Source organism: Accipiter gentilis, chromosome 29 (assembly GCF_929443795.1).
Source record: "Accipiter gentilis chromosome 29, bAccGen1.1, whole genome shotgun sequence".
Lineage (NCBI taxonomy): Eukaryota > Metazoa > Chordata > Aves > Accipitriformes > Accipitridae > Astur > Astur gentilis.
This window is the reverse complement of record NC_064908.1, coordinates 16,811,518-17,945,628: the sequence shown is the minus strand read 5'-3', so window position 1 is coordinate 17,945,628 and position 1,134,111 is coordinate 16,811,518. Positions and strand designations below refer to the sequence as shown.

At 50.6% G+C, this 1,134,111-nt stretch overlaps 18 protein-coding genes, 1 long non-coding RNA gene and 3 other non-coding genes across 53 annotated transcripts; 8 read left to right on the top strand and 14 right to left on the bottom strand.

The window, feature by feature from the left end:
- The first annotated feature begins 5,407 nt into the window (after positions 1-5,407).
- On the top strand, positions 5,408-28,039 carry EGFL7 (EGF like domain multiple 7). 3 transcript variants are annotated; one of them, XM_049831995.1, is made up of 10 exons: positions 5,408-5,546; positions 10,375-10,443; positions 17,559-17,744; positions 19,488-19,610; positions 19,854-19,966; positions 20,711-20,806; positions 22,265-22,429; positions 23,346-23,410; positions 23,766-23,928; positions 25,967-28,039. In XM_049831995.1, the coding sequence occupies exons 3-10, from the start codon at positions 17,665-17,667 to the stop codon at positions 25,987-25,989; spliced, it is 828 nt and encodes a 275-aa protein (XP_049687952.1). In that variant the 5' UTR covers positions 5,408-5,546; positions 10,375-10,443; positions 17,559-17,664; the 3' UTR covers positions 25,990-28,039. The 3 variants fall into 3 exon arrangements, with proteins under 3 accessions (XP_049687952.1, XP_049687953.1, XP_049687951.1); XM_049831996.1 differs by lacking the exons at positions 5,408-5,546; positions 10,375-10,443 and adding an exon at positions 13,412-13,502; XM_049831994.1 differs by lacking the exons at positions 5,408-5,546; positions 10,375-10,443; positions 17,559-17,744; positions 19,488-19,610 and having other exon boundaries at positions 19,890-20,806.
- Positions 28,040-29,504: 1,465 nt separating this feature from the next.
- On the bottom strand, positions 29,505-38,140 carry AGPAT2 (1-acylglycerol-3-phosphate O-acyltransferase 2). The gene is made up of 6 exons (XM_049831997.1): positions 37,870-38,140; positions 33,627-33,760; positions 32,899-33,074; positions 32,601-32,696; positions 30,806-30,878; positions 29,505-29,871 (listed from the first exon to the last, which is right to left on the bottom strand). The coding sequence occupies exons 1-6, from the start codon at positions 38,055-38,057 to the stop codon at positions 29,720-29,722; spliced, it is 819 nt and encodes a 272-aa protein (XP_049687954.1). The 5' UTR covers positions 38,058-38,140; the 3' UTR covers positions 29,505-29,719.
- Positions 38,141-51,204: 13,064 nt separating this feature from the next.
- On the top strand, positions 51,205-59,839 carry DIPK1B (divergent protein kinase domain 1B). 4 transcript variants are annotated; one of them, XM_049831989.1, is made up of 7 exons: positions 51,432-51,508; positions 52,029-52,147; positions 53,918-54,040; positions 54,492-54,626; positions 56,852-56,959; positions 57,159-57,335; positions 57,969-59,832. In XM_049831989.1, exons 3-7 carry the CDS (start codon positions 53,927-53,929, stop codon positions 58,779-58,781), a joined length of 1,347 nt encoding a protein of 448 aa, XP_049687946.1. In that variant the 5' UTR covers positions 51,432-51,508; positions 52,029-52,147; positions 53,918-53,926; the 3' UTR covers positions 58,782-59,832. The 4 variants fall into 4 exon arrangements, with proteins under 4 accessions (XP_049687945.1, XP_049687947.1, XP_049687946.1 ...); XM_049831988.1 differs by lacking the exon at positions 52,029-52,147 and having other exon boundaries at positions 51,205-51,508; positions 57,969-59,839; XM_049831992.1 differs by lacking the exon at positions 53,918-54,040 and having other exon boundaries at positions 57,969-59,831.
- A 975-nt stretch (positions 59,840-60,814) lies between these two features.
- On the bottom strand, positions 60,815-66,914 carry LOC126052000 (uncharacterized). Of its 2 annotated transcripts, XR_007509917.1 has the most exons (6): positions 66,850-66,914; positions 66,408-66,588; positions 65,785-65,841; positions 64,915-64,964; positions 63,709-63,759; positions 60,815-61,745 (listed from the first exon to the last, which is right to left on the bottom strand). It is a non-coding gene; the product is annotated as an uncharacterized LOC126052000 (long non-coding RNA). The 2 variants fall into 2 exon arrangements; XR_007509916.1 differs by lacking the exon at positions 66,850-66,914 and having other exon boundaries at positions 60,820-61,745; positions 66,408-66,843.
- Positions 64,741-64,874, bottom strand: LOC126052536 (small nucleolar RNA SNORA17). Its single transcript, XR_007510072.1, has one exon. It is a non-coding gene; the product is annotated as a small nucleolar RNA SNORA17 (small nucleolar RNA).
- Positions 65,453-65,585, bottom strand: LOC126052534 (small nucleolar RNA SNORA17). The gene has a single exon (XR_007510071.1). It is a non-coding gene; the product is annotated as a small nucleolar RNA SNORA17 (small nucleolar RNA).
- A 500-nt stretch (positions 66,915-67,414) lies between the features above and the next one.
- MRPS2 (mitochondrial ribosomal protein S2) lies at positions 67,415-69,317 on the bottom strand. Of its 2 annotated transcripts, XM_049831998.1 has the most exons (4): positions 69,218-69,317; positions 69,065-69,124; positions 68,701-68,830; positions 67,415-68,306 (listed from the first exon to the last, which is right to left on the bottom strand). In XM_049831998.1, the coding sequence occupies exons 1-4, from the start codon at positions 69,243-69,245 to the stop codon at positions 67,763-67,765; spliced, it is 762 nt and encodes a 253-aa protein (XP_049687955.1). In that variant the 5' UTR covers positions 69,246-69,317; the 3' UTR covers positions 67,415-67,762. The 2 variants fall into 2 exon arrangements, with proteins under 2 accessions (XP_049687955.1, XP_049687956.1); XM_049831999.1 differs by lacking the exon at positions 69,065-69,124 and having other exon boundaries at positions 69,218-69,289.
- Positions 69,318-69,345: 28 nt separating this feature from the next.
- On the top strand, positions 69,346-72,087 carry PIERCE1 (piercer of microtubule wall 1). Its single transcript, XM_049832002.1, has 3 exons — positions 69,346-69,571; positions 69,662-69,740; positions 69,971-72,087. The coding sequence occupies exons 1-3, from the start codon at positions 69,459-69,461 to the stop codon at positions 70,154-70,156; spliced, it is 378 nt and encodes a 125-aa protein (XP_049687959.1). The 5' UTR covers positions 69,346-69,458; the 3' UTR covers positions 70,157-72,087.
- Positions 72,088-74,446: 2,359 nt separating this feature from the next.
- PPP1R26 (protein phosphatase 1 regulatory subunit 26) lies at positions 74,447-84,033 on the bottom strand. Its single transcript, XM_049831965.1, has 3 exons — positions 83,814-84,033; positions 76,719-80,831; positions 74,447-76,236 (listed from the first exon to the last, which is right to left on the bottom strand). The coding sequence occupies exons 2-3, from the start codon at positions 80,768-80,770 to the stop codon at positions 76,095-76,097; spliced, it is 4,194 nt and encodes a 1,397-aa protein (XP_049687922.1). The 5' UTR covers positions 80,771-80,831; positions 83,814-84,033; the 3' UTR covers positions 74,447-76,094.
- Positions 84,034-210,574: 126,541 nt separating this feature from the next.
- Positions 210,575-245,096, bottom strand: OLFM1 (olfactomedin 1). Of its 2 annotated transcripts, none has more exons than XM_049832814.1 (6): positions 244,583-245,096; positions 231,120-231,269; positions 225,506-225,661; positions 222,807-223,026; positions 215,525-215,631; positions 210,575-212,333 (listed from the first exon to the last, which is right to left on the bottom strand). In XM_049832814.1, the coding sequence occupies exons 1-6, from the start codon at positions 244,646-244,648 to the stop codon at positions 211,659-211,661; spliced, it is 1,374 nt and encodes a 457-aa protein (XP_049688771.1). In that variant the 5' UTR covers positions 244,649-245,096; the 3' UTR covers positions 210,575-211,658. The 2 variants fall into 2 exon arrangements, with proteins under 2 accessions (XP_049688771.1, XP_049688770.1); XM_049832813.1 differs by lacking the exon at positions 244,583-245,096 and adding an exon at positions 233,174-233,531.
- A 54,093-nt stretch (positions 245,097-299,189) lies between these two features.
- On the bottom strand, positions 299,190-458,599 carry COL5A1 (collagen type V alpha 1 chain). Of its 2 annotated transcripts, none has more exons than XM_049832115.1 (66): positions 458,468-458,599; positions 421,051-421,218; positions 414,599-414,812; positions 413,795-413,957; positions 386,828-386,959; positions 384,946-385,092; positions 384,574-384,822; positions 380,105-380,257; positions 379,757-379,813; positions 375,513-375,554; positions 375,182-375,244; positions 367,553-367,627; positions 365,898-365,990; positions 362,902-362,958; positions 362,688-362,741; positions 361,982-362,035; positions 361,057-361,110; positions 358,572-358,625; positions 357,686-357,739; positions 355,757-355,801; positions 352,837-352,890; positions 351,577-351,621; positions 350,899-350,952; positions 350,232-350,276; positions 348,932-348,985; positions 346,511-346,555; positions 344,883-344,936; positions 342,854-342,898; positions 341,667-341,720; positions 339,917-340,024; positions 339,247-339,300; positions 337,927-337,980; positions 333,433-333,477; positions 333,041-333,094; positions 332,080-332,124; positions 330,930-330,983; positions 330,288-330,341; positions 326,727-326,780; positions 325,054-325,161; positions 324,780-324,869; positions 324,634-324,687; positions 323,885-323,992; positions 322,028-322,135; positions 321,350-321,403; positions 320,677-320,730; positions 320,360-320,467; positions 320,211-320,264; positions 320,017-320,124; positions 319,827-319,880; positions 319,331-319,438; positions 318,199-318,252; positions 317,779-317,832; positions 317,265-317,318; positions 316,783-316,836; positions 315,992-316,099; positions 315,482-315,535; positions 315,330-315,383; positions 314,510-314,617; positions 313,946-313,999; positions 313,221-313,256; positions 312,385-312,438; positions 311,746-312,004; positions 311,203-311,315; positions 308,986-309,054; positions 304,795-305,028; positions 299,190-301,982 (listed from the first exon to the last, which is right to left on the bottom strand). In XM_049832115.1, exons 1-66 carry the CDS (start codon positions 458,565-458,567, stop codon positions 301,836-301,838), a joined length of 5,514 nt encoding a protein of 1,837 aa, XP_049688072.1. In that variant the 5' UTR covers positions 458,568-458,599; the 3' UTR covers positions 299,190-301,835. The 2 variants fall into 2 exon arrangements, with proteins under 2 accessions (XP_049688072.1, XP_049688073.1); XM_049832116.1 differs by lacking the exon at positions 308,986-309,054 and adding an exon at positions 308,863-308,931.
- A 93,195-nt stretch (positions 458,600-551,794) lies between these two features.
- VAV2 (vav guanine nucleotide exchange factor 2) lies at positions 551,795-1,014,425 on the top strand. 4 transcript variants are annotated; one of them, XM_049833042.1, is made up of 29 exons: positions 551,795-551,813; positions 864,953-865,204; positions 898,831-898,947; positions 962,022-962,080; positions 976,102-976,170; positions 985,290-985,392; positions 987,093-987,107; positions 987,791-987,889; positions 989,350-989,418; positions 990,050-990,150; positions 993,643-993,742; positions 995,084-995,179; positions 995,631-995,699; positions 998,400-998,486; positions 1,000,155-1,000,240; positions 1,000,500-1,000,632; positions 1,001,799-1,001,908; positions 1,002,495-1,002,596; positions 1,002,701-1,002,789; positions 1,003,580-1,003,596; positions 1,003,963-1,003,984; positions 1,005,262-1,005,389; positions 1,005,615-1,005,689; positions 1,006,307-1,006,359; positions 1,007,076-1,007,192; positions 1,007,300-1,007,387; positions 1,007,483-1,007,606; positions 1,010,840-1,010,994; positions 1,011,498-1,014,425. In XM_049833042.1, the coding sequence occupies exons 2-29, from the start codon at positions 865,001-865,003 to the stop codon at positions 1,011,543-1,011,545; spliced, it is 2,535 nt and encodes an 844-aa protein (XP_049688999.1). In that variant the 5' UTR covers positions 551,795-551,813; positions 864,953-865,000; the 3' UTR covers positions 1,011,546-1,014,425. The 4 variants fall into 4 exon arrangements, with proteins under 4 accessions (XP_049688999.1, XP_049689002.1, XP_049689003.1 ...); XM_049833046.1 differs by lacking the exon at positions 551,795-551,813 and adding an exon at positions 1,008,618-1,008,704 and having other exon boundaries at positions 864,659-865,204; XM_049833045.1 differs by lacking the exons at positions 551,795-551,813; positions 1,010,840-1,010,994; positions 1,011,498-1,014,425 and adding an exon at positions 1,008,618-1,010,833 and having other exon boundaries at positions 864,657-865,204.
- On the bottom strand, positions 573,172-692,946 carry RXRA (retinoid X receptor alpha). 2 transcript variants are annotated; one of them, XM_049833049.1, is made up of 10 exons: positions 692,791-692,946; positions 614,791-615,056; positions 609,622-609,772; positions 608,515-608,694; positions 595,789-595,958; positions 590,050-590,179; positions 585,089-585,221; positions 583,877-583,968; positions 582,059-582,164; positions 573,172-578,341 (listed from the first exon to the last, which is right to left on the bottom strand). In XM_049833049.1, the coding sequence occupies exons 1-10, from the start codon at positions 692,816-692,818 to the stop codon at positions 578,194-578,196; spliced, it is 1,404 nt and encodes a 467-aa protein (XP_049689006.1). In that variant the 5' UTR covers positions 692,819-692,946; the 3' UTR covers positions 573,172-578,193. The 2 variants fall into 2 exon arrangements, with proteins under 2 accessions (XP_049689006.1, XP_049689007.1); XM_049833050.1 differs by lacking the exon at positions 692,791-692,946 and adding an exon at positions 645,662-645,751.
- LOC126052426 (ly6/PLAUR domain-containing protein 1-like) lies at positions 779,817-782,170 on the bottom strand. Its single transcript, XM_049833057.1, has 3 exons — positions 781,762-782,170; positions 780,387-780,527; positions 779,817-780,203 (listed from the first exon to the last, which is right to left on the bottom strand). Exons 1-3 carry the CDS (start codon positions 781,835-781,837, stop codon positions 780,007-780,009), a joined length of 414 nt encoding a protein of 137 aa, XP_049689014.1. The 5' UTR covers positions 781,838-782,170; the 3' UTR covers positions 779,817-780,006.
- On the top strand, positions 784,613-784,740 carry LOC126052538 (U6atac minor spliceosomal RNA). The gene has a single exon (XR_007510074.1). It is a non-coding gene; the product is annotated as a U6atac minor spliceosomal RNA (small nuclear RNA).
- WDR5 (WD repeat domain 5) lies at positions 786,223-801,087 on the bottom strand. Of its 3 annotated transcripts, none has more exons than XM_049833052.1 (14): positions 800,945-801,087; positions 799,088-799,277; positions 798,086-798,194; positions 796,649-796,722; positions 795,616-795,705; positions 794,842-794,931; positions 793,544-793,627; positions 792,371-792,426; positions 792,175-792,221; positions 791,286-791,361; positions 789,898-789,931; positions 789,021-789,095; positions 788,335-788,422; positions 786,223-787,314 (listed from the first exon to the last, which is right to left on the bottom strand). In XM_049833052.1, exons 2-14 carry the CDS (start codon positions 799,166-799,168, stop codon positions 787,214-787,216), a joined length of 1,005 nt encoding a protein of 334 aa, XP_049689009.1. In that variant the 5' UTR covers positions 799,169-799,277; positions 800,945-801,087; the 3' UTR covers positions 786,223-787,213. The 3 variants fall into 3 exon arrangements, with proteins under 3 accessions (XP_049689009.1, XP_049689011.1, XP_049689008.1); XM_049833054.1 differs by lacking the exon at positions 800,945-801,087 and adding an exon at positions 800,271-800,480; XM_049833051.1 differs by lacking the exon at positions 800,945-801,087 and having other exon boundaries at positions 799,088-800,246.
- On the top strand, positions 809,858-863,801 carry BRD3 (bromodomain containing 3). Of its 11 annotated transcripts, none has more exons than XR_007510036.1 (17): positions 809,858-809,955; positions 828,062-828,378; positions 830,501-830,638; positions 831,623-831,770; positions 833,324-833,538; positions 835,253-835,624; positions 842,072-842,200; positions 842,624-842,815; positions 843,650-843,885; positions 844,416-844,708; positions 846,562-846,690; positions 847,500-849,354; positions 849,730-851,365; positions 853,439-854,201; positions 860,023-861,181; positions 861,856-862,719; positions 862,972-863,801. XR_007510036.1 is itself a non-coding variant. In XM_049833047.1 (12 exons), exons 2-12 carry the CDS (start codon positions 828,178-828,180, stop codon positions 847,613-847,615), a joined length of 2,169 nt encoding a protein of 722 aa, XP_049689004.1. In that variant the 5' UTR covers positions 809,858-809,955; positions 828,062-828,177; the 3' UTR covers positions 847,616-852,893. The 11 variants fall into 11 exon arrangements, 2 of the variants coding, with proteins under 2 accessions (XP_049689004.1, XP_049689005.1); XR_007510038.1 differs by having other exon boundaries at positions 847,500-850,840; positions 851,275-851,365; XR_007510034.1 differs by having other exon boundaries at positions 847,500-851,365; positions 853,439-853,666; positions 853,981-854,201.
- Positions 854,195-858,296, bottom strand: BRD3OS (BRD3 opposite strand). The gene is made up of 2 exons (XM_049833058.1): positions 858,233-858,296; positions 854,195-857,943 (listed from the first exon to the last, which is right to left on the bottom strand). The coding sequence occupies exon 2, from the start codon at positions 857,283-857,285 to the stop codon at positions 857,016-857,018; it is 270 nt and encodes an 89-aa protein (XP_049689015.1). The 5' UTR covers positions 857,286-857,943; positions 858,233-858,296; the 3' UTR covers positions 854,195-857,015.
- Positions 1,014,426-1,017,677: 3,252 nt separating the features above from the next.
- SARDH (sarcosine dehydrogenase) lies at positions 1,017,678-1,044,202 on the top strand. Of its 2 annotated transcripts, none has more exons than XM_049833040.1 (22): positions 1,017,678-1,017,838; positions 1,017,923-1,018,038; positions 1,018,807-1,019,128; positions 1,019,757-1,019,935; positions 1,020,447-1,020,626; positions 1,021,219-1,021,342; positions 1,021,536-1,021,636; positions 1,022,969-1,023,073; positions 1,023,549-1,023,678; positions 1,025,859-1,025,945; positions 1,026,073-1,026,163; positions 1,028,223-1,028,364; positions 1,029,987-1,030,070; positions 1,031,644-1,031,757; positions 1,032,310-1,032,448; positions 1,033,077-1,033,190; positions 1,034,759-1,034,906; positions 1,035,247-1,035,340; positions 1,040,321-1,040,483; positions 1,040,810-1,040,978; positions 1,041,424-1,041,559; positions 1,043,670-1,044,202. In XM_049833040.1, the coding sequence occupies exons 3-22, from the start codon at positions 1,018,813-1,018,815 to the stop codon at positions 1,043,793-1,043,795; spliced, it is 2,742 nt and encodes a 913-aa protein (XP_049688997.1). In that variant the 5' UTR covers positions 1,017,678-1,017,838; positions 1,017,923-1,018,038; positions 1,018,807-1,018,812; the 3' UTR covers positions 1,043,796-1,044,202. The 2 variants fall into 2 exon arrangements, with proteins under 2 accessions (XP_049688997.1, XP_049688998.1); XM_049833041.1 differs by having other exon boundaries at positions 1,017,920-1,018,038.
- Positions 1,044,203-1,046,800: 2,598 nt separating this feature from the next.
- On the bottom strand, positions 1,046,801-1,061,463 carry DBH (dopamine beta-hydroxylase). Its single transcript, XM_049832932.1, is given in 13 exon segments — positions 1,046,801-1,046,935; positions 1,049,388-1,049,547; positions 1,050,169-1,050,296; positions 1,050,944-1,051,003; positions 1,052,002-1,052,040; positions 1,052,155-1,052,298; positions 1,053,037-1,053,203; positions 1,054,729-1,054,831; positions 1,055,273-1,055,449; positions 1,056,908-1,057,165; positions 1,058,552-1,058,698; positions 1,061,030-1,061,389; positions 1,061,392-1,061,463. Coding segments are annotated over 13 exon segments (1,950 nt in total).
- Positions 1,061,464-1,076,368: 14,905 nt separating this feature from the next.
- Positions 1,076,369-1,100,636, top strand: FAM163B (family with sequence similarity 163 member B). Of its 2 annotated transcripts, none has more exons than XM_049833055.1 (3): positions 1,076,369-1,076,497; positions 1,098,268-1,098,383; positions 1,098,566-1,100,636. In XM_049833055.1, exons 2-3 carry the CDS (start codon positions 1,098,291-1,098,293, stop codon positions 1,098,953-1,098,955), a joined length of 483 nt encoding a protein of 160 aa, XP_049689012.1. In that variant the 5' UTR covers positions 1,076,369-1,076,497; positions 1,098,268-1,098,290; the 3' UTR covers positions 1,098,956-1,100,636. The 2 variants fall into 2 exon arrangements, with proteins under 2 accessions (XP_049689012.1, XP_049689013.1); XM_049833056.1 differs by having other exon boundaries at positions 1,098,160-1,098,383.
- A 930-nt stretch (positions 1,100,637-1,101,566) lies between these two features.
- ADAMTSL2 (ADAMTS like 2) lies at positions 1,101,567-1,130,048 on the bottom strand. Of its 5 annotated transcripts, none has more exons than XM_049832525.1 (20): positions 1,129,883-1,130,048; positions 1,129,333-1,129,576; positions 1,128,197-1,128,308; positions 1,126,994-1,127,136; positions 1,126,311-1,126,386; positions 1,125,805-1,125,907; positions 1,123,958-1,124,103; positions 1,123,732-1,123,855; positions 1,122,672-1,122,752; positions 1,121,501-1,121,676; positions 1,120,193-1,120,535; positions 1,119,121-1,119,496; positions 1,113,581-1,113,684; positions 1,111,541-1,111,667; positions 1,109,118-1,109,331; positions 1,106,897-1,107,052; positions 1,105,341-1,105,511; positions 1,105,017-1,105,193; positions 1,103,748-1,103,892; positions 1,101,567-1,102,467 (listed from the first exon to the last, which is right to left on the bottom strand). In XM_049832525.1, exons 2-20 carry the CDS (start codon positions 1,129,500-1,129,502, stop codon positions 1,102,349-1,102,351), a joined length of 3,063 nt encoding a protein of 1,020 aa, XP_049688482.1. In that variant the 5' UTR covers positions 1,129,503-1,129,576; positions 1,129,883-1,130,048; the 3' UTR covers positions 1,101,567-1,102,348. The 5 variants fall into 5 exon arrangements, with proteins under 5 accessions (XP_049688482.1, XP_049688483.1, XP_049688484.1 ...); XM_049832526.1 differs by having other exon boundaries at positions 1,120,271-1,120,535; XM_049832527.1 differs by having other exon boundaries at positions 1,129,485-1,129,576.
- Between the last annotated feature and the right edge of the window lie 4,063 nt (positions 1,130,049-1,134,111).

The window sequence follows — 1,134,111 nt, the reverse complement described above, 5'->3', positions numbered from 1 at the left end:
GCCTGGGATAGAAACACCTCCCTGGCTGGGGGCTGTGTCCCGCACATAGCCTTTGCTTTGGCTTATTTCCACGTTAGAGACGCCCTGGAAGAACCTGCCAATCTTCTGTAGGAAACACTACTTAAAGTTGGCATTATCGAGGTCAGCCTCTAGCTTTCTGTCATCACAACCCCAACTCCTTGTGCAACATGGTGTTGAATATCTAATTAACAAATTGGTAGCAATTAGCCTTTGGTGTTAATGAGCAGCTGCTAGAACCAATGGGAGGGAGAGGAGACCTTATGGGTGTCAGGACACCTTGAAAAATGTCTTTATTGCAAAAGTGGAGACTTCCATGAGGAATGAGAGACATGCACAAAGAGGAGGTCTTTGTCCAAAGTGGGCCCAAGCTGACTCCTCCTGGGGAAGAGACCCAGCCATTCTCTGGTGGCATCTGCAGCCTCCAGTCCTGGCAGTGGTGGCAGCGGATCCAGCCATCCCTGGATGATGTTGCATGGTGCTTCCCAAGTGTTGAAAATCAGGAGTCTTTTTGACTCTTACTGTCGGAGATAAAATAAGCATTTACTGTGATATAAAAAATCTAGAGACACAAAAAGCCTTGGGCAAGTTGAAACAACAAAGACCTCAGAGGAGGCAGCTACCCCAAAGCATCTTTTCTTTACCTCTCTTTATGATCTTTTTTTTAAATGAAAAGGCTAATAATCAAAGAGCTGAGGGAACAAATATTCCCCAAACAGCTCTGCCAAAAGAGCCTTCCCCACTGCTGTTTCTCTGTGCCTGGCGGGGGGGTCCCAGTGACATCACACAGCATCATCATGTGCCACAGCTCATGGCCTCCCCAGATACTTCACTGGCAAGGTCTTGTTTTAACAATAATGCTTTTTTTAACCCTTAGGGAAATTTGAGTGGGAAAAATACAATTCCAACTAACCATTCAAATTTCAGGGCTCTAAAGTTCAAAACTCAATTTTTGAACTGGGGGACTTTGATAGTTTCAGAGGAACTTTTTTCCTGAATTCCGATTTCTCTGAAATCTGCAACATTCTCTGTAAAGCGTGGATAAAATTCCTTTTCATAGAAGATTTTCACCAGGAGAAGACAGATCTGTTTCCCAGCCAGGCTGCGGTTGCCTGCCAGACTCCCGAGGCTCTCCCTGCACAGTGAGAAGCGCTAATGGAGAATACAATCTCTGAACTTGATTAATTACGTCTGCACTGCGCGGGTATTCCCACGGCACCCTCAAAACTTCTTGGTCCTGCCCCAGAGTGCAGGAGGCACACCGTAATCTCCGGGCTGGACTCTGCCTAACTCTGTCCCTTGTTGTTTCCAGCAGCATCCTCTCCAAAAGAACAGGCTGGAAAATGGCCAAGTAGGTTTTAGAGGTGCCACTCCTCCCCAGAAGCTCATGAGATCTGGGCATGCAAGACCTAGTGCTTCACAATAAATATCAGCCAGGGGATGAGTTAGCTGGGGTGCAGCTCATCCAGGGTATGGTGGGCTGAACAGGGCATGTAAGAAATGCCCCCAGTGCTGAAACCTGACTGCTGGGGGTCTTGCATTGGTACTAGTAGCTCTGAGCATCCTGGCAATGGCATGGGCACGCTGCAGAGCAGCGCCAGCACCTGGCTCTAGGTCCCCGCAGGTGTCCTGTGCATCCCATGTGCAGCATCTCCCGCAGCTGGAGAAATCAAGAGGTTGTTAAAGCATGAGGATGGCAACCTGGGTTCAGCGGAGGACGAGCAGTGAAAGGTTTTGCTTTTCCTCCCCTGCTCCCCAAAGAGGTTCAGGTTTGAAATACTGTTTCCTCTTACACTTTCAGGCTCAAGCAAGCATCTGCTTCTTCTGCTGAGAAAAGAATTAAACCCAGTGAAAGCTCATGACACATACAATTAGCAGTTAAATTTATGTAGCAGGTTTCATGCAGGAATCTAAAACCAGTTCACGGATGTTACTCGAGCAAGCAGCACAACACCCCTGTGCTTTTATTATCCACTGATGAGAAAGCAGGCAAGGGATGGTAAAATAGTTTTTCCACGGAGAATACAGGAAGAGGGTGGAAACAACACCCAGGCGGCCTGGATCCCATGCCCCTGCCCGATGGCCAGGGACCATTCCCAGATGCAGTGTGCTCCCCAAGAAGAAGTCATCGCTCAAGGCTTTGGAGTGGCCCAAGCCTGGAAACAGTTGGCATGGTGTTTCTAAATCCGACAAAGGTCTGGGCCAGCTCTGTGGGAGTGCAGCAGCGCTTTACGCTGGCTGAGGCTCTGACCCTGTCCCTCTGCAAGCAGCCTGCGCACCCCTGCCAGGCAGGGCTGGGCTGCCCTCGGCTCAATGCGCTGGCAAAAGCTGTACAGACTGAAGGCAGAGTTTTTGCCATCTGATTTCGAGTGCTGCTTGGTAATTGACTTTATTATTTAAAGTATCAAATGTTGCTGTGGGACAGCGTTTTCCCTGATACTCATTGGTATGCTGATTAGACCCTGGCTGACTGCAACATCACAGCGAATGGCAGCAGGTTAGCAGAGAGCAGCACAAAAAGGCCAGTAAAACAAACTAGGCAGGACTTAGTTTCTCAGGAGTAGCTGAAGCTTGGAGGGAAAAGACACACTTAAGAGAAAAGTTCCTGCAGCAAAACCACGGAGAAAAACCGATCATAAAACAAACACGGCCTCAAACTTAAAGGGATCAGCATGGGCAGGGGGTATTCAACGGCAGCCACATCAGCTGACAGGAGAGCAGCATGCCACACTAATTGACTAGTGCTAATGAGGAACTAAAGCCCACTCCATCCCCCTACTCAATTCACGCCTGACAGGCCCTGAATGCCGCTGAGCCGGGGCAGAGCAACGGAGCGGGCTGCACGGCCTTTGGAAAAGCACGTGTCCCGGCTTGGGGCTGCCTGCCCATCTGCGTGTTCTGCCCGCTACCACCTGCCACCATGGGCTACCAAAAAGATGACCTTGTGATGGGCTGGGGAGGCTGCCGGGGAGCCTGCGCCTCAGCGTGTGCCAGAAGGGATGCCAGCAGGAGGTTTGGGGATGACGGGGACGTGCAGGCAGAGGCAGGGCTGTGGGCATGGTCACGTATGGGCAGGCGTGCGGCACCAACGCCCTGTGGCTCCCTCCCTCCCTCCCTCCGGCACACCGTAACTGAGCCTTGGCTGATGCCCAGGTTTTCCCCAACACCAACTTCCACAGGAGGCTAGCGGCGGCTCTGCAAGACGAAGCGTCACAATTTCAAATTTAAAAATACCCGTTCATATGGCCCCTGCTGACCACTTCCAGCTCCAGCAGCTACTACTAAAGACACTAAAGACTGGGTAAACAGGAAACGTTTTCCACACATCCCGTTCACTCCTGCAGCTCCGCTGCCAAGGCCAGAGCAGTCCCGCTCCGTGCCTGGCTCTGCGTGCGCATGGAGGTGTGGGTGGCCGATGTCCCAGCCATGCACCGTGACCTGCGTTCATCCTGGGGCACAGGACACGGGAGAGATGGCATAGGACCAAGTGGTGGTGGCTGCAACTGGTAAAATTTGTGTGTAGAGTTTTTCCCAAAGTTCATAGGCTTCAGTTTTGTGGGAGGATGCTAGGAGCCTTTGTGAAGGCTCTGTACATTGCAAGATTGAGCCTTTGTGTCTGCTGATGGTGGAGAAAGCTGTCGGCTCTGGACCTGAGTTTCCAGTGTCCACCCTCTGTGATCTGAAAGGAGCATCCAGTGCTGTCTCTTCTCGCAGGCAGCACGTGCTGTCCGTGCAAGCCCTGTAACTTTCCATAGCAAGCTGCTGCTTAAAACTCGGCTCTGCACTGAGCACAACACCGGATGGAGTTAGACCCTTGTTACAGGTTAATGTAGCATGCACACACAAACACACACGGTGTTTCATGCACAACTGAGCACAAACACACACTTGTGCCTAGAAGTGGCTCCCCTAGACGGATGCACTCCCATGGAGTCCATCAGCTGGCAATGCTTGCAGCAAGCAGCACACAATATAAAGTCACCTATTGCTGGAGAGAGAGATGGGCGGCAGAAAACAGCCTTTAAGAACACGTCTGCCAAGGAAAACAAGTGGGGTCTTTCTTTAGCCATGCATTTATATAAATAAACACAGGAATATTTTGCAACTCCCAAGGGACTTGCCCAGAGTAATATTTTGCTGAATAAGGGTGGGAGTAATCCTCTGCTCACCGTAAGCCTGCGCACAAGCACTCTGCGCTGCCCAGACCGGGAGGACCCAGGCGTGTGCGGCACGAGCCGGGGACACGGCTCGGCTCCAGGGGAGCCCCAGATGACACGCGTCCCCAGACCCACGCCGTGCGCTCTGCCGAACCAGGAGGAAAGCATACGTGCTGCTGTGGGCAGCAGCAGGCAGCAACGGCCTGGCAGCCATGGGGCCACTCGCTTGGCAGCCTGATCGTGTCCTCTGTGAGAATCAAGAAATAATTACCACCTACATAGCGCTCGTGTTCCAGAATGCCTCCTTTCCTGCCATAAAGTCTGGATCAAAGTTTCAAATTCCAATTAAAAAGTGTACTATTCCTCCTTTGGCTACCCAGAACCAAGGTCACACATACACATACATTAAATTTGAAATTGCGGTGAGCTTTGCACCAGAACAGCCTTGAAAATTACAAAGTTGGGGCAGTTGTTTCCACGCCTCTCTCTGCTGCCTGGTGCTGAAGACGCCATCTTTGCTGGATGATGTTCTGCCGGTTTAGTGGCCCAAACTGCATGTTCCTCATTCTTTCCCAACACAGGGACAGTGTGACGGGTGTGACAAGCCATCCAACAAACTGACTGACCGCTGTGTCGTAACCCAAATTTCAGGGGCTCACAAATACCCCAGAACCTGCTCCGCTGGTGCCTAATGTCAACATGGACCCCTCTTGAGAAGATGGCCGCCAGCCTCGCCACGCTTGCCACGGGCTGTGAGGGAGGCCCCAGCGCTGCAGGGTTCCCCACTGGCCCCCCGTCCATCCATTCCGAGGGGGAATGAGAGGCGGCTGTGGTGGGGGCTACCAAAATGTGCCCCGTGCCACTGAGGCAGGAGGGCGGGGGACCAGCAGCCATCTTAGGCCTGGCGTGAGGTGCAGGCGGGGAGCCCAGGCGGGCAGCCCTCTCCCTGCCCGTGTCCCCGGGGATGCGTGGCTGCCTCGTCTCCATTTCGGCACCCCGTGGCCGTGCCCCGGCGGGCACGGTGTAGGGGTGCCGCCCCGCGGCCCCTCTCCCCCTCTGGGCGCAGGGCGGCCGTGTTTGTTCTCCTCGCGGCGCCCGTTATCAGCGCACAACACACACAGGAAGTCCTGTCTGGGATTGTCCATCCCCGGCCTGATTTATACAGGAAGAAAAGCATAAAAAGCCGCCCTTCCACCTCGGCAGCCACCTCCTGCCTGTGCGCGGCCGGCGGCCGGCCATGCCGGGGGTGCGAGGCGGGCGCCCAGGCCCGCCAGACCCAGGGCGGTCAAGCGGAGATGGCCGCCGGGAGCCATCGGGGAGGACGGCGGCGGGGCTGCTCCGGGCACAGCGGGGGACGGTGGGGCGCCGCAGGTACCGTACAAGCCGCAGCCATCGCCGCAGCGGGGATGGGGTGGACGGGGATGGGGAGCTGGCGCTGGGAGGAGTGGGATTGTGTCCTCGCCGGGCCAGACCCTGCAAGCTCCGGGTGGGTTTTTGCCCCTGGTCAGGCAGAGATGATGGTGGGATCCTCAGGGGCTGGTTGAACACACAGCACTGGCAAAGGGCTGGAGGAGAGAACGGGTTTTTAAAGCATCCTTCGGCTGCTCCCGGCGAGGCTGGCTCTGCTGTCAGCCATGCACGTGCTGAGCTGAGGAGCGTCTCCAGCGCTGGGTTTGCTCAGAGCGGAGCTCAACCTGCAGCACTATTCTTTTTAATTCACCCCACTGGCACTCAGGCTGTCTTCTAGGAGCGGAGAACTCGGAGGGTAAATTTTACCTCCTGTGTATGTAGAGGAAGGCTGCAAACACTTGCACAAATACCTGTGATATGGCTGGAAATTCTCAGCAAATCTCCTTTCTTTCCGTAACTCATTCTCTTTTTCCATCTGCCTGCTCTCTGAACACCTCTGATACAACACCACATCGTTCATCCTTCTGCCCGTGTTCCCCCCATCTGCTCTCTCTCCTCTCTGCACAGCACATGGAGGTGCCGCTCGCTCTCGGTGCGGCAGCACCCCGATCCATGACACCACGCTGCTCATTTCAGATTGCACCGCAGCAGAGTTTGGCCCCTGGACGCAAGCAGAATGCGGGGCTGGACGTGGCTGCGGGCAGGGACCATCCCTGCTATCACACAGACCTGAGGCTCACCCTGGCTAACAGCCGAGCCTGGAGCGTGCCGGTGTGTGCGCACCAGGAGCTCAGCAAAGCCTCTCTAATTTATAAGCATGGAGCTGGGTGATTTGCATGGTATCTGTTTTCAGCTACCTGCAGACCCGTGGGTCCCGCCATCCTAATCTGTAGCATTACACAATGCAGGCAGGAGGCTTTCTGTGAGGCACCTGGGGTATTTTGGGATAAAAAGCTGGCTGTGGGTAGGAGCAGCTGGGATACCCAGGCACTGGCTGGCTGTGCGGGAATATGGAGCAGGACCACACTAGTGAATGGCTCTCGGTAGAAATAACCAAGCAAACTTTTTCCCAAGGTCTAACAGTCATGGAATCAATTCACTGGGCAGAGAATCAAACATAAGAAGAACTAACAAGGCTGTGTCAGTGATAAAATTAAAAGCGGATTAGGAAGCTCTGCCACCGCTTGGGAAGCTGTGAGAGACAGAAGCCCAGATGCGGTGGCTGGACCCTGAGCCTTCTCAAAAATCCGCCTCTCGTCTGGGTAGCAGCAGAAAATACTGAGTCTGCCCTGTCAGATTTTTAATGTTGTTCCCCGTGACCCAGCATTCATTCTTCCAATTGAGTTAGTCCCCCACTACGCTGTTAAACTACCAGCTCTGAACAAGTTTCCCTAGAGGTAAGGAAGAGAAATTGAATCTGGGCTGCAGGCTCATTTGAGCCATTTCCCAGACTCTACTGCTGCAGATGGGGCTGGCTCTGGGGAGACAGATTTACAAACTGCAACAAATTAGAGTAAACGAACCTGACTCACAGTCACACCAGCAGCAGAAGGGCATGGCGAAACACAAGGGAAGATTTAACTTGATGTTTCAGACCAGACAGAGAAAGAAAGGGGTCTCTGCAAGCAGAAGAGAATGATCAGAAATGTTATTTCATTGTCCGTCCTCTCTTCCAAAGTGAACGCTTGGATTCCCGTCCTGCCCCTAGCCTGGGGGGTGACTGCAGAGGGGAGCTCTGCTTAGTGCAGGTTTCTGCAGCTGGAGACTTTCTCCTGACAGAGAAGGGTAATCGGAGCAAAAAGCAGTCTTGTGAGAGATGCTCTCTCCTGAGCTGCTCACTGGGATGGCTGTGACGAAGGGACCGAGCTGTGCATGCAAATCACAGCGATTCCCACCGCGCTTCCCATGCGCTTCTCGGGGAGTGATTCACTGGGAAAACGCAGAGGGGAACGGCGGGGTGGGGGACCATTCCCTGCTGACTAATGCCACTTTTTGCCAGGGAAATTTCACAGAAAGCCGCGAAATTCAGTTTATTCCTGGGCGAGATGAATCATTTCCCAGCTTTTACACAGCAGCCATTACTGCCTTCTCTAAATGTAAATAAGAACTCATCTGCGTGCCCATAAGAGAAAATAAACCTGGCTACAGGATATTGCCCTGTTCACGCATTTGTTTTTGCACAACTACAGCTAGGCTGCTATATGTCTCTGTGGTCACATTAAGTTATAACATACCAATCCTGAGACACTTAGTGCTTGTGAAGTCCTTACTCAGGCAAAAAAAAATAACTTTGTGGGAATCAGATCTCAGTTGTAATGTGTATAGCACCGGGCAACTGGTGTCAACAGACTGAGAGCTATGGGCCAAGTACTTTTCTTGGTTTGACCTGCTTTGATCCCACTGACATCAATGGACTCCTCTCGATTTCCACTGAGATAACTGGTCTTCAGCTGACGCAACCGAGAACAATATGGGACATAATAGAATAGTGGGAGGTTGTTTTTCCTTACAGAGCTCTGCAGAACAGGGGCTGTTCCAAAGCCTAAACTTAAGTGTAAAGTTTACAAGCAGCATTATAAAAAGCCTGAGCAGAAGAGTTTGTCCTAAAGCAGGAAAAGCCATTCCCCCTTTTTTCAGAAGCACCAAAAATTGCTATTGCTTTAGCAAGTGCTTCCAGTTCTGTGCAAGACCCCTGCGGAGGCCAGCGAGAGTCCATTGTACACAGCAGGTATGGGGTCAGCCATGGCTTGTAGCAGCTGAAAAGTTTTGCATCTGTATGTGTGTCACTCTTCCGTCTGTCTCCCCATCCATCTATCTCCATCTGCCACTTCAGCACCTCTGGCCCCAGTTTGGGGAAGCGCTCGTGTGCTCGGGCATGTCCCATTTACTGTGATGGGCTGTAAGCACTCCTCTCTTAAGAGAGGGTTCCTGATGTGGAACCTTAGTGCTGATCTCCTATTAATTCTCCTCTGTTAATCATTCCTTTTTCACGCCTACAGAGCCAGAGCAAAGTTGAGTCCCCCCACCCCAGCCCCAGACAGCCTCACACCCTCTGGGCTCACCTACTACCCAGGGGACTGGCTGGAAGCCCAGCACACACCTCCAGCCCTCAATCCACCACGGATGCTCTCAGCGTCATCTCGGATCTGGCTCCGCTGCCCGGGCGGGTGCGATGTGCTTGGCAGATCTGCAGGATGGGCTTTAGGAAATGGGGAGGGGGGTGAAAAATCTCACCTTTGCAGCCAGCCCGGTGCTCAGCCTGAGACCTGCTCCTGGGCCAGCACTCAGCGTGCCTCGTAGCTCACATTGGTGGTAAAACCAGTGGGAGACAAGGAGATTTCGACACTGTTAAATCTGAGAGGGAGGCTGGGCAGAAACATTTCTTTCTTGGCCTGGAGACAAGCATTAATATTAGATGTCGTGGGAGTACTCTTCTAGTGTGCAAGGAAGAAAGCTTTGGAGGAAACATGTAAAACACCGGTCCAGGGAGGACTTCAAATTCAGACAAACTTGCAGTCAGGAGCCAAAATCCCATACTGCCTTTGTCAGAAGCTCATCACACCGATATTAACAGAGCCAACAGATCTGATCTTCCCCCACTCTGAACTGGCATAACTCCTCTGCTTTCAAGGGAACTTTGCCAGGCAGTGTCCTGGGGGATTTCCTCCCTTCATAATGAATATTAGCATATAAGACACTGAACCCTCCCTAAGAGCAGAGGATTAAATGCTCTTTTAATGGGCTATATGCAGTTCTTAAGCAGCTGATGTGGGCACTTGCTTGAGCAAAGATTTGACCCAGTAAATGGAACTGAAAAGCAAACATTTTGCAATTAAAATACTTGCAGAATTTTAAAATGCTGAGTGTACTTAGGGAATAATTGCCTACTGGCTGAGAAGGGTTTAATGGAGACCCTGAAAGGCGGCTTGCTTAGGGTGGTGTCCCACAAGGAGCTGAAAGATGAGTGCCATGAGGGACGCTGGGTGCCGATCAGTCCATCCCCTTTCTCACCATCAAATTTACACTCGGGATCCCAGGGACTTGTGCAAAGGTTGCCTGGGCAGTTAGGGGTCTTTGTCCTCAAATGAGTGTGTGTATATACTGAAGATGGTAAAATATAGTGTTGGGGTACAGCAGATGGGATCACAAATCAGTGTAAGGGAACTTGGATACACCCAGGAGAGTGTCAGTGGGACCGTGGCACCCCATTCTCTTGGGTTCTTGGAAAATCCCAGCTTTGGGCCCTGGGGAAACTGCTGGAGGATATAGCTTGGTGTTCGGCAAAGCCCTGGCACTTCTTTAGGTGGAACCAGAGCTTCTGATCTGCTCAGCCCTTGCTCGTATCCCTGCCTGCTCAACCTCAAAGGGTGCAAAGGCACCGTGGGTCTGCCTGGCCTTTCCCACCCCAGTCACAGCACAGTGACCTACACTGCAAGCTCGTGTGAGCGAGGGGAGGATCAGGACCCATAGGGTGCTCCTAAAACACCCGCTGTGCAGCTTACACTGCACCGCAGGGCAGGGATGGGCCTCCCTGTGCCCTACCACCCCGGTATCATGGTGTCCGTGTCTCTCCGGCGCACCAGCGAGCCTTTGCGGTGCGAGCTCAGTGCCATTGCCACACACGGGTACTCTGTAGCCACGATCCTGCTTTCGTCCTCCACCCTGCTCCGCAAGGACCTTTGGGAGCGTCCAGGGAATGCCACACCATGTCCATGGGCAAGGGCTGGGTCACTGATTTCTGCCTGCATGACAAGGGGAGTGTAACAGTGGGCTTTTTCTGTTCTGACAGTAAGAAACCAAGATGCTCCTTAAGGAAAGGATCCCTGCCCAGGACAAATGATGGAGCACCACGGATAAGGTGAGTGCCTTGGCTGCGAAATGAGATCCTGTGCTTTCAGTACAGTCAGATGGAGAAGCTTTCCATTGGCTTCAAAATGCATTTTGCAATTATTAAACAAGTTGAGTATCAGGCTCTTCATCTCCCCAATACACCAGAATAAACAGTAACACTCTCTGCATAATAAGATCATTACTGTCCCTTCAAGGCTCTTGGGAAAAGTTGCCTGTGCTTCGTGCTTATGAGATTAAGTGAGCTGAAATCATTCCCCAGAGGTAGGCTGGATCCAGACAGAGCGAGCAAACCTGTTTGTGCCATGTGACATGCCATGTAACGCGGCGTTGTGCTTCCACCAGCATCAGCAAGCCTTTCCCTTGCTGCTGGGAGGGATTCTGTCTCCCAGGAGCTCCGTCCTCCCTGGCAATGGAGCTCCGTCTTCACCAGCTTGTCCCAGAGCTGATTCCCCTCTGCTCTGCTCCCTTCCCGAGGGAGGATCTCACCAAAGCAGTTTATGCTCCTTTTATGTGGGTCCACCTGAGAGCCCCACACCAGCACATTTAGCACCCATGAGCTGCCCCGGAGGGTGCAGCATCACCTGAGACAGCTCCAGTTCAATCAGCAACCTCAGTGTATCCATGAGGAAATACAGGGGATGGGCCAGTGATCTCAGTTGCTCTTTTGGAGCCATTATTGTTTAACTGGTAAATATTTCTTTTAAATGCCTACATGGTTTCAAAAAAATTGCAAAGCTTAATGGGAACAAATATTCCCAGGGGGTTGTATCCTGCCATTCATTTGCACATCAGACCCCTGCTATCTTTAAGGCTGGTTCTGTGCACGGGCAGGCGCCTAAGTCATTTGAAAAACAATAAGCCTCTATGCTCTAATTTCCCAGAGAAAAATGTAGACAAAACAAGTGGCATTTTGGCACAAACCGAACTGCAGAATTTGCTTTGATAAATAACCAGGCATTTAACTGGAGAAGCCTGTAGGCAGCTGGGGGATCGGCCTGCCTGATCTGTCCCCGGGCAGGTGTTGGCAAGCCAGCGGAGCTGCACCCTGCGTGGGTCTGTGTGTTGAATTTGGGCGTCTCTCCGGGTCAATCCTCACACTGCTCCACAGCTACGGGGGCGTCTGAGGAATACTTTAAGCATCCTTTAGGGCTCGCTGGAAACCAGCCTCCCCGTCCTGGCAGTTCTTCTCCTGCTTCTGGAGGACTTTGCTGTTGTAATGAGCTCAGGGGGATTAACAGGGCACGGCGGGAGGCTATGGCCCAGTATGGTGTGTTAGGTCTCTAACCTAGGGAAAGTTGATGTCTCCTCTTATAATAATATGTGCTCTTGGGGAGCGTAGAACCAGCTACAGTATTTTTTAGCAAGGAGAAATAAATTTGCCCTGGCCACTGTACTGGTGATGGACCATTTCACCCGGGGGTCTGAACACCACTGGGCGAGGGGCTGGGGGCTACGCTGGGATCTCCTTCTCTTGCCATTAATCCCCTGCCCACCCAGGTGAGCTGGTCTGGGGGGGGGAGCCAGGGACCTTGTGTCCCTGCAGCGTAGGGTATGCAGGAACGGGCTGGTGGGGGCTGCAGGGCTCAGCCTGCCGCAGGGAGTCTGCAGGTAAGGCTCCAGATCAATGCCAGGGCAGGGATCCTCTGCAATCCCACCACCACCGGGGTCAGGGCGGCAGCGACAATATATGGGGCACAATGCCAGTATGCGCCCCCCACCCTGGGCTGGGCTTCTCTGGGAGGGGGGGTCCTGCCCTGTCCCTGCATGTCCCCCCAGGACCAGACTTCTTCAAGGGGTCCTGCCCTGTCCCTACACGTCCCCCCAGGACCAGACTTCTTCAAGGGGTCCTGCCCTGTCCCTACACGTCCCCCCAGGACCAGACTTCTTCAAGGGGTCCTGCCCTGTCCCTACACGTCCCCTCAGGACCAGACTTCCCCGGGGGGATCCTGCCCTGTCCCTGCACGTCCCCCCAGGACCAGACTTCTTCAGGGGGTCCTGCCCTGTCCCTACACGTCCCCCCAGGACCAGACTTCTCCGGGGGGTCCTGCCCTGTCCCTGCACGTCCCCCCAGGACCAGACTTCTTCAGGGGGTCCTGCCCTGTCCCTACACGTCCCCCCAGGACCAGACTTCTTCAAGGGGTCCTGCCCTGTCCCTACACATGCCCCCAGGACCAGACTTCTTCAGGGGGTCCTGCCCTGTCCCTACACGTCCCCTCAGGACCAGACTTCTCCGGGGGGTCCTGCCCTGTCCCTACACGTACCCTAGGACCAGACTTCTCCGGGGGGTCCTGCCCTGTCCCTACACGTACCCTAGGACCAGACTTCTTCAGGGGGTCCTGCCCGGTCCCTACACGTCCCCCCAGGACCAGACTTCTTCAGGGGGTCCTGCCCTGTCCCTACACGTCCCCTCAGGACCAGACTTCTCCGGGGGGTCCTGCCCTGTCCCTACACGTCCCCCCAGGACCAGACTTCTTCAGGGGGTCCTGCCCTGTCCCTACACGTCCCCTCAGGACCAGACTTCTCCGGGGGGTCCTGCCCTGTCCCTACACGTCCCCCCAGGACCAGACTTCTTCAGGGGGTCCTGCCCTGTCCCTACACGTCCCCTCAGGACCAGACTTCTCCGGGGGGTCCTGCCCTGTCCCTACACGTACCCTAGGACCAGACTTCTTCAGGGGGTCCTGCCCGGTCCCTACACATCCCTCCAGGACCAGACTTCTTCAAGGGGTCCTGCCCGGTCCCTACACGTCCCCCCAGGACCAGACTTCCCCGGGGGGGGGGGGTCCTGCCCCGTCCCTACACGTCCCCCCGGGGATCCGGGGCACCTCGGCGGGGGGCGCGGGGGGCAGGTGGCGGCTGGCGGGGGCCGGCGGGGCGGAGGCTCCCCGAGCCCCGGCGCTTCCCCCCCCCCCGCCCCCCCCCCCCCCCACTCCCGGCCGGGAGGCTCCGCTTTCCTCCCCGCCGGGAGCTCATTGGGCCGGGGCGGAGGGACCGGCTCGGGCCGGGGGAGGAAATGTGCGCGGGGGGCCGCGGCGCGGCTCCCACTCCGCGGCTCCGGCACCGCCACCGGTGAGTCCCGGCGGGCGCCGGGGAAGGGGCGGGCGAGGGGGGCGGGGGGGCAGCGGCCGCATCCTCCGGCGGGGAGGGACGGCGACGGGGACGGGGACGGGGACGGGGCTGCGGCTGCGGCGGCAGGGTGCGGGCAGTGCCCGGACCGGCGGGCGGGGCTCCGCCTGCCCTGGGAGGGGGGGGTAGGGGGGTGGGGGGGTGCAATGCCCGGGGGAGCGGGGGTCGGCCTGCCGGAGGACCGGGGTGGGCAGCCCCACGCTCTGCTCCGCGGTGGCCGTGTCGCTGACGATGGTAGCCGTGTCCCTGCTGATGGTAGCCGTGTTCCTGCTGATGGTAGCCGTGTCCCTGGTAGCCGTGTCCCTGCTGGTGGTAGCCCTGTCCCTGCTGATGGTAGCCATGTCCCTGGTAGCCCTGTCCCTGCTGATGGTAGCCGCGTCCCTGGTAGCTGTGTGTCTGCTGATGGTAGCCGTGTCCCTGCTGATGGTAGCCGTGTCCCTGGTAGCCGTGTCCCTGCTGATGGTAGCCCTGTCCCTGGTGATGGTAGCCATGTCCCTGGTAGCCATGTCCCTGCTGATGGTAGCCGTGTCCCTGTTAGCCCCGTCCCTGCTGATGGTAGCCCTGTCCCTGGTGATGGTAGCCATGTCCCTGGTAGCCATGTCCCTGCTGATGGTAGCCGCGTCCCTGGTAGCCCCGTCCCTGCTGATGGTAGCCCTGTCCCTGCTGATGGTAGCCGCGTCCCTGGTAGCCGTGTCCCTGCTGATGGTAGCCCTGTCCCTGGTGATGGTAGCCATGTCCCTGGTAGCCATGTCCCTGCTGATGGTAGCCGCGTCCCTGGTAGCCCCGTCCCTGCTGATGGTAGCCCTGTCCCTGCTGATGGTAGCTGCGTCCCTGGTAGCCGTGTCCCTGCTGATGGTAGCCCTGTCCCTGGTGATGGTAGCCATGTCCCTGGTAGCCATGTCCCTGCTGATGGTAGCCGCGTCCCTGGTAGCCCCGTCCCTGCTGATGGTAGCCCTGTCCCTGCTGATGGTAGCTGCGTCCCTGGTAGCTGTGTCCCTGCTGATGGTAGCCGTGTCCCTGCTGATGGTAGCTGCGTCCCTGGTAGCCCTGTCCCTGCTGATGGTAGCCGCGTCCCTGCGCCCTGTCCCACGGTGCCGTACCCCCGCAGCCCGCTCCGCGGTGTCCCCTTCTCTCGTCCCCAAGTTGCACCCGGGTCCCCTATGCCTGTGCTCCGCGGTGCCTACGTGCCAGCCTGCGCAGAGAACAGCTGGAGGTGGTTTGTAAGGGAAAAATCCATCTCCCTGCTGCTGATGCTGACCCTCTCCAGGAGGGTTGGGCTCTAAGGGCACAGACCTGGTCCAGTGTGCGGTTGGGAGCAGCGGTTTCACCTGCAGAACCAGGCCGGGCTGTTTGAAAAAGAGCAGCTGTCGTGTTTCCCCGAGGGTAGTTACATCCTTTTGAGGGACTGGATTCTCTCGCACCACTTTGCAGACAGACCCCGATTCCTACTGCTGCCATCAGCTGGAGTTTTAGCCTTGGTTACATGGGCAGAGCTGGACGAAGCGCTGCTCACCCACACGGTGGGTTGTATTTTCCCGTTGGTGGCTGTGGTGGGTTAGGCAAGAGCAGACTCGGGAGAGTAATGGGAACGTTTCTGGCTGGTGGGAGAGGGATCCCCAGACTCAGAGGAGCACATGGCCAGCTGAGGAGACCGCTGCCCCTTGAAACAGCAGAAGCTGAGATGCACCCACATAGTTTCACTTGCCAGACCATGGGGCTTTACCTCTTCATCTGAGACACTAGAAAGGCAGTGACAAAACCCTCTTTTTTTTCTTAAGCATGAAAAGATTTTCCTTAAGTTATGTGCTTTAAAAGAGGAGTATTAGAATAGGTAGTGGCAACAGGTTGGAGGATCTTCGGTGGCTTTAAAAAGGCTGATTTTCATAAGCTCATAAAAAAGACAAGTACAGACTATCATATTTTCCACTTTTGAAACTTTTTCTGGTATGAAGCAACCATAATTTTATGACCCAGAGGGATACTGTGACCACTTGAGGTAGGGCAATGCCGCTCCATTTCAAAGCGAAAAAACAAACTGTCTATATTTTAGGCTTGTGCCCTGCATTTCTTGCCTTCCCCACAGGGAAAGCTCCCACAGCAGTCACGGGAATCCTGTGGGAGAATGGAGATGGTTGGCAGAGTCTGACTTACAGACTTCTGGAGCAGCACCACTAGTCTAGGGATCTGTGATTGTAAGGAAAATATGTGTCCCAGCATAGCCCTGGGAAAAGCCGGCTGGCTGAGCAGTGGGGAGTTAGTACGCCTCTGTACACTAGTGTCCCTGGGATGTCTCCAGGAGGACTGGGGAGAAAGAAGGTTTCTTCACTATTTTTTTAAAACTTTCCTGCAGGTCAACCAAGATTTGATTTCCTGATGGTGGACCTACCATGTATTAATCGTTAGAAGATGAAATTTATTGCTACGTTTGGAGGAAAATGGAGGACTACAGGCTTTACGTCACCAAAATCCTCCTTACATCCTCAAAGCTGGGCTTGTACGGAGGTTAAGATGGGCCCGGGCATCTGCAGCTCCCTCCTGGGCTGCGGCTCCATGGGAATAGCTCGTACCGCTGTAGGAGCAGGGTGGGCACGTTGCTATCCCTCACTGTCCTGGAGCCAGACCCTCAGCTTCTGCAGTGCCGCTGAATTCAGGGACCAAGTGTTTTATAGCGATATAGTCGATTTGCTGTGACATGAAGCCTCCTTATTGCTCAGCCAGGCAGAGCCATGTGCCCTGCTAATGGACTGAGATGAGTCCCTGGCTGGGTGAGGAGGGGAAGGGGCTGCTCAGCCAGCCATCCGCCTCACTCAGCACTATCACTGCATGGAAACATGCACAAGACTTTTGATACTAAGGGGCAGGAAGGCACCAGGCTGGTTTGTCTCCAGGTGCGGGTCTGCATCTCTCCATGCCTCAGTTTCTTCACCTGCACAAAGGAAAAGATGATACTGAGTCCTGTGGAGAAGGGCTTTGAGACCTGCAGCATCTACAGATTTGGGATGGTTATCCCTAACAATTTGGCTCAGAGTTAGGAATTGTCCCAAAGGAGTTTGGGGATGAACCTGCAACTCTCCAATCCAATCCCACCCCACATCACCTGGGGATTTTAGAAAGTTCATTTGCAGCTCACCATATTTGCAGTTTCAGAAGGATGTTTCATTTTGTGTTGCCTCCCCATAAAGCTACTCCTTTCTCAAGGTTTAATTGGAAAGACTGATTCTTTGTTTAATTGGCATATATTTAAGGTGGGTTTCTTTATTTCTTCCTGCTTTGACTGCTGCCATCCGGAGGCCAACTGTTTTGTTTAAATTAGATATTGTTTAAATTAGATATCGTTATTGACTTCCTTCGGCCTTGTTTCATATTTGTCCTCTGCTAGAAAATCAAAGCCTCTTTATTCGGGACTTGGTTAGTACTGACTCTGCAGACAGTACATATGGCCCTTACAGCTCTTTTCTCTGGCAAGAACTTGTATTTTAAAGAGAAGAAGATCAGATTTCAGTGTGTTATGTGGTGGGAAAATGCAGCTTTACAATTCTGTATGGATTAAGAATTACAGGCCATTGTTTTGCCCTCGCTGCCTGGAATTGGCAGCGTATTTCAGAGCCACACAGGTCCCTTCCCTACCACTTGGTCCCCGGCGCCGTGAGAGCATCTCCTACGTGCCGGGCCAGGCATCCCCCTGGGGTAAATCACTGCCACGCCGGTGACTGGAGTGGAGCAAAGCTGATTTATGCCTGGAGGAGCACCCGCCTTGCCAGGGGTTTACCGGTCCCTCATGTCCCCTCTTCCCCTGTGCTTTGGCATGTCACGCTGCTCTGTTGCCACCAAGTATGCTCCTGCCCCAGCCCCTTGCGCTGCCCTCGGAGGGTCTCTGCACACCCAGCGCCGTCGCTCTTACCGTGGGAGCGGGGGCTGGCCCTGTCCCCACAGCTCCATCAGATATTACCGGATGGGGACAGATGCCACACGTTCACGCCGCTCTTCTCTTGGTTGCAGGGTTCCCCGCTGAAGGGCGAGACATGCGGTAGGAGCCAGCGCATCCCACCAAAGAGCGAGACTCGGTCGTGCCGCACAGCCTGGGGCGCAGCGGGAGGGACAGGACATGCGCCGCATCGGCTGCCTCCTCTCGGGATTCCTCTTCATCCTCAGTGTGACCAGCACGGACGGCTTTGCCCGGGCAGGGTAAGCCCCCTTTTTTTTGTCTGCATCTCCCGGGTTTGCCCACCTGCACGTCACGGCAAGGCGCATCCTCTCTGGGTGATGAAGAGCCCTGTTCAGCCAGCTGGCTGCACGTGCTTAGGCAGCTCGTCGGGCTGGCGAGGAGGCAGGGAAAGGCTCTGCTGAGTCCTCCTGACGCAGCCGGGACTCGGCAGCCCTTTGCTGGTGTTTGTTTGTTTTGTCACTGAAGCAAAAAAACCTCTCAGAGAAAATGCCCTGACTCCATTTAGCTCCATGCAGGGGACACAAAGACACTCTGGGCTTTTTGTCCGGGAGGGTCAAAAGCTGATCAGGCCCTGAGCTATTCATTAATTATTATTGTCTCTTTCAAGCGCATCCTTGCACAAAAATATGCGCGCAGTCTTGCTATCACACCAATCAAGCCTTGCAAACAAGCCATTAAAGGAGGATGCAGCCTCCCAGCTCTGAGCGGATGCACCGTCCAGGGGACACAGGTATGGAAAGCCCCGGCGGGTTGTTGCCTGCTGTGCCCTGTGCTCCCTGGGATGCTGCGGCGGCTGCGATCCATGGTCCCACAAGCCTGGGAGCGGCAGCTCCAGAGAATCCCCTTCCCTTTCCGGGAAATGGGTCTGACACGATGCCCTGGATCCCAGCACAGCCTGGGCAGGCACAGCTCAGCTCCCACTGGGTCAGAGGAAGCCCAGAGCTTGGTGTCCCAGTTTCTTCCCCAGCCAAAAGGACCTCAAGCTCAACACCCTCTCCCCAAATACAGCTCACATTTTCTACAAAGTTTGTTTTCACACTGAAGTACTCTCCTCTAGCGTTAAACCTATTGCATTCTGGTTGTGACTAAAACCACAGGCTGAATTCCTTGTTTGCACGCACAGGCTGCAGCTATAGCTTTATTCTAAATTTTGCAAAGCAAACAATTGCCATTTAAAACTTGCGTGTTCTATAGCATTAATCAGTGAAGCTGAGAGGAGTTTTCTGGAGTTAATGGAAGCCATCTGATGTCCATGCTAATTCCCAGGCTTTTTATTCTAGTTTGTAATTGGGCTGGGAGGCTGGGAGGCTGAGACAAGTAGACGAGTTCCTCAGTGGAACTGACCTGCTTGGGGTGGAAAATGTTGGAAAAAAGAATTTTTAACCAAGACCACTTTGGCTGTTAACCTTGGGAAGGTTTTTGACTGGATCACAGTTATCTTAGGAAGACTGGAGGGTGACTTTCATCTGGCCTCTACTTTTTTCCGGTGGGCCTGACCCTTCCTGTGAAATCATTAATTTCTTGATGACCACAGGGACATCCACTTCAGGACTGCAAAAGTCTCAGAAAGGAAAAATCCACCCAGAAAGTGAGTGATTTTAGTGGAAGGGAGGCGATAAATGGAGGGAGAACTGCTTTGAGTAAATCTTCCCCTAAATCTGGGCCCCGACTGCTCCCCCGGGACAGAGGGACTGTGCTGGGGTGAGTGTACGAGGAGACGTCAGCGCCTTCGTGCAGGGGCTGGGGAGGAAGAGCCTGTGCAGCCTGCAGTGCTCAAGCTTTGTGTCGCTGCCCCAAAACAGCTTGAAGTAGCCTCCTGGGTCACTCGGGCAATTAGCCGCTGCTGTTTAAATAGCCCTCTGTAGGGAGGGACTGTCAGGCCACGTCCTGGGCTGATGTAAATCAGTGGAGCCCCTTTGCCCCGAAGGGAGAAGCAGTGGGTTGTTTTTTAGCCGGTGTCTGACCCGCTCCCCTCTCCACAGCCGCAGAGTCTGTGCCGCTGCGCCGCAGAGCCGGACGGCCGCTTACACCGAGTCCCACGTCCAGCCCGTCTACCAGCCCTACCTCACCACCTGCCAGGGCCACCGCCTCTGCAGCACCTACAGGTGAGGGCAGCCGCCTGCACCACCGACCTGGTCCCTGAGAGGGAGCCGGATCCGTCCCAGCGAGGCAGTGACCCACGGGGGCTGCGAAAGCGGGGAGTCCCGCCTTGATCCCTAGGGAAGGGGCTTCCAGCCCCTGGGCAGGGGGCACCAGCACAGGGGATCTGACCCACTGGCGTGGGAATGGGATGGGGGGCTTGGGGCAGATGCTCAGTCACCCAGCTCAGCCCCATCCTTGCGTTGCAGGACCATCTACAGGGTTGCCTACCGGCAGGCGTACAAGCAGCTGCCCCAGCCCATGGCCTCGTGTTGTCCCGGCTGGAGCAGAGCTAACAGCCACACGCTCAGCTGCGACAGAGGTAAGAGGCTGCTGTGCCAACCTGGTGCCAGCGCTCGCCCTTTCTCCAGACCCCATGGCCCGGGTAGCTCAGGTCCCTGGATGAGGCCCCAGCAGCCAGCTCTCTCATTTAGCAGCACTCTGCCCGTCAGGCGGATTCTCCCTGTAGGAAAGCATTTCAATTTTCGGCATCACAACAAATGTGGTTCAATTTCTGATTAATTCCCAGGCTTTCTCTGCTGCCTCGCAGGCCTTTTTCCTTTGGGATTGCCCATTAACTTTATAGTTACCAGAGGATAAATAAAACGAGTAAGTCCTTTCCATATAAATCAGCAGTAATAGAAGAGAAATGCTTTCAGGAGGCAATCATGATGTACAGCACAAAACAAATGCAAACCACATCAGCAGCTAGTCCATCCCCAGATGGGCTCAGAGCGCAGCACCAAGGGCTTCCCAGTGCCTGCTGCTGCCCGTCAGCCCTCCTCCCTGCCGCCTGTGCTGGCTGCAGGCGCCTTGGCCTCTTTCCAGGCTGCAAAACCAAGGCCCTGTTCATCCCACCCATCCTGTGCCCTGTGCACCCGTCAGCTCAACCCCATCGCTCCGGGGCTGGGGCAAAGCATCCTGGCCCTGGGCTGGTGCTGGTGTGTGTTTTGCTGTGTGTGTGTGTGCACTGTGTGTGTGTCTACATGTACCCACGGTGGCAGGGGAGGAAGCTCAGGGCCCCCAGAGCTGCCCGCTGATGCTGTGCCCATGTTTTGTCTTGCAGCTCTCTGCTGGGCGCCGTGCCAGAACGGTGGGAGCTGCACCTTCCCCGGCAGATGCGCCTGCCCGCCTGGCTGGACGGGGCGAGCCTGCCAGACAGGTACGAGCTGTGCCGCTCCCCTCCAGGCTCCCTGAATCGGGCCTGCCCCACTGCTGCCAGGAGAAGTTCTCTGGGGAGCAGCAGAGCTGCCATGGGGCTCTGGAGGTCTTCTGCCCACAGACTGAATCCTTGGTGGGGGACGGGGACCGGCACCGTGGCTCCTCGCCAAGCCTTGGCACATGCCTGGTGCTACTCAGACCACAGAGAGAAACCAGTGTGTTCCGCCTCCGCACGCACACGCACGCACACCTACACGTATTGCTCCAGGGCAGCGCTGCCTGATGGTCTGGCCTGGAAAGGATGGGAAGCTTGGCTCCCAGGGGAGCTCTGACCTCCCTTTGGCTGTCTCGGTGCTCCCAGCCCTCATGTGCAGCCCTGGCATCCACGTTTTCTCTCTGCTGCTGCTCTGCGCTAGGTCAGTGTGAGCAGAGGCTGTACTCTGCCACGAATGTGCAGCAAGCGAAAGGCTTTCTGCAGAGCAGCCGTTTTACACTTGTGGGGTTGGCCTGAGATTGTGTGTTTGTAATGACCCATCTCCCAGGCTTTGCAAATTCTCGCTGTAAACTAAGACACCCGTTTACTGCAGAGACTAAATCTGTGAACTGAAAATATCTGGGGGTGGAGGGGAAGCCTGGAGATCTTCGGGCACAGAGCTTCTCTCCAGCATGAGCGCAGCCCGGTGCTCCTCACTGGAGCACAGGGAAATCAGGCAGCATGGTGGACACCAGGATGGTGCAAGCCACTGCCACGGCATTTCCCGGCTTTTCGCCCTCCTGTAAAGCAGAGGAGGAGCGTGTGGCATTGACCCATGCTGGGCCAGGCAGAGCTGAGCACATCGCTGACAGCTCCGGCTCCAGTGCAGGGGGGGAAAGGATTTTCCCACTGCCTAAAACAGATTCGCCCGGGCGTGGGAAGCGGTTCAGCTCATTTTGCTTTGTGGGAACAGCTTTAATAACTCCCCCGTGTGAGGAGAGGTTACTGGGTTTTGTACACACTTGAAAGGCTGATAGCTCCTCGCCACGGCTGGCTGGAACCAAAACCCCGGCCATAAATCCAGGATGAGAGCTGAGCACTGCCTGCGCCTGCCCAGCTAGAGCTGGGACATTTCTGACCACAGCTTTTGTTTCTGGCTCTTTTGTGGGGGGAGCGGGTGGAGGTGGGGAGGCCAGATCCCCCTCGGGGTTAGCCCAGGTTTACTCCAGCCGGGTGCAAGAGGAGATGCTGTCCCAGGCGCCGGCGGGTCTTGTACTCACACCCTGCAGTGCTGAGAGCACCCAGAGCTGTCCCCAGCACAAATGCCAGCTCGGTCCAGCGTCCCATTGCATCCCCACCCTGCGTGAGCCCACGCGGCTCTAGCAGGAGCAGCAGGACCCCCTGGCTGAGCCGTCCGCGCCTCTCGCCCCTGGTAAGCACCTCCTCACCGCCCCTGTCCTCGCTGAGCCGTACCTGTGGTTTCAGACGTGGACGAGTGTGCCGGCCAGAGCCACGGCTGCGGTCAGCTCTGCATCAACACAGCTGGGAGCTACCGCTGCGCCTGCCGGGATGGCTTCAGACTCACTGCCGACGACAAGGTGTGCCAGCCCCTGGTGCCAGTGCCCGAGCCAGAAACCTTCAGCCAAGCAGGTAACCTGTCCCTGCCCTGTTGCAGGAGAGCCCTGGCTGCTCAGGGCCTTTGATGAAAGCTGGGATTAACACTCAGCATCGCAGGGTGGCTGGAGTGGGATTGGCAAGAGACAGGAGAGGGGACGCCAGCCAAACCCCCTCAGCTTTATTCTCAGTGACCCAGGAGTCCCTCTACCTCCCAAACAACCTCCCCTGTGCACAAGTCCAGCCACTGCTCCATCTGCAAGGGTGACAGAGCCTGGCCGTGGCATGCGGTGTCTGGGATGTGGCTGTTCTCTCCATCATCGTCATCCTTCCCACAGGGCAAGTCCGGAGCCATGAGGAGCAGCGGGCGCCGCTGGTGACGGCCCATTATTACTTTTGGTACGCGCTGTGACACTTCAAACTCGTACCGTGAGTAATAATGCGCTGTGGCCAGCACAGGCATCACGCAGTAAACACCTGGGAGAGCAGGGCACCATCTGCACGTGCCCCGCAAGCCACCTGCCTTTATCCCCTGTCCAGGGCCCTCAGCAGGGACAAGCCTTTGTGCCCACCCTGGGACAGAGCGGACCCGGGTGCTAACTACTCTGACAACAAAGGCATGAAAGGCCAGGCTTCACCAGACGTCTTACCCTTTAAGCATCACCCCACTGCCTGAAAAATTCCCCACTTCGTTGCAGGTACTCCAGCAGGAAGGAATGGCTTGTGCGTGTTAGCAGCAGGACTAGATGCCAGTGCTTGCAGCAGGCGTTGGATCCCATTGATGCTCTGGGGGCTGGTCCCAGCAGGACAGACCCCGGGGGTTCACTAGGAGAGGAGTGGAAAGCAGCAGAGCTTGGCCTGAGCCCTGCAGCAATGTCTCTCCCCAGCACCTTCCACTTCACCTCAGGCAATGGGCTTTTACCCACTGACCTTCTCTTGGTCACTTTTTCAGGTCCCCCCAGTGAGATGAAGGAAGAAATGAAAGACCTGAGGAGCAGAGTGGAAGCACTGGAACAGGTGAGCTTTCAGCACACACCTCTGTCCTGCCCTCACTCCCCTGTCACAGCTCGAGGCTGCTCTCAGCCAGCTCCCACCCTGGGCTGTTTGCAGCCAGGGTTTCCCTCCGCCCCAGCTCTATTTTTAATGTCATGCTGGCCTCACGCCGCAGCGATCCCAGCTGTGCTCCACGCTGCCGGCAGCACCCATGCAGCAGCTCTTCCAGCCCAGCGGCCCTTTGAATGCAACCAAAGCCCCGCAAGCCGGCTGGCACGCGGCCCCGGTGGGGTGCACCCCGGCAGGCAGCATGCTCTGTCCCACCGGGTGATCCTCCTGGCTGGGGAGGACACGCTCACGGCTCTCCTTCTCCCTGCAGAAACTCCAGTTGGTGCTGGCCCCCTTCCACAACCTCATGCCATCTGCGCCGGAGGATGTCGGCGCAGACCCCATCAGCCGGCTCTCCCACTCCCTCCAGCAACTGGACAGAATCGACTCCCTGAGCGAGCAGATCTCCTTCCTTGAGGAGCGGCTAGAGACATGTAAGTGCCTGGAAAAAGCAGGGTTGAAGTATTTCACTCCACCCACACTGGCCACGGTGAGCAGATGCAGGCCAACGAGATCAGTAACACATAAACCTCTATTAATCTCTATCTCCCTCAAGCTCAGCAGCCTGTAATTAATAAAAGATGAACACAAACAGCCCATTAGCTTCATTTCAAAGCTGTTTCTATGGCTGCGCCATCTGACTGTCCTTGTAGCAGCCAAATCATAAGATCGGCACATGGAAATGTGGCTCTGGGGCAGAATCAGAGGGAGCCCACTATGAGCAGTGGGTCACGTCTCGCAAGCTGCACCCTCGCCGGCTGTGTTCCCTTCCTGTACCGTTATAACTTAGTCCGTAGAAAAGAAACCCTAACTCTTACGAAATTAACAGCCCAAAAAGTCAATCAGGAAAGTGCAGGGAGCGTGCAGAAGTTGGCAGATTTACGAGCCTGGGAAGTTTCAGGCATTTCTTTTTGAAGTCTACAGACCAGTCCTTTGCCAAGTGGACCAGAGAGGGTCTCTTAAGTAGCAAACTCTGAAAAAGAGACACTGGTGACAGCTCTCGTGTGAAATGGCTGAAGGTGGGGGAGGTCCTGCCTGGCATGCTCCCCCACAGCACAGCAGAGCAGGGCAGCATCTCCTCGGGTCCCTGAGGTATGTGCAGAGCTCTCCCTGGAGCACTGCAGCTTGACTCAAAGCAGAGCACAAACCATACGAACACTTTATTTGATAAGCAGCTCTTTGCAGCTCTTTTTCCCATTAAATAATTCCAAACACACCCAGAAACTAGGCACGGCTGGGCCGGCTCAGGAGGTGGTGTGCAGCGGCAGGCTGGTGCTCATGGCAGAGGGGTGAGGATGCTTGGAAAGACTTAAGGGGAAACTGTGTTTCAGGGCATATCCAGTCCCAGTTCACTGCTTGCAGTAATGGCTTAGATATAAAAGACTTCAAAAAACTTGTTTGAAAACTAAGTAGCTGCAAATAGACACTTAAAAAACATCTCAGAAAGGGGTAATCATCATGAGTGTTCCAGCAGAACGAGTTTCCTAGTACTAGCCTATACATATTATTAGTGACAGCACCGAGGAATGTGAGCAGTATCATAAGGTAACATGGATTTATTCCAAGGGATGACTCCAAAGTCCTGAAATTAACTTCTGCCAAGCCTGTTCCGGCAAGCAAAACTTGGTTTTGTCCCTCTCATGGTCCTGAAAGTCCCTGGAGGACTCAAGACTGTCCTTTCAGACTCCAGCAAGCACTGGGGCTTGAAGGGCATCCCATGGAGAGTAAAGCAGACATCCATTTTCTGTGTCTTGTGAAGCATTTTACAACTGAATGCTAAGATACAATTGCACCCTCCAATTATCTGCCCACTGGGGATGTGTGTAAGGACTAAAAATAATTTTCTTTTCTTTAAACCACCAGTGAAGGCATAAGACCGGATCTCTTTAAGCCATAACCATTTTAGCCCCTGTAAGTCTGAATTACCCCCAATTCAGCACAGACTGTCAAAGCTTGGCTGTGCCACAGCCAGTTAACAGCAAGACAGACTCACAACTGCCTGTGGCTGTGCCACAGCCACCCCGTGTGGTCCCTTCCCCACCCCAGGAGCTCCCTGGGCTCTGGGGACTTTGGTGACCAGCAGCACCTGCTTCTGATTATTGTCACACAGAGCCACCAGCTGCATCTGTGGCAGGGACAGGCTGGTCCCAGCCTCCTGTCCTGGGGCAGCCAGTAGTATCGTCACTGGCTTCACCCCCCCACCTCCAACCTTGGGATACTTTGCACAGAACTTCCCAGGCCCAGGCGAGGCTGGTGAGGACTGCAGCATGCCAGGGAGGCGAGAATGACGCTCCCAAATGCGGCAGGACAGAGCCAGCCTGGGGTTGTTTGGCAAAGGGAAAGCATCAAAGCATCAAGTGGGGGTGACACTCACAGAGGTTGAGGTCATCCTTCACAGGGAAGGAGACAAAGCAAACCCAAGCTAACAATATTACTGGATTGTTGGTTTTTGTTTTTCTTCTGTCTTCCCAGGTTCCTGCAAGAATGAACTCTAGCCGAGCACCCAAGGAATTGGAGCAAGATGCATGCATCCACAGCTCTTCTCTCACTCTCCAGCCTCAGGCTGGGGCCGAAGCCACATCATCTACAGGAAGGCACAGGGTAGCAGGAGAAGGCTGGTTTCCCATCAGCATCTCCATCATTTTCTCTTCCAACTCACCTTATCAAAGGTCACGCAGTTACTTCCAAACTGGACTCTGAGCCTTCAGCATCTCAGCCCCTTCCTGATGGAGAGGCAGAAAATAAATGCCTTACCTCGTGCCATTAGTGCCGGTCTGGCTGTGCCAGAGACAAGCTGTATGTGAAGCCGTGTGGTGCTTAGCTTTGCCTGGCTATTACTTAGCATTACCCTGGGACACCATCTCCCAGGGAGCAGGGGGCACAGGTCCGGTCGTGCTGCCTGCCCAGCCAAGCACAGACCTGGCCCGGGCAGGACGGCTGCCCCCACCATGCTCCCCCTACCTGCTCCCACACAAGGAAGGCAGGGAGAAGTCCTGCGTTTGGAGGACTACAGCCAAAAAGGACTTGTGGTGGAGGGGATAACCCCAAGCCAGGCATCATGGCAGGGATCAGGTGCGACTGGTCCCTGCAAAGGTACGGCGCTGGCTGGGTACAAGGGAGCGGGTGCTCATCCCTGCCACTTCTGTTCTGGTCTCTGGGTCCAGCCTCCCTCCGTGAGCGCTGGAGGTGGGCTGGTGCCTCACCACTTCTTAACGTGACAGCTGCAGCAGCTTGTTCTGAATTTACCTGCTCCTGCTCGCAGTCCTCTGCAGCATCCCTGGGCCCTACAGAGCAGTAACAAGGCTGATGGTTTTACATGGACCTGAAGGTGCAGAGAGTCTGTTTTTACTTGTTTTAATAGAAAAACCTTTCCCTGTGACACTCCCATCATGGGCACAGAGCAGACAGGGACAAACCTGTGCCACTCAGTAGCGCCAAGAGGGTGAGGCTAAGGAGGGAGGGAAAAATCCCTCTGCATGCCTGCATTGAGGGCAGAGGCCTGGCAAGCCCAGGTGTTTACAGTGGCACAAGCACCAGCTGTTGGGTTAGCTGGTCTCTCCCAGACCCAACAGCCACTGTGCTGTCAGCCCACAGAACATGTACCTACCTACCTCCCCCCCAGCACCGTTTGCTCAAGCCCAAGGACACTGCTACAGCAGAGCAGACATGACCAACCTGGTACACTTTCCTCCTTGCCTAGAGCAGCGATGCAGGAGGAGCCACATGGGCAACAAGGTGCTGCAGGGCTTGTACCAAAATAAAGCCTCCTGCGCACGCTGAGGCTGTGGGATCGTTACTGGCTGGGCCGGTGCTTGCTCCAAGGCCCTGCTTTGACATGGGCTCCCATTTATATGGGCACCACCCTCCTCTTCCCCTGGGCAGGTCCCTGCCTGCATTTGTCCTCCTAGTTCAGGCCAGGCTGTGGCTCAGTGTGAGGCTGGGGTGCAGAAGCACAGCCCTTCTGCCTGTGGGGCACAGGGTGGGGACAGGGAGCTGCCATTGCTCCTCAATCACCAAACCCACCCCACCCCACAAGAGCTGATGGGTCAGCACCCTTCTTCCTCCTGCAGTAGCCCTCCTCCCCCAGCTCCCACACAAGACCAGGAGTCTCCTTTATTTAAATAACCAAAGGTGTACTTTTTTTTTTTAAAAAAAGCACATAACATTATTGTCAACCCAATTAAAAGTGAACAGCAGACAACTGCACACAGAGGCACTGCTCCATCCTCCCAGGGAAGGATGCTGCAGGAATCACTCCATGGACATGGTTATCGCCCCCCAGGAGCCCTCCCAGGACCCTCCTGGGTTTAACCTCCATGACAGCCCTTTATCTGCTGCTTACACAGTGCTGGTTTGGTTCCCATCCTCCCACCCCGACCCATCCCACAGCGGGTCAGACCCCTGAGTCTGTACTGTAAGGCCCCTCTGATAAAGCCCCCTGGCCCCCACCCAGCACCAGCTCAGCCCAAGGGCTCCCTCCGTTGGGGACCGCTGGATCTACAGGAACTCCCTGCCTTTCCCAGTTGAGGCTTTAACACCAAAATGCCATATGACTGCAATTCCACCAACGCAGCCCCAGACAGGCTGCAAAAGCCAGTTGCATTGGTTACCCGAGTAGCCCAGGTGGCTTATCTCAAGGTTATATACACCCTCCACCACAAAAAAGGAGAGCTAAAGCCTCCCTGAAACCAAATTGGAGGTGAAGGTTACCCCCTGGAACCATGGACCTTACCCAGCCTTGCTCTTCACAGAGGGCATCAACGCTTCTGCAGCTCCCAGCAAGGGATCCAGGAGCCCTGCTGGTCCATCACCCCAAAGCACAGGGGAAACCCCTTTACGTGAACAGGGAAAGGAGTCCATTTCCCCCAAAGGGAGAGCTGAAGCCTTCCCAGCCCTGTTACAATTGCAGCTCACCCACCCTGCGGCTCAGCAGGAGTTTTACAAGCCTTGCAGAGCAGCAGCTCCACTGAGATCAGCAGAGACACACGAGATAGGCACCATCTTTCGGCCAGTGCTGACCATGACAAGTGGCAAAACAAGCATGACAGAGCCCTTTGCATCTGCAACGGGTACTGTAGGCACCAGCATGCCTGCTGCAACCAGGCTGAACCACCACCACAGCAGGGAGTTGGCAGCACAGTTTCCCGACACCAAGGAAGCTCTGAGCCAACCCAGGTACATGTCACACATGGCATCCAGCGGCATGCCACAAACAAATCACACATGAGGACAGGTTTGCCCAGGACTCTGACAGATCTGTGCAGTTTTTAAAATCAAGCTGGTGGCTCTGAATGGTAGAAACAAGTGTGGGGTTTCGTTTAGAAGATGACTAAACCAGCAAGGCTGGACAGCATTCAGCTAAACTCTGCCCAGACCATATATGCTGGCTTGGTCAGACTGCAGCTTCCCTCTCCACTGCTGCACCCCTCAATGAGCAAGGACACTTGTTCAGACAAGGCAATCAAGCCTGAAGAGACACTATAAGGCTGACTGGCCCCACACATTCCCATTTGCAGCCCAGCTGAGGTTATTGGCCCTGGGTGCTTCCTTCAGAAGTAAAAGACTTGGCTAGAGAGTACCTGGGCAATGCAGAGCCCCAGTACAAGATGCTGCTGTGAACCTAGGGTGTCTCTCAAGGAGAGAGGCCCTGCCCCAGAGACCACCCATGAGCTTCACCACACTGGATAGCAGTACTCCAGGGAGGATGCCACACCTCCAGTGCTGCCAAAGAACCAGAGTCTGGACTTTCATCTGATTCTCAGCCCTGTTTGAGCAGCACCAAGGCCATGCAGATACAAACCGCTCCCTGGTGGTTTCCAACTGGGAGAGCACGGGGCCAGGCCAACACTAGCTGAGCCTGCAGGAACACAGGTGCAGAGACACTCATATGAGGCAGAGCCCAGCCTTCAGCCAGGTTTTCATTGTCACCCCACACTAGCTGCCTGAGCTGTGGGAACTCACCTCTGTGGTCATTCAGCCCTTTGGTAGCACAAGTTTGATGCCTGAGAAATTCAGAAAAAGGAGATATTTCATTACGAGATAATGAACCCATAAGAGAAATCCACTCAGTGGGGAAACTCAGCCCTGGCTCGACAGCCTGCGTGTGCCAGTCCATGGCGTTCCCAGAGTTAGAAGTCACTGCAGAGGAAGAGAAGTTCCTTCGGTATTTGGCAACAGACAGGTCCCTTCAGCCACCACCACATGGTGATGCCACTGGAGAGGCATCTAGGATGAGTCTTTTGCCTCACTTGGACAGCCTGACAGCCTGAAGAGGGTCTCCCTCATGGTGCGGAAGCATCTGTCAGTGAGGTCAGAGACATCACCTGATGTCAGGCCTTTGGTCTCTATTGCAGGCAGAACCTCAACCTTGATTTTGCCTGGGAACAAGAGAAGAGCCTATGAGAAACCCACGTGCCACAGGAGCACCATTCTCTGCCCTCCCAGGACCCCTGCTCCCCCTGCCCTGGACAGGCCCCGCACAGCCCTCATCCCCCCACAGGGCTTCAGGCATCCATCCCTGGAGCACAGGCAGAGGCTGCACTGGTCTCAGGGGTAAGAGATTGCTCTGGGGATTAGACACGGCCCTTGAACAGCTGCACCAAACAGAGTATATCCATTGTGCCCCAAACTGACAGACCAGCCAGAACTTGCCCTTTTCCAAGGCCGGTGTCCCTGCTCTGCTCCCATCTGCTGGCCAAGAGAGTAGGGGGAGCCCAGGGTCACAGACCCACCCAGCTCCAGGGCCATGCCAGGCACAGCCTGCACCCAGTGCTCCCTCCATCTGCTTCTGTCTAACCCTCCTACCTTTGGCTGGCTCCAGCCATTCAGGCAGGGAACATGAAAAGCATGGCTTCCTTCCAGAAATGAGAGTTACTGCTCCAAGTTGACTGAAAGCCAACTTTCTGCCCAGCACTTGTACTGACAGACTTCAGAGCTTTGATATGACCAGCTTCCTTGGTTTGCTTGCAGAGAGGTCCTGGCTTTGAAAGGTCAGGAGGCAGAGCATGCTTGCTTCTTCCCCCAAGCCCTCACCAAATGACTTGGGCTGTGCCAGTTATGAGAAGGAGAGGTGGTATCCAATTTTTAATGAAAACATCCCTCACTGTACTTAATTACATTCTTTCCAGAGTTAACCCAGCTTAGGCTCTGGTGCCAAGTGCTTTGAACTGATTCCACACATCTCTCAGAAAGACTCCTCCTGTTCACCCTAGCTCCGCTTCCCTCCCACACCCTTGTGAACCAGATCTCCACATGGGCATGGCATCAACCCTGTCTCCGAGTGACTGTAAAGACCCTCAGGCTCTTTGGTACCTGATGTAAACAGATTCTTCTTTGGGTTATAGAAGGTTGTGAAGGAGGAATACACCACAGGGATCACTGGAACCTTGGGGAAGAAGAGGAAAAAAAGAGGAGTTACTTGCACTGCAGCAACTCAGGGCAGGCCAGAGATAAGCAGCAAATCCCACGCAGCCCAGCTGACCTGGCCTGGCTCTCAGACATAGAGGGCACGCACAGCCCCACAAGCAAGACCCAATTCCAAAGGCTGGGACAGTCAGGAATCAAATGGGATTGAAACCACTTCCCAGCAGCTCAAGACACAGGGACATTCAAGGCACTAGGACCACGTTACACTTCAGCCTCAGGTCAGCGCTGGCTCTCAGGGCTTTTCATCCCAAGCCAGGCTTCGAAACTCAGGTATTTTCTGACCTGCAGACATTGGAGGATGCCTGTTTTGACAGGCCTTGCCATGCTGTACAAGCATATGTTTGGGGCAGGCTAGCTGGTGTGCCTTTAGCTTCTAAGAAAAGGAGTCGCCAGCTGCAATCAGTTGCTCCCAGGAAAGCTTCAGACAGGCAGAGACACAGCCAGGAGGGCAGGCACAGAGTCATTATTTCAGTGCTGATAACACAGACACAATTTACAGTCAGTGACTCAGGGGGAGGGTTAGCAGAGGTGGGTACCATTTCCACTGTTGTCCCTTCCTTCTGGCAGCAGCCAGCCCCTGCTTTGGTTGCATCACCCTGGCAGGAATGAGGATAGTACAATGCAGGCTACACCCTGGGCTTGGCCAATTGAACCCAGGGAGAGATCTGGCACCTACTCCCTTCTCCAGGATCCCTGCTATAACACCTCTTTTAGGGAAAGCAGTTTCCCCTCAGGCCTCAAGTCATCCTAGTTCTGAGAAGCAAGGCAGAGCATGCACCGGAAGGCAAGGCACCCATCTCCTCCCAGCCACCTCTCCAGCACCTAGTCCCCAGCACCTGGGAGCCGAGCAGGGTGGCCCAGCTTCCAGCAACCACCTGGGCCCAGGTAGCACAGCCAGGTCTTCAGCATCCCTGGCACACCGCCCCAGAGCTCTGCCTAGGCAAGCACCACCGCTCCTTCAAGAGTGCGGAGAGATCTAGCTCTCTGAAGCCAAGAAGCTGTCTGTCTGCTCCTCCACTAACTGCTCACGGATCTTGTCATTTTGGAGAAGGCATTTAAGCAGCACCATATGGCTGTCTGGGAGGGAGCAGCTATTTCCACACAGACCAAGCCCAGATATTGTTCTAAAGCACTAGCATTAACAATTCTGAATCAACACTACACTATTGCAACCGGGGGGATTGAGAAATGCATCAACAGCTTTAGGATTCACCAGGCAAGCTCACAAAGTGCAGCGCCCACCGGGCTCCCTGCCAGAAGCAAGCTCTGTGCTGCAGCTGTGCTCCCAGGAGCAGGTCACAAACACTGTACCACCACACTGCCAGGCGGCTGCGTGCAAAGCCTAGAGCTAAGGGGTCAAGTGTGCCTGTCCCCCACACTCTGCCCTCCAGATGGGACCCCGGGAATGCAGTGCTGGGGCAGTCAGAAGAGAGGACGAGAGGCAGCTTCTCCACTGTCTGCAGCCATCCATCCACAGGAGTCAAGTCACTCCTGCAGGGCATGGAAAAGGCTCCTGCTGGGCAGCACTTATGACACCTAATGGTGGTTTGGCTGAGGAGCTCAGCTGTCACCTGGGAGCACAGCTCACTTGAGAGCAAATAAACCATACCACTGCATGACCAGTCTACAGTGCCACTGCAAAAGAATTCAGGGGCCCCATGCAGGAGCAAAGCACTGTTACCTGTGCCTGGACAGCCAGGTGAAATGCTCCTTTCTTGAATGGCAGCAGATCCCCAGTGCAGTTCCTTGTGCCCTCTGGGTACACCCACACCTTCACCTGCACATGGGGAGATAAGGCTCTGCTCCAGCAGTCCATTTGCAGTGCTCCCTTCCTGCTGGCTGAGCCACCAGCCAGCCTTGCCAAGAGCTGCAGGTGGCTGTAACTCCAGGTGAGCCAGCACCAGGAGTTCCACATCCCCCATGCCACCCCAGGACACCCAGACACATGCCACCCCACCAAGCCCCACAGTCACACTCACTTTGTCAGCTGCCATAGTCTTGGCCACCTCTGCCATCACCATCTTGGCACTGGTTGTGCTCTTCCTGTTGATGAAGATGACACCACCGAGGTAGATGATGAGCCCCACAGTTCCGGCATACATCAGCTCCTTCTTGCCCACCTGGACACAATCGTCGGGCAGGACCTCCATCAGCCCTAACGTGACAACAGAGGGTGAGACCCAGCAGTCACCCCCCCACCTGCACTCAGATGGGACAAGAAACACAGTCTGGGGTGTGGAGGAGAGTACCACGGTCAGGCCAGTGCCTTGTCTCTCTGCTGGCTTCTGCTGCCATCAACAGAGCAGAAGGAGACTTGGCACACAGCAGAATTACAGGGGCAGGGTGGCTGCAGGTCATAGCAAGACCCCTCAAGAGACAGCTTGCTCCTTGGCCCCAGGGTGCCCAGCAGGGCCACCAGGCACACTGACACACATGCTAGGCCAGCCAGGCTATCAGCAAGGCAGGGATGTAAAAGGGAGCTGAGAAGCGCCTGAAGCTGAGCAGTACGTGGGGTGCTGCACAGGGGTGTGATAGCTCAGAGTGAGGGGAGACCCTTCCTGCAACCAGCACTGACAGAGAAAGCTGGACCCGCTGGCTCAGTAGCACAGACTGGCCAGGGCAGGGAGCTGCTTGGCCAGGAGATATGAGCGGGATTTCTCTGATGGTGAGAAAGAGAACTGCTCCCTCCCTCCCACCAGCTCCTCACCCATCATGTCGAGGATGCTCTGGTGGTTGGACACAATGATAGCAGGGCCCTCTATCTCGAAGTTCTCCAGCCCCTTCACCTCAAACCTCACGCCAAAGAAATACTTGAAGGTCTTGACCACAGTTTTGATGATTCTGCAGAAGAGAAGAGCAGTCAACAGCAGGGCAGGGAAGCCACAGGGTCTGCTATACCCAGGGTGGGTGGAAGCAGACAAGAGCTCTGTGAGAGAGAACATCCAGTCTCATTTGCCCTGTGGTCCACCCAGGTGTCTGTCCTGCATGGTCTCATGTGCACAAGGTGCATCAGTTGCATGCTAAGCCCTGTCCACTCCCAGTGTGGGAATTTTACAGGAAGCCTGGGGGAAGCTGATTGCAACTTTGAGGTCAGTACAGCCAGACTCGACAGTCCATGCTTCCTTCAAGCTGACAGCATCAGCTCACAACCAGGCTCACACCAGGCTCTTCAGAAGAGGCAAGTCCAGCCTAGTGCAGCTGCGAGAGCCCTGCAAACAGAGGGCAAACTGGAAGCCCTCCAACATCCAGGAGGGATGGACACTGGTTTCAACACTGGATCAAGGACCACTCCTCCTGCTGCCCCTGTGTGCTGCCAGCTTCTGGCATTTAGTGCTGTTTGCTTCCCCCTATGCCATGGCTGTAGTCTGCTCTGATGTTACCAATGTTTTCTTCCTGAAATCAGCAGAGCCCAGCAAGTTTTTCAAACATTTCTCCTAGGAGGTGCCACTCCCCAGCACATGGGTATTAGCCTGTATACCTGTCACCCAAGGAAGACTCTGCCAATTCCGCTCCTTGCGCTGCCGGAAGATGCTGCTTAATGATACAAACAAACACGGGGTGCCGTTACCCCAGGGGATTCCAAGAACAGAGGAGAATGAAAGTGAAAAACACTTCCCTTTACAACGCAAGGATGCAAGCAGCAAACAGGATGCTCCCCACGTAGCTTGGCAGAGGCTAGGTGCCCCTGGCAAACCCACCTGCAAGCAAATAGCTTCTGCCTGTCAGTTCACTTCCCCAGTGGATCTACAGGTCTGTCCACAGAGCTCACAGCTTTCTTCCCCTGCGCCGAGGGCTGGGGGGCCCAGCTGGCAGAAGACACCAGCAGCTCCACTCAGCCCTGCCAATGCATCAAGCAGGTTGCTGTGCCCTTGCTGAGAACAGCCAGCCCAGGCTCACCAGCCCAGACCCTGCCAGCCCATGGGAGCAGGGCCCATCTGTGCCACCCCCAGACAGGTGGGAGCTGGGGACCCTCCAACTGGGCCAAAGGACACAGCCAGAAGCTGGCAGCATACAGGGGCTATTTTGGGCAGGGGAGCAGCCATTTGCCAGGATAGGAGGCAGAGGAGTGTGCACATGAACAAAGATCCCAGAAGCAGCTCTGCTCTGCTCTCCCCAAGAGCAGATTCAGGAGCTGACCTGCCCTCTGGCAAGGATCTGGATGCCTTGCCTCAGGGCCCACCTTCTCCCTGGCAGACAGGGGATGGAGCCTTCCTCCCTGCAGGAGGGACAGTGTCAGCTTCTCGCCCACCATAGCATCCAGCCAGAGAGCTGTGTAGCACCATCAGCCCGGAAAGCACCCGTCACCCAGGGTGGGAGATGAGCACCTGGCCAGCATCTCATCCTGGCTTGGCAGCAGCTCCCAGCATCTGCTCTCCAGAAGTATCCCCACACCTGCCATCAGCTCTTCAACGACACGCCTCTGTCAATACAACTTTCCCCAGTATGGTCCTACCCACAGCAGGGTTCATAGCTCCGTGGGGTGCCCCACCATGCAGATGGTGAAGGCGCTGGCTTTGAAGCTAGAGTTCAGGCCAGGCCAACGTCCGCAGGTGACACAGCTGAGTGATACCGCTGCTATCGGTCCCTCAGCATTCAAACTTGCTGCAAAGGTTAGAGCTGCACTCAGGGAAAGGACATGGGGAGGTGCACAGGCTGCAGAGCCCCCAAGCACCACAGGCCTGTGCTAAGGTTAGAGGAGTGCAGTCCAGGTGAAGAGATGAGGGGGCAGGTAAGGTGAGGCAGGGTGACATAAATCGGTGAGGTCATGGGGGATGCCATGCCACCAGACTGACCTAAATCCCACTTCTCCTCCCTTCTGACTGCCAACCAAAAAAGAGGTCACTGCTCTGGAAGTCACACTGCTCAGTAGCTGCCGGGAGAGGCTGGTTACACATTACTCAAGACCAGCCATCCAACTTCCTCCTGCCAGTAAGGAGCAGGCGTTTCCTTGCACAAGATGTGGCCTGAGCCACTGAAAGAGGCAAAGGGGCAGAGCTTAGAGCAAGTGAAGAACCACCGGGTGACTGGCAGCCCTGCTGAGCTGGCCACGTCATCCACAGGGTTAAGCAGATGGGTCCTACTCCCCTCCAACCCTGCAAGCAGCTTCTCTGATGGTATGAAGGATCCTGACTTGGTGCAGTCACAGCTGCAGAGAGCTGTAAATCTGATGCACTTATTGCCAGACACAAGGAGAGAGTAGAAAAAATGAGAGGGAATGTGCCTTTTCAGTGCATCTGTAACAGCCTGAGTCTGAAAGCCAACAGCACACAGCTTCATGTGCTCTGCTCCACAGCCTGTGACAAAGGCCTTTTTAGGATCCTCTGATTTTCAAGGATTAATGAAGTGTGCTTACCAGATTGGAAGCTCTTGCGAGAGGTTTCACCGCTAGATAAACAGCTCTATCAGACACAGAGGGCAACCTCTTCCAAGTCACACCAGCTTGGCACTGGAGCCAGGAGCACAGCAAGGACGGGGTGTTCTGCACCAGGCAGCGACGCTGTTATCACTGTCTGTCCACCAGCACGTGCTCTGCTCCAACCCCCTTTCCCAAGCTGGAATAAGCAGACTGGGATATTGTAGAAATAAGGAGCTCACTGGATCACCTCAGCCACAAACCTCCCAGGGGCTGGGATACATGACCAGGATCATCACCCAGTGCCAGTACATGGAAACGATGGGCTTAAGTTACAGGAAAAGGGTGGTTCTGGCCAAAATTCAGCTCTGAGTTTCAACATGAGGAGTTGTCCAGTGCAAGGAGTTCTTGTTCCCAAAGAATTCCTCTAAGTTTACAGGAGATTTACAAAGTTTTAGGGGTGGGAAAAAGAAAAAAAAGAATGCCTCTAACTGACATCATAAATTCTCCCAGCTGCGAAGCTGGCTGTGCATTGGAAAGCTGCTCCTGAGCAAGCCAAGGCAACCAAAGCTGAAGACAGACTGCTGTTTCCAGTGCCTGGGGCCACAGCATCAGAGTGGATCACAGACCATCAGCTTGGGCAGGCAGGGCTGAGCCCACCAGGCAGCACATCAGTACCCTGTGCCCGCTCACTCCACCCTGAGTCCTGCCTGCGAGAGTCACACTGCAAAACAAAGTCCAGCTCCACCAGCTGAGACGCTGCCCAACCTTTGATCCAAAAGGATGTATAAAGGCAACAGGGCTCCCCTTTCCACCACACCCATATAACCTGGCCTAGACACAGATGGTTAGAGTAGGTAAAAAGCTGCCTACGGGAGAGCAAAGAGCCCAAGTTCTCCTGTGCTGCCAGCAGAAGTGCCGGCTCTGCCCTTAAAATGAGCCTTCGCATGTAGAAGAGCTGCTTTTCTCCAGCAGTTCCTCAGCCACCGCCCCAGGCATCCATCCTGTCAGAGGACACAGGCAGCAAGGCCTGACAGCAACAAGCACGCCTGGGGCGGCTGCATGGCCGCTGTGCTCCCTGCACCAGGCCGAGGGCAGAATATTAAACACCGTCAGCCAGCGGGCAGCCCTGCTGGCACAGCCTCTGCTTCTGGAAGGGTAAAAAAACCCCAACCAAACCCAAACAAACACTGCTGTCGTGCAACTTCCCCCAAAACCCAGCCAGCCCCTGGAGCACGGCCGCTTGCCACCATCCTCACACCTTCCAGGCCCCTCTGAAGGGCACATATCCCCAAACAGGTCTCCCTGAAGGTGAGGGCCCCGCTATGGGCCAGAAGAGCCCCCCCAGCACCCTCCATGAGCCAAAAGGCAACCCTGCTGCCACCAGAGCAGCCACCTGAGGGTCTGTCACAGCCCTGAGGTAAAGGAGGCCACCATCAGCCCCCCCACCGCTCCAGAGGCTGGGCCTGAAACCGATCTCCCCAGTTTGTGTTTCACCTTGGGCCCTGCCATGACACCCGTGTGTGTGTTTCCCCCCCCCGCCCCGTGTCAGCGGGGCTGGCTCTCCCCCACGTCGCCTCAGCCACCCCCTCCTCACCTCATGTTCTTGACGGTTCGGCCGCCGTTGACGAGGAGGCAGACGGGCGCCGCCAGCGCCGAGCCGACGACGCACAGCAGGCAGTAGAAGCCGATGCGCAGCGCGAAGTTGACGGCGGGGCTGAGCTCCATCAGGACGTGAAGCAACAGCAGCACCCCCGCGCCCCACAACAACCACCCCAGCTCCATGCCGCCGACCGCCGAGACCGCACAACCCGCCCGAGAACGGAGGGAGACGACCGAGACGAAGAAGCCGCCGCCGCACTCGAACGGCGTGGAGCTACCCCCGCCTTTATGTGGGCGGCGCGGACGGCCCAGCCCGCCCCGCCCGCCGCCGCCCGGCCGCTCCCCTCAGGGCGGGCCGGTCTCCTCAGGGCGCGGCGGGATCTTGTGGAGACCTGGGGGGAGCTTGGGGAGTCCCCTCATGGTGCTATGTGGGTCTCGGGTGCCCGCATGGCACGGTGAGGAGGGCTTTTGGTCCCCTCATGGAGCCGGGGGGGGGGGGTGTCTCTGGGTCCCTCGTGGTGCCATGGGGGCGGTTTCACTCCCCTCATGGTGCCGTGGGGGAGTGTTTGGGTCCCTGATGGCGCTATGTGGGGGGTTTTGGGACCCTCACAGTGTGGTGTAGGGGCTTTGGGTCTGTTCATGATGCTGTGAGGGGGCTTTTAGTCCCTCGTGGCCTGCTGAGGAGGACTTTGGGTCCCCTCATGGTGCCATGTAAGGTCTTTGGGGTCTCCTCATGGTGCCGGGGGGGGGATGTTTGGGTCCCTGATGGTGCTATGTGGGGGGTTTTGGGACCCTCACGGTGTGGTGTAGGGGCTTTGGGTCTGTTCATGATGCTGTGAGGGGGCTTTTAGTCCCTCATGGCCTGCTGAGGAGGACTTTGGGTCCCCTCATGGTGCCATGTAGGGTCTTCGGGTCCCTCATAGTGCCGTATGGGGTCTTTGGGGGTCCCTCGTGGTGCCACGTGGGATCTTTGGGTCCCCTTGTGGCATGGTGTGGGGGTTTCGGGTGCCCTCTTGGCATTACGTGGTGGTTTCGGGTCCCCTTCATGGCATGGTATGGGGTCTTCGGGTCTGTCACGAAAATTCACAACTGACCGAGGTCAGCATGGGTCAGTTGTGAATTTTTGTGACAGATCCCCGCTCGCCACATCTCCCTGCCCCTCGTCTCGCCCACATTCTCCACTGGTGCTTGATGCTGGTTTTCCACCAGCACAAATGTGCTGAGCAGAATGGAGCTTTCCCCACTGGCGCTGGGGTTAGGCAGGATCAGGCCCAACAGCTTTGTGGGTGTGAAGCTGGCAGGGGAGATGAAAGCGTGTCTGCTGGAACTGACACAAACTGTTTCACTGGCCTCAGCAGGTTTTGCAACACTTTTTATAGCAAAACCCCAGTCCCGCGGGTGGCGGTGACTTCACCGGGCTAAGATGTGACCCTGGCGCTGCGGTCCCAAGCATCCTTTTGGCATCCACAGCTTTGCAGCTTCTGGAAAACTCAAGAAAAAGTGATTGTCCCTTTCCAAATAACCCTGGTTCCCTCGGCTCTCCCTAAACTCAACAACAGAGGTAGCGGCTGTTCCCAAATGAGCTGTCACCAAAACGGAGGGGAGCTCACTGGATTTTCACTGCCCCTCAGCAGCTTTAATGCTTGAAGCAGGAGACAAGCTCCTTCTCTCTGCTGGAGAGCTCAAGACCGGCACTCCCTACAGCTGCCAGGCAATGACATCTCAGAGCTGGTCTCATGATTCCTGCTAATGCCACAAAGAACCCTTATTGTATTAGCATCTCGACACAGCATTAGATTAATCCCTCTGGCCTGCGTCGTGCAGGCTGTTCAGAAAGCCTTGCTCCAGTGCCGTGCCAGCCAGCATATGCCTGGGAAGTCACCGAGACCTTTTCAGCTGAACATACGCTGGCCCGGAGCAATACTGCATTATCCTCGTGACTTTCGCTTTTGTTGACACGGGAAGAAAGTCACTGGTGATCTGTCACTGGGGCATCGTGCAAGCCGATCTGCTCAACTCGCAAACGCCGGCTGACATTAGGAAACTGAATTGCGAATTCCAGCACGGCCACAGTGCCGACGGCAAATGGCATTAGCAGAGATGGCGTGGTGGGGATGGCAGTTGCGTGTTCGCTTCATGTGTGGGCTTCTGAAGGAGGCTGGCTGTAAATCCCTTCTCCCCACGCTCTCCAACAGATTATCCAGAGTATTGCAGATGAAATGTTTAATATTAGTCTGTATCTCAAGGAAGAGGAGTGATTTCTGATGCCAGATTAGAAGCCAGACATGGGCCTGCCTGCTAGCAAGCAGAGCTGTCACGCTGAGTTATTTCATAAGGCAAGCAGTTATGCTGCCAGATGACGACACCCGATGCATTAACATTATCATAACAAACTGCTTGATGGAAGAGGAGCCTGTGAGCCTCAGTGTGCTGCGTAACGCAACAGGGATTGCGTCATCACCCCTGAAACATGGCTGGTTTTGGGCAGAGGCAAAGGCAACCCCTTCCCTGCTGTCCCAAACTCCAGCAGCCAGAACGAAGCAGTTCCGAATTCTTTTTAAAAAAACCCAGCTTACTGGATTGTGCTGCATGTTTTGCATATTTAAACTACTGACTGAATTATTTAGATGTGTTGCAAGTGTACCCTGCAGGTAGGGTAGCTGAGCGGGGTCCAGAAACACCAGCAGGGGCAAGCACCCAGCCAGCACCAAGCAGGCAGTAAATTCTCTGCAGCAGGTGCTACCTGTTGAGGGTGTGTGTGGCACCCAGTACCTTCCAGCACCCTCATGGGGACCTTGAAAAGCTGCCTTGAAAAACTACCTTGAAAAGGTAAAAGATTGCTAACAGCAAAGCACAGTGAGCAGAAAGGTCCACACAGCATCGCTGATGGTGGGATTTCTGTGGCTGGGTCTGTGAAAAGCCATAAAGCTGAGAGCGTTACCCTTGGCCTTAGTTTTATGATGTCTTAATAATAATCTGGCTGTGTTTTTTATCTTTTATTTGCCTTAACTTATTGCTTCCTTTGGAAACAACATGTGACCTCACTTTTGATGACTGTCTTCTGACTGGAAAAGAAATGGAGCCAGGGAGAATATCTCCCACGCATGCAGGGAGAAGGTGAGCGGAGAAGGGAAGAGAGCGAAAGCGCTCAGCGGGGTAGGAAGGGAGGAGAGAGATGTGGCCATCGCCTGGCATTGCCGAGCAGGGCTGAGCAGGTTGTAGAGCAGCAGGAGGCTCAAGGCCAGGCGGGTGGGTGCTCGGCGAGGACCCCCCAGGAGGCACAGGCTGTGCCGAAGGAGGGCTGAGTCTGTCTGCAGAGCAGCATCTCGCTCCCCGCTGCCTCACCGTGCGTCTGCCCTTGACTTCCCACGGCGTCTTTGGCAGCTCTACCCGGCGGCCTGCTTCTCTTTGCCTCCTGCCAAGGGACATGTGTTGAAAGCAGCAGCTGGGTTTGGTGACATTAAAAGCAGGGGGAGGAGGAAGCAACCAGCCAGGCTTCTTCGTTCTTGGCCATGTTAAGGCACGCATGTGCATGGCTTGTGAGCCCTCCCAGGAAGGGCTGATAGTGCAGGTGGCATGAAGACCCAGATTGCTCAAGCGCCTAGACAGCAACCCCTCCTGCTGGGTGCTGCAAAGCAGCCTCAATTGTCAGGGACTTGGGGACAGTAAGATGATCCACGCGTCTGATATAACTTCCTCCAGACCTCTGTCAGTCTATCCATCCGTCTACTGATCCATCCTCTTCCCTCTTTACCTGTCTCAACTAGCAGCTGACTTTTGAGAGATGTCTCAGAGCCTGGTGTCACTGAGTCTCACCTCTGCGTAGCTCGGGGTACACAAAAGAGCCCAGCATCAGATATGGATGTAGTTACGCTGCTATACCTTGCTCCCACATAGCCAGGGCTACAGACGGGTAACCAGGACCGTCTTTGCATCGGTAAGCAAGGCTGCCCTAAGGGCTGACACCAGTAGGATAGCATCACTGAAATCTTCTCCTGAAAGCGTTGCCCTGGCAAAGACAGCGAAGAGGTCTGACCTGGGCTGTGCTGTAACTACAGCAAGGCCTGCTGGAGGCTGCTTGGCAAGGCAAGGATGGCGGCTAAGAGCAGTTTGTGCAAAGGATGTGGGTGAACCCCATTTCCCTCTCACTTGTTTCAGCCTAGAAGGGCACCAGTGCATGGGAAGTGAAGCCCTCCTGCCACTCCTCATGTGGGTGGCATGGAAGCCCACGGCCGAACCTACACTTGCACAGGCAGAGCTTCAGACTGACCCCCAACTGCTGCGTTGGCTCCTGCTGCCCTGTGATCACATCCTTTAGTTGCTGTGCTTGTAAGTAATAACACGTCAGCGCTCTGGTGACAACAGAGTAAACACTTGGGGAGGAACCAGGCTGTTAACTCAGTGCGGTTTGTATGTGAGCGCTGCAGTTACCCTCAGCACTACGTAGCAACAGGGTTGCACGAAAACCAGAAGCATGAGATTGCTAAACTGCCCTGGTGCTGGGCTTCTGCGTGCACAGCCTCCACTGGTCACTGGAAAGAGAAAGAGCCTGAGGGAGTCTGACTCTGGGAAGACGCAATTAAGAGAGAAAACATATTGCAAAAGTCTATTAGATAATCAGAGCCTTCCTTACTGTAATCTTTACTCACCTACAAGTGACTCTTCTGAGAAAGTAACTGCGTTACCTGCTCAGATGTTCGCTCCAGCCGGCTGTGGTTTTATGGTCCTGTTCGACAGGGACTGGAGCAATTTTGCAGGTTTCAGGCCCCACACAGCCCCTGCCAGCCCCGTAGCAAACGTCCCTGTGCTCTGCAGGTGCCTTGGGACACCCAGCCCTGCGGCTCCTAACACACCTAAACCTATTCCTCAGCTGTGCTTTTTGAAGACTTGCTTTCTCTGAGCTTGTCTTACCTCTGCCTTGAAAAAATCAATCAATTATTTAAATCCACGTAAGATACAAGGGTGATTTAGCACAATGCTTATCCACATGAGGACCGCCACACAAGCAGCACCATTGAGTGCCAGGGCACTGCTCCTCTGGCTGTCAGTGAGGCTGGAGCTGGGTGTTTGCAGAGTCAATGCACCATCCATCAAGGATTACTGCTAGGGCTTACACCCCACTGTGCCCCCCAGCACTCTTTGGTTGTTTTTTTTTTCCTGGCAGACTTTGCCAAAAACAGGAGGCAGTGAAAACATGAGGCTGCAAGATCTTACTGTTGCATTTGCATTTGTACACCAAGACTGGAAATCCCCCTGTACCTAATGTTCTCTGCAAGACATTGCACCCTCCGTCCCACGCTAGGCTCTGAGTAAGATGAGAGCGTACAAAGCACAGGACACAGCCTGGGAAACAGCATCTCGTCTGGCTGCAGTACTTGAGCTCCTCCAGGCCCAAGGCTGTAAAATTGGAATTACTTTTTTTTTCCAGTTGCAATAGTATTAGGCTTTTTCCCAAACGTCATGTGTAAATAAAGGAAATCAAATTGTTTCTAATGGATTTTGTGTTCATGGAAAAGGCTGGGTGGTTGACCTGGAGGCTGATGGACTGAACAGGGAAGGCAAAGCTGTTAACCAAGGGCTTCTCTTGATGGGCAACCTGGGACTGAAGAGGGGTTTGCTGTATCTCCCACATCGGAGACTCTCATCTAGGGAGCCACCAGCCGACAGCACTATAACTTGCCCCATCTGGGCTAGATTCAGGTGATGGTGCTGAGCTCTGTGTGTGTGTGTCTTTTCAGGGCTGTGACTCTGTCAGGTGCTTACAGCCAGCGTGTGCCTGAGTGTGCCTGCTGCATGCACCGCCAGCGCAACCTGCTTCTGAGATGGCAATCTCCTCATCCCCTCCTCTCCTGCTGCCTTTGATCTCTTTGCTGTGGACGTGTAGCTGTAATTACAGCAAAGATGAAGATCCCGTTTCCCCAGGGAGCTGCAGTAATTACCACTACGCAGTGGCCCGTGAGAGCTGGAGTAGCGGGAGACTGGGGCTTTGGGAATCGAGGCGAGATGTGTACCAGAGAGGAAAGGGAAGCCGATCTCCGTTGGGATCTCCATCCCCACCTCCAAAATGGCATTTCCCTTACTCTGAAGCATCACTTGGTACCTGCTTGGTGCAGGTCCTGTTAGCAAGAGCCATGCTCTCACCCCGTGCTCCCTCCAGTACACAGGCAGCGAGCAGCATGCCCTGTGGTGTTCCCATGTTGCCAGACCTGCCGGTGCGGTGGCACAGGGTGTGCCAGCACCTCACTATGCACCAGTACTAAAAGGTTTTTGGGCTAAGACCTCAAGTGCAATGAAATATCAGCACAGCTTCTGTGTCATAGGCTATTCCCCAAGCTGGGTCAGCCCATGTGGGAGCCCACAGCACCTCCACAGCCTGAGCTTGCCCCAGGGCTGCTCTGCCTGCAACAGCACACACCGCTCGCGGTGAGCAGCCGGCACCACCACCTCTCGTTGCAGTCACCTTTGAAGGCGATCCCGTCCTGCTCCCAAGCACGTTTCCAGCTTCCTTCTCTGGCTCTCCAAGGGAAAATGGGCTCCAGCACCTGCACAGACACTTGCCGGGGCTGAGCACAGGAGCTCCACGGAGAAGAAAAATGGGTGTTGCCACCTCAGAGCAATGGAAATGTACTGACACCGTTGGGAAGGGCGGGAGGGAGCGATGCAGCCTGGGGCACTTCCAGCACAAAGACCGTTTCTCTTGCAAAGAACTCCGGCAGAGCCACCGGGCAGGGCCTGAGCTCAAATGTAGGGCTGGATCCCTGAGCAAGCTGCTGGGACCCATCACACCACTGCCAGGTGGCAACTGGATTTAGCACAAGTATGATGTAAAAACAGTACCCAGCACTTTGGACATGTGAAATTAGTACTCAGCTCTTCCTGGGGTACTTGTGAGGGAACAGAGGGTCTGGGCGATTTGGGGTGCCAGGTAGGGTGCTGGGGGACCTGGAATTGGATGCCATGAACTCCCCAGCTGGTCCCCTCTCATTGCACAGTCTGGCTGGAGCTGCCAGTGTGTTGCAACTGGCTCAGGATCTCCTCCAAGTGCCAGAGTCCAGCACAAGGTGAATTCTTTTCCTGGCAGGCCTCCCTGGACACTGGAAATAAAACATGTGCACCTCAGCAGGCTAAAATCCACACGGGGAATATGTCTCCATGAAACAAACAGTTTCTCTTTCTCTGTTTCCCCTGTTATTGATTAATGCCTCTTAATGACTCCAGCTAAAAAAATCTTGTAGTTGCCACCTGTCACGGAAGATCAATGGAGCAGCATTAGTGAGAGATATAGAGGCAAACTGTCCCGGGCGAGTTCGCTGCAAAAGCCATCTCTGGGAGCAGCACCGCTGTCTGCTCAATCAATAGTTCATCATGACCTCTCCCTCTTGCTTGCTTTTTTTCCCCTTGAGCTAGCTGGGCAGCAAAGTCTGCTCCAAGCTTTCACAAGGACTAGATTATAACTATCCCGATTGATCTGATATGTAAAGAATAAAGGGGCCTCTTAAGCCAGCTGTCTGCACTGGAAAAACTCAAGTGGCTGCACAGACAGGGTCAGACCCTCATTAATTCCTGGTTGCTCAGGACCTCGCTCACAGGATGCGTGAAACCTGTACCGCAGCACTGGAGGGAGTCAATTAGTCATGATGAATCCAATCCCACTTGCCCCGGAGCTTTCCTAGTCATCTGCCTGTGCTGCCAGAGCCTTTTCACGAGTCCATCACCACCGGAGCCATCATGCCCTGTCCCTCCTGGCCCCCCTTTCTGTGATACCTCCTTGTTTCTCCTATTTCCCTTTCTACAGAAATCGCGGTGCTCAGTGTGTGGGGAGGAGGGGGAAGCCCTTGGCTGCTTCCCGCATGCGTACCACCAGCCTGTGCTGTAACATGCCGTGGCGAGCAAGCGCCTGCCCTAGGTGAAGCGTGGCCATGCGTGGGGGTCCTGGGCAGAGGAGGTGAGGGGGGGGGTCTCCTTTGCTCAGGCAGCCGTTGCCTTCTTGAAAACCCTTGCTCTTTGGCACATCAAGCCTCCAAACTGGAGCCTCTCTCCTGCAGCCACCTGAGGTTAATAAACAGGGAACACCTGGAAGATGAAGGCTGACTTAAAAACCCAAGAGCTATGTATGTGTTCTCCCAGCACAGCACCACTTAGAGATGCTGCGATATTTCACAGCTCAGATGGCCATGCAGGCTGCAGCTCTGAATAAAATTAATTTCCCGCTCCATGTTGGTGCAGCTGTGTTGTACTGATGCTGTGGCTTACTCGATGCGGTTCAGATATCGGCTGGGAGAGCCCAACCTCTTGGTAACACAGCAGCACGCTGGGCACGACCCCAGGAGGTTGCAGGGGTGTCTGTGAGCATCTGAACGGCACTGGTGGGGCTTGGGACCTCCAGCCTTTGCCTGGTCTGTGCCACGCCGTACTGCCACCGGCTCTTGTTTGCCAGGGAGAGGAGCGCTGAATGGCCGGCTGCGAGCCAGCGCGTGTTTGGATGCTGTCCTTCTCGGAGCACACTGGACTCTGTGTGTCTGCACACCGCGGCCGGGGCTGCTCATCCTGCCTGCACACCTCTGTCTCCTCTGGGGCCAGACTTTGGGATCCAAATGCCCAGGGAGAAAGCCATGTCCTGGCTCTCGCAGCAACAGGAGTGCTCTGGCTTGGGGAGGTGGGGGGAGCTGTGCAGAGGGGCTGGGGGCTGGCAGAGGCTGTCTGTGGGCACCAAGGAGGGAGGAATCCCACGGTTGTGTCTCCTACCGCAAGCCGTGACGATGAATAACTCCTTAACCAGCTAAGCCTGTGCAGGGATCTGCTTGCTCAGCCTCCTTGTCCGTGCTCCTTTGCAAGCTCCTTTTTTTCCTCTGCTGGGAAGAACCCCTGGTTGACACATGACAGAAATCCTAATGAGAGCGGCTCCCCTTCCAGAGCCGCTGGGCTGGCAGAGCCGCAGGGCTCCTGGCCACAGCCACCACCCTTTGCCTTTAACCCTGGCGCTGCCTGCAGCGGAGCCCTCGGGCTGCCCCTTTTACACCCCATGGTTCAGTGCCGCGGCTCTTGGCGAGGGGCGGGGGTGTCCCTGGGGTGTCCCCCGTCCAGGGGGCTGATGGTGAATGGAGGGTGAGACCCCCAAACCATCCCCAGCAAGCCAGGAGCTCTGCAGGGGCTGCACGCCTGGCCCAAAGCACGCAAGGAGCCCCAGCAGCCCCAGCTTTTGACACCCCCCCTCCCCAAATTTCATAGTGCTTAATTACAAGTAGCAGGGATTTGGAAAGGAAGCGGAGGGGGCGAGCATAGGACAGATTGGAGGGAAGATTGTGCTGGGGGTGGCAGGGCTGTCAAGCCAGAAACACAAGAGCTGATTAGCATTTCTAATTATAACCGCTGCGCTCAGCCCCATCAGGGCCCGTCAGGCAGGCCGAGGCAGCTGACAGCGTTGCGCGGAGCCAGCTGTGGCTGCCATGGCAGGAAGCGCGGGCGATCAGCCTCAAATCCTTAAAAGATGCACAGAAAAGAGCATTAGAGCCCGGATCCGTCATCTCCTGAGCTGCGGCAGCGCCTGGGAACACCGGGTGTCATCACAGCCCCCGGGACAGAAATCCCTCTGGTTTGTGGACACGGGACTGATCCTGATGGCACTGCTTGGAGAGGGGAGAGCGTGAGCAGGGGGTGAGCACGTGCCCCGCTTTCGGTTCTGGGTCTTGCACCCCCCCGCCAAGCAGCGGCTCTGGGCACTGCGGGCGATGGCGTTGGGCCACGCTGTCCCCGGCTGTCACCCACCACTGATATCCCACCCAGAGGAATGTGGGTGGCAAGGGGTGCTCTGGAGGGGACGAAGGGACGGGTGGGTGGAGGTCCTCGCTCACAAGTCAGGGCTGCTCTGTACTTTGCTGTTAGCGCTAGCTGGCAAGATACTTTATTCAGTAGTGAATGACGTTATCATGTAATTGGGTAAATATTATGGGCCAGTAAATGACCATTACAGGGCTGTGGGTGCCCTGAGATCTCCCGTGTCCCAAGGGCACGGTGCTCTCCGGGATGTGCCTGCAGAGCCACCGCATGGCTGGGAAGTGATCAGAGGCGAGCGTGCCGCACACTGTGGGTTTAGCGGAGATTAGCAGGGCTTTCGGGGGCTGAGTGACCCAGGAGAAACTGAAGCGACTTAATCAAGGGAGTGAATGAAAGATTCCCAGGGAGGACATCAGCATCGACTGCTTTCAGCATCTACTGGATGCTGACAGCTCCTGGGGGACCACCTTCCTCACCTCTGTGCCACGCAGAGCAGCTCTGGATGCCTGCCGGCTGCCGGGAGCCTGGCCTGGCAGTGCCGGGAAATTTCTGGGAAGGGGAGAGACCCCTTGCACAGGGGCAGCCCAGGCTGTGGGAGCGGGTCGGTAATATGAGCATCTCTGGTGGCAGGTCCTCCATGTGCCTGGGATATAAACGGGAGACAGGCACCACGGGGAGAGATCTCGCTGCCCTTGCGCGTTGAATATAAGATATAATCACACCTGTAGAATTTTTATTACTCTTTTGATTGGATTAATTAATCATTCAGTGATAACTGCTCATTAGGCATTCCAACGATCAATACTAATCACTTAATTACTTGGCGTATTACGGGCTCGGGAGGGCCTGCTCATTCCTAATTAGATTCTCTGGACAATCCACCCCTGAACGTTGCCGAGCCCCGCAGCAGAGGTCCGTGGCATTTCAAGCTTCTCTCATCTTTGGCCCAGGTGTGTCATTTTCCATCCCTGACGAGGGTTTAATCCTGCTCACTCCCCCGAAATCAGGGCTCAAGGAGCAGGGAGCCGCAGCAGGAGGATGAACCAGGGAGCGCTCGTGGGCAGCGTGGGATTCCGCTGAGCCCAGGCAGTGGGAGAGAATTTGTGCCACGGGCACAGTGGGGACTTCACTGCAGGCAGCTGCCCTGGCAGGACAAATACCAAAAGGCATCTCTGTGCTTAATCGTGATGGGGCTGGGCAGCCAGGAGTCGGGACAGAGCTGAGGGGCCCGGGGCAGGCAGGGCAGGAAAGCTGCCTGCTGCTGCTCAGCCTCCCGAGGCGGCACCAAGGGTGGTGAGAGCCAAATCCTGCTGAGGAAGGCTCAGGCGAGCGTGAAAATAACCATCTTCAGGCTGGGAGGGAAATAAAGAATTTATTGGTGCTTGAGTAGAAGAGCTATTTCCCTGTAGCTGCGAAAGAAAGCAGCGTGTCACAGCAGCGGGACCCCTGGGGACCCTCCTCATCCTCACAGCTGGCTCAGCTATCGGGCACCCAGCAATGCATCTTCCCGTCCCCGCTGTTTTCCAAATTACCAACCCCATCATGAAAAAAAATAAATCACAGAGGCTCTCTTTTTTACTGCGCTAATTAAAACTATAAATAAGCTGTGTAAGCTCCAGAGAACCATCCTGGCTCCAGCAGGACGTAAAAACCTGCACGAACGAGAGCTGCAGGCAAACGAGGCGACGTTAACCTGGCCCCGTTACTGAAGCAACGCCGCGGGCAACGTCTGCTTGTTCCGAGGCGAGTTGTGGAGGTCAGGGTGCTGCGCTGGCTTTGCACAGCGTGACAGCAGCAGGCATCTCCTCGATGTTAAACGAAGGCAGCAAACAAGCCGCAGGATTTGGGGTGGTTTGGTTCGGTTTTGTTGTGATGCTCATTATTTCTCACCTCTGTTCAGATTAGGCCAGCAAAGGCTTTTGCTCGTTAGTCCTTGGGCACCTGGTGCTCGACACCGAGTAGGAACCGCTGGGTACGGAGCGACCGGCTTGTTTTCAAAGGTCATTTTAAGCCCAATTCAAATGGAAGGAAGCAATCTGAACCACAAAAAGGGGACAAATGGATCATCTGAAGACTTACTAACAGCGAGCGAGGAATTACCTTAAACGACAGCCTCGTGACTGACCCTCCCAGACCGTTTTCCATCGTATTTTTGTCTCTCTTTCCCCCTTGCTCTAGCTCGCCTACGTATACTGCAGCCCCCCTGGACGAGAGGCTGTCCCTCGGTGCCCGACACAAAGCAGCCCCTGTCTTGCCTCGAGGTTTCCCTGCCCAGAAGCAATGCTAACAGGGGGGACAGCCGCTGCTGCTGCTCGGCCTTGAGATTGAGAAGGGAGACGGCGAAGAGGCGAACGAGCAGGGGCCATGGCCGGTCTCAGCCCTGGGGTTTTGGGGGGAGATGCAGCCCCCCGGCCATGCTCGTAGGTCACCGGCTGCAGACCGGGGAGGGGGCTTTTCCAGGCTGCCACCCGAACAAGCTTTAAATAAAACCCGAGCTGCTGCGAGCGCTGAGGGCCAGGACAATGGGCTTTTGCACGAACCCTGCTCTGCCAGGGTCAGCAACCGGTCCCCAGCGCTGGGGGACCCTACGTGGGACCCCAGTACGGTGGGATGAACCTGGGGCCGGGATCCCCCCGGGTGGGGGAGAAACCGTGGGGCTGTGGGCTGGGATGCCGGCTTAGGATCCCTAAAATGGGGAACCCTGGAATTGGGTTCACCCGGTGTGGATGCTGATCCTCCCGGGACGGCTTGGGTGAGGACTGATACCGCGGGGCCGTGCTGAGCCAAGCCGAGCCGAGCCAAGCCCAGCCGAGCCCAGCCGAGCTGAGCCCAGCCAAGCCCAGCCGAGCCGAGCCGAGCCAAGCCCAGCTGAGCCCAGCCGAGCCGAGCTGAGCCCAGCCAAGCCGCGCCGAGCCGAGCTGAGCCAAGCCCAGCCGAGCCCAGCTGAGCCCAGCCGAGCCCAGCCGAGCTGAGCCCAGCCGAGCCCAGCTGAGCCCAGCTGAGCCCAGCCGAGCTGAGCCCAGCCGAGCCGAGCCGAGCCGAGCAAAGCTGAGCCCAGCCGAGCCCAGCCGAGCCCAGCCGAGCCGAGCCCAGCTGAGCTGAGCCCAGCCAAGCCCAGCTGAGCCGAGCCGAGCAGAGCCGAGCCAAGCCGAGCCGAGCCCAGCCGAGCCCAGCCAAGCCGCGCCGAGACGAGCCAAGCCAAGCCCAGCCGAGCTGAGCCCAGCCGAGCCGAGCCGAGCCGAGCCAAGCCCAGCCGAGCCCAGCTGAGCCGAGCCGAGCCGAGCCGAGCCGAGCCGAGCCGAGCCCAGCCGAGCCCAGCCAAGCCGCGCCGAGCCCAGCCCAGCCCAGCCGAGCCCAGCTGAGCCGACCCGAGCCGAGCCCAGCCGAGCCGAGCCGAGCCGAGCCGAGCCCAGCCGAGCCCAGCCGAGCCGAGCCCAGCCGAGCCGAGCCGATCCGAGCCGATCCGAGCCGACGCGATGCGATGCCGGCGGCAGCCCCCCTCCTCCCCGAGCTGCGGCGGAGCTGCGTGCGCCGCCCCGCGCCGAGCCGGGCGGAGCCGCGCTGAGCCCCGCCGGGCCGGGCCGGGCTCGCTGCGGCGGTACGAGCGGGCGGCACGGCTCGGGCCCCCGCCTCCCCCCTCCCCACCATAATCCCGCTCTGTGTCGTGGTCCGTGTCCCGTGTGTCCCCACCGCCCCCTCCACCCCAAAGCCCGGTACCCGGTGGCGAAGCGGGGGCCGCGGCAGCCCGGCCATGCCCCCCGGAGCTTGAGGCCCGCGGCCGCGGGGCAGCCCGCAGCATGCGGAGGATCCGGCGGCTGGTGCATCTGGTGCTGTTCTGTCCCCTCTCCAAGGGCCTGCAGGTACCGGGGGGAGAGGGGGGGGGGGGGGGGGCCGGTGGTCCGGTTTTTTTGGGGGGGGGTCGGTGATGCCCGTCTCCGCATCCTGGCACAGGGCCGTGCACAAAGGGATGCTCCGCCGCGGTCCCATGCGAAGGAGGCTGGGGGGGGGGGGGGGCGGTTCGGGGAGTGGTACCGGGGGTCGGGGGCAACCTGGACCGGCACCTGGGGGGAACCTGGACCGGCACCGGGAGCCGCAGGCGGTTGCATAACCCGCTCCGCGGTGCTGCGGGGCGGGGGGGGGGGAGTACCAGGGCAGCCCCATCCATCGGTCCGCATCGGTGAATGGAGAAGCCGATGCAGCAGTGCAGGGCAGGGATGACTCCTTCCCTCTTTTCCTTTCTTTTCTTCTTTTTTTCCCCCCTTTCTTTCCATCCCTGAGCTGGCAGGGGGAGGGAGGGGGGTTGCTGGGGATCTGTCTCAGCGCTCCGGGGACCCAGCGGTGACGGGGCCGGGGATGCTGTCCTGGGTGTTTTCTCTGCAGCCGTGGGATGAGAAACCTTGGCTCTGGTGAAGGTCCTGGAGCAGAGAGGTCATCCCGCTGGAGGGGAGAAGGGAGGACACGGGAGGGGATATCTGGTGGGCAGAGGGTGCTGGCAGGAGGTGGGTGCAGAGCTGGAGCAAAGCCTTGGTGGGATGCGGGAAGGGCTGCGTGGTCGAGGGGAGCATTTAGAGGGGTGGCTTTGTGGGTCCCCAGGACAGCCGAGAGCTGGATGGGTGCTGCAGCTTTGCTCCCAGGGGAGATGGGCAGTTGGCTGCTGAGCCGCCCCCGCAAGCTGTCTTCTTCCAAGACAAAAGGCCTGAGGAGCGGTTGCGTGGGGCCGTGGCGGTGGGCAGGGGCTGGAGACTGGGTCTGTCAGGGAGGGTGAAGCTGGGTGCAGGGCGAGGGTGGGTGGGAGCTGGGGGTAGCCCTTGCACCGGGATCGCCTGCACAGATACCCCACGGGAGGGGGGGTGACAGCCACGCCAAGCCGCTCCTGGGAGCGCACCAGCTCTGGCACGGTCCCCGCTGCTGGGACCCACCGTGAAACAGCCCCCGTGTTCTCAGAGTGCTGCAAGGGAGCAGCGGGGATGGAGCAGGATTTTGTGATGCTGCATCCATTTTGCCTTTGAAGTCAGCTCCAGCCCAAAGTCACTTCCCAGTCCCCCAGAGTCGCCCTAAAACTAAACACAGCAACTCACACAACCGAAGGATAAGACCCTTTGACGCAGGCTGCCAGCCAAGGTGGTGGGCAGGGAAGGCAGCGGGCAGGGAAGCCCCCCACCCCCTGAGACTGAGCCCCCGGAGGAAACCTCAGCACCAGCTATGAATCCAAAATACTACCAAAGCCCAGTGGAACATCTCTTTGCAATGCATCTCCCACCTCCACGTTTCTTTCTGCCATTTAGGGGACGATGAAGCCAGAGCTCCCTATGCTGTGCTGAGGTTGCAGTCCTGCCCCCCCCCCTTCTGCCCCAGGAACGTGATGGGTTTTAGGTCTGAACAAGCAAAAAGGGACATTTTGGCCATTCCAGGGCTTTGCTGCCCCAAGACGTGTCTCTAGTTGGAAGTCCATGGAAAGGGCCCCTTTGCTAAGGGCAGGGGACCTGGTGGGTCACGTCCCCACCACTGGGCAGTTTTTGCGGGGCTGCTGTGTTGGCGAGGATCTTACTGGTCGCAGTGGTGTATGTCTGACTGCAGGGACTTGAGCTGGTTTTCAGCTCACAGGAGCAGCCACCCATCCTTTGCCTTTGCCAAGTCCTTGCCATGGTCGGGTTCTCTTTAACAGGGGTTATTTAGCGGTGCCATTGCTCGACAGGCAGACCGGGCATCGTGGCCTGCTTCACACTTCGGCATTTCCAATTAACATGCAAAATGTCATGATCTCGAGGCAGACCTGCCTGCTTTCACCCTTGCCTGCCGATTCCTGTGAAGCCCGTTCATCGGGTCCGGGGCGAGCCGAGCCGCTGGCTGCAGCCGGTGCTTCAGGAGGGCAGGAGGCTCCACCGCCTCTGGTTACTGCCGTCCATGGGGCAAAACCCTTACGGCGCTTGGTGAGGGGCCAGGGTGGAGGCATTTTGGAGGTGGGACCAGTTTTGGGCTACAAGACTCAAGCGAGGATCCCTGGCAGGTTGTAACGGTGCCGCATCTGCTCAGATCCAGCCCTATCCCAGTAGTGGGTCATGGTCTCACCGGCTCATGCAGTGCAAGGACAGAGGAGGGTTTGGAGGTGGCCGCTGGCCAAGGGCTGTCTTGGCCTGCTGTGAAGCAGGAATTATCTATAGAAACTGGAGGGAATGGGGTGTTTGACGCAAGGATTAACTCCCTGCCCTTAGGAACTGCCAGGGATCTGTGCCATGTTATACGGGTCAGGTAAACAACTTATATTGCAGGGAGGCCAGATGACAGCAGTGCTGCTGTTGCAGGGTCAGAGGGGAAGAAACGAAGACAGGAAAACAAAATCACCCTGCGAGCCTCTGAGTTGTTTGCACGGAGTATTACCCATGCGCTTCCAGGTTTGTTACTCGCCCACTCCCACACGGGAGCTGGCAGTGGCAGCCTCCCATGTCCATGGGGCTGTGCAAGGGGGGGGTCTGCTGAGAAGGGTCTCTCTGGGCAGGAGCAGAACCTCTTGCAGCCCCGACGGTGAACCCGGGGGTTGCAGAGGGCAGCAGGCTCTCTCCTCGCGCTGGCAGGAGAGCGGGCACACGCGGCTGCAGCTCCCAGGCACGGGGATGCGCGGCATCCAGCTCCTCGCAGCCCAACGCTGTAATCTCCCTGCTTTTAGGGAATTTTAAGTGACCTACTTGCAGCAGGAGTTGCATAATAGACTGGTGAATATATATAAAAAAGGCTGAAGGTTTCACCAGCGCTCAGGTTGGTTTGTATAAAAGAAGTCGTCCTTGTCCAGCCACCGCCAACCCGTGCAGAGCCCTGGCCTTCACCAGCGTTTTCTTTTCCTTCCAGAGTCGCCTCCCGGGCATCAAGGTGAAATACCTGCTGGTGGTGTGGCTGGGCATCTTCGTGGGCAGCTGGGTGGCATACATGCATTACTCGTCCTACTCCGAGCTCTGTCGCGGCCACGTCTGCCGGATGATAATCGTGAGTGGTGGCCAGCAGTCTTCGCGGCCGTGCTGGTCCCAGTTTGGGGTACCGGGGTGAGCGGGGCTGCAGGAGCCCAATTTCCAGCCCCCCCCCCAAGCCTTGTGCCGTGCCTTGCAGCTGGGCAGGCAGCGCCGGGGCAGCATCCTGCACTAGAGCTGGGCTGAGGAGCCCTCCTGGCAGCTGATTCCCCGGCACCGTCCCCGGCATCATGCGGAGCTTGGAGCGGGAGAGGTGACCTTATCCTGCCAGGGCGATGGCGAAACAATTTAATGAGATGTCGGAGGGAAGCAGGCCAGGGCAGGCCAGACAGACGTGGGCAGATTAATGTCTGTGGAGATGAAGTTGCAATGTCAGAGCAGGATCTGTGGGCAGGGAGAGCATCGCGCCAGCACCCCCGACCTCCCCAGAGCCATTGAAAAAAGGGGAGCAGCCAGGCCACGGGTCCCTATCTGTAACTGCTGGCATGCCCTAAAGAAAGCACCAGCATGCACAAAGAGCAGGCCCCTCGCGAGAGCTCGGCCTGATGCGTTTTGCCCCTGCCTGGCGTTTGCGGTGGGGTGCAGCCTGCTCCCCACAGCATCCCCAGGGCTGGCAGCCAAGTGAGGCTGCTCTGGGACTGCGGTGTGAGCCCCACGGCAGGGGAGCAGGTCACCTGCCCAGCCTAGGCGAGGAGGGGGACGCCAGGCTCTGTCTGAAAATGCCTCATTCATCAATCCTTCAGCACAGAAGGGAGGCAGGAATTGCCATAACAACAGCGACGATCGTTTAATTTGATTTTCTGCATGACTCTGACCACGGGGTCCCAGGCTCTAATTCCTGCTCTGAGCTTGGGGTTTAAGATGCCGCATCTGGCCATTTCCCCTGTGAGCAGGTCCAAGGGTTAATTCCCATCCACGTCGGGGGAAAAAAAAAAAGAGGGAAAAGATGCAGTGAATTTTGCAGCTCCTGTTTTCAGCCCTGAGGCTGTTGTGCCCTTGCTGAGAAGCTGCAGCCTCTCCTGCCCAGGGATGCCTCCAGCTCCCAACCCAGCCATCCCGCTTGTGGATCAGAGCCACCGTCTGTCCCTGCCACCGCCTGGACCGGATCCAGCCCATTTTTACAGCAAGGGCTGCTGCTCTGCTGAGCCCGTGCATCCTCATCCTCACCCAGCCCCACGCTGCCCTCTCCTCCGGCCCTGGCAGTTCTCCTAACCCCCTGAACTTGCAGCGGGCGCACTCAGGAGCAAATTCCCCTGGGGTCCCTCCAGCAGCTCGGGGAGGGGGGTCCCTGCCAGCCCAACCCCACCTTGCCCAAGGCACCCAAAGGGCCCTGCCTGCAGCTGGCTTTGCCCACAGCTGCTGCCCGTTTGGCCGGGGCTTAGCCCCAGCTGCTCCTACACGCTCCTCTCTCCGCGTCTCCCCCATTAAAGTCCTTGCTCTGGGGCTAGTAGAAATCTTTGGGTCTTCGAGCAGAGAAGATTTTGGGCTGGGATTTCTTTGGAAGACAGAGTGGGGAGTTTGGGGGTGCTGGAAGGGGCTGGACTCTGAGGAACTGGCACTACAGCTCCCCAATGAAAGTCTGAGCGCGCCAGGCGTTCCCCTCTCCCCCAGACATCCTGAACTGGCCGAAATGGCTGCCAAGGTGCAGACATCGCCTGAAGGCAGCTGAATGCTGTGCTGGCATGGTCTGTGTGCCCTGCAGCTGGTGGCACCCTGTGGCCTGCCAAATCCAAGGCCAAAGTGATGTGGGGGTGGTGACCCTGAGCAGCCCCTCTGTGCTTGAGGACCTTGGAATCCCAGGGAGGAAAGAAATGGTCGGCAATTGGAGATACTGTTTTGCCTCCAAGCAGCCTAGGTGGGTTTGCAATCAGATATGCCTCTTTTAAGGGGTGTTTTTCTCTTGCATAAGAGACTCACATGAACTCAGAGGAAATGGGCTCACCGGGGACGCGGTGGCATTGATGATCTGTGCTGGGCAGAGCTTATTCACGGTAAATTGAAAAACCAAAGTGCTGGCCCCAGCCCTGCTGCAGGAATGGGGCTTGAGGAGTTTGGGCACGGCAGGTGATGGGAGCAGGGCTGGCCACAGCATGGGAGGCTGGGGGGGGCTTGCATGCCCCCAGTGCGTGCGCTTGGGGTGCCACAGAGCATAAGCTGTGGGAATGTGCCTCGATCTGTCGGACTTCTTTGGATGAACGGGGAGCTGCCCCTGCTGAGCTTCTCTCTCTGCCTTCCCCTCTCCAGTGTGACCAGTACAAGAAAGGAATCATTTCTGGCTCCACGTGCAAAGACCTGTGTGAGGAGCGCAGCCTCCTCTTCCAGCACTGCCTCTCCTCCTCTCCCACCCAGCAGGTAGGTCTCTGCCCCGCCGGGGAAACCACTGCACAGCAGGGAATGGGTGCAAGCATCAAACCTGGGAAATGTCCTCTTTCCTGCATGTCTATTCCTTACCCCATCCCTGGTACCTGTCCCGAACTGAACCAGAAACTAGTTCTCTGCACTTGCTCTTGTTTTCTCCTGTCTCAGCCATATCCCCTCTCCTTTGCTGTAGGTTTACAGTGGGCTCTGGAGGGAGAGGGAGGTGATCATCAAATGTGGCATTGAAGAAGCCTTGAAGGCAGACAGTCACCCAGACTCTGTGCCCAAGAGGGACGTGGTCCTCTTTGACAAACCGACACGAGGGACATCAATGGATGAGTTCAAAGAAATGCTCCTCAACTTCCTGAAGGTCAGTGCGGAGGGTCCCTCTGGGATCCTGTGGGCCTGGGATGCCACTCGTGATTCAGAAAGACTAAATGCATCTTTCCTTCCCCTTAAACAAGAGTTCCTCTGGCTCATGCTCCCCCATCAGCTGCTGGGTGCTGGGCAGGGCTCCTTATTGTGTTCTGTAGAGCAAGTGCTGGATTAGCCGAGAAAAACCTTCATTCCCACGCAGGAATTCTTATTTTGCAAGATTTTAGTAGCAGCAACCCTGGAGGCCACTCTACCGCGGCTGTGGGTGGCATCTGTGCTGGGCAGAGCTTATTCACAAGCCCACGGGCAGCCCTGGCAGTGCCGGCACCGCTGAAGCAGTTACCCCTGTGCAGGGCTTCTGCTGCAGCGGTGGGACAGCAGCGCTGCCCGGTCTTTGCTCTCAAAAGCTTGCTCCCATCTGGGTCTAGAGCAGCCCCAAAGCTGGTAAAATTCTGCTGGAGCTGAATCCATCCAACCATACACAACGGTATGGCACTGAATTTGCTCGAGCATGGTGGCCGTTTCATCCTCTCCCAAGCTCAGTTCTTTGCTTCTCCAGTTCAGTTTTGTGATACGAAGCCCAGAGAGAGCTGCAAGGGTCTGATGCCACTTCTTGTTCTGTTCACAGTCCAAGCTGGGAGATCAGCCTTCTCTTGCAGCCTTGGTGAGCCGGATCATCACCACAGCAGATGTGAACCGGGATGGGAAAGTGTCTTTAGCAGAGGCCAAATCCATCTGGGCGCTACTTCAGCTCAATGAGTTTCTTCTAATGCTGTCCTTGCATGAGAAAGAGCACACTTCCAAGCTGCTGGGGCACTGCGGGGACCTCTACGTCACCGAGAAGATCCCCCACACCTCCCTCTACGGAGTGGATGTCCCCCCTTTCCTCCAGTCACTGCTGCCTTCAGTCGTCCACCAAATCATCCACCAGTGGTTTGCACCAGCGTGGCCCCGGCGGGCAAAGATTGCCATTGGCCTTCTGGAGTTCGTGGAGGAGATATTTCACGGGACCTACGGGAACTTCTACATCTGCGAGACCGGCTTTAAGAACGTGGGCTACAACGACAAATACGACTTCAAAATGGTCAACCTGAGGAAGGTGGCAACGGAGATGACAATCAGGGGTTTCCTCAAGGGACGTCACTGTGAGCAGAACGTGGACTGCACCTATGGGAAGGACTGCATGGCGACATGTGACAAACTCATGAAGCAATGCAAAAGCGACGTGGTGCAGCCCAACCTGGCGAAGGTCTGCGGGTTGCTGCAGGACTACTTGCTGTACGGAGCGCCGCTGGAGCTGAAAGAAGAGCTGCAGAAACAGCTCCGAACTTGCATGACCCTCAGTGGCCTGGCCAGCCAGATGGAAGTGCACCACTCTCTCGTGCTGAACAACCTCAAGACCTTGCTCTGGAAGAAGATTTCAAACACCAAATATTCCTAACGGGGGAAGCGTGGCCCTGGAGTTTAGAATCTGCAATGTTGGAGTAAAGTCCAAGGCTTTAAGGCCTGTTTCTCCATCCTCTCCCCCACAGGAAAAAAACCCACCCTGCACAGGGAGCTCAGCATAGCTGCAGCCCCTTCTCCTTCATGGAAAGCCAAGCATCATGACTTCCACCGCCCAGCAGGATCATTGATACAGTCAGCAAGAGCGTGCTGTGGAGCTGGGACAGCAGGAGCCGGGCTGAATGGGCTTGGGGGAAGAAGATGACACGGAAAGCGATAAGGAAGCGGAGCCCAGCTGGACGCATCTAACTCTTTCTTGATTAACAGGAAAGCAGTGCAGAGAGATGAGAATGAATCATTCATGCTGTACTTGTCACATCTTCTTTTGATGAACATCTCTGATGTAAATAAATAGCTTTTACGTGAATCACACCACTACATCAATAGCGAAACAGCAGCCTTTTAAGTAACCAGCTTGCTTGTGATCTAAAACGGAGAAAAAGGTAGATTTCCGTATTCAAAAGTCTCTCCTTAAGTGTTTGAGTCATGTACTGTCAGATCCAGCTGTAATTTAGGAAGCAGATAAGCTGTCTTTTCCACAGTGGAGAATCCTGGCAATTCTTTCACTCCTTTTTTAAGTGCCTGACCCCAGACGGTGATGTGATGGCTTGTGTGAGGCTCCCACCCAGCTGCTCCTGTTCGCGGTCTGAAATTGGCAGCACAGGCCATTCCCTCTCACGTGTCGGCTTCCGAAGCATCTAGGGCCAAGGAAAAGGGCTAAACATGAACAATCCTGACCGGTTAACGTATGTGTTCCGTGTGTTACTTCCCACAATACTTAGAGCAGGGATAAGCCAACCTCTCAGTTTAATTCTCCTAAAACTAAGCTGGGCTTGCACTGCCGAGGTTAAAGATTAACACCAGAATAATCCGGTGCTTCTCTCATTATTAAAATGAATTTCCAGGCAAGCTTTCAGCTGGTTTCAAGACATTTGTTTGACTGTGTAAATACTACCAGGTCTCCAAATATAGTCCGTTCCCTTTAAATACTCAATTATAGCAACCTTTTAAAACTATGGGTAGAGTATGTAAACTACCCCGAGCTTGCTGTGTTCCCAGCACAATCGTATTCCTGCTGATGGACCGTATGCCAGTGCTCTTGCCAACAATTGCTTAGTGAAGTGGAGCGTGTATCTGAAGTACAATCACCAAGAAAAAAATACATCTGGCAGTATATATAGCCTGTGAAGGCAATCGGTGGTGTCATGCCTGCAAATTTATGAGGCCTTTGGAGGAGAGATACCAGTATTTCCTTCTATTAGTTCTATAGGATCATCATTACCTCTCAGTATTATTTATGGAGGAAATGTTTCAGTGTCAACAGTGCTCTAAATCTAGCAGGGAGCCAGCGTAGCTCACTTCCCACAGAGGAGTTGGCTTCGCAACATAACTCATCTGTGGGAAGGTTGAGCATTTTTAAGGTTTCTGTGTTTGAAGGGTGGCAAGTTCCTCAGCCCGTCGAAGTCACCCTTAATTCAGTACGAGCAGTCCGGAGGTGGTCAAGGCCCCACCTCCAGGCACAGCACTGGTGTGTGCAGGTGCAGGTTCACCTGCACAGGAGTGTTTGGTGGAGAGCAAAGGCAAGGACTGGAATTTGGTAATGAGGCTCCATGCAGCCACCCCAGCTCCTCGTCTATTGTCCTGCATTCCCATGGCAACCAGCTCCACTGACAAATTAATTTTCTTCTGCTATTAGAAAAAGGAACCTAACAACCATGCCAAATCCTCTCCTCAGATTTTCAGGAAAGCCATTTTTCACCCTCCTCTCTCCATTTGTAAATTTACTAGTAAATTTTGTCCAGGTAAGCAGCATTCCCACTATACTTAATCCCCACTGCTCCCATCCCCAAAAGCAGTATTGGATAAAACAGCAGGTAAGCACCTAGAAAAGAGGGAAACAACCACGTTCCTTGCTTATCCACAGAATGACGTTCAAGGAGAAAGACAGCCCCCGTACTTTAAAGAACTAGTCAAACAGCTTTATTCAAACAAAGACACTTCTGACAAGAACTGTCACATTACCACATTATTAATCTGCACACCCCAGCAACAGCAGTGGACACTCCAGGCATCACTTATGACACACACACCCCAAGAGCACCAAGTTTTGTTCATCACTAATAAAAAGCACGAGTGTTTTCAGACACGTGCTTATGGTTTACAAGCTACATGCAATATGGGAGAAAAATGACTAAAGGCAAAGCTATTTTTACACTCATGCTGTCTCCAGATTTCCCACATTAGCTGGAAAAAGAGGAAAAGCCAGAACACTGAAAGACTGACAACCTGATCTCACCAGATGCTGCTGCTGTAGCAGCAGAGATTTGTGCCACAAGGGGATGGAGGTAAGCAGCAAGACTTCTACCTTTCATTGTTTAAAGTAACAAAACCATCCCAGCTCTCATATCCACAAATAAAAGTCTTAAATCCTAAAATGGTTAAAAATTAATACTACTTGCAGTGCTACAAATACACAAACATAATTATTTCAGACTTATTGTAGGTGGCATCTTTATTTAGGTTTGGTGGTGGTTGTTTTTAAATCCTTCTTAACCATGTAGAGAAAACACATTGAAACAACAGTGCTTTTAGAATATGAGCCGAGATGACTGGGAGAAGGGCAAGATTGCAACTCCTACAGCTATGCAACAGGAGTACAGCAAAAGCAGAAGGGACACTTGGAGCAGAACAGCTGTGATTTTTTTTTAGACAGACAGTTGAGTACCCTGGTTACAGCAAACATTCAGAACCACAAGCTGCATCGCATGCACTTTGGCTGTAGTGTGCTTGAACCCATGTGTGAGAAAAGATGAAGTTTCAGGAATCTTCAAATGCAGACACTGCCAACCATTTATTTTGCTGTAGTCAGGTTTGCTAGAAATTGTAAAACTCAAGGCACAATCTGCAAATAAAAAAAGCCCAGTATGTTAGACAATTTCAAATACAGCCAGCAAAAATTAGCAATAAGTGTCAATACTAGAGCAGCTAATTAATCCATACCATCCAGAGTCCTGCTGTTCACTATGGTACAGTACCTGAGCTAAGGCACTACAGCTAGTTGGGACAGAGAATTGCTTTTCATTTCAGAGGCAACATTTTCAGCTAATTGAAGAATTACATCAGGTTTGTCTTGGGACTGTCCAAAGAATTTTCACAATCCAGAGGAAATAAAAAAGCTTCATAAAATAAAACCAAATTTTAGGAAAGTCATTAGCTGGGCTCGGTTATCATGATTCACAAGTAAACTTCAGAAAGCAATTTACTTCAGTCCAGAACCACAGGAACACCTTAACTCACACTAGCTGTATTCACTGCGGTCAGCAGAAGCCAAGTGCCCACAAACTTATGTGGATCAGGACCTAAAGCAGTGACAGAAAGCAGATGGCACTAATAAATGAGACTACTTTAGGAGAGGTTCTTTGCCACTACATCAGAAAGGTTTTGAAAAAAGTCTTCTGGCTAAGCACAGTGCACTCTGGCAAGTCTAGGAAAGCGATAATTTAACAGCATGATAGCTGGAGCCGGCTCGTGGTTACTCTTTCACTCTTAGGGTCCCTAAAAATCAAAGGTGAGTTTGCCAACTTCAATGCAAAGGCAGACTATTAATAGTGGAGAGAAAGAAAAGCTGGGCTTATTCCAGCGTTCAAAGCCATGACATAAACCAGTTCTAAATGATGAAGGGCTAAGTTAATGTGCAGTAAGATTTTTAATTTCTCTCAAAACCACTTTAATACAAAATATTCATCTTTTCCACAGCTGGCTGCCAGGTAGTTCTTTCAGTAAAGCAATATTCATAGCCTGGGATGGCTGCTCAGTCTTGGGAAGATGGTTAACAGCAAATGCTATTAGGAAAATTTTAATAGCTATCCTATGCCTCACACAGTAAAGTTCTAAAGAGAGAATCATTAGGCACTCACCACCCCTACAGGACCCTTGATGCGAGTAAAGTCTGATGAAAAAACTCAAATATGTATTTCAGGGTTAAAAGAAAGTCAGGAAATTTAAATAGAAGAATCACATCTTAAGGAATGCCTCTTTGCATAACCATATCCCCAACAACCTTATTAGCATTCTTTTCCAAAGCCACTGCTGGTAGGCAGTGACTTTTCCCCAATTAAATGGCTCATTTTGCAGCCAGCAGCTACCCGCTTGGTTAATGGCACCTTTGGCCCTCGTAATGCCCATTTAATGAGGACATTTTCCACCATTTAGCACTGCCAGATTTGTCAAGCTATTAGTCACTGCAAAGCCTCTAAGAGTTTCACAATACTATCTATGTGTAGCCAGAGCTTCTCTCATCACTTGTTTTAATAACACTGGCACAGCAGAGGCTCATGTGTGCCACATCACCCGAGAAAGGACAGTGACACACACAGCTATTAGGATATACTGATACCTGTTCTCCCTAGCAGATCACTGCCTTGGGGGTCAAGTTCCTTTGCCATCATGCTAGCACATAAACAGCGGAAACCAACTAAAAAGTCACATTGTGCTCAATTATATTTTTGCTTTTTGTCTGCTGTGTTACCAGCTAGAACATGATGCACAAGGAGGCTAGATCTTGTCTTGGAAAAAGCAGAGGAAAGCATTCCACTGCTGCACTTACTGAAAGTTAGTTTAGAAGGACTTTAAAAAAAGCACTCCACCTGAAGTAGAGGTTTGTCAGCAAAAAAAGATGAAGAAATACTGAATTCTTAGTTCTTTCTGCAAGTATGCACTAGTAGCATTCTTTGTTTTATTTGTCTGTGTCCCATAAGAAGTCAGAAGGACAAGATGTACCAACCCAAGGACTTCTACCCAGACACTGACTGCTTTGGTAACACATTGAGGTTAGGTACATTTCCAAGAAGTGATGTAATACATACCTTCAAGTATTTGAAGCAAGTTCCAGAAATCAGTCCTGTTCTCAAAAGTAACTGTAAGAAGGAAAAAGACCTTCAGTTTGGTTTTTTGGGGGGAAGGAGTGTTGGGTTTTATTTGTTTTGTTCCCCAGCCCACCCCAAAAGCAAGCATGATTACAAAGCTGCATTTCAGAAGATTGCCAATTGCATCTTCTGGTAAAACTTAGTCAGCACCCTTGGAAGTCAAGATGCTGTTGGCTGAGTGTTTTATTAGTGTTGGGAATAGGGTGCAATTTTCTCCACATGCTAAATCCACACCCAATTGTTTCTAGATCATGCCAATACGTTGGAAACAACAAACTTGAGTGCCTTTTTCCCCCGTCTCCTCCACTCCCTGGTGTGATTCTTGGTATCTACGTAATGCTAAACCCTGCAACACTCAAGAGGTGCCCTTTCACAGACAGAACAGGCAGCCAGCAAGGATGTCTTGCAGGCTATAAAGGATTGTTGAAGGCAAAAATAGAATTCAAGAATAGAGCTGTCGCTTTTATTTGTCCTTGCAAAAAAAAGGACGGACCTTCCCCTGATGCAGTTAAAATTGCTCCATCTTCCGCTGATTCTCTGGAGAAAGAGGTACACATGGAAACATTGTCAAGCTACTACCTCTGAGCAGTTAATGAGTTTCGGGCACAGGAAGCCTCTTCATCTCTGACCCCTAATGATATTAACGTGTCAGGAGAGCAAATCTCCAAGGACTCAGGACTACTAGAATAAATAATACTGGAGTTTGCCATTCCTCCATAACAATAAAAGATATGATATGCGAGAAATCTGAATTAGCTTTTAACACAGTGTGTTAGTAAGCCATAGAACAGGACGGCAGAAAAATCAGTCACATCTCTTATCTGTCACATAAACAAGGTATTCATTAAGAGAATGACTGTCTGCCACACTGAAGGACAGGGCTAGCTTCTGTACCCTGTCCCTCCACAGCTGTCCATCCTTCATGATTTAAGATTAACATTAAAGGAAAAAAACCAGGAAAAGAAAGAAATAATTGTCAGGTTGTTCATCATTCCCATGTGCTCACAGGTTTCAGAGCACTAGCAAAGACATTGCCTTTTCTTCTCTGCCACCTAATGACACAAACATGGCACTACAGCCACATCTGCAACACGACTTGGGGCATGGAGCTATTTAACAGGGGAACTTGCATCCGCTGCTGCTCACCTCAGGTCTTTGAGAAGACCTCCTCGGTCTGCCATGTCACATGGCTTTCTCTGAAAAAGAAGTGGAAGATACATACACCATTTATTTTATGTATTTAGACACACTTCAAAGCCTAGTTATATGGTTATTGTTTCACTGACAACAGAAATCTGAAAGGCCCAGTATGAGAGGGAAGGTAAAGAAATAAATGCATAGCACGGGCATATTTTTACTTTCGGGGAGGAACAGGGTCAGGGCTGCCAGCATGCAACTCCCAGGATGTGCTCCCAGTGATGTCAACTTGCCACGTGGCTTTAGACAGATCACTTCAACTCATTCTGTTGTAATACAAGTCTGTGTACCAACAGGATCCTACCGTTTTCAAGGCTAAATAATCAGAAAGCCACCCACAGCCTTTCTGCTGCACAGCCACTACAGATCAAACAGAACACCTTTCCGTTTTATTACGTACAGCCCCACATTTAAGACAATTTAAAAAAAAATAACAGGGAAGGCTTAGTTTCTCAGGAGTCTCCTATTAACCACCCTATTTATAAATAATGTCAGGCTATCAATCACTCTGAATGCTCACGGGTTTCAGAACAAACGAGCGTAGAATACAGCCTGTCTCTCTCTGCCACCTAATGACACAAAGATGCCACAGCAGCCACCTTTGCAACGCCTGTGGCAGATTGAAAAAAAGCCCACAAAGACTGAAAAAGGTGATAGTTAAAAGGTATTTATAAGAACAAGATTATATCAGCTACTCAGAGAGTAGTATTACAAAGGTATTTGGTGCACGTGTAGATAGTAAATGTAACACACCTCTTAAGAGAATTACCAAGGTGGCTGAAGCTTACTTGGACAGCCTCTGTGTTAAGCACCACTTACCCTTGATTTTTAAAGGCACAGAATCTTCTTTCACGTCACCCTTTGTCTTCTGCCAGGCTGAAGAGAGACAAATAAGAAGAAAGGAAGAATGCAGTTAATAACAAACAAGTGCTCAGCTGATTGTGTAACAAGCCTCTTTGTGAACTGCACCACTTCACACAAAACCGTAAGATGAAAATATAAGAAAAAAAATAATTTGCTTAATATTTTCACTTTAATTACTCAAATCGGTTTTTAAACATTTCCCTCAAAACCTGGAAAGGTGGCAGCCCTCTATTTTCTCCCCTCCTTCATTGGAAGCACATCCCTTTGCCTTATTCACCTTAATCCTAGTACCTTCCTATACATCAGTTTATAACATACACTTAACATCGCAGTGCCTGAAGGAAACTGACCACTGGATGGGGCCCAGGGGACCTATGGGTCTCTCCCTGACCGTCTCCAGCCATGTGGCCGTGCAGGGCACGTTTTGCCCCGTCTGAGGCCCAGAAACCTGGGGAGGGGGAGCAGGCAAGACTGGGGACACTAAAGCCCGATTTTCCTGGTGGAGGTCACCTAGATCAGTAAGACCAGCAGCTCACACGCAGGCAGCCCACCCAGCTGGACACAGGAACCACCCGTACCTCCACTCACACCTTCCTCCTCCTCCTGCACAGCGGAGAGAGGGGGGGATCCTGCCGGTCCGCAGCCATGTCCTCACACCACAGCTCTCCCTCGTTCAGCGACGGGGGAGAAGAAGCGAAGAGGAACCGGTCGCCGCCGCCTTTAAGAAGCTTCGCTGCAACATGGCGCGGGAAGGAGGACCTGGGGAAAGCAGCCGGCGGTCAGTGCGGCAGGAGCCCTGCCCAGAAGGGGCCTACCTCGGCCTGTACCGGCTTCCCGCGCCCGAGGCCTCCCCGTCGGTCCAAGCCTCCCCGCTTGAGGGGGCGAAAGCATCTCCCCAACCCGCGGAGCGGCTGCGGCCTCCCCCACCCGAGAGGAACCACAGATCCTCCCGTCACCCAGCCGGGACGGAGGGAGAGGCCGGCCCCGCTCCCCGCAGAGGGACCCACCGCCACTCCTCACCCCGCCGGGCGCCCAGCCGAAAGGGCGGCCTCTTCCCCGCCTTCCGCTTATATACGGCGTGCGGGCGGAAGCGGAAGCGTCGCGGCGACAATCCGCGCAGCGCCTCGGCTCCCGGCGAGCTCCCCCTGCTGGGCGGGAGGACGCAGAGCAGGGAGCGGCCGGTGCCGGGACCCGGACCCGGACCCGGACCCGGACCGGGACCGGGACCCCTGGCCCAGAGCTCTTCCCCACGCTGGGCCTGACCCCCAACGCTGTAGGACTGCCCTGAGCCCTCCCCCAGAGACACAAGGTATGTTAGGGGCTGGATTTCCCTTTTCTCAGCTGCACCCTGCAGTCCCCTACACCCCACGGTGACAGCAGAGGTTGGACGCTGGGACAAAACAGGGACCCTCCAACCCTGTGACCCACCGGCACCGGTGAGCCTCGCATGCCCCCACACCACCCTGGCCTGCAAGGCTCTGAGGGTCCCCAGCCTGGGGACACCCTTCATACACCCCATCCCATCACCGTAAACATTTGCCAGAGACTCCCCCATACCTTCCCATTTCACAAGGGAAGAAAGAAAAACGATCACAGGGGCCTTTATTTGTCAAGAAGAGGCGTGAGATACAAGCGGTTTCACGTGAGGTCACAGCTCGGGAATCGGAAGGCCACAGGACAGAGGCACCTCCTTGCAACAGGGACAAACACAAGGACAGGAGCCGGGTCTGGCCTGGCTCCGTCTCCCCTTGTATCGCTCCGGACAATTTGTATTTTGAGCTAGACACCCACCGCAGCTGTGACCGCCGCGGGATCTCTATGCTGCGGCAGAGCTGGCGGTCTTGGTGCAGGGTCAGTCCCGCAGCGCCCACGGGAGCAAAGCAGGACACCCATCACCAAGCTGCTGGGCATGGCTGAGCCTGTTCCTAGGGCTCTAACTGCCCTCCGCTTTGCTCCGCAGCTCACTGAAGACCTCGCTCTGTTTCCTCTTGTCCTTGGCGCGGATGATGGTCATCCTGAAGAGCTTGCAGTAGAGCTCCATGGCGGTGGGGCTGTCGTCGTTCCCAGGGATGGGGTAGGTGATCAAACAGGGGTTGCAGTTCGTGTCCACCACCCCCACCGTGGGGATGTTCATCTTGGCAGCATCCCGGATGGCCACGTGGGGCTCAAAGACGTTGTTGAGGCTGCTGAGGAAGATGAGGAGGTCGGGCAGGCGGACGCCGGGCCCGAACTGGATGTGAGCGTTGGTGAGCAGGCCGCCCTGCCAGTAACGGGTGTGGGCGTACTCCCCGCACTCCCGTGCCGTGCTCTCGACCAGGTGGCAGAACTGGCGTTTGCGGCTGATGAAGAGGATGATGCCCTTGCGGTAGGCGATGTGGGCGGTGAAGTTGAGGGCCAGCTGGAGGTGCTGCATCGTTTGATCCAAGTCGATGATGTCCTGATCCAGGCGGCAGCCGAAGATGTAGGGCTCCATGAACCTGTGTCGGCAGAGGGAGGGCGACACAAGGGGACACGGGGACAGGGTGCTACAGGCATCGAGCAGTGTTTCTGAACATGGCGTGGCCCCACCGAACCCTTCCCACGCTCCAACTCCCAGCCGATTCCAGAGGTGTGCTCTCTGCAGAGAACCCTTGTGCACAGCATCTGTCCCACCCAGCCTCAGGGGGCTGCAGGTCTCACACCCCGCTCAGTGCCCACCTGAGCGGGGTCCCAGTACTTTTGCAGGGCAGTAACTGTGCCCAGGCAGAAATGCAGGTCTGTGTGGGCAGTTCCAGACCCAGACCCATCTAGCGCAGCCCCCAAAGGCTGACACGACCTAGGGAAACACTCCTGACGTCAACAAGTGCTGGATCACGAAACAAGGTCACTCACCTGTGCCGACATCCCTTTTTGTGCCCCAGGTGCACCCGAGCATCAAAGAGATCTTTCAGTGAGAAGAGCTCCTTCACATTGAAGAAGTCGGGGTGGCTGAGAGGCTCGGACAGCAGCTTGTCATCCACAGCTAAAAGAAGGAAAGAAAAAAAATAAAATAAATCATTGTCTCCTCTTGTTGCATTTGCAGGGGATGAGCCGGGACTGGAGAACGAACCCTGATGCGCCCACGGCCACTTGACTGCAACAAGGGCCTGGCGATACCAGCAAGGACACCCCCAGGTGCCGGGGGTGCAGGGGCACGCCTCGGGAGACCCCCCCCTCTTTTTCCCCAGGGAAGGGTCCGGTGCGCGGCAGCACTTACCGCGGGGCTGGGCCGCCACCGCCGCCGGGGCCGGTACGCTGCTGTAGAGCCGTGGGGCTGCTGCGTGGAGAGAAACACGGGGGGGAGGGTCACACGGGGAAGGGGGGGAGGTCACACGGGCGGGCAGGGCTGGGAAGGGAAAGACCCGCTTACCTGCCCGCAGAAGCCGCGGCACCGCCATCCTCGGTGCCCGGCGGCCGCAGGGCGAGGAGGAGGAGGAGGAGGAGGAGGAAGGTCAAGCGGCGCCTTCCGTTTCCTGCGCGGCGGAGCGGGGGCCGGGCCCGGCCCGTGTGCCCTCCTCCCCAGGGCGGGGACGGGGTTCGGTGCGCGGAGCGATCGGTGCCCGCCCGCAGCATCACGTCGCCGGGCAACGAGCGGCCCCGTCCCGTTCCCCATGTCCCGCCCGGCGGCGGCGGGCAGCCCCGGTCCCCGCACCAGTGACTTCTACCGCACCAGCCCCGGCCTGCCCGGCCGCTTCCAGCAGCCCGCCTGCTTTCGTGGCTACGGGTGAGCGTGGACCCCGCGGAGGTGTTTTGCCAACACCCCCACCTCCCCCCCCTCGGCACCCCCGGTCCCATCTCTGCTCTCTTCCCGCAGGCAGCCGGAGCCTCACCCCCGGTACCGGACCGCCAACCGGGTCTACGGCAGCAAAGCCCCCACGGTGCACGAGGTACCGGTAGGTAGGGGTGTGGGGTGAGGGAGGGGACCCCCCCGCCCCTGCCCCAGGCTCAGCCGGGGGTTTTGGGGACAGCACCTCAAAGTTTTGGCCTCTGCACCATCCCCTGGCAACAACCGCCCCGGAGCAGATGAAGTGCCATCATGGTTGCATCCAAACTTCTGCGCGTGGCAGGTGCTACCGCTGTTGGCGTTTAACAACATCTTCCTCCCCTCTTCTCGCTCTCGCAGACCTCCTTCCACGTCACCTCGCACGCGTTTTCGAATACCCTGGCACGGTGTGGCATGTACAGAAATAACGGGCTCAACACCTCCCTGGAGAAGAGCCACGTCACCGGCCCAGACAACTTCATCACCGCCTACGACCACCTCAACTTCCATCCCAGCTACAACCCAAGCGGCCCGTCGCACTGTTAGATCTGCAGCAGCACCAACGACGGCACGAGGCTGCTGCGATATACCGCTGGCCGCCTAGATCAAAACCAAAACCAAACAAACAAAACCACGAGCGAGCAAACGACGCCACTGACCTTACCCTACATCTGTTGCTAAGCATCATCTGAAAGCATGAGAGCAGGCACTACACCATTGCACCGTAGCTGCTAAATGGCTATTTCATCAAGAATAAGGCAGGTTTCCATTACAGTCGTGCCCTGTGCCATCAGGCTGGGGCAGGGCACTCTTGTTAGAGCCCTTGGCTTCAGGTCACCTCTCCTGAATGCAGACTTGGGATGTCACGGTTGTTATCACTGAGGAGAGTAAAACCGTAGGAACCATCAGGAAAAGAATTCATGTGGCCCACTAATTGGCAGCAGATTAACACACGTGCTTCACACTATTAACCATGTAAGTCACGATTTAATGAGAAGTTTTCTCCTGAACACAGGGGAAAAAAAATCTTTGGTAATGCAAGACTTGCTATTACAATGTGATGAACAGCTACAAAATTAGCAGGTTAAAGGTAGCAGTACATTTCTAATACCCCCCCCCTGCCCAACCCAAACTGTTATATGTTTTGGGGTTTTTTGGTTTTTAAACAGGACTTCCACCAAGTTAAGGTCACAAATTTAGCTTTGGGGGAAAAGCAGTTTAAGACTGATTAAATGTCAGTTGAATAGCTCATATGAACCATTTTACTTGATTTATAGGCAGCATATAGTTATAAACACTAGAACAATACACATTACATATATATGTATGTTCCCTTAACCTCTGTCACTAATGATCCTTTCAACTCTTGGCTCATGTACCACATATTAGAATTTACAATTTCTAAACTGTTTCTGTACTATTTAATGAATAACCAAACTGCATGTTTTCCAGCCTTTGGATTTCTTGTTGAAAACATGTTCATCTCTCTTACCTCTCAAATATACATGTTTTAAGAAATTATTCAAATAAAGACAACTAATCAAAAAGAAAATGTATTCTTAAGTTTTATTGTAACAACTGTAGTTACACAGCCAGTGAAACTGCATCGTTTAGACAGTAAAGTAACTGCTTAAAAACTAGTCTTGAAGAGAAACTAGTCTGCCTGTTTATGGATGAGAAACGGTCCTACCTTACAGGTATAAATAGTGATAACATACATTAAAATGAGCATAATACTATCCTAGCTGTTTGCTAAGAAAATAAAAAATGAGTGTAAGAGTATGTCCAAGTACCCCTGCAAATGATATTCTTCATGTTAGAAATATTCCCTGTTTGTGTCATTTTTATATAGTCTTATAAACTGCACAGGAAGCATGACGACGATATATATTTAAACATACTTGCAAGGTAGAGGTGTTCTGTTTAGTTAATAATGTCACTAAGCAAAAATCTCAAGTCCAAAACTGAGCAGGCCTGTACTTGTGCTTTTTCTAAATAGCCAAACCCCAGCGTAGCTACATGTTCCTGGCCTCCCCCCCAAGATTTCAATCATGCCTACCAAACAATTCCAGTTTTCACTGCAATGCATTTGGTTATCTCAAACGGAAGAATAGCTGCCTAAATTCACCTTTGCTGAAAACACACCAATACATTGGGACAAGTAAATATACCAAGCAGAAATGGGCCTGAAAAGTTAACTTTTTTAATATTTAACATAAGAAAATAAATAAGCAACCCTCTATCATTCACTGTTATTCTTCTATTAGACTCTACACAATACCTTGAGCTTCTCATAACTTCCCTCTCTTCTCCTGAAATGAAAAATAACATCAAGAGCTGAATTAATATAAATAGTTGTGACAATTTTACATATATTCTTATCCACAGATTTTTCTGCAGGTGGAATAATTTAGGGATAAGACTGCCTCTTAAAAATAGAAATTTAGTGGCTTTTGTCACATATTTTCCTCCTGTTTTCATACTTCATCTAAAAACACCCACCTCTTTTCTTCCTTGCCTTAATTTCTTCCCTTTTTGTTTTATTCTTGAACTTATAACCAGTTCCCTTGAACAGTTTTGCATGCAGCGTACCTTACGTCACCTTCATATAGACTGTGTCCTGAGATACTGTACAAACTCAAAATACCATCCTAAAGATGGCATGTTTTACTGCAGAGACTCTACCTGAAACAGTCTCTTTCTACTCTGTATTTTGAAAACAAGATTTTCACATTTGCAGATAAAATTATGTGAGGCTGTACTATCAAACCAAGAGAAACTGCAGTTCTTAAAGGTTTGTAAAATTAAAAGGCATATACATTAATAAACGAAATGGGGGCAGAGATGGTGTGTTCCTTCCTTGTATAAAAAGCAGCTACACATTCAAACACATGTTCCTAAAATAGCAGCAAAGAACTGTATATAAAAAATTAAGGTAGTCCTTGTGGTCCCCTGACGATCCTTGAAGATTGCCCTTCCTGAAGCCCAGAAAAATAGTCACTGTGATAAAAATAAAACAATACACCTATTTTCAAAGTCCTGAGCGAGCACAAAGTTGTCTGAGAATTCTGGTATTGTAGTCAGGATGCTGTAACTAACAAGTAACCATAATAAAATATACTGAGTAGTTCAGTAACTTAACATCCAAATTAGCAAGTCCTGTGCTCTGACTGAAAAAGAAAAAAAAATAAATCACTGTGCATTTTTTAAAAATATAAACCAGCACTCATTAAAAAAAGCAACTTCTTTACACGCTTGAGCAGACCTGAGTTCATGGTTCCGTGCGTGTATCTACTGCAATAGATAAAGGATCAAGTTAATGCCTCAGGAGGGTTGAAATAATGGAAAAAGGAGCTTGTTCTGGGCACTTACCAGAGCTATCACTGGAGTGCTGAAAAGGGCCAGGAGGGGCCTATAGTCCGTGCCTGCTCTACGTTTGGCTGCCTGTAATGATCAGTATCAATAGGAAGAAAAAAAAAATGCTTTTGGTACTGCATGAACCAAGATTCAACCTCAAGAGATTTGTACTACAGTCCCAAACTTGGTACCACATGCCTGGGACTCTTGCTCTTTAATTTATTCTCACTCAATACAATCTTTCTACTCCTCAGCTGTTCAGCCGTTAATCCGTAATGTGTAAGAGCGATTTCTTATTCCTCCAAGATACCAGACTTCTCTTTTTTGAATGAGTGATGAGAACTGTACCCAGAATGACCATACTGCCAGCAGAGCTATGGCACTTTCCTCATGGCTGTGGCACCAATTCCAGAGATGTTTGTTGACACTAAACTATTTAAGTTACATCCCCTGTGGGTGCTTGCTCCTCCTTGGCAAGTCAGCAATTCTTACGGGACAAAGTATGGAAAAATTATTTGCTGACACCAAAGACAACTGGAAAGACTTGGAGGTAGAAGGGAATACCCACAGCATATTGGTACCGAAACACCAAGGGTGACAGGCAGGTTTGCATATCAAAACAACAGTTTTCCTTCCCTCCCTCCCACCCTGAAGACTAGCTCAGAGACTCCTTGCCTTCTAGGAGAACCTCAGTGCTGGGTGTCACAATGTCACCTGTGAGCAAGAAAGCACATTCATCCTCTCCTTGCACCATCAAGGGCTCCTAGACTCTCCACCACCAGACTTTGACAGTGGGGCAGAAAGGATCATAAGCTAATTAATCCCGGAGGCTGCAGAAGCTGCGCTACAGAGGATCCCATTTAGAAATGCACTGAGTGCTTTCCAACTGAATCACAGATCTCACCTGCCAACCTCTGCCTCAAAAACAAGGAACCCCTTTTGCTAACCCTTTTGCTGCTAATGGAGAGGGGCAAGCTCAAGGAAAGACTCCACTTCTTGACCACAAACACCAGGAAAGAAAACTGCTGTTAGGGTTTTGCTAAAATGACAAGCACCATTCTCACCTGCCAGAATACCAACTTTTTTTGCCTATGTGCTTTGTAGACTCTCCTTCTTAATTTTATGTTATTAAGAACAACATTCCTTTAAACAGACACATCTTTAAAGATCTGAATTCTGTTTTACAGTCACAAGGAAATCACATGCTATTGTCACATAGGAGATGACAGTCTCAGACAGCGAGTGGCTGAAGACAATAGGAGACAAAAAGCAAGAGCAGCAGGTGAACCGAGATCCTGTTCCTAGGTTCGGCCAACACAAACGCTGTGATCGTCTGCAAGGGCGACATCCTTCACTCACAAACGTTACTGGCACAAATGAATTACATTACATCTTCTGACTACAGTTAAGAGGGAAAAAAAGATAACACAAAAATACTACTCACTAAAGATGATGACACAAACCATAGGAGCACTCTGGTTTCACGGTCCATGGTCAGAACCCCATTTATTAAACATTATAAACTTATCAATGTACACCATTTCCTATATACAAATCAAGTTTATCAATTTAAAAAAAGTGCTGTTTGAAATCAGGTTTTATTTAAAGCACATGGTAATCGGAATTGCATCTAAACTGACAGCGAATCAGTTCACGAGTAGTATTGAGAACACAGATACATCGACAGGGGCACAAGACACCTTTGAAGTCTTAATGTTGATTTACTGAAAACTTTGAGGAGAAACATTCAGCTTATTTTATACAAACAGTACATAGTGCTTCCATCATCTCTATTAAAATTAAGTATACAGTTCAATCCTTTTAAAGCAAGGTACTCTGAAAACTTCTATTTTAAAATACCAGCCTATTTACCTATTCCAAACAAAAGGCCCAAATCCTGCAACTGAATCAAGGCAGACAAAAATATATGCCTGTGTAGACTGACTGCAGGCACGTGAGCTAAGTAAAAAACACTTTTCCAAAGTATCCTACCACAAAAATGAGATGATCTAGCATACTGATCTTTTAAACAAACCAACCAACCAACCCAAGAACTATAAAAAGGTGGCCGGACAGTAAGAAATGTCAAGTGACCACTATAAACATGTTTAAAATGTAACTGCACAACAGTATAAACACACAAAGGATGTTGTTTATTTCTCTACATGCCACAGTTACTTGTTCTACTCTATGCTACGCCGTAGTTTGCCAACATTCTGCAAACGCAATCACACCAGGGGATACTACGCGTACTGGATCCTTTCTTGACTGCTTTTGCTCCATTTTGCAACATTAAGGCCAGCCTCCAGTAAGACTGCTGAAGTGATTGAGAAACAAAGTGATACTGAGTGATAGTTTGGCTGAGAGAAGTTCTGTAGAAGGCTAGGTAAAGAGAATATTGGATCAATTCACAGGGACAAGATGTAAGAACAAACTACTCAAAGGACTTCACTATACACAAATGAAAACAACCAGCCAACAGCTTAAATTCACACTTTTTGGATCTTTCCGTGAAACCAGTGTGGGGGCACTTTTTTTGTGATAAGTACGTGCTACTTCAATCCCATTTAAAGTTAGTACAAATAAGAAGATAGTAGTGAAAAATTGCTTTATTCTGGCTGCTGGAAATGGAGGCAGAGAAAGTGTTACCAGTATGAAAGAACAGTGCCGAAAATATCCTTGGCGTTTTACGTTAGGGACTTCCTACAGCAAACCTAGCTTTGTTCTATTGCACAAAAATTGTAAATGAAAATAAAAGTTCACAGAAATGTAACATTTTAGAAACCACTTTTGAAAAAGGGATGTAAGGGCACTCGGTTCAAGAAAGTTCATTCAGGAAATCAAAAGCCATTTCTGGGTAACTGCAGGGCATCAAAACGAGACTTGAGAATAACGAGGAATTGTTTCAGCCTTGCAGGCCCAACAGTACGTAAATCTAGTGAAATCCACAGAAATCATGTTGTCTGAACAGACACGCTCCTTCACTTTTCTTGAACTGCAATTGTGCTTGAAATCATCTGCTAGCAGGAGGTTTCGGGTATTCAAAAGGTACTTTCAGCAGCTGCTGAGATCGCTTTACACAGGATGTGCAGACAGAATGATCCACTTTATTTACCTGAATTTGCATTTATATCTTCAAGGATGGATCTCCGCACCACAGCTCTGCTGACTTCACTGGAGTTCTGCTTACTGAACTCGACCACCAGCCCTTGGCGTGGGAGAACTGAGACTCCAGCATAAAACCACAACATAGGCTTGTCCTAAGGCAGCTTGAATGTGAACAGATGTCAGATAACCTGCTTCAAAAGCACAGCATTGCTATCAAATGCTGTGTTTTCCTAGGATCTCTTAACAGATTGCCAATATATTCTGTGTGCAAACAGGTTTCCTTTTGTTATATATGATTAGAGGCCTCATAATTTAAAGCGTGATTAGCCAGTATCTTCTTATCTACAGTAACTACAGCATCCTGTAGTAATGCAAGCCCTAAAAATCATTATAAAAAATATTTCCTTAGAGCACTTTAAATAATTTACAAAATTCTAGAAAAACTATGTATGTTTATCCATGATATCCTTGTTAAATAGAGGCATTTTTCACATTAGTGTGTATATGATATACAGATATCAGCATTCTCCCACTGTCTATCCTTTCATGTCTCAAGTTTTACCAAGGTAATTACAATGATAGTTATTTTCCAAAAAGACTGTTACTGTAAAAAAAAAAAAAAAAAAAAAAAAAGAGTACTTACATATCTGAAACCTTTCTTTTTAAGAGGGAATCTGGGCAGTCCCCTGCAGGTACGTCAGTAAATTTTGCACAGGTTTTGTCTAAAACTTCCTGCCCTTGGTCCACTTCACAAGCAATTTCCCTATTCTGCAGGACAGGTATTTTTCCTTCCAAACTAGAGCTGGATACCTGAATTTCTTCCTGCCTGTTACTGTCCTGGCATGTAACATTTTCCTTTTTAACACACATCTGCATACTGTTATCTGTACATGCTCCTCCACTAGTTTTATCCACCGTTACTGCTGTCACATTTCGTTCTTGCAGTGGGCAACCTAAACTTGGATCTGGCCTCTTGTCCTGCTGGTTATCCTCTCCCTTACTGCACGCATGTATACTCTGCTGAGATGTGTCTCTGCTGACTTTATCTGCTTTTACCACTGCCACACTGTGTTCAGGGCATGGGCGATCTAAATTTGAATCGGCCCTGCTCTCTTTGTGGATATCTCCTTCCTCGATCCACATCTGTGTGTTCTCAGCTTTGGATATTCCTCTGCAAACCTTATCTACTTTTACTGCTGCCACACTCTGTTCCTGCAAGGGGAGACTCGAGTGTGAATCCAACTGATCTCCTGAAGCATTAGCCTTTCTGCAACCCTCTGCTTCCTCTTTGATATACAAAGGAGCAGCCTCCTGCCTTTCACATGTTTCTGCTACACGGGGACTTGGCACTTCCACAGTGAGCTTCTGAGAAGAACTGGATTCTTTTATTGCTGTCATAGTCTCCCCACTAAATTCACCTTTTGGCAAGGGGGCTCCACTTCCCTGGTTAAGTACGTCTGTATCCTGGGAAGCTACCTCCATTCCTAACACACTGCTCTGGGCAAGCAAACGCTCTGCTTTCTGCTTTTTGTTCAAAAGCATGGACTTCTTCCTGTCCCGAGCATATTTTAGACCTGCAATAAATTTACTTGAGATTTTTAGGTGAAAGGTATTCTTTCTTTTAGATCTAGACTTTGCATTAATTACTTTTTGTACTTTACAACCTCCATTTTTGCTGGTTTTAGGTGGAAGCATTTTCTGCGCAGGGTCTGTATTAGGGACAGCCTTTTTACCTGTTGTGTTTCCAGATAACTCAACACCAGCAACACCTTTAACCCCTGCCAATCCTTGCTTAGCTTTTGACTGACCAGTAGTATGAAGAGTAACATTCTCTGCAGAGGAAGCAGATTTCCCACTGCCATGTAACATTGCACTTTTCCCTTCCGTTCTCTGAGAGTCCTTCAACTCATCAGCTTGCTGAGATACCTCAGTCTTTTTACTCTGACCCAGCATGAGGTCAATCTCATTTTCAACTGGCTGTTGCTTTGCTTTTCCTTTATTAGCAGTTTGTTTGGTCACTCTCAATAGGTCCAGAGTTGCATCATCTTTTTGTACCTCTGAATTGCTTGCAGAGTCTTTAGCCTTTTCTGCCAAAAACTTCCTAATTTCTTGTTCAATGCTGTCATCGCTGTCCACTGAACTGCTGTCATCAGCATCTGACGCAGCTGTGAAAGTACATTTTTTATTTTTTGCTACCCGCAGGTTATTCGAGTTTGAAATTGGTTTAGGTTTATATCCTTTTTTAAGCTGTAAGTTAAACTTTAAGTTCTTCATGGTTTCTGGTTTTTCATTGGTAAGTTTGACATTTATGTTGTCTGGAGGATTTCTGATTGCATTCTCTTTCACAGCTTTTCTAGGTTTTGAGAGGCAGCTTTTCAGTAGCATGGGATTTTTACATTTCCACTCGTTTTGTTGGAGGCTACTAAATTCATCTAGCAGCTGAGTTTCTGTCTCGCTAAATCTGACTCTCTTCTTGCACTGAGATTTCTGGTCCTTGGACTTCTTCTTTAATTTTCTTTTAGACCGTAAAAGGTCCTTGATAGCGCTATCAAGGTCTTCATCACTATCCAGAGAACTGCTCTCATCATCTGAACCATCCCTCTCTTGAGTTTGGATGGTATTTTTCATAAGCTTTCTTGCGCTACTCTGAACCTGCATAAAAGGGTTTACAGAGTCCAAGGCCACGCATCTGCCGTCAGATCCAGACAGTTTGGAAGACATCAGCTGCTGCTGCCTAGTCTCTTTAGTACTGAGCCTTTGAGCATCACAGAGTTTTGCAGGACTGCTCAGGGCACACTCCTCTTGGAGCACAGGAAATTTTGAATAGTTACCTGGCTGGAAAAGTCCTGTCTCCAGCTGCTCAGGTGTTTTTGATGCACCTTGTTTCACTATTCTGTCTTCCCTTTTAAGTCTCCTTTTACGACTCAGTGATAGCTTCAGTGTTTTGGGAAGTGAAGGCTCGAGGGTACCAGTGAGGCTGTTTTGATCAGAAGGCAAAGGCATCTGGATTGAGTGTGACAAGCTGGGAGGCTTTGTTCCAAGGTTTCCTGACTGTGCTTTCAGAGCCAAAAAAGCCCTGATTTCTTGCTCTATACTATCATCACTGTCCACAAGGCTGCTGTCACTTTCACAACGAGAGGATGAGAGAAGCTGGGGAGAAAAGAAGGAGTCTGCAGCGAGTGATTTGTTGTCACTTCCCATTTGGGATGGCATGATTGTCTTGGAAATATCAAGGATAGCTTCCGCACACATGAGTTCTGCAGATGTGTCTGCTCTGCAAGAAGCCTGCAATGTGAGCTCACAAGCAGCAATCTTGTTTTCTGGAGGTGCAAAATGTCTGGCTTTTTTCAGCGGTTTAAACAGGTTGTTAAATTCACTGCTGGTGCTTTCTAACTCTGTTGACTTTGAATTAATTTCTTTTCTCTTGTTGCTTGCAGGGCTTTTATGGATTTCTGGTGAGGCACTTTTTGTTGAGCTAATTGTCAGGCTTGCAGAAATGTCTGCCATTCCCTTTGTATCAAATTGTTCCCTCTGCAAAGGGACAGCGTCTTTTGTGTGACCTGCCTCCTTCCTGATTTTCTCCAGCTGATAAAGCTGAATGGCTTCTTCAATGCCATCATCGCTACTTGAATCAGATGTGTGCATGCTCTCGTTGATAAGCGCTCCCCTTGTCTCCCAGTAATTAGCTCCACTTTCTTCATTTTGCTCCACTAACCAGGGCTGGCTGGCAGTGGCCATTTCTAGATACGCTTGGTTCACTTGGCTGAAATCACTAGGCTCTTCTTGGATTTTAGACTGCAAACACTTGGACTGCGTGCTGGTTTTCTGCAGCTTGGGATGGTGTCTCAAGAGGAGCGCGTTACAACCTTGCTTTATAGCACCACAGTTTGTTTTGTTTGTTGTTTCTTTGTTGCATTTTAGGACAGGTCTCACATGGGAATCTTTTTTATCCTCCCCAATTACACATCTACTAATTTCTTGCTGCTTCTTCTCATTCAAGAACTGTACTATTTCAGCTTGTATGCTCTGTTCAAAAGAGTCATCGCTACTGATGCTCTGAGGGGAAGCAGGCTGTAGCCTTTTACCAATTCCCAGGTGGTCAGTCAGGTACTCTTCAGAGAGCATCTCAGCTTTAAATTTCACAGGGAGAAGGTTACTAGCCATTTTGTTCTGGGAGAATTCTCTCTTAAACCTTTTGTCTCTGCTTATATTCTCAGAACACTCTGCATTCCTTTGCAATGACTGGTCACTTTTGCTTTTTGCTTTCAAGTACTCTTGAATGGCTTCCTCTATACCTCGGTCAACAGAATCATCACTATCAGAATCGAGCAAGAGAGTCCCAAACCCCACATTCTCTTCCACTTCAGTGTCGTCCGAATCAGCAGGGCATCCACACTTGGTATACTGAGGATGCTTCCGTAGCAATGTGGTGCTAGATGAGACTCTGTTACTAGTGCCCTTTTCTCCCTTTTGTTTCTTCTGCATAATACAATCATACTCATTGTTCATACCCAGGGGAGTCTCTTGACTTTGCAGGTTGTTTATGATCATCTGAACTTTTGCACTTACAGAGGTTCTAGTGACGTCCCCTTCAGATTCAGAGAAGCAAACAGGGTATCTATAATTCCTTGCTGGTCCAAAGGACTCCCATTTTGTCTGAAGAGCTACCAAAGGAGAAGCATTCATAAGGAACATTCTAGCAGGCAGCAGCAAAGTCCACAATGGAACAGTTTTTCAGACTGGTCTCTCTTCCATCCTACAACAACAACAAAAAGAGAGGAAATTTTTTTTTATTACGCATCTACCTTCTAGAAGTTCCATGTAATAATACTGGCAACATAAATTGTAAATTATTAACACTCAGACTTCTCTGCCAGATAATTGCAAGAGTTACTCCTCACCATCACTTTAGTGGGTAAATCAGCCACTACTGCCATTAAGGACAAGACAGAGCACTCATCATTTGTGGTTTTCAGTATTTTCTGGCACAACCATAATCCAATTCAGGTAATTATCTTCACTTCCGAAACTCTTCCTGCCCTTTTCATTGAAGGTCATGCTGTCTTTTGCGCACGCTCCTAAATACCCATGGATTGTCAAGACCCACAAAGAATCACTCTGATGATAATTCAGTGCACAGGCGTGTGCGATGCCCTTCTGCACTGATGTTGCCTGAATATTTTTGCAATGAACTTTGTGGCAATAGAGAAAGAAGAATTTTAAGGGAGTCTTTCATAATAAAGTGGAATCGGTGGGAGCGGAGAACCCTGCAAAATATTCTGCTCCCTGTGTTTCCTTTGGCATAATTGCCCTTTTTAAAGAACTCCCGCCACGCATAGCTCAGCTTTTCAGTTTTACAACAAAAACAATGTTAGCTATGTCCACGTGGTATATAATGGGCGGATGTGAAGCAAGCTTGCCCATGATCTGAGATGGTGGAACACAAACCAACTCTTATTCAAAGAGCAGAGTAACTGTGTTAGCATGCCTGGACTCACACACTAACCCAAGACAGCTTTTACCAGTTCTGGCCTGGCATTAAGCACACAAAACTGAGGGACTTCAGGCAGCTCAAAGAGAATGAAAGGAAGCTTATTTCTTTCTGAAACATACTATACAGTAATAACCCTGAGACACCAATCATTCTGGCCTCACTGCAGGATAAAAGCTCTTGGTAAACACAAATCTTTAGGAGTTTGCAAAAGCAGGATAAAGACTATGAACTATTCTTTGTATTATAGTAGAAAACACAAACAGAATGAAGCCCTGTTTTGTGGAATAGTGAAAAAAGTCATCCAGAAAATGCCAGATAACACCCTGAAGAGTCCACAACTTCCATGCAGTCTCAAGAGGGCTGATGGTTTCACCTGCAGCATCACTTGGTAGGATCAAAACAGCACCTGGCTGACACAAGGCATACAGCAACCCCAACAAAAAACTACAGCAGTAGCGTGGTTCTTCAAGCCACAGAAACTCAGCGAGCCCCGACTGCAGCGTGGCATTGGACTCTACCGACCTACAGAGACACGCTTCTGCCTCTGAATCCTCTCTGACCTTGCCCTTGTCAATTATTCTCTAGTTCTGGTTTCAAATTAATCAGTGGCAATAAATATTTTAAAGAATTAGTGATTCTAAACTCTTTAACACTTGTAAGTATATTTTCTACTGAGAATAAGGTAACAGACAACCAGGGGAGAAAATTCTTTATCACTTTTAAAAAGAGCATGGTGCTCCAACAAAGAACATGACAAATGCTTTTGTCAAAATTATTCTGGGACCTGTGCTCAGGTAGCAGTTTTATTGCCATCTTGTTAGTAGACTAGAATATTCTTGAAGCCTTATTGACCAAGGCAGTGTCAGCCTGAACATGCTTTACATGACCTCTGCAGAGTGGTTAGCTCTGAACACACCACTGATAACACTTTTGCTGCTTTGTTTGCCAGTTCTCTGCCGCAGAACATCTTAGCAGAATACACTGTAACCCAAGCTCTGAACCTCCATTTCTGTTTTGCTTTTCCTCAGTGATAATTCATTTCAAAACATCATTCCAACAGAATTAAAATTTTAAGTGTGGCAATCAAGAACATCCCTCCTCACTGGCTGGTACCTGGAGCAACCCAACACACGCTGTTTTAACTTCCACCTTTTAATCAACTGAAGGGAGTTTAGACTGACTCCTGCTCTACGCGCACCAGTAAAGCACAGTGCTCCCGACCGTTCGTGTATTTGGCCATGAACCATAACTGCGGAAGCCCTTCACGAGCAGCCCGACATAACAGGGGTCAGAACCCAAACTTTCAGAAACACGTGAATGAATACACAATTTCTAAAGTAGCCTCCAACGCATTCACTAGGGCAAACATAAATCAAAAACATTTTTCCTTGTAATAAGCAGCTAAGGATCAAAAAGGCAGAAATTAGAATACCTAATTATCCTGAAGAAATGCAATTAACACACTTAAGCTCCCACCTTCATTAAAAAAAACCCCACCCAACTTATTTCCTATTAACCTATTTCCACCGTTTCCAGGAAAGGGCCAGGTGCCTTCGTTATCCTACACTGGGATTGCAGTCACCCTGCAAGAATTACACGGGACTGGGATGAACTTTCCCGCCCCAGCAGTGCTTCAGGCCAGGGCACCTACCCAGGGGGTGCGGGCTCTGAGGGGGCACCCACCCGAGGGCACCCATGGAGGGTGGGAGGGGACATGAGGGGACACCCACCCGCGGGGCGCCCGCAGAGGGGCCGTGAAGGGACGCCCACCCGCGGGGCGTCCGCAGAGGGGCTCTGAAGGGATATGAGGGGACACCCACCCGCGGGGCACCCGCAGAGGGGCTCTGAGGGGACGCCCACCCGCGGGGCGCCCGCAGAGGGGCCGTGAGGGGACGCCCACCCGCGGGGCGCCCGCAGAGGGGCCCTGAGGGGACAGCCACCCGCGGGGCGCCCGCAGAGGGGCCCTGAGGGGACAGGCGCCCGCAGAGGGGCTCTGAGGGGACACCCACCCGGGGGGGGGGACGCCCGGAGGCGGCGTACGCGGGGCCACCGCCGCGGGGCGCCCCGCCCGCTGCCCGCGGCCAGCCGGGCCCTGCCCGCGGCCGCCATGGCTCCCCCTTCCCGCCTTCCGCCGCCCTCGGCCGGCCGCGCCGGGCCCGGACCTGGGCCTCGGCGTTAGCTTCGGCGGAGCCCCGTCCGCCGCGCCGCTGCCCGCCCCGTCCGCCCCCCCTCCCCGGCGCTCACCTGCCGCCGACCGCCGCGGGGTGAGGGGAGGAAAGGCCGAGAAGGGGTTGTGGTAGCGGCGGCGCCCGGCCCGGTCTCGCCGCTCCTGCCGGGCTCCGCTCCGCCACGGCCGCTTGCCCGCCGCGCTGGTGCAGGGGCGGGCGGCGCTTCCTTCCCTGCCCCCGGGGAGCGGGAGGCATGCGCCGCAGGGCTCCGCCGGGGAGGCGGGGGCGACCGCCCGGCCCTCGGCGGCCGCCGGCTCTGCCCGCGGGAGCGGCGGGGAGGGGACGAGCCGGGCCGGGCCGGGCCGGGCCGGGCGGCCCCGCCGCCGGGGCACAAAGGCAGGCGCGGCAGCTCCGCCGGAGCCCGGGAGCCGGAGCGGTAGGGGCGGGAGGCTGGAGCCCGTTCAACGATTGACAGCAGAAGGTCCGTCTCAGGGAGGAAGGGGCACCCCGCCGGCCCTCTGGAGCTGGGGCCTTTTGCGGAGTCCAGGGCAAAGATTTGGGCCCCAAACCCTGATCATGCAAATGCTGACCGGCTTTGTCCCGGCAGGGACTTTGAAAACGCACTTACCGGGCGTTCGCACTGTTTACTTTTGAGACAAGAGCCGAGTACAACGCGCAGGAGGAGAATTAATTCCTCACGCTCCCCTCCGGGGTGCGATGGGGGCTGCCGAAGGTGGGGAAAACAAAAAACGTCGGCAAAACACGCTGCTGACTGTCCCGAACCCAAAGTTTGGGGATGTAAAACTAGAACTGAGGCTAAGAGAGCCGAGGCCTGATTTTCAGCAGCTGAAGCGGTTGGTGCTTTGGAGTTACCAGGACGTTGGAGATTTCGTGTAGAGAAACAGAGAAGTTTTAGCGCTCTGTTTCTTTGTTTTGCTGGCGAGCAGGCTTTCCTGGACAATGTGCTGCCAGCTGTGTCCTACCAGCCCTGTGCTCCCTGAGTGGAGCCAAGCTGCAGAATTCTTCCTTTCGGGACGCCCGTTTCAACCTGCTCATTCACTAAAAAGCGTGGAGTGAGTCATAGCTCTCGGTTTGTGAAACTTCACAAGCATTTCCATTCCTAGTTTCTGGCAAACAAAACTCTGGTCCCTTAACCCAAAGTGCTGCCTATTTTCACTTTGCCAGTGCATTTCCCACCCCCCACCATGGTGCTTGAACACCTGTGATGATACAGAGAAAAGCAGCACCTTTTGGCTGGGTATTGCCAAAATCACAGGGGCAATGCTCAGACTAGATGTCAAGCGAACAGCAGTGGAGAACAGCAGGTACAAAGGGTCCCACGGTGAAAATGGGGTGACAGCTTGTGGCAGTGCAGACGAGGCACCGTGCTCACGCCCCACTGGACTCCTCTGCCATAAGGGGCATTATTGCTAGTGCATGAGAATGTGGTGGGTGTCAGAATCAGGCCCGTTACCCTTAAAAGGTGTTATCACATACAATTGTTCGTTTTCTGTTTCACTTTTCATTCAAAGCTCCAGACACCTTGCTTGACTGATGTTGCCGTTTCTGCCGCAGCTTTGACAGCACGTCACAGCATAGCTCAGAAGTTTAACTCAAGAGTTAGAAAGCAGTTTTCTGATGTGGTGTTGAACACTGGTGAGAATTTAGCCAGGCTCCAAGGTGAATCTGTTCTGTCCTTGCAGAAAGAGAAGGTGCTGCTGGAGCTGGCAACGTGGCTAGACTGAACCTGCCCTTTCCCTGTCCCGGCTATCGGTGCAGGGTAGGTGCTGGACACTGCGGCTCTGAGCTGCAAGGCTCTTAAGACGTTTTTGTGCTCTCTCTGTGGCAACACATCACAGGATATGGAGCTGATGTATGCTGAGTGCTGTGGGACGGATTTCCACCTGCTTTTACCCCAGAGATGCTTGTTTTGGGGAGCACGTGGATTTTCATGCCCTGAGGAATTGTGCCCTTTCCTGGACTCCAACCTCACATTCTAAATTTTTGTTTCCCCAGGAGTCCTCTACCTACAAAACCAGGTCTGACCCTGGGGATGTGGGACAGGATGATGCTTCAAACCGTCAGACAGTTATAGACTCATATTAATTTATCTCCTGCTCTTACAATAGATAAAACAGAGCCGATAAGACATTCGCCTGTGTGTTCTTGTCCCTGGGATATGTAATATGCTTTTATATTCTGAAATGGCTCACTTGAACAAGACTGCTGAAAACAGCACAGCCAGCATCTGTGTGCAGAAGGAAACAATGAACTTGCTTTTCCTTAGCTGCAGAATTGCAGCCTGGAGGTGAGGAAACTTTGCTCCTTTCACCATGTTCCTCCTAATGCCACGCCAGAGCAAAGAAAGGGCTCTTGTATTCATGTATCCTCTCGGGCCAAGTCAATTTACATGTGAATGCTTTTTAAAAATAAAATTAAAGTCAAAGCTATGGCCAGAAGCCTGATAAATGTTTTTGTGCACATGCAGTTGCTTGGAAGGAGGGAGGCTGGCTGCTGCTGGAGAGCTCTGCTGTCACCAGTGGAGGTGGCATTTTATGGCTCTGTTGAGCAAGTTGCCTCCATGTGCAGCCTTTGACTTGAAAGAAGAGCAGAGCTTCTCCCCGAGGTCCCATTAGGGATGATTTGTCTTCCTGATTCACGATCTTTGCGGAAATGAGAGCAGTGGTCCCTGTCCCTGTGTCCCCGTTGGACGGATGACAAAGTCATGAGCACTAATTAGACCCCTTGTTAGGATGGCTGGAATGGCAGGGAAACATTCATGTTATCAAAATGAAACATCTTCCCTGACTTCAGGATCTGCTCATCCCATTTGCAGCTTATTGCAGGGGGTAGGAACAGGCGCTCATTATAGGTGGCTCTGGATACATTAGAGGTAAAAGCTGCTGTGGGTTATCAGAGGCTGAAACTGGAGCTCAGGTGATGACTTTTTTTTTTCCCCAGCAAGAAAAAGGGCAAGATTAAAACCAAAATAGTAAGAATAAAAGGACTCACCTTGCAGCTCCTTGTTGTCAGGTAACCTGCGGCTTCATGGCCAATTACAGTTCCTACATGGAGCCGTGTTAAAGCACCAGGCATTTCTGCCACGCTGCTGTTTCACTGGGAATATGAGTCATACTCGATGCTGGCCAAGGGCACAGCTGTGTCTAGGACAGGAGGGAAGTCGGTAGCCTCAGGTTCTGCAGACCCTTTCCTCTGCTGGTGGCAGTTTTGCATTCCCCAAGCATGTCTTTGGGTTTTGGGGCAAAACCAATCCACAAAAGTGAAATCCTGCTGTGGCCATTGAGTTTTTGGTGGAAGAAGCAGCGGGAAAGGAGGTGGATGGAGTCTAATCTAAACCCTGAGCTCAGTCAGTATTTGGGGTCCATATATCATGTGGCTCCTCTGAGCTTCAGGAGGCTCAAAACTGTTCTGGAAAAAGTAGTGCCAGCATTGACTTTAAAATAAATCAAGCGGGCTTCTTACCTCTGGTTCAAAACAGGGCTCAGGTGTGGCTTGAGCACTTGTTTCCCTCTTGCATGAATTTGCTCATGCTAGGAGCTGCAGTGAGCCCTGGGCACGTCCCGGGCAGCAGCAGGTCTCTTGGAGCAGCAGGTCGCGGTGGTGGCCCTGCTCCTACGTCCTCCCGCCCTGTTCAGCTCCTTCAGTCTGATTGCAGGTGGCATATTAGATGGAGTACAACTGGATCATGTAGTAACACGGTAAATTGAAGAGTTTAGTTGTTATTTAATAAATGCCAAAGAGACTCATGAGGCCTTGAAGTTATAATAGAAAGATCCAATTTAGAAAAAAAGGAACAGGGATGCCCAGCAAACAGCGCTGGATATTGAACATTTCTATTTACCCTCTGAATGGAGCAGAGCTGGTGTGAGCTTCCTCACAGCAGGGCTGGATGCTGCCCGGGGAAGCAGCATCTGGGGCAGGAGGAGGTCCGAGGGCAGGAGGAGGTCTGAGGGCAGTTCTCAGTGGAGCTCAGTCCCGGGAAGCTCTGCTGCGTCTTGCCTTAGAAGACACTGTTGCTATAAATTGCTTTCGGATGCCAGATTTTTTTAAGAAGAGACTCACTGGCTCCATGAAACACATCCAGTGGAAAGTACCGCACAGAGATACGGTTACAGAATACATTTAGTGTTTTTAAGTCAAATCCGGTGAACTTCCCGTTCATTACCGACCATTATACAAAACGTAGCTGAAGGTCTCTGTGGAGCACAACTGTCTGGTTTTGAAGATGTTCCTTCTCAGTGGCAACTCCCAGTGTATCTGGCATAAGAATACAATCTGAGAAATACAATTTAGTGCTAAGTGCTTTGATTGCAACCATGACCTTTCCTTGCTATCCTATAGCACAGAGCTGTAAAATGTCAAAGGAAATGCTAGCACCTTTCTCATATTCTGTACCTAGAACTTTTTAATAGTTTTCATACAACTCATTCTTATCTAGGTTAAATTACAAATTTTTCATGTTTACAATCATGGAAATGTGTTGTATGGGCTCTTAAAGAGTTTTCTTTACCCAAGTCTTCCCTTTCCATCCAGGTCTGTGGCCTTTGCTCTGAGGCAATGCTGTCTGTATTCCCACGAGGACATTTCCAGCTGGATCCTGTTCTTGTCACAATTCTGCTTGTGCCCATTAGGTGTCAGACTGTTATCGGCACAGTCCTCTCCAGTTTCTGGGGTTTCGAAGAGAGTATGAGAAGCCAGGAGCTGGTGTGGCTTGTCTAGGGTGCCGGCTGCCCGCTCACCTGTGGGTCCTACCCAGAAAGGGCAGACTGGGTGGTGTGGTGCTCACTGGGCCACCAAATGGGGACTTTCTGGCCTTGGGCCATACTTCACCAGCTGCAGTTCCTCCAGAGCCACAGCCAGCTCATCCTGGGGCTTCAGGCTGAGCATTCACCGGCAGCGACTCCTGCCCCAATACTGCAGGGTTTTGCAGTGCATTTATATTGCAGATCACACGTAATTGCATTCCTCAGGTCAGCTCTTCACGTTGCAATAGCTCCTTCCTTCTGCTCACGGATCTGCAGGGTCACTGAGGAGCTGTCAGAGCAGTGATGGGCCTCTTTCCACCTCATCCATCATCCTCTTAGGGATGAGCAGTTGAAGTTGTGTGTTGAAGGTTGGTGCCAAGCCATGCCAGCGGAGTGAGCACAAGGTGCTGGGACATCTCAGATATTTCCTGCATCTCAGGGCTTGGGAGCGCTGATGAACACACGGGGGATTCATTCAGAGACAGAAAGTCAGTCCTTTTTTTATTTTTAATGAGCCATGTGCAGAGTTTCCCACGGCAACACTTTGATTTCAGCCACAAGCCAGGATATAAACACAGGCATTAGGTGCCATGAGCCAAGGTGGACGGTGATGAAAAGGGGTCTGTGAGCTTTAAAATGGCCTATTTAAAGGGCAAGATCAAAGATGCACAGTGGGATAGATACCTTCCCAGCTACACGAAGAAAAGCCATAATGAAACTGAGACGCTTCACTCGGTATGTATTTCAAAAGCAAACTGTTCTGCTTTGACTTTGCGCTGCAATTGCTGAGAGGTTTAGGGGGCTGGGGGAGGAAAAGAAAACACATTGCGCTCCAGCTCCCCTCATTACTGCTCCTCCGACACTTCTGCTGAGAAGCCCCAGCACAGCCATGGACTTGTCCATCTGCAATTATCATGTCTTGTCTTTACAGAACGTCTTTTCTGACCAGCTGCTTGCTCAGGAGCATTCCTGCAGCCACCTGTGAGGCAGGAGACTGCCGGGTGACTTCTGTGGAGCAATTCCTGATTCCCAGCAGAGCCATCCCGAGCCCCGTCCCAGCCCTTGTTAGCTCTAAGCTAGTGTTTTTAGAAGGCATCTTCCCATGTAGGAAAGCTTTTCAGATCACCTTCAAGGAGTACTCTGTTTTTAGCATCCATGGACTCTCTTGGCTGCAAACAAGCGAAACCTCTCTGCAGTGAATTCACAACAGGGCAACTGGCAGGTGTTCAAAGTCTCCGATGGAAGAGCAGCACAAAGGAAGCGACTTGATCCCAAGGTGCCTGTGGAGTGGGTTGAGTCCACGCTACCATCATGGGACCCTGCCTGCCCGGTTACACTGGGGCAGGCAGCGGGGAAGGCAGGGACCAGGGCTGCGGAGCGCAGCAAGTCTCATTCACCAACGCTTTTGCAATTGCAAAATGCACTTTACGCAAGTAGGCTTTGATTAAGGATTTGCAAACAACTGCTGTTTGTTTCAGCGGTCAAAATGCTTCCTTAAATGAGTTTTGGATCAAACCAAAGATCACCACTGTTTTGAATTTTCTTCAAACTGAAACAACATGCTGGGCCAGAGAGTCCGTGCGATCCTTTGACTTGGGTTCTTCTCCAGCAAACCAGCACAGAGCAAATCACCCTCAGCAGAGCAGCCATACAGAGCAAAAGCCTCCGTGCTGCTCTGCAGGGTGAAGGGACCTCCCAGGAGCAGTTTCAGGCTGGTTGAAGCAGCGTTTGGCAAACATGCTAAGTTATTTTAAGTATTTATTTTTCCCCAGTCCTCATTCTGCTCTCCCTGTGGGCCAAAGTCACCTCCCAGTGCTGCAGCCAAGAGAGGCGGAGGGCAGGAGCCCTGACCACCCTTGCTTTGTGCTAGCTGCAGCTGCACACACTCCACATTCACTCTCACGTGCACTCCTGCTTTTACGTGGGGCTTTTAGGGCCATGGCATATGTCCAGTGACGGTGATTTTGGACTAAGTGCAGCATCAGATTCACCCTCCCATTCCGCAGAGCTGTCAGGGATGGAGGAGTATTGACTGGGCGCTGCAAATGCCTTCAGTGCAACAAATCCATAACAGCTTTGGAAACAGAGGAGGAGAACAAATCCTGTCCTTCTGGTAAGCCTTAAGAAAAACATGGTATTTAGAGAGGCACTTTCTCCTGGATGGGGCTTGTGCGGATGGCATTAACGGACAGCCCTTTTGAAGTGTTTCCTCATCCTGGTCTTGAATCCCCTGGCAGTGGTCTGAGCTCCTTGGAGAATGACTCAAACCGTCTCCCATCTGTCCAGCACCCCTAGGGCAGCTGGCTCCATGGCACCAGGAGGCTGGGAGCTGCCAAGCTGAGATGACAGCATGGGGCTACACACCTTCACCCAAAATGTGGCTCACAGAGAAGGTCTAATGATGCACTGATACCTGGCACTGCCCTGACTGGCCTGGGAGAATCAGAGGGGAAAAAAACCCCAACCCATTCCCATTTGCATTTTGCTTGCTCCTTGCCATACCTACGCTGTACAGGGCAAAGGCTGGTTCTGACCCTTGGCCAGGCTTCCCTGCCTGCCATCCAGCTTAGCAGAGGCTCAGAAAATCCATAAGCATGGAAGGCAAGGAGCAGAGGCAGCATCCCAGACTCCCAGCACCGCCTCGGGCGATCCGTGCATGCAGCCGTGCGTGGGACGGGAAAGCCGGAGCAGGTTGCAGACGTACGTGCCGCAGACCGGGAGGAAGGAACCGGCTGTGAGGAGCTCGTGGGAGGAGGAGGAGGAGGAAACTGGGTGTCAGCAAACGAGGCAGATTGAGAGCTGAGATGTGTTAGTGGTTGTATTTGGGATATGATCAACGTTTCCTTGTGACTTGCACAATCTGCAGGGGCCTGAGTGGTACCAAAAAAAAAAAAAAAAAAAAAAGATAAAAAAAAATATCAGCGGGAGTGGAGCTCCTACATCCCCTTATGCTGCAGGAGGGTGAAACCCTCACACCCTGTGCAAGGGCAACGCAAGCCGGAGCGTGGGCTCATCTGGCTGCCCCAGGGCAGGCGGTGGGCGAGCTGGTGGGTGGCAGAGGACAGCCCCTGGGTCCTGCAAGCTGGTGCCTGCATGGCTGCTGGGTGTTGCTGGCACAGCCAAGCCCATGGTGTGCAGCCTCCTTTTCCTCTGGATACCTGTGGGTATGGCCCTGATGGTTTGGTCCCCATACCTCTCTCTGGGGAGATCTCCAGTGCAAGGGAAGAGCTGCCGCTGGCAGAAACCTGCTGCTTGTTTGGAGTGCTGGGCAGCTGCTTGGCCTCAGCACCCTGCGGAAAGGGGAGCTGGGAACGCAGAAAGGAGCAGCACTGCTGCCAGGGTGGGAGGATGAGGGGGGGCCTTTTCATCACCCGCTCACTTCTCCACCGTGGTAATTCATATGAGTGTCACTGGCACATCTGTTCAGAGAGAAAGGAGTAATACAGGTCCAGCTGAGCGACAAAATTGCTTTCAGGGCTGTTGATTCCCAGCTCGGAGGTGTGCGGTCAACTTGACTGCAGACTGGGGATTTTTAATTTATTTTTTCCCCTCTCCCTTGCCCTGTTCCTTGCAGCCAGCAGAGATCAGTCACATGTAAAAAGCAGCTAGGGCCAACATCTTTGAATCCTATTCCCCCTGTTCCCTTTCTCTGGCAAAGATGGGCCATCTGGGCTCATTCATGAGACCCTGAAATCCCTCACACCGTGCCTCGCTGAAGGATTTGCTTCTTGCTAACGACCAGACTGCTCTGCGCATCTTTTTCCTATAGCCCCTCTGCCTGCCTGGATTTGGCCTCTGCTCTGGGACTGCTACCCGTTTCTCCTCTAGATGGTGCAACTGCCATTGAACACCAAAAAAGCACCGAACTGCAGCCAGACCCCAAACCCTGAAGCAGAATGTGGGGCGCAGCCAGACCCCAAACCCTGAAGCAGAATGTGGGGTGCAGCCAGCCCTGGGGTCTGCTCCCAGCTCCCCGTGACCCCTTCCAGGTCTCTCCCACCGGCAGGATGGGTGCTGCGGGGCACAGACCCGCACAGATTACTCACCCGAGGGTCTCTGCCAGGTACCTGTGGAGCATCATCGCTCTGCCAACCGTGGGCACAGGGCTACGTGGAACCGAGGGGATGAGAAATCCATCTCCTGCTATTCCTGGCATCTCTGTCCTTGGCAAAGCACATCCCGGCAGTGCCCGGGGGAGATGCTGGCAGAGCTCAGCGGAAGGCAGAGGAGATGGGGACAGATCCTGGGGGTGACCCCGTGCCTTGCCACAGTCAGGCTGTTTCCGTTCATGCCGGGTGCAGAGCAAGCCGGCCGGAGAAGCCGCAATGCCAGTCTTTTGTTAGAAACCCCGCTCGCCTGCCATCCCCTGACTCATCTCCAGGCGAAGAGGGATGCGGCTGCCAAAACCACAGGTCCGGGCAGGAGAATAGCCCCTGCAACGGGGCAGCTCATCCCACCTGGAAATTCAGCCTCTCCACCCATCCCGTGGCAGCAAGAAGGGGACACACACACACACACACACACGCAGATGCGCTTCTCCTTCAGGGCCACCACTATAGGAAGGAGAGCCATCTCCTTGCAGCAGCAGGACATTTATGGCTTATGGGGTTGTGTCAGGAGAGAGCAGGCTCAGCTGGGTTGGCCAGCCCCTGTGAGCAGGTGAGGACAGCCATCGGTGAGCTGAGCAAATTGGATTTGGGACCCTGCGGACTCAAGGGGAATCCTAGGCACAGTTCTCCCTGCAGTACGCCCCATTTGTTTAGGCTAAACCCAAATAAATACAAGGTTAATGATTTGAGTGAAACAATAGGAGAGATTCCAGCATAAAGAAAGATTTCCTCCTATTAAGCTTTGCTGGCAAGCTTTAGAGACTGTATTTTAAATAAACGTTATGGGTGCATTTAAAAACACACCATATGTTCTCCCATGGATCTTTCTGGTAGCTGCTATAGCATGGCTCTCGACTGGATCTCCTCCTCCCCATGCCGTCAGCTTGTCTGGGTGTGTTTTGCCGTGCTGCCCACGGTGCCGAAGCTGGAGCAGAGCCCCGCGCCCCGACTCCTCCTCGCACTGGTGAAGAAGCCACGTGCGGGACTCCCCGTGCCCCGTGGCATGAGTGCCAGTGTGTTTCATGAGGTCTCCGCTGTGAGCATGGGTTGCAAAATAAATCATTAAAGGTCAGGGTTTTTTTTTTGCCAGAGAGCTGATTAACTTGCTGGCAACCTGCTCCGCATCCCTGCCATGATTCCTGCAGCTCTGCCAGCTGCATCCTCACCCTGATTTTTGGGAAACACCCCAAAACCCATCCAGGCTTTTCTGTCTCCAGCGAGGTCAGGGAGCGTGCTCCCAGCAGGAAGGATGAGCAGAGGGAAGGAAGGGCCTGGAGCTGCAGGAGGATTTTGGATTTCTTAGTTCTCCCCGACCGCTGTAGATGGCACTCGGGCCCCACCGCCTGCCCAGCTGCCAGTGAGCTGTAATGCATGCTGGCAAGGAGTCAGGGGATGAGCTTTAAGTTTACAGCAGATTTTCCCTTCTGACAGATTACTGCTTCATTTGTAAGAGGAGAACTTCTCATTAAGTACATTTTTGACATTTTGTTGAGAGGGGGAAAAAAAAAAATAAAATCCTCGTGATGCCGAGTGCGCTGGAGCACGAGTGCGGCTGAGTTTTCGCAGGTTTGGGGGCTGGGGTTGAGTTGTATTTTTTTTTTTTTTCACTTTGGCACCAAAGTCCCTTTTCATAATTATTCAGCTCCGAGCACAATTGCTGCGGGTGGGAGGCACGTTTAAAACAGAACCCAGCTGAAAAGCCAGGAGGACTTTGTGGTGGAGAAGCGGCAGCTCTCCATTCCAGCAATGCTCGGATTTCAATGCTAATCCAATAAGGTTTGATTAAAGTGTATTTTCAAGGCAAAATCAAATCTAACTGCTATTATCATTGCTCTTGGCGCTGTGTGAGTGCCTGGGCATGCCAGGCTTTGGCTGTGCTCGGGGTTGACGATCACAAGGCATGAAGTTGGTTCTGGCTCTACCAGGGACCTGTGGCTGCGTGTCGGGGACCTGGGGACGTCCCCTGCGCGGACCCAGTTTGCCTTGGGCGAAGGTCTGCTCTCATCAGGCTCCCTTTGCAAGCTGTCCTAATCATTAGGACAGAATGAAGACTAATTTTAGTGTTTATTATGCAAATCAGCCTTGATGGGAAACTCTGGAGTAAGGTTGTTATCACTCTTTTTTCCAGGGTGGGGAATAGCCCTTTTGGAAAATCCTTCTTCTCCCACAATCATGAACCTTTCTTCCCCTTGGGTTTCTTTCAAGTGAAAAAAATGCTGAGCAAGGTTGCTGCCGTAAGATCCTAGGACATTTTCATTGATCCAAATCATACTTTTAGAGAGAACAGGTATCAAAAAGCACTGGGTGACATTAGAGATGTATTTTAATTATGAAAAATGTTGCAAGCAGCTTAGAGAAAGCAAGTGCTTTACAAGAAAAAAAAGCATTTCACTTCTTTTCTCTCAGAAAACACTTTTTCTCATTACCCAAACTGCTGAAAGCGGGTGCTCCTCGGGGGCAAGGACCATGCTGGCCTTTCCCAGCTCGTGCTGAGTGCAACAACATCAACAACAAAATTGTATTAAAGTGCCCTGAGATTTTTCTCTCCTGCACTAATTGCCTTTCCAGCCTGGACTCTTCCCACCTCCAGTGCAAACGCAGGTATAAATCACCTTGTTGTTGTTGCTTTGTACAGCCCAAGCAAAAGAAGACCGCCCCGGCGATGCCTAATGCTCCTGCAAGGAGCCGCTTTCTTGTTTAGGTTCTTTCTTCAAGGAACACTTTTTAATCAGCTTTTGAAAAGCATTTCAAAACCTGGTTTCCTTCTAACAAGAGCTGCGGATGCCGGGTGCTTCTCGCTGCTCCCTGCCCTGTCTGCCTTTCAAAGCTGGGATAAACCCTCAGCCGCCGGTGGTTCAAACCCTTCCCCTTCTCTCCGCTGGTCCCTGGGGGATGTCAGCCTCGGCGGTGACATGGGCTGGCAGAGGTGGCTGCAGGAGCAGCCCGAAACGGCGCTGGGCTCGGGGCTGAGCTCGTCTCCGGGCGAGCTGCCCTCTCCTTGGCACTGCCAGGTTTGTAGTTCCCCTTTTGCAGAGGTTGCTCGCTCTGTGCAGAGCATCCGTCTCAGCAAAGTTGATCAAATCTTTCTGCCCTAGTGAATGACATGCTCCTGCCCGAGAAAATCAGATTACAATGTCTGTTACCCATGACGGCTTGAAGTACTGCCGCTTACTTGTTTCAGGGAAGGAGTCTTGTAGACAGAGATGATCCTATTGGTGTTTTACCCTGGAGGATGATGTTAGGGCTGAGTGGTAAAGACACACGTGAGAAGGTTCTTTAAGCCAAGGACCTGGTCACCTTCTGACCCATGGGGCCGTTGCTGCAGACATGAGGGGCATCTGCAGGGGGGACAAAAAGGAGCCACTTGCCCTCCCTGGGAGAGATGCAAGGATTGCTTAAGTGCAGATCCGTTACACCCTGAGACATGCCGAGTGGGCCCAGGGAAAGGGTTTCAGGGTTTCTCTAGCGAGGGAGGGATGCGGCTCTGCACATGGCGGCATGGCTTCCAGCAGATGGTACACCCGTCTCATTGCACTTGATGGGATGGTGGGAGAAGTTATTATGAAAGACTGCTGTGACATTCACAGCACAGATCTGCCAAATGGTGTCTAGAGGAGATGGAAGGAGCACATTGCAGTGCTGCATAAATTGGTGCAGAGATATATCTGATGCTGTATTTCCTAGCAGGGTGGAAAGAAGCTTTCGGCTAACAGTGGAGATGGTGTGTCCAGCCAGTGCCCTGCTTGAGGGCGGCAGCGAGCCCTCAGAGGGACAGAGCACTTGTGTTCCCATTGATGCCTTTTGCCATTGGGATGCTCATAATTTCCAAAAACTGGTCTTTTTGTGACACTGCCCAGCCCCCTCAGACAAATGCAACTGGGGGTCCTCCCAGTGTCCCCCCTGGCTCTCAGCTGCACGGACCCTCACAGACGCCCTGTCCCAGATGTGGCTTAAGGTCTCACGGAGCCACATGGATCCTCCATCCCACGGGCCTGTGCTGGGGGAATGAGGGCTGCCCGTCCCAGGCTGGTGTCCCTCACCGCCTGCACTGCAAGCCTGGGTCAGAAGCGTGCTGTGCCATTGCTTTCTCTGTTGTGTGGAGACAGTTTCTCCTGGAGTTCTCATTTCTACTTTTTGAGCAGAAAACAAAACAAAATTTGGAAAATCCCAGCCCCAGCAAGAAGATGGTCCTGCTCAGATTTAGGCGGGATTTATTTCCCTGCTTTTTCCATTGCTTTACTTTCAGGGTCGATTCCCCTCCACAGCTTGCCCACCCTGGGCACCGGAGCAGAAGCACCACAACGATCCTCCTCTTTCATTTTTGCTACTTGTTAATTATTTCATTAGCTTCCTCTGAATCTTGACGAGGGCTTTTATTTTTCCATGGCAACTGCATCCATGAGACCTCCCCACCCACGGACCCACGCTGTGCAGGGGTGTCGGAGGGCCACTCTGCACCCAACTGGGCTCCGAGGAGGACCCACTCCCTGCCAAAGCACCTGCCCTACAAATGCAGGAGGTCAGGGCACCAGAAAGACTTGCCCTTGAAGGGACTTTTCCCACCGATGCGGCAGAAGCAGGAGGATCCATCCCTGAGATACCCTGCGCTGCTGCCTCGGTGGGCTCCAGGATGCAGGGGCGGCTTGGGGGGGTCTCCCCACAGCGAAGGCGAGATGTTCCCAGCTGGATGTGTGCCTTTGCCGCGGTGTCTCAGCAGCCGGGAAGCATCACCCTGAGAGCAGAAGCTTGCCCCATTCACATAAACAACCGACGAAAATCAACGCCCACGAGGACGACATACATACCTACCAATTATCTCTGCCGTGGAGCTGCAATTAAACATGCCTCTGCTGCAACAGCAGTGTAATGAGAAACCTGTGCAGCTCCCGCCCCACGGTGCCTCCTGTCCCCATCCTTGTCCCCGTGCCAGCTCTCCCGTACCCCGAGCTCCCTGGTCCTCCTCGTCCAGAGCAGGATGGGTGCTCCTGACCCCCCCGAGAAGTGCAAGGACTTGCACAGGGGGGCTATGCGTGCTTCAGGCTGCTGCGTGGGGGTGTTTTTAATTCTCCGTGGGGTTTCTCAGGGTGATTGGGAAGGAATCTATCTTGTAGGTTGCAATTCCCTAGATCTACAGCCACAGAAGTAAGATGTAAAAGGGCCTGATCTTGCCCTGACAGCCAGAGAGGCACCGGCTTGAGGAAGGAGACAGAGGAAAAACAACTCTGCACATGTGGCCAGGGCTGATTTCTAACCCATTTTGCCTATCCCAGCAGGAAAGCCCCAATTTCTGGCCGTTTGCTGTCTCCCAACAAATGCCTATTGGCACCTCCCAAGCGGTGACATCCTCTGTCCCTGGCCCAGGGTACCCAAAATGTCTCTCTGCCTCAAAACAACAAAGGAGGAGACAGGGACAGGGGGTTCTCAGCAGAACACGTGGCAGTGAGGGACTGCGGGATCTCAGGGGACAGCGGGATGCCCCAGGGCGAGATGTGAGCCTGGCTCCCTTGGGCTGCCCAGCACTGGTGAGGCAGAGCCCCACCAAACTCCCCATCGTCTTTTGAGGGATTCTTTTCACCCTCCTCAAAGAGCTGGTGGTGGTGGGGGACCCCCAGGATGCCCTAAATCAGCTCAGTGGGATGCCAGAGCAGAGGCGAGCGCTCCCAGGTGCATTGCGTAGAGGGGGAATTTTGATCCAAACTCTAACATTTGCTCATTGCAGCCTTTTAGGAAGAAATAATTAGCTCTGTTTTTCACCAGGAGCTTCTCCCCCTCCATGCCCTCTTGTGCCAGGATGATGTGTCATCACGAGAAGCTGCAGGATCATTTCCATAAGATAAAAAAATAAAATAGCTCCTATTCATCATCGGCCTTTGTGCTAATAGCCCGTGCTCTTTAAAGAGGGAGCGTGGCCGGGGCTGTTCCTGCTTCCATCTTGCGGGATAAAGGATCTCTTTGCACTCCCATAATAACCTCTTTCATCTGATGCCCTCAAAGTGCTTTTGGACATAAATTAATTAAGCCTCACAACACCCTGTTGAGTTGAAGCTCCCTCAAGGGTTTTCATCATGTGTTCAAACAATTCATCGCATTTTTGCGTCGCCAGTTTTCGGCAGCCCAAGGGTCACGTCCAGCTGGGGTGTGAGCGGGGCCTGTTCAATTATTGCTGCCACGTGTCGCCTGCTCCTGCAGGGCTCGAGCTGCCCTCCGGGGTTAATGCTCCGTCCTTAGAGCCTCATCAAAAAGCATCTCAAAGCCACATGGGCTGAACCCAGAGCACAGCAGCTCCCCGAGGCTGCGCAGCGTCGCCGGAGCCTCTCGGCAAGTACCGAAATAGCTCCACTCACGCGACTTTTCATATTTCAGCATTTTGGGACCCACACAGTGCCCCATTGGCATCATCAAGGCCAGCTCCAGCCGTCTCTTACGCTGTGCAGGCTGCGGTCGCATCCTGCCCGAGGAGATGAGCTGGGCACTGCTCTGCTGCAGCTGAGCGCAGTTTGGTAGCAAATACATCGAGGAATAACTTGCAAACCCCTGCTGCTGCTTATTGCGCTTGCCCCAGGCCAAAAACCCATCGCACGGGTGTTGGCATCTCATTGCAAAAAGCAAAATGCAGATGGGGGCAACGACCCGTCGGTGCTGGCTGCCTGCAGCCGTGCGGGGCAGAGCGGGGCAGGGAGACAGCCCGCCATGCCGATGCTTCAGGTTTGCTCCTCGTTTCCTATCGCCTCTGACGAGGCTCTTGCAGGATTTGGGCTGTGGAGGGATTTGCCGTATGCTCCAGCTCCGCGGAGCAAAGGGTCCTGCGAGAGGAGAGGGGGGAGCGGGAGCCGCCTGTGTGGAGGCTGCGGTGCTGGGGATGCAGAGTGGCTCATCAGTGGCTTCAGAGTCCTAATTATATCTCTTTAATGAGCACCCACACCATTATCAGGGGTTCCTCTGGGGCTAAGCGGCGATCCAGGCTCTTCTAATTACTTCTGACTCTTAATTTTCATGTCTCTGCTAATCCTTCGTAGTTCCCCTTCCTCACTTGATGCAAAGGACTCATTACCAGGTAATGCATCCTCCTCCTCTCTGCTCCTTGCACAAGCTCTTTTTTCCTTCTTTTCCCCCCCCTGGATCTGACAGAAAGAGATGGAGCAGGTAGAAGCTGCCCACCCACAGGGCCCAAAGGCAGGGATTTAGGTCGGGGGGGGGCATTTAGCTTTCTGGAGGAGGTATAAGAAGGCGGTTGGGATGGAAAGCCCATCTCCTGCTGCTGCAGAGCCTGGAGCCCCAGAGGCACCGCTCGCTGCTGAGCGGGTGGGCTGTGCTCGCCCCCCCCCAAATCTGAACATGCTGAGCACCAGTATCAGGGGCATCGGGGCAGACACTTCTCCATAGGCACCGGCTGTGCTCAGCCCCGCTCCCCAGCACAGGCAAGCGAGGGGCCGGGCACCGGCTGCTCCTTGTGCACAAGCAAACCTTGCCTAGGAGCTCCCTGTGCCGCTCCGAGCCGGGAACGCCAGCAGTTTGGGATCCCAAGCGGTCCCCAAGCGCTGGCTTTGCTGCTCAGCATCCTGTGATGCCCGAGCATCCAGGCACTGCCTGCTGGGGAGCGGCAAGGGCTACCCCAAATGTGCCATCGTGTTGCTTTTCCCCATCCTTCCCTCTGCTGTGCAGGGACGGGCAGCCTGCGGGCAGGTCTGGCAGCTGCCAGGGCTCGGCTCGAAAGCGCACAAGTGTCTCAGAGAGGTTTTAGTTCTAGTTTTGGATTTTTCTGGCCAGCAGGGAGGGGGCACTGATGGATACATGAAAGCACGGAGGTGCTTCAGAAGGACGGAGGAGAGGAGGATGCTTGCTGGGAGAGAAAGCCCAGGCTCTTCGTGCTACCCCAGCGGTCTTTGAAAGCAGACTGGGAAGGCGTTTGATCTCCAACCAAGTCCTCGATGTTTTTGTGATCGTGGTGAGACCTCTTCTTGCCTGGGGCTCTTGACAAGCCTCCTCCTCGGGAAACCTTTCTCCAGGAGAAAACCTTCCCTGGGACTCACAGGCGCTGCTGGCTTTAAACTCCCCTCTCGCAGGCTGGCCTTCACAGCAGGGTTCTGGGGAGCGCTTGGAGGGGGGGAAAAAGTCTTTGGGGGCATTTCTGCTGCTGGCACCGGGGCGGGAGGGCAGAGGCGGTGGGCTGCCACCTGCTCCAGCGCAGCCAGGAGGGCAGGAGGGGCTGGGGGAGGTCTCTGTGTGCCCCCCAACCAGGACCCCAGGTGCTTGTGCTGGTCGGCACTGGGCGGTGGGAGGGGATGCCCGTGTCCTCGCAGAGCGGTGACGATGCTGGTGGCTTCAGTCCTAGAGAAAAGGACCAACCAAGCAGCAGGGGCAGAGCCTGCTGTGGGTGGTCGGGGGAAACTGAGGCACGGAGATGCTCTGAGCCTTACAAAGCACTTAACTTAAGCACTTAAGCACTTGCTTAAGTTAATTTGGTGCCCGGGGGGGTCCGCACCTGAGCTGTCCTCCCCCTGCACTCTGATGCTTTCCACAGTATTTTCCCTTGACTGAAGCAAGAGGGTTTTCAAAAGTGGGACTTGGGCCTTGAAGTGACAAATAATTGAAGGTGGTAATTAAAGGCACAGCCTAGGACTGAGTGAAAAAAAGGAAAAATAAAGGAAAAGTGCCAGTTGCAATTTTGCGATTTAATTAGGTTCGCTTTCTCTCATAGCAGGGAGCATGGCAGGCAAACCCCGAAGGCACGGGACTTTCTGATGCTGCTGAAAACAGGGGGGAGGTGGCAGAGGGCTCTGCAGTCAGCTTTCCCAAGGATAACTGCACAACTCCGCCACACATTAAAAAGGCAGAGATTAGCAAAAGGCCCTTTTAATATTTTTTCCCCCCTGAGAACGGGAGAGCTTCTTGAAGCAGAAACTTTCAATAATTAAAAAAGGAAAAAGGAAAAATAATAACTGTTGGTATGGAAAGTATATGAAAATAGATCTCTGCTGACTCCCCTGCTCTAAGATATTGTCAGCTGGCAATATTTTAAATTTCTCTAATAAGAGAGCTCCAGTTGGTGTCTTTGCCAGCACTGGGAGGTGGAAACCACTGACTTGACGGCCGGGCTCACAGGGAACGTGTGTCCCTGGAGCCACCCGGGCAGTGGGTCGAAGCCAGGGGGTCGGTGCCAGCCTTGCAGTGGGACCCTGGGGTGGCAGCTTGGCTCTTGTGGGGCACAGCCCAGCCTGGGGGTGAGCGGGACCCTTGGCAGAGCGGCTCTGACAGCTGCGGTTTGGCATCGGAGTATTCTCACTTGTATAAATTATATAAATCATCCCCCCAGATGAGGGAGCGTGCACATAAATATGTAGATTCAGGCTCCAGCCCTCATGACTTATTCACCAGCAGCATCATATTGTTTCTAACTTCGGAGCAGTTCCTGGAAACTGTTCGTTCTTCAAATTAAAAAAAGATATATGGGCGCTGCTGGAGCGGCCCGCAAGTTCTCTGAAAGCGCTGGCTTTGCTGGGGATGGGCTGAGAAGAAGCAGTCGCCTCCCACGAGCTCGGGTCGGTCCGAGGGGTTGCACACCCACCCGGAGAAGGGAAAAGGGGAACGGGCCAGCTGCAGAGCCGGGGTTTGCAGGATCCTGCCCTGGCTGTGTTCCCCACTTTCACAAGGCAGCGACTCTCCTGCGGTGCCGTTTCTGCAGTCAGCCCCTGCCTTAAACCTCCAGCTTGCGAATAAATGGGTGGAAATCTTCACTTTTGCAGCAGTCTCAGTTCTCCTCCACCTGACGCACCCTTGGTGGTGGGTCCCCGGTGACCCAAGAGCTTCTTCCACATCCCCCTGCCTGCCCGATGCTCCTGGTGCCGCGAGGTCCCGGCGATGCTCCCCGCACCTCCCGCCTCGTTTCACTACATTTTCCTGAGATCAGGACACGAGGACGCGGTGGTAGCAGCATCCAGCCTGCAAAAGAGGCGGTTTCACCCCAGATAGATGGGTGAGTGTCCTCTCTGCTGGCTCCCCACGCACGGGGCCATTGCGCGGTAAATAAGCAGCCCTGAGAAGGCTTAACGACAGCGATTGTTGCGCATCCCAAAATATCCCGCTTAATAGACTCCATCAAGTAAGTATTGTCCTAAATGGTTCAGAGCGAGGAGCGGTGGAGGTAGTAACAATGCGGACATGCCATTTGTGGAGAAATTATGCCTTGCCGAGATTTATCGGAGAGCTCAAATTGCTGTTAATAAAACCCGCTTTTGCTGGTGCAAGGGAAATTGGTTTTCACGGAGGCTGGAGTGATCCAAGTAGAATATTCTGGGTATCATCTCCAGCCCAGCAGGAAAATGAACTCCCTGCTTTCCTCGCCTAATGTGGGGAGGGCCAGCGAGGCCAGATCCTTCACCCTGTTTTGCCTGGGCTGGAGTTGGGAGGAGACCCTGAGTACAGGGGCTTCCCCTCCTGGCCAGCTGCTGGCTCCCAATCATCGCTTAATTCCTTCACACTGTTTTGCCAGCCCTTAAAGCTTATATTATATGTTTTCAATGTATTTTAAATTTCTATCCATTCCTAAAGACTCCCCCAGAAAATCCCCTCTCAGCAGCCCCTTCCAAGCTGCCTGATTTCCTCCCGAATTTCTTTTCCTGTGGCTGGCAGCGCTGATCTGCGTAGCACCGTGCTGCTTTCACAAGCTTGGAGAGGCCGTCCCCTTGTTTTGAAGCACAAATAAAGAAGCCATCCTGTAATTTCTCTGCTGTGATTGTGTTATTTTCCTTGCCTAACCCGCGTGCCTTGTGCATTTAGGGGAGCGGGTGCTATAGAAAATGTCGCAATTTGATTTGGGAATCATTCTGCTCAGAGAAACCGCAGAGGAGAAGAGTGGAGATCTCTGGCATCAATAAATCATGACAAGATGGGAATTTCAGAGCTCTGCATAACACATTGTATGGTGTGGGATGAATGCGGGCATCCCTCACCCCAGCCCATCCGTGGTGGGACCCTCACACAGAGGCACTTGAAATGGGGGATTAATATTTATTTAGTTTGTCTGCTTAAGAGGCAAACGTTTGCTGATGTATTCTTGGCAAATCTAGGACATTAATTACTGGCTACCAGAGCACCGGAGTGCCTGTAATCCACTCCACACCTCAGCAAGTCCCTGCTCTCATATCTGCTAATCCAATATTTGGAGGACAGCCCGCATCGAGAGCATCACAGAGGAGGCTGAGATTGAGTTTCGGGACAAGCCTCTGGGGAAGCCCCATCTCAGGAGGTGCTGGGCTCTGCTGCCAGCTCCAACCCTTCAATGGGACCTTCTGCTGCCGTAAGGCCCTGCGGTGGCCTCGGGAAACCCAGGGCACTGGGCTATTGTGGGCTTTCCTGCTCCTCTGCAAAGAAGAGAGGCTTTCCCTGGGGAGGGACAGTGGTGGGCTCAGTCTTGGGAACAGGCACCGACCGTGGGCTGGGGACGCTCAGGACCTCCTGCCACGTCCCCTCCTGGGGGTGTTGGAGGAGCCGAGCAGCCTGTGCCGACAGCAGTGACCGGGAGATGGCTGGAAAATGTTAAAGCAGAGGAAAAGCCACGTTTCCTCTCCCCTCCTCGTGGAGATTAAAACAGAGATTGAGCCGCTCCAGAGAGCTGAGCCGCCCTCACTGCTGCCGCTGGAATAGCAATGCCTGCGAGAGATAATTAGTTGAGCTCCTCCGATCCTGATAATCAATTGAACCCCTCCAACCCTGATAATTGACTGAGGCCCTCCAACGCCAATAATCAGTCGAGCCCCTCCAACCCTGATAATTAACTGAGCCCCTCCATTGCCAATAATTAGCCGAGCCCCTCCAACCTTGATATTTAGCTGAACTCCTCCATCCCTGCTCAGGGCTGGGATGCCCAAGGAGCTCCTTGTTCGGGGGGGGATGCTGGGGGGCACAGAGGGTCCCAGGGAGTTCCCTGGCTCTGCCCAACCTCAGGGACCCCCCTGCACCAGTCGGGGCCGAACCCTTTCGCAGTGGCCCCCAAAACCATCACAGCCCAGGAGCAGCAGCCTTCTTCGCTGCACCGGCTCCTCTCGGCCAGAGGAGACTTAGCAAAGCGCTGAGAGGATCGCAGGGAGTTTTCCTGCGTGATTATTCATGTCTAACAAGAACTGGCAGCTTTTTTATTTTCTGCTCTCCCAGGCTTTTCCAGAGGCACCGTCCCCCCTCGCCCTGCAAAGGCTTTCAGCAGGTTTCTAAAGTTTTATTGCTTTGATCCCATAATGTGCCGTTACGCAACGAGACAAGCTCTTTCCCGTCACTTCCCTGGCTTCAGCCAGGCCTTTTGCTGTAATAGGCACAGCACTGGCTTGAAATATTAACGAGTTTTACCTTAATTACCTTTCGGGCTTCTCAGGGCTCTCTTCATTTCTCTTCTCACTCTTTTTTTAATATCAGCACTGAGCAGAGCCAGCTGCTTGGCGAAGCTGGGATTTATCCCGCTCCTCTCCACTCGGAGCATCAGATGTTGTCACGGCGAAGGACGGTCCTTGGAGGTGTGGGCAGCCGGTGTTCCCCGGGCACCGAGCTGGCAAGGCGATGGGGGTTATTTTTTATCTTACAGTAAAACATTTCCCCTTTGAAATTTGGTTGCTAAAAAGAAAAGAATGCCTTACATTTTTCCTGCATTTCAGATAAATTAACCTCTTACCAAACATGGAGCATGGGATGCCCCCACCCGCACTCCCCAGAAACAGCCTCTCCATCCTCCCCAGCGCAGGAGACTTTTCCCCTTTCCCCGCAGCCCTGCGCCCATCACCGTGGCCTCAGTGGCTGCCCTGGGCTGTGCCCCAGGAGGACAGAGCCAGAGCACTCTCCCCAGCAGGTCCAGGCTTCTTCACATTGAGAAATTTGAATGAATCAGGTGATTAGCTTCAGCATGGTGAATTGACTTCTATTACACACCCCAGCCCTGCAAACCCAGCTCCTTTTTAAGACATAAGCCAGGTGGGAGGACTGGATAATCGCTTATTTATTAACATGCTTTTTGGTCCTTTTGGTTTAGTTACACACATATGACATATTTCCTGCCATGAAATTCAGCACAGAGTATCTGAAGCTAGGGCAGGTTAGACGCTAACAGCTCTGAACAAGGAGGCTGATTCATGGGGTTTTGCTGCAAAACCCCTATTCGGTTCCACAAAGGTTAATTTTACGTTCGCTGTCATGTTTCATCAGACCTGTGGATGTGGGCTGGGTGCTGGGGATGACGAGATACGGGGCCTGGTGGGATGCAGGCGTCAGTGGGATGTGGGAGCCCAGCGGGATGCTCGGCCACGGTGCAGCCCTGCACAAGCCCTGCGCAGGAGCAGCCTCTCTCCCGGGCTCTCCCTACGGCTGATGTATTTTATCAGGGTTTTTCTACCCATCTGCTGGGAGCAGGGCTAGCAGAAGGGACGGTCTGGGAAAGGACAGCGTTTCCAGGTGCCAATGTGGGGGCAGTGCCAGGCAAGGCACCAGCCCACGAGCGTTGGCATCCATGGCACCGGGTGCCGGTGGCTGTGTGTCCCCCTGGTTGGTGATTTCGGTGACGATGACAGTGCAAGCCTTGGCTGAATGTCCCCAGGACTTCGGTGGTGTCTAGGCGTTGAAGAAGTCGCGAGCCAACAGTAGCTGTTTAATTTCCTCCCCCCCATTTTAAAAATTCATCCAGGACATCCCAGCCTCTTGCGACAGCCAAGAGGTGTCACCAGCCTGGCTCTCCGGCGCTTCCCAGGCAGCCAGCCGAGAAACATGCCGCATCGCTGCCTGCCAAGGCAGAGCCCGGCTCCGCACCGAGCTGTGCCTGGCAGCGCGGGAGCCGGGGACCGAGCGTGCCGGCTCATACCTGCTGCTGGGAGCCTCGTCTGAGCTGTACAGCTGAGGCTCCGGTTCCCAAGCCCTTGCACAGACTCGAGGGTGCCCTAGAGAGAAAGAAAGGTTTTATATCCTGAGCCCTGGCCCAAATCTTCCTCTCCATCAGTCAAAACTCAGCGTTATTCCCCAAAGCTGCTCCTTTCAGCTCCTGCCCCAGATGTGGCTGCGCCACGTTGGGCAAAGCAAACTTTTCCTATCCACCCAGCCAGCGCGCTGGGGCAGCGGGGAGGCGGGTGGCGATTATGTTATTAACGCCACAGACAGCTGTGAACCGAAACCAGCCACTCTTAAAATGGTTTATTTTTTTCCCATACAACTTGATCATCTCTTCTGCTCAAATCTGTGGCCGCTCTAATGAGCTGTCTCACACGGCTGAGCAGTCGGGAGAAAAATGGGGGAAGCAGAAAACCGGTGTGTTAACATTGCAGAGAGCACCGGCGCTGGCAGCTCCCAGCCCCATAACCCACCCCCAGAACAGCAGGAGCCCCTCCGAGCCCCCGGGCCTTTTCCTTTTCTTACTTTCATAGATATTTTTCTAAGTAGCAAAGTGATAGGTGAAATTCCTTGTATCCCTTCAGCACAGTGGACTGCCACATCAGTACAAAATAAATGATAGATCCTGCTACAGGGGAGTCAGCTTCTAACGAACTCTCTGCTTTTTCTGCTACTATATTTTATTTGACCCTTAATTTTTGGAGCGGTGGGGGGTTGTGAAGGTGGTCTCAGGTTCTCAGGTTCTCATTTAAGCTACTGGGCTAGGGGCTGCCCAGGATGTGATGTACCCAGCAGACCCTCTGTGATGCTTTATACATAAAAGCGGAGGAAGGGGACAGGGATGGGGATGGGGACACAGACCCCCACTGCTCTGGGGACCGCTGCTCCTTGGCCCAGAGTGGGATTCTGCATTTCAGCATCCCGGCCCTCCTCGTGGGTTGTTATTTCTGCCGGAGCCTCTCTCCCTCCCGTCTCATCCCCGGCAGTCCCCGGCACTGCAGACATCGAGAGCAGCTGCCACCATCTCAGCCTGCCTTGACTCAAAAAAATGTGCAGATCAATACGTTCAGCAATAGATTTTCCTTCGCTCTGTTCCTTACATGACTTCATCAGTGAGAGCTTCTGTTGGGGCAATGTAAACCAGCACCGAAACAAGCAGCACTGAGAGCAACAAACAGCGGCGCTCGAAGCGACTGAGGCTGGAGAAGGAGAGCACAGACATAAAAAAAACCAATTCTCCCCCAAATCTCAGCATGTATCACTGACTGTGATGCAAAGCAATACAAACAGACAACTGGGACACAGGAATGAATTAAACATTCCCCCGTAGCTACCCTGGGGAATAATTCCCTGAAGCCCAGATCCATGGGTTTTAAAACCAGGAGGGACTGTTGTCATCATTTAATCCCACCTCAGTCACTCATGTGGGGCTGGTGACAGCCAGGGATGCCTCTAGCACGAGGCGAGGGGAGAGCCAAGGGGACACGAGGTGTGAGGGGCTATTTGGGGGGGACCTAAAGCTCAGGGACAGCAGCCCTAGATGAGCCTCCCCTGCTCCTGCAGTGCTGAGAGCATCGCTTGGTGGGGCCATGCATGAGGCAGGCAGAATGAGTCCCGGTTTCGGAGCCTCCTCATGTCCCAAAGTTAATTTTTCCAAGCAGCTCCGCGGAGGAAAGGACACTGCGTGGCCAGGGGCTGATGCTACATCACCCGGCCGGCTGGCTCCCTTGGCACATCTGTCACCTCCCCGCCGTGGCTGCCAGGGAGGGGACATGTGCTGTCAGTGTCCCACCGACACAGGACGGTGGCTCAAACCTTCCCCTTGCACCCGGGGCAGTAGCAGGGGCTCGTGCCCCCGAGCCGGGGGATGTTCTGCAGGACCAACACCCTTCCCTTCTCCTTGGGATGCTCCACGTTCAGCACAGCCCACTGCCAACCATCCAGGCAGCCCTGCCAGGGTGTCCCTCCACTCTGTCCCCCCCATGGCCATCCCCTGCGGGGGCACGATGCTGCCGGGGCTGCTGCACTGAGGGACGATGGGATGGAGCGGGGAGAGAGACCCGCAGGCAAATTGGGGCCATCCTTTGGAGTAATAAGTGGTGGCGAGAGGGGTGAGATCCCCCTTTGCAGCTTGAGCATCATCTGCAAGGGTGCAGTAGTGGCACCTAGCTCCGCTTTTCCAAAGAAGGGGGTAGCAACGGTCCCTGTTGGATTTTTCCTGGATCTCTCCTGGTTTGGAGCATCTTTTCCACCAGCAAGTTTTGTTGAGAATGAATGGGCAGCATCTGAGAGCACACTGCCTGCGTGATTCTTTAATTACTCGAGTTATAGGGCTATTACAGCAAAGAAATTGCATTATTAAAAAGAAATCTTTGCATACCCTTCAAATGCGTCAACCTATTCAATAGCTGACACTGGGTCATAATTAAAAGTAAAAAGTATGGGCCAGAAGGGGACAAAAAATGGCAGATTTCCTGAATATGTCTAATGGAAACATTATTAACATTAGGAAATTGCATACAAGAAATCACTGGCTCCTGGCCCAGTTTAAATATGCATAAGGCTCCTGACGTGTGCCTATGGTGATTAACAGCATTAACAAAAAAAAATTAAATTAAATTCATCGAGCCACCTTTAATGGCTGAGTCTGCATGTGGCTCCTTTGTTCCCTTCATTACAGAAGACAGCCAGCAAGTAGGCAGGATTGCTCCTGTGCCCCTGGGATGCTTGTGTCCCCGGGATGCTCGTGCACGGCAGCGCGAGTACTCGGCAGGTTTCTTGCTCCTCAGCAGCTTTTGCAGCCAAACCAAGGAAAACCCAGAGCCCAGGGCTGGGTTCCTCCTACGGAGGAAAGCTGGGGCTGCCCAAGGTAGAGAGGATGAGGATGGGGGAAAAACCCTGATTTGCTCCCCACTGAGTTGCTCCCAGCTGGGCTCTCCTGCCCATTTGTGTCCCTGGGGATTTGAAGATCCTCCATGTGAACAAAAGCATCTGCCTAGGTCCCTTTCGTGCCCCAAAACAACCTTTGGGTGAGGCTTTCACTCCCTTTTTTCTTGGCTCAAAGCTCATGGTCTTTTCGGCGCTTTGCTTTGCTTTCAGGGTTTTTTTGCTTTTTTACATTTGTTCTTCACGAACGTCGCTGTGAATCAATCTGGCATCAGGCCTATTCGCCGCCTAATATTTCTCAATAATTTATTATCAGCGGTTTAATCCTCGTGGGAGCTCCCTCCACATTAAAGTCTGTTGTTCAGTCAGGTCATGTCCCAGACTGGAAGCACTTCCAGCCCTTTGATTTGTTTGTTTTATGTTTTTGTTGGGAGAGCAGTAAAAGATATGAATTTTTCTCCCTCTTGAAATTAATTTATCGTCTTGGTTGTTTCCTTTATTCTCTCCAATTGAACCATAACTTTCTGGTTGCTCACGTCTCCCTCGCTAGTGGCCCTGTTCCATATGGATGTTGTGGGATGCAGCGGGATGTAAATACGGAGCAGAAATCAGCTGCGTGCACCTGGTACTGGGGCATTCTCGCTCCCCTGCACACTCCACTCCCCCTTATCTCTGATATATTCCAGAGGAGAACAGCAGTTTGTTGAACCTCCTGGTCTGGTTTGCTTACGTTGAGCTGGTCGACATCCCTCACTCCTTTCAATCGAAGCCCAAATTGGGGTTCAAAAAGGTTAAAAAGTGCCAAGGAGCTGAAAAGCTGGCCTGAGCAGCCAAGGATTTGGGCTGGGCTTGTCATTGCCTTTGAAAAAAGACTTATTTTTGGAGTAATGCAGCCATTAAAATTAAAAAGTCCCCAACTTTCAGCCAGCCCTAAGAAGGGTCTGCCCCAAGGAGACATCGTTTCAGCCCCTCTGCTCCATCCCTGCAGCTCCCTCCAGACCAGCACAAGGCAGTGGGGCCGGACTCTGCACTGGTTTTCGGGGGAGAGACCAGCTCATCCCACCAGACTTCCTCGCCCGGTGAAGGTCACCATCCTGCTTCTCCTCCCAAAGTTTGAACGGAGTTAGGGCGAGTCAGCACCGGTAACAAGTTACACGGTGCCGCTGCCAAGTGTTTCTGCGAGGCTTGATTAAAACCATCTATGGAGAATAATATTACTCAATGTTATTACCCTCTCCCTACAAGAAATTAGGTTGTACGTGCTTCTCTCTCTTGTTCCTCGGAACAGTTTTTAATCCGACGTGCAAATCGGTGCGCAGGTGCTGCCTGTGTGTTTGGGCAGGGAAAGAGCCGCTGCCTGCAGTGCTGGAGCCCGGCACGGTGCCCAAAAATGCCGGCCAGGCCATGAGGAGCCAGGATGCGGCCCCTGCAAGCCTCAGAAAAGCAGCAATTTTAGCATCCCCCAATACAACATAAATCCCAGGCATGGTTTTCTGTGCACAAAGCAAATCCTTGCAGACATTTCCGTGCAGAAAAAGAGGAAACCTGCCCTCCATCTCCTGCACCCGCTCTGAAAAGGGCCATTTCTTCAGCTCCAAAAAAGAGCGTTTCTTTACCCACAAGCAGCGTCACTACCAGGTAAAACCTGGTTAACTCCAGGCACAAGCTTGGATGGCTGTAACCTGCTGTCGCGTCGTGGCTGTCACCCGGAGAAGCGGCTCGTGGATGAATTGCAGGCGCAGAACGGGGACGGTGGCACTGGCAGGGGACGTGGTGCCATCCTGGGTTCATCACACACTCTGTCACACTGCTGACGGGCTGCTGGAGAGACCGAGGGGAGGGAAAGATTCAAAAGCATCCAGAAAACTTGGAAAAAACTTTGGAGCAGCAGAGGAGCACCGCATCTATTACGTCTTTGCACCCTGGAGAGGAGTGTACAAAACAAACAGCTTTAAGCAGAAACAGGGGCAGAGAGCTGGAGATTTCCATATAAAATATTGAGATCCTGAGACCGTCAGAGTGGAAGGCAGAGCCAATGCGGCTCCTGAATAAATCATCGGAGCTAACACATGTGCTCGCTCGCGGTGACGTCTTTGAAGGAAGAGCGGGGGACTAGGGAAGAGGAAAAATAAAACACAATAAAACAAAATACAGGGCACTTCATCCCCCTAAGAGCTTTTGTTAGTGAAATAATTAGCTCATCTCAACCTCCTTTAACATGTCAGCCTAAATCTGTTCCCTCGTTTGTCTCTCATCAGCCCATCCACCATGCCTTCCTTCTTCACTGCCAAACAGGAGCGTGCCTTGGCAAACCGCAGCATTCAGTTAAAATTTCACGTTCTCTGCGTAACCAGTGGCCTGTTAGGAGAAACGCTGAATTCCTGGGACCACAGTGCTTCCCCAGAACTGGAAGACTGCTGGCAGGGGCTGCAGGCAGAAGTGACGCGCAGAGACCACCACGCGTTCAAACCTTTGTTCGAGGAATGCTCTAAAACCCAGCGAGCTGCCAGGTGAACCTGAAATGTGCTCCCATTAAGTGTTTGATTGCCTTCCAGTGCATCTGAGGGGCAGGTGGTTGTGGCAGAAGTGAATATTTAATTGCAAAATAAAATAGACTGCTTGTTTTGCTAACATGCCTCAGTGTTTTGCATGAGAGTGAAAACTGGTAACAAAACTGACTTGGGAGTGATCGGGTTTTTATTTTGCCTCTGCCTGGAGAGACAGGCATATTCCCCACAGGCTGCTTGCTGGAAGAAAAATAATTTTGGTGATTCTAAGAAAAAAATCCTTGTTTTCCATGCTGGGCAGTAAGGACCTAAGGAAGGCCATCCAGACTAAGCAGATCCTACAGTTTCCCCAGCAGCATCCTTTGCTCTTCTGAGGTCCTTCCCCAGCCCTGGGCAGGGCCCCCACCAGCACACACGGCAGCAGCCTTGCATTGGCCCTGCTGTAACCAGGCTCTCTTCAGCAAAGTTTCTCCCTGAGCCTCAAATGCTTTACGTAAATGAAAAAGGGAGGCTGAAAGCCCTAACGAACTTCTAAGCCCTCTTAACAGCCAAGCGTTAAGAGAGGCAGGGAGGGGGCAAAGCAGATATATGTGCCGCAGGATGTTACTGAGCTTGAGGAGTCCAGGTGATGCTAATCCTGGTGAAATGGAGATGTGCCCTTGTTAGGAATCAAATATTGCCCAGGGTGTTAATTCTTGTCTAATTAACAGCTTTGGAGATCCACAGAGGACTAGTTTCAGCTGGTTCTCAGCTCTCCCTGGAAATGATGTTTTCCAACATCTCTAGCATCATCCTCAGAAAATGTCTCTAGAGTTAAATTCTCAAGACAGACTAGGGCTTTTAAAAAATGCATTGCAAGTGCATCATCATCAGCACCATCACATGAGCAGGAAAGTAGGACAGGCACGATGCGTGCCATGCGCTCTCCTACCCCTGCCAGCGCTGGGTAGCTGGTGCTGCTTAGGAAGTCCTGGATCGTCTGAGGTGTTCCGTCCCATCGACGCCTCACCTCAAATCCAGCCTCAGGGGAGCCTCTGGCTGTTTTTTCTCCTGCAAAAGGCCCAGGAGGCATTGCAGTGAGTTGATTTATCTTCTAACTTGAAAAACAGAAGCAACAGAAAACCCTGCAACTGGCCCAGGCCACCGGCAAATGTACCTTCAAAACCATTTCTGAGGTGCTGGGCTGGAGGGTGCTGGGTCTGGTCTGGGGTGTGCACACAGCGAGGGTTTGAGCTGGGTCATGCAGTAGGTCTATATAATCACAGCAAATTAATGTGATTATTGGCAAGTTTTTATGTGCTTTTGAAGTTAAGCGATCGGGGTTTGCATGCTAAATGGGGAAAATAAAGTCTGCTGCAGAAGTGAGCCATGCCTGGATGCTGGCAGTGGGTGTCCCTGGGATCCCCATGATTGATAGGGATCAAGTAAAAAAAAAAAAGGGAGGGGGGGGGGGGAATCCCCTGTTTTCACCTGCCTCTTTTTTTTGCTGTGCTCCTCTCTAAAATTAATCCCCTGCTGCCATGTCCCCGTGGGCCCCTGTGCTGCCACAGGACATGGCCACAGCTCCTCAGGGCATCAGAGGACTTGTTTGCTAGCAGGCCCTGTACAGCGTTAGGTCTCATTGCTGTAATTAAGGTGGCGCTGGATGGTACGTGTTGTGATAGGAAGCAATTATATGCAAATAAGAGACTGCGCAAGTGTGAGTAAACATTAGGGCTTGTTTTCTCCCTGTTGAACCTCTGTGATTTAAAAGCCATTAAAGGGCCCAGCCAGCACACTGATGTCAGCAGCTTCCCAGTGCCGCTGGTGGCTCCGAAAACCATTTGCTCACTGCTGTATGGCTTCACTAGCACTCAGATCCCTCCCGCAGCTCTGCGGCACGGGCATCGGCTGCCTCTTACACCATCGGGCACTTCCAGAGGGCTGGGATGAGATGAGCCGGCCATGCCAGGGACAGCCTGCTGCCCCGCGTCCTTGGGCACGCTCGTCCCCCGCGTCCTTGGGCACGCTCGTCCCCTGCATCCTTGTGCTCGCTGCTGGTCGCTGGGCTCCTGCAAGAGGAGCAAGTATTTTTCCATCATACTCTGCCCCGCTGCCTTCCATTTCTGGGGAAAGCACTGAGCAGGGCTTGCTAGGTGCTTTCAAAAAATAAATTAAGTCTCTGCCCCTTGGTATCTCTGCTAATAAAGTGGCAATAAAAACAGCAGCTGCCGTTAATGGCAGGATGGACACGTGGGGGCTGCGGGACCGGTGGGTTATTGCCTGTGTTTGTCTGGTGTTTCCTGCTGACGCTCAAGAAACGGAGGCTGTGCTCCCACCTGCGAGGGCTGGACACGTCTGTGCAACATGGCCGGGGGTCCCTGGGGGTTTCGCTGCTCCGGTAACGTGCTGAGAGAACTGGGAAGGGCCGGCAAAGAGCCTGCTTGCTCCTGTCGCTGGGTGAGCGGTGGGATGGGGTCTGGGCAAACCGCCCTCCGTGGGAGAGGGAGCTCGGGGGAGCGGCAAAACGCTGGGTGAAATGCCTGTGGTTACAATCCTAAAAGTTGCTGCTGGGAAGGGATTTTCCAATGGGATTTTTTGGGGTGATGTCCAGCAGGTCCTGCTGGTGGTCTGGAGGAGAGGGAAAGCAGCAGCTGAGGAACAGCTCTGTTCAGGAATCGGGGAACGGGCCTCGGTCTCCTGGGGTGGATCCCCCCCTGCACCTTCCAGCACCGGGGAGGAGAGGGTCCCCGAGCCCCTGAGAGCCGCTCCTCAGCCATGGGGTCTTCTGCTGGGGCATGCACGGGCATTTCCCCTCGGCGTTATTAGGGATAATTACAGTTTCATCTGCCCTGCAGCCTCCCTCCAAGAGGTGATGCAAGACTGATCCTCGCATCCTGTCCTAAGCTGTTGGTCAAACATTCATCTCTCCGGTAACTGGGGACGTGTGTTAGTAAAACTGCAATTTAGACCAAGGAAATCACAGAGAAAACAAATATGGAGCCCCCGTCCAGCCATTTGTAACGCATCAGACTCCTGACAGTGCCACCAAATAGCCAGAAAAAGCTTCAGCCTTGAAATTTTTCTAACGCGAAGATAAATGAAGGAGATTCATGTCTCTGTTGGTGCTACGTTGTTTTGCTCAGCTGGTTGCAGAGCAAATAAGATATGGTGGCGCATTGATTTGTAGTCTGAGAGCTGTCCTCACAAATAGATGGGCTCGGAAAAAACTTCATTTGTGACTTAAAATGGAGAAAGCAGCAAGTGTGGGGAGGGGACATGCTGCCCGGACCCTCGGTGTCCCGCTGCTCCTCCTGCCCAGGGGCACATGGCACGAGGGGGTGCAAAAGCGGGGGGCTATTCCTCCAGCTCGCTCTCTTTTTCGGGATGCTTTTCCTTAAGGCTCTGAGGGATCTTCCCTGGCTCCGCGTGCCCTGCTCAGCGCTCGCTGCCCCACGCCTCAGACCCAGCGCCAATAAAAAAATGAACCAGCCGTTTCCAGTGGGTTTGGGAAGAGGGAAGGGGAACCAACCCTCTTTCTCGGCTGAGCACAGCCCCGCTTCTCCACCCCATGGCCCCCACCAGCCTCGGGCTCATGGGGGTTGACACCATGAGGGCCCAATCCTGCACCAACCTCAGCGGGGTGCTCATCTGCGGGGCAGCAAGTACATCGCCCTGGGTTGCGCCTGGGGACACTCCGAAGGTCCGTCACCCCACTTACACCTCTCCCTGCCCAGCGCGGCCGAGTGCGCCGCACTGCCGTCCCGTGGGGCAAACAACGCTCATTAGCATTAATAAATGCATAAAAATATCAACTCAGCATGCAGGAAAAAAAAAAGAACATTGCAAGGCTGGCACTTCCCCCAGATTTTCCTGTAGAGGATCCGGGGTGTCCAAGGTGGCATTAAATGAGGTTCCTCCAACGCTCACCTCCGTGCGACGACAAGCAGGGCAGCACCCGGGAAGAGGGCAGAGGGAGGATGAGGAGGAGCGAGGAGGCTCATCACTCGTGCGACTGCTCCTCTTCCCTCCCCATCAGCCCTGATGCAGCTGATGCAACCATTGCTCAAGAAAAATCCCCCACCGCTCTCGCAAGACAGGAGGCAATTTTAAAGACCCAGCGTTTCCAAAGGAAAGCGGTGCTGGCTGCACCCTAATGGAAAGACAGCCAGTTTTATAGCAGAATGCAAATGAAAAGGTATAAATAAACAATCGCTCACAAATAAGTGCTCGCCTTTAATGAATATTTCATATACAAAAGAAGTCATTGACATTTTGCTGGATTGCTTCAATTAGCTCTAGAGCCTCGTGTTCATGCAAATAATAAGCTTGCTTTTCATAATGCTTTGTTAATCTGTTTCATAGTGTGAATTTATACAGTAATGTATCACACAGACCTCCTGCTGCAGCCTTTATTGGATATAAATGACTTAGTAATTGCTATTGATCATTAAAGAACTGTGATGTTATTTTGGAATTACAATGTGAGGAATCTTTGAAAGACTGAAGGAACTGGGTGATTTGCTACGCACAAGCCTGGTTTATATTCAGAGGAGTGACTAATGGGTCCTTGGGAGGAAAAGCCAAAGTGTGCCAAGATTGAGTCTGGGGAAAAACACTGCTAGAGTCATTGCTGGCTTCACATCATGAAATGCTCCCAGCTATATATTCAGAATATATCTCAACATATTCCATTTCACACATTGATCCCTATTCTGATTCAGGCTTTGCTAAGATTAGCCAGGAAAATACTGAGGCTTGCTGGGAAAGTCAGCAGCAGGCTGGACCCGGGGCGAGTACAGCAGCGAAACACGGCGCGGCGGCTGTGGGAGCCCTGGACTGGTCCCCGCTCGTGGTGGCCGTGCCGGCTGGGCAGGGGCTGCCCGAAAAAGCCACCGTGACCCCGGTGAGGTTGTGGGTCCTTAACCTGGGCTCTCTGTTCAGCTGCAGTATGTGAGTAATTAAAGCAAATGTTTTACGATCACCCGGCTTGCAATATTGGGTGTATTGATCACAGCTCCGGATCCTGAAGTCAAGTGAGCGTGAAGGTCTCTGCTTTCCCAACAGGGATATTCAAGCCGAATCTCCTTTCCATCACTTGCTGGTTGTCTTCCAGCTTCCGGCATTAAAACCTCATGGCTTTGAAATGAAGCAAGCTGGGGTTGCACTTTAAATTTATATTTTTCATTTAGAACCCCCCCTTTTTTTTGGTTGCCATTTTTGCTTTTTCTCCAAACTATTTTCCCTTCTGATGCTATTTCCTTCCCCTGGAAAAGCTGTTGTTGGCTCGCACACCCAGGAGACCTGCATTCAGCGCTGACTCCTGGCTTGCTCGGAGCACAGCAGAGCTGCGAAATCACTGCTTCTCCAGCGCCCCAGGAGGGCACCCCGAAATGCTCCCCCTTCCATGAGGTGAGGTGTTTCAGCAGGCTTTGACGTACACATCCATCTGGAAAATAGTTAGGGGCATTAACTCTTCTCTGCCTCGAAGGGGTGTACTGGGACTCAGTTAATTAACATCTTGAAAGGACTGTGAGATTCCTCCATGACACTGTTTTTATTAAAAGCTTATATGCACATTTTTCCCCTTCCAATTTACTGCATTTCCCCCCTGGAATGTGCTTTGATTTTTAAGCAATTTATAAGTCCTCAGGCTTTGCCTGGAAGGTAATTTATACTAGTTTGTGTTTTTATGTGTCTGTACATGTGCTGCAGTGCATTGGGAAGAAACACAAAAAGCAATCGACTGTACTGAGGCTAGTATTGATGGAATAGTGGTGGAGGAGTTATTTCCAGAAGCTGAGAGCTCACTCCAACCTGCCCAGGCAGATCCCGTGATGCCAAACTGCAAATCAAACCAGCCCTGGAGGGAGCTGTGCATCAGCGGGACCCGGGGAACATTTCCTGGGCTCGGTCCTGGGAAGGGCTCTCTGTGCGGGGTCTGGACGCCCACCCGGGCTGACCGGGTGAGATGCTGCTTGGAGGGGGTCACCAAAGTCAACGAGGGTCCTTTTGCAGCCCCCAGAAGACCTATGCAGGCATCCAGCCACGCGCAGTGTGTCCTGCCTTTGCTCGCCGGTGGCTTTGGTGTAAGCCCCAAGGCAAAGCTCGTTTGCCCAGCTGGTACCCAGCAGGTGATGAAGCAGGCTGGCTCTCCGGAGAGGTTGTTCTCGGTCCCATCAGCAGAGCTCTGCTCCTGCCTCGTCACTGGGAAAACTGGAGCGTGATGCTGACTGCATTAAGCAATGCTGAAATGCTCCCGAAGTCACCCCGGTGCCCTGTGGGCCATTCTGATGTGAACTTTTGCACCACAAAAGTAATTTGTTTCAGGAAGTTTTATTTATGCAAATCTCCGGTAATATTTCATGCCATTCACATCTCCCGAGGCAGGTTTTTAATAAAGGCTGGGAGGCAAGAGGACAGCGAGGAGGCGAGCGGGTCAGAGCTCTGGGAAGCAAAAAGCTGCCTGGGATTTAATGGCACCACATCAATTTATGTCCACTGGGGATGTGACCCTCCAGCCCCCCCGCCCTGTGACTGAGGCCATCTGCATTTCTAAGACTGCTCTTCAGAGCAACCTTTCTCTTTTTATTTGTGTTTTGGATCAAACCGCTCAGGACCGCTGCCGGATCCCCACCTGCTGCAGTTCCAGCCCCCTGGGTATAACTCATTTCCTCACCATGCCGCCTGGTTTCTCTCTCTCCTAGTGCTGTGAAGCAAGTCTCCAGGCACATTCGCAACGGGAAAAGGTGAAGGGAGCTGGAGGAATTTTGTTTCTGGGCTCAAGAGCCCTGGCAGCACCTGAACCCCAGCACCCCGACAGAGCAAACCCTCTGATTCTGACCAGCAAAGGAGCAGGATCCCAATGACTGGAGCAGAAGTGCTGGAGAGAAGTGTTGGCTGGAAGGTGTTAAATACTGTATTTTCTGGGACAAGATTAGATTTTTAATTTTTTTTTTCTCCTAGGAAGAGACTGAGAGAGGCTAAGATGCCTGAGAAGTGGATAAAGAAGTGATGTCCGGCTGGCACAGTGGGGCTCAGTTCACTCAATTCCTACCAGAGTATTTTTCTCTCTGCAGGAATAATAGCAAGATGTTAGAGTTCACGGCATGTGGTGGAATATATCCACTTGGTTTTCCCCTTATCAGCATGAGATTCATGGGAGCGAAGGGGCCGATGGGATGGTGCAGGAGGGCGGAGGAGCTCAGAATTCACAATTTTTAGCCCAAACTGGCTAAAACCGTGGCTCATTCCCACAGTTGACACTCAAGAGCTGGGTTTTCCCACAGCCATGCTAGGAGACATTGGTCACTGCAAGGTCGCAAACAAGCTCACAAATACCCTGTGCATCCAGCCTCCCGCCTGCCCCGACCCTGGAGCACACAGCCACCCACGGGTGCCAGGAACATGCTTTTTGCTTTAATGTCCATTGCTGCAGCTGCCCACTCAGCTACACAATGCTGGATGTAATCCCAGCCTGACCCCGGCTGAGTGCTCCTCTCTTGTGCAATTACTGGGAAAGGGTAGCGTTCATGCTGCAGATGCGACACACACCCACCTCTTCTGGTTCCTGGGTAAATAGGAAAGATTTGCTGTTAACTCCTTGGGTTTTCAGGGGCATTTAAATGCTGGAAGGAGATTCAAATCCCAGCTCAAACGTGTTCATATCAGCATCCCGTGGAGCTCAGGGTGCTGTCGAGAGGCACCCAACAGTACCCCCAGGCGCAGCACCGCGAGGCTTGCGAACAGCTAATGGGTTGGGGTTTTCCTACTGCACTTTGAGAAATTCTTGTGTTTGACTCGGCCTTTCCAGGCAGGATCAGAAGAGAAGACCTGATCTTACCCAAAGCCCTTTTAGCTACGCAGACATGGAGGAGCAAGTCCCAACTCAAATACAACACCACCCAGTGGGTGCTGGGCCAGTGCTGGGGGTGGCTGCGAGCCCCGGGAGAACATCGCTGCCTCTCAGCCACCAATGGATTTTCCTCTTCGGGTTTCCCTTCTGTTGCTTTTATAATTTATTTACAACTTTTATAGATGTTTGCAGAGTTTCTTTTTTTAAAATGGTTTTTCAAATAGGAAAAAGGAGCAGTAGAGGATTTCTCAGCCTTGTGCTCACAGGGAAATGCTTTTGGTGCTTTGAAGAGTGAGACTTTATGCTCGCGGTGGATTTCCATCAGTGGAAAGCCTGACTCCGCTCACCACCCCGCACCACAGAGTCCAGCCCTGCTCTCCCTCCTTGTTAGCATGCTGAGGGCAGCAATTATTTCTTCTACCTGCTTTGGTGTTGATGCTTGGGTTCAGGTTAAACCTTTGCTCCGGCAGCAGCTGACTCAGACCTGCTTGGCTTCTCCCCGGCAGTATCGCTCTGGATCTCCTGCAGGATCATGCAAACTGATGCTTTGCACCCAAAGTGGCCCTTTTCCCCCTCGGGGAACCCACTGTCCCACTCCTACACCCAGTTTGCTCCAGATATTGGCATTTCTCATATAGCATCGAGCATACTGGCCAGCAGCTCAGGCAGGTGTGTGGACCCAGGCACAGGGCACGTTGTGATGCTCCGGTGCGGTGCGGCAGGCGTCCATCGCCCCAGCCTTATTTCTGTTACTTCTTTGCGTTGCCTGTGCACCAGGTCTTCCCCCACACCCTGCAGTGAGAAAAGCAAGGACAGAAAGAAGGAACCCTCCACCCTCTGATAACAGAACGAATAGGAAAAATACAATTGCCACCTCCCAACCACAGGGAGAGAGTGAATGAAGAGTGCCAGGGCTGATCTGCATTTAAAAGAAGGGGGATGAGCAGAAGGAAGAGGAGAGAGGTTGCAGAGACGAGAGGGGAGGGGGACATATAAGGGAGAGGGGCCTGAATTTGCATGTTGTTTTTCCGTATGGCACAAAATAATTTCAAAGCTGATGTACTGCCAAGAGGAACAAAAAGAGACCCCTTGGCATTGCCCCAGGCTCCTCATTTACTCTTTCACAGGAAGGAATACTTATAAAAACTGAATAAAACATCTAATAAGGCTGTTTAGGATTCCTTGAGAGATGTCTCCATCAAAGCACCCTGGGTCAGCCTTGCTCTCCCTGCCTCCGCTGCGACACCCTCGCTGATGCTCCTGAGCCTCCGGTACCAACACATCCCTTCCTTGGAGGATGAACGGTGTGCAGGGCAGCACACGGTCCCACCGGGACATTTTTGGGGAGAGTGAGCCCTTCCTGGCTGCCTCTTGCCTGCGGTGGGGGGTCATGAGGTTTGCAGAGGCCAGCCAGGAGAGAATTCTAGGGCAAGCAAGGCTCGAGGCCAGGACTTTGGTGACGGGCTTCAGCGGCGTTTGGGGGATGCACTGCGGGCGATGGTAGGTTTCTGCCAGCGTGCTGTGGGACCTTGCTCTTCATTTTTCATCCATGCAAAGGACACGATAACACTGCCCTTGGCAGTGTCCCGTGTCTGCTCCGAGCTCACTGCCTGCCTGTTTTATGTGTTTGACCTGCCCTAAGCCTCAGTTCAGTCCGGGTTTCTTGATTTTGGTGTAATACAAATATAAAATACTACAGCCAATCTGGGGATTTCAGGGCACTTTACAGCTGCGGAGCTATCGGGACCTCAGGATGGTGGGATGCTTATTGATATGCCCCATTGCCATCCCTTACTGGGGCCCCTTTCCCGCAAGTGGAGGGACATTGGAAGCAGAGGTTTTCCGTGGTGGGCTCTAACTGCTGGAGCTGTATTCTGGTTCTGCATTCACTGGCAGAGCGGATTTTGCTGGTCTCAGCTCCAGTGCTGGTCTGAAAATCAGAGCTGGGTACAGTCAGATATCGCCGTCTCTGCAGGGTACAGCCTTCCTCTGAAGATGGACAGTGGGTTAGTGCTTTTGGGGTGGGTAGTGTCACCATGGTCCTCGAGGATGGGCCAAAACAGTGACCAGAAATGCTGTGCAAGACCGTCCCGTGAAAGAAACCAAGCAGGAAGGGTGCGGGTGGTGCCCGTGGGGCAGAAGCAGGGCGAACAGGGCCACTTCGGTGTGGTGCTGTATTTCATGCTCCTCTAAGAAGTAATAAAACCCCTAAAAGGGGAGAACAGCTCTTTACTAGCACAGCCCTGTACTTTCATGTCAAGCTACCAGTAAGGTGGTTATGAGAATAAAAAGCCTCCTGGGTTTGCACACACGGGGGGGCTCTGCAGCTGGTGGTGTCAGGGTAGCTCCAACCTGCCGGTGCCTGGGACCAGCACAGAGGGCTGTCACGCTGCAGGTAGTGAATCAGAGCTCACAATAAAGTGCTGCTGTTTTTCACAAGAAAATTAGAAAAAAACCCAACAGGCAGAAGCAGTAGATAGCAAATCCTGATTTTTAAATATCCTAAAAAAACATGCTACCCATTAGAGGAGAAAGACTTTTGTGATATATTTGGAGAGGAAATGAAGTGGATGGGGAGAATCCCTCGGGTAGAAGGGATGCTTGTGGGAATGGGTGTTTACAAGAGCAAGAGCATAGGGAGGAGGCAGAGGCAGGGGAAAGAAAGGTAATTATATTGCAAAAACACGACCCATGAGCTTTGCAGTACTCATCACCCCATTAGGCGCTTGTAAAATTTGCAAACCATTAGATGGGGCTTTCAAACACCATTTTCATCCTGCAGCTGCAAAACACTTTTGCCCTGTGTCACCTTCTGGTTGCAAAGACAAGACTCATTTCACCTCCAGCTGCTGCAGCATGGGAATGGTGACCGGGGCAGCGTGTCCAGCCTCTGCCTGCCACGGTCACTGGCCAGGGGCACACTGCGCATCCGAGCCCAGGGATGCTGTCTGCATCCCTCTGTGTCTCTCACACACACTCCTACCTGGAGAAAAACCTCTCTCCCATACTTTGCTGTGCTACGTTAACCAAGGGGGTTCATTAGTGAGGTTAAATTAAGCAGGGATCAGCTGGATCCACTGCTTCACCAGCTGTGTCAGTGGAAGGCAACCAAAGCTGGGCACCCCAGCGTGCCACTGCTCTGTCCCATAGAGATCCGATGGGGCAGCCGTGCCCCTGGGTGCAGGATGAGACCCATGTGGCCTCTCCCTGCTCGGTGGGAGCTGCAGAGCAGTCCTCCGGGAGGGAAACATCCCTAAACCACAGGCACTCTCCCCTCGAGGCCGGTAAATCCTTGGGGGAACGGGAGCATGCAGCCTGCAAACTAGCCAGCTATTAGAGAGGCTTTAGAAAAATCCGGCTCATTTTGTGGAGGCGGGTCAGCCAGGCTGATCACAGGGGACAGGGATGGGGAGGTGGGTGCTGAGGGGGGCAGATGGGGCTGGCGATGGGGAGCTGTGCCCGTGGTCGCTCCTCTTCACCAGTGGCACCCAGTGACTCCCCGACGTGCTCAGCTCCACTGGCTGCAGCGCACGCTGAGCACGGACCCCCAGCACCCCAGGGAAAATCATGGTGCTGCCCGGCACTGGGGATATCCTGGGGTCTTTGCTATTTTTTCCCTTTAAAATACAAAGGTCCAAGCCCTCAGACTGCAGCACGTGCCTGGCCCTGGGAGGCACATCGTGCCGGTGCTGGGCCTGGAGCCATGCGTGTTTGCTCAGCCGAGAGCAAGAGCAGCGTCTTCCCTGGGCCTCAGGATGAACACACACCAGCTTTCTAATGCTATTTTTCTATTGCAGAATACATTTGTCTGCAGCAATCTTCATCTCCCATAAGAAAACGCAGTCGTTGATGAAATATTACAATTTTTACCAAACTGATTAAAACAAACAGTGAAAGCACGGAAAAACAGGGTTGTCCCAGTTTTCTCCAGTTTCACATGCATTGAGAAATTTGGGAAGAAATGGCTGAAGGACAGTGCTGTAACCCAGCGCCTGCACTGGGAAGTTCCCTGAATGGGACTCCTGAGCTGCCTCTCCCATGCTGTGTCCCCAGTGCAGCTACTTCTGGGCTGGTCACAGGGATCATCTGCCAGGGAAAGCTGCTTTTTCCATGACTCTCTTTTTTCCCGGCATTGAAGACTGTGCAGAGCTCCCCTGCAAAGCCCCAACACTTTCAGCACCGCATGAAGCCTCCCTTTGCTTTGTGCTTTGCATTGAAGTCAGAAGCTGCTGCAGTGGTTACTGTGATGGAAACATCCACCAGAAAAAATAACCTGGCCATAAACTCCCAGGCTGTTAATTACTTCAGTGTTTGTGAAGGATCCCGCACAAATATCACTGCCCTGCTCCATCTCCCTCGCTCTCGAATGGGGAGAGGGTTTGGGGAGGGAGAGAAATCACTGCACTTAATAGGTGTAAATATTTTACAATTTTTAATTAAATATGAGAACCCTGCTGGGGCTGAGAGCAGGACCATCCTGGAATATGAATTATCAAGAATCCTCCTTCCCAGATGTTCACTCTTTCCACCTCAGCCCCCAAGCATTTCAAACAAATATAATGGAAAATAAATCCCGGTTTAAAAAAAATCCCAAACCACAATGGCAACAGAACTACCCAGCCCCCAGCAGCTGAAGAGCCCTACCAGCCCACCGGCTGCTTTGATGGGGATGGCTTCCATCCTGCCTACTTTTAAATTAATAGATTCAATGCTATTTGCAGTGAAGGCTGTTTGGGATGGGGGCCAGGACAGCGGGGGTGTTGCTGGCCCCGGCATTGCAGGTGCCGGCACCTCGGGGGCTGCTGACAGGGACCACCAAAGCAGAAATCTAAACCACATTGTTTCGATGCCTTTCTCCTTCCCAAAACAAACCTGTCAAACCCCAGCAAGTCCAACAGTTCCCAATGGAAACTCATCAGCGGGAGACATCTGTGGCAGTCTGCAACCTCCAGGAATTTTTTCCTGCCGTGATATGAAAAATAAAAAAAATGATTTATGGGGGAAAAGGGCTGTGAGTGGGTGAGGAGTGCTCACCAGCAGTTACCTGTGACCCTCTGGAATAAGCTGATGGTTTTAGGGGCAGCTGGTTCAGTTTGATGCTGGACCAGCCTGGTTCGGCAGCGCTGGGTGCCTGGATGCCTGGCTCCCCATCCTGGATCCCAGCCGAAAGGAGCTGCTTCTCGGCTCTCTGCCAGGCGGGCTGTGGCACAGGCACTCAGAGACGCTGTTTAAGATGTTTCTATTCTGGTACTTTTGGGAAGAAGTTTTGAGTGGGTTCTGAAGATGGGTGGGTAGCGGAGGATGCCTGGCGAACGCAGCCCGCTCCCTGCAAACTCTGCAAATCAATTAAGTGGTGCCTCCCGAGAGAAGATTAAGTGGATACAATTGGCCAGGATTGACCTCAATGGATCTCTCTTGATTTATACCAGCTGGGGAGCTGATCCAGCGCGTGCTGAGGGCAGACGTTACACAATGCCTTGTCCTCAGAAGCCTGGGGCATCGTTTCAATGGCCAGCTTTCCCGGGTGGAGCGGAGCAGCAGACAGCCTCGCTGAGCCCATGCCAGGCACACGGTGCAAATGCAGATCATGATAAGGTAAAAATTCAGCCTAGAAATCATTTATACCACTTGCTTTCCACCCTGAGTACAGCGGGGGAGCATGTGCATTAGACTAATCTCAGCAACCGGCTCAGCTTCACCCTGGGGCTTCCTCGTGTGAAAAACACATCCAAAGCTCCTGATCTCTCCTGCCTTTCCAGGCTGGACGCAGCTCAGGGCTACTGGTCCAATGTCAGGCATGCGTGGGCACAGTAGGCTGCAAGGGACCAAGAGAAGGGCTTGCAGAGCAGAGCTCGCTGTGGGCAGCCTGGTGCTGTGGGAGTTAACCCCAACATGGGGGGGGGCTCACATTTCCCCATTGGGTTGAGGAATTTTGATGAAAACTGTATTTAATCCAACCAAGGCTGTTACAGTGTCAGAAAGCAAAGGCAGAGCTTTAAAAAATAGCAAAAAACCCCAAACCCGGCCACATGTCGTGAATCCAGGAGCGCTTGGTTGCACTGAGGTCAAACACAGAAGCAGCCAGGAGCCCTCATTCCTCACCGGTTTGGAAACCAACCTCCGGCTCATTAACCAAGTTATATATGACAGGCGATGTCCCAGGTAAACCATGACAACCTACACCACCCCTCAGAGAAAAAAGACATCTGAGGTGAGTGAGGTGTTCTGCACCGTTCTCTGTCCCTGAAAACACGGCTCAGCAGGTTTCTGTCTCCCTTTGCTCTGACCTGGGCAGTGCTGGTGGTCAACACCAGCTCCAGCCTGACCCCAGCCAAGTCCCCAGCCCCGGAGCAGACGGCTGCTGATGTGCCGGCAGAAGCGCCGTGCTGAAGCTGGGGGCTGATGATGGGGCAAAGACGGACACAGCTGGACCCATGGATACTGCAGGAACATCTGCATCTTCTCCAAGAAAATGTGCCGTCTCCAGCATGAAGCTGGAGGAAAGCAAGGCACCAGCAGGGAGTAGATGAGCCTGTGCCATCATGTGATGTTTATAATTAGACTCTTTGGCAGCCTAACATATATTATTAGCCTCTTTGCTAATAGACTTCTCTAATAAGAGTGCCCTTAAGTGACCTCGGTGAACATTCATCTACTTCTAACTAGATTTATAATTGTGATTGATCTGCAAGGTGCTGAAACTTTGCTTGTCTTGTTCCACATCTCTGCTTGGTCGCAGGTAACTCATTTTCTTCGACCCAGGCTTCAGGGCTAATATTTCCTTTGAATAACTCACAGCAACCGGTTACCAATTAGCGACATATCTCTTACATGCAAGTGAGACCCCCTGAACCTGAAGCGAATGGAAATTCTCCGGGTAGGTGTGAGTCACGGCACAGTGCTTTAGTTTGGCAAACAACCAGTTGCATCCTCCTGGAGCACAGCTCAGCCCTGCACGGGTGATGCTTGAAATGGCTTCAGGTGCTGCTTTGACCTGGTCTTTTTGGCACAGCTGTGAGATTTGTGGATACCCTCCCACAGCTCGCAGCAACGAGCCAAAGCTTGTCCCTACATCGCTTCTCTTCCACAGGTCGTGAGCTCCTACACCACCTCACAGTCTGGTTGCCCACCTATAAAATGATGAGAATAGCTCAGACCCCTTTGGATCCACCACTGAATAAGCTATAGAGAAGAATTAAGCATCATTACAGATGTTTCTTCCCCTCCTGCATGGCTAAGCACCTTTAGGGAGAAGCCAAGACACGCTCAGCACATCTCCCGGGCTGTGCAAGCACTGCTGCTCTCAGGATGCTCTGGAGCCCGGGATGAAGGCAGCGACTCCGCTGCCATTTCTCCTCTCACACCTCTGGTGCTGCAGCTGCAGCATCGTGGCTTGAGCTGGGATGGGAGGAGGAAAGTGAATTCCCTCAAGGTGGATTTTAAAAGAACTGCAAACAAATAAACAGACATTTCAAATGGTGAAAAAGAGGGTCACAGCTAAAAGAGCTGTGAAGCAGCCCATTCACTTTGTACAGATGTGGCTGAGTGTTGATATGCAGCATAATTTCACATGCCAAACATCAAATTCACCCTTGGTTTTGCCGTGAGCCTCCTTGTATGAATTTTCTGAAAGGCGATCAGTGGCGGAGGCTGCCGTTGAGCTCGGAGTGAGCTTGTTGTGAGCTTGTGGTGAGCTTGTGGTGAGCTCGCGGTGCAGGGAGTGACCTGCTGGCTTGTCCCCACACCGGTGCAGCCCCTTTGCAGGCAGCAGCTGACCAGAGCAGGCGACTGGTTATGATGGAAGCTCTCCTTGATCCCAAAGCAGCAATCCCATAGGAAAACTGTGGCTTTCCTTCAAAAAAAGAGCAGGCTGATTTTTTCCGAATGCGTCTGCTGTGCCAGGGGAGCGATGGTCGCGAGGGCTGAGCCAGCATCGGCCTCGGCATCGCTGGGGGGAGGCTGCAGCCCTCCTTAGCTGAGGATGCTGATTAAGTGCAGACCTTCAGAGACCTTTTATTCTTCCCAAGCTAATTGATTGCCATTTGCCACTGGTGATCCCTCTCTCTTACTCTCTCTCTCTCATTTCATGACAAAAGAGTAAATCTGAGGAGGCATCTTCAGCTAGCGGCTGACCCTGGTTGTCCCCATATCAGCACCTGTCTGATTCCCTGGCTCTGTAATTGCATGGTTAAAAGGGCTGGTATTTTTGCTAGGATTTTTAATTGGATGCTGAAACTAACCCCGGCGGAATATTTTTCTTTTTGGAGCATTGGCTATTTGGTCAATACCCTTCTCGCCTGAGAAAGTCACTGCAAGCGTGCAGCCTGACTTCTTAACAGTAGTGATTTTCCATTAGCCTTTGAAACCGAATTGGCTCCTGAGCTGGCTGGGAATTCTTTATGGACTGTGTTTCTTGATGAATATGCATCCTGCAGCAATAAGCTAAACTCTTCATGAAAGATCAGTTCTGTTAAATTGCCTTACTCAATAGTGCCCTTTCATGGGGGCGGGGGGGGGGGGGGGGGGGGAAGAGGAAGGAAGGGGAAGAATAATCTGGAGTTCTCAAAACTTTCCTGTGGGTCTGTTTTGTAAATCAAAAAGGTTGGTTTTTTTGTTGAATCGACTTAGTTTCAGAATTTTGGTAAATGCATCTGTCCTAAGACCTGTAGCAAAGCATTGACTTGGTGACCTCCAGATCCTTTAGTGGAAGATATTGGGTAATGTCTTGGTCTTGCATGAGAAAGAGAAAGATTCTTCTCGGATGCTCCAGACATCATGGAGCATTACCGCCAGCTCATCCCTAGTTTAAAAATGGGTTTCTTTCACATGAAAATCTGTGCTAGCTGCTGCAAAATAATACCAGATGAAGCATATGCACTGAGCACATTGTTATTAGCCCAAATGGTTTGGCTTTCTTTCTTGCTTTTTACTTTTTTATTCATGCTGTCGGCAAGCAAAACCAACCAGCTCCATTATGTATAATTTATTCTGGATTAGATCAAAGGAACAGTTTACAGAGTAGGTTTGGGCATTATTATTATTTATTTTTTTTTTTAGCTTTTTCCATTTTTTGTAAATATATATTTATTCTCCCCCACCCCGCTCCACACTCCCTATTGCCTTCTCATGAGCAAACTATAAATTATTCACCAGCCCATACCAGACAAGTGCTCTTCAGGACTGGAAATCAAATCAGCCCCAGCCCTGGCAGTGGCACAGGGTGGGAGCCTGGTGTTTTTGGGGAGCAGAGGCAGACGTGGGTGCATGTGGGGATGCAGGGAGGCAGCACCCAAGCAGGCACCGTGGAAAGGCTCCCCTGGGGTCTCAGGGCTGTCCCTGGGACTCTCTGCTTTGCAAGACAGCCAGAGCCTCCCTGTCCCTCACCCTGCAATGCCACGGGGACCAGCTGGGACCAAGATGTCCCTTTTATAACTGTCTTTGCATCAGAAAGTCAGGGGGGGCTTTTTGGGAGCAGGGTCTCTGGGCGGCAGCATGGGCAGGTTGCAAAGGTGCAGCTCCCGTCAAGCGTGGGGGCTGTCAGCCCCCCAGTAGTGCCACCTTCATGGGGACAAGGGACATGCTGGGAGCAGGGAGTATCAATCCTACATGGGCTTTTGGTAAAAGCGAAGACTTAAAACTTGCCCCTGCCTGAGGTGTCCTTTGCAACCCTGGACATGGTTTGCTGGGGGCTTTGAAAAGGCACAGAGCTCTGCACAGCTGGGGTCTGCCTCTTCCCTCTGCCTCCCGTTATTCCCTGCAAAATGGGGTGATACACTCCTCCTGGGCTTGCTGTCAGAGGAGGGAGAGAGGAATCCACCCCATGTCCAGGCTCTGCTGAGCAGCAGGTCGGCAGTGCCACTGGGAAGCATTTTGCTCTCCACAGCCAACCTACCTTGCTTAGCACAAAGCACAGCACCTCTGGGGTCTTGAAACCCAAAGCATTTGTTCTTATAGCTGATGAAGGCCATTTATTACACCGCAAAGTCATTTATAAAGCCCAGCAAAACAGTGTGCTCTGGGACTGGTGTGCTCTGGGGCTTCTGAGCAGCTGACAGCTTGCTGGTGCTGTAAAAAGCTAATGCTAATTTAGCAGGAAGCTGATCTAGGGAGGCATCTGCTTGCCTAAACTATCATAATCTCCCAGGTACTTTAGTGTGATGCCTAAGAATTATTCACCCAGACAAGACTTCCTGCAAGGGGCTGGGGGTGATGCAGGGACACCCACCCCCTGCGGGGCTGCAGGCGCTGGGGGATGCTCTGGAGTCGCTGCCTCGGTCCCAGATGGTGTGGCCAGAGCATCCATGGAGGGATTTATCACCTGGATCCCCTAAAGGACCTAGATTCCCTAAGGGACCCTTTTCCTGGGCTGCCTGCTGAGGTTTCACCTTGCAGGGATGGGCGAAGACCACCGCACGCTGTTCAGGATTTCTGCTTCGGGAGCCGCAGGCATTGGCAGGGGTGTGAGCTCTGCGGTGCTGGTGGCACGGGAAGGAGAGGGCGATGCACCCGCTGGGATGCCTGGATGGGGCTTGGGGTGCATCGTTGCTCCATCCATCCTCGTTTGGGGAGCAGCCCTGGTCACAGAATTGCCCCTCTCCCGTTATCGCTCCCCAGAGCAGCGACGTCCCAGCTGCTGTCCTCCCCCAGCCGAAGGACGAGCCGCTCAGCTGAGCGTTAGGTGGGTCTGAGCACAGTCTTGGGGGAGGATTTGTCAAATTCATGAGTCGTGCTCCTTCATTGAGCATCCAAAGGTGCCCAGCGGATCCTGCCTCGTCTGCTTTTCCCTCTAATGGTTTTGTTGTAAATCTCTTCTCTTACAGCTGGGGGAGATGTGCTGTGACACTCCTTAACTGGATGGAGATTTAAAGAGCATCCAGGCGGGACACGGCCAGGAAACATTTAAAAACTCTGCCCGCAAAGTTATGCTTCCCTAGAGGGAAGACGGTGCCTTTTTGGGCTGCGCTGGGGAGGGACCCCCGGTACCCCTTGGGGCTGAGCCACATGGGGAGGTCTCTGCAGCTCCTCCCTGCTCCTTCTGCCCACCCCAGCCCCCTGCCCCCCTCCCACGGACAGGATCAGGCCCTTTCCCTGCCCCTGAAATATGCGTGTACATACCCATCACACAGACATCCCCCAGACAGCACGGCTCCCCCATGACGGCTGTAATCAGAGATTTAAAGCCAGCCAGAGCCCTTATTTAAAGGTTGATCCACAGTGAAGCCAGGGAAGACTTTCTCAGTACAGATGTGAAATAGGCCCGGATTAGTTGTAATCAGTAAAGTGAACTGATGCATTTCTTTGACGTTAGGTCAAGCGACAGACCTGCCAGCTGAGAGCAGGCTGTGAGTGTTTCCCATTGCAGGAGGGCTGGGATGGGGGTTCCCACAGCCCCATCCCGGCTGCTGGAGGGAGCCAGCATTGCCCTCTGGCCACCTTCCCAACGAGCCCATCAGTTTGGGCCAGCCCCAGCAGTGCCAGTGCAATCCCACTGTCCCTAAGACTAGTAAATGGCTCCCGTCCCTTCCAGAGCTGCAAATATAAGCAGATACGGATGATTCCCAGATTGGCTCTGCAAGCTCTATACAGGCCAGGCAGCCCCAACACGCACTTGTTTTCAGGATCAAAAATGGGTCAGGATACAGCAGAAACATCTGCCATTGATCTATGCGTCATGACGGAGCCAGCAAATAATTGTCTCTTTGAAAATCCATTATCACCTCCACCTTCTTTTTAGCTAGAAGCTTTCAGAGCTGACAAGGGCTGTGCTTTGAGTGTGGATGGTAAATATAACACCATATGGCCGAGGTATTATTGTGCTCCTAATGAAATGCCATTTTTATGCATATGCATTAATAACTCCTGCATCTTTGGTGGGTATATGTGTGTATGTGCAGGGCTTGTTTATTTAACATCCTTCTCTTCCAGGACACCTTGCCTGCATCCAGCATGAGTGGTTTGTGCCAGACACTTTAGCTAAAAAGTTTTAAGGGAGCTTTGAAGGGACAAACAAGTGTCTGAGCCCAGGTAAGACCTGTAGGAACTGCTTGGATTTACAGAGAGCTCCAGCACACGCCATCAGCGGGATGCTCCTGGCAAACTGCTGCGGGGCTCGATGGCACTGGAGGCAGCGCCTTTGCTGAGCCAGCCCCAGGCACACAGAGGCAACTATTTACTTTCCATTAATCTCTGCTCCTCTGTGCTTTCCCATCTTCAAACACAGGTTGTTTTGCCAAGGTGTCTGCTGGCTGTTTGGACAGATCCTCTCTCGGGAGGAGGTGGGTTGGGAGCACACGCAGAAACCAGCCAGGAGTTGGGGACACAGGAGACCCCGAGCATCACCGGGGGGACAGGGGACCCCGCAGCCTGCGCAGTGACATCGTGAACCCTCTCCTCTGCTGCCGCTGCTTCCCCAGCTGCCCTCTGCTGCAACACCATTTTTTCTTGCAGAAATTGTTTTCTTCTCAGCGAAATACAAGAGCAGCCCTTCTTGGTGGCAGGGGGAGGAAAGCTTTTCTGGGGGAGACAGGACCCATCCATCACAGCCCAGGCTTATGCTGACTTTCCAGGAGCCCATCGTTCACCCGAGGCACCGCTGGCTCGCCCTGGGCTCATCACCAGCCTCCTCTGCCTCCGCAGCACCCTCCCTCCTCCTTTACCCCTGGAAAATCCCATTGACTGAAACATCCTGAAAACCTCATTGAAAGGTGAAAATTGTCTCATTGACAGGTGCTGTGCAAATTACCCTGAGATTCATTACCGCAGCAGGGGAAGGCTTTAGGGAGACGCCTGTACATTTCTGAAGTGTAGGGTTTAATGTGATTGGATTTACAATGACTTTTTGATCATTTGCTCTATAACTCTTTACAGACTTGGGGGCCGTCTCTCTTCCTCCCTTGCTGTAGATGGAAATTTCACCATTTTTATTGCACGGATGAAGTGTCGCAATGGGCTGAGGCTGCCCAGGGAGCAGAGCAGGCACACAGGGCTCAGTCTCCTGGGGGGTTTGTAGAGCAGCTCTCCTCTTTCTGCCTCTGTTTTGCTCTTTACTGGATAATCCACTCTGCAAATGTCCCTTTTTTTCCCCTAACCTTGCAGCCAGCTTGGAAGGAGCCGCTCAGCTCCCACCCTCCAGCCGCAGGGCAATGCTAAGAACCTGCTGCTGGCCGTAATGCAAGTGGCTCAAAAAGCACTCCAGAAAGATGATTGCCCTGCTCTAAGACAGGAAAATGCATCAGAGCCCTCTCAGACCAGTTTACACCCTGGAACAAGTGGTGTGCAGCAGCAGATGGCTTTGGGCCGGACACCTGGGCCTGGAGGGAGCACGTCTGGCCCCAAGCCCTCCTGCATCCAAAAAATCACTGCAAACCCGCAGCCAGCACTCGGGTTGGTTTTCCTGAAACACCTTAATTTTAACTGCACTTTGCTGTAATTCCCTGCCGAGCCCCCGGACCACTGGCCTGTCTCTGGAGGGAGCAGACAGGACCCGCTCGTGCTTTGCAACGCGCAGAGCTGCTGTATTTATTAGCATCATTTTGAGAACGCTCGCTTGGTGGCATTTGGTGCCTGAGCCGTGCGGCTGCCCAGCAGTAATTAATGGGGCCCCTTCTACCCCTGAGCTCTGCATTAGTGGACTATCAATTATTGAAGCCGAGTTGTACATTTCTGAGCTCGCGAATAACCAAAGGGACTGCTGAGAGTCCAGAAGTGGCTGTCATCTTCTCATTAGGTATTTATTAAATGTAATTTAGCGGCTGTGCCTGCGTGTTAATGGAGTCACAGCAACGCTGCCGGATCGGAGCGGTGCCTGCGTGCGAGCTGCCCCAGTGTGTGAGCAGGATCAGGCCCTCTGGGAGGCTGTAGAGCCAAGCACTGGCCTCCAGCCCGCATCCCTCACTGCGCTGGGGATAACCGGAGGCTGCCCAAACCTGATTGCGGTTCTCTCGGGGAGCTTCTTGTGAGGGCTGGGAATGGGCACGTAGCACAGCCTGGCCCGAGGCATCCAGAAACACTTCCAAAACTGCTCAGCTGTACACCACTGTCCTGCGTGGCACATCCCAAAGCTGCCCCCATCATCTGGGCTCCCTCAGTCCCCATCAGCAATTCAGCCTTTTGCTCCAGAAAGCAAACCCTTGGGCAAATTACTCACCTAGAGATAATTGTTATTATTCCTGCTACTCTCTCACTTCCCATCTCCCCATCTTCCCTTGCTGACACATTATTCCTTGTTACACTCTTCTGAATAATTCCTCTCTCTTTTGATCACTGCAGTTCCTTGGAGAGGGTTGTAACGAGACCAACCACGGAGAGCAAATTTACCATAAACTTTCTGAACTTCTGGGTGAATGTCAGATAAGCCTGGAAAAGAAGCTGAGCTGGGAGGGGGCTGCAGGGCGAGCAGAGCTGCCTTCAGCCTGGCAGGCTCAGGGAGAACTTGCAAGGATGCTGCCGGCACCAGGCTGCGAGCAGGGTCTCAGGATCCCACCAGCACCACGGTCTCCTATCAGTGCCCAAACCTGCGGGGATGAAACATGCTTCGGGAAACCTGAAATCCTGCAATCCTCCCCGCCGTGAAGCCCTTTTGCAGCTGTGAGCAAGACTTCTTCAGAAATCTGCCTGTACCCTGGGGCATCGAGGAGATTCCCAGGAGAGGTTTGCTGCACTTGCTCCCCTCTGCTCCATGTAAATGTGTGCAATGACACAGAGCAAAAGCCAGCAGCCCCGCGGGGCAGAGCCAGCATCCTGCTGGGGTGCTGGAGACCCGGGAGCTGAGGTTGCACTTTGAGCACAGAAACATTTTGGCTGCACCGTGCTCACCCCATGAGTCTTCCTTCCATTCAGCCTTTGCATCTGGTTACGCAGCTGACTAAATCACACCAGCAAAGTGCCTGTGTCTGCAGGAATATGTGCAGGCTTGAGCAGAGGAAGGATTGAAACCAGAAAGAAATGGATCTTTTCTCAGTAATTTTTTTGGTGGGAGATGTTGGGGTTTCTAATAAAAAAATAAAAAGAGTGTTTCTCTGTCTTTCTGCAAGGAGAAGCTGCTTTTCTGATTCTTCCCACTGCTGAAGCTGATTGCCAAAATGGGATGTTTGCAGCTGGGGCTTTGGGCAAAACCCAACAAATTCTTCTAAAACAAACAAACAAACAAACAAACAATGGGGTTTTTTTTGTGTGTGTGTGTAGAAACATGTCTCAGGGCTGGAGGAGGTTTGGGAGAGGCTTTACTCCTCCTGTTGCACATACCATCGTCTTTATCTTGCCGTGGCTGCCCAGAGGGGTTTGATCACAGCTGGAAGCCTGTAAGCCGCCTGTAATCTAGTAATATTCATAAATGACTATGCATGTTCCAGTGCCTTTGTCCAATCCCTTTTTATCCCGGGCCTTAGGCATTAGCAGTGGAGCTGTAAATCATCTCTGGCTCCGTCCCCAATGGGCTGGTCCCTGGCTTGGACACGGCCACCAGGCTGGGGGACACGAGGGGCAGCTCGCAGGCAGGCGGTGGGAACCTGATGGGGAGATGCCAGCAGGGCACGTTGGACCGTTATCCCACTCGTTGCATCCAGTGCCACGGGGCTTCTAATTCCCCCTCCGTACCGGGGCCAGGAACAAACAGATGGGACCTGTCCGCATGGCTTTTTTGAAGGCTTGGTTGCTTTTGCAAAGCAAAACCCTTTCCAAGCAGGAGGCTGGAGCAAGGCTGGGTGACACCCAGCTGCGTATTGTCCCTCTGTCCCCAGCCCCAGCCTGGCACCACCATCAGCAATGTGCTGGCTAAGCCCCTTCCACCCCAAGACAGAAGCAAATGTTACCCCTTGATGGAGCCGTGCCACATGTGGTGGTGAATTTCTTCCCTCTCTCTGGGCTGATTGATGAACCGGGGAAATCTAATGTGGCCTTAGCGTAAGTGTAATGAGCCGGGTGGTTAAGCATCCTTTGACCATACCAGGATCTCTTACATGGCTAAGACAGGGAATCATGCTGCTGTTGCCCAGTGGAGACGGAGGATGGAAGTAAAGAGAACTAGTTCTCTCCTAACAACCTTGAGACGTATCCCAGCCCTCTCCTGACAACCTTGCAGCATCCCATATCTGAATCTTAAGTCATTCTCCGACAGCCCTGGAGCCTTCCTTATCTGAATTGTAACTCATGTGAAATGGTACCAGCGCAGCTGGAATCCCAGTAATTTGCTGATGACTAAAGCCAATAATTTCCCAAACCTTATGCACTGGTACTAAGTGAGACCCTTTGAGCTCTTCTGGACTGCAGTGGGCTACGACCAGCATCTCCCTCTGAGCAGGATGCGTCTCGGGGCTCGCAAACTCTTTAGCTGGCCGAAAGCTGACAAGACTTGGGTCGATACTCTCTGCTCCTTGAAACTCAACCCTTCGCCCATTGAGAGAGATGCCAAAGCATTTGATGTGAATATTTTCACTGAACTCGAGGGGAATTTTTAACAGGTATACCTCTTTTACTCGCTTATATAGATTTCTTAGTGTCTTTATGCATGTGTGTGTACTAACCTGAATATTCTATAGCAAGTATATTACAAATATTGCTTTTCAAATCAATACTTAAATTACTGTCGTGAACTTTATTCGACTGTGAATGAATCTCAGGCTGCTATTATACTCATAATCTCTTTAGATATAAACCATTGACCAAGTCTGGGACTAAGAGTAGGTCCAGCTGCACCTAGACTCCCACAAGAGTTTAGAAAGCAAGGGGGTCTGCTCTGAACCTCGCGACTCAACAGGAGGGTCTCCCCTGCCTTTTTACATTCCCTATCTCTGTACAAATCATGAGAAATCAATTCTAACCTGATTTCTCTTCGTATATTTCTCTTTTTCCCTATTGCATTTTTGGTCTCTATATACCTAATTTTGGTCTGTTTCTAACTTAATTTTCCTGTGTATGTTTCATCCATGTATTAAGCAATAGAGTGAACCTTGCCATCGAATTCTGTGAAGTTGCACTTTTATATAAATTCCTATGATATCACTTTCCTTTTGCTAATACCATTGGAAGTGATTCTTTAAGCAGTCCAAACCACTCATTTCATGACACCACAGCATCCTTAACAGCCTCCATGACTCTGTCCTGGCAACTCTAAAGGCAACAACAGTTCTTAGGGTTGCAGAGCCCATATCCCGAAATCCCACCCAGGCCAGTGAACCCTGCCTTTGCACTGGGTTGGGAACCTGGATGGTGCTTCCCTGAGGCAGCACCGCTTCCCAGGGAGCTCTGCTCCCAGCAGAGATGCAGCAGTGCTGTAATTGCAAATCATTTTTGTAATGCTTTCACTGTAAATGCTACTTAAGATGTCATCAATGATTGATATATTTGCTAATTGAGACTTCCACTTGGGCTGATAGCCGAAGCACTTTATTTCTTTTATTATTTTATGTTATTTTATGACTGACATATTTGCAGCAGCACTTCTTTAATCTTCATTAAGCAAATGCCCCGGGGAGATGTGGTGGCACGCACCACAAGGGCTGCCGGGGCAGTGGCAAGACGGGACGAGCACCGGAGCCTCCGCTTTGCACAAAAGCAGTGGGGAACAGCTTGGCCGTGGGGGGGCTACGGGGGGCAGACGGCAAGGGGCTGCTCCGTGGTGCCTTTGCTGCAAGGGGACATTCACAAGAAGGGAAGGTCCTGTTTGTGCCTCAGTTTCCCTCCTGGTAAAGGAGAGCTCAACTATTTAATGCAAAGGGGGACTGAGAGGTAATGATGACCTGCAGCACTGCGGAAAAGCAAAACCCTGGCAAAGGCCAGCATTGGGAAGGAGAGAAATATTTCATCATTTTTACCTGGGGGGAGTTGCCTGGTCAAACATCTCATGAAATAAATAACGGCTTCAGTAACACCCAGGTGGAACAAAGGGGGAAGCTGCTGCCTCCTTCAGGTCTCAGCACGCACCAGCTAAATTAGCTCACTGCTGGAAACCACAAATTTGGCCTCTACGTTCCTAGGAGGGTGCTGTGCGATGCTGTATTCCAGCACCTAGACCCTCCCAGCACCCAGACCTGCCCAGCACCCTGCAAGGGTGCCACCTCGCATGACGATAGACAGCAAATCCAGCTCATTTTGGGACAGCGCTTTGCATTTTCCAAGCCCTTTGTTCAAAAACGTACGCTTGTGCCAGGAGGCAACAAGGCTCTGCGCTCACTTAAACCAACAATTAAATAATGATAATCCCCTGAATGGCATCCAGACTCGCACTCCACTTCCACTCGCTGCCTTCAACGTTGCCCGTCTTGGAGGGGCACCAAGAGGCGGCTGCAACATCTGCGTTCCCTGCCCAAGAGAGCTAATCAAACCTGCAGGAAAACCAGCCCCCTGCCATGCTCACCGGGGCTGCTGGAGGAGCAGGGGATGCCTTGCATCTCATTTGCCTAAATGAGTATTGGGATCCAGCTTTATTAACGCTCAGAATTCAGGGGCTCGGCATGGCAGCCGCTTTGGGCAGCTGTCTGCGGGCATGCCAGCGGGCCAGGGTGCAGCGTTAGTGCCCATCTGGTGACAGGAGCGGCTGCGCTCGCTTGCCTTCCTGCTTGGAGAGCGAGGAAATGGGTTTGCAAATAAGGGGGTATGAAATAAATAAATAAAGCGTGGCCGCCTGAGCCGTGAAGCAAAAGCAATTTTCCTTCGGCGCGGGCCCATCTGCTGCACTTTCAGAGCACCATCTTCTCCTGCGGTAAAGAGAGATGCGTCAACATGGTGGCAGTGCCGGAATGGGCGACCCTGGGTGAGGGTCTGTACAAGGTGGGTGCCTCCAGGGGGGAAAGCTCCTCTGTAGCATCCTTTGAGATCCATTAGGATGAGCAGTGTTTCCCAGCCCCACTCCCGCTCCCACCGTGGGATGCTCCGCAGCCATCCAGCACCCTGCCACCGTGCCAGGGGATGCAGCCACCTCCCTTACACCTCTGGCAGCTTTTCTCCGCACAGCGGGGTCGGTAATAAGCTATAAATGACACATAATGAAAGCTGGCATGCCCTTTTGAGCATCCACTGGAGCAGTCCATCCCCACAGCCGTTGCCTGCCTGCAGAGGCTGCCGCCATCCCCACGTACTGGAGCTCAAGGGCACCAGGACAAGCGGTGGGACAGCTCGCTCCCTCCTCGCCACTTGGCTCCCGACAGTTTTCACCAGCCTTGGAAGTCTCCGCTGTGTCGGACATGAAGGGCACAGAGGGTTTTGCTGTGGCATGCTTGGTCTGCAAGGTGCTGGCCCCACGGATGCTCATGTGCATCCCTGCACCCCCAGCTCCGGGACTGGGCATGCTGGGGGGGGGTTCATAAGCAATCCATGTTGTGCTTAGAGCTACGGAGGGTCTTTCCTTGAACAAGAGGTGGTTAATAGCGAGCAAGGGAAGGGTGAGCGAAGCAGCAAGCAAACCTGCAAGCGGCTGATTTGCACGAGCCCCTTTGCCAGGGAGGGCTGCGTCTCCGGCAAAGTGGGGTCGTGCCCATACAAAGCCCGTCTGGCACGCTTGGGTTTGGCAAGGCAATAGCTGTTCCGTGCCTTGGGGATGGTCCTGCTTCCCAAAACCACACAGCCACCCGCTGGAGAACAGCCCATGGAGGGACCTGCGGCTCCGGCTGGCCCGAGGGAGGATGCTTCAAACATGCAACTTGCTTTGAAGCACAACCTCTCGCCATGGGCATCCAACACTCGTAACACGTAGTGATGCTGACTGTCATCATTGCCTGATCGGATACAACTGATAAATGGGGAGTGGGAACTTTAAGGTTTTGCAGCGCCAGGGAAGAGCAGGTTGCCATGGTGATGCCAGGGTTGTTTTTTTTTTTTTTTTTCCCTTTCTCCTCCCTTTCCCCCTCTTTGGGGTTCAACAGGAGGAGTCTGGCAGGCTGCTGGGGGGATTTATTAGCTCCAAAATAGGCCACGGTTCAGGAAAGGGGGAGAAATACTGCCGCAGTGAGCAGCATGAGCTTGGCCCTAATATACGACGTCCTCTCTGGGAAGGGGTGTAAATCAGGACTGAGCAAACACCGGGGCAGCACGAAAGCAGCTCACTTGCCTTGCCTCGTCTTCAGAGGGAATTTGTGGAAAACTCCTAAGGGATTTAATGCCAATGCTAATGAAAAAGGAATAATAAAAAGAGGGAAAGAGGAGGACAGACATTTTAAAGCCAGCTGTACAGCCCTGGCCTGGTCGTGGCTCTCTGGGCATCGTCCTTGGTGCCAGCCCACCGCTCTTTCTGCGGGTCATTTCTGCATGAACCTGGCTGGGTTTTGGTTGAACCTTGCTGGTACCATCCTCCTCGGTTGCTTCATGACCAGGCAATACGTGGCAGCCCAGCGAGCAGCCAGACCCTGCTAACCCGAGCGAGCACTGGGAGCTGGACCAGGTGCCTGCTTGTCCCTACTCCTGCCTCAAGCTGGACCGCTGCCTCCCTGCCTGCATCCTGCCAGCCCTGCCCGTGCTGCTCAGCATTGGCTCCGTAGCAACTCAGTTTGGTTTTTTGGTTGTTTTTTTTTTGTTTTTTTTTTTTTTTAAGCTTGTAACAGTGTACTTGAAATAATTAGCCTGAGTAGTCTAATGAAAGGAAACAAGAAATCCCTTATGGACAACTTGCATGAAGGCAGTGGGAAGGTTGTGGTCCCCTCTGCCCCGCTCCCAATTCACCCCAGCTGGAGCTGCCTGAGCCATCCTTGCGAGCCCCAAGCCCTGTTGTGATGGCATGTGTGAGCTCTTCAACTCCGAGCAAAAATCTGGAGCAAGGGGAGGTCTCGGGATAACCTGAGCTCCCTGCAGACCCTTTCAGCCCTGTTTTCTTTGGCAATCCTGCCAGGCACTGCCTTTGTGCCCCTTCTGGGGTATGCAAACAGCCGCTGCCTTTTCCACAGGGACATCAGGGTGGCTTCAGCTCTGCTACTGGCCCTTGTCCCAGAAGGCCTGAGCAGGTAAAAGGGTGCTTTTCCTCCACGCAGGAGAAGGTAATGGGTAAATAAATGAGTCCAGTGGAGTGCCCTGAAATTCCTATTCTCTTGTTTCAAGTGCTGGGAAGAGAAATCGCTGAGCAGTCATGAAAGAACAAAATAAAGAAGAAAGAAAGGTTACTGGGGAGGATGCTTGAGGATTCACAGCCATGAGCCAGCATAGACACAGGTAGTGCCTTACATCTAATCTGAACCTCTTTCTAATCACCAGCCACGGGAATACATTTGTTTCGGGTTCCCAAATTGGCTACTCTTTTGCAGCTCGACCACAGCTCTACGGATTTGCAGTGACAGGGTCATTTTTAACTGTTAGAGTGAAGTCTCTCTGCTGCAGGCAAACAGTAAGTCCCCGCTTGGGCTGGAGCAGCAGGGAGGTAGGACTGGCCCTGGGGGGGCTGGGGGATGCTGGCTGCGACTATTCTGGGCAACATCTTCGGAGCACCAGCCTGGCTCTGTGCCCGCGGGAGGAGGCAGGTGGTGGGCAGGAGGGCCGGGGGCAGGCAGCCTGCCCAATCCAGGAGGTGCCTCGCCGTTTCTGAAGTGCTAATTGCTGCAACGCTTCCTCGGCACCAGCTTTCACACCGCGCTGACTCCCATATTCTCCCCGTCTGCATCTGCTGATGAGGATTTCAGCCCATCTGCTGCCGGAGAAGACTCACCCAACACCGGTCTGTCGCTACCTGCCCTCTCCTCTCCATGCTGGGGCATTTGAGGGGCAGCTTATCTGCAGGGCTAAATTCCTTCCCTACATCACCGCTCCTTTTCCTTTTCCCAGAGTTGCTGTCACCTTTCCATTTTAAACTCTGTAAGCATCCCAAAGCAAGTTAATCTTGCACAGCAAGCCATGGACCAGGACTACGGGGTCGATGGCATCTCGCAGGTTGCGGGACAGTCACGCTGTTTGTGTGCCAGCGTGGTGCAGAGCTGGCACTGGCCTGCGCAGCCGGACCATGTCTTGGTGTGAGCAACATTAGCATCCCAGTAATTAGTGGAGCTATGTTGATTTGCATCAAGCTCAGAGCATAAAGAGTACCAGGCCAGATGGTAAATTGTGTGTGTTCCTGAAAACAACAGTAATATACGCTGGGCTTGAATGGGGTTTTGGTGATGTTAATGGATCTCTGAAATGACCCTGCCTGCATGAGCTCGGAAAGAAGCCACGGTTGGGTTACGGCACAGCTTTCTGGCTCAGCCTTAAAACCACCCATGCCGGTGTGGAGGAGGAGTAACCCCCCAGGATCGCTCAGCAAAATGAAGCCAGCACGCATCAGGCTTGGATCAATCACCTGATCTAGATGTACTTTATGTCCTTGAGTAAGTTACTGCTCTTCTGCCTACTACCATTTCTCCAACTTATAACGGAGCTAGCAGCAGCAGGGCTGCGAGCACTTGGGGTCCAGCTCCCCAGTGCCGCTGGCATGAAGGTGCTGGACCGTGTGGGCACCTTGTGTCTGCCCAGCCGGCACCAGCTCCCCAGCAAAACTCTGCCTCTTCCCGGTGCTTTGCCATGATTAACCTGTTAGCTGGCAGTGCCCCATCACAAGAAGCTTCACACACGTAGGCTGCCTTTCTCCATCATGGACTTTCTCCAGACCTTGGTCCAAATGCGCTGGCTTGGAGCCATCACTAATATCTGCTGTTCTGCCCTGAAACACAAATCAAGCTGATAAAGAGATTGGCTCCAGAGAGCATTCATCAACATTTCTCCAGTGCCATCAGGCAGTTAAAAATGAAACCGCTCCCAAGGACACACTGGAGCTGATGGAGAAAAGGCAGAGAATGGCTGGTGCCTCAGGCAGCGTGGGCCCATCCCTCCTCCTTCCCTACAACGTTTCTGCTAAACCCATCTTCTCCCAGCATGGGAAAAGCAATGGCCTAGCCCTGTGTTGGGCTGGGCTGAAGCAAGAAATGCTCATTGAAGTGTGCTGAAAGCCCGCTGCTTTAGGCGTTCACACTGGTTTAGGAGCATCTCTGAAATCCCTGGAGTCCTCCTGATCCATATCAATCAATTTCCCCAGAAAAGCTTTATTACACCGATTACCCCCCCGGTCTCCGTTGGCCCCATCCTTGCAGAGAAGCCCCACAGCCCTTACTGGAGGTCGGTGATGGCAAGCAGGCTTCATTCCCTCAGGATGCAGAGGAGGGGAGGGACCCCACGGCTGGGATCCAGGGGACCCCACTGTGCCCAGCGGTGCCTGGGGGCCGTTTGGGTGCTGGAGGGGTTAGTGACTAACCACCAGCACTACCCGGAGAGTCGGTCTGACTGCTGACACCTCTACAAGATGCTGAAAGTCCTCAGCGGCCGGAGCCCTCCTGCCCTGCCTTTCTCCCCCTGGTGCACAGGCAGCCCGCAGGCATCCGTGGCACACACACAAACACGCGTGCTATCGCCTCGGATCCTCCTCTCTTTGCTAAACTAACACCCGTCTGCCCGTGTGCCAGCCCCTGGCTTTGGAGGAGATCCAGGAAGGCTGGGTGGTAAACACGCACACATAAACAAACAGCCAGGCTCTATTATTCATTATTACTCTTATTCTTTCTTTCATGAAGGCAGACAAAGTCACCTCTCTTTTGTGCGATGTGTGTGTTGTTTTTGCTTTATTTTTTATTTGTTTCTTTCCTTATAAAACTCATGTGAATAGGCCAGATGCGGTTTCCATAGCAACCCTCTCTCTTCAAGCAGCAGATGCTGGAAAAGGGTTTTTCAGTTTAATCCTCCTGGAAATCTCCCCAGCAGAGGTTGCTGGTATAAGATGATACTAAGAGATGCACAGCAGCAGCGGTTGGCATATTTTAAATCCCATGTGCTTCTTTTTGCATGAAGAACCTGCCCTTTCACCCTTCGGAAATGGCACCTCTCACAGTAAGAGCAGCAAATGTATCCTAATGCCTCATCTTAAATATAAACGGAGTCTTTCCCTGCACGGCTCCCAAAGCATTCCATGGTCATTAAGACGCGAGTGCAGCATCCTGCATCCCTGTGCTCGTTGAGTGGGGCAGAGACCAGGGCAGCTGCCTCTCTCACACCTACCTACCCCAGCTCAGCCCAAGCTGCCGCTGGCATTCCACGTATCAAGCCATCAAGGGGTGTATAAATGAGCCTCCTTCACTGAAAAAAAAAAGGAAAAAAAAGAATTCTTTGCGCTTGGTGGGAGCAGCTTCTCATTTTATATCCATGGATCAGTCACTTGTAATTGACGTGGTCATACTGGAGAAGACATACTAAATGCTGTTTGCAACCAAACCTGACCTGCTCTGGATCCACACCGACGCACACATCTCCCTTTCTGCTGTGAAAGTGGGGACCTCGATGCAGGCCCCTGCCCCTGCTCCCGTCACCCTCCGTCTTGCTCTCTGGGTTGTGTCAGTGCAGTTGCATCTATCAAGTTCCTTAAGGGGATGGATGGAGAAGGCAGGATTTCAGCCCAGCTTGTTTAACAAAGATATATCCATTTGAAATAAAAAGCTTAGAAGTGGAAGCTGGAATTTAACTAGTGCAGAACGAGCTGTTCAACCTCTCTCTTAAAAAAAAGAAAATCCTGTAGAACTTGACAGAAAGTAATAGCCATTGTATTTTGGTTTTTTCATTTAACAGATTTCGTGTAGGCATAGCAGGAAAATTTGCTCTGATGGATTTTTAACTCAGTTTAATTAAAGTAGTTGAAACTGAGTCAATTCCCCACTCTCTAGTGCAGAAATGCATGGAAAAGCAAAGTGCCTATTCAAGACAAACTACTTCAGTAATGCATCTTCTAAAGGAAGATTTTGCTTGTGTCATGCAGTCTCAGCCTCCTTAACCCCAGATCTAACCAACGGCGGCATGTTTCTCCAGGAAAAACGTGTTATGTTTCATGTTTTATTACATCAGGACTACAGAGTTGTCCTCAGAAGGTCAGCTGGTTTTGTGAGTTATCCCAGAGCCAAACCACTGGGTGACCCACAGGCTGTTGGGAGCTTGCTTAAAAATAACAGAAAAGGCATGCAATGAAGTCACCGCAACACAATGTGATGTCCCAAATTAATTCTGGATTATGCAGCTGGTTTTGTGGGTGCAGGGAAATCACGGAGTCATGGGCAGCAGATCTTCCTTCTGTCCCCAGGCAGGACCAGAACCTCTGGCAGCATTTATGGCAGATGCAGGTTAAGCTGCCTTTAAAATCTGTAGGGATGAAGATCCCCCAGTCCTAGCAAGCAACATGTACTGGTGAAGTGGAATATACCTCACACAGCGGTGGAGGAGATGGCTGAGACTGGGCTTCCAAAATGCCACTGGCCCCTCCATACTGACTGCGAGCGGACAAAACCCAGGCAGCGTGGGCTCGGAGGCTATTGCGGTGTCACATACTACATGGTTCCTTTGCAGGCTGAGAAGTGGAAATGAGTTAAGAGCAGAAACCAGGAGAAACTGGGATTAACAACTCAGATCTGAGCAATAGTCAGAACATTTGCAATCCACAGCAAAGCTCTTCTCCGGTTCTCATCTGTCTTCTTTCCATCAAGACCAAGCTTCGTCTTGTGATTAATCGAAGGAGGTAGGGATCCAGACTCCCAGGCTCTGCTCTTAACTCTGCCACTGATTTGCCATGTTTCTTCGGAGAGGTCAGGTACGATTAAACGCTCAGAGCTGGTACAGGCTCAAAATTCCCACTGACGTCAATAGGGACAACAGGTTTTCAGCACGACTGGAAAAATGCAGCCTGTAATGCTTCCTTTGCTTCAGCTTCCTGGGTGTAAACTCTCCTGCCCAGTGCTGTGGATGAATTTATTTAGATTTATGGAAAGGAGCCTGCAGGGTTCCTCTGGTTTGCTGGGATGGTGAATAAAAGGGAGCAGAGCAATTCAGAGCCAACCTGCTGAAAAAAAGAGAGACGCTCCCCCCACCCCACCGGTTCATTGCCGAGGTCTAAACCTCATCTGTGGCCACACGAACAGCCTCCCTGTGCTACGGTCTTGCTGTCACCGTGGCCTCTGGGCTCGCTGAACCTGCGGGAGTTTTGGGTACCTGCGATCTGGTGACCTTGGGGCGGTGGAAGTGTGCAGGGCAGGTGAGAGGATGGGGGTGCAGGCACAGCCATGTACCGATAACCCCACTTGCCCTGTCTAATACGCTGGCAGATGGCAGTTTACCCATGATATGCTTCTTTTTGGCCTGGCCATTATGTCCCCAATTACCACCACGATGAGCAGGTAATTCCTCGCCTCGGCAAGCGATGGAGAGGGGAGCAGACAGAGGGAAGGTACAATGCCGGCCAGGCGGTCCTCTGCCACGGCCGCATCGTGACCATTTGCCTTTTTCCTCGGTGAAGACATAGCCTGTTATTTCAGATGCTCCTTCCAGACCCTGCTTGTTTTGAAACCATAAGATAGAAGCAGTACCTGACCCTGCAGCTGTAGCCCATGGGCTTTCTCTAAGTGATATCCTTGGCAGATAAATTACACCCACTTTAAGCTCTGCCCTGTTCCTTCCTTTGTGCTTTTCTTGATGCAGCTGCCTGGCAGAGGTGTGGTGAGAGCGCATGGTGAATGGTCCCATCGCTCTTATTGTCAATCATCCCTTGTCAAAGTGCTGAAGGTATAATAAATCCTCATCCAGGAAAAGGCTGTATTTACATATCTGGTTTTCAGAAATGGCAATGGGCTGTTAAGAAAATATAGAATTTTAATCGCCTGGTTTGGGCTCGTGCACAGCTTCTGAGGCATCGTCAGAAGTTGGACATGGTGGGAGGGACCGTCTGTCCCTTTATTTGCAGGTGGTCATTAGGGGTGATTAATTATAATGATGCTATTTAACCCCTTTGCAGGTATGTTTCACAGTTTCCAAAGCACAAAAGTGGTTACGTGTCCTTATCTCTATTCAATAAACAAGTAAATTGAGGGATGGGGATGTGTACCAGCATCTGCCCCATGGAAGATGCCCAGTCCTAGGGCTTCTCCTACACTCCACATCTGAAAAATAGAGCACAGGCAAACTTCTCCTGTCGATATGTTTGTAATGGGTCCCATTTGCAACAGGGATGATGTTGCCATTTATAGACAAGCTCTATTAATGACTTTTTTAAAAAATAAAAGCACAGCAACAGAAATCTTCAGCCTTAAATGCTCTTCTAACCCTGCCAGCCCCCACCCTATGCCTTTTTATACTGCAAAGGAAGCAGAAAAGGAGAGCAGCCAAGAGACAGACATGTGGGGAAAAGAAATGTCAGGGATTAACAGCAAGCCCAGCTGCAGTGGTGATGGGAGCTTCCCTCAAGCTCCATCCCATCCCAGTATGGGGCAGCACCTTTGCTGTGCTCCAGCCTCAGCATCTGCTGAGCTTGCTGTCCTTAATTCTGATTTTAATTTGAGCAAAATTGACCTGGAGAGAAGCAGCCTAGCATGGAGTGGAGGTGCAGAGAGTCTTTCTATGTATTTCATTTAGGGAAAAATAATTAGGAGGGAAGGATATAAACCCTTTTGCTCCATAAAGCCGCGCAGCTCAGCTGTCCCCTGGTGCTGGCCCCAGTTATTAGGCTGAGCGCGAGTGTGCTTGGTGGGCTGGGGATGGCAGCACCCTCAGCATAAATTGGAGAGAGTCTGTGGCCAAAATGGGCTCCTGGGTTGAAGAGGAATGGAGGAGGTAACTGGAGGCACAGCAGCGATGAGGCAGGTCATGGCAACCCGGGACAGAGAGGTTTTAAAAAGTATTTGGCAAAGCCTCACGGGGTGCACAGGGCTGTGGGGCAGCGGGTGTGTGTTTGGGGGGGGTCCCACCTGCCCATGGGCTTCCTTGCACCCCAGGTGATTTCCCTCGCCCCCATTCCATCAGCAACGCAGCTTTATGACCTTAATTTTCAGGAGATGGACCCACTGCAGCAGCCGTGCCCATGGGGACCCAGTGCTTCAGGACCGATCCTGCCTGGTGCTGGGACCCCCCAGTCCTGTGGGCATCAGCAGGAGCTATTCCCTTGTCCTTTCTCTCAGCCCTTTTCTGCAGGAGGAGAAAGACCCTGCGTGGGGAACCACAAGGGTACGACCGTCACAGCTGACACCCACAGCACAGCACCCACTGGCAGCGGGGGAGACCAGGACCCAGGAGGTGCTGAGCACCCCAGGGTGCCCCACCAGCTCCCATCTGGGGCTGCATGGCCAGGGCTGAGTCCCCCCATGCAGCGTGGGATGGAGATTTAGAGAAGAGGCGGAGGGGAGCAAAGCTCGATGTTCTTCTGCCATCAAAATAATATGAAATTCATTTGTTTGAACAAATCCCAGGGAAGTCCCTGCTCTGCCTGACATTTGTGTTTGAATTCTCTGGGGTGCACTTCGACCCACAGCTCAGAGTAATGATTGAAGGATGCAACCGAAGAACAGCTCCCAGGAATCTTGCAAAAGGAGGCAAATCTTCCAGCCTAAAGAACAATTGCAAAAGCTACTTCTTTCAACAGCAAACTGTACTCCATAATCCATAGTACTCTCACCAAAAAAACCAAAAAAAAAAGAAAAAGGCAACGTAGGGGTAGGCTGTAGCTGAAGCATGCAGCGAGCTCCTACTTAGCATTATTTATCATCAATGATCTCCAGGCTGGGCGATGATGCATAATTCATTTTCTTTTCAGAAGCTGCATCTCAAACCGAGCCCAGTCTGGCACCTCCCCGCCGCAGCCTCGGTGTGTTCTGGCTCTTCAGAAAAAGCAACTTGGGCATCTCGGTGTGCGGAGTCCTTGGCCTCTTCATGTTCATGTGATTTTGACAGTCTGGCGAGGGCTGCTGCTAAGTTTATCCCTGTCTGTGTGCTGCCTCGGTGCCTGTCCTCCCTGCTCATCCCCCAGTGCTGGGAGCCGCGTCGCTGAAGCCTTTTCACAGCGTCGCAGATTCGGGGTTGCATGTCTCACTCGTTCCCGCTCCCCCCAGGAGCCGAGCCAATTTCCACCAGCTCAGGAAAGAGCCTAGAGCTTTTAAAAATGAAGGAGAGGAGCCGTGTCCTTGTTCAAGGCTCTGTCCCCCTGCCCCGATCCTGGCTGGGACCGGGTTTGGGGGGGGAGATGGAGCTGCAGCCCATCCCCGGTGCAGAGGAGAAGTGGGAGAAGGGAGACAGAAAGAGGAGCCAGCTGCCTTTTATTCTGGGCCCCACTTGCAAACATCTTCTAAAAGACCAATAAATAATTTATAGCGGTTATAAGCATATTGCAGACATGAGGATTTTTTTGCTGCAGATGGTCATAAGGACCTTGTCAGTGAGTTATCGACTGGAGGGCTGCACAATCCATCGTCATCGACTGGCCATTCATTAAGACATCTATTCATTAACTCTTTACGGGCGACGAGCAGAACTTTAATATAAACCGGAATAACTGCAACCGCCCAAAATAGTTGAGCTTTGCTTTTTGGAGGCAAGGTTGTGTCCTGAGTTGGAACAGAGGAAGGATGGAGGTGGAGTTGGCCAAACCGCTCCCAAACCCCGGCTCAGAGCCGGGACCTGGAGTCTCTGACTCCCTCCCCGTGCGTCAGGCCCCGTCAGAAGGCAGGTGAAGCTGGTGTATCTTTACCAAATCAATTCTCCTTCATTTAACTTTGTCTCTGTAGAGTAGACATCTCGTTCCATCAGTAGTGATAAATATATCCTGCCCTGGGTAGGACCCAAATGTCTTCAGAGGCATTTCCAAAGCTCAGAGGAAGGGTCTGCCCTACCACTGTGCATACTGGTTGTGACTGGTTTCTCTCACAGGTTCATTAATTACCACTGGGTAGGTTCACATGGTGCCTGGGGTTGCTCACTGCCGGCAAAGGGAGCTAAAGGAGAGCTCGGGACAGTTCCTTTGCGGAGAGCAAGAAGACATTGATGATTTATTTTGCTCTCTCTCTAAGGTAATTATGTACCTAGGCAGTCTTAAAATGTGTATTTCTTTTCTCCAGCAGACCAGAACAGCCTCTTTGGTTCCAGTCTAGCAAATAAATACGTATTTACACACTTTATTAAGATGGGTATTACTTTCCCAGAAGACTGGCATAACTCTTCTGCTCTGGTATTTTATGTAAAACTGTATTTGCACATTAGTTTGAAATACATATGACAGGCTAGATGGACCACAGCAGCCTTGGCAATTGCTGAGTGCAACTCGAGGAGCTACGAGTGAAGACACATGCGTGAATATGGGTATAGATGATGCACGCAGCTGTGTGGCACCCACAGCTACAGCTCTGCCGTAGGAGGAGGAGATGTCCTTACCGTGCTTTCATGTTTCCTCAAAATGTCAAAAAATCAGCATTAAAATGCCAGGCCAGCTCCAAAGCTGAGGATTGCCGGTGAAACTTCAGGCAGAGGCCACCAAATATGTTGCCAACATGTAAAATTTGGCATTTGAGTCTTCCGGATCGTCGGTACAAAGCCCCTCTCCTGCGAGGCAGCGGGACCGTCACCCCCCCAACATCATCTCCCTCCTGGCCAGGCTGCAGCTCCTGGCCAGGCTGCTCAGACCCTCTCCATCCCTGATGGAACAAAGGCTCCTGCTTTCCACTGAGGTTTTACTCCTGGCCAAACAGCGGGATGTGTCGCATTCATCTCCCACCCCACGACTGCTCTCCCCATGCATCGGGTGCTCACGGCTGGTGGCAGAGGCAAAAGTGGATTGCACTGACCAGGGTTTTTTACTTACTGTTGTTTCCTCGCAGACCATTTTTGCTGGCTCCGATGAGGACGTACGGAGAGACAGTCCCTGCCTCAAGCACTGCAACATCCAACCAGCTAAAGCAGGCAGGAGTGGAAGAGAGGAGGGAGCTTTGCCCATCCTCGAGAGCTCTGGGAGGTAGGAAAAGCACGTTTTCACGCCATTCTGCACGCACGGCACGACCTTCGTAATCAGGCATCTAGCAGTAAAAATGTGGCTGGATTAACCTGACGAAGCAGCAGTCTATAGTATATTAATTCTCATACAATTTTGTAAAGCTGCTTAACTGAGAACCTCCATGCATTTAACCCACATTAGTAGGTAACAGCAATTAATTTTAAACCTCCCCAGCAATTCAGGTGCAGGCAGGACGGGGGCTGTCGTCGTGTGCGGGTGTCCGTGCGAGCTGCTCGCCCAGCCCTGCTCCGGACCCAGGGGAGCAGAGCGATCCAGCCGGGCTGTGCCGCATCTCCGCTGCAGTGACACGGCAGGCTCGGCATATCTGAAATCTAATCAAGCATAAAAACAGCGGATTTGAGCTGTCCCCAGGGGAAGTCTAATAAGGAACAATCATCAGCTAAGTAGACTTCAAAAAAAAAAGCAAAGCTCAGGAAGGAGAGGTGGCTCCGATGAGTGTGCAACACACCCGGCACGGGTGTGAAATGGCTCAATGCTGAGTGGGGACAGGGGAAAACCAAGGTGAAATCTGGAGGGTTTGGGAGCTGGGAGCGGGCTCAGCTCCTGGATATTCACTCCATTGCTTTGCTGAATGAGCCGGAGGAGACCTCAGGTGGAGCTGTAGGTGCAACTCTTCAAGAAACAGGCTCTGCCTACGTTGGCTGCTTACCTTGAGATGCCTTGAAGTGGCTTTTGACAGTGTTTGGAGGTCACAAGTCCTACTGACATCCCTTTTCTTACCCCTAGCGACTGTCAGCCCTTGAATTTCAGCCCAGGTTTGTTAGAGTTGAATCTGCACAACCCCTTCCTCACGGAGCCGCGTCCCTCCATCCCCTCATCCCAACACCACCCTGGCTCTGTTCAGCAAAGCATTTCCCTGTGTGCCTGACAATAAGCAATGACTGTTGCTGCTGGCTTTAAGGGAACTATCTAATCTCCTTTAAATTAAGCATATGATTGGGTTTTGGCTAGATTGGGGCCTTGGGCCTTAATCTCTTTATGCCCCACTTTCTCAATCTGCAAAATAGTAATTATCTACTTCATGGGGCTAAATTAATTTCCCGTATTTCACTGATGCTCATTTTGGCAATACACAGGTTGCCATTCTTCCAGAGATTGCAATTTGCATGCTGCTCAGCAAATTATGTATTATATATCCATACACACACACGCACATACACAAATCTAAGCCTCAGGGAAAAAAACCTAAATGCCACGATGGCCGAGACAGGATGTAAGCAATAACAGTAAGGATAACAAAAATGCAATTCAGGGATTCAAAGGATTTAGTGAATGGAGAATAGGCTGAGTTGCATAAAAAGAAGGTAAGAAACTCAGCTGAGTTAAGAAGTAATGAAAAGAATAATGAATATCAAACAGGATGGAAGAGCTTAATTAAGAATTAACTTTTTTCAAGTACAGCTAGGGAGAGCTGACAGTGGTCAGTGCAGAGGATGAGGAACGAAACAGAGAAATTGGTTTTAACCCCTGCATGAATGTCAGGGGGAAAAGGAAGAGTAAATGAAGTTTGTGGAAAAAAATCTGGCATGGCTGTGTCTCTGCATTACAGGTTGTGGAGGGGTGTGGATTTGGGGAGAAGTTGACAAACATTACATGTGTTTTAGGGGAAATATGAAATGGAGAAGGAAAACCAAAACCCTTTCCTAAAATTACCCCGGGGACGCCCCTTTTCATCCTGATAGAAGAACTCTGCTGGTTTTGGTCCCTGAGACTTGGAGCACGTAGCATTGTAGGACCTGGAGGAGATTTTGCTTCTGCACCTGCCACTTGTACATTCCTTCTTTGCGTTGGGCTGCAAACAAGTAAAGATTACACTAGGGATGGTGCACTGGCGCAGAAATGTTGGGCAGATTAAATCTTGTTTCAGTGTGGACCTCTATCACGTCTCGGCACAGCTTTATCGAATGATAAGGTTTGAAAGGCTGCAAGCTGGAGCTCGCTGGATCAGTAATGTTCATTAAGATAAAATCAAAGACAGGCTTCTGCTCTCTGTTTTCCAGAAGGAATCATTCCATAAAAAGGTAAATAAAAAAAGGAACCCTTACTAGGTAATCCTCATGGGAAACCATGGGCTTTGACATCATAGTTTTCATTTTCTCCTGCCACGGTCTAAGAAACCAGAAAGGAAAAGAGAGAAGTCAAAAAGTTACTGAGCAGCATCAGCCTGGTTAAGTCTAATTCCAATGCATTGACTCTGCTCAGCTCCTTGGGGAATAAAGGAATGAAAGGAAAGGAGGAAAAAAAGCGAAATAATTGAAAGGAGTAATTCAATTTGGGAGGAATTATTCTCCTAATGATTTATGGCTTCATTAATGACTGATTGAACAAATGATTTTTTTTTTTTTTTTACTTACTAGGAATTAAGGCGGCTGGCTGAAAGGTTATTGGATGTCACAGCAAGAGAGACTCGTTTGTCTCCATTTAAATACTTAATGATCTCTATCTTTCTCCCCTTCGATCAATAGGATCTAGAAGCAGTCGTTTTGTTGCAAACTTTCTTGGATTCATAAAAATATGACCCAGTGCTCCAAGGAATGAGTGGACGTTCGATAACAAGACGTGGCTGAGAGGCCATGAACGCTGCAGAGAAACCCCTTGCAGTGCCCTGTCCCCGTCCCCATCCCTGGGTACCGCTGTCCTGGGGGCTGTCACAGTGCTCTGACCCCCCCAACCCCATCCCTCTGCTTCACATGGATCTTCAAGAGACCACGGTCCTCTAGTGCTGGGGAGGGGTCTGTTTTGATAAAGCCATTCATCTCTGAGTGATAGCACTGGCCCTGGCTCTGATGGGAGCATCTACAACAGCTAAGAGCTCATGCTCATATTTGCATCCCCAGAGATGAATATATTTTTCCTTTTAATGCACCCGAAACCCTCGGCGCTGCTGCATTCAGCAAGTCCGGTGGTGAGACCCACCCGTGCTGTGCTCACGGCGAGGGGCCGGTCTGTATGCAAAGAGCTAAGGCAGCACTCACCTCCGCATTTCTTTAGCTACATAGCCCTATAGATGTGTGTGCATGTATAAATGAGTACATACGAGACGTATGCATGCATGTATGTTTTCATAATTGGATGCACACCCATATAATGCTTTGGTGTATATGTTTTACACATTGATATGAGAAGTAAACACAATAAATACAGACTGAGACCAGTTCACAGGGCACACATCAACATGAAAATCTCCCAACTGCAAAAACCCTGTGGGCGAGAGGCTACTGGGTTAGCAAAGCAATTTAAAATTCATTATCATTCAGCACCCTGGTGCCTCCAGGCTTGGCAGAGCCCAAGTCAGGCGCATGTCCTTCAACTCTCTTCAATTAAACAGCCTCCTAAAGTTCAGCCCCTGTTAATTGGTCTCAGAACTGCTTAATGCCATAATTGGGATTTCTCTGCCCGGCGTTGCTGGCAGATGTGCTGGGCTGGGGCTGTACCGGGGTGACCTGGCTCAAGTGTGGACCAAAACCGCACTGGGTCATGAAAACTGAATCTGCGTCTTGGAAGGGGAGGGCAGGAGCAGAAGGAGGGGAGCAAACTGGTCCCTTCATCCAGAGATGCACTTTCAAAGTCTAAATTCAGCCTGGAGTCTCTTGTGGTCAGGTTTTGGTGGTGCAATGGGGCTGGTACAGGGGAGGGGATGCTGCAGCAGCATCCTTCCAGCCAGGGATTTTTTTATCGCCTACAATAATGAAGGTCAAACTGCCTGTCAGTCAAAGCGCGGTTTCCCTTAGTTTAGCAGTAAGATTGGAGAGCTGAGCCACAGCGTGACCCTGTTGCTATTGGATATGAGCTCCATACAGATGATATGCAAACATATTTAAGATTTTTTGTCTATTTGCAAGAGCAATATCAATTTGCAAGGATGAGCTCAATTAACATAACTCATTACTTTTCCATGTGTAACTTATGTCAGATGAACACCTCCTTTGAAGGGGTTATCAAGGGGAAAATTGCTTGGCCCGTGTATGTATGTATGACTGTTGTGATATAATAGCAAATATATTTTCTTTCCTCCTATAAAATGGGAAAATTCCCTTTTGCTAAGCAGAAAGTGAGCTTGTGTGTGGGCTGAATAAAAAAGTCTTTGGCAAAGATCTTTTTTTTTGCCATAGACACAGGCTTGGGAACATCACTGCAGCCTGCACATTCATGGCAAATACAACCTGTTTTTTTATGGGAAGAAATGCAGAAAATTTTTCCTCTGCTGAAGAAAAGTTGAAAACATTCTGGAGACTTCTAACTCAAACTTTCCTTTTTGCAGGTTAACCCCTTCTTTGTTTGAAAATAACAGACCATTAATTCATTTTATTGATAATACCAATAACTGAAGTTAATATATGCAAGAGGAGAGACTTGGATCTGGAGAAGAATCATCTCCTCTGAGCCTTCCCATACATCCCAGGTGCTGCCTGTTGGCCATAGAGGAGGAACCTGTTGCCCATCACCTCTCCACACATGGTATTTTATAGCCATTTTGCCCTTTGAGGCAGTGGTTCCTGCCCACAAACTTAAAAATAACACCCCAACCACAGAGACGAGGGCAGGGGCACCGGCTGGTCCTGGCGCGGGGCCGTAACTCCCGACATGGGCAACGTCAGATGCTTTCAGGGATATTGAGCAAAGTAGTCAGCGGTCTCTGAAGTGCGGTGTCAACTGTGCTTATTTTCTCCTTGCAGAGGCTGCTTGCTTTCTTACGTGATGCACATCAAGATGGCTATTTTTAAGTCATTGGGTTGGTTGGTTCTTTTTTTCTAAAAATCAGCTCCTACACCACGAAATTGCTGCCTGAACGCTGGGTTGCAGCAAAACCTAGTAATCTTGATCAGCCCTGATATAAAATGACAACTGGGGGTATCGGTGGGCACACTTCATTTGCCTTGTCAAACATCATAAACAATTTGAAGGATTTTTTTACCTTAACAAAGCGGCGGCAGCGTACATTGGGTCAGCCTGCATTGAAAACTGGAGGGGGCTCAGCCAGGGAGCTGGCTGGAAATCGAGGCATTTAAAGCAAAAAAGGAAAGGTGCCTTGGGGTCTCTGTACATCTCTGTGCCCCAGCTATTTTCCCCACAGATTTTTGGGGTGAGGGCTGCCACGGTCCCAGCACCGAGCACCAGTGGGCTCGCAGAGCTGAGCTGCTTGGTCCTGTAAGGATGGAGGGGAAAAATAGTGAATATCTCACTTTCCTTTGAGAGGTTACAACTCATTTTATTAGTTGCTCCAAAAATACTCGTACGAGTGATTTTTGGCTTTTTTTGGTCTCAAGAAAATGCGAGGAAACGAAAACCATCAGCAATGGGCACTTGCGCTGTGTCTGGGTGCAGCTGCTGAGCGGGGCTGCGTGTGCAGGTGGGGAGGGCACAACCCCCCCTCTCTGATTTTTCTTTGCTGCTTTTTGGCCATCAGGTGAACCTGCGATCCTGAAACATGCAAGGAGGTGTCCTTCCACGTCTTGCTTGGAGAAAAGGCATTTTTTTTTGACAAATTTTAACAGCAGCTGGAACAGGTCACCCTGCCAGAAGGATGCTGGGCTCCAGCATATTCAGCCTGAGCCCCCGAGGGGAACAGGGAGGGGAGGTAAATGGCTCTCTCTGATTTTTTTACCAGCCAAATTAAGCCAGGGTTTGATACGGGAGCACTGTAAAGGGCTTGGGCACCTGCTTGGGCATTGCTCCTGATGTGGCTCCGGGAGTGAGCTCTCATTAATTCAGGCAGCAGGGATGGAGAAGCAGCGCCGCTGAGTCCGTGGCTCCCCGCCAGCTCTTCAGCTGTGCCGGCCGGCTCCGAGAAAAGCCCTTCAGAAATGCCCTCACCTTCCTCACCTGAACCAGCAGCAACGGGTCACGGCGTTCGGTTCTGCGCCGCTGGTCGTGCTGGAGGGTCGGCACTCGCCCCTGCTGCAGCCAGCCGCAGCCACCGGCACGGCGGGCGCCGGTGACACCGACCTGGCCTTGCTGCAAAGCACAACAGGCTTGCTTAGATATGGGGATGTTTTTTCAATTAAAACAATCTCCCCCTCCCTTTGGCCCTGGTCTCAGCGGAGCCTTGGAAATGTTTCTGCACTTAACATGGCATGTAATTATGGGCTGGCTGTCTCAGAAAGCAGCCCTCGATGTACTTAGCAGCATCACCTTCTGATTTTCAAGGCAGCACTTACTGGGCAGGAGGAGAGGAGAAAAGACAGGAATTATTCAAGTCTTGTGGGAGCCATACATCATGCTCAATTTTTTTTTATACCCTCCATTAGGCTGGAGCGTGGATGTGTGGGATGATGCAGTGCCAGGCACCACAAAGTGTTCCCCGAGTCACGGTGGTTGGTGGCACAGCCACCATCCAGCCAGCCCTCGCTGGCCTTCTGGAGACCTGGCCTCCCGAAGGAGAGCCCTGCCCGCTGCAAACAGCCTTTGCTGGATTTTGCTGCTAGCACCAGTGAGAAGAAATGCCGGCGAATAGGGTCTTTGGGGATGAAGTTTCAGATTTTGATCCATGAGCCAAATGAAAAGATTCTTTTTCCCCTCAATAAACAAATCCCCTCTTCCCCTTCCTGCTAGCTGAGACATCTGCTCCTCTGAAAAGAGCTCGCACCACAGAGAAATACCTCCTACCGTGTGTCCTACTGTCCTTTCTGCCTGTTTTGATTTGCATCTTTTATATTTTCTTCGGATTATGCTAGTCGGACTCTTTGCTTAGAAGTGGTAGTAGTGCCAGGGGTTTTTCTATTACAAAATGCTGTTAACCTTTTGCTATTATTTGTCTTTTACGTCCCCATGTGCTACAGATACTTCTTTTGTTATCAGAGGGGGAATCCTATAGGAGTGCTATCAAACACCGTGGCTGAATGGAGCAGGGTGGAGGGAGCGCTGGGTGGCTCTGTAGTGGTAATGAGCAGCTGTGTACGTCTTCAGTCCTGGAGGTTAATGCCTGAAGCTTTTAAACCAGGAAAGATCAGACACCCGGGTTTAGTAGGCAACCGAGAGCCCAGCCCGAGACTGGAGATGCAGGCTTGAAAGGAGACAAACCGACCGATTTATATTTGCATTGCCATCCCCTGGCAAGCGGGATGTGCCGCGTCTGCACTAGTTTGTGCTGGTGCTGGCACAAGGGGTGCTCACCCACCCCGGCACCCACACACCCCGGCAGCAGCCCTGGGTGCCCCAGGGACTGGTCTGCACCCAGCAGCTTTTGGGAGGCTTCTTTAACCATGCATTTACCCTCCGGACATGCTCTGGAAGTGTAAAATTGACTTTATTCTGACATCCTGGATACCCACCCATCCGCTCCGGGGCTGGAGGACACAGCTTCTGTCAAAATGACTTTTTACCCCTGCAGACGGCCTCTCTGCTATAGCGGTGCCAGCAAACCCCCATTTTGGTGGCCACGTGTCAGTGTCCCCGTCCTCGCTGCGGGCTGGCACCCCCTGCCCTCTTCGGGGACAGAGCTGAGGTTTGGGGCCCCCGGGGCACTGATGGAGAGAAGAGCGTTTCCATCCCCAGCCCTTCCTCCAGGCTGGGCGTTCCTCCCCGGCAACACCAAGGAGCAGAACCTGGCCTTTGTTTTAAACTGCTGATTTTTGCCAAGAGAAAAGGTGACTGACCAATGGCAAACACAGTTTTATTTCAGTCCAGGTTTTCCAGCTCCTCCCTCAAGCCCTCAAAAAATTCCCTAATGACTTATTCTCCCCTCTGGGGATCTCTTTCCTCTTTCCAGGCAAGAAAACCAAGAGAAACCTGCGGACCTCGGACCAGACCTACCGCATGAAAGTCCAGCGCATTTTGGGGGAGCATCGAGTTGGTGCAGAGAGGGATTTCCTGACGAGAGGGCATGAGAGCCCCGTGCCCTCCCGCTGCCCCTCTCCATCCCTGCCTGGACAGATGGAAGGCAGCAGCTTTTTAATTATTAAAATTAGTGCAGCGTTGAAAACACGTAGCCTGCTTTTGGCTCTGCAAATCATTGCTTTTGTGAGAGAGGAGCAGTAATAAAATTAACCGACAGAGAGGAATAAACAAGTGGCACAGATGTAAATATTATATAATCTGCATTTCCTAAAATATCCCTGGCTGGGCATCAGGAGTTGGACTCAGAAGAGAACCAGAGCAAGGATGCTGATAGAAAACAAATGATAATAGCAGGCAAATAGTAATTAATCATTCTGTATATGGGTATTAATATTTGCATGCAAGCTCCTTGCCAAGCGCTCAAGGTGCTTTACGTCCCCTCGGGTTCCCCTTGCTGCTGGCTCGGGAGGATGGTGGGTGTCTCCAGGAGAAATGGGGAAACTGAGGCACGCAGGAAGCCTTGCCAGCAGTGCCGGAGGGCCAGCCTGACACGCGGGCTCCGATTTCTGCGAGGTGCTGAATGCCTGCCACCGGTGCTGGGATTTCAGCAGAGGTATTACTGAGTGTACTTCCAGGTTTGTATTTGGGGCTGGAGCAGGTTTTTAGCTGGTGCAAAGTGACGTAAATCCTTTTAAGCCGATAGAGGTGGATCCCAGCACATGCAGGGAGCCCGTCCAGCCCTCCGGGGTGGCAGGGGGAGCAGATGTACCCGGCTCTGTCTCCAGCTAACATTTCCTTCCAGGGAATCCCTTGCCACATTGGTGCTGGAAAATAGCCCATCCTGCTTTCCCTCTTCACATCGCATCGTAAGAATCTTAAGATTCCCTCGGGATGTTTTAACGGTCAGATTAGTGCCAGGTGAGATCCTATACCTAAAGTCAGGCAGTGACTTCAGAGCACCAGCCTGCTCTTCCCCGGGGCTGCTCCAGCTCTGGCACTGCCGTGCCCGTTTATCAGCATCTCGAGCTGTTGCTGCTCCCCGGGACTGCCCGCCTGGGGAAACCGCGGTCCTCGCGGCCGGTGTCACGAGCGTCAGGGCAAAACACTTCCACGAGCAACAGTCAGTGCACGACCGCCCGCCGCGGTGCGGCTCAGCATGGGGAAAGGGAGTTTCTCCGGCTCGGGGTTGGGTTTGTTGCCTATTTGTCTGTTTGGAAGAACACAGAGGACGGTTACACCGAGCCGCAGAGACCAGACACAAGTTGGTGCGGGGTCATCGGTGGGTGACACCAGTGGGTTTTAAGGGGAAGGGTGCTTGGGCACCCAGCTTTCCTCGGAGCACCAGCCTTTCTGCTCGCTGCTTGGAAATCCAGAGTGGTATTTGTTGTAATGTGACAATCCCTCTTTAATGTCCCATGTTTGAAGTCACATTGGAGAGACGTATCCCATCTGGTGAGTCACAGCCTCCTCCTGTCACTCGGTTACCTGCAGGGCCTCCGCAGGAGGAGTGATGACTAACCCACGCAGAGTGACACATCACAGGGAAATGTAAATATTGTCTTTTATTTTTTGCCTTCTGAAGCCTCCAGAAGAAAATTATTTTTGTTTCAGTTTGAAAACATGAGCCAGTCTGGCGTTTTCTGCCGTAGCTGGGAGAGCAGATGGGTCAGCCCTTCCCGAGCAGGCGGTGATGGGGAGATGCTGCTGCTTCCCATGGGTGCCCCCGGCCACCCTCCTGCCCCCCACCCGGCTGCAAAAGCTGTTTGCAAGAGCACCCGGCTCCGGCTTTATGCTCAGCAGCGCATCCTCCGCTCCCCTGCCTGCAGGCAACGCCAGCCTCGCTGCCTGGACGAGGATCAATATCCCAGATCGGCTCTGGCCTTTCTGCGTGATAGGGGTTCATGACACTTCTGATCAAAAGCCCTTCCTTAATCTGGGAGACAGCGATCGATGGGAAATTAACTCTGCTTTAGGCCTGATTGCTCCGGCAGGAAGGGGCTGTGGCGGGGCGATGAACTCATTCCCCGCTCTGCGGTGATATCAAAAGGGGTCTGGTCCCAGCTGGCTCCATCCTATTTTTGTTTTCTTTTTTCTTTTTTCTTCTCAATCAGACTGCAGTCCGTTCCTGTTCCAAGAGGATGGTGGGTGCACGGGTGGGCACAGCCACCCCTACGCTGCAGTTGATGCTCTCCTCTCCTCTCGGTGCTCCACCAGCACGGGGGACGTGGGGCAGGGAGGGGAGATGGCGAGAAGTTGGGACATGGAGCGGCGCTGGGGGGACGTGGCTCCGGTCCCCTCCCGGCGCTCCTTCCTCCGTAACCTCACCCACATCATCTACAGGGGAAATGCAGCGATGCCGTGCCCGAGGCCAGCCCTTGCCAGGACCCCTCGTGGCCCTGGTGATCCCCAGGGCCAGCTCGCACGGAGGTGGCATTCATCGGTGACGGTCCTCATGGCAGCAGGGACAGATTTCCCAGGGTCTGTCTCATATGCTCCGAGTATCACTCACATCCCACGGGCTCTGTTCAAAACGAGAACTAAAGCGAGGCACGCGTGTCAATGGTTTAAATATGATTTCAATCTTGTGTTAGACATATAATTGCTGCATATGAAATAGGTGAAAGACCACGTTCCCCCAAGGCATGGACTTTATCATACGCAGCCTACTAGCATTTAGCATCAGAGGGAAGGTGAAATCAAAAGAATGAAAATAAGTAAATGATTATAGAGAGCATAAAATCTTTTGCAAAATTGTTCCAATTGCCTTTGAAGTTTCAGCCAGAGATGCTATTTCCTTTTGTATTATTACTGTTTTGAAGAAAAAAAATCTGTATTCTCCACAAACCCAGTTGATGCTGTACTTTTTATAAATGCCTGCCATCTCATCAGTGCTACATTAAACCAACATTTCGAATTCAAACCAACTATGCGAGTGGATAAATGCAGTAGTAATGGCAGGAATTAGAAAGCAGGGCACAAGATTGAGGCAGCAATGATTTACGAGACCCAGGCAGGAACAATCAAAGGCATCAGATCACTTCTTTGCTGCCCTGCGTGCACCAATTTGCATTTTATTCCTGATGGTTGGATTTTAAAGCTAAATTCTCACCCGACTGGCAAATAGATGCTGCTCTTTTTTGTTCTTAGCTGAACAAAATCATTAAGAAATTAGTGAGAAGCCCTCCGTGGGCTGTCGTGTTATGCCTGTGCACGTCGCGGGGAAGTAGCAAGGTGTGCTGAGCTGATCTCCGGACCCCCCCCCAGCGAGGTGCTGATCCCACTGAGCACCCCGATAACACCGTGGAGTAAGGATCCCACCGTCAGCGATGCTCATTCACACTCCCTGTAACCATCACCCCTGTCCCATCCCAGTGAGCATTCCCCAGCCCCCTGGTCCTTTCCATGCCAAGCTCCTGCTACCAGCCAGCGCTGGCTGTCCTCCCCTTGTCCTCTCCTGCCTTCCCTGGGGGGGGTTCCCACGCCACCACGACCAAACCAGTGTCCACCCACAGTGCTTCCCTTTCCCAACCCCAGCACATTTGCTGATAGCAGCTGGAAATCCCACAGCAGCACCCATTCCCCAGAGACCAGCGGTACCAGTGATGGGCTCGGGACCACTCCTTTAAAGGGGGAAGGGGCTGCAGAAGCCCCCAGGCTCTTAGGGCGCTGCAGTGGGAAGGAGCTGCTGGAAAAGGGGTTCTTTTTGAATTTCCCACAGCCCTGGGGAGCCAGGGGTTCTCCCCGGGGACTTCTCGGAGTTATTCTGTGAGTACTGGGTTTTTTTCTGGGGCAGCACACAGAGCTGAGCCGTGGGAAGGCAGAAAGCCAGACTGCGATGGATCCCTTAATGCTTATAAAAGGCTGATGGCCGGTGGGTGTAAATCAGCAATGCACCGTTGGCTCCCTGGGGTTTTTATGGTGATGCCCTGCTGTGTATAAAACCTGATCGATAGACTTTGTGGGAAGATACTAAACGGACGCGTGCGACCCTGACGGCCTTGCGCCGGTGGCTGTGACTTTGGTGACAAGATGTGCTTTCCTGCCATCGACTGCTGAAATGCAGCCGGCTCTGGGGTGGGGGATACGGGAATTGCTTAAAGAGGGAAAGGATGCGAGTACTGGGGGGGTCCAGTTAAAGAGAAGCCCCTGGGGGCTCGAGCTTGCTCCCTGCCATAGGGGATGGTCCCTCTGCAGCTCCGCACCGTCAGCATTGGCCTTTCAGATCCCCTTCGTTAACAGGGGCAAAGTAAACCCCCGCATTGCCCTCTCGTTATCTGCCATAATAGAAAATAGAAAGCCTGTTTTGGGGATGAGTCGCAGGATGAGCTGTGGGGGTTGCTCAGCTTTTCTTTCAGATCTGAGCATTTTAGAGTTTCGTGCCCTGGTTTTGCTCAGCCCTCACCTGACTGGTACTTTCAGCTTCAGCCAACAACTGTTTTTTACACGTGCCTCGACTGAGCCCACCTTGTCACAAACCTCTCCGTTCCCTCAGTTCATCAATATGGGGGGAAATCGACAGCGAGCACTTAAACCTCCCTCCACCCCAACTGCTTAGTGGTTTTTATCAGAAAAATAAAGTAAAATAAAATAAAATAATAAAATAAAATAATAAAATAAAATAAAATAAAATATTAAAACCAGCAAAGCTTTCCTTTGCCAAACACCCCAGGATCTCTGCCCTGGCGTGGTACCACTGATGCTGGAGGGACCCTCTGTGGATAACGTTGGTTTTGCTGAGTGCTGGTGGGGCTGATTTGCTCTGTGCCCTTGGACCCTGCCTCCTTGGTCCGCTTGAGTCTCTTCATGTCCAAACCCCTACCTCTGTCCCTTGCTGGACTTAGCAAACGCTGCTGTGAGGACTCCCCATCCTGATATTCATTCTCATTCTGCGTGTTCGACACAACTTTCTCCTTATAGAGGAGGGGACAGTCTGGGCTTTTGAAATACAGGGCACGTCCACTGCTTGGTGCAAAATGCTTTTCACCTTGTGAGATGTTTAGATAGCTGAAGTGAACAGGAGGGATGGGGTTTGTTTTGCATCCTTCCCAGTGCTTCAAACTTCCTTTTCATGCAGGGGCAGAAGCCAATATTTGTTCTTCAGGCTCTCTCATGCTCCTGCATGCATTTCAGCCAGCTCTTCCCTTCGCCTGCAAACAAGAGGAAAGCGACTGCTGTCCCCGTCCTTTCCCTCTGTCCCCTCTCATCTTCCACCTGATTTTAACAGCTTAGAATTTAAACAAACAGGCAGTTTTTTGCACTTGACTCTCCCACCGCTCCAGGGGCTGAAATGATGCTACAGCGACCAGCTTTGCTTCATCATCTGATTTTGCTGCAGCCACAAGATGCAGAAGAGAAAGCAAGCTAACCAAATTAACCAGACGGGCATTTCTGTGCTTGCCAACGTCCCCTTCCCTGGTACTGAACAACAGGGACGAGAGCTGAGAGCCGAGAGGGGCTGTTTGCCTCTCACCGCTACCCCTGCCCCTCGTCTCTGCCCGGAGCTCTGCCGCCGTGTCCGTCTCTTCCCTGCGATCACCTAACACACCTCCCCAGCCTTTCCCTTTGCTTTCAACCTCCTAATGCCTGTCCCACCTCCACCACTCATATATACAGATCAGGTCTGCGGTCTCACAGCGTTAGAAGCTTCAGAAGGTCCCTGCATTTCAAAGGGCCAGTGGGGATAAATGCGAGATGCCCTGCCTGTAGTCAGTCTTTGAGCTCCACGGATCAGTGGTGAACCACCCAAGGATGTGAACTCAGCCTTCGGTCTGTCACCCGCTCCTTTTGAGAGGTAAGAGTGAGGGGAAGTATTTAACCGTGGATATAACTGTACATCAGAGAGCCCTTGATGTCACTTACAGACCAGGGTATTTCAGTTCAGAGAGACACTAATCTACCCACTTCTGCTGCCATCCCTGTGGGAAAAAAGCTGTTGCAGGGATTTCTCCTCTAAAATGCCTCTGAACAAATGTTCTCATTTAGACCAGCAGTGTCAATCCCCCATGAAAGTGGGAGGACTTCAACATTGAAAATGCGGAGACAATTAAAAATTTCTTCTTTCTTTCCCCCCCAAAATGGGGAAATATATTCTTTCACCTAACGTACTCATCAGTGGAATCCGTCCTCATTTGCAGGCACAAGGAAATCCATCAAGCGGTTCTAATTTACGGTGCTCAGCGTTTTTGCAGGAGATGGAGACAGCAGCAGACACAGGGAGGTTGCTTAATCGGTTGCTGGAGAAGACTCTCATTTCCCTCCTGGCTCTCACACACATGAGCAGGAGCTGTGAGAGACACGAGACCTTGAATACCAAAGCAGAACTTGAGATGGGCACTTATCCCGGTGTAATGAGGACGAAGGTGTCTTTGTGTCCCTCTGTGTCTAATAAAGGGAAATTTATTCAGAAGGCTCCCAGAAAGTCAGACCATGACAATATCAACCTCAACTAGTTGCTTCCTGATCCGAATCTCTAAGTGGCAGGAAAAAAAATTACAAGCCCTCATCCCGCTGTGGAAACAAATATAACTGGGGACAGCAAGGATAAAACACGCTCAGAAAAACCGTGGTGGGCACTGCCTGATGGAGCTGGCGTGTCCCGCACTGGTCTCACATCAGGATGAACAAGATTTGCAAGGATGGATGCAAGGAGCTCAAGGTCAGGACATTTCACAGCCTTCCACATCCCCAGCCCTGCAAGGTCTTTTTTTGTTGTTGTTGTTTTGGTTTGGTTTTTTGCTTCTGTCCCTCTTTCTGATGCAAAGCATTGACAGCATGGGGGTGCCTGCTTAATACGTGAAGGGAGCAGGAGCAGCGTGGAGAGGGGCTGCCATGGGGCTGCTCACAGCTGGGCTGCTCCAAACCTCCTGGAGAACAGAGCCGTCCTCCGGGGCAGCCAGCCAGATATTGCATCCCCCTGAAGCAGAAAATGCCCCCAAAGGAAGACCCGCTCTGCATCTCCCTTCCTAAACTCCCACCGGCTTCAATTCTTCATCCCTTAGCCTAGCGCAGCCGTGGCGGTGGTAGCGGTTACCCTTAACAGGTTGCTGGACAAAATGTTATGATTTGTGCTGAATCACAGATGCTCCAGCTAGGAGTGAGGGATTAGGTCGTGCCTCCAGAATTAGAGCGTGTCGGCAGTGTCCGAGGCGATGCTGACACCCTGCCTGCCTGCTCGGCTCTTGTAAGGAATCAATGTTTTCTTTCAGACGGGCAAGCAGCTTTTGCACTAGGTTTTTTGATCTGTGCTTAAAGCATGACCCAGCACACTCCCAAAGAACTGCAGATGAATATGTATCATGCCTTTTCTGTGGGTACTTTTAATGCAATTTTGCTGACGAGCTCTTAAATCTATTTTTATTGCTGCTAAAGTGCCTTACTGTCCTTTAAGGTAAATGCAAAGCTGGCTGGGTTTCATGTTCCGTCACTGTCCCTGCTCTTGGGTCGGAGAGAACGGCCGTGCCGGAAGCGCTTTGCAGCGCTCCCCCGGCATCAACTGACAGTGTGATGTTGGTTACACACTTAAATTTGGGTGAAATAAAACCTGTCAGGGGGAAGACATCTGGCTTGAAGAGACTTTTCACGGCAAACGGAAGGAAATAAAGGGCAGGCAGCTCTGTCAGAAGCATAAATGTTTAATCAATTCTTGCTTAACTTGGCAAACCTTTCTCAGATAGAAAGTTTGCAATTATTACCTGGATCAAGACAGCTTAATTAAGCAATTAGGATGTAAAGTTAACAGCCCTTGCAGAATGAGTTGCACTGCTTTAATTTCAGAATTGCTCGTGCATGTAGGAGAATAACAGTTTGGGAAAATACAACTTTTTTTCTTTTTCTCCCCCCAAAATGCCACCACCATCACATTAATAGGATACATTCCATCACCAGTCACTGACAGAAATTTTGCCTGAATCAGAATGCAGTAATCACTGAATAAAGCCCCATCCTCAGCCTTGCACCAGCCAGAGATGATGACCCCTTGGAGAGCCCGCTGAAGACAGGACGTCTTTCAGAATGACTTAAAGTCCCTCCTGTGGCTTCCCAGGAACCGCACAAGCAAACAAGCCAGTGAGATGGCTCCGGGGAGTAATGTGCTGGTCCACCTCCAAAATCTACTAAAATAGCACTGCAGCTTTCTAATGATTTTCAGCCAGCACCAAACTACGGTTGGAAGGGGCAGCCAGGGTCAGGATGCAGAGTCGAGAGGCACAGGACACACGCACTAGACATCTGCCTAATTTGCATGCTTTCTCCATCTGTTTAGGGAGACCGTGGACATTTTGGCAGCAGAAACACCCCTCCACCACAGTGTCATGAAATACTATTGGAAGAGAAATGGCACGTGCAAGTTCCCCACCTCCACCTTGATGGACGTGACTTGGTATCCTATGAGTAAGACATCTCGATGTTGTGGCCAGCGGTACTACACAGCACAGCTCCTCTTTCTGCTGGTTTGGGGAAAGCCAGCATTTCGCAGAAAAAGCCTACCAGGTTTGTAAGCTCCTTAACCTCCATCTCTGGTGACCTAAAAACACCTTTGGTGTCCCATGTGCTCACATCCTCCCCTGCCCACGGATGGATTTGACAGCTCCTGATGCTCGGAAGACAGGCTAAGCCTGAGGCTGAGCTGAAGGAGTGTAACATGACTGAGGAAAGTATAAAGCTGAGTGATTTTTGACTTGGGTCATAAAATCTTTATCGTAAGTAAGACGAACCCCTTGAGGCTTGAAATTGTAAAATTCTGGTTCCGGGCTGTTGGTCCTGGAAATTAAATTCCCATTCTGCAGTCTCAGATGTGCCTTACGCAATATTCAGTGGCACCATCCAAAAGCGAGAAGTGATGCTCACCAGCCTACATCCCACCACAACCCCCAGGAGGCAACAACGGGGGCTTGCTTGGTCCAGCATTTGCTGGTCCAAAGCAAACATGAAAGAAATGATGGGTTTGGAGCTCACAGTAAAAATTAACAGGAAAGTGCTACACTCTGAGAATAGGGATATTTCTCCACTACTTCCGCTCCTGCAGTTAATAGCATGAATCCTCCAACACATCCATCTAAATGTGTCTGACAGAGAGGGCTCCAGCTTGGACCCTGGCCAATGCTAGCGGTGCTTTTGTTGCTTGGATGGGTTTTGAGGTTGCCCTCTGCCTTTTGGGGTCTGATCTAATGGCAGCTGAAGTCAATGGGAACCTTACTAAGGACAATTACACACACAATAGATGAGCAGAAGAATGAGAAAGGAAGTGGGTTTCCATTTCAGAGTATTAATTTAAACCGCTCCCTTGGGGCTGTTCCTTTAAGGAAGTCTAAAATCATATTTAAAGACTGCAGGCACAAAACACAGCTTTTTCTTAATATCTTTGGGTAATTAAAATCTGGCAGTGGGGGAGGATTAGCACAGGTTATAGACAGTATTTCAATTTAAACTTCTTCTGATCCCTTGAAGTTTCTACTTATTATTTTTTTAACAAACTTTAATCTAGCTACCATAGATCTGCAAATTAGACCTAGTGAGGTCCAGCTCATGTGAGACACTGCTGACACGTTTGATTTGGAAAATGATGGTCTGACAGCATAGCCTGAGCTGTGTGGGCTGAGGATCTGTCCAGAAAAACACAGATGTGGGAAAACTGATCTTGACTGGAATTAATGTTTTGAAAGCAGTGAAGACAAGGCTGAATTAGCTGAGATTTCAAGCCAGAGATGCCCAGACATGGTCCTGCCTCCATCATGTGCCCAAGAGCCGTCTTCAAACCGTGCCCAGTGCCGGGTCCAGACTGGAAGCGGGGTTGTGCTTCTCTGTTGTGGGAAGGGACCAAAGTGGCTGACCCCAGAGCTGGATAATCAGAAAGCTGAGACATTGGGACAGGAGGAAGACAGAGGTTATAAGCAAAAAATTCAGGACTTCAGTGAATTGCAGTGGGTGACCAAGAGCTTGCAAAAATAGCTTGTGCACTGACCATCCTGTTATGTTATACACTAGAGCAAGAATGGGAGGCTGGTCCTCAGTCACACTGCGATGGATGCACACCCAAGGGATGCCCGGAGACTGGTGTGCTCCAGGACGGGGCGATGCATCAACCTCCCTGACCTCGGTACCTCCGTTCCCACTGGCCTTACTCACATGCAAAAGAACAGCCCTGAATTCAGCAGATAATTATGAAGCCTCTTTAGGTTCCCCTGATAGAAAGCCACTTTAATAATCTATAAGACATGGTTGATTGAATAGGGAAAAAACCAACAACAGCAGAGCAACGCAAATCAATGCCCGATAGCAGCCTATTGTTTGTTTCCTTCAACAGTCCTACAGGACAACTCCTTCCTCACAGCTCCATCTCACCTTGAAAATGCCACAGACCTTGCATGTAGGGAAATTTGAAAGAAAACACTCAGATGCCCATTGGCTACCTTGGGGGCACAGCACCACACACATTTATTTATCATTGGACTTTCCAGCTAGACATAAAATACCCATTGCAATTGTCATGCTGAAAATATGGCAACATTTTTTAGTCTCCATTCCCCCTCCTTCCGCCCATCAACAAAAGTGGGGGGAAGTCAAAATTGCTGACCAAAAATATAATGTATCTACATAAGGAGAGGAAGTAAACGTCCAGGATTACAATTTATTGCAGAGACCATAGGCGGCATATGTGATTGCACACAAGGAAATTGCCTGAGATGCAGATATTTTGCAGAGCTTCTTATTTACTTTCTTCTTTACTTTGCAAGTAAATAAGATATTCAATAAGAGTTGGCAATTTTCTCACATGCAGTCTCCAAAGAAGCTCTCTATTTTTGATGATGAGTAGTAATTCCAACATTTCGCTGTAAAAAGACACCACCACACACATACAAAACCACCCGATCTTCCACACTTTATATTTTCTTAATGGAAAAAGTTTATTCTTGTAAGAAATTACCCTTCATTTGTGAAAACCATTTGATTACTTAAAAAAATCACTATTGCACACGCTGAGCCATACCAATGTGTGGTATTGTATTGCTGAAATACCCCAGCTCTTTTTGAGAACTCTCTGGTATTGATATAAAAGTCAGATGACATCAATGGATCGGGGAGCTCAGGAGAGCTGTGAAATATCCACCCCATTGGCATCTGTCTTCCTTAGCTGCATTGACTGGAAACATCAGATGCAATTTCTTGGAGAGGTGGCCCAGAATGACAATTTGGAGCGAGGGAAGGTGGTGAGATGGGTGAGAAGTGAACCCAGCCGTGCAGATTGTTTCCAGGAGAGGTCAGGAAGCATGGGCGTCACTCTCAACCAGCTGCTTGGGGATCAAAGCCATTTGCAAAATAAGATTTCCAGATGGTATAGAAGCAGGACAATACCAGGCCAACCCACTGCAGTCTGTCAGCAATGAATATAGATGGTGCTGAGTATCACATTACTGAGAGGAACATTTATCCTCATAATCAGTGGCACATTTTGTCCTCTCTCCTTCTTGGAAGATACCTCTAGGGAAGGCACTGAAATGCTTCTGCATCTGCAGCCAGCTCTTGTAAGGCCCCAGCTTTGGGGATACGGGGCCAAATGCAAAAACATATATTTCATTCATACATTTATTTATTTTTAGGTATCTAACTGCCATTGGAAATCAATGGTCATTAGACCGTAACTGCCAGCTTCAAACCTACCCCTCAGCTGGGTGATCAAGGGAAAGGCTGTAGGAGCCAAGTGACTGATCCAGTGTCGCAGTTTGAAGAACGGCTAGATGTACGAAGGGGAAGAGGCGGGGGAAGAGAGACCTTCGAGAGCAGGTATGAGACAAATGAACAGCTTAACGCCTGTACCTTAATATTTTTAGCCTAACGAAAGAAGGCTTGCATGACAGTGGCATGTACATGTGAATGTGTACATTCACGTGCCTTTCCTTTTCCTCTCCCAACATTTCAGCCCACTGTCGATATCAGCTGATGCTGACAGAGACTGAACATCACTAAGATAATAAGTTTTTTAAAATTTTGGCAAAATGAGAGTCTCCACTGCTGTCCCCAGAGGCAAGTGACTCCAGCATAACCTCCCTCCGGGAGCAGCCACAGGAGAGAGGTGGGAGGGAAAGGCTAGGAGCTGTGACTCCTCATATTCCCAGAAAAGGCTTGCTTTAAATATCACCTGCCAAACTCAGTCTCACCTCCAGGCTTTCAACAGCATCACATCTGGATTTTGAGACAGCTACTGAGGATGCCTAAGCCCATCCATGGCCGTGGACCCATGGATAAAGTTTCCCGAAGTTTCCTGCACACTATCAAAACCCAGGTCATTTAGGGGAGCGCCCTGCTATCAGCCACGTCCTGGGTACCACTTCTCATCTGTCACCGAAAAGACCAGGCAGAAGAACGACTCGCACCGAAACCAGCGGTGTCAAACACGTGCAGATGAGCACATGGCTCAGCTAGCGAGAGCTGGAGGCTGAAGCCAGCCCGCATGATGCAGAGGTGGCTGCGTGCCGAGGCTGTGCCTCGTGGCACGGAAAGCTCCTGGGAAGATGCGTCTCAGACACTGAATTAGCTCCCTGCAGCTTAAAAAGGGCAGTGAATAATGTAGACAGGAAAACGAGCACAGGACAATCTGGCTGTCATCCAGTTTATCCAAATATTGCTATTTTTGGCTTTGTTCGAGTTTCTTTGCAGCTCAGAGGCACATCCCAAGATCCCAGTGCTTTTGATCTGGAACATGCTGAATAATTCCCTTTAAACAATAATGAAAGAGGAAATTTTGACACCACCACCATAGCAATGACTGATGTCATAGACGCAGGAGTATGACTTCATGGCAGGACCCAAGTTCAGAAGGAACTTTTGCTCAAGAGCAAAAATCACCTGCAGCAGAATGGGGAATGCAGAAAACTGAGTAAACAACAGACCATTGTTTTGCATAAATGTCCTTTTACCTCAAGCACTGCTGAGGATGAACACCCCTTTCTGAGGCATCAGATGGGTTGTTACAAGTAGGGCTCTCCACTTAGCATTTGGAGAAGTGCTTTTGCAGGTTCTAACCCATTCCCAACCCTCCCCTGGGGGCGCCTCCAGCATTGGACTGCACAAGCTCTGAGATTGTTAAATAAATCCAATGAGATAAAGGATTTCTCTAGCTTTTTCTTGGCACTTGCAGCACAGTAGAGCTGTGTTGAGCCTGGACCTGGGTGAAAACCAGGGGGTCGTTACCCAGCCCCTGCTTCCCAGCACAGCCACTGTGGCTGCGGAAAAAGCTGTTCTTTTATATAGGGAGCCTTTGCACTGGGTCATGCTGGATGAATACAAGCCAACTGGGTAAATGCAAGCCATTTTGGGTGAATGCAAGCCATCCCAGTCAATACAAGCCATCTGGGGGAATACAAGCAATTGCCCATGGCTGCTGCAGTGAAAGGCTCTGCTGGAGGAGCCCCTTGCACGTCTTGGAAACTGCTTGCAGGATGGCTCACTGTTGCTGAGCTGAATGGCTCTTAAAAGGCATCCTGGACAAAAATAAAATGTACCGAGGCATTTTGAATTCAGCCTGGAGGCAATCTCTGTCTGCAGCCCTTGGTTCACATCACCATCTGGCAGGAGGAGCTGAAATCCATTTCCATCAGATGGTTTGCCAGCAAGCAAAATAAAGTGAAGGTGGGAGCTGGTTTCTCAAAAAGCAAGAGTTCTTTCAGAGCTCCTGCTGCCTGGCAGCCTCCGAGACCAATGCCTGGGGAAGCAGGAGGCTTTTCCTTGAGACCATGTTGTCATTGCCTAAATCTGCAGTGAAAAGGAAAGCCAGAGAGGTCTTTGTCTCTCCCAGTCTGTGATACACAGTCTGGGACACTGGCCAAGGCTCAGAAAATTCAGCTACTCCTAGACTAGCTAGTTAAAGGGTCCTTTCTTCTGGTCTGTACTTCTAGAAAACAAACAACTTCTTGGGGCGTTCCCTCTCATGAATACCTTGAAATCTGGGGGTGAGGACCAAACCCCAGCATCCCACCGCAGTGCCCAGAGCTCGCTGCCTGCAGACCCAGCACCCAGGTAAGGGAGAAACCAGGGGCCGCGCCTGGACATTCAAGGTGTGTTTTAGACTGAGCCCAAAATAAGGCAGATCAGAAGGCGAGCCTCAGTTCTCTAAAGATGTTGCGTATCTATGCACATATTTCAAGTAATATTTTGTCAGCCAACATTGTATAACAGAGAGGACTGTGTCTAAAGGGAGTCTGATTTTCCTACCCGTGACGGCACCTGCCTGCTTGCCTGCCAATAACAAACAGATTCATTTATAAAATCTCTGTCATTGTCACCAGGAAAGTTTCTCCAGGGCTACCGAGACACGGGCCTCAGGCCAAGTTATATTGCTCGCTTCATCATCCCGCATGGTTGTGTTGCCTGCACCAAATCTTCAAAATCTATTATTCACATCAGCCTGGGATTTGAGGAAACAGGTTTCCAATAGTTTGCAAATAACATATTCAGAACAAAAGCCATTTCCTTTCTGAAAAAAAAAAAAAAAATAATAAATAAAGGAACGTGCATTACAGGCCTCAGCGGGTCCCTGCCACGAGACCGAGGAGCCATTTTACTGCTTTGTGGGTTTTCCGCCTGGCAGCAACAGGCAGAGGACACAGCGGAGACCCTGGGCACGAGTGCTGGATGCTCCGGAGGTGCCAGCCGGGATCCTTGCAGACACACCGCAGACGCAGGGGAACTAACCCTGCCTGCCTGTGCAGCAGCTCCGCTGTCTCTAAAAAAAATAATCCGACAACCCCCAGGCTGCCCTGCAGTTATAAATAGTAAAGAGCAAGTCTGAAGCGCCAAAGGGATGTGTGGTTTGCCTTGAAGTCACGATTCCCACCAGGCTGGGATAGGGATGGTTCACGATGGAGAAGCACAGCCATGCCCTGGGGAGAAGAGCGATGCCGAAGCACCCGCCTGCTTCTTCCTCCTCTGCCGCAACCACGTTTAGGGGAAAAAAGAGGTCGAGGGCAGAGTTCAGAGCATGGTTTGTTCAGGGGATTGGCTTGAACAGCCTTAAATCTTCCCAATTTCTCACCCCACGCTGCAAGCGAGCCCAAGAGCTGTGTCCTCTCCAGGGGAAGGGCTGGAGGGCATGGCACGGCTCCCCTCCCTCAGCCACAGATTTGCTGGTGGTTTCCCTTCTTAAAATATATTTCCATTTCATGATCCAGCATTCCTTGTCTCTCATTCCTCCTCCCTCCCTGGTAATAACAGCATTTCAGCCACCGAAGTGGGACAAATGGCTCGACGCTGATTTCATATTTGTTTGTTGTCCTTGAGATTAAGTATTCTTAAATAATAACACCAAAAAGGCTTAGAGCAACAGATGAAATTCTTCTGAGCTCCCATTAATTCAGCGCAGCGAAGAGACATGAGATTAAAGGGGTGGGGTCAGGGTATACCCACAGCAAGGTACAGGATTTATTTTTCCTGAAACAACAGGTTTTTTCTGAACTGGTGCAGACACCGTTTCATGTAAAAGCTTAAAATCAGGGGAACGTTAATCTGCTTTTACGGTCCATGCCTTTAATCAAAGCCTGTTTTAATTAACGTACACGCTAATAACTCTATAAATGCAGGACAGATTTATTAGGAATAGTTTGCACAAAAGGAATTTCAACCAGAAAATGCAGTTCAGGGTGGTTTTGGCTGTGGGCTCAATCTCCGCAGCGGGGCTGGTCTCCACTTGCCTTCACCGGGGTACGTGTGTCCTTGCAAACCCAGGAGCGTTTGCACCCTGGCAGTCCAGGGGAAACCTGGAGCAGGGGCTGGAAGGCTCCGGGGAAGGGGCCACACTCTCCTCGCACCACGATGTACCGGTTAAATTCTTCACATGCAAAATCCCAAAAGATCCGGTGAACGATGAACGCCAGAAAAAGGCAGCACGGGGAAGAGGGTGCGCGGGTGGGTGCTTTCCCCGACCCTGCAGCCCTGCACGGTGGGAGGGTGAAGCCATCGTTGGCCGCTGAGCTGGACCAGATGTAAAAGCCACATCTGGATGCAGGCTGGAAAGCAATGCACTGGCATCACACCGCTCAGAGTGCCAGCGCAGGGATGGAGAGAGACAGAGTCCTGCCCTGCCATTAAATATTAAGTACTTTCCTTAAGAAAAAAGCCTTTGGTTATTGGGCGGAGAGAAACAAGGAAACTTGTTGAAATAATCCAGAGATTTAATGTCCAGCTGTTGTGGAGTTTACAGACATAAAAGATTATTGTGCTCGGAGGTCCTATGCCACAGAGACTAACAATTTTTGCTGCAATGGGGCTATCAAGAATTGGGATTGTGTTTTATGGGGCTGATATATGACTCTATAAAGGAGAGACAAGATCTCTTTCTTTTCTCTTTGAGTAGCTAGTCTGTCGCACTACAAAGCTACAATAAACTCCATTTGAGCACTCAGGGATTCCAATGCAGCAATGCCAAAGTCTTCGTATTATTACTATTAATTATTACTATTATTACATTAATTTCTAAGGCATCAATCTCCATACTATCTGGGTCCTGTGACATAAATTTAGCACAAAATTAGCATACATTAGCTAAATTAATGTAACATACCATATGTGGCAAAACCTAACGTAACATAATGTGGAATAAATTACAATAATTTAACATTGACTCTCAGGACTTGATGAGACTGTAAATCTTCTTTAAGAACTAAGATTAAAGCAAGAAACATTAAAAAGTGGGTTCATTTTACAAAGGAACAGTCTTTGCAAATGCAGTGTTTTGAAACAGAGTTCATTTAGTAAAAGGTTTCATCCAATTTGCCACTTAATAGCATTGCTTTGCAATTACAACATTCCCTTTCACCCAAAGCACCTGCAGCACTTTACAAATAATAATTCATTTGCACTGTGTCTTGTGAAGCCAAAGAGTAACAACATCCCCAGGTTTTACGCAGAATGAAAATGAGTCATGGATAAATTAAACCATTTGGCCAAGCGAGGCAGAGGCAGGGACCGTGTCTCAGAAATCCCGACTTCCCATTCTTTGCCCTGATCATCCATCGACGCACCGCTGCTGCTCCTGCTCACGTCAGTGATGAAATCTCTTCCCAGCTCGCTCTGCTCAAACACCAAACTCTAATTTCTTCATGCAATGAAGTGCACGAGCGGAGCCCTCAGGGCAGAGGTGCTGGGCTCCGGCCACCGAGGTGACCACCCCGGGCAATGCCCACCCACCGCTGCCCTCTCCTCTCCTGCCATCCAAGAAGGAGCTTAAAACATTTTCTTCCCACGCCCATGCATTTTGTTGGAGGAGGCATCTGGCTTTAACGGAGGGGATGTTTTTACTGCAATGATCACGCAGAGCTCAATTTCACTCCTGCTGAAACCACCCCCCTGCCAGCTGCTGATTTAGAGCCAACAGCAACCCAGACCTTGCAGGTCCCCATCCACCTCCGTTGGGTACCAGACAATAACTGTACAACATGGGGAAACTTTTCACCCATTTCTTTGTCCCCACGTGGTCTGCTTTTTGCTCGGCTAATCAGAGGAACACAAGCAGCACGCGGAGCTTTACTGCAACTGCTGCACTCGGGTCTGCCGGGAGGAAAACCGACTGCAATTTCCCCTCCATGTAAAGCATTTTGCTGCCATTAGCTCCGGAGAGCTGTGCTCCTCCATGCCTCAAGGGGAGGAAGAGAGAGGAGGGAGAGTCAAGACATTGCCCTTGAAGAATGCAGGAGCAAGTATATAGTCATAGAAAATCCATTACTCAAGATGATGAATGCTCTTTCCTGCTACATTGCTGTTAGTTCCCAGAATTAAAACCCAGACACATGTTGCAGCTCTGTAAGGACACTGATTTACATGACAAGTACACAGATTACAAAACACAGTATTTCACTGGGTCGTGGAGTCAGTCTGGCTGTTGGAGAACTGCCCCTTTCTAGCCACCACCATTAGGAATTCCACCAAAGGACCCCAAATTTCCCATGGCATGTGATGCACCACAGGCGATGCTAGAGCACATCTTTATCCCCTTCCTCTCTGAAGAGTTGCTGTATTGTCCTGTCTGCACAGGCCAAGGGAAGGGGGTGCATCTGGGGGAGACCCAAGGGGGGGATCTGTGATCAGAGCAGAGAGAGGATTTGTTCATCAGATCTGGCCACGAGATCCAGAGTCAGAGAGGTGCCTGTGGGGAAGACGAGGGTTCTGGTGTCTCCCCCATGGACCGTCCTGAGCCATAACTTCTGAATGCCAAACACACCCCGCAGACATCAGCAGCCTAGTTCCTGCAGTGTGGGGGCAGATCCTCACACTGAAAGCTTTTGAGCGCAAACCAACAGGCAAAGCAATTAGGGAAGAGAGCTCTAAGTGTGGTAGAGTAGGAGAAAACAGATGAGGTAAGTGAAATTCCTGCTCTCCCAGGGATTTTACAGAGCTTTCGCACATGCTGGGGATCCAGCCTCGGGGGAGGCAAGGCTCTCCCTGCCTGCACCCTGCCAGCAACTAACATTCTGAGCTCCTCAAGGCCAAGGCTGACTCTTCAGCTGTGTTTCTGCATGCTTCTGCATGCTCAGGTGATGCACCCATGCGTGTGCCCAGGCATCCTCAACCAGCCCCATCTGCCCTGGCCATGGGCAGCGTGTGGCTGCCTGCCCTCCATCCCTCCATCCCTCCATCCCTCCATCCCTCCATCCCTCCGTCCCTCCGTCCCTCCGTCCCTCCATCCCTCCATCCCACATGGTGTAGCTCAGGAGGGCTGTGGGAGAAACCTGCTGATGTGTTCCCATTGCTGGAATAAGTCCACAGAAAGCAGCAGCCATGGCTGGCAATGCTGCACTGGAATGATATTCCTGTGGAAATTGCCATTTTCATAAATGTAAAAGAGAGAGAAAGGGAATTTAAGTCAGGCAGAAGGATGACGAACGCCTCGATGTCACGGGCACCACCCCTGGCAGGAACTTGCTGATGGAGGGAAATGTTATTTTTCAATATTAAACCAATCTCGAACTGATTCAGAATCCAGTGACAGCGGGGCAATTTAATCAACTGCTCCAAAACATTTCACCTTTGGAATGAGAAAATGTGCTAGTGGAAAAATAGCAAATTAAATGTTCCAAAACTTCTGAAATCCAGTTTTGTTTTTTACACACCATCCTTTGAGATGTTATGACACAATGCCAAAACGTGGAAACACAGGGATTTTCCAAGGAATAAAAATTTTGAATTTTGCTTGTTCCTGGTTAGCTGTGAGAGTTCAATATTATGAAGCAGGTTTTAAAGCTATAGAGAAGGTGATGAAAGCATATTAATGATATTCTTAGATGAGCAGTAAAATACACTGATGTTGCTAATAAATTGTAGCTGCTTTTTTCACCGTTGGGATATTAGATGGATACAAGCTGATCTGCGAGATAATTTTTGTTTTGCGTTGCTGGAACCACTGGAGGAGCAAGGTTAAAGTGGCGACACTGCTTGTGCTGGGAAGACATGATGAAACCTGGTGGTGATTCATCAACTTAGAACAATGCAGACCACGACTGAAAGAACTATTATAAACCCAGGAAGGGTAGCATAAAACTTCCGAATTATTCATCAGTCCCCAACCCAGGCCTCTGCTTGTGCTTTTTATCTTGCAAATAGGATGTCAGATCTCAGGAGGCTTAATTCAGTCTTCGCTTCCCCAATTTGGTGGACCATCTATAACGATTTGCCATTAAATATCCCACATTCACAAATTTCTACATTTATTGGCTTCATTTTAAAACATCATGGCTATCTTTTTATGTCAGCAGGAGATATGACAGAGCTCTTCTATGAAGAGAACTGACTATAAAAGGTGCTAATAAAGAAATCAATCTAACATTATAGTGCATATTTAGAATTAATTCTACCTATTCTCCCCCCACCCCGAGCAATAGACAGCACCTAATAACAGCAGGATCATCTGAAAAGGTATATCCCTTGATTTAAAAACTGATGTGTGTCAAGATAATGGGATTAAAAATGAATTGCCATTTCTAATAGCTTCCCACCAGCATCTATCTCACTGTCAGGGCTTCCCAAACAACGGCACACAAAGACACAGCCTGAAATTAGCCCATATCATTTTAAGACTCTTCCTAATCATCTTCTGAATGAATTCGTGCTATTCGGCAACATAATTTTAGAGTTAAATATCAGCTAATTTTTTTTTTTAAATATACTTATAACACATGATGGGTTCTTCACTTAGCAACAGTGCCTCGCAGAACAAAACAAAGTGAATTCTTGGGGGGAGAACTGGCGCTTTCATTGCTCTCTTAGCAAAGAAGAAGAGCCAGCAGCCCCTCGTCCTGCTCCCAGGTGCAGGGCAGAGCCCAGCCTCGTACAGGTTGTCAGGAGCTCGATGGAAAACGAAGCTCCAGTTTGGGAGATCATCCTCGTTCTGCCCTCACAGAGGGTAAGCGACTGGCCCGGGGCGGCAGGGCAGGCAGAGGCAGGCAGAGCTGCTGGCTCGGGCAGGCTGCTCGCTTCCCAAATCTGTATTCCTGCGTATTGCAGCTTGGCCTCCCAACTGACGATCGTGTCCTGGTTTTAACTGCAGCCTTGACACCACTCTGTTTCTTCGGTGTACAAATCTGTCAAGGGCACTGGCTGAGAAAGTACATAAAAGAATTTTTTTTTTTCCATTTGCTCGAGTCTTAGAGTTTTACATATCCGAAGAGGAATAAAAAGATGACGAGTCTTTGATATTCTGTGGCACATCTCGTGCAAACATCACTTAGTTTCTTCGTAGTGTTACCACCCAGCTCATGCTATTACGCCTACCATTCGAACAGGGGGAGAGAGGCGGCTTGGCTCCCTGGCACAGATGCCTAGAAAAAGGTGTGGAGGGAGATAGACTCAAAACAAATTCGGGGCTTTCCTTTTTTTTTTCTTGCAGGGCAGACTTACAGCACATGGGAGGCTCAGGCTAAGGCAGGGTACGTGCATTCACACCCCATGGATGCAGATACCCTCGCAGGTACCCGTGGCTAAATTTCCCCATGCAGAGGACGGCTGGTGAAGCAGATCTGACTTGGACCCAGCACTCTGGTCCGACTCCAGATTTCCCAGTTCTGGGTGCAGGCTGGGAGTGGGGATTATTGTAATTGCAAGGACCATCCCTCTGGGTACCAGAGAAGACATTAAAGGAGCTGATTTCAATTTCCAACTTCTAAGGGGTTTATTAATAAACAGGGCGTGTAAATATCCTCCTTCCAATTATGACAAATACCTTGAAGGTATAGTGTCCTTTTAAACAAACATTAGATGCCTTATTAAATCTAAATTAAATGCTCACTAAGGGCCATTCATTGACAAAAAATGTTTCCAAAAGTAATGAGCAGGTCACCTCACTGGTGTATTACTGCTCGACCTTGCCTTCCCTGAGAGACAGCCCTAGATAATGCACCAAACGCTTGGCTGATGAATGGCTCTGACGAAATGCTCTTGACCTTAGGAGGCACTCCAAAGTGATGAACAGTTAATGATGAAAGGCTCCAGAAAGAGACGGTTTTAATTTCTGGCCGTAACATGCAATTTTCAGGCCATTGCTTGGTGGAGGAGGGAGGGGAGGAGAGTACAAGGAACAGAGAGAGGAGGTTGTATTTCAATATTTAACAAAACATGGCTTAACAGCATTGCTGAAAGGCACTGTACTTCTGGTTCATTGATGCGGTAGGGAATGTACAGTGATTTCCTCAGCCCCCTCTAAACTCATGACAGATGTAGCCAGTGAGCCTTCCCTCAAAGTCCTCAGTGGGTGTCACTCCTAACACACTCCACTGTCCTCCCTGGCTTACAGCTGCCCTCTTGGTCTCCCACCAAAAGCCCCCCTCACCCTCCACGTCCAAGGGGACACCAGCTGACAACGCATCTCTCCCCATCCCTCCGTGTTCTGCAACCTCCGGTCCCTTCTTCCCAAGCTACGGCATCAGCCAAGATGCCGGAGAGAGTCCAACACCTATTCGTCAGCCTGCGAGTGCTTCAGCCCCTGAAGCGCTCGCTTTTCTCCCATTCTGAAGGCAATAAAAGTAATGAGAAGAATGATCGTGCCATCTGCTCCCAAAGCTTTTCACCTGCGCTGGGAAGGCAATTTGTTTCCTTGACTGTCAGACACCATCCCCTGGGCAGCAGCAGGCAAGCCCAGCAATCTGGGTGCCTTTTCCATCCCATGTGGGCTTTCCCTGGCATAGGGAGCTGTGCAAGAGGTTTGCAAGTTGAAGAAGAAACATCAGGGTACGTCCCTCCACTCGGAGGAACAGAGTAAGGGATGGAGAAGTTGCTTCTGAGCTGGAGATGAGACTAGCCCTGGCTCAAAACTGCTTCGTGGCTTGGAGCCAAGCCGAGACCAATTAGGGGTGCTGCGTACCCCCAGACCCATGCCAGTCATTTAGTGTGGTGCCATTAATATCACAGGAGTGTCCAGAGAAGGATGTGGACATTTTCCTGCCCAAAAGAAAGGATGAACAAGACAGAATGAACAAGAGGTAAGGGGAAAGGAGAGAATGGCTTGAGGATACTCACCAGGATTTTGTTCTCTCAGAGGGTTGGCTGGGAAATCAATAGAAGAGATAAAAAAAGGGAAGGAAGAAAGATCTGGCTGGAAAAATGAGGCTGAGATTCACTTGGAAAGAGTGGCTGCAAGCACGTCAAAGCCCCACGGAGCGAGGCTGGAGCAAGGCTTGCCAGCAGAGCTGCAGGTCCCCATGGAGCCGGGCTTGGTGACAAGGGCAATTTGTGCATATCTGGAGCGCTTTGTACTCGGGGCCAAAGCACTCTTTGGTAAACAATACCAAAATGTCACAACTTGCCCTGTGAATATTAACGCTGCACACTTGACACTTGGGCAACCTCGGATGCTGAGAGTTTGCGGACTTGCTTGAGGTCAGAGAGACAGGCAGCGGTTGATCATGGTGTGACCCTTCGTGTTAGCTACCAGAATTAGCTACCAGCTCACACTTCTTCATCCACCTCTCAGAGGAAATGAGAGATATTTTTTTTCCCCTCCCTTGTAGCTGAATGCAGAAAGATGTATTGGTTCAATCTAAAGGCACAGCAAATAGTCACAGGGCCTTGGCTCCAGAGGGATTTTTTGTTCTTTTTTATACCAACTAATTACATTTAAACAAATTCTCACTGTTGAGCTTGTTGGGAAGTGTCAACTCCTGTTTTTGTCATCTGGCCTCACAACGCTCCTTCTGGCTGAGTTTCCCTAGCACTTTCATTAACCTTTCAGGGCATTTTGCTTATGAAACAGTGAAACAAATGACCAACGCACCACTTTGCCTGAAGTTTCAGTTCAGCTGCACTTTAATTGGCCTGTGCCCCAAGTTTTGAAGTGGTCCAGTCTCCATCCTGCATGTTCATCTATGTCTACTTATCACAAAGCTAACCCTGGAGAAAGACAGAAATGCAACATATACAATATATGTGTGTCTCTCTCCCTATATATGTCTATAAAATCCAACTATCTCCTATGCTTTGAGTGAAAGGCAGGACTTCACCTTACGCCAAGGCATGTGGTCTTTCATGATGGGGAAAATGAAGTTGTAAAGTCTTTTGGGGACCTTTCATACTTCCTGACTGTAGGCATCTAACTAAAGAGCCTCAGTGAAGACCTTAGCCATCTAAAGACAGAGAACAGTAGGGTAAGAGAGAAGTAAATGGCTCCAGGGGTCTATTCTGAGTCACAGGAGACAGGGTGCAAGGACCTTGAAAAATTATTGAGTCCATTTCCCTGTCTTCAGGCAAGATCAGCTCAACCAAAACCACTCCTGACAGATGTTTGTCTGATCTCTCCTCCAGAATTTCTTCTGTTGCTATTTTAATCCCATTATTTCTTTCCAAGAGAGCAGTGAACTTGTAAAAAAAAAAAAAAAAAAAAAAAAAAAGAAGAAGAAGAAGAAGTAGTCTCTTCATCTCTGTGGAAAACTTGAACATACTTGGTGAACAATCTTTCCCTTCAGCCTTTTCTTCTACAGAGCAAACAAACCCTGTTCTTGTTGTTTTCTTCTGCCAAGGTGATCTCTGGACCCCTTGCCTTACTCGCTGCTTTCTTCCACCCATTCTTACTGCCTGCTGTCTGCCTTAGGTGCTCTTGACTTATTGTTTGGAGGTGCCCATTTTTCTTGCTCTTCCTTCCAATCATCCATGTTTAAGTGAGAGTCCTAGAAAAAGACATAGCAACGACACTCCCTCAAGAGTTATCTGAAATTGGTCAGTGTTTCATCCAGCCAGGAGGGAGGTCAGAACAGGAGTGCTGGTTTTGCTTCATGTGGTTCTTTGCAAGATGTGCAAGGGCTGCAGAAGAATTCATGTGGGATTTCAATCTGATCTTATCATCCAAGGGGAAACTGAGACACTCCAGGGCCAGCACCTTTAAAGGAAAACTTTTCAGAATGCCTGGCCTCAGATAAGGACTGCTAACTCCAGTCTCTCATGACAGACCCACGGATCACTTACCAAAGGAAAAGGTGCACCACAGGAAACAGAAACCTGAAGGTGACTGGTACCCTGCCATCCTCTCCTCTTGGAGCACGTTTCTCATTAAGCTCCTCTGCTGTCATCAAAGTCTCATTGTACTGTGAATTTGTTCATTGCTATAAGGAATGGCCAACCCTGCAGTCTCTGTTTTATGCCCCACGTCTCCAGGCGATAACCACCACTTCATCACTTCCTCCAAAGATGCAGGAAAAACTCCTTGAAATACATGGCTCTTCCTGACCCAACATGTGTCTTGGGATGTTCAAACTCAAAGTTTCTTTGTAACGATCATGACAGATGGACTTCTCAACATTTTTGGCTACAACATCTCTAGCTGGTAATGATAAAGTGGTGGGGCGGAATGATATCTGAGGATAATAAGGCCATGGTGTATCTCATGAGGCAGGCTATGCAGAGCCAGGACAGCCACGTTTGAATTGCAAAGCTTCCAGCTCTGTGGAAGGTTGCAATCCATCTTGCAACAAAACGAACAATAGGCAGTTGCTAAACTTCTGTGAAGCTGATTTAGGAGCCCTGGTGCTGTGTGTGTGTGTAGGGAAACCACCTTCTATCGTCAGGTGGGATGGATGGGCCTTTCTAAAAGCATCTCTAAACTCATTTCAGGGTCTTTCTCTTTTGGGATGAGGACTAAAGACAAATATTTCCCCTTCCATCAACTCTCCCTGCTCTGTGGCAAGGCCAGTCCTTGATCACAAATCCCTCATCCCACATCATGCCAGCTGATTGCCCAGCCAGTCTCTTAGTGAAGAAATCTTTGATCTGAATCAATTGGGCTTGATCTCATCTCAGACAACCCCTGCAGCCTGTTAGACTTTTAAAATACATTCACCCAGCCATTGAAAGTTTGGCCTCTCTTGCTCCTGACCGTAGAAAAGCCCCTGTGCAGTAGATGCTGCACGTGGATCTATGGGGAGAGGGAAGTCCGGAGCAGGACACAAGCAACAGCTCCATGGCATCACCGGCTGCAGGAATACAATCCATTAATTGACTGCATCCCAAAAGAAGGGCTATGGTCTTGGGGCAGAGCTGTAGAGAACGTCCATCTAAAGCTTCACTTCAGCTGCTAAAAATATGCAAGAGCTGAATTCCTCCTGCATGGTTTTCCCCTTACAAGGCAAAAATCCTCCTGTTAACAGTTTGTAATCTCTCTGCCATTCCTAGTGGCAAATAACTGGTGAGTCTCAAAGGGCGAAGGAGCTGACTTCTGCTACTTTTGTTCTTGCAGGTGGGAAACATTAGCACTGACAACTTGAGCTGCACAATATATTTTACTCCGGCAGGAAAGACGGTGGTGGTGCTGCAGGAACAATACGAATAAAACTGCAAAGCAGAGTAAACCACTGACTCAAAGGCTCAGCGCTGAGCAGGGAGAAAGCAATGTCCTCGTGGGTGCTCAGGCAGTTACCTGACCCCCCGTTGTGCCTTGCCATCCAAACCGTCCCTTTGCCTTCCCCCCCATATCACCTCTGGCTTCAGCAGGAAGGCTCCGCTGCCCAGCAAAGCCTTTTCCCGAGGGCTGCAGTCCTCCGGAGGTGGTGCTGGGCCAATTCTGCACGGAAGGATGAGCTAGAAGTAATCTACTCCAGCAAGATATGGAGGCAGACTTTTGGCCAGAATCCAGGTTTTTATTAATATCCCAGGCTGGGGGAAGGGAAAGCTGTTCTTCCTTTCATACAGAAAGTGCTGAGAGGAGGAAGGGAGACACATTTCTGTTTAAAACTTCTGCAGCCCCAAGGCTCTTGCTGCCCTGGAGGGTTTCTTGTGGGTATGTTTGCAGGTCGGCAGGGTGGTGCGGATTGACTGTGCTAGGACATATGTGTAGGATTCCTTTTTCATCATATACACTGGTAGGTGGAACTGAGAGGAAGGGGAAATTTGTTGTTTGCTTAATAATTTATTTTTAATCCTAGCTTCTGGAGACACCTGATTCCTGGGACAGCAAACGCTCCAGCCAAAGCAGAGGAAGTGCAGAATTCAGGCCAGTTTGGGGAGGTTTAGGATGAAAAGCACTGCTGTAATCGCTGCTCTGTTCACAGGGTCACAGCGTGTGGTTAAGAAAGGAGGTTTCATCCCAAAGGCTGCTCAGCCCGCATTTCCCCACAAGGATCACAGTGCCCAATTCAGGCATCTGAACTTCGACCACGGCAAACGTCACCCCTCTGCAATTATTTGGTTTAGGGCAGCCAAGGCACTTCAGAACCTCCATAATAAATTCTAAGTGCAAAACTTATAGTCAAAAAGGAAGGATTTGGGGATTATCAGAGACATTAACAGCAGTGGAGAGGTAGAGGATGGAAACATACAGTCCAACTTCTGAGGGCAAAATTTATTTTTAGGCCTTCTTTTTTAACCTTTTCTTTTTCACAGATGCTGGAGGTAGGGCTCTAGACTATCACAGATGACATCATTAATTTGGAGTTCAGGAAGCCTTCAAGGAAGATCTCTGGTGTCAGCTCTGCTTTTTTTTTTTTTTTTTTAGCCACTAGACAAGCCAAGGAGATTTAGGAAAGCCCTTAGGGCACAGCAGGAGGACAGACCCACTGCAAACTGAAGAGTTTGGCAGCCAGATTGGGACGGGCAAGCCCACGTGCATTTCATACAAAGAGCACTCAGACCTGGTTAGTCTCCAAGGAGCATAAATCAGTCTGACGCTAGGAAAAGGAGGCATCCTACCTTTGAGAAATGTCACCCTCATTCCAGGAGCATCATATCAGCTTTCCTCCATCACAGAGACTTACATTTCCCATGGTGGCAACACCAGTATTTTGGAAGCTTTCCTACTCTGGAAGCCACCAAAGACCACACACCAGGAGGAATCTGCCCCTTCCCTCCTGCTCCTCCCCACTGCCCTTCCCTTTGCACCTCCTGTGTGATGGAGACAGCAGAGCACGCTCCTCTTTATAGGACTTCTGTGGGCTGTGAGATTTAATTTGCTTTTCTGGGGGATCAAGTCTTTCTTTCCTTTCAGTAACTTCGTGTGATTAACCAGTCTGAGTTTTCATAATGCTATAACTCATTCCACTGATACATAATGGGGTTTTTGCTGCAATAAGGCTTTCCCATACAAAGAGCATTTAATCTAGGCTTAATAAATTCTTCCCAATGGCTAATGCCTCACCTTTATACTGTGATCTCCAGCAGTGGCAGCACATAGTGTTCCCCCGCCAATGTACACAAAAGCCACCAAACACCAGGAACTCAGGATCTTATTGAGCAGAAAACAGCTGGACCCCAGCCAGCCGAAGCCCTGAATTACCCAGACAGCAGAGAGAGAGATAACAGTTGTGCTTGTAAACAGCTGGTAAGGAACACAGAATGGCTCTTTTTCAGAAGTCTGCAGAAATAGGAGCACATTTCCTGCACCTGCATGCCCATACTGTCTGTCGCTGGAAAGGGACGCATCCTGGACCACGTGTCAGGTCCAGGAGACTGAAATTGTAATGAAAGCTGGTTTGAAAGCAATGGTCACTGGGTTGGGAAGGGCAGGTTGCCATCCCTCATGCTGACCCTCAAGATCACAGGCTCGGTTAAAAAAAAAAAAAAAAAAGAAGGAAAAAAGAAAATTAAGAAAAGGAACCTCTGTTATTCATTAACCACACTTTGGAGTTTGTTCTCACCAGGCAGCATCTGTGCTTAGAACAAATCCCTGCCCAAATACAAGTAAGATGTTTGGCTTATAGACTTGTTAAAGTGATAGAGAGCCAGACAGTTCAAATGATACAGCCTTGTGTGGTTGTACTACTTAAGGAGTCTTGTTCAGTCTCTATCACAGCCTTTAATAGCTATGATTCCTAACCCATGTCCTGACTTTTAGATGATGCCATATATACACGCACACATGTGTACACACACACACGCAGTTTATCTCTAAGGCAAAGCCCTGGAGTTCTTGAAAAGCAGCTCCTGGTGCTAGAGAGAACCCATGGTTTTTCTTAAGCATCACTGCCACGGGAACATCTTGTTATCAACTTGGTTCTGTGTCAAATTTTTGTTCAGCTCCAAGACCAAGAAATAGTCAGAGAGATGAGAATCCTTCCTAACCTGCAGTTCTGATGCAGGCCGGATTCCCAGAGCAGGCACAAGGCTATAGCTCTTCCTCTGATTGCAGGGAAATGCAAGCCTGCGCGGCAGAAGTCAATAACAAACCCAAAAATTCGCTCTGCCTGTGATGGCCCATCATGCTGGCAAAAAGTTCCTGTGCCCAGCAATGCATGAAGATTGCTGTTTCTCGCAGCAGAGGAGCTGCTTCATTTCCCAAGAACATTCCCCCTCCCATCCTACCCACTTTGTTCTCTCCAAAATGCTCCCACGTACCCACCACGTCGCTGCCGCAGCCCTGCCATCCCACACTCCCATAGCCCTACCAACACAGAGTAAATGAAATCCAGCGTGATCAGTGAAACGGCTCTTTGCTGTCCTCTTCCATCCGGCTCCCCAGGTTTGATGGGCACCGGCACTCACGATTGACTACCTGGAGTTTTCACCTAAGCCCTCCCTGTCTGCACACACCATTTGATCCTTCAGCACTGCAGTGCACCAGACACGTTTTCAGACAGGTTCTTCTACATTACACCAAGGTGATTCGGTCCTCTGGTCTTTATTTAGGAGCCAGTCATGGTAGTGACTGTATGATATATTTCCCCCTGCTTCCAGAGGACTATAGCTCTGCTGTCTTCTCTGAAAGGGCTATAACCTTTCCTTTCATGAAATAAAGGAGTCTGCTTTCCTGCCCTGAGAAAATGGCACTGATTACACAAGGAAAAGGTGTCACTAGATCAGAGCAATCCACAATACATACCACTACTGAAGATGTGCCTCTAGTTCAAGTTAGAGAAAGCAAACCCAGGAGTTAGATTAAAAAGGTGACCAAGTCAGCAAGCTACACTTGCAAATGTGCGTTCAGATCTACTAATTCAGCAATTACATTTTCAAATCGGGCAACAGCAGGAGGTAGTGGCTGCATGAGACAAGCATGTGTGATGTGTCTATGGGATCTCAGGAAAGTCTTGCAAAAACCCCCAAACAACCCCAAACCGAAGCACTGCAGTGCTCGACCCACAAACACAGCGAGCACAGGACAGCGATTGCTGCCGTTACGGCCAGCGCAGTGAAACTGCCCCGCGGTTGTTCGGAACATCGGCTTCTGCAGCTGGCAGGACTGTGCCAGAAGACCAGTATAGCCTAGTAACTTGCAGGAGAAATACTGGCCAGTTTTGCAAGATTGATGACTTCTGCTTTGGAATAACCCCTCAGCAGGAAGTGTGAGGGTCCTGACGTTGCTATTAAATGTCCTGGAAAGTAGCACAGCTAAGAGAGCAAAGTCTGCAAGCCAGGAGAGAGAGGCTGGGAGAAAAACGTGCAGGGAGCAGCCTATTAATACCTGCCTGTACTGCCATTGGCTTTAATCAGCACTAATAATCCCTCACTCTCAGGAACATTTCCATTCACCCTCTAATTTTAAATAATTATTATAATAAGGATTCTACCACAAAACACTAGAAACAACATCCTTGTCACTAAAATCGTACCTAGTAATTGAAAAACAAACTGGCAGACGATCTATCAACCATACACACAAAAGAAAAAGAACATTAACTACCCTGCTGCAAAGCCCTTTACTTGTCATAATATATTAGGTGTTTCATTACACATCCTGGTGGAGCTGCAAATGCGTCGTAATCCAGCTAGCGTGCGGGAAGGGAAGACCTAAAGGGTCAACATCTTCTAGGGAAATAAGGTTTCTGTCAATATTGTCCTGCTCAAATGAAATGGCTGTCAGAAGGACTGGCCTCACTTCCCACTTGGAAACTTGAGGGTCATTTTTTTGGGGTGTCTGGGAAACCACCCACCCGGCTGCACGCAGCTCACAAGGTGTGAAATCCTTGATGCACATCAGCACCATCCACATCCGAGTTAATTTTGTGCACTGATTTTTCTCTCATTACATTAATTCCATCTTACGGAAGAAACTCGAACGTCCTTTTCCTTTGAAGCCATCACCACTGTAACGCAGCTCTAAGATTCATGGTGCTGGAAACTGTGCCAGGACCAGAGTAGCAGTGCAAGTCTAATTAAGACATAGAGGAAGAAAGGCTGTAATCTCCCTGGTCAATTAATCAATTTCTTAATTAGATAGCACACTGATGGGCGGACAGAGAGCTGGGGAGTTGGACAGTCGGGGAGATGGAGTATGAGCTCAAGACCCGTTTGAGTCGATCGCCCGTCCACCAGGCGAGCCAGACCCCAGGCACCCAGCAGACCTGCTTTCCCCCGAGCTGCCTCACGCAGCCACCACTTCCCCAACGAGCATCTTCATGGGCGTTTTCCAGCTGCTCAGTCGTAATGCAAAGAAAACGAGCGTGCAAAGAAAAAAAAGAGCGCGCGAAGAAAACGTTTCCAGGTTGAAGTAGGAAGGAAGAAAGGGCTGGAAACCCTTCCCCGCGGCCACCTGAACCCCTGTACCAACTTCCCTCACCCCACCACTGCTTCACCTCCACTGTTTGATTCTCAGGGCAGATGGCCTGCACGGATGCTGGCTTATTTGGGGAAGGAAATATTTTACAATTCTAAAAAAAGGTAGAGCTGAAGGTGTAGTTTGTCTCTACTCCTTCCCTCCCCCTGAGAAGCCTGGATGGAAAATGAAACCATACCCCATAAAAACAATACCGCAACATAAATGTAATAATTTAAAAGCTGTAAAAATATCAGAGAAGAGAGGCCGTAAAACTTGCTCTCTACAGAAAAACAAAATTTTGTCATTAAAAATAACCACAGGGTCAAATTTTCTACCAGTCCTACCAAAAGCCTTTAAGTACTTCCCCATGTAGCACAGCAAGAACATTACAACATTGAGGAAGATCACCCTTCTCCTTTCATTACGAATGGCTGTGAAGCCCAGAGCAGATAACAATTCGCTTCAAAAGAGAAAGAATTGGGAGAAGAACCCAGAAGCCTCAGCTCAGTTTCTCTTTAGCCTTTCCACAGGCTCAGCTCTGTTTCTAAAGAGCTGCCTGTTTATGTGCCACCAGCTGCTTCTCCTCTGCGTTTTACTGTCCTTGAAAGTGGAGACTCCCTGCTTTGGTTTAAATTTATTATTGATAATAAAATAAATAAGCAATCATTGCAAAAAGCCCTAAAACACTTTCATGCTTAATTTAAATGCACCAGTATAACATTTGGAATAATCTCATGAATAGATGCAGGAACTAAGATCACGTAAAATAACATCAGCAAATTATCTAGTTGCCAACGCAACTTTCTGATAATAAAAGGCAGCTCAGGACAATTTACCATTGTTTAACCTAATTTATTTATCTGCACATAATCGCAGTATGGCCCTAGGGGAATTACAGAGGGGGAAATAATTGGAGTTGATTTATTTGTATTTATTTGCTCTGAATTGGAACAGAAAATAAAAAGGTGGAATATTTTACAGAAAATCATTCAAGAAAAATTAAATCTCTTTTGAGGGAGCCAGTTTTCAGCTGCAAGTCGCCCACCTGGCTGGTTCTTCTGCAGGCAGAAAGCAAAGCAGACAGCAGCCATCCCAGTAGGCACCAGGGAGCTGTCATTCCCATTTCCCCAATAGAAAAATCCATTCTTTTATTCAATAAATCCATTTTTGCTGCTGAAAATCACAATTTTTATGGAAAGGCTATTTTCCTGTTAAAATGCCAACCCAATCTGGAAATAACAGAGCAGGGCCCGCTAGTGAGGAGTTTGAAAAGGTTAAAGAAAGTCTAAAAGCTATTTGGGAAACATGTGGCCACTTCTATGGGAAAGAAAATGCATCATTTCAGAGGTGAAGCAAGAACACCTGGACTCCGCAGCCTGCCAGACTTGTTTTTAGAGGCAAGCAGAGACAATGCATCCCCTCACCTGTGGCAGGCTCAGCAGGAAAACAAAAGATTTGGGGAGAAGAATGGAAAAGCTCATAATGTGTCAAAGATTTGGTGCATTCTTGACACCTGCTTGCAAGGAAGGCAGAGAAAAAGACACAATTGACATGGGAGTATTCAGCAAAGCCAGTGCAAAACAGGGCTTTCCAGGGGAAGGAGAGGACTGTATGCGGGATTTGACCTTGGTTTATAGCTTTATAGTCCCTCACTGCCCCCAGATGTGTGCAGGATGGAAGGTCCCAGATGTGGCAGCTGCCAACACCAACTCAGCAAGTCACTAAGGGATGTTGTCTCACCTTTGAGCTCCCTGAATCCTAGGAGGTTGCCAGCACACATCATGGCATTTGAACTGATTTTCTCAGGGAGAGTGCAAGAAAGGGTGCACCAAACTGATCAGTTCGGGCTGGACTTGCTTCCAGACCCGGATTAACTTTAGACTGCGCAGGAGTCCCAGCAAAGCAGGAAGCAATGTTCTTAATTGCCAGCCTGGAAATATGGTGACAAAACCACAGAAAGAATAAAATATGACGTGCCATTTTGGATCATAACTTCTGCGCTCCTTCCTGCAGAAAACAGCCATATGAGAGTATTTTATTGCACTTGAGCTGGAAGAGATGCTGCCAAGACTGTCACCAGAATCAACAGGAGGACAGTGCAGGTGAGCAGCTCTCATCTCTCCTGGGACAGCTGGGCTCTCCCAAGCCCTCATGGCTCCTGGATTTGATTCCACTGCCATAGCAAAATCTGCATGCGTGTAACAGAAAATAGGACTTCAGGAGTAGGACTTCGCTACTTCTTTTCTACATAGAAAGAAGCCACCTTAAAAAAATTTTTTTTAAAAAAATCACACCTGAAAAACTGATTATTTTGCTAAAGCCTTGCCTTATTGCTCACGTGAAGAAGATTTCAACTCAGAAGCAAGTTTCCTTACCTAATTCCCATGTCACTGCTGATCTTCCCTCTGTCCCAAACTCAGCCCCATCCCAGCAAAGCTGGCTGAGGACAGAGGGATTCGCCCCTCACCCTTGGCAGGGTCCCCACTGACTGCCCTCTCCCACAGCGTGCAGCTTCACTGGAGCTTCCCTTCTGCTGCTCAGCCCTGCATTTAGGAACTCTGAGCTGTAAACGCTCTCAATAGCATGCTTGTTGTTTTCCTTCCTTTGTTATCCATTTAGCATCTTTATATATCAAAGCAGCCTATTTATAGTTGCCTTCTCCAGGAGGATCTGAACAGCTCCTTTGGCTGTAGCAGGATCTCTTAGCCATAGGCCACATCAAGCAAACACACAAACTGAAAGAGATCTGTCTTTGTGTTGCAAATAGAGCTGCTCTTTTAACTCTGTCTATAGCTAAAGCTGAGCAGGAACAAGGAGCCCAATTCTCCCAGGGATTCTCCACCTCATACGTGAAAACTGAGAGTGCCTCGCATTTTGCCAACACTAGACACGGCTTTTAGTTCTTCCTTTGGCAAGAATGGGAAGAAGCATCTCATCGCCAGTCTGCCAGGGCTGAGATTACACTTAATGACTTAATTTGTAGACACCTTCTCGGATTGCTTGGGCCTAATTATTCCACTAGATGGACCCAATACCATTCTCAGTGTCATGTGCCCTATGCTATGAACGGCTGATGGAGCCTCCCCTGGGAAAGGTCTAGCTGAGCGAGAAGACATCAGTTACAGAGCGCAGCCCGGGCATGCAGGATTACAGCATCCCAAAACATAAAGTCTCATTACAACTTCTTCTTTTGTCCCACACCAGCATCAAATCTACAGGGAAATAGTTTCCTTTGGTTCTTTGCTTTAATTGAATGTGTGTAACAACAATCTATTTAAATAAAGAGCAAGAGAACAGAGTCCTGCTCCATGGCAGGCTGTGCAAGTATGCAGCCACTGCAGGGTGTTCCCCCGGCTGCTACTCCCCTACAGGTTATTGGTGTGGCAGTCACAAATACCAGAAAAAAAGGAATGCAAATCCCTGGCAAACTCTCCCATTTGTCATCCTGGCCATCAAATGTGTACTTTTCCTGGGAACATCTCCTGTGCTGTAGGATGGGTGTCCACCTAAACAGGACAGCAGTCTCTCCTGCTCTTGGCATGTAGGTAAGCTGTCCAGTTGGTATTTTTGTTCCCTGATCAGTCCAGGAGTTACAGATGGCATGCCTCTTCAATATTTTATTAACCTCTGCCACCATCTAAAATCCCCTAGCAGTTTAATTTCTTCTTTCCTAAATCTACTGAAATGGAAAGTTTACCCAGAGTGATTTTCAGCCAAGATGACTCAAGACAGAGTCCTCAACTGAACTTGCTTCACTCTCCAACGGTAAAGCCATTCTGAGCTCTTTTTACTTGCAAGTAGAGAAGAAATAAAAGGACTGCACTCTCAGACGGTTCAGTTGAGCACAGTTGATCTCTACCAGCGGGGTGCCTGGCCCCAGCGATGGAGACTGCTGAAGCTTTGCCAAATATTACTATAGGAAAACATACAACTGAGTCTTGTGATATCCCACGGCCCAGCAGAAGAAACTAATGGTCCAGGGAGGATGTGCAACCTCACTTGCAAGTAAACTCCAAGCTGCTTTTGAGTTTCTTAGAGAATCACTGGAAAAATAGCAACCTTTTCTCCAAAGCACTTAGAAAAAGGAATCAACTCCAGCTAATGCCTAATACTAGGTCCTGAGCAAGAGTTAAAATATTTATATTTAGCCACATTAAAATTAAGAGCGGGTTTAATAGCCATGCTTAGCTTAATGCTGCCAAGGGAAGCTGGGTTGTGTTTAACACAGGCTGTCACTTGTGGGCTTGAATCCTGGCACCGCACAGACACCCAACCCTTCCTCGCTGCTCACGTCGCCGGCGCTGCTCAGTGCCTGGTGGGTTCCTCCTCTAACCCCAAAACGGAGAGAAACCAGCCCACTTCTCCCCTGAGGACGTGACATTTACCTCTCCCTTGTCACATCATCCCCAGTGACCAAAGCGGACGGAAGGATGGATGACAGAGGTGACTCCAAAGAGGTCCAGTTTCTTCCCCGCGAGAACCTCCACAAGCAAACCCTGAGCCCAGGCTCCGGAGAGCGAAGGCTGCCGAGGCTCTGCCCTTCAGACAAGGGCCCCTCGTGTTTCTGCAGTGGTGGTTGCTCAGCCCCCAGCGTGGCACACGCAGATGGTCAGAGCTGCTTCAAGGAAACTGAGAAAGGAAAGCGAAGCGATGGAGTCCGGGTCACGCAGACAGCGAGGATGCCCAGTAAATAACTTGGATCCGGGATTCCTTGGTCTCAATTTGGGCTCAGGCACAGCTCCAGCTCTCAGGTCAAAGGCAAGCTCCCACCCAGGGGAGGTGGGCTCCTCACCTGGGGGTACTTCATGGCTTTGGGCAGGTGGAAGCTAATTAGCCTTCTTTCTCACCAATTTCATTTTCACCTGTTTCACTTGCTAATCCCTTGGCCATTCAGCCCATTCAATTAGCACCCTCTCTGCAGGGGGTGAGGGCAGAGGAGCAAGCCATGCCAGCAGAGATTTAACCCTTCCCAAGCCAGAAAAGCTGGTGTAAGACCGCAGCCAGGGAAATGCCCTTCTCTCCCCACGTTCCTGCAGCACGGTGGTTTTGGCACTGGGTGTACCTCCTCGCTCGTGGCCATGGCTTCCTTGGCTGCAGAGCAGTTGGAGTAGCTGCACTTCCCAACTGGCATTCACTGCTCGAGGCAACACTTATTTTCCTACAGATTGCCCCCCTCTGTTTAGTTGACAGGAGCGATTACCTGCTTTGTCAGATTTGTGTTATAGCAAACAGAAGGTTTGATCCAGAAGGACCTGAGGAATTGCTTGGTTACCCAGACCTTCCTGAGATGACTGGACAAAGAAAGGAGTTGGGGTTTTTTGTTTATTTTGACCCTGTTTAAGATTCTGCATAGTGGCTGCTGATAAATGGTAATTCATTAAGCCCCCATAACTCAATCTCTTGCAACTATCTACCTGCATCCTGAGCACTGCCAACAGGCAGAAAGGTTGTCTATGCAACTACAGCAATTCATAGGGATGCTTTAGGGCACCCCAGTCATCTAATCTTTAGATGTAATTTATATACACATTTATACTGGTACCTATAGACAGCACCTTTGTCTCTTCAGCTGGATGTTAAACTGGCATAAACAGAACACCCAGAACCCAAAGCAACTGAATTCCCCGGTTCCTCTTGACAACTTTTGGATATTGGTGTTTATTGGTATACCTGCAGTGACTCCTGCAGTGAAGTTTCCACTGCTTCACAAACAGGTAGATCACAAGGCCACTAACTGGGATTCCCTGTGCGGCAGAGCAATCTGGCAGGGTGTGCTGAGCCCCTGCGCAAGCACAGCAGCCTGCATTAGTATTCCAGAGCAGCTCCGCTCATCAAATTTTCCCTGGAATAATGATCTAGAATCTAGAATGGATCAATGAGTGGGTGACATGGCCCAAGAAAAATACACAGCTGGAAATGTACCAGTATGTCTGATTTCTCCAACTTGCATTATAATCCTACATCATACTTTATAATGACTAACCCTCGGGCTGTGTTTTCACTCCCGAAATATATTAATGTCAGCTTCTTTGCCCGGTTCCAGGCATTAAAAGCACTGCTGGATTTTAACTGTAATCCTTGATGCAAAAGTGTAATCCAAGCAGGACTAGTGCATGTGTGTATAACTGGCCAAAATACCAGATTAAAGGAGCAGCATCTGCCTCAAAACAGCCTTTGGAACTCCTGTGCCATTCAGTGCTAGGAAATGAAATGACTCACTGGTTTAATTTTCATTTCAAACTAACCCAAATCTCCATTTCTCATCTTCTCCCTGAATTTGGGGGAGGATTACAGGCAACCTTTTGGACATGTTCTCCCTCCCCAGCACACAGGTACTCACATGCCTGGGCTTGCTCGGCAGCAGGGGGGGCAGGCAGGCAGGGTCCCACGCACCCCAGGGACAAGAACCCCCTTCCCCAACCCTGCTCTCGTGGAGGGTACAACGAAAGGCACCAAAAATCAGGGGCTGTTGGTTTGGCACTTCAACGTTCCTCCCAGGTTTTGGGTTGGCAGGAGGAGGGATGCGTGAGAGGCTCCTGGAGTTTGGGGAGGCTGCAGGACCGAGTGGAACAGCTTTCAATTATCACGAGCCTCAGACACGGTAATGAAAATAGCATCCTGCCGAGCTGCAGCCGCTACCAGCAAGGACAGCTTTCTAATGCATGCAGCAAACAGCCTGTGGTTTCTCTCCCGCCTATCCTGCCTACACTCAAGCCATGCTGGGCTGCAGAGAAACAGATACGAAAGAGGACAAACTCCTTGAAGCAGAAGGAAAAAGTGAAATTTGCAGCAGTTGAGGCTCTGGCTGCTGGGTCTCATGCTCTTGCTGGATCTGGACATTGGTGGCTGTTGCCTGGACCTTTAGGATCAGATGCTACCCGACGCCGGAGGGATTCGCACACAGCTTTGAAAGCTCACCTTGGAAAGCGGCAGGGATTGCTGTCTCTGCTCCAGGTTTTACTTCTCCCAGCTTGGAGGCTGTAAGCTGGAGCCCTGGAGCCAAGCTGCTCGGTTGTCTGAGCACACTGTCCCCAACACCATCCCCTGTCAGAGGGTAGTGGGAGAAGGACCCATGCGCCCATCCTCATTATAATCACTTCTTGTCTTCTTGCCTTGGCTCCTCCCAGCACCCTCATTTGCAATTTTCACATGTTTCTGCTCTGTCTCCCTGGACCATAAATCGTACACCCGAGAAAGGCAAGCTGGGCTGACAGAAGACATCAGCAATAAGCCAGACAAGACAAGAGATACCATGGCAGCAGAAAACAGGACAGCGCTTTAATAATAGCATCTGTTTTATTTATCATGCCATCTAAAAGTTCTTGCTGTCTGTCTTCGTACTCTGTACCAGGGGATGGGAGGGACAGCTGGAACGTAGTAAAAGCTGACCTGAGCCCTTGTGGAGAGCTTAAACAAAAGACAACTAGGAAAGAACCTGAATATTAAAAAATAGTCTCAATAATACAGTTCTTCAGCTATTGCCTTGTCTTCTTGAATCTTTCGTGGGTGACACACACTGATCCAACACCACTGCTGGATCTGTCTCCCCATTTGGTATTAACACCTGGGATGGGGTTATTGAGTTCTCCGTTATATCTGGTATTATTATTTGCACAGGAGTCAAATGGGTGTGAAATGCCAACATGGTGATCGAGAGTGCCTAGCACTGGCTTTGCTTGGGAGAAGATGACCACCCGAAGTGCCATGTGATGACAGCCAGACTCCTCAGCCTTACAAACCTTCCTGGAACGACATGTCATGTGTCAACCTAGACGCACTCGTCCAAAGAATTGTCCTTTCTCTAGCCGTGCTGCTGCCTGGCACACAGCAAAGTGGAACAGGACCTTCTAAATATAGAGGTTTTTTAATGGCCGCAAGAGGTGAAAATATCCTGGATCCGTTCGTCTTTGCAGGGGAGCACCGTGGGGATTTCATAGTTAAACTATGCACATCCAGTTGCTATGGAGCTTTTACCAGTCCCTGTACCCATCATCCAGAGGAAAATGGGTCAGCGTAGCTTTCTGCAGTCACCAGTTCCCAAATCTGGTTCCTCCCTTGCAGACCAGCATTTGAGCTCATTGTGTTGGTGGAGGTGGCCGTGGTTTGCACCAGCAGCCAGTCTCGGTGCTGAGCAGGGACCTCACAGGGGGACTCGGCAGCTTTTTGTAGCTCCTGGCCTCATATCTGTAACACAACCAAGGTCATGGAAGTCTCCACCATGTCACAGCAACGTGGTCTGAACTCAGGCCTTACAAGGACCCATTAGAAAATCTGGCTTAATTTTTCATATCTTCAGCAGTGTCGGTCCCAACTTTCCAAAAAAAAAAAAAGGTAGAATTAAAACCAGCCTTGCTGAAAACCGGAGAGCAGGCTGGTTGCTGTTTCTTTCCTTCATTTTCTGGCCATCAAATTCCAATTCCAGTTTTAGACAGGGATGTTCTTCCTGGTGGTAGCGTTTCTATACTTATCTTAATTTTCTGTGAAAAACAGTCAAGAGCCCTGCCACCCTGTGAGTGATGCTTTGGGAGAGTTGATATTACAAATACAATACATCCCAGACACTTCCTTCAAACTGCTTTGGGAAATATATGTTTGTTTCTTTATCACCTTTAACTAGGTTTGCGTAAAAGGTCAGAGCAGCTGTGTCCTCCCTGGAACCAAAAGAGGAAAAGCCAAAATAGACAGCTGAGCAGCTGTCCTCAAGGTGGTTTTGACCTTATCAGATGTAGGCAATGTAGGAAAGCACATTAAAAAAATATTGCTGGTGCAATTAGGCAGATGCCTCTGAGACTGGGACAGTGAAAACTCCTGCACAGCCAGCATGGGCCTGTGACGTGGGCTGGAGCAGCATCACCTCCGAAAAGTGTCAAGCATTGAAAACCAGTGAGGTATGTGCATAGATTATGGGTTTAATTATAGTGTCCGAGCCCCCTGTTTGGAGCAGAGGGATACATTATTATTACTCACGTCCAGTGCAAGAACTTTCATATCCTCTTTTTGAATCGGTTACCCCACTGGAGATGATCAGTGCTTTGCTGTCTCAAAAACATGTTTCTTGGCAGGCAAGGTCATCCCAGGACCCAGCTGCCTCCAGCAAGGGACAGTCTCCTCCTCCCGGGCACCGGGCACGGCTGCCCGTGCCACGAAGGCAGCAGGATGGGACCAACGCGGGAAGGCAAGGACTCTTCCCGATATTTTACAATTGGCTCGTGTTAGCCTCAGGATGGAGGTGGCACCGTAAAAACCCTAATGAGCACTGCATGCAGAGGGGAGATGCCAAGGGATTTCTTTTCTCGCAAACACCCAAAGCTCCTGGCCAAGGTGGTAATTTATAAACCTCATTATGCCATCAAAACAAATCGGCTGGATGCTTCAGAGTGCTACGGCTTAACACACAACAAAGGCCTCTTTTAGGATGTTAACAGCAAGAGGTTGAAGATGAAAAGGGCCATAAAAATAATGATCTATAGTTTTATGGTAAGGAGAGACTTCCTCAGGGAAGAGGTGATGCTCGTGCATGACTGGGCAGACACAAGCCAGCCTCAGCCGCCTGCTCAGGCTGGGAAAACAACATGGAGCAACCATCAACAATTTGCAAAGCCTGGGAAGATGCTGGGGGACAGGGCGGAGGGATGTGCAGGAGGAGCCCCTGCAGCCCCATCCCAAAGCTCTGGGGTTTCAGAAAAAAAGCCGAATAAATCCCAACCCCAAGTCTGGGCTCTTGTTAGCACACTCACTCTCACTGCAGGACTAAGCCAGGATCTGACCACTTTCTGAGCAAAATGCAAAGTCCAGTTAACGAGGCTTAATTAAAACATAGAGACTGGTGCATCCTGCAGCTGCGAGCACATCAGCTTTGCCATTAGTACCAGAGGGTGCTGGCAATTAAAGCAGCACTGGTAATTACTTGTTTACTGTTCTTGTTGGACTTGCTCTTGTTTTTCACTTTGGAAAAGGGATGCAGACCCTACGTACACTTTGATTGAACTGGAAACCAGAACCTGGTCTGAGTTAGATGTGGAGGGTTATCAAAGACTTGGTGTACCCGAGACACAGCTGAACTGCGGGCAAAGAGAAAATTACCTAATTTTAATGTAAAAACAAATACTGCAAGAGAAAAAAAAAAATATTCCCATTCTTTGATATTTTCTAAACAAAGGGGTAGTCCCAGAGGTGAGCTCTGGCCCTGCTGGAGAGGAGGAAAAGCATATTGTGCATTTCTGAGATTTTTCCAGTGCTGTTCTATGCTCCTGAGGTTATACCTTGTACATTTATTTATATGCTGGTGACTTAATTAGATGTTCTTTTGTCTCAAGTGGCAGTGAGATGAATCAGCACTCTCTGTACATGTGCAAGGTCTCTGCTCAGGACCAGCACCCGGCAGCCCCGTCCCTCCAAAAAGCCACGGCAGGGGAAGGGGGGGCTGCGCTCGCCCTGTGCCCAGGACCCCAGCCCAAAGCCTCCAGTGCTGCATTTTCCCAATGTGCCTTCGATAGCATTGCCACCAGCGGTTAAAAGCAAGGGCATCCCCACACTATTAGTTACATCTCAGACTGAGGAAACCTAAGCCCCACGTTCCCCGGGGGATGATGGACTCACTCGGGAGCAGAGGGTGGGAGAGGAGCTGATCCTGCCTCTACCTCCCCTCTCATCTGAGGGACTCACCATAGATCAACTGGAGCTTACGTTACTACAGTTTGTCAGGCAGAAAAGCTAGAGAAATCAGATGAAAGGGCTTCCTGTGATGAATCTTTTTGGGTTTGGGGTTTTTTTTCTGCCTTTGCTGGTTATTCCAGAAAAGAGTAGTTCCCCCTGTCCCGCACATCACCCCAGCTCCCAAGCCCTCCAGGTACCAGGGGATCACTCCCACCTTTCAGCACAAGCAGCGTGTCCTCTGAGACAGCTATGGAGAATCTGCTCTTTGCAGAGCTGAAGTCATTTATCCAATATCCCATTAACAAACCCAGAGAAGTGCCCGTAAATGCAGGGGTGTGGTGGTATCGACACTCTGCTCAACCTAAGCTAGCCCAGCTGGGCAGGTCACAGCCTGCAAAACCACCCTAAGGACCTGGGTGACATGGAGCCAGTTGGACATTTGGGTCCTGAGAGGGGTTGAGCTGCTTCAGGGCCGTGGGTGGATGCCCCATCTCCTCCAAGCCCATCGCCCAGCGGGAGCAGCCACGTAGCGGTGCGTGGGCAGAGCCCCCCAGCACGTGTCGGTGCGGCTGCTGCAAAGGAGCCCTGACTTCTATGCTGGTTTTTGCTGAACTGATTTTTTTTCCAGCAGAAGAACTGGTCTCTTGCTGGTTTAGAAGCTAAGCCCACGTGGTCATGTTCAAAGTGACGCAAGCCTGAATTACAAAGTTTTACACATTTCCCCCGGTATCTGGCTTCGTTTTTCATCAATGTTTTCATATAACATTGCCAATATCGTATTACAAAGAAAACGCATGACTCTGTCAGCCAGATGTCTGCACTCCAGCATGTTCATTTACAACCAGCAGTTCCTCCTAGCTCAGGAGAGGTGCTGCCCACCCAATTCCTGCGCCAACGGCACACTGGGTGCAGAGCATGAAGCAGGTGCCGATGCCCAGGGTATGGTGCAGGATGCAGAGATTCTTCCCAGCTCTCTCTTGCTTTTGCTTGGGCAGGATTTTTTGCTAGCAGATGGGAGTGGGTTGCAGCATTATTTGATTGCTACCTATTTATGGCAGTCTCACATTATTCTGTTCCACCAGGGCAAGAAGCCATTTGCAGGGGGTTGGACATGTGAGTGGGAAGTCGTTATGAGTCGCTTTTCTTCAGCCCAGTGATTATGCAAGAGAAGATGGAGTGTCCAACCTGCAGCATTCGGCTGGAGGTCTGTCCTGCAGAGACGGGTCTGTCAGAGGGGCAGGGAGAGCTGTGCCATCCCCCGGCAGTGTCTGGTGGGACGCGGTATCTTGCCTGAGGACGGAGGTGACAAACCACCCTGCTCCCCCCAGCCCAGCTGCCAGGTGCCTGCATTGCTCAGCACTTCACGGGAGTTGTCGTCTGCTCCCGTCTCCTCGTCGAGCCCAGCTTGCTGCCAGACTTTGCTCCTCCAAATGCAGCTGGGTTTAGGGCTTGGAGAAAGCCTCTTTGCATCTGTATTTTCAGTGAGAAATTGTGATTTAGCAAGGAAAAGCAAAGAAAATGAAAAGCCTGGCTCCCCTCGCATTGCACATGCTGCCTGCTGAATTCCCCTTACAAACCAGCCTTCCTCAAGCGAACAACCCCATTACAAAGAGTTAAACGGCTCCCCAGGGTAAAAGCTCCTCAAATAGTAAGAGAACAGTCCACACTCCAGCACAGGAATGAATTCAATAGGAATGGAGCTTTGCAGGCCTTCCCATGGCTTTGGATGTCCCCTGCACCCCCAGCCCAGGGACTGAGCCCTGCTGCCCACAGGAGCAGCTCCAGCTGTGCCCAGAGGTTGTCGGGAGGATTTGCTAAATCAGGCACTCGCCTAGCTCACAGCCGCGACGCCTTGGGAGCGGATGTCAGAGCAAACTTCTCCCTGTACCTGGGGTTGCTGGTGTTATTACTTCCGCGGCAGAGACAATATGATTTATTGAAGATTTTTTTATTTCCCAGTGGTTCATCCAGTGCTCTATGTGTAGGGAAGATAAACTGTCTCATTATTGCCCTGATCTCTAATCATGTCACATTTTCAGTTGCTCTGCAGTGACGGTGACATGTTGGCATTTTGGTCCGCTCTGATGCAAAGATAAAAACAAAAAGAGGGGGCAGAGGAAGGGGAGCAAATGCAAGTGTGATACTGACTCCAAAATAACATTGTCCTGGCCTTTCCTCGGAGACCAACACACACATACGTGACTCTGCTCCGGTCTTCGGTGTCACTGGCAACGTGATGGCAGCGTGTGATGTTATCTGCATGCACGTCGGAAATCGGGGCATGCACCCTCCCAGCTCTGCCTGCTGGGGCTGTGTGCCCAGAGTGAAGGCAGATTGCTTACCCTCCAAAGAGACCTCCGCTGCTCGTAGCATCCACCCCAGGAGGTCCTGAGCAGGGGCAGCACAGGCTCGTAAAGGCTCTGGGGATCTTATTCCAGTTTGCACAAGAAAAATGGGATTTTTTTTTATCCCTCCCCATAGCGAGGCGACACACAGAAAGCAGGGAAAGACCCCTGAAACCAGCTGCCCACCTCGAAGCTAGAAGGGTGCTCGCAGAAAGGCCTTTTATCTGTTCCAGCAACAAATTCCCACTTTTATAAGCGTGCTAATGGCACATGGCTGTAACACCTCTGGTGCCCCTCAGCCCCAGCAGGATTTTCCCTTCTGACAGAAGCATCTCCTCCTTGGGCTGGGTTCTCCGGGACGCAGCAAGGGGTGCGAGAAGGGGCCAGGCACAGCCCCCCACCCTGTGCCGAGCCTCGACACGCAGGGGCACGGGCTGAGCATCGCTGCGAACTGCCAGCCGCTGGTTACAGGACCTCTTCGTTACTTGCCTACAAGATGGCATTCGATATGTAGGGCAAAGACTCCACAGACAATGCTTGGGGTTTTTTTATGCTGTCATTAAGCAAGGGAATAATATGACCAGATGCTCTGAAAGAGACTGCTGGATTCATCAGTGAACAACAGAGAAGCCATAATGATTAAACATATTAGATAGTGAAAGACAACAGAGGATTAATTTCAGCACTTAATTAGAGTATCTCTAATCTTCCCCTTCATCACTACTTTCCTTCTCTTCCCTTCCCTTCCCTAGTTTGTCCACATGTGCTTCCAGAGAGCATCCTTCAGGGAAGAGGGAGGTGTGAGATATGCCAATGTTTATTTTAACAGCTCCTTTTTTTAGGGCTCTGCTGTGAACACGCTCCTCCTGTTGAACGGGCTTGTTGCTATGGGATAAAGTGATCCAAGTTCCCCAGTTTTGTACTTTTTCTCCTCTCTGCTTACAAGCAGCTCTCGTTCCTCGCTGAAGAACATCCTTGGATGTGCTCTCCAGGCACCGGTGGCCCGGCTGCACGGTCCCATGGGGTGTCCTACCCTGCACCTCCATTCCCTTCCAGGGAATTAATTAGTTGCCACCAGTTTTATGCCCTCATGGAGGTTGAGCTGCAACTGGGCTGAAACCAAAACCAGCCAAACCCACTGGGCTGTCTGGGCTCCTGCAGTGAGCAGGCAGAGCCCCAGCAGTTTCTGCAGCGCTCGAGGACTCCGGCCAGGGTTGGGGTGGGTGTTTGACATAACAGAGTACCTATGGTATTGATTTAACAGACAGGAATGACAATATTAATACTGCGTTTAATATTTAAAATGCAAAATGTATTTAAGTAACGCTGTGGACTATCAGGTCTGGTAGCCTGTTTCCAGCAGCAGCTACTGCTGCACGCTTTCAGCAGAGAGCATTACAACTCCTAGCACAGTCCATTAGATAGCATCACCCCCAGGACAAATTTCTTCCTGACCCTTAGCTGACAACCATCGTGCGCCCTGGTGCATGAGGGTTGATTGCCCTTCCGCAGGTTTTATCCCATCTGGTTTAACTGCAGAGGCTATTTTTATGCCGAAGGCTGGAACATTTTACAGCTCTTTATCCCAGATTTGTGCGTGCCTGGGGTGGCGGGGCCGGGGTTCCTCATCCTGGCTCCCAGCCGGGACCGGGCAGCGCTGCGCTCATTGCTGCTGTAACGAGCCGGAGTGTGAACATCTGGCAGTCGCAGAGCAGCTTCTATTCACTCGCATTATGATAACACAGTAACGATGGCTGGTAATTAAAAGTCTGACAGTTTTTCCTGTGCAAAACACCAGTTTATTGAGTTTTTGAAAGAAAGTGTTATGGCTAAAATCTGGGCGCAGAGCCCTGTTCGTTTACAACAGCTTACCCTCCTCTGTCTTTACTGCGGCAGCGGCTGGGCTCCAAGCACCTGCACTCGAGCGGTGCGTGTGTCGGTAACGTGTTAAGTACTTCGGGATGCTCAGCAGAAATTTGTGATCTCTTCCTGCTGAACGCCCTGCGTTTCCAGAGGCTGTTTTCCTTCCCAGGGATGAGTGGGGTTTTGAACCTAAAATCCATAGAGGAAAACCAGCGCCCAGCCCTGGGTCCAGCAAGGACACAGATGCTCAGACCCGGCTTGGTGTCATCGTCATCATCGTCGCTGCTGTCACCGTGGCTGTAGCAGAGGTTTGCAGCCCTGTTTTGCTCCATTCACTGCAAGTCCTGAATGCTGCATCAGTGATTTGGGCTGATTCTTCCTGCTTTCTCAGGCGAAATGATAAGAAAGAAGAAACGTGGAAGTTTGGAAACACTTCTCAGCTCCTGTCTGAGCTCTTCAACGCGCCGTGCGGTCTGTGTGTTCGCATCTGAAGGCTGCCAGCTCTCGAGCGGTGTTTACAAGTGTAAATCTTGCTTGAGAGCACAAATATTTGTGTTCAAAAGACAGTGGGCCTAACCTAACACCTTTTCTTCATGCAAACTCCTCCTGGATTGCAGGACTCACCCAAGTCTCATATCTCAAAGTGCTGTCTGAACCCCAGCTTCCAGATGGTCCCTCTCACCCTGGCACTCCAGAAAGCCAGAGCTGTCCTTTCATCTTTCCACCACGTCTGCTCCCAGGTCATCCCACACTTGTGCTTGCTCATCCTGCTAGTCATGAAAAGCAAAGCCAAGTGCATGGTGCCACCACTGTGTTTTCCCTGGATCTCTCTCCCGCAGCCAAGCACAGCTGACTGCCCGGTGCTCACGGCCAGGATCACTGGCAAATTCGTACTCGGCTGCTAATTTAAAATCCCAGCACAGCTATTGAGACTCACCCTTGCGGCTTCACGTTGCAGAATTGCAATAAAACTTTAATTGAATGTCTCCTTCAAAAGGGGACCTCCCTGAGTTAAAGTCAGCCCCTCTGAGTGACCCTTTGCAGCCACAGTATGTCTGTTTTATTATGGCACGCCATGGCCAATTTGATGGGAAAAGGAGACTGCTCAGGCCACAGAAAGGAAACGCTTTAACATTCATTCAAAGTGACAGTGCCCTAGTGCAATATGACTGGTAAATGCTAAATTGCCACAGATGGCAGATTTATGTTTCCTTTCCCCAAGGTCCCTTGCCTGCGTTGCTGGGGGCTCGCTATGCGTGTTTGAGGAAGGACCCACATCGCTGCTGCCGGTGCTGATCTGCCTGTAGACACCTTTTTTTTTCGGTAGCTGGGCACTCAGAAAGTGCAAAAATGGGAAAGTATGCACAAAAGGGCATGAAATAACGATCCTGAAAGTGAGGAGGTCTTTAAAAGCCAGACCAAAAAGCCAGAGGGAGGGCGAGAAAGAGCTCAGCCCTTGTCTGTCGTGAAGGAGATGATTCACTGCAAAGCAGCCCCGAAGCTCCGAGGATGCCGAGGGCCAGGAGGGAAGCAGCCGCCTGTGGACAAAGGCAGTGCCACAGTGGCTGGAGATGGCCCTCAGCCCCTGTCTGGGTGTCAGCCGGTAGTCTGGGGTGCTGCTCTCTGTTCCGGACCAAAGCTGTTTCTCAGGGTCATTTCCACCTCCTCTCGGAGGACAGCAAAGCCACGAAGCCGCCGGTGCCCGGAGTGGCCAGGACTGCCTGCGCAGTAAATTCCTTATGTAATCACTCCTTTGCATTCCTCTTTTCATTCTTTTTTTGGTTTTATTTGACAGATTTGCTTAAAAAAACAGCGTGGGAATACAAATGACATGTTCAATACAGATCAGCTCATGGCTTTACAACATCCCAAAGAACATAAGTACCATATTATCACAAGTCCTCGGCACAGGCTGAGAACAAAAGCCCAGCGCACGTCGCTTCAGCACGGTGCTGTTTGTCATGGCTTGCACAGATCCCTCCGTACAGCTCTGCCGCACAGCAAAGCCGCTTCCCTCGGTCGGCTCCTCTCGGTGATACGTGTCTTCCTATGATGATTAGACAACAGGCTCTTAATGGCCATGAACTTATTCAGCCTGGAGCACCTGGGGTCTATTTTACAGGACGAAGTAGCTCTTTGGGGTGGGTTAAAGCTCTGCGGGCTGGTGCCTGTTCTGCTGCAGACAAGCTGCATCCCTCCTTTATACTCGTCGGATGCGAGGTGAAGATGGCCATCCCCTCCAAATGGCTTGGGAACCATTTTTAAGAGGTTTTAAGCAAATCACTTAAACCCTCCCCAGGTCAGCTGCTGCTCCCCTTGCTTCATGTTGACTCTGCAGATTTTAAGAAGAGCTCAGTCCTGGGTTTGTCAATCGGCCAGCCACCTCCCGATTTTTTTGGCCACCACAGTAGCTCAGGCCATAGACTCATCTGAGGAACCCAGCCGAAGCCTGTGTGACTCTGTGCTAAGTAGGAGAGACCCATTTTTCTTCCGCGTTCGTAGCTGCACTCCTCCAGCTAACAGCTTGCGCAATACAGTGAATATAATCCATGCCCATCTGGCTTTTATTTATTCATGACCGGCCTGATCCTGCAATGTGCTGTTGGGAGGAGCTGAGCCTTGCTAACTCCTCTTTCACCCCTACAGAAACAGAGGGTCTCGGCACCTACTGTCGTCTGGTAGGAACTTATCCAGGGTAAATTAATATAAAGAGGGATGTGTACGTTCATTTTTACAGTGCTGTAAAAGCGGAGTTATTAGGAAATCAGCCTATAATTGCCCTCTTAATGATTCTCAGTCTTCTGCACTCATTCAGAGAGTCACGTCTATTGTATCAGGTATAAAAAGAGCAGCTTCATTGACATGGTTTATGACTTTATTAAAACCAAGGATTTTATATTAATAACTATCAGCTCCTCAGCTATATTTCCCCAGTGAAGGAAATGTGTGTATTGGTGTAGGTCCAAGGCAATTTGTAAACACAAAGTATTAAAAGGCTCAACAATTCTAAAAAGTTTTAATTGGAAACTCAACAAATTGCTTTGCAACGTCTTAATGCTTCAATATGGAGCTCTCAGATAATGAGGAGCTAATTAAGGGGCCAGGATTCATTTTTTTGTGATAACTGTCTCCATATGGGCTCTGCATTCGGTGCTTGCAGAACTAATGAAGGTCAGAGAAGTAACAGCAAAGGAAGAAAGGAAAATTTTTAGCTCCCAGTGTTGTGATGATGCTAAGCAACAGTCAGTATTTCTGCCTGGCTTTTAGGCCAGGTGCTGAGCGAGCTTCATTTAATTCAACGGGACAGTCTGTGTAAGCGCTATCGCAGCTCTAAGCTGCATTTCACAGCCCACTGCTGCTCCCCGTGGGCTTCGCCACCGGTGGGGGAAGGATGAGCTTCAGTTTCCATATGTCAGCCCCAAAAGCCAGGCTCTCCCCTGCACAGAAAACCAGTTACACGTGTTGCTAGACGTGGCCTGGAGAATGACAGAAATATCACGGTGACAAGGGGGAGGGAGCTGTTTTGCCTGGGGTCTGAGCTGGCCAGACACACCGCCGTGCTGTCGGGAGGCACGTAGCTGTGTTCGTGTCCTACCGTGCCCAAAAGGTGGGCAGGTATCCTCTGGGGTGGGCACCAGGGCTTCAGGGAAGGGGGTCTTCTCAGAGCAAAAGCTAGAAAAGGACCATGGCTTGGTGAACCGCAAAAATGAGAGCAAACCCATCAGATACCTCATTTATCCCAAGGCAGGTATGAACCAGCTGGAGAGTATTGGTTCATCTGACTCAAAGGATGAAGGACAGCAATGTTGTGACATGCAAAATTAAATCTGTCCCGTTGCTTGCTCAGCTATGGAGCTGGACTTGGCATGGTTGATGAGGCTGGGAGCAGAACCTGCTCTCTGCATCAAACCCAAACCCTCACAAATATCTAGTATAGTGCTTTCAAATTAATCCCTTGTAAAATATTAACAACACATAAACACACATACAAAAGTATGGTCAGATGTTTCTCTGATGTAACTCACTGACTCCCGTGACTAAATTTGGACAGCAAGCCTCGTGCACCAAATAATTAAGCCATAGGCTATAGAAAGCAATCCTCTGGGACGTACTTGTCTTTGAATGGCTCATCCACTTGAAAAGTAATACATACCATTAAGTATATGACCATATGGATCCATTTATAGAATATTGCACTACAGGCAAATAGGACAAAGGTACACCCCTTAAAGCACTTTTCTCATCTCATTAACTTTGGGTACATGTAACAGAAAAGCTTCTCTGTCTTTGTTGTGTTCAAGGACATCTTGTGCTGTTGAGTCTTGTCTTAAACGAATTGCACTAGGAAAATTAGAATCTAAATGTAGCTGTGCCCTAAAGCAAACAGCATTATTTTGCCTTTCTGTAATTCAATTTATTTTTGCAGATCAATGTTTTGAAGCAAAGGTGTTCTTTTGTCCTTAAATCTTGCCTAATGACAAAGCTGACTTTGGGTAATTTGGCACATGGCAGTGCTTCGGTGTGGCAGTGTGCCTGGTCGGGATGCTAGCAGGTTCTGGTGGTGCCCTGCCACGTGCTCCGGTCTACTTGAACCATCTCCCCAAAACTGGACAGATCGGTTGGGACAATCTCCGTGAACACCTACAGAGGTCTTCAAGAAGAACCGTCTGGTGTTCAGGACGATTAGCACAGCTCCGTGGCATGCAGGCGGGTAGGAAACTGTATGCAAAGCCCAGCTGCTGGGACAATAATCTGCACTGAAAAGCAATTCAGCGTGTAATACAGCTGACAAGAGCCATGATTCAAAACTACGGCATGACTGTGCAAGAGAATGCACTTGAGGAGTTGTGGTGCAAGCAGGTTCAGTTGGCTGCAAAAGCTCAGCCCCTGTTGCAGGCACCGGTATCCGTCCCATTGATTGCAGCGGTTGCTGGATCCAGCTCTAAATCTTACAAAAACAGCACGCTCCCCTTAAATGAGTTTGCACTGAAGAAATACATTAATTAAATAGAAATGACTGCAGGTGCCTTACAGCTTTTTGGCTTAACACATTTCTCTTGTGCATTGAAGATCAATACTGCTGCCAATTACACCGAGGGTCTCTAGTCCCCTTTTTTAGCTTCTTGGAGGGAAACCCGCTGCTAAATACCAAAGATCTCCACAAACCTGGCAATCCAGAGCCCTGGAAATATGGTGTGCGTAGCACAGAAACAAATCCTCAGAGAGCTGTCCCCGTTCTGGATACAGTCAGCATTTCAGAAGGGGAGTAGTGCTGACACAGGGCGGTATCTCAAACCCGTATAACTGGCTCAAACATCCACATGTGGAGGATCGTTCATTGCTTGTGGTTTAATCCAGCTCTGGGAAACCACACTACACCATTTTTTTCTTTCCCCTCTCCTCCTGCTGAAGAGCCCAGCGGGGACCTTCTGCTAAGGCCGAGAGGTTGAAATCCATATGTGCAATTTGCAGCAGTCACCAATTGCTTATATTCAATTTCCTGACCTCACTGATCCGCGCTCCTTCCGAGAGCCCTAATGCATCAGTCTGCCGAGTTCGGAGGCTGAACCTCATCAGCCAATATAGCCGCTCACATACCACTTGGCTGAAAAATCGTCGTGCCTGGTGGTGCCAAATACAGTGACCCGCTTCTCTGTTCGGAAAGGAGGCAAAAAGGGTCTAACGAGGACAGCGTGAGCCCTTTGGAGCTTGTGCAGGTACCAGGCATCCCTGCTGCCTGTGAGATGCAGCTCAGCAGCTGGGCAGCGAGGGCAGGATGGGTCCTGTCCCTTCACCGAGGGCTGGCTGTGGTGTGGGGATTGCTGAATACTGCTCTCCTTGGGGCAGAGGGGAAAGGTGGGACCCCACGTATCACACCAGAGGGAAGGATGGGACCCCACACCAGTGGCAGCAGAAAGAAGCCGCCAGTAGTGCTGGCTTCCCGGTAAAATGAGCCGTAGGGAGAGCATATGGTGGAAGTGTGTAAAGGGAGAGCGGGCAAGCAGAGGATTTGTTAAACACGGTTGAGGAGCATGTTAGCATCCAGCATCTTAAGCTTCAAAATATCAAGAGCTTTAGGAGCGTTCAGCTGGCAGAGTGCCTCGGATCATTTCAAGGTGTGCGCTGCGGTACTGCAGCATCCTGCAACGCTGTGAGGACCCTTCTTTGGCAGAAACGAGAGGCGTGATTGTGTTGAGGGCTCAGGATCCAACAGTAACAGTTGCTCGTTATAAGCATCGCAGTGCTAGCTGTATTAAATGGAAGGAGATTTTTACCAGCATAAGACTATACCAAATTCAGGATGAGAAGCACTCTAAGCATCTGAGAAGGAAAATGATCCAACTGCACTTAGCAGTCCCAGGCACCGTGTCTCCAACTCTTTACGAAAGCGACAGACAACACAATTTCCTCCTGTTGTAGCACTGGTATCAAACGCTGTCCCCCCCCAACCCCACTCCGCCGTCAGCCCCTTGTCAGTCACTTGTACAGAGAAGACAAAAAACAAAGCAGGGAAGTCTCCTAATATTTTTATTGTTCCTTAGATAACTGTGGATAGTACAAAGTTTTCCTCTTAAAAAAAATTAATGACCTTCACACTTCCATAAACAGGGCTTCCCATGGGAATCCGATGCCACAGAATTTCCACAGAAGCTATTTCCAACCACCATAATGCTTTGTAGATAGTATAACAGTAAGAGATTATTCTTGTAATTATCAACATGAAATTGGTTATCTGTGTATAAGGGTGAACACTGATCTTTTTTTTCTTTTTAGAAACAAAACCATCATTTATTAATCCAAACTACATCATTGCATTTACAACATTCATTGCATAAACTGGACATACAAAGTTTTGCCACCTCTGGTAAATAACAGACATACATTATACAATATATTTGCTGAATACATAAGTTCAAACAATATGGGTACAACAACTTGTTCATAATACATACTTAAACCATCGTGTTTAATAGTTACTAAGACACAGATCCATGAGCTACTTCAGGTCTCAGCACAGTTAATCTAAGTGACAAGAACACAGTTGAGAGACAGTAGCTGCAATGGAAGGCGAAGAAAACTAACCTGTGATAGGTCTTGTTCAGACAGCGAGAGCTCCTCACGGGTCAGCTTTTTCTGCTTAGAAATACAAATCACACATCCATCACAGCTGACCGTGACGTCGGGAAAATGTCCATGCAACCCACACACAGAAGAGAGCGAGTCTCCCAAGGATAAACTTTCAACAGTCATTGCCTTACTTCTTTAGTATGTACTATAGGTTTGCTATCGGAACAGAAACAAAACAAAACCCCAAACTTAAGTGGTTCTTTAAGTGCAGTTCCAGCTGCAAGTACATGGTTATTTGTGAGTCTATAACACAGGGCCAGACTTCTAGAAATGTAGAGGTAATGCTGATCTGTCAGGTTTATGCTGAGTAATCCTCCATGACGTTGGTCTTAATTTTGGCAGCTGTTTATATATTTACTTATTTAAAGTGTGTTTCCTTGATATTAGTTTTGTGGTTTTTTTTTTAATTTGTTTCTCCCTTTTTTCCTTTTTTTTTTTTTCTAAATCAGTTTCTAAACAAGGATGGACTACAACTCGTCAGACCTGATGACGTGGAAGAGGGTGACATTGTAAAGTATTTGGTGCCCGTTGTTCCAGGCATAGAGGGCCCGATCCTTGGGGTTGTAGTCCAACATGGAAATGTGCGAGTACTTGTTTTGGAAGGGGATGTCGATGTACTCGTAGGTAGAGGCATTGGTCTGGTAGGCGTAGTGCACCTTGGTACCTCCCGAGTAGCCGTTGGTGACGTACAGCGTGCCACAGATGATGAAGGCCTCCCCGGCGCTGCGTTTCGGGTAGCTGGTGTTCCAGGTCTGGAGGCTCTGCAGGGTGTTGGGGTCCAACTTGCTGATGACGATGTTGCCCGCGTTCTGGTTGGTGGCGTAGACGGCCCACAGCCCGTTCTCGTCCACCATGAGGTCAATGTCCGAGTGGCCACCCCAGGCGTAGTGGTACATGTTGTTGTAGCCGGCATAATCCAGGCTGCGAGTCTTGAGAATGGTCTCTGTTTTTAAGTCAAACCTGATAATTATGTGGCTTTGGTATTTATTGAAATAGATAGAGCCATTGTAGACCACTTGACCGGTGCCTGACCACGGGTGAGGGAGACGGTGAGAGGTAAAATTGTCAGTATTCATGAAATCTGCCATGGATTTATATTCGCGGACGAAGCGGTTGTTGTGGTAGCTGTCCATGTACCAGACCTGGGCGAGCAACAGAAACACGTGGGGTTAGAAAACAGCAAAGACCCAGCTGAGCCCTTTGCACATCACCCTAGAAACTGAGCTGGGAGCAAAATCCAGAGCAAGGAATCCAACCCGCTGGATAATGATGTGCGCGGCACCTGCCTCCTACACCCAGAAATAAACCCGATTTTTGGAACCCAAAATCAGCCAAGAAATCAACTGAATAGCAAAGCTTTCCCGGGGGTAACCTGGTATCTCCCCAGGAACCTGGGAGCTTAAAAGGTTCCCTGGGAGTCCTGCATGACTGGCACCATCCTTCGAGAGGGCAATTAACATCTTTTCCCTGGCTAAACCCAGCCTATTATGTTGATGCCGCTTTTGCTTCCCGTAAGCCCCATCGTGGTAGCACTCAGTAAATTATACCAGCTGCTGTGCAAAACTCCATTAATTTGGCATGCAGAAGTGATGGATGCAATCGCTCATTGTCAAGGAAATTCAGGCAAAGTCCATATTGGTTTAAAAATCATACACTTCTGCATCAAAAGCTGAAACCAAGGCCGCTAAAATATAAGAGACAAAGACATCAAAATCCTGCTATCAGTAGAGGGGGGAGAGATTTTAGATCATCATTTAAGTGCCAGTTCACTAGGGACACTGTCTAGACTCCTTAAAAAAAAAAAAAAGGCTTTTGTCATATGAAACCCATTTGGAGGCAAATGACAAAGCTGTGCAGTTAATATCAGGCAGAAATATCCAGCCAGTGAGTGACATTCTGTATGCAGTTGCTGCCTAAAAATAAGATAGCTGCTTTCTGTAGAAACTGTTTAGGAAGGAGAAAAAAGTAAATTAAATAGCAAGACGGAAGCCTTTAAGGATGCAGATTTGGGTAGTGTTGTAGCGCAAACTTCTTTTGCAAACCCCTTGCAAAATCTGATAGTATTGTCTCTGCAATATGGCTGTCTCCAGGGTCCCTTAGAAGAGCAGACAAACATTTACACACGGTGTGTGCATGTAAACTGCTTTTGGCTGCTGGATTTGAAAGGCCAAGTGGGGTCTGCAAAAACTTTGTAGGGAACTTCAGCCCGCTGTCGTTACATCCCTGGAAACACCACAGAGGTGGGGAATGAACGTGTGGCAAACGGCTCAGATCTTCACACCTCTGCTGTGGGCTTGAGGATGGCTGCAAAAACACCAGAGAAAAACCGCGTGTGTTCCTGAGCCCATGGCAGAGAGGTGCCTGCAGCCTGGGAGAGCTTCTGCTGTCAGACATGGCACTGGAGAGCATTCCTCTCTTAATGAAATGCCTGCGTTCCACTAAATCAGCTTGGGAAATCACAAAAAAAAAAACCCAGAAAACTTGATTGTCTCTCTGCTGCTCCCATTTCATTATTTGGTATTAAAAAATTACGCATGCCAATGCATTGTGCTCAGTTTTGAGGGAGACAAAGAGAAGCCCAGAAGAGCAGAACCCCATATCATCACACTGGGGCTGCAAGGCGGCAGGACCCAAAGGCGTTTCATGCTTTGGAGAAGCAGAGATTGATGGATAGCAATGTCTCATCGCACCGGCTGGCTTTGAGCAACCTTCTCCTGCCAATACACATCAATCCCAGCGCTCAGCATCCACCTGCTGCCTTGCCGCCGGGCTGCTCCTGCGAGACTCGCAATTTTCCCCAGTTGTGTTCAATGATTTCATGACATGAACAAACGACCACACGAACCACCAAACACCGCCTGGGGCTTGGTGACATAAGACAGATATGATAAACTGCCCATCTCTCCCCATTCCCAGTTTCCCACTCTGCCGGGCAGCCAATGAAGTTCGCTTAATTGTGTGTTTCTAATAAAATTCACAGTAGATTTATATATTATACACACATACACGCTTGTGAAGCTTGAGCTACAGTCCAGAGAAAACCGCTTGTCTACTCGCACGACAAAAATACACTGCGGAAAAAAGCATGGATAAAAAAAAAAAATTAAAAAATACTAGTTTGAGACAAAACTCTCATAAGACATGGAAAGATCTTTAGCATTTGATCAACTAGCTTCAGCTACAACAGGCCTGACTCTTCCTTCACAGATGTATAAATCACGTCAGTGCCGAGGGATGCAGCAAACACAGCCCAAAGGGGACAAGTCTGTCCCCTCTTTTGAGGAAAGCAAGATGTGATGTGGGCAAAGTCTTCCCATCTCACTTCGTAATTAGGATCTTATTGGGGGTACAGGTGAAATTTTGTTTAATAACTGTAAAATATGGAGGTGTTGCATAGGGGAACCAGTGCCAACCAGCTAGCTGCTGGAGGCAAAGAGCCTGACATCTCAAGTCACTGGTGCTTCATTGCTGCACATCCACAAGCCACCCTGGGGGTGGCTCCTCCAGAGCATCCCTCGTCCTCTCTTAGCTACAGAAAGCCGATCACGGGGCAAAGCTCTCAAAATAGCTGCCCCGATACAGCCCCGGCTGATGCCTTCATCCTTTGATGAAGGATGCTGCATGCAGGAGGGAATTGCCATGCAGCCAAGCTCTGTGGTTTTTGTTTTGTTTTGCTGCCTGCAAATCCTCAGCAAACACTCAAGATATTTTCCATTCCATCAGTCATGGGAAGCCTGGATTGATTTTCAGCCAGTTATTGGCCTCCTACCTCCTTGGGATCAAAATTGAATGGTCTGAATGGAAAAAAAAAAGACCAAAACAAAGCAAAACAAATCTCTCTCTGGCTGCAGTCAGTTAATTCCTCACAACAATGAAGGTGGAGGATGGAGGACAAATGCAGTCAGATGACATTATCGGAGGCACTGGCAGCAGAAGAGCAGCACAGCCTGGGACCACAGGTCCCTCTGCTTGGCTCCAGCTCCGGCTGGCTGCCAAACCCAGATGAGAAACCCAATATTTGATTTTTCCCTGCCATGGGGGGCACAGACCTCACGGTGACGCTTCTGAGACCACGCACGCTCATCACTGCAGTGAGTTTCACCTGCTCTGGGAAAGGACCACTGCATGGGGCTGCTCAGCCCCCTCCTCATCCTCCCTCCCTGCGGGATCCTCAGCCCTGTCCCACTGCAGACGAGGCCAACAGAGCCCCGTGAGATGAATTACGACCTTCCACAGGTTTCGCAGGGCACAACCTAGGCTTCGGTGCTCGGGTGTAATGGATTTTCAAAGCCGCGTCGGTGGAGGTGGGAACACGAGGGTGTCGGGGTCTTACCTTGTTCTCTCCTTCGGGAGCGAGAGGGTCTGTCATCCATGAGCCGAACCTGGACCCCGAGGTTTTAATTGTGATTGGGTCACTTATTCCCGTCAGCTTGCCACAAGCTGAAAAAGAGTGCAAGGCTGGTGAGCACCGTGTCAGACGACCACCACCGCGGCTCCTTTGGTGGTGGGGCTTTGCCAACCGGCCCTGAATCCCCAGTGATGGGCACCAGAGCCGGCCACCACCCACACCGCTCTGCCCACTGCTCTCCCCTGCTGCTGGGCAGCTCTGTTTTTAATTAGGTAGAGGTAATTAGGCCAAGAACAACTGTCGGATGCTTTTGTTTGTTCCATGTCTCTTAATAACAAGTGTCCTTATCACACGGCCCCAAGAAAACAAGCTTTCCTGAACCAGCCGTGCTGCTAATGTCACAGAATAGGAAATGAGAAGAGTTAGCCAGGGTCGAGCAGCCAGGTGGAGAAATTAGCTGAATAGCTCTGCTCATTTCTGTTATGATAGAGTGGGTGCAGCCAAGATAAAAAGAGAAACATGTCTGTTCCAGCCCTGCTGAAAACATGCATTTGTTACAGGTTATGCAAAGGAGAAGAAAAAAAAAAATGTGGGAAATTATATGCAATATAAATCTCTTCCCTGCAAGACCATTTACCGGCTTCTACCAGCCACCTCTCTGTTCCCTATTGTGTCTGCACCCTTAGGAGACACTAATGAGTTCACCAGCCTCCTCCTGTCTCCTCTGCCAGCCTGGGCTGTGCCAGCTCCAGCAGAGGAACCCAAACACAGCAGGCTGGAAGGCAGGAGGTGGGGTGTCCCTCAGGTCCCTCGGGAGCTGCCCCGGGAATCCTGCCCGGACTCAGCATCACCACAACAGGGACGTGCACCCGCACAGCACTATGAGGTTTTGAAGTGTACTCGGGTGCTCCGCACCGTTGATTTCATGCCACTGAATTCAGTGGGCATGTCACCACATTTGCAAGCCCAGCTAAGTGCCTTGCTGTGTTTTTAAGCCCTAAATACGAGGTAAAGCAGCGGCACGCCTCCTCCAGCTTGCCGTGCTGGCTGCCTGTGGTAGTTTGTTTCCCTTCCATGGTTGTGTCCCCTGATACTGAACCAAGCACCCCTCTAGAGATGCCTGTGAATAGATGCCTGCAATGCTACAGCCTCAGCATCGAAGGTGCAGCCATACGCTGAGTTCCTATTTCCACTGATATCCCCAAGTTTCAGCAAAGCTGCCACTCCGGTCTCCTCCTGCGAACCCAGCATTTTAGCATATGGGCACTAAGGAATGACAGGCAAAGAGACGAAGACGCCACAGGAGGGACTGGGGGCTGGTGTTGGATGGTCTGCTGCTGCAGAAGCCCTCATTTAAAACCCAGACACATTCAGTGTAGAACTGGTCCTGCAGCAGCAGCTCCTGAGCAAGACAAGCTAAGGTCAGCGGCACCAGGAGGACAGCCACAACCTGAAATTCAGAAGGTGTTTCCTGACTTCTCCTTTTTGACGTGGAAACCTCGGCAGGCTGGGGAAGGTGAAGGTGGCGGTGCTGGGATGGAGCAGCCGCGCCGGGTGCTGGGTTTGTAGGCTGAGCTGCAGCTGCACTGCGGTACGGATGGTCCCGCTGCTCAGCGGGGGTACCCAGGGCCAGGGATGCAGGTGGGAGCCCATGGAGGTGCTGCTGAACCGTGATTAGAGCTCTGCCAGCTCTGGACAAGTTCCTTCTGCTCAAAATTACCAAGGAGAATCATAGAATCATAGAATGGTTTGGGTTAGAAGGGACCATTAAAGGTCATCTAGTCCACCCCCCCTGCAAGCAGCAGGGACATTTTCAACCAGATCAGGTTGCTCAAAGCCCCATCCAACCTGACCTTGAATGTTTCCAGTACGTTCACTCTGCAATATCTCTTAGCTGCCTTTCTCCTTAGCCTGTTCTCATCTGCCCCTGTATATTCCTGATCACGGCCATGGGACACATCCACCTACCTCAGCTCTGAACTGCGGGCAAAGGGGTCACCTTAGCCCAGGGCATAAAATAGTTGAAGCTATTCTTGCTATGCACCAGCATGACATGGCCAAGGGGACCATCAGTCTTCCCACAGCCTTCAGACACTAGGCAGATAAAGAGAGATCCCACCAAAAAGCTGAGAGCTTTCCTGGCCTCCCTGAGACACGATGTATGGGAATTTATCCTCCTGTCTGTCTGATGTATTCAAAACCTCTCAGCTCAGGAGGAGAGCAAGGTATTGACAAAGGGATCCAATGGGTTAAAATAATAAATTCTTAATGTCTTGCAAATTCCCCTGGCAGAGGACCAGCCTTTCTCTAATCACAGATCTGCTCAACGTTGCCTTCTATTATCGAAGCCCTACATTGCTGTCACTTTATCTCTTTCCTTCCATTTCCCTGGAGAGAAAGGTTGTATAAAAGCTCATTGATTAAAAAAAAAAAAGTAAAAAAAAAAAAAAGCAGCAGCAGCTGATAAGGGTAAACTAGTGTTGTTTGCAAGCACTGAGGCTACATCTCATAAACGTTTAGCTGGAGGCACATTCACAACAGCTCTTCAGCAACGCAAGAGGGTTGCTCTTACACAGGGCAAGGTGTTTTCTTTCTTGTTGTAAATCTATCATGGGCACACATATGCTAGGGGGAAAGTTTAAAATGGATCCTTTAAGGCCCCTAGTTAGCTAGGTCCCTGCAGCTCTCCTGGGCTTACCGCCCAGGGATGGACAACTACATCCTCTACGATCCTCATTCACCCGTCCGTTCCTAATGAGATCCAAACCACACTCCGAACACCATCAGCTTTTTTCCCTCTTTCTATGGGGCTAGAAATCATTAAAAGCAGGAAGATTACTTTACTGGGAGCAGAGGGGACTCTGTCTTCTACTGCTTCCCTTGGACATGTCGCAGTTTGAATCAGAGCAGTAGCTCACAAGATGGGATTCTTGCATCTCCCCGTGCTCCGGCACAAAGCAGCAGCCTGCACAGCCTCGAAGCACCCACCAGCAGCCCCGGGCAGTCTCAGCACTGCTCTCCTCTGCGGGTGAGGAGCTGAGCGTGCAGCGGTGGGTTGGGAGCAGAGCTGGGGCAAGAGCCCAAGACGCCCAGCATCCAAGTCCTTCCTCTACCAGACTCTACTGACTTGCACAGGGGAGTTTTTACGCCCTGGCTGTGATTGCCCTAAAGCTGCTGCTTGATTGCCCAGCAGAGCCCTGCCCGGGGCAGCCCAGCACCTATGGGTGCTGAGCCTTTTACAGCAAACCTGCTCTCCCATTGGGATGGCAGGAGGATGGGATGCTAGGGGCATTTCAAGTCACTCAGGGACAAATGTGCAACAGGAAAGCATGACCTGGTGCTCATCCATGAGTCCAGGACACGGGGGAAGCCTGTGAGCGGCAGCTTTCCTGGAAAACAGCACAAATCAGCCTTTTCCCGAGCCACCCTCCAGGCTGACCCAGCCAGCTGCCTCCGACCTGCCGTCCCGCAGCTCAGCAGAGCAGCAAGGAAACACCACGTCCACGCACACAGCCCCTTCCTCTAGCCGCACGAGGAATTTTCCAGCAGGAGAACACACACTTTCCTCCACCCAGTTACAACCAGCACTACCATCCTCCCAGGATACTAACACCTCAGCTCCGTATTTCTCCTAAGATCCAGCCCACAAGCGATGTTTAGCAGCTCGGCAGCAATTTATCCACCAAGGCAGCCGCGGCACCGACACCAGCGCCGTCTCCTTCTGGACTCCGTGATTCTGCTTAGGTTGCTGCTGCTACAGCCGAGCACCTTCCCTGCTGGGTTTCCCACAAAGCCAAGGTCTGATCCCCCCCACATCCCAGTCCCAGCCCTCCGAAGCAGGGATGGGGCAGCAGCGGCTGGGTCGCGCCTTGCCCTTGCCTCTGTCACCTGGCAGGGAGCCCCCCCCCATCCCCAAAACATCTGGGACAGGCAGGCAGGGCTCTGTTCCCATCCCTGCATCAGGATTGTGGGCTGGGATTTTTTGCAGGAGTTGGGGAAACTCGTGCTATCAGGCAAACGTGAGCCTGCGGAGCGCAGCCAAGTTAAATTCCCCCTCGAATCAAGGAGTGACAACCTTTCCTTTCTTCCAAGGCTCCTCTTAGGAACATTAATGGAAACATTAAAATCCCTGTATAAATAGTGATCTTTAAGAGTGTAAACAGAATAACAGATTGAACATGCCATTATTGATTTTTTTTTCCCTTCACACACATGCTGGAGTCAGGAAGTGTTTTCACTATTGATCCATCAATAATGCTTAGGAAACCCAAGATGCAAAACAGGACCTTGTCTCAGGAAAACGCTGCTGCACTGTTGAGCATCAGTGCTTCCCAGAGGATGGGGAGAGGCGAACCAAATGGGAACCCAGCACATCCCCGACCTTCCCTTGTCCCGTGCTTATTGCAGCAGCTCCCTGAGCCTGTTCTGGGCACTCTAAGCTGCACCCTGAGCTCTACCAAGTGAACACACACCAGGTGAGCAGTATTGCTGGCTCACGCAAGAGCAAATCTAAGCTAAAACGTGCTATTTGAAACATCAATGAATCCCTCTGAGCAGCTAATTTGCAGCACACAGCAATCCTCAGCGAACAGGGCCTCGTCGTGAGGCAGCAAAGTGTCTGTAAGGTTGTTATCCGAATTTAACTCCATTAACTACCATTTTCACTGGTTTACACGCCGGAGCGATAAACAACATTGGAAATTCAATCTGTGCTGTTTGCTGTTAAGTGACCAAATAAATCACCCTCCTGGGTGAGCAGCAAAACCTCACGGGCAAACGCTTGCGAGACTCAGCGTCCGTCTCCGCGAGCACCCATGGGTGCCGCAACACCCCGAGGCAGAAAAGCTGCCCTGACCCCACGGTCACAGAGAGAGCAAGAGGAGAAAGAAGGGGCACAGCCAAAAAGCCCAATAAAGCCTCAAAAAGATTCCAAACAAATGCCAAAAAGTTTCTAGAAAAAGTTGCCTGCAAGAGCTCACCATCCTAGCTGTCTCAGTCAGGCTTACCTGGGCTGCTGCCCTGGGGGGATGTCCCAGCCGGAGGAGCTGAGCATGAGGGGGATGTAATGAGCCAGGACATGGTCCAGAGCAGAAGGAGCTAACGGTCCAAGAGCAAAATTTTTTTTTTTTTTTTTTTTTTTTGAGTTACTTCTTAAAGTCTGCCCAGGGTCTGCGGGAGGATCATCACAGCTTCCCTGGCTCTGGTGGAGTCAGCCTGGGCTGGGCAACTCCACTGAGGCTGGCTGGAGAGGAGCCGTGCGGTCCAGGATGGTTTTCTTTAAAGAACTATCCCTCGGAGAGCACTTCTACAGACTCAAATCCCTGGTCCTGCTGCTGTTCCCTCTCCCCATCACCTGTAGCTCCTCCTCATCTCCAAGAGATGGGCTGAAGGTTATGGATGCAGCAAGTGGATCCCTCCTTGGGCACCATCTCGTCTCATCACACCCACCTCTGCCTTCGGGAGGGGAGAAATAAGAAAAGCCGTTTGCAGGGCAGAGCTGCCCTGTGCTGGCAGTGTGGGGCTGTGGGGGGGTTGCTATGTGACCCTGGTCAACCAGACACTCCTGGGTCTGTTCTCCATCCTTTCTTATCTCACCCACTGCAGGACTGGCATTCCTGAGATGCCTGTATGGTCCCCACATGACAAAGCTCCAGGTATTAGGTACTGCTAACACAGAAAGCACGAAGTCATTGCACCCTTGATCATTTCTGTCCCTGTTAAGCTTTCAGGGTGAAATTCAAGTGGGTAAAGGACAAGGTCAGGACTTCCCTGCCGTCCCCCGAGCCTGCTGCCTTCCCCGCGACCATCACGGGGCGAGGAGCGGGACCGCAGACACGGTGCAGAAAGCGACGGCATCACTCGCCTCACCCTCTTCTGCCCCAAGAACCAACCCGGGGCACATCAGCGCTCGTTAATAAATGAGAAATCAGGCTCTGCCCTCTCACTTAGCTGGGGACGGGGGGGTTATACCTGCCCACCGGGCAGCTCGCCAGGGGTATCTCTGGGCACGACTCGCTGCATGGTCGTAGTTCAAATACCTCTGAGCATCCAGGCTTACGTGGAAATTTGCTTTCCTTTCCGAGATTTCAAGTGAGAGGTAGCTTATGAGGGACACAGAAGGTAACAGAGGCCGGCATGGAAATGCAGGGGGAAATACAGGGGAGGCGGCTGCTTACAGAAGCGTGGAGGCATCTAGAAACAAGCAAAAGCAATCCCACCAGCAAAGACAAGAGAGAAACAAAGCGTTACCTTGCCAAGGACATAAAGTGCTCAGAAGAGATCGGATCTTCCATGAAGTTACCTGAGAGTGTTATTTCATATGTGCTACCAAAATAGACTGCAGAGCAGTTAATGTGTTTAGATTATCTAAATTGCTTAACAAGAAAGTCAATAATGTAAGTAGAAATTAAATCAAGACAGAGCTAGGCCAACAAATGGTGGGGAGATTTCTTGCAGCTGCGGAAGGCAGTGCCCTTCTTCCCCCCTTCTCCACCCTCTGTCTGGGGTCGGACGCTGCCTTTAGCTACAGCTGTGTCTCCCCACAATGGACCCACCGGCTTCAGTCAATTAATACTCTCTGAATGAGATTACAGATGAATCTCTCGCATTTTAGCACCGCTGGTTACTTGGCCTGAGGGAAGGGGCTCCCTCAGGGAACGGGAGAGATGGGGAGGATTTATATCCTGCACATGGCATAGTCCGGACCAAACCGCGAACCCGCACCAGCTACATCATGCTCTTCTCAACAGGGATTTGCAAGATGCGAAAGGAAAAAAGGGAAACCGAGTCACAGCCTGCACACACGCGCGCACGCGCGCGCACGCTACTTAAAGCGGTGCGCGGAGACCTCTGCTGATGTGCCAGGTCCAGTCAGCGAAAAGATCGGACATCGATGCATAAGCAAAATGGGTGCATGTGTTTGCTTTGCATAAGCGTTATTTGCAATAGGCCACGCATTTCCCGCATTTCACCGTCCACTTATGCAAACGCTGCAAAACGTCACATGCCTAGGCGAGGGCCCGATCCTGAAGCACTTATGCCAGAAGCAACATTGGTCGTGCAAGTAATCCTCAGCAGGACTACTCCCAAGATTAATGTTACTTATAGCATAAATATTTACAGGATCAAAGCCGGCTGTGCGAGTTCATCTCTTACAGCCAGGCCAGGCACAAGGAGATGTCCAGTCTAGCATCTCTGCCTCCAGACGGGATGCGTGGTTTAACATCGATGGTGTTTAGCCAGTGTCACCATGTTGTTCTGAGCCTACCTAATTTTTGCATGCATGCACGAAGCCTTTCTTCAAGATTTGACACTCTGTTCTGAAGCTCTTCGTAGTCATAGGCGCCAATCTCTTCCTGGAGTTCGTTTAGAACTGACGTCAGATTCTGGACCTCCTCTTTAAACTGCAATACCAATTTTGCATCGGCTTTGTACTCTTCCAACACTGGTATCAAAGGCCTAAGTTCCTCCATTTTCGCTTTTATCGCCTGCAAGGTTAAAATAAGCTTGGTTCAGTGCTATGCGTGCAAAAATCTGCAACACTCTGCCTTGACCTGGTTGCTTCCTACGTGAGTGCAATGTTCATATCCCACAATTATTATCATTAAAATTATTTTAATTACTATTTTGGTCCAAATGATGTATTGGAAAGAACATATTAAACAGGCTGCAGAACACCAAAATATTTGGGAAAGGCCTTTATTTGTCATTTTTAGAATGCAACATCTTAGGGTTACATGCTTCAGATCACATACACAAAGAGTTCTTTTTTTTTTCTTTCCAAAAAATAAAATAAAATAATATATATATGCATTGACAAGGGTTTCAAACTATTCATGAAATGCATCTACAATTGCATGCAAAGGAAGATCTCGGTTGTGTGGTTCAAGGTTCCTTAGTGAGATATGGTGCTAATTTGGAAAATAATCAAAAAAATAAATGCATGGTGCAAAATGCTCTGTGGCCCTCTTTTCATGGTTACATGGGAGTGAACTGCTTCTTCAGTCACTGCAGCATTGAAAAAACTTGCTTTTAAGTTAGCCCTGTAAGCAAGAAAATGAAATACTGTTGAGGATCTAGCTCACTAACCTGCCTTATATAGATAGCCATTCATAGACAAATACTCTTACGGAACTAAAGAGAAAAAAAACACAAGAGCTCCAAACCACTCACATTTTAATGCTGGCATTAGCAGAAACAAAATGCTGTGGCTGTTATTTAAAATGGTGCTTTGGCAGCAAATTAGACAAAAATTCCTTACTGTTTTTAGGCATGCTATAAAGAACATAAAAATCAAAGTCATTATCAAATTTATTTTGCAGAAACGAAGATTTTTTTTTTTTTTTAATTAAATGAAGGCCTTGTTTAAAGGCACGGTATGCAGCATTTTGTTGAAGATGCTTTGCTCCAGCAGCTAATGAGTAGACATAAATATGCATGCACCTACCCGTTAATGAAGCATGTTAGTATACACAGTATACCTGGTGCTGCTTAAACTATTGCACAGTGGCCAAGTTCACAGCGCTCAGGGCTGTGACATCTGGCTGTCTGCTGAAGCAGCTCGGGGGTGAACAGGATCAGAAATTGGTTCTCAGCCTCATTTCTTTCCTTCCCATCCCCTCCTATTTAAGTCGAGAGGCTTTCCCTCCTGTGGTTTGCATGTGGGGAATATATTTATTTTCTTATTTACTTGCACTTCCCGGTGCAAGCTCCCTGGCAGGCAATGGGGAGGATTAAACTCATCAGAATGGAGGGGGGAGAAAAAAAAATAAAAAAAGAAAAAAAAGAAACTCATGCATAAATCAGAAAGATGGTCCTTACATCCAGGCTGCGGAGCTAAATTTAGGGACCTGTGGTAACTGGAGATGGGGAGTGGAGGAGGTGGAGTTGGTGAAAAGCTTTAAGAACCTTCTTCCCAGCTTTTTATGATGTAATCTTGGTATTTCAGTATTTAACACATCAATTAAAAATTTCTCCTTTAAAACACCAGCCGGCTGGGCAGCTGCCTGGAAATGAGGATGGGAATCAGCTGGGTAGCTGATCAGAAATGTCCCCAAATTTCACTAGAAATCTTCTCAATTTGGTTTTTATATCTATTAATGAAAAGCATTACTAAAATTTAAGATTCCAAATATTGCTGACAGCCTCTTTTTGGAAATTCAGTTGTTCTCAATCAAGTTCTTGAAAGTTCGACCATTGCTTGCAATGACACCTTCATTTAAAAGGCTCATATCTTTAATTCTCATTTGTACGACACCAGGACAAAACACGTATAATCCATCAGAAGGTGCTGGCTCTGCTGCCAACACCATTACTTCAAAATTGGACATTTGCACAGCCTTGAGATGGGCCATTTGCCAGCCCGAGGACAGCTGCAATAGTCGTACTTTTGGGTTTGGTTTTTTTTGGGGGGGGTTGATTTGTTTGATCGATTGCCCCATTGCTACAACCACCCCAAGGAGGGAAGCAATTTGGTGATGGCCCATTGCGGTTTGCCAAGGGCTGCAGAAACGTAACGGAGCCCCAGCTCCTGGCTCTTCCCAAAAAATGGGTCCCAGGCACGGCATGGGGAAGAGCTGCCTTGCCGTGGAGGGGAACCCACCTTGTCCTGACCTCAGCTGCCCCGGGGTCTCCCTGCAGACCCCCCCGCCTTGCACAGAGCAATCCTACGCTGCCCTATTGCCCCAAACCTCGTGCCCCAACCCAGGTGTGGTTCGTGGGTACGGGAACGTGGAGATTTATGGGTTTACCCTATAGAAAAATGTATTGTGGCTGAGGACGCGATGCTGCAACCTGGATCTGGCCGTGCTTTGGACAGGAGGGAGCTGCACGGGTGGGCGGCCACCAGCGCCGTGTAGGACCGGACCAACGGCTACGTGAGCTGACGGGGACCAGGGCCACAGCCCCGTGCGCACCCCGCTAAATCCCTGGCCACGGCTTCGTTAGCAGTTTGGAAAGCAGACATACCTTAAACTGCCTTGCCAGGTGCTGCTTGTGGCTTTCTTCCACTTGCTTGAATTTTGATTCCAGTCCCCTCATCTGGTTTTCCATCTTCTCAACGTACTGTAGGTCTCTTTGAGTCCGCCTGTCCAACACCTCTATCGACTGGGACATGTTTTGCACCTGTCAAACGAGAAAGGACTCATTAAGAAGGTGCTTCCCCAGCAGCAAGGCAGCCCCACTCGCATCCCAATGCCGAACGCTGACCTTTTCCTACACAGTCAACAAAGCTAAAGAGTAATCAGCCTATGCATTAGGTACTAGTTAATCAAAAGCATCTCATAGTATTATGACCCCGTGCTCTCAAATCGGTTTCATAAACATTTATTCTGCCGCGTTGCAGAGAATAATTTAATAATCACACATGCAAAAAAAGGGTTGTAGTCAAGGCTAAAATGCATCACTCACAATGGCCTCTCTGAGAGGCCGGAGCAGCACCCGCCGTCGCCCGAGGAGAGGCTCTTAGCTGAGCAGAAGCACATCTGACTAAGAAATGCTTCTGCTGAGGTGCGCATTACCATTTCTCCGCGTACGCAAGTGACACTTACTGATTGCCTAAGTGCAAACTTTACTCCCAGCTAGTAAAAACTTCATTATCCAAACAGCCCTACTGTTTATACAGCATCTGCCACAACAAATCCAGCTGCAGGTGAGGGCGTCCTGAAGCTGGGAAGTACGGCAGGAGCTCCCGCTCCGGCTGGCCCCACCGGTGCCTGCCCCGCTCGGGCGGTTGTGCCGCGTCGGCATCTTTTCGAGCCGACCGATGCCGCATCCCCACGGCTCCCCGCGCAGCGCCCATCTGGCCCTGCCAAAGGAATGATGCAAGAAGGTTGGCTGGGCTCCTCATGAGAAAAAGAGCTGAAGGTGTAAGGAGGGGAGGGAAACAATAGCTAGGCTGACCTGATTTCGAAGCTTGGCTGCCATCTGATTTATTAAGATATTCCCTTCTCTCATTTTTCAGGCTAGGAGACGGTAAATGAAGCTCTGACTTAGGCAGGCACTTAAGCACCTATTTAGCATTAAGCACTGGGTGTAATTTAAGGTCTTTGCGTCAGGGACGGTTGTGTTTGCACCACGGTGTGTACATTACGGGGCTCAGCCCACGACTGGTGCTCCTGCCACTGCCGCGTTACCCGCAGAACTACGACTGTCGGCATCGGTAGGGATGATGCCCGAATTTAAAATGAATCAGGCAGCCAAGCATGCTGCTGCGTCAGGGCCCTCACATTAAAGGCATCCTGGTTCAAGTCTCTTCATCCGTGGGCGTCTGAGCAAAAACCGAACGTGAGCCAACACCGTCTCTGCGGATCCGCTCCGAGACGCTTCCCAGAGCCCCTGCTGCCACCTCCGCTCCCGTCTCCGTCCTCGCCGAAGCCAAGCGCGGACGGGCCGGGTTGGGAAAAGAACGGTGCAAGTGCAATATTTCCTCCAGCAAATCCCACCGGGCTGCTGCGACTTACCTCGAGTGACAGAGCGAGGGGACGGCGGGACACCCGCACGCAGCCAGGTCTCGGAGACTACTTGCTGAAACCAGCATGGGTCAAATGCCAACTTTGACGTCTGCATCTCAGAAGCGATCAAAATGCCCATCGCTCATGCACGATGACAAGAAAACTATTACAGGAAACTATTAAAAATGTATGGACGACCTGTATTTCAAAGGCCAACGGAGTTGTACAACCAGTACAACCGCGCCGGGGGCCTAATAGTCTTCCTCAGCAAAGGGGAAGCTATTTTCAGTCTCTGCGTCCCAACACATCAGCCAGAAGTGAACCAGCACCCATCCTGACTACCATGAAGGACCTGCTCAGGGAGGTGTGAGGAGCAGGGAAGAGCAGAACAAGACCCTCTCGGTTTGAAGAGGAAAAGAGCAAACCTGAGCTCAGCCCGAGCCTGCGTGGCTCCTGTTTAGCCATGCCTGCCCCAGGGTACGTGAGCTCTCAGCGGACATGGCCGGGTGCTAATTTACCTGGGCTGCATGCAGAGGAGTTTGAAGACCTCTCGCTACCCCGAGGCAGGAGAAGGGAAGACTTAGACAAGCATGTCTGGTCTGCAGGTATTTTTATTCTGGTAATCCAGTCTATCCTCCTTTGAGTCGAGCTGTATCTACATAGCAGAATTGTTCCAATGGGTTGGAATAGGAATGACTTGTAGGGAGCATACAAAATTGATGTCATTTATTCCACTAATGCCTAATCCCAATTAAAGGCCAAGCTGCCAGTAATCAGAAAAGAGCATTTCTGTAATGATCACTGGTATTTGACCCCGCAGGGGCTGAGCAAGGCTATGGGGGCTCCTTACGCTGCCTCTTGGGTGGTGGGGAGGGAGAGACGGATTCCGCTAGGAAGTGAATCAGAGCATCTCGCTCAGGCTTCTGCTCTGAATCACCTCTGGAGGAGTCTGCCTTTCCCTTGACTGCAGAGGAAAATAGCCTCCTCACATGTCTCTAAATGGAGACGCCTAAAATTAGCTGCTGTGCTATTTCGGGGATGTGTTTTACAAGTCCAGACTCTCCCTAGTTGTTGCCCATATTGTTTTCAACCAGGCAAGATTCTGACCAGACTTGTAGAAAGTCAGTCTCCATCATTGCTGATCTCTGACAGTAACGTGTGCTTCATCAGCTGAAGACCTTCATTAGCATATCATACCCTTGATCCAGCAAAGTACTTTGGCACATGATTAGATCTCAATGAGACTGTTCATAGCTTAAACTTAAGCATGTACCTAAGTGCTCTAATGAACTGAGACCCAAGGATACTGTCTCTCAAATTCCCTCAGCCTCATCCATTAACTGAGACCTTCAAACATCAGCTAAAACGCTTTTTGCCTCCATCGGTGGAGCATGCGCTCTCAACATGAAACCTCATTTTCCATCAAGCTACTGTGAGAGAGATACCAGCGATTGTCTTGGGGAAAAGAGTTAATTTCAGCATTTGAAATAGAAAATTGATACAAACAAAACTTCCAGTGCTATTCTTGTCATCTTGTTTGACATTGCGTTGTTTCAGAATTAAACCAGAGTAACAGAGAGTCGATATTGGCCTGATGACCCCAGTGAGATTTACACGGTCAAAGCCATGGTTTAAACCCTGCTCAAGCTTCCCTGTGGATCAGCCTTTCATGCCAGCTCAGAAAGGACTGTTCTAAGCCCATCTTTGGGGTTTGAATTGGGAAGAATCTTTAGCTTTGGGTAGCCAGACACACTGGTGGAGCAACAGCATGAGGCACCTTGAGGGAGATTTTCATGGTCTACCGGAAGAATTAGGAGAGAGATGGACTCAGCCAATGGACCAGGACATGAAAAGTTCATCTTATAAGGTCTGTAGAAGGCAAAGGAAAGGCAGAGAAGAGATGTCATTGTCCTCCCTATATACACCTCGGAGTGAATATCAAAGGAACAAAAAGAACTGTTTAATCTGGAAATCAGTGCTGGCAAAGAATAAGAATTGGCAGGAAATCAAAAATGGTTTAACCATCAGAGGAGGAAGTCCTCCCAGATAACAGGGCCAAGAAAAAAATAAATAAAAATCCATTTGAAGATAAAACATAATCTGTTTATGAACAGGGTTTAGGTGATGTCTTGGGTTGGATGCAGTCCAAGATCTGGACTCAGCACCTGACACATATAAGGCTGGAAGGACTCCGTGTACTCCAGCCAAAGATGAGCTCAGACACCTCGGTGTCAAAACACGGGCTGAACAGTTTGTGCGATGGCAAGCAGACCTGGCTCACCTTACCTCACTTAACGCCTGCTCTTTAAACTGACGGGGTGCCCAGGATTCACTCGCAAGCAGCACGAACTACAGTTTCTACGCATATGCCCGTGCCCATGTGTTGAGGGTAGATGGGGTCTTGGCAGCTTTGAACCTCAAAGTACATTCAGCTGCTGAAGCCTCTGTGCGGAGATTTTCACTGAAGATGCTACAATTGGTTTGTGTACACACGCACACACACCCACACAAATGCAGCTTATTTCTCGCTCATAAAAGCAATGCCTTATTATTTCCATAGGTTACTGCCACGTCTCCTCCTTTGAAAATCCAAACACAATTACCTCTTTGACATATTATGCTTCTTCATCTGCTGGCAGAGAGAAATTAGGAGCTGCGAGTTTTCCCATCACAAAGCTAGAGTTAAAATGTCAGATGAGGGAAGGAGTTTTCAGGTTTGAAATCCTTCCTGGGAAGCTGGAAGCTCTTCTCTGCAGTTGCACTTTCCTATAGGGATTATCATTTCAGCCTTCATCAAGATCAGGTGTCTGGCACTAAGAGACTATTCTTTATTTTGGGGTTTTCATATAGGTTAGCGTAGGAGTGAGATGCAGACAGATTAGCAGGCAGGTAACATATCCCCAGAACACATGCCTTGAAATACCGCTCCTCCCTCACTTTATTCATTGGCAGCCAGAGAGCTGCATAAGGGAAAAATCACTGAGCACTTACACCCTCCGCACGGGAACTGATGTTATCCCAGGTCTCGTACGCCCAACTCGCCTGTGCATTAGCAGAGGGCATTAGGTCAAATCCTGCTTGTTTAATGCATACGAGCAGTTCTGGGAACACGATGGCTCTCAGACGCCCGTGTCAGCTGCTAATATAACGCCTGCTGCCTCTTAGACAAATGTGCTGTTGGACCGATTGCCGTTACTGCTTAGAGAAATCAAAGCTTGAGTGGGATTATTTTTAGAAGCCTCTGACATACCAAAGAAGTATTTTAGGGCTAAATGTTTCCTGCCTCACTTTACTGTTCTTATCACATCATAGGAAAATCAGTTAAGCGTAGGTTTAATATTGTTACGAGTGACTAATACATCAACTTCCCGAAAGCAGCGGGATAAAAATTATTTTGTCCATGCGCAACACATGCCAACATAGCATTAGGGCATGAGGGATAATTACATATCCAGCACAGGAGCCCACTTATATTTTAAAGGGAAGAGCAGCATTTCTCATGAAACAGCATTTCTTCAACAAAATCTATTATCTGAAAAATTTCTTGTTATCAGGAATGTTTCCCTAATGAGATTCTTTGATCTCTTTGGACAGCAGACTATTAAAAACTAATCAAGTGGTTGTCAACATTAGAAAGAAAACCACTAAACTGTCATTTCTGTGCTATTTGATGTTGACAGCTTGTACTGTTCTTTCGACCTTTTTAATATCAGCTTGGCTAGGAATGCATGGGCTCTGGGTTTTTAATTCTATCTTCTCTCATCTTGTTGAGGCTCATCCTTTGAAACTGCTTGTGTTAACGTAATGAAAAATATGAGTAAATTACAACTTTTTTTTTTTTTTTTTTTTAGCAATATGGTTCGATATTGTTGCTTTGATCTCAGCAGTTTTAAGCTGACCTTAGGCCACGGTTCCTTTTCCTCTGTGCCTCAGAAACACTTAAGAGATTTATCTTCCCGTCTGTGGCTGATTATTCCCCACTACATACATGGGGACAACTACGGCACGGGAGGGCTGGCCCAAGGGGTCTGTCTTCCCTGGAAACCAAGGCTCAGCCCAGCTCGCTTGTTTTTTCACTCCCAATGTCATGCCAAACCAAACCACCTTTCCCAGAAGGGGTCAACCATTACCTTTTCTAATAGTTGTCTCAGCTGCTTTGTCCTGGCATCACGCGAGCACATCGTCTGTTGAGGTGCCACCACTGTGCATATACAACGTCCCTCGCTATCCTGGGCAGAGCTGTAGACCTGCCAGCTTTCTTCTGGGTTGGTTGGCAACACCTAAGTAACACAGGGAAAGACGGGTTAAGTAAATGGGGGGAGGCCTGGCAGGGGTGTGGGAGGTGAAAGGGGATGAGTGGAAGAAGCAGGATGGACGTGGCAGATACTAGAGCTGTGCTGGAAGCGGAGGGAGGCTCCTCCGAGGGCCCAGCTGGCAAAATTCACTTGTAATGCAAAAATATGGATCGGGGACAAATAAAAGAAGGGTCTGAAAAGGAGAGCAAGAGCTGAAATAAGAAGGCAACGTGAGTGGGAAAGCATGGGCACAAGGAAAGCCCCGAAGCAGCGAGGGCTGTAGCGTGCCCTAAGGCACCGAGTGCATCAGGGTGGGGAACCCACTGCCCGGCTGTCGTTACAAAGCATTTGACTTCTCCTTGACACCGTGGGAAGGATGTGCCCGAGCTACCAGTGAGGATACGGTGTCCTGGCTGAGGGCTGAGTATTGATGAACATGCCTCTGCAGAGCTCTCCTGGATCCGGCAGCAGGAAAATCAGCTCTCCTGAGTAAATGGACACCGCGAGTTATATTTCCCCCCTCCTCTGCCAGACTCTCCTGGGCATGGGGAGGTTCACCAGACAACCATTTCCCTCCAAACGTGCTGCGGGTCCGGGGCAGGGAAAGCCTGGTGCGGTGCCCCGCGAACCATGCCGGCGAAGAAGAGACACGATCCGGAGGGTACGATCAGTGCCTCCGTCCGAGCTTCCAGGACACACGGCAGAAAGGGAGCCCAGTCACAAACACAGCACATTCCCCAGCCCCCCTCGTGCCCCCTGCGTTCTCCAAACCTCTCTGATCTTAATTTTCCTTTGATCTCACAGCACTTTGCAAAATGCATTATTTAATCACAATTCAGCTTCCGATCACTTTGACGGTACCACCGTGTTGCCAAACAGAAGGGAAATGTTCTTTCTACTATTTCAATATATCACAAATAACCTTGCAAATATCCACATCGACAGACGACACGCACTAAGAGAGAAGACTAGGCAGACAGACCAACAATTTGATTCACTAGGTAAGACAAGCGGGGGAAAAAAAATAATAAATGGGTCTCATAATCCCTGGTAATATGGAAAAAAAAATTTCCTATCTTCATTCACGATCAGCAGAACCACTACATGAAATACTTGTCTCGGAACAGCAGAGCTGTAATACCCTAGCTTTTTTAGAAGGCACAAGCATGCAGCCTGGAGGCGAAAGGTGCCCCTTTTTTCCCTGCTAAGGGAAGACAGACGGACGGATTGTTTTTCTCAGCCATTTCCAAAGTGCCAAGACCAGGCACCGTACCAGCCCTCCAGCAAAACAGGGACAGGAAACATACGGCACCACCAAAACCTACCGCAACTCCTCCACCGCATTTTCCATCCCATTAACCACTATTGATTCAAGGCAAGGAAACAAAACTCGAGCTTGCGGGACTCGCACCTTCTGTCCCAAGCTGCTTCACCCTGCGACTGCAAAACCGGCGACGAGGGAAACTTTGCCACCCTTTAGCTGAAAGCACGGGGAGGTGGGGGGACACACACACACCCCCCCCCCGGCTCGCCCCCAGCCCCCTGCTCAGGGCTAGCGCTGCCTAAACCCGAGAGCTGCGGGAGGAGAGGGGATCTTCTCCCCGCACCGCCAGCCTTTCCCGACCCCTCTCGCAAGCGATGCTCCCCCCCACCCTCCCCGCCATCACGGGGGGGGCCCCCCCAACCTCTCCCCGGGGCTCTGCTTTCTGCAGCAAGGAGGGAGCCAGACGGCCGAGGAGCTCCCGGGGGTACGGGGTGGGTAACCGGGCAAGGAGGGGAGCGGGCGGCCGGGGCGGGGAGCGGGACGTACCAGCCTCCCCCCCGCCCCGGAGGCAGGGATGCTCCGGGCAGCCAAGCGACCTTCCTCCCCCCTTCCCCACGACACTTACTCCCGTGCTGCGGTCCAAGGTGCCGCCCGTGGCCGCCGTGAGTTTGGTGGTGTTGAGCCCCACGAGGGAGGGCAACGTCTGCGACATCCAGTTAGTGATCATGGCCATGGTGCTGAGGACGACTCCAATCTTAAGTAAAGGCACAGACATGTCTGCGGGGGGGGAAGCCAGGAACCCTTCATTCTGTACCGGCGCCGGGCTCCATACCGCTGGGGACGGGCTGCTCCAGCCGCCCGGCCGCCGCCACCACCGCTCGCCGCCGGCCCATCGTCCGCCGCCGGCCCCGCCGCGGCCCTGCCCGGCGCTTGGCGATGGGTTTTTTACCGCTTTGCCTGTTGCCGGAAACCGTATATATATATATTTTTTTTTTTTTTTTTTTTACCGGAGCACGGTATCACCGGAGCGGGGTTACCTCCCTGCACCCGCCGCCGGGCGCGCCCCAGCCGGAGCGGAACGAAAGGGCTGCAGGAGGCGGGATGGGACCGGGGCGGGGGGGAGGGAGGGAGGGAGGGAGGAGCGGGGAAGGAGGGGGGGGGGATAAAGGGAGGGAGGGAGGGGGGGGGGGGGCGTGAGCGCCGCGGAGCGCCCAGCCAGCCGGAGCGACTGCGGATGGGCGAGAGGGAGAAGGAGGGGAGAGAGGAGGGGAGGAGAGATTTGGGGGAGGGAAAAAAATTGGGGGGGGGGGAATTGGGGGAGAGGGAAAAAATTGGGGGAGAGGGAAAAAATTGGGGGGTAGGGAAAAAAAATTGGGGGGTTGGTTTGGGGAAGGGGGAGTGGAGGGAGGAAGAGGAGAAAAAATTGGGGGAGAGGGGGAAAAGATTTGGGGAGTTGGGGAAAAGGACTTGGGGAGAGGCGGAAAGGCTTGTGGAAGGGAGAGGGGAAAAGATTGGGGAAGGGAGGAAAAAAACCAAATCGGGGAAAGGGAAAAAGCTTTGAGGAGACGAAAAGATTTGGGGAGAGCGGAAAAGAATTGGGGAGGGAGGAGAAGAGCCTCGGCGAGGGGACGGGGCGGGGGGCGGCTCCCCCGCTGCGGCGCGGCCCCGCTGCGGCGCGGCACCGCGGCGCCCCCTGCTGGCTGACGGCGGCATCGCCGGGCGCGGTGCGGGGGCCGGGCGCGGTGCGGGGGTCGGGCGGGTCGCAGGGGCCGCGGTGAAAAAGGGCCGTGCAGGAGACAAGAGCTTCTCCAAGGGACAAAGGGGAGCTGCTGCCAGCGAGGGAAGTCGGGAGCAGCGTTTCTCCGCTGCGGTGGGTGCAAGGGCTGCGCCGCTCCAGCGCAAATTCACGAGGTGGGGGGCAACTGGTGGTCCCCAGATGTGTGGTCTTGCCGTCAGAGGGTTCCCCACATCCCCGCTTGCCCCCTCACCACACTCTGCAACCTTCCGACCAGTTACGCTTGAGCTAAATCAAAACGCCCTGGCAGTGCTGCCTGCCCTCGAGTTGGCAGCCCTGCTCCTGCCCCATTCCCAGCGGGCAGGGCTGCCAGGACAGGAGAGATGGGACAGCATCAGACACTGCTAGAGCATCCCATCCTCGAGTTGGGAGAAAACTCTTGGCTTTCTGTGGCTGATGTGGCTCTGAGGCAAACCCTGTCGAGGAACGCTATGGGCTGTTTACACTGCGAAGAGCGTACAGCCCGTCTGTGCAGGCCTGGCGTGGAGTCTGCAGCGAGATGGAGCTTGTTCACAGCTCAGGTTTCCTGAAGGTGTTTGCAGAACTGTCCTGGTGACTCCAGAACCAAAGTCTCCAACCAACAGAGACCTGCAGTTCCTTGCACATCCTTCCCTAAGTGAGCCTTTAAACACCCTGTGCAAAGCAAATTATGAAATTAATCCCCTGGCCCTCTCCAGAGGATGGAAGTGACACCCCTCGCTCCGCTGGTATATAGGACCGGCCTCAGCATGTTGGAGCAGCCACCGCGGCCCTGCTCCAGGAGACCCCGAACTGTTCTGTGGTCCCACCACCTCCAGTCTGGCTGGCCCGCGGGAGCTACCACATTCCCACTGGAGTCCAATCAGCCCAGCCCCAAACCTGCCACCTCCAGAGCTGCTCTTCCGACGGCATGGCTCTGTGGGGTCGTGGGTCTTACAGCCCCCTCCCCAGGAGCTGGCTGCTGGTCTGGGCAAAGAGAGCAGGGACCAGAAACAGCCAAGCGGAGCTGTTTCTGCAGAGAGCACTGGGGGAGTTTCTGTAAAGCGCTGAAATGAAAGCACACTTAGCAAGTCCACCAGGTGGAGAAAAAGAGATGAGTTAGAGCACGAGCGCTGATGCCAGGTCGGATCCTGTCCCTCCGACAATGTGGCAGCAGAATCAGACGCTGGCAGCTGGAAGGCAACGGCTGGTGCGTGTCAAAGGCTGCAGCAGCTGAGATGCCATTCCCTTCCCTCGCTTCCCAACACCTGCAAACCACATCAGTCCTGCCCTTTCCCCCACCTGAGGCCGGACCAGCTCTAATCCGGGAAAGTCAGCTAGCTGACAGGTCAATCTGCTGTTGAAATCAATAAGAAAACACTCCTGCCCTCTGGATTGGACACCCCTGCTTAGGGATCCCAAAGTACATCAATTACTTCCACCCTATGAAATCAGCTTCACCCAGCCCAGGCATCCTCTCCATGGCAAAACTGCCATCGGGTCGTGCAGTGTTGTGCCTGAGGAGGTCAGCACCGAGGAGGTGTTTCAGGCTGTGGTTGTAGGAAAATTAGGCAAAAGCCTCGGATGGCTTTGATCTTTTAGAATAAATCACAGTTCCCCATTCTACTCCAGTTCAGCCTGTTCTGCTCTAACAGGTCCTTATGCTGTGCTCAGCACTGTAGCAGCTGACACTGATAGCTTATCTGATTTCATAGCATAAAAAAACATTTGAGTGCTACACTTAAATCACCTTAATGTTCATTCTGAAACTGAGTTTGTGAGTAAAGTTTATCCCTCATATTTGTCTACTCCAAACACATACAAAGAAAATTAGACCTACGGATGCTTTATTATTTAAAATGGTATTCAGCAGGGTAAGAAGCACTCCTTTGCCTTGCTCTGGATTCCACCTGGGCTAAAGAAAGACTCATTTCCTACCAGTGCACACAGGTGATTTCATTCACATGCCCTTCAAGTGCTTTGCAATGATTAAAGCTTCTGCAAACGGGGACAGCAAGGCACAGAGAGAGGAGTAGCAGCCATAAGTCCCTGCTGAGGAGGGGGCCCATTACTGGGAATCTTTTCCCACCGCCTGGCACAGAGGGTCTGTGCAGGGAGGGGAGGCTGGGCTTGGGCACTGGCGGTCAGCAGAGCTGCTCCGCTTCCCTTGGAGCAAAACCCTTCACGTCAGCTGAAAGAGGGGCTGTGTGTGTAATGACGGGGGAGAGAGAAATCCAGGTGATTTTCTTTCTTTCCCTTGGTTCTATCCAAAATAGCCAAAAGCAGCGGTTTTGGGGGAGTCTTTTCCTTGCTGGTAAGATAAAAGGAGTTAAGGTAGGGACACCAAGAGCTTGGCTGTCCTTCCATGCCTTTTCATAAAGCTCAGTGACTATAATGCATTAACAACCTTTGCTGGGAGCAGGATGGCCCTGAGCCTGTAGGGTATAACCCAAGCTGGCAGAGAGCCACAGCCCTTCCCCAACACGTCAGGCTGCCCATGGCACGGCAACGCAAGCTGAGCCCACGTCAGGTGGTCCAAAGCAGAGACCTGACAAAAAAAGAGGCTCCCAGAAATGCCACCGTTTCCCTTTTTTAGGGGTGAAGGGTTATTGAGAGGGAAGGTGGGGCGGCTGCTGCTGCGCAATGAGATGCTGCTGGTCGCCTTGTGCCGTGCTAGGTTGTGGGCGTCAAGCAGGAAAATTACCTCTGTCACCTCAGTTCCTGAAGTAGGTGATGTGCAAATGTGGAAACCTCTTCCCTAACCTAATGATTTCCCTGGTTTTAGAAGCCCAGCGTGGCAACAAAACGAAACGCAGGTAGCAAAAAACCAGTAGGGATATGAACTTGATGTGGGAGACCTGACATTGCCTTTACTTGTGCTAGAGAAAATCGGAAGAAATGCTAGTGAAATCAAGAAGGAGGAGACTCGGGTGACTCTTCTTGACCTGATAGCATTCGCTGATGGGCCTTCCCAGAGCAAAGGAGCATCTGGCCCTTAAAGAGCAACTTTCCATCATAACGCCTGCAGAAATCTCTTCTGTACCAGTTTTGCTGAACTGCTTGAGCTCACCTTTCTCCTGATCACTTTGGGGTTTTTTGCACAGGGTATTGCCTGGAAAAAAAACCCTCATGATGTCCCTGAGTTTTACTTGTCCTGGTGCACCCGCTACAAGAGCAGGGGTTGCAGAGCTGCCCTCTCGGGGCCTCTCCTGCTGTAAGCAGAGAGTAAACAGCAGGAAAAGCTGAACTGTTAGGGAACAAAAGATCCTATTTGCATGCATATATTCTGAGCAGAGAAAGAAGAGGAACGATAGATAAAAGCAAAGAACAGGTTCTTCCAAAATAGCTACTTAGTGGAAAATTCCGCTGCTGGGAAGTGATAATACAAAATGTGACTGTCTGCCTAAAGGAGCCCTACAAGGGTCAAGGTTTGCAAACCCAGCCAACTCCTGTGTGTGTGTGAGTGTGCAGGACGCGGTGGTCATTGTCTCCCTCTCCTGGCTGGTTCAGAGAAGAGGTGCTGAAGTTCCTGTTGCTCCCAAGCTTATGTGGAGATGCTGTTTGTAGACCACAGTCAGAGAACTCTGATTTAATGCATGGTGAGAGGATGGGATCTGCTTTAAAATACATACACTCGTATTTTAACATCTCAAATCTTGCTGGTGCTCCAAGCTGGCTCAGTAAGTACTGGAGGCATCTCAGCTGACGACTGCCATCTCCAGCAAGGAGGATGTGTCCAGCTCAGCCGGTTGCCCAATGGAGGGCAGTGCCCCAGGCACCTTCCCAGGGCTGGCAGCTCCTCTCCTGGGAACACGGGACTCAGTAATTTGGCAGGGCGCTCAGGCCTGCCCTGGGATTGCTCTGCAGTACACGGGACAGCCCGTACTCCAGCTCTTTCCCACAGTCCTTCTCTCTGCACTGGAGACCCACAAGATGTGCCATGCCCTCTGGCTAGGGGCTGCGGGAAAAAGTCTGTCGTTTCTGGAAAGACCTTGCTGTGTAACTTCAGGGATCCTCCTTAGATACTTGGACTAAGTAACTTTTTTCCAAAGCTGCCTCCTGTAGCTAATGGAGGGGTTCTGAACTGGTCTCTCGGAGGACCCTTTGCCTCCACTGACTCTTTGCATCCCTCCCGGCATCTTGAGTGATGCTGGGCTGCCAGAGTCCCTGCTGCTGCCCCACTGGCAGGTGCTGCTGCACTTGCAAGAGGAGTGTGGATTGCATGGAGGCAGGGAAAGGAAAGGACCACCTCCGTCACGCGTGGAGGGGAGAGCACCCCCTGAACGAGGGCGAGGTGCCGCTCTCCCTGGCACCGCACAGCACGTCTGGCAGCCGAAGGCCGTGGGGATGCCAAGCAGCTCTGCGTGGGGGTCCCTGTAGCGGGGCTCAAGGCTGAGGAGGTGCCGGTACAGCCCAGCCCTGCCTGCTCAGCGGGCTCAGGCCAAGGGTCCGAGCCCACCCCAGCACTGCGCTGGGTGGTCACTGTGCCCCTCTGCTTTCTGCCTGGCACCATGGGGTTTTGGGGAGGCAGAGCCCTGAACTCTGCTCTTGAGCGAAGGATGATGTTTTTCATCCCTCTCTCAACTCGGTAAACAGTCACCCCCTCCGCTCACGCTCTTCATCTTGCCTGGGCTTGTGGCAGGAGGTATCCGAAATCCCTCTGCACCGGCCTGTGGGCAGCAGGAGGGCTGTGAACAGGGTCAGGGAGAAGAGGAAGCCCACCTACCCTCGGAGGCAGCTGGGGCAACTTCATCCCCATTAAGGAACATATGCTTTGTACCCATCACCTCTGGAGCGTGGGACAATCTTCTGTTGCATTTGCCATGGGGCAACAGTCCCAGGCAGGTCACGACTGCCACAGCAATAAATTGTACCAGGCTTCCCTGATTTTTGGGTCTGACATCCAAATATTCTTGCTCCTTCAGCTGGTTTTGTCACTACCTGTGCTACCATCACTCACACAAGCCTCGGTCCTGGAGCTGGACCCTGTCACCTTGGCACTGTACCGACGCAAAGCAAACTCTTCCCCTCCCGTCACAGGGAGGGTATGGATGGACAGATGGGGAAAGCGAAGGAAGGAAAGAAAATGGCAATTAAAGACCCCAAAGTGCTTTGAAAACAGTGACCACGATGCTGCAGATCACTGCCAGCTCCCGGTGGGACTCTGTGTGAAACTGCTTGTGCCTAGTTCTTTACTTCACTCCAGGAGCGGCCACGTTTCGGAATCAGGCAGCCCAACGTGCTCCAGAAAGTTAACCCCCAGCCATGGACACGGGGACTACTCCTTCCGCACACAAAACACTCCGCAACCTTTCCTTTCATTATCCGCACAGTGAGTAGAGTAGAAACACCCTGCAGCAGAAAGGACATGCTCCTTATGTTACACTGGAACAGAATAATCCCCTTTGCAGGTCTTCACTTCGCTAAATCTGTGTTTAGCTAAAGCTGCTCTTGACATTAAACTCATGCTCTAACAGCGAGTGCCAATACACGTCAGAGGCTCTGAGCTAGAGCAGAGCCCATTAAAGTCGGCGCAGGTTTCACGGGCGCGTCAGTGGGTTCCTGTTACTCGGATGTTTTGGTTAGGAACGATAATTTTTTGGGGCGTATTTCCCTGGGTCAGTCGCACGCCTCCAGTCAGAAAGTGCCTTTACACTGAAAACTTGTTCTGCACGTGGCTTGCTAGGAAACCCGGCATTGCTCCAGAGTTGCTCGCTGCTGCGTGCTCCTGAACCGAGGGCTGACACGTGCTATCGCCCTGCTGTTATCTTTCCAGGAGATCTCTTGCATTTTGGCTGCTTTTGAATGCTGCCTCCCAGGTGGGATGGGGAGGAGGGCTGGGAGCCAGGACCTGGGTCCTGAACAAGGAGAAAGCTTCCCAGGGCCAAAACCCAGGACAAAACCAGTCTGCAGGCTGGGACCAGGGCTCCTGTGCTCAGCTCTGGAAGGGCGGTGGCAAGTAATAGCTACAGTCTGCAGAAGAGGGAGGATCAGGATTTTGAGGTGCTCTTCCCCCACGGTCGCATTTTGCTGGTGCTAAGGCATGTCTCAGGCTCTGTGCCTCAGTTTCCCCAAGTGCATCTTCCCCCTTTTGGGGGGACTGCTTGACTGACTCAACCTCTCGGACATCCCCCTGCCTGCCTGGGTCTCCCAAGGAGCCTGGCTGAGGCACCCACAGGGGACAAACCCCAGAGGGACACTCCTTGGGTGTCCCTGTCCCTGCCTTGCTCCCTTTTGTTCATAGCTTCATCACAGCAGAGCAAAGCCAACACTTATCACTCATAACTCGAGAATTAGCTTCTTCCACTGCCAATGCAGTCTACAGCCTTAATCTATCTAATTCACTCAGATACTAATTAGTTTTGTATTACTTTACGCAGTGATGCTAATACTGATTACAAGGACTGATAACCTGAGTAATAAATACGACCCAGGGCTGAAAATTACCTTTCTTTTTTATTGGTTAGAGTGGAAGTTAGTGAAATTAGACACAAATTGGTTTATGAGATGAGGCAGCTGCCTCCTGTTACAGGCTGCAGATTTGCAGCTTAATCCTACTAGTTTCCATGTATCGTCCCTGTCAGGGTAGGGAAGAGCCCGGCAGCCAAACTGGGCACTGGGAAGTCCCCCATAGAGGGAAAGGAGCCAGCACAGCCGGGCTGGGTGCTGCCAGGGCAGAAGGGCACAGGCAGCTTTGGGGAGGGCAGCGTGCGTCCCTGGCAGCTCCCCGCCTTGCCCTGAAAATAGCCCTGAGAGGGACCTGATGTGCTTTTAGGAAAATCAATGGCAAAATTGGTTTGGGGTTTGGTTTGGTTTGATTTTTTTTTTTTTTTTTTTTTTTTTTCTTGCAGGAGCCCTAAATGTTTAATAACTGCCTGCTCCAGGAAGGTATTTCTTCCTGTGTGGTTTCAATGATTACCGGGTAAATGGATGTCAGAGCGCCGGCTGCCCCGCTCTACGCCTGCAAAACTTTGAGGAATGCAAAGAGGTTTTCACTGGTAATATCCCAGCAGCTTGCCAGCAAGCACGAGGCATGACAAGTGCACAGGTCGGACAGACAAGCAGATGGTATCCTGAACCCCCTCTGCTGATACCCCTGGCTTTACTACAGCAGCCCAAATCCTCTGCCCTTCTGGCAGCGCTACCTTTCTGCACGTGACGAGCAGATCCTTCGAGAGCGTAAGTTGGCTCTGCTCCTTCGTGGTCACCAGGAGAGCTGCCCTGGGTCTCACCGAGAAGAAGACAAGGAGAGAAAGCCCTGTGCTTTGCCCGGGAAGCCTTTTGCCCAGAGCTGCATGCACAGCCAGAGCAAGGGTGCTGCACCCTGGGGTGCCCGCTTTGCCCCCGCCCCGGCCCAGCACCCGTACCTGGCCGCTGCACCCTGAAACCAGCCTGCTCAACCCAGCCGAAATATGTCATTTCAGGTTTTGATCACTGACCTGTGGAGAGCCAAGGCAAGGTGCAAAACAAATTAGGAGACCTTGGGCACCTAGAAGAAATCCCAGAGCCTCGTGCAGGTCTCGCTCTGGGGCCAGGGCTCTTGCCACCCCCCTTGGCCCTGCCTGCTGGGGGCACATGGGGGATTGAGGGGTTGGCGGGGGCTTCTGCAAAGGACTGGGATATGGGGGGGCATGTAAGGGCAGCTGTCCCCTTGTTTCACCCAGGCAAAACTACCATCCACCTTAGACAGGTCTCAAAGCCCCTACCAAACCTGGAGGTGCAGCCCGCAGCGTGCGCATCACCCGTGTGCTCCCGGCCGGGCATGGGCATCCTTCCCCCCCCCCAGGGGGACCGTCAGAGGATGCTGCAGTACCAGTACCTTGAAGACAACTCCCTTCCCTCCACGAGAAGAGCTTTCCCAGCACCCAGCTGGAAGGACAGCCATGTGCTCACCCCCTCCAGCCCCATTTAACAGCCATCCCTCTCCCCATTTCTTCCTTTCTCGTGCACTGGCCTGCCAGTGTCACTGCAGGGAGGGAAAGGAGGGGACGGCAGTAGCTTCTGCATCATCAGGGAAAGCTGCCTAAATCAGCAACCTCTCTCCCCTGAACCTCCCCCGGCTTGGGATCTCTGTAGGGTCTGGGAGAAACTCCACACATGTGATGGAGATGTGAATCCGGCACCGAATTAAACGTGGAAGACGCTGAGCTGGGCGGTGCCTGGGCTGAAAGGCATATTTGGGGATTGCATCTGGCAGCTGTGCTACAGAAATGAGATGCTAAAACTCTGAAAGGGCTCTGCAGTGCCAAGCGAGTCGGCAGGCACGCTGGTGGGAGAGCTCTGCATGGCCGGAGAGCGGGGCCTGGCAGGACTCGGCTACCTGCAGGCAGCAAAGCCCAGGTAGACGCTGCAAACCTGAAACCAGCTCTAGCTGAAGGCAGCTTAGCAAAGCCAGGGCTTTAGCAGGGGCTTCCAACCTCCCGCCAGCAGGCAGGGACGGGCTGGCAGGTAACTCTGCCAAAGTCAGCCCGCAGCGCTCGGCCCCACCGTTCAGAGCAGATTTGATTCCCCCCCGTCCCTACCCCGATTTAAAGTTGGGCGAAAAGTTGGAGCGCCGCATTCACCAAAACAGAAAGCGAGAAAAGGAAGAAGTAGCCAGGCACGGCAGCATCCTTGGCACAAGAGGCGATAACTCCGCGTCCTTGGAAAAAAACCCATCAATGCAGAGCGACGGGGGCTGACGAGGCCGATAAGGGACGGTGACGGCCCCTGGGGAGTGGGCTACCACCCACGTCCCCGGGCTGTGGGTGCGCTCCCCGGGGCTGGACAGGAGGGAAGGCTGGAGGGGCAGCGGGACAAGGGGCAGCCCCACCGCGTGGCTTTGCCACGACGCTGCCGTGGCCCCTGGCTGGCCGTGTCCTCGGCTGGGCCGGGTGCGTAGCGTGGAGCCCCTTTTTTTTGCTGATTCCTGAGCAATGCTGGCGGTCGCTGGCTGCTTTGTCCAGCGCAGCGCATGCGCGTTCCCCGTGCATCCTCTCGCACACAATGGGCTTCTCCTGGGCACTCACTTGCAGCTCTGGTTCCTTCCCACCCCTCCTCATCCATACAGCTCTAGGACTTCTTTGCTCCCCTCCCTTGCCAAATTACTACCTTCTCATCCCTTTTCTGGAGGGCTCCATGCAATTAAGGCAGCTCTTTAGCCATTTCTTCCTGAGGGCAGCAGAAATACTTGGAGGCTGCAAAGCCAAAAGGCTTCAGCTACTGAAACTTCAGCAGTAGGGAAGTGACAGGAGAGAGCATTGTCAGCAGGAGAAAGGAAAAAAATAATCTACATAAAGCATCCAGGATGAGAGCCCAGCTGCTAATTGCTCCTACACTAAGAAGCCTCCATTCCCCTCCTATTTATAGCTGCTTTTTCTTTCTTTTTTGCTTCCAGGCAGCATCACAATTAACCCCACAATCTAGAGCATCCTCTTGCAATTACTTTTCTTCCTTTCCTCAGTGACTGAGGAAAAAAACAAAAGACAACCTCCCTGCCGGCCTCTCCCCAATTATCTTAAAGAAGTCAAATGGAGTTTTATTTCCACTTGTAAGAGATGGCTTTTGTGTGCCTCCTTTCCTCCCCCCAGCCCCACTACTCACTCACTCCAGGGGCCGGGACAGTAAAGGCAAGCATTAAAATGCAGTTTGAAAAAAAAAAAAAAAAAAAAAGCTGGAGGGGGGAGAGGGAGATAAATAAGATGCTCCTCTCTCCTAGAAGGCAGTCATAGATGGAAACATCGAGGGACATCTAAATGTCACCTAAAATCAGCAAAGTGACCCCCACACGAGGAGCTGGGGGATGCGTGTGTGTGTAAGGGGGGGGGTGACAAGGAGGGACCCATCACCGTGGCCTCCCGTCACGTCCCTGCGGGACCCCGGGACAGGCAACCCCGAACTTCGCCAAGCCCGAGCCCTGCAGCGGGGGTCCCGCTGTGTCGTGTATGTCCCCCCCCAGCCCTGCACGGCAACTTTCCCCGCAAGTGGGCCCCCCCCACCCACCCACCCACCCTTCGGGGTGGCCACACCGGGGTAGCCCCCTTCTCTCCCCAGCTTTGGGGTCCAACCTGCTTCTTCTTTCCGCTCCCCCCCCCCCCCAAGCCCAGAGGGGCCACCTGCACCGTGGGCTGAGCAAAAGTGGGGGACACACACACCGAGAAAAGGGGGGGACATGAAGGTGCAGCATCCTACTCCAATTTTCTTTTGTGCTCTCGAGGTTTAATAGAAAATGGCGTTGGGGAGAAAGGGAGAGAAGGGGTGGGGGGGGTGAAGGGGGGTGGGAAAAGCAAGAGAGAAACCTACTTGAGTGAGTTCTGTGCCCATCAGGATGAGAAAGCAGAGGGTCAGGAGCTTGCTTGCCGGTTGCATGTCTCGCACCCAGTTCTAGGCACCTTGCATACAGATCACCTCCCGGGCGAGTCTCCCTGTGCCGATCACCGAGCGCCTCGCTGCCTCCTCAGTCCTTTATTGTTATTATTATTTTAATTAGAAAAAAAAAAAAAGAAAAAAAAAGAAAAAAAAAAGACAACAAGATACAATTAAAAAAAAAAAAAAAAAATCAGAATGGTTTTCTGGGCGGCTCTCAGCACCCCCAGGAAGCAATGCAAGAAATCTGCTTAGCAGAGCCTTCACTTTGCATATTTATTGGGATCCCAGTTTCTCTCCTCTGCTCTCAGTGCTGGCTCTCTGGTAATATATATTTTTTTTTTTCTTAATGGCTCCCCTGATCGAAAGACATTTGCGAGGAGAAATTCAACGGAGCACGAAATGATTATCTCTGCTATTGCCAAAAGTTTGCCTTGAAAAGGGGGGGTGATGGGGAGAGGACAGGGATTAAAAAAAAAAAAAAAAAAAAAAAAAGAAAAGGAATTGGTAGGGCTGGCTACTAGCAGGGGATGGCTGTGGAACAGGATGTGACATCAACTAAGGCGGGGGAAATTTAACTAAACACGGCAAAGGGAGAGCTGGAAAAGCAGCCTCGGGAGCGGTGGTGCCGGGAGAGCGGGTCCGGCCGGGGTGGGGGGACGCGGACACGGACACGATGCTGGTGGGGCATCGCGGGGAGCAGAGCTGGGACTGGGCACTGGGGTGGTGGTGGGGGATAACCCCTTCCCTCCCTGCCACCCAGGGGCAAAAGGACTTACAGAGGTGCCCCTGGTCCCTGGGGGTGCGGGGGGATGTCAGCCCCCCCAAATTACCAACCCCCTTCCCAAGCGAAGCTCTCCGGGAGGGCTCGGAGCATCAGCCGCTGTAAAGCTCAGACCCCAATTAATTTAAGGCAGTAGGAGCGTGGTGAAAACCTTCTTGCTCTGCAGGGCATCGTCCCCTGCATCTGCTCCCAACACCCTGCTGGGGCATCAGGGGCTTGGGGGGGTGCAGGCAGCAGCCTTCCCCTCCCTAAGGTCTGTGGCGGGTGTTTACCCCTCATTTCTGTCTCACACATATTCCTTGAATGCTTTCCAAACCACAGTTTTCCCAGGACCTCGCTATTACGTCTCTTAATAGCTGGCAATGCAGGTGAATAGCATCACCCCCCTTTTCCAGAGGTGAGAAATGTAATGCAGATCTTCTCTTAACGATTGTTGAATGATTTAATAGAAATCACTTGCCACAGGCCCGCAGTTAGCAGAGGCCCCACAAGAGGATTTTCCCCCTTGATTGCTCATTGCAAAAGGTTTCTTCTTCTGGAGTCCTCCGGTACTGGTTATTACTGGAGCGACGAGCTGACGCAGGACCTTTTCCAAGTCCCGGGATCACAGAGCACAGCATTCAGCAGAATCCAGGAAATTTACAGCACAGTGGCTGAGGCTCAGTGGGGTCAAACAGCTGAGAACAAACTGGAAAAAGACTTCTGTGTGTGTTGCCATCAGCAAATGTCCAAGGGAAGGTTGTCCCGGACCTCCTAAGAGTGGGTTGCGGCAACACCCTGCAGCTTCAGGCAGCTCTTTTGTAGGAACGCAATCAACACATTAGTTTAAAGTGAACTTGGAAAAAGGCAATCCAGAGAGCAGCTGTGGGAAAGCTGGCATGTCTGACTATCCCACGTAGATCTATCTTTAATATACTTCCCTCAGCACCTCCCTTTAAGGTCAATGCTTTATAGCCCATAAAAGCTGAGGACCTTTAAAAAGCATTAAGTTCCCCTTGACTTTATCAAGAGCAGCACAATAAGACCAAAAGCATTAGTGGTACGACAGGGTTTGAACATATTCCCCCCGGTGCCTTAGAAGTGTGTGGGGTTTTTTTTTACCACAGGCACCACCTTCCCCCCGTCAGGGATCGCAGCGGGGTGCCCTGCCTGTGAATCGGTTCTCAGCAAAAATCAGGGGAGGGATGGGGGACTAGGGAGTTACCCGTGGCTGTATTTCTCAGCTGAGTGCACTGTTTAAAGTGCCTTCAAAAACCACCTGAGCAGCCTCCGATTAACCCTGTGACACAAGGCAGAACACGGCTGATGCAGCTCAGGATGCGCCATGTGAGGGCCCAGGTGCAGCCGGAGCTCACAGGGCTTAAAATAGACTTGAGAGGTGCAGAAGACTAGCAATGAGAGTTTCTTTCACACAAAAATTTTCAATGATGAGATCGGCTTCGCCTTACGTTGCTGGGTGACACAGTTTGGGTGTCTTAGACGTCAGAACAGAAGAACCTCCCCTTGTTTTCCACGGTGGTACCAGATAAGGCTCTGAAACAGGACCTTTTCCAAGTCAGCAACAGCATGTCCCAAAGGGAAATCTCTTTTCTCCTCCTGCTTTGCTTCTATACACATCTAGCTTCATTGACCTTCATGGTAATAGTCACAGCTTGCACCTGGGTAAATGACAAAAGCATCAGCTCTGCAATTTGTTTTAATTTATTCTTTTTTTTTGGAAGTCTTTCTTAATTAATATCAAGAACCTTGTTATTGAACTTGAGCTGCAGGCTCCAGAGTGTGAGGCCCTTCCTCCGGGAAAGAGCCCTGTCCCACGGAGCTCCGCTCCCAGGACATAAATCACAGAAACCAAGAGAAATAAAAGGAAAAAATTGCGCAGGGTGACACTGCAGAGGAGCCTGGGAACGCAACCCGGATCTTTTAATTCCCACAGTGTCTTACCCAGACTTTGAAAAATACCTCTAGAAATTTGGAAAGGGTTCAAGGTCTGGAGAACCTGCCCATGAAGCGCGACTAAAGAGGCTCCAGCTCCTTCACCAGCAAAAGGGAGGGCTGAGAGGAGGCTGCCTGGGGAAAGGTTTTCTGTACATGAAGGCTCTTTTATCTGATAAAAAAAGTCAAAGCAAGAGTCCACAGTTTGGAGTAGAAATAGGACCTGTTTTTTTCCTCAGGGGAAGATAATCAGACTGTGAAATAACTGAGCTGAAGGCACGGTGCCCTCTCCATTGCTTGACATAGTTAAATCAGAGCCAAGAGCCTTTCCGAAAGATGCATCCTGGCTTCTCCAGAAATTACAGGCAAGACGCCTTCAATGAAACTCTGTTGTGTGATGCAGGAGAGAAGATCAAAACACTTCTGGGTTCTCTTCTTGATTTCTAAGATGCGATTTAGGCCAGCACTCCACTCTCTAGACCACGTTGCCCTCCAGAGCTGCCCCACCGCCGGGATGTGGACTTGCAGTCAGTGCAAAAGCACCAGGTGGGCAGGGGATGGCAGAGGACATCAGGGGATGGCAGGGGACGGCACGGGACATCAGGGGACGGCAGGCAGCTCCTTTGAGCTGGGAACCAGAGGCATCTGCAGAGCCACGACACAAGCAGCTGGGTGCTGTTGGGTGCTGGGGGGACAGACATGTGGTTCCCTCTTTGGGTCTCAACTGAGGATGCTAGATGCTCCTCTGGGAGCCAACGAGCTCCTGCCTGACCCTGCCTCCCTCTGGGCTGAGTTTTGGCTGGTTTGGTCCTTTCCCAGAAGACCTCGCAGGGCCCCATCCACTGCTTTCCACCACGGGGCCAGATGGTGGCCCTTCATTCACATGGCCTAGTTCTCTCTGCCCTTTACTAGGATCTAGATTTAAAGAACAAAACTCTCTATTTTCTCCTCAAAGAGCAGGGTGATGGTCTCCCTCGTGGGGAGCTTTCCTGGCTCTGCAACCTCCTCTCACCTGCCACCTCTCTGAAAACCTCTTGCTTGCTGGGGTCCTGCTCTCTTCCTCCCTGGTGAGACCAAGGCTATTCCAGGTGTGGTGAAAATAGCTTCACGGTGCTTTGTTACCTATGGAAAGGCACATTTCAGAGGCAATTTTTTTCAAAAGACCTATTTTCACACTCAATTGTCCTGCCTTTTGTATAAATTCAGTGAAGACGCCTTTCTGTCTTTTTTGCACCCTTTCCCCTGGCCCCTTTTAGTGTCATTTGTACCAGGATGAACCTTTACTGAAGCCACAGATGTTGAAATTCTCTTTAAGCCCAGCCCTGCTGTTTGGTGCTGCGTGCATGGGGCCTTTCTTGCAGAAAACCATGGCAAAGTGAATTTCTTCCCGGGAAGTGGGTTCCCTGCCTGGTCCCCCAAGCAGCATATGATCCTACTGGTACAGCACGATTTCTCTTTGCTGGGATGCCCCACACCGAGGAGAGACTCTCCCAGTGCTGCCAGCCCGGTGTGCTTCAGCTGACTCACAGGAGCCAAGGTGGCTGTCGAGAAAACCTGGGAAGTGAGAGTCAGCTCTGACAGCACTGATATACCCTGAGGACAAAAGAAAGCAAACTCAATGGAACAGGAGAGATCTTCCACTGGCAATAATTTGGTCAAAGAAGTAGGAGACTTTCAGCAGCCCCAGGCTGGATATGATGACACCAACAGTCCTTCAGCCCTTGTATTCAGCCTCATCCCCTGCTTGTGACACCAAGGAGGGATGGAGAGCAATGTGCAACTCTGGGAACAACCATGAATAATTTCCACATTCAAAATCCCTACTGGGATGAAACAGGCAACCAAATTCACGGGACAGGTGTTGCCGCAGCTCCAAGGGAGACACTGCCATTTTCATTCGCTTCTGCTGGTGGCTGGACTTGGACGAGCCACCCAGCAGCACAAGCTGCCCTTTCCTCAGCACAGCTCATCCTCTGCAAAAAGCTCTGCCTTCTCCGGGCAGGACGGGCAAGGCTACCTGGTGGTAAATACGCAAATCGAGTATTGCAATTGAACTACACTGGACAACAGCTCCACCCAACACGAACACCAAGGAGACTACTTCATGGACCCATTGAGGCATATACATCTGTACAACCTTCCTGTCTCCTCCCGTGTTCACCGTTCTCGTAAAAATCAGTGAGGCCAGACAGATCGTGTCCCCTCCTGGGGCTGCTGGCTCGGCTGACATTTTGGCGGTGGTCCTTCAAGGGCTGCCCAGTGTAAAATTGATTTTCCAAAGAGACCCAAAGTATCGATGCCTTTGTCAGGAAAATGTCAAGGGGGGAGAGATGCCAGGCACGAGCATCGCTGTCATGGGGCTTCAGAGTGTGTGACAGGAGGACTCGCTGCAAGGGCCCCTCTGGGAGCACTCATTCAGCATGCGGCAATGGGTTAGTAGCATCTGATACTTGAGGAGCGGGCAATCTATCCTCAGAGGAAATCATACCTGTGTGATCCTCCTAAATAGCCCATTTCATGCAGACAGACTCAATGATGAACACAGAATGTTTTCTTCTGGCAGCCAGGATGCCACCGTGGCTGCCTGTGCAATAGTTTTTCCTCATCTCTTAGGAATTGCCTTGGGATGCTAGCTGCAGATACTGGGGGTGAACTTCTCCACTGGTGGTTTTTGCTGGCATCAACTGAAAAGAAGGCAAAACCTGGTGTTTCTTGGAAAATTGGCCCGCTTTAGTAGAAGATGCTAATATAGACGCTAGGGGTGGAGACACCTGAATAAAGCTGTACATCCAGCCTGCCCATGCTCACTTAATGTCCTTTTCCTTCCCTTACAAAGTGGAAACACTTTTGGAAAATATCCCCCTTTTCTTGCAAGTGTATACAGCATGTAGTCCCAAGTGGCTCCGGGCCACGATCAGACAATGCTATGGTCCAAACAGTAAATCTAAATTAACGCACTTCCTCCTGTTTCGTTACCAACTTCTGTAGCATCCCTGGCGAGGGTGCGGGCTCAGCTCTGCTCCCTTTCCAGGGGAAAAGGCACCACAAAGCCGTACGTGCTGCTTTAAGGCAGGGCTCCATGTACCTCGGGCAGAGCATCACCATAACGTGATGCGGCAGTTGCTAAGGTAACAGCACCAACATATTTTTTCATGAGTAGCAAAGCAAATTGTCAAGGAACAGTAAAACCCACATACGTTGCCAGGATATATGGTTCTGTTGCCCCAGGGTTACAAGTATTTACAGGCTGTTTATTTTTTTCCCCTGTCTTGAAAAATGATCCTACATGTGGCAACGTACTCTTTATGTCCAGACACATCTTGTTTGCAGCTACCTTCGTCCACTCACAACAGGGACGGCAAATTGATGCGGTGCGTTTGGCCAATGCATGCGAGGGGACTTCACCTGGATCTTCCAAATCGCCCCTACACCTGAGCCTGCTGTTTGCTTTGCTCTTTGGCTGCCCCAGCTGAACACATCTTCAATAACTGGTCCCTTAACGCCTCCCCATTCACGTCGGTGGGTTTTGCATTCGGTCCCAAGGCACAAAGGCTGAGGAACACCAGCGAGCAGCGGCCGTTTCCCTGTTGCCAGCTCTTGACATGAGGACAGCACTGGGGCCAAGCACGTGCCTCCTTGCAGAGCTGTTTGCTCTGGGCTGTCTCTCTGCTCCTGGGGACTAGTTTCCAGCCCACGGTATTTTCTTGCCAGACCCTCTGTCGGCGCAGCCCCTCGTGGGACATCCCCTCCTCACCTTCACCACCCGCAGGAGAGCCTCTATGGACTTGCAGAGCACACCGTTCATGAGGATGGCGTGGAAAAGTCATGGGTTAGCCAAGTCAGAAAGGTGACAACACCCCCAGGTCCCACACGGACTCGGTAGGAAGGACCATGAAGTGGGAATAGGAGTCTCCCCGCTCCAGCTGGAAACAGGAGCTGGAGGAGGTTATGCTTTTTCCTCGGTGTTGAGTGCAGGCAAAGCTAATATTCAGGGTGAGGGACTCTCTCGCACCATCATCAGCGGGTGGTGGGGAGCAGAGCTGTGGGGTGTCAGCAGCAGTCTCTGGCCGGGAGGGACGCGATGCTTCGGCAAATGCTTTCCTGTAGATACCACGGCCACAGTCTGCTCACATCTTGGCTGCATAATGAATGTCCCCATGGACACTGGAAAAGCTGCTTCTGTACCTACCCATACCCTGAAGTGCTGAAAACAACTCGGGGCCAATTTCAGCTGATTTCAGGCAAATTTCATGGATTTGTCTCCCTCTCTGAGGACCTGATCTCTTGGGCAGTTGGTTTGGAGCCAGACAAGGCCACTTCCCATGCATTTTCACCTGCTGTCTCAGCACTGGGAATTCAAAATGCACCTAAAAGGACAGAGGAGATAGGAATGAAAAGCAAGATGCATGCATGCATCTGAAAACATGGCATGTTTTTTTTTTTTTTTTAGAAAACCTCTCTCATTCTTTGCAGCTCTTCACCTTCCTGCTCAGAAGTGGGTTGAGGAGCAGACACTGCCAGACTTCAATTCATCCCGTAATGCTTCAGGGATACCAAGTGAGAAAAGGTCAGAAACCAGCAGAGTGCGCGAGGAATGGTAAGAACCAGCCTTTTCCATCAGAGAGAAGAAATAATACAGCAGCTGAAGAAATGGGGAGGTGCAGAAGACAAATAGTAGGAAGCGAAATGGAAAAGGCAGACCTAATGGCAAGAGAAAAACCAAACCCCATCCAGGCTGATTTTTTTTATAACGTTTCCAGCTTGTCTCTTTGTTCACTGCACTGAAGCAGCACATGGCTGGCAGTGGTGAAGAGGATGGGACGGTGGATGGATGTGTGAGACAGCAGCCTCGGTGGCATCCAGCCTCGGTGGCATCCAGCCTTGGTGCTGCAGCCGCCTACACGCCTCCGATTTCTGCGAGTCCTTTCCCCATTGCTGCCTGAAGTCTCAGATGACCCCAAGGCAAAGTCTGCTGTCAACCGCAATGCCCCAGGCAGGAACAGATTTGCTACAGTCTTCTCCTTGTCATTTTTTCTTGAGATTATCTCCAGTATCTTTTCCCAGTGCAAACAGCAGGCAGGTATTTTGCCTTTGTGTCCTAGTGAATTCCCAGAGCATTTACAGGTGTATCCAAAATTTCCAGATGGTTGCACAGCTAGTTCCATTAGTAGCATTGTGTTTTCCTTTGCTTTCTGGTACGGTCGTATTTTTTCCCTCATCAAACGCTTCAGTCCAAGCCTCACAGTTAGAAATTTTGTTTTGCTGCTTTTAAAGAGTAGAACAGTGCCTTTCCTGGCCTCTTCATTATCCAAGTAATTCAAGGACCTGAGCGAGAGAGATAAAACTCCATGCCAGGCAAATCTGGCGCAGGAGGGCAGAATTTTCTGAAGCAGCTGGTCACAGTTCCTCTGCAAACACCACCTTCCTTCCCGGCACTTTAAAGTGGTTTTTGCACTTGATATACTCCCTTCAAAAGAAAACAAAATCCACATTAGCAGATTTTAAAGGGCTTGCAAGCTTCCCAGCAGCCTCGAACTCACACAAGGATCAATGTTTCATAACAAACTCCTCTGCTACCCAAGCCAGGCAAAACCTCCAGCACATTCCTGGTGTTTCTGACACCTGGAGGGAATTCACACTTTATACCACATTTTCGTATCAACAAATGGGGTCAAGGAGGATAACAACTAACAGCAGAGACTCAATGAGCCCCAGTCACCCAGGGAAGATTGCCTTGTGCAGTTTAGCAGTCTGATCTCTTTTAAAATAGCACTAAATTGTGCATCCTTGCTTGAGAAGCCCCTTGCTTGGAAGAGATTTCAGTGGGAAAAAATAGCTCGAAAAGGTGAGAGGCAAGCAATTTTGCAGAGTTTACCTCTTTCTTTTTATTTGTGGTACGCGGATAACAGGCTATCTGGTTTATTGGGCTTTGGTGTGGTCTCCCAGAGTTGCCATGGTATTTCTGGAGGGCAGCTATTAGACGGAAAGCAGTATTTGCAACCGTTTGGGGTTCTGTCCTCTCAGACATTTTGCAACTACTGGAAAGATGCAAAAAGCCTCAGACAAAAGAAAAAAAAAGAAGATTAAAAAAATATATATAAAAGAAAAACAATACATTCCTGAATTTCCAGAAGTAATATTGGCTCATAGGGAGGGAAGTGCAGACAACAGCTTATGTTGCTAAAAAAACAAGTTTGCACTGTTTTGGGTTCAGTGTTTTAGCCAACTGCTAAGAACTTTAGAGTAAATCTCAGCATTTCCCAGGGCCCAGATTGCATATTGGACCATATACCCTGAAATGTTTTTATTTAATTTGAGTCCACATTATGCTGCCTACATATGGTGACACACACATTTCATTTTATGTAGCAGATGCTGCTTTGCTATTGAGAATGTAATATACTGAGTACATTATAGTATCATTTGGTCTAGGGTAACTGCAGTGTTTTTTAACTCTGATTAGCCTTAATTTTAAACCTGATTTCCTAAGGAAATGAAGCCTATGACATCCCACTCTGTATGCACGCCAGTGCATGCTGTACATCCCTTCGCTTGTTCATCATTCTCCAATTTTTTTAGAGCTTGGGGGCCAATTTCAGTGCAGTAGGGGAAAACCCAGTTAACTTCCCCTCACACTGCACAAAACGACTTCATGTGGGAGATTAAGTTCACGATACAGGTTCACGAGTCCCGGGAAACCGTGCTGACATAGCACTTCCCCCTAAACCGTAAGCACTTCTGAAAATTAGAGAGATAAGGGTAATAAGGCCGCTCTCCAGCAGCACCTGGGAAGAGGTATCGGTTAGGCTGAGTTGTGCTGCTCTGCATAGTGACAAAAGCCCATCTCAGCTTTAATGAGAAGCTGATTAAGGTCTACAAGTGATTTCAGCTTTGCTGACCTCCCTGCTAGCTCGCCCTGAGGTCCCCCCGTTTGATCCGCAGAGACCAGTTTCCCCTTCCAGTGGTGCACCGGGGCAGTCCCGAGCCCCGGCATCAAGGGGATGATGTCTGGCCACAGCTCTGACTCCATCCTGCCGATTGCATCCAGCCTACCCGCTCTCGTTTTCAGATGATTTCCACAGAATCGGCAGAGCTCTTTTAGGAGGCAGCGGGGCACAGCTGTGACTGATACAAATGGCACTGGGAAAGCCAGGCGATGTTTTTCTGCAGTTAATGTTGGTGGTGCTCTGCGCTTCCCTGACACTTCTCAGCAAAATATCATGAGACAATAAATAGCAGGATAACTGCACACCCGTGCCCGCCCTTCAGCTGGCGCATACAAGCGCTTGGTCCTTCTTTAAGAGACCAGACACGGTGGGGTCTTCCCTCTACGGATCTCCAGAGCTTGGGGCAAAATGTTTGGGGAACAAGCTTGTGGGCCAGCAAGGCAAGTGGGTCTGGGGGAGGATGAGAGCTGACAGTACCCCCGCTTTCACCTTGCAGGGACCCCCCGACGCCGGGCTGTCGGGATTTCAGCCACCCCACCGGCTGTGCCCGCCGCGGTGGAGGCGACGCCTGGGCTGACGCACGGTGCAGCCGACACCCCGGGCTCTGCACAGCCCCGAATTCATGAACTCTGCTGTGATACAGTACAGACTCCGCCAAGAATGGCCATAAACAGCACTTAGTGATGCATAATATATGAAAATGGCTCATGCTGAGCTTTTAGATACAGAAGGATTTTTTCTCTCTTCATGCTATTACAACATTCTCCTGCAGCCATGGAAGTACCGTCATAAATATTTAAAAGGAGGCTTAAAAGACCCAATCTGTGCGGATTGAATATTTATGGCCACCAAACCCCTGACCTTTAGATTTAGGGTATGGCATACATAAACCAGCCTTATTAAACTGTACACCACAGGTCAGCCTGGGGATCAAATCCGAACTGAAATGTCCTTCTGAGCGTTTAGCATTTTTAAAGTTCCTAGTGGTAAAGAAACAGAGCGCAATAAACAGGGATTTCAGTCAGGGGCAAGGAGGGGTGTGCAAGGGTGAGCAAGACCCACGAGGCTGCACGGGCTGGGGCTCTTCGCCCATTATTCCCCCCTGGGGAATGGCCCAAATTCCCTGTGGACATCAATTTTCCAGCATGTAAAGCAGAGCGAATAATAGCAATGGGGTAAATTAACAAAAATTGGCCAAGTTGTTAAATGCAGAGAAAAATGCAATATTGGGAATAATGGGAATCGCTTGTGTTTTTGGAGAGTTTCCTCCAGCCAGCTCTGCTGCCTTGGATTTGTCCTGCTATGGTGCTGAATCCCCCATAACACAAAGCCGGGTGTGCTCAGCCAAATCAGGGCCTCAGCGCCTTCATTCAGGTTTTTCCAGCAGACCCGCTGCAGTTGAATACTTCAATCAGAACCAATCAGAGATTTTCAAAACCACCATGCTTCCCAGCTGGCACATATGTTTTTTGTTCCATTTCTTGAGAATTATGACTCACGCTCAGTGTTTTCAAGTAAAAGCCCCACATTCCCTCTACTCGCTCAGCTCATCAACCCAGTCCTTTGCTCCCCAAAACCCCCTACCCGAGATGGAGCCGAACCCACCCCGGAGAAGGCTGGAAAGGGGGAGCCCGTTGCATACCCTGCCCTGCACCCCAGGGACCTCCTTCTCTCAGGTGGGTGCCAGCGCTGGGCAGATGATGCTGGGACTGGGAAGACAAAGGCAGGAGCTCCTGGGAGCCAGGATTGGACCTCACGCCGGATCCGTTGCGGAGGCACAGCAGAGGGAATGCACAGCACCCATGCATTTGTGGTTTTCAGGGGGTTTTTTTTGAGTAAGGCGGGAGCATCTCAAGAGCTCAAAGGCCCTTCAGATCTATTTGTAGTCAGGAGTTTGAAATGCGCCTCTGATGTATTTGCATATTTAAAAATAAGAGAGAGGCGAGAAGATAAAAGGGAAGAGTGTGTGCACGGCAAACACTGACCTGCAGAAGCCAGCGCTCACAGGGACCACAGAAAGGTGGCACCTGATGAAGTCCCATTCAAGCTACTGGAAAAGGCAAAAAACCCATGAATTTTTTAATCCATTTTTGTTCATACTTGGCCTACTCCTGCTGTTTTCTTTTTCCTGATTTTTTTTTGTTCTTCCTCCCACAGGAGAAACCTCCCTTACCTGCCAGAGCCCACGGCAGGTCTGTGCCGCCTCGCAGACAGGCAGGGCTGGCGCTGCAAGTACCAGCGTTTGGGTTTCTGGCAGTTCATGGTCTAGCTGGACCGTGCGTGCCAGAGCCCATGTGTTAAATAACCCAAGCCCAGTACAGATGAGCAAGGAGCAAGGCTCAAGTGCCGTTTAAAGCTTAATGGGGTTGGTAACAAGTGCTGATGGTTCAGTTTGGACAGTCACATTTTGAACTCATTTACAGCGCGATGCCAGATGAGCACCACTCAGATGCCACTTACGGTCCTGCAGGGAGAGGTACTGCAGAGAACGTTTGCAGCCGAGTTTTTGCCTGTGTTGCCGTCTTTCCAAGTGCAATTTTCCCATCTAGCCAGTGGCCAGTGATAATCAACGGGGCAAGTGTGCTTTTATTGCCTTTCTGATGATAGGTTTTCCACGATTCGCATCCACTTCTGCGAGGCGTTCCTATTCCTCTGCCATAGCACTGGACTAATTGTGCTACTAATGACTGTCTACCAGGTGTATGTCACAAATTAGCCATGGGAACTGGACATCATTTTTCTGACATTCCCAGCTTTGTTAGCTGGAATTCATCTTACTGCTACACTAGCTGGAAAATAAACAAAACCACAGCCAAGCTGGCTGCATGCCTATTGCTAGTAACCTGCTGGAAAAGACAGAAGATCCAATATTGCAATTAATAGGTCCACAGGGGTGTTTTGAGAAGTGCTTCAGTGTCTTCACTTTGCTCTAACCCTTTGCAGTGCCTTCGGTGCTTCCTTTCAGACTGAGCCAAAAGCTGCTGCAGATAATCCCTGCGCTTCCCAAGCTCGCTCCCCACCGAGACCCACCAGCATCTGCCTTTCACCTCCTGTTAGCATCCTCCCAGGTCTGCTGACAGCTCGGAGGGCTGCAAGGAGAAGCAGGGACAGCTGTCTCCACTCTTTCCATCTCAGTTCCTTGTAGAGACACTGGATAGAGAAGCTTTCACCATTCCCAGCCCTGACCATGGGTCCCTTCGTATATAACCAGGCAGCAGCTATAGGTGCTCAGGGACAGCCAGGGTTTGAGCAAGGGAGCAAGCCTGGAGCCTTTAACTTGGGTCTTTCTCAATTCAACCCCTGTTTTTTGCAAACCCAAGGAAATATCCTTAAAATCTCTCTCCTCCTCTGAAATTCGGATGGTGCCAGAGTTCCTGGGGGTGGAGCTGGCACAGAGGCAAGGCGGCTGCTTCGCCTTGTTTCCCCAGGAAACTCTCCCGCCTGCCAAATCTGCCAGCAACGTTTCCTGTAGCCTGGGGAGCCAGAAAGAGAAACTGTAATCATTATTTTTGTATGTAAATAGTTGGGAGACGTTCAGATGGGAAGAGCTGCGCAGATCACAGAAGGCCTTAGAGGGTGCAGGAAGGATTAATTAGTGAGAGTGGCCGTAGGATGTACAGAAACGTGTGCTGGCTTTCGTGGGTAAAAATTGTTGGGGTCCAGCTCTCCTCTGGGGTGAAAAAGGCAAAGAAAACATCTGAAAAGGTGGAACCAGACCTATTTATGTCACTAAAGGATCTCTCCCTCTCCCGTTACTTTTGGGAACCTCTTTAATAAACTTTGCAGAGGGAAACAAGTTTCTCACAGCCATGCAAGGGGTTGTACTCTGGGGAATCTTTACACATGAGAATTTGGGAACGGTCTCGCTGCTTTGCTCCATCGTGTGTTCAGCAAACTTGTCTCCTGTTCCAGTTGTTTTCACAGGCTTTCTTTCACTATATACCCATCTCCGAGCCTGATGGTTTCCATGGAAGGAAGGAAGCTCAGGGAGTCCCACCGGTCCCCCGGGATCCCTCCATCCCCTCCTGCTGCCCTGGGGCTTGTGCTTTCAGTGCTCCAGCTCCCCGGGTTTTTAGCACCTGCCTGGAAAAGGCCAAGGAGCTGATGGAGTTAAGCCATTTGCAGGAAGGGGGAAGGTTATATACCTCATCAAAGCAAACCTTTATGGCTGTTTGACTAGCAGCTGTTTGTAGGCACTCGGCACATTAGCAGAGATGTTGCCATTTATTGTGCAATCATCATTTTAAACCCTCTCCTTTTCTTCCCCTCACTCCACAATAACCAAAATGGAGCAATAAAAATCCTACCCAAGGGGGACAAATAATCACCTTTATAGTTCATCCCTGGGCCTGATCTGCTCGCGGTTGGAAAGCCAGCTGGGAGCATGAGGGCTTTTTGCACTGCCTGGGGATGGGGTTGAGCAGCACAGGGGCCACTCCAGACCTCTGCTGAGACCCTGCCTGGGGTGTCAGTCCCCCAGGTTGGGACCCGAAGGTGAAGGGACCATTTCAGAGCAATCCCAGCCAAGCCACCTGGCGAAACCTCTCCAGTTTGAAACTGGTCCTGCTTCCCTTTTTTGTCCTCAGGGAGAAGAAAGAGCCAAGACCACGAAGGGAGCTGAACTGTTGTTCTCACTGGCTCAAAGGCACTCAAATAGTGGGTTTTTTTAAGAATTAAATGCTTGCATCCAATTGTATTTGCACTGTGTAATGTCCTTATCCAATGCAATCACTTCAAATCACTGTTCTTCAAATCCTCTGGGGCATCTGCAGTGAACAGAGGGCCCAGGTCAAATATAAACCTTCTGGCTTATTTGGGAATGTGTGTGTCAGTGTTACCATTGCATTAATGAACCATGTAAATCATAGCCAGTTGTTAAATAATGGAGGGGGGAAGGAGGGGAAGGCAGAAGGGACTTTATTCTCTTTATACAGAGAGCTTTGCAGCTACAAGAAAATCTGTGTCAGTGTTGCAACTTGCCAGCTTGGAGGACATAAGTTTCCCATCCAAATATTGCTTTTTCAGAGGCTCTTGCTGCTCCCAAGAGATTCTGCAGAAATTTGTAAAGCCCAAATTCAGCATGCCTTTAGAGGCATTTACAGAAGGCTAATATGAATTGGAATATTTTTAGTTATTAAAATAAAAAAAGAAAAAGGTAGAGAGAGACAGGTTGCTTCTCTTCTCCTTTAAGCTTTCCCTGCAGTGCTGGGATGCAGGGATGAGACTCTACCGTCTGTCACTGACTCCCAAATACACCACGATGTTCCTTGGTTTCTCAATCACCCTTCAGTCTGCACATGATAAAAGCCCAGTCCTGAGAGGGGTTTCTCAGTTCCACATAATGTACTGTTATTACTTTAATACTAAAGGAAAAAAGAGGGGCAAACTGGGTAACGGGACATATTGCTTGGCTGGAATTGTATTTTTTTTCTGGCTGTTTCCCTTTCCTCTCCATCTGTCCCAAGAATCAAGGTCCTCTCCATTTCACAGCCCATAACACAGCCCTGCGTTGCAGACAGGCTGGCGGGGTTTGCCATTTTATCCCTGCTTGGCTGGATAAACCCCTTTCCATCCCAGGCATCGGGGCTGACTGCTTATGGGCACCAGCTGAGGGGCCACACCGGAGAAGATATGGTATTTAACAGCCAGGGAGGTGTAAGATATTGCAACCTGAACAGAATACAACACCTTACCAGGAAACTACCTGTCCTGCCCTAAGACAAGAACCCACTGCTAATACATATGTACCCCATGTTAAACAGTTACTGTGTGGGGAGTCATTTGGGGGTTTTTATACTCTGTTTTTCACTGCTGCTCATGGCACCTGTAAAAGTTTATATTTCCTATCCATTTTCTCAAGGAGACTTGATTTCCACCGTGTTTCCTCTCTGGAAGCTTGGCACTTAGCTGTCCAGTAGAAATCTTTATTTGCTGCAGATGGGTTGAAATCATAATGTAGCTTCAGTCGTCTCCTCTAGATGCTCTGTTCCTGAAAATACAAACCAGGATCGTATAAGGCAGAATTGTTACGGTAGTTATCGTTTTCCTAAGTAAGCTTTACTAAATTCATCGTGATGTTCCTGCCTGCGATTTGGCTTGGGTTACTATTGGCAATGGTGTTTTGGGTGCTTTGTGGTTTGACATCAGGTGACAAAGCAGGTGAGATAAAAAAATAAATAGTTCATAATGGTCCTCATCTATCACAAAAACCAAATGGGTTATTTCTAAAATTAGCTTCAAATATTTCAGGTTTTAAATGCTGTCAACAAAAAGAAAGGAAATAATTTTTTGCAGTTATGCAGATGACTGTCGGCTGTGTCCCTCCCACAGCACCCAACATTCACGCTTCCCTCCGGGCTGCGGGTGCCACCTAACACAGGCACTGCAGGAGCTGGTAAATGGAGCAGGAGCCTGCCTTAAAGCCCCAGGTATGAACACATCAAGCAAGGAGACACTTTGGTTCCGGATCTGGGTTTGCTGAACTGAAATATGCTTGAAAAGCTTTGGAGAAATGGTTTCTAAAAGCTGTGGGTTGGGCCGACTGGTGATAAAAGGGACTGGGGAGCTGCAGTGAATCATCCCAATGCACGGCACGCAAGCGAGCCGCTATGTCATCTGTGCATCAATGGACGCACCCTTCGCCATCCTGACCCAAAATAGCCTGCTGAACAGAAGAAGAAAAATACATTAAGCTCATCCAACAACACTGGGACAGTGTTTTCCTTTCTCTCCTTATTCTCAGCGTAAGATCGCTTAGATCATTCACCATAGCTACGGAGGAGATGTGTTACTTACATTGGCTTGCACTAGGTCAAGTCTGGAATCAGTCATCCACAAGGTAAAGAGTGACAATATTTCATGCTCAAGTAATCTGCCTTGTGAAAGAAATGAAGCTTACATGATGCTTGGGCAGATCTGATCCTTATTTCCTGAAGAGACATATTTCCAGTGCTCATCATCATTATTAACACAAATGTTCAGAACCGCATGCACCAGGCGGCTGCTAGGAAACGTCCGCCGCAACGGCAGCCCGAGCGAATTCAATTTGCCTTGCTCTAATAGCAGAGCTGGTCCTTGATTAGCCAAGGTGGAAGCTGATAGATCGGGGTGGCTGGGGGGTTAGCTGCCTTGTTTCCAGTGTCGGCTCAGCTGGCTGTGACTGCCCGTGCCTTCCCTACTCCAGGGCAGGGCAGAGCATCTCGGTGTTGCGGGTACAGCATCTGCAAATCCCCCTCTTTGTGGGGACCAAGGAGACCGAGCAATAGGGCATCGATGGACTCAAACTTACTGCTCTGCAATGGAGATGTTGGCTGGCCGTCAGGTTTCAAGTGGTTAGAGCTGCATCAGGGAGGGCTTCAAAGCAGCATGTCCTTTAACGTGCTCTTCCAGTCAACTACATACAAGATGAGCCTCCGGTTTATGCCTGTGCCAGAGATGTGCAGCATGTGTTGGTGGTTAGGTGGGAACGCGGGTAGAAGAATGGCCAAGGTGTGGTTGTCCATAGTCACAAAAGAGGTTGGAAAAGCTCTGCTTATTTCAGAGATCTCAGAGCCAGGCAAGCAAAAGTAACTGAAAAGAAAAACCCTGCTCAAAGGTTTGTTCCCAGCTCCTGACCAAGCTGGCCGGCTACTGCATCCCTGGAGCAGTGCTAATCCTCTAAATCATCACCCCTTTCCCATGACAGAGCCTGAGCGAGATGAATTGGTGACTTAGAAAGAAGGGGAAAGAAAACAGAGGAACTGCAAAAGAAAGTGGTTTTACCATTTTGCCCCTTGATTAACTAAGGTGCTTAGTTAATTAACTGGTGCTGCCTGTACACCAGTTTTCTACAGAGAGCACGCGGCCCCGGTGTGAAGCCTAATGGAGTACGTTGGCACACGGGACATGACTCGACTTACCCCAATTGGCTTCATCACCAACGTACCCGCAGCAAAGCCCCCATTTGTTTCACTTAGCTTCCCTCTGACCAGCGGCGCCTCGCTGCGTAAAACCAATCCATTTCCATCTCCACCAGGCCCACAGCGCTGCTGCAAGTTTTTCTTCCTATTTTGAAGCTGACATTTGCAAATATATGTATTTATACATAATCCCTTCTTTTGCTGAGGTGTTTTTTTAACCAAGCTAGAACGAGACAGGTATCCTTTTTTTTTATTTAATGGTGAGATGGCATCAGTGCCTTAAGCTGCACATTTTGCTTCTACAGGAGTCAGGTATTTACATGGTGGAATAATGAACCATCAGCTGAGTTGCTGCAGAGTGACAGGGACATTTTGCATTTTATGGCTTTTTGTGAAAGCAGTCCCCAGTCAATAAGTACAGATTTTCTCAGGAGGAGAAGACCCTATTTGCATCTGGTATTTTCGGGGAAACAGTAAGCTCTGAGCTGGTACGATTCAGGGCAACAGCACAGGGTGAGATGTCGCTATGTCAGAAAAGGCCAACGATGAGTTGAATTGATCCTCATCTAGATGCGGTTCTCTGGGACCTGGAGTTGGAGTAACTTAATAACAACATAAATTTCTATTTTCTCTGCTGAGATTAGCGGCTTTGAAGCTCCATTACCCTACCCTTTCCCTGTGATTTGGTTTTAGGTTTTTTTGCAATGGTTGATGCCTACTGCCCAACACCTGGTAGGCAGCATCTCCCACCCCAGAGTGTGTTGGTGGGAGAGGGACACCACCCCAAGGGGGTCACGGTTCCCCTACACACACGGTCCAGACCCAACCTGCCAACACAAACAGAAGAACTGGAGAAGACCTGAAATTTCTGCTCCTTGAGCAATTCTAACATTTGCAGCGGAGCAAAAGAACGGCAGCACAGAGACAAGTTGAAGTGCAGTGCAGGGGTTAATAAAACCAGCTGCAATAAAACGTTTTGAAATGTTTGATAAGAAACTATTCCTTGCTTCCAGGCTTGCAGATTCTTTTATTTTTCTCCCTCTCTGAAAGATTTTAGAGCGGTAAGGATTTTAAATACATCCACATAATGCAGCTTCAGACAGCAAACAGGATTAAAACCCAACTCCAGAAAAGGAAAGGAAGTCAGATTACTTGTCAAAATTAAATTTGCCTTTGGATGCCATTACTTTCTACATTAAAAAGCTCTGGGGATTAGGAGATAAAAGAGCTAAATCCAATCTGGAAACAGGCTCAGAGGAAAATGTCAGCCAGCCAGTAATCCAGGCTCTTTTCTCTAATAGGATCCTCCTGAAGTCAAAGAAAGTGAGAATAATTATTTAATTCCATTTTGGAGTCTGGCTTCTTTATCGACCCGGCTCAGCATCGCTGTTTCAGTGGTGAATCAACTAGTGGCACGGAATTCACAGCTCCCACCAGCTCCACGAGCCGAGCCGTTTGCTTTACCTTCCCTGCAAAACAGGCCCTGCAGGTCTTTGTGTCATTCACCAATGGATTTAACCATGACTGAACCATGCCCAGCCAAGGAGTAGGGAATGGTCCATCAGACCCGAGTGGGTTGCTCGGGGGTAATTCTTCACTCTAGTCCATGGCCAACACTAAAAATCGTCTCTTAGGTATTTTTTTCTTTTTTAAGGGTAATAAATAAAAACTCATATTACGCTGAAGCACAGATGTGCCATCGCACGTCTTTATGCCACAACCACCATAAAAGCCCAACGCTTGCCATCTTCCAAAGACCCAGAGGAACTGAGCCTTTTCTAGCAGTTTCCCCTTCATCTTTTGAAGTACAGCCACAGAGCCAAAATTACAGTCTGTCCCAAATATCCTAGCACCTAAAAGACTGTAACCATGGTTGCACAGTTATCTGCAGGCATGGTAATCTGCTCAGACACACATGTATTGACTCAGAGGATGATTTAATTCTTCAGCGTGGTGCAAAAGATACGAGAAGCCTCGTGCTATCTGACACATTGATGGACTCATGCCAAAGTTTTCTTTAACATGAGCACTGGACAAAGCTCTTTGCCTACGACCGTGGATGGGAATTAGCAATCAATAAACATCGAAGTGTGTTAGGGCTTGGTGAGAAACAGTACATGAGTGGGCACGTGCTCTGGTTGCCAAATCCATGGAGATCAGAAGATGGGCTGTACTTGGTCTTGTTTAATGCAGGCCCAGATGATCCTGGGAGTTCAGAGGTGGGCAAGAAGCAAACGCTAGATATGAGTGTTATTTTTAATAGGAGAAGGAGAACAGCTGTCTCTGGAGAGCTAGAGAGATCATGCACTGGAGTTCAGTTGAATGCGCGTGTCAAACTGCAGGTCGAGAATTATTTATCCAGAGACACTCTTCTACTCTAAAAAGGAATGAAAAAATAGCCTTGGAAAGAAGCGATAGGGCTCTACCATCAAGCAGGGAAAACAAAGACTCTACTAGACCCCAATGACTTTGGGGCTGGAAAATGCACCTTCTCATGTAGAGAGGGTGGCTGTGCAGCTTGTAGGTGATACAGAAGGTAAGTGTCTAACAAGATGAAGAAAACTGCTTTTAAATCCTGCCACGGGTTTGCTAACTACTTTTTTCTGCTGGTTCAGGCACATGTTGGTACTCCAGCAGGGAAGTGCAGGGCAGGAGGTGCCGGTGGTGTCCCCAGCATCTGGGGGACAGGGATGTCCATCTGCACCAAACCTGCCAGGGGCTGCAGGGACGAGAGCGGGTGATGCCTGCAAGGGCTGCCTGCGAAGTGGGCTGCCTCCAAGGCGGTGGTGACTGTCAGTCACTGGTGGTGGCCAGGAGATTGGCACTTTCCATGCACCAGCCATGAAAAGCACTTCCTACCAGGACGTCACAGGGATCTGTGCAGGAACGGGGCTGACACCTCCTCCGCAGGGCTCCAGTCACCACGGGCGCACTGAGATAGTCCAAGCATCTCCTTTTAATTTCTTTCTCTTGTTTTCCTAATGTGGTTTCTCCCCAGCCGGCTGCCTGTGGATACCAATCAGCAGTGAGAGGTAAGTGCTTGCATGGGATGTGGAGGGACTGAATGTAGGTCACGAGCAATCTTTTGCTCCCCACAGGAGCATCTGCCAGCGCTGCTGACTGCCCGAGGGCAGGAAAAAAAAAAGCAAGCAACCCTCCACATCTCCTCAACCACCAGCAAACCCAGACCCAGGCGGCCCCCACCGCCTCCCTTCCAAAATTACAGACCTGCCTCTATCCTTCAGACCTTAAATATCATGCACATGCAAGTGAAAAGGACAGCAAGGCCATTGCCACCAACCTTGGCAGCCCGTGTCATGCTCACAACCGCTGGAAGGGCCGGACTCTGCCACCCATCCCTCCAGCAGTGCAGGTGGTCAGCACTGGAAGGACGGTGCGTGGAGAGAGGCACCACTCCTTGCATTTATTTCTACTTTTACAACCAAATGCAGCAGCTTAGATGGTTGAGCCTGACGGTATGTTAATTTATACAAATAACAAAGGGCAGCCAGGAGAAAAACTGCAGCAAAGCTGGCCAAGCGGATGCACTGGAGGGGTTTCTGGAGCCAGCAACATGGGTTTAATGACAGAGGAAGCTGTTTGGGTGGCACGGTCCTACTGGGATGCCATCGTCGGTGTCCGTGCCAGCCTTGCCCTTCCCGCTTTGGCACAGGGAAGGAGGCCTTCGTGCCTGATGCATTGCTTTTTTTAATTAAACTAGCTGTAGGGAAATATAACATTTTCCTTCAGTAATTCATCCCCACGGCTCCCCTATTTTGTCATTTTAATTAAAGCCAGCCCCAGCCACCGTTTGGATGTTTGCAGCGATTAGTATTAAATCAAGCTCAGGCCTTAGGGACTGGCCCCTCTTTTGCTTTTTCTTGGGTTTTTACAGCAAAAACCGACAGGGTCTGAGGCTAAATGCATGAAAAGGGCAACACAGCTGCCAACGCAGAGACTTCAGGCTTCATTAGGGACGATTTTAGCTCCATTTACTGCGTTCCCACTGGTTTTGCTCATCAGCTGGAGACAAGTGGTCAGGTCCGGGGCTCTGATGGCAAACGTGGGGAGAACCAGCTCCTGGGGCACTTGCTGTTGGAGGCAGGACCGTGATTGCCACCATCTCCTCCTGCGAGCAGCTCACAGGTTTCTCTGGGATGGAGAGCAGGCAACGGGGTTCTCATGCCCCAAACCTCAACCTTGGGGGTCTCATGGCTGAGCTGAAGTTTTCAACCAGGTATCTCAACTTGAGTTTTCTTTGGAAAGCAGCCAGCTCTTTATTTTAATTATCTCTCAGTAAACCCACTCTGACCCCTCATCTTGCATACATCGAGCAAAAGACAGTCCCAGACCTTATAACATGAGGAGGTGAGGGAGTGGGGAGCTCTGCCCCAGGCAGATGATGTCTGACCCGGCTCTGGCCATCCCTCCCTCCCAGCATGTGCCCATCCTTATATCTGGAATTTTCCTTAATGCCTACCCTGCACCTTCCTTTCTTCAAGGTTAAATAACCTGCCCAGAGCTGCTTTGATCATTGTCAGTGTTTTCATCATGAGCTATAAGGTATTCAGTGTTTTTCTTAAACCCACAGCTTCAAGGCTAGGTAGTTATCTGGGAATCACACATTTCACTTTAAAAAAAGCTTTTGTTGTTAGCCTTCAGAGTGCCAGAGCAAAGGTGGAAAAACACGATCCATGCATCAGCCAATGGCTCAGAAACTAAGGCAGGAAGGAAAGAGAAAGGAACCCAAGAAGGATTTCCTCAATCTGATTTTTTCACAAAATTCCAAGTTTTCCCTGTGCCTGATTCAGAGTATTCTGAGCAGTAACACAACAATGCTCAGTGTTTCTGGCAACCAGTGGTTCCCAGAAGTTACCGTGCTGTCAGGGCACAGCTTCATCACTGCCATAATCTGAATTTCACTCCCAGCTGCTTCTCAGCAGGCAGCGGTGGCTGGAGGTGCACAGGACCAGATCCTGGCATGAGCCGCCTCCGCTGTCCTCCTGACCCACCAACCCTTAGCGTCAGCACCCATCCCTGCAAACCCCTAAGGATTCAGCTCATTTTAATGCCTGGCCACTCCAGTGGAGACAGCAGCGGAGCCTTCACCCCCACATCTGCCAAGGAGAGGAGAGCAGTGGGACTCCAGCTGAAACCAGGGAGGAAGAAGAGGCTAGCAGGACGTCATTACCCAAGTAATAAAACTTGAACCAAATACCAAATCCACTGACTGAAGGCTAAAGCCGCGCAGGATTGCGCACACGTGTGAATGTGAGAAAACTCCCCGAAGACGGTGGGTACCTTCTTTTGACATTGCAGACAGGCACGTCTTCTGCAGCGCAGGAGGATGCTCGGCACTTCGCTGCAGCACGGAGGTAAGCACGCCGGCCAAGGGGGGAAGCGAAAGGGAGGCAGTACTGCCAACTCCAACTATCTGAGCAGAAGCAGATGGAAGAAACAGGAGGAAGTATTGCAGGATGAGTCAAAATTGTGATTTTGCACAAGGGAAAACTGTTCTTTCCAAAAGCGCAAAAAAAAAAAAAAAAAAAAAAAAGTAGTCTTGTCAACAAGTCCCTGAGACCACAAGCCTGCCACGAGCCTTTGCAGGGACACCTGAAATTGCCCCAGCTTTTTTGCTAGATCCAAGTTGCAGTTACACTGTTCTGCTGAAAGCACGCACAGAATTAAAAGCGATGCAAATCGAGGGCTGTGCAGGGAGAAGCAGGATTTGTGTTTTGGTTTCTCAACCCGTACACGGTACGGGGAGGAGAGTGGCTGCAGACAGCCGCAGTCACCCCTTGCCACTGCTCTGCTCACGGTCCCCTCTGCAGTTCTCAACACCTTTAGCAAATGTTCCCACGAGGGCACGCATCCAGCCACTGGGTATCTACCTCACCTTGACTCCTAGAAAACGAGGCAGTGCATACGAAGACAGAAGTTGAAGACTGAATACCGAGACCTCAAAGAAATAGCACCCATGTCTAAATGCCAAGCAAAGAATGAAAATATTTCAGCAACAACCATAGCCTCTAAAGGGAAGGACAAAAATTCTTGCACTAATCTAAAAGCACAGAAAAACCTAAAACCTTCTGCTTCCAGCCACTCAGACTTATATAGCCTCCTTGGTAATGACTTGGTAATTAGTAGTCATTAAAGTTACTCATCACACCTGACTCAGGCTTGCCTTTGACAAGGCTGCAGAGGCTTTCTGCAATGGAAGGTGGTTTAACCCTGTCCCTCCCCAGGATCTCCGAGGTGCTCCCTGCTCTCACCCAGCCATTAGCGAGTGCCTCTCAGGGCCTGCTGTGCACCTTGGGGTGCTGCACTTTAGCATCAAGCTACTTCCAGATGTTGGGAAGGCTGGGACCGATCTGGGTCCTACCCCATGTCTCGATGTCATATCTGAAGCATCAGACCATGAATCTGAACGATGCAAATATTTTTTACCATGAGCCGTGTTTCTGCCTGTGCCCTTTTCTGCATCACACCCAGTTTCCCACAAGGCACCACTGGGGCGAGGGGAACGGGAGCCTACAAAGCCAGGGAAGCGTCATGTCAGAGGTCTTTCCCACTATCCTGCTTCCAAAAGCAGGCAGTTCCAGAATCAAAGGATTGCCAGGCAAACTCTTTGCTCTGCTGCAGGAACGTTGCAGCTGAGGGAGGGGGCAGACACAGCCCCCAGAGCCACGAATGCTGGGGGTTTACAGTGAAACACCCTGCACTGAAGAACTTACTGAACTGGCCTTCCTGGAGTTTAAGGGTGAAGGGATGCATCGTGCACATCAGCACAGCTTTATGCGAGTGCTACAGAAATGCTTAAGAATAAATTAAATCCATCCAACTCCCCTTAGAACGACAAATCAATCTCATTTGCACGTCTCACCCCCAACTCTCAAAGTGCTGATGCTGGGAGAAAGTTCCTCCGATTTTCCTGTTTTCTCATTGTCTGACATCTCCCCAGCCTCCCTCGCCAGAGCTCGCCATATGCCAATGCCACGCTGGGAGGATGGAGCTGAATCAGACCCCGTGGAGGAGGATGGGCACCCGCACACATGTCACTGCGTTCTTGAGACTTGAGATGCCACTTCACGCACGAGCTCCACGCTGCCGTCCCCAGCATCCCAGGGCTGGAAGCTCTTGCTCACGGACTGTCCGGTGGGGTCTCTCCCCTCCCACCCACCCTAGCCGAGAGCTCACGCCTTTCCAGTGGGTGAAGAGGATTCAGTGATAGTAAAACATAGCTCACTGTTGCTAAATTTGGATGTTCTCGACAAAGACGTGGCAGGAATCAGCAATCCTGGTTAAATTAGCACTGAGGCATCGTTCCCCTGTGAAAAGAGCTTTCATTACTGGATGTTTCAGTATCTTCCTATCTACCACATTAGCAGGAAAAGCTGACCCCCATATCAGCCCCTGTAAAAACAAGTTCTGCAGAGGCTTTGGCTGCAGGGACTCAGTGTGGTTTATTGTAAAGGAATCGGTTTTGCATTACAAAGGCCAGCAAGGAAAGCTTTCTGTGCTAGGTTCTCCTGGTGCTAAGACAAACGATAAACTCAAGCTGACTGGAAGCCTAAAACATTAATTGATCAGCCTACTTCTGCTAGCCATGCAGAAGTAATTGCTACAGACTACAACAGAGAAAAGATCCATTTTTATCTCTCATGGAGTATTTTTCCCCAAAGAAAATTAGCACCTCTCTCCTAAATAGGGACTGTATGATTTTTAGTCTCTTTCTGTATGCTTGACACACTTTTTTTCTCCTTCTCTCATCCTAAAATGAACACACCTGCTGGGTAAACAGAAACGCAGGAGAAATGCTAAAGAATGGTAAAAACCGTAAATCGCAAGTTCTTATCACGCATACTAGAGAAACACCGGGGCGATATGGCTCTCCAGTTACTCGTGGAAGAAATCTGTAGGTGTAAACACACATGCATACAGAAGCAATTGAAGGTTAAAGCTGAGACTATTCTATGTAGGTCAGGTACCTCTCCGGCGTGGGTTTCACACCAGTGAGCTTCAGCGAGCAGCCGAGGCACCCACCGAAGATGCCGAAGATGGAGATAAAAGCACATGCTGTGAGTGACGGCTGCCTACGTCTGCGTGTGCCGACAGGACTGCCGGCACGGGAACCAAGCACTCACCTGGTGCTGGGTTTGGAGGGTAAGAGAAGAGACTGGTAGGAGGGAGGATGCTCTCCTCCTTGGAGGAGATAAACATTATAACCCCTGGGCACGCACCCTTTGGATAGAGGCTCTCTGGGAGGTAAAGTAGACACATTTCTGGGATTTAATCCTAATTGCTAACATTATTACTTGGCTACTTCCAAACTGAAACATGGTTTATGGTCAGGAAATCTTTGGTCATAAATTGATGAGGTCTAAATTAATAGGAGCCAGCTGGGAAAGGACTCTGGAGCCCACTGTGGTTTTTTCCCTAAAAACATCTGGTCAAAGCACAGCTGGAACGGTCTAACCCTGAAACACCCCCCTGGGACTGCAGAACCAGGCAAGAAGCATCCAAAGGGATGCGTGACATCAGCAGGGTGCATGTTTCGTCAGCGGAACTACTTTTTAGAAGTGAAAATGAGCGATGACTTGGTGCCTTTCTCCTCGCAAGCTTGGGGCTCTGGGCACCCTCCCCAGTTGGCACCAACACCCACCGACAGCCCAGTTTAACCCTCAGCGGCACAGGGGTACATTTATACGCCGCTTTCCGTGGCAAGAATATTTACACGCAATGAATTAAAAATGATGTAGTAGTATCAGCTTTATGGGCTTGGCTCGCTGGTACGGAGTAGGAGGAAGCCTGCAAACCCCAGCGTTCATTACGAGCCTCACATCCTCAGCTGTTGTACACAGTAGTCTGTTCCTAATGAAGCTTGAACTGAAGCCAGTGAAGTTGTACAAATGTGAGGGAGAGGAAAAAGACCCAGGCCTTGTGCTTTAAGTCTGCATTAACTCTTGTCTGCTGAACAAATATTAAATATTACAGATCATTTTGCACCTGTGGGTGAAGAGAGGCAACAATGCTGAACGCAGCACCTGCTGTATTTCATGTTTAGGCCTAGCACGCTGGGTATCCAAGAGAAACGTATTGGAAAATATAGCTCTGCATATGTTGTTAACTATGATATATATTGTATCAAATTCTTCAATGGTTTGGCACAGTCTGTTTGAACCACTCTAATGAGGAGGAGGAGGATCCTTTACGCAAAGCCACTAGTTTATGAATGTGGACTTTATACACGAAACTTGACTGCTATTTATCAGACTAGATCTGGCAGCTCTGAGAGTGATTTGGAAACAGCACATCACTTAGTACATTGCCTGCAAAACTGAACTAAACAAAACCCCAAGGAATAACCCAGTCTATGGTCACTGCTTCCATCAAGCTTTTTGCTCTTGACATGTTTTTATCTGCAGTTATATTACAGTGGTGCTACGGGAGTATCTGTCCCATTTTTAAGTGTATCAGCTTTCTAATAGAGATGTTCCAGTTTTATACTTCTCATTTCCCCCTCTGAACACAGGCAGAAAGGAAGGTGCAATGTAGTCAGAGATACGAGTGGAGAAAGAGTATTTTATAGGGCTGCTTACCTATTCCTCTACACGCACACACACACAGCTGGTAGTTGCTGGATCTCTCTCTGCAACCTTTATTCCATCAGTCCTCGATGATGGGGGATATTTTCTGTGGGTTTCGAGGCATTAATCAGAATTTCAGACTGGAAATATATCCTGATGTTCACGCTCTGAGAATGGAGCCAAGAGGTGGCAAGCAGTAAATGCCTCCCGTCCACTTGAAACTTGAGTGGAGAGCTGTACCAGTACAGCTTAACAGAGGAGAATTTAATTGTAAGCAAAACTTTGACTGGCTCAGGTTGTTCCTGGGGCCTGATCAGACACAACTGAAATCATTAAGAGCTTTGCCAGTGACTTTATCAGGTGCTTTATCGAATTCCCAGCTGATCCAGCAAGAGCTGGCCTTGCTCCTATTAGTTACTGATCCTACCTTGGTACCACCTCATGCCTGAGGGGTCCCTGGTGGTCTCAGGGAGGAGTTCCCTACACTGGCACCCAGAAGCTGAGCAGAATATGGGGGCCACGGAGCGTGGGTGCTGCACCGGGGTCTGCCTTTCCATTGCTTTCGAGAGGACCTGCCCCACAAAGACGAGATGCAAGAGTCCCATGTTTACTCTGACCCATTTGCTCATCAGGTGAAGAGCAGTGCAATGGATAATCCGCTGTGACAAACAGATTTTCCCCAAGAATCCCATAAAGGACTCGGAAAGGACATTTATGGCTTCATAAAGCACTTTGCTAACGACTTGCTTTGCCACTGCTAAATCAACTGAAATCATTTAGTGCTGTCCTCTCGTAGCTTCCCGCATTTGGTCTACAGGGCGGCAGGGTGCGGGGAGAGTGCTGACATTTGCAAAATACATCTCAACCCATATTAGATGGTGTTAATTAAAATGACTTGCTGGGTAATGAGCTACAAAAAAAAAAAAAAAAAAAAAGGAAATCAATCAGAGTCTTAGCGCAATTAAAATCCAGCTAGCCCTGCTCTGCGCTGGCGTGGGCAGCACCAGCCGCTCTGGCCCCGGTGGCACGGGACTCACCTTGCGGCTGAGCCTGCGCTGCGTCCTTCGATGAATAATCCTTTCCGCACACCACCTCCTTCATCCCTGCGACACGACACGATGGGGCTCATGCCTTTCGTAGGATTAAACAACTCCCGCGGGTGCTCCCGCAGGCAAGAGGAGCAGCCAGGCGTGCCTCGGCAAGGCACCTGGCGCTGGCGAGCCTGCGCCGAGGGAAAGCAAATGTTTCTGCTGCCCTTTTTTTCCAGCATTTCTCCCTCCGTCCCCTCAAGCGGACCATTTCCATCATTGCCGGAGACCAAACACCGGTCACGGCGGCTGCACACAGCTCTGAGCCCGTCGGCTGTCCTGGCTCACCCTGGCTTCACTCACAGCACGCGCTTCAAGACCTGGCTCCGATCGATACCGGCAGATAAGTCAAAGGATGTTCCAAGAACAAGGAAAAAAAAAAAAAAGGCAATAGGAACGAAATACACTGTTTCATCCCCCCAAAAGTGCCTTTCAGGCGGTTAGAACGTAGTGCAGATTAACAGCGAGGTGAGCATTTTATAACATCATTGCACGCACTCTGTGTGTTTGAGAACTGAATTACAGGATGAAATGTAACCACATCTCCGAAGTGAAGAATTTCAGTGCTCTATTGCGGAGCGAAGCTTAGCTGTGCATTCCGTAAGCATTTTGCAGCTTCTGCTCCAAAACTCATATAAACATCTGCCTTAGTTTAAGTGCTTCCTTAATACCAGTGCTTTACTGAGCAGGGGCCTATTTCAGAAAATGCAGTACAAGGCTTCTGCCTTCTAAAGCTCTTATTAAGTGTCAGAACAAAATGGGCAAAACTTGCTGGTAAAAGGAGCGCGGCTGACAGCATTGGAGAAAAGTGGCCTTTATTCATCTTCTGAACAGGTACATTCAGGCAAGCAGCGATAAAAGCTCTCTGCTTTTCCCAACCCAGCCCTGGAGGACAATATGCAGAGATAGAGAGGAAGTTTAGTCTCGCAGGCTTGCCACCAAATCCATACAGCATATAATAAATAACAGTAATGGTCCTTTTTCATCGATTCTCTCTTGAGACTGTCATCTGAGTTACCAACCTGGGGAACTGCAGCAGGGGCTGGCAGGGGGAGAGCTGGCAGCTACAGCTCCGCTGGGCTGAGCAGGGTCTCCCAGTACTCATGAATTTTAGTTAATTCCCTCTCAATTTGGGTTTGGCTTTGAAGCAATGCTGCAGAACCAGAAGTTTGTATTTCCAGACTTATTTACTAGACCATTACGTGATGTGTCACACACCGGGTCCACAACATTCACATTTCACCATTTTAACTGTTTCTAAAAGAAGCGGGGGGAAGAGAGTTAAAAGAGAACCAGAAGATGCAGTTTTTTCCACTCTCTAGCTCTCATCTCCCCTTGTGTATTCAGGCACACCACTGAGCTAACACACCTTTCAAATTTTTAAATAAATAAGTTATTACTGCACAAGTATCTGAGAGCCTCCCCAATCTCCTCCCCCTGTTCTTTCTTCCCCAGCTGTGTTTCTCCCATGCACAATGGGAGCCAGGGCAGAGCCGACCAAAATCAGCAGGAAGCTAAATAGGCAGAGGGAAGAGCATCTTCTGTTCCCAGGGCCCATGGGAGAGAGTTCTCCTCCCATCTTACGCTCGCTCCTATTATTCTGCCATTAACAATAAGCCACAGCTGGGATGACTATGTAGGAGGAGAAGCCCTGGGATGGGCCTCGATAAGAAAGCCTTTCTCCTGCTCGCACACACATAGCAAAGGAAAGGAGAAAATTCTTACTTGTTTCCAGCAGCAAAGCAGGCACTGTCAAGGGGACCCAGGATTTTGGCCGCCAGCCTTTGGGCTGTTCACCAGCAACAACTGGCGTCATGGCACAGAGCCTTTCCCTCCTAACGTGGACCCAAATAATTGATAAGTGCTGTCAGAAAAGGTTTGAATGAAGGCAACAGTACCAACAAGCCATAAGTAGAGGCTTTTATTTATTCCAGCAAAGCCCCTGGTATGTGACCCTGTGAATCAGAAGGGTGGTCACATGTGCACTTCAGATTTAATTTTCTTAAATAATGTATTGTTAGAGAGGATGAGAGCTGGGGAAGTGCTCTGGCAAGTCTGTTCGTGGTGATACACTGAAGGCAGCTCTGAAATGTCATCGCTGCGATACAGCTCTTCGGAGGACAGGGCAGATCATCGATCCAGATTTAAGCCTATGTAAAAACTGGATCATGTGCAAGAACACATGTAGCGAGTTGTTATGAAAACCCCTCCGCCTCCCTGCTGACAGTGATAAATATCCCTGAATTTTCCCCGGCGAGTGGTAGGAGTGCCAGCCTTCACTCTGGGGAAGGCAGAGCCAGAGAGACAAGTAGGAGAGCAGATCAAGAGCGAAGTGGATGGGGTTTTTATAAAGCGAGGGGGATCTAGCCAAGGAGGGATGAAGTGTTTTGACAAAGCTGAATAACTACACAGGGCTGGGAGAGCTCCGGGTGCCGCAGTCGCAGGCTGCGGCGTGCTCCGGCAGCTCAGGATGGATGCGACCCCCCCACCGCGATATCGCAGCGCATCGAGACAGGAGCGAGTTTGCTCTTCACACCTCGGGAGGACTGAAGCATCTCCCCCACACTTTTACAGCCAGCAAAAACGTTCGCATTTTGTTAAAGGAAGACACCAAGCAAACAAACGAGAGTATAAGCTATTCATCACTGTCTGAAAATGATTCTCTTTGACTCTTGTGAAGTTCAAAGGGTAAAATACAGAAATGGGCATGCTTGGCTGCACCTGAGCTGCTTTTGGAATAGCTCTGCTCTTGGGATGTGTGTGCATTTTTAATTATCTGTGTTGAGAGAGTGTGTTTGGGTAACTAGAAGAGAGATGGAAGGATAAATATAAATCCCTTTTCAGAACGAATTTTTACAGAAACCAAGCCAAGGTTTGTGCACACCATCACTTTTATATCCAGACTTGAAAGACTCCAGATCTAGCATGGGGACTCCACAGTTGTCTCTTCCTCACTAGTTTTCATTTTTGTCCAAAAGGTAACACAATCCAGTTCTCTATCCTCCAAAAGCACCGGGCACCAATGTCAAGAACAGTAGGGAGACTTCAGCATGTAACTAGCATTGCGGGGGAAAGGAATCATCCTCTCTTTCTTGTAAATTTGGCAGGACTCCCTTTAGTAAAAAGCAAATGAAAAAGTGCCTGTGTCATTAAAAAAATGTATGGGTTAAAGAAATCATCAACAGAGATATAGATGCCAGAGGAGCCCGTTACCTTCAGAAAACACTTATCAGCATCTTTGTCAGACGGAAACCTTATTTTCCTCTTTCTTCATAAACTACCAAAGATGATAGGATGCAGAAATAAATGATGAATGAAAGGCCTTAATTAAATACAAACCAAAAGGGACTTGGGGCACTGTATTTTAATTCAGTCTTCTGACAGCACTTCATAAGCCCGAGGACAATGTCTTACTCGCATTTTGTAATGCAAATGAACTGCTGCACTAGCAACCTTCACCCCCTCCTCAAGAGAAAAGATGGGAGAGTTGAAAGCTTTGGAAAAACCACCTCTGAGGGGCCAAGAAGGATTAGCCATTTTTGAGAAAAATGCCGCAGCAAGCAGTTTGCTTGGGCTTCAGAAGCCAAGCCCTGTGAGCTGTGAACGTCCTCCCCAGCCTGCCCTGGTGAGGTGGGATTTTTCACGGAAGCTGCCTGGATCAGCACAGGGAAATTCAGTCACCCTGAGAGAAAGGGCTCCCATGGCGTGAAACCAGAGGCTATGAGAGGAGGCATTGGGGAAAGGGGCTTTATCTGCTCATTTTTTTCACAACAGATGAGCCCTTTCTGTTGGGTGGGTCTAATCAGGAATAGGGTTCACATGGCTCTGAGCATATGTTGGTCCCAAGCATCACAGTGCACCCAGTGCTGACAGAGCGGGTGCCTGCATGTGCATCGTGAATCTGGGCAAGATGCAGAAAAAGTATGTCGTTGTGTCCGAGCAGGAGCGGGTCACCAACATTTAGGGTCACAAAACCCATTAAAACAATAAGAAATGTCTTCCTGAATACTTTCACAGCCTTCACATATTCTAGCCAAATCACTGAGCCTTTACACCCATCTGGGGCTGACTTGAATAGCTGCTCCCTGCAGCTGAGATGGTGAAGACAAAAAGAAAAGGATCAGCCATCGGTGTTGGACTATTTCACTATAAACACACAGCAGCCACTTAAAACATTAGCACAGTAAGACTGCAAAGGTGTCTCCCAAAGTAGCATTTCATCTTCAGTCCACATCACCATACAGCGCAGGAAGAGAACTGAAAAACCCTTCCCTCTGTGAGCTTTTTTTTCTTTTCTTGCTCCCCTAGTCCTTCCAGATCTAATAAACAGGGCTAATAGACAGCTACATCCAGAGATTTACTGCATTTAAGCCTGACATGAGGATCCAGAAATGGAGCCCTTAAGCGCTGATTTGTATTCAGCACGAGCCGCTAGCTCGGGGAGCAATGCCAAATGCGGCGCTGAAATTCCCGATTTCACAGTGGAAGACTTAAAAGGCTACAGGCACAATGTCATCAGAGATGGTTTGAACTCATTCATGAGTTTTTTAATAAGACTCCCAAGCTCTCCGTTTGGGTTATGGGAGGATTTATGGGTTTAGAGAAGAGCGGTTCTCAATACATCTTGTCAGAAGTTCAAACAGGAGGAGAATAACTCTTTGGGAGACAAATGACAGTGGCCGGGGCTGGTGACAAGGGAGCTGACTCTTGCAGCTGGATGTGCTCCCATTCCCGAGTCCCCATCAGGGCCCAAACAAGTCTCCTCTTTCCCAGACCAGCCTGGAAGCTGGAGAAAGGGCAGAGAGGCAGGATGCTCGTTCGTTGTGATCTTCTCATTTGCCTCTGGTATCTTAAACCTTTAGGCATTTCGAGAAGCCTAGAAGCTTTTCCAAGCCTTTTTCTTCAGCTGTACCATCAGGAAGCGGGGCCTTTCTCCCATACAGTCCCAGAAGCGCACTGATTTTGGTGGGGGTCTCACAGAGCAATCAACTTCAGAAAGATTTTGCAGGATCGGGGCTAACTCAGGCTCATACAATACACAGAAGCCAAGGCCCCGCTGAAGGAAGGGCAGGTACCATTGGCATCCCAGCACGAACCCATCTCATGTCCTCCTCAGAGACTGGGCAACTGGTGTCCCCGTCGCTGCTGGCAGAGCACAGCTCATCGAACGCTGGAGTCAGACTCGCTGCTTAGCTCTGGTGGACAGACTGACAGCTTAGTGCTCTATCATCAATATTAATCTGCTCATTAACAAAGACTTGTAAAACCCGTCCCAGGGATAGGGGAAAGGGAAGGAAAAAAAGGGATGAAATCATTAAACCAATCTATCTTCAAGATTTTTAAGCTTTTGACTATAGATTTCTTTCTTCCACGCAGAGTCAGCCAGAGCAGGGAGGGGGTGAGACCTGTGCAGTTAAACAAATCAATTGATGAATTTTCTCCATGACATTCAGGGGCTGAGTCCTGGGCTAATCATAAAAAGGCACTGCCAGAGGATTTTAATAAATCCCTTTAATTAAGTGATATGTTTTTAGAATTAAATTATGATGAAAACTATAAATCCTTCCCCAACAAATGGAGTTCAGTGTGTACAGAAGGAGAAGGGCATTCCTCTTCTTTTATCTTTCTGGGTTTTCTACCCCTTAATATAATAGGATTCAAACAATTAATTATCAAACAATACAGGAAGCCATGTCATTTATCACCCTGCAATCCAGCCTTTTAAATTAACGGGCTTTAACCTTGCACTAACTAATCCTGTGCTAGCAGAATGTTTTAATTTCTGCCCCCCCCCCCCCCCTTCTGAAGGGCTCTGGGGCTTATGCTCCAAGATAGTTCCCCACAGCTGAGGCTGGGGCAGCACTGCAACTGCCTCTGAATGCAGGTGGCCCAGCCTGGGCCCTCTCTGTGGGATGCCTGAACAGCATCTCCTCTTCGGTGCGAGCAAGGTCCATGCCCTCAGCCCTATGCACCATCCCCAATGTGGTGTTCAACCAGCCAGCCCCAAGGATATACAAGCAAAAGTGTTATTCACGCCACTAAGAACACTAAATATCTATATACATGAGGGGTTTACACTGGAAAACTACAATAAGCTGACACAAGGTAGATGGGTCACCGGTCCCTGGCCCCAAGAGACTTTGCTCATGCACCTCATTGATAATCACAGTCAGCAGCAGCACCAGGATTTGCCCAGCCCCAGCTTCGGCAGGAATAAATCGATGTCCTGCTCCTGCCCTGGCATTGATCCCTGGGCACACAGCAGGCGCTTGGCCTGTTTCACAGTACGTGGTTTCTTGAAATGAGAAACATCCCCATGGGACCAAGCTCAGCACCTTGCGAAGTCCCACGGGACAAGTGAACTGCTATCCAGCAGGAACATGAAGGTAGAGCAAGAAAAAAATCCCTGGTTTGTTCACCCCTGACCAGACCCAAAGGCAGGGTGGAGAGGAGCTCCTGGCTGTAGACTGGTGGTTTGTTAAGAAGGAGGCTGGTGGTGAAATGAGAATTACAGGGGGACACAGAGGACAGAAGGGTATGTCTTGCTGTGATGCTCACACCACCCTTCCCTTGTGTCTGTGCCGAGGTGGCTCTGCTGAGGTTGTTTCTCAATTGCTGGTTTATCTTGTTGATTGAACACAGAGCTCATACAGTTCAGTACGGGGAAACCTTGAACCAGGGCAGCTGAGAGTGGGAAAGAATAGAGTTGCATGAAAACAGTTGGGGAGAATTAAAGTGTGCTGGTTTCAGCTGGGATAGAGTTAGTTTTCTTTCTAGTAGCTGGTATAGTGCTATGTTTTGGGTTCAGTATGAGAAGAACATTGATAACACATTGATCTTTTCAGCTGTTGCTAAGTAATGTTTAGACTAAGTCAAGGATTTTTCAACTTCTCATGCCCAGCCAGCAAGAAGGCTGGAGGGGCACAAGAAGTTGGGAGGGGACCCAGCCAGGACAGCTGACCCAAACTGGCTAAAGGGGTATTCCATACCATGGGATGTCATGCCCAGTATATAAACTGGGGGGAATTGGCCTGGGGGGGATCGCTGCTCGGGAACTAACTGGGCATCGGTTGGCAACTGGTGAGCAATTGCATTGTGCACCACATGTTTCATGTATTCCAATCCTTTTGTTATTATTGTCATTATTAGTTTCTTCCTTTCTGTTCTATTAAACTGTTCTTAACCCACGAGTTTTACCTTTTCCTTATGATTCTCTACCCCATCCCAGTGGGTAGGGGGGAGTGAGCAAGCGGCTGCATGGTGCTTAGTTGCTGGCTGGGGTTAAACCATAACAAAAAGAAAAAAATATGCATACAGCACTGTGCATGAAGCTTTACCTGCTCAATGGGTTGCTTTATCCATCACCATTTTGTTGTATAATGCAAGAGCTGTCTTAATGCAGCACAGAGAGTCAATAAGGATGGGAGAGAAACTCAACAACAAGAGAGATCGTTCCCCAAGATACAGCTTTGTCACAGCCGAGGCAAACAGAGGCTCTTTGTTAGCATATTTACTTTGCTCCACAATCATTAGACTTGCTTCATAAATAGAACTGTTCATTTTCTTCTCCCAGCCAGCTCACCTCCTCCATTGGGATATCAGTGCAAACAGCTCAGGGTACCAGGCCTTTATAATATCCTTTTCCAACACGGCTGACAGTAATTTCAGGAAGAAAAAAAAGAGAAAACAAAAAAAATCCAATTGGAATAACTGCTGAAAGGTTGTAAACAAGGTGAAGGAAACACACAAGTAAAATACAGCACTGAGAAAATAAAGAGACTAATAATAGGAACTTTCTTAATATTAGCTTCCCTGTTGCTACAGGAGGACCAGGGCCCTGCTGCTATTTCTGAAATCCACAGAGGCTGCACCAGGACTGACAATAGCACTTCTCAGGCATTCACCACTTTCACTTCTAAAAACATTGCTCCATCACTAAGCAATTTACCCCCAAACCAAGCAGCATTTTTTCTCATGAATCTCCTTCAGACAGAAAGTATTTTGGAGTCAACAGATTCACAGAAACTTTTCACATTCATTTGAAAATATCTTTTGTTCTAATTAAAAACCCAAGTCACCATTTTTCAGTTTCCAAATGCTGCCAGCACTAAACCTTCTGGCTTATCTCTACTTGACTTCAAAGGAGAAGCACGTACATGGTGAGCTGCTTCTGAACCCTTCCCAGTTTGCAAGGAAGAAGAACCCCCCCCACCTGCTGGCTTTTTATGGGGCAAAAAGAATCAGGAGCCCCACCTGGTGAAAGCCTGGTTTACTACCATGTGCCTCAGAATGAACCCTCTCAAATCATGGTAGATAATACAAGTCTGAGTATTTTTCAAAAGGACACAAGACCCAGGTAGCCCTGAGGTCTCCCACCCTGGAAATATCTTCTGGGGCTTTACATTTTCTTTGCCATAAGCATCACCATGTACAAAACAGGGGCACTCACCAACGTCACCTTGGGGTGGCATGTGCCTACATCACCTCTTTATCACCCAGCAGCCCGTTGATCCTGTGCTTCTCTGTCTCTGGCAAGATGCAGAAACCCACAAGAATCACAAGAAATGCTAAAGTGAGAGAAAGAGGAACAGAAGCTGCTGTTTACCTGTCCCTTAGTGAAACAGGGGGTCATAAATTTCCCAGTTAAAATTCTCTTGAAAGATGGCAATTGATGAAACATAACTTATTGCTGGTAAAACACAGCTGTTTTCAATAATTAATATACAAGACACCTTTAAGAAAGGCAGAGGTCTTGCAGAGTGGAAGGTGCAATTATTGTTTCATTAAAGATTGATTACATGTGTGGCCAGTCATTTGAATAATGGCTCTGCTGACACCTTAAATGGAATGATAAATGAGGTTGGGTCCACTGCTGTGACTTGATGCACAAGTTGACTCATGAATGCTAGCGAGAAGCAGCAGCATCTTTCCAGCCCAAAAGGTCATCTGAAATATTAAAGAGCTGAAGATCAAGTTAACTATGAATAAGGTCAAATAGAGTGTTATGGTGACAGGACTGGAATTAATTGAGTGATAATTGTCCTACATTTATGCATTCATTTTTATTTTATTTTTATTATGAAAGGAATCCAAAGACACGGCCTTGCTCAGAAGTGAAAGGCAGGGTGTTTGTAACTGGCCGCAGCAGAACAATTTCTCTGCTCGGAGGGAAAAGGAAGGTGCCCATCTTAAATGGAGACAGCCATCCGGAAAAGGATGGTTGCCACCATAGTGGTGTCATCTGCTTGTGGGAGAAGTGCCATGAAATCTGTAGGAGGGAGAAGAGCCACCTCTCTCTGATCGGCAGAGCCCACGGGTCACCCTCCTCTCTCCCTCTCAAGCAGGACCAGGCGTTTTGGGCAGGTTTCTCTGGGGAAGGCAGAAACGGGGTGGCACTGCTGAGGCTGCAGCGTGGCAAAACCTGGCAAAGGCTCAGGACAGCAACCGGTGCCTGCAGCGCTCGTGAGATCCTCCACGGGCAGGTCTTCCCACACCTGAACGACGAGCCTGGTGGGATGCTCGTCGTTCCCGCTTGCGCACGGTTTTGTGCAAGGCGGATCCGACCTCCCCAGGCTGGGGCTGGCAGCCTGGGGGTTTGCAGGAGGAGATGGAGCCCTTGATTTGCTTCCAGTAGCCATTGGCAGCCGCCTACACAGTCATTGCGCACCCCCGGACCGTACCTCCAACTCCCCTCAAAGGAAACATGGAAGGAAAGCATCCAAAGCACGTCATCTCAGGGAACAGAGAGGGGGGACACAATTTATTACTAAAAGTACAGCTCGCAGTTCAACCCCATGCTCAGGGCCCGGCAAGGTGAGCGATGCTCCACGGGGGTGCACGATGGGAGGGAGAGCAGCCCGGGCTGCGCATCGCAGAGACACGGGGAGCCATCGGTGAGTCTTCTCCCCTCCATCCCTCGGTGCTTCTCACAAGCCCTCGCACTATCATTGATACCGACTGTGCTCGAGACACATGCTTGAAGCCCACGACGTTTTGGCTTGTAGCAACCTTGGGTTGTTGTGGCTGGAACAGGCAGAATGGGGGGTGAAGTGGTCCCCTCTTTTCAATGGCTAAGTGGGGACCAGGCCAATGCAAATATCCTTCTGCAGCCAGCAAAGTTTGCAAGGCAGGAGTTACAGTAAGAAAGAACAAATATATGTTGGAAGTAAATGCCTTAATTATATTCATGATCGCTTTTGCCCTAGACTATAGCACTAAGGAGACCCTCTTCTATCAAAGTCAATTAAATGGTTGCTATTCTCCTAAAACCCAGCAATAAAACAAGAGCTGTACATATCCATTAAACTGCAGTACACATCCATTAAACTTGCTTTTGCTGCTGCAGTTCATTTACTGCCAGGTTTGGACTTGATTCTGATCTCTTTTACAGGAGTTTTACCCTGGTGTAATAGCAGAGACTTCGCAAAGTCAGCCCAGCTGATTTACTCCAGCCTGGTACAGATACTGACACAGTTACAAAGGAGATGAGACAGATACTTTTATTTCAAAGACCTGCAAAGAATCTCTGTGCATCAATAAACCCAAGAGATTAATGGTTTGCTAAACAGCCAGGTTATTCTACACAAACACACACACACACACTCACACACAGAGATCTATACGTAACTCTTGAACCAAATTTCTCCTAGAGATAGGAAAGCTTTCTCCCTGCAGACACCTTCACAAAGTTTGTGCAGAAGAGGAGCACTGTCTGCACACTCCTCCTGTCCCCTCGGATCGTGGGAAATAGAGTTGGAGGTGACAACGGAGGGTGCAATGCTGGGGCCGGCTGGGCCATCTGCACAAAGCTGATCTCCCTGTGCAGAAGGAGCTTTGCTCCCAAGTTAGCAGCAGAGCAATCCTGAGCTGGGAACCTCCAAGCCCTCAGCTGCACTTGGCTGTCAGGAGAACAAAAGTTTTTTTTCTCCTTGTACAAAACTCGGCTGGGAGTTTGCTTGTGTCAAGAGGAGTAATGCCCTTAAGTTTGGGACTGAGTTTCTCCTCTGTTTTATCAGACACCAAGAGCTTTACTGGATTTTATACTCTGCCATCAGCCTTGCCAATCCTTTTAAAATAAACCTTCAGAAAAGCATCTTGAGCTTCTCCCCTTTACCAAGACTGAAACCCCTGTCCCACTTCCATCCCCCCAGACCTCTAGTAGTGTCCTGGGCACAGTAAATACCCATTTCTTCCTCTGTGTTCAGGTTTTATCATATAGATGGTGTTGGGGGTGGTGGCTGTGATGGCAGATAGAGCTCAGCCACCAGTCACGGACCATAGCATGTCCAGAAAGTTTAACTTTTTATAACTACTGTTGGTATTTCAAAGAGCTCGTGGGGAATCTGCTCATGCGGTGCAAGACAAGGTGTTGAAATTATCAGCACTTTAAAGATGCCTTTGCTTTCTTAAGATTTCCTTAAGAAGTCTCACAGTAGTTTTCTTAAAAGAAGCTGAAGATAACAGGGAAATGGTAGAAAGGTAGAAAAGGGAAAGGAGAAATCAATGTTCGCCTGTAGGCAGAGCACAAGGGAAGCCAGGCAGGCAGGGGGACACTTTCACAAGCATCCGCGCTTATTAAAAGCTTGTGTCCCAGTGGCTTTCATACAAAGTTGAGCAGACACCTTTGAAAAGAAGATCCATTCATCCCAGCAGGCACCAATACCTCCATCCCTTTGCATCTCTGGAGACTGTCCACCGTTAGCTGCCCTGTTTCTCTCTCCCCTGCTCCGAGGAGCTGTGGATGCACAGAAAGGAATGCACACGTGGAGGCAGAAACCAGGGACTTCTTAGTTTTGGAAGATGTGCTTGATGTGCCTTTGGGGTGACCCACGGTTATGGCTTTCATTTTGCCTTTAAAGCAGCTGCAAGCACAAAGCTATAATGCTCCGTGGCAATAAGCAGGGCTGTAATGAACCTGATGGAAAGGAAAAGAAAAGGTCACCACGCCCTTGTCTATTAACGTGGCCCTGCAGAAAGACCCAGTGACTAATTAAAACTGTGGGCTTCGCAGCCAGGAATACTAATCCTTACATCTGTACTGGCCTTAATTATCTGCCTCTGTGTGCTTCTTCATGAAGGGGAAAAACAACCCATATTCAATCTAATTGGCTTAATTTTTATAACTATGTTCCCCCCCGAGATCTATTTCTAAAACAATTTGGACTGTTCTTTCAATATCCTTTTCTTATATCCTTATGATCTGCTCATTCATTCTAATTTGGAAAGAGGCCCCATGAAAGAACAAAAAAACCCCAAGTTTCTTTTGTTTTATGTAGTGCATGATATGAATTTCCTGACAGCAAGACTTCTGGGTCTCCTCCTAAGCAATCCTTTATTTTTTTTATTCCTGACTAGGAATAAAAACCACAGTTTTAAGGGAGAAGATGAATAACAACAGCAGCATTGCTCCAGCGTTTGTGGTGGAGTCTTCGCGATTTTAGAATCAAGATAGGCTATTTTTGTAAATGAAAAGTTCAGCTTCAAAGAGGAATAAATTCATTCACACACAGGAGGTCTGACCAGTCTCCCTGCCCTCTACTCTGTTAATCTCGGGCTCCCATTCTCTGAGCACTCCAAACCCTCCAGAACCACCCCCACCCCCCAAAACCATGGGGTTTGCAAAGGGTTTTAGACTTTCTCCCTCTCAGTTTTGACTTTAATTATTAAAGGCAAAAGACAAAAGACAAAAAAAAAAAAAAGAAAAAAAAGGTGAGAGCTTTGAGATTTATAGCATCCAATAAAGGCTCTGTACACAGTGATTTACACAGCCACAGCAGTGGTCTGACTCCAGAAAGAAAAATGTGTGGGACCGTATGATTTATGAACACCCACCTGGCATTTTCAGAATTCTTATAGCAGCAAACTGTCAGGTCAATAACTCTGTTAGTGATCACTACTGGGCATTAGGTCAGGTATCAGACCCATAACATACACTTCCATGCATGCTTATTTACTTTTTTAAATCACATTACCATCAGTACGTTGCAAGGACATGCTATGGGCCATAGACATAGGGATATGTACCTGTGGATTCCTGATCACGGCTTTAGGCTTGTTTTCATGGCCAGCTGCAGGAAAGCCACCAAAACCAATAGTTTGGCTATTTCAGCTTTCTGGGGTGAAGCATCCGTGGCTGCAGATGCTGACCCCAGCCCTGAGACTCACCAGCAGACAGGGAGCTGGTGAAGGACACCAGAGGGTTGGATTTTACAGGTGCCTAAATCCCTTTTAAAATTCCGGTCTCCAAGTGTGATTCAGTTCTTTTCTCTCAGGTTATCTAAAGGTAAAACAAGTAGTTTCAGGTGTGCTTTTAAACTGGAGTCCCTCGGTTCAGCAGGGGAAGGAAGCAGCTTCTGAAAGCGTTTGGTCCCACTTGTCTGAGGAGACTGCAAACAAACTCCAGTATGTGATGCCTATGCCAAAAAGGATATATTCCCTTTTTAATCAATTCCGCAATGTTTCCATACCCTTGCTGTATAGGAGACCACATCTGGGAGTGTCACACTGGTAAATAATAGCTGAGGGAAAGAATAATTTAGTGTGCAAGGCACGGGAGCTAAGAAACGTTTCCAGTGAAGAATTGAAAAGCAATGGGGAGTTGATGAAGATGAACAGGGAGGAAGGCTGACTCAGACAGAGGCGTGATGGTGTGGAGGAGACGTGGGGGATGCTAAGGAAGAGGAGGGCAAAGAGCCCCTAATTTCTCTTCCCCTCGGTGGTGATGGGCAGGAGACCCATTCCCTGGAAATACACACTTCTGCAAGTGCCCTGGTTCCCTGGAGCTGGAGCGATGACAAGTTACGGCGTGTGAGAAACCTTTAAAACATATTGATATTTATGGGACATCATTTCATTCGCAAGCCATTACAGCAAATCTCAAGCTGGGCACGAAGCTGAGCACCATAATGCTCTCTCCTCCTGCTTCTTTTCCCTTTCCCCCACCCCTCCTGAAATACAAAGCACGCCTTAGTGCCGAAATATATATATATAGCCAGCCTAAAAGCAACAGAATAAATGAGTCAGCAGCATCCGAGTTCGGTAATGAGATAACTCCTTCGAGCAAAAGACAGTGAGAACTACACGCTCTGAAATATCAGCCCCATGCCAACGGTCCCTTTCCAAAGGAATATTTTGTTTTCTGGGAGGGAAGCGAGCGCTGCTGGTCCTGCCGGCATCGACGCGGGGCGGAAGCTCACCGGTGGGGACAGATGGACCCGGCCGTGAGTCACGGCGGGGAGGCTCCTCACGGCAGACGGCGAGAGGGGAAAAAAAACAACTCCACGGCGTGGCAATCCGCCCGTCTCCCCATCCGCGCCAGCAAAGCCCGGGCAAAGCCGTGCGGGAGCAGCCCCCGTGGGCACCGGCTGCACCCCGGGGGTACGGACCCTGCTGTCCCCCCACCCTGACTCGGGATGCTCAGGAAAGGAGCCGGGATGGGGCGTTGGGTGGTCCTTGGAGGGAGAATCCTTCATCTGCAGCGCTGGATCCAGCCCTGGAGCTTCAGCCTGGAGCTTCAATTGTTCCAGAAAGCGTGGGGAGATGATAAAAAAAAAGTCATTTAGCACCGTGCTGGGGTACGCGTACACAGGGGGAAAGGTGCGGGGGAAGAGGTAATCAGTTAGAAATTATTTTTAGCAGAAGTTTCTTGATCGTTTGCATATTAATGAAGTTTTAAATAATACGTTAACCTTTCCTGCTTCCTCCACCCTGGAAAATCACACCACTTCTTTGGTTCAGTGAACGGGCTGCCCTGGGGCAATGCGGTTCTTCCAGCTGATACAGTTATTGGATTTAACGTAAGATACAGGCTCCTCTGAAAAACATTTTTGGTGGTTGAAGGCCCCCCCCAAATCACCAGGTTCCTGTCTGCAGGGCAATCCAGCCCTCTCTAGCTCAAGGCCCAGCTCCCTTCTCGGAAGAACCTGCTTTTTTATTTATTTTATTTTGTTGCTGTCATTTATTTATTATTTGGTGGATTTTATTTTTCCATAAGAAAACATGACTGGGTAAAAACTCAGCAGGGATAATAGATGCTTTATAGGTGCCAAAAATAAAATATCAGCAGATGCTACACAGGAACTAAAGGTGTTAAAGAGCTTTCGCTACTCTTGTGCTCCTCAGGAAGCGCCGTTCCTTCCCTCTCTCTGAAACTCTATTTAGTGAATGAAACGGTAGTTTTCTCATACAGTAGTTCATACAGAAGACTCCAGTTACTAACCAAGGATGTGCGCTAAGCCAAAAGAGATCTCTTCCTCAGTCTTGGAGAAAAATAGCTTTAGATAAAATTGATTCCTTCGCTCCTTTAAGCCTTTTATTTCACACAGGTAGCTCCCCCAGTCTTTCCAGAAGCAGATTCAGTCCAGGCAGACAGTACAGATGATTACGTATTATTTCTCCTCACTACTATCTTTGCCACAGGCTCAGAAATATCTCCTGCATGCAACACCAGTCGTAAAGGGCTAAGCTGAAACCTAAGCTCTGAACATGCCATGGGATTGGCGAATTCAGCATCGGCCCTGGCCTGGTGGGTCTTGTAAGCTCCTATAATTTCATTTTTCCTGCTGTGATTTATGACACAAGGTGGAAGGCCTGGCTTGTGTTATTTTTGAGGAAGGTGCTGGAGGTTTGCAAAGAGCTTTGCACTTTGGGACCGAGTTGACAGGGAAAAAGAAAACTGCGCTAACATCAGCAGCAGCAAATTGTGAGACGCCACGCAGCTTTGCAGAAAGAAGAAACATGGAAATTTCTCACCAAGTATCTTAGAGTTGTTGATGGCAACAAAAATACTAATCTTTTCTTGATTGCCTGTCAACCAAAATTATTCATCCCGGGTGAGCAGATATTTGCAAGCCTGCATTTCTTTGATATTTAAACATATGGGCAGAGGATCCATCACAGTGATAAACGAATCTCGACAGATTTAGAAAATCAGCTACACCCCAAATCCGGACAGGGACTGCGAGCTTCTTCCCATCTTTGGGGGAGCTGGAGCCTCCTCACCTCTGCGCTCGACATCGCAAGAGAAACCTGCCCTGCAGCAGGCGCATGTGAAGCAGAGCCCGTCGCAGATGGGAGATGCCGCTTGGGCTCTCCGCTGTCACAGCCAAAGTGATGGGGACCACCGGGACCCGGTGCTCTGGGCAGAAGAAAATAAATTAACAAGTAAAACTGATACAAATGGAAAGAGATGTTTATCCCCTGTGGCACCCCCACACAACCTCTGTCACAGCTGGACCTCCCGAACATCCTCCTGCTTGATTCATACAGACCTGGGAGGTGATTCACCTCCACACCCTCTCGTTCGGGAAGCCTGGCTCTGAAAAACACGAGAGCAGCAACAGCCTCATCGCAGCCAGGAACCGTGGGGCTGGGGACGCCTGGGTTCTTCTCCGTGCACCCCCCATCGTCCCCAAACGAGCCCGGTAAAAATGCAACTGCATCCTACATACGGGAACAAAGCCCATGGATCCAGTCCTCACCCGGTTCAACGGGACACAGCACCACTGGTGTCAATAGAGCATCAGTGCTCTGCACCGGCTGGGGAGAAGTCCAAGGTTGGCTTTATTGAGTGCAGCCGAGCAAGCATCTTTATGCAATCTTCTCTATAAATCATCTATACAGTGCTTGTAAATCTCATCAGTCAAAGGAAGCAATACTCAATGATTTATTTTTACAGCTGGCTGAAAAATTTTCCTCAAAGCATCTCTTTTAGGAGAAAATGGCTTTTTAACAATATGGACATCTGGCAAAGTTTCTCATTTCGAAAAGTTTCTCATCCAGAAAAGAGCCATTTCTGAAGACTTCTGAAATTCTGAATGATGAAAGGAAAATTGAATATTTTGTCTTAGGCTTTCTCCCTCTTCCCCACAAGAAAAGGGATAAATATATTTCAACCCCATTTCATTTTTCATTATTAGTTCTGTTTAGGCTTCTACCACATCGGGGATGCATTACAGGGCATCCATAGCATTACATGACACAGAAAAACCCAAGAAGTGTACAGTCAGGCTTGAAACGTAATGGATGAACTGTGAGAAAAGAAAACAGGCAGAAAAAGCTGCAGACTTGGAGAGAGCAACAGGCTGGGACCCAACCATGCATTTAGTCCTTTCATCCACCTCAAACTCCTTGCGTCCTTGTCCGAGTCATTTAAACCATCGTCTCCCCAGCTCCTGCCAGAAGGGGCAAGGCTGTTACTCACAGCTCCTGCAGACTCGTTCTTGCTCCCGTAGTTTCTGTCTCCGTTTCCTTGTCCACACATTGGCCCCTATTTTCAGCCAAAGTCTTTCAGGGCTGCTGCAATAAGCAATAATAGTAACTTTATAATGAGATTCCCACTCCCCCCCCCCCCCTTCATTTTATTTTTCAGGCTTGATTACTGAACTCATATTTCCTCCAGATAATTTACACTATCTTGGCTGCAAACAAATGGGCAGTTTATTATCTGCAATTGGCCTCTGCAAGAGGACTGTGGCTGTTCTTGTACCGATGGGTTTGAGCTCTTTTTTTTTTTTTTACCTCTGAATGATATTTCCAAGCCGTTTCCCGGGCGAGGAGAGAGTGCATTTGTTATTGATAGAATTTCCATTTAAATTGAGGATGTTGCTCAGTGCAACACGTGTACCAGTTAAACGAGACTCTTTCCTCCAGCAAAAGGCAACAAATTATATGAAGGAAAAAAAAAAAAAAAGTGTTGGGAAGGAGAAGGGGGGGAAAGGGAGAAATCACAAAACTTAATATGAAATCCAGCTGGATATATGCCTGCAATAAAACATCTAGATCTTAATAAGGCTGTGGGTAAAGCTTGGATTACATGCCCAGCTTTATATGCTATCTGCTATTCAGCAGCTGCTTCTCTTGAAAGCTCCTTTCTCTGCTTGCCAATCCGATTAGCTCTCTAGAAAATTAGAAACAAAACAACATGAAATCTTTTGCTTTTGAAAAATAAATAGAAACACAGCCATGAGAAGGGGGTTGGATCAGCCCCAGAAAAGCCTTTTCAATTGGATAATGACTCCGTGGGACAGACACTTCAGGTGGATTTCCTTTTAATCACAAATTGTTATTTGTACTGGAAATTAAAGGGAGGGATTCACTGAACAATGGGAAAATGCATCCTGATGGGGTCTGCGAGTCCTTTCCAGCCCTTCCCCCGGGCAGCAGAAAGAAGGCTCCAAAACAGCAAGAGGAGGACGAGTCCCCTCTCCTCCATGGCCACACACCATCAGCTCCGGAGCGATGCCCGGGCTGCGCAGCCTCTTGTGAGCAGATTAAGGGGGACCTGACACCCCCCCCACTCAGCTGGAGCCCCCCAGGCTCTCCTCCCCAGTTAAAAAAGCACCAACACAAACCAGACGCTCCAGCTCTGCCCTTGCAACATGCAGCATCCCATCGGGTCACGTACTGCAGCCCTCAGAATGGGTTTGGGCTAATCCAGAGTTCGGGTTTAGGACGCTGAGCCCACTTATTCAGCAAACCGAAGTCAGGCGGGTGTAACCGGTGGTCTGAAGATGCTCCTGTCTCCGTTGACTGGCAGCCCCGGATAACTGGCAGTGGTTATCCAGAGCACGGAGGGTGAGAGAGGCAGCTCGGTCTGCCATGGGTGGTTTCTAGCCAGGAGGACCCTGTGCTACCTGGTGGGATGGCTCATCTCCACCCGTCCTCACCTGCTTTCTACTTCTAATCAGAAGAAAAAATAAAAATATGCCTTGCAGTGAACCAGCCTTGCGGATCGCATCTTATCGGTTCTGGGCAGCTGGGGCAGGATCTGGCAGACATGTGCATGCCAGGCCAAGTGCCATCATCCTGCCAAGCAGAAAATACCCAAGCAAACCACCTTAGTCCCTGCAAAAAAGTGGAAACCAGCCTGCAACTGCTCCAGAAATGCAGTCGGGCATGGACTCAGCTGGCTGGGCTGGTCCTGCTCTGGGTGCTGGGGACAGAGGAGGGACACTGGGACCGCAAGCTGCTTTCTAGGACTAATGTGCTGAGCCATGTTTCTGTGCCGGGCTGGTTTGTTCCACCCAGGCAGCACAGGATCCATGAGATAGGCTCTTTTTTTGCTGTTTGCAGGGTCACCTCTAAGTCTAAATCACAGGTGTGAAGTAATCAGCTCCATATTGTACGTTGGCGGTTGCTATGGGGGAAGAAATGATTAATTTATCACCCATTCCAAGATCTGAAGAAAGAAAGATAGAAAGGGAAAGAGAGAAGGAAAAGAAAGAAGAAGAGGAAAAAACCCCTCAGAATAATTCTGCCTGTGCTGCACAGGAGCATTATTTACGGTCCAAAACTTACACAATCATCTGAATGTAAAGCAGAATCACATCATCGATAACATTGTGCCCTGATCAGAGGGAAAAGACATCTGAGAAGGAAGAGGAGGGAAACGGCATATTTCCAGCTAGCTGGGGAGATTGCAAAGGGATTTTAATTCCAAAGATGCTGAACAAATTGCAGATGAAACTCTATGAGAATAAATAGTGTCTACTCATAGATCAGCACAACTTGATTTTCTCCCCTTTAAGTGCAACGGTATCAATCTTTAGAAGGGAGGGAGTGAAAAAAATCAAGGTGGCAAATGAATTATTCCTCATACCTTTCTCCTTACACCAGAGGAAAGAAAACCCTTGCGCTCTCACAGCGTGAACCAGGCGTGCTGCTTTGCTGGGCAGACGGGCTTTGGCAGAAGCACCAACTGAAATGCAAAGCAGGAAAGAAAACGGGGGGGAGAAGGTTTTTATATATAATAAATATTTAATACTGCTTAGTGTTTCGTCCTGAAGAAACTTATAGCAGGGATTAATTTTTACACATTCTGTCTGCTTCACTAACGCCCTTCAGCAAGGTTAATCTTTGCCCAATGCAAGTTTGAAAATTAAATCCACGGTGGTGTACAAACTTCCTGTGTAGTTTGATTCAATTTCTTTCATTTGCCACTAAAATGATATATGCATTTCGAATTCACAAACGCTTCCTCTTAGAGCAGATAATTCATGAATAGACGTTCCCCTCCTTCCTTCTCCCCCTCTCTCCCTGTTGTGTATCTTAATTAACGTTTCAAGTCTGGCAGCTTTTTGATTTCCGTTTCAACAGGGTCTCTGATCAGCCTGCTTGAAAGAAGAACCTTAAAGAGGGACAATTTTTTTTTTTTTTTCTCGTGGCTGCTCCTGCTTTCTCCTGAAATTCAACATTACCCTGGTAGCAGCAAGGAGCGGCTGCGGGCTGGGGGCCGACCTGCAGCGGAGATGCTTCAGCTCTGGGGGAGATGGGGGCTGGAGAGAGGCACTTTTCCAACCCAGGCTTCAGTCTGGGAGCCCCTGGTAGACCTTTTGGATGTGAATTATCATTTAAATCCCAAAGAGACCTGACTCTTCACCACAGGTGTATGCGGATGGGAGGTGACCCATATCAGAGAGACCCCACTAGCAAGTCATGGACCCTGCTCAGCTGCCCAGGTGAAGTTTTTGCACTTCGAAAGGCACAGACTGAGCATCTTTGCCTTCTGGGTCCCCAGGCAATGGCCCAACCACAGCAGTCCCCATCCCTGGGGCTGTAGCCCAGCGCTGCAGCCCAGCATCCACCTTTTGCAGGGCTGGGATGGTGGCTTGGCCACACTAGGGGATGTTCCCAAGGTCAGGCTGGCAGTCAGCACCAACACGACGCTCGCCCGACACCGGTACTCTCTTGAGCACCCCAGGGTGCTCAGGGAAGGGTCCCCCAGGTGCAGCCCATGGCTCTGCCCTGCCTGAGCCGAGGAAATGGAGAAAAAGGAAAATTTGCCGAGCTAAGGAGCAGCTGAAAAAAAGCCAAGCATGGCGCAGAAAATTTTCTGCAAAGAAGAACATCTCATTGTCAAATTAACATATTAATAATTAGGCAGAATGAGAATGTTAAGTCCCAACGCAGGGCCCGAAGATGGCACGTCTGCTCTCCGCGTTCAGCTGTGTCGAGCAGCGATTCCAGGGGTGCCTCTAAGCGTGACAGCCTGCGCCTTACAAGATGTAATTTTAGCGCTTCAGAGCTCTCTTAGTTATGCATCTCTTAAAAAACAAGCATGTTGGCTTCTCTCTGAAGGAGAAAAACAGCTTCTTCTTTAGGGTTTTCATGTGTTTGATTTCTTTGGGGTGTTTATTTTTGCTCTGGGCTATTTGAGAAAACCCATTAAATACAAGCATAAATTGCTAAGTTTTGTTTGCTATGAAGGTAGAAACACGCAGGACCTGTCTGAACTATTGAGTTTGTGCCTCTGGAGAAAATCACTTTGCTGCCATGATGCCCCAGGATGGAAAAAAATCTGCAGCCAGAGAAGTTACAAGGAATAAATGAAATGGCAATAGGGGCCATAAATAAAACTACAGCACATTAACGCTCCGCCTGCCTCGGAGATCAAAAGCAAAACCAGCTTTCAGTGCTGTGACTTGGGGAAAAACCCAAAGAAAGCCCCAGATCCAGCAGGTTGACTATGTGTCCAGAGAAGATGCTGGTACTGAAGCTCTCCTTGATGCGAGAGGGGACCACCATTCCCCCCAGCTGGAAGCACCGAGGGAGGGAGGGATGAGTTAAGAGGAAATTCTTTCCAAGGCTGTAACGATCCAACGGATTGCTCCATGGTGCTTTTGCAGGATAATCCTGGTGGACCAGAGCTCAGCGCTGGTGACTTTTGCAGTCCCCAGTCAGTTGCTAACTGCGGTACAGCATCCTGCTCCTCTGGAGGAGAGATGGAGACCGGCCCAGGGAGAAGCACTCCAGACCTACCACACATCCCGGTACCTGGCTGTAAGCACTGAATTCCAGGGCTGGTATTCAAGCTTTGTCTTTTTCTGTCATGGCTCAAGTCATGAAGCTGTGCTTTTGTACTCTCTAGTATCAGTAGTGCCTCCTGGTTGAATTCAGAGCTTGGATTAAGCCAGCTGCCTTGAAAAGCATTAAAGCTCTGCGGTTTTGGGCCATTGCGTAATGGCAGGAGAGCAGCACTGGTTAAATAGCGACTGGCAGATGTTGAGAACATCAGCCCAGGTTGGATTCAAGGGTTGCTCTTGCCTGAAAGTAAGAAAATACATGCAAAGAAAACAGAAAGGAAGGAAAAAACAGAAGTCCCCACTGCAGTGACACAATGATTTATGGATAATTATGATAAAACATTGCTTCCCACCTGCTGCTGTCACACTATGCAGCATGGCAAAGCAGAGGGGAAAGTGGAGCAAAAAGGGAGAGCAGAAGAGGTGGCTGTGTCAGATGAGCTCAGATTCAGCCCTCGGCAGCCCCAGGCAGCTGCAGGGCCAGATCCTGCCCCACCACCCGCTGCAGTGCTGGGCAGAGCCTGGGCAGAGCCTGCCCTGGCTGGGCGAAACACGATTTTCTCTGGAAAGAAATGGTCGGGTCGCACAGTGCTAGCAGGAGCCGGGATTGTTGAGTATCACCAAGCACAGCTGACAGCCCTTGTGCCAATAATTCCCATTACTGCTGCAAGCTGAGACATCCCTGAGCATTTCCAGCCATGCTGTGGGTGAAGATCCTGGGCATCGCCGCTGCCGCAGGCTGCAGCCTTCACCCGAACCCCGGCAGAGGATGGGACGCGATGCTCTTGGCAGAGGGAAGCAAGGCTTGCGGTGCCAAGAGACATAAGTATCAGCCTGATGCGACTCACCGCTGTGGCAGCGGTCTGTCCTGCTCAGATCACTCACTTTAAAAAAATACTAAAAAAAAATTAAATAAATAAATCTGGAAATTGTCTGTCTGGTGGAGTGCCTAGCTGGCAGGAAAGCCACAGCAGTGAATTTGCAGTGGCACAGTTCCTGTGCAAGGTGTTAAGAGAAAGGGGATACATTTGACTTGTACTGTATTAGCTTTTGCTGGAGTCTCTGCAGCTTAATTTACAGGTGGTGGTGAGCTGCCAGGCAGGAGCAGGAGGCATCTCCAGCTCACTTGCTTTTTCTCATAGAAAGTCATGGAGAGATTTTTTTGTTCGTTTTGGTTTTTTCTCCAGAGCTGTGGGTCAGATCAGTTGTAGTCTTTTGACTGAGACATTAATAAAACAAACAAGTCAAACGAGGCCCAGCTGGGGAGAAGATGCTGGACAAAAAGCAGCTGAACAATGAAAATAACTCTAGCTTGCCTTGTATGCTGTGAAAGCCTCGTTCTACCCAACGCTTTACATATTGTCTTCATGCTAAGGCACATTCCTCTCCCCTTCTCATTATAGCCTCCCACTTTGTCTTGCTGTTTCTCTATTTCCAGAAGAGCTTTAGTCACACTAAGGAAGCCCAATACTTTGTATAAAACAGCCATTCACAGTTTTTCTTCTAGGTTGTTTGCCCAAACTCACCTAGACCATAGGGAAGAAATACCCAGGATCTGGTCTCTAAATTTAATCACAGCCAACACCTCTTTTTTAGCCATTTTTATTTTTACCAGTCGCACGTAAACACGGTATTTAAGGAGCCGGGAGAAGCATTGCTTTGAGAGATAATACTAGAGCAGGATACATCCCAACCAAAGCCGTAGCGTCTTGCAGAGAGCAAACGGTGCGATCACGGCGTGGACCAGACTGGGAGCGGTACACGACAGAGCTGTGCCTCCAGCTTGGGGCTGCTGATCCTGACCCCTTCCCCACCAGTTCCCAGGAGGAGCAGGAACGTGCTGGTCACCGGCGGTGCATCCCCAGGGTCGAAGCACAACTAAGAAGAAGCTGCTTTTTTGGAAAAACCGTTTTGCGCCATGCCGGGGTGGGTGCTGCCGTGCTGGCAGATGGCGAGCCCGTGTCCCCGTGGACCGGCTGCTCCCGCGCAGCCCTGGCCAGGAGGCACCGGCGCCAGCGCTTCATCCCGTGCGAGCGATGGATGCGCGAGGCTGCGCTCCCTGCAGCCTCCCGTCCTACGGGTAACCTCGCAGTGGACTCTCAGGTGGCTAATATATGGCTGAGCTTACGCTCTTTTTCCTGCTCCGCTGCCTACTCTCACAAATCGCACAGGAATGTGCTTTTTTAGGGACAGCCGCTGCTCTACCAGCTGAAGCAAGCCAAGGGACTCCAAGATAAAAGACAGGGAGCCAACAGACACGCAGCTAGCATGGGCCCCTTCCTCTAGAACAGGGCTAAAAAATAAACCAAGAAGGAATAGTTTCTCCTTTTACCAGCAGAAATCAAGTCACACGGCAATTCATGTTTTTTACCTTAGGAAGCAGCCAGGAAGCAAGCGCAAACATCCTTGTGCCTGGGTCAGCTCTGGTAACTGGATGGGAAAAACTCTTCAGGCTTCACCTTCTTTCTCAATACACAGAAGTGCATAAATCCCAGCCTAGTTAAGCCCCTGCCTGTTAGAAAAAAAAATCACAGGCAGAGCAAAGCAGACACTAATAGCCTTGCAGCTACCCTTTCCCCTGCCCAGGCTGGCTCAGCTACTTTTAAAGGTCATTGGAAACACAATTGGGCTCAGCTGCGCTTGGTTAACTCCCACTCCCCGAGTTATACCAGGACCGGTGTGGGTGCTGAGCTCCATCCGGCAGAGCCCCCGAGGTGTGCGTGGGTTTGGGTTGAGCTGTCCCATCTTCACCCCGTCCTCAGAGCAAAACTGAGCTGTCTTGGGTGCTCAAACCCTGTTTTGATAATCTGCTGCTTTCTGTTGTGGATCTTCCAAAAATTACCTTCTGTGTTTCACCTGGCAGAGAGTTACTGCATTGGAGGTCTAGCACCAAATCACAGCCTTTCCGATACATGAAAAGAGGTGAAAAATATGGCATGGCTTCTGTGTCTGGCAGCTCCAAAACCAGTCAAATCCTCGCTCACATCTCTGCTTCTTCCTAATGGCAGATTAAAGCTCCTCCGGGCAGTGAGACCCTGAGGCATTTGCTAAAGGTGTTTGCTGCGACCAGCAATGATCCAGTGCAAATCACAACTGGCAAGTCAGCACAGAAGAGGTTAGCGTCACCTTGAAGCGTCATCAGGATCTAAGTTAGATCTTTCTAGCTGGGTCTAAGTAATTAAAGGTATTTTCCTCCTAGTTTCTCCCTGCGGTTGTAGTACCTCTGCATTTCTGGGATCCATTTGGATGAAGATTTGGCCATAATAACCCAAGATTTCCCCAAACTACTCCTACAAGTTAATTATACACTTAGACTAAAGGACTTTGGCTCCTTACCTGAACATCTCAATCAAGATCTACCACTCATTGCAGCTAAAGAACGAAAGGGAAGAGGCTGATGGGACACTCAGCTTGGTGCGGTCATCACAAAGCTTCGTGCACAGAGGTGGGTTTGTGCACGCGTGTGCGTTTGCACTGTACGTACCTGCCGTGTTGCAAACAAGGACACGTTTTCAAGGTGCACGCATCTTCTTAAACCCGCAGCGCCAACCAAACGATCTTTGCAAGAAGCCCCCGAGAACCAGAGCGATGCAAATCCGGCAGCAGCGGCTGGCGTTAGCAGGCAGATACATGCAATTTCTTACAGCGGTTTCCAGAGGAGCTGTCGTCATCCTGCACATCCCTGGAGTGAAACCCGCCGGAGGGAAGGAGGAGAGGACGAGCAAAGTGTCCCCTGCGTTCTTCCCCCAGCACGTCCACGCAGCAGCGCCCTGGGACCGAGACGTGAGTTTGGGGGTTGAGGAGCTCACCAAGAAGCTGGAGAAATGGTTTGGTTCCTGAATTCGTCTTGGGGGGAGAAGGTCGGCTAGAGCAAAGGCTGCCGTGCCAAGCAAAGGCTCCTCAGGTGCCGCTGCCGCCGCGGTGGAGAAGGTGGGAGAGCTGGCGGCCGCCTGATCTTCTCGTCCAGATCCCATCACTGAAATCCCCGGGTTGGATTTTTACACTGTTGGCTTGATTGGAGCTTCTCACTGAGAAAAAAAAAAAGATTCCAGGCCTGGAAGTTCTCTCTCTGATGGGTTTGGTTTATTATTTTACAGTATCTATTACCTTTAAGCACTTTCACTGCTCCTCTGATGAACTCTTCAGGCTCCACTGAGCAGAAGGGTCGTGGGGAAATCACGCTGCAATCAACTTCAAGAAGACATTCACATCACGTTGGTTTAGGTGGAAACAGTAAACTTGATTTATTGAAAAAAATCTATTACATTTATTCCTTTATTACACAGGTTTAAAATATTTAAAAATAGCTCTTATGGGCATTACACTTAAATTTTATGACATGTTTATTGGACTTTGAAGAAATGTACAATATGTCATCTGACACTATATTTTAAAAAGGGCCTTATGTACTAAAATTTTTTTCCATAGGTTTTATTTTTCTTATCAACATTTGTTCAAGTCATATATATTAAGGGAGGAGGGAAATAAAATTACACAAAAAGAATGTCTGCAAATACAAGTAGTAATTTTATTGCAATATACCGTAGCTAAGTGGTCTGGGGAAATCGGAACAGTTTGGAGCTCAGTACAATTACAACACTGTGGAATTCAACAGAGGAATTTTTTTTTCTTAAAGCAAAGAAATAAAAGGAAAAATAAAAGAAAAAAGCTCCCTTGATGAAAATTTGTAACAGAATCACATGACCTAGACAGACGCACACGTGTGTACATACATCAATATATGGCTTTTCTGTTGCAGAGAGGAATGTGCAACCTTTTCTGACCTTCCCACTGTTCCTGAACAAGGCTCTTGCCAAGGTGACCGAGAAGCTGAATTCTCCTATATATTATTATATACTCCTTTTCACTGCTTCGCTGCCGGAGTCTGCAGTTTTTAGGGTAGCACCTTTTTTTTCTTTTTATTCCCCAAGTGGAAAAAAAAAATATATACGAGAGAACACAACAGAAGAAGGGAGACGGATGGACATGGCTCTCCCAGACTGAAAAGCACCGCGCGGCATCGCCGCTCCCTCCAGCATGGCTTCGCCTCCCTTCCTTGGACGCTGCTGCTCTCTGCTTGGGAAGGAGGGGGGAAAAGACATCATATATAGGCTTTTCTTCACAGTAAATGTGATGTCTTTTCCTTTACGGTGAAAGACCCCCCTTGGCTCAAGCATTGCTGTAATAATACTCCAGGCCAAATAATAATAAAAAAACACCCTGCAACATCTATTTTCCAGCCAAGAGATCTAAACGAGGAAAACGGCCAGGGAGAAAACAAACAAAGAAACAAACAAACAAACAGAAAAAGAAGATGGTGTCTGCAGGTTGCGAGCCGAAAATGCTGCATGGAAAAAAAAAAAAAAAAAAAAAAAAGCCATCCTGGCAGAGCCACCGTGGGAAGACCAAGAAAATTGCAGACTCCCGGGAGCGCTCGGCGGGCAGGCACCCACACGGCTTCAGCATCACGTCAGGACATCCAACAAATACATAAATTAGCACCACAAACATTCAGCGACTGAGTACAATCTGGTATGGTTACCACCGTACAAAATGCATGAATAGTCTTGGAAAAAAAAAAAAGAAAAAAAGATGTAAGCATATTTAATACTTCTTCTACATGGACCGTATAAGCTACCGCAATACAATTAAGGAAAGGAGCGGGTCTTCTACATAAAAATATGAAGGTGGCATGCATTTATAATCAAAGACTGTAGCAAAAGCCTGCAGTCTGTGTTGAAAGTGGCTAAAAAGCAAAGGCTGGTGGGAGATTGGCCAATGGCAGGGTATCACCAGTGTTGTATTAAAGTCATTCAAATAGATAGCACCACAGAGACATGTAAAAATAAAAAGCACCTTTTTTTTTTCCTTTTTTTTATACCTCATATTCAGAGAGGACAAATGGATTTCCCCTGCCACTGCAATCTGCCGCTGGGAATGGATTTTTTTTTTTTTTTTTTAATTATTATTATTATTTTAAAAGAATGCTGAAGGAAAAAAAGAAGAATTAATTTAAAACATTTATGTTAAGGCAAGCAAGTGTATAAAAAGGCAGAGACTCAAAGCGGATCCTCCTTTTAGGTCAGGGTATTGTAGAAATCTTGTTAAAAAGCGGCTTTAATTTCCTTATTTTGAAATGAATCATTCCAAAAGGCATCTGTGGCTCGGGAGGCTGCTTTGCCACTCATTGGACCCTCATCCTGCAAAGACTCGTGCCTGGGCATAACTCCAAGCCCCTCCACATCCAGGCTCGGGGTTGGGAAGAGGCAGGAGCGGTGAGGATGCGAGCCGCCGTCTTCATTCCCAGGTGGATGCTTGGCTGGGATGGTGGTGGGAAGGGTGGTGGTTTTAACACAGACAGGGTCACATGCATGTTTTGAAGCCAGAAACATTTAAACATTTAAAATAATATACAATACAAATATTTACTTACAAACATACAAAAATATAAGCACCTTTAATACAAGGGAAAGAGATGCCCAGTGTGAATTTTAGCGATCAAATTAATGGGGTTAAATTTTGTAAAACGTAGAATTCCGCGATTCGATGGAGATATTAAAAATTCTGGAAGTGGCCATGATGTCTACTTGCTAGAGCCGATCCAAATCTCATGGAAGTCAACGAAATGCCTCCGATGAGCTTCAGCACGGTTTGGATTGGAGCCAGGACTGCCGGGACTTCAACGTCAAGCTGAACACAGGAGTTTCAAGTTTTTTCCATTTTTTTCCTTAAAAACAAACAAACAATAATCTATAGACAAGCGCTTGGTATCGCTTCGTGGCAAGAAGAAGAAGTCTTTGATGGCGGTGGGGTCCGCTGGGTGGCCGTGGAGCAGCAGCGGTGGGAGCAGCGATGACGGCGGCACGGGGACAGGTCTCGGGGCCACGCGTGCGGCGGTCGGTCATGCGATTCTGCGTCTGTCGCGGGAACGGTCCTCTCGGTCGGCGGTTCGGTACGTGTGGGTGCGGTGGCACAGAGGAATTCGGGCAAAACGAGGAACAAAACAAAACGGAAAAAAATAACCCATCGCTGTCCAGTTTCAGAACGTGCATGTGACAAGGAATTCTTTTTTTCTTTTTTTTTTTTTTTAATTAATTAAATGGCGCAATGAGGTTACGAGGTTGCTCATTTGGAGACTAGTTTTCAGGTGGCTCTTAGCCCATGAAGCAAGCCGGTCCCACCTCGAATCCAAATTTCTGTGACGCTTCTCCGAAGTCATTGAACATGATGTCGACTATAGGTACTTGCTCTACTTTGGGCGTGTTGATTTCCAGGATAGTCTTCTGATAGCCCTTCCTTGCCTGATGGGGAGAAGAGGGAGAGAGAGGAGCTCTGATGATGCCTCCAACACAACAAGAGCAAGTCATCACGAACGAGCATTCACCGGTCAGCCGGCAATACGGTGATGATCTTGCCCAGGCATCTTCTGAGCTGAATTAGAGGCAACCAGCACCAAACCACTCTACATTTACCCTGCAGATCTAGCAGACGTGCTCTCAAGTGGGATGCTGACCACTAAGCAACCCCCTGGGAGACGGCTGTCCTGAGCCTAGACTTTGGAGCAGAAGCAGCTGCTGCCATGCAGATCAAAAGACGCTAACTTTGCTGTTAGAGCTGGAACAGGAGCCTGGTAAAATTGCTGTGGCTGTGGTATAGTTGTTTTGCCTCCTCGAGGACACGCATGGGTTGCTGAGCAAATGCGAGTGATTTAATTTGAATATATTAGTTTGACTATTATCCGAGCGCTACCGAAAAGATCACATTTAAAGTTTGATGGAATTCACAAGGTGATGTTGTCTTTTTATCGTGCCTGGTGGCCATACAGTTATTTCCAAAATATAAATAATTATTAGAGGAGCAGAAGTGCACCCGAGGGCATACAAAGCTGCACAAACAAGTGAATTTATGGAGCAGTTTTTGGCTCTACCTTACCCTCCGATTTGTGTGTCTCAGAAGAATAGGCTATATCACAGCTACTGATAAAGGGCTGTAAGATCAGGAAAAACACATTCAAATAATGGCCTGAACATTAGCCCTGGAGATCCGCCGGCACCGGCTGCAGCAGCCTTCATCACCACCAGAGCACGGGTCCTACTGGGACCTCTGCAGCAATGCTGCGTCGGGCAGCTCAACCTCATTTTTCACATGGTAGGGCTCAATCTTAAATATCCTGCCTCTGGTTTAAGGAGGATGACCTACCGGGGTACCGGAGACGGTACTGAAGTACAGAAGATGCAGAGCCTCCTTCTGCAAGGCTGCGGTAAGCTCCCTTAGCATATTTTACCTCCTTTTTACAAGCCTGCAGGAGCGGCTCTAGCAGAGAGGAAGAACTGGGACACACTGGTTTGGAAGCGATGCCCAAAGCTCTGAGCCAGGAGATGACATCTCTGTGCCCCACCATCGCACTGGGGCTCGTTCAGCCTCTCCTGATGCTTCTGCACCGCGGGCGCCTGTTGCTCCCGCGGCTTTAGTTCTTGCCACAGTCATTTATTTGCGACCCTGAGACTGGCTGTGCTAACAGCCGCCTGCGAGAAGCAACCGAGCAAATAAACTCGGAGGAGCTACAATCCTCTTTCCATGCAAATATCTCTCGTTAGGGAGAGGAATGCAGGGCACCTGAGCCAAATCGCTTAAACCAAAAGGGTTTTCAGCAGGCACATCTGCTTTAAAATGTGCAGCGTGCGATCATCTCCGAGACTTAAGAAGGGAAAGGGAGGGGAAGGCACTTTTTACCAAGGACACGTCGCGTTAGCAGGAGATATGAAGTACTTAAGGATAAACTTCCCCACGCGGTTTCTGAGTCTTTCCAGAAGCAGGATGGATGCCCTTTCCCTCTCTGCAAGAGTGTTAAAAGAAGTGATTCTAATCTGATTTTTCTCATTGCTCCTACAGTAAAAAACGTGCGTGTGCCAGAACAGAACCACTTTCATCTCAGATTATGTGGAGGGCTCTTTCCATCAAAGCTCTCAATCTTTCCGTCCCGTGGGCTTCAAGCAGAGGGTGAGAATTATTCGTGCTTTTGCACCAGCAAGCTGGGTCTCAAAATAAATGCAAGCAGCACCTGCTTTGCCAAATTTTTAGTTCCCGAGGGCAGATTTTTTAGAGCTCCGTCCTGAACGAGGCACCCAACAGAAGGAGGCAGAAGCAAAGGGAGGATGCTGGGTCCCTTTGGAAATTCCAGCTGCCGCTCTTGGCCACAGCGAAGGCGAAGAGTGAGCGGGCTGCGTGGGAGAAGAGGGCTGCAGCGTAACGCCTGCCTCCGCACGCCAGGCAAAAAAGTCACGGGGAACAAAGCTAGAGAGAAAGACGCTACAAGCTGCATTTGAACCGCAAGCGGGGATGCAAACCTCTGTCTCCTGCATCCCACGGCTGTGACTACTTGTCTCGCTATACAGAGTCAGGCCTCGCTTGGGTTTGCCCTTTCCCAAGGGCACAGGCAGCTCCCCGTGAGGGACAGGGGAGCTTGCGAGGATGGAGAAAACCAAAGCGCTGTGCTGGGGCTCCTCTGGCCGCTCAAGGGATGCTGGGCCAGAGCTGGGTGCCGCAGCCAGCCCTGGGGCGATGCAGCGATGCACCCCCATGCACCCCTCCTGGGGCTGCATGCAGCAGCGTGCCGCAAAAAAAAAAACCCAACCGACCCAATGCCAAACCCTTAATGCTTTGCCTCCAAGATTTCTTGAAAGCACTTAAAAAAAATTATCAAAGCCTGCAAAACTTAATACGAAACTGGGTGTCATTGCTTGTCTCTCCCCGTGTGAGTAAACAGAGTAAGAGCAAAGGCAAGGGGGGGGATGTCTAAAAGCAACTGGTGGTTTTAGGCAGATCCCTTCCTTTATGCACAGCCAGCAATAAAGCAAATTAATCTGGTTCCTAGAGGTGCTGCAGCTTCCCCTGACCTTGAATGGAATCATGTATTCCCAGCACAGGGAAGAGCAAGCTTGATGCCTCCCATGCTGGGGATGATCCTCAAGGCAACTACATCAGCAGGCACAGAAAATTTGGAAGCGATTTGCTCCGAGACAGACGATGCTGCACAACCAGGGGAGGGAGACAGACACCTCCAGCCCTGACCCGTTTTGCAAGGACCGGCCAAGCCCAGCTCTGCCCACGTACCGCGCAGCCGTCGAGGGCGGCTCGGATGTAAGGGTTGTTGTCGTAGGACATCTCCTCGTCGTTGGACCCCAGGAAGCGGATCGCCTTATCGTAGCTGTCGGTGGTGGCGTCGTGCCAGGCTACGGACTGGTAGCAGTTGTAAGTGATGTTCTGGTGGGCCGAGGCACTCAGGAGCCGGAGGAAAGTCATCTGCACCACTCCGATGGGGTTCCCGTCTGAATCCACGTAGGAGAGCTATGAGAAGCAAAGAAGGGGGAAACACTGGGCAGTGAGGGGCAATGCAACAAGTTTGGGGGGGTCTGAGGACCACCAGTCTCACCCATCTTTATTACCCTGGACGTGGGGCTCGGTCTCGCCACCCCACCGGGGTGCAGACACCGCTCCTGCCACGCTACGGGCACGGGGCTGCTCTGCTCCTCCTGTGGCCAGGGCATGGCTACTGAGGGCAGTTTATTTCTCTTGCTGGTTGTGAGCTAAAAAAATAAGGCTACTGCAGGGTAGGAAGAGAAAGGAAAGGGGATTTCAGCCCTGGTTGGAAAAAAGTGCAGTGCTAAGCAAATTTAGGGATGAATTTCTCAAGTTTAAATCAATACTGAGCATACTTCTCCAGCTTTTAAAGAGGAGAAAAAGCAGATTTCTGTAAGGGTTTGAGGCTTTATTCTTCTGTCCTATTTGAGATGATTTTCTGAGAGCTGTGGGTATTTTGTTCTGCACACACTGGGGTATTTCCCATTCATTTTTCCTGGGCACCAACACATTGGCTTTTAAGCAATCTTTGCACTTCACCTGCAGCAATCCTGTTTCTGTTGATAAGGACTCGGTGCTGCCCTGGTCGGCAAGGCTACGCTCAGCTAAAGGGAAAATGCATTTGCTGCTCTTAGGGCATGTCATGAAACACAGAGCTGCACTGGCACAGGGATTTGCTCCATTCTGCACATCAGGCTCCTTTTCTCCCTTGGAGGAGAACGGTGTCTAGAAATATATTTCTGCAAAACACAGTTTACTGAAACCTATTTCCAGCACTTAGGGGATTCAGGACTTTCTCTTTTACCCCACCAAGGAAGCAAACACACAGCGGGACAGCTAGTTTGCATGTATAAACTAACTGTACTTCAAGGTGGCATCCCCAGCCACGGCCAAGCTACTAGAGCTGCTGCTCCTTACTGTCCTCTATGGACAGTGGGTTTCTTTAGAAATGACCAGGAGAAAAATACAGGCACACAAACAGCGTAGTGTTCTTCGAGGTACCACGAAACATCGGTGCAAGCTGCAAACAGTAGAAGAGATTTACAACCAGACAATAAAATCATGAGTAAAAAGATAATAAAAATAAATAAGTATACCAACCGGTTGTCAGGATACTGTTGCGCTGTCCTCCTGAGAGTTAAATATGACTGACCATGAGAGAGCCACGCATGCCAGGGGGAGAGCTACCAGAAAACCACCAGGACGTGGAAGGAGAGAGACACAAAATGCCGACTACTTGGCACGCACCCCCTGACAGGTGATCTGCACTACTGATCTGCAGGACCCGCTTCTCTTGTTTGTTCTTATTTCAAATCAGTGCTTAGTTTGGGAGCCTGACTGCTTGTTACAGGGTCTCGGTTGCTGTTCTGCCTCTGCAGATTACATGAAGACCTGTCCCAGCCTTACAACGGGAGCCACTGGGAACTGGTTGTGTGCATAAGGCTTGCTCGCGGAAACACCGTTTTGCAAATTTCCATCCTTTCCTGTTTTCTCTGTGATGGTATTTCCCTGTGGCAGATGCCATATGGCTATGAAGGATAATAGGACAGGACGGGTGGCAGGCCTTGTTAGAGCTACTGGGAATTGTGTGTAACACACAGAGAAGAAAAGCACGAGTCCAGAAGGAAACATCTGCAACCTTTTTATCCTCTAAATGCAGTTTGGCTGCAAATGGTAAGAAATCAGCTCCAAGTACTGTGTGTCATTGATTAATGACGGTGCGGAAGCATCAGAACAAGATGGTTTCTTCATATTTCATATTTACTATGTTCTTCATACTTTAGATAGCCCCAGAAGAAAGGCAACCATCTTCGTGGCTGCGCACCTCGTGCAAGCACTGAGATTCATACGGAGCCCCCTGACTGTGCTCTCGGCATTGCTGAGCAGCCGGGTGAAAATCTTCCCCTTGGCTCCGGGGATCCCCGTGGGCTCAGCCCCCGCAAGAGACCGTGCTTGGGCTGCACGGACGGACACCAGGGACCTTCTCCGTGGAGTAACAGGAGCAAAGCTGCACCCAGAGGGGAACTCAAAGTCATTCATCCCACCCATCTACGCAAAGATTTCGACTGATTTTGGGTCCAGGCAAACGTCTCCCCAGTTTACCAATCTCATGGTTCCAAGTACTGACTGGGGTGAAATGAGAGGTACTTTTAAAAAAAATAATAATCCGACTTTACTTTACAGCTTGTGCGTTTAACCGTTTTGTCGTTTGCTTAGGCAGATCTTCCACGTGCTGGTGGCTTTTTTCCAAACAGAAAATGCGGGACAGGTAAAAAAGCAAGAAAACGGCAAGACAGAAAGATGGAACAAAGGGCTCAAAGTAGCACTGAAATTCCTATTTTAAAAAAATGGGCCCTAAGCTCTAGGTTGGCAATTCAGCCTCAAACATAGCTGATAAACAGACTGGGGGAAAAAAAAAAAAGCAAAGCAGAGAAGATGGAGAAATGGAGGTACTCATAATATTAAACGATGAAATGCTCTCTAATTAAGCTATGAGTAGTTGCCCTCCAAGGAGCTACGAGGCTGAAGCCTTGGCTTTACGGCCTTATTTGATAATGCAGAAAAGCTGCAGAAGCCATATCCTTCTTGTGGGCAGAATCAGAGCAAAACGTGTTAAGTGGCAATGAAATGCGGCTTAGGAAAACAACACGGTGATTTTCTTTGTTGTTTGCCTTTTAAGGTGGAAGTTTGGGGCACTGCAAGAAACCTCTGCCCTGGGGAGAGGATGACTGCACGAGGCAGCTCAGCGCGGTATGTCAGAGCATCTCCTGCTTTCAGGGCCGTGTCGGTTTTATCTGCTAAATATTTCCTTCTTCCCTAATTCTCCTGATTTGAGTGAGCTCATTATCTGCTTTCTGCTAATCCTACAAGAATTGATATACACGCGGGAGATTTGTGTTGCTTAAGGAGACCTAGCTTACACTGATCTGTTGCTGTTCTGACATCCCTGACCAGCGCTTGGGCTCTGTGGGAGCGATCTGTCCACAACGTGAATGTCCTGTTACAGGACAAAATACCAGAGTTTTTCTCTGTTTTACATGTTGCTGTCTTGCTTGCTTGCTTGCTGACATCAAACACTGTTTGACCTTACGACAGTTCTTGTCCCTTGAAAAAAAATCCTTAATTGTGACTAAGTCAAATTCCTGTCCACCAGGCTTGGCAAACGCACGTGCCTTGAAATCTTCCTTTAAACCAATGACTTCATGACTCCCAAGCTCCAGGGGTGGCACAGGAGCCCCCGATGTGGCTCATCTCCAGTGTAGGAGACGAAATCCAGCCTTTGCGGAAAACCTGCCCCAGACCAGAGATGTGCAGGTTCACCACCTCAGCCTGGGTACCAGCGAGCCCGAGCTGCGACAGCACCGTGCCCGGCTCCGGGCTGAAGCATCACATCGGGGGGCTCTCAGCTCTTGGGATAAAGCTACGCTTCTGGGGGGCCAACAGCACGGGGACACCCAGTTTGCCCTTGCCATAATGGGAACTGCTTAGGAGACAGCAAGAGCCCTCCTTGCAGGACGCAGCCTTCTTGCAGCGTGCTGCGGAGACAGACCTGCAACAGCTTCAGCTCTGCAGGGTCCCCCAGCACATCCGCGTGTCCCCTTTAACGCAGGGGACATTAGCTGCTCCTAGGTTTCCAGTCAAGCAGACTGGAAAAAAGCATCCCCATGGGGTTTTGTTTCTTTTTTCAGTATTCCACCTTAAATGTTTTTACTGCGACTTGTGATGGCTATTAGTCCAGCATGCAGAATGCAACAGATCTGGCCATACCAAAGCAGATGACGCGCTCTGATTCAGACTAGAGGGCCAAGGTTAGCCACTTACCAAAGACCCCCGCTTGTATTGACTATACCATGTGGAAGGCTGTTCTTTGGGCCAACGAGCCATTTTACTCTGTAAAATATGACACGGGTTAAAGAAAACAGAAAGCACCAAGATGCATCTTACCAGTTTACCGCGCTTGAATTCACTGAACCAGGAGCCTGGGTTTTCCTTTGGCCAAGAAGTAATTCTAGCCTAGTTTGTGGACGGCAAGGAGGAAAGAGAGAAAGAAGAAGAAGAAAAAAAAAAAAGAAATAAAAAAAGTTACATTCAGTTCCATAAGCAGAGTCTGCATGTCTTATTGAAACTGCCCAACTTCCTTTAAAATGTTTTCTTAATCTTTATACACCAGTTACAAGACCAGTTGGCAGAACCTTAAGGTGCCAGCAGCCTCTCAAGCAGAACAGGACGGCACGGTGCTATCCTGGGTGCCCAGCGCTGCCTTGGCACCAGCCTCCTTTGCTAAAGGCTAATGATTTCTGCCTCCTAGAGACATCGGATGCAAAACCAGCAGTGCAGTCTATCGGCAGGGGAGATAAAAAGGAAGATAGAGAGGAGGAAAGGAAATATCAATGGTAAAAAGTGCATTGATCTTCATGGGAGGGCTGAGGTGGAAAAAACAATGCTGATAACGGAGAAGGCTGCTGTCAGTCTAACGCCAAATCCAGATGCTGTGGGCCTGGGAAAAGCAATAAATGTGATTAAGGAAAAGTCTCTGCCTGCCTGCTGCGTTTGTGCAGCAATAAGGTATGGCACAGGCGGCGCATCCTCCGCGGTCGGTGCTGGACCATCACACACGACGGAGCTCCAACCACCTGGAGCGATGCAGGGGGTGACCTTGACAAGAAATGAGCTGTCGGAGCATCCTTTATGGCAGCCCCGTCTAAGCAGCTGAATCATTCTTTCTGAGTCAGAGCCCAAGAAAGAAGCGTGGCTGCCTTCTGCTCCCTTACCCTCCCACAAGCTCCCTCACTTCTGCCATAAATCTCCCCAAAAACAACAGCCAAGCTCTAAGCAGGTGTCTTGGGATTGTCCTTTCCTTTCCAGTACGTGAACCATAAAGCCAGTCAGTGTGTTTCTGCCGGGTTAAGGATGGACTGAAAGGGGATATGGCTTAAACTCTGCTGTGGCTTATAATAAAACCACTCAGCCAATACTTAATGCCGGTGCGGTAGCTGTTTTCATTCCTCCACATGGAAAAAGAGCAGGCTGACGCGTTTTCTTATTTACGACAGTATTGCAAAGGTGGAGCACAATTTGCATTTGAGGAGCATCGCAGTGGTCAGAAAAGCAGCTCCACAGCGGGCGAGATGGGGCCAAAGAGCCACTCGCAGAATCAGTGTGGCAGGAGTCTGAGCAACTGTAAGAACATGGGCAGACTCTGCTTTTTGAAGCTGTCAACATTTTGAGGAGAGCCATGGCAAGTTAATGCAAAGGAGAAGAAATCCATCTCCTATTTAAACAGCCCTAACAAAAACTCAAGGAAGATTTATGTTGCACGTTATTTGTCCTGTGCTGGCATATATTTCTGGCGGAAGAAATTCAGCAAGGCTTTCGCTGGAGTGAACAGCTTTTTCTGCATCTTAACCCAGCTGGAGCACAACTGCGATACTGAGAGAGCTCCCCCAGGCCACTTTGCAAGAGTTTCTGCTTGGCCAGTGCAAGAGCTGGTCCCCAGGCACCAGGGAGAGCAGCTCCGGAAAACAGAGTGCATGGGTACAGGACAAAAATTATGAGTATGGTTGAGCTAGGCACATCATTACACAACTGACTTAATCAACCTTGTGCATCCATGCCAGGAAGAGCGCTGAGGCTAGTTGCAATCATTTAGGATCATTCACCCACAAAAAAATACCAGGAAAAAATGACAGGAGATAAACATTCATCTCATCTGCCTGAAGACACACTAAGGGTAGAGGAATCAGTGGTGCTTATGCATGCAGACAGCAGAGCAGCAGCCCGGCTGCAGGAAGGAAGACAAGGAATGAGTTAAATGAAGCTCACGGGGACCTGCAGTTCCTGCGCCAACACGCACCTCTGCCTTCGTAAAGCAAAGTAAAAAAAAATAATATTATTTTATTATGCCTGGGGAATCATCAAAGACTTGTCCTGAATCACAGTTTAAATCTGACTTACTCAAAGAAATTCTCTTTGTAAACATATTCTTTTGTATTCCTTACTATTTTAGAAGCCAAACTGGTGCAACAAAGAGAGGTTCTGTATCTTTAATCCTTGCTTCCTATTGTTCAATTGTCCTGAAATTGACTGTCTATGAATATTCATATTAGGAAACAATCTCTTATCACCATGATATGGGAGGAGGGGGAAGTTGTGTGGACTTACTCCTTCAGATTTCTTATCAGGGAAGATGCAAGTCTCTCCACCAGCTGTGAAATTACAGTAAACTTTGAAAGAGTCCCTGGAACATCCTTGGTTAGGATCAACCCAATATTCACCTGGATACACGAGAGGGAAGAGAAGAGAAGAAAGAATCAGCACGGTGAAGGAAGGACGGTGGGCACTTCAGCAACCGTCTTGCCTGGGATGTTTCGTCTCTGTCACAGGCTACTATTTATATGTATTTTTTTGAAAACTGATTATGTTTTGATTCCACATAATACTGTGGCACCTTACAGGAACAGCTATTTTTCATCATATATCCCCGTTCCTAGAATAGAATAGAATATTTCAGTTGGAAGGGACCTACAATGATCATCTAGGCCAACTCTTCTCTACATATTCCTTCTCTGTCAGTCACATCCCTTATGGGGCACCAGGGCCAGGGACTCCCCAAATTACTCCTCTTCCTGCACTCGCTTGTATTCACTGCGCGGAGCTGGGAAACCCACAGTATATTCCCCACACCCCCTCTGTCCTGGGACACACCGTCTGGGAAATCGGGGTGACAGAGCTGCAGATCCTTGCAGGTACGTGCTGGGTTGTGTTGAGTGCCCAACGGATGCTTCATTTGCTCAATTTCCAGTTTCAAGGAATTCAGCGAGCCAAAAATTTCCTCCATGCCATCTGCATAGTCCATGTAGTTGTCGGCATTTCCATCGTCCACCAGCTGGCTGGCATCAATATTTCGCCTGGTCCTCTTGGAAGACTGGATGGGCAGTGGCTGGATGACTTCTCCAGGAGGACCCTGATTTGTGGGGAAAGAAGATACAACTTCTCACTGCATTGGCAGTGGGGAAGAGAGGGAAGAGATGGCCAAAGCAGCCACCAGCGCTGAGAAACAGCATCACAAGATATGCACTAGACATGTAAAACACCCGTGATGGTACTGATAAAACCCCTGGCTACTAGGCTTGAACACTGGCTTCATCTTCTCTTGTCATCTTCCCATTAGTAACTTCTCCCTTCACATCCTGCTTTCTCCCCCAGCATCTCTAAGAGATGCCAATCGTTCGCTAGGACTCCTGAGATGCTGAATATTTGTCCAGGAATCTTCCACTTCCTAACTTTACAACACCCATTAAATCTGAACCTCATTTCACACTTCATATAATGGGTTCTACTTACAGGAGGCCCTGGGGGCCCAGGAAGACCTGATTCACCCTTTGGACCTGTTGGACCCTGGGTGGAAAAAAAAGGGAAAAACATGAGTCACTCAGGAAAAAGCACTTGTCACATATCACATCCCAAACATTTCTTTTAATGGTCTCTTGTGGCAGAAAACTTTCTCCCTGTCCCTTCAGGCACGCAAGAGGAGTTTCCCTGCACCCCCCCCCAAGAAAATATTTATTTTGGTTATTTCGATGCTTAGGTAAAAGAAAAGATCAAACACCTGAGGTTAAACAGTCAAATTTTGCTTAGGCTTCCTATGGAAGATGAAGGATCCTTCCAACGCATGAAAACGTTAACTCTCTAAATCAATTCGACAGTTATATAAATCAAGTAAAATCTTAAAATTAATAAAACATTGAATTCCGCTTGGGAAAAAGACATTAGGAAGTTGCCCAAGAAGAATTTTTAGCTGTCTGCACAGGAGATCTGTAACATGAAGCTCGCTTCAGTGTCGCATTTCTCACAGAGTTCTTTGCTTTTCAGCTTGCCACCTCCCGCTTCACAGTCTATTTTTAATACCCTCCACTTTACAGCAGTAGCTTTTCTCCTAAGGACTATGCACTGGATTCCTCCTTATGATCTTTGCTGCACTGATGTTCAATGAAGTACAGTGTGTGCAATAGAAACCTTTCCCAATTATAATTTCTGGGCTTAGACAGCCTGAAAAGGGTACATTTGCTACAGTCATCTTTGGCTAATTGCCTTAATGCCACTGATGTGGAGGAGTCGCAGCAGGTTATGCATTTAATAAGAGCTCCTCAGCCTCTTTGTTTAACAATGTCTATACTCACTGATGATCCTTTAGCACCTTTGGGACCAGGTGGACCCTGTATAGAGAAAAATACAGAAAGGAGTCAGTACGTTTCCGAGCAGAGAAGTCATCGGTCTCTCCTTAGGGAGAGACAGAGTAATGTTCTACAAGGTGGTCTTTTTAATTCACTTCCTTTCTGTTTCACATCCACTTGAGTTCGGCGTTGCTTTCGTTTGCCAACGTACAAAAAAGCGTTTGTGTCAGACCAATCTGTGTCAGCGCTCCACACTCCTGCCCGGATGGGAACTGGAAAAGCTGCTGTGTGATTACCGTAACCTGGAGCTGTTCCTGGCTCCGTGCTAAGGACACCCAGCAAGAGCAAATACTGGTCGCCCAAGGGTGCAGGCTGCAGTCTTTGGGCACCCAGTGAAAAAAAAATGCAAATAGCAAAAAGTGCAAGAAAATCACCGTGTGATTGTAGATAATCCAAAAGAAAGGGGGAGAGAAACAAGGTGGGCTAATTTCCCTGCCTCGATCATGCCGCGTCCCCTGTGCCCACCTCTCACCTCGTGTGTCACCCCCCAGTACTCCTGTAACTCAATTCAAGTGTTTATAATGGGCTCAGCTGGGCAACCCCCCTTCCCATCAGCATCCTCATACAAGGTCAGGCCAGAAGGACCGAGCTGGGTATCTGGGAGCACAAAGGTGACCCCAGAGGGGCTGTGTAGCTCCCGAGAAATTAGAAGAGAATTACTTGTCACATACCGGTAATCCTGGTGGCCCTGGAGGTCCAATTGGTCCAGAAGGACCTGTGATACCCTGAGAAATAAAAGCAGAACAACGTTGACTTGCGTGCAGCGATGCTGGTCTATATCTACACAACTAACATCTGCGCACAGTTGACCACTGTGAGTTGACCACAGTTGCTCACAGCTTTTGGAGGACTCCATTCAAATCTGGAGGTTTAACTGGTTTTAAAGTGTGTGCGTGATCCAGACAAGAGCATGACTGGGGAATCTCATATCTCATTTAGGCACACAGTTTTAAAAATCAGTCCTCTAGATGCATATTTAATGTTACCATCCTTCCAAGTCTATTCAACTCTTTTCATATGACCCTTGAGAATCTGCTTTCCGCTAAAATGGATCATTTTGGAACATCTCTACATTTCACATGTAGAATAAACTACATTAATACAGAAAATATTCCTCAAAAATTAGCAAGAGTCTCCCGCCGAGGTTGACCATCTCTGCTATGCCGTACCTGCTCAAAGGCAGCAAAGCCCACAGCAAAAAACCACATTTAATTAAGGTCTTACAGAATATTTACCTGCTCTCCTTTGGGTCCTGCTGAACCCTGGGGGCCTGGGAGACCTCTGTCACCCTTTTCTCCCTGCTCTCCTGGCGGTCCAATAAGACCAATTAAACCTGGATGACCCTAGGGGAAAACAGCAGATGTTAATTATGATCTCTCAATGGAGGTAACTGAATGCCAAAGCTACCCAGCAAAGACATTTCTAGATATAACCCCAAATATCTAAGCAAGGTGATAGGAGTTTGTAGCTATCCCTGACACCTGGAAGTGTCAGAGCAGAGCAAAGCACTAGCTTTTTTCAACAGAAAATGCTGCAAATACAGAAAAAGCAAAGCTGCACCAGAGCGCCTGCTCATTTTGTGCGCTAACACGTATTACATAAATTTCTACAAGGTTGAGAATCATGCCCTAAAGCAAGCCAGGTGTCTGCACCTCCCTATGCCCTCTGCTAAAGCGCCTGTGACAACTAGAGCTGCCGAGGACTGCGAGGGCTGACGTAGGGGAACGCAGCGATTCAGCTGCTCCGTGTCATCTTGTCGTCATCAGAGCTGGTGACGTGGGGACGGGAAACCCAGTCTTGGATCCAGACAGGCAGTGGCACACACTGACCCACAGCACAACCCGGTTCATCCTTTGGGGCACACTCACAGCTCTCCATCTCTCCTCTAAAGATATTGCCCAATGCTTCCAGAGCAGGGGAGAGAGCACACGGGGCTGGTGGCACTTTCAGCCTTGTCCTGCCAGCCACAGGAGCCCTCTACAATGACATTTTTTCCCCCAAACACCCAGATGTCAGCATCAGGTCATGCAGCGAGGCCGTGCGTGCCATTCTCACCTTCTCCCCTTTAGGACCAGAGTCTCCTTTAAGACCAGGCAAACCAGGTGGGCCCTTTGGGAGACAGGGGGGGAAACAAAAGAGAGAATGAATTAATGTAAAATGCATTCACCCATTTCAAAAACTCAGGGAATTTGATGGTCTGGACATACCATTGGGCCTGGAGGACCATCTGGACCAGGGGATCCTGGGAGACCTTGTTCACCCTGTAAAACAGTGCAATTCCCTCAAAACAATCATTCATGACAGCAGTGCTCCCAGCTGGGATTATTCTGATTATTCACCCATCCTCACCTGGTCCCTGTGCCAGGGAACATTTGCCCTGACTTCTCACAGATGGTAAAGGCCATAAAACATCAAGGATTTATGTTCCTTTCGTGCTCAAATCTCTACTGGAAAAGGGACTTTGGAGGTCATGGAAACTCTCACCCATGGAGAGCGGGTAAGCAGACCCAAGACTCAAATAAAACATGCTGGGAGATGATATTCACTGTTATATTATTTCCACTAAATATGTTTCATCTGCTGTCAGGCATTTCAGCATAGACAGAACATTACGCTGGGAGAAAGGCATCTTCCAAGGCTGATGGGTTATGGGAAAGCACCAGGAACGACCCTGCCCAGAAGCTTTCTCAGCCTTTGCTCAGTTTGGGAATACTCACGACTGGACCAGGAATCCCTCGAAGGCCATCAGGGCCAGGCTTCCCTGGAGCACCTTGGGGACCGATTGGGCCAGTCTTCCCAGGAGGTCCTTCCAAACCAGCTTCACCCTAGATGCAAGAGGCAGCACGGTTTAATTTGCATTGGGGCACCAAACGATGTCACAGAGTGAATGCAGGTCCATGCAAAGCACGTAAAACTTCCTGTTCGTTGATTTTCCTACTGCTCCCTACTCCTTACGGACTGAGGACAAGTCTCCAAATTCCTTCACTTTTCAGCCTTGCCTATTCCTGCTGATTTCCAGCAGGAACCGCCCTTTGCCTGTGAGCTCTCTGGAGCAGAAAGCTTTTCCTGGGTTCGGTTGGGAGATGACTAGCAGAGGACATCCTCCACCATCAGTCTTCCTGCGGCTGCTGCAACAGTTGGATCTATAATTTGCAATCCCACTCTACATTTCCCCACCACCCCTACCAAAACAATGACGGTCCAATAACGCTGTATTCGCCCTGGGAAAGGACGTAGGGCTGTGCACGCCGTATTATTTACAACACGTTAAATTGCCAAATACGGCACTTTGTAATTTCAAAACAAGAAAAACATTCCCATGACCTTACCAAGCCCTAATTATCTCCACAGAGTTTGTTCAAAGATGAAACATAAGCTTAAATTTGAGGCCAATGGCCCCAAATTCAGCAAAATCAAATCACTGTCTTTAAAACACCAGCGTCATCAGAGGGTGATCCTTTGGGCATACAAAGGACGTAGTAGAAGTGAAATCCCGTTCAGCTCTTACCTTGGCTCCTTTCTCTCCTTGCCTTCCTTCGGGACCGGCTGGACCAGGAGGGCCCTAGAGAAAGCACAAAATAGATGCAAAACGCAATTAGATAACACTGATCTTAAATGGTCTATTGGAATTAGCAAAATGATGCTACAGCCCCAGGGAAGAAGACAAAATGGAGACAAATATCTCTGAAACGCTTTTTAAATTAGCTTCTTGCTAAATGAATTCCAGGGCTCTGCCAGCAGGGCAGGAAGAGCAGGAGCACCTCACACTTGTATTTTCTTTTGGGTGTTAAAATCTCAAAAAAATCCATGGTTGACAACTTCCCGTCAATTTCCAATGGCTGTGGATGGCGCACCAAATTTTTTAAAAAATTATTATTTATTTATTTTACACACTACTGCCTTGCATTTACTGCAGATATAGTCATAACATTAGTTTCAAAAAGTCAATACAAATACATTTGGAAAAATACTCCTGAACAATCAGCTTACCCTTTTTCCTGGGGGTCCGGAGGGGCCTGGCTCTCCCGTGGGACCAGGGGAACCCTAGATGGAGAGGGGAGGAGAACAAGCCATAACTGCACCACGAGATGTGGGAAGGAGGAGCAAAACTGTAAAAACTCGAGTTGAGATCCAGAGTTTGTGCTAAGTTGAGGTGTGGGCGGCCAGTACAACTCCCGACACCTCCTCGGGGGTGCAGGTGGTATCTTCTTTTATCCCTTCCCACCACGAAATACCATAAGGCATGGCAAAGTTAAAATGAAAGACTTAAGACTTTGTTTTTCTGTAAGTTAATTTTTGCTTTCAGCACGTATTGCTGAGCAAGCTGAATGGATGGCAGCGACCAGGCTGACACAGACACGAGGGACAGGCATCAGGGGACCAGTGCAGCAGAAGCTGGTGGGAATTAGATGCTCTATGTCCTCCTGTGTTAGAAATCCTTGGACCTACACACATAAGCCGTGGGGACTGATGGGGAACAGATCTCATCTATCCGGTTACTCACAGTCTGTCCAGGTTCGCCGTCATCACCTTTGTCACCAGGGGGACCATCTTGACCCTAAAAAGGAAGAAGAAAGAAACAAACAGGCGTATTTAGGGTATGAATAGAGTTGAGCAGAACGTTAGCAGCAGCAGACGTGGTTCAGCTGGTCTTCACGTCACCAGGCACCATCCCTTCCCATCTCCCGTTGAGAACACCGGCAACAGCAAACGTCCTGTGTCAAACACTGTGGAGAGCAGCATTCGTAGAGCTACTGCCGCAAAGGTCGGAGTGTGGTCAGACAGACTTCTGGTGGGACTTCCTACTCTTTCCCAAGCAAAGGAAGAGTAAATGCCAGAGGAGCTGCTGGTGAATGAGTGGCACACAGTCGTATTTCACTAAACCAAGAGGAGGAACCTAACTGCTCTTCTGTGAGACACTTACAGCTGGACCAGGTTCTCCAGGAGGACCAGGGTCACCAGGGAAACCAACTGGACCCTGCAAGAAGAGAATAAGGATATGCCCAAGTCAGAGATACTGCGTCTGGAGAATTGCAGAGCGCTAGTGCCTGCTACCCCAGCGACAACACAGGGAGTCACCCTACAGAGCAAAACCCCAATTCCCTACCCTCAAACACAATCCCAGATCACATCCCATCTTTGCATCTTCAGTAATTTCACCCTGTCACAGCCACCAGTTCAGCTCTGCAGCCAGACTACGCAAAGTTCCAGAGGCAACGCTGGGACTTTCATCTAACTTTTCGTAAATACATTGGACAAGTGACGGCAAAATCGTCGCAGCTTTGGGGAATGCACAGATTAGAAGATTTTGCTTTTGCTTACTACATGATGTGTAACATTTTTCACATGAAGATCCTCTCAAAGCATTTAATGTCTAAAACACTTTGCCATTCTTCTCCATACAATGTCTATTGTGCACTTCAAATGATTCTGAGACCAGCTTCAACCAATAACGTGATATCCCAAAACCCCATCTGTTAAGAGAGATGACTAACTCCCCTGCCTCCTCTGCTGTTTCATGCCATCTTTGCTTATCGCATAATAAATTTCTTCAGCCAGAAAGCATCAAAGAAGCTGGCAAGATAAATACTGTACCATTGTCATCTGGTATAAATCAGTATAGCTCTACTGGCTTCAATAGAGCTATAGCAATTAGCATCAGCAGGGATCTGACCCTAGAGTTACAATTCCCAAATTCAAATAAATCCCCTCTACGCTATTTTGGAAGCTTTGCTCTAGTGCAGAGGACCTTGGCAATACGTAAGCTCAAGCGCAAAGTAAATCTGCAGCAGGCCCTCTCCGTAGGGGTGAGTTTTCTGATAACCTGCAAAAAGGACTAATAATTCAAGTATTGCTGGAAGATATGGTACAGCTGGGTCTTTTCCTCACTGGCACCCTAAAAAAGGGGACTAACATCACATAATATGAGAGGAGCAATTCTCTGGCTGGTAAACTATTTCAAATTTCCACAAAAATCTCTGGAAAACATTTTTTCATGCAGAAATCTCTGCTGGGCAAGATAAGGAAGCACTGCCTGGACAGGAGGGGGTACTTACAGGGCTGCCTTTGGGACCGTCATCACCTGGTGGACCTTTGGGGCCGGGGGGACCGGCAGCACCAGAGGGACCTGCTTCACCCTTTTCACCTCTTTCACCTTTAGGACCCTGTAAAGGAAAAAAAGGGCGTTTCTATTATCCAGGAAAACAACTCACTGATCTCTAATTATCCGCTAATCAGTTCTGAGAAAGAAGCTCTGTTTGTATCTCAAAACACAAGGACAGGATTTAGCAGTCCCTTCCCACAAAGATTAAATGGTGTTCCTGTTGTTCAGTCGTGGGTAGCCCATATTCGGTGACTAAACGTTATACTATAAATACCCAGGAACATGGCGATGCGTCGCCCGATACCCAAACCAAGGACATGGCTGGTTCAGTGCTGCAGCCCCATCCACATCCACGCCTGTCTGACACCTCTTCAACCAGTTCCTCGTGGGAGACCACTGAAGAAAAGCTCTTCTCCATCACAGCAAGAGCCACCCCGTAACGTACTTACCGGGAGGCCAACCTCGCCGGGAAGACCAGGCTCACCAGATTCACCAGGTTCACCCTGCAGAGGGGAAAAGAGGGTGATCACACTTCTATTTCTGCAGGGTGGCGAGTTTTCCGCTGACGTAGCAAAGCCCCTGCGTGAGCGTCGTAGCAAACTCCTGCGGGCTTCAGTCACGTTTGTCTGGATGCTTTACCTTCTCTCCTACTGCACCAGGATTTCCTATTCCCCCGGGAGGACCCTGTGGACCATCTGCTCCTGGTGGTCCAGATGGACCTCTGGGTCCAGGTGGGCCTGGCGGGCCCTGAAAGAAAGGAGAGACAAATTTAAGACATGTTTCTTGGAGCAACGTCTGTCAGTGATGAAAAAAGAAGTTTGAAAGCATCTTACCATTTGCCCAACGTCACCCGTTTCTCCCTTCTCACCAGGCGGCCCAGGCAAGCCCTGTGGAGGTGGAGGGGATGAGTTTTAGCTGTGAACATCTCAGGTGGAACCCCAGCTCTCATTACCCTAGGCCCTCCCTCGATGCTGCAAATTACCTGCAAGCCCACTGGGCCGGGGGGACCAGGGAAACCTCGAGGTCCTTCGTCACCTTTCTGACCAAAGAGGCCTTGCTGTCCTCTAGGACCCGGCTCTCCATCGGCACCCTACGAGGAAAGAGTCTAACACAGCTTAGCAAAGACACAACGTAGATGCAAAGCCCCATCTCCACCACCTCCTGCCGCAGCCAGCGGCAACGCCCTACTCGTGCGTTGGGCGTTGGCAGTGCCAGGCAGAAACTGCCAATCTTTGCAGCGCTTCCCGGGACACTTCACGGCAAGAAGGAGGATTTCTGCTAAGAGAGGATAATACTCACAGCTGGGCCAGGTTGACCGATCGGACCCTGCGGGCCGGTAGGACCTGGTGGACCCTGTCACGAAACAGAAGTGCAATGTTACCATTAGGATCAGAGTAAAAAACTCACCTGGAAAAGGTGATGCTCTTCAACACAGCCTCCATTAAACAAGCATTAATTCCCAAAACAGAGAGGGAGGACAAGGTCAAGTCTCCCCCGACACACCAACATCCCTCAGCCCTGGTGCCAGTGGCACGGCAGGCATGTCTAAACGAGTTTTTGCTCCAGCGAAGCAATATCACACCACTCATCTCTCTCTAGAGACTTATGTGTAATTTATTTTCCGTTCCTCAGGCTCTGAGCAACACATAAAGGGTGCATCAGTGTGATATAAGCAACTAGAAGAACTACAGCCGGACACCCAAGTTCAATGGCAAGGGCTGCTAATGTTTCACAGATATTTACACAGTACACACGTGACATGGAAACATCACAGTGTTCCTGGGAGCGGGAGCCTCACACTTCAGGCACTCACTCTTTTTTTCACATCGTGTGGGTATTTGATGAAGCGAAGGAGAAGATGAAGCAGTGACAGAAAGAAATTAAAATGATATCATTTTCTCTTTCCAGCAAGTCACACAACAAAACCACACTCCTCCAGGGAAGCAGCTACGACAACATCCACCCCACTCACCTGCTCCCCTTTGTCGCCCTTGCTGCCCTTCTGGCCAGGCTCCCCGATCTCGCCCTGCCAGGTACAAAGGGACACAGTTAGTTCAGTTGGTGACCACTTTCATATCTCAACATTCAAGCAATAGCCTTATGCATCTGCACCCTCATCCCAAAGATGCCAATTCCCGCAGAAATACCCCAGCATGTTCTAAAAAAGGCCAGAGATTTGGCCACTCCAGGTGTAACCAAACCCTTTCACATCCTAAAACTTTCCTTGGCTGCCACGCGATGCAAGAAGCATCATTTTGCAGACCTTGTTAGCACCGGTGAGTGATTCATCCCAGCTAATGTTTTCTAAGAATCCTCCAGTCCAGAGGGGCTTAATGAGAGAGTGGGGAAAGGTAATTAATGTGGAAAGGGCAGGCACCCCCAGGCAGGCCACCTGCTACAGGCTTCGGGGGAGGCTAACTGGATTTCGGCAAGCAGTTTGGCTGGCAGAGAGCACACACAGCCCAATTTGCCTGCTGCTCCCCAGATCGGACGCCGCCGATCTCGTGGCATTGCAAGCGTCGTAAAATATCCTTGGGTTTACGACCAGCAGCACATCCAACCCGAGGCAGTGGAAGCAGCGCGGTGGCAATGGGGCACGGTTCCCAGTTCCTTCCCAGAATGACCCTGCGCGGCAGGGAGCTGCTCCCACCTTGTCTCCATCCTCTCCAGGGGGGCCGACGGGACCTGCTGGACCCGGCAGTCCCACCGGGCCCTGGATGCCATCCCGGCCAGCCGGTCCTTGAGGACCCTTCTCACCCTGGAAGCAGAACAAGCAGGTAGGTCATATAGAGCTCTCCTCCACCCTCCAACCAACCCGTTACATCCCAGTAACATTTTATTCAGCTGCTAATGACCCCTGACTATATAGGCATGTGTAGCAAAACCATTTTCCAACTGATATTTCATCAGGGTCTCTGTGCTCGCTGGCTGAAACAAGACAACATTTCTCTCTCAAGAGATAAAGAAAGAACAAACAAATCTGAACGGTGAATACCCAGATCACAGCTGCAATTTCACTGCTATAGCAACATAATCAGATTTAATCTGAACCCTCTGCCACCTCTCTCTGGATGACAAACAAGACCCCAACTAATGTTTTTTCCCACAAGCCAGTTTTTAATGATTCTCGTCCTGGCTGCCCCAGCGCTCGGTGCCTGTTCCCTCCCTGGCTGATCCCCAACTAATGGGGTTTTCTCAGGAGACCCCGAGCTCCCTCCTGAACTCCTGGACAAAGGAAAACACCTGAAGCGAATAAAGCAATCTCTGCTGGCCTCCTGCTTAAACATCCACCCATATTCCTCAGACCCAGAGCCTTCAACTGAATTTGTTTGTTTATAGGAACTGAACAGTGAATATTTTTCGGTTTCCTCGTACATAATTTAATTGTATCTGAATGCTGGGTGCTCTCTTCTGAATAATTAGATGCCACGTAAATTGCCTATTCATCTGTCCACTGATACATCATATAGGTACTTGGCAGGACAGATGTTCATAAAGCTGATTCACCAGGAAATTCTTGCCTCTGGACTAGCTGCTGGAGTTTCTAATAAGCCAGCAAATGTGGAATACAGTGGCTGTTAAACATTTTTGATAACAACAATCAATCAAGTAAGCACGCTCATGTAGTCTGAAATCACCGACGCCAGCATTTGCTCACGTTGCTGGGTCTGAAGCTGAGCTCAAGCTTGAGGCAGGCAACCCAGAAGTCCCTGCAAAACCACCGGGGTGTGAATTAAGAGGCACAGCCTCCCTCCTCGGGACTGTCACGGCGCTGTGCTCTTCAGGGACAGAAATAGTCATCCCAGCCCACTCTCTCCTGCCCGCACGTGACATTTCACGCGCGTGCCTGGGGAGTGAAAGACGTGAGAGTTTGCGCGGGCTGGCTGGTGAACGCTCGGGAGAGGGACCATATGGCAGGACTCAGCCGCGCTCTGCTGAGAGCAGCTCTTTCCACGGGTGCCGGCGGGATGCCTGGGAGCATCGACGCTGTGACAGCACGCTGCATCCCGGGAAGCGGAGCCGAAAAACTCCACAGCACCTTTGTGTGGGTCCTTCAGCCGGGGAAGAGCGAGGGTAAGGCTTTATTTGGGCTCAGCGCAGATCGCTGCTGCCATTGCATCCTCGTAAGCGGTGCCGGGGTTGGCTCACTTCTCTGCCCAGAGGCCTGTCCTTTGGCTGTTTGTCACTAGGAGGTCACGCAGGCTGTCATTTCACCTGTTCAGTCCTCAGCCCTTCTCATTGCCTGAAGACATTTCAGTCCCTGGGATCATATCCATTTTTGATAGCACGGGTGTCACAAACAGGGCAGCTGAGCAGCTAACGTTCAGTGGTTTGATCTACCCAAGATGAGAAAATTCCTTTCTAATTAAATTCTTTTTTTTTTTTTTTTTTTTTTTTAAAAATAAATCTTTTATACACCTACCCCAGGGAATGTCTCCATGCTCAGCTTCCTACTATACACATTTCTATTTGACACACAGCTGTTAATCTTTATACTGGTACTTACTGGGGCTCCCTTTTCACCTGCGGGTCCCGGAGGTCCCTGGGGGCCAGGTCGCCCTGGCAAGCCTATGGGGCCGGCTGATCCCGCAGGACCGCGTTCACCGGGAGAGCCCTGTTCGGAAAAAGAAGGAAGGAAGCATTAACTGGAGTATCGAGCTTCATCTATATACAGACAGAAAGAAATCCAGCAGTAGGATGCTGTAAATGCATCGTCAGTAAGTGAGCACATTTGATGGGGTGACTGCCATGTGATGACTTGGTACCATCAGCCTAAGGGCTCCTGAAGATCTTTTTTAAATTAAAATCTCTGGAAGGGCTGGGTTCTCCTCTGGATGGTGCAGGGAGCTCAGTTCCTGGGGGCACATTATCAGCTTGGAACAAGAGCATGAGCCATTTCATGGCCAATGCAGCAGGGAGGGTTGGATGAGGAGTATTTTCTTCCAGGAGGGCTGCATTGAGCACACATCTCAAGTGGGGACAACTTTCAGAGGGAGAGCAGGTGACTTAGAAGCAAAATTCTCGACGTCCTGAATCATTCCGGTTCCCTCAGCTTGTCACGTATGTTCATAGCTGACACGACAAAATGACCGAGCTATTACAAGCGTGTCTTGTAAAACAAAGCAATATCCAGCAAGTCGTTAGTTAGTGCAAAGGAAATAATGGATAAAGTGCTGAGCTGTGACTAACCCTCCGTTTTGACTTGTCAAGCTTGTAAATGCGTTAGATGGTGCCTGTAAGGGCAAGGATACTCACTGCTGGACCTGGGGGCCCTGGGGGACCTTCGTTGCCTTTCAGCCCTGGAGCACCCTGGAGGGAAGAAAACAAAGTCATTTTGGGAGATGGGTGCTGCACCGCCTGGGCATCCTTCCCGCTGGAAGGACCGGGCAGCCTCTACTCACAATGGGGCCAGGGAGACCTCTCTCTCCGGGGAAGCCTCGCAAACCGGGGGGACCATCCTTCCCTGGGAGACCAGCAGGACCGGGGTCCCCCTGCAACGACAGCGATAAATAGCTGAGGATCCGCAGACTCCAGAGAGACCCAGCTCTTCTCTCTGGGCTCAGATTTTGATGAGACACCGCGAAGCATCGTGTCTTTTCTGAATCATCCTTCTCCATCTCTGGGAGAGACGCAGGCGTCCAAGGAGGATGAATTCAGTAGGCTGCTAGTCCCTACCTTGGTCCCTTCTTTTCCAGTGAGGCCAGGAAGACCTTGTTCACCTGGGGGACCTGGAGGGCCTGGATGTCCCCGCTCACCCATTGGCCCAGTCTCACCGGTCGGACCCTGAAGAAACAGAGATCGGGGAGAAGGTGTTGGGTATCAGCAGCACAACCAGTGAAGGAAGAGGTGCAGGCTACCAGTTTTGTCCTTTAGGTTGCAATAGGACGGAAGATGCTCATTCCCTTAGCTGTCCCCTGCAGTGCCATCAGGAATCCCCGGAGAGATGCCTCCTTTGGCATCTAAAGGGACCTTATCTTGGAAGTGGGCAACATTGCACTTGGCAGACTGGAGGCACTGGGAACCTCTGGAATGAAAGCGTTCACATAACTGAGATACTATTACTACAACTATTATGCTTAGGTGGTTTGTTTTGTTGGGGGTTTTTTGTTGGTTTTTTTTTTTTAATTGAAAACTTCCTAAGTACTCTACAATCATGCTGATTCTTTCTTATATGGGGCATAAATAATGGATTAGGCTTGTACTACACAGCAATTACTGCCTGCCTCTGTGCTGTATGTGGGCACTAACGGTGACGAGTGTAACATAAGGCCCAGTGCAGAAGGTTCCCAAGTGGCCCATTTTGGAGGAGGACAAAAGCCATATGCACAGGACTATAACATCCCTGCACGCTGATGTCTGCTGGGACGGTGGTTGTAATTCATGTCATGCTGCAGGGTGCCACTTAGTGTATGCAGAACGATAACATTGCGATCACTCAGCAGCCACAGATCACGCTAACTACATGCAGCAGAGCCAAATAAAATTGCTATAGAATCTAATTTGCACTTGAGAAGACAGACACAGTCAGGGAATTGCCCCTAATCAGGGAATTTACAAATCAGGGACTTTACACTATCATTAAAGAAGACAAATTAATTACTTTCTAATTAAAAAGCAACCTCCCCAGCAGTTCAGGAAAGAAGACTCAACCCAAAGCCAGTCCTACTCTGTCTAGGACTCTGCCTACAAAACTAATCCACAAGCCTTGCATGCCTGTACTTAAGGGGTACAAATTCTGGTTGTGCAGTACTATTTCCAGATTGCACAGAGTTCATGGTGACTAAAAGACAAATAGCCCAACTCTGACAGAATCTAGCAGCGCTTTATGTTAAAGAGGGACGCAGTTCTTCATAACAACATACAAGAGCACTCTTGCATCATGCTTACACAGCCCTGAACGCCCCGGCAGCCGTACAGCCCTTTGAAATCATATTTAACACATTTAACTCTGGTCGCTTAAGGTCTTTTGGTCCTTTGGTCTTTAAGGTTGTGTGTAGCTGGTCTCCCTCTCACCCTACACCAACTTTACACCAAGGCAGGTCTGTTAAGTTCACAGGAGCCACCTTATTTACAGCAACCTTCAGGCTCGTTGTCTAAATGCCATCCTAACGCCTCGACAAGGTGGGCTGGGACCCACTGGGCTGTTTCATAGCCTGGCCAGGAATTTCAAAGCCATTGAAGCTTGCTTCCACATGACTTTGCCTTCCCTGGAAGAAGAGTCTTTGTGCTGGATAACCTGCGGTCCCAGCAGCTCCAGCTGAACCGTGAGAGCTGTGAGAGCCTGCTGTGCCCATCTGGTGAAGATGAGCTGCAGAGGGCTGGTGCAAGCACGAGCATTTGTTTCTTACCTGAGGGCCTACGACACCAGGGGGTCCTGGAGGGCCGGTCTTGCCTTGGAAACCCTGTTAGAGAAAGGTAAAAGAGAAAGAGATGACACTTCTGCCAAGCAGGACTCCAGCGAGGGTCACAGACTGCCGCCCGACTGCTCCTCCTCTGGTGAAACTACTGACCGGGAAGGGATGGACACCCGAAGACAAAAGAAACAAGAAACCAAACAGAAGGTGGAAAATGCACCTTTGTACATTTATACAGGGGTGAAACAGAGGAAGAAAAAGAGATTCTCAAAGCTCAGCTCTGCTGTTTTGATGCAGCTACTGTGGTTTGGCTGAAGGACTGGCCACATACATAAAAACACTCATAAAACCTATAAAGTAAATGGCTATTAAAAAGTCAGTGCGAGTTTCTCCTCGCTAAGCAATTCTTAAAAGCCATTTCCTTTCTCCCGTTCTGGTACTGGTTTAGGCTTAGATCTGTTTTAGGCTTAGCTCCCAGGAGTTCGGAGGCTGGGTGACCGTCTTCCACTTTCGGCACCAGCAGCACCAATCTCCAGCCCCGCTGAAGCCCACAGCCCACCAGCCTTGGGGGCTGAGCGGAGCTTTATTTCCTTCATCAACATCTGTTGAAAGAAATCACAAATGTGTTTCTCTCCGAATGCTGATGAGTAGCAAAGTCTCCATGACAGCTACTTATAAGGACATTCTGAAGAGTGACAATAACAAACTATCACCACTGCAATCATTTAGCTCTCCTAAGCCACTCTTTAAAAAGCACATTAATTATCATTCTTACTATAGCATGCTGACAAGCTTGGGAAATATCATTTAGGGCACACAGGCTATTTTCTCATTGCCACAAAAGAGGATCAGATAAATCCCAAGCCAACGGTAATGTGTCATGCTAAAAAAACTACTCAGTGCTATTCTAGCTGTCTGCAGATCACAGAAAATACCCTGTCATTGATGGGGAAATGGCAAAACATCTTTGCGAAATGAATGTACAATTTAAACTCTTATCGTAGAAAAGTATTTCAGCCATTTCTGTGCAGGACTTTTCTTATTTATCGGAAGAAAAGGGTTTCCTTTCATCCTGTTTGAGCCTTGGGCACAGGGTTTTTAGAATTTTTCATGGTTTTTTTTAGATCCAATCTTTGTCAATCTAATATGGCCAAATATTTCAGCATCCTTCAGCAGGCCTATTTGCTACTAAATGAAAAGCAAAATAAAGGGAAGTATTTGACACACAGATTTCAAGTCTAGGTATTCTTGCATGAAGGTACAGAGTGCACTGACAAGGCTACTGATGTGGAAATAGTATTTAATTGTTTTGATGTTTCTCTCCTTGCTTTTTGGCACTGTATAAGGAAGGGGGGGACAAAAAAGGGACTTCTGCTACCTGGGTCTGCACATGTCTGCGTGCACCCTAAGAGGATGCAGAGGAAAGTAATCTTTGCAAGTTTGTTCATGGCACAGATTAACAGAGTTTTTGTCTTCTGGAAGGATTTGCCTGTGATAGGTAAGCTACTGCTGCAATGACTGAAGAAAGCTATTAGGGAGTACTTTCAGACCCCAAATAATGGAAAGCCCATTCTCCATTCATATTCATGCAGACTTGGGAGTTTGATGCTTTATTCCAGTCTCCAAAGTTGCTAACAGCAGATACAAGCAAAGTTTTTACTGCTTCTTCCGATTTGAATGTAGGTGTCCTGGATGTTACAGATAACGTGGTGAAAGAAAACTAAATGTCACAGCCAGGCTCTGGCAGGTGAAAACTCTTCTCTTCACCTTTAAGTTATCCTGACCTGAGGACTGTGTGTTTAAAAATACCACAATCATTGCCTTAAAGTCAGTCTTATGGGGTGTAAATAAATATCTGGTGTTGCGCTTAGCAGTATTTGCATTGCCTTGCTTAGCAAATGCCAGGCAAGTTAATTAAATTGTTCTGTGATAAGTTGAGGGGAAAAAATGCATAATGGGAAAAGCCTTTTTAATGCTCATTTGCTAGGGAAGGCAGTGGAGAAAAATGCAAAGCTGAGTAGAGGAAGTTGGACTGTTTTTTTTCCTGTAAAATAAACACAGAACAAAGAGTCTATCAGCTAACATGCAGCATGCAGTGTTGGGGAGAGGGACATACCAACAACAGCGAATGAGCTGGATGGTAAACAGCTGAGGAAAAAGAATAAACACCCCCAAAAATGCCAAACAGAAAGATACTAATTATTGCATGCAGAGGAACACATGGCAGAAGGGTCATTTTTTTGCTTAGGGTATCCTTCAAGCAAAGAAGGTGCAGAAAACAGACTACCAGAGATGCACGACAGCCAGGGTATCATACCTTCCACATGCCTCATCGTTCTCCTTTGGTGAGAAACAATGATTACATCTGTGCAACAAAACCTTTTAAAATGGACAAAGCAGTATGCGTACGATACAGTGAGGTACCTAAACAGCCAGGAGCCACTGCCTGGGTCGCAGCAAGGGATTATTGCTAGAGGGGGCTTAAGCAAAACTCGGTGAGGCCCTTGGGCATAGGTTTGGCTAAAAGGCAGCATCAGCAGAGGTGCTTTTGTTACTCGGGTGCTAAGGCAGCGGCTGATACACGAGCGTCCTGCAGTAACCGGTGCGGACAGAAAAACTAGAGCAAAACCACTGCACCCCTCGTCTTGGCCAGGAATTGCCTTCCTCTCTAAACAAGCACTGCCAAAACTGGGCTGTAATTCTTTTCCGCTGTGCAACAGTTCTTGGTGTTGGCCACACGGTGCATCAATAAGTGAAAGGTGTTTATTTCTCCCCATTGCAGGTTCCAAAGAAAATAAAAATGCCCCTGACCTAACACAGCTGGGTACGGAAAGTTGAGCTTGCGAAGCATGGAGCCCGTCTCGCATGAAATATCTTTGCTATCACAGCCCTAGAGTTATGTCTCTGGAATAGAGAGGCGTAAAACCTGCACATCTCCAAAGGACAGAGTGGGAAAGAAAGCACAGATTTTACCCATTACACTCCAGAGGGCGGAGGCACAACTTTTACCCTCGGGAGGGCAAAGGGACGAGCGCTTTGGTGAGTCCTTGGGGTACAACGCCTGGCTGCAGGGACTGCTCAGAAACCACCCCCCAGCTGCTTCTCCACCTCATGAAAGCAAACACCGCACCAAGTGCTGGTGCTGACCCAAACTCGGTCCCAGCCAACATCCTCCCACCTCGCGAGGAGCTGCCTCTGCAGCACCGTCACGGCAGAAACCCAACTGCCTCCGATGCCGGTCATCAGCATCACTACATCTCTCCATTCGTATTTTCCTCCGTGCATGATGCACGTGTTGACCTCCACAATCTACTAAAGGGATGGAGAGAGATGAGTCGGTGCACGACCTTCACCCAAATCATCATTAGACCGACCCGTCCTGCTCAGAAGAGGGTTGCTTCCCATAGATCATCCCGTGCAGCTGGAGAGACACAGACCTGCCAGGAAACCAAACGTGTGGCCACATCTCCCCAGCTGCACAGAAGGGTTTAGAAAAACCAACCGGCAAGACGAGACTCAGGACTAATGATCTGCCCGAGATTTGGGGCTACTTACAGTTTCTCCTCTCTGTCCGGGGTGACCAGGCAATCCATCCTTCCCAGGAGGACCCTACAGCAGAAAACCAGAGTGAGAAGGAATGTGACCAAGTGCTCAGTAGTAAAACCGTGATCAGGACTGAATCAAATCTGCTTGCCTCCTTGCATTAGTTCCCATCCATTTTACAGTGAAATGGGGGTGCTCAGAACCCTAAGAGGTATGGCCCTTTCCCACACATCTCCCAAAGGAAAGATTTATCTTACAGGTCCAGAGCAGGAGCGAGCTGTTCACCAGAGGGAAGGAAATCACTCCAAAAAGGTTTCTGAGGTCCCCCACCAGTGTATAATAATTGCAGAGACAGAAGTGTTACTCTGTTGTGCTGTCCTCCCAGCATACAGAGGGAAAATAGAGAACAGAGTAACCATGAAAGATCCTAGCCATACTGAGTCATTAGGAAATGAACATTTGTAATCAGCTGCAATTTACTTGGCTATTTAAAATCTTAAACCGTCGGGTTATTATCATGATGTCTCAGTAATGCCTTTTATTGGGTACGTCACCGCTTGTCAGAGAAGCAGCTAAGACCGAGCTGGCACAGGCAATCACAGCTGGATGGGAAAGACTTATGTATTTCTTTGCATGTTCAAGAGAGTTACTTACAGGGGGGCCTTTTGGTCCAGGAAATCCAGTCGGTCCTTGAGGCCCTGGTGGTCCCTGGGATGCAAAACAAGCCAGAAAACATGGTTAAGGAACCTATAATGCTTTACTCTGAAATACTAGCTCTGTGTGAACAGCAGATGAGCACAAAGATAAGGAAAGCCAGCTACTTCTACCCCAAAGAAATGCCCCGAAGTGCGAGATGCAGCTGCACGGGGCTGCCCCCTTGTAAAAAATGCATGGAGAGATAAGAACCACCGGGCACGTTTAACTGAGTGGCCCGTCCAGCTGCAAAAAGCACTGCAGACACGAAGAGGGCTCTCAACCGCTTTGTGCCTTTCCCTCCCAGTGCTATGAAAAATAGGTCTTTTCCCATCCCAGCTCAAGTAAGAGCACATGGGAGCTACCAGCTCGTGCAGGAATGAAAAAGAAGAGAGTCCGGTGGCTTTGGGGCCAGTGCTGCAAGGCAGCTGATGCTCTTCAGCACGCTGCTGCACCGGAGCGGCAGCAGCCCCTGCTTCGTCCCTGTCGTCACAACCAGCAGATGCAAAACAGGGACCAATTTCATCTATTTCCTCCCTTGACAATTTTACAGAAAATTTACAAACAAAACAAAACCCAGGGGGAAAAAAAAAAAAAAAAAGGCAGAAATTGAGGCTAAAATCATGAAAGTCCCATTGGTTCAGTATTTTCCACCTAGCGTGCTGTTATCTGGAGAAAACAGCACGAGGTCTGAGGACCACCTCCTCCAGAAAACCAGGGCTCTGACTGTCTACACAAACACCATGGGTGACTTTTCCTTTTTCCCACAGAGCGGTGCTTACACGGGACACCCAAGGTCCCATTTGAGCCTTCCCTGGAGAGCTCAGAAAGGACCTAAGGGCTGCAGGTGACTTGTGAGACCTCTCTCCACGCAAGCACGTTTCGCCTCGTATTTCTATTCCGATTTTTCCTTTTTGCTGACTGAAGCATGCTAAGCTGCATCCTAGCTCCAGAGAGCTTCCTACCCCTCTCTGCTTAACAGGGTACTCGGCAGGATGCTCGCTGCAAAAACCCCTCAGCACCACCTCAGCCCTGCAAACCTGCCTCATCTGCTGTGTTAAACTAACAGGCTTGGATTGAGTCCTGCTTTAGCCCAACCAGCTTGTCTTACCCTTTCGCCAGGAGGACCAGGGGGGCCGTCACCACCAGAGTTGCCCTTTTACGAATAAACAAAACAACGCACCGTTAAAAATACATATATCACCACTGCACAAGACTTCGAATGGCACCAAGCCCACGGTGACACCACACCCCACCGGCTCCCCCAGCCCCTCTCTATTAATAATTCTGTATCAGGAGCAGCATTCAGTGACATACGAGCAGCTGCTCGTTCCCCCCACATCGCTTAATAAAAATACAGGAAAGATAACGTCAGCGAGCTCAGGATATTTCCACAAGATAACGGCCTCCCTCTGAGAGATAAATGCCGCCGCAAAGATGAAGTATTTATCAAAAATTCATGCCAACACAAAGCCGAGACATTTATTTTTAAATCCGGCAGCGCGGTGGTGACGATGTCTCACTACAAAAGCTTTGCTTCCTTCATGCTCGGTGATTGATGGTCACTTAATTGGTCTCTGCAGCAGGTTCTGGAGCTGAGCGTGCCTCCAGGTTGGCTGGCAGAAAAATACTTATCTTGCCCAGTGACCAATCATGGGCCAACAGTGTGCATGCAAAGTGGCTCAGCAAGGTGCAATGTTCTGGAGCCCAGCACCAATATATGCCCCTTCACCCATAGCACAGCTTAAGGCCTCTAAGGTGGTTTAAATTCTACTTAAACACCAAAAAATAGGGCTTAGTGGAAGCATGAGCGGATCGTAAGGTTGTGCTGGTCCCTGACGTGGGGGTGCTCCCTCCTCTTCGGGTTGCAACGGCTCTTAATTCATGCGTGCACTTCATGTCCTGCTGAAATGTGGGCCGACACGTTTTTAGGATCTGTGCATATACTTTACGGGTGGGTTATGAACCATTTGGCTGGGCAATGAAGATCAGGAGAGGAGGAAATGGGAGGGCGATGAACTCTTATACCAACAGTTCTTAGGACAATTCCAATAGGCTCCCCAAAACCTTACCTTTGGGCCAGGTTTCCCAGTGCTTCCCCTAGGGCCTCTTTCCCCACGTGGACCCTTAGAAAGACACAAAAGATGACATTTTAGCCCTTCTTGCTACCCACAGCACTACACTGTGACCAGGCAAAGCACCCAAATGCCTGAGCTGCACTGGACCAACAAGCCATCCCACCAGCAGCACGGGATGACGGGAACCTTCATCTCTGCCACCGGACATCTGATGACCTTCACCCGCGTTCACTGGTGAGCCCCAGCCCCAAATCACCGTGTCCCCTCTGCTTAGCTTTAACCGCTGAAAGCCAGATCCTACCCAGTGAGGACACAAATCGGATCCCACTTTTCCCTGGCCTCGACAAGCTTTCCAAATGCGCAAGAACGAAGAAATGGAACATTACCGTTGGACCGCGCTGCCCCCTTGGACCTGGTTTGCCAGGTGTCCCCTGCAATGAAAAAGAAACAGAGAGGAGTTAGCGGCCGGCATCGCAGGCTGAGTTCGCAGCAGATGAACCCGCAACGGAGCCTGTTACACACCAACCGTCCTCAAAACCTCTCCGGTTCTCGTTTGCAATGAAAAGGACAACAGCAGGTTTACTTTCGTCTCACGATTCTTGTTTTTATTTTAATTTATAATGCTTGGGCAGGTCTGGATGGTAATCCCAATGCCCAGATTACATCTACCACCTGAGGGAAGGAATCTCTTAAGAAAAAGTATCCCGACCATGCAGTCTCCTAAAAAGCCAGCCAACACACCGGAGCCAGAAAAAAGCTCTTCAGCTTTGCGACCCCAAAACCTCGAATCCCTTTTCCCACTGATCTCTGTTCCTCCCTTCACCCAGCTCCCAAGGTGGGGAAGGGCTGGTCCTCGCACGTGTGTTGCAAGACCTGCACTATGAAATATTTAAGGAACGACAGCAGCAGAGCAGGATTCCTGCCCTGAGCAGTTATTTTACGCCACACAAGCCAATTAAGCTGCCCCACATATTTACAAATCTTTCTTCATCTCTGTGAACTTTGTGCTAAACAAGTAATTTAAGACATTGTTTTGCAGCAGCGACAAAGCAGCAGGCTCATGAGATCTGACAGATGCACTCAGCTTCCTGTAATGGGGAACTGTGATTAATTCTGACAGAAAAAAGACAGAGATGGCTGGGTCCTAAATCTGGCAGTGCGTTAAGCTCCATTACCCTGCGCCTAAAAGAAAACTAATGGCCTAGAGCTTGCTCCCTGAAAAGCGCTATTTTGGCTAGTGTCAAGTTACTAAAATAATTCCGATAGATTGAACTTTCTTCCTTTGGACCTGCAGTCCACTATTGTCACCTATCACCTGTTAAAGGAAGGGGGAGAGAGACTTGCCTTCTATGTAAGGAACACACAACGCTTAAAATATCACTTGCCATTTTCTGCCCCAAATCCATCATCTCACAATCTTGCCTTCTCGTATTTGGCACTCATTAACCAGGCAAACATAAAACAGGAGCTGGAAAACTTTACAATCAACTTTCCTCAAGCTACTAAAATTAGTCCTGCTGAATCCTCCTTGTTCTGTGGCTGCATTTAATAAACCCTGCTGGCATAGCTTTTTTTAATTAATTACAAAAATCATTTTAAAGTACTCCAGCTGGTTTTCCTTTAGCTACGGGAGACTAAATTCAGAGCAGGTGGAGAGGAGTGTGTGCCACCTCCCTGCAGGTAGCCCCACACACTCCTCTCCTCCTTCCTCAATTCTATTTTTAAGCAAAATTTTCCCCTGCTTATTGCTATCATTAATCATGCATACAGCACTGTGTACTGTTGCGAAGAATTTATATAGCACTGTAAATGTACACAGACCTATATTTCTCAAACAGGGATACCAAGGGAAAGGCATCTAAATTCAGATTATTTTCTAGGCACCCAAATAAATGGCTGGATTTCGATACCTCCACGCACGCCCCAGGCTCTGCGAGACTGGGCAAGCAGGGAGATCTATTACCCCGTGCTAATGGCAGGGGCTTATTAGCTCTAAAAATAAGACCACTTATTCACGTCTAACTATTGATTTTATGATCAGGTCCTGAAAACATCCAAGCAAGCTCACCCCAGCTCACCTCCGGCTGCGGGCAGCTGGGTGAGAACCGGCATGGCGACGAGCAGCCGCTCGCTAAAACTATCGTGATATTTAACAGGTCACGCTTCTCCAAAACCACCAAACATCCTATTTTTTTCCCCGTTTTTAACTTTGCCAGCCCTTTTGTGCAGCTGAACAGCCAGAAGCTGCGGTTTTAGGTTTGGGGAGCTTTGGTGCTGCTGGCTCTGCCAGCACCAAAATTCAGCTGCCTGCGCTGGCGGGAGCTGCGGGTGCTGCTCTTCTGCCTTTGGGTTTCACCTTTTCATTTATTATTTAAGGACTTGGGAGGACTACTTGTGTTGCTGAAATAATGAGCTGGAAAGCTTATTTCCATTCCTAGATGATGACAATCGTAAGAGAAACGCGTGATTCATATTATTTTGGACATATAAACAACTGCGTTGAATAGCATAATAGTAATGTCGTGTAAAAAAAGACAAACAAATGATTTTTGGTTTGTTTCAGCTGGGCTACTCCACCATGCAGTGGAGAAGCAGATCTTAGAAACTCTCTTTCTTGACTATATGTGAACACGCTCATAAAAATAACAAATTTAGTGGTCTCAGGAGAAACAGAGAGGGATTTATCAAGTCTCACTCAACAAGGCTTAAATTAAGTTGATGGTCTCCATTTGGTTTGGCGCAGTGTGATCCCAGCTCCGTCTATTGTTCTGTATATAATTGCTTTTCACTTATTTCAAATCGGATACTTGGGAGCAAAAAAGAAGAAGGATACCAAAACAGTTACTGAAAACCAGTACTTCTGCTATTCCTAAAACAATTTGAAGCTGGGCTCCTTTTATAAAGCAGAGACTTGACCATGAAAATATTCTCTCTCTCTCATACACATATACACTAATAAAACGAGTGCAAGCTGCTGGATTGGGTGTAAAATGGCAGAAACGGTTCAATCACGCATTGCGGAGAAAACCCCTAAAATTACCATAAAATAAACCAACATATTTCTATTTGACAGAGGTGTGCCAGACTGTGCTCCCCATTAGGGGTCGGGGTGCCACTCCCTGTCCCTGCATAAAAAACCCCTCATTTCTCCCCAAATTCCTGTCTCCTTCCTTTACGCCACTGGTTTCGGGGTTGCCGGTACAGCGGTGCCAGCCCCACCGCAGCGTGCTCCGCAGCCTGTCTTGGCCCAGCTGCACCTCAGCTCCGAATTCAGGACGATACGAGCTGCCCTGTCTCCTTCCAGGCTGGGCTTAACGTGCAAAAAAATCCTTTTCAATTCCTAAACTGATGTGTGGCATGCCAGGGGGTGTAACTAAGTGTCTCGCTACCTCCTCCTAGGAGCACAAGGCTCATTTAGAATAAAAGGGAGCAAACTGCTGATTTTTCCTTTTCTTGTCTTGCCATCATTGCTTTGGTCCTAAAGTTGAGCCTCTTCCCAGGGCGCTTGCTCCCTTCCTCAATCCCTTTCAGGCTGGCCATTGCCAAAATTCAACAAGCCTAACTCTTGGGGGTTTTTCCCATCCCATAAACGACCAGCTCCTGGTACCTCCTCCACTCCCTGAAAGGCTTCCCATCCCAGTGATCTGGCTCTCCATCCCACCAGAATAAAATTAGCAGATGGAGCAAGAGGGGTGCAGATGCTCGGGGATGCAAAGCAGCACGTCTTCGCCCCGCTGCGGTGCCAATGCCCTGTTTTACACCACCCGAAAAATCCAGCCCAAGGATTTTATTGCTGTATATTTGATAAGGCGGGCGGTAATTATAGGGCTACAGCGAATTCAAGGCTGTCGTGGCAGCTGCCTTATTCATGGCCTCCCTCCTCCCGCTCGGCTGGAGTGGAGGGAGGGGAGAGGATGCCGCATTTGTAGTTCAGAATGAAATGAAAATTACTCAGTGGAAAAAAGAAAGGAGGGGGGGTGGATATAAACCAAATTTCAGTGGCATGATATTAATGCAGTGCAAAGTGATTTATATTTTCTGGGCTCCTATCAAACTCGTCTGTTAAAAGTCATTTGTATTTAAATGAGAGTAAAAAGGAAACTAATTCGACTCGCTCTCCTCACTCCCCCTTTTTGTCCCTGTGACCAGAGCTGGTACAGAAAATGACTTTATGCTTGTGCTGTGAATCCCCTACTTCAAGCATGCCTTCCACAAAATAAAAGAAACATCAGTGTGTTTAGAGAATCCCCACTCAGGAGCAAAGTCTGTGGAGGTGGAGTGAGAGGTAGAGACAAGTCTAGAGGACAGAGCCCCCCCATTTTAGGGGTGTTTATGAATTCAGAATAGCTCCACTTCTTAAAAGGAGGAACTTGTAAAAGTGTTTTCAGCTACGTATTTTGAATCTCAAGTTAGGCTAAAGACGGTTCTTGCTGCTTTTGAACAGATTCACCCATCTCTAATAATTACTGTTAATTAAAAAGCTCTTTGTGCCCCGAGCAAAGTCTGACAGCGCAGGAAGGATTCAGGTTCAGAGAAATCTCTTAAAATATCTTGAGGGAAAAATTTCCAGTGCTTAATTGGAAAGCTGTTGTCTGCAGAGCTGCCTGTGCTATTACTGGCATCCTCCTCTCCCAACAGCCGGCGTCAGGAGCCTCTTGCTGGTCCTGAGCTCCCTGCGCTGAGGACCTTTGATCGCATCCCGGGATGCGAGCCAGTGGGACGACCCTCTTTGGGGCAAGCCCTTCGTCCAAAAGCGACCAGAGCATCAGCCCAGCACCTGCCTGCAACGGAGCATTCCCCACGTCCTGCCCAAGGACCTTTCCTTGGAGAGAAAAAAAAATAATAAAAGCAGCAAAGCAGCTAGACAAAGCCGCTCTTACCCGTGTGCCCTTCTCTCCGTTGGCTCCTGGAAATCCTGGGAAGCCGATTGAGCCCTTGGGGGAAAGAGCAAAGAGAGAGAAAGAGGTTCAAGACACCGAAAGGGGCAGCTCTCTCCATCCATGCCAGGCGTCTGCTGGCCTGGAATAACCCCCGGCGAGCACCCGCTGATGTCCACAGCTCCCAACACCTTTTTTTTTTTTTTTTTTAAACCTTTCTTTAATAAAAACAAAACCAAAGACAGACCTGAAATGACCTCAGAAACTAAATTTCATCCAAAAATAACAACACACACACAAAAAAAAAGGTCCATGCCTCATTAGGAGTCACTGCAAAGGCCCAAGCCCAGGGTTGTACCGGGCGCCTGGGGAACAGGCAGGCTGTTGTTTTTTCGCTCCTAAATCACTATGTTGCCCATGAAAATTTAACTCCTGGCTTGCTCCTTTCTGATGTGAGTGCCTGGAGAATAGCTGCTGCTGCTGCTTTTAAAATATGAATTAGTCAAAGAAATGCAAAAAAAAAAAAAAAGGCTACCCCAGATATAAAATGCAAATTAAAAAATAAACCATCAACACCACGACCAGGAAACAATCTCTTGCAGATAATTATGTCTCCAGTGCTAAACAAGCCTGTTTTGGGGGTTTTTTTTTCAAGCAATGAACATGAATAATAAAATATGATTCTTAAAAAAAGTTAACAAAAACATAAGCTCCCAAAGCCTCCAGGGCGTGTAAAAACTGGGCTGCAGCCTTAGTCTATGTAGTGGAATTCACAGTTTTTAAGTTAAAAAGAACATTTGAAAATGGCCCAAATGGAGGTGGGCGTGTAGATAAGATACAAAGGATGTTTGCAAATCTGCAAATAGCAGTTTTATTTTAATTTCAGGGAGACCCTGATTCATTAGCTATTCTCCTTAATTAATTAGTTAACGCTGGCGCAGATCTTTGAAGATATAAAACAAGGAGAAAGACTATTATGCCTGTTACTATCACAAAAGCTCACACGGAGCCTGTTTATATCCATCACCAGAGCAGTCCCGCACGCTCTCGCGTCCCGCTGCCTCTCTTCCCACCGCTTTGCAGGAGACTGCAACGATGCAGAACCAGTCACCGATTTCCACCAGCAAAAGGGCTGGGAGCTAATTTTTACCCATCTATGAATTTGTCCCGCACGGGTGGGAAGGAGGGAGCGCGCGGTGGGAAATGCTGCCGTTCCTCCTTGTCCCATTAGCAGGGGATTGAGTCTTCTGCATCCACCATCAGGGTCTGCTGGGCTCCCCAGCACATCCCACACCTTTTCGGGGCTGAACCCATCCGAGTTACCTTTGGGCCCTGCCTGCCCGGGTAGCCGGGCAGTCCTGGCACGCCAAGTTTTCCCTGAAAGACAAATAAAAAAAGAGCGTTAGTGCGGGCGAGCCGAGCAGCTTCAGATTTGCAGCAGCAGAAAGGGGAGATGCCAAGTGTAGGGAAGTCAAGAGCAAAGCAGAGATGACATGGGTGGAATAAAGCTGTTGGGGCACCGCGATCATCCTGTGCCCTTCCTGGGGGAAGCCCAGTGGATTTGATGCAGAGTGAGCACTGTGAATGTGTCAGGGACATAGTGGGGAATGGTTATTTTTTGCTATCTTTTTTTTTTTTTTGCTGATATACCTAGAAATTAGTCCATGATAATTTCAATTTCTCCATTTTTTCCCCTCTGGTCTTTTTTTTATAGACATCGTACCCAAGCAGATAACCCCAAACAGACCAATGTCTCCATACACTCAAGTCACACTGCTGCAGTAAAACCATCTCCCCTGGGTCTCCTCTAGTCTTTGTGTTGACCAACTCATCAGGCCAGCCTTCACACAAAGCTCCCGCAGCTCCTCTTCATCCCTCTGCCCTAAAACTGCCCCCCACGCTGGGCACTGCCCCAGCCACCCACGCGAGACACCCAAAGAAAAGCGGGTTTTACTGTAAAACATCCCTGGGCGATTCCATCCTTGCGCCTCACCTTCTCTCCAGCAGGACCAAGAGGACCAGGATCTCCATTGGGGCCAGAGCGACCTTTGGGACCTTCCGGACCATCCTCACCCCGGGGGCCAGGAGGTCCAATTTCCCCCTGTTAATCACAAGACAAGCGCTGACAAGGCAGGTAGGTCCCAGACCCCATGTCTGCTGACAAGCAATACCCTCACGGCTGCAATCAGATACTCCACGGAGCCGCTAATACAACTCTTGGAGAAAGCTGGTCTTCACCAAGAGGCTCCAACGAGACTGTAAATTGCAGCGCATTATTAGCACACCAAGCTTTCATTCACACAGCCTGGCCATTATCTCCCACAACAGCCGTTTTTTTTCCTGTGGCCCAATTATCCCATCTACACGCAGCGCCTCACCACCGAAACAGCCTTCATTAGCTCTGATTGCAACACACCCTTTTACCCACCTCCCGGTTCCCAAATTGCAGTTTGATGTGCACGCAAGCCCTGGGAAGTGTTTAATTGAGGGTTGAACAGGGCAACTAGAGAAGACAGACTAGGCTGGAGCTTTTGTGCTGAAAATCATTAGGAAATCTGAGAGCGGAGAGGACCGAGCTATTAACGTGAATTGTTGTGACACTGCGGGCTTCAGCACACAAAACAACAGTTGTCATTTTGTCACTCGGGGTAAGAGGAGATGCTTCCATGCTGCGAACACAAGCAGCCTTCTTCTCGCTCACCGGGAGCTGGGTGGACGCAGATTTAACCGCGAGGCTCTCAACCACCCCTTGTCCTTTCATCGCTCATCACAAAGCGCAAAGAAGTTGACGGTGGGAACCGGAGTCGTGAGCTTTGTTTGAAGAAGCTTATGTCTACCTGCGTTTGGCAAGGACGGGAGTCACCTTCCCTGGGATGCCACCTTCAGTCCTTCCTCCTTGGCGAGAAGCGGGGGTTTGGGAAGTTTCCAATTATTTTAACTGTTCAATTACACAGTTCAACGCCAGGAGAAACGGAGGATTTGATTTCAACTTTTACAAGCCTTCACGCAAGGCATTCGTTTTTCCTTTAAACACGAGGATGACCGACAGCAGAGCTCTCTCGATCCCTGGGAGGGCTTCAAGAGCTCTGAGGGTCACCAAGCCCCAGGCGATGCATCACTCGGGGAGGGGACGAGGCCAGCCCCCTGTCCCCGAGGATGGACAGACACGCTGCAAAGCCACGGACTGCAGCTGCTGCCCACATCCGAGCAGAATTTGGGGTTTCTGACGGTCTGCGTGTTCCGCTGTGCAACCAGGCAACGTGCCCTGCTGCTAAAGATACGAGCCTAATATAACACTCCACCCCTGGCAGTTTTCACAGCGTTCTTCAGTTTCTATTAAAGTGCATTCCCGGTAACCTTACGCTTCACGTTGATGGTATGGAAGCACATTAGGCTCAGCAAATAAAGATGCCCACCAGACCCTAGATGTAATATTACGGGGGAAAAGAGATACTGGAACTAAATTTATGATACAGCTGGATCATGCAGTATTCCTAGCTGTCAGAGCAGCAATTCTATTATCAGTTATTTTACCTTCAAGGTGGGATTAGCAAATTTAGGGATTTACAACTGCTGTGCTTGAGGTGAACGTGAAATTCCTGTGTTCCTGCCTCGAGATCGGACGTGCCACCAGGACTCCAGCAGGAGCCCACCTTGGGGCTCTCCCCGAGCCGCGTTTGCACAATAACACACAGGCTCAAAAGGCAAAGCACCACAAGATCACGTCGGTCATAGACTCTTACCCGGTCTCCTTTGATGCCCATATCACCTTTGAAGCCAGGGAAGCCATCTTCACCCTATATAACAGAGAGGGGGAAAACCAGACAAGGTGTAGAGATGGAAAAAAAGAAAAAAAGGTTTCTCTAGCCTCATTGTATGGCCCCTACCCAGGGAGGACGAGGTTAGGTCCCCACAGTGCCAGTCACATTGGTTTCTCTAAGTCTTTGGTGCGCACAAACGGGCATGGAAACTCAGCCAGGCTGTGGCTGCCAAGGTCCCCGAGGGATCACAGCAAGTATTCCCTACATCCCATCCTGGCTGCACGCCAAGATCACAAATCTGGCCCCATGTGAATAACCACACCTTGCCAGTACCGGGAACCAATTATTTCTTAAGTACAACTGGTTTTATTTTCATAGAGGATGTTTTACACCATGCTTTGAGGCAACCTCTAGGACAGTAAAAGGTAAAAAAGGTTTAATTGTAGAGCTCTAATCAATAATGTATCTCATCCTACAGCAAATCTCTCCTAGGCAATGAAGAAACAGTTCCCAGAAAAAACTTTTAAAGTTTGGAAGGTGTCTGCCAGGATTCCCTAGCTAAAACTGCCAGCTTTGCTGCTGAATTGCTGCGGGCAGGAACGATGGAACATGGATCTGTTTACTGGACCAGGCAAGATTTTTCTCCACCTCCTGCTCTTCATCTGGGAGAAACCAATTGCATCTTTGAGACATGCAGAGACAGACTCCGCTCACTTTCTTATCGACTTGGATTTCACAAGCTGCTCTGATGAGCGGGCTGGGCAGCACATCCCATGCACTGTTACTCAGCTGTAACACGCCACAGACCCTTCAGCTCCACTGAATCACTCAAGCTGCAGATTTTGTCAGGAGAACATCATCCTGACGCTAGACCCTGAGCTATCAGTAACAGCTGGCCCCCGCAAACACCTCGAAACCTGAACACATCACGGAGGCTCGATTATTGCCAGGTCTGAGCCAAGATGTGGCAGAACATCATGGCAGGTACCCAGCCTGCACCCGCTCCAAAAATAAAGAGGTTACCAGTCCTTTGGGTGCTCAGCCCCCTGCTCGTCTAAGAGAAACCCCTTGTGCAGGACAAAATGTCACGGGCCACGTCCTGTGGGATGGGTCTGCAAAAATGCTCAGAGGCTGTAGAAAATCAATCCAAACATACGGTGTTAACTCACCTTTTCACCTTTGGTGCCTTTCAATCCACGAACACCATCTGCTCCCTTGCAAGAGATAAAACAAGATGTTACAAGGGCACAGGTAAGCTTAAGAGTGAAGAATCATTAATCATGGTGATTTTTGCTTGCTCTGATGTTGACAACGGTATCTCTGCAAACTATGGTGTTCCTAAACATATTTCTAATCAAATATCAGCCACTGACGTTTGGCTTTTGGGTCACCAGCGTATACCTTATAGTCACAAACGCCTACTGACTTGATTCAGCAGGTGGGGTTGGTGGTCTCTGCCCACTCCCTGCGCAGGACTTAGGTTTCCAAGCATAAAACTCACTTCGAAAAATATATTTTCCAAAAAAACATTTCCACAAATGCCTTGCCAGCACACTGAGTTCGCTTGAGTATTCACAGAAAAAACGGTTCTCGAGCTGTGCACGGACACTTGGGAAGTGAATCCATTTTAAAATCTCTGAGCTCATAGCCAGAGATTTCCATGCTGTTCTGCAGTGGGTAGCAGCAGCACCATGTCTGACACCCCCAAAGGTTAAGCTTGGCTCTTTTTTACCATGGTGCTCACCTCTGTGCGTGCACTATCTTTTTTAAAGTACATTTAGGCACCAAAAGGTGGAAAAATAAAGTAACACAACTGGTGTGGGCATTTGTGACATGGTGCAGAAGCTCTCTAAAGCTTCATCAAGGCAATCAGTCCATGGTGTTCAGCCCGGGGGTGCTGAGTGTGGTCAGGATCTGCCCCCTGCTATGTCACCAGCCCAAATATGTTGGACCCCCATGCTTCCCATCTATCCCGCCTCTTGGGATAAAACATCACCCTCGGGTACCTACACCAGCTGCACTGTGCAATGCAACTCTTGCAACAAAAAACCAGAAGCTGTTTGGGGTTTTTTTGAGGAATAATATTTTGCTTGGCGTATTTAAAACTTTTTCTTCCCTTTAGCATGTCAAAAAAAGTATAATTAAAAGTACATCAGGACAGGGTTCTGGTAAGCAAGGCAAGATCTAAAAGTTATTTATAGCTGCAGGCCCAATGAGATGCATTTTTTACCGAACTGGAGGCTCGTGCAGTTAATAGAGCGCTGCTTGTAGGAAGCAAAACCTTGTCTGTACACACTACTTGTTTGGTGCGTGACACACGTTCTCCAGATCAGTCTAATGTGGAACAGTTCCACTTTCGTGGTAAAACAACAGCAAACCATTCCCTAACGGACCACTACGTCTCAATCTGCAACCTTGCAAGAAACAAGATGAAAGCTTGCTTTAGCTAAATACATCCCGCTTAAATTTTGAAGGCAGAACAGCAAATGGGTTTCTGCTATTGAAAAAATATACAAGGGGGTTTAAGAGGGTTTAACTTCACCTATAGTTGGTCCCCAAGCTGTGTTTGTATCTGCTAGCACAGAACCCTGCAGATTCATTGGACCTTTGGGATGCAGGATGCATCTGCACCTGAACTCATATATCTTCATGGGCATAATAGCCACAGCTGAACAGGGAAAAAAATACCCACTGCCTTCTTATCAGCATACAAGCACTGCAGGCAGCAGGAGCAAGGAAAGAGCTGGAATTCAGTCTAGTGAAAAAGCACATTGCTGAGACGCACAAGCTTCGTCTAACAAGATTTTGGATCAGGAGCATGAAAAGCTTGCTTTGTTTTAGTAATAGGCTATTTTGTTTTATTAACAAGCCTTGTTAAAGTCTTCACATACTGGCTGAGATTTACTTTGGTTGTAAACTGGAAATGATTGGAATGGGACTGAGCCATGCTCACGGAGAATTAAAAGGGAAATCTCTCCAAAGTGCTGAACAATACTGGGAGGGGTTATTGGAGAGCAGGGGACTTGTAATCCTCATGGCTCGAGAGAAGACGCTGGACCAAGGCTCGGCTTGAGCGGCAGATACAGCTGGTCACTGGGGTGGCCCTAAGTGCCCCGGTCAGCGTCCATCTCCAGCACAAGCCGGAGAACTCGAGTTGAACAAGCATCGCCACGGACATCGTTTCTGCATCCTTCCTACCTTGACTCCACGTGGTCCTGGATAACCGATGGGGCCCTGAGGACCTGGCGGACCCTGGGGTGAAAAAAATGCAAACAAGAAAAACATATCAGAAACCGACACAAAGGCGCAGCAATAAGGAGAACGTGCGGAAAACAAACATCCCAGTCATCTGGCTGCTTCAGACCAGGTGGAAATGGCAGTGGCCGTCTGAAAATAGCTCAAAATAGCACAGAGAGCTACAGGAACATCACCTTGAGCCGGTGCACTGGGCTGAGCCAACGGCAAAGGTCCGTACAACAGGGAAGGAGGAAGAGATGAGACAAGACAGCAACAACTTGTTAGAAAGTGGATTTAGACGTAAGATTGGCGATTTGTGCTTTGGATTAAAGAAAAGAACAAGTTCTCTGAGAGAGGAAGAACGTGTTCTGCTGTCTCCCCCCTCCCAAACCATCCTGGTTTTGCAGTAATGCAGCAGGGCTTGTAACGATGATGATCACAGAGAGGAGTTATTGCTTGAGGCACAAGCCTCGCAGTGATGTCGTTTGGCCTCAGCTGTGTGGGAGAGGAGATGGTCACAAAGCTCCTTTCTGGCACTGAAAGCTTCAAATCCCTAGGGACGCCACAAGCTGTGCTGGACACGGCGCCCGATACACTCCCTACAAAAGCTCTCCTTCCCACCCTCGCTCCCACGCTGTCTTATACCTGCAAACAAATCACGTTCTTTATTGAACCCAGTTGGCTTTTATTTTGTTCAATTCCCTAACTAAACAAATACCCTTCCACCTCTCCCAGCTCGAGACGGACAATTTTTTCCAGCCTGACAGAGCCGACAGGTCCACCAGCATCCCAGACCTCATGTGAATATCGACTGGAAGAGACCCGCAGCACCTCCAAGATCACCTCCCTGCCATTTGCTAAACATCTCCCAGCACGGGGAGCACCGGCACAACCGCTTATTGGCTTCTTATACTCTGCAGAGACCAACATTTGAATTGTCAGCCTTGTGTGACACCAGCCACCCAAACGGCTGTGGCCGTGGGTTGTGCTCCGTGCAGCGCCCCAGCGAGGCGCCAGTGGATGTCCATCAAACTGGACCGCGCTCTAATCAAAGACTTTTGACAAACGTAATGTTTTTCAACTGAACAGGACACAGCAGGAATGCAGATGGTAAATCTCCCGGACAGACAGATGACTGTATAATTCAAGGACTCTAGCCTCCAGCAATATTCTCAAATATACTGTTGAAGAGGGACTTTGTTGGGAAGGGGAAGAAAAAGGAAGACCAGGAATACAAAAAGAGTTATCTTCTGCATTCCCTGCACCACGAAAGATATTTAATTGTGTCTGATTAAAAGAAAACTTCCCTTCACGGTTCCAGTTTTCATGTGCACTGGGTTATGGAGTGCTGCTTGCCAGGAAGGCCGGGAGGAGCAGAGAAAAGATGAACCCAAGCACCAGAAGAGACTCCCAAGCAGATGAAAGCTGGGCTCGGCTTTCAAATTTCAACAGGGTTTGCTTCTTGCCACCTCCACTGACCCACATCCCCTGGCTGGCTGGCCATCCCTGGAGAGCCCCATGGAGATCTGTCTCCATCCAGCTACCATGACCTTCCCCTTAGCAGTGACGAGGATTTTGTTGACACCTACCTGGCTCCCCTTCTCTCCAGGAGGACCTTCCTTGCCGGGATGACCCTATTAATAAAAAGAGACAAAGAGACAAGGGAAAGCGGGTTTAGTGCGCATCTAATGCTTCAGAAACCAACAAGCTCGTTCAGGCAGCTGTAATTTATTTCTAAGAGAACAGTTGCTCTCCAGGAAGCTCTTACTGATACAAGTAGCCCCCCAGAAGCCAATTTGCAAGAGTAAGCCTTCCCCAAAAGGAAGAGAGCTGCATTTGGGTCTTTGGTGGTATTCTACCTGGCTATTTTACACTTTTACTCTTCACCACCTTTCAGCAGAGAAGCACAAACCATTTTACAATATTTCTCACATATTAGAATACCTCACTGAGTTCAGCAGCAAGCAGCATATAAATTTTGCAGACAGGAAAACAGATAAAATTAACTCCATGTGTTAGCAAACTTGTGAAGGTCACAAGATGCCCAGACTGGTCAGAGCCCCTCATTAATTTCCTAATTCCTAGAGTCCGTTACAAGATCTCATGACAAATGCTCAGCTAACCTGCATCCCCCCATTAGACGCCGGCTGGCTGGACGTTGGCCAGCATTCCTCTTGAGATTTGATGCTGAATAACTCAACATCCAAGAGTTTCCAACACATTCTCATTCGTAGGCTTTATAAGCCTTTTGCCAGGGTTGCAGTCAGTAGAAAACAAAAGTGTGAATTACCTCAGATACAGCTTGAAGGATTAGTGAGAAATGGGGGGAATCCACGAAAGTAGTTTTTAGTGTTGATTTCCCTACTGTTGTAACCAAAATGGAACCAGGATGGAAGATGACTCTGGGGTTGGCAGTGTCTGTACAAAAGCAATAAGCCCCTGCAAGGGCACTCATTGCACACCCAGGGACCTTCCATTTTATAAAGATGATGAAAGCACATCCAGCTGCTCTAATGCCACTGAGACCTTCTGCACTCAATGGTTTCCTTACTTAAGAACTCTCCTCTAAATACACAAATGACTTGCTACCAATATAACAAGGAAAATTGTAGGAGTATTTTCCATCATCAGTCTTCAGAACGTGAATGTCAGACAAGCTGGATTTCATAAAACAAGTTGGTTTAATAAAGAAACAAAATGACAGCTGTCATTTTTACGTTAATGAAAGGTAGGAGAAAATGCAATCTGAGTGTATCCTGTGAGTTTAAACGTCACCAAAAGCATCAGTGCGCAAAGCGGGTCATATAACTGTGCCTGCCTTCAGCTCCTGATTATCCCTCTGCACCCCAGGGGAGGCAAAATGGCATTGCAGCAAGATTTCAAAAGCCTTTGTCCACTCTGCACTAAATCATCACCATTTTCAAAATGCCCATCTCCATTACTGCTATTAAGATCAAAAATTGATGAGCAACTTGCTTGGCTTTCGCAGTGAGATGCCCTCAGGGAGTTTCAGATATCTTCCAAGACCAATTTCTAAAAAGAGAACATGGGCGGGTTTTTCTCCTTAGGAAGAGCAACCCACGTCCTTACAAACCTACAAAGGGTCTGCAACCTACAGGGCTACCTGTGGCAAAGGGCCTGTGCCCATGCCCACCCACACATGCTCAGCTTGCAGGTCTTATGCAGCCTTCAGTCTGCCTAAAAATAGACCTGGCATCTTCTCCAGCTGAACTTCCCTGGAGGCTGCTGCAGGAATTTCACATCAAAAGCTACAGCTTTAGAGATGTTCTGGGCTTTGCTTTAGCTGCTCTGTTGACTCAGCTAACAATTGTACGAATGTTCAAAATGCCCTCCATAGGAATGATAATCCCAGGGTGGGAAATGTAATTTTTTTTGCCATGCTCTGCATTTGCATTAGTGGAATGTAACTATTTTACATTTATCATTCTTAAAACCAGGTGCCTCTGAGGTGTGTAAAAATGAGATCAGGTTTAAAGGCCAAAGATTTTTTTAAGACCAATTTCCAGAGGAAGAAGCAAATTATGTTTAAAGTAGGATTAGGAGGAAGCTGCAGGAATCCAACGTTGACATGCAATTTCAACCTGTCCTTATCACCGTTCTGCAGCAGTGCCCAGCAGCCCCGAGCGAGACGAGGACCACCCCGTGCTAGTGCTGCAGTACGCATAAACGCACCCGCAGGAGACCGTCCCTACCTCGGTGAGCTGCCAACCTACGTAAAACAGAGAAGAGAAACAGGAGGAGGGCAAAGAGAAGCCCGAAGAGATGGTGAGAAGCACCTGGTGCTGCGCACCGAGGCCGAGCAAAGCTTGGAGCAGGGACAGGGCTTCTCAAACTCAAACCCTTCGACCCAGCCGAAACGCGGGCAGGGTGAGCCTGACCTTGCAGGTTCGCATGTTGCATAAGCCCATGGTGCACCCCAGGGAGGACGGGTGCAGGATCAGGCCCCGCAGCCCTGATGCCAAGCAGAGACCCGGGAGGGGACGACTTACCGGAGGACCATCTGCACCAGGCATGCCAGGAAGACCGGGTTTGCCCAGCGGCCCCTAAAAACAAACAGAAAATCAACAGCTGGAATGGTCGGAGTCTCCAAAGCTTTGGAGGGCAGGGCTTTTCAGACACATTTCTTGCTTTTCCTAGCTGTCAAAGGCTGCAGAGGGGTGAGTCTGCTGGAAAAGCTGCTGTAACTTGTTGGGAGTCTGCTTATTTCTGTGGGCAGAGTTGCTCCAGCATCCTGGGATGCTGCAGTGTTAGTGCTGGCACCTCACACGTACAGACACGATACAGCAACGAGAGCTCAACAGGAGATGCCGGGACACGAGGCATCAAGCTGCTGTCCTGCCGAAAGGGCACGATGCTGCAGGAGGACATCTCCTCCTCCTCCACAAGTGGGAGGTTATCAGACTGGGGGGGCTCACTGGTCCAAGAAATGCCCATTCTTTGGGGACAAATGGCAAGGCGATTAACTGGCAAAGGAAGAGCAGAGCTGCCTCAGTCGACTGCGCTTGCTGCTTTAACACCATTCAATGATTACCTCTTTAATTAAGCAACCCCCTGATTTCTCACACCACCGAGGAGTGCCACTGCTGCTGGGAGCCTGTGACTCAGCACCGAAACCCGAGAGCCCTTTATTTGGCAGAATTGCTAATGTGCTCCTTTGGAGGAGAATTATCGATAATTGGAGTCTACCCCTCGCTGCCAACACAAGCAGAGGATTCTCCCGGTGCACGCGCCGGGATGCACGCTGCGTCCCTACTCAACGGGAGCTGAGCGGACACCCGGAGAATTACTGCTCTGTAGGCAAAAACTGCTCCCTTTGTTTAAATCGTGATGGTTTAAACAAACTGGGCTGCCTGGGGGGAACCAAGGCCGGCACCTACCACACATCGACAGCAGTGGAAAGTCAAGAGAGAGCTGGAGCAGGCGAGGAGGAGGCAGAGGGAGGGGATCTTGGCCAAACCAGCCAAATCCATGGGCTCTTCCCATTACCATCCTACTCAGACTTCCAGGCATTTAGCCCACAGAAGAAGACGATTTTCAGTCCTCTCCTAATGTTTTACCATAGGCTGCCTTCAAAATGTTTCTCTTAAGAGGGGAAATGAATGCAAATATTATGAATTAGAGGTAAACCATGCTTTCTTGTCTCTCTTCTGTCTGGAATGAGAGGCATTAGACTTTCATAGACACGGCTGCAAACAGATGTTGCATATGGGGCAAAGGAGCAGCTGAAGTAGCAAATGCATATTAATGGCAACAGTTGTCTTAAGTCAGAGCTGCAGTATTTAAACGTACTTTCTCTCCTGGGGGACCGATCGCGCCTTGTGGACCTGGAAGACCCTGTGAAAAGAAAACAACTAGGGTCATTAAGGAACAAGTTATTCCTTCCAAAAGCATTTTGGCAGTGCCTCAGCTGAGCATCATTCTAGTGCCTGCGACGGCTGGGGATTTCCCCAGCTCCATTCATTCTCAAAATGTCTTGCGAGGGACGATAAAATTTCATTTTTGCACGGCATGCTTCCTCTGGAGAGCTGCACTGCTCTGCCATGTGCAGCCAGGCTCATCCCCAGGATGGAAAGATAGATGCTCTGAGGAGCAAGACTTGCTGAGAGCCGTGGAGAAGGCTGACAGCAAGGCTTGGACATCTGTATTACCCATCTGGCTCCAGAGCAACTGGACCGTGGGATGCTAAAAATCAGACATGAGCCACAAGATGTGACTCGGCCGAGGAGACTGCTTGGACCTGGGTTTGGCTTTGCACCGCGGCAGCAAAAGCCAGGTGAGAACCAGAGGGATCTGAAACTGGGAGCATTTTCAGGAAGATTTTGGGCCAGCGATGTATCGTCAAGCCAATTCCCAGCAAATTCCCCTTATTGCTGGTCCCGTCTCTGGCGGGGTAGCAAAGCTTGTTCAGAATTATCATTCCTTTTTCCTACCCATGGAAAAGGAGTTTTCCTCTTACCTGAGCACCTGGGTTACCCTGCTGTCCTGGGGGACCCGGCTCACCTTGAGGACCCTGCGAGGAGACAAGGGCAGAGCTAAAGGTAGGAAAGGCGAGAGCGGAGCCGGTGCTTCCGCGGGCACCGCAGCTCCTGCCCCGCTCCCTCCTGCAGCATCTCGACATCTTCTCTAACCCGCTGCCGGTAACGGAGAGCTCCTGGGAAAGGGAAACAGCTTCTCTCTGCAGTGGGATAGGGAGGGGTGAAGTTATTTCAGGGCACGATCGCTTCTCTGCATGGACACGCGGCCCAAATGAGCTGAGCAGGGCTTTAACGCTACCTGGCTTTGCATTGGCTCTTCTGCAGGGAGTCCGTTTCATCCGATTAGTACAAAGTACGAGGCACATAAAGACTTTTTTTCTCTCAGTTAAATTACTATATTTTGATATTCATTAGAACAATACACATCTCGATGAAAATGTTTGATCTTTCATGGGGAAATAATGTGTAATTCCATCAGAAATTATAATAAATTAACATCCATTTGCTGTAGGAAGATACTCTCTATGGTTTTCACAGGCTCTGATAGGAATCTAGACCAGGCTAAAAAGCAATTAGCAAATCTAATTTAATAGAGTACATTTTACATTTCGCTCTATATAATATCTGAACTGTCCGTACAATTTGCAGTGAAAACGTACCACATTCCCCTTGGGACCTGTTTGTCCATCCATACCAGCCACACCCTGAAAAAGGATTTAAAAAACAGCACTAAGAAAATATCTCATTATTTTGCACCACAAAAGCAGAGAAATTGCCATAAAAATAACAAAACATCAGGAGGCCCCTTGGACCACATGGAAAGGGAACAATTTTCTAAAGGTGTTTGGTAAAACAGCCAATTCCATGAATCCAGTTTACACTTTAAAAAGTCATTTCAGTGTTTTCCCCACTGGTTTAACCTGCCTGTGAGGCAGAATCAGTGCCAGGTCAAGCAAATCCTGGCTAAGTACTGCAGCCGGATTGCCTCCAACAGCAAGCAAGAGCGGAGTAGCAAATGAAAAGGAAAAACTGGACAAAAGACCTCGCTCGGGATGCGAATGCATCGTTCAACAAAGGCAGTGGGTGAAGGCAATGGGCCACGCTGCCTTGCGCCAAACCAAAAGCCAACTGGGGTCAAACGCTCCCTGAGCATCTTCATTAAGGGGGTAACGTGGTACATGGTTCGCTGGAGATGTCCCACTGGGGGTTCCCCCGTCACCGTTTTGCTCTGGACCAGGGCAAGGTACCTGGGTGTAACGGCATGCTCGTAGCAGTGAGACAGTTTTGGAGACGATCCTGAACCCTCATTAAATTTCAGCAGGACCAGGAGCTCAAAGTGAAGATGTCTTTGCATCCCAGGAGGGGTTAAGGGCTTCGCAACACTCACCATTAAATGCTGACCCCTTTAGCTCTAGCAGCAGCCCGGGTTTTGGTTTTTAAGTTCTAGGACCTCAGTGAGCTGCAGTGATTTACAGAGAGAGCCCCTGCATCAGCACTTCCAGCAGCGCATGACAGATAAGGTGACTGTCTCCCGAATAAAAAACGGCATGTTCTTTCCTCGGCTTTCGCCCAAAATATGAACAAACCACTTTAAAGTCTCACCAGCCCTCAGGCAAAAGTTAATAGCAAAGCCACTGTGTTAATAACTCTCATTCTTCCCTTTCAGCCTGAGCGAGGCATTAATATTTACTCAGGTAGGCCAAATCTTGAGCTGCCGTAAATGGACGTGACGCCACTGAAAATGGGGGAGAAAATGGACTTTGAGCCATAACTTTTTTTTGAATACCACTTCTTTTCATCGCACAGATGTATAAAATTATGCAGCTGTATTATCTGCTTGAATGACTAACGGGGACAGGGTGTTTTGCCCAGAAAGCTCAGCTAACCGCCTGAGGAGGGCAGCAGCCCCGGGAACTCACCGGTGGCCCCGGGGGTCCCGGCGGCCCCTTCGGTCCCAGCAGTCCTCGGGGTCCCTGTTGGGGGAAAGAAATGGGGTTAGCATTCCCAGTGACCCCCCCATGCTGCCACGAGCATGGATCGGGGTGAGCTTGTGCACGGCTGAGCATCGCACTGCCCAGGGAAGCGTCGGGGCTGGCAAGGCAATGATCTTGCTGGTTTTGCAGTAACAGCGGCTTTCTTGGTTTACAAACTGCTAAGAGAAATCCTGTATGCACATATCCTTGAATTATAAAGATTAATAATATAGGCACAGACATTTACTCTTCGGATTGGAAGAAGGCCCACTTAAACCAACTTTTTTAAATTTAATCATATTCCTGGATTACCCTGTAATGCACACGATGATGCAAAACACTTTGCAGCCAAGTCATTCTAGCCAGGGATTATTATGAAGAATGACCTGATACCACTAATGGATCATTAGGGTTAGCATTTCAAAATCTCTCCAGATTTAATTTTTTTCATTGACAATCTATACAACTCAGCAAGGCTGGAAAAGGTTTTCAGCCTGCAGCATAAATGTACATTTTCAAAGGCATTTGGTTCTTAAACCTTCACCAGTCAGGACTCCTGGTATCGCAACGTTTTCTTTCCGTTTCTAGCTTTCTCACCAGATTTAACCTTGCATCATCTTCACGGAAATTGGTAGGATTGGCGCATCACATTGAGTAAGCAGAGACATGGCAGAAGAATTGTATTCATTCAATAGGAAGCTTTGCAAATCACACTCCAGCACCTCCTGCACCTTGAGCCTTCAGGTGGGTGTTTGCAGGAAAAGGAAAGGGATGGGGTCTCGTGTGCAGCCAGCTGCGGATCTGAAAGCTCACCTTTTAAACACAGGCTCTTTCTTAAATTAGGGCCCATAGGGGAACTCTGGGTATTTACAAGGATGGTGCTCGTTCACTGTCACAGAGGAAAATGGTTCTTGATTGATGGGCAGTTTTATCTGTCTGCCCAAATATTATACGTCCCTTTTTATGATGCAGAGAGGACAGAGGAATTAAAATGAAATGTTACAGGATAAAATAGGAGGCATTAAGAAAGCGTCTGATCTTGGAGACTACGGGGATTTTGATCCTGCAAAAAAAGCAGTTTGCAGCAAAAACTGGATGCATCGACCAAGGAGTCTGTCCCAGCCACCGGAGACCTTCACGGGCTGAAGCCTTGCACGCTGAGCCCCAGCAGAGCAGAAACTCTGCTTCTATCAACTGGCGATGGGAATTGGAAGGAAATGGAGTAGAGCAGGATGAAGAGAAACAAATTTTGAAGCCCCACCACTAGTTTCAGTTACCATTAAATTTGGAAAGACCCTCTTTTGACTCAGGGCAGAGAAAAAGACAAACATGCAGATTTAGGATGAAAAGATTTAGATTTATGACAAAAAGTTTCCTGTAATGCCATTTAAACCTTTACTCTGGCCACCTCAGATATTTTTACTCATGTTGCTGAAATAAAAATAAACTTCCCTGCATGCATTATCATCATTTAAGTTCCTCTTCTGTTACTGTGTTACCTGAGCACATAAATGCTTTTAAGAAGTTAATAACCCATAAGTTATTGCTTAGACATGTGCTAAGAAGATAGCCGAGTTGATTAATCTTTCCCAGAAGTTAATCAGACATCTCGTCTATAATTTAGCTCCAGTGAGTCTGTAAATGCCAACCCTTCCCTTTCTCACATGAAGTGTGTCCAACAGTTCTCATCAATTACTCTCAGGCCACCACGCTGGGCCTCAGAACAACAAAATAAGACATTTTGAAAGCAAAGCCGATGGTAAATGATAGATAGCTAATGTTCTTTTCATAACAAAGGAAATGCATTTTGGATGAAATAAGCAGCCAACAACTGTACTACACACAAAAATCTACAGACAGCCAGAAGCAGAGTTTACCATTGCCAATAAAGTAAAAAATACTTGGTATTGGGGAAAAAATGCTTGCAGAGTCTCATATTGACAACCCAACTCTTTCTTTGCAGTGGGATACTCCCTGAAAGCATTTCTTTGGGTTGGTCAGGAGATTTTTGTTCAACACCACTAGCATCTCCTTTTAACCTTATTGATACCAGGAACTCCCTCCTTCACTAGCCCTGGCTCAGCTGCTCGGGTGTTAGCAGCATGTGGAGGCCCAAACATTGACAAACTCTTCAGATTTATAAAGTTTTGTGCACTGTGAACAGAATATTGACCCCACTGAAATCAGGGCAAAAGTCCTCTTGAGCTCAATCCTGCCAGGATTTCATCCTGCGATTTAAAATGGATCACTCACACCGCACAAAACTAAGCATGTGGGAAGTGAACTGCATGGCTAATTGTTTCCATAGCCCGTGCAACAGCAGACAAAACCATTCCTCACTGGAGTTCGCTACGAGCACTCACGAAAACTGAATTTTACATGTTTATCATGCATAATTTCTACACCAGCCTACTTACCTGAATCCTAAATAACATGTCAGGAATAAGGATACATGCAGGAAAGGTATGAGACCAATCTAAGCTAAACTTTACATTTAAAATTATAGGGTTTAAATTTCAAATGCTAGCCAAAGAACAACCAAAATCAATGAGAATTTTGCTCACTAAAAAAAACCAAACAAAATATCAACCAAACAAAAAACCCCAGAAAGTATCCTCTTTTCTTGGTAGCCATCTTGGTAGGAAAAAAAAAAGCAAAACAGAGTTGTTACAGCAAAGATAACTCTCTAAACCGTTCACGTGGATCCTCAAGCAAGAGAAGCTCAGTCCTTACAGGATCTCAGGGGTCTTGCTTAGCAGCAGCAGAGCTGCCCCATGGGACCCCTAAACCACCGTTATCATAGAGATGCTGTACATCATATCAAAGCAGTGCTGCTGTACATCAAGCCAAAGGAGGAGATACTCACAGGTTCTCCAGGTAGACCTCTGGGTCCAACTTCTCCATCGTCTCCCTGCTCAGCAGCAAAGGCGCAGAGAGAAGCAGCAAAAGAGACAGAACAAACCAGTTATACTTCAGTCACATCACAGGTGTTTCATTCTTATTAAGTAACAATCACACGGAAAACCAGCTTCCCTGGAATAATCATAGAATTGTTTAGGTTGGAAAAGATCTTTAAGATCATTGAGTCCAACCGTTAACCTAGCACTGCCAAGTCCACCACTAAACCATGTCCCAAAGTGCTACATCTACACGTCCTTTAAATACCTCCAGGGATGGTGACTCAACCAATTCCCTGGGCAGCCTGTTCCAATGCCCAACAACCCTTTCAGTGAAGAAATTTTTCCTAACATCCAATCTAAACCTCCCCGGTGCAACTTGAGGCCGTTTCCTCTTGTCCTATCACCAGTTATTTGATAGAAGAGACCAGTACGCACTTCACTACAACCTCCTTTCAGGTAGTTGTAGAGAGCGACAAGGTCTCCCCTCAGCCTCCTTTTGTCCAGACTAAACAACCCCAGTTCCCTCAGCTGCTCCTCGTAAGACTTATGCTCTAGACCCTTCACCAGCTTGGTTGCCCTTCTTTGGGCACACGATAATAAAAGGGCAGCCATGCATAAGGAAGACCTCGGAAGCCTGGAGACTAATACTGCGTGTGCAGAATTTACCGAGGATTAGAAATGCTGTAAGGATACTTCATAATTCACGTCGAAGTTTATAAAGATGGATTTTTCTAATAGACAAGATATTGTAGAAACAATTCAGGGCATGCGAGTCAATAACCACAAGATTTAATACCAAACTGAATGGGAAGCCAGCATGGCAGTGCTGCCCTGGGAAAGTGATTTAGCCAAATTAGCCCATGTGCTCCTCAGATAAACCAGAGGCAGCAATTGCTCACCCCTCCGCTCCCACCTCCTGCTGATGCCCCATTGATTCCCCCAGGAGTATTAGATGGTGCTTTCTCTGAGTTGCTTTTAAATCACCCAAAACCTGAGGCTCCCTCTTAGGAAATCAATCCCAGCAGCCAGTTCTTGTAAATCCTCCTCTTCTGCTGATAAAATTCATGCTCTTTTTCCCAGTTATGCCCTCCGAGCTTCTCTCCCTGCACACTTTGAATGGTTTCTTTTTCTCTTTAAGATTAAGGTTCTCCAGACACTCGTTCTTCCCCCACAAGACATGGGTTTGGTCTTTTCAACTTCAAAGCACTTTACAGCCGCAACTAATTAATCCTCTCAACCTGGTGGTGAGGAAGGTGTTGTTATCTGTGCTTTACAGGGGAAACAAATAGCCAAAGGTGGAAAGCAAACATCATGGAAGGGGATTAGAGCCTGGGAAATCCATACTTGCTCTTCCAATTGAACCACACGCTCCTCACAGCAATGGATTCAGCTTTTTCAATCTCTCCTCTTAAACCAGCCCTTCCAGACCTGTAATCACTTAGTTTGAGTTTTGCTAGAGGCCTTCGACTATTGACTACACGGTGTGGAAGAAGTGAACAATTTAATCTTTGATTCCCTCATCTGTCTAGAATTTCAGTTCCCCAAGTCTTGCTGCAGTTTGCTGAATCTTAGAAAATCAAAAGTAATGGCTTGCATACCTAGAGGATGAACATTTTTCTTGTGTTGTTTTTTCAACAAAACCTGAGTTTTCTGACCAGATCTTTAAAAACAAATTCTTCTTTTCGCTTTTATTCCCACCCCCTTGCTCTGTTTCCCACTTGCCATGGCTCCCCACAGCATCCCCAGGACACAAGGATGGGGTGGATGACCGGCCACGGACGACGTGCCGGTGGCTGCCTGCTCTTGCCACATCTCTAGCTGATATTACATCTGCTGCTTGTTTACAGGAGTTAGTTATGAGTTCAAAGGACTGCTGAATCCAGAGATAGACTTACCCTCTCCCCATCCTCTCCAGGTGCTCCCGGTGGTCCGTGAGGGCCTGGCTCACCCTGTACAGGAAAGGCAGAAAAAGCTTCAGAGAGGGCAGACACACTCTGGCAATGGAAAACATTGGGTGAAGTTGATAAACCCAAGCAAGGGGCTTGACTTTTTTGCCTGCGTGGGCTCCAGCACTGCCAGACTCGTGTCCTCCAGGGACCAGAGCTCATGGGATTTACTGGTGACCCTTCGGCAGGGGTCCGGGAACCGGGCGGGCGCCGTAGCTCCTTCAGGAGTGGAACTCGGGCTCTGCATGCGGTTATTGCTTTACCCAAGGCATGCTATTCCATTTCTGGCTGATTAAGCATCTCTCTCAGGCACCGTCTTCCCTTTCCTGTGTAGCTTGTAATCACAATGCAATCTCCGCTGTTCAAACACTCCCTTACTTTATAAAGCAATGGCTGCACTCTCTAGGGAGGGAAGGCATGAACAGCCTGCCAAAATAACCGGCTTCTTGCATTTTTTCCCCATTGTTTAATTATAAAGTAAAGAGAAGAATCCCATTATAATTTCTGGCAATTTCCATCCACAACTGCACTGCCTAAAAGCAGGTTTTGCTTCTTGCTTTATTTTTCAGTCTGCATTTTATTAAGGCGATTTTTCCCCCCCCCTTTCCAATTTCAAGCAGTCCCAGAAGGATCTTGCAGCTTCCCGGGATGTGAATGCAGTGCCTGGGAGGGATGCTGTGACATCCCACATGCTCTTAGAGGACACTCTCATCCTCTCCTAATTTGCGGCTCATCCCCAGCAATAGCTGCCCTCCTCCCAGCACCTCCCAGCCACCTCCTCCTGCCAAGGTTTCATTACAGACCATGGCCAGAAGACAAGTGGAAGATAACTTACTCTATTTCCCTTCTCACCAGGCAAACCAGCCAAGCCATCAAACCCTCGGTCACCCTAAAAGAAAGACCAGTTTAGTACACGTTTCCACCTGCTGTTGAATAACTTTCCAATTTGTTTCCTTTCTGTGTCAAGAAGGGATCGATTTTCTCCCTCAGGCATTCAGCCTTCACCTCCCATCAGACCAGTGATGATTTCAAAGTTATAGATTAAAAAAAAAGAAAAAAAGCTCAAAGTAATTTTAACTCCTCCCTCTTCCCTCAGCACCTACGGTTTTAAATGTTTTTCCATGTGGATTTCAGAGCTTGTCTGGGTGACTTCTCCATGATCTAAAGCATCTATCTCACTTCTGGACAGGTTCTTCTGGTCCAACTATTTATTTATTTTCATTTTTTTTAACTCCATGGAATTACAAACGACAACCCACTGGCGAGCAAACTGGACACTTGTATTCCCACGCCTGCCAACACGTCCCCAGTCACCGCCTTAAACTTCACTGCAATCCACCCCATAACAACCTTTTAACCCTCCTGGACACTCCAAGGAAACAAATACCTACACAATTAAGTTCTGGAAACTGTCTTAATGAAGTCAAGGTCAGAAGACAGATCTGTTTAGACCTATAAAGGAACGTCATCAGCTGGTAAATTTGGTGACTTTACATGGATGCTTCAGGGTATTGCAAAAGGGGCATCTCCTTGCTACCCTGCAAAGAGCAGTTTGCTCTGCCTGACCCCAGCCTGAGCAGGCACACAGCCAGCTGTGAGACTGGGGACCTATAGGGGATATATAGCCACAAACTACCGATACTGGGAAGGCAAACCAAGGCAAGGATGGCTCGCCAAAATACCTCTTTTCTATCTCCAGTAGCTCCTGACACTGCCTACTGCTGTAAATGCAGCTCTGGGCCAAACAGAGCTTTGGGCATCCTTCTGGGGAGCATGATGCCAAGCCCGAAATAATGAGCTCTGCTAAAAGGCCGGGTGTGTTAATTTGTGCTTGGCACTGTGTTGAGAAAGTCATGCAACCTCACGCTGGCAGAGCGCAGGCAGCACTTGCCAGCATCTGCCTGCAAATGACCGGGCAAACGTCTCCTAAGTGTGCTCCTTACATCCCCTGCCCGCGTCCCTGGATGCCCCCAAAGGAAACAGGCAACTCTGAGGAATTCAAGTGCGAGGAAGAAAAAAGCAAAACCCCGTTAGTCCTAGAGCAGGTGGGCAGCAGGAGCCTGCCTTCCCGGGGTTTTCGCCCATGCCCACGCAGCTCCTCCGGGTCGGTATTTGGAGAGTTCACGGTGAACCATGGGCAAGTTCCAATAGGGTTTCTCTCCAAACTTGTGCCCTATTCCAGTCTCCTGTGTTCCAGGGGGAAATGGGGACAGGAATGCAGAGAGACAGCCTTTTCCCAAATGCCTCAACTCTTTGGAAGAGAGAGAAGACACAGGGGCATTTACAAATTGTGGGTGATGCCATCTCCTAACACCCAGGGCAGAAGGCAGCAAGCACCACCCAGGAGACAGGAAAGTCCCTTTTTTACATTCTGTACTATTTTCACATTCTAATGGCATGTGAAAATAGTACCTGCTCCTTTCTTCCACAGATCCTTTGCCTATTAGCAAAGAAAGGAAAGTCGATTACACCTGAGCAGATCACAGGACGGATCGGGCTGGCCGAGGTACACCCAGGGTAACCAACAGCTCCTTGCTCTTGGCAGGTCCTAGAGCATCGCTCTGTCTCTGCTCACAGCAAATTTCCTTCTCCTTTCCAGTGCTGCTCGTTATTCTGTTTTCCCTTCTTCCCTGGCATCCACTCCTTTGAGGGCAGTCGACACTCATTAAAGCACTTTACTGGATAAATGATTTGCAGTCTCCTGTCTCTGTATCAAAACCCCCCATCTATTCCAGCTTTAAGTATCTACATAATAAAGTACTTAAACCTTCTAATACGTGATTCCCTGAGCAAACTTTCTCTGCATTCAATTTCAGTGGCACAGCTTCTTTCTTGCTTGATAATACCAGCAAATCACAGCTGAATGAAGGGATTTTGTCTCAAATAAAAATACAGGGCATTAAAATTCCTCACCACACCTTCTACATTTCCTCACCCAGTTAATAGGTATTTTTTTGGTAGTTACATTTTAGGACGTTTCCAACCGCTCATTCATGTTTGTTTTTCATAATTGGGATTCCAAAGTATTTGTTCTACAACTGCAGCCAAGGGAGCATATTTCATTCTTAAGAGAATCCAGCAATTTAAAAAATTTGCATCAAAAAAAAAAAAAAAGGAAAAGAAAAGATAGTTATTCTGCCTTCTAGGTGCGTTTTTAACTCCCCTCTCTCAAACGTGGAGCCCATGACTTCACTGGAGTTGCCGGACCATTTCAACAACCTCCTCTAAGAAAGGTGGGCTCCTTCTGCCAAGGGTCCCTCAGTTCATGCTTGCTAAAAAGCAGATGCAGATTCCAAACCCACATAAATCCGTGGTGCTACCTTTGGTCCTGTCTGGCCTGGCATTCCCCGGGCACCATCGCTGCCAGCTCGTCCCTGCAACAGAGAAAAGCGAAGTCAAATACAAAGGGTAAGGCAGGACCCGCAGGGACATCTGCTCTTTGGTCTGTGGCCGAGTGAAGTTTTATTTAAGTCAGAGCTTGCCGGCTGGGGAGCAGCTTCCCTTGGCGAGGGAAAAAACTGCTGGTCTGGTTTTTGAAGCGGCATCCCGGGCTCAGCCTGGTGCTAATGAGGGGTGGGAAACAAACGGCAACGAAGCTGCTTCACTACGTGGGATGCTGGGACATGGTCGTTGATTTTAATTTGAAAGAATTATCTTCCAGCACATTTTAAGTTATGCTAATGACAATGTCCACGAATTGAAACGAGATAATTTTTAAATTTTTTTTAAGAAAGCCAGAACTGGGTCATACAAAAGACTTTCTCATTTCTTCCTCTGGCAAGCTGAATCACGATGAGCCAGAGGATGGCGTAAAATAAAAATCAGCATCGGGGATATCGACAGAGCAAGTGAGCACGATTTATCCCGGCTCCAGAAACCCTCCAGGGACTGGATCCTCCTTGTGCACTGCTGAGACTTGGGGACTGTCCAAACCAGCCCAGAGCATTTATGCAGCTACAACCTCGATGCCACAGAGAAAAAAAACCCCACCAACAAACAACCAAAAAGACGACAAAAGAGTGGGAAGCATGGAGTTGCAGCTCTCTCCACACCATCCAGCTTTTAACTCTCATCCTCATTTGTGTCTGCCCAGATGGACAGAGAGGTCCTGGACAAGCCACCGGCTGGCTGCCAGCCTGCTCTTGTGCAACGCTCTCGGTGCTCAGAAATTGTTTGGCAGCGGAAACGATTTCTAGCAGAAATTGTACTTAATGCAGTCGTCAGCGCAGCTCCCGGGACACTCACCCTGCGGCCTGGTTTTCCTGCCGGACCGGGAGGACCCTGGATGCCTCGTGGACCCTGTAAGGCATCAAAGAGAGAGGAAGAAATGCCATCACCTAAAGCCACGACAGACAGACCGACCCAGTGCCTGCTGGCATTGCAAATCAGGCACTGACGGGGCCGGCGGGGTCACCAGGGCTACAAAAATTGGATGTGAACCCCTCAAGCAGAGCCTATGGTTCAAAACACACAGGAAAGGCTCAGGAATGAGCATCTCTGGACAGGAATTGCACGTGTTTATCCACGAGGAATCTTGCACCCTGCAAGCAGTTCCATGTGGTGGAGACAAATCACTTCCCCCACCGTTAGAAAACGGGAACTTTCCCTTAATACAGGATTTACGGCTTGGAAGGATAATTTTCTGAGCATTAGCGAGCTCCCCACACTCCAACCTATCTCGTATTTACAGGACTCCTCTGCGGTTGTCTTTGCAGAAAAGAACTACCACCTGCAGAATTTTACACTGTTGGCTTAAAATTATGTCTCGAGTCTGCATTTGGATACTTGAAGGGACATTTATATACAAAACAGATGTTTCCACACCTTCCTGCTTTCAGCTGGCATTGGGTTACTGAATGGCTCCTTCACAACAACCTCTAAAGCAGGACTGGCTGCTCCGTGCCTTCGTTCCCCCCAGATCCCCCCTGTCACCCAATTTGCCCATTCTTACCTGAGGTCCCATTTCTCCAGCTTCTCCTTTTAGTCCTCCACTGCCCGGGGGCCCCTTTGGACAGAGAACGTGATTTATTACATTTTTTCCACAACAGGGCCAGAGGGAAGTTTCATACCGAGTTAAGAAAGAGCTATTTGTGCAGGTAACCCAGAGCATCCACGGAGCCAGCGCCAGCTGGCCCTGCGCCGTCCTTGCTTGCCCGTTCACTTACCATGGGACCCGGCCGCCCCGTCAGACCCATTGGACCCGCTGGTCCTCTCAGCGCCAGCTGGAATGAAAATAAAAGTTGCTCAGTCCGTGTCTCTGCTCCGTCACTGCAACGGGACAAAGCCACCATCCCACCACCGGCCACACGTTCTCTCCGCGCCCCGAGAACCACAAATCCTTGGAGCGATGTCCATACCCTCCGTGAATTGACCCAAGAAAGTCCAACTCGCTGTCCCACCGACTCCTTTCTGCATCCACAAATGGGCAAAGCCCCCGGACGATGCATGGGTTTGCTGAGAGGACGTACAGACCTACACCCCCGTCTGCCCGTGAGCATCCTTCCCCCCGTACACCCGCTCCGCACCGTGCGCGTAAAGCGCAAAACCCTATAGACGCGCCCTGGCGCAGACCCAGGGCGGATGGGGGGGTGAGGAGTTACCTGCATTTAAACCAGATGAGAATCTGCCTCTGCAGATCAGATCCCCTTTTCCATCATCACATATAGGTACAATAAAATGGATGCTTTTGGCAACAAATTATTCAAGGTAGATAGCAAAACTTTATCTGGACAGGCTATAGGGGTTTTTTTCTCATATATTTATGATCGCAGTTCATTTTAGGAGGATTTTTTCTTTATGATCCTAGGAGTTCAATTTCAGAAGAATTTTTTCTTTTTTTGTTGGTTTTTTTTTGTTGTTACTATTTAATATCCTAGAACGACATTTCTATTTGCAACAGGGTGCTTTTAGCTCAATAATTAAGGAGTCATGTAACCATGTATCAAGTCAGTAATTTCCACGGTGGGTAATGGGGCTGGTCCACACTTTAAAACATCACTCGGACAATTTGTTCCCTCGTGACAATTCAACACTTTAAAAGAGTTGTAATTATCTGTGTACTCCAGTAATTAAAATCTACCCATGATTGCACTTGGAATGGCATAAATATTGCACAAACGCTAGATTATGTGGCATCTTTTTACAACACCCCATTAAAAGGGAGATGCTCTGAAACACTGCTGGCTGGGACAATGTTCGGTGTCTAATGAAAGCCAAATTTTAAGGGAATAAATCAACCTAATAATGCAATTAACAACAACGATAACAAGAAAAACAAACACCCCAAAAGGAAAGAAGATAGCCTCCTCCCTGCAGGACTCCTTTTCCATTCCTGGCATATCCTGTAACTTCCCCACAAAAAAAGGTAAACATCATTTATTTCCCTTTCTGCTTTGGTATCAGGGTTTTCAGCTGAAATTGTCTGACAATAGGTTGAAGTTGACCAAGAAATAGATTTTTTTTCCTTTATGGAAATATTCAGGTTTCCATCCACAGCCCAAAAGTCACCCAGGATTTGTTTGTGTTTTTAACTTTTTCCCAAAAACTGAAAATTAAAAAAAACAGAGAAAAAGGACTTTGAGTGAGGGGAGAGAGGTTCTTTGTTTTTTTTCTTAACAGTCACAATTTTCAACAGGCAGAAGAAGAAAGAACAAAAGCGGAGAGTCTGAGAAAGCAGATGCTTCTCATGAAATGTTCATCTGGTCAAAACCCCTATTTCCCAGCAAAATAAAACACTGATGGAAGAACTGTAGGCAGCCTTGAAATTAAGACTGACATGGTAACACCAGAAACATAATCCACGGATATTATTGTCAGCACAAGGTTAACGGACAGGAAAATGCAGTGGCTGGTGGCATCAGTGCCCTGTAGTCTACCTGAATATGTATAAAATCAAACCCCTTTTAAAAGGGGAGTTGGATGGAAACCCGAATAGACCCAGCTGAGACAAAGCCCTTGTTATAGAACCAAAAGGGTGAAATAAATTGCTTTTTAGCCTATTTCAGCAGACCAGCCCAAAAAGTCTGTGCTAAAGCGACCGCCAACAGCTCTGAATAACAGATGGGCTACGTCCGAGCCACACAGCCCAGCTGCAGACAGATGTGGGCTTCGGACACCTAAGCTCTGTTCCTGGATGACTGTGTTTGGCAGGGAGAGGAGCAATGCCCCCAAAGCTGTGTCCTTTTGCAAACTGCCTCCCTAAACTATCTTATATTTTCCCCTTTTCTGCAAGGGTGTGCTTACAGCCAGAATTTGGTCCCTCCTGGGCAAGATCAGGGCAAACACAGCAGGATGGCACTTGTGGGGTCCCCACGCGTTCCCTTCTGCTGTAATTGTGCCTCTCACCCCTCTGCTTTTAACACGTCAGTGATCAAACGTAACTTCACACAAGCACTCGTGGAAGAAAAATTCCAAAGCTGTACTGGCTAGAAATTAAGTTTTATTTTGAACAGATGAGTACAAAGCCTTATAAGCTAAGGTACTCATCTAGGCAGGGAAGAGGAGTTGTACTGGGAACGTGCATGGCCAATCTTGTTTCACCAGTGAGCCTACGTAATAAACACCACCAGGGATTATTTGATCATCAGTCAATAAGGTCATCCAAGGTAAAAAAGGCTGCATGGATAGTCATCGTGTATTTCCAAATAAATATATTAAAGAAAACTGCAGTCTGCCTGTTGAGATTTGCGGAGCTGGGAACAGCTTACATCTGTGACGTACGTGCAATTATTACAATTTACTGGAAAAAAACCCAAACAACCAACCAAAAAAACCCAAAAGGAAGGAAGAAAACCCCTACGGCACACACCACAACTGTTCATATAGACTCTTAAAACTGTCAGCATAAACATCAAACACTATTGAAGCCAACAGGTCTACGTCTACCGGCACCAGCAGAAGGTCTGGTCCGAGGTCTGTAGGCAATTTAAAAACACGTTTCTAGGCCCTCGCCTATTGCTGGCCATCAGTAAAAGGCCAAGTCATCCAGATGTCACCACCTCAAGCCACGCCAGCAACTCCATCTCAGATGGGAGGCTGTTACCACCACCAGCCCCACGGATGGTGCAAGCCTGAAGACATCTCCTCCGACACGTTTATTCTGGTCCTCCTCCGCTTCCTCGGGTATCTGCTGCAAGAGACATCCCCACCGCCCTTCACTTACCCTGGCCTGCTGCAGGATGGCTTGGGCTTGGGCCTCCTGGGCTGAAACAAGAGGTCCTTTAGAGCCAGCATCTCCTCCTCCACTAAAGCGGAACTGATGGGAAGAAGATGGAGAAAGCAGGTCACAGGGTCGCTGTCCCTCCACCCTCATCCTAGCCGAAATGACTCCGTTCAGCACGACTGACCCAACCCCATCGCGGTCCTTCCAGACCGTCCTATTAACCATCGTGTTCTCAGGTCACCCAGCTCACAGGCACGAACCGACCGTTTCCCACGTCCCTACCCGCACGGCAAACCCTGCCAGCTCAAAATAACGCACAATAAAGAGGGATTGTAGGCTCTGAATTGTGAGGACCTCACGCTCCGCCGTTCAAAACTAAATGCAAAGCTCTCACGGGGCTGATACTCCCCGTGCGGATGCTGTTGGCCAGGAGACCCCCGGAGATGGGGTTGCATCAGGTTATTTGGCTGTAGCTGCCTGTTTGCCCCAGGACAAAGGCTGTATTTCTCAAGTGTGGCAGCGCGCTTCAAAGAACAAAGTTTGGCTTACTGTTCAAGCCAGGATCCTTCAGCACACAAAGGATTTTAAAAAAACCCAACAACCCGAGCATTAATGTTTTATTTTCCAAAACTTGAAAGGGAAGGAGTTGAATGTTTTCTTCTGCCTCTTCCACCCCCAACAGCTACAAGCTCACTTTCCAGGACACACACCCTTCTCCTGCCTCAGTTGCGTGTGTGTTTGGGGTTTTGCAAGAAGGACTCTCCAGGCTGCAGAACCTACTTGGACGGCTCTTTCACCTCCATTTCACCTCTGCATTTCGCTTGGTTGGCGCTAGGTATACGACCACACAAACTTGGCAAGTAGATTCAAAGAGATGCAATTTATAGGCCTACGGTTGGTTACTGTAGGGGCCAACAAATGTATTGTAATGGCCAGCTAAGCTCCATGTTGAGCACTTGGCCCAGGCTGTCCTAGGCACCCTGCCAGGAACCTACACAAGTATCACCCTACCATTTGGAGCCCGTACAAGAGTGCTGCGGTTTTTCACTAAAGGCTCTTTCCCTTTGGTACCTAACCACTTATTTTCAGCAGCTGGTTTCCTTAAGGCTTTCTCACATCAAAGCAGACACAAAATATAACCGTTCCTTTAGCATCCCAGGACCAAGAAGGCTGACTCGGTACTTGCTAACTTCATGCAGGAGAAAAAAACCAATGCAAATTAACCACTGGTCATCAAAAGGGACCGGTTCGTTCAGGTGCTCATAATTTTGGCACCTGGTTTGAAGAGCTGTTAGAGGTTCTTCACCATAGGAGAGAGGGTTCTGCCTGGAAATTGGGCCCGTGGAAGTGTCTGCAGTCGCTTTTTCATGACTTTCACTCTCCAACACCACGGTCAGTCAGAAACAGTTAAGCTTATTCATCGCTTCTGGAAATTTTAACCTACCTGCCCTGTGTTTTTGACCAGTGAAGAAAATACAGTGCTTTGCAAAAAGTAAGTTTACAAAGGGAACCATCGGGATCCATCTTTTATACCAAGGAAGATGTGTCCTTGGTGTAAAAGAGATGGGAAACTTCTACAAGAACAGGCACTAAGCAGTAGCAAAGCTGAGAAGCCCAATTCATTTAAACGCTTTTTTAGTTACACTTGTACTTACAGGCAACATAAGCATTGTCCCTGGTGGTCCTGGTAAACCATCCGCTCCTGGAAGACCAGGGCGACCAGGTGGTCCCTACAAGAAGAAAAAATAAAAATGAACTTCTATAGCATCATTTTAGTCATGTCCATGTATAAATAGTCATAGCTGTAAAGGCATATATCACAATACAAAAGTCTCCCTATCTTGACAGACAGGCGTCGAGCATGTAAGGTATCCCAATGCTATGGCAAATTTTGTGGAAGCACATCTGTAAGCACACAGGATTTTTCTTAGTAAGTCCCTCTTCTTACATCCTGGCCCCCATATTTCCAGGGTCTGCCATATGCAATTTTCAAGCGAGCAATAACGGTCTCTCCAACGTTCCAAGTTAACGGAATCAATGTTTAGCTGGGTCTCTTAAAGCCTATTAAAAAAGCATATGAAACTTTGTAACTCAGGTCAGTGAGATAGACACGTGGAAAGATAAATACTTTTCCGTACATGTTCAGTCATCTGGGTCATTCCATTTTTCTCTCTTCTGTCTTTTTTTTTTTAAGTCCTATGAGGCTACTTCCATCTACAATGGAGTGATCCTGTCAGCAGCTGTAAATCAGTAAAACTCTGAGGATCTCAATGGAGCTGTGCTGATTAACATCAGTTGAGTATCTTTAACTTGTACTAAAGAAATGAGTATGCAGTAAAAGATCTATTGATGAAGCTATAAATAATCAAATATGGGCAATTTTCCTAAGACAGCCTATAGATTATTTGTATTCCCAACTGTGTACTTGGCAAAAAATTTAAGTTAACCCAAATTCGCACATCCATCCAGAAATCCTACATGCAAATGAGGATGACATCCAACTACTCAATGTGCGTGCCTAATTGCAATTTTCACACCAGCTTAAGGAGCCGAAGGCAAGAGTGACTTGATCACGTCCCAGTGAGGGCAAGAGGAGCCCTGGTGCTCATTTCGTGGCAAGACGGACAGGACTGCCTGGCCAACAGCTCAAGGTTGGGGACTTGGACGCTGCCCTGTTTAGCAAACACCGATAATAAATCTATCTGCGGAGAACCAAAGCTCTTGGAAGGGCAAGCAACAAACACCTAATGTTAGTTTTTACTCTCTTCAACCTGCCTGAAGCCCTCCAGCCTGTGCAGACACCAAACAAAAGTAAAAAGAAAACCCTGCCACAAATCACAGACATAGATGGGCACGCTACAGGGACACAAAAGAGCCAGACCTTGCCCCAGAAAGTTGCACGCTCACCCCGCAAGGCAAAGGGAGATGGATGAAGGTGGGAGAGGGAGGAGGGAAAGAGAAATAGATAACAAAGTCCCTAAGAATCAGGACATTTAAAAAACCACAAACAACCGAACCAAAACATTTGACTCGTTATCCTTGCCCCACCGTCTTCCAGCGAGATCCTGGCACGTCTCCTTGCATCTTTCACATCTCCCTGGTCCCTCTTCTTCCATTCCCTCTACGCCATGTTCAACTTAACTTTTCCCTCATCATCTCCCTCTTAAAAAGGAACCCAAAACGTTCAAGCCAAAGTTTCAAGGACTAAATTAGAGCCCAGCACTAGGGTGGGGGTGAAGAGCTGCCACTACTCCACCCTGCCCCAACCCAGGCATCGCTCTGGCCGGGCTGCGGCTGGACCGGCACCACAATTACAGGGCAGAGCAGCGCCGTGGATGAGGAGCTGAGGTCTGCACCGCAACCGGCCCGGAATAACAACGCTGCTCCCAGTGCTGCAGCAGACAGCGCTGCAGCCAGTGATTTATCAGCAAAAAAAAACCCAGCAGCTCCCTCAGCGCCGAAGGGAGACTGCATAACACACCAGCCCATCCATTTTTCAAGACAAGCTCATGATGTTACGTTCATGCTGTTTACTTAGTCTGGCCGACACCGGAGTCCCTGACTCCGCTGATGAGGTGCAGAGGGCAGTCCCATCTGTTGGAGCAGAAGCACAATAAATAATTTAGGCCAGACTCATTTTATACAATAAACTTTCTTCCCTCTCTCTCTCTCTCTTCTCCTTTAACTCCGGACCTGCAGATGACGGATCAGGAACGAGCTTGTTTATCTCTCTGTATGTACTCTGCCTGACAAATGTTGATGCAACGTTTTTATACATAAGCGCCTCTTTTTGTCTCAGGTTGGGTGTGTGAGGTCTTTTCCTTGTGGGGTGGAGCAGCGGGGGGCAATGGTGTGGAGGGAAATCAAACCCATAAAGCACTTTGTAAATTTAAATTCATGAATGCCTTTAAGAAATGCAGCATGCCAGACTCTCGGTATAAATCTGTGTCACTCTCATTATGTAAATAGAGATTTGCTGATATATAGCAGCCGGGGATGGGGACTTCAACTTTCATTTGGTGCAGTGCTCTAAAATGCCATGCTGAGTGCAAACACTAATGCAATATTTCAAGGGAACATTTAAACTGAAACCTCGGTGTGTTAGTGCTAGGGCTCCTTGAGTAGCAGACAGTGACAGACAGAGTGGTGCCCAGCAGCCTACAGTACTGAGCCTCAAAATTTGCCTTAGGTGTTTCTCTCTAGGATTATTTTTCTGCCATTTTCAGCCCTGGTCAGAAAATTATGCAACAGAAGATCTTTCTCACTGTATTTGGGGTCTTCTAGGTAAGGCAGTGCTTGCCATCCGAGGGAAAAAAGGGCACCCTGAAAACGTCAAGACTTTCCGAACCCCAATAAGGGTTTTAGGGACCTATTGCACTTCTGAGATGCAAAACTGTCCTCAGGGGAACTAAGTCCATTGGGATGCAATGACTGCATGGTCTTGGAAGACACAGCTATTGCTTTGCGACCAGCCTTGCCCCAGAGGCATGTTGATCAAGCCCAGAGCACCCAGACACCCCAGATTTCCAAACACACGGGGGGGTTGCTGACAGAGCTGCAGTTTGCTCTAATGCTGCAGCTCATCTTGTTCAAAGGAGCACATTTTTCCCACTTTCCTCATTCCAGTCTGGAGTACCCATGAAATAGCTCTCTGGTCTCCTAAGTGCCGTATTTCCTTCTTCCCACTGCTCAAAGAAACCTAAGTCATCCTAAACCTCCCTCCTCCCAGATGAGTCCTCTGAAACCTCCCACAAACAGGCTGCTCTGCAGCTTTGCCGGTGACGCAAGCTCTTCTTCGCGTTGTAAAGTAACTGGGATAAATGAACAAACTGACATGATGAATAAAACAGAGCTAAATGAGTGTTGGCCAATATTAACATAGCTGAATATTGTTGGTATATTAATTCAGTGCACCTGCTTGATTGCAAATAAAAAGTCTTTCTATCAGATGCAGGCATAGGAAATGTTCCTCACTGTACACATATAAGTGTCATGTAAATTCATGAGCTATACGCAGGGTTAATAATAAACAAATTAAAAGAGGAGCTACTCTAATTGAAAAGGAGTATTTTAATACAGTTGCAGTTCCTGGCTCTGCAAGTTCATCACTTCTCTATGCACAATATGTTGTATTACATTCTGTTCTGGACACTCAGAAAAGCAGGATGTGCCGTTTGTGCTAGAATGCAAATTATGCCTTTCATTTCAGGGTGTGGAGCAACATCATCGGGGACAGTGTGTCTGCTGCTGATTGGCTTTGCGCTGCCATTCAAGAGGAGCCTGGCCAGCAAATATCTGCATCTGCCTGGATAAATGGCAGAAATACAGACTCCCTCGTCACCAGGGTCAGCATCCATCCTGCCAGGTAAGTGAATTCTCTGGAGCAGAAGCAGTGCATCAAGGGGAGAAGAAGAGAAAGCTGGGCAACGTGTAGGACCCACGCAGGATGAAGATCCACCAAGAGCCTGATGAAGCCACACAGCTCTTTTGACTGATCCTAGACTACTGCAAGATGCAAACCACTGCTGGGACCTTGCCCAGCTTGCCCATCCTCTATGAAATTCCGACACCGAAGGATGCAGAGCCCTCCCTTGGTCCTTCTGCCGGAGCAGTGCGGGAGGAACCAGAACCGCGGTGTCTCAAGGGTTAAGCCAACTTCTCGGAGCAGTGGCCCTGGCTCCTGGCCACGGGCTGAGCCTGCAGCTGCGTATTGACTTTCTGAGCTTGCAGGCATCAATCGATGGAGCACAGTCAGGGCCTCTCGTTCTCAATCATGTCACAACCACAAGAAACGTTATTACTGTTCCATCATAAAACGATAAATACACCAGGAGTGTAAATGAGGTGGGGGTCTTTACGGCGATGCTCCAGGGGGGATGCGGGCGTGCAGTGGCCAGCAGACTCCAGCCAAGTCCCCGGGGAGCAACAAGGCAACAAAAAGCCTTAAATAAAAAAAAAACCCAACAAACCACAAAACAAAACAAAACCCCAGGGCCCAGGCTGGGGTCATTGCCACAAGAATACCCCAATACCTGAGTAATCTCCTCAAGTACACGCACCTTAAAACCGCAGCAGACACTTCCCAGTGCAGGCCAGCAATGATTTTATTTCTCTCGGCGGTTCTATTTTGCAACAAGCTTGTCATCGGGCTGGGGAGGTGAATAATGAAGGTTTGGAGCCAGCTGGTTGCTTTGTCCTCCAGCGGGCAGGGAAGCTGGGAACCCAACCCCTCCTGCCCGTGCCTCCAGGGAAGGCAGCCAGGCCCCAGGGGGTCCCAAATCCACCCCGATGGGACGGTAATTTGGAAGAGCATCAAACTGCAGAGGGGCAGTTTTGCATCTCTTGCTTATTGCTGATGAGCAGGTGGGATGGAGAACCATCTCCGTGGGTGGGGGGGGGATGACAGCAAGGGCAGCGCTAGGGAAGGACAACAGCTCAAGGGCACATAGGACAGAAAAGGGAACACAGCTGGATTTTAAAAGCAGAGGGGAGAAGGGAGGGGTAAACACCAGCTTACAAAAAAGCCTCTGCAAGTTAAGGCACAGTGGCTCAGTCTCCACTTAACCCATGCAGAGAGCCGGGTCAGGAAGGACTTGGGGAAAAATATTCATCCTTTCTCATTGGTGTTTTCATATTTTCATACATCCCTTCCTGCGTCCTGGCTTATAACTGTACTTGGTCACTTACAGAGGTGCCTCAGCTGATGTTGCCGTGCCCACAGCCAGGCTGGGAATAAGAAATGAAAACCAGAGGGTTTGATGCACACCTGATGGAGACCGCAGAGGAAGCCAATGCAAACCTCTGGCATCACTCCAGCATTAAGAATGAGGCTAACGTGAGATCCTTGGGAGCGCAGAGATCTTGTTCTGATCCTCTGCAAGGGAGCGAGTTCTCCCTCCTACTCCTTCTGGGCCTTAGGTTACTTAATTAAGGAAAAAAAGAAATTAATAAAAAAAAAGAGAGATAAGCAAGGCGACAACATGAATGCTTAACAGCAGTCACAGCAATTAGCTGTGCTAAGACACACATCGGAACAGCATACCACCTCTTATCGAGCCAGACCTTCCCATTTGAACCTGGTCATCAGCTTTTCCCAAGTTCTCTGGGCAGAATTCAACCAAAATCTGCCACAAGAGTAGGAAGCCCTACAAACACAGAGAGCCTGGGTGACGCCAGTTTATCCTTCCCAGGCACCCAGGAGGTAAATGGGATGCAGTTCCTTATCTGGAAACCAACCGCTGGATCGGTGGAGGATGCTGCGGTACACGGAAGCCTGCCACGGGTAGCGGGCTGCCTTATCTGCCAGAAAAACCTGCTCGGGACCTCAGTGATCAGATTAGGGAAGCGTTTGCTGATAAGCACTCCCTTCCTCAGAAAGGTATTTTGCATTCGCTGGGCGACAGCACTGACAGCAGCAGGATGGTGCGTGTATGGGCATACCTCCTGTGACCTGTGCTGCTGCTCGCCTCCCTCCCGTGCTTTCCAGGAGAAACTCTTGGAAAAAGACGTCCAGCCAAGTCTGCCTTTAGGAACCCACCTGCAGGCACATCTCGTGCCCTTTTTGCTAACGGGACCGTCAGGATGCCTCAAGGCCACAGCAAGCCACAAGTGGAGGCTGGCATTAGGGCTGCTGGGAGCCTCATTCTCCAGATGAAACGGCAGTACGCTAGAAGCTATTTTGAAAGCATATTTGACTGCGCTCGACATCAAGATGCACACCAAGGCACCGAAACGGTGTCATGCTCCGAGCTCCATTTGTTTTGCTCACACGAACCTGCTGAAATCAATGAATTCACTCATGCAGGACGACTGCTGCTGGTACACGTGTACCCCTGTGCCGCGGCTGCACCAGCTCGCGGACCCGCACGTCGCTCCGCTGGGCTGCACTGAGACAGAAACGGCTCTTCTTCCGCCAGCACAGCCCCGATTTTGGTGCTCCATCACCCAAACCAGCATCGCTCAAGGGCACTGCATGCAATCCTCTAGTTTCAGCCCCAAACCGAGCTGCTCCGGCAGCCGAGGCTGATCTCACCTTGGCCTCTGCGCAAAGCCAGAGCCCATCTGTGCTATGGTGAATCTTCCACTAGATGTCAGGCCAAAATTCCCGCGGGGAGCAGGGCTGGGAGCGGCATATAGCCCGGGGAGTGTGGTCTCCATCTGTGCACAGGTACCCGCTTGCCTGGCTGCCTCTGCCAGCAAAGGGGAATAGATTTGAACCGTGGGTGAACGAAAGCAAGTGAGGAGCGTATTGGTACGAGAGTCGTTTTCAGAGACTCAGCTCGGGCAGCAAGGAGAGCGGGTTTTAGTTTTCGGCATCGCCAAGGACACAGATGGCTGCTCGAACGGTGCTTGTGCACCACTTACTGATCTGTGGCTCCAGTTCAGCAGCTCCCAAAACACAGGTCATTCCTGATCCCGGGTGAGGACGGAGCAATAACGAATAAATACGCAACTCTGACCAAAGCGCGGTGCTAAACTATAGGATTTGGGGTCACAGTCCACAAAAGTGCTTGGGAGAAGCTGCCTTTGATGCGACGCCCCGAAGCTGGAAGCTTCTGCAGGCAGCAGTTTACAAAGCAGTGGCTGCTAGGGACAGAACTGATTTAAAGTAACATCAAAACCAAACACGCAATACCTAAGTTACTGCATTGCTAAAGCACATAAATCAGTCTCTAGTGCTCGCCGGTACAGACCAATAATCCACCTACAGAAAAGGTGAGGTGCTGCACAAGAGCTGCCTTCCCACTGGGAGCAGTCTGGGAGACAAAACAAGTATAAGGAAAGACCTGCAGCAGTGGTGCTGGCATGATCCTGGGACCATCCTGGACCCAACTAAAACCAAACCCTCTGCCAGGACGCACGACACCAGCTGGAATGAGGATGCAAAATCATGGCTGAACTTCATTTTACTGTGCTAACGGCTATTTTGCGTGTTTGCTCATCCTGTTTTCCCATTCCCACAGCCCAGCTCCTGCACTGGAAGGAGCAGCCACATGCCAAAGGGTGCAGAGACCAGAGGGTTTGCCAGCCTTACTCTTGGTTTTAACCTGGAGAAAACTGCTTAATGCACTTGACTAGCATGGCTGTTCCCCAGCCGCTTGTCCCTGGATGCAAAGGTCTGCCCTGTGCCCTACCATAAGCTCCTTTGGGGCTGACTCAGAGGAGATCTTGCTATTACAGGATGAGCTGTATTTTAGGGCTCCAGCGATGCACCGCAGTCCCACTTCGCACACACAAAGCAACACAAGGCTTCAGCCAAAGAGAACAACAACGTGGGTACTCACTCTCTCCCCAGGGTCACCCATTAAGCCCACAGGTCCAGTTGGTCCTGGAGGTCCTGGAAGGCCCTAGCATAGAAAAGAGAGAAAAAAACCCCAGTAAACCACTAAAGGAAAACGTATTATTATTTGTAACATTTGTACAACAAGCAGGAAAAGAATTAGAGCTTTCTGTTTATTTTTGCACCAGAAAAATCAACCCCGAAGCGCTCTGTACACATGTGTGGCATATGGAAGCAATAGAGCACGGGAAGGGCTGTGTGCCGAGCCCTCCACGCGCATCCCGCACCCCGGAGCTGCGCGCATCCTTCGGGGCAAGGTGTAAAGTGCCACTTACTGCTGGGCCTTCGGGACCAGGAGGGCCTTCTACCAGCATACCCTAAGCAAGAGGAAGAAAAAAAAAAGACATGATTAGCAAGGCACATCTTTAAAGTCACTTTGACTACAGGGCTGGAAAGCCCAATGCTTTATCTGTTCTTAAATTTTTCAGGTCTTGCTGCTAAGTCTAGGCATCCCAGAGCTGAAGGGCTTCCACTCTCTCTGGGTGACGTCCCCATTGACAGAGGCACAAAAGGATCTGCCCGTTGAAAAGCCAAATACCGTCTATTTGAATCACGCAGGGCATGGCAAAACAGCCCTTTCCCTCGGCACCCAGCCCACCCTCGCTCCAGCACATGGTCACCTTCCTAACCACGACCCTGCTCCATTAGCTCACGGCCAGGCAAAGGGCAAACCCTGGGGCACATCCAGGCTTGATGGTGCTGGAGCGGAAAGAGAGCTTCTCTTCAGGAAGAAGCTGTTTCTACACCCAAGCAGCTCAAAAAAAAAGTTAATAATCAAATTGCAAGGGTTTTTTTCAAATTACTTTCCCAGCAGACTGCATGCTGTGATTTACTCTGCGTACCTAGGAAATCACTGTGTGGGCAAAATGGTAGAATAATGTTATTCCATTCCTTTTAATCTAAATATTTTGTCATAACTTTAAATCAGGTCTATCATGTACTCAGTAGAATTCAGCTTTTTTATTTTTTTTTCCCCCTCATGGGTATGTAAAAGGCAGGAAAGAAACCTCCCAATAAACCTGGCAAATGCTTTCCAGAAGGCATCAGGACAATCTGTTGGGAAGAGCCCCATAGCGAGCACTGCCCTTTTCTCTCTGGACCGGTCACCATGCCCCCAGCAGCACCCAGGTCGAGCCAAAGCAGTCCCGGCACTTGCCAGCTCATCTGTGGCAAACAGGGACGTTTCTCCTATGGGACGAAATCAGCCTGCAAAAACCTGTAGATAAGCAATCGGCTCATATGGGAGAAGCCCAGAGGAAGCAAGTGCAGGCGCCGGTCTCAGGTCACCCTTGGCCTGACTCCTGGGCTCAGGCTCGGGTGCCAAAAGCCTCAGTTGACCCCACGGCAGCCGCTACAGCAGACAGGGCTGAGCTGAACGAATCTGAAACGTCTAGAGGAAAATCCAGGCATTCCTGCCCCAAAAGACACAGTCTCTAAGCCCAGAGGAGTAAAAAAAAAAAAAAAAAAAAAAAAAGGGTAAAACATGCTGCCGTGAACCATCCCTGCTTCCATTAGTAGGATGCAGGTTTCTGCACTAAGGCACGGCCAGCGCTATTTTCTGTCTTTTCCCAGTGTCCATACTACTCATTACCACCTCATTTAAAATCTGGCTTCTGCTTCATTTGGATATGTTAGGGGAAATTTTCTGCTGCTGTCATCACAGAAGCGCCTGTGCAGTCGTTCTTCACCAGTTAAGAATTTAGGTCACAGACTTCGCCCCATGCCCATTTTTACAGCAGTTCCACTGTCTGCCGTGGAGACTCCGCTCTCTTCTGGGTGGGAATTAGGGGTGAACCCTACACGTCATTCCTCCAACCCGCACTAAGTTTGAGCTATTTGCTGTTGGAGGGTAGCAAGAAGAAGAAGCTACGCTGATGGAGAAGGTGTCCCCCAGGCCTGGCTCCTTTTCGGACACGCGATGAGGACTTTGCACAGGAAACCCCAGAGGTCCCAGCAAACCTTTCCCCATATGGACACCCCAAGATCCATCCCTATCGAGACCAAAGATAGCACGTTTTTGGTGCAACAGGCTCCAAACCAGAAACTAGTGTTCGTCTCTGGGCTGGTGCAGAGATCCACAGCCCACGTAAATCTCCCCAGGACGTTTCTGGGGTGCTGGGTGCCAGAATTACCATGCTCTGAGCATGCAGAGCACTGAGGCTTTGCTTCCCATGGCCAGCTGCAGAGCCTCGGGACGCTCCTCTGCATGGGAGAAGAGTCTGGGCGAATTAAACAATTTGCAGTGCAAACATCCTTGGCATCTTCCCGTATTTATCTGTTGGTTTATGTTGAGCTCTAGCTTTAGGGACATCTGGAGATTCTCCTCGGCAAGAAACCTCTGCTGTTTATATGACTGCTCATCAACAGGAGCGATGGAAACGTGGGGGGGTTTTTTGGGACCGGGATCAGTGGGGGGATGCCACTGAGGGCGATTGCCTCGGGGACAGCAAGCAAACCATGGATTTGGGACTGTCCCAGGGAAAACAGCGTTGCTTCTACTCCATCCATCAACACCCAGGTGCTTACCCACAAGCCAAACTAATATCACAGAAACAGCCCAAAAGCTGGTTGCAACCAAAGTGCCATGCAAAGGCTCATTAAACCCTCCCCAAAGGCAGGTGCAAGCACCAGGGCCCCCCCCCCGCAAAAGACAGAAGCCTTTGAGGAGGTAACAGCAGCCTGGTACCTGCAGGGCTGGGATGCAGGGGGGGTTCCCAGCCATTCCCAGCTGCATCCCTCCTCACCCTGCGCCTGTGCTGCCCAGTTGCCTCCAGCGAGCGTCAGCACAGAGCAAGGATTGAAGGACAAGCGGTTTGAACGAAAAGGAGAGAAAAATCCAGCAGAATCCAACTTCTGCGCTTGGTTTTTATTCCCCCTCTGCTGCAGCTCCCATGAAAAAAAAAAAAAAAAGAAGAAAAAAAAAAAGAGAAAAAGCGGTGAAGAGCGCAGCAAATCTGAATTTCTCTCTGCTGAAGAGGAACTGCACGGAGAGGGAAAAGGCGGCATTTGGTCTTGTTTACTTTCTGGCAAAAGCTATACATGCTCCAGTGTTTTGAAATAGCAAAGGCAGCCAAATTCTTTCTGGATGATTAAACTTAACTATTTTGTTTGCTTTGTAGCATTTCAAGATTGGTTCTGGACAGGGCAGACTGGGTTTCTGCCATCATCTTTGTGGGGTTCAGCTGCCCCCCTCCCTTCCCACACCTCCGATAAGCAAATCACTCGCTCCTCCTTTTGTTTGCAGAGTGAGAGCAAGACCCAGAAAGGAAGAAAAGGAAGGAAACGTTGGAAATGCTTTTATCAGGCACTCGTTCAGGCTTTTCAAGCCCCGCTGCTGCACTCCAGCTTCTCCCCATCCCACCCCCCCCCCCCCCCGCTATCTGCAAAAGCGTCAAGCAAAGAAGGGAAGGGAGGAAGAATTAAAAGAAAAATAAAGGCCTCCCAGCGATGGGAAGTGCCGCCGCAACACCGGGCGCCGGGCTGGCCCTCTGCCAAGCAAAATTAGGTTAATTGAGGCGCTGGTGCGCAACGAGCTCGCGCTCGGCCCTTCGGGGATGAGGCTCGGGAGAGGCGGTTACAAGGACCCGAAGCTCCATTTCCAGCCTGAGGAGGAGCAGGCGTGGGGGTACCTCAGCATCCTGAGGGACAGACAGACGGCCATCGGCCATCGACCGCTTGCTCTGCTCAACGGGCACCTCTGAGCAAACACCGGCCGTCCCCATCGCCAGGGCGGCTGGGGAATGGCTCCATCCTCGCCTAAGGGGATGCTCAGTTGGGCACCCACTTTTTTTTTTTTTTTTTTTTTTTTTTGCAGGTTCCAGAGGGCACGGGCCATTTCTAACTTTTTTTTTTTTTTTTTTTAGAAAGAAAAACAAGCGCAGAAACAGGCCAGGGCAGAATCATAAAGAAAGAGAGCACCAGGTTCCACTCGTAGGACGACGCAGGATTTTTCTGAAAGTGGGAAGCTAGCGGGACCCTGGAGCAGGAGCAGGAGCAAACCTCTCCTCTTCTGCAGCTGTGTGGAGGGAGAACCCTTTTATTTCCACGGAGATGAACCCATTAGTTGCACAATTAAAGCTGGCCCCAAGCTGCAAGTTCAGGTCAGGATATGACCTGGCCACCGGCTGTGGGTGCTCGGGGGAGCGGGTTCGCTGCCGAGCCGGGGGCACTTGCAAACCTCTGCAGAGGCGAGACGTGCCCTCCGCCTGATGCTTCAGTTCTGAAAGGCCTAGGTTTTATTTTGGTAAATGAGACATTTCATGGGAAATTTTGCACTTCCTTCATAATTTAGGTTGCTTCTTGAAGTTTAAAAAAAAAAATTAATAATTACAGTATTTTGTATTAAAAGTTTTTAAATGAACCAAGTAATTCTTTCATGGGAAATTTTCCTCCCAGCTGTACCACTGAGAGCACCAAGCCATACCAAACATACCGCTTGTACCTTATTCCTTCGGAAAAAAAAAAAAAAAACCAAAAAACAAAAAAACAACCAAACACCAAAAACCCAGATGGTCCTTACCGGTTCAATAATCGCAGGCTCTCCCTTCTGTCCTTTCTCTCCCCGTGGGCCACCGATCTGTAGCACACAAGGGAAACACAAAACCAGACAGTCAAAGAGGACATCGCCTGCATCAACACCACCACTCCGAGCAGGAACTGGAGATCCTGGGACCACTTCTGCAACCAAAGGACTGCTGATGTCCGTGTAGAAAAGAAACGGGGCACCTCCTCCTCGCCTCGTGCAAAACGCATGCATCCAAACGAGGTGGTCTCATGGTTTTTGTGTTGCTAATCTCTGTGCTATAAATTATGGGAAGACAAACATTTTGAACTAGGCTTACCCTCGATGGAAAATGAACTCTCTTACCCCTTCGTAGATGGTGTCCTGGTTAGCAGGCATGCCGGGGCCAATATCGGGAGAGACTGTTCGGTCATAATAGTTATCGTAATAATTCCCATCGTATTCTTTTATTGTTTCCTCAGTGAAATCTTTATCCAGATCCTCTCCTTCCTGAGTAGCCTGGAAACAAAAGAGCAGCAATATATCAGGCTGCAAACCTCTCTATCTCTAGGCTGCAAATCTTTCTAGGCTGCACATGCTGGAAATATAAGGGGAAGACTGTGGTTTTTGCAAAGTGAGGATGCTTTATAACAATAGCTGCAAATAAAAAGCACAAGAAAAGTTAAATTCTGGAGTTTTAAGGTCACCAGTGACCTCCAAAGGTCTTTTCCAATGGCAGGCAAAAAGGACGGGAGGATCTTTATGTCAAAGCTTACACCCTGGCTTTCCCCATCGACCCCTGAAATCACACCGCAATCGTCAAAGTTTGAGCGAGGGAAATAAACCAGAGCACGAAGCAACAGCTCATGTCAGGAGCGTGCTGCAAACACTAAAGGCCTAAAGAAACAGGGAACGGGAGTTTCAAACTCCAAACCCTACTCATCCCTCTCAGCCCCAGTATTGGAGACATTGGATAATTAAGCATAAAAAGTCACACATCCAGTCAAATATTTAAACTGCACATCAAAACCACAATGTGTCATCACGAATATCCGATTACAGCAGGAAACGTGGAAAAATTCAAGTTTGCTTCTACAAAAACCTCCTGTTTGTTTAGTCTGGGATCCAAGTTGTAATTGTGCTTGTCCAAAGGAGCAGAAGCAGAAATCTGATGCATTAATCCCTGAATCCTTACAGCATCAGACACTAGGGACCACAAGCAAGGACATCTAGAATGTCATCAGGACATCAGAATGTCAAGGACATCAGAATCGCCTTGCTTCTCTCCATACCCCTGTGCTTTCTGCAGCCTGGCAGGCAACTGCCTCTTGGCATCCTTTAGTCTAAACAGCACAGTAAAGAACAACAACACGTGCTGATAATATTTGTTGTTGTTGTTGTTTCTTTCCCATCCAGGTAATGACCAAAATAGTCCATGAATTGAATTATTTCCACTGCTTCCCAGAGAAATTATCTCCTCCCTATTATGAATTCAAAAAATCACTTAAATGCCACCACCGCTTGCTGACCTTGTTTCTGTGCCAAAACTGCTCAGAACCAATAAGCACCAGCATCTGTATATAAATTCAAGAGGTTTTAAAGTAAGAATAAGCCTAGTGCTAAGGCAATCATCACTCTGCCACCCCATCTTCCTTTACCTCTGCAAATACCAACTGGTCTTTGCAGAAGTTACAGTTTGGCAATTACTCAATCGGAAAACATGGCAAAGTCAGCATTATTTGTTCTTTGTACCATTCAAATGGATCTAGCGCTATCACACACATCTTTTATCCTGTTTGAAATTTTTTATCTAGGTTTGCACTTTAAAACCTTAAAACCCGTTTATCTTGCTATAAAGCTTTTGAGGATAACATAGCAAGCTTTTCTGAATTACATTTCTTGAAATGAACGTAAAAAATGTCTGGTTTAATATTTGGATTAAGGTCCCCAAGTCAATTTGCATGGAAAGATACGATATTTTGAATAACTGGGCAGAGAAGGAGGAAAGTTCTCCATGCCGAGATTTGCAGGTGCATTGGAGAAAAACCAAAAGAAAAGCCTAAAAATAATCTCCTTAATTCTGTTAGACAGCCTGAATCAGAAAACAGTCCACAAAGAAAAGAGGAGGTCCAAAAAAACTGTGTGAAAAAAACCTGTGATAGCAGCTTCATTTAAATCATCTTTTAGTCTTCTCTTTAGAGAGAGCGATGCAGATATGAAGCCCTGGTATATGCATCTGGACAAGTAAAGCAAACTGCCTGATTAATAGCAGGCAATGAACAAAATATATCTTTCCCTAGCTCCTCTTGTTCATGGGAGTATTGCTGCCTACTAAATCTCAGAATTGCTTCACTGGCATTTATCATGGAGTTATTAGCCATAATGAAACCCCGGCCCAGGAGAGTTCAGTGACTACGCCTCCCTCCAAAACCTCTCGCACAGGCTCCACAAAGTTTTACTTGTGTAAAACTAAATCCCCTTTTAATTCCCGTTGTAGGAATTACTGTCTTCCCAAAACACAGACACATGAACTTCAACAGCGACAGACATGTCCCAGTCTTGCAGCAGGTCTGTGAACGGATGCTAAAAACGACCATTCTGCATCAGACCAACATTATCCCGTTTGATCCCGGGGCTGGCACCGCCGGCAGCTCGGGGGGACGCATGGGGTCCCAGCTCACCTCCACCACATTGCATCCCAGTGCAACAGCACGGGGGCTCCAGCTGCAGGCAGAAACCTGGGGCTACTTGAAATTATGCCACGCTTACTCATGACCACGAGCACTATTTTGTTTCCTAAACTAGCCAAAGAACTCAGAGTGGGGTGGTTTTTTTTTAATTTTTTTTTTTTTAAGAGCAAATAAACTTCTCCAACCACTTTAGCAGGCTGTATCGCCCACTGAACCCTGTTTCTAATAACAGGTATTAGGCAGGCAATTACACACACGAGCTCCTGATCCTCACTTCCATATTGCTTGTAAAGCAGTTTAGCCTGCTGGTGGATTAAAGGATTCTGTTTCCCCAGGAGTTTGTAGCTGCAGGCAGGGCCCTTAGCTCCCGCTCCGAGGTGTAAACCTGAAATCCATATCCTCTTGGGTATTTGTCCCTCAGGCTTTCACTTTTTAAGGAGCCTTCCCTACGTCACACTGCGTTAGCCCTCGCCTCAGTGCACGGGAATCTCCTTCAGCCAGGCAAGTCGTGTCCTTTGCTTTGCTCATCAGCTAAAAGATTCACCGCAGCAACCTCCCAACCCCAGGAGCAGTCCTACAGCCCTCCCCATCTAAACGCTGTTCCTTTTGGAGCTGCTGGAGGTGGACAATTTGCACTTTCTCCCCATGAGATGCTTTGCTGAGAGCTGGCTGAGCTTTCACATAGGAAAACTTCACCGCGTGTTTCCCTACCTGAACTCTCCTCCTCTTCCATTTCCTTTTCCTAACAACTCAAGCGGCCCTGGAGCCTCTTATTTCCTCTTCCAATTTTTTTTATTTTTTTTTTAAGGTCATACTATCCAATCTTTAATTCCTCTCTATTAGAAAGTTCAAGCTCGGCCAAAGATTTCTGGCTCTTTGTCAGGAAACAGAAAAGTTTCCCACCCTTGGGTTGCCTCAGGTTGGCGCTCGCTTCCTCGATACGCTGGAGCCTTTTCTGTTTCTCTCTGTGTATCGTTTCGGGCTGCTCAACCTCCTCCTCCACCACATTTTTTAGCCCCGGCTGGCTGGACTCAAGCCCCGCCACGCCACCAGCCCTCGGGGCGGCTGGCTCCCCTCCTGCCTCGCTCCAGCTGCTCGGCTCTTCGCTTGGACACTTTCCCCGACACCTTTTCATTCAAGCTTCCAGGTCCAACTCCAGCTGTGTTGGCCAACTTTTGCTGTCTCTTTTGCCACCCTCCAGCACCTCCCAGAAAGCCTCCCATAACTAAGTAATTCTTCTCCATTTGAGGAGGAACCACAAAACTCTGCCAAGTCCCATCCTACCTCCCAGGAAACGTTATCCCACTATCGACTCTCCTTGCTGATACTCCTAGATAACTAAGAATTTGCCGCATATACCATAGTTATTTCCTTACGTAGCGAGCTATACAGCACGCAGCCGCATGACAATTTATCTCAGTCTCATCTAAGGATGAGAGACCAACGTTCATCTATTTGCGCACCAATATAAAAGGCAAGAACTAGGCAAGTCTTAAGAATAGAAGAGTATCAAGTGCAACACATTTCAGTTGAAGCATATTAAAAGTGTGGGTAACTAAAAATGTAATCGCTCCAACAGAAACGTCAGCTGTAGGATCTGGACTGATCTCATCTTTGAGCAGATCCGCGCACAAAACGGAGGGGCTCTCTCTGGGTGAACGCACTGGTTGGAAATCAAGGGTTTGTCCCAGCGTTGAAATGTTTTTTTAAAAAATTACAATCTGAAAAACATAAAGATGCTATTCAGTGGGAATGACAAAATGAAAAATATTGATGTTCTCCATCAAATCAACATTTTAAGGATTTATATTAATAGCTTTGAAATAAAATGCTTTTACTTGGATTTTAACACCAACCCTCATTTTTCTTTTTGTCAGGCAAGCACTTTGCACAGGGAAATGCAGATGTCAGTATGAACAGATTTTTCCAGGGGAATAATCCTTAACCAAATTCTAAGTATCTGTGTTCCACACCCTGAAATATCTGGAGTGAAAATATTTTACAAGAAACTTCCTCTTCCAACAGCTGCCCAAACCACTTACAGATTTACCATATGGATGATCACATCTCCTTTGCTCTCAGGGCTATGAAATACCAGAATTAATAAAAAACAAAGTGAAAGGAAAAAACAGTCATTAAAATTACATCGGTCTCATTGTAGGTGATGACGGTACTCGTGGGGAGTTCAGCTTCCACGGCATTTTCAGTGAGTCCGCCCTGGGGGTCTACTTCTTCGTTGTAGTTGACATCTTCATAGGGGAGAGGCGTGAAGTACTCCTCGTTAATGGTTTCATAGTTGTACTCATCCACGAGGGGGTCATCCACTGTAGCACCCTCGTTCGTCTGCTTGCCAGGGTTCCCTCCATCAGGTAACGGCGTAGGGGCAGGATAGTCCTATTGCAGAAATAAAAAAACAGAATCGGAGAAACAAGAAGAAAATTCTGCATCGTCCTCTACCTCCCCTTCTATAAAGGTGCCATTTATCACCGCGTCTTTTCCAGGACCCCACGTTAGTACCTGCTTGGTTTCAGGTCTTTCTCCAGCAGCCACTTGAGGAGTGCCAGGTTTGGTAGTGGGTGCTTCTGGCTTTACAGCTTCATCAACATCTTCGTAGTAGGGGTACTCATAGTAGTAGGTGTCACCTTCTCCCTCCCCATCGGTGTACTGCAAAGAGAAGATAAGAAGCAGAAAATAAGCTGGCAGCACCCAAGCATGCTCCTGCCAGCTCTTTCAGACACTATTTCATGTCAAGGGGGCCACGTTGTGATGCAGATCCGTCAAGTGAAATCTCTCCCTTCCTCTCGTTCATCAGCTTCTGTGAAACCTTCACCAAGGGCCTGGCTTTGGGCTGCTTTGGCAATGGCTGTGATTTGAGGAGGTTCCAAATCATCTCTCGGTCTTGTGGCACCTTCTCCCTTATCAGAGAGGATGGACCTACCCTGCAGCAATTCAGTCACCCACGATAATGCAATAAAAAAAGAAAAATTATTATTTTTTTTTTTTAACCTCAGGTTGTCGAGACCTCCCAGGTTACACATCTGACATATTCAGAGAGGGGAAAAACCCACTTGAATCACGCAGCCGCTCTAAGAAGTGGGGATGCTATTTTCACTCATCTGACTGCACTAATAGCATCCGTGTGACTTCCCATCCACCCGCGGCCCGCAGGCAGAAGGGCTTCGAAAACAAGATATTTTCAGAGTTTTCCACAAGGCGTCAGTCATTCTTCAAAATGAAATACAAACAAAACATTTGGTTACAGCCGGGCATGGCAAATTTCTTCGCCAGTCCATTGCTCTCACTGGCAGCAGATGCCGGCGCGTGGAAGAGTTATTCTTACACGGAGCAACACAGCCCTAAGACAAGCCAGCCCTTGTTGAACTGCTGGCTGCAAAAGAAGAGTTTTATTTTCCTGCTACCACATATTTTGACCATACCAAAGTCTATCTTATTTTACTTATTTATTGTTTCTCCAGAAGTGCTGGCAGAGCGGTTACGACACTTCTCCGGGGCTGAGCGGCCGTACCTCGCCTGAGAGCATCGCTCTGCTCCCCAAAGCCCTGCCAGGCGCAGGTTTTTAATTCTACCCCAAAGCTAAGCCGGAGCAGGCTGATGGCTTTACAGCAGGGGGGATTCGGCAGGAGCCTGCAGATCTGAGACCAGCTGAAAGCAAGAGTGCATGGACCAGCAAATCAGACCAAGAACGCAGCCAAGATGCTGAGGATGCCAGACACTTCAGTTGCGATGAGCTGAGCCTGAGATCTCTTAAAAATGTGTAAAATGCAGGTGATGCTCTTCTGGAAGTCAACCACATCCAGACGTTTCTAATTGAGCAGCAGAAATAAAAAGGTAGCCTATATCGGTCTTTTTAAATTTCTTTTGGTGTAGAAAAAATATCGAGCACAGCAGCTTATACAGATGAGCAGAGAGCATTTCTGCCAGAATGAAATTCAAACGTCAAATAGGTGGGCAAAATGTTTCCCCCTCCTTTAACACCTGTTGTTTCAAAGAATACTGAAAAAGCACTGCTTAATCTTTTTACAAGTTCAACAGTAAAATTTGAAATTTAGAAACAAGTGCCTGTTTTGGACAGGATTCCACCTGCCAGGGAAGGTCAGTATTTCACACTCGGCTCAGGTTGTCTCTCCTGCAAGTGTTTGAGCTCCAAGTAAATATTCACTTCAGTCTCTGGAAAAGGGAGGAGCACAGAAAAGGGAAACTCCTGAGGGCAAGAGCCAAGACCAGAAGCTGCAAATCCAAAAAGAAGCTCTGTCTCAGGCCTTACAAATGAGTAGCAGGGAAGCTGAACAGGAGGAAGAAGCCGAGCGCGTTTGCATCCCCAATACGGAGCTGGATGCCGCTGCCCCAAAAGCATCCCCAAACCCCGCGAGAGACTTACGTATTCGTCCTGGTTGGGGTCCTGGGACTGGGGGGAGTCGGGGATGGCGGTGTCGCAGTCGGGGCTGTAGTGTTCGCAGTAATCGTGGGCTGCTCGGGGGTCCGCCACGATCAGGAGCTGCTGGATGTCGCCCTGCGGGGAAGGAAAGACAGAGCGTCAGGGGGATAAACGCCACCAAGAAATGAAAAGAAAAACATTTGGCAGGGTCGTCTCCCTGACACGGGCACCTCGCCTGCGATGAGCCAGGCGAAAACCCGCCGTGTCCAGGGCCGGGTCAAGCTGACGCTTATCTTGGGCTGCTCCATGAGGTGTGAAGCCACTGTGCTTCACGCCTGGTCCCAAATGCATCTTCCCGAAAGATAACGGTATCTGCAGAGAGGTCACCCCCACCCCCACAACACAACAGTGCTGACAGACCTAGGCAAGGCAGGTCCGGTAAAAAAATAAGAGAAAAGGGCTCTACACACCCCAAAACAGCAGTGTCCTGTGTACAGTAAAAGAACTCCTTTCCTGCCTGGTCCCATACAGCTCTGCAGGGCTCCAGAGTTGTCCTGCCCAGCCCAAAAAGCTGTTTATTGGCCTCAAAACTTCTCTGCTTCTCCCACTGCATCAGCCGGTCTTATAAGACATCACCCCCCCTTTCTACATCTTGCCTCGCTTCGATTTTCCACCCACAACAGAGTGGCAGACACAGAGATTAGAAATGCATTCGATAATCAGAAAAAGAGAAAAGAGGGAGGAGGTTTGCAGTGGCTTATTGAAAACCAGGTGCGCAGCAAGCTCATGCCGGTGGTGAGGCTGCTTAACAGACTGCTCGCTACATAGCCAACGAAGCCCAAAGGTCAGACCTGAAATCGCTTTTTCGTTTCCTAAAGAACCACCGCACTGCTTAACCATAACGCCAAAATCCAGTTTATTCAGTAGACAGTTACATAAGGCAACACTTTACTACTTGGATTATTGGAGCTGATTTCCCACCTCCCCCGAATTAAAGTATCTTATTTAATAATAGAAAAAGATGGCTAAAGCATCAGGGGAAAAAGAAGGAGCATTACAGCAAAACCGGGAGGATGACTTGGGCACATAATAGGAACCAGAGGCTCCAAACGGAGCCTTAGCCAGACTAGCGAACAGTCCCATGGAAAACCAAAGGATATTTTTGAAATTACGGGCCAAATCTGCCTTTCTGCACGCAAGCTGCACACGGTCCAGCCGCCGGTACTGTTGGGTCCATGGGGAGCTCAGCCTCCCGTGAAGACACACCATCGACTTCACCAGAAAGAAAAAAAAAACCAAAGTGCCGGTTACACTTTTGGCAGAGATCCGCCAGGAAAGGAGGTTGCAAGGACCAGGCAGACCTGGCCACAGCCTGCCCGGCTGCGAGGGGCAGCTCACGGCTGCCTGGGGTTTTTCTGCTCCGTTTCCAGATCCTCGCATCCATCTCTGCAGCAGCTCACCGTAACATCTGGGCACCTCTCAGATGCTACACGAGCTACCCTAAAATTGAGCACTAGTGTAAGCTTGTTAGTCATTGTTTCCTGTGAATAACCTTTACAAAATTAACAGAAATGTCTGCAAAGTGGTTTTCAATTTTCTATTTTGAGAAAGAGAAATAGTCTTTCCTTCCCTTTCCCTTTTTTTTTAAATAAATCCATAGAGCAGTCCTGTAGTTACTGTTCTGGCTTTTTCTTCTTCAACGTAACCACCAAAAATGGGGATGCAGCATTGGGAAAACAGAAAACGCCAAGTTTTTGTTTCGTAGAACACTTCCCAGTTCCAGCCAGCTCTGGCCACCACCTGACAACGTGACCTGCGTGAACTCGGCCGTGGCGTGACCTAGAGGACATCGTCCAGCCCCGAGCAGGGACTTGAAGGAGCTGGGGGGGATGTTATGGGGTTACTCACACCACAGATTATCATCCCTGTCTTCAAAGGCAGTTCACAGCAACAAAACAGGCTGCCCCTTTGGAGCTCCCTCCAGTGGAGAACGCTCAACCTGGCCAAGGCAATTGGCTTAAAGTTGATGATGTGAAGATCCTTCCAGCTGCTATTTCTGCACACAGGACCTCAACCACCCCTGCCCCTCACTGACACCCGAGTTAAGCCATTTATGCTCTTCTTGCACTTTAGGGGTTAAAGCTCCCCAGTTTTTCCATAGGGTTATGGGGAGTGTCCAGCACTGTTGGGATAAGCTGAAATAAAACAGCCACGAAAGCAGACTTGGTACTTGTCTCCGAGGCAAGGAAGGCAGGCTGAAAGCTTTTTCTTCCTGATAAGGTTGGATTTACACCTCAAGGAGAGCTGATAGTCTGCATCCTATAAGTGACCAGGACTATAACTGCATTTCCTCAAGGAGCAGATAAAACAAAGAAAGGCATGTTGGCTAAACACAGTGCAAAAGGTTAAGCAGAAGAGAATTTGCTACAGCCGAGTTTGCTTTTAGTCTCAGTTGATGGCATCTCCTGAGCTACGTACGGGGAAGAATCCTGGCTCCATCCCACCCTGCTTCCCCGCAGCACAACAGGAGCTGAGCATCCTCTGGGTGTGATGGCTCAAGGCATTGGCAGCACCTTTGAGTACATGGAAAGACATCGCCTGCAGGTCCCAGGAGCCACAGGCTCAAGCCTGGGGGCCACGGCAGAACCCCAACCTCACTCAACGCACCGAGGGACTGCAGGAGCCCAGCAGTTGCTGCTGAATGAGCGGGGGAGGATGAACAAGGGAAGCTTCCTGGGGAAGCTAGTTCTGGGTCAAGAACCTGAGAAAATCAGTGCATAACTGAATAAATTTGGTATGCGAAGGGTGCCAGGAAAAAGCGTGAGCTGCATCAGACAGCTCCTTCAGAGCTCACCACGCTTCATGAGCGTCATTCAACATGCCTGCTATTTTCCCGTTTCCTTTTCAAACGCAATCAATCACCCTGCGAGCAAAGTTCATCCTTTTCTTGTTGTTCCAGCAGTAGCGCGCAAGCGTGCAAAATCAGGAGGAAAACCGACGCACCCGGTTTTGGGGGAATGAGAGCCCCAGGGAGCATCTGAGCTCAAGTACACTGACATGGGTTGAGCAGCTCGGTGGTGGGGGAAGAAGGAGAGCTCACAGGGTTGCTGGACCATTCATCTTTGTTTCATTAACAGCAAGTGCACAGCACTGGTGGCTACCCCCGTGTTAACACTTGTAAAAAGCAGACAGGAGTAAAACCTTGTTAGCAAGATTCCCAGTCAACTGACCTCATCCCTCAGTGCAAAACAATAAAATGGGCTAATTTAGCCTGTAATAAAAAGCCCCACTATCTGAACTTCACAAAAGATGCACAAAGCTCTGCTGTCAAGAGCCCCATTTCTTTGATTTAAAAAGCCGACTTTAAATAGAGCAAGCCATGCTGGGAGGTTCGCAAGCCTTTTGTGTCCTCTCAAGTGTGTTGCCGCTAATAAATTTCACCAAGAGATAGCTGCCCCCAGCCCCAGCGCGGGCTGACAAAGGCAGCAGCCAGCTCCGCTCCCTTTCCTCACTCAAGTGTCTATTTGTTTCACTGTTATGGTTACACAAAACACCCAAGCCTCTCTCCTTCCTATGTCAGCATCTGCTTTTTTCAGCAAGAGCAGCGATAACGGAGATACCATTAATTTCCACCACCACCACCTCCACAACAGCTACAGTTTTTCCAGGAAGCCTTTGTAAGAGAGAGAACTTACAATTACACTAAGAGAGCGGTTTAAAGACTTTACCAGCCAAGTCACTGAGGTTGTTAAAACTTATTTTCAAGTCAAGAGGTATCTAAGTCAGGGAGCAAGTCAGGGAGCAAGTCAGGAACGCACTGGTGTCGCTTCGAAGGAGAGGTCCCCAGCACAGCATCCTCCAGGTCCAGCCACCCCTGCAGGCGGCGGGTAAAGTCCTGTTTTGGCATGTGAACAACTTGGGCACACCTGGGCACACAGGGCTCCAGAAAGTGCTCCAGTAACTGGGGTACTTCTTAGCATGCAGAGGCTTTTTCTGGGTTTGCGCTTTCCTGGTTTGACAAAGAATTTGAAGTGGGGGGAGAGGAAGGTCAATTTTTGCCTGAAAATAACCAATATTTCATCCATCAGAAGAGCTAGTTTTTAAAAAGGGGAATAAATCACATTTTGACCTTTATTCCTAGAGCTTCCTGAGAAGAGGAAGAGGCAGGACAGCACATTTATGAAAACGATTGTGAATTGTGAGGCTTTTATTTGCTCCACCAAACAGATGTAAGTGCTAACTGTCAGGACCAGTAAGAATCTGTCTGACATTTATGGTAAAGCCATTTATGCCTGATGACTCATTTGCTTTATGGATTAAGTTCCATTGGGCCAGTTGAATTAAACTCCCCAGCCAGCTCCCAGACAAGACTGGAAAAGCTCTTCTGGAGCATTTTTTAACACTTATTCTATATGTGTGCAAAAATGTCACATCAGTTCCAATGACATCAACTTCAGTAACTTAGAGAAATCGCTGTGGTTCAACAAAACAAACAGCTGGCGAGGATAATCGGAGTGACTTCATCTGGCATTGGCAGCAGCTCCATAAATACTGGGATTCTTCAGGGCTCTCACTGCAATGCACCGATAATTAACTGGACTGTTGTTTTAACGCATTACCCCAGAAGTCTTACAGACTCTTAACACCCATAAGAATAAATACCGCTCGATGTGCTTTTTTTAAACTCCTACATTTAAATTGGATAACCAGAGGCCCAGGATGTACAATTGTAAGGCACACAAAAAAGTCTTAAAAAATTATTGGAAGTAATTGGGATGTTGCTGAGTTTTATTATGACAAACTCACTGGTCCATAAATGCAAACCCAGTCGGGTGGCTTAAGAGTGGCAGAGGTTCAATGCAGCTCTATGATGAAGTGAAAGCTTAGCGATCCCAGCCACCAGCGAGCTTCCAAAAAACCTAATCCCTGTCTCGGAGACAGCCTGCCAGCCTTCAGATGTTCCACTTGATAAAACCTGTCATCAGCACTTGCCCATGGACAGAGGCTCTCTGCTAAGGACACAGCAGCCGCCCTGCTCCAGGGCTCCGAGCAGCTCCTTGGCTGCACGGGTTGGAGTAAGAGCAGTATCGGAAAAGTCGGTGAAGAAGGGAACCAAGGGGTGACCCGGAGCTCACCATGCCCCCGACTCTACCAGTGTAGCGAGACCCCAAGTCAGAGGTACGATAACCGTTCAGAGCATCGGTGCATCTTTTGTTGTACAGGCATTATCCCAGATCCCTTGTTTAAACACAGCTGCTCCAGAAAAGAAGCCAAACTGCAGCGATGGGGGTCAGACGAAGCTTCATCACCCCCACCGGCCCCTGTACCTGTGTCCTGAAACCCTCTCGCTGGCCAGCCGTGGACAGGAGTGAGCTCACCAGACAGAGCAACTGGTACCTAAAGGGCATCCTTTGCGCTTCCAAAACTTTTGCGCTACAAAACTGGATAGCAATAGTTGAAGGTCTGGCTCAAAAAAAAAAAAAAAAAAAGTCTCGTCTTGCATGCAGTCACGAGTCAGCTACCAGTACTTGGTGGTTTGGATAAATCCAGCGCGGATGTTTGCTTCCCTGTCCTGCGTAGAGGGGCTGCAGGAACGGAACGGACAGGGCAGCTTTGCTGTGAGACCTCTCCTATTTCCCCTCTCGGGCTCCAGTGACCGCAAGAATTGCTTCCTCTGGCTTTTGGCACTCAGGAGCCTCTTCTGAGCCCTCTTTAGAAAAAAATAGGTTTAATTAAGCAGAAAAAGGGATAGAAGTTTCACTAGAACCAAATATGGCTTCAAGGAAAAACCTCTCTTAAGGGCTGATAATAGTTTCTCCTTCTCACTGCAGCTCCATCTGGGAGAGGAGGTATCCCAAGAAACCCTGCTCTCACGACACAGCAGCCTAGTCCTGCAATCCCACCCCAAAGCTAAGCCATTACCCTTTCTGATATTAAACTTACAGAACACAAACTACAGTAACTATTTGAACAACCCACATACCTCTTTTCCTGACCACAGCAACAAGAAGAAAATAAGCCCTTTGGCTCAAAGGTATTTAACCTCCCCAGTAATTTTCAACCTTTATTTTATAATCCCAGGGAGGAACCCGATTTCCTATCGCGCGAGGATCCGCTAACTCGCTGTTAGCCCTGGCCGCTGGCTTTGAAGAAGCGGGGCAGGGAAGAGCAGTCCCCTCCTCTGTGCCTCTTCCCTTCCCTGGACCCTGCCACCCTCTGCTCCGAGCCGTCCTCAACAGCCAGCCCTGCTCCGATGGATGGAAACACGGTTGGGCAATGCCACGTCGAGCTTCCTCCATCCGTAACTGCCAGATCCTCGGGTCAGCCATTCCATGGCTGTTTCTTAGAAAATACACTTTTTGGAGCAAGGGGCTGTATTTCATAGGTGCTTGCAGAGACCACAGCAAGCTGTAGGTCTGTCAGTGTAATATCATGACACAAATTATGAGCAGTTTAGCAAGGACTCCTTACTGGACGGGAAGGACAAGCGATTCTCTAAGAAGAGAACAAAAGCCAGATGGCTTTGCTAATTCTGGAAAGCTCTCCTGAAGAAGCTGTCACTCTGCCAATACCCAAATACCCATCAAGGACTCGGGTCATTAGCAGAACAGGAGACACTAATACAAGGTTCATTTCCAGGCAGCTCCTTTCCCCCCCAGCCCCAGCTCTGATAACCACGCAATGTAAATAACGCCCTCCCCTAATGTAAACACTCCCTGGGCAGTGGCCGCAGCCGCCGGCGCAACACCCAGCACCCTCTGCGCTTGCCAGAGCAAATGCAACGCCAGAACTTGTGCCAAAGTCCTTTTCTGTCTAAGTGACAACGCAGAGCTAATTCCCAAAGACAATACGCACAGTATTCATCAGCAGTATGCATTATTTACACCACTACTTTACAGGCAACGGACAGACCCCTTCCAGTTTCCTATCCTTGATGGGTGACAGATTTTCTTGCCTTTCCAAATGGCTTAGTTTGTCAAACCCTTTAATGATTGCTGACTTCTTCCTGCCACTTTCCCTGGAATCCTCACCACACCCTGACAGCCCAGAGCTCTTTGCTCTCTCCGGTCCCATGTAACATCTCTACAGTCACCCCTTTGCGACCCTGGTCCACTTGACCACCGCGTCCTGTCCTGAGAGTTTCTCGCGTAGCGACTGGCAATGCCCCGAAGAGAACAGAAAAGGGACAAGATGAAAAACCCTGACCGAGCTCAAATGGATGTTTAATGATGGGGCAAGAGCCCGAGCCAAGCTCCAGCCTTGCCACCCAGACCACACGGTCCCATTCTCCCTGCACCAACTCCCCCATCCCTTCACTGCCAACACTGATTCATCCCCAGGCACTTCGCCTAATTGAAACCTCCATCCTTTCAGAAGAGACGTCTAATCACCAGTTTAAAGCTCCCCAAAAGCTCTAGGGCTTCTTTATGCTTTGAGGCAATGGTACTTCACCTTATCCAACCTTGACCCTAACTGACTGAAGGGGGCCGCAGCGCTCAGATGAAGCATTTTGTGTGCATCGCACAGTTTGCAACCCCAGGGATCCCACCGTAAGCCATAAATCAGCATTGCTTCCAGTGGGCGACGTGTCTTTCCTAGCTAAAAGCCGATGCCTAGACCTTGGAGGACAGGTTTTGTTCGAAAATTTACCAAATGGGTGGAAAAACCCAGATAAGGCAAATTAGCAACCTGTCACTTAATTAAGATCCAGGAACTTAGGGGACACAGGGTGGAGAGAAAAAAAATAACCAACCAATCCTTAAGAAAGGGGCAGCTTGGAAAACAGGTGGCATTGGCAGAAGCACAGAAAGCGTCAAATCTACAATGTATTTACTGCAAGGCTATCATAGCAATGCATTTCTCCAGGGTTTTTGTTTCAGAACTGGCAGAGCTCCTGTGGGGACAGCGCAGCACCCCTCGGCAGGTCCACCCCAGGCAGCCAGCCTCCAGCCGCGGCACCGGTGGGGCAGGACCTGCAGAGCCAGGCTGCACGAGAGGCACGGCTGCTGGTAACAAGGGGGATTTGCTCCAGCAAATGGGAAAATATAAGCTAAAAAAGAAAAAAAAAAAAAAACAACACAAAAAAACCCCCAACCAACCAACCAACCAAAAAAAAAGAAATAAATCTGAAGGTAGGCATGGCCAGCAGAAACCAGATTGTGGTTTGAATCTCTTGTCCTTACAATGCCGGCTGGGAGGCTCCCACCGGAGCATCCCGGGTCAGGCAGCGCAGAGCAGGAGGCAGCGTCCGTCCCACGCACGTACCAGGGGACACGTCCAGCTTTCCCTTGACTCATGTCTGGTGCTGCAAACCACCAGACATCGGCTGCGTGCTCCACAGACTGCACTGCAAAGCGGACAAGGACTTTTAATAACTGTCGTAGCTAATTGCACAAGGGAGCAGGACCCACCCAGAGGAGAAATGACTCCTCAGCTTCTGTTTATCCTCACGCCTTACAGCTCCGTGCCGGCAGCCTGACATCAGCCCCGCTGCAAACGTGGTGGCATCGCCGTCACGCACCGCAGCCCTTCGGAACAGGATATTTGCAAGTTTTGATTTTTTTCCCTTCCGCTTCAAGCTCCCCGCTCCCCTCCTAACCCAGGTCCCCCTTAAAAGTGCTGCCATCCGCAGGGCCGGCGCTCCGTCCTTGGTTTGTCTGCATTCCTCCTCTTTTGAGCGCACCGCAACTCTGTCGATGGGACTGGGAGGTGAAGCAGCAGCCAAGCAGTAGGGACTGCAGGAAAGGAAAAGGCAGCCAAGATGCCTTAAAAAATAAAGCAAATACAAAGACCTGCTAAAAACACCCAGAGAGACAGATATCCTTAAATCAACAACCGTCAGGCTCAGACACTCAGCTCCGCTGGCTATTTTTATACATTTCTGTCTGTTAAACAAACCACAATCTATCTGCTAGGATTTTTGGGTGTAAAGCAATCAGTTATGGAGACAGAAAGCGGGATGCGACTGAACGGCTTCCCCTACTCCGCAGCCCCAGCCTGGAAGGATGGAGAGACAGGGACGGGGCCACAGATTGGTGTGACAAAAGGCTGCTTTATAGTTCCTCCTCTACAGCCTGGCCAAGCGCTGTGGTAACACAGGCAAAAATAATATGAGAGGTTTCTGCAGCTATTTCGCAAAGAGGGGAAAAAAAATAATAGCACATAGTTCAGGTTTTTTAAAGGCAAAAAAAAGAAAGAAAAGAAGAAACCCCCTGACAGTCCCACCTCTCTCCACCCCAATAAAGAGAGGACATTACTCTCAAATTTCATTTTCCTATTGTAAAGTCAGTCTTTATATTTGCAAAATGAGCATTTTAAAACTTTTTTTTTTTTTTTTAAATTGTATGTTCTGGGCAGATGGTCTGAACCCCCCCAGCAGATTAGAAACATATGTGAAGAACAAGGAATCCAAACCACACGTTTTTATTAAGCTGCATGACTTCTAGTTCAAATTTCATCACATTGAAGTAAATATTTTCTCTCTAAAGTAGCAGCTACATGTTAGGTGATCCATAATAGATGTTCCATATATGCACACATGCATACATGCGTGTCCTATGCTTGCTGATAAACTTGCTAGATGTCGATGTGAGACCACACAGCTGAAGCTGATATCGCAGTTTTTCTTTTAAAAACAACCTGCCTGTGCACACACACAATTGAAAAAAATGAAAGCTGCAGAGTTCCCAAATTTCAGAAATACCAGATTTAAGGTTGCATACCCTAAAATCTACCACTGTGTACAGACATATTAGCATATAGTCTTTCGTTATGATACTTTTCCAGAGCACTTCCACCTCATGGGGTGCACAAGTGAGGAGGATGCTTTCCTTTGCAGCCCCTTTGCATGTCATTTGCACGCCTCCCTGAGCTCCAATTTGCAGCCCCGGTGCTTGCATACGCTTTGCATATCTATGCTGCGTATCTAAGCATGGGTATTTTTAAGTGTGACATCTATAGATGCAGATGTTAAGCACTGCTGCCTTAAATGAGCTCCTCCACGGATAGAGGAGGAAAGCATCCAGATTTGGGTCCTTCTGAAAGATTCTGACTTCCTAACGATTTAGTTTCCACTTCAGGCTTGGGGCACACACCCTGCTAAAGCCGTACATATCCCTCGCGGCTTTCCTGAAGCCAGGGCTTAATCCTTATCCCCCGGCCTCTTCCTGCGAAAGCTGGGACATGTCAAACACAGCTATTGCTGGGTGTTTACAGAGCGCCTGGGCATCGCCTCCGGAGCAGGAGCACGTGTTTCCCGCTGGAGCACCGACCGCACGCCACGTCCACAGGGACGGACCTCGACCCGGTCGGCGCAGCCTCGGCAGCCCGTGCCGGGGGGACCGATCCTTCCGTGCAGCTCCCTGTCCCACCCAGCCCTTTGGAGGACACCGGTGCTCTCCACCGGCCACCTCTGAAGGGCTGACCCGGACCAGCTTGAAGCCAGCTGAGCCTCTGCCACTTACCCCCCCCACCCTCACCAGTCACCCAAGCCAAGCCCTAATAGTCTTTGGGGTTTCCACCACCAAAAGCCAAACCACAAGACCTACTCACGGTACCTGCCCAGGTTCTGATTTCAGAAACCCACACCCTCAGCTGGTGGACACCAGCTCCAGGGGGACCATAGGGCTGGAGGATGAAGAACAGCATCCATCTAGGAGCAGCAGCCTGCTGTGGCTCTCCTGGCCAGCTGGGGACCATCCTCAGCTAACACTTTTCCCTTGAAAAACCATTTACAGATCTCCTGCAGTAACACCTTCCCCAAGAACAGAAAACGGGACAGGAGCTGGCGTCCCTTGGCTCGCTGGGACTGAGTCACCAAAGGTCCCCGAGGTTCCCATAGCTGTGGGATGGAAACCTTGCAATGCGATCTATCTAGACCGTGCTACTAACCAGGTTTGACTGGAAGAAATAACTCCTTTGCTGGCTTATTTTTGAGTTGCTGGCTGGGCAAAGGTGTTCCTTCTATTTCAGGGGAAGAGTGAGAAAAAGAAAAAAAAAAAAAAAAAAGGTAAAAATCCTGGCTGCAGAGAACCCTTCCAAAGTGACTCAGTTTTCTTTGGCTGCTCCAAAACTCCCATGAACATGGTAAATAGTCTGACTCTCTTTTCTCCTCTCCAGTTTTGACTGAAAAATAGGAAACCCAATTCTGAGAAAAGCTGGAATGAGAGAAAAGCAAGTTTAGACTCTGCATGCAGGGCCAGCTTGGCAGAAGGACTTGGCACACCTGCACCATCTCCGAGGGAATGGGGGAGATGTTAAGGTCAGACCTGGTGTAGGTCCTTAGCAGACCTGATCTATGCAGGCTCCTTGTGTGGGATGTTAAATGTCGCCTCCGTTCAGCTAAGCAGAACCAGTTCTGGCATTTTTGCCACCACAAGGAGCTAGAGCAGACCTGGGGCTCTCCCCACCAGGATCCTATCTAGAGGAACTTTTTGGAGTAGAGCCGTTACATGCGTAGCAGGCGTGCTAGAGGGAAACACCTTCACCAAAGAAACAACCCAACCTTCTGGCCACCTCTGTAATTGCAACTGCTAGCAACTAAACATTCATCTCCCTTGTGTATACCAGAAACCACACTGAGAGTTATTTAATTTGAAGGTTTAAACTAACACATGAGGAAGCATTCTTCTCTAATGAATTCATTAGGACAGCAATGCATTTTTTTGGCTGGTTTCCCCTGAAAGCAAGCCATGTGTGATCTCTTTGTGCAGCCACAGGTGTGTCCGTCTATCTCAATAACTCTTGGAATCCAATAGCTGATTTCAATCACTTTTGACAGAGGAAAAAGGCTCAAGATAATTAAACTCCTATGAACGTCATGGAAACAGACAGCTAGGTAAAAGAAAGGCATCATGCAAGTTCATTGTCTGAGGGAAGGCTTCGTAGCCAGTTCACATCTGAGCAGATATAGGCACTCACAACAAGAAGACATCTCTCTAATGTTCCTGCCATAAGAAAAGTTTAAGCAACCACGAGACACAAATTAGAAGGAATCTGGACCTGACTAATCTCAAGGCATCTCCGAGATTTCCAATTCCCACAGTAACTGGAAAAAGATGAGCTGAAGCACCACAAAATAAGCAGTTGTTCTTGCATTTCTGCCTATACACGGAAAACACCCTCTTCTCAATTTTTCCAGACCCAAGAAGAATGGAGGAGAAAACCAAGCATCACCGGGCCTCAGCTAGCCAGCTCCCGTGGCAGCTCTCCAAGGAACAGCACGGGACAGGGCAGAACCCAAGGGTTCGTTGCTACCTGTCGTCAGATGCCGGCCACGTTCAGGCTGGCATTGCCACCCAGGCAGCCTCGGATGAGCCTTTACTCAAAGACAGTTGCTTATCCATCTGCACGACAGACTTGTAATCATTACTGGCTCTCCAGCAAACACACTAGGATCAAACCCTTGGAGCTATTTTTTTTGGTATATGACCACACAGCAGCTTGTCACTCTGTGATTTCTGCCTTCAAACTCTTCATTTGGCAACTTAAAATCGGCATTTATGTCATACTCTGCCCAAATTACAGTGTTGATCCCTAAAAATAGAGGCCCCACAATCACCATGTGCTCTGTTGTCACTGTCTTTACATCTAGTCCAAATACAACCTTCATAGCATGGTCACTATACAGCTGTTGGGCTTTTTCCCCCCTCCAGATTACAAATGCTTAGCCAGGAATAGTGTACAACTATAGGATAGCTTTGAAAGAATGCTTTAAAAACTGCTCAAAAATTGTACTGTTGAGTTCACAGGTATTCTTTAATAGATGCACCCCTCCCATCTGTTTACAATATTAATACCACCGCTGAGAGTGACTTCATAGCAACAGATTATTCAAAAACCCCAAAGCGATCAGACATCTATGCAGAATTTAAACACCATTTTCTTTTTTCCCTTTTAAGTTATTGTCTTTTCCAAAGTGTTTGCAAAATAACAAGTATGAATAACTCTACAGAAGAAGTTTTTCAAGCGGTTCCTTCCAATTGTTTTCCAATAGGGGCTGATTTGGCTCAGGTCTATTCACATGGTGTGGTTTTGTTCCCTAACTGAAGCATCAAATTATGCTTCTGAACCCTTGCAAGCAGCAAATTAGACTATTAAAAAAAATAATCTCTTAATGCTTGCTCAAAAAATTTGCTTCCAAGGATATGCTTAAGCAGGGCAACTCAGGAGGCACCTGGCAATGGGCTTTTGCAACTGGAGCCTCCTCTTGACAGTCCAGGAAAGAAATTTTCATGCAAGGATAAAATAATGGGACAGTGTGACAAGGTGGTGCTCTCCCTGACGGCCATCCCAAGTGCCCAGCGTGACAGTGGGGCTCAGACCCACCAACCAGCGATGCCAACTGCTGCTAGGACAATCTGGGAAGGTACCAGAACCAGGCAAAGTTTGGCTTCACATCAGTGGTTGCAGGAGAAAAAAAAAGAAAAAAAAAAATTTAAAAAGAGAAAGATTTCCCCTCCTCTGCATGCACACCATGTCTGCTGCTCCTGCTTGCGCCCACCCCACCACCCTCCATCAGGGTGCTGATTGCTTCGGTGGTGCCCCGAGGCCAGGGTGAGGGGACCAGCACAGGTCAGCATTGCTGGGACAACAGCCCCACAGGCAGCATCCCACAAAATTCACATTCAGGGCCACTGGAAAGCTACTTTAACTGATAGCCTGCACGTTGTGGGAGGCATTTGCATAAAGGGAGGGTAGTGTCAGCCTGACCTTCCACTGTCCAGCATGGAAATTAAAAAAAAAAAAAAACAAAACAAAAAACCCAAAAAACCCAACACACACAAACATGAAAGCCCAGCCCAGGCCTCTGAGAAATGAATAGGACAAAATGAATGGATGTCATTGTCTATCATGATCTGCCAGCCCTTTAACTAGCAGTTAATAAAGCTGAGAGAAGATTAAACAATGAGCAATTTTGAAATAACACCCTCATTTTGCATCCGGTGTATTCCAAATAACACTGCCTTTCTGAAGCATACGCTCAGTATCCCGCGCTCCATAGAACAGGCTCAAAAAAGTTATTTTCCCCATTTTCCTCACCACATTCATTAGGAAGCCCTGGAAGAAACCCAAGTCCCCATTTCCCCTCGTCCTCCACTGCTCTCTGAGCACCAGGTAGCCCAGGGCAGCCCGACTCTCTCCCACCAGTGCCACCACTCTCCAGGTCCCAGTTGCCACCACCCAAAAGTCACCCCCACGGCCTGGCTGGTGTCCCCCCCCATCCGCAGACTGGGGGTCAGCTCTCGGCAGCGCCCTTTTATCCAGGCTATGTTTCTCATAGGAATTTGCAGCGTTTTCCTTGGAGAGCCTGGAGGGGAGCGCACAGTCTCTGAAAACTCCCCGTAAACCCAAATTAGAGCCCGCAAGGCTGCCAAAGGCTGCCCAGCCCTTGCATTTCTTCTTGTGGTCGTGCAGACCTGACCACATACTCAAGTTCCCTATTTTCTTTACCGTTTCACTTAGTGCTGCGTTTCCCCCATCCAACTTCATCTCCTGATGTCACCACCTTACCAGGGGCTGATCGCACCGTTCCAAGTTTCCTCTCTCCATCCAAATCAAATAATAATCCGCTAATAACCAAGCTCAAGGGCTGGCTTTTTCCTATAGAAGTTATTTTTCAATGACATATGTGTGAACCATAAGGGATAGTTTAAAAACAGATTCTCCCTCATTACAAGCCGCGGCACAGCACATCGCGGCGTTGCTCTTTTGTGTCTTCCCCCTCCGCGCCGAACGATGCCGTTTCCTGGCTCCGGTTTCACGTCGATTTATTTCCCTTTCATCTATGGAAAATTAGCAACGAGATCAGCTTCTGCTGGCTGCGCCGCCCACACGAAGCTGGATACGCCAGCGTATTGTAAGGGGGACTCTCTCGCAGTGGAAAATATGTAGTAAAGCGAAGGTCTTGGCTTAAGTTACACGTTTGAAAACTCACTGTTAGAGCTGCGCTGAGCCAAAGTGGAGGCAGTTGCTCGGTTTTTACTCGGCCCTGTGTAAACAGGGTCGTGGTGTCTGCCTGGGAGGTGTCGGTCCCAATGACCCAGAAAGCGTCGGGCTTCGTTCCCACCCCTGGAGGTGGATGGAGGATGGAGGTGGGCGACACAAAGGGAAAGAGAGGGTCTCGGAAAGGTGGTGAGCAGTCGCAAGAGAAGCTTGAGGAGCGGCTGGTGTTGGTACAGGAAGGGAGGAGGCGGCAGAAAAGAAATCCAAGGTCTCCAGCGAACATCTAGCCGTGACCATCCACCACGGTCACACGCAGCAGACGGCATTTCACAGCTCCCACTGCTACGAGGGCAGCCCCACGCTGCTGCTCCGCGGATTTCCCATCCTCTCCCCCTTAAACGCTTCCCAGACTCCAGTACGAAACCCCAGGCAAGCCCTCAGACAGCTCCAAAGCCCACTGCTCATTTTGGACAGCCTCAGCCTCCCTCGGTTTGGGTTCACTTTTGTTGCCAAAGGGTGGCTCTTTGCTTCTAGCAGCACATCAGGGCTTCCCGCTCCCATCCCACCACAGCTGGAGCTCTTCTCAGTACTAAGGTACCTACAAATTGCACACCCCTTGCTTTTTTTTTTTTCCCCCTCATAGCTGAATTAATCTGGAAGCTGAGCTGCCGTTTTCTCAGCCCCACAGACAGGCTTTCCATCCCCTGACTGCCACAACTCCAATATCCACCTTGAGGTTTTATCCTCAGCCCTCCACACCGAGGTGGCTCAGGATCAAGGGTTTTGTATACACAGAGGCTTTTAATCAGGACTTGGAATGTTTTCTGCCCCAGGAGGTAAATACAGAATCCAGGTTTTATGGATTAAAGGGAATGGGGGGAAAATAGACCTGGCTGCCAAAGTTATCTCAGGATATAAGTGGGATTACATGCTTAGCCATGGGGATATCTGCTGACACACTCAGAATTTAACTTAACACCAAATTTTGGTTGGGAAAGAATTTTCCTGCATTGGGCTGGCGACAGTCACCAAACCATGGAGCAGGACACATCTGCTGGGACCACCCCAGAAGGAAGCTTTTTTTGTGCAGGTTCTTATTGCTGTTTCCCAATTTTTGCTGCAAAATTGGCTAGTGCTGCTCAGAAAAAAGCTGAAAATAGATAGGTGAGGCGGTGTGCATCTGTAGGCGTAACACCTCTTGTCCATACACCCTTCTGCCTCTTTCTCCAGGAAAGTGGACTGTCTCCTTTCTCGATGTTCATACACCTCTTGCCTCCATGCTCCAAAGTAGTTCTGCAATTATGTTTCAACACTGCTAATTGTCCATGAAAGAGGATTTGGTTTTGGTTTATTCCTGCAAGAGAACCTCTGCGCAGCACCTCCCACCTCAAATTCAGCATTCAAAAAGTCTCGCGTTTAAACACAAAATCCTGCGTAGCTCCCAGAAAAAAGCTAATTGGGCGCTACCCAAGCTTTTCATCCCAAGAAAGGGAGCTGGGTTTGTACACCCTACGGCCTGAAGAGCAGATGTGAAGTTCAGCCCAGAAATGCTGTTATCTGAACAAAACCCATTAAGGAACAGGAATGGATGCAGCGTGACCGGCACAGCCAGAAGTAGCTGAGCATCACAGCTCAGATTTCGGTGTTCTGAGCAGCAAGCTGGAAGAGGGTAAACATAATTTGCAGATAAATTTGCTTATGCAAGGCATCAAAGCCTCAGGAAAACCTTGCTATGTTTGCAGACATTCCAGAGCAGAGAACAGTGCACAAAAGTAATATTCACCACAAATTCTCTCATCTCCCCACACATTTCGCTTCAGTGGCCAAAGCACTGTTTGTTCAAGCAGACTTGACCTCCTGAACCACAGCCAGTATGTGGCTGTGCGTGGAGAACAATGAGCCCACGGTTAGAGACTTTTTTCCGTGTTCTTGGAGGGAATAGAAAACACACATACACACAAATACACATCCAATATTCTGCACAACTCATTAGGAATACCCTCTTCCAGCTCCCATCCCCAGGGTGATGTATTTATTGTGAACATATACATTCAATCCTGCTCGGCTCTGTCAAAGTAGTACACCTGCACACTGGGGATGTCTGGAGTGGGCTAGGATTTTCCTTTGGGCTTTGGCAAGGAGCCCAGACTGCCTCAAAAAAAAATAAAAAGGCCTCACCATGTGTAAGGAACATGTGTTTCATTTGTTCGTACCTAAATGACAAGGGAATGGGTTGAACACAAAGTCAACTAAGAGGCTTCTAAGTTAGGACAGTCTTTTCTATGCTGGGTTTACTCTGTCCTCCCTGCGACGAGAGACTACGTGCATAAAAACCTAGCTTAAAGAAGTGACAGACTTCAAGCACTGTCCTGCAAAGGCAGGACAACAGCAGTTAAGACCTCAATTTCAAAGAAACATCAGCTTGAGCCCTGCCAGGTCAACAAGGACACAAGCCCACCTCTCTGCCTGAGCAGCTTGTTGCAGAGCTCAGCACTCTCCATCCTCTTCATCGCAGTGGCTCTCCCACGAGTTTGGCTCAGACGAGCCTGTACTTCCTATAACAGTTTGCTGCAACAATGCAAATCAAGCTTTTTGTACATAGAATAGGATTCTTTTTCCTATCCACAGGCTTCTGTTTCAGAAATTCACTTTTATGCAAATAAGATTAATTCTTGTATCACCTCCCACATAGAACAAGGTTCCCAAATTAGCAGGGAAGGGGAAACATGCACCGATTTGGGCCAGTGGCACGCTATTGCTCTCTGCTCTCAGTAATCACTTCTCCATATTGCACAGCGATGCTGCCAATAAAGTTCAGCTGGAAACTTCTCCCCAATAGCATGAGTATTTGGCTTTTCCCCCGTGCTCAAGCTGAGGAAAATCTTCTTTCCCAAACATGTCCACTCGCCCTCCTCTTTGGTGCCTTTCTAACACGCTCCGGGTCCCTTGGCAGTGCCTGTTCTGCTCCGGAAGCCCCGTCCTGCCGCCCTGCAGGCATTCACGTCCACAACGCCACCGCGAACCTTGGCGTGATGTCACAGGAGAGGAGCAGGTTTCCAGCATTACATCACCCTGTCTGGGCTCAGCAATCCACCTTCTGCACCTCAGAGTTTCCATGGAAGAAACCGAGCCCCCGCCTTCTTCCTCCCACTATCCGAGGGGGGAAGCAAACTACAAACGAAGCTGTCGGCTGAAAGAGTAATGACACTGCACCTAAGAGCATCCATCATGTATAACGAGCCTGCCTGGGTTGCTGCCTGCCAGCATTTAAATACAAAACTCTGCCAGGTGAATGTCAGGAACAACGAGACGCAACTCTGCTCCCCAAACCCCGCAATCCCTGTGGCGGATGGAAATTGGTTTGAAGGATGAGCTTTGCCTTCCAGAGACCGCTCAGCTTTCCTCCTTAGCAGTTTCAACTGATCACCGTGCTCTGCAGGAGGTACCCCAGGCCAGAGAAAGTTGGGCAACAGCTTGCCTGTCCTCTCCGTGCTATGGCCCAAGGCAGCAGCGATGGAGAGACCTGCACGGTATCGCTCAGCATCCCTCCCCACTGACAATTCCACCCGCTTCCCACTCGGAATTCTTCTCCGTGCCCTCCACAATGGCAAAAGCTCTTCCAAACCAACTAGCTTGCGGGGATCCCTATTAAGGCAACCATCAGGCTCCAAAACCTGCCTGTTTGGACCATAACAATAAAAATAATAATAAAAGAATGAAAATATTTCCCACTTCAGTAGCCCCTGGAATCACGGCACATCCCTGCTATCGCAACCACTGTCCAGGCGCAGGCAGGGAAGCTTGTGGTTCCTCAGACCAGGGTGAGGTCCCATGACCTTCGCCAGCCATTGACCCTGGATTTTAACGAGTGCCAAGTCCTGCATATCCTCAGCATTCCCCATGCTTCGCTAACAAAATCAGGAGGAGGAACCCCTCCACAAGCGGTTGCCTGGGGTTGGGAGCCTTTTCCCATTTACAGGCATCATCATCCCATCGCTGCGCTCAGGCTCACGACGGGCGAGCAGGGCTCCCCGCAAGCTGCGTCTCACCACCAGGTTCCTCGGGGCTGCCTGACGCTGCCAGCGCTCGAGATATTCAGCTTATAGCCAAGACAATTCTATATTAAACAACAGGCTAAGCTGCGCACTCGCCCACAGATACTGCACAAATGGGACTGCACAGTGAAGCACTGACTAAAAGGTCCTCACTCAGGATGACACCAAAAGGACTAAATCCCCTTTTGAGATTAACGGTACGCCCCAGCACCGATGCCAGGATAGGCAGCCACGCGCAGCGTTATTAAAGCTGCCAGGCTTCCTGGGATTCTGCTTTCTCCCCATCTCCTTTCCAGGGACACGAGGAATACGAAGTGCTTTGGATAACCACAGCTTCCCCTTATCGCTACCTCAAGCAAGATCAGTAGGGCATAAGGGCCATCACTCTGCCTTATTTTTTTTTTAATTACAGCACACGCTGTGTATTACCGATTGCAAAGATCCAGAGGAGGATTATTCACATGAACTAATGCAGGCGTCTGAAATGGAAATCCGGACGCCCAGAAGAGCCCATTTGGCACAGAGTGATGCTGGAAGTCAGAAGCAGCCCCCACCCAGTAAGAGACATCCATCGCCCTGACAGTAACATCGACAGCACCCAGCCCGAGACAAAACCCGCGCGGGTCCTCTTGTAAGACTGGGGCTTGACTCTGAACAAACTGCAAGAAGCGATAAGACCATGCAGCTTCCTAGGCTGATGTTTAACTTGGCAATATTAAAAGATAAATGATGCACTGCGTAACTGTTAAACATCAATAAAAGCACTTTTATGGTCTGTTTGAACAATAAAGCATGTCTCCTCACGCATTGTGTGCTATCAGAGGCCTGAAGGCATTTGATACCAGCAAACTGCAGTAATTATCTGCACACGCCAATGCACAGTTTCTTTTACAGTTTACGAAATGGAATTTACCACTGACCAAAAAAACCCCAAAATCAAAAAAGTCAGAAACATTCAATATGTGTATTTTGTAATCATGACTAATACGGCTACATCATTACAGGCAACCCTGACCCAGTCACAAAGCTTGACTGCAGTCCAGATGGTTAAACTGCCAATTACCCAGCAAATCTAAATGAAAAACAAGAGTTTCAGCAATGCGTATGCAAACAATTGATCTGATGTTTCCACCCAAACCCTCACTTTCCTTGCTGGCACCTGACAGATAGAGGTCAGATGAAATGGTGTCAGTTTAGGGTTGAAATGGAACCACCTGAAACACAGACTAACTTTTACAAGCTGTTTTGCAATTCTTATTCTGGATCTGGTCCTGCCCCTCCCTCGCTACAGACACACTGATAAAACCAGATGACGTCCCTGGGCACCTGTGTAAGACGATGCTGTGTGTGAGACCTTGCCAACTGGAGCCAAATATCACGTTTGGGTTTTGATTAGACTGACTGCATTGCTTGGACTCTGGTACAAAAATCTCACCATTAATTGCAAACCCATCCAGAGGCATAATCTTCAATAATTGTAGACATTTTCTAGGCTGCATTGCTCTTCTGGAAGAGCCTAGTTCTGTGATTTAATCCATATGTCTCAAGTGCACCATTTCACGAAAGAGGATCCCTTTGAAAAAACAAAAGCAGAAGAAATGACGAGAAAACCAGCAACTAAATAGAGAATTATTAGGAGACTGGGGAAAGCTACAGACATCTTCAATAAAGAACCCTAATGCTGGCTCAGAACATTTTATTTTCCATCATCTCACACCACGGTATATGCCGGTGGTGTAAAACATCGACTCTTTGCACTCCCTGAAAGGCTCTACAGCAAAAGAGGTGAAATCAGATTTGGCAGGGCCAGGAAAGCAGGCAGCCAGAACTGTAAATTAGCTTCTTTCAGCAGTCTGCCGAGGTAGGGAAAAATACACCGGAGCATGTATCTGTGGCGCATCTTGACAGAGAAATTCAGGTTAGTAAAAAAACCCTAACTAAATTTAAAAAAAAAATAATGCTTTTTGAAGGTTAACAAAAACTCAATAACCATGTGCTCTGCCCAGCAGCCTCCTGACCTTCTGGGCTAAGCCCAGATCTTGCAGAACACGATGGTTCAGCGCTGCGCTCATGAGAAGCCTCATTGAGGTCAGTGGAGCCACCATGATGCTGCTGGTTTGAAGATACTGGGGACCTCGCTGCTTCTCCTGTAAACAAATTAATAACTGTTCCCGTGTGCTCCATACCTTGCCACCGCTGTTTACGTGTGCACAAGACCCTGTTGCAAACAGGAACAGCAAAGACTGCCGTGCCCAGGCAAGCTTGGGTCTAGAAGCGAATCAGGCACCGATTCAGACCTGAGGCTCCCACAGCACGTTGGTCCCCACGAGCAGAGAAAGTCTTCAAATTTTGCCATCGCCACTAATCTGGCTTTCCCCAAAGCCTGTTATACTAGCAGCATAGTTTTACGTACTATTCCAGGAGAGTAGCTATTTGACACGTTAACAGCAGATCTGCCTGCAAAAGGGGGGCCCTAAACCTCTGCATCCTCCAACAACAACAAAAAAATACTGTAAGATGCACTTACACACACAGGAACCTATTTTCGTTTGTACACCTTTTGCTAAAGCAAAAGCTATTGATCCAATCTTATAACCTTAGAGGTGTCTTGGAAGAATAACATGCAGAAACTTTAAAAATAAAAACACTTTCCAGAGCTGGAAATGCTACAGCCAAGAGCACGGGAAGGGAGGGAGAAAACCCCGACAATAGTGAAATGAAATCTGGGATTATCAACCACAGCGATAATTGTTTTTTTAAGTGTAAACAAGGCAGAAGATGAAAAGAGAGTTGGCATTTCAACCTAAGAGCAACACAGCACCTGAACGGCCCCAATGTCTCAGCTAAGAGCATTGAAGCGTCTATTCTGCTTTGTCTTGTTGTGCCTTGAAACATTCAACAGCCCTAAGAGCACCTCTGGCATCTTGCCCGGGCTTTCTGGCTCACCCCAGCACAAATTGCTTTCCCTCCATTGCTGATGTCTTGATTTCACCAGTGGTCTTCAAAAAACACAAAGGAGGAAAGAAAATAAAAAGCACCATCTTTTCAGCATCATCCAAACCCCAGCAGCGCACCATAGCTCATCCCAGGACAAGCTTTGGCGTAAGGCAATAACACAGACTTTGTCAGCCCCTCACCGTTTCACTGCATTGGCAGAACGGTGTCTGCAGGTGTCCAAGGCCCTCTCACTTTGCACCTTGTTTGGCAGGATCAGAGGAAACCACTTGGTTTTACAGTACCAACTAGACCAATGAGACACAGTTATGGTACTCAGCTGGACAAAATAAGCTCCTCTTGTCTCCAAAGGAGCCAACAGTAAAAGATATAAACCTTAAAAAGCAATATACACATGCACGGAGCTTTTCCACTTGTGGGAAACCTAATTTCATCTACACCAATACCAGACGCTACCGCAAAACAATGTTCTTTCCAGAGGGTCAGAACACCAGTTACCTTGTGGGACAATCCTGCAAAATTTTAAACAGATGAACCAAAAATAATTCACATCCAACGTACTCACTTGTTACTAGGGTACTCTCAGCAGTTTCACCAAAACCTGTTCGTTTTTTTACCAATGTCCACATCACGATTTTAACAGTGCCAGCTCTGCCAGCCATGTGCTGTACAGCACTTTTATCAGCACAGCAGCCTCACACAGTAGTCTCTTCCTGACAGATCATAAGACAAAATGGGATTATCCAGCAGAAATATGAAACGCGTCACTATCTGGGACTTTGGCAAGGTCTGAATGAGTTTCATATTGTTCATCAGCCCATCGCTGTAAGTGCTGGTCTACAGAGTAACGCTAAGCAGTAAAACAGGGCTGGGCCACACGCTATTGCAAAGCCAAACTTCTCTGGGATTACAGGAGACGCTTCAAAACACCACTGCAAAGGGGTGAAGTTCACCTCACCCAGCCCAGAGACAGTAACATTCACCTGCCACGTTGAGCAGCACTTTCCATTCATAAAGCTCCTCCAGCTGCGGGTTATGGGATTTCTCTGTTCACTGCTGTAATACAGCCACTTCTGGGACTGAAACGCAGCACCGGTGACCTTCCTGAGCCAGGACCTGAACTTTATTTCAACCCACATCTGCTAAACCAGAATGACTCCTTCAGCCCAGAGCCAGCTGAACTGCTTTACCACCGGACCACCACGGCAAACAGGTTGGAAAAGCCAACGCATGGGGAAATGCCATCCGCAAGGTCCCAGGACACGGTGGTCAAACGGATTGAGCGAGCCGCACGCCTTTTTGGCTAAACATGTCAAAGCCTTGCCACACTTTGGTTGAGATGGGAGAAAGACCATATTTAAGCCCAACTGCTCGCCCTGATGGAAGGAGCAAGCCCCAGGGAGACAGACGCTGACCCCTGAACCCAGCGAGGAGTCATACATGGAGCAGAAAACCCTTGGCATAAGCGTCTTCCAAGGACCATCTCCGATGAAAGCCCACAAAGCACCCAAATAGCCCACAGCCACGGTTCGTGGGTACATCACGCAGCAGAAGCGTACCTCTAACAGCCAAGTAAACCCTTAAACGAGCAAAGCATTGGCCTGACAAGTCCATTAATTAACTTAATTCTCGGCTCTTGCACCAGCACAGGCTACCAGGGATCAGCTCTGGGATCAACACGCTGCTGCCAGCAGAGATGGGCTCACGCTTCCAGTTTCTTGTTATCCACCCAAGAAGTGATGGGATCCTGCACAAAAAGGCGACTCTCGCCATCGGTCGCAGGCACTGAACAGACAGCTCCTGCGGTTCATCGCTGCAGAGGCAGGAGCGGGGCCATCACATCACCAGGATGTTTTGGCAAGTCTCCCTGGGTTTTGGGGGCAGAAGATGCTTTGCTTTCTGGGAAAGGGACTTGCCCAAACTTCAGCCTCTCTCTGTTCCTATGCCTGACCATTAGACTGTGCTAGGACTTGGTTTCTAATGTATGTTTAAAAAAAGCACATCAAAAGAGACAATTAATCCCTCTAAAACTGAGATGAATTCACATGTCTTCTGACTTCCTTCCAGTGCTGCTGTAGCCCCAGGAACACTGCTTACTACAGCCTGCAAGCAGAGAAAAAGTGTTTATCTTGCACCCTGGGCTATTTCTTTTCTTTTTTCCTCTCTCGCTGCAAAAAGCCCTTTGCTGTCTCACAACAGCATCCTCTCAGTCACAGCTTGAAACCAGCCGCTGCTTCCCAACCCCGGCGCGAGAGCCTGTCCTGACATTTGTAAACTTCTGTTTTGAACAACAGCTCAGCACAAAACTTAACTTGTACAACCTAGGCTCCAGGCTTGGCCCCTCTTCAAACCTACCCAGCATTCCCCCTGCCATACAGAGAGATCCACACAGCCTCCAAACTAATTGAATTTTAATGAGAGGAAGTCGTTTTTCCACTGGAAGAATGTTGCGCTAGAGAAATATTTTGAAACTCCTCTAACCTTTCCTGCCAGGCTTTTTCTGCCCATCTGGCCGCTCGATCGACAAATACAGCAGAGCTGCTCTGCTTGCGACCTGGAGCTTAAATAACAACAACTTTCAAAACAAAACGTGTTTGGTGTTTTATTTTATTTCAGTCCCGACAAGGAGAATCTGAATTCCCACTACATACAGCTCTTGCTGACTCGTGCCGAGACACAACCCATCTCAGCCCTCCCCAACGCTGCCTTCCATCCCGCTCCCAGCTAACTGGGTTATTTTAATTTCCAGCAAAAGCGACAAACATCTAAGAGCCAGGCAATTCCACGGGTGCAGAAAACACTGGGGAAGAGGTTTGCAGAGCAGTTGCTTACAGGACAGCAGCAGCTTCATCTCATCATTCTGCATTCAGTCCAGAAATTATCAGCTCTCCAGGAACACGCAACTTTAACAGTTTATACCCATTTCCTATTGTTCTGAGTTTCCCTACACAGTTTCTGCTTAGGCTTGCAGAAAGAAGAAAGGAGAAGCCAACGGAAATTAAGTTGCTGAGATATGAAGGAAAGTAGGTTATAGTCCGCTGCCTTCATGAAACCTATTAATTACATTCAGTTTAAAGCTGCTGGTATCTTGATTAGCGTGTGTGTGGATATGCTGAAAACCCTCTTTGTCTGATGAGGATGACAAAAGAAAAAAGGACAAATACCAGAACTAGAAAGTTTTTATACACATGCTGTATAATATCAGTACATAGGTTATAAGACAGAGGGAAAAAAATACTTGCTAATCGTCCAGTTCTCAGTAATTGCCTGCAATGATCTTGTAGCTGCATCTTGCACCCAGAACAGGCAATGAGCTCCAGTGGAGGAGAAACCTTGCTCCATTTTACCCCACCGCCCAAGACGAAGGAGGTTTCACAAGCCCGCTGAGCTTGTAGCCCTAGATAAGTCCTTTTCAGAAGGGAACTGTGGCCAGCCCCATGGGAAGGGCCAACAGTGGAGCTGGGAGAATATTGCCACCCATAAACCTGTGTTCCCTTGCCTGACGGAGGAATCAGCAGTCCTAAATCCAGGTGAGCACTAAAAGCCACACGGGAACATCTCGAGCTTCAGGGGCAGTGATGGAGACTGTGTTACTTTGCAAAGTGAAATAGTCTAAAGTGCAAGTTTCTTATCCAGTTTGGATGTGATACCAAAGTTATTTAAGTGGTTCTACTAGATCCCTGGGTCCAGCGGCTCCCCAGAAAAGCTCACCACTTCATATAACAATTGCACTTAAAATACGGCATCCAGGGCGACTGCTTAAATTTTTGGCAGAACGTCCAACACTTGCGAAAGACACTCCAGTGCCCATTAAACCCAGCTTTTACTTTCCATTTTAATTGTTAAACTTCCCAGGGAATGTCTGTTAATTTAATACAATTTAGAGATTCAGCTCTAACTCTGTAACTGGGATTTTGGCAGCAACATCTAGTCCATGCATTCTTGCTCTGTTTACAGCAGACCAGCTCCCAGATGTTGGTAATATTAAACAGACTGGAACTTTCCTTCCGAGTGACAGCAAAATGCAGACAAGAGCTGGCTTCACTATAGCTCTAATTATCCACCGATAGGAGATGTTCCCCATCACTTTGCTGGGTTGGGGAGGCCCATGAGATACAGCTATTCCTCCACATAAATGCAATGAAAGTGAGATAGAGATCAATAGATCTTAGTTTACACACCATTGCACTGGTACTGATTTCAGGGAAGCAATTCTAGCTTGCAAGAACTACCAGGGACAAGATTCTCATACACATGAAAGCCTCAGAAGTGCAGCAGACCACAAAAGTTGAGATTGCTAGTGAAATGCATATATTAAACTAGCTGGTGAACTATGGGAAGAACTTCTACCATATGTACCTTGTCTATAAATAATCCTCCCTCCATCTCTCTGCTTAAATCAAAGTTGCTCATGGGAACATTCCACCCATCACGATTTGGGTTTGCTTTTTAAAAGCAGTTGCTGTGTGGGAGGTGACAGGGCTGCCAAACAAGCTGTCGAGGAGAGTCCCCTTATGTCATAGTGCAAGAAACCAAGAATCAGTGGCCAATGCATGGGAAAAGAGCAAATTCCTATAGCCCCGGAGTGAACTGTGACTTGCAAGGGAGCTGCTTTCCTCAGCCTTCATTTACTGCCCCTACAACATTATTTAAATCATAACAGGGATGAATGAAAACCTTGTGAGCCCTTCCCATGCTAAATAAGCCAAGAGCACAAGAGCTACAGACCTACAAAATCCCAGCGCAGGGGCTGGTCGAGAACCCCAGCAAGGGCATGAAACCAGAGAACCAGAGGAGCTCACTCCAACAGGTCACCTGGTCCACTGCTTTTGTTACTACAGAAAGCATTTACCTAGTTAAAACAAAACCTTAGAAAAAAATTGTTACATACAACAGTGTTCTATTACACAAAAATCCAGTATCAGTTTCAAAAACGAGCTGTAAATACCTCATCAACAGGAACCCAGCTCATCGGCTCTGTGGAACGTCTCCAGAGCTGTTCATTGTCATGACTTACCTCAAAGACTTCCTCATCCAGTATCCTTGTTCCAAATACAATGATGCCATTGACGTCGATGATGGGATGGTCACTTCGGTCCAAGAACTTGGTTATCTTCTTTTTACAGTCCAAAATCAAGGTGACATTTTTCTTCTGGACACTGATAGCTACTCTGTGCCACCTAGAAGAACACAGTCCACAAATGTGTTAAACAGAGCCTTGGGCTTTCAAGAACAAGCTAATGATTGTATAACAATGCAGCTTTCATAAACTGATGTTCTGCAAACCGTCACACCAGCCATCATCTGCAAACACATGAAAATCATCCTTGGGCAGACCCTAAAGTTTTCATTTGAAATAGAAAGCTTGTGTTGACAGATGATGCCATTCACTTCTCATCCCTCCAAAACAGGTAGGCGTGCCAGTTCTGGCTTCAACAAGAGGCAAAGGGGAAAAAAAAAGAACCACACCAATAATTTCCTGGCTATCCCCCTCTTCCACCCTCCTTATGTCGTGCAAAAGACTTGTTGTGGATTTTGCAAGACAAACCGATTTCGTAAGGCCCTTTACAGCAAAAGTCACCAGTGTTCCTACCCCCATAAGCGTCAGACAATTCGCACCGACTGGTATGTGATTCACACTTTTTACATATACAGTATTTAGTCACCAAAGGGCAAAATTCAAGAATGGGACGCTTGGCAGTAGTCAAAGGTGTGTATATACATTTATATATACGTGACTCCTATTTTACATGATGTTCAACATGCTGGTATGATATAAACAATGTACTGTTTTTTCCTTTGTGCACAAAATTTCACTTACTTGCCATCTGCTAGGTTAATGCCTCTAAAGAGAGGATAGTCTTCTGGGCCTGGCTTTCCTGTATGGTCTTCATACAGGAATACAGGAGATCTACCCATCTCCACACCAATTTGCTGGATCCCTTGCTCATTGTAAATTGAGATCAAGAAGGACTGACCTCCTTTCTTCGCTTTTACAGTGGTTAGAATGGAGAAGTCCTCTGGGAATGGGGAAGCTGGAGTGGAAAAGCAAAGAGGTTAGTCAGGTTTCCTTGAAAATTAATCCCTACAGAAACGCTCCTGTTGTCTAGTAACCCGTGGGGAGACCTCTGGTTTATCCCTCCAGATGTGTGCACATCAGCAACCCCAAATATTTATATAAGGCAGCATCTTAGTTGCCAGGTGAAGATCTGGCTTTCCCCCAAAGCCTATTGCGATACAGGGTTGGGATGAGCTGCATCCCAAAGTAGATTGCACCAGCAAAGCCAGTGTAGAGCAGTGTCCCAGGCAGCGTCCCCCAAGGGCTACCTTCTCTAATGGCACATTAAAAACCCAAGCACAGAACCGAGCATCTCTCAGGATCATTCATTTACGATCAGAAAGCCTTTTGCCACCCCTTATTGCAATCTGTCACAGAGCCAAAAGCCACCCCACATTTGAACTTGCAAGCAAAGGAAGGCAAGGGGTCTACTGTTTTGGGATGAGACCAGAGTGCTCGAGAAACAGAATTGGGGTTTTTTTCTTTTAAAAAAGAAAGTTGTTGGTTTAAATCTGTATTATTTGCACCTAACCCTTCTTTAGTGTGCTCTAGAGCTTTTTAGGAGACGAGGCAAAAACTTTGTTTCATATATCATGAGGTCCCCAAATTAACTTAAGATGTCAGAGGCATAGAGGAAATCAAGCATCCCATGCCAGTCAGGCACACACACAATATTGAAGGGCTTTATTTAAGGGAGTAGGGAAGTTGCATCAGGCTTTGTCTATTCCAGACAAGAACAGAGCATTCTGTGGCTTTGGCTTTCGGGGTTGGTGCAGACAAAAAAAAAAATATATCTGAAAACAGAAATAAATCTGGCAATCAGTAGGAGATGCTATTTTGTCTGCCTATTAAAAAGCATCTAACAAGTTTCCTAACTTCTTCTCCACTCAGGAAAGAAACACTGTCTGATCTCAGGCAACTCCTGTCTGTATTTTTTGCAAGGTTTGGAGGATTAAAGCCATTAAAGTATGGAGCAGGTGCTGTCAGGACAGAGGCAATGCTCCGCGCAGGGGAAAGGTCAATCCCCTGCAACACCAGACAAACACATTTCAGGTTCCAAGTCAATACGGGCATCAAGTCACACCCTGTGCAGGATACAACTCCTCCAGTTGGGTTTTCTCTGCCATTCAGACTGGAAAGATGAGTCCAAACTGAAAAGCCTGGACACACATCCCAAACAGGACATCTTAAAAAAAAAAAGACCAGAAGCATTAGTAAGGAGCTTTCTGGATGAAATTATTATTGGAGGTGAGACCTATGGAAACAGAGGGTACCTACAGGGCATAACCTCCTCAGATGCTGCATTTCAGCAGCGTGAGCCTTGCAGGGTATCCTTCCTTTAAGGTCCAGGCTTTCAGAAACAAGGATGGCATTGTACTGCTGGGTATCTGCTTGAGAAATCCTAAACCCCGGCAGGGCAGAGTAAAGTGGGGCAGCCCTACCGTGGGCACTGCCGTGTGTGTGTGTGTGTGCTGGGACTATCGACATGCGTGGCAGCCGGTGGCATGCAGGGAACGACACAATGGATCATTTTTAAACTGCAGATGCATAGCCATATAAACCACAAAAAATGTCCAAGCGCGATGCCCGTAAGCTTCAAAGAGATTTTCTTCACCCTTTTCTTAGACGGTATCCCAGGGCTGCGTAGGGGATTTTGACCCAGGGAGGGGACCAGGAACACGGGAGTGGGGAATTCTTCCAAACCACAGCAAAGCTAGCAAGTTCAAACACGAGGAGGCCATGAGCTCACCCTCTCCTCTTCTGCCCGGGAGTTGCTTTAACTTTTATTAACAAACCAGCGTTTTAAACACATCTAGCTGCCCAGCACAGGGCTATACCGTGGGGTGGAGGATGCACAAGCAGGCTGGGCTGCGTCAAAAACCAGCACTGCTACAAACAGCTTGTACAAACAGAGGGCACCGAGGGGGATATCTGAGGATACCTACAGAGACACACGCTGTTTGTACCAAGTTAATATCCCTCACCTTAGTTAAATAACATTTGGAAAGAAGCATAAAGCAGTATTCTGAATGGAGGACTCGCAGTCGGTAATTAAATGCCATAATTACAGCCTGATTTCCCCCTAGGACACAGACCCAGATATTTGGCAAATGCAGGCATCTGATTATTGTGCCTCCCATAGGATGCACTGAGCTTTATCTCTCTCCTGCTCTATACAAATCCTCCTGTAGAGCTGAATCAAGACCATACGCCTTCCTGGTTCCAATTACAGGCTACAGTTTTGGGCCTTTTATGTAAAATAGTTCATGTCCAAAATTTCATTATGAATCCACAATACAGTACCTTTCAACTTGGACAAGCTGCCAACTCATTAAAAAGCTGCTTTTAATTTTTTTTTCATTATTATTAAAATGTCTCCATGGTGATGTGAGTTTCTCAACCCAAATAACCATAATGGATGAATTATAGCTGACATTACTCTGTTACTGCTCTGCTGTCCTGGCAAAATAACAATGCCTTCACTGTCATAGCTAGAAATGACCCAGGCTATTGAATGATGTATGAAAATGCATCCATACAGACAGCAATACTAATAAATACATCATAATAAATATGAAGCACACAGAAATTGACCCAAATCCCCTTAAAGACAATGGAGACACCCCCCCAACAACGGGTTTGGGATTAAGCCCTTATAATCAATTCACATCAAATGAGCTCATGCTGAGAGATGCTGCACATCCATCTCTTCACTTAACGGCACCGCACCGATGCCGAATTTGGCTCAGCATCGCCCTTTTACCCCATGGCCAAATCCCTTTCAAATTCACTACGTGCGACCTCCCGCAAGGCAGCGAAGGATTTAAGACCCCAATTCTGCAGAGGGGGCCACGGAAAGAGCTGAGGAGGTCCAGGGTGGGTACAGATCCCTCCATCCCACGCAGACATGCCGACACCGTTAGCTTCACTTGAGCAAATTGCACCTATGGTATGCCCCAACATGCAAACCACTAGAGTCAGGCTGAGTTTCTTCTTTCCTCAGCACCATGACCAGGGATTAAATCTTTTGTACAATCTCATGGTCTTCAACATAGGGACAGCTGGGAGCTCCTTCCTAGCCCAGATCCTGCAGGTGTATCCAAAGGCAGCCTAAAATAAAGAGCCCTGCTGCTGATGTGGGAAGGACAGGAAAGCTTTAGCTGCTTAAGAGAGGGGGGGGGGGGGGGGAAATAAAAAAAAAAAATCAGCAAAAACAATGAGCTGATCCAGTTCCTGACACAAACACAAAGCAGATCTGTTGTGTGAGATGGTGTCATTTCCAGAGCCACTTTTCAAAGGAAAACAGCTCTTCAATGGTGTCACCAACTTCTGGCCTTTTTCTTCATCTGAGAAGACTCTCAATTTTAGAATGGCTTGTTTTCTTGCGAGATGACTCTTCAAGCTATAATGGAGATTTTTGAGCTCTTAAATACATATATGCAGACACCCACAAGCAGTGTGGAGAATACAGAGTTTGCTAGAAGAATGCAAATGACATTTTGCTGGCTGCCACTGAAAACTTCGCCTTTCTTGCCTCTGCTGGAAAAGCACGGTTTTTGCTGGGAAGCAGAACTTATTTAGGGAGCAAGGACAAACAGCATCTCAGCAGATTTTCTCACTCTTGTGGGCTTGAAAAAAAAACCCAGACAAACTTTTATATATATTTATATATATATATCTTGCTTTGCTGGCTGTGGCTGTGGAAGCAGAATGCAAAGCCCATAAAATTACCATCTTAGAAAAGCACCAACTTCTAATTAGCACAAAATATTATGTGCGGTGTACATTTGCCTAGGGTGCTCTATAGCAGAGAGGGAAAGTTATGCTACATCCCACCCGCCTGTTAACATGAAATCACTAAAACCACATTTCCCCTGGTACATTGCACTGCAATTACTTTGTTATCTTTATCTCCTCTCTCATTCATTTGGTGGTGTGAGCTGAAGTCACATCTAGTTATGAAGATGTACTGAGGAAACATCTGTGGATCTGACGGAAAACACGGGGGGTTCTTTACTTTGCTCTTCCCTTCCTCTTTCCTTAGCAAGCAGCAGACTCAATGACTTTGGAAGTCTCCAGAGAGGGACAGAGCTGCTTCAATCACCCCACGGTTGTCCAGATGATGAAATGATTGAAAAGTTGCTTGATGACACCAAGGAAACACCATCCACATCTTCTCACCCAAGGAAGACAGTAGATGCAAACCAAGAACTCAATGAGGACATACAAGTAGCAAGGTGGGACAAAAGCAAGAAAATATCCTACAGGGCTGAGTTCTCTCCTGTGACCACGATTCAGTCCTGCATGCTGTCTTGTTGTGTCAACCTTTGTCAGAAGTGGTGTCATCCAGTCTCCTTGCTACGTTAATTAGCCAGATTCCTCCATTCTTGCTTTTATATCTCATGGTCACCATTGTTTGCTGGTTTCCATACCGCAAAGGCGATCAGGCAAGATTTCACAGTAGCTACAGCAACTACTGGAAAGCTCTCAAACCCAGTACAGTTGTATATTCTAAACTGGAACCATTTCCTTCAAGCACTTCTGAGCTTGACGACACCAGCTGGGCCAAAACTTCAAGTCATTTCAGATACATGGAAAGAGTACATGAAAGCGGTTAAAGACACACTGGTTAGGTTCAGCTGATCTTGTCTTGGGACAGATGGGTGGACTCAGGGGCCAGCGCCCTTGCTGCCTGTCCCTGGGATGAATATTCCCCACATCCACCCGCACAATCCTCTGGGACACGAAGGCACAACTTGGCAGAGGAGTGCAGTTGGGCAGACGATGATATTATCTATAGTCAGAAGGGACTGCCCTGCCATGGGCAGCAATAAAAACAAATGCAGGGTCTGTTCTGTACTTCTGCAGGCAAGGAAACAGGCTTTTAGCTCCTTCACTAAGGGCTGACCATGCCATGGAGGGCTACCCACCCACCGCTGCTCTCACCTTCACGTCAGGCTCTCAGTTTGTATGCAAGACACAGGGTATGCTCCTGCTCACTACAGCTTAAATATAATTTACCTGCTTAGTGTCACAGCAGGATAATAATGAAGTCTGAAAATAACCTTAGTGATAACACATGCAATGAAGGAAATACAGGACTGGAGGATGCAAGCACATCAGCAGTCCAGCCTCAGAGTCCTCATTTAGGCCATTGACAGGCTGGGTCTGATAGATACAGTATGTTAATTAAAAAACATTGGTAGTGGCATGCCACATTACCTCCGATTTAGCTAATGCATTTTGTGTTATTAATTCTCGCAAACACCGAAGGAGAATGTGGCTGTCTGCTTTGCTTAAGTCATACACTGCTTCACAGATGAGTTACACGCAACGTCTTTCCGCCTCATTGCTAAACCTTCCTCGGCAAAGGAAATTTTCTCACCAAACATACAAAGTCCTACCATGCCTACTCCCACCACCCCACGAAAAACAGGGATACAGCAGTGCTCCCACATGGCTTTGGAAGGAAGACTTCTGATGGTGACTACATGTTCAAGACCGAAGCTCTTGGGCAGCGAGTAGTTTGAGTCCATAATGTGTCCAGCCTTTTTACAAGTACATTTTACTCTACAGTAGTGATTGTCCCTCGGCCTGAAAAATTGAACTCCAGTGCATTCTCAGTGACAAATAAAACGGTCAGTAGCCCATATGCTTTTCAAGGGCTTTGTGAACTCCTGCATCTTGTTGGCTTTCTCTAATGAACCTCCGATTTCTTCAAACAACTTTTCTTGGGACATCTGTTCTTGTGGGGCAGTGTATTATCTTTATATGGTGATTATTTGTGTTATGAGAGACACCACAGCCACAGAATAAAACCCTACTGTGCTTGGCACTCCACAAACACAGAACAAAACACGGTCTGCTTTGCTTTGCATCTTCCAAGTCTCTCTCCCCAGCTGGATGTCACTGTGTGATAATGAGACAGTAGAAACTTTCTAGTAGAGGAGGGAACAGATGTAGGCATTGGCCACATCTTCGGCAGTGAAACCCGCCACCATGTGCAAATGCAGTGATAAAAGAACAACTTACTGCAATGTTATTTGATGGCTGAAAATTTGCAGCCCCCTGAAACAACAGAACCACTCCCTGCCAAGGGAGCATGCAAACGCACTTGGAAAACGAAGGAATTACGCAGTGCCCTATATGTGCCTGCGGAGTCTGAGAAAAGGAGCAGGTATTTCCATATGACAAATAAAAAGCTGCAGACTCACCAGGATACAGCTGCTTTGTCGGTGCACTAAGCTGAGCATCTTTTGTTACTCTATAAGCAACGTCTGCTTCTTTCGAAGATCTTCTGCTTGTGCAAAACCCTGTTGTTTTTGTTATACCATCAGGTAAATTATGAAAATCTAATACCTTCAAGAGGTCTGCGGGTTCAGCTGTAAAAAAGAAAAGGAGAAAACAAGAATTAGCAGGCAACAGGACTGGCACTTCCTCATTTCCAAATCAGTATTAGCCTGCATCACACAAATCAATCATCACAATTTTAAAAACAGATGAAATATGGTTTCAATACATCTGCAAGTACAATGTTAATACCAGCTTCAAAGCTGGGACGCCGTACTGCTGGTCAAAGACACTAATTCAATGCAGAGAGGAACAGTTGATCAGCTGTCTGCACTAGGGAGGAATGGAGAATACACTATGTTATTAGCTACGGTAGTTATATTTTCTGGATGTCTTCACCCAATCTCCATCATTCAAGTACATCCTGAAGATTAAGCATTAGACAGGAAATTCATGATCCGAGAGAAAGGCTTTAAATCAAGAAGGTGCCATCGCACCGATGCAAACATTTCCATTCTTTTTTCTTAAGTCGGTTGATCCAAAAAGTTATTTTGAAGCAAATACCTGAGCAAGCTTCCCTGAAGGATTACACCCCCCCCGACAAAACAACCGCACATAAATTCACACTAGCCGGGATAACGGGTAAACCCACAGCCATGCCTCAGCTTATAAACAAGTTCGGGCAGAGCAGCCCCCTGGCGTAGCGCTTTGGTGCTCGTGGGTTGGTGACGCTGCCTGCAGGCTCGCCCAGACCCTGGCAGGATTTGTGCACGGCGTCTAACCCTGCCCAGGGTGAAGCAAGGCGACACGGGGCAGGGATGCAACAACTCCACTGCAGACAGCCAAGCGTCCCCTCCGTAACTCGGCCCAAGCCCAGGCAAGTCCCATCAAATAATTCCCCCTCTCTGCCAGGTATTCCCCACCACGACACTGGGATTTCTGCTCAACAGCCAGTGCATACAAGCACGCAGCCGGACAGCCAACAAAACACACATATTCGCAGGAGAGGAAAAAGCCGCACGGGCATTTTGACTAATGACATGAAGCAAAAGGCTCCTTTCCTCAACAGCCCTCCTCGACTACATCCCATTAGGCTTGTATCCTGAGGCTCTTGCTGCTGCAGACATTAAACTAGGTAATGAAGACAGCCTGTCTGACACCCAGTGCTCCCCACGCCAGCCAAGTCAGGGCTGGTTCACCTCCAGATGTTCAGGTCTCTAGAACATCGATTAAGTAATGCAAGTAATACGTCTCATTAACTTCCTAATCTGGTCTTGCTCACGTCAGGAGAGATGGTATCTCCAGAAATGGAATAACCAGCTCTGACTTTAAACGCTTAAAAGAAATTATTTTGAATTTTGACTCGATACTTGAAGCAAAGTGCTGTCAGAAATGTGAACCACCCAACTCGGCAAACCCCCAGCAGTGCTCAAAGCAAATGTCTGCCCGACAGCTTCATTTAGCCTGGCCTGGACAATATATCACAGCTGTATTCTTTTGCCACTTGATCTATTACTTTCCCCAAAGAGTGATATTATTCCGATCCTCAAGGACAGCCACACATTAGATAGTCTGATGTTTGCAATCATACCCAAGACTAACCCCCTGGGCTGGCGGTCCCAGCTTCCATCAGCATCTCAGGGCATCTTGCCACACTGTGCAGCCAAGGGTGCAAAGCTTATTACCAGCTCACAAAATGATCACAAATAGCCAAGCTGCATTCGGGAAGGTGTGTGGCATTACTGCAGCCGCAGAAGAACGACACATCTCAAAAGGCAGAAAAATACAGGGGGAAAAAAAAAATCTTGCAAGGGAAAGAAAAAGTTGGCCTCATACTGGAATCAAGCATATTACTAGCAAGACCAAGAGAAGGAAAGAGAGGGAAAGGATTTGCAAGGGATGTGCCATATGTAACTGGGTGCATCCATGGGGAAGGGCTGCATACAGCATGTGCATCAGCACTGAACACAAGCACGCCAGCAGTGGAAAGAAACAGCATGAACAGGTCTTTTACAATATAAAAAGTTTTGGTTACCAAGATCAGCCTAATATTTGCATGGAAAATTCATGTACATTGTTAGGCAGTTTTTAGAAGTTTCCACAATCCCGAGAAGTTGGGCCCTCAATGAGAGATTACAAACATATGGCAAATCCAAGTCAACACTGCAGATAATAAACCAGCTGAGCGAGCCTGGCCTGAGCAGCATACAGCTGTAATGTTTCCTCATCTCTCATTCTCGTTAGACGGTATATGGATGACACACATTTGTCTACGCTGTCCTTGCCACTTGGACCTTCCCACTGCCTTTAACCACGTTATTTCACCCAGAAATCTGCATACATACGGCCCTAGCTGCACTTAAGCAACTAAAATTACAATAAAACTCCAGCTCTGCTTCCAGTTACCTCCCTGGGCTCCAAGAGATTCAAGTCAGCCAGCTCCTAAGCTGCCTCCAACATTTATTTAGGGAGGAGAGGGGAAAAAGGCAAAGACAAGGGGGAGGGGATGTGAATTCCAGACTCCTGACATCAGCCCGGTCCCCACCAGGGATGTGAACCTCGCTCACAGCGCTGCACATAAGGCATCCCGCGAAGAGCAGCCACGGTGGGGCCGAGGGGTTTGTAGGAACAGAAAACGTCTGCAGAAGAACCCATCCTTCAAAAGCTGGGCTGCTGTTACGACCAAACCTGTGCGAACATCATCTCCTTCGGCAAGGGAGCCCCGGCTGACACCAGAGCATGGTCATCTCGTAGAAGTGCACAGCGCTGGACAAGTTAAACGTGCTCACGGTCATGATCTTCTAAGCTAAAATCACGCAGCTTGTTGACACGAAGGAAGCGCGACGTGAAAACAGAAGATTTCGCCGGCCGTGTGCATTAATAGAACAACACCACTTGCAAGCCACATTGGCAACCGCTTGCCAAAAGCTCCCCCAGCAGTTATTGCAAGGTGATGGGCATCCAGGGGAGCTGGACCTCCTCCAGAAGCGACCAGCCATGAGCACATCGCAGGCTGGGTGCTCCAGCCCCTGCGCGGAGCCCTCTGAGCAGCCCTCACCCATCACCAGTGCCCCGTGCAGCATTTCTCATTTTTAAAGGATGATCCAAGCACCCGCCTGTGCCGCTGTGAGCCTCCAAACACAACATCCAATTCATCTTCCTCTTGAAGAAAAATCCTCTTTACCCCCATAACTATGACGGATTAGGTCAAAGCAAGATATTAAAGTAACAGCCTGGGTATTGCACAAACTGCAAACTGCAGGTAACCAGCAGGAGAGGAAATCGGCTCTGTTCACCGATGTGCACGAGTCTCACCTCTGCTTGCTCCTGGAAATCAAAGAGGAGGTGAGAAACCACCTGAAGCCCTACAGACCACTTGTGTTACAGTTCACAAAGAGCACCAGTTCGAGTAGGACTTAAGCAGCATAAAAGTCTCCAGCTCTCTCCAGAAAGATGAGCTTCACGCAGGAGCGACTCTTATTCCTGTCCAGTTAATTGGTTTATTTACTTGCCCTTGATTTTTCAGCCAAATCTAAACTCAGCAATCTCCTGTTAGGTGCAATGACAGCATCGTGCACAGAAGGACAGAGACTAGACTAACCAAAATCAGGCCCTACAGGGTATTTCTTACAAGCTCGCACTGGGCTTGGCTTTCATCTGAGAACTGAATTAGCTGTTGCTTTATGAAAGCTTTTTTTTTTTTTTTCCCTTGCCATTTTATGAATAACATTACTATGCAGCATTACACACAGGATCATTCTTTCACTCGAGATGCACAGGGCTCCCTAAAGAGACCAGCAGCTCCGTCCCTGCTGCTCTGGAGGAGGGTGGCAATATACCCAGTACACAGACGCAAACCCCAAGGAGCCAAAATTAGACCAAAATCAGACCAGAGGCTGCCCCAAAAGCCAGCACCCAGCAGCATGTAAAGCCCTTGAACAGGACGAGAAAGGATCATTGCTTCCCGTTTTAACAGAGCAGAGGTGAATGGCTCACTGATGAGCCAACAGTGGCAAAAGGAGGAATTAAATCCCTAATTCCTCCATGTCTCACCAAGGCTTTAACCACAAGGCTAATCTTTGTGTTAATCTGATCCTAAATTATTTAATTACCTGTTAAAACCTGGAACAGAGGCAGCTGGTATTAAGTTTATAACTCCACCCCGACTCAGCCGTGGCCAATAGCCACTTTTTCTTTCTTACACATCAATATTGAAGCAAATTAAGCAGCATTCATTGAAATAAACTCCCTGGCTTTGGGCTGGGCACAGGCTCCAGCCAAAATAGGGTCAGTGTGGCCATTCCCTGCTACCATCAACCACAGCCAAACCTCCTGCTCGGACTCAGCTGTGGGATGCAGGAACAGAAATATCCCCGAGGAACTCAAAAGGAAACCAGAGCATCGTTAATATCCGAAGGTGAATATTAGAGCACACTGAACACCCTTGACTGTGGGCAAACCCCATTCCCAACATGACTAGGTCGTTCATCCCCACCTTTCCTTTCCCTGACTGTTCTTTAAATCAAACTTTAAGAGGAAAAAGAGGCCTTAAGTCTGGCTAATCCTTCAGGACGTGCAATAATAAACAAGGATTATTTTTTTTTAAATGCCATTACACTTGCTAGTCACAGTGCAGAAGAGTGGACAACCAGCCCACCCTCAGCGACTGCAGTGAAGGTCAGTTAAAGACTTTTTCCATGCACCATCTATCACACAACCATTATGCAAAGGTTAAACAGTTTGGTTTCTCCACCAAGCTTCGTATCAAGCCCAGACCCTCCTAATTTTATCTTCCTTGGCCAAGGCATTTTGCTTTGCTTTCAGCAGGGGAAGCTATGCTCCGTGTTTCTGTCCTTGCTTCACTCCCGCAAGGTCTAACGGGTATGAGCCCAAAGGGCACACGCCACCAGTTCCCTGCTTCTCATTTCTTCACCCCCTTGGCTGGTCCCCAGCTTAATGTTCTTAAAAGCAGGAGGGATCAGCAGGAAAATAAGACGCTATACCGCCCTCCAAAAAAAACCCCAACCCAAGAACCTCATGGAAGTGGTGGTGTTCAGTGCAAGATGGACCTGCAGCTTCTGTAGACCATGCTGAAAATCCCAGCATATACAGCATTAGCTAGAAGTCATTAATCTAAGCCATATTTATGCCTCTAATAATCATTTTTAACACCTGAAGCAAAACTCTTGAATAGGCCCCAAACCACTTCATCAAGCATCAGGATACATAAGTCGCTTATATGTTAACATGTGGGTATCCCCATTTCCAGCGTCTGAAAAATTACCAAATTACAAATAACAAACCTCAAAACAATTCTCTCTCCTGTCATTTTGCAAGGTCTTTTAATTAAATCCTTATCCCCAAGGAAATCTGCAATATTTAAACTTGCCACCGAGTTGAAGGCTGAATTTGTTGCAGCCTTCTGCTGGTGACGGTCATCCTCCGTGGCCTCTCTGCTTTATGCCCCAGCATTCAGGGGTGGCTGCTCTCCCCACGCACCCCGCACAGCTCAGGGTGAACTGAGCAACACTAACACGCACCGGTCAAAAGGCAAAGCCAGGCATTCAAAGAGTATAGTCTGGATTCCAGTAAATTATGATGTTTAAACATATTTCTTTTTCCCAACTATATGTAGTCAGGTTTATGAATCTGTTATTAAAGCCCAATTATGCACAAGAAATTTTATAAACCTGTTCTGAAAGCTGCCTCCCAGTTTTTCAGTGTGATCTTCGAGCTTTTCCAGCTGTCATTTGGGAAGATGATTATTATTTATTTTTTTTAATTGCTTCACTTTAAGTGAATCACATGGCTCTAGGAAGAGAAACTTTCAGAAAAACAAGGGAAGAAAACCCCACTAGGTACCCACAAGACCCCTCATACAAATCCCAGCAAGCTGGCAACACCACAACACTATACATCAACTGCAAACTTAACAGTGCATAATTAGCACTTCGGGATAACGAGGACTCAAAGGCAATCCAGCACCTCCAAGCCACCCACCAGCCCGCGGTGCCAGGTGCCCCAGAGCTGGGTACCCAGCATGGGACTGGCAGGAGCACCAACGCTGTTTCTGCAGCACATCTGGAAAGCCTACCCCAATTCTTAATGGCTCTGTTACATTCATTTGCTCGCTAGCGAAAGGCTCTGCCTTGACATCCCCAGAGATCAAAGCTAACCCTTGGAGAACACTCGGTTAATGAGAGCAGCAGATGAGTTCCCACACCGTGCCCAGCCCGTCCCTTCCTCCGAGGGCCTGGAAAAACCACGCATCCACCGATCAACAAGAAAACTACCTCCCCAATCAGGCCAGCGTCCTCGTTGCAAGAAGAGCTGTACCTGCAGCAGTTTGCACGCTCCAAATGAGTTTGCACTTAAATCCACCTCTTCCTCTTCGCAGACCTCCACCCATTTTCCAGTGGAGCAGCAGAGGATGCTGTAGCAAAAAATCGGTGTATTGCTGAGAACAGGTTTGTTTTTCCGACTCGCTTTTGCTCATCTCACTGAAATGGTCAAGAGGACCCTGAAGATTTCAACGGACCAAAAAGCAAAAAGGTTTTAGCAGAGCAGTTTAATCAACCAAAATCGCACACACACCACCAGCGCTGCCCAGTGCAACATGCTGTCCACAAAACAAGAAAGCAGCTGCGCTGCCACACAGCAGCCGTATTACAGCTGTGGCCAAAATTGGGCTTAAGAGGCCAAAGCCTTCTCCTTACACTACCACTGCCACCTTAAGGTACACCTGTAGCTTATTCAGTCTTATCTGACAAGATCAAGCATGCCTTCAGTGTCTTCACTGACCACGTTCCCAGAACTTAGAATCAAGAAAGTCTCCTTTCTTGAACTTTTTGCCTTACACTACCCTTCAAAGTGGAAAAAATTCTTCATCAGCATCCCAAGACGCATTTATTGTGCACAGCTGGCCTGTCATTGTATTAATACAATAACCGAGACATTTGGGTGGCTGGAGAAGGGGTCACCATCCTGTAACAGCGGAGAACCATTTTTCTACATTTGGTTTCGTAACAGCTAAAGGGCATCCACAGACCTTCAGCACTTAATGACACAGCACTTAGTCATACTATAGTTTATGTGCAATTATTGCCAAAGATTTGAGGTCACAAGGTGAAGAGTGAATAAGCATTTATGTTCCCAGCTCATTCCACGTGTCCTCTGCAACTTTCTCATCATTTAGTACGTAACCCACCAGTCTGGGTATTCGTATCCAAGTGTCACATCACCAGTGAAGGAGGTTTACTGGGAAGCAAAGCCTTCCTGTATGAACAAGCAATATAAAACAAACATGCCATCTTACCCCACAGCAAGTAATGACAGTAAATAACATCCATAAAGATTATTTCAAGAGTAGCACCTCCTTGAAAAGTATCTCGAGATCCACAGAAAGGTGGAAAGAATCATTTTCACAGAAAAAGCAAAGCGATACACTGCAGTTAACCTGCCAACAATTAGCCAACTGACTTAAATTGCCTTGTTTCTCCCGCACATAGACCTCTAACAGCATCCAGGCCGGCTGGAGTGGCTCCGTTGTGGCCACCCTGCTGTCCTGACTCCTTAGAGTCAAAGTGGGCAACTGGCCCCGAGGGTCCTGGCCCTCCGCTCCAGCCCCGTGGCCATGCATGGAAGCACCGTGCTCAGGCACCTGCAAGAGCTTTCCCGGATCTCCCTGCCTCCTGAACCACCCACGTCACTTCAGACCTTATCCAGAAGGATAGTTTCATACATTTCAAAGCCAAAGGGGATCGCTATGAACTGATGCAAAACAATAACTGGACTCATTCCATAGATGAAGAACAGGGAATTTATCTTTCTGATGTAAAGGCAGTAGGTAAAACAGTGAGGGATTAAATAAAATTTTAAAAAATAAAAATGAAAAAAAAAAAAGAGTTGGATCCTGGGCTTGACTGCGCCAAGGTAAATTCAGAGATCTGACCAGGGGTTGCCTGAGGTTTCCATCACCACCTCCAAGAGCAGAATACAACCCCAAGCCAGTTCCTGGCCCCAGCTGGGCTGCTGTCTCACCCACACAGCCTTGGCCAAGCCAGTTAGTGCCAGGTCACTCAGTAGATATAAGGTGGATCTAAAACTCCCAGCTCTAATGAAATGAGGTCTACTTATGCCACCAGAAAATCCATTCCCTAACATCCCCATCTCTCATTTTTGTCATCTTTAAGCCAGAAATTCACCAGCAGCTGTGTCCTGAGAAAGTTACAAGAGATAATTTTGGAAGGTACTTTCAGGTACTCAGATGACAAGTATGAAGTGATTACCCTATTTTCCCCAATTAACATCAATAAATCCTGCACAAAAACCATTAGGCAGAGCACCGCCCTGTCTCACCGCATGCATCACCTTCCCAAACAAGAAAGGAAGATTCCGCGGGGCTGCCTGCACACCCAGCAAAACCCCATTCCCGGGAGGAGACGGAGGCTATCGTGTTTTTTTTTTAAGGCAAAAGGTAATTTTCAACCGAAGCCCAAAAAGCTGCCGAGCTGCGAGAGGTCAGACCGGGGTGCGCTCACGCAGCGATGGGGGAGAGGAAGAGCCAGCTGTGACCCAGCACCGCGCTTTAATCCCGACCCGGGAAACCCAGCCAAGGTCAGGATTGCTCCAGGAGGGAGCTGAGCTTCGGCACCGACAGAGCTACTGGCAGGGCAACACGCTGGGTGCTTTACTGCCCTGCGGGGAAAAAAAACATGCCAAACACACAGACCCTTTCCCTTCCGTCTTTACCAGCTTTTGCTGCTTGAAATGCTTTTCCGAGATAGTTTGTTCTTAGTGCAAAATAAACGCTCAATTATTTCCTTTGGAGGACCAAACTCCGACCAGCAAGGCAGAGCGTGCAGGGGGAAGGATGAACCCTTCAGCGCGGTTGGGGTTTCTCTCCCCCCAGCCAGCTGCCCAGAGGTTGAAATGGATGTCTCGGCTTCTAGGAGGAATTAAATACCAAGGGGTAAACGTTCCTGTGCTGAGAACCGTAAGAGACGGCCAAACGCAGATGAGAAAGCTGCTTCACTTAGCGACGTATTTTCATGGAGCCTGGAGTCTCCAGGTCATGCCTGTAGGATTTCAACAATTTCTACTCCTTATCTAAACACTTCTCACCACTGTTGACCTCCTGGCTGCAGACCTCAGATAACTGACTAAAACAAGATGGCAGAGGCCAAGACAAAATATAGACAAAAAGTAGGAATATAAAGTTCCAGTTGCCCTTGCTCAAGCATCCTTTAGATGGACTTAATACAGCCCCTAAAACCTTCAGCATCCCAGCAGCCCAGTAAAACAAAATGATGTATTGGGACAAAGAGGAAAGGCATTTTAAGGAGGAGAAGCAAGAAATCTGAACTGTGGGATCGAAGATATAAAAGTTTGTTCCCTAGGAAGGGGCACAATACAGAAAAAAAAGGCCAGCTACAAAAGGGGTCAGATACTCATCTGGTGCACATCAGCTCATTCCAATAGCTGCAACAGAGCTGTGTCAATTCACATTGCTCTAGATAGCCGAATATTTCACCAATGACTCATGTCATCCCCTTATGGGTTTTTTTTTTTTAAAGGCCCAAATAGTCCCAACTGTGAACAAAGGAAACCATTATGCAGAGTCAGATTCGAAAGATCGTATGCATAATCCCAAAAGGGAAAGAAACCCAGAACTGATACTGGAGCAGCTCTGCAAGACTACATTAAATTCAAAGAATCAAATAATCTTTGTTCCTTTGAGCGTAAATCTTTTTTTAAAAAATAATCAATCATTTGGGTTTCTAACAAAGCAGTGGTGTTAGCAGCTAACAGCAAGCAAAGAGCAGGCCTTTCCTCCACAGAATATAATTAAACCACGCAAAAAAAATCTCTGCTGCAAATGCCACGCAAAACTTAAAGACACAACGCGCAGAAAACAGGCAAACGTTTAGGACTTTGGGGGAAATCCCAGCCCCATTCAAGAGCAGCAAATAACCTGTTCGTTTTAAAAAACTGAGGATTTCAGATTCTCCCCTGGTCGGGGAAAGAACAATACAGCAGTATAGGGCTGGCTCCATGAGCACACGGATTGCTCAGCGGAGGAAAAAGGGTGCTAAAGGGTCAGGGAGGAGGACGGGCTTTCTTCTGACATGGGAACAGCTCCGGCCAGGGCAATTCCTGCCCCACGCCAGCGTGGGAGCCAGGGCACATCTCTCCGCGGGCCAGAGAACGGCCAAGGGACACATCCATCACTGGGAAGTTGGGGACAGCCAAGAGCACATGGAGGAGAGCACCCAAAGGACGGGCTTCTGCCCTTTTCGAGAAGCTGCCGAACCCCAATTCCCACAAATCCTGGGAGAAAAAGCGATGGACAAAATCCAGAGCCCAGGGAAAGGGCAGTCCGCAGAAGGGCTGGTCTGAGGTTGCAAAGCCAATGCACAGCGTCCCTTTCCCTGCTCGCGGGCAGCCTTCCCCATCCCTGCAGGGGTCAGTGGGATTTGCACCGGGTTTCGCCGTTTTTTTTCCCAAGAAGGGGCCCACAGCACAACTTCTTCTCCACCGAAGCAAACCATTGCATCAGCCCCAGCGAAAAGCAGACAGCCTTTTAAGGCAGAGCCCGAGTCAAGCCCTGCCAAACCCCCAGCACGACTGTTCAGTGTCCGAGGAGTTTTTATGGGACTGTCCTGACAGCAAGGTCAAAGGAATAAGGTGAATCACCAGCTTTCGCAGTCGCCCTCGTTGCCTCTGCTCGCACGCCCCGGCCGCGGCGGAGATGCCTCACATACCACCCTGCCCACGGCTCCCATCCCGGCCAGCCCCACTCCCCGGCTTCCAGGGTCCAGGGGGAGCTTTCCAATCCCCCACCAGTTATATCAAGTATTTCTGGGTCACTATGACATTTTGGGAAATTTTCCAGCAGCAGTTTCATTACTGGCAGGCATCTTGCCCTTTAAAGAAAAAACTAAAGGTGAATGGAGACTAAAACTTTTAGAGTTATTAAAACTACAAGCTCACACGCTCAGCAGACCTGCAAAAGGAAATAGTGACAGAGCATGACTCCATCTTCGGAATGATTAACTGAGAGGTCTTCAAGAGAGCTCAGGTTTAGGAGCAGTTTCTGCAAGCCAGACATAAAGCGATGCAAGTTATGTGCAAATGAACAGACACTCTCCTCTCCTCCCCTCCCACCCCAAGTCTCTGGTTCCTTTACTCAAAACCCCCACTTTAAAATCCTTGCAAAGCCCCTGGATTGCCTCAGCCCCAAGGGAGCACGTGGAGATGTACCAGCAAGAGATGGAAATTGCATCCGAGGAGTCTATCATTCTTCGTGAACAAAACCTTGGCCCAGCTTTTTGGAAAGCAGCTCTGCAGGTTTAGCACTGAGGTTTTCTAGGTTGAGGTGGAGGGGGGAAAAAAAAAAAAAAACAAAACCACCTCGCTGTGAGAATTGTCACCTCTGCCTATGGCACCTTGTGCTTTTCTGCAGGAGGTGATGAGGAACCAGCTAATATCTCAGCATCGCCTGGGGACAACCTCTGAGTCGCACTCCAGCATCCCCACGTTGCGCAGTCAAGGCAACCCAACCAAACTACAGGTTTCACTTCAAGCTAATGACAGCTTTAAGCAAAACATTATTTACTGCTTCTATAAGTGATCGTTATTTTCTGGCTCGGGCTTACAGGACATCCACCGCCTTCCCCAGTTTCACTGCGCTGCCGTGGGACTCGCACCTAAGCCAACTGCAGCCAACCCAGGGGCTCCTGCAGCTCTCAAGCAGGTGTGTTTGAAGGGGGAAAAAGGAAAATTCAACCTTTTGTCTTTGCTCTAAGGAGTGCCATGTGTTTCCAGACGATCTGGCACTTGGACGGCATTTGCATTCTCCAAGCACTTTGTAACAATCAACCACTTACAGCTCTGCAAGGTTTAATTAGGGCCTGATCTTGCAGCACATTAAAGTCAACGGAAGTTCTGCAACCAGTTTTAACGGGGTGCAGAATAGTTATTCCTGCAAGGAAGAAAGAAGCTGGCACGCTCAGCTCCCAGACAGGGGGAAAATAATACACGAAAACCTGACATAACAGCCTCTTTGTCAGAGCAAGCGTGAGCATCCTCTCTCAGCCAGCTGCAGCACGCTGCCAGGGCCACCATCTGCTCCAGCCCGCTGCTCTTAGATGCTGCAGCACATCGGAGGGCACCTTTCTCCCTCTTTTTGGTACCCAAAGCTACCTGGCACTGAACCAAGAAGGGCATCCCCTTATGAGGAAACTAAGGAGACGTGGATCAAGGCAGTGGTCTTCTCCACATGACGCCTCTCAAAGCCTCCCAGACAAAAAACTTCCAGAAAGAGAAACAAAATTCAAACAGCTGAACTGGGGTTTTCCTGCAAAAGCAGTATTTTGCAACCCTCTGTGTCATTTTACATGGGTAACCGTCTCCCTGCATCCCCAAAATGTCACTGAGCACTCACAGACACAGGATGAGTTTCATCAGGCAGGCTGGAGCCAGCGTATGGAGATATACGGTCATGCCCTACACGCAGGAAGCCCCAGCCCATCTAAACTGGATGCTTAAAAGCACCCAGCAGCCTACATGAATGTCAGGGCGGTTTGGGAACAGAACACACCACAGTCCCAGCTTTTTCACCTCCTCCTCCCATGCTAGTGGCTGGAAGCACAGAGGAATGCACCAGGAGGCACAAGCACCCTACATCCATATAGGATGACCAATGCCCCATCTCTTCTTGACGCTTCAGGGCTAGAAAAAAGCTCACAGGACCCCTTTCTAAGTGGAAATCTGTGCCAAGGGAAATGGGATCACCCGCAATTGCAGTGCAAAGGGTTACGTTCCCCTCTCGGCATCTTCCAGCAGTATTCAGGGAAAATGGGAGCTGCTGCTGAAGAGGTACCACAGCTGGAGCTGCTGGGACACAAGGACACAAGGGACAAGAGGTAGAGGGACAGGCAGCATCTTCTATCACCTAGGCCAAAAGAGTCTGGAAAGAGCAGTCAAAACGGATAACTTCGGGGGGAATAGTAGCCGTTCTGGAACAACACCCCCTCCACAGCCTTCCCATAGCCATGCCTGGCCTTTTAATTTCTGTTGCGGTGCTGCAAGTAGATTGCCCAACCATGAGCTTCATTAAACACATTAGCACAAGCACCTGCATAATTACAATCAATTCCACCACGGTAAACATTGCAGCTACAGTCACACTGGCAATCAGCATCGCGTGGTTGGCACATCACATCAGCCATTTAAAAGGGAACACAACAACAGAGGGGTTTACTACAGGGCACTACCCCACACCCCGTATAGGTAGCCCAGCTGGGATGCTTCCAGCATACAGTCACTTAGGAGCTAAAGACTCATTTTTATGCACTGCAGGGTTTTTAGTTGTCCATAAAGTTAATGGTACGAAGCATAAGTAATTTTTATTTTTAAATATTTCATTGGATGATTTAAAAAAGCCCAACACTGAATTATTTCCAGCACTACTGTACACTTGAATATTTTGACACAGGGAAAGAAGTGTAAAACTAATCTTTTGTCAGATGTTTAAATCTATGAACACTTAGCATTTACTTTATACCTACATCGGATTTTCCTCATCAAAAAATGTAGCCAGAAGGCAAATTTCAAATTAATATCTGCTTGACTTCACGAAAAGTGTTTCTGAAGCTCGCTTTCTAAAATTCTCAGGAGCATTAATTCCTTTGTGAGTTTATATAGCCCAAGTCTGCACAACACAGGTGCTGCTTTCAAGGCAAGAAGAGCAGGAAGAAGATGCAGGCCTGAATTAACCACCTACAGCCATGAGTTTCATCAGTTCTCAACAAACCCCACAAACCAACCTAAAAGCTGTGATGCCCTCAAGGGAAGTCTGCAAGCAGGGAGAAATCCACCACTTAAGTTACTAGTTCCTAATGATTTTCTCAGTTCTAATCCGTATTTATTCAGCAGATCTTATTCCCGACTAGGTGTTTAAATGGATTTCTTTGTTAATGTCACCAGGGAATGAACGTTATTTTACTTCAGGCCAGTTGAGGTTTTTTTTATGTACCAGCTAGAATAATATATAATCTGTTGATGTCCAAACATGCAGAAGAAAAGGCTTATCCAAATACAACACTCCAGCTCCCATGCCTTTCCGATTTCCAGTCCCATTATAAATACAACAAATACACGGTGCGTTTCCCTACTGCCCAAATTAAGAAACGGCACGTCGTCAGGTTTTGCATTAAAAGCACGGAATCCCTCCCCACCTACCCACAGCTCCCTGGTCCCAGCAGCACCAAATGGTGGAAGAAGTTTATCACCATTAACACTTCAAGTGGCATTAAAGTAATATCAAGAAACTCCTGTTCAGCCTTGAGTGACCCTTGTGATCTCTGACCCTCGGTCATTAGGGGAGAAAGCCAACCCATTAACCGCCTCATACACTCAGAGCAGTATCTCCATTACAAATAGCTATCAGGAACTAATTACCCAGCACCAGCCCCCTCCTCCCTGCACCACCCTACCTGTGACAGGAGACAAACCCTCCCAGACGAGCCAAGCCACTGTCAGAAACCATCTCTCACTACTGGTTCAGGAGCTGATTTAAAGCAGACGATGGATTTTTGCTCATCATATACCAATATTCCCATAAGATCATGGCTTCATCTGCGCCAAACCCACAGCTGCCACTATGGTGTTTTGCAGCACTGACCAAGTCACACAGGGACGAGAACTGATTTTAGAAAATTTGGGTCACAGCTGCATGACCATTTCCCCCCCCACACACCTTCAGATATTTTCTATTAAGCTAGTTACAACGTGATTTGCACATTGACTGTTCTTGGTAATATCTGCTGCACTTAATAGCTGAGATGTCATTTCAGGTCTTTGATTATACATGAAGGCGAATTCAAACCCAAAGATAGCATCTAAATTGAAACATGCTACTATAAAAGCTGAGAAGAAATATCCAAGATACCCATCCAAAAAGCTTTCCCAGGACTCAAACTAACACTGGCCCAGACAAATATTTACATAATTATTCACATGGGTTTGTTTTAAATAAAGAGCCTTTTATTACTATTACTTTGGCATCGACCATCTAATTAGAGGCCAATGACAGTTATAAAAACCACTGCGAGTACTCCCAGCAGTACTGACAAGTGGTACTGGAGTGATGGGCAGCACCAGAGCTGCCGCTGCCCTCCTGCTCGCCCGGGGAAATCGGGAAGGGGGGACTGTTGGAAAAAGGACCATCTCCCTGCAGACACGAGGGGATGGAGGAGGGATGGCTTCTGCCTCCGGCCGACTGCGTGCTGGGGAGATGGAAACTTGATGGGCAAAGGGTAAGAAGTCCCCTGGCAGCAGTAGGATGCTGAGCTCCTTCAATCCACCATTTGCCTGCTCCTGACAGGCAACTGGGAGAATTCTTATTTTCTCAGAGCTGAGAAAAAACCAGGCACACCACCAGCACTGTGCTATGACACTGGACTAGTCGCTTCTACGCATCTCTGCTTTACTTATTTGCTGTTGGGAACTAGCCTTTCCCTGAACGCATGCAGGTTACCCAGCCAAAGGGGCCTCAGTTCTGAAGTCCTACTGCAGCACTCAAACGTAACGTGGCTAAAAGAAATCCACCCGGCATAGAAAGATCAAGAGAAACGTATGCCAAGGCACTTATGGTGGTCTCTTTACTGAGAACAAAAATGTGCACAACCCAGTTTTAAGGTGAGGTTTCAAGCAGACTGATGAAGTAGAAGATAAGAAAAACCACTCCTGGCTTACAGGAAAGAAAGAGCCAAGAAATTTGCTCAGAGTCACTTCTGCGCACGCTTCCACATCCCTGGGGATCCCTGCACGCAGGCTCCTCTCATCACCCCCATTATTAAAATTGCCTCTTTCCACTGCTGGAAAGGAACCAAACTGGTGAAACCACCATCCTCCAGCTCCTCAGGTGCCTCCGGGGACCGTGCTTCCACAGGGAGGGCAGGAGAGCCGGCGACAGCAGAGCACGAGCTGCGAGAAAACCACATCTGCTGGTCTGCAGCCCATCTCCTGCCAGAGTATTCTTCTTTCTGGGCATTTTTCTAGCTGGGCTTTGTGCAATAGCTGTAAAGGTCCTCCAGCCAGGGCCTTCAGGGACTTCTCTACATGGCCCCTTTTCCCCTGTGGCCTGGCTCAAGCACTCGGCTCTCAAATTCACCGATCTGAGCAAATAGTCAAGTTCAGCACCTAAATCCTTCCTGCTCCGGAGCCTCTGGAAAGGACCTTCCCCTACTGACTTGTTCCAATGAGTCCCTGCAGCTCCAGCCTCCAAGCCCTATCACCGCTTCAGCTGCTGGCTCCTACAGCCCTTCCAACTTTGCCAAATCTTCTAAGAAAAGGGATGAGAAGACGCAATATTCCCATCACAGCCCTGCTCACAGGGTGCAGGGAGGGACCAGTGCCCACGCTTGCTCCTGGGCACGACCCTCGTTTTGCACATCTGGCTCAGAGGTTTGATGCCCCCCTTGCCCCCACACGCTGCCACATCATGCCGCTAGCTGATATCTAGCAATGGACGGCTGAAGTAACATAACCACTTGCTCAATATCTTTTTTTCCTTCTCTTTTCTCACAGTTTTATTGTGCTCCTGAGGCCTTTTGAGCTGGGATTCCAGTTGCATGAAAGCAAGACAATCCATCAGAGCACGGCTGAGAAAGAATAGAAATGAAGCTATCCAGGGCCATAAAGCTAAGCTGGAACAGTAAGAAAAATTTCTCACCCCTCCTATTGATCTTTCCACCCCCAGGACGGATGTGAAGAGAAGAAAAAGCCAGGAAACACTGTCCTTGGGAAGCTGCTACCTTCAGAATAAGGAGGCAGTGCCGAGAACCAGTGTCTCAACACCGGTTGCTTGGTCAAACACAGGTCTGTGCAAGATGTTCGTGGGGAGCCCGAAGGAAAGGTGACCCTCTATTTGCATTCACAGGGAGAACTTGGATCCTTGCAAACCTATTTAACTCAGGCAAGAAAGCAATTAGTGCTCCCCTCCTAGTAAAAAGGTAGATAATACGTATCAGGTAACCTTCCCACGAACCAGACCCAAAGCACAATAAAAATATATGAAAATACACTTTCCTCTACTGCTTCCCTTCCAGCTAACGCATGGAAGCAACTGAAGATTTCCTTATGCAATACTCAGCTAGCATGGTGACCAGTGTGGCATTTCTCTCTGTAGGTAAGAAAAGGGCTTTGTATTTTAGTAGCTCTATCTCCAGGACATCTTTTCTCAGGCTGTAAGCAAAAAGACCTTGCATCTGGGAGAGGTCAATCTCAGTCTCAAGCTTATTTTCACTTGCTTGGAACTGGTTTGTGGCATGACCTCTTAACCATGCTCGGAGGTTTAAAGAGCTCAATCACAACTTTGATCAGTCAGGCCTGTAATATTTGCAGACTGCTATAATGATGCTTTTTGTATCCCAATACATTACATACTCCAAGTGCTTTCAGAAAATTATACTTCTGGCTTCTTAACTGCAAGCAACTAGCTTAGATGACATTGAAAAAGGAGCTTGGCAGACAGACGAGGTGCTTGGCACCGCAGCAGGGTGAGCACCATCACGCGTGAAGACGGCCGGACCCTGGCAGCAGTCGGATGCTGAGCCCTTCAATCCACCATTTGCCTGCTCCTGACAGGCAACTGGGCAAATTCTCATTCCCAGGCAGGAAAAAAAATGAATAAAGCACTAAACAAACAGGGCAACATAAAGGGTGGCACGTGCATGCTCTCGGCAAAGGGAAGCGGTGGGATTGACGTCTTTCACGCTTCTGCAGAGCAACTTGGCCCACCCTCTGCACATTCAGCAGCGATTCACACCACGTTTTATTTTCTCTGCCTTTTCTGTCCCGGTCAGTGGGCAGGAGAGGGAAGCCTAGCAAGATATTGTCCCCCTTCAATGCGGGTTTCCCCCTCCTGCGTTGCCAGTGATCTTCCTCAGATTGTAGTTCATGTAGTGCCTTAAACCCAAGAGCATGCATTTTGGGGAATTAGCAATATAAACAATAAAGCAGGAAGACACATAGGGACTCTGGGGCTAAAGAGTGATGATTCGCCCGGATCTGAGCTATTTCGGAGCTCTACCAGGGGTCAGACACAACAGCAAATATGAAACAAAAGTCTTGATGCTGCTTTAGGAAAAGATCAAAGATAAAGAAAATTGAGTCTCACTGCCAGCAGGAGTGAAATGCAATTTTAATCCCAAATACCGACTTTTCCTCACATTTCAGCCTAAACCCAGAAAAATAGATTAAAGACATGCTGAAAGATTAATTTCACTGCAGGCCCACTCTCCTGATGCCCCCCAACCTAAAAATGGTGCCACATTTGGAAAGGAATTCACAATTTTATCAGGGAACAAATACTTCTCAAATTGTTCTGAGTTTCCAGGGCACAAATCACAGACAACTATAGAGATACTCCAGTGAAGCCAGTAAAATGCACAAAAGCAACACCTTGATACACTGGCCACTAAAAGCTGGGCTTTTTTGGTTTTCTTTTGATTTTTGCTAACACTGAAGAACCAGTTTTCCATCAGACAACTGAATTCTCTAAAGGGAAACAACTAAACTCCAGCTTTGTAAATAAAAGAAGTGCTTAGCGGAGCTGAGGTTTTCTGCAGAAGCCTAGCACAAGCATACGCTCCCCACATAACTCTTCCAGGCCCTATTCCCATTGAGGAGTAGCATATTACTTTGCCACTGAACATACTGGGATTGTTTGAAAGCAATTTACTTCATAAGGTAAGGTGATAAGGCTGGCAGACTGTGTCCCTAAGAGATGGGTAATCAAAAACCAAATTTGTATAAGAACACAGCACAACAAGCATTCATTTACATCATATTGAGCAATGCAATCACAGCATATAGAGACACCCAAGCAAGATCTAACACAGCAACCTCAGGCTCCTCCAAGGGTGAGAGACTCAGCTCCCGCACTAAGCTGTGCAGCCCCCGAAAGCCATTCGGCTTCAAATGATCAATCCAGCATAGCTAGACTAAATGTAGGTTGGTATTAATATGTACTCTACCCATGTCTCTTAACGACAGTACGAGCAGAGCCTGCATCATTCTCACCCTTCCAACGGCTACAAAAATGCAGCAGGTGAAAAACAGATGATTAAAAAGCAGCGCAGAAATCAATACCCTGACATATTAACCACTTTTTAAACTGTTCTCTCTGTAGCATAAGACATTTACCTTGACATTATCCCCTTTATTTGTTTTAAAGGCTCACAACATTTCTTGTTAAGTTTATTTTCTTCCTTTATCATAAGCAGGATAACAATACAAGTGGCCTTGAGCAAGGTCACAGGAGTCAGCGAGAGATGAAGAAACAGTTCATCTGCAGCTCCGAACGTTAGACCGTACTGACTTGGCCAACCAATAAACTTCCCCTTAATCACTTACGTTCGACATTAAATGCTAATTAACCATGCGCCTTATAAGCCTTAAACCGGAGATTTTTTTTCTGCCACTGCTATTCAGTCCCAAATACACCCTAACCTTCCCCCCGAGCACATGCCCAAGAACCTGCCTCCACTCCCAAGCCATTCCGCAGACCCTCTGTAATGATGTGTCAGTCATCCTACGAGGATAACTACTAGCATGCCCTATTGCCCTTTAACAGTTTTTAACAAGACCCCAGGCTGTTTCAAGCAGACAAGCTCACAGGGCAGGAATCTGCTCGCACGCACTGTCTACAAAAAGCAGCTGTCGGCCACCCCCATCCATGCGCAGCCCCCCGAGCAAGCCCCACACACTTGCAGACCCGGGTGGGGAATTTTTACATTTGTTTCTTTCCATTTCATCCATGCAGATCTGGCAAGAAACACACCTGCTTTTCAGAGCAAAGCATGCTGGAAACCGCTTCTCATCATTGCGACACTCACCCTTCCTTCCCAACTCCATCCTCTGTTCCCTGGGTGAGTTTTTTTTTACTTTAGAAAGCACCACGGTTAAACAGCCCACACCACCGATCCCCTCTGCCAAGCACACCTGTGCACTCAGAAACAAATAAAAGCATCATCCAGGTAAAGGCACCGGAATGAAAGAGCCCTTCACGAGGCAAAGGGATGGATGTACGAGGATGCTCTGGAAGGACAGCCGACTCCCAGACGCGTTTGGAAATATCGCCACTTGACATCACATCCACATCCACTTGACATCACATCCACATCCAGTGTGGCAGCTGCCGCCGTGGGTACCAACTCGAGGCAGCAGCAGAGCCGGCCGAAGAGATGAAGGCAGAGGGAGGAAGATGCAGTTACTCTGGCAGGGGATGAAGCTGGATCCACAGAGATGTTCTAAAGACGGCTGATGGGACAAGCAGCAGTACAGCTGGGGACCATGAAGGTAGTCAGGTGGCTGCGGGATGCTGCTCCAGCCTGCACTCCAGGGTGGTTGCTGGAAATATTTTCCCAGATAAATCTGTGCCTGTGCGAAGGCCAGGGCTTTGATCAGCAGCAAAAGAGGGATTTTGATTAATGGGATATTGATGAGGTGGGAAAACAGCTTAGCTGTACATAACCAGGATACCACAGAGCAGATCCTCATGTGGTGTAAATCAGCATCACTCTGTTGAAATCCTAACAGGAATGGGCAATTCATTCCAGGGAAAGATCCTTCTCCTGTACATGGAGAAGCCACAGTCTCAGCACATGACAGTCAGCCCATGAGAAGTTATCAGGTCCTTTGTTTGGACATGATCCCTGAAAAGCAGCCAGCCAGGATGAATGAAGATGCCACCGAGTAAGAATATTTCAAATCCAATGACGACAGCAGTATTGAAATCCCCATGGAAGCAAGTATTTGAGGGAGTCGCACAAATAGCTGCCAGCTTTAGGCAAAAGCAGATGGAAAGATAATCTGAACTACAAGTGTGCAGTCCCATCCCAGGGGAGCCTTACAACACACAAGTAGGAAATATTTGGGAAAGTTTGGAGTCTTGCAATTAAAGTTCCTTCCAACTTAATCCAAAGACAGACAACTTGTGTGAGCCAGCACAGCTGGGTATGCACAGGTAGAAAGGGAGCTAAAAATCTTTTTGAATACTTTCACTGCAGTAAGAAGAAGGGTCAAAGGAAAAAAATACAAGCAGGATCAAGTCTAATTAAAGCAGCAAAAATAAATGACAGCTACAAAAAGGCAGGGTCTATTTTCATACAGAGCAGAGGGTCACTGGCACATATTTGCAGAGCCCCAACACCCAGAAGGCAGGGAGAAAAGAGGTCCTTTGTGAGACGGATGGGGAAGCATGGGAACGCAGGAGCCCTGGGGTAGCTCAGAGGCATTACTGTACTTAGCACAAAAGAGAGAAACAATAGAGGGCAAAAGGAGACAGGGCTGTTTATTTTTCTGGGTATGGTAGGCAAGGGAGGGCTCACAAATAGTGTTCAGAGAGACACTGGAAGACGCAGCCATGGAGGAAAAGAAAGTATCAGGCCCAGATAACAGCCTGAGAGGCATGGGGACCATGAGGTTTGTCGTGGTTTCAGCCCGGCCGGTAACAAAGGACCACGCAGCCGCTCGCTCACTCCTCCGCCCCCCTCCGGTGGGATGGGGAGGAGACGGAGGAGAGAAAAGGAAAAGAAACTGGAACCTCGAGGGTTGAGATAAAGGCAGTTTACTGGGACAAACACAAAAGAGATTACAACAACAACAACGGCACTAATGAAAAAAGGTATACAAAAAAGAGTGATGCACAGTGCAACTGCTCACCACCCGGGACCCGACGCTCCGCCACTTCCCCCACCGAAAAAAAACAGAGCCCACCCCCCGGCCCGCTCCCCATTTATATACTGGGCAGGATGTCACATGGTATGGAATAGCTCCTTGGCTAGTTCAGGTCAGCTGCCCCGGCTATGCCCCCACCTCCCAGGTTCCTGTAAAAATTAACTCTATCCCAGCTGAACCCAGGACAAGGTTAAAAATGGGGGAATCCTAAATTAGGTATAGTCAGAAAATCTCCAATAACAGCTATTTCCCTAAGGTAAACGGCAAAGTGGTGATCTGCTTAAATAATTGCTGCAAGGTATCTTCTGAAGAGAGGAACAAGGGTGTTTGAGAAATGCAAAGGATTATCAGAAGGAATTATCTAGAAAAGCCCTTACAAGAACACGTTCTTTTTCTATGAAGCAAAACGCAGGGTGGAAACCAAAGACTTTAGAATACATGCACACTTATTGTTTCTACGAAGCCCCTTAGCTCTGCCTTTGACCCAGGGCTGCACGAAATACCAAGCAACTCCCTGAAGCTCCGTACAGTTCCCAGAACCAGGGCAGCAGAGACCAGGAGCGAAACAGCAACAACAGGACTGTCTTGAGACTCGACCACCCCAGTTTCCAAAAGTGCTGAGAACTCCGAACTTTCATTCAAAGAGCTGTTTAAGCTGAAATTCAGTTCTTCATTGCCCTAACTTGGGCACCCAAATTCCCTGAAGCTTTGCCAACATCTGACCCGAGCAACTTCTCTACAACTCTACCCAACTTCTACAATTCCTATCCTCAAAGAGCCTGAGAACTTATCAAGACATTGTGTGAATAAATAAAAAAAAACAACAAACAAGCAACCCCAACAGCAAGGCACTTCCCAGGCAAGCTGCTGCATTCATGCCATGCACAGCAGAGAAGAAATCCAAGACAAAGTTAGTCTTTCACTCCCCAAGCCATTCTTCCCCCAGGAGACATCCCTCCCTACCAAGAGCAAACCCAGCTTTGCCCATGAAACAAAATAAAGACTGGTCACCCTGCTGCAAATCCAGATCTTTACATTGCTCGGAGTCGTAGTTTAGTGATTGCATTTCAACTCCTGAAGCCTGTTCCTGCTCTGGAGCGTGCAGCTTTACCCCACGCTGGTGAAATGGAGACAAGAATCACTCCATCACTTCAGTTCAAGTCTGGTAGTAATTAATTTCATTGAGTTTGACATTTGAAATAAATGAAGTAAAGAACACGCTTCCACCATCTGGAAAAGTGCACACTGACACTTCCAATCATTTGTGCATCCACTCGTGAACGTGTGTAAGTAATGTTTGGTATTTTTACATAGAGAGAGAGAGAAGGTAAATGACACATCAAGGCACCAGTCCCTGCAAACGAGTACAGCAGCCCAGCACCACTCATCATACAGATGAGCAAAAGGCATGTTGAGTAGTGGAAGGAGCCAAATGAGGTAAGAAAATATTTGGGAAACTGGAGACAAGGCAAATGCCAAGAAGAGTTATCAGTATATTTTGAGAGGACTGGTTTATCCATGGAACACGCTCGATATTCTCTCCATCGCTAAAATAAGCAAAACAAAGTGCTTTATACTAGGGTATACACAATAGCTTAAAAGTAGTTTGTGTACATTTTGTATGCCCTCATTTATTAGTCAAAGGGAAGACAGACTTTTCATAGCTACAGGAAAACAAATTTTGTCCTTACAAAAGTGCAAAGAGGTCACTTACGGTATGTTCCTCTTCCCTTCATTAACAAGCTGACATATCTTTTCCAGGACAAGGAGAAGGGAGGAGACATTCCCTTTGACATTAAGACAGACATCCTAGAAAAATGTATCAGCTGCATAGAAGACTCAAACCCATGAGAGTTTGGGTCTGCCCTCTTCCAGCGCCATCCCGGCTCCTCCTGTCCTCCTGCCCATTCCTGTCAAAAACCATCAGGACACGCATGCAGAGAAGTCCCAGTTGCAAGTCCATCCTACATACACTGATAGTAGAATAATTTCATATAAAAAACCCAGGACATTACAGGTCAAATTCACCACTGTGTCAATTCAAAGCAGCCATAAGCTCAGTTTAAGCGTTGCTGCGGTTGGTGGCACAAAACAAAAGTTTTAACACCAACCAGGACCAACCAGCCTGTACAAAAAGGCTCCGCTAAGGCTGGAGCCACAGCGCACACATCGAATCCTCCTTGTTCCAGCCTTGCGCTTTTGCCATTGGGCTCCGCTCTCGTTTCTGCAAACATCTGAAATAATCATACTACAAGCCCTCAGTACAAAGGAAAAGGGGGTTCTGCTTTTCACACCCAGTCCTTGGTGGACCATTAGTTCCTCCAGTGGTGACATCCTCCTCTCCAGGAGGCACCGACTTCTTGTCTTACCGAGCAGCTCCTGCCCCGCATCCATCCTTTCCCCTGCTCGCTCTGGGAAGCTTTATACATGACCAGAGACTTTTAAGTGCAGTAATGCAGAGCCGCGCTCAGCACCGCAGGATGCTCTCAGACCGGTGGGCCTCCCCCAGCCGAGCATCCTGCTTCCTTCCAAACCGCTGATCCATCACTTGGCAGATTTCCAGGGGCACAAATGAGGACGCTGGCTTGTCTAGAGCAGGTTATTTCACCTCCCGAGTCCTCTGATGATTATTTCTCACTAGACTTTACTTCCCAGAAAAATGTTCCACCTGCCTTATTTAATCCTGTGTCAACTGACATTACACAAGCATGACATTAACGCCCCCTCCGCTATCGTTCATTGCTCACCAAAATGAAAGTGTTGAAACGGATCTGTTCCCCCAAATACATTTCTTGAGGCACATCTTCAGCTTTCGTTCCTCAGCATAAGAGAACGCTTTGCAGTTTCACAGAAGCTTCCCCTCGTCTCCCACATCTATTTTCAGCCTTTCCATTGACTAAACTTTCCTGCAAGATACTCTGGGGCTCGGCAATTTGCCACCATCAGAAAAAGAATCAACATGAGCCCACGAGTCCCAACAGGGGCAGGTATATGGCACCCCAAATCCCACCCGGGTTCCTCAGAGGCCACATGAGCTAAAGCAAAGATGTGGCAGATTTCATTCCCCCAAAAGCAGATGTTTCAGCTTCATCCATAAAAAGCTTCGTCCCAGGCCACAAATTGGCCAGCTCTGCTCAAGCAGCAGAGACTCAGCTATTTCCAGGCTTGCAGGAATCGTGCTCATTTTAGCAGCACGGCTGTTCGTTATTTGGGATGAGTGTCCCCAGGGCAAGGAGGGCCCCGGCTTGTCTGGCCAAGGCTTTGGAGAGGGGAGCTGCTGGGAGGGAAGCACGCTGGGTTACTCAGTTACTCTAAATGTGCAGAACATCTTTAACTGATGTTCTGACTCTAAAAGTTTCAGAGCATCTCTAAGTTTATTGGTGTGAATTTTTAAGTACCTTCAAATGAGGAACTCTGAGTTCTTTACAGACATTTCCACACCCAAAACAAGCTCCAGTTTTGGTTCTGGTTCATATTTCATAGGAAAAAATCTTAATCAGCTTGGTGTTATCCAAGCCTATTCCCCATTGCCGCAAGAAGTCACACCGCATTTTCCTAGGCTGAATCCCAACCAGGACTGTGAAATGCTCCATAAACTGCCAAAAAAACGCAGGCCTGCGGGCAATGAAGGCAGCAAGTCAAAAGCAGCGATAGAAGAGATGAAGGGTGCTTTTGTGACTCAGGCCTGATGACGCTATGCTACTTCACCACCTAAATTCCCAAGGTTAACGGGAGTCGGGTCGCAGCCCTGCATCTGCCCACAGCTCCGCATGGATGCACTCCTGCAACTGTGCAGTGCTGCAAGAGCCGGACTCACAGCCAAGAAGCAAAAAAAAAATCCTGTCTCTGCCCAGCCAGGGGGCCCCGGGCCAAGAGAAAACTCGGTGCGTAAGCACCGAAGGGTCCAACCAAAAACCCTGGCCCATGCACAGGGATGACTTTCCCCTCGGTGCAGAGGAATCCCATAACCAGAGCCGCGTTTGGAGGCTGGGTACAAAGCACCGCATCCAGCATCCTCGGGGCACCGCTGTCTGCCGAAGGCTGCAAAGCTTCTCGGCTCTGCTTTCCCGTTTCAGGGCCAGGGGGCTGATCCTGCCCAGCGCTTAGCTCTGCTCACAGGGAGCATCTCAGTCAGAGCTTGCTGTGGGAACGTGGCTGGAAAAGAAAAAGATGGTGAGACTGCAGAGGACTTAACCCTCCGTGCCAGCTCTGGCAGAAGGGTTAAGCACGTCTGCTGCCTTTTCTATACATAGTTTTTTTTAAGACAATAGCCCCCAGCACATAAAGGCTTCAGTGCTTCCTGATATAGCTCTTTCATTACAGAGCACTGGGAAAATTGATGTTTCCAGAGCTGATACGGCCCTTATTGTTTTTGTGTTTTGCATCCTGCAGGGAACCAGGACTGAAGTTTAAAAAAAAAAAAAAAAAAAAGCCAGAGCCAGTTATAAGCACTGGGGTCTGTTTGCTCCTCCTCCCAGTCCCAGCTCCTGAGGTCAGCAGGGAAAGCATCCAACAGTTGCAGAAAGACAGATTGTTTTAATTTAAACATTTGAGAGAAGCAGAGCGAGGGACTTTCTCCCAAAGCGTACAAGACGTGATAATATGCCTCTCCCGATCCCTGCAAACCCTTGCGAGAGAACATTCCTAGCAGTTTTCCTATATGAACGCTCACCAGCGTGTGCCAAAGGCAGCGACCAGGATGAAAGCCGCTTCTTCCTCCCACCCTTGTGTCGCTTTTTGGAGCGCAGAAACGACGAGGGGATTCTTAGTGATCTGCCCTCCCTGTTACAAAAAGCAGAATACCCAAGGGGATCAAGAGAAAAACATCGGCCTCATCAAGAAAGGCATCTACAGCCGCAGGGCTCCAGGCAAGGAGTCCTTATCCTTCAAGGAATCGACAGCTTTCCAAGAGGAGACACTGAGCAGCCCACGGTCAGGGAACAGATGCTGTACTTGGGGGACGGATGGCCTCATATCTTCTAGGGGAAACCTTCCGAAGGGCACGTCCAGCATGGCTCCTGCCCTGCAGCAGCCTTCTCCTGCGTCCTGCCTCCCAGGGAATCACGCACCGGCAAGCGCAGAGCGGCTCTGCTGGTCCCACGCATCTCACGCTGCCAGAAGGTGCGACCCGCTTGTCAGCGGCCAAACACACCTACCACCCGCCTCATCTACCCGCAGAAGTCTTGAACTTCCACGTAATACCAACGCAAGGGTTACAGACCCAACGCTTCGCCGCGCAAACCAGGCACGGTCCTCCCACGCACGTGAGCCATCGACTCCTGCCTTGCTACAGCCCTCCGTCAGCATGACCCGACCGCATCGTTAGCAAACGAGTCTCAGTTCCCAGTCATTTGATATCAAACGGAGTTTGTGTTGAATTTTCAGCCACCTTGGATCAAAGCTATATTGGCAGATTCATCTGAAAGTTGTTCATGGAAGTGGTCTTGCATTAGGCGGGCAAGGAAAACAGTTGGCTTAATTTTCTACTGAAGGTGTATTTTGATGGGGGAGGATTAATCAAGATTCTAAAGCTTTAGTTATTTTTTGGAGGAATATCTCTTTTGCAGCAGAGAAGTGACTTCAGAACAGAAAAATCCAATGGCTGGAAATCAAAAATGCAAATATTTCTACGTACTGTCTCTCAGGATTCATATTCTACCAAAACGCTAAAGCAGTGCTAAACAATATGCAGGGGTGTCTGCCACAGCACACCACCAACTCAAACGCACGGTGGATGTTTCTTTTCCAGTACAGTGAAAAGCCAAAATGCTGATAACCCCAAAGGAGGGTATTTCAGCCATGTGAAAAAGGAAACCTATAGGTACAGGAGCCCATGACTTAAACTCTACCCCATTAAAAAAAGCATTAACAACTTCTGAACTGGCTTCTGTTTTCTGGCCTCCTGGCCACCACTGCTGTTTTATTGAAATTGCCCCAGCAGTATCAATTAAAGGAAAATTCTGGCCAAGTCCCCATCCTATCCCACCCACTTGGCATTAACCCATCCGCAGTTCTCCGCTCCCCCTTCCGCACGTGCAACCCACGAGCCGCATTTCTATTTTCAGCGCTCTGCCAGTGTGGTTAACCAGCTGCCTGGGGCTTGTCGAACGAAGCTTTCGGGCAGGAAATTAAAAAAGCTTAATTTACAGCTGGGCATTTGCAAGGGCCAGGGCAGGGGATGGGCCCGTGCTTACCTCCAGGCACCCTGCAGACCCTCACTCACATCCCACCGCCCTCCTCCCACGTTCCCCCAGGACGGTGCAGGAACCAAGCTGGGACCCTGCTGACTCCCGTCGCTCCGAGGGCACACATTTTCTCACTGGCTTTTCAAGAGCTAACACTGTCCCACGACAGCACCTTCGCAACACTACTAGCCCTTGCTCTAAGCATTGGAAGAAAGCAGCCTGGCTGAGTATAAGGAGTCTCCACGCTGATTTGGAGGTGGCCTTTTCTGCTGGGTACCACTGGGTATTTAGGGAAGCTGAGAACAAGAGCTTACTAACCCTACAAGCTCCAGCTGTTTGTTTTGCAAAACAGCAGCAAGGAGCCCAACGATTCCAGAGTATCACCCTGATTTTCTGTACACAGCCTACATCAGCAGCTGCCTTTGGAGCCCCTGGCAACTAGAATTGCCAAACCTCGGCTCCAGCCCCTTGCTAACTTTTAGGTGGCTTGACCGCTTCAGCAGACCTCAGCTGAGATTTACTCCTGCAACTCCCTGAAAGTACAGTGAAACAGAGCTGCTTGGCACCAGCTGAAACACCTCACTTGCAAGCTCCCTTTTTTCCATTTCTTCTGAGCAGAATGACACTTGTATTCACAGTGACTCATCTCCTTGACCTTTCTATTCACTTTTAATGGTGCAAGCTGGAAATAAGGGCATACAAACAATGCATTCATTATTCAGCTGGCGAACTGCAGCCCTCGGACCAAAACTCTACCCTACAGCAGACAAGAGCCCACAGAGTAGATCTCTCATTCCAGCACATCTAGGACGAGCCCCCTCAGAGACCACACAAACCCAGCACTTAATTCTTATTTGAGGGGTGCAGCTGAGTGACCTGCACCAAAAGTCACTGCGTAAAATGCTGCAGGAGTAGAAGAGATCCTGGGAAACTGGCAGTGTCATCTCCAGGAATTCAGCTCCAATGAATTCTTACTTAAGTATTGTCCTGGAAACAAAAAAAGGGGGTGGAGGGAGGAACAGCAGAGGAAAAGAGGCCAGCGAGGCTCTCCGTGAGGATACACACAAGCTCAGCCAAAGCACAGCTCTTTCCTGTATATCCATACTCAAAAAATAGAAACTCCAGCTGACATGTAAATGAAACCCTAAATCTGGCCACTAAAACTGCCTGACAACCCCTGCAAGCAGGGACTCCAGCAGACCCCTCAGTGACCTCTCTTCTCTCTAGGAGTTTCCCCCCATCAACTGCTTACAGCATTTCCAGCAGAGCTGCAAACTCCCCTCTCCTCTGCAAGTTATAGCAGTGAAGTGCAGAAAGGCAAGAAAAGCAAAGGCCTTTAAACAGTTTGCTTAAAAGCTGAGCCAGGAAAAAAACTTATTACTTTATTTACTCTGAAAGAATTAGCATCCCCCTGGCTGCAGATGCACAGCTTGATCGAGGCAGGGATGGCATACAGGGTCATCCCAAAGCTAACAGTAATATTTAGCTGCATTTAAGGTAGGCAGATCATTCAGGTCTTCAGCTAGCTGCAGCTTCCCAAGGAGAACAAACGGTCCCCCAAATATGCACCATAATCCCTCATTAGGCAAACAGGGTGCCCAGCGCCTTTGGGTGACATCCAGACCAAGGGAAAGCTGGCCCTGAGCACAGCAAAACTAAGGTTTCGCCTTCAAATCTTTCTCCAGCGAATCTAGAGCCGCAGGGCTGAGCACCACAAGGAATACGGCATCAGACACAGGAGACTTCTCCAGAAATCAAACCAAACCCATAGGGATGAACGCACTTAGCCCACAGCCTGTGGCAGAGCACTCGGCAACAAAATACACTGGAATTCCTTTCTTACAGCAGCAAAACAGCTGAATGTCACCACCCCAAAGCCAGCTAAAAGACAGACTGACATCAGCTTACCTGACCTCCCATTCCTGCCCATGGCACAGGCTCAGCACCCAAAAACCCGCAGGGGTATCCAGCTTCAGGATCCAGCACCCCACTTCCATTTGCATCCCTCCACCTTCCAAAGGATTGTGGTTTTTTTCCCAGTAAACTGAAGCATGTGTGTGGCTGCCTAATTGATCCTCTGCCTGCTTCAGATTTCATTTATAGATCTAATGCTTCCAAGTGTCCTGAGAGGAGTCAACGTAACAGCATGGTGGTCTGTATTGTACTCCATCACATAATCTGCAAGAAATCTGTCCAAATCTATCGACAAAATCCAAATAACGTTCTGGATTTGCAGTGTGAGGTACTAGTGTTGCTAGACAGGAAAACACCATCCCGGAGAGGAAAAGTATTTTTAAAGTAGAGAACTCCTAGACCACAACCACTAACATAACCTGAGGCACAGGGATGAAAAAGCAGCTCTTAAAACACTTCAGTGCTTGAAAACACATGTCTTGTTGGCATATCAGCGTTAAATTTGTGTTAAAGCAGCACCTCAGTGCCAGGCTCCATACAGGTACGCAGGATCAGGCCCCAGGGCATGGGAAACATGGGGACTTGCCTAAGGGCTGGGAGAAAGTCTGCAGCAGAGGTTAGGAATGAGCACTGATGTAGCTCACTCCACTCATTCAACCCCCAAACTATCCTTTTTCTCTCCAGCTTATTACACAATCATGAAGGAAAACTCCAGCATTGTAAATGTATTAATACCATTTTCCTAGTTTCAAAAAAATGACATCTCTTGAACATTGTGAAAGCTTCCAGATGATGCTAAGAATCCTGTTGACTTCTGGAGAGAAAAAGAGCCCAGACTCAGAGCAACCAACCTCAAAAATGCCTTTTGTGTAGCTCCTTCATTTATTTATTTTAGTTCTAAAGATTTTCCAGACACATCCACAGAGAAACCACAGCATCATTTGGACAGTTCACTCGGTGCTAGGCTTCATTTCAAGAGCCTTGAAACTTGCCAACAGTAACCCAGTGGCTAATTATACCATGTTGCCAACCTAAGTTTTTTCCATATAACATTAGATTTTAACAAAATTTTTCCATTCTTTCATGTCTCTGCTTTTTTTTTCTGGTTTCGCTCATTCTTCCCATACTGGCTTTTTCTTTGTTTCACACAAAGGTTCATTTTATTTTATTTTTAAGAAAAACTGCCAGCTTGCAAAATCAGTACCTGCTACCATATAAGCTCTAATCTAGCTAGTAAGAATGAAATGTTTGATGTACAGCAAGGCCAGACTGCAACTGGAGAAGACGGTCCCAGGAACCTCTCTCAAGCCAGCCAGGAAGGCAAAGGAGAGGGAATGCCCTGCCTAGATTAACAACAGCTGAAGGTATAACTAGGTAACAGGCAACACCAGAAGGCAGAAAAAAATTATTAAGGGTCTGAAGATTGCATTCGGCTTGCCTTGGTCAGGGATTTGCACCCACAGCCAAACCATGAAGCTGCTAGCTCAGGACACTGCCTTGCTGATGCTCAGCCAAAAGGGGACAGCCAAACCCCAGCAACAAAACTGTTTCCCGATACAGATGTGAGGCTCTCTGCCTTCTCCAGAAAGATGGTGTCCACCTGGAAGGGCTTCCCTTCCAAAAAAAAAAAAAAAAAAAAAAAAAAATCCCATAAAACCTCCCCAGAATGCCACCATGCCATTAGCAGGGAATAAAAAACCTACCACCATCTTCAGACTGCTGTTCCTGACAGCTCTGCACAACAGCGGCACTCCAAAGGGGTCATAACCGGAGAGAAATCCAAAATAACGAGAGCCACAAAAAGGTACTGAGCAGTCCTGATCCAGAAGACCATAACCGAGCACCGAGAAGCCTCCACATCTCAGCAGGACCAGCAGCACGGGAGAAGCGGTGCCTTTGGTTGCATCAGCCCTCCCTTGGGGCTCCCACCACATCGGCGGAGCCAAGGGGAAACCCCTTTTACTGGGACAGTGTGTGCCAGCACCATGCCAGTACCGGGTCCTACTGCTTACTTCAAACCGACTTGTCATATATCCAAGACAGACGGTTGCACTCCATACTAAAAAGAAGCTAAAAGTCAAGGACCTGCACGGATAGCGCAGGGAAACCAGTGGAGATTATCAAACTGAATTCCAGAAGCGGCGTAACCCCTTGCGTGCACACATGCCTCTGGGGCGACACTGACTTTTACTGTAGGACAGATCCTGCAGATCTTCAATTTGACCCAATTCCAGCAGATGACTGTTTAAGGCCTCAGCATTCCCAAAATATCCTCTGCAGTAGCAGTAGCAGAGACCTGCAGCAGAGTCGGGGCTTTCCTAAATACATGGTGAGTAGAAGTCTACGCTGCCTAGAACCATGGAACAGAGTGGAAGAAGTCTTCCTCCACATGAAAAAAGGTCTGAGAAGAGGTGTTTTGTGGTTCATTCCTCGTTTATTTCCCGGGCAAGTCTTCTCTCATTTTAAACAGCATCTTCCAGGTACCAAAATCTAGGTATCGAAAAGTTATACTCAGCTTTTCAACACAACCCAAATAAAGTTCTAAACCTTTCTCGGCAAAATAATTCCTTTTATAGAATGATAGCTGCATCCTGAGGATAAAACTCCTGCTAAACAAACCAGGCAAGAGCACACGTGGGCGAGTGTGTACATACGTGAAGTGCCAAATTTATAATTGTAACACAGCAGGGATTTCCCCCATCTTAGGGGCTGCTACACTTCAATTCACAGGACAGCAGAGCGCGAGCTCCAAATGCAACTGCTTTTCCCAAATCACTCCGGACACGGGCACCTCCACCCCGAACCACGGCGTACGCAGACCAGTCCCTACTGTCTAATGCCAACCAGCGGGCCAGAGGGGCTCCGAACTGGACCCTCTGGAAATCCTTTACGAACGAGCAGCCCCCGCCTGCATCATCCCAGACCCACCTCTGCACCCGCGGCGTTCGCCTCCATCCAACAACCCAGGAGCTCAGCTCCCCGCTCTTCCCAGGTCCCACCATTCTCCCGACACATCCGCAGGCAACCAAAAAATACCAAAACCATGAATCACGACGGCGATACCTCATTTGAGCGCTTTTTGAACGTACACCGTCTCCCCAGGGGCCAGCTGGCTCGTCCCCCCTTCCCTTCATTACCCCTTGTAGGTTTGCTGGGCCACAGAGCCCCGAACCCTCAATCTGCTTGCGTGGAAGTATTCACAGCAGTATTGCTCCATACTGGTTTTCCAAGTGTAGTCTTTCGGGTTTACACAGAGTGACCGGCACCCATCCTCCACCTGCTTGGGGGAGGGCAGCACCGCAACCCAGCCCCAGCATCCAGATAGCCCAGGGAGAGGGAGGGCGGAAGAATCAGGGTGGAAGAAAACACTAGAAAAAAGTCATGGTTAAAATATTAATTGCCTATTGGCTCTACCTTCTACAGAAGAGAAAAAGCCCAGACTGAAGAGCAGTTTCCTGGAAAGTACTCCCGCAGACTTCTTTCCGAAGTCCAGACAAAACTCGTATTACCTAAAAAGCATCTATAAACGGCACTTCACACAAATGCCTCTGCATTAGTGGCATATGCCACAGCAGCGCCTTCTGCTTCTCAGCATCTGTTGCCATGCTTTGTCTCATCTTAGAGAATATATCTGTAATTCAAAGCAGTTGTGAGAACACATACTCTAAGCCTATGCCCTGAAACCAGGCAGCAGGACAGAAGGGGAAACTGAGTCACCGAGGCAGAGATGGACAGACAGCATCAGGACCAGACTTCATCTCCCATGTTGGAAGAAAAGCAGCCGGGCACACACTACCGAGGATGACAGGACACATCTACATGCCATTGAGGGTCTGGGCCTCTGGGACAGTGGCAAAGATTTTCACGTCGGAGCGCTGAGAAAAAGAAAAGCTACGTCAAAATTTAAAAAAAACACAAACTTATGCTGAACATAGCAATGCAGCTGCTGGTGCCATACATAGAGAAATAGCACTCTGATTAACTTTTCTTGGGAACCCCAGCACGGAGGTGGGAGCTCAGAGCAGGGGCCACATTACTGAGTCACAGCCCTGATCAGGATTAGCACATCCCCTGCAACACCACGATGTGACTGCAAGTTATCACAAGACAGAAAACTACTAGTTAATTTGCTCCACATTTCAAAAAAAGGAATTCATCTGAAAAGTCCATCTCTTTCAACGACAAAATGCAAGGGGCAGGGACAGCACTCATTTAAAATAAGGATGCATGTCCCCTCCACAGTCCCTCCTTCTTTGTTCTAGGGCAGACCCTACGTCTGCAAGCGGCAGGACTAACACCAAGACGGTTTTGTTTATTGGATTACTCTTGCTCTTAAAAAAGAGGTTTTATATTTGAGGATCCAGTAATTAGAGATGCCAGCTAGACACTGCTGTCCTTCTTCGTACACCAAAAATCAGCAACTCTTCAACAGGTTTTGCCTTAGAGCTACCCCTAAAGACCAGAGATAAAACGGGATTTCTCCAATCCCCAGCAAATTATTGCCCAGACGACACTGCAAGGCTTCGTACCCAAGAGCTAAAGTTCCCGTTAGCTTTGGTGGGAGCCAGCAGAACCGGCTCCTCCACGGCAAATCTGAAACCAGCTCCCGCATCCAGCGCAGCTACAGCACTGCGGGGAGGCGAGCGCAGGAGTCGCCTTCAAAAACCACGTCGGAGGGAACGGTCAGTGAAGATTTTTCATCTCGACCCCAGCTTACACGAAAGAATAATATATGACCTCAGCTGAACGCCTCTACTGCGTCCCCTGGACAGGGCATGTCTGACAGCTGGGTGCTTTTAAATTACAAAGTCCTGTTCCAATCTGGCAATACATTGACAGCATAATCCAGGTTTTACACTGGAAATCAGATCTGCCATCAATTCCAGACTTATAAAGTCATATTTCTTCTTGTAAAACAATATCAACACTTTTGATTGGCAAAATATTAAACAAAACATTTCTAACTGGCTGGATAAAGATTATTATTTTTTTAGCTCATTCTAGATGACTGGGGAAGAGCCAAGGAGAGAAGCAACAGATGGTAACAGGATACTTCATAATTTCCAGCATTTTTTATTTCTTTTAAAGGGCATGCCATGTATTCTTATTACACTTTTCTTTGCCACTAAAGGAAACCGCTGCTTCCAAAAATTTTCACCCAGAAACCTGATTCAATTTTATAGGGATTTGTAAAAGCGGAGACAGATTCCAACTTTGTCTGTGGGTTAGATTTTTGTGTGACATCATCTGTTAAAATACGGGAAAATCTGAGCTGGAAGGGCAGTGTTCAGAGGCAGTTCAGTTCATGTCGCCTCTGACATTGTCATTTCTCTATTTTTCTGGAAACCCTCTCTGCAAGGTGTCTTCCTCCGATAGATCTGCTTCTGAAGATTACAGAGAAGATTCACCCCTCCATACAGAGAAAGCAACCGAAATGAAACTGAAACAGAAACAATCCGAGCTGAAATAAAACCAAAGAGATCTTGGAAAGATTGAAAAAAGAGCTACGAAGAGCATTAGTCAATGCCATCAGCAGTCCCAATCCGACTCCTCCCTCATCCAAATTATTTAATGTCCTATTAGGAGGCTCATTAGGGAAACTCAAAGCCTTTCACTGCAAGAGTCATTACTTGGAGCGGCACATTGACCCTACAAAGGCTCTCCAGCCACCCACCGCAGCATCAGCTCCAGCCAGCCCTCTGCTTCCTGCAGCTGCAGCCCACAGCTGGACCCAAAAGTTTTAGAAAAAAGTTACCAGGTAACTTTAAAAGGAGTTCGGTCTTATGTTGAAGCTGTCTGAAGGATACACACCAACAGGGAAAATGCCTAAGGATGCTCCGAAACCATTCAAACCTTAGTACAGGCAAAAGAAAAGGGAAGATTTTGTCATTTGCGTTGAGACGGGTCATAATTCAGTTTTCAACTAATACAAAATAACAGAGTGGCCTGGCAAGCTGGCTGCGCTAAAAGGGAACTCAAGATGGACTAGTATCATTCCAGGACTCTTCTGGTCAGGAAACTGCCCTAACAGTCCGATAGTCCCGCAGTACAACACAGACTCTTGTGGGAGCTCCGACTGCCGTTAACTTTTCCTGCGGTGATGTTCCAGAGGCATTTTATTCATTGAGTAGCGACTGATTTTCCATCTCGCTCAGACTTTGCGAAGCAAACCATTAATGAAAGCATTCCTCGTACGCCCACCTTTTTTCTTCCTTAAGGTCATTTTAAGAACCTAGAAATTACAATAATTTGCAACCGTGCCGCTATATACAGAATCCCACACGCATCTGTCCTGGTAACACACAAACAACCCCGCAAACACCACTGCCCGGGCTTCCCAGGAAAAAAAACCCTAGAGCACACAAAAATCAAGCCTGAAAGCCAAATCCCAGACAGCTCTGCTCTTCAGGGCACTTCTCAGTTTCTCAAGTTACCCTGCAGAACTCCATCTACTTTAACTTTTCCGATTTCAAAATCAGCTTTGCCAACAAACCGCTTCGTAGTCTTTCCCTTGCAACACAACGTAAAAAGACCTCAGCGCACCGATGCCTCTGTCGCCTACAAACTCAGAAAACACTCTGAAAACACCCAGAAAACTTTTTTCAACAGACCCACAAGCCTCCATCTCCCCTGCTCTGGCATTTCACAGCCCACCCGGGGAAGGCAGACATTTGGAAAGCTGAGCTCTCGAAACACCCTCAGCAAACCCAAAGCGTCCACTTAGTGAAATAAAGCTCTTAGCCCCACTCCTGCGCGATTGTAAAAAAAAAAAAATGACATTCCAGGATTTTTCTGGCTGCTTGTCTAGTGCTGTTTGTTGCACATCTGGCGCTTTCAGAGCTTGCTCCTGCCACCCACGACAGGCACAATTTTAGGGAGAAAACCTGAAAATTGGGGCTGGCGAGGCGAGAGCCTTGGGGTCCCGAGCAGAAAGGGGCTGCAAAGCTTTTGTGTACCGAGATCTGCCGCTTTGATGTGGAGGGGAGAGCAGATTACTTCTGCACAAAAAGTTTCTTCTCCTCCAGGAGGAGGAACTACGCCAGACGAGAGGTTTCCAGTTCACTAAATATGTGTTCACATTTCTATATACACGCAGATATAGAATGAACTAGAGCCTCCAGAAACACATCTTGACTTTTGCTCCAGAAAAAAAGGAGCCCAGCAACAGGCAGGTTTGCTTTAAGAAAGGCGAATAAAGTATTGTTTTAAGTTTGGTTGTTTTTTTTTTTTTCCCCCTTTTACGGGCCCCCTGACAAATGGCATTCAGAGACTCGAGCAGCTAAAGGAGGTTGGGTGGTTTGGGGTTTTTGGGGGTTGGTTTTTTTTGGTTTTTTTCTTCCGGAATGCGTGGACTAAAGGCAAGACAAATGTTTTGCCCCGCACAAAAGCTACTTCGCCCCCCCCCCCCCCCCCGCGGCCACCGGGACTCGCTGTCCCGGGGATGGGGGGGGGACGGGACACGGACCCACGGACACGACACTCGGGGACACCTTACCTGCCCGGCCGAGGGACAGAGCACCCAACAGCACCAGTGCAGCGGGGACCGACCAGCTCCGTATCCAACTGCGCTTTTTCCACCGCGTGTGCGTATCCATGGTCCACAAAAAAAAGGAGCACCGGCTCGGGAACAACTCGGGGGGAAAAGGGTAAAAAAAAAAAAAAAAAAAAAAAAATAAAAAAACAACAATAAAGACAAAAAAAATTCTATATACAAGCGAAGAAAGGCTTCTCAGACCCCCCCGCCAGCCCCCCCCGGAGAGCAGCCGCTTTATAAAGCCATGGGGCGGGCGGAGGGCTGCCGGGGGCTCCGCCGCGCTCACTCCCGGCCCCTGCCTGCTCCTGCAGCGCAAAAAACTTTTCTTTCTCTCCCCCCCCCCGACCCCCCTTTTTTTTTTCCCCCTTCTTTTAAACCCAAGGCAAGAGTTTGTCAATCTCGGAGCCGCGCAGCAAATCAGCACCGGGCGGTGCGGCCCCCCCCCGGGGCCGGCCCGGCCCCCCCTGCCCGCCTCCCCCCCCCCCCAACCCCCGCCCCGCTCCCGGCCCGGCCCCGCGGGAAGTTTGAACAGCAGCCGGGTTCTCCAGGCCCCCCAAAACAATATTTTTCCTCCTCTTTTCCTAACAGGAATCAACACCAGCCGGAGTTTTCTCCCCCTCCCAGCCCCCCCTTGCTCTTTCTGATTCCGGAGGGAGATAGGGGTAGGTTGTGGAAGCATGAAAAATGCAAGGATTTGGGGGGGGGGGGGGGGAAATATGGAAGGATTTGGGGGGAAAGAATATGCAAGGATTTGGGGGGAAAAAAATGCAAGGATTTGGGGGGGAAAAAATGCAAGGATTTGGGGGGGGGAAAATATGCAAGGATTTGGGGGGGAAGAATATGCAAGGATTTGGGGGGAAAAATATGCAAGGATTTGGGGGGGAAAAAAATGCAAGGATTTGGGGGGGGAAATATGCAAGGATTTGGGGGGGGGAAAATATGCAAGGATTTGGGGGGAAAAATATGCAAGGATTTGGGGGGAAAAATATGCAAGGATTTGGGGGGAAAAAAATGCAAGGATTTGGGGGGAAAAAAATGCAAGGATTTGGGGGGAAAAAAAAGCGAGGCCGCCGCTGCAAAACGTGCATGCAAAGGGTAAAAGTGCAATCACGAAGGAGTGGAAAAGGAGGGCAGCATCCCTTGCCAGGCTGGCAAACCCTTCCTCTGGCAAGCAAGCAAGGAGGACAGTAAGGGCTACGTGCACAGCTGGTCCCGGCGTCCAGCCCCAGCTCTGCTCCTGCAGCTCTTTCTTTCACTGCACCGCTGAGCACTGGTCACCTTTGCGCACCAGTGGTGGCTGATGCGTCAGACTGGTAAACAGCTGCTTCAAATGATTTTACTTGTTCTGGCATCGTAGAGCAGGAATATTAGAATAGTACCAAAAAACCCGCACACACACAAGTTGATGTGACTGCCCCACACCAGGTCCTTTCCTCCAGCAGTGCCCTCCCGCGGGTCCCAGGAGAGGACGGACCTCACGCTGGAGGACCAGGTGGCACGCAATGCTGCAGACCCCCCCACAAAACCAAGATCAGGTCATCTGGAGACCAGAGAAGGAAGAACAACCCAACGCAGCCGTCTCCCTTAACTAAAATGCTTTGAAGACGCTTGCTGGCATCGATGCTCGCTCTGTCAGTGCCACTAGAGATCTGAATGTCATTGCTAGCACACATCCAGGTCGCAGCCCCAGCTTCCGTGACTTTAGTGGCTCAGTCGCACCGATTTTCACGGAGCAGTGATTTCACCTATAGACTCATACCCTGAGCCGCACCAAAGCAGCCCAGCCCTCCCCAATCCTTGCATCATTAAGGCCTTATCATCCACAGGGAGAATAACCATTACCATCACTCTGCCTACCCTGGGCTCCAGTCTCCTCGTCTATGCGTTCGGTTATTTGGCACTGCAAGGACCTGAGCAGTCGCTGGCCATGCCGTTAATCGTATACAAGGGGGCCAATATACGAGTTAGGGGTCACTCGTCCTGCCCCTGCTTTGGGCTGGCTGACAGAAGAACTCGGCACAACAGGGGCTTATGCTGAGCTTTGATTACTCACTCAGCATAAATCTTTGACCTGCCGGAATGAAAGTTTCTCGGGCAGGTAACTGATATCAAACTAACGCATCAAAACCTACAAGCGCAGGAGGCCAAGTCCCACTCGATCTGCAGAAGGAAGCAGGAGGAAAGGGGTGCTCCCAGTCCACTCGGGCTGTAGCCTAATAAAGAAGTTACCTAACGGTGCAACGGAGAAGAGCCGTAGGAAATCTCTCCCTTTACCTCCAAATCCGTTGAGATGCCTTTCCCCTCCTACCAGCCTCGCCGCGAAACTGGAAAGGCTGGAGCATGAGCCACACGCAAGAAGAGATTCTCTGCTGAAAGAGCCTTTCACCAGGGAGAGGCGAAAGGCAGATTGGCTGCAAGCCCCCGAGTCGGGAGCTGGGAGCAGGCACGCAGCATGCATGTGCTGGCTGCGGCCACGTGTAGGGTGGGTACGGTGCCAGTGGCACTCCCGGGCAGATCTCTCAGATGAAAGCCCCTTCCAGTTCTTGCCTTTCATGAGTAACCAGATGACTAGAGGCTGGCGAGACAAATTAAGTGATGCTCCATATCCAGGAGGTGCCTGGAGGGAAGCTCTTCTCCTATGAGTAACACCTGTGCAACCCTGCAAACACCCCTGCAGAGCACCCACTGGCTGCAGCCCAGCAGCGACAGCGTCCATCACCGCCGCACCTCCCTCCTGCTTTAAAATATCCCACTGCTCCCAGCAACAGCCCTTTCCGCAAGCCCACAGCTGCCTCTGGTGCGGAGCAGAGAAGCTATTCCACAGCTCGCAGAAAGACTGCGTGACAGAGATGCTTTCTCTTCCCTCCGTTTGGATGGACAAGAAAGCATCTCGGGGATACGGAACTAGGACAGCTAAAAGCACCGGCACACCCTGTGGGTTGCAAATACCCTCCCCTTCCCAGTAGCACTTCTTATGACAATGACAAAGTAATAACTTGATCCACAGGATTTCTATGGATGCCTAATCGCCCTTGAGAGGCACTGCCAGCCCCACTGACAGAGGGGGGGGGGGTCTGATTTCAGCCCCAGTTACACAAACGCCAGGATCCTGGGTCTTCTCATCCCGGACTGGCATTTCTGATCATACAAACGGCTCATTGTTTTGGAATGAGACCCTGTTTTGTCTTCTCCAGCTGCAAGTGAAAAATCCCACTAACACCTGAACACTGTAACCCAAGTGTTGACATTCCCTGCCCTTCCAGAGGCAGACAGCTATAGGAAGGGGGATACCTAAAGCATCGAAAGCGCTGCAGACCAGGAAATAAAAGCCGCTCAGAGCAGTATGCTCACTTACACACCACCCATTTTCCAAGGCGCTCGATTCCAGAAGCAAGCCAGATTGCCAAACCTGGACCCACATCAGATGCAAAGCAACTTTGCTTTACACCAGTTGAGAACCTGGCCCAGGGAGCTTTTGCTGAGCAGTAAGGCTGAGTTTCCAGGTGATTTAGAAGCTTGCACAGACCTGTTAGCCCCTCCTTGACAATAAGAAAAATACAGAAATAAGCTTGTAACAGCAAACTGGAAAATTCCAGCATCTGCATGCCAAGTTTATAGAGCCAACCTCCCAGTCAGAGTGGGCCAGATCATCTGGTGGTGCAAGCTCCAAGTAGGTTTACACACGAGCTGGGTTGCTTGACGCCAACTGCAGATCCCTCCAGCAGCCAGTCAGGGTAACATCTGAATAGCCAAAGGAATACATTGCAGCAGTGGCAGATGGCCAAATATCTTGAAGGAACAGCAGTTTATAGACGTATTTTCATGACTAAATGCATCTTAAGCCCAGCTAGCTGTTTATAGGATGGAAGGCATTTGCGAGCTTACAAAAAACCTTAGGATACATAGGTAAATTTTAAATAATTTATATGCTATGAAACGAAACATGAGCATTCAGGAAAAAACCCAAAAGGGCATTATTCTGTAGCTGGAAAGTAAGTATTGGGATAATCAGAAAGAACAGCCCTAGGTGTTACAGATAACCAGTTGTATTCTATGACCAGCTGATGAGAACAGGCTGAAAATGAGACTTTCAGAATTGCCTGAGCTGTTGCATAAGTAATCAGGAAAGACAACCGCTCTCAGGAATGATTTCAAATACTATTTATGAAGAGCGCACATATCTAAAGAGACAACTTTCCTCTGTGATCTTACAACTTGTCTTTATTCTTTCCAAAGGTATAAACACAGTTGCATCCTTACCGCTCAACTCAAATTTTATGATTTGTCTTACACTGAAGTCACAATCCTGACTTCTCACACCTGTTGCCATGGAAATTATTGTTCTCAAATTCATCTTAAGAAAAAAACCCTGAGAACTTAGTGCTACTGAGACATTTGGAATTGACACTTGAAAAATAAAGCTATCCATTTATCCACAGAGGAAGCACCGCATCTGGTATCCCAAAGCTGGACACTGTCTCAAGCCTCAGTGCTCTGTACTCTGTGTGGTCTTTAATCTGAGCAAAGCGTTTATTGTCCTGTCCAGGACCGTTCACATCCATTCCCACCCTGTTGAAGAGCTGCAGCGTGGCAGCAACTTCCCCAACACCCTAAACCCCTTCCAAAAACATTGTTTTGAACAAAGGCCATCACAAAGGCTTTTCTAGAACACGGTGATGGGTAGCACATCAACACCAATATTGTGGCACCCATAAGCTAAGGTGATACCAAACATGTAGAGCAGATACTGTTATGTTCTAGTTCGATTCCAGGCTGGCCAGTGACATTATTCAACAGGTACCTCCCAAATGTGAACAAGGTACAACTCTAGAAAGAGTTAATTTTTTTTTCTCCCAGAAGGACAAAACAGAGAAATAAAAATAACACCACTCCTGTGGTTAAGCACCTGTTTTGGCTTTGCAGGCCAGTTTCTTTACAAAACAGCTACAGTGCTGTGAGTCTAAGAGCTGGACAGCCAATTCTAGATCCCAGCTGCTCTGGTGGAAATTCAAATCTGATTTTTGCCATGAGGTGGCACCAGGACAAGTCCCATCAGTGAAAAGAGCAGCCAACACAAGGTGGGGCTTGTTTTTTGACTATGAAACATTTAAACATACAAAGAGGTTTCTTTAATAAAGGAAATAGCATTATAAAGAGAACAAACTTTCCACTCCTCCTCTTTTTCCAGTGTTGTTGCCTTCTCTTCAGCTTCATGTTAATGACTCCAAGCCTTGTATGTGTTTGAACCATACTGATCTATTAAATGCAAAAGGACAAATTGCACCATGGTGCCTATAGAGAAGCACGACCTCGCTTCACCTTCTTCCCCTTTCATCTGGTTCCTTCTCCGTGCCCAGTGCCAGCCTGGAAGACTGGTAGGAGTTGTCATTCCCTCTTCACATCCCTGTGTTTAATTTCCTCATGCCCTATGATCTGCGGTCAATGGCCCAGGCTAAACCCTATATAATCTGTCTAGACTTCAGGGAGATAATCCTTGGTGCTACAGAAAGTGTTATGTTAAACCACGAGGCCGCACATTAACAAGGACCTGTGACTTACCCTATGATCTTCACAAGGGTCAAAAAAAAAAAAAATGAAGAACTTCCTAAGTGACTTGGACTAAACTCTCACTGACCCCAACGAAGGTTTTGTTGAATACAGACCACAGAGTTCATTTTCTAGCTCCAGTTTGCCCACCGTAATCATGTCTCAAGATTAAAGGTGAGTCCAAACCACAAAGTTTATGTACAGGTCCAAAATCACCCAGCAACATCTGGCTTCAGGGGTTGAGCTTGGGTGCCTGTTAGGAATATTTCCATCTAGACCACTGTGGTGTTCATTTTCAAGCCTATCCACAAAGAAGGCTTTTAATACTTTCCCCAGGGACGAACGAGGATGGGCAGGAGTCAAAACGAACAGATAACAACTTACTTCTCATGCACCTCCACTTTTTAGAGGTTAATGGTGATCACAAGTTTACTTGACACTCCATCTGCCAGGGCCACAATACATTTGTTTCAGCAATTGTTAAGCTGTAGGGTTTTTTTCCTGTTATTCCAAGAATGCAGATGAGCAGTTTTGCTGGTAGAGCTCAATTTTGAGAACTGAGGTCGTTCTTGTCCCTGCTGCCTTACATTTTCTAAAATAATGACCACAACAGATGTCAGTTGTGCTCATCCCCAGCAACCTTCCCTAATTACCTACCTCTTCAAGCAATCACCATGCCGGTTTTGCCAAATATTCCATGCAGTTATTTGATATTACAAAAGGGCATCTTTGGTAGCTTCTAAGCATACACAACGTTTGGTGTTGTAGCAAGGAAAAGCCCAGCAATTGTTTTTCCCTTACCACATTTAGCTACAATTAGCTTCTTTTAGCAGAGCTCTTTCCCAACAAGGTGTATGCTGGAATCCTACCCCAGAAAGCCCCAAATCCATAATATAAATTGCTGGAAATCCTGGGATATCAGACTGAATAAGAAGTCAGAAGTTATAGATCTTGATCTATAGGACATGGAATAACTTTTGCAAGCATGGCAAACCAACTCCTTCCATGCAGAGCTTTCTCAGGAAGAACCATCTCTAAAGATGTCTCTGAATTTCTTGGGGGAAGGGGGGGTATTACAACAGTTCCAGAGCTCTGTACTCTCAAAGGCAGCTCGTGCAACCTGGCTGTGTGCTACCTGTGTGTGTATCAGGGTACAACACCAAACAGGTAGAGTTTAGGGCATGCGTGGGATTACTGGATGGAAACTAAATAGCACAAAATCCAGACTAAGATGTCAGGGGAAAAATCCTTACATTAAGATCTCCTCAGCTATGGGAGATCTGTTAGACTTCCCAAAGGAAGTGGTGAAAAATCCCATTGCCTGAGTCATATCAAATCAGTCTGGACAAACCTGTACACTGTTAGAAACAATCCTGCCCTGGCATGAGAGTGGGTTGGATGACCAGAGAAATCTTTTCCACTGATGGTTTCTGCAGCTCAGTGATCTTGAAAAAAATTTAGGTGAATTTCACAACAAAGTGGGCTCATAGCACTAAGACGAGCCTCATGGCTCCTGCTCCCACCACTGAGCAAGGGGGTTACAGCGTCCTCCTGCCTTCGCTGGCATGTACGAGACATCCCAGCAGCCCTTCTGCCTGTTTTCCCTGTTGACCATAGTAGGCTCTTCAGGACAAGGAATGTCATTCGCTAGGTTTTCCACACACAAGCTGGCAAAAAAAAAAGTGTCACTAGTGGGTTTTCATCCGTATAAGCAGTAACAATACAGAAATTTGCATGTTCTACATATGTTCAAGCACACCCAAACTACCATCATTTATGAATTATTCTACCCAGGTCTAGTAACAGATTGAAGTATCCCAGTTCATTTTGGTTGCATCAACTGATGATCCTTTCATCTTCTAGTCCTTCCTCAAAAAAGAAATAGAGCAACTTAAAGCCTAGAGATTTTTTTACCAAGCAATTTTCATCCACTTTTTCCCTTCTCTAATATTTCTGTCAATTAACCATGTAACACAATTTCCAGGCAGCTATTTCCATTTATAATTTTGTTACATTAACTATACCAAAAATGGCACATTCCATGGATTCCCCTTTGATTTCACAAGATTACAGGTTCATTCCACCGAGGGCTTCTGGAGTGACAAAACCCATCATTTTGTTGTCTTTTCCCCCCCTTGTTGAAGCAGTGGTTTAGAAATTATGAGAATACAAGGATGCTATGTGCACCACCCAGCTATCAAAAAGCAATTCAGACAAGAGGCAACAGTCTTAGTAAGTCTAAGCTGCTTTCTAAATAGAGAGGGGAAATAAAATGTCAGGCAAAGCAGTCATTTTTGTGGATGAATCACTCGAGGAATCCAATCCAGCTACCAAGTGGTCTCTAACATGACTAATTTTTACTTCTGTCTGTTCAGTGTTTCCAGTAAGTCACCTTCTCAGACGCATCAGCACCTTTCCACAAGTCCCCACAGTAACTTACTCCCTGCTCTCCCCACTGATGAGTTTTCCAGTTTGGGGACCTCTGGGGTGAGCCAGACAGCACACCCAAAGGCACAGACCTTGGCCAGAACGAGGTGCCAGATCATGAACATTTTTAAATAGAGACCCAGCACTAGTACATCCAGATTAAGCACCGATATACCACCCTAGATCACCCCACCGCCCGCTAGCCCTGGTTCATGCTCCAGCCTCTCAGCTGCTTATTTCAGCTGGGTTTCCAGGATGCAGCATCCACATATCCACCGTATTTCTACAATAGGTGCTCAGCTACTGCTTGGGGGACAGTACCTCTAGCGCTGGTGTCTTTCTGAAGCATCTAGTCTTCTGAAATTGTTACCGATAGCTGTTCTACAGCTATTTGAAACTGCAGATGGGTTGGTCACTTCTTACAGGGTGTCTTGCTTAATTATATTTTAAATACAGACCTGGTTTTGTTCCCAGCTCCATTCCAGACATGAGCAGTATCTGAAAGCCTCCTGTTTACATATTTTAGGGTTTTTTAAATTTATTTTTACATATCTCAGACACCTTTGAGGAAGTCCAAGGAGTTTCGGCCACACTTATCTTCAAGATCAGCAGTGCAAAATACTCCATCAGCATTCCACATCCCTTTGAGGATCTGATCCAGAAAAAAACCAGCTCTAATTGTCCTTTGCCGAGTCATTAAAAAGCAACTGTGTCAGACAGAACATGGTCTGCTGTGCTTCCTATCTTTGAATTGCAACTAAACCATACCTTTCAGAAAAGGTAAGCTACCTAGCTATGTGTATATATATATATATGTATATACCATGGGCTTGCATACCTTTTTGCCTGCAGCCCCCTGCCCAGAGCATGGGGAGATCTCTAGGAGCGCTTATGCTTGACCAGTAGGTTGCGACTATCTTGGGTTAAAAGAGTTTGCTGCATTGCTATACTCAACTTGAGTGCAATCACAGCCACAACTTTGTCACTCCGTGCGGTTTTATTAGCCCTGGGAAGCAGCACTGTGCTTATTTGGGGTTCTGCAGACACATGCAGAGAAACCCCCAGACATCCAATACATATAGAAAACTCCTAAACATTAAGAAATAAATATCTGCATAATTAACATTTGGGGGAGATTAAGTTGGCATGGAGATTCATGTGGTCCTGATTAGGACCAGATGTGCATTTTTCCTACTGCTGGTGATCACAACAATAGGAATTTGGCAGTGCATCCGAGACAGGAGGGCTGGGAGAGAGCCTGGAAGACTCAGCTGGGTCCTGCCCCTTCCCTAGGACCCAGCCCTGGTGGCTGCTCACCTAGCTCCGTCCCTTCCACCTGTGACCACCACAAAACACAGCTTCGCAATGCTGCTATGGATTTATACTCTTTTCAATTCTCTTCGGCTTTGTACATATCAAAGGCACAGGGCTACGGGAGACCTCAGTCCCAAGCCCTGTACTAAAGCAAGGGCACCTACTCCAAATTATCCTCGGCAGCTCCCTTTCCAAAAAGCAAAGCCTCTCTGGGAGCACAGAGCACCTGACAGCTCATTACACCTCCCAGCTGCACAGCTTCCACATTTATGGGTGTCTTTAACTCTTTGCTGCACCAGTGCCTTTTATTTACCTATCATACAGCTTGTTTTCCTCTGGCAAGGCTTCCCCACGGCTTTGTATTCATAAATCATGAGGCCAGAGGGGCTCACATTTCACAGAGGCCATGGGGCTTCAATGAATTAAGTCTTGTTTGAACTAGAGTATCTTTTTTAGCAAAGCAAACAAACTTTGTGACCCGACTTGTACTACAGCAAAGTGAGCCCAGAAAGAACTCCAGGCTGCAGTGGGAAGGTATTTTGCTTGAAAAGTCAAGTATAACAGCTTCCTCATGGCACTGCTGAGAGAATGGAAGATCTGAGGAGACACCCTCACCTCAGACATTCTATTGGGTCCAAGGCTGATTTATGTAAGGGCCCTTTATACCTTTCTGGCAGCCCTTAAGTTGCCATCAGTGCCTTCTTGCAGTTTAAGATGCTTTTCTCGGTGTCATGTTTGGTCCCATAGTGCAGTTTATCCTCCCCTTGGTCCTTGGCTTCAGCAGCAGAAATATATTATCCCAATTGGATGCTCGGCTGATTTAAATTGACATAGCTCCATCAAAGGCAATGAAGCTTCACACATTTCTGCCCACAGCATCTCTACCCCCATGCCTTCCTTTAAATGAAAGTCAACTACTTAATCACCAAACATGGCTGTGATTTAATTTCCAGGGTGACATTAAATCTTATTGCTAACTGGACTCTCCTTCTACAAGCTTCCCCAAGGCCCACAGAAAATTCAGTCCTTTTCCAGAAATGCTTTTCCATTCAGATAACAATTTATTTCCAGCTCGTACACAGCTTTCATGCAGGACTTCAAACACTTACTAATCAACTCTATGGGCAGTGCCATGTAGCCAGCTGCAGAAGTGGGGCTCCTGTGACTTAACTCATGCAATGTCAAATCTAAGATCAGAAATTCTGGGACTATTTACCCCAGTCCTGGGGTCTGCTAAGCCAGCTATTCACTTGAGGGACATTTTAGCATAGACTCCACTTGTAAGGGTCTGTGTATTTAAAAAGACAGAAGAGCCTGCAGATGAAGGATTCAATTGACAAAAGGTCACCAGCAAACATGACTAATCCATTATGCTGTTAAACAACTCAACATGCAGGGGTTAATCAATGCTAGCCCAAGGTCTAATCCCTCCTTCTGCTAAATAACTCACCAAAAACAAACTCTGCCTACTAATGTTCTGGAAAGGAAGATAAATGCACACAAGGCTTGAGAAGGTTCAGTTTTCAGAGCTCTCAGTTACTATAAAGCCTGACTACTGTCAGTCGGGCCAGATGTTATTCCCATCCTTGCGAGGATATGGATTAGGGGAAGGTTGGCTGGCGCTCTGCCAGTTTACAAGAGTCAAAGCACTGGGCTCCTCCTCAACCTGCATTAGCAGGGCTGTCCTGCGCAGACAAAGCAAGAGTCACTACTCCCTCGGGGTTTCTGTGCATATTCCAGACCCCTATTTATAGCTGTGATTTGTGCTTTTACAAGATGGTAATTTCATGCTGCTCATAAATCTTTCCCTGAAAACTGGTATTTGTAGGTCAGCAAGGAGAGGAAGCCAGCAACCAAAATTGCTGAACTTCTGCAGAAACTGTACAATTGGGCCACAAACACTGAAAGGCAATTAGGAGGAATCAAAGAGCCTTGTGTTGTCTCATGTTGGAAGGGGACATGTTTGTTCCATGAGGATCAGCAGCTGCTGCCTACACATTGAGGAGGTTGTTCGGGATCTGGGAAGAGGGTGACACCATTTGCTTACCCAGCGGATACAGCTTACTGCATCAATATGCCAGCCAAGTTTGGACTGGCAAGTTACATCACTGACATTATGTCATGAAATTGTTCGTCCCATTTGATTTTTTTTTTTTTTTTGCATTTCTAACACCTCTTGGATCGCGTTTTCCCCTCAAAAGGGAAAAGGGGCTTAGCAGAAGGTTATTTCCTTTGGCAGTTAAAGATATTGGGAGGAAACTAATACTAGTTTAGGCTCTGTAATGTTGGAAAGGCCACAAATACAAATGCTAACCTGTCCTTAAGACCCTCCTGTGTCCCATTGATTTCAGGGCAGCCTTGCAAAAGTCCAGTCCTTTGGAATAGATGGCCACACAGAGTTACGGCAGGTCATGCCAACTTTTAACAAGCAGGTATTGCAACTCGGGATCCTCGAGATACAGGGTCTCATATACCACATTTCTTTTTCCCTGTCAATGCTTCCGACACTAATAACCACGGGAAACCCTTAGAGCTATGCCCACCCTTGCATTCATTACACCCATGCTGCACCACTGAAGTAAAACAGCTTTTACTCCAAACGCCTTGCTGTTACATGTAAGTAAGCTTTTTATAATTAGAAAAGATGTGCTCAATTCCTGAAGAAAAACGATTAAACCAAGTCATTTTCTAAGTTGCATTCAATTACAAGGGCACTCCAACTTCCAAATAACTTTACTTTTCATCACAACAGTTTTGCCTGCCCCTGATTAGCAATAAGTGACTTGCAGAATGTTTGCCATTCGGTTAAGCACCCAAAACACTTGCTGCTTTTCTACGCTGATTTCTTTTTTTTTTTTTTACATGCCACTGGAAATTGCAAGGTTCACAGAACAGCTCCATAGTGAAGTTTGCAAGCTGCTCTTTCTCACCAGAGGCACCCAATGAAAAAAAAAATGTGATTGCAAAGCAAAGAGTTAGTCCAACACTCTCAAAAAGAAACTTAAAAAATTAACTCTCCTCTTAAAGACCCTGTGCCTGACCTCTGCTTAGTTACACCCAAGTATGTCAGCAGAACTACTTACAGCAAAAGCAGTCCTCTTGCCCTATGAACTTTGACTTCATTGAGTTTTTTCATGCAAAAAGGCCCAGATGCTGGGGCCTGGGATCTGAATAAGGACAGTCATTCATGGAAAGCCAGAACTGCATTCCTGCATGCTGGCTTCACCATCCCTCCCTGCACATTTCAGGCTTTTAGCAGCAGGCAATGCAGTCCTTATTTCCCACCCATCAGCACTGGAGGATCTTGGCTGGGTGGGCCCCCGTGGATGGTGGAGGGGAGCTGGGATCTCACCCAGCAGCTCTGTCAGACCCTTCCTGGAGCAGGAGGCAGCAAATGTGGAAAGCAGATGTGCAAGGGGAGGAAATCGGGTTCGCAGGAGACAAGGAAAGGAAGCACGGAGCAGCCTGCGGGAACAGCACCTGTCCCACTAAAGCGAGTCGCATGCTCCCAATAAAACGCTTTGCAGCAGAGACAGGCACACCAACCAGCCAGTTCTCTCCCACGGCCTCTGCTAATTTGTCTTAGCACAGCAGGAAGCAGTCGAGCCTTTAAGATACCAGGAGACATCAGCAGGGACCAGGCTGAGGACTTCCAGCAGCAAGATGTGCGTAGCTCCTGCCTGAACTGGTGGCTCACCATAAGAGCCAAAGGAAAGAGCTTTTTGACTGAGTCACTGGCATGGGGAAGAAGCCCAAAGTATTTCCCAGCTCCTCTACTGACTCTTTGGTGAATCAGCCACTGGAGTTCAACAGCAGTCCCTGCACTGGCTGCAAAACTCTTTTGAGAAAGCCACTGGATGTTGGATATCTTGAGATCTAGTGCTCTCTACCTGATTTGGAGCACAGATTTAAACCTGGCCTTCTCCTTCCCAGCTGCAGAAGATAAATGATAAGTTTCCACAAGGTTTAGTCCCAGAGAAGCAGAGCTTGCCAGCTGCGAAGGAAGCAAACATATCCAAATCATTCTCAGACAGCTCTGAAAAATATCCTGTAAATCTTTCACCTGTGACTTTTCACTTGATCTAGTCCAAGGCAGAATGAAGGAATAAAATCAAAAGCGGCTCTTTTCAGGTACAAAGAGCTATGGCTTAGTTCAGTACCAATTCTGGAGTACAGGAGTGTTGGTCATGAGTGCACGGGTAGTGTCATACTCCCCATACTGAAAGCTGTTTGGTCACATTTAAAGTTTAGGGGTTTTGGCATACTGTATAGTAGCTGAACCTTATCCTAAGGCTAGGAACATCACAGATGTGCTGGTTCAATCATTTCCCAATAAAGCTATATGCTGACCTCTTCAGCGCCTGCATTTTTGCATCCCCAAATGAATAACTGAATACCTCTGAATATCTGTATTCCTCAAGTCTGTAGTTTAAGCATGGACTGAGCAAATTCCTCAGGTTGGAAACACGTTTATGAAAATATCAGTCTAGAGTCCACTGTAAAATCATTATCCCCCACACAAATCCCCATGATGTAAATAAAGCCAGACAAGCCCAGTTGCTGCTCTTGCTACAGCCCAAACTCTCTCAGGCGCAGGAGGAGATGCCAGCCTCCCAAGGGTACCGTCTGAAAGTCCAAGAGCAATCTCCCGACCCCAACAGTGACTCACTTCACTACATTTGCTTCCTGTGGTTCATTCTATCGCATGCAACATTACCCCCACAGGACATGACAAAAAAAAAATCTGGCTGGTGGCTGTTTTATTTACTGCCAGCTGCAACTTCTCCTCCGAGTGCTGCAGCATCTGATACACGAAGTCCGATAAGCTGTATACATGTCTTCCTTATCATCCTACTCTGGCTTTTCATTTACTGAAGTCCCATGAACGCAGAAGGAATAATATCTTGCAATATACAGTTTGGCCTTCAGAGACACTGAGCATCTCAGTTCACTACAGATGTTCACCATGTGGCAGCACAAGTACCATTTAATAGCAGGACTGAGATCAACATTTGCTGCTAAAAATGTCAATTCAGTGTAACTGAAGTCAATTCACAAGCAGATCCCCCCAAAGCAAGACAAAAACAGCAATTTGTGCACAAAACTGAACTTTGCCAAGAATTATGCATACAGCAGACCAGAATCAGCGTTTTCCACAAGAGCGGCAGCATCATCGCAAGAATCAAGAGCGAGTTTGGGGTGAAGTTTGGGCCATTTGCACGAAACCCCAGGGGCAGATTATTTGCAGATTTTATCCCAGCAAGTCTGAAAAAAGCGGTGTGCAATGAGAGCACAGGCACTAAGAGAAATCACTGAAGAGTAGAGGGCAGCTGAAGGATGACCCCAGGCACTCCTCAAACATTGCCTCCGGGAGAGCTACCCAGAGGTGGAAGCAGCACAGAAGAGCTTCTCCTTTTCTCTCATTGATTGACAACCTTGCAGGCAGTCCAGTTGGAAGCAGGGTGTGCAAACAAGAGCACTTGAGCCACATCGCAACCCTCTCCTCGGGGCTGTCCTCCCAGCGAGGACCTCTCCCCTTCCCTTGCAAGGCTCCAGCTATCAACACCCTGCCCCAGGACCAAGCATCACTTTCGTTTCTCCTGCACAGTAAAAGTCATACAATATAAACAGCGTGTTTTCATCATTGTGCTTAAGCCAAATGACAATTAACTGTACAGGGTTATTCATCCCCTTGCTGGCTATGCTATGACATGGAGTTAACATTATTAGTTTAAACAGGAGCTCCGTTGTTTCCCAAATGCTGCATTAACTTCAATAGCCCTGGGGATGAGGAAAAGAGCTGCTCTCTGTAGCCGTCACTCCGATCTCTTTTAAAGCACAGTAATATGAAGAGGAGATAATCTATGGGCTTTGTTAGGAAAAAAAAAAAAGAGGCTGCAAAACTTCATCTTACTATGGCTTTTGATAATTCTGTGAGCATCCCTGCCAAAACACTGCTCAGAGGCTGTCATATGGCCCTTTCTAGACACACCGTCCCTCTGGGGCACTCACCATTTGTTTCTTCCAGAGAGCAAGAAGCATTGCTCCAGCATCGCCTCCCCCCTTTCCCCGGTCCAGCTGCCATGGTGACTGCAACAGCTTTTGGGGGCCTTGGAGGGAACTATTTCCAGCATGGACTTTGGAGGAGTCACCAGTTCATAAGCATATCTGTGCCAGTGGTATAAAAAAAACCATGCCAACTATTATTACCACAGATCTTGAAATAAATGAAGCTTTCTTGCCACCGTGTCGTGGTTTTGCCTCATTACACTGCAATCTTCTATTTCCAGCTCAGTGTTATTTACCTGCATATACTAGAACTAGTATGGAAAGTCTTGGTAGTCAGAGGTAGCAGAAAAGACTACTGCTACACTTCAGGGAAAGGTGGAAAGAAGAGAAAAGTGCCATCACAAATGTTTTTCTCCTGAGCCTCCTCGAATCCTGCATGTAAATTTGGAAATTCAAGTTACATTGCTCCTAGTGAACAGGTAGCACACACAAATGTGCATGCACATGTGAGCAATGTAAGTATTTCTTTTTTACATCCAGGGAAGAGTTAAACATGAACATTTTCAGGATATTTAGTAAGGTTAACTGAAAATAAATCTCTTGCAAGAAAAAGAAGAGCACAGTATATTGGCCTCCTCCTAAGAGCTGAATTACTTCTGGCTTTACTACATTCGTCACTTAGTCTGTCCAGAGGTTTGACAACAGCGCAGTTACAGCTGACAATACACACGGCGTGAAGAACCAGGGCCAAGGCTCAATCCCACTCTGTGGGATACAGGCCATAATCTTAGCTGCTGACTTCCAAAATTAGCCAAGCTATTTGCATTTCTCATACATACCATGGCTTTCTTTTGATGCAAGAAGAGAAAAAGGGATTTCTTCTTGCCAAACACATCTTGCAGCTAGAAGACATCATAATGAGTCTACCAGCCCTTCAACACATAAGATATCATATGGAAAAAGCTACAGTCCTCGAGACTGTTGGACAAACCTTACTTTTTCCCCTTGTTAGACCTGAGATGGACACCGGGAACAGCTGGGATGTTGTTTTTAAACAAGAGCAACCAATTTAATGAAATGTGAAATTTATGAGCTGGTCAGCCTTCAGAATAATTAAGTTCAGGGACCCTCTGGGATCCAGAGAGTTTCTCAGTAATGGAAAATCAGCTGTCTTCCTCTAGGATCTATAGGCTGCAATGAAGAAACCCGTAACAACTTTGGGTAGCCCAGGGACTGTTGTACCACAACTGCCATCACGATACAGAAGTGAAATCCCAGTTGTGACCTGGAATAGCAAACTCCCAGCACTTCTACTACACTACACAGCTGGCTTTTTCATTTCTTCTGTGCTTTTGTTTTCTTAACTGCCTCCAGCGACATGAGCCTGGAGTTTTGTGAATCAAAGCTGCAGCAGGAGCTCCGAGTCCAATTTCGACTCAAAGAATGTAAATCCACCAGCAAAATTGCATGCGTGTGGAGGCAGCAGCAAGCGGGGAGGGAAGAAGCCAGGGAGCTGAGGATGGGAAAGGCCATAGCCTGCATCCAGGGCAAGAGGAACGCAGGAAGAGACTAAAACACACATTTCGTCCGTACGCCTTTCGGTTTAGCTGTTGGTTGGGTTTGCTCACTTTTCATGTGGGCAAACAAACAAACTACAATATTCTGCAGTGGGAATGGACCCACGATAGGAAAAGCTGCCATGCTTGGGCTGTGCTGCAGCTTTCTGAGGCCACAGCAGCGAGCGTGGGATGAGCAGGGGGCAGCGCTCCCTCGCCGCTGCCAGTGGAGAACAGCCCTCCCTTCCAGCACAACTCCAGACACCAGTTTGCAGAAGAAATAAATATATCCCACAGATCAGAGCAGCAAAGATCACAGTTCAATGCGACGCTGAGCATGTCTACGTACCAAGTGCCAGAACCTCCCCTAGTACTCCTCCGAAGCAAAATAACAGCAAAGCAAAACAATAACTGTAATAAACACAGCAGCTTCCAAAAGGGACAGATTTAGCCAGTCCCAGATAACAGGATGTGTCTGGTGTTCACAGTGCTCTCCACTTATCCACCAAAACACGAGACAACGCTGTGCAAAACCTATCCCTAATACACCTGGTATTGCCCAGCATCCAACCGCCCCAACACAGAACGGCTCCGCCACCTCCTGGGATGTTTCCAACACCCTCCACAGCACAAATGCACCTTGCAGGGACCTGCTGCTCCCAAACCAGTTTTCCCAGCAACGCTAGCGGCAGCTGCGCTTCTGCGCACCCAGACGCACAGGACTGCAAACAGCAGAAAATTTTGCAGGAGCAACCAGCCCTGCAAAACCTCACGTTCCCAGCTCCGAGGGGCGGTCTGAAAACCAAGCGGCTTCCAAAGCCGTAAATCGAAATGGTGATTCAAACCAAGGAGAGTGGCCCAGGAGCTGCTGGGCCAATCCTGGCTCCCAAAAAGGTTGGCCAGCCATCAAGCCAAGCAAAGCGAGGGGATTGCTGTGGCTACGCTGGCTGCAGGCCTAGGGCTGGGGCTGCATTTATTTGCCTGCTGCATGCAACCGGATCAAGAACTTCGCCATTAGGCTGGTAATACCGGTAGCCCTTGGGCTAGGAGGATTTGGGCAGCTCTGCCGCAGCCTGACCCTTCTGGAAATGCTTCCAGCCCCAGCTGCAGGGCTTTTGCGAGGGGCTCAGCTCCTTCAGACGCATCTGCAGTCCAAGAGCAGCGCTGCCATTCTTGCCATCACAGGAGAACAGAGGGGTTTTTCCCCCTTCCCCCCCAAAAAGGTCCAACAAATTTTTAAGAAATAAATCACATGGTACCTTTGCGAAAACTTAATACCTGGCATTAGCCAGGTGCTGCCAAGACACTCTTATTTTTGAGACAGAAACCAGTCTTCTCAGAAATCCCAGTGTAGTAAATTAATCCCGGGAGGTAACAGACTGAGCTTCTGCTACTGTAAATAGACTTTTTCATTATTCTGGAGCATTTTGAGGCCAAAAGACTGTCCCAACATATTGGAAAGTGTAAGTAACTGTCTCACTTCTCTGCAGAAGAGGAACATTAAACAAGCAGAGCAAGACAGATTGATTAGTTCTTCCATTTAGCTGGCAGGGTCTAAAGAGCGATGGTTGTAGCCACTTTCACTTGTTTCTCTTGCTGGGGAGGGAGGACACACACCCCAAACCCCCCTCTACATGGTGGAAAGAGCTGACGCTGGGAGAACAGAGGTCCAGGTCCATGTTCTCAGCAGCTTCAGAGCTGTCAAACACATGGGGCTGGTAACCACCACCACGAGCCGAGGAGCTGCCCCAGTAGGTTTGGGGTTTTTTTCCTCTCAGCTACAGACACCGTTGTCTCTCTTGGCCAGACACTACAAGGTGACACTTATGCAAGCTGTGATGGGAACTATAAATGGTTTTTCAAAACCCTGCTCATACTTTTTTTTTTTTAAATTAGGAGGTACAACATGTACCTCCTGCCTTACAACAGGGTGATGGCACATGGTTTGTCCTAGGCAGGAAATTATTTGGGGGAAATGTAAGCCCTCTCTGCTCCATCGAATTCAGCAGCACAATGAATAACATTCAACACAATAAGCATCCCCATGTCTTGGCTCCAGAATGAATGCATCAGTCTGGTCTCCTGTGCAGCAAATGTGCATTTAGGAGACAGCTTGCTGCATTAAGATGAAAGTTTAGTTTCTCTAAACCACCTTTTGTGTCCCGTCCCGTTCCCCCCCCCCCCCCTTTCCTAAATTGTGGTATGGAGATGCCAAACAACTTTTAGAAAGCTCATATAATTCTGAAAAAGATTAAAGAATTATTTCAGCATGAAATCAGAGTAAGAAGCTATGCAAGATTGGTAATGGTTAATGAAGATTGACTGTGAAGCTGCTCAATAGGAAAGTATGAGCTCAAGAGCCATGAAGCTATAAGCAATCTATAAAGCCAAGAGGGAAGGGAATATCACAGGGGAGCGGATGAACCCAGCTGGGTAAGAGGAGCCATGCCTGACATGGTGTGACTTCAGATACACTTCACGAGTCAAGACCTGATCCCAAAGCCCTTGTCTGAAAAAACCATTAGCCCAGTGAAAACAGCAAAAATCTGCAATTTTCATTTTACAGGGGATTAGAAGCAGAGAAAGACAGAAGCTCAAAGGGCAAGACTGTATCCTGAGTAGGATTTTGGACGAAAAGCAGCCCTTCCCTTCACCTTCCCTCCCTGCTCCTAGGCAGGGCAAAACGCTTCCCTCTGCCCAGCCTGGGGGGACCTGCTGTCCTGCCCCAGTAACAACCCCCATTTCAGGTGTCACCCCTACTTCTTCAGCATTTCTTCAATCTACTAAGCGCACACAACAGGCCACCGCAGTCTGGGCACAAAGCCTGGTTCTGCACACACACAAAAGCGCCAAATAACAGCCAGACCTCCAACTTCGGTGAGTTGGATGGAGGGGCCAGACCCCAGCAGGGCAGGTTCCCTGTCCGGACTTCACCAGGGCACTGGGTCCAGCAGAGCCCCAGGGAATTTGACTTCTGCAAGCCCAGGAAAAAACCTGCTGCAAGCCCAGGCACTGGCACAGCAGCCCCACACCCCCAGGGCCTCCTGACAAGCAGCAGCTGTACCTGATACAAGAGCTCAGTTTCCACTATTTAGCAGTACTGCAGAAAGGGCTTTTAAACTGCATATTTTCCACCAGCCTCACATTTCCCCCCACAACTTCTCAATTAATTTTCCCAGGCTTTTAGCACCATTTCAAGGGCCTGTTTGGCAAATGATGTCAGACAGACTGCAAGTAATGTCACCTTATTTCCTTTCACTAGTATTTTTCCTGACATCCTTTGCAGGGAGCGGTGCTGATCCCACCATCCCCAGCTCCCTGGTTCTCTAGCAGACACCCAGCCACCTCCCTGTGCCGTCTCAGGGATTGGGAGGACTCTCCAGAAGTCAGAAACCCCTCATCCCATCTTATTCCCCATCCCTCCTCAAAGCCTGCTTTGACTTGCAGTCTGCAAAGGGGTGCTGGGTGAGAACCACCAAGCAGACAAGATGAGCTTCTGCTTTGATCCGGGTGAGGAGAAGACACTTCCCATATGTCAACCACAAAAAAAGAATAACAGATCAGACCAAGCATTTCTGCACCCACACTGCGAACACCACATTAGTGCCCCTCAATGTGCAGTCACAAGCGGCACAAATTAATGACGCCTCCTCACCTGCACAGAAATGGAAGCACATGAAAACACCTAACAAGCATTTGGAGAGAAAGCTGCAACTCTCAGCTTTGCAATCTGCAAAACTCAGTTCATCTTCAAGGAGAAGCTGGCAATTACCACCAATAGCTGGAACTAATTCACCATTGATTGGGAACATGAGACACACTTGGGAAGAAAGCAAACCAACCCTCCAAGTGCATCTCAGCACCAGCAGAGCTACAGAACAACACCCCAATGTTGTGGGCACCCCAGCCCTCCTCCTCATTAATTCAGAGCTACACACATTAATTTTTATTAAAGGTATTTGCTCTTAGTGACACTGCAAGGGGATACCAGTTCACATTTTCCTGGGACTTAAGGAGTTTTTCAACTTCAATCACTGCATCATGTTAAAGCTGCTAATCTCTTCTCTGCAAATAATTAGAGACAGTAATTTTGGATTATCTTTAATTAACGAGGAAGAAAGCACAGTGCCTTCAGCCCTTGGAATACTATTCTGTGGTTATGTCACACAGTATTTTTTAACTGTTTAGGCTGAAAACTGTCTCCTCCCTTCATGAGTATTACCCACTGTTCCTCAGGGGTTCAGCTGGACCTAAGCAACCTGCACCAACTTTCAGGCTGAGGCTACAAATGATTTTTCATTATTTTAGGGCCTCACACAATCTTACAAGCACAGGCATTGTATGTATGTGCTGACTAGAAATCTGATTTTGCCACCAACAGTCAATAGGAGTTTTCCCATTGACAAGGTATAATCATTTTCCCATCAACTTCAGTGGGAAGCACACATAGCTCCGTGGTTTTCCTTCCCAGCCAGCTATCAGTTGGTTTCAATTTAAGTGGATTCACACCCCTTGACTTTAATGTGGCTTTGAAATTCAGGTTCAAGTGAATCAAACTAAGCTGTGAGCAATAAATATCACAAACCAAGATATTTTGCCTTCTTTCCTATCAGTATTAAGCAAAGCAAAAAAACCCCCAGTGATTAGAAAGTTCATTACTATATTTGTAAAGCTACTATTCAGTCACAGGAACAGTTCTTGTCCTCTAATTAAATCCCACTTCAGCAAAACTTGAAGTTTTTCAGCTAACAGCAGCCTGTGCTCTCTGAGCAAGGTCAGAACAAATGCACCTCTCCAAAAGCCAGCGTGGGCTGGGGAGTGTCCTCAGCCCTTTGGGTTACAAGCCCACGAGACAAAAAAGTGCCTTTTAGCTCTATATTTTACATTCTGTGCAAAATAATGTACCAGTCTATTGCTGGGTTGCTGCTATAATACAAATACATTGCTTCCACATAAGTAAGAATTAACCTCTCTTTGTCATACTAAGAATACACACATAAATAGCGCTTCCCCCCACCTTAATATGCCTCTCTCTATGGATATATGCAGAGCTATGTCTGTAATTCTTAGATCACCCAGTAGCAGACTTGCTCTGATTCAAGCTATAATATTCAACCAGCTGTGTCTACAGGACCACGCAGGAATTTTAGCCTGTCATTACCCACAACACTCAACCTGGCCCACATCAAAAGCACACAGGCTTTTTTTTTTTTTTTTTTTTTTAGATCAAGTGCCCAAGGAATATATGAAATCTCCATAAGAAAGAAAATACTCCCTTTGTCTCCATTCCCAGGTGGGAAGCCCTTCCCAGGCAGAGCTGCCCAGCTGCCTACAGCATCTTCTCTCCCAGGAGCTGGTCCCCAGGGTTCCCCAGACCTCACCAGACCGAGGGGAGCACTTTGCCCAGGAGCTTTGTGTTGGCTTTGTGTGGCAAGGTTTTGGTAGTGGGGGGGCTACAGGGGTGGCTTCTGTAAGAAGCTGCTGGAAGCTTCCCCTGTGTTCGAGAGAGCCTGTACCAGCCGGCTCTAAGACAGACCCGCCGCCGGCCAAGGCAGAGCCCATCAACGACAGTGGTAACACCTCTGTGATAACATTTTTAAGAAGAAAAAAAAGTTGGGACAGATGAAAACAGCAGCCGGAGAGAGGAGTGAGAACATGCAAGAGAACCAGCCCTGCGGACACCAAGGTCAGTGCAGAAGGAGGGGAGGAGATGCTCCAGGCGCCAGAGCAGAGATTCCCCTGCAGCCTGTGGTGATGAAGACCCTGGTGAGGCAGGCTGTCCCCCTGCAGCCCAGGGAGGTCCACGGTGGAGCAGATATCCACCTGCAGCCCGGGGAGGACCCCATGCCGGAGCAGGTGGGTTCCCGAAGGAGGCTGTGACCCTGTGGGAACCCCACGCTGGAGCAGGGGAAGAGTGTGATGAGCCCTCCCCCTGAGGAGGATGAAGCAGCAGAAAATAATATGTGATGAAATGACCATAAAACCCATCCCCCTGTGCAGGCTTGGTAGAGAATCCAGGAGTGAAGTTGTGCCCGGGAAGAAGGGAGGGGTGGAGGGAAGATGTTCTGAGATTTGGTTTCATTTCTCATTACCCTACTCCAGTAGATTTGTAATAAATTGAGTTAATTTTCCCCAAGCTGAGTCTGTTTTGCCTGTGATGGTAATTGGTGAGTGATCTCTCCTGTCCTTATCTTGACCCACAAGCTCTTCGTTATATTTTCTCTCCCCTGTCCTGAAGGAGTGATAGAATGGCTTTGGTGGACACCTGGCATCCACCCAGGGTCAACCCATCACAAGCTCCCAGAGAGCATTTCCCACCTTCAGCACTTACTGAGCATCAGCCTCTTGAAGGTGCTTCCCAAGGACAGCAGGCAGGGAAAAAAAAAAAAGGGAAAAAAAAAAAAAAAAAAAAAAGACTCCTGTCCTTCAGCAGCCTTTCAAGAGCAGGACCCAGAAGAATCTGTTACCCAGCGTGTCTGTCCTCCAGCTCAGCCCTACCTGCCCCACTGCCCCCCTCCAGGCAGGTAAAGAGGAGAATACTACCTGTGGGCTCCTAATAAAGCCCACTCCCGCTTTCCTCAATCACCCAGAACTGGGCTCAGCTGGCAGCTCAGCTGTTAATAATGTGAAACCTCAACCTCCGGCTGCTTTTTTCCTCAGCTTGGCTATTCCAAGGTGTTTCCTGCAAATCTTTCTCTCCTGTCCTACAGCCCTTCTCCCCAGGCAGAGGTGAAAGCCCTACCAGCTGCCCTGCCAGACCAGGGCTTGCCCAGCAGCCCCGTGCAGAGTCCTGACCTCTGCCAGCAGGACTGGATAACGTGCTGTGGGATTTGTCCCTATTGCCCCGGAGCGGGCAAGCAGATGCTCTCTTGATGGGAAATAAAAAGGACTGCTCCCACCAAGGCGCTGCTGCGCTGCGAGGGAAAGCAGAGGTGTCAGCCACCGCTTTCCTGGCTAATTTCCACATCAGGGATGCGCCTTCTGCAGACACGAATTCCCACTGCGGTGTAAATGAACGCAGAATGGTGTTTTATTTCCAACCAACTGATGGCAACTTTTCCTCTCTAACATCATATGTATAATTCATCACACGGTGACATTTCAAGGCATATCAACTCCGGAGCTGCTACCGTGTCTCACAGCTTTACAGGTTCAAGAAGTGTCTGTTCCTTTGCATTTCTCTTCCCTTCCCAGCTGCCATGTTTCAGTGTTCAGCCATTTCGCTGTACATCATTAAATCCTCGCTACGCTGCAGCCCAAAGATGGCTGCACATCACAATGCCAAAAAAATCCCTTTGTGTAGTCAGCTTGTAGCTCTTGTAAAGCACTGAAAGGCTGGGGGAAAGGCACCGTCATAAATCAACATTCAGTTGGAGATTTGTGCGGCGATTACAAAACCAGGTCCCAGTTAACGGATAAAATGATGTATACGCTGTAATGAACCAACAGATTGCAGACTGTGCCATTTTCCGTTTGTATTTACAACTGTGGGATGTCCCTTGGCATCGGAGCTCAGATCACAACAGAAACCAGAGGTATGGTTAAAGCAGGACGATCTATTTATGTCCTGCCCTAATGGACATTTGTCCACATGTAGGACGATAACATCTGCACGGATCTGCGGCATTCGTGGGCCACCCCTGTTTATTGTGTGTCAGTGTGTTTAACTCACCGGTGCGGTGAATACAGGGATTTATTGACCACCCCGAGCCCGCCTCGCTCTATTGCAGAAGCAGCCCTTGGCACAAAGCTGCCCTTTGAGGCTGGGGTTATTAATGCAAGACAGAGGTTTTTCCTTGCACTTGCCTTGGGTCCCAGCTGGTTTTTCTAGGTTAGCGTTAGGAAACCAGCAGCAACGCCTTGTCATAAAGTGCCGTGAAAGTACGGAAAGCACGAGCCTTGGCGCAGAGTCCACTCACTCTCCTTTATTTTGCCTGACATACAACCCTGTACCTAAGCACACGCACCTCAGCGCTTGGTTCATTTGGGGCAGGTGGTTCCCATCCCTCCACGTGGGAAGCAGGACCCTCTTGCAGCACCAACTGCGTGTGGGAGCTCGGAAAACAGGCATGGGAACCAGCTGCAAAAATCCCATTTCTGGGCTGGCTCCAGTTTATGGGCCAGGCTCCATATGTTCAGTCAGTCCCTTAATTTCCAACCCATTTGTACTCGTCAGGTGCCGCAATCACTGCCTGATCAAAGCCCTGACCTGCTGGTCAGTGGCTGCATCTGAAATTTCCTGCCTCCACAATCACATTTCAGCTGCCTGCTGCTCCCTCCAGAGCTATAAACGAGATAAGAGAGAATATATGTTAATCTAGTGGTAAATACAATTGTTTAAGTCAAAACCTGAAACTATCTTGCAGGAACAGTGCAAGAATTTGATCATTTGTGACTAAAAATAAAGTGTAAGAAGCAACTCTCCATGTCCCCTCCCATACAGAAGAAGGGATGAGATCTTGGTTTCCAAAAAGTGTTTCCTAGAGTTGCACCCTTAGGAAAATAGCTGGCCACCGACCCCAAGCCTTACCTTGCTTCTTGCCAGCTTTGCCTGTCACAGAGGGGATGGACTGGGTTTACCTCTGCAGACATGACATATGACTTACTGCAGAGGGAGAAAGCAGGTCTCTCTCACAAAGCAGACCTCAGTGATGAGTGGTGAGGAACCCAAGAGCCTTGCTGCCCTGGGTACATGAGGCTTTGAGTATTTAGTGGGTCTGCGCTGCAGAAATTCCAGCTTTAAGGGATGAAGGGAGCACTCATCAGCATGCACGGGGAGAGGAGCAGGGCTTGGCTGCCTGGCTGGATAAGCTACGCCATGGTGTGGGCAGAAAGAAGGAGGCTTCTTTCCTGTAAAAACATCCATCACACCTTCCAGTTGCTCTGGCAAGTGCTAAGCGGAGGATTTGATTTCTGGTACCCAAACTCCGCAGACAGACATGCTTATAAACAAGCTGATGTTTATACTTGTTTCGCTCTGCCACTCTTGGAGCCGAATCCACCATGTCTCTCCAGCACAATACTTTATTATTAATTTATTAATAAAAAGAATGGAGGGAAAATAACTCTCCGAGGAGAGGTAGAAACTTTAATTTAGCAGCTAAAGGCTTGGCTGCGCCAGCTGGAAATTCCTGGAGTTATGAACATGAGGTAATTCTGACGTAGGTGAGATGTGAAGGTGGAGCATGTCCTCGGAGAAGGGTTCAGAGCCTCCCTGGCACCTCGGGCTGCACCTCCTGCTCTGCCACAGCCACAGCGAGTGCTGTGATGGTCGCCCCTTCGTGCCCCTCCAGCCCCCATCTCCCCCAGGAGCTCCCATCCGATAGACGTCTGGCTCTTTCCTCCTGGAGCTCAGCCCTCCAGCCTGGAGAGCCCGGAGAAGTCTCCCTGGAAGAGGAAAACCAGCGCGAAGGCTACAGCCTTGCTGTTTGCTGTCGCAGGGACACGCACGTGTCCTCTCCAGGACCGCGACATGAAGGTCGCTCATCAGCTTTTATACTTATATTTGGAAAAGGGACAAAGCTCTGGAGCAATTATGATTTGTGCCGTAGCAGCACACACAAGAGAGCAGCCTTGTGGTTGAAGGCTGAGATCTGGATTTCATCTCAGCTCTGCCACATGTTCTTTGCATGACCTTTGTCAAGCTGTTTAATTGCTCCGTGCCTGGGCTGTTTGGCTACAAATGAGCGAATGGTTCTTTTCTACCACTGCTTATCTCGCTTCTCTAACTCGCCTCTAATTTTGGTCCAGCAGCTCCCTCTGACCTCTGCACGTACAGCACTAGGGGTCCACAAGGAATCCTCCAAATTCCCTTAATAAAGGAGATGAACAGAAGAATCACCTGCAGATGAAGAACTTCCCTTGCTAAAGCAGCTCAGCTTGTTTAGCCCAGCAGAACAGAGCAGAAGAGGTGCAGCTGGGGAACTGGACGTTGCTTACAGTAGAGCATCCCAGTCAGTGCCACTGTCTCAAACCCGACTGCAAGGGATTACACACGTACCCCCCCGAGAATAAACAGTGGGAAAAACTGGCGCTCTCAGAGGGGGGACAGCAGTAGAGACAGACAGGGAAACATTTTATTTTTATTAATTGAGGTCCCTTTCCAGTGAGTTATCGGCAAAAATCACATGCAGTTCTGTCCAAAGACCATTGCAGAGTTTATGCATCCCGGCCAAATACACATATGTATATATACGTATACATATTTGTACGGGGTGGTGCACTCTGCAGCATGGGATAATTCAAGAGAGGTTTAAGAGGGGCTGGTGGATCATAAGGGACCTATAGCGGGCTCCTGGCCTCACAGGCTTCCAGCTGCTGTATCCATATATATAACGTTCCCAGTCCTGGATCATTGCTTGGCACCACGTATCAAGCAGCTGATCCTCCAAACCCACCCAGGACCGTAGCCTTGCGGGGCACGGCAAGTGCACAGCCCCGCTCCGCTGCAGTTCAAATCCACAGCTTCCCCATCGCTCTGCTGAGCTGTGTTTTCCATTTACCACAAAACCATCTTTTTTTTTATTTTAACTTTAATAAAATAATGTTTAAGAACACTATGTCTTTGACTTCAGCGTTTGAAGGGGACCTTGTGGTACTATTGGTTTTAATCAGAGTTTCAGTAATAACATTTTTCTTTCTCCAACTATTCCCTTGTTAAGCTGTTGCTTCTCCATTTCCAAATAGTGGCAGGTTCTGGTGAAAAAAAAAATATGATGTACCCATCTTTCTTGAAGGCTCCTATGTTATAAAATAGATGCTGTTCCTACCCTGGGTTGTGTAAAATGGCCTGCAAGCGGCCAGTCTGATGTTAGAGGAGGGAGCACACAGAGCTAACACGGACTTGGAGTGACCCTGTCCTTGTCCCCCCCTTCAGGAAAAATCACCGTCTAAATACCCAGATCTGCACAATGAAGCATGATGGCAGGAGTTTTACAGCCCCCTTTTCTGCTCCAAATTGCCCCTCAGCTTTAGAAAACCTGTAAACAGGATTTTTGTGTCTCTGATGTGACCAAAAGATAACCACGCTCCCTACAAAGGTCCCCCCCTCCGAAGCCCGTGCCCAGGTCACGTCGCCGCTCGGAAGCAGAGGCTGCAGCCAGAGCTGGTACTTCCCTGGTGCTTCCTCAGCAAAGATGAGATTTCCATTTTATACTTTAGCAAGCAAATGCCATTGCTGTTCATTTCAATTGGGGAGCAGCTAAATAAGAAGTAGCTCAAGTGAGGATAATTGCTGGCTGGTAAATACAGGAGGCAGAACTATTCCAGCAGACAGTGCATTTCTAAATTGAGCCCCTTGCGGTTATTATATGACAATTTTATGTGAACTTTCCATTTTCAGCAGGGTTTCTTGTAAAACCTTGGTGAAACTTCCCCGGCAGAAGGTCCAAGCACACCTTGCCTTCAAAGGGAGACAGCCGAGGGCTGGCAGCGGGGCTGGCGCGGGCTCCGAGCGCCGGCTCTCCTGCACGAGCTCCACGGGCATGAGCGAGCAGAGGCTGCCGAACCTGAAGAGAGTCCTCTTCTCCGGGCCTGATCCCGAAAACGCTGGTGACAACGGGAGCTGCTCCTCTGGCTTTGCTGAGCTCTGGATCAGGTCCTCGCTTTGAAACGAAGGATGCAGCCGGCCTGACCCAGGCTGTAGTTTTGTGAGCTGACAGAGGGAGAGGAGCATCCAATTCTCAAGGAAATAAAACCCAAGTAAAGCTTAAACAATGGCTTTGGGACCAGGCTCAGGTTTTTGTCTCCAAGAATACCTACTGGCTTGCAGAGCAACCTGGCAGCTTTCCTTCTCTGTATAACATGCAGCTTGGAAGATGACAGCAGTGATAACATGGGATTCCTCAGCAGATATTGAATGCCAGCTAGAGAGCAGTATCCATCCCCTGTGACAGCTCTCGGAGTGAGTAGGACAAATGCAAATCACATCCAGTTTCGTGGCTGCAACTCCTGCGTAGTCTGCCAGCCGGAGCTGGCATCATGCTGTAATCTATTGAGCAAAGTGCCTCAGACAGCGGTAGATCAGGACTCAGCATGGGAGAATCATTTTCAAAACGACTTATGTGTTACATTATCCTTGCTTGTTCATGATCAGCTTAAGGAAAAGAGCTGCCTGAAGTTAGATACGACAAAGCAACACCAATTTCCCTGTTTTGTGTTGCTACGGGAAGTGCGATTTCTTTTTAGCCTGGAAAGATGCTAAAATAGAGAGGCAGCTTGAGGTGATGTAAGCTCCATCAGAAGACTGTGTGATTGGAGAAAAATCCCCTGTGGCGGGGTCTACAGTGGATCTGAAAATATTGGATCCAGCTGGACCTCTTCCAGGGTTACCCAGAGCAGGAATACCTGACCAAGGATTTGGGATTGATGGGAGCCCAAAGTGGGGTCACTGGCCATTTCCACTGTGCTCAGTGCCAAGCGGTCCCGGTGGGATGCTGGCATGGGATGCAGGATGCTTGTTTCCTTTAGCAATTTTGTTTTCATTCTGAACATTTCTCAAAGGTGCAGTGTTCACAGAGCACCTCTTAGCATTTCATGCACCCGGACAAACAAATTATTTAGGGTAACTACCCAAGTGCCAAGTCCCTGGGTGTTAGTCTGCCAGCCACCAGAGCATGCTGGTATTAAAAATCGATTTAGTTACAAAACAGGGGATGGGAAGCAGGAAAAGCCCCTACCCCAGGCACAAACCCTGTGTGTGGCTAAGCTGGAAGTTGCTCTCAGGTTGGTGGAGGAGCCAGACTCTCCCATAATCAGATTCCTGTGACTTGTGCCTCGGACACCTCTTTTGCAATACGCCAACGGGGCTTGAAACACGCTGCCTTGCACAACTCGCTACTGAAGCAGAAGGGGCTGTTCCAGCTACTGACCCTAAATAGTCAGTGGTATCTAATTCATTTCTCTGTGAAGGCTTTTGGAGACATGGCATATGGAAGGCGCTATAAAAATCCATCTTCTGCTCTATAACCCATGTCACTGCACGAGCTAATTGCTTATCAATATGCCAAGTTTTTATAAGGCAATTCATTCTTCTGCACTCAAAGGAGCATGCTGTGGAAGGAGAAAATAAGAGAGTTCCTTTGTTGTTTTCTAGCTTATTTTAAGCCTTTCCTGAATTGGCGTTTGCTTGGTTTACCTGTGTTGTTAAAGCATCCCTTGGCCCATGTGGCATCCTGGTACGATACTGAGTATTGAAGGAGAAATGTGGCTGTTCTCTGTCTGAGGAGCTGGTGCTAAAGGAACCAGAAACAAATTAAAAAACTAGCAACTGTGTTTCTTCAGAGGAAAAAGAGAAATTTTTTATGTGCTCAAGTGCAACAGCACAAGCAAGCAGTGCTAGATTCTGATTTTGATTAATAGTTGGCTAGAGATAATCTTAAACTATTGGGGATTAGGGAAACAGTCCTCCAACACTGAAATCTTGGAAGGGAAAATCTGTCTGTGAGCCAAAAACCTCAAGCACCAGCTTAGAAACAAAATAAGAAAGCAAAATTGATGTGGACAGAGTCTCAGTTGGTGACAGCAATATTGAAACCTGTGGAGCTTTGTGGCATCCACGGGCAGCGCGTTCGGCTCAGAAAGTCTGACGGCTGATGTCCTTGGAGGTGGAAGCAGGGAAGATCATCGGGTATTTTCTCCTGCTGTTATAAGGCGGGGAGTTGAGATGCATATACTTATATCTAAGGCTTAAAAAAATCTGTGAGAGCCCGGCCAGTGCCCGCTGCAGCCCCTGCAGCGATGGGCGCTGCTGGAGAGGAGCCTGCGGCAGCCGGGGCAGCAGGCAGCTTCCCTGGGGGGCTGCTTTTGTTCTTCATCTCAATAGATTTTCTCAGCATGGAGGTTTATACCTGATTTGGAGCGGGCACGGCTGTTTTCTAAACTCATTTCTGCAGTTGGGCCAGGGCTATCTGTCTATTTGGGCCAAATCCCAGGCAGCCTGGTGTTGCTCCATTGAAGAGAAAAAGCTGGTGCAATCGGCTCCGCTCCGCTGGAAGCAGAGCTTCGGGCCAAAAGGAGCAGACACAGGGCAGAGAGACCCACAGAGCAGCCTGGGCTGCCTCCAGTTTATTCCCAGTCCCACGCAGATGCCATTAAACACGCCAGGCGAAACAGCAAGTGGGTTTGGTAACCAGCATCCGCGAAGTCTCACTGATTTGGCCCTACAGCCAAAGTCATCACATCGGAAGCTGAACTGAGAGCAGTTGAGTCTGGTGGTGGCCAAAGAGCTGCCAAAACCCCAGCGAGAGCCGGTTCCGAGACCCCAAACCCCAACCGGGGGTCCCAGGGGACTCATCCATAGCATGCAGCTTGCTCTGAGCAAGCCAGCATCTCCACCCCAGTCTGGATTTAAGTTCTCCAAGCAGTTGGGGATGCACTGTAGCCCTGGGGAATCTGTTCCAAGGCTTAATTATACTCACTGTAAGAAAAGGATGGCCTATTTTCAGCTTTTATTTTCTGTATATGTGTCAGGGTGGTGCAGTGAGGAGGAAGAGCTGAGATGGACAAACTGCTGTGAAGATCATTAGGAAGGTACACACAGCTAGGGCCAATTTCTTCCCTCTTATACGAAAATAACTCCCTAAGTAATATTTAAGAGCTTTGCTCAGGTCTCTGAGAGCAGGACTGACCTCAGCTGATTGCGTTCTCGGACAAAAATCTTTTGAAAACCACGTGGCTCTTCTCACCAAGAATTTGGACAATTATTTCCCCACTGGAAAAAAGGCAGTGATGGTACCTCTATACAAATAAATCAGCAAGTGAATGCAATTCAGCAAAAACACATCAATATAACTCTGCAATGACAGCAGCAGCAAGGTAGTTTTCCAATTTTAGTTTTTCAAGAGAATGTAATCACCAGGATCAGGAGCAAGACTAGCTTCCAAAACTGTTTGCACAACTCCCTGAGAAATCTATCAGTTTGCTTTGACTATAAATGTCCTCAAAGATGCAGAGGCATCTCAGCATGTTTGATCCTTTTTCTGTCTTGTGAAATCTCAAATTGTTAAGAGGGAAATTCCCTTATTTGTCTTTGTTTCTTAAGCATGTCCAGTTGTAAAGTTTCTAACGATAGGGTTTCTTTATTTCATTGGTGTATGTTTAACGACAGCTAATAATTGCGATTATGACTACATGTATTCAAGTTTAAGAAAAGATCCCTTATATATTACTTTCCTTTGCCTCGGATATTAAAGACATACACTTTTGAGCATGCAATAAGTGTCTTATTATAAGAGGACTAGATTTAATAGCATAGCTTTTATTAATTTCTTTAAAATATTAGCCAATTATTGAAAACATACTTGCTGAAACTTAGCAAATGTGAAAGGGGTCTATACCTACAGCACGGCTAATCCTCAACATATTTATTTAACAATCTATTGACAGATATTTAACCTACCATCCGAGCCAGGGTTGGGAGCAGGCAGGCAGCGGCAGGCAGGAGCCGAGCCTGCAGGGTCCGTGCTGCCGCCCTTGCCTGCTCCTCCCCGGGTGTAACGCTGGCTCTGCTGTCCATCTGTCCGTCCAGACCAGTATGGATTGGGTGCCAAAGGGATGCTGAACAACTCCTCCGCGCCCAGATTGGTGGTGCAACACCTACCTCGCCCAGGACAGGCAGTTTTCCAGCATTTGCAAGGGACTTGTTCTCCCACGTCACCTCCACGGTGCCCAGAGGAGCAGGGACCTTCCTCCACACTCCCAGTTACAAAGCAACTTGTTCAACGTCCCATCGGGAACTCAGGGAGACACCCACCCATCTGAACCACGAGCATCGCACTCAGACCTTCCATTCGGGGCTGACACAATTCTGGCACCAAAAAGGGCATCAGCTGCTCCTTCTCCTCCCCGGCATTCAACATCAGGGACCCCCCCCCATGAGCTCTTCACCCCCAAGTGCCACCCCGAGGCAGTGCCTGGCCCAAACTCTGTTCTGACCTGCGCGTGGGGGAAAAGACAGTCAAAATAAACGAAGCGGCAGCATCTGCGCAAGGCGAAGGGGAACAGGAGCTGCCGTTCGCTGCAGGCTGGCTGCTGAGTGCATCCCACTGCTCTCCCGCATATCTCTGCCAGCTCCGAGTTGAGCACGTGCTCCTCAGCCCCGGCTGTTCCCAGATGAAATCTCCCACGCATATAAACTTCTTTCCTGATTATCTCCTCCCTGATGCTAGGGCTGAGGGTTTTCTTAGAGGCCGGTCCTTGGGAGCGAACACTCCATCTGCAATCAAGTCTTGCGATGGAGGAGGACACCGGCCAGCGGGCTCCCGGCTCCTCTGCGGGGCAATGACCAACTGCACCCGTACCTGCGTGGACAAAGCAGAGCCAGGGCAACGGCTTTTCAGAGCCGTTCCCCCTTTCCCCGCAGTCCAGTGCTGCAGAATAGGCTGTGCTTGAAATTCCTGCGGTGCACGCAGGTTTATGTTGGCCTGTTCAATGTGAGCTGCAAGGGCCAAGGCAAACAAAAGGGGAGAAGTGATTCTAATTATCTGATGCATTAAGGGCAGTGACATTTCCAGGAAAAACACAAGGGGTGAGATGAGGTTTTTTTTCTTTTGTGTGTTAGAGCACAGGTCTTTTTTTTTTTTTTTTTTCTAGCTCTGGTACAAAGCATCACTTGTGAGCTCTGCTCAGGGATGCAGAGGATAAAAGGCAGCAACAGCAGCAGAGCTGACGGCCACGTGGATGCCGCCTCCGGGAGAGGGGTGAGATGTGGATTCATGGGGAACCTGCTATATTGACAAAGGAAACATTGGTCATGGTACTGGGGGAAACGTGCCCTTAAAGCTGGGAGCTTTGAACAGCGCTGCTACAAAGGTCCCCATTTATTGTGCATCAGCAGAATTCAGCTAAGCTGGAAATTTCCCAAATAGATCTTTACCTGCAGCAGCGCTAACAGCCCCAGCTGCCCAGTGGGGTTTCAGACCCTTCCTTCTGCTTTTCCTTGCAAATTTTAGTGGGCTGCTGGAGCAGTCTGGGCCGTGCCAGGGTGCTTGACCCAGTGAGCCCAGCTGCTGCTTGGGGACCCATCCTGTCCCAGAGCCCGGTCTCCCTGGAGCAGGGATGTCTGCACCTCCCAGCACTGCTGGACTTCAGACGTGGCCTTTTGCCAGCCCAGGAGCACACACATGGGGAGCGGGGCTGGGACCTCGAAAGAAGCAATAGCAAAACTGCAATGATACAGCGGTGCACGTGAAATACCCAGACGAACCTGGGAAGGGAGCCAGCTTGGGCAGAATTAAGTCCGTCAGGCTTTTCTTGCTGTCCCTTTTGGTGGAGGCGCATTTTGTTTTGTGGATGTGGAAGGATGTGGGCAGTGGGCAAAATCTCGACTGAGCCTCCGCAGAGGGCAGTACTATATGCCAAAAGCCTGATGCTCATTTGACCACAGCCTCATCCCACTTACACAACCCAGCATCTTTACCAAGTATCCGCTGTCTGAAGTCTGACATCTCCCTCCTGTTCAGCACAAGGGCTGTTCTTCCCCAAAGCAGTCCCTTTGGGCATATCCTCAGTTTCCAGACAAAAAGCGGCTTTGGCTGCATTTTGTTCAGCTGCTTCCCAGAAGCGACAGGCTGCTGCTTTCCTAGTTTGGCAGGACAACAACCACACTGGGGGAAATCATGCTTTGGACCTCCCTAGCCCTGAGCCAGTGGTGCTGAGCAGCTCATTGCAAGCAGAAGTCAAGAGGCTCAAGGGCAAGAGGCAGCTCAGCGTGTGAGCAATGTGGCTGTTAGAGGGCTGGTACAGTTGGACCTGTAAAGAAGCAGACTGTGTCAGTAAATGAGGTGAGATCCTGGTGAGGACTGGGATTTAGCGTGCTACCTGGGGCATGCCCGCTCGCTTGCTTGCCCAAATTTCCCTGCACAAGTGTGCGGTGAAGACCAGTGGCATCTGTAATATCCATATTCATGCTGTCCTGACATAAGGGAAAGTTAAAGTGGAGCCTGAAAGAGCTGGGTGACTGCAAAACTTCAACCTGGTTCTGCTAAGAAAAGCATCCCCTCTGCAGATATTTCTCATTTCTGCGGCTTAACCCGGCCTCCGCCTAAAGCAACGGTTCCTGCAGGCAAAACGCATCCTCTTTTGCACCTCAAACCGCTCCACTCATGTGCAATGACTTTCCAGGTCAGCGAAGTGAATTTAGCAGCAGCCGGTGGCCATCGGCAAGGCAGGGACCAGGCAGCTGCCTGCGCTGTCGGCGTCGCGGGCAGATGGGCTGCTCGGCAGGTGCGTGGTGGTGGCGAAGGGAAACCGCGATCCCCGGCAGGTACGTACCTGTCCAGGGCCGTCACTGCTCCTCCTAAGGCAGCCTGTCAAAAGATATTAATAGCAGCGTTCAGCTCCTCCGCTACCTTGCAACATCGTGCTTCCAGTGCATTTGCATCTCCCAAGTGGATCTGGTGCTGTAGCAATTACTTAGCAAGAAAGGATACTAATTAAAAGGCTCATTAATAGGGTAACTGGAGGAACCACTTAACCAGACGCCTCCCTTTGATGCAGTAAGCGCAGAAGAATCAGGGAAGCGGTCTGGGAGTACGGAGGTTGTCCCTCATCTTAGAGGTGCCGAGGGAGGAAGGGACTGCGTGGGGGGGGGGGGGGTGTCAGACGAGGTTTGGGAGCCCCTGCAAATGCCGGTGACCAAGGGAACGAAGCAGAGGTTACTATGAAATCCAATTACAGTCCCGAGCAGTGAGCTTAATGCAGATCCTTAGCCCTGGAACTTGATGCCTCATTATTAATATCAGCATAAACCGCCTTAGGCTGGCGTAGATAATATTGATTTGAGTCAGGAGTGTCGCTGAGTTCAGCTCCAGCGCAAACTGGACCTTCGCCAGCTAAGCAAGCACCAGCTGCTGCGAGGGGAGGGTAAGGATCACCATGTACCCTGCACTGAAAATTGGAGAAATGGGGAAAGATGTAACTAAAATGTTGAGTGGTCCTGGAAAGAGGAAGAAGAAGAAGAAGAAAAAAAAAAAAAAAGTCGTACATGAAGTTCTGTTGTGTCGAGGAGTGTGCTGGTTGCTGCAGTGGCAAAGCTGGGGGTCAGCCAGCTGGCCCAAGGCCACCAAGGACGATCTTACAGGTCCCCTCGTTGCAGACCCATGTGCAAAGCGACTACGAGCAAAGGCAACTGGTTGAACAGGGGAGAGAGGAGCACGGGGAGGCTGTGAAGGGCTGCTAGGGACACAGCTGGCAAGCCACCCGGCCATGCAGGCCGACGCATCTCATTTTCCATGCAAAAGGGCCAGAATCCACTGGCCAGACAGTCCTGCCTGCAAGGAGCTGGGTGCAGACTAGAAAATAGCCCTGAAGTTCATGAGAAGGTCAAGTTTCTGGCACGCTGTTTGGCAAGGGCCGTTCTGTGGTGCCTCCATGGGAGCCAGGAACACGTATGCTGGAGCTAAAGCGGAGGAGATAAACCCTACTCCTACCACAAAGTGCAAAAACGCAGGGATATAGAAGCACACTCTTGTAAATGAGCTTTCTGGGGAGGTTTTTCACTTTTTTTTTCACCATCGTGGGCCAATCAATTCTAGAGGTTTCTCATGCTTTGGTAGCTGGAGAGCGTGGAAGATGGAAAGGCTGAGAAGAAATAAAACTTGCATGGGAAAAGTGAAAACAAGGATTTCTGACCGTTCCCAAGAATTTTTTTTGGGGGGGTTGTTCTGTTAGATTTGGTTGTTGTTGCTATTTTTATTTACGTGGCTTCAAATTGCTTTCTCATTCATGAAAAACATGTGCTCCGTCCTCGGATCAAAGAACAGGGGAAGCGGTGGGAGAAACCCGTCAGCCCTCCGTGCTCACATCCCTTGTTGACAGTGGAGGGGGGAACACGAAGCTGGATCCCAGGGGAACAGGACAAGAAGATGTAAAGAGAAGGAGGGAGCTGGGGACGTTGGGGTTGGAGGAGGAGAAGGAGAAGCAACAGGCAAATTCCCTTGCAACAGAGGAGGATCTTCAGGAACAGTCTGATGTGGAACAGAGGCCCTTAATTACAGAGGAATCTGGGTCTCATTTAGTGTTAATTCAGCCCTGGGAGCAGGAAAAGCATGTCAGGAAAATGAAGGTGGCTTTTTGACACATGCCTTGGAGGGAGGGCTTAGGCAATGGGGGGGTGAGAATGGGTGGGGGCCAGGGCCAGGCAGGTTTTGCTCCGTGATCCCAGCAACCGATGCAGGAGAGCATCAGGGTCTGGCTGTCCCGGGAGCATTTGCTGGGGATTTGGAGAGCACTGTGCTTTTTGCAGGTTCAGCTGCTGCAATTTCGAAAGTCCTCCTGCCGATGGGTAAGACACTCAAATCCCCTCTGCAAAGATCGTGGTGTCTTACCAGCAAGCCTTCCTCTCAGCTTTGCATCTGCAGTTCTAGACATGCCAAACTCCGAGTGCCTTAGGAAAAAAAAAACAAAAAAACAAGAGCAAAGAAGAAGACAAAGAACTCACAGGGTCGCCAAGCTCTCTTTACCAGGAGAGTGAGACACCTGAATCCAGGGTTTCTGTCTCCACTGCTTCTAAAATCAGTGTGAGCGAGAGTGGAGTGGGATCAGATGTGAGACTCCCCTTCTGGCCCTGCTTTGTAGGTGCTTGGTTTAGGATAAGCCTAAAGAAGGTGTGCAGGAAGGGCCAGCTCAGAGGCTTTCACCTCTTCTGTTCTCAACTCCTGTATGGCAGGAATGATTGAAGAGGAGCTGCCAAGCCCTCAGCTGGTGGCATTTCATAGAGTAACGCTGTGTGCTTGAACCCTCCCGCAGGCATCCAGGGCAGCGGCGGCTCGGTACTCTGCAGCTCATGCAGAGTCTGCAGCAACGAATGCTGGAGGGCAAAGCACCGCTCCAGTCCATCGCAGTGACTTAAGGGACTTTGGGTGAGGCCCAAAGCAAACACAGTAAGTTGCACATAGAAAATCAGACATGCAGATTGAGAGGCAGCTTTTTAAAGCCTGGATCTCTCAGGGCACTCGAAGAAAAAAACACAGTTTGTGTTTCGTTGCCTCTGCTCGACTCTTTCACCTCCACACTTTATTGATTCACCAGAACTTTCTAAATGCAGTTAATAGCATTTTTAAGTGTTTATATTTGCAGCATGTTTATTAAGGAAAGGCTTCTTTTTAGTATCGGCCCTTTCTTTTTCATTCAGCTGGCAAGCAACTCCCAGAAGCTTGTACTGATTCTGATCAGATGTCTAAAACTTTCCACATATGATGCCAAATTAACATCTCTGACTGTAGAAATGGCTGTGGATAAATGTGTGTATATCTAGGAAAAACAAATGATGAGGAAAAGATACACAGAGCTGTGTGTGCAATAAAAATGCCTCTCTACTTCTCCATTAGAGCTATGCCAAAATGCGAGATGGAGGGAGCGGGGAGCAGGAGGGTGAAAGTGGGAGGGGAATGATCCAGCTCTGACCTCACTGCCCAGATCCAAGGGCCCATGGTGATGCCAAGGGGTTGGGAAGGGAAAAAAGTTGTGTAGTGCAAGGGAAGGATGAAAAAAGGGGATCACTAAACTGCCTCTCCATGAAGGCTGATACCACACTCCTGCTTTCGAAGGTAATAAATAAGGGAAAAGCTCCCAGAGCAGTGGTTAAACCAGAGAGAATTGGCAAATGGCGTTCTCTAACATCTGCTACCTTTAAAAACATATGTCTCTGAAATATAAGCGTTGCACAGGACTCTCAGAAGGTCTTGCCTGGTCCCTGCTCGGGGAAGGGAGTTGGGGCCCGGGGAACCGTGGTGCAGGGTGGATGGAGGCCACCCAGCTGTACTGCATTCCCCTTTGCAAGGACAGGGGTGCCGTGGGGATGGCACCGATGGAGAAGCTCTCCTGGAGTTTGCCACGAGCTGCACCCCATGCCCAGGAGCAAAGGTAAGTGGAGGTGAGGTATCAGTCATGGCACACCTTGCTGAGCAAACACAGCTTCATTAAATCTGTTTATTCCCCCACTTATGGTTTCTCCAACAGCCATTTGTGCCTCTGTCAAGCATCCACTTGCATCTTGTTATCTCCAGATCCTTTCTCTGATCTGGGGACTCAGTGAGCGGCTCATTAAAAGTGCCCCTCTGTGCTGAAGCAAGGCAGCCTCATCCCCAGTTTGCCGCCGTGCGCCAAGCCACACACAGCAGACTTGAGGATGAAAACTAAGTCTTAGCAATTAGGCATGTGTCTAGGAGCCCTATTCATCCTCCTCTCACACTGATTCTGCTGGTTGGCTAACCAGGTGTTGATAAAACTGATGCGCAGTTGGGGAATGTTACTCATCCAAAGCTTGGCACCTTCAACAGAATATGTCATGGGAATGTGGAAGGCATAAAGAAGGCTAATTTCTACATGCAGAGCAGCAGTATTTCAGGGAAGAGACAGAATTCAGCTTCAGACTTATAAAGACTGCTGCTGAAGATGCTTGCTCAGCTCTCACGTACTCCAGAAAAAAACCCTCCCTGCTCTTAGGGAAGTGCTCAGCCCAAACCACCAAAGCTTTCACCCTCTGCTAACTCCATCCTGAAAGCACGTCTTGCCCCGATGACACCCCCATCTGTCTTATTCACCGTCCCAGTAATGGCCTCACAAAGTCCCAAGGTGAACGTCCACGGCTCCCTGGGACAGCCCTTACTGCCCGGTAGGATGCGTCTCCACGAGTACGTGCCGATGGGTCGGACCGCCAGCACCGCGTCCCTGCCATGTCACCAGGATTCAGTTCACAGGTCGGTCACATGCAGATGAGAAGGTCTGAGTCTCCATGTGGCACCCGTCCGCCCGCAGAGCACTGGAGACCAAGCTTCAAAGTAAGCTCTGCATCCTTTTCGCTTCTGAGCAGCATATGGTCCCGAGCAGAGACAAATTCCACAGACGAGGTTGCCATCTGGGCTCTGTCCATCTGTACTGAAGCATTTAGCTGCAGCTGATGAAACATGAGGGCTGGAGCTGAATTTTCCAATATCTCATAAATGTTTAGCAAAACTATCCACTCGGTGTTATGCATTTAATAAGGTTTTTTTGTTGTTGTTACGTTCTGTATTCAGCATAATGCTTGACGAAGCATAGGAGCGAGCTCTGCTTCCAGTTATTCTGGATTTCTAGAGGCCATACTCATGTTTCTGCTCGTGGAAGTATGAGGAGAAGATGGTCTGTAATTTTAATTGCTATTTGAAATACCCGTAAATGAAAGTGGGCTTTCTGTCTGGTTGGTAAGCTGAGCTGTTGGCAGATGTTTCCAAATGTCTCACTATAAATGCAAACAAAACAGAGTTTTTGCACTCAGAAATTTGCCAGGGGATGCAGAAGAAAGCAATAAAGCCCTGTTAGGTGATTCACAGGGCATCCTCCCAGGAGAATGAAAAAATATACATTTACCATCTGGTGCAATCAAATGCCTTCCAAAATCGGCAAAACCCACCCCTTTTTCCTCAGAAAGACCTTCAGGAGCAAGGGACAGAGGCATCCTTGGAGGCATCCAGAGCAGGGGCAAATTGCTCCAGAGGAACAAATCTTTCCTTTCCCCTCCATATTCAGTTTCTAATTTACGCTAATTATGTACGTGTTATTTTTAATTTATCCTGTGACGGGATTTGTCCTGTGATGAGGAAAAGGACTGCTCCCACAGTTGTCTGAGCTTCGTTTGCAGTTAGGCTGGTGGCTGTTTGCCTTTTTGGGGGGGAGAAATTGGGTCCATCCCTTGAGGGGCGCAGCAAGGTTCCTTCAGACCATCTGATTCTCGGGCACTGCCATTCCCCTTACAGCAGAAACAGTGCTAACTTTATAAATAAAGGCGATATCTCCCTGATAAAAGACCCAAAAGCCATTGCATAAGTGGTTCTTGGACATGCCGAGCCGTTTGGGTCAGGCGAGAGCCCCGGGAGCAGGGAAGGTGAGCGGCAGCAGCTGGGTGTGCTGGAGCAGATGTTCTGCAGAAGAACGTGTCGGGGCGATCCCAAGAGGGACGTGCTTTTTTTTTTTTTTTTTTTTTTTCTTCTTCTTTTTTGTTTCAGGGCTGGGATGATTCTGATTCATCCAGACAGCATCTCCTTTGCTGCGGAGAAAACTTCGCTGTATCCACCAACTCTGGTCCAAATTCAAGCTGAAAGGAAGCGGGGTCAGAGCTACCTCGGAGGCCACGGTCTGGATGAAGAAATACATTTCTGCCAAGATGCTTTCAAGGAGTACATTGGCTCCTGGGGCTTAATTCTCCAAAGACAGCAATTAGTCTGGAGAATGCCATTCACCCCAGAGTATGTCAGGAATTACAAGGAACTTTGGTCTCCCGATACCACTGAATCTATTTCTTTTTGTGTTTGCAACGCTGCATCTCCTGCTCCCCGATTGCCAGATATCTCTCATTACAGACCCCAATCAGTGTTACGGGTACCACAGCACCAGCTGTAGCTCTTTCTGAAATGCACAGCGCACTCAGAGGACCCCATTGCAGTAGGAAGGCCAGGCACAGTTAGATGACCTGGGCATGGCTGGCCACAAAAGCCATGTTGAGGTCCCACAGCTCCCTTTACACAGAACCTTTTCCTCCCTCAACCAGCCCAGGCACTTTTCAAAGCATCCAGACAGCATTCTTCTGCCTCGTGAATGAATGAAATAGGCTTTTCCAGAGGCTGTCTGCAGCCCAGATGCATTCAAGGGACAACTGGGCTCCTCTTTCCAGGAGATCCTTTGATCTCTCCCTGAAAACGGACGTAGCATTATTATTTCTTTTTTTTCAGTATGCATTGCCATCTATGGGAGATGCAAAAGATGTAGGACATTTGGTTATCATAACACAATGGTTTCAATTAGCTGAACCCCTTTGCCCTCTTTTAAATCAACTGGCCTGCCTATCAAAGATGTCGTGATGGCATCTGGGGCACATGTTGTGACTCTGAAGCTGAAGAGGTTCTTGTGAGCCTCCTCTTCCCTTTCTATGCTGAGATCCTTCATGGAAAACATGCTGTTTTAATATATCCCAAATTAAAACATCGTTCAATCAAAAACCTGATCGTTATGGATGCCAGGGTTTTTTGTAAGCAGAGGCCAGAGGAGGGTCACAGAGAAAAGCGTTGTTTTGTTTTGCCTTTTTTTTTTTCCTTTTTCCTTTCTTTTTCCCTACCTACTGGTTCCACATCGTAAAGATGGTGCAGGATGGCTCCAGCAATGGACAAACCATGAGGCTGGAGCTGCCCACACAAAATGGCCATGCCTACATTCCCAAGCACAGCACTGGACCACGCACGGGCCCGAGGGCTGCAGCGGGATGCCAGGATGCTGGTCCACCCCAGGACCTTGGACCACCACCTGGGTGCCCATCCCCAGCACCCAGCCAGCAGCTGGCTGTTTCATGCCTCTCTCCACTGGATGATTTTTCTCGCAGAATTCACATTCTTTTTGCTGTATTTGATTTGGTATTCAGGAATTTCCCTGCCCTATCCAGGCCCACCAGCACCCCCCTGAGCAAAGACTCGTATCAGCTATCCAAAAGGCAATTTCGTCTCCAAATGCTGCTCACTGGAAGCGAAGGCCAGGCTGCCATGCACCAGCCTCCAGATGTGTTTCTCCTCTCCCTTCCCTTCTCTTTTATTCTCCTTCACTGCAGCAATAGAGGTCAGGAGCTGAAACAAACCTTTTTGATTCCAGCTCCAGTGATTCTTTTGCTGCTAAGAAAAGCAACAGTGGAAGCAGAGATGGAGAGGAGCACTGCAGGTTCCTGGAGATCCACTTTCAGTGTCCTGCAAAGCCGTTGGGGAGGAAATGCGTGGCAATGTGCTGCAGGGAAGAGCGCCGATGGGGAGAGGTTGTTCCCCAATTTGTGTTTGCTTTGCAGCACCTACATGATGCAATCACAACCATTCCACAAGCACATTTTTAGACTGTGAGTCAAGTTTCATGGAAGTTTTGCAATCATCCCAGAAGCATGTTTGATTTATAGTTACTTTCCACCAGAACACATGGAAGGACACTCCAGTTCTGTTAATAATATCTGGAAACAGAGGCATTATGCAGTGAGGGATTCTCACAACATAAATTAAACTGGGAGTCCAGTTCTCATGCCTAGTTCTTTCTGGAAATTGGACAAAATGGTGCACACACTTTTTTCCTTGTTAGCTTCAATCAAAGAGTTCTGAGAGTCCAATTAGCATTTAGAATAAACCTGGAGATATCTTGATCCAGCTCCTAGATTTAACTCCAGACTGCTGCGAATGCAAACTGCATTTATTGGTATGTGTCTCTGAATGCAGACGCATGACTTTGGCTCTAATTACACACGTTCAGTCGATATTTCTGGGGAAGAAGGAGAAGATCTATTAAAAGTGATGTTTCATGCTTGCAACAGGGGAGTAAAGCACAGCAGAACCTGCTTATCTCTGCTTGGATGTAAAGATGTTAATGAAAATTGAATAAAATAGAAACATGACCTTAACTTGTTGTCCATTCCTTCTGACACTAATTAAACAGATCCGAATGGGCAATGAGCAGGGCTTGTGGACTACCTAGAAAATTACTGCACTTGCTTCTGGTGCCTAGTGATGGCCAGTTGTGGGGCAAAATCAGCCACCATGCCCTCCCGAGATACCTATGGATGGTGCAGGACAAGGCAACACGGGACATGCCTTCTCCCACATCCTTGCAGCACAGCTGTTGGGGGCTGGTCTGGACACAAGCAAAGGTCCAGGCGGAGTCAGGCCACGATCTATACTTTGGGAATTAATTGTTGCACATCATCTTCCAAGAAGCCATATTCCCTTCTGTTCATGCCCTCATTTATCCCCTTCTTTAGGATAGCATCGGTAAATCCTGAGCCTCAGGGATGCTTCATGTGTTACTGGTGCAGCAGAGCCAGTGGAATGCTGCAGAAAAATTCATTCTGGAGATTTTTTGTTAATTATAAATTCTTAATTAGGGTCAGTGGAGTCACCTTCTCCCTTTATGCTTGCTTTGCACTAGCTCATGGGAGAATCTCTGTGATCGCTAGTAGATGAAAGTTGTCAGGATTGCAGATGCGATCAAAGCCCATTGCATGAGCAGGAAGGCAAAGGTGCAGCATCAGCACAAGCTGCTTGGTCCGGATAATTTGACCAGGAGTTCAGAGCAGGAATGGTCATTTATGTGTGCATGGAGGGCACTTTGCATTGTGACTTCCAATTAACTCTTACATTTTGCTTTGCTTTGAAAGTATTTGTCCTGGAGACTGAGAACTTCAACATAGACAGAAAAAGAAAAAGTGAAGACTTGCTGAGTAAAGGCTCTTTCCAGATATGATGGGCTGGATCAGAGCCAAAAACTGGTAGGAAAATAGAGTCCAAATTATTAAGGACAAGCTCTGAAAACTTGACCAAAAATGTAAGTTAAAGGCTGTGAGAAAGATTTCTTTGCCATGAGGAAAACTGCTGAACTGGGCTGGCAGGAGAGCAAGAAATGCAACAGTGGCAAGGTCACAGCCATGACATTTGCTCTCGATCTGCCTCGCAGGGAGAAGGGGACCCGTCACTGCATTTCTGGGAGAAAACACAAGAGTGAATGGGTGACTCAGCTCAGACAGTCCTTAGCTCCAGGGCCTTCGCCCTTCCCAGTTTGTCTCTTTTGGGAACAAGCTGAGTAAATCCAGGAGGAGAAAATGAGGTGGATGGACACTGTGAGACCTCCCTGAGGGGGGGGTTGACCTGGATCAGGCACATACTGGGGCTCTCACACATGCTTCCAGTATGTGCTCTGGGGTGGTTCCCATTTCCACTGGCTATCCTACCCTGCACCCAGGAACCACCCTCCCAGCAGAATTCCCCCCCCCCAGAAGACATATTTCTTGGAAAGATTTATGTTTTACAGATGCAAACTATTTTGTAAAAAATAGTAATTTTCCATTGGTTTTACTGCTGAATCACTAATTTCAGCACAGTCTTCAGGATGCTCTGGGTATCTCCAAGCTGCTGAGGACAGAGGCTGATTCCTGCCCCTCACAGTCAAGGAAAGCTTTTTTGTACCACCTCCCACTGTAAAATTTAAACTCCAAGTTTTTCTTCTCTGGGAAATAGGCAACTGTGGTAGTTTCAGGCTCAATTAAGGGTGGATTTGAATATCAGGCTGTAACAACCAATGTTGATTTGGCTTTTTGGCAATTTAGAAATTGTGGGAAAACAATCAAACTTTGTTTTGAATACCTCCTCCTCCCCAACTGGAATACATCTGCCTGGGTTTGAACAAAGCATCCAGGTTTGAGTCCAAGCTTTAAAATGTTTTTTTCTTTTTAAGTAAAAATCCCAGCCTAACAGATTTGATATTTTCAACATATCATATATATATTTGTTTGCTGGTTCTATAGAAATAAAGATCTATAGCTTGTTTCTAACACCTTTCTATTTCAAAATAACTTTGAATGTTTATCTTTCCCTAAATGACGAAATAGGTAGGTTCGATACACGTTTTCAAAGTGCTCTAGTATCTTTGAACCTGCATTTTCCAGTTGAGAAAGCTTTGTGAGAAAATGTCACCTATCTCTAGTAACAATTCAAACAAATGAAAAGCTAGAAAAAACAGTCTAATGGGGGTGTGTGCTGCATATAATCATCTCCACATACAGGATGTACTGGGAATGTTTTCATAGCTGGAGAAATAGAAGGCTGCTTCTAGGAAATCATCTCCTCAAGGCACGGACTATATGAAACACCACAGACTGCGAGGTTTTCTGACGTGGACTACCCTGACTTGAAAGTTGAGTAAGAATGAAAAATTGTGCTTTAATGGACCAGCAAGATCTTAAGCAACATCCAAGGTTTCCACAGCAAGAAAGGGAAACACCACATCCTTCAGCTCTCAGCAAAAGAGGTAGAAGAGCAGCAAGAGATGATGTGTTTATAGAAACATCCCCAAGCCTGGATCCTTTCCAATGCATTACTCGGTGCGAAGGAATGTATTAAATAGCTTTTTGAAAATGTATGTTGAAACACACAGCTCCATATGTCCTGTGTCATCGCCTTTGTGATATACCGCATGGATGGGATCCCAGGTCCGAAAGGCAGAGCCGGACTCGTAACGAACCCATCGCTCGATCCTGCTCGGAGCTGAGCACCCGCAGCCTCCTACCTGTCCCTCCTGGCAGGGGACACGCACATTTTGTCCCAAAAGGTCTGTCTGTAGCGAAGTTCAAATGCAAATCCAACTGTAATGCTTGTTAAGGCCCAGGTCTGCAGCACTGCACGGGTGGGAATTGCTTTCTGCCTGAGCTCACATGCGGGAAAACCTGCAGCTAGTCGACTTTGTCCTAATCCTGCTGCAACAGGGAATAATTAAGGCTGTTTCTAAAAATCAGGAGAAGAAATGCGAGCTGAAAACCTGAAGTTGAGCAGCAGCAAACCCTGAAGGCACCTATGCATGCAGGACGGGGGAGCTGTGAGAAGTTCAGGTCCTGCAGTCACAACCCCGGGAGCCCCAGGCAGCAGCACCCCGGGAGCAAATTGCCTTTCCCCTCCTGAATGCATGACACCACAGGCCTGCTCAAGGGTTGAAACACGTTAAATAACAAGCCCTTTGCCTTCATGGCCTCTTTGCTTCATTGCTTCCAGGTATCAGCCGGGTCAGCTCAGGCCAAGCAAGTGGTGCTGGTTAACAACTGGCATCGTCTGAGCAGACGGAGCGATTGAGAGTCAAACCCAAGTCCTGGTGGGGATGTGTCTGTCTGTGTCAGGGATGGGACCCGCTCACCCCGCCGTGGTCCAGGAAACCTCAGCACGGAGTTATTCTGCTTTCTTCCATCGAGGCTTCGCTTTACACTTTGTGCCGAGGTCCCCTGAAGCGGTGGGGATGTCCAGACCCAGGAAAACAACAGGTCTTGTGAGTCTTTCCCAGATCCCTCCATGGCACAAAAGTCCATGGGTCGGATCTCTTCTGGGGAGAGGGGTCCCCCGCCAGACAGCCAGGTTTTCAGCCCAAATCCTGGGGCAAACTTGGACCCGGGCCGACCGCTCTCGCTTCCTGTTATTTAAACAACAGCCTCATGCTGAGATTCCACCGATAAAGTCAAGGCGATGCTTTTCCAGGCAGCGAGATAAAAATCCCTTCTGAACTTACAACTTCGTAAGTTATCTGGGGCTGCTGCAGAGCTAGAAACGACTTCAAATAGATGGAATTACAGTGTGCCTTTGCAAGTTATTTTGCTGTTTCTTCACTGCAGAAATAAATCCCTTTGTTCTGTCAGATAAAAATGTGCAAGAAGAGCCAGTCCTTAATACAAACTCTACGCCTGATTATTTCTTAAAATAAGCAAATAAAAAAAATGTTAAGAAAATAAATGGAGTTTTCTAAGGATACATATGAACATCATGCATTTCGGGTTGCAGCCAGGGGTCATGTCCTGTTAGGGCACGGTCTTCGGGTGGGGGTTATAGTTGGTGTGTCCGAGCCAGTGGGAGTGAAGTTGGATTGCTGACACCCCAGGAATGGATTTGGGGTCTGATTTCCCAAACTGAGCTTTGTTTCTGCAAGGGTGGATTATTCCAGAGCCAGTGGCCAGACCACAGCGCTGGGAATACGTCAGGGTGTCTGCAGGAGCTTTTTGGCTGAAATGGCCAAAGGTCAGAGGTTGTGACATTAAAGCTGCTAGGAATTCTCCATCAGGAGCTTCTCTTGGTTCTTTTTTTATTTCAGACTAAAAATCCTGGCAGAAGATTTTGTCCTGCATCTTTGCTCTCTCCTTTGTCATCCTTTTTTTTGCTTCATCACTGGCAGAGAGAGTTCTTTCCATTAAAAAAGAAGCAATGGAAAAACTATGGCAAGAGAAAAATGAAGGAAACTGGTTTTCTCCCCACCGACATGTTGGATCTGTAGCAGTGATTAGAGAGAAGCGGCAATTTCCAAGGAACCTATAGCATCGTATGTCTAACTTCCCAAGGAATTTGGGTGCCAAATTCCCTCCAGATTCCTGAGAAAAGCACAGCCCAGGTGCCTGTGTAAGAACAAGTAGCCCTGAGCCTTAACAGCTCTCCTCCCTTTCATGTCAGCAGCAGATCTGCTCAAGGGTTAACGGCGTCTTTAACTTCTATCAGCCGGATTGCAACTCAATTTTACATTTCATCTCTATTCACAGAACTCCTATTGATGTCAATATCCTGTTAGGTTTTTTTTTTTCTTTTGATGTTTGATTTTCTCCTGCTGGCTGAGTGCATGTACACAGAGGCTGATCAGAGTATATGACATTTATTTTAACAAGGGAGGAGAGGGAATGGGATGTTTTGTCTCGCTCAACATCCCCTGCTTTGTGAGACGAGGTAGCTGTCACAAGATCTCCTGCATTTTGCCTATGGAGTATACAGTTACTCGGCTGACAATAACATAGCTGTTAATTGCAGAGAACGAAGCCTGCCTGGGCTGTCGAGGGAGTGAAAGCCCTGAGATCCTTGCACAGGCTGAGGAGGTCTGGGGAGGTCAGTGAACTGGTGCTGGGATGCAGGACACGTTCCCATCCAGTGGCAATTACCAGCGCCCGAACACGCTGCTCCCAGCTGTGGCTGCGGCAGATCTTCATGGCAGGGAGATTACCGCTGCAGACTGCCACGTTTCTTGGCAGTCTCCTTTCGGCAGGACTTTGGAGGTTGAAATCCTCCTCCCCTAAAGCGGGGTGGTCACTCCAGGTTCAGGCTGAGACTCACAGCTGCTTCTAGTCCAAACTTTTTTGTTTTGATGGATGCCCCTTGGATGAGGAGGAGAAGTTGGATTTGCTATGTGCTCTTTCTGCAGACCATTCCTAATAAAGTAATGCCTTTTTCCCGTCGCATAGGCACAGCAAAATGCCATCAAAGTATTTCACAAAATTGGTATTGATGTTGGCATACCTGAATGGCACGAGCTGTACCCAGGCAGAAAAAATTGGCCATGAAAATCTTCCCTAATTTTGTCATAGTTGTCTTTACAAATATTGCCAGCTTCAGAGTTTGGAATTTGAAATTTGGGTCCAGATTTCCTTTGGCTGTGACTTCTTCAACTTAGGATGGGCTGACACAACTGGGGAATGAAGGCGTGTATTGAAGTCTGAGACAATTTGGACTCTGCTCAGAATCCACAAGTTCAACCCATCTCGCTGAAAATAATTTCCTCTGACAAGGCATGCCTGCTCGGACTTCTTTCCTCTGGCTTGGGGGGAAGAAGGGTCAGTGTCTGGGAGGACAGATGTGAGACACTGCACGTTATGGGAGCGCCATGCGTTCATACTTACACACGACTAGTCAAGAGCTTGTGCAACCAATGAACGTTTGGTTTAGTTCTGTTGGAGGCTAAGACAACCTTCCCAGCGGCAGCTAAGCTAATAATAATTTAAAAATGTGCAACTGCTCTGTTTATGGTAAAAATGCTGACCACATAGTGTACGATGGTTTTCCGTGCACTGTACCTCACTAGGAAAAAATGCAAAACCCACGAAGAACAACTGAAGTCTGCAGTTTTCCCAGTCCCCAAATCGTTCTCCCCAGTAGCTGGAATGTTTCTGATGTGGCTTTTCCTACCATCCTGCTCGCGGGCCAGGAGCTGCAGGAACACGGCTCAGGAGCAGGAATGGTGGCACCGAGCAGATTCTATCTCTGAGGGTTTTCCCCATCCACTGCTTGACAGAGGCAGATGGGAAGTTGTCCTTGAGACAGAAATGGAGGAATATAGCCACAGGCCTTCCAGTAGCAGACTGGAGGACCGATCTGCAGTCTTCTTCAGTCTGTCATAGCTTGTACCAGTGTCATCATTCAGTTTTAAGTCTCTTCCTTGCTAAAATCACATGCTACGATCAATAAGTCAGCACATCTACAAGGCTTTGGGATTCCCCAGTGCGAGACAGGGCATATAAATTATAATCAGATCACTATGAGACCAGACACTTTTCTGTCTTGATCAGCAAAGAACACACTATCTTTCTACACACAGCTGACATGAAGGGAAAATATGACGAGGATGATGGTGGTGATGATGATAATAATAATAGTAATAATTGCAATGAGTGATATGATAAATTGCTATGCAAATCTGCCAGCCATCAGGAAAGCATTTTACCAGCATCTTTCCATATTATGGGGTTTAATTAATGTGATATATGGACAAACATGTATTTTATTTCCAGAATGGGAGTTGTAATTTCCTGAGGCTTGGAAACGCAGATGGTTTTGTGTTTAGAATATATAAGGATTTGTTTTTAAAGAGTATTTCAGTAAAGGTTGGAGGGGGGGGTATTTTTATTTAGTTCAAAGTTTAATTTGTGTGCTTTCAGACGAAGTTCAGAGCTTCTGAGCAGATGCTTGCTGGGAGCAGGGATAGTGAAGGGCTGAAAAATGCAGACAGCCACAGGACAATAGCTGTGGGAAGCCTTGTCTGCCTTTGAAATGAGCTCTCATCCAAGGAACCGGGATGGTCCCAGGCTGGAAGAAGCCTAGGATGCTGACAGGCGATGGGAGCAGGGATCATGGCCGTCGAAAGTGAGACCCAGATCCAAAAATAAATCTCGCCTTGCGGCGCAGGCTCCCCAGCCACCATCGTAATGTGGCACTGGGAGGGTTCCCGTACTGGTTTTGAATGATACCCTTGAGATGACACAGTTAGAGAGTTCCTGGGGTTAGTCATCTACAGGCATAATAAGGACCTATTTCGTCTTTTTCCCTGGGTTTCTCTGCTGGAATAGTGACTCACGTCTTAAGTACATTAAACCCATCTTAATGGGCCCATGGATGGAGAAATCATTAAAGAGTTGACAACAACTGTAGCTCAAAAATCAGCACACACTGAGTCATTAAATGTTCCTGCGATCTGGATGCAAACCACTGTGCTGTATCTCTAACCCTTTTTCCCACCCACTTTTTGCAAGCTCATGTTTCTCATTAACTTTTTCAAGTCCCACCACCTCCACAGAGCTGTCATGAAGCATTATTCCAGATGTGCAATGCCACCCTTTTCTTGATGCTGGTTGCACATTCATAGGATGAAGCATTTCTTGGAAAGAGAGAGCCATTAAGCTCAACGGAACCGAGGATTTTAAAAGGCACAGAAGTTCTCATTTTTCTTATCCTGTCATCCTTTTAATGCTACTGGTCATGGGAGCAATTGCAAATCGGCTCCTCTACCAGTACCAAAAAGCTCCTCTGATTTTCTCCTTTGAGCCCTTTTAGGAATTAATTTAACCTTAATTACATCTCAGATAGCGTCTCCCTTCCTTTGCCTTTGTTTAGTTCACCAGATCAGAAAGTGGTCATTTGGAAACCTGCGTTCTGCAGTGCTGAGCAAGCTGTCCTACCCCCACCAGCTCTGTGCCTTGAAGAGTCAGGTTCTTTTGCAGGAGAAATAGATTTTGGCAGAAGTAATTTTGTACCCAAACACTCCAGAGCCTGTTTTCTCTAGATCTCTGCAAAATACAGCCAAATGTCACCTTTTGTTCTTTGTGGAGTCCGAAGAGTTTCAGCTCCTCTTTCCCAGCAAAATTAACCCTGGCTATTGACTGTGTCTGTGTTCCAGAGGCCAATAATTGTAGAGTTCTTCAATAAAGTTGCATCTGATGGTGAGTTCCTATTGTCTCGAGCCTTTGTAACCAAACACACAACTGAGCCGTGCAAATGCTAAAAACAATCAAGCAGATTGTTGGTGGATGGAAACTGCAGACTCAATTTTTGGTCTGCTCAACAAGTTTAAATAATAGGGCTATTAGGTAACTTGATTTCCAAATCAAGCTGAGCACCAGCAATAATTGCAGTGGAGTATACTCCTACAGACCTGATGCCTCCACTAATCAAGGTGGGGTCTGTGCTGTCACAGCTACGTGGAGCACAGCTGATTGGGATCCTGATGCTTTTCTACAAGTAGAGTAAATTGCTCTTGCGCCGAGTCTGTTTGCACCATTAGAAAACGCATCCTGCCGGCAGCAGCTCACGGCCTGGCAGCAAACTTGTTGTAACCTTAGGACGCTGCCAACATGGCTTGAATTGGAACAAGCTGATCTTCAAATGGAAAGACTCAGTTGCCACATCAAGTCCCCTGGGGCAGTCATTCCTGCATGACAGCGTTTCCCTTCAGAGGGTTTGGTGGATGCTGGGTAAAGAAACTGCAGGCTGTTGGCAGTCCTGGACTCAGGAGTGGGAATTTTAAGCTCCTGAAGGCTAGAGGGGTCTCTTCCATAGGCATAGCAACCCTGAGCCTTCAAAAGTCATGAGATGGCTCAAAATATCACATTTAATAGCGGTCTTGTTTCACTTCCCTCCCCACCCCAAACTTCAACCATTATGGGTGTCATTTGCTCTGAGATCATTAAGGATGAGAATTTCCTATTTTTACAGAAAAGGAAGCAGCTATTCTTCTATAGCCATTGGGGCCACCAGGAAAACACCAAATGTCCTGAGACTGCTGATAAAATCGAGGGCTGGCCATGAGAACTGTCCTACCGCCATCAGAAACAACAGATCAGATTTTGGAAATTATGTAAATCCCTCCATACCTAGGTCCTCTAAATTAGGACCTAAAAAACCAGAAGGCTGTCTAGACGTATTTTAATCAAGAACTCATTCTTCTTCCGCCTGCTATTTAGCATGTAAGCACCATGCCTGAAATCATTTTCCAAACACAGAGGCTTTACAAAATTGCAGGGAGGAGGCACCGCTGTATCATTATCCTCCTCAGAAGAGCCTGGTTAAAAATACACCACATATCCATGCAGGCTCGGGTGCTGAGAGGGGCAGCAGCTTTCAGATGCAGTTGCCAGCTCAAAGGGATCTTAATTAGGGATAAGCAGTCAGCTGGGATCCTGTGTTTTTCAATCTCTAGTTTGTATTCCCTGAATGAATAGTGGATCAGTGAGAGATTCCTGGTTGAGATTTGGGCTCCCATCTTCTGGTCAGGGAAAGTGATGTTGCCCCTTGGAAATCATCTCGTTAACATCCATTGGATGTGGTGGGACATCCAAACTGAAGCAGGTGATGTGCTCGCCCATAGCATTTTGGAGTGGATATAAGCAGCAGCCATAAAGCATCTGCCACATGGGAAAGAGTCACGCTTACAGATGTGTTTTTGGTGGCTGTTGTGTGAGTGCCCATGCCCTGGAATTGTTTCCTGCTCCCTCAAAGTGCCAAAGTGAAACAGGATGGTAAAGAGCTCTATTTCTGCTTCTATTTCGAGCCAATATCATCTTGCTTGTGCTTATGTTCAGTTCTGGAGCCTCAGACCATGACCTAATTTGGCTTCTCGGAGCAAAAGCAGAAGCCAAATAGAAAGAGAAAAAAAAAATAAGGGGCGGGGGGGGGGGGGGGGGAGGGAATAGAGCAAACAAGCTGCCTGTTTTCCAAGGCAAAGGGTTGTGGTGGCATCAGCCCACTCTTTCCATCTAGTCCCTTAGCAACGTAATCCTGCATTTTCTGCCATCACTCCCTGATCTGAATTGTGCATGCGGCTGAGGAGGGACTGGAGCGATTGCTTGTGGCTCACCACAGTCAAGACTGTTTTCATGTGGCCTCAGTCCCCTCTGAAGGATACAATGCTCGGGAATGAGAATATTACAGCCTTCGTGAGCCACGGCCTCTCCTTCCTCCAGAGGAACATTGCATTTCAGTGAGGTAGCAATGCATGCTAAGATGCTCCCCTGGCACCATGTGTTTAAAGGAGTCATAAAAGTCCTTCTCCAGCCCTTCTTTCAGCAGCTTTTCTACCAAGCATCGCCCACCTCATGTCCACAAGCTTCTGCCAAGTGCTCCGGCCCCTGGAAAAGCACGTAGTAAGGGAGAAGCTCCTGGAAAAATGACTGCTGAAATAGTAGAGCCCAGTAAGAAGGGGGGTTTTGTGCATGTGTTTTGTGTGATTTTTATTTGACAAATGCTGAATGAATCTAAAGCATTTCAATGGGCATAGTCAAAAATGTTTTCCCCTTTTAGCATCGTTTCCCATTCCAGTTTTTCATTCCAAATGGGGACAGGGATGGGGGATACTCCCAGGACAGGAAAACTGACTCTTTCCTTTCCTTTTCCCAAAACTTGCTCGGCATCTTAGCAGAAAGCCAATTTTCCGATAGAAAAATAAAACCTGCAAAAGCCATCCTGAAGGATGGCTGAAAGACACATACATATTTTGATGAATTGATAAGGGAATTATCTGGCCTCACTGCAGGCCATTAGAACATGGTAAGTCCCCAGATTTTGAGCACACCTGATGTTTAATTCTCCCCAGGTGGTGCCCTGGGACAACTGTGTTAGAAACCAGGGCTGAGAAAAAAATAATCAGTGATGATACAGGTACCAGCCATGCCAAGACATGCTGCCAGTGAATCCCTGGACCTGCACTGAGCCTCCCCCAGCTCACTTCTCTCTCTGCTGGCTCTGGCAGATGGGAATATGTAAAATCAATGCAGGACAAGGAGAGAAAAAAAGGGAGACACTCCGAAACACTGGCCCGTTGTGAAAACAAAGGCCATCAGAGGTATTTTTTGCACACTGTTCACCTGGACCAGTTTTCCATGGGGAGCACGCAGCAGAAATGTAACTTATTTCTGCCACCAAAACAGCTGGTTGAGAGCACCTTTTCTCCTGCTTGCAACAAACAGCTCGGATGCTCCAATCTCCCCACATGAATTCAGCCTCTTGCCCAGAAGGGTTTCATTAACAAACAGCCAAGATCTTTGCAGATTCTCATTAGTTCTGCAAATTCAAGGACCGTCAGTTCCCAACACTAGGAAAACATCAGGCTCTTGAGGGCTTAACATGGCCCTTTGTTGTAAGATCATTGGAGAGCTAATGGCCATTCATGAACTCCGAGTGTTGCAACATGATCCCTTTTTTTCCAAGCTGATTTAAGAAAAAGAGGAGAAGAAAAAAAGAAAGAAGAAAGTCTTTTAGCAGAGACATTTCAACAATTCTTTTAATGGGTATATAAACAGGAACAAATTCAAACAGCAATTAGCTGTAATTATACTTTAGCCTAAAAAATCCCACACATGTGAAATGATTACCATAGCAATTACTGAGGACTTCTGTGCACATTTGGCTGGCATAATTATACTGAGTGTGCCCTTCAGGAGAGAGCAAATTCCTTCCCCTCCTGGTTGCTGGGTTTTCCTCCTCCCTGCAGACCTGCCACCTTCAGCGATGGCTTTTGCAGTAGCTGGAGCTAAGCAAGCAGAGTGGTGACGGTAACAAGACTAAAATGCTGCTGCTGGAGTGAGAAAACAAGGAAAAAAAATAGAAAAAAAAGTACTTTGCAGACCCTGTGTGTGCTGGTGGGAGGGGTGATAACCGAGGGCTCGAGGTCGCTGGCTGTGGGTGCCGAGGCATGAGCTGGGAGCCTTGTGCCACCCTTGTGTCCTTCGTGTTTGCACACTGGGCTGCAGTGGCCCAGGACTGGGAGATCAGAAGGACATCGTGTTTTGCCTGGGAATACCACACCGGGCTGCAGCACGAGGATGACACGAGGCCTCCAAGCTGCTGCACCAAAATTCAGGGTTTTCCACCAGACAGGTGGGGCCAGGGCTGACTAGTTCTTCTCGCAAAGGCAATAGCACCAGTGAGAACGGTGACAGTGTGAATGACAATTCTGCTTGTCCCCTTGAAAATGTATTCTCTAGTCAGGTCAGAGCCTGTGCTAGGGCTCATTCTTCCTCCAAAGGCAGCAGAACAGCCAGCAGGCTGATTTCTATTCCGACCAGCACTACTGTTTAATCTTGACTTATGGAGGAAACATATGGAATGTATTGAAAAAATATTGCTGCACTCTCTGCAGCTCCTCTCTCCCTCTCCTTGGAGCAGGGACCAGAAATATTAAACATCTGTGATTCCTTAGCCCAGGCTGACTTACCAGGGTGAGCTCTCACCCCCTGGGCCACTGCTTAGTCCACCCTGCAGGTACCAGGGAGGGACACGGCGTGCATTTTGCTGAGATCAGCCCACACCCAGGAAACATCATCTATTTTCTCAAGACATGGGGTTTGCAGATGGAGGTCATGTCCAAACCTTCCCAAGGCATTTGGCTGTCAGGTCTGGCTGAGCAAAGGCCACAGGTCCTGCCAGCCCAGGCAATCCATCACAGGTAAATTAGTGTCATGGTCTCCTGTGATACCCAGTTTTTGAAAGCCTGTCTTTAATAAGTGCAGTTTTCTTTAAAAAAAAAAAACCAAACACCAAACAAAACAACTCCTTCCCAGCCCGCATGTTTTTTTGTGACCCAGTGCTGCTGTGTGGTGACAACAACCACCCGTGTTAGAGCAGCCTGTTCTGACAAGCCCACTGCCCGATGACAATAAATGGGATTTCAGTACCGCGGAAGGTTTTTCTCTACTCAGCACGGGGCGAAACGTTACCTGGGGCTGTCGGCATTTCGAGCGTGCTCTCAGAGGTGAGGGGAATTGGTTGGGTTCCCCGTGCAGAGCTCGGCCCGCAGGCAATTCACACCTCCCGCAGCTGCCAGCATCTGCAAGCCTGCAGAAAACGTGCTCTGACTTGCCCCTCAGATCAACAGGGCTGCTCGGAAGAGATCAGGAGCCAAGACCCAGACCCACCCTTTCATCCATCCTTGCTTTTTCAGAGGGAGAGCGGAGACAGGTGAGGACATGTCAGGGTCATAGGAGGGCACCGTGGTTTCCGAACGCGGCGAGAGCTGTAGCAGCTTCGCTGCCCTGCGACAGCCCCACCAGAAAAGCCACTGGGTTTCGTTGCTGCCTTGGCCCTCAACAGCATTTGGGGCTGTCCCAGCTGGAACAAATACTGTTGGCCCTGGGCTTCACTGTCCTTCAAGACATTCATATATCAGGGCTTAGCGGCAAAGACTTAGCTCCCCGTGAAACACCAGGTTCACACGGCCGGTGGACGGGACCCTCTGCTAAAGGCTTCGGTGAGCTGTGGCGGCTGCAGAAGAGAGCGATGGAGATGAAGTCCGCGCTCCTCAGCAGCTGTGATGGGAAAGAATTCTACCTGCCCGTACCAACGGCTCTGCAGCCTCTGGGACAGCAAACCTCCTGCATCGGTCTCTCCCGGCCAGGCACCAAGGTGCAGAGCTCAGCAGTATTCCCTTTTCGACCCAGAAGATTTATGACTTCAGCATAAAGTCTCCCATTTCTTGAGTTCACCCAGCAGATCTTATGTCAACTTAACATTCTTTCTAAAGTGCCTGCAGTGTTTATTCAGTCCAGCCACTGGTTTATTCTAGTTAAATATCTGTTTCAATTTGAGGCAAGTTCGTTGCAGGTTCCTATTTCCCCACTGCGGAGCTTTAGGATAAAAAACCCACTTCACAGCTGAGTAAATGACACTGATAAAGAGCTCTAGTTAGCCTGTGAAACAGCTGAGAGATATGGAAGAGAAAACTCTGAGCTAAAGATGTTTGTATGTTATGTACTTGTTGGTACTGCTCTGGCGTGGACTCCGTGCCTCTGCTTTCCTATGCCTTGAACCAAGTGCCAGTCTGGGTATGCTGAAAAAACCCAACATTTCTTAATTGTAGCTGGGACTGCTGCTGGGAAAAGTGGCTCGTTTACTTCTGAGGGCTCAGCGTGAGCTGCAAGACCCCTGGGATATTTCAAATGGAAAACATATCTGTGCTGCCTCCCAAAAGGAGGAAGAATAAACTGCCAAGGCTGAAAACACGGGCTCTTTCATGGGACCCAGAAGGTTCCTTTGTATGTGATTGATTCTCCTGCACAGGCATTTCTAGATATTTTTCTGGCTTTTAAGTTAAGGAAGAAAAAAGAGACCAAACTCAGTGTTCTGGAAAGATTTTAAATAAGCACAGCCCTTCAGCTGTGTGCTTTGTGGTGCTGCCTGAGATTCCTCCTGAGAGGTAAAACCCTGTGGTCCATGTGCAGTAAAAGGATGGCGAAATAACCACGGGCCCTCCTAAGGACTTTGGGAAAGGTTTGGTTTCCTTCTTGTGAGCTTCTATGAGGCCATTTATAACAGAGCTTTGTGGGTGTGGATGTGTGTTCACTTGGGGTCTGAGCCAATTGAACTCAGTGGGAGTCCTTTGAAAGTCCTCTCCTATGCCCCGAGCAGGCCCTGGACTCGGCTTGTGCTGAGAATATTCATGGGGAAGGATTTACTTGAAGGAATGTTTTGCGGAAGGAGCGGGTTTTCAGAGCGTGTTGATAGAAAGTGATTACCGACCTCATAAATAAGAGCATTTGCACTGGCAGGGGTGAATTAAGTGAAGAGTGTATTAGGAACATGGGTCATCCAAAGCCAAAACCCGAGGAAGAGACTTTTAACTCCAAGAAATTGCTCACATCCTCCCAGATATTTTAACTTACAATCGCATCGCCTGGGCGAGCCGCTTGCAACATGAAGTGATGTGGCGGGAGGGAGCAGAGGCTGCGGAGCCCGTGAGGTGCGAGGATTTTGTGCACGTAGGGGTAAATATTAAAGCTCTGCAGGTGCTGGAAGACTGGGAGCAGTGGGAGAAGTCCCCAGTTCAGCCTGGGAGGTGGGGAAGGACCATGACAACCAGAGCACCCCAGGGACGGGGCCCTTCTCCTGCGCTGGGCTGCTTTAGCTGCTCACGCTGTTTGATTGCTCTCCTGGCCTTCCCTTTGCATCAGCTGTGCCAAACATTGAGTGGAACCATCTGATAAAAGCTGGAAGTGTATCAAAGATGTGATTTGAACACAGTAATTTAGTCCTCATCTGCAGTCCAGAATCACCATCTGCTCAACGTGTCCTGCCCTGGTTCTTCACCGCTCGGTGAGGACCGTGTATAGCATCCCCCAGCTTCGTCTTTCACTCCGGTTATAAAACGAACCCAGAAATCTGATTCCCCTCTCACTCTGGTGTAAGTTTCTGGACTTTTATTGACATTAGAAGAGGAGAAGTGAACCCACAAGTTGTTGCACAGCTCATGGAAATATCAGAAAATGGCCAGGGCCCCGGAGGGATTGGTTTATGGGGAAGAATTAGAGCCTGGATGTATAGCTTGGCTCGGAGAGGTGAGTTAGAGAAGTGGATATGATAGCAGCCTGAAAGGATTTCAAGGGTTTGAGGACTGAGATGAAATATATGGGATGGTACAAGGAGGGATGACTAGGAGCAAAGGAATGATAGGGAAGAGGGAAGGACTGTGCATTACGAGGTGAGCGAGATCAGCCCGTGGCCCAGTTTCACATTGTTGCCATGAAAACCTGGAAAATACAGATTTTTAATTTAACTAATTGCTTCATTTATTTTGTTGAAGTGCCATTAAACACGACCACTTTTTGCCAGATGGTTTTGAGACTCGCAGAACAATCATAGACGGGTTTTGTGCATTATCCCTCTGTACAGCATCATGCACTGTGCAGTTTTGGGAGCTTAAGGGTCCTCTCAGTAAAAGTAAATACAGACATTAAACCAGGGGATATGCAAAAGTTACTGGTTTTTCCACAATAAATCGGTAAGAAGATAGGGTCCGTACTCGAAAAGATTTTAGTCTTCAACATGTGTGACTGTGGGATCTCATCTATTTTTCATCTTTGACTGCACAAATCTCTATTGGCGTACAAAAAGAACTATCTGAGAATGGCTATATTTTATCTTAGCTGAGAGTTATTCATTAAAAAACCCTCTGCATATTCTTACGTCATGCACTGGGAAGTTATTACTAATTAGGGACAGATGAATCAATTCAGATAAAATTAAATCCTGTTTCAACTTTTGCCCCAGTTTCCAAGTGACTCCTTTCCTGTAGTTTGCAGAAGCCCGCCTGGGGTGCTTGCCTTGTTCTACTCATGGCTTAGGTTGTGTTTTGGTGGCTCTGGTTTGCAGGCTGAGGCCTTGGCTTCTTTGGAAATACAGGCACTGGGATGCTTTCCGTCCTGCTTAAACGAAAGCAAAAAGAGCTGTGCATACTTCTTAGGAAGGAAACCTCAGGCTGAATAGACCTCAAGGGGACATGTATATAAACCAAAGCTTTACTTTGCTGCAAAAAAATGCAATTTACATTAATCAAAAACCTCTTAAGAGATTTCCAACCCAGTTTTTACAGACTCAAGGAGCTTTGCAGACAGAGGATTCCCACCGGCTGGGTCTTTGCTGGGTCGCAGTCTCTGCTGGCATCTCTCTTCTGCCTCAGCAGAGCAGTCGGAGTGTCCAAGGGCAAAAGGCAGCGCTGCGCTAATCGAACAGGATCTCCCGCTGATACCCACCAAAGCACCTCGCTCGGTGTTTTCTTCATCAAATCTAATCACCTGTGGTTGAAGGAGCATGTGCCTATAGAACGACATCCAAGGGAAAACTTGGCCTGTCAACATAAGTACATTTACTGCTGATTTATAATCAGGCATGTAAGCGGAAAATCAGGTTTGCAGTGTTCGGGTAGACACCAGCATTTTTTCCCTTAGCCAGGCTGAACCCCCAGGCTTTCTGAAATTCATTTATCACTGTGCTCCCACTCTCCTTGGGAACAGCTCTGCAGCAAGCAGAGGTTAATTCTGTATTCCACAAACTTTCCTCACCCTCTGCTGAATCCAGGGAAAGCTTCTCCAGTCACTTCCCTGACCAGGATTTGCTCTTCCACAAATCTGTTGATAAAGTAGCAACAGCAATCTTTCATTCTGGACAGAGGGTTGAGGAGTCCTCATGAAGAACGAGTGTAGGTGACAGTCCCATGACAAATCAGTGCTTGAGTCAGGCTTCAAGTTTTACAAGCCGGTTTCCAACACATTCATTTTCTAACAGGGAAAACTTGATATTTTTCCCAGAAAAACATATGCAAGTCTCATTTCTCTGTTTCTTGCTAAAACATTTATTTTTGCTGCGTCATCCTCCTCAGAGTGTTAGCAGCTTGGATGTTTTCTGGTACAGACAGGTAAAGAGAAAGATTCAGAAGAAGAACATCCATACGTATACGTCCTGATGTACACATTAGCCAACCCTTGCCTGGTGTGTTGTTCACAACCAGGATGACTCACAAACTCATATGGCCGACATATTTCCTGCCCGAGCATCACCCCTGCCTCTGGTTAGGGGGACAGCCCCTCGGGATGGGATTCTAGTGGTTTGGGGGGGCTTTCTATTGTTTTTGCCATTGGCTGAAATTTCCAGCTGAGGAAGACATTAAATCCTCAATTTCCGCTGCTCTCCCCTCCAGGTTGAGCAGAAAGGCCCTTCCCACCCTCAGAAAGCAAAAACCCCTCACTCCGCACCACGGGGTCCTGCCTCCTGGCAGGGTTTTGCTCCCCAGGGCACAGCCGCGAGTGTGACCCCCATCCCAAGGCATAACCCCAGTCGCATTTTGGCTCTGGGCATCAGAGAGCATTTCCCCAGGGCTGGGGGACTGCCCAGATGACAGCAGCCCTCGGGGGACCTCTCTTACCAGCTTTTATGAGCCCCTCAACCTATTTCTGCTATAGATCCCACCCCACGACATCCCATTTTCTATCGCGGGCGCATCGCCGTGGGCAAGAAGCCAGGCAGGGCGGCGGGGGAGCGCGGCTAAAGCAGCGGTTTGGTGCAGATGAACCCCCAGGCTTTCCTGCAGACTGACACGTCGTTGCCCGCGGCCGTTTGAGACAAAACCGACGGCCTTCAAACATATTTTGGAAGCCGCCTCGCAAACATGTAAAGAACAAACCGCAGGAGGCTGCTGGGTTCATCCTCGCAGCATTTGCAACTCAGCTGCCACAAGACGGAGGGAAAGCAGTTCTGCTCTGGATGTGCGGGGAAGGGGCCAGAGATGTTTTAAGCAGCTTTCTGCTTCTCATCTTGTTTGCAACGTATGCTGTTTAGGGTCTGACTTTAGCGCTGGAGCAATCCTTCCCCTCCAAATGGGCTCTGTTTTTCATAGGGAAAGCAAGAAGGCTTCAGCTACTCATGCCAAGTCTCCAAACAAATCTGTTTGAAGGTTCCTGGTCTGGTAGTGATTAGTCCAAGATGGGTGAGGGGGGAGAGAGAGAGAGAAAGGAGAAAAAGTCAAGATAAGAAAACCTTTCTTGCAGGAATATTGTATTGCGATTATTCAGGGTATTATTTTATGAACTCACTGGACTCTCGCAGCGTGTTCATCTCCAATTTGTCTGTGGTAAACAACATGCCTTTCAACAAGGCGAGAAGAAATCAAAGCTTGTTTCAGGCTGTCGCCAACATTTTCGTTCTTGTGCATGGCCTTGAAGACCAGTAGCGAACACCCATTCCCCAGGCACGGTGCCGCAGCCAAGAGGGAACGGGCTGGAGGACACCATCTCCATCAACCTAGGGCAACCAGGGATTAAACACATTCCTGGCGGAATGTCCAGCAAGTGGGCTGGAAGGGCTGTGGCTATGAATTAAATTGATTAGAGTGTTTTCAAAACAGCCTCTACAAAATATCTTGGCTTCCTTATTGGTGAGTCAAGTGGAAGAGCGCAAGGAGCATGTGGGAATGTGGCCACTACAACGGCATTTAATTCATTCTGCTGATGCTGTTTTGCACGAAGAGCCTCCCATGAAAAGGAGCGCAGCGAGCTGGGATTCGCAGGCTCGATTCCTGCCGTGGCAGTTAACAGCTTTTTACGCGGCTGTAGGGAAGAAATCCAGCCTCCGGGTTTCTAGTTCCGTCGTCTCCAGGAGAGACACGGCCATAGCTCGTTACCTGCGCCTTCCTCTCTCGCCAGGACCAGAGACGTGGGAATCGACTTCCAACCGCTGTTAAAGCCATCGGAGGGGATAGTTCAGCGCCGGGGCAGCGTGCTGTGACTCCAGGGCTGTTGCAGCCTCCTGTCTCAGATGCTACCAATGAGAAGCTCAAAATTTCCATCCGTTCCTCCAAGCTCTGCTCCTTCTTTAGGGATCTGACACTCCATCTCTGCTCCGAGCCCCATTTCAAACCACTGTTTTAAAGAGTGCTTTTTTAAAGAGAATTGCTCCAGCTAGTCTTTCTCTCTGGGTAGTTTTGCTGGTTCAGAAGGATGTTGCTGCTGTGTAGTTTGTCCCCAAATCAGAGCATCCCATGGAGATGCTGAGGACAGGCAGCAGACCGTTTCCCTGCCGTGCCCAGAGGACACGGGGCTGACCCTTCTGCACTCACACCCAGACTGGCACATCTGAGCGTTCAGGAGTAGAACCTGGAACGTGAATTTTGTCAAGCTCCCTAGAGAGTCAAGCCAGTCTCCTTCTGAGGGAGGCTTTGGGGCAATCCCCACAACCTGAGGGCCCTCCAGGGAGAATTGGCTTGGAAAAGGAGCCTTTCTTTTCCTCCATCACTGCTTACAATGGTGGGAAGCCCATAGGGTGGTCCAGAGGGATGGGGAACACATAGGGTTAAAAGCAGCCCTGGCTCCAGTGAAAGCGATTGCAAAACCCCCTGTGGCTCTGATGAAGCAATTTTCCCACCACCATCACCAGTTCTTTCTTCCCAGAAAGGTGCAGGACATGATAGGAAGTTACAGTCAGAGCTGGGCAAATAGTGCAGATATTTTACCATGAATACGTGCCCACATTTCTGTAGCAAATTCGGTCCTCCTGTGGCCATGCCTTGCAGCTTTGTTTTTGTGAATACTCCAGGGAGCTCATTTAAAAAGCAGGTGTGTTCGCCAAAAAAAAAAAAAAAAAAAAAAAAAAAAAAAGATGTTCTGGCTCTGTTGCTAGTCTTGTTAGCTGGGAAGTGGAAGTTAGGAGCAGGAAACCTTTGAGAAAGGCATAGACCCATCAAGTCAGGGCAAAGGTGTCATTCATTGCAGCAGAGCCAGGATTTTACCTCTGGACTTGCTTCTAGCTCTCCCCAGCACACTCTAGAGAAGTCAGTTGTCCTATTTTGGGTTAAGGCTGCAGGCTCCCCCTGCAAACACGGGCTCTATAATTTAGGTACGACACACTGGAAGTTGACCTGCAGGTGCAAAGAAAAACATTAATAAACCTATTGTGTCGTGCCAGCAGGGAAACAGAAACAAAAGCTAAACCAGTCACAGTCTGGGAGGTTGCTTGTGAAAAATTTTGCAGACCAGAGGTGTTTGCAGAAGCTAAGTAATGTGAATGATTAAAAAATTACAGTTGTCTTGCCTGAGACAACTCAGAAAAAAATGCATAAACTAATGGGAGTTTGAGGAGATCTTTTTAATCATTTTTACTATCATCTGTGTACTGACTGTATCTTCTGCTGTGTGGTGTCTTTGCTGTTCTTCATACCAGAGTCACTGGGAAAAAACTGTGTTAGTGCTGATGTTAAGATGCCACTGAAGGGGAATGAGAGTGTAAGAGGAAGGCTCTGGGCAGCTAACGCATTTATTCAGGATGAATAAGCCCCTTGTGGTAAACAGAGCTCCCTAATCTCCCTCTCTCATGGTGTAACTACTCCAATGGTATCAGATCTTTGCTATAACCGGCAATTTTTCCTACCAATTACCCACCCGTTACAGTCCATCTCCCTCTGAAATAACAGGCAGGTCATTAATGTCAAATTCCAATAGGATGATAAGGGAATTTATTGCTGAGATGATCACTGAAGCCAGGGTGATGAATGGGCTCAGAAGGATTTTAGGGTATTATTTCCCAGCGTTCACCAGCCAGTTATCTCTTTCGCTCGGCACTTTGTGTCTGTAGCTTGTAGGCTGGCTCCTCTATGGCTTTTCAGTTTGCTTTTAGGGAGTTATTTCTGTATGAAGATGTGCATGTTTCTCCAAGCTCTATTTTTGTTACAGCTCTTCTTGTTCGGGAAACAAGACAATGACAATTAGATCCATCATAGGGATGATGCTTTTGATTGGGTTTGTTGTACTTGGTACCCTGTCAGCAGACGAGTCTATGATGAAAAAGGTGCACATTTAAGGTACTTTAATCATTGCTGAAGTGCCGTGTAGTGTGTTAGAATGAGCTGCTTTGCTTTTGAAGCCAGTGAGAAGAAGCAGTTTGAAGATTGGCTCCCCACTGCTGTTCAGCTCCAAGATTTAGGTTGTTCGGCTTCCTTTCCTAGAAATGAGCCTTGCGGCTTTATCTGAAGCTGTTTAATAGCAGAGATGGATCAAAGAGAAAGATTCCCAGCTGCAGCCCAATAAATTTGGGGCACAGGCTGGTGGTAAAGCAGGTTGTCATCTGAAGGGCTGGTCCGGTCCATAGCACAGTTCAGGCTTTTTAACGATCCCAGGCATCAGGAGCAGAAAAAATGTACAGCCACTTTCCTTCACGCAGCCCAATTTAGACCAGTGGCCAGTAGCAAGAAGCAAAGCAGAACCAGGGAAATCCTTAAATTTCTACTTCTGGTGGAGAGGGAAAAGAATCTGATTTCTTTTAGCAGCCCTACTAAGCCTGAAAACCTACCAGAAAGCCCCAGCAGATCTTCACATGCAGTTTTTCTCTCCAAGCCAATTCTTCAGTGTCCTTTTCTCATTAAGTATTTTCTGTTGGATCACTCTGCAGGACCAATGTGATGTACAAAGCAGGCACTACCATCTCATAGCAGCCCTAGCATAGACAGCCACTAACAGTGGTGCGTGCATGACATAGAGCAGTGGAAGAAAAACATAGCTGAGGACACAGGTTTATGGTTTGTTTTTGCAAAAACCAGGATCTTTTTAAAATTTGGAACTGTACCCTGACAGTGTCCTAACAAGGAAGGGTAGCGGGCACTTCCCAGAGATTATAACCAGCTGGAAGATTTAACCCAGGCTGTTTTTCTCATTCCCAGCAATACAATCAGGGCTAACATGCCTTTTTGCTATTATAACATGTGTGGATTTTTCTTTTTGGGCAGAGAAAGATAATTTCCCAATGAAAAATGCTACCCCTTTCCCTAGCTCTGACTTTGGTCAAGCATGGTGCTGTTCTTGCCTGGTGCTCTGTGTGCCAGCACAGCCAGGCCTTGCAGCTATGCTGAAGCATGAGCTGGGGTCTATAGAATTGCTCAAAAGTTATCCAATCTTACGGTGGGAAAGAACAGGAATTAGATGTGGCTTTTATTTTTAGCTGTACCTTTGCCGCTTTTTGCTTTTGCTTCTGCAGGTGGGTAGGTAAGAGATAGGGCAAGCCACATTCAACGAAAAAAAACCCAAATCTGTCTAAAGTCAAAACAATTCAGAAAAAAAAGTCCATCTGGAAAAATCTTCATTTCTCTATGAGTAAAAAACCTCTTGTTCCAAAGAGTAAGGCAAATGCAAGCCTTTATGATTGAGGAAGCAACTGCACCTCTGGAAATCTCCGTGTCTGTTACAAGGAGCAAATGTAAAGAAATGAAATGGCATCTCAGCAACGTTCCCGTCAGAATCCCACCCCAGGTCCTGGGATTGCTGGAGGGAGCGACCACCATCAAGCTCCAGTGGTTTCTACCTCCCACCTGGCTACTGGGTGTTTTTGGATGAGTCAATTCATCTCTTTGTGCTCATGTTTTTCCCCTATAGAGATCTTGATCTCCTATAGCTCTGCTCTGCATAAAAGGCAGTGGGAGGAGTACTGCTCTGCTAGGTTCAGCTGGTCTTTGCTGAAAAGCAGGATACTGATGTTTAGAAATCATTAGTCTGATCCAGGTGGGCCTCATCTATAATATCTCACAGCGAGAAAAGCCCAAGGTGTTTAGAAGCAAGAGCCCTTGATAAATTTATAGAGAGACGCAGTTTATACTATATTTAAAATTGACCAGAGGGCGAACGTTTGATCTGTGTTCAGCCTTTCCCCACTTTATTCTGAAGATAGTCACATTTGGGGATCTGAAGTCTGGATCTAATATATAGCACAGTATTAATAGATGTTGGAAAGGGTTGCTACAAGCTATTACTGAGGCAAAGTAAAAGAAATCAGATGTTTATATACAATTATGCTATTGTGCAGATCAGTGGCTGGGAGAGAGCAGAGACAGTAAAAAGGAAAAGTGCCTTTTTGCATTTGGGGACGGCGTCGAGATGGACAGATAAGGAGAGGAAGGCACGAGGGGCTCAGATTTCCCTGACATCCCTCTTGCAGAGCCGTGCAGGGGAGAAACAAGTCCCAGATCTGCTGGCTTCCTCTCGGCGAAGGCAAAAGGAGTTTCCCTGCCCGCAGCGCCTCCGCCGAGCACCGAGCGGTGGGTGGACGTGCGGCATCGGAACATGAAGCCAAGCCTTTACCCTGCCTTCGAAGAGCAGTGCCCTGCCGATGGCACGGGCAGCAGACCCTGCTCGGCTCAGGCCGGCACCCAGAGGGGCTGCTCTGCTCCGTGTCGGCTGCAGCAGCAATAAAACAATTTTCAGAGAGGTTGCTCTGCTTCTCCTTTAATCATCTGGCTCTATAGCCCACCCTGTAGATATCAGGATTTCCAGCAAATCAAAGAAGGTGGTTCATCTCCACCTTAACCCTGGGGTTGGAGATACCTCTCTGGCCAAATTTCACTCTGAAACATGCGCACACATACATCGTGCTTTTACTTGCTCCGTCCGAACCCTCTAGCAGAGGTTCCCCAGGCATCTGCGGTGCCGAGCCAGCCTGCATCAGAGAACCTCCTGTGCCCCTCGGGACGGCAGGACCGGCATATCACCCGGCAGACGGGGACACACCACGGATCGCAGCCGCCCCGCACTGTTGTCCCAGCCAGAGCTCGCTCCTCGCTACAGGCACAGGCTGTGAAAAAAAAAAAAAAAAAAAAAAAATCCACCAGCATCCCTAGGAAAGTTCCCATCGCCAGCGCCCCGGCCATCCACGCGGCCCGTGGGAGGATAAAGGCAGAAAGAGGGAGAGGGGGGAGAGAGATAAACAATTTCCTACACAGTTGTGGCTCCAGCCCATCTTACAAGAAACACATGGTCCCTGACACAATATTTAGCTCTACTGTAACATGGTCCATTTGGAGGCTGGTGGCTGTGTGGAGAGCTGTAGTAAAACATTCTTTGCTGGTAACACACACATAGACAGAAAAACCCACCCTTAGTAATAATAATTTTGCTTAACTCCATAAAGACTGCAGAACAGGATGGCAGCGAGCTGCTTCTGGAGCAGGGATCTGCGTCAGCATCTCAGCAGGCTGAGCAAACCCCAGCTCTGCTGGTTTGAAACGCTTGTCCCGATGGGTGTTGACCCCTTGGCTTTGTCCCATTAGACCCAGAGGAGAGGAGCCAGGGTCTTTGGGGGCTGGATTTTTTCCTTCAGTATGCTGTTTCTCTGCTCAGAAAACACTCCCGGGGAGGATCACTGTGTTAAGCCAAAGAAAAAGCCTTTTTCTTTTTTTTTTTTATTTTATTCAACTTTTCTGCTCATTAGCTCAGGAACTTACAGTTGGAGTTGTCACTAGGCTCCTCCTGCCAACATATTGCAGGGCTTCGCAGGAGTTACATCATTTGGCCTCGGAGGACCAGCTAAGTGGAAACACATTTGCGTTCGCTCATGTTGCTCAGACTCCTTTTTCTCGCTCCCCGGTTTCACGGGCGCAGAGCATGAGGTCAGGCAGCCCTCGGCACCCGCGGAGCACGGCGCCCTGCACCGGGACATGCAATCCCCGGGAGCTCACCTTCCACGGGCACCGGGCTCCCCCAAACCATCCCAAATCCTCCTGCAACATGTCCAGATCGTCTCTGCCCCAGTGCTGGGCAAAAGTGCAAAAGCCAGGCTATTTAGTTCATCCTGGCTAACCCTGTCATGGAGTAATCCCTTCTGCCTCCTTACCTTTTCCCTCAAATTTCTTCTGGACCCATGTCCTTCCCCTGCCAGCTAGCTCCAAGCCAGTGTGACCCCATGGTTGGCACTCTCCGCTCTGTGCCCTTCCCACTCCTTTACTTTCTGCTCTGGAGTGCAGGCTCTGGTTTGCCCAGACAAAATTTCTCTTTTTTCTGCCATTTCTCCAGGAATTGTTCCTTCCTAATTAGCATCAGTGAGGGAATGGCTGTATCTAATGTGGGCCATCATTCTGGTCTTCATTATCAAGAGCAAGAGGAGAAAAAAAGGGGCTAGATGGTCATAAAGAACTGTTCCTTGAAATATCCAACACTAAAGTGTTTTGTAAAATGAGTGAAGGAAAGAGAAGTTCAGAAAGATGTTTTACATCTCCCCCTCCCCTTTCACAGCTAGAAAGTTCAAACAGAGGGTTTTCATTTACAACTAACACTGGCACAACTTTAATTTTACGGCCTGGGGGCAGAAAGCGATGTGCTTCTCAGCAGTCAGCGTAACCGCTGGTGGGAGTAGGTGAGTTAACACCATGTCATTCACTAGGAAGAGTCTTTCTAGAATAGGTGGCTAAAAGTAGTGATGGCCCGGTCCCACATGGTGGGAAATACACATCCCTTGGCTGTGCTAATCGTGCCTGGAACCTGGGGAGAAAAGCTTGTGGTGGTGAAAGCCCGTCTGCTGAAGTCTAAGCAAACCATGAGTTGTTACAGCACAGACCATCACATTTCTGAGCTTGCAAGTTTGGTTCAGGTCCTGGAATAGCCCCATTACTGAGCCCTCAAAGGATGTCCACCCGGACCCATTGGGTACCCAGCTGTGCTTCCTCTGCCCGGTCACGGAAGGACCATTTCCATCTCAGAGGAGCCCACTTCCCCACCCGTGGTGGCTCTGCTTCTGTGACCGTCTCCACAGCTCAGAAAAAACAGGCACCAGCGGCTCCGGCAGCATCGGCACCAGCGGCCGCCTCCTCCCCAGACCAGACATCCTAATTTCCAGCATTTCCCTCCCAAACACCACTCACGACCAGGAAAAGGGAAACGCTTTTTGCAAAACGTGTTGCAGCCACCGAGCTCTTGCGTCTCAAGGCTGCAGTTTCACACTCCAGCTTTTGCAATGGATGGAAGGTAAGTAACCCTGAAGCGAGCCGCTGTGCGCACGGGGTAATTCCTCCCATCCTCAACGTGTGACCCTTTCCATCCCTGTCCTGGCATCGGCTGCCTGACGCCGCCTGTGGAACAGAGAAAGATGGCAAAGGCGATCCCAGCGACGGGGGAACCGCAGGAAGAGAAGTAACGCTGATGGCTTTCTCCGGTGCTACCTGGGTATTTGCATTTGCAGGGTTTACATCACGGGCGAGCTCCTCTGCTAAAGCCATTTCTCGACGCAGCACGGTATTTGCATTTCTGGCCTGTCCTACGGATTTTCCACTCTCATAGTGCTGGGACACCCCAGGGGCCCAGTGCTGGTGCGGGACAGGTTTCTGCGGGAGCCCCAGGGCTGTCTGCCAGTCCTGGACAGCTGAAACGGGTGTGTTAACACCTTCAATTCAGATACTTGAGACAAATCCCCACCCAGACTATGTGCTTGCTCCTTTACATTACATCAGGTCATTAAAAACTGAACTGAAATGGTCCGTTAATGCCTGGTCATTTAAAAGAAAAATCAAACTTTACTAAAAATTGAAACCACTACCACCAGCCCAGTCCTGATACAACCAAGGACAAATAAGATCCCACAGGAGAAAATTTATTAATGATGTAGCCTGAAACATTTCTGACCACGATAGGACTGTGTGGTGTTAATATTACCTACAACGGCTTCATCTGCTCCTCTATTAGTCTATTAACAAAATTACAAGGGTGGCTGGCCCCCAGCCATGCCTACAATAACTCTATCTTGCACATTGCTGGCACTTTTCTAACCGCCCTCAAACCCAAGGAGAAGGGAGATGATAAAGCAAAAAACGAGGGTCCCTGCCGACAGGCTGGAGTGGATTTTTAATTAGTTGCAGAAAGGTGCTGCTGACCCTGTCGCAGGGCGCCTGGCTGGCAGCAGCTCCTGCTCTGCCCGTGCCCCAGCCTGCCCAGGGAAGGGGACTTGCAGAAAGCCAGAGCTGATCCGAAGCTTCCCCACCAGTTTGTGTGTCAGTGCAATCCCAGCTGCTCCTCTCCTGGGTGCCACAAGGAGCTGCTAATAAATAAATCATTATTTATAATAATAAAGCCAAGAAGCTGTCCTTTTGGAGGCCATCCCAGCGGAGCTCCCTGCCTCCCAGGTCATTAGCTTGCCATGGGAAGCTCTTTTTAAAGAGATGTGTTTGAGCAGCCCTCACCGACACAAGCAACCCCTCTCCCTGCATCTGCTTCGCGCCGCGACATCGACATCAGACTTTCCTCCGGGCTGGGGAGTCACTGATGATTTTTAAGTAAATTTGTGGTCATGGTTCCTTTTTTTTCTATACGTTGATGTTTAGTCATGAGAAAGCAATTTCTTTAGAGAATGCCCTGAGCTTCTCTTGCTCCCATGTGGGTTTGTCTCGGAGGATGTGGTGCAGGGATGGCTGCAATGACTCACGGCTATATGAGTCCCATGGGAGGTGGAGGAGCCCAGAGAAAGGAGCCCCGTGCGGGAGGGCTGGCATGTGGCAGCAGGTTTGACACATCGTCCTCGTCTCAGAGAACGCAGCCGCTCAGCCCTCATCCTCCTCCCTGCATCGCCTCTGCCTTTGAACACTGTGTGAGGAGAAGAGCTTTTGATTAAAAATGTCAGAGGCTTATTTGCTCAGCCTGATATGATCACATCCTAAAATCAGGATGTTAATTACTCCCATCCGTCTGATCAAACAGCCAAAGCTGCTCACCTAACCAGAGGTAACCTTCTGCAGCAAAGCAGTGTCAGCTGCCGAAGATAAATGATGGCTCTCTTCCCCTGCACAGTAAATGCTGTCGAAGTGTTTCTCCTTCTTGAATGAGATCCACTGGTGGCACTACGAGGCTGGTGAGGGTGGTGTGACCGCTGGCGTTTGAGCCTGGGTTTGCCTTGGTCTCTCTATGTGGTTTCCTTCACATTTCTATGTCTCTGGCTCCAGTTATCTTCCAAGCGCAAGAACAACTGGGGTGGTGGCGCTGGCATTTGCACTGCGAGTGGTGTGAGGATCGGCCAAAGCTGTGACCTAGAAAGCCGGGGTTTCTCACAAACAGGGCAGAGCTCTGGGTTCCCTTGCGAGCTCTTACATGGACCTATGGGTTGGCCTCAAATCAGTCACTTTCGTGGCTGGGTTGGCGATGCTCTGGAGGGTTTGCTCACAGAGGAGGGTGGGAGCAAGTGGGAGGAAAAAAGCTGAGAATCGGCAAACTGAAGCCTTGCTTTGGTTCTGCTGTGGGTGCTCTGCTGTCCCTGCTCTTCCCACAAGGGCTCTCTGGAGACTTGAAATATCCATATCTTGCCCAACTCCACGAGAAAAATTACATTTAGATACCTTGTCCTGCCAAAATCTCTCCATCCCTGCAGAAGCTGGAAGCCCGTTGGACAACGGGCAGGTTCTCCCCATGGAAGATTTCACGCTTTGGACTGAACACCCCTGCTGCTTTCTGCACCCGGGGCCACATCCCAGGGCTGGGGCTGACCACCGTGTCTGGGAGTGACCACAGCCTCGGCCGATGCTGCAGGAGCTGACGACGTCCTCCTCGCCTGCTGGGAATTCATCCCATTACCATGAGCCTCTTAGCACCCTCCGGCTGAGTCGGTCCCATTTTCCAAGAACCAATTTCCTCCAAGGGATGAGGGGCAGCTCTTGTCCCCTGAGCTCAGCCCTACAAAATGAGGAGCGTCTGGCGAGCAGAAACATGACATTCCCAGACACATTTGTTTAGTGTCTGGCTGTAGCAGTTTATCAGTGCTGAGTCAGCTGTGTGGGTGAGCCCTGCTCCCTCCTCCTTGTACCCCAGCACCTCCCCAGGGCCATTCGCCCAGCGAGGAGGAGGAAGATCAGCCGGCTGTAGCTCGGGTTGTGCCTTATCAGCCAGGCGTTGGGAGAGGAGTTCCCAAAAAGCCAGTGATCCTTCCACAAGAGAGGAAATCCCCACCCTACCAGCTCCCATCAGTAATGGGAGGATAGGACCTGGAAAAGGCTGTGCTCCGGCGGTAGGGGCTCTGGGGAGGGACATGCGTGTGTATTCCCAGCTCATCACCAGCACAGGGAGCACCAACTGGGAATCGCAGCAGGCTGGCCCTACCCGTGCTGCAGCTTTGCTCCCTTGGCCTCAGCAAACCTGTGTCCGTCTGGTTAGGGTTTAAGTCAGCGCAAATGGATGCAGAGAGGGAACGGCCATCCCCACACCCCATCGCAGGCTCAGCACCTCCAGCCTCGAAGGGAGCAGCAGTAGGAAGGGTGCATTCCCATTAACACCCCAGGGACGCATCCTGCAACCTGCTGAACCCAGCCCCTTCCCCTTAAGAGCCTGGAGACAAGCGGAGAGTGAGGAAACATCTTCCTCATCGCCGCTATTATTAATGGCAACACCAAGATGACCCCCAAGGAGCGGTGCCTGAGGACCACCGGGACCTCCCCGTCCCCGGAGCATCCCCGCAGCCGGGGGCCCGCTGCTCGGGCACTGCTCCGGTTCTCCGGGAGCTGGGGAAAAGGCAAGCGTTAGCACCATCTAGTGATGTCGGCTGTCGTCCTCTCGACGGAGGGTTGCCCGGGTAGGCTTTGAGCCAAGTGACTCCAAAAATCCCCCACCGGTTGCCGGGGTGGGTGCTGGTGTGTTGGGTTGGGTGCTGTGCGTGACATTCCTGCCCCAGGGAGGGAGTAAGGGAAGTGCCGGAGACAGGGAAATTAGGTAATCCCATCGCAGGGCTAGACCCTGGGTGGTGCAAACCCTCCGGACCCTGCTCGCTAAGCACGTTATAGCACTTCATCCATCTGTCGCAGGCGATGCCCGCTCTTCAACACCAGCCTCCGGCACAGTCCTGCCCGGCAGCACGTCGCAGGGCTTCCACCGTCCTTTGTGCAGCGCAGGGGTGGTTAGCTCTGCAGGGTAATTGCTCCGGCTTCAGGGCTTGTAAATTCCTGCCCTGAAAGTGCAGGGGATGCAGACGTCAGCAGGATCCCGCCTGAGCTCGTGAGACACGATGGCACTTGCTAGGAAGGGTCTTGGGGTAGCAGGTACTTTTGTTAAGGAACCATTTCCCAGCATCGTGTGAATTTATAAGACTCTCAGCTTTCATTTAATAGTACTTATTTGAAACGCTAGGAAGATATGAGCTAAAAGAGTGGCAGGGCTTTAGAAACTTGAAAAGCCAAGTGAAAGATGTATCGTAGATACTGAACTTCAGAGATAGGTGGTAAAAGGACAATTCCACTTAGTGAAAATTTTCAAGGTATCGAGGGAAAACACGGCCTGTTCCATACTGAAAGCAAAATGTTTAAAATCAGGGAGTTTGCCCAGAAAATCAACCCTGACCAGGACAGGCACCTCGGAGGCTGGGGCATCTCCAGGCCAGTTTTGTCAAACTGCATTTTGAGTGATTAAGTGCCACCAAAAGCCTGCCCTGCTCTCTCACAAGGTGAGGGTTGTTGGTTTGGTTCTTTTTAAAGTCACAGCTTTCAAGATAAACCTCCTGGTTTCTGGTACCAGACTGGAATCAGAAATGATGCATTTTGCTAATAAAGCCTAGCTTGACAGCCTCTGAACTCCTAGCACAAAATATTCATTATATTCTAGCTCTTCACCCAATTCCATCTGAAAAAATCCCAAGCACCTTGTCCCAGAACTGCTGATACCTAAAGCACAACAGGGGCCAGGCAGGCAATTTGTGGAGCATGGCAATAGCACAGATTACTGCAGTTATTATAATAACAACAAGCATTTGGGAAGGGATTTTCAGTCTCACTCTTCAGGGTTTAGGTTGATCTGTTGTTATTAAAGACCGGGATGAGACTTAATATGGGCAGGCACACCCGCTGCTCTGAGAGTCCTCCAGCCGCCTCCAGAGCAGCGGTATCTGGCTGCTGCAAGAGATGCAGATGGGCTTCAGATCACATTTAACCTGGGATTTCCTAAGTCCTCCCTGAGCAAGGTTTGACCATGTCACTCAGACCTGCCTGCTGAACATCAGCCCACTTTTAGGTTGCACTCGATGCTCTCTGCATCTCACTTTTGCTCATGCCCCTGTGAGAGGCGAGGGCTTTGTCCCTGCGAACAAGAGGGCAGCTGCCAAGCCCCAGTGATTTCCACTCCCTGGGGTGGTTTGGAGTCCCCAGCAGCACGGTGCTTGGTGGGGAATAGCTCTGTTCACAGCCGAGGCCGTGAAGGCGAAAAGCAACGCAGTGAGGGGGCTCCCCCAGAGCACAGGGCTGCTGCCCACTCCTCCGAAGCCTGACCTGCGCTTCCTGCCAGCTCAACTCCGTCTCTCCCTTTTTTAAGGAATACACAGCATGTTCCCAAGCTGGGCTGACAATCAGTTTCCCCTGTGTCCAGGGGCCCGCTGGCCCTTTCTTAGGTGAGCTAAGCAAGCACAAATGTCCTCCATAAACAACAACAGAGAGGAGACAGCTGGATTCGAACGCATGGTTCTTGTGTAGGCTCCCTTTCAAATGAGTCATAAAAGTTCCTTGGCAGCTGCCTCTGTATATCTAATTGGGATCAGGTTAGGGGCAATGTGGATAGCTGAGGATGGAAAATATGCGTCGAATTTACTCCTCTGTCCCACTGCTGATCTGAAGGCTTGGGAACACTCCTGCTGGAGCCCTCTGCTACACGCCGGCTCCTTTCGCTCTGGTCTGAGCTGTTGGGGGGCTTGTTCTCCTTCCCATTCCCTGCTGGAATCTGTCCTTCCGTTCTCTCCTGTATGTCCTTCTGTCTTCCCGCCTTGAACTCGAGGCAGAAGCATTGCCTTGCCACGTTGGTGGGGTAAAGAGGCAGCAGCCACAGTGCTGGGGGAAGCGGGGGGGACAGCATGCAGCAGCCTTGGATGCCCTGGGCACTCAGCGTGACTCACATTGTCCAGGCCACAAAAGAGGCGTGAGGACTGAGGCTTTTCCATCTTTTTTTTTTTTGTCTGAGAGCAGCAGCAACTGGCAAACAGTCCCATCCCCTCTCGGCAGGCAGGCAGGGAGAGGCAGCACCCTCCTGCCCCGCTTGCTACTTAGCAAAGAGACCTAGCAGAGCTCTCGCTTGTGCAAAGCATGGTAATTCCCCCAGACCTTCTCTCTGGTGCAAACCCATCTGAGCAGCTGTGTGTTGGATCAGGCTGACATTAACCGATGTGTCCTGACGCTCGCCTGCTCAGTGATTATTGCAATAGAAACTAGATGTGCACATCTCCAGTGCAGCCCAACTTGAGTCAGTGGAAAGCAAACCGGGTGAAAAATGCTCTCGGTCTTCTCTAGACATTGCTTTAGCTTGAAAAAAGTGGCAGGGCCTGGAGGAAGCACCTCTTTCATAGTGCATGAAGTGCAGCTTGGACATGGTACCCAGCACCTCGCGCTGTGCACCAGTGCAGCTGGATGAGAGCATCCCCCTGACCTTAGTCCAGCAGTCTCAGCGCTCGCCCCACATACCTCTTCCCCACAGACCCACAGCGAAGGGAGGAAGGACCAGCATAAAGCTCTTGGCAAGAGATTCCCAGGAAATGGAGACACTAAGTAGTCCCTGAAATCCTGACAGAAATGGAGCTCTTGGCAGAGACCAGAGCCGTGCTTTTTAGTAGATCTATATTTGGTTGAGAGAAAAGCCCCTCTAAGGAGCCTCTGCTTTCAAGGCAGAAAACAGCACCCTGGTTTGAACAGAGCCTGGAAGTAAGGAGGAAAATCCTACCAGAAACATGCTAAGAGGCTGCAAATTCCCTTCTGTACTCCCTACCTTTCCCCTTTTCATGGCATCTCAGCCATCAGTCCCACCACCAGCTGTCAAACACGTCGGTCCATCTGCTCGCCTCCCACTCCCACAGCCCTGCTTTCAAACATGAGCCATGATAAAAGAAACCCTGGAAAGCCCCTCTGCAGCACCCGCTGCTGCTGGGCACATCCCTCCCAGCATCCCCACCAGTCAGCCAGATACTCTCCAGGCCTGTGGCCAAAAAAGCCAATTGCTCTTCTTTTCTCAGCCATTTCTCTGCCTTAAGTGGACATTTAAAAAGGAAAAAGTGAGAAATGAGCAGAGTACTGGGACTGCACATGCAGTCTCGCAGGGCCAGATGTGTGATGCCTTCCTGCCAAACTCCCTGCTAGCTTCTTCCCTCAACGTCCCCTTCTTGGTGGACACTTCTACGGGCCCCTCGAGGTGCGAGCCTGACACACTTTCCACTTTTTCCCTAGGACGGTGTGGAAGACCCCAGGAAAAGCATGGGCTCTAATTAAACAGTTCCACACTGGTAATCCCAAGCCATCACGTGGCATCTTAAAAGACCTCACTTGGTCAAGCCAAGGAGGAACGGTGCTGGGGCTGCTCTTTGCCACGTGGGGATTCACTTGGCAATTTTCCTGCTGGTTTATGGGGCAGTTCCTCCCAGATCTGGGAGCTGGTACTCAGCTTACAGCAGCAGTATCACAGCCCAACCTCATCGCAGCTTGTATCCACACAGGACCCATTTCTATCCTGGCCAGCGAGCAGCCAGCACCACAGAAGCATGTCTAGAAGAGAAGGATTTGCTTGGGCAGAGGGTAAGAGGCAGGAAAGGCTCGTCCCAGAAGGGAGAACCCATGCAGATCCTCACTCCAGGGGATGTTTGCAGAGCAAAGAGCTGGATGCTGGATGGTCCTGGCTCCCAGCCCAGCAGCGTGCCCCTGCCCATGGGGGGGGACAAGCCGATGAGACATCTGCTGCTTGGCTAAGATGTCTTAGCTCTTCCACTGTTAGTTTTGTAAGCATCCTCCTGATGGTGTGTGGCATGATCACAAAAGGAACTTTGCCCTGTCTTAGCTCACAGTTTTCTTAAGAAAATAAGTTTGGGTCTTTGCCAAGAAGCCAAAAGTGAAAAAACTTATCTTTTGAAGTTAAAATCTTCACTATTTTTGATGTTTGGAAACTTTATAGAGGAAAAATTCAAATTGAGAATAACTCTACAAAAATTCTAAAGTAATATTTTGACAGGAAACTTGGTGTTGCTGAAAATTCTCATGGATAAAAAAAAAATAAAATTAAGAACCATTTCAGCAGCGATGCTGGTCCTGGAGCATGTGGCAGTCTCAACCACCAGATACTACTGGGGCTTGATCAGATGCTCAGCATTTATTTAGAGAGAGGGACTAGGCACTTACAAGAAGAAGGACTGAAACAAATGCAAGGAGAAGGTATGGTACTCCTGTTTTAGCATACTAGCCTCTAATGGATGGGAACTTCTCCCAGTCAATGGAAGGTCACTGCTGGGGTAGGATATTGGGTAATGTGGACCATTGGTTTGATGTCTGATCCGCTCAGCAATTGTACTGGTCCTAAATTCCTAAAATTTCATGGTGGAAGTAGTTTTAGGTTAACATTCAAATGGAGAGCGATTGGCTCCATATTCTGGTAATCTGTGGGATAAGGAGCGTGGAGCACCGTCTCATCCCACCGGGTTAGTGGAGCCAACGCCGGGCTCTCCGCTGCTCTTTGGGAGCTATTTAGAAGTCATGGAAGTCAATAAATCTTTGAAGTTATTTTGGGCTGGAACCCAATGATGTTTAATAGGAAGCAGATGCTGATGGCGGTCTTGCATGGAAGGCTGGTGTGGGGGTAGGCACATGGGCTCTAAAATATAGACAATTTTTACTATTGTTATTATATGTTAATGTCCGTGCTTTAAAAAATACTTCATATGTGCTTGGATGTGTCATTGGGTGCCTTGCACCAGCAGCAGGCAACAGCTATATATTTCAGAGCAGTTCAAAGCCAAATGAGAACTCGGCTCTGATGAAAACTCCCAAATCATTTAATTTACTTAGGCTAAATGTTCCTGCAAAGCCTGCTAGATTGGATGGACTTTGTGGATGGACACCTGGGTGACAGGCAGTGGGTTCCTCCATCCCTAGTGCCCTCAGGCTGTTTTGCCTTGGGAGAAAACCAGAATGCTTTTTGGGCTGCCTCCAAATCTGCAAAACTGACTTAGATATTTCTAAAACCGCTGCTTTCTGGTGGGGAACAGCCTGCCAAGGCCAGGGGCTGGGATGCTGCCTTAGAGATGAGGTCTGCTGCCTGCATCCCAGCCCATTCAGCGAGGCGTCCCCGGCCGCAGCCTCGCCGCAGCCCGGCCCAAGGCTCAGATGATGCCCTGGGCTTCCCTCGCCGGCGTGAGCCCAACGCCACCTTTATCTACAGCCCTTAAAATCACCTTGAAATGAAGAGGTGGGATACACAAGGCTATTATCTTTCCTACCCCATAAGAACCAGGTGAGACAAGTCTGCTACCACTCTGCAGCCAAACACTTTGCTGTAAGGAGCCACAAGAGGGCATTAGCTTTATATTTTTCCCTACCCAAAGAAATCCAAAACAATTTCTGGCTAATGTTCCATTTTCCTATGCCCAAGTAGGACTGTGGGAATATTAGCTTGTGAATCCTAAAGCCGTAAGAAGATGGGTTGGCTAATAATGGTGAGCCTGACTTTCTTTTCATCTTGCAATTTGGATTTTTAGTCGCCTCCGTGGAATAAAAGGAAGGCGGAGAGTATTCCCTGTATGTGGGAAAAGAAGAACATTTTGAAAATTAAAAAAAAAAATAAAACAACAAACAAACCCAAGCCACAACATTGCCAGTGCCTGAAGAAACTGAGTTAGAATTAAAAGCAACATTTTTTAAAAAGTTGCAAAACACCGTACTGATTACACCTCATGTGTCAACATCTTTTTAGGTAACGAGAATAGGTTCAGCATGCCTGCTGGCATCCAGCGCTTCCTTCTGAGTTTTATTTTGAAGGAGATATTTCCTACCCCGACAGCATCTGTGCTCATGCGTGTCTGGTGTCACTCCAAGGCGTCCCACTGTCCTTAGCTGAGTTCACTGCCTTGAGTATACTTACGCTTGCTGGATTAGGGCCGTATGCTGTAAGTACCCTGCAAGCGTGCAGAGATATTTTTCAACTGTAAAGTGCCATTAGGCCTAGCCCTCTTAATGAAAACATCATGCAAACCAAATGAATGTCATCAGGCTGAAGCAGAAAACAAATCGGCAGCAGAGTGCCCCTTCGTCTTCAAAGTAGTTTAAGTTTTTCAGCAATATCAGCACTGAAACAGAAACAGGTAAAGAAGTCAAGAGAGACCAGTGCCTTGTAGAGTGGTGTTTAGAAGAGGAAGGTGCTATTAAAGATGTTACAGCTGCTATGTCCATCCAGAAGTGAAAGATAACACTTGGTCTGCAAGGACTGGTGCAGCAGAACCTAAAAAAAAAAAAAAAGTAAAACCTTGAAGCAATTTTACGAAGATTTATTTCCTTTCTGTTTTGTCCTCTCCTGGGCTGCCTGACACATTTGGAGGAGAGTCCAGAGAGACGCATCGTCCAGAGAGAAGCTTTCCAGGACACGAGGCCAGGTAACTGCAGACAGAGTCAGCCCAAACTTTGCTTTCCCGGCACGGGGCAGCCGGCAGCGGCTCAGGCAGCACCGTGTCCTTGGCGAGGGGCAGTATCAGGGCTGGAGTACGAGTGCGATGGGAAATCCTCGGTGGAGATGACAGCAATGCAGCAGCCCAGCAAGGTCCTGGCACTGACACCCTGCTCTCTGCACCCACCCAGGGCCGTGCAGCCCCGCGCATCCCTGCCAGGCTGCAGCAGGGACGTGTCCCCCACCCAAAATGAGACATGTGCCGGGTGACATCGGTGTGTGGCACACATCCCGGGATCTGCTGCAAGAACTACGTCCTAGGGAAGCTTGGTACCCTGAGAAGGGCGAAGGCAGACCTGGACCTGTACTTGGCTTGTGCTGGTCTCCTTGTGCCTGTTGGCAGATGCAGCCCTGATCCAGGTGTTCCCATGTGAGCTGCTCTCCTCATGGAGTGAGGAAGGTCTGAAGCCGGGCCTTGAAGCCCACTGTCATTTGTGGTCTCCCCACGTAAGAGGCAACACAACGGAGTCACTAAAAAAACATTCCCCAAACAGCTTTCTTGAGTTCGAACAACGCACCTTTAGCTGAAACCATGGCTTGGGGGAAAATGCATCTACTTTGTGTAGGAGGCATCATGCTGGAGGTAAGAACAGCCAGCAAACATGTGGGAATGAGTGGTGAAGGGACACAACGGTGGACAGGGAATGCAAGAAAAGGGATAACAAGGGGAGCAGCACATCCTCAGCCAGTTCCCACGGGGATGGCGCTGCTCGCCGCTGGTCTGGTTCTCAAGAAGTGTTTGCTCCAGACATCTTCCCCCACTAGAATCCAGAATGGACTTTATAATTCCCTGTGCTCTCTCCCTTCCCTCTGCCTGCCTTTCCAGGGGTCTCCTGGCCTCCTACAATTCCCTGCCTTCCTTCTTTTCCTCTCACCACATGCCAAATTTGATTAAAACGTCGCTGGTCTCTGCCAGCTCATGAGACAGAAGGAGAAGAGAGGAGAGGAAGGAAAACAAAAAACAACCTTTCTCTCCTGCCTGCCCAGACTTTGCACAGGCTGCATGAGGTCTTGTCTAGGATGCTGCCATTCGTGTTTCTGGGGCGGTCAGGGCCCGTGCCAGGGAGCAGCAGACACTTGTCCCTCCTGACGGCAACACTTGGCTCGAGCACGATGCTCATGAGCTGGCTGGTGGTTTCCTTCCCTTTGCTTCTCCTTTCCAGCCTCGGCAGCAAACACGCAGCATCCCGGGATGGTGCAGGGGTCCTGCATCCACCTACATCACTGAGTGCCTCTCAGTGACATCCCTGAGGGGAAAAAAAGCCATTGAGCAAAAAATGGAGGAGGCAGCATAATCCTGTCCAGCTCCATGGGGTGCTATGGCCCTGCAACACCAGAGCTCTGCCAGCGTTCAGCAGCAGATCCCCACCTCCTGTGCAAGGGGAGAAAAAAAAAAAAGATACAACCAGAAGGCTCTCATTCTCTCCACTGACCCCATAAAACGAAGGGATGAAAATATTGGCAAATCTGTCCTTAAAGTAATTAAAGATTGATGAATGAGGCAGCACGGACACAGGCCCATGACAGTCATGAGTGATTTTCCCCACATTTCCACTCTGCAATTTAATATTCATGAAAGGCCAAAAAAAGCCCATCTCGCCTCTTATTTGAAGACTAACTAGGAAATAAAAACCACAGAAGAGGCTTAGAGGATCAAGCCAGCCACAATGAGCCCCAGCTCGGCCAGGGGGACTGCATCCATTCGGCCGTGCATCCGCATGAGACTCCAGGACCAACGTCTGTGCCATCAGCTGAACTTTCAGATCTCTCTACAAGGACTTCTCCAGAGGAGGTGTACAGGGAAAAGGGATCTCTGGACAGGGCATTCCCCTGCCACATCTTCCCCTGCTGTCACGAATGGCCAAGTTGAACTGTGAGCAGCTGAGGATAATCAGAGCCATCCTACAACTGCTCAGACTTCATCAAAACTGAGCAAATCTCTTAATCCTCAGACCCAGAGAGGCAGAAAGGTGGAATATGCAGCCTGTCGGCCACGAGGAATTCAGCTGCCAGCACCGCACCTATGTGCACATGCCTGAGTGTGTCTGCAGGTGTCTGGGAGATGAACTGCTCTGAATCCTCTCCACGAAGAGCCCTGAAGTCGTGGGGGGAGGGCTGGAAACTCTGTCTCTCTTCCTTGGGGGATTTGATGTACTTCCAAATCATTCGGAGGCTGCCAGGTTCTCCAGCTCAAGGGGAAACAACAACAACGTGCATTAATCAAATGAATTTCAGGTTCCCGCTGCCAGCACGTGGCTGCAGCACATTCACTTCCCGAGCTGACATCTGCCATCATGTAAAGACGTGCGGATGCCAGCCCTCGTGTAGCAGCAAAAATACCTACCGCAACTAACCCACCCCAGGCGAAGCCAGGATGGAGCTGATCGCACATACCGAAGATGAAAAATAAACCTCATCAATGCGGGAAGCAAATCCCAGAGGGGAGGGCACATCTCCAGTCTGCCCGGCCACCTCTCCTGGTCCAGGGTCCTTTCCCACCGCTGCCCTCCATCCCTTGGTGACCAAGCCAATACTGAGCTAAAACATATTAAACATCCCAACAGCCTTGCAGTCCTATCGTCCAGGGCAGTGGCATCCCCGGTGTCTTCTGTATTCTTCAGAGCTACCGTCTCCTCTTTAATATGATCTATTTTGAAGGCCAGATAATAAGGCCATTAATTTTTTGCCTCATGCTGTGAACTAGTTAATGGAACATGACAAGAAAACAGTGTTTCTTTCCTGGGAGTAATTATTGTTTGACTTTAAGTCTTTACCTACGGCAATAGCTGTAAGGAGAATAGTCCCATTAAAGGCAGGTGGGGACTCTAAATCCTTAGAAATGAGGACCGTTTTTTAACCTGAAAGACATCATAAATGACCACAGCCAGGCCAGTTAATTTATACCTAAGTTCAGAACATTTAATGGTGCTTCTTTTCATCGCTGAACCAGGCACGCAGAGACACTAATAGCTGGTGTTTTCCCACATTGCACCTCTTCCCACACCTGGAGGCAGCCCGGCCATGGGGCTGAACGAGCAGGAGGCAACAAACTATTCCTCTGTACAGGGACATTCCGGAGAGCTGCCCTCTTACTCTTTCCAAGAATCCGTCTTTTCCAACAGCAAAGACAACATGTTTCAGGATGAAATATTGTCCCCAGGTGAGAGTAACTGCCCCTTTCCTCGGCCGTGGCAGAGGGTTGCATCCTGAGCTGAAGGTGGTGTTCAAGCATGTGTTTATATTTCAAGGAGGAGCTTAGTTAAAGCCAACCACATGTGAAAGCACCATCCAGACAAGATGCACGGAGCAGTCAAGGCCTGATTCAGAGCCTGCTGCAGTCCCTGGAGAAGATCACGCTGCCGTTTGGCAACACGTGGACCTGGCGTCTGGCCGTGGCCAGCAGCTCTGACTGATATCAGCTGGGCTCTGGGGGCATTGCACGGCCGGGGGAGGGCTGGGGGGGTTCCACGTGGCAGTTTGCAACGGCTGCCGGCAGTGCAAGGCCAGCAAGCAACACCCCAATGAAAGGGATTTGGAAAAAAAGCTTTAATAGAGAGAGATGGATGGGGGGAAATGGTGAAGAAGAAAAAGGATGGAGGAGGTGTGAGAGCAGCAGGCAGACATAGAGCCCTGACCTCGAGGCTGCATCTGACAAATACTTTGCCTTTACTTTCCCTCCTCGCGATCGCAGCTGCCTGCTGGAAAATCCTCATCAAACAGAATTAATTTGTATGGGTTTGCTGTATAGGGTTATGAGCGCTTCTCCCTCTGGTTTATTATTGTAGGGTTGCTCCCGATTGCTAGGCTACGCCGTGTTGCTGTTGGCGCTGAGGGAAGTTGGCTGCGCCGGAGCCCACATGTGCGGTGGTAGGTGACTCATGAGATCTGGACCAAGCTTTTCAGGCTGCCTTTAAAATTTCTCAAGAAGAACATTCCCTTCTGCTGAGGCACGGCCCCGGCCGCTGCGGCTCTCCGACAGCCTGCACCGGCAGCCCGGGCGGGAGGGATTCTCGGGCAGCCCCACTCGGGATCCGAGCACCCACACGACTCGCAGATCTGTGGGTGAAGAGCCCTGGAAGCACTGCCCTGCTCCCATGCATCCCGTGCCGGGGGATGCTGCCGGACAGGGTGGCGGGGGGAGGCAGGACCCTGCAGCACTGGGGCAGCCCCACTCCTCACCCAAAGCCCCTGGGGTGCAAAGTCTCATCACAACGCCTTTCCCAAGGAATGCTCAAAAAATGGTTGCAGTGCCGGCAGATTTCCCTTTTTGGAGCAAGCCCCTGGGGGATCTCTCACTAAATATTGCTTTCTGGACAGACCATGCTCCGCCATGAATCAGCTGCTCTTTGTGTGCACAACCCAAACGCATGCTTTTACCATTTTTGTTGATTATTTGGATGTCGCTTCCTCTGGCTCTTAGCACCCGAAATGGTGTGGTCCGAGCGCCTGCTTTGAACTAGCAAGTGCCAAGAGTGATGGAGTCTCCACGGGTGAAAAAGCCACCCCTGGGGACCCATGTGCCCCAATGTCCCGGGGGGCCGTGGGGAAGATGGCTTTCCCTGGATCCAGGGCCAACCCCGGGGCTGGGCTGCAGCTCTGGGAAGTGTGTAGGAGTTCAGGAGTTCAGCCACGGCTGATGTGAAACGTCTCCAATCTGCAAAATTGGCCCGGAGAAAGCCATGTCCCAGCCATTGGCTTCTCTTTAAAGTCAAAATCCCAAGGGCGGATAACAAACTCGGAGTCGACCAGCCCCTCTCTGGACAGGGTTTACACTGAACTGAGCTCGCAGTCGAGAACCAGCTCAGCACACCTCCCATCTCCTCTGTTTTAACAACGTTTTGCTCCAGAAATCGAAGAGCTACAAGGAACCACGGCTCACTGACAGCTTTGCAGATTTACTGGCAAACACTGACCTAAAGCCCAGACCTCTGCATCTCGCTTCCCCACTTTGCTCCCCAATTTTCTGCAGCTCCCCAGCCTGCAGCTCCCGGCAGCCTTCAGAGACACCGAGTGGCCACAAACTACATTACAGGCAGACAAAAGCCTTGTAACTGCAAGTGTCGTGCTGGAAGACGGTCTTACCTCTTGTCCCTGACCTTAGAAGTCCTGGCATGTCTTTAATTAGCCCCTCATGTGCCTGCTGGATCCCTGGATAGTAATAAATCTGGGATTCCATCTTGCACAGATTTAATAAAAGGAGAAAGGAAAAGGTGTTCCTTAGGAGTCACCCTTTAATAGCGACTGTTTCTGGGACAGAAACCCCATTTTGTCCCAGTTTGTGTGGCACCTTGCAGAGGGTGCTCTGCTCTGCACCTGGGTGCTGCACAGCAAACAAGGCTCATGAGAATGGCTGGATAGCAACTGGCAGGGGCTGTATTTTGGGGTGCATTGCCCTCTGCTCTGGGGATGCGAGGTCCTGCTCCGATCCCACATGTGTGGCTCTTTCCAGCTTACGTTGAGGAGCTCAGAAGTGTCTGGGGTTGCAGTGGTGCGCAGAGGCAGCACCAGCATGAAGGGGCACAGAGGTTACAGAGCAAGACTGAAATGATCTATGTTTCTAGTTTTCAGCCTAGCTTTCTGCAAATACAGTGTTCAGACCATCACCTTGCCTGCATAGCTGTCAACCCTCCTCTCAAACCTCCTTGCCAACTTCTGCCAAATTTGGATGAGGCCCAGAGGGCCAAGGGGAAGAGTTTTGAAGAAGTTTCACAAAAACATGCAGCTGGATAAATCCAGAAGGATCCTGCACCCACCCCATCTTGGAGAGCCAGCCGGCAGGGCCAGCACAACCCTACGAGCCGTCAGCGATCCCCCACCGCCCTGTTCTGGGGCTGGGCTGGCAGCCAGGTGCTCAGACATGGCCTCAACCTGCCATCTAGTGTTTTCCTCCAGGCTCCAGCTGCCAGAGCCTGCGGCAAGCAGAGAGAGGCACAGCCCACGGTTCGGTTCGGTTCGAGGCAGGAGGACCCGTAGCAACACCTCCAGTGGGACCCCCCGAGACCAGTGGGACAGGAGAGTGCTGCCCGGCTCCCATCATCAAAAACAGATGCAACACCCTGGGCTAGACCCTATAAAACCCCCAGTGTAGCACCTGCAGGCAGTGGTCCCCTCCTGGTTGCTCCTGAGGCTGCCCTGTGCCTTTCCCAGGTGTGCAGGCAGCTGCTGGGGATGCTATCTATGTCCACCTCCTCCCAGTTGCTCTCTGGCCAGGACTGGGCGCTCGCTACGTGTCTCACACAGTTGCAGCTGCTGGAGCTCAGCCTGGGAATGTCTCACACCCATGGCCGGATAGAGCGGACAGCCTGCCAGCACCCCGATTTGCTCTGCAACCTGCAGCACTTCAGGACTGGGTTTGCAAACTGGGCTAGGGCCAAGCCTGAAGGTAAGCCTGGCTTTGCCCTGGCATTTGCAAAATGCAGGCTAGGCACTGTCCCACCAGTTAGCCCCCCCCCCCAGTCCGGGCAGCCCCCGCCGCGGAGGGCCGAGTCCCCGGCTGACCTCACTCCAGCATCTGGAGCTGCTCGAGGCCGCCCAGTGCTGCAGCTCTGACAGCAGGACCCACATCGACACGCTCCTCCTTGCTGGGCTTCTGCTCTGGTTCGTCAGCAGCAGAGCGAGCAGACAGTGGGGTCAGCAGGGAGATTAAGGACGTTTCAGGGCTGCAAGGAGGTTTTGCTGTTCTTTTTTTCCTTCCTTTTTCCAAAACTATTTTTTTTCCCACAGCATAGCTCATCTTTATCAGCAACAAGAGCTTGACCGTCACTGCTGGTTACCCCCACACACCTCACAGCTCTCCATTGCCTTCTGCTGTCTATGTCCCCAAAAGCCAGCAGCGAGATGAGAACCCCGATGCGGTGCATATGTGATGGGGACATCTCAGAGAGACATCCCCTGCCGCAGACAAGGCTGTCACCCATCTCAGGTTGCTCTGGTTCCACCGAGCACGTATGAAGACATCACGCTAATGCAAAGTGCTGATGGGATAAACCAGGAAATGGCAAAAATTGGAGCTGATCTGTGAAGCTTGGTGGGTCTGGGCATCAGATGTTAGAAAACCAGAACTTGCTGCTGCTCCCGTTTCAGGCTTGACCCAATGTTTCTACCACACGCACAGCAGGAAAGCTCCTAGGAAAGCCTCTGGCAAAGCCACAGCGTGTTTTCCCCTGCTGCCAGGGAATAAATCCTGGCTCCCAAGTCACTCTGATGGCTTATGAGCTTGTCAGTGTGTGTATCAGATACTCGCCCTTTTCCTTAAACTTTGTTCCCAGGAATCTCGGACACAAATTGCTTATGGTTATGAAATTGTCCAGATAGGATTTTCACATAGCTCTGCTGGGCAAGTGCCATACTCCAAGGAAACAGAGCATCCAGCTCAGCCTCTGGCTTAAAACTGTTTACAAAAAAATCAGCAATTTTGAAAATGGAAAGATTAAATTAGTCCAAACAAAAAGGCCCACTCTAACCACTGCAGGCTGAGCTGGAATGATGCCATGCAAACAGGGAAGGGGTGGCCACAGCTATTGTCAAGAGTCAGATGGAGCTACCAAAGAAAATAACCAGGTTATTTCACCCTTTGAGGATTTCAGGGTTTGACCCCAAAGCAGATCCAGGTGGACATCATGGTATGCAGCCCTCGTGCCCTCGCACCGGGGTTCCTGCCGGCACTGCCTCCAAGGCCGGCAGAAAGGTGACCCGGAGGCATTGGGGCGAGTGGTGCCACGGCATCCCCAGCCCATGGGATGGGGTGGGCAGGGTCGGGACGGTGGCACCCCCAGCCCTTCTGCAGACGTGCTGCTTGGTCTTGGGGACAAGCTGTGGCCACATTCACCCCCTGTCCCCAGAGGCAGGGTAAAGCGCTCGGCTTAAACAGCTTGGGTTAAGGGAGTTAAAAAACAAAGCAGCTTTGGGAAAACAGCCTTTCCTCCTCTCTGTCTCAGCTTCCAGTTGTTAACTTCCCTTTCAAAATGTAGAGGAGTTTGACATCAGGTGGTAAATTATCCCGGACTCTTTAGAATAACAGATTACTCGTGCTTATAAGCCACAGTGGTTTATTTGTTTTGTAAACCAGGGCCTCTCCTGCTGCTCCAGCACACACTCTCTCCCCGAGCTGAAATCCAAGCCCTTTGCACCGAACAGAAGCACTATTCATTCCCCTGCTCCATCAGCTCAACCCCCTTTGAGAATCCCCCTCTGGTCCCCCCGTGACCACCGCTCACACAGACACCGAGGTCGGCGTTGGGCAGGCAGAGAAGACAATTTCGGAGGCTCACAGATGAGGCTTGGCACAGGTCTTTTTGGATGTGAAGCTTTTCCCCTGCCCTCCATCCTAGAATGACGTCTTGTCCGTGGAATGCCTGTGGGCTTCCCACTGCTGCCTGGGACCGGAGCAACCCTCCATGGGCTCGAGTACTGCACCCTACGCTTGGTGCCAGCTGCTGCTGGCTGGTTGGGGACAGAAATGACACGGCAGCCGCTTGTATGTCTCCAAATTCTCTACAAAACAAACAGGCACAAGGACGCATCTCTCTGGCTGATAACTATGATACAGAGAGGAGAGCTTAAGTCAAAAAGCCATGGTCATGGGCAAGGACATGGACTCTTGGTGTGTCCCAGGGCCAAAGGGCTTTGGGGCAGCAAGGACAAGATCTTGGGGGGACAGGGAAGCTGAACATCTACAGCACACAGGCAGAGGGAACGCAGCCCGGCCAGCCACACTCATGCTCCAGTGCTCTTAAAATGGAGAAGGAATGTTTCATGCCAAGTCCACAAGGCCAAGGGTATTGAATGCCCCATTTTAAGCACGACAGCTAGCACTGCCTCGGTCCTCCGTGGAAAAGGCAGCTGGACAAAGCCCCCTTGTCACCATGCTTTCCCTTGAGAAACAGATGGCAGGTCATAAAGGAGGAATAGCAGCTTGGCAGGAGATAGAAATCAAAACCAAATGGAAAGCAGCCTCTTGAGAGGTGTTCCCCTCCTCAAATTCCAATAGGAAAATGTGCAGGCAGGCTCTGAGGTGGGCTGTGGGACACGACAGACCGAGGCAAGGAGGACATCCCTGTCCTAGAGGCAATACCCAGGGCAACAGCCTGGTGACCTCAGTTCAGCAAGCGCTCCTGTTGTTTCCCTTCTCCTCCTTTGCCTGCACTCAGGACCTGACGTAACCAGCCCAAAGAGCATAAATATTATATAAAAATCATGAGCTTATTTGCCTATTATCTCCAGTTCACTCTTCAACTTTCCATTGCCTCCATAAAAGTTTCCTCCAGAGGCCAGCAGGTTTGATGGAATACTTTGCCTGGCCCTTCCCACCCATTGCATCAACGCCTTGGGGCTGCACAGCATCACGACATGGCACAGACTTTCTGTGCGATTAGCTGAGAGCCCAGCTGGGCTCAAGATGCACGGCTGAGCCACACGCTATCCCAAATGCGTTCCAGATGATAGCAGAGCGGCGTGCGGCATGGTCCAGCTTTGCAAGGCTGCTAGAGCAACACCTCGTAATAACTCTTCACTGGCCAGAAAAGTTTGAATTTGGGGGACATTTCTATTTGGAGGCCAGACTCTTACTCATTGTGGGGCCTGCTGGAGACCTCTCTACCAATTTTTTGGTTAATTCTGCTGCTTGGGAAGGGGCAACGCCACTTCCCAAAGGGTTAGACAGTCTTGATTATATCACATGGTTTACAGGAACGACAAGAAGCCCCGATCATGGACAAGGCTGCAAATTCAGGAGATGTCAAGCCAAACAGAAAATACCAGTGAAGGCGGTGCCTTCACCCGCGGGGCTCTCCAGGGTTTCCTGATGCTCTGCCAGCTCAGGGCAGGGATTTCTTTTCCCCACCTGCCCGCTGGTAGAAATGAACTCAGAGCTGACAACGTGCCAGGACCGGGGCTGCAGCTAAGCAGAATTCAGCTTGGCAGTGTCAGCTGAGACAGCAGCTGAACCAGCCCTGAGAGTCCACATTAGCACGGTGTTGGAGTCCCCCAAAGACCCAGCACCCAGACCCAAAAGAGACCTTCTCCCTTGGACTTCTGTGTCCTGGTAGGGCTGTACAAGGCACCCATTCACCCATAACCTCCTTATTTCTGTATTCAACAACACCCACATTTCCCCACTTCTTTGCAGGCACGTATTTGAGGGCCATAACTGTGTTTTATGGTCTCCCCTGAGATCCCATTCACACTAACGCAGTCCTGCTAGCAAGAATGGATCAGGCCTCATACTCACCCACGTACTTTCTTTCTCCCCAGTGTTACTTTCAGCTTTCTGAAATGGATGTCTCCATCCCTTTCAGCTGCTCGGCTGGAAGGAGTAATCCATACTTCAGCAGAGAAAGCGGGTTTCAAAGCGACGAGGCAGACGTCCTAGCAGCAAAGTGTTTGGCGATAAATGAGCTGATCTCGTTGGAACAGCAATGAGTGAAGAAATGGGTGAAAGAACATTAACATGAATGCCACATAAATGTCAGCCCCAGTAACGCTGCTTTGTCAAGGATATACTGAGAAACTTCTGCTACCTGGTCAGATAATCACTTTCTCTATTAACAAAAATAATAGGTCAATGTCCACCTTCCTTTTCACTTTCTAGTGCACTCAGTGCTGCAGTTTTTGGAGGTTTTACTCTCCCAGCACCCCGCAATCTTCCTCTAAATGCCGTCTGTCACTTCCCACTCAGCCTGCCACAACGGGGCTTGATAGCTTCCCACAATGGAGTGCCATGTATCCGCGCTGCTTCCAGGGAAGGGGATCACCGGGAAGCGGCAAGAGACAAGGCACGACCTGTGAGGAGCCTTTTCTCCTGGAGGAGGGGAACACTTCGCATTGAAGTTCCCCAAAGGCATTTCAATCTCTCGACAAGGAAGGTCGGCAGGAGTGGGCGCAGAAGATGGGGCTGTATCTTTGCCCCACTGCAGATTTCCTGAAGACTCTGACAAGTCCCCTGACTTTCCTGTGCCTTTAGTCCCCTCTAGCAAATGATGCTCTTTAGGGAACATATGAACTATCGCTCCTGTGCGGCAGAGGTTTCCTTGCCCAACGTTTGCAAAGAGCAAGTCCCATTTCCAGACTGTCTGACTGGCCCTAACGATGCCCACGAATTAGCCCTGCCTTGGCTGTGTAATCTTCCAGCAAGTGCTCCTTTAGCCCCAGCAATGCATGACTAAACCCCAAACTGCATCTGCAAGGCTGAGGCAAGGCATCCTGCAGAGACTACCTTCCCGAAGGCACCCTCTTCCCTGCAAACCCAAACCATCCCAGAAACGGCATTTCGTCCCAGCTTTACAGCTCCGGTTACAGCCCAGGATCCGCAGTCATGACGCACCGTCGTGGTCTCCAGGGCCACGAGCCACAGCTGAATTTGCAATCTGAGCAGGAGAAAGTGGGGAAGAAAGGAGGAGTTTGTTCCCTGTGCAGCTGAATGAAACCTGTACCGTTGAGGAAAACCACACAAAAATGCGATGATTGCGCTGAACGCAAAGCCACGTGAAAAGCTCATTCCATTTCTACTGCTCATCAGCCAAGCAGCCGAGACATTTCGAACGCTTGTGCCTCCTCAGAGGTTTTGGTCTACGTCGCATTATCATGCAGTCAAAACCAAAACTCTCGGGTAGGCTCTTTGCAAAAAAAGGAAGGAACTGGCTTAAATTAAATGGCCCATCTCGCTCTGTGAAACTCAACTGCAAGAAACCATGTGAGTTCAGCAAAAAATCTGCTATCCACACGAAGCAAATACAAATAACCCGCAGAGCAGATGGGAGCAGCTGTCTAGGAAAATTTGTGCTAATTGTTACTTTGCTGGAGAATCCACAGCCTCAGCTGTGCAGTCTGAACTGCTACTAAAGCATGGGCGCTGTGCAAGCTCCGAGAAACACGGTGATCAGCTCTGGTTTGCTTTTGGGAAAGGAAGAGGGGCAGGAAGGCTGGGGGTAAAGATCTGAACCCTAAAATTAGCAATGCTATAGTATGAGGAAGCAGAATGAGCCTTTAGAGACCCAGGCATGGAGAACAGCGTGCACGCCATCCTGACAGTGCCATCACCACCATACCCAGATGCCACTTGTTGGTAAGATATGACGTGATTTATTCCAGTGACACTTGGAACCATGTATTTGCTGGCAGATATCAGACATCTTCAAACATTTCCTCTCCTGCTTTACCCCAGAGGGAGAATGGAGACAACCTCTTTTCATTTAGCTTAGAGGAGTGTTCAGTACAGGGTTTGGTGGTTCGGGTCATCTTTAAATGGGATTAAAGGGTAATTACAAAGTTTGTCTCTGCTTCACAGAGACTATCAACCGTATTGGGCTGTAAGTGCTGCAGCATGGATGTGACTGAGCTCAGGCTTGGACTGAAGACTGCCGATGCAGAGGCCAGCAACCCCCTGCGTTTGCATCCCTGCTCTGCACAAAGCTGCCCTTTCAAAACCAGTCTTCAGTTTTTAACACCCCGAAATCTCTGCCCAATTTGCTATATTATCCTCCATCACATTTACTGTCACTGCGGAGGCAGGAACTTCAGCACAGCCATGGTGGGAAACCCATGTGAAAGAGGCAATGAAATTGCCCTGGCTTCTTTCATTCTCCAGGCTGAGCCAAGAGCTGAAAGCCGGCAAACCTGGGGAGCTTCAACCTCTCCACCAGCATTTTCATACTTAAGTGGAGTCACTGACTCTGTTGGGGTTCACTGGAGCTCAGGAGAGGGAGATATTATGGCCTAACGCAAACGGCACAAAGAAGACTGAACATAATTAAGGCCCTAACGACAAATGTTGGACTTGGGTTTAATCTGCCAAAAAAATCTCCTTCATAACATCCCTGCAGAGGTATAAAATGCTGAGCAAACCTGGAAAAAAAAAGATAGTGCTTTTCATTTCCTAGACTGATTTATGCTCTACAAACAGTATCACATGCTGTCGCTGACAATTTCATGCTGACTTACTTACGCTGCCTTCCCGACATAACGATACCTACAGATGGGAAGGAGATTTGGTATGCCTCAAAAAGAAGCAAGGGAATATTTCTATTTGACAGCTTGTTTTCTTTGGTCAACGCATTGAAGGATTTTAGTTCATTATTTCATGTCTAGGCTCAGTTTCCAGCCACCAAAGGGACAGCTGAAGTCGTGAGGTTAGATAGAAACTGAAATACTTTTCCTGATTTCGCCTGAGCAAGTGAGCAAGATGTGCCTGGGGACATGGAAATGAATTAATTGCTGTAATCTGAGTCCTGAAGTCCTTGAATGAACATTTTAATTGGGTTAAAAAAGGGGGAATTCAGTGCTTTACAGCACTTTTTGAGCCAAATGCCCTAAGCTACAAGGCACCCGTGGGTGCTCTGCTGGGGCTGCAGCCCCGAGGGACCATCTGGGGAGGAGATGCTGGTGGGAGTGGATGGAGGAGGAGGAGGAGGAGGAGGAAGAGGCAGTAGTACCACAGAGGTAGCAGTGGGGATGTGGCTGACAGGGACCAGTGGCTCTGGCTCCCAGTGCTGCCAGGGCTCCTCCATGTACTGGGGGAGTTTAGCCAGGCATGTTGTGCAGTGCCCTCGCCTTCACCCTACCTGCCTAATATCCATTCATGATTTAGGATTAGTCTTGGCTTCAAACAGTGAGGCTAGAGCTGTAACATGAGCTGAAATAGCACAGGGTAATAGCCTGTGTAAAGAATAGCAGTAAAGTAATAATATTTTCTTCATATGGCGATTAGGAAAGCAAAGGCGGGTGTTGGGAGAGGGTTTGAGGGGGTCGGGTATCTCCAGTTCAACACCCAACTGATGGAAACTAGTGTGACTCAGGTCCCTAAACGTCTTTTCAGGGCCGTCTCTGTGTGTCTGTGACACAAAGGACATTTGGACAGCAGAATCCCTTGCAAATAGGGGCTGGAGGAGACTGGCTGTGAGGCCCCATAAGCTGTAAACACTTGAATTCTCATTTGCATTCCTGCCTCCCCCTAAGGATTTGCAAAAAGCCAGCAAACCCTTTCAGGATGCCGAGAGCATCATGTGCCGGGTGTTTACGGTGTATTATCGAAAAGCCTAACCTGCAGCTCTGCAAACATTTCAGGAGATGCTATTTACTGCCACCGCCAAAAAATCTTGTAAAGGGTTCAAGACGTCATCCCATGGACAGTGTTAACAACTTGAAAAGGTCAGGCTAGTAAAAACATATATACACAGGACAGCTGAGGTGTAAATTGGCTGTGCGGATTGCATGTATAAATGGGGCGTTCAACGAGCACGGCCACCTTGAAAGCACAAAGCAGAGACAAGAGCCACGTTGTGCTGCAAGGCGAGGTCACGTCCCGGGACCTGCAGACCTGATTTCTTCTCCTTCTGCTGAGGGCTCTGCAGAATGAGTCTTGGCAGAGTTAAAATTGGCCAGTCCCAGCTGCTGCGCTCATCCTGCCTTTCTGTAGATGTTATTGCTCCTGGAGCAGGAGGGACCCAGAGCCTGAACAGGGCTTGGTTCAGCATCCCAAGGATGCCCCTCGCCCCCCCTCCCTCTGAGAGGCTTTTGCGTGTGCCTTTGCTTAAATCCAACTACAACTGTTAATGCGTCTATATTTGCAGTCCTGATGTATTTGCTTTCCAGGAACATTTGTGTTTTGTTGTTTCCAGTGTGCGTGGAAATTAGCTTTTGGCTTTGATAACCCATAAAAGCAGCAAAAATCCCATTCCCTCGGAACAAGCCTCACCAAAGCTGCTGGAGCGAGTGGAAGATTTGCATTGGCTTGAGTGAGCTTTTAATGCAGGCCTGGCTCTCGTCTGCAATCATGGCACACTTCAGGGCTTAGGGAAAGCAGCTCCAGCCAGGCTGGCTGGACTTGGGCTGCTTTGCTTTGCTGTGGGCTGTGTGTGCCACGACACAGAGTTGCCGGCGGCAGCCTGAGAGCGGTGCCAGGGAAGAGCTGGGCTCTGTAGAAGTTCATGCTCCATTTTGAGTGATTGCATTGAGAAGGATGTGCACAACTCACTAGATAAATGATGAAATGTGGACCAAATTGCTCAGCCCCAGAGTCAGGACAGAGAAAAAGGAAAATCAGGTCTTTAGCATTCCCCAGAAAAGTTGCTTCTTCTTCCCGTGCCTCCCCTTTACTTGCTGCCTCTCTTGAAAAAATGGCAAGAACATTGAGGTCAGCGATTCCAGAAACTCAGTGTCCATTCCAAAGGGACTTTGACCTTGTCTTAGTGTAATAGCAGAAAACTGAGCAAATAATACTCATTGCTGCAATCACCATTCTAATTAAGATTTAGCTAGGTGTAAGACGAAGATGTAGTGTGGAGATTTCCGCAGGAACCTGGCTGAGGCTTAACTCCAGCGGGCTCCCCTTGGTCTTTCGATCTGCATCTTGATGGGAGGGGAACTCAAAGCAAGAATTCAGCCCAAGAGCTACATTTTGCCAAGTTAGAAAAAGAAAAATGTCGCAGGAAGCAGCTGAACCTGAAGTTGTTACTGTGGAAAAGCCCAAGGCAGGATCTGGGGCTGCCCCATGCAATAAATGCATCTTTCAGCTCCTTGAGGTGGATCACAGCCACGCGAGCCGAACGGCTGGGGGCTGCAATGCCCAGGACTCAAAAGCAACAGCTTCCAAAATGAGGTGAGAGACTTCCAACTCACCTGCTCGGGCGAGGTTTTTCCCTTCAGCTCTTCCCAAAGCAGCTGCACAACTGCAGCAGAGCTGATCCGCTGGTCCCCCTCGACTCCAGTCATGTACAGACCCATTCCCAGGGGACAACCAGCCATGCCTGGACCCATGTCTACATGCCCACAGGCCCGTGCTTAACGCAGGAGGATTGCCTGGGACCTGGGCAGGGAGCATTCAGCCTCTCTGAGTTTTGTTCAGGTTCAAATGAGAGGAAAGGCTGCATATTTTAAATGCCTGCAGATTAAAGGCTGCTATTTGATTACCTGCAGAAAAGCTGTGTTGTTGGGATGTCTTTCACAGCAGTGGAGCACGGGGGGATGTCCGGGATGGGGCAGGCACTGCTGGCTCCCCTCGCACATCCTTCCCCTGCGTCCCCACGCCCAGCTGGCTGCCTGTGAGCTGCAGGTGGGCCCTGAGCCGAAAGCCAATTCCAAGGTTTGCAGCTGACTCCGGTCTCCGTAAGGGGCTGAAGCAAAGTCCCAGTTCTCCAAACACAGCTTGTGATGGGAATGTGGGGATGCATTTTGGTGTCCGGCCATTTGCCAGGCAAGAGGGACATCCAAGGGTGGAAAACAGTCTTTCACTTGTGTGATCCAGCCCTCCAGCTGTTCCAGCTGCCTGGAGATTGCCCACAGCCTCCTTTCCTGCCGGCCACCAGCATGCACACACAGGTACTGGGGTATCTCAGGTGCTGCTATGGGTACACTGGCTCCCTCCCCTTATGGAGAGGTTGAGGACAGGATGAGCTTTCCTCCTCCCTTCACCTCCAGGCAGTAGTTCCCTAGTTTGTGACTGTGAAATAAAATCCCTTTTGCTGCAAGAAAACCAGGAAGGTTTCCCAGCATCACCCAGAGGGACGTCCCCTCCTACAACCTTCCTACAACTCTCCCACCATCTTGTACACTTGTGCTGTTCATGCAGACCTGGGGAAGCTTTAATCTGCAAAGATCTTTCCCTAGTAAACAGGGAGCTGTAAAAAGTCTCCCACAGGACAAATCCCTGAAGGACGGCGCTTTGGGAAGCTGGGGAAGCAGCATCTTTAAGCTCTGGGGAAATCAGGCTAGAGCTGATCCTTGCACAGAGCAGCACAGTTGGGTTCGCTTTGCTTTGATCTCCCCCATCTTTGGCTACTCCAGGTTTTACTGGGAAATGGCTCTCAGAGAGAAACCCAAGAGCTCGGTGTGCATCTGCTCAGGAAGCTCTTAATCAAGCTGGGAGCTTTCCCAGGCGCTGAGCCACCCCCACGAACCGGGAGAAAACTCTCGCAGCCCGGCGTGGGCGCTGGCCGCAGGCAGCCGAGGCCAGAGGCTGAATCACGGTGGTACCAACCCCCCTGCAAGCACAGACGGCAGAAACCAGAGGGTTGAGTCCCACCTTGGGATGCTCCCCATCACTGCCTCCTTTCTTTGCACCCAGAGGCATCCCGCACCCTGCACAGCCCCAGCACCCAGCAAGACATGAGAGCTGTGGGAGCTGGGCAGAACTGGGCAGGAGTAAGGGCTCTGATCTCATGGGAAGCTGGAGGGAACGGGGAGCATCGGGTACTGCTTCACCTCCCACAGTCGTCCAGGGCCAGGGGATGGGCTGAAATACTTCTGCACAGCCCCTGGCGCAGGGCATGCTCCCCCAGACAACGCCGGGTACCAGGCTGCATGGAGGCTGCACCCTGCGCCGGGGCAGGGAGAGATCTGCTCGCCGGGTACAAATCATGCCGTGCCACTTGCCCACAGGCCCAGAGAGCAAACTTCAGCCCAGTTTACAGCATAGTCGTCGTCACGGGGTCCTCAGGGTGTCCCCTCCCTGAGGAGGCAAGAGGAGCCCAGCCTTGCTGCTCTCAGTGCCCAGGACGTGCCTCGGGCACATCTCGAGCACTGAGAAGCTCAGAAAATCTGGCCCCTTTCCCAGAATCACTGATGGTTTCCCTGACTGACCTTGGGCAAGTCATTTAATTCTTCCACTCTCATTCTCTGTCCAAAAAACCTAAGATAATAACACTTCCTTTTCCTGTCTATTTACACCATAAGCTCTTTATGGGATCGCTCTGGCAGCGTGCAATTGAGAGGTGTGTGCCTGTGGCTTTGCTGGTAAGGAAGGGCAAGGTGATGTCTGCCACGAGCCCTCCTGGCCTCAACGAAAACCCACCCACAGCCTCCCAGTGTCCCTGGGGATGCTCATGACCCACAGGAGGGAGCAGACTCTGCAGGACCTGGTCCCTCAGGGGGGGCTGGCATCCCCCCACGTGCTCAGGGCTACGTCGAGGCAGGAAAGAACTGGCCTCTGGGTTGGGTGGCCAGGAATTTTGGGGATGGAGCTGGGGAAGAGGGCTGCCTCTCCGTGGCCCCCATGACTCCCTCTGATCCCTGGGGTTTATGAACTCCCTGGATTTATCACCAATTCCCTCTGTACAGCCAAAGCTCTGCCAGGATCTCTCTGTTGTTTTAAACTGCAAAGCAAAAAAAAGGCTACAAGCTGATGGAGAGATGCCAGGAAAACCCCAGGAGGGCTAATCTGCGGCAAAACCTTCCTGTACGTGAGCTGATGGGCTGTTTCTGACTCCAGCCCCGGGGGGAGGCACAGAGGGGGAAGCACTGGACAGGCAAGGAGACCCCAGGCACCACAGGCTGGGGGTCTCCAGGCAGGACAGACAGACACCAGGCAGGTTGCAGACAAGGCAGACCTATGAGGAGGTTTTACTCAAGTTGGATGAATTTTTCCATCCCTCCAGCATCAGGAAGGAGAAGGGAAGGCAGCACAGACAGGGGTGTTTCACCACCATGAACCATGGAGCACTTCAGCATGGGAGATCTGCGATAAAGAGAGGCTATAGAGCATCCCCCATCACTCCTGCCCTGCTCAGGGCTCCTCCAAAAACCCCAGCCACACAGACCAGCAGCCTGGCCCAGGCCTGACTGGGACATGGGGATGCTGGGGACCATCTCTGGAGCTGCCACAGCCACACACTGCCCTGTTCTGTGCCCGCAAGGCCACGCTCTGTCCCACTGGTGTGATCAGGAGTTCACTCACATCGGTGTTTCCACCCAGGCAGGGCAGAGCTTCCTCCGCATTTGATTTTAGGGGTTTATTACTTCTCCTGACAAACTGGTGAAACTCAATTTTTTTTATTGGATATTTTCCTTCAAACAGTCCTGGGTTTGTACTGAAATAATCAGGGTGTCTGTCTTCAGCAACGGTGAGATAGGAAATTCCAGCTGAGCACCGTTTTCTGAGGTTCAGCAGCCAAAAGATTAGGAAATAATCCTTTTCTTCAGCCAAAACTCCTGGAGAATCTCCTCTGCCCTCATTTCTGATGAGGAAACACACACACACTCCCCATCTTTAAAAAGAGACTTTTACGTGGAAGCTCCAGCAGCGCCAGTTTCCTCCTCGGTGTTAAATGCAGAGATGTCTACCCAAGCCGTGCCATTTCCCTGCCACTGTCCCCTGCCCCGTGGGAAGAAGGGACACCCACACCACCCCAGAGGCTGATGGGCACCTTGCATGGGGGTAACCACCCCAGTCCCACCCTGCGAACGATGCCTGGGGTTGGCTTTCTCCAAAACTACTGCTCCAGGAAACCCCGAATCACTCAAACTTTCATTAACAAAAGCAAGTCACTGACATGTCCTCACATCAGCTGCTTAATTGGACCCGCTGGGATCAGGAGCTGTTCATTAAAAGAAAAAAAAAAAAGGAAAACACAAATTGCTTCTTTATTCACAGCCAAGGAGCAACCTGCATATTTTTCTAATACCTCCGCTCAGTTGCCAGCTTCCCCAGCATCAGCAATGGTGGCTCTGGGCAACTTCTTTTGGCACAGGATTTCCCCTCCCCATTCACACACCTGATTTCTTGCCATGGGAACTGAGGTGGGGGGAAATTTTTTTATTATTCCCATGACTATTTTATGACAGTTTAACCCCTGTCAGCTGAAAGCCCAGCTCTCCTGCAGCCTCCTGCTTTTTCAAATGGAAAGTCCATTAAATCTGACAGCAACATCTTTATCCTTTCAAGTGGCTCTGTCCCAGTGCCGGGCTCCAGGCTCCACACAGAGACACTACATCCAAACCTCCCAAAACTGGCCCAAGAACCAGGGTCAAATAGGCAAGGTTAGCTGGAAGTTGCTTGAAAACAGGAGTCCTCGTGGTTGCTAAACTGGGATCAACAGCTCCTGCTTACCCCATTCACCAGCTGGGCTTCCAAAAAGTAAATAGTCCCTTGTCAGTGAGAGCAAGAAGAGCCCAGCCTGGGACATGTCTCGGCTGGGAGCAATCCAGCCCCAGTTCTGTCCATGGGGATTTCGGGGCTCATGGCAGAAGCAGACTGCTCAGGACAGAGGAGGTTCATTTGGATAGATACAGAAGGCATTTCCCCCTCTCCCAAGGGACCAGCAAGGCACAACCAAGGCTAGGAAAGCAATAAAGAAAAAGCCCATCTGGATGGCGCCCTTCTTCTGATTCATAATGTTAAATAAAATGCCAGAAACTGATCTCTTTTTTTTTTTTTTTTAAGCAGCCAGTAGGTCCTTCATATTTTCCCACTTACATCATCCAACATGGTTTGAATCTACAGTGACTGGTAAAGCCTCAAAGGCATAATTGCAGTTGTCTTAGGAAAGTGAAATCATATGGTGTTCCCAAGATCCCCTCCCCCTTGCTTTTTTTCTTTTCTTTTCTTTTTTTTTTTTTCTTTTTTTCCCCCCTTTTAATGTTTCTCACTCGGCTTCCAGATGTTTCCTGAGGAAAAAAGAAAAAGAGCAAGAAGCAAAGCAAGGCGGAGACGAGGGTGCTGTAGTGGAAAAGGCCACGTGGCAACGAGAGCTCCCCGGCCAAAGGAGGGGAGCGGTGAAAGCCGCAGCCTTCGTTCAGAGCAGCCCAGCAGCTCCCCAGCTCCTGGGGCACAGCGACCTTGCTGCCTGTGGGCCTGACGCTGGACCACGGTCTCCCATCCCATCCCATCCCATCCCAGTCCTGCTGGGAGCTGGCCCAGCCCTTCCATCACCAGGCTGGGAACTCCATAAAGGTCCTGAGCTGAGCAAGGGGTGCTGAGCATCAACGTATACCTTGGGCACAGTCTGCCTCTGCATTTGGGACATCCCAGAGCCATGAAGAACTTCTTGCAGCCCTACAACTCAGATCAGGCTCCTCACCTACCTGTCGCCCTGTATAGAAGTGGTGACTCCCAACTGGCCTTTGCCAGCCCTTTTCTGACCACTTTCAGGACTTCGATAAACCACAATTTCTATGGGTTTCCAATGCCTTTGTGGTGGTACTTCCACCCACCCATAGACCTTTAGCTTAGGGGGTGAGTTTGCACGTAGAGACCCTCACATGAGGCACTTGCATCAGTTTTTTAAAGATGCCGAGTGCTGCAGGCATCCAGACCCCACTGACCCTCGCGTATGATGGAGTGTAAAAATTTATGATTGTGCTGGAGTGCCAAATGGACTTTTAGAGACAGTGCCCTGCACGCTGACACCGGAGGAGCACCTCTGTCGCTGCGAACAGCCTCACTACAAGCAGAAATGCTCACGCCACAATTTAGGCAAGCACAGCCTAGGCATGGTTTCAATTAGGGCTGTAATTTACTGAGCTGGCTTGGAGGAGGGTAACACAAACTCCAAAGGAGGTGCCTGAAACCCTGCCTTCTCTCCGACGAGCTCCCTTTCCTTGGGGAAAGGGAAGAAGGAGTCACACCCTGCTGAAAATGCCTCTTTCTTCCTGCACAACCCCTGCCGTGCTGGGACAAGAAAAGCTGTGGTCCCAGAGGATCAGGGATAAAGTCCACCAGCAGGGCAGGCTGTGCTAACCCCACCTCATGCCTCTCCCTGCCCCGTGATGGGAGGAGAAGCCACAGTGCCCACAGAAGGAGGTGGCGAGGGGTGAGCTCCGACCCCGAGGAGGGGAGGGCAGGGAGCACCGTCTGCGGTAGCCCAGACCAGCCTTGCCTCCCTCCCCAACCAACAGAGAAATCCCATCTGCAAGTGCTTTCCTGCAGCTTCGTAGTGGCTGTAAGAAAGCGGCGGTGGCCCCGTGCTGCAGGAACGACCTTCCCCTTGAGCTGACAGAGCAAAGGGTGCAACAGCGCTCTCGGCACTATTCTCCTGCAGCACGCAGGGGGCTGCAGCCCCAGGAGACCACCAAAATGACACGACTTGACCAGCGGGCCTGGCACAGTTGTTAGGGAACGAGGCAGGTACAGTTTACCAGAAATGAATCAAGCACTTCCTAGGGACTAGAGAGCTCACCAAACTAGTAGCATGAGGGGGTGGGAAGGGATGCAGCCCAGCCAAGAATTGTTGAGAGTCTGGGTCAAACACATCTCTGAATCAACTTAAAGACCTCAAAATGAAGTCATAACCAGTGTCTTCAGAGTATCAGACTCCTAATAGTGAGGGGGTGGTTTCCAGCCTCCTGTTGGAAGTGCAAATACAGCTCATCCAAACCCATTCCAGATGTTCTGCCTTTGCTGGAGAGGAGGGGGGTACCATAGCTGCAGCCTCCTGGGTCTATTGCTGAGTTGGTTTAGAAACAACAGTGAGGGCAACGCATCCCGTCTCCCTGCTCAGAACAGGTAGTAGGCTGTAGGGGTGCTTAGTGGTGCAAGATGGTTGTTTTGTGCCTCCCCAGTGCGGGCCCAAAAAGGGTTAAATGTAATCTGCATGGGAACACATCTCATTAGCACAGAGCCAAGGTCTGGGAGGGCTCGTGCTTCGTCCCACAGGCAGCGTTTGAAGGGCCTTCTCTACCCTCAGCGCACAGTTTACCATTCCCGGTGGAATAGAAATCTAGCTCCACCCAGGGCAAGAATGAGACCTGGCTGGAGGAGCTGGAGTAAGAAAAGGAAATTTGGCCTCTAAAAGATTGTCTTGAGTTTCTAGATAGTCTGTACTTTGGCTTCTCAGCCTAGGCCAACCAGATGTTACTATCACAGGCCGCTGCCCCGCTCCACGCCAAGACCTGCCTGTCCACTTTTGACACAGCCACCGCGTTCTCCCGTGGAGAATTCCGCGTGACAGAATTCCCTCGGAATGGGCATCTCGGTCCGCACACCGCGCAACACCCACCAGCTCGGGGGTTCGGATGGTGAAAAAGGAAAGAAATAAGGGGCAGAGGGAGAAGGAAACGTCTGGTATTCGGGTCTGGGAGCGGCGGAGTCACAGAGGCAGCTTTAGCAAAGGGCTCAGCCCTCCCTCTGTCACAGCGTGACTTGGGTTTGGCCCCAGTTTCACCCCCTTTCCCCCCACTTCTGTCCTCCTGCTCGGGTCCCGCCTTCACACAGACACGCGTGGGTGCCTCCCCACCGCTGCTGACCACCGCCCCCCCCCCGCCTCGGGGCAGAGACCGGGGAGAACCGAGAAGGGGAACGGGAGTGTTCGGGGGGAGACCCCAGAAATGGCGGGAGGGGCTGAGGGATGGAGGGGGAGGGACTTGTTGCCAGCGCGTTGCCAAGGCGACGCGCGGGCGCAGCCAATGGGAGGGCGCGGCGGCGGTGGATGCGCGGTGCTATGGCGCCACCTGGTGGGCGCGAAGGGACGCGGCAGCGCCGGAGACCGCCCGAGGGGGGGACCCGGACACCCCCCGGCCCAGCCCCGGTAACAGAGCCGAAACCCCGGGGGATCACCCGCCGGCCCACGCTGAGGCCTCCCCACCTAATCCTGGGGCCTCTCCGGTTTGCGAGCTAAAGTTCCATCGCGGCTGGTTTGCATCTGCGCGATGCAAGAGCGGAGAATGAGAGTTATGGGAGCGCTTTCGTCTTTTTGGTCTTGATAATCGCAGTGGGAACCTAAGGTCCCAAGTTGAAAAGCTTTGCTTTCTCGCGTAAACTCGCCGTCACATTAGCAAGCCACGGGCTTCCTCCGGTCCTCCCCAAAACTGCTTTGCAATGGGTGCAAGCTCTAACTTGTTCACACTAGGAGACAAAGCTGGTCAGTGACAACTTCCCGAGAAACCTGTCCGTAGCTCTGACTTCTTATTCTGGTTCCTAACACTGGTTTCCATAATCTTATCCTCTTCAGATCATGCAAATCTTGTAAACACAACAGGTCCAGGGGAGGTTCCCTTCCCTTATGACACCAAGTTGATGTGACGGATTTTCCTTTCAGGTTGAATTTTTCCCATGGGAAAAAGAAAAATGCTGTTTATTCAGCATTGTTAGGAGTGGAAATAGCTTCGCCCACACCCTATCCCCCGTCCCCAGCGTTACAGGTGCTAGAACCAAAGCTCTGTGGGAGAGGAGTTAAACTCTGCAGCACAAGGCATCAAAAAGTTTGGCCTTTCGGCAGAGAGCATTAGTGTAGTTCAGAGCTGTTGCAGGCAAAGAAAACACACCTTAAATTGTGAAATCTTACTGGTGGGAGATAATTGGATGTGTATCTACGGGGAGGTGAATGGCAAACCAGAACTTTTGAGCTCTCAACCAGAAGCCTGCTATGCACAATCTGCAACCAGTGCAGGCTGGTTGTAAATTTTGAGAGAAGAAAGTGGAATTTCCTGAATGCTCCAACTAATAAAGAGCCAAGAGACAGAACCACTGATTAGGAGGCTAATCACACATTGTGCTCCTGCAAATAGACTATTTAGATCAGGAAAAAAAATGGGGACTTACATTTCTGGAGAGAAGACGAGGCCAGAAAGAAGGATTCCTGAACTGAAAAAGTGGTTTTGCAGAGAAGTAGGGGGCCTGGAAAGAAAGGAATTTCCTCGTGGCTGGAGGAAACATCCCGGGATTGGTAAAACCCTGGAGATGGGGGCGATGCGTGGATGCAAAGGCAGGGGATGCTCAGGGAACTTGTCCGCCCGGCCGAGCCGGGGAACAGAGCACTGGGGGGAGCAAGTGTGTCTGTGTGAGGGAACCGAGGCAGGGAAAAGCTCAGGTCTGGCTGATAGACGAACCCCACAGCATCCAGAGCCACTCCGGGCTGTCCTTTACTCTGGCTTGCCCATGACAAGGGCACTTGGTGTTGCCATCCCCCCCTGGTTTTCTCCCTCTGGGCTCAGGATCTGGGCTGCAAAGACCTTGTGCCGTTTCCTACTCAGGTGGGGAGGCAAAGGGCTCCTCTCTTTGCTCTAGTTTCTCCTCCGACCCTTTGTCCTGGCTCTCTGCCCAGCTCTTCCACCAAGCCCTCGACCTTCAGGTCACTGCCCAAGTGCCCTCTCTGTCCCCAGGGTCTCTCTGCCTCGCAGGCCAAGCGCTGTGACGGAGCGATGCTCCGGTGGGACAGATGTAGCAGGTACCACCACCAGAATCCTTTCAGCAGGGTCTGCCCCTGAGCCCCCCACACCTCCCTGTGCTGTGACAGAGGGCATGTGTTTATGGGCCAGCTCTCTGAACCAGGGCTTATTATGGAGATGCTCAGGCTGAGGCTGCAGAATTAGTCTTCAGCCTTTTTAGCTCTTTAGGACCCGGATTTTGACTTTTAAAACACTTCTATAACACTCTATAAATAAATCACATTCTGTGCGCTTGAGTCAACATTAGCCTAAAAACCACCCTCCTTATAGCTCATGTCAGGCAAATAAGACAGGCTTGATAACTGGAGAGAGTGATTTATAAAGGCACCATATGGGAGCTTGTCTAAGGATTATAATTGATTAGTGAGCGGCAGAAATATTGCCGTGGTATGGAGCATGAGTGTCTCAAAGGTTTAGCTCCTTCAAGGGGCCTGGTGCTACAGTGATTCTGGCGTTCGTTCCATGCTGAACCCTGTAAAAAATCACTCTCCATCCACACCCTAGTGGCAGCCAGTTCCCTAAGGGGTTTCTCACCCAGGAGCAGTGGTGCTGAATCTGGAAACATGCTGATAACTCGAGCACACGATTCATCCAAGGATAGCAGAGGTGGGCATGTAAGTGCATCTGCCATGCCCTTTTATTTTCTTAGTGCTCCAGGAAAAACTTCTGGCCTGGGATCTGTCTAGACATTGCAGGCAGGTATGGGGCAGCGGTTATTTTCGTGGCAATACCTCCAAGTGCCGACAGACAGTCCCAGGTAAGCAAGGAAGGGAGCAAGTACCGTGGCTTCCCTCTTAATCGGGGATTTGGGGCTCAGGGAAAGCGAGCAAGACCCCACGGCACATTGAGCACTTTGTACGTGTCAGATTTGTTCCTTACTGTATTGCAGCTCACGCAGCTTGCCCAGGGCCGTCCTGAGTCTCAGTGTGAAGCTGGAGGTGTCTCGGTGCTGTCTATGCATAAAAAGTGTTCCTTACAGACCCGTGGCCTGAACCGCCTCGGTAGGCAAGAAGAGAGAAATAAAAGACTCCATTTAGAGTGCGTGACAAAAATGCGTATTTCTAGCAGTAGGTAGCATCCAGTGCACATTAGACAAGAGTTGTTGAGTTAATTAGAAATGTATATTTGATACCCAGCCTGAACGGGGCCCTGTGCGCCGCTAAGGTTTAATAATTGATTTGTAATTTATTTGCCCATTAATTCTTCCTCTTTCAGAGCGAAGCCAAGAGCTCATGCACACTCGTCCATCATCCAGGCCAGCAGCGCCGCAGCCCCTTCTCCCACAGAGCTGTCGGGGGTGACAGACTGGAGCCTCGTGCAGGCTGTAATTAGTTACTTACTTCAGAAGCTTTTTATAGGAGACTGCGTGCCTCTCGAGAAAGATTAACAAAGGGTTTATTTCCTGCAGGCTCGGGCCGCATGTCAGCAAAACCCAGGCTCCAGAAATTATTGATTCGCTTTCCATAAGGTTTGCATTTTCAAGGTAAGTGATTTGGCTGTTACAGGCATCACGTCCCAGGGCTCCATTCATCACGGCGCAGAAACGGGGCTGACTGAACCACTGGGAGCAGGTTCACGTTTAAACAGAGGCTGCAACACTTTCTCTCACTGTCACCATGTGTTACAACAGGAAAAAGGGTTTCCCGGGTGCCCATTCCCAGCTAATCGGAGAGAAAACATAATAGCGATCCCCAGATGACTGCAAGACCCCTGCTCCTTTCGGCTGTCACAGGCTCAGGGGGTTTACAGGCTCATTCCTATATGTTCATTCCTTTTATTCGCCACATGTTTTCTGAACCTCCAGGACTGTATTCGAGTTGTAGTTTTCAAGCCTTCTGCTGCAAAGTGGATTCGAAGCCCCCATTACCTTCCAGAGAAAAACCGACTTTCCCGGATGACTGGGAGATCCTGAGGTCCTGAAACCAGCAGCAGCCCACATGGACCAGCGAACACTGAGACGTCCCGGAGCAGCAGGACAAACAAGCAAAAATACCAGCAGGATGGAAAAGGGCCCAAACAACAACAGTTGGCAAGCAAGAATAGTCAAGATGGATGTTTCACAGAGGTGAAGATCGCATTTTTAGCAAAGAAACATGCAGCTCACGCTCTTGCCAGGAAGGAGAGCCCTCTGTTTCTGCCAGTGCTGTAGGGCAGAAGCGACCGTCTCCCCTCCTATCTCAGCATTCCTCATCCTCTTTCCACTGGCCTGAAAAACTCTGGCTGTGACAAAGTGCTCTAATGATAGAGGCAATAAGGAGGAAAAAAGTGGGTAGGAATGGGGTAGGAACAGCACCTCCCCAACAAGGGCATGGCAGGGGCACAGCAAAGCCCCCCAGGAAGGTCGGGAGGCCCAGAGACAATTTTGGCAGGAGCAAGGCCATGGAACAAGCCAATCTTGATGTGTGAAATCTCACATAGGGCTGCTGCTATAAATAAGGATGATGGATTGATTGCCATAAATCATAACCCTGCTGACATCCCAGAGCTCTCGCAAGCAGCAGGGATGCTCGTGTGGCTGGTTGTTCTCCCTTGGCAGAGGCAGGAGAGAGATTAGTCATTCGTTGTGTTTCCTGAAACCACCTCCTCCCTCCCCCACAAGACGATGGCTTGAAGAGAAGGAAGGATTTGAAGCTCCTTGTGAAAAAAGCTACAACAGGTCTTAATCACTGTGTTCCCCAGATTCATAGGATCAAGCCCTCATACTCCTGAGGGAAGTGTTGCTGTCAGCAAGGTTACTGCTTATTTTGAGCGGAAGAAAACGAGAATCCAAATCATTTTCCTTTGAGGTTAAAAACCTCATTTTTGCTGTGTTTAACTGGGATGACACAGAGACCGTACGATAGCCCTGCCCTCTGGACCAGATCAAAGGGGACGTGTTCGCTCCCACCGCGGCCGGGTTCGTCCTGGACCTGACCTGGTCCAGCAAACGCTACAGAACTGCGGCAGGCGCGAGCTGCGGAGCAGGATTAGCTGTGTGCTCTGCTCACACACAGCAACGCTACCTGCCTGGAGGATGATCCTCCTCAGCAGCACAGAAACCCAACCCAGGGCTCTCTGAAGAGGCACAGCCGGGTTTAGCGGTTACAACCCCGGGGCTGCACAAAAACACCCGATTCCTTTGTTTGAGCTGTCCGTAACTCCCCTGACTTCACCGGTGTCGTTCCTGATTTACATCCTCCTGACGGTGTGACAGGCACACGCTGGACAAGGTCCCTCAGCAAAGCATCAGCGGTCCAAACCCAACAGCCCCAGCAACACCCCCGGCCAGCAGCAGCCCGGGGACTGCTCCCCTCCTGTGACCCCTTTAAAACCTTTTCTACAAATGTACTTTTCTTAGAGTTCAAAATGTTCTGGGAATAAATCCTTCTCCTTCCTTCCATGCTGCTGGAAGTTTGCTACTGGCTGTATATTTTTAGATTTTAAAAATGTCACCCTCAATTGCTCTGAGCACACGTAAGTACTGTAAGAAACAAACCATATAGACTTCCTGTCAATAACACCAGTCTCAGATAGACTCCCTGCAGCCCTGGCAGGGTAAATTATAGCCTTTCCCCCCCAAATGATGGCTGGGTGCTTATTATTGGCTTTCATCTTTATTGCCTCTTAAGGTAAAATGGTTGGAGTGACAACAGCAAATAGCTAGCCACAAATTGTCTCTCCTGCCGGCCTTCCTCCCTCTTGTCAGCAGGCTGAAATGCTCAGAGAGCCCCCAGCACCCAACAAGGATGCTGAAATGGGCTGTGTACCCCCCCCCCCCCCCCGCAAGGCATCCAGGGGCCTTTCCTAAATCCCAGCCAGCCCTTCTCCTGCCACAGTCCCTGCAGGGACCAAGCGACACGGGAGGGACACACGCCAGAAGCAGCACTGGGCAGTGGGCCTTATTTCACCCTCTCACTTACACCACTACAAATTTTTTATTGTGTGGGAGCATCCTGTATGAGACACCAGTGAATCCACAGCTAGCTGGATGGTGCAAATGGCTCTACACATGGGGAGTGTTTCATGCGGCTCATCCCTTGCTCGCTACCACAAATTGGCCCCTGAGATCCACCCCGCTCTGTCTGCTGTCACCAGAACACTCTGGTTTGTTCTTGGGGACACGGTGCTGGGTAAGGTCAGAGCTAAAAACTGGCTGAACTGAGCTGCACCGGCTTTGTAACGCAGAGCCTGAAACTCGTGGTGAGCGCTTTTGAGGTGCTTGAAGGAATCTCCTGTCAATGAGCCTCTTCCAAGGGGCAAGGCAGAGAGCCTGGGGCAGGAGAGGTGGGAATTCCCAGCAGAGAAAGATGGCAGAGACAGTGGGCCCCTAAAAAGAAACAACAAGATTTATCAGCACATGAGGACCAGATCCTTCCAGGCAGGGGTTAATCCATGGGGTCTTGGGGGACCCACCTCCACCCTCCAGATAGCAGGAAATTGTGCACAGCAGGTTCTTTGCCATAAGGAGGGAAACATTTTTGGAGCAGGAACAGACAGGCCAGAGCAAGCTTTTCTCATCCAACCGGAGTCTGACGGGAGGATCCGGTTTCAGAGGATTAGGTAATGTCTTCGGATCGCCCAGGAACCCACGTCCTGATGTGTCTGCTCAGGCAGCAAGCTGGGAGGGGAGGCAGATGTTGATGGCTAAGGACACACAGGAGCAGCCCTCCCAACCTGTCCCCGCTCAGCCTCCTCGCTCACCAGCAGTGTGTGGGCAGGGATGGAGCAGGGAAGAGGCAGGGATGGAGCAGGGAAGAGGCAGGGATGGAGCAAGGATGAGGCAGGGATGGAGCAGGGAAGAGGCAGGGATGGAGCAGGCAAGAGGCAGGGATGGAGCAGGGAAGAGGCAGGGACGGAGCAAGGATGCGGCAGGGATGGCGTAGGGATAGAGCAGGGGGATGGAGCAGGGATGGGGCAGGGATGAGGCAAGGATGGAGCAAGGATGGGGCAGGGATGGAGCAGGAGGATGGGGCAGGGATGACGGGCCCTGGGTAGTAACTGCTGGGGAGAAGAGACCCGGTGGAGGGGCAGTGCCATCCCTCCCTGCTCATCCTGTGGCGCATCGTGGTCAGAGTCCATTTGATTGCCAGTCCAGGGATGACGAAGGATTTTTCCCTCATGCTGGGCTGGTGGGACGCTGCAGCGGCAAAGGCTTCCTCTGTCTGCAGCGTACGGCGTAACCCCCTCCGAGGCTCTACCAGGGCATTGGAGACCACCTTCCCTGCCATCGAGATGAAGCCCTCCGTCTCCTCCAGCCCCTCCTGGTGGCACAGTGTCCTGAGGGTCCCACCACCCTCCTATGACGGTGGCAGTGCCATACCCCTACTCCTTTCCCACCACCACAAGCAGAAAGCAACCCCTTGAGCGGGGCAGAAAGGGGCAGGGAGCCCCAGGAACAGGCTCCAGCCTGCAAAGTTCACAAGCAGCAAAGCGGGAGGATGGTGGGAGGCTGCGGTGGGTGGGAGCACCATTCCCGCTCCGCTCCTGGCTCGCTGGCATACCTTGACCCAGGCGATTCCCCTTCCCTCCCCTCGTCTCCCTCCCCGGCTCGCTCCAGCGCTGTGGTAAACCCACACAAGGCAGCCCCTGCCACGGTGAAGGATGTGGCTGCCCTTATTACAAGGTAGGATGCTTTTATGTTATAAATTAAAAGGTCCAGACAAAATGAACACCAAGAGCTGAGTCCTCAGGAATCACAATGACTCAAACACAAGCTTTTTATAAGAAAATAAATTAAATTACTTGGCTGGTTTACTCATCAGGCTGTTCTACCTTTAACAGTACCCTAGCAAACACTTGTGTCTTCATTCAATTTTCTTCAGCCTAATACCCACCATAAAAGAAATACAGCAGAGAGCCCGTCTGATAACTTTAGCGAATTTCCATTTGACCCTCCCCCTGGGTTTTGGGTTGAGTGTTGAGTGAATGAGCTTTAAAAGCATCTTTTCATTTAGTCTTCCACAGCAGAAAATCACTGAGCCAAGAATCATACCTCACTTTGTCAGTAGAAAAACAAGATGTGGGCTTAGTGGAATTGAGTTGCGTTGGAGCACGGTATGGAAAATCTTGCATATAAAGCCAAACAAGGTTTCACTGCCAGTGTTGTAAGGGAGAGAGATGCAAAATTTTTGTGGCTAGTATTTCTCGCCTGTGCCTTGGGATCTCAGGCTCTTTGGAAATGAAAGATACTCATTTTAGGCAATGCTTTGCTTTAAGCAATTTGTTAACCCTTTGTCATACTGCAAGGAGAAAGCGAGCGCTTATATTCTTTGAAGGAAAAATGAGTTAAAATGCTTAAGATACAGTGGTTTAGGCAGTGGGCTGTTGATCTGCGCAACTTGCCACAGCAAGAGATTTCAGAGTCAGAACAGAAATTTCAGAGTCAGGGCAAGGAGGAGGGAAAGAAATGAAGGCGACCGACAGCGAAGCATCTTTCGGGGACAGAAAGCGGCTGAGCGGATGGGCTCAGAAAGTCCTGAGGTCCATGCACAGCACCAGGGGAGCATGAGAGGGAGGCAGAACTTCTCTTCACAAACTTCACAGCTTTCCAGGAGGCTGTCAAAAGCGAGTGATAAACCAAAACGCCTTTTTTTCTTCTTCTTCTTTTTTTTTTTTTTTTCTTTTTCCCAAGGGCTGTTTCATTCCAGTCCCGGGGCTACTCCGGACAGTGGGAATTGGATCGGTGCAGGGGGAGTGAAAACACCGGCCAGGGGGAGCGGGCATCCCGGGCAGGGGGAGCGGGCATCCATCCCGGGCATCCCGGGCATCCCGCTCCGCTCCTCCCGCCCGGACAGGGCTCGCTGCGGTCGGGAGGTGGCAGCAGCACTTTGTTCTTTTTTTTTTTGTTCGGACGGGCCAGGCCGGACCCCAGGGGCTGCCCGAGGCACTGTCCCCCCTCCTCACCCACCCCGGGGCAGGGATTTAGCCCCGTTCCTGGGAGCTGCTGGCCCACAGACTTCTTTAAATCCAACCCCCCCTGCCCTGGGCGTACCGTCATCCAGAAGAACCACCCTGGGGGGGTGGTGTCTCCATCCCAAAGTCCCACCAGGGAAAAAAAACCACCTTGGAGCAGAACTCCCACACACCGCCCTGGGGAGCTGGGGATGGAGAGGGGAGCGCTGGGGCGAGGGAGGGCGATCAGCTGGGTCCTCACTGCTTGGAGCCCCAAATTTTGTTTGGACCAGGGACTGACCCTGAAAACCGCGTTCTCCAAGCTGATGTCCCATCTGGTCCCGTTTTCACCCACACGTGGGTGAGGCGGCGGAGGCACGCCTAGGGGTGGGCGTCTCTACGGGGTTTTTGATGCCACGGGGAGATCCGTGGAAACGTCGCTTGGAAAATGAGATGCGGAAAGCCAAGGTGCCCTTTGCGGCCCCGGCGCGGGGGGGAAGGCTGCCCCGTGGGGGCACGGTGGGACCCCGACCCCGGCCCCGGGGCCAGCTGGGGTGAAAAGGCTACTTGAGAGAGGTCAGGAGGAGAAAACTAACCTGCCTTTCTTTGGCAATTATGAAGTGACAAATTACCAGTGAAAGAGCTCATCTGTCTGTATTTATTTGTAGAGCCCCTCCTTGCTGCAAAACTAAGGCCCGGCGAGGTCCCGGATCACAGGCCTTCTCTTAAGGATTTCAAAACAGTCTGCTGACACCTCACTCCATCTCTGTCAACACTGGGGATGCACAGAAATTAAGCGGCCAGCCTGGTGCCACCAAGCGAGATGCGTTTCCAAGAGCGAGCACCCCGAGCGTGCTCTGCACCCCCGACAGAGCATCTTCCACTCTTCATCCCCCCAGGCACCCGGAGGACCAGGAATGGCATTTTGCAGGGAAAGCTGAAGTGCCTTCCTGATCCCATGCCTCCAAGAGCTCAGGGTTTAAGGAAATTTGGTATTAGGAGGCTCCTGAGAAATCATTTGTGCGTGCGCCATCCCTGAGCTCCATGTCTCCATGCTGCTCACAGGGCAAGGGTGAATCCTGCGCACACCCAGCCCCGAGACACAACAAAAGCCCCAAGCCATTGCATGTGTGAGGTATTTAATTGCATTACAACCATCTTCTGTTATCAAGGAATCAGGAGGGGAGTCAAAACAGGCTCTTTGATCCCTACAGAAGCTGGAGAAACAGCAACGACTTGGCCAGGGTACAAACCTCCTCCTCCTCCCTTCCCGGCAGCAGAGGAGGGGAAGCAGAACCCTTCCCCAGAGCCAGGTTTGGGGGTCTGGGAAAGCCCCCCACCTTCCCGGGGAGCAGCAGCAAACACAGCAGCAATCGCCCACAAGACAAAAAAAAAATTATAAAAATCAGTGGCCAGCTTGGCTTTGCTTTTCTTTCTGTTATTAGCACTTTTAAATAGAGAAACAAACCTGATTTTCAAAGCAAAGGGGTTTTCGAGCCAGCGGGCAGCAGAAATTCAGCCGGCCCATGGCGTGAGGGCGAGCATCCCGGCGAGCGCTGCCCCACGGATCCCGGCTCCCTCCACCCTGGGAGATGGGGAAAAAAAACCCCTCAGGAAAGGAGGTAAATATTTGCTCTCTAAACGCAAACTGCTTCTTGGAGGTTAACAAGACACATAACCACCCTCTGCAAAAGGAACCATCAGATGCGTGAGTGCGGCCGGGCGGGTGCTCCCGCGTCCCTGGGGTCTCCCAAAGAGGTGACAAAGGGGGGGGGGGGGGTGGCAGTGGGCATCGCCCCCCCACTGGGGAGCAGCAGGTTGCTGCCGAGGCGGATAATCCCCCGCACCCCTTCCCCTGCCCTCCGCAAGCCACCTCCCAGGGCTTCCCAAATGAAAAAATATTGCGGCCAAGTTAGAAACACACGGATCGTCACTAACCAAATTGAAACTCTTATTTTCCTTCTCTATTTGACCGGCTTTGCAGCCGTCGGGGGAGGATTTATCTCCGCTGTAAACCCAAGAGCAAGTTCAATCTTGTTTGTACCTGGCAACAAATCCAGGTTAAGCTAAGGCCAGTGCTAACGGCTCCCGTTCCCGCTCCGCAGGCACCGATGTCACTCCGGGAGGGATGGGGACTGGGAAAAAAAGCCCGCCGTCCCCACGCATCCATCCGCTGGAGCTCCTCAATCCACCCCCACCACCAGGCTGGGGGTGCTGCCCAAATTCTGTGGTTCCCACGCTCTCGGGACGTGCCCCTGGGTCAGAGATTTGCCGGGGACTGTCCCCCGCCTCGCTCACCCCACTGCCACCCACACGGGGAAACGCCGGCACGGCCCGCCGGGGGGTCTGGCCACGGTGGGCATCCCGGTGGCCACGGTGGCCACGGTGGCCACTTGTCTTGTGTTCGCTGCAAGGCAAGGAGGAGGGGGACATGGCGGGGCGGTGGTGTCCCCAGCAGGGTGCAGCTGGAGATGTCCAAGGGATCTGAAATTCATTCAAGGAAAATTCCTGAGGGGAAGGAAAAAAACCATCTTCGCTGAGTCTTGGGGGTCCCCCTACGGTTCTGCCGTTGCTCCTTACTTACTACCAGGTTGGATTTATCCTGACTCGGCCTCGCAGTGAGCAGGAGGGACGGTCCGCTGGGAACGGGGACCCTCTGGGGCGATGGGGACCTCCCCAGTGGGGACAGCCCCCCCCGTGGAGGGACCTGATGGAATAACTCAGGACACACCGGTGAAGAACAAAATAGGACTTGGACTGGGTTATATTTTAAAATGCTCATATATTTTCTTTTTTTTTTTTTCTCCTTTTTTCTTTTTCTTTTTTTCTTTTTTCTTTTTTTTTTTTTTTTCACAATTCTAATACAATTGTTCATCAAAATACTGGCGTTTCCAGCAGCAATTCTTTTTTTTTTTCTTTTTTTCTTTTTTTTTTTTTTTAAGTGAATAATAATATACGGTAGTGATTTCACAGTAAAACAGACCTGCGGGAACGCCGGATATATGTGACAAAAGACACCCCCAGACCAGCCTGCCCCCTCCCCCCACCCCCCCCGAAAAAGATTTTGGAAGTGGGGGAAAAAATAAAAAGTTCATTCAAAAAAATGATTTCAAAAGAGATTTCATATAAAGCCTTTAAAACACGGTCAAAAGTTTCTCCCTCTTCTCCAGATCCCTGTCCCTGTGGCTGAATGCTTACAGAGAGAAAGAGAGAGAGAGAAAGAGAGAAAAAATAGAGAGAGTTTATAACAATCTCTGTAGAAGAAACAAAACAATCCAGAAAGAAAATATCCAAGAATACGTAAGGGATAAAATTACATTTGTACAAAAATAGATTTTAACTTTATTGATGCTTTAGATATTTTTCCTTATCTTTTCTCTTTTTTTTTTGTCATTCTAAATTTTAATGTATTTTATTTTTTATCTATGCATCCCATAGCCAAGGCATCCATCACTAAGTATTGGGAATTGCTAAAGCTATTTTTACTCAAAACCACCTGCTGCTCAAAAGAAAAACAAAAAAACAAACAAACAAACAAAAAAACAAAACAAAAAAGCATCTTAAAATAGATGCAGTTCCTTTGTCTCGAGGAATAAAGATCCAGATTTGGCATCTGCCAATTCGGAAAGGGCTTCAGATACAATGTACTCGCTTACATGAAGCAGAAAAAAAAAAAAAAAAGCAAGAAAAAAAATAGGAAAAAAGAATCGACTTAAAACAAAAAACCCACAAAAAGTCTGTAATTGCTACGGTTATAATATATGTATATGTGAGTGAGGCTATTTATACAGTGTATATATCTACAGTACATACATGTATACACACGCACATATGTATCAACTTAAACCAGATCATGCACGCTCGTCACTGATGGGGACAGCATCAGCTCTTGAGCCACGGTCCCACCATCTTCAACCCTTTTTACCACCAGGACCCCCGCCCAGCCAGCCACACGAGGACGGGGCGGGTGGGGGGACCGCCGGGTCCAAAGTGCGGAGAAGCTGCCGGTGAGCTCGGGGGGGGTTGGTGTGGGCTTCCTACACCCATGGGTGCTGGGGAGATGGAGGTGTTTTGCCCCTAATTCCACTCCTCGGGTCCCAGCCGGCAGCGATGCTCAGCCCTTCGGTGAGGGTGGATGCTCAGGAAGGTTCAGCATCCTCCCGGGGTGGTCCACGGGCGTGCTGGATTCGGCTCGGGTTTGGGTTAGGGCTTGGTTGAAACGCGCACACGCAAGAAGGCAGTGAGGAACATCCAGGGTGGCAGGTGGGTGGCTGAAAAGCTGATGTTTGTGCTATCTTTAGAAAATTAAAGATTGTCCCACCAACAAAAAGGAATTTAAAAAAAAAAAATATTAAAAAATAGATCACCCTAATCAAACCAGATTTTTGCAAGAGTATTAAGATCTGGTTAAATGAAATTTCTACCTCTCTAGTGAATAATGTGCCTCTTTTTTTTTTCTTTTACCCATGTATCACCTCTTCAAACAAGCATGTAGTATATTTATAATTATTATGATGAGGCCAAAAAAAAAAAAAAAAAAAAAAAAAAGCCTAAAGTGAAAAAGAATACAAATGAAAGACTCAAACTCATGCAAAAGCACATTGCTTTAAGGCTGCTGTGGCAGATGTTACCGGACGCACAAAAGCTTTTCCTTCTGCTAGGGAGGGCTGGGCTGGTGATGTTGGAGGGGGATGTGCCGGGGTGGGCTGGGGTCCAGGCTCTGGGGGTTGATCACACACGTTCACGACCCACTGGCAACCCAAAATGCCCGGTGTGGCTGCCGGGGGGAGTCAGAAGAGCTTCACCAAAAGCAACAGAGCCATGCTGAGTTACAGCAACGTGGGGGCTCCCTCGACACCTGCCCAAAACAGAAAGCCCAGGACAATGCTCAGCCTTTCCCCAAAACCCTCCTCAGCCAGGGGCACAAACTGAGGCTGTGCGCTGCTCCAGCAGGGAAACTGAGGCACGGAGACACGCGTCCTGACCGAGAGCCCCTAGCCCGCAGAGCCTTCCCTTTTGCACCACGCTACTTGCTGAGAACACCCCCTCGCTTGTGGCATTTTATTTTTTAGTGGGTTAAATGCTAACTGGGATGGGAGGGGATGGGATAGGAGGGGATGGGATGGGATGGGATGGGATGGTAGGGTGTGGCATGGGATGGGATGGGATGGGATGGGATGGTAGGGCATGGCATGGCATGGGATGGTAGGGTGTGGCATGGCATGGGATGGGATGGGATGGGATGGGATGGGATGGGATGGGATGGGATCTCCCGCTCTGCAGCCCAGCAGTGCCCAGGACTGCAGCCGGCCAGACCGCAGCCTTGCAAACCACCACAGCTCAGCACCCAGCACCAAGCAGCCCCTTCCAAACCATCAATCAGGAAAGACGCGATTCCACCCAACGGAAGAGGACAGCGGGTTTATTCTAGTGCAACTTCCACCGACTCTTTCACAAAGCACCCTCATCCTCTCCGGCAAGCAAGCTCCAGGCTTCTTTCCACCGGCAAGAGCCGGGCTGGGGGCTGCCGGCTGCCCTGGGGCTGGTTTGGCTCCGTGCCGAGCTCCGTGCCGAGCTCCGTGCCGGCTGGCTGGGAGCAAACACCTCCCTGCAAGCCCCCCGTGGGGCTGCGCCAGCCTTACGCTGGCAAGGAACAGCCTGCTCGTGTTTACTGGCACCCTTTACATATTTCATTTCTCTTGCCTAGTTTTCTTGGCAAATTCTTGCAGGGTGAAGCTGTTTAATAATATTTTCGGCGGCATGCAGGCTGCTGGAGAAACACAGCCAAAACACTTTCCCTGCCTCTGTGGATTTGCCACTTCAGGCCAGCCTAAGGGAAAGTTATGACCTGAAATCCTGAGTATTTATTTAGCAATGAGATGGCCTGGTTAACTGCAGGGGATGGAGCCGGGGACTCGAGCTGCCAGGCAGGATGACGACAGGCGGGTGACAACTGTGTCCCCTCAAAAATAGAGGTGGGAGCTGGTGGGCACTGCTCCATCCCCCTCCAGGGACAAAGGAGATGTTTGAAGAGCCAGCTACAACCCACGGGGAGCAAGAGAAATACCTCTGGGACCTAATACTTTGCCGTTTTAAAGCACAGAAGACATGAAAGCGGTGGGGAAGCCCTTGGCCCCAGGGCAACCGCAGGCACCTCGTTCTTGGCTCCGAGCACCCGCCCCATGGTGTGTTCGGGACAGTCCGTCCTGCCAAAGGGGAAAAAAACCCTCCCCAACATCCCTCGCCGCTCGCTCTGCTTTTTTTTTCTCTAACTCATTTTTTTCAGCAGGGCTCTGGAGACACCTGATGAGGGTGAAATGGGGAGGCGAAGGGGAAACGCTCCCTGGCTGACCTCCTCTCCCCACGCGCTCCCCAGGAAATCCCATCCCGTGGGGTGTGGGCACGTTCCTGGGACAGTGTCCCTATTCCCCAAAAACCTGTCCATCTCCCTCCTGTCACGCCAAGACTCAAGGAAAGGACCGTGCAAAAGCCGAGGTGCTTTTGATGCTCTCAGCAGCCCCGATGGGCACGCTGCCACGTCCCCCACCCAGCCGGGACCTCTCAGCCCCCGCATCCCTCCCCCACGGCAGAGATTGAGGGGAGGGGGAGCCCTGTTCTTGCTTCACCACTAATTAACAGCCACAATTACCAACCTGGCCAAGCACTCCCACTAATTGTTGCCTCGCAGTGTTTTTGCACGGCAGCTGCTGAATCAACAGGAGCAGGCTCCTGGGCGAGCCGAAACCCCCGGTGCGAGGCGAGGGCTTGTGCGAGGCGAAGCCCAAGGGAAATGCCGGCTGGTGCCCGGGGCTGCTACGGACCCGGAATGTGGGCACGGAGGGGGTGTTTTTGTCAAGCCCACCCCATCAGCTGGAAATGCCCCTTCAACCTCACTAAACCAGGTCAGGACCAAAAAAAAAAAAATAATCAAGGAGCCATTGCGGACACGCCAGCTCCTGCCGCTCCAACGCAACAGCCCTTGAAATAAAGCGTGGGTCTGGCAGGACGGGCCGGACCGAGCCTCGCGAGTGGGGCCGTGCCGGGATGCTGGGCAGAGTGGTGAGGGCAGGGGGTCCCAGTAAGACCCTGGGAGCTGGGGAAGGGCGATGGTGAGTCCCTGGCAGCCTTAAAGCAAGTGCTCCAGCCGGCTCGTGTCTGCGTGGGCAGCTCCAGAGTGAGCACAGAAGCATCTTTGGGAAGAGCAGCGATGCCCGGCTGCCCTCTGGGACGGCAAAAGGGGATTTTTTCAGGTGCTGCCGCCCGCGGGACCCCCCGCAAAGGGGGTGAGAGGGTGCCCCGGCTGCCTGTGCCAACAGTCACCTCGTTATTTGGGGGGTGGGATTCAGCTCAATCCCAAATCCTCTGCTTTTAATTGAAAGGAGAAGGCTCTGTGCAGCCACGGGTGACTCATTCACGGGGCACGGGCTGGGCCGCCTCTCCAGCCCGCCTCTCCCTCCGTGAAGTAACTACCGAGACTACTAATAATAGTTAGAAACCAAAAATAGAATTCTTTTTTTTTTTTTTTTTTTTTGTTTTGTTTTTCTTTTCTTCTCTTTTTCAAAAACTCCATCCTCTGAAAACAGCCAGCTGCAATCCGGCGAGTTCAACCACTCCCCTCGACTTGTCCAAACCCCACTGCCCCAAGGGCTGGGACCGTCCCTGTCCCCGCTCCTGCCCCACGGGAAACACCGTCGGCCGTGGCATACACGCGGGGTGATGCCAAACCCGGCCAGCGGCTCACCCCGAAACTCATGGCACAGCGGGGGCCGGGGCAGAGGTGCGAGCCAGGGCAGTGGGTGGCAAGCTCTCTCCGCTCCCACTTCTCTACATCTAGCGCAGGGAACCAGCGAGGCAGGTCTTGAGATGCAGCAGTGACAGCAAACGGACAAGGGTGAAGGCGACGAGGAGGCGAGGACGGCAGGGGGTCGCCCCGGATCAGACGGTGCCTCCAGCGCTGGGAAGAGGAGGGAGGGATGGGCTGGGGCAGCGGCGGAGGAAAAGCAGAGGAAGGGGTCCCGCGAGACCCCGGCCGGGCGAGGGACTGACCCAGCAGCAGTTCTCTAAGTCATTTGATGGGGCGCTTCCAGCATTTCCATCAAGAAGGTGTCGATTGGTGTGTCGCCTATTAGCTTGAAGAAGAAGAGGTGCTCCAGGCATTTCAGGCCAATGGACCGGAGGGCTGGGAGACGGAGCAAGAGCTTTGCGAACCTGGGGGGGCAGGAGACATGACACGGTCAGACATCCCACCGGCAGCCCCGCTTCTGCCCTGACCCCCAAAACTTCCGTGGCCAGTCCTGCTCAGGTGGGCTGGGAGTCAGACGCAACTTCTTTTGCTACCAAAGTCATGGGGCTACACCCAGAGCTGCGCAGAGAAATCATTCATTATGTCCCCAGCCTTGAAGATCAGGCAGCCACGGTGGATTTTCACAACGAACATGTGCTGAGCTAGTAAAATAAGAAATGAAAGGCCATCCCTGGACTGGGGTGCACCACTGCCTTCACGCACGTGTCACGCATGTGCATTACCGTTCAGTGAGCACCCTGCGATGCTCGTGGGGTCCCTACACCGCAGATGTAGAGGAGGCACCACGGGGCCAGCTTTGGCGCAGGCAGCGGTGCAAGCAGCTTCAGCAGCTTGATCTTCGGTCAGGGAAAAGGGCAAGCAGCCAGGGAGGGGATGGAGGAGATGCTGAGCGGGGTTAGCTTGTACCCGGCTCAGCGATGCCCCTTTCCTGCAGGCACCGGGCACCTTCCAGGCAGCTCCACCAGCCATCACTCCGGCTGGAGGCACCTCGGGGCTGAAGCCGATGGAAGGAGACAAGAGCTTTGATGCAAAAGCTGGAAGAAGCGCTGCAAATCAGCCGAGACACGGGGTGCTCCCCTTCTCCCTACCCAGGGTGGGGGTCCGACAAGCCCCAGCCAAACAAAAGCCCTTTCTCCCCAGCCTGCCCTGCCCGGCGGAGACGCTTGTCAGGTCGCACCCGAGATGCCGGCAAGAGCCGACAGGCAGAAAAGGGCTGCAAAACCGGGCAGGGGAGAGCCAGGGGGGCTGGGGAGAGCCGACAGTGCTGCGGGATCCAGCTGGGATGAAGGAGACGAGCCCCAGGGCTGGCCAGCCATGCTGGGGAAAGGCTGCTGTGCGTTGGGCTCGGAGGGTAGCAGCAGGCTGCGGAGCCGGGAGAAAGCCGCCGGCTCCTGCAAGGGTGCTTTGGAGCACCCCAAGGTGCCACCCGGGGTGCCCCCACCCTGACCGCCCGTGCCCCAGGGGTGCAGGCAGCAACCCCGGGTGCTGCGGGATGTTGCCTCCCCACTCTCAAAACGGGGAAAAGGCCCTTTAACGGTCGGGAGTGCATTTATTTGTTTTTACTGCTGCACAATCAGGGCTTGAACATAAGCAAAGGCCGGAACCAGCTCCGGGAGAAGGGGACTCTCTAGAAAACACACACATAGAGAGAGACATGCACAAACATACAGATATTATACATGCATGCACACTTCTCTCTCCCTATTTTTTTTTTTTTTTTTGCTGAGCTGGCGAGAACGGTGGGAGCAGAGCCAGGAAAAACAAATCAGTCCTACCATCCCATTCAGGAAGTTTCACTTTAAACCAAACCAGATGATGGCTCCAGCCCTCGGATATGTTTAACTGTGAGATAACCAGCCCACAGCACAACGTGCCAGGGCTGCGGCCGGGAGGGAAGAAAATAGCCCCGATTCCCTGCGGCTGCCGGGTGTCACGTAGGCACTGTGCCCTCCCTGCAGAGGAGCAGGGGCTGGCACGGAGGCGAGCACAGCTGGGTTTTTCCTAGGAATGCCTCCCTCCATCTCGCTGCTGCAGAGAAGTTCCCTTTTGGTGTTTACATGGTGCTCGCAAGCTCTTGATGGCCGGGGACTAGGCTGAAGACACGCACCGAAGGGCGTCTGAAGAGGCGGGGAAGGCAAGCGCTCGCTGCGGCGTGGAGCCGGCGAGGGAACCCGCCACGGGCTCCACCAGCCGTTTGCTCAACCACAGGAAGAACTTGTTTTCAGCCCCAGATGGTGATCACGCTGTGCCACGAGACCAGGAGGATGCAGAGAGCTCCTGAGAGCTTGGTTTAGCTCTTGTGCAACTCTGGACTCCCAGCCCACACGTTAACCCCTCCCGAGCCACCCGGGCTTGTTCCACCGTTGCCCTGCACCATAGTAAAGATGGAGTAAGGTCAGCAATGCCCAGTCACGGCTCTCAGGACAGCCCTAAGGGTGCAAAAACCTTTAAAGGTCACCAAAGAAATGTGTGAGGATCACACGAGGAGGTCCCCAGCCCAAGGTCAGTGAGAGATCAAACTCCAGAGCCCTTGGTGCAGGCTACCGAACCTAAAATGCTCCCTTACACATCGCTGATCATTGAGGTAGAGCCCTGGGGAACTGATTTTTGACTGGTGGCTCAGCGACTTTGCTCAGTCATGCACAGCGGCTTCGCGGTTGTTTGGTCGATGCAGAGCGGTGCTGTCCCCGTGCCAGCCCCCTGCCCAGCCCCACCGCAGCGAGCAGCGGCGTGCGAGGGCTGCACGACTCGGCCGCGGACACTGGACGCCTATGCAAAGCCAAGAGTTCATCCCGCGGGGGGAATAATCCGGGAGAGCTGCCGGCCACGATTCCCAAGGCAGCTTTCCTTGTGCCAGGTATGGCTGGCTGCTCGTTGTGAGCCCCAAGGGGAGCAGAGCTCTTCTGAAACACCCGAACAGCCAAAGTCCAGGGTCTGGGTCTGGATTTGCTTAGGAACTGCAATTTAATAATGCTTTTTGGAAGAGGAGTTGGCTTGAGAGTTGGCCCGAGGTCCACACAAACCACCCAGGAGAGGAGAGGTAATCACCCCTGCTCTCTGCTCCGTGCTCATCCCCCACCTCCCCTCCTCACCACAAAGTCAAACACACCCAACGGTACCTTCATCCTAACTCCTCTCCCTGCCACAAGCCAACCATGACATCCAAGAAGCCCCTCAACAATGCATCTTTTTTCATCTGCCAGCACATTGGTACCCAAAGGGGGGGAAAAATAAGCCTAATATTACTTCTGAGGGTGTGATCTGCCCACTGCATTCATTGCTGTAAAAGCATCCTTTTTTTAATTTAACCGTCCAGACACGCAAAACCGGGAATGCAGGTGAGTTGCAAATCCCAGTTGTTTGGGCTGTTTTTCCCAATATTCACGCCTCAGCAATGATACGCACCAGCAGCAGTTTCCAGCGCTTTGCTTGGTTTCTCAAATGACTGTCAGTAACTTAACTGGCAGTTGCCAGCTTCAGGCTGTAACTGGGAAAATGCGCCCACTCAGCTCCTGAGCGGTCCAGGAAAGCATTCCTAATTCCCCCTCCCATTCCCAGCTGGATTGGGGGAGGCGGGGAGGGGAGAAAAGAGCATCAATTGAGGCTTTCACTTCCCAGCAATGATGCTCATCTGCCACTGAAAATTAACTCCGTGTGCGTCTTATTTTCGCTGTGGTTTGCTCTCCGTGGTTGCCAAAAGGGAAATGATACCCCTTCCCCCATGTGCTCATCCCACTGCTGCGGCCGCAGGAGCCGGGACTCCTCAGGTCTCGGCACCGCCGTTACTGCCTGACCTCGTCCTGGCTGCGCTGCGTTTAGTAGCACGGGAATAAAGACCTCTCTGCGCTTCACAGAGTGGATTTTCTAAGGACGGTCACAGCTGAACCAGGTAGAAATGAGCGGTTTTCTCTGCAGCCAGCCGTTCGCTCCCAGGAGACGTGGGAACACAGACCCCTAAACGGAAGGGACCCAGCACCCGCACGCAGGTGCAGCGACCCCGAGGATGGCACTCGGACCCCGTCCCGGGCTGCAGCACCCTTTGCCCGGGCTGCAGCACCCATCGCATGGGGCTTTGCATCGGCATGAGGCTGCAGGAGGTCAGGGCACAGCCAGCAACTCACCTCCCGGGCTGGTCGGGGTATTTGTGTTTGCAGTACGCCTCTAGCGACGCGTACACCTTCTCCCGTAACGCCTCCACTTCAGCCGGGTTGGAGAGACCTTTCGAGTCTGAAAGGCAACGAAAGGACCATCAGCCAAAAACCTCCAGGCTTTCCAGGCAGGCAAGGATCCTCCTGTGCATCCCCCAGCCCCCTTCATCCCTCCCGGCACCACCAGACCAGGGCACAGTGTGGACGCAGGGTCTGAACCCCAGGAATTTGGGGCAGTACCTAACACCTCCCAGGAAGCGTTCAAGCCTTGAAAGGTTTACCCTGTGATGACAGATCTGTTTTACCCCACCTCACACCCCAACCCCAACCGTTCTGGCTCATTCCAGGGGTCACAGGACCCTCATTTAAAGGCTTTAAGTCGCCCTCAAGTCCTGGGCTTGTGGGATTTCTCCCTCCAGCAAGAAGCACTGCAATAGGGCTAAACAAAAAGCCCCTGCTCTGGCAGGTCCCCCGCAACACGGCGAGGATCTGTTTTTAGTAGGGTGAAAGGGACAGTCAAGCAATCAATATCCCCAAGCACATGCGCCACGGGAACCTCTCCAGATTCCCCTTCTTTTACCATATACGGCTAATCCCAAATTACAGACAATAAATTACTGTGATTACAAGGAGGGGGGGGGGGGGGGAAGAAAAAAGTCAAGCAAAAAAACAAACCCAAGAAACAGCAATAAACCCTGCTGAAATGCCCTGGCCCGGGTTCGGTGGGAAAGGCCAAAGAAAGAGCCATGCCTGGGCACAAACCATGCTCCTGCGAGGACAGGGAAGGGAAGGGGTGGCTGCAGATGTGGAGGTCTGTCCTCAGCTGGCATCTGCTTTTGCTCTGGACTGACTCGCTCTAAAATATAGAGAACCCCCCAACAGAGCTGTACAGCTATCTGCAGGCTGGCCGTTTATCTCCTGCTGCAGCAGGGCTTTGCTCTCTGAAACGCCGGAGACAACCCCCGGCACTGAACCTTCTTCTTCCCTCGGGCAGCTGGGGCCAAGGGGGAAAAACGAGCAGCGCGAAGCCTCCTGGAGTCTGTAAAATTAAGCAAGCTGCGGACAAAAAAGAAAGTTCTTGTGTATTTTATAAGCCCGTTTCATGCCTTTCACCCTCTGCAGGCTCTGCACAGGGCTTTTCCAGAAATGCAGTTAATAAAAGCCCTTGGATGTCGAGATCAGGAAACAGAGGAAAAGGTCAGTGCTCTAACTTTGCTCTAACCCATACTTTTGTCTTAAAGGATACCTAGATTCATTTTTGCTCCTATTCAGGGACAACTGCCTTAAGCGCCAGAACTTTCTTTATACAGAGTCAGCTGAAACACTGAAAATAGGAAGACTGTGTATGTGGATCGAACCAAAGCCCCTCAAGCTCAGCAGAGAACTCAGCCCGTCAGTAGGAGTCAGCTCCAAAAGCAGCATTCGCCATCTCCTCAGACGATCGCAGCCAAGTCCCAGCCAAGGCCGGGCCCTGTACGGAGAATATTTCGGACCGTGAAACCGTGCTGCCCTCTGCGAAGGAGAAAACACCCCTTGGAAAGGGAGGCCTGGAGAGCAACCCTGGGCATGGATCCAGATCCACCCCTGACCTCCAAAGGACATGCTCGTAAGGTGGCAGATGCACGTGCAGCACTTAATTTGACTTTCATTCTTGCCTCTCTTCCTTCTTGCCCTGTCCTCGGGAGTTGGGTGCCCTCGGTTATTTGCAATGGAGCTTTATAGGTAAGAAAAGGAGCCAAAAGGACACAGCATCAGCCAAGAGAGGACTGGAGAGAAGGTAACGGCATGTACCGGGGTTGAAGAGGACAATGGCTCGCAGGCAGCCTAGCTCTGTCTTGTCCATCTGCATGTCTCGCATTTTTGAGACGAGTTCTGTCAGTACTCTGCAAAGGACACAGAAATCACAGGCGTCAGCGTTAAAAAGAAATGAAAAAACACCCAGGTGTCAGACCCAGAGTGAGGTCCTCCAGTGCATAGTTAATGAAGTCATGGGATAGTGCTTGCTTATACCAGCTGAGGATATGCCCTCATTTTCCTCCTGTATCAAAAATAGCTCATTAGGAACATCAATGGTTCCTGTGAGATACAACAGAGACCGTAAAAACTGGCTTCATATATTCACTGAGAGGCTTTGGCACCTGAGAAAGCTGCCTAAAAATAAAAAATAATAATATATAAAAAAAAAACCCAACAGGTATCTAAAGGCAATTTCCTCTGCCGGTAATTTTTATTACTCCCTTTGCTCTTGCTGCAGGTGCCGGTCTTGAAATATTTTCCACTGATTGCCCAGTTTTCCCCATTAGCTCCTGCAGTGAAGTCATGATCTTGCACTTGTGACCTCACAGGAAACAAATGATGTCACCCGGGTCCAAAGAACAATTTCCTCGCAAAGCAAAGAAGCAAACGTGATTTGGTTTCAGCTAAGCCGTATCAAGACGAGTCTCGGGCAGAGAGATCAGCCACCATTTAAGCAGCGTCTGGAGCCACACTGTGGGTCAAACACCCTGGAAGTCTGGCTTTAAAACACTTTCCCAAAGCACGAGATTAAAGAGCCCTCGGGATACGCATGTGGAACCTGCTGGGTATTTTGGGTGTTTTTTCATTGTGAAAATAAAATCATGTCTTGGTCCAATTAAAGATGAAAAGAAATAAAGAAGTGGCCTCCTCGTAACATTAGAAGGCATCTGGACCTCATGAAAGAGGCTTTTGATTTGCACTGGGCAGCCCTCTCCCTGACTATTTCGGGCTGCTGGTTTCTGCAGGTTTAAGGGGAAGGATTTAATGTCATTGCCTGCAGCAAGGACCGTGACATTTCCATGCACGCCGTGGGATGGACACCCCTCAGCCCGGGCTTCTCCGACCACGAGCCCACGTGCCACCGCAGCTCCGTCCGACCCCCGCAAGCAGGTTGCGATGCAGGGACTGGAAGCGGACCGGCACGGGGACGGCTAGGCAAGGTGGTCCGAGACGCGCTCCCCACCGTCCATCCTTCCCCCTGCCCACCTGTCGAAGATGGCCCCGACACCGGCACTGTGCGCGCTGTTCCGATGCACGTGGAGCCCGGTGGCTAAGAGGATCCCGTCTTTCACGGCTATGGACCGGTGGGAGAAGGAGGCGATGAGAAGCTCGTTCCACCCTGGGGAGAAGAAAACAACCAAGGCCGCAGGTTAGAGCCATGGGATCCTCGGCGGGTTCAGGAATCGGCAACGTCACTTCCCCGGCGCTAAAAAGAGAGGAGGAAACCGCTCAAGAACCGCCTTTGCTAGAGTAACGAGGCTGGATGTGGGAAGGGAGGGGGAAGGCAACCCTTTCTTGGATGTCAGGGAAGGAAAAACCGTTAAGGAACAAATGCACTAAAAATATAATGCTATTAAGGGAAGCAGTTTCCTCTATAAACCTTGCAGGCACCAGAGCAAACAGCTCTCTGCCCTGCTCCTCTCGCTGTGAACCTACAAGTGGGTGTGGAGCACCCCTCTGACCTTATACTCTGTGCCTCTGAGCAGTTAAAAACCTATTAACGCTTTGTATCAGCTAATTGGGCTCATTTTCAGGCCATAATGGGGCACAAAAGTTCATTCACCATTATTCAGCTGTGCAAATTGGGACCACGAAAACTCTCCCTTGCAGGTTTGTTGCTTCTGCCATATAAATACTGGAAGGGATTGCCTCTCCTCTCGCCTGCCGCTGTACAGGGATGTCCTGTGTCCATGACTGCTCCACTAACAGCCTTCCAGAGCTGCCTGGAAATCAGCTTTTGTCTTTATTGGTTACTGGACATGCTACTTCAGGAGACAAGAAAACACATCCTCTGAGCCGGGACACCATGGGAGCAGTTTGAGCTAGTTAGAAATGGGAAAGGGAAGGGAGATGCGACCTCCCTCCCCGCCTTCCAGCTCCCTTTCCTAATTTAACACGTCTTCCAATTCTTAAATCTGCTACCAGCTGAGTTCAAGAATGCCTGAAACAAACCCCTAATAAGAAGAAATGCTGTAAAGTTTTGAAGGGTGGAAATTTTGGTGTCTTTGAACCAGAAGAGGCGTCTTCGATGAGACAAGATGGGTCTTCTACCACCCTGGGGAGTTTCACACTCATCATGTGGCTGATGTAACCGGCCTGAAAACGTTCTGGTGTCCAGAACACAGGGCTGCTTGGTGGGATCCAGAAAAATCAGGATATTGGGTTGTTTGGTTTTTTTCCCCAGACTGGAAAAGCAATGCAACAACATCCTTCACCTCCTCTCCTGCAACAGAAACACGTCTTTTTCTCGCTGACTGGAATAAATACAAGGTCCACGTGTGCTGTATTTACCTACTGTTGCAGAGATGGGTTGTGCCATTAGAAATGTTGACAGGGAATAAAGTTCACTCTTTCCTAAGTGGCCGCAGGATGTTTCCACCCCAATCACGGGAACATTTATTTGGCTATTTACTGGGCGAGGCCTGGCACTTGCAGAGGGATTGCAACACCGTGAAACCCAAGGAGGACGGAGGAGAAGATGTGGGACTGCACCAGGAGCCTGCAGGAACCCCGCTCCCTGGCTGGAGAGGACCTCGCAGAGCCAGACCCCCAGAAAGGTGCCGTGGGTGCTTCCCACCAGCCGTCCCATGCAGACTCACACCAATTCCACACGTAGCTCCCACCAACAGAAACCAGAGCTGGTTCGCGACGTCCCTCCATGGCACCAGCTTTCACAAGTCTGTCCTAACTCTCGGCCATCACCCAAACCCCTCTGCCGTGGCTCCGCACAGCCCCAGCAGTGCCAAATTCAGCCTCCGGCTCGCCAAGAACATGTGAAAGTGGTGAGGCTGCGGGGTGCCGCCAACATCTGTGCTGGGCTTATTTCAGCTAAAGAGCGCTGGATTAATCAGCATCCTTCAGCTGAATTATTCCCATTTAGAGCTGGGATGTTTTGGCTGAAATGAGGATCCTGTTTCTACCCGGTGCTTTCACCAGAGCATCCCCAAAGAGCTGACAAGATAAAGAGGCAAGCAGGAAAAATGCCGTGTAACAACAGGCAGCAAATCTGAGTTAGAGATCAAACAAGTCTATCCAAAGAGTTTTGCGTTTCGGCCCAAGCTCTGGAGAAGCAGAGCAGATTTCTTTGACTCTTGTCACTCCTTTGTCATCAAACAAGGTGGCTGCAGCCTCCGGGGATGCTTGGGCTCCTCTGGGGTAGGGAAGGCACCTGACCACGCAGCAACCATCATCTTAACCCATCTCACTACCAAGTTTCCCCACCAGCCCTATAAAATGAACTGCAGCTGCAGAGATATAGCGCTCAGCATCCTTTGCCAGGCCAGCCTCAATGCAGAGAAAACATCAGGTTATTCCTGTCTCAGCCACAGCAAGCCTGGAAACAAGAAAACCAAGGGAAAACAGGCTTAAAAAGTTGGGTTTCCTTCTCTTCCAAAAAGCTCAGAGAGGGAAGATTTTTAAATGATTCAGGATTAGAGGAAAACTACTGCCGGCCCATCCAGCACCACTCCTCCAAAGATGCGTGCTCCACTTAATTTTGCCTCCAAGGATGCATGACTGAACCCGACTGACGCTCTTAGCTTAAATATTTCATGGGCAGCTGTTCTCAGCAGGCCGCTCTCCCCACTCAATAATAGATAGAGCCACTGGTTAAAAGACGTGGGGGAGGTTATCTGAGGCCCCGACAGAGACGCTTGGGGCAGGGAGCCCATCGGAGCCGCTCCAGGTGCTAAGTCCACCCCATGGCCATGGGGCTAGAGCTACCATGAGACCTGGGATGCGATGGGGTCTGCAGCCCCCTCTCCTGCCCTACGGAGCGGCCCCTCCAGGGTGCCAGCTCAGAGCTGGTCCTAACAAGCACCAGCACAAAGGAGAGAACATGACAGCAGAAAGTCTCCAGCTTTCATTAGCCTTCTTCTAAAGAGAAAGGAAAACCTTGAACTGCTGTGGGTTTTGTTTCCATTTCACAAAAGAAGGCGGCAGCTTTTTGACTGAATTCAGTTCTTCCCCGCAATATTTGCAGAAAGCCCTCAAAGATTTCTGTAGAGATGCTTCCCCTGCTCACCCACTCTCACAAGAGGCTCTAGAGACCCTCTTCAAAAATACACTTTTTGTATTTTCCAGGGAGGGCCGTGAGCCCGCTCTGGCAATACTCAAACCCACAGAAAAATCAGAGGAGCACCTTCACCAAAGTGCTAGCAGGAGCCGTCCAGGGAGGGCATGGGACTTGGCCAAGTCTGCAGCAAGAATAAAACCCCCAAATTCTCCATTCCCAGCCTACTGCTGTAACCATTAGATGAAATGCGACTATAAAAATCTCCTTTCAGTAATATAAGAAGAGTGGAAAACCTACACCAGTAAACGGTGCGACTTAATCGCCCAGAAACCATTGAGGTCAAGGATTTCAGAGAGGTTGCAAGAGGGACTGGGTATTTGTATGTAGGGCCAAGGTACGCAGTTATACTGGTTGATAGTCAATAAAAAATTGCAGAAAGTATTAAGATTTATGCATTTGGGCTACAGTCAGCCTTATTAAACAGAATGACAGCTAGTGTTTGTGTGGTGGGAAAAGGGAAACACTGGTCCCATCACCTTTGTACTCTGGAGCCCTTATACCTTCTCCTGAAGCGACCTGGACAGACCTTGGACCACAAGTTTTCCGGCAGTTCCTACATTTTGTGTCAACATGAATACCTTGCACTTGGTTCTTAAAGCACTTCCCTGCCCAATTTTATGGGCATTTATGTTGGGGCACACATTTTTCACAGTAAGAAGCCAGGAACGCTGCCATCAAAATGAATCAGCAGTGTCTGTCTACAGAGGCCATTAACCCGAGGCCAGAAGGCGGCAGAGAGGAGCACACACCTTGCAGGGTTTTCCCCTCTTCAATTCCCTACAAAAGTGCGTTTTGGGGAAACAAGAGGAGCTTTTAAAACTACCGGGGACTTCAGAGTTCCCGGCTTACTTAGGTTTGGCTGCCAGACTGGTTCACTCCAGGTAGCGCACCGGCTCACCCTGCTCTGAGGCTGCACCTCTGCTCTGCACCAGACTCCTCCATCTTCGCCTTTTGAAGTCCCTTGACTACTTTGAGTAGCCAAGGTCGGTGTCTCTCATTGCCAAGCGGAGGGTCCCTGCCAGCTGTCAAGGTCTCCTCATTTCCTCTCCCCGTCTCAGCCTTCACATGGAGTTTGTCATTTGCTGGAATCCACTTCATCTGTCCCACTGACAACTTGCCTTCCTCTTTGTTTAAGGGAGCAAAACTCTCCGTTGCGTCAAGCCAAAGCCTTTTTAACACCTTATCTGATGATTGGAGCTATGCAAAGAGCTTCATGCCTAAAATGCATCCTCTTTGAGCTCTGCTCTTGGTTTCTTGCCCTCCCTGGTCTTTGTGCATAACCTGCCAGTAGTAGGGGCTTGAATTTACTCGATGGAAGAAGACTCTTTTCACAGCTAACTGCTTTTCACCTCCCAAAGCCTCCATTCCTGCAGACCCCCTGCCGCACAAGGAAATTTAAAATAAGCCTAGAGAATTTTATTTTCATCTTGGTGGGTGGGAGAAGGAGGGCGATATATTTTTCTCCCCTTTCTGGTTTTAATTATGATCAAACATTTCAGTCTGATGAAATTTCATGGAGTCCCAAGCCCACTTGGTCTTTCAAGTCTCAGCTTGGGAGGACGGCAGCGCATGGTTCCCTTGGTTTAAATCACCCACCGCACATCTCCGAGCACCTCGCTCATCAGAGACGAAGCCGGGCCGTTTTTCAGCTGATTGGTAGCTGGTGCAACATTTTGAATCACATTCAGCAACACATCCCTTGGGGCTTTTTAAATCCTATTTAGCGATTGAATTATCAGAGGCTATTACTCAGAGTCAGTTAATGGCTTTCACGTTGCTGGGACCTGAATCTAAGAGTAATACCTGTCACTGGCGAGATGTAGCACTCCTACAGCCCCGTGCCGGAGCCCACGCGGGGACGGTTCCCACTCACCTGCTCTGAGCAAGATGACCTGGTCGTCCAGGGGCAGCTCGGAGAAGTGGGGGATCCTCTTGGCCCACTCCACCAGGGTGAAGAGCTGTTTGTCTGCCGCCTGGCATATGTTCGTCACTGGGTCGTTGGGCTGCCAAGAAAAGGAGATCGAAAGGCTCGGAGAAGGCAGAGCAAGGAGAAGAGGAGAGGCTGGAGGAGCAGCTGAGGGGCTTGCGGCCTTCTTGCTGCAGGGAAGGACCCCAAAGTCGGGAGCACCCCAGAAGTGGACATTATCGGCCACGGGGAAAGGAGGGGACTTGGCTTCTCCACCACATGGGTTTTAAGTGGTTTTTAGCAAGCTCCAAAACAGGAACCAGGAGTGTTGAGACCCAATATCCATCGCACTGACTGGTGAACCAGACTAGCTCCAGCCCAGGGATGGGCAGGCTTCTGCACCCATGCCAGCACCTCCGAGCTCGATAAACCAGCACCAGAGGGGGCATTACAAAAACCCCAGAAAAACCTTTCCTTTGAAATATTATCCAGTAACAAAAACCATCTGCTCTCAAGGAGGACAGTCAGCCTAAACACACCAAATCCCTGTTTAAAGGAACTGCTAACAGCTCAAGTGGGCTTGCGATTAGGAACTGGAAGAGCCTGTCTAACCCTGGCCAAGACAGTCCTCACTAGTACAAGTGTGTATATAGGGTTTACCTCTCTGGACAGGGATGTATGAGCCCGTCCACATAGCCCACTGTAATCCCTGCTGATATCTAGCAGCTTTGATTGTACTATTATTTTTCTTCCATGTCCTTAAAAGAGCAGTTTCCAAATCGGAGGAGGAGTGTTTACTTCAGCCCTGGATCGCAGGGGGAAGGGGTGTGAATTCAGAGGCAGAGCAGACACGAACGCCGGCGTAACCTCTCCCTCCTGCAAGTCTCAGTTTCAGCAGGGCAAGGCCATTCCTCACCACGAGCTGACTGTGCTATGGCAAACCCTTCTCCCAGGCTGGGCAGACGAGGACCACGCTGCTAAATCTCACTCCACCACCCCACAGCCACGTCCCGGACCCCTGCCCAGTCCCCTCCGCCGTCCCCTGGCAGCAAACACAAACTCTGTGCCTCAGTGGCCAACGTCTCCCATTCTCCAGGCTTAAAATAACCAGCATCTGGCAAGCTCAGGGGCACCCGCCTTCGAAGTATTTTCACCTGTTGCGTGCGGAGATGGATGGGAATGGGCTCGCGTTCAGCAGCGCAGCTGAGGAGCGGGGAGCATCGTTACGGAGATTTTCCCTCCTTGCTCTGCCCATCTCCAGCAGCTCCCCGAAGGGCACAAGGGCAGGGGAGTCTCGCTCCGAGGGAGCTGGGGCTCTTTCCTCAGGAAGGAGACAGGAGCAGGGACTGGGCTTTTCGCCGGGAGAGGGAGATAAGACGGGATTTCCTTTGGACAACAGGAAAACCCTAAACTGGGTGTGAGGAGGAGCTTTGCAGGGTTAAGTGTTACACTGGAAACACAGGGAACATCAGCATTCAGAGGTGTTTGCAGGAAGGGTAAGAAGGGACACCCGTGGCCCAGGCTATAGGAACATCACCAGCCTCAAATCGGCTGAGTTTGGTCAGCAAGCTGGAGCAGCCGGGTGGAAAACTCAGGCATCCCGGCTCCCACGGGGCGGGATGGGGACGGACCCCTGCATGCCCCGGAGTGGGACACGACCTACGGGAGACCCCACGCTCCAGCAGAACCTAACCCATGAAGCGACAAGTGCCTGCACAGCCCCATGAAAGGGGTATTGTAGGAAAGTTAGACGGTTTTGCCAAAGCTTTTTATCAGGGATTGCTTCTGGGAAGGTTGTCACCATCTCTAGGACTCGCTCTGATGCAGCGAGCCAGGCTCTGGCTCTCCCAGCCCAGGCTGTATCACCGTTGCTCTGCAGGCAGCACAAGCTGTACCCGGCCTTCAGTGCTTCGTACAAAGCCTCAGCGAGGCGCCCAGCCTTTAATTACACCTCAGATGGCAGTTCCTGGAACCACCACGGTGCTTCCCGGCAGAACTTAATCACCATAGCTTGAGAGGCAGCTAAAAGTATCATCCCTGGAGGCCAAAAGGACCCTGCCTGTATCCAGGAGGGGATCTGCAAAGCGGTGCTAGAAACGCTCCCCGTGCACGGTAAGCAAATCCCCTCCTGCAGTAAATAGCAAGGGCACGGTGCCGGAGTGTGACAGAATGAAAGGACACGCAGGCACCTGATCCTTCTGGAAAACCGGAGCTTGGAGGCATCTTCCAGAAAATGGTGACTTGAAACCAGCGGCTCAAAGGCCAATTAAGAGCTAATGGGGATAACACCTCTCAGTTACAGGCTTTGCCTTTCAGTGGCCAGGAGCCCATCCGAGGTGGTGCTTACACTGCCGGAGCCCAGCTTCACAGCTGCCGGGGACACGGGGCAGAGGCATACCCATCCTTGCACCCCGTCGTACTGCCTGGGGACGGGTACCTGCCGAGGGCGTATGGCCGGTCCCCAGCTCCCGAGGGATGGGGATTACATGGGGTCTGGGGGCTGCCTGGGACACACGGTGTGGAGGAATCCTGCAGCCATGCTCCTTTATGGCTTGGGGGAGACTCCCAAAGGGTTCATCCCCTTTGCCATGGTCAGCAGCCAGACAACCGTCGCAATTAGCAGCTATTCGCAGCGTCTTAAGAGCTGTTATCAGGGGCTCTATTGGTGCAGTTACTTCAAGTGAGTGTTTTGGTGATGGTCATCGAAATGCTGGCCTTGGCAGTCTCCTACCACCCAAGGCAGGAGAGCAGGTTTGCAGGGGCACATCCCTCTGTCTTAGCTCCTTTCTGCCTGGCTCAGCATCCTTCCCCATCCTGTCCGTGCCACCCACAAGGATCACACCCCACTGTACTCCCCTTTCCCCATCATGGGCTTCAAACCATGAATCTAACCCCATCCTCTCTGGTGTCAATCAAGGTGTCAAGACAGAGCCATGAGTCCCCTCCCTGGTCACGTACGTGTTTAGATACCAGGGCTGCTACAACAGCTCACAGGCTGCAGCCCCCGCTGCCCTCCCCTTGTACCAGCTCCAAGGACCGTGCTGAAGCCCCACCGTTGGGTCCCACACTGTCCTAGGTGGAAAAAATCAGTGCCAGAGCCAGCCTGGCAAAGCAGAGTTGGAATTTCTGCTCTCAGAGCAGCCCGGGCACCGTGGCACAAGGTGACGGTCACAGACATGAGAGCATCTGGGAGAGAAGGGTGTTAACTCCCACCACCCTGCCACCTCCATCCCAGCCTGGCACCGACCAGTGGAAACACCCTTGCAAGCGCTGGAGCTCCCCAGCACGCTGGCAGCATTCAATGCAGATGAACTAAGGTGCAGGGGTGCAAATAAAAGGACCCAACGGACCAGGCTAATAGGAAACAGCTTGGTTCTTTTACCTCGTGTCTATTAGGGATGGAATTTGTCTGCCTTTCCATCCCATGGGTTCTCTGGGGAGGGCTGGGTGGGAGGAGGGCAGCTCCTCCGTCTTCCCTCGCCTCATCCAGTGGCCTCGTCACTGCGAGCTGCTGATCTCATACATCTGCTAAACCTGCTACAAATGTCACCTCATCGACAGAAGCCGCTTGACAATAATAGGGCATTTCAACAAGCCTCCTGCTTCTATTTAGATGCAACACACATCCTTGTTCACAGTAATGCGTGTTGAATTATGCAGGAACCAGCTTTCAATTTGCTACAAGAGGCTTGAGGAGATGCAGTGCCAGACGAAGCCATTTATTTCAGCTCGCTCTCTGGGGTTTGTTTTCAAGTCAGCACAACGCTGGCTACAACTCCCCTGAAGTATTTTTAATTCTGATAGCCGTCAGAGCCTCTCCGAGCCCCTCACTAACCACGGCTGAGCTGTCTCCTCCAAAAAAGCCCCTTGCAAGCTTCACGGCTGCTCTGGTCGGAGGGCATCGCTGCCTGCAGGCTGCAACCGGGCTCTCAAATGCAGGCGAGCACCATGGCCCTGTATCTCCTGCACGGAGGGATCTGCTCTGTCCATAGCAGGAAGACTTACGGACTGAAAAGCCTCACCTAGCAAGCCAGCAGCCGTAAAGGGTCCTTGTAGGTAAAGGCCAAAAAGAGCATCCCATAGAAGCAGTCAAGACTTAGATTCCTACACGGAGCGGCCTGACTCTGAGATCTCCTGTCAAGCCCTGCCAGATAAGGTATTCCTGGCTCAATCCTCCAAGCCTCATAGAAAGAGATAAAGTATTATTGTAGCAGAAAATAAATACTGCAGAGTCCTTCCACTTGCTAGAAATAGCTGCATTTCATCATCTCAACCTCAAAGACACCTAGCACAGAGCAATAGGAAATGCAGAGGGATATTTCAGCGGATGATCCTGCTCTCCCAGAGCCCCAGCTTTACCTCTGTGCCCCCTCCGAAGGACTACTAGGTAGCCAGGAGATGCCCCCCTACTCCAGCCTCTCCCCTTCCCAGCAGCAAGTGATAACTAGCAGGGTTTTGGGGCAATTTATACCCTCCGCAGCCCTGATGACCCCTTGCAGCGGCAGTGCCCCCTCCTGCTAACAGAGCAATGCCGTGGGATGGTGTGTGCCTGCCAGAAGGCATCGCCGTAAGGCAAATGAGAAATTAAACACGTGCAGCTGACCCCAGCCCCAAAAGCGCACACGCAATGGCGCACGGCAATTTTTTTTTTCCCTCTCCATCTCTTTGCTTTGAGTCTTCCCAGTCCCCCAGTATCCCAGGGCTCTGTCGGTGTACGCGGGGTGGGGGTAATTAGCCCCACTCCTGCCCCTACTGCTATATTAGTTGCCTGAATTGCAGTCCTACCTTTTAGAGGCATTTCCCTATTCCCACTACTTTCACGGGAACAAGGAATGGGGACTGCATCCTAAATGCTGCCTAGGCTGGGCAGCAAGTACTTTCTCTGCAATAGGGCTCTTTATGTGGGCTTTGCATAGGGTCTATCCTAGAAACAGAATTTCAGGATAGGTTGGGTCTCATATCTGGAGGTAGCTGCTTTGCAGGGAGGCTTTCTCTAAGCAAGGCTATAACCTGCTGATAAGGGAATCTGCTAGGAAAGGGACGAAGACAGTTTCCCTCATCACAGCTTCTCTATTCCTCTTTCCCTGTCAGCTGTCTCATGTTTACACAAGGCCCTGTTAGAGTACAGATGCTTCAAGCAGGCCCAGTTATAATACAAGCTTCTAAATGGGAAAGGAACTTGAAAGTAAACTTCTCCAGACTTTCTCTTCTTAGAGCCAAGCAGCTGTATAATTCTGCATCTGAAAAGTCACACCCTAATTTTACAGCTCTTATTTCTTTGCACTTCAGCCACACAGCTCTGTTTATTGGCTTGATTGGACTCTGAGCTCTTCAGAGCATGAAGGGTCTTCCTGCCTTTTAGCACTAAGGGCCGTTAACTAAAACAAAAATCTCTGTGAGCCCTTCTAATTACACCTTACAGAATCTGTTCCTTCCCTATGGCTGCGAGACAGAAAAGTACCCGTGCTGGTGGTTGAGCAGGGGCAGAGGGGTTTGCTTTCCTCACGCTCTCACCTATGCTCACACACGGTGTCTGCAGCAGAGCTAAGAAGTTGCATTTCTGAGCAATATTTCTTTTCCCGTAAGCGAACCCCCTCTCTGTCCTAGGCTCGCTGCTGTATTCGTGCTAGGTCAATCCCGACGCCCCACAAACCATCCCTTCTGCCCCGTGTGCCGGGGATGGAGCCACGGGGAGAGGTGCCTTACCGAGCTCGGCGTCAAGCCCATATTCGCTTCAATGTACGTCTCTGTCTTTGGCTCCACTGCGAGTTCAGCTTCCAAGATCTTTTCCACGGGCATGTCCTCGTTAGCGCTACTTGTCGACTCCACCTCGTTCTCGTTGCGGTCCTTTCCCCGCTGCCTCTCCTCCTGGACGGCTGGAATGGGACAGAGAAGGGACAGGGTCAGCCCAGGGCTCCCGGCCACGGTGTCACGGGCTGAGCTGGGACCATGAAGCTCCACGGAGCTACGGGCGTTACTTAACCATGAAAACCTAAAGCATCCTCAGACCGGTAGGATCACACAGACATCTGATGTCTTGTTCTCCACCACTGTGGTCAGTGGGGGCTCGGGCTTGGATAGTCCAAAGGGGGGTGAGGTTTGGGGAAGCTGCCGAGCAGCCCTGGTCTGGGAGAGCTGCTCCGTGTGTGCTCCCCTGGGAGAACCGCGAGGGACGTTCCCACTCGGACCTGGTCTCTGCTGGGAAACTCCCTTTTCTGCAAAGGGAGAAGTCCTGGAAGCAAAAAGGTTAAAGACGTGTGATGAAAAGCAAAGGAAGCTACACAGGGAGTCACTGCGGGAGAGGGAAATGGATGGGTACCGCCGCAGGGGAAGAAAACAAGGTGGTGAAGTGATAGCATAAGGGAATCCTAAATAAAAGGGAAATTTGTCTGTTTAAAGCATAAGTCCAGAGTTCAAGCGTCTTCTGAGCCTGTTAGTGCTGAATGTCCGAAGAGGTCATGTCACGCATCTCGTTCCCTGGTCCAGCAGTGATGCTGACGGCAGCCGCAAGGCTCTGCAGGACGGTGCTACCGTGGGACAGGAGCTGGGAGCAGGGATCTGCCGGCAGGCGCTCTATGCAAACCACCACCCTGTCTTTGCCTCTGGGCAATTTCTAAACAGACAGGAGAGACCTGTCCCAAATCCTGTGTGGCAGGAGTAATCTAGCCAGAAGCATGTCACATGCTGATGAGTTAATGTCTGAGCAGTACATAGATGAAAAACACTTATTAGATGCTAATAACATTATTATTAATGATCTCCCTTTGAAACCGGCACACACGCTTTCCCTAAACCTGGAAAGTAGTTTTATGCAGACAGTTACATCAGTAACTATCTCTTTCTCAATCATCACGTTACATACCCTAGATCACACACTTTTCCGGACACTTGTTTCCCACAGTACGTTTTAGCCCAGTCTAGTTGAGAACAGCCCAAGCAACAGGAGTTTCCATCACTGGTCATGAGAGTCAACTCCCTGAACTTATCCAGCTCTTTGTTGAGGACTGAATGAGGCATTCAGTAATGTAAAAGTCCTGCTATTTATTGACAATTATCCTAACACTTTACCTCTCTGCTGAATTTGAAGCTGGTTATGTGATGTTAAGAGAAAGCAGCAGGGGCCCAGGTATTGTTCTAGGGAAATCAGAGCTGTCTGTAACACAGTAAGGCTTTTTAGGCAATCAGTGGGACCAGCTCTATGCCAAGTGCAAAAATAAAAACCTAGAATATAAAACTTATTTCTTGAAACCCAGGAAATTAAGACACATGCTAAAAGAGTCCTATATGGATGCTGATCCCATTAACCCAGCTCCACCCCAGCGTGCAAAAGCCTGGGTCTGATTTCCACCACCGCTCGCCCTCCCCTCCTGCAGCAGCCGCCAGTGCAGCGTTGCTGTTTGCTGCACGTCAACACTGTTCAGACTTCTTCCATGTGAAAGCTGTTATGCAAAAAGCAAGAGGTTATTTTTTTGCAAACTGCTCTTAAGTTTATGGGCTGCAGAGGCTCCCAAGGCCCACGCAACGTTTTTCTCCTTGGTCTGCCAGAGCCAGGTAAGCTGCTGCTGTCAGAGCTCAGATTTGTGTTGTGGCTTTTGTCCATCTGGCTCTTGTCTGGCACGGATTCTTCTGTTCACTTTTTCAGGCCAACATAAAATCCTGCTTAAATTTCTCCCCCCACCCCTACTCCTGCTTTCTCAATCATCAAAAGGCTAGAAATTTTTGCTTAATGCCAACCGTTCTTCAACAGCACAGATGCACCAAAACTCCTCTGGGCACATTAGAAAAGATAAAACACCTACTAAATAACAGAAAAGCCTAAGAGAAAGGCAAACCCACAACAAATGGGATTTTATAAAATGACTTAAATGCCAAAGGCCTGATGCACAGTCACAGCAGGTCTCAAGGATAAAGGTACAAAGCGTGGTTCCTTGCTCTGAGATCAACCACCTCCACCTCTGGGGCCACTCCGCCGGGAAGGGGTGTTAGTCCAAAAAACACATCCTCTTGCTCAGGCACCAGTGACTTGGGATTTGTGGGAAAGCATTGCAGAGGTCTGGGGAGACGGTGGCCACTTAAAGCCTTAAATCTGCAAATCTCAACCTCATCAAAACCAACAGTCACGTTCTTGGGGGTGGAGAATCAGGTACACTTGAAGGGTTATAGCAGAGTGAATCTTACAGGTCATCACGACAGCATTTGCTAGTGATTAGGCTGAATCTAGCTGATAAAAACGATAGATGGAAGAGACAGACGGAAAGAGATTATACATACAAGTAGTTCTTTCTATTGATCTGGGCTTTGAGCCGCTACACCAGAAAGTTGGTGCCGCTGCTCGCTGCGGAGCCGGTCAGCGGAAAGCTGACTCATCCCAGCCTGCGTAGCCCCACGAAAAACCCCTGACGCTCGCCCCTGCCCAGTCGGCTGCCGGCAGCAATGACACACCAGGCAGAGCAGATGGCGTCTTCTCACCGAGTATGTCAGGTCCAAAGATAAACCAAGCCCTTGCCAGGGAGAGTGTTACCTGCTTTGCTACCCTCCGTGTTTCCAAGACCAGACGGCCCTCTCCAAAACCAGGACAAGCCGAGCGATCCCCCCCCCCGCAGCTCGGATGACCTCCATCCATCCTCTATCCCGGGCTCTCTGGGCTGCAGGAAAGCAGGGACTGTTTCCCCGTGCTGAGCTCAGAGATGCCGTTATCCTCCTTTCCCCCTGAGAAGCTGGATCACGCGCAGGTCTTCACCGAGGCTGCAGGATGAGGTGACCGTCCTACGTGAAGTTCAGCTGCTGCTTGCTCCCAGGACGCGCGTTACCAGGTGTTTATGAACCCGACCTGTTCCTCACTTGGAAACGATGCAGGACGCCTGCCCAGCCCTGGTTGTTGGATGTAGCTTTCGGGGATGCCTGCGAGGCAGCGACTCCTCTAGATGTTGACTCAGGGGTGGATGCTATTTTCTCACCCTACGGGCAGCTCGAGGAACGAAGCGGGAACAGCTTCGTTCTTCATGTGAGCAACAGGTTTGCTCCTGCAACAGCTCTGTGCCTGGCCTTGGGGTACAGCTGCCAGTGCACACATGAAGTCCCCTCCGATGGTCACCTTACTGTCACCTTGTTCTTCAGGTGTGGCGCTCCCAAAGTCCCTCTTCAGGATCCAGAGGTCGAACACGTTTCAAATCTAGTGTCTCCCCTTTCCTAGTTTTGGCTTCACCCTGAAGCATCATACAGCTCCAGGGGTGGCAAGCCCATCACGTTGTCCTGAAAGGCGCAGGGATCTGCATTTGGCATTCAAGGCTCTTGTACTCTGTGGGTTCCAAGACTTGGACTTCCCTGCGGATGCAGCCGTCCTTGCAGCCTGTGCTTCAGAAGCTCAGCAGAACTGAGAGGACATCCAAGGTATGTAATTTTGCGAGCAGGCAAAAGTGTCTAAGAGCTGCCAGTCATGCAGCTTCATAGCAGTCCTCCATGTCTCTGATCTCCACGGGCAGAAGCCTGGTGGTAGATGTCTGCAGTTTACTGCAATCAGTATTTCCCTGGACCTGCTGAGGACCTGACAGGCTGGTGCTCCTTCTTAGTAGAGATGCTAAAGGACGCATCGCCATTTCAGGAAATAATGAGGAATGTGTTTCTTGAGATGCAGGAAAAAAGAGCAGGTGGGGTAGGGAAAAGGAAAGAAGGAGCAAGTATTCAAGCCTATCAGCTTTTTTAAAAAATCATGCAATATGGGATGTTTGTGTGAAGGAAAATCTTCAGTAGTGAGGAGACCCCTGACTAAAAAAAACTAGGACCTTACCTCTGGAGTCCACTCCCTACTCCCACTGGGGATTAGTCAAATAAACCATGGTGGAGATGACAAAAATACATTTTTCAAATGGATTTGGTTTGGGAGCTAGGTTTCTTTGTGGCTTTGTTTTTTTTATTTATCTTTTAAAAAAGAGAAATACAAACGTGGTAGCTGCATGGCGGCTTGTCTGGTAATATTGAAATGGGAATACCTTGTCCTTCTCGGCTTCCCAGAAGTCTTGTGCACCAGGATGGATGGTGCTCCATCCCTGTAACACAGTAAAATTTAGAAACAAAGATCATATCGTTTGGTTCTTGTTGCTTCTGCTGGATTTTTCTCTTCTTTTCATTTAAGTTGTAAACTCACAGGCTAAAGACAAAAAACCAGAGGGGTTCTGTGACTGGCTTCTCCAACCCAAATTCTCCCTTGTGGCACAATCAATGTACATTTAAGAAAAAACAAATATTCTCAACTCTAGGGAGGCCACAAGATTCTCCTCCCTCCTGTCTCGCACGTGATGCTTCGCAGTATTAGCAAGGCCAGTACGCAGCAATTCAGGGGAGCCGGTTCTACTGCTAGCTCCCTTCTCTCGCTCAGCATCGATGCCCTCCTCTGCACTGTGCCCTTCTGCTGAGCCGGGTGGGTCCGGAGACATCCAGCTTCGGTTTAAGAGGACCTTAGGAAGACGATTAAACTACAGAGTGCCCGTGATAACAAGGCACTTGACACTGTGACCTACGAGGACCTTTCCAAACCTCATTTGGGCTCTCTTACTGCAATAAGATGGTGATAATGAGGTGAAGGGCTGGAGAACACATCCCCGCGGCTGCAGGGGTGCTCACCAGGAGGAGGGAAGGACTGGCGAGGGCTCTGCAAGACCAGCGTGACCTTCCCACCTCCCATCCCACGCAATTACTGCCTCAGCAGACGGGCTCGTCTGGACAAACTACGAGGCTTGTCTCAGACGGATGCTGGGAAGCCATCGAGAGGAGCCCGTGTCCCTGTCCTTCCACCTCACCGCTCAGGCTGCAGGTGTTAGCCAAGATCCACTCTCAGGACCATGCTGTTCCCAGCGATGTCGATTTTTCTGGTCACGAGGGTAGCGCAGCGTTTGATCAACGGTATGGGTCTATTCATCTTAAATGCAGGAGGCAAGCCAGGCGTATTGCTTGCTGCAACCCAAGAAAGCACTCTCCTGCGAGGCAAAGCAGCTCCAAGCTGTCGTTACACCAGCCCTGTCTGCCGCGCCGTGTTTTCGGAGAGGAGCTTCCTCGCGCTCCCCTCTGTGTTGATGGCTGTGCCAATGCTTTTATTTTTTTTCAAGGAGACTCGTATGGTTGAGAGGTTTTCTAGTCTGATTTTCTGAACATAAGGGAAGCATTTAAACCTTGCAGTCCACTTGAGGAGAAAAAAAGATGTTGTAGTCAAAGAGCTCTGAGAGGCAGCCCCACCTCCTCCAGCTATGTCTCAGCCGAGCCAAGGACAGAAGCCTGTGTTTGCCATGGCACCTGATGAAGAGGCTCTCATGTTATTCTGCTTGATTTGGCCTGTACTTGCCTAAGGCCGGTTGCTGTCATTTTTCATATCAAGCTTCTCAAGCCCATCTGCGCTTCCCCAGGCCATGGTACAGCAAGATACAGAGGCCCATGTGTCAAGACTACTTCTCAGTGACCTCTCTCTAAGAACCAAAATGTCTCGTCCCGTGGATTGCAGAGGAGCCTCGACTGCCCGGGTCCAAGGGCTGACAGGCAAAAGTGCCAGATCCATCCTCTGCTGGTGTGCACATCAGGACTGGACGCTTTGCCTTTGCTCGTGGTGGAGCATCTGATGGCTAAATAAGCAGGTTGGAGTCCACTGCAAAGTGAGCAACCAACCTAGCTCAGGTGCCCAAACCAACCAGTGCGGGTGGCTGCAGTTGAGTAATGAATTCTCCAGCTGCTGGAGAAGACCGAGCTGCTCGCTGAGGCTCTGGGGAACGCTTGGAGGATGCTGCTGAGAAACCACCGCAGCAGCCCCAGCTCCTGCCACTTCATTGCAAGCCTCGTGATGAACGTCGCCAAGTCCCTGCTCTTTGAGCCGTGCGAACACCCCAGAATCCCAATCCTCCAGCAAAAGTTCTTTCCTTTTTAAGCCTTGGGCTCGCGGGGAGAAACCTGATGCTGTGATCTGCAGACTAATTAGGTTTAAGAAAAGGAAAGATGTCAAGTGCATGCTCTGTTTTTAAAGCCTGGTCATAGATGCAACGCGGGCGCTCACGGCCGGGTCCCCCACGCTGCGGCACGGCCACCCGCTACAGGCACTGCCATGCTCAGCGGGCACGGCGCTTTTGTGCCAGGGGAATGTTAACGAGGGAAGAGGCACAAAGGCGACGGGATTTTCCAGAGAGGCAGAGGCGTTCCTGAGAGCCCCCGTGGGTAGGAGCATCGCAGGCTTGTTTGTTTGCTGGGAGAGACGTGGAGGCTACAGCAGCTCCTAATTACCACTTGCCCAGCGTTAATACAGATGAGAGCTTGTTTCTGAGATGAAAATCCATCCTTCCAGGAACAATAGCGTGGATGACTGGCTGGGGTTTGTTTCTTTTCATGAGGGAGGAAGGGGAAGGTTAATTCGCTCCCACCAAAAATGGACCGAATGGGGTTTTCTCTGGGGAACAGATCCAGCATCTGGAGTTCCTGGGCACGGGGAACCCGGCACTACGGGGGGCAGGCACCGATGCCCAGCCCAGTTCTCGGGCAGTGCGAAAGCCGTGCGCGAACAGAAGACGTCCTTCTTGGCCTTGGCTCACCCGTTCTTCTTGGCACGCTCTGATCCTCTTGCACCTTTGTCCCTTTTGCTCCTTGCCATTCCCTGGCAGATGCAGGGATCCACAAAGCAAACAGGGATGATGATGCTTTCCAGGCTGCTCCAACCTGGATGCATTTTGGAAACACGCCCTTGCATCACCAGGACACACCACCCTCCTGGAGAGCCCAGAGGCTCTGGTGGCTTCCAAGACCCAAACCTGCTCAGTCTTCTCCAAGCCTAAAAGTGGGTGGCTGCTTTATTTATGAAGTGCTGGGTGGAGGGTTATTGGGGATTTCAGTTTCACTAGCAGTGGAATTTATTGGGCTGTGCTGCCTTTTTATGAAGCTATGTCTTAGCTGTGTATCATAGGCATCTTGAAGCGCTTATACCTGTTTATATCAAAAACGCCATAATAGCTGAGGAAACTAATTCAGAGAATGTTTCTTCTGCTTTGCTTTTGCGTGCCTCCTTTTTTTCAAAGATGCAGCTTGCTACTGCTGTAAACAACCTCAAAAACCGAGAGACAAGAAATAAATGATAGTGTTTTCTCCATTTTCACCTGAATACTGCATTTTTTTAAGATAGGCAAAATACCACTGTGATGATAAAAAAACGTAACTCCGGAGTGTTAAAAAGTGGATTGAAAACTTTGCATGCAGTCAGTCCACATGGGGAACGGCTCCGGAAGACAATGGCAAAAATCGCTAGCTCACTTCACTCTCAAAAGCCGGACACTGCGAAGTATAAGCAAACAGCAACATTGGTAAAGCAATGAGAGAAAATCATACACCAAACCCTTTTTCTCAACCTAGGAGTATCCTTAAAAACAAACAACAAGCCCAGCATCTTTGAACCAGCTGGTTTAAAGAGCAGCACTTTAAAAGGATATAAGAAACTAGCTCATTAAGCTGAAAGACATTTTCCATTCCAAAATTATTACTAAAAATAACTGTGCTCTTGAACTCTGCCCCTTCACTAGGGTATGGCCACTCGCCTGTTTTTTACATTCGCTTAGACAGCGGGTTGGAGACCTGAATTCCTGCTCTTTCTCCCCAGACTCCTCTTGCTCCTGTTGGTCCCGAGAGATGTTCTGGGAGCCAGGATGGCTCCAGCTCCCGGGGGTGCCAGGAGGATGCACAGCCATAGCAGGGGGATCGGGCACAGCTCAATGATGGCTGTGTTAGTGCAGGCGCTGAGCTCCAAGTCACTCTGGGTTAAAAGAGGGGGAAACTTCGGTCCCTCTGGACTAAGTGATGTATCTGAGCAGCTCCTTGGAGACACGCAGACGTCTCCGAGCTGCAGACTAGAGTCGTTCCCTGCGATGCTGCAAGTCAAACCCCTCCCAGGTTAAATCCCTCAGCTCGACCGCAGTGCAAGCAAGCGGGGGAAAACCAACCCACAAACACAGGGGAAGAGGAAGAATTATCTCAGGCTGTGAAGTTTAATGAAATCTTGAAGTTAGAGATCAGGCGTGCAGCCAGACAGAAGATGTCCTGGATCCTCAGAGCATGACTGGATCATGTCACGGCGGCTGACGGAGGCAAGCTGCAGCAACGCCATACCCAGGTCACCGCCGTTACGGTATCTGCGCCTGGATTTAGGAACGATCTGGGGGTCGGTTATGCATCCCGAGCCGCAGCCACTGGGGGAGGACAGCTCTCTGGTCTCCAGATGGGCTACGAGCTTCCTGACAGAGACGCATCAACATCTATTTTACCTAGTCGGCATCCAACACCGCCGTTAAGCGTTCCACAGAGCGCTCAGGCTGCCGGCTTCAGCTCGGCAAGTGGCAGCCCCATTAACAAACTGGGCAGCCCGGCAGGTCCTACGGAGACAGCCTGGCTCACGTGAGGAGCCGCTCGTGTCCGGAGGCAGCGCTGGGGGAAGGAGAGGCAGGAGACGGAGCGGGGCCAGGCTGCGCCGGTTCCCAACGTCTGCTCCCTGTGCGCCGTCCAAGGGCGGCCGGCGGGAGCATGAGAAAGGGCTCCTCGCTGGTATTTCCTGCTCGCTGTGCGATCCGGCGGCGTTGCCAGCGATGGTGGGGCCGGGACTCGGTCGCAGGAGATAGCGACGGGCTGCGATGCGAGGCCACGGAGTCTGTAGTCTCCGATGACCCCCTTCACCTCTGAAGCTAACCCCAACTAATGGCAGTGCACGCAAGACGCCTTTATCCCAAGACCCTCAGTGTTTACTCCCACCTCTTCGCAAGACCTCTACCTCCCTAACTCAAAGGCAGTTTCCGCTTTTTCCCTTTAAAACATAAGGCTGCTGATACACGGACACCTTGGACCCTAATGAGTAACAGATCAAGCAGAGAGAGTTATGCTTCTGGATGCAAACAGCCACCCCCACAATAATAATCCCTGCATTAGCCAAGATCCCTGATGGTAATCTTAATTTTGTTGACTATCCGGTATTTAGTGGGAGACACAGTATAAAAACCAAAGCCTCACACAGCTGGCAGTAATTCATAGGGGAAAAATGTTCCCAGTTGCTTATTTATTGTAGCTGCAATACCTCAGAGCCCATGAGGCTCATTCACCGTGAACACGGCGTCAGGATCTATCCTAAACGTTTTTAACAGGGAGCAGCAAGAAGAGATGCACGCACCAGAAGGAATCTTCCGCTTCTGCAGGCTTTCCCCCCTTCAGGCCAAGCCGTGTAGCCCTGAAGCGATCCCCCCTCCTTCCAGCAGCACCCCACGGCCACCCCCCGCCTCTCGCCTCTGCTTCGTCTGCCCTGACACACGGTCAAGGTCCATCCCTCCGGCTCTGCTCTTGGCACGCTCAACTGGAGACCTGCCATGTGCCGGGATCCAACCCTTCCAGAGCTCCACCAGCTGCCCAAGAGGTCCCGTTGATTTTACTCCTTTAAGCCAACTTCTTAGGTATGCAAGAGACCCTTCCCTTTTACCCTTCTGGCACAGGTTTTGGGGTACGAACGTGGCCTTCAGCCCTCTTCTCCCCAGCATCACTCCGCAGGTCGCAGCACTGCTCACCACCACGCAGGATGCCTTTAACAGTTATTCTCTCACCAGAGCTATAGTACTTAGTTTGGAGGGTTTTACTGTACTTCCATGACATACAAATACCTTTGGGCTACAGGAGAGATACTTCCCCAGCAGGAATCTGCTGTGCCTTTACGTAGCTATAAATTAGGTCTCCAGAGCAAGATATTTTTTAGGGAAATGAGGCCCATTACCCTGGCTCTGTTACTTAAAAGATGCAACAGTTTACACTAGAGGATAAAAAGCCAGCTATGTTGTAAGTGAGTATTTAGGCAAAAGGAACTAGCAATGCAGGATTTAGCCCAAAACAGAGGTGATGGGGAGGCAGCGGGACTGGTGTAAGGACAAGGACAAGGCTCCTGGCCAGCAAAGTGGATGGGCAGCAGCAGTGAGCTGGGATGGATGCAATGGGAAGGAGACCTTTTTTTGACAAATCAGGTGGATGTCACATGTGAAACTCAAGAGCTGCTCGAAACCAAAGCTCAGCGAGATCCAACTTCTCACTTTCAGGTCTAGGACAACACTAGGACATCTCCAAACCTGCTACAAGACACTGTGAATTTTTAGGTTTATAACACGAGAGAGCTTTATTTGGGGACCAGGGAGTATTCCAGCTCTCCCTACATGGGGATTATACTCCAACCATCTACTGACTGCCGACGCACCGGATTTCTGCCCTTCTCCAAAGCTGTCCTCACGCAGTGCCGGCATCAGAAGATCAGCTAGCACTGCCTGAGTGCACTTCTAGAGTTACGAAGATCCCATCTGTCACACTTTTAAATAATTGGCTGATCGTTATGAATTCATTCGGTATTCATTGTGATAATGTTAATCAAGATGAATTAATAGAGTCCTCATACCGTACGTGCTCCCTGAGGAATTCCACCACCATTTGGAAATTAATTAATGGACCTATAATTTTAGTGGCGCTGCCCATGCAATCACCGTTAACGGTAGGCATGAAGCAGGTACCTGATCACAGGATGTCAGTGCAGGCTACGGAGCTAAAGCACTACTGCTGATGTTCCCTTCCCTACGGACGTTGGCTGAGATGTTCTAGGGTCCGAAGGGAAAGCGGGTCTCCAGCTGCCGGTGCAAGGCTCCGGAGGCAATGCCAGGGTAATGGGATGCTCCACATTTATCTACACCTGCATTTCTCCCCTGGGAAGCAAGCGCTGCTGCTGAACACACAGGAGACTTCTTGGCTTCTTTTTAGTCACCCGAGTCTCCCGCGGCTGGAGATCAGACTTTCCTCCTCCTGCCGCGCATCTCCCGTGGGATCCAGCACGCTCCATGGCTCTGCCCATCTGCAAAGCAGCCAGGGCAATGCCAGCCCCCCCGCACACGAAGCACCGTGCCTGCACCGTACCACTCGTCTTTAGAGGCATTTTCCAAACGTCTCAATCTCTCCATTTAAGACTAGAGGACTGGTGGGCCAGAAAGCTTCGTTTCCGAGCACCCAAGGGTTAAGTTCTGCAGGGCCAAGGAGGTTCCCCTGGGTGCCTTTGCCTCCCAGCCCGCTGCAATCCCCCCCCACCGCTGCAATCCCCCCACACCTCCAGCAGAGACGGCTTTGACATTTGAAGACTCTGCGCGTCGTGGGTCCTTAGGTAACCCCGTAAATCGAGCATGGCAGGGTCTGCTCAACACTCGGCGCAGCTCCGGCGCTGCCCTATTTAATCAAAGCTCCAGACAAGACTAAGTGCTCTTCAAAGAGACCCGGGCTGGAGCGCTGCTCGCTGCAACCAGAGCGACTCGGCAGAGGGATGGGTTTATCGGCCGGTCAGGGAGGCAAGTGTGGCTCTGAAGATGTAAGGGGAGAAGGCAGCCGAGAACTGAGCAGCACCATGGGGTCATATTCACATCGTGTCTGATAAAAGCCTGTTCTGCCAGCAGTTTAAAACAGATGCAGTCAGCATTTAAAAAGAGCATTTAAAAGAGGCACTGCCAGGGAGTTTTAGGTCCTAAATTTAAATTCCAGTAAGGGGAGAGATGCCTTTTACGAGACTGAATTTCTTTCTTCTTCCCAATGAGAAACAAATCCAGTATTGCTACTGCTAGGGAACGCTATCGAGTCAGAGCAGCCGGTGCTCGGCGCTGGTGCCCGAGCAACGGACTCTGACGAGAAGGACAATAATTCACCGAGTTTCCCTGCCCCTCCTGCGCGAGGTTTGCACTACAAACAGCGCGCAGCTGGGACGCATCACCTCCCCGGCAGCACGGTGATTAGCAACCAGCAGATCAAACATGATCTCTATCTTGCCAACGTCCCCTAATCAGCTCCACTTCTCCAAGATGCGACGTCCCGTGTTGCACGGAGAAAGAAGGGCCAAGCTGGGTGGCAGCATTTGTCACCCAAAACGCGCTCAGCCCCGACAGCTTTTGCACCTCTGTTTTGATGGGGCACTGCAGCGAAAGGGAAAAGGTCGGTGTATTTGCCATCGTTGCTCCCAACACGTGGCAGCCGGTGCGAAACGGGGGGTGCAAGTTCCAGGGCAGCAAATGACCCCACGAGCGCTGTCTGCTTTCGTTGCCCCCCTGCTCCCTGGTCCCGTGCTCGGTGCCTCTGGGCACTGGCTCATTTACTGATGCGCAACCATCCATCATCTGGGTACCACTCTGGAACTTAGCGCTGTTCTGGAGCCCATAAGAGGCCCTGGCTGTGGCGCAAAAGCAAAATACAAATGAGACTCGCACGTTTTTGGCACCCTGGCGCAGGCAGCCCTTGGCAAGGCTCGTGCTGGCTCTGGTGCACATGGTGCTGCCGCGTTGCCAACAGGCAGGAGCCCGCTGGAGCCTCCTAACGAAGGAAAGATATCTGGCAGCACCCATGGGTGCTCAAGCCAGGCTCTCTCTGCCTTACCTTCTCGCTTCATCCCCATCGCAAGACACTTCTGATAGCGGCAGTACTGGCAGCGGTTGCGCTGGCGCTTGTCGATCAAGCAGTCCTTGTTGTCGCGGCAAGTGTAGGTGAGGTCTTTCCGCACCGTGCGCTTGAAGAAGCCTTTGCAGCCCTCGCAGCTGTAAACCCCATAATGTTTACCTGCGGGGGGGGGGGGATGCGACTCGGGTTAAAAAGACTCACTGAGCGTCCTGGGTGCCCCCAGCTCCCCGCTTTGCTCTCCTTGACCACAAAGACCATCAGCTCTTCCCAGGGCCTCTCCTAGCTGTGTCTGGGGGAAGCAGAGGTTTCTCGGAGCCACGAGCAGGAGCTAAAGAGCAGTGGCTTCGCCTTGACTTGACTTCCATAAAATCAGAATGCTCTCCCTGGGCTACAACCTGCCTTATATCCAGGAAAAGCCCTCACTGTTTCTTAGCCATACATCAGGGGTGAGACAGCGCAGCAGTGAAATGGGGGGGACACCCTGCACCCCCCACGACCCATTCGGACTCCCCACGCCAGACACGCGACCCAGCCTGCTCTGCACCACGCACCCACCCTCCTCTTCCAGCCCCGGAGCCCAACGCAGGTCCCTAAGGACCTCGCAAACTAGGCGACCAGAGCACTTCTGGAGCAGAAAGCTTTTAAACCAGCATAAGAATAAAGGGAATTAGCACATCTTTATCTCCCACGAGTGGAGACATCATTTTATCTGGCCCTATGTGACAATACCGCTGCGGATCAAAGGATGGGTAGAGAGAGGGATGCTCACTAATGCCTTGTCTTCAGACGGGCTGCGCTGCTCGGGGCTTGAGGATATAACACCACTGCTAAGCAGAGACCTGGGCTCTCCTGGCTCGGCTCAGAGCAGATGTGCTGGGGGAGGCTGGTCGATAAGGGACTTTTCATCCCCTCCTCGGAGGGCACGGGCAGCTCCTCTCCCGATGGAGACTCCCCGCCGGCACTGGCTGTGCCGCAGGGTGCCGGGGAGCCACGCAGACCCTCGCCACGCTCTCCCAGGGCACCCACACGCCAGCGTGGCCCGAGCACGCTGCTGGGAGCCCCTCCTGGGGCAGGCATCAGCCTTACCTGAAGATCTGTCCCCGCAGATGGCACATATGTGCTTGGTGAAGGAGGCCATCGTTCCTGAGGGATGTGCTGGCACTTTGAGGACTCCGTTGAGCCCCAGGGGTGGCTTAATGTCTTCTGAGCTGCTGACGGGGTTCATGGGTGAGTTGAGCTGTCAAGACAGAAGCACAGTGCTCAGCGGGGAGCCGTGGATGTGGGGCCGAGCCAGCTCCACAGCAGGGCTTGCCCGTGTACTCAGATGTGGGGCAGGAGGGCCAAGCAGGGGACAAGGTTCCAATGGGGACAACTACCGCTTAAAACACCAACCCACAAAGCTAAACCAAGAGGAGGATTTGGGCACGTGAGCCCAGAGACCAAAGGCACAAGTGCTCATCTGCTGCCCCGGCATAAAAGCCGGTGCGGCTCTGAGCTGGCAGAAGGATGCTACCGGGTCTCGCTGCCAGCACCGGGGCAGAAGGAGCAGGACACGGCCGGTCCCCTGTGCCCTGCCAGGAGCCAGGTAGGGCTGACACAGTCCGCCCCACGAAGATGCTCCTGAAACCAGGACAACGATTTAAGGGGAAGGTGAGTTCCTCCTGCACGATTTAAGGGGAAGGCGAGTTCCTCCTGCACTGCCAGACCCCCGCGCATGGCACAGCCACGGCAAGACCCCCAGGGCCAGGCACTCGCAAGCCAACCCCGGCTTCGCGCCGCCTGGGGATGCAGAGCAGGGAAGATGATTTGCAGCGATGGTTCGTGGGAGAGCTGCTGGCTGGGAGCGAGCGCTTGCACGGATGATGAAGGCCAGGACACTCGCGCTTTAGCTCTACAATTTATAGACATCCTTTTAGCATTATCTCTCCAAAGGAAAGCTTCACAGCAAATAAATAGGTCCCAGATGCAATGAGGCCTGGCTTTCCAGAACTGCCCTGGGTGGGACACTTGTCTGCAACTTCCAGCCTTCCAGCAGCCTGTCCACACGCCTCTCCTTCCCTCCCCACTGAGCTCGGTCCCCAACACTCACTGAAGAAAGTGGAGAATTGGGTGGAAGCTGGGTGCTGGTGTAGCCCCGAGGTGCTGGTATTAAGTGAAAGATTCCCGAGTTGATTCCCACATCGCCCCGTGCAGCAAGGCAGGGCTGTTATTCCCCCATGTACAGAGAGAAACTGAGGCATGGAGATGTAGGACCAACCCATCATGATAAGGGAGACAAACTCACAGCAACCCTGCCCAGCCCAGGGCAGGTTCAGGGAGGTCCAGGGGTGGACAAGGGAGCCAGGCTCGGTCAGCTCCAGATGCAGGACCGGCCAGGACCGCTGCGGCCGTCCTCCTGGGGACCAGCCGGCCAGGGACTGTCGCAGAGCCTCCGTCCCTGCCAACATCTAAATCCAGGTTGAATACGCAGGATTTGTGCTTTGGTTTGTTGTGTTTCTCTTCCCTAACAGAGATACTCAGCAATTGCACTTGTCACAGATTAATTCAGGGAAGTCCCAGGGCTTGTGATCTGTCAATTAGAGGAGCGCAGCCGTTCTGGCTTTAAAGTCTCCAGGCTGGTGGGGAATATTTGGCAGGCAGATGACTAATAACCGCAGAACAGAGCAAGGTAAACCCACCCTGGAGAAACGTGATGGATCTGCCTCCCTCTCCGGCCCTGCCTGTGCCAGCTGATGAATCAAAGGCAGCCAGGCCCCGGTGCCGCTGAGGGATACGCTCCTGGGCTGTAGCTGCTGTTCAGTTATGCTGCGACCGGGCAGAGAGAGGAGGAACGAGCAGGTCCCCGGCAGGAGCATCTCTCTTTGGGATCTGTGGGTCCCCAGGCACAGAGCCTCTCTCTGCGAGCAGGGGCTGCCAGCGCTGCTGCGGCACATCCCTCCACGGCTTCGGGGTCACCAGCTCCAGCCATTCCTCCCAGTGCACTTTCTGGGAAACGGAGCCGGTGCCGCATGGGAGCTAAGGCAGAGGCCGTGGGCTGCCTGATGAAGATAAGCTTTTCGCCACCACTTCCCCCAGCCCCAGCAGCCCACAGGGTCCGCCCAAGCAGCCTCCCCAGAGCATCTGGGCAGGGGGGGACGATGGGCAGAGCAAGACGGGGCAAGCGCTGCACCTTGCCCCTGCACCAGCCCGGGAGGGTGCTGGGTCCCACCACCCTCCGCAGCCCCGTCCATCTGCAGGACATCCCGGTCGGAGCTGAGTCAGCCCCGGGTTGGGGTGGGGGAAGTCATCGGTTCCTCTCGCAGCGCTGGCCCAAAACCTCAGCGGAGGCACCGTGAGCACCCAAGGGTTCCCACATTGCCCCGGCGCCTGGCCCGTGCTTTCCCCTCCGTGCCGGCAGCCGCCGAGCGAAACCGGCAGCACGTGCAGGCAGGGACGAGGCAGAAGGGGAGGCAGTGGCCCCCCACCTTGGCACGGCACTTCTGCTCCGGGGCAGGACAACTCTGGCTCAGCAAGCAAGCAGGAACGAGGGAGGAACCAGTGCTCTGCTTCCCCAGTGATACTGGGACTCCTTGGCTCCTCTCCCTTCCCTGTTCAGTTCATCGCACCGGGGACCAAATCCTGTCCCTTTGGCAAGCACAGCTTTATTTCTCCTCCCATCCAAAAAAACCCCACCAACCCCTTCTCCGGTCCCCTAGGCACCCTTACAAAGAGCACTGTGCAAAGGCAGAGAGCGGCTCTGGAAAAGCCTAATCCGGCGTCTGATCTCTCCCCGCTAGCCCCCGGGCGCCCCGAGCTGCTGCCAGCAACGCCTGGGGCGGCTGCGCCGGCGCAGCCCTGCGAACTGCGGGGAAAGTCCCTCCCTTTCAGCTGTTACTGCAAATCCTGCTTTTTTTCCCCCTGTTTTCCCAGAATTTGTAGGTAAGAGGGTTTAAATATGTGTTAAATCCCAGTAAGCGGCAGAGCTGCTGGGTCTAGCCTCCCGGTCTGGCTGGGATCTTGCTCACCACCGCAAACTACCCCTGCTTTCAGCCGGCTCCTGCCCCACGCACCTCACCCCCAGCCCAGCATCCCTTCCCCGAGGGGTCCTGGGAGCTCCCTGGGTGCTGGGACCCTACAGAAGGACACCCTGCTTCACACCCAGATTTTGGGGCTGCATTTGGAAACCGTGCGAGGTCCCAGAAAGCGCCCGGTGTCAGAGCGAGGGTGCTGGCAACGCTCCGAGCATCCCTCAGCGCTGGTACCAAGGGCTGCTGACTCCTGACATCCACCGGACCGAACGGGAGAGGGAAAGCACCCCGGCTTTTGGGAGCCTGCCAGCTCCTTCCCACGCCGGTGCCGGCAGGAGCTGGGATGGAGAGGACCCACCCCGCGGGACCCACCGCACCTCGCACACCCCGTGCCCTTCTGCTCTGCTGGTTTTCCAGAGGTGACGAGGCATGTCCTGATGGCAAGTGGCATCTGCCATCTGATTCAAACCATCTTCCATCAGTGCCATCCCCACCCAGCGACGGGGGCCACACGCCTCATTACCCTCGGCGCTTTGCCGACCGGTGCAGCGGCACGGTGGGGGGGCTGTGCTCCCCTCCAAGCATCGGCCTCGCTGCCCACCCGCACCTTCCTCCTCCTCCTCCTCCCGCACTCCTCCACGGGTCCAGGTAGGCACCTCTGCCCGCTGCAGGGACAGGGGATGGGGACAGGGACCTAATGCGCCCAGACGGGGAACAGATGGCAGAAGCCATTAGGCTGAAGACCTCCTAACTGTCACCTCTAGGAAAACCACTTAAGACAAGTCCCTGAACAAAGGACGGGCGCTTGCACCGCGCCGAGAGGGCTGGAGCTGCCGCGCTGCTAGCTGGCTCCCTGGCACCATCTGACCACGCTCTCGATTCCCCTTTCTGCCCTGTGGCTGCGTTTTATTTCAGTTCCCCTGGCTCGCCGGTCCCTAAAGCAAAGCGTGCCTTATCATTGACGCTGGGGGTGCATCGCCCCTGCCCCGTTTCCTCCCCGGTTTGCGGCTCACCCCTGTGTTGCTTCACATCCCCCCCCCCCTTCCCTTCCCCACCATTTTGGCGCTCTCGCTGCTAATTTTGCTCTGGCAGCCCGTTCCCAGGCGCCATTTCAGTTCCCCTTCCCTCACCCACGGGACGGCAGGCAGCCTGTCCACCCCACTTATCTCCCGCACCAGTTAGCCGGACCCAGTCGCACTGGGCTGTGGGGTGCAGGTCCCCGCGCATCTACGGGGGCCACGGGCCGGATCCTGCATGGGAGAAGCCCATCAAGAGGCAAATAAAGCTGCCGCCTCTCCGGCCGGCACAGGGATGCTGGGGTCCTGGGGAAGCTGCCTGGGGATCCCCAGGGATGGGACTCAGCACTGCACAGCCCTCCCCAGCCCTGGGCAGAAAGACCTGTTATCTCTGGAAATAAATGAGGCCAATATTTAAAAATAAAGGTGCTGGCAGGTGCTTGACTCCCAGAGAGGGCCTGGAATAAATAAACCCGCAGCAAGTGGCAGGTGGTGGCCAATTCCTTAATCTGCCCTTTTACTAAACATATACCATGCGAGCAGCCAGCAACAGGTGGCAGGGGCTGGTCAGCGCGCCCCGATCTTGCTATTTTTAAGAAGAGCTTATCTCTCTGTAGTTGGAGGTTTTTTACATAATCTTCAGCCAGCCAACGCCAGTCCTTCCCCTGCGAGGAGGAAGGGGCAGCAGGCAGGGGACCCCTCGGTGCGTGCCGTGGGGACCACGGGTCGGCTCCGGAGGGGACGTGCCGCTTCGCAGGGAAGGGACCGGGACAGCACGGGCAAGAAGCGTGGGATGCAGACAATCCCAGGGGGTGCTCCGGCCCCTGCCAAAGCTACACCAGCCCCCAGGTGACCCAGGGGTAGTCGCTGCTCCCCTTTCACCCCCAGCCTGGGGACAAACAGGGCAGGACCGGAGGGGACAAGTGATGGGAGGTGATGGATGGCTGCATTCCAGCTGTGCCGGTCCCTCGTAGCCCACCCAGGGCAGCCCCAAAGGCGGCTGCAGCTGCCCGGCTCCGGCCAGAGCAGCAGGATGCCTCTGGCTTAGTTTCCCCGTTGGGCTTCTGCTTTTTGCCTCCCGTCGGTGCCTGCCTGCGATGGCATTTATCTCCCTGTGTTTGCCTGGCCAGCGCGGCGGGGAGACCACAGCGGTTCTGGATCAGGAAACCCACGGAGGTGGCTTCTCCCCAGCTAAACGGGCAGCAGAGATGGCCCCACCACCTTCCCCTTACCTGTGGGCTGCTGGTGCCGAATCCCAGGCTGGGGGTGGAGGGGACGGACATTGAGTGCGGGCCCATGGGCGAGCTGATGACGGAGAACGGAGGTCCCATGCCATTGATGGGCGAGCTCAGGGTGCTGATGGGCGAGTGGAGCTGGCCCGGGGAGCCCAGCGAGGAGCCGATGCCCGGCCCGATGGACGGGTGGAGGGATGGGGTGGCCATGGGCCCCCGGCTCGTGGGAGAGTTCAGGGACGTGGAATTGACTTGGTTGGAGAAATCTGTAAGAGAGCAAAGAGAGAAACGGGGCTGAGTGGCCGGTCTAGGACAGGCTCTGACACATCGCCGCAGCAGCCCCCTGCTCCTCGCCCTGCAGAGGGGCTGCCTGCCCCCGAAATTCCCAATGCAGCCTCCATCTTTCAAAACCACCTTCTGCTGGAGCACCTACACAGGCGTTAAGACAGAGAGCATCTCCATCTCGAGAGCCAGTCATCACTGGCTACTACATCTCACCCACCCACTGCATCCCGGCTCTAAACTCTGCCACGGAGGCAGCATCGCTGATGCACGGGTAACAACCCCACCGTGGGAGCAGACGGATGCCCTCCACGCTACAGGATAATTCAGATTTATCACAGCATCAGAGGGCCAAGCCAGACACGGGGAGCACAGAGGGGCTGCGCGCCCACCAGCACCCACACGCTGTGACGGCGGGGAGGGTGTTTCGGCGGCAGGAGCGTGTTTGTGCGTTGCACGTGGGATTTGCACCTCCATCCAGGGCGCAAGCGTGCGGTGGGGAAGCCTGCGTGTGTCAGCAAGGAGGAAGATGCCGGCCTGCTGCGCGGGCAGCGGCGGACGGGCTGTGTCTGCCTGCGCCCCAGCGGCTCCGTCATCCCAGGGGAGCGGGAGGAGGGGGAGCGGGAAGGGGGGGGGTTGTTAAAAATAGACTCCGATTCTCCCGAGAGGGGACATGGAGCCATTCCTGGCACATTTCCTCTTCATCCTGTCACGCTGCTTGCAAAACAATCCTGAGTGAGGAAGGGGCTGGCTCGTGGTCCCCGGGCGGGCTGCGAGGAGGAGCTGCTGGAAGGCGGTGGGGGCAGACGGGCAGGTCCACGGCACTGTCACCGCTAGCCCTGACACCCGCTGGGACCCCCCCGGTTCACACCAGCAAACACGGGCCCAGAGAGGGAGAGGCACCGGCATGGCCGCTTGGCCAGGGGCTGTTCGTGGTGGGTTCTGGGAGCCACTGCTTTTGGCTACAGACCCCAAAGTTAACTAAATTCTGGGAAATATTGTCTTCAGCCCCCTGCGTGGGTCAGTTGTCTCGCCATGGTTTTGGAGCAAGTAGCACACAAACGTTACACAGTGGGAAACATGCTTGCTGAACCCATAGCAAGCCCAGCCCCAGCAATCTTCCCTGGAGATCACTGATCCCAGTGGGGAAACCCCAGTATGAGGAAGCGAAGGCCCAGCAAGGCAGCGATGCTCCTCTCGCAAAGCTGTGCACCCAGCATCCCATAGCTGCCCCCCAGAGTCCCATTGCTGTCCTCAGCATCCCATCACTGCACCCAAAGTCCCACCGCTGCACCCAGAGTCCCACCACTGCACCCAGCATCCCATCGCTGCGCCCAGCATCCCACCGCTGCGCCCAGCATCCCACCGCTGCACCCAGCATCCCACCGCTGCGCCCAGCATCCCACCGCTGCGCCCAGCATCATGCTGCTGCACCCCATGTGGTCAAACCTCCTGCGCTGGCACCCTCCTTCCAGCCTTGACGCATTCAGCCCCATCCTTGCCTCACAAGGGCGCCGCTGGGGTACAAAAACCCCCAAAGGGTTTCCCCCCCCCGCAGAGCCATTGCCATGGGCAGCCATGCCATCCTGGCACCCAGAGCCCCCCGCAGAGCATCCCCCCCCGTGCAGCCCAGCCGTCCCCGATGTAGGCATAACAGGATTACACACACCATGGGAGAAGCTCGCTCCGTGCATGGATAATTCCTTAAAGTCCCAGACAAGAGCCAGAAGCAGGATCCCCAGGGCAGGGGACAGAGGAGGCGAGGGGGCTTGGCTGCAAAAATGGGGATTAGGCTCCAGGGCTGGGATGTTGCCAGCTCCCTCCGCACGGGTGTCCTGTCCCATCTAGGACAGGCGGAGGGGACACGTGCCCAGACCCTGTGCTCCAGCCAGGTGCCACCATCCACGCCAAAACCGAGCCTGCGTGCCGGCACCGCCGGTCCCGGCAAGGCGTCTCTGTGGCCGTGGCGAAGGCGAGCATCCCTGTCCCTGGGGGGCTGGCCTCGCATCGGCTCTCGCAGGATGTTGATATAAAACAACCGCCGGCCACCACGTCACCCGTGGCTGAGTGACGTGCGGGCGGCACAACAGGAACCCCGGGAAATTCCTCGAGGCTTCGGGGTCTAGCCCGGCAGGACGGTGCTTCCCAGCTCTCCGCTTTTTGGTGTCTTTAAAGAGCCGGGAAGAGGAGCGGGGGCTGCTGCGGTGTGTTCTGGCGAGCTACGATGTGGGCTGTGCCCCTCACCATCGTCACGGGTCTGGGGGGAAAGGCAGGAGCTCATTCTGCAGCAGTTGTGTGTCCGGGTACGGGGTCCCAGCCAGCCCTTCTCTGAAGGACCCCCAGAAACACCCGTTTCATCACCCAAGGTGATGAACGGAGACCTTCCAAGGATGAGCTGGATCCTCCGGCCGGGGGAAACAGGCACTTGACCTGCCGGCAAAGGGAAGGCAGCGAAGCACAGTCCTTCCTTTTAAAAGATCCTTAATATTTAAGGCAGGAGAGGTCACAGGCAGGTTACTGGCGACCGGCCCGTGCCTACTCAAGCATATCAGAAAGCAAAGCACGTGCGGGGCCGGCACCTCTCCTAAAATACCCATTCCCTGGGTACCACGGGAGCTCCCCATCCCCGGGCACCCCGCGCCTCCCAGCCGGCTCCCCTCACCCATCCTGTTTACACACTTTGTGTTCCCAGCAGACGCGATCCGCGGCACCCAGCGAGGAACTGGGTGTGTGTGGTGGGGCCGGTCTGGAGAAAATAATTCTGGCAACAACAACAAAAAGGAAAGGAGGCGAGAGGAGGACTAACCGCGCATTGAACGGGCCCGTCGGGGAGAAGTGTGTGCAGGCGTGGACACATTTGGGTGTGTTTTCACCCAAAACCCTTGGCCAAACGCTCTGAAATCTGAACCAGACCTGAACTCCTTCAGAGCATCGTGACTCAAAGTCCAGTTCAAAGCAACCCCTTGGACACCGGGATGTTCCCACTCCTCATCCAAACGCTTCCTCCTCCTTCGCAGCCCCAAACCCCACTGTAAGAGCAGCAGCAATGGGAAACGTTTGCCTCCAACCAACCGGCAAATGTGGAAAAGGGTTTGGTGGGTTTTTTCCTTAGCAAAATCCACCTGAGGCAACTTAGAGCAGATGCTGCCAGCCCCCAGCTCGAGGGGGAATGCTTCCAGCGGGAAGATGCATTTGGGGAAAATAATGACTCAAGGTGGAGAGATGGGGATCCAGAGCGGGACATGAGAAGTCTGCCCTCCTCACTCATCACAACCACGCTATTGGACCTTGAATGCTCAAGAAGCACTAGAAAAAAATAAATTTAAAAAGGAAAAAAGCCTAGATTGAGGCAATATCCTTAACAGAAACGACTAAACCACCCAAACTGATGGATACCGCTTGGACTGCAGCAAACAGGGGAGGTATTTTCCCAAACGCATTTTCAGTTCAAGCAGTGTGAGACTATTCATTTTTCTTGCGCAGTTTTGCCATTTAAAGCTGTTGTGTGTGACTATCTCTTGACCAAAATAAACTCTGTGCCTGTTTCTAAATTAAAAAAAAAAAAAAAGTTCTCAAAGCATTTCCCCTCTTGCCGCACCCATAAATTGCAGCTATTTTCTCTGTGTGTCCTTTGTTTAAACACAACGACCTCTATATATCTTATAAGATGCCCCATGGCAGTTGGGAGATCGGAAACGAGAGCTCTTCAGCAGCTAAAGAATTTGCAATGAAGCTCTTTTTCTTTCTCTAAACTACGAACCCGCGAGCTACAAAATTTGGATGGGAATTTTTCCCAAAGAATAAGACATTTAGGGCCAGGGCCACATGATCCATCTCAAGCGATTGAGTTATGTGGCTGTATGGAGCCATGTGCGTGCTTTCAGCTCTCCTCCGCGGCAGAGGAACACGCCTCAGCTGAAACCATCGCACGGAGACTAGAGCCAGCGGGTTTTGATCTGGCCTCGAGATAAGGAGCCTGGGTCTTGTTTTTCTGGCATGGTGCTCATCGCTGCCCTTAGCAGATACCTGTCTTTGCAAGATGGCTTTTGGATGCCATCATCCCTGCTTCGTAGGTGGGGAAACTGAGGCACGGGGACAGCAATGTCCCTGACGAGGCAGCAGCCCCGCTAGCAGACACAGACGGCACAAGCAGGGCACGGGCTTACGTGACCTTCACCAAGGTCACGCGGGAAATTGGAGCCAAAGCTGGGAATAGATCCTGGCTATTGCAAGACGCAGGCTAGCATCTCAACTGCTGAATCAATCTTCCCCGGATTTCTCCCCCCTGCCCCCCTCCTGGCTCCATGACAGACAGCACTTTTTTACTATTATTAATTTTCAATAAAGGAGGAAAACATCTTTGTAAAACACTTGTCCCCATTCTCATCCAGCTGCATTAGACACTCAGAGCAGTGCAGACAAAGACCAAACGTCTCTGGGCAGCTTCACTGCTATTTGCCATCCCCTTGGCATTCTTGGGGCCAACAGCAGAAATCTCCAGTTAGGACCAGCAAACATCCATGTCTGGATGCGGCCCAGACGGGCAGGTTCGACCTCCTGGGAACAGCAGTTGCTGAAAAGCATCTGACCATGCCACCAGCCCTTGCAATACTTTCCTGTTGCATTTAATCATCCAGTGCATGGGACTCTTGAAGCGTTGCTGCTTGGCCGGGGTATGTCTGCAGCAGCCCGACAGCTAGCAACAGCTTTTGCTGGTATGGCAATATCTGTGATTTTAACATTTCTAGACCACAAAATGTCCCAGAGCAGACACAATTACAACAGCACAGAGGTGCTTTTTTTCCCAGGATAGCTCATTTGTACCAGAATAAACTGTACCAGCATAAGCTTTCACCAGTATAATCTTCATTTATGCTTAAGAGGCTTTGCTAGTAAAACTACAGTGACCTAGCTCTGCTGGAAAACCTTTTCTCGCATATCCAGGGAGTTTACTCAGCAGCTCGGTGGCTCGGCAGTCTGTTTCTGAGAGAGGGGAAGTTAAAAAAACCCATATATCAAGGCACAAACAGACTCCCGGAGCTGTGCTTTTCTGCAGCCGGGGAGGGTTGCAGACCCAGGACACAATCCCACAGCCTGTCCGAGTGGGATCGGAGGGGTCTGCAGGCACCCTGGGGCTCCGGGGAGCCGTCACGGTCCAAGCACCCCACACACCCGGCCCTGACGCCAGCCGAGATTTGGAAAGCCACCCGCACACCCCCGCTTCCGCTTTTTTTTCTGCCCTTTTTTTTTTTTCTCAGCACCTCTTCCTCCTTAATCAGTAAGCAGATCAATTCTGGGTATTAAACAGCAGGAAATTCTAAATTTGGGTTGCCACTCCCTTCCTTAAATCAGCCCTCCGCATTAGGGCTTTGCAGCTCTGTGGGGCCACGTTTGGAGGGATCGGGACCAGCCGCTGAGATCAGGCTTTTGGAAATATCCTCCTCCTCTGTTCTCGAGTGTCACTTTGGTGTTGACCAGGTTAAAAGCTCGGACACCCAAATACACGTGAATCTGCAAATAAATGCAGCGCGCCAAGCGCCGAGAGCACTGTTCCTTCTTTTGGTGCCTCTGTGGTCGGTGAGTTTCCCTAAATACACTTGGTAGCAAGAATCGCTGTCCATTTGTTCTCATTCCTCAAAAGTAGTACAGAAATCTCCTTGTGTGCTTTCCGTCGAAGGAACCTCAAATGATGGAGGTTTCCACCTCCCCTCCTTTTGCCTTCCCCAGTGCAGCCAGCACAGCAAACCAAGGCACCGGTGGCAAACAGCCTGCACCCATGTACAAAGAGGGATGCTGAGAGCAACGGGCAGGCAGCAAATCCGGGCAGAACACGAGGGTTTGACCGTAGTTTTCATGTGAAAATTGCCATGGGAATATAGTGACCACAAGAGGTCAGGTCCTCACTTTTGTCCCTGCTCAAAAACTCGAATGAACAGAGAGTATGTTTACAGCGGATGAATTTAAATAGCCCCTGGCCTACAATCTTGAGTAAGTTTGCTCTCAATTTACACCAGCACAGCTGAGAACTGAAGGGAGGATGGAGCAAGAACTGCCTCTTCCCCTTCCAATGCTGGCTGCTGCCAGCTGCTCCATGGACCTGATGGTGCCAGACTTGGGCAAACCCAGGGAGACGACCTCCACAGCGCAGCGTGGCTGTTATCCCAGAAAATCACCCATGGGTCCGAGAAACAAGCATCATCCTGTGGCCCAAGCACATTAAACTGCATTTACAGCACTTTGCCCAGCGAAGAGAGGCAACCGACCCCCTTAAATCACCCAGGCACCAGGCGCATGGCAGAGGCATCCCTGGGAATGGACAACCCAAGACGTCAGAAGATGCAGCTGTATGTTATCCATACATCCCTTCTGAGGATTGCTGCCACAGCTACAGGCAAAAGGGTGTAGGAGCACCAGACCGCACTGCAATCAAGCGCGTTGGTCCCGAGTAGCTGTGTTTTCACCAAAAAGTAACTTGAATTGTTTTTTCTTTTTACATTTCTGGACTTGAGTGCAAAACCAAACCGGAGAACATCCCTTCTCAGACCCGCCCCCAAAGTCTGCACAGGGGACAGCACACAGAAACGTGTCTTTTTGCAGGCATTTAAAAACCAGCACGTGCAGTTTCTCTTCGGGAACCTGCTCCGAGGTTTGCGAAAGTTCCTTCAGCCACGCTCGGCACTTTCCCCCAGGAAGTGCCGGGCGACGCCGCGGCAGTTCGAGCCGCTCAGGGACGGTGAGAAACTCAGTTTCGGCTACTATCTGCTCCGGGTGGGTTCCTCCTCCCACCGGGTTTCACTTTGACCAAACTAAAACCTCAAAGCCACACAGCTTCTCACCCCCAGCTCCCCTCCTCCAGCTCGAGCCAGCCAAAACCTGACGGCGAGACCGCTCGACACCCAGCGAGGAGCAGAGGCGCGTTTTGGGGCTTCGAGCCCGTCGTCGGGGTCCCCTTCCAGGGGGTTTCCTTGGCCGGAGGAAATTTGGCAGCATCCCTCTGCGTGCTGCCAGCCCGGCCCCTTGCAGGCGATGGACAGGCATTCGCTGCTGCCTCCTGCCAGTATTTCACCTTATGGGGTTGATGGGCTGTGGCATGAGATTACAGTGCCCACGAGCAGCTTTTCCACTCCACTCTGCAGGCCACCCTCTCCTTCCCCCAGCCCGAGTCCCCACCACGGCAGCTCAGGAAAACCTCTGCTCTCCTCGCAGACGACGAAAGGGGAAGAAGCAGTGCAAAAGCATCCCACCGCCGAGCCGTGGGACAGGGCAGATGCGGGTTCTCCAAAGTGGTACCCACCTCGAACCTCGGGGCAACGCTCCGCAGAGCGGGCAGCATCCCTACCCTGTGGGGCAGAGCCGGGACTCCTCTGTTCCTGCAGCTCCCAACACCCGTTCTCCCTCTCTATCTGATTTTATTTTCTCCTCTGTCCTCTGGACGCAACTTTGCAGATAACATTAGACCTCCCCAGCGCCAAGGGGAAGGATGACCGTCTGGTCGCAGCCTTGGCTCGGGCTGGCAAATGCTGGGTGGCATTTGGGGGTCTCTCCCCGGGCAACCCGCATGGGTGACGCTGGTCTCACCAGCGTTCCCATTCTTCGGCAGCCCAGCTTAAAGCACCGCGGGGTCGTCTTTGGGAGACACTCACCTCTAACCCACCCCATCACCAGCCAGAGCCTGGATGCCCAGAGGTCTGGTGACCCCCCACCGCAGGACCCACACCAAAAACCTAAATGCTTCTGCCTGATGCTTGAGAGCTGGTGTGAAGAGGGGGGAGCAGCCCTCCCGCAGACGTGTGTGTGCAGGAGAGGCACAGACCCCACACCCGGGCTGACCAAGCATGCTCAGCTCTGGCACGGGGGGCTCATTTTGTCTTTATTTTTTATTTTTTTTTTTAACCTTAGAAACCCCATCCCACCCTCTTAGGAGCCCTGTAAAAGCACAGCCCGCTCTCAGAGCCACTGGCAGAAGTAGAAGCCTGCAGGGGCTATTCCCATCTCTGAAGGGGGAAGGACTCAAAAAGGAATTTTCCAGAAGCCGCTCTCCCCGCGAACCGCTGTGTCACCGGAGGAAACGCTTGCGAACGCCTCTTCCTCCGGCCGCCGTGCCGGTGGCACGCCAGCGCTCCCGCCTCCCTGCCCGCGCGGACCCCCATCGCCGACCATCTCCCCCACCCACGGAGGATCCCCTCCACCCGTGGGGTTTGTTTTTTGGGTTTTGGTTTTGTTTTTTTTTTTCAGTTTGCACCTCCCAAGGATGTGGGGCAGCCTCCGAGTCCCCCCACCCCCTGGGCAAGGAGGCGGGTGGGAAAAAGCAAAAGCAGGAAGAGTGAGCAAGCGGGAGAGCGTGACATATGGAAAGTGTGAGGAGCCCCTCGGAAAGAAGGGAAAGGGGAATGTATAGGCGAACCCAGGGGGAGGGGAGCGGGCAGCGCAGCTCCGCTCTCCCCCAGCCTGGCAGGAGTGGGTGGAGGGGGAGGGTGCACCCAGACAAACAAGGATTCTGCTGATAAAGCAAATGTGACTCAATCACACGCTTGTGCAAAGATGTCACAACAGTCCTGAGAAATTACAGGCTCCTATTTCATCCCTCAAGGGCCAGCGCTGTCCTTGCTCTTACAATGCGCTCTGTTCTGCTGTCAGCGGCTCAGCGAGTGCCCCTAATTTACTGGCTGGGAACCCGCTGCAGGGACAGGCAATAATAGGTGCAGTGTAGTGTCGCTGCCAGGGCTCCTGGGCTGGCAGCGGGGCCGGGGAGACGTCTGCTGAAGGACTCAACGCGGCAGCTCTTTTTGAGCTCGTGCCATCGCAGGCAGAAGCAGCCCCGAAGCGGGGGATCCTCGTCCCCACCAAGCCCCGCGCTTTTGGGGCGCAGGTGCTGCCTGCCCCCAGCCCGGCTCTCTGCCCCAAGGACACGGGCAAGCCCTGCTTGGGTTTGCATCTCTCCATCCTCTGGGGTGTCCCCATGCACCCCCCCAAAAGGGAGGTTTGGGAGCCGCAGACCTCACTGCCAAAGCAGAAGGTCTGAGCCCCCATCACGGCGGTTGTCCCCTGCCACTAACCTTCCCCGAACACAGCCAGGAGCAAGCCAGGCCACGCCAAGAGGGGACTCGTACCCGCTGGTATCCTTCCAACCCTCCAAAGAACATCGGTGAAGCCAAAACAGCAGCAAAAGATGCCAACAGAGGGGAAGATGCTCCCTCTGTTCTGCAAAGACGGAGGGCTGCACCCGGGGATCCCTTCAGCCTCCTCCGATGGGCATCCCCAGCGTGGGCACGTGCCGGTGGTGGCACCCGGGCGCTTCCCAAGATCTGCCCGTCCCGTTCTGGGAACCGGGGATCTCTGCTCGGAGCTCCTCATCCTCCCTGCGAACGCTGACCTTCGCAGCCTCCCTGACTCCATCCCGTTCTCCAAAAGGAGCACGGTGAGAGCAAAAGCGCAGTGGTCCCGCAGGTTGCTGAAGCTCATTATGGCCTTTTAATTACATTCAATTGCAGTTTTATGGGCTTACAGGCGAATTGGAAGTGATCTAATTGCCCTTGAGGGGGTGCTACGCTCTGAGCTATGAAAAACCAAGCAGGATCCAGTGAGACACAAGGGGAGCTCAAAAGCATTAGGCTCGCTCTAGCAGAAAGAGGAGAAGTTTTGTCTCACGTCGAAGCTCCCCCAGGACCTCGCCGTAATGAGCCGCACACGTGGCACGTGCCGGGCCCGCCGGCAAACCTGGATCACGCGTTACCCCAGCTCATCCCACCCGCCGCCTCCCTGCACCCGGGTCCTGTCCCCACGCTGGCCTCCGGGTGGGAGGATGGACGTGGAAAGTTGATGATGGGTCTCAGACCTGGAGCTAAGCAGGCTCCTCTCTGGGAGAAGGTGCTCCCTTGAGCCCGAAAATACTCCTCTCCGAAGCAGGCAGGGACAGAAGCGGACAAAAGAGCGCAACGAAGCGGGGCTGAGAACTCTGGTTGATGAGAGCTCCCGAATCCGGCTCTGAAACAGGGCTGCTGACCCACGCTGTCTCCCAGTGGGTCGGGGCGACAGCTCTGCTCCTCGCAAGACGTGCCCGTGCGTGGGTTACAGCCCAACGCGGGGCTCACAGCCCAGGGGATTCAGTAATAAATGTCCCCGCTGCTTCCAGCAGTTTTAACCCTTCAGACGCGCAGCTGCCCTGCCCGCAGCTGGGGAGGGGACCCAGCACCATTCCGTATTCTCCCTCCAGGAGATCCGGGATGAGCCAAATCCTAAAGATCAGGAGCGGGAGAAGCCCAGCAGCTCTCCCTGCCAGAGATCTGTGGGCTAAAACATGTGCCTTGCCGATGGGTCCTAGAGGCGCAGAGCCCAGGGATGCCGGCCAAAGTGCTCCATCCACCCTGGTTTGGCTAATTACAGGGATTGACCGGAGGCGCTGGCAGGAGCGACGCCACCTCCGCTCTTCCCAGTTGCTCTTCTGCTCCCATCTGCGGTCAGTGTTGGGAGCAACCACCAGCCCACATCACTTTAAAAGGTCCTACACTACGTGTGCAGGATCCATCCGATGGGACGAGCTCCATCCTCAGGGTCTGAGATGGCAGCAGGAGGTGAGAGGGGTTGGATACGGCCGGGTATTGTAGATCCCGTTCTGCGTCTGGCTTCCAGGAACAACGGCCTACAAACCACCGGCCAGACGGATTATATTACGGTGCTGTGCGCACGCATTAATCCAGATTTGAGATAATTACAGTCATTCACTTGGCATAATGGGCTTTAATTGATCCAACGTGGCTGGTGCTGGTGCTCACCGCCAGCATGCAGCTGGCATCCCAACACCCCAAAGCTGCGCTGCCACCGGCCGCACCACGACCAGCAAAAGGCAATACCGCTAACTGGTTTTCCAGAAAACCAGTTTTCTGGAAAACCAGTTATGGTAGTTTTCTTTAGGGGATGCTGGACCACAGCAGGTGACTGCAAGGCCACATGGGTCTTCCCATCTCTCAGTTGAGATCCAGCAAGCCTGGCTTGGGCAGGACGTGTCATCTCCTCGGGAGGTGTCATCTGGTCAGGAGATGTCTCATGAGCATCCAAGTGGGATGAGGCCCCAGAGGGCTTTGCTGCTGGGAGCTGTGCAAGGGCAGCCCACGGGAACACCATTTTCCAAGTCTCCTTGGAGAAATGCCCACCTCCCAGCCCATGCTTGGTGGTAGGTTGGTCAACAGACCCCTGGAGGTCCCTTCCCACCAGCATTTTTGTGCTTTAATGCTCACAGAGCACACGGAGCTGGAATCCCAGATGGGCAAAGGAACCTGGGGTCCCAAAACAGCCATCCCTTCCCATCTCAGCTCCTTCTCCACATCCCCACCAATGACTGGAGCACGCTCCAGAGCGAGCTGGTTGCCTGAGGGACAAACCACCCACTTTGTGCACCGCAGCTGGAGGTCCAGGAGAAGGAGCCTGAGAACTGGGTGCCTACCCAGAAAGCTGCCTGACGAGATAGGGAAGGCAGCTGCCAGAGCCAGGTCACCTTCAATAAAAGCAAGTTCCCTCTGGAAACTAGATGGCACGCATCGTTTTTCCAAGAGAAAAAAGCTGCCTCCGGTCTTATGTGACCCACCCCTGGTTCAGTAACACACGTTGGGCAGGAGGGAAGGTTTTAGCCCCCTCAACACCAGCCACATGGCCGGAGGGATGGGCAAGCAGGGTTGGTGGGTTGCTCCTCCTTCCCAGGACAGAGAAGAGGCTTAGGAAAGCCTTTCCTCCCCCGGGCAGACTGCAGCAAAGGATGGTCTGCCTGCAAGCCGCCTTTGGGTTTGAGTTTCTGGTTCAAGTCCAAAGCTAATTAGGCTGCACCAAGTCCAATCAGATAGCCTCAGCTAATTGAGCTCAGCACGGACGGGTCAATGTCCAGCGGGTCTCCGCGTTCCGGGCGTTTTGTCAGCCCGCAGATAACTGCCAGGGCCTGGGAAGGGGAAGGACCCTTACAGAAATGTTCATTTCATGTACAGTCAGAGCTTTTCCCTGCCGGAGCTGCATATGGCCCCAGGTTAACCCCTCGGATGCCGCCAGCATCATCCTCGTGCCTGAGGAACCCCAACGGATGAAGATGCCCCAACAGCAACGCTGGGGCAGGGCTAAAAGTGAGCAAGTGGAGGATGAAACAGGGCGACCGTCCACCACGCTCTGGTGTGCGACTCTCCCAGTGTCACCCCGAGAACAGGCGCCCGGCGAGCCATGCCGCACCGCCATACATCACCCGGGTAGCAGACCCACCAAACCATACAGCAAGAGCAAACCAGCTGAATTCCCAGCCACGCGGCTACCAAAAAACCAGTGAGACCAACGCGGTGCGCTGTGAGCTCCGTGCTCTCCGCGCAGCTACCAAAACCTCCTCCAAAGCGGGCTGAGAAGTGTCTGCACCAGTCTGCAGCCTCCGGTCTACAAAAGTAGGGTTTGTCCAAGCGACCACCACAGCTCCGTGAGCCGACAGAGCTGCCGGCACAGGGTCAGCACCGGTTCCCAGACGTGCCCGGGCATCACGACCTGGCTGTAATCAGATGAGGAGCACAAGGGAAAACTGCAAGGCGGCCAAACCCTGCTCTCAGGGAGGGCAGCGAGGAAGACGTAGCGAGTGCCTGGGTGAGAATCGAGCTGGACAGGAGCACTTTGCCCTCACGAGCAGGTCAGAGCTGTGGAAAAGCCCCGCGTAGACCCAAGGCCAGATGCACAGTTGAACCCAGCAGCTGAGGCTGCTCCCGAAGCCGCAGGCACATTGGCTCCCAGCTGCTGAGTATCCCTCGTGTCTTCCCGGAGCAGACTCCGAGTGACTGCACCCGAGGGCAGATTGCTGGGCAGAAAAGCGGAGAGGAGGAACGGGGCTTTGAGGAAGGCTCCAATGAGCCCTTCCTCGGGCGGTTATCAGCCCCGCTGCAGAGCTCTGCCAGCTCCTGGCTTCTACGGCAGATTACAGCGAGGAAAATGACAACATCCTGCTTCCGAAAAACCATGTACTTCCTTTTTTTTTCTTCTAACCCTGCCTTTGCTTACGGGCCCCGAGCATCATCCACCTGGGCAGGAAGATGGCAGCCTCGATCTCCGCCACGGCAGCGGGAACACCGACCGCAATTCCCGCGTCCGCCCCCTCCACCGCCGGCTGCTGGGGAAAGGCTGTTCCTCTTCAGCTGACAAATAGATGAGACGTTTCATTAATAAACTTCAGCTTCTCCTAACGCTTCTGATTACGATCTCTCTGTTTGGATCCATGCTCATATTACACGTTCGTCTCAATTATATATTCCCTGCTCTTTAAATCCCCACTTATCTCCTTTACCACGTAAATCAGAGTGGGCTCTGTTGTGGTTTTTTTTTTCCTGCCTGCCTGCCTAACTTCCCCTGCTCCAACAGCAATTAGAAAATAAACAGCAATTTAAACTGCAGCGTGTCCAGGTTAGCCTCCAAGCTCATCTCCCGGCAAACCCATCCAAGGGGGCTGACATCAGTCCTGCCGAGCCCCCTGCCCCGTCGTGTTTGCAAAACACTTTTATTTACTTTTTGCTCAGCCTGGGCCAAATCCTTACTCGGGCTTCACTGGGGATATCTGACCCCATGAGGTGCTCGGTCCAGCCCGAGCGGAGCATCGCGGTGCTGGGTTGTGAAATGCCGGCCAGAGCGGCAGCACGGGGAGAGCCCAGGCTGGGTCCCCTCCCCACTGCCCCACGTCCCTCTGGCAATTAAGGCAACTGCTTGCATGGAAACCTAATTATATTAGGGAAGTATTTAGTAATTTTTAACTGTTCTGCTGGTGGCTCGGCTCCCTCCCCCTCCTGCATACCAGCAGCACTGGGCAGAAGTTGCAGTGCTGGATTCCCCTGCCTTTCCGCCGCTGCTTTTGCGAGCGAGAGCGAGGAAGAGGAGCAAACCGGTGTGACCGGCAGGCAGCTTGCTGGGACTGGGGTGGCTGCCCAGGTTGCCCTGAGTGAGCTGGGGAGTCTCCCACCGCCCCCCGGCCCTGCAGCAGTTTGGCTGCGAGGTTTGCACGGGATGGCCGTGCCTCGCATCATGAGCGATGGCCATCTCGACTGCAAATTCAACACCCCAGTCATTGCAAGGTTTTGGCTTGCCCTGGATCCCCCCGCCATGTATCTCCATCCTCCTCCGGTAACTAACTGCTGTGCAAAAAGCCCAGGTGGGCGAGCGTGCAGCAGAGGCAGCACTATACAGAGGCCAGAAGCTCCCACCAGGCACCCACCCTGCACCCAGGGCACCCTAGAAAAAATAACATCCCCAGGAGCATCTTGTGTCCTGTTTGTCCAGGGACCACGGGCAGCAGAGCAGGAGCCCACCACGGAGAGCGTTGCACCACAGAGGGCTTTGTGCTGCGGCGAGCTTTGCAGTGTGGAAAAACTTTACACCAGAGAGCTTTGCACTATGGAAATCTTTACACCACAGAGAGCTTTGAACCACGGAGAGCCTGGCACCATGGCAAGCTTTGTATCATGGCTTGTGTTGCACCACGGCGAGCTTTGTACCACGGCTTGTGTCGCACCACGGTGATCTTTGCACCACGGCGAGCTTTGCACCACAGCTTGTGCTGCACCACGGAGAGCTTTGCACCACGGCTTGTGTTGCACCATGGTGAGCTTTGCACCACTGCGAGCTTTGCACCACGGCAAGCTTCGTACCACGGCTTGTGTTGCACCATGGCAAGCTTTGTACCACAGCTTGTGTCGCACCACGGCGAGCTTTGTACCACGGCAAGCTTTGTACCACGGCTTGTGTCTCACCACAGCGAGCTTTGCACCACGGAGAGCATTGCAGGAGCCTCTCGCACCCGCTCCCCTTCCACAGCACACCCAGCCCCAGCTTACCCAGGGGCCGGCAGCCACACGAGGTTCCCCCAGCCCAGCCCTGACCCCCCGATTCCCACACCTGGAGCTGGCCCCGCCGCCGGCTGTGCCTTTAAGAGGCGAGGAGGGGAGCGCGATGGCCGGCGTTTTCTGAAGGACCATTAATTTGCCAGCGTCACATGCTTCGCAGCTGCAGCCTGGCAGTGATTTATATGCTTCTGAAGTTCATCAGAGGGAAAAGTACTTTCCAGGCGCAGCGTATCCCCCTTCCCCTCTCTCTTCCTCACCGGCGCAAGCTGCCCGCATCCAGAGCCCGGCCAAAAACCCGAGGCGCCATCCATCACCCCTGCGTGTCACCCCCTGCCCTCACCACCCAGCCCAGGCACTCCCCTTCTCCCCGGCATCTGCGAGCAAAAGAAAACTTCCTCTGGCTTCCTCGCCTCCGTGACCCACTGACGAGAAAGCCATTAATTAATAAGGGGCAGCGCTGATCCGGCTCCTCGGCCGGCCAGGGGACTGGCAAGCCCCTTCCTCCCCATCCCTGGGCCCTATAGCCAAAATAAACGGCAGGCAGAAGGCGGGCGTCCCCTCCTCCTGCCGCCACCCCCCTGCACGCCGTCCTCTGGGGAGGTTCAAAAGTTCAAGATTTTCACATTTCCCTAACGTTATTTCAGGAAATTGCTGGAGAAAGGAAAGACGGCGCTGCCGAAAAAGCAATCCGCGTGTGGATATAATAATACACATAATCCAGAGGCAGGACTCGGTGTGCGCCAGGCGTGGTTCGAAAGGAGCCCCATCCCCACCCTGCACCGTACCTGCCTTTTACTTTTTTGGCTCGGGAGCTTTCTTGCATGCCGCTGACTTTCGCAGAATTATTCCTAAAGGAATGCCGAGAGCAAAGCCTGGGCTCACCCACCGCTGCTCCAAAGCAAAGCAGCCCCAGCAGCGGCGGACGCCGGGAGATGCTGCCACGAGGACCACGGCTCGGCCCCAGGAGCCGCAACGCTCAAGCACCAGCGCTTCCCAAATCGTAGCGGCTGGTTTGGTGGCAACGCTGCCAAGAGAGTTCAAATCATCACCGAGAGCATCTCCCGGCGCAGAGCCCGGGTACCAGGCGTGCCGGCCCGGCAACGCGGGTGCCTGAGTCCCAAGTGTTGGGTCCCCAAGGAACTACAGCTTGGCCCCAGATGTGCGCAGGGCTCCCTGCAAACACTGTCACCAGCTCTGACGTGCTTTTGGGTTCCTTTCTTCCTTCCTCTCGAAAGCCTCCGAATTTCTTGTTTGCGCAAACCTCAAAAGTTGCTCGAAAGCAACTCAGTCGCACCTGGGTTTTCATCAAAACCAGGTTAAACTACAGCCTTTGCTGAAGGTTTATGGGAAAGGTTCATAAAACTACTGAAACTCTTGGCAAACCTGAATTTGGGGTTATAATGAAATATGAAACTCGACTACTTTCATGTGGTTTGGGGTTTTTGTTGCAAAACATTTGGTGTAGCAGCTTTGGGCGAGAGCACGACAATGCAGTACACAACAGCGTGTCTATAGGAGTGAGGAATTCAGATACGCCCCGGCAGCATTCAGCTGGCAAATGATTAACTCTTATTTGAAGCCATCTCATTAGCGGGGGGGGCTGGATCCGTGCCACCGCATGCTTGGGGACATGGGGCAGAGCTCTCAGGGCTGGCAAGGACCCAAGGCAGGAAGATCGCCTTGCACCGTCGCACCGGTGCAGCTCTGGCAGTGATGGAGCCGCGGTCATGGCAAGAGCCCGGCTCTGCTGGCATGTGCCGCATGGATGTGCCGTAGCATGCCGAGATGCTCCCCAGGCAGCCTTCTCCTGTGGGAGAAGGGGGATCGCACCTATCGCCCTCCCGAGGTCCATCTCATTCAAACAGGGCACCGCACGCCAAGGGCAACCTTGGTTGACGGTAAAAAGGGGCTGGGAAACCTTCATGCCCAAGTATTGCTTCATTCCTTCCGAGGATGCAGTGTGGAGGATTGGGGTTGGTTTGCTGCGGGTTTTTTTAAGTTTGCTGAGTTCTTGGGGTGTTTGGAGTCGAAGCTTCTGCTTTGGGTCCGCTTTGGATTGTGCTGTGGATTCACCATCTTTCAGGATTGTAAAGAGCTGGCCTGAAGAGTGGCAAGACCTTACGTACACGGTAAGGTCGACTGAGGGGCAAGGAGGAAGAATGAGCTTGCCCATACTGGCCCCCCTATTTCCAGTTGGAAAGAGGTGATGAAGACAACCTCTTGAAAATGAGCAGCATAAGCATCCCAGATTATTGATTTCCTCACAGGAACGCGATTCTCCCTGACGAGCTCTTCCCAGGTATCCATCACCATCAGCCTCCATTAACCCCTTGCACTTGCTCTCCGAAAGCTCATTCTCCTCAGGGTCTGGAGGGTTACTTGCCATGACAGAAAGTGGCTGATGCATCTAAGGAGGTTTCTGAAGATGAAGATGGCACTTGAAGCCTGCGCACGCGCGAAGATGGCACGCTGGCCAAGCAAACCCTAGTGGTGGTGAAAAAACTGCCTGCATCCCTGGCCCCACTGAGACGCAGCATGAGTGGGTCCTCCTGCGCTCCCACGACCTGCGGGCATCACCCAGACCACTGCAAGCAGGGAAGAACCGCCACAGAGTGATATCTGCATTTTTACACCCGCTCTTCAGGCTCTGCACGGTGTCCATGGCCGGGAGGGAGCCGGGATGGCGCGGGACAGGGTCAGGCTGCTGACGGAGCTCCAGGCACCAGGCATTGCCTCCGAGAGAAACCGCATCCCAAAGGAGAGAGCGGGACACCCAGCCCAGGCGCCTAGAGGTCAACCAGAATCCTGGATATTTGGAAGGCTGATTAAGGAAGTTTATCTTAATTATAGAAATGTGCTAATAGCCGGGGAAAGCCACCAACCCTGAAAAGTTGTGCAAACACGACACTGCTCTTCCTAAGCCGTTGCCCCCTTTTGCACGCCAGGACCCAGCTCCCCCAGCACGGCTCAGCCCCACTCCACCCCAGTGGGGTGAGCTCTTCCACCCCTGCCAAGTCTCACCCCCTCCTATTTACATCCCTGAGCCATTTTTTCCCCCCCTCCCTTATACATTTTAAAGCTGCCCATTGTAAAGCGCTGCTGAAAATCCCCGAGACATCCCAGGTAGGTTTGTGGTTGCACAGAAACCAAGTGACATCGGGGCTAAGAAGCCACACTGGGATGTTGGATCACTTTCTGAACACGGCCCAGGCTAGGAAGGGATTAAACTCATTCATATCTAAACAATAAATAATAAGAATAATGTCCTTTTTTGCAGTGCGGTTCTTTCAATATGGGCTGATTAATGTATTTGTAACGAGCGGCGGTAAAGATTTTCAAGCCATCTAATTAGAAGGACGTTTCCTTTCCAGACGTGCCCAAGTCACTTTGGAAAAGGAAACACGGCCTCCAACGCTACCTTGGTGCTGTGGCAACGCTACCCTGTGTCCTGAAGATTAATCAGACACTCAACATCCCCAGGGCACCATTTGCAATCCCCGATCTCCGATATCCCGGAGCCGCCTCCTTGGTGCCTCACGCCGAACGAGCATCCAGCGGCAGCCGGCATCGCGCAAGCTCTGCTCCGAAAGGCGCCGAAAATCCACTGGGAAGTGCCAGCGTGTGGAGCCGTCCTGGCTTCCCGTGGCAGCAATCGGTGCCAGGGGAAAGTCAAACGTGATGGGGAGGAGAAAGGGACGGTGCTACCTCCCACGGGCCCGTGGAAGGGATGCGCGCGTGGGGCAGCTCATCCTATACATCACGGCACCCACCACCCGTGTTGACGTACTTTTCCGTTCGTGTCTGGCATTCCCAGAAAACACTAACTTCATTATTGATTTGTGCTCATTTGTCATTTTTATAACCTGGCCAGCACTTCTACTGAAGGCCATGACTAATTCCACTTCCCCAGGCTGGAAGGGGCGAGAGCCTTTAACTCTTTCGGGACAGGCTCTGCTGACTTGCTCCCTGTTCGCAGACAGAAACCCGCCGGCGTGTTTGGCAGGGGAGCAGGCAGGACTGAGCTGAGAAGCTCGATGCGGGTTGATTGGGGCTGTGCTGGGTTTTGCAGCACCCTCCCGTTCCTTTCTCAACCCAAAGAGGCTGGAGCAGAAAGGCAGATGGTCCGGTCGCGGAGACAGAGCTGACCGATGCTCGCTGCTGGCAGTAGATTGCTCAGGGAAAAAAATGGACTTTCCACCCGTTAGTCTTATGCCAAAATAAATCATCTCCTGCCCTGTTTTGGAGGTGACCTGCACCCGACGCAGCCTGCCAAGCGTGCAGATCTACGAGGAGGGCAGGTTGGCGTGCCAACGCTGGTGAGCATCCAGCCCCCGACACGCACCTTCGGGGTTGGCAAACCGAGCCAGCCGTGTGTCCATCCACCACCCTGGGGGGTCAGACGGATCCTCCTGGCCAAACCATCCCTCCTGGCCAGCACGCTCTGCCCTTCTTCAGGGCCAGCAAAGCCCTGGAGAAGCCAGTGCCAAGGAGATGAAACACCCGATGGCTGCGTCTCCAAGCAAGCCTCTTGTCCGTGACTCCACGGCGGGCAGCAAAGGCTGTTCAAGCCATGCCTGCACTTGCTGCCCATGCAGCCCCAGTCATGCCCACGGAGAGGTTATCCTCAACAGGGCATGAGGAGCACCTCCTGCTCACATACCATGGGGTCCCCTCCAAGCCTTGAGCTGCTCATGCATCCTCAAGTGTCTCCTCGTCAAAAGAAAAACCAGCAGCAGGACTTAGTCCTGGCTTTGGCACACTCCGCTCCCTGGGGTCCAGCAAACAGAGGGAGCAACAGTAACTCCTAAGTGAGTCTCACAAATATCTACATACAAATTAAACTCCAAATATTTTAGGCAGGTTGGAATAAAGCCCGTCCATGGCAATGAGAACGTGCCATGACGTGGAGGAACACTTGCCCTCCCCAGCTGAGCAGCCAGCGACCACCATGTGCCAGGGGAAAACCCCCAAGTGCTGGGGAGGTTGATGGGACCAGGTCTCCTTCCCTCCTTCCAGGCATTTCCCAGAAAACAGTCAGGGTCGAACTCCCAGAGGAGAAGGTCCATTGAGTTAAATGCAGCAGATGCTTTCTGAGGGGTGGGATACGTGGAGTACCAAACACGACATCTGCAATTATGGAAAGCCAGATAAAGAAAATCAAATCTCATGCTTCAGGGCATGGGCTGATGAGTACAAGGGTCAGGAAGGAATTTCTCTCCCCTTACACAGCAGTGCACAATTGGGTCACTGCATTACCGGGTGGCACAAGTCCTTGATTGTTTTTCCCTTTCCTTTTTGAAGCCCTGCGATCTCGCCATTGTCAGGAGAGGTGTAGCTGAGGGAGCAATGGCTTAACCTGGTGCGGCAGAGCCGATGCTTCTCCTATCACCCACATTGCTACAGATCAGCATCCCTAGTCCCAGTCAAAAGATCGCAGGAGGACCTCGCTCAAAGCCGGTCCTTTTGCCTTGCTGCCCTGACACCGGTCTGCAGTGTTGCCTGCCCCCTCTCAGCCTTAATTACTTCTACTACAACCATCTAAATGACAATAAAAACTCCTCTGAGTAAGGACCTTTTCTTCCTCTGTGTTCGTAAAGCACTGTCTACACCTCTGGCACCATTCAAATACTAAGCAGTAGTAATAAAACTTGCAATGCTGGCTTAGAAAATAACTGCACTGGAAAAGGGGCCGAATGGAGAGAAGTGAGCAAAGAGCGACGATGGTTTTGTTAACAGAGGTTGGGAAGCGTTTGTGGTAACGGCGGTTGCTCTCACTTCACACCGCGTCCAGCATCCTTTCTCTTCCTTAAGCAACTTCTCTCTGCTAAAACTTGCTTAGCTGGGAGGATCTAACCACAGGGAAGAGGCTTGAGTTTCAAATTAAAACAAAGCAAGCAAACAAATGCAGCGATGGTGCATAACATGTGTCTATCTGCATTCGACCCTTCCTAAGCCAGGCTTTGCCAAACCACACGCTTCATAATCCGGACAAACAGTCATTGGTCTTTTCCTGCTGCCAAGCAGCTATTTAGCAGCGATTCTACGTCACCAGGGATGGCATTTTTAAACATGCTCTGTACTGGTCTTATTCTATGCCTGCTGCAGCCAGCAGCTTTCCATCAACCCCGAGACCACGCTTTGCAAACCCCATCAAATAGGGCTGATTGGGCTTTTTATCGAACAAGACCTATGATTAGTGCAATTTCAAGTAGACTCATTAACGCTGACCACTGCCTGACGACGTGAACGCATCCAACTCTACTCACTGCAGCCGCCTACCCAGCACTGAATTTGGGGGACCTATAGCTCCATAGGTCAGACAGCCAGGTTGGGGCATGGCATCCCTGCCCTCCTGCACCCAGGGACCCACGGGTGAGTCCAGCACCCACGCTGCGAACTTAAGTTCCCCAGCCAGCATCGCCCGCCTGACCCTGCTACCCTGCCATCAAGCTGATTTGGGAGTTGAGTACGAGGTAAGTTGTCCCAGAAAGGTGTCGATCAGCTGGAGGCAGCCAGAGAGTGGGTGTTGAGTTCCGAAACCCACCGTTATCCGGCAAACCTCGCAGCCGGGCGCCGTGCCGGCACATCCATGGGGCAGTGAGTCACGTCTGCACGGCCTCCGGGATCTGGCCCCGGGTTGTCAGGGGAAAGGTGGAACCAAAGGTATGAAAATGTATTGAATAGGAATTGGCGTGCCCGGACTTGGTCCCTGCAATCCAGAAACTGAGCCAAGAAAAGAAAGCAGGCGCAGAAGGTTGGGATGGCGCAACGGGAGTTTCAGCATTGCAAACACGTTGCAGACAAGTGGGAGAATTATCTTTGGGGGAATGTTTGACGGAGCCTGTGGTGGCTTGCTTGGGAAATGAAAAAAAAAAAAAAAAAAAAAAATAGAAACAAACAAAAGGAAGAAAAGAAAAAGAAAAAACCAGCTCTGGAAGCAGTTGGGTGCTGCGGTCAGGCGCTGCGAGGGCTGCGTGTGGCAGCATCTCTCGGCAGCACGAAGAGCGATTCCTCCCCGCGGTGCGCTGGCGGGGCTGGGTGCGGTGGCCAAAACTTGGAAAACAAAACTGAAGGAAGCGGTGGACGAGGCCGGGAGCCGAGCGGCGGCTGTCGAGCGCAGGGAAGCGCACGCCGCTGGGGATCAGCAGGGAAGGACAGCACGGGGCTGAGGATGGTCCTGCCGGGGGGCTGGCACGCCGCGATGGGGAGACGAGGGGGGCTGTGCCGGGGCATCTGGGCTGCGCTTTGAGCTGGTTCCTGTCCTTAGCATCATTTCGTGCCCTTCAGGTCTGATATTTCAGTTGCCTGCGTGCCTCGGTTTCCCCTGAAGGTGATGGAGCCGATGCCACCGTGTCCCAGAGCTCATGCAAGAGCGGAGAGGAGGAAACAGCTCCTTCCCCTCCGGCCCCATCCAGGACAGTCTCGGGCTGGCGGAGAAGCTCGGAGCAAGCTGGGAACAACATCAACCATGCTGGGAACAAAGCAGTGGTTGTATCATGATCACTGGGAGAGTTGGGAAGGGAGTTTCTTTTTTAAGCAGAAAGGCTTGGGGGGGTTGTTTTTTCTTTTTCTTTTTTTTTTTTTTGTGGGTTTGCTTTTTCCCTTGTTAACCAAAAATGTCAACGAAACCAAGACTGTTCCCAGAAAAAGGATTTAAAGAGATGAATTAATTTCATGTTTGGGGGGAAGGGGGAAAATAACAATGGAAATTCTCAAAAGATCCCATGTTGACAGTTTTTTTAAAAAAACAAGTTTCACATTGAGACAAATTCTTGTTTCTGCTCCTTTGCAGTGACACAAAACTCTCCGCAAAGGCTGAAACCAAACCAAACCGTTCCAAGTCGTCCTCCCTGGGCCTCTGGTCCGTGCGGGAGCATGATGCTCCTGACTCAGAGACATTTTTCAAAGCCCCAGGTTCTCCTAGGAGAAAGCCATTCCCCCACGCAGCCCTAGTCCTCTTTATCCTTTGCTTTCCCCTTTTTGCACTGCGAAAAAGCCAGGTAAGAGCAAGGACGGTGACTGAGTGTCCCGGCCTCTCCGCAGGCACAGCTCCGCTCCTCTCCATCAACCCAACCAGCCGGCGGCTTGCACGCAGCGCTGGGCTGCAACCCCGCAGCCCTTGCAGCCACAACACCCGCAAGGACTGCGGTTCCCGTTACCAAACCTCTGTCCAACCTCGCCGTGCCAAGGAAGAGCTTGAGAGAACTTAATTCATCCTGTCAAATACCTTCCCCAAACACCCTTGGGCCTGGGCTCTCAAGGGCTGCGGATTTGCCCGTGTAAGGAGGGGTTGGTTCATCATCCAAACTCTGCGGGTAGGGAAGAGGTGACACATCCCCGTGTCCCAGTAAGGCCACCTCAGGGGCAGGACCCAGCTCTAGGACCCCAGGTCCAAGTGAGCAGCTTCACCCAAAACATACTCTCATAGTCTTGCGGACACCAGAAGGTGACACTGGATCCCTGAGCTCCAGAACAATAAAAAAATCCCCCAAAAGAGAAGGAAGAACCCTAGGCTGGGTCGTGGGTCAAGGCTGCACCATTGCGAAGAGGTGTCCACGGTCAGCCTGGGAGGATTTGGCTCCGTAGCTCCAACCGGCACCACAGAACTGGTGTTTTCCTTCATTCCCCACCACCTCTCCTCCTCCGTCCCGGGGTTCCTGCTAGAGCCCTTAGATCTGCCATTTGCCACAAGCGTTGACTCAATCTGCTTCAAATTACCGTAACAATGCTGGGCCCCAAGTGGACATGTAAAGTGTCTCAAATTTATTGTAATTTTAAGCCATCCCTAAAACTGCACAGACATTGCTGGAATATTTCCTCCTCCTTGTAAGACCCTCCGATGACTCCGCAAGCCCGCGAGAGGGACGTGAGGACAGGCGGGAGAAGGAGATGACTGGAGCCAGCTGCCTTTGCACGGCGCTTTGCTGGCTGGACTGGCCGGACCGGGGCATGGGAAGGGAGCAGCGGGGTTCCCGAGGTGATGCCGAGACAGGGGCAACGTCCCCGGGGATGCGAGGCGATGGACGGGGCCGAGCGGCTGCTGAACCCACGCTCCGTCTCCTGCTTCGGGGAGGGAAACAGCACGAGGCAGAAGCGTTTTTTGCTGGGGGGCAGGACCACCGTGCATGGCTGAAAGCCTGCGAACGCCAGCCCCTTGCTGCCCGGCAGCTCCTTGTACGGAGGCGGCTTTTCCCAGTGCAGCAACTGGGACAGCCTGGGACGTACTGGGGCAGCCGTGCTGGCAGGGCTGCATCCTTCCTGCCGGTACCCGCATCCCTGCCGGCATCCGTGCCACCGGCAGCCGCGCTGCCAGGCGGGCGCTGAGCCCCTGCCTGGAGTCAGCGTAATGTTGTCACACAAATTGCACCTGTGAAACTGTTACAAGAATTAATTGATCATATAAGTACAGTAATTGGAACTTGCAAAGCATAGATAATTACCTTTTATTAGTTCCTGTAGATAATCCATTATGCACTGATTAGGCCTAAGTAAGGATCTTATAGTCCTAGTTTGATTAATGGCAGATTATGGATATTAAACTCAAACAGGAATAGATAACTTACTACTTTTCTGTCTTGCTTTAGGAGTACGTCACCCTGTGAGTTATGGTCACAAGTTTTCAAGGTGCCTCATTCATCCCAGGGGAAAGTCAGGCACATCCGAAATTCCCACCTGACCTGACCGTGGTCCCTCTCCTACGGCAGGTACCAGCTCCCAACACTTCCCAGCAGCTCGAGAGCCACCACCTCAAATCTCAGCAACGTGCTTGTCCGCTATCGGCCGTGTTATCACGCAAGGCTTGACCAGCTCCCAAACCTGTTTTTAGCTCAGAACAACCTGACGCCATCCCTTTCAACCGAAACCTCTCCTAAGCATCTCACCCCCCAGCTCGGATGCTCTCGTCTCCACGGATGCTCAGACCATATATTTCTTTTCCGTGATTCTCTGCCCGAGACAGAATATCGATAGGTATTTTGCGCCTGCAATTGCACGACTGCTGGTCCTGCCTGCCCCTCTGCCAGGCTCGGAGAGACCGTCCCCGCATCGGAGCCGCCGTGTCCCCTGCGAGAGGGATGCTCAGGGGGATCTGCCTGTAGCACCGGGGTTCTGCTCCCATTACCATCACTCTCACGCCCTGTTTGCAGACTAAGGAGAACGGGAGCAGGATGGGGGCAACCGGACAAAATCTGCCTGCAGGCTACAGGAGGCTTTATTTAAGAGGAATAAATAAAAAATAAGGCTGTGATTATCTCAGGCCACTCTCCAGCTGCCACCCAGAGACAGAATGGGGAGGGGGGGGAGGCATTTTTCAAGTGAATAAACAAAACCGAGCGGATGTGACATGTCGAGACACAGGGACGGATTCCTCCTTTCTTCCTGGCCAGATAACCCCGTTATCGGCACGGCGGATGGGATTAGGAAGGAGAGGAGGAAGGGAGAAAAAAGCAAATGTGGGCAAAGGGGGAAAAAAATACCCAGCGGAGAAGCTGGCCGGAGGGAGCGCAGGAGCGAGGAGGCTGTGTTTGGCACCAGCCTATTCATCCCGCACGCTCTTGACTGCCAGGGCTGGGGATGAATGAGATTTACTGCCCATTAAAATAAAGCCCTTTCTGTAGTTTATAAACAATGTTGCTGCTCGGTGGGAGGTTGGACATCTTAGTTCATTAAGCAGCAAATAATCTCTGTCACTTTTTATTTTTAAGTTTATTTACATGTAGGGTTGGGGTTTTTTACCCCTTCCTCCTCCTCCTCCTGCCACCCCCCCCTTCCAGCCGGCAGCAAAAGAGCGTACGTGCACACAGCCGAAACTCTGCTCCGGACCCTGAGCTCGCTCCTCCTGTGGCCATTGGCCAAGCCACTAAAATAATCTTGTTTATGTACCAAAACCGGTCCTTACAGTAGAAAGAAATTTATTTCTGCCTAAAAACCAGGCGTGGGTGGATGGGGTGTCAGAGCAGCGCTGCTGGGGCACAGAGGGATGCTCAGCAGCCGTCCTGGGAAGAGAGGGCAGAATTGAATCCTGGGGGAAAAGCCAGTGACCGCCAGGTCCCAGCGTGGCCTGGGACACCGAGAGGGACAGGGACAGGGCTGCCAGCAGGATCAGAAACCCCGGTGCCGGGCAGCCCGGAGCGTGACACGTGGAGATGCCCAGTGGGAATGCAAACCGGACCACTTGCCTGACGCTCCTGGTTTAGAGCGGAACACCTTTCCCTCGGCGTTACAATAACGGTCTGTCTCGGAAAAGCCACCTCTGCCCGGGAGCCTTTGCGGGGAGATACGGGGCAAGACCTCGCAGGGGCGGAGGTGGCGTGCGAGGAATTGCGGGAGGGTGCGCGGGGGTGACACAGCTCCCGCGAAATCCTCGCGGGCACCTCCAGCTGCGCGCCGCTGCGAGCGCTGGCCCTTTTCCAGCAGCTGGCGGAGGCAGCGGGAGATGCTGCCGGCCAGCGTTCCCAACCCCTTGGCTCCGCACCAACGCCTTGCCAGCAAAATCAGGCAGGAATGCCGCCGGCTGCTGACGCTGACCGTTCTTCGAGGCTACGGATGCTCGAGTCCTCTCTACCCTAAAAACACCCCGGGGGAGGGATGGCACCACGGTACGGCCGGGAGCTTTGGCCGTGGTCCCCTCTCCACCTCCAGCATCGCGCCAGGCTGGGATGGAACAAGGGCTTCTGGGAGGGTCGGCACCTGATTTAGTCTCCAGCGGATGCTGGGATGGTCGAACTCCTTTCTCAGCTGAACTGTAGCCTGGGTCACGGATACCCTCCTGAACCGTGCTTCCCCCGCAGTGCTAAGGGGCTCCCGCATCCTTCCCCGCTCCCTCCGGCGGACACGGCCGCGCTCGGCTAAACCCCGCCGTGCCTCGGCCCCGGCACCGCTGGAGTTCCCCGGTGGGCAGAAGAAATCCCTCCTCGCGTTATCTAGATCCTAAAGCACTTGAGCAGACGGCAAATGTGCAAGCCATTATATCATTCACTCACTATCAAAAGCTCACACAGTGGCACTTAATTACAGCCCCGGAAGCGCAGGCTTCCTTAATAAATCAAAGAAATAAAGTCAGGGATGATGCACTGAACAGAGGGGGTGGGGTGGGGGGAATAAAGAGCTTACAGTTTCCCACTGTGTGTCCCCTTTAGATAACAGATGCTCTCTTCTTAACCTCTCACTTCATCAGATCAGCTCCAGCTGTGTTTGGATCAAGTGCGCAGCCTGGCCCGCGTCCAGCCTGCCTGCTTCCCTGCTCCGGTGCCAGCTCCATCCCTCCGGCTCGAGGGCTGGCTCTGCCGGGATGGCAGGGAGGAGGGGAGCCCCCGCCGAGCCAGGCCTGTTTCATTAAGCACATTTTACTCGATTCCTTCTTCCAGCGACCCAAACTCCTTCAAAAGAGCATCCCTGGGACTCTCAAAGGGGGCTGAACACCGGTCCCATCAGCACCCCGAGGGTGTCCCTGGCCAGGCTCCCGGGAAGGGCACCAGCATCCTGGGAGCGGGTCATGTCACAGCAACGACGCACGAGTGATGGTTTTTTCCCTTGCAACCCTCGCGAGCGTAACAGTCAGGAGACGACACTGTTAGCAAACGGCTTCCAAAGGCTGATAGCTCCACGTCGCCTCGGCCATAAATCACGGGGAGAAGCCCCCCCCCCCCCCCCCCCCCCAAGCCCGGGACACCCTCCGCTCCCTGCCTCGGCACACGCCACCCACCTCCCTGTTTATTTGTAAGTGTCACCTCCTCCCTCCCGCTGGCACGCAGCCCGCCGCGGCGAGCGCGGTGATGAATGGGGCTGCGAGAGCGTTAAAAGGAGATCCCGCACGGCACAGCACCCCCCAGGCTCTGCCGGGGGTGGGCACGAGCAGCCCCCCGTGCCGCTGCACCCAAACCCACCACCCCCAGCCTCCGGCACGTACCCCCATGGGGAAGGCAAGCGGTGCCAGCGGTGGGGGGGGGGGGGGGGCGGCAAGAGCCCAGGTCCTCTTACCCGCCTGCAAACGTGCTTCGCAGCCCAAGGACCTTAGCAGAGATAAAGCCTTTGAGAAATCCCACTGCTCCTAATCCCCCAATAGCACAAAAATAATGAAGCATTATCTCATCAGGCCTTAACCCAGTAATTACCCAGGGGATGGCTTAATAAGGAAGGGACACCCACCTGCCAAATACAGCCTAAGCCTGCCTCCTGTTCGGTTACACAACGCGAGGCTGGGCACGGCGCCGCGGGCATCCTTCGGCCCCCTCGGACAAAGCCAGGAAGGGAAAAGGGGGAGCGGGAGCAGCCCTGTCCCCAAACCGGGGCACCTGAAGGAGCCCAGATGCTCATGAGACCCAACTGGTTCCCCAGACCAGGGACCATCCCTGCTCCAAATGCCCTCCTGGACCCAGCCGGGAGGAGGCAAGCCCTCGCCACCAGGAAAAGCTGCCTGCTCCCAAACTCAGCTGCCGGCCCCAAAATCTCAGCCGGCGCAGTGGCTCGGCTGAGGGCAGCCCCCGTTCACAGGCTTTCCGTATCGCCCTCCCCTCGCCAGCTCGGCTCATGCCGTGCCACCCCCTCCCTGCACCCCACATCCCTCCTCCCAGCCCTCCCCAGGGCGACAAACCCCCCGATGCTCCAGCCGTGATGCTAGAACCGCTGGGAGGGAGGGGGGACAGCAGCGGGGAAGGGTCCGAGTTGGGTTTAAACCCCATCCCAGCATCTTGACCCGCAGGCGCCAGGGGATGCTTCTAGCCCATCCTGCAAGACAGACGTCTCCTCGCCGCGGCGGCCCAAATCACGAGCAGCTTCAGCAAATCTTAGCCAGGGCTCCAAGCGGGACCACGTGCCCTGCTTGGCTAACGGAGCTGGAGCGTGAAAAGTGAGCCGGTCAGAGGAGACTGCTTGGGTTACAGCTCGGAGCAGCCGCCGCGGGGACGGAGAGGGCTCTGACAGCTCCTGGCTGCTCCCTGGGCAGCGATATCTCCAGATCTTTTACAAATAAATATCATTGCTCATTATCTCGGCATTAAAGTTACATGCTGGGCGAGATGGGTACTGAGCTTTCTCTCGCTAATCTAAAACGGATGCCAGCGCTTCTATTATTAATCCCCCAGGTCGTGGGCTCCCTCCCGCTCCGTCGCTGCCGGCTCTGCCACCGCCACCCCCGGTCCCCACGGGCGCAGAGGGGACAGCGGAGCAGCACGCCAGCCCCTCTGTGCTTCGCTCCCCAGCTGAGCCACGTTGGTCCTGGGGGAGTAAAACCTCCTCCAAAGCCGGACTTTTCCTGAGGTTTGATTTTGCTGAACCCATTTCCACGTGCAGCCGCTGTGAAGGATGAGCAAGCGGCAGCGGGGCAGAGGGGGGGTTTCTCCCTCCAGGGCAGCGTGGGGCGTAAGGACCCGCAGAGCCAGGAGCAGCCGGGAGGGCTCGTGTCAAGCCTTCATCTCAAAAAAGCCAGTGCCTGCAGAGTAGCTATCTGCTAAGCGAGGGCTACCAGCCCCAGGGGAAGGTCTCACAGTAAGAAAATCATCTCACAGCATCACCCTCCTGCCTGGATTTGAAGTCCGGAGAGAGAGACAACCGAGACACGATGGAGAGCCAAGCGACAGACCTCCCCGGGGGCACAGAGAAGGCGAGGACGGCCAGGAAAGCTGCCCTGGAAACAGCTCCCATCCCCGGCACAGCCCTGCCTTCCTCATCCTCTGCTAAAAACCTCCCCGCACGAGCAAAACCAAAAACTCTCGCTGCTTGTGTCCACCCCAAGCTCGAGCTGCTCGGGAGCAGCACGCCAGCCCCAGCATCCCAATGTGCCACAGACCGGCTGCTGGAAGGATCCGAGCGGGTTTGATTCCCACACCCTACTGTATCCCGGGTTTCTGCTCCAGCACGGCGTGGGGCTGAGCCGCTGCAGGATGTGGCCTGGCAGGGCAGAGCCAAGCATCGCCCTGCTGCCCACGCACGTCAGCATCTTCAGCAGCTGCTTCCTCCAAGGCCAGAAGATACTGAGTCACCGGCGCAGAGCTGCTCGGCTCATCCCCTCGCTCTTTGCAGAGGTACCGCGGGCACTTTTACTATACAGGACCCAGCAGAAGCGGCAGCAGAAGCTTCGGGACAGGGATGGATGCCACGGCCACCAGCCCCCAGACCACTCCGGGAGAAAAGCAGCGCTTCCCGCAGCCCGGCAGCAATCCACAGCGTGCCTCGTCTTTAGAGGGCTTTAATCACAGCGATGGGTATTGCAGTTAGATGTCGGCTTGCTGTGAGCAAGGAGAGCTGTGGAAGAGCCGAGCATTGGGGCTGACCAACCCACCGTGGAGCAGGGAGGGTTCAGCAGACTCGTCCCAGCTGCCTGCAGCACACAGCAGCCCCAATGCCCAGACAAACCCCGCTGGATGCCGATCTTCTATAAAGTCCCCAAAAGTCCCCAAAGTGCCAGTACAGAAAGTTTCCCCTTCCCAGATCACACACACAGGGTCCAGGGGAGAAACCAAAGCAGCTTTTCCCATTTTCCCAGGAGCAGGCCAGCTTTGCAGGGGGTTAGTGCCTGGGGCATCCACCCTGTCCCTGCTCCAAGCACCATGAAATCATCCACCAGCACCCTAAGACACGGCGAGGTGACAGCACCCATCACCCTCCCATCCTGGGCTGGCTCCCCTCCCCTCGCTTTGCTTCTTCTTTTTAGGAGAACAATTAAACTTTAGCCCTTTTTATCATCGTTTTTATCCCCGACCGCAGGGTTGCTGCATCCTCCCTGGCTCCTAACCCCTCCTGTCCCATCTTACCCATGAGAGGGGGCCGACCCCCGGCCCCCAGCCGAATTACCGCAGTCCCCGCAGGACAAGGGTACCTCGTGCCGGGCACTCGCTTGCCAAGGGGGGGACGTTTGCCCGCGTCCCCTGACGTCACGTAGCCCGCGTCGGGAAATGAATGTGGATTTCAACATCCTTCAGTTCATCAGCTGCTTGTTTCAACATCCCCACGGTAAACCCTCAAAAAAAGCACACCCTGTCACTCCCTCGCAATCTTCCTTCTGCTAACTCCGCTTTCTCCAGAGGAGTATTTGTCACTTCCAAATAAATATTTATTATGCAGGTGTCTAGGGCTTCCCACCTCCTCTGCTTTCAGCTGCGCTGACACCAGAGCTCTGCTGAGCGCCCAGATGTCAGCTGGTAACAGCTCCCAGAGCATTTCTGCCGCCTCCTTTGAGCCTGGCGTTCAAATAACTTCTCAAATCTTCCCACTAACCTCAGCAGGAACACCCTGGTTAAGAGACATCTCAGAGCAAGCAGACGCAGGGGGTGAAGCATGAAAAAGCGGTGCCGGGAGGGAGCCTTCCTTTTGCTTTTTCGCTCTGTAAAGTCATTGACGGATAGAGGGGAATGCGAAGTCCAAAGCCAAGGGCCAGTCCTGCAGGACAGACCCTCCCCAGCCCTGCTACCACACGTGTGGAATAAAGATTTTCTGGGCAACATCTGCTCCTTCGTGCCAAATCCAGAGATTCTCGGTGTCCTCCGCATCCCCTGAGCAAAGCTCCTTGCAGGGAAAGACTCCCAGCACTGGAGCGTTTTCCTTCAGCTCACGGGCTTAAAGAAGTGTCTACAAACCCACCAGCACGTTGGACTCCTCGGCTTTGGAAATGCGATCCCAGGTCCCGGACTCCAGAACTGCACAGGAGATGAGGGGGACAGCCAGGGGACGCAGCCCCTCGCGCAAAGCCTGGGGGGGGTCCATCTCCAAGAAAAACTCATCCAGGAGAGCCAGGCCAGGGCAGCCCACTCGTGCACCTCGTGGAGGAAGGCATGGAGGAAGACGGGGCAGCAAGAAGCACCAGGGGAGGTGCAGCCAACTCCTTCCTAAAGTCCCGGGACTTGCAAGAGCACCTCCGGTTTAAATACGGGGTTGAGCTCTGCACCCCAACGCGGCCCCAAATTTGTAAGAATTGGGAAAGGAAAGCCAGAAATAGCTGCAAATGGTGCTGGTTCCCCCAGCAGGGACCTGGGCGAATCCAGCCTGCAGCCCTGGCGAGGGGGGGGTGGATCCGACGGCCCCATCCCACGGTGCCGCAGGAGAGGAGAGCCTCGCCGGAGCGGACGCAGAGGTTGGCACGGCTGACCGGTCTTGCCTCCCGACGAGCCCGGGCTGGCAGCGGCCGGGGCAGTGCCAGAGCCAGCCTGGTGTGTGCAGGCTCTGTGCAATAGGAAAGCAGCCCCGAGTGGGGCTACAGGGTGATGCTGGTGCTGGACGAGGCCCCGGAGATGAGGAGAGAGCTGCATGGAGCGGGGCTGCAACCCCGCAACGAGCCGTTGCAGCTCTTTGCTCCCTGGAGCATCGCGTTCACCCAAGAACGCCAAAGCAAAAAAAATGAAGCTGCAGAAAGCCAAAGGGAGAAGTGAGGGAGGGCGGGGTGCACACCGCAGATGGCTCCAGCCCAAAGAAAATGCCCTGGAATTCATATAAAAGCTGCAGGATTTAATTATCAACTTGCTTTATGGGGCAGGGATGTGCCGGGAGCCTGCCCCTTTCCCCTGGTTCTCCCTTTCACCAGGCTGGACGTTGCCTCCCAGTGCCGCCGGCTGGGGTTGGGGCTGCAAAAGGAGCCAGCGAGATACTAACAGGTTACAAAACCTTGAGGATTGCCCCGGCCAGACTCTGCCAGTCTGGGACAAGCAGGAGAAAAGTTAATTTTAGGGCATTTGATTTTCATCGAGTCTCTGGGTAGAGCCCAAGGTCCCTGGTTAAACCAATGGGGCTGTATTTGCCCATTAACTTGCCAAGTAGGTACCAGGACCCTCATTCAGGAGGAGGGCTGGGACTCCAGGGTTCCCTTGCTGCTCCTGACCCAGGTTTCCTGCCCAATTTCACAGGGATACGCTGGGAGCGCAGAACCAGCCAGCCCCGTGTCCACGTGGGCCGGCGGCAGCTCGACCCACTTTTCGGAGAGGACAGGGAAGGGGCCGTGTGCCTGCTGAGCAATGCGCTGCCCCATTCTGCAAGGAAACAAAAGTAAGAGCCGCCTGCTGTGATAGTTCATCCCAGAATAATGGTGGGACAGATTTTTAAAATACTCTTGAAAAGAGAGTTTTCTTGTCCTGTCTGCTCCGTGGTGGTACGGGACCAAGTGATGGATTCACCGGCCGTGCTCCCCATCCCATCTCACTCTCCCTGGCTACATAGAAATGGGAAGAAAAAGAGGGAAAAAGAGAAAAGTCCAAACCAGACCAGCTGCAGCACAGGGCGGTTTGACTGTGGGAATGGAAACCTTCCCAACCCGCATCCTTGGGCATCCCTGAGCCCCAGCCAAAGGACAACGGGAGCCACAAGAAAAGGGAAAGCAGGAACCTGAGATTTAGTGCTTTGCTGCAACGGGGCAGATGCTCACACCGAGGCCAGCGTGCAGAAAGGACATGGGGGTCCCTGTCCACCCTGGGGACAGCCCAAGGCCACCTTGAGGCACACAGCAAAGGGATTTAGGCATCTCGACTGCCCTCGGGGACATCACCGGGCTCCTCTCCAGCACAGCCTCCCACCCAGGGTGACGATAAATCTGAGACTGGGAAACACTCAGACACTGCCGCCGACACGGGGACCCGTTTTAACAGCCTCGCCTCTCCTCCATCCCTTGTCACCGCTGTCACCGCGTCCCCTTCCTCCCTCCCACCCCTTTCGAATTAGCAGCCATCGACCTCCTCCCCCTGCGGAGCTGACATTAATCCGGCAATGTTTGTTTAACAACAGCTCCCATTGATCTGTAGCCTGATCCCCCAAGTCAATACAGGCTTTCGCCAGGGTCTGGAGTGCAGGATCCGGCTCCAGAGTGGCCCGTCAAGCTAAAACGGCTGCATGGGCTGATAGGATCAGATGCTGTCAGTGCTGCTCTGGGACCCATTAGCTTTAATTAGCTGATGATGCTGTAGAGGCCACATAAAACAATGAAGGGGATTGATCCCTCGTGTAACACTATTGACAGTGGAGCTGCATCTGGGATCAGTTTGGTGCCGGATGCATCTGTAGGGTCTATAAAACCAAGGCCTGTTTTCTTTTTCTTTTTTTTTTTTTTTTTCCTTTTTCTTTAATTTTAAAATCCCATAATGGTAGGACTGCCAGTTTAAAAGCAAGAGCCAAAAAAAAAAAAAAAGAAGAAAAAAAGCCAAAAGTCAACCGCAGGGAGCCCTCTCTGATTCCCGTTGATGGTAAGTTAGGGCACATTTAACCACTTCCACCATCCCTCCCTGCCAAAGACCCTCGTGTGTATTGCACACGCTGATCATTAAGGCATGCAAGCCTGCTTCCAGGTCACTGTCATTAGCCCCGTTTTAAAAACAAGACGCCAGCCTTCTCCACGTCCTTTGCTCTGAAGGGCACATCAGTCCCCAAACCACCTGCTTTCTGCAAAGCTCCCTCCCTCTGCGCAGTGTCACCCACCACACCTGCAGCGAGGCACCGGGGTGCCACAAGGAACACGCTGCACCAAGAAGGGAACCCAAAAATACCGAGATGCTGCAGGGTGCTCTTTCCTTTTCATCTCCCCTGCCGCAATCATCCGGCTGAGCATCTCCACGTTGCCCCCCAACACGCAGTGGGGATTTTCCCTGGGGGACTGAGATGCTGACAGCCAAATGCCTTTACATCCCAGGTACGCCCTTGCGTATGAAGAAATCCCAGGGAGATAAATGCACAGTCATTATGAGCAAGCACAGCCACAGCTCTCAGCGCAGCGAGCACCTCCCCAGACACCTTCCAGCAGCACCGGAGGAATCACGCAGGTTTCGCCGCCCCGAGCTCCCTTCTTTAACCCCCAGCATTTAGCAGACGCAGCCCCGCATCCCGCCGCGTCGCAAGCCCAGGGATGCAGGTTTTCCCAGCCCAGAAACAGGGCCAGGAGCCAAAAACTCCCCTGAGGGAGTCCCCACAAAGCGTGTGAAGAGGAGGATTTACATCGCATCTCTCCCCCCTGCCTCCCAGCAGGCAGCAGAGCCGAGGACCACAGCAGAGCATCCCTGCCCGCAGCAGCTCCTGCCTGCAGACATCAACCCTTGGGGGTCCCTGGAACCATCTCTCCCCGCCATCTTCACCGCAGCTACAAAAGCTCCCTCAAAACTCCCCAAAAAGGCGAGGCAGACAAAACTCAGCCCCGCAGCCCTCCGGGGAAGGCAGCTCAAAGCTTGAAGGCAGCGACGGGCAGGACGGCAGGAGCGAGCATGCTGGGGGGGGGAAAGCACATGCCAGCCGCCCGGCTCTGACGGCTGACACCCTGGCGTAACACTTTCCAGATGTGGCTGCAGGAAGACAGAAGCAGAGCTGTTCCCTGCTGAGGAAGCTGGAAACGGTCGGAGATAATGTGGAATTCCTGAACGGGAGCCAGGGCCGGCCGGGGCCGGGGCACAGGGACAGCCAGGGAGAGGCAGCGCGCCGGGGCTGATACAAAACTCCTCTCTCTTTTGTGCGTGTGTGTGTTTTATTTCGGGAACTCTGCATGTAAAAGCCCTTAATTTATACGCTGTGTGGGTTGACGGCTGTACCCAACAAATGGAACATTTTCTCCATACCCTTGTGTGTGTGATAAACAGCCGCTGCGGAGAGGCAGGGAACAGAGCCTTTTTCTTCACCGTGATAAATACGCTCCCAGCAGCTCCGGGTTTCTTGGCTTTGAGATTATTATTTTTTCCTCCTTCTCGAAAGGGGAGGCCTCGGTCCCCTCGCCAGGTATTCTGCACAGCACCCGGCAAGCGAGCGGGGCGGTGGGCAGCGCGGTCGCTGCCGCCGGTCCCTGACTCGCCTTGACTCCTCTTCCTCCCCGAACGGCGCTGAAGCTGACGTAGTCCCGTTTGCAAACCCCGCTGCCGGCGGCTAACAGGGGAGCTGAGGCCAAAAGCAGCTGGGAGCAGTCCCTGCTCCACACCGGGCATAGACAGGCACCCATCTCATCCCATCCCGCTGCAGCTCCCTCTCTAGAGTCCTATAGAGAGGCACCCCATGCAGGGTGATGATATAGGACTCACCCGATGCAGGGTGATGATATAGGACTCACGCCATGCAGGGTGATGATATAGGACTCACGGCATGCAGGGTGATGATATAGGACTCACCCCCTGCGGGGTGATATAGGACTCATGCCACGCAGGGTGATACAGGACTCACCCCGAGGGAGGTGATATGAGGGGCACCCACTTGCATCCCCATCTCTCAGCTCCCAGGTTGCTCAGCGAGGAGCTGCAGGTATTACCGTAAGAAAGGTTTTGGAAAGGGTGCTGCTTCAACAAGGGAGGGAGGGAGCAATGAGGGGATCGCTGCAGAAATCCCCATGCACCATCACTTGGAGGGGGGGGAACCCAGAGAGGGTGGGTGGGGAGCAGAGGACAACGGGGTACACAGCTTCAGCAAACCCCCAACTTCCAGACAGACATCCCGTAACTGCTGGGCAACCTGGGACAACGTGCCCAGCCCCTCCAGCGAGCCCATCCCATCCCACCGCTCCGGCTGCCCTATTCCCACCAGCGGTGCAGCGGCCATCCCAAACCTCACCGGGTCACAGCACCGGGCAGCTCACCAGCAGCAGCCCACCGAGCCACGCCAGCAAGTGGCTTTATGGTCCTCCACCACCCTGTCACCCAGCAAGCCGGGGTGCAGACCACCCAACGACTCCCCTGGCACCATAAAGTCTATCACTGAGCATCTATTATGCAACGGATAAAAATATCTATATTATACCTCTGCACGCACATTGCATAACACGACATACATTCGTCTTCGGTGGAATAAAATGCGGAGCTATTTGGGGTGCCTTGTGCAAGGGGGGTAACGCTCCCCAGCACGCCGAGCTGCCCCAGCGAGCCTGGGAAGCCGCTGGGCAGGAGCACGAAGCATCCGCAGAGCCGCTGCTCCCAGCAGGGATCTGCCGCACAGAGCCGCTTCCCCGCCACCAATGTATTTGCACAGCCGGTCCTGACGGGAGTCCAGTTAAGCTGGCGATAATGGACTTGCAGCGGGATAAAACGGATGTTTGCTGTGAGCGAAAAAAAGGACCCGAAGCCAGAGACGAGGCCAAAGTTAGGAAATTTGCCTCCAAGTCAGCCATGGCCCACAATATCAGCACTCGTGGGCAAAAAAACCAAGAATCACAGTCGGTTTTGCAAAACGAAGCCCTGGCCTGGCTGCAGCAAACAAGTGGGGGGGCTCCGGCGTACCCCGAGCTGGCTGCCACGTTACCTGGACAGTCACCGCGCACCTTCCCCCTGGCACACCAGGGTGTAACTGGTCCCCAATAGCCAAAATCTGCCTCTCTGTGCCTCCAGGGGACCCGACGAGGTTGCTGCAGCTGGCGCACGGGTGCCCAAGCCAAGGTTTCAGCTGGCAGAATTTCACCCCATTTTTTCCTCCTGTGCCCCAGGAGGGTGCCGGTGCCGGGGCGCAGGCACGGTGGCACCTACGGCCATGCCGAGCTGCTCCCTCGGGGCCACTTGCACCCACTGAGTGCCCAAACTCTGGCTGGCTCCTGGGTGAAAGGAACTTCAGAGAGGTGAAGCCCAGGATGAGAAAACTGTTCTTTCATCCAAAATCGGGGGGGGGGGGGGGGGGGGTGTTGTCCCATTTCTGGTTAAGGCAGATATCTTGGAAAACCAGCATTTCCTGTGGTATTTCAACACTTTCTTTTCTCAGACAGAGCCATCTGAGAATGGCTCCCAGGGCCGTTGACGGGCTTTGGAGCAGACCCAAGAGAAGAACAACCACAAGGAACCGGGAGGGTTTCTTGGAGCATCACTCGGGTTCGGCTCAGCTGGCACACGGGGCATAAACGGGGCTGGCGCAGGCACGGGCGACACGGGGCAGGGGCAGAGACCGCAGTGATAAAACACCAACGAGTTCAACCGGGAGCCCTGCAAATGCTTCCATGTTGGCAGCCCATGGAAATTGGGGTATCCCAAATGGGCTGACAGCTATTCCCGTTTGTAATCCAGCCGATGGGGAATTCAGGCATCCATCGGTCCAGCAGCTTGGTATATTAAGTATTTCCAAAAAAAGGCAGTGTCTCCAAAAAAAAGGAGACCTCGGAGTTGCTGTTTTGCCACCCGTTTCCTTATGGCATTGCTGATATTCCCCAGGCATCTGCAGGAATGGGATGGCTCAAGGGACCATGAAGAGGCTGGGGCACACTTCAGCTCAAGGGATGCTCTGGGGTCCTTCCAGAAGAGCAGCTGGTGGTTCTCCAGTCCAAAACCCCTCCGGTGATGCCTGGGTGACGGCTGAGGGGTCTCCTGCATGCTCTGAGAGGACAGGCATTTCTGCGGTGCTCCCCCCTCCAGGCGATGCCCAGCCTGTCCCCCGTCGTGGCAGAAAGTCAAGATGGAATAGGCTAAAGAAGGCAAATCCCCCCGTCGTCTCCCAAAACGGCCCCTTGGTGACCATGCGGGGGCTGCAGCTTTCACTGCAGTCGGTAACACCAAAACATCTCCCCGGAGCCTTTTGGAGAGCTGGAGCCAAGCCGGCAGGAAGACCCTGGGAAGCAACTTGGGAACAGGGACCAGCTCCTGCCCTTCCCACCCCGTGCATCCAGGGATCTTCACCTTGGCACCTACAACCTGCCCCGTGCACGGATCCAGCGCCCCGCTCCCCATCGCCGCAAGGAGCAGCAACAGCCTCCGCCAGGGCGAGCAGCACCCACCTCCGAGACCTCCCCAGCTGCTCCGGGGATGCCCAACCTGGACGTATTTTCCACAACAGTCACATCTTTATTTCCTTAAGGGACAGCCCACCGGGAACGGCTGCCCCGGCGATGTTCTCCCTCCGCCTGGGGCAGCGGGTGGGTGGGCGAGGGGGAGGCTAATGAGCAGTGCCACCGGCAGAGGTTACCATTAATGATTTTCCCAACAGATCACACCACTCCCCTTTTAACCTCTGTTAGCGAGCCGAAGTCCTTGAATTATACAGCCGAGTGCACCCACCCCACCTCCCTCCAGCTCTGCCCATAAAACCCCTCACGCCGGCCGAGCGCCCCGTTTTCCCGCGGGAACACGGCAGCCCAGCCTCGCACCCCAGCCGCTGCCACCGCCGGCATCCCGAGATGTCGAAAAGCAGCAAAGCTGATGCTGATGGGCATGAAGGTCAGCGGAGAGGGAAGGTCGTCTCCGGCAGCGGAGCCGGCCGCCCCGCGGGCAGCAGCGACCGCCGTGTGCCCGCTCTGCCGGCCCTGCCTGCGCCAGGGCATCCCTTTCCCAAAGTCTGTCCTGGGGGGTTTGTTTGAGCAGAGCTCGGATAAACCTTGGAAATGCAGCGTTGGGGGAACACGAGAGAAAAGCAAACCCATGGCTGTGTTTATCCTGAGCAGCGCTGTCGGTACCTCCGGGTGCCAGCGCTCCCCTTCTCTGCTGGCATTTCCACCGTGAAAGCCAATGAGGTTGGTCATCTCCTGCTCTCCCACTTCTCTCCCGGGAAAGTGTGGGGCTCTGGCAAGCTCCCGGTGCAACGGGAGGAACAGGGGTGCTTTTTGCTACAGCGGGGTGTGATTCGGGATGGTTCACCGCATGGAGATGCACCAAGCACATGCAATGACGCTTCCAGCCAGTCGTCCCATCCCATTCCTGCTTCACTGCTGGGGGAAACCGAGGCACGGAGGGACCCTACCAGGGCCGAACAATTGCCAAAGACCGACCCATGTTCTAGCACTGCCCTTTCTTCCCCACTGCAAAACCCACCCCTGGGGGGCTGCAGCCACCCCCCTTAGCAGCATGAGCCGGCACTGCAGAACCCAGCGAGGAGAAGAGCCGTGCCCCTCGGTGCTGCTCCCCGACCAGCTGCAGACGGGCCAGCACCGGGCCCGCGTCTCTCCTCTGCTTTGCCCCTTGTTTCTGCCTGCAGCCTGTACCGAGAAGGTGCAACGCTCACGCATGCCTTGCGGTCCGCAACCCTGCCGGCCTGGCTGCGTGCGTGCACACACGCGTGCAAAAAAGCCGCCCGTAATCTCCTTTACATCTGCTGTTCCTCGCTCGTCCTCACGTGAGCGACCCTGTTGTCCACCAAAGACAAGAGGAGCGATGCAAAATCACTGCCTCGGTTCCTCACCGCTGTCCCCGCACGGCGAAGGTTGGGGTGCACGCACGTTCCCGGGGGGACACGACTCCTTCCCAGCCCCGCTCCGCAACTCCAGGTTTGCACGACAGCCGCGGGGTGTGCAGAGAAGGAGAAGCCGTGATCCAAGCAGGACCTGGCTGGACGAGGGAGAGGAAAACCACACGTCCAGGGACACGGGAGCGGGACACAAGGAGGGACGGGAAGGAGCCCGCATCCCGGAGCACCGTAAGCTCCAGCCTTGATGTTCTGCCCTTCCACTTCCCCATCTGTAAATGGGGGTGGGGGGGTTCACCCTCTCCCCTCCAACCTGGGAGCAGAACACAGCCCCTGAGGAGAAGCACGAACCCACCGCGTGTCCCATCCCTCCTCCGACACCTCCTCCCGGCCGGCGCGTGAGCGACGGGGGCTCCAGCCGAGCGGCTGTCGCTTGTGATTTGTGGCGTTAATATTTCAGGGGAGGGGAGGGAAGGGGTGACAACGGCCGGGGAGAGCCAGCTCTTGGAAGTCAACTAGCAGGGTTATAGCTGAAGGCAAAGCAATAACACTGATGGATCTGAGGAGCTGGGGTGGCAGTGGCCGGAGGAGGAGGAAAGGAGAGAAGAAAGCAGACAAGGAAGGGTGACAAACAGCATAAATACATCCTGCCTTGACACGAGGTCGCCACCAGCTTGTTACGGCCGTTTCATTAATTAGCCCTATCCTGCACCAGGGAGGGAGCATCGCACCATCCCAAAAGGGGACCAGGGCTGGCAGGAGAGCCAGGCAGCCACGGGACAAGGGCGACGAGGGGCCGCGTAGCCGCCGTGCTGGGCTGGATCCCCAGCGCCGGGAGCGTTTCCCTGCCAGCCGCTCCGCGGCCGGAGGGTGCCAGCAGCCGCCAAAGCTGCACCCATCCATCCCGCGCACCCACGGGCATCTCTTCCTGAGCCTCTTCTTGCTGCCAAGGGGGGGAAGCCGCAGCTCAGCCAGCCCCACTGCCCCCAGCCCCAATAATATCACGACAGCCCCGATAATGCCCCGACAGCCCCAGCCCCCTCCAACCCGGCGGTGGATGGACTCGACAGCCGGAGCCCTTTTTAAGACCTGCAACACTTGAGAAGCTTAACGACAAGAATATCTCGATTATCCGCACCCGGAGCCCTTGAGCAGCCCCTGGCAGCTTAAAGGATGGGAATTACCGGCGGGGGCACCCCAGACCCCTCCGCGGCATCCCCCGCCTCCCGCTCCCGCCGCCGGCTGTGCCTCTCCTTCCGAGGGACGACGAATATCCATCTAAACCCTCCTAATCACCACCCCGGTCTCCTCCCCAGCGCTTTTCACACCTTCCATCAGCAGCCAGGCATGTGAGACTGGCAACGGGCCACAGCCAGGCCCACCGCGGCGCGGAGACGGTAACATTTTGCTGGGAAAAGGGCAATTTAATTATCCTGTCTTCTGTTTCGTGACAACACGGGAACATGCTGCTCAGTCACAGAAAGCACCATGCAAGCAAACGGCAATCCTGCCTGGCGCTTCCCGGAGCTGGGTCCTTGCTTCCTGGCTTTCCGCCGGCGGGAAAGAGGGGCTGGGAAAGGCAAGCAGATGGAAACGACGGAGTTAAAGCAAAGCCCCAAACCTCCAGGTTTTTCAATTGTCCAAAGAAGCAGGAAAAATGTTTTTGTTGTCCAGCTGCAATGCTTCTTCCGAGCTCAAAGCAAGCGCTGTGTCTCATCTGGGGGTTGTTTGGCCAGCGCGGGTCTATTTTTACAAGGAAAATGGTATTTTGAAGGGGAAGGTGGATCAGAAAAGGAAGAAGTATTAAAAATACTGCAGTCCTCTTTTGGGAGATCAAACTATTCACTGAATCCAGCCAGCCTGCACAAACCGTGTCTGACCTTCCAAAGCACCACTTACCAGCAGATTTACTAGTAAAATATATTAAATAATATAAAATATATTAAATAACATAAAATATATTAAAATCCACCCCTTAACTCAGCTCTACCCACAGGCAGGAGCGCGGTGTCTGTCCTGCTGGGTGGGTTGCAGTCGGGACCTGCTCCGTTCCCCTGGGGACACGGGGGACGGGGACAGGGGATGCTGCCGGGAGCAGCTCCCGTACCACGGGGCGGACAGGATAGTGCTGGGGATACTGGTCCTGCCCGGCTGAAGCCCTGCAGTGGCCGGCCAGGCTCGGTGCATGGGCAGTACATGCGGCGTGGCGTTTGTTGTGACAGCAGCTCCATTAGCACCGAGAAGCCAAGCCGCCTTCTCCCAAGGACGTGGCGCAGACACCCTAATTAGTACGTTAATGAAACTCGTTGGCTGGGAGAGAGCAGGTGTGAGAGGATGGAGGGGGAGCTGGCGTGTGGGTGCAGGACGATGGCAGCCCCAGCACCGGGGTGGCTGCACCAAGGGACAGCGTGACCACCGGGCTCAGAGGCAGGGTAGGAGGATGGAGAGCAGCAGGGGAGCCCGGCTGCAGCGGGGCACGGCTCCTTCTCGCTCCTCTGGCCGAGCAAGGTCTTTCCAAGATCCCCAAGTGCCGCTGTCGCTTGCAGGGCGAGAGCTGCAGGGACAGTAAATAAGCGTGAGAGGGAAGAAAGAAAGGGACTTTCCAGATAGGAGAGTTGTCTTCAAGCCACAGGGGAGAGAAGGACAAAACAGATTGGTGTGGGGCACGCAAATGGGGCAGGCGGTGTGCCGGCTCAGTCGGGGAGCCTGGGTCCCTTCAGCAATGCCGTAGCCCCCCAAAATCCCTGGCACTAGGAAGTTCCCACGCCCCGGTGTAAACCCAGTGACGATCTCGGCGACGAGCTGGTGCATCCCGCGACATGGGAAATGACCCGGCAGCCTGGCTTACCGACAGGCGACAAAGCAGAGAGTTTCGTGTCTACCCGGGAGGGCTGGTGGTGGCACCTTGGGGACACCAGTCCTGCTCCCCGGCCAAGGGGCTGTGTGCCACAGAGCCCCAGCAATGCCGGAGAGCCCCAGGAGCTTTCCTCCAGGGTCCCCTTAAGAAGCAACTTACGCTCTCGCAGGTCCCCCTGCTTTAATTTTCACTCCCTTCCCCACATCCAGGAGCGGAACGCTCAGCAGCTCCCAGCCCCAGAGCCGCACGCAGCCCCTCGCTGCAGGTCAGGAGCGATAACAGACTGCGAAGCCGCTTTGGAAGTCCCCGATGCGACAGAGGAGGCCCTACAGCAAATGCCTGATACCAGGCTGGGTGACAAAAAGCATTTCTCTCTCTCGGAGAAATCTGTTCCCCCATGCCTGTTGGGGAGCAGCCAGGGCTTGGCTTTTCGCAGCGCCGGCCAGCCTTGCATCAGCTCAGCTCCCCGAGGAGCAGCACGGCTATTCCCCCCACCTCTCCTCCTGCTTCGTCTTTTCTACAAGCGATGATTCACGAAGCTCTCGCAGGGCTGCGCCATCCCCAAAGCAGCCCCGGTGCCCGGTTATCACCGCCCCGGCAAAGGACGGGTTAAGCCGGCCCCGCGTTGCCCCATCTCCAGGCAGGGTGCTCAGCCGGGCAGCGATGGGTGCCGCCGGGCAGATGGGACCCCAGCACCCCGAGTACCGGGCTGGCTTTGTGCACAAACTTACATTAACCGGCTCTGATGGCTTCTTCGAAACGGCCGCCGCGGGGAAAGCCCCAGCTGGGTACACCTGCCCCTCGCCGCGGCGGTGGCAGACGGGGGGAGCCGTGGGGGTACCGGTCCTGCGAGACCACGGTTGGGGCGACCACTGCCTGACCCCCCCCTGCGCTGGCTCGGGGTCAAACTGACCGAACACCTGAGCAGGGCTGATGGTGGCCGGAGGGGCTGGCGATGCAGCCGGCCGCACGCTCCCACCTGCTCCCCGAGCTGTGCTGAACCCAGCTCAGCACCCAGCCGAGCCCTCCCTGGCCCCCCAACACAGTCCAGGGGTATCATCGGGGTCAACCCCACTCACAGGCTAAAGCAGAGACACCCCCCCCCCCCCAGACAGCATCATCCCACTGCTCCAACCTCCTCTCCCTCAGCAATTTGCACTTGGGCTTTAATCAGATGCGCATCCGTCCCCCCCCACCGCTGCTGCATCCCACGGGACACGCGAGGTAGAGCGTGGAAACCAAACGTCCTGGCATTTAGGGTGATGCCGAGTCAACCCCTGGGCTCGAGGCATACAAGGACTGAGGAGAAGCTGGTTCCACCCCCGCCATGGTGCTTGGCTGTGCCTGCCTGGGGGACCCCACAAAACGGGGGACCCCAACCTGCAGCCCTGCACGGCTCACAGACACGTGCCTGCACCAGAGTCCATCTGTGCCGCTGCCCGCTCCGGCTGAGCGTGGAGATCACGGAGCATTTGCACGCAGGTGAGCAAGGAGGAACACGCTCATCTACCTCATCTCTCCCGTCTGTCTGCAAAAACACGGCCACGCACATCCCTAAGAGGTGTCTGAACTGGAAATGAGCAACAAGAGTCCAGACTTCAAGGATGTTGACATTAGATGCCATTTGGGATGTTTTTCTTAATCAGGTCCATTGTCAACACTCAAAAATGTGCCTCTGACACTCTAGGGATGCTTATTCCTGACGCTCTCTCAGGAGCAGCAAAAATGCAGATGATTCAGCTCCAAAATTATCGACAGTGGGATGTAAGGCTCCAAGCAGATCTCTGGCTATTCCTGGGCAAAAGCTCAAAGCCGCCTTTGCTTCTCTCTCCTCTTCTTGAAATCATCAGAGAATATATTCCCTTTTTAAATTTATTTATTTTTTGCTACGAATGCATTCTTGCCCCTCCCAGCCCTGCAAGAAGGGAACGGAGCAGGAGCTCTCAGGACAGCTGCCCCGCTCCCCAGGGCTGTGCCGCTGCCCGTGCTGGCCGGCAGCCCGGCGTGCCAGCGGTGCCGGGGCACACGTATGCCAGGAAGGGCAAACCCGATCCCGACAGCCTTTCCCATCTGCTGGGAGGATTTGCACCGACTCACGCCGGGGCTTGGACCACGGCGTGCTGCTGCCGCTGCTATTTTCTCTCTGTTTTCCTAGACATTTACACTTCCTCCCTTCACCCACAAGACGGTTTCCAGGCTTCAGTTCTCTTCCCTATGGCAACAAAAACCCAGCCAGGAAACCTCAACCCGCTTGCCCGACCGTCTCACAGGCAAGGGAGATGGTGGGGAGCCCCAGCCCCTTCGGGCTGGTCACTTCAGCTGGTCACAAAACTATTTTAAAGCAAAACTTTCGACACTGTCATAAAGCAAACTTTGCTCTATGTGTGGCTCCTCTGGGTCCAAGGCTGGGCAGTCCCCAGGAGCATCACCGGACCCTCAGCGAGAAGAAGGACACCGGGAGAAGGAAGGGACTTGCAGAAATCCCCGTTGCACCAGCACCCCAGCCCAGCCAGGATTGAATCTGCTGGGCTGGAGCGTGGGACAGATGCTGCAGCCACCCCGCTCCAACAGCAGGTACACCAGGGATGCTGCACGATGCACTCGCTTCTCCTACACTACCGAATTTGTTGGTCAGGGAAAGGACAGGGCAAAGAGTGGGTGTCAAAGAGGAAAGGGTGAGGAAGGATAAGAGAGCAAACAAATCATATCAATTCAAATCAAAACAGGCCACGGAAATGATTGCACTTAAGCTTTTCACGCCTGGCTAATTTTTTTATTATTCAAAGAAATTCCTGTTTTTGTTTTGCCTCTTCGAAGGAAGAACTAGAGGGGAGAGAGCTCCTCCAGCAATCACAGATAATAACCACCGCGGAAAAAAGGCTTCCTGCTCAAACAATGGGAGACAATTAGCACGCGCCCTGGTGCGGGAGCATCTTTTAATCTGCCCTGCCTTGTCAAAACAAAAAAAAAAGAGACACTTCGCGGGAAAGAAGGCAGCAATTAGGTATTTATTTGGGGTCGGAAAGCCACACCTCATCGCACGCTTTGCTGCCGCAGCAAAACGGCGACATTGCAGGATCTCCGGGGAAAACTGGGACGGGGATGCTCCAAGGATGCGAGGCGAGTCCAAGCAGCAAGGACACGCTGCTCCAGGCAGGATGCAAGGTGGCCTCTGGGCTCACGACCACGTTCGCGTCCCTCGTTTCAGCTGCGTTTCTGCTCGGGACTGCCCAGCGGCAAGGGACGAGGAGCGAACTCTGATCGCGTTCAGGCTTCTGCAAGACTTTGGCGCGTGTCTTTGTTTTTTCACGGCGCTCCCACGCAGGTCACAGAAAGCCACTCATCGGCCTTAGAAGGACCTTCTCCCTCTAGGATGGCTCTCAGACGCCAGCGGAGGGCTGAAGCCCTTCAATAACCCACCACGCAGCATCCGAGATGCTCCTCTGGCCACTCAGCCCGGTGCCGAGGCCGCCCGAGGAAGAGCAGCCTTCCTCCCGCACCAGCCGCTGCTCCTTTAACTCCGCTGTCAGAGGCTCTGGGAGAAAACACCCGCGCTGAAAATCCAACTGTGCGTCATTCAGCTCTCATTTTGATTGTTAAAAATTCATTAATGAGAGCAGATTGGTATTATATCGCTGCCTTAATTAAAGAGGGCTACGGAACAGCATTTTAAATAGCAATGTCATTTTCTAAATGACACAGCTACATTATAAAGAAAAATACTTAAACAGAACTTGAAACCAAGCCGGTTTCTTCTGATGGCAGGGCTCATTTTGGCTTAAATTTTTAATCTGCTCGTGAAATATTTACGGGCAAGGAAAGGGATAATGTTTCTCCAGGTGTACGGTTCCCCTCCTCCAGCCCAGTCCCCCGCGAGGTTGCTGCGGGAGGAAGGCTTCACCACCCAGGGAAGCTGCTTCTCCATCCTCCTCCACGCAGGACCCCACGGCTGCAACCCTTCCCAACACCCGGGAGCTGCACCGAGCCCTGGGAGACTGGGAGATCCCAAGCCCCACTCAAGTCCCTGCTACAACTGCACCCTTTCGCCTAAACCCCACTGGATTTGAGTGGAAAATGGGCTTTTTTTGGTGCCTTTCTTGGGCCAAGCATTTCTTCTCCACCAAGGGCAGAGGGATGACCGGGGTTGAGCGCAACCGTGCCTGCGGTGGGTGCCAGCGCCAGCTGGCTGGGTCCCTATAGGCTTGATGGGGACGCATAGGGATGGGGCATGGGGATGCAGCACGGCTTCAGGCGCCGGCCAAAAGCATCCCGTGTCAGGCCACGTTCGGATGCCGGATCTCCCCCTCTCACACGCAGATGCCCAACACCTTCCTCCTGCTATTTAAGGTGTTTCATACACAAACCTCCTACAGCCTACAGCTAATTCCATGCATTTAAGAGCACAGATTCCTCCTGGTTTCCATTTAGGAAAAAAATCTGGTCACCACTTCAAGTACTGGGGCAGCAAATGAGGGAAGAAAACAGCTTTATATGCCTGGATGCAAATTCCTCTGCAAGGCAGCGTGTCCCCCTCGCCCCCACCCCGCACGGCCGCTCGCCCCCTGCACGCAGCAGCCTGGGAAACCAGTCCCCGCTCATGCCAGCAAGATTTTCCACCAGCATTAGTGGAAATTAGTGGCATTAGTCCACGCCTGCATTTCACCAGCCAGACAGAGTGAACTCATAGAAAAGTCGTCCGTACGCCAAGTCCATTGAAACCGGTAGCACCGTGCTTTGGCCACTGTGCTCAGTCCAAGCGCGAGGGCAGGGTGAGCCAGAGGACAGGTTGCTCAGACGCTTAAACTCTGGGATCTGCCTCTCACTAGCTTTTCAGATGACCTTTCAGATCTTAGAGACAGCCCACCACCCTGCCTCAGCTTCCCTTCCTGCCAAACACCGCTGCCCGTCTCCTTTTTGCAGGCGCTTTTTACGGCTTTTACGGGAGCCAGGTGAGCTGGGAGGCAGGGGCTGATGCTACACCCGGCCGCGGGTGCCCGTGGTGCCCCTCACACTCTGCATTTGCACAACAACTTCCAAAACCCCAATGTCACGAGCCCGCAGGGTGGCCTGGCATCGCTGTGTTAGTTTTTTAAAGGTGAAAAGATTTGGAAAACCACCAAGAGAGGGGCAACGGCAACTCCTCCGCTCTCCTTCTCCCTTGCTCTCCACGGGAGGGATGCTTACCTCCATACCCCAGGGATCCCCACGGGACAGGGCAGGAGCTGGCACCACAGAGGACGTGCCCAGGGAGGTGACAGCGTGCCCAAGGGATGCACACCCCGCCGCAGGAGGGTTCGGTCCAAGCCCTTCGCCATCCAAGCATCCCTCTGCCACCCTCCGCCCCATGTCCCTAGCTCCCATCGCTTCCTCTCCTGTCGTGAGAGGGTGAGACTGTCCAGCTGGCTCGCAGAGGATCTGGACAGGCTGTTTAATCAGGGAGAGCGATTCGGCTGTAATTTCTTCTGATAAAGTATTACAGATGCTACATTTCTAGCCATCTGGCAGCAGGCTGCGTTTCCTGCCTCTGCTTCTCGCGCTCTCGGAAGAAGAGCGGAGAGAGGGATCAAAAATTAAAGGCCGGATGACAGGGAGGGCCGTGCTGGGATGAGAAGGGGAACAGGGCAGAAATTCCCGTCTCCCATCCCTCCCGATGCCACACTGCCCATCCCGCAGGCTGGCAGCCCACAGGCACGGCTCAGCAGAGGATGGGACCAGCAAAGAGCATGTCAGTGTGCCCAGGAAAAGCGGAGCAAGTGGAGCTGGAGCTGTTAAAAGCCAGGCTGTCCCTGGGCAGGGCAGGGACAGAGCCCCCAGACCATCCTCCTCAGCTGGAAACCTATCCCAGCGGGATGAAGCCCCTTGTCCCCGGCTGCGCCGTCCTTCAGCCCCAGCACAAGCACCAAACCCTCGATCCCAATCACTGCATCGGGGAAAGCATCTGCACCCATGCTAGCCAGACCGGGGAAAGCCCAAAACCAAACTCAGCAGAGTCCGTCCAGCCACATCACCTAACGAGTAATTCACCCCGAGACGAGCAATCCGTCAGCGCGGGGGGGAGGCTCTGCAAACAAAAGGCAGCTCGCTCAGCTTTACCAGAGCCTGAGCAGAACCGTCGCAGGGTTCAGCGCATTAAAAATAACTGAAGGGAAGGGCTCGCACTTCATTACTTTCGACAGAACTGGGTCTTGGTCACGCCAAGTATCTGCTGGGGAGCAATCACGGCACCGCACGCCACAGACCTCCCTCACGCCACTCAGGTGTGAAGCCGAAGCTAAATGGGGCCAGGGATGAAAGGGGGCTGCAGGGGACTTTATTTTCCCCTTCTCCCTGACCTGCCGTTGCAAAATGTACAGATCCCTCACGCTCAGCACCCTTTGCATTCCTGGTCCCGCTCTCAGGACCGCATCTCTCCATCCCTGTTTTGGGGAGATGGGGATATAGGTACCCCCACGAGGGCTGGGCAGCACGGCGCGAGGCAGCAGCAACGGGTTCATCGGCAGCACCGACGGTTTCATCGGCAGCACCGGGCTGCAAAAACATGGGAGATGCCTTGGCAGAGGGTGCCGCTGATGCCGGTGGTGGTGCGTGGGATAACCAGCCCCGGTTGAAGTTTCTTCGCGAACCACGGAGAGTTAAAGGCTTTGCTGAGGCCCTGAAGCATGAGGTTTATGCATATGTAGCTAATGTAATACAATTATACATTAATATATAACTAACAGTCATGGTAATACAACATTACAGTAGGTAGATTATCCCATCTCCTGTAATTTATTATTGTTATTTGTAATCCATTAGTGTCCAGAGCTGAACCTGGGTCAGAGTGCAGCGTCCTGGCAGGCTTTCGCTCACCCCGGCAGGAGCGGGCAGATGGAAGCCCCTCCTGCTACGGGGCCAAATCCTGCCCCAAGCTCCTGCGGCAGCAAGTCCTGCGCAGAGACCTGCCTCCCTGCTGGGACCCCACTGCCAGGGCTTGGGGTCCCCGGTGGGACACGTCCACCGACGCTGGGTAAAGCCACAAGGCTTTGCCCACCCAACACTCCCCCATGCCCTGCCCCAAAATGCTGGGGCCAGATGGGCTAAGGGGCTCAGCAGGTATCTGGCAGGGGTATATCTGGCAGGGGTACATCTGGCAGGGGTATCTGGCAGGGGTATATCTGGCAGGGGTATATCTATCTGGCAGGGGTATATCTGGCAGGGGTATATCTGGCAGGGGTATCTGGCAGGGGTATATCTGGCAGGGGTATCTGGCAGGGGTATATCTGGCAGGGGTATATCTATCTGGCAGGGGTATCTGGCAGCCCCAGGGCCAGGCCACCGCCTCGCCATCACTGCAGAACCATTCCAGTTGCCTTTGAGGGGAAGGAACAAAGCCCAACTGGTTTCGCACAGCCACCAATTAATCTTGATCGACACCACCCTCCATAGTGAGTCATCCACCCGAAGTCAATTTACATTTTTATTAAATCACACAGGAAAATTAGAAGCGTTATTACTTCCCTCCAATTCAATACGTGTTCTGTGTTCCCCCACCATTCACCGTGTGGGAAAACATCCCGGCATCTCCGGTTTAACCGTTTCTTCCCAGCACTCCCCACCCCAAAGCATCCCTTTTGCGTAGCCTGGAAATAAATCAGGCCGGCCTTTGCAGGAGGGGAGCAGGAGAGAAACCAGATACCTCACGAGAAAGCAAAACAGCCAGAGATGCCGCTGCCCGGGGAAGGAGGACCACCAAAGCCAACGGTGGCAGCCCCCAGCACGGCGCATCCCTGGACACACCAACACGTGCCATGGGCAGCCCCACTGATCCTGACTCTGGAGGGACCCCACCAGCTCCAACCTGCTGCTTTTCTCCGCAGGGACAGATCCTCCTGCTGGTGTAACCGTCGCAACCCTTGGACAAAGCTGGATCTGCCCCGGGAAGTTCATTGGGAGGGAAAGGCAGATCCGTATGCACCGCAGCAGCCGGGCGATCAATACACATTTATATCCATCCTTAAACCCATCCCATTCTGCCATGTCTGCTGCGCGCAAGATTATATCATCCTCGCTGCTACAACACAAGCATCTAAATTTGACATCAATTTATTTATGGTCTCCACATGATACAAGTAGATCCGCAAAAGAGCAGGAAATGTATCTTTGGAGAAAGATAAAAACGTGCGTGTGCATGAGCGAGACCAGAGGGCTTCCCCAGGAGTAGCTGCGTGTGTGCGTGAATCCGGGTTTGTGGCACACGCCTCTACGCTTATGTGGCTATTTAGTGGGTAAAGCAAGAGGAAGGTTCTCCTATCAATGCTAGAATTAATATTTACTTGAAGGGAAAGCCCAAAAGCTCCCAGTGGGACCACATCTCCGTTCTGCTGGGGACTGGAATGGAGAGTCCTTGCTCTGAAGAGCACTTAATCTGACTGGGTCAGAAAATTATTTCTCAAGGATGAATGCTTCTATGATGGAAGTATTTCCCAAGGATGAACGCTGATTGTTTGCGAAGTCCGATCAATTTGGACCTTATTTCCTGTGGACGGAGCAAGAGGAAGAAGGGGAATTTCCATTTTGCGATTAAATTCCAAAAGTACTGTATTTTTCTCCTAAATAAGGACAAAAGCACGGTTTGAAACCTCTGCACTTCCTGCCAACGGAGGAAGACTCCAAGTCTCAACCACACTCTTCGCAATTCAATTAGCTGTGTCATAGACAAGGACCAAAAACCGAGCGACTTGCCCGTGGCCACGCAGGAGGGCGAGCAGAGCCCACGCCTCCCCACCACCTCCACGCACCGTGTCCGAGCTCTGATCCCCACCGCTGTTTGCAAACCCGTCACTGCGACTCTCCAAACTCTTCTGCTTGGAGACGTGCACGCTGCTGCATAAAAATGGGGGGTTTTGGGCGCCTGCACGGCTGGTTAGCGCAGGCAGGGTGCCTGCAAGCTGCCTGCCCCTTGGCATGGACCAGTGAGCAAAGCGGGCACCGAGCTGGGCACGGCCACGGTCTCATTTCTGCCTGTCCACAAAACCAGGCTGCCTGCCCGTGAGCCTTGCCAGGCGCTCAACACACCAGGAGCAGAAAGCTACCAGGAGCACCAGCTCATGGCACAGGGATGCTCATGGCACGGGGATGCTCAAGGCATGAGGATGCTCGCGGCTCAGAGATGCTCGTGGCACAAGGATGCTCATGGCACAGGGATGCTCATGGTACGAGGATGCTCATGGCATGAGGATGCTCGCGGCACAGGGATGCTCACACCATGAGGATGCTCATGGCACAGGGATGCTCATGGCACAGGGATGCTCGTGGCACAGGGATGCTCATGGCATGAGGATGCTCATGGCACACGGATGCTCGTGGTACGAGGATGCTCATGGCACGAGGATGCTCGCAGCACAGGGATGCTCGTGGCACGAGGATGCTCATGGCACAGGGATGCTCGTGGCACAGGGATGCTCATGGCATGAGGATGCTCACGGCACACGGATGCTCGTGGTACGAGGACGCTCATGGCACAAGGATGCTCGCAGCACAGGGATGCTCGTGGCACGAGGATGCTCATGGCACAGGGATGCTCGTGGCACAGGGATGCTTGCGGCAAGCGGAGCCTTTTGGAAACACGCTTTGCAAGCGCCCAGCACAGCCCTTTCTGCTTCTCCGGGCTCTCCCCCCGGTCACCTCTGCGCAGATCTGCTGGCTCAGCATGGCAGCGCCTGCCCCCACCCCTACGTCTGGAAGAGAAGCCACGAGCGGAGACGGGAGAGGGAATCCCCTCGCAAGCGAGGTGCAGAGCCCCGCTAACGTGCCCACGAGGCACGCTCCTCCTCGGGGGGCAGCCGCAATGCAACTTTTGATTTCCCAGCCTGCCTGAAAAGGGCCTTTCTCGAATTCCTCCAATGCCTGCAGCGCTTCTGAAGTCCTGTTTTTCCACTCCAGCAGCCCCCCCTCCTTGTTTGCCTTCTCCGGCTGCTGACCCAGATTTCATAATGAATGAATCCATGCAGCGCTCTTCAGACTTTAATTATTTTTTCACTTTTTCTCATCATACATTATGCATCAATAAAAAAAAAAAAAAAACAACACACCACAGCACAATTAATTTAAGCTTGAATGGTTAACTCCTGCCTATCACTAATAGCAAAAGTGTCTGGAAATTGCAGCTCTTATTTTAGACCTTGCATTAATGTCAGGGATGAAAACAAACAGTTTTTAAGAGGCTGCAGTAGCTTGGCTAAGACAGCAGATGACAGCTAATGTATTTCTTCATAAAAGCTTCTTTTTTTAGGCTATTTACAGCAAAAACCTGCCACCCACCTGCCCCTTCTTCCCCCGCTCTCGCCCACAAGCGAGCTCTGCGCGCGGTTCGGGCAGGATGGCGACGGGATCCAGCGCGACCCCGGGCAGGCTCAGCCCCGCGGCCGCTGCAGCCCCGCGGGCTTCGGCCCCCCACGATTCGGTGGGTGCCGTCCCCAGGGGTCACGCTCCCCGAGTGGGTGACGGCTGGGTTCCCGGGGTGCAAGCCCACGCGCACGGTGCCCGTCTCCGCGACGCGAAGGCGCTTTGCAAACATTCATGAATGAACGCTCCCGGCAGCCCGGAGGAAGGTTATTATTAGCCGGCCGGGAGGTCTGAGCAGCAGAGAGACTTTTTTCTCTCCGTTCTGTCGGCTCAGCCCCGATGCTTTCAAAGGGTTAGCAGTGACCTAGCGGAGTCGGTGGAACCCTGGCACATCCCGAGCATCCCTCCCGGGCTGCAGCGAGGACCACGGCTGTAGGGATGCTCCCATCCTGCAGAGACGGACCGGAGCAGATTTAACGCCCCGGCACGGTGACCAGCTGATTTTTGGCACAAGTACAGCCATCTCCTCTCAGCGAAGAGGTCCCAACGGATGAGGCGCTTAACCACAAACCTAATTACTGTCCTCCTCCCTGCTCCTCAAGCCTGCCGCTAGCGGAAGGCCGGATTTCCCTGTGCCTCCTCTCCGCTCGCGGCTGTTTCTGCCAGCGCGGTGCTGCCTCAAGCGTGGCGATGGAGCAGCTGCAGAGGGTACCAGAAGCCCACGCTGGCTGGAAATTACGTTAATGGCTGGTTCACTGGATCGGCGTAAAAGCAAGGGGGTGTCACGAAACGGGCCCTGCTGGGAGAGGCGCAGAGGAGAACGCGGCGGCTCGTTTTCAAATCAGACATCCATCTCTCCCCTCCGCTTCCCAGCCTTCCCCTCCTGCTCCGGGAATAGGTGCCTTTGGGCTGGCACATCCATCCCGCAAAGGGCTCAGCACCCTCTGCAGAGCCCAGCGCCTCATCGAGCCCACTTCAACCCAAAGGGCAGCCACGGCACAAGCAGGACCAGGGGAAGCTCCCATGGGATCCTACCCGGAGCATGGGTGATGCTGGGTGGGGGAGCACCCAGTGGATCTGGGGCAATGGAGGAGCAGGAACAAACTCCTCCCTTCCCCAGAAGCGCAGGGACATCAGTGGAAACCTCCCAGCTCACAACCAGCAGAATGCCATCTTTTTTCCCAAGGGATGAGATTTAATCCCTCCAACCCCCAAGCCAGGGAAGCCTCTGAGCCAACCCCCCCCACCGGGGTGGACTCGCAGGGGATGCTGCGGGCTCAGGACCTCTGCCGGCTGCGCCCACACCTCTCCCTTCCAGAAACGCAGGGCCAGAAACACATCCCTGGCTGAAGACCAACTCTGGACCAATTCTGACCTTTCCAGCTGAAATCCCAGCCCTGCCACGGGCAAAGGCAGCACTGTCCTGATTTAAGGATGGTCAGGATCTGACCATCTATCTGCCAAGCTCTACTTGCAGCCCTCCCTATGCAAGTCCCTTTAAGAAAAAAAAAAAAAATCAAAACACAAGCAAACACAAAAAGCCCTAATTTGATTGTATTCGTCTGAACTAAAATCACCTTTGACCTAAATTCCCACCCGGGCTGGAATTCAGCCTCTGCAGGAGAAGGATTACGGGAGAAAATAGCCGTGCATGCACGGAGAGACGCGGGCTCCCGCTCCCACCTGGCTCCGGGGTCTCTGCCTCCCACCCTGGGCAGGGGAGAAGGAGGACAGGAACCCCCAGCATGCCCTACCCAGGCCAAAAGCCGCTTGGGTGTCTCAATTTATGTAAGTTGGAGTTAATTTCATATTATCATATGATATTAAAGCTGCCTACCTCTCTCTTCCATCCCATGTGCAAAACCTGCGAGCGGAGCTATGGGAAGCATATGGAAAAACATCTCCAAGCACAAACATCCACCTACTGCGTGAGCTGTTGAAAGTTGGAGAGCTATCCAAAAGAGGGGGATCACAAAAGAGGTTTTAACCAAAAGAAAACAGCCTTGTGTATATTTTTTCTTTTTCCTCCAAAAACACCCAGAGACTGAAGCTCTGCCTAAACACATGCCTTGCATTTTTTGCTACTTCTGGCAGTTTAAAAGGCAGCTCGTAGCGTTCACCGGTTTTGGTATTAAGGTAACAGCCAGAATTATTCCCGCTCTGTCATTAGGACCAGCTTTCCAGCCCCTCCGAGCCAGCCAGGCTCCCGCAGGTGAGGAAGGTTTGGTGGGTGCTCGGGGGGGGTGTCCCGAGCCGACCGTGGGCTGGTCCCGCACCACGGCCCATAACCTCGCTCACCGGCTCGGCCGCGGCACCCTCCGGATTTGTCAACACCTTTGCAAGAGTTTTCCTGGGGAGAAGGGAGAAAGGAGATTACGAAGTGCTGACAAGCTCGCGGGATGTTTTCGAGATGCCCTGCGAGCTGTCAGCCTCCGCTGAGCTTCTCTCCGGGGCTGCGGGGAGAGCGGGGACCCCACGCCGAGCCACGGCACGGTCCCCGCTCGGCACGGCCAGCCCGCCCGGGATGAGACCGTCGGGTCACGCTGGGCTGAGTCACCTGAATCTTACCAGTTCTCATCAATCCTTCTGGCAAGAGGAACAAATAATCCTCGGGGAAAGCTGTTTTTGGAGGCTGCTGAATTGTTCTTGGCACTGCTCGGAGAGCTTCAATTCGCTAGAAAATCCCAAGCATTTTAATATAGCCAGAATACTTGCTCACAGGATGACTAGCCCCACCGCGAAACGGGATCCAGCCCATCGCGGGGACGCTCCTCCGTTGCCTTTTTAACGTCGAGAGGGAAGGATGCCCTGCACCCAGCTGCAACCGGCCGCTTGCTCAGCACAGCCGTGGGTCCCCAGCACGCATCCAGCCCCCGTCCCCACCGCGCTGCCGGGTGCCATTAGACCGGGTGGTTAATCCTCGCCTCGTCCCCACGGTGCTGTGCCCTTTCCCGTATTGACTTTGGCCAGCGGTAGCCGCGTCTCTTCCTTGGGGCCACCTCGCAGGTGGTCAGCCGACGCCGGCAGCCTGTTTTCCCTTGGCCCAGGGGAAAACACCTAATTATTCTTTTTTTTTTTTTCTTTCTTTCTTCTATTTTAAGATCCGAGGCCTAAACTTAGCTCTGCTCGCACAATGGGCCTCTGAGATTTAATTCCTCTCCCTCCCCCAAAAGCTGACAAAATAAGTTGCCGTTTGCAGCGTTTCTACAAACTTCCCAGGCCATGAAAATAAGTAAAGAAACAAACGGTAAACACGTGAGGGCCAAACGGTTTTGTCCAGAGGGATTTAAAATACAGCTGTACCTGCACCAACCCTGCCACCCACCTACTCGCACCCACCCAGCCCGAGCCCCCCGAGGGCTCCTCTCCCCCTGCAAAACCTCCACCGCGCTGCAGGTACCGCAGACGCTGCTCAGGTGCTGCTGCTGCTTCTGGGGACCACAGTAAAAAGTCGACAGATGCAAAATCGCCTGCGTGGGCAGCGGTTACCGAGAGCATCACGGCTACGGCTGCCTCCCCCGAAAACGCACGCGGGGATGGAGCCGGCGGAGAGATGCTCAGACTCCAAAGTCCACGGGGTGCAGTTTGCTTTCCTGGAAAAGCAGATCGGAGCCTACGGTGGGATCTGACCCTGCCGCGCCTGCAACCCCAGGTGACTGTTCACCACATCAACAGGAGCAGGATTAGCCCCCAGCTTTCGTCACAGCCCTGATGCTAACGCACCTCGACTGCGGATGCACGGCTCCACACCTCGGTGCCTCAGTCTATAAGGTGGGGTAACTGTACAGACCTTGCTCACAGCAAAACAATTAGTTAATATTTGTTAAGTGCCCTGAAGTTAATTAATTGCCATTAACTCATTAGCTAGATTTTGACCTCCTAAGCCCAGCTTTAAGCCGTGCCCCGCTAGGCAGGGGCCGGTGTCCTCAACCGGCTCCGTGCGCGCAGAGCCCTCGCACAGCTCGTCGCACGGGGGTCCGAGCGGCGCTGCCCGTGCTCCGCAGGGCGTTTCTGCACGGCTGCGCAAGGCTGGCGAGCCGTGCCACCGGCACCCTGCCCGGTCCTCCTGCCCTGGGCTCCCAGGGGAGATTTTGGGGCTGTCCCCCGTGGGCATCCAGCCGCACCGCCGAGCGCCGCCCGGCTGCGCGCGCGTAGAGCCGCGTGGGCCCGCTGGGGGCTGGCGCAATGGAAGCAAATACCCATCTGGCACTGGATTACCTGCCATATGCTTCCCATACGAACGTGTCTGCCTGCAGCTCGGCGCGAGGGGAGGAGCGCACCTTCCCCCTGCGCCCCGTGACGTCCCGCACCCAGCCACGCATCCCTCCCCGCGGCATCCTCCGCCGGGCTGGTGCCTGCAAGAAAGCAGCAGGGAGAAAACCTGCCAACAGAGTAAGCACGGACACCCATGCCCTCTCCCGTGTGCGTACACCCGTGGCCATCTCCCCTTCCCCAATAAGCGATGTCTCTCCCTGGAGGAGCATCCAGCATCACCTGAGACCGCGCTAATTCTGCCCGGGGGATGCAGCACCCGACTGCTGCAGCTGCATCCCTGCAGCCAGCGCTGCGGCATGGGGCTGGGTCTCCCCGCTCCATCCTCAGGGCAATGTTTGCTCAAAGCACTGGGTGGGAACCAGGAGCCAGAGCTGCTTCCCCATCCCAAACCCACAACCTCTGCCCATCCTGCCAGACACCGCAGCGTTTCCAGGTCTCAAGCCCCGTGCAGGAGCGATGCTGCTGGACCACGGTGCGGCCCCTCAGGGATGGATGCTGTAGGAAACAACCAGCAAGTAAGCGATACCGGTCTCTACTGGAAAAATCACCTGCCAGCCCTCTGCAGGAAACCCCGGCATTTTATTTCACCCCACGCAGACCCAGCGGTACGTCCTACGAGCGGCAGCATCTCTTCGCTTCGCAAAAGCACCCCAAGTCACCGTCCCGCGCAGCCGCCCTTCTCAACCGGCTTTCCAGGAACAAATCCACGTGTGCCACGGGAGCAAAACCCACGCTAGCGCGGCGGGCAGAGCCCAGCTCCGGCCACCCCACGCCGGCTCCCCAGGCAGCCCCGCCGCCGGCCGGCGGCAGCATCCCGGCACGCGAGACCGCGGCCTCGGGAGCAGCCAACATCAACAAACAACATCACGTGTGAGCGACAAAGGGAAAAAAAACTCCGCGAGGAAACGATATTCAGCTCAACTTTTCCCCGGCGCATATTGTCAATAACGCCCCGCGCGGGTTTGTTTTATTTGTTTTAATTATGAAAACATAGCCCGGATTGTCCTGCTGGCTTGGGCAAGCTCCGTCCCCGAGCAGGGGAAGCGAGCTCGAAGTCCCGCAGAGCCACGCTGCGTCCGGCAACCCTACAATAAACAAAGGACCCGCTGCACCTCGCCGGCCTCATCCCTGCCCTGCGGAGCTGGAAGCTCAGCGCAATCCTCAGCGGCCACGTTATCGCTCCAGCGGGCTGAGCCGGGCTTAAGGGCAGGAGCGGTTCGGGCTCCCCGGGGCTGCGGCGAGAGCCCAGCACCGTGCCGGTGTCCTGCGCCGGCTTCACAGCTGGGAGGGAAAAAAGCACCCGGAGACAGAAATATCGCACACTTCAGTGGCTGTTTCCAAGGCAATCGTGTATCTGGGTCCGTCAGTCCTGCGTGTCGGGGGCTGCAAGCCTTTCCGAGATATTTATCCCCTTTTTTTCCCCTTAACTGTCTTAACACCAGATTTTCTCGCCGATGTCTCCATCACCACTGCTTTTGCCCTGACATACCGGTGCCATTGCTCCATGCTCCTACTGGGGATGTCGGGCAATGGGGCCAAGCAGGAGGCACCTTCTGAAATTATTTTTTTTGCGTCAGAACGAACCTTTCCTTCTCTCACTTCCTTCTCCTGGTCCGGTCCAGGACGGAGGATCTGGCCCTCGCCTCCCAGCGCCTGCACCTCGGCGCATGCTGGACCAGGAGAAAGCCAAGCAGCCCGAAGCCAAGACAAGCTTCAGACACAACCAAGTTAAAAATACATATTTTTCAGACAAAAGTTCAGTCCCCAAATGGTAAGAGAATCCCGGAAAAATGCGGCAGGCCCGGCTGGTGGCCAGCTTCCAGCGCGAGCACCTCCCTTCGGAGGAATCCGGCGAGGAGTCTCGACTAATCCACCCAGGACACACCAGCATTTCTTCCTCATATTATTGGGCTGGGTGGGTTTTTTTTTCTTTCTTTCTGTTTTTCCATCTGCTCAGCAGATCTGACATTTGCTGGGAAGGCGCTCGCAGATGCAGGGACCGAGCCGGGGTGCTGCGCTGGGGGGACGGATGGAGGGACCCCCACCGCTCGCTGCATGCTCCTGGCACCAGCCCCAGGGATTGCAGGTAGGAGCGGCTGGAAAAGAAGGAACCGGTGCAAGAGCCTGGATCCACCGCGCGTGCGCTCAGCGCTCACGCAAAACACATACACGACGTTATCCCTGTGCCTCAGTTTCCCTTCCGCTCAGAGGCGTGCTGGGACGCAACGCAAGCGCTTCAGGGGAACGAGGCCATCGAGGTGACACAGAGACGGTGCTGCAAGCACCCCAGCAGGATGGGTCCCCAAGTGCCTCCTCCAACCCCAGTGAGGACCCAGGTCTCTCCCCGAGGCCATCCCACCCCACCGCACCATCACGGACGCTGCCTCCACGTCCTGCTCCTGCCCTCGCTCATCGGGAATTCCCAAAGCAAGCACCCCAAAACTCCCCCTCGCCTCGCTCTCTACCACTGCCTCTCCCCAGCTCTGCGCCCAGGGACCCCTCGACTCCCCGACAAGCCCCACGTGCATCCCGGGAGCTTTTTTGCAGATCCACCGTCCCCGCTGGGCACCGAGCACGTTCCCGCAGCCGGTTCCTTCGTGCTGACTGGAGCAGCAGGCTGGGGACAGGACAGGGACAGGACACGTGTGGCCTTGCCATCCACATCAGCTCGTTACTGTTGGGAAGGATGGGAGCTGGGGGCTCATGCCTGGCCCGCGCGGACTCGGCGCCGACCCCGCCGCAGATCCTCTCCGGGGACGAGCTGCCACTTTCGGGTCAGCCGACAAGCGCTGCTTTTGCTCCCGGTGAGATGCCCACTGAGGAATTTGCACTTCATGCCGTGACACCCGCTTTAATTATAGGTATCAAGTTGGCTTCTCTCTTTCACAAGAGCAGCCGTGAGCTAATTTCCTGCTCCTCTTTCTCTGCGAGGGGTTCATGAGTCACTCGCTCCCTCCGTATACAAGCAGAGGGCAGTGGGCTCTGCCAAAGCCCTTCCCAAGGGCCAGGGCATAAACTCCCGGCACCAAAGTTTGTCACCTGTGACGTCCCAGGATGATCTTCAAAATTTCAGCCCCATTTTCCAAGCAGACAGACAGTAGGTGACACTGAGACACGATACGCACCGCCTAATGCCCAGCGCCTCAAAGGCTCCCTGCGCACAGGGATGCTCCGTGCTCGCCCGCCGGCCAGCACGGCATGCTTCTCCAACAGCAAAACGCTGACCGTCACTCCAAAAATCCCTGCCCAGAGGCACAGCGAGCGCATCCCGAGGCGAGGCTGCTGGGGAAGCCTGGGATGCATCCCCGGGACGCGGATCGTGCCGCTGCCTACCAGGCGGTGCAGTTAGCAGGTACACCCTGCTGTCACCTTTATTTTCCTCCCCAGCCACCAAAGCAGCAGCAGGACTGTGGCAAGGGCTCCATCGTGCTGCTGCCCCATCAACCCATTTCTTCCCGAAGGGGTTTCCTCTGCAGGGTCGTGGTTTGGGTTTTGTTGATTGTTGTTCTTGTTTAAACATAAACTCATTAATTCCAGCCCAGTGAGGACTTTACTAGCTGTGGATTACCATTACTGAGTTCAAGGAGACACAAATAATTGTTCACGAGCTCTCCGGTCTACGAAAGGATCCTCAGCCCCACTGATGGGAGAGGCAGTGGGTCCCCAGGAGTGGGGCAGTCACCCCCAAACACCGCTTGGGTGTTTGCGACCCGGCATGCGGAGGAAGGGCTCCCACCCCAACGCCCACCTCTCCATCCCCAGGAGAGCCGCTTTCCCGGCCGGACAGGTCGTTCCACTGCAACACTGCCATTTGCTTTTTACCCTCCCATCCCCAGCATGTTTTCCTGCTAAATCCCCATGGAGCAGCCTGTCCCTGGTCCGTACAGCTCGGGCACAGGCTAGGAATCCCATGGGAGCTCGGGGAAGGGACACCCCCCCCCCCAGCTCACAGCAGCCACGCTGTGCCCCTCTGCTTTATTTTTTTTAATCAAGTCACGAGACAGGGCAGATGCTGCTCGAAATAAATCACCAACCGCAAACAGCAATAAAGACAACTGGGCGGCCTCAGCTCGGACTTTGCGAGCACAGGACCAGCGGCCGAGCCACCACCACCCCATCGCCGACAGGGTGACGGAGCAGCTCCTGTGCCAAGCCTGGACACTGCAGGTTGTCACTCACGAAATGGTGACGTGGTTGTACCAGGAAAGGAAAAACGGTTGCGGATGCAGCCAGCCAGGCCAGCTGCACACCCCTGTATCACCGGGAAAAAGCGATCAAGGGTTGCGGTAGTCCCTCGGATACCCACCCTGGGGACAAGCATCCCTCCTCGCTCGGGGCTGCAGCTCCCCTTTCCAGCCTTCTCCAGCCCTGGGGGCCAAGGGTAAAAAGGAAGAAAAAAAAAAATAATCTGTGCGTGCCTCTCCCTCGTCGAGTGTCAGAGCGGCTCTTCTGCAAAAATTGAGCAACGTGGGGATGGCAACAGAGCCAGCAGCATCTCCCCACCCGCCACGAGCCCCACACCTCTGCCTTCACCCCACATCGCAGCGCAGCCGGCCCCCCCAGCCCTGCAGGGCTGGCTCCCACGAGCTCTTCCAAGCCCGCTCGCCTGGATCCCATGCAATTAAAAAGCCCCATCTCTGCTCCTGCACAGAGGATCTAGCTCTTCCTCTGCATCAGCCAGCACCAGGCAGGATCCGACCGGGCAGGAGCATCGGGTCGCTGCGTCCACGCCGAGGTCCCTCCGGCCCCCGCGCAGCTTTCGGCAAAAGGATGTTCTCCCTTTCTTCTCCGGGAGGATTAGACACACTTCTTTTCTGTCATTGCTTTTCAAAAGAGAGGCTTTTTATCACTGCTGATCCCTGGGGGAAATCTTTTTCTCTCTCTCTCTCTCTCATGCTTTTATAGCTTGGACAGGGGGGGAAAGGAAGTTTTCCTTCATCTCAATCTCTCCGCTGACAGGCACCGGGAGCGTGACGGACGGAGCAGCCCCCCAGGTCCCTGCCGGCACCCAGGCAGCACCCGAGCATCGTCCCGACGACGCCGGGGCTCCCCACCAGCTCCCGGCGCCATGGGCTGCATCGCCAGCAACGCGCCCGGCGCCGAGCCCCGGAGAACGCCCAGGCAAAACCCTGTCTCAGTTATTTCGAAAGCCACGTCGCCCTTGCGAAATCCCAGCTTGTAAAAAAACCCGACGGAACTAAAGCAGCAAACCCAGCTCAAGGCAGCTACAGGTGCTCTGCCCTTGCCTACCTGCTCCCCATTCTCTGGAGGTTGCAATTACATTTTCCAGTGTTTCTTAAATGGATTTTTTTTTTTTTTTCCTCCCCCCCCTCTTCCTGACTGCTGTGGAACAGATCAAGCCAAAGAGAGGAAACCAAAGCTTGGAGCTGGCAAAGCTTTAGACACGCACAGCTATTTTAATGGACCACTCGCATGCAGAAAGCTAAGAACATGCCTAAGTGTGTGCAGGATCACGGCACGATCAGCTCGACAGCGAAACAAGTAAAGCCAGTGATCCCTAAAGTGCTGTCAAAAGCTCTAAGTACCCAAAAGTGAAATCATGTTGTTTTTTCACCCTCTGAGCTCTCTCCATTACCAAAATCAGGGCTGAGGTTTGTCACAGTGGCAGACTGGGTGTTTTTTTAATTGTCAACCATGCTGCAACATTTTCTCTTTATTTTTAGGCGTCCCTTTAAAACTATAGAGGAAATCATCCAAAAGAAGTTTGTTCAAACGGCCTGTCAGTTTGAGGAAGTGAAATTAAACCAGAAAAAAAAAACCCTGAATCCTAATAAATCACACATCCACACACACAAAATTGGAGAAATCTGGGCATGCCTCCAAAGCCAAGTAAATGGATGATAAACAAAACAAACCTAGCTCTGCCCGGTAATAAAGGCTTCCACAGTGGGAATTTCTCACCCGGGAATCACTTCCACTGAGGGCACAGCTCGTGGCACGCAGGGAGCTTTTCCGCTCCCCTGCAAAGCTGTGCCTCCGGGGACTGCCAGCGATGCCGTCCCACGCCGAGCTGGTCTCGACGGGCACAAATCCTGCATTGCCCCCGCTTGGACGAATTTCCCTCCTGCAAAGCCCTGGCCCTTTGGAGGAGCACGCCTCGTCCCCGTCATAGCCGGATCGATCGCCCTGTGACGCAAAGAGGGTGGCTGTTTGGTTTTGCTGGAGTCACGGGAAAACCCCGCTCTTCCCCCCGACAGGCACCGCTCGAGCCCTGGGCCGGCAGCGGGGACCCGCTCAGCGCCCACAGACCCACCCAGAGCAAACAAGACTCACAACCTGCAGGAAAAAAAGGAAAAAAAAAAAAGTAAAACAAAAGCAAGGGAAAGGGCAAGAGGAATAAGGATGAAGATGCTGAAATAAAGCCCCCCAGGTACCCAGGTGCCTGAAGCAGGAGGCAAAACCAGCATACGGGACAGCAAAAAAAAAAAAAAAAAAAAACATCAGCCAAGTCTCTTTTCAACCTTCAGATGCCGCTTCCCATTGATATGGATGCTGTAGAGCAATGCCCACCCCCTCCCCACCGCACAGGGTTCATCTTTTCAGGCCACGCAGCGGGAGGGAGAGCCAAGGGAGGAGGGCAGGGACGCACGCTGAGACGTGTCCGAAGGAGGACAGTCCGGTGACCCGGGCTGAAGCCTCTACGTGCCCACAGCTGGATTTTGGGGGGTCCGTACCACATGGCACCGCTGGGCTGAGAGCCGAGGGTACAACAGCAAAGCCAGCGGAGAGGTGGACACGCGCAGCGACGACCCCAGCATCACCCACCACGGTGCCCATCGCCCCTCCGGCACGGCCACAAGCGAGCCCCCGCTGCCGGGACCTGACCCCCGGGGGCAGAAAGCCCACCCTCTTCCCAATTCTCTCTTTGTTTTCCAGCCGAGATCACCATGAAACAGTTAAAAGGTTTCTAAGCTAGGCTCTGCTGAGGACTCCAGTTAAAAGTCCACCGGGCATTTTCCCCATCGTGGACTTTAGCCCCGGAGCGCGGCTGCGATAACGCAGGCGGAGGTTTCCCACCGGCTTCTCCACCGCTGCCGCAGCAGGACGGGGTGCCACCGAGGTGGGCAAGCCTTGGAAAAAAAACATGCAGGGCCCCACACGGGACAGAAAACCGTAGGACGGGCTTCAGAGCAGCGTTTTGGGGTTTGGTAGCACCATGTTATACGGGGCACTTGCAGAAGAGGGAGCAGCGGTGGGCTACAGGGCTCCTTTGGCCAGAGGAGCTAACCCACCGCCTGTGATAATAATTTGGCTGCCCTCGAGGAGCCGGTTTCACCCACCTCCGGCCCGTAACGGGCAGCCAGGCACCGATTTCCCCCGGGGATTTTGCGCAAGGGGCAGAGCCCAGAGGTTTCTCTCCCCGTTGGTCCCGAGGGAGATTCAAGGGCAGAAGCCGCGCTGCTCTCCCTGCTGGGAACAGACACGCGGCTCTCCTCTCCAAGGTTGTCTGCAAATCCTCTTTCATCAGGACTACACATACCATTTTTTAAAAGCCGGGTGATGTAACCAACCAGTATTTATAATGCTGAAAACATCCCAAAGGTCCATCTCTTCCAGCTCCCAAGCACACTGTGTACTCTTAATAAAATAATTGCAATGATGAATAGCTCCTTATAACATTCTTCTTCTGCAGCTACTGACAGGGCCGAGAGCTGGGATGGAAAGTCCTTCTAAACACTCCTTCAAGGTACATTCAGGATTTTACCTCTTCACAGCAAAAGATACAGCAAAAATTTGGAAAAGGCGTCAGTCTTGTACCAAGCCATCCCACCACGCGGAGACGGGAACGACAAGCTCCGTCTCCCCCAGCCCAACCACATCATCACCTTAATAATAAAGTCAGCAAATCACCGCGGGTCAATCTCAGCCCTTAGTTAAGCTGACGCGATCTTGAACCCGTTCGATGAAATCAATGCCGAGCTGCTGATCCCGCCGGCGCTTGTGGGGTCTGCGCCAGCCGAACCGCCCTGGCAAAGGCTCCTCTGCCGGGGGGTCACCCGCGACCCCCAGCCCCGGCGCGGGGCCGGGCACCATTGGGAGGCTCTTTTCCTCCGCTTTGGAAATAAGGCCGCGGATTGAATTATTCGCTTGCAAGTCCTCATGTCCCCATGATTTCCACACTGACAATTACAGGGGCAGGCCAATGCATTGGGTTTTTGGGTTTTTTTGGTAGAGTCACTTCTACCTTATTAATTTGTAAAGCATTCAATAAGGCAGCACGCTGGCTTTGCCTTCCCTTCCCATGCAAAGCAAGCTTTTACTCTCAGCCGAGGCCAAGCTTCTCTGGGTGCTTTCCCAGAGTCTGTGCTCCCAAAAACTTACGCCTGAGCCATCAGGACCAGCCAAAGAAGAGCCCGGGGAACCGGTGGCAGAGCGGGACCCGGGATCAGCCCTTACCCCGGCCTCGACCGCAGCTCGGGGGACTTCCCAGCACCCGGCACTGCACCGGGCAGAACTGGCAGGACCGGCCGCTCCTGCCCCACGGGCACCTCCCCACGCCCCGGCACGCACAGCCGGCCCCACGCTCGCCCCTTCCCACCCGGCGTGGGCGGCGAGGACCCCAACCCAGACCCCGACCCCGACCCAGGGCAAGGTACTTTTCTGCCCTGAAGCACGCTCCTCTCCCTCCAAAGGACTGTTTTGGGGTCCCCACATTTCAGGGAGGACTGGGAGCATCCCTCCGCTCTTGGGGATGAGGTGGGATGAGCTTCGCTCTCCACGCCACTGCTGTCCAGGCTGTATCCCGGGGCTCGCCTGCTCGTGCATCCCTGAAACGAGTTTTTGGGCATCCCTGATGCCGGCTACTGCTCCCGGGGTGCTGCTGAGCTACACCAGGCTGTGGCCCCAGGGTGGGCTGCACCTTACTGCACCCAGGGTAGTGTCCAGGGGCAAATGCCGCTGTTCCAAGAAAGAGACCTGGGAGGATGCCCAGATCAGTCCTGCATCCCCTGCAGGGTTTTGGGAAGGCGCAGGGAGAGGTGGAGCCTCCCCGTTTGCGTAGGTGGGGGTTTTTAGATGGGCACCGCGCTGTTATCTGCCACCCAGGGCTTGCTGCAAGAAATCCCTGCCCTGCAACATTTCATGCACACACCTAGAGGCCGTGAAACCTCGCTGGGGAACCCAGACGCGGTTTTCCGTGCCCGCCCAGCCTCGGCTCCCATGGCATAACACCCGGCCGACCAGAGCGCCTGGGTGCCTGCGGGGAGCGGCACCGAACACCCCTCGGCCATAGCAGCGCAGGCGGAAAAACAACAAAGATGAGAAAACCCAGCGCCCAAGCTAAACAAAGCCGGCGGTGACCGATGGCCTCTTGATTTCCACAGCCTAAACCTGCCCCACAGGTGAGGCGTGCGGAGGGAGCGACTTGCCATAAGGGAACTGCTGGGTTTTCCTTCCGAGAGGAGGGGGAAAGCCGGAGGCAGAGCTGTACCGGAGCTCCAAGGCAAAGCCCTGGATCTGCAGGGCACAGCAGCACCGCTACCAAAATACAACCTGAAGCACAGGCAGAAACCCTCATAAACTAAATCTGTATCTGCCAGCCCTATAAGCAGCAGAAAAACCTGCTGGCAGGGTGTAATTCGGGGCGCTGCCTTGCTACGTATCTCAGGAGCAAGCCCCTTGCACAGCATCAGCACCCCCCCCTCTCCCTCCCAGCACATCTGGGATTCCTGCTCCCAGCAAACTCTGGCTCTGAACCCACAGTTCAGATAAAGTCTCCGGACATTTGCAAACAATAGGTATCAGCTGGCCTAAGGCCAGGCTTATCTCCAGCAGGGATCACAGCTAAGCCTTCCTAAGTGTTTAAATGGGGGCCTGCAGGTAATTGTCCCAGGAGTCTTAACTCTTCCAGGAGCCACCTCTGATGTCCGGTTCCCTGATGAGGAACACCAGGGCAGCTGGCCAGCACGGCTCACCTGTAGAAAACCAGCCCAGGGAGGAAGGCAGCGCAGAGGATGAGGATTTAGGGCGGCACCGTAGCAGCACAGCTTCCAGCACGGGTCATCGCATCTGCCCTCCCCGAGCTCCGCTCCTGCTCCCCCACCACGGGGTCGAACGGCTGCGGTGCTCCCCCAGAGCTGCCTGGGCATCCTATAAATACCACCGCAGCGGCTCGGGGAGAGCATACTGTAAAGCAGAAAGTATTAACGCGGCGGCTGGCACGGCTTGCTCGCAACGTGCCCGTCCAGCAGCCCACGATTTGCTTAGGGGTGCAGAAAGTTTCGGCTTTAGCAGGTTTACCCTGACAGGAAAGGAGCCTGGGTGGCCCGCGTAGGTACAGGAAACCCCTTTCTATCACGCACATCACTCCACTTCCTCTGGATTTCTTTAACCTTTCACTCTCGGCCTGATTTATGCCTTCACACTGATTTTTGCATGCGTGCATTTCCCAGCTCTCCGCTCCAGGGCTGTGGCTCCGCACCAGCAAAAAAAAACGCTGGCAGGGTCTCGGCATCCGTCTGCCCAGAGCCGGAGCAATCTCTGCAGGGAAACCTCCTCTCCAGAGGAGCCAGGTTTTTCCAGGCAGCGAGGAGGGGAACACGCACGTGTCCCGCGCCGCTGGGCTCGGCGCCGTGCTGCGCTTCGGGGCTGCGTGGCCAACGCGCAGCTCCCAGCCACCCGTGGGATCCGCGTGGGCCTGCGTGTGACGGGGAGGCAGCGGGAAAAGCACTGGAGCAGCTAATCTGGGACCCTGGGGACACATCCCAGCAAAGAAAAATCAGAGATGGAGGTTTTGCTGCAAAGGCGCTGAGCGGTGAGCCCCAGGCTCCGGCACAGCAAGCCCAGCAGCACAAAGGATGGACTCAATTTTCCTTGCAGAGAGAGAAAGGATCCACGACCAGCTCAGCCCCGAGCCCTCCGAACAGGGGAGCAGCGGACTGGGGAGACTGGGAGACCCGCTCCCCATCCCTGGGACAAGCCAGCCGGGCGGGATGCAGCAGGCAGCATCCCATCAAGGAAGGGCATCCCCGGCACCACGAGCACACGGAGCAGCGCCCAGCGATGCCTTCGGAGGCAGGAGGGCACGAGGACGGCGGGGACACAGCCTTAACGTCACCTAAAGGGCCTCTTGGGGGGGCAGATTAACAGTTTGTTCCCTGCCTCGCAGGGATCCTGGCACAAGGGGAGCGAAAAGCCAGACCGTGTCGGGGGACATATCGGCTTCCCAGGAGCGGATCGGGGGGGAATGCGCCTCTGCTGAGGCCAAGGGCTCCAGGGCAGAGCCGGGACAGCAGCACACAGCCCTGGGGAAGCACTGGGGCGAGTGTTTGGGGAGGAATCACAGTTAAGGTCAATTCTTCAGGCCCCCAATTTGGGGCATTTTTAAGCTATGCAACCAAATAAATAGGGAGCAGGTGGCCCTGGTGCCACCAGCCATCACCAGGGAGGAGGGATGCGGGGACACAGCCAATGTACCGCCCCGTGTTTTCCATGCCCGCTCTCGTGTCCTAAAGCTCCGCGCAACAGCCCGCACGGTCCCATCCTTACAGCTGCCACCATTCGGGGAGGAAAAAAAAAAAAAAAAAAAGAAGTGCGAGCAAGCCAGGAAAGCATCCCTTCATCCAATTTGCACGGGACGTGGCAGGTCACCCCCGAGAGCCAGCCGCTCGCAGCTTTCCCCCCAGCCCAACACGGCCGCCACGGCCAAAGGGAAATGAAGTCGCAAAGGTTATCGTTTTGGTGTTTGACTGAGCATAAAAATCCTGCTCTGAAAACAAAAAAAAGGGAAAAGGGAGACGGGGAGAGCAGCAGGGGAGGAGAGGGGCGGCGATGCACGGCACGACGGTCCCAGAAACACGGGAGAGGGGGTGCGGGGGCTCACACCGCACTAACACACATCTCCATTTCAGAAGAGTTTCCTGGGAAAATAAATGCAAAGTCTGTTATAAAAGTTTATCTGCGTGTGCGAGAAAGAGCAAGCGCGCCTGACTACGGTATAGAGATGTCATTATTTTCATGCATCTGCCTTACCCAATTTTATTTAGTTGCTTTCTGCACCATTTCATGCTCATTCTGCTGCTGAGCTAGACAATTGCTTTATAACTCTAGGGTGCAATTTCACTGTCTGTGAGCCACACGCACACGCACGCACACAGGGTCTTCGCTGGGATGGAGCAGGGAGCTGCACCTCCCTCCCTCCCTCCCCACCCCAACGTTTGGGAGCTTGCACTGAAATGGGTTTTCTTAATAAATTAAAAAAAAGAGAGAAAATTAAATTAAAATTCTAAGCCACCATCTCTAATGTATTATAATTCAAGGAGTGCATGGGGGGAGCAGACCCAGAAAGCAACGGCTCCCCATTAAGAATGAGGAGGATGAACTGGAGGGCAATTTGCTCTCTCACGCTAAGTGAATGCGGAGAGACGGAGCCCGGCAGGCTGGAGGGCAGAAGCGCTGTGAATCATGCTGGATTTTTATGATCAATTGAAAGTCACACTTGAACAAGTGCAGGTCAAAAGGGAGGGCTGGCCGTGCAGGTGCAGAGCTCTGAGCCAGCGGTTTTCAACTTGCTGAAGTTGCCTGGTCCCTCGCAGGGACCCCCTTTGCTTTTTACCCCCCAACCCTCGCCCCCCGCTAAACCTCCCCCCCCCCAGGCTGCAGCACCCCCACGGGCGTGGGTCAGGGCGGCCGTAGGGTGCACGGGGGTCTCCAGAAGCAGCCCCCCAACACGGGGCCGCGCATCTCCCCGCCGCGGCACGAGCGAGCACCTCCGGCACGACCTGCCGCCGATACGCCGTTATCTGCCGCCGGCCGGGTCCCGCTCGCTGGCGTTAGAGGCCACAGCTCCTCCATACGGGGCAGAGCCCACAGCTTCCCAGGCCTGATAAAAGTCGCTCGTCTTACAAAAAACGGGGCGGCAAAAAGAGGAGGTGGGGGCAGAAGGGGAGAACAGCACGGTCTGACAAGGGTGGCTGGTTGGGAAAGGGGGTGTTCTCTTTTTTTCCCCTTTTTGCAAGAGCCCCCACCCGCGCGCGGGTCCGCGGGGAGAAGCTGCCTCTGCCGTCGCTCACCATCTCTCGCCCGCTCGGAATGAGCCTCCTCCATCGCATCCCATGCCAACCCCGTCTCCCCGCTTCGTCACCTCCGCATCTCCGGGCGGATCGCGGTTGGAAGCGCACCCCCTCTCCCGCGCTTCTCCTTCCGTTCTTGCTTCACCCCTGCCCTTGCCTCATTTCGCCTCCGTAATGGGCACGCAGGAGACGCGCTGCCCACAACAAAATTGTCTTGCAGCAGCCCACAGAGTTCACAGAAAAAAAAAAGAAGAAAAAAAAAACAACAAAACCACCAAAAAAAAAAAAAACCAACCCAACCCACCCCACCAACTTTCCAGCACTTACTTGTCAGCCAAAAATGGAAAAACAATAATCAAATGTTTCTGCCTTCGCGCCCAGCGCTGCACAGCCAGCTGAAACTAGACGGGGCATCCCTCCCTAATCCGCTCCTGGCAGCCCCAGCACAAAGGATTTGCTCCATGAGCTGAGGGGGCTGTAAACCTTGGGGGGTTCCAGGGCTGCTCTCAGCTTCCCCTCCCGTTTTGGTTTGGGGTTTTTTGTGTGTTTTTTTAAAGTCTGTAAAAGCTGAAGAAAGGCAAAACTTCACAAAAAAGGAGGCCGTGAAAAGTTAACAACCAGACGGGAATCCCATTACCATTTTATTGGTCACAAATACCAGTATTGCACCTTTTATCTCTTTGCTCCGCAGTGATCTCACAGACGCTGCAATCCAGAGAACGGGTTACGGCTCAGACAAGACCCAAACCCAAATAAACCATCAACCATCCACTTAGGGCCCACCAAAACCAAGAGATTAACCCCTAGCCACAAAAAAAACCCAATCCCCTGGGATCTGAAAGAAGGAGCAATGCCCACGGCGAGAGGAACCATCTTCACTAGATGTGAGCCCTGCTCCTGATACTTAATAAAACAACTATTTCGGGTGTTTCTCCCTTGCCTTCTGGTTTGGAAGCACCTGGCTTACACACAAAGCCCCATCTGCAAAGCTTTTCTTTGCTCCCAGGCCAAAAAGCAGCTTGGGGTGGGTTTTTTTTAGCTACCAAGAGCTGGGACCCTCCAAAGCCCACGGGAGCCCTACGGAGCTCAGATCCCAGACGGATCTGCTCTGCGGGGCTGGAAGCCGCCGTCCCAGCCGAGGTTTCACAACCGCCCCACGCCCTCGCTCCGGGCCCCGTTCCCAGCTTTGCCAGCGCTCAGACGCACCCGTGTGCCTCAGTTTCCCACCCTGTATCCGTCTCATCTGGGCAGACTATTGAGTTTCAAGGCAAGATCCATCCCCTCCTGATGTGCAGAGGCAGGAGCTGGCACAAACAGGGCTGCGATCAGAATTACAGCCCCAAGGTGCAACCTTGAAACTTTTATTGTCGATCACAATAAAAGAAAAGGGGGGGGGGGGGGGGAGAACCACCAACCATTTTATGCTTACGAGTGGTCTGTTTGAACAGGATTATTTTTTAACTCCATGTTAAACAAAATTTCAAAGGAGAGGAGCTGCGTTTGGGCTTAATTTGAACCCTTTCTTCCCTTTCTTGCAAGGGAATTGTTCCCTGTTTATCTCAGAAAACACTCTCCATTTTGAAATGCTCTGTCTTCTCTAAATAAAAAGTCAGGTTGTTTCCCTGACTTTGCTTTGCTTTTGCTAAGCAAAATGTTGTCAGAAAAGGCAAGTTCTCACAGCCACTTTCCATCTCAACAATAGAGCATTTTCCCAGGCTAAATTGCTTCTGTCTGAAAATCTTCTAGCAGTTTGAGCTGGCTGGCATGTGTGGGGATCCTTCTGTAGGGTTTTTTAAATCCTTATTTGCAATATTATTTCGTCTGCTTTGCGCTGCCTTGATGTTCGAGCAGCCTTTGGAGAGACACAACCACTCCTCCCTCCTCCTCTGTCCTCCCTCCAGGCACACGCTTTCCTTTGAGGAGGAGGAGAGGGGAGAAATAAAATAAAAGACAAGCAAAGAGGAAAATGTCAGAAAGCTGCTTTTTGTGTGCGTGTCAAACGTTCAAAGTTATTCCAGAGTCTAGTCTTTAAATGTAATAAAATACAGCAACTCCTGACAAAATCAATTAAAATAAAACCACCCAGGCTGCCTCCCCTATTGCTTTGTAGCTATACTGACTTCGAGAGCCCACCTGGGCCTTTTAGGAAGCAATTATGGAACTGCCAGGTTGGATCCCGCTGCCGAGCATCCCTTCGCACCGCCGGCCCGAGGGAGGAGAGACCCAGTCCCTCCACCTGCGAACGGAGGCGATGATGGGGAGACGGGCTGGGGACCGGAGCCAGGGAACACCATTAATTAGAGCCCAATTAGGTTACCGAGCTCCCGGGGAAGGTCCCTGCAATACCCAGCACTTCGCCAGCAGTGATTTGAGGTGTCCCCGGCTTTGGTTATCACCGACAGCCCGGCCTGGCAGAGAAAAACCCGGCTGGGGGGGGTGGGGGGGCCAGGGACCCCCTTGGCATCCCCACTCCATCACCACCACCCCGGGTTAAGCCCCTTGCCAAGGGCCGCCACCTCGTGCTGTCTCACCGCTTCCCGCAGCGGGGTTGCGGGATATTTATAGCAAGAATGATTCGGTGACTTCAGGCAGCCAAAAGCCTCGGGGGAATACCCTGCTCGCGCACGGTCCCCCCCGAAAAGAGACGGGATGCTCGTAGGAATGAGCACCCTGTGCTAGAGGCAGGACCAAAGAACATCCCAAAGCCCAAGCCCCTGCCCCACGGCGCCCACAGCTCCGCTGTTTGTTTGTTTTCTTAACCATCCTGCAAAAAAAAAAAAATACAAAAATAAAAAATTCAGCCGGGTAGCAGGGCTCTGGCATATGGGAATCCACCCCTGCTCCCAGAAAACAATACTCCAACAAAAAGGTTTTTAACCCATTTCTTAATAAATATTTATTTTCGCCTTCGAGATGTGGGTGGGACGAAGCCAGGGTGTATTTTCCAGTGAAATGTTTTGATTCCCCCCTTGATTTTTTTTTTTTTCAACAGGAGCAGAACGCCAATAATAATATTTGCAATGAATAACTAAAATTCTGTGGCTTTCTCCCCCACTCTCTTTTAAATAAATAAAATGCCCTAAATACGAGAAACACAAACGCTCTCTCCAACACAGCAGGACGGTGTGGAGTAAACTCAGGGACCCTCAGAGGATTTATTTAACTGTCACAGCCCAGATCCTGAAAAAGGCAAAAATTCCTTCCCAGCTTGTTTTGCATATGTCAACTGGGAGAGGTCGAGCCCTACGCTATGCTTCAGCAAGAGAGACCAGGACGTGACTATACTTTATCTCTCGCTCCTACGAGGCCCCTCTCCGGTACGGCACCGGCGGCCCCACGGAGCCGTCCAGCATCTTCCAGATGTGGGGCAGAGGAGTCCTCCTTCCTCGCAGGGATGCTCAGACAAGCCGTGAGACTTTCCGCATCTTTCAGAATTTTTCCTCCCTGTGGATTTTCCTATCGGCTGTAAATTTTTGAAGCTGTAAGAAGCAGAACTGAGGACCGCGCTAAGGTTTCAATCCAGACACGGGCTCCCACAAATCTCTTTCGGGTTTTGCACGGCACCCGGGCTCATCCCGGCCACGTGCCCGCTGGCAAGGCCAGGGGGATGCGGGATGAAGATGCCTCGTGGATGCTGACGCTCCCACGCTCTCTTCCACCCGAAGCAGCCCCCACCTTCCAGGTTGCTCCCCCCCTAACCGAACACGGCGGGGTTGTTTTGCTGTTTTCCTCGGAGGCGTTCCCGCTCCGGCCTCGCCAGGACCGTGCACGGCCGCTTCTCACCCCACATCCTGAGCAGCCGCGGCCGGCCCTGGCACGGCCGTGCGGGTGGGAAGAAACACTCGCAGAGGTTGCAACCCGGCGAACTGACCTCCGGGAGGGAAGCACCAACCTCGGACACCCGTTAACTGTTTCTTCCCTCCATGAGGCTGAGCCTCGAGGGACGGCTCCCCGAGCTCACCATCCCCCTTTGGCTCCCCAAGGAGTCGACGCCTTCTTAGGGGAACGGGCAAAGAAGAAAACGAAGCGATAAAAGGATCGCAGCGGTCAGAGCCTTGGGAACAAGCGCCAAGTTCCTTGGTTTGCACGTCTGGCCCCCGTGCAAAGCCTGACCTCGGTACGTGCGCCCCACCAGGAGACGGGCATCCCCCCAGCCTCGCGAGCACTTGCGCGACGGCTTTTTTTTCTTGATTTTCCTCCTCCTGGAGATGGCAAAGCACCACCCTCCCACGCAGAGGAGCAAAAGCAAGACAGCCCTGATCATTCGAAACCCAGTAAAGGGAGATCTGTACCCCCAGACGGCTTCTAAGGCGGCACCTGCCGGAGCCCGTGGTGTTTATGAACCTCACGCCGGGCTGCGGTGGTACCCGCGCCACGCGGGAAAGCCGCACGCAGGCAGGGACGGGGCAGGGGCGGGCAGCCCCGCTGCCCACGGACCCTGCCATCAGGCTGCAGGTTGTCCTGGGAGCGGGAGAGCAGATGGAGGGCCACAGCATCCAGCCTGGGAGATGCCCAGGGACGTGCCGTCCTTGCGGGGAGCCTCTGCCTGGCATCTGCCAGCAACCTCCGAGACGAGCAGGAAAATGAGATACTACTATTAAAAGTGCCCAGCGCTGGCCACGCTTCCACCCATGACATCAGCGGGGTTATCTGAGTCTAACCACAGGCAGGACTCGGCCAGGAACCTCCTCCAGGTTATCCTTTTTAGGCCAAACTGAGCTGAGATTTTGATGGGGCCACACAGCAACAGAGCCTGCTTTTGGCCCCCAGTTGCTCCTGTTCTCCAGCTCAGGCCTGTACTGGTGTGCAGGGAAACAAACTCCACAAGCTTGGCTATTTAATTTTTTTTTTCCCCCCTCGGCTCGCAAATGCCAGCTCCCAACCACGACATGGGACGGGGTTGGCGAAACACCCTGGCACTCCGCAAAGTCGGGACCTGGCGGGTTTTGGACCAGCCCACCCCTAAAAAGCACCAATGGCCCCACCAGCTCCGCTCTGGTTTCACTGGGAAGGTCTCTGCTGGCACTCCTCGAGGCTCCCCTCGCTCTTACAAACTGCTCACACGCTTTCAGGCTCTGCCTGCCCTCCCATCCTCAGAGCAGGACCGAGATCTGCCCCTCCAAAACCTGCAGAACCCCCTGACCTTTACAACCCAAACTCATTTTTCCAGCCATCGGTGACGCAAGGCCAGCGGTTAAAGTTTAGGAGTCGCTTCTGCAGCGGCACAACACGCAGCAGACACTGACCCAGACCACGCACCCTAAACGGCTCCCGCAGGCAGCTCAATTTTTCTCCTAAGCCAGCGATGCGAAGTTATAACCCCCACCCAGCACCGCTGTCCTGGGGTGTCCGCCTTGGTTTTCCTCTGGATGTTCCCCGTGGGCTGCCCAGCGGGTCGCAAAGACCCACCCTCTCCCCACCGTCCACACGCATTTATAAATGAGCAGATAAATCAGTTGTTTTTCATTTGCACCACTGTGAAAATCCTTACCCGAGCCAGCAGCAAGGTGACACACGCTCCCCCTCTCCTCCCCCGTCAAAGTCAACATGACTAATAACACAACGTATTATTTAGCATCTACAGCGTAACAGCAGAGCTCTGGTCTGAAAAGAAAATGCGAGCATACGCATAGGGGCCTGATCCTGCCCGTAGCAAGAGAGGTTTGGACCGTCTTCCACGAGAGCATCGGAGGAAACGTGGATCTCGCAAAAGCCGCCCCGAAGATTAAACCCCTTTTGCGTGGCGAGGCGCTTTCTGCTTCGACGGGTGCGTTCGCGAGGATCCCCGACACCTGCACGCGATGGACCCGAAAGGAATCGGTTTGGCTTTGGAAGCAGGACCCGCTCCTGGGGCGGGGGGGGGGGGACACTACAGGTGAGATGCTTTTCCCCTGAGCAGCAACTCTGGGAAAACCAACCCAGCAGCATTTCCCACCTCACAGCCGAATCAACGAGGGGCACTGTGAAACCGTGATTTGGGGGGGGGGGGGGGGGGGGAAGTAGATGCCAGCTGAGGATCTGCCAGGGTCTCCCTGCCAAAGCCCCCAGCCCCCAGCAGTCCTGGAAACCCCCCCGGGGGGGCTGGGCTAGCTGCGGACCTGGTGATGGTGTTTATATTTCTACCGCTCTTCGAAAGGAACAACTAAAATTGCAATTCTTAAACACACAAACAAACAAACAAACAAAAAAAACACCATTAAAAAATAAAGAAAGAAACAAAACGCAACTACCACAGGCCAGCAGAGGTTGAGCACAGATTTAAAGCCCAGGGAAGCCAGAGTAGATGATCTCGCTGGCCACGGGCTTGCTCGGCCAGAGGCTTGTAGCCCACGCGCCACCGCGCCGAGCGGTGACAGAGATGGCAGGATTCGTCCCTCTTCCCCCTCGCCTGGACTTGGCGCCGGGTTACTTCGCCAAAACTTTTCTTCCCCCCACCCTGAACACTGAGCTCTGCAATATCACTTCTCCTGAAACCGAGACGCGAGGAGGCATTCGCCCTTACAAGCTAGGACTTGACTCAGTCACCCAAAGGATGGCAAACTCCAGCTGGGAATAGGTTTTAAAATGTAACTAAAAAGAAGAGGGGGGAGGAAAAAAAAAAAAAAAAAAAAAAAAAGAAAAAAGAAAAAGAGGGTCCCAAGCTTCTGGGAGCTGCCAGACAGGGACGATGCGAGCGGAGGGGCCAGTGTGGGCGCAGCACGGGGGTCCCCGCGGGTGCTCTGCCTCCCCCTGCCCAGCTGGGGAGGGAGAAAAGGGAGGAAAGAAATAAAATTAAAAAAAAAAAAAATTTTAAAAAAAGAAACGGAGAGAGGAAAGCAAGAGGGGGGAAGCTGAGGCTGCGAGCTGCCAAACCCTCCTGCAGAACTAGCCCCGGGCGGGGAGGGGGCTCTCCCGGCCGAGCCCGGGTACTCGCTGCCCCGTTTGAAAATACCGCTGGCCCGGTTCGGTTCGGTTCGGTTCGGTTCGGCTCAGCTCAGCTCCCCGCCCGGGGCCCGCCGCCCGCCCCCCCCCCCCCCCCCCCCACCCGGCTGCGCCTCAAAGGAGAAGGAAAAAAAAAAAAAAAAAAGACCCAAACAAAAAATAATAACTAAACCAAGGCGGCCGGAGCTGGGGGGCCACGGGGTGAGGCCGTCCCGGCACTTTCCCCGGAGCTGACAGCGAGTCTCCCCGCGGGGCTGCCGGCCCCCCCCCGGGGAAGGGGCGCAGCGCATCCCCCGCCCGCTGCCTCCCCGGTGCGGACGGTGGAAGGGGAAGCGGCCGGGGGGGGCAGGTTAGGAGCTGATTTGATTTTCTTTAACCACCACCACCCACCACCCCCCCTCGCCCCGCCGTAGGAATGGAGAATCTTTTTCGGAACAAAACTCACCCAGTGGCAGGAAGTGTTTGGTGTCCATAGCTGGTGCTTAACTCATGCCAAGGGGCTTGGGGACGATCGGCGGCGAAAAACACACACACAGACACAGGGCGCGCAGAGGGGAGGAGAGCGAAATCAAAGCGAAAGGGGGGAGAGGGAGGAGGGGGGGAAGAGGGAGGAGGGGGAGGAAGGGAGGGGGAAAAAAAAAAAAAGGGGGAGAAAAAAAAAAAAAGCCCAAGGGGCGGAGGAGGAGGAGGAGGAGGAGGAGGCGGGGAAGGCTGCAGCCCCGCACCGGCGGCCCCGCGCAGCGCCGGGCGCGCAGACGAGGCCGCGGAGTTGTTGCAAAAACTCCCAACAATGTAACTCCGCCGCTCGGCTCCGCTGGGCGCGATCGAGCTCCGCGCCGGGGCCCCGCGCAGGGGGGAGCGAGAGCCGCGACCGCCCCGCAGCGCCCGCCCCGCCGCGCAGCGCCGCCCCGCGCCCGGCCCCGCCGGGGTCGGGGGAAAGAAGAACAATAATTTCTTTTTTTTTTTTTTTTTTTTTTTAAAGTGATGGGGAGAGGGGAGGAGGAGAAAACTTCAAATTGGGGGGGGGGGGAGGGGGAAGAGAATTGGGGGAAAAAAAGAAAAATGAAAAGAAAAGAAAATTGGGGGGAAAAAAGAAAATTGGGGGGGAAAGGAAATTGAAAAAAAGGAAAATGAAAAAAAAAAGGAAAAGAAAAAAAAGAGAAATGAAAAAAAGAAAAAGAAAAAAGAAAACAAAAAAACTGAAAAAAAAAGAAAACAAAAAAACTGAAAAAGGAAAACTGAAAAAAAGAAATCTGAAAAAAAAAGAAAACTGAAAAAAAACTGAAAAAAGAAAACTGAAAAAAAAGAAAACAAAAAAAACCTGAAAAGACCTGGAAAAAATTTAAAAAAAAATTAAAAAGGAAAAATGAAAAAAAGAAAACTGAAAAAAAAACCTGAAAGAAAGAAAACTGAAAAAAAATTAAAAAGAAAATTAAAAAAGAAAATTAAAAAAGAAAATTTCGAAAGAAAATTTAAAAAGAAAATTAAGAAAGAAAATTAAGAAAATTAAGAAAAGAAAATTAAAAAAAGGAAAATTTTAAAAAAATGGGGTGCGGAGCGCTGCGGTGGGAGCCTCGGGAAGGAGGGTGGCTCTTCGAGTGATGCTGAGCAATCTCAGCCGTCCCCAGGCTTCGGGCAGCCAGCGAGACCCTCAGCCCCGTTCCCTGTCACCGGGGCGTGTCGCGCGGCGGCCGGCCTTCAAAGCGCGATTTATTTCATTTCCCATAAACGAGGCCCAACAAATAACTCTCTGTGCGTGTGCGGTTCGTCTGCAAACTCTCACCTCCTCGGCACCGCGGGTACCACCCCGCCGGCATCGCTGGCTGCTTCCCAGAGCAGCGGGGGCCCTGGCCCCCACCCTCCCCGGCATGCCTCCGGGTTTAATAAACGATACTCAGCCCCGTAAGAATGCGTATTAGCGACTTGATGGACCAAAGCGACTCCGCTATGCGCGAAGCATATTAAACATCATATCGACCCTCGCTCTTGAGGGCCATAACGCGCATAACAAACAGGCTCGGTCCGCGGCGGCAGCTGCTGACGCGCGGTGGGGAAGGAAGCCCGAAATGACACCAGGGACGAGTGCCGGGGTTTTTCTGCCGGCACAGGTAGCTCCCAGCTCTCCCGCAGCAAGTGGGGTTGGGGGAAATCGGGAGGGCGCCCATCACCGTCCCGCTCTCCGACGCGCACCCACGGGCGCGCTGCCGCCGCCAACCGTCGTCTCGCCGGGTGGCAGATCCGGCCGTGAAGCGCTTCCGAGCCTCTTATCTGCCGTGATTTATTCTTTAATTGGCAAAGCGTCTCATGTTGTAAATATTAGCAATCTAGCACCTCCTCCTATAAAAAAATGAAGCCTCTTATCTTTCATTGCCACATCCCTATCACCCGCGTGCACTTATCGGTCTATCTCATACCTGTCACCGTGGCGTCTGCAGCCACGCAGGAGAGGCCCTGATACCCGATTTCTCCTACGGCTCTTGCCTGCTCTGCTGCGCGTCCCTACCAGGGCACAGACCCTGCCTCTCCTGGACAGACCCACACGCCGGCGGTTAAACGAGGGGGACGCAGCCGGCAACCCCGCGGGATCGTGACGCGGACCAGCTGGGGACCCCTGCCTCCTCCCCGGGGAGATGCGTTGCCATTTATCGGCTTTAATTACAACGAGAAGAAGCAAAACACCAAGAGGACCCATCTTGCGTCAGGCAAGCGGCTGCAAACTGACACTCGCGCGGAGCCGCAGAAGTTAAAACAAAATAAAACGTCTTGGATCCTTTTTATCCTCTGCTCCTGTAATTTCAGCATGTCCAAACAGATTTTGGTGTGTGTTTATAACTGGTAACTTCATTTGCTCCCGGGCTGGGACCTTAAATGCCAAGTTTCATCTCCAAGTCAGTTTTTATGGCTGACTTACATTAACTCCTGGGAGAAAAGGGAAAAAAGGAAATACATAAGGATATAAAAAAGAAAGTTGGGCATCGTTAGACAAAGCAGGTCCAAGGAGTGGGTTGGCGGGGCAAAAAAATCACAGATCTCATGGACACCTGCGTATAGCAAACAGGTAGAAATCGGTTTCCTGACGCACAAACTAAAGCTCATCGTCGTGTCTGATAAGGGAAAACACAGCTGGGGGCAACGCTCCTCCGTGCCTCGCCGGGGCAGACCCAGGCTCTCACTCAAATGCCGTTTGAGTCTCCGGTGCCGTAACGGCCTAAGACGAGTTGTGGGCCCTTATGGCTTTGAGGATGTCCACGGTGATCAGAGCGCTGCCAGGCGGTGTAAATGGCTTACCCCGCCACCGAGCGCAGGTGGGAATCTGGCCCCAAACCTCAGGATCCCAAAGCACACTTAGCTTGATGGCTGCAGCAGATAGCAGGGTTATTAGACCCATGGCTGAAAATCCACCTTTGTAGACTCTTAACACATGAAATTACCATAACTAGGACATTTCACGCTCCTCTCCCATCAAGCTGTTTAGAGCAAATTAAATTTCTCCCTAACCAGCCTGTAACAGTTCGTGTTAGATGTGGATCTAAATGTTAATTGCAGTGACAATAACAGGTCTGATCCTGCAGTCCTTATTTGGGTAAAACCTCCCACAGAAGCCAAAGGAATTTTGCCCCAGAGAAGACAGCTGGATGCAGGCCCACATTTCCAGTCTCTTGAAGATGCCAGAAGGTAGCAAGGATATTTCTGTGATGTTACAAGCCTTCTTCTCTTTCCCTTCTCCCCCCACCCCCCCCGCCACGTCCCCCCAATTCTTTAATGCACTATTAATTTAATAAGCTCTACCAGGCTGCCTAATGCTGTGCTCGACTTCAGCTTTGCACTTCCTAGCTAAGGACTTACATTAGCATGGGGGGTGATGGGAGGATGTGAAGATAATTTTTGCAGGTCATTGGCTTGTACATCTGCTTGACGCAGGGACGCTTGAAGGTCCTACACTGTCTGGGAGATCTCTCTTGTGAAATTCCGAGCGGCTCTTGCTCTCCCTACCCTTGGGTAATGCAAAAACCCTTTAGCCTGGGATCCTAAAGAAGGCAGGCCTATGCGACAGGATAATTTGGGGTCCGCCTGTCCTCATCCAAACAGCTTTCAGTCCCATCGCTCAATTCCAGCTGAATTCGACAGGGGCAGATACTATGTTCATTCACGTGTAAAAGTCAAGTAGGCAAAGGCTTCTCCCTCCATCCCCACGCTCCCACTTTGTTGCCGCCACGCGTGCTCAAGACATTTGGGGCGAAGGGATTTCGGTGCGTGTGGGCATCGGCAGGAGGTAGGCACTGAGCTGCTCTGGGGAGCTGAGACCTGAGACTGCATTCAGAACTGGGCGCTTGGGCCCAGTAAGGGGATTTGGAAACCACGGCTTTTATTATTTTTTCTAAGTGATTCCAGCTTATCTTGTCCATAACCCAGAATTATCTGATGGGACAAAACCAAAACCTGCTGTGCTTCCCCTACTGTTTCATGCCCTCCTGCACAGTTAGAAAAACACATCTATTTCCCTCCCTGGCTGCCTTTTATTACAGATTAAAGAAAGAATAAATACAAAGTCTGAGTGAGAAAGAACAGGAGAAGCTCCCGGGCCATGTCCGGGCTCTGTCTCCCGCAGCACAGCGAGGGGCAAGGCTGCGATGGGTGGCCGGGGCTACCCTGATGTAGGGACAACGGTGCCTGCAGCCACCGGCCTGGGGCTCAGGGCCACAGAAGTCCCTCCCTGAGAAGGTAATGCGCGATTCCAGCGATCTGGTTGCGTACATGAGCTGAAAACCCAACGCAGCCAAGGAAAGACGCCTTCCACTCGCGCACGCTTTGTGGGACTTTCCCAGGCTTGTCCTCAACTCCAGCAACCCGCTCCACCCAAAGTCACGGCAGGTTCCAAGACCTTGAACCCGTTGGATGCCATAGGACCAGGGTCTGTATTATCCGTCTCCCCCAGGAGACTTACAGACTGCTGAAACATCCACGCGCTGTAGAACTTTCTGCCTGGGGTATCCGGACTGTAGGTCTTTGGGACAGGACCTACCTCTTGTCCTCAGGGGCAAGAGGAGCTCACGTCTTGCTTTTCTTCCCGGTTTCAGCCAGGCTCCCTTGCAGCTAACAGAGGCACGGCCAGGTTTGTAGGGGGTGACCGGTCAGAGGCCACGGCATCACACAGGGACCCCGGAGTCTGGCAGCAGAGGTAGTCCCCAGGCACGTGCCCAGTTGGCAGACTCTTGCCGGGACCTCTCAGCATCCATCAGAGACTTCAGAACCATCCTTGCAAACCCAAACAGCTGCAGGGGGTGGGTCCCCGCTCCTCAGGGAGGCACTACACGCACAAACCAGCAAAAACTCTGAAGGACAAGACGTTTCTCTAAGTGCTGGAGATTCAAGCTGCTTTGTTTTTTCCCCAGCAGCATTTAAACAGGCTGATGATGTTTGTTTATGAAGTGAAATGCACATGATTTATTTGATCTGCTGGAGAGCCACATTCCCACGCCAAGAACAGGCAGAGACACTGCATTCTCCCCTCTTTTGGAGACTGCTCAGATAAAATAATGTATTGCACGCTCAGAAGTACTGTGCTGCACTTTCAGCTGCTTCAGAACTGGACATTAAATGCTTATTAGAGACCTCCTAACTTCCAAGCCATAAAGTTGCATTTGTTCTTGTCTGTCTCCGCATATGGAGTGAGTCTTAATATAATTGTGTTCAAGCAGTTAAAACAGGTTTGGGGAAGAGGTCTCGGGGCACCTGAGTGCTTGTCTGGATCTAGCTTGAATAATCCTAGGGGAGGTTTCTTCCTCTCTTGTGCTTTGCTGGTGGATTGGGTTTAGCATGTCTCACCTGGTTTGCAGGGACAGTGGTTTAATTAACTGCTTTGCAAAAAGATTCTGTAAATGGAAAGTCTAGTTCTTCCTTTTTTAACACCTGGAGATCTCTTTTTTTTTTTCATCTCATCACCCAGACCAGGGCTTGACTTCCAAGGAAGCCAGCAAAGAAAGCATTGACGGATGGAAGATGAAATGCAGTGCACGAACTATGAGATTTACAGCTCTTTGGGGAAAGCACATGGAAAGCACCACCCATCCAACAAGTGGGACATGAGCCAAATCCTCACCTGGGGTGAACCAGCAGCACACTGACCAAGTCAGTGCCCAGGCAGCAGCTGAAGCTCATCCTACACTGCCGTAAGGGGCTTGTGCCTCAGCTGCTGCTGATCAGCCTCCTGGCAGAGAAGCCCCCTGATTTACACCAGGGCTTGAGGATGTGACCCAGTCACTTAACAGAGCCTTTGCTGCTAGCCTTCTCCTAGTCCCTGCATACAAAACACTTTGCAAATGAAGTGTGAAGATAATATGCTTTATCATAGGCATTTATTACCGATGATTGTTGTATAAATCTCCCTCCATTCACATACATATACATAAGGTGTATATAAATATGCAGTATCCAGCAGTACCCAGAGCCTTTTTGACGATGTCAATGTAGCCCCCATAAAGATAGTGGGAAATGATTCATAATATTTATATGACAGACATGATATGAACTGTAATAGCCTGTTGGGATCGAGAATATCCATAGGTCTCTGTCAGCCGCAAATGTGATTTAAATATTATATATGTGGCAACTGTAGCATTAGTAATATGATAGCTGTTATTGATAGTGGTCATAAAATGCAGTAGTTTTGCACTGAAGAATGTGAAAAATAATCTAGTGGTTTTCCTAATGGTCTTCCCAGCAATGCACTGAAAGGAAGTGTACTTTCAATGCCTCCTTTTTTCACTGCCTCCTCCTCTCCTCCCCCCACCCCAAATTACCATCAAGTTCTATCGGATTACTGCCAGAGCCATATTTTACTCCGCTGATGTCAGGTTGTGGCATCTCATCCTCCCGCGTCTGTCTGGGAGGCTGGGGAGGGCGAGGGGTCCCTGCAGAGCCCAGGGGCTGTCGGCGAGGCCGCTCGGAGGTTTTATGTGCTCGGAGGGTCCTGCTGTCGGTGTTTTCTCCCACTATACAGAGCAGGAGGGCAAGGAACAGCGGGAAAAAGGCTCGAAGGAGAAGCTGGCGCCACGCTGGGTGCGATGGCGAGCTGTTTATCCAGCAGACTGGGCGAGACTGGTCCCTCCTCTGCAATGGCAAGGGGCCTCAGCAGGCATAAAGCAGCGCAGCCCTATAAAACCAATACAGCTACACTGATTTATACTTGTTAGGCTTCCCAAGTGGGGCTCCGGCACCCAGAAGCGGGAATTGGGGCACCTAGATCCTCTTCCATCCACTGGCCTTCTGTGCCCAAAGCCTGCCCCAGCCAGGGGTCTGCTGAAGGACTGCAGCATCACTCGCTTCCCTGTGCTACTTCACATCAGGGGGAAGATGGCTGGAAAGAAATACATCTTCAACCTTCCATGTGCACCAGCAAGGGCCTACCTGGGCTAGAGCACGGAAAAGCTGGGAGAGCTGTGAGTGATACCACTGACACCCAAGTTATTTGCTATTTGACCATCACACGCCCCCACAAAAGGCTGGTGGCTTCACACAGCAGCAAAAGGCTCCTTAGGGCACAGCACAGAGGCTGGTCGGAGCCGAGGGACCCTCATCTGAGCAAAGACAACATCCTTTCATCTCTACCAAAGAAGCAAAGGACCCTTTCCCTCCTCTGCCTGCCTTCACCTCCTCCTGTCTCTGTCCCAACTTTTTCCAAGAGCAAATGAGAGGGGAAAAACACTCCAATCCACCATAAATCAGTGGCTGCCACAGTCGTTAATTACAACAGCCCCTGTTCTTCCTCCACGAGTAGAACCAAGCGAGGACGAGATTTCCCTTGGTGGAGTGCCCAGCTCAGCAGGATCCCTCGGACACAGCAGTCCTGGTCTCCCTCAGCAGGGTCTGCAGGATGATTCAGGAGCACAGATCACACCCAGCACCGATACCCAGTGTCAATCCAGCATCACCACCCTGCAAGCAGGGGAGCCGCTTTTAATGGCAGCTGCTAACAGGGCTCAGGTGTTGCATAAAGAGCTCAGGAGTTCGCTCCTGATGCTGTGCCTGCTTGTGTCAAGGGGAAGGGAGCAGCCTCAGAGGTGGGTATCAAGATGCTAGTTACATCCTCTCACATCACAGAGAATAAATCAAGGAAATGATATATGCTCCGAACAAACGAGACCGCAGGGCAAAGCATTGATCAGCTCCCTCGTGTGTAGCCTTAAAAAATAAATTAATTAGAGTTACGTTAGTGGGTCTTTGCAGAGGAGCCCACTTGTGCTCTCATCGCTGGCTCTGATAAGGGCCCTCCTTGCTCTGTGTGCTAACGAGGGGGAAAGGCCGTGCTGCAGGCTGCCCTGTCACACCGCTGTCTTAAGGGATTTCATTCCCCAGGATTACATTTTAATATTTTAAAGCAAACAGGACATACACATTTCAATTTAATCCAAAGCACCAGGCTCTCGGTGGACAGATCTGGGCCTGAGGAAGCGAGAAGCAGTTTGTGCACAAACGGGCAAAAGAAACCGGAGCAAGGAGGGGGTGCAGACTGATTTTCCCCCGAAAAGTAGAGGGGAACGGGGGCTGCAGCCTGCCGTCTCTGCGAACACCACAGCCACATGTCCTGGCCTCCTCTCCTGGCTGATCTCCTCCCGTGCATTTGTAACTGACAGTGCAGCACATTTTTTAAAAGAAAGCAAAAGTGTATTTGAAAGTCTAGGTGTAATTTAATGACAGTTTTCTACATCATTTGCATTGCAAGGGACCTGATCTTGCTCTTCCTCACCCCAGCCTGAGCCAGGCATTGCTCCAGGGAAAACCATGGGCCTATTTCTGCTGTCGTTTACGGGAACATAAATCAGGAATTTACTCAGTTGAAATAAGTGGAACTGCACCAGTGTAAAACCAGTGTGAGATCAGAGTTACAGTGCTATAAAAGCAGTGTGAGATTAGAATCAGCCTCAGTATATTACGGAGATGGTTTGAGGAAAGCCTAGGGAAATTAGTAATATTGAAATTGGAAAAAAGGAAAAAAAAAAAAAAGGCATGTGATTTCCTGATGATTTGGAAAATCAAATCCTCAAGGCCAGCACTCATATTCCTTCCTCCCGCTGAGATGCCTGTACTGGTGAGCACTTCTGCCAGAATGGCCTTTCTCTATTATTTCTCTTCTGGCTGAAGCAGCTGTGAGATGCTCTGTATGAAGATGCCGTATAAAAATAAATTGAATTGAATTAGGGAAACAACTGAAGTCATTTCTTCTCTGTCCTCACATTAATCCATTTAGGTTGATTCTTTGGGTGCTCCAAAGGGGATTTGCATTACTATCCTGTCAGCATCCACAGTCCCTTCCTCTCCTCTTAAACGAGCCTCGGCACCTCCTAATTTGATGTCTTTTTATTATTCTCCCCCCTCTGCCTGCCCCTGCATGGAGACTTCAAGGAGATTTTTACGGGGCAATTGGCTTCCCTGGCAGGTTGGATTAAGCCACGATTTGCTCCCAATTGCAATGAGCGACAACGTTTTAATGAGATTTTTTTGGGACGTGAATTAAGGGAAGGGAAAACAAATACCGTCTTGCAAATGAAATAATGATGCATAAGGCCTGAAATATAATGAGAAGCATATCAGTGGCAATTTGAGTTGTTAATGGAGCCTGTGCATTGATATGCGGTGGCAAGCACGCTCAGAGGCAGTCAAAGCAATTCTGGCGTCATGGACCCGGCGGAGGCTGGGACAACATCCCCATCCAGTGCAGATTTCTACTGCCCTAAAATTATACGTTGTGTTTCCAAGAGGATGAATTCCAGAAAGTCCCAGGGCCCGAGCTGTAAGTAGGTCAGGCTAGATGCTCATCGCCACGGTCTCATATGGCCTTGCAGTCTCCGTGCCCTGCGGTGAGGATGCAGAGCAAGCAGTAAATAGCACAGGGCCGGGGGACAAAGGCTCCATCCCCCTGCCAGGCTCAGCGGAGGGGACCTGACGTGGAAACGGCTGCAGAGACGTGGTGCAGAGATGCCCCAGGGCTCCTTCCCGTGGTGTCCCAGATACTGATGGACTCCTCATCCCAGTGAGGGACGTTTTGGGGGCTGCTCTGGTCCATCCCTGCTTCCATTCCCGCTGAGTCTGTCGAAGTACACTCACGTATTCCCACAAGCAAGCAAGGGAGCTGCCTTTGAAAATCTTCCCTGCATTATCCCAGGAAAATCAGCGTCACTGCCACAAGGCGTAAGTAATTCACCCCTTGATGATGGCAATGAGCCCTGCTCGTCTCGGCTTGGGGACAGCACTGCAGCACCAGCTGCGCTTCACATCAGCCGAAGGGAGAGGCTGAAGGCTCTGCTGATGTTTTTCCTCTTCTGTGTTGGTGAAAAAACAGAATTTGTCATGAAAAGGTGGGAAACCCCAGAGTCTGGAATCGTCTCTGAGGCAGGAGGTCCTGTCCTGCCTGGCTCGGCATAAGGGATTGAACTTGGCTCTCTCCCGCTGCCCTGACCACTGCGCTGGGCAATTCCCCTTCTCCTCCTCCTCCTCCTCCAGAGCCCAGGAAGGTTTCTCTGCTAAAGCTTCGATTTCAGCTGACTGGAATTTCCCCGCAGAAAAGAAACTCCACCAGAAAAATTCCCGCTTGGCTCCGTTGCACACGGAAAAGGTGCAGACACAGGGGGTTGCGGTTGCACGGCCCGTGAGATGGCCGGGAATGCTGTGAGCAGGTCCAGCACGAGCCCCGGCTACCACAACTGGCTCTCATCCTGCCTGCACGGCCCTGGTCCTGTAACGCTCCCTGAAGGTGCTGCATTTTGCTTGGGAAAAACGATGCCCGGCCCCTTCGCAGCGCTCGTGCCTCCCTCTCTCAGCACCGGGGTTTCCAGGATGCGGCCCGGGTTTCGGATCACCAGCTGCTGACACTGCACGTTTCAACAAGAGAAACACATTGCACGGATTTCCAGTGTAAATCATGAGACAATCCAACATAAACATTTCGAAAGAGATGGCAGAAGGGGGATGAAGAGAAGCATTTGGGGGGGGGGAGGCGGGGGGGAGCAGATCCTGCTGCCATTTACGCGATGGGAAATCGGACGTCACTTCCCAGCCTGAAGTGACCTTGGCTGATTCCCCCAGATTTACTCGGCTTTTGCAGCAGCGTCACCGAGAGCAGGATCCGACCTCTGAGGTCTTGCTTAGCGAGCAAGGTTGGAATTTCAAGAGAGTCTTTTCCTGAAATGTCTTGAAATCTTTTGGTTTCCTCCCCCAGCCCCCTGTGCTGACCCCAGGTCCCAGGGGACCCGCGGGGGCTCGTACCCCCCCCCGGCACAGCTCTGTTCCGCAAACACTATAGATTCAAGCTCAGGCTCAGGCTCCGAGCATTTGGCACTGAAATGTCACAGCCACGGGCCGATGAGCGAGGCAGGTAACATCTTCCCTTGGTTCCTTGGGAACATCTGGTTTTGATGCTGCTCGAAGCAGTTTTCGATCCCGCTGTTGTGCGCGCCACAGAAACGCAGTTTCTGGTTCACCGTGCTTTAGGAAATATTATCATCCTAAAGAAATTACCAAAAAAAACCCAAAACACCATAGGTAACACCACGCGTAGAGGGTCCTGCCTGCCTGGTGATACAGGAGTCCGCTACGTAGAGGACCCAAATCAGCAACCACCGAGGGAGATCTGCTCAAGGCAGGAGAAATTGGCCTGTCCTTGCTTCTGCTGCTGAAGTTTTGCAGTTGTGACAGAGAACATGGTAAGGCAACGACCAGGATAGTTTTATTTCCCTTGACCGCTTTTTCTCAAGGATCAATAGTTCCAGGGGTTTTTGCCAGACGAACCCTGGTCAAGTGTATCTTGGCTTTAAATGGATCGCTCAAGGTTGAGGACTGGCTCGTGCTCAGCGTCTCAGCAGGCAGTGAATTTGAAGCTGGTTTAGATGTGGTTCTAGGCTTTGTGCAGCTCCCAAGTGGTTTTGATTTAAAAACTTAGTTTTGGCATTGACAGTACGTGATCATTCCCCAGTGCAGCCTAAATACCTTTGCTGCCTGGAAAGCGAGACTCAACGGGGTACCGGTCCCGGGGGTACCAGTCCCGGGGGTACCAGTCCCAGGGGTACCAGTCCCCGGCTGCCGTGTGTGCCCCGCTCCGGGCAGGGATCCATCCTCCAACGCTGGCGGACCTGCTGCCTTCGACCGGAGCCAAGCGCGGTCCTGCCACACCAGGCTGCTGGCCACATTGCCCTCTCGAATAATACCTGGGTCTGCACCTACTGCTCAGTTTTATCCTGCATTTTGGTGGTATGCCAAGTTTCTCCATCAAGTGCCACAACTTCAGCAGGGAGATGGCAGGAACCATCCAAGCCTGGGAAAAAAAAACGGGAAGAAAGTTGGGAAAACTCCCCCAAGTGCAGAACAAGCCCCACGTGGACCATGGGCTGTCCTGGCCCCTGCCCCTGCCCCGCTGCCCGCTCGGCTGCCCGCGCAGGCAGCCCTGCCAGACCTCCCACCGGGGGTAATTGGCAGAGCTCAGTAGCACCTAATTACACCAGCTGGGTACCTGGCCCGTTAACGCCGCGGTCACAAAGCGAACGGCTGTTCGTTTAACCCCGGTTAGTTTTCAGGCCTGATGAGGCTTTTTAATAACCCGCCGATGAGCGTGCGGCCGCCCGTTTTACGTGGCCGAGCCGGGGTAATCGGAGATGCTGGGTTTGCTGCGGAAGCGAAATGCAAAATAAAATATTATTACAAATAATAGTAGTGTTTGTGAGCTGCACTACGTAAGAGATCGGTGTTGAGATTGTTGCTTCATTACAGAGCTCTCTCCTGCTAAATCTTTCCTGATATTAAAGCTGGCTCGATAGGGTCCTGATCCCTGGTTGAAACATCAATATTACTAATAAATAGAAATAACAAGTGAGGTAAAGGGCCAGACCAGCATGGCCTGCTTTATGAATTAATGTAGTGAAAACTGGCCGTTTTCCTACAGCCTTTATATACTACAGGCGCACATACAAACTTCATACGCATTTATTGGACATCGGTGCACTGAAATAAAGCTGGAGCGATGCTGTAACCTAATTACCGACTTGCTACGGTGTGCCAGGGAACAAGTAGGGAAGGCCCATTGCATACACCCCTGTGGCTTTCAGAAACGCTCGCTATTTCTCTCACCGGGCAGATGAAATCATCTCTTCCAGCCAGGCTTTTTCTCGGCACGGATCCCCTCCCAGCCCCAGAGCCAAGAGCGGAGCAGGCGACTGCAAGGTGTTTCTGCGGGAGCCGGAGCTCCTCGTTTGCAGGGATTTTAGCTGGAGTTTGCAGTGCCCTGCGCGATGCCTGGGTGTTACGGCAGGGACGTGTTTGGTTGGGAGCCGGGGCATGGGGGGGGATGACTGTCAACAGGAGATAGGCAATCTGACCCCTCTCGTCCCGAGCGTGAGCATATTCTCCCCCCATACAAGTGCATGTGCTTGTGGCTATATATATCTGTGTATCTCTCTCTATATATACACATACATACATATGTGGAGAGGGAGATGATGTGCATTTCTCTGTTCCTCTGTAACTCTGCCCTGTGATTTTTGCATCCTGGGTGATTATTATCGGGAGGTGTGAAGCAGACGTGACTGTGCTTTGCTATGCGATATGATACTATCGGCACAGTAATGTTATATCCCGGCACGGCGGGCCGGATCCGGCTCCCGGGAACACCGACCTGCCAGACACGCTGCCAGCGATGCCGCACCAGCTTTACACCACCATATCAGCAAGCCGGGTCCGGCCCTTCCTCCCAGACAGAGACACCGCGTTGTGTCCATAATTTATAAGCTATTCAAAATTTATCGCCGAGAACAAACTCTGACTACAGAAGGGTTTTAAATCCTTGTTAAGTATTACAGTGGAAATAACCGTGCTAACACAGTGCTGGCGGGCGGCGGGGATGGGGCAGCATCTTCCCTGCCCACCCGCCGGCTGAGCCTGCCCCCGTGCCCCCCCGACACCGGATCCAATAGAGCTCATATTATTTTTTTCTCCTCTTTTTTGTTTTTCCTTTTTTTCTCCCTTTTTCCCTTTGTGTTCCCCCTCCTTTGCTGCCGTTTCTCCAGCCACAGGAGCCCCCGGGTCAGGGGTAGGTCGGGGGCTGGTTTTGCCTCCCCCTTCCCTGGGGGGGGACCCTTGGCTTTGCCACGGGGGGCCCAGCCCGCGCCAGCGATGGGCTGACAGAGCCATACAACAGCTTGTCACCCCGCCGGTGACGAATCGGCCTCGGCTGACAAGAACGGATGGAAGTGCTTCCCAGGCTGATACGGGGGGCAAGAGCGGGACCGGATCGGGACCCCAGGGAGGGGGGGGCTCGGGAGAGGTGCCGGAGGTGGCATCGGGGGACAACGGCGAGGTGGGACTCAGGTGGCCGAGCCGGGGCAGCCCTCTGCCGGGGCCGGCATTTGGGGTCTGGGCTGGGGCAAATTTAATAAGTCTTACGGCGGCCTCCTCCCAGAGCTTGGCTTAATGGGATGCCAGAGACGACAGGGTTGCCTCGATCTGCTCATTCCCTGGGCCTGGGGAACCATCCATCTTGCTCTAACCCTATTTTAAAAAAATATAAAAGGAAAGAAAAGGAGGGGGTGGGGGAGAAAGAAAAATGATAAATCTGTTCAGGGCTTTTGTTTGCCTGCGATTCCTGTAAAGGACAAAAAAATGAAATAAAAGCCAGGCCCATTTTTTCCCTGCTTGGTGTTGCCATGGGATAGAAAGCCCCCCGTTCTCAAGAGTGCAGTGCCTTTGGGGAGGGGAAAAAAAACCCCAAACCCACCCTCATTAACGTTATGAGTTGCATCTGTTCCCTAGGTCTGGGACACTTCCAGCCCGCCAGCTCTCCGTTGCCTGCCTCCCCCACCCCCGCACATTCCCATTGCTAATTTATTTGGATATCCATGCTCTCAGAAATCAAAGGGGAGATCCGCTTTCCCCGCTCAGGCTCCAAGACAATGACTACCATGCTGAGAGCATCCCAGCTCAGAGAGCATCCCGGCTCTCGGCTGGGTGCGGGAGGCAGAGGGCAGCGGCTGGAGCAGGATCCGGGAGCGGGATGCCTGCGTATCCCTCTGGAAAACAGAAATAATATTCCTGGGTCACTGCTGCAAGAGGCAGGAGAGGGAATTCCCACTTGGACAACATCGTGGGCGGGAGAGGTTTGGAGCAGCATCGCAGGTTATGATCTTCCATGCCTTCTTCTGCCGGGACCTCTGACCTGCCAGGCTCCAGCCTTTAAGAAACCAAATGAACAAACCTCCCTTTTCTGCTCCTGCTCAGCTCCCTGGCTCTTTCTGTGCTCAGGGAATGCATGTGATACGGACCCAGTGCTATTTACCACATCCAGGAGGGTGGGGAGGCGTAAAAAAAGATCTTTGTTGTAACACACTGTACGTACAGTAGAGCAGAGGCTTTCTAGGACTTTGCAGAATGAGGGAATTTGCTTGATATTTCCAATTGCATGTGATAAGGAACATGCATGCAATTACCCTTATCGGACCTGCAAGGTAAAATACAGCAGACGGCGCAGGGCTGGGAGCCATAAAGCAAAGAGCTTTACAGTGAGAGACAATACAGCCAGAACCAGTGCACGGAGAGGAGGATTTTCTTACCCGGCCGTGGCTCCTATCTACCCGGCTCTCATTTCCAGGCTATTTATAAGTGAAGTGCTGGGCGAAGGCTGGTTGTTGTGTGCACCGAGCCCCCCCAGCACTGTGTGCCTGTCTTCCCACACCCCACTGCTAAAATGCACCCGGTTCTCCGGAGATTCGGCTCCGAGAGCAGAGCGGAGCGGCAGCCCTGACCATCCAGGTCCGCATCTGTAGGAGGGATAAGTCCGAAGTGAGTTTCGGTGGGTGCACGGAGTGACACCGGGCTGCGGCGAGAGAGGAAGGAGGAAAAGTGGTGATTTCAGCTGCCGTAAAACAGAGGTTTGGTGCCTGCAGTGCTAACGGCACACGTGAGCCGGGCACTAAAATATGGCTGTCCTGGCGCAGGAGGCTCCAAGCTGGTGCGTGTCCCGAATGGGATGAGTGGCAGGGCTGTGCCAAAACATGCCACGTTAAGTCATGCCATGCCATGCCTTGCCAAGCCGTGCCATGCCGTCCCACCCCGGCTGGGGACACACTCATGAGTCCCGGGCCAGCGGCACGGCTCGTCACAGGCTCACAACCAGGCAGAGGCATCCGTGAGGTGCTCGTGGTGCTGGTCGAAGGCTGGCATCGTCAGAAGGAAACGTGGCAGTTGTGCCTGCAAGGCGAGGAGAGAAGCATGCACAAAAGCCGGCTCTGCACACTCTGGGTATCATTGGATAACACCGTGGCTTGCAGGTATCGGTTTGCTGGATTATGTGTAAAAGGCTTCACAGTCTTTATTATAAACACTATAAATAGGTTTGTGGTTCTTCTTTGAGTTTAAGAACAAAAGGCTGTTTCATTATCATTAAACTTGCGTTTGAGTTGCTCTGTGATGGGGTGTCTGGCTTTTTATTGCAAGCCAGGGCTTTCAAAAGCTCCTTAAATGTTAATGTCACCTTTAAAACAACAGTGGCGAGGCCTTTGATCAACAGAGCCGGTCACTTCTTGTAGCTGAAGTAAGAACCAGCAACTGACTGATCTTGAGATTTTAATATTTCCCCCTTCCCCCTGCTGACCCCTGGCACGAGGAAAGAAGCTGGGCTTTGATCAGACCTGATTTTTTAGCCATTTCAAGGACCTCCTGCTTAAAGGAGATGTTCAGCACTGAGTTTCCATGGCTCGATGTGACGGAGGAGAGCAGTGCACGGCCGGTCTTCCAAGAGTGACCCGACCACGCTGTCCCTGCCGGGCTTTGGGGACAGGAGAGGGACCCTTCTCCAGCCCTGCTGCCACGGACCTGCGGGATTCCCCAGGAGATGTGGTTTGGGGCCACCAGCAGCACCCGCTTTTCTTTGCTGCAGACGCATCCCTGCAATTTAGAGGCTTGGGGGGGAATAGGGCCACCTCAAATTCTTTCCCTTCTCATGGCACCAGCATTGCCCTCCACCAAAAACTCACAGCGAGACCACACGCCCGCTGTCCCTCATCCATCCGCTGCCCCTGTCCCCGTCTCCTCCACGCTCAGATGCCGGCCGCCCCACGCACACGGCCACCGCGTTTGCTGCTGCTGAGCTGGCCAGGCTGGGGACAGGGTCACACACATCTCTCCGTGAGCAGGCAGGAGCGTAACGCCGGAGGAAAGCACATTTCAGGTTCGATTAATGCCATCCACGGCAGAGGCGGCTGCGCTGGTGCTGGTCTGGGTACAAGGATATGTTTGCAGAGATAAGTGTGAGTGTAACCTGATGACACAAGTTGCCTGCTTCCAAATGTCAGGCAAAGTTCACGCAACCCATGTGAAACGAGTTAAAATTTAACAGAAATCTGCAAAGTGTTGTGTGGTAATTGAATCCATGATGTGGATGGGAAGCATGTTCAGACACATCCCAAATTTGCCTAAACAATAGTATTCTTCTTGAAAAAAGGTCGATTTAAAGGAGGCTGCTGCTGCTAAATATGTGTGCGCCCCCTCCTTCCCCTTCTGCAAGGAGAAAGCTCTGTCTGAAAACTTCTGAGTCATTCTGCATCGGTTTTGATGTGTCAAAATTGGTTTAAAAAATCACAGCTGAAGCAGCAGTAAGGAGAGCTCAGCTCAGGCACACGCAGATGAATGCAAAGTGCTGCAGAGCTGAACCGCATTGGGCTCCGCATCGAGAACAAGAGTCGTTTAAGCTATACCCGTGCATTAAGAACGAAAAAGGCTTTTTGGCTTCTTGACACTGTGATGTGGCTTTGTGTTGTTTTTCTCTTTGCTGGCTGCTAATTCTCCCTTTGTCCTGGCATGGTGGGGTGCAAACTCCTTCAAGCTTTAGAAATGGAAAGTTATTTTGTTGGTTTTGTGCTCCATTTCTATAGCTCCAGCAGCGAGTTCAGCCCCGAAGCCCTCCCGACGTGGTCTTTGGGCCGAGCAGGCAGCAGTGGCCAGATGTGAGCAGAACACCCCATCGCAGCCTCACGTGGGCTGGGACAATCTCTACACGCCTGCAATTGCAAAGCAGCCATCCTGGCACCCTTTTTTTTTCTCTCTCTCCACATTCCCCTGGCCAAATCCTGCTCAGGTCCTGCATCCCAAGCCTGAGCGCCGGCCACCGAAACAGCCGTGGCACACTAAGGAGGAGGAAGCAGGAGAAATGAGCTCTGTGCTCTGGCTCGCTTGGAGGTTTTTGTCTCTATCTTTTCCATTTAGGGAGTTTATTATACTAAGTGATTGATGGCATGGATTAAAAAAAAGAAGTGGATGCCCATCTCGGTTTGGACTAACTGAAGACAGCCCCCTGCCCGGGCTGGCTCCACGCACAGCATCCCCACGGGTGGATCTGGGGCTTGGCTCTGGTTTATCGCCTGCTCCTTGCCAGCAGATTAAACCTCAGTGGTTCCTTGTGATACTAATGATCGGTGCTTCTGGCTGTCCCCCTGGGGCAGCTGCACAGCCAGGCTCTCTGCTGGACACAGCAGGCTTGGAGGAAAGCTGCAGGGGATGACTGAGACCCTTGTGTGCTTTTACTTTGCAAGGGCTTTTCATAAGGGAGCTAAAAACAAATTTAGCACTTAATGCTCTGAAGAGTAAACACTTAAATGCCCTATCATCTGCCCAAGTGCTTTGTTTATTATTCAGAGAAGCCAAACTGAAGCAGTTTTCCATGGAGATGTAGTACGTCCTTCAGATTAGCCCGCTTAATTAGATCCTGGTTGCACAGAGCTCTGCTCTGGAAGAGGTGCTGATGAGGGAAAGTCGAACAATTGCTTCCAGAGGCCAATACTTGGCTCTAGCTGCCTCCGGGTTCTCCAGTGCACAGGGCAGTATTTTGGGAGGATACTGGTGAAGTTGGACATCTCGAGCTCTGGTTCGAGGCTGCTGATCAGCGAGGGGGACGGGGACAAACCCAACTGGGAGCAGAGAGGAGCCACCATTTGGTCCCGGCCACGCCAGGGTCTGTCCCAGCTACCAGCTCACTCACACCAGCTCCAAATCCCAGCAGGGACAAACCCGACCTCCAGTAAGGGCCAACAGCTTTATACAAGCTATTTCTCCCGGGGCTTAAAAGAAATTTGGGATAGAAGATGCAAGTTTAGGTACTAAGTACTGGCAAATGCCACTCTTGAATGGTGGCTGCCGTGAGCGGTACTCCCCAAAGCATAAAAACTCCAGTCTCCCATTTATAAGCTATTAAAGCTGTTACATCCCATAATGGACATCCTCAGGTGAAGAAGACAAACAACGGAAAATGCTGAAACACAACCGCAACGCTAGACACAATAACAGACACGGCACAAGAAGGATATGACACGGGGAGACAAACAGGAGCAAAATTTATGTCACTGGAGATTACAAGGGCATCATATATCAGCGATGGAGACGGGCTCTGAACACTAGCGCAAGGGCTGGCCTAACCTTTCAGAGAAAAATCTCGGAGCAACAATAACGGCCAAGAAAAAAAGCAGATCTATGTCCCTCTGGCAGCCACCCGTGCTTGGGGAGAGCCGGGGAGCGTGGTAGCAAAGAGACGGAGATGCCAAAAATCAGGCGGTGGCCATGTGCCTGGTGCCTAATGCAATAACAAAAGGTGTTGCTCATCGGCTATCAAAGATACAAGGCTAGAAACTATTCACGTGAAGAGCTAGTAGACACCTGTGCCGTGACACGAAGGCTGTTCGGGTTTGCACCTCCTGGTCGAAACGGCATCGCTTTGGGCATCAGTGGCTCGTCCTGCTGTTTGAGCTGATCGGGCTCGTCTTTGCCCCTCCTCAGCCCCTGCCCGTCACACGCTGCCGCCCCACCGCCCCCCATAGCAACCCCCAGGGTCCAGGGCTCTGGCTGAAGGTTTAAGGAAGGAGAAACCAAAAGGCCGAACACAACCCAAAAAACGAACCGCCGCAGCGCGGAGGAGCAAAAGATCACAAGTAAGCGAGAAGGGGTCCATCCTGCGGGAAGCCCCGTTGTGAATGGCTTTAATAACACCATGTGCCCCAGCTGAACTAGTCTGCAGAGGAAGGTTTTACCAACAGCTTATGGGATTTGGCCGTTCCTATATCAACTTTCTCATGTTTATCCAAAAACCTGTAAATAGTCATGAAAACTCAGGAACAGTAGAAGGGTGTTGCCCTTCAGTTGGATTTTGTGTAATCTGAGTACTTTGGACTTTGTTTAACACTAAGACGAATTATGGGCTTCTTGTCTTCCAGCACAGAACCTTCTTTTCTTGTTTTAAATAACTATTTGCAAACATGCAATATCTGCCACGCTGCAGCGTACTCCCCGTTCAGCACCTTGCAACTGCTCTTGCAAGAATCGAAAATCATTAAGAGAGGCTGGATGTGGCCATTGCCATTTCATATGCTGGCAAAGGGAGAAATTATAAGCAATTTTGCCCATGGTCACAAAATAAGCCTATGGCCACGCTGGGACCTGAACTCGGGAATATTTATTTAGTTTCCAAACATTTTTGGTGTCGGAAGCGCCGCTGCCAGCCTGCCCCAGGTGCCGGGCTGTGAAGCAGAGATGAAGGGCTGCCTCTTGCTGCGCTGTGCCTGCCAGGCAGGATGAGTCCTAGCAGCAGATCAAGATGGAAAAGGATTTAAGCATCAACCTAAAGAAGGGTGACTGCTACAGAAACAGAGGGGTCCTGCAGGACCTGGCTGCTCAGCTGTAAGTTGCTTGCAACTCCCAGCTCTCATTATTTCACTCCAAGTCAGTACACTAGTGTCATACTTCAGAGTAAAAACTGTCCTACTTGCAAATAACGAAATGCAATACGTGCTTCAGATTCCTATTGTCGTGTACGCACGTTTTCAGTTGAACAGGCCTCCCTGGTTTGGATGGTTCCCCTCCGTTCTTGGGTTACATGAGCTGAAATCAGTGTTGATCTGCCTAGCCCCAGAGCAGTAAATTGCCCTGCTGCCTCAGCTGGCAGTAACGCAGGGGCAAGATTACTTCATCGCTGAATGAACTCATCACAGGAGCATTTCAGCCGTTCCTTAAGCGCTCCCGTTCATGGAGTGTATCCGTCACAGGCTCCGCGGGGATCGGACACCCTCAACCTCCGCATCACAAACAAAAAATGCTTTTTCTTCTCCAGTCGCACAAAGCGGCAGCTCTGTCTTCTAGCCTAGAGGCCGGCGGCAGCGGCAAAACCCCCTTCCCTTCCTTCCCCCTCGTACGCAGAGATATTGCATTCATTCATCTCGGGGGCCGCAGTGTGCTTGCAGGCTGACAATACATTATGGTGATGTAGGTCTTCATTTCGTGCTGTCAGGGACTATAACAACTGTATCTATTACCCAGGAGGCCAAACGGGGCAGCTTTCCCCCAGCTCGTCTACCTGTGCCCAGGCTAACCCAACTGGGGGGGTCCCTGCCCCATCTCCTGCCCCTGCCCGCAAGGCGTTGGGAGAAGAGGGCAGCGGCCGGTGCTCTGGGTGCCGGGATGGGGGGACAGAGGAGCCGGGAGATCGATGGCCCCAAGCGCAGCAAACACAATGAGGTAATTCCACCCAGCAGAGGCTCATCAATCCCCCGGCTCCGGCGCGGCGTCCCCACGGCTCGGCCATGGCTATGGTTTGCCTGGGCGATAGCCCAGGTGTGTGGCTGTCATGGAGATAAAAGAGGCTTAATTAAGACCCAATAAGCTAAGTGATTTGTTATCTTGGTGCAATATATTACTCCAGCCTATCGATCCCAGAAATGCACGTGTCCGAGAGCCACCGACAAGGCTCGATCCCTCCTTGGCAAATAACTGCCGCCGCATTCCCACCGGCACACCAGCCCCAAGTGCCTGCAGGCTTGGGACAGGGGCCAGCCCCTAATATCTCCCCACTGCTGGGTATATGCATAAAAATATTGGGATTTGCTTTTCCCAAGGGAAGAACTCGCTGAAATTTGGTGATGCTCGGCTCTGCCTAAAGCCCTGAGCCAGCCCGTCCCAGTCTGCAGCGGTGGGCAGAATGCAGAGGTTTGGTGTGCTGGGACACCCATCCCGGTACACGGTGGCCTCATTCTGCAGCCAGAGCTGCCCGGACCCGTCCCGCGGCCATGCACGGCTGCAGGGTCTGCCAGAGCACACCAGGTTATCATTTGCAGGACCATGGTATCTGCAAGCTGTAGTTCCAAAAAGCGATCGTCCCCCTGTTGGTGTTAACCTGGCAGATGCTCAGGAAGGTCCCCAACCCAGACAGGTAGGACAGAGGCTGGAGCAGGAGCGGGTCTGGAAGGTGACAGCGAGGGAAAAACCAGTTTCCATAAACCAGCAGGAGCTCAGCTGGTGAATGGGAAGCCCCGAGGCTGTGGCACGTCCCCGTCCTGAGCAGGGCTGATGTCCACCGAGCCGGCAGCCGGGTCCTGCCCACCCGAGCGCACACGTGCCCATGACCTTCGTGCTCCAGACCAGCCAGCACCACGCTTCCCTGGAGCTGCCAAAATGCTCCCTTCCGAGCTAAAATCAAACCATTTATTTTTCAAAACTTGAAGGCAAGGGTGAAGGGGAGAGGGAGGGGAACCCGATTCATTTAACATTCGAAATGTTAAACCGCTCAAGAAGTTCTTTGATCTTTTGAGGTTTTGCTGCAAAGGGAACACCCTTTCCCCATTGGTTTACTGAGTCACGCTTATTACTTCAATGCAGAAATATCCTTTATGTCAAGTGTATAAATATCCAGCTCTAAGCTTCAGAAGCCTTTTCCTTTTTTTTTCTTTTTTTCTGTCTGACTTTCTTTTTCGGAGGAGCGTGTTTCACGCTCTTCCAGAGCTGTCTGCACTCTCCCTCGCAGTTGCAGTGGCTTCCCAGCAGCAATGCTGGGTGCTGTGCATGGGTCCCTCCAAAGGGGATGCTCCCCAGGGACCACCCCGCCCAGGGTCATCCCCCTTTGCGTGTCCCCCCCCCCAAATTTCTTGCAGGTCATCAGCCTGGGAAACCAGAGAGAAAGCAGGAGGGAGGAAGATGGTAGAAGAGCCGGGCTGGCTGTATTTCACTTGGAGGACCGCAGGATGCCCCTATTTCAAGGACGTGCATCTCTGCTGGGATGGGCAACCTGCCCCAAAAGCAAGGACCGAGGAGCGGTCGTACCAAAAGGCGTACGCCTGCCGAGCCCCAGCTCTCCCACGTTTTCTGCCCGCACCGCTGGCATCTTTCGGCCGTGGCTCGGGTTCAAAGTGGCCACAGGTGCGGAGGAAAGCCCTCGGGCAGAGCCACGGTTGGCACGCGATGCCGTTGGCACCCACGCGCCCGCCACCCGGACCTCCCGCAGGAGGGTCTGGAGCCAGGCTGCGGCTGCTCCTTCCCGGCTGCCCCACAACTTGGCCTAGAGCTACGTCTGCGAATGTGCTTGTTTAAACAGTATTGATGGTGGGCAAGTCGGAGCTTGAGGAGCAGCGCTGGGGCTGCGGGAGCCCCGGCGTTTGCTTTCATGGGGAAAGAGTCGGCATTCCCCATACTCTCCAGCTCAGCCGCGGGGAGAGGGGTCCAGCACCCGCCTGCCTTGTTTCGGCTTCTGAGCAAGATGTCAGACCCCAACGGGGAGTGGGTCAGGCTATACCGGTGCCGTGGGTCACACCGGCTAATTCGAAGCATGTTTAAAACCATGCCACCGCTTAACAGCCCTGACTTTCCTTCGTCTTCAAGGAAAGCCCCCAGTATTCAGCAAACCTTGAACCTCGCTCAGAGCTGAACACTCTTAGCCAGGCGAAGTAGAGGCATTCCTGACAGCCTCCCCAAAACAGGGCAGCTTTCCCCCTCTGGGCAGCCTTGGCCTAGAGGGGCCAAAGCTTTTAGGACACCCGTCCCCCTCCCAGCTCTTGCTGCGAGCTGAGGCTGATGCTCCCTCTCATCAGCCCAGGAGCTCGGAGCTACCTCAGACATCAATTCGGAGGACCACCAAGCAGCCCAGCAACCAGTCCTGCCTCCCCAAATCAGGAATTACATCAGGAATGATGACGTGGTGTGCTGGAGCAATAGCAAGACACCTCGTCAGGTAGAGGGATAAGGGCTGGCACACGCTAACATCAGTCCCTCGTGCTGCTTGGGGTCTCGGTTGCTTTTGCTGGCAGTGGCATTTCCAGTGACCCTGCCCCGGTACCCGCTGCTCTGGGTAGACCCTGATCCATCCCTGGCCAAGGGCTGAGCAGGGAGAACGGCTCTGGACTCCTCCAGTTCAGTGGGGTGGGCGGTCGAGAAGGGCTGTGCCCGGCCGATGCTGCCAGGGCTGCCGGGGCTCCCGGCTAACACCTATCCCTGTGCTCCCGCTTATTCGCATCCCGGTGTGGAAGCGGGCGCGTGCTTTCCTTTTTCTTCCCTTTTTTTCCCCCGCGAAGGAGGTCACACCCTCCGGTTACATAACCAGCAGCCAGCTTTCGGCAAAGCAAACAAACTTGACATTCACATAACCTGCCGCGCTCTCTCCGGCAGGGATTATTAAGTCATTAGAGTCTGTTAGCAAATTTTCCCAAATACCTTTTGCTTCTTCCCAGAGGCACCTTGATGGTTAATGATCCTAAACTACCGGCTGGGCTTAAATTCACCCACTCCGGTCCAGCAACCCGCTCCAGTGATCCTCAGGGTGTGAGAGCGCTGCCGAGGTGGGGGGGTTAAGGAAGGATCCTTAAGAAAATCCCCCCATAAGGATGCTCATCTCAAATGGCAGAGATTCACGGGGGTGAGGGTTGGGTCGGCAGACGCAGCCCGGGGAGGGGAAGGGGAGAGCTGCCCACCCCCGGGAGGGAGGTGATGCCCCATCCTCCCTCGGTAACACACACCCGCTTTTCTCCTTCGCTGAGCTGGCAGCCCAGGGCAATATTTCTAACAGGCAAGCGTATTGCCTAACTGGAGACAGAATAAAAAATAATCATAAAAAAACCAGTCAGGCAGGCCAGTTAAGTAGAGAGGAGATAGGTTTCACCCACCTGCAGCTGACTTGGCCTCTCATTCTCAGGCTGAACAGTGTGTACATCAACAGCCCGATGATCTGCGGGTTGGTAACAGAGGACAGCAGGCTGGTCGTGCCCTTCCCTGGCCCCAAAGCCCCTGCGCGTGAGCAGCATCGATTCAAAATCCACCAGTGGGTTTTTATCGGGGTCCCCCTCGCAGGTTTACGTTTGTTGTAGAAGCAAGGTCTGAAGGAAGGGCTACAGCTACGACCAAAGGCACAGGCAAGGGAGAAACCCCACAGACTTCTTATATTTTAGCCCCATGGCTTTTAAAAATAATCTTGGACATTTAAAAGGATTTGGGATCCATTCGGTAATTAGAAAACCTTCATCATTTTTATGAATATCAGTAAAACCGGCAATAACAATAAACCGATGGCTACCAAAGAGTACCTCCAGATAGCTCTGTACGTAAACACGCTTTCCATTCAGATGAGCAGTACGACACTTCGGTCCCCATGGCCCCGCAGCCTCGAAAGCCTTTTAATAGACCGGGGGAGGCTGTGATTTCTACCCTGAAGCATCTTTCTTTTTGCTGCCCCGGAGAACCGCGTGTGCAGGGTATTATATGGGAGGGAGTCACCTGGGTACATGCAACGTGAGGTACAGGTAGTTCAATCCGTGCATTCCTGGAGCCACGGGTGAAACACCCGAGCTGGCTGCTCACCCCACCACCGGCCGAGCAGGGGCTGGACCACCGGGCAGGAGCTCACCAGGTACTGCTGGATGGGCAAGCCCCATCTACCACTGCACAGAACCCTGTCCCCAGCTGCTGGTGGTATTTTTAGAACAACCTTTGCCGTAAAATTGATTTCTCCAAGGCTACGTTACATGTGAGAGAGATGCTTGTAGCTGTTGGAATTAAGGCAGGGGAGGAGGATGAGGGAACCGGGCAGCATCGAGATGGGGCTGCTGGAAGGTGGCGGCAGCACTAATCTTAGCTGCGGAAAACTCCTGGATTCCCCAGGCAAGTGCAAGCACCTCAGTGATGTCGGCAAGACACCGGACCTGCCTTTCCTTAAAAACATCTCCCTTGATGTGATGCCCTGCAGATCTAGAGCCCAGGCGGGGGGCCTTCACGGGAACGCCTTCACTCTGGGAGCTGCACTGGGTCCCGCCGGGATGGGCTGCAAGGTAGGGAAAGCGAGCCCGAATCGGGCTCTGATCTTGCCACCCCAGCCTGCAGCTACTTGGATCCATGGCTGGGGCGTCATGGAACTGGGTTTGCAGTGGGACCCAAGCCTACCTGGGCTGGGTCTGTCCCACAGCTCCCAAGACACACGATGGAGGTCCCTGGCAGGGACCGCGGCGGCCAGGCACAGACCGAGGAAAAAGCGAGTCGCAAACACTCTGCACCTCCTCGACGAAGTTGCTCATGGAAGATTTGTCACGTGAGCCTGTTTACTTCCAAAATAAATCTCCCTTTAAGGCAGGTAAATCTCAGGCAGAATCTGTAAGATACCCTAATGTGGCATTAAGCTGAAGTTAAGGTTATATTCCTCCAGGGATGCCAGATGGAATTTGCTTCCCTTGAAGACAGGACACGTATTTCAGCTTTAATGGGTTGATAGAGCCCCTTTTATCTTGTAAATATGAATGAGGAAGGGGGAGCTGTTAAATAAATGAAGGGGGTTTACCTGAACCTTTTTCCCTGTCATTGGCTTGGACTGTGTTAAAGACCTTTGTTTTCTCAGCGGAAAACTCACTCAATCATTCAGAAAGGGAACTAAATGCCTTTTGAGAACATAACCTTTATTTTCCAGATAAATGGTTCACTCAGAGCAATTTGCATGTGGGAAGCTAGTATATAGCACAGTAAAAAAAATATATTTAAGACCCAATAGGAATGGAGGTCATGATACAAACATCTACTGCTGAGATGACTTCTCTGGGGTTGGAAAGTTAGGGAGCTCAAGGCAATTTAAAAGCATGGGGAGGTTTTGTGCAGCAGGTCTACTTAGGGCTGAGCGGGTAGATGGATGAGTGAACTAATCCATACCGGTCCAGATAAAAGGGTTTGGGTGCTGTGAAGATACAGTCAACCAGATGATAAACTCTACAAATAGTTCCCACCCCAAAGCCTGCTCTGCAGCCTTCCTCCCGAAGGCTGGATTTGCAAACCCATCCCAGCCCCTCTCTTTTTCTCTCTCTCAATCTCTTTCCAGCGTTGATACCACCAGAAGTGTCTCGGTCCCTGGGGGCTGCCACGCGGACCCCAGCGGTGCTTGGCCACTTCTGCCCAAGGAAGGGGCCCTGCACAAGTGCAATTTCCACAGCAAAGCCAACCAAGGGAGCTGCTGCAGCTGCATCTCCAGGGAGGGACAAACCACCACTCAACCACTGAGTCCTGATGACTCATTTTCCTCCAGGAGTGGGTTTCCCTAAACCTTTCCAAACCGGTGCACCCCAAAACTTCTCAGAGTGGCTCCTCATCCCCCTGTATAAGCATTTGCCTGCTGAGAACAAACCCACTCCTCCAAGTCATCTAATACAGTTCAGAAATAGCCCCCAGACTTCCAGAGGTCTGCAGACCACAGGCTGGCAACCACAACCATCCCCTCTGAAGCGAGAAAGGACCCTGCAAAGCATCAACCCCCCCCACTCCAGCTTCTCCCCCCGCTATCGCGTGGAGGAGGCAGAGCCACAGCCCTGGGAAAGGCTCTGGAAGCTGCCGGGAGCAGCTGCAGCAGAGACTGGTGCCAACTCCAGCTGCTTGTTAATTACGGTAACATGTTGTCTCATGTACGCACCTCCGCGAAGACGCTGTATTAGCTTGGTAAGTATTTAACACTTGGCACAGGGGGAAATTTCCACTTAGCATCCAGCAGGGCTGAGCAGCAGGGGAGAAAGGTGGCACAGGCAGGGCATTCGGAGAGGGCGCAGGCAGGGCAAGAGGCAGCACGGTCCCGGGGACGGCTGGGGATTCAGCCTTGCACAGCTTCGGTTAACACCGCTGGGAACGGCATCTTGCAGGAGCCGAGGCTTTTGTAGCTTCTGCCATCACACTGGGAGCTTACAGCCCAGGGCTGCCCCTGGTACAAAGCCCAGGCGCTGCTCTGGGTTTAATCTACCCCACTAATGGGGATTGTAGTCACTGTGCCTTTCTTCGGCAAGCTTTTCTTGTTTGCTTTGCGTGACCGGCCCGCTGTGCAGCACCTATTGTGCTGGAGCAGAGGAACCGTGCAAACATGCTTTCAGGTCCAATGTGCTGCTCACAAGACATCTTCATCCCCAGAGCTGCTTTTCCTGCATGGAGACTGCAGGAGAAGGGGCCAGACGCACCCCTGGGGACAGCGGGGTGTCCCCAGAGCCGAAGGAAACAGAAAGAGCTGGCACCCAGCCCTGCAGAAAAATGGCTATTGTTGCAAAAGTCACCTTCTGCAAGCAAATTTCCCTCCAGCGTGGCCAGTTCTGCCTGGGGGTGAGGGTGACCAGACCCTCCCTGGCCTTGGGGCTCATCCCAGCCACACATGCAATGTGCAAGTTGAGATGAAGAAGCTGGTTCCAGACCATCACGCGCTCCCCAAGACTTACACAGGGCCATGGACAGCTTAGCAGCACTGCCTCCTTTTTTCGCTGCCAGGTTACAGTAGCATTTTCCATATGTTTGAATGCAGATAAATCTTCTGTCTGAATCGAAATCAGTAATTATGAGTCAGTGTTAGCACAGAGCGGGTGAGTCAGGCGCAAAAGCATTTTTGCCTCGTACCCTCAAGGTCTAAGATACATCGCTCACCTGAGCCTCCTGTGTGTGGTCTTAGTTCAGGGTTTTCACAAACATCATTAGCAATCCACCAGCGAGTTCGGCAGCAACCCACAGCCAAAGCTGCCACCTCCTCTTCAGTTCTCCAGGGTGGGAAAGCACCCTCCGCACCTGGGAAACGCATAGATGGTCTCCGCTCGCTCCGTGCTGGAGATGCAGCGGTCGGGGATGCCGAGGAGGGGTTTCTCCCCCACCTGCAGCACTCAACTCACTCTCAGCAGGTTGGCTGAGCACAAAACCGTCCCCTTGGGTGGCCGGGTAGCAGCTCCACGCCAAGCCCATTGCCTTCCCGGCGGTTTACTGAGAAGCCGAGATGGTTGCGGGAGAAGGGGCGGCTGGTCTGCAGCGCCAAGGGCTGGGCATCTTCGCCCCTCAGCTGGACCTGGAAGCCCCCAGCGCAAGGACCTGGCTTCAGACCCCGCTGCTGGCATCTCCCCGGGCACTTCAGAGGGCTCTGCGTGGTCCAAGGCTGCTGAGCAGAGTTCGGCTCACCCAGGGGCCGGCCAGGCATCACACACCAGCAGCTCAGGCCTCCCCAAAATCTGTGTGCAGCCAGGCAGCCTGAGCCTCCCTTCGGGCTGTCCTCCCCAAAGCTCCCCCACAAAGGAGCCCTGGGCTTGCGTTCACTTGCCTTTCGGCTCTGGTGGGATGCGGGTTATTAGAGGGGATGTTTTATTGACGGGTGGGGCTGGTTATAGTTGGAGGTTCATCTGCTCACTCCCTTTGATCGCCCGACTCGCCTCCTTACCCCATCTCCTCTCCTTACACCCCCACGGAATTTAACTCCATTCTTCCCTCCAACACAGCATTTCATCCTCCTCTACACCAGGCTTGTGCTAGGGAAAATGTTTACATGCTTAGAGGTGATGTGGGCTGTAGGTTAATTTATTCACCCAGCTGCACTAACCCTCACGAGCCAATCCCAATATGGATCCCACTGCTGAGTCAAGTTTTAAAGATATATAGGCAGACCAGTACGTGGGCAGCAGAGGCGGGAGGGCTCCTTGTGCATCTCCTGCCCAAATCCTGCGTCTCTGCAAGGGCCAGGCTGCCACTGCCGCCCCGGTGAGGCACTCACCACGACTCTCCTTCTCCTGGCTGCCTACAGCCGTGGAAAATGTCAGAATATAACTTCTTTAGGGGCTTTATCCCAACGAGGCTGGAACTGGCCCACGGCTCCAAAAGTTATTAGCAGGGAGAACACGGTCCGAGACATCCACACGCCCAGTGCGATCATCTAAACTTTGTTTAATGTGGAGGTGCCACAGAAGAGTAACAACACCCTGGCAAGTGCCACGAGCCAGGACTGTGCGTGCACGGGAGAACATCTCCGTGCTCATTGTTTGAGCCGTCTCAGAGATAAAAATCCCATTGGCATGACCTAGGAAGGAGCTGTCAGCCTCCAGCTCTGCACTGAGGAGATTAGCCCAGTGAGCGCGTGTTTGCTTTCTTTGCCTTAAAGCACGCAAAAGCCCAACAAAACAGACTTTGTTTACTGCTTGTCCTGTAAACCGCTTAGACAGTCGGAGATGAGCTGAAAGCTTAGACAAGCTGCAGAGTTACAGCCAGATGTGGTTTCGAATGGCCGAGTTAGGCACCTCTGAAACCCGAGGTTTATTAATGAAGGTGCCCGCTGAACCATAACGGGCTGTTGTAATTACCTCCGCCGCAGCATCCCCTGCTCCTGGCGGAGGGCGGACGGGTGCTGCTGCCACAGCCCCGCTGCGAGCGCCCGGCCGAGCGGACACGGCATCTTGTGGAGGTGAGTAAATAGGTTAAGGTCATTCCCCACGATGACAGGTCTACGGCTCCATTGGGCGGCTGGGGAGAGATAACAAACCAACAGGGGTCACCACCGATAAGAGATGAAAAGGCTCCAGAGGCGAGGAATAATTACGTGTGAAGGGCGATCTTTTCCTCCCAATGACAAGCTCTTCGTCAGAGCCCTCCAGCACCGAGGATGCTCCGCTGAGGGACCAGCCGCGGCCGAGCGACACCGAGCTGCATCTCTACAGGGTGAGCACTGGGCGGGAGGTTTCTTCCCTGCAGCCCAGACAGTCCCTCCCCAGTTCAGACCAGTGCGAGGAGCAGAGGAGGTGTGTACTCCTCCCAGAGCACCCCATTGCATTTCCGTAGGTTGATCCCAACGCCTACCCCACCGGTCAATCCCGGCTGCGCTCCAGTGGCCTCGGGAAACGATGCTGGGCTGTGCTGGGGTGTGAGCAGCTGAAGTTGCATGCAACCAAGAGCCCACGGCAGAGGGAGTGGAAAAACCACCACAGCTGAGGACGAGAGAGGAGTGTACACCAGGCCACCAGGCTGATGCCAACCTGGAAGACCAAGGAGGACAAAGCACGGCACCCAGGAGCGGGTCACGAAGCAGGGGGACCGCAGTGCCAATGCAGGGGACCGGGTGACCCTCCCCAGCAGGAGCAGGGATGCGTCCTCCATCCTCCTCCCCTTTTCTTCGAAGCGCAGCCCTGATGGATAGAAGTCAGCACCCGGCCAAGGAAACACTCGCTGGGAGCTTTTCACACCTGGTTTTGTCTCTTGAAGTTTCACACCAGTGAATAACTGTGACCTCAGGAGGGGAGTGTATCAGCTATATTTCCCAAATATCAGCAAATTGTGTGAGAGAAAGAGATATGCTAAGGGGGCAGACTGCTCAAACCATTACCATCCTTCTTAGTACCACTTAGCTGAACTGTTAAAAAGATCCAGGGCTCCCAAAGACAATTAAGCTCAAGGGAAGCCATAAATCTCAATAAACATCAGGCCAAGTTTTCTTCACTGCTTGAAACAACAGATATAATTTCATTGGTTACTGAGCTCATGCTCCCAAAGGGATTTCAGATAAAAAGCCACTTATTCAAAACACCAAACCCAGGCTTCTCCTGTCTCTCAGGCTACCGAGGGGTCAGATTTCCCAGCATGGGAACATGTGCCCCGCGGTCTGCAGAGGTGGAGCTCGACTGGAGAAAACCTTTGCAGATTTATGATGTCTGCGGCACGGCGCTGCGACCCGCCGCCAAGGTCAGGCGGCCGGCACCTGCGTGCGAAGGTGACCCTTCCCGATGGGAGGCAGGAGGGGACCCGGCTGCTGGAGACACCTCTCCATCCTCTGCCGTTGTGGTGGGCAAACGGGGAGGCTTGGCAGGACACGGACCTGGTGGAGGTGGACCTCTGCTCTGCATCTGTGTACACGTTCCCAGGGACCAAGGTCCTGCACGGCCAAGGCTGGAGGGAGCATGTCCTGTATCTCAAAGCTGGGTGCCACCCTTGCCTCGTTATCTCCGACGTACTCGAGGAGTCTAAATAGGCAACACAGAGTACATCAGCTCTCCTTGCTGTCCCAGGAGCAACCTGGCAGCTTGCCCTTGTGCCGTTTACCCAGCCCATGACCAGCCTACCCTGTCCACATACTTTCCGCTGTGGAGATCAGAGCATTTCCCAGCGCAAACCCCGTGCCAAGGAAGCGCACGCCAGCCTGAAGTCGGCACACCAGCCTTGCAGGGGTTTTTTTTTTCTGGCAGGTTTTGCATTTGCAGGGCTGGGGCCCCGGTTTTGACAGCTCTCTGCAAGGTCGCTCCATTCGCCAAGTGCCGCTTCCTTGTGCTTTGATTTAAGTTCTTGCATGCTTCTTGTATTGATTTCTCTCAGATGTATTTTATGGGGAATAAGCACTCAAACCAGAAGGCCAAGACCTCCTGCCTTGTGCACAGCATAGTAATGGATGAGCTCCTTCTCACACTCACTCCCTCGCTCTCCCTCCCCTTCTCCCCACTTCTCTCACCTTTTATTTAATCCACTTTCAAATGCACCGGGGTGAAGGATGGCAAATGCACAAACACGTGAGGTTTCTCTGCTCTGGATACTTAACTCGGCGAGCCAAGCAGGGGATGGCTTCAGGAGGGCTGCGTTTAGATGCGAGTAGAAAGACTTCTCCCAGCTATTGTCAGCAGCTTCAGCTGCAAAAGTATTTCCCAGCTTGCAGAGATGATGGCAAGCACCCGCGGACTCCGGGCACCCCGAGCCCCAGGAGCCCCCCCTTGGCCGCAGGGGGAAGGCAGCAGCCCGGAGCCGCGCACGCAGGGCTCTCCTCCCCGCTCAGCCTCTGCCTGCCCCTGAAGCCCTGAGGATCCATCCATCATCTGTCTCTGGGGTCTCCTTGACCACCGGGCAGTGCTTTGAGAGCCTCGGAAGGCATTAAGAAGTGCAGTCAGTTTTTACTCGTGATAAACACACCTTGTCATTATTTAGAGCCTAAAAGCTGAAGACGGTAGAACCAGCTCAAACCTAAACTTTTCTCCCCAAGCTATACCCATCTTTAGGATTCAGAAACGCTCCGGTAAGATGGTAGGGATTTTGTCCTCATGCTTGTTTTGCTGTCTGTGCAGTCTATCTGGGGCCAAACACATCCAAATATCCCAGGGAAGGCTCTTCTGCCAGCTGCAAATCTTCTGACCTCGGAAGAAGTGGAGACGCGCGGGGTCCCGGGGGACTGCCTGATCTATCGAGGTTTCCAGCCCAGTGGTTTATCAGCAGCCAAGACGGGCGCTCTGGGTTTGCTGCATCCAGCGCGGCTAGAGGTGACCTTGGCCCTGCATTGCTGACGTCCTCGTTAAACCCCAGACTTAGAAGAGACCTAAGGTAAGTCTTCGACAGAAACAGGGAACAAAACCTCAACAGGCTCGAGGGACACTTTCTCCTGTATTAGTAAACAAGCTATCTGTGATCCCTATTGCTAGCATCAGGTTTCCCACAATCCTGAATCCAGACTGCTGAAATAATGACACTGTCATAAAAACGAGGAATCCAAAACCCCCGTGCAATATATTTTCATCTGATGATGTGAGCCTAGCTAAGGAGTCAGAATTTGGAAAGCAGCCCTCCCTCTGTACACAGGAGGAATAAAAACATTATTATTGTTTTTCTCAGTGAACTGCAAAGCCTGTTTTTAAGTGAAACCTGAGCTCCCCATCTCATCACGTGCTTCCAGGAGCTAGAGCTTTCAGAAGACCAAATACTTTGAAACTCTGGATAAGACCATTAGAGTTGCTTAATTTCCTTTATGTCCATCTGTTTCAGTTCAGCTCAGTTGCTTCTGTCCCAGACAAGACATTTGGCTCTTCTAAATAAATCTTATAGCCCATTTGGATTAAAGACTTTCTGATGCAGCCCCTGAATATAATCCCTCTGATTTGCATCTCAAAGAAATTGAGTTAAAACCAAGTAAGAACCATACACGGAGTGCTTGGAATTGCTCGAGTATGTGAACCACTCACGAGGTCCCATATGGATAATGGTGCTTTTGTTTTTAATTTATCATGAACTCCTGTGTTCCTATGGCTGTGGTCGCACCAGGCACACTCCAGGGCTTTCAAAGCCGACAGGGTGAAAACATAATTGACTGGGTTTACTGTTGTCCAAGGCTTGAGTCTTGCACCTGAGAAACCAGGAACGCTACAGAGAAAGTGTGAGACATGCTTAGAAAGTCTAGGGCAACAGATGCCACCGCGGTGATAGCGGAGGATGAATGACAAATAACATCCCAGCTCAATCAGGTTCAGTGTTATTCTGCTCATTAGCTCTTAATAGGTATTTTTCACATCAAGGGAGATCTGAGAGTCTTTGCTCAGACAACAGTGCAGCGTGCTTGCGAGCGACGACTGGAGCACGTTGATCATCCTAAGAGGCAGCACTCGCAGGGGTCTTCATGGTGCTTTCCCAAGGCTGCTCAGCGCCTGTGACTGGAAACGTTATCTCATTTTTTGCAGGAGAGCCTGGGTCACGGGACGCCGTGGTGCTATTCCTGGCAGCGACGCGGCCGCCTTCCTTCCCAGGCAAATGCTTTTTACCCTTTCCATGTCCCAGGGTACCTGTCTATGAAACATGCCTTGCGAAACGGTTGAAACATGCTCTGAGATTCCCCAGATAAGAGGCTCCATTCGAGGGTTACTGCTGTCATAATTTTGGCAGCAGCCCAGGTGCTCCCTAACTGCAATACGCGATGTGGCTCTCCCACCAGTTCTTCTTACGAGCATTTTTAAGAAGGTGGAGGTGCTTGTGCTGGTAAAGTGTGGGAACAGCCACTTCCCATTTTCTCACCTTCCGAGCAGCAAAATCCTGAAAAAAAAAGAAAACTTAGATAATCATTAAAAAAAAAAATTAAGAAAAGCCTTCCTCCACCACCAGCGCTGCCTTTTGCATAGCTGTGCTCCAGCTGGCACGGGATTCGAGAGGGGGTTTCCAGCAGAGCCCATGGCAGCCTCCTTTGGTAACATAATCCTAAGAGGAATGGACACAGACCCACTGGCAAAGCTCCGAACATCCTCCCAAATGCCCCAATGTTATCACCTCCTCCGAATGATGGGAAACTGAGTCACAGAGCAGGTAGGTGGTTTGGCTATCAGCCCTACAGGGTTACATCAGTGGATTAGATCCACAGCACACAGTGGGGTGCAGACAGGAATCCCAGGTGCTAGGGCAAAGCAGACACCCACACTCCTAATAATGATAATAATTAATGACAGGGGAGGAAGAGACAGAGCAGAACTGCCCCAGCCTGAACCCTTACCCAGAAAAACCTCATTTTCTCTGGGTGAGAAGAGCCTCAGTTGTTTACTATTGAAGAGCAAGGAATAGGGACAAGCTGGTCCCAGCACAGACCATCAGTCTCTTCCTCTCTGCCATCGCCTCAGCTCCAGCTGAAGCAGCTCCAGAGACATTACAGAGCCATTAAAAGCCAAATTCATTTCCACGGCTGAAACCAACTACCCGTAATACAGTATCTTTTGCAGCTGTGGTTCAGTGTGGCACCTGAGAGCTGTGAGGTTAATGACACAGGGCTGTCAGCAGCCTTAATTATATTCCCATTTTTCCATCCCCTGATTAGCTTTAGAGCTCATCTGGTGTCAGAAATTTGGTGCCTAAGCTTTGACAAAAGTGTTTCATTATTACTTAATAAACGGGCAAAAAGGGAGGGCATATCTTTAAGCTCTGGCTTGTAAAAGCTTCCTCTTTTTTAGCCATTTTTTATTTAACCTCACAAAATCTCCACTACCTCAGCCACTTTGGGCTGACCCTGTTCTCAGTGCCTAGCCGGGAGCCCCCACGCAGGGGTGCCGGCTGGGATCACCCTCCTGGCACCTCCAAACCTGACTCCCATTCCCCCATAAACATGTTCTGTTCAGCTGGAGCCTGCTGCTCCCTGTCAGCTGACAGCCAATTAATAAGAATCATTTATTACTGTTATATCGCCTCTAAAGTGGGCCAGGTGTTTGCAGGGAAAAAAAAAGGGGGGGGGTGGGAGAGATTTAAAAATAATAATAATAAAAGCACAAGCTTCGAATCAAAAGCTCCAAAAGGCTTAAAGTCTAAAGCAGAGCTTAGGTTCTTCTTGAGATTCAATTTCCTCCAGCCCTCAGTGAAGTTAATTAGCTTGAATATTAATAAAAATGGTGAGAAGGAGCCTGGTATCTTTTAGCTCCTTCTCTAAAAGCACAGCTAACCCCTTTCTCCATCCTAAACCTCACCGCGACCGATGAACTGCCAGCAGCTCCTTGCCCTTGCTCAAACCCTCAAAGGCAGGTCAGTACCCAAGTCCCGGTGATTTCCCCCAAAACCTTTGCAGCTCTCGACCTTTGTCTTTCTTCCTTTTGCAGGAAATCCCTGGAGTGCAATCTGGGCAGACAATCACAAAATATTATACTTGCGCTTGGGACTTAAATAGCTGGCACTGCCTAGATGGCTGGATGAGATTTTTAAAACCAATGGGTTGCTCTTCAGCATCATGAGTTGGATGTCCCCTTCCACCTGACCTGACAGTCAGTCCCCCAAATCCCTCCTGTATTTGTAAGCATCAGTAGCAACATTTTCCCTGTTTCTGTGAAGTCAGGAGGGGGCCTGCCCAGAGGAGCAGTCACAAGTGGTCAGGTTTATGGTGCAGGTTTGTTGCAGTCACTCTCTGGGCTTGGCCATTTCCATGGCGGTTGCTTGAGATGAAGGACGCTCTCAGTGACTTTATCCTTGACCTGTGATCAGTCGGAAACCACGGAAGTTTCCAGCAACTTCAACCACTTAATGTTTAACTTCTGTGGTAGCTTCTGGAGACTGATATGATATAATTTTGGCTTTGCAAAGACAACTTGGCTCTAAGGAGCTGACTGCAAATCATTAGCAGGACTGTTCTCACCCTGATTCTTTGCTTTTTAATTGCCAAGCAGAGCGGCATGAAACATTCATAGCAAAAAGCTGCAACCATATGAAATGTGCCTCATCGGAGGTTTCGTTCCAGCAGAGCAGCGGGTGATGGAAACCAGGTTGATATTAACAGAGCCATTTCCAGTGTTTCCAGTGGTGACAGGGCTGGAGTTTGGTTCAGAAGTATTCCAGAGTCCGGAGATGGACAAGGAACAACAATTGCTTTTAATGAATGACCTCAGTTCAGCAGAAAGCATCCGAGCAGGCAGGATGGGATATTTTTGGCACAGTCCCTGCTGCTGTATCTCGTGCTCTGCCTGTATCTGTCCTGTTTGGCCCCTGTCGCCGTAGGCTGAGTGCACCAAAACAGGCTCCATCAAAAGGACACCACCGGCAAGGTTGGTGACTTCTGTGTGTCCAGCTCTTAAATTATTCCTGTGTCCAGGAATACTTGAAACCATTGAAAACAATTCACCTCCTTCCCCTTCCCTCTCGCCTGAAGAAAATATCATTTGCTTTGGCAGGGAAACCAGCTGGAACAGAAAGGATCTCCCTCAGCTTCGCAAGGAAAGCTGACGTGGTGTCTCGTGATGTCTCGCCCGAGGTGGCCGAACCCACGGTGGGTCCCTCTGAATGGGGAAGAACTTTGGTCCAGCCACCTCCCAGCAAGGCACCGGTAACGGCAGCCCTGCCACGCTGAAGACAGCCCGTCCCCATCTCATTTCCAGGGCTGGGTAACGAAGGACAAGTATCAAGGTTGGCGGCAGTGCCACCGCGCCGCTCGTTGCATCGAACCCACCCAGACTAATAACAGTATTAATTACAGCACATGGCCCCTTCTTCCCACTGTAAATCTCTATTAGCAATAAACTGGAAGGGCCATAAAAGGGAGTTTACAATGAACCCACAAGGTGATACGTGTCTGAATCCTTGGCTTTGTTGCAGCTGGCAATAAAGCCGTCTTTTATTATAGCATATACCCTGCCCTCGAGATAACGTACAAGGCCCAGGACTCCTCGAAGAAATGATGCAAAGCCATTTGTTGCACTTTGATTTGCTGCAAAGCCATGTGGAGGTGGGAAAGCGGAGGGATCCGGCTAACAGGCTCTAGTTCCCTCGATCCCAGCCTGACACTGAATCACTGCAGTGTGCGGCACTGCGGAGTAATAGCCTCTGTAATTTTACATCGTAAATGTTACTCTGCCCTGCAGGGGGGAAAACTCGAGTAAACATTAAAAAAAAAAAAAGTTTGAGGTAGATTAAGAAACGCAAGGAGATCTCTTGTACGAGAAGGCAGTTCTCAAGTAGCAAAATGTGGTGGAGTGATTCACAGGGGTTAATATTTAAGCTTCTGGTGTTGTTTATAATAGTCAGGAGCAGATAATACTGAATATCCTAGAAATAGGCATAGATCCATCCAGGGGCACGAGGTCCAGGCCTGGAAGAGATTTGTCAGCTTCAAAGTCCCAGGCAGGCTGGTTCGAAAAGAGAAAAAGAAAAAAAGAAGAAGAAAAAAACCCCAACCAGACAAGCAAGCAAAAATTGACATTTGCAACTTGTGGAACACGAGAGAGCCAGCCAGCCCAGCGCACCGGTCCCAGTAAAGCTGTCCTGCTCTCTGCTTGCCTTCCCAGCAAGCAGCAAAGTATGCTTTGCTGAAGGGCAAACGTCACCGCTGCTTAACATCACCGGACAGCACAATGCTGACCTTCCACCCTGCTCCTGGTCCCGGGCTAGGGTGCCTTCAAGCCCTAAAAAAGGGACCTGAAGTCCTCAGGCTTGCAAGACCCTTTGGGAGGCAACAAAACGCTCATTAATTCAAGCTCAGTCGAAGGCTGCTGTAGACACCGGTATGAAATCATCAGTTTTATTTAGTTCAGTGGTTAGGTATGATTGTTCTGAACTGCGATTCAACCCTGTTCTCTTATATATCTCGCAGTGTTAAAAGTAACAAGTCTATCACCTCTGGAGCCATTTCTCTGTCGTTCGTACCCTTGCTGGAGCTGCAGTGTTTAGCTGGAGGGCTTCATCTCTTTTAGACAGCCACCTGTCAATTATCTGTCTCCTCCATAAATAAAGTAAACGGCTGGTGACTTTTTTTATATCTATAAAAAGTAGCTCTCCCTCTGTGTTTGCAGTAAAGCTGGTGGCACCATGCTAGGAGAAGGCAAAGAGATTTTTCCAGGGAGCTTTGTACCTGGCTCCAACACTGTGGTTTGGACTTTCTTTCAAGTTGAAATTCAGCTACTCAGTGTCCCTTCACACTGCTGCCTTTGTGCTGGCTGGAGCCGCTGTGAGGCATATTTCCATTCTTGCTGTAAACACCCACAGTTTTGGGGCTGTTGCTGGACCAGCTTCTGCTCCCCTGTACAATGGTGAAAATCAATCAGGGTTACCAGATGAAGGGGACGAGTCGTCCCCTCCGATCAGCGTGCTGTCCCCAGCGTGGCATTTTTTAACTGCTGGCATCAGCGTGTTCCGGCCACCGGCTCTTCTCCTTAATCCCAGCACAGCTTAGCCCCAAACCCGGGACCCAACGCCTCCAAGCTCCCACGAGGACCCCCAAAACCAGACCCACTCCTCTCTCCATACGGTGGTGCCAGGCACAGAGAAGCGTGGGACCTGGCTCAGGTGGGCACTCGCACCCGCGGGCGGCATCGCCGTCCCCTCCCAAACACTGCCGGCCACGAGCACCGCTCGTACGTGGACCACAGCTGGTGGGAGCAGCCAGGGATGACCTCCTAGAATCTGGCACATCCCGAAACAAGTGCCACCTGATTTCCCCAGGTGGCTTAAATAGATACCTGGAAAAGTGAGGTTAGGATTAAAAAAAGACGCCATCCACCCCCCAGGATGTGACCGGTGGATCTGTGGTTCTCCCCTTGCTGCCTGTGTTTTCTCCATCGGAAACGATGCACATTTGCAGTGGAAAATAACCCCTACCTCCAACGAGGGGATAAATCACCGGTGCAGGGTGATGAGGATGGGGAGCGGGGAGGGTCGAGCGCAGGGCAAGAAGGGATGCTTAACCCCCCCTTTATAAGGGGACAAAGGAGGTGCCTAGAAAACTGCAGTTGCTCATTCAGGATGAAGGGGTTGGGATCCATAGCACAGAGCAGCGCTGCCGGCAGCGCCTGTCTTGGTGCCCCGCTGCCCACCGTGCATTAACCCGTCGGCTGCCGGGCTGCAGCCAGCCCCAGCGCCTTCAGGGAACCCGCTCATCCCACCCTGGGACACCCTCTCCTGAGCTTTTCTCGGTTGGGTTTACAGGCCAGACATACTCTCAAAGTCAAGGGGAGAAAAATAATGTGCTGGAAGCACTGAAGCACTGGGCCTGGCTTTTTAAAGATGAATATTCCGCAGAGAAATTACTCATTGTTTTTTGTGGCTCTTTTACAGAGACGGAGAAAGAAAAGAAACTGATGTAATAGGAGATATTAGCCAAGCCATCTGACTAATGCACCTCACTCCTGCTCTGTGACATCCAACCCGCTCTCTCCCATTTCTCCAGCCAGCCCCAGCCTGGGCTCTGCTCTCGCTGCCCGACCCAGGTCCGCAAAAAACACGCCGAGATCAGCCTCCGCACCAGCCTCCGCACCCACCCCGGCTTTCCCCAGGGGAACTGGGGCTCCGAGGAAAGATGGGGAGCCCCACCAGCCTGCAGCCGGGCTGGGAAGGGTCCTTGGGTCTCTCCTGGGCCCTTTGCCCACCAGACGGTCCTTCCCACTGGGCTGCTCTTTCTCTCTACAGCTTCTGCTACGGGAGTGCCCGGTAGCCAGCAAGGCCATAACAAACATTACTCATCCACATCCAGCACTTACCAGCTCCAGCGTCTATCAATCTTGCATGACGCATATGTTTACCACCAGTGGGAGGGGTTTTTTTTATATATATGTATTTTTTACTGCAGTGAGTGTCCCTGTTTCTGGGGACAGAGGAATTATTACCCACTGCTTTCATGGTATAATAAAGAGCATGTGTTGTACCCTGCATAAATTGAGCTTCTGATCTGATGAGCACGGAAATTTTTCCCCTTCTCTGTCTCTAATTGTACAGATGAGTGGTTACATTCATCCATAACGGGAGCGAGAAAGGGACCGCTTGGTGAAAAGTGAGAATAAGGCACACATGCGCACGCACACGGACACATGCACCCATGCATATTGAGCTAGAAAAACACTGAAGCTTTCTAAATCTCCCCAGCAATCCTGCTCTAATCTGCTCAGATGCACTCACAAATATAACTTGGGGACAATAAATAAACTAACAGGAGTTAAATAAGTTCAGCTTCTTAACCTTTGGACAGATCAATGCCCATGTTATCTCATTCCTCCCTTGCCTCTCTCCATTCCCTCTGCCTTGTTCCCTTCTTCTCCCTCCTGCTCTGTTTGTTAGCGCCGGGCAGACTGACAGCAGTGCAAATACAGCAATATGAAGCAGGTAGCTGAAAACACAGGCGGAAGACGCAGATCGGTAAAAAAAAAAAAATAAAAAAAATCACTAACCACTTCCTTTCTAAAACCTGAGTTTGTGTGTGCATGTGTAGCGACAGGTTTCGTTGCCTGCTGTGCATCCCAATTCTCACAAGGTCCTGTCCCTTTGGGAGGACGGACAACCCCCAGGGTGCATGTGTTTAAAAATCCCGGATTAAAAAGCCCTGGCTGTGGATCCTGCCTGTCTCTGCCTGTATTTCCCCCTCTGCCAGCTGGGAGTGAAATAGCCCGGGCGGCTGGGAGTTGAGATCTGTAAGGTGCCGGGTCGTGTGTGTGCTAGAAGGGAGTTCATCATGTCTTCCTGCCCCTCACCATGACTCATTTGCTGCTATGAAACACACTCATCAGGAAAGTATGATGTGGCCAGGAGCATCTTAGCAAGTTGCTACCCAGCAGATGCCGTGCTGGAAGGGGACGGTCCCGCGAATCTGCACTTCTCAGTGCATCCTCCCGGCCTCTGCACCTTTCCCAAGTGGCAGTAAGACTTCCCTCCCAGCTGGATTCTCAGTTCCTCAAGAATTATGCATCTCCAGCCTTGCTGCTGCTGCCATCTCAAGGCGCAGGCCATGGTCTTTTTAGGTCTTTTTCAAGGTGGTCAATATATACGGGCACCGTCTTCCTTTCCCCAAGTCCAGAGAGGGTTGTTTTCTCTGAGCTGGGAAAAAGAAGCTGCTTTCCAGACCCCTGCCCTCAGAAGATGAGTCGGAGGAAATTAGCAATGATGCACAACTGAAAAAATTGAATTGTTTGAGCAAGTTCAAAGCTGAGCCAGTCTGGAGACATCTGCACACCACATGCCAGGCTCAGTGAAACACTAATAAATCTTTCCAGGCTGGCACCGATGTAAGGAAGCTCAAGCACTGCTCGACCCAACTGGGAAAGCTCCCAGTGCTTCTGTTTCTGAGGTGGCTGAGGGGACTCGGTGGAAAGGAGAGAAACTTAAGGCACAAGTGAGGGAAGAAAAACAACTTTGGGGAAAATGCTGAGCCATCCAAGTTATCTTCATTTTGGACATGGTTATTGCTCTGGTTACCAGAATGTGGTATCCATCGAAAAGTGTGTTTTCTGATTGAAACCCAGATTTTCAAAATTGTTAGGACAAATATGATGAAAACCTTTATAAAATTGGAAGGCAACAATGAATTAAAATGGCAGAGAAAAATGGAGGTGCAAGTCCAATTTTATTTCCGGAGAAAAGGCCATTTTTTCAATAAAAGTAAAAGAACCTTCCCAGGTGAAAAATGTCAATCCCCTTTAACAGAGATCAATAATGCGATACAATCAGTCTGCTCATGCCAGCTGCCGCTGATCTATTGCTGTTTGCAAAAGGCTTTCGTTCTGCCTGTCTTTACAATTTAGCTAATAGTAAAAAAACTTCATAGCCTTAAAAAGAAAACTGAGTAAAAAAAAACAGAATCAAAGGTCCAGGAGCTCTGCACTGGAGTGGCCTCAGGATCCTGCATGCTGGGGGAAGAGATGCCAACCCGAGTGATAAAATCCCATCTCACCCGAGCTCAGCGGGAGATTTGCCATCAACTCCAACAGAGGCAGGATTTTACCTGCTGTATTTTTCTGAATTTCCATGTCAGCCTCAACTCTGTCCTACTGAATTTTGTGGTTGAGAAAATGCCATGCGTGGAGCAAGGTAGTTCTAGGAACCTTTTAGGGCCCACATTTAATAAGCACAAATATCCCTTTGGGAAAATACAGCCATATGGCAATGGGGCAGCTGGAGTCCTCCACCTTCAAGACCTTCTGCAAGCTGAGATGACGGGTATGCTGTTGATGGGTTACCTTGCCAGGAAATCCCACACACGCAGGGTGCCGTACTTCATCCCTGGCGCTCAATGAACCACGCTAAAGCCCCATCTCCCCCCCCAGCTCCGGTTGTGCCACGGCCACTGTGCCTTTGGCATCACACCCTCGCAGCAGACATCACCTTCTCCTAGAAAAAACTGAGGTCAAGCACGGTCCGAATGCCATGACCAGCTCCATGCCTACCAGATGGCTGTTCTGCTGGTCTTTACATCTGAAAAGGGCTCCTGGCCATCAGGTATAGAAATTCTAAGAAATCAGAATCTCTTCCCAACGTCTGAAGTTTCTGCCACTTTCTGGAGGTGGGAGACAGAAGCAAGAAGCAGGGTTAGGGCTGGCCCACGAGCAGAGGAGCAGAGATGTGAGAATCGAGCCCCATGCCTCCAGGTGTGCTGCTTCTCCCCTAAGAGAGAAGCTTCACACAGACCTGAAACCGGATTATCGGAGCAGGTAGTTTGCAGAAGTGCTCCGGTGCTGGGGGACTCCCATGGGGACGCTTGAGACCAGACTTTCCTAAAGTGCTTGGCGCACATCTAATATGCTCTGCTTTTTGGAAACTCTGACACACACAGCAGAGAGCTCTAGACACTGCTGTCTCATATATGTATGGCTGACTCAGATATATATATGACTGGCTTAACATACTTCCCTTTTTTCCTCCCCCTCCCCCCCCCTCCTCAAGTTTTGCATGTCTGAAGCTGTTTCAGATAAAAGATACCAAAAATGAAAATGCATTCGGGATGTCTGGGAACTAAAAAGTCAGACTGCAAGAAAACCAGACAGGGTTAGAGACCAAAAATCCCTGTCTCCTGCCAGAAATCTAAACCCACTGCCGACTTCAGGTTCTGAGGCTCCGTGTGCTCAGCAGCAGCGGCGGCCGTCGCTGGGGCTATTTTGAAAGTGTATTCCATCAGCGGTAATGGGCCTTTCCTCATAAGCTGTGTTTTCATAGTAAATCTTCAGTCTTACATTGCATTACAGAGTTCAGCTGCCGCTAATCCTTAAAAACAATTCATTTCCAACTGCAAAGTGCAATAAAGAAAGGATAATCACTATTAATATTAGTTATTGTTATTGATTTCAGCTTTAAAGAATTGATTTTCAGTCCTGGCTGCATTTATGAGTCTCTTTGCTGAAGATGCATATACAGAGCCCACCACTATTTTTAGATCCTTGTCCCAGCTCCTGCTGCAGACCCGGGAGGAAGAGGATGGAGGAGGCAGAGGAGGGACCTGGTGGGGAAGATCCTGCCGGGTGAGGGAGGACACTTCCCCGTGGATGCTCGTCTTCCCAGGACGCTGGCTTAGCTCCAGCTGGTCACCCACCGGAGCAGCTTTGGGCAGCTGCCTGCAAGCCTGCCTGCTTCGGGTGCCCTTCATCTCAGAGCAGCGCTGGGGTTTCAGCCCCAACCTGCCCGACCTCTTTGCCCCTGGGACATCCAGGGCAATAGCTGGCCCTGGTGTCTTGGTGACGATCTTTTGCACCCCCACCGTCGCTGTCTGGCACCAAGCAGGGTTGCGTGCCGGTCCCGGCAGCAAGGCCGAAGCACCTCACGGGTCCACGCGCCTCCGTCCTTGTCCTCAAACCCCGTTGCTCCTTCGCAGGCACCGGCGGTGTCTCAGCACTTTGGTTGAGCCCGTCCTAACTCTGCACCGGGCAAAGCGACTGCTAAGTGGGAGTGACCTTCCTGCACAAGTTACCCTTCTCCCTAAAGCCACAACAGCATCCTGCATGCATGCACATGCGCATGCAGAGGAAAAGATGGAGATTAAAAGGAAAAGTAGTATTGCTTTCTGCCGGTGAGTCCCTATGGTATCAGTGAGTCTTCCCAATCCTTCGTGAGCTGTAAATTCAGCTTTAGCCTCTGCTAACGAGGCTTGCTTTGCCTGGAGTTTTCCTGCCTGACATCTCCTCCCCACTCCACCATTAGTTTACTTGCTAAATACAACGCTAAAACACAAACCAAATGGTCTTAGCGCGGGTGACGTGCTCATCTCGGGGAGGCTCATCCCTCCGAGGATGCAGGGCATCCCTCCACCGAGCAAATCTGTGCCGATACCCCAAACCAGCCTCCCGGTGTGGGAGGGGAGGTGGGGGGTACCGAGGGCGGCTCTGGGAGCGGGGGTCGGAGGAAGGATGCTAAGGGCAGGGGGGAACATTTTGCCACTTGTGGTCAAAGCAGACGCCCGGGGGAGGGATGCTGAGAAGAAAAGAGAGAAAGGTTTCACTAGCCTGTTTTTAAGGCGAAAAGGGGGTTGGGTTTTTTGAATCGACGTCTCGCTTCAAAAGTCGCTAAGGTTTTGTTTCAAGGGCATAAATGTTAAGAACCTCAAAAGCAGAAGGAAGGGTGTTGGTTTTTTAAGCCAACAAAATGTTTCAGTGGGCTTGAAATGGTTTCCAACATATTGCTTGGGAAGAAATTTCGAAAATTTTTTCGATTCCAGTCAACCTGCAGCAAGTGCTTCTTCTTTCCAGTTGTTTGGAAATGGCAGCACATTAAAAAAAAAACAAACCACATATATAGCTCCATTTTCTCTGAGCCTTAAAAAGTCTCCCTCTAGATATTTTGAATATTATCTGTTGAGGATGGGGGAATGAAACTGGGATAAAAAAACTTAGCCAAGACTGCAAAATAATTAAATGAGCATTTAACCAAGGTCATTATTTTCCACAATTTTTATTTATATGCTAGATTGGATACAATGGTCTTGAATATTGTTCCACACTATTACTGTGTTATAAATTATTTGAGCAAAGCATAGCAAGGCATCATAATGTAATATATTTTTATAGTGCCATAAAGTAATTACGCACCAGACAACAAAATCCTACAGAAGTGACATATTTTATGCTTAAATTATAATTACATTAAAAGTGTCTCTGCCATTCGACGTTTATAGAGCGCACACAACTGCTGTCAGTCGGCTTGTGAACAAAGAGGATCTCTCATTGAGAGCAGGGCTGGGCCAGGGAGATGCAGCTGGGAAATATTCCCTGAATTTTGACATTTTCAAAATCTTTCTGACAATCTTTGCTACCTATCAGTAGCCAAGCTCGGAGTAAAGTAACTATTTCTTGGGTTGTTTTTTCCTGCTGTCTGGTTGAGCTTGTAGATAAAGTCCCACCTAGGAAAAGTAATGCAATGTAATGGTGTCCCAAGAGTTAGAGTCGGGTTTTTTTCCCTTCGGTTCACCTCTCCTGGACATAAGGAATGGGTGAATTAATTACCTAAGTTAAAATTCGCACCTCTGCAGCCTCAGCTACAAGGAAATACAACCTCCCTCAATCGCAACCTCAAGCCACCTTCTCCCAAGACCATTCTTCTACTCATCTTGCAATGTTCTGGGGACTAATGCAGTCCAGAAGAGAGCATAACATCCTAAAAATTGCACTTGGCGCCAAGGGTGCCTGTTCTTCCGTGGGAAGAGCCTGGAGCCATGGATTTTTTGCCTTGAAGCCAGAGGGGTTGCAGCCCACAGGAAAGGTCTACACCTCTCCAAAAGTGGCGTAGTGATTTTTCTTAGTGGATGGTGTCTGGTTTGCTTTAAAACTGACCAAGAAGCTTAGGGCAGCAATGCAGAGAGGGGTCGTTAATCCAGGGAAGCTGCAGAAGGAGTGGCACGAGCGATGAGGCAGCGATGGTCCCATGGCTGTCCTCATGCCAGGACACCCTTCTGGGAGCAGCCCAGAGGATGGACAAGCGGCAGCTCTGCGGTGAGGACGTGTGGGAGCAAATCTCAACCTCAGGAGGGCTCAGCATGTGCAAAACAGTCGTTTCTCGGGGGGGATAATGGCTTGAGTCTGCAAGGAAATGGCTTCTGTAGTTTCAGCCCAGCTTTTCCTGGAAAGCGCCCAGCTCCCACCTCGCGACTCTTGGCTCTATCTGCATGACTCATGCCTGCACACAGACACCCGAAGGTGGGTGTTCACCGTCCTTTAAAGGAGGTGACATCTTCTTAAAGGTGTGACAGGGATCGTAGCGGGCAACACAGCGAGGGGCAATGGTTAGAAGAGAGGATGGAGGATGCCATGCCTGGCTTTCCTTCCCACATCATGGGACCTTTGGAAGTTACTTTGCTGCTACATGCCTCAGTTTCCCCATCCGCGTGGGAGCTATGCATGAAGGGAAGGAGTACAGGATCAGGCCTGAGACATTAACACTGTGCAAATACTGCCACACTCAGGAACGGTGTGAAGATACATGAAGTCCCCTTCCAAAGGCATCAAAACCAACAAAACCTATGTTATAAATGAGGGCAGTTAAAATAAGGTTTTGTGAAGGCTGCATGTGTCTGTCTCTATTTCTGTCTCTACCCCACACTATCTGTCTATTTCTCTGTCTATCTATCTATCTATGGACGTCCGGCTTGTGAAATAGCTGCACTCTTCCAGAGCTGACAACCCTTTAGAACAAATCCATACTACGATAGTTGGTGTTTTGCTAGAGAAAGGTCACTTAAGCTATTTGTATGACAGAGCCGAAGCCAACTCAATATCCTTCCTGTCTTGACATCCTTTTTCATGTCGAAGCCCTTTCTGGAAGCGCACAGAGGAAAAGCACAGAACAATCACTAGAAATATCTGCCTTTACTTCCCCCTCCTGTGCCATATCCTTCAATGTCCCACCGCCCAGGGGTTATACTTGCTGGATTCCATGCTGAAAGAAGAAATGGCTCTTAAATCATGTCTACACATCGCCGCTCTCTGGGTTTATTCAACAAACAGCAACGTCTCCCAGTGTGTGGGCGCGCTCCTTAAGAAGTCGGCCAACCCGGGTAGCTCGGAGCAGAGCAGCGACGGTTCGCAAGTCTTGCCTGGCTGCTGCGGTTTCCTTGCTCTCGGGTCTTTGTCGTGACACGTCTGGACGAGGTGACACACACCTGCACAAACCGGGAGGCCCTCCGCTCCATCAGCCTCCTTGTGCTTCCTCCGGCATGGAGCTCTTCTCAGGAACGTACGCTAAGAGCAAGAGCGGTGATGCTGCGGGCTCTGCTGGAAGAGGCAGGAGGGAGGAGAGGGCAGGGGTTAAATTCAGGCCTTGGAGAGCTGAAATATTCCAAACATAAGGCGGATGTGGCACTTCCCAGACTGCATGTAAATCAGAGACACATGCTCCCTCTGGTATGGCAGCACATGTGCACTGTGTATTTGGAGGACCCCCATTGTCTTCTTTTTTCTATTTCAACCCACCAGGACCGAAAAGAGGTTGCTCCAGCTCTACGTTGCATTATACCATGGAGTCTCTCTCCCCCAAGGACTGACGGCATGAAAGCTACCTTCAATTTTTTGACCAAAAAGGACTTAGCAGTGCCCTTTTGAAATGAGCTCCAGATCCCCCACCAGCCCTGGAGCTTTCTCTCCCTCTGAACCCTGCCAGGAGCAACTCAACATCAGGAAACTATTCAAGGGACTGTTCCACATTAGCCGCAATCCAATTATTAGCCGCAGCCTGATGAGGTCTTCCCGCGTCCCTTCCCGGACCGTGACGATGCCGTCTGTGGCACCGGGCGGGTTGGAGGTGACCAGCCATTCCCCTGCCCTGGGGACAGCACGGTTAGCGGGCAGGACACGAAGGGGCACGTGCCGAGGTCCGTGCCTCCGGCTGTTTGCACAAGCCCAAGTTTGCATCGTGTCGCTGGCAGCAGTGTCCTCGGGGTGAAGTCCGGTGCTACGCTGTCAGCAGGCAAAGGGCACGGGCACCGTGGAGCGCTTTTAGCAGCCAGAGGATCAAAGAAGGACAGAAGTCCAGGGAGGACAGACATGCATGGCCAGGGTGGTGAAAGGGCTTTCATGCGCTGGACGTGGGCAGCTCCTTGGAAAGCTCCACGGTGCACAGGGCTGGGTGCAAGGCTGGTCTAGCTTCCCTCTTAGGTGTCTCCTCTGGGTATTTTGCAAAGCAGATACTCTTTACCGGCTTAAGCCAGCCTTGGCTTCATGCCTGGACCTGTGGCTGTGGTCAATGCAGGGTTGAGCGAGCCACCACTAACAACCGCAGCCTGCCGACCATCTGCCCCCACGCAGCCCCCAGCAGCTGAGTGTGACTTGCAAGGCACCTCACCCACCACACGGCTCTTACTCTCATCCTCCATGCCTCCCTGGGTTCTTTCTTGCTCGATTGCAATTTAGGTTTTGCTGAAATTCGCCCCTCTATTCAGCAGCCAGCCCAGCAACAGGGCAGGCTCTCTGGCAGGGACCTTGACACAGACGATAGAAATCTGTAAGTGGGATATGGGGTCCTGGGGAAGGTCCTCCCTGCCATTCCGCCTTGCTTCTTTACTCTGAGTTTTGCGTTGGTAAAGCAGGAAAACAACACTGCAGGCAGTGCGTTTCTGCAGGGTTATTAGTCTGCTCGGCTGGTTATAGTCACTTAGCCTCCAAACCTCCAGCATTACAGCAGCACTTGAGGCATGCAATAATCTGTCACGAGCGCAACATCTGCCGTATCACCCTGAAAGCATATATTTTTGACTAGCATCTACTCTATGACCAGAGCAGAGTAAGGATTGAGCCAGCTCTGCATTGAAGTGGCCTTGTGTCACCCAGGAGAGGCTGGCCCATGCTGCTGTCCCCACTCACAGAGCCATCAGCCAGATGTGATTTGTAGTGATGCTTAAGCACCTATGCTAAAGCTTTCTTAGTTTTCCTCCCTTTCCAGTGCCCCCAGCCTAGCCAAGCTGATGGCAGGGATGAAGGAGGTGGCTGAGATGCTGAGGATGAAACCTGCCGACTCCTGGCACGCGAGTCCTGTGTCCCCAGTGACTGATTCACCCTGACCCACCTCTGTCCCAGGGCAGCCCTGTGACACTGCCGGCTGCCGGGTTGCTGGACTGCCTGGCAAGATTTGGTACCCAGCTGCACACAAGCATCCTCCTCCGGCAGAAGGAGAAGGGCATAAAGACGGAAAATGGACCTGGATCCAGCAGCCAATTCTCCCCAGTCCCAGAGGGGCAGAGGGACTGGGCTAACTGGCCAGCTTAACAGGTGATGGGTGCTAGGAGGCTCACACTGGACAAGTACAGATAGCAAAAGCCACCTTAGAGAGGATGCAAAAAGGTTGTTTGCAGCCGTATGCTGGCTTGCTTTTCCCTGCTAGATTCAGACTGAGGATTTTCCTCCCTGTCGAACCCAGGACTGATAGAAAAGGACCCACCCAGAGCAACCCCCACCGCATTTTTTGGCTCTGTGATGCCCATGCCCATCCCACAGCCGAAGCCCACAGACAAACCCGGGGAGTTTGAAGCTGCTGGGGCTTGCCCAGCTGGAGGGGGTGTTTCTGAACCCACTCACAGCATCGCGCTGCGGGAAAAACAGCCGAGGAGGGCTGGGATGGAGAGGGCTGGGGGAGGCAAGAAAACCAAAACAGAAACAGAGCTCGGAGGGAGGGAGGGGGTCCTTGTTTTTCATCCCCAGGTGAGGCAAGGCAGGGAGGAGGAATGCTTTCCTCTGAATCCACTGGGCCTCGAGCCACGAATGCACCCACAGCCTGAGCTCCCGGGGGGGCTGCCTTCGCCCCTGAAAGCACAAGCTTACACCATCCCGGCCAGCTCAGCAGCTGTGGCACATCGCATCGATCCCTGCTCGGCAGGCAGCTCGAAATGCAGAAGCTTTGGAGGGAGAGCAGCGGGGAGGTGGGGAGGAGGGAGCGGGGGGGGGGTCCCCAATTCTGCAGCCTCCACCATCCCGGGGAGCTCTGCAAACTTGTCTCCTCAGCCCAGCAGCGGCAGCGAAAGCAGGCGACCACGTACCACGAAACCTGGCAGCAGCACATCCGATGCTTTCCTCCCACTCAAGACAAATCAGCCTTTATCTCCCAGCTAAGTGGGCAAGAGGTGCCTCTTCAGACGATGACTGTGCTCGCTGCAGAGAGCCGGGAGCGCGAGGCATGTCACGGGCAGGACCTACAATGGCTCTTTGTCATGGGTTTTGAGGAAGCTGCAAGCCCAGGAAAGCAGAACAGGTTTGGCTTACAGGCTGAGCAAAGACCAAAATCCTCCCAGGAGCAATCGTCAGGGGATCTGAGTGTAAGAAAATCCCCAGCTCCCCCTGAGCCCCTCAATTTGGATGTGAGGACAGGCTCACCTGCGAGGACACAGGTAAAAGAGCGAGAACCGTTCAGTGAGTGCTCCTGGGGACGCTGCCGGTGGCAGATGTGTTGATTGAAAGTCCTGCCAGCACGGCCATTCATCTTCCTATGGCAACACAAAAATATGTTGCAGGGAAAGACAAACTTCTGCGTAATTTGGAGCTGGAAAAGATCACACTCCTTTAGATGTCTTGGAAACATATTGATTTGACTGTCATGGTCCTAGGCTGTTGCGCTGTGTCAAAGCAAGACGTTTTGATAAGACTGAAGCAAAAGAAATGTTGAATTTTCCCTTCAGGAAAAGAATTCCCAGGACTGTGATTTTCATCCTGGCTTGGGAGTGAAGGAGACTGCCCTGCCTCCCTTTCCCATGGGACAGGGATGTTTTCTTCTCTTTTCCAAGCCCTTCCTTGTCCTCAAGACCTTACTTCTGATAGTCTGGATTTAGTCTTCCCAGAGGGGTCAGGTTTATTCATAACCAGGGATGCCAGAAGGCCTTTTTACTAGTATTGTAATTATAATTGAAATGTTCATAGAATTAGGACTCCAGAGAGAGTAGAGACTGAAGAGCAGCCCCAAATGCCTCAGGACCCTTGAGGAAATGAGGAGATCTAGCACACAAATTTGGAGACCCATGGATAAGCCGTAAAAGCCCTCCTTAGTTCTATTCTGCATCACGCTCATGACCGTAATACCAAACCAGAGCTCCCACAGGGAGGCCGTATAGGAGCAGGAAAACAAATGGTGGTGAATGGAGAAACATCTCCCACCTGCTGCTGTCAAAGGCTTTTTCTCCTGTAAGTGCAGCAATACGGACTCAGAGACTGAGTCCAATCACTGCAGCTCGGCAGCTTTAGCTAACAGACACATCTTGAGTCACAGGATGGCTTTCTATTTCTATTTTCTATTTCCTTGCAGGCCAGTTTGTATTGGTACAAGATTTTGTCACGCACACTCTTTAACAGATGTCTGTGTTGAGGCACTTCACGGCTGTGCCGCCTACATCTCCTGCTGTGCAGGAGATTTCTGTGTCCACCTGCGTGCATGAGTGACGAAGCAGGAGAACATGCACAGCCATGTCCAAGGCTCGCTTAGGTTGGTGCCAGGCTGTAAGAACAGGCTCCAAAGCGTGGCATCTCTTGATGGATATCCAAAGCAGACTATTTCCAGAACACGCCTACCTGTTTCGGCATCAGTCCCCAAATTTGGATCATTCAACCTCCCACATCAATACCTGTGAAACAAGAGCCTTAGCGCCCTTCCCACCCGCCTGTAATGCATCTGGTACTGGGATGACCTCAGGTATAAACTGGTGAATTGGGACATCTGTTTGCTGTTTGTAACGCACTCACAGCCCAGAAATGTAATTGAACTTTGCTCGTGGCATCAGATCCACCACTGCGTCCCAAGAGGTTTTGTGGCCTTTTCAATCCCATGTTCAGATCTACAACCCAATGTGCGATGGTTGACCTAAATGGTCTTGAAGGGCTTAGAGATATTTGGACACGAGCAACACCCCGGCAATGCCAAGAACTAGCTTCGCTCTGAGATGTACAAAAGCTACTTCTGCGTGACTCCTGCCAAGAGAGCAATAATCCCATCTGTAAAGCCGGGGCCAAGCCAGCCCAAGCCAGGGAAGCTACGGCCCTGTTTCATTTCAGAGCAGCAAGTAGGTTTTGCATTAAAGAAGCAGATTTCAAAATGAATATATCTAGAAGAAAGAAGATGCCATCGTGGGAACCCACTGCTCAGGGCAGGTGAAATTTGCCTCATGTGGCTGCCCAAAAGGGGCAAGGTGCCAAAACGAGGAAAGATTTAAGGTTACTTCTTTAGAAACTGAGGAACTGTAGGTGATCCTCGGTAAAAGCAACCCGGGCTTCTGTGTGTGCTGCTTCCATTCTCAGCAGAAAGAAAAGATGCAGCAAATTAGGGGTTTCTTTTAAACCTTACCTCCTGGCTCTTCTGCTCCTCGTTCAGTAGAATCATGCTCCTGATTTACACCATTTCCGAGGGAGCCTTGCTCTTGGAAATGAATCTGGAGACGCTTTTCCAGATACCCAGGTGGATCGGGTCCTCTGGCAGGGACAAAGCCCTCTGTTTCCAAAGGCAAAGTGCAAACATGGAGCTAGGGCTGGCAAGTGGGTCTGGGATTTGGTTGTGAAATATGTGCATGACTTGTACACGGGGCTTATTCCCTGCTCCCTGCCTGGCTCCTGCCTGGAAATGAGCTGGATCCATGCACACAGAAACTGCTCAGTCCTCCTCTGGCAGCTTTCCCCATGCAAAGAAAAGGATAAAAAAGAAAAAAAAATATTATTTTTAAAACAGTCTGAAAGGCAAGAGCTCTGCTGAGATCAGGTTAAAAACATATTTCAGGCTCAGTCCTCCTCCCTCCCCCAGAACCAGCAGAAGGGCTTCCATTTTGGTACTCAGTACAGAGGGAGAATTACCCTGACACGCAAACGCATTCGTTTCAGAGACCTCCCTTTGCTGATCCTTCCTTCCACAGCTCCAAGGCTGCCTGCATGGAAACTGCCATTATACTGATGTCACCTGGATCCAAAATCTATTCAGACAGTGCCAGTCTGCTGCCAGTCCCACCACGTATACCCCAACCCCTCCAGAAGCGAAGTGCCCTCAGGAGGCAGAGCCCTGAGCTAGGACATGGGGGTGGCCTTGCCCACCCTCGCTGGACCATTCCAGGTGACCTTTTGCAACTCATTTTTCCCACTTACAAGAAGTCAGCATCGATGCTTAGGTCTTTGCAAAGTGCTTTGAGTTCTACAAATTCACAAGTGCCGGTGCAAAGCAGATGCTATTAAAAGCAGGGTTACTTCTGGCCCAAAAACTGCAGCTGAATGTTTGGATTTTGGTTCAGCCACTCATGCAACCATCAGTTAAACTTTAAGCAATGTACAGAAATCCTGTTGGCTTCCATGAGACCAAAGGACACATCTGAAGTGAAGCGGGGTTAAACCAGGCTTTCCAAAGGAGTTTGATTGAGTTAAAAATTCAACTCCTGATGAAACAGGATGTGGGCACCTGCCCGAATCCCGAAACCTTTTCTGAAAACAGGATGTGAAGGTAACAATCCTTTACCTGGGTAAATGACTTGAAGAGTTTTATGCCCAGCTTGGCCCGTCTTTCCCAAAACGTCATGTTTTCCATTAAAGGGAGCCATTCAGGAAATGAATAATGCTGAGCCTTCACAAATGTTGACACCATGTAAATAAGGACGGGTGCCCGACGGTGCCAGTAGTTTTGTGTTAGTGGCTCATCCCTGACAAAGGTGGAGTGGCTCCTGATCCCACGGGGACACCGGGACTGCCTCGTGATTTTGCAGAGCGTTTGAGAACTTGAGCTCTATTCTGCTCAAGCAATCCTCATTTTGAAAATGAGGTTATGGAGAATCCACTGAAAATCCCTTTGCATTTCTATAGCACTGAGGAAATGAGTGAGATCAACTGCAAACTCTTGCAGCGAGCATGCCTTGCCAGAAATATTTGTGCTTGGACCAGCAAAGCCAACCTTCCCAGGCTGGCTTGGGAGACCAGACATCTTGCTATTTGACTCCAAGGGAAAATGTCGCCAGCTGCCAGCATTTAAACCAGCAATGTTACTTCTGAGCACAAAATCAGCCAGGCAAGGCATTGTGATGGGGAGACAGAAGGGGAGAAAGGAGGGCATGGACTCGGTACAGAAACCACCACGCCGAGAAACCCAGCTGTGGCACAGAGAACATGCCCGGGGGGTGAAGCCAGATGACATCAAGCCATTGGGACTGTTTGCTTCATATTACTGCCATCCTTCACCCATTACTTGTCCTAGGAAAGGGGGCAGAACGTGCTAATGTTATGGCTTGTGATTGCCTGACCCCGCTCCTAGTCTGACAGCCTGGAGCAGACTGATCCATGGTGTGACTGTACGTCCCAGCTCTGCTCTGGGTATCTGGACGTTGCACCGGCAGATTGACTCAATCTCACCTCGGTACTGAGGATGAACTCGGGTTGAATTACTTTGAAAGATGATTGGGTTTTTTTCATGGGGTCCATCAGCGTGATTGCTCCCACATCACACGCTCGTCCTCTCTCTGCCTTTTCCCCACTCCCCTTGGTGCTTCCAGAAGCAGCAAGGTGAAAGCAGATGTTGGCCGCTTGCAAGACTTTTCTTTCTGAGCCAGGCAAAAGTGACTTCGATTTTCCATGCTGTTCTAGCAGCCTTTTCAGACCAAATGCGTAAGTGGATATGGCTAATGGTGAATTTACCAAATGAGTTGGGAGCTATAGAGGCGTACATATATATATGGATATCAAATGTCTGATTCAAACAAATACCCCATGACTGTTCTTCATAAAAACAAGAATTTATACATGAAAAATTGTTAACATCAGTATGTTTCCTACAAAGAGAAAGTTTCATAGAGGTTGGGTTTCGTGGGCGTACGTTGCCTACATTTCAAAATCTGCCCACAAATGTTTTCTGTCTTAAACACATCAAAAACTTCCCAGCAAAAAGTGACAGAGTGTATCTCGCTGCAGTCAGAAATGTGATTGCATCACATGTAGACATATCCAGGCTAGCCTTAAGCTAATTAGCTCCAATCTCAATAGCAGCATTGCTTGAACAAAGCTATGAGACCCAGGGCACGTATCCTGGTAGTTTCATGATGGGGAGGTCCATGCCACAGAGGCCGGGGTTCCCTGGGAGGCCATGCTGATGCCACCTTGAACATTTCCATGTACTTCAGGGAAAATTCTTCCAGTTCTCCAAACGTTAAAATATCATTTGGGAAAATATTCCAAATTTACTTTCAAAAGTGAAAACAAAAATTAAAAAAATGAAATCTCGAATGCCTTCCGAAATAAAAAATAAGAGCTTTAAATTTTATTTTACTTCAGGGGATGTCTTGATTTAATATTTTTGTACATAATTTGATGACATGAAAGAAATTTTAGTGCACAATAGAAGCACCATTGCTAATGAACGTGTCATAACATAATGTGGCATGTCGATCTGTGGTGGGGCAGGTGGAAGTTTAATACTCACAGCACTACCGCCTGGCACTGGCTGAAGCCTTCTGCCCCAGCTTCCTTGCAAAGCGTAGGTTAACGACAAGACAAGAACATGCAGACGAAGTCCTGTGGCACTGCAAGCTGCAGCTGGAGGCTCGTGGTGCCAACGGCCGATGAAGAGGCTCCAAAGATGCTGCTACGTGCGGGGAGCGGTGCTGGACCTGAGTCTGAAACCCAGCGCAGCAGCAGCCTCCAAGTGCTTTGTTACACAGTTAATATGAATGAAAAACTCCCACTGACTCCAGCCAATTGTAGTTCAATTGTAAAAAATTTGCTCCGGGTGGCAATTTGGCATCTGCTTTCATTTCACCCCTGCACTAAGGGATTGCAGGCGATGTTAACAAGTGGCTGATTTTGCACACAGTGGGCCAGGTCCTCTGCTCTGTATGAGCAGAGGAAGCACCGTTAAATGTGAAGAAACTCTGTCAGAAACCAGCCGAGGAACTGAGCCTTGGGTGTCAGTCCTTCCAATCAACTTCTCTCGGTTGCAACAGCAGCTTAAAGCTGCAAATTTTGGGCTGCAGCCTGGACAGGTCGCGGGGTTGCTGTTTGCCTCCACAGCCCCTTTAAACATCCGCTCTCGTGCGGTGTTATCGCTCTGGCATTCCAGAGTGCTGAGCCCTGGCCTCAAGCAGCCAGAGGAATATGCTCCCCAAGCACTAATCCCTTCTTTTTCCCCAGAAGAAGCCCACGGGATGGCTCCTGTTGTGCAACAAGGACGGACTGCTCTCCTGCCAGTCCCCAGATCCAAGCTCTGGGCTTGGTCCCCCCAGTGGATCCAGCTCCACAGCATGAACTGGGTGATGGGACCATCATGCCTCAGCCGTGGTGGGACTGGGACAAGCCCAAGGTGAAGAAGGGCTACAGGACTTGGAGCTGCTGGAAGGCAGCAGCCTCTTCCACCCCATGGGTGCCCAGGTTTGCATTAGCTCATCCAGAGGCAGAACTGGGACCTGGTCTGGGGGAGATGTGCCACATCTCGGGTCCTCGCTTCTGTTTTTCCCACCGATTTTGAGGATAAAAGGGAAGGTTTCTCCGCACGGAGGGTAGCTCAGCTGCGGGTCTCCTCGCCGCAGGGCGAAGCTGCAGCAGAGTTTCAGTGTGGACTGAATTCACAAGGGATAATAAGAAATTGTACACACACGAGAGCAATAGTTAAAAAAACAAAGATGTGGGGAAGAGATAGAAAAGCTTCAGGATGAAAACCAGGCTAATTGCTTGGGTTAGGAGGAGGCTCAACCACATCTGCTTACTGCAGGGGTTTTTGCCACTTCTTCAGCTGCAGTCGCTGTTGGAGAAAGGCTTTGGGACTAACCAAGCTGGTGAATCATGCCAGGCGAGCTCCAAAGGAGCCAGCGAGCTTTTCCAGAGTCTTTTTTTTGTTGACAAGAACGTTGTGCTGACAAAACAGCCCATTTTCCCCAGTCTAACCTCCTCCTTACCCGCCATCCGTTACAGGAGTGTTGGCTGACACGGGATTGTGGCAGACGCAGATTATTAAGTTGTTGACAGAAAGCTCATCCACTTTGAACAGTTATCATCGCGGGGAGCATCCACCACACAGGCTGCTCCTGACAGACTCTCTCATCAGCCAGATGCCATGTGTAGGGAAGCCTCCTTGAGACGCATGCCCCCATTTTCCCTCTTAATGTATTTAAATGAGTTTCCCAGCAGTGTCACGGCTGATTAGACCTGCAGAGCAATTTATGAGGGGACACAGCAACAAATAGGCCTGGAAACCCTTCTTACCTGTCCTCCAGATGAGTACCTCTCTGCAAGGGAATAGGTATGGAGGTAGGAGGGGGAATAATTTGGGTGAGTGCTTTTGTGACTGTTGTCCTAATGAACAGGGAGAGGAAGGAGGAGCGCGGGAGCATGCCTTTACCGATGGGGAAAATCATCAGGACAGACCTACACCTTGCCAAAACCTCCGTTGTTTTACCGATTTTGGTACGAGGCTACCGATTGCACCAAGTGGCTGAAAGCCATGCCAAAGGCCGGGATTAGAAACCAAAGCACTGTTTGGTGCTTTTTTTCCTGAGTTTACTAAATCTGTGCCCTCCTGGAAACGGTGCTCAATGATAACAGGTTTAGTGGATGTGCTTGGCCATCTGGGCAACCTCTCGGAGCAGGGTCGGAAGGAAGGATAGAAAAGAGCAGGGCAGGAGGAGGAGGATTTTGGTGAAATGTCCTCATTCCTGCTCCTCTGCCTGCTGGGGCACAGCACTCCCTCCCCGTTGCTTTGCTATCCAGGCAGCTCATCTGCTAATCACAAGGAAGCAGCAAGAACACCCCAAGCCCACGATGAAGCAGTGGAAAACTCAAGGTTTCACTTTGAAGTCTGCCTGAAAGATGAAAAGTCTTAATCAAAGCCACAGGCATGTAAAACAGCAGACTCTAAAACAATTGGGCACTCCAGCCTTCTTAGGTAATTGCAAATGGGAGGATTACTGTGGCATGGGTAGGCAAATGTGTATAAGCTTTAATGTAACTGGAATAGGACACGGCGATGCAGACTTGAGCACAGACCATACAAGACTTGCCGGAAAGTCCAAGTCCTTTACTTCATTTCCCTATGTTAAGGGGTTTCAAAAGGCCTCTGCCTGCAAGGCTGAAGAAGACTTTTAAAAGGTTTTAAAGTGGTCATTGCTGGTGGGATGGGGACAGGACTGGACATAGGCTTCATAAGAGAATCGTCTTCCCAATGCCCTTAGGACAATGTGCCAGGGAACAAGGGACAACCACAATATCCAGATGGGTCAGACCAGTGCAAAAGGCTGCAGAAATCAGGAGGGATGGAGAGGAGAGGGCTTGCTACAGGCTGAGCTCTCGCTGGGCTCCAGCAACACACTTGCTTCTTGCACTCAGTGCTTGAAAAGAAAACATCAGAGCTGGCAGAGGGTGGCCTGCGCCACCAGCTCAGATGATGAGGTGGGGAAGCTGGAGCAGAACCCAAATATGCCCATTTCTCGTTGCAGCATTTGTGTCACGTTGGCTCCCAGCAATTCACGACCACGCTCCATGTGCAACGGCACGCACACGTGAGCAAGAGCTTCTGGCGCGGGGAGGTTTCTGCCATTGAAAATGTGCTTTTTCCCTGATTGGAAAAGCTAATTAGTAATTAGAGAGGAAGGAGCATCACATCAAGTAGATTTGCAGGTTCTTTTCTAGCCCATTGGGTTTGCAGAGAGCAACGAGCAGCTTCTCCTGTGAGCCAGCGGAGGGGAGCAGGGGGATGGACGAAGAACAGGATTGTCTTTAAGAATGAAGAGGACATGAGACAAAATGTTCTTGCTCAATGTTGTAAACAACCCTAAAGTGTTTTGAAAGACTCTGTCAATATAAATTACTGACAAACAAGACGCTGAAATTGCAAAAGAGGAACCCAGCTGGAGAAAGGCTGCTCGCAGAGGGCCTCACCGCCATCCACCTCAGACACTCGACAGCGCTGGCACCGCTCTCCTCTGCCCTCACACATTCTTCTCTATTCTTCCCCCTCTCGCACAGAGGAGATGCATCAAATGGTCTGTGCGAGACGAGTGCATTAAAGCATCCTCCAGACCCAGCTCCTGTGGCCTCATGAGCAGAAGGAATTTACCAGCAGAGCTCTTTGCGCAGTGTTTTCCTGCTGCAAATATTTCGGGATAATTCCCTGCACAAGCCCCCCGCCGTGGTGTGGGTTTGTAAGGTTTGCTCAGCGGTGTCTGTGTCCCTGCTTTTTCCCCACGGGCAGCTCATGCCCATCCCCACAGGGCAGCAGATCACGGAGCTGGTTGCATTCACCATGGGGTAAACGTGCACTTCGGCCACGGCCGGGGAGCAGCTGCTGTGCCATAAATTCACACCCCAGGTTACCTCGTGTTAACTTTCTCATGTGGCCGTACCTGCTCCTGGGATGGCAGCCAGAGCTCTGTGAGAAATAGCCATGGCAGTGCCTGCCTGACTCAGCTCGGGTAGCAGACAGCCCTGGCAGTAACGCTGGCCAAAAAAAAAAGCCCAAACTAGAGTAATGCTGTTCTCTTCACCACGGCCTGGAGTGATTTGAGCTTGCAGGAAAGGTGGTGCACACTGTCCGAGTTCATCAGGGTGCAGTGATGGGGAGAAGTGTGCTCACACCCATACAGTTCATGCTGTGGTACAGGTTGGGGCCAAAAGTCCCTTTTTGGGGGTGTGTTAAGCCTCTCCCAAAGAGATCAATTGAAAAAAACCCTTCCAGGGGCTGTTGGTGTGGCGAGCTCCCAGTCCAGCCCCAGCACCAGCCCTCTTCCCATCAGGGCTCTGGTGGTAAATCTCAGGAGGATTTTAATGATACCAGTGGGAGTTAGATCTCCAAAACCTCTCTGGATCTGAGCCTAAATTACCAAAACAAAAGCTCCAAAGCCCACCACAGCCCCTCAAATTGTCTGTTTGCACCTCCGACATTTTAATCCGGTACCTAACGAGGAAGACAGATGAAAGAGATGAAAAACAGGAACTTCTGCACCCAAAGACTTTCTACCAGTTCCTGATACTACCCTGTGAATGGCATGAATTAGAGCTCTGCACTTTTTCTTTGCTGTTTAAAGCACAGATGTCTAAGTAGAGCTCCAGGAAGAGAGCTGCGCCTGGTGCGGAGCCACGGCATGCACGTGGTGATGGTTTAAAGCCATATGGGATTTCCACCGGGCCCTACTGTACTTGAGCCCCAAGTTCAGAGCAAGGGGAGTCCTGCCGCATCCCCCGTCTGGAGGGGCGGCTTTACCAGCTACATAAATAAACCAGAGTGGCTTCATCCACCACTGAAATACTAACACGGCCGGGATGGCAGTAAGCCAAGCAGAGAGATAATATTTTTCTTAGATATTAGCCTAGTATGAAATCAGAGCAGAAGTATACTCAAAGAAAGTCTTGACAGGGAATAATGAGAGTTTCAGGTGGGCTTTTAAAATTTAACTAGAAAGCTGAGAAAATAATGAATTCTAACAATCCTCCCTATGATTAAAGGGTCTCAGCACTACCCCCTGGTGCGGCACCGGTAGGAAGTGCTTTTCAGAAGGATTTAGTGGTTATCTCTGCTTCTGCTTACATTACGGGAGGCTCCAGGAAAGCCCAGAGCTCGCTGGTCCTTTAGCAGCGGTGAGCCCAGCTCTGCCAATGGCACCGGTGCCCACCGAGCCCTGTCCCAGTACGGATGTCACCGTGGGGCTGGGGGAGCGGGCAGGGCTGCCCTTGGACCAGGGCTCCTGCAGTTTGCCGGAGCTGCAGAGCTTTGGAGCAGAGCCTGAGCCTCTCCAAGTAGGAGAACTCAAAGCCAGACCAGGATTCAAGCAAGGACCGGAGAGAAGGTCTTCTCCACATGCATATCGCTGTCGCTCAGTCGGCTCTGCCTCCAGCTGGGGCTAAAAATCCCTCGCCGAGACACTGATGGGGATCCCAGAGCAGAGCTGGGGTGACAGCCTGACCCAGGGATGGAGGGCTGGGGGAGGCAAAGGGAAAACAGGGAAACCACCCATTTTCACTGCCACCAAGATGCCAGCGACGATCCCGTGTAGTGGCATCGCTCCGCGGCTAGCCCGCGAGGAGCATTTTGGCTGCCGTCTCCCCCTGTCAGCCTGCAGAAACATGAGACGATGGACGGTTTGCAGGAGCAGAACTAACAAGCCAACAAATCAGGCCGCTGCCATCTCCTCCGCCCCTCTCTGTCTGGTTCAATAACAGCCGATGGGGGAGGCTCCCAGAACTGCTGAATGGCTCGATAACCAGGAGCCAAAAACATTCAAAACCACACGTCTAAATTAATTCATCCCAAAGCATCCGCAGACAGCAAAGGGGGGGGGAGGTGGTGAGGGAGGAGGTGGAGGAAAAGAAACAGAAGAAGGAGAAATGACTTGGCCTCTTTTCAAGCCCTTTCTAAAAATGCTGAAAGAGTTTGGCAATACTAATAAAAACCCTGTACAGCAGTTGCCCTAATTTCTCCGAGCTACATCACTGAGATGCAGGCGACAGGATGGCTGTGGCATGTAAAATAAGGGCTGAAAGGGAAGAGGAAAGGGTTTGGAGGTGCTGGATGTCAAAATGACGGTGACAGGCTGGAGTCTGGCAGGACGGAGAGAGAGACCCAGGGCGGCCAAGCCTCTGGAGCCCCACTCGGATGACTCCCGGCTCTGTCTCCGATCCTCCACAGCTCACCCCAAACCCCCTCCCAGGTTTTCGTGCCGTAAGCCACTCTCCACGCACGAGGCTCAGCCTAGCGCGCTCAGCCGACCACCTCGAGAATGACAGAGGCGGATTATAACATCATATAAAAGACACGTGCGATGTAAGACTGTCTGCTGGAATGAAATTCAACAGAGCTTCAACGAGAGGCGAGCAAGCACAAAAGCAATGAGTTAGGATTCAGAGCGAGGGACCCCAGCAGCCAGGCAGACTGCTTGCCTGTAATGCGGCGCAGGGAACATTTTTTCTTCAAACAGTGTGAAATCCGTACAGGAGAAAAGTTTGAGATCATGCCAACTCAGCCTTCAAACCCCCTCCTCGGGAGGCGAGGGCTGAGGAAGCACTGTGAGACTCCTGCAGGCATGGCTGGTGTGGCCAAGGTTTTCTGAAGTGCTACCAAAGCTGCATTTTGGGCTTATTTTCTATGAAGAACTGTTTGTCACTCCAGAGCAGCACCGGCAGCATGCTGTGTGGTCATAGTCAGCTCACCATGGCCAAAGAGGGATGCTTTGGGGTGCCTTTGAAGCTGACTTCATCAATTAAAAGCCCTGGAAACAAGATCCCTCAGGAATTTCAAGCTCAATACCTTGTATTTTAGGTTTCCAACATTAAACATCATGTTAGTAATGGAGTTTAGATGACTCCATTCCTGGAGGTGTAATCTCAGACTGCTGGCTGGTTTTCCCAGCTATAGAATGATGGCATTTCTAGGGCAGTGGTAGACCCAGGTACCTGTTAGGGGTTGCTAATTGGAAAGGCTAGCATTGATGTTAGCAACACAACATTTAAGGACTGCAGCCCATCAAACCACCAGAACAAGCAAGGTCAAAACCATTTTTGAGTCATCTCATCGAGTCTTACAGGGATATATATAAATAATTGTACAGGCTAAAGCTAACGACTGAATGCAAACACTCCCACTGCTACAGAACTTGGTGACATTCATCCAAAAGGTCAGTTTTCTCACGATGGTATTTGCATTCTCCATCTACATACATTAGAAGGAAAGCAAAGGAACTGAAAGAGGCACATGAATGGCCTGGAAATGCTGACAGGTCTCTGGTTTGAATAGGGCCTTGCATTTATTGTCATCCCTTTAACTATTAATGCTGAGCAACAAAGCACCTCCTGGGGTCTTGGGTCTTTTACTCCCTCTGACCAAGAACCCCTTAGGGTGAGGAAAACACACTTGTGTGGGCCTAGGAGCCCCAGCAGAGCAAGCTGGGACATTGAGGCTGCTATATAAGACCATGCCCTGCTCCAGCTAGGGCTTGTTTTCTGGGAAGATGCTGGGAAGTCTTCTAGGGACCAGTAGAGAATGGGACTCCTCTATCGGGGCTACTTTAACTCAAGAAAGGGGGGTCTGGAAGAAGAAAACTGTGAACTCAAGCTCTATTAGCATATGTAGCATTTTTAGGGTGCCCCTCATCTCAGTAAAAGTTGAGGGCAATTGAAGATTGCAGAGAGAAACTCACAGCCTCCGGGCAGGGGACCACTGGATCCGCATCTGACTCCAGGCCGGCTGTCTCCAGTTGGGATGAGGGAGAAACAGAGCTTTTCTGTCTTTCAGAGCTGATGTTTGTTATCTGGGGAGTGCGGGGAGGGAAGAGGTGTTAGGAAATCTCTCTGACTCAGTCTTAAAACTTGCTCAATCAAAACGTCCACTGCAATGTAGTGTGCTACATCTGAGGGATTTCTTCCTCTGAGCCCTACCCCAGCTGCAGAAGAAGATATGGCTCCAAAAGTTTAAACCTCCAGCTAATTGGAGATGGACTGTCCTATTAGTCTCCAAGCTTGCATCGGTTAAACTTTGTTTCTCTGTGGTACGGAACATAGGAGACATCTCTACCAGTGAAGACAGGCTTAGTCAGAGCATTTTTGAAGCCTGGGGCTTGCTGTCCTAAATGACTGTTCTTAATGCAGTTTCTGCTGATGTCTGAGGCATCTTGGACAGCAGAGCTCATCTTTTTAATCAAAAAGAAAAAGGCTGCAGCGTACACAAACCCGGTGAGCCATGTCCTCAAAGTCTGATGAAGAATCAAAGTCAGATAACCCTCCTCCTTGCTCACCAGAACAGGCTAGCACGCTGGCTTGTTGCACCGACTGCACACGAGTTTGAAGTCCCAGTTAGGATTTTAACCACAGTGGATGGCTAAGGAGAAAGGAAAAACCCTCCAGATCAGGCAAACCTGGAACATGGGCTGCGCTAAATAGAGGAGACTGATGGTGGGGTCTGGCTTGCTCCTCTCACAGGTACCGGAGGCTTTGAAGCATCTCCTAATGCATCTTTATGAGAGTGTGACCGTGGGGAAGACACCCTGCCCTGGCTTTGGGAGGTGCCTGCTCTAGGCCCTCGGCTAGGGGAAACCGTCAATAAAGACTCAAAATAGGAAATGCCTTAAAAAAAATTTAGGGGGAAAACTAGTCTTTGCTGATCTTATCAGAGGGGAAACGGGAATCGGGCTTTTGGGAGGAGACATTTCCCACCCCGGAGGGCTGCCAAGCCACCCTGTGCTGCAGCAGAGCCCCGACAGCAGCAGCGTGCAGGATGCAGGAGAAGGCTTCTGTGACATTTCTTTCAAAAATAGAGCAGGGGTTACCCTTTCTTTCAAAACTCCTCCCAGGAAGGAGCCACCCTCTCCCCAGCGCCTCATCGTCCAGTTGCTCTGTGCACGTTAACCCCAGGCTCAGCCCCGCCGGAGGGTCCAGCCTGGCTCTTCCCTGTGCATCAGGGCTGTGTTCACCAGGCGCTCCTGGGGGAGCAGGTCCCACTTCTCCTGTTGGTGGCTTCCCACATGGTCCCAAAAAGTTCAAGGTAACACCGGGGAAAAGTGGGGATTCGACCATCTAAATAAGGGGGTGCTCCCCTGCACTCCAGCCCTTAGCAGGGCTCTAAGGCACCAGACCATCCAGTGCTTATGGTAGAAGAGGAGCTATAGCAGAAATTTTAGGAGAAACGCCAGATCCCTGCAAGTCGTCAGCGTGAGACAACCCCATGCTGCTCAGTTCTCTCGAGACAGATGTTTCCAGGTGTGGCCAGCCCAGACCATCAGGCAGCTGGGCTACCTCACGGTCAAAACGATGACACATTCAGAAGTTTGGTGCCCAGAGGGTTACGTACCAGTTCAGCAGGGAGGTGAAGGGTGGCCATTTGGCAGATTACAAGTGGCAAAGTCCCACAAGTCCCCTTTAACAGGCTGAAGATTGTTTCGTGGATCCAGGCCATCTCTGCTCCTGGGTTTGCGCCTGTTTAAAAATCAATAAAATAATACTGGGCTTCTGGAGGGTGTTGTGATACTCTCTGGATGTGGCTGGAGCGTTTTGAAGTTTCTCCTCTGGAAAGAGCTCTGCAAGTGCAAATTGAAATTGCTGTTAACCTTTTCCTGGGTTGTGTACAGACCAGTTTCACTCTAGCATCCAGGGGATTCAAGCTAAGATCGAGGGTCTCTTCTGCAAGGGAATAAAACATGGTCTAAGGCCGTGTTCAGCTGGATTTGTCACCCAAATGAAAAGGAAATGGGGAAAGAGGAAATCGTGAGAACCCCTATTGAATGAGAGAGGGGATGGGGGAACCAAAACTGCAGCCAGACAAGGAGCTGAGATTTTACCTCTGCTCTCCAGAGTCCCAGCCCAGAGCTCTGCTCTCCTGAGCATCCGTCCTGGTGCTGCTGATGCTCCTCGCTCTGTGGGAGGGATTGCATCTACTGCAGCTACATTACCTGCGGGGCATGCAGGCTAATTACCAGCCACAGACTCCCGCAAATGGCTCTACCATGGAAAAGTGTTATTGACTGCATAAGAGTGCAGGAAAATGGCCCGATCTCTGCTAAGGTAACCTCCTTTTTCTAAATGGTTAATCGCCAACATTAGAGCTAGTGTGTTAAAGGAGGTTTAGGACAATTTAATAGCTCATAAAACTTTATGGTCCCAGTTGAAATTGGAGTGATAACTCTGGAGTGCAAAGCTATACTTTGCTAAATGTCTCCCTTAGATTTTTTATTTTATTTTATTATTGGAAACTTAACATCTGCTACAGCAAAATAAAACGGAACAATTTTCACTGTTGAGAGACGTGAGCATTCTGCTTCTCTTCATTCTGTTTATATGTTTATTGCTTAAAACTTTGGCGACGATATTATCCTTGTTTATTAAGATTTCAATCACTTCAAGGAAGGGAGAGATAAAATAAGCCAAAATGGACCCATGATCAATTTAACCTGTGAGCAGAATAGATACCAAGAGGATGCTAAATCATAGACATCAATATTGTCTGGAGTCTTTTTAAATTTCAATTAATTATATCGTTCCTTGGCCAAATTTTGTCTGTAACAGAGCAATATAAAGCAACACGCAAATTGACATGAAAAGGGAAATGGGGAGGCTCTGGGAGGCGTTTGACCTCTAACAGTCCCCGCCTCGGTCCAAGGTGCGACAGTGCCTCAGTTTCCCCAGATGTCAAATGCTGGTGACTCCTCTTCTCCCGAGTAGAGACCTACGGCTGAAAGGCTCATCCCAAAGGTTAAGTATCATTGCTGCACTGGGTGGTAAAGCTGGCCCTGGTAAACGTCTACATCTTTGGCAGAACATGCTCTTCATGAATCCCAGCATTGGAGGATTCTTTGTAATGCCCAAAGTATCATTTTTTTTCCTCCAGCAAGTACCTATTTGCTATTCGTTCCCAATTCTTTCCAGCATAAATCTCAGTTCACACTTGCAGGCCACATATTTAAGGGGAAAAATATGTTTCTAAAAGAGCCGTATGAGAAATGAACCGGTGACTTATAAAGCCAGAACAGCCAGAGCGTGAGCAACGATTCACACGGAAAATGAAATGAAAATGTTAGTGAACTCCAGCGAAGGGTGCTCCAGCGGGGAGAGGGCCAGCGCAGCCCAGCACAGGCTCCTGCGCAGCCGATCTTTGCTCCCTGGGGCATATTAAAGGAAGTTTGGGATTTATTCAAAGGTCCTTGCGTAGAAGCCAGCTTAACTCGGTCCGAGTACCAGAGCAGGGCTGCTGAGAGCCTGGAGGTCTGTTTCGTTTTCTTATTTGGCGTCCCTTGCCCAGCACATTGCCCAGTGCTTCATTACCTGCACTCACTGGTAATGACGGGGTGCTCCTGGAGCGCAGAGAGGCGAGCTTTCCCCCTGTTGCCCGCGGTCCCCCAGAGAGGCTTCTCTATAATTTTGTGTATTTAATTGCCACTCGGAACGTAAGGAAACTGTTTTGGCACGGACCTGACAAGAGCAGGACATCGTGTACGGGCTTGAAAGGGCTCGTTCCTCCCCGACAAGCCGCAGCTCTGGTATGTCCCCGTACGGGCTGGACGGTATGTCCACGTCGGGCTGCACGGCCGGGCTCGGCGTGGGAGGACACGAGTGGGCGAGCCACTCGTCTTGAAGAGTCGGTTCCTCCACTTTCCCCCTGACGTGCTTTCCCAGGCAGATGGTGGCATGCACAGATGTCCCCATTCCTTTTAATTCCTCCCCGATTTCTCCTCGCGCAGAAGCGCGCCGCTTCCCTGCCTGTCAGCTGCTGGCTGCGCGCAGGGCAGCTTTGCACGGGCGCTTTCCCAGAGAGTCCATGATTCAGCAAATACCAGGGCAGCGGGTGAAGAGTTAAAGAGCCTCTTGTTAAATTGCCCCCAGGGATCCCTTCCCAAGCTTCAGTCTTGGCCTTTGCTGAAAGATTTCCTTCTTCCATGAGATGCCATTTAGGCCATTAGGGGATCTTTTGCAGGGAATAATGCCTACCCCTTACATGTGGTCCCCTTAATTAGTAATTAGGATAATGCAATATTGAAAAAGCAAGGCACAAATTTAATTAGTTGTGTTTTATTAGAGTAACTAAGGAGAAGGCCCCCGGACTCCACTGGAGGAAAGAGATCGATACCGAACATCTATTTTCACTAGAAAACAATCGCAGCCGACGGCTGTCTGCGGAGCCCGGCGTGGCGTGATGGAGCGGCTGCCCACCGCAGCGATCCCTGCCCACCACAGGGGAAGGGGAAGCACAGGGCCTGGTAAATAAATGATCGATATCTCCAGAGAGTATCTGTGTATTCTCAGTTAACGTTACAGAGCAGCTAATAGGAGCTGACACATAGCTATAGGGAGATGGCTTCCATTGCTCAATTAACTAATTATCTTTTAAGCTATTCTGACTCAAATGGGAAATAATGGCAGAGGAGCTTGGCTTTTCCATCTGTTTTCCTTTTCGGCGAGTCGGTTGGTCTGTTTTGTAAGCAAGCCCCTTCCCACTGCCTCCCACTCATCCCCCCGCGCCGACCCGGCACGGCGGCACATCTACTGGGAGCAGCCACCGTGTTCCTTCCATCCCGGTCCTCCCCTCCGCAGAGGCTCGCCGCACACCTCGGTGGGGTGCTTGGCATGCCTCCGTGCTACCGAGACGAAATAACAGGTTTGTTTGCTCTGCAAACCCTTCTCATGGAGATATTGCGAGACGCGTTTCCTCTTCGGCAGGGCTGGTGTGCACGCAAACTTGTCTTTATTTACGTGCTTTCTTCTTACTATGAAAACCTCCCATCTGGGCACACGTACATCATGTTATATCAGTGCCAGCGAGTCAATAAGTGCCATATCTTTGCATGACTTAATAAAGCCACCAGACAGCTTCCAGTCTACCTTTTCCAACCTCTGCCTCTGCTCCGTAATTGTTAGCTGGCCTTCCTGCACTTCATCAAGCACCGAGAGCAGGGCCCTGCTGTGCGAGGAACTGTACAAGTACGTGGTAAGAGAAAAGGACTGCATGCTGGCACTTGTAGCTCAGATAGGAAGATAAAGGCTGGAAGAAAAGAGTTATTCTTGTCTAATTTAGTTGAGGGAGAAATAAAATGGTTGCTGAGGGTTGCAGAGAGCAGCGATGGCCACCACTTTGAGGGTCCCAGGCCAGCGCAGTGGCCACAAGGGCAGCCGAGAGCCGACAGCACGATGCCGAGCTGTGCAAAAAATTAGGCTCAAAACCATGTGGGCTTGAATGGAGGTCAGTCTTCAAAAAAAAACCCAAACAAAAAAACCAATGGGAAAGATAAAATGTGAACCCACACCCATTCCTCAACCTGGATGCTTGAACTACCCCAGGGGATCCTGCCTCGGTCCCTGCCGGAGAGGGGATGCAGCGACACAAAGGGACGCAGGCTGTGAACCCAACCTCCCCGTTGGCGGGTAGAAGCGGAGCCTTTCACGATATTTAATGTTCTCCGGTGTGATTTCGTATATAGAGATCAGTCAGGCTTTGATAAGATCATAGCAGGAGGACAGGAGGAAATTGCAGTCTTGCCCAATGCTTGATCTTATGCTGCTGAACTTGCTGTATCTGGGACATTATAGTCCAGCCTTAATAGCATCATATTAAGCTGAGACAATGCAGCCCTGTGACCTTGCGATGCTTGATAGCCATATGTGCTATTTTAATGAAAAATTGGGACTTAAGGAAATGGCCGCCCATCGGCAGAGGGCTGTTAACGGGATCTCGCTCCGAGCGAAGCCCGGGCCGGGGGGAGGGCAGGGGAAGGGAATTGGGATGTAATAGCCATAATCATCCCTCACGGAATGACCTTCCGCCTCCTCTGATCGTGGTGCATGATGCTCACGGAGAGACAACCCCAACAGGACCACCATCCCGGCGGGCTGGACCCGGGGCTGCTGGACTCTGCCGCTGGCTCTGCCTTTGACGCGCACCCGAATTTGGTGATGGGCCTCGGTTTCCCACCCCACCGGAGCCGAACGAGCTGCTGCCGCCACATCACTTGGATGCATTAAGGACAAACCACAACTGGATTCCCAGGCGTTCCCCTTCGCTCCACTCCAGCCTCCCCCGTAGCAATACCCACCGCCGGCGAGCGGGGACTCGGGGCGGACACCCCTTCCAGGCACACGCACTGGTTTCCTCCCCCAACAAATTGAAGCTGTAAATATTGATAGTCTTCTCTTCCAGGGCTTTTTAATGCCCTCTGATACTTAGAAACTATTAAGCGCACCCATCATTACTAACCTGCGAAGTAAATGCGTCCTAATGGGCAGGCGAGCTACGCTGGCCCCAACAAATCATTTCTAATGAATAGCACCTGGCACATCCATCACCCTTAAATGCCAAAGCAAATCCATCTGCGTTAGCCACTGAAAAGAGCCAGGCAGATCTCGCCCTCCCTTTCTTCCCAAGGTAGGGGAGGGTTTGGCTTGTAACACGTAAGTGTGACTGTTTCCAATCTTTTCCCATTCCTGCAGTCAGGATCTTCAAGGCGCATTTCTCAATAGCCGGGCTGCTCCCGCACACAATGGCGAGAGGTCTCTGGCAGCGGCATGAAAGGTTTTAAATAGAAACCAGCGTTTCTCCCTCGCGCGCACACAATGCTTCCCTGACCCTTTCCCGACCTCACCCTCAAATCTGGGGTTCACAGCCCCAGCCTTGAACCCGGCTCTGTTTTTTCATGTTTGGCCTCTCTATTTCCTGAGGTCAGGCAGCCCACCGCTCCATTAGCATGAAGCAACTCAGGGCTCATTTGCCAAAACTGACATCCTGGGAAAGTCCTGATGAATTTATGAATTAGAGGCTACAGATGCCAGTAAAAGAATTAGGGACTTATTTATTTATATATATATATGTTGGGGTTTTTTTTTATTATTTGCAGGAAGTCAGCTGGGATGCTGCTGTTTTCTTTTTCTGAAAAGCACCATCAGCCTTGAATGCTGCAAAGGCTGTGTCAGCAGCAGTTTTCTTTTAAAGAGGAAAAAACACATTTTTAAAGGTCTGTTGTTTTTTTTATTGTTGGGGTTTTTTTTGTTTCTTAAAGGAAGGGCCAGAGGAAGAAAGTTCGGCGAGCAGGAGGGCGAGGGAGCCAGCACGGCATCCTGGCGGGGTGAGGTGCTCTCACCTTGCAGAACGTAGTGATTGCAACACCGAAGCGAAGAGGTAAAATTTATATCCCATAAATCACGTGTCAAGTGCCTGCAAGGAGAGGTCATTAAACAGATGTATGAGGCAAGAGGCAAAGTCCATCCATTTCAGAAGATGCTCCCAGTGTCAGCAGCTCTCCAGAAGCCTCGAGAGGCAGGGATCCAAGCAGCCCAGCAGAAGCTTTCCTGATAGTCTTATTTATTTCCTCCTCCATTTATTTGATTGCATTTTCTTTATTGGAATAACTTCCTGGGCTTTCCCCTGTCAGAGCCGCCCGATGCGGGGGATGCGGGATGGGAGAGCAGAGAGTAGCACATCAAACAGCTTAGGAGGCACGGAGGGATGGAGTGATGGATGGAGGCTGCCCTGTGATTAATAATCAAACCGAGAGCTTTTACTGGGAGTCATGTGGAAAATGTGGCTTTGGAAACATTTGTCTTCATCCCACAAACAACAAGTGGTGTTTCTCTCCCTTTCTTTGTTTCTCAGCCTCCTTTCCTCCCTCCCTCTCCCTCTTTCAGCTTTTCTTGCCCAGATTCACTGATTAAAATCTTTTCCATCCTTTACCTGCTCCAAGTGGCTCCTGTTCTGGTTTGATTTATGCTTTGCTTATCTGAGGCTTCAGTGGAGAAATAATGACCAGATAATAAAGAGCACTAAGTAGCTTTTCAAGTGACATGGCATCCACGGCACGGGTTTTGCAGGAGTGGGGAGGGAAATGCTGCGATGGCCTTGGGCCGAAGCGGAGGGAGGATAATGGAGAGAAACTCCTCTCCCACCGTGGCCGTGGTCCAGCAGCTCCGCGTCGGGTGAAAGCCAGGGGCACCTTCCAGCGGGTGCCTCAGCCAGACCCCCATGACATGCCGAGGATCAGGCAATTTCGCATGGCAAATTGATGTTGTGATTGATTTTTCCCAGGGCTTTTGGCTGCTATTGCAGTGGTTTTTGGTCCTCTCAGGTACACGTGGTCCAGGACAGCGGTTTCTCTCGAGCAGACTCACCGGGATGCTTTTTCCCATCTCCTTGAGAAGCTCTGCCAACGCGAGAGGAGACCCCCAGCTCCATCCTCGGGCTGAGCCGCGCTGCCCAAACCCCACTGCCTCCTGCAGCCTCTGGGTTTTGCTGCTCCCAAAGGACCTGCAAGGGCTCCAGATCCGTGGGGCTTCACCCACAGCAGTAGGGACCAGACTTTACTATACGGTTGGGACCTATAGGCTTCCCTGCCTTATTCCTTGCCGTCTGCAGGGACACACAGCTTCACTGGTCCAGCTTTCCCCAGCCCCTGCACCAGTGTCATCTGGTTAAGGAATTGCCATTAATTTTAGGGTAGGAAGGACCCATTGTTTACTGCGCGAACAGGGAAAAGGGAATGTTTTTGTTGCCAATAAACTATTTTTAATCGTAATGTAGATCCAGCATGGCCGGCGAGGTGGCCGCTGCGTGGGAATAGCAGGTTGTTTGCAAGAACAAGTCGGATGGCAAACCGCAGGGAGAAGCTTTGCAGGGACAAACGCTGTTCGTCGTCCCACAGCAAAACCTCGAGACGTCTGCCCCGGGCGAGCGCGTACCCAGCGCGCGGTGATACCCAGCAGCGCTCGCTCGGACCGGGAGGCAGCGGTAGCCAGCCCTGTCCCTTCCAGTACACGTTTCCAACAAATCCCGGTTCAGTTTAAAGGGGAGAAGAGATACAAGCCAGCGCAGGACTTGCAGCGTGAAATTATTGTAGAGGAGGGATAGCAGAGGTCCCTTCTGGCTTTAAATAATCCTAAAAAAATAGATGACTCTGGATCGCTTCCTGGCTCCTTCCAAGGAATGAGGGGTGCGTGTGTGAGTTTGTCGGGAAAAGGGAAGGGTGCCTGTTTGTGTACCCCTCTCCTCTGGCCGGGAGCCAGCGGCTTACACCTATGGCAGCATCGGAGCCCTCTCTGCCGAGCATATATTCCCTGCGCTGTGTGCTCTATAAATACGTGTGCATGACAGATTTGGCACCGCGTATTCCTGTAAGTGATGTAATCTTCGAGAAGTTACTTAGCAACCATGGAAAATGTTTTGGAGGCTCTAATTTTTCAGTATGGTAAAATCGTATATTTATGCAGTGCAGCTAATCAGCTTGCTGGCAAGTCAGCGACGATGATCTCATTTTCTTCATCATTATTTTATGTGAATTGGGCTTTTAGCACTAAAGAGACCACAAAGATTTAATTCAAAAATGTGATTGCTTTATGTTTCCAGGGTATCATTAACATGGCATCTACGCAAATAACCATGGTAACAAACTGGTAATTAGTACATATACGGCACTTATTATTAATACAGAAACAGGACAAGTTCCAAATCAGCGCAGATTACAGTACATTATTACCATAGTAATTACCTGCAGTAACACACACAAATTGAACTAAATGGCCAATTGAACTAGAGTGAATGGCTTTTTATTCCAGTCCCTAAATAATGTGCATTCTTGGCTGAGTAGTTCAAGGTAAATAAAACTGTTTTAAATTTATTGCCAACTTTTCTTTTTTTTTTCCTTTGGTGGGGAAGGGCTGGGAATGGCAGGAGTCAAGAACTTTTTTTGCCATGCATACAGTATAATTATTGTACAGACTAAGCCGTTCCTGACTCCCATAGAAAGACAAAGAGGGTAAAAGTTATTAGTTTGTATTTTATTAGCGGGTTTATTTCTGTAATTTCAGCCATGAAGTAATGTTCAACATATCTAAAAGAGCCAATGCCAAATAACATAGGGTCCAAATTCCGTCTTTTGGTTTCGGGGGGGCAGGGTGGTGAGAGAGAGAAAGAAGAGGCTAGAAAACTAAACTTTTTTAAAATCATCACATTTATTAAAATAATGGAAAAGCAGGGGTTTTGCCTAACCCTTCCCCTATGGTTTGAGACCTCAATATAAGAGTATTGAACCCAGGAACCCCGAATCAAACCCAAGAAGTCAAATGCACTGGCTGGACCCAGTGGTGCTGAGATTAAGCCAATTGCTGAAGAAAGAGAAAAACTCCAAACTGCTTCTTATTCTCCCCATTTTTCTAAGTTATATTGGTGCCCTGACACCTATTGCAGCCCAGGGAGAGCTAGAAAGCATCTCTTTTTGGGGTGCTAAAAGATGCTGAAGCCGCAGGTCTCGGAGGAGCAGAGGAAGAGCAGGGTGAGCCGGGGAGGAGCCCTTTAAAGGTGAAAGCCATCTATCCATCCTAATTTTTCTCTTTCTAAATGGAAATAACATTAAGAGAGAAGCTTGCAAAAGAAATCTCTGCCTGGCCTCTAAGTCTGCAGTTTTTGCGGACCTGGAAGCGAGCGCTCTGGCTCTGCCGCCGGAGTGCACACGCGCGTGCAAGGGATGCTCTGCACGCTCACGGGCAGCCGGTCCTGCAGGTGCACGGTTCAAGACCTTTTTTTTTTCTCTTTTTTTTTCCAGCTTTGCCTCTTGAAACGATTCTCCCGGGTTCTTTGTATGATGATGATATTACCATTCACTTCTTATTTGGAAGGGCTTTCTTCCAGCTGACATTTTTTTCTCTCCAGAGCCCCGCTGAACAAGTTCTCGGAGCACAGAAGTGGCCCCAAGCCCACCAGATGAGGTGCTTCCCGTCTCCCCTCACCGGCAAGCAAGAGCAGAATTAAAATTGCAGTTATTCACAGATATTTTCCCCCCGCTTCCCTGTCTTTCCTCTAGACAAGCATTGGTATTTCCACTCGCTGCCGGTAATTCAGACGGCACCATTCCTTGAGCTGACTGTGTAGAGCAGCCCAGGATTGTATGTTCATGTTTTGTGAAGGAGACAGGCAGTACACGAGGGCTTCGGCAGCCTACACACGGATCTGTATGAGGGAAAAAGTGGAGAACCTTCCCCACCAAAAAACCTGCTTTATTGTGTTCTTTACCTCTGCACTCCCGCCAGGCACACTGGAGAATCATTGTTCCTTTATCAGGTCCATCTCTCATTGTACTTTACCTTCCTCAAATGGTAAGAAAATTATTATTTTAGCAGGCAAGCATTTAATTAAGTTTTACTGTATTTGCTTTGGCTCTCACAGCATGGAAAATCTCCTCCTTTTAACAACGATCCGTTGAACGTGGGTTCCGATAAAGCCAAATTGCCTGTAACTCAGCTTTATGCAATCCCCTCTCTACTCTCCGTGCCGCTCCCCTTCTCCTTCCAAATCCCAAGCCCACCTAACACCGCCGCGGTGCTTTCGGCCTGGCTCGCCATGCCAAGAGTGTACGTAACCCCTTTCAGCACACAGCAGAAGCAGCAACACTTCTCATCCCTGCATCTTGCCGCCTGCCCACTCCTCCCCCCGCACCCCACCGCCTGACTCACAAACTTGCCACTTCAAATTAACACCCATTAGGGCTTATTTCCAATCTTGCTCTTCCTACACACCCACAGCAGAGCATTACCTGGGTTCAAAACAGGGTTTAAGCCTTGTTTTGATGCTGAGTTTATCCCCTTTTTGTTTCTTGGGGGGGGGGGGGGGGGGGCGGTTGCCCTCATTGGAGGCGAAAGCATCGTTCTGGAGGGTGGGAGCACAGCAGGGCTGCCGCCGAGGAGCAGCTCCGCTCCTGGGCTCAGTTATTTAATCCAGCAAGTCCGTGGCACATCAGTGCTAAGGAATAAAAGGCTCTTTTTCCTCTGCAGTGCCAACAGCCATGAGAAGCTCATCTTATGAAGTGATTGTGAGCTGCTATTGAGGACTGTTCCTGCCATGCTGGCCATTTTTTGTTTTAATTTTCTCACCGGCAATGAGGAAAAAAAACCAAAACACAACGGGTTTGGTATCCTCAGCTCCCAGCCCTGCTCCGCCGGCGATCATCAGGAGCTGGGACCTTTCTCAGCCCGAGCACAGGCACAGGTACCCCCAGAACACCACCACAGCCAGACCTGTCCTAAGGACAAGCCTGGGAAATGCCGTCACCACCGTCCTGAGCCACGGCCACTGCCTTGCTGCAGCCCCTTCCCAGCTCCGGAGGCCAAACCAGGCACCCCAGGATCCTCCAGGACCCCAGCAGCCGAGCAGAGCCGCGCACAGGTCGATGCAGGACCACGCAGCCAGCCCCTCGCGTCAGCACCCAGCCCAGGTACTAACTCCCACCGACCTGGGATGCAAGAGCCCACTTTACCTTAAAAACCCCTGAAGGACAGAGCAAGGCTTTATTTTCTCTCCCTCCTCCCCTCTTCTTGTTACCGTTTTGTTTTGCAGCAGTTGCTGCTGTTGCCATGCGATCTCTTTTTGTTGCTATGGATTAATAGTGTTTTTTACTTATTTTTATGTATGTCCTGGGAACATGATTGCTTAATTTGCCCTGCAGGTTTGTAGGCCTGACAGGCATTTCTACATCGTCCCAGCGCTCACCTTATCTTAATCCAGTTTAGGGCTGCTTTCAGGGTAAATACCTGCAGAAATGTTCACTCGGAGGCTTGGGACCGGTATTTGCCCCAGCAAGCAGCCGGGGTGCGCGCAGAGGGGACATACTGTTCCTACAACCTGTGCCGTGCCCTCTCTGCTGTCATGCGGCTGTTTTTCATCTGACCCAGAATAACAACTCAGAAGCCACCAGCATAATGGTCTACCAAGCCTGGGCAGAAGGATGGGCTCCAGCTGTCCTCCGCGGACCCCCAGAGCCCAAAGATGACACATCTGAGGGCTTGCATAAAATATGTTCCTTTATGTTATTATAACGGGCAGCAGGATTTTGCCTCCAGCTTTTTCTGTCCCTGGAAAATCCTGGTCACTAGAGAGGGGCCGGGAGTCCCCGGGGAGCATCTGAGCCGTGCCGCGGGAGAGCCTTTTGTCTCCAGCACGTAACATGGTGATGGGAGCGAGGGTGTCGGAAAGAGAATAGGAACAAAGTGTTTTCCAGCGATTTTAGGAGGTTGGTTTGTACGCTGTGGAGCCTTCTGGCTCAGCACAGGCAGGACTGAGTTTCTGAGGCCATTTGCTCCCACCCTAGTTCGTTCACCCCCCACAAACCCCAAGCGCTGCTCCATCATCGCCGGCTGCGGCCGCGGTCAGCATTGCTGCTCTAAGTACCCCTGGCCACCCCGGCAACATTACTTGCCACCGGCCGGTCCAAGAGGAGGACTTGCATGAGGAAACCACTGCAAATTTGTGGTTTCATCGTGTTACACGAATGTGAAAGCACGGAGGGGGAACCAGGAGGGATCTGCTCTGGGTCTGGCTCCACTGCACACCCTTTGTGGGATAGTCTGCTTTATTATGTTAAGGCAAGCCTTTAATTGCTCTGCGTCTCCATCCTCCCCACATGAAATGGGGAAAACAATCCATCCTTTTGTCCCATTATTGAAATCTTCAGGGAAGTGACTTCGTCCTATTATTATTTTTGCATTTGGCTCATCACAGTGGCCACCAAGCCCTAATGCGCTAATGAATATGGATGCAGGGATCGGTCTCTTCCCTTCTGCAATTAATCTTGCCTCCATCCTACTGGGTCATCTAATGAGCAATACTCAGACGAATATCCCCCTGGAGTCGTGAGCCTCGGCGGTTCCTTGGTTGCACACATCAAAGGGGAGCTGATGACATCATGGAGATCACAGAAAACATCAAGTCTGTCTGTCTGGGGGGGAAAAAATAGCTTCTCGCAGATCCACAGCTGGTGGGGCTTTTAATTACACAAGGGCCGAGGAACATTCCAACCATAACATCCTGCAGCCTCTCCGCCACCAGACAACGCGTCTTTTATTAGCGTAGGAATGTATCTTTAATAAACTGGAGATTTTTAACTTGTCAGAGGGTGCCGGGGACTGGATCTACCACGGTCTTTTTTTGGCCTGGCTGTTGCATCAGCAGCAGGGCAGGTCATCCCACGGCTGCCCTGGTCCCCTGCCCACGCCGGCGCCGGGCCGGTGAGATGCTCGTCGCTCTCCGCGCACCCTCTGGTCCCAGGCACCCCGCGCTCTTACAAGGGGCTGACTCGCCGGACCCTCCACGGGCATCTCACAGCATCTTCCCTGCGGTCCCCCCGAAATCCACCCACGCGCCTGCGAGGAGAGGGGCTGGTGGCACATAGGGGCTGTCAGCGAGGCTAAATCACGGCAAAGGAGCGAGTCCCTTCTGCAGCTTTAATTATCTCTGCCGTCATCAGTGCCTGTGTGTTTGCACAAACTGGGCTTCGGGGGGGTGTTCCGTGCAAATAAATTTGTTTTCTCCAATTGCAAAACTGTTGTCGCCACTTTCCTCGCGGCTCTGTGTGTATATATATGTATAAATGTAGGATCCCATGTAATTCAGCAGGGTTTGGGGCTTTATTTGAGGTTTTCCTTCACCATGCTTAAAGCAGCACCGGAGGGAAGGTGACGCTGAGCGGTTGCTCCGCCAAGTAACAAATCTCCTATATTGTTCCCTCTCCTTAATTTATCCTGAGCGGGCGGCAGCAAGGCAGCCTGAAAAAGTGTGCTGTGTTCCGAGGCGTGCAGCCCTGCAAATGGCTGTTTGCTTTAATCAATCCTGGAGGAGCCCGTGGGGGCCCGGAGAGGTGCGACGCCGGAGATTTGTTCTATTGATTAACCCAGCGCCGGGATGGGAGGAATCAAACACTGGGAGTGAATAAAAGCCTGGGAGGTGAATAGGGCTATTGTTGGGTTTGGTTTGCAGGTTATTGGGTTTGGGGGATTTTATTTTTCTTTTCCTACCTGCAGGGCTGAGAGAAAGCAGAATAACTTTTCTAATATTCCTCCCCACTTCCCTGTTTCAACTTCCCCCGTTAACACCGCACGCCAGAGACCCCCCCCCTCTGCCTGCCAGCCAAAAGTAAGATTTCACATTATTGCGTCTGACAGGTCTCATTCCCCAGGCACTTTCTTTTTCCTTCCTCAAAGGAGAGGAAAAAAAAAAAAATCAAAGGTTTCAAACCCTGAGCACCTTCTGAGACTGCAAAAATGCAGCCCCTTGTCGGGAGGGATGCTCTGAGCAGGCGAGCAGGAGGGAGAGTCGACGTGATCCTGTGCAGCTTGGAAAGAGTTACGTTTGTTTGACATTGCGTTTGCCTTGGGCCTTTGGAAGATGTTTGTAGTTTTCAATTAATCTCATTAGTTTGGAAGTAGACGGATGGGTGGGAAGGCAGGGAGGAGAGGCGGGAAATAAAAATAATTTCATGGGGAATTCTCTTTAATGACTTTTTAAAAATATGTAATTGAAATCAGTGCTGGTGGAGGATAGTTTAACAGTGCTGAAGCCGGCTGAGGGGAAGCAGCAAGGGATGCTCAGAAAAACCCTTGTACGAGGGAACTGCCAGGACAAGGTTGAGCCGTGGGGGCACAGGGCTGCCGGGTGGGCTGGCATGGGGATGGCAGCAGGATCGGGACCCCCGGCCAGGTTCCCCTGGTCTGGGCTCACAGGTGAGCCCTCCCCGGCTGCTGCAAAGCCCCAGGAGAGCCCTACTTGCCATCATCGAGTGAGCATTTAATTTCCTTTTTCTGCTCTCCTGAGGTTGAATTTGCAAGTCTGGAAATAACGATTCCTGCAGCTTGCCTTTGCCTCTCTCGCCGACGAGGTGCCAGACCCCACGGGTGTGGGTGGCCGCTATTTACCCACTGTGGTGACACTGGGATGACTTGGGGGTGGCCTGGGGTGAGGACAAGGCACGGTCTGGATGGGCTCCAGCCCCTCCATCCCTGGAGGGATGGCCTGAGGAGGGATGGAACCTGCCCACGCACTCAGAGCATAAAAAACCCTCTCTGCCTCGCGATAACCACCCCCAGCATCACGCCTGCCCACCGGAGGAGAGCCCAGCACACCTCGGGGGACAGAGAACACGCTGAGCATCCATCCCACCGGCCAAATTCACTGCATCCCGATTAACCACACATTCACCAGAGAGGGAGAACTGTTCAGTGAGAGAGGCATCGCTTGCTTGCGTTTTGATGAGGATCCCGTGGCAGAGACCCCCGCCAGCCCCCCACGCACCCAGAGCTGCCCTGAGCCCCACACCAACCGCACAGCCATCCCTTCCCGGCCGCCCGTCGGCAGAGGTGTGCCCTCCTCTCCAGCCTCCAGGCTGAGCATTTAATTGATCGGATTATCCCTTATTTACTAATTAGCAGCCTTGTGCTCAGACGGCAGGAGCAGGGGCCAGCAGCGTTTTCCCTTTATACCCAAGCAGTTGGTGTTTGACGGCGGCAGAGGCTCCGTCAGCAATTTGCTGTGATTCATTTCTGCCGTGTAAAACTGAAACTTGGCACGGCGCTTTCCCGGGAGCAAAGCGACGCCGCCGGCAAGAGGCAATGCCAGACTCTGCCCACCCTTTAACTTGCCTTATTTTTCCTTATTCTGCACCAGGGTTCGGTTTTCTGTGTTGAACGAGCTCTGTAATTACTGTCAGAGATAAGTCTGCTGCTCCATGTAGGTAGCACTAATAGAGAAGACATAACCCAAGGGGAAGGACATGGCACCGACACCCAGAAGACCTGGCTTTTGTCCCAGAAGAGTTACCTGCTGCAAGGACACATCCTCTTGTCCATCACCCACCTCTCTCCATCCTCCTCCCCGCTGCTGCCCACGCCGCGGGCTCTCGCTCTGGGTGTTCATCCATCCTCCCCTGGATCAACACTCACGGGCTAATGCCACCAACAGTCAGGCAAGTGAATTTGGGTCCATGTGCCTGGGGAGAGGCAGACTACAGGATTAGGCCCACTGTGTCACCAGACGGTATTTTTATTCCCCTTAGCTCTTAACTTGTGAGAATTTGGGGACCTGGGGGGAAAAAAAAATACCTGGTGCCATAGTGCCTTCCCTTTCCTTCCCTTGTTTGCCATTATATTCCTGCCACCCTACCAAGCACCTCTGCTGAAGGACAGAAAAGAGCAAACTGTGACAGAAATAGCCATCCATCCTTCACAGCAGAACCTGTGAGGTCAGCAAGAGTGGCCCAAGGGTGTAAGATGCTAAAACAACAAAGTCAAAGGAAAAGGCTTAAGGGTGTGTTGCCAGGCTGGATACACCAGACAACTGGGAAGGAAGGACACTTGAATCCACTGATGATCCATTAGCAGGCTCCGTAAGGAGATGCGAATCTAGCTTCTGAGCCAAAGAGCGCACCTTTTGACTTAATAGCAGCCAAAACCTTGCGTGCATTACTTAGAGGTGGCCCAGGGGCACACACAAGCCAACGCCTTTCCCTACCAGAAGCCAAATACGCAAAAGGAAAAGTCCGCCGCAGGAGAACATCTCAAAATACAAGTCCATGGGTCCAGGTCGCTCTGTGCTGGGACTGTCAAGCGTGGAGGGTACGGGGCAGGGATGCTGGAGCTGCGGGATGCACGTGGTGCCCAGGATGAAGGACAAGCTGCTGCCACGTGGCTTCATCCCGGCGGTTAGACACCGGCGACACGGCCACGGCGCCGCCGGCTCCCAGCTGACCAGGGAGCGATGCCGGTTTGGGTACAGCGAGGCAGGTCCTCCCCCCTCGCACTGCGTTTGCTCTCTTGCCAATGGATCAATTGTGTTCAGAGAGCTCTGGGCTGTATGTAGGTCAGGCACATCGCTGGCTCCGGCACTGCCATGAGGTTATTAAAATGAACAAGGATCCCCCCTTCTCCCGCCATTCAACTCGCCCGATGCCCAGCCCTTGGCAGAGGACGGCCTTGGCTCTCGTCCTAGAGAAAAAGAGCATTTCTTTGAGGCTTTGGGCTCATTTGAGCAAAGCCAGCATGCGCGCAGCTCCTGGACCAGTACAGACGCTGTGCCCTGTACATCCCCCTGAGCAATGAGCTCCCTGTTTGTCTGTGCGTAAGGAGAGCTCGGCGCTGGGAGGGGAATGGGCAACATGACCCAATTCATGGTTTTCTGTCAATAAAGCTGGCACTGCTCCCTCTCTGCTTTGTGAAATGGATGGGGCTGAACCAGCTCCCAGAGAACGGGGATTTCTCTGTTCGGGGCCCACGGCAGGCTGGGCAGCCCCAGGGAGGAGAGAGCTGGATGTTCCACGCGTGGTTGCTTCCCTGCTTGTCTCTCCATGGGAGGGGAGCAGAAAAGAGACATCCTAACCTTCAACCTTGGGAGCCTCTGGTTTTGGCCACCCAGCTTTGATTTCCCCCCAGAAGCCTTTATCACCCCAGGAGGAAACGCAAATCCTCTGGGAACTTGGGCTCCTCCTGGGCTCGCCAGCGGGAGGGAGGGGAAAGCGTGGTAAAAGAGAGCGAGCAAGCACAGAAGAAACTTTCTCAAATAAAAAATTCAGTAGTTTAGAGCAAACTTTGCACTAGCTGAAGATTTGACCTTGTGTTCTCTCCTAAGAACAAACAAGCGAAGAACGAGGATCATATTATTTTGCCTGAAATTTGGAGTGGATCAAACCCCTGCTGTTCCGAGCTCCTGCAATGAATGGCTATAAACAACATGCATTTCCGGAGAATGAATTAAACAGCGAGCCTGAGTACTGACTGTATTTTAAGAGATGTTTATTTGTCCTCACTGCCTCTCTATAAAGAGTTGCACAAGGACTTACTAAATTTTAACCCCACATTGTTCTTGGGTAAACACTGCCCTTTATCCAACGTGATGAGTGCTCGCAGCCGAGATAAGCACACGTTAGCTCGTGCTCTCGGAGCAGGCAGCTTCTCGGCAGTGCTCCCGAGGCAGCCCTGGGCATCGGCACGGCACGCAGACCCTGCGGACCCCAGGGCAGCCAGATAGTTCCCGATTGCCTGCAGACTTCGGACAGTTTTCTGCACCTTTCTGCCAAAAAGTTGTTTGCGAGAAGGTGGGGATGACCTTGGCCTGCAGAAGTGTAGCTGAGCCAGTAACATATGTCTCGGCTCCTGTCCTCTTTATTTTACGTTATGGAAAGGGAAAGCGTGAGAAAACATGCAGGCTGGCCAAAGAGCTGTTGCTGCAACTTCGCAGCGAGTCAAGTCCCAGGGACAGCCTCGGCCCAAGGTCCTCCTACCCCAGCTCCCACCACCACACGGAGCAAGTGCTGCCGTGGGTGCGTGTGCCATGGTCCATCCCTCGCATGCCCTTCTCGCAGGCAGCGATGGAGAGTGAAGCTTTGAGAGCTTCCTCCTCCCAAATTTGCATTCTGTCGCACCCAGGATCGCTGGTGAATGCACAAAAAAAGGCTAGAAGGGGGGTTAATACCACTGCGTACTTTCTGTTTTCTTTGATTTCCAGGGTCTGAGCAGCCTGCACTTTTGGACCATCTGCTGGCATCCAGCGGGGTGGGGAGTTAGGTCTGCACAGCCGCCGGCATTCAAGCAAGAAGAGCAGCCTGGAGTGCTGTATTTCTGGGGGAAAAAAAATGGTTTTGCTGCTCACAAGGGAAAGGCTGAGTAAAAGCATGAAAAGTAAACCCTGGCACCTCGGCATGAAAGCCGGGCCAGCTCTCCCTGCGTTACCAGGAGCCCGCGAGAAGTCCCCACTTCCCTGCTTTTCGGGGTGCTTTGGGGTGTTTCCCCCACTTTGGGGGGGACGTTAGGCATAGGACGCAAGATGCTGAACACAGTTCTCCAAAAAGAAGAAGGATCTGTGCCTTGTAGAAACACTTCTGAACTCATGTTTGTTCCCTCTCCTGGGTCTGGGCAGAATGTCAAAGCCTGCTCTGAGCTGGAAATATTTTAAGACTAGCACTCACTGGAGACTGAAACAATGGCAATTCTTCAGCTACCGAGGCTTTTATAAAAGGGCTTTTGACACAGAGGCTGCTTAGGGTTGGGGGTTTTTTCTGTAGCTGTTTTTTCTCCAGAAAACACTGTGTTAGTGTCCGTGCATATGTTTGTGCGCACACTTTCGCGTGAGCAAAATATCCTCTTGGCTTTCAGCTGGGCCATTTGTGTGAATGCCCACGAGGATGCCCGCAGCCCTGCTAAAATGCAGCCAGCTCTGGCGAGGAGGGAGGCAGCGCCGCTCACACGGGATGCCATGCAGCAATGCAGGAAGAAGACATTTTAGAGTAAATGTCAGCTTTTGCGTTTCTGGGTTTGGGGCTTTTTTTAAACATGTGGGTGGGACTTTTAATGCCCACATGAAGCTGAGATGGTTTCAGTCTCCAGGGCTTATCCAGAAGATTCACACAAACACTATGGAAAGTGTCTCTTTGCTTAGGAGGATGAAATTTGACACTGCGGAGATTTTAACCCGGTATTCCAGCAAGGAGCCTCGGTGGTTAGTGTGTCATATCTGATAAAGGCTAATCAGCCCTCCTTCAGGCACCATTCAATTCTTATTTTCATCTGCCTCCCATGCATATTGCGTTATCTACGATATGTACTCACACGCAGGCAAACCAGCGCAAATCCTGCTCAGCTCTGGTCTTCCCTTGACACAAGACCAACAGGCAATGAAAAGCGTGAAGCGGCACACGACGGACCCCATGACCAAAACCCTTGCGAACAGCCCAAGCGTCTCCCAACCAGGTCTTTGGCATTGCCTGGAAATGTCCAGCAGCGTCCAACACCAGTTTGCACTGGTTTGGGGATGGGATCCCAGTGGGAAGCAGGTTTCCTGCTCAGCCCCGCTGTCGGCTGCCTGCCCCGAGCCCGGCATTCCCCGGCCCCGGAGCCTGCCCCGCTTGTGCCGTCCCACCGAGTCCTCTCTCCCCGCTAGGTGCCTGAAGCCTCCTCAACAATTATCCCAGTTGCTGTTTGTTCAGGCGATGTGGATTTAGCTCTCCAGCCTCACGTGTAGTGTGTGTATAGGGAAAGATAGATTGCCGCTACTTTCCAGTATAAATCACATTCCTTACAACACTCCAAAGTAGCATTTTCAACCTCAGGGTGCTAATAGGATCCAGCAGGAGAAAGAAATGTCAGCTAAGTAGCAGGCGCTGTTTGGAGAGTGCAATGGAGCTGATCCACAGCCCCGGGGCAAAAGGAGCAATCCCAGGGCAAAGGTTAAAGAGTTCAGGAGCACTTCAGCCTACTTAATTGCAACAGGCCTCTTACACAGCACAAGATGGATGGCTCAAGCCGGGCAAGGGGGGCAGAGCGGGGCCAGCAGCATCACCAGCTGGAGGCACGCAGGCGGCTGGGGGACCGGGATGGAGGGGACCGGGATGGAGGGGACCGGGATGGAAGGGACTGGGATGGAGGGGACCGGGGTGGAGGGATCTGGGATGGAGGGGACCGGGATGGAGGGGACCGGGATGGAGGGGACCGGGATGGAAGGGACTGGGATGGAGGGGACCGGGGTGGAGGGGACTGGGATGGAGGAGACTGGGATGGAGGGGACCGGGATGGAGGAGACCGGGATGGAGGGGACCGGGATGGAGGGGACCAGGATGGAGGGGACCGGGATGGAGGAGACCGGGATGGAGGGGACCGGGATGGAGGGGACCGGGATGGAGGAGACTGGGATGGAGGGGACCGGGATGGAAGGGGACTGGGATGGAGGGGACTGGGATAGAGGGGACTGGGATGGAGGGGACCGGGATGGAGGGGACCGGGATGGAGGGGACTGGGATGGAGGGGACCGGGATGGAGGAGACCGGGATGGAGGGGACTGGGATGGAGGGGACCGGGATGGAGGGGACCGGGATGGAGGAGACTGGGATGGAGGGGACTGGGATGGAAGGGGACTGGGATGGAGGGGACTGGGATAGAGGGGACTGGGATGGAGGGGACCGGGATGGAGGGGACTGGGATGGAGGGGACCGGGATGGAGGAGACCGGGATGGAGGGGACCGGGATGGAGGAGACCGGGATGGAGGGGACCGGGATGGAGGGGACCAGGATGGAGGGGACTGGGATGGAGGGGACCGGGATGGAGGAGACTGGGATGGAGGGGACCGGGATGGAGGGGACCGGAATGGAGGGGACCACGGCAGCTCCTCAGCCCTCACTTCTTCCCGAGATGCTGCTGCATGGCAAGGTGGCCTGTGCCACACCGGGACACCCGGCTACCAGCTCTCTCCCCTCCGCTGGGAGCCCATCCCCAGCCTCGGCCAATAAATGGGAATTTATATCAGAGCGGGATGATGGCGTGAAGGTTTTGTTGCAAGAGCTCAGCACAGCACTCATCCAGGCAGAGAAATACCCGGTAGCAGGGGAAAAACCCAGCTGCCAAGGAAATGTTTCTTGGTCCCCTGAAAATTGTAAGGAACGTTTTAAGGGGAAAGAGGGGGAATTGGTTAGTGTTGCTGTTCTTGTCATTTTTACAGGGTTTGTTTTCTGATTTCCTTTTATTTTGAATCTTCGGAATCTGAACATGTTTTGTGCCAGTCCCTAAGTGCTTCTGCTGGGAAGGTGCCTCAGATGATAATATTTTTAGTAGAGTTTTGACTTGTTTCCTGACACACATCTGATAAATGTCATCAAAAGCTGATGTTTTGCATGGAAAAGGTCTTTTGCGTTAAATTTTTTTATCTAAAGAAAAAAAAACAGAATAAAAATATTTCATTCATTTCTCACCAGTGAGGTTTATGCTGTTTCCCCGGTGATAAAAGCACAAGGCTGGCTCTTGAGACATATGCATTTAATTCCCAGCTCCACCACACACCCTCGCGATGACCTTGAACAGGCCACTTCGGCTCCGATCCGTATGGGATGAAATTTTTCCATTCAAGCTCCCGTTTGGCCTCTTGGGTTGGGAATAACATTTGAAAAAAAAAAAAAAAAAAAAAACAAACACAAAAAAAACCACACCAAACCCCCAAACCCCTTCATTTCACGAGGGTACCCTGTTCCCCACCCCATCTCCCACCCATCCCACGGTACCCCCACTAGAGGTTCTGCCCTGCGTGGGGTGCTCCTATCCCTGCACCCCAAAGCCCACCCGGGCTGGCCGGGGTTCCCGGGTGGCGGAGCGAGGGCCGACGATGCCCTCTCGTGGGAAGAGCCGGGCTCAGCCACCCTCCCGGTCCCACGGGTGGGATGAGAGGGTTGCGTGGGTACCCGGGAGGTCGTGGGTCCCCCTGCCCCTGCGCTCCCCTTGCTCCAGGTTGGTGCGGGTATCCCCAGCATCCCCCCCAAGTCTGGAGAAATATGTGTGTGTCCCCCATCCTTCCCTGGGATGCAGGGGAATCACGGAAAGTTTTCCAGGGCGAAGCATTCGGCACCTTTTATTGACGAGAGGGGAGAGAAGGGTGTCCTGCTCCATCTTTAAGAGCAGGTATAGGGGTATCCCTGCTTCCAGCCCCCCCCTCCCCAAGGGTCCCACGCCTCCCCCCCCCCCCAGCCCTTGGGGGGGTTCAGGAGAGGAGCAGGGCAGCAAGGAGGGAGGGCAGGAGGATGCAGCCACCAGCGAGGCCGAGGGGCGGCCGGGGGGCTCTGGGGGAACCGTTGCAGAGGTCTGTGTCGCAGCAGTGGATTCGGACCCCCGGCAGCTCCTGCTGCTGGCAGTGACGGGAGGTGGCACAGCCGCTGGTCAGCAGGATGCCCAGGACCACTGCAAAGCAAAAAACAGCGCGGGACGTCAGGGGTGACGGCCGGGGAGGAGGGTGATGTTCTGCCAGCCTTACACCAGGGCCAAGTCCCGTTTGAAGGCTGCAAGGTTTGCTTTGGGAGGGTGCGAGCATCACTGGCTCCATCAAGCAGCCACCCTGGTGTCGTCCCCCCCGGGCAGACTCACCGCTCTCTGTCTTAATGCAGAATCGGTGTTTGAAGCCCTGGTGGGAGTGGGAGCAGGTGATCACTTCTGGGTTAGAGCACCCCATGTCCACGTTTTTGGTGCCAACGATGATGTTGCAGCCATAACACTGGAGTCCGGACACTAAACAAGAACCATATGAAACAAAATTGGATTTTTCCAGCGGGGGGGAAATACTTCAACTCCTTCCTAGCTGCTCTCTAACGACGGCTTTGCAGCGCTCTCTGCCTTGCCGAGTCGCATTAAGCACTGAGTCAGAGCCCGAAGCTGTCTGCCACTTGTTTACCCAGTGGGCCCAAAAAAATATAAAAGCATCTCCCGCTAGAGGTCAGTGCGAAATCAGAGATTAGCCGGAGATTTGCACCGGGATCAAATAGTGGGAACAAGGGAGCTTTGAAACGGGGCTTGTAAAGACTAGGTGAAACCTCCCAACCACAGACATCACCGAGCCAGAGCTCAGCTGCTCTCGCAAAAAGCTTTTGCCTGTTTCACCAAATTCCTCCAGTTTCAGCGGCGCCTGTGTTGGAGGCATTTACACCGGAGAGATGGCTTCATCGGCGTGGTTTGGTTTTCTCCCTGAACGCGGTCCTGCTTTTATCGCAGGGTCTGTCAGGGAGGCAAAACAACTCAGAAACAGAAGGGAAATCCTCATTCGGAGCAACTGCAAGGCAACATGCCCGTGACCCCGGGACAGTGGCATTGGTGTGTGAGGCCAGAGCTTTGCACGCTTGTACTGGCGGCAGCTCAGTCCTTCCCTGCAGGGTCAGCAACTGTGTCTGAGAATTGCTTGCCCTCAACCAGAATGGGAATTAAGCCATTTCTCAGGTTTCTTTAAAAAAAAAAAAAAAGAAGCCTTCAAAAAATATTCATTTACATCATCCACAGAGTTTAAGGCAGACGCAGTACCTGAGCTCTGCGTGATTAATCACAACAACAAAAATCAGGTTGCATTTAACTGCTGCCGTCACCTTTCCCTGCCTCTGAATGCCGACCCGCAGCCATTCCCGAGTCTGGCCTTGTCTGCTCCCACGGGGTTTTGGGGAGGTGGGGGATCACCCTTGGCACAGCCCGGCACGGCAAGGGGAGCCCCTGCCCCAGTGGCACCGGGGAAGGGGAGCCCAGGGGACCCCGGCTCCTGGCCCACATGCCCTCGTTTTGCAGAAAACGCGATGACATTAGCTCCTTCCAAAAACCACCGACACACGGCACCACGCAGCTACATCGCTTGGGGCAGAAATGCCCCCGAATTCATCCCGACACTAAATCACGCCTAAACAAGCAGGGTTTGGGGAAGATGCGAACGACCGTAACCCCAAAGCACGGGCACCCTCCGCAGCGCGAGGACAGCGGCACTTACCCTCTGGGAGGACGAACACCACGGTTATCAGAGAGAGGATCCCATGGGCACCTCCAGGCATGTGTCCTGAGAGCATGGGGGTCGGCTCCCACTGCCCACCCGGGACTCGGAGGACGAACACCGGTGTCTGGGGGAGCGGGCAGAGACCGTCTCTCCTCCCGGCTTTTTCCCCCCGTCGTGCGCACCGCTTGCGTTTCACCTGCAAAACCCTCCACCAGAATAAAGGGTGCAGCAGGGATCTGGCCGCTCCCCACTTCGCCTGGCCAGCCCCGTGGAGCCCAGTCTTGTTATGTCGATGCTTAATTTCTCCCTTTGCCTCTTGAGAAATTCTCTGATTCTTTCAGTTCATGCACAGACGTGAGTGCGTATGTGCTACCCTCGGTTATTTCTGTCCTATTTCCTCTGTCCACGATCACTTCCCATTAATACTACCGTGCAGCAGCTCTTGGAGAGAAATTCTCCCTAATCAAGATTTAGTTTTAAATCCACTTCGAAATCCTCTAATTCAGTTGGATTACGCAGAAGGGGTTTGGGGAGATGTGTGGTTTTACTTTTTTTTTTTTTTTTTCCTCCTCTTTTTCCTCTCTGAGCTGCCTCATCTTCACGAATGGACCCACCGGCTTTCTGTGACATATTGTGCTATTTAAAGAGGGCAGGAATAATTTTATTAAAGAGAAGCAGTCAATTAATTGTAAATCCAAGGCTTGAGATGCTCTAGCAAAGTACCGCCCAGGGGATGGCCACGGGGTTCCAGGCAAAACCTGGTGGAGGGAGAGGTGGGGTTGAATGTAACATATGCATTTATGCACAAGAAAACAGTTGCCTTAATAAAGCAGCAAAAGGCCAGACGGGGCCAGCCCCAAGTTTGCAACGGCTCTGGAGGGAGCCCACTCGGAGCTGCTCGGGGCTTGGGAAGGGGGCCGGGAATGCAGCGGTGGAAAGCACTGAGCTGTGACAGCTCCGATCCTGCGGGGCCAGGATCAGACCCACAGCCACACGGGGCATCACGGACATCCCTGGCTGCAGGATCGGGCCCCCAGACCTTTGTTGGCTCTTCCATCGCTGTCCCCACAAGCAAAGCCCCAGGTCTCAGTGGAGTTAATGGGACTTAGAGAGCTAATGCTTACTAATAAGAGAACACGACCGAATGCATGGGATTAAAAAATTAAAATGACAAAATAATCTGCTTATGTAGCCCATCCAGCGACAGCCTGCTAGCAGCACCTGAAATCCCCCACCCTGGGCACCCCAGCCCACCGGGCAGACCACGGGCACCGGCTCCGCCGGACAGGGGCTTGGACCTCATCTCCGCAGAGCGTCGTCATCAGCGAGTATGCCCGTTAATATTTCACTGGGAGACAGCACGATCTTGTCCAAGTACGGGCATCTAGAGCTCAGGAGGGGCAATTAGCACCTGGGAGGAGCGCCTAAGTAATGCAGCTCATTTATTCAAATCACTTAAACCACCCACGGTGCCTCGCTTGCCTCAAAACAATGTGATTATAGCAAACGTCTAACACAGCAAAGCCTGAAAGCCTTGGGGAGAAGGGATAAAACGCAGGAAATGGGATTGATTTAAACGCGTGCATAAATCAGAGCATTCAATAAGGAGGGGAAACTAACTTTTAATCCCTTAATAAACTCCTCGGGATCTGGAAGGGGCAGCCTGGGCTCTGCCGCAGCGATGCAGCAGCTCTGCACAGCTGGATGGTCCGGGGCCATGCAACACCTCTGGGCGCAGCACCTGGCTCCGCGGCCTCATCCAGCTCCAACGGGAGCGGCACGTGGCACCGGCCGGCCCTTTCCGCAGGGATCCGAGCGGGAAGCCGCAGAGGAGCCAAGGGGACAGCACGGGGCACCAAACCCGCCGTCGGTGGGACCAGATGCTGGGGTGGGTCACCCCAGTGGGAACGTCACCCCAGCCCCGAACCAGTTCCCCTGGCCGGTTTGAGGTGCTGGCGGTGCTGATTTAGCTAGACATTTGTTTTGGTTTTATTCCCTTGGGATGCAGAAGGCAAAAAGACCTTTAGAAAAGGAGGAAAAAAAAATAAAAAGCAAACCCAACCTCTTTGACCGCTTCCACATCTGGAACCAGTATAGGTTTCTTTTAACTTGTCATTAGCTCTGATGCAATTCTGAGAGATTTATCAGCTCAGGGGCACCGGGAACACGTTAGGAAAAGGCCTTCCTCCCCTGACTGAGAAAAATTTGATTAGCAAATCCCGCGATACACTCGTGTTCCCACTTAAACCTTCGGGATACCCAGAAAGACGGCTAAACCCTGCGCAGATTAGACGGGTTCGCCTGCAAATCCTGCTTTAGAGCTCATCCCTACGAGAGGCAGAGCTCAGCGGGCGGCACCCACCCCCGCCCCCGCCCCACCACCCACCGGCAGCGGCGGCGTCCGCAGCCCCGGGCCCCGCTCCGTGCCCCAGCCCTAGGCGGGACTCGAACCCGGGTCTTCGGACCTTCCTGCCGCCATTAGCGAGGCGGAAGGAGAAGCGCCCTCCCCCGGGAAACGCGCCCGCTGATTGGGAGCGAGCCCGTTCGTCGGGGCGGGGGCTCGGCGACAACGGCAGGGGGCAGTCCAAGAGAATCCGGCTGCTGCGCTCTGATTGGCTGAGAGTGATGAATACATTAAGAAGGGGCCAAAAAAAGGCACGTCGGTGCTATTTTCACGGGGTTTTCAGGGCTTTTTCTACTCACAAGGGGAATTGGAATAAAATCTCCCATGAGGATCGCAAGGCGATGTCAAACTGAGAAGGAAGGAAACGAGAACTTTTTCTCACCCGATTGGAAATAGAACCCGATTGATGGAGGTTTAAATACCAGAGGAGCTAAACGGACAGGCGTGTTGTATGAAAGGAGAGAAGGTTAGCACTCCCCTTGATAAGGATGGAAGAGGCCCCAGTGGCCTATACAACACGCATACGGTTAAGGCACTGCCACCTACTTCGTGGCATCTAACCATGTTTTTTGGTTTTTTTTGTTTGGGTTTTGGGGGTTATTTTGGGCGGGGGATTCCCTAAAAACACCATCTCCCTCCAGTTTCTTTCTTCTCTCAGATTCTCCTTTTCCCTCACCCTAAAAGCACCCAGCGGAGCAGAGCCCCTGGATGACAGCTTACTTCCCCATAGCAGGTTGCAAACCAGCCGCTATAAGCCTGCGCCTAACACAAGCAAAGCTACGTCTGTCCTACTACACAAGGGCGAGCCAGCCCAGCCTTCGTACAGACCTTGTTTTCAGTACTGCTCTTTACAAGATTAGCTAATCCCAGCCGTCAAACCACCACTGACATGCCAGGCTGGATATAATTATAGCTAAGTACAGCTCATGGAGATAGGCCCCAGCATTATTCCCAGGTGGGAAACTAGGGACTTAAACACAACCTTTACAAAGGACAGCTTTCTAGTAAATCCTTTACACCAGGGCTCTTCAGTCTGGGGGAAAAGAATATCCCTGCTCAAGAGATTTCCTCCTGATGGCAGGAAAACCATTTCCCTTCTCCATAGTTCTTTGGCTCAGAGGGCAGGGAAAGCCACAGCCCAGCTGGGCAAGCAAAGCCACTCACACAGTTACCGGGAAGTACTATGCTACAAAACACTTTTGAATCTATGTAAAAATGCTTTGCTGGAGTAATATAGCAGCTTCTCCACACTGGTAAAGCAGCACAGCCACATCTTGCACTTGAAAAGTTTCATCGGCCTGTGAGAAAAACACTGAAAAAAAACCTCATGAAGAAATTGATTATTTCAGCAGTAACACTCACTAAGTCTGTGTCCTTTCCTGGGCGTAATGAAAAAACTCAAAAGACAGTGATATTATTAATAGCCATTTTAGCACAAGCTCAACATGAAATCTATTTTTATATTTTAATAAGAAAAGCTATACCTCATGTCTTGCAGCTGTCTTCTTCGCTAAGGGTAAAGCAAGGCAGTCTCTGAGCAGCCACTAGAGAAGAGGTTTGTACTGGAATTGATTTTCAGTTATTATCAAACACATGAGGTTGATACCAAAAAAAATGGATTTTTGCTTCACCAGGAACAAAACATCCCCTTACAGCAGAACCCTTTGGGTGCAATAAAACTTGTGCCTCGACGCAATTCTTAACCAGTGCAAGCTAACTCCTGGATCATCGCTCAGCCTGCCCTGCCCATTCCGCAAGGAGAGGGCAGCGGGATTCCTTTCCCCTTAGCTAAAGGTCTCTGTGAGAGTTTGTACTAATGTTACCTCTGCTGAGGACACCTTCAGTTCAATCCTCTGAGTTTCTTTAAACAAATTTTGACTTGAGTTATGCTCCTCTTTTCTCTCTCCACAACAGATATAAAGTACCACGCCGCTCCTCCTCCTCCCCTCCTCACTCAATGAAGCAGCTACAGAAATACTTCCTTCCAAAGGTGTTTTTAAGGGAGGCTTCTTTGGACACAGACACTTCACATTAGTACACTCTTACCACAAGCATAGACATAAAATCCCACCTTTTTATTTTATTATGGCATATGGTATCTTTTTGGATGTGTGAATACCACATGGGTATGACAAAAAGGGAAAGAAATACCAATGCTGAAATAGATACAGAGTCATGCCATTATCAATACAGTTTCATACAATGGATTTTCAAGATACAAAAGTCTGGGTTTTTCCTTTTTACATTGAAATAACTTTACAGTGTTCTGTGAGCTTGCTTTATAACCAGAAGAGAAAAAAATTAAAATATGCCGAGAACAACTACAAGCAGGATTCATTTTAATGGTTAACAGAAGAACTGTAACTTTGCTCTAGAACAGCATCTATTAAACACACGTAACAAGAGGTAAGCAACTATACAGAAGGTAAGAGGAGATTTCACCACAGGAGTCAAGTTGGGGCAGGAATAGGGAAATCTGGAACTGCATGGTTTTATTTGGTCACGAAGTTTGAGCTGAGTGTTTAAAATGAAGCACCCTTAAAGATGCAGTACTCCTATTTAAAACAATACAGAAACTTCCCAAGAGACTAGAACCTACATTCTGGAAATAAAAAATAAAAAATTAGACATTTAAAAAAATTCCACACATCTCTAGGCTTGTGACTTAACTTACTGTTACAAAGTAGACTGGCAGCTCTTCCTTAAGCAGCAACTGTGCCCAGAAGTAATGCCACCATAAAGTACAGTATCTTTGGGGTGTCCAATACAAGGCTGACACTTCTAACGCGATGTCAGAATGATCCATTTGTCTGCCAAAAGATTAGGCAAGAAAAGGAGACACTGCATCTTTTTTTTTTTTTTCACCACGTTGCCCGGTTCTAGCATAGAGCTAAGACGTTTTCTTTGGGCCAAGACTAACAGAAACCACTTTATCAAATATTCTTCAGGTTTCCTGCCAAACTGGATTTATTATTCTCATGTGGTTTTTTATTATTTTTTTTAAAAACTTTTTTCCTGACAGTCTCTAAAGTGATACTGGAACGTTTAACAGTCACTCTTCCACAGTTTAATTGTTTTGTCGTTTTCTAGTGCCGCTGATGCAATGATGTTTTCTGTTGGGTGACAAGCTGTTGAGATTACAACATCTAAGCAAAAAGAAAAGATATACAAATATCATTATTTACAGCAATGAAATCTGGTTCATAGAAGGCATTTCTGAAAATGAATGTGTATTGCTACTGCATTTTAAAAAAGCATAGCCAAGTTACTATTTCTGTGTAGCAGAATTACAAACACATTATTCATAAATATTTTCCAACTATTGCTTCTCTGTGAGAGGTAACACTAGCAAAAAAAGAATTGAGAGTAGTAGTTGGAAAATGTTTGACAGGTTTCAAAATGTGAGAACGCTCTAGATTCCAGTTCTTGCTTACTTCACAGGCAAAACTCTTGGCATATTATGTCAGACACAGCTAATAAAAACCCAGCTCGTTTTTTTCTTTCCATGTAAGGCATTTCCAGCATCCTATTCAATGCTTAGATAGCACTTCATCTTCAGAGCCTTGCCCTAGCCTGAAAATGAAAACCTGCTGCCACTGCCCCCACTTAACAGTCCAAATCAATGGTCTTGCAAAAGAATAAACGTGCTTAGATTTCACAGCACAGTTCCTTCTAGTCAGTACAGTGAAAGTGTTGCTTTCTTACGGGATTCAGACTGAAGTACCCACCAGGTGACATCTCAATACGTGCTCAACTCTGCCTTCAAAAACAGGCATGCATACATATAGACATTTACGAACAGCAGGACCACACCAGTCCTTGTCCTTTCAAGAGCTGCAGCTTTAGAAGGTGTTAACAGGCAATTCAAAGTCACTAATATTATGAGTCACTTAAATATCTTGACCAGTTCTGAACTCAAGGAAATCTCTTTTATAAGTTGATGTCCAAGTTCTCACAGTGAAAGAATAAACACTTGCAATGCCCATAAAAAAAACCCTTCATAAAAAGGAGCTAACTCCTACGGTTCAATTAAGCTTCAGCCGGTCAAGAATTTATGGGTCTGACAGTCAAAACTAAACATCAGAGAGAAAATGTTCAAGCTAAGCCCTCATTACAAGCTGACATGAGGGATATTCCATCAATAAAAACAAAATCCTCTTCCACACCTGTGTGTCCTTGTAATTTCTGTACAATCTCTTTTGTCTGAAGGTTCCAAATATAAACCAGGTTGTCTTCTGAACCGGACACAATCCACTGGAAGGGCAGAGAAAAAACACAGTTATTTTAACCTTTCTCCTCATCTATATCTACCTGCTATTATTCAGTAAACATTTCATCGTCATCATATGGAAGGGAACTTCCAACATTATATGACTGCTTGATGTAGTTCATTCTCTCTCAGCCTCTATTCAGTGCATACAGGAGGCAGAAAGCTTATGCTGGAGGACAAAAACTAACAGCAAAAAGCGCTAAGGTGGTTCTGTGTTAGGACTTAATCTCTGCTGATTTGTTGCGTCTTCTTAACCAGAACACACCAACCTACCACCTGAGGGCCGACTGCTGCATGGCTATGGCAAATGGATACACCCGCAGCCACTCTCCCGCTGCAGGAAAGTCCCTTTCTACTGCTGCCCTGGTGGGAGCCTGCAGTGGGACAGCAGGCCCACCTCAAGACACAGACACCAGAGGCGCTCAGAGGGACTTTCCTAGGACACCCCCCTTCTCCCACTGTACCATGGCACCTGTGAACCAGGACCCACCAAAGATTTCCATCCCCAAACTATTGTTTCTTCTACAGAGAAAAGCAGTAAAAACTGCACGATGGTAAAAAGTATCTCAAATAAACACTAACCTTTCCACCAGTTACAGAGAAATTTGCAAATATGCAGTACTTCTCATTTTTGTGTCCTGTGTATGTCTTCAGGCACTGAAAGGGAAGAGCCACAAGACATTACTACAGCTGGGAGGTAGTTTTCTCAGTTAAGAACAAACTCTCTTGGCAGAAAAGACTAAATGTCTGCCTGTGTTTCCCACCCTGCCAACTTATCTAGAGGATGCAGAGGGCATCTCTGCCCTAGAACACTAAACAATTTTGAAGGGGGGGAGGGGGGTGGTGGTGGGGAGGGGAGGGCAGGGAAAGCCCTACATTTGTCACTTTGTCACACCACAGAGAAAGAGGGCAACAGCAATTTATTGTTCGTAAAGAGAAAAATGCAGAACTGTGGCTTTACTTAATATCTCAGGACTATGCAGGAGCCCAATCACTTTTTTTTTCCCCCCAAATGCATCTTTAGTCATAGAATCATATCAAATCAGAGAATGGTTTGGGTTGGAAGGGACCTTTAAAGGTCATCTAATCCAACCCTCCTGCAGTGAGCAGGGACATCTTCAACTAGATCAGGTTGCTCAGAGCCCCGTCCAACCTGACCTTGAATGTTTCCAATGTTAGAACCTCTCTGGGCAACCTGTTGCAGTGCTTTACCACCCACACTGTAAAAAAATTTCTTCCTTGTATCTAGTCTAAATCTACCTCCTTTTAGTGTAAAACCATTACCCCTTGTCCTATCACAACAGGCCCTACTAAAAGTTTGTCCTCTCCAATAAAGGGCTACTAACACTTTTCTCTATAGTATTCATAAAACGTTAAGTAAGTTTAAAAAGCAGGTATGAAATCCAGATTTTCCTATAAGCTTAGCTAAGTCTACATAGCGAGACAGGATTGTTTTTACCTTTCCTTTACTGTAGTCCCAAAGTTTAAGAGTGCTAGAAAACAACAGAAAAACAAAGATTTTAGTTCTTGAGGTTTTTCCATCTGACAATTTCCTAGCAGCAGAAAAAGCTTCTCCATACCAGAGTTCTTAAAAGTCTACATGGATCACTTTAGCCTGGCTTTGGAATGCAGCGTTAGTTAACCTCAAAGTATCAGTTTTACTCCTCTATAAATAATGACCAGACAATTAGCAAAACGAAACAACGGGCAGGATAACAGACAAATGACAGCAAGAAAGGATAAGGTGGTTTGGCAGACATCCCCCAATTCCCAATGCATCCAAAAGATTCATACAGGTTTCATTAGACATCATCCTTCTCAGGGTGAGAAGCCCACTAGAATCAGGGATGGCCCTACAAACTATCCCCCTTCCCCCACCTGTTTTAAAATCAAACACTGCTGAAAGTAGATACAGACCAAAATACAAACACACTGCCCTAATTTTTCAACTTGCAGTCCTGCACCAGGGTGTTTCAGGGGAGTGAACACTGGACTGAGGCATCCTCAACCCATTTAAGCCTAAGCCAGTGCAGAGCAAGTGAATAATCACACTACTGAATACAATTTGGACATAAAGCAAGTCACCTGTTTCAGGCAAGCACTAGGCTCTTCCACAGACTATGCAAGCCCCATGCATGTCCAGATACAGGCCAGCTGTACTGATACCCAGGCTACTGTCAGAGCTTGCAAGATAGTCCCCTTTCTCTTCCTCAGGGAGCCTAACCTGCGTTTTCTCTGCTTTTCATTGACTAGTTGAAAAAAACCAGGCAACAATCTGTGGCATCCTTTGTACAAAGACGCTCAGAAAAGGAGGGCATCAACCTCACAACCTAGGAAAGGAAGGTCTCACGAAAACAACAGCATCATTACCGTCTCTGAATGGAGACGATAGACCAGCTAATCCCTTCTTAGTAGCTGCATGGAAATTCCCCAGGTGAATCATTCACAGTACAATCGGCCCACCTGCCCTGCTTTTATACCTTACACACAAAGTTATTTATACATTGCAGCCTTTTATAGGCGAGGTTTTCTGTCTCTCGATGTTACAAAAGACTCATACAATTAATGCAAGGAAATGCTGAGGTTTTGAAAGGTACAAGAAGGAATGAATAGGTGTTGCAGCCACTAAGCAGTGCTAAGACTTTAAGAAGACTCAAGTCCTGCCTGTGCCATTAGCGAAGCACAACACCTTGCAGGCTTTTCAAGTTAGATAGTATATATGAACTTGTGTAGTATCATTACTAAGATAGCTAAAGAGCAGCAAAATAAAGTTTTATCTGATACTTAAACACTTCAACGCCTGTGGGTTTGTTTTTTTTGGTTTTTTTTTTTTTTTTAAATACTTACTTGTCCAAAGTTGCAGCTAGTATGTATTTGCCATTTGGTGAGAATTTCACAAAAGACACAGGAGGGTTATCATCATCTACAGTGACAATAAAAGCAATAGTAAACAGTGCACGGTTGTATTGTCTCATTGACAGAGAATTTCTTTTGACAATAATTTGTTGTTAATCTTTTCACTGAAAGAAGCTTTCAGTTTTCTTGTCCCTTGGTACTTCAAGAAAGATAGGTATAGGAAAGGTGCTTGTTTTCATTAATTTAAGAAAAGGATATTGAGCATTCTGCTCACAAACATTTTAAATAATCCTTTATAACTGAACTTCCCTTCCGTGCATCAACACTTAGAGCAAGACCATATCTCTACCTTTTAAAAAAATCATTATATTAAAATACAAGCCACTGATTTGCAGTGCTATATAACTTGCCTATATAATGCTTTATAAAAATATGAAGGACTAGGGAACATATGCCCAACAGGTGGTTTCCTTTTACTAGCTATGTTCACAAGATACCTTCATGCATCTTGCAATAAAAAGGCAGCTTGTGTAGTCACAGACTACCTGCTTCCATCACATCCAACAGCACAAACAACTTTGTTGCTGTTTTGAACTGCTGCACAACAAGCACTACACAGCTGAATGGTAGAAAACTTGGAAAAACTCTCATTTGTCCATCTAGACTAAACAACACTCAAAGCTTAAGCAAGTTTCCCTTCATGTGAAAGGATAATTCCTCTTATTGCAATAGGTAAGAGGACAACAGCGTACTAACAGAATGACAGGTAGACAGTAAAATAGAGGTTAAGGAAGCCACTGTTCATGGCAATGATGCAGCATATCTATGTCACAACTTAACAGTGAAAAATAGAGCACCAACAAGAAATGTTCCTACTCACCAATCAGTGTTTTCAAGCACTGGCCTGATGCTGTATCCCAGATTCGACTATTAAAAACATGAGAATCATTACTATTGGTTTTGAAGTCTTTGTTCCAATTTTAACATTACAAATACAAGCCTTTTTTTAAAAAGTCCTTGTTTTTTTTAAGTGCAAAAGGTCTGAACAGTGCCACAGACAAGAAATAACCACTTACCAGAGTCCATCATAGCTACTTGACACTATCAGGGATCCATCACGATTAAAATGCACCTGTAATATTACAGAAGGGGAAAAATAACTTTACTGATGTTCATATAGATCAGATTTTTAAGCTCCACTGAAAGTACTTATCTTCCATTACTGACACTGCAATTCACATAGATAGAAGCAGAAAGTCAACACAACATACAAACAATAGGCATGCGTTCAGATGGGTAACATGATTAAAACCAAGATTCTTCCCCCCCCCCCCCGCCTAGTTTGTCTGGCATAATTATAAAGAGGGTTGGATGTTAACTACAGCTGTTCATTCAAGCATCAGGAACTGGAATACATGTTTCTTCAGAAGCTAAGAACACATGAACACACAGATAGTCTGTTCAGACAGCATTAGTTGCTTGAATAATAGTAGTATCGAGCCTGGGGATAGTACCTTATCATTTTAAGGGCATGGAATTTAACCTCATACATAGCCATGTATATGTTTTAAGATCAATTTATTGCCTTGAACTACACCTCAAAATACTGTTATTTTAAAGAATAATTACTGCTAATGTACATTTGTAAGTGTGAAATATCTTCTACACAAGGGAGAACAATCATGTAACAGCCGCCATGGTTTGGCACATCTGAGGCTCAAATTTTTTTCAGTTTCCTTCACTTCAAAAACATTAAGAGTCGCACACTTTCTGTTTTTCCTTTATTGGAATGGATATTGCTGTATTCCAAGCTCCTTTCACCTATTAAATGAATGAGGTTTGAAACAGAGTGTACTACAGAACTACCCTGCTCTGGACTTTAGTAATAGCTTGGAACAACAGGAAAGCAACAGACATACAGGTTGTTCTCTGAGCCTCAAGTGACCACAGATCCATGTCCCAGCATCAGAGTGCTAGACTCGGGCATGACCAGCACACTACTATTCACTGCTCCCCACATTAACACCCAAGACCACAATCCGTATCAATCTTACAGAAAACACTGTTCATTTCATTCTGTTTGAGCAATGACCACTGGCAAATCCACCACAGCCTATCCCCTACACTGTGTAAGGACTTGACAGTAAGAGTTAGAGCACAAACCCACTTCTCTACAAACAGAAGTAGAAAAGGAGCTCTGCTAAACAAAATAAGCATGTTAGTGTGCTCATTTATCAGAAGGGACTTACAGCTGAAACTGGGTCAGAATGAGCAGGCAACGTCTTGAGGCACTTCCCTGTTTTCACATCCCATATCCTCACGCTTTCGTCAAACTGAAGATTGAAGAAATGCACAAGGTGGTTTAATGATGCACCTATTCGAGGCATGCAAGGTGTTATAGCTTGACTAGACAGACGTGCCTTCCTGCAGCTGCACTGCAGCTGCATCAGAACGCCTAGGACACAAGCACCACTCAGGGCAAAAATAACAGACTGGGAACATAGCTCCCTAAACTCTTCCTCTCCGTGCAGGAAATCTGCATGTTAAAGATGGGTTAAGGGCTTGACTGTGTCCCCAAGCAAAGACAGCAGTGGCACTGTGCAGTTCACCCGACTACAAGCTGTGTTTGTGGAGGAAGAGAGAGAATTGAAATGGTAAGGGGTTGTGTCCGGTACCCACTGCTCCCAACCCTTGGTAACATGGCATAATTAACACCATTTTATAAGGCAAGCAGCCATTCTCTGTGACTGAGCAGGTCAGGTATTTGTTCCCTTTCCCTCCTCATCAGGCCCTGAAGGTCCTATGAACCAAGCAGACAAACCAAACAGATTTCTTCTTCCCCTCCCTGCCAGCCTCAAGATTGCTGGGTGCCAGGCCAATTACCACCTTCCTCGCTGGCCTTGAAGGTCCCAGGCAGCAGGCCAACCTGGTGGCAGTGATCACCCTGTCCCAGAATGCGGAAGCATAAAAGCACACAGAGCACGGTCTAAAAAAAAAAATCAAGCAGTTACAAGTCCTAAGGAGGGAACCTGGACCAGAACTGCTGCTGGATAGTGAGACCATGACTGCTCTGATAGCCAGGGACACCCCCACCATCATCTGCTTCCTCCGAGGACTGACTCGTATTCTTTTATTTTATATGATTTTTAAGTCTAGATTGTGATTGTTATATTGATACAGCAAGCCATATATTAAGATCTGACCTGATCAGCAGAGGGTCCAGGTGACCAGAAGTCATACTTTGAGTTAAGTTAGAAACTAGGCGATTACAAATTATAAATTAAGTTGTATTATAAATTCTGTATTACGCTGCCTGTAAATTGTACTACATTGATTCTGCTTGTAGAAATCCTGTGCCATTCTAATCATAAATTCTGTGCTACACTAATCATAATATCCTGTTAAGAAAATAAAGCTTTAATTGTAACTACGTTTTAGTGCCATCATCATTCTGCCAAGGATCCCTAAAATAATCTGTCTGTCCCCTTAGTGTCAGGGGTACACAGTACTTGCTTTGCACAAAGGGAAAAAAAAAAAAATCACTTACTGATCCAGAAACGATGAGGTTTGACTGAGGGTTGAAGTTGCAGCAGAAAACGTAGTTACTGTGCCCTTTCAATGTCTTTAAGCACTTACCCTGAAATAAGATTTAGCGCAGTTAAATATACAGCATCCTTCAGTGTGATAAATGCATTCAGATAAGCTGCATTAAGGTTAATCACTGTGTAGCACACAAAGAAACCATCTCTAACCCCAGATTTATATGGGCAGAGGACCAGCTACAACAAAACAACAGGAAAGAAAAAAAAACCACATTTTTAATGACTGGAGTCAACTTGCAAACCATTTGGGCAACTCAGGAGAACCAAGCAGTTTAACATACTTAATCAAAATTCAACCAAATCATCCAGTGCTCATTGTAATTGCAGAAAAGGAAGGGGGAGAAAACCAAAACCAAGTGAAGCTATGATAACGAGTTACAAAAAGGTTTCATCTGAGAGGCTGCTTTCAGAAACAAAGCCTGTGGTTGCATTGCCACCGTAAGGCTTAAACGCTCTCAAAAGATAACCAGGCTCCTCATGGCACCCATAAGCATCCTCCTCTTTCTGAATGCAGACGGCATAACTCACTCATCCTCACAGCCCATTCAACTAGCAGCTCGTTATAAGCAGGAAGGAGCGAGTACTACCCAAAGAGGAGCCAGTGCTTAAAATTCTACCTTTTCTCTCATCATAGCACATCAAGGCTGTCTCTCAGAAGAACATGAGTTAAGATGCCAGTGCTGGGGAGAAGGAAGGTAAATAATAGTTTCTGCTCTTACCGAGCTTACATCCCATATTTTGAGAGTTTTATCATCGGAGGCAGAGACAAGAAGGTTGGAATCTGATGACCAAGCAACATCAGAGATACCCTAAAACAAAGGAAAACAATTCTCTTCTCAGCTCTGTTTGTTCACTGACACAGGAAAATGGAAAACACAGACTGCATATTATATTCACAGCTGAAGCCTGGAAGAAAATTCAGCATTGAGCTGAAAATCCATTGATTTGACTGGGTTAAGAGCTCCTTTGATACTTGTTCATTTTAAGCTGAGCCATATACTCCAAAAACATCAATGGCTTGTTCACATAGCTCTTACTGTGGCCACCAACACCCTTTCATGGAATTCATAAACAGTATGCTATATAAACTAATCTGAATCAGTGGCTTCTCTTCATGACAAATGGCTTGCTCTTTATGGTTTGAGTCCCTAAGGGCCGGAGAAGAGCAAGATTCTACTGTTTTTTCTTTTGGTGAATCTTCATTTTTACTTAGGAAACTTCAGCACATAAGAAACTTTAGAAAACAAAACCAAAGGGTTTGGGAATTTGTGTTTTCTTTAGAACTTTGCAGAATGAGTAAGTGTTGTGTTTATGTAGGCAAACCCACAAGAAAAATTCAATCTCCTTAAAAGGCAAGCCATTCTGCTCCATATACGAAGGAAAGATGGAACGGGGCACAGTGTCAGAGTTCACAGGGATTTTCACCCAAGAAGGCACTGCCCCATGTCTGAGGTTGGTGTTCCTGAAATGGAGGGACTCAAGACAATGGCTAGGCAGTGTGCATGCAGGTACTTCATTATCAGCCTGCACTTCACCCATATTTCCAGCCTGACCTGGTATTACTTCAGCAATTCCAGTCCCAGGCTGTTGCACAGGACTGTATAAACAAAGAAGTACAAAAGGAGACTGAAGAACAAACCTTCTACACAAATCAAACTAACCAAGAATGGAAATTTCTGGATGAGGAAAAGAAAGCAAAATTCTTTACAAATAAATACATATTCAAGTGCACAGTAGTCTCCTCATACTTACCAGTTTATGACCAGATATTGTTTTTTCAAACTTGCCATCATACGCTCCCCAAATTTTAATGAGTTTGTCAGCAGCTGGAAAAGAACGTGCCAGTTAAGAGATTAACAACACTAACAGATAGAGCTGTCCCTTCCAGGTGGAAAGAAACATGCTAACTACATCTCTGCAAACACTGCGTAGTTCTCCCTCCCCAGGCAGACCTAAGTGTATAAGGTAATATGTAATTGGTAAAGAACAGTTTCGTACAGGCCAGACTGCAGCAGCTGAGATTACCTAAACTGCCTGGAATGCACAGAGTCTCCAGCCGCTTTAGTTTCTCTGATGACAACTTGGGTTTCTACTTTTGTTTTAGATTGCCAGTGGTAAAAGTAGCACCGTTCCATAGAAATGCTGCAACGCTTTTCCCCAAAAAGAACAAAAATTACACCACAAGCTGGACTGAATTAATGCCTGCAAAAACCCAAACATATTATCCGTGTTAACTTGCAAAACACACCAGAGAAAAAGGCTGATATTTGCCGGAGGTAGAGGGTGGAAAACCTGGGTGGGGGAGAGGGGGGGACTTTCATGAGGACACTTGGAACATAAAAATTATTTATATATGGTACACTGCACTGGTCTTATTAAGGCTATGTGCAGTTAAGCCAAAGACCTAAGTCATTCCCATGTCCAGAATACATTCAAGTGGCCCTCACCATCATATTCAACAATGTCCTTCTTTCCTATTGCCCTTCCATTACATACGGATCCTTTCTGGATCGCTGAGGGTCATATAAATACATTTTCAAAGGAAAGCTGTCAAGCAATGTTGACTACCAAAAAAATTTCAGGAAATACCAAAGCTGACAGGAAGAGGACTTGATCTACCACTTAAGACAGCAAGTAGTGAAACACTATTTATAATGACCTTCTGCACATTTCACTGGGGTAATCAAAGGCTCTGACTTAAAACACCACAGGCACACAGGACAGAAGCACGTGGCCAGTCCTCCATACCACACTCTACAGTCCAGTCTAGTAGCACAAAGCTACCTTCCTTATTTCCAAGAGCTAAGCTTTTGCCTGCAGATACTCTACACAAAGTTTAATTTAAAATCTTAAGCTATGTCTTTAGCAATACAGAACAGCACAAGGGTTTCCTTTGCACAGGAAAAGAATCTTGTGTTTGCTTTTGCCCGTTTGCTCAATAAAGGAAGCTAAACAGGTGAGGACTCCCCAACTTGACAACGCATCGAAGATCCAGTGTTCAAAGTAACAGAACTTAAAAAGCTTAAAGCAGATTATCTCAAAGACTGACAGCTTTGGTATTGCTCCTTTTAAGAAAAACCATGACACTACATCCCTCCTCCATCTGATGGAGGTAACACTAAAGACAGGCAGTACTCCAAGGCCCACAATTGCATATTTTAGATGAGATAAAAAGAAAGCAATACTTACAGGAGCTGGCTAGCCACTCCCCATTAGGACTAAACTTTACTGATGAGACTGCCTTTGTATGTCCCGCTAACGTGAACTTTAGAGCATAGTTTGGTTTTACTGGCGCAGGCTGTAAAAAAAAAAAATGCATGAATGAGTTGAGTAAATTCCAAATTTAGTATCTCAGTGACAAGCACTGTATCAGACTGGGTCAGCATACAGTAATGGACAGCATGGACGTTTACCGTAACAGAAAGTCCAACGTTTACATTTCCCCCCACCCTCCAAATTCAAAAAACAACAAAAGACACACCCTTGCTGTCTGGGGCCAGCAGTGCCTTATTGTTGCATGCAGAACACCAACTCATCCATGACATGGATTTCATCCAAGCCAATAACAAACAGGTGAGAGTAATCCAACAGTCCAACCGTAAAGTGCTTGGTAGATCAAAATAATACTCCTGGTATTGATCTGCGTAGTGCTTTTAAGCATTTGCAGTTTTCATCTTTATCACGAATTAAATCACAAGCCAATTCCTTCATACCCCTAAAATCCCTTTTTTTTTTTTCTTTTCCCCTTTTTACCCTTTGCGAAGGCTTCACGGTTAGTCAATAACATCTCCTTTGAGCATCTGCAGGCTTCAAAGAATCTGAATAATGACTGCTTCCCCACTTTGCAACTACGATCACAGATTCACCAATTCTCCAGTCACCTCTAGGCATTCCAAGGATACAACTAACCTGCCTTTTTAATGCTCAAACTGACAAGTATTATTTTGTTAGCAAGAACTTCCACAAGACAAAAAAACCCAAAACCCTAGCACTACAGAAGAGGCTGTTCTCCATCCGCTTTTCCCATAAAATCCTCAGCACGTTTTCAGCTCGAGACAACAGCAGAAGCAAGATCTGGAGAAGATCTTAATCTATATGAGAATTCAGTTCTCTAATTCTGGTTTGCCTGTTGAATATGCAGGTAGTTGCCATGTGTATTTACACGAATATTGTTCGGAGCCCCACACACACCTTGCTCTGATTGGTTGAGGAGGAAGGAGTAGATTGTGTTTTGGTGGATTCTGCATCTGGCTTCTTTTCTTCTGTTGCCATGGTTCTGAAGCTGGCAAATGAGACTTATGGTGCTTGAAGGGGAGAATGAATGTGCTGCTTCAAAAGGCAGCCCTTGCCACAGAGAGGAGAACCGCACTGAAATGAAAACCTGGAAGAAAAACAAAATATTCTCATTAGCTGTCAAAACGATTCTCAGCAGCTAGAATAATGAGATTAGCCTAACTGCAGGTCACCAGAAACCAGTAAGAAAACCTATATTCTCTATCTGTTTAGCAACACAGCAGTATTTTAGGCCTTCAGACCTACTAATGTGCAAGACCAAGAACCCAAGCCATGGCCTTTTATCACTTCTTGGAAAGCTTTTTTCCACTCTGCTCCATTCCAAATAGAAATAAAGCAGAATAGTTTTTAGGCGTGGCACGGTTTTCATATCATATTCCCCAAAATACTTCTAACAAGTATTTAGTACACAGTAAATACAATGGTCTGTACAAAAGATGGAAGGAAGAGTCCAAGGCCTTTTTCTCAGATTTATTAAGGTACAGAATACAAGATCATAACGAACACAAAAAATAGAGGCATTTCCAAAGCTTAGGACGCTACTTGATTCCTTTCATCTCAGAATGCAAGTATTTCAGTCTCATATTTCCCTCCTAAATGGTTTGAGCATCAAATCATGCCCTTCTCTGCCTGAGCCTTTCACCTGACTGAAAGCCAACCTTGTATTAGTCTCACCAGACTTGCTTTCCGTAACAAAACCTGATGAAGAGCTGTGCCAGTATTCGGTAATCAGGGCTGATGCTGCAGAAGGAACAAGTCTCCATTGCAGCTCAGCTACATTTCGGCTTAGTAACAGAATAACCTCCAGCTCACACGGTAAGGATTTGCCTTCAAAGTACGCTCGCAATATCCCACCACCGCTACCATTCTTTTTGCGGGCGGCAGCAGATTTGGGAGCAATAGCGTTGGCTCTCCCAGCCGACTACTGGCATTTTAAGCATCTCCTTCTCGGGAGGGGAAGGCAGGGCGCAGAGCAAAGCGCTACCAGTTGCCCGTCTGCTTTAATAAGCCCTCTCCACAGCGTGGATAAATCACTGCTCGCAACAATAAGGAATTAAAAGTTTTCTAATGCAGATCAGACCCTTTTCATCTGGAACTAATCTGGGAACTTCGGCGAGCACGCAGCCCCGCTGCCAGCCGCACCGCAGCATCCTCCCGCACTAAACCCGAGCTCCAGCACCTCGCCGTCCCCAGGCTCCCACGCCCGTGGGGTTCGGGGTGGGGGGGAAGAAGAGACACGCGTTCCCCACAAACCCCCAGCACCGGCACAACCCCCGCCGCCGGCCATACGGCCCCGACACACCCACCGGCTACCAAACGCCCCTTCCCCGCCCGCCCTCGCCACGCTTGGGGGAAAAGGGCGTGGAAGTTCCCCGCAGGGGGTCCCCAAACTTTCGGGGGGGGGCGGGACACACGGGACGAGCCACCCCCCCCCCCCCCCCTCCATCCCCCCCCCGCGGGGGTTTTGCAGAGGCGCCCGCGTGCCCGCACCGCCGCGCGCCGGCCCGGGGGTCCTCGCGCGGGAGGAGGTGGGGGGGGGGGGGGGGGAAGAGGAAAGGCGGGAGGGTGGCGCGCGCCCCGCCGCGAGGGCGGGCGGGGAGGGTTGAGGAGGGGGGAAAGGGGGGGGGGGGGGAGCTCCGCGCGCTGCCTGAGGGAAGGCGGCGCCGCGAGCGCGGGGTAAACGGCGGTGCGGGAGCCCGGCGGTGAGGAGACGGGAAAGGAGCCGGCCCGCCCCCGCGCCTCTCGGTGACTTACCGGGGGAAAGGGGGGGAGGGGAACCGGCGGCGGCGTTGCCGCCGCCTCCTCCTCCTCCTCCTCTTCCGCGCTGAGGAGGAGCGCGGCCGCGGGAGGGGAGGGAGGGGGGACGCGGCAGCGGCGGCAGCTCCGGGGCCGCCAGGCGCGGAAGAGGGGGGGGGGGGGGGGGGAATGTGGGAGGGCGCATGCGCGGTCCGGGCCAAAGGCTGCACAATGCCCCTCTCTCTCGGGAGCGCTACGGCAAGGCCCGAAAACCAAAAAAGCAGCGCTCGCGCGCCTTAAAGGGCCAGGCGCCGCCTTCGTTTCGCCCTTTCTCCCGCCCTCCCTTCCACTTTCCCGAGCTGAGCCGCGGCGGTCGGCGGGGAAGAGGCTCTGAGCTCCCTGTCGTGCTCTCCCTCCGCCACGGTGTACGGCCCCTGAGCTGATGCCCTTGCTCCGGGCGGCTCTGCGGGGAGCGAGCATCCAGGGCGGCAGCAGCCGAGTGCCCTGCCTGGCGTGTGACGTGTGGTGGGTCTCGTCAGGGCCCCGTCCGGCCCTGCGTGACGTTCCCGTGGAGCACAGATCACCCTGGGCGCTGGCGGTCAGGTACACAGCCACTTAACCCACGGGGACGGCTCTGCTCCCGCGTGTTGCAGTTGTTCAAAAACCGTTGAAGCTGGCTGCAGCGGGGTTAAGATGTCGTTGGGTGGTAATGCGCAGGCCAGCCCCGTTGGAAGCGTACACCAGTGCCACAGATAAAAAACCGTTACGAAAAGAACAAGCTAATTCACAAGGCAGCAACGTATATAATGTATGACGCTGATGTGCGAGACGTTTAACACCATTATACTTGCCTGGGTGAGCATATATCTGTGGCGGGTCTCGGTGTACCAGCGTACAAGGGCCCTGACTCAGAAAAGCATTTAACTTTCATTCATTAAGGCCAAACGGCCAACTTAAAGTTAAGCATGTGTTTAAGCACTTTTCTGGAGAGCAGTGGTTTTTTTCTGAACCACAACGCAACACTGCACAGAACACATTACAGTCTGCTTTCAGTTAGGAGGGAAGAAACAGAGACACGTGTCATTTACTGGCCCTTTAACACAGGAAGATCTTTGGGGTCCAAAAATTCTAGTGGCAGTTGAGAAAGGAAAAAAAAAAAAAAAAAGAAAAAAAAAAAATCCGTGGTACAGTGAAGCCAAAGCCCTTCTCCTCCAGCCTGGCAACCCGCAGCAGAAGTCTGGAGAATTAACTCTGCCGTCTAAACTCAGGGAAGTAAAACACAGACAGTTAGAAGAGCTGCACAGTCTCCAGAACAGTATTAGGAGACAAATCCAGTTAAAGATCCTGTTGCAGATTCTTCCAGATGGTTTTGTCTAGAAGTTTTCACTCTTTTAAAAAATAAACATGACGTAAAATGAGAGAACACAAATCAAATCAGCAGTATAATGCTATGTATTCATATAACTTTCCCATGGCAGGGATAGGGTCTTTTTGTTTTCTTTCATGTTGGAGATAAAAGTGTGTATATTGCCTCTCTTCCCAGTGTCTGCTTTGGAAGTTTTTGCCTGGTATTTTTTTATATATATATATATATATATATAAAATACACATATATGTATGTATAAAAATCCTTATCCATACTGAATAATACCTCTCCAGAACATGAAAACTGTAGCCTCCACTAGAAATTAATCATAATCCTAAACAAACCCTTAGCCTTTAAGTGTCTGCGATTTTTTTTAAACAAGTTTAAAGTATGATAAACTCCATTTGGCAAAGTACTCGGTCACATGCTAGATTGGGTTTTTGACAGCATGGTGGTTGCAGAAAAAGGCAGCTCCACAAGGAAGGGCATTTTTGGGGGACTGCATAACGTGAGTACCTGGGGGTTTGCATGGACAGACCGTTGTCTTTGGATGAAATTTAAGTTGCTGGTTATGAGTCATCTGTGAGGGTCTTTCTTGCTTCCCTGACCATGCTGCCACAGCTGGGATCAGCAGGATGTGGTATCTGTCCAAATTCCCTTTCTGGAAAAGAGTGGGGCTTGGCAGGCTTCTCTCTCACAAAATCTTTCATTCCATTTGGTTCAGAATAGCCTGAACTTGGTGACCTGCCAAGTACACTGGAAAAGACACCTGTCTGAGGTTTTCTGGGAGGAAAGCAGCTTCCCATAATGATGAAAGGGGAAAAAAAGTCCATGAGTGGCTCAGATTTTATGGAATTGACTGCTTTCAGTGCTCTTGGGATCCCTTTGGATGTCTTTAAGGGTGTCAGGAACAGAGCTGAGGCTGTGGGTCCTGCTATGACTAACATACAATTTTGTTACAGGTTCCACCGAGACCAGAACTAATCCAGTCCTGCAGATTTGATCCAAAGGACGTTAACGTTTGTGGAAAAGCTCCAACTAACTTCAGTACATGCTGGATCTGCTCTTTAGACCTGACTGCTGCAAACAAGCTCGTGCTTACGTTTGTAATGGTGAGTAATAAGGCACTAAGCTTACAAGCTGTGTAAGCCCATGTTTATGTTTTGGCACAATTAGCCATCTCAGTTAGGACTTTTATTTGCTTGGGCCTCTCAGCAGACAGAGGAAGCGCAGAACAGACTTACTGTGTGTTACGCACTGCTCAAGAAACAGAGGGAGGAAGAACTTACGAGAGACCTGCTGCATCTTTTCGGCTTTTAAAGCATAGCTGATCTCTGACATACAGCTGTTTCTGTGTGGTTGCTAATATGCTGCTCTGTTTTTTTCTAAATCCCAGATACATGGCATTCATATGTTTCTTCTGGGATTTAAAAACAAACACTGAACCTTTTCCAGGCTGGTATTTCTACCTCCCCCATTACAGTATGAACCTTGCTTGCATCACTGCCAACATTTCTTCATTTAAAACTAGGAAATCTTACCCCAGTGGAGAACAGGTAGGATTTGATTCATTCTGCCCTGGCAGGGATGTGTACAAACACTTAGCCAGGGCACAAGGGGCCTGTGGAAGTTGAAGAACTTCTTTCAAAGTAAGATCATTGAACACTGCATGTATAGAGCTCCATGTTAGTAGAGACCTGTTAAGAAACAGTCCATGTTTTTGAAGAGAAGGGAGGACTTCACACAGGATTGGAGTCCAGCAATGTGCTATAGTGTATCATTCAAAGCAGATTCCCCCCAGTGCAAGTCACAGCCAAGTTAATGCATAAAGGCTGCTGATTTGAGAGCCCCAGACTGAATCACACACACTCTGACTGCCAGACGTGATGACAGCCTGCCTCTCCCAGCCACTTCAACTGGAGCAGCAGGTTCTCAGCACTTCTGTGAATCAGGACCTTCATTCTTGGCTGGTGCAAATGGTTGCAACTCCAATGAAGGGACTGTTCAATACAATTAACTCATACCCCTGAGACAGTGAAATCTGAATATATTTATTAGTCATTGTAATTTAGAAATCAAGATGCTTGAAAGTGTTACTATTTGGTTAGAGCATCTCTTTACTATTCTCTCCAGTCTTTGTAAGAGGGCAGGAGGAAAATTAAGAAAACACACAGGAATCCATTAGGGCTTTATACAGCTGAAATCTAGCATGTTCTAGTATCTGTTAGCTTAAACTGCCAACTCAGTAGCACACACTATTCACAAGCTTGCTTACCTGTGCAAACCACTGTGTTAACAGCAGGTGCAGGTCTCTACATCACACTGAATGTGTAACAAAACCATTTAGATGCAGCTAATTTCCAAAGAAACATATTTACTGTGGCCAAAGATATGTAGCCTTATTGGCTGGGCAGTTTCTCTTAACTTGTCAAATTCCATGGTCTTGTCCCTTTCTTCTCTCCGACAATGGTTTAGGCCTTTGCTCTGCTTCTTTCCATATAGATAAAACTTAGTCCACTGTATCCCAGCCTCCAGCTTATCCAAGTAATGCTTCTTGCTACATCTTGGTAAAAGACACCAAGGTCAGACAGAACATTTTGGGGGCTCTTCATTCCCTTCCTCTCCATTGCAGGGGAAGCCAGTCATCTCTGTTTCTCTGGTTTGAGAACTGCCAGTCTGAAAGGACATTATTTAAATCCACTCTGGACCCGCCATTGGATATTGGCTGTATCCAGACCAGGATTTAGATCGTAATCAACACTTACATTTGCAGATGAACACTTACAAGATCCTTTGGGTCTTGGATAGCTCAATTCTTTCTTGCCTTCCCTTCAATTACCATAATGCTGTGCCTTTTGGGGGCTTGTAGACATCCTGGCTTCTGGGTTCCCTGTTTGGGGGCTCTGCTTACCCTCTTCCAGATGAAGAGTGAACACTGAAGAGACAAAGGTCCTACATGCACTGAATAGCCAGGGTGACCTCACCAACTGGTGTGTCCGGGCTCTCAGAACTACGAAGTATGAGTCAGAAGAGCTGAGTCCCAGTTCTGGCTCTGCCCATGATTCTCTGCATCAACATATTCCCTCTCAGTTTCCTCAGCTGAAAAACAGGGCTCATAATATTTCCTTACCTACAAAAGCTGTTAGGAGGATTATTGCATTGTTGTGACTTCCACAGATGAAAGGTACTACAGAAGAACAAACTGCAATTATTGTTTCAAACCTCTGCCCTGGTCCTGTCATCCCTAACTTACTGAGTAACACTTACTCAGCCGAGGAATTCCTGCCACTCCATTGAAGAAAATAATTAGTAAAGATGATTCTCGCTTGCAATAACAGCATTTATCCCCTTGTGTTCAACACCCTTCTCTCTGCCACTGGGATGATCAGAGTCATATAATCCCAGACATTTACTACACGCTCTTAAGCAATCTTCTATTTGGGCACTATTATTTCTTTATCCCAAACATGACTGTTATTGAATAAATTCTCTTTTTGTAATGTATAACGACATCCACTCTAGAGATAGCAGCTACTGGTAATAGGCTTTGCTGTGAGTCTGCTGATATGTGAAGTCTCTTGGAGCCCATTGTGGCTGATGGCTGACAAAATGGTCAGAATGGCCAAATTTGCCTGCCTTGAGGCATGTGGAGCTTGCATCAGCCTCTCATGTGCATGTAAATGTCCAGCATGCCTACAGATGTGCCCAGAGATGGAGGTCAGAATGTACTGGCGGTGCACTATTCATACCCCTTCAGTAGCCTTCTCAACTTGTAATCCCTTGGTAATTCCCAAGTACAAATACTAACAAAGAGCTCCCTTGCAACGGGGAACTATGGTTTTGATGGTGGGACAGGGACTGAATGGTGAGGTAAAGAATCAGAAGCTTACAGTTAGTACCTATAGCAAAGGTCAGAAAAATTGGTGCTCTGGGTTAGTGTTCCCTGCAGTCCCTGATTACTATTAAATACTGTTGGGTGCAGTCATGCAAGGCACTGAGAGTGGCCAGTTCTCATAAAACTCATTGGTCCCACAGAGACAAGTATCTTCTTTTTCTGCTTCCACCCACCCTTGTTTTCAAAAGACTTAAGTCCTACCCTGGACATCAAGAGCATAGAAGCAAAAAGTATCAGTGTTTAACAGGCCTGAAAACTGCTCTGGTTTTGCATAAATAAGTTTTTTCTTGTCAAAGCCTATGCACAAAGCTTCCTAAAAGGATGTATGTACCACTGTGTATTAAGGGTTAAAAGTAGTGTAATAGCAAGGAATAAATACACTGCAGGTGTTAGTTAACAAGGTACTAATTGGGTAACTGGAGGTGCAAGGTAAGAGACCACAGAGACTAATCAGAAGGCTTTGGGTGAATCTAGGATGCTCCTCTAAGCTTGGGAAGGAAGAAGGAAAAAGCTACTGCTGTAGCCTTGCATTTTATGGACAAGCTGGCGTTAAGGCATCCCAGAACAGGCGACTGCTACATGTTGTGCGTGAAACTAATATGACAAAATCAGTTCAGAAATTCATTTAAAGATTATAACTATCTTTTCCTCAGTCTAAGTGCTTTTACTTTGGGCTATGTAACTTGTGCTTGAATCATTCTGATTTGATTTCACTGTACCTCCTATGGGGCTTATTCAAACTGAGTCAGCCTGCGCCTTTTTGGCTAAACCATTATCTAAACTCACTGCTTTGCATAAAGGCAGCTTTAAGGATCCCTAGAATATGTTTGCTTTCCTAATCACTTGGAGGTTGCAGCTGGATTCTTTGAGTGCAAGTTTGCAGACCTACAGGTAGGTGTGTGAGTGACTGGTATGTTCCAGGTTGAAGCTGATACTGGTGAAATCTCTGGGGACAGTTTCCCACGTGAATTGTTTTGCCTGCTCAGCCTGATGTATAATGAACATAACAATTTGGGATGAAACTGTCTTACACCCACCCTGGGTGAGATAAGGAAGTAAAGGTGTAGTTGGAGACTGCTTTTGGGTTGCAGTTTTGTTGCACCCTCCATCGCCAAGCTGCTCTTGAAAGTGGATTTGCAGTGAGGATCAAATTCCAATTTTTAACTTGTGCATATTCACTGTGAGGTGACTCTGCCCTGCCACCTTGAAGGGCTTTATGCTTTCACAGGGACCCTCCTCGCTTCTGTTGTCTCTGCCTTTTTGCCTGCGCGCCCCGATTTTGCTCAGCCCTCCTCTTGCACTCTCTGCACGTTGCTGAGGTTGCTGGACACTTTGCATTATGAGACCCCCCCCTGTTCAGTTGCTTAGAGGTCTGCCAAGTCTTACATTTCAGCCAACATGCTTTTTTGTTGCAGGAGTTTGTCTCAAACTAAAATATAAATACATTTAAAAATCAAACTTTCAGATTATGGTTCAGCTGAAAATGAGTCTTTAGAGTCAAAGGCATACATTTTCCCAAGTGCTCATAATGAATACTCAGCTGATTACTCCCTGCCGCCTCCCTTGGAAAGCTTCGGCCTGCCAACTTTTCCCAGCCCCCATGCCTAGAGCAGCAGCAGTTTTCATTTAGGGGCTCTTTGGTCATGCTCATGATTTGGTATCTGTGTATGTTACGGCATTCATAAATTTATGCCCTGCTTATCCATGTGGATCTGGCATGTACTGGAGCTGGACAGTGTGTTCAAAAGAACTGACCTGGTACTCTTCAGCTGTCAAATGCTTTGACACGTGTACTCTTTTAGAATTGTCTTGAAAATGGGAATACAGCAGAATGATGGTAAAAAGTGCCCAGTGCTCAAAATCCAATCCTCTACACCCCCCGATATCTGGTATCCAGGACACTTGTAGGCAGGGCAGAGCTCAGGTGGTGTTTCAGAGGGATTTCCTCGCACAGTCCGGCAATGTGGAACATATGACAACCAGACACGGGGCAGGTTTAGTGAACACCAGCTTGCGAAGTGTGGCTCTTCCCCTTAAGAATACCCAGAATGTACCTTCTTCTTACTGCTTGCATGCTCCGTGTTCCCGCAGAGACCATGTGCTCTGGGTGTGGAGAGTGGCTTTCAGGTACCTGATGGTCAAGTCAAAAAAGTTGAGTTGCAGGAAGGAAGCCCAAGTCACGCACTGACTAAGTGTGGGTTTTTGGCTGTAGATGCAGATGCAACTTCAAATGCTGCCTTACAAAGTAAGTATGTCCAAGAGTGGTATGGCTGTGAGCGAGTTTCTAGTTCCTGAAATCGTACAAGCCTTGAAGTTGAGTGCAAAGAAGCACTTTATCTTGGGTTTGACTAGGGCATATGCACAACTTTGGTTTCATCCTGAGGCAGGCACAAGCATGGCTAGGTGGAATTTTCCCAAGCATCTGTCCTCTTGCCTGTACAAAACCCAATCTTTCTGATTATATTGTACCTCTTGAGAAATTTTGGTCCCATTGGTCACTTTTTTCAAAAGCTAATCTTCTGGAAATAAGGTCTTCGCGTAAAACTGCCTTTACCTTATAGTTACAATAAACTGACTTATTAATTGGCATCACCGCGTGGCTGTCTGTAACAGGCAGGGTGGCAGCCTCTGCTGGCATATGTGTCCACAGAGAAATCCTGTAACTACTTCTCATTTTATATTGGTGCTCAAATGTTTCCTCTGGACTCATTTATTTTCCAACAGTTCTAATTTTTTTTTCTTCTTTTTGTGCTGCAGACATTGAATCATATTTGGAGCTGTAACAATCTTTTTTTGTTGTTTTAACTCCTGTTTGCATTTGTACATTTGCTTCAGGGTATAGGCATTTGGAAGTGTTTGTGACAGTGCTCATGTTTGTTGATGCTTCTTATTGTGGGTGTGTTTGTAAAATTCATATTCTATAGATTAATTTTTGTTTTCGGCAGTTGACAGTATTATGAAATGCACTAACCAGTGCAAACTACATTAGGTTGTGGGTTTTCTTGATGGATTTTTTTTTTTTTTGCCACTTACTACTACAGCTTGCATTGGCGGCGTTCTATTTTTATTGCAGCTCGTATTAGTTGTTGCGTAATAAATGTGAGAGCGCATTACCCAATGCAAACCGCGATTTAAAAAAAAAGAGGGGGGGGGGGGAGAGCAAGCCTGTTCCCGCAGTTGTGATTTAAAACTCGGTCTCCCGCAGCACGCGTGACCCTGCGTGGGTTTCAGCCGCGGAGCCGAGGGGGACCCGCACCTCGCCAGTTGCACTTTTAAGGGCTCTTGTTGTACCTCTAGAGCCCGAGAGGCGCGACGGCGGGCGGAGGGGGGAAGCCGGGATCTTCCCCGGCAATATCTGCTCGGGGGGGACCCGCCAACCACCACCTCCCGGCGGGTTTCTATCGCTGTCCCCCCCCCCGAAACCAAGCGAGGCTTTTTCCCCACCGGGGGTAGCGTCTTTACCCGCCCCCGCCGCCCGCTGACCGGGGCATCACCCCTGCCGTTTCTCTCCCCTGCCCGCCGGTCCGGGGAGGGAGCGGGGAGCCGGGGAGGGGGGGGAGCCTGCCGGCTTCTGGGACTTGTAGTTCGGGGGCCAGCGGCCGCCTCTCCCCCGGCCCGGCCCGGGACTACCGTCCCCACATGGCCTTGCGCCCCGGCGCATGAGCTCTTGGGCGCTGTAGCGCATCTATTATACTGCCTTGCCGAGGATAAAAAGAAGAGCAACTGGAGGGACTATAAGGCAAACGTTGCTGGAGCTGCCGGGGCAAAGTAATCTATTTAATCTTTCCCTTTATTTGTTAGATGCTTGGGTGTGCTTTGCTAGCACTGGGCCACGGATTCTGGAGGGAGGGGGGGGGCCGGGGAAGAAGGGGGAGGAAAGCAAAACCCACTTGGGAAAGGCCAATGCTGATTTTTTTTCTTTTTTTTTTTTTTTTTTTTTTTTTTCCCCTCCTCTCTTCTTCTGCTCCTTCTTCTTGCGAGAGCCCCGCGTCGCTCCCCGCGGCCCCGCAGCCTTTGTGCGCCGCGACAATGCAACAAAGCGCGGCGGGGCTGGCTGCAGCCTGGCCATTGATTTCCTCCCGGCCCCGCCGCTCCTGCCCACCCTTTTCTTCTTCTTCTTCTTCTGCCGCTTCTTCTCCATCTTCTGCTCCCCCCTCCCCTTCTCGCCGAGCGCCCGAAGACGCCCCGGACGGGCGCAGCCCCGGCCCCGCCGAGCCCCGCTCCCCCACGCAGGAGGGGTTTTCTTTCTTTCCTCTTTTTTTTTGCTTTTGTTTTTCTTCTTCTTTCCCCTCTCTCGCTCGCTTTCCCTCGCTCGCTCTCTCTGCCCGCCATCTTTTGAAGGGGAAAATTAGGGGCGAGGAAAAGGAGGGCTGCAGGCGCCCTTAAAAATTAAAAAAAAAAGAAAGAAAAAAGAGGGAGGGGGAGGGCAAAAAAAGAAGAGCGGGGTGGGGGGGTGTGTGCTAGGCAGCAGCAAGCCCCCGCTCCCGGCGATGCGCGGCTCCCCGGCTCCGGCGGCGAGCGGCCGCGCTCGGGGCGCGGAGCGGGGCTCGGCGGCGGCCCCTCGCCCTGGGCGAGCGCCGGGCTCTTCCCGGCCATTTCCCTCTGCCCCCGCCGCCGCCCGGGTCGCTGGCTTGTGAGCTGGAAAAAGGTCTGAGCAGGCTGCATATGATGCGCTGAAAAGTGCGCGTTTCGCGTGTTGTCCGTGTCCGCATGCGTCCGTTTGTGTATATGTGTATATATACGGCTTCTTCGCTCGTGTAAATATCTGGTGTTTACCGAACTTTTGTAAATAAACGGAAACCGAGGGTTCGTTGCCTAAACTTGATATGATTTATAGGTGTAAAAAGAAACGCAGCTCACAGATTTATATATAGAAGTGTCACGCTATAAATAATGCTACCGATAATAAAATGTAGAACTTAAAAACCCAGCCGTACTTTTCCTCCGTTTATACTACTTGTTTGGTTTTTGCACCTCCCTGGGGATAGAGCATTATTTGTAGCCTGCTTGGTTTCACTTTCAAACAAAGCTGTAGTGTTCAGGTCGCAGATCTGTGCACGTCTTTAAGCTACGTGGTTCAGTCTTGCAGGGTGTTAATAGGGAATGTGTTTCCTACAGAAATGACTTTTGACAACGTGGAGCATGTATTCTGTAAGGTTCACGCTGAATGTTATGTGACAATTCTGTGGTGTGGATATACCTTTCTGTTGATGTCTTCAGGAATCAAAAGTTACTAAAATAAACTTTTTTGGATAAGCAAATATGATGGCTTCACTAATACTTCAAACATTTATGCTTTTTTTAAATTTATTTATTTATTTTTTTAACATCTTAAGTTCCCTGACACTAGTAGATAGGAGGTTGGGGGTAACACAATTAGCAAAGCACACCTGCTGTTCCTTGCTGGGAATAGAGAAGCATTTTTTTTAATACGCTTGTTAGTATTTTTAATATGTTCAGTATATGTGAGTGTGATGAGGGGGTGTCTCTAAATTAAACTGGAAATTTAGGTTTAAAGCTGAAACTCTTGTCTTTAATTCATACAGTGATAAGGTATTAGAGAGGACTTGGTGACTACCATATGTGCTGCAGTATATGGGTGAGAAGTGCAGAATAAATATGCATCAATAAAACAAGAAATCCCCAAAGCAGTCTGGTTGCTTTACAAGCAAAAAAACCCGATCTGTATTGCTTACAACTACCCAACCGCTTGAGTGTACTGTAAATGCGAAGTCCTGCCTCCTAATCTGCAGATCACAGCACTAGCAGAGTGTGTCTTGTTTTGTTAGCACCGAAGTTTGGGGAGTTTTTAATAATATGCTGGGAGGCTCCTGCTGCAACAGAGTAACTCCTGACCTCAAAGCCTTCCTTTTCGGAAAGCATAAATGCTAAGATTGTTTATTTCTTTCTCTTTAGTCCACACTGGTTAAAAATATTCACTCATGCATGTATTTAGTGCTTTGAGACAATGCTTAATAAAAGGGTTGGGCAGAGGGTAACAGTCTTATTCAATGTTCAGCATAAGCTTGATTGCAATATTGTCTTCTATACTCACTGCCTGTATAGTGCTCAGAGCTGAGACAGTAGCTATTCCAATGAAAGGCTTTTTAGTTTTAGTGACCTATGCATGCAGAGTTTAAATTAAGGATGCATGTGCAATGTAAAGTGTCTGAGGTTTGTTCTCAAAACTGACTTTACAGTGTTAGTTCCATTATCTTCAAATAAAAACTAGGCTCTGTCGCTTGTGGAAATAAAACTTCTGCCATTTAAGCACTGAGGTGCTTTCAGAAACTTTAGTTCTTATAATTTAAAAAATATTTGGAAGAAAAGCGTATTGAAGAAGGCTGATGTTCCATCTCAGTAAGCATGCTAGGCAGCAGTGTTCTTTCACTATCAGTCTGTAAAGGTGGCTGGTTTTGTTAGTCAGTGTCTGCAAATGGAAGTATTTCAATAGCCTTCGTAGCTGGTTGTTTCTTTGCACTGTTGTAACTGCACTGGGTACAATGACTTAAATCACAGTTCTTAATAGTATTGAAAAATGCTTCTTTCCTGAGTTAAGAACTGTGTGTTTAAAAATTTTATCCTTCAGTCATCTCCTAAGATGGTGGGGAGTTTAATGGAGGTTCTTGGTATCCACAAACCATGTCTGCAGGCCGGGGATCCAGCCTGCCTGACCTGAGAGTCTCTTTCCCCATGAGCCTCAGTGAGCTGAAGGCAGTGCAAACAGATAAAGCAATTTGCCTTGGTGAAGGCTGGGGCTTTCCATAGTTTTTACAGACACACCTTTTAATTGGTACAAGTTCTTAAAGATGCTGTTCAGTATTTACCTCTTAACTTTTGGGGGGAGGGGGAGCACTTGTGCAGCGGGTTGTGGGTTTACAGCCAAGCCTTGCTGCACTCCTAGAATCTCACTCCTTCTCCCTGGCGTAATCTGGGAGCCTGATCGCTCTCGTTGACAGCACAAACAACTTGGGAGTCAAATCCCCCTCCTCAGCAGCAGCTGAGTGATGTAGTGAGGTCTCATGTTTCAAAGGCTTAATTACTTTTACAAAATATATTACTCTCTGTCTACTTTGGTAAGCTATCAGGTGCTTTCAGCGCACACAGAACGACACTTTGCTAAATAAATGAACAAAGAGTGTTTTGCATCTCAGTGTTGTTGATTGTTTCTCTTTAATCCTGGTTGCTCCTGCTTTGCTAATTTGCAAAATTCATTAATCCGCAGTGGGTTCCCCAATCATTACCATGAACCGTATGTTTTGTTTTGTTGTGTGTGTTGTTTTTGTTTTGTTGGTGTTTTTTTTCTTTTTAAATTGCCACATTATTCTCCAGTAATAGCCTAGAACACCGTTGTAAGCAATAGAGTTCTGGGAATTAGGAGGGAGCCATTGTTTGCTATGCTGCTCAGTGAGCTGTCAGGACATTTTGGAAGGATGTGTGCATCTCGAGCTTTTCATTCCACAGTATTTTACTGTGACATTAGTGTGTTTTTGTCAATCATTAGTGCTTATTGGAGGTGAAAAACTTTCTTTGGGCCACAGTAACTCTTTAACCCACTTGTTGCTAAAGACACAATTGGAAGGATTTAAATTCTTCTGGAGAGCAGTGTGGAAATTCATCATAATGTGCTGCTTTTTCTACTAGTCCTTATTCCTTCTCCCATTCTTCCTGTTAAGATACCTGTTGAAGAAACACTCGCCTCTATTTTGGATTCCTTTAGCATCTTTCCAGGCCTCAGTCTCTTTCCAGCTTGAGTCTGATAAGAAGACACCAGCATGCCTAGAAGTATTTCAGCAATATGGATAACCTGGACAGAGGAGAAGATTTGTCTCACTCTGTTGCTGGGACCAGGGCTCAACATTCTCCTCTCCACCAGCAATGCAACAGGTGTGGCAAAGACAATCTGAGGTGAAATTTCTGTGCATGGGGGACCAATCTGGAACAAAATGCCCTGGCCAAACTGATTCCATTCAGCTTCAAACTTTGAGATTCAGACTCAGTTCTGATTAACATCAGTCTGCTTTGGGAATGGTCCTGTTTGATCCTCTCTCTCCTTTAAAAAGAGAGAGGTAGAGAGAGGAAAGGATTGCAGTTTTCCTTCCTGGCCTTGAGAGCTGTTGCACTCTTGAAGTTTACACCTGGAGCACTTTATGGATACAGCCATGCTGATATCATTGCAGAGGACTTCATGTACTGACATAGATAAACCAGCAGAGATGTGCTTCGTGTGACTGACTTCCCTGTCATAACCAAACCCAACCTGTATTGAAGGAAAGGCATGTTTCTCCTTGTGTAACTCTGCCTTTTCAACTGCTCAACTTGTGTAACGTTACAGAGGGAGCCTGGCTGGGGATCTCGCTTTCTTGCAGCCCACCAATATGGCCATGCTGAGAGAAATCTGTTTCCTAAACCTGCACTGGTCAATAGGTTTGGCTATAAGCAAGTGCGGAGTTTGCAGTACTGTGTTATTTTTCTGGGAGCGGATGTAGGACATAGCAGCCTTTTTGCTTACCAAGGCTGGTTTAGGAACTGTCTGTACTGTGGGCTGTAGTGAAAACTGAAAAGCTGAGCACATGTGTGTGTTCTGTACTGTAAGTGCAAGAATTGTGTGTGGGTATAATGGAGAATGCTGTTCCTTAATGGAAAGCATTGCCATTTTGCAACTATGGTGTTGGTGCTACAGTTCTGTTTAGGATCTGTGAAATAGCGTTAAAGTGCCGCTCTTCAAGGTGCCACATGAAAGCGGGTATGCTTCCCCAAGTTTCTGCTGGAGTAAACACTTGGCTTGAGTGTGTGTACTACGTATTGGCCAGTGTGCTGAAAGTGTGTTCCTTTCCTGGACAGGAATAAGCCACATGGGAATAAATTGGGATACTTGTGTCCACGCTGTTGTGGTTGTACTTCCTTTGACTTTAACTTCATCCATATGCAGGAGCTTTAAGAGAGGTTGAGGGCTTGTCTGTTCTCACTGTGCAGGAAGCTAAGCTGTGGGTGCTCACAGCAGGAGCTGTGCGTGGGGAAGCTTAGCTCCTCCTGTTAGGAGCCTGTCTGTCTGTCCTGAGCAGTCTGTGGACAGAGCACTGTTCCTCTGGGTATGCAGAGGCAGACCACCTTCCTCCCTTGGGTGTGTTAGGCAATAGGGAGCACCTTCCCCTCTTCCCCCAAATTAGCAGCCTCTGTTCCCTGTGTAGGGAGGGGTAATAGACTCCAAGATCCAAATTTTTCCCTTTCTCACAGACTGTTTGGGCGTTCAAATCAGATGCATAAACTCAGGCAGTGGGAACTGTGCTGATGCTCTCAAGGAGTGACAGCAGCTTAGCTATCACAGTTTATTCACACCTTAGCTGACCTGCAACTTCCTTGCACAGCTGAGCAAATTTATGGATCTACCCAACCTTAGCAAAATCAGCAAGGCACTTTTCGGCTGAAACAGTAGACCACGTACAGACTTTTGCACTTGTTTGGTTATGTTTGCTTTAAGTTAACACATTGAGTTATTCTGGGACAACATGCTTGTTCAAAGACAAGGCACTTAACTTCATCTGTTCCCAAACAAATTTAGGTCGGTGCACCCTGTTTAGGGGAACATGCATAGGGGATGAGTGGTGGTCATAAATGGGAGGGCTACCGCAGTGTAAGTTACTGCTTCTCTGTCAGCTAAGCTGCAATAATTGACTTGGTGGGTGGGTGTACTTACTCTGCCCCATTACCAAGCATAACATTACTGTGGCTCAGCTAACAAGTAGTATATTTATGTCATGGTAATTCAATCACTTTCATTTCATTGTTCATCCCCTTAAACTGACTTGATTGTCATATATTGATTTAGGTAGACTTTGCATGGGAAAGTTGCAGTGCTGTAGCTGTAAACTCAGAGCATGATTTAAACCAGTAGCAGCACATTCGTTCTTACTACACTTGTAATGCTTTTTGTCCTAAACCAAATCTGTTCTTTTTCAAAATAGTAACTTTAATCATTTTAATGTATAAAAATAAATTTAAAAATTGAGTAGGAGAAAGTGTTGGAGCACAAGTGTGCAAGGGAGGTCTGTTGATGAAGGAAGGTATTTTCTCTAATGAATCACTTTGATGGTTCTGCTACTTACTGTGAAATGCTTCTAACTAATGTACAGATCTGTGTGTGTTTATTAGAAGTCTGTCTTCTCTGTTGATGTTTGCATGGAGCTTCTGGTAAGGATAACATCTGTAGCACTTGTAACTTATATTAATAATGCTGATATATGGCCATGCAGTACTGGTGATGTAAGGGAGAATTGCAGCATAGGTTATTAGGTACACAGAGCAGAAAACAATCCTTTAAATAGGTAATACATAGGAATTGAATGCTGTTTGCAAGGGCTCTGTATTTTATACTTTGCTCAGAATACTTTTTGTACTTAGTTTCCTTAAGAGGAGGTAATCTTCCTGTTACATGTAGCCTCTTAGATTCATTTGGAATTGGAATTCAGCTGTATCTAAAACCCCCTCCCTAACAGGTGTCATGAAGGACCTCTTGGGTGTTGTGGTTTATCTTTTAGAAATGTGTTTAGAGAGCTCTGCAGTATGGGGAAAGGGATAAAGCAGATGGCAGTTTTAGCTTTGCACTTTCTTCAAATGACAATTAGCATTGTACTTAGTAAAGAACAGTTAAGTGTTTCCAGAAACCGAAGTTATGGTATTTGAACACCTTGTAAATATAGGTTCCTCTGTGTGTTTGCTTTTTTTCCTTAAAATTTAGTATAACCATAACAGTGAGAAGGAATTAATGTATATATGCATGGGGAAAGACTAATGACTTTATTTGTAGATGGTAGTGGAAATATATCCCCATTTTACGAGTGGGCAACTGAGAAGCCTACAGCATGGGGTGTCAAGAACTGAGCTGAAGTGTCAGCATCCTGTTTTGTAGCTGGTTTTTTTGTAATTCTTTGCAGGTATAGCAGAAGCTTGGAGATGCTCTGCCCAGCAGGGAAGTATTCGAGCTCTTGTTTTTTTGTTTTTGTTTTTTGCCTTTTCTTCAAAATGCTTTGTGGCCAATAATCTCTCTTTTTGGAAATCAAACTGCAGAAAAAGAAACAATCATGACAAAACCTGTTGTGGAAAGACTGTGTAATTTATTCACTATATCCTGAATCAAACTGAGTAAGTCTGAGGTTTTTTTCTTGCACTGTAAACATACAACAGAGCACCATATGCTGATTAAAAAGGGGAAGGGCAGACTCTTTTTCAGAACAGAAATGTTTAACTTTGCAGATCATATCCTTTAAAAAGCAGAAAAAGAGAATGCTGCGAGGGTGTAGATGTACAATAATCCCATTAGGAGTTCTGAAGCCTGTGCGGGTGTTGCCACGTTATGCTTTAATGGGTGTACCTAAATGCTTCTGTTATGCACGTATCATCTGAAACTTGGCTCAGTGCCAGAGTATGGCTTTTTTTGGTTGTTTTGTTGTTTGGTTGGTTTTGTTTGTATGTTTGTTTTTAAATAATTTAACTGAAATATGGTTTGCTGACCTGAAATTGACAAAACTGATTTCTGGAGTCACAGGATGAATCAGCAGTAGTATCATGTGTTGGATAAGTCATGCTTTGGAGAAGGTAGGCTGTAATGTAATAGATGAACAGAGGGGAATTAGGAGACAGAGCCTTGAAGGAGGTGGGTTGTGGTGCTGACCTGCACCGTGATTTGTTTATTTTTAGTTTTCCTTTTTAAGACCATTATATCTTTCCAATTTGTGCCTCTTCCCTGGCCTCTCTAGGCTGCTCACTCGTAGGGCAGAGACTCTGTGCACACTGCATTGTGCTTGATCAGGGCAGTGGAGCCTCTTGGTTGTAGTGCAGTTGGTGTCTAGGCACATCCTGATGAAACACGGTTAAGTTGAGGTGTTTAACCTGTCAATTCATTGCCCTAGCAGTCAGTCAGTCTCCAGCTTCTATTCCATCTCCCCATCCCACTTGGAATGTCTGGTCACAAGCAGAGGCTGGAGTCTCCTGCAATGTGTACTGTCTTCATACAGCGTCTGGTGTGTGGTGGTCCTTTCTGTGTGTTGCTGCATGGCAACAATAATGGTGACCAAGCCTGGATGAACCACACAAGGGCTTCTCTCCCCCTGCTCTAGTCTGTAGTTCAGAAAAGTAGAGTGGATCTCTATGATGCAGCATTTAACAGCAGCCTGAAGTCAATCACATTTTCAAACTGCATGAAATGGGAAACTTTAACTTCTGTCTCCTCACTCTATTCATTCTTCCTTTCTTTTCCTGACTTTCTCTATGTTTTGCTTTCTCCCAGAGGGTGTAGGTTAGCTGCCTGTTTCCTCTTCCAATTTATCTGCTCAGTAGTATTTGTATCTGGTTTTTTCCACTAATTTTGCTTCCTGAAGGAAAGTAAGCAAAAGGAACCCTAGGCTGACTTCTGCTGAAGCCAATGAGTATTGGGTTAAGACTGTTCAGCATCATCATCCAGTGCTAAAATGATCAACAGCTTCAGCCCGCTTGCTTGTCACTTTGGTGGTGTGTCTGGGGCGGACCTGTTGCTCCTGGACTTTTAGATGCATGGTTTCTTCTTAGCAGCTCTCAGCGAGTGACATTTTCCTCCTTTGCTCCTTGTGTGCTGTGGCAGCATTGCCTGATTGCTGGGCAAGCAGAAATCCAAAGTTCCCCTGCCACTGAACCTGTTACAACATCAGGCTGTCACAAAATTTCAGTCTCCCACTTACAGAGCAGTTGGGATACTGACATGAAGGATGCTAATAAAGGGTGACTGCAGTTCAAACCCAAGTGAATGGATTTGTAGCTCTGGTTGGTCTTGAAGTATGGATTTGAATGCACAAGCAAGGGTGAGTTGAGGTGGAACAGTAGATTCTGTCCATCTGTGAAGTTCAAGTGATAATGATACCAGAAACATTGAGAGATAGAATAACAAAGAAGGTATCGAGCAGACAGCATTTGTGCCAGTTCTGAATTTGTGGAATTGGCCAGTCTGAAGAAGTTGTACCGAAGTCTGTAGAGTATTTTGCTATGCCCATCAGCAAGGTTTGAATTTAGGATCATCATACCTTTTCCCCCTTGCCCAACTTTCTTGTAAACATGGACATTCCTTTTCTTGACTAGCCTGCAATTTATTTTTGTGGTGGTTTAGGAAACGTGATGAAAGAGAACAAGATCTCCATGCTCTTGTACACCTTATGCTTGTACAATGGGAATTCTCTAGCTGAGATCACATTCTGCAGCAATACTGCAGTGAGAGGATGTATCTTCAGGGCTGGCTAGCATTGACTAGATCAGCTATCATAGCTATTGTAACTGCAACAATGGGAGTACCCACAAATATGATAAGTCTGAATAGACTCTCCAGCCCCAGATACCTAGCACTTAACCTCCTTTGTCATTTTATCTCTCCCTAATAGAGGGCTAGAGGAGGGTTTGACTCAGGTAGAGGGGCCAAAAAGTGCCGAGAGCTTGAGTTTGTTTCTGTCTTTGCCTAAACCTTCCTTAGAAAGAGGTTTATCTTGATTGACCAATTAGTTGTATCTTGTAGGTGATAAGTCTGCAAAACCCTCTGTGGAGAGGCACTGAGCCACAGAAACTGTGCAACTTACCGAGAGGGGAAGGTTGCTTCGCACTTTGCAGGATGGGGCTTGAAGTGGTTACTGAATCACAGAGGAGGACTGAGTTGCTGTCTGTGTTGTGGTTTATACCATACTTCCAATGCGCCTTCAGCCACGTTCCTGCCTACCCTAGGTCCCCCGCCCCCCCATCCTGCTCCTGACATGTTGGGAGCTTGTATGGTATGTGGCCATGTGCCAGCACCTTCCCAGCACTTCCTTTTTGCCTAATGTCCAAGGCTGCAGGGCTTCTGCTGCACATGGGCTTTTGGGGGACTGCAGTAACCCCTACAAGTGCTAGAAATTGCCAAATAAGCATTCAATGTGTTGCAGTGCACTAGATAAGAGAGAGCATATGCTCTGAAGCAGATTCACCTTCTCTTCTTCCTCTGTAAACCTTGACTGCCTGCTGTCTGGCTTCTCTCTGGCTCTTCCTCTGATTATGAGGTGGTGTGGGTTCAATCCTGTGGGTCATGCAAGGTAATTTCATTGCATCTCCACCTTTCCGCTCTAGGAAGAAATGGCACGAGCAGACTCTGCCCAGGCATGTGATTATCCCAAACACTTTACTTTCTGTGCCAAATCTCTGTTATGAAAATGAAGGCTGAAACAGCCCAACACTTTTTTTTTCCATTGCCATGAAGATGTAATTGGTGTATCTCTTTGTGAGAGGCACAACCACTAGCATTTTCCTGTGAAGCAGCTACCCATTCCCATCCTGTTGATTTGACTCTGCCTTCCCAGTGTTGATGTGCAAGCCACCAGCTGCTTTCTGTACTCTGAAACCTGTTTGTAGATGCTTATTTCCGTTTCCACAACTAAGTGTTTGTTAACATTTTTGTTATAGGGCACGCAGTTAATTTGCTGAAGTACTTTCTGGAAGATTTTTTGCAAGTGCAGTTCAATTTATTTCTGAAATCTCAGTCCAGTCCTTACTGGAGAGTCAGGTCTGAAAGCTGACTGAACTCCTCCAGTCAGGAATCCAACAGAGAGTAAGCTCTTTAACCACTCACACTTTTCCTTCTTCCTGTAGCCTTGTGTCATAGTTTAACCCCAGCTGGCCACTAAGCCCCACACAGCTACAGTCCCCCTGGTGGGATGGGGGAGAGAATCAGAAGAGTGAAAGTGAGAAAACTCGTGGGTTGAGATAAAGACAGTTTAACAGGTAAAGCAAAAGCTGTGTGCACAAGCAAAGCAAAACAAGGAATCCGTTCACCGCTTCCCATCGGCAGGCAGGTGTTCAGCCATCCCCAGGAAAGCAGGGCTGCGTCACGTGTAACGGTGACTTGGGAAGACAAATGCCATCACTCAGAATGTCCCCTCCTTCTTCCCCCAGCTTTATATGCTGAGCATGATGTCATATGGTATGGAGTATCTCTTGTGTCAGTTGGGGTCGGCTGTCCCAGCTGTGTCCTCTCCTACCTTCTTGTGCCCCCCCAGCCTGCTCGCTGCTGAGTGGGGGAAGAAGCAGAAAAGGCCTTGACTCTGTGTGAGCACTGCTCAGCAATAACGAAAACATCCCTGTATTACCAACACTGTTTTCAGCACAAATCCAAAACATAGCCCATACTATCTACTATGAAGAAAATTAACTCTACCCCAGCCAAAACCAGCAAACTTTGTTAACAAAACTGTGTGTAACTCAAGAGCTTGCACAAAACCAACATATGTCTGAGTTAAAATTTGCCTCCTTGTTTTCAGAGGACCATAAAAAGTAGGGCGGGAAGAAATGTCCAGAGGTCATTCTGTCCTCCACAATCCAAAACAAGATCAGCCATACCTAATCCATTACTGAGGCTGGTTACTTAAACTGTTCTCAAAAGGAAGTTCAAAGCTATGAGAATGAACTTGTTATAGTGTGAAACATCACTCCCTGCACTTGAAACTACAGCTTTTAGCAGTTGAGCCCCATATGATTTGTGTGTTGCAGGAGGTATGTGACATGCATCTAAATTCTTGCTCAGACTTGATCAGAAGGTGCTTCCTGTGGTGTTAGCAACTTGGTGGAGAGAAATACTCTAGCCTGTGATTATCAGAAAGACCATCATTTTATTTGAGATGCCTAGAATAGTGCTTATAAAAGTCCCCAGTGCTTTTATAGCCAAGATAAAGTGACTTTTGGGTACCCCTGAGTTTGAAGGCATGATGTGAGACATCTTAAAGCAACATGATTTGCAAGGAGCACTGAGTATGTATCAGAACTGAAGGCCCTTGAAATTACCAGTTACTTCTGGCTGATTCTTATCTACTGGTTAGGAGCCCACAGGCACCTTACTGAGGAAACACCTGCTCTTATAATAGCCAAGGAGAGACCAAGGGTGGGAAATCCATCTGCATAATCTGATGGGCATTAAATTAAACAAGTCAAAAGTCAAGGAACTGACTTAATCTTCTGTGATCTTTTTCCCTCCCTTATGCAGTGTTAAGTTAAGGACACAGTTGCATCTTCCAGTCTCAGGATATTATTGGGGCTGTGCTCAAAATAATATGCATGAAAAGCAAATCTCTGCTATGTGGAATTAAAGATTTGGGAGACAAGGACAGCTGAATGGACTTTCAGAGTGCAAAGCTGCAGTGTGCCGTAGTGGCACTCACAAGCCAAATTCCCATTTCCTGCAGTGAAGCCAAGTGCAACTGCTTCATCCCCAAGTCTTGAGGGGGTGGCATATTGTGTATAGCGTGCGTGTGTCTGCCAAGGCAGCATTGGCTGATAGAGCAACTCATCTGTCCTCAAGTCTTTGTCTCAAATCACAGATCCTTTGAGTTTGAAGAGAACACCCCTGCTGATATGGAGTTAGTAGGTAGTGAAAGCTGCCTGAAGTTCAATTCCAATATGGGGCTGTGAAGGGAAAGGAAGGCAGAGTAGGAGGAAAAGGAGGGTATCCACCAGCTTTGTTTTCTTCTGAGGAACCTGGAGGAGTGGTGGTGTAGCCCTTACTTTCTACAGCCATAGAATGAAATGGTGGTTACAACCCTCAATTAATAATCTTACCTGACTTTAAGGTTGTGTTGAGGTGTAGTACTAGTGCACTAAACCTCTCCTGCAGTTGTAAGGCAGTCTGGGCAAGGTGATCATGGGCCTGCTGCTTCTCTGAGGTGGGGAGTAGCATATAGTAGCAAATCTGACCAAGCTTCCAGCTATTGCTGCTGTCGGGGAAAAAGGGACTGAGCATCTGCTTTGGTGGCTGCAAAGAGCCTATGTGGGGGACTAAGGCTTGGAGCAGCAGCATGAGGACGCCTGCTCCAGCTGCCCTGCTGCCTCTGTGCGGTTCTGGCTGCTGGCTGCATCCTACCTTCAAAAAGGCTCAGTCGCTGCCTTTCACGCCTGTGTGAGCAGCACTGCTTCAGAGGTGCTGTTTCTCTGATGGGCTGGCTAACAAAACTGGGGCCAGGCACTGGCAGGGGTTCAGGGCTCTGCCCTCGGCTCTGCTGTAGGCTTGCTGGGTGGCACCCGGCAGATCACTTCACCACAGTGTGAAGCGTGAATTCTGAGCACCAGCTCCTTGAGTTAGGAACAGGGTCTTACTCTGTGTCTGCAGAGTGCTAAGTACTGAGGGACCTTGATCTCTGCACAGCCTCCATGTGCTACTGTAATGTAAATAATAATGTGGAGATAAAGATGAGGTCAAGGAACATCTCTTAAACTTGATAATTTTCCCTGATGGGAAGATTTATGTTGCTGTTTCTGGCTGGGCTGGAATTGCGCCAGTTTTTGATCAGTGTCCACGTAACCATGCAGAAATACTATACCAAGAGAAAAAGAAGAGTTGTTGGGCTCACATGCTAACATAAAGCTTGCTACCTTCTAATTTTGCAATCAAAACAAATACCATCCTGTACTGCACGAACAGCAGCAAGGGAGCGAGCCATCCGTTAAATGTTCGGCACTGCCAAAGGAAGTGGCAGAACCGTTAGCTGAAGCAGCAGGCTTACTGGCACAGTGCATATTTCATGGGGCTTTATAGCTTCTTTTAAAATAGTCTCCACCGCTGCAGACAGTCTGTGGGCTGCATCAGCTGAATAAAATGTTATTCTACTAGTACAGGGAATTATTAACATGTTTTCTCCATGCCAACTGTCTCTCCACTGACTGACCCATGCAAGCAACTCAATGAAAGAAAAGTTAAAAAAAATAAATCCTTCCAACCTAGCTGAGTTTTTTTGATGACTGGTTTGGCTGAGGGATGTGCCAAACCCCATAGCTTTGCTGGATGCCACACTGTGGTTGCAACTTAGCACAAAAGGACAGACTTAAACTCCAGAGAAGCAAGATATATTTGAGGGTTTGGGTTTTGCTTTTAGTTATCACCTCAGAGTGGGATGAGTAAGAACGAGGAGAAATGCACAAAGTGGGAGGCAGTGTACACTCTTCATGTATGACAGCAAAAGGGTGTACTTTAAATTTGTAATATCAAAACTGTATACTTGCAACCAGAAAAATCAAGAACAACTTCTGTTACTTGAACATTACAGGTCTGAGGAACAGGATAAATAGTAATTTAAAAAATTAGATTTAAGAAGTTAGTACTCCAAGGCTGAAGGAAGTCCAGCCTTAGGCCTTCACTAGAAGATGCACATGATGTCTGTGCCAAGGCTGGTTTTGGCATTCTTTGTTGCAGGCTTGTGTGGTACCTTGTACAGTGATGTCCTGGTTCACAGCTGGGCTCCCTAATAGTTTAAATAATTATCGATACTAATACAATTTCAGTAGATGCTGAAGTGCTTAGACTAGAGCTATGTATTTTGATTCCGCTTGCAGTTATGGGACAATTTGTGTAAGCTTGCTTGTTTTTTGTGTGTGAGTCTACCCAAGTGTCACGTTGGATGACTTGTATGGTAAGTTGGGATGTCAGATGGTCATGCCTCTCACTTTCCTCTTTTGATAAATGAGGTCTGACAACTAGTAGATTTCTCAGGCAGGGCCACGGCCTCTCTGAATTCAACGTCATACACTTCTGGACATTTCCAAAGCATTTGCACCCTCAGCTTCCAGATTCCTCATAATCCTGTTTTTTTACATTCTTAAAAAGAACATTATTTTGAAACTTTATAAGTAAAGGAATGGATGTAGAAACAAATTTTTAGTTTTAAAAATTAAGGAATAATCTGATATCAAAGCAGCTTCCCCAGCAAATGATGAGGAAGCTGATGGACCAAGGGTTAAAAGGGTGCAGTGAGGCACGTGCACATTAAAGCTGTATTTATGCCAGGAACAGATACTTCCAGTGATGCTAAGATAGCCCAGGTAGCTATATTCCTGACTTTCAGCTGCAGGATCCAACATTTAAATGACCTAGCTGCTAAGAGGTTTGGGGTTTGTAGCCACTTTTGGTTGTAATAACCAGTGAGTTGGAGCGTGCAAGTTAAAGAGGATCAGCTGTCAGAGGACTAGCCGAGTTGGCTGTTGTGATTCTGCATCTCCTACTTTCAGTAATGTTCTTAATTAAAATCCTTTCTGAATTCTGTCACTGATGACTGTTACATGTTTCTCTTATGTGGACTGTACAAACCCTTTAAGTTTGATGATCAAAATGTGCACGTGAAGAGGCAGTGCACGTCCCAGAGAGTTCGCAGGCTGGCTGGGTGGAGCCGATGAAGACAGAAAGGACTATCACTATCTCCATGGCACAGATGAGGAGCTGTGACGTGAAGATATTGAACACCTTGGCTAAGGTCAGAGATGGAGTTTGGGAGAGGCAGGAGCTAGATCTGTCTTTTTTGAATTAGAGTTCTGGGATTTAATAAAAATTAATTTAAAAAAATCCTTATCAAATGGAGTTTGAGAGGTAGGAGAACATCAAGAAATTGAAATGAAAAGAGAATAGTTGTATTTAAGCTTAGGTTATTTAAAGGGAGGACTTAAGTTGCACTGCATAGTTTCAAACTTGTGACTGAAATGCTCTATAGCAGTAGGAATTGCTCTCCATGGGCATTTTATTTCCCGTCAATCCTTGCATTGCATTCAGTTTGTTAATCAAGAAGACAGCAAACAAAATGCTTTAATGGTGGTCACCAGGGACCTGCAGTCACTGTTGCATACACTCGGATGATGGATGTTGCTCAGAGGCCTTGGGGTCTGAAATCCATGCAGAGAGCTGCCCAGGAGGAGACTGAGTGAAAATTCCTAATTATCTTATTTTCTTCTTTTTAATTCTTTGTCTCTTCTCCCCTCCTTGATCTGAAGATTGCATGTTACAATATTGCTGCTGCTGCTGCTTTGAGTTGATGGAACATGAGGAGAAAATGCTTCCCCGGTTTCTTCCAAATCTGAAATCCCAAGTAACATCCTAGTTTTGAAATTCCTTGCCCAGAGGGTGCCAGCATCCCTCTTGGCTGCTTGGTGATCACCCTGCCTGCCAACAGCAGCACGATCAGATGAGAGGGCTGGAGAACAGAGACGGTCCTTTTTGAACTACTAAGATGGGCTCTTGAATTATCAAAGAATAGGGACCAGAGGCCTGATTCTGGATCTATACTTGTGCCATATACATGGCACAAGAAAGTCCTACTGTTATCTCTGTTTTTTTGTACATCCTTGGAATGTAACGGGTCTGGTGAATGGATGGTGGCAGAGTCATAACTGGTCTTAGCTGTTCCCTGCACAGATAAGCACGCGTACTCACACACGGATTTGTTTTCATTTTTTAACAACTTCATTTTCTGTAGAAGCACTATAAAAAAATAACTATACAATTACCTCTAAAAAAATAAACTGGATCTGGTTTTTGGAGCCAGGGACACCTGTAAGCCAAGCCAAACTGGTCCATGGCAAGGTGCACCCAGCAGCTGTGGCACCCGGAGCACTCAGGTGTCCCTGATGGCTGCGGCATCTGGAGCACCGGCTGCTTTATGGTGTGGTTCCCTGTGCCACATCATCACGGGGGTGCTGGATCATTCTAGTACAGAGCTTCTGGGGCAGCAGCTGGCCTCCAGAGTGCACATGCCTCCGCTACCTGGGCAAGCCTGAGAAGACCAGTATTTAAACATCCCTCTCTGCTGCGGGGATGTTTATGTTTGTACACATCTATTTTTGTAAAATTCCCCTAAGTTAGGTATGTGTTTACTTTTTGCCATCATCTAATCAGCAACTCAGAGGGTAAGTTGGTGTTCTATATTTAGTCCAGATATTCAGTAGAGATGATTAGGGATGTATCAAAGAAGAGGTTTTTATTTTTTTTCCTAGGATATCTTACTGCTCTTTCCTTCTTCCTGTATTACTGCAGCTTCTGTCTCTGCTCATGTTTCTCTGTACAGCCAAGAAGCATATGTCAGAGTATTTGTGTGGCTTTCTGAACATACTTGAAATAATTTGCCTTTAGAAAGTGATTGTGGTCTGCTTGCCATGAGAAGCGTAGCTGCAGTCCTGATGTGAATTGAAATATCAAATGTTTATGGAAGATGACATAGCAAAGCTGTTTACCATATGGTATACAAAACACAGTGATACTAGACCATTTTTTTCCCTGCAGTTTGCTGGGGAAAAAACAGATAATGCAATTTGTGTATTCTTCTGTATTTCATATGTGCCTTTAAGAGAGAGCATGACAGTGTTCTCTTAGCCAGGTCATGGGATATGAGTATAATACTAATTAGTATTTATATTGAGCCTGTATCTTGAGACTTCTGCATGAAACTGAGGGCCCAGTCAGGTACGTCAGTAGTAAGACATTTGTGAGATTCAAAGTGCAGGTCCTTTCAAGTTAGGATGTTTCCGGTGATACCTTTCATTCACAACTGAACTGTTCACTGCACCTCCCTCTGCCGCTTTTTTCGTTTCTCTGGGTCAAGGTCCTCTGACAGCTGTCATCCACTCTTGATTATGGGATTTTAGACTAAGCGTTGCACCACTGTAGAGAATTGTAAGCTGACTCAGTGGCAGCCAACATGGGTCTAGAGACAATGCAGTTAAGTTTACATGGAGCTGCAAGCTATGGATCAGTGTATTCATGGGAGTCTCTGCATTACATCCTAACCGTATTCTTATGCTACCCCATGTGTTTTCTTTGCACAAAGATGCTCACTGAGCCAGATAAAGCAAGAACTAGTCCTGTAAAGCTTACTGGCTCTCTGCAGGCTTTGAATTTGGGAATTGCTGTTCCACTGTCTCTTGGGTCTTGAACTGTGCCCATCATCAAGACAAGTTATGTTAAAGGGAACGAAGCAGATGGGGTAAAGAGTCCAAGTTCAAACACTGTCAACAGTAGAAGTGTCTTAACATGCCTACTTCAAGTATCTGTATTTACACATTGTCCTCTTCCTCTCATTTGATCTAGGTTGTATGATTGGACCCTGGAAATGGGATGTCAGTCCCGTTCAGGGAGCATAAAGGAAGAAAGAAAATCTCCGAGTTGCTGCTGCTGTGACAGCGAGTGAGAGCAAGAGCAGGAAAATGTCGACAGTCACATCAGCGATCCAGGCTCCTCAGGGCCCTGTGAATCCACCACCTCCAGAGGTCACTAATCCTAATAAGCCTGGCCGGAAGACCAACCAATTGCAATATATGCAAAATGTTGTGGTAAAGACCTTGTGGAAGCACCAGTTTGCTTGGCCTTTCTACCAACCTGTTGATGCAATTAAATTGAATTTGCCGGTACGTATCTATCATCTTCTGCTCGATATTCTGTTCTGAGAATGCTTTGTGTTGGTGAGATCAGTTTTCTCATCACTGGACCAGAATGGCGAGGTTGCTTTGGGGGATTTCCTTGAATGCTGTTAGACTGGCTGAGTTAGAAGATGATGTCTTGCAGAGCTGGAGAGGTGAAGGTCTCTGAAGGAGAAAACTGCTTCTCACTTAGTGAAGGAAGAGGAAAGCACACAGGCAAGCTGTCTTAGAGCAACTGAAGCATAGTGTTTTGTTTGGAGCTTGCCTCTGTTTACTTTTATGTGTCCTCACTCCTTGTCCCACCTCTGTCCAAGTTGAGCGAGTCTTGAAGCCCACGCTCTTCTGAGCATTTGGCATTGGGCTCAATGTAGCTTGTGTTTTTGATAGGCTTTCCTGGATTTGCTGCTGACTTCCGTGTTGAGGAAGACAGGAGAAGCTCATTACCAAGGATACTTTGGAGCTAGATATTTTCGAATGCTGTCCTGGAAATAGAAGGAACAGAACAGTTGCATTTACCCATCTGCCTCCTGTGCCTGATGATACGTACCCTGTCTCTGTCAGACCAGATAGTACAAGATATAGCCCAGTTATTAAAAAATTACCAAAGTTTACTATGCTGCTTTCTTCCAAGGCATAGAGCAACACACTCCTCACCTCTTCAAAGGGGTTGTGTAAGTGTAAAACCTCAGCAGTGGAGGCATACCCCTACCCACCTGCTTCACTTAAATACAGACACCACCACTCCTCTGTCCACCCTGCTGTCTGCTCAGCCGTGCGCCCCATTGCAAATTAACTCTGGCTGCTTTGAGCAAGAGCATTGCATGTAGGATTTGAGAGAGCATGGTTCTGGGATGTAAGGTTAGGAGAGCTCCAGTTACCACAGGTTTTAACCCAATTTTGTGGACTGGATCAGGAGTCTTTTGCACTCTGTAATGTTGATGGGTACTATTTAAAGTGCTAGCCAAAAGACTAAAACACTTAACACCTGTATATTTCTCTAGGTCTGTGCTCCTTTGTGCCTTCTTTTTGTGGATTTAGTTTCTCAGTGAGGCATTTTGAGGTGGTTTTAGGGCAGGTTACCAGAAAATTTAGAGGGGGAGTCAGTTGGAAGAATAGTTGTTTTTCAAGCGTGGCCTAAGTCTGCACAAGCCCAGTAGCCAGCAGGATTGTCTTTTCTGCCCTAGCATGCCTTGCCTGGAAATAGTGGTGCCTCAGATTGCGCTTGAGGGTTGGGTTCAGAGAGTGGCCAGTGACTGTACGTGGCTTTGTGTGCACGTGCAGTGAGAGGGCTTACTGCTCTTCTCCAGAATGAGAAAATTACGGTGCATAACCGTGCATGCCTAGAGCATCTCCAGGCTAATCACAGCCTCTATAGATGCTTGAGACCAGCCCAGAGAGAAACTGGGTTAACACGTGAAAGCCTTGTAAGGGATGAAACTTTTAGCACAGTCTTAGCCAGTGCTAGCACTGATAAACTTCTGTAAGTGCCAGAGGCAGCCTTTTAAAAAGGGAGGCAGAAATGCTGTTTCCCAAATTGCAACCAGTCCACCATTAAACTGAACACCCTACCAAAGCTAGTGCTGACCCTGCTGCCCTGACTTCTGGTCCCACACGAGCATGAAGCACATTGCTGCAGTGTTAATCTAGCTGCCAAGTTTGGCACCCTTCCACTCTGTGGCACAATCCAAAATGGCAACTACAGCCTTGTAAGGGGTATCAAGGCTGCAAACAGCTTCCAGGGAGAGCTGCTGAGAAAGCACGTTTTCCTCCATATATTACTCTTAGTGCCCTCCCAGTCCAGCTGTCCTTATAAAAAGCAGGTAATGTCCAAGTAGCCATTTGTGTTTGTGTTTGAGCACGTATTGGGGGGAGCTGGGGAAGACTGGTGGTTGTGGAAGTAGTTCTTGTGCTTTGTAGTCAAGTTCATAATAACCATAGACTAAAATGCTACAAATTAGAAAATAAATGAAAGCAAAGGTGATACTTAAAATTTCCACAAAAATCTGGGGTTTTGGGGGGGGGGCGGGCGATGAGGAGAAAGCTGGGACTAGAGGGAGATGTGAACAACACTCTGCATATCAGGAGGTGTAATGTCTTGTTTCTCCAACAGGATTATCACAAAATAATAAAAAACCCCATGGACATGGGGACGATCAAGAAGCGCCTGGAACATAACTATTACTGGAGTGCCAGTGAATGTATGCAGGATTTCAACACCATGTTTACAAATTGTTACATTTATAACAAGGTAAAGAGCCCAGACAAGCATTTAGCTGCAGCACTGCCTAGGAAAGACCCACCTACAACTGTTACAGTGCAGGTTTTGAACAGGGCCAGCTCCGCTGTGCTCAGGGCCCTCCTTGCGAGGATTTGAAATGCCGCTAATTGCAACCACATTACTTGAAATGCACAAAGCTGTCTTTGTGCTGTGTCTTTCTTCCCCTGGACTAGTTAAAATGGCAAATGTGCCTTTTAATTATAGGTAGATTTCTGTTCTGGGGTTATGTAGCAAGTTTTTTTACTCCTTTTATTTTCAGTTAGGAATTCTTTAAGATGAGCTATGGTTTATGCAGTGCTTTGCAGGTGTTCTGTGAGGTATTAGTGCTGTGTGTTACACTGGCTGTCTAGAAGTAAATAGTATCTCTTAGCACCAGAGAGCAGTTCAGGAAGTATAGGTCTGTTCTTTGCCTATGTCTCATCCATACTTGCACACCTTTAGATTGCTTATTATTTTGGGTTTGGCTTGTTTGCTGTTTTGTAGGTTGTTAAAAGCCTCTATTCTTTGTATTATGTTTTCTATAGTGGTTTGTCATCGTTGACCCTTACTGGTGAACAAGCTGAAATAAACAAATTAATTAGTTTGAGCCACAGAGTATGTGTTTACACTCTTCTCTGGGACCTGCTGGCAAGCAGGGGAGGGCAGCTCATCTGTTCTACTTTGCTGCTTCCAAACTGTTGCACGGGATGCTAGTTATCAGGCTCCTACTGGAAGTCCTGATAACTCTGGATGCAGTGTACTTAAAGGCTGTAATTATTGCATGCTAGACTATAATAGAAGAGCAGGAGGGTAGCATGGAAGGAGGGAAAAGAGCTAGTCTGTTTATTGTCGTAGCTTGGATACCATCATTTATTTGAAGTGCAGTGTCATTGGGGATTTCAAAGCCTGATCTTGAACCTCTCTGCTTCTAATATGTGGATGATACAGCATGGGCTTGTATTCTTATTTCTGCAGCCCACAGATGACATCGTCCTCATGGCCCAAGCCCTGGAGAAGATATTTCTGCAGAAGGTTGCCCAGATGCCTCAGGAGGAAGTCGAATTATTACCCCCAGTTCCTAAAGGCAAAGGTCGCAAGCCATCAGTGGGCACGCAGAGTGCAGGTATTAACCTGATCCAGTGACATTAAATGTTACAAGCCTGTTGCCAAGGCCTGACCCACCTTCCAAGCTGCCTGGCTTTGCAAATGGTGAAGAGGCTAGGAAGGCAGCATGTAGTCTAATGGTTAAAGCAGTGGAGAGGAAAGTGTGAGATGTCTAGATATGTTCACCCAGTTGTTTCAGGGCTTGTCTGTCTTAAGGCCACTCTGCATTTGTCATACAAACATCTTACCATCTGTAACTTACCCATCCACACAGTGCTTCAGCAAGGGAGAGCAATGCTGTTGCTTCCTGTATGCAAAGAAGAAACCAAGGCAAGAAGAGGCAAGGTAGTCAGACATGCCAGTCTCCTGCAAGTGACAGACCATGGCATAGAATGCCTTTACAGACCTGGGTTTATACAGCTCATCCAAGGTTCTGGCAGAAGTCTGACACAGTAGAGACTTGGACTCAAATCTTGCCAGTCCCCTAAACCCAGTGTAATGTTTTTCTTTTGCACACACGGTTGCAACATCGTAGAATAAAGTTTGATCAACAGAAAGGATTTATTAAGCCATTGCAAAAGGCTGTGTAGACCATTGCATATCAGTAGAAACTAAGTTTAATTCAGCTTACCTAGAGTTGATTTTAAGTGAATGTAGGACTAAAATGACTGTAAGCATGGTAAAACAGTTCAAAAAGGAGCTTGTGTGGGCTGAATTAAACTGTTGCAAATTTTTTTTCTGTAAACAAGGTCTAATTGTTGCTCTGGGAAAGTCAACTGTTCCTCTTGGTTTTCCCACATCTCAGGTGCCAGATGGAGCTACAACTCCCTTCAAGCTTAGAGAAATTTGTGATGATGTGTCTTTTTAGCATCCTTTGATCAAAGCTGCTATAAAAACATAGAGGAGTATTGCTACTTCGGTCATTAGTTACTAGATTTGTCCCCCTTTACACTAGTAGGCAGTTCTTTAACATTGCAGGTCTAGCATGAGACATCTCCCTGGTTATCAGGAGACTTAGGCTCTACTCCCAGCTGTTTCTTTGTATACCTTGTGGCAAACCTGAAGTGCTTTGGAGGCTTGGGTGTGAAGCTGGCAATAGGGGAGTGCCTATTTGTCATGCATAGTAAAAACACTCTCCAGATTGAGGTCTGTGCAGGACAGCAGCTGCCCAAAAGAGCCATCTCCCTCCATTCCCTCTCCTTGAGCTCCTGCTCTTTTGCTGAGTGCAGGGTAGCTGTGAGAGTACGAGAGGGGTGAAGACTGTCCCAGAGCAACACACACCCCACATGAAAAGCTTGAAGTAGTTTGCTTGCATGTGGCTGGCCTAAAGCTCATGGTACAAGGACTTAGGTCAGTGATTTCTCATTTTTCGTTGGCCGCTGGGTAACAGCACCAAGCAAATCACACTGTGTCCTTTGTGCTTTTCCTGTGGCCCTGCCTGGACTGGGAAGGCTTTTGCTGAGCCCATGTTTGCACAGTCCAGCAGCACCACTGTCACTTTGTTCCTGATGTCTTGTCAGCTCTTGTAACCATCAGTACATTGCAGTGTGTTTTCACTTTGTCGTTTGAAAGGAGCGCAGCAAGCAGTGGCCGTGTCTTCCGTCTCCCCGCCGGCCCCGTTCCAGAACGTCCCTCCAGCCGTGTCTCAGACGCCCGTCATTGCTGCCACCCCTGTGCCAACCATCACTGCTAATGTCCCGCCTGTCACTGCCCCTCCCGCCGCTGCTCCCCCTCCGCCTGCTGCTCCGATAATGCCCGTGGTGCCTCCTACGCCACCGGTAGTCAAGGTAAATGGAGAACTCAACCCCTTCCTCTTCAGAAGGCAATATTGCTAAGCAGTGCTTTATTTTCATCCCCTCACTGCTGGTTACATGCATTCCTTCCTTCACATTTGACTCCTTGCCTCTCTGACCATCGTTGTCCCTCTGGGGTGTGCTCAGACAAGTGCTTGCTGTCAGGTTTGAGAGGGTTGAGAAAAGTTCTGCCAGTTTTGCCACATCCCAGCTGAGGTGATGTCAACTGTAATTGTCCAACTCAGTTACAAGCTCTCATCTGACCATAGTCTTAGCCAGTGCTCATGCTCCATGAACCAGAAGGCTGTTGAAGGTTTCCCCCATTTTGTACCATATAGCCCAAAGCATCTCTTCTTTCTGTAACTGAGACCCTGATTTTACTGGGACTGTTCCTTTAAGGTTTGCAGACTCTAGCACTAGGAATGTTCCTCTCTGCCATAAACCAGTTCAAGACAAGCCTGTCGCTCCAGTTGGAGGAGACTGATGTTGCCTGCAGGTTTTGGGTGCATTAGTTCTGTCTTCCTTACTGAGTAATCATCTGGGAGTTGTCATTGGTGTTTTGCTATTTACTATGTTAATGTATGGGTAAATGAAAACGTTGCTCTAAATAATTGGAATTTTCCTAGCAAGCTCTGTATTGCTTTAAAAATAAAGCATTTAAAAATGCTTTTCTCTGAAAGCATTGCTCAGAGAAAGCTGGTTTTTTTCCTAAACTGGCGAATTGACTGCAACAGTATTGGTGTTCTCTAATGTGAGGTTGCATGGACCAGCAGAGCCACAGAATTGTTTTGCTTATTTAACCCTATAGTTTGGGAATTACTGGAGAAATTGTAAGTCAGATCTTCTTGCAGCTAAGCTGTCCTCCTCAGAAGCCTATCTCATACTTCAGTTTCTGTCCAAATAAGTTGCTTCTGAGAACCAATGTAATTTTCAAACTCAAGGGTGATCCTAGAAGTGACTTTGCCAAATACACGCTGCAAAATTAATTCTGCTTGGGATTTACTTAACAGTTCCCTTAGATTTCCCTAAGGAACTTTTTTCCCCCTCTCTCTCTCCAGAGAAATAAATCCTTCATAGGAGCAGAAGAGAGAGCTGACTGGATAGTCGCAGCTTGAATTTATGTGAGAGAGGTTTTACTTGCTTAAGGCAAAATCATTAAATTCTTGCTCTTGTCCATAATAAGCAATCTACCTTAGCACACCCACTAAATACAAGGGAGTGAGGGCTCATGGGTCTTTGGTGATTAATATGCTTTGGTTCAGAACTTATAGCCTGATCCTGCCACTGGGGACTCAGACATGTGGTTAAGTTACTGACACTTACTAAGTCACGATGCATCAGCTGAGCTGCAGTAATCGACTGGGCGCACTCCTTTCCCTTGGCAAACATGAGGTAAGAGTCCTTAGTTTAAATCTCAGTGAAATACATAGAGCTAACACATTTTGCATCATGTTTGGGGTTGGGTTGGACACGTGCAAATGGCTGGTTACTGTGGCTCAGATGACATGTAGTAATACATCGTGTTGTAGTCACTGAATTGCGTGTTGAATCTTCTAGTCACAAGTCCCATTTATCCCAGTGAAGTAATTGTATTTGCTGTCAGAGGACAGGCAGATCTCAAAAATAAGGATGAACTGTGCTAGGTTTCTGCTGGTGTAGCATGGGAGCTGGGCACGTACTCATGAAGTCTGTCCATCTGCTGTTTCAGAAAAAGGGAGTGAAGCGGAAAGCAGACACGACAACCCCTACGACCTCTGCGATCACTGCCAGCCGAAGCGAGTCGCCCACGGCCCTCTCGGACCCGAAGCAGGCCAAAATCATCGCTCGACGGGAGAGTGGTGGCCGGCCCATCAAACCACCAAAGAAAGACCTTGAAGATGGAGAGGTCCCCCAACATGCAGGGAAGAAGGGCAAACTCTCTGAGCACCTCAAGTACTGTGACAGCATTCTCAAGGAGATGCTCTCGAAGAAGCATGCAGCCTATGCATGGCCCTTTTACAAGCCTGTTGATGCAGAGGCCTTGGAATTACATGACTATCATGATATTATCAAACACCCCATGGATCTCAGTACTGTTAAAGTACGTCCACATTTACCACCTCTTTTGCAGGGTGTCGCAGCCCTCTGGTTGCAGAGGACTGCCTCCTTCTGGGGGAGGGGGTAGGGTGGAAAACTGAACCTGTTTGGATATCATCTGGATATTTTTATATTTTGTTTGCTTCCCCTCTCCTCTTTTTTCCCATAGCCTGGGACATCTTTTTTTTCTGCCCTGCAAAGCAGACTGTACGATGGCATCCTCTCCTCTTTGTGGATAGTCCAGCTATTTAAACTTGTGTCCTTGGGATTGTGTTGCACTCTGAGAAGAAGAGGTGCTGTATTTCATAGGATTCAATTGGTAGTATCCCATTTCCAGAAACTGCTGCCTGCCTACTTGTTGGCATGATGTGTGGTCCAGATAGGCTTACGCTGAGCAATTCCAACCGGAACGTGATGATCATCTGGTACTTGGGGAGGGGAGGAAATAACATGATGCTTGTGTGGTTCATACTTGGCTTTTCAAGAGCTTAGCTTAGTATGGTCCAGTATTCAAGGTGGTTTTCCCAGTAGGCTGGGAGGTTTTCTGAATCCCTCCTAAATATACATGGAGCAAAGCCATGTTTTTTCTGGTTCCTATCTTCTGTGTGTGAGCCAGCCATTGGAATTGGTGTTGGTGAGACTTTCTTCCATGTGCAGGAAGTTAAGGTACTTCTGCTGGCTTTCGCTAGCATGCCAGAAGTGTTTTGCTGCCAGCTGAGCCAATGTCTGGGATTGTCTAAATGCCTAGGTGACAAAAAGGCAGCTGCATTTGTGATTCCTTTCATATTCCTTGGCAAATCCTACATAGTACCTGGAAGCAGTGTGTCATGCTCTGATGTGCCGTGCCATTCAGCTATGATGCTTCAGGAGTTCTTACTACAGCTGCAGTATTTTAACAAGTATTTTAGTTGCGTTATTTAGAGGTGAGAGAACAGTTGTCATGGTCTGTGCATTGAGGATTAGACCAGGAGTTACCAATGTCTTGAGTTTTAATTGCTGTTCTAATGCTATGGTCTTGGGCAAGTTTCCCCACAGCTCTGTGCCGTAATTTTCCCAGTCATAAAATGGAGATAAAAATACTTAACCTACCTCACAGGGCTGTTGTGAGGACAGATATCTGGAAGGCACTATCTAAGTACTAATTATTATTATTGATTCGTTTGTACAGAAAAGACCATCTCTGGGCTGGCAAAAGCATTGTAGGCAGGCTCCAGTGGAGCTAGGCTTGGAGACCATTCTATTCTCCTGAGCTTGCAGTGCCCTTGCTTTGCTTACAAAAGCCAGTGCAATGTGCGGTATTTTTGACTTGCAATTAAGCTGAGCTGTGTTAAAGGCCTGCAGCAATTTCCTGGCAGGAGAAGAGGGCAAGACAAAGGGTGAGTTTAGCTGCAGGCAAGAAGAGGGAGCCTGAAACACAGTGGTAGAAGCAGTAGAAAGGGCTGGGTTGAACATGGTAGTCTGTGAAGCTGGAGCACTGGTGCCTGGCTCTAATGTTCTGCTGATAGAGGAAGGTCCCAGTGTTTTCTTGGGTAAGTTTCCATTTTCTTTTGCTCTTGAGTGTGGATGAGGAAAGAAGCAGCTCCCCTCAGTTTTGGTACTGCAGTGCATTCACCATCCTGCTGATCTTGGATGTCCGGTACTGAAGGCCTACTTTATTCTTGTACATTGTTTTAATTATATTACTTGCTGACAAGGTCTGCTCACTTCACTTTGCATTGGAGTTGCTCTTCTCCACCAGCTTGGAGGTCCACCCACATGGCTTGGGTCATAGGCTAATGGATGATTTAGGTTGGTCAGGAGGCCTGCCTCCTGCTCAAAGCAGAGTCACTTAACACACTCTGATCTGCTCCCTTCCAGGGGTCACCACCTTCTCAGCTGAGTGGGTCTGACCTTGCTCCTCTGATGCCAGTGAGTGGCCTGGGAGCAAGAACAGGTTGCAAATGGGGTTTTTGGTGTTCTTCTGTAAGTCAGGTCAGAGGTGCAGGACTTAGGTGACATCAGGAACCTTCGTATATGATGTTCTGTTTACTGTGCATACAGTTAATTTGCCCATGCTTGTTGTAGGCTACTCATCAAAATCTGTTCTAAGAGTTTATAAACTGGCCAGTAGCTTTAAAGGAATTTCAGAGTATATCTGGTTCACAGAAATGACTGAGATGGGAAGAAGCATCTCTTGCTCAGTGCAACTGTTCTTTTTGTTACCACACTAGAGTGATGAAGTGCTATTGATAGCCTTTTCTGTACTAGTCTTGTGAACACAGGTTGTTAGATGATCACGTCCTAGATGAACTCATTCAGTTAGTGTACTGACTGTAGCGGGACTGCTGGTAAATCTAGTCCTTTCAGACCTATTCTCAGCTCATTCACATTCTCTTGACTTCCTAGGGATGCAGTGGGTCTCCAGAGATACCTGCAGCCTGGTAGATCAAGACCTGGGTGAATGCAGTAAGATAGAGATGGGAGAGAGTGAAATCATGACTCTCTCAAAGCTGGTATTTCCCTGTGTGGTTAGGTGGCTTCTTAGTGCAAGAGATTCTGTGCTGTATTCTGCAAAATCTAGGTGCAAAGCTGTGATATCTTGCGTTGGTGACTTCTTCACGCTTAAATCTCTTTATAGCCCTAACTTCATTCTTTTAAAAAGTGTATGCCTCTGTTCTTTTTCTACAAGTGCAGGTGATACTCTCCCTCTGTACCTTATTAGTGTTAGGGCAGAAAACTGGAGACAAGTTAATGGCAGACCCAGTGGAGTCTTTTGTATGTAAAGACTCTGGATTTGTCTTTCCACGTAGTAGTATTTTTCTTAATAAACTTGTTTGAAGTGCTGTCTGGTATTGTTTTTTTATGGAGTGTTTTATTATCATTGCTCTTGGTCTGTAGATCATAGCGTGACTTCTCTGAGATACAGTCTATAATACCTTAAGTGCGTGGAACAGAAACCTGCCATTTGCAAGCAGTGTAATTCTCCAGTGTCAGGAGCTTTCTCTGTGGCTCTGAAAGGTTTTAGATTTAATTCTGCACAAGTGACAATGGCTGTGGTAAAGCAGCGCAACTAATGGCCTTCAAACTAATCTTGAAGGAATTCTGTGAGAAAGTAAAACGTAACCATTTCTGCAGCTATAATGGATTCCCCAATACCTGGTTGCTTGTCACTTTGGTTCTCTGGTTATATGAGGTTTGATTTTCTTCAGAGAATATCCTTCACGTCCAGAAGCATTTTTTTTCAGGCTGTGCACCCAGCAGAGGTGTGCTTCAGAAGGATTCAGAGATTGTTTGCTCCGTGTGCGTGGTGGAGGAGGCAGGTTGGCTGTTGTGACTGTGCCAGTGGCAGGTGAGAGGTGGAGGGGGCTGCAGCTGAGCTTCTTGCAGCCAGGAGCAGAGGGTTGTGCTGGAGTGCCATGCTGGAGCTAGGACTGAGAGTGGGAAGAGCTGAAGGGACAGGATCAGTGGGCTCATCTCCACCTCAGTTCTTTGATAGTCAGCACAGAGGGGGAAAGAGCAGAACTGCTTGGAGTAAGGAGAGGAAAGGATGAAAGCATGAGGAGAGATGGAGGCAGAGGCACGGGTTACACTTCAAGAGGCAGCAGCCCTAATTCCCTGTAGTAGGTGGAACGCTTGCTATGAAGCTGTAGCAGCACTGTGCTTCTGCTGCTGTGCCCCCAGACAGAGGGGGCCCACTTGCAGTACGTTCATGTCCCCCTCTCTGATGCTGGGGAGCTTTGGCATGGGGAGGCAGGGTGCTGTGCCTGCGATGATGCTGAGGGGAACCTGGAGCACCTCTTCTCTCGCTCCATCCTCTGGCTGCCGGGTCACAGCAGCAGCAATGTGGATGTCTGCCTTTGGTTTACTCAGTGGTGAGCAAGCAACAGTCCTTGCTATGCAAGTGGATTTATACAAGGTGTTTACTTTTGCAATAAAGCACTACCTCCAGGGGTCTAACTATGCTCACTGGTTAATTTTCTTGCAGTGAATTGGTGTGGCTTCGGAGCAGCTGAGTTCAGGGTCTTCAAAGTGAGGAGATATTCTTTGGGAGAATTTTCAAAGATTCCTTTAGTTGCACCTATTTTAGAGTACAAACGCAGCTTCACAAAGCAGCTGCTCTTGTTGAGGCAGTTTCTGTAAGGTGCAATTAGGCCCCCAGAAATCAGGCTGAGACCTCATTATCTGATAGAGATGGCATTTTCTGTGCTAAAGTCACTGGACCTGTGTGGCCCTGTCCCTCGTTAACACCTGCCCTGATGCCATACCCAAGACATGTGCTTTGAGGACAGATTGATGTCCAGCTTAGTCTTAGAGAAGAGACAATGGAAAGGGGACATTTTAGATCTTCAAACATGTGAAAGATTGCTGCAAGAAGGGAGGGAACAAAGTTTTCTCTGCATCCTCTGTGGGCAGGGCAAGGCTTACCTTAGAGCAAGAGACCTGTTAGACATGAGGAAACAAATTTCTGAACATTAAGAATATTAAACAATTTAATTGATTGCTGAGGGAAAAATGAGATTGCTGTGGTAGATACTGCATGGGGCAGAGAAGGGACTAGCTGGCCTCCCAGCACTTCTGCCACTCCTGCTTGTCTATGACTCCTGATTTGCAACTGTAAATGTAATAACTTTTTTTAAGCAGCTGGATATCTCAAAGTGAATTTGTAACCAAAGATATTCCAGCCCACCAATTTAAAGTCCTTTTATTTTTTTTTCTTTTGTTAAGTTAGTTATTCTTTACAAGAAAACAAAGCAAAAATCTACAGATTAAAACTGTTGGGCTAGAAAACTGTTGGGTTTGGATGAAAGCGAAGCCTCAGACACTGGAATGTATTTCATAGGCAGTAATCAGCCACTGAGTGTGCCAAACAAATATAAGCGCATCAAAAAGGCCTTTCATGCAGTAAGACGTATTTTTAAATAAATGGGCCCTTTCGTTTGAACATATGTTTTGCTTTGGAATTGGCCTGAGACGCTTTTCAAACAAGGCTAGCTCTCCTTCAGACAGGAGAAGCACAAACCTATTTCCCTTTCCGTCTTTGTGCTGTGGCTCAGAGGCTGTCTCCTAGTTTATTCATCAAGAGAATGAGGTCTCCTGACAAAAGTTTGACAGATGTCTGGCTGCAGCACAGCAGGGAGTAAGGCTGCAGGAATGTCACCACCCTGCGTGCAGGTCCCTCCAAAGCTGCATCCCTGGAGGTGAAATTGTGCCCTATTCAGAACAAAAACAGTTTTAGGAGTCATTGCAGTGTTTCAAGATAGTTACAAGGTCTACCGTGTAGCTGTGAAGTATCTGTAACTTCCATGGAACAAACGGGAATTTAGCTTACGATAAGGCTTCCAGCGTGGGTTACAGACCCCAAGCAGCCCTGCTTTCTGCTCAGATGGGGGATGTGTCTTCCGTGACCGCATTTGCAGCCTGTCTGCCAGTCAGCCCCTTCCCTTCACTGGGGGATACAGGTGCACAAGATACACAAAAGGGAGGCCTGCAAGCACTTGGCAAATAGAGAATTTCTTTAAACCCAGGTCTTTTAAATGCAAATGAAATCTAGTGTTAGCTTCTTTTTCCTTTTGGTAGGAGTAATTGGAGCTAAGGTTTTATACATAGTAGTAATATATGCATAAAATCAATTAAGTTCTAGGAATGCTATAAACTGTTCTCTAAACCTAAGTCATTCAGTCCCAAAGAGCAAGAGAAATGGACAAAAGTGAGAGCTGAAAAATAAGAGAAAGGAGCAAGGTGCAAATATTTAGCTCCTGATACTTACCTTCACTGCACTAGGAAATAATATTAGAAATAGGTTCATAAAGGGTGAATTTTGTATCCATTCTTTATCCCTTGGACTTTAAATCAAGAGTAGTGTTATAGTTTAACTGTAAATGCCTATCTTGCTGTAGGAATTGCCAAGCAAAATTCATGCCCTGTATTAGCAGGAAGTCAGAGTTGGATGGTCATGATCTTTTCTGCCCTTTCAGATTTACAGGGCAAAAATACTCAAGGAGCATGTAGAAATACATGCTTAAGGGACGCCAGTGACTGTAGATTGGTTGTTTGTCGACTCCTGCCTTTCCCATCCATGATCCTTGTTTACATTAGTTTCTGATCCAGCAAACCCTTTTTCTAAATTACTCTATTTTCTAATAGAATGTGGACCCTGACAAATTTATATAGTACTACTTAGAAAAAGAAAACAACCCAAATTTAGAATCTTAAAGTGTCTAAACTGTTATGGAGCAATATCAACTTCTTTGGTTGTCCAGTGTTTGTTTGCTCGCTTGTTTTAAAAAGTAGAAACTCTTAATGTTATTGAAGAACCAATAAGCCAGATCAAAGTACTGTTCTTCTAGACAGATATGACTTTTGAGGCTGTGCTGAGCTGTCTCCAAGATGCACGTGTCCTCCATGCAGTTCCTACAAATGCCTTCTGCTTATGGCTTTTTCTTCCCTTTCCCTTTGGCTTGTTTGTTTGCAGAAAAAAATGGACAGTCGGGAATACCAGGATGCACAAGGTTTTGCAGCAGATATTCGGTTAATGTTCTCTAATTGTTACAAGTACAATCCTCCAGACCATGAAGTGGTAGCGATGGCCAGGAAGCTACAGGTAAAGGTGTTGGCAAATGCGTCTTCCAGAGTATGTTTAGTTCAGCTGCAAGGTGTCGATTGAGAGATCCAAGCGTGGATCTGCTCTAGGCACCAACAAAGGAGAGTTGGTGATTCTTCCAGCCCTTGGAAAGAGCCATGTTCTCTGCTGCAGAACTGTTGCGCTCTTCACATGGCATGGCCCAGCACCACATTCCACTCCTAAAATGTTATAATCATTGCTGTATAAAGTAATGGGAGAATTTTCTTGGGCTTACAGAATTTGTATGCCCATCTGTATGTTATTATTTACTTGTACAGCACCTTGTGTAGTGCAGTAAGACCCGGACCCATAGTGGGATGTCTGGTGTGTTTAAAAAGGCCAGAGTGAGGTCTTTATGGCTGAGGCTCCTTTTGTCATCAGTTTCCCCCCCCTTTTTTGTAGGATGTCTTTGAGATGAGGTTCGCAAAGATGCCTGATGAGCCTGCAGAGGCCCCACCTCTGCCTCCACCAACAGCACCAGTGGTGAGCAAAAGCACAGAGAGCAGTCACAGCAGTGAGGAGAGCTCTTCCGACTCGGATAGCTCAGACTCGGAAGAAGAGCGAGCGACTCGGCTGGCGGAGCTGCAGGAGCAGGTATGGCAACAGCCAAGCTAGGTGTCTGTGTCTGTGTCTGTGCAGTAGAAAGAACCTAGCAGGAGGAAGGGGTTAATTTGTTCTTTAAAAATCCCATTGAGGCTGGGATGCAGCAGAGCAATCTCCCCTTCTGCCAGCTGTGAAATAAGTACACGTTTGATGTAATGTTAATTTTCTTCAAGATAGCCATTCTCGGTGCTGACGCTCTGTGCTTCCTTCTGGGATCCCAGGGTATGAATGAAGGTGCACACAATACTAGGGATCTGAGAAGAACAGAGAGACCCATTTTGTAGGAGAGCTCAGGCATAATGAAATCTGTCGCAAGCTTCTTGTGGGATATTGTCCCCTGTACCTTGTCTGTAGAAGTGAGCTGTTTTGACTGTTGTGGTTGCAAATGCTTAAGCCATGGCCTTTCGTATTCTGCAGATAATACAATGCCAGATACTATAGTGCTTACATGTGCTACTGTAATACAACAAAGCATTAATAAAATAGCTTATCCGTTGTCTCAAAGCAGGCTAGTAGGAGAGCCAAGAAGTGAACCCAGGATTCCAGACGCCAAGTTGTCAGCACTGTAGACGGAGCTATTAAGCTTAATTTTTATTTGCCCCTATAAAACAAGAATGACGTTTTCATTTGAGTCAGCTTCTGCGTACTTGCACTGCGTTTTTAAAAGAATTTCAAATGAAACAAAGTCTCCTGAGTTCAATCACTAGACTGCTTGATCCTTGACTTTGAAATATGCTTACACCTTGGGATGTAGAGGAAGGGTATGTGGAGGCATCAGTTATCTTGCCTTGAAGTCTGATTAATTTTTTCACTCTTCTCCCTCAGCTAAAGGCCGTCCATGAGCAGCTAGCTGCATTGTCACAAGCACCAGTGAACAAACCAAAGAAAAAAAAAGAGAAGAAAGAGAAAGAGAAGAAGAAGAAAGATAAAGAGAAGGAAAAAGAAAAGCACAAAGTAAAAGCTGAGGAGGAGAAGAAACCCAAGGTGGCTCAACCACCAAAACAAACCCAACAGAAGAAAGCCCCAGCTAAGAAAGCAAACAGCACAACCACAGCTAACAGGTGAGAGCCTGCCTTCTGCAAGTTGCCTTAAGGGAGATGCCAAGAGCTTCCATCTCAGTTCTCCTGTCCCCAATGAATTCCTGGTGAAGCTCAGTTGTCAGAGCAGTATTAACTTGCTGTTGAATAGTGTCCCCATTCCCAGACAATTCCAGGGAGTCTTTAAGTTAGAGCTGGCAGTGGAACCATCATATTTCCACTGTCCAACTCTCTTAGAATCCCTGCCTGATCACTCTCAGATAAGGTTTTGCTTTCTGCCTTTTGCGCAGCCAGCAAGAACATGCAATTTCATTGCTGCCCCCCTGCTGCTACATGGGCTTGTTGTCATGCCTCACAGGGATAAAATATAATAGGAGTACAACAGCTGATCTCAGATTTCTGAACTTTTTCAGAAGTTGTGCTGCTGTTTAAGCCATCTGGCTAGAGGTTCAAAGCCAAAAGCATTGGGATGTTTGTTACAAGGGGGGTAGAAAAAAAAGAGTTCATTGCTTCTATATACCCATTAATGTTTCGATGCTTGCCAACCCCCCCAGGCAGCCCAAGAAAGGAGGCAAACAGGCATCTGCAACCTACGATTCAGATGAGGAGGAGGAAGGTCTGCCCATGACCTATGATGAGAAACGACAGCTCAGCTTGGACATCAACCGTCTGCCTGGGGAGAAGCTGGGCAGGGTGGTGCACATCATCCAGTCACGGGAACCTTCCCTCAGAGACTCCAATCCTGATGAGATAGAAATAGATTTTGAAACGTTGAAGCCCACAACTTTACGAGAACTGGAGAGATATGTGAAATCTTGTTTACAGAAAAAACAAAGGAAACCATTTTGTAAGTTACCTCCTGGGGCACGTGATCCCTCACCAGCTCTTGGGTTCAGCTTTGGAGTCAGGGCATGTGTGTGAGGATTCTCTTATCCAGCTCTTTAGAGATTCTTTTCTTCCATGAAAATGTACAGAAACGTTCTGTTTTTTCTGTTCTTTGTTCCCATGATGTCACGCCGTGGAGACCTGGAGGACTATTGTGTTCCTCTACAAGACCTGTGTGATACCTTTATTTATCATCTAGAATCTAGAAGGCGCTATAAAGGCTTCAGTCTCATTGTGTTAGGTGTTATGTGCACACATCTTGAAGGATCTGTTTCTTATCCTGAATAGTTTAGCATCTAATTAGGAAGGAAACAAAAAGCATGGTTGGGATCCAAAACACCAAGGGAATAAATAACTTGCACAAAGTTATCTGGGCAACCTGTGGGTTCTGGGTGTAAGTGACTTGAGTTGTATATTCATCCCCAAACGGCTCTTCCTAGATGGCCTGATCACCATATTGCCCTCAGTCTCTATCAGATCAGAGGGTTAATGTTAATGCACTGCCAAGTGTACCATTTAGTATGGGACAGACTTTTCTCTGTGCCTCATCTACAGAGAGTGAATTGTTGTGGCCCCTTGAGAGCTTAGCGCCAGCTGAATAGCAATAGGATCACTTACCTGAAGTGGTCCTGGCTCTGTCCATCTGCTTGTTGGTTAAGAGGGAGTTGTCCTGTTGTGAGTAGCTACTGTGTTACACTCTTAACTCTTGCAGAGCATCTCCATTTCTTTGCCATAGGATTTTCAGATAGGCCTAAGCAAAGCTCAGGCTTTGACCCTTCTTTTTGCTTTTTAATACACTTGATTCTCCTCCCCACCCCCCGCCCTGAATCCTTCACTGTTGGAATAGCTCAGGAAAAGATTTTCCAGAGTGATTAGGAACAAGAAGCATCCTTTTGTTTTGGGATCAAAGTGTAGAGTAATGCAGTTAACCTCAGATGTCCTCTCCTCTGAGACTGGTACACCCTGGGCTGGCAGGCTGGTGTGCCTGACCCCAGCTGGACTCTTGTGCTGTCTGCTGTCTATTGCAATGCTTAGCATCCAGGGGCGCACCCTCTTAGGACTGTGCTTTCCAGATTTCTTTTTTTAAATCATTGCTTTAAAATGGCACAGAGAAATGTAGGTATTTCCTTGCTGGATCAGGCAAAATATCTGGCCCCTGTCTTGTGCTTCTGATGCTGGCCAACACCTGTGTTCAATTACTCCTTCTTTGGAAGGTTATTTCTTCTGCTCATAAGTATGAGCATTGCTGGTACTTCTCACCATTTCCATCCTAACTGATGCAGCTACATTCCTGTTTTCTGCCAGCCTTTGCCTCAGTTGGTTTTTAATTAGTCCTTTTTGGTTTGTTTTATATTTAAAGCAACATAAAACACAGTAAATTCTTGCGTGAGGTGTCTTAAGTTTTAATGGCAGATGCTTACTTCTGACAACCTTTAATGGGACACTTTATTTTACAGGGCAGAAAACCCATGTAACAATTCTGTAATTACAAATGTGTAACTATTGACCATATAACTGGCTGGTAAGTAACCTGTAACTACAAGGTTATTACATGGCTATTTCTATCTTCTAGAATACTTTCCAGAAGGTCTCTGTTGAAAAAGTGCATGTTACAGGATGATGGCGATTGGATGATCTAGACAACATCATATGTTGTCCTCTGTCTGGGATGTGTAGTTGCTGTGTGATCACTTGATCTTAGCAGTGTCACTGCAGAGTGGTCGCACAGATTTACATGCCCTGTAAAATAGTGATGTCCACTCTTTTTCGCCTGCAACCGTGCCGTTTCAGAAATTGTGCGTTCCTCCTCCACAGCTGCAAGTGGAAAAAAGCAAGCAGCAAAGTCAAAAGAAGAGTTAGCTCAGGAAAAGAAGAAAGAACTAGAGAAACGGTTACAGGACGTCAGTGGGCAGCTAAACAACAACAAGAAACCTGCAAAGAAAGGTAATGGCTTTGGTTTTGCTGTGCTAACAATGCCTGAAAAGTTGTGTATGTAGGTAGACTTCCTCACTGAGGGAAAACTGCTGCCGCCTTGTAGCCTTGGGTTATCTCTGTGACAGTTGCCCCAGTTGGTCAGTAGTGTCAGGGTACAGCGAGTTACTGCTGGGCACTGAGCTACTGTGTGGGGGCTGCTTTGGTCCCTGTCCAGGTGGAAGCTCTCCTGGGTGGTAAATGTGAGGGGTCTTGGAGGCAATTCATCCTTCAGAGGGAGGAGGATCTTCTCCTCTCTGTTAGCCTGTGCAGGACTGTGCATATAGACCAGTACCACGGAACATCCAACAGATGATTTTTCTCCATTGTGGGATTAAAAAAAGCCCAAGCCTCCATGTAGTGCAATAGTGTGAAAGATAGTACTAAATGTTGTTCCAGTGCAAAATAAGCTTCTTCCAGCTTCGCACAAGCCAGGCAGGGTTTCTTGTGATCAGAGGTTGCACTGAAGCACGCAAGGCTGTGGACACAGCTCCCCAAGTGCTCTGCGCCATCTCACCTTGAGCACTGTAGGGCTGTGGAGGACATTGCCCTCCCTTAGGGCTCCTGTGCGGATTCCAGACTTTCATGGTCACCTGCAGCCTGAGAAACTTTGCCATCCATTGGCAGGACAGGCCTTGTTGCAGCAAGCAAAGGCTGCGGGTAAATAAGCTGCCCTGGCAAAATGAAGTTGTGAAGGAAGCCGTGGGGGATGAAGGCTGTGGGCAAACCTTTTCTGTTTCAGTTCTTTGCAAATAATCCCATCGCTGCCTTCTTCCCCGCAGAGAAATCCAGCTCAGCTCCCTCCGGAGGCCCTTCCCGGCTCAGCAGCAGCAGCTCCTCTGAGTCCGGGAGTAGCAGCTCCAGTGGCTCCAGCTCGGACAGCAGCGATTCGGAATGAGTTACAGACACTTACACACAAAACACAAAATGGACATCACCCTCACCGATGCTCTGCAGTGTTCCTTTCTCTTCTTAATATACTACTCTTGTTCCACGGTGGTCAGGTTTTTTTTCCTCTCTGTTTCTCTGACTTTTTTATTTTATTTTTTAATTCAGTGTTATAAAAGGTTTCTTCCATTTTTTGGGGGGGCACTCTTTTAATAGGTCAAAGATCTTTGCGTGTGCGTGTGTGTGTGACTAGACTTTATGACAAATAGTTCCCTTTGCATAAAGTCTCTAAAATACATTTTAACTGAATAAGATTGGTTGAAAATGGAAGAACTTTGAACTCTTAGCAGGAGATAAATAGCAAGTTCTGCAAGGTTTGTAGTACACTTCCCTCCCACCCCGTCCCTCTCCCCAGAATGTTCTCTTTTAATAAGCCTGCCTGGCTCACACAAGGTAAAAAAAAAAAAATTAAAAAAAAAAATATCTTTTTTTAAAGAAATTGCTGTAAAATGGTACTGTATCTGAAAGATGTTAGCTTTTGAACTAGTTGGTGTATTTGTTATTAGCACTAGTATTCTTAATCTCGAAGTCTACAGTGTGATGAAAATGTCAGATGCTATCATCTTTTTACATAAAAACAAAAACACAAAAAAATTCTCATGTACTGTGGATTGCTAACATGCTTTTTTTTTTTCTAATCTTGGTAGAGGCATAGGCACCTGTTCAGGAAGGTATTTAAGCATTAATTTAACTTTAAGCACATGAGCAATGTAAGTGGTTGCATTTCTTGGTTTTCCACTCAAAATTTTCATTTTTCTTGGGGGTATGTTGGGAAGAAGGGAGCAAGGGACACTCAAGTTTCTTGGGAATGTTATTTTTAACATCAAATAGATAATTTCCAGGAAATGCACACTCTCTATGAAAGTTTTCATTTAATTGAAAACAGTTTTTGGCTGAAAGTTCTCAGCTGGACCTCAGAGTGATCCCTGCAGAGTGACCAAGGCAAGTCATGTGCTCGTTATTAGACACATGCTTAAGTATTTTCTCCATGACAAGCACCTCAGTCTGGGCTTAAAATAAAGGAGCACTTGAGCTCCAGCTGAGGCTGAGCTGGCAGGGGAATTGGAGAGGGATGTTGTGTGTGTTTGGGTTTTGGTTATTTTTGGTTTGGGGTTCCCCCCCCCCCCCACCTTCTTTCAGTAGTGAGCTCCTAGAAAGGGAATGCTACTTCTGTGTCATGCAGGGTGCAGGTTTTCAGACACTGAAATGCTTACCTCAATAAAAAGAAAAAAGAGGGGAGGGAGAAAAAAAAGAAAAGAGACAATTTTTTAAGGCTTGCAATTTTTTGAGTCCAGCCTAATATTTTGACCTGCACTGCTGCAATACACTCTGTTTTCACTGTCCCTAATTTCATGTATATACAAGTACTTTATTTATTAAACACCATTGGTCATTTAAAACTTAATAAAAAGATAACAAAAGCAAAGCTGCATTATGCAGACTAGCAGAATTACAGACTTTTAATGTGGTTTGAAACAGATTAAAAAAAACAACAAAGCAAATAAAAATCTGAGATTTTATTTAAATACATTGGACTTTATACCTACAGGTGCTATAGTCCAGTCTATCGTGTGTCTGGTGCTCTGTCATGTTTGGTGTGTTCATTTTTGTAATTTCTTTCCTCTCTTCTTTCTTTTTTCACCCCAGCCCCCTTTTTTCCTGTTTTGTACAGATTTTGGAGACATACAGGTAGATACAATTTCTTGATGCAGCATGTTAATATTTTCTCAGTAGTATTTCCAGAGGTCTTTCTCCCCCTCTCTTTTGTAGAACAGTGGGGTTTTTTTTCTTTTATAAACCAATTTTAAGAAAACACCAATTCTATAATTATATAAAATTTGTAATCTGAGGGGCAGAAATTTATTGTAAATTCTTAACTTTTTATTGTAAAGAAAAAATATACAGAGTTTAACAGAAAGTTATGCCTTTCCCTCTCCCAGCACCAGCCCCTAAGGCTGCCTCACTACTGTGGGATAGCCCTAAAATTCACCCTGCTGCAATCTCTGTTAGTGGTTTGCCAGAGGCCCCGTGTGCAGATTGCACTAACTTTTATTTCTCACATAGGTGAGTGGCCCCGGAGGACTCCTCAGCCCCAGCACATGATTTTCATTGCACGCTCAGCCTCCAAGAGCTGGGACAGGAGATCGAGTGCTGAGATGTGTGGTGTCTGGGGGATGTCCCTTTGCTGGAAAGCTGGGGAAGCGCAGGGCCAGCCTGTTATTAACACTCCATGGTTTGCACTTCTGACTACATCCACACTCAGCTGCCAGGCTCTTAACTGCCCATCGACTGCTAGACACTTACGCATCTGTCTTTAAAAATCTGTCTTTCAAAGATCAGCATTTCAGAGTGTTCCGATGTGCATCTCATACAGCTGACATGCCTCTGTCCATGGCTTATCTATGTAGTGGCAGTAACATACTCTCCACAGTCTGCTGTAGAAAAGAATTTCCATTTTTTTTGCTAAGGGCTGAAAGCACAATGCTGTGTTGCTGTGAGGCACTGAGTTCCTCCTATAAGTTGCTGGGCTTCTTCGGCTCATTTTGCAATCCCCAGGGTGCTTGGGCTGTTGGCAGGAGGCTCTCAAGTCTTTGCAGGTAGTTTCCCATAGTATTTTAAGGTGGATGAACTAGGGTATTCCAGTTCTTACTGAAATTAATGATTTTTCTTTTCCATTAACAATGGAGTTATTTTTAGTTCCTTTTTTTTTTTTTTTTAAATTCTGCCCTTAAAAAAAATCTTCCCCTAGACAGATCCTTAGTAATATATTTTCAGAATTTACTATGAGAAAATGTAATATAGACCTAATTAAGAGCTTAGGTTTTTTTAATGGGGTTGGGTTTCATCTGTGTTTCTTCTATTGTCTGAGACTTGCATTATCAAAACCAGCTAGTATTTTAATTAAAATAACTGCAACCAATTCAATACCATGACACCTGGATAAACAAGCTCCCAGTTTTCCCTGCTTGAAACCTCTTCCTGCGTGCATTAACCTGAGCTATGTCATTGATGTACCATGGTGGTCGCTCCCATGTGGAGAACAAACAGCAGGCAATAGCAGCCCGCCTGGCAGCCGCTGTCACCAGCATCACCGCCACGCAAAGCCCGGGGACCTGGCTCTGCAGCGTGCCACCATCCTCCGACGTCGGGGACAATCCCGCTGACCACAGCCAGGGTACAGATATTTCTCTAGGACACATAGGTCTGTCCCACCAAAATCAGTGGAAAGGTTAGAGCCAAAGGGTTGGGGACCAAGCGTGAAGTGATGGAAAGGGGCCTGGCCTGGGACTGTCTGCAGCACTGGAGGAGGATCCCTATTTTAGTTGGCCAACCTGTCCTAACTTGGGGATTTGCAAGGAAAACAAGCAACCAAAACCACCAAGGAAGATGAAGAACCACCTGCATATCTTTGATGTACCCAGCTGCAACTTGGGCTACCATTTAGTGGGAAACTTTTGCTTGTTTTCATGGAAAGTAAGGTGTTCCCTATGAAATGGCAGTTCACAGGAGAAATCCATTTTGGCATGACCTTCATTTCAGGAAAGAAATTGGTGACTCTTCATTTCCAAATGTTGTTCTTACATCTTTTCATTTTCGTATTGTTTGTAGTGCTCATTATCTCCCGACATGTCAGTAGTGGTGCCTCTTGTATCTCCAGATCAGAGTGTCTCCAGGAAAGAAGAGATGTTTTCAGTCCATAGTAAGTAGCAGCAGCCCTTAATGAGTTGGAAACTGAAACAATAGAGCATTTATTTAACTGAGTTTGTATTGCATGACATGTCAGTACCAATGTCATGAAATAACTTTAAAATGATCATACATAAAACATTTGAAATAACATTTTTAAACTTAAGAATAAAAAAAATGAAATTTTTATGGTAGAATTTTTCTTGAACAAACAAAGTTTAACTTTGTTTTCCAGGGGAAACTTCACTGAAATCAGTATGATTTCATATGTATGCATACACACAAATAGTTTTATTGAAACTGTTTTTTCTGACGAATTCCTGTTTTGACAAAACAATATCTGACCAGACCTTTTATCAATCAACCAGCATTACTGCACCTTTAAAAACTTTTTTAAACTTTATCTGATTGTAAGGTCAGCCTGTTTCTTGGCATACCATCAGCTGTAGGCTCAGTGGGACCAGAGGGAGATCCGCATCCCATGGGCTCAGGCCCTGATCCATCTACTAAAGGAATCTGTTGGGTACAACAGCTTTCCGCTAACCAAATGTTGTCTATACAAAACCATTTCAGTTTTGTATTGATGTGATTTTAAACTTTCCTACCGACAGGGTTTGTAACTGTAGAACTGATGTTTCAGGACTATGTAACTTGTTTGTGAGTGTGTGTATAATAGATGCACACGCCCACCCACACACACACACACACAAGCACATGTGTGCGTGTATATATACAAATTAGTTACCCAGTGAGGTCTCTTTCCATGTTCTCTATGTGGTAGAAGCAGACTGCAGTTACCTAATCTAGTTCTTTCTCTGTTTTGGGGACTCTTAGACCAGTTTTTAATTTTTTCCTTGTTTTGAAAGGAATGATGTTTTTTAAAGTTGGGGTTGGAGCTAGGGGGAAGGGATCGGGGCATGACAAAAACCACAACCTTTTTAGTACTGGATTTTAAAAAGATATATTCTCAAACATGAGCAGTTACCACTAGGGCTAACTGTGGGCAGGCTCTGCATTGTTGAAGATAAATTTAGGGTAAGGATTCGTTACACTAGCAGCATTATCTTGCTTGTAAAACAATGAGATGCATTTTTTTAAATAAATGGTATTTGCATATCTTTTTAAATGTCATTTTTAAAAATAAATAAACCACCAGCTAGGATTTGACACAGGCCACTTATAACTTACCCCTGATACTGGCATAACCAATCCAGAAAGATTTGTTGTTGTATTTTTGTTTTGTTTTCTGGGTTTTTTAATATTTAAAAAATTGTTACTTTTCTGTATGATGTGCATGCAAATTTACCGTAACTCTTTTTCTTAAAACTTTTTAGTGCCATTTCTAGTATATTCCTGTAAATGTCAGTTACTGAAAAGAAATGAGTCAATGTAAGTAGTTTAGCTTGTTTATTGCAAATTGCTGGCCTCAAACACAACAGAATTAAAAAAAAGAGTTAGAAAGTAATCTTTGATGTTACTGGTAATCATGGACCCTGGTCCTGGGGCATTCGTTTTGTTTTCATAATAAAAAGAAAAATTGTTTTGTGTGTGCAGTTTGATCCCATACTTTCCCCTCTCCTCTCCCTTCCCTTTTCTCATCTCCTTTTTCAGGTGTTGCTCTTGCTGCAGTTGAAAACTGGTAGGGCTTTGATCAAGCAGTCAGTTAAGTAGCAGTGGTGATAGGCAAACATAAATATACTAGGAGTCCTAATGCCACGAGTATGGAAATAATTTGGAAGTCATTTTGCAAGTCCAGTTGTTAGCGCTGATGGCGTGCCACACTAATGGGGCAAACTGCTTTCATAGCAGGGGGCAGGTCTGGGGCACTGCCAGCTTGGCCTGGGGTCTCCGAATCGTGGGTCAGTGCCTGGCGTAGACATGCTCGAAATACACCTTTCTGTTGGTGAGGGAAACGCTCAGGCTGCTTTAATGTACCAGGGCAGCCAAGGAAGGACTGTTACTCTGCTAGAAGCCTGAAATCTGAAGGGGTCTTAGATTACGCGAGAACTGCATCTGAGTGAGGTAAGTTCAGCTGAAAAAGAGAAGATAGAAATTTCACCCAGGTTTAATGCTGACTACTTTCAAGCCACCAGGACCTGAAGAAACCAGAGGGACTTTCTCACCAGCACTGGCAGCGATACCTGCTCCACCAGCCGGTGCTGGCCCTGGAGGTCAGCAAGCCCAGGGTGACCGGGACACGGAAGACACAGCTGGGAAAGCGGGGAGGCTCAGAGTAGCTGGTCACATTCACAGCGGAGTCTTGACATTACTGTATGGTGGCCAAAATCTATTTTGGTCACTGGAGAGGATTCAGGTTGGTTTTGCTGTTACGTTTCTCAGATGCATGCCTGATGGTTTATTTATAAGGTAAGGGTTACAACAGCCAGGTTTCCCCACGGTTAATCTTTCTCTAACCCTGTTCCTGCTCGCTGGGTTTAAAAGCCACGCTCTCTCGTAAGGTTTCAGCAAACCCGTTTTGCTTAGCTGTTGTATCCATGTAGCTGTGTGTTGTATCAATGATACCCCCAAAGGAAACGTTTGTTCAACCTATCCTCTCAAAGTCTCCTGTGAGGCAGTTGCCCCACAGGAGGATGTTTTCTTTAGCATTTACTAGTGAGTTATTTCTAGGTGCATCAAGGAGTGCTGCTTCCTACAGGCTTGGAGGAGGTTAAGGACAGGCAGAACACAGTTGAGGTTCAGCTCACACCGATACCTGTATCGATAGCGGTGGTTGCATGTGTGACATCCAGAGGCTGTCCTCATCCCCAAATGCACCGCTAAGACTTGACAAGGACTGCTGGGCTTGGAAACCTGGAGGAGCCTCCTCCGGACACGGCCAGTCTTCACAGGTAAAGCGGTGTGACTTTGGGGAGGGAGGTTACCCCAGCCCCACCAGTAACTAAGGTTGTTCCCCACTGGGAGGAACTGCCTGTCTGCTGAGCTTTCCCTCTTCTGCCTGGGTGGGGATTGGGAGTGATAATAGCTGTAATCCTCACATGTGCCAAAGTGATTAACATGCAGAAGAAAAACAGCTGCTCATGATGATGCATTCAAATCATTTTAATGCACTTTATCAAAGAGGCTACAACAGCATTTTAAACAAGTGCATCAACACTACACAACTGGCTTACAGAAATGCTCGCTCATAGCAGCCACTCCACAAACCTGCTGTGACTAATAAGGACACACAGACACGGAAAATAATACAGTCACATTCACAGAGAGATGGAAGAACGAGTCGCACTCTTCCTGTACTGTCATGCCCAGCCTCAATCCTGGAAGAATTTATGCATGTTTTTCTTCTTCTATAGTCCAATTAACACTTTTCAAATAACTGAATTTTGGTTTACCAGCCACATAAAGAGACTGATTATACCCAAAATAATCAACTTTCTTACTGAAATAAAAAAAAAAAGTGTGGGTTTTTTTTTCTATAAGAAAAGTAAAGAAAATGAACAGCTGGTTTTGGGGATGTGCTGTTCCTTAAACTCCCAGAGTTCGCATGCTCCCCTGGGCTGCTGGAAAGGCCCTGAACCCACATCTCCTGCCTCTCCAGGTTGCTTCCACCTGCAGTTTCCAGGGGAGGTCTCAGACCAGCTTCCTGCCCATTTGTAAAATTAATCACCGGTTCACTAGGCCAAGAACCGGAGCCCTGGGTGGGTCACGCATCCCAGGCAATGCTCTACCTTAAACGGCACGCTCCATACAAGAGCACTGCCACTGCTGCCGTCAGCTTTCTGAGTCTCACTAGTTCCGTGAATCTCGTTGAATGCTTTTTCCCCAGTTGAAAAACATTTATTCACCAAAATATTTCTCAGCCAGAGTTAGTCCTGGTAAGATCAAGAGGACTATGTGAGCATGCAGAGCAATGCACAGGTCTGCGAAGCACTGAGGTCCATCAGCAGGTTTAGTTTTATGAGCACACACGTAAGGTACCAAACATCAACACGTGCATAAATAGTACTTTAAAAAAAATGAGCTGCCTATGGTTTGCAGTGTGTACATGTGCTATGGATCAGGGCTGAGTACATCAAACCTCTATGACCTCACGTTAAAACAGGTATGTTCTGCTCAGCACATGGAGTTAAGCAAACTCAAGTGTGTGTGTGTTGTAGCATTTAACCCACACGGGAGAGGTGGAGAAAACTGTTCTTCACTGTATTAAAAAAATAAAGTGCTTGATAAATGAACAAGAGGTTTTAGATAAATATCAGTAATGACTGTGCCTAATTTTAGGCAGGTAAATAATCCATACTGAAGTCAACATCAAATACTGATTTACTTGAAGTTAAGCCTATACCTAAGCGCTGCTGGATTAGGCACACAGGGCTGCAGGAGGACGTCCGAGGCAGGACATAAAGGGAGTCTGTGACTTAAGCCCGATGTTATACTTCAATGCTGAACCCTGGGCACATAATTAGCACTCCTGGAAGTGGTACTGCTTTGTTTTTAATAAAGATTTAGGTGCTTGCCAGGTGGAGTTTCTCAGCTTGATCTCGCCTTGAGCAAGTTAGGGATTCAGCTGTAACGGAAACAACCTGAAAGCAGTCTCTGTTCCAAGAAGTGCAACTGTAGTATTTTCCCCTCCTAAAATCCTTCAGTTAGTTGAAACAAATCCTCCCAGATGCAACTTTTAAAACACATGCACCAACTCTACTATCCAACCCAAATTAGAAGATAAACCCTTCGAAGCTACTGCATGCATTAAAACTTAAACGCAAAGCAAACTTCAGTAGACTGTTTTCTTCTGTAACCGAACTCTGGGGGCGGGTATGTACTGTGTAGGAGTTTCCCTATGTCCCTTAGCAGGAGATGTATTTACAGGAGCTTTCTCCCTGTTGCTTTCCTGGGCTTGTCCCTCCCCTTCAGGTGGTTCATTTGGTGATCAGTCCCTGAAGCGTGGGCTGGGAATCTACCTGCGTGAAGGGGGTCAGCTCCACCGACTTCAGAAGTCCTGTCTGTTATTTCCATAATACCAAACCGTGGCATCAGAGAGGGCCCTTTGCTTTGCGCAGGATGAAACTGCAGCGCACCTTTCCTGCCAGGTGTTTTGAAGGCTCAGATGAAATTCTCCATACATTCTTTCCCTCTTCCCCGCCCCCCCCAATAAATCACTTCATTACCTGGTTGTAAGAGACCACTTCCAGGGCAGTAATTAAAGGGAGACGGGGCAAGCAGAACCAGTAATGGCTGGGTAGTTTTGCAGATGACCTTCCTGAAAATCTTAGCCTCAACGGAAACGGATCTGTGCTTGCCTCTCTCCCACCAGCATTCGCAGAGCTTTGGCAATGGGTAAGGACTAGCAAGTAAAAGTGCCTGCTGGGGATGGTTCCTAAATGACAGCGGGTGTTTCTCACGGTACACGAGCCACTTAGAAGCAACACATGGTCCAGCACGGACCCTGCCAAGATGCTAGGCAGCAAACACGGGCTCGTGAGTTCCCGAGTGAGACTGTTTTTGTTATACACACTCAATGACATGCAAAATCTGATGCTACCAACAGCAAAAAACAAACATAAACTTCAGACAGCCGTTCTGGCCTATCCCGTACACACTGCTTTAGCTGCAGGTCTGTCGTGAGGATAGTGCAAACCCATCTCCCCCAGCTTGATACAAGTCTGGTTTGTCTCCACATGCGGATTTCTGATGCAAAGCCACCGAAATTACATAATAGCACAAAACTTAGATTGCCCCGTGTCCCTGGGGACATCCAGCTTGTTTTTGTCCCGCACCAGGATGGCTTCATTGCCGTACTGCGAGTACCACATACTCCGACTCCGGCTCAGGTAAGTGTTGGGGGGGGCCGACTCCAGTTTCTGCTGCTGCTGCTGCCAGATGAGCAGAGAGGTGTCCCTGTACCGCAGCCGGGCGTAGCCCTCGGACAAGGCTTTTTCGGGCAGGGGCACCCTCCCGTTCATTACTTTGTCAGTCATCCGCTCCAGGATAGCTCCGAAGACGAGAGCTCCTTCCCGACAGCTCCGAAATACACCCCGCTGGGTTGGTCCAGGTTGACCGCTGCTGCTTTGAGTTCAAGGGAGAACATCCCCAGGAGCACGGCTCTTGGGACCCACGAGCCGTTGGTCGGTGTAAGCACCACTCAGGAGAGGGAGCGGGGATACGCGTGCCCCAAAATCACAACGGGCAGCCTGGCCTTGCTTAAATAGCAAGCCAGGACTTTGGAAAGCTTATCCAGTGGTGACGCCGCTATGTGTTTCATCTTGCGAAGAGACCACACGCACGTGAGCTGCTTGTTGTTGAGAGTCCACGGAGTATCTCAGTAGGCGCGAGCGGTGGCTCCACGGCGGTGGGCTTGTTTCGCAGCCGGGCAGGACGGGCTGAGCGGCTCTGGCTGAGCTTTGCTTCCCCAAAGAACAGATCCCGAAGCCGTAGGGCAGACCTAAGAGGTCACCAACGCCCAGGCCCGCGCGTGAACTCTCCACCCGTGCTCCACGCTGACGCCAGACTGACGGACGGGCGCTTAGCAGGTCACGTACTCAGGGATGCAGGAGAAGATGCTGCCTCCGGCCCCGGTTATGGTACCAGAGCTGGGATGCCCGTCGCCTCCTGACGGCACCGCTTCAAGGATTCAACCTGGGGGGGGGGGGGCAGGCATGGCATGGCGAGAGTCACCCCAAGGCCTGGCAAAGGGGGTCCCACCCTGCGAGGGCCCCTTTCCCGGCACCACCGTGCCCCCCCTCACCCCCCCTCCTCCCCAGACCCCCCCCAACCTCTTCCACCGGCACCGCGCACCCACCCCACGGCCTCCCGGGGCTCTCCCGCACCCTCCTGCCCCTTGCAGCGCACCCCGTGGGGCACCCCCCCACCCCTACGGGCCCCCCCGAGGGGGCCCTACAACCCCCCCCCCCCCCCCCGGCCCCACCGTGCCTGCGCTGCCCGGCCCGGCCCGGCCCGGCCCCGGCGCCGCTCGGCCGAGCAGCCGCGGAGGCGCCTCCCGAGCGCATCACGGCGGGAGGAGCCAGAGCCGGCGCCGGGGGGGCCGCGGGCCGGGGCGGGCTCCAGCGGGGGCACGGCCGTGGGGCTCCCCCGGAGGGGTGCGTGGGGCCGGGCCACGGCAGTGGGGGTCCTCGAGTGGGGTGCGTGGGGCCGGGCCACGGCAGTGGGGGTCTCCGAGTGGGGTGCGTGGGTCTGGGGCACGGCAATGGAGCACCCCAAGGGGTTGCGTGGGTCTGGGGCATGGCAGTGGAACACCCCGAGTGGGGTGTGTGGGTCCGGGGTACGGCAGTGGAGGACCCTGAGTGGGGTTGCGTGGGTCTGGGGCACGGCAATGGGGCTTCCCGAGTGGGTTGTGTGGATCCAGGGCATGGCAGTGGAGCACCCTGAGTGGGGTTGCGTGGGTCCAGGGTCACGGCAATGGGGCTCCCCACACTGGGTGCGTGGGTCTGGGGCACGGCAATGGAGCACCCCGAGTGGGGTGTGTGGGTCTGGGGCACAGCAATGGAGCACCCCGAGTGGGGTGTGTGGGTCCAGGGTACGGCAGTGGAGCATCCTGAGTGGGGTTGCGTGGGTCTGGGGCACGGCAATGGGGCTCCCCGAGTGGGTTGCGTGGATCCAGGGCATGGCAGTGGAGCACCCTGAGTGGGGTTGCGTGGGTCCAGGGTCACGGCAATGGGGCTCCCCACACTGGGTGCGTGGGTCTGGGGCATGGCAATGGACCATCCTGAGTGGGGTGCGTGGGTCCGGAGCACAGCAGTGGAGCACCCCGAGTGGGGTACGTGGGTCTGGGGCACAGCGGTGGAGGACCCTGAGTGGGGTGCGTGGGTCTGGGGCACAGCGATGGGGCTCCCCGAGTGGCTTGCGTGGATCCAGGGCATGGCAGTGGAGCACCCTGAGTGGGGTGTGTGGGTCCAGGGTCACGGCAATGGGGCTCCCCACACTGGGTGCGTGGCTCCGGGACACGGCAATGGAGCATCCTGAGTGGGGTGCGTGGGTCTGGGGCACAGCAATGGGGGTCCCCGAGTGGGTTGCGTGGGTCCAGGGCATGGCAGTGGGGGTCCCCATGCTGTGTACATGGGTCCCACGGGTGTCAGCCAGCGCTGGGTGCATGAAGCGTTTTAAAGGGACACCCAGCGCCGGGTGCGCTGAGCCCCTGGCACTGTACACGGGAGCACGGGGGCTGAACTGGGGGAGCCCGCTGTTGCCCACCCCATCCGGCACTGCCCTCGGAGAGTGGCTCTCCTTGCTGCTGAAGCTGCCAGGGTGCGTCCCAGCCCGGGGATTTACAGCCAGGCCAGTGCGTGTTGCCGCCCAGTCTCCTTTCTGGTGGGTGACTGGTGTGGCAGCCATTTGTACTGGGAGGGTGCCTGGTAGCCTTTATACCCCTTCAGTTTTTTCAGGCTCCCCAGCGACTGCCCGTCCGTGGGCTGAAGGCAGGTAGGGGACACCCTTATGGGTGCTGAGCCTCATGCGACCGTGGCTGTGACAGCCGCACGGGTACATCTATAGGGTGCACTGCGTGGAAAAGGAGCGTGACTGAGCAGCATCTCCTCTGCCTCCGCTCCTCATCGCTGTCCGCTCCAGCGCATTTCCTTAGCCTGACTGTCCCCTGGCAAACACAGCAAGAAATACGTTTTGAAGAGAGCTGTGGGGCTTATTCTTTTTCTGATGATGCTAAATTTAAGCTCTCAATCTTCTTATCTCCTGTGAATGCAGCGCCATCTAATCTCCTGTTAAGGACCCGATACACTTATGTGGTGCAGAGCTACTCCAGGCGCTGCTGCTGTTCTGCTTGGCCTTCGTGGACACAAGACTCGGCGGTTTACTTCCATAAGACGGGAGGCACGCTGCAATTCCCAGTTCCCAGAAGATTTAGACCAAACACAAAGAGGGAAGAAAGGAAAAAAAAAAAAGAAGAATGAATACTCTATTAAAATGTTTACAATCAGAAGTGTCCTGACTTTGCTGCTTGATCCGCCTCCTGCTAGCATGGAGGAGCCAGCCCAGGCCCCACCTTGTGGGAGCTGCAGAACAAAATGCAAAATCGTTTAGCGGAACCAGATTTCGGTTTTTGGCACGGGTGAGGTGTCTTCGTCTTCTTTGAAAAATTACCGGTTCTGTTATAGTCAAACTCGGAGCATAACAGAAGAAGCCGGGAAGTGGAGTGGTTACGTTGCCAAGATAAGGTGAGAAGAAAGATTGGAAACTGCAGACCTCTGAAAGCCAACAACTCTCTCTGACCGCCCACTTGACCCTTCGTCGTGACTCCCCGAGATATTTGCCAACAGGACCCTTCCCAAATAAACCTTGGAAGCAGCGGCGGTGGAACGGATGAAGTGAACCCCCGGTGCTGCCCGGCCAATGGTTAGTTCTTCTCCTCCTTCCTCCAAGGAAATCTCTGTGTCTGCTTTGCTTTCCCTGCGAGCTGCCTCGGGCCTCACCTCTGCTGTAAGACACGGCTTAAATACGGAGCCGGCCTGGGCGCTTTTCCCCTTACTCACCTCCTTAGGACTGTGATACGCTTTGGGGTCTATTTGATTTTGATGGGAAAGCTGTTGGGGATGGACTCTGGTGGAGGAAGGCTGGCTAGCGAGGCTGTGATGATGGTGTTGGGAAGAGGGTGTTACTTGTGTTCAGCACAGCTGGGGCATCACGGGCCCCATAAATGAGACTCTTCCAACAGAGAAATGCCCAGGAATGTGCCAGCTCCGCCTGCTCGGTACCTGGGTTGGGAGCCCTTTTCCAGTGGAGCTACGCTCTCAGGCGCTACCTTTTTCCAGGCTAAACAAAGAGTATCTGTGGCTGACTGCTCCCGTTGCACCGGTACAAGAAGAGAATCCAGTTCATCCCTCCTGCCAGCATCGAGTTACTCCAGGTTAATTCTCCCGCTCTCCCTTTACCCGGCGGCAGGCAGTAACCTACATTGCCAGCTCTGGGAGGCGACGGCACGGGAGAAGACGTGAGCTCTCCTGGCAGGAGTGCAGGGCCGTTAGCAGGAGGATAATTGCAATGACGGTTCCAGGGTACAAGTTGTCTGGGCAGGTAGATCCGGTGTTTACAGCAGTAGATGAGCCAGACAGAGAATTATTGTCTGTACCTAGCGAAAGTTAGTAGTTTAATGCAGCAGCACTTCAGTAGCTGCGCGATCTGTCCCTCACTGATGATCGAGTGAGAGCTGCTGCTGCTGAGCAGTGTGCTTGCTGAGTTGTGACTTGCACAGGTTTCCTAAAATAGTTGGGGAAAGGAGATCACAAAATCTAAGGGCGTGATGTAAATGGCACGTAGGCTGCCCGGGTAACTGTCGACAGCTGCCGGTGGTGCCCGAGTTCTGCCGTGACAGCAGCCGTGCCGGCTCCTGCTCTGGGGACGTTGGCTCCAGCTGGAGACAGATGTCCACTGGGCTGCTGGCAGCCAGCAGCGGGTTTGGGACAGGCTGGTGCACGCTTGGTCTAATCCAGAAGGTGGCAATGGCAATCCATAGACACCGGCTGGCTTGGAAATGGGGATTTCTTGGTGCTATGGCCCTTGTATTTATAGGGATATTTTCAGGTGGCTGCTCCGAAGAGGTAGCGTGGCAGCTGCTCCTCTGCACGTGCTGACCAGGGAGTCAGCTCGTCTTCCAGGAGCAATACCAAACGTTACAGAAAATACACTTTACTGTGAAATGTGGTCATTTCCCAGGTACGTTTTGATCGATTTGTAAGGTACGATCTCCTTGCACACGTTTGTGCATTTAAGTTTCCTTCTTTCCTTCCTTCCATGACTAGTTTTGCCTATTCCATGCTAGACTGTGATGTTCCCAAGGAGCCCTGTTACGTTCCCAAACAGCCGCTGCTTCACCAGCCACGTCCCCCCTCACACCCCCTCTGCAACGGGACCCGGGCTGCGGTGGCTGCCTGCTGCCCTCTGGCAAGAGCTGCCTGCCAGTCTCCTTTTAGCTAGTTACCGAGACATTTTTGGGCTGAAAAAGCACGCCGTTCCTTCTGTTATTACCTTCCTAGTGCATTCAGTCACCTCTCAGGCTTCTCTCATGCAAGAAAGTAATAAAAGCACATAGAGCAGAAAGGAGAAGCTCCGTGCTCGGTCCCCAGCAGAGGGTAGTGTCAGCCTCTGCGTGTGGGTCAGCAGCCTCGGCCCTGTCTGTCTGTCTGTCCTTCCCTGGCTGGCTGGCCTTCCCTGGTTGTCCTTCCCAGCAGTGCCAAGGGGCACGAGAGGGAATCACCAGCTCTAGCACAACACTCAACCTCTTTAATTTATGCAAGCTCCCTTTTAGCTTTAGGTACATCCTGAAAGCAGCGTCTAAGTCCTCTCCACGTAGCCTCTCCTGTTTCCAGGACATTTGTATAATCTGCAACTCACAGCTCGCTAGCGCGTGTGCTGGATACATGCTCTTCACTGAGCCTTTCCCTACAGGTTGGTTTTTTAATTTTTTTTCTGCTATCAAAAATACCTCTGCCATCAGCCGACGTGATTGTTGCAGAGGCAGGTGAGAAGCGTACTTGCTTCGACACCTCCCACACAGAGGCTGGCTTTGCAGATGCAGTGATTGTTCCTAAGTGTCCAGGGGCAAGTACGCTTTTTATTATGCCGTAAAAAAGCCAGGCTGTAGCTAGCAGCTTTAATTATACACATATAATAAACTCCTCTGTTGTCCTCTGCCTACAGACCTGACCTCACAAGGCAGAGTAGTACAGAGTCAACCAAAATTATCCCTGGCAGGACTCCACTCCTTTCAGTAGCCTTGTGATTCCTGCCCAGTGGGTGCTGCTGGAGACCTAGCGGGAGACGAGAAAGAAAAACCTCGGGAAGAACTAAAAGAATGAGAAAGTTATTCGGAGAAATCACCTCCGCAGGGTATGGGGAGCTGCGGCCTGAAGTCAGCGTGCTCCCGAAGACACCCAGGGCAGGGTGTAGCTCTGATGGTGAGGCTGGGGCATGGGGATGCTGCTCCCTCTCGGATTATACTGCGCTCACCCGCCCTGCCAGCGGGGCAGCGGGCATTGCGCGGAGCCGGACCCAAAGCGGATTGAGTGCCAGCGCACCAGGCTAAAAGAAGTGCCTTCTTGAAAAAAAAACAACCAACAAACAAACAGCCTACCAAACTTTCCTTGGAATATTAAACAATTGTTTTTCACTCTTTGGAGGGATCCTCCTTCCTACCCTGAAAAATGAAGGATCATGCCAGCAGAGTCGCTCTTTCTTCTTTATCTCCACTTGGCTACATTTGGAAGAGATTAGCGTTGCATTTGTTTGACATCCAGGTTAATAGCTTCCCTTCGTCCCAGTCTCGGCTTCCGGTTTTGGCTATCTGGAAGGCCAGGCTGGAAATTAATGGACAAACTCTGGGGAGAGGCTCTCGGAAGAAAACTCAGAACAGATTTTTGAAAAGAGGCTGTTCTAAACTGCGCTGATTTGGATGGAAGCCACCGGTGAAAATGAGAGATTTTTCAAGAGTTTGCTGCCAAGGAGTTAATGGCTGAGAGTTGAGGTTTTTAATAAATACACTGGTAATTAATTATAGGAGTTGTCTTCATGTTTGAAAGTCAAGGAATACGATAGCTTGTTTGGGTTAAACCAGCTCCCCTGCAGTATTTGCAACCCAAACACGAGAAGAAGAGTGGGAGCCCACGGCCAGACAAAGCACGCTCTTGTGGGTGAGGGCACACGGAGGGTCGGGTCCTCCCCCGCTCCGGGGGCGAGCTGGGACCCTGTCGGGAAGAACGGGACACGGGGGGGGGGGGGGGTGTGTGTCCCCCCGGGGGCTGGGATGGCAGCTCAGCCTCCCCGAAGGGACAGAGAAGCAGCACCGGGGCTCGGTGCGGTTTATCCCCGGAACAGGGGAGCGAAGGAACAGCAGCAGCGGGAGGGAGAGGATATTAAAAAAAAAAAGGATTTTTGTGGGGGGGAGAAAAAAAAAAAATAATTGGGAAAAGAGCCAAGGCGGCGTGGAACTAACCCCCCTTCCCTGCTCCCAGCCACGGAGCCCGGGCTCCCGCAGACAAAGGGGCGGCGGGGGCGGACCGGGAGCGGACCGGGAGCTCCTCCCGCCTGCCCGGGGCGGTGGAGAAGGGGGACACACACACACACACACACACACACACACAGACACACACACATCCACCCCCCAAACTCACACCCCCAGCGGCAGCAGCAGCATCCCCAGCAGCGCAGGTGGGGGCCCCCTCGGCAGCAAGTTTCCTCGGGGCAAGGGGGACGAAGTTTGGAGGTGGTGGTGGTGGTGGTGGGGGGGGGGCTGGCCCTGCCGTGCCCCCTTCGGTCGTTTGGTCGTTCCTTTTTTTTTTTTTTTTTTTTTCCCTCCCCCCCCCCCCCCCACGCCATCCCCGCTTTGTTCCCGGGAGGATGCGGCGCGCCTAACCCCGGCCGAGGCGGTGGGGCCGCAGCGGGGGCAGGGGCAGCCCTCCGCCGGAAAACTCCGCACCGCCCCCCTTCCTCCTCCTCCTCCTCCTCCTCCTCCTCCTTCTTCCTCCTCCTCCTCCTCCTCCGCAGAAGCCCCGGCGCGGAGCGATGCTTCCCCGGGCGGCGGGCGGCGATGGAGCGGGGCGGTAGCCCGGGACCGCGGAGCAAAGCTGCCGCCCGCTGCCCCTGAGCGGCGGCGAGGAGGAGGAGGAGGAGGAAGAAGGAGAAGGAGAAGAAGCAGAAGAAGAAGGGCGGGTGTGTGAGCGGGGCGGCGGCCATGGAGGAGTGGCGGCAGTGCGGCCGCTGGCTCATCGACTGTAAAGTTTTGCCCCCCAACCACCGGGTGGTCTGGCCCTCGGCGGTGGTCTTCGACCTGGCGCAGGCGTTAAGGGATGGGGTCCTGCTCTGCCAGCTGCTCCACAACCTCTCCCCCGGCTCCATCGACCTCAAGGACATCAACTTCAGGCCTCAGATGTCCCAGGTAGGGAGGGAAGGGGATGGGGGGGGGGGGGGGTGGGGCGTTGGGGGACCCCCCATAAGCGAGGGACACCCCCCACCACCACCCCCCCAAGCACGCCTTTCCCTGCATGCGGGTGTTGCTCTGGGGAAACTTGGTGGGATGTGTGGATTGGGGGGTGGTGGGAGACTGTCTGCTTAACCCCCCCCCCCCCCGCCACCCCGGGCTTTAATTCCCGGGTTTTTGCCCCGGTGGGATCGGTGGCTGTTGGGGGGGAAAAAGGGCTCCGGGGTGGAGAATAAACAGTCCGGAAAAAAGGGAAATATTCTTCCCCCCCCCCCCCCGCTTTCTGTTTACAGTCATCGTGAAACAAAAGCAAATAATACGGGGAGGAGGAGGAGGTGGTGGGGTGGATTATTACTTCGGGGGGGTTAACGAGGTTGTTCGGCTTTGATGTGCTGGGCGGGGGGGGGGGGGGGGGGAAGTACTGGCCTTGAGGACAAAACTTTGGCCGGGAAGATGAAAAGCAAAATAAGCAAAAAAAAAAAAACCCACCCAAAACCAAAAAACACCCCCCCCCCCCCCAAAAAAAAAAAACCCAACCTGGTGCTCTGCAAGCCTGTCCCAAGCCCGGCCGGGCAGGGAGCGCGGCCATGCGGTTCCTGTCTGTCTGTCTGTCTGTCCGTCCGTCCGTCCCCCCCCCCCCCCGCCCGCCCCGGGGCTCCCGGTGCCGCAGCCCCGGCTGAGCCGCAGCTGCCCCGGGCCGGTGGGTCGTTCGGGTCTCGGTTGAGAGAGCCCAGCTGGGCTCCGGCTCCCTCCTCCTGCGCTGTTCTTATCCCGGCTTTCAGGTCTGGGAACTTTAAAGCTTTAGGGTTTCAGTGTTTGAGGTTTTTGGTTGTTTTGGTGGAAAGAGGGTTAAACAACCGAAAAAAAAAAAAAAAATAAAAAAAAAATTCAGCTCTGGTTGTTTTGGGGTTTAAATGCTCTGCTTATGTTTTTGTAAGCCGTGCCGCGTGGTATTTGCATGGGAATTGGGAAGTGAAATCAATTAGAAACAAATAAAAGGGGGGGCTTTGTCCTCCCTACCCGGCAGCCCCTGTGTTGACAAGTGGACAGTGAACTGCTCGCTCTTATTTTTGAGCAACAACAGGTTTTATTGGTAAAAGGGAAGGGAAATCTCCTGGTAGCGAGGGCACGTGAGACTCCGTTGAACTTTACTGAAGCATTCAAAGATAAATAACATATAACGTGAGTTCTGGCTATGTGCTGTGCAAGCACGCTGCTTGTCCGGCAAGTGCCTTTCCCTTCTTCCACCAGAGTTTTGTTCCCGGGCGATGGTGGGTTTTGTGCGTTCGGCCTCCTCACCCAGCGAGACGTCGCCCTGCGTGCTGGGGGGGGGCTGCTGCGGTCGAGGACAGGTCGAGCCGTTCAGGCCCGAAACTTGGAGCCGCGCTTTGGGGAGCAAAATGCGTTTTGCTGCCTGCGTGGGAAGGTGAGGATGTCGCCGCTCGCTTCGAGTCGGAGACCTTGATCCTGCCAAGCACCGGGGTGGGAAGCCCCGACCGTACGGTGAACGCCGGCCCCGTGTCAGCTCTCGCATCGGCGCGAGAGACCCGCTGGTGCGGAGTAAATAACGACGCGTCCTGATGCCTCTTCCCAGGGTGGAACAATGCTGTGAGATTTCCTCTTAGCTTTCCAAGCTATAAACTGATACAAACTGTCTTCCGTACAAACTGACGTTTCCAAATATAAACTGTCGGGCTGGAGCTGTAAATGTGCAGGGACTGGGGCTTTCTTAGAACGTGCTGAGAATGGCATACTATGCTTTTGGTTTTTTTTTGGTTTTTTTTTTTTCTTTTAAGGAAATAGTATAGCCCTACAAACCTAATTTCCATTCGATATTTGCCCTGTGGGGAATTAAGAATAGTAGCTGCGGCGCAGGGAAGATCCAGCGGTAGTTTGGAAAGGAGGCTTTTGCTACCCTTGCTGAGGCAGGTGTTGCTTGTTGGAGGTGAGAGTTTACAGCCCAGCTGTCCGTAATTAAATTCCTTTCTGCCTTCCCCACCTGGCTGCTTTCCTGGCTGGAGGAGGAGCGTGAAGGGAACTGGCTGAATGGGATGGCTTTAGTGGTCACCTCTGCCAGGACCTGGTTTTCGGAGCCGACCGGCACAGCCTGCCCAAAGCTGAGCCCGCGGGGACGCGCAGAGCCGTCGCCTGGCGTGGCAGTGGATGCTACGGCGAGGCTCGGCCGATGCTTGTCCTCGGTCAGGATGAGCCCCAAATCCATCTAGATTTGAGTCTTTATACTTGCTCTTAGGTATTTGGTGTTTCTCTGGCAATTCCTGAATTGGGGAATCTCTGGATTGAGGGTAGCTAAAGACAGGAGGCATCTGGCTGCTCTTTACCGTCCGTGTATCCGCAGCACTGGCGACCCAGCAGGGAGAGAGGAAGGGGTCTGAGCCCAGCCAGGATGGGGAAAAAACGTCCCTGCAGGGCCTCAGCCTGGCTGCAGCTATCTGTGAGCAGTTTAGTGTCTCTGGGCCAAATTTCAGAAGAAGAGCGTAGGACCCCATCTTTGTCACGCAGCTGGGATGCGTTCAGACACGGGCGTAGGGATGTGCGAGACAGAGTGTGCCTGGAAACTTCAGAGGTTCTTGTGGATGATAAATGTGCATTTTGCCTGACTGGCTGGGCTGGCTAACCAGCTGTCTGCCTTACTACAGAGATTTTTTTATTTTATTTTTTTTTATTATTAATCAGTCAAAATGCCAGGGGACAAAGACTTGTGCTAGACTTGAAACACCCAGCAGCATTCTGTCATCCACCTTTCCCAGTGAATTAAATGGGGTTGTGCAGGTGTGTAATGAGAAACAGATTTTTGCCCAAGGTGAGCATCGTTTCGAAGGCCAGAGGTGAAATCGCATCTCTTTGCAAAGAAATGCTTTAAGATCCAGACACTGTTGTCTGTCTGTTCGTGGTTTTTTTTTTTTAATCCCCTTCCATCCTGATTTGGTTTTCCTTGCAGCCGTGAAGGTGTGCTGCGTGGTGAGGTTAGAACGTCGAGTCCTGTTTGCAGCACGGGGAGGCTGCAGGGACTTGTGCTCCCTCGCTGCGGAGAGATGCACTGGTGTCCCCGTCCTCCTAAAACCTTCCCGTGCTTGTTCAGCAGGGAAACCAGGCTGGCCACGCAGCAGTAGTTTACTACTTGAAGTTTAAATAAATAAATGAGTAAAATCACCTCATTCGGTTGCGATCTCAAGTTCGCTTTATTTTCATGCTCAGTTCCAGAGACCCAGTGCTTGGTGGTGCCTGGCAGGATGGGATGACCCAAAGCTACTGAACCTCCACAGAGACTAACAAAATAAACAGGGAAAAAAAAAAAAAAGTCTTAAAGCCCAGCTCTCTTCTGAGAGTCGGTGGATGCGAGGCCAGTTTTGATGAGCCTGGAGTAAAACTTCATTTCTGCTAATTGCTTTTGCCGTAGAGGCTGTTCCTGGAGAGGTGGGAAGCGGGATGAGTGTACTTGCCCTCAGTACTTATTGATCATTATGTCTATTACCTTGATTGGATTTTGGGGGGTGTAATTCAAGCCGGTTTGCCAGCCAGCTGTGGAAGTGTGATGTAAAGGACATCTTTATTTGCAAATGGGAGCAGATGTAGCACCTCTCAGGCTTGCAATCCCTGTCCCTTGTGCACAACTCTCAGTACAGCAGTTCTCCCCCATCCCTGCGTGGAGCCGTCTCCAGAACCCCGCTTCTGCGTGGAGCCGTCTCCAGAACCCCGCTTCTCGCCCTGTTTCCCTGTAGCTGGCACTATTTTCCAGTCCTCTGGCACTGTGTGATACAGCTGCTCTCGCATCCGAAGCTCCTTTTGTGAGTAAGATGGAGATCTCTGAGCTTTGGATTTTCATCGATAATTAGGTTTGATTCGTAATTTTGTTAAGTCTGCGGTCAAATACAAATTAAATGACTCTTCACTTGTGTTTCAGCATGGTGAAGCATAAAAAATATGTGCAATAAAAACATTGCACATTTGGGTGAGTGTGATGTTTGGCGGTGTGGGTTTTGGTTTGGGGTTTTTTAATTATTTTTTTAATTTTTTTTTGCATTTGCCTTACATAAAATTAACACTTCCCGACAGGGACTTGGGTGTGTACCAAAGTTGGTTGGGAAGCCTGGGTGAGCTGTGCTGCCGGCTGCTCCCCGCTCGGGCAATGTGCTTTGGGCAGAGACCTCATGGGGGCTGGATCAGCTGTGCCGGACGCCTTTTGCAGGCGAGGGATTGATCAGGAATTATCCTTGAAGATGGAAGACTGGAAGAGCTGGGAGCTGCTCACAGTGTGCCAGGTCACTGTCCTTTCTCTGGTGGCTTGCCAGCACCCCGGGTTAATTCCCCTGGTGTCTAGCAGACCTGGTTCAACCTCTTGGCGCTTGTGGTGATGCCGTGGAGGGCTCCACGGACACGTACGCCTCTCGGCAAAGTGTTTGTATTGCAGGTGCCTGAGAAACAGCGAGGGAAAGCGAGTAAGCAAGGTGCCACGGGGGCTGACACCATCGCCCAGCGTGTCCGAGGGGTCTCAGCCCGCGCTCTGCCCTCCAGCCCCGTTCCAGGAGCGCTTCTGCTCCTAAATCTCTGCAGCTGAAGGAAGTGTGGGTTCCTTCAAGGGAGAACAACTAAGAAAAAAGCAATAACCCCCGAACTCCTGCCCCGCCTTCCCATTGCCCCTGTCTGAGCATGCTCTTGCAGTGTTATGTGCTGCAATGTTGATGTTCCTCCATATAGTAAGGCAGATGGAACTTGGTATCTACACCAGAGCAGTTGTGCGCTTCTAGAGCTTGATCGTGTGATTTGTTTTAACGTGAAGACTCCCACTGATATCGTGTTGCATCCACCCTTCCTTTAAGGTTGGCCTGGACACAGCTAAATATCTTCTTTTTTTTTTTTTTTTTTTTTTTCCTCCCCTGCTTCACAATCTCCTGGATACTTGAAATGAAGCAGCCGTGTATTTAATACGTGTATTTGTGTGTGCACAGACTTTTAAGTTAGCAGTAATGGTCAGCTCATTAAGGATTCTTATTTTGAAACGTATTGACATCTCTCTAGAGATAATCCATCTCGGTCTGCAGCGCCTGGAGGTTTTATTAGGGCTCTTGAGACTGATGAGACACAGCAAACATAATTGGCGTGATGACTTGGCTGCCCACCGCTCTGTTTTGCTCTTATTAAGGAACCACGCAGACAACTGACTTCCCACGATTGATGGGTGTAACGCCCTACACCTGACTGAACTGTCAGATGGCTTCACGGCTGTTGTTTTTTTTCTGCAGGATGGCAATAATTTGGTATCAAAGTCCTGTTTATTGATGATGGAGGCACTCATTTGCCATGACAACTGGGAGCAGGTGGTTTGTAGCGACTGCTTCCCCCAGGTACATGGGAGATGAAGGCACGTTGGCGTATTTGGTACCCGTAATTATTCACAAGGCTTTGGGATTTTTAACGTGCCACTTGAAGGCTTTATAGCTACAATGCTTGTAATTACTTCCATATGTCATGACAGTAGTTAAATATAATTCAGTATTATCAGAGCTGACTGGGTAGGTGCGTTGTTTGAGCAAGGTCTGTATAGCTACTCGCCCATTTACCCTGCTCAGGTCCTCTGGCTTTTTATTTACTCTCTGCTTCTTGAAATTGAGTTCTGTTCCAAAAAAGGCTATAAAAAATGGCCTCATTACATATCACTGTTTACTGTGTCTCAGTGACTTCCCGTTCAGATGTGCTGAGCTTTACAAAGGGAAAAAAGGTGCTCTGTCTTGTACGGCCGGACTCGTGAGCTCCTTGCAAATAGGAACCGATTGCAGTCTTTCTTCCCAGCTCCCTTCATGCCTCCTGCATGTCAAATAGCACCCTAAAACTTTGCGTTAGCTAGAGGTAGTACCCTCTTTTTAGCTGCTTGGCGAGGTTGCGAGATACAACTGAACCTGCAGCTGAAGGCTCATATGTATTCTGTTGGGGCAGAAGAAGGCGGAAAGTGTTAGATGGATCCTGCTGGCTGTGCCAAGAAGCATGAAAAGCAGTGAAAACTTTTTTTTTTTCCGCCCTTGAATGATTGATGAGAGTTAAATACCTGCATTAAATACCTAGCAGGAACGGACTCTTGAATGAATAGATGCCTTTAAAAACACAAAGCCAAAAAAGCAGTCAATTTGGTCGCTTTTCAAGTTGGGACCAGTCTTGGAAGCTGCCTTCTATCTCAACAGCATGTTGATGAGCTGTAAAAAAAAAAATGCTTGCCTTGTCCATCCTTCTTGGTGGCGATCCTTCGTGCTGGGTATACCACCAAGAAAATGGGGTACCTCGTTGCTGGGTCCCTCCAGGGAGAAGCGGGCAATGTTTTGGCAATGGCCCTTGGGATGCTTAACTCCTGTGGGCTGTGTTTGAGCGAGGCAGTTGGGTGAGGAATTAGGGCTGCAGAAATTTAGGCTAGCTCGAGCAAGATGTGTGCTGAGGATGGGGTTATATCGAAGGGTTCATCTCGCTTGTGCCCAGGGAGACGCTGCTGATCCATCACCCTGTGTCGTGGTTCGTGGGTGTGGAAGCCCCTGGCCGGTGCCGCAGACCTTTTGCTTTTTTCAGCTCATCTGGACCCCGAAGGGACCCGGGTTTTGGCACTGACAGAAATGTTGCTTCAGACTGACCCGAGGGCAAATTTTTGATCCGCTCCTTTGTCCCCTCTTAAAGAGACAAACCTTTTTTCCCAGTGTTTGAGCTTTTTCCCTTCTCCATTTGACTCCTCCCTAAGCCTGTGTTTAGTAGTCTCTCAAATATGCTCATCCCACATTGTCCCAGCAGCCTGGACTGGGGCTGCCAGGGCGCTCTGGGCAGAGCTGGGGTGGGAGCACCAGGAATCCCTTGGCTTTGGGCACAGTGTAAATGAGGGGGTGGAGGGCTCACTGCACATCCGAGGTGTGCGCGTTGGGATGGAGAGGATTCATGTGGAGGGATGGTGGAGGGGGGTAAGTACAGTGAGCTTGGCAACACCTTTGGGAAGTGAAGACTGTCTCTGCTTTCATTTTAAAAGCATGGATCCACCTTCTTGGAGCTGCACAGCAGCTTTTTTTTTTTTTTTTTTCTTCTCTTTTCCTTTCCTCCCCTTCCTCACACTACCCTTGACATCAGCTGGATCCCTTGGACTCTCAGCGATCTTAAATGGTCCCTGTAGCTGCTCTCCCAGCAGTCAGCACCCCTTCCCAGATCTTTGATCCCACCCAAAGACTTACTCGCTGCCCCACCAGGGTGACCCACTCTGGTGTTAATGCTGAGTCCATCTGTCTGCCCAGCTGTCCGGGCAGCATCCCGGGATCCCTGGGGCTCACCGGTGCAGCTTCGGAGAGCGCTGGCCCCCCGGCAAAGCCTGGTCTTGTCCCTGCTGCCAACCTGCAGCGAGTCACCCCCAGCTCTCCTGCAGGTATTAGCCCGAGGGCTCTAATTCGGGCACGTCCTCGGGGTGACTCGTGCGTTACCGTACAGCAGCCTCCCGGGTTCACCTGCCACCCCCGCGATGCGTCGTGCTTATTCGAAGCTCTGTGCCCTCTGATGCTCCTTTTATGAGGGCAAAGGACCTTCTTTTTCAGGGCAACTCTTAATTACATTCTGCATTTTACAACTTCTAACTCGGTGTTAACAAAATGACTTTTCCCAGTGTCGTATCTCCCCTTCAAGAAGCAGCCTGGAAAAAGGTCTGTTTCTAATAAAATTGACTTCCCCCCCCGCCCCTTATGTTTTCTTTGGTTGCAGCTCAGGGCTGTGCTTCATCTGATGATACAACTCGAATTCAACCACTCCTTGCCCTCCACCCTCCGGGATGGCTCAGATCCTCCCGTGTTTGCAGCGGAGGGGCAGGCAGGGCTGGGGTTTTCCTGCTTGGCTGCAGTTCAGGGCAGGTGGAGGTTGGCCAAACCAGTGAGCAAAGTACCTAGTTTCGTGTATAACACCACCGGGCTGCTTGAGCACCTACTGTCCCGGTTTTTTATACCTTGGGTTTATCAGTGACCTTGCAACTGCTGAGCCCCGTGATTGTGATCTGCTGCTTCTCGGTACATGGGTGGTTTGTGCTGTTACTGCGTCTGGACTAGTTCAGCCCTGTTGAGTCCAGTCCGTGTTAATGGTAAGGTTTAGCTAAGATGTCCTAACCTGAAAGGTTTTCACAGGGCTACGTCTATAACAGGTAATTGGACCATCCGAGTCCTCTCCTCTTGGGTCAGAGGGTGTTCTTGCTCTAGCAAAAGCCAGAAGGACCCTGCCGGAGAAAGAATTGGAAAAAATATGGGTGCGGGTGGGTCAGGTCTGCATGTGGGTTCAAAGCCCTGAAAAAAAATCAGTTATCCTCTGGAGAAGTCACTGCAGAGTAGTAGTTTGTTGGCCATCGAATTTCCCAGCCTGTCTAACAAGTCCTGCAGAACAACTTTTGGAACTTGTCTAGTTTTAAGAGCCCTTTTCTTCTGAAGTCCCCGAAACAGTTGTTTCAACCTAGACGCGAGGACTGCAAGCCCTTCCCGTCACAGACCAAAGGACGAAGGATGCCGCCTGCCCGTTGTCTCTCTTCTGCCCGACGTGCCGTTGCTTGGGTAGCAAGAGGTAATGTGAAATCTGTTCTTCTTGTTTTGTAACCCGTGGGCCTGCCCCGTCTGGACAGCAAGGATTCAGCTGGAAGGTCCTCCTTCGCCTCCTTGGAAAGCCACCAGCCTGAGTCATATCCTGACTCGCTCTGCTCGTTCGGCTCCTCGATGGTGTGATCTAGCGAACTCCCCCGTCGATTAGACTCTGTAGCATTGACCCAGTTGTAAATCAGCTTTTATTTGCTGTGATGCCGCTTGACTTCTCGGGATTGAATTTGCCAGGCTTGTTGGAGCTGGGGAGCATCTCCCAACTCGCACAGCACCCTGCACACCCTTCTCGGGAGCTGCATCGGCTCTTTGCTCTCTCCTGGTCCGTGCTGACAGCTGACCGGGTGGCGAACCTGGTTCGGCAAAGGGAGATGCTGACGGCCGCTTTTGGATGCGATAAGAACGGCGGTGGCGAGGTCGGGAGGGATTCGCGCCTCTCTGGGGCGTGCGGTCCTCCGTTTGGCAGCCAGCATCGTGCCGTGTCCCGAAGGGTCCCGAAACTCCGTCGGGGACCGCGGCGTGGGGCAGCTGCCTGCGCTTGCCTGCACCAGGGCCCTTGGCGCTGCCTGCAAATGAGCGGGGTTTGATAAACGGGGAGAGGGGGAAGGTTAAAAGGTTCCCATAGAGGAAATTCGCTCTTTCTCTTCAAGCATACGCTTTAATACTGATGGAAGGGGGAGTAAATTGGCCCTTTTATAGCATTCATATCTTTTGTTGTGTTTTATAGTGGTTTACAGCTAAATGGAACATCTGGTATTTGAAAGGGGCTGAGGAGGGAACAGAGGAGGCTTGTAGATCAAGAAGGGGAGGAGCAGGAGAAGTGATTTGTGTTTACTGCTGCAAACACAGAATTATCTGTGAAATCCGCTGAACTCATGTGCATGACGAAAGTATTCAGCCGTGTGGAAAAAAAAAAAAAAAAAAAGTATGCCCAAGCCGGGAGCTCGGTGTCCCCCGTGCTCTGCCACAAAGCTGGTGCAGCACGAGACCTGCGGATGGGACAACTCCACTGTCCCTGCGGGAAAATCCCATGGCAGTGCCTTCTGCAGGACCCGTCGGTGTGTCCTTGCTGAGCACGCCTTCCCCCAGACTGCTCTGAAGGGAGACGTGCTGTATAAACTGGTTTTGCTTTCTAGGACAGGCTTGTTTGGCTCCTTTGGGTTTGTCAGGTACTTGGGGTGTTCACAGCTGGGAGCGGGAGCATCCGAGTTCATGCAAGGATACAGGTTTTCCCTAAAGCGGAGCCCTGTTTCCAAGAGGTCGGGTTCATATTTGCAGCAAAAGCAACAAGAATACGAGATAGATATAAAACATGGTGTGTGTGTGTATATATATTTATATAAAACTATATATTTTTTTTGAAGAGCTGGAGTGTGTTAAACAGTGGGAATCCCACGCTGAATGGCACGTCCCCAGGACAGGGAATGTGTACAGCACCAGGGGCAGACTTGTGTGCGTATCGAGACCCTTTGCGTTTATGGGAAGCACTTTCTTGTGTAAGTGATCTTCCAAGAAAGTCGCTGGTAAGCCTCAGAGAGGGGAGGAGACAAAAAAAAAGACAGGTCTCATGTTAGTGGGAGAATTGTGACTTTAAACAGAAAATAACCCAAAAACTTTTCTAGTAAACTCTGTATGTTACTTTGAAGAGTTTTGTGCTTTTTAGTCCCCCTTTATAGATCAACTTCTACATCTTTTTTTTTTTTTTTATTATTATTTTTAATTTTTTTTTCCGAATGCTGCTACAGGGTTTGGGGCTGTTTTCTGGGAACTGCTGCTGGAGCAGCAGCTGCTCAGCACAGCGTGGCTCCGGGCTCAGCCCGCTGCCCTCGGGGAGGGCGAGCCGGACGCAGGGCTTTCCTTCAATGCCTCTTCTGTAAGCGGATGCTTGCTCTGCAGAGTGAAACGTGGCTTTGTAACTGGTGACCTGGAACCGAACTAAGCGGTGTTGGGCAGAGCCTACAAGGTCTCGAGCAGGATGGCCACAGTGATCGCAGAGCTCTGGTTTTTGGGGGACTAAGCGTTATTACAGTGCCTGTGGCTTCCAGCTCTCGGGTGATGCTTGCAGGACCAGCTGGGGCGTCCGCTCCTGCAGAGACGTGTAATCCCACAGGCAGACCCTTGTGTTTTAGCAAAACTGTGTCAGTTTTCAAGCAACAAAACGGACTTAAGAACTTCGTATTGCCAAGGGACTGGGAGCGTGGAGCTGGGCAGGATGGCAGCGAGCAGCCCAGGAGGAAGCCTGGCCGTGCGTTCTGCTCGCCCAGCTCCGGGCTCCCTCCAAAAGGGTGCGTTTTTTGGCACGAAGTTGCCAAAAAACGTGAAATGCGAGGGTTGCGCTGACGTTTGCCGACTTGCCCTGTCCGCCCGGGACTGGTCTGTGCTGGGAGCTGATATTCCCAGGGAGGTATCCCTGCACCGCCTGCCCCTGCTCATTTCTCCCCGTGCCCGTGATGATTCACTGAGTATCTCGCTGCGTAGGTCATCTTTTGTTTGTGAAACCAACCGAAGATGCAGGAGAATGTATTACTTCAGCGCAAATATTTTGTACATAAACCTGAAATTTTTGACGGGCCTTCCAAAATAATTAAAAAAAAAAAAAAAAATCTAGGACCTTGCCAAATGTGGGTCATCTTGCCCTCTGCGTTGTCACGTTAACAGTGACGAGGGCTGGGTGCTGGATAGCATTGCAGATCTGTTACCTAACTTTAACCCTTTCTTGTACATCAGTTGAGTTTTGGCTTCTCCGGTGGCCAGGAGTAGGGATGTTCGTGCTGATGGAATGAGGACGTTTTCAAGGGGCTTCCCAGCTTTAATCTCTGCCGCTTCCCACCTGCTTTGCCTGGCGTCTTTCTGCATGATGCAATCAGGTCTCCCTGATGAGAACTTAGCCTGAGATACAGCAAACTTGGTCAAATGTCCTGAGCTATCGGCAGCAAAACCTGTTCCTTGCAACACGAGCAGCGGCTGCGGCTGGGAGGCTGGCGAAGGAGGAGCGATGCAGCCGTGATAAAGCAACCCTGGCTGGGAAAGGCGAGCGGGGCTGTACGGTTTTGCTTATCCCTTGCTGGAAGGCTCTACAGCCTCGGCGTGTTCAGGTGCACGTCGCCAAGCTTTCCCCACATGGAGGAACACTTAAACGTTTTTTTTTTCTTAGGGGGTGACAAAGGTTAGAAGTAAATTTTCCTTGTATTGACAGCTCAGTTATCTCAGGAAGGATAATGAGGAAGCTTTAATGAAACTACAGTATCTGCTTGAGAGTGGGGTTTTGTAGCCAGGTTGTTGCAAGAAGCATTTCTAATTAGAGAGAGATTTAATTCCAGATTTTTGTCATCCCCTCCCCCCTTCCCTCTTAATTATATTTGCTAACGTGTTTAACAGCTTTCTCTTCAGAAAAGAACAATTTATTCAAAGGTCATAAATAGATTCTGGCATTAATTACTCCAGGAGCCACACTGGGCTGCACTGGAGAAATCAACTCCGGGGGGAATGCTAAACCTTTCGCAGTTGGATTTATCTGTGGTTGAAATGACTCCGTTTGCACGCACCCCCCCAACAAAGACAGACACCCCCTCAATGAAAAAAGAAAAAAGCTTATTGTATCCACATTTGTGCCCAAGGTTTTAAAACCCATGGGGACCTTGTAGCTAATTTCCCTGAATTTTTGGAACAAGCCTGTAAATCACATCTTCTCCCTTGATCTCTCCATCTTTGTTTCTACAACATTTGGGGGTATTTTTATCACTGAGTTTTCGTCTCCCGTCCTTGCTATTGATCGTTTGGGGTGCTGCAGTGGAGAAGTGACCGTCTCTTGCTGCAGTGAGAGCAAAACCTGCTCCGTCTTGCTGACCGTGCTGCTGCCGGGGACCACCGGCCGCTGCGGCAGAAGGATGGGGCTGAGCCCTTCCCCTCGGTGCTGAACACCCCGCAACAAACCCTCAGCCTGGCGCCCAGATGAGGTTAATAGTTTTTGTAACCTCCAGATTTTGGAGCGGCTGGAACATCTGTTCCAAGTGATAATAAAGCAGTGCTGAGGGGGAATTAGCATACAGCTGCCAGGGTGGGTGAAAGTCTCTATAGAAAAAAAACGAATTTATTGATGGAAGATGAAGCCTCATTGCATTTTCATAGTTCCTGGTGATTTTGGCAGTGTGGGCAAAATCTGTTCCTTTGCAATGGGAAAGGATGGCGCTGTGATATGGGACTCTGATGTACATTTAAGACTCAAGTGTCCTTTGTTTTATCGTTTCAGCCCTTACCCAAAGCCAAGAGTATTTCTGCCTGCTTTGGGTTCTTTTTGAACATTTCTCTGGCATGGTTATATCTGCCAGCTGAGTCCTATTGCCTGGGTGGAGCTGGGCTTGCTGTGTGGGGGTGAATATTTAATATCTCTTGGAAATAGCGCTGCTTTCCCGGATGGGGGATGTTCCGTGCACAGGATCCGGAGCCAAAGCATCTCGCTCACAGTGGGGCTCTCATGGTGTCGGGTGGCTTGGCCCCGGTTTTTTAAGCTGTTACCTCTGTGCAGGGCTGGGGTTTGGCTCGCACCAATTCTGCCTCGCTGAGCTTGTCGGCGAGGTCCGGCTCAACGCACAGCATTAAATCAGGGAGAGGATGGATGCGAGCCTGGGTGGATCTACAAAGCCGGAGAGGAGCTCACCTGGCTGGAGACCGAGCAGATGCACATCACCCCTGCTCTTCCCTCCCTGCCTCGGAGCTGCTTGAAATGCAGGGGGGTATTTTGTGAAACAGCAGCTCCGTCACGGCCGGAGCAGATGCAGAACCCGAGAAGTGGCAGCGGATGCTCAGGGTGAAGCGGGGAGGGGGTCCCTGGTGAGACCAGCGGGTACGTGGTACCCAAACTGGCTCTGACGCCTCAGCCCATCCTGCCGAGCATCTGGGGGTTGTTAATAAAGTTTTTTGGTTTGTTTTTTTTTTTTTTTTGTTGCAACTTGGTTCTCGCTGGGGTCACCAGGAGATACAGGTCTGCATCAGCACTGCCCATGCGCGTTCACCACTGCTGGTTCCTCTCCATCCCGCATCAGTCCCGGGATCAGGATCCTGCTCAGTCGCTGTCGCTCCCGGGCAGGTGTCTGACCTGCAGCTTTGAGTTACCAGCGAGTATCGGCAGTGTTGTTAAGTATTACTAGGAATTTTCTTCCCTAGTGTTTTTCTGGAAGACCCAGCTCCTGGGGTCCTGTGATGAGAGAATTTAGTTCTTCCTTAAGGGAAGACAGACAAACAGGCGTGGAAGCTGTTGCTTTTATTACTTTGGGGAAATGCATGAAAATACGATTCAAGTGCTCTCTGAAGCCTCATAGACTTGAAAGCAAATTTGAAGTACCCAAGTTTTAAAATTTATAAAGCAGAATGATTACTGACGAATGAGTAGGTGATATTCTGAATTCCCCTCCTTGTAATAGAATAATAAAAAAAACCCGAAAAACGAAAACCAACCCACATTCAGCTTTGGGCTCCACCAACGAAAGCTAAGTGAATAGTATTGTCTTTTACATGCGTGGAGAAAAGTGATCTTAAGCAGAGTTAAACGTCTGGTTTAACTGGGTGTAAATAAAAGGAGCGAGAGTAAAACTTCAAGAGGTGTAAAGCAGCCTCATAATTCCATGGGGGCAGAGAGGAACTTGCCAAGGACGAGGCTGTGTATTTGCATGGGTGTTAAACCTCCTGAGCCACAGCGGAGGGAAGGACTTTGCCCCTGTAGCCACCAAAACCTGGATGTTCTCGAACATGCAAAACCTGGATGTTCTCGTCCTGGGGACGAGAAGAAAAGCCCGTGTTTCACTGAGCACCGCTCTCGTGCAGACGTGGAAGGAGGAACTGATCAAATCCCCTTTCTGAGTGTTTTGCTTTTGGGTTTTTTTCCTATGATTTGGAATTTTTTTGAGACAGCTTTCTTAATAACAGTGTCATGGTGTGAAGATCCTGTATAATAAAGACGAGGCATCAGGTAGTGTTATCGCTCCATAGAAACCTGTTATTCACCCGAGCAGGGCTGTTATTAGTCTGATTCGGGTAGCGCAGCAGCAGGAGCGGGAGGAGCTCCCTCTGACAGAGCACAGGAGGAAAAAGGAGACAAAAAGGGGTATTTAACTTGTCTCTGTGCTCAAGGTAACTTAATAACTGCTTGGTTTTGTCTTTGTCACGTTAGCAGCCAGGCTTTGTCATGTATTTGAGCACTGAAGGATAAACGTAGAACTTCTCCTCCCTCCACCCACTTAGTGTTTTACTGAAAAATTGGAAAAAATGCCTTTTGGCGATGGTCGGCCATCCCACCCTGCGGCCCTGTATCATGCAAGGGTGAGAGTGGTGAAACACTTTCTGGCTCATTTCTTTCTTTGGACTTTAACGTTTTCAGTGTCCCTTAGACTGGAGATATGTTTCAGTTTCTCAACTTCCCACCCCGTTCTTCTTGGCTCTCAGACATCCTCGCAGCCGCGCTCTGGGAGATCGCAGGGTAATGAGGACTGACGGAGCTGGAGCCGATGGGCAGCCCGGGGTTTGTGTCGTTGCTGCGGCTCCGAGGTCTCCCTGGGCGTTTTGGCATCATTATTCCTGCTGGTCTTTGGGAAAAACTTTTGCAGAACTTTTCTGTGGGTGGCTACAAAAAAACCCAAAACCCTAACATGCAAAAATGAGGTGTTGCTAATGCAATTCTGTGGGTTTAAGGCAAGCATTAAAAACAGAGACAGCACTCTGTTACTACTGCAGGACTGTGTGTGCCGTGGGCTGCTCCCGGCCCCTGGTCTGTAGCAGTCTCCTTTAGCAGTGGACATAAGTGCCCCAAAAAATCCCAAACCCAGTTAGATGTTACTATTTGCATTCCTTTTATTAACTCATGGAAGCCCAAATCCAAGCTCCAGTTGGTACCGGGTCCTTGGCAAACAGGCCCTAATCCTGGGCAACGGGTTATCCAGGTAATTTGGGAGTACAGAGCACTGAAATCTCATAGCTGGAAGAGCAGAGTGGGTCGCTGCCCCTCTGCCTTTCTGGTGCTGGGGGAGAGGCAGCTGAGCTGTGATTTTTGTAATCAAGTATTTGTTTTCTTCCAAAAGGACCATATTGCTTGGTTTATAGTTACTCCTCCAGCCGAAGCCATGCTTTTTGCTTGTGGCCGTGTGAAGGGAAGGGGACAGCAGCCTGTGATCCTTCTCCTCCTCCTCCTCCTCTTCCTCCTCCTCCTGGCTCTGCTGAGCTCTGGGGGCTGATGGGCTCGGGCTTGGGTGGTGCTGGATCCCTCCGCACTCCGGCGTGGTGCGATGCTTTGCTTCCCTCTGCCGTGGAGCGTTACACAAGGACAAGGCAGGACATAAGCCTGACTTGTATCTGGTCTCCCCTACGAAGTCTACTGGTGCTGGAAGGTTGACTGGGGGGGAGGTTTTGACACTCTGATGTGAGAAAAACCCCAAGCTTAGGACATGCATCCTTTTCCAGCTACAGAAAGCCTGGCAGAGCTGTGCGGCATCCCCTCTGCCGCATCTGCTCCGCAGCATCCCTTGGCTGGATGCTGCCCCTTCTTCAGGCTTGCCAGCTGAGCTGGTTGTGTGGTCGCTCCCAATGGACCATCCTAATGGAGGTGGCGGCTGAAGAGGAGGTTCTGGCTGCTAGAAAAGAGCTGAGCTGGTTTCCTCAGCCCTCCAAAGGGTTTATGGGCAGATTTGGGGCTGGTTTGGCCTGTGGGGCACGCTGACCTGGAATGGGACCTTAGAGCTCCTCGTGGAGGAAATAGTCTCCTTAAAGAATGAAGTGGTGCGAGGTAAAACCAGGAGTTTACAGCTGCTGTGTGACTGTCCGTCCTGCTCAGTTTTTGGGGATGTTGACCAAAGAAAGCACTGCTGTTTTCCTGGGAGCTTGCGTTGTCCGCGGCTAAACACGAGCGGCACTGTTCTCAGCTCTCACCTCACCATATCTGCATCACGTGGGCTGTGGGCGCTGGGGAAGGAGGATGCGATCCCGGCGATTGTGGAACCATGAAGTCCTTTTCTACGGCTACGGATGTGTGGTTGACCAGACCCTGTGGCTGGGTATGAGGCAGCTGAGAGCTCATTCTTTGTGGTGAGGAGGAGAGACAAAAGTTCAAAAGTTGAGCGTCTGAGTTAGACCAGAAGCTCGATACCAAGGAGGAGTTGAGATGCCTGGAAACCAAAAACTGGAGCTGTGATTTCTTTTCAGATTGTGGGTGGATTTGCATCACTTCTTTTATTTGATGTTCCTTAGTTTATTCAAGGCAAGTGAAGAAAGTTTCTTAGGATTGCAGAGGTTTGTATTCGGGAGCGGAGGAGGACTAAAACCTCAATTAAATCTCTTTGATCCCCTCTGCCTAGCTGGGGAATAACGCATCAGAAGTGTGCGTACGTCCTTGGGTGCGCAAGGCCAGGCACGCAAAGGGGGTCAGCTGGACGTCGCATCTCGGTCTGTGCTCCTTAGCTGGTAGCACGCAAACAGTTTGACATAGCGATTCGGGATCCGGGCACGGGGGGAGCGACCAAGGGTTGACTTGGGGTGGTCTCCCTGTGCGTTTGAGTCGCGTTACAAAACCGAAGGTGGAAAGGCTTTGTTCCCTGGAAGACTGCGTTACTCATCCGGCAGCAAGGGAGGCTGTGCGGTGCCTTGGCTTTCGAATCCTCTCTGGGATGTGAGCCCCTTGCCAGATGTCCGTCAGACAGATGTTGGTCACTCCTCAAGTCCTGGCGAGGGAACGCTGTTTGTGGTGGAGTGTGGTCCAGAAAAAGTCTTGCTCTGCTTCTTGAACGCAACCAGAAGTGATGGGTCATGATGACTTTACGTGAAATGTTATTTACGCTCCCCTCCCTGAGAGGCATCAGCAGCTGGAAAGCCTTTCCTCTGTGGAGCTTGAGGAAGCACTGTTTTGAATAAGAGCTTTTTGCATTGGAAGCTACACCTTAGAGAAAGATGTTTTATTTCCCTTGGTGTTTATGGCCCTGTAAAAGACTACATAGCCTTCATTTTTTCTCTTTGTATAGTCTCGATTGCGTTATGCAGAGGAGCAATTTATTCCTAACAGCTCAGCCTGCTATGTGCCATAGCCATTTTCACAGGAGCCGGACCTGTCTTAATGTTTGCTGTATGACTTTTTAAAAGTATCGTGCTGGCTTCTAAACAAATGTCTTTAATAACTTCTACTTTGGGCTGCACAGAACTGAGTATACGTTAGTCTGACAAAAATCTGTGTGCTTGTTCTTGCACCTTAATTCTGTGCTTAAAAATTCTCCATACGTTTTACACTGTGTATGTGTTGTTGGAGGCAGTTGCTAAGAGAAGGATTAATTTAAAGCAGAAGAAAGATCGCTTTGCTTCAGTTATATATGCAGCTGAAGTAGTAAAAATTAGCTTAAATTGGGTGGTGCTTAGGAAAATAGGACAGGGTTGCTGCCAAAAAAAGGGGAAATGAAGAGCCTGTGTTTAACGGCATGTTGACACTGTCTTAACCATGTCAATAAAGTAACTTTAATTTACGGGTCAGAGAGCTTTTTTTAGGGCCACTGCCTATTTCAGTGTATCGATCGTCTCCCATTAGAAGCTCTGGGTATTGTCCTTTCACGTCCAGATAATTTTCAACCCACTAAAGCGGAATGGGTGGCTTTGGAAGGAGATGGAGTTGAACAGCTGAGCCGAGGAAGGGATCGGATGTTGCTTCCAGTTCCCCTCCTAACCCCTTCTGCTGAAATACAGCATTAATGGTCCAGCCCAACACGTCCCTGGGGCCTTATCTCCGTGCTCAAGTTGTACCAAATTAATTAGACCAGCACAGCAAAAGCAATGCAACCTTCCCTAACGCTCCCTGCTCTGCAAATGCAATTACGCTGTTATATGGAGTTTATTTTAGATTTTCCAATTAAGAGAGTAAGCTTTGCTCATATACGCTGTCTGGTGTAACTGTTCGTGTCTGGCTGGTAAATACATCATTAAGTTCTGTTTCCAGGGGAAATGCTTGTCCTAGGAAAATACCTGTGTTTGACTAGACCCAAGTCAATGCGGGGATGGAGAGAGGAAAAGTCAGCTCCCAGAAATAACCGGCTTTTCTCGTTGTCTCATGGTGAGAAGTTCCAGTTTGGTTTTCTTGCTTAAGCGAGTCTAAATTGGGGACAGCTGCAGAATCACAGGAGCGTTGGTGTTTGTGATTGCATATACACACTAAACTGTCTATTAAATAATTTAACAGAGCATCATTAAAACAAAATAATCAAAAAACCACAAGACAACGACAAAATAGTGTTCTTCTGTATTTTTGGTAGGCTAAAATATATCCCTGCTAGTGCATGTTTAGCCCCTGTTAGTCTGGCTCAGGAGTGAGGACTTGCCTTAAAACATACTAAGCCGAAGCTGGAAACTATTTAGTCAAAGCCTACACGAGATTTTGGGAGGATTTCTAAAACCCTCTCTAGCCTCAGGTGCCAGCTTTGAGTGGAGCCCTGGTGTGTTACTGTAATAGATAAGCACGCGTTATGAGCTGCGAAGAGCGTGATGTAGGTATTAGATTAGAGGGTCCTATTGATCTCGTTATACTCCCAAGTATTAATTTATATAAATATCCAGAGCCTTATTTCCTGTAATCGCTGGGATCTGTTCTCGGTGGTGGTTCTTACGAGCTGGGGAGCTGACCTTTTTAAGCAGCTTTACAAATTAAGTAGCCAGTAGATTAATTTTCCGTAGCCAGTTTTCATCATGCAGAAGAGGGACTGTACTGAATTGCTGTAACAGTAAATTTTGCCTCTTGAGCTTGGGAAGGAGGGACAAATGTTCCAGATAAAGTAAAATAGTCACTTCCTCGGGGAGAGATTTAAAATAAACTGGGTCAGAAATGAAGCTCCCCTTCGTTTAATTCGGCTTAAGCCTCTCCCTGAAGTGAAGGTCACGGATGGCGATGCACCCAAATCCAGAAAGGTTTGGAGCCTGTGCCGTGACTGCCAAAGTGTGATGCTTGAAACTTTAGGCACTACTCGCTGCGGAAAGATGTCTTTAATTCATGGTGGCAACAAATCTTTTTACACGTTGGGAAGTTTTACAGCACAGCGTTAATTTTGGCTGGAGTCTCTCATTAAATTCTACTTTGCAAAAATAGCTTGAAATGGAAAGTGATTTTTTTTTTTTTTTTTTTTTTTGTAGCATGTTTTCTTCCTGTGGTGTGAACTGGGATAATTGACAAGCTGTAAAACTAAAACAAAATAAAAGATGGCTTTCATGGCACTTGCCTTCTCCCTCCTTTCTTTCTCCCAGGAAAAAGTCCAAATTCTGCTTTCCTGAAGCACGCATGCACTGTCATTTGTTTTTCTGGGTCTCCACCTGGAAATCCCAAACTGAGCCTGCCCTGGTGCTCAGACAGACACTGAAATTAGGAAAAATATCTGCTCTGTGTAATGTGTTGCAGGAGAGGGGGACGACCACAGAAGAACGGCAGCTCTGGACTGTAGGCAAGGGGATTTTCTTATTTTGTTCTTAACCTGAATCTGGTTAAGGAAGAGCCGATATCCCCGGCACCAGCTTGATTCTCCAGAAAATCACCCGTTTGGGAGGGAGGCTGCGGGTCTGCTTTTAATAACTCCTCCAGGCACGCTGGGGACATGTCCTGGGGTGTCCCCAGCCGGGGAGCGGGACAGCGGCTGGCACCTCCTGTGCCGATTTTTATCCACATATCCAGGATCTCGGAACTGAGAAGCCCTGCTCGTTGCACGGGTCAAAATACGGATTAGAAGGGCTGTGAGTTCCACATGTTCTAATGCATTTCAGGGACCTGGCTCCTGCTGCAGGGAGTTTAAATTGAGCGCGTAGATACTTTGCAGCTTGTCCTTCTGTGCTGTGCCCACTCAATGTGTTGAGGGGGTTTGTTTGGGGTTAGTTTTTTTCCAAAAAAAGGCAAAAATCTGTTTTATCCATTGACTGGAATCTTACTTTAAGGTAGATCAGAGCAGTTTGGTTTCAAACCTTCCACTCTTTCAGGGAAAAGGAGAAAATACTATAGACATCGTTGAGTGCCCAAGACTGTTGGGACAGTGATTCATGAAATATTCAAGTATCCGCCAGGCAGCGTTGAAGCCGGGTGGATAGAATAGCTGCCACGTACTGTTTCCCAGCGATACCGTGCTCCCGTATTGCTGGTAGAGGATAGTTGCTGCATTGTGCCTGCGTATCGCACGGCGAGGCACGACGTGCGGAGCTGCACGTGGAGCTGGTTAGGACAGGTCTGCTGTGGCTCAGAGCAGAGCATCCTTTCCAGAACGGGGGTTTATTTTAGTTAAAATGCCAGGACTGAGGAGTGATGGCTTTTCTTCTGTTTTTCACCCGGCTTTCATCACAATGCTAGAGTGATTTGGAATGATGCTTGATCTTCTACAGTAAGGAATTACACCCCTCTCTTCTCTCCAGAAAGGAGAAAAATGCTGAATTGAAATCACAAAGATAAAGTGTAGGCTTTAATCTTAAAAAACCAAAACAACCAACATCACAGTAATGCCAATGGCCTCCCCATCCTTCCCCTGATCTAAGTTCGTTCTGATTTTTATCTCATGCATACATTAAATATGACGGTTAACCTTCAGATTTCCTGTCTCAGCCTCCCAAGCTTTGTGATACTTACAGTTACTATTCAGTTAATTAATTTCCTTGCAATGTTGAAAAGGAGAGGAACTGATACCCTGAATGCAAATGACAAAAGGCAGTACGAGCACTTTAGGTAGTGAGAAAAATGTGTGTTAATGTCTGTGTTTGTGGAGAGGTTTTCCTTTCCTGATACACAGAACTGGATTCAGAGCCATTATGAGAACGCCAAGTAGGATTTTCGGGACTACTCTGAAGCCTACTGAAGTCTGTTGAAGACGTATGGGGGAGGGCTTCTGCTGATGCCTGGGAAGTTCTGAGTACCCAGTTGTGATTTTTATAATTTGAAACTGTATTTGACATTTTCTGTTACTGATGGGGGGGAAAAAAGTTATCATTCAGGGTGTTTCATCCCGGTTCATCTCTTTCCACCCCCACTTCCCCTTTACGTTTTAAAATAGGTGATTTGTTAGCTATTTTTCTCCTGGGCGTGGCTGATAGACAGGCCATAGGGGATAGCAGAGGCTCTGCCAGCCCGCGTGGTCCCTCGGTGGGGAAGGGAGGTCGTGTGTCGCATCCACGGCTCCAGCCTCATCTGCCTACCTTCTTGTTTCTTTATAGAAAGCAATCGGGTTGGGCAAGCGAGGCTTGCTGTTGCTAAATCCACTTTGACTGTTCCCGATTTACCATCTTGTCCTTGGGAAAGGGATCCCAAAAGGGGCACGCTCCAGAACGGAGGTGAGGCTCATCAGCCTGTAGTTCCCTGGGTCTCCCTTCTTGTTCTTAAAGATGGGCTGAATAGGTGGTAGGCTCTACTGTTAATAACATCTTAGTCAAAAGCATGCAGGCAGTTGTAGAGTACATGAAGCTGGAGGTGTCTCTTTTTTTTGACCTCGTCTCATTTTGGCGATGGCAGAGGTCTTTGTATAACCCCAAGCCACTCGGGCTGGGATCAGTCTGATGTGTGCCAATGCTACCAAAGTTCCTGCTCCTTGTCGGGGGATGTCCTGCCTCTCGTCTCGCAGGCGTTATGGAAATTAATCTTTACAGGGGATGCGCACACAGAGCCCTGGGTCTGGTTTGGCCGTCCTGCAGGCACAGATGCTCAGCGGAGAGCTCCAGGGGCTGGTGTGTGTCTGCACGTGTGTCTGTCTAGCCTTGGTCCCTGGATCCAAAACACGAGCGCTAAAGCAGTTAAGCTATAAAACCTTTTATTTTTCTTTCCATTAAGATTTTTTTTTTAATAACCTTGTGTACCCAGAGCAATTTTCTGTGCGTTGCACACGTGTTAGAATCATTCTTGGCAGGCTGTCACCTTGCAGACAGTGGTACTCCCTGCTCCTGCTTTTGCCACTCTGTTTCAGCTTCATTTTCTGCAGAAGAAATCTGGAGCTAGAAAACTTGATGAGCCTCAATTAAACCATGGGTAGAAACAAAAGCCCTTCCTGTTCTCCAGCTCACGCTGTCTGTTCACATCCTTGGTTCTTCCCAACACTGAAATGCAACAAAACATTTATTATTTAATACCGAGGAGAGGAAGAAGCCCCAAGCGACTCCCGGGGCCGCAGGGCTGCCTGTCCGTTCTCCGTCCCCAAGGACAAGGAGGCTTCATACTCTGGCTGGCAGAGGCACCCCAGGTCCCTTCGCTCGACTCTCGCAGCATCTGGTTCAGCTCCTGCTGCTGTCCGTAATGGTAGATGCGATGCTTGTCTCTTCCCGATTACCCAGGAAAGCGCTGGTCTGCAGTGGGTTGCTCCCTCTGGCTTGCAAGCACGGTCTGGCTTGTAGGTCCTGTCATTTGTGTTGAGTTTTCCTTTGAAATCCCTCTTGCGTAAGAGGGTTTGGGGTGCAGGTCTGGTTTTCCTACCTCTTTCCCACTGCCTGCCCTTCCCACCAAACCCACGTTGGAAGCTTGTGCTGGAGGAGCGATGCACGGGATGACCGGCCCAGGAGCAACCCCCAGGACCCCGTTTCTGTTGCTTTTGGGGGTGAAGAAGGCGCTCAGCTGCTCTGGGGCTGCCCCGTCTCTGCGGCGAGGAGCTGCCGTCGGTGCAGAGCCCCAGCGTGCTGTCACGAGGCAGAGGAGCATCGAGAGACCTATTAAAAGCTCATTGGGAGCTCAATATTGCAAAATGCGGCTTGATTTCATATGCAGGTCTGCATCAGTTATCCGTAATGTGAAAAGTAGTGTTCTGGTTTTAATTACTTCTTTAGGAAGAAGCTGGGGGATATCTTTCAGCATCATTACCTGGTGCCATTAAGCTGAGTTTTCTGAGTGTGTGTTGTCTGCTTCTAATAATGCCATCCCTGTCCCCGGTGTGACATTTAGGAACTATTTTTCACCGAACCCCTCGTCAGCCACCGGGCCTGATTTTTTAGCAAGGCTTTGGGAATAGATAGCAACTTGGGCAACGGCGCAGGAAGGTGTAACGCAGCCCAGGTGTAACGGTGTCGGGGTGCGTGTCAGCAGCCGTCACCGTGAGCGGGCTATCTCCATCTTCTGGGATGTATAACCTCTTCTGCCAGCGCCGGCTACAGGTTTGGGTTCTTCGGGCCTGGTCTGGAAGCTGAACTATCATCTCCAGATCTTGTCTGGAGCACAAGACTCTGCAGATTTCAAAATGACAGAAGTTTGCAATTGTTCGAGGCCGTTATTTCCTCCATTGCCAATTTAAAAGGTGAAAGCCGCAACAAATGCAGCGTTACAAATATTTTTCATGGCTGAGTTTTTGCTTTTCGGTGGTGCTTTCCCTCTGCGTGCTGCGCTGCTTCAGCTCGGTGGGATGAATGTATCAGGGGTTCGTTTGTTCAGCACTTCTGCTTCCTGGCAGGTAACCTGGCACTTCTTGCGGTGAGGAAAATAACACATTTAGTTGTGATTTCTGAGGCTTTCTGAAAGTGAAGTGAGTCTAATTGGAAGCGGGTCACCCAAAACCTTGATTGTGTGTAGAAAAATTGCATATACCCGTGATGGATGAATAATGCAATGGCATCTGTACAAGCTCTTGCCAGAAAAGTCTTTTGCATGTTGGGAGATTGTATGCCGGTGATCTGATGGCAGAACTTTTGAAAGAAGATTTCTTGGGGTGTTTTAAAAAAGAAAAGCAGACGATGTCTGCGGTGAGACTGCTCTGCGCCCTGACGTGAGGATGTGCCTCTCTGATGGTGACAGCCGGTGGCTCAGGGGTGGTCTGGAGATATCAATGGGTATTTAAATCTGGGCTCACATGGGACTCCTGTAAAACTGATATAAAGGTCTTGAATTCAACATACAAGTTTGGTTATTATTTAATAATAGTCTGTTTTGATAGTTTTGCGTAAATGATATTGGAGTCAGCTATTGCAGGCACCCACCTCGGATCCCACCTCACGGTTCGCTTCTGCCTCCAAACTCTCAGAGCCTGTCTCTTCAGCATTTATATAGGGCAGCTTGGTTTTAAAGAGACAAAAATAAGTTCTGTGAATTTCTTGAACTGGCCCAGGCTTGCAGGCTACCTCCTGGAGCTTCTTTTCTTGGGTCTGCCCGAATACTTGACATGACAAGGCTTGATTTCCTGACTTGGCTGCTATTTACTCATTTTGGAGACATACCGTAGCTGTTCTCATCGCTGTCCTGTCAAAAGTTCATCATGGTCTGATTCCCTGCACCAGCCTGAAGAGCAGGAGAACAATGACTGCTTGGAAAGTTCTCTGTAAGCGTATCATTACACTGTAACACTATATACGGTTACGCAATTACTCATTTTCTTTAACAGCAGCTGAATTCTGTGTCATAATTTGATTGTCATGGTTCAGGTCATAGTCCTGTCTTAAAGCTTCGGGTTGGCCAAAATGTTTTGAATTTTTTTTTGCTGAAAACTCAGTGCGTGGGAAGGTATCTCATTTCTTGATCAGCTATAATCACAATTCCTTTTTTGCATATCCCATCTTTTATCTATGGTCATGTTTTATGAGTGATGAAGTGTGAGCCCCAGTGAGGCAAACATGAGTTTCGAACTTCACATCAATAGCAAAAGCCAAGACATCTCCCCCCCTGCCTCTTTCTTAACTGAGTTCCCCTGACACAGCTGCATGTTTTCCAGCGAGAGGAGAAAAAGGCTGAATTTAATGAGCGTGGAAGGGGACTCTCCGTCAAAGGTGCCAAACGTGGGCAGATTGAGCAATCCTTCCAAGCTCTCCAGCTCTCAAACTCTACGGAGTCTCGTATCGTGTTGCTCGCTAAAGCCAAGCGTGGATTTGGCAGCCTGCTGGTAAATATACCGCAGAGACAGCCCAGATCTGGGACGCAGGAGACGGAGGCTCTAACCCTGGATTGTGTGGGAAAGTGGAAAAGAAACCCCTTTGTTGGATTTGCCTACGATACTGATAAGCCTCAAAAGATCCAGCTGGGTTTCTCCTCTAAAGCGTGGCAGTGATACCTGGTGGTCTTCCCACACTCGGCCGTAGCTCAGGCTGCAAACAGCCTCTGCTCCCTGCCCCATCGCCCCCCATCCCGGCAGCCAGCCCCACGCAGCTCTGGGGCAGGATAGGACCTGCAAAGAAAACTGCTGCTCTGTGCTTGGGTTTTTTGGGTTTTTTTTGGGGGGGGGATGTAACACGGGTCTTTCCCAGGCATCGCCCCAGTGCTGCGAAGGATGTGGCTCATTGCTACCGTCCGGGCAGATCATCGGAGCAGGAGAGCGTCCCAGGAGGGATTTTCACATCGGCAGATGCTGATTTGGGGTAACACGAGGGCATCGGGGTTGTCCAAGGTCGTTAGGGATGTGGTAGCGTCCCACTACCCACTTGCCCTTCCGTCAGGTAGTTGGGAAGTCAGTGTTCTCCATTCAGCTCCCGAAATGCATCGCCGTTGGAGGGGGTAGCGAAGGAAAAAAGGGTGTTGCTTCTCATTTTGTAACATGGCTCAAAGCAGTGTTGTCCTTCACAGAGGGAAACCTGAAATTCCCTCTCTTAGAGGAGGAGTTGGTGAAGACCAGGGCCTTCAGAGAGGATTGCACCCACCTGATTTTGCAAGAAGCTCTTGGTATTCCTGGGAACGGCTCTGCAGATCGCTTAGACATCTAAACCATAAATCTCTGAAGTACAATCAGCTGCCTGATGTGATGCAGGGAGTTGGATTAGGGTTTTTGAAAACCTCGGTGGCAAGGTTTTTAGTTGCACAAACCTCAAACCTGTGGTTGGGGTTTGGACTGGAGCTGAACCTGTTTGACCCACTGCATTTTGGGTGGTTGGGCAAAAGCTCTGGGCCGTCCAGACCTTAGGTGTGTGAGCAGAGAATTTCAGCCCTTGTAAGCATCTCTGCTAAAGCACTCGCAGGCATTGCAATTAAAGCCCTTACCTTAACGATTCCCACTTTCTCAGCAGAGCCCTACGTTTGCAGCCCTCGGAGGGCTCCACAAAGCAGGGAAGTACTGTCATCGGCGGCGGCTCTGCCGTTTTCTTTGGGAAGTCGCAGTTTCCTTCCGCTCATTTAAAGCCCCTGCCTGCCGCTGGGTGACCCTCCGATGGCGGGACAGACGGATGGACAGACGGCCGCCGAGCGGCCGCCCTCGGCTGAGCCAAGCGCTCTCGGCCATGCGATGAGGGGTCTTGCTGGCTCGTTGCGTGGGTTTTAACGAATGTCTCCTGCCGTGCCGCCGGGGAGGGCTCAGGTCGTCGCTGCTGTTGGGAGTTTGCCTCGGAGGACGCGAGCATCTGGGCGTTCCTGTGGTTTCTTTTCCCTCCTCCAAACTGGGGGGGTGTTAGTTCATCCTTGTCCCCTCCTGCAGCCCTGTGTTATCGTCTTGGACTCAACGGCTGCCTGATGGGGGTTTTATCCATGCTTCTGGATTTTTGTTGTTTTTGGTTTTTTTTTTTTTTTTTCTTTTCCGTTTTTTCTCTGAAGGAGCATGTGTAATGGAGGAAATGAGCCTGGCGGTCCTCAGGGGGAGTTTGGGGTCAGCAAAACTTTCCTAGGATAAAATAGGATGAGCTCCTGCATTGCTGGGCTTGGCCTGTGCAGTGCTGCTTAGTGGGGTGACAGGACCCCCGGCGGGGGACACACACGATGCTGCTGCCCTCGCACGGGCTCCTCTTGCAAGCGGAGAAAGCACCAGATGCGATTTTATCCGATACATCTTCAGTATATGCTTCAGTATATCACCGAACGTTTCTTCTGTATCTCTGACTAATTGGATTTAATCATTTGACCCTGTGCTCTGTCTCTCGCTCTTCCCACGTCCTCTTAACATCTGCCACCTCGGAGGTGTTTGCCTCCGGTCCTCGCCTTGTTTCAGTAGTTCATGTCTTGTATGAAATCCAGGAGCTCTGGTTAATGTTTGTGCCCACTCTGACTTGAGCGCTGCTAAAAGCCATTCCAGTCCCTCTGGGGCTGAGGCTTGTGACTTCAGTGTATTTAATCAGTTACTCCAGAGCCTCCCCTTGTTTGTTTTTGTTTTTGGTTTTTTTTTTTTAATTGTTTTTTACAATTCTACGTATATTCTGGTTTCCAGTCCATGAGCTTAATATTGTTATCCAAGACACCTCTTCCCATTGAGAGCCCGTACGTGGCGATGGGACGTTCCCGTAAGGTAACTGGGAGCTCTTTATCTGCTTGACCCGTTTCAGAGCGATGATGAGCAAAGGTGTGAGACGAGCAGGTACCAAAGCGGGGCTCGGCAGCCTGTCCCGGCGTGCTGCGGTGCTGGGCTTTCTGCTGGGCAGCCTCCCAGTGTTGTGTTTCTGTTGGGCAAGCTAGAAGCTCCTGGCAAGCTTGTTCAGGAGGTTCGTAGCCCCCCTGAGCTCTGGCTGATGCTCCTTGCCGGGAAGGACCTTTGCTTTCTGCAGGTTTGCTTTCTCCCGGTCCTCCCGGTGATGAGATGTGGGGTGTTTGCCAAAATAAATGGTTGTTCTCCCTCAGGTGCTCTCCTAGGGTTAATCCTTGGTTGTGGGTGGATGTAAGGAGAAGGAGAAGCTGTGGGGAGGTCAGTGCTCATCAGCATTTCGGGCTCATTAATCAGTCTCGCTAAGTGGAATTTGCCCAGCCCGTGAGCGCTCTGCGATAGGAATGTCTTTGAAATGGGGGGAAATAATAGCACTAAATTATTTGAGAAATAATTTCATTCTCTACTTCTCAATAGATAAATCTGCTGTCCAACAACCCGGAATTTAATCTGTCCATCTAAAGTAATTGATGAGCTGCGACTTGAATCCAAATGTGAATGGGAAAGGAAATTTCCCGCAGAGATGTTTTGTATTGTTTCTGTGGCTGCTCCTTTCCACCACAGACAATGGGGTGAAGCACGAGAAGGAACAAACAAAGCTGTGAAAAATTTGGTGCTGCTGGTGGAGGGTGATACAAGCTCCGCTTGTGCATTTGACTCTTATTACTTATCCCAAAACTCTCCCGGTAACACCTTGATGTGGAAGGAGCTAGGTCAGGCAGAGCCATTTGGAGAGATTAGATAAAGGTCGTGACTTGTGCAGTTTTAAATGTGGAGTTATGTTGCCTGCAGCCCTGCAGTTCCTGCTGGGTACTTGGATGCTCTCGGACTTTCTCTCCCCTCTTGACTTTGGAACAAGTAAAGGGAGTTCCGATGCCCCTTTGCAATGTCAGAGTAGCGCGGGGGAACTCGACATGACTCAAGAGATGCGTCCTTTGGCTTTCTTGAGAGGTTTGTGCCACAGGATACTCATTTTCCCACTGATTGTTGCAAATGATGTGTTTTCTCAATGAGAGACCCTCCCTTCCCCGTTTGCAAGGGCTGTGATAAGCAGATGCTCGCAGCTCCCTGTCAGGGACTTACTTTTCGCCTGGTGGTTTCGAGCCGTGCCGGCAGCGAGATAAGAGGAAATCTGACATCACGGTCAGGAAGCGCTACAGAAAGTTACTTTCGTCATTCGTCAGTGGGTTATCTCAAACGGCAAAGCTGCAGCATTCCTTGCATGCTGCAGGACCCGTTTCAAGCCCACGGCTTTGGCCGCGGTTCAGCTCGTGGCCGTGTGCCCAGCGCCCGGTGCTATTGTGTGCGGCCCCACTCCTCCCCGGAGCGCTAACCCCAGCCGCCGGCAGTCGCTGCCTCTCCAAAAGGCCCTTTCCAAAAAAGCTGTGAGCTGTTGCATGATCCTGCCCCGCCAGACAAAATCGTCTAGCCCATTTCTTTCCTTTTCCTACATTTTGTCACGTTGTTAAATGTCTCTTGGAGACTCCCAAGCCTCGCACCTCCCCTCCTTGTGCTATCCCAAACACGAGGACCGGGGACGCACACGGCTTTCCAGCCTGCCATCAGCTCTGCCGAGGCCGGGGGACGGTTTCCAACCTAACCCCACCGTCCTCCAGTAGTTGGATCTTTTTCTGATGAATTTGCATCGGAAATGGCCGCTGTCTAGTCAGCGCAGGTGCTGCGGGTGCCCAGTCATACGGGGACCGCGGGGAGGGGTGGTGGTAACTGAAACGGGGCCGTGAGGAGGAGCGAGGTGCTGAGCCACCGTGCACCCTCCCGGGAGCTGCCCACCCACCCCCGGAGTCGTAGTTTCCAACTTCACAAACATCCGACCTGCCCGTCCAGCCCGGGGTTCGGGGTGGCTCGGCATGTCCCTCTAAGCTCCCTGTGCAAAGTGGAGTTATCCCAAGTATCTGGGGTTATCCCAAGTACCAAATTGTCCCTTTCTCGATCTCCACGGAAGGCTTCTCCAATGTATTTATCAATTTCCAGGACAAGTTTCCTGAGCTGCATTGAAAACTTGGCAGCAATACCCTTTCTATGTGCAGCGATCACCCAAGGAGTCTCTAAACTTACTGAATTCAATAAACCCAATAACGCCGTGAAAACCCTCTTTAAAAAAAAAGAACATCCCAGAAGCTACTGAGGAGTTTGCAGCGTGTCCCAGGTGCTGGGGGCTGCTCGCTGCCGTGCCTTCACGAAGGCCAGGGCCCAGGCGGAGCTGCCGAAATTGCAGCCGCCCTGCTTTGTAAAGCAGGTTTTTGCAGGGCTGGGGCAGGACGGGCGGTAGCCGAGAGCAGTTTATTCACCTTGCGGCGTTGCAGAGTGTTTAAAAATAAGCAAAGCTGTTCCGAAACTCAGCGAGTGCAGGTGGCAGGGCCCTTCTGCTGTGCCAACAGCAGGAGCTGGGCTGTCGCCGCTGCCTCTCTGTAGTGCTGGCTCCTTGCAACCCTCAAAGCATCGGGTCAGAACTGACCACGGACTTTTCTCATCTGTTGGCAGGCTTCAAGGTATTTTGTTTTACCGGATGAGTTTCTTGCTCCCTGTGGTACGGTCCCATCCCTGCCCCCGTTGCCTCTTTGCTCTGGCTTTAGTAATTTCCCTCTCCAAAGCCCCTTGGATGCATTTTGCAGTGTTTGGGGAGCTCTCCCCACGCCGGGGACTTGTGCTGTGGCTGCTTTCGGAGCCCGACTGGTGGTACAGTAGGAGACACCGGTATCCGTGGAAAATGCCGTGGTCTCTGGGGTCTATTTCCAGAACTGAGCATCCCGGTTGGTGACGGTGTCTGTCCCCAGAAGCGATGGCTGGTGGGTACCGAGGTCGCTTTGGGTGCAGAGGAGGGCGATGGTGGGACGCGGGATGTGTGGTGCTTTGGGCTCCCACCGGCGCTCGCACCAAAGGAGATCGCAGGACCCTGCTTCAGCTCTGGTCTCTCGCTCGAAGCATATAAATGACACCATTGATTTTGGGCCTGGCAGGTGGTGAATGAGCCCCACGGAGAACATTGATTTTTTTTCTCTCTCTTCCTCCTGCGGAGTGTTTACTTGTCCAAAGGTGTGATTGACTGGTAAATAAAATGGCCTCGGCACAGCTCATATTCAATTGTAGCTAATTTTAACATGTGGCCGTTGAGTAACACCATTAAGCCAGCAATTCGTGGTCTTCCATCAACAGCAAACCAACCTCGAAACGCCTGTGAGCGAAAGCAGGAGAAGGTATTTTGCCTTGTGCTCGTTTAGCAGCTGGTGGCGAGATGGCTTCCAGGTTTGAATTGGATGAGCAAAGACAGTTGGATGCAGCTGATGGTGGAACAGCGTGGTGGGTCCTGTCCTTGTCAGCGAGGCTGAGATGGGGGTAGCTCAGCCTGATCTAAACTCGTGATGGAGCTGAGGCTCAATCCCTGTTAGAAACACCGTCAGGACGAGGTGTTCGTTTGTTTGGATGTGTGATCTCTTTGCGATCCTTCAGAAAGGAGGTAGTGTGACGTTTGAGCATTTCAGGAATTTGACCCACAAAGGCGTCTTGCAGAGGGACCGGGTTTTCCCACCCGTTGGGTGTCTTTCGCTTGGCTGAATATCGGTGCTGTGAAAGTCCGTCTTTCCCGAGCACTTCAGCTTTTGTGGCTGCCCCGGCTTTGGGGCGAGCGGGAGGTGGGGGGCGAATGCCGCAGAAAGGCAGGGCAGTTCTGCGGGTGAAGCTTGCTTCTTGCTGTGTGTAATTATGGCTATAAGCTGTGTCATTAACTTTCAGAACTGGAGGCTTAAAAGGATTTAAAATAAACACGTGCTAGAAATTTGAAATCAATTAGACTGCAGTACAACAGAAAATACACCCCTGCTGCAAGCAGCCGGTTTGCCCAGGGTGTAAATTCTTGCAGAGACCTAGAAGATAAAGTTATGAAATAACCTGTACCAGTGAGAGAGGCTGCAAAGCAATTCCAAAAAAACCTCTCAGTCTAGACAGATTATATTTACTGCAGTGTTTATGTGAGATAGAGGAATGCCCTAGAAAAATAGAATTGTTTGCAATTTCTGCCTCTGGCACTTGCTGGTCTAATGAGAAGGCTCTGATGCGACGGGAATGTCCTGTGCTGGGGGAGCTCTGCTGTCGCTCGGCAGCTTCATGTAGAGGGGATTGGAGTGGGGGAGAAGGGTAAAAGGTTATTTCTTTCTCTGTGTAGGTGAATCGGCCTGTTGATAATGAGGTGGGTTTGCTAATCCATCGCCACAAACCTCACGTATAATCCCAAACGCAATGATAACGACAAGCTGCGTCGCAGTCATGCCTGTGGAGATATGATGGCCCCAAAGATTCTGCTTTGATTCTTTTAATTAAAAGAAAATTAAGCTGGTTTATTTTACTTTGAACTCGCGGAGAAGTTTGCAAGCACTGGTTTTTTGCGTGGTGTTGGTTTGATGACAACTCGGGGAGCAGAGGTAGTGCCATGTGACAAAAACCGCGCTGACCAAACCCACCCAAAGGCAGCTTGTATCTTGCGCCTATTTATCACATGGGGATGATTCACCCCTTTAATGGGTTGATTTACTTATCATTCTAAAGCATTTGTTACGTATTTGTGAGGAATTTGCTGGGGGAAAAAAAAAAAGAAGAGTTGTTTAAAACTACAGCAATAAATTGAAGGTATTTTGTGGAGTAGCATGAGGATGCAGAACGAAGTGAAATTAATTGGCTTGCTCTGCAGAGTCAGTCCATCCTGATGAAGGACATAGGTGATGCAGCTGCAAAAAATGAAGCAGATTTTTATTCTTTTCATTTTAGCCCCTGTGCTGCCAGGCATCACTGTTGGAGTGAGACCGTCTGGAGTCCCCAGACTTCAAAATCCCCAACGCTCGCAAACAAATGACCAATTATTGCTATAGTCGGTGATGGGATTTTCTTGAAAGAGAAACATAATGTCACTCTGCTAGTTGAGCTATCTGAAGAACTGAGGGTGGTCCCTAGAGGGGTGAGATTTCTGCCTCTTCAAATGGGCTAAGATTAAAAATGAGCAAAGCTTGGTGGAAACAGTTTCAGGGATTGCCCTGGTTTTGGGAAAGGGAATCTGAGCTGGGTCGGGAGCAGCTCCCGTGGCTGGCTGATGTTTCATGGGTCTGTTAGCGTTCATGGTCCCTGCAGCATCTGGGGGATGCGAGGCTAAAGGAGCAAATGTGACTTGAATAAGTTGTCCGTTGTTTTGGACCCCAAAGCAAAAAAACCTAATTTTCACGGTCCCAGTCTTTTGTTTGGGACGTGTGTATGCATGCATGCGTACAGATGTACAGCAATACGTACAGTAAGCGCTGTAACCTGTGTCCCTTCTGTAGGGAACCAAATGGGATCATGCTGGAAATGGTTAAAAGTTCAACACTGGGCTTCGGTAGAACATCAGCTGTAATTTATATTTGGCTTCGACCTTGAAAGGGAACCGTCCTGGCTTGAGTTTTCCAACCCTTCTGCAATGTTACCTTATGTGAAACTTGTTTTTCAAAAGGGCATTTGTTTCTGGTGCGCAGCTGAGAACACAGGAGTCCACATGGGGCACCAGGATCCCGACATCTTCAGTAACAACAAATAAACTAATGCCTGGCTTTTCAGTGCAAGTTTCTAAGTCTGTTAACTTGTCTCGCATGTGAATTTAACTCAGTAAATCTCAGTTAAAATTTGTGCCCGTCTTGCTCACTTTTCCCCTCCCTTTCTTTTTTGTTTCCCCCAGTTTCTCTGTTTGAAGAACATCCGAACCTTCCTAAAAGTGTGTCACGACAAATTTGGGTTAAGAAACAGCGATCTGTTTGATCCCTTTGACCTCTTCGATGTACGGGACTTTGGAAAGGTAAGAGTCACTCCTGAGCTCCTGGGAAGTGACGGAGCTGGCACCGGGGCAGTTCTCCAGACTTGTGCTGCAGGTTTTGGATGGAAAATATGAAGGTTTTGTGGTTTTCTGAGCCGCTTCTGCACCCTTAACCCATGCGTTGGGCACCTGTTCCCCTGCGCTCATGGTAGCCTGCATTTCTAGGGGTCGATTCTGGTGTGTCCTTCGTGAAGGGAGATCACGCCTTCAAGCTTTCTGCTTTAGATTACAAACCCTCTGGGATCAGTCTCTAAAGCACGTGAAAAATGTCTTTTTTGGGGGGAATCGGAACACCTTTGTATCTATGTGTTCGTAAGACCTGTTGGAAGGTGTAGCCCTGGGGACTGGGTGCTGGGTGACTGGGGCAAAGCCACACCATCTCCTTGTCCCTGAGCTCCCCGTAGGGACAGTGCATTCAAACCGGTGTTAAACATCGTCCCTGCTCCAACCAGCCCGGGACTGAACCCTGCCGCCCCAGCAGCACCTTTCCCTATAGCAGTGTTACAAATCATTACAAGCCCGGACCCAGCTTTGTACCAACCGCGTGGCAAGGACCCTTCGTCCCCAAGCGCTTCTGGTTTTTGGCCCAATGTGGGTGCAGACCTCGCACGGTCCTTCCCCAGCCTCTGTGCACGGCTGCGAGCAAAAAAGAAAAATAAATCTTTACTGAAATGGCCATCAGTTTTGTAACATGGCTAGTGAGTGTCTGTGGGGGTCAGGAATTTTCATGCCAGGGTGAGAAATGAGTCCACTGAGTTTCTCACAAATGCGTTTGGAGGTTTTTTTTTTCCTCCCAGCTGTTCTTAGGTGCTGGCTGTTGTTTGCACCGTGTGTCACCTAGATGGGAGAGGAGAGAGTGTGTTTTTGTGGTTTTTTGGTGTAACTGATGGATGGCACCAAATGCTGAACAAGACCCAGCTATGAGGGAGGAAAATTCTATGGGATTTTGACAAGTGGCTGTTGTTCTGATACCCTGACTTTTGACGTGAACAGCGTCAGAGCTCGGCTGTTACTCTGATGGATACTGGGCTCAGGGAAAACTATTACACAGGACAATTGCTATATTCTTCAGTGGAAAAGGTGTTAAAAGATTTATTCAAGCTCTCTATTTTACCTATTTTGAGCTACCAGGCATAAGCTGCTGGAAGGCATCTTCTCTTCTGATTATCCAAAGAGTAGATTTTCACTGCTGATGGGGATATATTATTTGATATTTATTGCCTAATTTATTTCTGGACCATTATCTGGAATGTGCAATTGCAGGGGCTTGTTTTATGAATTTTTTGATTTATGAAATACAAGAAGGCTTTTGTTGCTCTGGGAATATGAATGCACAGAAGGAACCTTTTGGGCTGGGGAAAGAACCGCTGCTAATTAAAATGCTGCTTTATCGTCACATTGTCTCTTGCTTTGTCCTGTTTCAAATTGCCTAAGATGCCTGTTAATAGAGCCTGGCGTTAAACACTGCTGGAACACGTCAGCCGAACACAGCTTGGTTTCCTTTTTGGTCTGGTTAGGGAACAGCTATTCCCTCCTTCTCCTGTTCACTTTTTGTGGGGGACGTTCAGGTTTGTGACTCGGGAAGGGGAGATGACTTGTCATTCCCTCTTACCTCATGACAAGTTAGTTTTTTAGGAGACTTTGGAAGGAAACTTGTCATAAACTTCCAAGAAATCTAAATGTACTTCATTGCCTGGATCTTGCTTATTTTCATGTGCATCATCATCCTTAAACAACCTTCTAAGATGTGGGAGGCACAGATTCTGTATACAAAAACCTCGCTGATCTTTTCCCAGTGCAGTTTTTAACCGGTTTGGTGGAGGTATCAGCTGTTCAAGCCTGCACCACCCTAAATCCCTCTGGAAGCCTGTCAAAACATCCCCATTGTCTTTGCCACCTTTCATTCCCACATAATCCTCAGATCTGTGTTCAACAGTGGCAAAGCAAATAAACAGGGAAAAATCTGCTGTTGACCAAAGCGCCTTTCCGTTTTGAGTCACAGGGAGAGCAAAAGGAGCCTCTAATCCACGTTCCCACTGGCCAAACACAAACTTCACACACGCAAAAATTCTTCCTGGAGCTATTAATCCCATAGATCAGTAGCATTTTTTGGTTACAAGACACTTACGCCGTGTAGGAGAATTTTCTGAACGGAGCACAGTAACAGTCAACTGTTTAATTACATAGGAACCTTGGTGGAGTAGTGTTGGGTGTTTCCTTTCTGGATGCCACTTAAGTAGTTATTTCTCTCTTCCAAACCAGAAGGCCAGCGAGACAGCAATTACTAGTAACATTTGGGTTTGCTGCAGTGTAATTACCGAGTAGAAAGGCAGGGGCTTGCGTTTATGTGGTGCCAACCTATACGTAAAGGGCTTGTCCTTTGGAATCTGCAGGGTCCTTCGGGGTTTCTCAGTGTGAGAAAAACACTAGTGCTTTAGAAGAGGAAGAAAAATCAGATCCCTCCGTTTTGCCTTGACCAGCTGTTTTTCTGAGAGAGGTTTCCGTACCTCCCTTCGGGTTCTGAGCCAGGGCTTCAGCCAGGAGGAGCTGCCGTAGGATTGACGGAGCTTCCTCCGAAGGACCAAGCGTGGTTGGGGACTGCTCGAGTCCAGGAACCTGAGTTTTTACCCCTGGTTTTGCTACTTGCTTGAGTTTTAAGCTTGGGAAGTTACTTCTTCCCTACTGTCACCAGGATAACAGCTGGTGAAATGGGATGGTGAACCACATGGGCTTCTCCGGCCAAAATTCCTGTGGAGCTGAAAAGCTCCATCTCTGCCTTCGTGGGATGTCGGGTAATTGGCAAGTGCAGGCTTTTGCCAAATAGATGCGTCATGTTTCTTGTAAACTCGGTTGCAGTGTTTCCCAGTTACCCAAGGGAGTCGAAAGGCCAGTTTAAATTGCTCACAGCCAGTTTTTTTCCCCAATGTCCAGTTGTTAAGCAATCCCGCTGTGACAAGGACATGCTGTCTTTCATGACAGAGGTTTCCAAAAGTGACCTGAGATGCTGACCGCCTGTATTTCTAGCTGTGCCTCTTTAAGACACCTTAAAAGAATATATTATTATATTGGTTTCTACAAGTTGGCTCTTAATTTCATTTTTATTTTTTTTTTTACATCTTATTCCTTTAAAGTTTAAAGCTATCCGTAATCACTAGTGACATCTGCAGAAGTGTTTCTCCGTGGCTCTGTCTCCACTGCAGGACGCAGAAGCAGCGCAGCATGCAGTGCTCCAAGGAAGAAAACCCCTGTTAATATTGCTTCATCCCAAATTAGGGTCTGATCTTGCAAGAATGAGCACTGGGGTTCTCTGCCGGGGTACTGTGCCCAGTCTTTGCTAGTAGAGCCTGGCTCCTAAAAAAGAAATAAAATTAAAAGCTAGTGCTCATGTACAGTGTGCTGTTGCACACTACTTCATGCACATTTAATAGCAGTGGTGGTATAAAATGTAACTCTTATTGGACTTGCTAATTTATTGGCACCAACTATAATGAGAAAAAATGTACATAAATATGGATTAAACTCTTTATCACTCTATTAGTCAGCATGATGGTAGCAAGGTTCATTAAAGGGAGTTACTCATTTTCAATAACTTGCAGTAATGTACTTTTTTTTTTTTTTTTTTTAGAAATATAGTTCAAATATTCATAAACCTGTGGAGCGTGCCATTTGTTAGCCTCCCACTCCTCTCAGCTCTCCTGACGTGTATTTAATTGTCCTTACTTTCTTTTGAAGTTCCTGTACTCTTCGAAGAAAGCATTTTTGCGAGATAGGGTCTTTCCTACCCTGACCCACGGATACAAAATGATGCTGTTCTAAAAATGAAAAAGGGAAGCGAGTCACAGGTCAGCTGAAAAATGAGGAGATATTGATACTGAGATTAAAGTAGTGTTTTTCACTCCGTTGGTTCTGGTCCAGAGGTTGGTGAGAGCTGCACCGACCTCGCTGCTCGAGCAGGGCTCAGAGGAGGGGGGTCTGGATCAATCCTCCCTCTCAATTAATTGAATCCACCAAGGTTCGCTGGCACGTGTGACCCGTGGGTGGCTGACGGAGAACTCGTACATGGCTTGTCTCGCATGTCTGGGGAGGAGATGTGCATGACGGGGAGGGCGGCCCGGAGCTCGGCACGCTCCGGCGGCTGCGGCAAGAGCTGCCGCGGTGGTGGGAGCTGCCAAAGAGGGGATGTGTGCCGGTACTTTCACGGTTAAAAGTGATGGGTGCCCTCTACAAAGCATTTGTGTCTTCAGAATGATTTTTGGTGTAAAGGCGTCCCCTTCCTCCTGCCGATGAGCCAGCGTGGAGAGCTTTTGGAAAGCCCTTGGCGGGGATCCAGGCTGTCCTCGCTGGATGCTGTTGCAGATTTGTCCCCGGCTTCATCACCAGCTCCCTGCGGCTGGAGAATCTGCAAAACGAGAGGTCCCACCTCGTCGCCCGTCGGGATGGGAGAGCCACGAAGGGGCTCGACTGCCATCGTCCCCCCGTCCCTCTCTGACACAGACACACGTCATCGTCTTGCAGAGAGTCAGAAAGCTGAGTTTTCTGCTTGGTTTCAGATAGGAGGGTGGGGAGCGCTGTCAGAATTATTTAAGGGATTAATAACTGAGAGTCGGGGGTTTGTGTTTTTCTCTGTTTCTCTGCTGAGAATTCCCCTCCCTCCATCATCTCTAACTTCACGTACAAGTCAATATCCCTGCAGCAGTATTTTAAAGGCTGCCTTTGTAACATAGTCTGGGCATATAAGGGGGAGAAAAGGGGAGAGAGAGAGATGAAATAATATAGGTAGTCGAAAATTGCAAGGCTTTTGGATAAATGGCTGCATTTTGGTGCTGTAACAAAGCAAGCCCAACGCCTGCACTCCCGCAGCTGACCCGCTGGCGGTGGGAGCAGCTCTCCTTCTCCCATTCTTGACTTTTGGGGTTTTTTTTTCTGACCTCTTGTAGCCAAGAGCAAATGAAAAGCAGTACGTTTTTCTGTACGCACCGCTGAGCGTATGAAGCGATAGCAGCCGGGAGCAGAGAGGAGGGTTTGACAGCGCTACAGGCAGCCGAGCATGGCATCCCATCCACGGCTCTGCGGTGCCGGGGCCGGCGGCTGTGCCTCCCCTCCTGCTTCTTTACAAATCCCCCAGAGAACCGGGGCAGCCGGACGGACTTTCCCGTGTTGCGTTCCTCCGTGCCAGTTACTCAGATGGCTGCTACGTGGTGGTTGGATGCGTGTCGAGAAAGGGATCCTATCGCCGATGAAAACGTTTCTAATTGCTGGATAAGTCGCACAGCGCGTGTGCAGTGGGTGGGGTGGGAAGTGAGAAGAATGCTCCAAAAGAAGGCCGTGTGTTTTTTTTTTTTATTTTTTTTTATTTTTTTTTTTTTTTAAAATTCCCAAGAGAGCAGTGGAGTAACTGGCCTGCAAAGAGAATTGTGTGAGTGATTGCATGCAAGAAACCGAGAACCCACTTAACCCCTTGCCTGCCCGGTGCTTGCCGTGACATTGTCCCCACCGAAGAAGGAGCCACGGGTGCACCCTGCGCCCACGCTGTCCCTCCACGTGCAGAGCAGCACAGCCCTTGCGGGGCAATATTGCGCTTTACGGACCACCGCTGCGTTTTTCAGAAGCGACCGAAGCGTTTTGCCAACGAGCTGAAAATTCACGTGCGGCTTCGGCGCTTGCCCGCGGGGTTTTGTCGAGGGTCCTTGGGTGCTGCGGCGCTTGCCCGAGGGAGAAGCCGTGAGAGCGTGGGGAAGGCAGCCCTGCCGTGGCAGCTCGTGGCGTGCCTGTGCAGGGATGTCACCACCTGCCCGTTAATGATTAACTCCCTCGTCGCTTGCAGGAGCCGCGGGTGATGTTTGGTCCCTTCTGTGCTTGCTGGCGCATTGCTCAGCTGGCGTTAAGTCAGCTGAAGTTTGGCCACCTGTGTTTTAAATGGCCTTGCTGGAATTGGACTGGAGGTTTGGGTATCGGGATGAGTGCTACAAATGGCAAAAGCAGACTGGAACAGCATGGGTTGGGTTTATTTCCCCCCCCCCCCCCAGCCTTTTGCCAACTTTGAGGGTTCGTTTGGACTTGGGGGCTGCTTGTCTCACGCTCCACATGTCCCGAGCTCTGTCGCCCGTGTCCCTCCCGTGGTGGAGGTTAGTCTCGGGTGATGCTGTCGGACGTGGGGTGATGCAGGGACCCCCCCTCCCGTCCTCCTGTCCCCGGGCACCGTGGAGACGTGTGCTGCGGTTCGTGGCGGGGCTGCGTTAGCAGGTGCAGCGTGTCCAGCAGATGTTTTCAGCCGGAACGCTAAAAGTATGTACAGGAAACCCTGATGCTGAACTTCCCTAAAATACAGGGTAAATGAATTACAGATTTCTGCGGCTAGTCAAGCGTGTACCAGAGAGTGCTTTCCGCTGCACAGCGCCGTGCCGTGCTCAGGACCCTTCCCCGGGCGGTGTTTGCCATGAGGGATGTGGTAGGTGCTGTTGCGCCTCGAGTAATGTACATTTTTAGGCTCCAAATCCTGGAAATCCTCCCTGCTCTGCTATGAATATTGGCCTGAAATACCTGGTGGCCTGTGAATCTTCCTAGCTGCGCGTCGCAGTTAATGTCAAAAGGGCCGCGCTGGTGTGTTTTGCGGTCTTCAGGGGGCCAGTAACAGCACCGCAGCCTTAAATTGCGCACAGGCAACAAATCGCTGATAAAATGCAGTTAGTCTTTCACTGCACCCTAAAGCCCCTCTGTGAAACACCTGGGTTTTACCAGCCCAGGCAGGGGAGCTGGCAGCTGAACCCCCAAGCCGTGGTCCTGGTGTCACCTCGTGTCCTCGTGGCCGAAAGGAGAAAGGGGCACGCTGGGCTCCCACAGGTCTCTGCTGACAGCCGGCTTTTTTCTGCTTGGGATTAGGGCTGGTGAGACGTTACGTGGCCGAAAGCGGACACCCACATTCACCCAAGGTCTCCGGTTATCGGGGCTGGGTTCTTTGCCAAGAAATGCTTCGTGGCGTCGGGTTCCGCAGCCCGGAGCGATGTTCAGCTTTTTGGCAGCTGGGCACCCCTGGGGGCTTTTGCCAAGGTGTCGTAGCAGGGAGCCTTTCCCGGGGAGAAGCTCAGCTCTTTGCCGAGCACTTTGTGCATCGCTGAGCAAGCGAGAGACCAGCACGAGCAGACGCCGCCGTGGGAGTTACTACCATTTGCAAAGCTGCTCTGATTTTGGGGAGCATGGAGGAGAGGTGCTGTAAGGTCTTTGGCGTGGGTCGGGAGCCCAGTGTCTGCACAGAGCAGATGAAAATGTCCCAGCGACTGGCTCCTGGGCTGGAGCAAGAGCAGGAGTCGGGCACCAGCGGCGGTGGCCCTTTGATATTCACCGCTGCAGAAGCTTTTAGCTGTGCTGTAGCAAATTCTCCTTGCTTTTTGCCCTTCCTCTCTCTCCTACTCGCAAATCTGGACTGTTTATAGATGGTGCAGCATCTCAGTGGATCTGAAAGAGCCAGAAATGTTCATTCTGGGAAGCTTTGCCCTTTTTTTTTTTTTTTTTTTTTTTTTTTAAATCCCCCCCCCCCCCCCCCCCCTTTCTTGGCTGCTTTCCCCAGTATTTTTCCAAGGGGTCACGTTAAGGGGTATTATGTTTCGGATCAAACAAGCATGGGCAGGATCTTTCGTAACTCCCATAGTCTGGATGGGAGAATTCTGCTGTTCGGCCTTAAACAGTGATGGAAGTGCTTTAACGTGCAAGGAATCCGAGGTATTGATCAGGACATGGATAAATGCATATCCTTAATGTGTATGAAATTGATTTTCCTTTACCTTCTTGATTTGTCTGAGCTCTCCTTGCAGTAATTTTAGACAAGATTGGGGAAAAAAGAATTTTCTTTTTTTTTCCTTGAAAAACCTGTGAGTCGTAAAACATCTTCCAGTCTGTGTCTCCAAAAAGGGGAGGGGGAAGAAGGCAGGCTCTTTTGGGTGACCCAACAGTTCTTGGCTATCGTTTGAAAAATGCCTGGTTTCATTTGAACCCCTGGAGATGTTTTTCCTTTATTATATCATCAGGCGTTTGAGACTTAATGATACAGTGAGCATCATCGTGACTGAAAGATGTCAACAGGCAGAGTCAGTCTTTGTATGTCTTGCTGTTCAATTAGTGCAGCTGCCATCCCTTGAGCTTAACTGTTCAGTGTGCGTGTGCTTTGGGAAAGGAAGGAAATACATCCCAGGTAATAATCACTTCAGGGAGTCTTGGAAATAAAAGGAATTTTTTATTTTCTAAAGAGCTCTTCTATTTCTTCATTAAAACCTTCTGCAGATTTCTCAGCCTCTTGGAAGAGTAGCGTCTGATGAGGAGACTGTCCCAAGGCCAAACGCTTTGGTTACAATAATAATTAACATTTCTTCAAACAGATTAACATGTGGGTGTAACCGTGCTTTAGCAGAGCACGCAAAAAGTGAAACTATCAGCCTGAAAATGTTGGCACAGCCAAACTCCACAAACTCCAGTACTCGGGATAATTCTGCACAGCATCTTCTCCATGAAACAGTCAAGAAAACTGGAGTGGGGGTGGGAAGCTTCTGTAGGAAATTACGATTCCTCTTGGGGCAGAGGAGGGTTGGTACAAGTTAGCACACTGAAATATCACAGCTGAACACAAACGTCCTGATGCCAAGAGGAGCTCGGGTGTCCTGTGCCCCTTCCCCAGCCTGTCCCGGGAGAGGGGACAGGACCGGGATGCTCGGAGGGAGGTGGGCTTTGGTTGGCGAGCCTGGGGCTCCGCCGTGCTCCTACTAGATCGATACTTTGCATTTGGACAGTCGCTTATTGCAAAAGAAATGTTAATGTTTCACAGCAAATAACCAGCGCACACAAAAAAAAAAAGCGTTGAAACCTCCGCGTCTCAGCAGAGCTTGCTTTTGGCGAGGTTTGCTGTTCACGCTTCCATCTTTCGCCCAGTCTCGGTCTCTTCCGAGTCTCCTGGTTTTCGAGCGATTTCAGGTTGCTGACCGGCGGGTCCTGTCCACCTGCAGGGACAGCTTTAGAAACCAGGGCTACCTTCGTCCAGGGATGGTGAGGAGGCTTCTCTTCTCCCTCCCACACTTCTTCATGGGGGGAAGTTAAAGGGGGGGGGGGGGGACACGACGACCCCCAACCCCAAAAACAACCATCTCAGACTATTTTGTTCCACTGGCTGTCAGAATGGGCTGCTTGTTTGTTCTTGGAGAGCTTCCAGATAGGGGTATTTTTTATTTTTTTCCTTTTTTCCCTTTTCCTTCAGAAATGAAATATTCCTTCAAAAACTCCCTGTACATTCAGGATTCCTCCCACCTGTCTGCTGCAGGCTGGGTGCAGCGTTGGCATGCGTGCATGCGAGGGATAGAGGGCTGGAAAATTTGGTGAGAAATATCCCGGAGCTGCAGGACATTGGGTCGGTCTGTGTGCAGGGGCTGTGCTGGGCGCAGCAGACTGGGAACCAGCCTGTAACACGGGATCCGGGGCTGGACTGCATCTGCGGTGCTGGTAGGGAGCAATTTGCTTTGAATAGGTTTTATAAAGCTTCTCTCTGAACACCACAGGTGAGGCCAGGATGACCCAAGACATCTGAAAACCATCTGTTAGGGTTGTGTAATTATCTTAAGTATCAATTTCCCTTTGGAAAAATGTGAGCGTTTCTCTTGGGGAAAGAAACCTTTGTATTTTCCAGCTCTTGCAGACCTTTCCTTGCCTGGCTCCAAACCTGGCAGAGGAGGGGAGATGGGGTGACCGTGGCACGCGTGGCTGCGCAGCCCTTGGCCGTACCTGCGGTGGGACGGCAACGCTCGCTCGCCCTCGGTGCTTTGCTGCTCCAGTTAACGAGCCTCAGATGGTGATGCCGCCGCGAGTTCATTTACGCTCTCAGTCTTAATGGTGTGCACGTAAGTGAGATGTTCTCCTCTTCGACATCGTTGTCTTCCCACTAATTGCGTATTAAAGCATAATCACGGTAGCAAGAAAGCAGCCTTAATGCACCCTGGGTAAAGCTAATGATGTGGACACATTGCACTTAGTTGCGTTTGTCAAGGTTGCCTATTCCAGGCCTGTTGTGAGTAATTTTAGGAATTTTTGAGCCAGTGTGGACTTGGTAAATGTTTGCAGTCATTCCTACTAATGAGTAAGGCTTGTGTGGGAGAGACTGATTTAGCTGTGGTGGAGATTTCTCCCTGGCTAACAGATGGTGGGGATTTCACAGCCTGTTACTTAGGTTTTGAAAAAGGTGGTTAATACTTCAGGGGAAGGAGCTATGTGCAAATGGGTTGGAAGTAACACATAAATCGGAGCCAGCAGTTTGCATGTTCTTCTGGGGCCGGGGCTGGTGGTGTTTCCCATCCTAATCCTAGGGCAAGGCTTCATCTTTTTGCCTTAATGTTGATGCCAGTTGCTGATGAAAAGCACCTTCTCCGCGACTCCTGCCACATGCAAGAGCTTATTTCCAGCTCTCCACCTTTTCCGTTTGCCACCTCCAAGGTCACCCTGACTTCAGGCAGCTCTGGAGAATCTCTCTGACTTGAAGCCCACGAAGGGTCTCAAAGCTGGAGCGTGATGCCCAGTTGCTCTGCCACAGGCTGAAGTCTGAATGTGATGGAGCAGTGAGAACAACTTATATACAATATGTGGCTTTTGTGTTGTCTGAAGAGCTGGTGTAGATGTGGCCCAAGAAGCAGCAGTTTGTCCAGGTCCTGCAGGACGGTGGAGCAGTCACAGACCCAGCAGTCCTGTGCTACTATCTCACATCCTTAAGAGTCATTTCAGTGAAGACAGTCGAATTACTCATGTGAGTAGGGAGGTAGTTGCACAGATATTTGCATTGTGTGGTCCTTGAAGATGCAGAGGATGTCACTTATACCCAGAGCAATGGCTCTCGTATAGGCGTACTCTTCTGTCTCTTGGTTTTCTGCATCTAACTTAAAACGTACATCTATCTGGAGAGAACAGGTACAAAAGTGGAGTTTTGACAAAGAAAAGCTTTGCAGAGTTTTCTCAAGGAAAAAAAAGAGGAAAGATTCTTCCCCATACACAGACCTTTTGGTCTCAGTGATACAAATGTGCACTGAGAAATAATCAGAGCTGGGGATCCTGGGAGGGTTTTAGGTGCAAGCGCTGGGTGTGATATCAGGGGTGTTCCCGTGGCACCTTGGTCTCCTCTGGGCACATGCAAAAGACAAAGAAACTGGAGATTTTGCTGGAGAACTAATGTAAAAGAAGTGCTTGGAGAGCTGGGGTGTGAGACGGCGGGCTCCGGAGCATTGCTCTCTGCTGTCCCAGCGACGTACCTGAGCCTGATGGGGTGCAACAGCTCTCCGATGGGAAAGAGAAACTCAGTCTTCCAAGCCAGTGGACTGTAAAGATTATTGAAAAAAATTGAATATATTTCTTTCATGCGGAAATAGTGCTTTAGTCCCTGTACGCAGAGATTTATCAAAAGGACCTCTGTGCTCCAGAAGCAGAGCTGAGATCACAGTTCATTGCAGATGTGAATTGAACTGGCTGAGTCCCACTTTCAGCAGATATGAATAACCATTGTACAGCGTCAGTCTATCTCGAACCCCACGCATCAGTTCTCCTCACAGGCTGTCTTTGCAGAAGCTAGATTTGCACAGCAAATTAATTTTTCTTTAAAAATGAATTTTCTGGCTCCTGGAAATAACACGGCGAAGCTGGCTGCGAGGGCTCTGCAGTATGGGCACGCCGATGTGGGACGCTGGAGAGCAGCAGCAAATATTGTCCACCAGTTCCCCGGAGAGGCTGCTCCAGCGGCCAGGGAGGTGTTAGAGATGGATCCACCAGCGTGTAGGTTTGTTTGGTTTTGTTTTGTTTTTCAGCTGGGCTGTTTCATCCTATTATAGTAGATGCTGGATGGGAAGCTGATTTTAAGCCTTTTCAGCTAATGCAAGAATTTGGGGTGTTCTGATTTTTGTAGCCCTGGATGACAGGTCCTCTGCAGGAATCGGATTTTTGGGACCGAGTGCGCAACGAGATTAGACTTTTATGATGTCTTAGATCATGCGCAGAGATTTATTAGTCACTAGGAGAGTCTGTAGCAGGACCTTGAATTTAATGTGTTGGCCTGGAAGGGGGAAAAAACCCACCATTGACCTTGATGGTATTTTTGAGGTAAAGAAGGAAGTTAGGTCAGGGTCATTAGCCCATATTTGATGTAAATACGAAATTTTATTTGAAAACATGCATGCATAGAAAAATCTACAGTTGGGAAGCGGATAAACTTTTGGTTTAAATCCAACCTGCAGGGAACCATGTGAAGGACTCTTGCCTTGAGGCCTCACTTGACTCTGTTTGTTTGCTCAGCCCCTTTCCTCCACCAGCCAAGTCCCAGTGTGCGCGCTGCCTCCCACCCTCCCTCTCGCCTTTTTTCATAATATTGTTCTAATTACTGGAGTGTGAAGAATTGACTCTTAAAATGCCTCTTGGCAAATTCCATTTGTGCATTGATGAAATTTCCCCTCGCTGTCGTCTCACCATTAGTGCTGGCTGCGTTCAGCCCGTCCTTGGATCAAAACTTCTCCTCCACCCTTCCTGGGCAAACTGGGACGCGCTGGTTATCGTGTTGGTTGGAGACCATAAATGCCAACGGGAGATGAAAAAGGGAAGAAAATGAGGGATTTGGGGGAGGATGAAGGGTTAACACTCATCTGCCGGGGTCCCGCTGGTGTGTGTTTTCACAGTGCTGTTTCTCCTGAGGAGCTGCCAGATGTAATTTTTTGAGGGTAAACTGGGACATAAAGGGCTGGCTGCGGGTGCAAGGCTCTGAGAGCAGGAGCTCAGGGCAGAACTTGCAGGAGGCGTGTGGGGCTGAGGATTTCGGGGAAGTCGAGCTCCAAACCCTGCTTGGAACTGGGGATGGTTTTGGTACTTCTTTGCCTGCATGTAGTCTTGTCCTTTGCGTTCTCACGATGGCTGTCCCTTGAGGAAGGGGCTTGTTGGTTCTGCCAGGGTCTTCTGCTCCCCGGCTGGGTGCGTGGGTTTGCAGCACTCTCGTGCCTGTGCAGGCGTCTGTGGATGTTGCAGAGAATTCAGGGTGTGTGGCTTACGTGCTCTGAAAGTGGGTTATTTCTTTTAAAAACACCACCACTGTAGGGTTGTTTCTAGAGGCCTTTTTTTTAAAGTGATTAGGGAGCACTTGAGTAATGCTTTGGGCTTTTTCTGCAGTTGCAAGAGGCTAAAACCAAAAAATAAACCTGAAAGCTCAGTTAGCAAGTAATTGCAAGGTTCCTGGGACTGAGGCTTTAAGAAAAATGCCGGAGAGGAGTTTTTCTTTGTAACATTAGAGACCGGGCAGCTTTGGACCATCTCCTGATTCCAGAGCGCTTGCGGTAGGTCCACGCAGCAGACTCGTGCTGTGAAATTACAGGTTGCTTCTGTCTGGGTTTCCCTCGCCCCTCCATTTGCAGCCTGGGAGCTGGACCAGCAGGTCCTGGAGAGGGAGCAGGGATGGGTTGGAGAGGTGGTTTTCCTCGGGGCTGCCGCTGGGTTGTGCTCCCTGCAGCAAAGGACCCGGGCACTGGCCTGAAGCAGCGGTGGTTTTGGCTACCGTGAAGTCTCCTCCTTTATCATAAAACCTCCCAGGAATCCTCCCTGCAGGAAAGACTATGGGCTGTAGAGGTATTTGGCTGGATCCCAGTTGACTTTCTCAAAAGAACTGAACCAGAGGGCAACCAAAACTCATCCCAGAGGCTCTGCACTGCCGGCGGCGGGGCTGGTAGCCCCTGTGCGGGACTGGGACCAGTGACCAGGACAGTGGTGGTGCGACGACAGCCCAGCGCTCTGCGCCGCTCAGCTCCCCTCTGCAGATGCGTTGGGGCTCACCAGGGCTGTGGGCAGCCTCTCCCACCTCCGCAGCCGTTTTCTGGCACATAAAAGAGTTTAATTGCCCCTTGCAGGAGCGCTCGGCATACCCTGTGGCTTCTTCTAATGTGCCTCTTCTTGGTCAATGGCTCACAGAAGAGCAGTTATCCTTCAGAGGAGCAATAGAGCCTGAACCTTCACCACGTTATCCCACTGTTTTGGCAGCTAATCAGTTTTAACCTTGATAGGGGGAGAATTTGAAAAGCAAGGGAAGGTTAAGAAAATCCGTCCTGGACTAGGTTAAGGGACACACCAGGGATGGATGGTCTGTAGCCAGGGATGCTCAGTTTTGGGCTTCTTGTTTTCGCCGTGGCAGGGAGCTTCAAAATGCGGGGAAAGGGCAGTGCCCACAGCCCTGGAGGCAGAGAAAAAGAGATGCAGCCACTTGGGCTGGCAAGTGGTGTTGCTGGAGAAAGCTTTCTGAAAGCAGTGTTTGCTGTGCCGGTCCCGGGAGCTGTTGGGTTCTGTGAAGTTGCACCACGAGCTACAACAGGCACTTCTGTTTGCACTGTGTGTTACAACAGTGTAAACCAGTCAAAACCCATTTAACTTCATGCACTTTGCTCTTCCCAGATGCTTCTCCAGCTCTGTCTTGCCACAGAAAGGCTTGTAAAGAGGTAGCAATCGATTAAAATTAGTCGCAGCGAGTACCTGTTCGTGTAAGCTGTCTGAAGGACAAGCAGATCTTTAGATTTTTGTGGTTTTGCTCCATTCTATTTCTAGCTCCATTAAATCAATTTTTACCCTATTCTCTTCTGAAACATAAACGGGTAAATGCCGTAACAAGGGCATACTTGAGGAAAAATGAAGCGTGACTATAAATACGAGTGACCCAACTAAAAGAAAGGTCAGATAAGAACATTACCCAGTAGTGTTCATTAAGGGTACCAGGCTGTAATTTAGCATCCTGGTTTACCTGCATGTTCAGTAAAGTCAGAGGACCCATGCAGAGAGATAAGAAATGCAAGATATGTAGAGGGAAACTTTCTTTTCCTGTGTCTTTGCATTCTGGGCAATACAGCAGGTGAAGTGGAAGAGGGATTTTTTGATATCGATGATTGTCCGTGGTGCGCTTGGAATTTTGGAAAAAAATATATTGCCTGCTTTTGGGGGGAAAGGAAGGAGCTGAACAACGGCTCTTTGCAACATGATCCTCGTGGTGCTTCTGTTTGGAGAAGGCAGGGCTGTTTGCTTTTCTTCTCCTTGGCATGCGCTGAGCAAACCCGCACTGAAACGTTTGCAAAGTGCCTAAAGGTTTTTCACCCCGTGCAATTTGGAGCCTGCCCTGAAATTTGGAGTTTGGCTGCTGAGGGTGGGTGCAGTAAGCTGCTGCCCCATCACCCAGCCCAGGGCTGGTGGTTTCTGCTCGAGGCACATGCGTGAAGAAGGAAAATATCCAGAGTTACTTAAGAAAACAGAAATGTCTTGGAGACAGGCTCACGTCTCAGTAAGGCAGCTCCTACTACGTGAGGCTGGGAAGGAGTTTGCCGCAGGGGTGTTGGATGTAATGGTGCTTTTCAAGGCTTCGCTGCGCCTGTGGAGGTGTTGCCACCAGTCCCAGCATGTTTCTGCCTGTTGATGTGTCTCTGCTCCTGCCCATTTCCCAGCCTAAAGCTCTCCAGGTATTCATGTAAGCGTGGAAATGCATCCAAATGATGTCAGGAAGAAATGGCAGTAGAGAGAAATCCCTTTATGGCAGGAACCAAGTGATTGGGGATTTATCCTGGAGATTAACTGGGCTCTTCTTCTTGCTTTGCTTTTCCTGCCGTGGAATTCAGTTCTCTGAACCTAAGAGGTGGCTCTACAGGTCTGCACCATCTGGGGAAGAAGGGGCAATAATAAAACCATTTAAATTCTCCTTTGTATTTTAGAGGGACAGTGATAATTCCCCTGGTGCCAAGGTTTGTTTTGTTTCGTCAATACCTGGGTTTGAACAGTTTCCTTTCTTCCTTTCCTTGCTCAGGGCTGTGGTTTCATAAAGCTCTCTTCTCGAGGAGATTTAGCGTGTGCACACACCACGTGAAGTCGACAGGGGCTGAACTTCAAAGTGAAGCATGTGAATAAATATTATCCTGACTTGAGGCTACTACTTACTCTTTTTCTTCCGAAACAAAACAAATTCATACAAGCCTTCTCAAGACTTGGAATTAATTGTTGTCTTTTTTTTTTTTTTTTTTTTTTTTTTACCACCGTGGCGATGGCAGCACTATAGTATTTATTCTGCTTTGCTCAGATGATGACCTTGTCTGCCTCTCTCAAGTGTATGGGGTTTACTGTTTTGCAGCCATTTTTGAACATTGGGGGAAAAATGCTGTAGCCAGGGCCAAAATCCTCTGCTCTTCCTCGTGTGGCTTCCGTGGGTCACCAAGGGGCCAGACCCCCATGTGATGGGAGAGACTGGGAAGATGCCATGAACCCAAACCTGAACCACGGAGGAGCAGGAGGGCGTTTGCTTCAGGGTCCGGGAGCTGAACATGGGTTGTGCCAGGACCGAGTTGTTTGCTGTGGGATTTACTCCCTGGAAGCGCCTGCAACAGGCAAACCCTTGTGGCCCAGGTGTCCAAAAGAAACCAGTAAATTTGGGTCCAGACAACCCATCTTTGTAAGACAACCCATCTTTGTAGGGCTTGACTTGCAAAAGGCGTTGAGTGCTTGTCCTCTGAAAATCAGCGTGGTTAATACTGCCTCTAGCCATGCCCCCAAATCCACCAGGTCTTCAGATGATTTCTAGCTACCTGGTGCAGGCAGGAGCTGGGGTATTGCTGTGGTATCGCTGTCCCAGATGCGTCTTGCTGTCTGGTTCAACTCTCCTCCGCAGCTCCATGCAGGGAAAGCCTTCATGCATAGAAAATAATAAAATAAAACTATGCCATCAAATGTTTTATGTATGAGGAGGCACGGGCTGTCAATAATCCTCTATGTTTTTTAATGCGAACTCTCTCTGTGTTTCTGCTAGTGGCTGATGACACCAATTAATTTTATTGTTTGGAAGTAATCTTCTGTGGTGTGTGATTTGCACGGCCCTAGCCTTATGCTTTCTAATGATTTCTCTATTAATTTCACTGCTGCCAGTAAGCTGAAGATGCCTTTCAAGTGGAAAGGGAAACATGACCTAATACCACGGATAAAATATTAGCAAGAGCAAATTAAATCCCGGTTAGCAGTGTTAGGACCCCAGCCGCTAAAGACAGAAGAGCCGCTGAAGCGTAGCAGTGAGCGAAGAGCTGCACATGCCGTGTACGGATGCTCCAGCGTATGGAGCAGTAACTTTTTTAATAGCTTTAAAATCAAGGCAAAATCAGTGGGTTTGTTCCCTCCTGCTCCAGCCGGCTATTCCCTGGTCAAAAAAGAGTTGACCCCGGTAAATTAAATTTGTGTGCCTCCCTACGCGCTAGAAACGCTGCAGCTGGGCTCCGTGCTTTGCTTTCGTTCCTACTTTTTGGTCTGAAGACGGATCTGATGAGAGCTATGCGTCTGCGTGTAAGGACGAAGCTCCGCGGAGGAGTTCCCTCTGTCCCGCAGGACGGTGGCGATGGGCGAGTGGGTAGTGCCATTTATTTTTGTGATTTTCAGCATCGCAAGCCTTGTGGGTGTCCTCAAGCCTTGTCCTTTTGTACAACATGCACCCATCTTGCAGAAGCCCCAAAAGCAAGGTTTATACGCAAGATTTCCAGTGCAAACTGGGGTTAATGATTTGGGTACTTGTCATCTGCAAGTCCTCCTTTGCAGCGCCTGGGTGCTTCGAGGGGCTGGGAGAGGAGCTGTGGTTTAATGTAGTCATCAGCTCCAGTCAGGGTGAAGAATAGAGCTTTTTAGTATGGCCTTGTAGAAATATTCAGATAAATCCTGATCAGGCACTGCTGCACACGCACATACCCACGAGTAACCTCACGGAGAACATCTTTACCTTCCAGTGAGCTTCACGGGCGGCTCTGACTCTGTCCCAAAAATCAAGGAAATAAGATTAAAATTATGATGAAGTCACATGAATTTGTCCTTCTTCAGCCTTTGGAAGAAGTCTGTACTCGTGGCTGTCGGCACACTCCCGGCTGGAGCTGACTTTCTTCATCTGTTTCCTTCCGAGAGGAAAAAATGTTCCTGTAATGCACCACATCAATATTGTTTAAGTGAAGCAAGAAGGAGGGGGGGAGGAAATCAATGCACGTTGTGACCAAAATATTTATGGGAAGATTTATATAAATATACAAATATTTATTGCTTTAATATTTTAGTTGCTGTGCTGTGAAGTTTTGTGGTTCCTGCAGAGAAATATGAGGCAAAAGAGTTTGTAATCAAGGATATGGACTTTGGGGCTGATGGCTGGGGAAGGGTGAAGGACTGAAAGCTCGGCGAAGAGCCGGGTGGTTTGTAGCAAAAAGGTTGGACCCAGGGAAGCGCTGGGGCTGTCCTGGCTGCCCTTGCAGGTCAGGGGCTGGCTGCGACAGTCTGCTCGCTTTTCCCTTACAAACTTTCCTTAGATGCAGGTCATCGGGCAGGCTTTGGGCTTTTGCACACAACAGAAGCGATGCTCGCCTTGGCTGGAGTCATCGCTGGGTATTTTATGTTGAACGGTAACTCGCGAGGCATTTTGGTAATTTCATTTCCTCCCCGCTATTTTTAATGGCAAAAACATACACAAACATAAAGTTTTCACAGAGTGGGATCATGACAATGTGAGCAGGAAGAAAATAATATAATGAACTAGATATAAAAAATAGTTGTCGGGAGTGATGGGCTGCTGCAGGCAAGGTGTCCGTGGTGCTGCTGCCGGGCTGCTCGGGATGATGTTTTGGCGAGGATGCGCTTGTCCTCCCGGTGCCCGGAGGGTCCACCCGGCCCCGCGGCCCCGGCCGGCTGCCTCCGCTCTCCCTTTTTCCGAGGAGTGCCATTGCCTGGACTCAGTTACAGAGGATACCTTGAGAATCATCCCGATCTCCGGCAGCCGGGCAGGAACGCTGGCTAACATGCAAAGCGATGCCCAGGCTGCGTCGTCTCCCCCCCGGGAGCTGGCTTTGGACACCTTAGCGGTCTTTGAAACGGGGATAAAATGCTTACGGTCGGATCAAAGTCCGAGCGTGAGATTTCTGCTGGCCCCGGGTTTCTTTGCTCTTGGCTCAGGATTAGAGAGTGAAGTCAAGCCCTCCCGCGGGGTAAGTAGGAGCACGAAGCCGTTACAGCTCTGACGTCACGGGGGAAGTTACCGAACCTCAGCGCCTGCTCTTTTTTCTGAGTCACAAACAAGCTGAATAGTCAATTTTTTTTTTCCTTTGCTCTTTTAAAAAAAAAAAAAAAAAAAAGGCACAACTGCTCAAAGAAATTGGTTGTCAGCAAAAGCAAGAATGAAAAAAAGGAAAAACCACTCCAAAAAACCTAAAGTCACCGGTGCCGCCCACCGCTCTGATTGCATCTCTACTGCCAGAGCAAACCCAAACCAGCGGAGCGGGCTGGGATATCGTCTCCTCCATCGCCGTTGCTGTGAAGGGAGCGTGCCAGCTCTGGTTCATAATTAATAGTTTTCCAGCCTGATTCTGCTGGGAGAACAAGGAGGACATTGAGCGCGAGTCCGTGCTGGCCGCGCTGCACGGCAGCTGCTGAGAAAGTCTGAGCCTCGCGCCGGCTCCGAGTCACCTTCATTTATACACCCAGAGCTGTGCCTCCTGCCCTGGCAGCCCTCCTCCGAATAAAAACTACTTTAAACAGAAGATTAGGGGTAAATAGTGTTGTAGTACTACGGTGACATTTTTCCCCGTGATGCTTTCTTTTCTTTTCTCTCCCTTATGGACTCTAATCTTCTGATATTATAAGAAGTGAGGAGTAATGGAGCTATTGGCCTTTTTAAATATGTATGAACTTCTCGGGAAAGCCAGAGAAATGAGGAGCGACGAAGACAGATAACAGATGCGAGATGGTCTCACAACCATGTCATTTGACATGCACGTTTTTTGGGTTTTTTTCCTGGTGTCCTAAGTCATTATTCACAGGCAAAGCATAACGTTTCTGTTCTTTTCATGTAGAGATTATTATTATTTTTAAAAAGAAGACTGTATCTGGGACGCAGCTGTGATGATATCACAGAAAGCTGATCGTGCAGTTCCTACCTCTGGCTTGCTGGGGTTTTGCTGCTGGCAAACAAAGATATTTTCTGCCTCTTGTCGGTGTCAGTCTGGATGGTGACTCAGTAAAATGGGGTCTGTGGGATACAGTGATTTTTTGTGACAGACCTGCACATAGATATTTTCTGCACATATATATTTGTCGTGACGGTCAGGTTTGGCTTCTGAGAGTCAAACGGGTCTGTCCCATCTCCTCCGTCATTTTTGTCCCTCCAGCTGAAGGCGGTGGGGCTTTTGCCAAGACACAGGGCAGATGCTCCGAGTTGCTTCCATTTGCGCTTCGCTTCACTGGTAAATGACTTTGTGTTTTTCCCAAATACTGGCATAAACAGTGGATGTGATGTTTAGCTGTGCCAGGATCCGTCCCCTGCATGGATCACCTCATGTGCTCACAACAGAGCAAAGCATCTTTCTCGCTGTCATAACAGTGCCGGCAGCCAGCGGGTTACAGCAGGGCAAAATGGTGCTGGCAGCTTGGGTTTCTCATTGTACTCATTTACTTATTTATTTATTTTCTCCAAACAAACTGTTAACTGGAAACACTCTGAATTTTGGCCGAAATGCAGCTCATCGTTTTGTCCAAAAAGTGAATTTTGGGGAAGATTTATTTCATTATTTTCATACAGTGTGCTTTTTCTTCATTTAAAAACAAAATTATGTTTAATCCACAGTTATTTTTTTTTCTGAGAGCTGATCCACCCTGCACTGGGAACTGTACAGAGAGGAACAGCGAGAGCAAACCTCTCTCGGGTCACCCTCTCCTTCCCTCCCGCTGTGCAGCTATCGCATCCCCCCCTAAAAATGAATTATTCAGGCGGTGCTCACAGCCCAGCGAGGATGCCCCTTGCAGCCAGCACGTACCGCTCGGATATCTGCCGGGAAGGTCACGTAAACGGGGTGACACCCGCTTTTTAACAGCCCTTTGATTTCACAGCGTGCCGTCGCCCTGTGCAAGCAAAGGTTATTCACGAAGGGAAGAAGTTACGCTACGGGGGATGAATTTCTTGCTCCGTACGGTCATCTCTGTGCAAGCGTGTGCAGGATTAGGTCTTCTGGTGTTTTGGATGCACGTTGGGAATGCACTGGATATAACAACCCTTGGTGCTGGAAGTAAGCCGTGTTAGTCGGGTGGGTGTTTCTGGGGGCTGAACGCAAGCCCGTGGCTTGGTGACCGCTGAAGGAGCGATGCTGGTGGCAGAGGTGACTGGGTGGAATTGTGCTGTCGTGTCTGTGGGGATTCATTGAGCTGATCTGCCTGTCTCGTGGAGCATCCCGGCTCCTCTTGAAGGGCTAAACCTGATTCCCTGCAAGATGCCTATCGGTAGAGCACATCTAACGTAAATTTGTCACCATAGTACATGTCATGTGCATTGATTTCATTTTTGGTGGGGAAAGGAAGCTCGTGGCGGTAGGAGCTTGGGAAAAAGAGGAAAACAGGCAAGGATGCGATAGGATTTGCTTTCAGGAAAGGCACTCCTTAGCCAGAATGTAATGATGTACGACGTTCCCTGGAGCTGTGCAACGCTGCTGCCACTCGTTTGCACAGTGATTGTGTCTGTTACGGGGGCAGGGTTGGCTCTCAAACACGTATTTGATTTACTTTGGTTCTTCAGGCTCTGGACCATAGAAAACACGGTGGTAATTGGCTTTCAGCCACCTTGCCCGGGCAGGGGATCGATACAGCTCAATATGGGGGTGCGTCTTGCGGTTCGTGCTTTTTCCAGAAAGACTTGGGAAGAAAAGATGCCATTTAAAGAAAATTACTGCATTGCCTATCAACTGAAAACAAAAGTCTTTTGTCCTGTCAATCATTTGGAGGCTTTATCTTGTCAATCACAAGGAAAATATCTCCTTTTTACTTCTGCCAGACTTCGCATAGACCTGGTTTCTCCTTCCGTCAAACAAGCAAGTGTTGGGGGCAGTAGCTTTTTAATAAAAACAACTATAAAAAAATAAATTTTAATATTTTAACAGTATTTAGACTTGAGAGAAAGCAGTAACGTGAGTTAGTATGCGTCCTCCTGTTCCATAGCTGAACCTAGGTGATATATCAGACTATCAAATAGCGCCACAGGGAGAAGAGTCCTCGCTTTCCCCTCCCCTCTGTACACACACGGGTGTGTTATATCAAATTTCTCATGCTTGTGCTACCACGTTATGTACATACTGTAAAAAGTCACTGCGCGTTTAGGTATATTGTCCTCCGCTAGATTAGGCACGATAAGGTTCGTGCATGTTAAGTGACCCGGCTTCGTTAGCAGCGGCTGCAGAGGGAGGAGATCCAAAGTCTCCAGCGCTTTGCAGTTTCTGAGCTCCTGCCCGCGCACCGGTGGGTCCCCAACAGAGCCCTGCACCCACAAAACCCGGGTGAGGCTGGGCTGCAGGGGCTGTGCGTATTGATCTCTTTGCCAAATATTGAAAGCCCAGGCGTGGAGGTGGCGAGAGCAGCGAGCCTCGAGTCTCCCCGCTTGCAGGTTGCTCCGTGCTTCTTGGATGTTTTCAGAGCCTGGAACTAAAGCACGGCATAAAGCCCGTTTTCCAAAACACGAGCTCTCCGTTAACGAATTCTTTGCAGGTCCTGGCCACGGCTCTGTTTCCGATGCGCCTGATGGGAGCATTTTGTGTTGTGAGCTGACCTTCGGGCCATCACCTCCCCTGCCCTCGCTGGCGATGCGAGGATGCTGCGAGGCTCGGGCAGACCTCGGGGCTGGTGCTCCGGGAGCCCGTGGTGGGCTCGGGAAGGAGGGAAGAGGCGGCGGTTTTATCCCAGGAGGAAACTACGATAACGCTGCGCACGCCGGGGCGTTTGCAGCGCCCGGATGAAGCGGCTTTTTTCGCTTCACAGCAGGCTCTTGAGCAAGATTTGCCATAACCCTTCTGTCTGTCTGTCTGTAGGACGTTGTGGCGCGTTTCGAATCATTTGTGGCTTTTGTTTTGTCCACAAGAGTGAAAGACGTTTTCCTTTCCCTTTCCGCTTCCTTTCCCTTTCACACAGCGGTTTTTCTCCCCGTGCCGCTCCGCAGATGGGCTTTGGATGGGTCCCTACGTGAGCAAACCTACGGCTAGAAAGTCCAGGAGTCTGTCTGTCTGTCTGTCCATCAGTGCGTGGCTGCATGCACAGCCCGGGCGATGGAAGCCGGGCACCAAACACCTCTCGTGCATGTGTTTGGGCTTTGTAGAAATGCTGGCACGCCGCTGCCTTTTTCTCCTGCCAGGGCAACTCGTTCGGCTGCTCGAGCTGGAGGCTCGGTTAAGCTCCGATAGTTTGGGTCATCTCATGTTGGCAGCACCGCTGGAGCCACCAACCCCTCGGTGCTGCTCCGGCAGCTCCAGGGCGATGCAGGGTCCCCGATCGCCCACCCTGCCTGGTCCCGGGGCCGCAGCGAAGGATCTCTCTGCTCCTGCCAAGAGCAGCCCTGCAAAGTCGTCGGGGCTCGCTGCTTTAAAGCCTTTGCTGAATCGGGCCGTGCTCCGACAGCCTCGCCAAAGCTGGGGATGTTGTTTTGCAGCTGCCATGTGGCCGGGGTGCGTGTCGGTGCCCGCCGTGGGCTGTCAGCCATCTGCTCGCTTCCTCGCAGGCTGGCCGGGCTTGCTGGGCAAAGGCTTTTTTTCCTGTAAACAGCTCTCTCCTGGGGCACGGCACGGTGTCAGGAACTGGTATCATTGTTCTCAATAGCCGCACATTTCCCTTTGCAACCAGCTAAATATATAAAGCTGCTAGATATATAAAGCAGCCGTATGGGGTTTCCATTTCTCTCTCGGCTCCTTTTTGAGCAGAACACCCAAATATTGCTCTTACTTTGTGCCAGGGCTTTTATGGTGAGGTTACGTGACTTAGGTGCCTTTGGCTGATGGTCCTTTGCCAAGCCAAGGTGAAATACTTGGCAAATAGAGACATCTCTTTGTAGCAGGGAAGTGTGAATCATCCCTGTTAAGCTTTTAGTCGCAAACTTTTTTCTTTTTCTGCAGCCCAACTTCGTTTCCGCTGTTCCGACCTCAGATGCTGCAGCCGCTGACGGTGGCGGTGCGTTTCCAGGAACGGCACAGAGGGGAGGGTGAGCACAGGGTGCTCCATCGCCTGCGGTAGGAGATGATGGAGCTCGTGGGTCGCACGACAATTTGCCCTCTGGGAAAACTCATCATGCCGATGTTGCTCTGCATCCTGAGATGATGCTCGCTCTCTGGTCCGTTTGCTTTCCCTGCCCAACGGCCGCTCTGCTGGGAGTCTTGGCTCTCCAGGGTTTTACATCAGCTCTGTGTGTTTTACCCCTCTAGTGTTGCTAAAAAAAAAATTATTTTCAGAGCGTGGAGTGGTCTGGGCTGGTTCCTGGATGCGCAATGTCTCTGGAGCAGAGAGCAGGGACCAGCGCTTGCAATAACCCACCACCTTCGCTCCGCATCCCTGTTTTAAGAAGCCTGGCTCGTTCCTAGAAATTCTCCTAATTCTTTACGCGTCATTATTTTATAAAACCCAAGGCCCCGATCCTTAGCCCCAGGCAGGTGAGTTGGGACTGGGAGAGCTGCGGTGCGAGGACCCGGCGGGCGGTTTGGGGAGTCCCTCGGGATCCTGCCCTGGCACCCACCTCACCCCGGCCGGCATCTTCCCCACCGCCGCGCACACGGCGTGTCTGCTGCCAGACAAGGACAGATGGGACCTGGCGTTCCCTTTCGTCTCTCTGAATGCAGAAGATCTGTCTTATTCAGGCTTTTTTTAATAGAAGACAAATATGACTCTCTCTGGTTTTTTTTTCCTCTATCAGCCTTTTTTGTTTCTTTTCCTTCTGAACCGTAACAAAAGCTTTAGCGCACTGGGAGCGGTAATTAGCTTCGCTCTTATTTTCCCAAGTAACTCACCTCTGAAACGTGTGTGCGCTGGGCGGCTCCCGGGCCGCATACAGGAGAATGGCCTCGGGGCTGAATTTGCATTTCTGCTACCTAAATTCAAATGTCTTTCATACATCAAGTGATTTCGCCAGTCAGAGGATCACTTTGTATCAGGAGATGTTTGGACGCTTGGCAGCAGGGCCTGGGGAGATGCGCTGGCTGCTGACCCCGACCGAGCTGCAGCTGCCAGCTCCTTTGCAAACAGAAGGGAAACCCCCCAAATTCCGAGTGCGTTGTGTGCCTCTGGAAGATGCTGTATCCTCAGCCACCAGAGACGCCTTGTCTGCGGCGAGAGGTGTTTGATCCCCATGCCGTGTGCCTCTGAAGCTGCGGGTTGAGAGAATGTGTGTGTGAAGTCTCACCTGGGCGCTGCTTTCATCGGTAATTGTGCCTTGTTAGTTTATTAAAATACCATTTCACTGTTTTCTTTGAGCGTAACAATGTCTGGCGGTTACTGAGCAATTGATTGCTGTCAGCACAAGCCTTTACTGTTGGCTTTTACTCTCTTGTAATAACAAAAATTAATGACTTTATGTCCCTCGCCTTTCATCTTCAAGCATCCTAAAGCTTCGTACGAGCAGTTGATCTCCACGATGGAAGCACACCGCCCGTGACCCGAGAGGCAGGGGCTCCTCCTGCTCCATGCAATTGATGCTCCCGAGCACCAGGAGATGCTTTGAGAAAAACGTGAACTCCCTCATGTTTGATGAACAAAGAGTCTTGTCTCTCCCCGTGGAGTTGAGCCTTCAAAATAAGAGGAGCCGATGGCATTTAAAGCATCTCCCTTTTTGACAGCCAGGTTTGCTGCAGAGCTGATAAAACACAGGAGGTCACGCTTGATGGGTGCGCGGTTGTCCTGGATGATTTTTCAGGTTTTTCAAAGACCGCCTCTCTTTCTCGGTACAAAAACTGGGACCTCGGTCGCACCCGTCTCCTGCCTCGTCCTCTGCCGAAGGCGATGCGGTGCTAATGTTTGCGTGGGGCGATGCCAGCCAGGGTGCTGCAGGCTTCGCGTGGCATCTCTCGGAGGTTTTTGTTTCCCGTGAAAACATTTCTCACCCTTCCTTCTTTAACGCAAGCTGGCGGAGGGTATCAGCTCTGGTTTGAGCTGTTGCTCAAGTGTTTCTTGAAATGTCGCTGTTTCTCCCACGCATCTCCTGCCAACGGCTTCTCACCTTCCCGCTTAGGTGGAAAGGGCTCCTGAAGTCAACCGGCAGGCAGGGACCCCGTGGAAAGGCGGCTTAATGCTTGTGGTGTTACTGCCCAGCGAGCCACGGCTCCCAGGGAAGGGAGGTTTGCAAATTATGTTTCTCGGACGGTTGTGCTGCTGTTGATACGGAGGATGCAGCAAGACGAAATGATTTATCTGCGGTCCATCCATTCCACTGCACTTTTTCCAGCGCTTTTGTGGGGTTAACGTATTGAAAAAGGATATCCTTTGCAACATTTCCAGCGCTGCTTTTGGGTAAGGAGGTTAGTGTTAAGCATTTGAAGTCCCACTGTGGTGCCACCAAGTCTGGTTTTTCTCGAGCTGGGTGGGCAGGTACAATTCGGTTGCAAAATGGCATTTGCCACCCACAAATCCCAAATCTCGAGGTGGGGTATCGCATCCTCGATGAAGGGGATCTTCAAACTCAGACTCGCACAACTGCGATAATACAGGCCTTGCAGGGCAGAAAGAAAACGGGAGTAAATAGTTATCCTCCAGGAAATTACAGTTTGCGATTTGATAATTGACCCCATGATGTGCTTGTGAGTGACGGTGCGTGATGTGTTCGTGTGGCTGCTTGAAATCACTTGGATGTTCATTACCCACATTAGGAATCATTGTACAGGCTGCCCAGCTCATCCTCCTCCAAGTGATTACCTCCCGTGGAGCAGCTGCTAACGAGGAAAGGACCTCGCATCTTCCGTGACTCTGTTTGGAGAAGGAAGATAAAATAAATGGAAGAGAGAGCTCCTTGCTCAAATTCTTGGTCTCCTCTGCCTCGTCACTTGGGTTTTGGTAATCATTTTAATCTGCAGTTGGGGTTTCCTGGCAGTATAAGGATTTTTCAGGGACTGTAATTTTCTTTGTTACTTTCAGGCTGGTTGTTTCAAAACTCATTACACTTGGCATTTATTTACGAAGGCTGGAAGCAGCTTGCACCAGGGGTGCAAAATGAAAATTGATTTACAGCGATGGTGTGTGATCTAGAAAATGTCAATTTTTTTTTCCTGGAGTCTATAAATTAGTTTTGATCCCAATGAGGTTTTATACTATACTTATAAATCAGTTCCCAAGGAGCTGCGCGAGTGTGGGAAATTAAAGTAGTCAAGCAGCAGCCCTGTATCAGCCATGCCGTGATGCAGCTTTATCACGGTGCTGCTCTCCCGTGTGCAGATGCAGGGCTGGGCAAAAGCTGATGCCGCGTGGTTTGCATGGGATGCACTTGGGGAAGGGGCTTTCAGCTGGGGAGAAGAACCAGCTGCTAAAATACAGTTGTATCCTTACTACATCAATTAAAAAATTAAAGAGGTCTAAGCTTTTAGGAAGATAAGGGTCTGAAATGGCTTGTGAGTTAAGGAAACAAGCTCCACGTTGAGTTTTTTTGGAGAATATCAAAGCCTCAGCACTTCCGAGCTAGCAGAGCTCTACGAGGACTTGCCTCAGGCTGTGAAACCAGTGATGGTTTTGGAAATTTTGGGTTGTTTGGATTTGCAATCTCAGCATCGGGAGAGTTTGCGCTGTGTGAGCAGCTAATGCATGTGAGCGTTCCCAGGGCACACTCTGGGCCGGCTGATGTGCAGAAGTGCTGGAGGGAGGATTGGAAGTGAGGAAATCCACCTTTCAGCTGGTGCTTCAAATGGTTCGATTTGACGTGCTGCGGAGTCGGATGCAGAAACCTCTGTGGGCAAACACAGTGGGAGCTCCTCGCCATGGGCTTGCTGGGTGCTATCGATCGTAAATGGAGAGGTGGGTAACAGTGTGTGCAGAAACACTGGAAATTATAAGAACTTTCCTTTCCCTCTGCTGCGCTAGACAGCAATGTTGTACAATTTTGGTGACCCCTTAGCTGTTCAGCAGAACATCGGCCGTGCTGTGGCTGTGAGCGGGGCTGGGGGAAGAAGCAGGAGCGATCCCAGGAGCAGCAACTGCCCAAATGTTGGGTTTCAGCTTAAGGAAACGTAGACAAATGGATGCATTTTCTGTGGACACACAGGAGCCCTTACCTGCCAGGCTGCCTGTCTTGCACGCTGTGCCAGATTGCTACTGGGATAAACTTGGTTCAAGCTCCGTCAACTGCAATATCGTTTTTACATCTCGTCGTTTTGAATTGCCGTTCCTGTCTTTAACTTTTGCTGCTCTGCTGTCTGTCTTCCCCAGCTGAGGAGCCTTGACAGCTTCCCTGGCACACACCAGTGATTTGTCGCACACTGGTGTGCCTTAATTGAAACGTTAAAGGAGCTAATATAGAGGCATACAAAGGAACTGCTGCATCACCCCTGAGCTTTCTGTGGACCCCAGAATCCTTTCCTAGAAACCTCCAATGTCCTCAGTCTCCTTCATCTTCTAGATTAAGTATTACCTTCTGCTTGGCTGAGAAAACCTCATTCAAGACGAGACACATTAGCGCTCTGTTTATGGAGTTACTGTGGAAATCCCTGGCATTCACGCTGTGCTGGTTTGCTGTAATGAATCTGTGCATGCCAGAACACCTTGCAAAGAGGGGAAAAACCAATTTTCCTTTCTCTTTAATAAGCAGAAACTGCGATGCAGAGCAGGGATGCAATACAGAGCTCGGGTTTTCTTGGGGAGCCAGGGCGATAGTTTGGGGAAGGATCCAGGTGCTGGGCTGCCAGTGCAGCATCATCCCTGGGGCTGTGCATCTCCCATGATTTCAAGGTTTCCAGCTGCACCGGCTTCCCCTTCGTACCTGCTACCTTTCACAGCACGGACACATATGGATGTCTGTCTGCCCGCCCAGGCAAGTTCTTGGGCTTCAAGTAAGAAACACTCAGGAAAGTTGCTCTCAGGAACTGCCACACGAGAGAAATCCTCGGACCGAGGCAGAAATAAGTACTTTTTTTCCCTGTAGTCAGACTGGTGTTGAACATTCGTTTGCAAGACCCGGCCTGTTTTGGGCTGCCTGAGCTCCGGCATCGCTCTGGGAGCGTGCGAGGCTGCCGACACCTCCCGGGCTTTGCTGGGGATGATCCTGCTGAACCTGGCACCCGCTGCCGGGGTGTTCGGCGGTGGCTCCGGGTTTGTTCCTAACTGACCTGCAGAGCCCTGGCACAGAGAAGGGAGATCAAATCTCATTTATATAAAAAGCCAAATGAGTTCTGCGGGGGCAGCGGTAGAGGGAGCGCTCAGCCCCAATTCCCATCTCCTTACAGAGCAGCAGCGTCCGTGCTTGGGGCAGGGGACAAACCTGGACCCCCCCCTGGGGATCCTGCTCCTGCCTTACCGAATACCCCCACACTGCGGGAGGGAGCCAGCGCGGCCCGCTGGGCTTTTTCAACACTTCTGCTATTTATGGTGAACTTCCAGTTTAGTTCGCTGGGTTCGAGCTGGTTGTTAACTTGAAGCAATGCTCGCTGTGCTTGGGAAATTTTTCAGCTTTACTTGAAATGGGCTAGGAATCGTACCCTTGAGCTAGATCGCTGGCGAGTCTGGCAGCCCGAGCGTATGTAACCTGGTACTCATATCCTTCCCTGGGCTTTGAAGTCGGTCATTTGGGCCTTCATTAAAGTTTCCACGGTGTTGTGGGGAGCCCGTAGGAAACCTTTTAGATGTGGTGAAGAGCGAGTGCTCCCCCAGTAAAGCCCGGGTGCCGCTGCTGGATGCTGTGGGCACGCCGGGTGCGTCAGGGGCAGCTTGGCATATGGAGCTGCCGTGGGTTAGTGCTCATGAGAACCGGGGTTTTCTGCCCGTTACGGGCTCGTTAGTGCTGCCTGGCCCATCCTCGTTGCCTTCTCCACCTTCTCGATGGCTGGAGCTGGATCTTACTGCTCTTACCGTGTTAGTTTTGTTCCTCCCTGCAGGCCAGCAAAGCCAGGCTTGAGCACGGCTGGTGAAGGCTGGGATCGTCATACAGCAAAACCTCAGCAAATCCACCCCTCTGCCGGGTGCTGCTGGGGTGATTCTCCTTCCATCGGTGTTCCTGGGGGACCCTATGGCCCCCAAAAGCTCAGACTGGATGGGCTAATGGCTATGGGCTGCAGTGCTGCCATAGCTAATGACCTTAATGCGAGCCAGTCTCATTTCTGCTCTCAGAGTTCACTGGAAAAAAATATTTTTAACTCAACACAATACCTCATAGAAGGTGACAAAGTGATTTCAACTTCATTGGTTTTTCCATTTGCACAGTCATTAAAAGGCCAACAGCAGTGGAGAGCATCAGCCCCAACCATTAATGGAGCCTGTTTTCTTTCCTGGACGGTGATCGCTGGTGTGGCATCCCCGGGGGGGGACACGGTTATCTCTGACGACAGCAGGTTGCCACCGGTGTCCCTGCCTCTGCCGTCCTGCCGCATCTCCCGCTCCGCCGGTATTTATAACCAGCCAGGAAGCCTGGGAGGTTATTGGTGCCAATATTTTTAGCTGGTTAGGAAGAAAGGCATTTTGTGTATGCGTGGGGGTGTTTGTTTTGTTTTGGGTTCGTTTAGCAAACGTTGGTGATTTTTTTCTTTTTTTAATTAGGGAGATGTAAGCTTAAAGCAAATTTGAAGCAGATGGAGTTGGTGACATCACCCTTTGTTTTACTCCTGTTAGTGCAGATTAGCTACTTTGGGGTAAATCCTGAAGAGACCTTTTAGGCTTAAACACCCCAGTCTCCAGCCTTTTCCCATCCCTTCTGTCCTTTTGTCCGTCTGCTTTGTCCTCTCATTACACCTCCTTCAATCTCCATCACGTGCTGCTTCCAGACAAAATCCCATAAAACTTACAGCTGTTTCTCGCGCTGGAGATGAGCAGCCAGACTGTCCCGGGCTCGCAGGGCGGTGTGTGGGGTGGTGGTCCCCGCGGGAAGAGCCTTCAGGGCTTGGTGCTGGTGCAGAACCGGAGCCTGCAGCTCCGAAGCGGAGCGCTGCTGGACCCTTCCCCAAACCTGACCCCATACCTTCAATCCACATAGAGTTTTTTATTTTCTGTTGGTACCTTCTGACAGCCGCCGCTCTCCCCGTGCCTACCAGACCCTGCAGGACACTTTGCCTGGGCTCTTCTGTCCCCGCGCTGCTCCTACCTCTCCTTTCCCCCAGCATCCCTGGGCGGCTCTTGTATGGGGACTCGTTTGTGGAATTGTGCCAAAAATTGGAGCATCTACACCAAAGAGCCTACGCCTCCAGCTCGGTCTCAGCATGATTGCCTGTCCCTGCTTTGTCCCTTGGCTGAGTCCTCTGCCTTTAGCCCTGACGTGCCACTATATTTTCCTCCTATCACTCACACGAGCGTGCCAGGCAGGGTTCAGGGGTGCGTGGCTTTTTTCCCCACAGCCCATCTAAAGGCACGATGGTTTGAGTTACATCCAAATCTCCAGGCCAGCGACTGCCCTCTCTTGCAACCCGGTGCTGCTGGGGGGGACAGTGGCAGGACCCCTCGTCCCCTGGCAGCACAGAGCGGGGTGTGCAGCCGCCGGTGTTTTCCAACCCGCCTCGATCCCGGCCGGGACTGGTGCTGCCTCACACCGGGCGCTGCTCCCATCCCCGAGCCAGCAGGAATTTGCTTTATCTCCCTGGCAGCAGATGAAAAGCCCTGGCCACAGGATGTGTTTGTGCACATTTTGCTGGGGAAAGCGAGGGGAGGAGCAGGCGCAGAGGAGGGAGGGAGCCAAGTAACGCTCTGGATCCTCAAGTTTATTTTCAATACTTTTTTTGTTTTTTCCCCCTAAAGAGTTAAAACTGTTTTTATTCTCCAGCGATGCCCTTGGAGTTTTATTCTGCCTTCTCCAACAATAATACGGCCGGGATCACGGCCGTGGTGCGAGGCTCAAGTGGTTGGCACGACGGCAAAGCTTGAATTGCCAAAAGCAAGTGCTCTTCAACCTCTGCGACTTGCTTCCCCCACGGACCTGATGGTTCAATGAATTAACGCCCTCGTGTTTTCCCGGTGGGAATCTGGATGAGGGTGCAGGAGAAAAATATCTTTAACAGGCTGTGTCTCCTCCTTGAGCTTTTATTTCCCCTTTGCCTGGCAAGGGTGCGCAGAGCTGCCCGCTCCAATTTAGCACACCACTGAGACCGCTTGCTACAAAGCCCACGGTGCTTCACACCGTCCTGAATATAACAAATATTGCTTCAAAATACAGCTATATATAACCCCATTTCCCTTTTGTACAGAGCTGGATCGTAGCTTTATGCTTTTATACCTGCTGTTCAATGCTCGTGCATATAAATACAGCTCGGTTTTTCTTGGCCGCTCCAGGAACGGTTTGGCTTCCTCCCTGCCTCGGGGCTTCCAGCATGGCACGTGCGAAAGGCAGCCCGAGCGCGATCCTCCTGTTTTTCTCTTGGCCAAATCGCTCAAGCATCTTTGGACCTCGGGTTTTCCATTTGAGAAATGGCATTGATGGTTTGCAGGGATTAATTAACGTCTGTAAAACGTTCGGTGCTGAGAATTGCTAGGAACGACCGCGCTAATGGTGCGCAGGACTGAGCAGGGGTCGTGTAGGACCTCCTGCTCCCAAAGCATTTTGATTTCTTTCTATAACGAAAGCAGAGCAGGTCGCTGCTGCCCGGGCTGGAAGCAGGTTGCTTTTTACTTCTGTGCGCCAACTTTGAGGGATCTTTCCAAAAGCGGGTTTGCTCTTATGAAGGAACACACGCGTTGCCCCTAACTTCTTTGCTGGGGCTTTTCTGCAGGTAAAAGCCCATCAGTGTGTGCCACAGGCGTCTGAAAGCAGGGCTGGAAGACCCCAGACTGCTGGCATAGCAGCCCTGAGTGATGTTTTTTTACAGATTTCCCATTGCAACGCTCTGGGCAGCGCGTGCCGTTTGCTTTTTGTGCCTTATCTCGCAGGCTGCCAATGTCTTGTAGGTGCCGGGCTGGCTGGCTGCGGCTGCCACGGCTGAAGCCGGAGCAAAGGGCTCGGCAAAGGCAGCTGCTCCGGTAGCCTGGCTGGAAACCTCGAGCTGAGCCTGAATAATTCCAAGACAGGTAAAATCTTCTCATCTGTCCTTCTCATTTAGATCTTATCGTCCGTGTTTAGTGCAGACGGTCCGTTCCTGCAGTGCTGCTTGCATCCTGCCATCATTTTGCTTAGGCCAGTATCCAAGAAAAGGCTATTTATTCCTCTGTTTAAATTTATGTACAGTATAAACCATTGTGTCCCAAGCTGTTTATGAAGCAGAGAGGCACTTCCTCTTCCCATTTCTCATTTTTAATCAATGGTTTCTGCTTACTCACCAAGAGCGAATTCACAGAGGAATCATTTCTCTTCCTTTTGTCCCTTATTAAATTCAACAGCCCTGGTGCAGGTACCAAAACCCAAGCAATTGCACGGAAAAAAGCGACGATTTCCCTGCACAGCTGCCTTGGAGGTGATCAACTGCACCGTTACTAGGACAAAGTAAAATCAAACAGCAGCAGCAAGGTGTGTTGCTGGTTTCTGGTGCTGGCTGACGCCCGGCTGCGAACGGGGCTGGGACTTTGCGGCCGCACCTTTCGCTTCTGTTTTGTTTTGCAGGTGAGCTCAGCCCAACACTGTCCTTGGAAGCAAAAAGGCAAGGTTATCTTAAAATATAAGAGCCCTTTCTGCATCCAGCCAGGTGCCATTAAGTGTCCAGATTTCTTTTGATGGTGGGGTTAGTCTCATAGATTGAAGGAAACCTTGTGAAAGCATTGCTCTTATTTAATGCAAAGTGCCAGAAAATAGTCAAAGCGATAGGAGTGGGGCTGATGGGAGGTGACACAGGGGACAGAAGAGGGTGGCAGTGACTTTTCAGGCCTGGCAGGTTAACTACTGTTGCTTTGCATCAAAGCTATTGCTGTCAGCAGTTTCACCTTCATGTCCAAAAGCTTTTCTACGCACCAAGCCAGAAAGCGCGGCTGACTCTAACCTTGGCGGGGCATTGGCTCAGCGTGGGTAATTAAGGTAATTTTCACTGTACCTAATCGATATCGGGAGACATTGATTCTGCTCAGCATGGCAGGAGTCCCCAGCAGGGATGGGGAGATATCAGCCGCTGCGGCAGCACCACTGCCCAGTTCTTCTGCGTGGGAATTGTGAATTTCCAAGCTTATCCTGCAGCACCCGCTTTGCAATAAATGCATGCAAACTGGAGTAACCCCGCTGATAACGCCAGACCGGGACCAGCCAGGGCAGAGCAGACCTCTGCACTTAAATAAATATAAATCTGCAGAGAAGATTGGTGCACAAGCCCCCCAAAATCAGGGCTCCAGCTCCCCGTGCTGCGCTCCTCGATGGGGAAGCCGGGCTGCAGGGAGGTGGTGGCTGATGCATCGGTCCCTGGTTGAGGTTGGTGGTGGTGGAAGCCTGGAAGTGTTTCCCCAAGCCAGTCCTGCTCCTCCCTGCGTGTCAGCTCTTTTGGGGCAGGATGATCCTTATTGCAAGCCATCGGTCCTCTCCGTTTGCCCAGTTTATAGCACAGCTCCCCATCGCACAGCACGCGTTTGCTTCTGGCCTCGAGCCTTCGCATCCAACACTTGGCAAACCCCCCCTTCAGCACCGGTCGTTTGGGGTCACTGCTTCCACGAAGAGGATACCTTCGGAAAGGATGCGATTCTGCTGCGTTTGCTAGCAAAGTTTCCTGTCGAGTGTGCTTTTTCTTCCTTTTCTCGTGCCGTGAAGCATCCAGGGGCTCAGCCCGTTTCCTGCCCCGCAGCTGGGGGGTCCGGGTACCACGGGGATGTCCCCCGCTGCCCAGCCCCTGCCGGCATCAGTGGGGGGACCTGGGGCTTCAGGATGTGTCTGGGAAACCAGTTCCACCAGTTAGGCTGGATGTTTGATTTAGTCTCTTATTTGGGTTTAATTTCTAACCTCTTCAAGGATGATGAAATCGGTGTAGGATTTTCTGGTGTGGCAGTTGTGAATAAGAACGTTTCCCATTTTTTCGTTCCCCGTGAAAGGAAGAGAAAGTAAGTGTGTCTAGTAATAGTTGTGTGTGGAAGGCCGTACACAATAAAGACATTATGAAAAATATTACACTCATCCATATTGATTTTTGCTTTGTTTGCTAGCTGGTTCCTTTATTACCTTGGCGGAGCCATAAGCAATGTCATCCCAGGCTCAGCTAATGAGCAAACATCAGATGCTGTCAGTCTGGCTTGAAAATTCACTTCCACCGGTCATTTTAAAAATAACTCTTTGAACAACGCCGGCCTGGTTTCAGGGCTTGGTTGTGCGAGCGCGATGGCTGATGTGGCCCGTGAAACGTGGCTGCCCGGGGTGGCACGTCCCGGGGACGGTCCCTGTCGGCCTGGGGACGGGGCTGGACTGGGAGCATGGTGGGCTTGGGTCTCGGCTCCTGCTGTCCTCTGGACTCGACAAAATCTGTGCCTTTTTGCAGGAGGATGGCTGAGCCCCATTACACGGGATTAAACATAATCCTTCCCCAAGTTTTGCAGGTCATCTTTATTCAGTGACCTTTTCTTAAGCAACGCACTTCATCCCCTGTTCCCCCCCCAGTAAGGAAATGTTTGCAAGTGCTTCATTTATTTAAAATTGACCCCAGTTCCCAGCAGCAAGGGCTGGAGTTAGCCCCAGGGTCTCTGGTGGGAAGAGATTTGGGCTGTCATGGAGAGCGATGTGCATGGGTTTTGAATACCATTAATTAATTAGAGTTTTGCAGCCCCTTTTCCATCCTGGAGCAGCAACTCCCTTCATTAGCAGAGAGTTAAACGCTACCTCCAGACAGCACAGTGCAGTCCCAGAAACCTTCCTGGCTCCTTGCTGGAGAGCACGTTCTCAGCTGGGACTAGATTTACAGTAGCATCATGTATTATTCATCCGAAATAATACATATTCTAACTCTGCAATTGTGCAGGGCAAGGCAGAGTAATTTTAAGGATATCTCCAACCTATAAATCTTAACGTTCAAAGCATTAACAGATTTTGTGTGCGTATGTGTTGCGTATGTGTTACACAAGTAACCGTTCCTCTTAGCAGAGAGCAAGGGATGCACCCAAAATTAAATGTTTTGCAAAGAAGCAATGCAGCATTTTGCTGCAGCGAAGCTGCTCAGGTGTTCAGTATCTCTCTCTACTTTTAACAGGAGAAACAAGTGATTTGGGCATGTTACAGCAATTCTGGTCTGGTCTAAATATATCTGCTGAAAAAAAAAAGTGAGACAGTTTGAGGGTATTTCATTGGACTTGAGGTCAAGATTAAATTAGGGTTATGCCCAAGTTACAATGAATAACTAACCCGTTACTAAAGCTGCAGATTTCCTCATTTGTTAGTGGGATTATTTCTGAGTGGGGGAACAGAGGAAGAGGAAAGAAATTAATCTTCCAAAACCCACCAGCATTTAATAAAAAAATTAAAGTATCTGTTAGGAAAGCAATGGACTGTGGGACTTTTTAAAGGGGGCGTGTGCCAATTTATATTGGTCTTAGTAAAATAATTGATATTAAAGAAAAAAGCGGGCACTGTTTATTTGAAAGACACGTTCTTTGCCATCGTGAAATCTTTGTATTCCCAGTAACATTGCACTTACCCCTAGGTCTAAATTATAGCTTGGAAGGCCCTTTTCTTTAACTGAGTAAATAAGATTTAGCTCCTGCGCGCTATCTACCTGTTTCTATGGAAACCAGATTTTAGTGCCAAGCGAGCTGCTTGGATTCGGCACCGCTCGGCTCCGGCTGCACACCGGCCTGGGCGAGAGCGGCAATAACCCACCCCGAGGTCGGGGGGGGCACACGACAGGCTCGCCCCGATACCTGGAGAAGCCAAATTAAGGGGGGTTACGGCTCGCCGGGGCGATGTTGTACTCGTCGGTGTGATGCTGAACTTGTCGGATCTCCTAAAGGCTGATAATCAGGTTATTTTTTTTGCTGAAACAAGGATTTTGCCTCTGCCCGGAGGGGAAGAGGAGATGCTTGGGGCTGTTATCTGCACGCAGGGAATCCTGAGGCTCCATTTATAAACGTGCGTGGGATGCGGAGGGGAGGAGAGCTGGGGGAGGCTGCGCCGAGGGATCATCCGTGATGCTCTAACGAGCCCTGGGTTGGATCTTGGAGGAGATGAACAGGCTCGAGTGGTGCTCGTCTCGGGGTTCCCGTTCAAGAGCAGCTTTGGAACAGTAAAGCAAGCCAAAAAGATTTCCCTTTTGTATTGAAAAAATTATTAAAGCATAATTATGTTCTTAGACTTGAATAATGAAACGTCTTTCTCTGTGGGTCTTAGGGCCAAAATAGATGTATTTTTAATGTTATTTTTAACAGTGTAATTTTTTACATGTCACAGCTCCTGTTCTTTTCGTATTCAAAGTGGAAAAAGCCGAGCAATACGATCATCGTTATTAGAATCTCCAACCTATTTTTGCCGTGTTTGGGATTAGATAATGCAACGCATCTAAGGGTCTGCCCTGGAGTGTGAGCAGAAACCATCAGGTGGTTAAAACCAGATGGTGTCTCTGGTCACCTTTCTCTGATATCAAAGACCATGTCGCATTGGCATTTAACATTTTAATGAAAAACTGGAGTGGAAGTTGATGTTATCTTACTCGGTGGCTGGACGTCCCATGGTGCTGGTGATGGTTATGGTCTTTCAAGGCCCACTAGATTATTTCTGTATCCGTTAAATTATTATTTTTGCTGCTTTCCAGGCATTTGTCCTCTCTCTTCTTTGCTGTGCTGGGGTTTTCGTGATGGCTGGAGCAGACTTAAGCCAGCTCCTCTGCTGCCTGTGCCATGTTTGACAAATCAGAGTTATCGCCTGTGGCAAAGGGCTGTGGCAACACAGAGCAAGCTCGGTGGGTAAATAAGCAACATATCAACTCACAGCCCCTTGATCTGTGCTTGCACACCAAGATCTTGATGATAATGAGGATTAATAATATGCCACAATGATAAATTTGGAGCAGACCCAAGGTTTAGCGGGAAGGACTGTGGCCCAGGGAAGAATCATTCCCGGCAGCTCTTTGGTGATGAAGAGCATCAGCCACCGCTCGCTGCGAGCGTGGAACCCCGGTCCTGCCCTGCACCCGACTCTCGCAGGGCAGACGCCGCTTCCTTGCTGCTTGGTGGGACAGGGACGATTCCTGCCCTCAGCTGGGACAGGGGGGTCATAAAAAGACACGAAAGGTTTTTTTCTGCAAAATGAGGTAGCTGGAGACTTCTTCCAGGCTCTTGCATTCCTGTTTGGGTGTTTCTGCTAGAAAAGGCGGCATGCCCTTCATCCAATGTGCCAGCTCTGGTAGAGGTGCCTGTGGAGCAGAGGAGTTGCCGTGCTGGCTGTGGAGTCTCACTTTTCGTCCCCTTTTATTTTTTTGGCATTTGGCATTATCATTTGCATCATCCGTGTGCCCATTCCTCATCTCGGCTAAAACCACCTGGACGATTGGTGTTACCCACCCTGGACTCCAGCGACCCTCCAAGTGAAAGAGCCCCCCCAGGCTGTGACCAGTTCAGATCTTGGTGCTCACTGGGTGGGATAATGAACGGGGCAGAAATCAAATCCTGGATCTGGAGGTTTGCCTTTCTTCCTGCCTCAGGCCCTTCTGTAATCTTAATGGGAAAAAAATCCTTCCTCCCCATCCACCTATTCTTTATTGGAACTGCTAAACAGTCATCTTCAGTGACTTTCTAATAAAAGGATGTCTGTTAAATGGAGCCCCAGAGAGCTGAGTTGCTTTACAGGGAGCTGTTTGAACTTGTTTCCGTGCCAGCTTTTTAATATAGTTTAATATAGTTCTGGTCCTTTTTCTGCATAGTTTTTCCCCATCAAAGCTTATCATTGCCACTCTGTTGTCTTACTGTCACACAGCTTTACAGTGGCCTTGGGGAGGGGAAGGGGAATGGCACATGGAGCAGCAGAGAATTCGGTATTTATGTCCCAAATCCAAATTCACAAGTGACTCAACTCTGTCTGGGTGGCGAAATAGCCTGAAGTTAAAATTCTGGTGACGAACAGGCTTGTAACGCAACAGCTGCTTGCTTAACAGGTTGCAATTCCTTATTTATTTATTTGTAATTTTATTTCTTTATTTTAACTTTGTCCCGGTGTGAGGTACCAGTTACAGCCTAACTGCACCGCACCGTGAGGAGAAGCTCCCACGCTGCTCTCGGACAGATGTGTCCCCGGGCACTCAGCAGCGCAAACAAAGGCAGAAACACAGATGTACTGGGAGAGACAGCAGCCAGAGGAGGAGATAGGGAGAGACGTGTATTTACACGGGTGTCCTGGATCCCGGCCGAGAGCCAGCGCTTGAGGTGGAGGTGGCTGATGAGCAGCGCTGGGCCTTCCAGGATTGTTTGGGAGGTGGGATCTTGGAAAGACGAGATAGGATGTCTGCTTGCTTTGCGAGATTCACGGACACATCTGGCCGAGCTTCCTCTTCTAATATTTCATATTAAATTCTCTTACAAGCTCTGGGATGTGCGTTTGCGTTGGGGATGAATGAAACCCAGCAGAGTCCGTGCTGTTCCAGGTGACGCCAGCCAAGACCCCTTGCTATGGGCTGGTGCGAGAGCCGGCGCGTTCGTGTTTTGGCAGCTTTGTTTCTCATACAAAAAAGGTGCCGTGGTTTCTTAGGAAGGGCAGGGGAAGGCTCCTCATGTGGGCTGGAGCAAACCGCGGTACCGCTGGTGGTCCTGCGAGCAGGTCCAGGCAGGGAAGGGGCCAAGGGCACTCGACATCTCTTCTCACAAGGGTGGTCCAAAGAGGGTCTGGAGGAGAGCTGGGACCTGCCTGTCCCCTGGAGCCCGTCTGGGAGCGTTTGGCAGCGGTTGTGCAAAATCTGCTGGGAAGGCTCTCGGAAGCAAGAGAGGGATCGATCCGAGCACCGTCCTCTCCACGGCCATCCCTGCCGACACAGAGGGATGCGGCCACGCAGCCGTGCGCGGAGACGATGCCAGATTTGCTGCTTCCCCTGACACCGGCTGGGTCGCACTGCTGGAAACCAGTGCAACTCCACCGGTTAAGCTGGAGCTGGCTCGGCACGTGTAACCGAGTTGGTTCATTTACCCGTGCCCCATTTCCCCTCTATATTCCCCTTTCCTCTGGCTCTCTCCTCATGTTGCATCAAGCGACTGCTGCAGCACACCGAGAGCGTCTGGCGGCTGTGGGCACCCACGGCTGCTAGATGTCCGTTCTTCCTCACCCCCAAGGTGGCTTTCCAGGTTTTTCCTGGAAATCCCGGCTGTACCCAATAGCTGCGGCAGTCTCCTCTGCCAGCATTGCTCCCAACACCCCCCTTCCAGGAGTAGGTAAGGAAAGGGGAGGAGGAGGGGATATTCCCTCTGCCAGATGGATGTTTAATTAATTTAGATTGTTTTTATCCTGAAGTTATCGGCTCGGCATAGGGGTGGGGAGGTTGGGCCCTGTAGCTTTCCCGGAGTCACCGGGGGGAGGCTGGCAGGGTTCCAGCCCGGCGGTCCCAAAGCCGTCACCTGCACTGGGTGGTACGTGGTCCCCGCGGGAAATTCCCATCAGGATATCCCCAGGGATCTGCGAGAATGCAACTGCAGGGCCATAAGGGAGTGAGGATATCAATGACTGCACTCAGCAGAGTCACTGAAACATCTCCAGGTCCGTGGGTCTAATTGCTTTAGATGTGTCCCGTCCTTTGCTCATGCACCATGGAAGCATTTTCTGGTTGGGGCTGGTGTGCTGGGACCCCTTTCCAGGGCTGGGATGAAGACATCGAGTGTTTTATACGGGCAGGAGCTGTGCGATGCGTAGCACATCAGGGTGCCAGGGCAAGATGACATGCTGCCCATGCTGACGCTTCACTGGGAGTAAACTGGGATAACCCTGGCTCAAACCCACTCCCAGTGTGTATTTAGATGTGAAGAAAGAGGGCGAGATGCAGCAAGCTGGGATCACGCTTTTTAATGGAGGGATTCCAATATAAATAGCTCGGATAGATGATTAATAGAAGTCTTAATAAATGCTGAATTGTTTTGGTACATGGCCATCAGCTTTTGTCTATGGCTTTACAGATACCAGTGCCACCACCTACTATCGCACTTGCAAACATTTATTACTGATAGTGCTCCAGCCTGTAGCAGAATAAAGCACTTTATGAAAAATGCATTAGTGGGGCCTTTGTTAGCAGAGCGTTGCCTCAGTATTCCCTGCTGTGATAACCAGTGGGCGCATTTCACTGGGTTTTCCCTCGGTGGTGCGGTGATCACAATTCTGTATTTCTCTCCCTTCTTTTAACCCGTCAGCCTGGCAGCTCCCTCCTCGCGTAGCTCGTGTTTCCCAGGCAGGGCTGCTGTTGCAGTCGGGCTTGTAGCCAGGCAGGGTCTGGGTGGACGGGACTGGACAATATTGGCCAAGGAAGGGCTCTAGTTTCTGGGCATGCAATGGGCAAGGAGGAAAACACCCGTGGGAGATCCTAGCAAGTTATGGGGTGCGTGGCTCAGGTGGCAAATTTACTGGTGGTGGGCTGATTTGACGTTTTGGATGGCCTTTTTTTCCATTTGAGCCAATTTGTTCCCTTTTCTCTGCCCTCTTCTCCATGGACATACTTACTTGTTGTTGGGCTTGGTGTCAGATACCAGGTGAAGTAACGAAGATCCCGTGATAAATATTGCAGAGGAGCTGGCATGGGGCTGTGTCGGTGTGGGTTTCTTGGTAGGCAGAGAGGAACAGCCCAGGCTATTGCCGAGAGCATCCTCAGGGTAAGTATTAAACCCATTGCTCCTCTTGAGGTCCGACGTAGAGAAGAAAGCCCCAATCCTGTGTCAGCGAGATGATGGAGAGCCCTGTTTATAGCTCCTGCGTTCCTGGCACGCCTTTCTTGCTCCGAAGAGCTGTGTTTCATTGCACGCACCAGCTGGAAAAGAAGTCTTGTTGACCGATGGCCACAAGCTGCCGCGCATGAGGTCCCTCCACGGCGTTCGAGAGGCACCACCGAGCCTGGACCCTGCTGATGGGAGAAGAAACTCAGCTCTTGTTTGACCTTCAGGGTGCCCGTGAACGCCCCGAGGAGAGTCCAGTTCAGTTTGTAGGTCGACACGCATCACCCCGCGGGGTGGTTTTTTCCTTCGAGGTGTGTCCGGAGGTGAGGTTGGATGAGTGGGTGCACCGTGGTCCTGCCTGCGTCCAGCTGCTGCCCTCGCTTTTTCACGTCCACGGTTGCGGCCGTTTGCTGGCCAGTCGTACCACTTAAAATCTCATTTACAGCCAGTGAGGGAGAGAGTTTGCTCGGTTTAACGTTTTCTTTGAGAATGTAATTTCAGAGCAGGGAACGCTTGCATAAATATACGTATATTTTCTAACCATCTTTTTTCCTTTTAGTCACTCAAACGTGTGGTTCTATTCCTCCAGCTGTAAAGCCAAGCACGCGAATGTTAAATTGTTAAATAAGTCAAACATAATTATTCAAGTACCCAGCATAATGTGTTTCAGAAGTGCAGAATCTGAAATCCAACACAATGCGCGCGGGTAAATGCTTTTGTGGAGATTGTACTCCTAAGGGGAATGTCATTTTGACAAGAATATATTTTCCTTCTTTCCTCTCACAGCCTGTCTTGTACTGTCTTGATGCTTTGGTGGAAGTCTCATCCAAGTACAGTTCATTTTGATGTGGAATTATTCAAACCTTTCAGATCCATCCCTGTGGACCGGTTTGCTCCGCAGGCTGATGAAATGATACCGGTGCAGCTCAGTGCAGAGGACCTGACGTTAAATGAAAGGTTTTCTTTTGCAAGGGTTAGTCTGAGCTGGTTATCTTTTGGTAGTGCTATCAAATGCTCTTTTCTGCAGTCCAGGCACATCATCTACATCTGGCCAAAATATGTCACAGAAAAAAGATGTTTTGAACAAAAAACTTCCTTTATAACAGATGGGGGTAAAGTCATTAAAACTCAATTTTCAGGGACATTTTTGGGCCTTTTTGTCCAAAAATGGAAAATACTTTGAAAGTTTGTGGATTCAAAGGAAACATTGCCTTTTTTCTTTTCTTTTTTTTTTTTTTCTTCGACAAACCCAAAATGCTTATCAGTTGTCTATCACAGCAGAAAGCGATTTCTTCTTTTTGCTGTCCCGTTCCTGAATTTTAAGAGTAATGCCAGGCTGAGCTCTTCCTCAGAGAATTTCAGTGGTTGCTGCCATTAAGCACATAGTGTTATTTGCAGCACGGATTTTCGTAGTGCATGGCTTCTGGCCCCTGCCTCAGCCGCGCGTGATGAGGCACCTGAGCAGGGTCTCACCCTGACCTGGGCTTTTTGGGGGTTTCGTGCTACATGAAATGCCGTGTGCAATGGTAACTTGGGTCGCTTTGCTTGTTAGCTGCAGGGAAGTCAGTACGACTTCAACCTCCAAGTTAAATGTGCTTTTGCCTGTCTCGCTGCCAGTAAGAAAATGTCAAGAGATCCAGCTAAGAACAAATATTAGTTTCCTGTTCCTTCCCTTACTATGAGTAAATACTTGTCAGACATTTCCAGGAGCTTCACTGGACAGAAACCAGCTTCACCTGTTTTATTGCAAAATATCTCGATTCTGGACAGGAGCTCCAGGGAGAAGTTTTCTGTGAACCTCCGTTACCGGCCTGCTCATACCTAACGTGACAGCAGTTCTTTCTCTAATGGTTGCTCTGATCTCATCTTCAGATTTGCATGAGTGGCCTTTGGGATGCAGTTTTAGGTGTTGGCTTTTATTTATAACGCTGTCCAGAGCTCTGCAGACCTGCCCTTCTGGGACCAGTAATTCCTGTTCCTTTTTTGCTGTTTTTTTCCCCACCTTAGCCTGTTAGCAAACGCACAACGTGGCTGGTGGGGACCCTCCGGTCCCTCTTGCGCAGGGCGTCATCAAGGGCGCGCATCCATCTCGCTGCAGAATGGACGACCTTTGTCAGCGACGTGCGTTCAAAACCTGAGTCTTTAATACCGGCCGTGGTCTGTGTTGAAGTGAACCTGTATTAATAGAGAGAAAGAGCAATTTTTTTTTTTGCTTCCCCCTGCAACCCAAGGCTGACCACAGTGCCGTCCGGCTGCTCTTTGTTTCTGATGTCTGATTAAAGTAAGAGCTGGAAGAAAGAGCATGTGGTGGTTAGGGCTACGTTTCCCTTACTCTGGATGAATGTGTGATTATGTGTGTGTATTTTTGGCATTTCTTTCCTATACGGGAGCTGGAGCTCGCTCTTTACCGCCCATGCGATTTTAACACTGCACGTTGAAATTCCTCGAAGCTTCTGGTTTCTGTGTGTTCCACGCTTGCTCAATCTGTTCCTATTAATTTTTAAACACTCACATTTTAGCAGTAGATAAACAGCTGGTGACGCTTTCGGAGTCACACTCTATCGTCTGAGGAGCTGATGTAACTCCCCAGCACCGCACGCCGAGCCGGGCAGAGCCGGGGCCATCGGGATCTTGTTCCCGTGGGGTGCAGATACTTTTTCTGTGATGCTTCCCACCCATCTCTGGTTGAGCCGGGGCTCACCAGCCACCAGTTTGCTTTTCCTGCTGTTTTAAACTGGCCTGCTATGCTGCAGGTCCTAAGAGCGAAGCTGAGCTCATGGTGGAGGATCCAGCTGGGGAATCTGCCTGAGCATCTTTGACAAAGCTATTTACATTCCTTAAATCATTGACTGAAAACATCATGCCTGACTCTTTCTTTCCTTTTTTTCTCGGCGACAGCCAAGATCTAATCTATGATTTTTTTATTTTTATTTTTTTATTTTTTTTTACAGCTGTATGGCTTTGTTAGGTCTGAAGGGACCCTTAGATCATCTTGTCTCGCCCTCTGTACAGTAGTGACCGTGGAAATCCATCCAGCTTCCCTTCCGCCCTGTAATTTGTGAGCTGTGACTGTGCATACCCTGCTAAGGGAGCCAATATTTTGGATATCTTTTACTGCAATTCTTTTATACGCCAGTTTGCAGTATGCTGTGAGTGATGCGTGTTTCAGTCACCCACATAGCAGTAAATGTGCTGTCTGCAGAGGCAGAGGAAAGACTAAATTTAACACACTTAGTCAAATCAAAGCACTTTATGGGTATATTTATCCACCGTTACAGTATGTGAGGAAGGGAGGTAGTTTCTGACTATCAGAGTCCCTGGAAAGCTACGTTGTGGATTGCTTCTCCATCAGCCCCCGGGTCCTGCCTTTCTGCAGGTGTAAATAGATTAATTGACATAACGGAATTAAGCTATGGAAAAAATGTGGCTGTAAGCGTCAGAGGTCTTTATCCGATGGCATGGCCAGCGTGTGCGGTGCCGTCCTCTCCGGGGCTCCACCGGGCTCTTCTGGAGAGCCCAGTATGGGAACTGGTCTGCCCAGGGGGTGGGAGGGTGCTCCGAATAGTAAGTTGTGTTTGAAAACCTCTGCTGACGCTTCTAGTTAATCATGGGTTTGGGGAAGTCGGTGTTCGCTATTTTGAGAACCATCCTTTGAGTAACAAATCAGAGAGGAACCGAGGGCTGTTTCTGCAGAATATTATTGATGGAAACCCCTTTTTTATTTCTAAACCAACATTTATTTCTGGAAGGTGTTTCACCAGCAACTTTTCAGGAGCCAAGCAGAATATATACAAAAATAAAAAGAATCCTTTTATCTCATTCTGGGGAGGGCAGGGAAGAGGAGGAGTAGCATCCTTACTGCTCACGGCCGTCTTGGCTCTCCTACTGCATTGCACAATCTTAAGAGTCTTCATTTGTGGAAACCATCTAATAATTGCAAAGAGAGAACCTCCTGGTAGTATCTGTAAGCCTGGTAGAGCCGTCCTTTCCCAGGTTAGCCTCTTTCTTTTGAAATGGTTCTTGCAGTTCCTGGAAGTTGGGCAGGAATTGTGCAATGAGGAAGAGAAAACCACTGAAATCAGGAGCACGTCCCTTGCTTTGGTACTCAACACTGTCCCCTGCTTGTAGCTCTCAGGCTTACAGAATAAGGATTTAAACATTTGTAATTTTTCCCCCCAAATGATGCAAACCCATAGAAAAAGGTATCATCACTGACCTTGCATCAGGAGCTGGGAATTTCTCCTTGCTGCTCTGAACTGCTTGGAGTCATCCTGGCTTGGTTTTGGCGCCACGAATGCAAAATTATTTTGGAAAAAAAATCATGGTTTATGTTGAGAAGGTAGAAGAGAACGGTGCGTTTCTGCTTGCCTTGCCTAGAAACGTCAGCCAAGTAGCTTTTTTCGGTGAGACTTCTGCTCTCGCCCCCCCGTCGCAGGGCAGCAGGGACATGGTGCGCAGAGCAGCCGCCTCGCGTCCTCCCCGTCTTTGCTCTCCTGAATAACTGGGTTTAGTTACCGGTGGCTGCCTGTTCTTCTAGGAATCGGGAATTTAACACAGTTGTTTTCCATGTCTGCAGGGAAACCCAGAGGTGACGCTTTTGAGACACATAAGAAGCGACTGAGATGTCCGACTGGCTAATGCTGACTGAAGGATCAGGCCAGCAGCACATCTCTCCAGTTTAGGTGTACAAGATGGGGGAAATCAGTGAATAGAAACAGGCAGGCACACGTGTGCGAGGGATTTCTCCTTCTTATCACCAGGTGTGGAGCATCTTAAATGTTCAACCAGAGCAGAGCATCCTGCAGCTTTGGATTTTTTTTTCTGTTTCAAGAGCAGTAAATTCCTTGTGACAGGTTTAGCGTGGAACTGGACAGCTCTATGTTGGAAACGCCTGCGCTCCTGGTGCCTTTAATTGATTCTCAATAGCCTGGAAAAATAAGGCATTCGTTTCTGATGTGAAATTTTCTGTGCACTCTGGATGGGAGGAGGGAGCGATGGGCATGGTCTCCTGCCTGCCTCTGTGGGCAGCATTCTGCATCTCTCCTTCCTTTCCTTAGGGAACTTTGGAAAGGGGAGATAATGGCCAAATTTACCATGCTGGAGGGCTGAAGTTCATGTGTCTTATTTTCCAGATTTGCTGGATGCTTGCAGAGATTCACAGAGCAGTGTAGGTGCTGGGTAAACAGTTCGCTCTTTGCTTGTGTGCCTAAAGCTGGATTTGTGAGATTTGTAAGCCTCTTCAAGCTCCATGAAGGCAACGCTTTCAGGAGGAAGGGGTGGGTGCTTTTGCTTTCAAACAACTCATAACCTGAATTAATGTTTCATGAGTCTAGAAAGGGAGAAGTTTGCATCTTTGTGTCCCCCACTTGAACTGTTGCAGCGCGCTCGAGGTGATCTTTTCAAAGGTTATTAGTTACGTATGAAACCAGGGCCTTGTATTTACACGTGATCCAAGACACGAAGCCAGGAGCTCAACAGCACTGAGAGAGATCGCAGCTTGAAGAGCAGTTTTCAGGGTCACGGAGCAGCCCCTGGTAATGTGATGGGCTTTGGTCGCGAGTCCAAGTGTCGCCAGCGGCTGGAGAATCGGAGATGTTTAACAGGCGTGTTAGTGCCGATCCCAGGCGAGGAGGTGGCTGAGACCTGGGTGGCTCTGGGGAATTTTGCTTAGCAAGCCAGCTTGTAATAATAATAAACCCCCAAAGGTCGCAAGGTGCTCACCTCCTTTCTGGAGTCCAGGAGAAGATTGGGGCTAATGAAATAAAGTTTATGCTTGCTTTCCTATGCTTGGCTTCCTACCGTTCTCCCTTTCTCCTGAGTGTTTCTGTTGGAAGTTAGGTTGTGTTTCGAGGTGCTCAGGCGGGGGTCCGGGCAGCGGAGCACCCCAGTCCTCTCCCACATCAGCACCCGGGGCTGCACCCGGCAGGTTGTGTTGTGTTCCTGGAGCACGTGGCTCTGGAGGTCGTTGGCTGTTTTTATTCCAGCACATCGAGTTCTTCCGCAGCTTCCTTATCTTCTGGGCTTTTTTTTTCTTCCCCTTTTTTTAAAACTTCAAGCTGTGAAAGTGAAAATGTTTCATCCAGGTGGATGTGTGCCTGCATGGAAAGCTTGGAGCAACCTGCAGGTCTGTCGACCCGAATGGGATTCTTGCTACGAGCCCTGACTCTGTGTAGCTGCAGGGAAAGCAGCTTCGGTGGGAAAGGTCCTGCATCCCTGCAAACATCCAGTTCCAGCTTTGAACAAATCAAAGCAGCAATTCCCAACCAAATTCAAAAAGATGCCTTTTATGGTATGCTTGAAAAACTCCGATTGCTTCCTACCTCTTCTGTGTACTTTAGTATTACAGGAATTTCTTTGAGCTTAAACGAGTTTTCTACCCATTTGTAAAACGCAGCTAGTCTCAAACAACTTGTGATGGTTAAGCTGATGCTGGTACAGAAGGGCTTTAGGAGGGGCTTTGCTTCCACAAAGCTCCCCGGGGCAGAGACCGATGCTTTGCAGGTAGCCCAGGGACCCTTCCTGAGTGCAATCCCCCAGGTTGCAATTACGATACAGCTGCAAGATGCATCCGGGGCTCAAAAGCCTGAGAAATCATTGGAAAAGCTTCCACTGCTTTCAGGGGCTTGGCCCACAGCAGTCTCTGAAGTGTTAACCTGCAGGTGCCTCGAGCTTAAAGCAAGATCCTGTATTTTTATTCAGTGGGACAGCAAGGCTGCGGTCTGAGCCTCCGAGCCAAAAACCCTCGATGGGGCAGGGAGGGACAAACCTGGCCGTGGTCTCCCGGTCTGCAGATGGACTTTGTTACTGCTCCCAGGTACCCAGCTGCTGGTGTGGGGCATCTCCTGTCTGTGCTGCTGCTCTGGGGCTGGAAGGGATGGGAGAAATACATGTCCGGACGCCGTGGCCATGCCAGAAGTCAGGGAACTCTGCAAAATGCAAAGAACTGGCTTTTAAACACTTTCTGTAGTGGGTTTTTTTATACTGCTGCCTTTTTTTTCTTTAGCAGCTGGAATAAAGATGGAAGGAATAAGCCAAGGAGAATTTCAAGCCCTCTCTCTTCAGTAGGTAAATTACCATTGTGCAAGTGGATTGGTTTCATATGGATGCTTCCAATTTCTCCCGCACGTGCAAAACGTTCCTAAACCTCTCTTTTTGTGCTCCATATGTTTTTCTCTGACCACCCAACTCCATTTCAGAGCAGAGCAGAAATGGGGACTTGAAGGTATGTGAAAATCTGTAATATTTTCTGCTTACATCCAAGGCCTTGATCAAAAGGGATTAAACATAATACAGACTTAAGCCAGTTTCTCGGAAGCAGGTTTGGCTATCCGTGTTTTGCATCTGACTAGCTGTTTTTTTCCATCTGTTCCGACAAATCCAATCAATACTGGGGGAGGGGGGGCTGCTTTTGCAGGAGAACCTCTCCTTGCAGCGCGCTGCACAGAGCCGCCGTCCCTCCCCAAGGCTGCAGGAGCCCTTTGCAATCCCCTTGGGTACCTCAAGGCAGAGCTGATGAAGGGGCTGAAACAACATCACGGTGCTCCCGCGCGTCTGCACGTTCGCCTAGCTTGCAGCTTTTTAATTGGGAGCCCAGTCCAAAGCAAAACTTCAGGTCTGGGGACACGTCATGAAGACAGCCCAGTTGGCACGCTGTTGGCAGAGCCACTTGCCTGTCTCATCTTCCGCCACCATGAAGTAAGGTGTGCTGCTCGTTTGCCATGTTTTGCCTGCGCTGAGCGATGCTTGCAGTCAGGGGACAAATAGTGCCTATAGGAACCGCCGCCTCCGATGGGAGCGTTGCCCCCTGGGAAGGCTTGGGTGGCTCTTTTTTGAGTCACAAGATGAGGGATTTTGCTTAGGTGCATGACTTTGGGCGTCACGAGTTAGGGACTGGGGTCAGAGAAGGTTCCAGAGCCCTTAAGCACAAGGAGGGGAGGAGGTTGTGGAGTAGGTGCCCTGCAAGTTGGGGAGGAAACTTAACTAAAACTGCCTGAATTCAGATGTTGAGCAGGAAGAGCTCGTTTCTGGCCACAGTTCAGGCTGTCCCGGTGTTCCTCATTGTGTAAGACAAACACCTCGCTGCCTGGAGCTGATTTTTGTAGTGTGATGGCTTGGCCATCCTGTCGTTTCTGATACTCGCATCAGTGCTCTGGAGTCAGGAGTCAGCTGCGGGACCCTTTCCCCTGGATTTTCCTGATAATTATATCCATGCATAGCACATGTGATAATTGTAACCACCCTGCTTAGCACAAGGTAGGCTCCGAGCCCTGGGGGCAAGACAGAGATGCTTTTCTAGGATCTTCAAAGCCTGTAGAGATCCAGAGCAGCAGGGTCAGGGTTTGGACCTCCTGGAAACACAAAGGCATGATGAATGCTGCTATCAGCTGGTGACATTGCTCCTTCCCTTGCATGGAAGCGATTCCGCTGGTGGTTTTTTCCCCGTGCTCAAATACCTTGGCACAATGTGTCTTTGTGGCAGCTCGGTCCCACGTGACGGCGCGAGGCGATGCAAGCTGAACTCTGCCGGCAACGCTGCGTGCCCCAATTAGCCGCTGCGGTCAGGGCTTTGCAGACCGCCTGTGTAAATCTATTTACCCAGCATTTTAAGCTAATTAGTGTTTAAGGGTTTGGGTGGGGCTTTTTTTTGCCTTCCTCCTCTGTTCCTGCTCCTCTTTAAGCATGAAGGGCCAAGTGCCCAGCAGGTGTAAGTCAGCACAGCTCGGTGGCTTTCAGCAGAGACTCTTACCAGGCTGCACAAGCCGAGGTCGGAGCCGTTAGCACCCACGTCCTCCTACGTGTTTCACGTCTTCCTACGCTCGAGCTAATTCCTTCAAAATTTTCCTACCTGAATGTCACTTCTCCCGAAAGAAGGCAGGAGGGAGGAAAGGCATCTGTTTGGCAGCAGATGCCTTGCAAAGTGCTGTAAACCTGCAGTACAAGCTGGACGGTGGCTGCCGGCTCTGCAGAGCAGAAGGGCGTTTTGTGGCCTCTGAGCCGCCAGGCTTATGCAAGGATCCTTTTTCTGGAAAAAGCAGGAAGATTTTAGAAGGGAGGAGTGAGTAAACTGTGGGAAACAACTTTCAAAACAGCGACTGCTCGAACTGGCGCTTGTGGCCTGACTTGGGACTCGGTCGAGTTCCCTGGTCTTGCTTTTAGGCACAATTTTTTTTAGAATTGTAATTGCATTTCTCCCCACTGCTTTGCAGGGGCTTCGGATACGATACAGGAGGGTACGGCCGTGCTTTCTGACTGCCGCTCTCTGTGTACCGAAACTGGGCAGAGCTGCCGTGTTTTGTTTGAACACCTTGTTATTGCTCGGTGATAACAGCGTGACCGTAACGTTACAGGAATGCTACAGGAGCATAATCTGGTGTCCCAAGGTCAGCCCGCACCGCGAATAGCCACAGGGCTGTCCTAGAGTCTAAAATGCATCAGCGGGATGTTGTGCATGTTGGGAATATCAGTCGTGTTACATGTGTACTTGCTTACAAAAATCAAAGGGCAGCTGTTTCTCTGTGTGAGAACAACCCCTGTAGCGCAGATGCGTGCGGCTCGTCCCGACCCGGGGAGGGCTGTGCAGGAAGGGGGCACATCGGGGACAAACCGGCTCTCTGCCATTTGGGATGCTGGTTTTGGATTAGGGAGAACAGGGATGTCCTGGCCTTGTGTGCGCCCTGTACACCTGGCCAGCAACTCATTTTTCCTTTCTTCTTTAAAGACAGATTGATCTTTCTTATTGTGCTTTTGGGATAAGCTAGTGGCAGAGCAACCCAGTCGATGTGTCTTCGCTGTCGTGCCCGGCTGGGGAAGACGAGAGGTACAGCCGTGCCCACTCTCGGCTCTGTGGTCCGCTGTTCACCTCTCGGCATCTCTGCCAGGGTCGTTAGGGATCCGCTGCGATGTTAATTGGGGGCAGAGGGAAGGAACCGGCTTGCCCGGGCGGAGCGGAGAGCTGCGTTGGGGCACGGAGGCGAGGAGCTCCGGCACGTTCTGGTGCCGATGGAGCCATCGCAGCCGGCTGGGGAGGTTCACTTGGTGGCTGAGCACTTACCCGAGTGTCTGCTTCAGGGACCTGAACCGAACTCCTGCTTTAGCCAGTTTGTTTGTGTTCCCCCCCGCCGCCCTCTAATTCCCAGGAAAGCACAGTTCCCTGGCTTCATCAGCTTTGGTAACTATTACAAAGCTATGCAAATGAACCCTCTCCAGTTACACGCTGCGTTTTTTCTAAAGAAGACAATTTTGTAATATCCTTGGTCTGGAGGAAAGCAGCCAGCCCTCAGCTTGGAGTCCCTGCTCAGGCATTTCTGGGAATCCTCCTTGTCTCTGGGCATCCGTCAGGAGGATGCTGAAATCCCAGCTGCAGTAAAAATGAAGCTCTTGGTTTCTCCTCCCCACTGGCTCCCTTTCTCCAAATACATTCCATTATTGCTCTAAGCAAAGGCACAATTTGACTGACTTGTGCTTTGCAGGTCAGCGAAGCCAGTGTATGCTGGGACACATAGGGACTGCATGAGAAACGAGGGGTCATGATGCTGGGCAAAGCTGGGGGGGTGATGCAGCACCCCCGGGCGGTGGTGGCACCTTGGAGCCCCAGCAGGACATGGGGACACAATTCCAGAGGGAGAGAAAGGGAAGAGCAGCTCTCCAGAAGGCCCTGTGAATCACAGAGTTGTGCAAGTATGGGAATAAAATTAAAATCTCAAGATCGACATGTGCAAAATATTGCATCCTTCTCCTCCACCTTCTGAAACCTAAGACGGGACAACTCCTCTGTTAAAATCAGTCCAGGCTGAATCTCCTGTGGTCTGTCCCACAGGGGTCTTAGATTGCCACCTTTGACAACCAAAGAACGTGCTTTCTGCCTTTTGTACGTGGAATGCCACGGAGAGACGGAACACCCAGCCAGCTTGGTGTTTAATCACACGTCCCTCTGATCCTTGGTTTCAGTTTCACGCGCTGCTGCACACCGGTGCTAAAATAGTTTAGCTTAATGTTTAATTAATGCTGTTCCATATCATGCAGAAATGTGAGATTGGCTGGTGTTACCTTAAACCCCACAGTTGTGGCACAGGCTAATGAGTCATTTCCAAATCAGCGTTCAGAGGTGCTAACGAGCTTTTCCCATAAATAGTTTTGGGATATCAAGGCTTTTCGTTTTCCTTCCTTTCTTATGCTAGTGTTTAACAGTTGTCTTATTTCTCGTTATGGGCAAGTTTTGTGCAAATTAATGGGGCCAAGCTGAGCCAGGGAAAGCAGCGGAGATGCAGGGGGGGCATTTTGCGGGAGGAAGATGTGCAATTGCGTGGCCCCTCACCCCTGCACCTCCCTCGGAGCGCTTGATTTTTTTCTGTTTAGTAGCAGAGCTGCATGTTGGAGGACTAGAGGCGCATGGCAGTTCCCAGAGATCCTGAGGACCCTCTCGTAGTCTGTTGCCACGGGCAAGCTCATCATTTGACCCATCCTCAGCCAGGACGTTTGCAATAGCACCGCGTCTCTCTCGCTCAGTCCCAGTGCTGGATGCGTAAAGATGCAATTTCACTGTCTCTTCTGTTTTATTCTCCTGTCTGGGAAAGATGCTTGTAGAGGCAACGTCTCTCCGAGCCCTTCTATGGGGTAGGCTCGTCCTCGCCCTGGAGTGGAGAGCAGGGGACGGCTGTCCCCAGGCAGGAGGGAAGCGCGCAGCAGCTCGCAGGGTGGGCTTGCAGCAGGCATGGCTCATCCCTGCCCCACGAATCCCTGCCGTTTATCCCTGCCGTTTACGGGAAACCAGTTGTTTTGTTTTACCCAGAGCTTCCTCTGGGCCATGCCCTCGTCTTGGCTTCGTGTCTGAGCTGCCTCCGAGCCCAGGGTGTCTGTGTCACGCAGTGTGGTGGCACCTACCCTGCTCTTGAGTTTGCCCCGAACTAGTGGCTTTGCTGAGTGTAGCCCTCGCCGTCCTCTCACCCTGTGCTCTGGACTCTTATCAGCACCCATGGGTGCTGCTGAGCTCTCCTTAAGGGCTGAGCTTGCCGCTTCGAGTGTTTCAGGGCCATCAAAGGAAATCTCCGTTCCCATGTTCAGCTGGAGGCGCAGCCGCAGGCGCTTTCTCCGTTCGTGTCTGCTGGCTTTGGTGTTAGCTCACTTGAGAAACTGCTTGGGTTCCCCCCCGCCAGGCTTTTAAAGTCCCATCAAAGCCAGCTCCTCACTCTAAGTCGTTGCCAGGCTATCAGATAGTGATAGTAAAAGTAACCGAACGAGACAGCAGCTCAGCATCCGTGTCGGAGGAGAGAGGCCATTAAGTAGCAGAGTAAGTATTTATTGCTGTTGTATTAAAGGAACTCGGCAGCATAAAGAAAGCACTATAGTTTCAGGGCATTAATTTCTGGGCTTGGGAGTTGTGGAGCAGCCCAGCAAGACCGTGGTTGGGCTTGTTTGCAGCCCTCGGTGCTTCTGCGGGTTGGGTTGCTTTGCTTCCACCTTCTCTTGCCTTTGCATCGTCTCTGTGTCCCGGGGAGGCGAGGGACACTATTCTGCCTCAGTCCTGGCTCGGCGTATTTGCTATGGGATGGGGACACCCGTATCACAAAGGGGACGGAGGAGCACAGATACTTCCTTAGGCACAGACATGGGGGCTTAGAGTCCCCTAAGAGACGTGTCCCCTCCGATACTTAGCTGCTCTGTAATAGGAAAAGACAGATCGATGTCTTAAATATGGGAGAGGGGGGTGTGTGCATCTGGGAAGCTTATGATAGTGTGATACGGTGCAGAGCTTTTCTACCAGTAGCTATAAATCCACTCAAGTTACTATTTTTGCCTCCTTGTCAGGCAATGTTGCTGGTTTTGCAATGACTGCCCACTGTTGTAAGACTACATGATAGCAGACATTATGCCGGCCCCAAATAGCTCAAAATAAATGTGTTAAAATGGTACAAGTCTTGTTCCCCCTGGAAATCAGCAGAGACTTTGCCGATGGCTTAATATTTGCATCCCCAACACATAATGTGGCCAAATAATGGGTTTAATGCAAAATAACACTGGGTTTAATAACCTTGTTTTAAAAAGACCAGCCAAACACATACAGTGTAATGGCAGCGGTGCTTAGAGCAGCACATTAGAGCTAATGGGCTTCACGACGCAGTGGTGCTCTGGAAGCGGAGGAGCTGGCCGGAGCCCTGGGACCAGCCCGAGTTATCAGAGTCTGGTACAGGCAGAGTCCAGGCTGTAAATCAGAGCAGCTGACAGGAGCGGGGGTGATTTTACAGCGGCTGAGGATCAGGTCCAGAAACTCCTTTTCCTTTCTTTTCCCAGGGTCCTGTTCCTCTCCTCTTTTCTAACAGAATTTATCATCCAGGATCGATCTGTAGATGGAGCTTGCTCCCTGGAGAGCTGCTAGCAGTGCCAGCGGCATCACGGCGAGCACAGGAACCAGGAGAACAATCTGCTTCTCCTCTTTGTTCCCTCTCTGCTCCCTTGGGCATTTTCTCCCTCCTGTTCAGGGATGACCATTCGGCATCAGACCAATTTTTGCCCAGCTCCTCCTGCTCCCCGGGGAGATTTGGGCTTTCATTGCACTTGCAATTATGGGAGGTGACGCTCCCCAGTGCTAGCGGGGTGGCACTTGCTGGTGGTCCGGGTGCTCCCCCAACCGCGTTGCCCCTTTCCCCCTCTTGAAGCCTTAGGGACGATAAGGGGTTTAAAGGCATCGAGCTCACTTACACCCTCATTATACAGAAGTGTAATCCAATACTTAGCAAATATGGATTTGTGAGGGTTCCCTGAGGACAACGGCAGCCACAGACTGCAACTGCAAAGGATTTCTGGGTTGGGACACGGATGCTCCAGGCTGCCTCCTTGCCGTGTCCCCAGCGTGGCGAGGCTCACCCCTCCCCGGGGAGAAGAGCCGTGGGGATGGGAAAGGCTTCTGGTGCCCAAACGCTGTCGGGACCGCTGGGCTGGCTGGGAATGTATTTTAGACCTTTGTAGTCAGGTCTGTAAAAAATGCTATGTGTACTCCAGCTTTGCTTTTGGTAGATGCTCCTGTGAAGGCAGGCTTGCTGGGGAGTCACTCCCTCCCCAGCTGCCTTATAGGGGAATAACACAAAAATTTGGTGTGTGTTCCTCGTGCTGTCTCAGGGGAGGTTTTGGTTTTGGTAAAGGTGTTTTCACCTGGAAAGTGTATCTCTGGCGATGGGCTCTCGTTAGAGGGCTTAACCTCATTATCTTGAGAGGCGTAATCGCTCGTCCCTGTAACACAGCAGTAACCGTAACGCAGCCTGACGTGGGTGCTCTGAGCTGTGGCTGAGAGGTTGTGCTGGTTTTGGCTGGGATAGAGTTAATTTTCTCCATAGTAGCTTGGGGACAATCTGTCAGATGTTCACTTGAGACTATTTTAACCCTTTGCTACTTCCATGACCAAGGATCCTTTTAGAAAAGGAAGGAGCGTGTACGTCCAGCCTTCCTTGCTGAATTTCAGAAGGAAAATCCAGCTTGTACTCCGTTTTCCTGTGTCCAGTTTGCAGATTGGAAGTCCAGCCCAGCAGTCCAGCCCCGGTGAGGCACGCGGTCCTAGCATCCCTGGCCAGTTCTCCACCAAACCACTGTTTGGGCTTTAGGATGTTATTTACTACTTCCCTGAGCACAGCACTTAATGCTGCACACACATCTTTGAGGCCAAGGGAGCAGCAAACCCAGAGGGGTGCTGGAAGCAGAGCAATTCTGTTGTTCCCCACCTGCTCTGGCAAATGAGTTTTGTTTTACATTTCTGGTTCTTCCGTCTCCTGTGATTTGACAGGTGCTCTGAAGCTCATCTGCAGCTCCATAGCAATGTCACAAGTTGCTGATATTTCAATAAATCAAAAGGGAGTGGCAGTCAAGGATCCCTGGAATGGGGATTTGTTGGAGGAGGGAAGAGGCTTTACCATACCTCCATCACTGAATTCCCTATCTGTTGTGTGGTCCTTGTAGTGAAATACAGGCAGAGAAGCCTGGACACACCGTCACGGAAGAACTTCCCTAGCTTTGATTTAAAATCCTTTTCAAATATGTATCAGCCGAAGTCCGCTCAGCTGGTGCCTCTCCAAACGCTGCATGCCAGCAAACACCACGCTTCCCCGGCGCATTGCCTTTCCACCTGGCACGAGTGGGAATGGGAGGCGAAGCCGTGGCATCCCCGGGCAGGCGGAGAAGAGCCGTGGGGGAAACCGTTCAGGCAGGCACTGGAAAGGCTCAAGCCAGTTGTCCAAACAGATTATATTTTAGTAGCCCTCGTCCTCAGCAGCCAGGTGGGTGGATGAGGTCCAGCTGAGAGGAGAGAGTCCTGGGTGTAGGAAAATCAAACTGATTTGATCCCTTAACGGGGCTCTGCCCACCCTTGGCATCCTAAGGAAAAAATGCGCCGTAGCCGTGTTCAGCGATGCTCTTCTCGGGTACCGGGTTGTATCGGGAGATGTTGATTTAAGGAATTCCCAGCAACATCTGCGGGATGCTCAAGTGGCAGCAGCCCTGGCTGTCCGGTGTCCGGGGAGAGGGCTGGAAGGCAGCTGTAGGTTTAACGTTTGCTGTGTTCGCTGCACACGTGCTATAAGATCTTGCAGGTTTAGGCACTAGGCAATAACACACACACACGGAGCACAAATAATTGATGCAGAGCGAGCAGGTTGTGTTTTGTGTTGGCTCTCACACTTGGGGCTCGGCTATGCTGACTTTTCCAGGGCTGGTCTAGCCAAGGTGGGACTCAGGTGAGAGGCACGTGCAAACGGAGGAGATGGGAGGCTGGAAACTGCTGGTGACACTTTGGTTTGCAAATACCAGAATCTGGTTGTGCCCAGCCCGGTGTGTGGGACCGGTCACTGCCACATGCACTGGCGCAGCGAAAGGAGAAAATACAGGTTACTCCAGCACCACAAACTGGGTCAAACTCTACTTGCTGTCATGGCTGCTTTTATTTTAGCAGCCTTCTCCCTGGAACTCTTCATGTTTTTACTATTGGATACCATTATCCAACTCAGAAATAATTTAACCAGCTTGTCTCTGAATTTGGGGTCAGGTTTCTACCCACACAGAGGCTGGGGATGTTTGGCCTCAGGATTTCTTTTGCCCTTCCTGAATTTAGGGGTAAACCAGAAAATTCCTCCACATAATTTCAGGCTCTGAAACCAGCCCCCCCCCCCAGAAGATTATGCGCAGAGGTGGCAACATCGAGGTCTCTGCCCAGACTTATCACTGCTGTGCAGAGCTCCTGATTTGCTTAGAAGCAAATATTCAGTTGTTCTGGGAATGCATGACCTTGCTGGGGCTCGGCACGGGCTCCGAGCCTGGCTGTAACCCTGCAGCTCACTCGGGCTCTGGAAGCACGCTCGTGGAGCACAGAGACCTGGGGAGTTCCTCCTGTGCAAAGTGTTCTCCAGCCCAGCTGGGTCAGTTTGTTTTTTCAAATAAGGAGAGAGTTTATTTGAGAGCTTTCTAGAAGCACAGAGATACCATCAGCAGTAAACAGTGCTGGAGGAAATAAAGAGCCGTAAGCATAATATTTTGTTGTTGTTTTTTTGCTTTATTTTTAAATCCGTAATTCCTAAAAGAAAGTGTTGGTAGTACGGAAGAAGAAAAGTGGGGGATTCCTTGTGGTGGTGTGGGGGTTTGGGCTTTTTTTTTTTTTTTTTCTTTTCAAAAATCCCATTTCCTTACTCACCCAGGTGTCTTACAAAGTGACCAGTGAGTGTGAAGAACCCAGTTTGAGACTTGATTTTTTTTTTTTTTTCTTTTCTTTCTTTTTCCCATGAAGTGCAGAACTCGGTGCCTTTTTAAATCAGGGTCCCCATGAGGCCTCTGACACTCAGCCTCTGAAATCACGTGCACGGCCCTCGTGCCCCGTTTCTGGTTCTGTTGATTCACAGCAGTGATCTCATCTCGTGCTGGTCGGTAAATGATCAGCTGGGTGGCTGGTTTTAACTCACGTCTAAAAATACAAGGCAAACTGGAACGTCAGGAATGTGAAGGGCATCCCTCACCTTTAACGGTGAAACCACCAGAAATTTCCCACTAACCCTTTGCAGGTCGACTGTAGAGAAAGTCTATCTGTACATCACCTGCACTGCATACCTGTATAGCTCCATTTCTGGCATCTTGCTGTCAGCGGGATGTTATATATAGCTTTTATGGTAATATTTGCACCCTGAATGCAGTTTTCTTGGAGGAAATTGCATTGAGAAATGGGTGAAGAAGTAATAATAATCTGCATAAGCCCCTGTTGTGTAAGCTCACAGTCCTCCTCCTCCTCCTGGAAGACAAACACACAGATAACTAAATATAGTTTTCCTGAGCCGCATGTTCCACTGACTTTGCTAACCCTCTCGTCTGCCCGTGCTGCGCAGGGTGCTTTCCCCAAAGAAGTTTCTGCCCCGGGATGGGGCCGGGAGAGCCCCCAGCGCTACCCCAGCTGGTGCGGTGGCACGGCACTCGGGCGTGATGCGGTTTGGGTCATCGTAGCCTTTTTTTGAGTGTGGTTCAAGGGACCAGCAGGTTTGGAAGCTGTTGCTCCCGGTGTGCTCCAGCAGCACTTCCAGGATGCAGCAGCCTCGGTCCTACTGGATTCCCAGTTTTAAGTAGCGGGTTAGTTTTAAGAGGGGAAACCCAAAACCTGATCTTATGAAATAATCAGCATAAATCTGAAGGGAACCGATAGCCCATGGGAAGAAATGTTTTTTGGTTATACCATCTGCCTTGGAAAACAAAGCGTTTGCATTTCCAGGCTGCCATAAAAGAAAAGGGAGGTATAAATAACCAGTGAACTACAATTCCACTTAGTGTCATATCTGTATTAGTTATATTAATATGTCCTTGTGTTGCAGAAGCAACGAAAAGCCTCAGATGAGATCAGGGACCCCTTGTGCCAACGGCTGCGTGGGTGCGTAACAAGGCAGATCCTGCCTGGCCTGATAGAAAACGATAGCCGGGAGTGGCAGGAAATATTCCTGGGTTTCTCTGCAAATAAGAAGCTGCTTTACAGGGAAAATGAGACACCGTTTAGCAAACACTTAAGGATTGACTTACTTTTAAGAATGTTGTTTAATCCTGTTGAAATTGAGAGGATTACTTACCCTTAAATGCATGCTTAAGCACTTCCCTGGCTGGGGGCTGGCAGGCTGGAGCACAGGAGCTGTAAGAGGAGCTGGGGTTGCACTTGGCTTTTTTTGCTCTTGGCTGCTGCTTTAGCAGGAGTTGTTGTTGGAAAAATACTCCCTGATATTGGGACGGTTACTATTCAGTCTCATTTTCAGAGATGCCAAGCTTCATGGAGGCTCTTTGTACCTGATCCCTCAAAGTGGGTCGCTTTGCTTACGTACCTGAGCATCGATTTGGGAGCCTGAGCGTCGGCAAGCGTGTCTGTGCATGCTGGCTCATCGCTGGAACCAGGTCCCGGGCTTTGATGTGCCAGGATGTTCAGTGCTTGGGGCTTTTCATAAAAGAACAAAGCAAAAATTGTTGGCGTAGAGAACAGTGCACTTTTCTCTTAAATTTCCCTGGAAGTCAAACCCTGCGGTATAACCGTCTGATTCATAAACTGATTTTTGTACTTTAGAAGTCTAATAATAGACCACAGAAGAGACTTATTCAGTCAGTCTAGGACTTCCCTTGGACTACTAAAAGCCCCGTGGAGCGGGGCCGGGGGCTGCCAGCTGCCTCTCCAGCCTCTGCACCCTGTTTGGGCTCGGCGTTTGCAGGTACCGCTCGCCGGCAGTGATGCTCTGCACCGCGGCTCTGCCTGGACGAGCCCTGGAACCTTTCACAGACTCTAACGAACTCAGTCCCACCTCCTCTCCCAAACTGGGGACGATTCTAGAGGTGGGAGACTGCGGCACAGAGAGACTCAGTAACATGCCTGGAGTGGCGTTTTAAGTTGCTGACAATTTGGGGAGTAAGACTTGATCGCTTTGACTCCCGGTTATGCTTTCACCTGCTTTCTCCTGTTGCTGTTCGTGTCATTTCCAAAGGCAAAGCCAACCTTATTTAAAAATGCCGATTGAAACGACAGCGTGCGCTTTAGAGCGCTGGGAGGGACATGTTTCGCGTGGAGCTCACAGTCAGGGCTGCCTTCTCCTTCCAAGGGGGTTCAGCCCCTTTCCCTCTCTCCGGCGCAGATTTGTTCCTCGAAACGTGACATTACCAGAAGCCACGTCTTTGCTCGACGCTCCTCAAAGCCAGAGCAAACGAGAGACCGGCCAGAGGTGGAGGTGTGAGAGGGACTCGGAGAGCCAGGCTTGCTTAACACCTCCCCGAAATGGAGGTGGGAATGTCACCGGCTGGCTCTGGGAGCTTGCAGCTCGCTGGCAGGAGAGCACGTGGCTGAAGCACCTTTTCCAGAAGCGACCAGCCTTTCTCCGTGCTGCTTTTTTGTTAATTACAGTAAAATGAGGAACTTTACGGCGTTTAGGTTCGCTAACTCTCAAGCACTAAATTTCTGCTTGAGAAAGTTTACGGTTTGTCTTCTAGTTGCACAGTAATTATGGTCTGTAATCAGTGGCTCCAGGGCAGCCCTGTAAAACCAGGCGTGCCAGGGGTGGTGGTCTGGTAGCTATCCAGATGGGCTCTCGAGAGCGAGAAATGGGCCAAAATATGCTCATAACAGCAGTAGCAAAAGTAATGCTTTGTCTAATTTTAAAAAAATCCTTTATGCGTGTCCTCTGCTTAGAAGGAAATGTCAGGGGCAACATCTTAAAAAACCAGACATGGAAGGATGCTTTGGTACAGCCCTCTTTTGCTAGAAGAGTTATACAGGGGCGATAAAGCGTCCGAGCTGCGAGGAAGATTCCTTCTTGCTCTGGAGCTCCTTTCTGCGTTGAACTCCTGTTAGTGACGTTTTATACCAGGGAGAAACTTGGCCAAGTTTTGAGGTTCACAGAGTCTCGATGGCCTTGTTGAATAATTCAGCATCTCTGTTCTCCATGTGGAAAGTCAACTGCTAAATGCCAAACTGTGGCAGCTCCTTTGCTGCTGCCTCAGCTTCGGGTCCACGTGTGGGGCACCGGCGGCCGACAGCTGGGCTGGAATTCGTGGCAACGGTAAAAGAAAAGAAAAATTAGAAGGATGAAGGTTGCAAAAGTGTGGAGGAGAAGACAGGGTTTGGAGCAGGATCTGCCACAGCAGGAGGAGCTCAGGCTTCAGGGCAGTCCAAGGAGCCGCAGGCGTGCATCCCCCCCAAAACGAGCCCGGTGCTTGCACGCCTCTTGCAGCGGCAAGAATTTGCATGAGGATCCGCAACGCAATTCCGATTGATGTTCTGGAATAATAACGTGGGAGGGAGAGAGGCTTTAAGTACCAACAGCAATCCCAGGAGAGAAGTCAGGCACTTACTTGGAGCACTTGCTCCACTGGGTGACATCTTTCAGCAGGGGGGCACGTGTTCCTTACAGAAATCAACACTAATGGGTGCCCCGCGGCGGGGTTGGGTGCAGGGCAGCTCCAGGCAGTCACAGCCCTCGTGGTGTTCGGGTTTGTATGCCTAGAGGAGAGCTGGGGGCCCTGGACAGCAGGGACTGCTCAAAAAGTCCTTTATCTGTGTCCTGGATGCAGGCATCTCTATTCATTCCAGTGGATGGGAAACCAGTCCAAAAATAATAGGTTTGTTTTTTCAATCTAGCTTTGAAATAATGAATATGAGCAAGAGTAAAACATGTTTTATATCTATAAGGGACTAAAACCATTCTCTGTTTGTCTTCATTGAAAATTTCTGCATAGCAATTAAAACTTCCATTAAAAATGGGAGTTTTCAGAAAAAGCTGGTGGCTTTACTGTTCCTGATTATGATGCTGATGAAAATATTTTGTTGTTGAATCACTTCTGGCTATTCTCCCCCAGAAAAGGGCGATGGTCTGCACTCACCTCTGACAAACTGATGATGCATCTTTATTGAAATGCAGGAAGTCAAGACGATTCAATCTTGGCAAGTTTGCCTCAATAAGATCATTTTGTGGGGGGAGAGATGAAAGGAATGACAAACCTTTTGTAAGAAAATACAGAGTTTTGAAGGGTTTTTTCGATGGTTCTCAGTGTTGCATAAAACCTATTGGAGCAGGTCTGGATATATGAGTGGCAGGATGGAGTTTCTTCGGATGATGCCATTGAACGGGTATCTTTCTAGCTGAGGGTTAAATGTCTTTGATGCACGGCAATAAAACCAAAAGCAGTGTTTGCACTGGTGGTGTCCTCCAAGCCCTGATGGTGACGTGCTGTGATACAGATGGGGGGGACTGGAGCACATCCATTTCAGTGGGTGTTCAGGTCCAAATGCCAGGCTGTGGGTCCTCGGGTTCCCACCAAACCTTCCTCTGTCTTCAGTAAGCACACCAGCTTTTTTTTCCTCTCATTTCCAGGTGATCTCTGCAGTATCCAGACTCTCCTTCCACAGTATTGCTCAAACCAAAGGAATTAGGTAAGATCCTTTCAATGTGATGCTTTAAATAATGCTTCTCTCTCTCCCTATCCGTGTTCCTTGTATTTAATCACATCAGACTCCCTAGAAGCATTAATATGGTTGGGATATATTAGGGTTAAACAGGCATTAACGGTGCCTTTGGGATGTAGGCAGGGTACTTGTAAAAGAACCGTACCAGCTGCTCAGGAACAGTTTACAAATAAAATAAGTGAGAATGTAATGAGTTGCGTGCCGTATGCCTGCTGGGGAGGGTAGCAGAGTGGGTTTTAGTGTCTCTCGCTGGCGGTTTTGCTCAGGTCCCCTCTGCAGGGGCTGTGCAGCTGAGGACGGGGATGCCAGGAAAGCCAGCGATGCCCGTCCCTTTTGCTCTGCCCGTAGAGCTGTGGTGTCACCCAACTGTCCCCACTTGTCACCCTGGTCTGTGCAGAAGTGCCCAGGTGGCCTTTCAGTCACTACCAGCTGGGGAATTACCTCCTGGCTTTGACAAAGGCACATTAGTGCTGAATAGGTAATGGGGGTTAATAAGTAACCGGGCCCTGGCACCCAGGGTGGGCTGCCCTGCTGCCGCGGCTCCTCCTCGGCTAATTGAAGGAGCAGTGGAGAAGGAATTAAAAACAGCAGAGAACCCTCTTAAGCAGAGCTGTTATCCTGGTCTTTGTTCAATTCCCTGCAAAATTGGTCCGCAATTGGTTTTCTTGTTAGCGTGCGTTTTTATTATTAATCTGCCAGCAGCATCTCATTAGGACCACAGATATAACTGGGAAGAGTTCTCAGCCTAAAGTACCTTTCCTCCATTTTGGAGGGATTTTTTTTGGCGTTGTGTTGTTCGCTTTTCTCCGCAGAATGTGTCTCGCTGCTATTCTGGTCAGGGTGTAGCATGGCATTGGTCTGCGGCTGCATCCCAGGGCCGGGCACAGCCAGGGTGTGGGGGTGCGGGCTGGATGGGGTCCCTGCTTTATTTCTAGCCCTGCTGCCCATGCCCACCACCCCATCCCACGATTTCCACTGTTTGAACTTCTTTTCACTGCCTCAACTGCACTGATATTGCTGGAGGGGAACAGCTTTTTACGTGTAAAACAAACTGGGAGCTTTCCCATCCGTTAAACAGGAATCTGACAGATCCCACCAGGACTGGGGGGAGATTCAAGGGGCAAAGGTTTGTAAAGCACACTGAGGAATAAAGACGTACTGTAGGTTAGGGACTATTTAATATTAAGGCTAGCCCTGAGTCCTGGAGAAGCCCGCAATGATTATTATTTTAAGGGAAAAGGACACCTGAGGCATTTGGAGGCAGGGAGTAATGGGGGAACCCCCGTGCACAAGCTGCAAGTGCCTTTGCAAGGGCTGGATTTAAGTGTCGGGGCATCGCTGGGAGAGGTTGCGATGTGTCCCCCCTGGCAAAGCCCTTCCCTTGGCAGGGAGATCCTGGTGGCAGTTCAGAGGATGAATGAGCCGATCCTCCTCTGGGAAGGCTTTGGCTGAATCGCTGGTGTTTGTGTCGAGGTCTCCCGCTGCCAGGGATGGGCGGGTTGGGGGATAGCAGGGAGGCTTTGCTGTTCTTGTGGATAGGTGGCTTTTCCTCATTCGTTGTACAACCAGCATTTACGGTTCCCACTAAAATCCCTTATCTTGGAAGCCTTTGGCACCATAATTACGCAAGAATAGCACAGGGCTTAGTGGGTCTTTGCTTCTAATTCTGTTTTCCTGCGTATTAACCCTGCTTCTCCTCCCCGTTGCCAGCTCTGTAAGAAGAGAAAATGTTGTCGCTCTGTTAGCTGGAAAATACCCCCCCGGGGGTGTCCTTTCCCATCACTGCTGTCCCCTGCAGTCAGAGGGCCCTCCCTTTGTCCATTGCCACACGTTTTTTCCTTTTAATTAGATCATTTCTTGCTACACCATCGCAAAAGCCTCAATGACAGAAACTAATCTCGGATGAATTAATTTAATCTGTGGGAACCAGCAGCAGCTCTGGCTCCCCGAAGGGACCGTTCACGTCGGCCACTGCTGCCCCTCAGCTCACTGGGATCCCCACGGATGATTGGGGTCCCTAAGCTTCCCTCCCCCAGTGAAGATGCTGCCATTGAAATAAATGGGAAAAGTCTTGTTGGCTTAGGCCCAGCGCTCAAAAACACGGTAAATACAGCGCAATATAGGATGGCATATAGATTGTGTGGTCTTCAGCCCTGTATCATGAATGTGGCTCTGCTCCAAACCCTATTTTGGGTCTAAAACTTCAGGATCATGCCGATTAAGCCTATTACTTGTCCTTAAATAAGTTTCATGGCATGTAGGGTAGAAAAATAAAAATCAATCTTGTATGCTATTCAGTGAAAAAAAAAAAATAGTCTTTCTGTCTAATAATTTCTAGACACATGAACCTTGCCAGAGAAACCTTGTTTCACAGAGTAAATCAGATAGCTATCAGGATAGCTATGTTGAGATGACAGAGTGTTTCTTCCAAGAAACAAGCTACAAGCAGCAAAACATGGCAAAAAATGATCTTAAATGCAATGTTTTGTTTGCAGCACACTAGGCTGGGCTTAATCTATTGCAGCTGTAGCTACAGCCCGTGCTGGGTCTCACCTCCTCCTGCTCTGTTCTAGTCCCAGTTGCAGGTTTTGGAAGTCCTGCAGAAAACAGCGTCACCCTCCAGCATGGTACATCGCTGACTTACCTCCTAGCAGGTGATGGTCTCTAATGATTGCAAAAATAGATTTCTGTCTTGCAGGAGGCTGTGCAAACAGCACAGATGATTAAAGAAGCGTGTAGTTGCAAGGACCACCATCACCACCGCACTGGGTTATTTTTTGGGTAGTGCGCCGTGCGTAACAAGCCCCTTGATGATAAGAAGCTTATTGGTGCCGCCTAGAAAAAGGCACGTTTTCTCTCTTTAATTTAAGGCATTCAGAAGAGAGATGGTTTTGCGGATAAAGATACCTGCTGAAGGGAAAGCGGATACACAAAACTACGTTCGGATCTTGGCTCTGCCCCAGGTGCTGTACATGGCCCTGGGCAAATCCCTTAGCCTTGTGTGTCTGATTTTCCGCTCTCAGAAATGGGGAGATGAGAAATGCTTTTGTTCACCTGGCTCGTTGGAGACAAGACCCGCCCGCTCGGTGGGCGCAGGCAGCCTTCGGCAGCGCTGCCGCATGATCTTGTTTGGGAGCACAGGTTCTGCAGTAATGTGATAATACCCTTTTCCTGGGGTTTTCATCCGTGCGTCGTTTTACAGAGCTGTATGTGGAGACAAAGAAAAGATCCTCGTGGCGTAGCACTGCCCATCAGCTAAGGAGAGGGGATTTTTTTTAATGGTTACTGTTTCTCATCCTTTCCTCCATCTGTCTGGAGGACTGTCAGCAGTCGCAGTGAGAAGTTACCACTGTGCTCCTTGCTCATCCGTGGCTGTCTCTGAACAAGGAACCTTCATTTTACAGCCAGGTCTCACCAGGAGTTTCCGCTGCAGACCCGACTCACGCCCCGTTAAGTCCATTACCCCATTTCTCACGGTGGCTGGCACTAAATTCTTCCAAGTTAGGTGAGAGGATCTTGCAGCAGACAGAAGCAGCGTGGTCAAACCGGGGTACTCTGCAAAGGTTCTCCTGTGCTCTGGAGGATGAGTTTTCATTCCAAATTTTCTCGAGCAAACTCAGCTCTCTGGAGGACAACAGGACCTCTTGTTGCAGGTCCCGATAAACCAGGATTTTTATTTTTTTTTTTTTTTCTTAAAGTTTTTTTTTCCTTAAGACTTTCCTGCTGCAGCCCTGGCTGTTCTCCGTTGCCCATGGTACATCCTAGCGTCCGCTGGGCTCCGGCCGTCGTCCAGATGTGACGAGCTCCTCTGACTTGAATGTGAGCTGTGAGCGGAGGGGGCATGTGTTTTTTCATCTCCCCGAGATATATGTTTTTCCTGGAAGCAGAGTTTTGCAAGCAAAGCAGGAGGTTAAGGAATATTGGCTCATGCTGCCTGCATGCATTTTTAATGTGTGCACAGTGAAACCATCTGAAAACGGGAAGGAGTTAGCATGTTCAAAGGCCTTTTACTGAGGCCCTTAATCTAAGTAAATCCTTTATATATGAACTGAACCTCTCAGTGACTTTCTTCAGAAGGCACTGCAGTTAATAAAATAGATTTCAAAACATTTGCAAATGGGGAGGAGGGGTGAATCCTATTTGTCAAGAGGAGGTTTTCTTCTCTGGGAGCAGCGGTGGTGCTTTGGCCGGGTGGCAGAGGGAAGGAGAAGGGGATGGTTGTGTTTTCCCCATCCTGGGGGCCAAGGCAGGACCCCCTCCGGTCGGTGGCACCGCACAGCTACCTGGTGTGACAGCTGGTGGGAAGAGTAAGTGACATTAGTTTTACCTCCAGGCAAACACAATGAGGCCAGCCCCATCGCCCTAGGCAGAGGTTTACCTTGCATGTGAACAAATAAATAAATACAAGCCAAAATGCTGATTTTCTTGGCAATTAACCTCTGCACATCGCATGCCCTGAGGTGACAGAGCAGATTTGCTGGCAGTCGAGGGCAAGCCCGTGGCTGGGAGCTGCCTGTGGCTTGCAGGGCTGGTTTCATCTGGGGGAGCGATGATGGTGATGGCTCTTTGGATGCCTGCGAGTCCCCTGAAAGTCCTGTACGTTAGGACCTGGGATTTGCTGCTTTTGCTTACAGGAGGCTGGACACGTCAGTGGAGGAGAGAAAAAACCCTCCTGGCTTTCCAGAGTTGGGGCTGGCATCGGTCCTGATGCTCGCCCGAGCCCCTGGGTGCCCTCCATCCCAGCAGATCCAGTGCCGAGCGGGTGTCAGGGCTGGGGGTGCCCACAGGCACCCTGTTGAGTGCAGACCACCGTCCAGGCCATCGTATCTCCCTTTTGCCCGTCTCTACGACGCAGCTGGTGAGTTGGGAGGAGAGAAGCTCCAGGTCGGAGCTGGCTCTGGTCAAGTTCAAGGTAGGTAAATGAGCTGTACCAGCATCTTCCCATCAGTGGGGATTTAACCCAGAGGAGACTTTCCTACCACCCTGCTTTGCCTGCAAACCCCATGCCTTGCTAATGAGGTTCAGTATTGCTCAGCTTTGCCCAGGTAAACTGTTAAAACAGACTGACGTGCTCAAAATGAGGTTTGCAGCATTATCAGCCCCGGAGTTTCTGTACTTAAGGGCTTGCCAATAATATCAGGATGTGTGTAGGGGTGAAAGGGAGGAGGGATGGGAAGGGAGAGTCACAAGCGTCCCGCCTGTGCCATTCACGGGGTTGTAATATCGCCGTGCTGAGCGAGCGGCGTTCCGCAGCGTGGTGGTGCCCTGCCAGCCTGCAGGAGAGGGGCGGGGGGGTGGCAAATGGAGCTGGACCTGCGTGGGCAGCCCTTGAGCCCCTGCCCTGCAAAATGTGCGTGTTTCTCTGCTCCCAGTGTGTGTCATTCGCCGGTCAGCTGTGTTTGATCTGGAAATTCCCCCGCCCTTCATCCACCAGTTCAGAATTAAACCTAGAGTTTTGTCCAGGTTTCATGACTTTAATCCATTTTCCCCGTCTGACTGAGCCCCGCTACGGTGTGGGGGTACCGTTTCCAGTGGGGGTCTCCTTGTGGCGGAGACTTTGCGATCCTGCCAGCAAAACCTACTTCTTGCAAAAGATGGGATGGCAGAAGCCCTAGCGTAGCTGATCAAGGAGACGTTCCCCTTGCTGTCCTAGAGAAGAGAAGGGAGATAAGAGGAAATCTTTTATGGGATTTGCAAAGATTCTCCAGCACGGTGGAGGCTTCATGCTGATCATAATTGGTCTCTGGTCCCCCTGCCCCTGGGGATGGGAGCTCAACTCAGGAGGCGGATCCGTCCATGTGTGAAAATGGCAAGCAATTAAAGTCGCTAGCAATTAAGTCCCAGAGTGTCTTCTGGTGAGGAGGTAGTTACGGGACCTCTTCTCCTGTAAGGTTGGTTTTACAAGGGCTGTTTTATTCATTGCCAGTGTGCTCTCTGTAATTGCACTTTGCCCATTAGTTTTTTTACTGCCGTTGTGTATCCATTGTACGTGCTGTAAGCGTTGCTATAAAATGGATATAGAAGGCTGTGGAAGGAATCCGTGGCTGGAAATACATATGGGTGCTGTGCAGCGCTCTCCTGTGCTCCAGGGCGTCAGGGACTGGGACCAGTCCTGGGACTGACCACCAGTCCTGACCAGCACAAATCCGCAGAGATTCTGCCACAGACCTCTCAAGCCCGGGGTCGAGTGGAGATGGCCTCCTGTGACATGGACAGACCTTCTTTAGGAGGGACTGTAAAGCTTCTTCCTTTGTCAATAAGCAGGATCTTTGGCTAAAAGCAGTTCCTTTCCGGCTAAAAATGTTTTTAACGCATTTATTTTGGCAAGTATGTATCCTCACAGACTTGCTCCTAAGAGAGTCTGAAAAATATCATTGACATGTTTTTCTGTGCGGCTGCTTTGTAGGCTTGGGAGATGCTGAGGTCACCCCGTAAGCATCTGCTAGTAAAAGCAAAGGCAGTTTCTCTCGCCCCCTCCCCACCAACAGCTTTGCATGATGAAGATACAATTCCGACAATAGCCACATGCGGGGATTGCTGGTTTTTGGGATGCACCTGTCTTGTTATCGCTCATCGACTTTGCCCCTGTAGTGCTTCCCTCGGGGTCCTTCTCGTGTCACAAACTGTGTCTCTTTGCACCCCACCGGCGAGGGGGAGCATACGTCTTTTTGTTCCTCGTGGACCACAGAAAGCGCTGCTCGGCCCAGGTGGGCTGTTTAGATCTGGTTTGCGTTGCACAGTAGGACCCCGCTTGGCTGGGATGTGCTGGTGGTGCTTTCGTGCAAACAGCCAGCAGTGCTGGCGCTGGTCTGGAAGCAGGCAGAAATATCTATTTAGGTAGTTATTTGTTTTTATTGGCATGCGATACATAGGATTGCAGCTGCTCAGGTACAGCAGAGAAACGGCTGCTCGGACTGCTAAAAGATTTCCTTGTGCTGCTTTGCTACTAGTTAAAAATGGGGGGGTTAAGGGTTTTAACAACAGTTTGCCAAAGTTAGGCAATTGCAGAGCCTTGTGGGGATGTTGTTAAATACCGTGGGATGCATCCCGGGTCTTTACGTCCCGGCTGTGATTTATCCTTACGCTCCCCAGGTGAGCGGTGCCATCTGCCCAGAGCGAAGGTGCCCGGAGGGAGCTTGGTTAGTTCGCTGGCTCGCCGGGGCGAGGGCTCTGACCGTCTCCCTCCACGGTGGGTGCAAAACCCCTCTGCCCCGGTGCTGGGTTCGGCAGGGCACCGCTGCAGCTTTGAGCCGGCAGATGAGCTGTAAGAGCATCCTTCCTCCTTCCCAGCCCGCTGCTCACGCGTTCCTGGGGGAAGCGGGGCCATGGGGACATCCCACCGGGAGGAAGGGCTGCCCACGTCCCTGCCCAGAGATTGATTTTTCAGCCACGGCGTTTTCAGGTCTAGTTTTCTTCTGAGTCAGAGACCTGGGCCAAATCATTTTTTAGTGATTGGTTGTGCTGTTGCCCCAGAGGCTTTGGGGATTTTTCTCTTTTCTTTTTGAGAAAGATGTTTCTGGATTCCCCTTTTGATTTTATCCATCTGTTATCGTCAACGTGGAGCTGAAGTGAGGAGAAAATCATACCGCTTTCTTGAGCGTAGCATTGGTACATGAGAATTTTTTAAAAAAGCGATAATGTGTTGAAACATAAAATTATATGAGCTGTTATTTTTTTGTCTCATAGTCTCCAGAAATACTCGGTTCAGATTTGAGCTAAAGATAAAGCAGGGCATGCAGCTAACCCTTGGGCACTGTGCAGTGCACTGTGCTAAATGCTGTAAGTACTCTCCTGCAAAATCATCATCTTTGTGTTATCTGATGATGTAGCTTGCTGTTTCCCCACTGAATTTCTATCAGAATTAATCTTGTGAGAATTTTTGCAAGTTCCAGACCACAAATAAAAGCAAATAATAATTTTTCAGAGGACATGTCTAAACTTTGGCACAGCATGAGGTACTTCTTTCCAGAGATGAGTAATGTAACACAATAGTATGATTTTAATTAAATTCAGCAGCTTTTGGTATGCTCCGATGTGTCTTGTTCTGCAGGGAGAGAATTGATTCCATTCTGCTTTATAAGAATAAATAAGCGTGGTTTTCATCCCTCTCACAGCACTTTACCAAAATCATTCCCTGACACTGTTCCCATTTCACAGATGGGAACCAAAACTCAGAGGTGCTGCCTGGGTCGAGAGCGGGGCTGGAGAAGCAGCTCCAAGTCACCTCTTTGCTCGTCCCTGGTCAGCTCTCAGCCGCCTCTTGGTACATCAGTAAATTAAATGCTGCTTTAATCTGCCTAATCCCACCAAAGCCAATGATGAATGCGTTTTCAGTTGTAAGTAAACGTCTTGCAAACCCACATGGTTTTCTTTGGACGGCTTCGGGAGTGCTGTGCTGGTGAAGGCATGACGGCGTGCCCAGGGGACCCGCTACAGCTCCGGGGTGCCAGAACTGATGGGCGACCCATGAGGACGGGGTGATCCCGTGCTCAGGGAGTGGCTTGCCATCCTGAAGAAAAAGAGGAGTTCAAAAAAAAGGCAGAAAGGTTGGAGCTATCGAAAATGACGTGCTACGAACAGCCGAGGTCTGAGCCCTTCCCCTGGAGGAATGTACTTTGGGATTGAAGCAGCATTAAACCTCAGCAGCGGGACAGACGGACTCATCTGGAAGCACGGGAGCTGAAGCCAGCTGCGACCCCCCCACCCAAACTCACACGGAAAGCACAGCCTGAAGCCCAAAACCTCGGTGAAATCGCAGAGTCTGTGGGTTTTCTTTGTATCGCCACGATACTTTCTTCAAAGCGGGGTTGTCGGAGGATCTCTACACCCAGCCATGGGTTTTGTGAGCTACTGCAAGGTGTAATTATGGTCTGTAGATATCATGCTATGGAAATGTTTTTCTGCCAGATCCTGAGCCAGGAAGACTCAGCACAGCCCCATCCATCCCAGCAGAGCTGTAGAAGCTCCTTTGTGCCAGCTTGAGGCTCTGGTCCTTCCATTTATGAAGAAATCCCTCGCAGAAGGGGCAGCAGATGGGAGCAGCTCAGGTTTCACGGGTGTCACACACTCCACCTGCTTCTTAAAACACTGAAGTGTGATCGCTGGACTTGGGAAAATAGGGGGGGATTATCATGCTGGTGTTGGGAGGCTGGAATCCCGCTCCCAGTAAGGGACAAGCCACCTCCTTTAGTCTCCCGTGGGTGTTTGCACAAGCCATGAAAACCTCCTTGCAGATCTGCCTGACAGACGATATCCACCGAGAGCAGCCTTGGATGGGAACACCTCCACGGGATAGTGGGCAGCGAGTGGGACAATTGCACCCTGCCCACTTCTAACCGGGCTTTCTGTTCTCACGGCTGGTGTTTGACCCCAAGAAATCAGAATGGAAACCGGGAAAATAGAAAATAAATCATGCCGGATCCTCCCTGCTCTGTCACACATGGATTTGAGGCTAAGATGCTACCGTACAAAATTATCAGACTAAAGCTGACATATCCCTGACCCTCTGTATTCTCAGTGACGGTATCACGGAGGTGAACAGCTGGCTTCAGTTGGCTGGGACAAGGCACCCAGATGCTGAAATATGTTCATAAATAAATAAATAAATCTTTCTGCTTATCGCTGTTAGAATTGCAGCCTACCTGGCTCTTCCCATTAAATAATTCAGAGGAGAGAGCAGCCAGGCAGTGCGTCGAGCTGCGCCTTCTCCCCGCAGAGAGGATTACTGCGGGGGTGGCTGATGAGGATACGGCGTGGGATGGATCATGGGGTAACCCGAGTGACTGCTGAGAGCGAGGGAGGGGTTTTGCATTAGATGCCTCCTGAAATATTATTTGATTATCCCCCTGTGTCATGTACTCTGGCTCCGGGCTGCTCCTGCCTTGCTTTGCAAGAGCTCGTTGCGTTTGCAGGGTGCTGCGTGCTGTGCGTGCGCAAGCTCTCCGGCCCAGAAAGTGGCCTAAATGTTTTGTAAGATCAAGGGGGTGCTTTGCATCGCGTGTCGAGAACAATCACCTGCTCTAAGTCTTGTCCTCAAGAGGAGAAGCTCACTCTCAACTCCATAACAAATTACTTGGTCTTTCCTTCTCTTTTAGGCTCTAAAACAAACACATCAGATTGATCCTACTTTCGTTCTCTTCTTTGATCTCTGGAAGCGATGCTGTTGAATGCTGTGGGGTTTGTCTGTGAAGAAGTCTACTCTGGGAGGTTTATTATCTCTAAGAGCCTGTTCCAGCGGTGTTTGATGTTGCTGGGGCTTTTGCTCTTCATCTGAGTGGGATCAGGCTTGCTGCAGCCCAGGCGCGGGCTGGGAGGATAAATGGCTCAGCAGGTGGTTTTTCATGACGGTGGAGTGAAAACCAAAGTCTAGTGCTTAACTAATGCTACTAAATAAGAGCCATTTTCAAATGAATTTAAATGAACTGGGATTTCTGCAAATCTGCTGGGTTTCAGTGAACTCAAAATACTTTACTCGTTACTGTTGGGCATTCCCAGCTATAGCATTTAATACTGTGTATGGAGTTGCAATGCACCTGGAGATCTGTAACGGTTTCCCAGGGAACCAGTAGCTTTTAGACCCCGTGACTTCCAATGTTTCTGCTCTTTTTAAAAAAAATAATGACATACACACTGGTCCCAAACAACGCGGTTGCTCTTGGGGAGCTCATGGCTGGAGAATGTGCGGCACCATCGTCCAGCCAGATGGAGATGCTTCTCCCTGCGTGGTTGGGGCCAAATTGATAATCTGCATGAAGGTGTCTAAATGCAAGTCCTGTGCTGGACCTGGATGTGTACAAGGGGAACCCCCAGTGAGAAACAGTGGGTTATAAGTTCACCCGGTTGATTTTTCTTAGAGTTGCTTTGATGCGGATCTAGTGGGGCAGGAGCGAGAGCAGGGCTCTCTTCCCCCCGGCTTCTCCCCACCACATCAAATCTGTTTCTGCAACCAGCTCAAGTGGAAAATGTCACCCTGAGACGAGCCTGGCCCGCGGTGGGGAGCCACGAAGGTGATATGATGGGAAGCGGCAAAACCAGTAACAAGGGGAATAATTGATGGGACAGGGCTGGGGTGGGCCTCCTGCCAGCACTGCCCTGACCACCCCTGGTGCCAGCACGAGTTTAGGTAGAAAAGTGTTTAATATGTTTTTCTATAGCTGGCTGCTGGAGGTGCATCCTCATCGGCTCATTGCTGGAGGATTAATTTTTCCTGCGTTCAGCAGAGAAAAAAAATGTAAATGCATATATAAGTGAACTTAAGCCAAAAGTAGGGATATAGTTTAAATAACAGCCGTAATTAGAGAGGCTAGATTAAATGATGTTGTTGCACACAGGGCTTTTGGGGAAGAGCAAGGACCGTTTGGGCAAGAGCTGCCCAAAGCCCATGGCACGGTCCCAACCCCAGGTGACTTGTCCTGCAGTCTGGCGCCCTGTTTTGGAGAAGGGGAGAGGAGCTGGGGGGAGGTGGGAGCTCTGCCCCCGCAGCAGTGACCTGGGGACACGGGGAGCCTCTCCGGAGCCGCTTGTGGCACGGGCAGCTGGGGAGGGAGGCACGAACAAAGGGCAAACCCTCCAAAAAGTCGTCCTTCAGCTCCAGATTTTAGATGGTCCATTTAGTAATCCTCTCCTCGGTGTGACTTTCCTTCTAATTGCATTCTGTGCATCCTTATTTAGCCATTAGCTGCTCTTGCGGAGATACAGGTTATTAATTCCTCCCCTGCCCTGACTTTCACTCCGGTGCTTTACCAACGGTCAAGGTGAAGCTGGGAGGGCTGACGGAGCTGCCGTCTCCATGAAACTCTCATTAGAAAATATTTTTCTCTCTTTGCTGTCTCCTTGTCTTACATGGGGGGGTTTATCACGGGAACCGATTACACCTCAAGCCCAGATTTATGGTTGGAAATGTGTGCTCGTGATTTTACTATTCTTTATGGCTCTTTTACTTCTTTCTTTCTGGCATGGTGAGCACTGGAGAAGGAAATAGTCAGAGATTAAGAGCAGAAGATGCATGTAAAAGAAAGGAGGTCATGTCTTGTAGTGTATTTTTTTCTTCTTTTGTTATTATTTTTAACAAGCGGCGTTTAAACAGAGGTCACCTCTGATTTCTCCTTTCTTGCCCAAGCTGTGCAGGATGGTGTAGCCCTGCGGCAGCGGCTGCCGTACCCCCTCGCCTGTCGGGGCTGAAGTCCGAGACCGGTTCCCGCGATCGGCTCAGCCATGTGCAGGAGGAGTTGGTGGCTTTTTTGTCTGCGCTTCACGTGGCTTTTGTATTTGTCACTAATCCCTAGGCGACAGCAGGGGAGAGGAGGTGCACGCAGACACGCACGTTTTGTAAAGATCCTGGGTGCCTCCTGCTCTCTCACTGCACCTTTATGCTTTGAAGTTTCTCTCCAAAACGGGCTTCTGCCTGACATCTCGCGAACACACGGGCAGCTGTTTGTGCCAGATGTTGGGGTGTTGGGACGATCGCCCAGCGGCAACTGCTTTGCAATGAGACTATGAGAGCAAGCACAGCCCCGGCTGCTCTTCCACCTATCGCTCTCGTCCCTCCCGTGTTGCAGCTTTACACGTGGGCATGGTTAGACGTGCCAACCTTGGGTGCTCCTTGGTTCCCGTGGGTTTGCATCTCCCGCAGAGGCACGGCAGCCCCGATAGCCGGTGGAGCGTGAAATTGTCCCGCTCTGTGGCTTGGTTCACCGTGGCTCTTTTCCCTCCTGGGCTCACCACCTGGCCGTGGTTTTAATTGAAGTCGCCGCAGGTTTGAGCACTATTTCAAAACACTTGGTCTGAAGCTGCTCACCAAAGGCAGAGTGAAGTATAGCAGAGGAGGGAAGGCAAATTAATGCTAGAGGCAGGAGCCAAAAATAGCAAATTCGGGGGCTAGCCAGGCCATGTATTAAATCATTTAGGAGAGGCAATCTGTCGTGAAAGCGGGAGGGTGGGAGGAAGGAGGAAGGAATTGTTCTTGGGGGCAGTTAAAAGTTCACGTGTATCCAGCTTTGCTCCCTCACAGCATCAGCATCCCACCCCGTGTACCTCTGAGCCTGGGGACCCCCGGCTGCCCTTGCCGTGATGCCCACGGGGGACGGACGGAGCTGCCCTGCTGCAGCCCACGTTCCCTGCGCTCCGCCTGAGACCAGCCGTAGTCGCAAGGTGCATCCAGCCCCAGCAGAGCCGTAGCCCACCGTGGCCCCATGCCAGCAATAATACGTTGCGTTTAATTAAAGCAGTATTTTTCATCTCCTTCATACATTATTTGGTTATTACTTCAGAATGAGCCAAGGAATTCTTGCTTTCCCCCCACTCTCTCTCTTTCTCTTTTAATCTGCTTCCCCCCCCCCCCCCCCCCCCCTTTTGCCCTTTTGGTGTCCTTTCCCTCATCCCCAGGGTTTTAACTTTTTTCAGCTATCACAAAGTTGTTAAGATGAGGAAGCCCAAGTTTTGGAAGGACTCACTCATTCTGGTGGAATTGGCTGCTTGCAGCGGTGGGAGATACCGATGGGATGTGGCTCCGTGTGTCCCGGCCGAGCGGGGCAGGAGCTCGCAGGTAGAAAAGCTCCATCACAGGTGGAGAAGAGGGTGTTTGTCTCAATGAGTCCAACACCGGACTTAAATTAGATTTCTACTGAGTCATTTGTGCAGCACCAGCACAGCGGGGAGCGGTGGCTCAGCCACGGGGGCTCAGAGATGCTGTTAGATGATGCAGCTCCTGACTTTGGTCCTCAGACGGTGCCCAGCGGTGAACCAGCCTCACCACCTGGTTTCTGGTCCTGCCGTGCCAGCGCTGCCCGCGGGAAGCAGCGGAGATGATGTCCTCCTGGGAGCTAACGTCTCAGTAGGAAAAAAAATAAATGTATTTGCAATGAATGTTTTGTGCTGAAACACCCTTTGCTCAACTGGATGCTCGGGGCTGGGCTGAGTTCAACTGGGGCTGCAGGGGATCTGCTGTGAGGGGTGACACCAATAACGCTGTCATTCCTCTCCTTCCCCAGGCCCTTCCCGTCGGAGGAGACCACGGAAAATGATGACGACGTATATCGGAGCTTGGAGGAGCTGGCGGAGTAAGTGGCCTCGCCTTTTTGTGGGGAGGGGACACGAAAAGGGAAAAGTTGCAATGTAGTTCCAGCAAAGACAGATAAAAATTGACAGCAGGGCTCGGAGAGCCGGGCCGGCTGCTTTGATCGTCTTGCCAGGAGATTTTTGTGCTCTTACAATAGTCCATCTTTTCCCATGTAGAGCCCTAGGAGACATCGCTTTTATTCGGGCTGAGTTTACGAGTGGCTCGGTGGGGGGCGAGGGGGGCCAAACCCGCGGGGAGCCCCTCCGCACGCTAAATCCCATCGTTAGCTGCAAGACCGCGGGACGTAATTCATCCTCTGAGCCAACCGAAACCGAGCCACTGGCTAGGACCGGGGTACCCGTTGCTAACTCAGCGCTGGACCCCTGCCCCGGGGTGGTTTTGGGGCTGCGTGGGTGCTGGCACACGGGTCTGCATCCCCCCGGGAGTGATTTTTTGGACCCCGCTAGCCGACCCCGGGGCAGTCCTTGGCAGGGGACCCAGCCTGCCTGTCTCTGGTGGCACGGTGGGATGCGGGGTGATGCTGCTGGGCTTTCTGTGTCTATATTTGTCTGGGTCTCTGGTGGCTGTGTTTTGCTGCCCACGGTGATGATATAACGGGCTTTTAAAAGCAACCTTCAACTACAGCATATATGGTGAAAGGCGGGCGCTATCGGAATTCGATGGCAGCGTTCCCGTCAGCCAGGGTTTTACTTATGAAGTGCAGTCTGTTTCATATGGAGGGAAAGTCTGTATGGGTGGATATGTGGCTTTATACAGTTAAATATTATTGTTCCACAACATAAATAATAAGGCTTCTTAATCCAATGAGTTCCTTATGGCTTCAGTTATTACAAAAGTAAATCATAAATTACTAGTCGAGGGAATGGAGTACCGTGGAATCCCCCGCTCGCGGTTTGCTCCCAGCAGCTACAGTTTAATAAAATTTTAACTTATAAAGGGATCCTTTCAAGAATAACATTTCCCCCTCCCTCCCCAAAGCTCTCAAAATCCCTTTAATATTGGGTTTTAAAATTCCTGATTCTCACACATAGGCGTGCGTTTAATTGGAGAAAGGTTTGTGAGTGAACTCGCACACAAGCGTTGGGGAGGATGGCAGCCCTCTCCTCGAACCCGGGGTTTTGGCGCGGTGCGCTCAGAGCTCGGAGCAGGTTATTTGGTGTTGAAGTTGGGTTCCCAGCTTTAATTGCTCTGCTGCCAGAGGTGCAGCTCCCGCAGGGTGGAAACTTCCCAAACTGTTCTTCGGACCTTTGCTCGTGGCTGTGAGAGGGGTTTAGATACCTAAGTCCTGTGCTCAGGTGACTTAGAGGTTTATTTTTTATTAATAGCCCTGTTCTGTCCCAGATTGTCTCCGGCTTTTAACTTCTTTTTTCCCCATTCTTTGCAAAATCCTCCTCTTTACCTCTTTAGTTAGGACCACTGGGGAAAGGCGCATGTAAATCAGCATGGAGACATTGCACAAATTCCTTCACCCAGACCTGTGCTCCCAGTGCAGCCAGATTGTACACGGAAACACAACCTACGAAATGGAGATGTAATTCACCCATAACTGTAAAAACCCCCAGAGAGCCCCTTAGCATGAGTGTTGCCGCTCCCGCTGCCTGGTGACACATCAGCAATAGTCCCCTTTTCTCCCTTGGACAAGGAGCGTCTCTCTGTGCTTGACAAGGAAACTTTCACTGGAAATTTGCCGGTCACAATGGTGCATACTGGGCACCGATGCTGGGCGCTGGCAAACCGCGGGACCGCATGAGAAAGCTCTTTCTTAGCCGCTGCCGATCTCCAAAGAGCTGAACAAGGGCGTCATTCACAAGCTGGGAATGATTCAGTCCATCCAACATCCTTGCATTTAATATTGCTGATGATCCAGCAGCCTTGGGAAGATCTGAGAGCATCCGAAATGCTTTACTGGAGGCGAGGAAATGATTTTCGCAGCAAGCAGTGAAGTGACCCAACGTGTAGAAGGAACCACTACCAAAGAGCACAGCCGGGCATGGCAATCCTCCTTTTGCAGGAGAGACCCGTCCGTCTCTGGGTGGTTTTTCAACATTAATTTGCTACATCTGTGCAGCTGAGTGATTCTTTTTGCCCTTTGGATCAATTTGGAGGGATGCGCGGTTCAGTCTGTAAAACCAGTAGGAAACGTGCTGCTGCAAGGGCTGGGGTGCAGGTGAGGAGGGACAATTCTGGTGGGCTCAGCACCCGCATGTCAGCTCCCAAAGGGAGTTCTCTCTGGGCATTGTGCTGCTGGGATAAAAAGCTCATGATAAATATTGAACTGGTTCAAGCAAGATGTTTTGGGGGCTGGTACAAGTGGGGGTTTGGAGAATTGTCAGAATGCTTCATTTCAACCTTGAGTACTTAAACGGAGCAGTTTGGTGTCCCCCATTTGAGATTTTGGCTAAATTCTTCTTCTGCACAGTGTTCAAAATATAAACCTATTTGTGACGGAGGTGCAGATTTGGGAAGCAGAAGAAAACAGGCTTTGTCCCCGTTGTCCCCACGATGCTCTAAAGAGCGAAGACCTTCATCCCGGCAGGCAGCGGGATTCCTCCCGGTGCGGAGGAGCCACCGCAGCCGGGGACAAAAGCCAGCACCGGGGCTGGGAGCGGATCGATAACAGTGCCACGAGGGCCGTTTACATGCGCCGCAGAAACAAGCTGTCTGCGTGCAAGCACGGGGTGGCCGCAGGGTGCTGGTGCGTATAAAGGATGTTCATGCCTTGATGAACCCATTGTATTTTCACCTTTGGGGTATTGCAGAGATAATGCCGGGCTGCATGCAGCTCCCTGGCGCTGGGTCAGCCAGCCAGCAGATCAAGGCAGATAATTGCCTGGAAACAGCTATTTATTTAAAAAAGAAAAAAAAAAAAAAAAGCAGAACCACCAAAACAAAAGAACAATTGGTGATGGAAAGGGCAAGGGAAACTAAAAGGGTATCAGGGGAGCTAGAAAGTTCTCAAATTCCCTGTCTTCAGCCCGCTGGCCCCTCGGTTTACTTTGCCTTTGGCCAGATGGCAGCCTGCGGAGAGCCCGGGCAGATGGCAAGGGCTGGCCAGTTTGCAAGTGGTGCCTGATCGATACTGGGAGGAGCGGTAAAGGGACGTTTGTCCTCTGCTGCCCGATTTATTTCAGCGTGCCCTAATGCCAGACCCTAGAGCAGCAGCCGGTTTTGGGGGCGTTTGCCCAGGAAACGAGCAGGGCTTTGCGACGACAACACGCGGGCACGTTTGCTGGAGCCTGCCCCCAAAAATCAAAGCGACCCTTGTCCTGATGAAGCTCCCGCGGGTCTGCAGGGGTGTAAGCTGCCGCTTTCCGCACGGCTACGGCTGCTGGCCACTGACGGCACTAGGCAGTTATCCACCTTACTGCTGAACATCTTCCCCACCGACTTGCTTTTCCATCTCTCTTGATGGCTGTTTTAGCTGCCCCAAACCATTCTGGTACTTCTGAAGTTATACTTAACATTTAACCTAAATTTTCTCTGCTGCCACTTAAGTGCTCTCCAGTTATTTGGTCTCATTAAATTTATGAGAGCAATTAAGCCTGGTCCTCCGTACGGCACCAGAACCTTCTTAATCATGAACCTTCTGCGCTTCACGGCGCTGTCCCTTGGCGCTGGCACAAAGCCCAGCAGGCGCGGTGGATTACATGTGGGGTGGGGTTTGGGTCGTTTGGTAGCTATTTGAAGAATTCAGAGTCAGGCAGAAGTGCTATGAATGATTTGACATGAAACCTTCAATTTGCATAACTTTTACCTCCTTTTTTTTCCTTTAAAAGTGAATTGCTTTGAGGGGAGAAGTTGTAGCGTTGCAAAAAGGACAAAGAAAGTGTTTTAAGCAAAGCAGCTCCCTGCCAAACCCTGCGCTGGAGCTGGTGTGTGGCCCCGGAGGGGCTTCGTCCCACAGGTCGGTGTCCCCCGGTCTTGTTTCGAGCCACAGGTCGCTGGGCGTTTATCCCCAACGAGAGTATTGGCGGTAGTCGTGTATTTCCAAACCTTTCATCGTAGAGAAGGGGAGTTGCAGAAGATCTGCCTGACCTCAATTTCTCAAGCGATGCAACTTGTTTGGGCCCAGACTCTGCCAACAACCTGGCTCCTGCCAAGAGCTTCTTGCTGAAGTTTCTCCTACTTCTTTCACTGCTGTCACCAGTGTTGCCTCCTCGTATCTTCCAAAATAGTGATGTGATCAGCAGAATTTCTCAAGTGCATTAGAAAAAGTAATGAATAGAGAAGCCAAGGTGAGATGATAAGTTAGCTGCCACTTTTCTCATTATTTTTGCTGTGTTGGAAAAACCACGCACGCCAGCCAGTTAAATAAATGGCTTCGTGGTACAAGGCACTCGAGCCATAGCGCTGGTAAATGTGTCTTTTCTTCTTTGTCACCAGTAAAGATTTTTATATGTCCTGCTTGTGCCGTTTCTAGGATCATGTTAGTTGCTCTAACTGTGTGAGGCTCATTCCTGGGGTTATAACATTCCACTTTGAGCGGGGAACATAAGACCTGAGTAAAATAGATGGCAAAAGGCTTCTTTTGCTGTTTCCAGACACGTGTCTCCATCCAAGTGCAATGTGGCTAATTAAAACCCTGCAAGATCTCCAGTCCGACGACTGCACATCTTGCACTCCTTCAGCCTGAAACCTAAGCCTACCAGATGTGCTGCAAATATAGGACTCTGCTTGTCCTCGTCTGACGGAGACCGTGAATGAAGGGGTTGGTCGGATGAACTGTCTATTTATAGCTGTAAGTGCAGAGTAAGAATGAGAAAGTGGAGGATTACTGGGGCGAAATGGAGCCTCGCAGCTGCTGGGCAGCTGTCTCGGGGACCCTGCAAATGCACTTCCAGCCTGGACCTGGCGGTGGGTCTGAGGTCTTCTGGCTCTTAACCTCAGCCACAGGGCTGGAAATTTGGGGTTGTCTTTTGGTTGTCTTATTTTAGCTCCTTCTCCCTCCTCCTCCTTTCTCTTTTCCTCTTCCCGGTGGTTCTGGCTCTTTCATCAGCGGAGCGAAAGCAGCGCCGTGGTTTGGACAGGGTTTTGGCACGGTGGGTATGCCCTGAGGCTCATCCTCGAATTCTTGAGGCTGGTACAAACTCCTCAACTTCCCAGAGCAGCTTTTATGGATGAAGAGGTCCTTCAGTGGCCCTCGAGACCTTCAGAGCTTCCCCACTTACCTCCTCATCCACGGTGTTGTTGCAAACGTGGTGCGCAGCATTCCTGTAGCATAGTGGACCTGCTGCAGACTAATTATTGGGACATCGTGGGCCCCCTGCACCCATCCCCTGGTGTGGGCAGCCCAGTCCGGAGCTCATCTTCTCCCAGAGCCCAAATGCAGCCTGTGCCCTCTGTTTTGGCCCAGTGCTGCTCTCTGGAGGGCTGGTTCCCAGTGGTGGGACCAGTGGGACCAGTGCCTTCACCCAGGGCAGTGAGGTTCTTCCTCAAACTAACTCAGCTTTGGCATCCTGGTTGGGGACGTGGCACCTGGAGGTGCTGGGGGTCACGGGGGGATTCTGCCCTTCCCCAGCTCACTCCTTCCCTGTCCCTGTCTGTCCCTTGCTCCACGGCAGCAGCCTGGCATCGGTCCCTCTGTTAAGGGAGCTGCTCCTTGGCATGGCCACTGCCTGCTTGGGAGGGCATTGGCACAGAGCGGGCATTGCCAGGGAGGAAGAGCTCAGCCAAAAGCACTGTTTGTGCCTGAAATTGCCTTAGATTTCTTGTATTCTTTTTGCTTTGAATGAGCTTTCCTGGCTAGGCAAGATGCTGCCAGCCCAAAGCTGGTTACATCCATCCTAATAACAGCAATTGCCAATGCTGGCGTTAACTCTGAAGGGCGGATAAAATCCCTTTCCTAAACCCAGAGCTGTCAATGAATCTCCTAATCCAGGCAGTAGATTGCAGGCTCTGATACCCACTGGTAACTCGCAGACTCTGCTGCTTTTATTGAAGGAGTAAATGGCTTTTCTTTGTGAAGAGCAAGGTGAGGATCTGGCCTTCCTTGCTCAAATTGTTCAGTCTATGCGTGACATGCTTGGGATGCTGGATTTATTGCCTCCCACAGCAGGGGACCGTGCTAAACGGAAAATACCTACCCTGCTTTCCCTCCCCTTATGGCATTTAGGATTTAGCGTGTTCTTAGGTTGCCACTGGCTAAAATCATCCTGATACCTGTTCCCTTTTTGTATGATGGGGGGTGTGTGCCTATTTTCAACTCTGACAGACAAATTGTGGAGACCGATGAAAATCAACACGTGCAAAGCAGCGGCGGCAACAGCCATGTGTGCGCCGGCAAAGCTCGGCTGCTCCGGGCGAGGCTAATCTGCATGTTTTACTGCTCTCCATAAAATTGGCAACCTCTGGTGTTTCTCAGAGATGTACTAGGAACGTGTTTTAATAAATAAGGGTCCGTTGGGCAAAGTTATTGTGGTTTTAATACCACCATGGCTGTCAGGTTGGAGCATCTCTGGTGCCTCTCCCCTACACTCCGCAATGGAGGTGTCTTTCTAGACGGCCCCAGGGCAAAGGAGTTGTCCCTATTTTTTGCCTCAGGCCAGAAATTGGAGATGAGAAGGGCTCGTACTGGTGTTGATGAGCAAGGACAAGTGGAGCAGCAGAGGCCTGGCCCCGTAGTTAGAGCAATGAGAGCCTCAAGGTGCTGTCAGGATGCGGCCCCCCGTGATGGGTGCGGTGGTCGTGTCAGGTGGCTCTTGGCAGTTGTGTGGGCAAATTTGCTGTGTTGTCCCTCGGTAGGTGTTTCTGCCCCTTTCCTGGTGGCCCAGAAGGGCCAGGTCCTTGGGGCACCCCTCCTTCTCCAGGCTTGGTCCAGGCAGCCCATGATTTAGCAAAACTCCTTCAGCATCCCGCGCTGCTGCCAGGGTTTCTCACAGTGGTATCCTGGTGCGAGCTCGGCCACGGTCCAGAGTTTGTGGCCCCTTGGTGGGGGAGGAAAGGAGGGTTTGTCCAGGCTGGGGGTGGGTGGGCAGTGCTGGGGTCTGAGGCTTGGACGTGGCGCCCGGTTGTGCTTGCGTGCAGAAGAGCGGGTCCAGATGATGCTCAGGACGCAGGGCTTCCCGGGGACACCTCAAGATGCTGTCTTCTCCTTCTGCACATAGCCTAAAAGAATTGCTAAGCGCTCTTGCGGCTTAGCGTCACATAAAGCCGGTTCTGCTCTGGCAGCAGCATCGCCGCGGCACTCCTCATGGTCATATCATACCCAGCCGGGCTCGTGTTCGCGACATTAACCCGACCATACGTTTCCTAACAACCCTCGAGCCAGGGAAATGATGTATGGAGAGGCAGCCAGCAATCCGAGAGGTGCGGGTGGAAAGGGAAGATTAATCAGGAACCGGGACTTACTTGCTCTGGATAAGGAGCAGAGCTGAGAATATAAATATTGGTACAGATAATAACGGTGACGGCAACGCTTGGGAAGGGGAAGATGGATCACCAGCTATTAGTGGGCATTATTACAGCAGCTGCAATGCATCACTCTGGAAGAATGGGACGGATACATCATGCCAGTGTATTTATTTAAAACCCCCAAACTTTTATTAAATAAATCTGTTTTTAAAAATAGAAAGAACTGTATTTAGAAAAGAAATAAAGCCCAGTTTTGCAAACAGATGTGCTCTGCTGTTCCATGCTGTATAATATAGAGATGTCGAGTGTTACAGTTTGAGCAGAGTTTTATACCTGAATATATTGGTGTTTAATTAATACCCATGTTGAAAGAGAGCTCATAAAATATGTGAACACTGTTTGATATTCCAGCGTTTCACACTGTCCTGATCCCGTGGGGTTGACTTCAGTGGGAGCCATTAGCAATCAGCACCTGTACATCTAAGTGCTAAAATTATTATTGTTAATTGGTATTTATTATGGATTGAATTTTCAAAAGTGTTCTAAGACTTGGGAGCCCCTGGGGGCATTTGTGAAGGCTCAGTTGACAATTAAGTACCTGACGCCATCACCTTTAAATACAAGTTGGGCACTATGTCTCAGGGATGCCTTTAAAGCCTGTGCTTGCAGGGGCGTCTCCTAAGTGATATGGCCAGTTCTGAAAACATGACTTTTTTGCTGCTTAATTTATCTCAGATGTGAATATTATTATTGGGCTCTGCTCAGCACTGGGGCTTAGTATCACGGAGCTGAGCGTCTGGTGAGATTGCCGTACGGTGATCAGGAGAGTCTCCCCCTCCTCTCCTAGATTAAAAATCACCCAGTTGCCCATCAGGGCAGGGATTGTGCTTCGTGGGAGTCGGTGCATCACCCAAAGAAACTGGATCCAGAGCTTTTAAACCTGGATGTGGTGCCCGTGGCTGGTCCGGGCATTGCTGCGGGTCCCTGCACAGCCCGGGGGGGTCGGCTCAGCCCCGTCACGCTTCACCTCTCAGCGAAGCAGGGCTGGGATGCTGCTACCTACTGCATGGAGCCGTTGGGTGATTATTTAGCATTTGCTCACTGGATTGAATGGATACGGGCTCCTACGGCAGTTTGCAGCCCTAACGGGGGGAAGGGAGGTGGTGTCTTTGGCACGAAGGAAGCCTTTTTAAGTACGATCTAGTTAAAAGTCACTGACACAAGAGCTGTTCCTTGCCCTGAAGAGGAGAGGCAGGAGACGAACAGGAGGCTGTGGGCATCTTCAAAGGCAGGTGGAGCTGGACCCAGTTGCCTGCGGCGGCTCAGATGGTCCCACTGGGATGCTTGGCTGGCGGGTCCGTCTCGACCCAGCCGGTTAGTGCCGAGCAAAAATTCTGCAGGGGCAGAGCTGGCAGACCACGGTGGACTGGGCACCGCAGGCGCGCCTGGCACGGGGCTCGAGCGGCTTCTTGGCTGCCATCCCCACTCGTGTCGAGCAGCGTTTCACCTTTTCTAGCCTCCAGCGAACAGAAAGCGATGTGCGGCAGGTACCAATCCAGGAAAAACAGAGACACCTGATGCAAGCAGAGAACGTGGACTGAACATGCCAGTGCTGTGGGCCAGGAGGATTTTCTTATTATCGCGGTTATCCTCCCTCCTTGGTGTGAGAGCAGTTATTGGTTTGCCTGATCAAGTGACAGCGAATGTACCCTCTTTATTATCGCTAAATCGCTCTCCTTCTCATTCCAGCGAACATGATCTGGGGGAGGATATTTATGACTGCGTCCCCTGTGAAGATGAAGGCGATGATATCTATGAAGATATCATCAGAGTGGAAGTTCAGCAGCCCATGGTAACAATTCGTATGCATTTTTTAAAGCCACACCTGATGGGAGGGGAAGGGAGAGGATTCAATTAAATAAATAATTATCTGCCAATGACAGGTTACGCTGCAGGGAAGCGAATTGCTTTGCATCGCTCCTCGAAACCGAGCTGCCTCGTGAGAGGTAAAAATAAGCCAAGCTGGGATGGCGCTGGCCCGGAGGGGTTTCTCCGAGGAGTTTCCCAGCCCATCACGTTGTCTGAAGGAGTTTGGGGAGGAGGAAGGGAAAGGGAGAGCTAATAAGATAAGCTAAAAATAGCAATTTGCTGCGGAGCCAAGGCAGCGTGTGTCACTTCAGCCCTTTCTGGGGAGAGGGCTCTGCCTGCTCCATCAGCCAGATGTGCCGTGTCTGCCACGGGTATTTTTAGATCGGGGCAAGCACTGACATATCTGTGCGTGGAGGATCCGGCGTTTGTTTGTGCCTGCTGCCGCTCCTGCCTGGGTGTCTCGGAGCAGGTAGACATTTGACAGCGGAGCTTTCTGGGGCAGCAGGGACCCGTGTGGCTTTAGGGACAAGCAGCTGACCCCATTCATCATCTCTAAAAGCCTTTCGATGATGGGGAAACCTGGGTGTGCAGCATGCACAGCCTCATGGAGGGACTCGGATTAACTCCAAGAGCTCTGGTGCAAATATCGTGCTCCGTGGATGAGCCAGGAAGGTGCCGATGGCCCTCGCATCTCCCCAGAGATGCTCACAGCCACCTCTGCTACCTGCGTCCCCAGCGCCGAGGAGATGGGCTGCCCTGGCTTCTGCTGATGCAGAGCTGGAAGGGACTTTCCCACCTGAGAGTGACCTTCCAAATTTTCTCCCACCCTCTGATATTTGCCACCCCCAGGCTTTGTTCAGACTGTAATTACCGTCCCCTAGCTGCGAACAGTACGTACCTCCCCGTAACGAAGCAGGATCAATGGACAAGTTCACTGATCAATTAAATCCCCGGAGCGGGGTGTGTGGCTGTGCCAGACGAGGCGCTGGGAGCTGGGAAGGCAGGGCTTCACCCCACGGAGCCCGGCAAACGAGCCGAGCTGTGCCGCGCTCCGATTTCTCACCTCAACCGGGCTTGGATGCAAGTGGTACGAAGACCATGGCCATGGTGGTTGAGGCATTTCATCCCTTCACGCCTTGTCTACGGCCTGAGGAGCTCCCTGCGCACCAAAAACCTGCCTGGATCAAGGAGTCGGGCACAAAATATTCCCACTGATCCTGCCAAAGTAGTTGGAGCTCTTCACGGACACCGGTGGCAATGCCGGAGTCAGCACAGCTCGTTGGCCACCGGTGTTTTTACCATGTTGCCATCAGCTGCAGAAGGCATTTGGCCCAAGAACTGCCCCTGGGGAAGGTTTTGGTAGGAATTTCTTGCATAAATGGGAAAAATAGGGGAAGGCTCCCACCATGTAGGTGTCCAGCAGCCAGGTAGTGCAGGATTAGGGTCAATGCAATTGGCAATTTTTCACTGTTCCCTCCACAATGTTTTATGTTTTCCTGGACGTCGCTGGGCAGCGATGGAGTCGGTGGCTCTGACTCCATTTCCTCCCCTTCCTTGAGCAAAAGAGTCTATTTTTAATACAAGCACCCACATATCTGTCTAAATATTGGAATTTTTTTTAAGATTTGTTGCAATAGCAAGTGTGTAACGCTAATTGGTTTCTTATATTTCTGCATGCTTCAGATTAGATACATGCAGGTAAGACACATTGATTAAAATATTGTTTTCCATCCAGCTGATAGGGATGAGCTGTGAGTTATAAGGGGCTGTACAGAGGGTGTCCGTTCCTGTGCATGATCGTTAAAACCCGCTCACTGAATCACCTCCCAAGTTCAGAGACTGCATGGAGAAGTGCAGCACCTCCCAACACATGTTTTCAGCTCTGCTTTACAGGTGTAAAAGCAAGAGAAGTGACTCCAGGAGTTGGGACTTTAAGAAAAACATGTATTATCAGATTTGACCTAAAATCATGAGAATTGGCAACCATGGCAGGGGATTTGTATAAGTCTAACGTATTATTTATGACCCATTTAGGCTCTGTTGTGAGTTTCATCTTTAGCAAAAAAAAAATGGGGAAACCCAGCATTTATGTCTTATTTATTCTTTAGCTGATAGTCTTTGGTGATGTGGCTATAATAAATGCAAAAAATGTAATGCTTGCCATGTTGAAACATATTGAATAGTACAGCCAGGGTTCCTTCCTAATTTTTTTGGATAAAAATAGTTTCTTTTAACATAAACCAGTAACAGTACATCCCTGACTTTCCAAACTTGTGCTTGTTTGCTGTCACCGAAGGCTGAACTGGAGCTCTGCTCACATGAGCAGGTTGCTGGAGCACTCTTAAGAGTATCTGACCATGTGTTATTTTTCCTTTTTCTAGAAAATGGGAATGACAGAAGATGACAAAAGAAATTGCTGTTTGCTAGAAATCCAAGAAACTGAGGCTAAATACTACAAAACACTTGAAGATATAGAAAAGGTAAGAACTGAGCCGTCTTTTCTATACCATCGCCTTCCACATCATCACTTGATCTTGCATTAATCTCGCTGTATTAGTTTGCGCTGCGAGAGCTGGCAGATGTGATGAGACAGGATTGATGCATTCACATGTAAAATTAGAGAGAAGGGAGATCCAGAAAACCCATACTGACAAGCACAAATGTGCAGCCTGTAACTGTAGAAGCCAAACAGCATCTTTTTTCTGATTGCTGCATACTGGAAATAGGCTGAAAACCATCCTGCTGTGTCCCTCCTACCCCAGCGTAAGAGACTCCCGCTCCTCGCTCAGCCAGGCCGGTCTCACAGATAAGAACCGTATTTGCAGATATCTTATCGCTTCGATTGCTACAGAATAATTTCTTTATTCTGGGTGTTTTTCAAAAGTACTGAAGCTGTGCTGACTTGTCATTGAAACTAATTGGATTAAAAGGAACGTTTTGCTGCTTAAATTCATGGGTTTTAATTAGTTTTGATAAATTATTGTTGTGCCTTTCTTTTAAATGACAATAAAAACGAACACCTCAGCAAGACAGCAGAGTCGTGGATATGGCTGGAGCCTGGAGGTGGTTTCTGCTCCAAGGAAAGCAGCAGGGATGAAGAACAATAGTGAAAATCAAGCTGCCATTATTAATCACCCTAACGCTTTTGTTTCCTCCCCTTTTGCAATTATTTGCCTCTGTTGGCTGAAAGTTCCCACAAAGAAGCTGTGAGCAAAACCGGCGCGATGAAACGACATTTCCCGTTTTCCATGAAAATGTCCCAGCGTACATGTCATTTATGTAAATAACCCCCATTCCTTGGAAACAGCCACAGCCCTTCTGGTTCAGTGTAAAGGAAGAGTTAAATTATTGCTTTGACGTCCATTAAAAAAGCTTGTGAAGGCTTAGTAGGTTCTGACAGCATGTTATGGGTAGAGGGTCCTGTCTTTGGTGCATTGCATCGGGGCTTTTTTGTAGTTACAAGTCATGTAGACGTTTCTATTAATATGTATTTGTTCAGAAAGGCATTTCCAATGTAATCACATCACCAGCGCTTTTTCAAGGGCAAAATTCTAGTGAGATAATCAAAGTGCTGAAAAGATGTTTCCGAGCGCTTCCCAACTGCAGCCAAGAACTGCAGCGAGGTGAAGAAACTGTGCGCATTTAAATTCCTCTCCCTGTAGATTTAGCGGGCGAGGGGGCTGCGCCCACCCACGGGTGGGGGTCTTGCACCTTCCCCTGCCTGCAGGTGCCGCGGGGGCCAAGGGGAGCTCGGGGGGAAGACGCGCCCACGGGGGTTCCTGGCTCCTGCGTGGGTCCCTGGCACAGCCCCCTCTTGCCAAACCTGCCTTTGCAAGTGCTTAAATTCACGTGAAGCGGGGAAAAATCTCTCACTTGCGCAGAAGGTAACTTGCTCACTCCTCTCTAGTATTTCAATTCCTTTTCCATTTACCTCTTGCAGAACTATATGAACCCACTGAGGCTGGTACTGACTCCCCAAGACATGGAAGCTATTTTTATCAATTTGGAGGTAACGGCATAGACGTCGTGGCTTAAATCTTTGCTCTTTTCACAGCAGCTCAGCCCTCTTCCTGCTTAAGAGAAGGCTTTCAGATTTCACGTTAGATTTGTGCATTCAGCTGTACAGAGGTTCAGTCCTTCATGTGCTGTGGAGCTTGAACGGGTTTAGGAGGTATTTTTTAACACTCAATTTTAGAGTTGCGGATTATATGAACTCTAGGTAAGAAAACAATTTTATACGGAGGATGTTCCAGGGCTGGGGCTGTGTATTGTAGCTGTACTTAGAGATGGTTTGGGCACACTGTGATGAAGGGATTTATTTCTACGCTGGCTTGCACGAGGTCTGGGTCGGAGCCTGCCCGTCTCCTCTGCTCCCTCTGGACTTGAAAAAGGGACTTGAATATACGTGGAATCCTGGGGCATTTATCACTATGTAACCTCCTGGCGGAATTACACCCTTGCTCTCCTGGCCCTTGAGGGCTGCATCTCACCAGAACGACTTATTTTAAAAACAGCTAAAAAGAGGAAAAAAGAGAAGAGAAAATGTCTGCCTGACAAAGTAGTGAACGTGCATTTCTTTAGGCTCTGTTTGCCCACTCACTTCGGCTCTGTTTAAAGTATTGATTGTTTCATCGTTTTAGGACCTAATTAAAGTGCACTTCAGTTTCCTGAGAGCCATCGACGTCTCTATGATGTCTGGAGGAAGCAGCCTGGCAAAAGTGTTTCTGGAATTCAAAGAGAGGTAAAGGAAACCCAGTCTTTAGGGAGCTCCAGTTTTAATAGATATGGGTTAATATTTGCAGGGTCCGTTTCAGAGTTTGGAAGAGAAATGCCTGTCACAGCAGACCCAGTTTTGCATCCTCTGCAGGTAGATGCTCTCAGGCAGCCGAAACATCACTCGGTGCCGACACTTAAGCAACCAAATCCAGCCACAACCGTGTCTGGTCACCCAGGGACAGGGGCTGGGACATCTCCTCTCTGATCGACCTGGCCAAATTGCTGTGGCTCCTGGGGATGATTTTTCATGCAAGCCCCTGTCTGCAGCTGAATTTTGCTGGGCTCACAGCATCCCATACGAGACCGGCTGTTTTGCAGGCTGAACGTACAATGCGTTTACAGGGATGTATCAGAGGGGCTAAAGAGAGGAATGCTACGATTACGGGGAGTCGGGATGGAGTAAAACCTCACTCGCCTTCAAGGGTTTAGTGTAGTCTTCTCCTGCAAGCAGCAGCGGGGCTTTGAGGGCCTGTGATGTGGTAGGATGACTCCTTTGCAGGGAAGACTTTGCTCTGGTTAGATCAAAGTGATTGCTCACTCTAAAAAAAATCGCATATTTGGCACTGCTCTTGTCCCGCACCTATTGCACGATGAATAAATGTAAAAGTTGCTTTCGCAAACATAATAGATTCTGTGTTTTGGCAGCTGCAAGCAGGAGTACACCAGAACACAAAGATAAGGTTAATAAAAGCCTTTAATATCCTTAATACTAATCAAAGGCCTGATTCATTGTGGAATCGTGCCAGGGTGTTATTTCACTGTGATTAAACCAGTGTCTAGACACAGAAATGCCATTCAGAAGTCAATAACTCCAGAAATACCATCTGCATTAATAATACACCGTAAGGTCACATATTCATCATTCACAGCGCCTCTTTTTAGAAAGAGAATGTTTTCTGGATTATATAAAAAAAAGTTTTCAAGGAAGAATGCAAATACTTTAAAAATACTCATAAAACTCAGGTGATTTTGATCTCCTAATTCCTGGCTCGGCTCCGTGCTGACTCTGCTCGGGACGGAGCTGTGCAGGCAGGGAGCAGGGATGGGACGCAGGCAGGAGTCGTGGAGGTGACGTTACTCCTCAGGGAGATCCGTATGGCTGCGTGGGAGCATGAGGCTTATTTTTGGGCTGACAGCCTTTAAGTAAGTGTTTGCTTCCATTAATTTGCCGGTGGGAGCTTAGCAGAGCCCTTGTAGCTGATGGGTTTCATGCAGGTGGGTGAACAAACCGACCCAGTTCCTAATGGAGTTTGCAAGCAGCTTTTTAGGGGACCTAAAAGCCTTCCCGAGAGGCAAAAGAAGGAGCCAGACCGACGGCTGGCGAGGTGGCGATGGTGGCTCCGAAGCTGCGTTCAGCCTGTGGGGGTCTCGGGGACCTCAGTGCTGTGGGAAACTGGTGTTTTTGGGGAGTTTTGGCTTGGAGAAGACCCCAAAACCAGGCTCTTGGGGATAAAGAGTTTGGAGCAACCTGGTCTAAATAGGCAGGGTCCTTTCCCACGTCAGGAAAGACGGTGATACCACATTTTACAGCAAGGAAATGGAGGTGCGGGAGGAGAAGGTGAGCTCAGCTGGGGAGACGGTCTTGTCCCACCAGGAGGGGAACATGGACCTCCAGAGTCCCCACTTGGTCCCTGTATATAAGACTTTCCTCCATCAAATGTGTTCGTGACAAATAGCTCTTACTTCCCTACGCATCCTCAGAGACGTCCCAGCCAAATGATGTATTGCTCCTCCGCTTTGCAGGTTTGGGGGTTTGGTTTTTTTTGGAAGGAAATATTTTGTAAATCCCTTTTTCTGAAAGCCGGAGGTTTGAATTTATGCTCCTGAAGCCTCTTTGAAACTCTCCAGGTGCTGGCAAGGTAGATATTATTGTGCATGTTCAGAAGTTGTCAAGGGGAAAAGGCAGAAGAATAATCTGTATTGGCTGCTGCTTCGCCCGGGACTGCGGCTCCCATAAATCTCTCTATTCAGTTCCCTGCCGGCGTCTGAGAGTCCCGCGTTTACGGAGCGACACCGGGTCAGGTGCTCCCAGATCATCTCCATCGAGAGACGAGGCCCCGAAATAATGGATGAGTTGCAGCGTGTGATGGAAAATGTGTCTTATCAGCAGCAATACAGTTAATGGGAAGGAAGGGGGGGAAAACCCAAACCTGTCGCGCAGGATTAATGACTGAACTGGAGGAAAAAGGGGGAATCCACAGCAAACTGCTCTGTTTGTGTCAGGTGTTTAAATTTATAGCCCGGTGTGTCCATACAGAGCTTCACTGTGTTTTCAAAGGCTCTGACAAACTCATTTTCCCAAATTACCCAGTCTCTTGATCTCTAGCTCCCCGTGGCCCATCCTGCAAGGAGCAACGAGCTTTCTAAAATGTGTCCTTGGGTTTTAAGGGGATCTGAAGCCTCTCATTCTCTGATGAGGTGCAAGTTATCAACACCCACATCCATTCTGGGCATGTCTCAAGAATCAAGAGGTTCTTGCCTTCTTCCTTACTTGGTGAAATACCCAGAAACCTCTAGAGAGAGGGGCACACATCAGCCACGGTGGTGGCAATCGTTCTTTGAGCTGTGAGCAGCTGTGACTCGGGAAATGAAGGCTTTTGGGGAGATGAATACCTGGGCTTGAGCGAGCTGCATTCAGAAACGCTCTAAGGAAATGGATTTTTGTTGTCCTTTAGTCTCGAAGCACATCCCTGCCCTGCCTTCACAAGCCCTGGTGCTAATCTGGCACAGCTGGAAAACTGGCACGTGGCCATCGGGGCGGCACGGCGCCTATCGAGACATCAAGGGGATTACGGCAATGATGTAGTCATGAGAAAAAGCCGACTCGCAGCCGAGGAGCCGCGGGGTTGGATTGCCAGGGGTTCAGCGCAGACCCCTTCTTCGTGTTTTCGTTAATCCGCAGACCCTCGCGGGGGTCGGAGCCGCTCCCTGGGAAAGGCAGCACCAGCGGTGACCGGCGGCTTGGGCAGGGATGGGGCCCCAGGTCTTTGCTGGTTTTTTTTTCATATTTGGGCTGTCATGCCTGGGATGCGGGTACCTCTTGTAGAGCCACTTTGTAACCTGGTCTAGGAAAGGTCTTTCAGTGTGGAGCTGGGTTTCCCTTTATTATCGTGGTGCTCCGAAAGCACAGCTCTTGGGAAACAGTGGTTAAATATATCCCACTCGGGAGTGGAGGGATGAGCCATCGTATCTCCAAAAATGGGCTCCTCTGGCCACTCGGCCCCTTCTGCTTATCATGAGCTGAATCACCCCCACGGGCTCCAGCTCTGGAAACTTCAAAAGATTTAAATGTTAAAAGCCGTGCAGTAAAAGAGTGTTAATACTTTGGTAAGCAGTTATATGGGGGAATAGCTGTTTGCCTTGTCCTTTCACTGTATATAAGTATATATATCTTTTATAACAGGTTATAACTGCCAGCAAGTGTTTCCGATTAAATTTGTGATTTCCCCCTCTACAGGCTGCTGATTTACGGCAAGTACTGCAGCCACATGGAGTATGCCCAAAACACGCTCAACCACCTCCTCGCCAACAGGGAGGACGTCAGGCAGAAGGTGGAGGTGAGCGGGCAGGGGACATCGGGGCCAAGTTCTGTCCGCCCCCCTCGTCACAGGTTTTGGAAGGACTTGCTGGAGCCGAGAACGGCGTGCTGGGCATGTTTGGTTTAGCAAGAGAGGGGAGGGATGTGGGGGTGAGTCCGTGCTGCCCAGAGAGGGGGAAAAGCTGGCTGTTATCTTGTCCTGATCCCCTGTTTTCCCCTTCATCTCCCCCCGAGACATCCTCTCTGTCCTTCCTCCCCTGAGTTTATCCATGTTAAAACAAGCCAGGTGACTTTATTAGAGTGGGATTGGCTGTGGACAAATTCCTCTTTGAGTCACGCAGGGAGACCCAAAGGCACTGAGCATCCCCGAGCCGGGAGCCGAGTGGCTTTCCAAGGTCACACGCAGCATCAGGGACAGTCAGAGGCAAACCCGAGTCCGCAGGTGAATGCCCAGATTACTCCCCTGTCCTCCCTCCCCAGCGTAAAAGCTTAGTGTCAGTAGGGGCTGATCCAGATATTAAGTAAATCAAAGGAGCCCCAGAAGGGATGCATTGTTGGAGCTGCTGTTTTTACCCAGCTTTAATTCCTGCTTTGGTCTTGATGCTAATCTGAATTTGCTGGGCTGTCTGTACACGTTACCTCATTTTCTGCAAACACTCTTTGATTTTTCCATGCAAAAGTAGCAACCCAATTCAGGGATAAAACTGCGTTTCATAATTTTTTTAAAACGTGTTCTCTGGATCGGTGGCTGTAGCAGCCAGTTGCTCCCATGCTTTTCCTTTCTCTCCCTCCCTCGTGGCAGCTCCCGTCATCTTCCTGGGGGGGCACGCAGGGGGTCTCGGCCAGCGCAGCAGAGTCCCCTATCTAAATGGGTCTGGGCGAAGGTAACAGTCGCAAAACTTCCTGCGATCCTATTAGCTCATCTTAATGACTTAATGCTTATCAGCAAAGCCACAGCAACTGTCTGCGTGCCTGCTCCCAGCCCCACACAAATAAAATGCATTAGTTCAAACCATCGAGGAGGTGAGTTAAGCTAATGCGTTTCATTTGACATTTCCCGAGGTCTGAGAGCATTTGTGCGCTCCCCTAATGAGCAGTATCTCATTAAGCTGGAGTAGCTCAGTTGCATGAGAATGTCTGTATTTCTGGGTCCAGCCCCTGTGGTTTATTCCTCGAGAACCTCCGCGGTAGGAGCCCTGGCCCCGGCTGGGTGCGTGCAGGGACCACGAGCCATTTGTCATCAGAACCGAGTTTACGGAAGGAAAATGTAACAGCCGTGGGACACCGGAGGCTTTTTCTGTGGAGGAGCCATTGTTTTCCCCCAGCTGCTTCACTGCTGATTCATTGATTTCTTTAACAGGAATGCACACTAAAGGTTCAGGATGGGAAATTTAAATTGCAAGATCTGCTGGTGGTTCCAATGCAAAGAGTTTTGAAATACCATCTCCTTTTAAAAGTAAGTGTTTCAGCCTTGGCACTTCTCTCCAGCTGCCATCCTCGTTGTAGCACCTTTTGGCTTTTACAGTGGAGAGTGAATCATTGCCAAATGCAGAGGGTTTGTTTTTTTTTTTTTCTCCTCTTCAAATGAAATAATTACTAGAGCTACTTAACACGACATAATATTTGTGCTGTCTCTTAAAGTACGATGACCTAGGGTAATTCTGCACTTGTTAGCCACGAGAGGCAGTTAATGAATATAAAATAAGCTTGCATATAATCTGATTATGTGTGAAATTCCTCCCGTCAACTCCGTGTAACGGATCTCCCGAGCACCAAGCCGCTTGGCGCGTTCCCCGTCCTACGGCTGCAGCCGCAGCCGCCTGCCCTGGCATCCCTGCCACCAGCCTGGCAGCAGGCAGCCGTTGCCCGTGAGCACACCCACAGTCTTTTTGTAATTATTTTTCCAGGAGCTGCTCAGCCATTCATCAGACCGACCAGAGAAGCAACAGCTGAAGGAGGCTTTGGAGGCGATGCAGGTACGGGAGGACGAGAGCGGCAGCGGGGCTGCGTGGGCTTGGGATGCATCACAGCGCGGGACCCTCTGCTTCTGTAAAACAAAAACTTAGATGGAAAAACCATCCAACAGCACGAGGGAAGGCAGCGTCTCCTCCTTTTGGACATGCGTGTGTATATTGATTGCCAGTTGATGCGATTGCTTTGCAGCAGATCGGTAGTCATCGCTGTTATCCTCCTCTTTAAGCAGCTGAGGAAGCGGGTATTTGTTGACAAACTACTACTTTTTCACTAATTACTATTGTGCGTATAGAGGCTGTGCCAGATTCAGCTCTTGTTTTTGCTGGGAGGGATCTGGAGGAGCTCCAGCCGTATCAGCAAGTTGGGGAATATTGCAGAAATGGGAGTCCGTGCCCACGTCTATTGCCTGCACGCTGTTATCCAGGCGCTGGTTGGGAATCCTTTTATCCAAGTATTTTTTGTTGTTAAGGGGAAAATTCTCTTTCCACAAATGAAGACTTCTAGTGTCAAAATTTTGCTTTGTTTAAAGTTTTTTTGAGCTTTCAGCTGAAACCCCCAAGATCTTAGGAAAACCATCAGCAGCAAAAAATTAAATCATCCAAATGTTTTCTGACTTGGATACATCTACCCCCACGCACTCACTCTGTGGGATCATCGTCAGCAGAATCTGACTTGAGGATGATCATTACATCCAGGTTTTGTCTCTGGAGAGCACTGCAAGATTCATCCCTGGGCTTGCTCCTCTGTTCTCGGGTCGCTTTGTTTTCTCCCTCTGAGCTGCAGCTTTTGTAACAACACTGCATTTCCCAGCACTTACATAAGTTGGGTGACCTTTTCAGCCATTCGCCCTGCAAGCCCGGGGATCCAGAGCCGATATATAGGTCGCTTTAAAGTTAAGGTTGTTTGAAGGACGTTGCATTCGCAGCCCGCTGCTGCCCAACGCGTGGCCGTGGCCTCAAATGAACAGTAAACCTGGTGACAGTTGTTAAACTCCGCTTATGCCTCATAATATGGCACCCACCGATACCACTGCTAATAAATAAATGTATATACGCTCCAGCTGCACTGCAGTCTCAGCATTTTTTGCAGGAAGCTGCCCATAGCCATCAGTGAGGTTTTTCTGTTTCATCGCCCCATCGCCAGGAATGCGCAGGTGCAATTCAGACCGCACCGGGCTCCGCAGGGGCATAGGAAGCTCTGCAGTTTGGTTTTAATTGATCTGTAAACCAAGGCTTAACTTACAAGTAATGTTCTTCATCACAAATCCAGCCTTTCTGTCTGCGGTGGTGGTAGGCGGCAGACGTTGCTGCTGTCTGGGGCGAGAGCCATGCGGGGGGGGGGGGGGCGAATAGACCTACATTTCCCAAAGGGATTCACCTCCCTTTTATTTTGCATAGGTAGTTGTTTGCACAAAGCAGGGGCAGGATTTGCTCTAAAAAATTGCACGTGGGGCTATTTGGTGCAGGTACTGACCCTCCACCTGAGTGCACAGAACTGAGCCCCCAGGTGATGGTGGGGGCGAAGCAAGTTCCCAGTTAAATCCCGCAGCCCCACTTTGCGCGTTGCTGTCCCTGTTTCAAGTCACGGTCGACCCTGGGATTGTGTTTCCAGTTTGCATGGGAGACGGCCAGTACAGGAGGGAGCAAAAGCTCAAGCACGATGGAGGATGCTGCTTCATAAGGCTTTTGGTTTTGTCATTGTTCATAACCATCCCTGCCACCGGCCCGGTGGGGTATTTTGTGATGTTATAAGTATTGTCACGTAGATTTGTGATTATCATCTGTGATTAACCCTTCTTCTGTTGGGAAGCTGAGGAAGGTCTGACCCGGAGGGGATGTCTTCAAAAATCCCGTGTTCAGATTTAATCCAAGTTGACAAGAGCTATTGTTGAGGACAAGGAGGCAGGGAGCAGACAAGAAGCAAGCAGACACAGAAAATACGCTCCGAAGGGTGTAAGAAGTTGTTTGAATGGAAGGGATAGGGTTCTTTCTCTTTGATGGGTCCCAATTAGGGTAAGCAAGGAATTTTTCAGGGCGGAACAAGCTCCGTCGAGTGTCTCCTTATTTTACAACATAGCCTTTGTGTGGTGGGAGACGCTAGAGGCCCGGAGGTGTTGGAGATGGGGATACTTTGGCGGGGTGTCCCCGGGAAGGACGGAGCGTGAGCATCCCAGCGCTTTCACCCGTGCGGGTGCAATCCGGAGCAACTGAGGCAGAGCCAGGTCAAACGCTGTTCACAGCTAACGTGCAGCCAGGTGTCCAAAGCAGTTATTTTACAGACGTGGATGTTTTGACAGCAGAGACTGGCTCACAGCTTTTGTATCGGGGGGATGAAGGGAATTTCGGTGACGAAGGCTGGGAGGGAAGGATGCTGCCGGGCGGAGGTGCAAAGGCAGGGGATGCTGGCTGCTCGCCCCGGCTCTCGCCAGGTAAAAGCCATGGGTCGGGTTTGCTGTGCTGCACTGGATTCATGCATTGCCCTCTTCTGGGAAATGATAAAAATTGCAGCACTTGCCTGGTTCAGCAGTGCAAGCACAAAAAAACCTGTGCTCACGGTGTCCCGGGGTGCTGCTTGAATCCTGGTCTGACTCCTGAGAGTGGAGGGGGTTGCGGCTTCACGGAGCCGGGGTCGTGTGTTTTCTGCTTTGGTAAGGTACTAGTTGAATCTGGAAAATAAATATCAATATTTGTTTTTCTTTTAAGGACTTGGCCATGTACATAAATGAAGTAAAGAGGGACAAAGAGACTTTAAAGAAAATAAGTGAATTTCAGAGCTCTATAGAAAATCTGGTAAGTTGGAAAATGCTCTTGCTCCCAACTTTAACTTGATTTGCTTTTTCTGTGCAGCTACTGCTGAATCTGATGTGCTACCCAAGAAAGATCCCCGTGTGTTTGGACACTCCCTCGTCATTGACAGTGTTTTTGCTGACGGTCCAGAAGTGGTTGCTATATTAAAAAACTGATTTGGCTGTGATGGAGGGTGACTTCTTTTGGTGGTGTTACACTGAAAACATTTCTCCAAATTTTTCTCATCTTATTAGAGGAGGGAGGACCGAAGAATTCCCCAAATAAGCTATCTGTCTGCTATTTAAAATGGGTTTTCTTTTGCTGTAAAGAGGACAGAGATTAACTGAAAGTGTACCAAGGCCCATTTGGAGGAGAAGGGCACATGTGAAAACGCAGCTAATCCCCAAAATCTCAACCAGATATTTTAAGGAGAATCTCATCCTCCAAACTCCAGGAGGTATCAGTCAGTCCCATTACTGTGCATCAGCCCACCCTGTGCAACCCTTTACTTACTTTAGCCCCGAACAAGCCCATTAATTTGATAGTCAGTGGCAGAGCTTCAAGCTAACGAGCTTTTTCCCCAATTTGGGGGGGGGGGGGGGAGGCGAGGGCTGGTCAGCTGCGGGTGCAGCTGCTCCACCGTCACGCTTTACACCGAGGTAATGCAATTTTGGGGCTGACACCTGAGATGCTTCAAAAGGGCTGATGGAGGGAGATGCCGGGGGCTGCCCACCCCAGGGGCTTCCTAGAGGGGTCCTGGGTTTGGGGGACTTTAAGCCTTGGCTTCATTTGAAAACAAGGAACTTTTAATGAATGGTTATTTAACAGACAGAGAAAAAATCCTTCATTTTCCAGTGAAATCTGCAAAAATTCTCCAGTGGGATGTGGGCTGTTGTGGCTCACAGGTTTTGATTGAAGCAGTCATGATAATCCTGACGGGTGCGAATAATCAGACATCATGCTCTGTAAAAATGGGAATGTAAATGGGGTCATGAAACAGCCACTTCTCTTCCTTGCAGCAGCCAGAGAGCAGGTTTGACATGCGGGAGATTAGATGTTAGCAAAGCAGTCACTCCTGTCTGCAGATCAATCCCACGCACGTTCTGCTGGGGGTTTCCCTTTATTGTACCGGGGGGGATGTTTTGGAGCGATTGGTCTTATGTATACAGAGCCCACATGAAATAATTATGGACTATACACACAGCTGTGTGAAATATTTATTTTCCTGACCAGTGGTGATGCTTCACAATATTTTTTTTTCCTGTAAGAGCTGTGCAAGGGGACTGATTTCCATGGCTCGTGCTGTACCGAGCAATGTTTGCAAGGGCTTTTGAGCTGAAAGACAAACTGACCAAACCCTTGGGTTGGGTTCCAGCCTCCCCAAAACCTCCAGTCTTGGTTCAGGATGGGAATCAAAACTACAAGAGCCCTGGTTCTGGTTTCGTAGAAACCCCTGGAAAACAGCTTATTCTGTGAGGGTTTTGCTTTCTGGATCCCAAACGTCGCAAAAATGCTTTGACTGCTGAGCCTTGGAGCTTCAGCAGCTCGAGGCAGGGCTGGCGGGGATTCTCCCAGCACGCCGTGCGATCCGGGCAGGTTTTGGGTTTCCACCTCTCCAAAGCATCGTCCCAGCCCTGGCTGCGGATCTCAGCCCTGCTTTGCTTTCTGCAGCAAGTGAAGCTGGAGGAGTTCGGGAGGCCGAAGATCGATGGCGAGCTGAAGGTCCGCTCCATCGTCAACCACACCAAGCAGGACAGGTGAGTGAGCAACGGTGCTCAGAAGTTTTCCCAAACTAAACGTGTCTTCATTTGGCGATGCGCTTTGTGCTTATTTATTCAGTTATTGGCTGGAGTAGCACTGTCAGAAACCACCATCGATGTGAAATTACAGCACGGTTAGAGCATCGAGCTGCGCTGGCTGGGAAGGGCTGCAGAACTTTCCAGATAGTTCCCCTTGAGTGGGGGCTTTAATGAGATGTTTGACTGGGTTGCTTGTTTATTTGCTTGCTTTGGGCAGGTATTTATTTTTATTTGATAAAGTGGTGATCGTCTGCAAAAGGAAAGGATACAATTATGAGCTGAAAGAAATTATTGAGCTGCTCTTCCACAAGATGACTGATGATCCTATGAATAACAAGGACATTAAGAAGGTAGGTGGACCAGGGATTAGCTCTGCTGGAGAGCATTTTGGAGCTGTTTTGGCCAGTCCTTGGGTAGTACGTTCCCATTAGCCTTTTAAAATAGAAACAGAGCTTGCAAAAAAGCTGGAAAATAAATGCTCAGTTTTCAGGGCAGCCTTACAGAGCGTTGAGAAATGTTTATTGATGTGGGGCTGGGCTTGATCCTTGACCTCCATCCTTGCAAAACAGCCCAGAAGAGGCTGGGATATTTGGAGTTAGGAGAGAGGAAGCTGCTCCCTGCTTTCTGGCCCGCCGGCAGCGAGGGACTGGCAGGGAGCGAACGTCAGACGGGGCGGAGAGGAGAGCCGCAGGGAAGGTCCATCCGGATGCTCTCGCTCCCAGGAGTCAGGGGGTGGAGGAGCCTGGAAAGGCAGCGTGAGCGTTGCCGTCCAGCCTGCCAAAATCGGCACTCGGAGCATGGTTACCACTGAACGAACATCATTTTGCAGGTGGTTTGAGGCTTAGTCGGCAGGCAGGAAGGAAAACCTCCCAGCTATGGGTTTAGCAGAGACCCATTAGCTTAATCCCCTTACATGCAATGGGAAGAGGTATTGTACAGATGGGATAAGTGATATTTGAGTAAGAATAGCCAATTTTGCCACTTGGATGCTGAAGAAATGCTGCTGGCTTTATGTTTTAACGAAATATATTTCCACTTTGCTCTCCTATGCTTTCCTAGTCTCATGGAAAAATGGTAAGCAAAGCACACAATTTTCTCTCGTGTTTTTCTGTGCAGTGTTGTAATGAGACAGGTAGAGCATATGCGCAGTGGGCAGGTCAGATGTTCCTCCTGGGCTGTCACTTGCTGTCAGGGAGAGGTATAATGGCTGGGGAGGATCCACTGGAGCAGAAAAATCTGGGTTCTCTCATCTGCCACCATAAAATCCTATTTGGCCCTAGTGCACAGTGCCAAGCCGATTCAGGCATCATTAGTTGTGATGTGTTAGAGAAACAGAGAGCTCTTCTTCCTCCTTCCCTGCTGTTACCTTTGCAAAGGTTCGGCAGTCCTTCAGAAGAAGGGACAGGGCAGGCACTGCGAGCAGTTATTAAGACGCCTGAATAAAAGCGCAGTGAGTTTTGCTGCTCAGTTGTTGGGAGCGTAGCGGTCTGATCAGCTCTCTCGTTTTCTCTTGCAGTGGTCATACGGCTTCTACCTAATTCACCTTCAGGGGAAGCAGGGCTTCCAGTTCTTCTGCAAGACGGAGGAAATGAAGAGGAAGTGGATGGAGCAGTTTGAAATGGCAATGTGAGCATGAGTGGTTGCTCCAGCCCTGGCGCGCAGTTGCCAAACTGTGTCTTGGACCAGCAGGTCACTGGAGACCAGCTCCGATAGCAAAGCCCGTGATGGGGAAGCTCGCGTGGGCTCGCTGGATGGGTCCCTGTGCAAAGGGAGCTTGGGTCCAGCGTGAAATCATCTACCCTGAGCGTCTGCACCAGAGCATGGGTGGTACATCTCTGAAATGACACCCGGCCACGGTGTCAGGCCACGCGTGAAGCGCTGACCTGGGGCTGGAGGAAGGCGTTGCGGGAGGAGGGCTGCTGCTGCGGGGACCGGTCCTGAGCAGAGCAGGGTTTGGCCCCGCGCTGGTGGGTCTGGGCTGTTGATTGACTCGGGCAAGGGTGATCTGTGAATGTTGTCCCGCGGGAAGGTTGAAGTGCAAAATCCTCTCTCTGCACAGTCAAGCCCTGAGTCTGGTTTCACACTTGATTTCCTATCTGTCCTTACGGTTTCCAAACTTTGACTGAAGTGCAAACAGGAGCTGCTGTGACAGGCTGCGAGTGCAGTGTGACTCATGGGGACAGGCTGATAATGCCCTGGTCCTTTTCCTTAGGTCCAACATAAAGCCAGAGAAAGCCAATGCAAATCACCATAACTTTCAGATGTACACATTTGAAAAGACTACCAACTGCAAAGCCTGCAGGATGTTCCTAAGGTGAGCAACATCCTTCCAGTTTTTCTGCATCTTCCTTAAAACACGGAAAGAAAATCTCAAAGCTGAGGCTGAATTAGGACTTTCTGACTTCTTTTTTTGTACAGAGGAACCTTCTACCAGGGCTATCTTTGCCCCAAATGTGGAGCGGGTGCTCATAAGGAGTGCTTGGAGATCATTCCTCCCTGCAAGATCGGTGAGTTATTTCACATCATTAGCAGCTTGTGCCAAGGAGGTCCATGTAAATGATCTGAAAGATTTGCTCTATAAAGCACTAATGTTTGTTAACGCGTAACAAAATCTAAGTACCCTGCCACCCGCCTCCCAGGGCTGTAATTCGCATCGGCTGGTGGTTTGAAAAACAAGCAAGCCAACCAAAAGCCTCAAAACCAGAGAGATGAATCCCATGTATGTCAGGGGAGCACAGCAGGTCTCTGTACTAGGTGGGACGCACCCAGCCCTCATCCTGGGAGGGCATTTAAGAGAGATGATGAGTTCTTCATCAGAAGACATCAGTTAGTGAAAGCGGGAGGGTCCGTGCCAGGGATCACCTTTCCAGTGAGGAGAAACCTCATCTCCAGATCCCAAAAGCCCCATAATATGGCAAAAATTTGAATCCTTGGTCTAAACCAGGCAAACCTGTGACTCGCCTCCGCTCACCTGGGTCAGAGCCCTGGAACCGCTCAGTGCCGGGGACTGTCACGGGGTGGCTTCAGGGAGGTTTTGGGTGAAGAGTGCACGGAGGAGGAAACAAAAGTGCAGAACTTTGTACAAGTGAGAAAATGTCGTTGTCCGGCTCCGGTCCCTCCCTGGGTCTTGCCCACCTGGTGCAAAGTGATGACTCGAGTGACCCCAGCCCCTGCTTTGTGCTTCCTCCATTAAGTTCAAGCACTGATGCCTGTTTATTGATACTCACAGCATCAAGAGAAACAGAAAATGGGGGCTAACTGTTAAATTAACCACTTATTTCATCATTTCTCTTGCAGGTTCTTCAGCAGACCAGGTACGTTGTTTGATGGCCCTTTTCCCGCATCCCCCTCTGCCTTGGGCAGAGCCTGTATCCTTGCCCGGTCTGGGTGCGGGCAGCTCATGGGAAGAGCCAGCACCAGCCTCAGGGGGGGTCCAGCAACCTGGGGGGCAAGACTGGACACCGATGGCCTCTTCTCCAGCCTAAAACTGGCCCGGTTCGTGCAGCACCACAGCTCTCGGGGGGGGTGCCAGCACCCAGCAAGGGCAAGCACCGCAGGCTGGGAGGTACCAGGGAGGTTTTGGGACAGGGTTTCTCATCCCGGTGCCTTCGGGCGGGTGCTTATGGAGACAACTGAGACCGCCGAGTCCTCACAAAGACTTTTTTCCTTTCTCTTTGCAGGATTCACTGAGTGCTGGACCTGGTAAGGGCGTTAGTGTATTGCAGGAGGGCAAGCAGAAAGTGTCTTGATTGTGGCTGCAGGTGTCCCTAAAACTGAGCATGTGGGAGGGGGAAGCTCCTTCCAAAACCACAAAGGAGCATTAGCAGCTGCAGAAGGGTCCTGTTAACCACCCTCACGGCAAGCGAGGGGGTGCCGAGGTCTCTTCTGTCCCTGCTCCCCAAAGCAGCAGGTCGGGTCTCCTGCGGGAAGACCCGGCTTCATCCCGGGCTCAGCCCTCGCCCACTGCGGCCACCAGCACCGTTTCGTTTCGTTGGGTGCATTCGTGCCCCTGGTCTGCTCTACCGTGAGAGTAAAGCTTCTGCACCCCGCACCCGTCATCGAGCAGAGCCTGCCGAATTTCCTTGTGCCAGATTGTCCTTCAAAGCGGACCGAACGCGTTCTGGCACAGAGGCTTGTTGCTGATGGGGAGCATCGTCCTGCCGGCGTGTGGCCGGTGTGCTGCAGGGATGCGCGGCTCCAGGCGCTGCCCTCTGATGGGGCTGTGAGTCGTGATGGTCGCTGCAAATTTTTTTTTTATTTTCCTTTGCTTAAAACTAGCCTAGGCGGAGTGGTGGGCCTGCCCTGCCCATGCTCTGGCTCGAAGGAGAAGGAACAATTTGTTTTTGTGCTTTTTCTGATGAAAGGAAAGCCAAGCCTGGCAAAAAGAAACCTGAATCAAATCGGTGGTTAAAAAATAAAAGCAAGTACAGAGTGCTCTCGCTGGGCGGGGAGAGGCAGAGGTGGGGAAGCATTCTGAAGATAAACACTGTGGTTTTACTGCAGTTGGGGAGGCTTATTTAATGTGCAGTTATTGGCAAGACAACTGGACTTTGACTGCGAGCTTCAGGGGCGTTCGGGTCCCGGGTCTGGCTGAAGTTCAGTGGAAGCCGAGTGTTTGCTGGTCCCTTTTGCAATCACGGGTGTCACCGCTGAATCCGGCAGGGTTTGGTGCCGGCCGGGCATCGAGGTTCAAGTCCAGGTGCAGGGCTGGAAGTCAGAGCTTTGGCTTGGCTCGGTCCTTTTTGGGTTTATTTTTGCTCAGGGAACTCAATCATCCATGTAACTGCAGAAGCCAAGACAGTTCGCTGTGGGCACTGTTCCTTTCTGCTTTCATGCTTTCTGCCCCAAAATCCTGCTTGCTGGTGCCGCTAGATTTGTGGTTCACAGGATAAGGAACAACAGGCTTCAGGAGGGGTATTTTTGTTTAGTTTTTTTTCTAACAGGGACTAGGTGATGAAACTGTTTTCCTTCTCTCCCAGGTCCTAAAATGGTGGTGGTTCAGAATTACCACGGAAACCCAGCCCCCCCCGGGAAGCCAGTGCTGACATTTCAAATTGGGGACGTGGTTGAGCTGCTGAGGGGGGACCCCGACTCGCCATGGTGGGAGGTGAGAACGATTCCCCTCCGAAAATTCCCGGGAAGTTTTAAACCAGTGACTTCTGCATTGTCCCTTTTATTTGCGGGCTTTCCCGGAGCGCAGGGATGTGCTGGGGGTTCGAAGCCAGGGCCGGGGGGGGCTGTGAGGCAGTTTGGAGCCTGTCCCCATCCCCGCACGACAAAAACACTGCTACCCCATGCACGTCCCAATCTGATACCCGGCTTGGCTTTGCAGGGGCGGCTGCTGCAGACGAAGAAGTCGGGTTATTTTCCCAGCTCGTCAGTAAAACCCTGCCCCGTTGATGCGAGGGTAAGTGCCGAAGAGGAGACGGAGCCCGGAGTGCCGGGGTGGGTGCTGGGGGCTGTCACAGGAGGGTGCTGCTCCGGTGGTGCCTGTGGCTCTTCTCAGCCTTCTGCTTGAGACCCTTGGTCCTTCCAGTAAGCCCCTGGACCTTGAATATGGCCTTTTACTGTGGCCGAATTAGCGGGGAAGTGGATCCGTCATCCCATGGTTGCAAATGTCTGGCCAAGTTGGTCTCGGCCCCGTTCCCAAGGTTGGGGTTGGTGTGACCAGGTCCAGGCTCCGTTCCTCCTCTGCAGAGCTGACTCGGGAGCTGAGTATTCAAGATCAGTCACAGTACAGGAAAACTGGATTTTATTTCTTTGGGTTTTGGAGGGGTTTTACTGTGTTTTGTAATGCTGTCAGCTGCTTCCCAATTAAAAAACGCTCAGGTAAATGAAAAAACGCTGCAGCTGGGAGGCTGAGAGAGAAGTGCTCAGCTGCAACACTGCCCTCCGCTGCCGAAGCCAATAATTCAGAAATGGCTTGGCAGATGAAAACCCTCCCGTGAAGAGAAGCGTTTCGCTTGTGATCTATAGCCTGATGAGATGCTGGCTCATCAGTAATAAGCAATGCTCTCTTTGCAGCCTCCCAACAGCCGGCCGCCCTCGCGGGAGATAGACTACACAGCGTATCCGTGGTGAGTCCCTTCGTCTGGCCGTAAAGTTATATCGACCTTGCCTTTTAATTGTTACTTTGTCAGGAATCCACCCTAATAATGAATTATGAATGCAGGCTCGCAATGCTTTGCATCCCGCCTCCCCTGCGGCCCCGCGGCAGCCGCTGCAGTGGCATTGGGGTGTTGAAACCTGGAGCAGCCCTTGCAGGGTCAGTAGGGATTTTTTCACTGATAGAGAGGGTCAGAGGCAAAAAGAGAGATGCTGGTTTCTCTTTCCATTTCCTGTGCCCGGAAAACTGTTTTGGGAGGAAGGAAGCAATTCCTACCTTGGTGGGAGGGTCTGCGCTTGGCTTGCCTCCTGCTCCTTCCCTTCAGCTCCAGCCAGGTTTGCAAATTTATGAGTCTAAATTATCCCCACTCCCCAGCTCTCGCTGAAGCTTTTTTACCTGGGGACCGATTCCCAATTAGTGGGATTTTCTAGGTGTAAGGTACGTCAAAGGGAAGAGGTTGCACACTGCGTTGCTCACCCTTTCTGTTCAGTGGCTGAGCAGCTTCTTCGATATCTCGGGGCGCTTTCTGCTCGTGAAGTTTTGGATGAGACCTGTTTCGCTGCTTGCCTTCTCAAATTTCATGCCTTTAAAAAAAAAGATGTCTCTTTCTGTCTAAAATATGCCTATTTTAAAGATATGCATTCATTCTCAGTTAATTAAATTAATTAATTAACCTCTGGGCTTCAGGTTCGCAGGGAACATGGAGCGGCAGCAGACGGACAACCTGCTCAAGTCTCACGTCAGCGGCACCTACCTGATCCGGGAGCGGCCGGCCGAGGCCGAGCGCTTTGCCATCAGTATTAAGTGAGTAATACTTAATTTAGTAATTTAGTATTGCTCGCTCGCGGAGGGCGAGACGGGGCTGGAGCACGCGTCTACGTTTTCTTGAGTGCCTTTGCTACCCGTCGCAGGTTCAACGAGGAGGTGAAGCACATCAAGGTGGTGGAGAAGGACAACTGGATTCACATCACGGAAGCCAAGAAGTTTGAAAGCTTGCTGGTAGGTTTTTGTAGCCCCTTTTGAGCGTGTGCACCGTCCCTGCAAGTCAGGCAGAGGACGGTGGAGACACCTGGGTGCCTCTCCATCCTTCCCAGGAGCTTGTCGAGTACTACCAGAGCCACTCGCTGAAGGAGAGCTTCAAGCAGCTGGACACAACGCTGAAATACCCCTATAAATCTCGGGAGCGCTCTACCTCCAGGACGTTCACCCGCTCTCCAGGTAAAACCCAGCTCAGCCGCGCGAGTGGGTGCCGTTAAACTTCTGATGGGCAATCTCACCCTTTCAGTAAGGTGTAGGAGCATCGTCTGGACGAAGGGATTTATAGCTTTGCTATAGGGCTTGAGCCCCCCAATTTGTAAACGAGCGTCCTGCTTGGCTGGTGGCGTTTTGAGGACGAGTCTTAGAGGAGGTGGTGGGATTGGGGGGGGTCCAGCCGAGCTGGGGCTGCCTGGCTCTGCTCCTCCGAGCTCTTGCGGCATTGCGGAGGGGGTGCAGCCTCCCGGGAAGAGCTTTTGCTGGGGGAGGCTGGTTTCCCTCCTGTGGTTTTGCACCCTGTGCTCGGGGGTGGTTTGCCACCCCCTGGTCCTGCTGAGAGAGGAGCTGCGGCTGCAAGGGCAGCCCCTCCACCTGCGGGTTGTGAGCAGAGACGTGATGCTCTGTTAGCGGGAGAGATCGTGTCTTACCTGCCCACGTGAGTTGTTGTGCGTGTGTTTTAATGGATCCGGTTCCAGTGTGACTTGTGATGGTTTGAATCCCAGTGGGACTCCTTTAATGGAGATGATGGGAGAAATGGTAAGTCTGTGCCTAAACTAAGAGAAAAATGAAAACAAATGGAAAGCAAAATGTGCATTAGTGCAAAATGTTCCATTTTGCCTAAAAGCCTGAGTACAGAAATAACTGCTTTGTGGGGAAAAATGCATTTTTGAAAACTTTTTCCATGGTATACTTTAAAAAGAATACTGAAGGAAGATAGTTTTAAAAAGTTGATTAAATATCCTTTTACATGAAATACAACCCTAGGATGACTTTTGAGCCCCCACGCTGGCTGCGGGGCTGCGACCTGACCTGCTGCCGGCTGTCCCAGCTCCGAGCCCCTGTGCAAGACCATCCGCATGCTTTGCCCTTTATTTCTCCGTCGGCTTTTAAAGTGTTGTGCATTATAATTTTTTTTTTTATTTCCTTTTTAATGCGTGTTCTGCCTCTTTCTGTTTCTCTCTAACCTCTTTGCAGCCTCCTGCGCTTCCTACAACTTTTCTTTTCTCAGTCCTCAGGGCCTCAACTTTTCTTCTCAGAGCTCCTCCAGTCCCTTCTGGTCAGGTACCAGTGCCTCTCCCCACCGGAGAGACCTGCCGCCTTTCCCAGGCTGCAGCATTCCCAGCTTGAAAGCCATCACCAGCGGGACCTGCGGGGTCCCCGCTGTCCCTCCATCACTCGCAGGCAGTTCAGGGGGTCCCCAGTGCTGCCCTGGGGCACAGCCTGGAAATAAGTTAATTAACCAAGGCTTGGCTGGAAGCAAAACGCACTCCCCCGTCTCCCCAAAATTAAGGCAGGGAGAAGATGGAGTTGTCACTATTTGAGAAAGGGGGCTAAAATTAATGGAAAAGTGAATCTAGCATATTGGGATCTCATGATGTACTTCAAGCTCGACCTGTTTATCCTGTGTGTTTCACCGAACGAGCATTGGCATCACACCATCTTCCAGACCGTTTCTTCTTGCTGTACAAGGAGAACATCTCAATGTCCGGCAGTTTTTGAGCTCTGGTATCTGAGGCTGCTCAGGAGCCCCTTGCTGAGAAGGTTCCCAGGGGGAACCTGGGCTGTGAAATGTAGTTTGGGGCTCAGCCTCCCTGCAGAGAGTGCACTGCTGCTCCGGCCTTTGAACCCCATTGATTAAATGTGTTACAGACCGGTGTCTTCCTCCCTGTTTGGCAGGGATCAGAGCAAAATCATGCCAGTTCGTTTCTTCCTGTTTAAGCTTTTCCCTTTCAGTATTTTCTTTAGGCTGGACAGGGAAAAATCACGGGTAAAGCCACACGTGCTTTCCTTGGTGCTGTGTTCAGGAAGAACACTTAACTTTTCAAGGTATTAGAACATAATTCTGGAGATCTGGGATCCTTTAACTGCATAGAAAGTATTGAAGAAGGTAATTTGTGCAGCAATGGGCTCTGAGCAAGCTCCTGATGAAAGAGTTCAAAGCTGCCGTGATTCTCGCTCCGTTCTCCAGCCTGGCTGCGTGGCGAGGACGGACGAGCCTTCCAGTGATTGCACGTTGTGTGTCTGGACCGTCTCCATCACCATCCTCATCTCCTTCCATCCCGAGAGCTGAAAACCTGGGCAAAGCTTTTCCTCAAACTTAGTTCAACCTCGGTTTGCAAACTTTTAGAATTGAAATTAATCCTTGAAAGTCCTGGGACAAAAAAGGGTAGCTTCACCAGAACACGACGTCCCTCCAGGGTGGGTGGTTTTTTTTTTTTTTGCAAACTTCAGAGGACGTGCATTCTTCTCCTCCTCTGCCCATCCCATCCCTCCCACCTTTGCTCTCCAGCCCTCCTTCTCCCTGCCCAAACTATGGGGCAGGGAAGCTGAACATTGCCCCTGCCTTACCCCCCGCACTGCTGCTCCTCCTTGTATCTCCCCCGAGCATCCCCTGCCTGAAGCGATGGAAATGCATGGTGCTGGGGCCGTGCTGGTGGAGGTCGGGTCCTGGGAGAGCTCACGGGGCTATACTTCTTACGACAAGCTGTTGGTCAGCGTTAGGGTTTGCAGGGTGTTTTTACACTTTTTAGTCTGTTATGGAACCAAGTTTCCAAGGGCCCTGGCAGGGACAGGAGCAGGGAGGATAGTGGGTTTGCAGCTTGTTCCTCCCGTGTCAAAACATGAGGGTTTTGCTCAGCATCTCTAGGAGAATCCAATCCCAGTAACTCAGTTTTTGGAAGTAGTTTAAATGCAAGCTTTTGCCAAATCTCCTTTTCACAAGGTGGTCCCATCAGGTGCTGGGAGCTGTGTGGCAGCCAGACCTGACATTAATGGTGGAACAGGATTTTTCCATGATTTCATTGTTAATGATCGTGTATTCCTATGAAATCTTTTCTTTCACCACCTCCTTCCCTTCTCACAAAAGTGCCCCTCACCCCAGCGATCCCCACCAAGGGGGTCACAGCCCCTCCTGGACTCTCCTGGTCAGCAGAGAGGGGCTTCCCAAGCCCTCAGAGCTGTTTAAAGCCCAGAAGGAATCCAGTTTAACCCCAACCTCCCCAGTCCATCCATGTTGGGCTGAGCGGTTCGGATAGAGGCCAGCCCTGCCATCCCAGCTGCTCCGGCTCATGGCGTTGCAATGGGAGCCAGCGCCGTCATGGAAAACCCAGGTTGAACCTCACCAAGCTTTCCCCAGGCTTCGGCCGGTCCCGCACGATGGGACGGCTCCCGACTCCTTCTGCTTTGTCCCCTCGCAGTGTTCACCCCACGGGTCATAGGGACGGCGGTGGCACGATACAACTTTGCGGCGCGGGACATGCGGGAGCTTTCGCTGCGAGAGGGTGACGTGGTGAAGATCTACAGCAGGATTGGCGGGGACCAGGGATGGTGGAAGGGGGAAACCAACGGCAGAGTGAGTGCAGCCGGATAATGTCCCGTCCCGTTTCTGCGGCACGCGGTGCTCCCCGCTCTCAACGTGCCCAGCCGGAGCAGAACCTGCTGTCAGGACAGCAACGGGCAGGGGGACACGTCCCACTCCCTCTTGCTCTTTTCTGGCTTTTGGGTGGGCGTTCTTCTCACGAGAGCCACCGCAGCATCGCCGGTCGGTGCTGTGTGACGGTGACGTGCGATGCCCGGTGTCCCACGGAGTTTGTAGCACTGGGCACGGATTGTCATGTCCTGATCCCTTATATGTTGCGGACAACCCGTGTGTCTGAGGCAATGTATAGTTGCTAGCTCCGTCCCAAATTAGGGTAACGACTGCACTGCACCGTGCATCGGGATGTGGGCGCATCCAGCAGCGTACAAATGGCTCACCGGGACCAGCGTGTGGCGGAGGGGGAATAGTCCCGGTGATGGCACGGGAGGTCCCTTGAGCTCCCCAGTCTCCAGCTCACCTCTCCGCTTCCCCGACAGGTTGGCTGGTTTCCCTCGACGTACGTGGAAGAAGAGGGGGTGCAATGACCGCGGGGATGTCTGATGGAAAGTCATCGAACGCCCAGAGCGAGCCGCTGCAGACCGTGCACACTTGTCCCGACACCCGCAGCTCCCCGGGAGCCGTGGCCGGACACATCCCAGGACTGCTCTCGCAGACTCTTTAGCAATCCGTTCCTCTGTACAGTGTGTGTGTGCGCGCGCGTCGGGGCCGCCGCCGGCCTCGCTCCTGTTACGTGTATAGAAGATTGATGGTCTGTCGGATAATGTTCGTGTAGCAGCTGCAGAAGAGTCCCGGGAAAGCTGCGCTTCCCTGCATGGACAGAGCTTTGAGAGACTCTGTGCGGTGCCCACCAGAGGATGGGGTCCTCCAAACCCCTTTTACTAAAGGTCTTTTAAAAGCCACTGTGGTGATGGTGGTGGGAGGGTGAGGCTGAAGGTTTGTGCCCGGGTGGGTGCCTGGGGAATTTAGGGGGTTTCTAAGTGGAGGGAGCGACTCGGCCCCAAGGAGATGATGCGGTCCTTCTGCCACGCTGCTCGGGTGGGCTCCCCGGGTCAGGATTTTGGCAGTCTCCCTGGTAGCCATGCGGCAGTGCCTGGCAGCACCGTGCTGCGGCTGGGATGAGGGGGCAGAACGGGGATACCCGACCCGGGGGGAGGAAAGGGCTGTTGCTCATCTCCGAAGGACACCAGCTGCGAAACCAGGAGCGCGTTTTGACCATCAGACATAGGCTGGAAGTGGACCTCCAGGTCAGACAGGAGGGGAAAGAGCCTCTTTGGCATCCCAAGCCCGTTTGCTTTACAACCACCTTGGGTCCCACCAGCCTTGCTGCGGGCGGAGGGGGCAGCCCAGGGTGCAGGCTGGTCCCACGGGTGAGCAGGAGGTCTCGGCGCGTTGCAGGACTGGAGATGCACTTTGCCACACAAGGGTTTTGGAGGCCACCAAGGCACCGGGTACATGCAGAGGAGCGGACGGGAGCGTGCGCCCGTGGGTCTGTCCTGCCCTTGCTCCCAGCTTGGTCCTGCTGCGGGCAGGACCCCCTCCCTCTCCGAGCCAGGCTGATTTTTCTTGCAGCCGTGACACATCCCACCTCGCTGAGTTCAGGGGGGCAAACCCACCTGAGTAAGGGCTATTGGGTCAACTCCTGATTTTTCTCGCTAAGTTGTGAAAGCATCTCTTCTTCCCCAGCTGTGTGCACTTTTGGGGACTGTGAGCGTTGCCCCCTCTTCCTCCCACAGGCTGTTACTGCTGCTGTCAAGTAAAGGTCCGTCTGTCTTGGCGTTGCCGCTTTGTCCTGAGCACCGTCCGTCCGAGTCTGTTCATTCCAAAGTGCAGCCCTCGTGGTCGGTAGGCAGAGCTGCCGGGTGGAAATCCCAGCCATCGTCTTCTGCTGGGCACCAGCTTTGCTCTCCAGCTCCAGAATTTCCTTCCAAAGTGCAAATATGTACAAACCCACGCATGGGTGCGTGACAGGGAACAACTTTCCTCTCTCCGATATCTGAGCTGGAGGAGATGCCCTCCAGCCTCTCTGGATAAGCGGCATTTTGAGCTGGTGCTTCCGTGCCCTGACGTTTTTCCCCTGGGACTTGCGGTGGTCCTGCCATGGGATGCTGTTCCCAGTGCGGGCTCTTGGCATCGCGCCGGTGCGGGTCTGGGAGACGCCAGCGTGGGGTGGGTGAGCGGTGCCGATGCTCTCGGTCCCTGGCACGGAGGTACCACGGCTGCATCCGAAGCCTTGCCGCAAACGGAGCAGCAGTGCCCCGCTTGGGATAATAAATGGAAGAGTTTGGGGCTCTTAAGGAAAAGGGGAACATATTAACTTGAAAATTAAATGTTGGCGCTCGGTGACAAGCCCAGAGCCGCCCTGCTTTGCTGCCCGTTCCTCCCGGAGCCTCGCGAGTGCCCCCGCTCTCGGTGCCACGGGGGGAGTGGGGTGGGTGCCGCCGGGGTCTGGCCGGGGCAAGATGCACACGGGGGGGTCTTGCTCTGCGAGGTGACGGGGACACGGAGGGGGCTCGGGGCTTTTCCCAAGGTACTGTTTGGTGCTAACCTCTCCCGGCCAGCCCCTCGGTGCTCAGCCCGGGGTCCGCTCGAGGGGGAGCAACCAGCAGGGAGCTGGCAATGCCCTGCTCCTCCCGGGCAAAGCAAAGGGCTTCGCTCCGTTTCCCGGAGCTGTGGGCGTATTTAGGGTGGATGAGATGCACGCACACACCCCCCCGAGACAAACTCACGACGGCTCGTGTTATGCCTCAGATCCTAAAGCCTTACGCGACCCTCCTGTTTAACGTGGCCGATTTTGTAAGGCGGCGAGGGCATCCCTCGGGAAGAGCGCGTACTCTTGTCACGGGGACCACGGCCCCGTCTCTCCCTTACGCCCCAAAGGGATCCCCGACCTCCGCCGCTGCCCGCGCTCCCCTCCCGGCCCTGCCAAATCCCCCTTCCCTCCAGAGAGCTCTCCCTCTCGTGTTTACTGTTGTAAGAAACTTGTTAAAAATATTGTTTTGTTTGTAAGTAATTATTCAGCCATTTGCCACAATATATATCTGTGAATAAGAAAGGGAAAAGTTTTTTTATGATGGTGAGAAAATTGTATATATATTTTAGTTCATCGCAGATCATTCAAAATTGCAATGGGATACGTTGGAAAATAATATGTAAATTCCTTGGGTTTTTCCTTTGCACTGCACTAACTGGGGTAGGGTGGAGGGGGTTTAAAGGTAAAACTGTTTATGGAATAGTTTATAGCTGGGAATTTGGAAATCATTTGGAATAGCTTGTAATGCTGGAATAGAAACTTTAGCTGCTACTTAGAAACCCTTTTGCATGTGGTTTTTCCAGGCCCTTTTAAGTTACAATACATCAAAGTAAATTCCACAACAACAAAAAAATAAAGTGTAATTTTGCTGATAGGTTTTTTTCCAGCCATGGTTTTTACTGCGGCTTCAGGCTTGTGTCAGGTTTCTTGTCACCGAAGCCTCCTCGGCCGCGCTGGGGCCGGAGAGGTGACTTGCTCAGTCCAGGGGAGACGCGTGCTCGTGGGGACGGATCCTTTCCGATTCCTGCCGTGAACCGTAAGTCTTCGTACCCCTTCCAAAACTCAGAGTAAATGAGTAAATCCTCCCTCCGGTGCCAGACAGGGCTCTTTGCAGTGAAGCACTGCTGAAGCCAAGAGTTCCTTCTTGTTTCTGGAGCAGCTGCTTCTCGTGCAGTTGTCCCGCGCTCCTGCCGGGCGGCTTTCCTGGGGCTTCTCTCCCTTCCCGAGCTGAACCGCTGCGGGGTGAGAGAAGGAGCATGATTTTTCACGGCTTTTAGTCACTCCCGAGGATCATATTCCAGAATCCCGCTCGGCTCTGCAGGCAGCAGCATTTTCCAGAGCAATAAAAGAAATTGCACAGTTGCTTATAAAATACTTGAGGCGTTGCTGGAAGGTTCACCCCAGAGCAGCGACACGAGATGCCACTGTGAGCTGCCATGTCATTTAATTAATAATATAATTTTTTTTCTGCTCTTGGAGTCCCCAGTGCTTTTTGCTTCTCGCTTCAACTTTCACAGGGTCAGCTGAAATGGGCTGTAGCAATGAGGAGAGGCGTTTTACTCGGAGAAGCGGGACATGAGCTGGGCGCTAACTTTTGGATGCTGATTTGGAAAGATGCTGCTCAGCCAGGTATTCACCCTTGGCCGAGGTGATGACCCCTGCCTGGGGTAAAGCCTTTCCCCGTTGTTGCTGTTCAGTCTCAGGGAAGCTCTCCAACATGCACCATGTATGAAATACCAGGTTTTGGTACCTGGGTGCTCTCCTGCGGGCAATGAGCATCAGCCCAGCCCTGAGCGGGTCGGGCATCGCCGTCAGATGCCCGCGGCGAGACCGGGCTGCAAAAATGCAGCGCTAGAGCCTGGAACCGACTGATGGCTGGAAGAGCAGGTAAATGCAAAAATCTGGTTCCGTGCAAGGTCCTGCCTCTGGGGACATCCCTGCCACCCCAGGGGCTGGCTCCTTGGTGGCAGCTGGTGACATTTAACCCGCGGGGGGTGGTTGGAGCCGGCAGCATTGCAGTCTCGGCCAGGTGGGTGCCTCGACAGCCGGCTTTGCTCAGCTCCACGTCCAAACCTCCTCCTGGGGTTTGCACCCATGCGAGGTCTGACGCCTCGGGGATAAATGGGGCTTTTATTGGCCGTGCCCAGCCACAGCCAGGCACCGTCACCAGACCAGGAGCGGCGTTCCCAGGGGCATTAACAAGAGAATAAATCTTCAGCCATGGCCAGCACAGCTGGCTGCAGCCCTGCACAGACCCCAGCCTGCCCCAGGAGGGACGATGCACCAGACACAGGTTTTCTTTTTTTATTTATTACTATTTTTTTTTTCCCCCCAGCAATAGCAGCTGCTGACATAATCTCCCACATTAGCTGGGCTCGCCAGGGCACTGCCTCTGCTCTGAGCAAACACGGTGCTGGGGGTGGTTGCGTTTGCTGGCTGCCCTCTGCAAACAGCAGGTCCTGATCCCTGCCACAGAGTGTGACAGCCACCCTGCGATGTCCCTGGGGCTGGGCCTTGAGCACGCCCCGTGGCCACCGTGGCCTGTGGCCGGCCAGCACGTGGCCACCTCCCTCTGCCACCTCGGCCGGTCCATGCTGCGAGCAGGCACGTCAGCTGGGCGCAAGCTCCGGTGCCACCCAGCTCGGCGAACCCCAAAACAAGGGTCCAAACCGCTGTGCAATCAAGATGGGGAAACTGAGGCAGGGGATCACCAAGAGCAGAGCTCGGAAAAGTTCTGCCCAGCAGGACTGTGCGGGATCGAGCTTGCTTTTGGTTTGGGGTCATGCACCAGTAGTGCTTTCTGAAGACTGAATTGAGACTGCGGTGCGGGAGAGAGCGACGGGAGGGCTCCGGTGGCGATGGGGATGGTGACGGCACACGTTTGCAGCCTGATGCACGCAATGATGAGCTGCGGGTCTGCTGCACGCCTGGCTAGTTCATTCCTGCATTAGCCATAATGTTTTCTGTGACCTAGAAAACTCCAGCTGGCGCACACAAACCGAGATGCTTCTTTATTTTACAATTAATCCAAGAATTACAGGGAAAAGACTGAACTGGCTTAGGCTCCCTCTGCATTGGACTGACCATCAAAAAAAATAACCACCCTCATTCTTGTTCTGGAGCTGCATCAGGGTCCTGGGGCTTGGAGGGACTGAAGTCGCTGCTGCTTTCTCTGTTGTCCCTCCTGAGCTTGGTGAACGGCTCGGGCTGCTGAATGCCTGCTTGGGTTTGTATTGTTTTAGGTCCGGTCTAACCCAAAGGTCGCATTTATAATTAGCACATGCTGATGAAATGGTTCTGGCCTGTCAAACAGAAACAGCCCACTGCAAACAGGAGTTTAGACTTGGTTGCATCTCTGTAGTTATTTTGAGCAATTAGTCCATGGAGAAGTCTGGAGGAATTGGGGCTCTCTCTTGAAAACTTAGAAACTGATTTTATCTTTGGGAGAAATGCTGCCTGACCCAGGGGCTAATGCTGGAACAAGCAAACCCCTCCACTTCTATCCAAACCCTTCCCAAACTGGGGGAATTTGGATGCAGGCTGGGTACCGCGGTGTGTTCAGCATGCAAGAACAGAGGCACGGGGTGGTGGGGAGCAGCGGGGGGCACTTCCCAGGGTGATGCTGCCATTGAATGCTTAAAAGACCCCCAAAACCCCATCCCTGGGCTGCTCAGGGCTCCGTGGGGCCATGGGTGGGCGATGCTGCTCAGGGGACACTGCAGGGACCACGATGCTGCTCAGACCTCGACCACGCCAACCGCCGGCCAAAGCCCGGCTTCTCTGCGATATCTCAATCGGGCCCTTCAGAGCCACCTTTAAAAAACTTGCACCACCTGCGTATCCTGCCCAAACAGGCCCTAATTTCAGGGGTGAGTCCTGGGCAGGAGCAACAATAAACCTTCGAGGTGGGAGATCTAAATCAAACGTTTCTTTTCCTACCCCCTCTAAATTAAATTTTTTGGTGTTCCCACCTTCGCTTTGAGCTCTCGGGAAACGTGTAAATTTTTTTTAATTCTGCTTTTAAAATCTAACTGCTGGGAACTCCGGCAGGAGGGTCAGATGGTGCCTTTCCTCGCCGTGTTTGCTTTCTGGCATCCAGCTGACGGCCCCAGCCAGCCGCCGAGCGAGCCCGAGAGGCTGCGAGTCCCCGCTGGCCCCAGCTGGGCTGTTTGTTCTCTGCCGGGCACCGAGCTGGGGAGAAAAGCGGCGTTTTCCTCCCTATTTTGAATTTCTCCGCTCCGCTTGACTTTTCTTCTTCGTTGGGGACCAGCAGAAGCACAAGAAGGGGTAAGAAGGAGGAAAGCCCCTATTTGCCGGCCGCCTGGGCTGGCTCGGCTCGCCTCCGGCACTGGTTAATGTTTTTTGCAGCAGGGGCCGAAGGGACGGCGGTGCACGGAAGAGGAGGAGGAGGAGGAGAGCATCGGAGGAAGGCAGGGGCCCCACGGTCGTCACGGCTGGGATAAGCCAGCCCGGAGCGAACCTCGCCGGTGAGTGGAGTCTCGGCTGCGGGCGGTGGGAACCTGCCGTGGGCTGTCCGAGAAACTCTTGCGGGTGTCGCGGGATTTCCCTAGTGGGAGGTTTTCAGCTTTGCTGGGCTGTGGGGGGGACAGTGGGGGGTTTGAAGGCCACGTAGAAGCGAGCGGGGGGTTTCGGTGGGGTGAGGTCCGGGGCTGTCCCCCGCCACGGCCCGTGGCTTGTGTGGGAAAGGGTGTTGCTTGCCCAGGAGACCCTGCTGCACCCCTGCTTGTGCACCCAAAAACATGAGTCCGGAGCAAACCCCCAGCTGTGGCCCTGGCCGGGAGCCCAGGGTACAGGGGCTGGGGTGTCTGCGGGCAGGATCTGTCCCCGTCCCGTCCCCGCAGCCATTGCACTGCCCTCTTTTGATAGGGAGCAAACCTTGTGCCTTCATTGTGGCCAAACAGTTCTTGAATACAAGGGGGAAAAAAAAAAAAAAAAAAAAGTGGTTTCTGCAGGCATGAGCGAGCACAGGCGTTGCCCCGTGCATTTCCAAGCCCCTTTTTGAAGTGGGGCCCCTCCGAAGGGTCTTTAGGAGTGCACACGCATGCAACGGCGATCCCGTTTCCCTGCTGGAAAGGGGGTCCCAGCAGCCCACTCAGGGACGTGCCCCGGGTCTCACTCTGGCACCCATGAGCTGCTCAGCACCCTGAGACATGGTGAGACCGAAACGGTGGGGAGCAGCCAGGCTGGCCGGGGCTCCCCTAGCCGTGCCAGCGAAGCGGTTTTGGGATTTGCAGGTAGAGATGTCCTACGTGAGCTGCGCCTTGCGGGCGGCCACCCCCCGCCTCCTGCCACCCCCCTGGAGAAGCCCCCGACCCTTCAGCAGCGCGACGGGTCCCACGACGAAGAAAAGCGTCCCGTACCAGAAGACGCTGAAGGAGGAAGGGTCCGGGAGCGGGGAGCCCAGCCGGCCCCCACCACCCTCGGCCGAGGTGGTGGTGGTCGGAGGGGGTAGCCTGGGGTGCCAGACCACCTACCACTTGGCCAAGCAGGGTGTCACCAGCGTGGTGCTGCTGGAGAGGGACCGCTTGACCTCGGGGACCACCTGGCACACGGCCGGTGAGGCGGTGGGCGCAGCACGGGTGGTCCCTGGGGTGGGGGTGGCGGGCACGGGGATGCCCACGGTTTGAGATGTGCCGTTGTCCGTGGAGGGGATCCGTCGCGCAGGCTGGGTCCGGATGGGTCGGAGAGTTTGGGCTTTAAATGTGGAGAATTTTAGGGGTTCTGTTTTTCCTTTTGGTGTAGCTTTTTGTTAGGAAAACATCCCCAAAATGTTCTTTTTTTTTTTTTTTTTTTTTTTTGAAGTTTTATATGATCACGGGAAAACTAAACACTTTATTTCCACACCTTTTATCCTTCTTTAAGCCAGTTTTCTTTAACAGGGAGGGAGGCGCTAGAAGATGTTAATTCAATAAGCTTTTGGGGGATTTTGTCTCTTTTGGGGTAGTCTGCTCCAGCAACTCTTTTTTTCCCATTCATTTAATGCCCAAGGAAAATAGAAACCGATGATTTGTAGGGCTCCCACATCTCCACGAGATGGAGCAAGAACCCTGGCAGGGTGACCCAGGCCACGAGTGGGATGGCGGAGGACCCTCTCTGCATCCTGCGATGGAGGGGGTGGGGGCGGAATTGGAATCCCCTGTCCCACCCGTGGGCTGTGTTGTTGCGTGCGTGTCCTCCACCCCAGGTCTGCTGTGGCAGCTTCGTCCCAGCGACGTGGAAGTGGAACTGCTGGCGCACACGCGGGACGTGGTCAGCCGGGAGCTGCCGGCGGAGACGGGGCTGCACACGGGCTGGGTGGAGAACGGAGGGCTCTTCATCGCTTCCAACAAGCAGCGTCTCGATGAGTACAAGAGGCTCATGTCGGTAGGGTGAAGCCCCTCGGTGTGTCCTCCCCTGGCCGGGTGGGCTGTAGGAGGTGGCGTTTATCTCCTGCCCACGGGAGCAGGGATGGGGCTCCCAAGGTTGCGGAGACCCCGGGTCTCCAAATGGCCTTGGCTTCCCACCCGGAGAGCTGCGAGTGGCCTGGGGTGGGCTTCCAGGGTAGCTTTCTGGCTTCTGTAAGGCTGCTGAAATTGGGCAAAAGGCTGGCAAAGTAGGCAAGGTTAAATCCAGCCATGGATTTTTGCCCTTTCAGATAGCGGTAGCATCCTTTTTCCAGCTGCACAGGCGGATTGTTTGCAAATACAGGACCATATTCCCTGAAATCTGTGCAGACCGTCCCACCCCACGCTGGATTTAGGGCTTGCCTTGGGGCAGCAGTTGCCTCATCTGGGAGATAAACGCGTCCTGGGGGTCTCCTCCTCCTCCAGCAGCAAGTGATGAGCGAAGCTTTTGTTACCTGCTTGAGCTCCCGGTTTTCTTGTCCGGTTGGCAGCTGGGGAAGGTGTACGGCGTGGAGTCCTACGTCCTGACCCCGTCGCAGACCAAGGACTTGTACCCGCTGATGAACATTGATGACCTGTACGGCACGCTGTACGTCCCCAAGGATGGCACCATGGATCCAGCTGGTACCTGCTCAACTCTTGCCAGAGCAGCTACTGCCAGAGGCGCTACGGTAGTTCCTAATTAGTAATTACTAGTTGTTGACCTGTTGACCCTGGGAGGAGATTTCATCCTCTGCCTTCCCCAGCTCCTCCTTTCCCACCGGAGCAGAGCTGGTCCTGCTGCATCAGGTCTTTGCCCAAGAAGGGTGTTGTCCTCTTCAGCTTTGATAGCTGCTCAGGTCACAGCAGCAAAGCTGGCAGAAACCATGAGATCCAGGGAATATACAGGATGAAAAAAAGACCTTTAGGAGCAAGACGAAGCAGTGCCCGAGGCAGGTTCCTTGGGAGAGCAGAGGTTTTTGGGGTCAAGTAACACAATCCACTCCTCAAGGCAGGGACTACCAGCCCATCCTTGGTGCGTGTAAATAATAAACCCCCTCTGCAGCTGTGGGTGCACAGAGCAGCGGGTTAACTCTGCAGCTGAGGAGGGGTATGTTGTTATCAGCGGTAACAGCACTAGCTGTTGGGAAAGGGACGTGGCCAGTGCCAGACCGCTGCTTAGATTCACCTTTCCCAGATTTGGGGGGTAGATGTCAGGCGAGCCGGGTCGTCCCACCGCCCTTGCGACCCTGCGTGACTCTGCTGCCCTTCCTCTGTCACCAGATCATCGAGAACTGCCCGGTCACCGGCATCCAGGTCAGAGCTGATGATTTTGGGGTGAAGAGGGTATATGCGGTCGAGACTGCCCACGGGACCATCCAGACTCCCTGCGTGGTGAACTGCGCGGGTACGGGGCACAAAGCACGGCGGGGAAAGTGGGGGACCGGGGCTGTGGCCGCAGGGCAGCGGGTGGCTTTGCACCCCGTGAGCCGGAGGGTCTACGTCGGTCCTCGTTCCCCTCCATCTGGCTGTCACCCCAAGACCACCGCAGGTCTCTGGAGGACGGATTGGTGCTCAGCGCGGGGCCGCTCTCTCCGCAGGCGTGTGGGCGCGAGCCCTGGGCCGGCTGGCCGGCGTGCACGTCCCGCTGGTGGGGATGCATCACGCCTACGTGGTGACGGAGCGCATCGAGGGCATTCAGGTCGGTCCCGCGCGGCTGCGGATCGGTTCCTCTGCTCTGGAGGACAGCGCTGCCTCCTGCCCCCCTGCACAAAGCAGGGTGAGATGGGAAAGACCCCCCAGGACCCCCGGAGTGCAGGACCCCCCAAACATTCCTGCCTTCAGTGCAAGCCTGTGCTGCCAGGTCAGGCTCTGCACCCGGGGAAGTGCACATCCAGCAGCTTCTCTTCCTAGCAGGACTATCAGACTACTTTTAACAGAGTCGTATTTAATATTTAACAATGTTATGACTAGCAGGATGGGTTTTTTATTTTTTTTTTTTTTTGGTCTTGGTAGAATTATTATAGGGTCTCTGATGTGTTTGGTGTCTGATAGCAGCGTTAATAAAGATGCCAAACACTTCCCGAACAAGCCCCAATCCCCAGCAGGCAGAGGTGTAGCTCTCCAAGCATTTCTAAACTTTCCCAAGAAATGTTTCTGCCGTCCGGCTACAGAGAGTTGTTTAGGAGTCGAGGGAGACTTCATTCACTCAGGTGCCAGGGCTTTGAGGGTGACACATTATTTAGTTTCCATCCTGCTGACACAGTCTGCGTCTGATTTTTCAGTCTGAGGTGCCTCGTTTTAGAAAGCGCTGGTGTCAATGATTACACTTCTATCCCAGTAATTCTGCTGTGGCGTACAAACACGGTGAGAAAGAGACTTTTCAGAGAAGAGTCTGCGGCTTGCAGACCCCTGTGCCTCCCATTCAGTCCACTTAATTCCATCCGTCAACATGAAATGCAGCAGGCCCAACACCAATACTTCCGCGCTACCTAAATGTTTCTCTATCTCTTGTTCACAAGAACAAATCCCTCATTCTTTGCGCGCTGCTGCCCGCGTGTTGTGCTGCTGCATCCTCCTGCGGAGGTGGGTGGCAGAGGAACGATGCTTTCCAAGCCGGGATCGACCGCAGCGGCTGCTCCCGCTCCCCCCGAGCATCCTCGGCGCTGCCTGTGCCGCGGAGGAACAAGCCGGAGAGCCGAGGTGCTGCTGCCCTCGCGCTTCTGCAAAATGCACCCACACCAACAGCTCCTGCCCTCAGCGCTGGAGTTCACCAGCTGCTGATTAGGCAGGATTTGTGCAAGGCTTGGCTTCTAGCTTGGGTGCCTGGGCACGCGGGTACCCAAACTTCAGGGCTGAGGGAATATCCACGGAGCCACCGCTGCTCCCGTCCTCGGCGGGTCGTGCCTGCAGGTGCCGACCCTGCGCCCCAGACCCTCAGGTCATCCCGCTCAGCCTCGCCAGAGCAGTTTAGGGGTCTCCCCGTAGCTCTCGTCCCTCTCTCACCCCTCTGCTCCCCCTCCCCTTTTTGCAGAACATGCCGAACGTTCGCGATCACGATGCCTCGGTATATCTCCGTCTCCAAGGCGATGCCCTTTCCGTGGGTGGATATGAGTCAAACCCCATCTTCTGGGAGGAGGTGAGCAGTGCCGGGAGGTTTTTCCAGGGGGGGAACGAGGCAGGTTTCCAGGGAACCCACTTCGGAGGGGTGGGTGCAGGCGTGAGTGCCTCAGCCCCCGGCTCCTGCGGGTACAACCTCCGCATGGGTGGTGGGGAAAGCACAGGACAGCATCTTCCCTTTGGGTCTCTCTGTGGCATAGATAGAAGATGCAGAGGCAACAGCAATGGGATGAAAAGGCTGGGCTGCGGGGATTGAGAGGTCACCGTGCGGTCCCTGCCCTGCTGCATCATCCCTTTATCCAGGCACAGGTGTCTTAATTCGGGCTCTGCCCCAGGCCTTTGGCTTGGCTGGGCTGTTCATGAAAACCCAAAGAAACCAGAGTCTGCAAAGCAGCATCTGTTTTCTACACTCTCCAAGGCTGCTAGAACTGAGAAGTTCTTACACCATCAGCTGTACTCTATTTTGTGTCCTGATTCCCATTTCCCACCTTTAGGTATCTGAAAAATTTGCTTTTGGCCTCTTTGATCTGGACTGGGATGTTTTTATGCAACACATTGAAGGTGCCATCAACAGAGTACCGGTGCTGGAGAAAACAGGCATTAAATCCACCGTCTGTGGGCCAGGTAACGTGGCTGCAGTGGTATGGTGACGGCTGTGTTCCTCCAAGGATCTTGCTGGAGGCAAGGGGAAACTTCATGTCCTGGGGAGAAGAAAAACCTCTCTGAATGCAGAGAAAGTGGCTGTGGTCTGGTTGCAATGGTGTCATCTTCCAAGGGGTGGCATCCCAGGCTTAGCCTAGGTGGAGAAATAGCTGGGGAGCTTATTGTCTTGGTCCCAACTGGGGATGGCTAGCGCAGATTTACGGCTGATGTTGTGGCTACCGGACTGGGGAATTAAGGGGCAGATTTCTTCCAAGCAGTGGCCATTGTTTTACCAAGTGTTATCTTATGTTATTATTTTTACTACTTGCTTCTGGGCCGATGACGTTAGATTTACCCAGATTTACACCCCAGGCTGTCTGGTGCGGAGTTAAAGGCCATGGCATCGCTGCAGCAGCAGATGGAAGTGATGCCAGCCATCGAACCTGAACCCTGCACACTTGGCCTTGAAATCCACCGCATGCTAAAAAAAAAAAAAAATTTTTTTAAAAATCCATTTTTGCTGTAGCGCTTAAAGGGAAACCCTCCTGGGGAGGGAGCGGTGCTGCTGTACAAGGGGAAAGTAGGGCACATCTCCTGCCCCGCAGCAGATAAAACATGACACGTACAAGGTGGAGGCCTTGGTCCTGGGTACGGCGGGTTTAATTAAACTGTGGTGTAAGCAGAGCTGGTGGCCTCTGGTGGGGAGCTGACTCCTTATAGATAAATGTCTAGCGTTTGTAGTACAGTAATGTAATTTCCAAAGGGTCAGCGCTCCTCCTTTTCTACTTCTTGATTTAAACCAGCAGCTGGTTTGCTTGCGACAGCCGAGTCACGCTGGGCCGAAGCAAATAGCAAACACTTGTCCTTTCTGCTGCGCGGTAAATATTTCACCACCAGAACAGTTACCGTGCTGTGCTTCGGGCACAGGGGATGAAAGCAGACCAAATCGGGGTGGTTTAGGCTGTTTCTCCTCCAGCTGCTAATCCAACCCTGCAGCCGAGCGGGCCAAGGTCCCGCGGGAGCGCTCAGCATCCGTCCCAGTGCAAAGTCAGCGGGGCTGGCGTGCACCGCTGGTGAAGGGCAGGTAATTTGGGTGCCGCTCCGTTCCTTCGGTGAATTTGTAGCCTGGCGTATCAGTATGGGGATCTTGGCGTGTGAGAAGCTGCTTTGGTGAAAAGTGGAAATATTCTTCTGGCTCTGCTCTTGGGAAACAAACTGGGCGTTTTTGGGTGGGGGAAGGACCGGACCGAACTCTGTCTTCCCTCTCTCCTTTCACACAGATGGATGAACCACCATAAAACAGGGAGAAGAACCGCACACCTCTGTCAGGGTTGTTTTGCTCTGTCCTGCCTAGCAGGGATTTGCACAGGGGCTGTGGTTGATAGCCTTGTGGGGAGCAGGAGCTGGCAGAATGAGATAGCATTAGCACAGGAGCCTTGGGCAACAGCAGCAGCAATCCCTCAGTGGAATAAAGTAGCTGAAATTCATGAAAATTCCCAGCAGAAATCGATGAAGGTGAAACATAGTCATCATCATGAAATACGGCCCAGGTGTTGAAGAGGCAACAAACAGGTCGGTGCAGCCCCCTTGGCTGGGGGACTGGGAGAAAGCAAGAGGCTGCTTCAGCCACCGCAGCACCTCATGCACCTTCTGGTTGGGGATTCATTCTGCTTCACAAATTTTCAGTCTAAACCCCAACACTGAGGTCCTCCCCATGTAGTACGGGCATGCAGCAAAGCGCCGCTGAGCTGCCCGGGGCTGCGGAGGGCACAGTTACCGAGCATATACATGTGTGCGCCTGCATACGTGTATATGCGTGCAAGCTTCTGAAGCCAATATATGTATATATATGTATGTATATTTGCTTCAGGAGCCTGCACAAGGCACCTGGGTGATGCTGGGCATCCCAGTAACCAGGGCAGCCGTCCCTTTGCCTTCTGCTGCCTGGGCGCTGTTGGAGAGGTGCAGGTAGGGGATGCCCGAGCTGGGATGCTGGGAAGTACTCGGTGTTGGTCCAATTCTGGCCCCATCGACCTCTCTGGGAGCAGGAGCACGCTAAGGCCAGCACGGGAAGCTGTAGGAACCCTGCTCTTAAAGCGTGTGGTGTGTCCCCAAAACGCCTCTCCTGGCCTCGCTGGCACATCCCTCTCTCTCTCTTGCAGAGTCGTTCACAGCCGACCACAAGCCGCTCATGGGGGAAGCCCCAGAGGTCCGAGGCTTCTTCCTCGGCTGTGGCTTCAACAGCGCTGGTAAGAGAGACCTGAAGGGATCATCCCTCGGGCATCCCAACGCGGGCATCGTATCCCGGGCAGAGCCCGGCACCCACAGCCGCGCTTGGCCTCCTGGCCTCAGCTGGGTCCTCGCCTCTTCCCCCAGGGATGATGCTGGGAGGTGGCTGCGGGAAGGAGCTGGCTCACTGGATCATCCACGGGCGGCCGGAGAAGGACATGTACGGCTACGACATCAGGCAAGTCACCCCGGCTGCCCCAGGTCCCCGCTGATATCCTTTGCTGATACCCCTCGTCCTTGGGTGCTCCTTAGGGACGGGTTCCGAGGCAGGGATGGGTGCTGGCGTTGGGAGAGGGTGTCTGGGCAGCGTCTGTGCCACAGCCTGTGTCCCTCCGTGGAGCTGAAATCAATTATGCTCGATGGCTTTAATGAATTTACACGTGGGGTTTATCTCATTTGCCTCATCCCACTTCTACGCAAACAGCTTCCATCAGACACGAGGAGATTGCAGCGATGGGAAAGGACAGGGTAATTACGTTTGGGTTTTGTTGTTGTTCAATTAGTGCCGTGCCTAATCCTCTAAGTTAATAATCGGGGGTGATGATTTCAACAGGAGAAAGATTAGCTTTCCCCCTCCTCTGCCGCACAACACGGGCCAGGAGTTTTGACTGTGCAGATGTAGGCTCTGTAATTGCTTTTGACTTGCTTGATTATATTTGATTGGGTTTGGGCTTTCTTATAGGGCTGCTAGCGACAGCAACCACCTTGTCAGGGACAAAGCTTTTAAGATCATGTTGCTTTAGTGGCAAAGCTAAGAACCCCATTGACTCGGGCTGGGAGGAGAGGGGAGTCGGTGCTGGTGCCTGCAGAGGTCAGCAGGAGATGCCTCCACCAGCCTTCCTCCACCAGCCGGGCCAGCGATGGGCCAAACTCGGGAAGGAGACATCCCTGGGCTGGACAGGCTCCGCTGCACCGTCAGACAGGCGGGTTGGCACAACCGCAGCCGTTGTGGAGCTGACCTGTGCCACGGGACCCCAGCCCCGCTCCGACAGTGGCCGGGGGCTTTCCAGCCCTCACATCTGGATTACCCGAGCATCCCCCTTATCCCGTCTGCCCCATCGTCGAGCTGGCGCCAGTCACGTTCTTTTTTTCTTTTGGTGATGATTACTAAGCTCCTCTTGAAATAACTCCCTTTTCCACGCATTTAAATATTTATCCTCTCAAAACACTCGCTTGTAAATATTTCATCTGGCAGCTGTTGCTCCTCTTGCCGCTGTCAAAAATTCAGAGTGTCGGTGAAGGGGCTGGGGCTGACGGGGCAGATGGGTGCCAGCGACATGCCATGTGTCACCCGCTGCCTGTCCCCTGCCAGCAGAAGAGGCAGTTGCCCTCACAGCGAGCCCACGGCTGCTTTTTGGGGAGCATCGCTTGCATCGCTTGCGCTGCTGCAGGGCTCAGCCCCGGTGCCCTGCCTCTCCTCTGCACCCAAGCAGCGGGAAAGAAACTTAAAAGTCTTGTTTTAAAAGGCCCTATGGATAACATTTTGTCTTGCCTTTCACCTGCTGCCTCCCTCCCTTTCTCCAGACCTGGGGGCTTTGGGCTGGAGAGGAGCTGGTGGTAATTCGGAGAGCCGTGCTCCCCTGCCTGCCGAAGCCGGAGGACGGGAAAGGTGCCACCGGCACCCGGGGCTGCTCTCCGTGAGTTATCGGTCTCTGGTAATAATAACCTGAGTGTGTGCTGAGCTGGCACATTCCTTCAAGGAGCTTTTCGGTTCGAAAGATGAAAATCTGTCAAAGAAATTTAAAATGCTTCAGGTCTTATTTGTCTTTCAGCCTAGGGAGAAAAACGTAAGGAATGTCCAGGGCTCTTTCCTTCGTCAGGGCTGCATTTAAACCCAGGCAGTGCGCGAGGCATGTTCTGAGGCCGGCCCCACGCTGAAGCAAAGCAAAATTAACCTCAATTCTCCTCTTTTTCTATTCCCCCCCCACCCCCTCCCCAGCAGGGCTGTATCCTGCTCCCAGTTGCTCTGGGGTGCGTGTTCCTGGAGCAGGGCTGGGGAGCTCACTGGGGGCTGCGGCGAGCGCCCGGCTCCGCTGGGCAGCTCCGCGGCATGGCCAGCACCAAGCCCTGCTTGGTTCCTCTGCTCTCCTACCAGTGAAACTGGTGCAGGAATAGCCATTTTACACCACAGCAGCTGCATCCACATCTGGGTCTGGCCGAGAGGGCCAAGCCCGGAGCAGGAGGCACCCGGTGAGCTGGTGGGCTTATCTGGACGCTGCCCTCTCCCTGCCTTCCAGGAGGTTTCACCAATCCCTCACAGACAACAACCGCTGGATCCGGGAGCGGAGCCACGAGTCCTACGCCAAGAATTACTCCGTCGTCTTCCCCCACGACGAGCCGCTGGCGGGGCGCAATGTGAGGAAGGACCCCCTGCACGAGGTGAGGATGCGCACCCCGACCCGGGCTGCCCTGCGAGGAGCGATGGGAAGACCCTCGCAGCATCCCTGCAGCAAAAAAAGAGGTGGCAAGGAGCGGCCGCAGCTGCATGGCTCCCCAAAACAGTGTGCTGCTCACCGGGTGCACGCTGCGAGGGTGCTGGGGCCGTGGACAGTTTAATGGTAGAGGTGCCAAGCGTTCCTCTAATATTTAAATTAGCAGATGTGGCTTAAGAGCCCGGTGATGGTCGCTAGGCAAGGGAAAAGTGGAGAGAAGGGCTCGGAGGCTTATTTTATTCACTGCCAGTCAGGCTCAGGGGGAGTCGCAAGAGCTGCGGGATGCTGGATGCTCGCAGGGATCTCCTGCCTCCTGCTCGCCGTGTCTCACTCGCAGCACAGCAGCGGCTTCTCCTCCCCAAAACGGCGTCTCGCGATGCAGAGCGAGACCTGGGCACGAGGAGGGGTGTGGGAAGAGTGGGGAGCAGCTGTGCCTCCGCGGAGGCAGTTTTGCCGGCACCCACTCAGTCCCTGCTGGTTTTGCTCCCTGGAGCCGCCAGCCAGGGCTCCTTCCCTGCTCCCACCTTTGCCAGCTGCTTCCTTGCACAAATTTCCGTAGGTGAACACTTTCAAGATACAGCACTTCAGAAAAAAAAACCACCAAAACCCAACAGTTTCCAGTGGTTTGCTGCATCAGCAGCATTGCAGCAACTGCAGCTCAGAGCCCCCAAAATCACCCACCGCTCCCAAGATGCTGGGGGTGACCCAGGGCTGGTGCCTCGTCCCCCCCCATCGCTGCCAGTCCCAGCCCCAGCAAGGAGCAGCCACGTTTCTCGAGCCCATTTCTGCTCATCGCTAATTCATATCACACTATTCCTCTTCCGATGGAGAGCGGAGGCTTAAGCAGTAAAACAGACATCCCTCCCCACCGTCCCCCGGTGTTTGGTTGACAGCTTAGTTGTTTTCTGTCACCGAGGATGCAATTTATTTTTTAATAGCATGTCTAATAAGCGATGCCCATTTGACTGACAGCCTGGTATTTATACATGCAGCTCCAGAACATTTGCTGTGTTTTATAAATAGGCACTGAATCATTTCTGAAATGTTCAACAAAATCTATTCTTTTCTGAACAAAGGCACCAAACAAAAATATCTTAATGGATCCCTAATTAATTGTGTGCAGAGAGATTTTCCTGAGAGCACAGAGGAGGAATGAGAAGCTTGCTATATAAATCTTAAACATCATTATATAATTAATCTTGTAAACATCGGGGGGAGTGTTGCACTCTGGGTTTAGCATCTCTCAGTCAGTAATTCGTGCACCCTCGCACAAGCTTTGGTAGGGTGCACAGCTGGGCTGCCGGACTCCTGCCTGTCAGCTGCCTTTGAGGCAAATACCTTTCTTGGGGGGACAAAAATATCGGGGAATTTGCAGGCAGCTGGGGTTTGCCACTGTTTTAAAAGACAAACCGCAGAGCTGATTTTGGCTACTGATAGCCAAAGCCAAGGGGTCACAAGCCAGGTCTTGAGCACGCACTCGAGGAGGGCAGCCTGGGTGCTGCTCCAAAAGCAGTGAAAAGGCTTTTTTTTAAACCAATTGTTCCCATTTCTCCGGCTTCACTTGCATAGGAGCTGCTGCGACAGGGCTGCGTTTTCCAGGAGCGGCATGGCTGGGAGAGGCCCGGCTGGTTCAGCCCCAGGGGAGCAGCCCCGGTAAGCACAGCACACGTTTTGGGGGACATTCAGCCTGGAGGGTTCCGGCTGTGTCCAGCACATCTAGGATGCATCCTGCGTGTGCAGGATGTCCGATATGCCACAAGCAGTTGCATGTCCCCAAAACGGGTCCATAAAAGCTGTTGGGCTTTAATTCCCTATAACAGCGGTAAGAGGGAGATCTGTGTGTGCTGTTGTGTCTGTCTGTCCGCTTGTCCCTCTGCAACAGGCAGCGTCTGCCTCCAATGCCCCCAAACGACAGGCACTGATCTCAATTCTATATGCAGCGGGCAGGGATGCCAGGGTGGGGACCTATCACCACAGGCAGGGATGCCAGGGAGGGGACCCATCACTGCAGGCAGGGATGCCGGCATAGGGACCCATCACCATGGATAAGAATGCTGGGATGGGGACCCATCACCATAGGCAGGGATGCTGGGATGGGGACCCATCACCATGGGTAGGGATGCCGGGATGGGGACCCATCACCATGGATAGGGATGCCGGGATGGGGACCCATCACCATGGGCAGGAATGCTGGGATGGGGACCCATCACCATGGATAGGGATGCCGGGATGGGGACCCATCACCATGGGTAGGGATGCCAGGATGGGGACCCATCACCATGGGCAGGAATGCTGGGATGGGGACCCATCACCATGGGTAGGGATGCCGGGATGGGGACCCATCACCATGGATAGGGATGCCGGGATGGGGACCCATCACCATGGGTAGGGATGCCAGGATGGGGACCCATCACCATGGGCAGGGATGCTGGGGTGGGGACCCATCACCATGTGCAGGGATGCCGGGGTGGGGACCCATCACCATGGGCAGGAATGCTGGGATGGGGACCCATCACCATGGATAGATGGGGACCCATCACCATGGGCAGGGATGCTGGGATGGGGACCCATCACCATGGGTAGGGATGCCGGGATGGGGACCCATCACCATGGATAGGGATGCCGGGATGGGGACCCATCACCATGGGTAGGGATGCCAGGATGGGGACCCATCACCATGGGCAGGGATGCTGGGGTGGGGACCCATCACCATGTGCAGGGATGCCGGGGTGGGGACCCATCACCATGGGCAGGAATGCTGGGATGGGGACCCATCACCATGGATAGATGGGGACCCATCACCATGGGCAGGGATGCTGGGATGGGGACCCATCACCATGGACAGGGATGCTGGGATGGGGACCCATCACCATGGATAGGGATGCCGGGATGGGGACCCATCACCATGGGCAGGAATGCTGGGATCGGGACCCATCACCATGGGCAGGGATGCTGGGATCGGGACCCATCACCATGGGCAGGGATGCTGGGGTGGGGACCCATCACCATGGATAGGGATGCCGGGATGGGGACCCATCACCATGGACAGGGATGCTGGGATGGGGACCCATCACCATGGGCAGGGACACTGGAATGAGGACCCATCACCACAGCCAGGTCCTTCACGGACCCGCTTCTCTCCTGGCACGGGGTGAAGAGCAGCCCCTTGGCTTCAGCCTCACATCATCTTCCTCACTGTCCCCGTCTTCCCTCTTCCCCCCTCCAGGTCCTGGATTACGATTACTACGGTGCGTACGGCCAGGAGCGCCACAGGGACTACACCTACAACCAGCTGCTGGGGGACGAGTACACCTTCGACTTCCCCCCCCACCATGACATCGTGAGTGCAGGGGTGCAGCCCTCCCTTGGGCCAAAACCGCTGGGCACATCTGGAGCCGGGGAGGGGTTAGAGGCAGCAGAGCCTGTGCCACGCTGCAGCTTTGGGTGGAGTTGGTGAGGCTCAGAGGGAGGGGAGGCAGCGAGCTTTGCCCAAAACTGGGGAAAATGTTCCAAAAAGATTAAGAGAAATGCGTGGCCCGTGCTCGGAAACCTCAGTGGAGAGGCGACAGGGATTTTGCTGCTGCTTTCCCAAATAAAAGAGTTGAGACCGGCTTGGGGGAAATAGCCAATTTCATAAAATTTAACTATTATTATTGATAATTATCTCTGTGTTAGCGACATTAAGAATGGGATTGAGCACACAGAAAGGCCTGTCAGACTTGCTACATTTAATACCTGATTTTCCAGGAGTGTTTGAAGCCTTGCAGGCTTTAAAGTCACCAGGCGAGCGTCTTGATAGTGTTTCCCATTACATAAATGGCTTTAATGTGTGTCTCCCTTTGTGAAGTGAGAATATGGCTCAACTTCAGCGGTGCGTCTGCTTTAATTGTAGATCAAGAATGAATGCTTAATGTGCAGAAATGCCCTGGCTCTCTTCGACATGTCTTATTTTGGGAAATTCTACCTGGTTGGACCTGAAGCAACAAAAGCGGCGAACTGGCTGTTTACTGCCGATGTGAGCAAAGCGCCAGGTACCGGCTCAGTCCCCTTGGCTTCGGCTGCACGCTGCCTCTGCTGAGCACTGCCCTGGGAAATCACACCTTACACCAAAACAAACCAGGGGGGGGACACCCAAACTGGCTTTTCTTTTAAATGCTGCTTTTGCAGAGGGTATGGGAAGTGTGGGAGAGCGACTGCTTTCCCTGTCCTCACCGGAGGCTGGCTTCTGCTCTCATTTACACAGGAGCAAATGTGCTCTGAGCTGGGGGGGGGTGAGGGAGTGGGGGGTTGTCTGGCCCTCTGGCTCCAGCTGTGGCTCACAGCTGGAGCCGTGATGGGTACTGGAGTGAACCAAGCACGACCCTCGCCAGCCGCGGTTTGCATGGGGAGAAGCTGGCACCTCCTCTGGGGCTGGGAGGCAGCTTATGGCACTTCCAAGGAGGCAGCTTCAGCTCCTCGTGCAGAACTGGAAAGGAAAAAGCCTTGGTCCTCTCCCCCTTCTGGTGCTGGGACATCCAGGGTCCGTCAGGGCATACCCAGGCAGTGACAGCTGATGTAACGATGAGGACAAATTTTCCTGCTACCCACCTCCCTCTGCCAGGGCCGGGGCTCTGTGCCAGGGCTGGCTGATGGGCAGCGGTGCCCGTCTCCTTCCCCCAGGCTCGACCGTGTACACCTGCATGCTGAATAAGCGGGGCGGCGTGGAGAGTGACCTGACCGTCAGCCGGATCAGTCCTGGGGACCCAGCCTCCCCCCTGGCCCCCGCCTTCGAAGGTAAAAGCCCTGAGCATGGGGATGCTGGAGTCAGGCATGTTTCTGCACCCACCGTGGGGCTGGCGGGGGGATCACTGGGGTGTGTTTACCCTCCCGCAGTTCAGCTCCCAGTCTCTCCCGCTGCCTTTTTCAGCTGTGACAATACACACAAAGACCTTTCCCAATCCCGGGAAGCCGTGGAAGCAGGTTAGGTCCGAGGCCCGCCAGCATCTCCTCCATCCCGGCCACACTCAGGGTGCCGCAGGCGCTGGGGTGATTACATTTACCTAATGGCAGCCACCTGGCTTTTTCCACCTCCACCCCTCGGTCCCTGTAACCCAATTATCCCTCTTGTCCCCGGGGGCCTGCACTGCTCATCCGTATTATTGGGTTTGTCCAGCCCGGGCTGGCGGCTCTGCCCTCTCCCCAAGTCCTTATCAGCTGCAATAAAAAGGAATTGAAAAGCAGCAGAGCAGTCAGCCCAGAGGGCAGAAATGGCATTAGGCAGCAGCGGAGGAGGAGGAGGAGGAGGAGGACACTGAGCTGGTCTCCAGCAGCGCTGCCAAACGCCGTGCCCGGTTCACCAGAGCTGCCACCAGAAGGGAGGTTTGCACCGGGGTGGCCAGTACCCACGGAGCCTTGTCCCCACTCAGTGTCACCCTCAGAGTCGCTGCTGGGAAGGGACCAGCCCTGCAGCGGTGCAGCCCCCAGCACCAGCCCGAGGTGGTGGGCACTAGGGGGGTGATCTCGCCTCATTTGCCCCGGCGTGATCGGGTGCCAGCGAGCTCTTCCTTCGCCGTGGGAGAATCCTGCATCCCTCTCGTCTGGGGCGTTTGGGGGGGGGCAGAAGGGTGAGAGGAAGCGGAGGGCAGAGCTGCAGGGTTTGTCGGGCGATGGAGGAGTTTAATCGCAGCAAAGTCTATTTTTCTAATTACAGTAGGTGGCTGCACTTATTATCGTTATGACAGATTATCAGAGAGCAATTTTGTAGCGGCAGAAAAGACAGAGGAAAGACTGATTACATATTAATCAGCTCTCAAACCCCATCCCTGGGGATTTTTCCACCCAGGATTACTGACAGGATGAAATTCCTCCTCGTATATACAGTGCGGTCCCTGCACTGGTTATGGCCCCGTCACTGCAGCCTTCCCTGCTCCCACCTGTAGTTCCCGGCTCCCTTGGCACTTTGGCATCCGCTCTGTACTGGGACAAAAAAGCAGACGCTTTTGCTGTTGGTCTCAAGGGATAAAGAGTTTTTTCTCTTCCCGTGATGCTTACAGGCACCTCCAGGGCTCGAACAGCTTTTTTTACCTTTTCTTGTTTCAGGTTTTAATGGTCTTTCGGTTTTCACTGTGCTGAGCCCCACAAAAGGCAGCACGAATATTAGCAGAGCCCCAAAGCCCTCCCTTGCCCCAATACTATTTAACCCCCCACTTTCTTGGCAGTCCCCCTGGGCTATGCAAGCTGGAGAGGCTCAGGGCTGCAGCTCAGCCTCTGGAGAGCAAAACCAGCCCCGACCTGAGCTGGGCATCACCCCCAGCCCAACATTCTCGAGCCTGAAAGGCTGCCGGCGGGGGGGTGTCTTCCAGGGGATGGCTACTACCTGGCTATCGGCGGGGCTGTGGCTCAGCACAACTGGTCGCACATCACCTCTGTGCTGCAGGACATGAAGCTCCAGTGTAAACTCCTTGACTGCTCGGAGGAGCTGGGCATGATGAGCATTCAGGGCCCCCTGAGGTGAGTGTGGGGAGAGCATCGCGGTCCCCTCCTTGCATCCTGACCGTGGAGGGATGGAGGGATGCCTCGGACACGAGCCAGGTCCCTGTGTCGGGCAGGGGTAGGTGTGAGCCCCACGGCACCAGGCGATGGTCTGGCTGGAGCAATATGCCCTTTGCTGGGGAATTGGAATTTCTTTTGAGGCTCTCACAGCAATGGCATATCACCCACGTCAGCCCCCCTTTGGAGGGACGAGTCTTTCTTGCCAACAAGATGAGAAAGCAAATTTTAGTGATAACCCTCAGAGCAGGCTGGCGAGCTACATCCCTTTCACCGCGGCCGCTTTGCTGTTTCCCTACAGCCGCGTCGTCCTCCAAGAAGTGCTCGACACTGACCTCAGCAACGAAGCTTTCCCCTTCTCCACCCACAAACTCGTCACGGCCGCAGGATGCACGGTAGGACGGGGCCAGCCCTCCTCCCGGTTTCCCAGGGAGGTCTGTTCACTGGGGCGACCACCCACCAGCCTGCACAGCCGAGCATCCTCTGCTAGGATGCTGAGCATCCTCCGCCTGCCTCCACATTGCTTCAATGGGCAGCTGGGAGGGTTTTTTATGTCGGAAAAGGCCAAAACCTGGCGTGTTTTCCTCCCTGTTTGCTTGCCAAGTGCCAACCTGCTCTCCCAGCCTGCCTGGCAGTGTCGTAGCCCGCTCTGAGCTTGGGGAAGGGACATGGTGACTTATGGCTTTGCAGCGGTGTTGGAGGAACAAGAGACACCTCCCACAGATTAGGGGTGAGCACTGGTGATAGATTTCTCTGACACTCTAGATCCCCTCCTTTTTGCCCTACTCGTAGGGACAATTTAATGTAAAGCGTGTCAAGTACTGGCGGTAAGGGCTGGGCAGCCTGCGGAGCCAGTGTATTTGATCATAGGAGAAGTTTGACAACCTTAAGCTCTGTGTACTAGCACAGATCATCCTGCATTTGCCCAGACTTCATGGCTCGCGTCAGCGGTTATGCAAGAAAAGCACAGAAATGGTAATGCTCCGTGCTAACGCCTCGGGCTAAGCTCCTCGGCGTTGAAGCGAGGGGATGAGAAGAATTTTGGGGTGCCCGTGGTAAGCAGCGCTGCTGCCCGGCTTGGGTGCCTGGTGGGGAGTCATGGGTGGGGGGTGCTGGCCGGCTCCTGCCCCCACGATGCATGGCCAGGGGAGGCAGTGCCGGTGGGGTGTTTTGCAGACAGAGGTGAGCTCGCTTTCCCTGCGCTGCCTGCCCGCAGAGCACGGGGCAGGCACGTGCCTGCCGTCCTGAGTGCGACGGTCCTCAGTGAGCCGTGGGAGATGCACCTTACCCAGGTTGGCAGCCTGGCACCTCTGTCGGGACCCGCGGCGACGGCTTTAACACCTCGCGTGGCATCGCTCGGAGGTGTCGAGGGAGGAGGGCTCAGCCTAAAGCGGTTTGGTGTCACTGGCTGTGTTGCAAAGAAGTGGATCAGTCCCTGGGGTTTGCTGTGAGGTTTCGCAGCGCTGTCTGCTTAGTTGGACTCCTCCGTCTCACCTGGTGCAGGGCAGCGAGAAAAGAACCTTAAATCTCTCCCCCGCCTCGCCCAGCGGAGATGAATGTGGTATGAAGTTATCCCTGGGGGAAGGGGGTGATGGCAGTTCTTTGGGGAGTTTTGTCATGTGTGAAGCTGCTGATTTAGCCTGCTTGAAACATCCTAAATAGAAGAGTTGGTGACAATGAAGTGTCGTTTTGTCAAAAGAGAAACATTCTGGGAAAACCTGCTGCTGGCAAGTTTTGGTGTCGGGGAATAGCTTTTGCAAGGTTTGCCCGAGAAGCTCTGCCTTGGTTTCTTATTGATGTTTACCCCATGTGAAATATTCCTTCTGTTGCAAAAACACCCCTTTGGAAGAGATGTTCGAATTTGTACCCCATCCTTCCCATGGGAATCTGGGCAGGCAGCGGTCCCGGGGCATCCCTCTCCCTCCCGGAGGAGCCGGCTGGCAGCAGGGACCGCGCCGACCGTTCGCTCTGGTTCTCAGACTGGTGTCTGATGGGAGACAAAGGGAGTGAAGGTGCAGCAGTAAATCTTATAAAAGGCAGCAGGAAAACGGGGAGCTGGAGGCAGGCTGGATATTAGTGAAATTGGGTTAAGCCGTGCGCAGCCACTTTTCATTCAGAATTAGAGTGGCTTTAATTCGAATGCAGCTGGCTGCTGAAGGGATTGCTGCTAAATCAAATTAAGGCTTCTTGATTTGTGAGCAAGAGCCTAGCCAGGGTTTAGGGTGGTTTAACTCAGTCACAGATTTTGCCCAACTCGGATTAATCCTCCAAACCATCAGTATCAGTGCGCCCTGTGCTCCAGGTGCCGAAAACCCAGCGTGTCCAGCGTCCCTTGGGGGGGAAACAGCAGCACGGAGGACCCAAAAGCCAATCCATTGTTGCAGGTTGTCCAATACGTCGCATTTTAGTCCCCACCAGTGAGTTAAATCCTCCCCAGTCTTCCCCTGTCATGCCTATGGCAAGGTGATAATATCTTGTAAAATCTACTCATCCCCTAGGAAAGGTGTATAAATGTTCCCGTCTTGAAAAGCGTGATTAGTTTATTTGCATTTCACTTCAAGTTTACAAAAAATAATTGGGCCCTGTGTGGAAGAAATAGCTGGCAGAAATTTTGTGGCTGCTTTTGGGTGTAAATGCCCTGACTGTCAGAAGAAAGCTTTCCTGCCCGAGGGGTGTGCGAGGGCTCTGGGCTGGGGGGAGCACCATCCTTTGGGATGTCTCCTTCAGGCTCCCACTGCACGATGAGCACAGAGGACTCCATCCCACGCTGAAATTAGAGTAGGAGGGTTTCTCAGGACAGCAGGCTGAAGCCTTTGCTGATACTATCACCTTCCAGGGGGATTAAACTGAACCCAACATCTTTAAAAAGTTATCGCTGAGATTTTCATGCATTAACTCAGTAGTTGAACAAAATCAGCTAGAGTGAAAGGAGAGTTCCAGCAGAGTTAATGACTCTGGAAATTACCGATTGGTTTGTGAGTTTATATATAGCGTCTCTCATTGTATTGAACAGCAGAGAAAGGTCCCGCTTTGAATTTCACTGCTGGATACAGGGTGAAGTTCAGGTTTTCATTTTCTAGAATACTTAAAATGCTTTTGAATTGCTGCTCAAAGACCCAGGAATTGATGTTATTTCATAGCTCCAGTTGAAATCTAACAGGAAAACCTGTTCCTAAGGGAATTCAGCAGAAATCCGGCAGCAGCAGCTGAGCCCACCCCTTGACATCCCCCTTGGCCTCCATGGCACGATGTGCACCCCTGCCTGGGGTACGCATGCGTGGGTGCAACCCCAACCCCTGCCTGTGCAAAGCTAATGACTGGCACCCCAATTTCCTCCAGGATACCTGTTTTCTATGGTGCACTGCTCTGCCTCACCGCTCTTGCCGGGATGCTCGTTCCCCTGGAGCAGGGGTGATTTGAGGGGGAGTTTCTCCCAGGAGTAACTTGCTCCTGAAAGTAAAGTGCACTTTAGCTGCAGCACTGACTACTGAGTCGCAGGCAGGGTTAATGAGCCGGGAAGTTGCCTGTCAATCCCCAGAGCATCTCCTGCCATGATGAAGATGGTACTGGCTGCAGCAGCTTGATCTCTGGCTGTTCCCTAATTAGCCGACACCTTTGTGTGGAGCGAAAAGCTTCTCTGCACCCCTTGTGTCTGTGCACCTTGAAAAGCCTTTGTGCATCGCTGCGGGGCTGTGGCAGGGACCGAAGGAAGGCTGGCTCCCCGGCACAGCTTCTTTTGAGGAGGCTCAAAATAAATTACCAATACCTATGGCGTTCCTTCCTCCTCTCCACTTCTGTTGTAAAGGTTAAGGCATCTTAAAAGCTGCCTTCAACTCTGCTTGAGGACATTATTTTTGCAGTGCCAGTAGAGCAGGAGGGTGCTGGGGGAAGCAAGGATGGATTTGGGTTCTCAGCCATCACCCACCGGCCATCTTCACAGACAAGAGCCCAGGCACCCCTTTGGTACTTCTCCTGCCTGTTGCTGCCTGTTTTGGGCAGCGGCTGCTGTTGTCTGTTGTTTATACCTGGGATTATTGAGCACAGCTGGGACCAGCTCCTGGTTGTAGTAAGAGCTTAGCAAATGGCAAGATGCAGCTTCTGCCCCAACGACCTCCAGAGCCAGCATGGGCAAGCCAGCCTCAAAGCTGCGGAGCGTGCCTGGCCAGCAGAACCAGCCTGGAAGTCTCTTCCTAGCTGAAAACTGCTTTATTAAGACTGCAGATCACGATCTCACATGAAACTCTTCAGTTAATCTCTCTCCCAAAGCGAGGTATGCATTTGCAGTTGATGTGCATCCAAAGGGATGAACTGCAGGGGTTTTTGTGGGGGAGGAAGCAGAGAAATCCAAAGGGATGAAGCAGAGGGAAATACCCCTTGAGTCTGAGCTGCATCTCCAGGGAAGATGCCTGAGCTGGGGTGGTCCCAACCGGCCTGGAGAGCTTTGGGGATACAGCCTGTTTCAGTAGGGATAAGAGGAGGATGCAGGCAAGCCTGCCTGGGCAAGAAGCAAGGGGAACATGGGCAGGGCGGTCCCAGCACGGCTGGGGGCTCTGTGCCCCGGGAGTGCAGGCAGGCATATCTCCGAGGATGAGGCTTCTCCCCCCGAGAAGCACCGAGTCCTCTGTGCCCATCTGCTCGTTCCTCTTTGGAGCTTCACGCGTTCGACGTGGAGCTAATTTGGCAGCAGAGAGTAACGCTTTGGGGCACAATCTCTGCTGGGGGGAACCTGAGCATCCCCTCGGGGTGAGCGGGGTGCGGGTTGGGATGCCGGGCTTAGCCCCTGCCTGGGAGCCTAGGGTCTTTGGGTGCCTCTGCCATGGCAGCACCATCCCAAGTGGGGGACATCCCTGGGGGACAGCAACCACAAAGTACCCCGAAGCAGGACAGTCCTGCTGGGGACCAGCTTCCCCATCAGACAGGCTGATTTGGGGAGATGCGGGGCTGAGGGTGCCCACAGGCTTTCTTCTGGCATCGAGGGATCAGCAGAGGGAGACAAAAGCCCGGCTGGAGCCGGAGCATCATGACTAACCCCAGCCCAGCTGGTGGGACAGCCATGGGATCGGTGGCCAAAGGATGCTGGCCACAGCCCCCTCGGCTTGCTGGCCATCCCTTCTGGGCACTGCCAATAGCTGGGGACGGCTGTGGGTTTGAGGTGCCGAGCTTAGGCTGTCCAGAAACAAGAAATTCAGTCTGACCCTGGCTTCGTGCACTAGGGAGAGCAAAGAAACGCCTTCCACCAAAGCAGGGCGTTGGCAAAAGTTTCCCCGGGTGAGCCGGCTTTCCTCGTGCCGTGGCGAAGGGCAGCTCTGTGGCTTCTCTCATGCCGCATAGCCCGGCTCTGTCCACAGGGGTGTTTGGCTTCTTACATTTCGCAGGTCCGGGCCATGAGATTGTCGTTCGTCGGCGAGATGGGCTGGGAGCTGCACGTGCCCAAGGCGGACTGCGTGAAGGTTTACCAGGCGGTGATGCAGGCGGGTGCCCGGCACGGCATTACCAATGCTGGCTACAGAGCCATCGACAGCCTCAGCATCGAGAAAGGTTTCTTGCTTTCCTTACAACAGCTCTCATTGCTTTGCCTCCGGCCAGGGGAGCGGGGCAAATAAGTTTTTCCCAGCTTTGAGGGTGGGTTAGTGTGACTGGAGGTCTGGCAGCTACTGGCAGAGATGCTACCAGCCCCAGTGCTCCTTGCTGAGATTTCCCCAATACGGGCTTCTCTCGGGGGTGCTTTGTCCAGGGCCAAGTGAATCGAGGGCAACAGAGGTGTCCAAAAAGGATGGGTGACGTCTTGGTCTCCTGATGCTGCCCACCCTGGGCTTGCTGGCATGGCAGGGAGAGGCTGGGTGACCCGTGTTTGCTCTCTGCAGGGTACAGGCACTGGCACGCAGACCTGCGCCCCGACGATACTCCACTAGAAGCAGGCTTGGCCTTTACCTGCAAGCTCAAGTCTGGCATCCCCTTCTTGGGCCGGGAGGCTGTGGAGGCTCAGAAAGCCAAGGGCATCTTCCGCCGCCTCGTCTGCTTCACCACCGAGGAGTGAGTACCACCGCTGGGCTCCGCTCAGCACCCAACGCCGGTGGCTGCCCCAGGACGAGCACCTTCAGCCATCCCCATCCTGGGGAATGCGCGCGGAGCTCAGTTGCAAGCCGATTCATCTGTTTTCCATGCTCTAATTCCGTCTCTAATTTAAATCCCACCGTAAATTCCCAGCTGGATGTTTAATGGGAGCTGGAAATGCTGTGACAAGGAGTGGGTTTATCTTGTTTCACCCAGAACAGCGGGAGGTTTTGCAAGTGGGGCTGGAGGGGCTTTGCCAGCACCTGGGATCAGCGCGGGGAGCTTAATGAACCTGTAGGCAGCGGGAGCCCCGGCACGTGGGCTGCTCCGGGGCAGAGCCGGGGTCCGGTCCCCCCAAACCCTTCTGCCCCGTGGGATCCTGATGTGGGGCTTTGCTGATGGCAGCTCTGCCTTTGCCTTGCAGGAAAGTGCCGATGTTCGGCCTGGAGGCGGTCTGGCGGGATGGCAAGGTGGTCGGCCACATCCGTCGGGCAGACTTTGGATTTGCCATCGACAAAACCATTGCCTACGGCTACATCCGTGATCCCGCGGGGGGTCCGGTGAGTACAGACCCCCTGCTACTGCCAGCTCCCCGGGGATGGCTGCACCTTCTTCCCTGCAGCTGCGGGGGGCTTGCTTGGCGGGGGGGGAGCATAGTGCTTGTTTGGTTTTGAAGCCGTATGCACAAGCTCATTGCAAACCCGCTGCTGTCTGGGGAGCACGATGGGGCAGCCCCCCGCCGTGGCGGAGGCTGGAGGGTGAGGGATGCCGCGGCTTGGCAGCAAGGCCAGTCTCACCGGCTGTTGCTCTGCGATGCTCTCCAGCTTAAGCACTGCCTCTGATGTTAATTGCAACTGAGTATTTAATTGCAGCAGTGAAATAACGTATGTTATAGGGAGCAATGGCCAATGGGAACCCAGCAGGCTCTTAATTAACCCTGGGAGACTCCTGGATAGTAAATCAGATGCCCTCATTAAGCAGCGTGCTGTAGGCAGATGCCAGGGGCCCCAGGTGGGGACGGAGGGCTGTGGATGACATCCCCCGGGACCCTCCCTGTTGCAAACCAGGAGCAGTACATATGCTTGTGCTTTTATTCTCTTGCTTGCCTTGGCTTTTAATCCCACATCAGCACAAGACTCCCAAGTCAAGTGGCTTTGTGTTCCAGTTGTCCCCTCAGCCCCCGTGGACCACCTTTTCTCCCCACGGTGAATATTCCCCCCTAGACCTTCCTTTCTTTTCCCCATTTCCCATTCTCCCTCTCTCCATCCTGTTACATCTCACTCTCCCGGCCGCCCCCGCCTGCCCCAGGCAGCGTGATGGAGGCAGCAGGATGGAGATGGCGGTGGCGGGGGGGACACACACATACAACAGTCCCCTCCTGCCTCCAGCGAGGCACCGATGCGGCAAAGCGGCACTGAGTGCATCCCCACCGGGTGCATCCGTCGTGCCGCTCTTCCCCGCTCACACACCCGCTGCAGGGAAAGCTCTGCCACCGCAGCGTGCGGCAGGGCTGGCAGCAGGCAGCTGCCTGCTGGGCTTTGCGGGGGCCGAAATGGCAACGGTGGAGAAAGGCACGGCGTACGGGTGGTCACGCCGTGGGGTCCCCAGCTCTGCCAGCTCCTTTGCGTGGCCGCTCCGGCTGGCTGCAGCCAGGAAGCAGCGCTTGTTAAGCAGATGTTAATGTGCAGCCCTCATCTCGCCGCTCCTTGGGATAATTCCCACTTGGTTTGGGCAGTCATTGCGGAAGGAGGCGGGAGCTTTGCTGTGCAGGGAGGGGAGGTCGCTCGGGGGACGGATCCTGCCCCGTACCATCCCCATCAGGGCTTCGGTGCTGGACCCAGACCCCACACCAACCCCGAAACCTTGGAGGAGGGCACACAGACCCCCCCACTTTGCAGTTCCTTGGCAGTGGGATGCCCAGCACGGCTGCTCAGAGCCTTGCCGTGTTGCATGTGGCCCTTTAGTTTCCATCCCACGGATACGGCCCTTCAGTGACCCGGTGTGACGCTCCCCGCGCTGGGAAGGGGGGTCCAGGATGGGGATGTGTCCGCAGCATCAGGACTAGGGAGTCAGAGGAGCAGAAGAGGTACAGGGGGTGAGATGGAGAGCAGAGAAACAAAAATTCTGTTTGTTGCTGAATCGCTGACAACTTCCCACAGCCCTTCCCTGTGCCGGGGTGTCTCAGCTGCCAGCACTGCCTGGCTCTGGGTGAGCCCTGCGGGCAGAGGGGACAGCTCACGTTCGTCATGCCAAGCGGTGACGTCCTGGCTGCCACCGTGGTCCCCTCCCGCAGCCAGGGCTGACCCCGTTGGGGTGTGCCATCCAGCCTGGTTGTTCTGGCAATAAGCTCCCACAGCCTAGCAGTAAGTGCACCTTGCCCTGGGTGCCACTGAAAAAATCCACAGGAAAAAACCCCAAACCTCCAAAATCAATAAATACTGCATTCTTTTTATTTATTTTTTTTTTTAGCTGAGCACTTTTACAAATCTGGTTTTCTCCTCTCTGTGCGTCCTTCTGGGATGGCAAAGCTGGGTTTTTCTGCAGAAAGCAGATCTGCGGGGTGCTGTGGGAGCTTGCCCAGTGATGGAGCTGGGATGCTGGCAGGGAGCTGGTGCCTCACCAGTGCATCGCGGCACCTAACAGGGGTTTCGCCACGGCTCTGCCTTGCAGGTCTCGCTGGATTTCGTGAAGAGCGGCAGCTACCAGCTGGAGCGGATGGGAGTGACCTACCCTGCCCAAGCACACACCAAGTCCCCGTTCGACCCGGACAACAAGCGAGTGAAAGGCTTTTACTGAGAGTGCGGCAGCGCGGGGCCGGCGAGCGGGTGCTGTGGACGCCGGGATGAGGAGAGGGAAGATGCCATTAGGAGCTTCTGGCTCAATTCCTGGCCCCCGGCTGCCCTAGCTGGCTCCAGGGTCTGCTGGGAGAGCCGGGCAAATGTCTGCAGCGAACTCGTCAAACAAATTTAGGTCAAATTAGAGGGGAAGAGGAGGAAGAGATTCCAAAAAGTCCAGATTTTGTTGCTCTGTTTTCTAAATGAATCAATACCACTACAGCAATAATTCTTTCCCATGGGTTAATTGGCCTGAAAACAGTGTTTTGCTCGACTGCAAATGAAGAGGTTTCAATTTTTGACTTTCCTGGAAACTCTTTCCTCCAAAATGTAGTTTCACGCTGCCTGGAAATGAATTTTTTTAACTAACTCTGCTGTTAATACAGCTGTAGCCTCCAAACCTGCCGTCTCTCCGGTCCCTTGCTGCATCTGTCCCTGTTCCGATGGGTGTCACCTTGCCCTGACTGTGCCCTGGGGACCCGGTGCTGGGGTGGGAGCGCTCGTGGGGGCCGTGGAGGGAAGGGGCAGGGGGTCCAGGGCCATTGCCTGGCCTGACACCGTGGATGCTTTGCTACCTGCGAGGTTCTTCTGCACCGTGAGGTCGTTGGCTTTACCCAGGGGGTTTCCAGGTATGTTCTTCCCATCTCTGCAAGTACAGGTTTATCCCTCCATCCCATCTTGCCCCAGTCACAGCCGGAGCTTCAGGTCCCACTTGGGCAAAAAGTTTCCCTGTGGCTCCAAAGTTCAGAGGGATTTTAAGCACCGACTTCTGTTGCCTTCAGCGGTAACTGGCACCTGAGGCCCTTTAAAAAAATCAACCCTGGGCCGCAAAACATTCAATACCTGCTTCAATTTTGGTCGTGGTGCTCAAGGGCTGCCTCAGCGTGCGATGGCTGTGTGGAAGGCAGGGAGGGTTGATCTTCCCCAGACCTAAACGATGGCCTTGTCCATTTGTGGGAGGGTGAGAATAAAGACAAATGCCAGTTTTTGGCCGTGGCAATGGGAGCATGTTGGTGCCCAGGGAGTGCTGCCCGCCTGCACCAGTCCCTGGGTTTGAAATGAGGAAAACACGGTGGTGCCGTGCAGCCCCTTGATGCTAATTGGAGAGACGTTCTTGTGTCGTGCCCCAGAGAGTAAAAGAAACTCCCAAAGGCAAGTGCCATTGGAATCTGGGTCCTTGCTGCGTGTAGCCTCTGAATTTATAGAAGGAAGAGTTTCATGAACGTGTTTTGGCCCGCAGCTGCTTTGCCAGTACTGTTTGGGTTTGTGTGTCCTCTGGGCTGCTCCCTGTACAGGCAGGACCAGCTCAGCTCTGTGGTGTAAGCTCGCCAGCCAGGGCACCGACACCAGGGCTGCCCTTGGCCCCTGGCCGCCAGCGGCTCCACGGTCCCGTCTGCTCTGCTGGCATCTTCCCAAAGGTCACCTTGGAGGTGGCTCTTTTTAGCATCCCGACGGATGCCTCCAGCGGCGCAGAGCCGGTCTCGGAGGTGTCAGGGAAGGTTTTTCATCGCACGCGTGCAGCCCACGAACCCCCCGCTGCTGAAGGGAAGGGGCAGCTGCTCCCAGCCTGTCCCCGAAATCGTCCCTTGCTCTGGTCCCCTTGCTGGGCTCCAGCTTCAGTGCCGCGGCAAGGGCCTGATCTCTGCTGAAGTTTTCACCCGCCTGAAGAAATAATCACGCTGCATGCTTTTCACTTTATTTCCCTTGACTGGGTTTGCTTGGTTTATACCCTCTTCAGAGCCAATTTCAATTCCTTAGCCTCATGCAAAAAGCACCACGGGCAAGAGTGTGAACTCTCAAATACTTTGGTTTTACTGGAAACATTAAAAAACAAGATTAGGATGATTTTTTTCTCTGAATAGGAGGTGATTGCACTCCCTGATTCTGCCCAGGCAGAGGGAGGGGGTGGCCGCAGTCCTGTCCGTTTGTCCTGGGGATAAATGAGGGACCGAGCACGCTGCCTCCCCACCGAGCCAGGGATCCACTGCGTGCCTGCGAAGATAATGTTTTGCTTCAAAAAGGCCTTTCTGATCCACGGTGCTCTGACCTCAGGTTTTTCCTTAAACCCAAGGTGGCCGGGAGGGCAGGTTTCGGCTGCTGCCCTGCCCTGGATCCCACCCACCCCAGGGCAGCAGGATCAGGCACCCAGCTGGGATGGACAGGCTCTCCTGCAGCACTGCCAGCCTTTCCTTCACTCTTCCCAAATATTTTCCCTTTGGAGCTCAACAGCAAAAAGCAATTTTTAAAAAAAATATTTTTTTTTCACATTTAGGTATTTAATGGAGTCATTTTTCCTGCCAAAAGGTTTGTCTTTTCCCCTGTGTCCCTCCCCCTTTCTAAACCCCATCACAGAGGTATCATTTGTTCCTGGCCATTGGCATCTGGTAGCGTCAAGGCGAATAATCCCCAGCACGGGGGAGTGGGAGGAGGAGAGCGGTGGGGAGCCGCAGTCCCTGCAGTGGGGAGACGAGTGCTGGGTGGGCGTCACGGCATCCCTCCCTCCCTCCCTCTGTCCCTGCTGTGGGTGCCCGCATGGGAGAGCACCCGCGGAGCTGCCCCGAGCTAGACGGAACCGTGGGGCACTGGGAAGGCTTGTATGCTGCTCCCACGCAGGTCTTTGCTTTGTGCCTCAGTTTCCCTGCGGGAAAACACGCTTCTCCCCCCGCTCCCCGGGGCTGCGCTGGGTTCGGCACAATAGCAAACCTTCACATTATTATTCTGGGGGCGGAAAGCAGTATTACTCAGAGCCAGGATTGCTAATAACACACTAAATATAGCGCTTTCCATCTCCAGAGTACTTTCTGAACTCTAGTTCGTAAGCCCTAACCCCCTCCGGAGGCTGGGGCCAGGGCACCGGCTGGCATCGCTGTGTGGGCAGGGATGCCGGGAGAGCGACGGGATGACGTTCCCTGCGGATGCTCCTGCCTGGAAGTGCTTCCCATCATGGTGGAGGGAGAGAGCATCGGGTCAGTCCCTCCTGAGCTCGCCCAGGTTGAGGGGGACGGGCGCTGCAGGACGAGGCCCCGGGGCGGGTGGGCAGCGAGGGACGGGCTCCCGCAGCCTCTCGGTGATGGTGGGAAGCGGCTGCTTCTCCCAGTCGCCCTGCAGGAGAGATCGGCACCATGAGATCAAGTCGGGATTTTAGGTACTTGGAGACTCTGTGTTTCTCCTTCTTTGTAAAAATGGAATGATCTTTCATATTTGAAGTGTTTTTAGCCTAAACCAGGATGTTTTCTTATGAGGCATTACTAATTATTTGTATTGCAGAAGCACCTACGCATCCCTTCAGCGGCGCAGATATCTGTGATGCTCCACGTTGCACAAACCCACCACAGTTAGGGAGTTTCCGCCCCAAAAAAGTGTTACCCACCAAATCAGATGGAGACATCTCAAACCAGGGAGTCCCACCAACCCACCGTGCTCTCAGCCCAGCCCTGAAAAATGCTCTCTACCAGGTATTGGCAGAAAGGTTGGTTGGAGGTGACATTTGCAGCGTGCCAGCATGGATGTTCACGTGCGGCTGCTGTGAAAAAGGGAGGGATGCAGCAGCCTGGGTGAGATGCCACGGAAAAGGCTGTCACAGCCCTCAGGGCTCAAGGTGACCTCAACCAGGATAAAACCCCCAGCTCCGTGCATGCATGGGGGCACCTTGTCTTGGGGATGCTCCCTGCAAGGAGCGACCTGCCAGGTTCAGACAGAGCCGAGGGCTGAGCCCGCCGGGCAGGATCTAGCTCAAATGTGAAGTGTTGGTCCAGGTTAGGGGCCTGTTGAGACACAGGCAGGGGCTGCGAGGGCGAAGGGGGGCTCAGGCTGGGCTGAGCTTTGGTTCGGTGATGCTACGGTTTGGCTGCTGGCCGCGCATTCATGCGGAAATGTCGGCGAGAGGCTGAGCCGCAGCGTGAGCAAGAGGAGGGAGATCTGGAGAGGAGCCGTAGAGCCGTGAGTCATCAGCAAGAAGATGAAAGTTGAATTTCTGTTTTCAGATGAAATTTCTTGTAGTATGTCACGTGAAACGGGCCAGAGCCTGCACCGGCACCAGGAAAACCCCTTGGGAAAGGTGGAGGGGGATGGAGAGACCCTCCAAAAGCACACGGAGAGCAATGGGAGAGGGGACAGCATCACAGGGAAGTACCAACTGGAGAAACTACTATTTTCCTGGAACCTTATGGCTTAAGAGAGCAGTTAACGTGCTTGGGGTGTGCCTGCTTCAGCCCCAGCCCTGGAGCATTCTGCCCTGCCAACACGTCCCAAACCCTTTGCTAGCACCTCGCCAGCACCCTGCTCTTGGGATAGATCAAAGGCATTTGGAGTGTCTCGATAGTTGTTTTCAGTGCTTTTGAGTGTAAATCTGAATGTAGAGATTATACAGGGTTTACTGCAAGTCCCTGCAGGTGCAGGGGACTCGGGGACGTCCCCGCAGCCGCTCACAGGCGGTACCTTGAGATTTTGCTCAATAATTAACAGCCCTGAGTCCTTCCAGAAATCTCGTCAGCTTTGGGATCGCTGAACTGCAAAAACACGAGCTTAATTAGAAGCTGGTGCTTTTCTCTTGGCAGAAACGGTGTGGAATAAATGAGATGTCTTAAAATCGGGCTCGCTCTGAAAAGCTCCTTCGCCCTTGCTGCGATACTTGTGACCCACTTTGTGCCAGCGTCAGATCTGCTCCACTCAAGTCTCTTCTTCGGCGGCTCCCCAGGCCTCTCTGAAACCAAGAGAGTTGCCTGGGCCGTAATTAAGAGGCTTAATTTACAATTCTGCTGCTGCACAAAACTTTTGCGCCACTTCTGTCCCTGCAGCGGGGCTCTGCATGGCTGGGAGGTGCTGGGTCTCCAGTCCCAGAGAACTGGAAAAGTTTCTGCCCCTCCAGAGCAGACTTTGCTAAAGGGGATTTACCAGGAGAGAAAGCTGATGGTCTTCGCTGCAATCAGCTCGGCATTCTCCAGTGCTGCAGTGGATAATGTGTTGTGTAAGTTTATTACACTGATAAATGGTGTCGGGAACTGATGGTGATAGGGACTATCAGTGGTTTTAAATCTTCATCACCATCATCATGACCTCATGGCAGGGCCTGGTTTTTCTTTAAAGATTTCGTGGCCCTTTATCCTTCACATTTTGCTGGATCGTTGCTTTTGGAGACCGCACAGATGCTGTGCGTAATGAGCTCGCTCTGCTGGGACCCGATGTAATTTGCCAAAATCCTAAAAACCACCTCACATTTCTCCTCGGTTCTGGAGCTAGCCCTGCTTTAACACTCAGTGAAAGCCGCCTCAAAATCATTTTATGCAAATGCATCTCCTAATTGAATCTGGCTGAGCCACATCCAGGGTGGGCTCGTGCCATATCGTCTTAAACGCCAGGTCTGGGCTGGGCTCAGTGTCCCGCTGACGCCGCGGTTCCCCGGGCAGCTCCCAGCCCACCGGGTACAGCCGTGTCCTGAGCACCAGAGTCCTGACCCGTCTCATTGGGATCACCCTGTGGCACAGCTCTGCCGAGCTGCTTTTTACTTACGGCTGGGAGTTTTGCTTTGAAGCTTTGGTTGTGAAGCTATACGTACCGGGAACCGGACGGCTGAGGATTTGTTGCAGTGCATCGAGATTGGAGCAAAGCCGTAGAGGGATTTTAGCACATCTCTGTTGAATGTGTTCCAGGGGACGGAGAAAAACTGCTGTGGGACGGAGACCTGTGGGCACGTGCAGACCTCCTCGTCGTTAAACCTGGGGCAGGAGAAATGCTAGACTGAAACGCAGCAGTGCTGTCCGCTTTCAGCGCTGGATGTGTCTAATTCCTCCCTGCCTAAAGCTCGGCCTGGAATGGCTCTGAAGTCGGTGCTGGGAGCAGGGAGAGCCTAGCACAGCCGGTACCTGCGAGGGAAGATTTGGGCCCAGGCGGACTGCCCGTGAATAGGACGCCCGTGCAAGGTCACCATCTCGCCCCTCTCATCGTGGGTGAACGAGCTGCAGCCTGCTTCTCTGGCAGGGATGCTTGGCGTCTGCCTCGGGTTGTAAGAAGTATTTTGCACATAAGCACTTGGCCATGCACTGACTCTTGCCGGGAAGTCCGTCCTTGGGAATGCTCTCCTTTCCCGGTGGTTCTCGCTATACAGCCATCCTTAAAGCCCTGGGTTTGGCTGCCAGCTCTGGGGGCAGGGGAGGGCAGGACTGAGCTCCAGCACGCAGCCACGGCTCCCAAAACCCGCACTGCCTGAGTGCCCCCGCACACCTACTGCAAAGCCAGCACCTCAAACCCCACTTTTTAAACTTTTTTCCTAATGTTACTGGCAAAGGGCTCTGCGATGGTCCCTCTCCCCTCAGCACCACCATGCAGGGGCTCTGTACCTGTTCACGAGGTTGAAGTATCGATGCAGGTAGCCTGGATCCACAGCGCTTTTGCACAGCTCCAGCTGCGTCTGGGGGTAGTAGTGCACGTAGTTCACGCACATCTCCTCCAGGATGCCAAAACCGCCCTGCGGCACAGACAAAAACCTGCTGGCAGCTGGGTCGAGCGCTGCCCTGCCGGGGCTTGCACGGGCAGTGGGGAGGACAGAGGGGCTGCAAAGGCACAAAGCTCACACCTGTATGTGCATACATGCACACACACACACACACACATATATATATATATATGCACCCCTTCAGGTGCATGGGATGGGCAGCACTCTGCTCATCTGCCCATCCACCCTTTATGCAAAGACAGACTTTCAGGCTAGATCGTGTGGTTTACATTAAAATGCAGATTTCCTATAATCCCTCTGCTATATTTAGCTTTGTCCCTGTTGATGGTACCTCTGACAGGCTCTTTTTTTCCTGCCTATGTAAGAAAATAACATGCACTGTCAAAAAACGCCACTTCTCTTTAATTACAATTAATCCCCGGTGGAACAGTTTGTGATGGGAATTAGAGTGACACATGCTACTTCTCAATTAGCACCTTAACATCCCCGCTGCAGGCAGCAGAGCCTTGCGGGCTCGCTTCTTTATCACCCTCCCTCTGGTTTCTGGCTGTGATTCAGCCCGGGTTCATGCAGGTGCTCGCTTTGCAGATGCCCCCCAACCCTGGGGTGCAAACACACGCCAGCCCCACGCGTGAAGGTGAACTCGTCCACGCACTCACCACCGTGGCTCGGCTCCGATCCTCCGTGTTGTACGTGCAGGTCGTGATGAGTTCGTCACCCTGGGGGGGGGGGGGTTCGAACACAGACACGTGGAGGTGTGAGAGTGCGGAGCTTTCCCCTCTCCGATCAGCAAATTTGGGGATCGGGGAGTTTGTAATACAGCAGAACTCTGCTCCCTGTAGCGGTGCCAGCCTGTGGGCAGCCTGTTTCCCCGCCAGCACCGGCCGCGGTGCCGCAGGAGCGCTTGCTAAACTTGCATCCCCTGGGGAAGATCCCCTAGGGCCATATCCCAGGGATGGTGTTTCTTGCTTTCCTCACTTTCTAAGAATTTCTGCGGGGCTGAAGCACCTAAAAAAAATGCGCTTAGGCAACATTTTGAATTGCCAAACCTCTACCTGACTTGATGACACAACTGCCTCCCTGCCACCGTCGGTGCTGGGGTCCATGGGGACACCCTGGAGCACAGCCCTGGGTACGATTTCAATGGGTGCTGAGTCTTTTGAGCAGCATCTTGGGGCACGACAGCTCCTGTAGGTGCCCTCCACTTTGCAGCCGGGTCTTTCCTCACCCGTACAGCCCCAGGGCACACTCAGCCTCTGTTTTACCACCTGGTCCCCCAACATTCGTTGCCGAATCTCTTCCTCTCCTTCTACCAAGCAAGGAGGGAGGGGGGACCTTCAGTGCGTGCATGGTTCACCCTCACCCCCTAAGGAGACTCCCTCTGCTAGAGGAAGCCCAGCTAAATTAGGTGCTTAATTAAGCTGCTGACACGGTTTGGTTGCCCACGCACCGGTTTGGTACCATATGAGACGGGCCCCGGTGTCCCCAAGGCATCCGCACAGGAGTGGCGAATATGGCCTGGGGACCACAGGGAGGGTGTCCTCCTGCAGCCCCCCCCGGGGGGTCCTAGGCAGCTGTGGGTGCCTGTGCGTGGGCAGGGGCTGCCGGCGGTGGAGGGCATGAGGTGATGGAGAGGAGGCAGGGGGTCTCAGGGCTGTGGGGTGAGGGGAAGGTCTTGTGCTGTTTGGAAGCCGCCACGGTTTTTGGAGCCACTCACTGGAAAAACTGCAACCACCTCCTTCAGCATGCGGATCTCCTGGGAGAGAAGGAAAAGGGACACATCAGAGCAATGCGGTGGCTCTGTGCCCAGGGCAGCCCCATGGGTGACATCCAGCCAGGACCCCTCCGCTGCCCCTGCAGACCCCTCTACCTGAAAATGAGGGCTGTAGTGACCGTCGGCGTTCACGACCTGCCGCTCTCTCCCATCCCGGGACAGCACCGTCACCACTTTTCTTCCTGCCAGGTGAGTATGGAGCTGGGAGGCGAAGATGCGGATGCCAGCAGCGGGCAAAGCCTGGGAGAAGGACGGCTCAAGCCCCTGTGCCTGACCCCATCCCTCTCCCCTCCCGTGCATCCCCTTGCTCTGTGCTGGAGACCGGCCGTCCCTGGGCCGGTTCCCACAGAGGGCTTTAGGGGGTTGCTGTACCCCTGGAGCAGCGTAGAAGTGAGGTCCCTGCAGAGGGACAGATGCTCGATCCGCTGCCAAATCCGTTGTACGCGCTGCTGTGCCCTAAGTCGGCAGGAGCAGCTGAGCCGGACGCTGCTTGCTTCCCTACGCTCGTTAGTGGTGGCACAAATGATTCCTTTTGGGTAGGCCCTACAAAAACATCCGCTAAAACTTCCCTGAGAGTGAGGTGGGCATTTTAAAACCATCGTTGAGACAGTTCTTGGCGAGCTCCTTGGCAGCAGAAGCCAATCTTCCCATCACCGTGAGGGAAAGCACCGCCGGGGCACGGCCAGCTCGGCAGTAAGTTTTATGGGAATGGTTTCCTGGGGAGCCGGAGCAGATGGCTCCCCAGGAGACCTGCTTTGAGGGGGATTCAGCACATCCCAACCAGCTGCTCGCTGTTTGTTGTACACGGCAGATTTTTTCTTTCCAGCGCAACCTCATGATAAGGGGCTCGGGGAGTTTAAAACTGGGAATTGGGAGCCCGGAGCTCAGTGCCATATCACTGCTGCCTGGGACCTGGGAAAAACTGTTTGCAGCCTCTCTTCTCCAAGGTGAAGCCAGGTGGAGAGGACAGGCACTCACCAGCTGGGTACATTTGTCGGTGCAATAGCCCGTGAGGAGGAAGGCATCCTCACCCGGGGGAATGGCCATCACCGGTGTGTAGACCAAGCCCAACTCCATGATGCCGGCGTCGTAGCGTCGCAGGGTGGCCGTGTAGTAAAGACGGATCCCCGAGGAGTCACGGCGACCTGGCGGGTGAGAGGACAAGGCTGCAAGTCACCGTGGGAGAAGTGACGGCTGCCGGGACAAGGTCAGGCATGAAAAATGATGCTGTGCTGCAGTGGGGAGAGATGCGTCAGCCTCTCGCTTGCAGCCTTCTTCGTGTGTGTGGTTCTTATTGGGTTTAAATCCTAGATATTTTCATGCAAGGCTTTATGGAGTGGCCCCAGACATGTGCCTGGTCCCCTAGAGAGGTCACTGACCTGAGGTTGAATTTCTCCCAAGAGAGCGAAGTAAGGAGTGTCTTTGGAGAGCCCAAAGCAGAAGGACAGATCATGGGGTGCTTTGGAGAACTCCCTCAGAAATATGGCTCATTGCGTCTTCTTCAACCGATACATCCCAAAAGCTAAGGCCATGCTGTTATTGGGGGCCTGGCAGGAGGAGACATGCCTATGGAGCAAGTACTCCTTGCATTTGGAAGGTTTCTGGTCTCTCTTGCATTTGAGATAGCTCCATTTAACCTCCCCGCAGGAGCTGGAGGAGACCCTGTGCCTGTGATGTGCCCTGGCAGATGCTGACCGCGGGGCAGGCAGAGGCAGCAGCCAGCTCTGCCGAGATGCAAAGCCGAGCTCTGGCTCCCGTTTGCCACCCGGCTTTGTGAGCAAAAGGAAAGGGCAGGTTCGGTAGGTCAGGAGGGGTTCAGGCTGGCTTTGAACTCCCTGTCTCTGGGCTGGAGCCCACCCAGGGATAAGAAGAACGGGGGAGACACTATTGGTTAACACGCAAAACCAGATAAATTATGAAAGACATGAGCTCCATATTTATAGACGTGTTTCTTCTCGAGTTGCCGAATGTGCTATGATTGATCTACAGTACATATGCTCTGGTCTTCTAAAAATATACTTGGTTAGTCAAGAAGCTACTTGTTTTTATGTTAATGAAGAAACCGGGTTGTTTGGAATCCTTTTTTTTAAATGTGTCTCCTGACAATGTTATGGAAGCAGGAGTACCAATAAAACAACATCTAAATTCCCCCCCATCCCCAGCCAGGCTGGTGCTGTGTCTCGGGTGACTTCGGCACCACTGTTGCTCTGAGCTCAGACCCACCACCACCACTTTGCACAGAAATTGGAGGGACACCCTGTGACAGCCCAGCTAAATAGCGGTGTTGCCTTGGATCGTGGCCCTGCAGGAACGATGTGTTGGTGCAGTTTTCTGCCTACAGGGCTGCAGCCTCAGCCAGGCTTCCTTCCCTGAGCATCCCTCCCCGCTGCTGGGCATGCACAAGGCTGGGGTCCAGCCTGCGGTGAGGATGACTTTGCTGAGACCGGCAAGGGGGCAGCATGGTGGGGCTTTAATGTATTCCTCCCGCTAGGACAGATCTGGACCATCAAGTGTCCAGAAAGTTGCAAACAGGGCTGTGATTTTGGCCAAGACTTCTTCTGTATGAAACATGGAGCCCTCTCCAGCGGGGTGGCAGTCCCTGGCATTTACTCAGCTCTCCTGCCACTGCCTCACTGGGGAGGCACTGGGCATCGCCGTGCGCCCACTCACCTTTGAACACCAGGGGATTGTGGTAATGAATCTCGAGGCGCAAATATCTGGAGGATCCTGGGCCACCAAAGGCAAGACCTGCTTCTTCGGGGTAGTAGAAAGCCTGGAAGCAGAGGGAGGGTGTTAGGGGAGCGGTGGGGTGGCTTTCCTGGGGATAAGGCTGAAATGTCTGGGCATAATCCTGACCCTCGCCGTGGGCTGAGGGACGTGACTTGTGCTCTTGGTTGTGCTTGGTGAGCTGGTCTTGCTTCCAAAGGCTTCTCATATGCCAGCATGCACCTGCAATGGCATAATCACTGAGCAGGAGCATCGCACCGATTTATGGCACCAAGGAGGTGGGCTGGGGTGAGGTGGAAATTCAGACATGTCCAGGGGAAGGATGGGGAGGTCAGACAGGGCTGAACCCAAATCCCAGCAGAGAATGGGGTTGGGGCAGCCCGCACGGGGCGATCCCAAGATGGGATTGGGAAGGGTTGGGAGACAGCAGGAAAGCACCCAGGAGCAAAGTTTTCACCCAGGGTGGCGGGTCCCATCTCGCACCCACCTGCGCTCCCATGGCCCATGCTGCAAGCACGTGCCTGCAGTAGTTGAGCCGGTCTGGCTTCATCTTGGAGTCGCAGGGCCCGTTGTAATGGGGGAAGCTGTCGAACTTGGCAGCGCACTGGAAGACTTCCATGTGGTGGACCAGGGCCTCGTTGCCTGCTGTGATCACTGGCTCATACTGCAAAGCAGCATCCAAGAAGGAGGACACAGTAAGACCATTTTGCTGAGAGCCCATCCCTGGGGGCTGCTGTCTGTGCAGGCTCCACAAGAAACCCAAGGCAGGTATGTCTGCGACCTGTTACTGAATGGGAGACAGTTTCTGCCATGTGATGGGGAGAGAAGGTTGCTTTGGGCATGAAACACCAAGGGCCAAGAGCTCTTGGTTGGCTTTGGGACCAACCCAGACTCCACGAGAACCCATAGAGAAACATCTCATCCCTTCTCTAGTGACAGATGTGCCTGAGCAGCAGAAGATCTTGGTCTGCTTTGTGATGACTGAGTCCTTTCCTGGTTTTGCAGGGCTGAGGTGACCCTGGGGACGCTGCTTTTTCCTAAAGGGGGTTCTGGCCATGTTGCGGTAGCTCTGCCTGCAGCTATTGGGTTTCATTTCTAGTCAACAGCTGCTCAGGGCACAGGGAGGGGGATTTGGGGTAGAAAGAGTGACTTCAAACAAGCCTGAGGAACAGCTCTGGCTAAAAGCGCCAGCTGTAGAAATGATCTGCAGCAGCAGGAAGGTATCAGGAGTTACGCACTTTTTACTTACACACAGATGATTCATTTCACACCATCTGTTGGAGAGAAAATCCTCCTTGTGAGTTTTCCTTTGCAATGTCGTCTCTCCCCTATAAATCACTAAGCAGTGGCTTCGGCTCGCGTGTCAGGTTTTCCCTCTCCCCGTTGTGTGGTTTTGACTCTGGGTGTGCCAGGTCATCTGCCGAGCCACCTCCGCGCCTGCCGGGGCGATGCTCTCCCAGCAGCTCGTGATGGGCGGTCAGACTGGTGTTACGCCTGCCTTTCCCTGGCACTGGGCTGTCTGCAGGTTTCAGCCTCTCCTTTGAGGGAGGTGACCCAAGCATATGCAACATGTCTGGGCAATGCACACAAGTTAGATTTTTGTCTGTAACCCCTTTTTTTTTTTCAATTTTTTCTTTTTTTTTTGGAGTATGCCTAATCTTTTAGAAGCCAGTTCATATCTTGGCTCGCTCTGCTCTGCTCTCACCAGCCCTGTTCCTTTGTTTCCCATGTTTATATATTCCTCATGGCTCACTGTGTGCCATAATCCTGCCATGGATCTGTCCTTGATGGCTACAGCTCTGCCTTCTGCAGGGGGTCAGCTCTGCAAGGGGGCTACTCTGAGCCTGCCCTGGGACCTGCTCGGTGTGCTGGGTGGAAAGTCGCCAACCTGCCACCTTCTGCTGAGAAACTTTTGATTTTGGGTTCTCTGGGAGGCAGGAGGATGCTACTCGCTGGTGGGATGGCTCTGGGAGATGTTTTGGTACCATGTTGGGGAAGACGTATGGGTCTGAAAGCCTCCCTGTGAAAGGGCAGGGAAGAGGTGAACTTTCCAGAATGGCTAAATGGGAACACGATTGCTGCTCTGCACCAGGGAAAGCAACCCTCTTCTCTTGCCTCTTACCATGATAATGTGATGTTTGGGGAAGCCTTCTGCAAGCTCTGCCATGTAACACCAGTAGGTTGTCTCCTGGCTGGGAATGACAACATCAGGGGCTGTTATCTCCATGGTCTTGATGTCGCTGGGCAGTTCGGGGACGGTGATGTTGGGCTTTAGCAGCTGCACCCTCTGCAGTCCCCTGTGGATGGCAGAGATGTTGATGGCTTGGAGGGAATGGACCGGTTTCTCCAGGATCCCGTAGATAAGGTGCACAGTGCCATCCTGAAGCAAGAGCAAAGTGTATCAGGTAGTTTTTTCATGCAGGAACATGAACTGCATGGACTATTAGCACCAGTATTGGTGGCATGAATCCAGGAATGGGCCTTTTGACCCATGCCCAGGTGGGAAGCCACCCTGACTTCACCAGTAGCTGATTTTGCTGTGCTGGCCCAAGAAGACTGTAGATTTCGGGGCATTTCTTTGGCTGATGTGATCACAGAGGGTTCCCTACCAGTTGGGAGAGTCTGAAAAGTTTTCCCTAGATGGCATCAGTTCCTTAAGGGGACCATCTCCTCTGTGCTCTTTCAGAGTCCCTCATCCCTTCTGAGTTCCAGGCTGAGACAACCGCATCGGTTCAGGGCTCATCCCACCCTGCAGCCTGGCCCCAGCAATGGCCACAGGCAGCAGCCTGGGGTGGAACGGCAGAAACAAAACTTCTCCCTGAAATCCTCCCTTTATCCCAGCTTCTGTTGGTGGGGGGGTACCAGAAGAAGCTCTGCTGAAAGTCTACTGCAAGCAGGGAATTTGCTGCTGAACCCAGTGAGCTCTGGACAGGAGATAAGGAAGAAAGGAAAAAGAGAATACTTTTTTCTTAAAGGATCAGAGAATAAAGACCTGCAAGTCTTTTCCCAGTTCACACATAGAATTTTTTCCTCCAGGGCTCTCTGTGTTTTGGCAGACAGTAGATGTTTCTCACCACAAGACAGGCTTTTGAAAACCAGCAACAAAAACTCAAGGATGCTCGATGCCCACGTTGGCTTTAAAATATCCTGCCCACCAAAGGCTTTTATCTGAAATGAGCCTTGCACCAATTCCTGCCTGCACCCAGTGTCCCTGGCCAATGCCCTGAAGCTTTTTGACTTCCCCACTGGGAAGGTTTCCCTCAAATCCCATCTCATGGGGGAGCGATGAACGCAGACCCAGAGAGACTTCACCGAAACACAGAAGCACACCGCAGCGGCTCTATTTGCTGTCCCTTTGCTCTGGCTCCTGCCGCAAACCTCCCCTTTACCTCCTGTTGAACAAAACCATCACCTCTTTGTAACACTCCAAACAGTTGGCTCCAGACTGCAAACCGGAGTGATGCAGGAGGGTATTTATATAGACCTAACACATGCTTAACAGGAGTGGATGATGCAAACGAGCTAAAATCTACACTTTATAGAGGTTTATAAGGGGTTGTAAATAGATCGTGCCAAACATTACTCATGTCCCAGGACTGACATCTGTAGCACACTTCCTTTCTGCCTTAGACAGCACAAACGCCTGATCCTGTCCCCGAAACAAAACACTGGTCAGATATAACCCTGCAGGTTGGGGTTTGGAGCTCTGCCCCAGGGCTGAGCCGGGGCTTGCTGGTGCTATAGCAGGGCAAGGGCGATGCCGTACCTCTATAAGGTAGTCCTTGGGGTCACAGGTGCTGAAGGCTCTTCTGAAGAGGAGGTAGAGACCCTCAGGAGCCCTCCGAGCCCCAAGGAGCTGGTAGTCCTGCTGCGAGTCCATGTGGAGCTGCCCCTTGGCATCGCTCCAGGCATCCTGCGGGAGGAAGAGCACCCAGCTAAACTGGGAGTTTCCACTGGCCCCGCTCAGCCCGAGGAGCCCATGGTGGTGACCTCCAGCGGTACCACGGGTCGTGAGATCCTTCTGTTCACCCTCCGCATCCCAAAGGTGGAGGGAGCACGTGTTTTGGTTGCCCCATGCCCCCCTCCAGCAGCCCACGGGCAGAGCCGTGCCGGCACGGCCCCTGCCATGAGACCTTTGGTGCTCGGCACAGGCAGACCTGTGAAATACATGATCCAGAATTAATAGGCTGCAGAAAGACCTTTCCAAGTTGAGATGCGACTGGGGGAAAGGACGCAGGGAGAGGAAAGCCTGCGGGGATGCATGAAGGTGTTGCATCGGTCTGTGCTGTGTTTTGGGTGTATTTGGCTGGGGGGCACCTTCTCGGGGGGGGGGGGTGTGGGGTGTGATGTGCTCTCCAAGCCCCTTGCCACAAACCAGCTGCTCTCCATTTAAGATCAGCCCCTTGCTGAGCTGTAGTGTTAGCCCTAGAAATCACTACCCCTCTTCAAAATCCTTAATTTGTTGTGGCCAGATTGTCTCAGCAGCCCAGCAAAGCCTCCCAAAATCTGCTCATTGTTGACAATGGTGACAACGGCACTCCGAGAAGCAAAGCAGTAGGTTACTCCTGTGCTTAGGGATTTGAAGGTTTGGAGTATAAAATCCTGCAATAATTTGGACCTGAACAGTGTTGTTGTCTTGATCTTTTGCATCTCCTGTTGATATCTTTTATTTACTGAGAAAAGGCACCTGAGAAGTACCTTGCTGTACACACTACAAGTGGCATCAGTTCTCTTATCTTGGGGGGGAAAAAAACAGAAGAAAAAGAATAAAGCATCTTGGCATCATTTCAACCAGAAGTATAGAGTGATATTTCGAGAACATACTGTCCTTAGAGCGGGAGAGTAGAATCAGCCACATGAAGCTAGCATGACATTTGTTTTCATAGGAATATGGTGTGCAAATTAATCTCATAGTACATGGGGGGTTAAGCAAATTTGGATCTTTTTAACAGCTGACATACTTATCCAGAAGAAAGGCTGCTGGGAGAGAGAAAACCAGGACTGGAGAGATTTATAGAAATCTCCTTGCAAGATGCTGTTCAGCACCAACTGAAAGAGAAAGCCCAAATGCTGCCCGGTGTTTAATTCCCTGCTGTTTCTCTTACGGTGAGCACATGAAGGCAGATTAGAAATGATCTTTTATGGTTTTTTAACATGATGCTGTGAAATACTGTAGCATTCGGGCCACCACACATCTTGAATGGCTGGCAATTAGCAGAAAAACAGTACAGATAATAAGCTCTTCTTTTCATCCTTTCATTACACTGCAGATCACATTGCGGCTGATTGTGAACGAATGTATTTTATGGTTAATTTGAAGTAAGCAGAGAGGTAAGATTTAACTTACTGGAAAGCCTCACACGGGGAAAAATGTGAATTGCTTTCTGCAGCCAAGCGCAATTGCAATAAGCCTAACGTGGTGGGCTGGGGATAGGTAGCTGCTGGAGAGCGCAGGGGTAGTTACTGTAACTGCAGCCCCGGTGGAAAAAGAAACCGAACAAGAACCTGGACAAACGGACTGTGTCAGAAAGGACAGTGATTTGCAGTAGCAATATCAAACCGCAAAATTAGAAATGAGTCCCCCCCCCATCTGCTACCACCAGCTGTTTACATACCGCCCAAATACATTTGCATGTTTAATTTCGGATAACACCGCGCCGCTGGCAGGCAGCCGTCAGGTTGCGTTTTCCTCTGTCCTGTTGATCTCGGCGATAGCGTCGAACGCGACTCGCAGCTGGGTTATTGGTGCTGGCAGGAGCAGCTTTTCTGGCTGATAACTTTTGCGCTTCCTCAAAGTCATTAACGGGAGCCGCGGTTAATTTTTACCGTGACTGACAGCAGCACACAAGTGAACCAAGGTGTTGACGCATCCTGCGCGTGTGTGTGCGTGCGTGTGAGCGTGAGCTGGTCTGTACAACCAGCTGTTGGAGCTCTTTGCAGCTAAGCACAGCAGAGACATCCAGGTTCTGGTTCCACTCAGCCTTGCCGATGTGCTGCTGTATTTAATTATTCTTTTCTCTTTGGGTTTAAGATTCGATGCCAAACCCATAGCGCAGACCTGATCTGTGGGTCCCTCAGGGGTAGAAGCCTCCAACCCCTTTTGGACCCCTTCCACCTGAGCAACGGGAGCGGTCCGGCATACACCGTGCCCTGGACCATCCCCACTCTTTCCAACCACGAGCCAAATTCACCCACGGGGGACGCAACCCCAAAAAGCAGCCATGCAAACACACAAGCGACTCACCCCAAAATAGGAATTGCGCCCGTCGCTCCAGAGCACGGCCAGGTCCGCGTTCTCAAACTCGCCCCTGTCCGACATCCCAAAGAGGAGCCCGAACTGCAGGTCCCTGACGAGGAGCTGGAAATGCACGGCTTGCTCGGGATAACTGACGTTCCAGGAGAGCTCGAGCAGCCCCTGGGGATCAAGGGGTACCTTGTAGGGAAAATCACTCCCGCGGGGCACTGAGCCCTGCAGGGCCACCACCAAGATGACCAGGAACACCGCGATCATGGTGAAATACATGGATGCCACTTCCCGCAGCTTGAAGCTGGGGCAGGAGCAGGGCTTGCTCCTGGAAGTCTGCATGCCGGGCAGGACAGCACCCGCGCGCCTGGCTTTGCCCATTTATGCGCTGGCCCTCCTGGGCAAGCCGGGTAAGTGATACTCTTTAATTGCATTTGGTTGTTGGGAAATTGGTTTGTTGTATTGACCCCCCCCCCACCTCCTGGCCAAACACTTGTCATTCCCTGCCTCCCCTTAATTGGCTCTAATTGCACATGGACATTATCAATAGCAATTGAATTGGACTGGGCTGATGTTATTCGCTCTTAAATCTTCCTTAGTGGCTGGAAAGGGCTGTTTACTTGCAAGCTGCTCTTGCTGAGCCCTGTGCGGACGCGCTCTGCCCTGCTTGCAGTGCCTCTCGCCCAGCTCTGCAGCCAGCCCTGCCTGCCCTCTGTGGGGCAAAATCTCCGGGATAGCCCCACGAGCAATCCCAGCCACAGATCCCCATGTCCCCCAGCCTGGGACCACTTATCACCCAAAAGTTGGCCAGACTGGGGGAATCAAAGCCCAGGGTCAGCTGCCAGACACAGAATCCTGGTCCTGCTCCTTGCCCACGCTCTGCTGGGTGCAGGTCAGGGTATCGCTGGGTGCATCCCTGTTTTCTTTTTGCTTTTCTGAGTAACCTCACAGGTTCATGGCTTGCAGGTCGGCTGGCCCAAGCACACCCTGGGGACCCCTCGGCTCCCCCCAAATCCTGTTGCGGTGTGCTGCTCAGGCTGTGCCAAGGTCTGGGCTGCACCGCGGGGACCCAGCCGGCTGCACGTTCCCTCCCCGAGACCCCGCCAATGGCACGAAGTCCGGGAAGCCATTTCTGTGTTAATTTATTTTTGGTCTCCCTGGGGACACGTTTGCATGAGATGCTGCCGAAAACTGAGCTGAGTCAAGCAACCGAGAGCCCCACGGTCCTTTAGTTGCTGTGGGGTTTAAAATGAACCTCTCGGAGCCAACTGCAGTGTTGTTTGCTGGAGATCTTGGAGGTGTCCAAGCAGGTCCAGAGGGAGGGTCCCGGGAGAGGACAAGTCCTTTTCGGGTGGTGGCAATGGTGCCGTCGGCTCCAGCAAGCCAGATTGCTCAGCCAGAGATGCTGTAGGAGATGGCCGTTCTCTTCCCATCTCAGTCTCCATCCGTTTTTTAACCTGTTAATAATAGTTTTACATGTAATTGTGATCACATCTCCAAGAAAATTTTGCAAGAGTTTATTTTAGCAGGATAGAACCAGCCTGGCCGTGCTGAGCTGGGGTCCTGGCATCTCACAGGGTCTTTCCCGCACACCCCAGCGCTGGAGACAGCCCCGCAGGCTCCCAGCAGCTGGGGACAGAAAGGGTACAAACCAGAGCAGAGTCACCCCAGCTTGTTAACGCTCAAAGAAATCAGGGAAGACAATTAGAATGAAGGGCACGTTATTAGCAGCGTGCCATACCGTTCATCCGAGCGCCTCAGAGGATGCGGGGAACAGGAACAGACTCAGCCACGATGGCTGGAGTAGGCAGCCGATGGGGACTGCAGTGAGGAAGTGTACTTACTGCTGGGGATTATGAATCCCTTCTCCTATCCTCCTCCAGAATACCCCACAGGGATATATCGCCTGTGAAGGACACCTCAGGGACTCACTTTTCCAGGTGGAAAATTACATTTTGGGTTAATAACTGTCCTGGGAAAAGAACTCAGCCCTTCTCAGGCTCCTGCCCCAGCAGCTCTGGGCTGCTCTTCCCCACGCAGCAGTGCCAGGGAATGGGCCCCGGTGGTCCGGGGGGCTTTGCAGTGCTGGCATTGCCAGGATTTCACCCCTGAGAGCACCTGGGAGAAACAAGAGTCCAGCAGTGCTGCCCTGGCTCTCCGGTCCTGGTGCTGCTGAGGACGTGGTGACCAAGTGTGGGTCAACGTAGCTGTCTGTGTTTTCCTCCTGGGAATTTTTCATCGGTGCAGTACAGAGTTTAGCACCGGGCAGGCAGCACCTGGGATGTGCTGCTTCTTTTGGATGGGATCACGCTGGGATGGGACAAGGAGAGAATATCCACCCTGCAGTGATTATTTAGATAATTATCCCATGATGTGGAGTATCTCAGGAATAGGAAGGCAAATGGGAGATGCTGCAGGCTTTGAGAGTTTCTCTTTTGCTTTCTAACGATGCAGTTAGCACAAAGGAGCCCTGACCACAAGCAGGGCCTTGTCTGAGCTCCTAGGCATTAAGTAATATTGACAGTGTTTGAAATATTTTCCCTGCAAAGCTAAATGCCAGAGAAAACACTAATTTCACCCAAACGGCCAGAAATTAAACCCTTCTCTCTTTGCTTCGCTTCACTTTTTGCCTTTGTGTGAATTATTTCTGGCCCTTCCAAACCCAGCACAACATTTAAGCAAAAATAAGGATCCCCATGCAAAGCCCAGCTCCTCTCCCACCCTGGTTTGGCTCCCGTTGAAGGTTCTACCTGCCTGGACTTTTAGAGATGTTAAATATTTGTTATTTCTTTGCTATTGTAGCAGCTGGGATTTTGGCTCCAGTTTAAAGATACCTTTTGTCTCTTCCCCTCCCCCTTCTCATTTGTTTAAAGGCTGATATCTTCTCTTTTGGTTATTAACTTTTCTACATTAATTGGAATTATAATGAAGCGCCTCAAGCTCTTTGATACACACACACTGCCTTGCTTTAGTCTCGGAGTTTGTGGTCTTGTTTTATTAATGCCGGCTCACGTGACAAGCGATGCTCTCAGATGCCTTCGGTGTGGAGTCCCCTCCGGTCCCCTTTGGATCTTGGGTTTCGCTCGGGGTCCTTGCAGCAATGTCACGGGAGCAGATCCATGTTTCCCAGCCCTGTGTAATGAGAGGAAATAGATTCAGCTCGCCCGGGTGTTTTAATAAATCATCAATGTGTGCATCTCTACGTTAAATTCAATGAGGTTTTACTGTCCTAAGACACAACCGTTACTCAGGAATGCGGCAACTGATCCTGAGTGTCTCTCCTTGTCGGGTGACCTGCTGGTTAGAGGTTTTGGTCTCTCATTCAGCTTTATCAGGCAAAAGGCCAAAGCACAGAGAAAGCCGGAAAGCTGAGCTCTCCCAGACGAGCGCATCCCTCAGCCCCATCCCACACCCCACGGGTACAGTGACTCCAGCGCACAGCCCAGCCCCACACCAGCCCTCCCGCTGCTGCTGCTGCCAGCTTTAAAAGCAGACGTCCAGCTAGCGTAACGTGCAGGAGGAGGCCATTAGAGCCGCCTGGGAAGGCTTCCACCGTGACAGCTCTTGGGGCCATACTTGCTGGAGGTGTGAACCGAACTCCCGCGGTGCCCTGGGCTCCCTGCCCGAGGAGCTGGGTCCGCACCTCGACCGATCCGGGACTCCGCTCATCTTCCTTGAAGGAGGAGGCAGCATCCCCACTGCTTTGCCTGAGGCTCCTGGGCTCATTCCTGGATGCACTGTGCTCTGAGATCCTTGTCTGAAAGCGTCAGATGGATGTCCCTCGTCCTCCAGCCCTGGCTGTGTTACAAAAGCCCCTGAGAACAGATTTTTTTTTGCCTTGGCCCATTTCTGACCTCCTCCAAGCACAGATTCACCCACTTCTCTTGGCTTTGTTTCCTCATTGTAAAGGGAAAGAAGCTGAGCTGCCAGCATGCCAGGAAGGCAAATGATCCTCACCCGGGGGTGGGAGGGGGTCCTTAGCTAACGAGTTCTGCCTCTGTCTATCAGAGATGAAACCCCCAGGTTGCTGGCATGTGCAAGTGGAGCTCCTGAGCTTTCCTCTACAGAAGGAATTTGCAGTGGAGCAGCATAACATGGGCAGGTCAGCTTGAAAACAGCTGAACTTTGCAGATAAGCAGTGAGAATTTATTTAAAGAGAAAAAAAATTATGTATATCTCTCTCTCCCTGCTTCAGTTTCTCCCCACTCGTTGCTCATAAATCCAGGCGAGGAGCGAGGATCCAGCTTTCCACTCATTGCTCTGGGTGTTTATTTTAAGACTTCAATCAGATGTAGAAATGCCAGTTTCCGAAACTCTGACCGCTCAGGGCTGACGCAGAGTGGCTTCCCGCGGGCCGACTGCCGGGAGGAACACCGGGAGGGCTGCGGGATGGGAGCCGTGGGTTCAGCCCCTTTCCTCAAAGGCAGAGCAGCGGCAGTGGCTTTCTGCCCACCTGCGAGCTCTTGCTGGAGCTAATGCCGGCACGATTGCGCTGGTGCTTGCATGGGAGCATCCTGTGCTGGAGATGAGACTCCGGCATCCCTGCACATCCCCCTGCCCCGCGCCAGGCAGACCCTGCCAACCCCCCCCCCCGGCAGAAAACAGCTAAGGGTGCAGTAATGGGAATACCTGGGGCATGCTGTGAGCCCCAGAGAAGGGCTACTGTTAATGGCTGGTGCTCAGATGTGTCCCCCAGGCCCCAGCTCAGCTGTGCTGGATGCTGTACAAACCCAGGCAGCAGCATTAATCCTCCACCGGGTGTTACCGGCCCCATCTTCTGCAAAGTCCCATGTCGAAACCCTCCTGGCGATGTGCTAAAGCCTTTCATTGCCAGTAATGACCCTGGATGCAAAGCCAGCCCTAAAGGGAGATAAGCCGTGTTTTCCAGAACTCTGAAAGCAGCAGTGCCCGACACTTGTGGCGGGGAGCTCGGGGAAGCAGCTGCCTCCATCGGCAGGAGGCGAGGGCTGCCTGCCTGGAACAGAGACTGACTTACAGGTAAGTAGGTTTAAACACAATTGATGCACCAAATTAGGGATTGAAGCAGGCAGCACCCCTCCGAGCTATAATCCATTGCCTCGCTAACATAAATGGAAATTCAATTTGGGCAAGGGCAGGGAGGGAAGGGAAGCTGGCTGTCTGCTCCTGTATGGCCGGTGCAGCTCTCCGTGCCCCGCGGGCTCTGCCGTTCGCAGCCCCTGTCAGAGGCCAGCCAGCGCCAGGATCGAATTTGCCTTGGTGCTGATGAGGTTAGGCAGTGTCTGGCTCAGGCTGGACCTGACGTGGTATGAGGAGGAGGAAGAGAGGGCTGGCATGTAGGGGAGACGCTCACGTGGACGGGCAATCGTGCAGGGACCCACGACCTGATTGACGGTGCGTGCGGTTTCTCTGGCCAGATCCACCCCTCACCCTTCATGCCAGAGCTACAGAGTCTGGACCAGCCCTGTGGCTCACAGGAACTGTTATACATCCCAGGGTTGGGAGAATTGTTTATCCTTTTAAAAGGATCACTTTGCTCAGTCCCGTTCCCATAACAAACCAGAAGGTATCTGTAGGCTGCCTGTTGGCTTCGTCATGCACCGAGAGGGTGCTGGGGCAGCAAATCTGAGTTTGCATTTGCCTGACGGAAGCACAGGTGAATATTTAATGTCTCTGTGTCATCTGGGCTTTGCAGGGCCATGGTGCGAACGATTCGGGGTGGTTATCTCTGAGCTGCTTTGTTTTGCATGGGACTGCGTGGGCATCTCCACATGTGACTACAGCAGTTGCTGTTTAACCTGCAAACGTGCTGGGTGCCAACCAAGATGGGACACTTGGAGGAGACCGTGACCCAGCAGCGGTGGGTGGGAAGAGCCATTCCCTTCTCCTTGCACATGAGTTTGTGCCTTCCAGCACGAGAGTAACAAATATGGTAACATCCCCCTTGCCAAGCCTCTGCTCGTTCCAACTTCTTGCTTTCTCCTAACCGGTTTCTCTTTTTTGCCTTCCTCAGGGCCAATTTTTCTCTCTCTTACACCAAGTAATGCCCCTGCCTTATCCTTGCTGAGGACTGCATCCGAAGGGGACGCAGCCCCAACTGTGCAGTGAGATGTCCCCACTGCCACCAGAGGTGTCTCCCCGAATCGGAGACAGAATTGGACTTCAGCTGCTCTTTACGGCTCTGTCCTGCTGCTCCTGCTCCAGCAGCGGAGGCGAGAACTGCCATGCATGGAGGAGGCTGAGCAGCTCCCGTCTCTTCTGCTTCTCCTTCTGGTCCAGCCATGCACCCACGGCTCTTCTGCAGAGTTAAAGGCAGGTGGATGGCCTGTGCCTAGCACTGTACCATGGTGAGCTGGTGATGGGAGAGCAGGAGAAAGGCTAAAGTTAGCGAAAAGAGAGTATCGTTTGCTCTTTGGGAGGTGCTGCCTCGCCAGGCGCTTGAGGTCGGGTGGGCAGCCAGACCCCTTCCCACCAGGTTGCTTGCGCAGCTCAGCAGCCCGGAGAAATTCCCTCCCTGGTACTGTCGCAGCTGAGCCACCTAATGAAATCTAGTCGCCTGTGCATGCTATATTAGGGTTACCATGGATATGGTGCCACAAACATTGGGCTGTGGCTTTGTTATATAAACAGGAGAGATTGCTACAAATACCCAAAATATCTGAAAAGGACAGGAAGAGACAAGAGTGTTCTTCGGGTTTGTTTATAACGGGTTGCGTGATCCAGTGGATAGTGCCAGTGGGAGGTGGGAGAAATTTGTGTTAGCTTTGAGAAGTGGAGCATAACCGAGCAGTGGTCTCGGACTCGGTAGCTCTGGAGACTCCCTCCGGTCTTCAACAGGATCTTTCTAAAATGATCAAAAAAGTGCTGCTGGCTAGGCTGCTTACTGACCCTGCTCGTGCTCAAGAGCTGGGCTCCCTGCAGATCGTGTGTGAAGTGCATCATTTTTCATGCTCAAGTTCATCTTCGCTGAGCTTCACGCAGATCTTGGCCCTACCCTATTTCTGCCATGTGCAAAGAGATCCTGCTGCCTGCAGCTGGTGGGGACCAGGACTGGTGGTGCTGGTGGAGACGTACAGTCATCAACTCTCCCAGAACTTCCCACACCTGACCCTGCTCAGCAGGACTATCCAGCTAATCCTGTACCATCTCAGGTACAGAAAGTCCCTTGTACAGTTTGAGGAATCATATAATTTAAAGAAAAAAACTGCTCTAGAAATGGAGGTGGGATGTAAGGGAGATGGAGACATCAGAGTGGCTAAAATTGTATTGCACTCCCACTCCCCTGCCAATAAAAACACCATAAATAAAGTGGCTTTGCAATAACCATCTCCACGCATTGTAACACAGATTCATGTGTCCCTGCAAAAGATGCTCCAGGCAGGATAAACTCTGCTCTAGCCTCGTTCTGCAGGAGAGGCATGACAAGCTTGCTCCAGTCCTATCACGACGATGGCTCTTCTCTTCCCAGCAGGTGCTACCCCTCAAGCTCCCAGTCTCCATCAGTGGCTTTCTCTTCCCATCTTCCATGCTCACCTGTGGGTGCTGTTCCCAGCCCACGGCTGTTTCAGGTCCCGCCTGGCCTTCCAGATGCCCTTCACCATGGGACGACCATCCATCCACTTGTTTTCTCTCCTATCACTCCCCTGTGAGTCCAGCAGACATCTTTCCGTGCTTCATCATCTGACGTGGGGTGGAGAATACCAAACTCAGTAAGGAAAGATCTGCTTTATCATTTAAAACCACACCAAATCCAGTTGTTGCTCTTCAGATGTAGGGCACCCTGCATTGCCCTCCCGCATTACTCGCCATCCCTGATTTCGCAGGACCCATCTTAATTGTCTTGAAGTGACCTCTCACATCTCCAGAGTGGTAAGGAAGATTTCTTCTTCAATTTGGTAGGAAAAACAGCAAAAGGAGCTGGAATCTGCTGTGGATATGTGATCCAGGGGAAGGGCTGTCTGCCGTGTGAGTTTTCAGGGTGGTGGGTTGGTGCTGAGCCCTTCTGCGTGGGGCTCTGCTCTTTGATGCCAGCCTTTCTTGATGCTTTTCCTCTAGCCATTGCTTTCTGGCACTAAGCTGCTTCCTGAAGATTACACAGCAAGTGAGGATCAGCATCAAAAGGAGACAATCCAGGAGAGGACATGGGGCCAAAAGAGCCTGAGGAGTTTGAAGATGCAGCTTTATCAGCTGTTGTGGTTTAACCCCAGCCAGCAACTAAGCTGCTCACTCGCTCCCCCCGCACCCAGTGGGATGGGGGAGAGAATTGGGGAAAAAAGTAAAACTTGCGGGTTGAGATAAAGACAGTTTAATAGGACAGAAAGGAAGAAAATAATGATAATGGTAATGGTAATGATAATGATAATGATGATGATGATGATGATAATACAATAGTAGTATTACAATAATAATAACAAAAAGATTGGAATATACAAAACAAGTGATGCACAATGCAATTGCTCGCTACTCACCAACTGATGCCCGGTTAGTTCCTGAGCAGCAATCTGCCCCCCCTCCCATCCCTGGCCAACTCCCCCCAGTTTATATACTGGGCATGACATCCCATGGTATGGAATACCCCTTTGGCCAGTTTGGGTCAGCTGCCTTGGCTGTGTCCCCTCCCAACTTCTTGTGCCCCTCCAGCCTTCTTGCTGGCTGGGCATGAGAAGGTGAAAAATCCTTGACACAGTATAAACATTACTTACGAACAACTGAAAACATCAGTGTGTTATCAACATTCTTCTCATATTAAATCCAAAACATAACACTCTTCCAGCTACTAGAAAGAAAACTAACTCTATCCCAGCCAAAACCGGGACATCAACTTAGCAAAAGTGTTGGTGCATTGAACGACGAAGGCTGGAGGCCCTGCATACTTGTTACAGACAAGTTAGCAGAAGGTCTCATAAAGGGTAGAAATAGTGGATAATTATGTTTTCCTTCAGAAAACTGAACATGGCTTCTGTACCAGGAGTACTTGTCCTACAAACCTCTTGACAACATTAAAGGGGTCAATAAGCTTGAAGGGGAAGGTGTTTCCAGGAGATACGGTCTCTTTGGCTTTCCAAGGCTGCGACAGAAGGCTCTGCACTATTCCCACCATGGCCCAGGTGCCCATGGAAGGATTATTCCCCCAGCTCCTTCCGTGCCCCTTCAGGCCAGCAGCCCCCCGATATTCATGCCTCTGGGGTGAGGACTGCCCTTGTAAAGGGGCATGAGAAAATCCACGGTGAGCATCCCTAAAGTCTCCCCAGCCTCCCTAAGCTCTTTCTTTTGTCGGCACTTTTGCAGCTGCACAGGATCACATTCCAGCAAGTCTGGCACGTCACATTGGGTGCAGAGGCACGAGCTGACGGGTGCGATGCGACATGATGTGCCAGGCAAGCCCTACCATGGAGCAGCTTTCAAGCGCACGTTCTCTCAGAGCCCTCTGACCCACGTTGCTCTGGCTGAGGTTGATGTAACCTTGCCGCGAGCCTTGTCGTACGGTGTCGGTCACGGGCTGGGGATGTTTAACACAGCGGGTGTGGAGCACGCTGGCTTGTGGCACCGGGTAATTAATCTGTTCAGGTTAAAACTACTTATTTAAGAAGCAGTTTTTCTCTGTTGTTGCTTTGTTAACTCTTTTAAGCAGATGCATCCCTTGGCATTCTGATGTTGTCACCTTCAAGGACGGAAGCCTCCTAGAGCAACATGTGGCAGGTCCCAGGGCATCTTCAGCTCCATATCTGCCTGAATCAGTGCTATAAGCCGCGGAGGGAGCAGTAGGTGCAAGAGGGACACCAGGCAAGGTCCCCATTATGGGCAGTTGTTAGGGCTGTGGTTCCAGCCAGGTGGTTCCTACATCATGGGTGGTCAAAGCAGGGAGGAGAAGGGCTGCTACGGAAGAGGACAAACCTGGGGATCAGGCTGCTGTTTTCACCTAAACACAAGGTTTGCATTTAAAACCAGCAAAGGTGACCGAGGTGCGGTGAGGATGTACTCGTGTCCCAGTGAGAGGAGGAGGATGCAGTGGAGACCTTTCAGGCTGCCATCACGAATATTTGGGATCAGCTTGGAGACTGTCTGAGAGAAGGCACCTCCATAATTGTTGGGAAGAGGCAGAGCAAAGTGCCTGCCATGTCCATGAGGACCAGAGAGTAGCTGTTACTATGAGAAGGTAAGCTTCCTCCTGCAAAGTTGCGTACACGGGGTCCTATTTACTGCTGGGGAGTTTAAACCAAAACCAAATGCCAGAGAGCAGCAAAGGAAAAGACCCTGCTCTTAGGAATATTAAAAGACAGTAGGTGATGACATGGTCATGTTGTCACTGTACCTGGCCGCTGCATCTAAACCCACTCCCAGGGTCTGCGATAGGCAGAAGGCGCATGGTGTGTGCCTGCAAAACGCGTGGGGCTGGTTTATTAGAGCCTTAACACTGTGTTAGAGCACAGCATTGGCTGAAGCAGTGTGATCCTTTACCGATATTAAGTGCCCTCTGCTACCCTGTTTCAGGTGTTTGGGGGTTTTTTGCATCTCTGAGAGGCCACGCGCTTGATTTGTGTCGTGTCCACCAAATTGCGGTTGCTGAAAGAAGCTTGAATGTAGAAACGGCACCGCTATCCCCCAGGCTGGTGGAGCGCAGGGATGACGAATGGAAAGCTGGGCAGTGTTTCAGCAGCGTGATGCTCGCAGCAATACCCACGTCTGGTTGTGGTTTGTGGTCACGTAGGCCCCTGTGCTGGTTTTGGCTGGGGTAGAGTTAATTTTCTTCATAGTAGCTAGTATGGGCTATGTTTTGGATTTGTGCTGAAAACAGTGTTGGTAATACAGGGATGTTTTCGTTATTGCTGAGCAGTGTTCACACAGAGTCAAGGCCTTTTCTGCTTCTCCCCCCACTCAGCAGCGAGCAGGCTGGGGGGGCACAAGAAGGTAGGAGAGGACACAGCTGGGACAGCCGACCCCAACTGACACAAGAGATACTCCATACCATATGACATCATGCTCAGCATATAAAGCTGGGGGAAGAAGGAGGGGACATTCTGAGTGATGGCATTTGTCTTCCCAAGTCACCCTTACACGTGACGCAGCCCTGCTTTCCTGGGGATGGCTGAACACCTGCCTGCCGATGGGAAGCGGTGAACGGATTCCTTGTTTTGCTTTGCTTGTGTGCACAGCTTTTGCTTTACCTGTTAAACTGTCTTTATCTCAACCCACGAGTTTTCTCACTTCCACTCTTCCGATTCTCTCCCCCATCCCACTGCGGGGGGGGGAGCGAGCGAGCGGCTGTGTGGGGCTTAGTGGCAATACATTACGAGTTGCTCCCTGGGGATGGAGCAAGCTGGAGGTGGGGGAAAAAAGCCTAGAGAGTGGCCTTGGATGCTGAGAGATGGGAAGATCATACGATATTCCTGGGCAATTTGATCCCAAGTCCTGAGTTAAGTGAGAGGAAACCAAGAATTTTGGGGTGCAGGAATGTGAATATGTGAACTCGCCAAAGGATTTACGCTGAGACTAACCCATTGGCGGTGGTGGAGGAAAGCAGGTGATTATAACCTGAACGCTGAACTTAAAACCTACAAATGATTTGGCTCCTGGCTGCTGCCGGTCCGTTTATCCCCCAGACTTGGCAGGCACAGGACACTTCCCAAATGGCAAGAGGGGTTGATAAAAGTTGTGGCTGGCCAGCTGCCAGCTCTCCAGCCTACCACTGGCTCCCGAACCGCACATACTAATTAGCACTTTCCTTCTGTAAAAATTTATGTTGCAAAGTCTAGAGGATCAGGCTCTTTGTGCTGTGTGTTTGTACAGCTTACAACGGAGGTCTTGCACACCATTGCAATATAGAAATATATTATAAAAACCTTTGTCTCCTTCATAGGTAACTGATCTTCACAGAATTGCTCTTAAAGTAAGTAGACCTTGTGTTAGTCCAGAAAACAACCTCTAAACTTCCTCCAGGCAGCTCAAGTGTTTGCTAAGTCCTTGTTAGAACATTGTTTTTCCTTGCTTCTACCCTGGGCTCCGATCAGTGCAGAATTGCTTTGACATATTCACTGTGAAGCAAGGAGGCTGTTTATTGCAGTACAGGAGTCCAGGCATAGAAACTGAAATGATTGGCCCAAGCAAAGAACCTGCATTGCTCATATTTCTGAACAAAGATACAATGATAAATTGCTAGACAATGACATTTGACCCATAAAAGTAATAAAAAAACTAAAATTGTTTTTTTTCCTGGCAGAGCTTTTCAATAACTTTTGCACATAGTCCATGCAACCTTGAAGCAAAACTGACAGGAACCATGACATAGACAGGTTAGTACTGATACGGTCTATAATAATTAAACAATAATATGCTTAAGTAGACTCTCTAAAGATAAACTGTGTTTTGCCCCTTGCTTTCATTTCTTGTCATTAGACTGGGTGGCTTGCCTTTTAGATCTCTGCACAGGCGTTTGAACTGCGTGCAAAGTGTGCTGAAATTACTGGCAGTAATTAGTTTATATAGAGAGCAATTAATTAAATGCAACTGTTTCCTTCTCTATAGATTAAAAGAGTGCTATGAGCGATACCATCTTAAAAAGAGCAGATGTGCTATAAAAGGACCAGAGACTAATTATTCTCATCAGTCAACAAGGACAGAACAAGTATCGATGGGCTAAAACTGCCAAAGAGAAAAAATTAAGTTAGCCCTTAGGAATAACTTTGGGACTGCAGACGCAAGTCAGGCCAGGGAAACGAACGCTGCGGGACAAAAGTCAAGGGTCCCTGCTACCCGAGGAGTTTGACAGCTTGCAGACAAGCCGAGGCTGATGGCAGGCTGTGCAATTAGGCAGGGCTTGGCAGGGCCCCCCGAGACATGCCGAGCATCCTCCGTGCCCGGGGAGCGGGGAGCGAATGCTTCGTGCTGCGCTGCAGAGATCCCAGGGACGAGCAGCCCACCGAGCCCAGGGGATGCACCGGGAGAGCTGGGGCAGTTTTTGTTTCCCTGTTTTGTCCCTGGTTTGGGGATGGGGGACAACCTCCACGCGTGGCTGTGACGGTTCTTTCCGTGCCAGTGCCTCTGCAGGTTGCCCACCTGCTAGAGGGGTAGCGGCAGCTTGAATCGCCAGGTTTTGGCCAAAGTTCTGCTTTTACCAAACGCTGCTCGTTCTAGCTCTGGGACACGGTAACACCCTAAAGAAGTCTTGTGAATCACCACTGCTCGTGCCCAACGCGCCCTGTACAGCATCGATGTCTTCAGGGAAAGCTGTGGACGAAGATTTCTCCATTAGCTGAGGCTGTGCTGGAGCAGGCACGGATTTGGGGAGAGCGGCTCCCCTCCCCAGGGGTGGCTGCCACCGAAACCAGACAGCAAAAACCTCAGCGCAGCTCCTGATTAAATGGTGCGCGGGACAAAGTCACCTCAGGTGTAAAATGCCCCGGGACCCTGGCGGGGCTGAACAGGGGATGTTGCGGGGTTTGCCTTGGTTTTCTCCCCATGCCCCCCTGCAACCCCTGCGGGCGGGGGGGAGTGGGATGCTTTCCCTGCGCCAGCGCTGGGGATGAAGGTTCCCTCAGCCAAATGGTGTCCCCTGGCTCTGGGGGGGGGGGTGACCTGGCTTTGGGGGGGGTGACCCGGCTCTGTGGGGGGGTGATCCGGCTCTGTGAGGGGGTCACCTGGCTCTGGGGGGGGGTCACCTGGCTCTCAGGGGTGTCCCTGGCTCTGTGAGGGGGTGATCCGGCTCTGTGAGGGGGTCACCCGGCTCGGGGGGGGGGGGGTGATCTGGCTCTGGGGGGGGGTGATCTGGCTCTGGGGGGGTGTCCCTGGCTCTGTGAGGGGGTCACCTGGCTCTGGGGGGGGGGGGGTGATCTGGCTCTGGTTGGGGGGTCACCTGGCTCTGGGGGGGTGTCCCTGGCTCTGTGAGGGGGTCACCTGGCTCTGTGGGGGGGTCACCCGGCTCTGGGGGGGGGTGATCTGGCTCTGGTTGGGGGGTCACCTGGCTCTGGGGGGGTGTCCCTGGCTCTGTGAGGGGGTCACCTAGGTCTGTGAGGTGGTGACCCGGCTCTGTGGGGGGGGTGATCTAGCTCTGGTTGGGGGGTCACCCAGCTCTGGGGGGTGTCCCTGGCTCTGTGAGGGGGTGACCCAGCTCTGTGAGGGGGTCACCCGGCTCTGGGGGGGGGGTGATCCAGCTCTGTGAGGGGGTGACCCGGCTCGGGGGGGAGGGGGGGGGTCACCCGGCTTTGGGGGGGTGATCTGGCTCTGGGGGGCGGGTCACCTGGCTCTGGGGGGGTGTCCCTGGCTCTGTGAGGGGGTGACCCAGCTCTGTGAGGGGGTGATCTGGCTCTGTGAGGGGGTCACCTAGCTCTGTGTGGGGGTGACCTGGTTCTCGGGGGTGTCCCTGGCTCTGTGAGGGGGTGATCCGGCTCTGTGAGGGGGTCACCTGGCTCGGGGGGGGGGGGATCACCCGGCTCTAGGGGGGTGATCCGGCTCTGTGAGGGGGTCAGCCAGCTCTGGGGGGGTGATCCGGCTCTGTGAGGGGGTGACCCGGCTCGGGGGGGGGGGGGGGGTGTCACCCGGCTTTGGGGGGGTGATCTGGCTCTGGGGGGCGGGTCACCTGGCTCTGGGGGGGTGTCCCTGGCTCTGTGAGGGGGTGACCCAGCTCTGTGATGGGGTGATCTGGCTCTGTGAGGGGGTCACCTAGCTCTGTGTGGGGGTGACCTGGTTCTCGGGGGTGTCCCTGGCTCTGTGAGGGGGTGATCCGGCTCTGTGAGGGGGTCACCTGGCTCGGGGGGGGGGGGGGATCACCCGGCTCTAGGGGGGTGATCCGGCTCTGTGAGGGGGTCAGCCAGCTCTGGGGGGGTGATCCAGCTCTGTGAGGGGGTGACCCGGCTCGGGGGGGGGGGGGGGGGTCACCCGGCTTTGGGGGGCTGATCTGGCTCTGGGGGGCGGGTCACCTGGCTCTGGGGGGGTGTCCCTGGCTCTGTGAGGGGGTGACCCAGCTCTGTGAGGCCGACCCCGCTCTGCTCCCCCCCCCCCCACCGAGGCCCGGCCCGGATCCCCAACCCAGGCCGGCATCCCGCACCAGGGCAACGAACAACCCTCCCCACCGCTCGCCTCCCGGGGGTCGTTCGGGGGCCGGCAGCACCGCTCGGCTGCCCGTGCGGCCCCGGTGCGGGGCTCGGGGGGGCGCCGCTCCTCCCGGCTCCGCTCCGCTCCGCTCCGCCGTCATTGGCGGCCCCGGCGGCGCTGGGGCGCGGGGCGGGGAGGGAGCGCTCCCCCGCAGAGCCGCCGCCGCTGCCGGGCCCGGCCATGTGCCGAGAGGAGGGTGGCTGCTGCCGGCTCGCTTGCTCCGCACCGTGAGCTGGCGTCTGTCTGTTTAACCTTTTTTTTTTTTTTTTTTTTTTTTTTTTTTTTTTTTTTAATTTTTTTTTTTTTTTTTTTTTTTTTATTTGCATTGATGCTCTCCGAGCTGGAGACTTCGGGAGACGCGGTCCTCACCTGAGAGATCCAGCACAATTCCCCCGTTTGAAGGTAAGCGGGGAGGGCAGGGCGGCGGAGCGGGGGAGAGGCTCGGCCGCTCGTAGACCGACCTCCCCCGGCTTTGCCTGGGCTCCTTCTCCCCGTCCTTCGCAACGGTGGGGTCTTTTGCCGTGCATTTCCCCCCTTCACTTCTTTCCCCCCCCCCCCCCCCCCCTTTTATCCCCCCTCCCGGTGCATCCTAAACTGCCTTTCAGTACCGGTGGGATTGCTGCTCCGGGGGAACCGGCAGCTAACCCCCGCGTCCCGGGGGAATGCCTGCAAGGAGGAAAACAAGCAGAGGATAGCCCCGGCTGCGAGAGTTGGGGTTGGGAAGGGATTTGGAGGGGGGGGAGGCAGAGCGAATAGGGACGTGGAGAATTGCCCAGCATCCGCACCCCGATAGCCTGTCTCAGGGGCGACTGGTCAAGTCCCACCGCCTTAGACCAGGATGAAAAATTCCAGGATGCTCCAGGCTTGGTTTTCCCAGCTCCTACAGCATCTTTAGTTTCAAAGCCATGCCTATGAAGGAGATCATGAAAGCATCTCTCAGGGATGGGGTGGGGAAGCTGCCCCCATCCCATGCCGTGCCTGGGTGTGTGGGTCGTGTCCTTCTCTGCCCCGGGGAGAGCTCGTCCTTCTTTGCACACTCAGCGTGGGGCTGGAACGGGCCTCTCTCGGTCACCTGGCTGGGCATCTCACCTGGAGCCATGCACCTAGGACGAAGGTTTGTTCCTATCTTTCTCGTGTCCTGGCCCCGAAGAACGTAGGAACCCCTCACTCCATCCCGATGACTTTGTAGATACCGCTCCGGCCCCAGGTTAGGCAGCAAACCAGCCCGCTAGCTCACACGCAACGGAGCAACGGTGATGGAGAGGAATCTGGAGTTGAATGGAAGGAAGGTGATGGCACAGTTATCTGTGGGTTGTTTTTGTCACTATTTGATTAATACAGCAGCCGTCTAGGTCTGCGCTCTCAGAAGTACGTGGACGTTGTTCAGTACGTTAAAGGTAGTCTGCAGGCTCTGGGAGGGGGGCTGTGGGAGGGAGAGAGAAATCCCCCAGGGGAAGATGGCTTTTCATTTCCCCGTATCGACTGGTTTCAGACAGGATTATTTATATTTGACATAACAGATCACCAAACTTGGAAGGTAGTGGGGGTGTGCTCATACTCATTAAGGTAGACAGTTTTCTGACAGAATAAATTAAAGGTAAGAGAAGACTGCACTTTGAGGTTCAACAGATTGTCTTCTAGCCTAAAACGAGCAGTGAAATCAGCATAAAAACCTCGATGGTAAAATCACATGCTTCAGTCTTTCATGATGGATGCCTGTCATTTTAGGAAACCTGGAGGATATCCCAATGTTTAGAGTGCAGACAGTGCTCCTGGGTGATCTCATTTGAGCAAAAGTACCCAGTATGATGGGGTTTTTTAGTCATTGTATCTTGTCTTCACTGAGTAAGCATCTAAATTGTAATGCTGTTAAGGGAGAACAGTTTATGTAAATTGTGCATGAACTATCCGCGCACCTGTATTTAGCTGCTTGCCCCACTGCGATGGCGTGTGAATAACAGAAGGTTGTTTGCAACCTTTTATGGTTGGTTTTCATCTAGTCTGAAATGAGCAGAAAGATGCATTACGGCTGTCAGGTGGTGAAAAGAGGTTTCAAACACCTTAAAGACCAGGCAGCTGTAATTAGAAGTGTAACCTCCTTCCTCTGCGTGTCAGGATTTCTGTGCAGGATGATGACAGGACCTCTTAAGGAACGGTGCTGGTGCTCAGTAGATATAAAGAACTTAAACAAAATCCCCCGCAAAGCGACTGATGTTGATTTATCACCCCTCGGTACATTGGTTCTCACTTACGAAGGATGTGGGGATGTGAGGGGAAAGGAAGGAAACCGCATTTGTTCCTTTCTGTTTTCTCATCAGTGAACACAGATTACAAACACAGGCAGTTCTTAAATACCTGTGCCTACCTGAGCACAAAAGAGTTGCAGAACGTTACCGGCGCTGTGGTTACTGGCTGTATCTGCACCGTGCTTCTCTTTGTTTTTTCCAGCAAAGCCTGGTAGATCGGTCTAGCTGTCACATCTCCTCCTGATCCTTTTCCGTTGCAACCGCAGCAGTCCCCAAACCCTCGCGTAGATGACACGAGAGTCAAGCCTTAAGGCTGGTCTCACAGGCTTTGTGATCTAAGGAGAACATGTTCAGAAGTGGCTAAGTGACAGAGGACCCGCTCGCTGTCAGTAGTGTATTGCCCCAAGTCTTTCTAAAAGTATTCCCATGTGTAAAGCTGAAGAACACCTGCCGACCCTACAGCCGTACCTGAGCAACCCCCTTAGGATCCTTTAAAAGTTTTGCTGGGCCCCCCGATTCAAAGAGATAAAGGTGCTTAATTCCCTTGGGCATTTATGTGCAGCCCAGAGAGCTCAGCTGCATCCTCGCAGGCTGAAGTTGTCCGTGGCACTAACCACTGGGCACATCAGGATATGTCCTCGGTGCCCAGCACGTGGGTCAGGGAGGGGTTTTGCAGCTGCCCAAGCTGTAAGGTATTTATACAGCTTTTCATTTGGCTGCGCAGTGCCTAGCTGTATTCGTGCTGGTGGAGGAGACGGGGATAACTCGGTACCTTCTCACTCGTTGTGTTCTGGTACCTGGCTGTCGTGTTGTCATGGATATGGATAAGGATGTGGCCAGTGAAGAGGTGCTTGCTACTGGCAGGGGTCTCGCAGCCACAGCTTGTGATGCCACTTAGAACATTGAAGAAGAGCAGGGAAGGGATGGAGGAGATGTGGCAGGTGTTGGGCTTGAACTTGCAACTCGTTCCCATTTCAATTTACACTTCTTCCCGTGTCGTTGCCTGTTATCTCCTTCTCTCCTCATGATTTAATTTATTACAGTAGGCAGGATTGGTTCACCCGTTGTCTGAGAAAAAAGCATATATCCCAGCAGATTGGCAGAGGGATGACGAATATGTTGGATGATGGACTTTGATCCTCTTCAGACCTTCCAGCCATATTCAGATCACAGCTGAGGCCAGCCGGACGAGGCTGGGACCTCAGGAGCCTGTGAGCTCTGCAGTCCCCGTGAGAACAGCCCTGGGCAGAGGTCAACTGGAAAGGTTGGGGAACAAAATTAGAAGTCGTAATAATAACATTTTGAAACATCCTTGGGCCCATTTTTCGCAGGAAAGCTTAATAACAGCCATGACCCATTAGTAGCAGTTCAGGGCACCAGAGGGAGGACCTGGCTCCCGTGGACCGTGCGGTTCTCAAGGTGCCTGTGTCAGAGGCAGCGCAGAGGGGGCACAGGAACCGAGCCGATTTAGGCCAAAATCACAACGCGGATGATTTTGCCCCATTCTACGTGGCCAAGAGAACAGTTTTCTCATTGGAGTCGGGGAGGCAGCAGTGTAAGGTGCAGCCTGGGACACTGCTGGGTGCTGGCGTCAACCTTGGCTGGCGCTCCTCTTGGCAGGCCGTGGAGTGGAGAGAAGAGATGAGTCAAGGGGCTGGGGGAGATCTGTTTGCCCTCTCACTTCAGACAGAGTTTTATCTTACTCGTTGAAACAAGCACCTATGATGCTTCAGAGCTGGTGTTCAGCTTCATTCAGGATAATGGCACAAGACGGGCCAAGACGTCTTCCCCAAGTTTGCCTGGCCATGACGGAGCTCAGCCCCTCCTCGCTGTCTCCAGTGCTTCTCTCCCCACCTCCTACCTCCAGGACAAAAGCCCCCCGCAGCGACACACCACCCAGCACGGCAGTTTGTGAGCTTGCCGAGCTTTGTTTGACAATAACACTAATTTTCTCCCCAGCTGGAAAGCGCCTGCCCCTTGTACCTGCCCATGAGCTACAGGCAGGGATGCAGGTCCGGCGCGGGGCTGAGCTGAAGGTGCAGGCGGCTTTGCTGCCCTGGGAAACATCTCTCTGCTCCACAGCTTTTATCAAAGAGATGGAAACTTGTCACATTCTCTCTGCAACAATATCTGACATTATCCAAGCAATTTGCCCTCGGTGTGTTTCCAGAAATAGTTAGGCCTACAGTAGACACGGGTGACATCTGGATGCATTACTGTTGAGTTCAGAAACATTCAGTAAACAAGACAAGGATCTATTGTTTAAAGGTTATTTCAAAAGACTCCTAGCGAGTTATCTGGCCGTGCAGTGGGGAAAACCTTAATGGCACTGTGATAATTGCCTTTTTTCTGAAGGACATCTTAGAGGCAAGTTACCAGAAACCCAAAAGCAAGTCTCAGCCCGTCCCCGCCAGGCCAGGGACTTGATCCAACCTGAAAACGTGAGGAGTTTTTGTCTTTACTTCAATGCTGGTTGGATCAAGCCCAGGAAATGTGCATCTGGCTGTGGGAAGAGCAGGCTGGGGGGCACAGACGGGGAACATAGGGGAGACCACCAGCAGTTCAACAGTAAAAAAAAAGCCTCAGCTCAGCATAATAAGGCAGCAGGATTCACATCAGCAGGGAGGGCGAGAGAAAGAGTCCTCCCCGAGGCTCTGTAAAGAAAATAAATGTCATTAGCCGTGTATAAAGCAACTGCCTCTGAGCACCTGAGACGAGGGTGGGAGGCTCTGCAGGGAGAGGGGGGGCTGGCGAGGTCTGCCAGCACTCGGAGGGCTCAGCGAGGCCGCTGTAAGAGACACTCTGCAGCCCACATCTTTATTCATCATGTCCCCATTCAGTTAATAGCCTCCTTATAATAAAAAGAAAAAGAAGGGCGAGTGAATTTTTGGCAGGAGCAAAGTGCCAGCCATCATCTCCTTCTCTCACCCAGGTGACAAGGATGCCGCTCGCATGGGGCAGAAGGGAAGAGACGTGGCTTTGCTGCCACTCACACCAGCCTTACATCTGCACATGCTCCCGGCAGAAATCACTCCTGGCTTCTTACCTTGGCCCCAGGGCAAACAGAATTAATTCTCACCATTAAATTCACGCCCCTCGGAGAACCGTCACGGGCAGGAAATCATGTCGTGGACTCCCACATCTTTCTTTCTGTTTTGCCACTGATTTTCTCTGAGGGGGAGGTGGGAGGGGAGCGAGATGGGGGGGTGCCCGTGCAGTGCTGGAGCTGACCAGGGCACCCTGACCACAGCGGGACAATCCCGTCCCAGGTGATGGCTCCAGCCCTCCTCTGCCTCATCCGGTGGCTGTGCCAGCGCTGCAGAGGAGCCCTGGCAGTGGGTGCCGGAGGAGAGCTGCTCGGAGCTGCTCTTCAGAGCCCACACACCCCAGCCTGCTGCTCCCTGTCTGCCTTCTCCCTTCTGCTCATCTGCTGGTGCTCCAGCCCTGCCCTCCCGCGGGTCAGTCCCTGCTCTTGCTCCGCAGCCCTGTCCTCTTCTTCCTTCCTTTCCGAGATACCAATTACAGAAAACTTAGGTGGTGAGATAACCGTCAGAAGCTGCCAGCCTGAAAAATAGGCTTTGGTGAAAAAGCTTGTAGGTTTTTTGCTGTGAATTGCTACTAAACTCCAGTTTAGGCTCCTCCAAGGCTGCACTGGTTGGCCTCTCTTGGGCAGGGGATAAAGGAGATGATGTTCTCGCCAGGCAGGGGACGAAGCACTGCCAGCTTTAGGTACGTATGGCTTTGAGGCCACGCTCTGGCTTTTCTCTAGGTACGAGTTCATCACAGGGTCTGAGCCTCAGAAGCTCATAAGCTCATTATATTGGGAGAATTGCAAGCGGTGGGCGCGCCACACAGCTGGGATTTCCTTCCTTTCTGCTGGAGGGGACTCTTAGCAACCAGGGAGGAAAAGTCCTTTGGGGTTTCATTTTTTCCTGTGCGGAGCAGTCCGTAGTACCTCAGCTGCCTGAAAATCTAGGCTGGACCGTAATGGACAAAATTGGCCTCTTGTAGCACGGTCTGTTCCGCTCGTACCTGCAGAGCTGTCATCAGTCAAAGCCAGGCTGTCTCTTTACTCACTGCGAGTTTCGGACTGTTTGAGGTTAAGGGGGAAAACACATCAGCATTAATGAAAGGGAAGCGCCTGCCTGGGGGATGATAAATACCCAGACTGCTGGGTGACGTGGCTGCTTTGAAACCCTCTGGGGACCACCGTAGCCTTGTGATGGATTCAGAAGTCGTTGTCTCCCCCCTCCTCTCCCCAGCTTGGGTCACTTCAACTGAAGTGGATCAAAATGTCTTGAGATTCAAAGACTTGTAAGCTGGCACCTATCACAACAGAGAGTTGTCTTGGACTTTGTTGTAAAAGATGATACACGGGCTCCATCGAAGCGGGTATTTGCTGTGATGATGCGGGAGCGTGCCAGGAGACAGAGGGAGTTCACAGGCAAGTGCCAGATGAGTCCCCAAAGCGGCTGCGTTACAGCGTGCAAATCACAGCTCTGCTAAAGCATCCACTTACAGGCACCATTTCCTGTGAGAAAAATAACTTACCTACAAATAGCTTTGCTCATTTTTATTCCCAATATTCCACCTTCGCTCCTCTGGGTTGTTTGGGTTTTTTTCCCTAGGAAATAATACAGTATTTTCTGAGGTGACCGGCAGGGACAGTGCAATCCCAGCACAGAGCTCCTCTTCTGAAGCCCGCGTTTACTTCCCCATTTAAGCGGAGGGTGTTGCTTTGGCTTTGCCATCCCGTTTACATCTGGATTCCCTTTGCTCTCAGCGTAGATTTGTTTTAAGACCTGTCGTGGATCTTCCTGCCTGAGCTTTAGCAAACCATTAACTCTCTCCTTTATCTGTTGCCTGCCTTCAGAGCTAGATTACAGCTTGTGCAGTGCAGGGACGCTCTTCCTAACCGGTGTCTGCCTGCATTGCCCCTGCAGGCAGCGATGCTCCTTCTTCCTCCTGGTTTCCCACCCTTGCATCCGCAGAACAATAGCGTGCACGTTGTCACTCTTTAGATAACACAATATATGTGAGTTACATAGCAAGATGTGATGCCTTTTGTGGCAATCCAAGCTAAACTCCTGCCTGGGGAGAAAAATATAGTATGGAAGCTGCCAGAGGCTCGGTTTTGAGCAAGTGCTGCGGTGTCCCGGCTGCGGGAGGGTGGCCTGGGAAATGCACGGCCTCGGTCTTGGGGATCTCTCCCTGCCTTCTCTGCAAGCCAGCGTAAGCAGAGATTTACAGGGATGTAATTTATAAGGCTCTCCTGTGGAAGGAAAAAGAGGGGTCTTGGTTTGATTGGTGTCTCCTGCTGGGTAGCTAAGCCCTGGAAAGATTAGTGGTGGGATCTGGGGAAATACAGCCGTGCTGCGAGAGTGGGAGTGGAGTTGGGAGGGGAAGGATAATAAGTGTCGATTTGGGTTTGCTGTTAGGCAAATTTTGTGGGTTTATTGTTATATTACACAAAGGAGGCACTGGGGGAATAATTCAAACTTAACGTCTGTCCCGTGGGTTTCCTTTGCACCTCCTTTCCTTGTGCAAACAGGGACAGACAAAAAGCTGCGTGGTTCGGCTGCTGCCCGTGGCCACAGCTCTCCCGAGAGCGTGGCCCTGGTAAGAGCGGGGCCAGCCCCCCTCTTCCCCACCCAACTGCATAAAAGCCCTCAAAAGATGTTTCTCAACCCCCCCCCCCCCCCCCCCCCAGGTGACCTCTCGGATCCAGCTGTCACCAAAGCCATTTTCTTTTACTGACTGCGCCGGAGCCAAAGCTGTACCCACAGGATGGCACCTCTGGTGTGCAGCGCCGGGTGCTGGCATCCCTGAGCTCGCTCCAGCTCGGGCAGTAGCTCCCAGGGCATTTGGGACCTCGGAGACATAAAACCCCCGTGTCTAATTCTGGACTGTAAGGAGTGATGGAGGTGCCCACCATGCGGGGTGTCGCAGAGCGGAGGAGCAGGGCAGGCTGAGCTGCAGCCGGGATTTTGCTCCCGGGGCTGTCGCATCTTCACGGCTGCTTCGGTTCTGGGTTTGTGAGCGGGATGATCCCGGCTGCTCTTTACGGTGGAGGCCTGGTGGATGTGACATCCCGTGGGCAGGCATTGCCCCCCTGAGATAAAAAGGCAAGCATAATATGTATGCAATTAATATTAGACAGTTCCAGCTAGCTTTTTCTGATTTGCAACAGTTTAGCATTACTGTCTTCTGAAGAGTTATTCCCGATTTTCACAGTAGCTCGTGGGAGCAGATTCAGCCCACAGAAAGTGGGGTTTTCTTGGTTGCACATATTTTCCCTTGTGTTTCTGGCATCGCATCTTTGTTTTTGTTGTATTTTTAAATAAAACAACATAGGTTATAGAAAACACAAGACTGTGATACTGGTTTCTGAGAAACCAAGCACTGATCTTACTTGCTTTCTGGCTACCTTTGTAAATATTATGTTATACTGTTGAATGTTGGGATTGGCAGACAAAGGGTTGGTCTTTAAAATACTGTCTGACTTGATTGCTAGTTAATATAAAGCATGAATATTGCTGGGCTACAGCAGTACCATTGACTGCAGAGGATTAGAGTTGCCCAGCCTCAGAACTGCTAACACTGGCACGCTGTTGCTGTAGCCAGTGTTTGGGTTTTGCCCAAAAAAAGAAGATTTCCAAAAATGACTACAGATGAGAACATTTGCAGGAAACTGAAAAGAACAAGTGCTTTGTTTGATACGAATGCTAACGTTGCCGTGTAACCCGAATCTTGTGCAATGTCATGATATCCTAATTAAACCAACCAGAAGCAGAACTGAAGCGTCCTGTGATCACAGCAGAAATTCCTGGGCTCCCACGTGCTGCTCGGTCTCTCCGCTGTCAAGCCCAGGAGCAGTGGCAGCCGGATTGCAGGGGGTTTTATTAAAAAGGCCTGTAGTTTGAGACAGTGGTGAATGTAATCCCAATTCCCAGAGGATACCCGTGGTGTGTTTAACCTTGCGAGGGGCATCTGCGAGTCGTGCACCTGCGTTTCAATGAGCTGTGGTCTGCTAACCGGGCACAGGGCAGTGAAGATGCTCACGTTTGCAGGTCTGGGGTTTGTAAGACTTAAACTTATCTGTTCAGCAGGTTTCTATACGGTTTACCATTGAGGTGGGCTGTTAGTGAAGCGCTCCTTGTGGTACTACAGCATCAGCATGGCCAGGGTGATGTCTAGAGAGCTCAGAAAACCAGCCTAGGTTCAGTGAAAGGTTTTGCTACTTTGGTTACGGGTTCTCAGTTCATTACGACTGCAAGGTTAGCTCTGGGGCAGAAAGTGTTATTTCACAGCATAACGTACCTACTTCCCAATGAGTTCCAGCAAACGTGTTCAAGCGACGTGAGCTCGCTGTGCAAGTAAGGAAGGGTGAAATTCTGCTGGGATTCAGAGGGTGGAGTGGGGCAGCGCTGGCCTGTGAGTCTCCTCCTGCTTTCCAGGATGGATGGAAGCATTTCTGCATGCGTGTCCCTAGGGGGTTAGGGGATCTGACCCCCCCCCAGGGCTGCGGGAAGCACAGCCCATCCCACAGCAGGTACAGCTGCTGTTGGTACCCTGGCCTGTCCAACCTTCAGCAAGGCCAAGGATGGGCTCAAACGCTTAGAGGTGATTCCAAGCGCTAGTCTAAAGCTTGGCTTTCAAAGAGAAGCTACTTGGCATTTTCTAGTCCTTTGAGGTGCTGCAAGTCAGGCATCATCATTTAAGCAAGGAAGGCAGAAAGCGCAGCCTGCTCGGGAAGATGCCGGCACTGATGTGCCGCAAACTGGAGGAGCTGGGGAGCGCAGAGCCCGAGGCGTGTGGGCATCAAACGCCAGCAGAAGCGGTGGGAGCACCCACCAGCCTCGCCTGCCTCAGTTTCCCGTGCCGTTCGGTGCCGGCGGTAGCATTGCTTTGGCTCCTGGGGACGGCGAGAAGATGGCAGAGCGAGTGTGCGGGAGCACGAACCACCGCATCGCTCTCAAGGGCCTCTCTAGCATCAAGGAGTCATTTCAAAGACAGGGGTTGCGTCGTCCTAATGCTGACGCTAGGGAAAAAGATCCATCACATGTGTTTTGATTTCTGAAAGATGCTGTCCCTGGGAACAGTCGATATTTCAAACATTTGATCCCAGCAGCTCTGTTAAGCCCACATGGTTTTGAGCAAAGCAATTTGTGTGAAGGTTTTTCTCTGTTTCTTTATTCGCCTAATGACAGTTTTCAGCTGAGCTGTATGAATTACTTTATCTTTTCCGCTTTTTTTGCTTAGGATTTTGTTGGTTTGGGGTTTTTTTTCCCTCGGAATTAAATCTTTCCCTCTCTCATCTCCCAGGAAAAGCTGTAACAGAATTAAGGTGAGGAAAAAAGGAAGAATTTACTGGAACCGGTTTAGTGTAAGTTGCCAAGAATCTGAAAATTACCCTCTCAGACGGTCTGTATTAATTCCCCTGATGCAGCAATGATAAATCCTTATTAAAAAGGATAACATAAGGAGATTTTTCTGCCTGTAGGAAAACTCCTGATCACAAGCAACGAGGAAGCCCATCGCCCTCTTGTTCATGATCAGAGTGGTTTGCAACTGCATGTGTGCTTTCCCATGAACCGCGGTGCTGACACCAGCCCAAAGTGCATAACGTTATGTTGTACAAGGTACAGATACGAAGCAAGGCAAACCCCACGTCCCCAGGTCCTGTGGACAGTGACTCTGCATCGGCAGCAGCGCTAAATCTCTGCAGAATCGCTGCTTGCGCCGGCTCCCCATCTCTCTGGAAGTCCAGCCCTGGGAGCACCACCCAGACCGTCATTTAAATGAAGCAGTTCTTGGTCTCTGACCACGTCGAGAGGCATGAAAGTGCATGTCTCGCTCGCCGGGCTGTCGAGCAGGGGGGCTGTGAGGGCTCCTTCCCTCCCCACCTGCAAAGGCAACTCATGCCCCATAGAAGCGGTGGGTCAGGCAGGGCAGGGAGCGCAGTGCTAGCAGCAGCCTTACGTGCCACTCTTTCACATTTATGTTTTATTTCCAAAATCATTGAGCTCTCTCTCTCTCCTCTTCACTCCTTTATTCATGCACCATGCTACCTTGCTGGGCTGGAGTGGGAAAAACACTCTGCTTGCTTCTCGTTACATGGGCTGAACCTGAGCCTTTACCAGAGCAATGTAAAGCTGTAGCTATGGAAACTCCCTACCCTTTTTTATGATTTTTTATTTATTTTTTTTTTTTTAAGGCAAGACCGTATATCTCTTTGGAGATCCCAGCTGGGGCTGCTGGTGCCTGAGCGGTTGTTCAGGCAGCCCCAAGGGCTTGTCTCTGGGAGATGCTGGGTGGTGGCAGCCAGCACCCGAGGAGTCACCCGGTGTCATTCAACAGCAGGAGCTGGAAGCACAGACCCAGGTCACGCTGCAGGCAGTCTGTGTCACAAGGGCAGAGGAACGGCGACTGATGAGGAATAAGCGGGATGCCCCGGGCAGCTCAGGAAAGGGCAAGGGACAGCGGGGTGCTGGGGGGACAACGTGGGGCTGCTGGAGGTGTCACTGGCCATCAGCCACCCACCCACAGCCGAGGGGGGAGGGGGGCAAGGACAGAGGGGTGCTGGTCCCCCTCCTGCCCGTTACTGCAGCTGGGTGGATGGTGGTCCCTGGAGCTCTCAGGTCGCTGCATTTAACGAGCACCAAGGAAACGGTGCTCCCTGCTGCCTCCGCCCCAGCCTGTTTGGGTCCGTGAATCCTGAGCAAATGAGAGCGAGTTGTGCGGCTCACAAAGACTTTGATCTGCCGAGGATCTTCCCGTCCCGCGGAGCTGCGTTCATACCTCTTGGAAATGCAAAGCTGTTGGATTTACTGCTTACTGGAAACGTACACTGTGCGTGTCCTTCCTTCCCCAGCCCCTGATCAACGGCTCATCTGCATCTCAGGATCGATGGCTCATCTGCGTCTCAGGACATCTGCAGGGGCCACCAGGTCATGTGTGGGGATTCATCCTTCCCAACCACCGGCACAGGGGGTGGAAGGAGAGCGGAGCTGATCCCGGCTTGCCGCTTACCCATTGCCTGGCCTGGGAGAAGCCAGCTTAGTCTGGAAATGGGCTGATATTTGACAGACTTCAAGTAACCTAGCTTCAAAAGCAGAGCCTTAGCCGGCTGAGGACTCAGTTTCCCTGTCTGTAAAACGGGTATTAGCATAGCAATGCTTTCCCTCTCGGGCACCGTGCTGCTTCATTTGCCAGAGCCAGAGAGGAGCCGGGGCCAGGGGCCCTGGGCTGAACCAGGGTTTTAGCTCAGAAGTTGCACAAAACCTGAACGTGCAGCTGGGGCTGGCTGCTCTTCTCCGTGCCACGCAGGGGTCTGCATGGCTTTGTGGCTGCCCGAGGCAAAAGCTAAAAAGTGCAAACCCAAGCTTTGAAGCATGTCGTGTTTCTAATAGCACAGGGCTGAATCCCAGCAGGGCTGACTCAGTCCGTCTCCCCCAGGCCAGTTGCTGCAATGTCTTCCCATAAGAATGAGGCTCCATGCAGATACCGCTTCCCAGCCAGAGCCAACAAATCCCCGGAGCTAAAACAGCCACTGCTGGGAGGGCCACCATGAGAGCTGCTGCCCCGATTGCTTTGCATGGTTTTAAGGCGGTCATCAGAGGGTACCAAGACCTTGCTACCCCTCTGCGTGCTGTCCCTGGCCCGTAAGAGCCTTTATCCCCAGGACCGTCGTGGATGGGAATGCCAGACCATCCCGGCTGTGGTGTCAGCACCCCTGGGGCCGAGAGGCAGCTCCGGCTCCCAGCCAAGCTTGTAATCGGCCGAGAACTCAGCCAGAGACTCTGTGTGAGTCTCTTCCCATCCGCATGCCCCAGCAGTCCCGTCTGAGCCGTGAAAACCTCCTCTCGAGGCGTTTGCTAGGAGATGTGACAGCGGGAAAGCTGATGTGAGCTATTGGTGTAAGGCACGGGGTCCCGCGGGGCTCCCCTGGCTGTGTTGGGCTCTTGGGGAAGCAGCGGGTAGTTTTCAGCCTGAAGAGCTTTCAAAGTCCAGGTGAAGTGAGGAATTCTGGAAAGAGTTGCTTTTTCAGAAGGACAAATTCTGTTTTTTTCCACCTTTGGTGCATCATTTCAGCAGCGTTTTCTGAAAATTAAGGCTTTTTGATCTTTCTGCCGGCACTCCAGCAGACTGTGCCTTGATGGGGGGCTGCAGGGAGCTCTCCTGCGGGACGGTGATGGGGAGGGAGCAATGCCTGCTCGGTGAATTGGGCAGGAAACAGTACTAATTAGGAGGAAAATTTATTGTTAGTTCTCAGTAAGCTAACCCAAGCTTGAAGAGCTTGGCCAGGGAACACTTCCAGCCTGCAGAACTGCCCTGCTAAGAGAAGTCCCCAGGGCGGGCAGGTGGGTGCTCCCCACCCTCTGACTTATTTCCCACTCAGCAGTGATTGCGGTAGCTTATCTCAAGCTGCTAATACCAAAACCTGCACTCTCTGATGCTAATATCTCAGACTGACTAAACCATAATTCAAGAGGCGATTAAATGATGCAGGGTGGAAAGACAGCCTGTCTTTCTTTCTTTTTTCTTTTTTTTTTTTTTTTGAAGGAGTTTAGGCTGCTTATGTGTGTTTGGGATTATGGCCTGCTTTCCAGCAGATGTATGGAAATAATTCCTGGTACTTAAGCAGAGTGTGATTGTTTGGGCAGTGAAAGGTGGGATTGGGGAGGGTAAAACCCTCTAGCGTGGTTTGACAGCAGCTCTTAAATCCTGACAGAGACCAGCTGGCCATGAGCCCCTGCTGTGGCAGCTCACCGTGCGCAGGGTCGGACCCAGAGGTGAGTCCATCATGTCTGTACCAGTTCCTCCCTTGGGCCTGTTTTGGGGGGTTTACCCCTCCCGGACTGATGCCAGCACAGGGCTGGTGTGCAGGGATGTGCTGCTGGGCAGCACCAAGTCCTTAGCATCCCTATCCATACTGATAGCATCCCTATTGATGCTTTTTAGGATGTGGCTGTACAGTTTCACAGAGAGTCAGAAGGGCAGAGCAGGGTGAACGTACCCTGCTTTATTCCAGGAGATGCTGAAGAGTCTGCAGACACCTTCCCTAGTCCCTTTGGGATGGAGAAAGCAGCACCTTTGGAATGTCCCCGGACGTTCCCGAGGGTAGCACACGTACCATCCAGGTGATTCAGCGTTTTCCCCCATCCCTCCCCAGCGGCACCACTGCACTCCGGTTAGCATCTGCAGTCATTTAAATTCGTGCCTGGAGTTGTGCTTAGTAAGCCTCAATGCTGCTTTGATGAGCTGTGCAAATATTATTTTTCATTAGGCATGATTTGGTTGTACTAAATGACATTATTGCCTCATTATTACAGAGCACATATTCCCTCTCCCGTGCTGCTGGGGCAGGCATCCCCTAGATCGATGCACTTTGAAGGCAGCCTTGCTTAAGTGTGCTGAAAATTCAGATGGCTCACTAAGACCTAATCTCTGTTTTAAAAACTAATAATGGTAACTGGTGGGAGAGGATCCCTAATTGTCCCATGAACTTCTGCTTTTTTTTTAAGCTTCAGGAAACCCCAAAATTCAGAGTGGCTGTTGCTGTTTGATGTATCACCCAAATAGCCTGGGCCTCCTGTGCTGGGTTTCATTGCCAATGAACTGCTCTCGCACGGGCGTACAACCTGGCTGCTCTGCCACCACTAGCAGGGATATGTATACAGCGTGTCCTCAGCATTTGGAAAAAATTATATACAACTTATTGGAAAACCAGGGGCTTTTCTAGGAGTTTTTGGGCTGCCATGCAATATTTAATAAAACTTCGGATTACAACATTCTGGGGTTTAATGATATGTAATATCGTTGTTATGTGTCACTATATCAGATGATAATAAGAGCAGACAGAAGGAGCAGGTCACTCTGACATTTGACCACCCCCGTTTCCCTTGCCAGCCTGACCATCGGCACTGCACTGGGAGCACTGGGGGAGCATTTCTGGCTGTAAAGGGCTGAGCTGAGAATGGGCAGAGAGGAAAGGAACAGTCCCCGGCCTCTCCAGTCCCCTGGAGGAGTTTATCATGGGTTATGATTGATGCAAATACAGGGGATACATCCCCATATCAGCCTGATGCTCATCGTGCATTAGCCTGACGTACCTCCAAGCTTAACTCTCGCTGCCAGGATGCTAAAACCAGCACGAGAGAGCACCGACCCGACGCCTGCGGGCAGTCAGGGCTCTCTCGCACCCCAGCTCTCGTCACTTTTCCGTGGCCATGGTGTTGTTCTCCTGCCCTTGGCCGTTCCCAGACACCCCGTGAGCCCTGGTCCCCAGCACAGCCTGCCCCGAGCTGCCTCCCAAGCCCAGCCGTGCAGCGCGGGAGCCTGGAGGTGGCCGGGATCCTGTTCTGCAGAGCTCAGCACTATTCCAGCAATGTGCTATCTGCTGAATAATTTATCAGGCACTGTGGATAGATTGCCTTTGAAAAGTGTTGTTTCTGGTCTGGACATCAGTGGGAGCTGAAGTATCTGGGTCTGTCTCCGCGGGCAGGAGGGCTGGGGGTGTTTTAGTGGGGGGGGGGAGGGGCGCGGGGGTCACAGCAGACTTAGCTGTGAGTTACCTCTAAGAGTATATAGGTGGTCTCTGTAATTGGCTTCAAAGCAGGTAAGGGCTCAAAGGCCACCAGAAAGGGCCATGCAGTTTCAGGTGGGTGTGAAGTGTTTTGCTCACCGTTCTGATTTGTCGTTTAAAAGCCCACAGCAGCGTTACAGCCTGCGAGTGCCCACCCAGACCTGGCTGCATCCCCCAGGCGGTGGAGCCCCCTCTGATGTGCCATAGACTTACTTCCAAAAATCCTTCTTATTCCAGGGACTATCAATAGTGGTGCAAACCCCCATTTTCAGGGTAGGGAAAGCACCTCCCAAGTGCAGGAGGCACTCTGGAAAGGGCCAGTGTCCGAGCAGAGACTGGGGCGAGTACAGTCCCAGCGGGTAGAGATGGGAGGACGGGGCTGCTGGGATCTCTGAGCTGTCTGCAGCACCCAGGAGGACCCGTCTGCTGTGGATGAGCCTGCGAAATTGTGAGTAGTTATCCAAATAGTTAAGTGCCCTCTGTAAACGAAGTGTTCAAAAGACACTTGGGGTGCCTGGAGATATGGTGGGGTACCACATGGGAAGCACTTCTGCTGAGATGGGGAAGCATTAACTGCTGAGATGTCTCGTCTTGTCCTTGTGTTGAGGAGCACTCAGGTGGTCTTGTCGAAGCACTGGGTCCGCAGGCACCCAGCCCCCACGTGCCCTTTCCCCAGCCCACCCGTGGTCAAGCCTGGCTGTTTAAATCCCTGCTGTTTACGCAGAGCATCAGCCCCCCAGGCCAGGAGTGCTGCCGTCAGGAGGAAGAGAGAGAAAGCAAACAAAAGTGATGCAGGCCTTCTGCTTAAAGTGTTTTTCATATGGAAAGCCACGTTCTCCGCCTGTGTTTCTGGCAGCTGCCCTGTCCGCTGGCTCCGTAAATGCAAAGTCTTCTGCTGGCACGCTGCCCGGCTGTTCCTAGCAGCCCAGCTCTTATTCATTGACTGGGTAGGATTACAGGAACTGGGGGAAATGCAGAAATAAGGCTTTATTTGCCACCAAACTGTTTTTGGCTTCTAACTTATTTGCTGCTTTCCCACCTCCCAGGCTGGTGGCTGCTGTCTGGGCAGTGGCTTTCCTTCACACCGATGCTCTCCAGGGTTTATCCTTGGGCAGAGCCGTGGCACTTACCTGGCACCGGTGGGGCAACAGGGGAGTATAAGCCAGGCTCACCCCAAAACTTTGCAGCATCAAGGGTTCAGATCCAGCCTCCTCTGCCCTGGCCAGTTTATTATAGTGTGATTTCTTGTTACCCTGGGCTAAGGTCCTGGGTCACAAATGCTGCCTGCACCCAGCTCCAGGGTGGAAAGCAGCAGCAGCAAGACCCAGCAGCTCAAGGAAACGGCATCACTTGCATGCTCTCCCATTTTCCTGGCCTCTTGCTGAGCTCTTTTCCTTTCTTCTGAAGCAGGGCTTGCTCAGAAGCATCGGCAGCAGGGTTTGTTGTGCACGGACAAGCTGGGAAATGGCCGCATTGCCCACCCAGGACAAGACCTGTGGAGCACATGACCCTCCGCCACGGAGGGTCAGACTCGTGCTCCCCCCGTATACAGCTGCCCAACTCCCAGTTTCCACGTAGGAATTAATCTTCCCAACCTGAACGTGCTCCCCCATTGAGGTCTCTCCCTTGGGTCTTTTCCCCAGAGTGCCCCAAGAAGCTGACGCACCAGCAGCCATCGTCGTGATACTTGGAAGAGGGTCGGCCTGGGGGGGCCATGCCGGCGTGCAGGGTCGGTCCCCCCCTCGGAGGCCCTTCCCGGGTGCCGGAGGACACCCACGCACGGCAGCAGGACTCAGAGCAGAAAAACAACTTGGCCAAGCACACAGCACGGCCAGGGATGTGTTAGTGCAGAGCAGAGCCAAGACAAGGCAGGATGGTGTTACTTCAGGACACGGTGCTGGCCTCCTCCGCTCCCTGGGAAGGGTGGGGTGGGTTTTTTTTCCTTCTTTCTCTCCTTTTTCCATCTTGGCCATTTGGAAGCGCAGAGCGGAGCTGGTCCCCGCTCCCCGCTGCAAATGAGACCACCATTGTGATCAGCAGAATGGCTAGGACGAGAGCCAGAGGTCTCACGCAGAAGGTTGGAGCCGAGTGTCCCTCGAGCGTGGGGTGTTTCTGGCTGTGTGGTTATTATGGTGGGGTCTAAGCTCCTGCCTGCTCCAGTGCTGGGGTACCAGACGTGAGCGATCCTGCCAGCACTTATGTCCGTGCTGCCAGCCGTTGTTTCCTACCTCGTTTGTCTATTTTGTTTAAATCTCCAGCTTTTGGAGTCAGGTGAATAAAGGCAACTCCCAACTTCCTTGCTAAATAGAGGGCTGTGCTGCTTCTGGCTGCAGAAGAAGCAGGTCCCAGGGCTGCTGGAGGATGCAGGTAGCGCTACAGTAGGACAAGCCGTGGGCTCCAGCTCTTTGCAGGTTAAGACGCAGTCTCCTTGTGCAGGCACGGTTTCAGTGGGAGCAGCGCTCCCTTTTTTTTTGGTGCTTGCCACAACAGCACTTTCAGCTAGTGCAGAAGGCTTTGGCGTGACTGTGTTGCCCTGGGGATGGGAGTTGGGATGGGACGGGATAGATGGAAGCCCAATCAATTTAAAGGTCTGGCCTGAAGATTGTTCTAAATGCCTGTGCAACCTAGAAGCTGGCTTAACCAGACACTTGAGGGTCTCTTAAAAAAAGCCTTGGAGTGGTCTCTTTCACAGTCCCCAGCTCTCCTTCTCCCATAGCCTTGGCAGGCAGGGTCAGGCCAGTCCACATGAGCCGGCCGTGGCTGGAGTACTCCAGCACCTGGAGCTCAGCATTTCGGAGCCACGCTTAGCCGGGTATTAGCTGGAGCCTTCGGATGGGCTGAACTCAGCCCCCCTCCCCAGCTGCTCTGAAGCCTTCCTCCCACGCAGGCATCCCGAGAGGCACTGGCTGCACAGCCGGTCTCCAGCCCAGGAGCGAGGCGCAGCTGTGAGCAGCCTTTCCCCACACCGGGCACTCTCGGCGGTCCAGGGGCCATGTTCAAGATGCCTGGGGGGGGGGGGGGGGGGGGAGTGACTTGGGATGATTTCTCATCCCCCCTGCTTCTCCTCTCTGCATTATCAAGTGCTGGCCCATTCTCTGTTGCTCCTGAGAAGTTGCCTCCAGCCCGTTGGGTCGGGCTGCAGCACATCAGGAAGGTCGGTCAGTCCCTCGTAGCAGTGCCCAAGCGAAGGAGGGGGGGGGCAGATGCTGATGCAGACCCGGCTCCTAGTGAACAGCACAACCTCAAAACCCACATCCTCAGCCATGGCAGGGACACGCAGGGAGTGTCGGCGAGGTAAAAAGTTGCCAGTCTGGGACCGGAGCCGATGGGAGCTCTGCTTGTGTCTTCTCCAGGCTGCAAGGAATAGAAAAGGCCATTTTATCGCACCCTGAGACTTGCTAGCCGCTGCAGGGCTGCTGCTGTTATAGCTGCAGCAGTAGATGTCCCGGTGAAAGCAGGCAAGTGGCACAGGATTGTGTTTTAAGACCAAATAGCTCATCCGGGAGCAGCCTGTAGTAATATAGCAAAGCGTCTGGTTTGTTGCGGCATGACCTGTCCTTTGCACACTGAGAAAGTAAAGCAGGGTGCCCAGGGAAGGGGGAAGCATTGCACCCAAGCTCCCGTAACCCTGAGACCCACCATCCCCTGTCACCCCACGGCGCTGGGGACTGCTTTCCTACAGCAAAAAGCTCCTGGGCCAGGGGCAAACAGCCCATGCAGAATTATCATCCCCCTACAGCCCCTTCTGTGCTGTCTGGCAGTGATGGAGGACGTGCTGGGGGCTGGATTTGGATGGGGCAGAGGGGCTGGGGCGGGGGGGGGGTTCAGGCATCCTCGGTAGCTGGAGGGCTCCTAACGTTACCGAGGGGCGAGGAAGGAGCCAAGCGACCGTCTGCTGGGACCGCATCTCTCGGTGCCTGCGTTCCTAATACCAGGGCTCCTGCATACTTTCTCCAAGACCACAGCGGAGCTGCAAAGCACTTCCTTTTACCAGGATATTTATTACTAAATATATGAATCTGGGAGCCTGTGGAGCGTGAAATTAGGAACAAATGTAAAAAGGAGGTCTAGACAGGAATTGTTCTGCTTATGGGCCTCCACATGCTCTGCTTTCCTCCCCCTTTGCACGCTGGAGAGTTTAATGCTTCCAGGTACGCAGCTTTAATCAGACAAGTATGTTATGGGAGGAAAAAAGAGCGAAATGCAAATGGTCTTGCTCTGGATGGAGCGGCGGCTGCGATACCACGTCTGGCTGACCGCATCTGGATAGAAACTATGAAAACCGGCTCTGTGCGACCCTCGCTAGTGCTCCCGGCGTAGGCAGCCATTTAATTAAGTGTCAGGGAAGGTGGGGAGCCCTCCCTGCCGGAGCTCTGCCTGCCACCTTTCATCTCGGGCTGGCAAGGAGCTTGCTGAGATGCCAGTCCTCTCCGATGGGTGCAGCACCCGGCCCTGAGAGCCCGCGGGGCTGAGTCCGGCCATCCCAAAGCCGGGTCCTACGCCTGCCCGGCACCTGGCAGCGTGGGGATTGCAAATGGGAGCAGCAAAGGACCCACGGACGGGCATTTCCAGCCGGCTCTGCTGAGCCGGTGCATGCGCCCACAGCACCCAGTGCAGCTCGAGGTCTGCAGGCGAGTGCCTCCATCCCTCTTTAAACAAGAATCAAAGGTTCTAAATCACTAAAGCATTTTTTTCGCAAACCCTTCTCCTGACTGTGTTCCTCCCCCCCGAGCCTCCTCAGAGTATTTTGCCCGAGGAATGAGGGCAGGATTTGGCCCAGCGCTTGCCCCGTGGCCACACGGTGCTAGAAGGCATTCAGACGTCGTTATAAATTACCTTCCCTCCTACAGCGCTGCTCAGCAGCAACATAAAATGTGATACTGCTTTATCCATTCAGCACTTACCCAACTTTAGCAGGACATTAAGCGCCTGAAAATATGCCACAGATTTATTTTCTTTGGAAGCGGGTTAAATCCCTGACAGATACGGTTGCTTTTCCTCGGGTGCTGAAGTAATTTGGGGCTGGGGTGGCTGGTTTTTTTGTTTTAACCTGATAGCGTGAGCTGGAAGCCAGCTTTGTTAAAGCGCTTGTAGAGTAGGTGGTCAGGGTACGATTTCTCTCTTAATTTATGTCGCTTCTCCTGTTCCCAGCCTGCCACTTGCGGCACTGAAGGGCTGCTGGAGCTTTAGCTGCAGAGCGATGCTGGTGTTAGTGCCGCTGTCTCCATAGCTGCTAGCAGGTGTGTGCAGGCAGGTACGCGTCTCCCCAGCATCCTTCCTGTGGCAAAAAGAGCTTGGTCTTATTCTGCACGGGATGGAAGGAAATTCAAGCCCTCCCGCCAGCTCCCAGGGCAGGGATGCTCAGAGCAAGACCCGTGCTGGTGTTGCGGGGCTCATGTACTGCGCATTATGCACAGCATCTGCCTTGTGGGTGAGCCCAGCAGTGCCAGAAGCAGGGAGCTTCCACCGCTACCAATTCTGTCTCAGCACCCAGATTCCTCTAAGGGGCACTCCAGGGAGAGAGGGGTACTGGTGGTACCCCAAAACGCAAGCGTGGGGCCAAGCTGAGCCACAACAACTCTGTGATGTCCAGCGCACTGTGTCCCAGCCGCAGCATTTGCTGTGGTGGGAATGAACGGCTCGGCCAAGGCTGTAAGAAGCATCACCCCGGGGTGTCCCCACAGCCCCCCCCAAAACTGTGGCTTGGCCATGGCGAAGGTGAGGAGCTTGGTGCCTCCTGCAGCAGCCGGACACATCCCGTACCGCAGCTCGCTGCTCAGGGAGGGGAGAGCGCCTGTCCCTGCAGTCATTAAAGGCTCACTTAGCAGCTCCAGTTTTATGCCAAATTAAAATACCACATTGTTTTCGTGGGGAAAATGGATTATAGGCTCAGAGAAAAATGTGTACAGCTCAGAAATCCTCACTGCAAAGCTCCTTCCCCCATCACTGAAGCTGTCTGCCACCAGGCAGGAGCCAGGAGGGTGCCCTGGGTGCCACGGGCACTGGGCAGAAGGTTTTATATTTCCCTCGGGTTCCCCCCTGCTGGATGCAGAAAAGCCTGATGTGACCCCAGAGCTGCTGCTCGCTAAAGCTCTCACCCACTGCACAAAACTTGTTTTATCCCCCTGCACCTCCGGGGTGGCATTTAGGGGGGGACGGGGACGCCCTGATGGCTTTAACAGGCACGCAGTGCCAGGATCTGGCCTGATCCTGCCCGTCACCTCCCACAGAATCCTCCTGGTTTCTGGTCCCCTGCGAACAGGGGGTGAGCTGAGGGTTTGGGGATCTGCAGCCCAGTGCCAGCCTCACCCCATCGCCCCGTGCGCTCACTTTTGCAGGCTGTTAATGGAGAAGAGGGCGGATGACAGCCGGGACCGTGGTCATCACAGGTGGAATATTAGCGACTGTCATTTTGCTTTGTATCATCGCCGTCCTCTGCTACTGTAGGCTCCAGGTAAGGCTGGGGGGGACGTGGCCCCAAAGGATGCTGCAGTGCGAAGGGAAGCCCGCGGGCAGCCCGTTGTCCCCTGCCTGCCGGTCCCCAGGGCTGGCATGCACGGAGCAGCCCCTCGGTGGCAAGGTGGGCGTTTTGGGATGCCGACTGAACCCCGGCCCCACGGGGCCATCCCGTTTCAGTACTACTGCTGCAAGAAGGATGAGTCCGAGGAGGACGAGGAGGAGCCCGACTTCGCCGTGCATTCCCACATCCCGCCGCTCCACTGCAACCGCAACGTAGTGCTGACCAACGGACCGTCCCTCTACGCCTCGTCCCCCTTCGGCAAAAAGCCGGCGTCGAGCCGGCCCAGCTGCCCGGGCTGCACGCCGTACGAGCCCCCCACCTTCTTCTTGCAGGAGCCCCCCGAGGAGCTGCACAACGGGGGCGACCGGGTGAGCTACAAGACGGTGAGCCAAGAAGATCTGGATCTGCCGGTGAGCGTGGCCAACTTGCAGGCGCTCAACCCCAACCGGCTCTCGGCCATGCGGGAAGCCTTCTCCCGTAGCCGCAGCATAAGCACCGATGTGTGAGGTTCTGGCTGCCCGCCCAGCCCGGAGCATCACATCACACCTCGCCGCTGCCGCCGGGGGCTTTTAACAGCAGGGAGAACTTTTTGAAATTCATGGAAGAGTTTTGAAAAAGAAGAAAAAGAAAAAAAAAAAAATGAATGTAATTCTGCGTTCTGTAGGTAGAGACGTGCTAAATGGCAATATAAAGGGGTAGCAAAGAAAACAAACCCAAAAGGGGAGCGCGGGGGAGGACGGTTACGGCTGGGACGTGAGGTTTTTCTAGCGCTGCGTTGCATTTTTTTTTTTTCTTTTATAAAGAGGATTTTGATATTGCGCATCCTTTTATACGGAGTAGAAGCCCCTCCTCGACATTCGGCTGATGACAAGCAAGTAATGGGGCACACAGTCAGCTGGAAAATGGCTCGTGCTGCAAGTCAGCAGGCATCTGCTGCCGTGTCGTGGGGGCACGCTGCAGCTGACTGCTCCTGGCCCTAGTGCGCACACACACACACACACACACATATATAGCAAAGCAGGGCTGCTATTGCCCACCCTTGTGCCACCCCTCCCTGCACCGCTCCGTACTGCAGCCGTGTATGCGTGCGTACAGCCCTGCCCTATTCCCAGGCCATCTCACTCCTCAACTGGGTCGTTTATTCCTGGGTGACGGGCACGATTCCCTCAGGGTCAGGATGGCCGGTGGGTGCACAGCCTGTCCCTGCCTCTGGAACCCCCGGAGCTGCCCCATCGCCCCTCCCCAGATGGAGCCAGGCTGGGAGGGTTTGCAAACCCATTGCATTACCTGGCTGTGGAAATAGCACACAGTGAAATTTCAGATGGAGGAACGCAGCCGTAGCCATCCCATCCGAATAATCAGCATCCTCTCTTCAAATAACGTTATATGCGACTTCTGGTTGAGGGCTGGGCAAGCAAGAGCGTGACCATCTATGTGCCCACCCCCCTGCATGCACATTTTTACATGCATTGGGTTGTGGGTTGTTTTTTTTTAAAAAAAAAAAAAAAAAAAGCCATGACACATTCTCTCCATCCAGGAATGTGTCAAAACACTTTAGATTTAGGCAAAGCCACCTCTTTCGCATTTTTCATCGACCTGTTTCCCACAGCCGGGCAGTGGCACCAGCTCTGCCCCAGCTCCACCAGCCGTGCTGGATCCGGCCAGGGCTGTGCCGACAGAGCTGGAGCAGGGAGATGGCCACCGAGCATGTCCCTCTGCACTAAATGTGCTGCAAAAGAGCCGTTTGGTTAATTCAGTGCTCTGGGAGGAGAAATTGCACGGTGCAGGGGTGCCTATGCGGGGACTCTTGTGGTCTGGTTTCTCCTGGCTGTCTCGATTCCTCCCCTCCACCCTTGCAATACTCACAGTTTTTGTCAGACAAAACACCCTCTTTCTCCTGGATTGTGCATTATTCAGGTTAAAAGCATCGCGCTGGACTTGGGGACGGCTGGCGGAGGATGGACTGGCTGCAAAGAGACTCTAATGGCCTCAGCGCTGTGCTCTGGGTCAGTTTTTCTTTTTAAAGATGCGATGGGAAGAAAAAGCTGTGGCTCCAGCCCCATCGGCTCACAGACACTGTATGCAGCCCAGCTGGCTATTTTACTTTTAACCACGAGGGCTTTTAATTCCACAGGAAATCTTTTGAAGTACAAGTCAGTCTTTGCAATGGAGTTATCTTTGACTTTCTCGGGGGGTTCTGTTTGGGGCGGGGGGGTGGGGGGGTTTGGTTTCGTACATGTTTAATATTCTGGGCTTGGTCCCCGGGGTGCCGCATCCCGGGAGCACGATGCCTGTGCTCTGGGAGGATGGCAGCCGCTTGGGCCGTGCTCCTGTGTACAGTTCTCACCAGGGTTTGTTTCCACGCGTTGAGCCCTCCTCTTTGCATTTCTTGTGACCGTACTTCTCTTGCCAGCCTTCCTTTCTTCCTTTTTTTCTTTTTTTTTTTCCTTCCCGTGTAGCTTGGAAACTAAGCAAATGGTTGGCTTTCACTAACCTTCACCTGGTGATCTGTTGTACAGGACTTTGGGAATCACAGGGGCGGGGGGGGGGGGGGACACTCCAAAAAAACCAAAAAAGAATAAAAATAAACTACTTTGACATGGATTTTGTGGCCGACCTTTTTGTCCCTGCGTCTTCAAACATGGGGTGGTGTTTGCAAAGCTTTCACACAGGCACAGGAATTTCCCTGCTGCTGAGGGGAGCAATGCAGCAGTAATTGGGGTACACACACTAGTACGGGGGATGTTAAAAAGCCTTTGGCCCAGCCTCGGTGAGTTATGCCTGCAGAAACGTGGGGCAATAACCTCACCTCCACCCTGGGAGCATGGAAAGGCCCTTTTCTTGCTGATGCCGTATCAAGCCTCTTTGCTTGCAAGCTCCTGAGAAGCTTCAGGGTTGCGGTTCCTAAAGCCACACACGCGGCTAGCCCAGAGCAATGGTCCCAAAAGCCCAGTTCCCCTGCTGCCAGGACTTCTCCTCGCCCCACTGTCCAAGCAGCTGCAATTCCCCTGACCCTGCTCTGCTCTCCCCAGGCACCAACAAGTTCATAGCCCCAACTCCAGTATTCCCAGCACAGGGCACAAACACCCACTACAAACTGGAGAATAAAACAAGATACCACCATAAATATGACAACTTTATTAAAATATACATATGAGTACAAATTAATGATTATATGGATAAAGTTCACTGTCTGTAAACAAATATATTAAAAAAGAGCACGTCTTTTTTGTGATATAAAGTGCAGTTATGTTTCCATATTATATACAATATGTCAGCATTACGGGGGGGAGGTGTAAGGACTACGGAACTAACATTTGATTATAAGATAAAATTCTCTGAAAAAGTATACACCTACATATTACAAAAAAAGGGCTTGGGCTTGAGTTCATTTAGCAAACGAATATCAGCTTCCCACCACATTAAATGCAGCTAACGAGAGCGCGCAGGTCTCGGGGATAAATTAGGAGAGAGGCACTAACCCCCTTTGTGAAGGGAAACTTGCACTTCACGGGGTTCGCGCCTTCCCCTCGTCAACCCCAAACTTGCATCGAGGAAAGAAACCAAAAGGACAAGACCTTGTGAAACACGTGCATGTGTCTGCAGTTCGGGGGAATCAAATATACACGACTTTATGTACAGCTCTGATAACGGGGGCTACCAATGTACAGTGGTAACGGCTTTGCAACCGAGCCGTGCCGGCACTGTTCCTCTACCTGGGAGAGGGACAAGGATAGTAGTTCTGCATCGGTGGGGCAAAAAGAAAAACAAACAAACGAAAACCAAACCTTAACACCAGTCTGTGGGATGTGTAGCGCTTACTAAATGGTACACGGAGCCCTTGCTAAGGGAGGGGTGCCGGCCCGGTGTGTGCCGTGGGTGCCGGGTGCTGCCGGGCACTAGGAGTGGGGTGCGCGGCAGGAGCGGCAGCAGGCTTTGCTGTAGTACCAGTGGCTGCACAGGTTGACTTTGATGGCCAAAGCACAGTTGGTTCCTGCCTGGTCCTGGCAGCTGTCGTCTGGGGGAGAGAAGGCAAAAGGTACCGATATGGGAAAGAAAAAGAAAACAAAGCAATCAAGCTCATGAGCTCTTTTTTTCCCCCATACACAGCCTGCCCTAAACACCACGGGCTGTGCAACAAATCACCCCAGCTCCAACTGCCACCTCCCTGATAGCTGGCAGAGCATCCCCTGGAAAACGCCATGGAGCTTCTCCATAAATATCATCATCAGTCTAAGCAAAGGCATGAGAAGTTTGACCCGTTTCATCACACCTGGCCTGGCTTGGCGAGTCTTATTTGGTCCCAGCCCCAAAACCCAAGCTCTTCCTTGCGAAACAGAGCTGCCCAGGGATTGCTGGAGCCACCATGGGAGCCTGGCACCGAGCCACCCCCAAGCCAAGGGCCTCCCATGGTAGGGCACAGCGTGACCCCAACACACTCAATTTCTGCCCCAAAAAGGCTATGTGAGAAAGAGAACAGGAATCCAGCAGTGTTACAGCAGGAGTTCGGTGCAAGAGAGCTGCTGGAGAGATAGAGGGAGGAGAGCAGAAACTGCTATGATGTTCTCCCAGCTTCCTTTAGAGCACTATTTTGCTTCAAACCCACAGGATTTACAGTTATATAGAGATATTTTGCTTAAAATCCATAGGATGCATGAAACCAGGCTGCTCCTAGGGCAGGCACCTTGCTATGAGGGGACCACGAGGCACCTCGCAAGCACCGTGCCGCATCCCGGACCCTGCAGGAGAGGTCAGCCGAGGGCACCCAGCGGGTCCGGAGCCGAGCCAGGAGCCAGCCCCAGATCTGCTCTCATTTTCATGCTTTTCTCCCCCACCGTCCTTATTCCCAAATCCTATTAAAGAATTAGAACTGCGTGTTCACTAAAGATCACAGGGGCTTTGAGCCAGCAGACGAGTCAGATAACGAGATAGTTACAAATCCCGCAGGACATTTGGAGACCAAAAATCATTAAAATAATGGCACAGACAAAACTTCCTAGACATTAGCTGGAATCACACAGAAGCAGCACCCGAGTCAGCTCTCCAAAGCTTCCTTTTATCTTAAGGTCAGACAACGCTTCTTTTGAACTCTCCCCTTAATTTAACGGGGTTACCTCCAGAAATAGCCAGTGCACGGTGCCCCATTACTTGGGTGCAGAAGGAGAGTCGTCCCCTTTCTGCCCTCCCTGGGATGACTATCAAACTGGGGGTCGGTGGAAGCCAATATGCTGGGTGGTGCTGCTTGGGGGGATCGGTGGAAAAATCAATGCCGGAGGTGCTGTTGGCAGCGGGGCTCACCTGGGGGCTCCGTGGGGCAGGGCTGCAGGTCGCAGGTCTGTTTGCCCACCGGCTTCACCAGCGGGTCGCAGCCCCGGACGATGTCCTTCCCTTGGTAGCACTTCACATCCCGCATCCTCACTCCGATGCCGCAGGTTTTCGTGCACTGGGGAAGAGAGAGGGGGAGGTGAGGCAAGACCCTGCCGTCGCGGGGGTCTGCGCTAAGCCAGGATCTGCTCAAAAAAAGCTGTGCTCGATGGAGATGTCAGGGAAGGGAGGTAAACTCTTTCCCCTGGCTGAATGTCACGTCTCAGCCCCACACCGCTGGCCTCTTGCTCCGTCTTTGCTGCCAGCACCATCAGCCGCCCGCAGCAGCCTCCGCCCGGGGATACGTGGATGCGCTCCCATTCCCTGCCGCTGCGATCCTCCCTCCTCCTCCCACTGCCCTTCGCAAAGGGCCGCGAACGAGCTGGCCCAGTCCGTACGCTGCTCCGTGGCACCAGGGTGGCTGCAGCCACCCCGAGGCTGTGGGACCCCCCCCCCCCCAGCACCCCAGGCGTGGGGCTGCGGCGTCAGCGTCTCCGCGCGTCGTGCCACGGATTTGCAGAGCCGCTCCTGGGCCCGGTGCTCGGTGCCTGCTGCCCTTTGGATGCCTCGTCAGGCTGGGATTACGGCAGGGCTGCTTTGGCTAATTATAGGCTGCAATGACGGTTTGCAAGACTAAACAAAACGAGGCGCCTGGAGCGTGGACGAGGAAGGCTTGCAGGGAGCCGGCCGCAGCCCTTCACAGCTCCTCGCCCACCCTCGCTGGGCTCAGCCTGGACCCCGGCTGCCTTCGCAGACCATGCAGGGTGCTGGGGCAAACTGTGCTCCCAACTCTGCATCCCCAGGGCAGCCATCCCTTGGGCTCCATGGACACCTCCAGCCACATTCCCACCAGTGGTTGGAGGGAAAAAGAGGGAAAAAGACAGAAAAAAAGAAAAGAAAGAAAAAAAAAGAAGAAAGCCAAAGCCCACCCCAAACACCTCTCCTCTCATTCGTGTTCTCCCTGAGCACAGCCAGTCCCAATTGCACTGTGGCAGGGCAGGCTCTCTGCCCCAAGCTGCCAGTGCAGCAGAAGTTCCCCCCTGGGTGCTCCCTCAGGGGCTGTGTTTTGCAGAGCTTTGCCCATCTCCTTGGGGTATTTCACAGGCAGCGTGACCCTTGGTACGAGGCGATGGGGCACCACAGGCTCAGGGCAGGCACATCTTGAAGAAAAGGCATTTCCCCCCTATCTCCCTCCCAGCTTACCTCCGACCAGGGGGTCGTGTACCACTTGAAGCACGGCCGCTCAAAGCACGTCGTCTCCTCCACGGGCTTCTTGGCGACGTCGCAATCAGCGGGGTTGCGGGTCTTGATCTTGCCGTTGACGATCTCCAGGCAGAGCACGATCCTCTTCTTCACGCCCCGGCCGCACGTGGTGTTGCACTTGCGGGGACACGAGTGGGGCTGGCTGAGACCCACGGACCCCGGTCCAACCCCACCGCGGGGCATCCCTCCTCCATCACCCCCCAAAGCCAAGCCCCCCAGCTCCAAGAACCCCCCAAGCCCAGAACGGGGCAGGGGTTCACTTACCCGTTCCCAGTCCTGTGCCAACCAGTGCGAGGGGCAGTTCTTGTCCCCGCAGGGATGGATGGCCAGCGGCTTCGTCTCCAGGTTGCACTGCGACTCCGGCACCACTCGCCCGTCGCTGGTTTTGCAGTACACGTGCCGGATCATCCTGCCCTGCCCGCAGCCGCCGCTGCACTGAAACCGCAGCGGGCACGGTGGGCGGTCAGCGGTGGGGAAGGCGGCACTGCTCCCGTCCCCGTCCCCATCCCCACAACGGGGACAGAGATGCCTCCGTGGGGCTCAGCTACCTCCCCAACCCCACCTTCCCCCAAATCGTGGAGGGATTATTGGGTGTCAGCTTAGAATAGCTGCAAGGAAGCTCAGCGCATCCTTCCCCAGGCAGCTCCACCACAGCCAACATATCCCATGGCCCCATCATGTTGGCGCTGAGCAAGATTCAGCATCTCTCAGGCCAGGCGGGAGGGGAAACACCACGAGCAGGGAACCCCGGGGCAGCTCTCAAAGAGGTCAAGGCAAAGGAGATCAAGCAAGTGGCTGGAAATATTTCCCCCCCCCACTGCAAAGGGCCAGGCGGGCACTGCCCCGAGCACCGGTGGAGGCAACCAGCGCTCCCCGGCTCTTTTGCGGCCGCTCTTGCAGAGACACATGATGTTTCAGCGCCGCTGCTGCCATGGAAACTACTTATTTTTAGCTGATGTTAATGTATCAAAACCTGGGTAAAAATAGCTTGGGAGGGAAGGGGTGTCTGTAGCAGAGCTGTGCAGGAAGGAAAAGGGGGGGGGGTGAATAGGGGAAAAGGGGGAATAGGGGAAGGGAAAAAAGGAGGGAGAAAAGAGGGGGAAAAAAGGGGAGAGGAGAAAAGAGGGAGAAAAAAGGGGAGGGGGAAAAGAGGGAGAAAAAGAGGGGAGGGGGAAAAGAGGGAGAAAAAGAGGGGAGGGGGGAAAAGAGGGAGAAAAAGAGGGGGGGGAAGAGGGAGAAAAAGAGGGGAGGGGGAAAGAGGGAGAAAAAGAGGGGAGGGGGGAAAGAGGGAGAAAAAGAGGGGAGGGGGGAAAGAGGGAGAAAAAGAGGAGGGGGAAAAGAGGGAGAAAAAGAGGAGGGGGAAAAGAGGGAGCAATAAAGTAGAGGGGGAAAAGACGGGGGAAAAAGGGGAGGGGGTAAAAGGGGGGGAAGGGGGAGGGGGTAAAAGTGGGGGGGAAAGGGGAGGGGAAAAAGAGAAAAAAGGGGAGGGGGAAAAAGGGGAAAAAAGGGGAGGGGGAAAAAGGGGAAAAAAGGGGAGGGGGAAAAAGGGGAAAAAAGGGGAGGGGGAAAAAGGGGGGAAAGAGAGGGGGAAGTGAAAAGTGGGGGGAGGGAAAAGGAGGGGGGGAAGAGAAAAGGGGAGGGAGGAAGGGAGGAGGGGGGGCGAAGGAGCTGCCTGCCGGTCTGTCGGAGCTGGGAGCTGCCAAGGAGGATTAATCCAACCCCAAAACTCCCAGCACAGCAGTCACAAGCAAGCCTGCAAGCAGGGCCAGCTGCAACGGGCCGTGATGGCCACTTGGCCGGCCAGCCCGATCGGAACTCACCGGTCCCCAGTCGGAGACGGTCCACTGCCGGTCGCAGGGTGGCCCTGTGCAGTTCTTCTCGGCCAGGGGCCGGGCGCTGGCATCGCAAAGCTTCTCGTCCTCCGAGCAGCGGATGTCCCGTGTCACCACGCTCCGCTCTCCGCACCGGGCTGAGCACTGCCGGGAGGGCATGGGGGGCACGGTGTCACCAAGGGGTCCCGCTACGATAAGAACTGCTTTCTGGGGGGGTTTGTTGGGGTTTTTTTTACATTTTTAACATGAAATGCTAAAGACATGCAATGACAACGCATAGGTGACTGGCTGTGCAACAATCCGTAGCAAAGCCGCCCCTCTTCCCCAAAACCGCATAACAGCTTCAGCAGTCAGGTTCAGGTGCAGGAGGGCTGTATCCTGCCTGGGTGCTGTGCAAGCTCTCCACCGGGTGATGCCAGAGGGTGAAAACCCAAGGCACCAAAAATGCCTGATCAGAGCTGAAAAGTTTTAGCTGTCACCTAGAGAGAGGGTGAGATCTCCCTCGCCTCCTTCCCAGGAACAGCCAGCTCCTTTCCACCTCTTTGGAGAATGTTTTCCCCAAACCGCAAAACTGAGATTTTTATGCTGTGGATAAATTTGGCACCGTGCAGCCCAGTGACATTATTTAGAACTGGATTTGAGTTACTACAGTCTCACATACACACATTTGCTCCATGCATAACGTAAAGCAGGGAAAAGTGTCAACAGCACAGCACTCAGACGCACCACGCTGATATGTTAATCCTCAGATCCCAGAAATGTGCTTTTTTTTTAATGCCTATTTCCCCAGCCAACTTGGCACCCTACTTCAGATGGGATCCAAATGAGATTAGCTTTGCTGCTGGCTAAGAACGAACTACTCCAGGACTGTCTCAAGCAATCTGTCCCTGACACATGCTGGAGGAGAATACAGATTTCTGTAAAATAAGCCACTCCGGTTTGCTACGCTGGTCAAAATAACGTGCCAGCACGTGCGCAGGGAGCGCCTCTCTACCCAGCTGGGAAAGTGAAAACATCCTGCAATACCAGGGAACGCACCAGCCCCTCGAGGGAGATGACGCACCCCAGCTTGCAGAGGAAAGGAGACATTTAAATTATGACCAAGAAGTGCTTTGGGAGCCTCCCAGGAGGAAGAGTCCAATCCCTCGTGGTGCAAACCATGGGGCAGGTTTGCACCCGTGGACGGCTGGGCTCGGAGCTCGGTCTGCTCTTGCTTAGAAAGGGTCTGGGCTTGATTTGAGAGCAGGAACGACATTTGCTCCTTTGCAGAGAGTCAATGAGCGTGCGGGCTCCAGGGCACAAGTGCCACGCTCCACGTGCGGCCGTCACGGGGGCTGGTGGTGGCACGCGGGGCGAGCTCAGAAACAGGCACAGACCCAAAATCTCACTCTCATGCACGCCCACTTCCAGAGGACACTGAAGAGGCAGGGCTGTTTTCTAGCAATGCAGGGGGACATGGTTATACCCCCGGTGCATTTTACACGTTCACTGTGAGCCCCCGCACCACGACCATCAATCCAGCACAGGGGACTGGCTCCCAAGCCACCCAAGCTCAGAGACCATCCCCGAGGGAGCGGCACTGGTTTGGTCATTTCCATGGGTTTATGTCTGCAAGCGACATGCTGGAGCCCTGGCCGTGCCTGGAAATGAATTCAGGGGCACAAACCTTTTCACATATTTTCCCGAGCAAACCAACAAGCTAAAGCCAAGTGCAGCACTGCATCACCCCAAGCCATCTTCCAACTGCTTTAGGGATCTGCTTAAGGAAAAGGGTTAATTCTCCAGGTGGTGCAGTGAAATTGGAGGTAAGGAAGGGAAGTTTATGGGAATGTAGTTCACGTGTGAGGTGGGATCTCCTCCCTGGCACCTTGTGGGTTGAAGATGCTGCCAAGCAAGTAATGGTGGGAAGATCTCAGCTGCAGGCTCCTGCCCTATCTCAGTGGGCAATGCCAGCACCTTATGTGCAGTCAAAGACTCTGAGTGACTGATGGTGGTGGCCTCGCCATCCTGGAGGTGACCCAGGGCTTCATTTTAGGGGGGAAAAAAATTACTGGTACATGTTGGTCCAAATGCAACAACTGCAGCCAGTGTCCTAAAACACAGAGTCTCTGATGGCCACAGATGCTCTTCAATCGGAAAAAGAATGGGGAAGTGCAGGCACGTGTGCCTGTCCTCAGCGCTGCCGGGACGGCAGTCCCCGGGGACTTACCTCGGACCACTCCGACATCTCCCACTGGGGCCCGCAGGCTGGGTTCTTGCAGACCTTGCGCTCATCCGGCCGGGTGATGTCAGCGGACTCGCAGAGGTCGCTGTAGACGGAGCTGTCGAATCCCGGAGAGATCATCTTCCAGCAGCGGACGATGCGGAACTGGTAGCCCTCCCCGCAGGTGCGGGAGCACTCGCTCCAGCTGCTCGTCTCCCACCTGTGGAGGCAAAAAGAGGCCATCGTGCCAGACACGGCTGGACTGGGGCCGGAGCATCCCATGGGAAAACCCTGCCTGCTCTCGGCTGGATGGAGACGGTTGCGATAGGAATGAGCTGTAGTCAGGCTGCCAGCGTGCGAGAAGTTTTCCCTTGGGACGGGATGTATTAACATACGGTGGTTTCACCCGGCAGACCTGAGCTCATGCCCGCAGCGGTGGATGCTAAAACCAGATTGCCGAGAGGCAGGAGGCACTGGGACGGTGAGGCACGGACCGGTGCCCTCGCTGCCCAGCGTCCGTTGCCCGCAGGCTGCACGATCCCCAGTCGAGACCCCGGCATGTGCCCCCACTTTTCTCTGCCATGCTTTTCGCCTATGTTTGACCTCTCTTTTTTGCCTGACCAGCTAAAGTACGGAGAGGACGCAACCACGCATCACCCTGCAAATCCCAGCAATAATGTCACACAAAGCTGTCTGAGCCCTGGCAGCGCATTCGTGTACCACCATCAGTCTAACTCTGTTAATATCACGCAATGGGCTGGGAGAGCTGGGATCTGCTCCGAGACATTGCCTGCCCCTTACTGTGCCCCACCACTACTGTCCTGACGTTACAAGAGGGGAGCAGCTTGTAAACCAAGGGAAAAGACATTAAAAGTCCAGATCTTTACAGTACATTAACATTATAGCACTCCTGAACTAAAGAATAAGCTAAAAATGTAAAAATCTAAATGGATCAGAATTCACAGCCACCCCGCAGCTGCCGTTCTCTGAGCAGGAGAGCCACGTCCCCCGGCTGCACGCCGGCCTCGCACCCCACATGGGGCTCCAGGCACAACAAGCAGCCGTAGGGAAATGTCACACATTTAGAGGTGCCGCCTAAATTCAGAAGGGAGATGAAACCAAGGTCTTTCCCATCCAGATCAGGCAACGCTCTCTTAGCACTTTCCGTTGGAAAAGTGTTGCCAGCCCAAGCAGCATCGCATCTGCCTAAGTGCTAGCGAATGTGCTCGGCTGCCCCGTTTGAGTTCCCGGCAGCTCCTTGGTTTACCCACCACCGAGCTGCAATCGCTGGTAAATCATAGAGCAGCTCTTCTCTCTTACAGTGCAAGCCCCTGGAGCTGGAACAGCACAACTATAAGGAGGGGCGGTCTTATAAAAGACCAGGGGGATAATCTAAGCATGAAAAGAGCCCTAATGCTTGTGCTAAAAAATTACAAAGTTAATGCAAATAGAGATTAAAGTCTCCACGGTGTCTACAGGGCAGGTATGTTTCCAGCAGTAGCACCATCCACCTTCCCACACTTTTCTCGTCTCAGTTGCAGCCTGCCCTGGCTTTCAGCCTTAACATACAAGGTTCAACAAGATCTTATGTTGCAAAGGGCCCGTCCTTTCCTCCCCCATCCTTCTTCACAATTACCCGAGGCGAGAGCAAGCACTCTCTAGGGACCAGGTGCCATACCTGATCCCTGGCATCGCTCTAGTCTTGCTTTGCACTGTTCACAAGTGACACCGATCCAGGGCGTGCACCAGCCAGCTTTACTTCTCCCTTTGCCCTGTCCCTAGTCTGACACCATCACAGTCCTCCTTCCCTTTGACAGACACCGGTCTGTCCTGCCCGTAACTGCTGTTACTTGCAAACCTTCCAACAAGCACGCCCCGTGTTACAAACCAGCAGCGGGGGTGCCCCGAGCCGCACAGCCTGGCTCTGGACCGCAGTCACGCCGTTCAGATAAAGAGCCGCATCAGAAGGAAAAACCTTCTGAAGGACTTCCAGCATGGGTTCCCCTCTGCACCAAGCTCTTGCCCCAATACAAGCAAACCTCAGCGATGTTTGGGATGCTGAAAGGACCAGAGGGCCAGATCCATGGCACAGTTTGCAAGCCCGGCCCCTCCACCCAATTCACACACGTTCTTCCACGTGCCAGACAGGACAGGGTACTGCCTGTGGTGTTAGAAGCCGGACTTGATGGGAGCCCCGGGTGCAAACTCTGCCAGGATTTACAGAAGTTTTAACCTGGCAGCTTGAGCTAAAGCACTCGGTAGGAAAGTCTTGCTGCAGCCCAGGCAGATGCAACTAGGGGAGGTGGGACGGGGGTGCTGTGGGCCATCCCTGCAACCCCCCCACCAAATCCATGCCGACACCCTCCCCCAAATCCATCCACAGCAGAGAAAGCGTGGAGCCCCCCAGGAGCGCCCTGTCGAGGTGGTACCTTGGCTGGCACTCTCTCCCAGCACAGAACTCATGGATGGGCTCAGGACGGGTCATGGCATCACAGTACGTATCATCCACTTCGATCCCATCATAGCGAACACACATAGCATATGTGGACATCACTCCTAGTTTCAAAGAGAATACATACACACAACAGAGGATGCTTGGTGATTTTGACATCCAAACTTTTTTTTTTTTTTAGCTGCATTTTCCAAAACTTCCTCCCCATGGAAAGCAGCAAGCTGGACTTTCTGGCCCACGAGATGGATGCTGCCAGGAGGGGAGGACCGCGGTGGCCACCCAGCCAACATGGGCAGCACGGTTGAGTTGAGCCAGCTCCGAAGGCGGGCATGGCCACCCTTGCCAGGGCTCGCCACCAAGATCAATATATGACTAACACGTTTTTATAGGAAACGCTCAGGGCAATGAGTCTGCTCGGCAGCTCCCTCCGCCTCGCAGCCATCAGCTCCCACCCTGCTGGGCTTGTGGGTGGAAGCGACAGAAAACGGTCCCCAACCCACTCCATCCACCCACTCTCTCTATACGCATGACACCCTGTTTGTGCCTGGGTGCCCCCCAGAAGCACCCAGCATTCCGGACCAAGGAAGGGCTCCCAGGGGCTTTTCAAGGAGGCACCTGCCCCTCCTGCTCCCCTGCCGAAAGCACAGGCAGCCAGTGGCGGCAGACCGAGACCTTTTCCCCCGCAGCCTGCCGTGCCAGAGTAAATGTTGTGAAGTCCATTCTGGGACCTGGCTGGGGACCAGGAGGCTGCTCTGGCTACAGGTAACAAGAATTGCAGCTCTCGGGAACATATGGTTTACATGAAACTAAAAAAAGATCTACAGCTCTTGACATGGTATTGCTTCTCTGCGATATGTCATTAACAAAAGGCAAGGAGAAAGGAGAAATTTAAGTAAAACCTCTCTCTGCTAGCTGCAAACTGGGGCAGATCAGCCTGGCCCGATCAAGGGGGAAACTTGTTCAGAGGGGATCAAAGATGCCAAAAATGTCCCAGAACACATGGCTGACGAGATCCTGGGGAAAGGGACGGCTTGCAAAGCTCCCGCTGCCAGCACGCTGTGGGCATGTGTCTGCTGGACAAGAACAAATGCTTAAAAAATAAAATCCTTGCATTTGCTCTTTTAAGAGATGTCCCTTAGATTGCAATCTCCTCTCTCCCCCTTTTTTCCTTCTTTCTAATTCCAGGAGCACCGCAGGATCTGGATTATTTCAGGGACGGTGCTGTCGGGGAGCGGTGCAGGCGACTGCACGACCCACACGCGTGCTTCATCACAAGCGATGGGCTCCCAGAGGCCAGGACTCCCTAACCAAGGAGTAAAGGAGGAGAGACATCAGGTGGCTTGAAGCTTTTTGGGGGGCAAAAAGGGGGAATTTATGCAAAAAAGAATACAGGCTCAGTTTTGATATCCCTGGCATCTATGTCGCTGTTCCAGATTTACACCCTCGCAGCCGAGATCAGGCTCCAGGGTAGAAGGAGTGGGAGAAACAAAACAAAATCAAAAAGCCAAGTGCTATTTTGTTTCCTGCCAGAGCTGAATAGTCTTCAAAATTTCACTCTGTGGGGAAGCAGCTGAGCTTTTCAAAGCCCTCTGAACGGTCAAAACTGGGAGGAAGGAGAAGAAAAAAAAAAAGAAAAAAAAAAAAAAGGAGACAATTTGCTGAGACTCAGCACAGGTTTGGGGATTCCACTGAGCCCCAGCACATCCTCACTGGGCTGGGAAGCAAAGGTGATGTTCAGAGCTCCCTGAAGGGAGCGTGTTTTGCAGGATGATGGACATGCCAGGCACCAATGCCTGGCCCCTGACATCGGTGGGCTTTGCACGCTCTCGGTCCCTGGCTCCTCTCCCCGCCTTTGCACCCGGGTGGAACAGATTTGGGGTCGTGCTAAACCAGCTCCAGAGATTGCAAGATCCCCTACACATCACCAGGTCCTTCCCATCCCTAACAGACATAAAAGTGACTCACACACCAGGTGATTTCAGCGGTTGTGCAGAATTTGGCTGCTTCTTATAACTACCTGTGGTACATGTAGAGCTGCAGGGTTCATGGGAGGAAAGCTTCCACCTGTACATGTCAGCAGCACTCACACCTTGGCCCTTTCTTAACAACTTCAATCTGTTTCTAGCAATAAGCAAACAAAAAAAAAAAAAAAACAAACAAAAAAAAAACAAAACAAAAAAAGGCATTTACAAGGCGAGCGGTGATAGGCCATGTCAGACACACACATCTGCCAGCAGGCTGCAGTTCGGTTGGGTTCGGGTTTGGGAGGGGATTTGCTTTGTTTGGCGGTTGGGTTTAGTTTTTCTGATTTTTTGGGGTTTGTTTGTTTTTTTTAATTGGTTTGTTTTGTTTCACAACATACCTGTCCTGAGCCCCAAGTAGAATCCCCAGCCTGGTTAGAGGCAGAGCTTCCACTGTCTAGAAATAGAGAGAATGGGATAAAAATACCCACAAGTAGAAACAGTTCAGAATTTAACAAAGTTTGCATTTTCTGCTCAAATACACCTGGCCCTCGGCATACAGTGACTAAAGGTGCAGTATCTCCTCCCCTGCGTCTCCAGGGCCGGGCACGCCGACTCGTGCTGCTCAACGCAGCAGAGCTTTCGGCTGCTCAAATCTCAGCAGCTCACTCCTTCTGAAAGCCAACACGTGGCACAGGAGTTTATAAGCTTGCTTCTCAAAGCACACTTTGCTCTTAAACACCAAGGCATGCCATTTGCCTACCCGCTGCTTTTGCCACTTTTGTTTTGGTTTGGTTTAATTTTGTTTTATTTTAGGTAGGTAATTTGTATCTCTCATATCCCCGCTGCACTCAAACACGTAATGCCATCGGGAGAGGAGTAACGGAGTCAGCCTGGTGTACGAAAAAGCATCTGTCAAACCAAGAATAACAGCTTCTCCCAGTTCAGTGCATCCTACGTGCTATGAGGTTATAACACATCAGGGATACTGCACCTTTACAACAAAAGGAACAATTCTGTTCTCATACCTTTGTTCAAACCCTTGAAACAGCTACACTGAAATAGTGTACAAGGTTGTATCCTGACATCCAGTTGTCTCTGGCCTGGCGAGATATGCAGCTCGTATGATTTCTAGGCAGCAGAAGCTCTGAAATTGCCTTATTTAGTTGTTCGTAAGAAAAAGTTCAGGTTCAGTCTATCAAATCAACCTTTAAAAGGACACTGTTGAGAATCCAGCCATTTCCTTTCGGACCCACCCTCCTTCCACCGCCAGCACTGAGCCTCCAGAAGGATTAAAAACAACAATCTCATTTTCCCTGTTGATTTTGCCTCTGTCAGTTTGGCAAACGGTCGCTTCCTGCACTTGAAATGGAACTGAAATGAATGTGACTATTTTTTGCGGAAAAATAACAACCTCGGCTCACTATAAATAGTGCTTTATCTTGCCAAAACAGCTCTGCCTGGGGACCCACGTCGGCCTCCGAACCCGATTGAGCCCTGGCTGCCATCGGTGTGCTGCCTGCTGCCACCCAGCCAGGAGAGGGCTCACAAGATGACAGTTTTCCGTAAGAGCCATTAAAACATAGTCGACATCTGCTTTTTGTACTTTAACTTGCCTGGAAAACAGGGTATTACCTAGATCCTCCAGGCTATACCCTGCTCTCCGAGGCACCAAAGTAAACACCAAGTTACCCTGTGACCGGGACTCCCTCCCCCTTTAAAGGAGAAAATAATCTTCAAAATAAGCTTTATACCACATCTGAGGACAGAAAAATCTTTCAACAGTGTCCCTTTAATGTATGTGATCCTAAATATAGAGCTTCTTCTATGCTTAACAAGGTCGGAGGGACAAGTTCTTTCCAGATAAATCAGACATTTGGTCATAGGGCAGCATTTAGCTCTTTTACCATTTCAAGCAAAGACAAAACTGTCATTTTGTTCTCCTCTAAATGCAAACAGCAGCACATTGTCCCACAAAGCTGGTGGGCTTTTCTCTTTTATTTTATTTTTTTCTCTTTATTATGAGCTTTATAATAAAGTCAAGTATTTTCTTCTCTGCCTGCACTTTGCTTCTGCTTTTCAAGCAAGAAACAGCACCAAAAATTAGCACCAGCCCCTCACCCATAGCTGAGGTCTGGGCTGCCCATCTTCCCGAAACAGTCCCTGTAGCAGAAGAATAATCCTAACAAGTGCACACAAACATCACAGATCAACATCCAGGGTCCCTGGGCTCACATTTCTGTGTTTGATTTCAGCTTTTATTTTTAAGCAAATGGGAGAAACCCATGCCTCCTGTTGCAGGATCAGCCCTGGCCACATACTGCAGCATGGGCATGGGATGAAGGGTGCCTGCATCTGCCCTGGCATGCCATGCAAAGGTTTTAACTGGTCCAGGAGAAAAAAAAGCAGCACTGCATCCCTACCATGGCACAAGAGCCACCCACCCATCCCCATCCCAGCAGGGCTTGTTCCCAGAGAGGAAATGTAACACACCACACTGGTACAAGGTGCTCCTATAACTGGATAACTCCATCCACACTAAGAACTACAACAGTTTAGAAAGAAATAAAATGCCCCACCTCTAACCAACGCTGTCCCACACATACAGACTGGCTGGTTACAGCCCGCAAAGAGATGATCTTCCCTTGCTTGTTCATTGACAGGGAATGAAAGTGAGCAAAAAGCCACTGTCCATCCCAAACTGAGCCTGGGAAGGGTTTGGGAGGTCTCCTGCCCAGAACTAGGCTGGCCCCAATAAAAGACTGGGTCCCACAGGGCCTCGCACAGTCCAGTTTTGCCCATCTCCAAGGATGGAGATCCCCCACGCCCAAGGCAAAAAGTTTTCCCTTGTGCCCCATCGCCATTTCCTTCAATGCAGCTTCTGGCTGTCCCCTCCACCTCCCTTCCTCCTGGAGAAACAAGTCCAATCCCCAATGCTCTCCACACGCCTCATGCTCCAGCACCCTGCCCGTAACACGCCAAACCCAAAACCGCGTCCCGCTGTCAGCATGGGCTTTATCCTGCCGTGTTAGGTGCCAGCAGGAGCTTTAACCGTGGCCTCAGGGAGCTGAGCTGGGGGTCCTCATCCATCATTCCCACCCAGGGGATACAGATACAGTGATTAGCATTACAATTGCAACTGGGCTTGAAGTAACAAATAAAAAGTTGGGGGAAGCAATAACGGCAGGCTGTGCCGACACAGTCCCTTCTCTCCCATCCCCCAGAAGCGAGGATCGCCCATCTCTGCAGTGGTAGCAGAACAGCCAGTCCCTGAGCCTGCAAATATGCCCATCTCTCCCTCCTCCACAAGTGCCCACACATGCAGATGCTCTAATTGTCGATGACATTATGGGACTTTCTGAACTGCTGGGGAGGAGAGCAATGCCTCTTGAAATGAGGTGCAAGTGGTTTTGTCACCTTCTTTTTCTTCCCCCTCTATTTTTTTATAGTATGACATGCCTCCAACAGCTGCACCCCAGCTGCCCCACATGTGCCCCCACCATGGCCCTACAGCAAGGGATGGAGCCAGCAAGGAGCTGAGCATCCCTCAGCCCACACTATAGCTCCAGCTGGGCCTGGGTACAGCCTTTTGGCTAGTGCAAAACTTTTTTTAGATATTAACGTTCAGATCTGAAAAGTTCATGGTTTATTCCAGAGAGTGGGGGGAAGAAGAGGGAGCACTGTAGAATAAAACCAAGGGAAGAATGGGGGGGGGGGGGGGGGGGGAGAATGGCAATGCTGGGTATCCTTCCTGAAGGGCTTTAAATCCCTGCCCTGTTTCTTCAATAGATGGGCAGCCAGGGATAGTGCAAGGAGCTTTTTAGCACCACAAAAATCTGCACTGGAGCCACCGACAGTCTTTTGTGATGGTCCTGTAACAGCCAAGCTGCTCTGAAGCGTAAGGGATGTAAATGTCCCTCTATTCCCAGGAGGTAGGAAAGGACTAGCCCCATTTAACAGCTACTAGGAGAGAGGTTTGGGGTACAGGGTGCCAGCCGAGGCCACCCAGGGAGAGTGCTGGGGACCAGGGGAGCCCCAAGGGGCAAGGCAGCCCCCTTCCTCGCCCCTGGGGCACGGTAAGGCAGGGGAGCTTGACGGCACTGCCCTCGCCTGTCAGACTGCTAATGAAATGCTTGCTTTGGCAGCCGAAGGCAAAATTTCCAAGCCAAGCCACGAGAAGAGATGATAGACTCAAGCCCTTGGCAACGTTTTAATGTTCTTATCATTAAGAAGTTTGTTGATACGTTTGGCTGCACGGACATTTTCTTTAGCATAAGTTTCTTTAGCATAAGCTAGTATAAGTTCTGGGTAAATACAGCTAACTAACCAGAGAGCATCTGCTCAGAGCTTTACATCTTCTGAAGCTCAGCATCATAACCCGTGTTTTACTGGTGGTGAAGACTAGGAGACAGAAGAGTCAAAGCAGCAGAGCCAGGAGGAGATGCACAGAGGAACTTTGGGTACCGTGGGTCCCCAACAAGCCATGGGGGTGCACAGCGGGACCCAAATCCCCAGCTGTGGGTCTGGCACCTGGATGACTCCCAAGGCCTTGATTTCAGCTCAAGCTCTCTGGGGAGTGCTCTAATGTGTGGCTACAGACAAAGGAGGGCTAATTGCTGCTCTGCAGCGATGGTGCCATCTCAGTCCCCGTGTGCCCACACCAGGAATGAGCTCCCATGGGCTGGGAGTAAAGGCTGCTCCCCAAACAGCCCCAGGGCACCTCGACAGGCCCTAGACACAGACCTGTGGACAAGCACTGACCCGAGACTCCCTTTCACCCCGCCCATCCTTGCCCAGACAAACTCTGCTGCTAAAGATAGATTAAGCCTTTTTTCCTTTTTTTACCTTCCCACTGCATTTTATAACACTACCACTCCAAACCAGCCATTAGAAGGAATCTTGAAGTGATGGTCCTAATATCAATCAATGAGCTGCCACTGGAAAGCTTTTGATATTCTTGTCAAAGCAGTGACTAATTGCATTGCTTCCGCATCTCTCAAGGCAGCAAACCCAGGCTATTTCTGCAAACCCTACAGAGGAGCTCCTGTTGTCCTCTCCAGCAGTGGGTTAAGCAGACTGGGCCATGCCTGGGAGCTGCTGGAAGCGTGTTCCTGCCAACACAAGCGAGGAGGATCATGGGTGGCAGTCAACAGGGTGGGTAAAAAGGGGCCAGGACCAACTTCTGCTGCATCAAAACTTGGAGGAAGGGGCCTGGGGAATTAGAGCAGGATGTCAAGAGAAGGCAAAAGGACGAGGCTTCTTTATGGCCACAGCTCTAATAACAAGCTATGACAGGCAGAGCAATGCACAAGCTGACAGCCATCAGCACAGATTTGCCAACATCCCCACTAAGGAGGGCAGTGAGTTTTCCTCTTGCTTAAATGCTCTCTTGACTTTCTGCTGCCAAACCTCTGGCCCTTCCTTCCAAATTAACCCCCAACAGAAAGCTTTAATGTAAATCATCCTACCCCCACTTACCTTCTGGCTTCCAAAGCAGACAGAAGCCATGCAATGGGGTCTGAATTAAGTACAGGGCTATTATGAGTCAAGAATAGCAATAAACAGGATTTACTATAATTAAAGACATGTCTCCTACCTTGCTTTGTGGGTTCTGTTCCCTTGAGGGCTGGTCATGGTGATAGTGGCATTTGAAAACGGCGTCTCTGCAGATGTGTTGATGGCTTTGCTCAGCTCCATGTAAGTGCTATTAATGGTGTAGGTCACAACGCCATCAGTGTCCTCATAGTCAACATAGAGGCTGTCAATGTGTGACCCCACAGAGTTGATTGGGTCTGCCTGGGCAAAGATGCTGTTCATGGTCATGTTCAGCACCAGCTCCTTGGAGTCCGAGGTCTTGTCCAGCAGCTTGTCCGTGATGGCATTCTCCAAAAGGAATTCCCTGGAGGTGAACCTGGGGTCGAAGTCTCTGTCGTCATGGTCTGTCTGGTAAGTAGACCTGGTTACGTTTGAATCTAGATTGGAGCCAACAGGGGGAAACAACAGTGACAACCACAAAATGCATTCAGGCTGGGAGGCGAAAGCAGCCCGGAGCAGCAGGGGCACGCCGGAGCCTGAGCAGCCACCGGCGAGGCTAGAGGCAGGAGTTGGGGTCTTGGGGAAGGGGAATCTCATGGGGTTGTATCCCTCTGGGAAGGGAGTACAGCTCTGCGGGTCTCATCCTGCTGTTGCGTGGCCAGAGGAGAGCTCAGCACCTGCCAGCACTGCCCCAAGCAATAGCAGAGGTCAGAAAGGAAGATGCCCTCCTGGCCCCAGAGCCCATGCAGCCATGCTGGGAAAGCGCTCAAGGCAGTTGGGTGGTGGGGTGCCCAAGGGACCGGAGTGGGAAGGAGGTTGCTGGGGGCTGTGGAGAGGCGGGAGGTGACGGAAGATGTTGTGACGGGGAGCTTTGTGCACCCAGGGCTCCCTCCTGTCCTTGGCATGAGGCAAAGCATGGCAGGGCACCAGCGGTGAGACCTTACCCATGGCCACCCCCCACCCACCGGAAACCAGAACCTGAAGGGCAAAGAGGATTTATGAGCAGAGATGTTTTAAAGAACTTTCCAAGGTTTCCAAAAAACAAACCAGCAGAATCACCAGAGGTAGAAACAGAGCGTTTCTCAACAAGAGCTCTGAGAAGCAGAACAGTGAGGCCCAAGTCTCCTCCTTACCTTTGGGTTGTTTGCCCTTCAGTTTTGGCTCACAGTCAATTGTTTCTGCTCTTTCATAGACCTCATTGGTTTCCTGACCTTTGCTCAAGTTTAAATCTTCCTCCGTGTCCTGCCTTCCAAACACCTGGTTCTCCAAGTCTATCCTTTCCCTGGAGATTTTCCCAAAATAGGTTGCATTGTGCTGGATAAAACCCAATGGCACGTCTCCTTCGAACTCTCTGCTTTCTTCACTATCTGACTCGGAGAAGGTGTAGTAGATGGGTTGCAGATTTTTTGAGTGTGGCTTCCTCAGGAGGGTGTATTCAAATGTGATGGATGGATTCTTGCCATTTTGATTCCAGACCTAGCAAACAAATTAAATTATTAGCGGATGCAGTGAATATATGGCACGCAAAGCTTGTGATTCATCTTGCACTTGACAGTTGGTGAGCATCTACTTTGCTATTTCCAATCTGCTTTCCATCACATTGCCAATTTCTTACAACTGGAGCCCAGCACAATATTCCAAGGGTTATTTGGCAGCACCGCCCTGGGGATCAGCCCCAGCTCAGGAACTGGGAATCACAGGTCATGCTTCCTCCTCTGCTGCTGAGCAACCACAGACTTGGGAGAGCCACTTCAGGAGTTACCGACCATCACTTAAAGCCACAAAAAATGGGTTTGCAAGGAGCATGCACATACCCCTCCAGCTACTACATCCCCACTGAGGATGGGGACTCGCAGCTGATGCACAACAACCTCTTACTGGTCTAATGCTTTATAAGCACCCAAGCAACCATCCCTTCCCCTTCCAGAGGAGCCCGGGGCAACATGGAAGATGGCAGAAGTTAAGCTCTGGCTGGCTGCCCAGAAGAAAATTAAATTACTTTTCTTCATATGCCCGGTTTCAGATTGTTTGCTTTCAAGAAAGAGTTGGGGTTTAAGTTTTGTGCACTTGTCTAAGCTATCTGGCCCAGTTTCTTATTTTTACTTTTCCTGCCAGGTAACTCAGATAAAAATGCCAAGGAGTAGAAAAGAAATCCCCCCCGCAGTGCCTGAGGCATCTTCTCCCTGCAGAGAGAGGGGTTACCAAACCCACGTTCATTATTCACAGCCCTGCCTGCATCTGAGGATGCTGACGCAAATGAACTAGGTTCGTGCAAGGAACTGGGCACACTAACTGCTCCCGCTCCCCTCCTCAAGCTGCCCAAGAAAGCTGTGAAACCACGGCAGGACTCTGCTCCCATGCCTACCCCTTCCTCGATCCAACAGAGATTCTTCCCTTCCCCATCACACCCAGCCTTCGAAACTTGAAGAGTCAAAGCTCACCATTATATTCAACCCTTGATTTGTTGGTCCTTGTGCAACAATATACTCTATGCCAGTCTCATAAACATCCATGGGCCTGCGGTACTTGAACACCGTGCCTGCAATGTTGAAGTTCTTTGGACTGTCAACTTTGTAGTTCCCATTGAAGAAATAGTACCCGGCTTCATCAGCCACAGCTTCAAACGAGAGAGGAAAAAATCAGTGCCATCACACGTAAGAGAAGAGGTATGCAATATTGCCACTTGTTCATTCAGGACATAAAATTATTAGAGTGTCACAGTAGTAAAACAAGTGTTTCTCCTACATTACAATGCATTTGTCACTTATTTCCAACACATAGCATCCGAGCATGTGCCCAGAGTTCTGGGCCATGCGTCCCTCTACATTGCAAGCTCCCAGGTATGCGGCTTATGCTAGTCCATGGCTCCTCTCACCCTTCTGGCACTAGCACGGCATGAACATTTAATAATCCCAGCTCTGCAGACAATAAGCAGACCGTTAGATGGCCAAGAGCAGGAGTTGCCTCCTGGGGAGCACTGCGCTGATGCCACCTGCCCCAGCAGTGGCCCAAGACAGGTCATCCAGAGCTAGCCCAGGAACTGTAAATCAAGCCTTTTTCATTCAAGCCCTTCCTACACACAGCCACGAGCCTCTGAGGCAGCAGAGCACGATGGTATTAAATGTGCATCTCTTGGGCAAGTCCGGATTTTTCCACACTCTTCCTGAGCAGCTCTGGCATCTCCACCATGAGATGGATGATGTGGTCACCAACAATTCAGGGAGGCAACACGTCGGTCACATCTCCTTGATGCTGTTGTCATGTGGCCATTGCACATTCCCCAAGCAGGAGAAGATCAAGAGGATTGCAAGAGAGGTGAAGGCACTTGGCTATCTGTGATCTGGCACCAGGGCGTTTGTCACGGCACACTGAAGTAGCAATAACGTTGACCAACAATTTCTGCATTAAAGCAATCAAAGTGTTGATCTACAGAGCCCAGGCGCTCAGACTGCAGAGAGGAGCAATGCGCTGGCTTAGACAACACGGTCGTGACTTACACCAACTATGGATTTAGCTCATGTCTGCAGTAAAACTACATTCAGCTTTGCATTGGAAAAAGCACTAGCTAGTACAGGCACGCATTCTAGGGAAGTAGTGAGAGGTTATACACACCCAGAACATCTGCAGATTTTTTCCGTTCTACTATCTGGATATCCCTTGCTCCAGCAGGAATGTGCGTTACCAGAGAATAGCCTATGGGAAACTACAGATTAATGAAAGGAACTTTGTAACAAATAATCTGAATGAAATGCTCTGTAATCAATACTGCAACATACCAAGCAAACCGGCCTTGATCCAAAATTATTTTTAAGGAGTTAAGGATTAAAGAAAAAAATCACTTATGTTGGTAACTCTTGGGCTTCAAACAGGACTTATAGATAATAGAAAAGAAAAATGTGTGAACTATGCATCCTGGTTTATGGTGGAAAAACACAGCCATGGGGGGAAGAGGATGCAATCCTTACATGCACAAATATCATGTTTATCTAAACTGGTGTAAGAAGAGATATCTGAAGACTGCTTTGTTAGCTAGAGAAGCTGTGCTGTGGGTCAGTATTGAACCCTGTGCTAGCCAGTCTTCCCAAAACCCCAGCAAAAGATTACAACTTGTTTCTCTGACTCCCCTTTGCTTAGCACTAGTTAAGTGATGGGACAAGTCCTCCTAAAGCCACGGAAGTTCCTGCAGCTTGTTCCATCTTAAACTGATCCTCGGAGAGCATTAATCATTATTCCTGAGTTAGACTGCTATATTTAGGACAAGTAGGTTCTGTTGCTTTACATCACTAATTTTGGAAATCCTGGTCTTTCAAAATATCCTCGCTTCCTGTTATTACAAATCTTTTATTTCTAGTCTTACTGGGTCATGAGAAAGAAGACTAAAATAGATGCCAGTCTCTTGCATAACCCTTTTGCACCATTCAGCAGAGACCTCAGGCTTCTGACAAGCACCATGCAAAGTTACTGGTTTTCTTTAAAGAAGGGTTTCCCTGCTCAAATTTACAAGTGGCATTAACAACCAGAACACGTTGGAAAAAACTGAAGCAGGTCAGTTGGTAAGACCTGAAAGCAATTTACAAAAAAAAAAAAAAAAAAAAAAAAAAGAAAAAAAAAAGTACATTTAAAAAAATAACCCTCTGATACAAATAAAGCAAAAGGTCCCCAAAAGCCTTACCAAGATGAGAATTTCCTTTCCGGTAACTGCCGGTCACGTGAGTGCAGCTGCTCCCATCTCCTTGGCAAACTCCACATTTATCCAAGGTGTGGGTGGAAAAGAGAATGCCATCGCATCCAATTGGCTAAAAAATGCACAAATAGAGTATTGAGGGTCAGGCAAATGTCGCACCCATTGTAATTTTCTGAATGCTACTAACAATATTTTTGCTATAATGTTTAACAACCTCACATTTTCCAGACACGCAAACCCCTCGGAAATCAGTGTATTTGCAGGATGTTCCATCCCGAGCCTGAACCATTAACTGTCTCTGACCATCCACAGTGGTGCAATGGAGGTCACAGGGCTTGCTAGAAATGTGAACATAGTCATCTAAGGGGAAAGGATATAAAGATATATTCAAAACAGCAGAAACACAATAACTTTCATCCTACCAATGTCAATGAATCTCTGCCAAGCTAAACAACAGCAGCAACAGCACAATTGCACAGCAGCCAGCAGTTCAGAAGCTACCATCTCTTGTGCTTCAGGCTAGACAGGAGATTGTACTTCTGACAGCGTGACAGCCCACTGCTGCAAACCTTTGCACAGCCAGGCAGTCCTCTCTGCTGCCAGGAATAGATGCACCTAGAGGTATCGCTGCCATCAGCCCAGGGGATGCACCGAAGCGGTAACGGCCACTATTCTGTGCAAGGACTTGCAGTAGTGATATGTGTACACATTACACAAAAACATATGCATGTTCACATATCAACATTTAATACATGAGTTTAATTAACATAGATAAATTGTTATAAATACATATACAAGTTAAGACTATATTCAAAACCATAGCAGCTTGAAACATAAGAACTTTTCCATAAACATTCACCCAAGTTGGACTCAATTCGCCCTTTGCTTTCTGGAGGCAACTGGCTGGCTGCATCCACTGGCACAGTAGTCCCACATTTTATAATATCCACAGGAAACAAATGACAAAGTCACATTTGCATCAGAAACCCAATGCTAAGTGTTGAACTCCGCCAACTAGTGAGTGGTCATATACCCACTGGCCCGCGTGCCCAAGCAAGACAGCATCAATGTCAAAACATTACTCTGCAAATCCCCCAGGAGCCACGCGAATGCCTGCTAAAAAACAAAACATTTCACTGTAACTATTCTTATGAATCATCCTGAAGAGCAAATACGTTTCAAGAAATTGTCACCTTGCCATAGGAAAGGGACAAAAGCAGCCAAGTAGCTATAGCTAACCAGCCTGCCACGGGCCAAGCTCTACCAGGCTGACCCTGCCAAGACAGCTGGCGAGACAGGGACTTGTTTCACATAAAAGGAGGCAACAATTAATTTCATGAGGAACAATTGTTCTTAGGCATGTACAGAGACCCCTAAAATAAGAAAGTTGCACTGGCTCCCATCTCTGTTTTTAGAGACCCAAATAGCACTGTGAGTGTGAAGAACCAGCACGCAGGAGCCGCCTTCTCCTCAGGAGAAGGGTCCCAGGTCCCCAGTAGCTCTCAAAGTTGGCCACAATTTTTGTTTAATGCTTAATTTTGATGGGAGTTAGGTGCCTAAAAATTAAATAAAATCTCAGTCTCTGACTCCTAAGTTATTTCGGCAGTTCTGCATCACTCATCCTGGTTGACCAAACCGACTGACTGCATCTCGGTGACATTTGACAGAGCACATAACGGGTGTGGGAGTGAGCAAATGTCACCGAAACGCAACACGGCCAGTAATGGCCACAGCTCAAAGGACACTTATTAGGGTGAGCCAGGCTCTCCCTGCAGCACAGTCCATCACCCCATGGTCTCGCATCCTCCTCTAGCCTTTCAGCTCTCTGGTCCTTGGGAGCCGTGACCGACACAGGCTACAGCCATAAATTCATGTCGTTGTTTTATTTTTAAGCTACTCTGCAGCTGCAAAACATGCCTTTGAATTTGGGAGACAGCTGATTGTGTCTCTGAAAAATCACTTTAAAACAGCAGAGGAGGAGTCTTCCTGCAGGCTATAGCATCATAACTATCAAAATATTTTGGCTAAGCATTATGAAACACACAAAGAATGTCTTGTTACCAGGATATAAAGGTTTCCATTGATACGTTCTGCCGTTATACACATGGGAGTTAAATGATGAACACTGCTCCTCTCGAAAGCTCCTTCCGTTCGCAGGACACTCCTAGAATGGGATACATTAATATCCTGATGAAAACAAAATGCGGGAAAGGTTTCTGGCACATCTCGACCAGCTGCAAGGAGCATTTCCATTGCCTGCCCCATCCAGAGCCATATCCTCCTCCTCCCACTGCAGGGACAGCCAGGGGAAGCCCCCCAGGAGATGGTGCAAGAACCGCTCGCTGGGTTTTATGGCCCTCAGGGCAGGCAAAAGGCCCGAAGCCCCGACACGAGGGTGATGGGCACCAAAGACAGGAATTGCAGTTGCTTGGAGGGGCAATGGGGTGACAGTTACAGGACAAACGATGTCGCCTCTCCGAGGGGCCCAGAAGCGCCATCACATGAAGCAAGCATGACTTTCCACGTTTTGTATCAAGTGTTCCCAATGAGAAAAAGGATATCCTTACTTGTACTTTGCAGAGCTGGTATCTTTTGGATGTTCCAGTGCAAGTTTTATTAGCCAGCCCACTCACTGACTTTCTTCTGAATAAAGAAATGATGGTTAAACAGGGGCCAGAAACCCTTCTTTTCCCTTTTTTAAAATATATTTGTCCCCTGCTTCTGTACAATTGGTCTCCATGTCACAGAGCCACACGGAGATCTATCACGGTCTCATTGGAGTCGATAGCAAAGGTCTCTCCGGCTTTGTTACCTGCAGCATCAACTATTCTTATTACGGCATCCTAGGAGGTATCATGGGGACGAGGGCCTGGGGACAAGGTTTGCAAGGTGCCTTCTGGCAACCACACAGCCCAGAGAGGGCAGAGCCATGCACGGAGCAGCCGGGACCAGTGCGTTCCCAACCAACCCTGCAACACGGTGTCCTCGGTGCTGTGCCCAGAAGCCTTGAGAAGGGGCTTGCGCTATGTCGGCTGCCCATCTGCACTAATCCCCGCAGGAGAAACCTCAGGACCAGCACAGGAATAGCTTGGCTGGTCTTCCAGGCAGGGATGCCCAGGGCACAGCATCCTTACCTTCCGGACAAGCAGGGTTTGCCAGACAACACCTTTTCACCGCTGCTTATCTACTGAGCGATGACCTTCTAGATCAAGTCTATCTCAAGTCTACCCTTGGCAGGCAGGTGCCGTACCTCTGCCGCAGGCAGTGCCTCTCCTGGGACTTGACGCCTCCCCCGCAGGTCCTGGTGCACGCCGTCCACTTGGTCCACTCGCCCCACCAGTACGCGGTGACGTCTGCCCCTTCCTCCAGGCTGTTGGAGGTCTGCGTCAGGTCCTGCTTGAAGCATCGGGTGGGTCAGGGAGAGAAGCAGCAGTCAGCATCCACACGGCAGAGCCTGCACGGGTGGATTGAGGGCATCTCCCCCGCCCAGCCCGGCCTGAGCGAACAGGGCATTTCCTTCTCCATCTGAGGTCAAGCCTGAGATTTCTATCTTGCAAGAAACCCTGCATTTTTTCCAATTGTGTTTTCATTACAAATTGGAATGAAATGGCAATATTTGGGATTCCTCAGGAAAGGAAGTGTTCATTGTTTCACTCAGTTGGCAAAACCGAGCTCCCAAACAACCCTAAACCCTCCACGTCTTTTGGTGCTCTCCGACTCTTGCTCCACAGTGAGCTCCAGGAGCTGAAGAGCCATTTGTAGCCAAAAACTTCACTGAAAGCTTAAGCAAGCCCTTGCAAAACCACTCTGCAGGGGGAGAGCACACCAGTGGATGCTAGCAGGCTGGAGGAGCCCGTGCGTTCTCTTTGCGAGTACAGGTTTGTCACTTCTGACACCCCCACCCCTCAGCCACTGCAGGCAGCAGTGTGACCATCCATCAGAGGGCAAAGGAGCTGCTCCACCGGCAGCGTCACCACCGCATGCCTGCGCTCGGGAAGGCGTTCGAATCCCTTTGCAAGGGGCACAGAACCTCCTGCGGGGGGGCCCAGCTATTGCTCATTGCAGGGGCAGAGAAGTATTTTTCCATCCAGAATCACCTGCTGGTTAGGTGAGTTCTATTAATTCTGCGTTTTCTGGGAAAGGGATAATACTCCCTGCAAAGTAAATGAAAGCTCCAACCACGGCAGGGACCGAGGAAGTGGTGCTCACCCAAGAGCAGGGTATGGCCTTTCAGAGCCCTGGAAATGATCTGTGCACGCTCTTAGCCACAGAAGGTACAACTTAGGTTAAGCCGAGACTAAAGAGCTAAGCCAAGACATACATCCTCACGCTTGCTGCGGACCTGATGCATGCACAGACGAGTCCTGCAAGTCCCAGGGGTTACCCAAGCCAGACACGGCACCATTTTAAAGCCCAGAGACCCCCCCCCCCCCCAGCAAGGCAACATGCTTACCTGAGCTATCACAAAGACAACGTTGCCCACGAGGAGAAGGGCCAGGGTGCCTTTCAGCTGGGATCGCGCACTGATGGAGATGCTGCTCCACCTCCACTTAGGTACCTTCATCCTAGAAAGCAACCAAACACCATGCTAAGCCAAACTTAGCCGCGCTGCCCTTTGAGAGCAGGGGCTGCTTTGCAGCCTGGGTTACGCAGCACGTGTCTTCTTCAGCATTCCCGGTCAGCTAAGTGACACCAACCACCAGTGACTGCAAGGGCTTGATTCTGAAGTTACATTTAATTAGTGGAATCATTAACACGTTACAGGTTCACATCCCATCTCGGCTGCTATCTTCCAAACCACAAGTTTGCACTGGTTCCCAGTGGCTGCACCTGATACCACCAGTGAGAGCTGAGGCTCCAAGCCTGCCTTGGAAAAGAGCACGGCTTACACTGAAGCAAGCGTTGCACAAGAGGCAGCGAGTAGAAGTGTCCCTGGATCTACAAAAGCAGTGCATTCAAATATCCCCATTTACAGAACTGCTCCTAGAAGAATAAGATGAAAGGCTTTGTAAACAAAAAAAATGCAATTAACAGCTGTTATTTTTCCTTTTTTCATTTGTTCCACTCTAATTCCCACCGATTCCCAGGGAAGAAGCCTGTTATAGAAAAGAAACCACCCACAATTAAAGAGCAGAAATGCAGTATCCCAAGTGTCAGCCTTTCATCTCTTCTCCATCTGCCTCATGAAAGGGAGTAACCCAGAATGGCATTTTCTTAAGTAAAACCCAGCTCAAAACCACAATACGTTTTATTGTGAACCTCACTGCAAGAGCCAGAAAGGAGCAGGTTTCAGGAAATCATGCTTCCAGGCAATCAAAGCAGCTCAAGTCTGTAAGAAAAAGAAAAAAAAAAAAAATATTCTCCCCTAAGCTAATTTCCCTTGAAAAGTAACTAGAGAGTATCTTTGGGAAGTAGGGAGGTGGGAGAGGTGCTGCTCCTGGGGAGAGGGGGCAGGACTGCAGACCTGCAACGTAAAGAGCTTCTCTCCTACCCCTTTTTCTTCTCGCAAGGGCTTTTTGCAGCAGTTTTGGAAACGCGGAGCTGCCGGCAATGCCAGCACGGCTTTGGTATCTGGCTTAGAGAAATTACCAGAGGGCTTCCAGGTCCCCAACTCCGCTTTGCGATCGCCCCAGGGTAGAGGTCCAGCATGCAAAAGACACTTTCCAAGAGGCAGATCCATTGATTAATGGAAGCCCAGAGCGCTTGGCTGGGGATCCCGGGGACAGGTGGCTGAGACTTGCCTTACACTTGGTTTTCATTAAGGCTTCCAGACACTTCTGACTCAAAGCCAATAACAGAGCTCGCTCAGAGTTTATCCTAGAGTCGATCAGAGCTGCATGTTTAAATAGAAGAAAAATTAAAGAAAGGGCGGGGGGGGGGGGGGGGGGAGGGAGGGAGGGAGGGAGGGAGGGAGAAGGGAGGGATGTCGCCCACAAGCATCGCGAAGCCGGGTACCGGAGGCAACCCCGCCGATACCGGAGCTCGGCCGGGAGGGAGGGAGGGAGAACCGCCCCGGGCAGCGCTGCCGGAGCTCGGCCCCCGACCGAGCGGGGAACGGGGACCGGCGGGATGCGACCCCCCACCCCCCCCCCCCCCCCCCCCTCCCCAACCCCCCGCGGGGGCCGGGCCGGGCCCGTACCTGTGAGACGGCGGGGTCGGGTGGGACGACGATGCTCCGGGACCGGGCGGTAGCGGGGAGCCAGGAGCCAGGAGCAGCGGCCCCCAGACGCTCCCTCCTTCTCCTTCTCTCCGACTTCAAAGGGCAGCCAAAAGCGCCGGGGCTTCCAGCGAGGAGGAGCCGCCGCAGTGGCTCCCCCCAGCCCGCGCCGGCCGCTCTTATAGCGGCGGAGAAGAAGGGGAGGAGGTGGGGGGGGGGGGGGGGGGGAGGAAGAAGGAAAAAGGGGGGGGGGTGTAGGGGGGGGGGACACACACGGACGGAATTCACACCTCTCGGCCCGGGATGCCCCCACCCCGGTTAACCCCTCGCCTCCCCCGGCGCCGGCCCGCGGCCGCCAGCCGGTTTCCTGAGGCGAGGCTGGGGTGGGGGGTGGGGGGGGACGACGGGGACAGACGGGGGGGGGTGGGGGACGGGGACGATGGGGGGAGGCCGTACGCATGCGTCCCCGCTTCCCGCCCCCCACCTCACCCCAGGCACCCCCCTGTCCTCCTCAGGGAGATGCTGCTCTGCCCTTTCTCGGGGGGGACACCACGACGACGGTACCTGCTGCCCCCCCCCCCCCCAACAACCACCACCTCCCCATCCACCCCCCTCAGCATCGCCAGCACGGAGCAAAGTGGCCAAAATACTCCCGGGTCCGTCCGCAGGCCGTATCCTGCCCGTAGAAAGTGCATGGAGGGCTGGTCGGCTGCGATTTCGGCTGGAAAAAAAAATATAAAACTGGCTCCCCGCCATCCTGGGCTTTTGGGGTGTCGTTTGCTAAGGTTCGGCGTCAGTCGTGCCGCTCGAAACAAGTTTTCCGCCACGCAGGAGGGTGGCGGTGGTCAGAAACGGGGTCGGTGGACGAGAAGAGCCATTTTGGGTGAGAGCGGTCCCCTTGGCTCGGTGACAGCCCTGCGCGTATTGTATCCGATCTCTGCGCGCGGGTGTGTCAGAGAGAAAAGCCTAGGGCGTCAAGAAGGACACAGTTACACAGCCTACGTAACCTATAAACGATATATGCGGTCTGTTCTCTGCCGTCTTTACGTGTAACGCGGTCGATGAGACGCCTCACCTACGTGGTGACACACGTTCCTATGCATTCCATAGCACACACCCCCTGCACACGCGCTGGTCACATCCCAGCAGCTTTGAGCAGCCCACCTGGACAACTTCCTTCATCCACCGGAGATGCTTCAGCTCAAATCTTCTCTCCTTCCCCTCTAGACCTGCCCCGCGCAGGGCAAAACCAGTGCTCCCAGTGGGACACCGCACCCCAGCACTGGCTCTGCACCCCAGGCGATCACTGCAGTTTATGGTGGCTGCTGCCACCGGCCGCTCCCGGCCCTCGGTGGCGACGTTCAGCCCTGTCGCCACTTGCCATGGGCCAGGAGCTCCCATCTGCAAGGCCCTCGGGGTGCGCTCCCACCCCGCCGCGGGCACGGATCTCCGCGCAGCTCCCAGCACCGCCGCGGGTCCGTGGTGGTGTTAATTTGGACCCAGTCCTCCCAGGGATGGCTGTGTGAAGCTGAGCAGAGAATCCATCCCAAAAAATTTACATGGGAAATGAAGTCTCCTTTTCTGTTTGGCTAAATGTCTGCCAGCCTGTTTTAATTTACCCAGCTAGGTTGATTTGCAACTTTCAATTTTCCATCGGTTGGCTGTGACCAGGACACTGGGAAAATTTAGCACTTGAGTTCACCCAACTTCTGCATTTCAAAATATCCCAGCCCGAGACATGCAGGAGAAAACCCTTTCCGTTTTGGAACAACTGGGAGGGAAAAGTCTGAACACGAGAGGTTTTAAAAGCATCAAAATATTTCACATTGAAAACGCCAGAGCAGCCTGGGTCCGTGTGAGTCCCAGCGTCCCCCCAGAGCTCCCGCCAGCCCTGGGGGTTTGGCAGGTTGCACCCCCAGAGACCCCATCCCCGGGTGACCCCGCACCCCGTCCTGCAGCAGGGATGCCCCGGGGCTGGGGAGCACCTGGGGGGGAGGAAAGCGGGAGGGTGGGGGAAGGCTGTCGCCGAGGCAAGTGCTGGGGGAACCGGCAGCAGGCGAGACGCATTCGGTCTCTGTGCTTCACCAGAAGTTCATCAAAGCCAAAGGATATTTTTTTTTTTCTTTTTTCTTTTTTTTTATGAAACAGTTGAGATGACTCAGCGGTTTCTGACGCAATCCCCATTTCATCGGAAAATTCCTAACCAGCTCCTAGTGGCAACTGATTGCTCCCATAAATCACGCAGTGTTATCCCTGGCTGCAGCAGCGCAGCTTACGCAGCCCCGGCCCGTCCTCGTGAAATCAGCAGGAGCGATGCCATTGCCTCGGTGGGAGCAAAAACAGCCCCAAAACCAAAACGCACTGGAGAGCAGCTCCAAAACACGAGCCTCCGTCCAGCTTCACATCGGCCAAACCCCACGGCTCCAACGCGGGGCTGGACCGGCCCCTGCTCCCGCCACCCCAAAACCCCCCCGAGGCCAGCGCTGCCCCCAAAATCCTGGGGCCACGGGTGCTGCTGCCGAGGCTGCCGGCAGGTACAGCATTAATCACCGACGGCTGGGCTCAGACGACAGCGGTTTTTATCTCCCAGTTTTTGGCATAAGCGTTAGAAATGATTTGCAGATGTTATTTACTGCTTTTGGGCTTGGAGTAAATTGAGACAAGATGCACCTGCATGGACAGTGAGAGGCTTTCCCACCCAGGGACGGTCGCTGAGGGCTCGCGTTGGACTTTCCCAGGGAAATATAGGATTTGGGCGAGGGTGCCTGAACCAGCCCTGCTCTCTGCATCCCACATTCGGGCAAGGCAGCCCGGCGGTCCCGGTGCTGCGCATTCACCTTCCAGCACCGCACAAGGTGGCCTCTTACCCCGACGGCCACCCCAAGGGAATCGCGGCAGCCATCCGGCAGGCAGCTGCCAGGCTTTCCATCCCAAACCGGTGCCGTGCATAATTCAGAGTGCAAATAAAAGGAACGACAGACACTCCAAAATAACCTTCTCCAGCCGGGGGGAGAGTCGCCGGCGACTGGCTGCTGGTTTGGCTAGAGAAGTGCCTGCAGAGGAAAGGAGTTTCCTTGGCTGAAATGAGTTCGACAAAGTGCTGGGCTGGGCACTGTCACTGCTCAGTGGGAGCTGGGGCTGCTCAGCTGAGCAGAGGCACTGCATTTTGCAGGATCAGGCCCTCTCTCACCCAAGGAGGGGTGGGGGGATCCTTTTGGCCGGGACAGCCTTTGCTACAGTAGAAGGACCTCCATCCTTGACCTGGAGCAGAGAGCGGTGGTAAGCTCCAGTCTAGGCACAAGACATTGACCGTCTTGCTGTGCTCCCCATCACGGGACACCTTCCAATCCTGACCCAAGCAGCAGTGCCGGAGCTGATGCCCAGCACCACCGAGCCCCAAGCACTTCCCTGGAGCAGGTCCTCCGTGGATGATGTACCACAGGACCTGCCCTTGGTGAAGCAGAGCCATGGCCCTGCCATGGGCTGTGGCATTCCAGCGCTGCTTTCCCAGCAAAATTAGCTCTTTTCTGGTCCAGCCCTTGTGCCGGCACAGCAGACAGAATGGCTCTGTCATAGCCAGTCCCACCGAAACGCCTGCTCAGGTCCAGGAGAGCCAGGCTGGAGGAAGAGCAGGAGCGTGGTCTGGAGTCTGTTGGTCCAGGACCCCCCAGCAGCTTCATCTTTGCCTGGGGGTGAGGCGACTAACTGATTTTCTTCTTTTTTAAGACTGCCTACAGAACTGACCTGTTTGTTCAAAGCTTCTGCACAGCTACAAACGTTATTTCCAGGCGAGCCTGGAGCAGTGTGGGCAGATCTAAGCCATCCACAGAGTGGGTGAGGTCCCTGCATGGCTGGGACATTGCCAGGGGGACCAAAATGTGGCGAAGCCCCAAAAAAAGGCCCTGGCAGCCAGCCCTACCTCCTTCTCAAGAGCTGTGGCTATGGCCTACCACTGGGTAACTAAAACAAGCAAGAGGAGACGAAAAAAAGTGTTCTTTAGAGACAGTCCCAGTCCCTTGCAGAGTGACCTACGGCAGAGTGTTGAGCAAGACACTTCATCTCTGCGTGCCTCCATGCAGTGTGGATAGCAATGATTTATATCATGTTAGCATGAGGGTTTCATCCATGGAGGTTTGCAAAATGTTGAGTCAAACTGAACAAGCCAAAGCCACCAAGCTGCTCTCACCATCGGATTCCTATTAAAAAATACC

Excerpts from the sequence above, each read along its gene's own strand:
- SARDH (XM_049833040.1), top strand. The coding sequence starts at position 1,018,813 with ATGTCCTACGTGAGCTGCGCCTTGCGGGCGGCCACCCCCCGCCTCCTG. Across the intron at positions 1,020,627-1,021,218 it reads CTACTGCCAGAGGCGCTACG|ATCATCGAGAACTGCCCGGT; the intron begins GTAGTTCCTAAT and ends CTCTGTCACCAG. Across the intron at positions 1,023,074-1,023,548 it reads ACCCCATCTTCTGGGAGGAG|GTATCTGAAAAATTTGCTTT; the intron begins GTGAGCAGTGCC and ends TCCCACCTTTAG.
- OLFM1 (XM_049832813.1), bottom strand. The coding sequence starts at position 233,323 with ATGTCTGTGCCTTTACTTAAGATTGGAGTCGTCCTCAGCACCATGGCC. Across the intron at positions 223,027-225,505 it reads ACCTGGCAAGGCAGTTTAAG|GCGATAAAAGCGAAAATGGA; the intron begins GTATGTCTGCTT and ends TTAACCTTGCAG. Across the intron at positions 212,334-215,524 it reads CTCCCGAAGGAGAGAACAAG|GTCTGGTACATGGACAGCTA; the intron begins GTAAGACCCCGA and ends TTGCTCGCCCAG.
- COL5A1 (XM_049832115.1), bottom strand. The coding sequence starts at position 458,567 with ATGGATACGCACACGCGGTGGAAAAAGCGCAGTTGGATACGGAGCTGG. Across the intron at positions 362,959-365,897 it reads CCATCCTGCAGCAGGCCAGG|CTGGCGCTGAGAGGACCAGC; the intron begins GTAAGTGAAGGG and ends TTTTCATTCCAG. Across the intron at positions 326,781-330,287 it reads CCGGACAGAGAGGAGAAACT|GGTTTCCAAGGCAAGACCGG; the intron begins GTAAGTAGCCCC and ends TTTCTCTAACAG.
- ADAMTSL2 (XM_049832525.1), bottom strand. The coding sequence starts at position 1,129,502 with ATGAAAACCAAGTGTAAGGCAAGTCTCAGCCACCTGTCCCCGGGATCC. Across the intron at positions 1,120,536-1,121,500 it reads ATCAAGGGTTGAATATAATG|GTCTGGAATCAAAATGGCAA; the intron begins GTGAGCTTTGAC and ends TTTGTTTGCTAG. Across the intron at positions 1,119,497-1,120,192 it reads GAAGGGCAAACAACCCAAAG|ATTCAAACGTAACCAGGTCT; the intron begins GTAAGGAGGAGA and ends GCTCCAATCTAG.
- WDR5 (XM_049833052.1), bottom strand. The coding sequence starts at position 799,168 with ATGGCAACAGAAGAAAAGAAGCCAGATGCAGAATCCACCAAAACACAA. Across the intron at positions 798,195-799,087 it reads CCTCAACCAATCAGAGCAAG|CCTGCGCCAGTAAAACCAAA; the intron begins GTGTGTGTGGGG and ends TTTTTTTTACAG. Across the intron at positions 789,932-791,285 it reads CTAGCTGCAACTTTGGACAA|CACTCTTAAACTTTGGGACT; the intron begins GTAAGTATTTAA and ends GTTGTTTTCTAG.
- DIPK1B (XM_049831988.1), top strand. The coding sequence starts at position 51,446 with ATGCGGAGGATCCGGCGGCTGGTGCATCTGGTGCTGTTCTGTCCCCTC. Across the intron at positions 56,960-57,158 it reads CCTCCTCTCCCACCCAGCAG|GTTTACAGTGGGCTCTGGAG; the intron begins GTAGGTCTCTGC and ends CCTTTGCTGTAG. Across the intron at positions 57,336-57,968 it reads TGCTCCTCAACTTCCTGAAG|TCCAAGCTGGGAGATCAGCC; the intron begins GTCAGTGCGGAG and ends TTCTGTTCACAG.
- BRD3 (XM_049833047.1), top strand. The coding sequence starts at position 828,178 with ATGTCGACAGTCACATCAGCGATCCAGGCTCCTCAGGGCCCTGTGAAT. Across the intron at positions 831,771-833,323 it reads AGTGGGCACGCAGAGTGCAG|GAGCGCAGCAAGCAGTGGCC; the intron begins GTATTAACCTGA and ends GTCGTTTGAAAG. Across the intron at positions 844,709-846,561 it reads AAAACAAAGGAAACCATTTT|CTGCAAGTGGAAAAAAGCAA; the intron begins GTAAGTTACCTC and ends CCTCCTCCACAG.
- MRPS2 (XM_049831998.1), bottom strand. The coding sequence starts at position 69,245 with ATGGCGGTGCCGCGGCTTCTGCGGGCAG. Across the intron at positions 69,125-69,217 it reads GCCGCGGCTTCTGCGGGCAG|CAGCCCCACGGCTCTACAGC; the intron begins GTAAGCGGGTCT and ends CTCTCCACGCAG. Across the intron at positions 68,831-69,064 it reads GGTGGCGGCCCAGCCCCGCG|CTGTGGATGACAAGCTGCTG; the intron begins GTAAGTGCTGCC and ends TCCTTCTTTTAG.
- VAV2 (XM_049833045.1), top strand. The coding sequence starts at position 865,001 with ATGGAGGAGTGGCGGCAGTGCGGCCGCTGGCTCATCGACTGTAAAGTT. Across the intron at positions 1,000,241-1,000,499 it reads AACCACACCAAGCAGGACAG|GTATTTATTTTTATTTGATA; the intron begins GTGAGTGAGCAA and ends TGCTTTGGGCAG. Across the intron at positions 1,002,597-1,002,700 it reads GCCTGCAGGATGTTCCTAAG|AGGAACCTTCTACCAGGGCT; the intron begins GTGAGCAACATC and ends TTTTTTGTACAG.
- PPP1R26 (XM_049831965.1), bottom strand. The coding sequence starts at position 80,770 with ATGTTCCTTATGAATGCTTCTCCTTTGGTAGCTCTTCAGACAAAATGG. Across the intron at positions 76,237-76,718 it reads AAAAGAAAGGTTTCAGATAT|CTGCCTTAGGACAAGCCTAT; the intron begins GTAAGTACTCTT and ends TTCACATTCAAG.
- FAM163B (XM_049833055.1), top strand. The coding sequence starts at position 1,098,291 with ATGACAGCCGGGACCGTGGTCATCACAGGTGGAATATTAGCGACTGTC. Across the intron at positions 1,098,384-1,098,565 it reads TCTGCTACTGTAGGCTCCAG|TACTACTGCTGCAAGAAGGA; the intron begins GTAAGGCTGGGG and ends ATCCCGTTTCAG.
- LOC126052426 (XM_049833057.1), bottom strand. The coding sequence starts at position 781,837 with ATGCTCTCAGGACACATGCCTGGAGGTGCCCATGGGATCCTCTCTCTG. Across the intron at positions 780,528-781,761 it reads GGTGTTCGTCCTCCCAGAGG|TGTCCGGACTCCAGTGTTAT; the intron begins GTAAGTGCCGCT and ends GTTCTTGTTTAG. Across the intron at positions 780,204-780,386 it reads CTGCATTAAGACAGAGAGCG|TGGTCCTGGGCATCCTGCTG; the intron begins GTGAGTCTGCCC and ends TTTGCTTTGCAG.
- PIERCE1 (XM_049832002.1), top strand. The coding sequence starts at position 69,459 with ATGTCCCGCCCGGCGGCGGCGGGCAGCCCCGGTCCCCGCACCAGTGAC. Across the intron at positions 69,572-69,661 it reads GCCTGCTTTCGTGGCTACGG|GCAGCCGGAGCCTCACCCCC; the intron begins GTGAGCGTGGAC and ends CTCTTCCCGCAG. Across the intron at positions 69,741-69,970 it reads CCACGGTGCACGAGGTACCG|ACCTCCTTCCACGTCACCTC; the intron begins GTAGGTAGGGGT and ends TCGCTCTCGCAG.
- BRD3OS (XM_049833058.1), bottom strand. The coding sequence starts at position 857,285 with ATGACTGACAAAGTAATGAACGGGAGGGTGCCCCTGCCCGAAAAAGCC.
- AGPAT2 (XM_049831997.1), bottom strand. The coding sequence starts at position 38,057 with ATGGAGCTGGGGTGGTTGTTGTGGGGCGCGGGGGTGCTGCTGTTGCTT. Across the intron at positions 33,761-37,869 it reads CGAACCGTCAAGAACATGAG|AATCATCAAAACTGTGGTCA; the intron begins GTGAGGAGGGGG and ends TCTCTTCTGCAG. Across the intron at positions 33,075-33,626 it reads GAGCATCCTCGACATGATGG|GGCTGATGGAGGTCCTGCCC; the intron begins GTGAGGAGCTGG and ends TTGTCACGTTAG.
- RXRA (XM_049833049.1), bottom strand. The coding sequence starts at position 692,818 with ATGGACACCAAACACTTCCTGCCACTGG. Across the intron at positions 609,773-614,790 it reads TCGGCACCAGCAGCCCACAG|CTCAACTCACCCATGAACCC; the intron begins GTAAGGGGAAGG and ends CTGTCTTGACAG. Across the intron at positions 578,342-582,058 it reads TACCCCGACCAGCCCGGGAG|GTTCGCAAAGCTCTTGCTCC; the intron begins GTGAGTTGCTGG and ends CTGCCCCCCCAG.
- EGFL7 (XM_049831994.1), top strand. The coding sequence starts at position 20,368 with ATGGGCTCAGAGCGCAGCACCAAGGGCTTCCCAGTGCCTGCTGCTGCC. Across the intron at positions 22,430-23,345 it reads AGAAACCTTCAGCCAAGCAG|GTCCCCCCAGTGAGATGAAG; the intron begins GTAACCTGTCCC and ends TCACTTTTTCAG. Across the intron at positions 23,411-23,765 it reads GAGTGGAAGCACTGGAACAG|AAACTCCAGTTGGTGCTGGC; the intron begins GTGAGCTTTCAG and ends TTCTCCCTGCAG.